General features: G+C 39.8%; 14 protein-coding genes and 3 long non-coding RNA genes across 32 annotated transcripts in view; 11 read left to right on the top strand and 6 right to left on the bottom strand.

Annotated features, from left to right (window-relative positions):
* The first annotated feature begins 71,017 nt into the window (after positions 1 to 71,017).
* Positions 71,018 to 79,533, top strand: PLAU (plasminogen activator, urokinase). The gene is made up of 11 exons (XM_063405879.1): positions 71,018 to 71,137; positions 72,644 to 72,763; positions 73,353 to 73,404; positions 73,581 to 73,685; positions 74,224 to 74,389; positions 74,651 to 74,736; positions 74,852 to 75,041; positions 75,673 to 75,827; positions 76,755 to 76,895; positions 77,444 to 77,592; positions 78,416 to 79,533. The coding sequence occupies exons 2-11, from the start codon at positions 72,704 to 72,706 to the stop codon at positions 78,608 to 78,610; spliced, it is 1,299 nt and encodes a 432-aa protein (XP_063261949.1). The 5' UTR covers positions 71,018 to 71,137; positions 72,644 to 72,703; the 3' UTR covers positions 78,611 to 79,533.
* Positions 79,534 to 125,817: 46,284 nt separating this feature from the next.
* On the top strand, positions 125,818 to 182,189 carry VCL (vinculin). Of its 2 annotated transcripts, XM_063405881.1 has the most exons (22): positions 125,818 to 126,265; positions 146,438 to 146,508; positions 152,532 to 152,682; positions 153,717 to 153,825; positions 156,191 to 156,313; positions 156,571 to 156,731; positions 162,533 to 162,623; positions 163,376 to 163,523; positions 164,385 to 164,538; positions 165,555 to 165,730; positions 166,689 to 166,879; positions 168,192 to 168,391; positions 168,850 to 168,978; positions 170,015 to 170,164; positions 170,753 to 170,861; positions 171,811 to 172,113; positions 172,693 to 172,817; positions 173,135 to 173,320; positions 176,178 to 176,387; positions 178,470 to 178,673; positions 179,273 to 179,377; positions 180,058 to 182,189. In XM_063405881.1, the coding sequence occupies exons 1-22, from the start codon at positions 126,098 to 126,100 to the stop codon at positions 180,202 to 180,204; spliced, it is 3,411 nt and encodes a 1,136-aa protein (XP_063261951.1). In that variant the 5' UTR covers positions 125,818 to 126,097; the 3' UTR covers positions 180,205 to 182,189. The 2 variants fall into 2 exon arrangements, with proteins under 2 accessions (XP_063261951.1, XP_063261952.1); XM_063405882.1 differs by lacking the exon at positions 176,178 to 176,387 and having other exon boundaries at positions 125,819 to 126,265.
* Positions 182,190 to 184,619: 2,430 nt separating this feature from the next.
* Positions 184,620 to 203,805, bottom strand: AP3M1 (adaptor related protein complex 3 subunit mu 1). 2 transcript variants are annotated; one of them, XM_063405884.1, is made up of 9 exons: positions 203,675 to 203,805; positions 194,799 to 195,074; positions 193,999 to 194,170; positions 191,756 to 191,893; positions 189,742 to 189,827; positions 189,247 to 189,380; positions 188,392 to 188,599; positions 186,920 to 187,064; positions 184,620 to 185,655 (listed from the first exon to the last, which is right to left on the bottom strand). In XM_063405884.1, exons 2-9 carry the CDS (start codon positions 195,069 to 195,071, stop codon positions 185,555 to 185,557), a joined length of 1,257 nt encoding a protein of 418 aa, XP_063261954.1. In that variant the 5' UTR covers positions 195,072 to 195,074; positions 203,675 to 203,805; the 3' UTR covers positions 184,620 to 185,554. The 2 variants fall into 2 exon arrangements, with proteins under 2 accessions (XP_063261954.1, XP_063261953.1); XM_063405883.1 differs by lacking the exon at positions 203,675 to 203,805 and adding an exon at positions 203,417 to 203,659.
* Position 203,806: 1 nt separating this feature from the next.
* On the top strand, positions 203,807 to 469,642 carry ADK (adenosine kinase). 2 transcript variants are annotated; one of them, XM_063405885.1, is made up of 11 exons: positions 203,807 to 203,940; positions 218,845 to 218,919; positions 237,793 to 237,846; positions 273,302 to 273,380; positions 324,391 to 324,563; positions 329,628 to 329,736; positions 393,951 to 394,121; positions 423,769 to 423,804; positions 429,589 to 429,703; positions 451,225 to 451,311; positions 468,469 to 469,642. In XM_063405885.1, the coding sequence occupies exons 1-11, from the start codon at positions 203,885 to 203,887 to the stop codon at positions 468,591 to 468,593; spliced, it is 1,080 nt and encodes a 359-aa protein (XP_063261955.1). In that variant the 5' UTR covers positions 203,807 to 203,884; the 3' UTR covers positions 468,594 to 469,642. The 2 variants fall into 2 exon arrangements, with proteins under 2 accessions (XP_063261955.1, XP_063261956.1); XM_063405886.1 differs by lacking the exon at positions 203,807 to 203,940 and adding an exon at positions 212,259 to 212,385.
* A 24,266-nt stretch (positions 469,643 to 493,908) lies between these two features.
* KAT6B (lysine acetyltransferase 6B) lies at positions 493,909 to 603,390 on the top strand. 7 transcript variants are annotated; one of them, XM_063405887.1, is made up of 17 exons: positions 493,909 to 495,773; positions 502,615 to 503,510; positions 545,868 to 545,976; positions 551,588 to 551,703; positions 551,854 to 551,935; positions 552,931 to 553,063; positions 557,017 to 557,948; positions 558,903 to 559,024; positions 560,405 to 560,520; positions 562,537 to 562,678; positions 565,748 to 565,909; positions 570,731 to 570,824; positions 593,142 to 593,373; positions 595,138 to 595,297; positions 595,896 to 596,162; positions 597,322 to 597,622; positions 599,314 to 603,390. In XM_063405887.1, exons 2-17 carry the CDS (start codon positions 502,890 to 502,892, stop codon positions 601,797 to 601,799), a joined length of 6,075 nt encoding a protein of 2,024 aa, XP_063261957.1. In that variant the 5' UTR covers positions 493,909 to 495,773; positions 502,615 to 502,889; the 3' UTR covers positions 601,800 to 603,390. The 7 variants fall into 7 exon arrangements, with proteins under 7 accessions (XP_063261957.1, XP_063261958.1, XP_063261963.1 ...); XM_063405888.1 differs by having other exon boundaries at positions 493,909 to 495,382; XM_063405893.1 differs by having other exon boundaries at positions 493,915 to 495,773; positions 557,017 to 557,399; positions 599,314 to 603,388.
* A 1,164-nt stretch (positions 603,391 to 604,554) lies between these two features.
* Positions 604,555 to 671,224, bottom strand: DUSP29 (dual specificity phosphatase 29). Of its 5 annotated transcripts, none has more exons than XM_063405896.1 (6): positions 670,725 to 671,224; positions 656,759 to 656,950; positions 655,872 to 656,092; positions 623,096 to 623,309; positions 613,131 to 613,366; positions 604,564 to 608,191 (listed from the first exon to the last, which is right to left on the bottom strand). In XM_063405896.1, the coding sequence occupies exons 2-6, from the start codon at positions 656,947 to 656,949 to the stop codon at positions 607,944 to 607,946; spliced, it is 1,110 nt and encodes a 369-aa protein (XP_063261966.1). In that variant the 5' UTR covers position 656,950; positions 670,725 to 671,224; the 3' UTR covers positions 604,564 to 607,943. The 5 variants fall into 5 exon arrangements, with proteins under 5 accessions (XP_063261969.1, XP_063261968.1, XP_063261966.1 ...); XM_063405897.1 differs by lacking the exon at positions 670,725 to 671,224 and adding an exon at positions 670,554 to 670,716 and having other exon boundaries at positions 613,131 to 613,351; XM_063405895.1 differs by lacking the exon at positions 670,725 to 671,224 and adding an exon at positions 670,554 to 670,716.
* A 1,567-nt stretch (positions 671,225 to 672,791) lies between these two features.
* On the bottom strand, positions 672,792 to 693,782 carry DUSP13B (dual specificity phosphatase 13B). Of its 2 annotated transcripts, XM_063405901.1 has the most exons (5): positions 693,261 to 693,782; positions 687,560 to 687,588; positions 675,960 to 676,144; positions 674,619 to 674,839; positions 672,796 to 673,511 (listed from the first exon to the last, which is right to left on the bottom strand). In XM_063405901.1, the coding sequence occupies exons 3-5, from the start codon at positions 676,106 to 676,108 to the stop codon at positions 673,285 to 673,287; spliced, it is 597 nt and encodes a 198-aa protein (XP_063261971.1). In that variant the 5' UTR covers positions 676,109 to 676,144; positions 687,560 to 687,588; positions 693,261 to 693,782; the 3' UTR covers positions 672,796 to 673,284. The 2 variants fall into 2 exon arrangements, with proteins under 2 accessions (XP_063261972.1, XP_063261971.1); XM_063405902.1 differs by lacking the exon at positions 687,560 to 687,588 and having other exon boundaries at positions 672,792 to 673,511.
* LOC134554859 (uncharacterized) lies at positions 673,400 to 704,660 on the top strand. Its single transcript, XR_010081331.1, has 3 exons — positions 673,400 to 673,537; positions 690,340 to 690,468; positions 704,055 to 704,660. It is a non-coding gene; the product is annotated as an uncharacterized LOC134554859 (long non-coding RNA).
* On the bottom strand, positions 695,642 to 698,907 carry DUSP13A (dual specificity phosphatase 13A). Its single transcript, XM_063406479.1, has 3 exons — positions 698,465 to 698,907; positions 697,961 to 698,178; positions 695,642 to 696,947 (listed from the first exon to the last, which is right to left on the bottom strand). The coding sequence occupies exons 1-3, from the start codon at positions 698,608 to 698,610 to the stop codon at positions 696,748 to 696,750; spliced, it is 564 nt and encodes a 187-aa protein (XP_063262549.1). The 5' UTR covers positions 698,611 to 698,907; the 3' UTR covers positions 695,642 to 696,747.
* A 425-nt stretch (positions 704,661 to 705,085) lies between the features above and the next one.
* SAMD8 (sterile alpha motif domain containing 8) lies at positions 705,086 to 723,299 on the top strand. Of its 2 annotated transcripts, none has more exons than XM_063405903.1 (7): positions 705,086 to 705,244; positions 706,372 to 706,525; positions 712,741 to 713,341; positions 715,074 to 715,169; positions 715,860 to 715,977; positions 716,777 to 716,927; positions 717,833 to 723,299. In XM_063405903.1, exons 3-7 carry the CDS (start codon positions 712,767 to 712,769, stop codon positions 718,135 to 718,137), a joined length of 1,245 nt encoding a protein of 414 aa, XP_063261973.1. In that variant the 5' UTR covers positions 705,086 to 705,244; positions 706,372 to 706,525; positions 712,741 to 712,766; the 3' UTR covers positions 718,138 to 723,299. The 2 variants fall into 2 exon arrangements, with proteins under 2 accessions (XP_063261973.1, XP_063261974.1); XM_063405904.1 differs by having other exon boundaries at positions 712,744 to 713,341.
* Positions 723,300 to 739,890: 16,591 nt separating this feature from the next.
* VDAC2 (voltage dependent anion channel 2) lies at positions 739,891 to 751,890 on the top strand. The gene is made up of 9 exons (XM_063405905.1): positions 739,891 to 740,048; positions 743,682 to 743,753; positions 744,739 to 744,788; positions 746,975 to 747,127; positions 747,217 to 747,269; positions 747,706 to 747,933; positions 749,086 to 749,236; positions 750,107 to 750,164; positions 750,979 to 751,890. Exons 2-9 carry the CDS (start codon positions 743,687 to 743,689, stop codon positions 751,068 to 751,070), a joined length of 852 nt encoding a protein of 283 aa, XP_063261975.1. The 5' UTR covers positions 739,891 to 740,048; positions 743,682 to 743,686; the 3' UTR covers positions 751,071 to 751,890.
* A 12,936-nt stretch (positions 751,891 to 764,826) lies between these two features.
* COMTD1 (catechol-O-methyltransferase domain containing 1) lies at positions 764,827 to 771,503 on the bottom strand. Its single transcript, XM_063405906.1, has 7 exons — positions 771,167 to 771,503; positions 769,735 to 769,859; positions 768,648 to 768,753; positions 767,755 to 767,873; positions 767,435 to 767,489; positions 765,900 to 766,033; positions 764,827 to 765,231 (listed from the first exon to the last, which is right to left on the bottom strand). The coding sequence occupies exons 1-7, from the start codon at positions 771,486 to 771,488 to the stop codon at positions 765,079 to 765,081; spliced, it is 1,014 nt and encodes a 337-aa protein (XP_063261976.1). The 5' UTR covers positions 771,489 to 771,503; the 3' UTR covers positions 764,827 to 765,078.
* Positions 771,504 to 892,160: 120,657 nt separating this feature from the next.
* Positions 892,161 to 1,001,832, top strand: LOC134554868 (uncharacterized). Its single transcript, XR_010081333.1, has 7 exons — positions 892,161 to 892,446; positions 894,820 to 895,002; positions 909,164 to 909,426; positions 909,931 to 910,025; positions 946,833 to 947,012; positions 990,819 to 990,869; positions 1,000,433 to 1,001,832. It is a non-coding gene; the product is annotated as an uncharacterized LOC134554868 (long non-coding RNA).
* Positions 1,001,833 to 1,020,838: 19,006 nt separating this feature from the next.
* ZNF503 (zinc finger protein 503) lies at positions 1,020,839 to 1,024,367 on the bottom strand. The gene is made up of 2 exons (XM_063405907.1): positions 1,023,957 to 1,024,367; positions 1,020,839 to 1,022,851 (listed from the first exon to the last, which is right to left on the bottom strand). Exons 1-2 carry the CDS (start codon positions 1,024,263 to 1,024,265, stop codon positions 1,021,331 to 1,021,333), a joined length of 1,830 nt encoding a protein of 609 aa, XP_063261977.1. The 5' UTR covers positions 1,024,266 to 1,024,367; the 3' UTR covers positions 1,020,839 to 1,021,330.
* Positions 1,024,368 to 1,024,821: 454 nt separating this feature from the next.
* Positions 1,024,822 to 1,038,147, top strand: LOC134554865 (uncharacterized). Its single transcript, XM_063405908.1, has 2 exons — positions 1,024,822 to 1,026,516; positions 1,037,667 to 1,038,147. The coding sequence occupies exon 1, from the start codon at positions 1,024,881 to 1,024,883 to the stop codon at positions 1,025,520 to 1,025,522; it is 642 nt and encodes a 213-aa protein (XP_063261978.1). The 5' UTR covers positions 1,024,822 to 1,024,880; the 3' UTR covers positions 1,025,523 to 1,026,516; positions 1,037,667 to 1,038,147.
* Positions 1,038,148 to 1,047,351: 9,204 nt separating this feature from the next.
* Positions 1,047,352 to 1,153,433, top strand: part of LRMDA (leucine rich melanocyte differentiation associated) — a 610,097-nt gene continuing 504,015 nt past the window's right edge. The window contains exons 1-2 of the mRNA XM_063405909.1: positions 1,047,352 to 1,048,106; positions 1,051,662 to 1,051,762. Of these exons, the coding sequence (XP_063261979.1) occupies positions 1,047,816 to 1,048,106; positions 1,051,662 to 1,051,762 (392 nt within the window). The 5' untranslated portion in view covers positions 1,047,352 to 1,047,815. The remainder of the gene's footprint in view (positions 1,048,107 to 1,051,661; positions 1,051,763 to 1,153,433) is intronic.
* LOC134554867 (uncharacterized) lies at positions 1,064,349 to 1,071,195 on the top strand. Its single transcript, XR_010081332.1, has 3 exons — positions 1,064,349 to 1,069,175; positions 1,069,911 to 1,070,046; positions 1,071,041 to 1,071,195. It is a non-coding gene; the product is annotated as an uncharacterized LOC134554867 (long non-coding RNA).

The following is a 1,153,433-nucleotide window of genomic DNA, read 5'->3' on the forward strand; positions in this document are numbered from 1 at the left end:
AAGTTTGTTTTCTCCCTTTACTTAAGTGAGTCTGTCTCTGTCTGAACAATTGCCAAATGTGCTTCATATGCAGATTTATATAGGGCAGTCACTGATCCAGCCAGAGAGGGAAGGGCTGCTCTGGCCTCTCCTGCGTGACTGGGAGTGCAAGCTGTGTTAAGAACATTCAGGGAGACAGATGAGTGTACCATAAGCCAGGAGTAGCATTAAACTGATCTGAAAATTAAGAGTACTGTATAAGTACCATATATTTCTGCACCGTGTCTGGACTATGAAATCATCACGTTATTCACTCATATGAAAAGCAGTGACAGCAGCCACCTGCATCTCCCCCCCTGCTCCCTGTCTCTAGGTTAAATGCAGCTAGCCCAGTGCTGCAAAGACTACACCAAAGTGATGCAGTGGGCAAAAATTCCCTCCTCCTATGCAGAAAGTAGATGGCAAAAGTAGGACAACATAACAGTAGCATTACAACAAAGCAATACCTCTAGAAGGTGATTATGAAACAACAGCATTCTGCGTCTTACACCATGCCAGCATTTAAACCTGGAAACCTGCTGACACAGCTGTATAATTCAGAGAACCAACAAATGATCTATCCAACAGGTATCAGTTGATCTGGCTGCTGCCAAGATAAAACTGTTCCAACAGCCTCATTTGGTGGTCCACCAGTTTCTTGAACAGAAATGTTGCAGCTAAGGAGGAAAGCAGTTTGACAACCCGTGGTCCTTACCAGGGGAATTGGCTGCTCACATGAAATTCAAGTGGGAGATTATATATACAGAGGCGGACAGTGTTGCTGATACACAACCTGAGCTGCATTTCCACCACCCAAAATGACGTTAGATGTCCTTTGTGCAGGAAAAGTGAGCTGTTAAGTTTGTGCTGTGGTTGCGCTAGGCGATGTCACCAGGAAATATGCATCCCATTCCACAATGTTAAAATGTACAGAGCAACTGGAACAGGGCTCTGTTCCAACAACACAAAACTGAGTGGAGGATTAGAACAAAATTTTAGCGTGCTATAGTGAATAAGCAGCCAGAGGGAGTGAATCTTACTTTTATGCAGAGGAAAGCAGGTGAGCCAAGACCAAAAAGTACAGCAACAGGAGAGGTTTACCTAAAGCTATGAGCTAGCTGTTAAACTGAGAGCTATTCTGCAGCTGAAAACTTTTAACTGGACTCAAGGAGTGTTCTGTGCTCTACACAAAGTACTCCATGATATTAAAAAAGCTCTGATAGCAGTGGTCTGATAAAAATACCTGAATGTAAAAAGGGAGACAGAAGAGGACATTTCTCATCTTCAAGAGCTACAAGGAAAAGTGAGGTCTGGAAATCAGAAAGGGAACAGAGGAGTAAGTGTGTAAAGAAAAGCTAACCATGTGTTCTGCATAGCAAGTGCTACAGAAACAGATTGCTAACTGAGAAACTTGTGTTAAGTGAGAAGTGGGATATAAATTGAGTGACAGACTTGATTAAACCAAGTACTGAGTGGGAGACTAAATTATGGGAGTAGAGTTTTTAAAAGGAATGTAGACAAAATGAAGCAGGAGGAGGGGTGGCAATATGGATAAGAGAGTATTGTGTCAACAGAAAGAAATATTGATGTTCTGGCTGACATTCCAGTCTACTTGTACTGAGAGCAAAACTGCAAACAGAGGTGAATCTGGATGGTGCCTGGTCAGAATAATGTTGCAGGGACCAGAAAATATCTGAACAGTAATAAATAGTTCTGAGAGCCTGTGCACTAGTAATGGGAGATGCAGCTAATGAACAGGGAGATCCTGACCTGAGTTATATGCAGGATTGAAATCTGGAAGTAATGCTTTGGTTTTAGTACCAGCCAGATGCAGATTTCACATTAGCAGAGTGGCACTTTTGGTCTCTGTCTTTGAAGCAGCACAGTTTGGCTTATAGAGTACTCTGAACTGTATAGGGATCTGTGAGGTAATAATCTGATTTTCATAACTGGAGCTGTGTAAGAGGCACTAAAGAAAGTAAGTAAAATGCAAAGGATTTAATGCAAAGCCCATGGGCGTAAGTGGACATTTCCTCTGATGTTAATGGACTTCGGATCAGGCCCCATCTGTCCATGGAGCCTAAGGTCAGCTCTGCTATGTTGAAGAATGTCTGTGGGAAGGCAATAACACAAAAGCATTGGTCTTTAGGAAAGCAGAGTGAAGGACTAAAAAAATATTTCACAGAAACTAACTGGAATCCAAACCACTGTTTTGGATGGGTAAAATGGGAATGATGCTAGAGAAGATGCATGATAGCATCTTTCCAGCAAGGCTGAACAAGCCTAAGAGCAGCATGTATCAATGTGCTGAGTGGAGCAGTGCAGGCCTGTACCAGATAGGAAGAAAGGGTGCTAGCAAAAGTAAAGGGTAGGGTAAGAATGGGTGGAGTTAGAAATTAGTCTGGGAGGTTGAAAGCAAGTAGCAAAAAAGAAACATGCAGTAAAGAAAATGAGTAGGCATATTTTTTAAATAGACATTTCTGGGTTTCTGCTATTAACTTGGGGTCCCACAAAGAATCAGCCATTTTTTCTCTTTGTGCCTCTACTCTCCAGCCTGCTTCTTTAAAGTAAGTAGTTCCAGGTATGTCTTATCTCTCCCAGAGATATTACAGAGCATAAAATTCAACCTGCTCTGCTATTGTGTGGGGCTTCCTGACACTACTTCACTATAGTAACAAATGAAAATGCAAACCAAAACATCCAAACATCTAAAATTGTATGAAATATTCCATCATCTTAAAATGAGAGATTTTTTTGGCAGGTAAGGAAAAGTTTTGAAATTCTTAACTATTACCTTGCTTCTGAATCTACAAAGAAATATGCAAAGAGTTACCTAAATGAAGCATCATTTTATCATTACTGTTCATGGACTCACATTCATGTTCACAGAAGAAAGCCCACATATTTTCATAGGTGATTGGTCATGTTGGCTATACAAAATCTTTTTTTATTTATTTATACCATTCATCTACCAAGAAAATCAATTTTCTTTAATGTGGCTGGTTGTTCTCTTCCTTCTCCCAAACTGACATTCATCTATTACCTCTGAGGATTTATAAGTGAGGCTGATAAAAATAAAAAGTAGCATGCATAGAAAGAAGATTGGAAAGAGAGGAACTTTTTAGTGAATGAATATAAAATTTATATTTGAAATAAACGATAGAGTTCTGCAGAGAAGCAAATATTAAATTACCCTATTAGTAGGGACTATTCAGCCATCCATCTAGTTTAGTGTCTTGTCTTCAGTAGTGACCTATTCCAGATGATAAATGTAAGGGAGGGGGAAGAGAAGGGTATGAAAGGAAGACAGAGAAGAAAAAGGGAAAGGAATCAAAACAGGCCAATAAAGAAATCCGTGTAACTATGACCCATGTGCATGTTGCATGCTTCTTGATTAGAGAGTGGCTTTCCTCCTGACCCCAAGCTGATGATCAAAATATGCCCTGAAGCACCAGGATTGGTAGCCCCAGTAATTTTGATCCTAGCTTGTGTCAGTGCACATGCTATTCTGTTTCATGTCAACGCCTAATCCTTTTTGATAGTTACTAAGCTATTTAAGTCAATAATATCCCATGGCTCTGAGTGTCGCATGTTAATTATATGGCTCATAAAACATATAACCTGATCTCATTGCAAATTTGTTCTATTTTAATGTCTCTGAGTGCTTTCTGCTGTTAGGAGACGGGGTCAGTGGGTGGTGTGACCGAGGGGCCGGCCCTGCTCTGTACATCTCTGTCTTTAGTGCTGTGGGTCACTGCCCAGGAGTGACACCAGGGAGGGGCTGTGCCTGGCAGGGTCTCAGTGCCTGGGTACCTCTGGGCAGGCTCTGTGTGCCTGCTGGCAGCCTGCCTGCTTCCCCAGCCTAGTGAGCCATGGGGCAGTGCCTGTCACTGGGGTTTTTCCAAGTCACCTGGACACAATGTGTTTTCCTCTCAGCTTGAAGAGCTTGCAACTTTGGATTTCAGAAGCACGGGCTAGGTTCCCAACTAGGAAGTGGAAGCATTTGGTCCACATTCAGCATATTTAACTGGCAAAAGCTCACTCTACACTGTCTTTTCTCTAGAGCCTTATCTTACCTTAAAAAGGGATCAATATCAGGTATATTGACTGATTTCACAAGCTGTTCTGGATTCCTGCACAACTACATATGATATAGGCAAAGCCTAGTGGAAGATGGCACATGGATAGTGTGGAAGAGCTGAGTGCTTCACCCACAGAGCCATATAGAAGGGGCTGCCTGATTTTATGTTTCTCATCTCAGCAGCCTGATTTTATGTTTCTCATCTCATGAAAATCCAAGTCCCTTCAATACTACCATAAGCTCTAGGTTAGAAACTGAGTGAGCTCCAGAAGACTCACCTTTCCAGATTTCTCTTGGAAACTTTCTTTGCTAGAGAGACATCACTAAACAATTTTTGAATCCTGAGCTGCAATGTCTACTGGCTGCTCTCTTAAATGATCAGTTTTACAATATATTACACTTTTATCACATCTAAATTGTCCTTTGAAATTTAGCCATAGGACCCTATATAAAACAGAAAGGATTATGAAAGCCGGACAAATAATGTGAGCAATAAGAACTTCCTCTAGTTCTGTATCTATAAGAATATTAATAATAATGCATTTTTTAAAAAGCCAAGTTTTCACTTCTATCTTCTTGAAACTGGCCAATATCAATTGTTAATCCAGTGAAGAGCAAGGTTTCCCACCTGTGGGAACAAGGTCATGTTCCCCAAGCTCCTTTAATAACTATCTGGTAACAGTAACTGGTATGCTAAATTCACTCTCAGATGAGGTTAGCCTCAAAACATTTAATTTCTGTTGCCTCCCTTGGTGGATGGATGACAGAGAAACAGATTTTCCCTCTTCACCAGAGGAAGTGAACAGATGCATATGACCAGTGCCCAGTTTAGCTTACTAGTGACTCCAGGCAGCTCTGCTGTCACTGAAGGGTTACTCTGTGGGTATACGATAGTGGGGAAACATCTTGAACATTCATTTGAATATGGCCATCGCAGTGGAATGTTCAGGGGCTATTTTAAGATTCACACTGTTTGTTTAAACAAGATGGCATGACTCAATGACTGTTACGTAAAGGATGAACACTGATTTCTCCCTATATCCCAAATATCTCCACCAACTTAAAATATTGCATGGAATTATACATACACCGTGCTGAAAGGTATTGATTACTGAATGAATACTGAAAACTAATGCCACATCCTGGAATGGGGCCTCCCTCTTTTTAAAATAAGGTCCCTGTCAAAGGAAAGGCTAATATTGCAAAAGAGATGATGGATGGACAGGCCACAAGAGCTGAATGCTGCCTTTCAGAGTGTTGAGAAGAATATGAACAAGTAACTCCCTCATTGCTGGGGTTCACCCATAACCAAAAGGAATGAGAAATGAGCAGTTTGGTTTCCACTGATCAGTCAGCACGATCTATTGCTACTGCTGAAAGAAAAGACTTCCATTTAGTGCCAGCTGCAAGAAATTTTGTTTCTTTGCTTTTTAAAATGGAGTGCAGATCACTGAGAAAACCTCCAGTTTAACTCTCACAACCAAACTCATCAAAACATTTGGCTATTACTAGCTCTATTTGAATTCAATTCAAATTAAGATAAACTAATGTATCTCACACTATCTATTTTGCCATCTTGTCACCTCAGTTGAATTTATGGCACAGTCCTTGGGGACTAAACTTCTTACATTGAGTTTTCTGTTAGGTCTTGATTTTAATGGCTGTGGATTATTGTCCCAGAATAAAAGTGCTGAACACCAAAGATACCCTGAAGTGTGTACAGACTCTTGAGATTACAGAGAGACCAAATAATTCCCTTGGGAAATTTGCTGTCATATAGTATATTGATGAATCAATCTCAAACTGCAGTCTGTTCAGAACAAGGCATCTGTCTGGTCTTGTTTGGTAAAATACTGTGCATGTCTGGTAGCATGTCACTGGCTGATCAGGTTTAAACTCTCAAATCATAGCACTCTACCAATTAAACATCAAACCATGACTGGAGTTATTTAGTGTTAACACAAAAGAATAGAAAGCTATTTTAAAAAATACAGAAGTTTATTACTAATTTTGTTAAACTTGCAGTTTGAAAGTTTTTGGTTTAGACAAGGAACACCCTGTGCTCCTGGCCCTCATGGGAGTGCTGAATTATAATATGTAATGTGAGAGAATCATCCAACTTGGGGATTCTCAAACCTTTTTATCCCGAAGATTACTCTGAATCTGGGAGACATTGCAAGCAACATTTAATCATCAAAGCTCCTGGTCCATTATAAGCCATGAAGTAGTGTACTTCCACAGCACAAACGTCACTGCCAAAATTGGCATGAACTGGCTGCTCCTGGCAATCTCAGGAAGTCAACATTTACAGAGCCTGTGCTTTCCTGTCATCACCAGGCAGAAGTCCTTTCAAATTTAGGACTAAGGCAGGAAGGGTGTATTTTCACTAACAATGTCCTCAGTGCAAGTACAAAGGAGTAAATGCAGAAGCAATGTCTCCAGAGTATTTCGCCATCACTTTCACCAGCACAAAACTCTCAAATAACACCTGTTAGCAGAAAATACTGGTTTTCCTTTTTTTACTTCTTTGAATCCTCTTGGTCCACTGTTTCACCTCAGTTTAAACAGTAACTGTTTAAAGCTGACCGTGACATTTTTCAAAGAGCCTGTAAAACCTCTCCACTATAAAACAGCCAGTTTAACATTTATGCATCATCAAAAAAAAAAAACAAAACATTTTAACCAAAATTGCCTGAATGTTTACACAATGGGAGAGATGGCTCACAGGACTCTTCAAAGAACATTGGCAGTAATTTTCTACCCTGAGTAAAATAAATTAATTAACACACACATCCTGTTTCACATCAAAAGAAAATCTGGCTCCAAGAAACAATCCAAAGGAGAAGGCCTGTGAATGTTTACAAATACAGCCTGAGCCAGCAAGAGCAGCAAGAGGGTGTTTGGGAACCACAGCAAAACCTCCACCCAGAAGCTGGACTCTCTGGTTTCTCCAGGTTTCAGTTCTGCCTGTGTGTAACAAACAGGGAACACACGGTGAGAAAGACAGGCCTGATTTCCCAGCCAGAGAAATAGTGAAATAAAGATTTACACTCCCTATTACAGCCACAAACCCCGTGGGAATAAGTGAAGTAAATAATGTTTTACAATAAGAGAAATGAGCCAGAGAGTGGGACAGTGACTCTCTCATGACCTCACAGGAGTGCATCTGACATGGGAAGGCAGAATTCAGGTTGCTCCTCCCATACGAACAGATGCTTTTCTGTGGATCTTGATTTTGGGTGAAGGTAATGCAGTGGTGCCACTCTGAACTGAACACGCAGCTCTCATCAAATTTCTCCCCAAAATTATGCCTCAGCATGGAGTGCCATTCACAATTAAAACCTCACTAAACCTTTCATATGTTCTGGCTTCTCTTTTCTATGGAGTGGCTGTGACTGCTACTGCTTTCTACACCTCCTTCTGAGTGCATTTTGTTCCTGGTATCTTGTTAATAATAGTAAAATGCAAAAGAAAAAAAGATGGTTCTTGACAGGTTAAAAAAATTACACCCAACATCTGTCAGTTTGAGTTGGGATCCCCATTAAGAATCCAGCACTGTGAGTCTGCAGTGACACAGACTTCCTGCCTTTGAAGGGCAGTAGGCAAACACACCTGACTGTGTGGAAACACAAATATTTGCACATTCAGAAGCCTTCAAGTATCTAATTTCTATACTGCAGAGGAGGGTGTTATTTCCATGTTTAACGACCTTATGTTACATTTGAGAAGTACCAGTATAAAAAATACATCCCAGCAAGAGAACAAGATGCTAGCTCGTGGCTGTTTGTTTCTGGAATACTTGCAAATGACAGGAGCGTGTGCACGCACATGGAGCAGAACCGTGCTCCTGGTCACAAAGATGTGGCTAAGGCGACTCATGCTGAGGTGTGTACTTGTGACTGGATGGGGCACAGGCCATGGATGCAGGCACTGCAGTCCCACAAACGGGAGCAAAGGCAGAGATACCATAAACTGCGAGGGGGAAGGAAAGGTGTTTTTACATATATAGTCCAAGACACACAAGATGTGTAAAGGCCAAGGATCCAGAAACAATAGGGAGGAACTGACAGAGTGAGCTCCATGCAGCAAACAGGGATAGGCTAGGGTGTGTCAGAGAGAGAGTGACAAAGCATTTTATGTTTACATGAGAAAATAAATGCTGTCAATACAACTAAGAGCCAAACTCCATTTAGCTTTTGCTTCTGAGTGAGTTTGGAAGAGGATGTGCACTCTCTGATCCCACGCAGCTGTAACATTTGGCTGTCATTCTTATGGAAGAGCAAGCTCCCCATGGAAATCACACCTGCTGGTGTGATTCACACCTAAGATTCACACAACTAACATCTGTCTCAGCTTTGGCATCTGTCTCGGTTCCTAGACATACACAGGGGTAGGTGAAAGCACAGTCTGGACTGTCCCTGACTCCACTGGATGGTCCTCAAGTCGAGGAGCTGGGGTAATTAAATGAATTGATGCCAGTTGAGGAATCGGAAGTCCCATTCCTAGCCCACACTTCCCTCTGGCAAGAGAAAATGGGGGAGTTAAAAACTTAGTTGTATTGCATGTCACTAGAAGTACCACTTCAGAGTGAAACTCAGGAGTTTTACAGGAACACACAAAATGTATGAAACTCTCATGTGATTCCATTTCTCTTGCTTTAGAAGAGCTTCATATCATATTCATATTTTTCTGTCAACAACTTAGATGCTTTCTAAACCTAAATATTGCCTATTTATTTAAATCTGTACCTTTATCCTTTTATCTCAAGGGTCTAATTCTCTTGTTTTCTTGGGAAGGCATGCATTTCTTGGTAACTGAAACTTTATCATTTTCTAAAGCATATTTACCAAGACTGATATCACAAAGGTGACTGCCTAGACCAGCAGCACTTTTCTGTATTTAAAACATTGTGATGGATGCAGTTTTGAGCTATGATTACCACTGATTTAGAGATGAGGCCTTCTTATGGACATCATGCACACTTTGAGCATTAAATTTATTATTTATTTGTGTCTGTCTACCTGCTAACAGGCCAAACCTTACAGAAATCATTTCAATGCTGGAAATTAGAATCTAGCCTCCTGTATTTCCAAGGCCTTTCTCGAGCTAGAACTTGGTTAGTTACAAAGTGTATAGCCAGAACAATAGCAAATGTTGTATTAAGTGAAAAGGATATTATGAGTGGTTTTTGGTTGCCTCAAGTCTACCTTCACAACACCTTAGCATAAAGCTTTGCTCAAACACACCAACACGTGGCCTTAGGCTAGTACAAGGACAAGGCCCAGCAACAGCGACATTCCCAATTCAAGTTTGCAGCGTAACTTCTCCAATTGCCAGCACTGACTCAGTCAGTACCGTGCTGGGCTTGTGTGCCACCCTGTCCATGTGCGTTGCTCCTGGGACTATTTTTGATTCTGAAACTGTTTTAGAAACAGCAGCACAGGACAAGTGACATTCAGGACTCACCTGCAGCTTTCAGCTCCACCTTGGAAGCAGGCATGCCCTTTGGGAATGATGCTTGTGGGGACCCATCCCCATGTAAGCCCACCAGCACGACCGAGAGGGAAGCACTGCTGAGTTCTTGCTCCATATATATTGTATAGGGACATGTCCTAGCAGTAAATATTTAAGATGCAGCAGGAGAAAAGATGCAAGCTGCATACAGCTGAAACAGATGTGGGACATCTGAGTGAAGGGTGAGGAAGAGAAAAAGTATCCGTGACTGTTGGAACAGTCCTGCTACTACTGAGTCATAAGCAAAAAGAGGCCACTGTGGGAAAACCTGCAATCCATTGCCAATGCAATTTAGCATTTATAGAACATGCATAAGCATGGCAAGATCTCAAGACCTACAGGCAGTGAAAGTCATCAGGAGATCACAGTACATAATGCCATGAAAGACAGTCCAAACCAAACAGCTTCAAATTTCTTTCTTAACAGTCAAAAAAGTTAGCAGAAAAGGAGGAGAGCGTCGGCTGAGCTGCGTGCTGCGCTGGAGGAGTTCTGATCACTGTGCAGAACTGGAGATGCTCGGCCGCGCTCGGGAAAGCGCCGTGGGGAGCCCCTGGCGGCAGCGCCCGCTCCCTGCAGAGGGCCCGGCCCGGCCCGCGGTGCGGCAGCGGCGGCGAAGCGCCGGGGCAGCGCACACACACCGCGCCTGGGGTGAGACCCCCTGTCACATCCCAAACCGCCCGAGCACTGAAACCACACCCACAACAGCCATTTGAACCCTCGGGTTAATTAGCTAAGGAAACACTTCCAGTTTAAGGAGTTAGGAATTACCCACATGGCAAAACTACATTCCTTTCAGTCAGCTTCGGCTGTGTGTATGTCCAGCCTGCGACACCACAGCTTCTGCTTTTGCTGTCCTCTGCTCCTGTAAAACTCTCTGTGCTCATCTGCCAGTGCTCCCTTGTTAAAATCAAACTTTACCATACGATTGAAGCAGGTGATCCTGCCTTCTTATCATAACAATTTCCTCTACTGAACAGTTTTTATGCCTTCTTGGTGGCAGACAGAGCTCTTTGGAGATGGGCTTCTTATTTGCACAGGTCAGCAAGTATTTACATAGTAAACAATACAATGTTTACATTGTACAACAATACAATGAGATAATAAGAGAGTTGCATTAATAAGTCACAACTGGACATCATTACAGAGGCAGAACTTCTAACCAAGGCAAAAAAGTGTTTAGAGAAGGGACTCCAAAGAAATTTATCTTTCCCTGTTCTGTGTCATTTACCTCAATGGTAAAATCAGGAAATATTATTTACATTCCGTTTACCAGGTTAAAGAGATTTTTGGCACTTAGGAAATTATCACTTGGTATTTTTTAACTATTTAGAGGAGAAATTACAGATATCCACTAAAATGTATTTGAGGAGAATACCTGATTTATACAAGATAGCCAAGTATGTATATATAAATTTGATTTCTAAGAACCTATTTAAAACAGCCTTTTAATATTACAAATAAAAAGGGGTGGGAAAAGCACAAGAACAAATGCAGAAGTATACCCCATGATGCCATCATAATTCATTTAAGTAATTTTCCCTGAAAATTACTGCAAATTTAACATTAGGCTGGGCTAGCTATGAGGTACTCCTTTTGTTTTCATCTCAGACAGCACCTACTGCAAGACATGTCTAAGCCTTGTCCTACAACAATAAACCTATGTCAATTATTAATTTCTTGTGCTTTTCAGAAATTAATGATGCTATATACTGCATGTGTACTCTAACAGGAGACATCAAACACCTCAAAGTTTACCTTTCAGCACCCAGTTTAATGTGGATTAAGGTTTTCCAGGCTGAAGAGGTCACTTGGTTCTGTCACAGAATAGGCAGGAGAACCTCTGATCATTGGATTTAGCAGCTCGCTGAGACAATCTTTAGAGAAAATCTGGCCTCCACAAAGGATATCCCTGTAGAACCCCTTAAATAGCTCTCTCCTAGGAGTAGGTAATCAGAGAAAAATTGACATGCCTAGCTACTGAGAAAAAAATTACTCCAAAGATAGTTGAAGTAAAAAGAGACAAGACTTTGGGAAGTGGAGGTTGCAGGAAGGGGGAGGATTTACTTAATTACTCAAGTAATGGCCCCACCTTGAGTGAGTACAGGAGATGTAAAGAGCCAGACTAGACTGCATGGGGAGGCAGTTCCAGCATAAGAGGAATTCTTGAAACTGGCACTGTGTGTTTGCATTTGAGAAATGAAGTTGATCACAGTTACTGTAATTACACAAGCACACACTGCCCCCAGAAGGCAGCATCCCACACTTTTCCACTCATGTTGCTTTTTTTCTGCTCCTTCTCACTTGCCTGCACTTGTTACTGCAGTTAAATGTCAAGTGATACTCGAGGAGAAAGAATCCCAGCTTCATGTATGAAATTATGAACTCTGAGCTGATCATTGCTATTCATGAGTAAGAAGGGCACCAAGGATAGTTAAATATATGGAATACCACTCTTAAAGAGAACATTAACTAAACTTGGACTCTTCAAATTTCAAATTAAAGTGATGTGAAACTTGCATATAAAATAACATGGGGGTTCAGAGAAAGAAAGAAAGAAGAGAAAGGAACTGATAAGTGCCATAAACATAAGTATGGCATTAAGTAGCTAGTCCTGGTACTGTCCCCTGGAATTCATCAAGCCAGGTAGCCCTAGCCTTGCTAGGTGAGTATCAGCCCAGCAGGCCTCAGAACAACAGGGTGACACGGTCCTCCAGAGCTCCTCACATGGCTGCTGCCACTCTGGGCTCCCCAAAAGTACATCAGGGCCAATTAGAAATGTCCCGCAGCCTGAGCCTTGTCATGGACTGGACAGAACTGTGCTGGTACTTTCTGAAGGAATTGGGTAAGATCTCTCAATGCCAAGCAAGGTTCTGAATGCTCCCTCCAGCTGTCATCTGAGCCTGCACAAATAGGTCACAACCCTGAGCAGAGATATGCAGCCCTTGTGAGAGCCAGGGACATCTAAGTAGCTGCCACCTTAAGAGCAATTTTTTGCACAGTCTTCTAACTTTGTTTATATTTATTGAGATACTCTTTTCCTGCAATGCCTGGAAGAACTTTAAAGCCTTTTCCAAACTTCCCCTTTGCGGAACACACGCAAGCACGCACAACTACAGTAATGTAATTCCCTTTGTCATTTCCTAACAGGGTTAAAATATTAAATTCTGGTCCCACAAGACACTTTGCTGTAAACAAAGTGAAATTTATGCTTTCATAAATCAACTGTTCAGTGACAGCAAAAGCAGCACTCCTGGAACTGCGGAGGGGAGGGATCCAGAGGGATGCCTGGCACGGGCGAGCCGGGCTAGATGAAGACTAGAGCAATCTGAGGGTATTGCAGCTTGCGACAGCCAGAGCATTGCACATACCTGGGAAGGGGCATGGAAACGCTCACCTGCGAGTGCGGGACCGCGGCAGCGGAGGGGACACCGCGGCCGGGCGGCGGCGGGCGCCAGGGGGCGCTCCCGGACAGCGCCGCGGCCCCTCTGGCCCGGGCTATCCCGGGCCGTCCCAAAGTATCCCGGGCTATCCCAGAGTGTCTCGGGCTGTCCCGGGCTATCCCAGAGTATCCCGGGCTACTCCGGGCTGTCCCAGAGTATCCCGGGCTATCCCAGAGCATCCCGGGCTATCCCGGGCTATCCCAGAGCATCCCGGGTTATCCCGGGCTATCCCAGAGCATCCCGGGTTATCCCGGGCTATCCCAGAGCATCCCGGGCTATCCCGGTCCGGAGGAACACGGCCGGGCAGCCGCTACCGGGGCCGTGCGGCCGGGTGCCTGCAGTGGTCTGCGGGCTGCCCACAGCACCGGCTAGTTCTATCTGTAAGGTGTTCAGAATGTGGCACGGATGAGGTGGGATTTTTGTTCGTTTGTTTGTTTTGTTTTTGTTTTCTTTTGAGTTGTACTTTGTGTCCTTAGTAGTCTCTGAAATTTGACTTAAAGATTTTAAAGACATAAACTGTTCAAACTGCTTCAAAACTTTACACTGATAGAAAAATTTCAAATAAATCACTGGGTTTATGCAGGCTCTAGGAATTGCCTTTTTTTGGATTTTCGGCTATCTGAAGAGCAACTCAAGATTCCTGTAAATGTACAGTGCGAGCTCTGCCGCAGCTCAGCCCCAAGCACAGGCCGTGGTGCAGGTGATGAAATTCAGCACTTACCCCCACCGTAAGGGCTGCTTTGGCTCTGAGATGTGTGAGGAAGGGCAGGGTGTGGTGCTCGCCCTCCCGAACAAATCACCCTCCTGCAGTCTAATTCCTGCAATGCCCCGACAAGTAATCAGCAATCCAATCAAAATGGGGAATCTCCTGCAAGACACTTAATGGTAAACCCAACAAGAAGAAGGAATTGATTGAGGAGCGAAAGGATAATACATCATGAAACATAACACATTTCTGTGGCAACATCTAGCTGAAAATTAACACAGGCTCTGAGAGCTCATTATTCTTGAAAAATTATTTTCAAATACAGGTTCTGTTTGTGGCCTAAGGCACCTCACAGGAATTGTGACCAGTAAGAAAAGGTCAATGACATCAGACAATTTACATTTGCAAATATAGACCTGGAGCTGTCATATTTTAAGTCGCTGGCTCCACAGTAGCCTCAGACAAGCACTATGCTTTTTCCTTTTATCTCTTTATTTGCAATATGTGGTAGCAGTTATCTCTCCTATAAATCACAAACAGGACTCTGACTGACAACTAGTATATAAAGAATGAAGGCTTGTTAACAGTCACTGAAGTTATGCCAACTAACAACCCCGCAAACTCATGCTGTTTGGCTGTGGGTGTATTCATTTAGCTAATGAATATCAGTGTGTGGGATTAACCAGATAAACCTGTACCTAGTGAGAAAGGAATACTATGTAGGGTGTGCATCCCTCTCAGCAATCCATGATTAATACATGTTTCTACTACAGTCTGTGCTTTTCATAAACTCCAGAATAATGAGCCCCAGTTTGCTCAGGGAACTTAATTTTTCTAAATGTAATATTCTGGAGGTTATGGCTCCCCAGATGGCTTACAAAGGACAAACAAAAACCTGGGAGAAAAACAATTTTTGCAGAGTTGAACCTAAATGTGCATTCCCACTGCAAACAGGAGGAGGGGCTGTTGTTTGCAGTTTAGAGTTCCCAGGGCTGTTTGACATGGCCAAGGGAAATGTTTACTACAGCTGTAATCTGTTATGTGCTGTTGATTTTAATTGCTTTTCAAAATGTGAAGGCAACTGTGATATTTGGAAGAGACTGGCAAGCTGCACTAATAAGCTCTGTTGTGTAGCTGATCTAGTTCACAATGTGCTCTGCAGACTTCTCTGCAAAATTTTGTCAGTATCCTGGGGAGCGAGGAAGGAAAGCAAGGACCTTAGACATGTCCTACCCAGCCAAAGAAGTGGGTTGGTTCACTGCCCACCTTGGATCTGTATCCACAGAAGCCTAAGCCCTTCCTTAGGAGACCCTACTGAAAGCAGCCAGCTATAGCTACAGAGCTATGGCGATACTAATTAATTAATTCTTATTGTAAAAGCAACACTAAACATCAGATTTGACACAAGTTATTTGGTGCAACGAGAACTGTCTTGGAAATTAGTAACATAATACCTGGGTTAGAAATGGGTAGCCAGTAAAGCACCTTCATTGAGGGCCCAGAGGGGTTCCTCAAATATTTGGGAACACTTCAGTTCCAGGCTAATGTCCACTTGGAGGCTGTTCCCAAAAGGTTTCAGCCTCTGGTCTCAGCTAATGATGTATGAAGGAAATTCTTTGCTCCACTGTGCTAGGCAATTGGTATTCTGTGACACTGACTCACCTAGAAGTAGGTTGGAGGAGCAGTGTGGATGCTGGTGACAGCTGGGTGCTCTTGTGTGATGGGAAACGATGCAGTCTGCTTCATCCAGCCCCTTGGAATCCAAGAGTGTGGGCTTCTTCCTGGGGCTCGTGTAGAGTCTCAGCCCCAAAAGCAGAGTGCGCTTTTCACTAGCCAGAGATGAGCCAAATGAGAAGGACATGTCAGAGGGTTAAGAAGATTTCCCTCAGCAAAGCTGCATTGTATACACTCCACAGACAGCTTTTCTTTTGCAGCTGAGACCTGGAAAAAACAGAAAATGAGGAAAAAAATGTCAGCAAGGGAACTAGTATAAACTGGCAGATTCAAACACAATAATGGAGCAAAGCTGCTGCTCTCATCCTGTCACATCCAGATATCCAGAAACTTTACAATAAACCTGGTTGTAAACAAGATTTTCAGTCATGGATACCAGTTTCTAATCCTCCAGAAGGGCTAGGTGTCAATTCTCTGTATGCAAGTCACTTGGCTCAAACTGCAGCACCAGAAGTCACCATGTCTATTTAGAAGTGGGTGAAAAATATGAACTGATTTTCAGAAATGCTTGGTAATTTCAAAGCAAGCTGTGGGTGTACAGTATCTCTGGGGAAAAATAAAATTAAGAGACTCTCGGTTGTTTTCATGTCCCAAATATTAGTTCTTGGAAGACTGACCTCACACATGCTGGCTCACTTCTTGTTTGACCTCACTGAGACCTGTTTTCCTCCTCTGGATTACATACATAATAATGATATCTCTCCCTATAATTTGTCTGAACAATGTTATGCAAATAGTAGATATGATTAACTGCTGTCCACCTCACACATCGGGAACAGGCAAATGGATAATTTAACCTTTTCTAAAGATTTTGGCTTTTGAACTGTTAATTTGACAAGCAAGTGAAAACCCCAAACACTTGCACTTACATACTTTGTTAAAATCAAAGCCAAAGCTATACCTCACTGATATGAACAATGTCTGCTAACAAAGAGGCCCTTCAGATTTTCTTGCATAAACACCTGGAAACAAGTCTGCACAAACAGAGGCAAGTCCATACCTTCACCACCCAGTCCCTGGAGCCAGGGCAACACGGGACCGTGCAAGTTCTACCTGCCAGAGCCCTGCCTGCACCTCCCCTGCCCCAGGGTTCCTGTGCCTGTGCTCCAGGTCTGTCCTGACTGTGTTCGACTGTAATCTGGGTTTGGATTAGGAAACTGGGACCTGCCCTTTTATTCCAGGCAGCAGCTGAGGAGTGGTGCTGAAGCGAAGACCCTCAGCCTCGACCCTTGCCCAGGCTGTGTCGAGGGTGTGGACATGCCTGGGCTCTACCTCCCTGCCCCGCTGCCCTCCTGGCGTGACCTGGGCCGTGCCCCTCCGTGCTCAGCTGCCAGCTCTGCTGGCTGGGGCTGGCTGCCGGCACCGCGCTCATCGAGAACCCGCCCCTGCTGCTCCCTGGCACCCCTCTCCCCTTCTCACAAAGGGATCAAAGGTGCAAAAAAAGGTCTCCTTGTTATATGTCTTTATACTGGACAAAAAATATAATTTATTTGAGTGCTTTGGGTAAGCAGGAGCCTATTCATACTTCTGTGCCTATGGTGACCCAACTTTCGTCTTCACTGTGAATTAATCTGTTTGGATGGAACACTTTCCTGGAAACTCTGCTCTTACAGGACAAGTGCCTAGCTGGGACTCACAAGTGAACCAACTATATCTGGAAAATGCACCCCAAAACTTTCTATCATCTAAATTATAGGAAACTGCTGAGTGCTTTCAGCACATGCACACAGCACCAGCTCCTGGCCACACACAGGTGGCTGCCATTCTGCAGAGGTCTATGGAGGTGCACAGCCCTGACTCACCCAGGGAGCCCAGCTCGGTGTGAAACAAGCCTGCCTTGCCTGTGGCACTGGCAGGGCTCGGGGCGATGAGCACACACCCTGGCATCTGGGCCACATTGGCCTGCCTTTGCTGAGGGGCATGGAGCAATGGTAGCAAACACCAACCACGTTCACCTTGTGTCATACAACCCCAGGAATCACGCCTGGGGGAGAAAGCAAAAGTGTAGCTCGTTGTTGTGGCCAATACATTATATACTATCTAAAGAAAAAAAGGCAGAAAAGCCTCTTCACTGGCTCTCTAAAGAGATACCATCCTGCACAGAGGTAAGATTCAGAACAGATGCGCTACCCGCTGACCAGTTAGACACAGGCACTTAGAATGTTACTCCACTTAGCCTCTACTTTGTAAGGCAAAGCATTGAGTCCTCTTCTTGCATCTGTACAGTTCCTTAGCATAATGGGGCTTTGATCTGTAACTGATATTCCTACAGCTATTCAACAGCTGAGGCATTTAAGAGATATCAGAAAACTGCCCAGTACAAATGGCAGATAGCCTAACAGGTTGTCACAGGACAAACTGAGGATAGGACAAAGAAAGCAACTTTGAAAGAAAAGGAGAAGCAAAATGGTAGGATAGTTTTGTGCTGTGGCTACTACATAACACTATATAATCTGAATGAAAAAAGAGAGGTTTTGAATAGTTGCTCTGTTTTAAAAAGCAGATATTAATTACCACCTTAACCTAAAGGGAGAATGACGGAATCTGGAATTACTTTTTCCAAGTCGTTTAACTTCAAAAAAAGCTAGTCTTTCTTTTGGGTAACTATAGCAGTGAAGAATCAAAGCTTTATCATATTAATGCTGTAACTCAAAGCAAAAAGCCCCATGTTATTTCAAGCCCATTTGTACCTCTAATACACTTGAAATTATTCCAGCCATTGCATGATGATTGTTTGCTGAGATCTTCCATATGACTAATTTCGCTTTGATTTATCAATTTTCAATATTTATTTTTTTGTAAGACATTTTAGGTTTTCTGAGGCCAAACATTTTATTTCCAGTGTCTTCTCTAACTAGCAATGGTTGACTGATATGACCAATTAAAAGTAGATTACACTGCATGGTGTATTTCCATTATGTCTTCACCCTGTGCCTAATAGCACTGTTATTCTTTCTAAAAAATATTTTGGTTTCCTTGAAGAAGTCCAGTGACAGAAATAAAAACAAAGATTAAATTATCCAAACACAGATGCTTAAAAGCAAACATACAAGAACCCCAGTATGAGGATCCTTAGAAAAGTAATGCCTTAATTTGCTAGGGAACAAATATTAAGAATATCAGATTAGGGGACATGCTGAGTCTTGGATTTGGAAGGAAGCCACTTCAGAGCATCCTGTTTCTTAAAATGACTGATCTTATCTGTGAAACAGTAACATGTTTTTGCCTCATTTCATCATTTGGGAAGGTGCCCCAGACCAATAGCTGTGATGTTCAGATAATTTCAATTTCCAGCCTAAACATACTTACAACCACACCATCTAAACAGTCTGTTCCAGGGATTCCCCTAAGTGACACTTCTTTTATTAATAGCTTCTGTCACTTATTAAATGCCAATGGAGACATACATTGTTTTCATCCAGTCATCTCTGTGCCCTCAATAATTCTCCAAATCTCTTCAAACAGTATTACACCCTCCACTCCTTGGGTGCCCAAATTCCTACAGGCTCACCTATATGTACCTATTGCTTTTTGTTTCCTTGGGTCCCCTGGTCTCATGTGTGTATTTTTTAGCTTTTGGTCTGTGTAACATACAGTGTTAGCAGATTCATCAGCCATGTGCAAGGGAAGGAAAGAAGCCTCCCTCCAGCCTTCAGTGATGTGCTAGGCTTTCATCCTCATCTCCTAGAGGTGAAGCTGCAGATGACATGGCACATGAGCAGAGTTCAGCCAGGGAGCAGATCTTCAACTCAACAGACTGACACTTCCTGACACTGACAGACAGCTAACTTTTCTGACTATCAACAGAATTTTCAGACATTTGCAGTTAAAGAATATGTTTTAAGATATTGGTTCAGGGAATTAATATGAATGTATTTGAACAGGTTTGATTTGAACTGAAAATAAATAATAACTCCACAAAAGATCCCAAGAATCCTAAAAAAAGACAAGCTTTAAATGAGTGGGCTAGACACTTTAAATAATCCAACAGCAGTGACGGTTCTTACAGCCAATGTGTGAGTCAGTGACAGAGCTGGTACTAAAACTTAGCTTGGCACCTCCTGAATCCAGGGTCCCTCCAAGGCACAAAACCAGCTACTACAGTAAAGCAGCTTAGGGGTATCTTCAGGGTGAGAGAAGAGACTGGAAACTGTGCTGCTCACCTAACTCTCAGTTAACAGCCAGGTCAAAATGCAGGAAGCCAAACTGGATAGATCAAATACCTATCTATGATGACATTGCTAAAAGCATGTGAAATATATAACTGTATTAACAGATTCTCTAGTAGACTAGACCTCTTGTTATCCAGGCAACTCGAGTAGGTGATAATTTATAATTACGTATAGGTGAATTACCCAGTTGATCAAAAGCAATATTTTTATGAGCTCCTCAGCATTCCCTCAGGCTTGTCTTAGCTTGAAGAAAAGGAAAACCCCTCACTGATGCATGAGACAGCATGAAAGCAGACACAACAAAAAGCACAGCATTGCTTAATGAATTGGGAAAGGAATGAGAATACTTGTCTTGTTGCTTTTTGCATACAAGGTCCTTCCCCCAGCATCACTTAGGGAGTGTGTACTTGCCTTGCTTTTCCAATTATCATGTACCAAGCAAGGAACAGATTCAAGCAGGAAGCTGGAATTTTTAATGTCCATTCTGAGGTTACCAATAGGATCTGTGTCCCTGTGTTTTGTCTAACTATAGGCTAAACTTCTACTCGTAGGTATAAGCTAATTTTGTATAAATCAGATTTAAAGTGGCTTAATCCATTTACACTTGCAGCTGCAGCAGCTTTATTCTGTGGGTTCATCATTAGGGTAAGCTAATTGTACCTTTCTGGTTACCGACCTTCTCCAATAGATACCCTGCAATAAAGCACCATAAATTTAAAGTGATTGAATGCAGTGAACATATTCTTCACATGCCCATGTTGTAAGGCATTTCTGCCTTAGGAAAAGAAAATAGAACTGGAAAATTCCTTACAATCCATAACACATTAAAGAATTTCAATTATTCACTTGTTCTAAGAATATGATCCACGTGTGGTTGGTCAATTAAGTAAGTATTCCTTCTCAAGGGCTGATATGGTATGAAAAATTACTTGATCACACTAAAGTGGCTTCTAAATGCAACTTTTTTACAGCAGCCCATAACCCTTCATTAGTTCTACAGCAATGCACTAACCCTCACCACAAACACAAGGCCTGAAAATGAGTGTAAGGATAAATTAATTAAGTAAATAAAGCTTGAAGTAGCTGATCCATTGAGCACGGGGGATTGTGGTTTCTCTAGAATCACTTACCCAAGCCATTATCAGTAACAAAACTGTAATGCAGTATCACATAGCTTGTGAATCAGCACCTTCAAATGTGTTCACCTTTGCAGTGACAGCGGTGTACAAAGGTTCTAGCAGAGCTGGCCTGGCCTGCAGCCAGAGCTGCTTAGTCTCTGCTGAAGAAAAGGAATCACTCATTGCTTTTCTCATTAGAGATATCTGTCCCTTATAACATTCAGGGTCAAATTTCAATTTCAGACCTGCTAAAGCACAGAGTGGTGATGTGTCTGAATTTCTCCATCAACAGTTTGCAGGAATAGCATCAATTATATGCCCCACCAACATTCTTTCCAGCAGGTGGGAGTCAAACTGCTCTTCTGGTTGGTTTCCACCCACAGAATAGAATGAGAACTCCAAGGTATTCAGCATGTACCTGGCTGAATACACTGCTACTCTATATTCATGATGTCCTGAAAAGGAGTGTACGTCCCAATTTGCAAGAAACTAGCTCCTTGAAGGTTAAACCTTATTCAAGGGAGGAAGGAGATAAGCCATCCTCTAAAGGATGTTGGTAATTAATAATAAATACAATGAAGGAAAGTAAGATCATCCTGCTGGAAAGCAGTGTGAAAGGAAACAAGGAACCATTTCCTCCTAAAACCACACACTCACCATGCTGTTCATTGCCAGCTGCCCAGAGTGTCATTATCAGACACATTATAAGGTGAGACCAACTCTTACTATTCCCTTGGGAACTCATGCAAAAACTTGATAGAAAACAAACTCAAGGCAAAGGTATTTGAAAACTTAGAAGAGTTTCCAAAGATACATGAGCATTTTGGTACTTCTTTTCTTAGCAGTACTCATGCCATAGACAACAGAAACCTATGCAAGCGAGGTAAGGTCACTTTACCAATTATTTCTGTAAGCAGTGACAGAGAATTGAGCAGGAAATGCACTGAGAACTGGCAGGCAGAAAAAACATCTTTCCGTGCAATGAGAGTGCTCCCTGTCACAAATACTTCAAGAACTTCATGGCTGCAGAGATTAAAATGCCCCAGGGAGAGAAGGACACTGAATAATGTAGGGTTTGGCAAATTCACCTCCTGAACATTGTCGGTTGCCAAGAAAATTCATTCTGACTCACAAGACGCCATATGTATTGTTCCACAAAAGGATATGAACAAGTGTAGTATTGATGGCCCATAAAAGCAGTTAAAAAATCCAGCAGCTCTAATAGATTTTTATCTGGTCTGAAGAGTAATTCTGGTCTGCACAGGAGACCTCCTTAGGCTCACTGAATGGCACTTGGCCAAAAAGACCTGGCAGATGGCCTGCCTGGGAAAAAGAGAGCAAAAGGACGGAAGCGGAGGTGACCTGGTAATGTGTCAGCAAGGAGTGGCAGCCCTGAAAAAGGAGCCAAAATGTGATAGAGGCATATATTTAGAGCTTGTTTTCCTACAACAGTTCTGCCCTGCAGAGGTTTTAGCTCCTGTGCCACAGGAACCCTGAGGAAACACCACCTGACCTCCCCAGGACTGATGCTTAGTAATTGATAGTGCTGTAGTGCTGTTTACACAAGTGTCAGGACATTTCATTACAAAATTTGGGTCCTTAATTGCTGGATTTAGTTCTGATTTATTTGAGAGAATGGCTGACTGAAGATCTGCATATTTGTCGAAAAGATTTACAAAGGGAACAAAACCAAGCCATAGTACCGTGGATGTTCAGACTCTCATTTGTTAAAAACACTTTGGCTCTGCAAATCTGTAAGATCTTCTATCTTGGACAGCAGCATGCTTCTCACATAGTCATTAGTCAAACTGCACAGCATGTCTAGGCAGTAACTGAGGTTTGTAGTCCACTAAATGGGTATGTCAGTAAGAACCTGAAAAATTCTGACTCACCTAAAGCAACAAAAGACGATGATAGCAAATAATTCAGATCTACATAATAACATTTTTCTACTTTCCTTGATGTTACTCTTTGAGGTTAACTAGTAGAACTCTTCACCTCTGTTTCCAATAATAACTCTCTTCATTCCATACCTGTCAGATCTTCCCATTCTACACTGACCAGGCTATAAATAACAGGCTTCCTGGTATTAAAAAACCTAGGTTTCAAAATATTGTTTGCATGTCACAAGTTTGCATGTCTCCTCTAGCTTCAAGCTTTTAACGAAATTGTAAAATCATATCTAATGAGGATATATACCTTGCATCTGGTAACTTATCACTCCTTTAGGGTCCAAATTCTAGCTGTTGATGTTTGTCTAAAAGGACTCAAGTGTGCTAACAGTATTTGAAAGGGAGAAGACACAAATTGACAAGACACACCAGAAACAGCCAAGATACGAACAGACAAAAGATCTTAAGAGCCCTTTTCTTCTTACTGACATAGGCACCAAGGCAGGATTGCCCAGATTTGGAGCCCAGAAACACTGCTGTTCTCTGTAAGTAAAGGAGCTCAGTCTAATTTTTTTTTTTTGCTGAGAATTTACTATTTGTTTTAATATCCCCACAAACTATTTGGCAGCAGCACAAAGGTTTCTTCAGGCAGCTGTGGGATATTACTGAGCATTTCATGCTCCTAGCAATGCAGTAATTCCTTAACCACTGTATAATTAAGGACTTTGTTGAGGTCTGGTGACATATTTGTGTTCTTGCAGTGCTGCACCTTGTTTCATAGGTCAGACTGACATGCACCAAGAAAAACACCAGATTTCTAGCCAATGTATTTTTCTGTAAAGATGGATTCTTTAATAGTCTTTCACAGCTGGTAGAATTGCAGTCCATCCCCAGCCTACTCTGCTTGTCCTCCCCTTGGAACTCAACCATTCTCTGCATTTGCTTTTAGTCACCATTACAGCCCCAGTGCTCAGAGAACTGATTTGGCTTTCTTGGGGTCAGAGCAGCTAAACATTGAGCCTTTTGTTCTCATCACCCAATGAAAGGAGAACAAAATTCCTGAGTGGATGATTCTATCTTATTTGATCATGGTTTATAATTTCTTCCTTTGTTTCCTGTCATGCACTTCCCTGGGAAAGAAAAGAAGCAGCTTTCCCTGCCTGGTGTGAGATTTCCTTGCCCTTCTGCTGACAAGCCAGATGGTTGGTGCTGACTGGTGATAATATTACAGTCTATGCAAGAGGCAAAGGGGAAATGACCTGTCAGCATTCAAATAATAAAACTTGCAACTGCCATATTTCACTGCTGATGACTTACTTATATTTGTGTTTTTAGAGCCTTTTCCATCCTGAAAAATCCTAAGAAATATGAAAATACTTTGAGGAATTAAAGACTGATTCTCACAACCCTTTTTCGTGCAGGTGCTTCATGAAAATCTGCTGTGAAATCATGTGGATGATTCATACGAACGTGTGCAGAAGCAAGCACCACTCTTCTATGCTAAGTACATTTACTGAGAACAACATATCACTGACTGCAAGATGAGCAGTTACATCTCTTAAACAGGCATACAGAGAGCTGATAAAAGCTTTAAACAACTTCAGTCGTAAACATAGATCACCTGCAATTGCCTAACTTTTCATTTTAAGTGCCACTTCGTGTTTCATGTCCCAGCAACATAAAGATATGAGAACTAATTGAGATGCTATCAGATTTCTGCATTTTTCCAGTTCAACAGTAACTGTTCCTTTCATGTACAGATATTTCAGATTTAAGGAATTCTGGCTCAAACTTTGATATATGTAGAGACAAAGAAAAAAGGTTGTCTCAAAGGATTTTATATGAGTTTCCAAAATCTCACATACAGCAAAAAAAAAAATTGTAATTAGAGATTAGTATGTTAAATAAAATTCAGAAGGTGGTATAACTGACAAGTGATATTCTGGGCAAGTATGGGCATTCCAACCTGCTGGTATAGTAGAAACTACAGATTGACTTTTCTACAGTGACTAAAAGCCCTTGAGGCTTAATGTAATTTAACCTGCTTTTCTTAAGGAAGTATGTTCAATGTAGGTTTTGGCAACATTTTATTTTTCACACATGATGAAATAACCAGCAAAACATCCTGCCCTTTCTCACACAGATGAAATAAACTGTACAATTTTCCATGAGAAAACTTAAAAAAACCAAAAACTGAAACACACACACAAAAAAAACCCAACCAAAAACCCCCACTGAACTAGACCCAATCTGATATCTGTTGAAAACATGATGTTTGGTAGAATAATCATTTCTATAGGAACTGAGTGGGGTTTTGCATATCCATTTTATCTGCAATTTTGGATGTTTTTCATAACCATGAGTGCCCCCACTGAATAGGGTGACCTAAATACTTCAGTCACACACTATTTTGTGTCTTTCTGTCCTGTAAGAGAGGTTGGTGAGAAAGACACAGGGCTGAAACTCAGGGCATTCTCAGAAAACACTCCTGATTCTCTCATAGTAAGACACCCAGAAAATCAGTGTCAACCTACTGCAAAATGTGAGTCTGGATTTGGTTTATGCATCACCTTTCTATCTTTAGAAAAGGGACTTTTTAGAATAGAAAGTCTTCAGGGCAGGGAGGGTGACTTAGCAAGTACTTGTGAATTTTCTGGCAGGTTGGAAGTCTGATTTCAGCATTGGCCTCCAGGCAAAACCTTAAAGGTAATGCAAGAGATAATAAACTTTGCTGCAACTTCCCTGTGAAGCACCTGGATGCTATCAATGATCATTATCTGGCTGCCGTGTTTATTTGATGGCTGCTGCATTGCTTGCAGAGGGTTGAGAGTTACATTTACTGGTGTTCAACATCTGTATCTGGAAAAAAGGTAAGAAATGTCACATCACTGGTAGTGAAACAGGTGTCAAAGGCCTCACATATTTTCAGTGGAACACTGCTACAGAATATGCAATTGTGAACAGAATTTTTGAGGATCTGTCCAGAGTAGGCAAGAAAGGTAAGAGCTGAAATTTTGCTTCCTTGTGAGTAGTGACACTTGTGTGTCTGCTTCAGTGCAAAGGAAGGTACAAAGCACTTCTTATTAGAATAATTTGCATGCTGGCCTTTTATTGTTGTGTCTTTCCTCTGTGACTCCTGTCATCTATATGTATAAGTAATAAATCATTTTTTCTGGGTCTTTGTACTAACAAAAAATTACAGCTCTCTTCTAAACAAGTTGTTTGGAAGTGGTCAGGCACAAGGAAGCTGGAAAAACAGCTGTACCTGCAACTATAGGGTGAAAACACCCTTGAAACATGTTTGTAGCCAGAACAGAAAGACTTGGGACTGTTATTCACGTAATAAGATTTGGCGAGAAAGAAAAGTCCATAGATATTACTAGTCCTGAATAAGTCGTTATAAAATATTTATATCTGTCATAGAAATATTGAAAAAATTATAGAAGAGTTTAATTTTATCTTCTATGTCTGTAATATTCTTTTAAATTCTGAAGGGCTAGGGAGAGTGATTCTGGCATAAGATGGTATACATGAAATCTACTGGTGTTCTAGTTTAAAATAAATGTGCAATACTGTTTTAAATTACCTGTATATAAAGTCAATCTGCACATTCTCTGCCATCCACCTTCAAAACAGATACAGCATTTCTCCTGAAGTACAAGGAATCAAGAACTGTTGAGTAGATAATGATCTAAACATGAATGTGCTTGTAGCAGCAGAACCAGTTTCTACAGGGAGATGGACATTCTGTGGGTGCTGCCAGTGAAGATGGTAATTTTCATGGGATTGCTAACTTGGGAGTTTCCCCACCCTCTGGCTGCTTGCTGAAAATATATGTCACAGACACCTAGTTGATTTTCTAACTTCTTGAGACACCTTGTTGATTTTCTAACTTCTTTTCAAGATATGTCCCCTAGTTCAAGTCTGGACCAAAAGATAATAAACCCCAATGTTTTTCAGATTTTGGAAATTAGTATGCTTTGACTTCCACTATGGTAGCTGCTTTCTGTGTGGCTTTTTCATACAGCTCAGTGATCAGGTGCTGACCACACAGAAATACGAGGCACAATTTAATTCTTATTCTCTTTTGGTGACAGTCTCATCTGCAAGCTGTGATGGTCGTGCCTTTCCTGGAGCCATTGAAAGAGGAAACCTTGTTGTGTGACCGTTCACTGATGATGGGCTTGTACGGCTTGTACCCACACACATGCTCCTGTTTCTGTGTCTTCCCTTAAGCTTCAGAAGTACTAATGAGAAGCTGAAGTGCTATGCCCTAAGAATATAAACCACAAATATTTCAGTTTCTAAGTAAGAAAGAAAAAGTAAAGAAAGCAGTGAGTAAAAGGAAGCACTGGTATCTTGATTTGATAGCTGAGAATCAGTTTGAGAAGACATTAAGTTTCAAGAGGTACACACACATGGCAAGACCTTCAGAGGTAGATAGTCTAGTTAAATTCTTGAACTGTTCAGTGAGAGAGAGCTACCTGTGGGTAGACTCAGGTTCCAAAACACAGTCCTTCTACATCCATAACTGGAAGCCAGATCTGAGGCAGGTTAAAATCAGAACACATCTCTTATAGCTGTGACAAAGAGAATGTTAATACAGTACCTGGCACTGGGGACTGCTGTTTGGTGCTGAGATTGGCTTATTCTCTACAGCAAATACTCTGGCTGGTTAACTCTGTCCAGCTGCATTGAGCAGGACACACCATTCTCTTCCTGAAGAAGACCTAACATCTTTCTTCCTTAAGCATTAGAAAGCAACAGTTTCATTCTCAGAAAACATCTGGGCCTATGTGTATTACAGTATAGTTGCTATAGGGTAGAAAGTTGAATCAGTATGCAGCCAAAAGAAAAGCAGCAGATGTCCATTTTTGGCTATTTTGATCTATGTTTAGTTTAGGTGAGAATCTTTCCAGGTTCAAAGATGCAAAATCCTAGAATCTGGAATCCCTTGAAACTCTCCATTTTTAACTATCTGTACTCCTTATCCTATTAACTACTGTATCTTTTTATATTTTCTTCTTTCCTTCCTAATGTCCTACAGGTACTGGGTATTATTAGTTCCAGCCACAGCTCACAACTGTGAGTGAGTCTGATTGCTGTGACACCTTGCAAGAGGTCAGTGGGGCAGTCTGTCTCTGCTGTCTCTGTGCCACACACCCATCGGTTCTGTTTCCCAGGGTGGCACCAACAGACTTGCCTTATATTTAGCTACTACCAGTCTCATGATGTTTCAGAATGTCCTCAGGTAAACTTACTAACTCCTCTGTCAAACCCATGAGTCAAGCCACACAGCCTCTACTGTCTCACACGTTTAACAAGAAGGCCAGTCCTCAACAGTTTTTCTTTGTGGTTAGAAAAGCCTGGGCATTAAATGAAAGTGCGACATCCACCTTAATACATCTGCTCCTTTGAGCTTTTCTCAACCAAACAGCCAATAGACCTCCAATAACCAAGGGAAAGAAATAAATGTTCTCCAAGGAGCTGCAATCCTCTACACTGCAAAGAGAAAGCTTATAAGGTTTCTCCTTTAGCAAGATTTCAGGACACAAGGGCAGACAGCCAAAAAAAGTCAGAACTACCTTCTCTTTGCTGAGGTGCCTTCCACAGACAGCCAGAGCTGGAAGAAGAGCTACAATCCCAACAGGTTGTCAAGATGTTTCCAGAAAAAAAGGTGGAAATCTGTAGACTTTCCATTATGTTGCCATTTTCTTCTCTCTCACAACCCCATAATCTCAGTTCTCATCACAGAGATACAGCTAAAGATAGTGTGTAACTTATATTGAAAGTGCTGCCCTGGATGTTGCCACTATCAAATATCACCTTGGTCAAACAGACTGAGCAACGTGGCCATCGGAGATAGATCTGCTAAAAGGCAGCTGCAGCTGGAAAGAGCTAACATTCAGTAGGAAACAAAACCATTGAAGAGCAGGTGTAAAAGAGTAAGATATGACATAGAAATAGAGGAAGGTGAACTTCCTCTCTCTTGGCTGTGAATCCCAGCTCATTTGGGGGGTTTTTGGTGTTTTTTTTTTCTTTCAGCCTTACCTTGTCTGTTTGCATGATCCTTTCATACAACTGAGAGGGACATAGGAGCTCCTGAAAGGCAGAGTACATGAGGTACAATAAACTGGGGAAATGTACTGAAGTGTCTGTAGAGCAAGACAGGATAAGACCATTTCTCTTTTTGATAGGTAATCCTACTAGCTGTGGGACAGGGAGACCCTTGTCTCTCCACATTCTCCTTAGGGGGCTGGCTGGTGTGTTTATTTCCAAAATTGGTCCAGTAGCTTTCTGCAAACCCCTGTCCTACTTCATGTATGCAACACCAGACTCTGCGTCCACCACAGCCCATTCACTTTCCAAAGAGCTCCCAGTCCCTCCAGCCTCAGTTGAAGACACAATCTACACTTTCCTCTGTTCATGCTCTCAGGATCTCTCAAGATGCCCGAACCTCTTCAGCCCCACACAAAGCCTTTGCGTAGTCCTTCCTGGAAGCTCATCCTGGCTTTTTGTTAACTCCTCTCACCAGGGTGCAGGGCATGTATTAGGATGTATTAGGATGTACTCATCCTATTGTTTGCTTTCCCGTTTTGCTCATAATTTTCAAAATGCTTTCTGAAAGACCTGGCATCTCTATTCCTTGTCCACCTTACTGTGGACTTTGACTTACGATGCTCAGAGCCCCTCGTAAGAGCCAGGCGTGCTTTTCCATTTCCACTATGCCCACAGGGAGGGGGTGTCAGGAGACATCTCCACTACGGTGCACACAAGGACTCTGTAGGAGGGAACGACTCCCCGGCTTTCCTTAATGTGTTAATAGGGCTACTAGAACTGTAAAAGGGAAAAAGCTCAACAGGAAAGGCAGACGTGACCAGTTCCTTCCTTAGAAGTCTCACTGACTTCAGCTCTGCCACTCTGAGCCACAAAAGACAATGGGGAAGGGAACTCAGGGGAAGTAAAGTGGGGCAATGAACTGCACAACACAAGCACAGCTTACACGTTGCAGAACAAGACACAGGCCCAGTCAAGTCAGAGCATCACTCAGGCCTATGAACAACAACTGGGTGTTGCCACAGTCCAAAAGCAGCTGCAGGCAAGTCTGTAGTGGTCACAGAATGGCAATGCAAATTTCTTAATGGCAAAGGGGTTGGGATTGAGTTAATGAGTCTGTGAAAAATTGTGAGAAAAAAATCAAGTAGGCAGGACACTTTCAGAAAAAGAGTACACTTTTGGTACCTCATTGAAGAAGTCTCTATAGTAGAGTGGTAGTCATTAAAAAATTAATACAGCATCTTGGGTTAAATGAAAATATAGATTTTAGCCAAGAAAGAAAAACATATTTTAACCATTTGCCAAATACTTGTGGACTGTACTTTAAGACTTACTTAGGTGAAGACACCACTGGATACCTTTGGACAAAATTGATCTCTCAGGTAGTGCTAATAACATAATAAGGTATTTCAGGAGAATGTCTACATCATTTCTACTAATGTTGACATTCCCTTGCAAACTCCTAAAAGGCATACAGAGAGAATGACTTTATTTTTCCCAAGAAAAGTGTTTGGCTTTTTTTAATTCTGGCTGTACAGGAGCTAGCTCACTACCAAGCACTTGCATACACAGAGTCCTCTTTCTCTGAATTGATTGTCTGTTAAAGGATTTGTAAATCATAAATTATATCTTTTATTATTACAAGGCTCCTTGTTTAGAAGGGCACAAAAATATGAACAGGACTTCAGCGGTATCAAAAGTGTTTCTTAACCCCCTGGTGATGACCACCAGCAGTCCTGCTAACTCAGAACCTGAGTTCTCCTTTGTTTCAAAGGACCTGAGCTTCACTGAATCAAGACATAGTCCCAAAGACTGTGACTTTGATCTTGCTTTGACATACTCACATGCAGTGCACCTGTAAAGGAGATAAATTTCCTTCAGAATTACAAACCCAGGACTAAGCACTCTGCATAGTTATTTGCTTAACTAATCCAGCCAAAGGAAAAATTTGCCTGAAGGAACATGTCAGCAGTTTGCTGAACAAAGGCTGCTTGTGCTCCACATGAGCTTCCAGGCTTTTTCTGATTAAATCCCTGATAAATATTCCATAGACTAACTTCAGTTTGTGAAAGTTCTAACTACTGGTTCATCAGTAATCTAATTGTTAGATTCCCAGTTCTATGTAAGAGCTGAGAACATTCTGTACACAATTGGACCTTTCTTTTCCATAAGTTTCATATTTATTTGACCACAAAACGTTTGTTAAAGGTCACTTTCATAAGCATCATGAAAAAATCCTTTAATCTCATACAACTCAGGCCAAAGTTATAACGGTGATTTGCTATTTTTGTTGCCACATGACAAATGCCAATCTAGCTGCTCTGTTCTCCCTCCCCTCCTCCATTGCCACCCAGAGATGAGACACAGAGAGGAGCTGAATATTGTAGGAAAAAGTCTGCTGTGAGCCAGATACTTTGGTCCCCCAGGTCTGCACTCACTGTGTGAGTGCAAAGTATCCAGATACGGCCTTTGTGTGAGCAGCACAAAGTTGCAGAAGCAGCTCTGACCTCTCCTGCACAACTCCTTTCTGTATATAAAAAGAAACAGTGGGTGAGTCAGAAATAGGGAGAGAGAATATGGGAAAAGGGCAGTCATGTTTCAGACCAGGAAGAGAATGGGGATGGAAGGCAGCTCTGTAGACTGGAGCAGTTTGTCCAGCTGTCCGTGCCACACGGCTACACCCGCAGCACACACTGAAATGGCTTCCTGCAGCACACAGCTAAAAGCCAGAAAGGCACCCTGGAAGCATCAGGGTGAGCAGTAGAATTACACCCTGAAGTTGCTGTGAAAAGGAACGAATTCTTAATCTCAGCTTGTGAGTTACCCCAACCTAGCTCACCCTTCTTTATTTAGTATTGCATCAGGATTCTGGTAAAAAGGAAAAAAAAATATCACATTTTCCTGTACTAACTACAAGTATTCCAGCATATCAAAATCTCAGGTACAACTTTTTGCACTTGATTCTGTATATAATAAAATGCATTTATAAATGAACAAATCTGTTTTTACTCACTCTGTATGAACTTGGAAAATAAATCTTTAAGTGTTTGTTTTTTTGGTTTTTGGGGTTTTTTTCTGTCATACATTCACACTGGCATATTATTGCAGAAGAGTAGGCAAGTGCTGAGATGAGAACATTGGTTTGCCATTATCTGAATGGTCACAAAGTGCTGAGTTTTGCACGAAATAACTTTTTACTTCAAAGTTTCCCAGAAGATCTGAGTTGTTTGCACAGGTTTGCTATTCTAGGGTTGCTCACAAGTGCTGAACTGTAGAAATGTTTGTTATTGCATTAAAGACACTAAGTGCTAGATGGTTGTTTGCATTTTATTGGTTGGTTTCGGCTGGTTTGTTCTTGGGGTTTTTTTATAATCCCATGTATAAATTGTACCGAAAAAATCCAAACAATTAACCAAACCCCTAAGCTCCCATTAAAGCTAATGCCTTAATTATTTATCTGTTTCATTTCCTTACTTCCTGCTGGCAAACAAAGAGATGTAAAACCAAGTTCTGAGATTTCCATTTAAAGTGCTAGGCAGGATGAAAGAGTGTAATTGCAACAATTATATGTGAATTCTTTAATGAATAATTTCTTAAACTATCTACAATTAATAACATAAAAATCTTAGAAGTGATAGCGTTCTTAAATATATATATATATAAAGTCTTACAAGTGATAGTATTATTTTGCTGATGAAAAACATAAATCTCAGTCATGTCTCACCTGCAGGTAAATTTTGCTCGCATTTGCACCATGTAAACAAAGTAGCTCTGCTTAATTAAACTCCTGTGGTATCCTGAGGACCATACTTTGCTAGTTGATTAAAAGACCTGAACACTACAGATCAGATGCAAATGAATGCCATATTACTTTACAGAAAGGCTTTCATCCTGAAAAAGGGAAGACCCAGCACTCTTCATGCACTGTTATGCATATCAACAAGCACAATCTTTGCCTCCCTCATTTTTAACATCCTTCAAATAAAATGAAAAACAGAAGGGGAATATGCAGACAAGAAGCCTCACTTTGAATCTTTGCAGTTACTAATGTAATGTTTGGAACATTGGAGTTACTAATAGAGGCAACAGTTTTTACAGGAACTGTGTGCTCTGGCCCTCAAGCATTTTAATGCAATTTGGGCATTTAAATCCTCAGCCAAAAATACACACTAAAATATCATGTTTAAATAAGAAAACAGCAGCTTAAGAATGATTTACCTTAAGTATAATTACATTATGCAATAAAGTTAGAACTGACACAAAAGAAGCAAAGTACTCCTATGTTTTTGGCAATCCTTTATAAAATTTCAAAGTATTTTGTGAAATCTGATTTGAAATTATTGCTTCTTAATAGACAGATACCTGTGAAGAAGCCCTGCCTTACACACAGACACCAGCTTTCAAAGTGGTATTTTAGAATTACGGCTGCTGTGCAAGTCCCTTCTCAGAGACACAACACTACTGGCAAAGCCTATCTTAGAATCCTAAATTTTATTTTCTTTTTGCATTATTCAAAACTATAAAACCTGAGGCTTTTCCAACTAAAGATGATTTTTTATTAATGTTGACAACGAGGAATTGCTGTCTCTATGTTGTTTTCAATTACTGGACAGTTGGAATTAATTATTATGGCATCTGGTTGGCCCAATCTGTGAGATTCACTGAGTTCACTGTCTAGCAATTCGGTGGTCAAGCTGAGGGCAGCTGCTCTGTGAATGGGCACCACACCATAACATTCACCCTTTGACTGGTTTTGCAACTAAGCCCTTTCTTTTCCACTGTCTCTTCTTTTCTGTAAGCCTCTTGCTACTGGCCAGCCTCATCTCTTTTCATGTCCTCTCCCACACCAGAGTGCTGTGCAGCTTCTGGTATATCGCCTGTGCAGGGCATACATTCTCACTGTAAGTTTCTACATTGCTCTTTTCATCAAACATTTTCATGGAAAGATGCCTGAAATGCTGTGATCTTTGCACAGTGTTTGTGAAATACATTTCCCCCAGTTCCCAGTGGGAAATGAGCTTGGATATGAGTAAACAGAATGTAATCAACCCATCATGACAACCTTCTGGTTTACATCAAACTTCTACCAACACCAAACACATGTCTGCAACTGACAAAATGTTTGTCCATCATTTCAGGAGTGTTTACAAGGCCTAGTGATAGCTAAGGGAGAAAGTGGCCTGTACATAAGGGCAAGCCTGCCAGTCTGATAGCTGACCTGGGGTGCTCTCTCCCTTACTGTATGGCAACACTAAGAAAAGCTCAGTAGATGGACAGCTGGCTGAACCACAACTGTACAGCCTGCCTGACCGCCCCCTCTGGCTGTGCTCATAACTGTCCTTAACTTGGAAAAGATCAGGATAACACTGTGGGTGGTGACAGAGCACTGCTCAGTGTGCTCAGGACTGTGGAGATTCTGTTGCTGCTGGTGGCAATTTCTAATTTAAAGTTCATATGGCATCTAATTTAACATCAACCTGTGGAGAAACTTCTGAGGACACGCTCTGTGATCCTCCTAGTACCCATCATCCAGGGCCACATCCTCACTTCAGCACAGTGCAGATGCCAGTCTGAGTGTACCCTCTCCGTGTGGCAGAGGGAAATCTGACCCCATTTCACAATCCCACACACTGGAACTAGGTCAGTGACTCAGACTGGTGACTCACTATGGTGCCTGCTGATTATAAACATTTCACTGGATGCCTGTGCTTTAAAAACTTAGCTGCAGAGGCCAGGACTTTGCATAACATGCAGCTGGTGGTTTTGAACTTGAAATGGAATATACAAAAATTAACCAAAATCCACAGAAATGCAGATTTATCCCCATCAACTCGTTCTTTGGCTCAACTGATCAGTGGCCAGGAGAGGAAGACAAGTCACCAGCTCAAGCTTGCAATCTTCAGTTGGCAGAAGTTTGCATCATTACTTTATCACAACATGGCATTACCCAGCTGTACTACAGTGTATCATATCCTGCATCAATCCAGAGCCTGATAATGACTGCAAGAAGAAAAAGTATCACCTCAAATGCTTTAAAGAAAGATTTTGCTTCAATTAATGATATTTTCAAAATACAGTATTTTGTGAGTCCTATGATTTCCTATATGAAATCCATGCTCCTGTGCTTCAATTCATTTTTCCAATATTCAGGAAGGTAGAAAAAGGTAACTGACATTCTCCACTGCTTTGACACACCAAGCAACCTTGAAGTATTAAAGCAACTGCAGAGTGTCTTGCCATGAAATTGTGAAATTTGGCAATGCTGACAAACGAGGGTGGCTTGCAGCTCCCTTATAATTAGCTCATAGGAGTACCCAGCCAGGCAAGGAAACCGAGTTATTACACAGACTCCTTTGGGTCCACTTTGTGACATGGTCTCTATGTAACACCTCAAATGTTTCCATGACTTTATTAAACATGACCAGCATGATCTCAAAATTCTTGATTTTTTTCCTTTCTTTATTGAAACTTTCGTAAATTCTGAAATGAACATGGGTTTTTTCTCCTTGCAGTGTTCCCTAATCTGTGCTGCTAGGGTGGAGATGCAGGTGCAACATTGTTGGGCAACTAACTTTAAGAATTCTTCAAATTCCTTATATTTAGCCTCAGGAGAAAGGAGTGGCTTGCATGACTTGATTGGGGCTGATTTACTTTGTTTACTGCCTTACCCAGTGCCTTGTAAGCAGGTTTGGGTTCTGCGCCTCTGACTTTCTTATGCAAGTAAGAATTAAGATATGTTTAGAAGGTAAAGAGTAAAAACAAAACAAACCAACCAACCAAACAAACAAAAAAAACCCAACCCAACAATAAAATAAAAGGCATTCTCAGCACTGTGGTGAATTAGAAATCAAATTTTACAGAATGGTTCTGAACTGACAGCTGCAGTCCTGACAGCTGGCTTCAACCCTGCTAGTCAAATCCTTGGACTTTCATACTTGTGACAGACACATCACTTCCCCTGCAGACCACTTCCACTTATTAACTTATCAGGAAGCGGTGTCTGAGAGAGACACGTGCTTTGCTTGGAGTGCCCACTTGGGCAGACTGTGGGATGGAACACTTCCTCTTGACATCAGAACTCTTCAATATCCTGCTCTGCCATGCTGGCTCTTCTCTGTTTTGACCACTGTAGCTTCTTCCCAGGAAAATTACCTGCACTAAGATGGGTCTATCACTGTCACATTCAATTCTGGAAAGACAAAACCAAAGCCTCATAAACCATTAAAGTGCAACATCCTTTGGAGCTACCCTGAGCTTGCCTGCCTTAGTTGGCCAGAGGCTGTTCACTGGCCTGTGCTCCAGCACAGGGTTACCGAGGGTCAGGGCAGCATTAACACATCTCCGCACCGGGTCTGGCGCGACGCGTGCAGGACGCGGATTCCTCAGAAACAGCGATGTCAGAACTACCATGACCAACAGTGCCTGCATCGTGCTTTGGATGACAAAACTCAGGGCAAGCAGACTTGGCGCACCCTCTGGGTAAATGTAACAGACTTGTACATGAGAGGATGCGTGGTCTCCTAAGGGTCATGTTCTCTCAGCCTTATCCCTAAGCTCTTCGCTAACAATGAAGTAACAAAACAATTACTTAGAAGCACCACCTACAATACCACTCACAGCCTAATGTCACATCTGACAGCTGCACTGCTATTACAAGGCCTTGTTTTTAATGACTGGGTTTGCTTGGCCAAGGTCTGATTCAACCCATAGGGAAAGGAAAAATTCTACGAACTCTGAAAGGCTGCCAGCTCTTTCTGTAAAAATATGTCCTTGGGGGATGGGGAGGGGGTTCAAATGCGTTGTGATTTGATGTCTTCTTCCCCGTTTCTGTGAAAAGAAGTGACAGCCTGTGACTAAGGAGAACAAGAAATAGACAATGTCCACTGTGAAAAGGTGGTGGGGCAATATTTGGAAATAAGTCATTGATGATACAATGTCTGTTCTCAAAAGAAAGGGTAGCAGGAAAGCGAAAAGTGGTTTTTCAAAATGTGACCTGTGAAGAAAAAAACCCAAACATGAACATAAACCAGAAAAATCTTATCCATCCTTCATTAAGCTGTTTTATTGTCTCACCTCCTGTTTTTGATTAGCTGTCATGACTGTGAGAGGGAAATATGGAAGAAGGCAACACAAATTTCCCCAAATGCAAACCCTCTGTTCACTACATCGTAACCACTCTACAATAAATTACTTTCACCCCTAATGTTAGGCTGCCCTCATGTCAGTAGTAGTTCTGGCACTTTCCCATCTGTTGCAGAATCAACTCCAGGGTATTTATGTTTAGAAGTTTTGACAACTTTATTCTCTAGATTTGCATGATTGTGTAGACAAGCTGCTAAAAATAAACAAATTATTTCCAGTCTACCACAGTCAGTATGTGATAAACAACAATTTGTGGAGAAGTTCTGAAAACTGCCAGGGTTACACAGTATCATGATGAAGTACAAAAAGCATGGGGTTTTTTTCTTCCATTTAAAATACTTCAAATGCATAAACTCTGGTTAAAAAATGCATTTAAGCAGATTTTTCATTTCCAACACATGTGACTTACAGACAGGTCTGAAAAGAAATGCTTTATTGAATCAAGACAATTTGCATTTTAATTACACAGTGCTCTCCTACCATACTGACACGATTATCAAGTAAGTTATATCAAGATGACTACAAAAAAGGTAAATCTCTACTTGTTCTAAATTTACAGTTTCATTGTGGATTAGACAGTCAAGGTGAAAATCAGTACTTCTGAATGCTGGTGAAGAACAATATGTATTGCTTTGAAGACAAGCAAAATAAAGATGAAGGCAAACTGGACAAAGACCAGAGAAGGGCAACATGAATACTGACTCAACTGAAAACATGGACTAAAAGAAAAGGTTGAAGAAATTGAGGTGACAGCATCTGGAAAAGATACAACTATGAAGGACCATGAGGAAAAAGCAAGGTCTAAGGTTTTTAAGATAAGAAAAGATGTTATTAAAAGAATATTAATACACTTTTCTCCATCTTTAATGGTAGAGAAAACAATAAGTAAGTATAATATGTAGAAGCTGAGGGTTAGTACAAACACTGCAGGGAAAAGCTCTTGAAGAAGTTAGCTGTGGAGGTTCTTAGGTCCCATTCACCACAGGTTTGAACTTCAATATGTCTCAGGAACGTATAACTAATGATACCTCAGCAGGGAGGCTACATGACCTCTCAAACCTCCCTTTCATTTTCACATTTCTGTATCATTTTAATCATATAGGAAAAAACAAAACAGAAGTATTAACTTCCCTAAACTGAGGGAGTGTAGAAAGAGCCAAGAGAGAACACAGAATATTTGATTTCAATTTCTGTCTATAAGGGAAGTCTCTGCTATGCCCACAGCACTGAGCAAATTTGTATGCATTCCCAAAACTGTCAGGAAAACTCCCAGCTTCTTCCTCCTTTTTATCCCTCATATATTAAGTGTGAAGACTGGTAACTTAATGGTACTGAACAATCAGACCAACTATAGTAACAATGCTAAGTAGTCTCACTCTTTTAGCAGGGATTATGGATAGACAATGTGAGACCACCATTGTCTCATTCCATTGTGGTGCCTGTAGACTTGTGAAAGAATATGTGACTCCTCTGTGTCAACCTCTGTAACTCAGTCTGCCCCCATGAAGAGAAGGGCCATCACAGTGGCCAACCAGAGCCATACCTCCATTTCCTTTTGTGCTGGGAGGCTGCTCTTCACATTCCTTTCCTCGCCACAGACAGCACAGCCTCTGCAGGCTGGCCTGCATGAACAATAAGTACCAGATTTCTTATCCTAGCACACCAAATGTTCTTCAGAGCAAACCAGAGAAACCTGCTGTCCTTGTTTTTAATTGCCATAGAGTTGATATGGGCTGGGGTAGAGTGTTAAAAACTTGTTTGCCTTTGACCCAGGACTGTTCAGTATTTTCTAAACAGTAAGAATGGTAAAATAGAGATTATCATTATTCAACATACAGGGCTCAAATACTGGTGAAGATCAGGTTATAATTTGGAAATTTTGGCAAACTAGAAAAGCAATGTTTAAAAATAGCTAATCTCTTTTGGCAAATACAAGAAAATGAGCTTCAACAAGAAGATGGCACTGGCTGGGATCCTACCGTCCCAGCAGCAGGTCTGTGGGAAGAGATCTCAGGGTTATAATCATTCACAGATGAGTCAATAACATGATGGTGTTGTGAAACCTTCACCAGCCACTTGGGCACTTGTAAAGCCTCAGCTGAAGCACTGAGGGTGGCTCTAGGTGCCCAGAAGGACACGCAGCAGGAGCCAGAAGGAAGCCAACAAATGCATTCAGGGGTTCAGGAAATGCTGCTCTGGGCAGAGATCAGACACACTGCACCAGCCACAGGCACAGGCAGGAGGAGGGATGCCACACAAGTCATACAGTACATGAGGAGTCTAGAAAGGAAATGTTTAAATGCCCATGGTAGACAGGACAACAACTAATGGATCTCACCGGGAGTGTCTGTTTTCTCCAGAATAAATTGATGAGGAACATATACTGCCTCTATTACCACAGGTTTTTTAAAGCAGGTGAAACAACGTCACAGATAGAATGACCCTGCTTTTGGACAGAGGGATGAACCCAAGGTTACTTTGAATATGATTTTATTATTTAATGTAATTAATTTTTATCATTTAATAATTTATTGCAGATGGATCATTCCTGAACTTACAACTATAAAAGAAAACAAATCTAAAAATTTATGTACAACTCTCTGCCTCTCAGATGACATCCTTCTCACAAGACCATGTGGTTGTGAATGTTACCAATTCCTGTTATGATATGTAGAAAAAAAATACTAACATGGGAAAAAAAGAACCTCAAGGAAATCATTCTCTTCCTCTTTAACACAGGTTCCTTCTCTGTCCAACACTAAAAAAAATATTCTCTGGTTAATGCCTATTATGGAAATGGTTAAATCTTTGACACACTAACCTCAAATCTTTCTAACATTGTTCCTTCCATAAATGAATTCCTTGCCTAACATTATAATCCATTACACAGCCCAAAGCCTCAGTGAGACACACTGCCTTCAGAAACCTAGGAATTAGTTAAACTATTTAATTTGCCATGACTGCAGGTTTATTTAATTTCCCTAAGCCTCAGTCCTTATTTCCTGTGAATACTGAAGCTTAAAACCACGACTGTCAAAGAAAAGTCACTAAACAGATACATCACAATATACTCAAAACATTATTTTCCTTGTCAATATTGAAAAAAAGAGGGACTTGGTTAAGTAGTATGTTGTCTAGAAAGCATATAAGCTGATCCTGTTACACACAGCTTTGAAAATTAACAATATTTTATCAGTATTTAATTTTGGTATTATTTGGAAGATGCCTCCAGTAGCCATAAAATCTCAAAAAGATCCGAAAACCAGGAAAAACACAATCCTCACTTTCTCTCATTTTTAAAAATGGCTTCTGTAATTTCTAAAAAATCTTCAATGATTTGCATAAGGTAAGAGAGATTTAGATTCAATAAATACATTTTCTTCATGAGAACATCTGAAATTAAAGATTAATTTTCACAGGTGGCAGTACTACTATAATGAAAATCCTTATGAGAGCATTTTTATGCTGACTGAGGATTCAAAACAAGAGAGAAATAAAGTATACATAAATCTCATCCGTACTCAGGGTTCAGGATACTGGGATCAAGGGATTGAATGTCATTTCCTGACTGCAATCCTGCAAAGAGCAGGCTGCAGAAGAGAAAAAAATAGACATTCCCACCATCTGCTAAGGAAAGAGATTTACACAGTGCAAGCACTACAAGCAATAGGAGAACTTGGATTCTACATAATCCTGCTGTCAGGGAGATCTTGGGTTCTTGGCTGGATAACTGAGACAACTAGCACAGAGCTTTTACTGCCTGTAAAAGTCTGTCTGAAAAGACAGTTATCCTTCATTCAATTTGATGAAGACACTCGTAAAACCCAATACACTGGTGTGATAACATGATGGCTTTTGCTCACCTTTCTGCATCTGAAATAACCACTCAGAATGAACTTTCCTATCTGCCTCTTCTGATCTGATAGAAGTTGTTAACATTCAAGAAATTTCAGAGATATGCTATGTTCTTAAAGACGAACATATTAATAGACAAATTGTCAAACAGGAATGGTTTTCTAAACAAGGCCTCCAAAGTAATAAAACCCACAAAACCAGAGGTCACAGCGGATGGACCCAGCAACCTCAGCTCTGAAAAAAGGGCCAAGAGCAATACCAGGGACACTGACTCATGGAGAGCTCTTTAAAATCCTGAGTAAACTCCTGCACATCTGCATTACATCCTGGAGAAAAGATAGGCTTGGAGATTTTACTGTCTCTTTTTATAAAACCCCTTCGAATGATTCTCGGGCAATCTCAGACAATAAGTAACTGAGTTTAGGAAATACAGAACTCCACTGGTTAAGATGGCTGAACTATGATGAAGACAGGTAACTGATAAGCATGTCATTTGACAAAGGCAAGGAAAAGTTGCTTCACTTGCACAGAAATTCAACCAGTAAAATTCAAATTCATCTCAGAATTTTAGGAGCGTACCTTAGCTTTCAACAGAGCGTTTCTGAATGCCCCTTTCAAAGGAAAAGGTCTGAAGCTTCTATTTTTGCAGTATATCACTGGTATCTGGGAACAAGGGATGCTACAGGGTGGTTTATCACTGTAGCTGTATCAATAGCTACCCCAAAAATCCCATGCTTTTCCATACAACAAAGATCTGTTATAGCCCCGTAAAGGAGAGACTGCACTGTAAATGGGTTTGGTTTTAACATTCACACTGAAGGCATTTTTGGTTTGCAAATATTTCATGAGTCACTTCTGATTTCTTCATATCTAGTCAGTGGGTCATGTGAACATATCATAACATTTTCACAAATACCTGAAAACTATTTGAATGAAATCTCACAAACTACTGAGCTTCTATGTTACAGTATTTGCAGTGTTGATTCACCAAACTCCATTTGTCCTTTTCAACACATTTTTCCAATCGCATATTGTTATAATAACACATTTACATTGCATAGTGCCAGAACTACACTCAAGGTACTTCAAACTATCACACTGTATCCAATATAAAGAACAGAAACTCCTGTCTGATCAATACTATTGAGCTTTTAAAACTAGTCAAAAAAACAATGTGACAGCTTTCTCCATATACTCATAATTTATGGGAGGATTATTTTATTTCCTAGGTTGGGCTAAGTCTCTGAACATGTCCCTGAATTATGCAGCTTTGCCATGAATTCCATAAGCAGTTAACAGAACACCCAACAGCTGAAACCAGATCTGAAAGACTATTTCCATTACAGAACAAACCAGTATAATCATGGTTTAGTTCCACATCAATGCCATCAGAGGAGCCATACTAATATGTAGGAAAAACAACAGAAAGTCCAAAAAGTTACTTATTTTATTCCATTCCAATTTTTTTTTTGGTTCTTACCACAAGGTTATTCTGTTTCTTCAGCATATTAAAATTAAAATTCTAAAACATAAAATGATATAATCTCATTCATATTCATTCCTCACTCTACTGCCATTGTCAAATAAGAGACGCAAGATTTACCCATGCAAAAACTTTTCTTTCATACTTTGAGAACATCATCTTCCAGTGTTCTCTCTATTAGAGCTACAGTTTCAAAAAATTCTTGGGAATAAAGGTAAGGTTTTGTGGTATAAAATTCTGAGTGAACCTTGGAATATTTTTCACCACAAGAGCACTACTTACTAATTCTGATCCCCAGCAGCAGCAATTTTAATTGAGGAGCAGCATCGTTTTTAACATTCCTGTACTTCACATTAAAGTTAATTCTTTGAGATGCTGCTTACCTCCTAACAGTGCTGATTCTTTCTGAACTACTGGTTTGATCAGGCACTCCTCTTTTTGATATCTCTTTTTTTAATGTACATTACAAGGAGAAAGCATGTCTAAGACAGGTGCATCTCCACAATAAATAGAGAAGATAGATACAGAAAGTTGGTTTGCAATCAAGCAATTGTCTACATTTCCTCATGTTTCCTAACATCTTGTGATCCTCTAGGCTAACCAAATGAATCACTGGCTTCTCTTTCCCAATAAACCTGAGCTGGCACATGATTCTTTTGTTTGATTTTACAGCATTAATCCCTTTTCTGGATTATTTGTAATATTTTACCTCTAAATCCCTTAAAATTTCTATTTCAGTTTACTGATTTCACCCATCAAAGACTTGTGTGTGGCTTTAGTGGGTTTTCAAACCTCACCATGTAGCCAAAACAATTCTTTGAAACTGAACAGAGCAAATGCTTTTTCAAACTTCTGTATTTTGCTCCAGTTCCTTTTAAAGGAATTTAAATTAACTGAAACTGGGCACATACAGGATCAAACACGATCCATCATACCAATGCAAATGATTCTTTTAAAAAGCACAAGTGTCAAATAATCAGGCTTCAATGCCATAGAAGTGGGGCACCAAAAAAGGCAGGCCAGAGGGGAAAAAACCTGAAACAAAATCACAAAGTAAGTGAAGGAATGTGGAGAGATTAGTCAAGACCTGAGATGTAAATTCAAAGGAAAGAAAAAATGCAATTTGACTGCTGGTTAATAGTCATTACCAAACTGCACACAACAGACCAAAAGAGGCCTCAATGTACGGAATGCAGTATCTGTGCAGAGGAAATGAATAAAGATGACCCTACAAGGCTGACGGTCTTCTCAGTCTAAAAGGCTTCTTAAGTCACATCCTACTTTGTTGGGAAAGGCAGCCCGCAGTTATGTAAAGCAAGAGAGACTTAGCGTCAAGTCACGATTGCATAAACTTATTTATAACAATGTAAATAAAGGAAGCAGCTGAAAAATATGTTGAAAACCTGACTGATGTTAGGCAGTCCTCTTTCTCATGCTATTGCAATCCTTTTGCTCCTGTGGGGATCAGCAAAGTCACCAAGGGGTAGATATATCTATGAATTGTTCTTTGCCATCAGAAACACTGAACATGCAAAGAAAGCTTAGTTTTATGTTGGATGTGAGGAATGAGTCGTGGGTTGCCAGCATGTGGCCTATACTCCTGTGTGGCCTCAAGTTCAGATAAGGTGACACCTGAGGAGAAACCATATGGTATGGCTTCTAAGGAGGAACTCCAACATGCTTCAGGAGAGTCGTGCTGTTTCCTATATATTTGAAATGTTGAGAAATACTTCAAGAGGAGCCTTCTTTTTCAGACCCTGTGTTTGATACAACTAAATCAATATTTCATTCCTGTAAGACTCAGATTTTGAATTCTTTGATAACTGGATGGAAAACTCAGTCAGTGCTTGCTCTGGCACCAGTACTGTCAAAAGAGGTACATCTCTATACATTGATTTTTATCTTGACTTTTATCATGGGCCATTCGGCACACAAACATAGGGAAGGCTGCCTACAAAGCTGTACTTGCATGGTGTTATATCAAATTTTCTTATGCAGATCAGGCATATCATGAAGTCTATTACTAATATAAGCACTTCAAGTCTCTTGTCATCAACAGAAGCACTGGTAATGAAAGATGATGCATTGCAGACCCTCACTATACATTTAGATATCTACAAAATATCAAAAGAAATTTATGCAAGAAGTTCATCTAAATACTTTTTTTCTTTCCGCAGTTTATATGACTGAATCTCAGAACTTAATTCTGCATATTGTATACACATTAAGCTCAAATGTCGATTTTAATGTACGTATTTAAGAACAAAAATCTACTTGAAAGATTTTGGGTGGGTAAACCTCCCACAGCCGTGTGGCTGCAAGTGTCAGATTCTGTTTGTGCATATCAGCAACAAGAAAATAATCCTATAGATTAGCTCCTGACAAGGACAGTAAAACACACAGGCTTTTAGTATTGTTAAAGAGAAGAGACAGGTCTGTTGCGTGAGCAGGACACAGAGCTCCAAGCAGTACAGGAATTCATTATGCTCAAGTCTGTCAGTAAGAACTTTCTGGGGCATCAGATAAATGGTTCAAGTTTAATTAGCATTGATTGTTCTCAGAAACCAAGAAGTTTTAACACACATAAATCCTGTGTTCTTGGTGAAGAAAAGATATAAAATATACAAGTTAAGAGCACCTGTCATTACTCTTCCCTGAGAGTTGCAAGAGGACCAGTACATTATTATGTATTATTAGTACAGACTATGTACAACCTAGGAATACATCTGTAAGACTTAAAGATTTTAACTTTTCAAAATTTCAGATTAAAAGGAATTTTCAGGTTCCATTAGAAAGATTTACCAATGACAATCAAGTAGAACTTTTAATAATATTTGTATATTTGTATAAATCTTTGTGCTGGTATTACTATGCTAGAATGAAAGAGGTCTAAGGATAGAATAATGGACAGCACAACACTGAGAGAAAAAGAAAAGGGGCCTTACACAAGAGGCAGTGGGAGACCTGGCAATGAGCACTTGCAGCCCAGAAAAACAACCACATCCCGGCTGCATCCAAAGCAGCGTGGGCAGGAAGTCAGGGGAGGTGATTCCCGCTCTGCTCCGCTCTGGTGAGAGCCCACCCAGAGTGCTGCACCCAGCTCTGGGGTCTCCAGCTCAGGAAAGACGTGGACCTGTTGGAACAAGGAGGCCACCAAGATGGCCAGAGGAGTGGAGCAGCTCTGCTGCAAGCAAAGGCTGACAGACCCGGGACTGTTCAGTCTGGAAGAGAGAAAACTTCTGGGTTACCCAATTATGGCCTTCCAGTACTTGAATGGAGTCCACAAGAAAGAGGGACAGAGACATTTTACAAGGGCACATAGTGACAGAAAAAGGGGAAGGGCTTCAGACTGAAAGGGAGCAGATTTAGATGAGATATTAGAAAGAAAATATTTACTGTGAGGATGGTGAGGCATTAGAAAAAATTGGCCAGAGATGATGTATGTGCCTCATCCATGGAAGTGTTTGATGGGTTGGATGGGGCTCTGAGCAACCTGGTCTTGTGGAAGGTTTCCTGGCCCATGGCAAATGGGATTGGAACAAGATAATCTTTAAGGTTCCTTCCAACCTATGATTCTAAGATTCTGTGATTTAATGAGTGGTACCAGAGCAAGCAGTTCATTGTGGAAGAAGAGCAAACACCCTCTTAACCAGTGAGGAAAGCAGTATAATTTCAATTTAACTTAATCCTGGCAAAATCATAAACATTCTGAAAGTCAGTACTTAACCTCCATGGTCCAAAAGGTCTGAATATTCATCCAGACTTCAGAATGATGCTGTTTTTATTAAAATTAAACTGCTTCCTCCCAGCAGGCCCCAAACATACTTCCCTACTCTTTCTAGCAGGCACTAACATCTCTGTTGTACCTCCACTTGTCCCAGCAGGATGGTATTTGCCTTTTCCAACATGCCCATCTCAATCCCCACAGACTCTGAGAAGTCTTTGTGTATGTAGAACAGAGGAAAACTGCTCACTTTATATCTCCTAATTATCCTTGTATTACCCTTGCTAAATGCCCGGGGAAGTGTGTTTTCTTCTTAAAGAAAAGTATGTTGAAGTTCATTTAGTATTTTATATTAGTATCAAATTAGTTAAAGGGCAATCTTCAGTCATTAACACTTTGAGGGCAAGAGGAAGACAAGCAGATCCTTAGCCTTTTCTCCTTAACCTTCCCAGACATATCAAAATGAAAATAAGGTACTGATGGCAGAAGAATTGTTGGAATTTACCTATGCCTTTGGACATTTGGCACACGAAAAATCTTTGCTGAATTAACTTTGTATAGGTTTAAGGGTGTAATGATAGAAATTTATATGCAGGAAGAAGTCCTTTAACCATCTTTCCAGTTTAGGGGCAGGAATTCTACAGAAGTCAGGGGGTTTTTGCTAATGACTCACAACATCTATCATCATAAACCAGCACATGAAGACACTTGTAATTTTCTTAAAAAAACTGGGCCTTGGTTACTCTAAAATCTGTATTCTGTGGCAGTCCTCATTCCACATAGTTAAAATTTCAAATTTGTTCCTCGTTTCACAGTGATCAGATTAAGGCACTGTTACCATTACCAGCTGCTGGACTCTGTGTTCCACATGGGAAACCTTTTCCTAACAGGGCTCTTTTCTTTGGACACTGCAATCTAATTTGAACAACATTTTGCCTGAAAAATGCAGGATCTGTAAAATATCAAACTTAGAAAAGTGTACTTATCTTATCAGTACTGACTGATGGTAGTTCAAAGAACAAGAACCCAGATTTTCTTCTGGTGGAGAAACTAATTCCAGGAATTGACAGATAATGGCTGATAATAGTGCTAAAGCTGGGAAGAAGCAGAAGGGACTGCTGCTGTTAAGTATGCATATATTTTTTTAGAAGTCTGAAGTTTCACTTCTCAGATATTTTGTTCTGTAAAAAACTAGCATATAAACACATTTTTTGGCAGCCACTAAACATTCCAGCTAGAATGCCAATACCCCATATCAGTGGAAAGTAAACAACTCTTGATTTACTATGTCTCAAATGGAGGAACTCAGTCAAGCACAAACCTCTAATATCCATAAAAATTACCTCCATATTATACCATAGCAAAGACTGCTTGTGCTAGACATGCCATCTTTGAGACTGAAGATTGCCATTTATCAGTATTTGTGATCTCTATTAGGTGGGCAGATGTCTATGAGTTAAGAGGACAGAGATACACAGGAATTGACTTTGCAGCTGATGGAAATTATTTGGGAAATCTTTATTTTAGTGTCACTGATTACTTTTTCTGTATTTCAATTTTATTACTTTGCTCTGCCAGTTGAACCTCCCATTACTTAGTTTCTCATTTTCTTTCCTACCAAATAATGGTATATTAGTTGAGTTGTGAATTCTTTAGGGCATGACTTTCTACACATCTATAAAATGCTTAAAACCACAAAATTTTATTCTATTGTAGGCTTTTGAAGAACTAATAAAGAAAATATCTATAGATTGCAAGAGTTTTCAAAAAATACCCAAAAACAAAGTTTTGGGGTGATCAGCTTAAGATACTTAAGTGAACATCAAATTTAAGTGCCAACTCCAAGAAATCATTAAAGAGGTGAATTTTAAAGAAGGAGTCACGTTTTAAAAAAACCCTCAGCACTTCAATGTACTCAAGGTAATTCCACACACCTTATGGATGTGAATCCCCTGTTAGCACGGCACGTGACTTTCGCTAGGTTCTTAATTCTAAATATAGAACACACATATCGAGGTCCTTTATGTAATCTCAACAATTACTCCACACCCAAAGTAAATTAATGTACCATGAATGACCCAGAGCTCCTTTGACTCCATCAGAGTCAGCAGGCGTGCGAGCACATGCAATGTCCCAAGTGCTGGGGGAAGAACTGTATACTTTGGCTGACAGGCCACTTTATTTCAAACTCGATGAATAAACAAAGCTGTTTTAGTAAGTACTAAGGATTCCTGTAATAACTTGTATTTATAAACTGGAACACATTAAATGCTAAGAAAGAATGTGGGCTATGCATCAACATAAAAATACAAATATTTATCATTAGTTTTAAATTATAAGGTTGACATTTTCAAGGAAAGTCTGATACAGGAGTCAGAGAAATATGGGCATCAGAAAAGGGTCTTAATTTCAAAGGGTTTTGTTGTTATTAATGATATTTTTCATAACTACCTTGTGTTTTCTAGAACAGGAGGCTACTTTTCTTAATATTTTCTGACAGAAATAATATTTGAGAAATTAATCACTGTGGAGCCATTAAAAATGGAAATAACAAAACCAAAAATATCATGCACAGTTATACAACCCTCAGGGCACTTCAATGCTCACATGATTTCACTGGAGATATCTAAATAGAACCCTGGAATGCAACTCAAGACTTAAATTTGCACCTTGTTTTTCCACTGACCTATAAACCATGTAATTTAAACTTCTGGTGCCTCCTGCTGCAGCTAAACCATTTATTTATGCATTCCTGTATGCAGAACATCTGATGCAGTTTGCAGCTGGTCCTCCCCACAAAGGTAGTATGTTTATCAGGGTTTTTAGTCTAGATTACGTGTTACAGAAATTTAACACGGAGACTATTAGGGGAACTTTATAACTTTGCAAGGACACTTTGTCTTACATTTCTGAGTGGGATTGGTTTCGGTGCAGGTAAGTGCCAGCAGTTGCATAGAGCAGGTGATTTCCAGGGCACAACTGGAAATGAGTAATGACTAGAGCTGCAAGCAATCAAATGTGCTCCTGTGATTGTCCTTACAGGAAGGATCAGGGTGTGCGAGATGCCAGCCCCAGCTGGCAATCAGTGGAATATGTACCCTTAGCTACAGCTGTCTGCCACAGCTTTCCTTCCACCTCTCACCTACACTGGAGAGCAGGAAAAACAAGTTGGTCTCTCTTCTCTTTTTAAACTGTATTTGCCAGTTTTACACACATGGGTTTAATTTTGTCTTTTGTTCTTAAAAAGGGCTGACCTGCTAGCTAGGAAGCATTTAAATACTTTAAATTTTGTTTGATGAGAAAGGCAAATAAAATTCTACTTGCACTTCTATTTTTAGTAAGAATTTTATACGGAACTGAGGGAAAGCTGGCTTGAAAATTGGATGCCCTTCTTCCCAGTTCATCTCAAGTGACTAAAAATAGTTGGCCCACTTCCTTATCAAAAAAAAAGGTAAAGAAAATAAAAATGGAGCGCCTGTTGACCAAAAGCAACACAAGGAAGTATTTGCTTGCTGTGACTATTAGTGCTACTTCCTCCTACTAACTGTACCAGAGCTCTTGCTATTATAACTAATGATTCTGTAAAAGTAGCAATACAATACCACCATCATTACATTTCCTAACTGCATCACTGAGAACAGTGAATACAACTGTTCGAAGGTCACAACCTGTGACGTCAGTGGCATTGTAAGGGTGTGGCTTGGGACACATTTTGACTCACTATTTGTAAATGATCCCTCTAATGACCAGTCCGAAACTGAGCTACTTCATCACAGTATAGGATGTTTACCACTTTTCAGAAATTTTTCTAATTATTGAAGTACTATTCATACATTAGTTACAAAAATCCAAGGCTGCTTTCTTCCTATATGCACTGAATAGTTTACTTTTAAAACACAGTGTGACAAGCACAATACCTGGTAGTGCCACAGTACCTTTCCAAAATTGCTGTCAAGACTGCACAGCCCTAGGCTATATCTTTGCCCATGGGAATCAATAAGCAGCAACTTGCAGATACAACAGCCTGAGTTCTTTCTGAAACACCAGAAAGTTAAAATGGCAAGTTGTTCATGTACTTTTAATCACAAGTTTTGGTCGAGTCTATGAAAGAATTTGAGACTGAGGACATTGTGACAGTTTCTTTAGTCCATCTGTGAATACTGATTTTTCACTGAAATCCTGTCTGGGGACTCAGTACTTTGGTGTTCCTGAGTTTTCAACCCAGCTGGTAATGTGAGCCATTTCTGAGTTCCACCTCTAACTCAGAAGTTCAAAACCAGCAGCAATAGTTCTTATGATAGATATTTGAGAGAACTACACTGGTTCTTGACTTTGGAGTGATCATCAGATAGAAATGTTCAGACACAGATGGAAACCAAGATGAATAGGAAGCCTTAACTTCCAAATTGTTTTGTAATTTTGCAGAAAATAGTAATCTGACTTAAAAAAATAGGCTGAAAAGTGTCTACTAGTTTTGCAATTTGTGATCCCCTCACTCTTGCAGTATCTCTGTGAATAAATTGGTGGGTCAAATAGTCAATCCAGCAGCATTTAACATACAGCTAGAAAATAAGTAAAGGATACCCTTCTTTTTTGGCCCCATCTTTGTGGAGTGCCAAAACTTTCCAGTCACAACTCCACACAGCACTCAGACCAGAAAAACACTGTATTTCAATAATCACACGACTGCCTCAAACAGCAAACAATCTGATGAGAGGAGGCAAGCAAAGACTGTAAGGAGGGGTGGGGAGCTGATGGAAGGGGAGTTGGGTTAATGGCTTCCCCTGGACATGCCTCTGATGCTACCAGGGTAGGATCCTGGGATCCTACCCTGTGGGAGGATATTCTGGCCTGCTCAGGAAAAGATCACCCATCATGAGATAGCTGAGGAAAATAGTTGAACGTGGTTAGATAGTGCACAGCACAGAGGTAGGAGGAAAATGGACAAGTCATTGATACCTTTCACACAAATTTCTCAGAGTATCCTCATCTTAGGAACACATCCTACTGTAAATATGATATTCTACAGTAAATATGACTAATTCACAGCCCTCCATCAGTCAGCTACTTTGCTCATACTACCTTGCTTCTCCTCTTCTAAGTTAGTGATTCAATGAAGAGCTTCCTGCACTCTAAAGTCAACAAGCAATTTCATGACAAAACTCTTCAGTACAGTATGTTCCACGCATCTCAGCAAACTGAATGGCAGAAGCACATACAGCTTAACTAATTTCAGAACTGAGATACAAAAATTACACAGGACAAGGAAACACATACTTTAGGTGAGAATATAATTTATCCCACTGCCTTTATGCCTGGAGGCTGGATTATCACTGAGTTGGCACTTGAGCAGACAGCAGGATAGTGCTGCTCAGAGGATCTGTCTGTGAGCCTTGGCAAAAGAGTGTTCCAAGAGGACAGGAGATCAATGAGATTTGCTCCGTGGGTATGAGACAGTGGTGGGGCCCACAGAAAAGCAGTTTGAAATGGCTGTAAATTGGCTGTGCAGAAGAGATTTGAGCGGGCTTCACACTTTGATGTGTCTACTACAAGTTGCATTGCCACTGGGCAACCCAGTGGCAATCCAACTTGTGTAAACATATCCCAAAAGCTTTAAGCACAAATTCTTCACTGGTGCCAGCACAGCTGGGACACCCTGATCTCTGCATGGCCAGAAGGGACTGCAGGCCTCACACTGGAACCTCCATGCCCCTGCAGCTCTACTGGATGGAGCTCAGCTAGCAAGTGTGAAGCTCCCTCAGGCATACCTATACCCACTGTGCTTCACATCTGGATTGCAGGAAGTTCCACATACAGTTTGCAGGGACTTAACTAGTTCTTTTTAGGTTGTGTCCCAAAATACCTTAACGTTCCTTAACATTAATAGCATTAATGCATTAATAGCATAAATGTTCCTGAATGTGTGTCAAATCTAGCAAGAACTGGACATGCTGTGTGACAGCTGCAAATCTTTCTTCCAAAGCCTGCTTGTTTTATTACTTTTCACAATAATACAGAATTTACCTGCTTCAATCTTCCTATATTTAAATGGTCACTTTGGTTATTCAAGTAATTAAATAATTTTAAGAACTCTTTTGTTCACCATTATTTTATTTCAAAAATATATATTTTAAAAAGAAGCCAGTCCAAACCATGTTCTTTCTTTTTTACCCAAGAAGATATCTTAATCAATTTCAGCTGTGTTTACATACTTTTGGGCAGGATTAATTCTACATTACAAGATAAACCAACAATGACTTTGAACTCCACAAGGCATTTATTTCAACACACTGGACTATTCTTATCGTAATTTAAAAATCTTGAAAAACTAAACAAAACTGTACATCCCCCTCTTGTTTATCCCAAACCAGTTCAAATACAACGTGACCAAATGTCCGTGCAATGTCATGCAGCAGGATGCACTGGTGAGTTCTGAGATGATGTAGATTAGCAGTGAGAACACACAAAGCATTGCACTGAGAAACCCATACTGCGAGCATTCCCTGAAACACATGGATTTGCAAATTTTGGCTCATTTGGAAAGGTGAAAATAAACAGTTTCCATAATAGGACAGAAAATAATGTGTAGTACACCTTGCTTTTTAATACAACGTCAGGTAATTAAGCCCCTTGCTTTAGAGTTTGAGCATTTCTTTAATTCTGTTATATCACAGACTACTTCTAAACATATTACAGAGCCTTCTTTCTGCATATCTTTGAAGTAACACAATAATTTTGTACTTGTGAGGTCATTATGTCATTTCAACCCATCACTCTTATCATGTCAGATAAATTCTAGAATTAACATGGGAAAAATAAACTTCTTTCATTTATTGCTGCTTGAGTGGCAATACCCAGCTACACCTTACTTTCAGGTGAAAACTGGTTCATTGATCTGTCTGGAACTCCAAGATGCTTCCTCCCAAAAATATCCTACTGGCAACAGGTTTAGTTCCTAACCTACCAGACCAGTGCAGTGGAAAAATGATCTCTAGCCTCCCTCCATGAAACTCTTTCTCCTTACCTCTTTTCCAGATGTGGCAGTTACTTTTTATCTTCATGAATATCGATCTTGAATCTTGATGAATATTGATCTTCATGAATAATACTTTGCAGAACATCCTGCTACTTTTTGAGGCAAGCAGCTGCATTAAAAATATTTCTTTTTCTTAGAAGGCCTTCATGAAATTATTTCCATGAAAAGATTATTGGTGTTTTAATTAAAGAAATCAAATTTATTAATTGTACAGTCAAAATAATTAATTTTACTATTTGAGAGAATTGAAGCTGACTAATTTTACCATGTGAAACTCATTCCTGTCTCATTACCTCAAGAACGGAATCAGTTTCAGGATGTCTGATATATCCCAGTTCTTATCAGGTCAAAACTATCAACTTTTTGTTCTCATGTTTTGAAGTTGATGGTTCATAAGCATTTAAAAACACAACTTGGAAACAGAACTCAATTGCGTTAAGTCAGAGAAAAAGAGTTAAACCTGGACTTTCATTTCTACCATTTTATTTTGAAACAAGAACAATGAGGAGGAACTCAATTTGTATCAAGTTCCATCAGAGACAATGAACTTAACTTTTAATATCATCCATTCTAAGGTATTTGACTTTTTATCCATGAAACACACAAAAAACTCTTCAGAAATATCTTGATCAAGTGAATCACACCTCAACAGGAAGCTTGCCCTACATTACTTTCTTTCATAGCTGCAAATAGATGCCCACTTCTCATTTACATTCACAACCTCCCTAGAAAGCCATGGAAACTCAAAAAAGTAGTAGAGAAGTGCAGTCATTGGTATGAATAAACAGCTGTAATACTAAAGATATGGCTGTTTCCAGCACCAGTCTTTGCTGTCCTGAAAATGGCTGATGGGTACATTGACCCAATGGGCCTGAAAATTACTTTACTTCTCCCTGGAAGGCTGGAGGGGAGATGGTTGAGCTTATCTTTTTCTTTGACTGCTCTGTATGTTTTTACACCGCTGGGTGTCCTAAAGTTTTAGGGTTTGGGGGTTTTTTTAGATCACTGGAAATAGCAGGATGATGACTCGTACTAAAAAAAAACCCAGGTTTCTTCAGGCAGCAGTTTCAGGAAACCTCAGGCTTAAAATTCAAGCACTAGAACAATGGGCAGATCTCTGCCCTACTCCTCAATCTGAATGCTTATGACCTGAAAATTTTGCTTTACTTTCCCCCTGCATTTATAGGTAAGAAGTTAAAGCAAATGAATATGTGAGGCAGAGACAGGCAAGATGCTCCTATATGAGCATCTTCAGCTGACAAGTAATATGCAGGTGTACTGAGGCCTGCATCTGACAAAAATCTTCATCTGGAGGCTATTCCTACTGCCACACACTTCAGAAAGAAATCTCATGGCTAGAAAGAGACCCGTGAACATTTAATATCTTCCTACACCTGGAAACAACTCCATTAGCTGCTTTCAGGGAATGAGCTGACAATAATTTGTCAGCAGCCTGAACCACTGGGGAAGAATCTGCTAGCAGAGCTTTTTTTGCTACAGGAAAACAGAATTAAGAAAAGTACTTTCCCAGGAAGTGAAGAAACAGAAATTTCCTGCTGCCACTAAAAATGGTGCTCTTGTTTATGTGTCTGAAGGAAATGGGGAAGTTGCTGTGATATGCCTAAAAAATCTGTGGGTAAAAGACATGTTTCTCTTCAATATTTGACTTTCAGTCTCCTAATCTTCATTCTGGAGAGCTGTGTGTACCCTGGCTAATAAGGTTACAGTTAGGGAAGACAGAACCTAATTTTTCTTGATGATTAGGCTGGATAAAGCGAAGAGGTCCACTGTAAGCAAGTGAGTTATATAAGCACAATATAAACAGCCATCAAGGAGTGGTGCCAGCTGTTCATCTTACATACTCTGACCATTTTATCCTCAACCTGCATTTCTAAGGAGAGGGTGAAATAATTTCGCCCTTTCAATTCCTAAGCAGATAACATTTGCCTATTCACAATACCATGAGGCTCAGAAATAGCAGAGTGCAGGAAGGGGCAAAAAATTCTATTCATGAACCTGGCCTTGTACAGGAAAGGACAACACAATTTGTTCCCTCAATGACTTTTCCCTGATACACTGTAAAAAATCTTCCTAAAGCAATTGAGCTGCCTTAGCTACTTGGGAATGCAAGATCTTTCCAATAAGTCTTCCACTACTAACTTTTCCTTGCAACTTGAACTAACTACTTCAGCAGGTATTGATATCTTCACAGTTCCCCAAAGGCTAGGAATCATGGAATGGTTTGGGTTGGAAAGGACCTTAAAGATCATCTTGTTCCAGCCCCATCTGTCATGGCCTGGGACACACATCACAGAGCCTCATCCAACCTGGTCTTGAACGCTGTCAGAGATGGGACCTCCACAACTCCTCTGGGTAACCTCTTCCAGTGCCTCATCACCCTCCCAGCAAAGAATTTCTTCCTACTGTCTAATCTAAACCTACTCTTTCAGCTTGAAGCCATTCCTCCTTGTTCTGTCACTGTGTGCTCTTGAAAAAGTCTCTTTGCATATTTCTTATGGATCCCCTTCAGGTACTGGAAGGCCATAACTGGGTCATCTCAAAGTGTTCTCTTTTTGAGGCTAAACAATCCCAAATCTCTCTTGCCTTTCCTCATAGACACTTCATCCCTCTAATGACCTTGATATCCCTCCTCTGGACTTGCTCCAACAGGTCCATGTCCTTCCTTTGCTGGGGACCCCAGAGCTGGACACAGCCCTCCAGAGTAGACTAGAGGGGGACAATCATATCCCTTGACTTCCTGCCCATACTGCTTTTGATGCAGCCCAGGATGTGAAAGAATATCCGAAAGGAAGCTCAGGATAGGAAAGAGGTAGTCAAGTCATAAAATCTACCACTGTTACTATTTTTTCTATTCTTTTCTGCCAGCCCTTAAGAGCAGAATTTTTCAGGAAGCCTGCGTGCTTGCAAAGGGGCTCCACTGTCTGTGATCACACAGCTCTCGCCAACTGACCCAACTCATCACCTGCACTCTGTGAGCTTCCATTCTACGGCAATACAGGTGCAGGATACCAGCATGTCTCACTGAATAACTTAAAAGTTTTTCATTTTCTACACTATGCAAGCATTATAAAATGGGAGCAATACACTTACAAAACCCCAGCATGCTCACAAGCAGCTTGTCTGGCTCCTGTAGATGCTCACAGAACTACAGGAAAAATGCTAGTTGAAGAAATACCTTAAAAACAACACTTAAGCCAAGCAAGATTTGAAAAAGAGAGAAAAAACCTTAGGATGGGCTAACACAAAATACATTAGTTAGCACACTATAAATACCAACAATTACTTGGTTTTCTAATTAAACAGATACTAATAAACACATACAAAATAACTGCATACAACACGATCTTTTTCTTGTGGTGTTGTGGGTTTTTTAAGTGTTAGAATGCAGACAGCCTAAATCATCATATCTGAGAGAGAGAAGCCACAAAGAAAGGTGCTGCAACAGGCAGGGTATGATGAAGGCATCAGCAAGGATTCCAATCAAAATGGAGTTATGGTCAACCAGACTCTCATGTGGGTGGACTGCAGGGCAAAGTGGTACCAGGGATTCCATAAAAATAGGCATTTTTGGTACAATACATAGTGAGAATTGACACTCTAAATTCACATTGCTGGCTGTTGGTCTCACACAGGGCCCCAGGCCTTCAAATCTCCATTTACTAATTGCACATGATTAAACTCTTTTATATGTATTATTCCTATTCCTCACTTCTAAAGAAATGTTTCCACATATTTCTCATCCAAAGTCCTGTATTTAGAACCTCGTTTTTCAATGACCATTTCCTTCTCCTCCCCTTTGCCTGACTAAGTCACCCAGCCCTTCCTCCAGCTTTCTCTCCTAGGGTGGCATCCAGGCTCCCTCACTTCCTTCATGACCAAGCGGAAACTTTTGTATTGAAGGGTGGAGGAAAGATAAAGGAAGGAGAGAGGAAAGACCAGGATTGTTCGGTGTGCTGTGCATAATCTTTGTGTTCTTCATATGACACCATGAGAACTTGTTATGCTTCAGTGTGAAATCTTGTCACTGTTTCTCACATTGAATAATCCTCTATTCCTCACTCCAATGGAATGAAGAACAAAGAGGCTTGGACCTGCAAGCACGGATCCAGCAGGTGCGCAGAGGTAGTACTGTCGTGTCCAGGGAAGTGAATTTTGCATCCCTATGTGCCTTGGTCTGCTGTGGAAGCTACTGCATCACCTGCTGATGAGCCCCTTCTAGCCAAGATGAAATGTGTAACATTTCAACACATTCCCAACATTAATGGAGAAATTCACATGTTGATGAAATTATCCCCCTGCTAAATGAGCTACTTAATATTTAATATGTTCCATAACCCTCGAAATCACTTAGCCATTACACATAGATTATAGTCTAACTAAATGGTTCAAACCACACTGACCTGCTACAAAATTTGATCCATTTATACGTAGCTAGCAATTACTCTAATCAAAATGTTAGCAGGTCCAAAATCAGCATTACCAAAAGGCTTACTATTTTTTCTCTAAATTTAAGTCAAATGCAGGTAGATATTATTTCATAATTACAAAAAATTAAAATCAGTAAAAGGATAAATATATTTCTGTGAACAATTGATATGAAAAATGTTTACAATTCTAAGCACTACATCATCAACTACACACAGGGTCAGAGCACTTAGACTGCCTGTTGGACAACTCCAGATTTGTAGTTGTGATTTTTTACAGCAACTTCTGGCATTATTTTGGAAATCCAGATGCCAAAATTTACTAACACAAACCTTCACATAAATTAGTATATGAATGAATGACATTAAAAATTTTGTTTTGAAGACTTATTTTTGTTAAATTTTAAAGTATATATAACAACTGGATTAAAAAAAAAGGAAATCACCAGACAACTTAATGAGTGGAGAACAATTCTGTACTGGACATGTCAAAGCCAGAAGGAAAGATCGCATACGCGGAGCATCTTCAGTTAAAACTTAGCTGAGGTTTGTTCGATTCCTACCCATGAATTAAGACTTGGTTTAGAAAAGGCTCTTCTGACTCACATCTAGGGGGCCATGAGCCTGGAGAGGAAACATACTGCAAGTGCCTCAGCACATCCCTTCAGCTGAACTATCAGCAAAACTGAACTATCTGGAAAAGCTCAGGTAGGCTGCAATGATGGTGTCCATTGGCATCTTTAAGTGGGATAAGTTATGGAATTGCAAAACTGCAGGTGCCACACCTGTCACTTCCAGCATAGCCCACAGAAAGACAGACTGCGCATCTGAGTTGTGGCACTCAGCCTTCCAACATGCCTAGAGGAGGGTGATCTGTTAAGCGCAGGAAAAAAGTACAAGGCTTAGAGAAAATTAGAAGAATTATTCTCCCAGTGAAGTAAGCAGGGGAAAGTTGTAATTATCCCTGTCTGGAATCTGGGATGTTGCGGTTAATGTCCCTGTTCTCGTCAATAGTTCAGTGAATTTTCCCAGTGGCTGCAGCAGTCATGACTTCAGTTTTATATTCCACACTCTAGAAACGCATTTGGACCTTGGCTCAACACTGACTCAGTGGGCAAGGTGCCGCTGACTGAATCACAAATACCACTTCCTGCGGGACTCTTGCTGCCTGTAGTATTTCCAAGGACTGCTTGGCTGGTTAGCTGAAAATCAGCCTCACAACATAAGACGATAACATCTCAGAACACACACAGCTTGAGTAACATTTGTTCAAAATGGACTATTCCATCCCTTAGACTTTGAATGAGGTTATTCAAAGGCATAACATTTTTTTCTTAGGAAGATAAAAAAAGGGGTTGATTTCAAAAGAAAACTGATAAAACATGTTTATGTTTCTCTTGCTTTATGGCCTTCTTCAATGGCATGGCAAAGCATTTTGTTATGGATAGAATGAATAATAATTCATAAAATGGATATGTTATTGATTAGGGTAATTTTTCCTTATCAGTAAGTCATGATAGCTCAATCTTTCTGAGAGTCAGTCAGAGTTCCATGTCTTTGGCTGAACAACACTTTTAGAAAGAGACAAAACCAAAACAAGCAACTCTTAGGTCACTATAATATTACAAATCTCCAAAACAAATAAATTACTAGTGGGGAAATTTTACATGGTACTACTATCAGAAATGACAGAAATCAGCTCATAAATTCATTGCGACGTCTCTGGTCAACAGTGCTGATAAATGTACTTGGCCTTATGAGATGCAGAAGGAAGACAGCAGCCTCTTCCTCTTGGTGGTGGACTCCGGTTGCAAGTAGCCAAATGATTAATTCCTAGTGAGGATCAGTGAGTTTATCATGAGGTCATGCCTGCATGCCAGTCCAAACCACCTCAGCTGCACATGGGACTGCAGGGCTGCTTCTGCAACCCTGCCCAGCCTAGGCCCTCTCCTACAGTTTTGTGACTCTCCTGCTATGATTTCCATTAGCAAAGGTTCTGGCAAGTTGTGCTTAGATGTTTGTAAAATCCTAGGAATATGCATGAAATCAGGCTGATTAGGTAAGCACTAGATACTTCTGTTTAGATTTCTCATTATTAGCCCAGTTCTAAGTTCTCCTTTCAGAGCTTATTTAAAATATATCTGACTACTTGCATGTCTTCCAAAGTACCCAATATTTCACATCTTCATTAATTGGCACTAAATCATTTTTCCTTCTGAAAGATATTACTAATCTTGAGCCTCAATTAACTACTAGATTTCTGAAGAAGCTTGCCCAAAAGGAGAGTCGTGGAATGAGAAGACAACTGTGTAAGCATAACCATGAATTGCTAAAACATTCAAATTTTTCTGAGATTTAGTGCTCAAGGAATTAGGACACTATTTTATTTTTGCCAGTAGAGTAACAGCACTGACACCCTATTCCATACCTGAATGATGAAATTAAGAACCACTGGCAAACTCAGAAGTTCAAATCAGAAATTCTCAGATGACCTAAGGTGGGCTGCATATGTGCCAGGCACTAAGAGTTGAACCAAATCTTTTGCATTTAATATAATTTTCTCTTATACAGGCAGCCCAAATAGATCACAGCATTCCCAATATTCCTATACCTCTAAAACTGCAGGTTTTAAGTATTTACTGTGGAGTTTCCCATAGCCACTATCTAACATTGCACTGCAAATAATTGCCCTGCTGTGAAACACAGGTTTCAGTAGAGATGAGATGCTAATTATACTTACAGAAACTCAGGAGTTCACTGTTTTCTTTAATGGTTCATAAGATCTACCATTCCAGGCCTTTGAAATAGAGTAACAGATAACAACACACCCCTATTGTCAACCAGCTGTTTAAAAGCAGTGCTTATAAATACTTTTTTTTATCAAGAGCTAAAAAGAAAACATGATGTTGACTTCCAGCTGCTCAGCTTTTTACCTCCTTCTTTTCCTAGAAGGACTTTCTTAAAAGAAGTGTTACCATTGTTTCAGAAAATGATTTTCATGCCAGGACTCAGAGAACTACCTGTCAAATCACAGGTTTCTCAGCACTCCTGATGAGTCACAGCTCCTGGACTCTGCTGGCTCTACCAGCATTGGTCCAGTTAACATCTGAAGAAATCGTCTCATAAATGAGTCGCACCAGATGTTTAGGTATCAACTCTTATTTTCACTTCATGAAATTGCTGTAAAATGTCCATGTCATTTGTTAACAACCAAAATAGCTTATACTATTTCTTTTGCCTTTTGACTTGTCAATACTACATACATATGTAGTACAGCTTATACATATAATCTAATAGTTTAATAGGGGTTTTTTGAAGATGCTAAAGGTAAAGTTAGCCATTGTCTAGTCTAAAGTTACTTACACTAATTGTTTCAGTTTTTAGTACTTGACATATGCTTGCACAGACTTGAATGTCACATGCTCAGACTGTGGTTTTCTTACGTTCCTTAAATGATTGTGTCTTTCCTCTTCTGTATTTTCTTTTTTTTTTCTTAGGAATCAGTCTCCGCAGCTAGAGAGACAATGTCATACATGCCTATAGATGTCAATGCATGGAAACAGAGCTCCAAGTGTGCCAAATTATCTTGCTCCAGAACTGAGAGCTGTGAAACTGTAACTGGGCAGCATTGTGAGTTTAATGAACCTCACTTTGAGGAATGATCTCATGTTAATGTGGTGACATGCTTTGGGAATCAAAGGAAACACCTCTGCCTGGCACCGAATACTACTGTGGAATCACCTACTAATATATCACCATACTGTGCAAGACAAGATAAATCCCTTTTTCATTATGAATCACACAGGGGGAAGAATGAAAGGCAGAGGAATAGCAATTAATCACCTAAAACTATCTGAAGCAAGTGACCTAGTAGCCTACATTGCCTTTATTGCAATTTAGCTCGAAAATCATTACTCTTACCAGCCTAATTTCCATATGTTTCAAACTTAGGGATGGAAACATTAAAAAAAAAAGTTGCTTGACCTGGTTCAGAATGCCTAAAGTAGGTATTTGATGGCCTTATGTCCTATGAGAGCACTCCCTGAAAACCTTAAACAGGTCCTTTGGTATATTTGTAAAATCACTGCAACTCAGTGCCTGCTCTACAAACACCCTTCCTTCTCAAGGCATATGAAGTTACCTTCTAAGGGCAGGAGCTTGACAAAAGAACCAGCAGTAGCAGCACTCACTTTTTGCAGTTACCCTGCAAGGAAAGATTTGGATTCCAGGCTCGTGTCAGTCTAAGGCATGAATTTCTAGCTTTTGTGAAAAAGGTGGTCTAGGGCAGGAGCCAATCTCCACCTTTTTTTGATGAGACCTTGCAGAGAGAGAAACAGATCCGAGGCCCAAGAGACAACTGAATAACCAGACAGCTTTCAGGAAAAGCTGTTCCATTGGAATATATGTTCTACAGTGGGCTTTTTCTATAATTTGGTGGATACAAGAAAATAGTAGTGAGTTCTCATGGGCCAAATGCTGACCCCTGTTAGAGTAGTATAAAGATGCTATGGAGCAACTGAGCTTATAAACATGTGTTTCAGAAGACAGTTCCTGTCTCTGGTTTAGTAGGTATTTTGGACATATTCCATTGAAATAAACAGAAAATTAGCATCTACCTAAGCTATTTTTCTTTTAAATAATATTCAGTGCAGCGCAAGGTGATTTTTAAGTACTATTCAGTACAGCATAATATAGTAGCCTAGAATCCTGACATTCCTTACACCCCCTGAGTAAATGCTTATTCATAGGAGTAGTTCCATATAATGAATTGTATTACAAGACTACGTTAGAAATTTCCATTTATCTCAGGGGAATTCACATGGGCCACAAATGCTTTTCCATTGGATGGCAACATGAATGTTCATCACCAGGTGCCATGAGGGAAAACCCAGTTCTTTCCTACACTAAGTCTTACCTTAACAATATCCCACTGTATACTTGCAACTCCTTCACACGGTGATCTCCTTAAAGCTTACCAAATACAAACCTAACAGTGGAGTTTCTCCTCCAACTCCAGTTTAAACTAACAGTTAAGGCTTCCTCCAATCTTCTGTCCTTTGTATGGAATTCAAACTATTCTCACAGAACTGGTAAGAGGCAGAGTTCTATCCTTGTTTTTCTAGGCTTTGGAAGCTTCCTTCACACATCACAGGCCACATTGCACAATTTTCTTCACTGAACCTCTTCACACTCTCCTAACACAACATTTTTTACTTTGAAATGGCTCTTCTGGTTTCCTTTTTTCACTGGGAAACACAAACTAATTTGCCATCTCTGTGTGGGTGATGTTACATCTCTGCTGTAAACTTTCTGTAAACTCTATCAAAGAGTAAATTCAAACATCTCTCTGGTATTACCTTTTCATAAGACCCTTCGTAAGATCTAACTCAGTTATAACAGAGCTCCATCTTTCTTAGTCCTTTTTGGTCCAAAACAACCATCCTCCACTTTCTTTGGTGTCATTGAAAGCAAGGCAACTTTTCTGCCTGACAGAAGCCTTCAAAATTGCAATTATGCTTCTTTTGTCTGCTCTCAGACAAGCTCCTGCAACGGCATCTCTTGTGGAATTCTCTTCGATCAAGTCATCCTGTCTCTTATGTCTGTTCTTCACTGAGTCAACTACACTTAATTTGTTTTCACTCTCAGAGCACCTCCTGACCTGTGCCCTCTAGGCCTATCCTCTCACACTCATCCTTTGGATGCTGAGTCCTCCTGAATAACTTGTGTGGCCAACCTACATTGTCCAGATAGTAGTTTGTCTGGTATTATGTCCACAGATAACTATTTTTCAGCTTGTTGCAGCAGCGCGTTCTTCCATTTTTGACAATAGAACGTTCTTTTACCCTTCTCCCTGCAAGCGACATTTAACACTGCCTCTTGGCCCATCTCCCCACTTCCCTCCCTACCTTTCTGATCATGTCTAGAACAGCACCAGCTTGCAGCCCACGATTCTGAGCCTCACAGATTCATAACCACAGAGTCTGCTCTCCACCTTGCCTTCATCTCCCCTGTAAATGACTGTGGGAAATATTAAAGGTAAGAAGGCTTTCAGAAAGCTGTAGAAGTGGGCCCCAGAAACAAAAAGAGCTGAAGAATTTAGAATTAGATGCAACTGCAAAGCTTGAAAGTGGAAAAAATTACAATAGTACAGCAAGCAAGGCCATGAAACAATAGTTTGAGTTTTAGGATAGACCTTAAGGCTGCAGAAAAATATGCCCAGCAAGATAGTAGAAGGTTTTAATCTTAATAAGAGTATTGTTAATTGTTAACAGAAAGCATACAAGAAAGCACTGTTTTGAAGCAGGTGTACCTGTGCTTTCAGTGATAGGCCAAAACAATTGTCTGTATGCTTTAGCAATATGCTGTTGGCTAGAAAGTTTTTAAAGTGCCCTGTAACAAAGAAATCTTCAGCTGCTGCTGGCAAGACATGAGCTGTTGCCATCTTTCAGTTATCTAAAACCCTGTTATGAGACTGATGGTACAATAAAAGTTTGAGGAACATCTAGCAATGGCTCCATCCTGTTCATGCACAAAGCTCCACCACACATGACGGTCTCCCTCAATGCGTGGTCCATTGAAAGAAGTGAGCATACTCCTGGCACCTCTTGGGGAACAATGGCAAGACACACTCCAAAAACTCCACATGATGGAGACTTTGTTGTATCTCAATTTGAGATATTTTGGTCAAAAACACACTTATGTTTCAGAAGACAAAAACACTGTAATTTCCAGCCGTTCTAACCAAAATCACAGAATGGCATAAGTAGTGAGTAGGGCCAAGAAAAAGCCATGGAGACAGAGGGGAGAGACAGCAAGTAAGTATTTCTGTTTTCTGGCAGGAATACTCCTGCTGGTACTGATGATAGGTCACTCTGTGCCAGAACCTCCCTCTGGAAGAATTTGCACAAAGAAGAAAAAAGGCCTATTTTGCAAACAAAACATATTTTTGTAGGTTCTGTTTTTCTGTTGGGCTTATGATACATGAAACGGCTCTGCAATCTCCCTTTTTCTTTGTTTTTGGTTTGGATTTTTTTTTGTCCACCTCATTTGTCCATAAAATCTGCAACTGCTATAGACAGATAAGGAGAGCAAGCACAGCTTTCTTCAGAGATGTATTTACTTATAACCTATAAACTTGAAACAACTATCAGCAAACAGAGATTAGGGAAAACAGCACAGTGTCCATACTAGAAATAAGTTACAGGAAGCAAACTAAAAAAAGAGGAAGAACACAGTCAAAACATCCAAAGGAGTGGAGGTGGGGGGAAGATAAGTACTATTATTAGAGCACTCGATATAACACACCATTATTACCCAAGAGTACCCAAGTTAATTCTATTTCTTCTTTCTTCTCAGCACAGTTTCTTTATGAGCTTATGCAAGAAGAATGCAGTTATTCAACAGCACCCAGGAAGCAACTTATTTTTTCTCCTTAAAATGCTTTATCCTCTGAATTGTTCAACAGCTGTTCACTTGCAAGTGTATTGAGACTCCCTGACACACTGAAATCTTTACCATTATGGGTTCTTTGCCATTTTTCTGCATTTAGCAACATTTTCCTTCAACTATAAACTCACAGAGCTGCCTTTTTCTATTCAGAGCTTCTTCAGAACAGTCCATTAATAATGTCAGTAATGTCAAGATTTAAGAGGTTTTTTCCCTGTATCTTGTATTTATTTAGATAATTAATGCCTTAGAGGGAGTGGAATCCTAAATGATCTTCCCAGGCAGCTTTCACAGAGATGAACAGCGCCAGTTTTCTCACCTCGGCTGTACTGCACAGGGGGTTTAGGGTATGCTGCTTTCTTGGATACGCCATCACTGGGACACAGCTTGCAAAGGTCAATCCCCAGAACCTGCTTTCTTCCAAGATTTTACAAATCTTTTTTCTCCAGAAAAATGCTAACTGGCATGCTTTCAGTCTGTTGGGCTCCCTGTGGAATGTGTGTCTGATTGACTGACGCACTGCAGAAGTAATAGTCCAAAAGTAGCTGTTTCTGTAAATTTCCAATGCTGGATTTCAATGCGCTATTCCAGACCAGTAAATGGTAGGGTAGAAAAAGGATTCCTTTGAAAAATATTCTACTTCAGGATTTAAGACCACCAAATGAAGCTCAACTGAATCCCTAAAAACCCTCGTTGTTTGTTTTCTGCCTTCTACTTTCAGACTCAGAAATTTTTTTGTATTTCCCTCAGTGCTACCAGCACTTTGATTTCAACTAAAGACAGGCCTAAACCTAAACACAAACAGAATTTTCAAGTATTTATGATGTGGATGCAAGACCTGTAGCTCAACTAATCTTTAAATTCTAGGTATTAGCTGTCTCAAATAAGCAATTTGATCAAATGTCAAAGAGATTGCTGATTTTCATAACCAATGAATTTTCATAAATGCTAAATGAGATACAAAGCACAGTTTAAAAGCAGGTGCACACCAGGCTGATGAAGAAACCCTCAGATGTGATCATCGTTGTTCTGAAAAATATCCGTATCCGGACAGCTCACTGAGACAACAGATCCCTGTATCCAAACCCAGGAGCACTCGTGTGGCAGCTGCTCTCTCTCCACGCATGACTGGCAGGGGCTCGGTGCCCGGGGATTTCACAGGCGCTCAAGGTGACACTGCCTGAGCTCAGAGATAAAGCCTGGCCACTCCCGCTGCCTGCAGAGACACAGGCACTGCCCACAGGCACCCGAGGGAGTCCAGCGGCCCTCAGATGGGAATGCTCTGCCACTTCTGTGCACACAGATAACATAGATAACAGGAAAAGCAGTAGGCAGCAAGGAAAAGGGAAAAAAAAATTAAATAAAGAAACCTGAGTAGCTGAATTGTACCTAAAGGAAATGAGATCATCATTTGCTTCAGATTCCAACCACAAACAACTGACAAGTAATCAAGAGTCATTAAAGAAGAAGAATTTTTATGAATCACATTCAACTTAAAATCAGCTACTCTGGAAATTCCTGGGACTCATACAAACAGTAATTTGAGAAAATAAGATTAAAGAGCGAATTTTATATTTTTAACTTTATGAATAGTGATAACGTAACATTTGAAATCTATTTGTTTACATTTCAAAATCTAATGGTTTATTCAGTAATTCCATTTATTATCTCAAGAGCTAGAAGTAAACTGATTAAAAAATTTAACTTGGATAACATCAGAGAGAGAATACAAAACGTTTTACTGTAAAAGTACCCATGTTTTTCAAGACGAAGACAAAATAATCTGAATCAACTTTATACTGGAAAATTTCCCTTAAACTTCTAACACATTTTCTGACTGACTTAAAATCCTTTCTACCCTAATGCCGAATTAACTGTAACCAAATATAGTTTGAGTTTGAAGCTACATTCCAATACGCAAAGCAATGGTAAATATAGCTATGTTCTTTAAATTCTATGCCCACAGCTGGGGCTACTTAACGACAAACTAATTTTTTTAACAAAACTGACAACAACAAGCTATTATCATTATAGAGATGACAAGTCATGTCAATCTTTTGGCATGACTTCCAGGTGTTTTCTTAGCTTTTGTATTCTTAATCACTGAGCAAATACTCAATGTATGGTTAACCCTGCTCTTTCATTTGAGATGACAGAGGTTTAAGCACACATAACTGCTCATATGCAAATTCAAATTCTCCATTCATAATGTACCATGAGTAGAGAGGACTTGAAATGTACGTTTGCAAACGACACATTTTACTAGTCAAAGGACTAATTCTGATGTTCCTTATACTGGATATAAAACAGAACATGCACCACATGACCACCAGACTTCAGGCAATATAAAGCCTCAGGCTTAAATTTTCCTTGTAGAACAGCCCTTCTGTAGCAGTTCTTGCTACTAATATTCATAGTTATTTACCTCCCTGGGAGTTCTAGCTTTTTAGGGTTTACTGATGGACCACCAGAGTCAATGTATGGTAGACGGTATTTCTCTTGAGTTTTAACATTTTACCATCAGCTGTGAAAATGAACACTGTAACCAATAATACCTGCACCCCAGCAACTTCTGCAGAACAATGCAAACCTCATAATCTCTTTCAATGCACTACCATGAGATAAAACCCTTGTATTTCTCTGAGGGTCAGTGTTCTCATCTAGCTGGAATGGAATGTTATCTTCCCAATTTGCTAAGTCAGGCTGGCCGATTAGTCTGAAACATTCAAGTTACTTCAACAATAAATTAAAAGAATCAGCAAGATTTTTATTTGGAACTGAAAACTAACACAAAATCACAGTAATCCAAGAACTGCCTGGCTGTGGGTCTGATACTACTTGCTCTTCAGGGTTAGATCCACTGCATCTGACTTCCATTTTAGAGAGGTGCTGTATGACTGCAGACTCAAATCACATTAGGAGTTCATAGTAGGTGTATAAATTTTCTTTACACTGGGATATAATCCAGGTGCAAACATGAGAAATATATAAAGCCCTATTATTAACAGCCCTGACTACAAAAATGAGCGAGATTTTGTGAATAGTATTTTCTCATGTAGATGCTGTACTCCTACGAAGCAGGTAAAGTGCCTTCCACAGGGTCACTCTAGCACTCACTTTACCACTCCTTTTTCTTCAGAAGTCTTTCCTCCTTCCATCCTGCCTACAGCTCTGCCAAATTTTGTTAAGACACCAAAGTGATGAAACCACAGATATGTAAAAGGAAAGGAAATAAACTGTGGAAAGTACAAAATACAAAACTTGTTCATGAGTTTGTACAAGTGTCTCTTGCAAGCCTCATGACTTCTCATAATCAGTATCTACTGGGCAATTAAGTTCCACTTCCACTGAGAGTCTTGCAGTAGGCATTTAACTTTATTCACTCTTCTTCGCAAATAACTTTGCTTTTGAGTTATAAAGCCCTGGTTTTCCTCTGTCCTATCTCAATCTTCTCCTGGAGAGAAGACATGGCCTGTGACCAGGCCCTTCTAAACTCCTGAGACATGCAATAGAGAGCAAATGCTGACCCTGAAGCTACCAAAAATCCCTTGGCAGCAGAACCGGTCCTGTTTCATCCCTGCCACTCCCTGAGCATGTGCATTTCCCATCCCTGCTGGCAGGTCCAGCATTGAGGTCAGATGGAAGATATGGTAGAAGTGCCATGCTAGAGATTTTCTAAGGTCTTCCTTAAGGCAGGGCATATAACAAGGTTTGAAGGTTGATTTTACCTGAAACTTCACTTCAGCTCTTGTGCCAGTCATCAGCCAGATCAGTGAATCTAGATACTGGAAATTATCCCATGCATTTCTGCTTTCCTAAGAGTCATTTAATGATCATAAAGATAATGCAGCTGAGAGGCTACTTGGAACACCAAAACAAACTTATTTGGAGCTGGCTTGGATATCTTTCTATTAAACCCCATTTTCAGTCCAGTCCAGTGTCAACTCATTTACCTATCTGGGCAGTACAAATATTTAGACCAAAGGAATTTGATAGCTTTAAAGCAGCACAGCAAACATGTCAGAAATTCTGATCCATAGCTGTCACCAGTCTGATTGAAACAGTGTGACACCACAGCCCAAGTCACTGCTCCTGGGGGCCTTCTAGATGTACTTAAGAAGTGTAGTATTTCAGTAAAATCTGAATATATGACAAATGGCAGGAAAAGGGAAATTTGAATCTTGCTGTATTTTCTGTCAGTGAACACAACAAAGGTTTTTGGTTCTTGGATCTGGAAAACAAGTATGAACCTGCAGGTTTTAAGGAGAAAATGAGGAACGGGGGCCATCTGCACAACTTGGTCAAAGGTTCAGGGAGAGGAAAACTGATCACACTTCTCAGGAAACAAAAATATAAAAGAGGAAACACAGTTGCTCTAGGAATTTTTTCCAGAAGGAAATATTGAGGAAGGCCTAGAGACCCCTCCTTGGGAGCATGGAGGAGGAAGCAGAGGTGCTGTCCAGGCCTGCGGAGCCCTACTCTTCCTGCATCCAGGCTCTTCCCTGCTCTCCCTGCTGAATCAAACCATGATCTATTTCTTCCTTTATTATGTGTAAGGTTGGTGTATTAAAATTAATTGAGTAAATGTTCCAGAGTGCTTTTAAAATTTGGGTTATTTCCCCCTCTGCAGAATTGACTCTTTAGGATAAGTTTAGTTGATAGCCACTCCTCTGAAATGGAGAGAGTGCCGTGGAGATTCTACCCTGATACTTTCTGCCGTTTCTTAGAGGGTCTAAGAAATTGAGGGTTTACTTGTGATGTTGATATATTAAGTCGCCACAGAATGTGAGACAAATTTCTCTCCTGAAATCCAGAAAGGCTTACTCTTTACCTATGTTCACTCATGGACTTGAACAAGAACTGTTTCTCTTGACTCAGTTCCTGCCATTGTGAACTCAGTGTGCTTTCTGCAAATGTGAGATCTGTTCTGATGTGAGCCTGAAGATCTGAACAGAAAGGAATAGAGGATGTAAGCAGACAGTACGTAAATAAAGGTATGGTTATACCACAGACTTGACACAGATAGAAAATGGGGAGGGAAGAAGAAAGCTGAGCCATACTCTCACCAGTTGTTACATGGCAAACATAAAAAGGTAGTCTCCTTAAGCTCTGAATTGTCAAGCTATGAAAACATTTCTCTTGAGGGAATTTCAGGTCAACTCCTCTTACCTGACCTCTAAAGAAACTGCTCCTCATGAGGTACACAGCCTGTGGAGACCTACCTCACCTTAGTCACCTGCACTACCTGAAGCTAAACCCTATGAATACACCCACAAATATTATGTATTGTTTTGCTGTTATTCCCTGCATTGCTGTAACATCACAGCATAATGTGAACAAAATCACACTTAACTGGGCCAGGAAAGCCTATCTATTGTGCTGGGTCTGCATTCTTAGACATCTGTCACTTCAAATCCTCATCTCATGAAATGAGCTGCTTTGAATACTTCTTTGGGAGACAGAAATTAGAAGAAAACCATGACCAGTTTCTCACAAGCAGAAGATTGCTCAGGGCCAAGGGAGCGTAAGTAATTTGGAGGAGATGAGTTTAGCACCCGCTGTAAGCCCCGTGTCCTAACAGATTCCAGCTGGCATGAGAACCTCGCCCCAGTGTCCTGTGTTTCAGCTGAAGACAGCTCTCTGAAAACACACCCAGGACTTCAAGCGGACATTCTGACCCAATACTCCCTCCCAGCGGGCTGTGTTTAACCCACACCTGAAAGAATTTAATCCTCTGTAATTCAAAGATCACTCGTGCTTCTCTCATTATGCCTAGCACCATATGAATAAAATACACCACATTTGCCTGTATCTCCAGGCATGCTTCACAGTCCTTCTGTGGTAATTGCTAATGCATATACACATACATGTTATCATTGCTATCACTCTGTCATGTCTCCAGGCGTGTTTCTAGACATTCTTTTCATAGCTCTCACTCATATTTCTCTTTTTCATTTATAAATATCCCTAAGGAATTGCTGACTGCCGCGGGGAAGCCAAGGAGCCCCTTCCAGAAATCTTCCCCCGTACAAAGCCGTTTGCTCGGCCTGACCGTACCCCCCTTCCCCGAAACTGTAAAGCAGCAAATAGAATTTCCTCCTTGAGTCACCCGGGCGCTGTGTGTGCAGCGCGGCGGTGCCCAGGGGCGGTGCGGGGCCGCCCCAGGGCGGCAGCGGCGGCGGCCCCGCCCCGGCCCGGCCTTTATAGGGCGCGGGCCGCGCTGCGCCCCGGCAGCGCCGCAGCTCCGCCGCCCGGCACCGCCGCCCCGCCGCCGGTAAGTGCCATGCCTTGGAAACCCGGCCACTGCCGCGTCCCAATCGATCGGGAGGGAGCGACTGCTCTTAGAATTACACTGAAATTTAGAAAAAGAAAAGCGCTGCTGTGGTGCAGTATCGCAGCAGCGGGGAAGGTCATTTCTAGTTGCCACAGTGTGTCAGAATTTTTAAAGGAGTCAGCAGTACTGCTGGTTGTGGTGCAGAGGCTGGGCCCGTGAAACTAATTATGGTAACCAAGAATAAATTGTTTACATTGCTGCCAAAAATGCTAAAAATACTTGTCATAATGTTTAAGGGACGTATAGCTGCTGAAATCTCATCTGAATCTGAATAGCATGCACAGCCACGTACCTGGGGCACGATTTGCTTTCTTGCATTATGGCACCTGCTTACAAGCAAAGGTTGCATCTGCATTAGCATTTTCATTTGCATAATGTCTATTTTCCAAATGAATTTAGTGATCTTCTCTATAGCCCATGTTTTGGGTCACACCACTGAGTGTGTGAATGTAATGCGTGTTAGGAGTGTTCAGGAATGAGCTATAGGGTATTTGCACTCCATTTCTTCCAAATGAAGTCAAACTGGAGGGTGCAATCCATGTATCAGCAGCCATTCAGTCTGCAGGACCAAACTGGAATTAGTCCAGTGTAGAAACCTGAAGCAGGTACAGTGTGGAGCAGCACCAGCTCAGTTCTGTACATCCTGTTCTATTGCGTTGCCTTTTTTTTTTTTTTTTCTAATTTAAATATATCAGAGATTTCCATCAAGTTTTACAGTTTTCTAGAAGTGAGAATGCTTTAAAAAATACTCCCATGACTTACATTCCAATTTTTTAAAAAGGCATATAGGACTTTATTGTAGCCTCCCATTGTAGTTACAAGATAACTATTTACCATTGGTAAGACTGCTTTGCATGCTTAGCTACAAGATCCAGCTGCATGCAAGTAATATTGTAAATACTCTAATACTGTGAATAAGTGAGGCAGTATCACCAGCAGACTTTGAAGAATTGGCAGTGGTCAGAGGCAGGTGGCCAGGCTTACCTAAACGCTGAGCTGCAACAAGATGCAGCTGATAGCTAGAGAGGTACTGAAAAAAGGAACTTTCATATCCTGAAGCTGCATGCTCAGTGCTTTTGTTGATGGTAGCAATGGCCAGTTAAATAGGTACAAACAGTTGGACATCAGCTGAATTCCTCTGCCAATTTCCAGCTTTGAATCCATACTGCAAAAATGGAGTATGGATTTTCCCAAGTTCTCTTTCCCTTCTTCATTTACACACTTAAAAAAAGATATGGTTGTATTGCTGCCTGTACAAAAAGACCTTCAAAGTATAACCTGTAATTTAATATATGGCAATAATAAGCAGATATTCCACTGCAAGTAAATGCTTAACTCTTCATCAGTCGTGTTGTAATTTATTCTGAAACCAATTGAAGATAACAGAAACAAGAAAGCTGACCCTACAAGCTACAGCATGACACTAAATTCCTCTTTTATTTTCAGAATCAAATAACAGAAGAAGAATCAAAGATAAAAGAACAAAGGGAGAAGTTAACTAACAACATGAAGTTACTCATCTTCCTCACAGTAACCTTGGGCACACTTGTCACGGGACTAGAGTCTGTAAGTTTTAAGTATATAAAAGCCTAATCTTATTTCATAGAGAAAGGCATACCTAGCCTGCAAAGCAGAGGGAATACCGTGAAGGACAGAACAAGAATCCATTGCTGAATAAATTTTCTGGCTTTTATTCTATGGCACAAATGTGAAGCACCAAGGTCACCAAAATGACTGGGGCAATTGATGCATGTTGCATCTTTGCTGCACTGCTTGGTGGATAGGGTGAGGTTTCCTTCCCTGCTTTAGGGACAGTGACCACTAAGAGCTGCTTAGGTTCTTAGAGCATAAATAATTACAATGTTGATCTGAGGCAGAGGCACAGCTCAGTGGGACTTTTCTGAACTTGGTTTTTTTGGGGTTTTTTTTTGGTGGTTTTTGTTTGTATGAGATGGGATTGGTTTTCCTTCCCCATTCTGCTTTGCTTAGTTAGAGCTCCACTTCCCTTTTATATCCAGATTCCACACAGCAGGTAGCTACATGCAAAAACTTAAACTGTTGATGGTATGCAGTAGAGAACAGAGTAGGGAAAAGATTACCAAACCACATAAAAGGAACTGCCTCCTTAAAAATCCTTTTTTTTCTTTTCCTGTAGGTTTATAGCTGGAAGTACTACAAGCTATATAAACGCAGATCAGAGTACAAGGGTAAGCATCTGCCTGTTCTATTTGAACCTAGAAAGAACTTATTATCCTGTACTTATGCCTTCATACAAGAAGAGAGACTTTGAATAATATGAAATGCCTAAAACTTAGTTTTCAATTACATTTCACCTCTGCATTCAAATGTTTTGCCTATAATTAGTGATGTCTTTTACTTACAGAATGCCCTTGTTTGAATGGAGGAACATGCATTACCTATTATTTCTTTAGTGGAATTGGCCGTTGCATATGTCCAGACGGATACACTGGGATTCACTGTGAGCTAGGTAGAGTATCTCCTTCCTTAATGCTAACTAAATTGATTGGAAAGGTCTAAAAGATAGTCAAAGAATTAATATGAAATGCCAAGTGGAAGTAGTCCCCAGAAATATGACTGGATAGCTTTTAGCAGTTTATGTTAACAGACCAAATGAGGAGAAGGAAGTAAAAGTTGGTGCAAAATCACAATCACTAATTTTTCTTGTCCCTGTCTCCTCACTAAGGCTGCTTACCTCAACCTTACTTTTAGTGTGGGGCAGAAAAAATGAACTAGTTTGTGAGTGTTCAGAAACAGAAGAACTTATCAGATTGTGAAGTTCACTTAAACTGTTAAAGAATTAATATGCATGCTTTAAAGTGTAAGATACCTGATGCTCAAAATTCATACAGAGCAAATTTAATAACAATATCTAGTTAGTCTAGATTTTGCATCTGTTTTTGAGTGTAATACAAGAACCTTTTTCCTTATTGGAAAGATTTGTCCATGTCTGTCACAGAACAATTATAAACATGAACATGCTGCTAATAAAATATTTATTTTCTCAGACACTGACAGCACATGCTATACTGAAAATGGAGAGGACTACAGAGGGATGGCAACAGAAGACAAATGTCTGCCATGGAACTCGCCCTCACTAATCAGGAGGGGTCGTTACCATGCTTACTCAGAGAACGCTTTGCAGCTTGGGCTGGGCAAACACAGCTACTGCAGGTAAGAAAAGCATCACTCTTCCTGTGATAACTTTTATTATCACAGCCCCAGGGGTGCTTCAGTGAGATACATGTTTTTAAAAAATAACATTACAGGGCTGAATTATTGACTAAAAATATTTGAAATGTGACTTTCCAAAGCATTTTTCTCCCTGGCGTGTCTTGCAACAAAACATTTTGGGTTTTCTCAGAACACCTGGAATTTTAAGATACTATGACTTTTTAAAACTGTCTTTATGAAAAGAGCACTCTTATGTTTTAGAAACCCAAATGGAAGGAACAGGCCCTGGTGTTACACCAAAAGGGGATCTACCATTCAAGAAACACCTTGCAACATAGAGAAGTGTGGTAAGTAATACTAGTTTCAACACAATTGGTGCTTTGTTTGTTTAATTTTATTCCTAATAGCACAAGGTTGGAGATTATTTGTAAGAACATCTGAACAAAATTCTTCTTTTCCCAGGGCCTACGTGTGGTCAAAGGAGTATCAGCAGGACCTTCAAGATTGTTGGTGGAAGGCAGGCAGAGGTGGAGTCCCAGCCGTGGATCGCTGGCATCTTCCAAACCGTGAGGGGCATGGACCACTTCCTGTGCGGCGGCAGCCTCATTGACCCGTGCTGGGTGCTCACAGCAGCGCACTGCTTCCACACTCCGTAAGTTTCCAGCTCCATGGGTTTCTCATTTGCAACTTTCTTTAAGAGATTTCTTGGTGCGATGCTCACTGAGCAACCTTTGGAATGCACCACAGTAAAAATGTTCCTTTGATTGAACAAAACAAGAGCAGCAAAAGAAACATTAAGCCTCTAGGAGCCCACATCTAGCAGAATGAACTAGCAAGATGTGGACAATTGGGTGGGATGCAGTTTTAAATATTTAGTGTATATTGCTGCCAGGATTTAATTTTTACCTTAGTCATTCCCCAAACTTTGTAATTGTACTGATGGTGATGAGCTGTCTAATGCATCTATGGGTGTTTTTTGTTGACTTTTCTGTGGAAAGCTGATCCTTTTGGCAGCCTGCAGAGGATTCTTAGTGTCAACACCTTGCATTAGTAGCAACCAGTTAAGCGTGTTTCAAAGTGTCTGAACATCTATCTTAATCCCTTCAAATGGAAAATTAGGATGCATTCCTTCAGAATATTGGATCAACTTTCAAAGCTGACTAAATTTTACTTTTTCTTATCAGCATCAAAATAAATATGAAACAGAGCTGAGACTGGATCTCAGCTGTTGACCTTACTCTCAGAAATCACTAGTCTTCATCAATCTCTCTATTCTCACTCAGGTCAAGAAGACCAATAAACAAATCTGTCTACAAAGTCTTCCTTGGAAAGTCCATACTGAATGTTACTGATGATAAGGAACAAGTATTCATGGTTGACGAGATCATCTCTCACCCTGACTTTACAGATGACACAGGTGGCAATGAGAATGATATTGGTAAGTGTCATCTTAATATGGGCCTTTAAAACACTGGGATAGGTGAAGGCTACATAATTGTGGCATATATCTTCTAAAAGAAGTAGAACCAGAGCTGGGAAGAAGGGGAACAGGGACAGCCTGAAAATCAGGCCTGTGCTGATGGGTTTTGCACTTGTGTAAGTTTGGGTTGTGGTACGTATCAGATGCATTGCCTGGTGGGCAGTCTGTGCACCTGTGAAGACATGGCTTTTCCATAAGCACTGCTGGCAGCATTCCATTTCTGCTGTTTTATTATGTGCCTAGAGATCACACTATAGTAAATGATGAAAAAATGCAGGCACAGTAGGTTTTGCCATATAGCATGGGAATGCCATATCAGGCACCTCATTAGCTGAAGGTTATCCTGAATTAATTCAGATTTTTATGGAAGTCTGGGTTTCACAAGCCTATTCCTAAAGCAACCACTTCAGAGAGGGTTTTTTGCAACTTGCACGGAACAGACTTGCCACTCTTGCACTCGACATTTAGAACTCCATCACCCCTTCCACCTTCCTCCAGCTGCTGCTAAAATAAAGAAAATCCAAGAATATCTTTGTAAGCCATTCAGGGTAGTGTGTGCCACCCTCTACAGCCAGTTAGAAAGTTGGTATTTTAAAACATCTAAAGATGAGCTTGCAGAAGACTCTTCTGCCTGAGCTATCAGCCCCTCTCCTTTGAGGAAGCAAGCTCAAGTTGGAACATTTGTCAATTTTAGTGTTGGGAAACAAATGTTGTTGTTATTAAGTAATGACTCATTCCAAAAGCAATGAGAGGAGCCATGTGCAACCAGAACAAAATATAATTGCAACTATTCCCATTAACTGTACCCAATACTTCTATTGTCACTCTTGAGGGGGAAAACTTGCTTTACAAATCTAACTGTATCTTTTCTGACTTGGTTCATAGCTTTGATAAGGATAAGGACGACTTCTGGACAGTGTGCAGTAGAATCCAAGTATGTCAGAACAGTCTGCTTGCCGGAGAGGAACCTTTACTTGAAAGAGAACACTCACTGTGAAATAGCTGGCTATGGAAAACAGGATTTTTGTAAGTGAATGACTTCTCTTCCCTAAGTTGGTGTTCCACAATGGTGGGAATATGATGATTTTTACCCTGTGATCTGTGAAGTATTAAAAGAAGATTGCTTTCTATTGTATGCATTCCATGTGCATCTCTTGAAGATGATCTTTGCTATCATCTTCTCTAGTTGCCTACAGCATCTCCTATCTGATGCTTCTCTCATTTGTCAACCATACTAAGTAAGCCAAGGTGTAAAACACGATTTTTATCATGCTTGATGTGATGAGGAGCAGAAAAAATTTAAAGCTGTGTAGGAAGATTAGCAAAGGATTCCATTTGTGCAGAAATTACATAAAAAATTATTAAACTATTTGTCCCTAAAAACTAATCTTTATAGTTTGTATTTGGAACATTTGTTTTTCTCTTTGAAACTTATTTATTAACAGTAAGGTGGAGTTAAGAACCTCAGTGGGAATTGGAATGGTTATGCTAATTCAAGTGCAGAAATTCTGGGGGGGTTCTTGCTTTTGTGTCTTGGAGGGTGAAAAAATGAATTTTTTTTTTTTTTTTTGCAGATGACATCTTCTATGCTCAAAGACTGATGTCAGCCACTGTGAACTTAATATCGCAGACAAAATGCAAATATGAATACTATGACAGTATTAGAGTTACTGACAACATGGTCTGTGCTGGGGATCCCACATGGCAGATTGATGCCTGCAAGGTAAAATTTGTTTCATTTCTAAATAATATCAAATACACATATACTACTATATAGCAGCATCTTGTAATTCTACTAGTCACAAGAGTCTCTAATGTAACTGGAAATTACTGTGTCAAGTGGAGTTGACCTGTAGTGTGGCCAAACATCTGGAATAAAGTTGGAACCCAGAGTTAGGTTTTACCCCCTCTAGGCCTTCCTTTGGAGGTGCAAGAAGTGCAGTATCTTAGCAACTGTTTTTCCTCAAGGCCTTATTTTCAATCTACTCAAGCAATAACTAATAGACATCCATCAGAGCTATATAGCAACTGTTCTAATCTCAGCTTGCCTATTAACTGTAGCTTTGCAAGGGTGGATTACAGGGGACACTGAGCTCCTCCAGGTTCCTCAAAACTAGATTTATTTCCCTGCACCTTACTGGGCAGAGTAGCCATAGGAGCCACTGAAAAGAACAAGCGTCCTCAAGTGTAAAAGTACCTTATGCACAGGGAGACAGCTGATTCTGTGATGAAGAATTGGGTGTGTTGGCCTTGACCTTGTAGCACTAGTCTGATATCTGTGCTTATAAACCTAGGACGGGATGGGGGGTTGTTTTCCAAGGTAACTATTCTCCTGGTAGCCGGATCGAGGGAACTAGAGAACTTCTGAGCTTTAAAGACTGTTGAAGTCACAGCAGATGCCAAACCTTCTGTTCTATCTAAGCAATGTTCTCAAAGATCAAAGCTTTAGCTCATAGGTACTTACTAGCTTGTTTAACTCTAGAAAAACAATAATCACAGGCTCCATCTGCAGAAAATGACCTAATATGTTCTCTTTCTGTTGTCAGGGAGATTCCGGTGGCCCCATGGTCTGTGAGCACAATGGCAGGATGATGGTTTATGGCATTGTCAGCTGGGGAGATGGCTGTGCAAAGGAAAACAAGCCTGGTGTTTACACCAGAGTTACTCAATACCTTAACTGGATCGACTCCAGCATGAATGGGTTACTTGCCAAGAGTCGTTTTCTTCCTGAACCAAAGTGACCTTTTTTCTACAGCTGGACTGAAATGAACAAAATTCAGCCTATACTGACAACAGCAGGACAGTGAGGACCTGAATGTCATAAGAGGCTTTCATTTTGAATGCTTGTGTGGTCAGTCACTCACATCAGTGTTCCTGAGGCATGAGGCAGAGAGATGGTTGATATATTATCTTACTACTTTGAATTACCTGGAAATCACTCAGTGGGAAGCTAAAATATTTAACATTTAAATGAGTATTCCCATGCACGATACTATGCATAGCAAGTTAGCTGTCTACTTCATTTATCAACCAGCATTTGTTCTGGAAATGTTGATACAGTTTGAACTTACTAAACTCAAGTATTCATTTTATACATGACCTGAGTCTAAAATCTCCCCTCATCTTGTACTGAATAATACTAAGTCTCAAGTCCCACAAACCTAACCTGTTAAGACCAGTACTGAGAGAGTGATCAGACTTGGCATCAAAAAGTGGGGGAAAAAAAAAAAAAGCAGTAGCTGAGTCAGCATTACAAACTCTTAATGTATTTCACTTAAGAACTGTGCTGCAAGAAGGCAGACTGGAAACTCAGTGGACTTCCAGGTCACCTGTGAAGGTGTCTGAGTCCCCTGGAAAGTCTGATTATGCAACCACTCTACATGTACCTATGCACCCTGGAGAAGATTTAAGGACTTGGCATTTGTTGAATGCTGCAGGCACCAAAAGTCAGAAGTTTATTTCCATTCATTTAACTGATACTATATGGACATGATTTTTTTTGTCTCAAGACTTATTCTGGCTTTATTTTTAAACTTGTCTTTGTTTTGTAGATTTTAATTATTTGTATGAGGGCTGGAACCTCAAGCTTTATTTATTTTTACTCTGTTTAACTTATTGTTTGTATTATGGATGTTAAATATCATTAAAAAAACCTTTCTTCTTATGTGTTTGTTTCTCCACTTGGGAAAATAGAAGGGTATGACTCAAAAGAGAATTGTAATTATGAAGTTCTAATCTGACTGTAATCTTCCTTACTAAAACATGAACTCTGTGATTAGTGAAGTATTTGATATGCATAAGCTAAATTCTCTTTTTCCAAAAAGCACATGGGCTGTTTGTGAAAATACTACAGCTTTAGCTTAGTGTAGTCTGGGTATATGAACCTTGCACACTGGTGATGGAATGAGAGGAAGAACCTTGATGAAGTCTGGTGCTTAAGACTCAAGACTGAACTAGGTAACATCTCCAGTCTTTGCAGTGTTGTTATTAAGTCGTGTCCTTATCCTTCAGCCCTCTTTCTATAAGATAGGTGGGACAGTACTTCCCTTTTCCCACAGATCTCTGCCTGCCTCTGCATTGTCAGGAGCTAGAGTTGACAAGTGTGTGACTGGACTGTGACTAATGCCCTGACAGCCCCGTGGGGGACAGGGACACCAGGCACTACTGAAACATGAAATGATTGCTGACAGTGCTGGGTGTCAAACTGCTAGGCAAGAGAATTTGGGGTTGGGATCTGCAAAGAAATTTATTAGCAGCGTTAACCACTGTGTGTGGTAGAGCTATTTGGGGCAAGTTTGTGGACTCCTGATTTAAGTTTGTGCAGGGAGTTGGTTGCAATTACATCGTTTCTGGAGAATGAGTTAGAGATCAGGAGAGACTGGAGACTGTGAAAAGAAAAGCACCTCCTCACTGCTTCTTTTGACAGCACCTACCAGGACCACTTGACCAGTGCTGGCAGAAAATATTTCAGGCCCAAGTATGCAATGGTAATACAGTTCTAGACAAAAATATACTAGATTTTAAGCATGTCTCTTGGCATGCTATAAATTTCTTACTTCAGTATTCCACTTTAATACTTATCAAAATACTTAAATCAATGAATCTCCTGTAGGTGGAGAATATAAATACCTTCATGGCCATTGCATATAAATTTCATTACAATGAACAGCACATTTGTCATCAACTTCTCCAGGCTTTTTCTATGAAGAGATAAAATTTAAATTTCAACTTATTTCCAACATTAAAAGCAAGAATGAAAAAGGAGTGATAAGTAAAACTTGTGTTTAGGTTTCCTTGAGTTTGAGGTCTAAGACACTCTAAGCAAAGTATACATAAAGACAGGATCTTGAAAGCAGAGAGCATTTAGATGCTGTTTGGGTGTGCAATCTTATTTGCTCTTTAGTTTATATTGGATAAGTTATTCCAACAAAGATTAAATCTTTAGAGAAACATACATACACCTCTGCTCTGGCTGCTCTACCATTTTATATAGCCTCTTTCCAAGTTCTCTGCACGAGTTTGGCCTCACAGATACAGTATCAGCTGCCTCGCTAGTTATCAGAGCCTGGGAAAATGAAGGGCAAGGATGAGAGCACAGTTTTGCAAAATTTCCTCTTCATGCAACAGAATCCACAGGAAATATTCTCTTTCTGTGTTACAGAGAGTGAGCTGGTGTTGAGATGCTGGTGAAGATGGAGAGAAACAGCCTAGAGAACTTTGCATGGGGGCTGGCAAACACCCCTGCAGAATGACAAGAGCATGACCAGAGAGAGAATGGTTTTGGAAGATATTAGATATCTGCTGGGTACAATCATACATGCAAGACAAAATTCAACATGATAAAGCTACTCTTAGTTAATATGGTTCATTGACTTCAGGTATTTGCTGGCAATAGAGAGGAGCAGAATAGGAGTCCACCAAGTATTTAGAAACAGCTCAGAGGTGGGCATCAGCCCAAGTGAAGAGATCATACTCTTGGAAGCCTTAGAAGCATGACTAACATGATCTCAAGTTCCTACTTATCTTCAATCCTTCCACAGAAGAAACATCAAATGAAGAGGACAAAGCAGTATCCAATGTGTCCAGAGCACAGGAAGCGTGTTTAACCTGTCAGCTCTTGGAAGGAAGTGATGCATCCTAAATGAACAGACCACTTGACCTTATATAGCTGAAGCTTCCTTCATGGAAGTGAAACTAAAATGTGACTCAAAGTACTTAAAAATAAAATCCCTTCTAAATAAACTAAGGGATGAGGAAACGCAATACATCATCACCTGTTTGTTACACCACTTCCACATGGAACTGTATGCATGAGAGGATTTTGTTTGTGCATATTGAAACTTGAACTAAACAACATGACTGTGTGGTCACTAAGCCTTTGGCTCACTTCTAACACCTAACCACAGCCCTTGCTTTAGGCCTAATGATTACAGAATTTATCCATAAAAAGGAGAATCAAATCTTCCTGCAGCCATCAGTCTTGTAATTTCAAGTTTCAGATATCTCTATCTAAAGCTGAAGTAAAAAAGTGATATATTTGAACAACATATTAATTGAAGAAAACATCTGGATTCAAACTTTGTCTGGCATAGCCCTTCCAAATCCATCATATCTCATGCAGTATACAAGTGGACAATCTGAACAGAATCTGGGTTGTGCTGTTTAACCTTTTGGCAAGTGGATGAAATGGAGCTATGAGAAGTGGAAATCCATGAATTTGAAGGAACAAGGACTATGTGCCTACTGAACAGATGCAAAATGAGATGCAGACCCAAAAGTCAAGCATGAAACACATGCAGACCCACATGAGCAGTACGCTCAGTTCCTGTGTATAGTTCTATAGCTACAGCCAACAAGTTGATTCCTTTGGATTTAGGCAGCACCTGCTTGATAGGATATACTAATGATCTTTGAAGCTGGAAAGGGCTGTGAAAATACCAGTATTCAAATGAAATCCAGAGAGAATGCAGCAATCCAGAGTCATTGAAAATGAACAAGATAATAAAGACAAACAGGAATAACCAAATGCACAGAAGTAGATCAGTGATAACTGGTATTAAAACAGATCCATAAGGCATTGCAGATCACAGGCTGGATTTAAGTCAACAGTACTGAGTAAAAAACTGTAAACATACTGACACATACCTCAGAGCACAGTTTGTAAACCTCAAGCCAAGGCAAAGACTCAGCTGTGTTTTGTTTTGAGTGTCATGCTTCTTGATGAGAAGACAGCAGTACTCAGTGGCCCAGAACATGACAAGGAGAAAAGACTGAAAATATTTACTTTATTTTATCTAGAAAAGCAAAATCTACAAGGGACAACTTCCTCAAAAGGGAAAAGGCTGAAACAGAGAAGGGAATAAACTGTTCTCTGCCTTTTCCGGAGATGGGGTGAAAAGCAACTATCTTGGTTGCAGGAAGGGAAATTGAACTGAACTATTATGAAATTACTCTACTAGTAAGAGTAGTAAAGCATGGAATAAATGGAATTGAGTGGTATTGAGCCTCATCCATTGGAATTTTTCCAGAAAATTTAAAGAGAAATAAAATAATTGGTCTGGGCTCTTGCAATGCAACTGAAAGGTATTTTGAGAAATCATCTAACCTCAGGTTCCCTGATTTATTATGAAATCAATGAACATGCTCAGTGACTGAGATGACTACATGAAAATACAGATGTTGCAGGGAAATTTAGAAATAATATTACACAATTTACCCATCTTTTTAAAAAGTGACTGTAAGAAATGGGTCCTATGAGAGAAAATAGTCTGGATTTCTGAATTAACAATTAAAGGCAAACCTCTTAATAATAGATGAATAACTACAAAGATTTTTGAGCAAACCTTTCAGTGACTCTGAAATGATAATATTCTAGAAAGGACTAGAATCAAATTAATTGTTTCCATATCCCACTGGACAAAATAATGTCAATGAATAACGTGAAACTGGCAAGAGAGTAAAATTATTATCCCCCATTGGATAGTGGAAATGTTATTTTTTCTACTGAGTAACTGAAAAGTGGTTTGTATGTAATGCTATGACTTGGCATCGTACACATGAATTACCTCAGCATGCTTTGAGCTGGAAACCTCTGGGTGTGTGATAAAATCTCCCAAAGCTCAGTATTATTATAAGAGGCAATCATGGAAGAAGATGAAAATTACAGGCAACCACGAGTCTTTGACAATCACAGACTGCATTTTGGGATTTGGTGCCTGTTTGGTGACAGTACAATTCCAGAAAACCAGATGGACACATTTACACATCCACAGGCAGTTTCACATTTATCAGAAATGAACCAAAGTATCTCTGCTAGTCACAGCTGGGATGTTCCAAGTGCAGTAAATTCATAACATCAACAGTAGTAGTTAACAATTCCTTACCACTAATTCTTCCCTAAATTTTCTTGCCTCGTGGCACAAAACTTTACCCTAAGTTGAAACAAAGCATCCCCAATGACATAAACCAGAACATCACTCCAGCTGTTGAAACTGCAGCTGTTCCATGAAGATCACAGCATGTACTTGGCATTACTACAGCATGTTAGCACCCATGATAAAAAATCTTCACATGTCCCAACTCCTTCATCTTCAAATGCACCTGCAAAGTCTGACACATTGCAAGTTTGTGTGGTTGGATAATATTTTTATTTTTAAAGATGCTTACTTGCTTATGTGCTATGTTAACAGCAGCCCCAGCCACATGAAGAACTGCCTTGAACAGTTGCCTGTGACCATCTCAAATTTTGCTCTAAAACTTACTAGACCGAACCTAAGCCAACATTGCAGGACAGCAAGGGAGTTTAAGTTTAAATTTAACCTTAATTAAATTAAGGTTTATTTTCAAATTACACATACACAGATAAATTCAAAATATTTTTCCAGATCAACCCAGTTCCATCTAAAATAACTACAATTAGTTTTATCTTACATTTTAAATCTTTTGCCCTCTAAGAATGCTCTGTCTTACATTAACTGTATCCTCTGTTTACAATGGGCTTGTTTTAATACACACTGCATCAAGATATCTTTTGTTTATTACCCAGAAAGACAAATCAAAGAATTTTTTTACATTCTGTAGCTGAAACCAGGCTACAGAAATGTTTTCTGATGGTCAACTCGACTCAGCCTCAAAACTATATTAAAGGGATTTTAAAACAGTCAGAGGGGAAATTATATCAGCCACTAGCTTCACTCTTAAAAATTTGGAACAGTTTTTATTTTTACAGTCCTATTCTAGATATAAAATACACATATGTCCTCCTCAGGCATGAAAACAATGATGTGGCCAGGAAAAATACTGACTGTTCAGAGGCAACAGAGCTGTCAAACATATAAGACGATAAGTGGTGGAAGAAGATAAAGAAACAGTGAATTTCAGCCTCCCAAGTTTATGAGTGCTTTTAACTGCAAAGCTTAAAAACAAAGTTTATCATCTGACTGTGATCTATGTCAGCAGGCTTTTATATCAACAAACCTGCAATAATAATAAAAAGATGTGTTAGTAATACATTGAAAATGCCAGGAAGCAGCAACATTTAAAGAACTCTCTGGAACCAGATACAGAATCTCAATGAAAATATGCCAGACTGCAGGGCCAGGCTATACATACCTGTGCTGGCACGTACACGGACAGATTTTGTGTCAGTATAACTAAAGAGACAAGCATACAGGTTTAATGTAATATTATAGTTTTCACTACATTAGTTTAATACGTTAATTATCTTTGCCTGATGGGTCAACTTCACAGCTACAAAGATTGTGGTAACAAGGTTCAAATTTCATAATTACCAGAGACTTTGTTCTATGTTTTTTCCTACTTTCATTCATGTAAAGGGCTGAAGTTTTTATATATATGTAATGTATTTTACTGACTTAATCCCAAAGAATCCCACAAATATCCAGCATCTGAGCTCCTGCATTCAACTTGAATGAGAAAATAGCTATATCTGCTGGTATCTTCTAGTTTCTGTAGGGACAATCAAGATTAGATGCTATTTAATTATTGGGTTTTCTTTGTCTAGTATCTGTCAAACTGGCCTGGACACTACAATTGACATCACAGTCTCCAGACTGTTCCAGTGGCAAAGAACATTTCTGTATGAGCTTTCTCTCATAGAAGGTTACCAGTAACCCAACCATGTTGTTGGTATCACTGCACAGGAGCCAATGGCTAATCTTTATTAATAACAAATCCACCGCCAAACAGAAGTTTTAATCTTGCATTTTTAGTAACAGAATCTATGGAAACAAAGATGCATCAAGACAGGGTTTATACATTCAGCTTTACAGAAAAGAAATGTAAAAGTCTTCAGCTCAAAGATACAGGTATTCAGATCTATTTGGAGACTTGTGAGCTGTTAGAGAAATAATGTTTTAAAGGGAGAATGTAAATTTAGCAATGACAAGCACACCTTTAATACTGAATGATCTACAAGAGTGATTGAATTCTTATCTCCGGGTTTAGTACTGTAGTTGGGCCAGCCTCATCTCTCCTTTTACATGAAATAATATCACACTTACAAAGCTCCCAGCAGACAAGGCAGTTTCCTTGATTTAAATCCCATTCTTCTCTATTAAAACTTTTATGAACGTCTGCAGAAAAACTAAGTATGTCTTTTATTGATTGGTCTAGACAGACTCCAGGTTTGATGGGCCGCACTCGCTGTTGTTTAAATCCATGAGTGAGTTTTGTGCCTCAGCGCGCAGTGAGGCGGGAGCATCTCCATCCCTGTCCCGGCAGGCAGGGTACAGACCCGCCGCTAGATGGGGCAGCAGCCTCGGAAAAGGAGGCGCTGTCGCCCGCAGCCAATGCACAGACAATTCACTGAGCACGCAAATCACAGTGAAGAGGTTTTATTTATAGCACAACTTTTGCCCCTCTTCCACCCCGGTACTTATAAAAAGGTGAGCATGGGACAAACAGTAGTTACTCAGCCATTTACGTACGTAACCCGGCACTTCTAATTATGATCCTGCCAGACAAGCCTGTGATTCCTCACTGACATTTCTAATCCTGCATTTTCCTCATCTGTCTAGACTTCAGGTAATGCTAGCACCCCTTACAGCAGCAGTATGGCCAGAACGCTGTCCTTATGAGAACCCCTTGCCACAACAAAGAGAGTTACTCGTGGATAAATAAACAAACGAAAAACAAAACAAAACAAAAATCCCCAACGACCAAAGCCAAACAAAAGCAAGTTATTTCATGTCACGTTCACAGGAAGTCGTGGAAGGCATGGAAACAGCGGGAAAAGTGTTTAAGAAGAATCTGCAAAACCGTACTGCACCACATAACCATTTTCCTCCAACAAAGCACGAATTCCACTGAAATAGCACAGGCAAAGATAAGCTGGCACACATAGCACAAGCAAACGCGGCAGCACTAAGCCTTACCTAAGAAGAGCAACAGTTTTAATTGTGTTAAGTGGGAGCGCTGACAGTGATCCTCCCTGAGCCGCTCTAAAGCGCCGGATCATTAAAACGCGCCCGCCAACTGCTGCCGCTGGAGAGCATCGGCCGGGAGGGAGCATCTCCCGCCGCGCCCGCGCCGCCGGCCCCGCTGGGGGCGCCCGCGCCCCGCGGCGGGACGGGAACGGCGGGACGGGAACGGCGGGATGGGAACGGCGGGACGGGAGCGGCGGGATGGAAACGGCGGGACGGGAGCGGCGGGACGGGAACGGCGGGATGGAAACGGCGGGACGGGAGCGGCGGGACGGGAACGGCGGGATGGAAACGGCGGGACGGGAGCGGCGGGACGGGAGCGGCGGGATGGAAACGGCGGGACGGGAGCGGCGGGATGGGAACGTGTGACGGGAACGGCGGGACGGGAGCGGCGGGACGGGAGCGGCGGGATGGGAACGGCGGGATGGAAACGGCGGGACGGGAGCGGCGGGACGGGAACGGCGGGACGGGAGCGGCGGCAGCAGGAAGCCCCCGGCCATCGGGGCGTGCGAGGACAGAGCCGGGCGACCCAGCAGCTGTGCGTGTTGTCATACAAACGCCGTGGAGAGGGGATGGTGCCTTCCCCAAGGGACATCCCGAGCATCCGCAATGGTGGGAGGCTGTAAACCCCGCTTTTGAAAGTAGCAATTCCCTTGTTGTTACAAGAACATTAACTTCAGGCTGTGTGGCCGCGTCTAAATAGGAACCAACTGACTGCTATCCCCTGAGAGATGCTGGCGCTTCTCACACTCAGGCAATAGGCAAAAGCTTGTTTACAATTTACTTTTCATGGGTCTTCACATCTGACACGTTCAGGCAGGGAAGTGAAGTACAGTCAAGCAATTTCTGAAAACATGCTGCCACCAGAAGCCCCATCAACATTTTCAGAACCCAACTGATCTTACACTAATTATTGTGATATATTCAGGCATCATTGCACAGCTAAAATGACAAATCTCATCAATTTGTTCAAGAAGTTGTCCCATTCTGAAAGTAAAAATGGCATTACAACATCAAAATAGGTGTAACACAATGATTAGCAGAGCATCCAGCCAGAGAACACTTGAATGTGTTTAATAAATAAGTCTGCACACCCCTTTGCTACAGTTGTCTGATTTGTGATATCACTTGTCACCAAATTTTAGGAAGCCCATGACCCAAATATTATAATTCTGAACCTTGGAAACAAGAAAATGTTAAAGCATCTGTGACTTGAAAATTGTAAGATTACGAAATTTTCCAGCCTCTGAATTGTCAATTTAACATGTTTTAAAGAAATATAAGATACATGCCAAAGATAAAGAATCCTAATTCATTATTCCATTCAAGATTACTTTAAAGATTATTTTCTTCTTGACACAATAACAGAACTCAATATTGCTTAAAGAAGCAAATCAACAAAACCAAACACTTATTTCATCTCATTCTGCAGACAGCAAACATGACATCAGTCAGAATGCTGAGATATTCTGCATTTCTCACAAACTACTCACCCTCATTAGAAACAGGTTTTGTAACATTTAAATAGATTTGTTACTTAGTCTGTTAGACTATTACAAGAGCCCAGCAGATAAAAATTACCCAGTTTTTAGGTTACTATTGATCTTCCTCATACATCACCTAGGTTCAAAAATTATGCCAAATCCTCCAGTCCTTTTAGAGTTATTTCTGCTACAGATATATGATGTACTGCATTTTGACAGCAGATGAGATCAAGCTGTGGCAACAAGTATTGATTCAGAAGTTAAAGGAAGACCCAAATAATTGTCATAAACTTCAGTGATTTCAAAAATTTATTTCTGGAATTGATATCTTTTGCAAAACTTGGTGATTTAAATGCCAAGAATACATAAATAGCTTTCTTTTTTTCTTAAAGGATAAATTCTACCTGAGAATGTGAAGATAATTTAGCACATAAGTCTTTCTAGAGCATTCAGTTATGAATTAAATGAAAGCTAACAGTCAAGTAATGAATTTCCTCAGAAGACTTATGTGACCTATTAACATATGCTACATAAACTCCAGATTGCATTAGACAGGACAGATCTCTGTCACGCAAAGGATGGGAATTGAGCTGCCATCATTCCCAGGCCCTGCTGAAGAAGGGGTCTAATGCAGAAGCTCCTGTGTTACTGCCCGGGCTGCACTGTGTGGCAGCCTTCCAGCACCTGCAGGAAGGTTATTAAAGGCACAGCCATGGGAGATACCTAACGTGTCACTGGGATGAACACGGTCCAGAGAACTGCTATCTTCTAGCATATGTGTGAAAACAGAATTCTGTACCTTAGTGCAAACACCCTTAGGGGCTTACATATGTTAATTCTTCTGCCAGTGTCTTCCATCATGGGCAGCTCCTGATTTTTTAACTCTCGGACACCAAAGCTTATTGGGCTTTTCAAAGCACAAACATAGCTGATAACTTCTTCAGATCTTTGGAACACAGTGCAGATACATCACTCTTCAGCTATCAAACATTTCATTCTCAAATCTCAGCATCAGATGTTCAGTCTAAGAGTAGTTAGAGACACTACAGGAGCCAGGGGTGTATTTCCTGCAATCTTTGGAGTACTCCTGGTCTCTTCAAAATGTACACTGATAAAATTCATCATTCTTGCTGGAAAAGAAACAACTCAGTTCAGGGAGGTTTGTTTGTATAAATGAAGACTCAAAACATTAACAAATCTAACATTAATAAAAGTAAAACCAGCCTTAAAACCATTATTCGGTTTATCCCAGGTCTTAAATTTGAATTTCCAGCTCCTTATTGTCTCTTTAAAATTATCACTGTGGTCAATAAGGAATTTGTGAGCTCTTGTAATCACACATAAAGGATGTTACTGCAACCAGTTAGAAAACACATAAGTAAGGTTAAACTGCAGGTAAGCAAACAGCCCTCGAGGAGGAAGACAAGTGTCGATTGCTTATTTAGCAACCAGTTCAAATGTGTCCATGTGCCAGTGTTTGGTCTGGTGCACAGTTCAAGAAGTAAAGACATTAAATGGGAACAGAGTCACCTCCCAGACCTGAGGTACTGAAGTCCCTTGTAAAATAACCGGACAGACAATGTAAGAAAAAGGAGGGGGGACTCAAAGGCAGCAATTAGGATAGAGCTACACTTTGCCATAAACCTTTCAAGAATGGGTGGAAATTTTGCTCTGCCAAGGAGTTGTAAAACAGTGGCATGCTCTAAATATCTTGTTTTGTGAGATGTGATGGGCAAACCTGGAATTCTGACCAAAACATTCAGAGAGACTCTTTAATTTATGGCTATTGTAGATAATTCTTAAATATAGGAAGGAATCCATAACCTCTCTGCAGAAGTAGAGTACAGGGCAAGGATGGCTGTCCAAAAGTTTTTTTAGGACACCTAAATGCTTGGGTAGCTGAAGAATGTTGGGACTATACTTCTAAAAGATGTATAGATCAGCACAAACTTGTGTTTCAGCATTTACTAGTCAGACTGCCTTGGTTAGCTAAGGAAGAAAATTATTTTAGGGACAGAAATTAATATCCTGAGCGATGAAGCTCACCATTACAGGTCACAGCGGAATATTCACAATGCATGGGCCCAGTTCACTAAAGATCCACATCTATTTGTTGAAAGAAAAGCTTTTCCATTTGCAACAAAAAAAGGAAAATCAATGCATTCACAGCTTAATAAAATGAAACATGATAATTCTTTGGTTGTATTTTACTTTTTGATACAAATTATTCCCACTGTTCCAACAAAGTGTAGATGTGTGTCTAAACAAAGTATTTCCTACTTACAGGACATTTTCTGATTAGGTCCATAAATATTATAACTATATCAGTTGAAAAAGTATTTTAATTTTGTCAGGAAACATGTCACAGCTTTATTTTAGCTGTTGTAAAGGGGTTAAACTCTGCTAAAGAGGAAAGTAGTGCTTCAGCAAATGAATCCAATTTTCTTCCCTAACTATACAAACTGTTGCATATATTTTCCCCTCTAGCAATCTCATTTTCCTTGTTCCACACTACCACCCTGAATAGTAATTTGGCTTTGAATAATTCCTCTCATCATAATGCAGATGTCAACACCACACAATTGAGGCACATGCCACAGTGTATGCAGCAGCTCTGGATTAAAATGCAGAGTCTTGTATGCAGAGCCAGTGGAGCATGTGGTTTTTATTTTTCAGCTGTTTCCATCAGACTGAAAATTCCACAGACTACAGAGTTGTGAATAATTTAGAATGATGCTTGGAATACTTTTCAGCTGGAAAAATATATAAAGAGAGGGGGGAAATTACTTAATTTTAGTTTGCTGGATAGATTCAATTCCAAAATAATAGTATCTTCCTAGGGAGGAGAGGCTAAGTACATAAAAAATGCCAGTTCAGGAGAACATATTGATTCACTGTATTAATGAGACTCCAGAGCAATTTCATCTTTGAACAAGCCCAGCAGCAGGGCTATTTCTCTGCCTGTGTGACAGGAAAGGAATAAAAACTAAGCTGTCGACTTGCTTGACTACTCAGAACTGACAAGACTCAGGTAGGTGTAGAATAAATTAGCCTGCAATTGCTTTAACAGCAATGTTGGGGAACCAAACACCATGGCAGCTGTTAGTTGCAAAGAAATGGCTAAGCATATTTATTCAAATGCATTGGTGGTTTAAGTTAAGTGTTTAAAAAATGTGAGTTAAATGATTTAAAAATTCTATTATTTATGGATATCTCTTGAAGAAAAGAGCATGAACCCAGCAAGGGAGTAGGTTAAGGTCAGATTTCTTATTATGCATATTTTTCCATCTCCTCTGCATGTGTCTTCCTCAGCTGGAGTCAAATTCAGAAATGGTATTTAGGTTGCACATCATTTTTCAAACAACTATTTTACCAAATATGAAATACATCCTAAAGAATCTCGCAAAAAATAAAAAATAAAATTATCAGGAAATCCTGTTTGTCTAGATTATGCCCCAACGAATAAAACTGAAGGACTTCAAATTGTTTTTCAGGATGAAGCCCAAATATTCAGCCCTCACCTTAACACCAACAACAGAATCTAACAGGCACCATGCACTCATTCCAGAGGCAGAATCTGGCAATTTGCTGTTACCCTAAAGTCCAGTTTGCTGTGAAATAGAAATATACTGCAGCAAAATCTAACTCCTGCAAAGACGATGCTCAGACAAGAGATTCAGAACTACAAAATGCCTAACTCCGAATTTCTTACGCAGTTTATATTTTGCAAACATTTGCATGTCATAGTTTCAAGGCCAGGGTGCAGCTCTAGCAAGAGGCTGACAAGAAACTGAACTGTGGCAGCAATAATGCTCTTTCTCTGAAGAGCCCTTCCGGGCCTTTCCTCACTTAGACTTGTCGAGTCTCATTGTTCTGAGTCGATGGCTCACTCAGTGAGACCTCAGCTTATGCACTTTCACACTTCTGCCTCCGTCTGCCTTCCATGTATTTGCAGTGCTGGGATTCTCCTCTGGATCTTTGCTGTGCCTCGTTCGTGGTGGATCAGAAGGAGCAGACGTGGCAGCAGTGCACATTTTCCAGGCAGCTGCCTGCAGCTCTGTGCTTTCCCACAAGCACATGAACCCAGGACACGACCTCGGGCACACCAGACGCACAACCCTCTCCCTCAGCAGCTGGAGTCCCGTGAGTCAGCGCCAGGATCTGCTAAAAGAGTCCCGCTCCGAGCATTGACCGAGCGAGCAAAGGGAATACAATTCAACAAATATCTTCATGTCTAATAGACAGTGCTTGCACTCAGGTGGAGCCCACCAAAAGCAAACAGCCAACATTGCCAGATTCATGGGGATTGGTAACGAGTCACCAACTTGACTCCAACTCTCCTCTGCTCCAAGAACAAATGGAGCTCAATCCCTGACTGAGGCAGGAAGGCCTGTGGTTCCAGCTTTGCTTCTGACACTGACTGAGACTGGAAGCCCTGCACATCATGAAAAGCCAGATAACTCATCTCCTCTGTTTCTCAAAACCATGACTGAATCAAAGAGCTACAACTTGTGTAGGTTCTCATCTGTATTCCCATTTGGACTTCCATTTCAAGGCACAGTGGAAGATTATTCAGTAAGAACTAATTACACTTATAAATCACTTCACTGACTGTAATTACACAGCTTAAGCATTAACTTTCTGCACTGGACTTCCATGCTGTACGTTACTTCATTTTGTGACACACTCCTAGGACAAATGGAAATACAAAATAAAATAAGCTGAAAACCATAAACTCAGAGAAGCCACATTAATTTATGCATCCATCTGGTAAGTCCTGCTATTTGTTTCTCACATAGTACTTAGCAGATGATAGCTATTTTCTATGGTTCGAACCACTTCGTTATTTCATTAGCACTTACACAGATTAATTAAAATGTCATGTTGAAAAGCACAAAAGCATAAATTCTGTTAAATATGGAATTTATCATCATCGTCACAGCCTAAAATTGATGCCTTGATTGAATTTTCTGCAAAAGCTGCACTACCAGTCGAAGTGAACAATATTACAATGTCATGTATTCTCCACCTAGCTGCTTGCTTGTATGTTCAGAAGGAAACTAAGCTTAGTGGTGTATGAAGACAGAAAACTCACTAAAATAGGAGTTTTAAGACTAAAACTAAAACAACACAAAGGAAATGCACAGGGAGAGGAGTCCTCATTTGGAATCTGTAAGGGCAGTTAATGCTTTAAAAATGGCATATTGGTTGTGAAGATAGATGTTCATATAAAGACATTCTGACACTCACAGTTAGCCCTTAGTAACATTTTTTAAAATTACAATAACAGCTAAAGCCCATATAAAGCAAAAGGAACAAAGTGTTTAGATTTCATGAGTGGTAATTCTTGTGTACAGGCTACAAGACTATACCACCAATGACAGCAAGCTCTGAGTGTGAAAGCTGTCTTTACATTCCTTCAGCAGACATTGACCTCAGTGGACTTAGGATAACGAAGCTTTGGGAAATCCTATGATGCAAATCTGCATGATGACAGGAAGGCAAATGTTGATGCCAGAAGTTGACATGCAGCAAACACAGGTTGGGTTTTTTTCTATTCTCTGTGTACAAATAGATGAAAGGGTGCTTCTGTATCCCTGAAACTTCAGAGTCCTTCCTAATGTAACTTTGTAAGGGTGTCACCAAGGTGCTAAATGCTTATTATCATACTGGAGAAGAGCATGGCACAGCAATTAAATCAACTGAATTGTGTTTCTCACCTGGTGCTTGTATGTCAAATACAGAAAATAAAATTAGGTCCCCATTTTGAACCTGCAATGTTCTTGTCTTCCTTCACCTCAGCATCTCTTTCATGGCCAGAGACAAGACTAGTCTTAAACCAAGCAGACAAGTCAACAAAAATCCTGTACTGCTGAACAAGCTAAATAGGCTTTTTGTGAATTACCTAGGGTATTTAACAGTGTCTGTAATTAGAAATAATACCATTCATCCAAAGTGGAATAAGAAAAGCTATGAGAACTTGTAATGATAACTGTTTAGCTCAGCGCCCAGAGTCAAAGGATTTAAGCTTTTACTCATGAGAAAAATCTTATTCCTCATGGTTGGAGAGAAAAAGTAAAATCATGACTCAGGTGTTTCCTTAAACAACACAAAGAAATAAGTGAAAAAACCCCATGGATCACACAATAAAAAGCCCATGATTTTGCAGGATGGTGAGGAAGGGGAGAGGAGGGACTTGCACACAATATTACCATACTTGAATCTTGTATAGCTGTATTTGTGATGCAATGTATTCTAAAGATCATCCACAGAGAAGCCTAAGTGAACAGAAAACAAATCTGTGGCTCTAAGGTTGCTAACATTTGCATTTCACTTTCACTTCCTGACCAAAATGAAAAAACCACAAAACTAGACCAGCATATTTAATTATGCCTTGCAGAATCTTTCAAGCTCCCAAAATAATTGTTACTTTCCCTCTGCAATGAAAGCAGGAAAGTAATTTCCATACTTCCGTAACAACACAAGGGTTCAGGACAATCTAAATTCCTGCTCTAATATTTGAATATAGATTATGAATATTTACTGTGAATTTTCATCCTACACAATTCTAAATAAAGTAGAGCATGGTTTAAATGGGCCTTTTCACACACCAGTCTGTAGCCCTACTTTTCAAGCTGTAGTCAACCAGCAGGCTATAATTTAGTCTTTAAATATCTCCTGACTATTTCTAAGAATTTTCACCTTAACCAATAATTTTACTGAAGAATTAATTTCCACAAACTAGGTCTACATATTACCCAGCAATATTACCACTGTCTCTTAAGAATCTTTTTTTCTTCGTGTGGAAGCAAGTTTTAAATCTTAGAAGAAAAGCTTATAGTCTAGGCTTGTATGTAACAATGAGGATGTAGCAGACTTCCACATCAGTGACTTCTTCTTCATTGAAAAGCCAGCTTGGAAGGACCCAATACCTAATCACCAGAATCTACCAGGATAACACATGAAAATATGAAAGAGTAATGTATTTTGTTCCCTCTTGTTGGCTAGGCTGCATTTCACTTGACTGACACTGTTCAGAATGACCAGACCGAACAGAAAGCTGACAGTTTTAGCCAGGGTGAAGACACACACACACACTCATATAACTGAACTGCTTCCAGCAGCCAAGCTGAATTTCCCAGGTTTTGCAGGGCACCTCCATGCAGCAAGGCACAGGATTTGGTGTACAATGAGTAAGAACCAGTTTAGAGGGAAAAAAACACTTAGAAAAATCTTCCTCTTACAACAACCTCCCTTGCCCATGAGAGTGGCTGGAATAGCCTTTGCAGTTAGATGGGACAGATGAACGTCTCTGGTGGTTTGGGGCACACAGTCAAAGTACTCTGAAAATGCAGCAAACATGAAAGGTTACCTTGAAAGCAAACAGCACCAGCCAATCCACTACCAAACCACAAAAGTACATCCATTAAGGATCTTGTAATGTCTTATTTGGGAAAGCTGCTAAGTGCCAAATCAATGAAGATATAATTTTAGATCACTGAGTAAGAATGCAGCAAAAATTCTAATCATTTTGGAAAAAAACCACCAGGCCAATTCTTAGAACTAAGAAAAAAATACTGTCTGCTGTTTTATACCAAGATGCCACTTTTTGAGTAATTTATATATAGCATCAGGACACAGAGGATTTCACAGTTCTACAATGAAGATGTAATAGAAGCTGAAAAGAGAAATTAAATGCAACTGCATCTCACAGCATGAAAGTAATGTACATGAAGGGTCTCTCCTCTTCCATGGCCCTGCAGGAGAAAGCAAGAACACTCAGCATCAATACCCTCCAAAAACTGCTTCCAGAGATGAGAACCTAAATGAATTTCACAGAAGCATCACTTGTCTGTGCTCTGTTCTTCCAGCCATAAAGCTGTTCCTTGCCAAGATAAAACAGATCCTGTGGCACAACTGCAACAACTGAGGAATAGATTCTTGGTGATTTCCTGATTCCTGATCCTCAGTCCTGATTTTCCCCTCATCAGATGGCATGGTTTTAGGGTTACCCTGACTGGCATTATGTGAGAAAGCCCCAGATGGTTTTTACAGCCTTCAGAAAAGCACTTTGCCTTATCCTGGCACAGCCATTGTGCCAGTATCTGAGAAAGCTGTGATGTAAAGCTGACTGTTGTTTCTGCAGCAATAACATTTGCCAGTATTTACTCAAGGAAGAGGAGTGGCAGATGGTTACAAATGAGTCACTGGTAAATAATGCTAGAACATTTTTTAGCTCACCCTGAAGTAATCCCTTGGGATTGATGAAGATCCCTAGGAGAGAGTCAACACTAGTTCCATGGACATAGATTTAAGGAGAGTCTTAACAAATTCAGAGGTAGAATCTTTATTTGGAGTAAATTTTATAATGCTTCTTTGTCTCATCACCATCTTTTTTCCAAATAGTTTTTATTAACTACATTTGCAAATGCTTGTAGTCCTTGAAGTCAGTGTTCCTGAACGCTCAAATCAGGCTCCATATAATCATTACCTCATAAATAAATTTCTATACATAAGTGAGTGTAATGCTTTTTTTCCCCCTAAATTAGACACTGCAATGCATGTACACCCAAAATCAGACATAATAGTAGCTGAACCACTGAGATGAGCAAGTAATTTTGTCAATGTGGTGTGAGCCAAACCTTAAATAAGAAATTTCTTATAGAGCCAGTATTCTTTTCTATTGAAGTGTATTCATTTTGTCTCCTCCACCACCACGGTGCAGCTATTGCTTATGGATTCAAACTTAGGGCAGCATAAGCAAAAAGTCACAAAATCTAAAATAAATCTACATGAGTCAACAGTTAAGGAGTGGATTTTACTGGGAGCCTCCATTCATTGTGACAGAAAGATTTCAAAATGAAGGCAAGTGAAGGCAAGGCTAGACAAATGAAATGTCAATTATGATTCCTTTTTAGAAACACAGTATATCTCATGAGCATGCCTTCACTCTACTTCCCTCAGCAGATTGACACATACTGCCCTTGACTTTAAGGCCCAGCCACAACGAGCTCAGCTGTGTGCTGCACTTCTGTAAATTCTATACGCCCATTTCATCTCTGACCACAGCAATCTACCAGCCACCACATGGCTTAGTCGTTTCCTTACAAGCTTGTGCCTCACCAACAGGAGAGATCCACGTATCAGAAGCATTTGCAGCAATTTTCAGAACCAAGGGGAAAACAAGTTTATCTGATTGGTCATTGAAGGGGGCAGTAAAGTTTCTCAAAAACTGAAACATTCTCTCTTTCAGACTTCTACTCCTCACTTGTGCTTAGTCAGAAAAGCTTTACATCTGAAATTTGGTGCTGCTGCTGCCTAGCAGCATGTACACAAGACAGCAACAAAAAAGAGTTCTGCTTGTGCCTAGAAAGCCCCAGCTCAGCATAAAGTCATTGTAAACTTAGCAAGATGAGCTAGCATCGCTCATCAGTCATCCAGAATTAGCATTGCACTGCTGAGTGTCTGAAAAACACAATGGCCCATTACCAGACAAAATATAAAATCAGAGCTGACTAATAGAGCTCTGAATTTTTCCTACAACCAGAATTGAAATATTATATTCTACGGGTCATAAAGTGCATCAGTACTATAAGAGCACCCAACAACTAATGAGCTATAACAACTCTATTCTTTTTGGCCAGGACTAACACCTCACACAGCAAGAAAATTTTTAGCCATTGGGGAGCAATAAAAATCATGAAGAAAAACAACAAACTACAGCTGTGTTTCACTGCTAGTTGTTTTTTTCTTAGTTACCTTTACTGATCTTATCCATCTACTTGAATCTGACATCTGTGTACAGACACATCTCTCATGTGCAAGTGCCACACACGCTTATTTGCTGTCTGATGTTTGCCTTCTTGTATGAAATGGAAATAGAGCTCCTTCTACAAGCCTCTAATCAGACAATAACCACATCACAACTTGATTCTGAGGATCTGGAAGATAATATCACTTCTTACAGTTATTGTGCTATCTCATCAATGTGAAAAACAGTATCTCCTAGTAAAAAAAATGTATTTCCCAAACTATAAACATTATTTTGAAATTTTTCAGCTTACACTGTTCAAGCACACTCAGATTTCTCCCCTCAGAACCATTCTCCCTACTGATAATTGTATCTTTCTCCAGATAATTAGGAAATTACAGCTTACTAGGTGCTAAGCAAATTACTGTACAGATGAGGTTGGAGAGACAGAAATAGTGATGTATTCACCTTAGAGTTGCCTAGCACTTGCCATCGACTACCATGACATGCTGATTAGTGTACAACACAATTTATCAGCCAGATGTTTCAGGCTGGAATTCTGTGCCTTGTAATCTGTGCTCTAAATATGCTGCACTTAACTGCTGTTGTTACCTGCTAGACAATAATTTGAAATTTTCAAGTGCAGAAAATACCTAAATCATCAAGAGCAAGCAAAGACATTATCATTAATTAAAAACCATGCCTATTTAAACATATATTCCTACAGAGCAAAATGTAGTCAGGTAGGTTGCTAAAAACTGCTAGAAACTAATGATCACAAAGCCACATGTGTTACATCCTGTGGAGACTCCAGCAGATGCTCTTTGCAAAGTGCCCCTGACAGCCCAGCAGCATTACCAGTACAATTTGCAAAGGTGTGTTAGAAAAAGCTACAATTTATGGCAACCAAGGGCAACAGAATGATGCCAATTCCCCATCACCACAGTAAACTCACCTAATTTCAGCAGTGCTTGTCACAGTAAGGATCCCAAATATGAGTTTAAATAGAAACCTAAGAAATTTAGGCTAGTCTGTATCCTGCCTATTGTCATTTTCCTTCTCTTCAGTTGGTTGTGAGATGGAAACAAGAAGCAGTGCTGTGGCCTGCATCAGTAACTAACACAAGTGTTGCACTTAAGGAAATAAGAAATCAGAACTAGTCATAATTAAATGGCTGACAGTTTGATAGATCTGCAGTTTGATACATTACAGATACACTTCAATAGTGTAGCTAAAATATGGAAGAGTTTTAGTTCTAAGATTTTAACAGTGGGAAAATGCAAGACTCACATTCCTGGGTGGGCCAAATGACTGCTGAAAATTAACATACATGGTAATTCAATTGAAACATTACTACTGGGGTGGGGGAAAAAAAGTTCTGGAAAAGCCTTTTCTTCACTAGAAAAGACAGAAAAAACCATCTGAGTGTAGCATTGACCCAAAGGAACCACTCCTTCCCTGCCATCCTTCCCCTAGCTGCATTCTGTTTTCTAAGAATTATGAAGATTTAAGAAAAGAAAGAGGAACCTGAACAACTGAAACCAAGTTTGTGGTTGGTTACTACTTAAAATGCCAGTATGTCTAGATCCATTCATTCAGAATGGCCTCAAACTGAATGTAGTGGTTCTGGTTTCTGTAATTCATGTTTACAAAACATGACAATTTCCCAGTTGTACTACAACTTTTTCTAGGCAGGGTTACACCAAAAGTCCTTTGATTCTTGACTCTGAAAATGCATCATAATAAAGCATCTCATTGGTTGTCCACAAAACTGTGTTTTCAGAGTTTTGCACTAACTAGATTTTAGAATAAAGTAAATAAGATATGAAAAATATTCTGTGCATTTATGGGCTTGGATCAGGAGAGCAAACAACTGAACTTGTATATCTTTGCAAAGAGAGCTGGAGACTGCTGTACTGGACACCAGGAGTGAGGTTGCACCCTCTAAAGCTGACCTAAAGGGTTTGCTTGCTGCCCCCGTGTAGGCATTCAGAGCATTTTAGTGATTCCCCAGAGTTCAGTCTTCTTACCTGAGACACTGAAAACATTACCCCTCCTTTCCTTGGAGTGAGTGACCTACACAGTGTACCTCAACATTTTTCCCCTTCTCTCCATGTCTTGTACTAAGAAATATCCCATTCTTCTACACAGGATAAGCATTGTGCCTGCTCTGCCATAATGCCCGTCTGAAGGCAAGAGGAAGCAGTGGCATCAGCAAGGCATCCCTAATCAGCCCAAACCTTCTGCCCCTTGCTTCCAAGCCACCAGCCCTTCTATTTCTGTGCCTGTGTCATGACCTCATGGCATAACGTAGCTGTGCTGTCTTGCTTGGGTCTCCAGATGCTTCATATTTGTGGTCTGTCTGTTACACTGGCTAACAGCCCATTTCCTCATGTAGCTTAGGGTGACCTGATGAAAATGCACATATTTGGGGATATATGCAGCTGCAGTATATACCCACATTAGGATTTGTACTCCTGTGATATCTCAAATTTTTAAAAAAATGCATTTTGCTTAAATACTGTATTTCACAAGCTTGCCAGTATAAACAGTGATGTTTGATAGGTACTACTCATTTACAAAATGAAATATGTAGTACTGCATTTAGAATGAAATACATAATAATAACTAAAAGCAATGAAAAGCTCAAACTCTGTCATGAGTATTATTGACACTCAGCAACAGTATGGAATTTTTAAAAAGCAATATTATTCTTATAAAATCATTTCAGAGGCATTAAACACACTGGAATTGGAGGAAGAGCTGAGTACTATATTCTCCCACAGTCCATCACAAAAAGTGGAGAAAAACACTTACAAACATCCTTTTTTAGAACTTAAAACATCCTTCAAGTACTACCACAGAAGTTTCTACTGGCCCATGTGTGCTACAGAAGGTTATTCTTCAGCACCAAATACTGGGCTTATTTTCCTCTGCTGTTACAGTGGGCATCCAGACCCACCTGCCTCCAGAGCACCTCGCATACAATGTTCTCTCTTTTACAGAAAATGGATTTTTCTGTCTGCTTTAGTTGTGACACATAGAAAAGGACAAATAAATTTCTGCTTGGGACCTCCTGATAAAAACTGTCTGCATTCATATGACACTGTACTTGCACAGCAGTCACCTGCTTTTAGGACATGCCAGAATTACTGTGCATGCATAGCTGTTTCACTCAACATTTTCCAGAATGCCTGTGACAGCATGTCCAGGGTTTCTGGAAGTGCAAACCTGAATCAGAGCTGTTGAGCACTTACAGCATTGTTCACCACAGGAACTTCAAATATATTTGCATTTTGCTTACTTGGGAAAAGCAAAATAGGACAGAGTTGTTATATATTTAATTGTGTGTTAGTTTCAGTCAAAAATAGAATTACCATTTTAATCTATATATTTCATCCACACACTGAGAAGCTCAGGGTTTTACACACAGTCAGACCCATTGCACACAGATGACACTATTCTCAGGGCTGAAATATTTATTTACATGGGGACCTGCTTGCTTACATTCGTTTAAAATCAGCTGGGAAAAGTGCAAATTAACAGAATATAGAGAAAAGTGTAACTAAAAGAAAACAAAGAGAGACATTCAAGAAACTTCTCCAGGGCACATAGCAAGACAGTGTCAATGCTGGAGTCCTAAGACTCAGCATTTCCTTTATTTGGAGCTCCCAGCTCAGGGAGAGTATGCTTTTATCTCTCAGCTCAAAAAATCGTAGACTAAATTCAAAATAATTCATACTATCCTCTACCTATTATCAGGTTTTCCACTGTACGGTTGTTCAAAGCTTTGAATAACCTAGCTGTCTTAGCAGTGATTCATAAAAGCAACAAGAAAAATCATAAATAGTAACAATTACGGTTGATATCATTTGGCACTGATGCCAGGAGGAGGCTGCCTGCCAAAGGGAACATTCCTTGCAAGTTAGTCCTACAATGTGCTGGCAGCCAGGAGTGCCTGGAACGAATCTGATGTTCTGCTTAGTCGGGCTGCTCCCAGGGCGCCAGCGAGACAGGGGGGTTCAGGGAGCCCCTCAGGGTGGAAACGAGGGCATTCCCTCCTCATCTGGACAAGGGAGGCTTTGTGACAAGTGGAAGCATTTTCTCAAAGTTTGTGGAGGAAGACATAGGAAGAAAAAAATCACACTAGAGAGGTCAGGCGCTGCTTCTCAGGAATTTGTTTGCATCCGTTAGCAAACCTATTCTTTAACTCAAAATACTGTATTTCACAGAGAGGAAAGTGCCAAGTTTTTTGGCATCCATCTCCATGGTAGAACTGACAGTAAGCACAGAGGATTGTTTCATGATGTAAAGGATATGGTAGCTTTTGGATCTGTAAGCATCATTGTGTACTGCAGGAGGAGGGGCAGTTGTCAGACAAGGGATTTAAAACCAAAGCAAGTTCAATGCAGTTCTGTCTGGATTCCCAAAGGTTAAGGGCAATTTCTTTGAAACCTTGTCTTCCACCACAGAGAAATGCAGACCTAATCTGTTGAAGGCTGAACTGCCTCTCTATTTTTGCTATTTCCTAATACATTTTTAATATCTGGTAAGGCATAGGAATGTGTTTACCTAATAATTTAGGAGCAGATTAAGATGCTACCACCATTCCACCTTACCAGAGTACAGCACCTATACGAGTGCTGTACAACACCTCATGAAATTTAGAAAAAAATGAAGTATCTTGCATCTCCTTCTGCTCATGGTAGCTGTACTTTTTTCACACTAAGCAAGCACAGAGTCCCTTATGCTGACAAGTTCAGGCAATTTCAGATTCTCTCAGATACCATTTCCAGAATAAGTGATTATGTTTGGCTCTCCATGACCTTAAAGGACTGTTCTAAGAACAATTTCCACAAGTAGATGAAAGTTGTAATTTGTTCAGTAAAAGACAACAACTTCTGCTTCAGAACTTAATGAAAACATATATTACGTTCTGTGATGCTCTTGATTTTAACTAAAACCAAGAAAAATATAGGAAGAAAATAATCCCTTTCATGTCACTATCTATCTTTCTTAAAATTCAGCTGAGTTAATGATCACCATCTTGATTCAACAAGTTTTAAGATAAAGATGTGGATACTTGTAAAAACATATTAAGTATCACTGAAACTCTGTAGAACTTCCCAGATTCAATAACTATACTTACACTTTCTTTATTTATAAGGTCTTTTTTTTGGCTGTTGAAATCATCAAAGGTCTTGGTTTCAAGCTGAAACAAAATAAGAACTGAAAACAGAAAAAAAGCTAATCATAAACAGAGAAGTAATTTTTGAGAAGTTTAGACACATAGAGCTTGAAGCAGCTTGGATCAGGGAACTCTCACTTCTCTGCAGTGTGACAGTACAGAAATGGTGACCCCTTTGACTGCCCAGGTCTGGAAGGAAGAGAGAATGCCAAAGTCTTCTGAAAATCTGAGAGCCCACAGCACAAAACTTTCTTCTATCCATCTCAAAGCCTGTTTACATGAAGCACAGACTATTCTGAACTCAGGCACATTATTCCATTTTATTGCTATTGCCCTGTGTTTCAGTCTCTAGTTATGTGAGCTTGAAAATCATTGAATCATTTCTCCTTTTTTGAAAGGACATTCTACAAGTCCATGTTTAGTCCGTGTTTTATTGGTGGAGAATTTTTTCAGCAAGACATCAGATAACCTCACTACATGCTTCATGTCCTTTCCTAGAAAAGATGATTTTAATACATGCAAGCAATATTCTTTAGGTACTAAGCACATTTACACCTGAATAAAAAATACTATTGTATGCTGGCTGATATTGCAAAAATCTTTGCTTTAAAAAACTTCTTTGCAGTTATCAGTATCATCTTAAATACAGGAAGAGCCTTGAAATGCTTTTTTAAGTCCTGAAAACAGAATATTGAAAGTGTCTGGATAGAGAGGTAACCCTTTTAAGCCAAAAAGACAAGGATTTAAAAAGACTGAATAGCTCAAAGGGTTAGCAATGAAAGACAGACAAATTCACATATAAACTTGTCTGGGTTCATCCAAATACAACAGTAACTGAGGTCATCAAATTAAAAGAAGGTTTGGTTGTTCACTGGAAGCAAATCTGTGGCTCTCAGCCCAGTTTCTAAAGAACAGATACTCATCAAAAACATGCCTCTATTTGGCATTCTGGCAAACTAGGTGTTTCAGAGAAGATCAAGAAATGAAAATACACAAAGCAGTTCTCTTACAATAAGAGATACTAGTGGCCTAGCTAGAAGCATACAGAATACAACCTCCCTTTTTTCAATTGTGGGTATGCAATGCAATCCATAATCCAATAAAAGCAGAATTTTTAGTATTCCTAGCACAGAATCTTCTAAGAACTTGTAATGTATTCAGAAAGTGGGAAGGAGAGTTCATGTGATTCACCACTGAATTCTTCATTTCTAAACCTAAACTCTGTTTACACCACAATGGGACTTCCATCTTACACTGCTGCCGTGGGCTTTCTTTTCTACAGTCCTTCCCCACAGAGCTGGCCCTGAGCAAAGCTGGACTCCTTTCTCTCAGGAGCACACTGGGAATGCATTATGCTTTTGTAAGGCACTGCTATCCCACACTCACAGGGGACATTGGGGGGCCTCAAGTACTTCAGCAGACAGTGCAGTCAAAGGCACTGAAGTCACTGTGCTGAGCCCTGACCAGAGCTGCCAAGCCAGGGGGAGAATGAGAGTCACTGCCCATCCACATGGGCTGAGGCAGGGGGAATTCCACAAGTGACCAAGTCTCCTCTTCCTCAGCTATGCAGCCACCAGACAAGACTTTTGCACTCTGTTACCAGCTCAAATTTCTTCATAAAGTTCCTCAGTTTTGTGGGCACATGTTTCTTCAAGTATTAAAAACCAAAGCTAGACACTGGGAAAAAAAGCAAAATTTTCTGGGAAGCTACAAATTAAAAATCTTTCCTCAAGCAAAAAGTGAATGAAGGGAGAAAAATATCTTTTTTCTTTGATTCCTTCTTATATATAAGCATATGAAACTCTAGACATGTTTACATGGCTGTAAACTTACTGTGATCAGTAACCTCACAAAGATTTTCATTTTCATGAAAAATATTTTTGTACAGTTTTTGATCTAAGCAGCTATGGACTTGGTACTAGGCACTCTCTATTCATAACCCACTTCTCTGCCTAAGTGATCAAATTAATTCTGTGCCTAGAAATCAAATTGTCCTCATGTAGGTGTTACGAATGCACAAATGCATGCACATTATCAGACTGTTTGCCTCTTCTGCTTTACAAACAGGGAGGGACATGGCACTCCAGAGCATTCCAGCTATAAATGCAATATATCATTGCATGGTACACTCACCAAACTGAGGCTGGGGGTAAAAATAACCCTCTCTTGAAGAGCAGACATTAGGTTATCTACTAGGGCTTCCACCTGTTAACATTTTTCAGAGAGGGGCCCTGTCTGGAAATAACTTTGTATTTCATGATGAACTCTATGTGCTTTACTGAACAGAACCAAGATGTGACTCATTGCCCTGAGCTGTGTAAATGCTAAACCTGTTTCAGCCATGAAGGCTCAGATTTGTCTGAAAATAGACAGACATCAGAGGTGGAGCTGAAAGAGACAACAAAAATCTGGACTCTGGTTCTGTATTTTACCTGAAAGTAATGTTGGTCCTCTTTGGGTAATCTCAAGAAATATGTCACTATGAGGAAGACATCACAAGAGTAGGAGCAGCAGAAAGCTCTGCTTTCTAGACATAAGAAAATGTCTGCATAGATCTTTGTTTAAGCCATGCTTCTCCCTCCTGCTGGTCACAACATCATATCAGTGAGCACTGGGACAGTCACATTTGCTGATGACTCTTTTAAAGTGAAATGAAATAATACCTTTTCAATTTGCATGAGGCGTGTGCATATCTATATCTATATATATATATAAAATAGTCTCAGATTTCTTCAGTGTTATGTGATGAGTCAAATGTATCTGAATTTAAACATGATTTGTCTACTGGGGTCATAAAATTATGGCATTTATATATCTGAAAAAACACTAACAACAGTAATTCTATTTAATGCAGAGATCGCCATTACCACTGAGAGATAAGACAAAGTAATTGCAATATTTTGGATAACTATGCACACTAGTATAAAAAAAAGGTGCAGTACAGATAAAGATCACATGATGAGGTATTGCTTCTGCCCTGATAATGCTGCAGGTTAAGTCAAATGTATGTATACAGAAAAAGAGCCACAGCAGTATATAATGATCCATTTATGAGATCTGTTATGAAAATGTTTTGGGTTTGTCATAAAAGATTCCCTATTAAGGAAGATACAGTAGAGCTGGAGAGTGGGAGGAAGGATTTATTCGCCTCAGGAATGTGGCAGCTCAAGAAAATATCCTAGCACTGTACAACTGCAAGAATCAAGAAAAGCACAAGAGAGAGCATAGTTCAGCTGTATCTGATTCAGGAAGACAGAAAACTGGTGGGGGGCAGCTTTGGCTGTTAACAATTCAGAAGCTGCACCATGACAAAGGGGAGACTGCACCAACACACAGGCCTAACCCTACTCCTCATATCCACACTTCCCCACAGTTACTGGCAGTATGAACCCCCCAAGCTTCCTCAGCCTGATGCCCAGCAGGGCTGTAGCAGATCCCTCACTCACACACAGCCACGAGCTCTCAGCACTGTCCCAGACCTGTGGCCTACTGAGGAGTTGTGTGGTGCTGAGCCTTGTGAATTAGAGTCAGTTCCTGGGCGGTCTTCAAGGGCCCTGATCTCTGTACCAACCAAGAAATACTTTTCTAGGGATTTTAACAGATGCCCCATTTTCCCACCTTCCATTTTCTCCCCCAAAGTAAGAAATTACCTGTAACCACTGCGACACACAGCAGCTGTAACTGATAGGCAAAAATTCACTTTCCCATATGAGAGACACCAGTGCTCCAGCCTAAAACATTCTGGCAAAGGTCCTGGCAGCAAGACAGCACTGCTTTCCAAAAGGGACTACAGGCTTCTCTTCTATCTGATGGGCATTCCTGACCCTGAACTAGTCTTTAACGTTGCAGGAAAAAATATAGCAACTAAAACTTCAAAAATAACTCAGTTCTGATATATGTACTTTTTCACAGGGGCAGAGCATGTCAGCATAACAACAAACCCTGTGAAATCTTCAAAATAGATTAGTCTGAAAGAGATACAAGCATCATATTTCTGTCAAAAGGAAAGGAAAACAGGAAAAAACCCAAATTTTAATATCTCTAGCAGCTATTGCCTCAAGGCTTTTCTCAGTGGCAGGATAGACCATTTGTGCATTGGCCAGTTACACAGCCAGTAACAACCAAGTGAAACAGGGCAAGGACAAGGAATTCTTCTCCATGTAGCTGTCACACTGAACAGTTTTCTTCCTGTATGACTTACATTGACAGAAAAACTGAAACCAAGGTCTTTCCAAATAAACAATGCAAAAAGCCTGACTCAAGGAACTCTGATTCTGCATTTGGTTTCCCACAGAAAAACAGTGTCTTTACACTTCCGGTCTGCAGGTCTTATTTTAGATCACAGAAAGTATTTTCACAGATCACTTAGTGGAATGAAAAGCTAGGATTTGATGCTGCAAGATCCCAAATCTCTTTCTTCCACTAAAACAAAAAACATCTGATGTTAAAAGCTTTGTGGGTTTAGTTGCTGTTAAACTGGATTTGATTTGTTTTTTTAGCAATCTTCAACTTTATTATTTTTGAATCCTTCTCCTATTTTGCGTATGACAGCAAGTGTAGATGTACAGATTTCAGAAATACAGAACATTTCTGATAACTATGTTGTTATCACGGCTGGTGTTGATGAGGAGAAAGCTTGCAATATGCATGCACTACCCTTGCAAGAATTCTGGAGGAAATATTTGCTGAGTTGTCTACACATGTTGCTAGAATCAATGGTTGTTCAAAAGACTGTAGTAATCTAGGGATTCTGTATAATTACTCAGTGTCCCACAAAATTTGAAATCCAACAGCTTCCTAATTGCTGATGTTTACTTCAGATAACTTCAAGCCAAAGCCTGGGCTGAATTTGTATTTGAATCCACTAGAGGCACTGTCCCAAGCAAAAGACACCTGGTTCTTTCTGTACTAGGAGTTTCACTACTTCTGTAAGGGCCAGCTAAAACCCAAGCACATGTGTGCATGTGTGTGTGTGTGTGTGTGTGTGTGTGTGTGTGTGTGTGTGAGTGTGTGTGTGTGTGTTTTGGGTGGGGCTGGGGGGTGTTGGTTGGTTGGTTTGTTTTTTAAGGACTATTCCTAACCAGACCTGTGAACACTGGTGAGAAAAGTTGGAATCTTCTGCTTTTATCTCTATAGTACCTGCATATTATATGCCACTCTGAGAATGTGCTCTTTATTCTGGCTCCTGATTGAATGCCAAGGCTGCAAACAGACAGTCTTTATTACAAGGTTCTCACATTGCATCTTTCCTAATATGAGTTCCTAACTTGAGTTCTTTACTGCAAGGAATTAATGAAAAGGAAGAAAACATTTCTTGGCTTTCACTCCCCAATCAAAATATGTAGGAGTAGCTGTCAAAAATAGCATTTTATTTATAAGCAGATAAGATTTGAGATATGTACCAATGCACAAATACAGAGCATTCCAAAGCCACGTCAGAATTCCTTTGGAGACTTGAACTATAGAACAGTCCTTTAAAAAGTATGAACTCTCTTCAACCATCAAATGGCCTGACCCTTCAAAGAAATATTTCCAAAAACCATCATAAAGATGATTGATATATTCTACACTAGTTTAGCCATTTAGCCATCACACAGCTTTCAGCTGAAGATGGAGAAGGTAATACAGCTTCCCTGACAGTCTTTGTTAAGGGAAGCACTGTAGGACCTTGAGGACCCCAATGAAAACCAGGAACTTCTGCAGAATTATGAACTCCAGCATTCTGTACTGAAAAGCTCATTTCCCAAGCAGTAATAAGATATGTTTTAGGAGCCACCATCTGTGAGATTATTAAGTCTCAGAAGGCACCAGGATATCAGCAACTTTCTTTGCACTAGATTTGTCGATATTATCCACAGTACAAAAATGTTTGACATCAAATAGAAGAAAATTCTGAATCCCTTTCTAGGCTGGTGCTGGCCACTAATAACAATAAGCCCAATGCAAAATAAATACATTAATGAACTACAACATTTAATGAGGACAGCAGAAAGTAAGTCAGATCCTGAAAAGTAATGTAGTATTGTAATTAAGAGTAGTGTTTTAATTAAGGGTTGCGACTTGAACTAATGTCTGGGATTTTAGAATTAGAGTTCCCCATTTCTGAGCTTTTCTCCCCAAATGAGATACAGGAATTAGGCATATTTAAGAGTTTTTATGACATTAAATAATTAGAAAACCTGAGAACTAGTGTTCAATTAGTAGTAGTAATACAAATGCTAAGATAAGAACTGAAATTGTAGTCAGAAAAAATGAATGTTAAATTAGCTGAGATTAGAAAACTACCTAAACTGATGTAATGAAAGCAGATTTTTTATCAGATAATAAGCAGACAAAATTGTACCTCTCAAAAGGAAAGCCTGACAACAACACTCCAGCCATCAAACAAGAACCACTACTGATGTCTGAAGACAATGCAGTCACAGGGGAATTCCTTTTAAGCTTATCTGGCTGAGCCTGAAGTTTGTGGGTGTGGAGAGTTGTCTGCATTAGTGTTCAGCTTTTATGCTGTTTTTGCACCACCACTGTCAGGTCCAGGAGAAAGCTATGGCCTATGCAATACAGATGTGGGTGATGAATTTGTTTCAGACTGTGAGCTATTGGCAGGTAGATTAGTCAATGGGCTGGATGGGAGGGATGATACACAGGGAGTGAAGGGAGCCTGTCACTGAGTCTCCAGAAAAAGTTATGAACTGTATTTCTGAACACATTAAAGGTGATCTGTTTTTAAAGGGGATTTTAAACCAGCTTTTATTCACATGAACTATTTTTACTTCTTTTTAAAAAGTCTTTACTTCATATAAGTAATTTGAACTGAGAACTCTTGTCTCATTCATAATGAATTGCACACCCTGAGGTGTTGCTCTTCTTGACCCTGTCACAGCGCACATTGTTGCAACACTGCAGCTCATTTGAAATCTAGGGCATTGTTTGGTCTGTAAACCACAGCTACAGTTTCTGGTGTTCCTGCACAAGGTAAACTCCCAAGAAACAAGAACAAAAAATAGTGTGAGCAGAGATGTCTCCAGGATCAAGAAAAGCACTCTGTTATAGAACTGGAAGCTGTATTGTTTCCTCTGCCTCAGTGTCTGCAGGCCTAATTCCAAACAAAGGCAAGGCCTTTGTGTCTTTACAGATGACAACACATAAATAATATATTAGTTTACACCACCTTACTGACTTTTTTCATAGTAACTCTATACAATTTCCACTGCAAGAGTATCTGTGTTTCTGCTGGCCTTCTGTGTGATACTTGGTATGTCCAGTTCTTCAGCAAATGGAAAATTAATATTGTCCCATGTGAAGTGGGCAGACTATTCCTAGAATTGCTGGGGAGATGGCATAAATGATCTGCTAGGAAAAGTTTACAGCCCTACTCTGCATGCTGTGACAACTGTTAGCGCATAGGCTGCACTGCCCTCTACTCCTGCTGAGGTGCTTCCTCTCAGGGATTGAAACACAACTAAGGGGATATGTTCACCTCTCGGGAGGATGCTAATAACAATTCTGTCACAGTAATAGACAACTGTTACCAAGAAGCAAGTTGGAATGTCACAGACTAGATAAATTCTGTCAGAGAGTCCTACGTGAGCTGCTTGTCATCTCCCAGGGTGTCAGAAAGCTTTGCAGACCCGAGTTGATATTTTGGAAGATATTAAAACTCACCAGTGACCTCATGACTGAATGGATATTCCCCAACTTCCATCCACAGTTGTAAAGCCTCCTACACATTACTTATTCCTTTATGGCTTTTCACAAAGGAACCGGAGGCACACCAAGCTCTGTGCAGTTTTCTAGCCAGCACAAACTGTGCACTGTGTTCACCATAGCACTATTTATTGTGCTCACACACTGCTGACCTTATCTATTGCTGAGCTACTACCTGCAACTTCTACAGAAGAAATTTCTTTGGTTCAAGAAGTTGGATTTAGTTTTAACCAGACTAAGTAATGTTCAAAGTGTTTATGTACACAGTCCAAGGGCAGCTCCTGCTCTACTTCACAGCTCCCTTTGTAATATCCAGGAGCGCCTCTGGATGTCAAAAGTGTTTAAGTCTAGACTGAATGTGTTCGGGAATAATGTGCACATACCTAAAAATATATTTCTGTTGTATTAGTTCTGGTAATGCTAAAACAGGGAAAGAGTCTCCGGATTTTTTTTTTCCTGGTCACAGAAGTTCTTTTCTGTGTTCAGGGGTAAATTCCTTGGTCTGTTACAGTATGTGTGCATTCTATCAATTCAGTGACATGAGGATTTCAGTATAGATATTTCCTTGGGTGCTTAGGACTTGGATAAAATTTTGCAAAGTTGGGCTAAGTACTTAGGAAATCTGGGTCAAATAATGGCTTATGCAGAAATTATGGAAGACTGAGGTAAAAGCTCCACTTTTTTTGGTCTCATTTGTATATAAAACTAGTAGCATATATTAAATACTCTTCATATGTTCAAATGTTCAGGTAAACATTTGAGAGCTATGCAGAAGTCTTACAACAGTACAATTTACACAGAGTAAACAAATCACCCTCATGTAAGAAAGCTTTAACTATGCCAAACATTTCAAGAATGGGAACTCAGAGAAAAAGACACTGCCAAGACATAAGTAGTCTCACATCATCTAACACCTATAGTTAAGAATTTAAGAGAATGGATTCTCAGCCATGTATATTACTGGAGCTAGAGAGGTCAAAAGAATTAGATTAGAATACCCAGAACTGGCAGAATAGAACGAACAGTGTGGAACACCTTGGGTTGTTGGGACTCAGGTGCTTATTCACAGATGTATCCAAAACCATTGGCTAAAATCCCATAATAGGATTGGTCTGTAAAACTAATTCAGAGACCACTTCTTGACACCTCTGAGTCTGACGTAATTATTCTGTTCATGTCAAATTACATAAAATGAAAGCATCTAGAGACAGTGCTGTCAAATATTTCAAAAAGAGGCAGGACAGACTAAGCCTAAAAATATGATGCAGCAATTTCAGGCACTACTAAAGAAGGAAAAATTGTTCATTTTTAGAAAGTCTCAGTTCCTTCTTTTCTAAAATAAGACCTATCCCATGCCAGCCTCAGAAGAGAGTACTACACATTAGCTAATATCTAAACCACCCTTTGAAAAATACAATGAAAGAACTTTAAAAGTATACCAATAGATATAAGCAATACCATTACTTGCTGAAAAAAACAGATAATCCACAAACATGGAGATCAATCTACCAGCAGATAAATTGATATTATTATTGTTACTGCTAAACAATACTTCCAGTTTCTTCATAACTGTAAATTTTGGCAGCAACAAGACAGTAGTATTTACTGTTCATAATCTCAAGTCATTATGTTGTATTTGTATTTCTTACAGATTCTAATGGGAGTTTTGTGAGCTCATCAGTTTTGTAAATACAAATACTTATGATGTCATTTTGCCAGTATGTGAATCATGTAGCATGTGGTAGATATCTCACCTGAACAGGATTTTCCTGTGTAGGGGAATGAATGCATCTAAATTCTGACAGCACTATTTCATGTGCAAAAGAAGTTCGCTTTATCTTCAGGTTACAACAAAAAATAACAGGAAGAATTCACTGTCACATTATTGGGGTGAAAAGAACACTCACAGTCTCCTACCATGGGTGGGAATTCCTAAGTGGGGTTTCTTAAACCTTCCTCTGAAAGTGTCAGGACTGGCCACAGTCTGATTGGACTTGGAGGGGTTAGTGGTCTGAGCTATATGACAACTGCTACCTTCCTGTGGAAAGCCTGTGTAAGTATTTGTGCTCCTAGGAAAATGTACAGAGGAAGTACTTTCTATTTCTTATCTCAAATGAAGGTGTCTTTCTCTGTTTTTGGAATACTAAGAAGTCTGAACTCAGTGTGGCTGCAGGATGGTAGCTGGGACAGATAAAAGAGAAAGCCTATAGACTTTCATGAAGCTCTGGAGCATTCCACGCATATGGAAAAATGCGCAGTAGCACTTGCAGTAGTGCCAAATTACCCCTTCTCACCATAAAAGCCTTCTTCAGGTCATGGCACCTGCAGGACAATACATTTCTAAGGGGTCAGCTGCCACCTGTTTGATTTTGCAGGCAGAGGGGGCAGTGACAACTTATTTCCCGTGTACTGACCTGCTTGAAATTCAGTCTACAGAGAGCAGAAGGTGAAAGTAGAAAAAAGCAGTAAAGTAGAAAGAAACTCCGTTGATTTTGGATGATGAAGGAAAGCCACACACTGGATATGGAGCAAAGAAGCTCACTTCTCCATGCTGTAGTTTTTATCAGCTCCATGGCTGATTCCCTGCAGTGTCTGTACATTCAAATGTACTCAAAGTAAACTTAAGAGTATTTAATAGTTTATAGCAGGCTCAAAGTTCATTGGAGGCAATTATCACCATTTTGAATATAACTCAGTTTTGGTTTGCATACACTTTTGTTTTGTTATCAGTAAAAAAACCCCAAATTATTTTATCATAATGGCTACTCTTCTCCTCAGGTTTCCTTTTTGGTCCGAGCTTGTGCCAGAGTTGAATCTTTCCTAAATGACTCTTTCCAAATAAATGTCATTATCATTGTTGTTTTCTTTTCTTTTCTTTTCTTTTCTTTTCTTTTCTTTTCTTTTCTTTTCTTTTCTTTTCTTTTCTTTTCTTTTCTTTTCTTTTCTTTTCTTTTCTTTTCTTTTCTTTTCTTTTCTTTTCTTTTCTTTTCTTTTCTTTTCTTTTCTTTTCTTTTCTTTTCTTTTCTTTCCTTTTCCTTTTCCTTTTCTTTTCTTGTTTCTTTTCTTTTTTCACCTTTTATTTGCTTCTATGTTTTGCCTTTTCTTGCTTTGTCTTTTTTTTTTTTCCCTATATTTATGAGCAGCTTTAGATGTTATCACAGAACAACCAAGCTTGGGACACTAAGGACAGGTGCTGGGCAAGATTCTTTACATAGCTCTTCTGGGACACGGCATCTCAACCCTTAGCCTCTGGCAGCTGTTGTTCTTCTTGTCCAGCATTTACTAAGGATTTCTCTCTCTGCTCTCTGCAGGTCCACACTTCCTCTTGTTCTGCTCCTGCACCTCCCAAGTTCTTGCCTTGATGCACTTCCTGCAGTTCCAGTCCTGGACTGGGGAGACCCTGAGCAGAATCTAAGCTATGCAGATTCAGCCTATTGGGCTGTTTGTGGGTCAGCTGGACTTTGCTTTTTTCGTTTGTTTGTGTGTTGGGTTTGGTGAGGGGGTTTCAGTTGAGTTTGGGGTTTTTTGGGGGATGTATGTATTTTATTTTTTTTTTAGATTTGCTCTTTTCTTAATGTTTTCTAAATGTTATCTTAGAAACACAGGTCTGAGTTGGAACTCTACTCCTTCCTATTTTGTGGGCAGAGAGAGCAGAATGGCAGCAGCCAGGATGCAGTGTTAACATTTCCTCCTCCAGTGCAGCCTGCTGCACGATGCCACATGATCTGCTGGATTTCAGTGCAAAGGCCATGGTCCCCCACGCCTCACACAGCATCTCTGTGTTCATGTGCTTGCACCCACTTAGAGGCTTGGTGGAAAATGAGTATGTCTCTCACGACTAAAAAATCAGCATATGTGCTTTGGATTTCTGCATCTGTAATCTTATTGTTCTCAAAAATATATTCATGTTCTTTTTGCACTCACTTTTTTTTGTTGTTATTTTTAAGAGGACTAATGACATTTGTTTGCTGGTATGGAATAGGACTTAAATTTTCTTACAGCCTGCCACAAATGCACAAATTCAATGACCTTGTTATCAGTCTGATAACCCTGATCAATGTCACGGACATAATGATCTCTTTCCTATTCCATGCAAGACAGGCCTCATGCAATGACATCTGCTCTTTTATTGGCAGGTTAATTTCCCATCATAACATGTGGCAAATGATATCTTGTATCTCATCTTGGCATTGTACATTTAACCTGCAATCAAAGGGGTCCTCAGAGTATTGGAGCCCTTTCTTCCATAGCCATTTGAAGGACATTTGCTCTTAGGGTTTGAGCCTCACAATTCCACAAACCATGATTGTCTTTGTACTTCAGCTATTTAACTAACACTCCTGTATTCTGCAATGAGACAGTTAAAAGGAGAACCAGACTTCAGTGTTCAGTGGTGAAGGTTGCTATGTTCGCCCCAGGGTTGGCTCAGCTGCAAGGTTTGGAAAGCAGCTGTGCCACGGTGATACACTTCATAACCATCGAGGACCACAATTAGTGCTCAGAAACTCCCTGCCTCTACAGAGCCTTCCTGACAACAGCTAGTGCAGCAAATGGCCTTCCCTGCTCAAACTCACATTTGGAAATACACTTAGTGGTATTATTTTAAACTCTTCCTGAAAGTTATAGAAGTACTGGTTTCCTACAGCAGCAGGAGGAAGTTGACATCCCAAGGGGTTTCTGTTGTGGACATGTGAACTGTATGTACTCAGATGTGTGTATGTGTGTGTGTAATTTCTTGAAGTGTGCCTCAGTTTTAACCCATGTTTTTTTTTCCTCTCCTTTATCATTAAATTGAAATTAAAATATAGAAAGCTTGTTTCCTATGTTCACTGTCATTTCATGGACAAAATAAAATCTCCTTTTCTGAAATCTCTCAGCTACTCAAAGCAGTCCTGTCAGTAGAATGCCTAAATTATGTTCCCAAAATAAATTTCCTCCTTGTCTCAGTCCTGTGTTCAGAATCTGTTTTCTTTACCTCATTTTCAGATCTAATTTTCCCAGGGTTTCTATTGCATTATATCCTCTCTGCCTTTGCTCCCAGTCTCCAAGAGATATGCAAACTTAATTAAAGACACATAGCATTTTTAGGCTGTATTAGTCAGAGACATTTTGATTGAAAATTGGCTTGCATGAAGCCAAGGGAAGTTGTTTCCAGGCTTCTTTTTTTGAGAGAGATGCCATAAGCTTATACTCCCAACTTACATAAAGGAGATGCATGAAAAATATTTCACAGAGAGTGCCATAACTACTGCCACCAGTACAGGCTGGGGGCTGATTTGCTGGAAAATAACTCTGCAGGGAAGGATCTCAGGGGTCATGGTGGACAACAAGATGTTCATGAGCAGCAGTGTGCAGTTATGGACAAGAAAGCCTAGAGTATTATGAGGTGCCTTGCGAAGAGCACTGCAGCAGGTTGAGGGAGGTGATCCCATCCCTCTCCTCAGTCCTAAGGAGGGGCATCTGAAGCTTTGTGTCCTGTTCTGGGCTCCTGAGGACCCAAGAGACATGGAGCTCCTGGTACAGGTCCAGCAGAGGGTGACAAAGATGATCAAGGGACTGCATCATCTCTCTTATGTGGAAAGGCTGAGGGAACTGGGCCTGATCAGCCTTGAGAAGGAAACACTCAGAGAGGAAAACTCATCCATGTCTGGAAGTATCTGAAGAGAGGGTGTTGAAAGGATGGATCCAGGCTCTGCTAGGTGGTGCTGAGCAACAGGACAAGAAGCAACAGGCAGAAATTGATACACAGGAAGTTCCACCAGAACATGAGGAAGAACTTCTTTACTGTGAAGGTGACCAAGCACTGGAACAGATTGCCCAGAGAGGCCGTGGAGTCTCCTTCATTGGAAATATTCAAGAACTATTTGGATGCAATCCTGTGCAATGCACTCTATGAAGACCCTGCTTGAGAGGGCGAATGAGATGACCTCACCTGTGATCCCTTCCCAGCCTTACCCATTTTGTGATAAGCATGTCAGTCATGTGTATGGGAATATATGCATTAATATAGATATTTATGTACATATATTTAATATATAATGTGCATATATTTAACATACATACAATTCTTTTCTTACAGCTCATGTTTCGCATGATAAAAGCATGCATGACATGTAAATGTTTGTTGAGCAAGCAGTCCTTGCCCCACGACTAGATGCAAGCCCACTCCATAACCTGATCCACAGCTGTGCTTCTCGGATCACTGTGTCCATGTTGTCTGTAGTGCCAGGATATGATGACATAGCACACATTGTTTTCCCTCACATTATCACTAATTATCAAATGGGAACTGTACTGTGTTTATACAATATATATCTTTGTTGCAACAGAGACCAGTGAATTCTAGGAGAGGAAAAGCTCAGTCACAGAAAAGAGGATGTAACAGGAACAGCAGATAACAAGTTACTTCCATATTTTCACCCTGAAGTTATTGCCCTGACACAAATTTTGGTCCTTCTCTCATGAACAGAGGTGCTAGAGCAGAACCATTTCACAAGAACAACGTGACGATGCCCAGTCAGGCCATGGGTGTCATCTAGCACAGTATCCTGACCCTGATGGTGGTCAACAGTAAATGTCTATGAAAGAGTACAAAACAGGGGGAGGAATAAAATAACAATTCCCAAAGTATGTGAATTCAGCTGAAAAATCTAAAGATAGGGATTTGAACTAGAAATTGTGTGTCTATGTATTTAATAGACCCTGATGGGTTTATTTGTGAATTTGTACACATGGCTTTTGAATTTTTTTCCATATAAGCTTTTGGAATAAATAACTTTTTTGATGATGATATAGTGAAAATATCTCTACTGAAGTTTGGTGTTTTTTTTTTTTTTCTTCAAATGAAGTCTGAACATTTTTAGCATGTACTGGGAGGAGGAATCTTTTACATTGCAAATTAACTTTTGGACTCCATGATCATGTACAGGAATGGACACTAAAAAGTCGAATCAAATCAGGCATTAGGGTTTAAGCCTTTTGAGGCATAAAATACATCTGCCAAACAGCATCCACATCTTCTTACAGAATAATGTCCAAAATCTCTTCAGTTAGGCAGAAACAACTTTATCCAAGTTGCTACATTTCCTATTTTGAATAGCTCTGAGAGGTAAGGGTGTCATTTAGTAGCACTGCTGCCATATCTTGCACTGATGGCACAGTAGCAGAATCACTATGATCACTCAACTTTAACATACAATCCTAATTTGAGAGACTTGTGACTTGAAATTTAGGAGTCCTTTCCACTACAGCTTGCACTTTTGATCAACCTGAAAAGTGTTGATGCTTTACTTAATGACATATAAATCATATACTCTTATATGGACCGCCATATGACCTTAAAGAAACTCAAATTCAATTGTTGTTTAGACAGAGTCCGTTCAAAAAGTTTGAAACACATTGCAATCAATTCTCATATGCTGACAGAACACAGGATATTTCCTTTAAGGAGTTTAAAAAGAAAAAGAGAACCTATTGCTCCGACCTTCACTTTGACAGTGTCCCAGAACAAGCACCCTGTCTCTTTCACAGCCATTCTTGCCTGAGTTATTCTAAAAAACACATAGTTCTTTCACAGTCACTATGAAAAATAGCCTACAAATTATTTTCCTTCATAAGAAGCCAATATCCATAAGAGGAAGGCTTTTCTAATGGTATTTCAATTTGTAAGACTTCGGCTTAATTTTCCTTGTTTGTTTCTAAAAGACAGATTTATCTTCATGCAAACAAAAGGTCCTAAGCCTTGTCTGTAACGCAGTGAACAAGGGAACGACTTATAGAGAACTCTGTAAACAGCAGCCCACTGGAAATGTGAGCCACATTGCACTCCCCTGCTCTCTCAGTTCCCTTGCTGCTTTGGCTCTGTAGCCTTTTGGCCTATAGGTCACTGCTTCTCTATGTGCCTGGCTGACACACAGCTAGTGCTGCTCACAGAAATCAGAAGCCTCAAAAATCTGCAACAGCTAAATACAAATGAATCTACCAGCAAATAGAATCTGTTGAGCCTTTACGTGTTTGGGGCCATATGTATATTAAAAGCTCTTCTCAAGCCTTTGAATCAGAATTTGCAGAAAGCGGGGTCTAAATATTGGTGAATTTATTTCTATTGAGAGAAAATGTTCTGGCAGAATTTCAACCAGACCTGGCACTGAGCCCCACTAATTTCCTCACAAATGCTTTTCTTATGGGTTTTCCTGATTAAACTGCGATCACAACAGATTGATACTGGCAGAATTTAGAAACACGTTTGGATCTGGAATAAGTGCACTATTGCACACTTAAAAATAAAATTGAAAAAAATAGCTGCACTTCTGTTGTTCAGGCCCAGACAGCTAACATAAACCGTGCTCCTTTCTGCAATCACAGTATTTGTATTTCATTCCATCCCTCTGACTGAAACATGACAGCAGTTACCTTTCTGAACAAGGTCCAAAAAGCTCATATACTTCCAACGACTTTGTCCCTTGCTGTGCTGAGGATGTCTTCCCAGGCTACTACGGCTGCTTCTCTTCTCCCATATTTGGAAGTTGGCCTTCAGCATGGAGATCCCTTGTGGGTTTCTGTTTAAATTCCAGAGTCACTGTTGCACATTACCATTTCCTTCAGCTGATGTAAATCAAATACAGTATGAGTGAAAAATGTGACTCTAGGCTTGGCTAACTGCTTTGCAAGGGGAACTGTGATGAAGGCACAAAGTTTGTCTCAGGAGGCAACGTTTCACAAGCACAGTGTGCTTTGCTCAGTGGGACATTGCTGAGGCTATGGCCCCTCTTTCAGCACCAGTTTGCACACATTTTACCATTGAGTTGGCAGTGCTGACACAGTATGCAACAGTGGAGAACTCACATGGAAAACATTGTTGCCTGGCATCAGAGACATTTTTCTATACACAGAGCCCAAAACCAAAACAGGAATTTCATTTCACCCCTGGCATTTCAGGGCATTTGCAGCAAACTTAATAGCCCATAATTTTTGCTTCTCATCCTCCAGCAGCTTCAAGACAGCAGAACCCAAACAGCTCCTAATTTCAAAAAATGTTAAATTTTTTATTAATCAACTGTTGCCCTTTGTAAGTGCACTGAACACATGATATTGTATGGCATATAATGCCTTAAATGGTAATTAATTTGAAACATTTTAACAGAACTAATAGTTTATAGTCAAGCTCCTTTAGGACAGGATTTATGAACCTCTCACTCCTGTCTCTGAATACTGACACAGCAATGTCACCTGTGGAAGGGAGCAAAATGCCACTAAAACTTGATATCTCCAGGAAAGCAAGGCAAAACACAGTCATCTTCCTATGGATAAGAGATTCACAGTTTGATTTTTAATAGCTAGGAATCTAGCTGTAGAGGAGACTAAGAGAAAGATGATCATGTTTTTGGTATATTGAAGAGATTCTAAAACAAAACTTATGGACGTAATATGCCATGAGAACAGATTTTTCAGGCTCATTAATGTAGCATGAATCAGTGTCATTCTGAATTCTTCCCTTTGCAGCAGGATAAAATTCTCCTAAACTCTCCTAAAAAAACCCTACACGATCTTTAAAATCATGAATGCCAGTGTTGAATACACACTGTCCTTTCTGTAATGCCACTGCATTTGTTACGGAACGGAGAACAAAAAGGTTCACAAAGCAATCTTACAATGAGTCCTACTGAATTTTCCCCAAGCACAAGGTCCACTTATATGAAAATAACTGCAAAATCAGGATCTGGGGGCAGGAAGAAGGGAGTATTTTTGCATTAGGTTAATTGTCTTTCTCTATTGTAATTACTTGAAGCTCCTCTGAGACACTTGAAGAGTTTTAGTTGAGACGTGTTACTGAATACAACACAGATAAGAAACTCAAAAGTATGTCAGAAAAGTCTATTTATTCTGTGGATTTATATCTCCACTGTAGATGGAGGGAGTTTATAAATTGATACAGAAATTAAGTGCTATCTAGCATTTTCTCTTTAAAGTCTAATTTGGCCATTTAGTATTTGCTGATATTATTAACTTAAACACATTTGACATCTTCTATTTATTTGCCTCAATTTCCTTGTGTCAGTGTGTAGAAATGACCATAAATATTAACCAAAATCCCTATGTGCAGAATGAACATTTAGACCATTAAAATGGTCACCTACTGTAGACAGGGCACTTGGATTGTTTACCAGGTAGTCAATTATATTGACAAGTTCTGAGCCAGCACGTGAGTCAAGAACCTGAAAACCACCTGTTGCTCTATGAAACACCAAAATCTTCTGTAGGTTAATAGTAATGTTAGCACAAGAGCAGAAAGACTTTTTGTTTGCATTTACTGTGAGTAGACTGTATAATTTTAACTGCACACACACTATCATATGTGCTTTTCATGTACATATTTTCACCTGCAATTTTTTAGAAGAAAAGTTGAAAAATGTTTTTGAACCTCATCCCTAGTTGGCAGTTTCTAGAATAAAGACATGTTTCATGTCTAGAAATTAATGTTTTTCTTTTCTACATATTTCACGTTCTTAAAAACATTCCTTGAATTTTGTTGTTACAATTGGTGTAATACTTACTCCACAATAAACCACTTCGGAATGCAGTGTAGTTAAAAAAAAGTTTTGGGTTCAGTACAGTAACCGAGATGAAAAAAATGAACTACATTTGCACTCTTGCTTGCCCAGCAGACCTTCTAGCAAGAAACCCCTTGCAGGAGACAGAAGGCTGGTAGCAGCCTTCTCTGCTGACTTAGGGCCCACTGTGACTGCACAGCAACAGAACACAGCTACAGAAGGGCAGCTGGGAACCCAGTGGTGTTGTGTGATGAAACAAAGTTTGGAGTCAGGAGCTGGGTGACAACTGTGATGCAAATTTTCCAGCTGTAATAGGCTGCTCCCATCTAGCTCAGATGGTGACTGATGATGAGTCAGGGTACAAAAATTCTGAAGTGTTGGTGTCATTGCAGTTCCTAGAACACAGCCAGCCAAGATGCAAAACTAAACAGAACCTAACCTGGTTTCATGGCAAAAGTCAGCTAAATAATGGCAAGGCACATTTACAGGCCATTGTGGTGAAGTTACTCTGTCAAATACCTTAGCAATCTGTTCATTCCTTCTCCAAGGTTGTAATTTATTAGGCATGAAACTTATTCCTCCTATGCCAGCCACCTACACACTAGAGCTATCAGTATAGTAATGCTGATATATTCTACAACAAACTCATGACAAACTTAAAATTTATGTTTAAGGTGGGTGTTACCACAGAAAGTAAAAAAAAAACCCAAACCCTTTTTACTTAAAATTTAGTCATCCATTGCTTACTCCTTAGATTACCCAAAGTTAATGCTTGGTAAGAGGGAAATGCAGAACGTTTTCTGATCAACAGTAGCCTCCAATTCTCCAGAAATTGATAAAGGAGACTCTAAAACTTAAATTTTAACATATGCTTAAATCTTCATAGGATCAAGACATTTATACAACCCAGTTTATGCAATATATGAATATAGCATTTCTGTATATTTCCTCAGGTAGCTAATTAGTTTTTACCCAGAAAAAATAGAGGTCGGTGCAGCAAAGGAACAAGATCAGATGATTAAATAACTGCTGTAAAATGGAGGTTAGTGCTTTGAGCTTATCAGACACATTCACTTCAATAAAGTATCATACCAGCAAAATACCTTATAATTGCAGACAACTGCAGGCTCATGAAGCTCCTGACAAACGGCTCAGTTCCACAGCTCCTGCCACCTGCAGCTCCAGTGCTGTGTACCCAGAGCACGGGATACACAACTCTCCAAAAGACAGTGGCAGGGCTGCATTGCAATTGTGCTTTTTGTAAGCACAGCGTCCTCTCTTTTTCTACCTAAGCCTATTGCTTCTGTATTCATGCATCTCACTTACCTCAGTGGAAGTAAAGAGAGAACTTCTTTCCTTCATTAAAAGACTCGTGAAAAAAAGAATTTATTTAATCATTTGGGTCAGAGAGACATTATGGCCCTAAAGACAATGGAGACTTCTGTGAGCAGGAGAGTCGGCTGACATCAGGTTCTCTGCAGAAATGGCTTTAACTGGACTCACCTGAGTTTGTATGAAACAGTAAAAGATGTGGAAAGAACGCCTTAAAAGCTAATTCTTTCATTCTAAGCACATTAACTTATTTAAGATGCTGGTCACCACTGTCATACTAATAATAGATACTACTTCTTAATAATGCTAACAATTTGAGCGTATGGAAAGGAAAGGAGATTTTGCATCCCTTTGTTTTGTTTGATATGTAATACCATATTGGAAGAGGAGAAAAGAAATCACACGTTTCCATCCTGAGCTTTACAAACAGAAAATATAAAACCTAGCATTACTCTCTAACCATCTACTAGGACCCAATGAATTAATGATTATTGAAGAACCCGGGGAAGCAACATCACAGTAAGAAACGGAACTTTTTGAAAAAAGTACCTGCCTCAAAGCTGTTACTCATACGATGAGTGCCATCAATGTGGCAGCTGTGAATACTGCAAAGAAAGAGAAAACTCCGTAAATTTAGTACTTCAAAAGAAAAAAACCCCAAACCAACAACCAGAAAAGCAGTATTACACAGATTGCTGCTAATTGCATGGAATTTTGCTGGATTTGGCTTCAAAAATTAGGCAGCCACACCAACAGGATGGAGGAAATTTCAGTGATGGGCATGCAGTACAGTCACATAATGCAAAGAATAAAACTTAAATTTTGTATGGGCAAAAATTACACAAATATAAGTGAAACTGTGAAACAAACTCTTAATACCAACACATCCCAAATACAAGTACAGATTTTGGTCCTGTAGGCAGTAAAAGTTTCAGGAGGCCACCAAAAATTTCCATACATATTTGAGCCACCAGATCAGCCTTTTATAATGATCAGATAACACCTTCCCCTGAAAGTCATATGCATAAACATACATATTCTGCCATAAGTCAGTACACACAGTCCTAAATCTAAAGCAACAATTTTTAATCAAACAGCTTTGCTTATGTGCAAGTCCCACAAGTGACTAAATATGTGGGGTTTATTAAGTTTGCATACTTTCATGAAACAGAATTTAGCAGATTATTAGACACGGACTGATTGCTTTTTATAATTCCCAGCTCCTGCACACTGCTGTCCAGAAGGATTTTTATCTATTCTCCACAGTATGTGGAAGAGGTACTGCTAGGCATGTGTATGCTAAAAATGGTACCTGCTATACAGCAAATACAAACAACATAAACTCCTCTTACAGTGCACACCGTTCAAGTAACCCAAAACACTCATTACTGCTGAAAGACTGATACTGTAATTATGTTTTGCAAGCCAATAGCATGATTTGATTATCTGTTATCGAGCCTACAAGTATACCTCTTTCCAAAACAAGTGGGATTGTACAACATCGAAATTAGTACTGTGACTCCTACCACTGGAGATTCAATAAATGCACACAGAGAAATACAATTTCCATCATACTAAAAGAGAACAGTAAACAAACCAAGCCAAAATAACTTCTGAGCTAAAGGTGTTGCTAAGATTTCTTAACTCGGCACAAAATCTGTTTTTCATAGCTTTTTAGGCCTACAACTTGTAACTGTCCCTGTAGTTCCAACCATGACAACACTGGTGTAAGTTACAAAGAGATCCTTGACTCACTCCAGCCTTATTGATTTAATTGCTCTTTCTGTATATCCCCGAGTCTGCTGGTGGGAGTGGCTGTGTTCAAACACTGCACAGAAAACACACTGTTTGCTCTGGAACACTTCAGACTGCAACCTAGTCTGACAGGGACATTGATTTATAGCCTAAAATAGCAGCACAAGGATAAAAACACATACAAGCCAGCAATAACTTTCCGAATCTGAACTTGTGCTTGTTTATCAAAGAAAGTAAGAAGTGCAAAGCGTAACTCCTTACTCACGTTTTATTTTATTACCACGAGTGCTGCCAGTGCCACAAGAGACCGTGGCCGGGGCACGCCGGAGGGCGGGCTGTGCTGGGACTGGCAGCCACGCTCCCACAGCGGCGCTACGGGAACCCGCAGATTTATGTTCCTGGCTACGGGTTGTACTCCTTCTCCCGACCACGCCACTCGCCTAAGTGTATTTTAACAAGCTCCCGCTGTTACCACCAGTCATAGCGGTAAAACCCAAGCCGAGGTTCACTCTCCCCGTACGTGCCGCCCCGCAGGGCCGCCGCCGCCTCAGCGTTGTCCCGCCATGTCCCCTCAGCCCCTGAGGGGCGGCACGCGGGGAGCCACGGCAGGGGCAGCCCTCACTCCCCGAGGCGGAGCGCGGGCGGGAAGCGGTGCCCGTAGCCTCTCGCCACTTTCCCTCAGCGGGGGCGGAAGCGTTCAGGGCTGCGCCCAGGGCGGGTCGCGCAGGGCCGGCTGCGGGGAGAACGCACGCCCTGCACGAAGCGGCGCGCCCCAAGCAGCGCCTGGGGACAACGGCTCCGGCCAGCAGCGCCAGCTTCCCTCGGCCACCCCCGTCTCGGCGATGCCCAGCCCCACACGCCCGGCCAGGCGGTCACGCTCCGCCTCAGCCCAACGACGCGAACTTGCGCCGGCGGCGGGCGTGGCGCAGGAATCCCACCGCCCTCACCCCCCGCTATCCCGGCACCCCGGCATTAATCGTCTCCTTATATGGACACCAGAATGTCTGACGTCATCTCGACTCTGGGAAACCAGCGCCCGCGCAACCAAGCTTGGTTGGAAAGGCGGGTGGTGCGGGAAAGGCGGGGGGCGGAGGGGGAAGGAGGCTCTGGAATGTTGATGGACGCGGCGTTGCGCCACTGGGAGCGGCGGCCCCGGCTCGGCCATTGGGCGAAGCGGCCGGGGGTGGGAGCCGCGGGAGGGGCGGGCCGTGGCGGTTGAAAAGCCGCCGCCTGGCTGAGGAGCGGCGCCAGTGCGGGGTGGGCGCTGCCAGCGGGTGGCAGGAGGGCAGCGAGTTCGAGTCCCGCCTCCGCGAGCTGAGCCGGGAGCCGCGTCTCCGTGTGCCGCACTCCGCTCCGGGGCGAGGGGAGCTTGGAGTGGTCGTTTGGTATCCTGTTCTTCCTCCGTTTCCTCTTTGCGCGGAGGCCGCGGCTTTCTCTGTGGGGCGCCAGCCCGCAGGGACAGAGTTTGCCAGGAGTTTGTGCTGAGTTCGGGCCCCGGCCCCCCACCCCGCCGCCGCCATGCCCGTCTTCCACACGCGCACCATCGAGAGCATCCTGGAGCCGGTGGCCCAGCAGATCTCCCACCTGGTCATCATGCATGAGGAGGGGGAGGTGGACGGAAAGGCCATCCCGGACCTCACCGCCCCCGTGTCGGCCGTGCAGGCCGCTGTCAGCAACCTGGTGCGGGTGAGTAGCGGCGGCCGGCCCGCCTCCTCCGCGCCTTCTCCTGGGAGCGACTTTGGCCGCCGCGACCAACTTGGGAGTCCGGCGGCGCCCGCCCCCCGGGCTGTGGCGGACAGGTGTCCCGGTCCCGCCCCGCCAGGACCGGCCGGGCGCCGTGGCGGGGCCCGGGAAAGGGTTAAGTTGGAAGGCTCTCTAGACCTCTGTCCAGGCTCCCGCCTGGAAGCCACTTTGGTCTGTTCCCGCTCCGGCCGGCGAAGGAGCCGGGAGAGCCGTGCTGCGGAGCAGTGAGTTGTCCCAACAGAGAGTTGCTCGCCGTCTCGGAGCGAAGCCTTTGCCCACCTGAGGAGCGGCATCACATTAAAGTGCAGCGAAGCGCGGTAGTTGTGCTGTTCATACCCACCCCGAAACGCTTCATGGATGGCTCTGATACGCTGTGTGGTTCTTTGCTGCCTAGGAAACTCCTATTTTAAGTGTATGCGCTATAAAAGGCAAAATACTTACTTGGCGTGAGCCTATCTAGAAAATCCCAACCCATAACGAAGCCCAAACCTCCAGGCATTTGGGTTTCATTTTTAAATTGGTGAAGGCTGGCCGTTCCTTATCAGTGCCGGAGTTGAGGCGGGACAGACCTGTGGCTTCCAGGCAAAGTCTGGAGCTGTAAATTGTTCTTGTTACATAGCCTCGAGTATGAGTTACTGTTTGCTTGTGGGAAGCTAAAGGTGACGGAAATCTGGCCTGACTCTCTCGGCTTATTGAAAGCAGTTATGCACAGCTTGTCTCTTTAAGATCGGAGTACTTGCAGTATGGACACTGCAGTATGAGGAGTGCAAGTGACTAATACATTTGAAATGTTTTAGTTCCTGTTAGCACTCTTACAATCAACAAAAGAATAACAAACTGTTGCAAGGCAGAAATTTTTTCTTTGATATAGAAAGCACTGTGACATTGCTTACTCTTCTACTGCATTAAAAATTACCTGATTATACTTACCTTGCACGTTTATTAAGCTTGTTTACAGGTACTAGCTTAATTTTTGAACATCACATGTTGCTTGCTCATTTTGAATCCTGTAAAATTCTGAAGTAACTCCTGGCAAGTAATAGCCCTTGCCAATAAACTTTGCCTTAAAATGAATAGCTATGCAAGTTAAAATACTGTGTCACTGTTAACCAATGTTTTAGCACTGAAATCATGAGGCTTGTGGGCATAAGAAGCTGTCAAGATGACTAATGTATGTGATGTGTTTTGTCACGTTTTGGCCTGCAGTACTTGCTCCTGCTAGAATAACTTGCCACTTTGAGAATTTGCAGTTTACTACAGTGGAACTATGTCTCCTGGTCGCCATGACTATAAATATTACAGACTGTCTAGAATACTTGTGCTTCTTGCTGACTATAGCAGACACTCATGTTTTTATGAAGAACATTTGTTCTGCAGCTATCACTGATGTAGTAGGTGTTTTGGCTGTGAGGGGGTGAAGGCTGTGAAATACTTTTCCTTGAAAGGAAGACATTGGAATAATGCTGTGCTTCTCTGAGCAAACCCTGTAACACTGGGTTGTGTATGTTTCCCCACCTCACCTTTCTCTCAAAAGAAACTTGATCTGATAAAGTCTCATTTATTAGAGAAATGCAGAAATAGAATTAGTTTCCTTCTGCAGCTTGATAATGGTAGCTCTTCTTTAATTTTGGACTCTTTTGGAAGCCTCTGTTTTTGTCTTCCTACCTGCTAGTTAGATAAAAGGAAAAATTGTTGAATTATTTTTTTCTGTGTTTATTCACAATGAGCAAATAGAAGTGGTGTAAACTGAGGTGGTAGTTACCAGGAATATGCCCTGGTCTATTAAAATACAGCTCTGTCTACGTTTGGAAAAATGCAGAATTCAAGTTCTGTTTCCTATCTGGAGCTCTGTTTTTAATGCATCACTCTGGAGTGTAAGGTGATTGATGAAACAGCAGTTTCACAGGAGCAGGAGAATTTGTGCAGACCGGCTCTCGAATTACGAGCCTTGTGGTGGCATCCCAGGTGACAGCAAAGATGGAGTTATCAGGGCAAGCAGGAGAATCATGTAGCTGCTGGCTCGTTGTCTTGCGTGCTCTCTGCTCAGGGTTCTTAGTGTGAGTATCACAAAGTACATAAAGAAAAGTACTGAGGAGCAGGGAGATTTTAGTGATAAATTTTTGTATACAGCAGCTCTACTGTCCAGCTGTCCAGCCTATAGTAAGGATTGTGTAGTTTGGAAAATGCAGTATTTAATTGATTTAGCTATTGTATGTAATTGGTGGTAGGGGTTTTGAAGTTTTAAGACCCATTCTTGTGGAAGGCCTAGAAGATGTACTGTGAGGGGAAATGGGCTAGGAAATTACTATATGGCTATAAGGAAGTACCTCTGTGCAATAACTTGAACATTCCTGAGGTGGAGTTAGCACAATACACTATTCAGGATGGAGCAGAGGTTGATAGATATGAGGGTCTTACATTAGGACTAGTAGATGAGCCAAAAGGGGGTCTTCCTCTTAAATACCCTGACTGTATAAGAGAGTGGAGACTCTGTAAGAGACCTCTACACAAGAGCTTTTCCTTTGGCATGTATTTCTGTATTTTCTGTCATTAATGGTTATGCTGTATTTTAAGGTTTGCCTGAAGCCATCTTAAGTTACATGACTTTTTTAATGTCAAGTTTGTACACTCCAGTAGACCTATCATAGAGATACTTCCTTGTCAGGACCTAAATGTAAACTAATTCTGGAGAAGAGATAGTCCAAGTCATTGTTGAACTTAATGGAGAAACGAAATCTTTACAAATTAGTCATTCCTGTAGTAAAATACCAAAGAAAGCCTTGGTATTCTGTTTGCAATATGTGACAGTTTGCTTCCACTGCATCTTGAATATTCTATTGGGGATTAGCTTTTGCACAATAATTCTCAAATACTTTTGAAGTATTTTGATGAAATTTCTTAACTGTGGGGTAAAGTCCTTGTTGCCTGTGCAAAAACATAGTGCGGAGGTAAGCATCAGAAGCTTTTTTGCACAGAAATCAACTTTGACTGGAGCCAGGAATTTGGGGGAGAGGCTTCAGATACCACAAGACTATGAATGTACTAAATTATTCCTTCTTTTAACTAGAAGTCTTAATGTTTGTTTATTGGCTTCTATTTGTAGTGGATGTGTGCCTCTTATGGGATTGTTGGCACTTGGTATTTCTTTTAGCTAAAAGATGTGACACTGGAAGTCAACAGAAGTGGTGGTGGTAGTGGATAATAGTCAAGGTTACCTAATAGGCAGGGAATAATTTTGAGCTTGCTAAATAGCCTATTAGTTCAGAGGAGAGTGAAATGAAATTTTGACTTCTAACTAGTCAAACTTCCCAGGGAGGAAATGAACCATGTGTTGTATTTCTAGTTGTTCAGGCTTTTTTTTTCTTTTTTTTTTTTCCCCTAATTGTTTGGTTTTCTGGGTTTGGTTTGGTTGGGGTTTTTTTTAGTCCTCAGACTTTTAGGCTATTTTAAAAGCAAGGATTTTTATCAAGGATGGCTGATGATGATGCAGAAATGGTAAACCAATCACACACATGATATATATGGTTTTATTTGATGGAGGAGAAAAAAAATTGCTACTTTGCAGTACTGAATTTACGAGCATTTATGTTCAGACCAATGTTATATTACTGCCAAAGAGAGAAAGCAAATTCTACTCTGATGTTGTAAGCTCCATGCTGCCGTGTATGGATTCTGGCATTCTGTCAGTACAGGCAGAGCCCACTCTGGTCACTTCTCTCTGCTGTTGCAGACAGAGCTGCCTCAGAGCAGGGCTGCTGTTGCTCTGCCAAATACCAACAATGCCATGGGTGAAGCTGCTGAGTTCGACAGATTTGGTTGTAATTGTCTGCATGAAAATTAAGGTAGTAGGAGGGACTTGGGAAGCACACAATTTGAAATATTGGGGCAGGTTCATTAGCTCAAGGAGGTGTTGGTTTTTCAGAATCTGAGCTGTTGAACCAGGTCAATGGTCTGAAAGATCTGACCTGCTTTACCTCAGACCAGTAGCTTGAGACTCACCCTTTTATGTCCTTTTATGTCGTTTTAATGTCCTTCATTTTCGTAGAGCTTTGGGCATCTGAGCAAAGTGATACTGCTATGAAATAATCATAGTGGAAGATTTAAGACACTAATGGTAACAAATGAAGTGGCTAAAGTCTTTCAGGACAGAGATCAGCTCTGACAAAACACTGCTTATCTATTTGATGATGCACCTTCTGCCATTCCATCCTCTGTGCTCTCCTTTTATATGTGAGTCTGTTTCACAAGTGTCTATATGAATCCAGTTTCTATTATTATTTTTAATGGGAAAAACTTGCTTTACTCCTTATTAAATTGCTGATGAGCACATTTCTCAAGAAAGTGTTATTGTTGGGTGCTGTGATATGGCTGTATTTACCTACTGAGGTTTGGAGGCTGACAAAGCACTACTGACACCTTTCTGTACCTCAGCTACTAACTGTGACTAGCTAGGTCAGGCCTGACTAGGTCAGGCTAATCATCAAGAAGGGTCTTTCAGATTATAAGTCTCCTGTCTCATAGTCAGGGTTTATCAGATGTTTCTTTTAACTAAGTGTGGGCCAAGTACTATATTAAAATGTAAATAAATGCAGTCTAGAGTAAGATTAGGCTTGACTGGAAATTGTATTTGATGGGAACAAGACCCTGTAGTACTGGGTCAAAGTCACACGTGTCAAAGGTTTTTGTGACTTCCTGAATTGTGAGGTCAGTGTCTTTACCACCAGCTGAAGCCCACCCCATCTAGGCACAACTAAAACTACCCAGATAGCTCTTAAAGCAGATGGGATTTGATACCAGTACTTTGGCAGAGACACAAAGTTTAAACCAAACAAAAAATTAGCTGTGGGAGTGTTGCATTTAGTGTAGCTATAGCAGCTGCCCTATCTCACCTTAGCAGAGGAAGAAGCAGTGATTACCTGAAGCCACTGGCGTGTTCTGGCTGTGTATCCATGGGCCTCTGACAGGTGAGAAGGGATTGCAGGGCCATTTGGAAAGGGCTGTCCATTTTTCTGGACAGGCTGTAAATTGCCTACTGATACCTGCAAACCACCAGCTTGGAAATCACCTGTTAAAATAAATTTGTGAAGAATGCAGTCTGCCTTGAAATCCTTGTCATTATTCCAGCAGCAAAAGTCAAATACACAGATAAACACTTGGAATGAGGAGAAATGGTCTGACTGTTGAGGAGGGTGGATGGTGAAACAGCTTTATCATCCTAAATTTTCTTTTGGCATAGCTGACTTGCCTGTAACTCAGGTTACAAAGAGAGGAGTGAGCTGTTGTGAGCAGCTTAGTGTTGCTCTTTTTTTGGGGAAAATTTAACTTGCAATATGTTTATATATCTTGGAAAAGGATGGAAAAGAAAGGAAAAAGATGAGCTTTTTTTCCTTGTAGAATTTTCTGCGCAGCACAGAAGATGACTCTCAAGGGGGTTGTGTATTTTGCATTTTTTCTTGATGTTTGTAACTTGTCATGAGATGTGTATAGATCTGTGGCTCCCCGTTTCCAGTTTTTTTATTGTTACATTTTGAAGCTGAAAGAAACGGTCAAAAGAGCAGATCATTTGAACTCTGCAGAACTCAAACGTAGTGGCAAGTGAATGAGCACTAGAATAGGCTTGAAGATCTCATAAGAGAATATCTTTTCACTGCTGCTTTCTAGGCCTTATCTATGAGTAGTAGAAAACTGATTAGTGTTTTACAAATAATAAAAATTCCCCCTTTTTTAAAATTAGAACATGCTTCTTCAATGTACAGCAATTTCTTCAGGGATCATTTGCCATATTGTGGGAACTGTGGCCATATGCTCTGAGAAAGTGGATAAACCCCATTAGAGTGTATGTATGGGAGGGGCTGGGAGAAGAGTGATTACTCAGACAGAAAGCAACTTTGTAATAACAAAAGCTCATCATAAACTTATTTCTTGCTTTTATCTGCTAGGAGTCATCTTTACATAAGTGATTAATTAGTTACTGATTTGAATGGAATAATCTCTTTGTTCTGTTATTGTGTTTGGATACTTAATTTATTCCAGTCTCCTCCATCAGCTTTAAAAGGAATCTTTTGTTCTCTCTTTTAAATGTACATAGAGATGGTGAATGTCTCCTCATATGCAGCTTGCTTTTTTTGGACATAAAAACTGAGACTATTGTTGTGGAATGGATAGTCCTTAAGTGGCAGTTGGACTAAAAAGTTCCATATGCCAAAAATCTGGTGACTATCATTCCTGCTTTGGAAAACTTATTAATGCTGTTTTCTGCATAAGCCAATTACACCAATGTGGGAGGAGTTTAACCTGTGTTAAGGACCAGTGTTTTTAGCAATTTATTCTTCCTAATGTCTTGTAACTTTAGAGAGTGATGTAGTTTTGCTTTGTACTTTGAAATAAGATGGTTTTCTCCACATAGTGATATTGGACTGTAGATGTGGAATTCCTTTTAGAGATTAATAAAAAATTAACCAAACAAAACATGATTTAGAAATGTGTACCTTCAGAACAGAGAGTAATTTGCAAGTGTTTTCCCATTCCCAATATAGTTGAAGTATGGATGAAACCAATCTTTGAGAGGACTGGGTGAGGGGGTGAATTCAAACAGTGGTTTTAAAGATATGTTAGCAAATGTGGTCTTAATGCAAGTTACTGGAAATGATGCTAACTGATTTGTCAAAGGAATAGGCCAATCCTAGTCAGTTTTTGCCTTGAGTACTGCTTAATTTTGATAGTGACTCTGCATACAAGGAAGACTAGCTTTTTATCCCTGCTTCTCTGTTGCAGACTTGTGTGTGTTACTCCTAAGCTCCTGTTTCTGACTGCATTGTCTTACTAAGTCTTACTGGCTTGATACTACTCACACTGAAAAGCAACTCAGACTGGCAAACTAGAACTAAGAAACATTGCAATGTAGTATTTTTTTTCTTTAGTGGCACAAGTGATATTCTATCACTTGCTCAGTCAAATGCTGAGAAGCAGACCTTGATACAGAACTTCTCTGCAGCCACAGTTCTTAATTTCTGTGAACTGATAGCCTTCCTGGCATTTATCTTTAAACACAGCCATAGGAGTATTGTTGTTACTGAATTTGAACAGTAAAGTGTCTTTTATTTTGTAACTGTATAGCTGTTAAAAGTTTATCCACTACATTAATCGTAATGTTTAGTTGTATAATTGCTTACTTAATTTTTATGACAAGAGGTAAGAGAGAATTAACTCTAAATATTGTCCTGTAATTGGAATTTAGAGTAACAACTTGTGTTGAGCCATCTAAATATACCAGATGAGTGAATATTGCAGCTACCTTCATTTTAGAAGATACTTTGTGGATACAGGATGACTTCTGCATGGGGAGATGAAATGATCAAATGAAGGCTGGATCTTCTTTTCAGTTACAGACATTTCTCCATGAAGTGTCTCTTCCAAACACAAGCCTAGCATCCCAGCAGCTCAAAGCTGAACTGGGAGGGGGGGAGTGGAGGCATGACTCTATGTGCATAATACTTGGAAGTAGGTCTAGTTTGTCCCTGGAGTAAATCCGGCCTTAGTGCATCTGTGAGGATATGAAAGACTGACTAGAGAATCAGTAGAGGGGGAAAACCTTTCCTTTGCTCACTTAGCCTAATAATTGAAGTGTACTGAGGTTTGACTTGTACTTGCCCATATCCTGAGACTAGAAACAAAGATTTGTGTCAAAATATATTGAACAACTCACTTTGTAACATATCTCTTATTCAGAAGTCAATATTGTCCTGATGCTTCAGGAGAGCTATGTACAACAGGAATAATGAACAATGGATAACAATAACAGCTAATGAAGGGGACAAAAGCAAAAAAACCCCAAAAACCTATTCATTATCAAAGCCTTTCCAGAGTTTCTGAAAATGTCAGCTCATTGACTCTTAGTTGATGATGATATCTAACCCTTTCTCTCACTGAGAAAACATGTGTTGGAACAGTTTCCCAGTGTTCTGACTTCATGGGAAGGGTAGGAAACTGATGATTCATGTTGGGTTTCTCCAGTGAAGAATGGAGAAAAGAAACAAGTTGTTTTTGTTGGTGTTGGCCTAGGATACTTATGAAGAGACCTACTGTAATAATGTTGCATTGCCTTTACATCAATGGTTACACCCACAGAGTAACAAATGTAACTTGAGCTTCTTTCAGCAAATATTTAATTTCCTTGTACCAAGCTCTCAGGGTATCTTGGGGACCTGGGACTGCAAAAACAGATATTCTCAGAAAAGACAGAGGTAAATAAATTTGAGTACTTAATTCTTTGTCTTGTGGTCAGACACCCACACCTATCCCATAGTGGGCCCACATTTTACCTAGTCTTTATTTTGCTGCTGCTGTATTTACACTAGCATTTTTTGTTGAGCTTCATTTTAGTAGCTGAACCTTAGCATGAACTAGACACAAGCCTGGCCCTCCTTAAATGCTGAAAAGCAGGCAAGAAGACAGCTGTGGTCATTAATTTCATAAATGATTGTAGTCACAGAAGTGCCATAGTAGCAGTATGAGTGGTGAGTTCTGCACCCCTGAGCTGATGAGAGGCACTCTGGTCACCTTAGTGAAGTCATTATGTGGTGGCACATGAATGTTCTCAGCCTTTCTTTTCGAGTGGGCGCATCAAAATCAGAAGCTTGGCTGAGCCAGGAAAGTCCATATCAACTTCCTTGGCCACTGTCATCTTTCAGCCATTTGCTGGGTATCAGCTCTTCAGTTTCTGAAGTCTGACTCTTCCTGTCAAGCAGGGGAGCTGTGAAAAGCTGTCATCTGGAACTTACTTCAGCTGAGGTGCTGCTTCTCCTGTCTCCCAAACTTCGTCTGAATTTGGAAGAGGCTGCATGTTGCAACTGTTTTAGATGAGGGAAACATTAATAAAATTCTCTTATGCAGGTTTTGTTTTGTTCACCTGCACAAATACTTGCCAGAAGGAGCAGAAACTGACTTCATCTAGATTGATAGTTGTCTCATATTATGAGACAGAGATATGTTGTGAGCTGTGAGCATTTTGGGGTGGATTTGGTTCCTGGTGACCACATACTTATGGTTGGAAAAAATGGACTTCTTATAAATGAGTAAGATACCCATCTGTTCATAGGCAATGAATGGTTAAGCTCTTCAGTGCAAAATGGGATATAATATATAACCGAGTGAAAAAAATACTGTGTTCATTGTGTGCAAGCTGCCATGTTCAACCCTCCTATTTAAATTCTGGCAACCTTGCTAACAGACATTCATGTACTTGCTTAGGGAAGGTTTTTAATACGAAGTGTGTGATGCACTGAATATTTATTTAAAGAATTATCACTAGAAAAATATTGCTGCATCAAGCACCCAGATGGAAGTCACTGGAAGCTCAACTTGTATTGGTGTGCCTGTTTATTTTTAAAATCATAGGGGGTTTTGGTCAAGATAAATCACAAAAGATGCTTTCCATTTCAACCTCTGAATGTGTATACAGGTGTCTATTTGCCCTTCAGCTAAGTCTTCAAAAGCTTCTGTTTTTACACTTGATAAGTTTTTTTCCAAGTGTTGAGTGGGCTCTGTTACTGCTTTTTCAAATTACTACATAACCCTTACAGGTTTTTAGGTGTGCTAACAAATTAAACTGACTAGTGTTTGGACTACAGGAAATATCACTTTCATGAGCCTAGCAGTCTTTGCAGCTTTTGCAGCACAATAGTTGTGCTGAGTAACAGAGATGAATAAATGGGTTTCTCTCGAACTACAGAGTAGTAGCAAAAAGGTCACTTTTTATTTAGCTTGTCCTGATACAATGACAAAAAATGGATTGTGAAGGGCTAGTAATTGCCAAACCACTGGCTTAACTGTAGCAAGTGAAGTGCTCTTTGTGTTTTTGCCACACCTATAAAATGCTCCCCTTTTCTCAAAAAAATCAAAGCATGGTGAGGGGGAACCTCAAGAAATTTTAGGTAGGTTTCACTTAGACTTCAGTTTTTCTCTGGGGAAAAAAAAAATACCATGGCATTTCTTTAATTTCTCTTCAGTTAATGCTGGCAAAACCCGCATTCCTTAACTCTCAGACTAGATTTCCTCTGGCACTTGAGCTTTCAAGACCAGCTGAGCCCAGCCCACTGCCCATGCAGCAGGAAGACGGGAATGTAGCTTTTTGTTGACCTGATTTTTAATTTTTTTTTCCCTCCTCTTCCCAGCTTGACATCCGAGATGATTGTAGTTCAAAGCCATGGAATAGAAAGTGTTTTATCTGTCAAGTGCAAGTAAATTTCTTGCATAACAACTTTGCCCTGGCAATTTAGAGGGGGGCTGGGGGATATAGTTGGAAAATCTGGCCTGTTCTCCAGTTACACAGAGTAGTCAAATCCTAAAGATTCTTCGTGACCCTGAAGTGGTCACTAACACTACAAAGCAATGTTGCAGCAGATTTTTAAATAGTTGTCTTGCACTTCTTGTGTCACAAATGGCAAACTTCTCTGTATATGCCTTTTAATTGCAAGCATCACCAAAATATTTAAAACTGGCTTGGTTACTGTATGACAATGGAGGTAATAAACTAAAGGCGTTTGTAAATGTGATGGATCTGGAATTTGCTCTCACAACTGAATGCGATTCCTTTCTCCAGATAGACTCTCCTGTTAGCTTGCTAGATGGCCCAAACCCTTGTATTTCTGTTAAATGTAGCATAATGATTGTTCAGAAAAGTTGTTCTTTCATTCTGTTGCGATTAAATTTCAAGCACCTTCCTGAAATATGACAACATGTTGGGAACAAGTGTAGTTTCCTGTTATAGGAGTTGCTTTTAGTTGGATTTGCAGCAGTAACTGATGTACTGTTAAGCTTGTAAGAGGATTTTAACAGTTAGAAATGGGTGATCCTTCAATATATTTTTCCTATTGCGGAGTTGCTTTGTCAACCTTCTTGTAATGTGACAGTGGTGGTTTACTGTTGTATGTAAAATGGATGATATTGTATGTTTGTGGAGTGCCTGGCACGATGGAGTTCTAAAATGCTAACAAATTGTATTGAAGAAGAAAAAAAAAAAAGCTGTTGTTTTAAAGATGTTGAACTTTCTCATCTCTTTTTCTGATTAAATGTCAAATTTAAATATTTGTTTGTATGACCAGTTTATAGAGGCTTTGCTTCTCTACAGCTTCTGAACTACCAGATTTATTCATTTTGCATGCAAGAGGTGAACCCAGGCTTTGACCAGCTTTGCCAATCATGGGAATTTAACTAAAAAAGCAGTTTGAGCCTATGTGTTTATGTGGCATTGGACTGTAACCTTCACATTGCTTGCTTTATTACCGAATTTTCCCTCATGGCTCCAAAAGAGAATTGAGTATAGCTCTAACGTGAAGCTACTACTGATAAAGTCTGTCTGTCCTGTCAAGCATGTGCAGAACACTGCCTACAATCACAGGGCTAAACAAATCCATTGGTATAAAGAATTGCCACAGATTTCAGTATTATGTGAGCTTGGCTTTCCAGTAGGGACTGCAAGGGTGGGAGTAATGCTTTCATAATGTTTTAATTGGATGAACATAGAGGAATAGAATGTAATGTATATTAATGTTAGTCCAAAACACTGATTTAGAAGTAAGGTGGCTTCAGCCACACTATTTTACCAGCTGAGTTCTGACTGTAAAAGTGGCTAAGAGTAAATTCTACTCTAGATATATGGAAAATAATATTTGTTTTGAGAGAGAAATTAGATCTGTAGAATGAATTAAATGATAAAAATTCTCAACAGATTTAGTGACCACTAGGAATTGGATTACACTGCTCTTATTGGTTATGTCATCCCTTAGTATGACTTTGACTACACTGATAAGGTTTGTTTCTATGCCATAATTTATAACCTCTTAGTACAAAAACCCCAAACCCTTAGCCCCTTCAAAGTATATTGTTTTTCAGTATGGGTCAATAAAGAAAAAGCAAATGCTGTTGAAAGTAGTTGGTTTTAAAGCTTTTTAAAATGTGATAGTGGTTTGTTATATGAACATGTAGTAAGCTTAAGATTTAAAAATTAATTTTAATAGCTTGGAAGTAATGCTGCATCAGACACTGCTTTATTTGATTTTTAATATTCTCTATCAACTCTTTCTGCTGAGTGGCTACTTTTTAATACTTTGCTAATTCTTTGTGGTGACTCAGCATATAAGCTGGTCATCTTGTATGTGCTGGCTTCCTTGCAGAGCTGGTCTAAGTGGTCATGAGCACTGAAAGCAAAATCAAGCTGAAAAATAACCACATGATACCAAGTTTCTGACACATGTTTTCAATGGTGCTGTAAACGAAAATTGTCCCTTGGAAAGCAGCCTACCATATCTAGTTAAATTCTCTTTAATGGAACTAGATACTGTTGCAGCTAATTAGAAGATTACATTTAACATGTGAGCAATGATTTACACCATGAACTTAGTGCACACTAGAATTAGCTGTTAGTCAAGTAAGTGAGACTTATGAAAGACAAATTGTCCAGTGTCCTGCAGAAGGTGGATAACTGCTATAAAACAGTGTGTAGTGTGTGTCTTGCTGGTCAAGATACATTTGCTGTGGCATAGGTTATGCCAAAAGATTTAATGATGTGAATTTCTGTTGCTTCAGTTATATATTAATGAGTGTATAAAAATATTTTCAATATATTGAAAACCCAGAGAAAAATATTCACTTTATCAATAAAGGAATGCTAGATGAGTGGGGTTTTTTTCTTTCTCATGCTTATATATTCTGTTTTCCTGCAGGAAACCATTCCTGCTATGAACTTAGAGGGGAAAAAAAATCTGCTCTCTGGTCTGGAACTGATGCTATAGGAGGGAGCTGATAAGGGAAGTGGTGCTGCTCTTTCTGAGGAAGAGGGAAAAACAGTGTTGAACACTCAGGTATTCAGAAGTCAGTACAAACATATAACAACTGGAAGATCCTAAAATCCAGGGCCTGGTAGCCATCCTGCATTTTCAGTAGTGGCATATTAAAGTGTCTCACTCACTCACTGATAATACCCTGTCAAATCAGCAGTATTTTCAAGAAGTAAAATGGGTTATAAAAGGAAACAACATACTTTGTAGTTAACTAAATGGTAAAGGGAAATTAAGGCAGTTGCATTGGACATTTACCTCGTAGCTGATACAGTCAGTTACTACATCAGTAAATTTCAGATGCAGAACAGTAGAGAAAGAAACCGCACTACCGTTCTACATTTGACAGCTACTCAAGAAGTAATAGACACATTTTGTCTTTTTCAGCTTCTTGAATATCTGTGCCAACATGGGATAAATGGAATACTAACTTAGGTTGTGATCTGTGTAAGAATAATAAATTAGTTTATCCTTCTGATGAAGGGAAAAACCAGACTAGGTAGACTCAGTTATTATCTATGTGTAGCTGTAACTTGGGTTGCTTTAGAGAAGCTGCAGTACAATATTTATCTGTATCAGAATCACAGATTCTTGTAGGCAGCCCTTCTGTATCTGGAACCAAATCTGCCTTCCGTTTGATATCATCTGCTCACTTCCTATGGTGACACTTCTTAGTATTACTCTTGTGCTAGCAGGGCCAAAAAACCTCAAGATGAGTAAACTCTCTGCATGCTTCTACTTGACTTGACACTTGGAATGCTGAGAGGACAGGATACATCTCAATTACTGGGGCAGGACCTCATTCACCATAGTCATCTGCAACATGCAGATATTAGCATATTGTCAAAGATGGTGTAAATCTACCAGCAGAATCATGGTGTTTGGTTTCTTGTTCTTCAGACAAGTTTTCAAAATAATGAGAGAACTTAGCTCTAAAATCATGTTATCTTTTAGTACAGAACTAATATGTGTATACACCTGCACAGCAGGATTTATGTTAAGAGGTGCTCTGAAACTCTTGACCACAGATCTGAGTACATGGAAATTAGCTGGAATAGCTTTTGGAGTCTGCATGCTGTTTGGTATGTGGTGGTGTCTTTAGATTTTCTTGTAAAGGCAGCTGTTTGCAGCTCTCAATCTCATTTGTACACTACAGTTGCTGTGTCTTACTTTTCCTAGTGAGTTTTGTAAATGTCCAAGGGTCAGAGATGACTTACATGAATTGTTATTTGACTGAAGTACAGTTATAATGTCCTAAAGTAATTTTAAATACTGGTTTGGAAAGAGACACTCCTCTTTTGATAAAAGAACTAATTTCCAAATTATAGTAGTTCTGTCAAAAATATCATATAATCAGTATGTGTTTACTCAACTTCTGTTAAGTTAATCCTGTGATTAGCCAAACCATCCAGGCCTCAGCTTGTGCTGGTAACAGAGTAAGCAGGTACTAGCAGCATGAAGCAGTCTTTTGGAATCCAAATGATGTTGCTTTCTGTTTTCCATATGGTTCTTGTTTCATAGTTCTGTATTTTTTATGGACGGCAGGATTTCCTTAGCCTTAAGCCAGTAAAATTTTTCTTAATCATCAGTGCAGACAGGTAGGTCAGTTTGCTGCTGTTGGGGACCAGATGGCTGGTGTGTTGTAATTTGCTTGCCAGATGACTTTGGAACTGTACCGTGCTATGGCTGGAATGCAGTCTCCAGGGCAATAGTGAGACAGCCAGGAGTCAGAACACAGCCCCTGTGCTGGCTGAGGGGACAAGGGGATGGGCTCTGATTCAGCAGGCTCTTGAGCGTTGTGCCTGGTTCACTGCGGGGATATGTGCATTGTTCGTTTGTGTAAACTAAAAGCTGAGGAGAATTTAGCTGCACATTTCTTTGAACACTTTTTCATCTCTAATTGCATTGGCCTATTTCTCTACAGAGAATTAGAAAACTCTAGAGCTTCTTAAACCAGTGGTAAACTCACGAATTGCAAGTGACATATCAATCCTATTTATAATTCGAAGAAATATGATTAGAATGATGAAGAAATTGGAAATTTGCTTCATTAAAGGCTTCTGAGAGCCTTTGAGGGAAAAACAAAAGTTTGTGTTTTAAAAAAAAAACTTGTAGCTTAAGACTTGCTTATTCAGTTGTATTAAATGAGAAGGATGAGATTGTGAGGACTGACTGTAAACCTGTTCACTTTGGTTTTTCTAAAAACACTTCAACATTGCTTGACTTTTCTGTTCAGGGTTTGCAAAAATCCTGTCTTTACTGATTAGAAGCTGGTTGTGTATGATAATTTTGAGTGACTTACAAATTCAGATGAGGCAAAGTAGTTTTGTGATGTACCCCAAAGCTGTTTGACTTGCATCTGACAAAGTTTGATACCAGGCTGCTATGCTGGGGTGTACACAATCCTGTTTTGACAAATTTACTACATGGGTTAAGGCAGCTAAGGGTTAGGGCATGATAAACATTCACTTCAACACCTGTATTTCTAAAAGAGCTGAGTGAAATAGATGGGAATACCAACAACTGGATGATCTTGACTGTGTAAGTAAGGACAGTGTAGGTTGCAATCTAATTACTGTGACTGACAAGAACAAAGATAAACAACCAAGTCCTGTTTTGCTTCTCTTTCCTGCCAGAGCTTCTTCCAAAAACCTTTCCTTGTAATTGGTCTCTGATACTGGTTTCACAAAAGGGAAACTGAAAAATTGTGAAATACTTAGTGAGCTCTTGCCCCTTCCTAAGCCAGTGGTCTCTGAATCAATTTGGGATAAAGGGCCTCCTTTCTAGGCCCTTTGTGGACAAACCTCGTCCGAGGAGTGAACTCTGAAAGGTATAGGATATCATAAATTTCAGTCATTATATTCTTTATGTTGTCATGTGCTAATAAGATCCCCTCAGCATGGAACTTGAATTAAAAATTTGTTCATAAAAACTTTGTTCTCTCTGCCCACATTGTATTTTTTCAGTCCAGACTGAAATATGTCATCTATGCCAGCCAGGAGTTAGCGTAAGTTTGGTGTAACTTTGGCTTGCTTCTAGCTCAGCTTGATTCTTTGTTCCTAGTCACATGATCTAGGTCAGTTTTACTTTGTTAAACTGTAGGATGTGTGGGAAGTACTGGTAATTCCATTTTGAGATGGATTCTAGATGTGGCTGTGCAATGTAGAGACTGTTGTCCCTGTAGAATTAAAGCGAATACTTGATTTCATTTTTGCACAAAAACAACTAAAGAAATTGGCAAAGAAGTTGCACGGAACTTGATAGGGCTGAAATGGTGAATAATAAATTTTTAATTTGAGTTTTATTGCTCCTACTATTGTCGCATCCTTCCTGAAAACTTGCAAGATATGGAAGAATGCATTAACCAGGGAGTGGATTTTTATTGAGTTGTCCTCTGGTAAAGTTGCTTTTACAGCATATGGACCTAGATCGCTTTGTGTGCCACTAGGGTTTGTCAAGCAGAACTCATACTGTAGCTTATTTCTTAGGGGAGACGTGGGGGTAACAGCCATGGTTGTTATGTGTTCACTGGATGATGATGAGGGAATATTTTTAGACTCCTTGCTAAAATGACAGATGTTTTAAATTAAGCTTCTGGAACATTGCAAGAATTAATTCTTCTAAGGTCATCTTCCCTTTTAGCAGGGGAAATCATATAAGCTGTGAGGAAAATGTCATTTCCAGCATTTGGCAAATTGTCAAACCGGTATTGTCAGCAGAGGCATTCAGAAGAATCTTTGTTTAAAAAAATAAACAAAATAAAATGACCCTTCAACAAAAAACTTTGGACTCCCATTGTAATTATTTGTGTCTTTTATTTGATATGATAGATGCAGTTTTTACTTTCAAACTGCGGAAGTAAAAAGAGTTAGATATTACTGGGTGCTTGTCTGTTTAAACAAACTCTTACAGAATTATAGAAGATGAAATTTTTTTCCTTCTCACTGAACAGTTTATCTCATCTAGCAGGCTAAGAAGGTGGGCAAGGGACCTTGTCTTATTTTTCCTGCAACAGAAGCAGACGTGACAAAAAAAATGCAAACTTGCTTGTAAGGAAGAAACTTGGCCTGATGAAAACCTTTTCTTTCTTCTCCATGAAGAGATTCTCCACATCAGAAAGCTTAAAGCATACTGGTTTTCTACTAGTCAGTGGCAAACAGGACTTGCAGGAGACTTACAAACAAGGCTAAAAGCTAAAAGCAGCAGGAAATCTCAATCTCTTCCTCCTGCTTATAGTTACATTCCTAGAAAGTTTTTCAGTGGCTATGTATGCCCTCTGACTTTTGTGTATCCCATTTCCTTTAAATTTCTTGACTTGTCTGCCTCTGGTTCACTGCTTTTTTGAGCACAGAGCAAGAAGGAAAGTAGCTCACTCTTTATTCAACTGATCTGTCTGTAATCTCCAAAGAGTTTGGAAATTAATATGGATGTGTAGAAGTTGTAACTAGGGAACTGTCTTGGTAAGGTTTGCCTGAGAGCTTGCCTTACTCTGTAATGTGCAGTGTTGAAATTACGGTTTGGCGTGTTAGTCAGGGCAGTTTCTTTGGAACAGTGAGTAAGTGTCACTCCAACTTTGTGTAATAGCAGAAGCTTCTGTATCACTGTCATTTCCCAGTATGTTAAGGAAGGATCATCTTAATAGGTGAGAATATCTACAACCCATGTAGGAATTCTGTTGTTTCTTCTACATATGTTCCTGTGTGGCTAGAAATAAGATGTGTTTCTCAGATGATTGTTTTATGTTAACATGAAGCTGGACAAGCTACCTGTCTGAAATAAGGAAAGTGTAGATACTACATCTTCAAGGAAAAAAAAAATCCTCGTTTCTTGGTATTGGATTGTGGAGAGGGTAGTTGTTACCTTGTGTTACACTGCAGTGGGTCCAAAATTTGCTTAGGCTGTGTAAAGTTCAATCTGAAGAAACAGGATCTTATGAAAACTAAGTAGGAAACAACGCAACAAAACCCTCTAACCGCAAAAGCTAGAAGGGAAAATCAACTAAACTTCTTTATATATATTTTATATTTTTACTCATGAATGTGTCTTCATTTTTTGGGACTTTTCCTGTTACCTGTTATGAGGAGTAAGTTTGTTTTTCACATGCCATTTCTATACCTTGGCTACAATTGCAAAAAGCAACAACTGGAAAGGTTAAATAACAACTATGCAAAGAAGGTTTTGTATTTAAACAGATTCAGGAGTACATTCTGTGTTGGTGCTTAAAAAGAGGTTGAAAGTCATTTTTACTAGAAAGGTAGTGGACCTTTTTGAGACATCATCAAAGCTGCTTGAAGTCCTGTGTCCCTTCTATGTGCTATACAGTGCTGAGGATATGGATGGACTTGGAAAAGAAATGTCATTGGAGTTGAGGACAGTTTTTTGAGGTTAAAAATCTCCACAGAAAACCCCCAGACAACAGAAGAGGAGTTGACTCATCCTATATGTTACTTCCATTTGAAGACTGAAGATAGCTATACAGCTACTTTGTTTAGCTATAGCAAAAAATGTCCATATATATATACAATATATATATGTGTGTGTGCATGTATAGGCATATAAAGTAGATATAAATCTGCCTACAAGTAGTTAATAATGCTGCTTTGACTACTGAACCTAGATCTATCCTTTTATAGAAGAGACTTATCCTTTCTAGATTGAGTGATGAAATGCTTTTTGTATGGTCTAATATACTTGGCCAATATAAAATAGCAATTGCTAAAGTGACCTTCAGCTTGACATGCCCCCCACATTGTAAGCTTTGGTTTTTTGCATTCTTTAAAGTTATACTTTTTTCAATATACTGAACTATATGCAGGTTGGTAAAGCTGCAGAAAAATAAATCTTGAAGGCATGGTTCTTGTAAATGAAGTGTTGGTCTTCATTTTTACCTGGTGAGAACCTTTTGTCTAACTGTGTAATCCAGAGTTACTGAGAATTACTCAATTTTTTGTGTTATCTTGATCATGCACATATCCATGCGAACTTGTGAGAAATACAAAGAATGTCTTTCCTGAGAGCAATGGAAATAATTAGAACAAAGCAGGCACACTCTCGGGCAGCTCATGAGATGCATTTAGAATCATGCTCCTGAGGCATTGCCATGGAGTTCAGGGGTCAAAGCAACACTGCAGTGCTGTGCACTAGGACAGTGCGTGACTGTTGGTGAACCTACTTGTGTTCAAGGGACAGAAACCTACCATAAAATTCAACATCTTTAACTGTTCTTGCTTTTAAATTACTTTTTAGTATCTGTGTGGCTAGTTGTGAGTGTAGTAGTAATAGACTTAAAAAAAATGAAGTAGGCTAGGCTGAATCTGTTTGAAGTAAATAAAATACTCAGGCCAATGTACTTCTGTGAAGTTCCTCTGAAAAGGGGCAGACCAGGGAAACAGTTTTTGGCAAGCAGCAAAAATTTGCGAGGAAACAGTGGTTCTGGAGGGCTGTACTGCATTAGAATTGGCAAGGACTCTGCATACTGACACACTGCATCTTCTGTCCAAACCCAGTGAATCTTTAAGTACCAGCTGATCAGGGATTTTCAGGGCTATCTTGTCTAGCTTGAGCAGGTCTGGCAGCTCTTAACACAAAGTGGTGTCTGGTATAAAGACCTTCTGCTTTGTGATGCCTTTCTGAATAGCTTATTCAGCTGGAAAATACAGCGAACAAAAGAGCTGGAAATATTTTGTCAAGTTGGTGATCTCACAGTTCAGAGAGTCAGCTACCAATTATAAAGACTTCTATTGTGTAACACAAGAGCTAGTGTATAGAAAACTCCAGATCTTACCCTCTTTCTTTACTGGCTTCTGCATAATTATTTTTTGCCTAAAGGATGGTGTGGATGTGGGATGTATTCTCAGTAATTAACTACATTTTTCTAATAGACTAAGTTGCTAGCAAAAGGGGGGGTAATTCTTTCTAGCTTTGAATTTGATTTCTGACTTGTGGAGATTAGGACAGAGGGAAACCTTCAGAGATTAAGTTTTTACAACTAAGTGCAGGAAAAAATAGTATTGTTTCTATGGAGAGTAGGAAGAAGGAAAAGTGCGTGTTTGTGTGTCCCCCTTTAATTTAGTAGAGATGTTGATAGGAAACAACTTATGATTTCTAAAGCTTTAGGTTAACCACAGTATATAGTGGTCTCAAAAGTAGACACAGCAACAAGAACCTAGTGAAAGGAGCTGTCATTAGTGCAAAGCATTTGTGTTATTTCAGTATTTGCTTTTATCTGGCCTTGACATTGAAATTTGGATTCTAAAATATGTCTTTTTTTCTCCTGCAGGTTGGAAAAGAGACTGTGCAGACAACAGAAGACCAAATCTTGAAAAGGGATATGCCACCAGCATTTATCAAGTAAACAAATTTTTTTGTAAATCTTTGTATTATGTGTATGAGAAACCTGTTCCAATGTCAGGAACAACTTCTTTGGCAGCAGAGATTTGTCTTGTTACATTCTGTATATATGAGTACATATATATGGTATTTTTTTCCTTTGAAAATAATAACAAAAAATAAGAGTATTAATGGTACTTAGCTGTGTTCCATCTTTAGGTTTGCCTAAACTGTTGGAGACAATGTGGTGTCTTAGTCTTTTTCTATTTATTTGGCTGATGGGAAAATGTGAATTTGTCAGTATAGGCATACCTGCCTGGAAATCTAAGACATTTGAAGAGCAGTGACTTACTGCAGACAGTGGAGTAGACAGTTCCCTTACAGCAGATATTCTTAATTCTGTCTTGGTGTAAAGGACAGCTGACTTTCTCCTTCTGCTGCCTTAAGCCTTAAGAATTATACATCACACCTTGTTGTGGAATTCCTAAGCTGCTTATTGCCACCTGACAGACTTCTGTTGAAGTAACTTGCCTCTGCAATCTACTACTTATAGAAACCTCTTTGTTGGCATTGTCCAGTTTATAGAGAATTACTGAGTATTTTACTGTTATTTCCATACACCAAACAGGCAGGTAGTCAAAACAGGAAAGCATTGAGGCAACAGGGAAAAACAATAAAAGGGAGAAGGGTGTGATGTCTAAAGAGAAAATTTATGGTAGGCAGTGAATAAGGATTTAGTTTATTGCATTGTAGGTTGACAAAATGAATAGTTAAAATAATGCTTAGGATCAGGGGGTGTTAGCATATGAGTTGAAGAAATAGCTGAATTATTAGCAAAATAATCTGTCACTTGAGACTACTAGTATGTCAATCAAAGTGATGCTACAGCCTGAGAAACTTTCTAGGGAAGGCTGGGGAACAGGAGATATGTAGGTGTGATGTACTTTTGGAATAAATTATTAGAAATAGTGTATTAGAGAACAGAGAGACCTCACCTATATATAGTGTGCTTTGGGTGAATCAGCAGTGTTTCTGCGGAGGGAAATTCTGCCTTATAAATCTATTGGTATTCTTAGAAATACCACAAACAGGAAAAAGGGTAGTCCAGGTAATACAGTAGACACTGATTTCTAAACTTGGCAGGGTCTAGAGGCTTTTAAGAAGGTGAAGTAGCTGCAGGGTAATTAGAAAAATTTTTGTATGAAAGAGAGGAAATTGAGAGTGGAAGAAAAGATTATATGGTTATCCCTGACAATGGACAGAGGAAATCAGTAGGACTGTGGAGCTCTTGGTTTGGATTGTGCTTTTCACCATGTTAATAAATGGAGATCAGACTGACTTGTGAGGCAAAAGTACTTAGTGACGACCCCAAGTCTTACACGGGGCAGAGAGGTTAATGGATGACTCTGGGAAATTACAGTGCCTTATTAATTGAAGTGACTTGATGGTAACTGTGGATTGAATGACTTCTAAATATCTGAAATTATGCATTCTTGGGAGAGCACAGGTCTGATGGCAGAAAGGATGGTTGAACTGTGGGCAAAGTCTTGGAGCTGTTGCTGAGAGCATCCTTACCTGTTCATAATGGTCAAAAAGTAAATAAAACATTAGGTTTAACATCAAAGAATGAGAGATCAAAATGTCACAGTATATTTTTGTTCCACAGTTTGAATATTACACATACTGGTAGTCATACAATTTTCAAAAGATTGTAGTAGAACTGGAAAAAGCTCATAGGAGGGCTTGGAGAACAAAGGCATAGAATTATTTCTAAGGCAAAGCTGAGTGAACTGGAACTCTTCAGCCTGAGAAAAGTGACAGAGGGGACTGAGGCCCAGACAATGTCTGAGAAAGTATGAGTTGCGTGGAGAAGGTGAAAACTTGTGTTTGTCCTGTGCAGACCTTGATGGAGGAATTGCTTTAAGCTAGCAGTTTGTAAGCCAGCAGTAGGGAGAGGTCCTTTGTATAGCTATTAGTGTACTGTTAAAACTCTTTATGTGGGTTTGGAGGTTAATAGCTGAGTACTTAGAGGGGATCCATTGTGGGTCATCAAATAGACAAACTGCAGGAAGTCTCAAGAACTGAAAATAGTTGAAGGATGGGAGAGTGCCTAGAGGAAGTATGATAAATGCTTATCCTGTTCTTAACCTTCCTTAGGCTTTTACTTGCAGCTACTCTTGGAGACAGGATACTGAGCTAAATGGGCCTTTGATACAATCCACTACAGTTTTATCCTGCCGGGTTCCTGGTGTCTGATCTTTGTGGCTGTAGGGGGGTTCCATTTTTTGAGGGGAGTGTTTATTTCATGAAATGAGATCAAAGCTTTTTTCTTGCTTCTTGATGAATTGTATGCAAACGTGTAATTTTGGTTGTGCTCATTTTCTAGGATATAGGGAGTTTTTAGTTAATTTCCACCTTCGAGTAAGGGATTAAGGAAAGGAGATTTTTTAAATTGCTATACTGTATTCAGCCTTTGATCTAAATGTAGCAACTTCTGCAAGTCTACAATAATTAAATTAGTGTAGAAATGTGACACAAGCACTGCTGAATAGTACCACTTTATGCTGTGTGCAAGGACTTTTTCTGCAGCAGTTCATGACTCCGTGATCTGTGATATAATGGAACCAAAGCTGTCAGAGTAATGACACTTCATGGAGTACTTACCATCCTAGATGCAGTAACATGAGTTAAGAATGTGAATGGTTTTTATGAATGATAACATGTTTCATTTGTGGGTTTTTGTTTATCTGGAGTTTATATCAAAATGAATTATCCCCAGTGACTATCAAAATGATAGTCACAGGTGAGCTACAAAGGGAGCCTTATCCTTTACTGCTGTAAAGGACAGAATTTCGATGAAAGAATTAAAATAGATGAGGATTTTTTTTCCCCTGAGAAGGAGTTTTTGTTTCTCAAGCATTAGTTCAGGAGTTGGCATTCCTTTCCAAGGGAGTGCTCCAGCAGAGTTTGTACTGGTGCATGGATGATGGGTAAGAAGCAGTACACAAATGCTAGCACTGCACATTACTAACACACAATACTAACACCTTGTTGGTGTTTCCTCCAGTCAAAAGGATCACCAGTCTTGGAGGATGGAGAGTTCTGTTTATTGCCTCGAAAGACTTGATACAGGCATTGGGGGTTCATAATAAGTATATGTTATGGTAATCTGTGAAGCTTTTCAGTAGGAGTGTGATTGTGCAGCAAAATAACTTGCTGGCTGCTGAAAAGCTATCATGCATCCCTTCACTTGCTACTGACATAAACCACATTGGAACTGTTGACTTTGAGTTAAAAATTGCTGAGGTCTTTATCTTAATTGTCTTAATCACCAGGGAGTATAAGTAATGCATGTAATTTACATCAGATGTTTTGCCTTGTGTTCCTATTACTTGTTAAGCTTCTCTTATAAAGAAGTGAAGAACTGCAGTCTCTAGGCAAAGAATAGGGTTACACTATTTGTTTACACTGAGAATAAAAATTTGTTTAACTTGCATGTACAAGCTCATTTAACAAATCAAGCAATAGTGCTATTCTATGTTAACATTTTGGTAGCCAAGCTGTAGCTGCATTGCTGGTACATGTATTAACAAATTATTGTTAATGTAAAATATTTGCTTTTTACTTTGTTTCTAGAACTGCAAGTAATCTAAACTGTAGTAGTTAAACTGGAAAATGAACTCAAGGAAAAGCAGAGGTCAATCCTAAAACCTACTAACTAAAATGATAGTTTAGCATATAAGCTACTTTTTTTTCCCCTCATGTTTTGTAAGGAATATATTTAACAGTACTGAAGTTGATTGATTACCCTAAGTAGTATGGTTAGAAATATAATTAGACCAGTGTCTTCTCCACAAAGAGTTTGACTGGTGTTAAGATAGCTTTATTGTAATCATGCCTCAAAAATAAATACACTTTTTTATTAAGATATGTTGTTGGTTTTTTGTGTTGCAATATAGTACAGAGATTAGAAACTTCACCACAGCAATGAACTTCCATTCGAAACTTCGGAACGTTTGGTTCTTGTGATAGAACAAGTGGTTCATTGCATTTTTAGGGGTCATTTGCATTATTGTTTGGTTGGTTGGGGTTTTTTAATGGAAGTAAGTGAATACCTTTTCTTCCTAATCTCTCGCTTCCTAGCATGTGTGCTTTGCAGGGCATGAAATGTGTCTGATTTTCAAACATCACTATACTTTTCCTGTACACAACTTACACTCCTGAAGTATTTTAAGTGCATTGGGAAGTTTATACAAAATAGGCATCATACTATTGAAATTCATGTTTACCTTTAAGAGGTTCAACCCTAAAAACTGTAAAAGAAAACTTGGAATCTTTAGAAACACTATTTTCATTAATTCTAATGACATCTGGTGTAATACACATTTATGTTAATTCTTTTCTCAACAAATGAAAAAGCCAGCCTTGAGATAATTATTAGTATTAAACAGATAACCATGAAATTAAACTGTAGGAAATTAAATATTTCTGAGCCTATAGCTCTGAGCTGCTGAATAGGTGATTTGTTTAATCCCTTTCTTGGCAGAGTTGAAAAGAATAAATGTGAGAAGCAAGCACAGAAATCTAATTTAGTGAAGTCAGTTGACTTTGATAACACAACTAAGTGCGTTGCATAGTAATGAGCAGACCATTTCCACTTCCTGCCTCAAAGTCCTTCTGCATTTTCTTGCTCAGTGAGGAGTCCCTGCCATCTGATACCCTGAGCAGATGTCTCCCAAACAGAGCAGGTTATGATAATGCAGCTGGTCCAGTATGATCTACCCTAGGGAGCTGTTAGCTGAAAACTTTACCTTCTGGACAAAAGTGTTCTTTTCTGTAGTGGGTGTCTTATTTCTACTAGTTAAATTTAGATGTAACCACTAAGTTCTAATGCTTGTGTTAGCAAAGAACATGGAGGGGAAAATGGGTTAACTGTAACTTTCTAAAAGTACTTTAATAAAAGTATGATAAAAGAGTGTGCCCAAGTGGCCAGTAGAAAATGGGCTAAGTGACAAGCATGCAGAAGTGGTCATAAGAGGTAGCATTGCTGTAATAAAAGTGTTTTATGTTTGTTGGAACCTCCTGTTATTGAATGAGCACATGGCGTTCGCATGCACAGAGCATGATGTATTACACTGCACTTAAATGAAATGGGAGACAGTGGAGGAAAGTACAGTCAGTAAGTGCAGTCATGAGTAGCATAGCTAACATGAAGGGGAAGTCTGAATTTTTAGTTTTCCAAAGGAGTCACAAAGTAATTACAAGAGAACAAAATCAAAATATTTTCAGTCTTCCAGTTGTTGATATTTTAAAACTGTTATGTGAAATGGTTTGATGGAACCTAATTTCAGAGCTCATCTTCTTATTGTAAGTACCTTTTGTGTTACTGTAGTTACATACTGTAATATCTTGCAAAATCTTCTTTCTGTTTTTATGTCTGGAATTGCAAGCTGCATTTGAACATTGTACTTTACCCCTCTACATTTTGTGGTTATTTAAAATTCTCTATGAGTGTTAACATTCTGAAGACCTGAACTACAGCTTCAATGAGCAGAGCACAGTGTCTTTGTTAAAATGATGTTATTTTGTCCTAATGTGTAGCTGTCATTTAATATTTATTAATAGCAATTGCTATTTGAATAACAATGTATATACAAGGCTGATAAAAGTTAAGTTTGGTTGTGAAGTCCTAAAAAAAGAATTGTTTTCTTCCCTGCCCTTGTCATGAGGAATGTAAGGTATTTGCTGGGTTGGGAGCTCTTCTTAATGACACTGCACTGTGTGCTCTGTAAGGGGTACTTCAGACATTCCATACATGGGAAGATTGTGTGACTTCTGAAAAACTGGGTTGTATGCTTGCTGGTGACCTTTTGTTAAAAAAATACAATAAATGCTCCTGCCTTTTAAACTGCAAAGGTGTAGAATGATCAGTTTGCTTGCAGTGCTTCAAATGGTAAAGTTAAAAACAAACCCAACATTTTCTCAAGCCTGTTGCCATACAGACAGAAGTTAATCAGCAGGTGTTGTCTGCTGGCTTTCCACAGAGTGGAGAACGCCTGCACCAAACTTGTTCGGGCAGCGCAGATGCTGCAAGCAGATCCTTACTCAGTACCAGCCCGTGACTATCTCATTGATGGATCGAGAGGAATCCTTTCGGGAACGTCTGACTTGCTCCTGACGTTCGATGAAGCAGAGGTAGGAATCCCAGCATGACTGACACAAGGGCCTGCACAACAGTATTATTAATTAAAATGTCCCCCTAACTACATTAGCTAAACCAAACTATTAAATAGATTAATGAGGTTTTGACTGGTTTAGGTTGGCTGGAAGCATATTTTGCATTCCTTTCTGTCAGAAGGAGCTTAAGACTTGTTGCTCTGTTTTCTTAGGAGAATTTTTGCATGACATAATGTTTAGGTGTTGCCTGTGATTATTGCTCAAATAGGCCAGATCTCATCAACTGTCTGACGTCTTCCTGATGCTTTTCTGTATTCCCTTCACCCTTCCCATTAGTGATCCTTATGTTTTCTGTATTCCTTCATTGAAAAGCCCTCAGCCACTTTCTAACACTTTCTTTTGTTTGTCTGGCTCATTAGCTCTGGCAATTTAATTTGCCTTGGGGCATGGGAGGTAAAACAAATGTGGACTGGCTAGTCAGGCAGAAGATGTATTCTGATAAATGTAACAGTTGGTACGTTTTGACTGCTGCACAAGCCAAAAACTAACTCAGAAGTGCTGTTTGTCCATCCTCATGTGTAAAAAAAGCCATAATTGCAAGGAAATATTAAATCTCTCGTGTTTGAAATTTGTTTTGTTTTGTTTCTTTTTTTTTGTTACAAATCATAGTTTTGATGCTCTTTCTGGGGATGTGAAGTCTTGCTCATTTCTGAGTAAAAAAGCTCATGCTGTTAGAAATGCAGATGTCAGTCCTAATTCTACAACAGTTTGTTTACCTGTGGAACTGTGTTGCACTTCTTGCTGTTCTGAGTAGTCTAACATGGCATCCTTGTCTCATTTAACCAGCTCGTGGGACTGTTAGCCTGTTGCTCTGGAATGGTTTTTAATGGAAGTATTACGGGACTTTCAAGGAAGTTAATAGCTTTTAATCTCTCTTTCTAGTGTTTAGGAAATGAATTGACTTTTGTGAAGTTAATGCTTTGTGGGATTCACCTGACAGCTCCTTTTTAACTTAGCTTTACCTAAGAACTAATGGAATATTCCTCTCTTAGGTCCGTAAAATCATCCGTGTCTGCAAAGGAATATTGGAATATCTGACTGTGGCGGAAGTTGTAGAGACAATGGAGGATCTGGTGACGTACACAAAGAATTTAGGGCCAGGTTTGATTTGCTCCGGTCTTTCATAAATATACTAAGTATAGTCTTTTCCACTACTTAGTTTTTCCTCCAGCACCTTCCTTACCCCACTTTAGAACACTGGACAATGGTAAAGCAGTTGCTTGGGAGGTTTCTATTGGAAAGAATAACTCTTTCTGTTTCACAGTCTCTTTTATGAATGCAGAAGATGTTGGTAAATGATATGTGCTGTACTTTTCCTATACTGTGAAGGAAGTAAGCATGCATTAGGAAGGCTAAAACAAAAAGAAAAATGAAAAAGCTGTGTAACTAAGCACTCACAGATATAAAACCCATTAAGCTGATAAAATGTCTGCACTGGCTGAGATAGTTAGGCCCAGTAGTAATTTCTTGGAATAGTATAGGCTACATGTCATGTATTAACATCTAAATGAGGTTGCAGAAATAGCTGTCTTGAAGCATAATACAAAAGCCAGCTGTTATTGAAATTCTATGTTTGCTCTTTGATGCTCCTTCACTACTTGTTACTTCACTGTGTTAGCTCACACTTTCAGTGGTGAAAGTGATTGGTAAGTGAGGAGCTGCTGTCTCTATCTCTTTATTGCTCAGAGGAAACCTACCATTAATCTATCTGCTATTTCTAACCTCAGCATGAAGTTGCTAAGGGATTCAACAAAAGCATTCTGTAAAATCGAGATGTGGTGGTGGTAGTGTAGGAAGATGTTGGAATTAAAATTACACTGAAATAAAGAATGCTTATATAAAACCAGCAGGAATCTAGTTAGTACTTTATAAATACATGTGTAATGTGGCTAGGTGATAAATGAAATGATTAAGAGCTGTCATGGCACAGAGCATGTTTGTAGATTATCCTGTTTTTATTTAACATGTGTATACTTGACCTTGTTTCTAGATGTGGAAAAACTTCGAAGTTCCATATGGAGTTACAGTGTTCTCTAAACTTTTATTTCCCATCAGAAATTACCTTCAATGAAATAGTTTTTGCCTCATTTTGAAGAGGAAAAGATAAAACAAAAGGGCAATCTTCTCTTTCCCTGAAACTTTTTCTTCAACTTGGTATATACCCTTTTAGTTTCTCTGTGGTTATTGTCTTTCATATCTTAAAAATGGAAGTTTTCCCTGATTTCAGTTGGCTCTGTTGGGCTCAGTTACAAGCAGCTGGGTCTTTTCACTGAACCTCACAGACTTAATTTGCTGTTACATATGTATGACAGAGGTCTTGGGTAAGTGTCTTAGTTTCTTAGAGTGACATGTAGACTTGTTATCTTTATTGTAGATTATCTTCTCTAAACTCATGGTATTCTGAATAAATAGTGACCCTTGTGCTTCTGGATTGCTGTAGCAGCTCTGTCTTTGCCTGAGCTGGCTGCTGCTCAACATCTGCAGCCCGTGCCCACAGAACTGAACGCCCGCAGTCCTTGTTCCTTGTGGTTACATTAATGGGCACATGAACTTAACATTCCTGTGAGTGCTCTATAATTAATGGGAGTACGAGCAGGTACACTGAAAGTCAAGGAAGTGCTTACAGGTTTTATGCTGGAAGTAGAGAGGGGAACGTGATTACCTGTTAAGGCTTTTGTCATTAAAAGGAAATGTGCTTCTGCACAGCTTGCCTCTCTGTGCTGTCATTGTGAGGACCCTACTACAGTGATATCATCAAAGCAATGTTATGGTGCCTTAGATGCTAGCCAGCAGAAAGGTAATTCAGCCAAAGAATACACAGCTTCCTTCCAGTTTTATACCCTGGAGGAGAAAGAGTAGGACCACAACTGCACTCATTTAAATCACCTTCAGTTTTTATCAAGCTGTGTCAGAAGTTTCCATGTGCTCTGTGTGGTAAACTTCACACACATCTTAGCTATTGAAAATAGATCTGCTCTAGAATAAATTTAATTTTTTCCAGGTTTCTAGGGTACTAGAAATATTTCTAGCAAATATGAAGTGTAAATAAATACAGTTCTTGACCTCTGGTAGAACCTCCAAGCAAACAAATAAAATCCTGATGTTTCCTTTTTCTGTCCTTTACTTAAGGCATGGATCAAATCTTAACAGAAAAGACGACACCCTTCCCCCCTCCTTAAATCAGCTTCCAGTGTTCATTAAGTGGCTTCATGTCTTAAAACAGTAATTTCAAATATTTTCCTATTTTATTGATAGGACTTAAAATCAAGAATTCTGAGTAGTCCTTTCTATTTCACATAATGGCTAGGTTTTGAATAGGGGACTTCTCTGAAGCCTCTGGAATCTGTTTAAAGCAACAGCTGCTAATACAAAAGTTTTAACTTCAATATAGTTTTCGTCAATCATTATGCCTTACTCTTGTTTTGAAATCTCAAGTGTTTCAATGTTCAATTACTTTAATCTTTAGGAATGACAAAGATGGCCAAAATGATTGACGAGAGACAACAGGAATTAACTCATCAGGAACATAGGGTTATGCTGGTAAACTCCATGAATACAGTGAAGGAGCTATTGCCAGTACTTATATCAGGTATTTTTTGCTTTGTTTTTTAATGCCATTCTGAATTATTGTTTTGAACTGGAGTTCCAATGTCTTATGTTTATTAAACATAACTTCAACATCTGTAACCAGTCGCAAGTAACTCTGCTTCCTGTATTAAAACAACCATCTCTTTGAGATAAAATGCTCCATGCAAAAGAAAATGTTCCATATAAATACAGTAGAAGGTCAGCTTGATCACTGATTGGTCTGATATACCTTTTTCTCATCTCTGGTATTTTTCACAGCTATGAAGATTTTTGTAACCACAAAAAATTCTAAAAGCCAGGGAATAGAAGAGGCTTTGAAAAATCGCAATTTCACAGTAGAGAAAATGAGTGCTGAGATAAATGAAATAATTCGTGTATTGCAACTCACTTCCTGGGATGAAGATGCCTGGGCGAGCAAGGTATTTCCATATCTACATTTGTATGTAGAAGTCTAGTTTTTGTTCACTGTCTTTTACCCTTGGAAACTTGTGCTTTTGAGACCACTGAAGTATGTATTTATGCAGCAGTTTTGTAACATGATATAATAGCATCATATAATCTCTTCAAGGTCAAATATCTTCAGAGATAAATATATTCATGTATCTTTCAAAATGAGCTTTCTCTCGCTAAGCAAAGTTAAACTAGTGTGGCATTTAAAGGTGGTTCAGTGGTTTACTGCAACTCAGTGGTCAAACAAAAGACAGATTTATTCATGCTTTAGTTTCAGCATCATTAGGAAGTCCTGGAATATAGTGTATTCCACACAGAGAAGGATATTTTCCCTGTGTATTACTAGCCTAGATAATAATTTAATAGGAAACTTAAGTATAAAAGTTATTATTCTCTGCAATTCAACTGGTCTCATAGCTAGGCATTCATAAGTGAGATTGTGATTTTCCTTCTAGATTCCTGCTAGAAAAGATAAGCTACTGTCATATTCCTTGTGCAAAAGGCTTAGAATTGAAAAATTTTAATTAATTTTGAGGTATTCTTCTCTGAACACCTGCCCCTTTTCTCCCTGCCCCATTTTTATTCTGGACACAAGAGTAAATTTCAGGTTTTTGTCCTGTCTCAAAGAAATCTGTTAGATTGAAGAGGGTTTCTAGGTAAGTCTGGTGCCTGTGAAAGCTGACTTATGGACAGGATTGGTTCCTTACAACTCAGTGTTCAGCGTGTGAGTGACTGCAGCCACTTATCTGGAGCTAAGTGCTGCTCTGAAGTGATACTGATGCTACTGAAGTGTCTGGAAGGCTGTAAAGCAGGTCTGGCAGTCAGAATCATAAGTGGTGTGGGCTTACAAATAAATGCAGCTGCATAACTGAAATTCCTGCCAAGTTCTTTTTGAGTACTTGGAAGTAAATTGCTGAAGGTATTTTTTTAAGGGTTAATGCTATGAGCAACAAATAAGCATAAATATAATTAAAAAACTTACTGAGACCTGAAGCCAGACTGATTAGTAAACAAAGTCTAGCAGGAAATCTAACACTGATGTAACCAAGATATAAAATCACTTTGGCCTATGTTGTTTGGCACTTGACCCTTAGTTTGCCTCGAGTTATTTTGTCACTATCACTTCCTTATTATGACTACTGTATGCATCTCTGTTTTTGTTGTCCTGTTTCTTACCCTTTCTCACCTTTAGAAGGTAAGCTTTCTTCTACACACTCCACCTCTACCTGGTACTAAACCCAAAAAAGCATGTCTGTGGGATTTTGTGCTGTGTGCAGACTGTGTGCTGTGCAACTTCTCTGTGTGCCAGCTGTGACACTGGCATTTATACTTACGGATGTATACACAGTTAAAAAAGATGATAATAGCTCTATCTAGCTGTGTGTAGCATTGGCTGTCACTGAGAATGGGAATTGCAAGCTGATCTGCATTAAGACTCTTTATGAATCTGATTAAATTTAGGGCAAGATTTTACAGCACATTCTTTTTGAATGCTTTTATGTTCATTTATGAGTCTCTGTAGTGACAAATAAAGGGTCCAGCCATGCAGGAATGAGCTTTCTGCATGGCCAGAAAGCTTTATTCAGTCAGGAAATTTGTCTGTTCCATAGTGTTTTACCCATGGCCTTCCTTCAGTTCAGATGGTTCATGTCCTTTAGGTCTAGGCTTAAAACTGCAGTTTTGTGTGGGTACTTCTTCAGGTCAGTTTTATTTTTGGATTTAAGCTTTCCTGTATGTTATGAAATATGAGCACAGTTTTATTTTACGCAACAGATTTGGAATTTTTGTGGTAAAGAAAAATGTCTGTTGCAAAGAGTTGGCAACTTAGGCTTAGGAAATTCTATTCATATTGCTGGTGAGGCAGATGAAGAAAGTATTTAATTAAGAAAACAGTTGGTATATTAGCAGTATTTCCTAATGGAAAATATTGGTCATTATGCTTAATGTATAAATATGTTTTGTGGACTAGTACAATCAAAGTATCGTTCTGTTCTGAACTGAGAACTTTTTAATTGTATTTTGCTTTTGATGATTTGGAACTGTAGCACTGAGCATTAATCCAACAGTGATGATAAAGCATTTGAATTGAAAAACACAGTGGGATGAAGAAGCAGAAACCCGTTTGCTAATAATCACAACTGACTTAGCATTTTGCTGGGAGGGAGATGAAGGAGCTGTTTAGTTGTAGCTGAGGTCACTGTTGCATGCATTTTGAGCCTGGTGGTCAAAGGAAAGATTTTCCCCCTGCTTTTCTGGAATATCAAGTCAGGTGTTTGGGGATGCCCAGCCTTGAATTTTTGTCTGTGTAGTACATGCTATCGCTGATGTTGGACTTGGTTTTATGTTTATTATTCTATCTTGAGTTATTTATACCTTGAGTTATCACAATCTGTCTAGAGAGAGTGGAGAATGAACAAGGTATGGAGCCAAAGCTGTAGGTGTTGTAGGTTTTGTAGGAGTTGTAGCTGTAAAATATTTTGTTGGTCTTTGTGGACTCTGCACATTACTGTTACTGGATTGCAGTAATCTCTGCTTACACTGGATTTTAAAAATAGAGTGGTGATTCAGAATTGAAATACTATTTTTGGGGGAAAGTTGTATTTATGTTTTCATTCATAGCTTTGAACTTTTTCCCTTGAATTCTTAGTTTTACAGAGGAATTTGATTCTCTTGTATATTATTAGTGTTTATCTAAAAATGAATTTGAAGTAATACTCAATTCAAACATCTTTCATTTCCATGGAATTGGAGGGAGTAAGAAGCTGAGAAATATCTGATATCTTACAGGATTGAACTCTGAATGGTGACTAAGCTATCTGTCTTGCCAGAACACTCGCTTTGCCTATTTCCTCCAACATTGCCTTCTTTGGTCATGAAAATCAGATATCCTTAGACTAGACCACTCTATTGAGTCAGAGGTTGTTTTACATCCAGCAAGGAATTGTGTAGGATTTATTTTGTTCGTTTGCACAGCAGAGCCAATACTACCTGTGCCCTGAATAAGCTCAAATGCTTGGTAGTGGCAGAACTGATGCATAGCAGTGTCTTAAATAGTATTTGCTTTAGGAATTGGTTTGGAAAAAATCCAGCTTGCTCTCTTCCCTTCAGACAGTGTTGCCCTAGTTGTTTAACTTGATTAACTGAAATAGTTTATCTCTTCTGAAAATGTAAGTGCTGATTTTGTTAATGGAATTCCTTTTGGCAACAGGGGAACTGTTGGTAGGGAGAGGAGGGAAAGAATCAACTTTTTGCTGATAAAACTGCAGAAATTTTTTTTGCAAAAGAGCAGTAGGATTTTAAAAAAATCATGCTTGCAACTAATATTCTGTTGGCAAATCCCAAAGAGTTAAAATTTAAACATATTTAGCTGTTTACGGGAGGAATAAGGTATTTAAACAGCTACAGAAATCAGGACTATCAAGACACTTTCAGGCAGTGAGACCTTGAGCAAGTTGCTGTGTTTTTTTAGATTGAATGTTGCTGCTTTTGTCTTCCTTCTACTTTCTTAATAGCCTGAATTGGTTGGTAAGTCCAGCCCTTTCAGTGTGGCTACACCTTTGTTGCTTGCCAGGTATCTGACAGCAGACACAGCTCTGGCAGACACAGAAGTGCTGTGCCAACAAACCCAGTCAAGGATGCATTCTAGTTTTCTATCGCATTACTCAGCTCGCTGCAATGAACTCCTTATCAGGCTATAGCTGGAGGGGATTCCTTGGCCTGTGTAGGTGGGAAATTGGTACTTTAAGAGCAGTTGTCTTGAAACACTTCAACTGCTGTGCTAGTATTTCCACAGATTTTTTTTAATGGGAAAAGGGGACAGTATTTTGCCAGCACGAGTGCAGAGGAGCACAGGATAGCAAGAGTGCCCCTGCAGAGCGGTCCAGATATGTAACTTCATGTGACAGGGCAGATGGATCCTGGTGCTGCTGAGGCAGTGCTGGCAGTGACAAAATCATGAGTGCAAAAGCTGGAACACCCATGATTTTGTCCTCAGATATTAGATTTTAGATTCAGAGGCTTTGACGTAATTCTGCTGAAACTGCAACTCCGCAGGCAGCTGAGACAACACAAAAGCCCGTGAGAGTAAAAAGGGAGGGGCCAAAACAGGTCCCAACCCTCCTTTTCTCTGCCCACTCCTATCATCTCATTGACACAATAAGAAACATCTGTTGCCTTTAAAAAAAATCAGTTCCTTGTTTCAAATTATTTCTGGGTAGACAGGCCTGACGTAGACCATTCATTTCAAACCAAAGTGCCTTCAGCCTGATATAAACAACAGAAAACAGTAACGCCCACTGTCATAGCTAGGAAGATTTATATATACACTGATGCCTCTGTATTTGAATATTCAATGAATATTTGCTTGTCTCTTATCATACACTGAATGCACAATTCTTGAGCTATAGAGAAGATGACTTTTAAAATAGTGTGCCCATCTCTCACGCCTAGCTGCAAATCCCTACCTTTTGGAAGTTTGTTCAAATATATCCCAGCTAAGCTTGGAGACCCAGTTTCTAGATTTGAGACCCAGTCATCTGGGTGAAAAAATCCTGCTTTTGGTGCTCTCTCTCAGGCTGTGTTTTGAGAGCCTGCAAAAATACTCAGCTGCACCACATGACATTTTAGGAAGTTGATTGCTGAATTATATTCTAGCACCTTACAAACAGCTGACACACCAACGTGCCTGAATAAAAATGCCAGAATATTCAGTACTGTATTTTTAAAACTAAGTATGCAGAATGAACAACTCCATAGAAATGTGGCATTTCTTTAGTTGTCAGGATAGCACATACTGTAGCAAGATACTGGTCACTGATGGTAGTAGGCTGCTCTTCAAAAGCACGGCACATGGGCAGTCTGATTGAGATGCTGTGTGAGAGCCAGGCTTCTTTTTGTCATCTCCATGCCAATCATGGGATCTGAGATGCATTTCAAATGATTTCCATGGTATATGTGGTAAAAAGCTATTTTGGCTTTTCCACAACTTCTTACTTAGGTGCTTATTACTATTTTCACTGTCCTTCCATTTATGTGAGATGGAAAACTTGTGGCCTCTAGTGGAGGGATGGCACATGAGCAGTGTTCAGACTGCAGAGAAATCAGAACTGGGAGATTGTTTCCCCTGCAGCCAGAGGGGTTGGGTAGTATTGGCATAATAGTGCAAGGAGCAGCTTCTTTGGTGCCTCTTGTGGGGGAATTCAGAGTTTTAAACAGTCACATGTAAATACGTGTGTTTATCTCCAAAGACATTAAAATCCATATATGAGACTTCCAGAAATTAGCTGGTGGTCTTATTTTCCTGTGAACAGTAACTGTTTGACTTTAGGCAGCAGAGCAGGTGGGAAATGCAGATGTGCAGCCTCTTACACTGAAGTAAGCAGTAAAATTCACTAGCTGATATCCAGATATGGATATTCCAGTTACATCACAACTCTTCTACGTGCCCTGATGTAAAATGGAACTAACTCCAAGATGTGTGCTTATTAGAGCTCCAACTTTAGAAATTAAAGCACTAGAATATAAATAGAAAAAACCACTAAAATTGCATGCATAATTTTTGCATTTTGAGTGAAATGAAAATGTCTGTTCTAACTGGAAATAAGCAATTATGACCTGCTAGTTTGAAAATGGGTTTTGAGCTGCTTATACGAATGTGTTTTTATAAGCAGACTCTGCTTTTTAGAACCTTTGTCAGCTTTGGTTGCGTTGATACTTGTGCTTTGATTTGTTTTGTTTTGCGAATAATTTTGCTGGTTTCTCTTTTGTAAAGGACACTGAAGCCATGAAGAGAGCTTTAGCCTTAATAGATTCCAAGATGAATCAGGCAAAAGGTTGGCTGAGAGATCCAAATGCACCTCCAGGTAATATTTAAACACAAACAGAAGCATAAAGTATTTTGATTTTTGAAGGTATTATTTCTGTTGTTTGAGACAAAGTGATCTTTAAGCATTAATAATGCTTACATAGTGGATCATTCTTAAGGAGCCTGTATTTATTAATTTCTTTAGAAACTGGGAATTGAACAAGTTGTGTCTAATGACTGAGAAAGTTTTGCTGCTTCTCAGTGGTATAAAAGATATGTATTCTATGGAACATACATGTTCTTAATTTGCATTCCAGCAGTAAACCTAAAAACTTTTGAATTAAACAGTAATTAATTAATTGCAGCCGTGGCTAATACTTAAAATCCCTTCTTTTGCATTTTCAAATTTTTATAACTTGAGATTTCCCTAACAGAATCTCTTTAACTGTTTTTCTTTCAGTCTTGACAAAAAATTTTTAGTATGAAAATCTGCCATAAACACGCTTAATTGCAATGACTTTTACGTATGTAAGGGGTTTATTTACCTTTGTATGTATCTTAGAAGTAAATAAAACTCGATAGAGGCCTGGTCCATTTGGATGTCCACCTTATCAGATGGACTTGCTCTGAAATCAAAGCCAAACGAATGCAGTTGTAAAAGCTGGCTGTGAACTTTTGGGTGTGTATCTCCATTTTTGATAACTGTACTTCCACGACTGAACGTGACGCAGTTCACGTGGCGCGGTATCGGGAGTTCTGTGATGTGCCCGGGAATGTGTGTGAGTGGCACTGACTGGCGCTGTGTCTCAGGGGACGCTGGCGAGCAGGCCATCCGCCACATCCTGGATGAGGCTGGCAAAGCAGGAGAGCTGTGTGCGGGCAAGGAGCGCAGGGACATCCTGGGCACCTGCAAGACCCTGGGCCAGATGACGGATCAGCTGGCTGACCTCCGGGCTAGGTAAGGCTCTCACCTGGGATGGACACTTCCCAAGGGCTAGGAAAATGCTTTATGTGCACTCCTCACTTCCTAACCCATAGAAAAGCAGGCCAGAACTGTATTTTACCTCTTTTCCTTCAATCTCTTTTTTCTGATAAGAATAATATGTTTTAATAAGAGAAATTTTAATTGTATAATATGATAATCAGAATTGCTCAAGTAGATAATTCTGAGTTTGCTTGCTGTCTAACACAACCTTCCTCCAAATTTAGGCAGAAAGGAAATTTTAAACTCTCCTGTGAAGTCTGTTCTCCAAGTAGGTTATACCCCAGTTACTGTAAGATACATGGATATTCTACTCTTCAGGTGTTTTTTGGGATGTTAGATCACATGTGGTGGTTGTTGTTTATCTTTCATTGGCAAATTCTGGTGAACTTTCTGTGTCACGTGTTTGAGGCAGCTAAGACATTTTATTTTCATATTTATTTTTTATTGACTTGCTGTCCTCACTTAGATGTGGCGAGACTTTAACTCCTGCAGATTCTGACTCTCTGCCACAGTCTGTAAATGAGGAGAGAAGAGGCCTTGTCCTGGGTACTTTAATAGCTTTACTTTTTGACACTTAAAAAATGTTTATTCTTCTGAGAATGCCAAATATTGCATTCTGGAATAGGGAAAATATGCTCTTAGTTTTTATCTCTTCTTCTGTTCCTCAGTTGCTTTTTGTTTCCGTAAGGAGGAGGAAACAAAATTTGATTAAACACTATATCTCTTGCAATAATTGCTGAGAATCCTCATAACCAGCTTTTGTTGCCTCTTCACTGGAAGACAGCAGTTGTCAGTGCTGAACTGAGTGTGTGGTGCTGTTTTTGTCTGGGGCAGAGGACAGGGTGCCACCCCCGTGGCCATGCAGAAGGCCCAGCAGGTGTCCCAGGGGCTGGACCTGCTCACGGCCAAAGTGGAGAACGCAGCCCGCAAGCTGGAGGCCATGACCAACTCCAAGCAGGCAATTGCCAAGAAGATTGATGCTGCCCAGGTACCACCAGTGATTAATCAATACCTCAGAATGTGATTACATTGCTGCTCTTACAGCTCTTACACTGAACTACTGCACTTGTTTCCAAAACACGATTACTTGATAGGAAGAACATAGAAAGGATACTTGTTTTAACAAGGAAAAATCTTAAATTCAGTAATTTATGTAATAATTAATAGTAATTAAGCATATGATGAGTTTTGTTTCAGTTGATGATCTTTTTTGCTAACTTACTTGGCATTATTAAAAATTTCAAGGCTATTAAATTAAAAGGATGGAACACCCTAAATTTGCATATAAACTAATCTTATTAAAGAAAAAAATAGAGTTCCAGATTGAACAGACTTAGTTGTGGATAAAACCAAGCCTTTTCTTTGGGCTCTGTTTTGGGAGCGGAATTCAGGATTTAGAACTTTATATTAATAATGACAGAAGAGAAATGATGTTAATGAAACTACATTTTCTTTCAATTGATCCTTTACTCTTAATATCCCTCAATGGTCAGTCTCTTACCCAGTGATGATTATGATGGTCATCAAATAATGGACCTTATCGAAATGTTTATCATTGTCTATTATCATTATATAAAGATATATTAATATTACATATGTATCAAATGAAATGGTGATGGGACTTTTTAGGAAGAGCTTTGTGAAAGTACCAACCTGAGCTCAAGAGCATCTGTTTTCATTTTTTTCTGAAAGTCACATCATCAGTCTCTAAAGGCAGTGATTCAGTTTTGCTTCTAAAATATTGTTACCAAATGTTGAGGGTGGAGAGAGAGAATGTAAAATCTTTGGGTAGATTTTATCTAGTTTGACTTTTTTTTTCAAAATAGAAAAACTATGAGGCAATAGAATAATTTCATGGTAGCTAAAAACCAGAAATCGATTTTGAGAAGTATTTTCTGTTAAATAAAATTTTGAAAGCTGTATAGGTATTTCTTTCTCTATAAAAGCATGTACAGAATAAACATTATTTTTATCTTCACTTGTACACAACTTCTTTCTATGAAGAACTGGCTTGCAGATCCCAATGGGGGCAGTGAAGGAGAGGAGCACATTCGGGGCATTATGGCTGAAGCAAGGAAAGTTGCAGAGCTGTGTGAGGAGCCTAAAGAAAGAGATGATATCCTCCGTTCCCTGGGGGAAATCTCTGCTTTGACAGCCAAGCTGTCAGATCTGCGACGACAGTAAGTATTTATTTCATCACCATTCATTTATCTGAATGACTTTCACATGCAGTTCACAATGCTGAGCAAGATCAGAATATTGGTGATTAAAATAAACCCTTTAGTTGTTCAGCCTAGTGATTTCTGTCTCAAAGCCTAGCTTGCACTTGCTTCCTTAAAAAACAAAGGTAACCAGAGATGTATTCTGTAGAAGTATTTTCTTTCTACTGCCTATGGAATATTTGAGAAGGAAACTGAAGCCAAAAGTGAGCTTGTTTGTACTGTCAAAACAACAAGGAAATATAAGTTTGTTTACGCAGATGGATGTCATCACTGGTTTTTGCTAAGCAGTTTACTAAATATCAAGGTGGAATATCTACCATTTCCATCACTGTCAGTGTTTTAAGCTGTAACTGCAAACTGTACAAAAAATAAGACTTTCAGCAGTTACATTTCAGTATCAGTTTTGCAAAGGGGCTGCTTGAGAGGAGAAAGAGTTATTGTACAAAGTGTAGTCTTCACCTAAGGCCGGTTGCAGTATAGCTATAATTATATTTCCCGCTTCATTAGTCAGATGCTTTAATCAAGTTTTTATTGAGCTTTAGCTGCTATAGGTCTTAATATGCTACCTTTTGTCAAGTTTATATATAGCCTTTATTCTGTGGCTGCTTACTCTTCTGCTTGTAATCTGTATGGCATAATTGCAGTTGCTTATAAGACTGCCATGGAAATGGGAAATCTATTCTTACACCAGCATTGGCAATGACAGTCCTATGCCTTCCCCCTCCTCAGTGCTGTGCTGAACAAATGTCATGGCCAGGTACCACAGCAGAGAATTGCTCCTCAGAGTCTCAACCCAAGTGTCAACTTTGACCTTATTTAAAAATGCCATGTACCTTTTATTGTCTTCCTGCTGAATTTGAGATAATCTGTAAATGATCTTTACATGACTACACTCTTTATTTTTTTAAATCCTTAGTGGGAAAGGCGACTCTCCCGAGGCCCGTGCTTTGGCTAAGCAAATAGCTACATCTCTTCAGAATTTACAGTCCAAAACAAACAGGGCTGTAGCAAACACGAGGCCGGTTAAAGCAGCTGTCCATCTGGAGGGCAAGATTGAGCAAGCTCAGAGGTGGATAGACAATCCTACGGTCGCTGACCGGGGAGTAGGTAAGTGTTTCTTGGTGATTTGCTCCCCAGTTTTAGAATCAAACCTGTTAGTAATGTTTGTGGTGGAAACTGCTGCTCCTGAGATGCTGAGGATGCAATTGAATCTTCACTGGTGCAGAGACTTGAAGATTTATAGCCAATCCTGGCTGCAATTACTAAGAATTGCAATTACTAAGAACTAAGCTGACCTATGATTCTCTTAGTGTTCTTTCCTAAAGAATGGAAGAACATGTGCTATAGAGAAGACAAACTTAAGATTGCTCTTTGCTTTTCTTATTATGCAAATATTGTATCTCGAATTTGAATTTATACCTACTCCAGCAAATTGAGTAAATAAGTCCTTCAGAGAAGAGAAAAACACTCATAAACCTGACCTAAAAGTATCACTTGTATGGTTTCTGGGTTAACTGAGGAGAATGCTAGTAATTAAAGAAAAAGGGGATCTGATAATCCCCTCAGTTTATCGAGTATGCTCTCGGTGAGCACATTACTGGTTCAGGAGTTGCTGGCATTTGGCAGGTTACTCAAAAGAAAAGTAAATTAAGAATATAAAAGATGGCAGCAGTGCTGAGTGATTCTTGGATAGTCTGGTGCTGTGACAACTTCCTAAGTAATTTTAAGCTTCATCACAAACTTGGATTGCTTGTGGGTTAGCATTAGCTTAAAATGATTCTTCAGTAGGTCTTTGATGGAGTTAACATGATGAGTTCTTTTAAAAGAATACTGCTTTTGTATTATTGAAAGAACAGAGAATTACATTCCTGTGAATGAGGAGGAAGCATCTGGAAGTGAATGAGGGAAATTACCCATGCTAAAAATAAGTATTTTTAACAGAAAAGCTTTTGCCACACTGTAGAGGCTTTGTAAGGTGTTCCCTATCCCCACTGACCCTTCCAATCCAGACTACTTGGCACTTCTTACTTTATGACTTGTGGAATTCTGGGAGAGGGCATTTGGCTTTTTAAGTTATGTTTTCTACTTGTCTTTTCTTCCCCTCTTGCTGCTCATCTTCTAATGATGTGAGGATGAATTGCAGTGTTTGGAATTTGCAAGTGCTTTTTTTTGGAGTCAACAGATCAGTTATTTAGGAATACCTGACATCTGCCATGGTTGGTTTTTGTCAGAGCACTCTAGTTAAGGAGGATGTATCTGTGGCCAGGGATGTGGTTTTGGGCTGTAACTATGCAGTGATAAACTGCACAGGATCTTTTCCATGAGGCAGAGAAGCGTTCTCCCAGCCCCAGGCGCTGGGACGCGCAGCGCTGGCGGTGCCTGTGCTTTGCCAGTGAGCCTCTGTGCCGTGTCCCCGCAGGCCAGGCCGCCATCCGCGGGCTGGTGGCCGAAGGCCGGCGCCTGGCCAACGTCATGATGGGCCCGTACCGGCAGGACCTGCTGGCCAAGTGTGACCGCGTGGACCAGCTGTCGGCACAGCTGGCCGAGCTGGCTGCCCGCGGGGAGGGCGAGTCCCCGCAGGCCCGGGCCATTGCTGCGCAGCTGCAGGACTCGCTCAAGGTAAGCACACCCTGCACTCAAGGACTTCACTCACTCCTCTGGGCAGGCCTGCTGTGTGCCAGGCACCCGAGAAAACAGAAGTGCAGCTACACACCTGGTGTTTAAAGGAAACTTTCTGGTAAGGCCGTGTTATCATGCCATAGGGGTTCATTTCAAATGAACAGTTCAGAAGGAAAATTTGTCTCTCCTAAAAGAAAATATGTGCTAGGCAAATTTGAGGGGCAAGGTCCCAAATCATGCTGTTCATAGCTTCTAATGCTGCTTCAAGCAGTGGTATGTAAGCTTTGTATATTTCAAATTATGTAAAAGGTGATTCATTGGTCATACTTTTAATGTAATTTTATCTTAATGTCTGCCATTGGAATGGACTTTTTTGCAAGAGAAAGTTTTATGGGAATTGAACCCATACAACTTTATATCCCTCTATCATATGCTAACCATTTTCCACTTTTTTTAAGGATCTTAAAACACGAATGCAAGAAGCAATGACTCAGGAAGTTTCTGATGTTTTTAGTGACACCACAACTCCTATTAAATTGTTAGCAGTAGCAGCCACTGCTCCTTCTGATGCTCCCAACAGAGATGAGGCAAGTATACCCAGGTGGTCTTTTCTTTCCATGTAAAGCTTCAGTTACTGTTTAATTTTACCTGAATTGGTATTTTGAAAAATAAATCGGTGTTCTGAAAAATGAATTGGTATTTTTTTCTCAAATTTGTAATACATCCTTATTAGTTCTGACAACATAATGATTACTATGCAAACCTCTCCAGAGTCCTGTGAATTGTATAACCCTGGTAACTGTGTTGTCCCTGACTTCAGTAAATGGCAAAAATGTCTCCCTGTGTTGTAGCTACCACATTGCCCTCAGCAGGCTACAAAATTCTTGTGCAAAAATCCCTAACACGTTAGTTGTTGCATTTTTATATCTACGCATTGCACAAGCTGATTACAATAGTCAAATTCATGCCAGAATTAATCAACAGATTAAACCTGTTCTCTTGCTGCATATTGTTTCCTGTACTTGAAAGCCACTGGCTGCACATGAAGTACCTAAAATGCAGTGTCTGGCAGTTCTGCTTGACTATTTTGGGCTTTGGCTACATGATCAAAATAATTTCTAAGGGCTTGGAGAATTCAGCTTTATGGCAGGATAGCTTTTTGTTCCAGGTATTCTGTTTCTTGAATATATAAGAACTGTAAAAGGAGGGAATTTTTCCCTTTTCCCAGTGTGAATTTTTAGTGTAAACCCCTTTATTTGTCTTTCAAATATAGTTACTTCTGTATTATGGGTTTAAAGAAGAATCTCTGAGCTAAAATAGTTTTAATAGAGTATTTCTTGCAGCAGTAGTCATCAGAAATTACTGAACTTCATACCTTGAAGCTATAAAGTATATATACGTCTCCTTAGTTGTCCCATTGAGTTAGTAAAGAAGCAAGTCTGGTAATGTAAAGATTGAAGAAAACCAAATGCCTTCAAAGCTTTTGTGTCCCTTTGCATCCTCTCAGGATGAGTTAAGTGGGGATGTTACAAAGGCATCTCTGACACTTTGAAGAAATTGTGTGTTCTGTTAAGGAGGTTAGGGCTTTTTTTAATGTTTTTTTTTTTCTCTTCTGACAACTAGGTGTTTGATGAAAGAGCAGCAAACTTTGAAAATCATGCTGCTAAGCTGGGAGCCACAGCAGAAAAGGCAGCTGCAGTTGGCACTGCCAATAAAACTACTGTGGAGGGCATTCAGGCCACGGTGAAATCAGCACGGGAACTCACCCCACAGGTGCCTGCTGGGTTGGAAGGGCTGTTCAGCGGGCTGGGGGTGACTTCTGGGGAACTTTCCTGATGCTCCTGTTCTCAAAGCAAGTTGTTAATACCCACAAGGAACATAGTGCTGACACTCTTGAAAGGGAAATGGCAAATATTTCTACACGTGATACTAAGTAGAACAAAATGGTCAAATGACATGTTTTATTCTTCAACTCTTGGATAGAAGTGTCTGTGACTTATACTTGAAACAAAATGAACTGAGGCTTCATAAAGTATGTAAATGGAAAAAATGCTGCTTTTTTTTTCCTAAATAAACTTCTACCTAAATGTTGGTAGTGTAATAAGTTTTGTAGTTTAGTGCTTTCAGGAGTTGTTTATAAGATAAATTAGTATGTAATTGAAGTTCCAGAAAATAAAGTGTTTGTGCCAGCTCATTTCAGAAGTATGGTAGATCTTGAAGGAGCTGGATGTTGCACTAGAACTAAGGAACTAGGTTTTCAAATGTGGAGCTACACATCCAGTCCTGAAAAAACAAATGCATTTTCAAGCATGTGCGTAATGTTGATATGTGCCGATAATTAAAAATGTCTTCTGTTGGCAGGTAGTATCAGCAGCTCGTATCCTCCTGAGAAATCCTGGGAATCAAGCTGCTTATGAACATTTTGAGACCATGAAAAACCAATGGATTGATAATGTAGAAAAAATGACAGGTAAAGTAGGAATTTTTTTGAAGAGCCTACCTGTGGCTAACTAGCTCGTGTAGATTTTTCTCCATTTTGTTTGGATTGATGAAACATGCAAAGAATAATGACTGATTAAAAATAAATTCAGAGAAGTGGGAATGTGTTCTGACTCCAGGAATATGTATATGTTACAGGATACACAAAATAGCTGGCTTCTTATCTGTAAATACTGAGCTATGGAGGAGCAAATCCTGTTCTTTTTTGGGAAAATTGGAATACTATCATTTTTTATTGCAGTTGCAATTCTAGCAGTATATCACTGTGACAGCTTGAGGTTTTCTTCTGTATAATCTTGGCATGCTGAAATAGGGCAGATAATTAACTGAAGGAAAGAAAACATATTCCAAATACTGTAACAGCTGGATGAACACAGAGATGAAGACAAAGCTACTGATCCTGCTGAGGCACTGAAATGTTTCAGTCCTTCCCAGGAGCAGGTCCTTTGTACTGACCTGAGCAGCTGGCTGTGTACTATCTGCTCCTTCATCCCAGTAATTAAATCCTGGGTATTTTAAATCTCACTGCCTTGTCACTATGAGTCATCCCTATGTAAAAAGCACACTCAAAGGGATATTTCCTTTGGAATGAATGGGAGAGTACAAAAAGTACTGAATATGCTTAAAGAAATTCGGTGTGAAGAAAGAATCCCTGCTGCATATACTGTGCTAGCCAGTTCTTGACTGAAACCACATTCCATGGTAGGGGAGCAAGAGCTTCACCATGGCACCTGTCACACAGGTACAGCAGAATCTGAAGTTAAACTGCAGTAGTACTTTGGTCTGATTTCCATGCCCTCTTCTGCTTTTACCCACACCCCACTTTTAAAATACTTCTGGTTTTGAATTATCTCTGGAATACCAAACATTTCTTTCTACAGACGAAACTAGACTATTAATGTATTTAACTTCTATTCTAGGGTTGGTGGATGAAGCCATTGATACTAAATCTCTGCTGGATGCATCAGAAGAGGCCATTAAGAAGGACCTGGATAAATGCAAAGTTGCAATGGCCAACATGCAGCCTCAGATGCTGGTAGCTGGTGCCACCAGCATTGCCAGACGAGCCAACCGCATCCTGCTGGTCGCAAAACGGGAGGTGGAAAATTCCGAAGACCCCAAATTTCGGGAGGCTGTTAAAGCAGCCTCTGATGAGCTGAGCAAAACTATATCACCCATGGTAATGGATGCTAAAGCTGTGGCAGGCAATATTTCTGATCCTGGTAAGGATTCAGCTAATTTAAAATGTGCCTTTTATTGACTGGAGATGGTGTGAAGTAGTGCTCATTTTTTCTTATACAGCTGTGTATCTCCTTTTATGTAAATATGGTGTGCACTTACATCTCAGAATGCTGAAATCAAGCTCACACCATTAACTGCTGCATCCTGCTGTTCCCAAATGCAATCAAAGGCCTTTAGTATATTCAAGGGAAAAGGATTCAGCATTCTAGTATGATATGTGACTTCGTGTTCTTAATTAGAAGCATTTGTTACTAGTTTTAAGTAATACTACTTTATATAAGAAAATATTATATAGTTTTTTGATTCTAAAAGCTGTTTAGGGGATTACTTTGGTTACTGATAGTGATTATTACTCAGCTGAGGCTTTCCTGTATGCATGTTGTATATGACACTAACATTTCAAGCATGCAAGTCTGCTGTAAACCATTTGGTAGTTCTTAAACACACATATAAGTGTACTTGGCACAGTACATTATAGAACTGATTTTTGGGGGTAGTGTTCTAAATATTACCAAGTTCTATTAAATTGGTATTAAACTGGTAATGAAATTTTTGTTCAGGTTTGCAGAAGAGTTTCTTGGATTCTGGATACAAAATTCTGGGAGCTGTGGCCAAAGTCAGAGAAGCCTTCCAGCCTCAGGAACCAGATTTTCCTCCTCCTCCTCCTGACCTTGAGCACCTTCATGTAAGTGTAGATAGTTTGTAATAAAATACACAGTTGTCATTGACGTGTGGATTACACTGAAATTACTTTAGTGTATTATTATTCCTTAGAAATAAAAGGTATTGTCTGGCCAGCCATGCATACAAGTAGCCTCAAGTCTAGAAAATACCAATCCAGCATTCAAAAGGCAAGATGAAAAGATGGTATTTTCTTTAACAGGAAGCACTTGACAAACTGGAAAAGACCTGAGGTCACACAGTCCTGTCTTGCCATGACAGTGTCCTTTACTCCATCCTTGCTGTTTTCACTGCACTCACTCAGATGTTTGCCTTCCTCAGCTGACTGACGAGCTGGCTCCTCCCAAGCCACCCCTGCCAGAGGGCGAGGTCCCCCCGCCCAGGCCGCCGCCGCCTGAGGAGAAGGATGAGGAGTTCCCGGAGCAAAAGGCGGGAGAAGCCATCAATCAGCCCATGATGATGGCTGCCAGACAGCTGCACGACGAGGCCCGGAAATGGTCTAGCAAGGTAAGCAATTGTTGTAAGTGTTTTGTGCTCAAAGGATTCTCTTTTAATTTTATTTTCAGGATCAGTGCGTTTCATCTTATGACAGTGTCTTTCACAGACTAAATTGAAAAAAATCTCCTGTAGGATAAATTAAAACCCTTTCAAGATCAGAGTGAACTAAGGTCAACAGTCCTGAGAATTGCTAGACTGCTTTGTTAACACACCCCTGGGGACACAGATACGCTCTGTCTGCTAAGCTGTTTGTGATCCCTGGTGCTGGTATTGCCTAGAGAGTCACTGATGCTCATGCTTGTGCAAGCTGACAAGCTGATTGCTGTGTTAAAGTGACTTTGAAAAGTCTGCATGGAAAAGTCCATACGGATGTTGCAGATGCCAGCTGCAGGATTCATGACCTGATTTGCTTAATTCTCAAGAAGCTGCAAGGTACTCTGCAGTTAATCTGATGCATTTATGATGGGAAAAATTACCAGATATAGGTGGCTTTGTCTCATTCCTTTTTGGAATGAGTCACTGAAATCCTGAATTTCCTTCCCATTTCAGTGCTGACGAAGAAGTGTGAATTTTTCAGTCCCATAAATTCTAATATCACTTCGTTTTGCTCCCTCCTTCCCCCAAGACCAACATTTTTCCTCTGGCAGAAGCTGAATGCTGAGTAAGAACTTCAGAGATTTAGGCTTCTGCAAGTGTAAATTTAAGGGTCAGAATTTGGTCTTTATAATCTCACCCTTTCTCTGCACTAAATTATGTGGTGAGTAAGGAGATGAACTTGAATAGCTTACAGAATCAACTTCAGTGCTTTGGGCTAAAGGAACATCTGTTTTGGAAGCACAGATGGAATAGAAAAGAAGTTTCTGCAAATCTGTTTGGGTGTCTGTTATCCAAAATCCAAAGCTCTGTTTTCCCTGTGCTTCTGGATATACCAAACACATTTTTTTGTTATTGAAGGGACAATACTGGAAGGTATTAGTGATCTCAGAAGGTAATTCTGAGGCTGAAAGTGTTAATTTTGGTTTCCTAAAGATGTTTTGATGTTGGAATCCCAGAACTGGTAACTTAACAATACAGAGTAATAAAATGTAATAAAATGCTTTTACCATATATATACTATATGCATTCTTAATTAAATAGTGCAAAGCCAGAGAGAAGACCTTAAACTCCTTGCTGATTATGAAACACCTCCAAGCTCAGTGACTTTAGATTGTAAAACACTGTATTCATTGCTGTTTCTTCAATTTGAGACAAACAATCCAGTAAGATAGCCTGGCAACTGTCCTAATTCTTTTTTAGCAGTGTCATTTTAGCAATAGGAGCTCAGTTATTCTCAGTCTGTTTTGGGAGAAGAAGTTTAAAAACACTTCTGTAGTCTCTGAACTCTCCTGATTGGTTGAAGAGGGATTGATGTACAGTGCTGCTGAGGAGTGTGGGCTAGACCTGGAAAAACAGAACCATGGGGTCTTGCTTATGTGAAGTCCCAATGGACTGTGTGTCAACTGTCTTCTGCCTTTTTGCTGATCACTTTATTCTACTGGTACTTTACCTGTAGTAAAGGGGGCAGGGGGAAAGTACTCTGTTGTTAAAAAATGTTGATAACATCATTCATTCTTCTAAGAATGAAAATCTGGTTTTTGTCTCTCTTTACAAAAGCTGCTCTTCACTGAGTGGCTTCTGGGCTTTCATGTACTCCATTTTTCTCATGGGACACCAGCTGAACAATGTTTATTACTTTAGTGTCCCTGGCTTTCCCCTCATTTGGATAAACTAGAAAATAAGGGATATATGGATACTTTTCATTAGATTCTTAAATAAAAGCTGCCTTTGAAGGTGAGTTCATTTGGCCTTACAAGTGTTAGAACTTCCAAAATTCCTGTATGTTGTTGTTGACAAAGATGGGGTTTTTCCTAGAAAAGGCTCTATGTTAAGCAAAACACAGTTGCAAATGCAGTTTTTGGTAAGGGTACCTTTACTTTTATTGCTCTTGGCTTTAGTTGAAGAAATACAGTTAGTAAACTTGTAGACTACTTTTGTATTGAAATGTTCCTGTCTTATTAATGCCTATATTGTTATACCTCTTACCTCTTCCTTGAGAACTTCTCAACATAATTTATTTGCTTGAACCCCTCTTTTTTTTTGAAGGTAATGGATACAACATATCGTGGTAAAACAGTATCATATGCTTCATAATCCTCTTTTTAAATCAATTTCGTTTCAGTCTTCTTTAAGAACTGCAATATTCACAGTATTCATGGCATTCAACATCACCTCTTCTTTTTCCAGCCCTGTGTTGCTCTTTTACATGTTCTGTGTGGTACCTCAGCACTCACTTCTCCAGTGTCTTCCATCCCATCTCTGCTTTTTCACTCTACAGCAAGCAGTGTCGGTGGCTTTTCTGTGCTCCTGCTGCTGTCTGCTCTTATCACACATATGAATGGGCTTCCATGCAAAGCTTTGTGTCTGCACAAGTGCCACAGTCATCAGCTGCTGTGCACTCAGAACAGCTTCCATTGGACAGAAATGCCATTCATTTCATTGTCGACCTGCCACTAAAATGTTGTTCTGTGGGTCACCCTCTGTCTGCACAAGCTGAGTGCTCCAATGGAAAATGTTGCTGCATATTTGAATTATAACTTCTTAATATTTTTGGTAACTGTGGTTCACAGGTGAACTGTTTGTTTCTTTCTGCTAATCTTATATTCCTTCCCCTGCTCCCCTTGACCTGATCTAGAGCTGCCTTGTCAGATCCTGAGAGGTCAAGAGGATGTTGTGGTCACTAAAACTGCTCAGTTTGTGCTCTTCTACCAAATTCTGCTTCTTGTACTAACTGTCCCCTGTTTCTCCACCCTTGCTGCCACCTGCAAAGCGCGATGTGACTGTGGTTAATGAAGCGGCTGAGGCTGGTGTAGATGTAGATGAGGAGGATGATGCAGATGTTGAATTCACTCTCCCCTATGACACTGAAGATGATTACGAGCCTGAGCTGCTGTTAATGCCAACCAATCAGCCCGTTAACCAGCCCATTCTGGCTGCTGCTCAGTCTCTACATCGGGAAGCCACCAAGTGGTCTAGTAAGGTACTCCCGAGTCCCCGGGGCCTGATCCGCGCGCATCGGCCACTTGGAACGCTGACACATTTGCATCACTCTTGATCCCCGCTGGGCCCATCCTGAATGAATAAGTGTGTCTGCACTTCATGTTAAGGACTGAGAGTGGCTTCACGAGTTTGCTAGATGTTTGTCAGTGCCGGATTGAAGCTTGATTGGGGTCACTTATTAATATTCAAAGACTTCCTCTCCCTTTGCATCTGCCTGGTCTTCTTTGTTATGGCAGTTTTCAAATTGTAATAGGGATTGTCTCCCTCCCCTTCGTTCCTTCTTCCATTCACGTGGGCTACCTGGAAGCCATGGTTAATGGTTTCCTAATGACTTCCGGATACAGCAGAGTAACAGAGTTCAAGAAGTCATTTAAGGTGTCTATTGTGCTTGGCCTCAGTTGATGCCGTCAATTAACATCCCTTCCAACCAGGAATGGCTTTGTGTGGCAGTGTTTATGGAAGAGACTGCCTGACTGCTGGCTTGCACTGGGCTGTGTTGCAAATGCTGGTCTTGAGAGAATTTTCTGAAGAAGCTGCACTGAATGCTGTTAGCTGCTGAATTGAGATCCTGTCTATATGAAACCAGTGGAAATCTAACGAGGTTCAGACATTCACACGTAGCCTGTCTTCTGTCTAAGCACAAATGTTTGCAAGACTGGGCACTTGTCATAGCATGCTGCAAAAAATAAGGTTGGTGTCCCATAACAAACAAAAGTTAGGGGAGTGTGCATATGTATGGTGTGTGTATTATTATGTAGATAGTTATACTAAACCATTTTAATAAAAAGGGCTTTAAAAATGTTCTTGTCCTTTTCAGATTCGGGTGCTTGGATAACTTGTTAGACACTGATCCTTCTACGTGCAAACATGGAAAAGCTTTGTGTTCTTTTATCTCCTAACTGGTTACAGTAGCAAAGTGTGTAGCTAATAGGTCACGGTAATGAGCAGTTGAGCTGCCTGGGTCGCTGTGTCTGTCAGAGGCCCGGGATATCATCCTGAGCTGGCTCCAGTGAGCCACAGCAGTGTGTGACAGGGCAGAGCATACCCCGGCTCAGCTGGTTCTCACTGTGTGCTCCTTGCTCTGAACCTCGTGGTCATTATCTGTGCGATTATTCCAGGGAAAGCATGTGCTAATACTTAAACTCACCCTGCTACTGTTTCATCCACACTATAGGAATGCTTCAAAGCACCAAATGGTTCTCTTTTTTACTAACAAAGTTCTAGGAAAGGGAGTAAGCTAAATATACTGAATATACTGACAGACTACTAACAATCAATCAGCTAGGTCTGCTTTCCCTTGTACTAGGTTTCTCTTTGGAACAGTGTATGAGAAATGGTTTTGCTTTGGTGTCACAATTAATTCACATATCAAACATTTCTCAGATGTATTTCTGTGACTATAAATTTTGATGCATAAGAAATCTTGATTTTAATATAAGAGACATCACTAGATTATCTTTGAATAACCCATGTTCTCTCCTGGAGACTTTACTTTAAAGGGAGAGATTGTTTCAAAAAAGATTTATTTTCAAGGAATAACTTTTTAAAAAGTAGAAGTTGCATCTCACCTCCACATTACCAGTGACAAAAGTTTAATGTATCAGATTCTCTTCCATTTATCCTTTAGTATTATTAGCAGCACAGCTCATGCTTTAACAACTTCAGTTTCAGATGCCACTGAAAATTTCATGCTCAATTGTTATAAATAGTTTAACAGGTTGTTTAGAATTTTTTTTTTAGTTTTAAAAGATGTTTTTTGGGGGAAAATCTGGAATTTCAAATGCTAATAACATGCTTTATCCTAAAAATTTAGTCATCAGTGCAGTAACTCATTCCATGGACAAACTAACACTTTACGACTTCTTTTTCAGTTTTGAAGTGAGCTTTTTTCCCTTGAGTGTCAAGAAAAAAAAAGTCAGGAATGCGTAGTTAGTGCAGCTCCTCCCTGTTCCTTGAAGAAACCTCTCCGTGTTCCCAAGCGGTTCCTCCGTCCTTACCCTGTGAGGGTTTGTCCCCGAGGCGCGGCGGTGCGGGCGGGGCAGTGACCGTGTTGTTCACGCAGGGCAACGACATCATCGCGGCGGCGAAGCGCATGGCGCTGCTCATGGCAGAGATGTCGCGCCTGGTCAGGGGCGGCAGCGGCAACAAGCGCGCCCTCATCCAGTGCGCCAAGGACATCGCCAAGGCGTCCGACGAGGTGACGCGGCTCGCCAAGGAGGTGGCCAAGCAGTGCACGGACAAGCGCATCCGCACAAACCTCCTGCAGGTAACGGGAGCGCCGCCAGCGCCGCGCCCCTCCCGGGGGACTGAGCACAGCACCTGTGCCAGTAAACCATGGCTGTCTTCCCTTGCGAGTTCATTGACTTATTTATTTATTTATTTATGTGAATATAAATTCTGTAAAGCTAGAACTTGATGTTGAAAAAACTTCTGAAAAAATGCTGTGCTACAAATACCGATCTGTCCTAAGTCTGCATTGCTTTGTATTTTATTCACTCATTCCTTTGCATCAAAGAATAGTACCAGAAATGCAACAATTCTAAGTTTTTTCAGTCTCAGACAAATATATATATATACATATATATATATATATATCATGGTATTCCTAACCAAGCAGACATTTGAGGAGTATTAGGAAGAATGGAAAAATGCCGGCTCCATCCCAAATATTCCGAAAGAAACTAAAATAAGATCCAAATATCCTACCAATATTTATTAGGTAGTCTTGATGGTTATAGAATCATCTCTGTGCTCATTCATTTTCTAATAGTAAAAGAAAATAGAAATGTTTATCTTAAAAAAACTAGATGCATAATATATTGGTTCAATTTACAACATGAAGTGTTTTTTCTCCCTGTTACTTAGGTCTGTGAGCGAATCCCAACCATCAGTACACAGCTGAAAATTCTCTCCACTGTCAAAGCTACCATGCTGGGCAGAACTAATATCAGTGATGAGGAGTCGGAACAGGTAAGAGGTGCAAAGGCTGATGATGGTAGCATGGAATTGCTGAGCACGTTTATGGGGACAAATACACAACCTGTGTTCTGGGAACTTGATGTTAAAGTTCCCCTCAGCTGTTTAGGGAAGGTAACTTTAGTACAGCACCTTGGTTTCTGGCTCAAACGCTACAGTTTAGTAGAGGAACACGCCAAAAAGCTGCTTGGGTCCCAATTTTGCAATGAGCAGCTCGGTGATCTCCTGCTTTGCGCAGTAAAAAGCCGAGGGAAGGGCTCGCCCCCGCAGACTGCGCCTGGGAGAGGGGCAGGGGCGCCCTCGGGTGGATTCCAGGGGAAACGTTCATTTTCCAACATCATCTCGAGTCCCCTGCAGCCCAGTTACATTCCCAATGCAGCTTTCCAGGAGAAATCCCGCAGCTTTGGCTTCCGAGAGAGGTTATTCTGCTTAGTGACATTAAGGCTGTATTCAAATTTTGCACAAATACACGGTGAGGAATGGGAAAGTTTTGTTTCGGGTCAGGATAACACTTGCTGGTTCCCAGGGAGAGCTACTTCACTTACATTTTCATAGTTTCAGGCAGCAGACTTAATGTATTTGTACTGGGAGTCTTTGTGCCCAAAGAGTTTACATGCTACTGTCCTAATCATGGTATTTACTGATATATTGGAAATTCTTCTTTTTCTTGACAGGCAACAGAGATGTTGGTTCATAATGCCCAGAATCTCATGCAGTCTGTGAAGGAAACTGTGAGAGAAGCTGAAGCAGCATCCATTAAGATAAGAACAGATGCTGGATTCACTCTTCGCTGGGTCAGAAAGACCCCATGGTATCAGTAAATACTTGCCACATTAGTATTGTTTTCTGTAACATAAAATGCCTTTTTTGGAAACAGAAGAGATATATTAACAGCAAAAGGTGCTGTATACATGAGCTGAAGATTAGCTTATGCTAATGCCCCATTCTAAGGGTATGAATTATAAGATAATGCATTTCAAATGTCTTTGGAACACATTTGATATCCAACACCTCTAATTTGCTGCCAACAGTAGACAGTTCTTTTTTTTTTTTTTCTTTTCAAGATTCTCTTAGTGAATTCTGTACTCCCAGAAGCACATTTCATTTATGCACTGTATATTCCAGTAGTTTCCATGTGATGATGTAAAACATGGACCTCACTTTACGCTTGTGTTGAGAGTTTAGGACACTTGGTTACTTGGCAGTTTTTTAGGGACAATCATTGATACAGAAACATTCAACTTCTCAACAGGAATTATTGGGCTATTCTAAGATCATGCAGAAATGATGGAAGGTGTGGGGGTTTTGATTAAAAGAAGGGAAGGTGGGGCACCAGAACAGTTGTAAACCAGGGATTAAAACTCCATGTCTGAAATGCCTTTTTTTTTGCTTTTGGTTCTTGCCTGGCAAAGTACTTTAACAGAACTGGAGCTGTCCCTGCCCCCTCCTGCCAGCCTGTAGGCAGGCATTCAGAACTCTCGTACTGTACTGAAAGGTTTTGCAGGTGATGTTAGAGGCACGCTGTTGACTTGAGCCTTATGGCTAGAGACTTTAAATCATGGAACTCTTTCCTTGCTCAATTCAGCAAGGTATTGAGCTGAAAAATCCTGGTTCTCTTAACTTAACTGCATGTCCAGGACCAGGAAATGCCACATGCTGGCTCCTCCTTTTTGAAAACCAAATGAGCACATACAATTATTCTTATTTCCCTCTTCCCTCCCTAATGTTATTCCAGCTGCTCAAGAAGAAAATTAAAAGATAAAGATACTCAATTTAAAAATACCTTTAGCCTCACTGCTCCTCTTTCCAACAATGCATAAGCTTTTTGAAACCTGAGCTCTGCAGGGATATGAAACCCTCCCTAGGTAAGGTGGTGGCTACCAGCAAATGGTGGTTCCTAATGCTGCACATACCTCATTATTTTTACTGCTTGTGGAGTTTGGAGTCTCAAAATCTTTTTTTCAAGTGAATTGAACAAACTGTTACTGTATCTTTAAAAAAAATCCCAACCAAAATGACAACAATAAAACTAAACTCCCTCCCCTTACTAAAATAGACTTGTGATGTTTTATCCTTCCATAACTGAATATGCCTTCACATATATATATTCATACACATTCATTTAATTGCCCCATAGAAAGGAAAACTTGTTTGAGAATGAGTTTCTACATTTGCAAGGAATACTTGCAGACTTTTGCCCAAATCATCACTGACCTCATAATATCCTCTTAATTTGCTGAGAATTGTTGCACGATCAAACCACCTTGAACAGAAGTGTCCTTGGGGAAAAACTTCTCAGTCTTAACAGCTCCAAGGAAGAGACACAGCACAGCCAGCTGTCCTCTACCTGCCTACAACAGTTACTCTGTGCTTGGACCTTCTCCCCTCCATCCCCCTCATTGCACTGTTATCTAAAAAGGGAAGTGAAGCTGTTGATAATACAACTGTCTCAAACTGACCTCAGCAAGAGAAGGCGTGTTCGTCTCGAATTTGCTCCTTGTGTCTGGGTGTTATGAAATATTTGGTACTTAGGATCTTTCCTTAGTACTCTCTCCTTGCAGTTACCTGCAACAGGAAGAGAAAGGAAGGGGTGCCAGAGCCTTAACCTGGATGCATTTGGTTGGTTTATATCAGATCTTTAACATAATTTTAATGTAGTAATTTCTATTTAATAGTACATAACACTGAATACGTAGGGATTATTTTAAAGGGATTTTCTAAATAGTCTTCCTGTATTGCTTTACAATGCTCCTCACATCCCTTCATCCTGCTCCTGCCATCCAGGCTTCTCTTTGAGATTTTTTTTTTTTAATTATTATTATTTTAGCATCACTGTTTAGTTGCTTGAATGATATTAATGCAATATTACTAATGCCTTTAATACATAATTGTTTATGCCAAAGATCACTTTTTGTTTATTGAGGAATGTTTTCAGGAGAGTTCTGAATCATGGTTGCCTTTGATATTCTTCCAGAATGTTTGCTCTAAGTTCTCGAACTGTTTATAGAAGCAGAGATACTTGTCCACCTTATGCAATTTACTGCAGTTTTGAACACTACTGGTCTTCAGACCTGAAGTGCAGCAAAAATTTGAACCAGACCATGAATGTCACTTAGAAATGTTTTACCACTATAAAACTTCGTTTATAAACCAAAATGTATTGTATAGTCTAATATTTTCAACCTTTCTTTGGTTCTGTTAAAACAATAAAAATGCATTTGTACAAATATCAGCTTCTGAGTGTTAATGGTAACAGCAGTGGATGATGCTGTAATAAGAAGAGCAGCAAAAAGCTAAAGCAAAAGAACAGTTCTTTCTACGTGTTCTGATCAGAAAGAAAGTGCAAAGTTCCTCAAACAGGAGAAGATGAAACAAAGGGTTTTGTGTTTTGTGCCTGTCAAACTAGTAATCAAAGAATTTACTGGGAGCTATGTTCAGTGGGAGAGAACAGGTGATTTTCCTGAGGCATAACAGATCTGCTCTATTGTGAAAACTTGCAATGGCCTTGGCCTGATCCTGGTGGTAAGGGAGGAACTGCTACTCTGACCAGCATCTTGTTAATGTGAATTTTACTTCTCAAACTGAATGCAAGGGTGATTATTGTGAAACCCCTGCTGTATTTCCTTCATCCCTGTACGAATGTCTTATAAACATTTTTTCTTGCTAAAAATTTCTACCAGCACACAATGTTCTGACTTGGTGGAACCAGTGTTTATGGGTACTGTAGTACCAAACATATCCCCATAGTGCCAGAGGGTATTTAGTAATAATTGATAGAATTCAGAGTTTTGTACTGTTCACACAGTTCTCTCCATATCTGAAAGATGAGACTCTGACAGACAACCACCTTTGTCAGATCTGGACATGAGGGGAAGGGGAGATCAAAACTTGGCGGTGTAATTCCTTGCTAATGCTATCCTCTGGTTCCCTAAACTCTACACTTCAGAGAGATGCTGGTGCTTTTTTTTTAAAAACAGAACAGGAACACAGGGCCCCTTCTGCAGCTGAGCTTCCAGTGTTTGCGGATACAGAAGGAAGCAGCACCTGTCCAATAAAAGGTCTTGGCCTGACACACCTGCAAGCATTTCCCTGACCCAACTCCTCCGTGTGGCCAGACCCGTTCCCACGGTGAGTGCAGTTCTGCAGGCAGAGCTGTGGTGCTGAGCGGGGCTCTCCCCGGCAGCAGCGCTTGTGGCCCCTCCCGGTGCCCGCGGGCCGTGTCCAGCCCGTGCCACACGGAGGCAGCACCGGGGTCACGGCTGGAGCTCTGACACCTCCTGACGGTGTCAGCTCTGAAAGGCCGAGGGGGCAGCGTTTGCAGGCTGCTAATGCAGAGCAGCTCCAGCTGCTCAGATGCCAGCTTGGGGTGCTACCAGTTACCTCTGAGGACAAGATTTCTTCTACACTTACTGTAACTGAAGGATGCCATTTGCTGAAATGGAGCGGAACTGTAGGGTGAGTGTTGAATTGATGGATGCATTGAAAAAGGCAGACTAGAAAGCTGGTAGCTTTTAATAACCAGGGTTGTGGCTACACAAATGGAAGATCTTACCAGATGCTGGTTCTTCCTAGTGCTGTTCTATTTTCTGGAATTTTAGAAATTCAAAATGTTCAAATGTTGTTTATGTGGCCAAGTTTACCCTAATGATATTACCAAAGTTAAAAATAGAGACTTTATGCTCATATCTTTCCGTGCTGCCTTGCTGCCAGGGTTCAGATGGATCTCCCCTCCTCTTTCCAGGCTGGATCATTTTTTGTCCCAGTATTTGAAATTTTGACTACTGCGTGACTTTGGTTCCTACTCTTCATCTGAAGCAAAGCTCGTACCTACTCATTGATTTGTAAGCCAGACAGGTTAGAGAAACAGAGGGTCTCCAGTATCCCACCCTTAATTAATATTGACCAACTGCATGGTTTGGAACTTGATAGCTGCTCTGGAGTATGTATTGGTTTAGAGAGATGTTTTTGTTGGTGTATAACTAGAAGTTCAGTCAGCTTTGCTCTGACTGTTCAGTCTTTGAAATATCATAAACAGTTGTTCTCCATTTAAAAATAAGAACTACGAAAGGGACTTTACCTGTCATGCTCCTAATAGCCTTTTAAAACTCTAAGCACAGTGATCAAGTTCAGTAAAGATGTAGCTAACAGCCATTGTTTAATGGTGTATTAGACGCTCCTGCTTAAGAGCATCCTGAATAGTTTACAAGAGCATGAACATTTCATAAGGTGAGACATATTTGCAGTAGAGTTCCCTTTATTTCAGAACATTAAAGCACACAACCATTAAATACACTTAACACTTCTATTGTGCTATCTAAAAAGCTACGCTCGAAGGTACACACTGCACACATCTGGTGGCATCCACTTCACACAAGTGGAACATCTAAATCAAAGCAAAGGCTTCACATAAAAAATAGATCTTACTCTCTGCAACTGTATTCTTAAAAAAATGATGGGGATCATGAGATTGAATGGAAAGAAAGTAGATTACAGAAGCAACAATCACCTCCCAGATTTAATGCAGGATGTTATTTTTATCAGCTCATCTGCAGATGGCAGAAATGAAAGCTGATTAAGGCAAATGCTTCTTAAGAAAGGCGATTTCTTGTAAACAACACACAAATTATTTTTTACTTCATCAGAAGCTTTTTCAGGAGTGACACTTGCAATGTCCCAGGCCCCGGGGGGACCCCTGCCCCTCTCACTGCTGCTCTCAGTTTCTGAAGGGATTTATGTGCTGCTTTGTGGAGTGCCAGCTTGCAGCTGGCTGTGGGTGGAACTGGGCTCTCTTTGCAGGCAGCTGCAGCAGCAACACATGATGCCACCAGAAGACTTTTCCAGTGGCCTGTCTGGCCTTCAGAATGTGCTTGACCTCAGGGCTTTGGTATCTGACTGGCAGTGTAGTGTTTGCAACATTCTGTGGGTTGCCCATATCAAACTATTCACCAGCACAACAATTCAGTAAAAAAAGAGTGGAAGTGTAATAGAAAAAAAGTACCTTATTTTAAAGCCATATTAAGAAAAACTAAGCTATGCTTTCATTTTAAGAGCTGCTGTGCACAAATGCTTTGATCCCAAACTAATCAGTGTCTATTAATTAATTGGCACCTAACCAACATAAGTCACTAAGCAGTCAAGTTTTTTTAAGGGGAATTTCCTCTTAGCATCTTCTCATGTCCTGACTTGGAATTTTCCTGCTTTTGTAATATATTTAACACCTTTAAAAGGTTTGTATTTTTCTCCATACATGTCTAGGCGATTCACTTTCAGTCCTGAAAAAAGACAGAGACAAGTACAAAGTTAAAAGCAGCATTCTAGGAATCACAGCAGTCTGATTAGAAATCCGGCTGTCTTGAAGCACATTAGCATTGGTTAGGAATCTCATTTTCCTTTCACAAGTTCATGTGGTTTGAAGCAGCAGATGAGAACATTCTTGTCACCTAATCATGGCTGTCTTGGCAGGGCACTACCTTGTTTCTCTTCTACTCCATAAGCCAACATCTCCTTCCAGGAGATGAACTGTGGAACAACCGAGCCTATCTTGCACAGCTCCTGTACACTGCACTCCTTTCCCATCACGGAGATGAAGCAAAGGACAAGTGTCAGCATTCTTTTCACTCCAAGGTGGAATTGCAAGAATCAGCAATCCCTCTGCTGTTCTTGAGGAAGGCCAGTAGCTATTCATTACCTACAGCTTCAGGTTGTTCCGTGCTTTCTCACAGGTCTGTTATCTTTGGTGTCCAGCCTCTGGACCAGCTCTATCTTGCTAGATTTAAGCTGGTTTAAGAGGAAACTGCAGGATTCTGCTCTGACACAGGACCTGTTGTTTACTCAGTCTAGGGGCCACAAAGACCATAGCCTGGTGCCTGTCCAGAAAGGTACCACAGGTACTGCCACCAACTCTCATCAGCTGCCTTCAGTCATCCTCCTCCTCCTCCTCTCTGAACGTGAGTTCCTGCACTGTCAGAGCCTCAGCCCTGCAAGGCTTGCTTGGAGAAGCATTTTATACAGGGACAACCCACATGATGTGTTTGCAGACTGAGGCCTCGTCTGCTTTAAATTTACTTTTGCAATTACCCTATAGACTTCATTCTGCTTTGACTTGCAGACTGTTTCAAAGATGAAAACTAACCAGCTCCAGAAGGAAAGAATAAGAGGGGCATTCTTCAAATTTAATGCATCTTTATGACCACTAGAAAGAGCTTTAGTGTGGTACAAGGCAAGTCAGGAGCAGCACACTAAATCATCATCCATCCATCTTCACTAAAGGATACGTTTGCATGTTTAATGCACCAGTCAACAAAGAAAAATCCATTGTTCTGTATACTTCTTGCAGTTTTTTCTTGAGCAAAACAGTTGGGAATTCACAATTTCCAGCAAGGTAAACTGTCAGGTTTGGTTAAATCAGACTTTATCATTTCGGACCAAGCTGACTTCAGATCTGCATCTCCAGTTAAATGATTAACAGTTTCCCACTTCACTTCCTACACCAACTCATTCTGCCAGCACCAATTTCATGTCATACCCCCCACTCACCTGAAATTGCAAGCTGTTGTATCTTAAACTGGATGTTCAAACTTGGGTTCTCCTCTGGCTTGGGGGCTCCAGACTGCAGGTTCACGATGCCCTTCAGGTTTGGTAGCTTTTGAGGGGTAATTTTGCCCACATCCCATGTTAGCACCTTGTCAGGAAGGAGAGAATAGCAGTAGCACCATTCTAGGAAACAGCCTATGAGGTCAAGCTCGCGTCCAGCTTTTATTTTGCAGGCTGGGTACAGAGAGGTGCCTGGGAGCCCTGAGAATCACCTCAGTGCCTGGGAGAGGGCTCCTGCAGGCCTGGGGCCTTTTTTCACCCTGTCAGTGTGGCCTGCACACTGAGAACACCTTGTTCCCTTTGCTGAGGATAACTGACCCTGGTGTGTGTGATGGATCTGTGAAGCCAAGACAGTGACCAGCACAAAGACCACAGAAACTTAAACACAGCAATGAGGAGGGCAGGAGCGAGGCACTGGACCAAAGGAGATGTCTAAGCCAGACTAACTTCCTCAAAGCTCCCTTGTTTGCCAGTGATTCTTACACTCACTGGAGAAATGTGGAACCAAGCACGCCCTTTCCTCAGCCACATGAGGTGGTTTGTTTGTTCTTATCACAAACTCATGAATGCAGGAAAAACCTCAATTCTCTATGCTTTTAAAAATTTTTGCACGTTCAATCCACCTAGTTATTCCAGCTGTTGATAAAAACACAGTAAAACTTATTTCTGCAGAGAGGAAAGCACACCTAAAGTATTTTTTTGTTTGTGCTTTTCTTTTAAAAACAAGGTCTATAGTTTTTGAAACAAAATGCTGCTTGGAGAGCTTTCCCTAACAACTGTAATGAATTGCTGACTGAGATATTCCAAGGGCAGCAGAAAGCTCAGAGCAGGGTATTAGAGCCAGCAGAAGGGTTTGGCTCAAACTGCTTTTCAGCAAAATGGCTCCTGGGTACTAAAGGGCTTCAGGAGCTTTATGAAATTTAGGTCTCAAACCCCAACACAGAGGCAAGGAATCAGGAATCCAAGACATGTTTTTTCAGACACTTTATTTTCCTGTGTGTCTTTAGGCAGAACTTTTGGAAGAAATTTTTTCTCATCTCCTACTCTCAATTTTTCTGTCTACCCTTTCTCAAGGCAAGTGCATTTTCTTCAGAAAAATACACATTTATAACATGTATTGCAAAATATATCATGGCTGACACTATCAGCAAAATACTGTTGCATCCACTAAGGAAAGATGATAGTGGGTGAAAAGAGAGGAAGGGAAGGAAAAGGATACTGACCAAGTCAAAAATCAGAGCTGGTGTGTATCTAAGTTTGAAAAAGCAGATTTAAAAGGTAAATTTTTAATTCATAAACATATGCTGAACAGAGTTTTCTGCCAAGTGTGGAACACTGTTCCAGTATTCTGCAAAATGGGTGACTTGTAGTAATGCTATCTGCAATATTTAAATAAATAAAAATGTAAGACTTACTTTAGTAACTGGGTCAAATGTGTAGCTGCCTTGTGTAGCAGTGAGGTTCATGTTGAGAACGGCCTTTGGCATGTGAACTGTCATGACAACTCCTTCTACTGTTTTCCCCATGTTCTGTTTTGGTCCAATGGTAACATCAAATCTTCCTGAAGAAGTATTTTCCTTAAAACTGATCATGTGCTTCACATATACAGGAATTGCCACTAAGCTGAAAAGAGAAGACAGTAGCTGAATGCATCCTGGCTACTTCTCTGCTTGAAAAATTAAAGCACTTTCTCATAAATGGTTCTTGTGTTTCTAGTAGGTGTTCAAAAGTTAGAACTGGTTTGTTTCAGAAGTGATAAGTGAAGTGATACTCTGCTCTTCAGCATCATTGCTGAAATTATTTTATTAGCAGAGAATCACAGGAAAAAAAATTTCTTTATTTTCTTTCAAACACCTTGTCCTATTCTCTCTTCTGATGGTTTTTTTAAACAGTAATCTCATTGATCCAAGTCTGAGAAGAGCCACCAGTCAGATCAGGCTTTAGTTTGAAAATATCTGCAGTTTGGACTTTTTTTGCTTTACTCGTGTCCTGAAGCTCAGAGTCCTCCCTGTGCACAGAGACTTACCCAAAAAGCATCTGGCACCAACAGCAGTCCCTAGGACTGAACAGCCCTGTATCGCTGTCCCGTGGGATTTACTGCTCTGAAAAATGATTGCTGAGTATCTGCAGTCACTGAAAAATGCTTTTCTGCTTTTAGTGGGGATGGGGCAACAGCTGAGCCAGGAGCTGAGCGCCCCCATTTCAGAGGCAGGCTGATCCCCCTGAGGAGGAGGTGGGCAGCAGGGAGAGCAGGCGGGAAGGGAACGTACTTCTGGGAGCTGACGCGGTAGGAGATGAGCCTGAAGTTGCCGTCCGGAGGGATGAACGACAGCACCCGCTCCGACTCCCAGCGCTTGAAGCGGATGCACGGGTGGAAGCTGACGTCGTCCAGCAGCCGTGGGTTCTGCAAGGAGTGCCAAGGGGTGAGGGAGATCTCCTCAGGTAGCAGCAGTCTGCGCTGGCTGCTGAACACTACCACTGCCTGTTTGTTACACTCTGAGGACCCATCATCAGAGCCATGGTACTGAGCTAGGAGCATTGCTGATCTGAGCTGGCACAGCAGCTCCTGTCAGGGAATGTTTATGAACAGCAAAAGCCATCCCAGCTACTGAACAATGCAGCTTCTACAGGATAATGCAAAACTTGTTACTTTCCATATGTGTAACACATGAAATAGTGATAGTGATTTTAAAGTTGTTTAACTCTGATCAGTAAGAAAAATAAATCCTGAGCAATTAAGATTCCCAAATATAGGCTGAATTTACCATGAAAGACAGAGAAAGATCTGGCATTCCTGAGAGCTTAATACACGAATCAATAACACCTTGGATTTCTGCAAAGACTGTGGAACCTGCAGGCAAAAACAAGACACTTGACTTAACATTATTATGAAAGGCCTAACAGATGTGGTGAAGTGCAGCTAGAGGGCACAGATGACATTTGCACAACGCTCAACAACATGCCAAGCCCAGCTAGGAAAGGTCACTCCAGTTACCTGTGTCCTGGGCAGCTTGCTAAAATACATGAGCAGAGCAAACAGCCTGTCCCAAACTGGTTCATTATACTTGTGCCAGCTGTTACACAGGACTTGTACTGGATGTGCTTGAACTGGTTGCCAGCAATAAGCAAATAAGAATTTCATAACACATCAGACCTGAATCTTTTCTTTCATCCCTGTCCCCTGTTCTCCAGAAAATGAGCAAGTTGTGTAGAGGTGCAGGGAATTGTAAGCACACCAAAACAGTCTATGTCAAAATGCAGTTAAGTGCTATAAAGCTCTGATTAACTTCGGCTTTCACAAGTAATGGTTGTTTAACACTGTTGTTGTTTAACAATGAAATTAAATATTCATCTTGATTTTAAATAAATCTATAACAAAAAACTCCAAACCCCAAAGCAAGAGTATTTCACCCAGGAAATGCTCAGTTCCTGAAATACCCCCTACATACAGAAAGGCATAGGCAGGACTCTGGACTAATTAATTAACTCCACATGCAAAGGTAATTTTAGAAGATAGGTAGACACTGGCTCATCTAGGCAAGGGGAAGGAGAAATGGTGGCTTTATATGTTGTTTGAGAAGAAGGGATCTTGTTTCAGGTTAAAGCAGTCGACCATATCCCTATGAAACAAGATAACTTCCCTATTCAAGGGGAGCAACCTTATCCAGCCCAGTCCTAGTGAAGGTATAAAGAAGGGTTCTTCCCCAGGATCAGAGCACAAAAGGGTAGCTATGACTACTGCAGATCCTCAGTAGGAAATTAAACACTCGCTGCACACAGTTTTCCCCTGAAATACACACAGAAATTCACCATGGGCTTGATTGTACCCTCTCAGAATAGGCACTCACACTGCTCCTGGGACTCCTAGGCAGCTGGGACAGTAACACAGTCATCAGCACGTTCCACAAGGGCCCTGTAAGGGCCCCCTTCTTTTAGATTCAAGATTGGGAGAGCTGCACTATAGCTTTGAGGCTATCCAACGGTGGCCAAAGCATTTGCTGAGGTGATACAGAACCAAACCAACACTGACAGTGCTACCACAGCAGCACTGAATGAATACTCAGATGTTAGCTCCACCACAAAAGGGCGTCCTGCAGTCTTCACCCTTGCTAACTGCTGGCCCCAATATTGAACAAAACAGCAGGTTCCAGCCCACAGCTTTGCAACTTTCTTTCTGCATATTTTTTTTTCCTTTTTCTTGGTATATAAGTTATCAGGTTCCTCCTCAAAGTTAAATCTCAGAATAAAGACTTTTATATTTGAAAATGATACGTTTCATTCACAGAAAAGAAAGGAGTACTATTATGCTTCATAATATCTGGCTCCAGTTTAAATATAAGGAAAACAATACTGCACCAAGTTTATCTTGCTATCAGAAGAAAGCTAATGAAGGATTTTGTCTTGCTTAGTTGAGGGCCTTCAAGGACTACAGTACATTGTTGGCAGGAACAATGGGAGATAATTTTCTCATCACATTTCAACTACTTTTTTTTCCATTTACACCTATTATGAGATAATCGATATACAAACAGAAAACATACTTCTTGTGGATGTTCTCAAAACAGCCCAGAGCACTTTGCTGTTGCTGTTTTAAGATGAACTGAAGAAATACATTTAAGCTCATGATCTTAAGTGGAATATTTCTACCTAAGATATAAATGCATGTATATAAAACATATGCAAAAAAAATAAGAAGGTTGGACTGTATTCTCTCTAAAACATCATTAGCTACATGTAAACACACTTTAGAAACAAATATTAGTTTGCAAGGCATCTTACCTGATTTGTCTATAATCGCATCAATCTCTTCAACGACATCAAAATAGGCTTCGTTGTTCGTGTATTTTACCCCCGCTCTGCGCCAAGGAATGTTGGATAACTGTCCAGTGGGAAGTGTATCTCCCACATTGCTACTGCCTTAAAAATGAAAAGGAACTCAAAATCAGCTATTAATTACAAAAGGAGTGTTTCAACTGTCAGAATTAAAATCAAGGTCAGGCTTGTCCCCAAGAACTGCAGGCTAGAGCCTGGGCCCCTGCAGTGTTATTTGTGAAGGCACTGGAGCTGGATGACTTCAGGGGTGATTAACAGGTAAGAGTCATTAGCAAGAGAGATGTGCAAGAAGCCTTAGGGAGGGCTCCTACAATCTTTGCTTGGAGCTGTGTTAGGCTGAGGGTCTCACCCTTGGTACCCATCTGAGCTGCCCTGCATCAACATGACAGTCATGTCTACAGCTGACCATGTGTCAAATCCATCCAGAGCCCGGCCCAGACTGCACTTTCTGGCCTGTCCTGTCCCATCCTGGTGGCTGTTACTGGCAATCACTGAGCTGGAGATGACCTGTTATCACCTGATCCTGTCCCTGACCTGTTGCCTCAGCTTCTGGGCTCCTGACCAACGATGCCACTGTCCCTGCCTGCCTTGCTCTCACCCTTGGCTCCTGATTCTCAATTCTATCCAGCATGAGAAGAAGGCTTCCTGAGCTACCTAGTTATAAAGTAAATTGATGATACTTTAAAAAGGAAAAAAACCCAAAATCTTATCACTTCTGAGGCTTAGGTGACTGATGCTAGAATGCCAGCACAGTGGAAACAACTGCCTCTGCTATTGAAGTAGGTCTTGGGCTATTGCCACAGCTCATGCTGCCTTGTGCCCTTTCGCACAATGAACACGGCAGCGTGTCCTGCCACATGAAACAGCTTCACTGAGATGCTGGTGGCCAGCAGGTACCTTTCTACAAAATCTCATGGGCAGGCCCTAGCCTGGCAAGCAGAAAACAGAAATTTTCATTCTTTTGAGCTAGCAGAAGTAGTTACTCAAACAAATCCATCCTAAAGTCCACTCCCCCTGTATGTGCTATAACTCAGGGGAGGAGATGCAGTCCCCACTGCATCTCTGAAGAGGAGCAGTTACTGTCTGTCCCTCAGCAGCCTTGCAGGGTGCAGCAGTGCTGCCAGGCCAGGTGGATAGGAGACCTCTCAGGCTGCTGTTTCCACCTGCTCAGCGCTGAGCTGTTGACAGTGACAAGATGCAGGCTGCCTTGGGCAGGTGTTTTAGGCTCCTAGGGAATTTTAATAAGGCTTTAGATAAAACAAGAGGATTTGATGCTGCAACCCTTAGTTTCAGGAGTCTTAATTCTTCTTACAGAGGTACATCTCGTCCATTAATGTCATTTTTTCATATGTGTAAATACAAGCATCCCGATCCACATTTGAAAAACCTAACTAAATTCCAAATAACAGAAATTAAGACTAATGGGATTTATACTCCAAGACTAAACCATATCTACTGCCTTAAAGACCAGCTCCTCTGAGTACTGCGTGTGTGGCCCTGCAGCCCAACTGCTCCCCTTCTCTAACACAATGTACAGGCGACCGTGTGGCATCTCTGCCCCCATGTGACACCTCATGGCTCACCTCCCTTCACCCTGCCAGACAAACAGATTCCTCCAGCTCAGCTGACAGACATTTGGCTTCATCACTGCGAGACAGACCCATTTACAAGAGCCTGAAATCAGTTGCGAAATCAAATCCATATGAATCCACGTGCTGCACAGTGGTGGGGGCAGGGTGGACCATGAGGACAGGTTTCCCTTCATGCTGTCTGCTCCCACCCGTCAGGGATTTATTAGGTAGCTATTATAATATCCTTCCTATGAGGATTTCTCACAAAATGCTTAACCTTCTCCAGTGCCCCCCAGTTATCCAAGGCTTGGGGTGAGCTCTGTACCAATCCCAGAGCACCTGTCTCCCGTATGTCCTGACTGTGTTAGGAGCTGCTCTTCCTGAGGGACTTCAGCAGCTGTGGTTGAACCAGGCAGTGCCCCTGAGGACAGCAAAGGGGGCACGTGTAAACTGCAAATAAGGAGGGAGTTGTTTTTATTCAACTCCTGTGGATGAGAAGTGGCAGGACAGTGCTCTCACCTTACAGATTCACACCAATATATTAATTTTTAGCTACAAGGAACGATAGGGCTTCTTTTTTTAAGCAGCTGTCATTACTGAAATTACGTATTTTCATACCTGTGATGGAGTTGACAACAGAGCGCAAAATTGTGGGAGGCTTAATCAGCTCCTTCAGTATGTTAGATTCTGTTGCCAGTGGAAAGCCATTGTCCAGCATTTCTTCTAGAAGTTCATACACAATTACTACATTGTCCTTAATTGCTGTCTCAGAACATTCGCCGAAGTAATCCTAAACAAATTCAGAGATTACAAAAGAGAGGATTTTTATTCCTGGAAGAAAGCTTTGCAAAAAGAAGTTTGTTGGTTTTTTTCTTAAAGAAACTCTCCAATATATGAAGGCGTTTTAGTGCCTAAGCTGACTATTTCTATAGTCTGATGGCATCATATCGTTAATATTATATTTATCGCCTAACTGAAAATAAGTACAAGTATGAACAGTGAAATAATATAATGTGATGTACTACTATTTAAGTTACAAAGGTTTATACAAAAAAATCCCTTGAAGTTATTTTAAAATCATAGAAACGCAGAGTGTTAAGGGGTGGTGCCAACCCCCACTGCCATGGGCATGGACACCTCCCACCAGATGAGGCTGCTCAAAGCCCCATCCAACCTGGCCCTGACCACTGCTACAGTTGGGGCATCCACAACCTCTCTGGGCAACCTGTTTATCCACTATTTTACCACCCTCACAGTGTAGAACTTTTTCCTAATATCTAGCTTAAATTTCCCCTCTTTCAGTTTGCACTCATTTCTCCTTGTCCTATCACTATAGTTCCTGACGAAGAGTCCCTCTTTGGCTTCCCTGTGGGCCCCCCTCAGACACTGAATTTTAAAATCACTGAATGGTGGCACACCTGGAAAGTATCTGCTACTCGGTGCAGAAATTCAATTACGAAGAGCGGTGGCACTTCTGTCTGTATGACAGACACAAAGAAGATTTTATCCCGATAGATGCTGATGAGGTAGTGATGTGGAGTCGAGATGACAGGAGGCACATTCTCAACATCGATTGCTTTCTCCTGAGCTTCAAAGAAATAATCGCACACAGATTGGCTCACAACGCTCTTCCAGTGCTTCTCCAAGAATATATCACCAGAACAGTTTATAAGAAACAGGCTGTGGATCATTTTCTGTTGGAAACACATTAAAAGAAGTTAAAATAAACAAAGGCATGTGTGGATTGACATTTCTTATCCCAGATTCCCTTTCTTACGATGGTTATTCTTTATTAACACGCACCGTGAATTTAGGAGAAAGATCTGCTTTGTTGCTTTTCTTTGAATTCCATTTTCTTTATTCAGAAGAACATTCCACCAAAAAGTATTTGCCACTGGATTAAGTTGCTAATGTATATCATAATACAAGCATGAAGAAAGCCCCCTCGTTTTCCACTTTCATCCCTATCTGGTGTTTGCAATTTATTCCTTAAAGAGGAGCTGGCTCCCAGGAGCTGGCGCTCGCTCAGACGTGTTTGCCGACGTGAAAGAGTTACTCGTACAGAAGGTTTCCTATGGCACTGCAGTTGGCCTGGCAGTTGCCCACATAACTTGGAATTGCTCTGTCTTAAAGATACAGCTCTTTAGCTTGTCAGCTTTCAGCTGTCGAAACAGAAAAGTGCTTTTTACTTGCTGGCAGATTAGTCTTATGATCCATGCCAAGCTGCACTTGGGTAAAGGGTTGGAATTCATTAGAAGTACACAAAACTAGCCATTTAAATCTGATTTAATGAATAAAATTGCCTCAAATGTGCTTGGCATGCATGAAGTATGTTTATATAAAATGTTTTTCACTTAAAAACTCACTTATGTAAAAGGGGAGTATAAGCTGCAGGTAAGGAATGTAATTTTTTTCTTATCTCTATAAACATTTACAAATAACATGCTTCAGCTGCTGATCCTTCATTTTATTCATGGAGCAAGAAGCTTATGTGCCTATTATAAAAACGAATTCCAAGTCTATTTCTCAACTTTCAATGCAATAGTAAGTGAATTAACTAGTTGATAAACTGAATAGACTATTATCTCTGCATCTACAGAGGAGGCAAATGCTAGCAGACTCCAGTGTATCTCCTCAGCATTTACATGAGACAGATACAATGCTTTGGCTGACCTGCAGCATAATGATCCTCTTACAGAAATAAGTACCTGTGAAAACTGGGGCTTGGAAAAGAAACCCAACTGTAACCCTGACAGCGGCTTCTCAGGATGAAGTTAACCCGGTACTCAATGTCAAGCATAAATTCATCTTAGCTGAGGAAGCTGCCCCTGGCACTGGCTGTTCTTCCCTTCTGCCTCTCATGTATTGATTTGAATGGGTCTGCGGCTCTGCAATTATCTACATCAGGAAAATGATGCAGCCAGAAACTGACCCAGCGAAAGGAGCTGCTGGTCACATCAGCTTCCTAATGCAAGTTATTACACTGCCAGAGAGTGCCACAGCAGGCACAGGGCATGTGGTGGGAATGGGCGGGTGATAGCAATGGAGATCCAGAACTGAAAGTTAGTCTTTGAAGGAATTCAAACGTGACTGGAAAGAGACCAGGCAATTACTGGGTGTCCACACCTTGAAACAGGAAGACCATCATCAACTCTGCATGTCCAAGAGAAGCCAAACACACTACCAAAAACTTACCATAGTTTTCATTAATTTTATCATGTTTGGCCAGCATCTTGTCCTAAAATGCACATAAAATTCGCTCCTTCTCTGTTAACTCTGGCACACTAACGTAAAGATAGCATGGAAGCATCTAATGCACATGGCCCAGTCCCACAGAGATTTGAACGAGTCCAAACACTGTATGACTAAATCTCATTCCAAAATACTGGAATAAGCACCAGAGTGAGCTTGTGTTGCTGTGTCTCAATCTAAACTACCCAGAGTGCTAACTCATCTACCAATACACTCGTAACAATGAAAAATGGTCTGGCCCTCCAGATTCTGACAAAAGTATGTCTTCCAAAGCTCACCAAAGACGGTGAAAGAGGACAGCTCAGGAAGGTTGTCAGCATACTATGTCCCTCCACCTAAGTCAGCAGATGTGGGAAGAGAGCCAAGATCCAGCTTTTCAAATTCTAAACTCCAGCTGCTCCTTCACATGCATGACAGCAGTGTGCTCATCCTCACTGGGGCCATGCCAGGTCTCAGATACCTCCTGCCAAGAGCACGCTGTCTTTGGGAGCCGACAAAAAAAGACCAATAGTCAAAAGGTGGACAAAAATATTCATCTAAGCCAAGACGGAATGTAAAGGGAAGTTCTTTTAGAAACTGTGACTGCAAATTTGCTTAGAAGTGGTAAAGGAAGCAAAGCTACAAACTGTTACTGCATGCTTCTGCTATCTCTCTTGGACCAAATTAATCTAGTTTAATTAACTAATTTAGTTTGTTAAAAAAACCCAGACAATTTTAATACTGTGAGCACAGCATTTTTATAAAGGAGCCTTGACACAATTGCTTTAATCCAGTTCAAGTAAACATGTTCTGAATTTCACCAGTGCTGAACATTAAAGCCTTCCAAAATCTCCTGGACAGTCACACACTGGTGGCAAGTATAATCAACCACTGAATGTCAGTATTGTTCAACACCATGGCTGCCCACACATACGAAGCTGCTCAGCTATAAAGCTTAGAATAGATCTCTATACATTTTCAAATTGACACAATAGCATATCTGTTAATAAATATCAGACCCATTTCCTATTAAATGCACAAAAAGCTGCATCCCAGAGTCCAGTACAAGCAGCACTGGTAAGAGTTCACTTTCAGAGGAGCTGATCCACAGCCTGTTCTGGAGGAGCTTCCAATGCTACTCTGACAAATAGTACCAGACAGTGTTTGTAAGCCCCAGCAGTTGTGCTTCTGTTAATGTTCATCCAGACTCTATTCATCTACAGACCAGAAATGGCTGCATTTGTCACAACATACTTCTAACAAGGGCAGCTGTGCAGCAAACCACACAATCACAGCAAGCTCCTGCTGCACCAAATGACTGTAACAGCAGGGCCCCTTCTTTTGCCCTAAGTTCCCCTTAGGATATTAGACCATGACTCAACATGCAGCCAAGGGAGGGCGTGGGTAGCCAGAAGGGGAGGCAGTACTTGACCACTGCCCTTCTTCACTCATTTGCCCCAACCAGCCGTGTTCATGGCAGTGTTTCTGTGGCCTCACGGCGAACCAGAGCAGCAAACTGATCCAGGGCACCACGCTTGGCAGATGACAGCTTTGTAGTACCTATGGAAACTGAGCAGTAAAATCCCACCTGCTTGCCTACCCTATCTTCTAAGTAGGAAGATAGGGATTACACGATTTCCCATGATACATATTCTGCTTCTAGCGTAAACTTCCCTTCACATCCTCTCACACACTCCTTTCTTCCCTCACAAGTTTTAGCAGTATGCTAATTTGCTGCTAATCTGAAGTGCTCTGTACAACTGAAGCTCTCTCCTTGCAGCCCAAGTGCAGAGCAGGCAGCCCCAGGGCACAAGCCCTGCCCTGTCAGTCAAGGGCAGCTCAGTCGGTGCACTCCCCAGAATAAAGGCGCTCTTATGGCAGTGTGGACATCAGTCTATTGTACACATGACTAAGTAATTTGATTTATCCCATACACTGTCAAGCAATTGGCACCAGCTGATTAAAAATGGATTTCATGTTGAATATCTCAGAACTAGTAACCCTACAAAATATCAACACAATATATATAACGTATTATTTAACAAAAAATTACTTACATTGCTCCAAATACTGAAGATTTCTCTGTTACTCTATTTTTGAGTGCCAGAGTTCATTTCAGATATGTAGAGATCCCTGAATTAATTTCTCAGTACCTGACTTTCTTGTCTCATCAGAACATAAGACTTGAAAAGCAAAAAAGATTGACAAATGCTGAACATAAAAAATCGAGCCAGTAACGTCAAGATTCCTCACATGTGCAGACAACAGCAAGTGTGTTAAGGCTGCAGCACTTTGAGGGTAAAGGTCTTGAAACAAAGATCCTAAGTTTCAAGAAACAGTAGCAAAAGTACATCACCAGAATTGAGGAATCATGAGATTCTTCTCCCTCTAGCAGTGTACACAGACACCACTTTGAGATGTCAGCATACAACTACTCCATGTGAGGTACTGAAGGTGTTTCCAGGACTATTTGAAAGGACATGCCTCCCACTGCTCTGCTTTTAGGCTACCTAAGAGCAGACTGAAGGTGTACATGGATCATTGTTTGCATCTAGGCCAAAGGAAACTGCTCAAGCTCATTTTCAGTAGACTGACACCCTTTTGTGTTACTGCCTGACTGTGAGGCACCTTACAGGATCTGCAGCAACGAGCAGCCCTGCAGTCTCACAGCCTCTTCCCATCCTTCCTCTGACATCCAAAACTCCACGTGATTCTTCTGTCATTTCCATCCCACCTGAATCTGAAGTCCACACAGAAGACAAACATATTTTAACTAAGACGGCTTCAATGAGCTGTTTCCATGTCTCTTCTTTTGACTAAATCTGGATTTGCAATGTTACTGATTTTCAAATTCTTGGCACGGACACATCTGGACTAAAGTCACAGCAGGCTCACAAGACAAAAGTGGAGCTCACTGGCAAGAGAGAGATGCTGGGAGCATGGGAAAAAAAGACTGATTGCACATGCTTGTCCTTAGCTACAATTAAGTACTCTAAAATGTAATTAACGCGGAAATACTGTCAACAGCTGCTTTTCCGTAACACTGAGCTGAGTTACATTCAAAGCTTGGAAATCACGAAGTGAGGAATTTATCACTGACCTCTGCAATGCCCTTTAGAGCTAGTACTAATTACTGAAAACAGCTCCAAACAGGACCATCACTAGGAAACTATTCCACAGCTTCAGTGTTCCCTGAACTTGGCATAGCTGCTCTGAAGGGTGGAAGGATCAGTGGGGGTAGACTGAGTGTGGAAATGAACTTCTAGTGACAAGTGAATGGAAAGTAATCAAATGCTTCAAGTAATCTGGACAAATAAGCTAAAATAGCCAATTCTATTTCTATTGTAAAGCTCGTATTTTTGTCACAATCAGCTAGTCAGTACTTTAGCTTTTTCCTATAAATTCAAAATGTGACACAAACGTGTCCCTGACCTCCCCAAACCCATTCACTGGCTTGCAAACCAGCAAACCTAATAAAGAGAAGTCCCATTAGTCCCCTCAACAATACTTCCAAGACAACCAACATAGCAGCTCTGATATATTGTGTAATTGGCAGGACAAACCTGACACATCATTAGCAGCTGTGATTCAAGTTGATAAATCTGGAAGTCTCAGGTTTACTAAACATTAATGATCTGTAATTTCTGGGGGTTTTATGCTCCTGTTATTGTTTTTGTGTCTTAATGATGCTGCTCAAGTGTCCTGAATCTTTTTACATATAAGATGCTTACAGCTTAGGTATCTGCATATCAAAGTAAAAACATTTTTGCAACCTTTTTTAAGAACTGCTTGTTGTCCCCTCTCTGTTAGTGAAGAAAAACTTTGTATTTACTCAACACCATGAAGTGCTTGTGTCTGTACAACTACTCAGACATATTTTATCAGCAAGATCATCCCTATTAAAGACTGAATGCTTTGCTTCCCAGATGTTCAGCATATATTTGTTTATCTTTGCTCTCATTTAAACACTGTAACTTTCTGAAATTGTTTTTAAAAGGAAGTAGTCCTTTGAGAATACTCTGAAGTTGTCTTAAATCAGTGTTTGGTATCCATAACAAAATTTGCAACTTCCTCTGTTCTTTTACCAATAGCAATTACAGCCTGCATGAGAATTTGTGCATTTCATGTGCTGTCTGATGAGCTTTCCAATAATACGCTTGCATGGCGCCTCTGTTCAATTTAGTTCTAGTATAAATCTTCTAACTGCTGGCAAGAGAGTTCCATCTCTTGTCAACAGAACAATATTAAATTCTGAATAATCAAACAATATTAGATCCTGAATAACTGCAGTTCCCCTTGGGACCTGCAAAAATAGAAAGCTTTGCTGTAAAAGCTGGAAAATCAAGAGTTTCTTAGGAAAAAAAACCACACCAAAACAATTAAAAATTCATTGCTAAAACTACATTTTTACATGGAGGTAGAATATCTCAAAGACAACTTACATCTGAACCAGCAGCTTTAGGACTACTAAGGGACGGCTTAAAAAATTCACTCTGAATGCAGTACTGAATAGACAGATAGGGCCAAATGGACACAGACAATGTATCACGCCACACATTTACTGTCCATAGTATTTTCAGGAAAATATTGATAATTTGGCTCATATTCCAGGCAAACCATGAAGAACTCTGAATGGACAAGGCAGCAGGATTCAATCCTAGGATATCAAAGCCCCAAGTCAGTAGCTCTTTGTGAAGACGTTTTCCACCATGCTCTCCCAATTCACTCCTCCAGTAAGTCTGACAGGCCACAGCAATAGTGCTACCAGCTTTACTCTCCTTCACAGGCTGTCTTTGAAGAGGCACTCCAGGTTCCAGAAAGGATGAGCACAGTGCCACAGAGCCATGCACCACTGGAACACTCCACCAGAGCCAGCCAGCACCACTGAACTCTGCTGTGCATCACCGCCCTTCCTAACCTGGGTGCACTCTGCCCCAACCAGGCCAAACAGGGCAGAAAGGAGGCACTCAACTGCTTGTACCTTTCTCCTCCTCCAGGAGGACACAGCAAAGCAGCACTCGAATTCTTTCATCCTGTATGAATGAGTCTCATGAACACCCTTTTTCTAAGAAGCTCTTGTTAAAAGGCTGCCTTTTATATATTATGTTAAATAAGCATAAAAAGGATTTAACTTGCCTTCTCTCTATTAATTTTTTTAAAGTTATATGTGAAGCTGTAAATTGGGGAAAAATTAAAGTGATGTAAGGGAAAGGAACTTTATATTTTAAACAAATTTTAATTCGGTTTCTTGCCATTATTACAGCCATGAACTACAGCTACCACTCATCTCCTACTGTTCAGACTTCACCTCAAGAACTTCAACTTCTCTTTTCTGAATCCTCATGACAAGATTTTGATTAAAGATTCTTCATGTAAGGAGATCTTTATATGAGAGAATACCTGGGACTTAGCTGGTGCATAGCTGTCTTGCACAATAGAAAATTTAATTTCTGAATAAAACCAGCAAAATCAAACAGTAGAGGGCATGGAGTATTCTTCAGGTTTCATTTGCCATTTGCAAGAAATTTTTAGATATGCGCACACAGGCAGTAAAGAATCTGTTTGTTCCTTTTATTTCTCCCCCAAAAGAACCAAGTTTGCTTGTGTTTTTGAGTTAGCACACAACACGGCACATATGAAACCTGAGCCATTTTTTACAGAGAAACGTCATTCAGATATTTCCTCTTCTTCTCTTTAATAAATAAATGAGAAGCTATGTATGATTCAAACCTGCTGGGAACTCCCACAACAGAATCATTCTCTGGTTGGCGTAGTCAGCTCTTTTGTAAAACATCGTTTCCATCATTTTACCTCTTGCATGAGAAACTGAATTGGTTTTGCTTTTCAAGCAAAATACCTTTTCCTCTCCCATACTGCAGTCTGCCTGCTATGAACACAAATTTTCATCATTCAAGTCTGATTTCTTGCCTGGTTGGCTATAGAAAAGCTACATTGACTGGTGACGCTATTCCTCCAGTTTGATTAACACTTAATGGGTACGAACCATTCATCACTCTAAAGATGGTAAGTGTATTACTAATTCAAAGCAGATTTGAATTGAAACAAAAGAAAAGAAGCGACAATCTCCACTCAGTCACCGCTGGGTACCGAACAGGGCAGGAGCGATGTGCAGTGCATAGAGGTGGATGATAAAGGGTTTATTGCCAGCGCATATTATGCAGATCCGCACTGACAGGGCCCCTTGCTAATCAGGCGAGAACAGCCCGAATACAGACACCATGGCTGCAGCAGTGCTGCCGAAGATCGAGCCAGGTGAGCGGCGCCGCTCCCCGCCCGCGCTGCCCCTCCGGGCCCGGCCCTGCTGCGGGCTGTGCCGCGAACGGCGGCTCCCGCACGGCCCTCCCGCCGGTCCTGTCTGCCCTGACAGCCACGGGGAATGACCGGCGGGCACAATGCCCTCACCCCTGCGCCTCATCCCGGAGCGTCAGGCTGCAGATCCGCCGCTACCGAGCTCTCACCCGGCCCTGCTCACTCCTGCCGGGCGGTTCCGCACCTCCGCCCAGCCCGGAACAACGGAACAGGGGGGAGTTTATTCAAACACAGCAGCGATTTTGTATTTAAATGGGCACCGACCAACGGAAACGGGTAAACCGGAAAGTCTCGGATTTGCGGGGCAGCCTACCGCTACCGCCGCTGACGGGGATGTCGCCCCTGCCCCACTCCGGCCAACCAGCGCGGCCGGGACCGGGTGCGGGCGGCTCCCGCCTGGCCGGGATCCCGTTCCCCCGAGCGAGGGCAGCGCCGCCCCACTCCCTCACGGCCCGGGCCCCCGCGCCCCACGTACCTCCCCCGGCCCGGCACGGCCCGTCCCGCTCCCGGGGCAGCGGCCAAGATGGCGGCGAGGCCCGGCGGCGGCGCGGGGCCGCCCCCCGGGGGAGGCGCGGGCGGCCGGGGCGCTGCCTGCGCCGAGCGCCCGAGCACGGCCCCCTCCCACCGCGGGCCCGCCGGCCCCGCTGCCACCGCCGCCCCTCACCGCCGCTCGGCACCGCTCGGCCTCGGCGGCCGGCGGGAGCCGGGAGCGGCCCCCGGGCGCTAAACCCACCCGGGCCGGCGCCGCGGCAGCGCGCGGCTGGGCAGGGACGGCGGGCGGCGCGGGATCCGCTCCCCGCCCCGTCAGGCGCCCGGCGCGGCCGTGCGTTCGTCCCGGCGCCCCCGCCCCCCGGTGGCGGTGCCGGCGCGATCGGCGGGGCGGGCCGGGGCCGGCGGGCGGGCCGAGAGGAGCGGAGCGCGCCGCACGCCGCCCAGCGCGAAGATGGCAGCGGGAGAGCCGCAAGCTAAGAAGCTCAAGCTGGAGCAGAAACAGCTGAGGTAACGGGCGCTGGGACGGGCTCCGCTTCGCGGGCAGCCCCTGCGGGTGCCGGAGGGTCGCTGGTGCCGCCCCCGGCGGAGGGCGAGACGCGTGCCGCCTCCGCGGTGCGGTCGGACTCCGCCGGCAGGGTCCCGCCGCGCCGGGCTGCGCTCGGCCGGGCTGCGCTCGGGGGTGCGGGCGGCCCCGCCGCGGCACCGGGCGCACGTGCAGGCGGCGGCGGGGCCGTCCCCCCGCCCCGGCTCCTGCTCGGCACCGCTGCCCGGGCCCGGCGGTGCCCGCGGGCGCCGCCGCGCTGGGCTCCCCGCAGCCGGGCAGGGGCGGGGGGCGGCGCGGGGCCGCGCTGTGCCCCGGGGTCGGCTCGGGCAGTGCGAATGAGCTGCTGAGCATCTGGAGGGAGTGCGGTGAAACGGAACGCTGCCCGCGGCGGTGGCCCCCGTACTGGAGCACAGCTGGGGTTGTCATTCCGTCTGCCTCCCCTTTGAAAATAGCCACTGAAGAATGCTCCTAGTAATACCCGTGCGAGGGTCTCTGTCCCCATTGGGCAGGACACTGAAAATCCGCGTTAACAGTTATGTTTTCTTCAAGACACGTGCTATATTTCAAAATATTTTCGTATTGAAATAAACTATGCGATTTACTATACTTCCTCATTTCTGTGATCACAGTACAATAGCACTGAATCCCATCTGAATGATGGCCTGCACAGACATAAGTCATTTATTTTTAAATGTCTTAACAGAAAAATGTAAGGTTTCTTAATGAAGGATGCACAGTCAAAATGGGAACTCTGAGTACTGAGAGCTGTAGAGCAGCTTTTTTTTTTGGTGCCGTTTCAGATTTGTTTTCTCAGGATTATTCAGATATGAATTTAATTTTAAGACAGCTGACTTCCTTTCAAGTGTTCAGTGCATGGAGAGAATTACTGACATGAGGCTTGAAAGGTCCAAAATTATCTTGGTGATAACTGATAACTAATAACTCACTCAAATATAGCATAAAAGGGATGTACTTCAGTACTAAGATGAGAACAGTCTTTTTTGGTACTGATGTCCTTATTGAAAGAGATAATCCTATTAAATTTGTCAAAGTCATGGTACTTGCTTCTTTGGCTGCCAGGTGACTTTTCAGGTTTAATAACGGTTGACGAGCTCAGTTGCAGGTAGTAGAAGAGGGAAGATGCAATTGAGCTCTTAAAGCAAATAAATGGCATGCAAGATAAGGTTGTAGTCAGAAAACAACAGTTATCTCCATGGCCTCTAAAGCAAGATGAGGCAAGAAACTGGCAGCTGCAATGTTTCTGTTTATAAAGTTTATTACAGGAAGCAGCATTTTAAGATGAAACATGAAAAAAAAATTAAATTTGAGAATATTATTGCCATATTGAGTTAAAAATTTAAAGGTTGTTTGCAGTGGAATGAAAGGCAGTGGTGACATGGTCGGGTAACAACTGACTAAACTGCAGATACTACTTCTGTAAGGTATGATAGATAAAACATGAGGAACGTTGTTAGAACTTGCATATGCTAATTCTGTTGCAAGTTATTTCAAGACAAAGTGTAAATAGGCCCCAGCTCTGTTTCGTAAGAGGAGAAATGCCATAATTAACTGGTGATCAAATGAAGTTGATGTGTGCTGTGTGCCACAGGCTGAACTCATGAAGCAGTTGGTGGTTGGACTAGGTTTGGCAGACCTCAGCACTCATTTGAACCTAGTGGCAAGAACGTGTTTGGCTGAGTGCTGTTGTGGCACTCAAAGGCCGCTAGGGAAGGTACCAGACGGGTCGAGGTTCTATGGCTGTGTTTGTAAAAAGGTTCACTTGTTAATGCAAAGCACTGCGAGATATGCTTGGAAACAGTTATCTAGAGATTAGAAAAGAAGTAAAAAAATCACTTGAAAATGTTGGGGCTGAATAGCATTGTACTTGTTATACCAAGAATTTGAGGAGACTGTAGAGAACAATTCCTTGTTCTCAACATGTAGATCTGAGTCTCTCCCACCTCTTCAGAAGACCATGTCTAATGGATTCAACAAGGATGGTTGTACCATATTTATCCTCCCATATGATGTCGACCCCAACCTTTCCTGTGACTATCATGAAAACCATTTCAGTATAGAAAATGACGTTAAAAAATGTAATTCTGCAATGCAATACAAGCCATACCTCATCAACAATAGCAAATGTTTCCTTTCCCTGGGTTTTCTTTTTTTTGTCGTTATCATTTTCTCTCTCGAAGTGGCTTCATAGAGGTTTCATGGATACATTTTTAGACCGTTTCAGACAAAGGAAAGCAAATATCACTCCCTCATGAGGTAGGCAAAGCTGACTGGGTTCAGGAAGCTACACTTGTTTGAAAGCAGCATAGGATGGCTGGCTTTTGCCACCCAGTGAGCAGCACACAAAGCCTGAGACCCACACTGGCATTCCCAGCCCAACAATGTGTTGTGCTGACATTCATCTGCTGGGCGGCAGGTTTTGCATTGTCTTCATTGACGGGCGCAAATCCCCCCTACAAACCAATGGGCTTTAGGCAAGGCCATTAATGTGCGCTGCCTTGTTTCGGGCTTCTGACTGCAGCTCTGCTGTGTGAAGTAGAACATCATTGTATGTGTATGAACTGCACTGTTTGAGCAGAAAATGGGCTTGCAAAACTGCAAATGGCTTGTCACTGCATGGCAGCATCAACTTGCTAGAAACATCATGAGGTGTTACTTTAGAGGAGAATTACTAAGAACTTGTGTCCTTTTATATTTGGTTTTGTTAGGGAAGTCTGTGAAACCACAAGCAGATTCTGTTAACAACCTGGTACAGTTATGAAAGAATTTGGACATTTTCTGTAGAAATGTTTGAGCTTACATGTACGTGTCTGTATAGGAATATGCATGTTCATTTTTTCCTTCTGCACACAAACTTGTCAAGTCCCCTGTGCTGCATTATGACCTTCTGGCTGTCCTGCAGCTGCTGTATTGATTGAATAGTCATGACGTGGCTAGTTGTTTGAACAAATCAGTTTATCTACATGAGGACAGTGTAAGCATTGAGTTTGGCAAATAGTTCATACTAAAAGTACAAAGTATGCCTCCTCTTCTGTTACCGTTAGACATCTCTTCCTTATAAGAATAAATTATCAAATACTCTGTGCATTATTGTTATCAAAAGCAGTCCTTTGTCATTCCCATTCCACTAGATTTTAGAAAGCTCGATACTAGCGGCTTAAAAAAATATTGCTAATTTCACACATTTTTATTTTTCTTAATAAGCTGACTATTTAGCTTATTCCTACATCAACTCTTTATAAATGAAAGAAGATTCTGAATATTGTAAGTTAGCTGTGACAAAGCTTTCAGTTAGAATTTAGTAAATAATTTTCCCTTCTCTTTTATATCTTGGTTTGTTGTTTGTTTTTAATTTCACCTTGCTCCCCATTTGTATTCATTTCAGTTTTTGTCTTCATGGCTTATAGTTTTCTTACTTTCCTATTTCTTGTATCTGCAAAGACAGGTAATGTTTCCCATGTTGGTACTTGTAGTGTCCTCAGGTCAAAGAAAGATCTGAACTCAAGCACTTTGCTGCATTTGTTTCCAGAATTAAAGCAATAGACTTTTTCTTCAGATGAATAATTAGTCCCCTTTAGAACTCAGACAAACAAATACGCTTGAAGACACTACAACAGAGCTTGCTAATATTGTTTTATTTAGGACATAACAGCAGTTACCTTCCCTTCCTAGCTATGTTGACAGAAATATATCGAAAACCGGAATGACTTGCAGCATGGAAACTACTGTGCTCTTACAGCACAGGCACTGGTTTCCACTGTTCAGATGTGTAACTCTCAAATTACCATTGACAAGTGTCTTCACCTGGCCTTTGATGTAATCCTCTGGGATTTTGCACAGCGTGTGTCATGTTTCCACAGTTTTGTGTTCTTGTTTTGGAGAAGCTTGCCATGGTGTTTCATCCTTTTAATTGAAGTAATTCCTTGCTCTATAGTAGGGAGTGTGTAACCTGAGGAAAGGAGGCTGTGGGAAAGCTCTTTGTTCTCTGGACCACAAGCTCTCTTTCTCTCTTCGCTAATGTTACCTGCAGCCCAGCTGGCCAGCAGAGTCACACCACAAGAGTAGTTTGTGTTACAGCCTTGGCCAGTACCCTGCAGAAAGGTGCAGCTGTGCCCTGTGGATGCCTCCCTTGAGTCCCTGAGGCTGGTTCTGTCCCTGAGGCTGCTTGCAGGCTGGATTACCTCGAGAGAGCAGCCAGTGTAAACAGTCCTATTTCATCTTGAACCTTGAAACCCTGAGATTTGAGTTCCTACTTTTTCAACCAAAGGAACAGTTTGTGTAGGATGACACACCTCATTGGATCTACCAATATTGCTGATAAACAGACAAGGAAGATGTCCAGGAAAGAGACTTGAATGAATGTATAATTAGCTGACTATGGTGTTAGTGCAGCAATGTGAAATTCTGTAAAAGGAGAGCTTGCCTTACTCTGCTGTTGCTAAGGTATATTTCATGTGGAAATCTTGGAAGCAAAATTCTGGCTTGTGATTCAAGGTTGTGATATCGAATTTTGGTAGTTACTTACACAGGCATGGTACACAAATATTTCACAAAACCAGTTTCAGAAGCAAGGAAGGGGTTGCTATCTAAAGGTCATTAATTACTATTTGCTGACAGTGTATTGGAAAACCTTATCTTCTTGAAAAAAGTAAATTGAATTTGCAGATACCATGTGAACACAATGTTTTTTTCAAGGCTGTTCATTTTTTATTTACATACATTGATTCTTAAAAATTTATTATTCATATAATGTATAATAGTAGTACAAATATTATTTATATAATATCAAACGCATTTTGTGTGAAGGAGAGAGGTCTTTGGGTATTACTCAGATTTCAGGGAAGGGAAAGGGATTTTTTCCATTTTGAGCTGTAATAATTTCCATAATGATTGTTTGACCACAGTCGAAGCTGTTCTGCACTTGAAGGATGGTAAGATAAAGCTGCTTTCTGGCTTTATGCTACCTTGGGATTTCATTTACAGTGAAAGATTGTTGTGGGGTTTTTTTGTTGTACATTCAGCGGTACAAAGCAGTTGTAACTGTCTCAAGGGCTATGCTATTTGATTAGAATAAAATAGAAGAAAGTATAGATGTCTGCAATATGCTGAAGAGTTATCAGATTTATAGACTTTGCTTTTATAGCTGAATACTCTGTGAAGCTACATGAAAAGAAATGGGATGATGTTGTGGAATTTTTAAAATAATAGAAGATTTTTCATACTTTTCAAGTAGAACTTGTACAAGCTAAAAATGCATCTGGTTTTATGTTGCAAGATATTCAGTTCTCTCTGCAGAGAAGTTTCTGCAAAATGCTGTTATTGAAAGAGAATTTGTGGACTTGCTCACTAGTCCTATTTTATAATGTTTGCTGGGGCTATTACATAAAATATCACCCTTCTGTCTTGCAAACAGATGGGCAGCTTATCTAAGATCAACCTTACTTTTGTACTTTGAAGAAATTGAGTGAAGATAGGAGGGTTAATAGAGAACTTTTTGTTTATATATTGTAAACTCTAAGATTTATACCAAATGTTTGTGGTGTAAAACATAACACATTAGTCCAAGGCTGAGGCCTAGATTGCCTATCTCTTGGATATACAAGTTACAAATATATAATGTGTAGGGTTTCATGGATTACTTCAATGAAGTATGATATTCTCATATGCCTGCCAGTTATTTTATCAGGTAGGAGTGGAGTTCATTTTGGATTCATAGTGTACTTGAAAGGAAACATCTTAGTGAAATCATTCAAGGAAGTTGTTTATCATATCTACAGAAACTTACATGGTCATGAAGATTTCTGTGCTCTACAGTAACAAAAGCAGTCAAGAAATTGTGGCTAGACCCTGTGAGTTATTATATATTTTTAGATGCAAAAGCTGTGAATTCCATGTTTCTCGGGGGGATTTCTGAGGCCAAATCACATGGGAAGGCAAGGTCAGCTGCCCCATGCAAGCAGAGCGAGTTTGGAAGGTCAGGAGTCAGGAAGGCTGAGCAAACTCAGGCTGGCTGCCCAGCACATACATGGTGGGGCTGTGAGTTGAACTTGGGGCACATCATCTTTCAATGACCATAAATTATATCCATTTTTCCAGGGATACCCTGGTTGCTGTTTCTCAGCTTAGGTTCAGGTTAGGTCTGGATGTTTAGCAGTTCCCTGGCAGATGACTAAAAGCCCAGAGATGAGTGGCGGTAGGGATAGGTGGTGTCTCGAAGATGTCAGCAGCACTAGAACCTGTATGGTAGCACAAGCACGATGGTTGAGCACAGGGAATAGCTGGACACTTATAAAGTGCTATTGACCAATGTTGAGGTGTCATACATGCTATTCCATGAAAAGATGTTGATATTTTTTAGAGAAAATATGCTTAAGTATTTAGAGAAAATATGCTTATACCATTTGATGGTACTTCATTTGGCATCTTACTCTGTAGCTTACTATTCATAATATGCAGCTGTATGTTGCAAGTTACTGTAAATATAGTTCATGTTGAAGTATTATGTCTATTTTTCTTTATATATCTTCATGTGCTTGTTAGAATCAGGCAATTATTCATGAGGGAATCTACAACTAGATTAAAAAAATGTTTTTATTCTTTTGAATGCAGTGACAGAACCAAGAAGACAGTTGCATTCTACAGTTACATACAATAACAAGTTATGTAGCTATTATTATATTTGCTGATGATGGGATCCTCTTCCCCCACCTTCTAGGTTACAAAACAGAGGTTTGGCTGTTAAGCACTGAAACTGCTAAACTAGACATAATAAATGGTTCAACATGAATCAGAGGATACAGCCATTATGTATCTATGTATTTGCATTTCAATAGAGTTCAAAATCCTCCCTCAGAATTTGAGGACCTCTTGTACCTTGTGTTGCTCTAACAGTAAGAGGATGGATGTGTTTCCCACTGCTATTTGACTTTTCAGGACCCCTGACACATTTCAATAATGAGAATTTTGTGCCGAGTTCAATAAGTGGTGATTATATTTTGAGTGTCTGATTTAGAGAACCTAGATTTGTCCTATATCAGATGCTGAGCATAAATTTTCCTGTTATTCTCGAATGACAATGCAGGTCCTTGACCTTCATCAGTGTGTCATATTTTGGCATCATCTCCTCTGAGAGACCCCAAAATCAGAAATAGATGGAAAGTTTGGCATTAATTTTTCTGAGTACAGTATTCCCATTTTGTAGATGGAAAGGAAGGGAAACTTCAGACTAATAACCACAGGATTACGAAGTTTTGAAGTTTAAATATTTAGTTAGAGGTGACACAGCAATACTTAACTATGTGGGATTCACTTTTGGCAAAAACAACCTATTGACTTCAGTTTCATGAATCAGTGTTTCTGGTGTTAGTAAGTTAACAAAGTGCCAAATCTGCACAGCGTGACAGTAACTTTGACAGCCAAATGAGGCTGTCAAAGTGGCGATAGAAACCTGGCTTTAGCGAGGTTTTCCCTTTCTCATGCGGCACTCCTGCCAATGTCAGGCGAATCAGAAAAGGGGGTAAGCAATGACGGGCTGCCCTTTCCTCCCCGTGTCTCCAGTCGTGCCCTCTGGCCGGCTGGGCACCCGAAGCTGCGTTCCACAGGTGGCTGCCAGGGCTCCGGCAGCCGGCAGTGAGGCGATGCGCCCCGGGGCTCGGCAGCCCGGCCCGGCGGCCGCCGCCTGCGGCCAAGGCTGGCTCCGCGCGAGGTCACTCAGGGCGGCTTCGCGTCTGTCCCAAGGCGCAGTGAAACGAAAAGAACAAAAGCGCGTTCGTGTCGAGATCGTGTGTCAGGGCGGGCGTCAGCCCGCGGCCGGGACAGCGCCGGGGCGGGGGCTGCTCTGGGTTCCCACGGCCCCGTGACACCCGGGGGGCAGCGCTGCCAGCGGCTCCGCTGGCCATCTTTACTGTGGGCGGTGCGGCTGGAGCCTCGCACCTCTGCGCTCCGCCACGAAACTTTTCTGGTTTTCGGTCAGTTGTCACTGTCTCCCGCACTCGCCGCCGAGGCTGGCGGAGGGGACAGCAGCAGCAGGGGCTATGTGGGAGAGCGCGCTCTCCGCCCGTACCAAAGATGGCGGCGGAGCGGCCCCGGGGTGCCGGGCGGGCGGCGCCGCTCGGTACCGGGCGCAGCCGAACCGGGGCGCGGGGCCCGCGGCCGGCGCCCCGCGGCTCCTCGCGCCGCGCGGCCGCCGCAGGGCCCGGGCCCGCCCCCGCCGGCCGCCGGCCAATGGCGGGGCGCGCGAGCGGGCGGGGCGGGGCGCGCGGTGGGCCGGCCGAGCGCTGCCCGGCGCTCAGTCGCGGCTGAGGCGCGGGCGCCGGGCGGAGAGGCGACGGTGCCGGTGCTGCTGCCGGGGGCTCCGCCGCGGGCGGGCGTGGAGCCATGGCCACTCTCAGGTAACGCCGAGCCCCGCGCAGCGTCCGCGGCACAGCCCCGCGTCCCGGGGAAAGGTGCGACGGGTGCTGATGCACTCCCGCTGGCGGGGCGGGGGCGCCCGGCGCGATGCTCCGCCGCAGCCGGGCTCTTCTCCCCGCTGTGTAATCAGCTGCGGGGCAGCGCAGCTTCGTCCCATCCCTCTCCCAATGCCGCGAGTTGGTTTGGCGGCTGCCCGCCCGCTCCCCTGGGGCGAGGAAGGCGGGAGAGCCGTGCCGGTGCGCTGCCGGCCCCTCAGCCCGGTGGGGACAGCGCTCCCGGGGCGCCGCGTTTGCTTCTGGCGGGCAGGTGGGCGCGCCCGGCCGGCGCTCCCGGCGGCGCTGGGCGATGCCGGTGCCCAGCGGCATCGGGGGCGAGAGCCCCGAGCAGCGCTGGCCGGGCCGGCCCTCAGGTGATCCGCGGGGCGGCGGCCGGGGGCTGCGTGCGGCGTCTCTCGGCGGCGGTGCCGCTGTCACAGGTAGCGCCTGGGTGTGGGCGGCCGCCGCCCGCCGCGGGGCGCCGCCCGTGGGCGTGGGAGGACGCGTATGGAGGGGCTCCGGCAGCCGCGGTGCAACCCTAAACCCTCGCTGTAGCTTGCCGTGACTGCAACCAGGTTTTAAAAGAATCCCCAATAATGAGAAGCAGGGTCTTAACAGCAGGCTAGGCTCTTGGCAGGCTGTTGGAGCTGTGGTGCTATCAGCCTCGCAGCAAAACCTGGAGCGTGACAAGCCCGTAACATAACATTCAGTGAAAAGAGGGAATAGTTTTTCTCCCCCAACATTTCATCTCAAGATGGGGTTATGTTGTGAAGTCAATCGGGAACCTTTGATCAGGTCTTCGGCTGCTAAAGAAATGCCTAACATTGCAGACTCCAAGTTCAATTTGATAATTCAAGGCAATTCTCCCATCTCCTCTCTCCACTCTCCAAACTGTGTATCAGGTTTCATTTTTCTGCTTCTGACCGAGACGGTAACTTTGAAATTGCAGTAGTATTTCACTGTTGGAGCTTGTGGAGTTAGCGCAGCTGTGTGAGGAGCTGGGTAGTGGTGGAACAGTTTTTTCTGCGGCAGCCTTGCTTACATAAGGCCAAAGCTTTTAGGCTTGTTTTCAAAGTTGAAACCTGTGAGTTTGTCACTTTAGAAGACTACGAAAGTTTCATAATAAATGAAATCTTCACTGAAGATGTTTCTCTAAGTCAGTATGTAATTGTGTAACTGCTTAGCCAAATACTGTCTTTGCTTAACACCTATGTCAGGAAAACACGTGAGCAGTCTTGCAGGCTGCCTTGTATATTTAAGGTCTATATGCTAAAGTGATTTGCTGACCAATGATGCAAGAAGATTGTCTGAACTCTGGAAAGATGGAATAATAGTTCTGAGGTACTTTTGTGTTAGATGAGTTACGGTTAACAGTAAGTGTCATCCTACTTGTAATGATGTTACATGGGTGTGTGGGATGAGGGAAGGATGCTCTTAGTTGAGAGCTTATAACTAGTTGAGTGCTATAAATCTGACACTATTGCTGTTGTGCTTTAGCTACACATATAAATTATTGGTAAGTTCAAATCTTGTGTTGTATGGGGCTTTAAACTGAAATGGATATGCTGAGAACAGGCTTTAAACATGCCGTGTTTTGCCTTACATTAAAGGGCATAGTGAAACTCTTTAGAAATACTAATATTTTAGATCTTACAAGATGATATTTTAAATTTGTAAAAGGAAGACTAGGTACACAGTGTGCTGCCATGCAATTGCACACTCAGATGTCTCAGTCATGTTTAAGGCTTTCTGACTTGCCAGTATCCAAAGGCCCAAAATATTCCCCTGTCTCTGTGCCAGTAACTAATAATAAGCTTTCACTGATATTCTGATGTTGCTCTCCACGGAAGTGCGCAGCAGCATGGGATGATAACAATATTGTGTGATAGTTGGATATAGTACTGCTAATGTTCAGCAGCCAGCTTGAATCAGGACCATATTTTAAAAAATGCCTGCAGCAATAGAGCATGAGATTGGACACAGCTTTCCAGATCATTCAGTTGCAGTTAATTTTGTTGACTTCTTGAAAAAGGTTCAAGAGTAGCTCAGTACTGATTTTGTGGGTTCTTTTTTATTTGTTAGAGTTTGTTGTTTTGTTTTTATTCAGTTTGGTTTCATTTTATTACTTCTGCCACTTGTGATGAGAGTAAGGTGTGAGACACTGGCCATTTGTGTAAAATCAGTCATTTTGGTAATGTCTGAACAAAATGCCTAATAGGTGAAGATTTACTCATACTTAATGAGTTACATTGCTTGAACTTGTAATTGCAACTCACAGTTCATGTGGTCCTAAGTTAAAAGCCAAACTCAAAATACATTGCTCCTTGTCAATAGTTATGAGTGCAAATGTGATGTACATCAACGCTTCCTGTAGTTACTGTTCTGTAGTTTTGCCTGCTAGATGGATGGTGTATTTTTGTGTCCAAACAACTTTTAGATTTGTATGAACATCTTATTTGTAGTTTAGAGTTAAAAGGTATGTATCCTGTTCACATATATGTTCTCTTGGTGTGTCTGTGTGCATATACACACACAGATGCTGACTGTGTGGTCAATGATATATGCACTTAATTTGTGCAGGTGAAGGAGCTGTCACCTGCTTCTTGAAGAGGTGATCCAGATATTCTTTTGCAGTAGGTTAGTTGGGTTAAACAAGAACATCCTTTTTGAATGATACCAGTACTCCAGTGAAAGAGAAGGGACTGGGGAGACTCAAGGAGGCTGGGGACTACAGAAGTGTCTTCTGTGTCTGTGGCAGAGATGTGTTCCCAAATAACCTATATATAAATCTCAAATTTCAGGAAATTATTACTGCTTCCTCACTGTGTTTTATCCCTAGTTGGTTGGAAATAATCACTGAAATCTAATCACTGCAGATGACCAGTGTGACTGAACAGCAAACATGAGGTCTATAAAGTTCAAATCTACTGTTCAAAGTCTTCAACTTGCTGAGAATATAACAGTTTAATAACTCAGTTTTTTGCTCTGAAGTCTCGTAAATTTAGCGTTCTCCAGAATCATAAATACTTGCTTTATTTTATGCTTTTACAGAGGCTTACGTGGCTTTACAGAGTATATAAGATTAAAAACCCCTTTTTTTTTATTTTTACTGAGAAACAAACTGAAGCCAGGTAGTTGCTGTACCTCATGTAGTGCCACAAGAAGTGCAATGGTATAACAGTGCAGAGACTTTGCAGCTCCTCAAGAGGGTAATGGTGATTTGCATCGCACTAAATGTAGCCAGTGCTGGGTTAGTCAGGTTGAACGTGCAAACGATTTATACAGTCAAGTCTTCCTCTCTAACAGTAGGACTTTCCAGACTGGTTCACAAAGCTGGTATTAGAAAATGCTGATCACACTGGGGATGATAGAATCGGTTGTGTGTGAAAAGACCTCTGAGATGGAGTCCAACCTCTTAAATATCTGCTTGGTGACTTTTGAAAATTTGTAACTTAGGAACTGTTTAGACTTTTCCCATTTTGCCTATAAAAGTATTTTTGTCAAATATAGTGACAGTTAAGGAAAGACACAACTCCAGTCCCCAGTACAAGTGGAGTGTATGGGTTTTTCTTCTTTGTTTTTCCAATGGAATATTAATATGTATTTTTAAGCATAGAAGTTCTTGGGACTTCTATGTGTTCTTAGTGTCTTGGGACTTAGGTAATTCTAACACCCAGGTGAAAGAACCAAAAATGTAGTAATGCATATTAATTGAAGATACACAGCTAGAGCTTAGTGTGTGCTATTTTATGTGTTTAATTACTTGCAAAAATAGGTAAACAGTTTATAGCACTTAACTTGATTTCTTCACAGAAATCAGTGTTAATCTACTCAAAGTTTTATGTGTTTAAAATGCTGTCAGGTTTTGCTGTCCTACATTTAGTTGTGAGAAACAACTATACTGAATTTGGAGGAGAGTTTGCCCAGAAGTTTAAGTGGAATGTTTCTGAACTTCCTAGTCTAAAGATAGCTACCTTGGCTTTTAAAACTTAATTCCAAATGGCGCCCTGCATACAGCCTCTGGAACAGTTGAATGGAGATGATTATAAAATATTGTGGGAGAAGAAAGGCTTGGGAATGAGCAGGACTTAGATGTGATGTAAAGTGTGGAATAAATGGCACTGAAAGTTCTAGTTCCTGCTGCTGCTGACATGTGAGGAGTTTGTGTGCATGTTACTGGCTTCATAGAGCTCCTGCACAAAGTTGCTCTTGTGCTGCTTTGAACACATTGACCTGCAGGTTCTGTAGCCCACAGCTCATGGAATGTTTGGTAGCTTCTATTTTGCTTTTCTATTGAACGTGGTAACTTCTTCATAGGTGGTGACCTCAGCATGTCAGCTGTATTTTAGACTTTTTTTTTAAAGACAGCTGCTGTTTTCTGGCACACTGACCATTAAAGTGCTGGCTCTTGTTTTATGCAGAAGTTATCCATTATATGTTGGTTTTTTTTTTCTTAAGTGTAGTTAGAAATCTGTTGATGTGTAGAATTTTGCAGCATGTGAGAATCAGGTAAACACTAAGTACATGAACATACAGCTTGGGACAAATCTGCATTCAACACTTGAAAAGTTCTGACTTCATTCATTGTCCTATAGTACTACTTATGCAATACTTAGCTTTTACAATGGAGAGAACGTTCTGTCTTGTGACTTCAGCTGCAATCCCCTTTATCCTTATGTCTTCTGAACTGTCATCTGTCTCTCACTCTTCTTGTCTTCTAGCCAGGTGTAACTTGTGGTTGTGCTGTGCTATTTGTCACGCTGACTGAAATATTTAGTCAGTCTTACAGGTTTTTACTAAGCAGATGTTAACTATCCCATTTAGGAGCGAGCTGGATTTCTGGCTCCATCTTCATGAAGCAGCTTCTTCCACATTTTATTTACAGTGAGATGGGCTCTAAAGGACCATCCTGAAAGCTACAAAAGCTAGGATACTTAAAGCATGGTTTGCTGTGTCTCAGTATCAAGGTTATTAATCATGTTTTCCACAGTGCAGCATGTTCCACTGAGTGCAGTCCTTCAAGGGCAGGCTGCTCCCATCCTGCATGGGCCCTTCACAGGGTCACAAGTCCTACCTGGGAACCTGCTCCAGCACGGGCTCTTCTCTCCATGGGTCTGCAGGTCCCTGCCAGGGGGCTCCAGCACGGGCCTCCTGTGGGGTCCCAGCCTTCTCCCAGGCATCCACCTTTTCCAGTGTGGGTCTCTTCCATGGGCTGCAGGGGGATCTCATCCTGCTTCACCACGGGCTGCAGGGGAACCTCAGCTCAGGTGCCTGCAGCACCTCCTGCCCCTCCTTCTGCACTGACCATGGTGTCTGCAGAGCTGTTCCTCTCAAATGTCCTCACCCTGCTCTTCTCTGGCCTCATTACATCTGCCCAATAACTTTTTTCCCCCTTCTTAATTCTGTTATCACCAAGGTTTAACAATCATTTCTAATTGGGCCAGCCTTGGCCAGCAGCATGCCCATCTTGGAGCTCTGCTGGACATGGTGGAAGCTTCTGGCAGCCTCTCACAGAAGCCACCCCTGTAGCCCCCTGGCTACCAAACCCTGGCCACACAAACCCTGTCGGGGTGGTCACACTGAAGCAACCTTTGGTAGCCGGAGCACAGGTGTGCCTTGCTGGCTGGAGACAGTAGGTGTTAGTTTGGCAAGGAATGTGATGGGTTTGGATGTAGTTTTAGAGAGCAGCTGCATTCACTCCTACTTGACACTAAGCCACATATCTAATCCTTTGGTATTTACTGCATTATCACCCAAGTATATGCTATTCAGGAAAATGTAACACATGGTTTTTGAATTAATCTAAAAAAAAAGTTAAGGCTATCCTTCTCAAAAATACTGTTGACAGAATTTTTGGTATCTTTTTTCTATGTGGAAGAAGTCATGATAATGAATGTCAAGTTGCTTGAGAAGTACATCCAACCTACCAATAGACAGCTGCACTGTTTAAAATGGCTGACAATGCAGAATCCATAGTCTCTTTGTTTCAGTTTATTAGAACAGACTTAAATTGTTAATTATTTGTTTGTACCCAACAACTGAGTTCAGTGAAATTCTTATGACCCTGGTGTGATTGCTCCCCCTGTCTAAAATTTGGTATTACAACTTGAATGTCATCCTTTAAAACTCCAAAACATGGCATGCAGCTTAAATTCTTTATCTGAGTAAGTGACAGTTTAACAGAATAATATGTTCATTATTGCAGGCTGTGTATTAATCAGCGATCACTGTAGGATGGTACTTCACTCAGATTTGACTCTGTGTATATGCCAGGTCACTGTGTGTTTACTGTGCTGGGCAAAATGTGTATTTTTTGTTTTTCTCTCTAATTAAAAAAAGTCTTTACATATATTAGGAACAATAAACCAGTGCAAAGCTAACTTAAAATAATTGATTCTCTTACAGTGAAAATGTCCTGTTTGGAATGGGAAACCCTCTGCTCGATATCTGTGCAGTTGTGGACAAGGACTTCCTTGACAAGTAAGCCTTGATATATATGTATTTTTTTTAGATGTCAGTTTTGTTTCCAGGATGATGCCTATAAATAAATGGAGGGCTACCTGGCTGTGTAATGCTGTGTTTATGCTCCTCTCTGGGATTCTGGCCTTGTGCTGGAAGTAGCCAGCATGGTATCTGTCATTTGATTGTTCTTGCTCTTGCACATGAAACTGTGATGGTGGTATCTGTGAAAGCCTTCAGTGTTTTCATATGGTTTTTAATTATTTTATTCTAGTCTCCTCATGCTGTCTTTGTTAGTCTTTAATTGGAAGGAGTCATCAATTTCAGTAAGATTTAGGTAGCTCTTGTACAAATCTTCATGTGCTACTTTTGATTTACTATTACTTTACTCTACTTTTCCTCAGTGAGCTTTATGGGGTAAATAGGCCATTTCTGTACCACACCAAGAAAAGTTGTGCAAATACACCTTTAAAAAAAATATTCCAGTTTATCAGTCAGGAACAGGACTGCCTCTTATCAGGTTGTCTGTTATCTTAAGCCTTCTTGTTATGCTACCATCCATATAACCATATTGCTGGATTGCTTAATTGGCATAAAGCTTACTCGTTCTTGAGCCAGCTTAGAGATCTGTCTTTTCCAGAGGTGTAAAATACTGTTGCTCTTTTAAATCTTTCTGCTTGGGCTCCATTACTTATTGTTGTTGCCACTTTTTCTCTGGTCTGTAAGTTGATTCAATCTTTTGGAGTGCTTGCAATTTTTTCTTTAAGTTTTACAGTGTTATTAGGTTTTTTTCTTTAATTGTTCTTTGTTTGATTAGTAATGGGAGCATTACATCAAAACTAAACAACATCACCAAATAAAGAACAGATGCAGAGTTTTTATTTTTGAATGTGTACTGTCAGCCACAAATATTTTGTTCTGCAGCTTCTAATAGCAATAATTTGTCATCAGTATTTCATCACTCGAGTTTCATCTTAAGGTTTGTTGGAGTGAAAGCCTCTGTGTTGTAAGCTGGAAACAAAATACAGGAATGTAATGGATTGTGTCAAATTCAAACACCTGGAACTTTAGAAATCAGGTCTATGGTTTGAATATTCAAAAAAGTAAATTAATTTTGTGTAATTCTCTGCCTCATGTTTCCACTGAAATAACTTGAAAGCCAGTCTCTAAAAATAAATAATGCCCTTCTCCCAACCCAACAATTCTCCCCAACTAATCCTTGTAAATTGCTGACATAAATAAGATGATGGGATCTCTAGTGCAGCACTGAAATCCTTCAGGAGTGCACTGTGCTTTTCACTGTATGTGATGCCCTGTGCAGAATTAAATTTAATTTAAACATTAGAAGTCTTATGTACTCCAGTTTGAGTACTGTTGGACAAATTAAGTTATCTTCTGGAGCAGCATGTGCTCTGTGAGCAATTCCTTACTGCCAGAATGCGTTTGTGGGGTATTGCATTATTGAAGGCCATAAGCAGTTTCACAAGGAGCCTGCTGATAGCGTGAGAGCTCTGGTAATAACCTCAAAATGAGGAGCGTGTTTACCTTCTCCCTCACCTGATTTGAGATCCCTCTCCCTGTTTGTCAGTGCATGCAGTGGAGTCCATTTAACAAACCAGCAAGAGTTTCTACTGGTTTCTGCTCCAGGTCCAACTACCTTTTGCAGCTCTTCCTGAAATGGGAATCAGATCCTACGCTTCCTTCGCTTGTCAAGGGAGATAAAATAAAAAATGTAGCTGTGGAACAACTGCTACAATAAAGTTGTCTATTCAAATGTTGCAGGGAGGTGCAAGAACACAGACATTTCAGGACTGTGAAGCATTTGAAAGAGAAATTGTTGGTCATTGTAGTCTCTTTTTTCTTGTCAAGCAAGACATGCACCCATCTCTAGCCATGTAGTGTCAGTTTTGGTATCTTGACAACCTTGAGTCTGTTTCTCACCTCTTCTACTGGGTGGGAATGGGAATGTTCAATGGGGCCAGCAAGGCTCTGACTTGAGAAGGTAGCTTAGGGAAATAAGTTTAGGTAAACACACATAAGAATTTTATACACTTAACTTTTACAGTGTTTCTGTTACTTTATCCACCTCTTGTACAGTCAGTTTTAAGAATAAATACCTTTGTTCAGAATCAAGGACTTGATGTTGCAAGTTTAATCAATATATATTTTCAATGAAACGACAGTATTAAAATAAGTCCTGTAAACAGCTTATTTTTGTAACTTCTGTTAAGAAAGTGCAAATTGAAACAGCATAAGGAAATATCGAAAGTGGTCTTTTAAACAATATTTAATTGGCCTACAATCCATGTTGTAAATAAACCTGAAAATAAACATATAATGCAGTCCTACCCCTGCAGATTTTAAACAGTTTGCTGCCATGTAATGCTGGTTTGAGGAAATGAGCAGTGTTGGAGGGATGGGTGGGTACTTTTGGTTTGAGTGGTTAGCACAACCCTGACACTTTGGGTTTAATCTCCAAAGTGTTTTGCTCTCTTGACAAGTTTTGGAGGGCTTTAAGTCCTTCCTAGACTTTAAGCCTTTCCTAGGAGAGGCAGTTTTAATTTATATCACAGCTGAACTTCACCATGCCCATCTGAGCTTTTTGGACCATGTCAGCAGCCTGGCATTACCTGAGCCACAAAAGCTTTAGCCTCGATGGAGTTGTGATTTCTGGTCCCATTTCTTGCCACTCCTAGGGATACAATCTGGAAAAGTGTTAGCAATGTTGATGGCACTGTTGAGAACTGGTGATACCACAAACCACTTTAGTTTCTGTTTACAGAGCTAGAAGGAAGTCTTGAAATAAATATAGTCCACCATATGTCCTTGGGTTTTTTAGTATCTACATGAAAGAAATATCAGAAATGTGGTTTTGTTTTGGTTTTTTGGTCTCGTTTTAGTTTGCATCAGCTCCATTACCTAAGAGTATTTTTGTTTAATTTATCAAGATATGGATACCTGCTCAAAGAGCAGCTAGCTTCTTGGTGTGAGGGGGAAAGTAATAGAAGAATTATGAATACATTGTGGGTGAATTGCTAACTATAGCTATGCTAATCTGTGAAAATAACTTTGCTAACAGGTATTCATTAAAGCTTTTGGTGTACTCACACATTTAACAGGAATGATTCTTTTACCTTCTAACTGCGACAGGCGTTTAAAAATAACTTAATTCACACTACATATATTAAACTCTGCTAAAATGGGCAAAGAAATTCTGATTAACATGCCAATGACATTTTAAGACACTAAACTCAGTACTGCTGATTCCTGTAAATACTCCAGTGTCCTGCTGTTGAAAGCTGGGAGATGGCAAGTGTTTCACTGCTCTCCCTAGAGCACTCTGTTTTGCAAATATTCAGTTTTTGACACTGAATATAGTTAATTTTTAGGCTGTAGAGATCTGGGCATTACTTGTCACCTCAGGTGCGCTTCAGTGGTTGAGAAATGTGTGTTCATGGTATGGATAAACCTTCTCTTGCTGGGCCTGTGGCTCCATGAGCTGAGGAGGAGAAGAGAATCAATGTTGGCAAATTGACACTGACAGAACTCTTGTGCCAGTCCTGAAAAGTCTCAATATGTGAAACCTTGTATCTTCCCTATCTCCTCAGAGGGAAGGCAAGGAAAATATCTGTAATTGCCAGCACCTGTACAAGCATGTAAATATCCTCCAGCCCAGGCTCTTAAAAAGGAGTGGAGATACAGGAGAAAATTAGGATATATGTTCTATTTATCACAGCAGGTTTTAAGAATCATATTGCTGTATTTCACTCTAATTTCTGGGCTCTTGACCAGAGCCATGATCTCATAACTTGAGGTATGTTTACTACTCAGGCTGCCAAATTCCATTATAGTTATAACCTGCAGACTGACTATTTTATCACCGTCATGGTCCAGGATTACAAGTTTCTGTGAGATTACTTTTTAGTTCTATTGCGGACAAGTATTTTTCTCTTTAGGTCTTTTTTCCCCCTTAAAATTAGGGTCTGTGGCAATCTTTGCACAAGTTCATTGAGGATGCTTTGTAAAGATTGGAATTTTTATAACTTTCATGCCCTCTACCATCTGCTCCTTAGTTCTCTTCTCTGCCTTCTCTGGTATAAATACAAACTATCTTTAAATCAAGAAATGGGTTTATATTCTTTTTCCTCTTCACTAGAAAAAACAGGTTTGAAGAAACAGGAAAGGAAGAATGATTGGAGTCTTTGGAGTGGTGGTAATGATTGCTATGTGAAAAGAGAATCTCCCAGTGAAGGAAGAAGTGCTATCACTGTGATCTATAATTTCACAAGTATGGATGTTGATCTCCTGCAGTGTGCTGCCTGTAGCACTGAAAGTGGTTGGGTCACTCTTGGCGATCCCAGGATGTGTGAACATCCTTTACCTTTCCTCACTGCAAACTACTGGCAGAAGGTGATGGGTTAGTTGATTATTATTTCATAATAGATCAACAGTGTTAACATCTAGTAAATTAAACATTCTTGTGTGAAGCTTTTTTAGTGTTTGCCATGATAAAAGAGAAGATGTACATTACAATTGAGAAAACGTTTGCGAAGCAGCTTCAGTTGACAATGACGAAAAACTTCTCCTTACTTGTGTTAAATTTAGGTTGGTCTGTATAAACTGTGCCTTGTGTTATTCTCAACATTTTCAGTTTGTTACCTTTGCTCCTGTCTAACAGAAGCCTTTGTAACATCCCATAGCAAAAAAAAAAAAATCAAAAGGCTGTTCATGCCGTTAACTCTTACAAAGTGGCTAAAGGTGTAAATAGCTTTTAGACCATCAGAGGTGATTCTTTATTCACCAAACTTGGCTTCAATGCAAAACAAACCCTTCCCCAAAAACGCATGCTGGAGTGAGCTTGAAAAATGAGAAGGACAAATGGTGATTCTGTATTAGGAGGCTGCAGTATCCAAGAATGCACAAGCTGCAAACATGGGTTTTGCTGCTAGGTTTAAGTGGGGGCCCCCTTCCCTCTTCAGACGTGCAGCTCTTTCAGTTTCATCAATGTGTTACCTTAGATTCTGTTCATCAGCCCTTGGGGAGAGCTTAATGGGATTTTGTATTGCTTTGAGCTGGGAATTGTTACCTGTTGTCCGGGTTTTGGCTGAGACAGGGTTATTCTCTGTCTAGTAGTTGTCGCAGTGCTGTGTGTTTTGGATTAGTGTGTACTGTTCTGTGCAGTGATGAAGGTATGGAAAGTACATAGTAAAAACTTTAAAACTGCTCCCTGAAAATTTGCCCCTGTGTTTTTCCTCCCCCTGCAGCAGATAATTTGGTGCATGGTGTTCCACTGTTGCAGTAATTCTTGTGAAAGATTAATCCTGAAAGTATCTGTTGCATTGGGTCATCTGGCAGAGAAGATAAATAGCTGAAGGCTGTATTACCTTGTGTTTTCAGTTGTATCTGTAGAAGTCCATTTAATTGATCTCAAGGTTTGAACACAGCATAGTTGAAGCTGCTGAGCCCAATTGCATCCTCTGACTGTTACAAAAGTCCAATGTTTACTTGCAAAAACTTAGGGTAACAATAGCTGTCTTAAGAAGGTCCTCTTCCTACTAATATGTCTATAAATTTGGTAGTATTCCTGACAACATAGTTAAAGCTTTCTACAGCCCTAATGCTTTCTCCTAGTGCATTTAGTTAAATATACATTTCAAATGAGTGAAAGATTTTAGTTACACTTCATTCAGAAAAGGCTGTTTGAAAAATCTACTTGTGGAGTGACAGTATTGCACGGAGAGCTGTGATGTTTTCAGGTATACAGGGTTTGAGCAGTGTTTATAGGGGAGCTTGTAACTACATATTTACGTGTAAAATAGAATGTAAGATGTCCATGAATGGGAAATATTCCACTCTTCTCTTTATTGTACATTCTCACTTTCTTAGATATTTGTTCAGTAATAAATCATGAATTATTCTTTTATTTTTCCCATTCTTCAGAAGACTTGTAGATTTAATGAATGTCAGTAGAACATGTCTAGTTAACGGACTAATTGTATTCTTTAGAATAACCTTAAGCACATGACAGATACACACACAAACAGAGCTTATCTGTATTTTCCCTTTGCTTACAAGTGAAAATTTGTTTAACAAAACTTGGTGACTTGCATTACAAGGCAAATGATGAAATAATGGGTTCTATTTGCCTCTTCAATGCAAACAAGGAGCTTTAGGTGAAGGAGGTCGATGAATTAAGTATCTCTGGTTTTAACTGGGCAGTAAAATTAAATGAAAATACTCTTCCTTGAAGATACCTTTCATGGAAAAAGCTGGGTCTTGTCAATAGAGAACTGGAATCCAGCTTAAAAGCAGTGGTAGAACTTTCTCTTTGAATGTGTTTCTTGCTGTTTGTACTGAGAAACTTTGCATATTAGACTTTCCAGATTGCACGATTACGAGACGGTTTTTTATTTAGGATACAGTAAACAAAAATTGTGATTCATGTTCTGTGTATGGTTTCAGGCATTCTTTTTAATTACAGATTAGTAGGATGTGATTTTCATATTGTTTTCCATTCCCATTCTACTTGTCCAACCCAAAATTTTCAACAGCATAGTACAGATTAAAGGGCATTTTCCTGCTACAGTAATAACATGAAACTAGTTGGTCCCTTGTTGACTTGAAGAATAGAAATGCCCAGTGAAAAATTAGCAACTATTTGATGAAGTCTCAGGATTTTTACTCTAGATGAAATTGATCTGTCATCTTTTAGAAAAGATGGCTTTTTACTGATAACATTTTTGAGGTACTTGGAATACCTTCATCTTTCTAAAAATTTCAGTTTCTAAAAAGCCTAGATATTTAAGTGAATTATAATGATCATTATTACTTGATAGTTTTGCTTCATTCAGGTCAGGCAATATGCAATCTCAACAGGTTTTCTTCCCAAGTTACATTAATCAAGAAGAGAGAGACTTTGTCCTTCCTTTTGAAATGAAATACTAATTGTTAACATTTCTTTTTAGTAACTTGCTCTTCCATCAGGCTATTCCTGAACAAGTGCAGATTCCACATCAGTTTTACAGGTGACTGTAACCTAAGCTGTGAGGTGCTTTTGCCACGGAAGATCCCTGATCCTGTGCCTCTGGTCTTCAGCACAGAGCCCTGCCAGGCCTGCTCTGTGCTTTGCTGTTCCTTTTTGGAGTGTTGGCCTTGTGGTCTCTGCTGTAGCCACAGGGAAAGGGTGGAGCAGCCAGTCTCCCTCTTAATTACTGGTGTTCTTGTTTTCCCTTAGCCAAGAGCTGGAGGAGGATAAACTAGTTGTTTGAGTGTTGTTTTACGTTATTTTTGTCAGGGCAGAATCATCAATATTCCAAGTTACAGGAGATCTGGTGGTGGTGTAGACCAGCATATTATGAAGCCTGCAGTTCCCTTATGAATTCAGATTAAATGCTGAGCTGGGGACAGATTATTTTCATTTTACAAACCCTTGATTCCTCTCTTCAATGTGTTAGCATACAAATTATTTTCATTTTTTAATTCTATTTGAAACTTGTGGGTTTATGGCACATGAATATGGGGCAGCAGTGGCTAAACAATTTTTGGTGATTATTTTAGCAGATTGTTCCATGATTTTTTTTCCTTGTGTTTCTTCCCTTGTTTTGTTACAGCAAGAGTGATTCAGTTTCAGTGTAGGAATGTGAGGTGCATGGGACAGAGTGGGAAGGGGAGCATGACTGTCTAACATGATAAGCTGTAACAAGGGAACAGTAGCATGAAGACACAGAAATACAAACCATACCACAAACATTTCTTCAGTTCTTGTATTATTGAAGCTATTTATTTCTTCAGTCTTGAGGCTGGGTTTTATTCTTTTTAAGTACCAGAAACTTCCCACTGGTTGGAAGGTAGGTAATATAGATTAGTGTAACGTTAGGCTGTCACTGTAGTCTGGAGTGTACAGTGAATTTCCTTCATTAGGAATGAAGCTATACCCAAATTCACTTCCAGACTGGTAAAGGCTGCATGCAGTCTCACCTGTGAATATTAAATTAGGCCAGGTGTCCTGTGTGGTTTCAGGCTAGCATGCCTTATCTGTTCTGCATCAAGACAAGAACTAAAGTTACACATTTAACTTCTGATTTCTGCCATTAATTCTTCCCTGATTTCCCATTGTTACAGAATCTCACATGTCTCCTGACGATTTATTTTGTAGAGTTACTGTATAGAAAAGAGATCAAAGACCTTTCCCCAAATCTGATTGCAATAACTCCCACTTTTGGAGTGTGTGTTCCAGTGTGTTTCATTGAGGCTGTTTTGAAATGTGCTTGTGATGTTATATGGGGCAGTGTTAAACAACAGCCAAAGTTCTAAACAGAACTGTCAGGACATGTTTAGTTCTGTATGTAATTCTACAACCAGTGCTGAGACAAAACGCTCATCTGGGCCTAAAGTGACAGGAATTGTCCAAATACCTCAGTCAGTGTCTTTGTCCTCTGCCAGACCCTTGCGTGTCTGGACTTGACGTTGCAGGTTCCACTGTGGGTGAAGAGTTAATGTCCTAAGCAGTGGCGATGTCTTGAGGCAAAAGGGAGGAACAGTTCTTCCCAGAAGCAGTAATTGCAGTTCTCGGTATGCCCCAGTGGCAGCAGAGCAAGGACTTAATCTCTCGAGAACACTTCTCTAAATCTCCATCTTGGTATTGCTCATTCATTTTTCAGGATAAAATCAAAATTTTCAGTGCAGTAAAATAAAAGCGTTCTCTGCCATTTTCCATATGCTACTTTTTCTTAGAAAGCTGATGACTTTAATGGCTTGGATATGTTCTTTCAGCATGGCTGAAATTTTGCAGTAGCTGTAACATTCGTCAGTAGCTTTCTGTTTGCCCTAAACATTGTTAAAAATAATCTGTAGAGAAGGCAAATTAAGGTACATGAACTCCCTGGCAATTATCTGTTCAAGTTAAGGTAAGCTGGACTGTCCTGTAGTAAGCCCTTGGGTGCAGAGACAGGTGGTGAGAGAGATGCAGCTTTTAGACAGCACTGAGATTCATTTAGGTTGCAGTAATATGAAATTAGTACTTCAGCCCAGCCTGTCACAAGCAGAAACACATCGATAAAGTTGTCTAACAGGAAAATAAAATACATTTTAAACTATATTTTTTAAAGAAATGAGAGGTTTTAACTGATACGTAAGGCTTGCTGTTAGTTTCCTTGTAATTTCTAAATGGGAGCAATGTGGATTTTATTAAATGGGATACGCCAGTCTTTTTCTGTGTCTCCCTATGAAAGATGACAAGGTCAATTCTTAGCATTTGGAAGACAGTTAAATATTTAATATCAATCAAGATTCAATACAGCCTCAGAACTTTCAGTTCCTTCCTTTTGGAGGATTCTGTTTCTTGAAGGTAATATTCTGGGTAATACTGTGATTTGTGAGGTCTTCACTGACAAATAAATGTCTTTTGCTCTGTGTTAATTGATTTTTATTGATGTGGCATTTATTTCTTTGTATTAGAGATGCTAAAATAATTGTATTTTAGAGATTCTGTTTTCATTGTTCTTTTTGGAGATGGAAATAGAACAGATCTGGTATGGGGACAGAGTTGTAATTCAGTTATGAAATGTACTTTGTGTTAATGGAGCCCAGCATGGTCTTATGTTTGCAGCAGTGTAATGTTACTACCTTTGTTAGTGTGTCCAGAGTATTAACCTGTATTTTATTGTAGATGTAGAGCCAGTTGAAGTTCATCCTGATGCCTTTCTGTAAGTCTGCCTTCTCTGAGAAGGTGACAAAGAGTTTGTTTTCAAGTGTAAATTGAGTAGCTGGCAGTGCTATTCATATATGGCAAACAGTTAGTCTTTATTTAGAAGGAATCATCAATATTTAAAAGAAATATATCAATCTGGGGGTCACATGAACAACCACACTACTGTGCCTTCTCTGAATTAGGTATATGTGTGTGCATATATATGTAAAATTCTCAAAGCAGAGCTCCTCATGGGGCAGGGGAAGCATTTGGGGATTTTCAGTACTAGTGATAGGATCTGTTGTAGAACTGGTAGGAGTTGGTCTGAACAATAAATTTGAAAGTGATAATAACAAATAATTGTGGGTAAATAGGAAAAGGAGCCGTTCAGTTAAATTATGTACATGATACTTTAGTTGGTGTTTTTCAGTAAGTTTTATGCAAATAAAACTTTGCCACATGATTGTGGAAACTGGTTTGTATTTATAATCAAAATCAATTAAACTGCAAATGAGTATTTGTTTCTGGTTGAAGAAAATAGGTATGTAAATGTTAGATGATAATTTCAGAGCAGGAACAGTGCAAAAAGAACAGGGGAAACTAATGAAGTGGCTTAAACATTCAAGGCTCAAAGGAATAATAGTAGTGGAATATGTTAAGTGTTCAGTCTGTAAGGAGAATATCTGTAGTTTTGCAGAAATTTAATTAATATTTTATTCCTTGATAAAGTTCCTGAAGGTCAACAAAATGTATTTCTACTGGTGCAATGAGTCTAGAATTCTAAGTACCAAATTTTAAAAAAATGTAGAATGCGTACAGCTTTTAAAAAGGTACTTGTGGTCAGATATTTAAAAAATTATGACTGAAAAAACATTTTCCTATGTCTGTATACAGCGAGTGTTTAGCTGTCTTAAATTTTTAGCTCCCTGGTTTGTAGTTAAGGAAACTGTTTTGACAAGGCCACTTCTATATGCTTAAGTCCAGAGTGATAGGGCTGACCCTATTTAATGATCATAGTTTTTCACAGTCTGGTGATTAACAGGCTTTGAACTTTCCTGGCTTTCTTAATCCCTTTTAATCATTTAAACCTATTATTGTTTTGACTTCAATTTCAAAAGCCCTTTAAATCTGTCTTACAATATTAATAGCTGATTAAAGTCCTGATTTCCAACCATATTATCAGTGGGGCGTCTTACCTTATTACACTGAATAATTCAGAAAGAACTAGGAAAATATTGACCAAGGGTGAGAGAAAAGAACATGAGAAAAAAAATACCTACTAATTTTTATATTTAAAGTAGTGATCACATCCATGCATTAAATGAGGGAAACAAATGCTTTAATTTATGACATGAATAACTGTATTTCTTTTAGGTTTCGGAAGTGTCATTTTAAGCTAATTCTGTGTTGACATTTAAATCCATCCTTAATACTAAGTAATGTGTTAAAAAAAGTTCTGCTAGTATTTTTTGAATCCCTTTCACTCAGAAATTCCAGGGTTTTTTTCTGCAAAAGAGAGGTTTGTATGGGGAGTGATGCAGCGAAAGAAGACTCCAGTCATAATAGTGGACAGGAACTGAGTAAAAAGGAAAACACAGGAAATTTGTTCCGTGTGTTCTCCAAGATGGTCCTTCAGTCTCTCAGCCCTGACATGTCTATTCCCATAGCATGGTGTAATGTCTGGATTTTTTTTAAATGAAGTGCCCAGTACCTGTGGATTGAGTTGCAGTTAATTTTTTCCCTAAGTATACTTTTATTTAGTTAAGCAGTGTAATTCTCTGCCCGTCAATGTACATGCCTTTTCCCAAACCAAACTTGATTTTTTGTCATTGATAACTATGAAGCAATCTATTTCCTATTAAATAGGAAGTAATTTATTTTCTCTGAAGTAATTTATTTTCTACATTCTATAGAAAGTTAAGATAGAAATATCTTAACTTTTTGTTGCTATTTTTTAAGTCTCCTTACCACTACCACTACATTTCTTCTTCTGAAGCCGAACACTTTAGCTACAAGTTTTTCTGTTTGACAGTGGAAGAAAATGAAATGATGAGTGAGGCTGACAGCTCACTCTGGGGTCTTTTTGCTAATTTTTGTTTTGTTTGTTTGCTTGTTCCTCTTTCTGTAGTAGCTCATTGTTCTCTTAAATGCTTGGTGTGAGTTGGAAGCCCAGGTTGAATTAGTTGTTCATAACACCTCATTTTTCCTCTCTCCAAGGTACTACTCTGTGGGATGCCTTTGCCCCACCCAAATTTTTATGCTTTAAATTTACGTATTTGGCTTCACATGTGTTAGTGTTTTGAAGTCTTACAGTCTGCTAGAATGCTCTGTTGTTGTGACATACCCGTGCCAGTCTGCTGCCATCCGTGGATTTCATCAGTAGCTTCTGTCCTTAACACTAGATCACTCCTACATGTGTGGCATAGTGTTGGGTCTGGCACTGATCCGTGCTGAACTCAATCTGATTTATGCATTCTCTCACAGTTCTATTTTCCAAATGTCTAAAAGGTGTTTTAAGCAATTCCCTCTTTTGTTGGTATAAGTGGACTCTGACAAAACTTAGGATTTGTTTCTGGAAGCAGGCTTTCTTTGGGGTTTTATTGCTGTCATACAGTCCATCTTTAATCTTTCAGTTTTTCAGGGATGGCAATCTGGACTTTTATATTTGTCAACAAAGCAGTCTCTATTCAGTAAGGATTTTTTCTACAATGGTCTAACCTGTTACAAGACCATCCCTAAGTAACAGTAAATAAGGAGCTGTCACTGAACCCAGGAATTAGTGTAGGAAAGGTCTCTGTTTTGCTGTCAACTTAAGGCCAAGAACGAATGTGAAAAGATAGGGAGGACCTGCTGCCCTGTTACAGACTGAGACAGAGGCTAAAGAGGGGGAGAAAGTTTGATGAAATGGAGAGTGTGGTGCATTTCAGATGGTGAAGCTGGGAGACTAAGCAACAATGGAATCTACAGGGAAAAAACCAAAGTAAACGTATTAAACTGGTGGACTAAAAACAGCACAAGTCAGGCAAGACAGTGGGACTTCCAGAACATAAATCAAAGGCCTTTACTGTTGGGGTTTGTCTTTTTTTTAATGGTGGAAACAAACATGCCTTAAATATTTGGACGAAGGTCCTTGTATCTGCCAGTCACAGAAAATTTCAGTTTTGTTTAGCTAGTTTCATCTGGTCCATGATGAATTGGGCTGCTGAATTTACATATCAGATATGGTCTGGATTCTGAATTATTTTGTTTCCGTCTGGATTTGGAAAATTCACAGGCCTAGAATCTGGTTTAGCAAGCTCAAAGTAATGATCCAAACATATACAAGTCATGGTTCTCACACTGTATTTGTGTGCATGGAAAAGATTATTTGGCTAATGGGAAGGTAAGGCTACATTAGATTTAACTCAAATTTCTAAGCAGCTGCATCCTTGTCAAAAACGCAGAAATACTTCAAGTTCTATTTTACTACTGTAGGAAATGTAGTTTCCTTACTACTTTTTGATCTCTGTATCAAGTCAGAAGAAATGGAGTTAGCACTTAGGGCAGCATTACTTGTTCTGCCTGATAAATTGCAGATGGAGCTTGAGAAGGAGGCAGAGCTGCTGTACCCATCCCCCATAAATGCAACGCGTTAGAAATGTCTTGTGAGCTGGGCTTGCTGTGGGCATTGGCCTGTAAATGCTCCTGAGGATGCACCGCTGTGGCAGGTTCACACTGAGCTGTGTTTGACCTGAATGATCTCGTGGGGTGTGAGAACTGCAGAGAAATCAGTCAATATACAGTGAAAAAGGACCTGCAGACACAATGTCCCAAAGATGCCTTGTTCTGGTTTTGACAAGATTAATAATTAAAAAAAAAAATTAAAAAGGACTGTGTTTCCTTTTTTTTTTAGACTAGTGAAGGTAGTCTTAACATCACTTGGAAGTTGAAGTAACACAATTGCTGAATCATTCTTATGCAACCTTCTTTAGATTATCTGAAATACAATAAGACTATAGGGAAATCCTTAAGGTTCTTCAATGACTACTTTGAAAATTTATGAAGAAAGGCTTCTGCAGAGCTCTGTCTTCAAAGGTTTCCTCTTTTATTGATGAAGCATAGCCTGGTATAAATAAAATCTACTTGTCTTGTCCAGTTAATGCAACCAATGTGTGGTAGGTGTCTGATGGAGAAATCACACTCTGTTCCTTTTTTGATGACTTTTCTGCAAAGTTCAAAGAACACGTTGGAAATCTGCCTTTTCATGTATTTAATTTTTTATCAATCTGGGGAATACTTAAAGCAGTAAGTGCAGCAAAGCATGTCAAATACAATAAGCTTATGGAATAGCAAAGCCCAAGTGCATTTAAAGGTGAACAAGGTTAGTCAGAGGTGTGTACTGAGGCAAGAAGTTTGTATTTATTTGTACATCAGCCAAAGCAGAGGGATGTCTGTGCAGAGACATATTTAGGTCTTCCTGGAATGCTTTACTGTCCCAGCTTTGTATCATGGAAATAGTATAAATATAGGGGTTTTTTGCTGACTACTCATATTGATGGTCAATGCAGAAAAATACTTTTATCTCTAGTGTCTTGTTTTTCCCTTGAAAATAGGGATCAGAATATTACTGTCATACATATGCAGTTTTTCATACATGCTTGTGGGTGGTCTACATTTCATCTTGGCTCTTCTGGCCCAAGCAGCACGTATGTGCTGATTTTAATTTTGATACCTGTGCAATTATTACTTACTGTTTCTATAGAAGGTTTTGCTTAGATTGGTGGATTCAAGTCAGGAATTTTGAAAGGTGACTTGGTTTTCAAGCTATGAAGCTCTATTGCCATTTTTTAAACCTGTTTGCTCATCACCATTTTCATTTTGGGCTTATAAACAGGTGAACTTTGCCATCTTTTTAGGAAATTTTTGGTAGAGTAGATCTTTACTTGGTATATGTTTGGAGTTTTATCAGCAGTGCATATTTTGTGCAGGCTGTGTTTTCTTTTTAATTTGGTTAAGGCTTTGTGAAATTGGATGCAGCCTGAGGGGAACTGTGTCTTATGGCTGTTTGTTACATAAAAATATTACAGTAGAAATGCTCACTACTGTCCCAGTACATGAATTTTCATTCTGTCTTGTATTAGGAACTGGGAAATAAAAAATCCTGGAGTTGCAGGATTACTATTTCAGAAGGATCTTTGAAATGTATTGCAGAAGTTGAACTTGAAAGTTCTGGTATGCTTAAAAAAATGCAATACAGACATATAATAAAAATGATACATTTCTGCAGAAATTGAAATTGGGATGATAAACTCACAGGTGAATGCTAGGCAAGTCATGTATTTGAAGAAGTGAAGAATATAGCACCTTTTCTTAATACTGTAACCAAATAGAATGTACTGGTCAGAGTTGTACTTCTAGCTGTTGGAATAGATCTCTTCCAAGTGGCCTTGGCATTTTTTTCAGAGAGTATATTTAGACATACTTAGAGCAAATTTCCTCAACACCATCTAACTCCCCAATACCATGTCCTCAGAATGCCTGCAATAATGTTTTAGTCTGGATCTGTTACTTTATTTCCAGGCTTGTGGAGAGGAAAAACATTTGAGATTTCTGTAGTTGTGAATTTATAATTAGTTGTGCCTTTGTTTTGTGATGAAATACAGACACGTGAGATTGCTCATTTGTCCTGTTAAATTCAATGTGTAAACATGTCTTTTTGTAAGGTCAGAAAGAATACTGTCTGAAAGAATTATCTTGACACTGGAAAAGGTAATGTATAGCACTGTGAAACTTAAAATTTAAGCTGTCATTAGCGATGCATGATAGAATTATAATTTCTGTTGGCAACTGTCTGTAGCTAGGACACTTGAACATCGGTTAGAATACGGTATATTGGAGTGGCCATGGTACGATGACAGCTAGAGGTTAAACGAAGCTGCTGTGGCTCTGGAAGCTTTCTAAGGAGCCGGCTTTGGGGAGGCAGCTGCTGTCGGAGCAGGAGGCTTTGCCCGGGCTGCAGGGAGCTGTGGCTGTCAGAGGCACAGCTGTGCTGCTCCGGGGCCGGGTGTGTGCCGCTGCTGTGCGCTGTGCTCAGTGCTGCACTCCCACCCTCTGCTGCCCGGCTTCGGGGACAGCTGCCGTTCTCAGGGAGCTGTCTGAACACGCACTGCTCTTCCAATAGACAAAATCTTGGTGAAGGACAAATCAAAGCACCTAAATGTATCATTTTTGAAAGGTAGTGCAGCGTATTTTGACACTTACCTACAGTCTGGCTGTAGACCCTTTTGCATGTTTTTACCCTTAAGTTGCCTTTTTTAGAATAGGACCTCGAGCAGTGCTGAAGAGACTATCAACATTTTGAAACTATCACAGTTTGGTACTACATAGTTGAAAAGAATAATAATTATTTTGTGTTCTAGGATGTGTTGAACTTCGAATTTCAGGGTAGATAAAAATGAAGTTGTGATCATTCCTTTGCTTACTTCCATGCATATATGCTTCTCTTCTACTCACTAATTTAATATCAGGCAATTAAATCTATAATATATACCCAATTTGTTGTTCTGGTTGCTTAGAGTGTTTAGATGTCCTTATTTTAAATTTTTGACTGCTTATCTTTAGTGTCAATTTTGCACTTATTGTTAGCTCCTAAATGTTTTTTAGAGAAATTCTGACAAATCTAATCTTCATCAGTTAGGAAGACCCAACTGGTGCTTACCAATCTTGCCTGTAAAGCACAATGGGAAAATGTTATGTAAGCTGCTCACTGTGCTAGTTGCACATTTAAATTTGTTAAATAGTTCAGCAGCTGTGTATGAAATATAATATACATCTTAATGCATCAAGTACTCATAACAGTTTGCACTCTACAAGCATGTCCCTTCGTGGGAAGTTTTCTTTGACAGCTTGCTATCAAAGCAATGTCTTTAGGGATCAAGGATGAATATTTTAAAAAACCTGTTGTCGTGGTTAAAGAAGGTGGTGATGAAAAAGATTGTGTAAGCTGAAGTTCACTAAAAGAACCATTCTACAAACCTTAGGAGTAGCAACTGTGTCCCTCCCAGCCGCTGTGGTATGTCAGTAACATAGCCCAGAATCACATATCTCTTGAACAGCATTCCCCATATGTTACATGATTTCTGCAGTAGCTGACTTACTAGGCTGAATAAGTAGAGACAGGTTTTATTTATTTGGGTTTTTTCCCCTCTAAATAACTTTGAGGGTAAAATTATGGTTTAAAAAAAAGTGTAGTAACAAGGATTCTGGAAGCTTGGAAAAGCTCAAAGATAGATTTTATTTCTCAGCAGAGAAAATTTTATTCAGTTGAAGCTGAAGTAGTCTGACTGCTGGTAGAGGAAAATCACACAGCTAATTTTTAGTGAAGAATGTATGTGACTTTGTGTGGATATATTTGTTAATGGGCAAAATGATCTCCATTTGCAAAATGGATTGCATATTAGTATATCTGTCTATAACAGATAAATGCTTTGGACAAAGACCTGATTTAATTTTAAATCAGATTGCAAGTTTCATAAGAAGAGATAGTGTCCTTTCATTTCTGAAAGATGTTCCTTTTAGAATTTCCTGGTAACTCCTTGCATTTCCTCTGATACATGAGTATTTGCTATCAGTGAAATGCTTATTGAGACATGACAAATGGAGATATTGCAGAGGTGAAGCACTATTATGAAGAGACTGGTATTAGGCTAGACACTTTTTCATGTAAGAAAAAGAGCCTGATACTGTTGATTACAGAAAACATTAACTTGGAAGTAAATGTAAGATCATAACAGTAAGAATTGGTGTCTTAAAGATGGACAGGATGGTAAAGTATGAAGGAAATTGGGCAATTAAAACAAGTGACCTGCATCTGTACAGAAAGCACTGCTTACCCTGAGTTAAACGTGAGCCCTGCATTTGGAGGAGAACATGGGTGAGCTGCACTGTATCCTGATCAGGAGTGTCTGCACCAAGGATTTAGCAGCAAAGTGGATAAATGGATTCAAGTCAGCTTGATACTGTGGCAAATAACCTGGGGCGGACTCTGCATTTGTCAACAATAAAAACCAGTCAGTGTCTTGTATGTCTGAATGCAGTGAGCACTAGTGAGCTTGAGAATGTGTCCAGCATCAGTGCTTGCATTTTAAATGGATGCTGAAAATACGAGTTTCAGAGAGTATCATCAGAAAATGCTGTAAGGAATAGAGAAAGGATATTTTGCCTATTTGTTATAGACAAAAATCATTTTGCAAGATAGCTTGAGTGTAGATGTTGGTGACCAGAATCTTTCCTCAGGAGGAATAACCCATAGTTCTACAGTTGTCTAGAGCAAGGAACAAAAACAGAGGACGAGGGGACAGTGGGAACCTTCTGCAGTGTGAGCACACAGCTGTTTGCAGAGTTGTCCAATGGATGCTTGGCTTCTAGCTGCTTACATTATGAATTGGTCTTACAAACCAATCAACCAAAAACCCCACCAAATCCAAGAGAAAAAGCCCAAACCCCACAGAATACTACAGCAATTTATTTTGAGATGTCAGGTGATTTTCCTGTGAGGCAGAACAAAAGTGAGGTTGCTCCTTAAGGGTTTTGCACAGTGAGTGACAGTGCAGGCTGCAGCATGGCTGGCTGTCCTGGCAGAGACTGCATTCTTTTTTCCCTCTCATCAGGCAGTGTTGGCAACCTGTTCTGCTAAATCAACTATTAGGTTAAGCTAGCAATGAAAGTTTCTTTCTCTCAAGCACTCACTTTTATCAGAAATTGCTTGTATGGACTGCGGAAGTTTTCCTAAATAGCCTGTTGTTAAAGTATGTTTTTTCTACAGGATTATTTTAGTATTTATTTTAATAGTTTTATTTGGTACAGGGAGAAACACTACAGCCACATTTAGTGTTTCTACTGTCTGTAATTCCTCCTTTCATGTTTTGTCAGATTCAAATTATGAAATCGATGTATGGTTCATGGTCTGAAGTGCAGTGATTTTTAGTCAAAATATCTAGTAGACTTTGAAGCTATGATATAAAGCAAAATTTTGTGTGATGTTAAGTTTACTTTGCCAAACACATAACAAGTTTTTAGAAAGTTTTGTGGCTGTCTTTGCAATACTTGAGGTGTCTGAATTGACAAACACATAGTTTAATAATTTGAAACTATAAGCCTACGTTTTATGGCCATATTATCATGTGAGTAACTGCTTTGTCTTTTTTCTTTCTTTTTTTTTCCCCAAGGTATGGGCTGAAGCCAAATGACCAAATCTTGGCAGAGGACAAGCACAAAGAACTGTAAGCTTTTATGTGGTGATATACATGCATGTTACATATATACTGTTTAATGTATATACATGTCTCATTGTTAAATACCTGAAGCAAAAATGTTAGCTTTTGCTCTTTAGTACTGCCTTCTGTAAATTGCAAAGTTTGTCTGAAGACTAACTATTGCAAAAAGAGATTTAAAAATCTTTTAAAATTAATTTCTCTTAAAAATTCTTCTTATTTTATTCTTATTAACTGCAGTTGGTACTAATGCAATTTAAATGCCCCATTTAAATGTTCGTCCTAAATATCTGTGTTCATTTCCAAATTAGATACAGATCCGTAGGATTACTTTGACTTTTCTTGTTTTCAGGGTAGAGATAGTGGGCAATTTGGTCCCTTTTGTGTTCTTCTGCATGCTTAGATATAAAAAAGAACACCCCTTTTTTTCCCTTACTATTTTAAACTTTAGGCTCTTGCACGTAACTACCTGTTTCCATTATTACATCAGTTTTATTTTGCATTATTTCATGATATACCCAAAAGACTTTTGCTGTTTATGCTTGTGTAAGATCATGTACCTGTTTCAGATGAATTCACATCTACAGCTGTCAAATTTTCCTGTGTTAAATGTTTGGATGTTTTTAGTAAATTCACAGATCTCAAGCTGTAAAAATATATTCTGGTAATGAGGATTTAATTCCTCTGGAAAAAGATTTTTTTCCCAAAAGCCTTAGGGGTTGAATTACTAACCAAATGTCCCATGCTCTTACTGAGGATGGAAAAGGACATTAAGTTAGTCCATCATGGTAATGTACTTGTGACATTAAAACCGCTTGAGCTCCAGGTGAAAGGCAGGCAACAGCAGTTGCCTTTGAGTAGATGAAGACTGGTTTTAGGCAGAGGACACTCTCTAATGATACCCTTCTGGACAGCATAGGTATGATTAACCCATTAACCCATTTTGGATGCTGTGAGCTAGAATTGTTAAAAGTACTAGCATGCAGAGGGGTTAAACACAAGGTAAATCATACACAGGTCTGTATTTTGGACAGTACAAGTTGTACTGTGTACACGAGCTTTATTTGTTCAATAGATACTGATTAAATGGAACCTTTTGATGTGAGATATTTCATTTGAAGTAGTTAAGTCATCTTTCAGCTTTTTATTTTAGGTATATTGCATATTAGTTAATTACATGTTTGTTAGTGATATGTTTACAGCATAGTCACTTCAAAACGGAGGGTTGAACTGATTTTATTAAAGTAATTCTTTATTAAATTTTGACTAATACAGAAAAATCAGTAAAGCACGAGATTTAGATGGATCAGCTGCAACAGAAACTCTTCTGTGGTATTTTGTTGTACACACTGCATTAGGTCCTGAGATGATTTATATGTTATTGGGTATAATGAAAGAGGTTGAACATGCTCTTGCCACTGATCTTGTCATCTCGAATGTCACCGGATACTTGACCAGGGAAGAACGCCTGTAGGTCAGTGTCACGTTGTTTTCAGGAGAGACCTTTGGAACTTTTCTGTTGCTGTGTGCTCTTCTCCTTGGACCACGTGGGCACAACAGATTGCACATCGTTGAACTTCCAGTCCTTCAAGCTAAATTCTCTGATTTAACTTAGAGATGAGTTGTTAGACACTTCATTAACTTCTTTTGATGTTTAAGTAGACTTTCATATTTAAAAAAAAAAAGCCAGCTCTAGGAAACATGCAAGACAGCTTACCACTAGGGTAATTGGTACTGATGTGGTTATAAACTTATTCTCAGGTACAATGCCCTTATAATTAGGGTATTCTCCTGACCCTGTTGTAATGTTTTTAAGTCAAAGTTAGTCTCTACATGTTACTGTTCAGTGCCAAAATCCTCCTACCTAAAATAATTTATCTTTCAGTCTTTGAAATGTCAGCAGCTTTTATATTGTCTTCCCTAGTAGTAAAGGAGACTTCTTTTGGCATTCTTCATCTAAAATCCATCATGGTGATTTCTCTGACTGTCAGATGCCCTTCAGTTTCTCAGAGATACTTCTGTATAGCTGTTGTTCATAAAAATGTAAATTTGTTCAGTAATGAATTCCTTATCTCCAAAGGTAACTGAGCCTGCTATCCTGACTTGGCTTGATCCTTTAGTCCTTGAGTTTGTTATCTAGAGAGATAAGTACAGCCACTAAGACTGGCGTTGGTTTACAGGCATGGCATCATGCTTAACTTCTATTTTAAGCATTTAGGTATGAAAGATCACCTTTTCTTTGCCTACTTTCAATTCACTTCAATTGTAGCAGCCTTCTAAATTTGTCTTTTTATTTTGTGTACACTTTTTTTTATCTAACAGGAATTTATTAGCACTAAAGCTATTAAGTTGGTGCATATATGCATTCTTTCCAGAATTTAGCTGGCAATACCTACTCCTTCCCCACCTCAATCAACCTCTGAATGTACCTCATGGAGGGTGGAGGGTGCTGTCCCTGATGCTTGGGGGAAAGTAGAGGAATCTACAGTAGGGATTTGGAAGTAGTCTGGGTATGTTAGAGAGCTGGAGGATGTTTAAGGGATTAGAACCAGGTCACAGGAACCTGGGCAGTTTCCTTGTATTTGGGGCGAGGGGGGGCTACCCTGTGTCTATCGCTGTCTGTCACAGTATTTCAGTACAGCCGCTAAGGGACTCGACCCCAAGCACAATCAGAGCGCAGCCGTGTGTCACTGATAGTTCAGCCTGCAGGGAGGGACAATGAACCCGAGGTCACCGAGGGGATGGCACTGCCCGGCGAAGGCTCTCGGAAACAGCCGAGCGTTCTGTGCCGCTAGAGGGGGCAGGTTATCCTCGGCAACACCCGCAGAAATCCTTCCCTTGCGCTGCGTTTAGCGTTTGTCCTCTGGGGCTTGAATCTCTCTAAAATACCTTCGGCTTTTAATCGTCTTCTTTCCCCCTAAAGCTGAACAAGAGGGTAAAAAATTGTTTGTGGAAGCAGGGGGAAGACAGATTAAAATATCAGAAATATGAAGCTTTAAGTCTTTTGTTGGCCTTCTCAACATATGCTGACAATACAAGTGATTTGTATGGATGAGGTGATATATGAACCTGTCACAGCTGTTGAGTTACTTGATATGATCTACCTCACTTGTAATTACATTTGAGTGGATTAAAATATATCATGAAATATGATTTGGCAATGAATTAATGTGGAGAACTGTTATAGCAGTTATAATAAAGTGCCCAGATTCATGAAAAAATTTGCCAGCTCGCACCTTTACACGGCTTTATTTTAGATTTCTTCCTCACTTTTGTTTAGACCCAGTATCATATTGACCTGTTTCCTGGTGTAGAGTTTTGTCTGAAAATGTCGATAAAAATCTCTGCTGTGTAACTGATACTCATGTTTACAAAATCAAATATTTTTAGAATTTTTACAGAAGAAACTCCTAAACTTCTCTTTCTAATGAATAAATAGTAATTTAGAATGAGTAGTCTCTTAAATTGCCACTTTCTCCCAAAGCACACAAAATTCTGTTTATATTGACTCTATTTATATGACATGTAATTAAACACTTCTTTAATTAAATTTCCATTAAGTACTTGGGAATTCTGTAGAGTAACAATCTGGATGATGTGCTGTGGATATTTGAGGAATTTGTAAATGTAAGGAATGAGCTTGATGGTTGGGAAGAACTCTGTGCTGATCTGGAATGTTTTCTTAATCAGTTCCTTGAGTTGTTGGCTCCCTCTGTAGAAACTACTTTAAATTGCAGTTTGATTTCTCTGGAATTGTTTTATCACCTCTGTGTGATATATACACTCCACATAAAAGCTTCAGTCAGCTGTACAAAAAGAATGATTTATGGTTAGCTACAGAATTTCTATTAAAGATTCCTCCCTCTATATTTTTTCCTTAATTTTTCTGCTTGTTCACCCTTTATGCAATTATTTTGAATTACAGCACCAGTGTAAGTTAACAATATAGAAATCTGCTCATGAAATTCTTGATAACAGCCAGTCCTGCATAAAATTTCTAGAAGTTCAGCTTCTAAGTTATAACAGAAATATTTTTAACTTCTTTCATGGAGCAGTCTTTACATATGTTTAAATTTAAAATCAAAAATTTCAAGTTAGTTTTAGTCTATAATTTCATTTTGCATCCTGCTGTTGGGAGATGTTAAATAAGTAATCTGCACAATACTAGTACCACGAGGGTGGTAAGCAGATTGCATCAGTATTTTAAAACTGTGCTTATGTATCAGTACAGTGTTTTATTTGAGCCTCCTGCCTCTATTCATGTTCCTTTGTGTGTATAGTAGATTAAACTCCAACTTTGCTATGTGGCTTTAAAAGCTCTCTGTTGTTAAACAGCTCCTGGAAATCAGTGTCAATTCATTCTTGAATGGCTCAGTGCTTATTTGATGTAAAGTAGAAGAAAACTTCTGGTAATAGCTGTGGCTGGCAGTTAAGAACAAGAGTTCTTCTTCCTCTGGGGAGCTTGGTTTTGTAGCCTGAGATGCTTGTCTGAGGCTGTTTTGTGGTGCAGCACTTCCGTGGCAGTGGGAAGGAGGAGTGCGGTAGGGGAAAGAGAAGGATGGATATGAAAGCCAATGGAGAGTCCAAAATATTTTATGTATGTGACATACGAGGTGTAAAAACAGCTGCTAAGGGATTGAAAGTTTATTTGCTTAAAAGTTCCTAGTGTCGGATTCACTGTTCTGTAGTCTTAATCTCATATATTCGTTTTTCTTCTCTTACCTTCAATAGAGGTTTTCGTGTGTCATCTGCTTTGATTACCACAGCCATATAATAGGTAGTGCAGAAGAGATATCAAAAGATCCTTCAAGGGAAAGATGTTTTGTAATATTCCAAATGCTAATTCCAGCTCAAATTTCATCAATAACAGGAACTCTGACAGTACTGGTTATTGAGTTAAATTGATCTCTCATCATGATTTCTTACTTTGACAATTTGTGCAGGAATGGGTGGACTGACATGGACCACCTATTTGTGTAGTGAGCTCATGAAGCCAAGTTACTCTGTTTTCTTCCTGACATATTCCTGACAGTGATTACTGTCTGTCAGTGTGTACTACACACACATGCATTAAAGCAAGGAATGCTTTAATGCTTTTGCTTGCCTCTTCTTGAGCTCATCCTCCTGCACAGACTGAGCAGAGAACCCACAGCCCTGAGCTGAACTCAGACTTGGAAGGCCCCGGTGATCTGAGCTCCTGTAGAGCACTTTGAGCTTGCCTCTCCCCCAGTGCTCGTAGTCACAGACAGCACAGGGTGGATGGCTGCACCCTCCCTTCCTCCTGGGGCTCCTTCCCAGGAAATGCAGTTTGGGCAGTCACTAAGACATGATTGTCCAGAAGAAGGAGACTTCCCTTATGACTTTTCTTGGCACTTATTTTATTTTTACAACACACTAAAAAATGGTGTTAATGTTTTGACTGCACTGACTCTTGGTATTGATGAAGTGTGGTGCTAATGCAGTAATGACAGGACAGACATGTTGGAAGACTGAGTTTTGAATATGCAGAAGGATTTTTCCCCCATACTGCTGCATTATTTCTATCACTGTAGTGGTTTCTTTCCAATAGAAAATGGGGTGCACTCTTAGAATAAGATGTAGTCTTGTGCTACAGAACATGCAAAATCTCCTGGGACTGCTGCTTTTTAGCTAAGGTAGCTAAGGTTTTTGCATGTTTATTGCACAATTTAGAATTGGACAAGATGTCTTGAGAGTATTAATTTCTGTGTTATGCAGTGTAGCACTAAACTTGAGATTTTCCTAAAATGTAGAAATTGCTAATGTGACCTTTTAATAGCCTAGAAGGTACACTGTTAGTGTCTCTTCAAAAGAGAATGTATTAAAGATGGGTGTGGGATGGTTTTGAGCTTTCAGAATAGTTATTTAACTTCAAGCTACAAGGTATACTGCAAGAACTGCATATTCTGAAACAAAGTGTGAGAATTTAACATGTTTTTTATTTTATTCTCTTACTGTATTTCTTACAGTAAGAGAATAGAATAAAAAACAATGTTTTTTCTTTCTCTCTTTTGCTCACAGTCCTCTAGACATAGCATCAGAATAAAAGCTACTACCCACCCAGCCGTTTTATGGAATTACATTAATTTTATTGCCTTAAGTATACTCTGTGTGAAGGAGAACCTTTGATAATCGTCTGTTGGGAGATCAGTTTTAATTCCAATTTTGTTCTGATTTTAATGACATAACATCAAAGCTGTGGAGACAGAGGTTTGAAAGCCCCGGCAGAGGGTGCGTCAGTGCCGGGTGTGCCACCAGCTGAGGGGGAGCAGCAGCCACCTTGGTGGCAGCTCTTTGAAACCTGGTGTAAAAGGTGGAAAATATCTAAAGCTTTCAGCTACTTGAAAGGACTTGACAGTGCACTGTTATCTTTTTGCTTAAACACTTCTAAGCTTGAGGTGAGGGGGCTTACTGCTTTCACTGGGGCTCTTGAAAACCAGTGAAGGGAAGAAATGTGTACTTCATGTGCAAGCAGTTTGAGCTAGAGATGGGATACGCCTGAACAAGGTGGGGGGTTATGTTTGGTTTTGGTTTTTTTTTTTTTGTAATGCAGACCACAAACATTTTTCATGTTCAGATGGCCATGTTAACTGGTTAGGTGAAATTGCAAAACCCAGAATAAGAATGCAATTGTCTCTTCTCTAAACTCAGTTTTGGTTTTGCTCTGTTTTTTAACATGTTGCTGATATGATTATCTAAAAGCTGGCCAATGCCAAAGAGATTAAAAATGTTCTTTTTTAATTCTTACTATTTCTTTTATGATCCTTAGAGTAAATGGAGAATTTAAATTTCTAATATTTTTGCATTTTAGTGAAAAAAAATACTGTAACAGAAGATACGCTATAACTGAATTTTCAAATGTAGACACCTTTCATTTGATTTTTGAAAAGCTTCAGGCTTTTGTGAACTATTAAGATTTTAAGAATAGGACTTATTTCTTAGTGGCACTTGTGTTTGCCTGCTCTGTTTAAATCAGTAAAGTATGTGTACTTATTGCATTTTTTTTTCATAATTCCATGAGAGACTTAGAGTATAATGCTAGCATTTTTCCTAAATAATCAGGTAATGAGCTTTATTGTAGCATAGTCCTGTTTTCTGTCTGACATTTGGGTCCGATGAATAACATGGTATAAATTTTTCCTGTGCTGGGACTTCAATTTTCTCATTTAAAGCCTTTTTTTTTAGTGAAACTCCTTAGAAGTGACTTTCTGGAGAATTTTCACTGATGTCCTGCTTGTTACCCTATTATCAAAACGGCAGAATCACATCAGATATTCTGTTTCCAAAGCAGTTAGTGCAGTATCACTCTCTTTGCTAATTTGGCTCTAAAAGTATCCTCATTTAGAGATGTAAGCACCACAAATAAAACATAAAATAAGCTGTATGGTTTGTTAGCAGCTGAGAGAATAGATAAGTCTCTATTGCCCATTCAGTCTTTTCTGTGTTAAGCTTAGCCCCAAGAGTACCAATTAGTGCTCAGAATAGTGAATTCTGCTATTTTAAAGGTGGTCATCTATCAGAGCAGATTAAATGGCTTGTGTGAAAATAATTTAGTAGCTGCCCATTAATTGCTTTTTCTTTCACAGAACTGTAGAAAGAGACCTCAAGAGATCATTTTGTTTCAATCCTCCAATCTAGCTAGAGATGCATCTTTGTCATTCCTGGCAGATATTTGTCTAGCCTCCTCTAAGGGTCTTTGGAAATAGTAAGATGTCATGTGGAGACAGTGCAGTCTTACTACATCATCTGTGATGGTGTGCTGCTTCCTTCCCACTGAGAAGTTTGCTTGCAGGATGGAACAGGGAACTGTTGCCCATAGCAGTGGAGAGGGAGTTGGGTGGATTACAGAGTGCTTAGGAACTGCCATGGGGTAAAAAGTGGTTCTGAGCAGAGGAGCCAGGATGTTGTAGGACAAGGCTGTGTGCAAAAGAATGTGTGCATTTATTTTTGCAGGGGTAAGGTTCTGTGCACCCATGCACCCCTGCAGGCAAAAACACAAGCACACAGAGTAGGCTGTAGTGTGAGGAAAATATTGAGATTTAAGCCATTTTAGTAGTGTGATGGAAGAGGTCACCTAAAGTTGACCACTGGATTTAATCAGGGCATGTGGAAGCCTCTGCTTAGCAGTCTAAAGTATATGTGTCCAGTATGGATGTGCAGTTCTGCATTTGCAGGGAGATAAGTTTGTTTTGCTTTCCTGCTGCTCATGAATAACATTGACAACTTGCCAGGAAATATCATCTAATCTACATACTTACATAGCTCAATAATTATTGTATTGTGTAATCATCTCTCAGACATCTAAATTGATTTATTCTTGAAGCTTTGTACCAGATAAGATTGTAATTTTATGGATTTGTGGCCAAAGCAGACGGAATGTAGCTGGCTCTAAATTGCATGGGAAACTTGCACATTCAGAAGCCGTGTGCCTGAATGATGGGGCCATCTGCCTATTCTGAAGGGGGTCTCCTGCCCGGGTGCTGTTGTGGCTGTATGATCAGATGACCTTGTTTACAAGAAGTGGAAACAGCCACTGACACACACTGCAGCTTCTGTCGCCAGCCAGTGCTCACAGATGGAGTGCAGCTGCTGCAAGGGAGTCGCTGGTACCTTGTGGCCACGTGAGTCAGCTGCTGCAGCTGCAGATGCCAGTGTCTCTGCAGAGCAGCTGAAACACACAGCCATTGTACAGGCGAGTGCAGCGTGTGCGAGGTGATGGACATGCACTCCCTGTGCCAGTTCAACATCTGAACCACCCTGCACCCCGTGTGTCAGTCCTGGCCTCATCTTGTCTCTTGAGCTGATGTCACTGGTTCTGGTTGTGAGGGGAAGAACAAGAGAGCTACAGACAGTGGCAATATAATGGCACCACTTAATTTCAATTACTTATTTCTAATATCTGTGTAAAAAACCGTGAATGTACAGATGTTCTGCTATCTTGCTTGTCCTCAATTTAGTTCAGCAGGATGTGTGCAGGTCCAGCATTGGACTGTCAAAGATAGGAAGGCAGAATCACAGTCTTCCACTATATGGGAAAAAAGATTTGGGGAAATTCAGTATTAGTGAAAAAAATCTGTTAGATTCTTTAAGTTGTAATTGAGTATTTAAACAGGCTCTGCAACTCCAGCAGTTAACACTGATTTTTTGCTGTAGTGACAAGTTATCTTACAGATTTGGTGAAAACTTCTGAACTAACTTAACTTTTCTAAAATTAGCTAATCTCTTGAGCTAACCTTTCTAGCAATCAGCAACAGTGACATATCAGTCTGTATGCATCAGTGAATAAACCTAACAGTTCCCATCTGTGGACACAGCCCTGCACAGATTTCTTGAATTCTAAGAAAAAAATTTGGGGTTAGAATTCCAGCAGCAGCTATGAGAATGTTTAGAAACAAGCAGCAGCTTTGTTAAAACTTTGCAATGTGAATATCCCATTTCACAATGAAGAGAAAATCATCCCATCACAGTTGTCCACGTACATGTGTTAGTGGTTGATTAATTTTAGGGGAATCCTTCCTAAGCTGAAAGGATGTGCCCGTGTCAAGGGTTGGACACTGAGCTGTTAAGCTTTGTGACTGTTTATTTACTGTCTACTCTGAGCGAAACACCCTGCAAATGTCTTTAAAACCAGTACTTTATTTCTGTTGTTCTGGTTATTGCAGTTGGCAATTACTGTACAACAGCCTTTTCCCCCTTTATTGTTTTATGGGATTTCTTTTGTCTCTGCCACAGGTGCTTACCATGAGTAAAGGTTACCACTCTGGTACTGAGAATATAAAATACTTGTTTTTCTGAGGAAATAGGACATCAAAGGGAAAATCTTAAATTAATATGAATGAAAAAACTAGAGGGAGGAACTAGCAGGTGTAAAATATACAGGGTACAGTTGTTGAAATACATTTTTTAGTAGAAATGGCCAGGGTTGTCTTTTTGTTTGGGTCTTTAAAGTATATACTGAGAAGATGCTGAATAATTTTCTGCCTAAAAAACAAGAAGCAGCCCAGTTCAGGTAAAAGTATTTTCAACTTTCAGTGACTAGGTCAGAAGATTTCAGTATCGCAATAAACTTGAATTACAGATATTGCAATATTTACAAGTTGCACTGTCTTCTTTTTGTTACTTTGTTCAGTATTTTTCTCCCAGTTATTTATATATGCAATTGCTCTTTTCAAACTCGTTGCTAGTACTGCATTTCCTACCAAGATCCCTTTATTCTTGGGATGCTGGCTACTCAAAAAACTGTGATTAGAAGTGGATATACCTTACTTATCTGTTTTGCAATTGCTTCTGTGGCTTCACACCAAGTATTATGAGTGATGAATATCTCAAAGGGAAGATACTGCCACTGGATGGTGCTATTGTTATGTTATTTAACTTACTTTCTGTGATAATGTGGATGGCATGAAATCTCCACCCCTGTCCCCCAAAAGATTTTGTGAAGATCTGCTGCAGGAAAGTCCTATGTACAGAGGTCACAGTGCCACAGTAAAATAATCATGCACAAGCTGTACCTTCATGAAGGCTGGGCAAAGGTAGTTCTGTCTGGTGTGGTCTGTATTGGAGCTTTGCAGATGAATGTTCAATACAGATTTAGATGACAGCCTGCCTTTGGTAATACAGTTGTTTGTAGGGAAAACGATGTTCTTGAGGAATGGGATACATTTGAGCCAATCAGGTGTGTGAAATCTGCATATTCATAACACATCTAATTATCCAGAAAGAGATGCTGAGTTACTGAAATTGTCACTTTGAACGGTTTCCTAACGAGGGGACTGTCTTTTAAAACGGCAGGGGTTACATAGTTAGCTACCTATTACATTACAAAAAAAAAGTTTTGACTGTTTTATGCAAATATACTGCATTACGTGGTATAAATGAGAAGGTAAATCAGCTTTTGAAAGCCCTTCATGTTTTTTTGAGGGTGGAGAAAATGAATTCTTCTTACAAATTTGCATTTCAAGAAGTAAATAACTACTTGAAAAGGTGCGCTTTCTTTTAAAGATTGCAGTTTGATAAGCTAGAGATTTGAGTGTTAAAATGACTTTAGAAATTTTTGAAATTCATCTTTGAATATGCTTTGAACAATTGAAAACATATTCCAATTTTCTTATAAGTTGGCTTAAAAATGGTAGTTTTTTGTGCCTGCTCTCTCTTTCCCTTCCATTTTCATTCACATTTTTCAATCTGTCTGGAGCAATTGGAGTAAATTTTTTTAAGAGGCCTAGGAGAGGAGAGGAAGGGGAAGAAAGTCCCGAGAACCTAAGAAAACTATTGCTATTGTCAGTGCTGACTTCAGAAGAAATTATGAGATTTGGCACGACACCTTGTGTATTTATAGCCTGCCTTTTACCAGTTGAGCTATTCTGTGTCTGTGTCTAATAGCTCTTGAGCTCAGTGGGCAATACCAGAACCATGTTTGACAGGGAAGATAAAATGTGTAGGATAAGAAGTTACTGAAGGTCTCAGGCAGGTTAGGGGCTTGATAAAGAAGGGAGTTGCATGTAGGGAAAGGAGGGTGGAACACAGACATTTTTCTCGCAGCAGGATCATGCCTGATGGACTGGAACAGCCTGTGGGCACTACCCAGTCAACCACAATGCAGGGAATCACAAATCAGGAGGTCCTCCCTTTGCACCAGCCAAGCAGCTGGGCTGGAGGAAGTGGGGAGGAGAACGAGGGTGAGAAGGTACTGTGAAAGAACTTCACGAACCTGGCAAAGAAGTAAGGCTGTTGGTATAGCAGATACAGATTATGCATTGTTAAGAAACCAGGTGTTTATTAGAAGGAGTTTTACTTTCAGCAGGTGTATCAATAGGCTGCTTCCTGAATATGTTCATTACTTGCTGAAATCAGAAGCTGTATGCTTGCTCCATCTGTACCTGAAAGACCTTATTTTGTTTATGCTACATCTGTCCTGGAGTTCTAATTTTCATTTTATTACTTGAATTCTTTAATATGAGAGTAGTGAGCTTTTTTTTTTTTTTTCTTTTGTAAAATTTATTTTTGTTGTTAGCTAACTCATCCCAAAGTCTCTGTTTTAACAGGCGTAGATTTCAGTCTTCTTTCTGGTGCAATTATTTCATATGATTTATGTTAATTTTGCTTCTTTCTGTCTCAACCCATCAACTCTTACTGCGTTTGCTTGCTGTTGTAGATGTTAGCCCTGTCTATCTGTCGTTGACAGACATAGTCAATGGCAATTTAAACTTTTGAGGGAATAGTAAGTGTATAGTCATATGAGGTAAAGCTGTGTATCCTAAATTCTCAAAGAGAAGGCAGTTAGTTCTCCTCCTAGAGCTCTGATCAAGAACAGGGTTGGGATAAGGCAGGATGGAATTAGACTGTGAGGAGCTGGCTTGAAGTGTTCACAGACTGTTTCTGGGAGAAGTCTGGGAAAAAATTCAGAGGCTTAGGGACATGCTGCAGTACTGTTGGGTCCAAATGGAGATTCCTGGGCCAGGAGGGGTGCAAGAGAAGATGCAGGGAATCCCTGCTGGAAGCTGAAGTGCAGGAGTTTGCAGGGAGCTGACCGACATACTTGGGAGCTTCATGTGAAAGTTTCTTATGACAGTGGTAAGTGGTATTCATCTTACACTTGGAGTGCCTGTTGGGCTGAAGGTTTTACTTACTTGGAGCAGGCAGATATTGTTGGTGATAGAAGTTGAAAAGAGATGCCAAGTATTAGACTAAGTATGTCTAGGACATTATCTAAAAGGATTATGAATAACGGACCCATTCCGCTTGCTCTGAGGGTTGAGAAGAGACATAATTCTAGTTGAAAATCCCCTTCGTTGTGTTTAAATAGTCTGATAGAATATGTAGCTCTTCCCGCTTGATACAAGCAAGTGGGCAGCTAGATCCTGTATTGGGTTTTTTTTGGAATTTCCATTTGGCTGAAGTTTTAAAAAATGGCTTAGCTTTAAAAAGTACCTACAATGCTTAAAATGTAAGTGAAGATCTTGGTCAATGATAGTCTTATTCCATATACACAACCCTGTAGGATGGATGACTCCTTTTAGTGTCATATTTTTGTTTCTTCATCCTTGAATACCTGAAGATGATGTGTTTCTGAAAGAAAAAATGGGAAAATCACCTTTGCATTCTTCTTTGTGTCCTTCTCCTTGGGACAAACTGAGACCATCTCCAAGATCAAATACCTGCAAGAATCTGTTTTCTTGTAATTGAAAATCGGAAGTCTTCTGTGGATATTTATTGGGTAATGTCATGTCTCTGCAAGGTATTAAAGGAATTTGATTAATGTATTTTATGATTTCATTGATAATACTTTATATCACATTTTTTGTAGATAGCTATAAAATAATGTTACTTAACAGTGGGGAAAAACCTGACAATATTCACTCCTCTGGGTTTTTTCAAATTCTTCTTGGTTTACTATAGGCTCAGAAGTGACCAGGCCATGCAAAAAAGTGTCAGTAAACTGGAATGGAATTTCTGAATCACTGTAACTAGATATGTGATTCCAGATACACCTCAGGTTTTCAGGGGTTTTTTTAAATTATTATTTGGACTGCATGTGGAGGAGTCATTATGTTCTATTCTGTGACTGCTGCTATGCTGTTCAGCTTCTGTATGAAATAGTGAAGCAGAATGACCCCTTGTTTGAAGAAACATGAAATCCTAGATACATTTCCACGTGGGGTTCTCATGTTCAGTGTGTCATAGGTCTGCCTCACTTGAATTCTTATTACTAGAGATTCATTTTCTGAGTGTAATGAAGTAACACATCACAAACTCATGTTTTAGTCAGTGTGACTGTGAATATAGATAGGCTGTTCAACATCAAGATGTAGTAGTAATATGTCTTTTTTTAAATTTATAATATACAGTAGTCATGATAGATTTTGTAAAACAAATATTGTTTGAGAGCATCCAGTTTCATTTGATAAATAAAGACAATTCCTTAAAGATACCGGCTGTCCAGGCCTCCTGTTTTTGTTTCCAGTATCTTTGTAGTGTAAATTCATGAATCTTCACTGATTATTAGAAGTCCCTTCTCCAACTTTTTTCCAGTTATCTGTTTATTTCAACTTTTCTTTCCCAACTATCATTTCTTTTTTTCTTTTTTTTCCAATCTCTTAGGTAAAAGCAGTTAAAACTCAGGGTTACATCTTAGTGCCCTGTCACCTCTTGCATCTTGAGATACTATTCAAATGCTCTGTCTTGCAAGAGTAAGAATCCTTAATAGATGTATTTTAAGGAGAGTGAAAACTGGCCTTTTATACTGCTCCTCTGATTTTTTTTTTTTTTTTTTGGTAGTATATCCTGGTATCTTCTTCATCTGTTCTCTGTATACCAGTTGTGTTAAATCTGCAGGCTGGCTTTAGTTTGTTACCTTGTTGTTCCACTCTTTCTGAAGATGGAATGCCAGAGTTGTCCTGTCCCAGCTGTGCTGTGACTGGTCCTGTCTGGGGGAGCTCTGTCCTTCACTGTTAGAGACATGCACAATTAAAGGAGGAGTGTGGAAATCTTGGCGTTCTCCCAGGAGCAGCTTGCCTCTTCTGCCTTAAAAACTTCAGCCTTAGGGATGTTGTCCCAGACTTGACAACAGCCTTGATAGGGACAAAATGCACACTGTTGGAGAGTGGTTTTTAATAGAACAGAGAAGCTAACCAAGATCAAACCAGTCTGGAGTTTAAGGCACGCAAACCGATCTAAGATGAAGCATGCTGAAGTTCGTAAGCTGGTTGAATGAAGGAATGAAATTCCTGCAAGCATTATCTTGACAATTAATGAAATTAATTCTTTTTCCTTATTAAGTCCTTAATAAACTGAGGCAGGAGAGGGCATATGCAGATGTTAAATTTTGCATTAAACACCAAAAGATGCAACAAGAAGGAACAGAGTAGGGAAATTTCATGTATTGCATCATGACTTGTCTCTGAGTACTTGGCGTTATTTAAAACAACTTTGTTGAATTGGATGAACTTTGATCCTAATGAAGAACATTTGATTGAATTAAGTGCAGACTTCAACTGGTGTTTATCTTCAAGAATTGTTTGCAAGTGTTATATGTGTATCTAAACAATCTAAAATTAGTGTATTTAGCGTATTATTCTTGATTATGCAAATTTCTGTTAGCCAAGATGTTTATTGCTTTCCAAATTGTGCTTGATGTTTCAATTTCTCTTAGCAGAAAGAATTCATTTGGACTTGCTTTTTCTTCCTGCCCTTTCATCATGTAAAATATGGGTTTGGTATGAGGCACTATAGGCTTGGTTTTCAGGGATGCAAAGCAGTGTTAGCCTAATCCTTTCTGGTGCTGATAGAGTGGAAGTAGTTTGCTCCACGTACCCTACCTTGGGGGCAGACACTCTGCTATAACCTTATCTAACCTGACCTCCTCTGTGTACTTCGCAGTGGAAAGGTGAGGTTATGGCTGGTTTTGGGAGATGAAGGGAAGTATAGTCATTGTCCAATGTATAGTGCTACCTGTAGGTTTCTGCAGCTCTGGAAATCAGACTTGGAATGCCACTTTTGTTTGTTTGTTTGTTTAACGAGACTGTAAGTTAGATCTAAGTCAGTGTTAATACATAAATGAAGGATGTTTAATTAAGCTGACTCACTAGAATTACATACAGGAATAACAATTGGGAAGATGGATGTTATATGTACTCCCAAAAACACAGCAGGGAATTAGCCTTTGAGGAGAAGACCTTTAGCTAATCTGAGTGCTGTCTGAACAGACTGAACTAATGTTCTGTAGGTGCCTTGATATTAGTGTCTAGTGTGGATTTCCTCTTTCTCTGAATTGAATTTTTCATCTGTTCCCGCCTATTTCGCTTGACTTGCCATTGTAAAGTGATCTGTGAACACATGAACTGGATCCTTTTTGGACTAAAGAAACAAGATAGAATGTTCCAGGAGCATGCCTCATCTGCCTCAGCTGCTGTGAACTCCGGCTCTGGGAGCAGGGAAGAGCTGTTCTGACAGCTGCCCTGAAATACTTGTGCCATGCATGGCTACTCCTGAAGCCATCTAATTGTCTGGCTCCATCATGGCTCCACCGATGGGGGCTTGAAATGAGTTTTAGATCTGGGGCTTCTTGGGGCAATGCACAATGTACTGTCCACAAGCTCTCTGCATGCTTATGTTGGCACTGTTAAATCTTTCAAATGTGGGGCTGCTGCTGCTGAGCTCATAGCTGGTAATGCATTTGAAACTTTTATCTTATTTGAAGAATAAATAAGTGAAGACATGGTGAGGAGTTCACACTCTTCTTGGAAAAGAATAACCACCAGTGTTGCATTTAAAGACAGAAATCTGGACTGGAATGCATGTACTGGCTGTTAATAATGCTTGTTTGTTTAGGGATACTTTCATACAGTTAAGATTCTATTAAAAGTTTGCTCTTCAGGAACTCGATTTGCAGTGGTATTGGTTGTTCCTCTTTTTGCAGTTCAAGCTAAGTTTGACATTTAGGCTTAGCACAAACTGTTTTAATAGAGACTTTAACAGCACTGCAGGATTTTTTAGTATAATTTCTATTTTTAATTACATTTGCAATACTAAGATGTCAGAGTAATTGTTGCTTGAAAAATCAGGTAAGTAAAACAAAGTTCACAGATATTAAATAGCAGTAGAACACGGAAAAATTTGTTGGGAGTAGCAAAAGAAAGACATGGAATAGTTGTGCTTTTGTACCACCCAGGTAGTGAGTGAAATAAGCAGCACTATTTGGGACTTGCCACCCTCTGACTCTTGACATAAATGAGAGGAAGGGGTTTGACTTTTGACAGAAAGGAGGAGGAAATTGATAGAGGATGCATCTATGGTCCTCTCTGAGGTTTACTTTTTATTTTCATTTTCTTGTTATTTGCTTTGAAGCCTGTTAAATCATCTTCAGTTTTCTTGAACTGACTACTAAATTGTTTCTTTGGGATTGGTTTTGTGACTTTGCTTTTGAGGTTAGACTTGGGCATCTAGACTGAGGCCCGATTCTCTAATGTATAGGATTTGGATTTTTTTGATAACTGTTCCTCAGCCTGTAATAGTTTTGGGTTTTTTCTATGTTTACCAGATCTTGAGTTATCAGTGAACTGGAGTTTCTGGTGAGTATTGTTATTGTATCACTGGTGAGTGAGAGAGGGAGAGAGAGAAATCAGTCCTATTCTTAAACTTCTGGAAAAAGAACCAGTGTTTCTCAAATTGTCAGTAGATCAGGCATGAAAAAAACGACCTACTTCTGTGGATGAGAGAAGCTGGATAGTACAGACAGTACGTTGGATCGCTGTGGTGAGGAGCAGCACTTTGACCTTTTACGTGCTGCCCGTGTGCTAAGTTTTCAAAGGTTTGGAGGTAGAGGCTTGTGTCTTCTTGTTGGTTTGTTTGGGTTTTTTTCCTTTGACTTTATAGCTGAGCATTCTTAACTTGTTTGAATTCCTATCATAGTCATGGTGTGGTCGTTGTAAAATTCATTTGTTAGCCTTTCAGAGGAAGGATGTGCATGCTTATTGTAAATTACATGCATCAAATTGATTTGAAATTGGACCATTAGTTACATTGATTTAAAGTGCCAGAAAATTGATCTAAATTTCATAATTTAAGAATGGCACTAGTTTCTCTTACTTACATGAGGGTGATTTATTTAGAGACCAACTGGAGCATGAGTACTTGTATAATAAAGTAGATAATGGAGTGACAGTACTGCTGGGAAAGAAATAGAAGGGCTATCACAGTTTGTTCAGGGAATAATTTCATTGTAACCTATTAACAATCAAACATACCTGAATATTTCTGGAGTTCTTGTTAAAATGTGTTTCCACATTCCGTCACATTTTTTAAAATTGCATTTCTTTCCTGTTTTAGTATGCTTTGAAGATTCGGTTGGCAAGCATTATGTTTAATAAAACCTTCAAAATAAAGACTTTTCCTGTGTAATAAGTGAGGATGATATGGTAGCATATTAGATCCGGAAGATGCTGATTAGGAAAATTAGGAAGTTAGGTATACTGGAAGCTTTGAAAAGGTGTCAGATACTGAAATTACCCCGAGAAGTTGGGGAAGGTGTGCAACAGTAAAATTTGAACTCTCTTTTTGTTTCCAAACCATTACAACTGGTGGTAGTATTCTGGGTAAACTGTTAATCCTGTGGCTAGTTTGTGGAGCCAGCAAATACAGTCAGGCCATGTGGAAATGCACTGTGTTTTGAATCAAACAAAGTGAAATTGCACAAACTTGGAGTACAACAGTCTTCAAGCAACTTAAATAGCAGATAACCAAGTGTAGATGACATTGGCAAGAATCTTATGTTACAGAAAAGTTTTAACTGCTTGAGGCAGTTAATTCTGTTACCTTGGATTACTTTAATTAATGGCAAGAAATGCATTCATTCATTCATTCATTCATTCATTCCTGTAAGTTGTAACCTGTGATCCATAGGGCGCTCTTAAATTTTAAATGGTATTTTTTGTACAATTGAATTTGCATGTCTTCGCAGTGAGCTTTTTCTTATTTGTCCTAGATTCTCAGTGCTGCCAAGCACAGACCCAGGTTTGTGGAGGTGCCCTTTGTTACAGGGGGCTCGTACCATAGTGCTGTGCCTTACTGAAGCCAGAGGTTTCCAGGGGCTGAGCTACCTGGCACCCTCGGTTAATGGGCATGGAAATGGGCAAGGGAGCCTGAGAACCAACAATTTCTGTTAAGTATTTGCTTGGTGCTGAAGGGTACTGGTGATGCACGTGCTTTGAATTAACTTCATATCAGTTTCATCATTTTGGTGTTTGATTCTGTCGAAGTCATGTTTTTGATATGGACTAATTCATTATTATCTTCAACAGGAAACTGGTTTTGTGTTTGTTTACTGTGAATGGATTTTCCTAAGTGTGCAAAACCTAAATCAGAACATTATGATCAGTTGTGGTTATTCCTGTTGTGTTTTGCTATATTATTAATCACTTGTATACGCAGAGAGCAGCACTGGTGCTAAGCTGGGTGAGTAGATAATGTGTGTAATTAGATTACCTGTTAGCCTATAAAAATATTTCAGAGAGTCCAGTAGAGAATGTGAGAGCAGGGGTGGGAAAAAAATGAAGACATTTTGTACCTTACTATGTTCAGGTTATTGAAGCTAAGTACATTGACTCAGAGCATTCAGTTATGTGCGTGGGTTGTCAGACAAGTTATGGCAGTTCTAAACCTGAAACAGTTTTTGAAAAAGATCAAGATGCACTAATTTTAACTTTTCCAAGCAAAATTCAGCAGATACAATAAAAGAAATTATAAATGGGAGGCAAAATAGTGGATATAAAGATTGAATTTAGTTTCAATAATGAACAAATGCTGTAATTATTGATTATAGTAGGCAAGTAGGTCAGTTATGTTGAAGTGTGTGCTTAAATTTGATGTTTGTTTAGATTCTTTGTGAAAGGTGGCAACTATTTAAATAAAAATACTTTATATAAAAATAGTAAGATGTTTTAATTTTTGTAGTGAATGAAGCAAGCATTGGGAGAGGGGATGGAGAGAACCAATGATTGTTCTTAAAGCTTTTTGACTCTTCGTGTTAACTTACAATAAAAAGTGTTAAGGTCTTACTTCTTAAAGTATTTTTTTAACTTTTATCTGTGAACTTGCCCACTTGCTATTTCACTTTTCTTGCTTGATATTCATTTAAAACCACCCATATTTCTACTGGTTGCCAAATTTGTTAATGGCCAAGAAGGTAAAAATGACTTCAAGATTTTGTTTATATAGTAAACACATCTTAAAAAAAAAATTGCATTGTAACTTACATTGTGAGTAGTGCCATTAGTAATGAACATCATAGAGGGACCTGACAATGTATGAATTATTCACTGATAGATTATTATATCTTTGTTGTTAGCATGCAAGATAATGAACATAATTACTGTGGCAGTGTACTCAGGGGAATGTGCAGTTCTTCCCTCTGTCTAGACTGGAGTTACCATCCAAAGGCGTTTGAAGCAAATATGGATGAGGTCTGGTAGCTGAGATGCTGCTGCTTATTTCCTCTTGTTGCTTTAATAAATGTGTATGCTTTGTACACTTTAACCTTAAAGGTGTTCTGGGTTTCTTTGGGGTGGATTTTGGTTTGTTTTTAATTTTTGAGAGTAATAATCATCCTTCTGTTCTCAGTCTGGCAATATTGTGTACTGACTGAAAGGATTTGATGTTTAATTGTAGCAGCTTTGTAGATGTACCCTCTTCTGTTAGAAAGGTCTATTATAGTAAATTAGGATGAACAGTCTAATTGCTTAGGAAATCCAGGGTAAAAGGTTAATCAGCAATTTAACTTTCTTTAAAAGACTTAGCTTGTTATGATTTACGTGTCTTGAAGAACTCTGCAGGCATTAGTTTGTGTGCTCTCTAATCTGTCAGGACGTCCACCTGATCTTGAGTTAAGCTTTCTTGATAAACCAAGTACTTCTATTTTCTGTTTTATATTATGATAACATAAATTATCTGTAATAAGCCATCCTAATTAATGTTGGTAAATCTAGAGCTCTGCTCCAATTACACACTAATCAATTATACACTAATTGAATTCTACTTAGCTTGATACAGTGCGTCATTAATCAGGTTCAGATTTAATACAACAGATTTACTGTATTAACCAAAAAATTGGTGCATTGAAGTGGGGGGAAATAAAGAAAGTCACTAGGCCAAACAGTGTACATAAATACTTTCTTATCAATAATGTGTTACAGAAGATTTAATTTTTCCTGAGGGAGGTATAAATGAAACTAGTTCTTTATGAACAGATTATTGTTACGAGCTGAAACAACTGATAATATAATAGATTTAAGCAGATCATGGTGCTTGTTCTGAATGTTATACCTAATTATCTAATACAGGCAGTCGCCTCACTTCTAATGTTATTTAAATGATCAGTTATAAATTAAATGTGTAAATTCTGGTCAGACTTTTAAAGGCTTTATCCATATATGACTCTTCATGGGAGTTTAACCTATCTGCTCCCCTTACCAGTGAGACAGGCACATGTGCAAGGAGCTGTCTGCACGCTCTCTTTTCCCTCTCCTTGTGCAGGGCCTAGGAACGACTGAAATCTGCCACCTGGAGACTCCCTAGAGGTTCGAGTTGCAGGCTGCAGTTACCTTGGACAGTAAAAGGCCACACAGAGCTACTACGGTTTCCAAAAGGGCTCCCACATAAAGATATTAACCAGACAAATAGAAAATTCTTCCAAATAGAAGTGACAGCCCAGCTAACAAAACGAGGTCTGCAGAGGAGATCGCTTAAAAACTTCTGTGCCTCTCAGAAATAGTTGAAGGGGAGTAAGGGAGTTGAACAGGTATTTCATAAAATACTGGGTGGGAATTGGATTGAATAATAAATGAAGTTAAATTTTCTTGCTCAGACGACAGTATGAGTTCTCATGTATGTTTGCTGGAGAAAAAAGCAGGAAGACAATTAGGTTGGTAAAAATATTTTGGAAATCATTACTTGAAAACAGGAATAAGAGAACACATCGATAATGGTTGCTATTCTCAGGCCTAAGAGAACACATCGATAATGGTTGCTATTCTCAGGCCTGCTGTAATGGCTAACATGCATGTTTGCAAAGAAGGGGATTTGAAAAAAGAATTTTTGGTGATTCTGCCTGTTCAGGAACAAAAAAACCCATCATGATCAGGACTTATTTTCTTTTGCTATATAAGCTCTTGGTTTGTTCTCACTTTCAAGATTTCTGCTGATAACATGCGTGCATTAAATTCTTAAATCTGGATGGTTTGCAATAAGGGCTTGGGAAAATATGGTTATCTGTCTTCTAAAATCTTAATCTGAGGTTTGTATGTGATGCCTTGGTTGCCATTTCTGCTGCATTTTCCTATCCTAAAAGTTAAAAGCATATTAAAATAATCATGTGTTCAGATGAACAGCAGCTTCAGTTCATTTTCAGATTTTCAGGTCAGCCTTTTAGAGCTCTTCAGTTTGCACAGACTTGATTTAGCTTAATAATTTTGCCAGCAAGTCTGATATCTCTGTTGTGGGATCTAAAACTGAAAAAGGGAGTAAGAAAAGGTCTTTGAAACTCCTCTGAATATTAAATACTTCATGTCTTCAGGATGTATCTTTGTCTGGCGATATCTTATATTTGCATTTTGTGGATGTACTGTTCTTTCTACAAGTTAAATTAACAAATACATAGTTAATATCAGTTCCAGTAACAACGTGATGATTGTATATGACATACAGGGGTTTATTTTGGGGAGTGTTTTCAGGGTGGATGTCTCCTCATTACCTCTGAAAGTGACTGGAAGTAATTTGCCTTGTTTTACACTAAAACTGACCATCCACATTTATACAGGCAGTTATTGCCTTCTCCACTAAGGTGACAGTAGCTGTCAGCAGTATGATTGTCTCAAATTCTTTAGTCTTGATAACAAGTGGGTGTTTCCATGCCAGTGGTCTTTGACAGTGTGATCATACACTATTTTTAATGTAGAACCGTTCAGAGCACAAGATGAAATGGAAGGTGATTCTGAAAAGACAAGATGTCCTTGTGCATAGAGCATCAGACACTGTGGGAGATGGGATATGTGCATATGAATGAAAAGAGAGAGAGTGAAAACTGTACAGGTTCCTGTACAGCAGAATTGAAGAATCTCCTGGAAGATTGATTTCTGTGTAACTTTGCTAATTTTCACACATGATTCTTTTTTCTTTTCCAAGTGTTTGACTTGTGATCTAAATATATGCACACATACATACAATGTGTTTCATATATATGCACATGCACGTACTTCTTTCTGATAATTGGGGTTTTTCATTTGTAATACTACTTTTGCTTTTATTATTATTCTTGTATGAGTTAAAAGTCAGTAAAGTGATTTTTGAAGACTGTATTGGTTACTTCTGCATCAACTACTTAGATATTACTGAAGGATAGCATCTTTCACAATTGTTTACTTCACAGAATGCAGGCTTTAACTACAACTTGCATTTGGCTCTGTTTTGACAATAGTAGTTAATAATGTATGGTTTTTGTTAAAGCACTGTTGAAAAAAAATCTTATTGAGCTATTTGTGGTGTTTTTTTAAAAGATGTTTAAGATTTCACATTCAGTTTAACTGATCACAGATGAAACTGTAAATTAATACCTCATGAGTTTTACTGACTGCAGGGCATTATTTGTGATTCAAAGCCGCTTTGTTCCTACTCACTAGGAAAAGCAAACAAATTAGAGTTCACCATGATATCAAACTACTTATTAAAACTGAAGACTCTGATTTTGAATTTATTATTTGACTGTGACTTTTATTATAACCTGTTAAGAACATATTTTTAAAAGCCTAGATTTTTAGGGATTTAAATAAAATATATAAAATTGGTTTAATTATTGGTCTTAATTCACCTTGTTTGAAATGTCATACTTGAAGGATTACAAGGCATACAAAGTGAGAAAATGTAAGTTAAATTGGTTTAACTTGTTTTTTGATATGTTTCCATTGCTACTGACTTGTATATGGTCTTGATACAAATAATGGCTCTGTTGCAGAAAACCTTCAGTCATTCTTACCTAGAGAGAGGATAAATATCTGGTTTTTTCAACATCCTTTTCTCATATTCTCTAATGGCAGAAAGCATTTGTAGAGAGTCTTTTATACTTTTACTGTTTTTGCGAAATCAATGAGTAGAAGTTGGAGAGGGAAATAGTTTTGCACAATTTTAGACATTCTTCCTATGCCACAAGTAAAGAGTTTCTGCTAGAAAAAGATGAACTTGGCCTGTGACCAGGGTGGCATATTCAAAGTTTTAGGGAGTCACCCACTCTCTGTAGGCAGTGACACTATCTTTAAGCTCTCTACTCAATAATGCTCACTGTGGATCACAAGGCCACCAAAAACTCAATTTGAAATGTGTTTGAATTAGGTACTTTTGCTGTAGTGTGGCAAACACAGCCTTGGGCACAAGAGCAAATGTGGTGTTGAAAGCAGTTCAGTCACACTAACATTAGTGTAATACACCCAAGTATTCTCAGTAATAAAGCAGTGTGCAATGGTGACCAAGGCTGCTCAAAACACATGAAGTGGCTCATGTTCCTCTGCTTGATTTTATGTAATACTATAGTTATGGTCACAACCAGTCAGTTCAAAGGTTTGATTACTAGTGTTTGAGACTAGTGGGAAAGGACTGAGAAATACAGCAAGCTTTCCCAAATATTTGTGTTGAAGGGTCATTGTTCAGCTCTCCATATTGTTTCTAGACGTTTCTTTTCTCCATTAAACTCCATTTTTTTCAATCTTTTCTTAAGAACTAGTTTGTGAAGAAAATGCTATTATTAAATTAGTGGTAACTGTGAGACAGTTAATTAAATTACCAGGTAGTTATGCACAGGTGTTTGGTTTCAGTGGCTTTCCAGACACAGAAGTTGACGTTCACTGGTGTTCCCGTGTGGAATTTTCTGTGTCAAGAAGTGGGCCCCTGTGAGCCTGATGAGGTTCAACAGGGCCCAGTGCAAGCAGGGTCCTGTGCCTGGGACAGGGCAGCCCTTGCTGTCAGTACAGGCTGGGTGTGAAGGGGCTGTGGCAGCCCTGCCAGGGAGGATCTGATGTCATGAGCAGAGGGAAAGCTGAGCATGAGGCAGCCATGGTGGGCACACAGCAGCAGCATCCTGGGCTGCATCAAAAGCTGTGTGGCCAGCAGGTCGAGGGAGGGGGTTGTGCCCTGGTTCTCTGCCCTTGTGAGACCTCACCTGGAGTGCTGCATCCAGTTCTGGGGTCCTCAGCACAGAAAAGACACACACCTCTGAGAAGGGGTCAGGACAAAGGCCACGTCCTTCAACACATTCAAGGTGAGGTTGGACGGGCCTCTGAGCAACCTGATTTAGGTAAAGATGTCCCTTACTGCAGGAGGCTTGAACTAGTTAACCCCTAAAGGTTTTCTCTAACCTACGCTAGTCTATGATTCCACGGTCCATAATGTATTTCTGTACTTCATAAAGAGATTAATTTTTTTGCAGGCCTAAGGGTAAGAGGGTAAGTTTCTTCCTCCTTCATTGCAGCCTTCTTGGGAGTGGAGGAAAATTGTTTAATGCACATCTCCTATGACAAAATGCTGTCTTTTTAGAAATACTGTTCAGCAGAAGAGCTGGTGGGATTCTGTGCAGCATAACAGCTGACCATTAGCTTCTTAATAAGAGCATGAAGAGTAACACAGGGTGTACCAAACCTGTCTTGTTAGTGTTGTATGGCAGGGTGCCTGCAGACAGGGGAAGTCAAAATTACTTTTTTCAGAGGAGAGCTCAGGGTTGTCTTATTTGTGTCAAATATTTGTATTTTTCCTTTCAGGAATTGCTGTTCCGCTGTGAAATTAGCCTTTTAAGTGCTGTTTGGAACATTGATTTTTGAAATTACTTATGCCATACTATCCCCTTGTAGCTGTGCTGTATCTTGTGATTTTCTTTCTTTGTCCTGTTAGGTTGGTGCCCCCGTGCCCTGCCCTGCCCTCCCAGTTCATTGCATATGCTAATTTCACCCCCCGAAAGGTGACCCTCAGATTGTGCCTATGAAGAGATGGACTGAATTGTCACAGGCTGTGGGATGAGTTATTTTTAGCTGTTGGCATTTCAGGCTGGAACACTTCATTCTGTCGTGCTTGTTAATGAGTCATCTGGAGAAAATGGGCTTGCTTTCAGAGAGGGTCTGTAGCAAATAATAATAGGCTAATCTCTGCAGGAGATACTCTGTCAAGTAACTAAAACTTCAGCTAGAAAATGTGCTGAAATGGAGACTAATCTTCCTGTAAGAATAAGCATGCACTCACTATTATTATTATTGTATTATCATGTATATGAAAATCTCAAAAACTGGAAGACTTACGAAGAGCCTGGTAATGGTATAATAGTGAAACATTATTGAGGAAGAAGGTTAATTGAAAACAGTCACCTTTTAGAGATAGAGAGGAAAATATAGTTGCTTCCTAATTCAGAACATCATACACTTTCTAAAATTTTAATGTGTTACCTAGTTCTAGAAGAATCTTCTGAAAAGATTCATAAGTAGAGGAGCACTATAAAAAGCTTGTGTCTTTGAGAGAACTCCAAATTCATTAACATTATGTATTATTTTTAAGGATTAACCAGCATCTTTGCATTTCTCCCTACTGAAGACTGTATTTTTTTTTTTAACATTTCTGTGTGCAATTTGTCATCTCTCCAACTTCTTCCCTCAAGGTTTGAAGGTTTTGTGTTGATACAGCATGGGAGGCTTTGTTTTGGAGATGAAAATATCAACGCTCAAGTAAAAAACGTAATATAAGAGTAACTAATCAAAGCTGTTGATCTGGTTGCTTTGTTTTTGTGTTACTGAAATTCCTGGCTTCGGTAGTGCAGATGATTCATTTGTTAAAAAAAAGGCAAATATTTAGGGCAACCTGTTGAAGGACAAGATAAAAAACACTCTCAGACCCTATTCTGTAAGGGAATGTTTTAAAGAATAGCTTGAGTATCAAGTCTCTTGTCACCTATGGTACTTCTAATGCCACTTAACATCTGTACAGTTGTCTTATTTTGTTTACACATCTTCCTCTTGTAAAGCAGATTACACATCTGAAGACTTTTGGTGGGAAAAGGTTGTTTCCTTTAGACCTAGTAACTTTTACTCAACAATGATTATTTATCTGTTTGGGTTTCCTCTTGACTTATAAATGGAGTACGGAGATAAAAAAGAATACTTTCTCTTACCTTATTGAAATAAATATTTTTGCATTATTAGCAGGTGTTGACCCTTTTATCTATATTGTTTTAACTCATCTTCTCATATTGCTGTGGTCACTCTACAAAATGCTTTAAACCATCTAGAGTAGTGATTCTGATATTACCTGTGTATGCTGCTCCTAGTTAACCCACGAGGTTTGGACTGGGTTAGTCAGGATAAATTATTTGACATTTTAGAAATTTGGGAATTATCTACACTGTGGACAGGTGTGTTGGGGTCAAAACAGTTGAGAAACCTATAAATAAGCTTGTGTAAGTATCAGAGCCAGTTTAACTGCAGAAGCATGGAAGTTTTTTCCAACTATTAGTAGCTCACTGTCTTAATGGATATTGAAGACAGAGCTGTACTGAGGAACAGGGAGGATAAAGAGAACTAAACAGGAAATATCTCTTGGTATTTATTGATTGTGGAGCTCAAAGTGGAGTTTTCTGTACTCATGGTTTGTTCATGAGGAAAATTATTACAGTTCACTGCATGTTAATGGGAGCTTAGAGTGGATGCATACTGTCTTCTCAGTCTACTTATATTTCCTGATCTATTTTTAATGTTTTCCTGGTTTAAGTGTACCAACTGGCTATTAATTGAAAGAATTTAAAATAGCACAAGGGTTGAAGAAAAATAGATGGTTTAGCAGTGTAGTTGCATTGACATGAACCATTTATATTATTATAACGCAAAAAAAGTAGTTTAGATTGTGGTTAACAACTGTCACCATTATCTTGGACTTCGTTTTAATAGAGAATATTACTTAGATTAAATGCTTCTTGATCTGAGTGATGCATGGAAACAATTAGATTATAATTTGGTTTTGAAACAGCTCTGCAAAGCTTTCTAATTTCTTACTGGCTCTGAGTCAGAACCCAAACTTTCCACCTAGCGCATTTTTTTACAATTTTTATGTATTTACAGAGAAAAGTACAAACTGTAAAATTTTTGTCGTAAAACGTTTCTGTCTACCATGTGTGAGTGTGCCTATGGATTTTTTGTATGGGTTTTTTTTTCTGTTCTTTAGAGTTTGATATGATATGTGCTACAGCTTTAGATAATCCAAATTGTAGCAAAGATACAGTCTAAATCTCTTGATGGCTAAATACTCTTAATATTAAAATATTCTTGGCAAATACTTCATTAAGTTAAACAAATTTCCACTTTGATGTGAGCTGGAGTAAGTTGATGCTTGTGAAACAGCAGTTTCAATTAGCATTCACTACAGGTTTATTGACAGTTAACACCTGGTCTCTACTGTGCCAAGTGGGAAGCATCTATTGCAGTCTCCTATATTTGCTGCATAATTAGGATTATGATCTCTAATTTGCTTTTAATTTTGTAAATCTAGTCTTACTATCAAAACCAGTTAGTGTTACTTTTGTTCCTGCATTTTTGTTGTAGATCAAAGACACTGATGGTAAAAGGACTAAGTTCACTGCTTTGTAATATGATAAACAACTTGCCCTTTCACTGTTTAGTTAGCAAGTAAATTTGGACATGAAAAACTTACTGGTATGTCTCATAAAGCACATATTCTTCCCATGCTACTTCTGAGAAGCAAACAGAAAATGACAGAAAATAGTCCTTTAAGAGCTAGTGTTCTTGTGCACACGCTGCCAGATGTGTACTGGGAGCATCAGGAGCAAGTGTGAATGTAATGCTTCTGAGAAATAACCAGGGAAATGACCTTGTTCCTTAGTGCTCCAGAACAGACCTGGGTGCATCCAAGGATGGAGAAGGTAAATCCTACATTCTTTGCCCTGCCTGCAATGTCTTCTGGTTCCTATTGGCTATCAAAAAGGGCAGAGAGCTGTTCCTGCCTGTGGTGTTTTGCAACAAATACTGTGGTGAAAATCCCTACACGTGTCCACAAAATGTTTGAGTCTTGGATATTGTTTTGGAAGATCTTCCTTCAAAGAGACAGTGGGAGGAAAGTAATTCATGTAGTGAATTACTGAACTGACAGGATTTCTTTATTAATAGTGTTCTTGATTACTGCCCTTATATGAAACTTATTAAAATATTTTCAATAGAAATATAACAGAGAGAGGGATGTTATAGTAATTATATATTCTACACAAATTTTAAGGTTTGAAAAGGTGCTCTGTGTATCTATAGTATACGTATTTTGTGTGTTGAGAGTGTTTAGAGACAGAATCAGAAGTGTGATCTCTTAATAATCCAGTAGTATAGGGTGGGGGGGTTGTGGAGTTTGTTTTCATTTTCCTACACCACTGTAGAATGTCAACAGAAAAACTTGTGTTGTGGCTGATACTTCTGAGTGTAATCATATATATTTTTGAGATAATGTGGAGGGAAGATATCCAGATAATCTGGAATAAAGGGGAGAGGCTTTTCAAGAACGCTTGTGTAAATTTACCTCTGCTGAAAAAAAAACCTTTGAGAATTTTTTTAAAATTATGATCTTAAGAGCTGATGTTTTAACCTTATATTTGAATGACTGTTACTTCTTCCATCTTGTTTCAATATGCCTAAATGCAAACACATGTGGAAAATGTTCTTTTGGCTTTTATCAAACTGACATTTAAGTGCATTTTTTTCAACCTCACTAACATTTGTGGTAAAATATTTCAAAGCTATGAATCTTGCAATTTGCCTATGCATTTTTTTCTTCTTTCATATATTAACATTTGGTACTCATAATCCTAACCTGGTTGGAATTACTGGCTTTTTTCATTTGGTGTTTGTTTGGATGAGGTGATTAGGAAAATACTTCATGTGAAATTCTAGTTTGCAGCAGTAAATGCTTCCATGAAGAGTCACCGTTCTGTGAACTTTAGTAAATAAAGGACAAAAATATGATGATCTGCTGTATTCAATTGTGGCAGTCCTATTCCTAACAAATTTGGCTTTCTGTTGTGTTCTGTGTCTGTGGTGCTAACTTGTCTGCAATACTTCCTTCTTAGCATGCTTCGTTCTTCCCCTTTACTCCCTCACCCACTCCCAAGCTCTTTAATTCTGTGCCAAGCTAATAAGAACTAGCTCTGCATAAAGTCAGTCATTGCCAAGCAGCTGTTATGAAGTTTTCTCATGTACCTCTGTGATTGTACCTCATTTCAAACGGGGATTTTTGTTCTTTCAGGTTCAATTTTAAGTAAGAGCAACCAATTATATCTGTATCTCAATCTTATTTCGTTATAGCTCAAAGAGTAGGGATGAAATTGTTCATATATGTAACTATCCTTTCTAGGGTTTGAACTTTGAACACGAGTCATACAATTCAGGTAGAGAAATTAGGTACACGATTTAGAGTTTAAAAAAATGAATGGCTTTTCTTTCTATCCACAGAATTAGTTCTAAAATATTCTCCCTTCTACTTCTGTTTAAAAATAATACTCTGTGATTTAATTACCACGTTTGAATCTCAAGACTAGCCGTTTTCTTTAAATGTAAATTAGATTTTTCTAGGATGAAATGGTGAGGGTTTCAGCTTGCCTGCTAGCACTGACCAGGGAAGGTTGTCTTTCAACAACGTGTGCCCCATCTGCCCGGCGCTGCGGCTGCCTGCATTGTTCTGGCACCGGCCCAGGCTGTGATGAAACTGAGAATGTGACAGATGACAGCCTTGTCCAGATGTATGCATAACTACTGCTGCCATGCCCTGCAAAACAATCAGGATGCAGGTTTGGCCTGATTTCGTTGTTTGTGTGGGTTGATTCCTTGAGGGTTTCCTTAAAAATTGAAATAATATTTGGTGTTGTTCTTATAGTTTTATTGAGCTTTTTAGTATGATTAAAACAGGTTGTAAAATATGATTCTCGCTCTCTTACATACTCTCTTTTTTAATTTATGGAGTGATTTCCTAGGCAATTGGATGCAGGTTACTTAATTTGAAGATTGAAGTAGATTTTTTAAAAAATGCAATTAAAAGGATCAAACATCTGACTGTCAGCATATTAGTCTGGTTCTTCTCACAGCTGAACATTTAAAGCTATTGCCATATCTTAATATGACTTCTTCTTGCCAGTAAAAATAAATATCTGGCAAAGGTGTCAGAATCACCATTAATTATGATTTTTAATTAAAATCTAATTAAAATTCATCCAATACCATAAAAAAACCAAATCCATGTCTACCTCCCTCTCTTAGTGGTATCAGCAATGGCCGCATCCCCAGCCCCAACATACCTTTAAAGGAAAAGAGTTATAGACTTATAGACTTAAGTGCAGCTTGCAGTCTTTTATTGATTATTTAAGAGGTTTCCATCTTAGTGGTTTTGAAGATTTTTATAACACCAAACAAAATGTACAATCCACTGAAAATACTTTAATATTGTTCTATGAAATAACCTGATTTTTGTCTTACATTCAGGCTGTCATTATCTGTTTATCTGGCATTCAAAAGGGCAAAAATTACTTTTCTCTCCTCTCCAGCTGCTTTTGGCAGGTGATTTTTTTATGTGTAGCTCCTGCTGATGTGTGCTATTGAGTACATCTTAGGTAATAAGCAGATATATCAAAAGATATCCAGGGCAACATACCCTGCTGAAAAACAAGAGATTACTGTTCTCAGTTTCTTGCAGGTAAGTAGTTTCTGACATATGCATCAGGAATGTTTTTTACTGGTGCATTCTCAGAGTAAGACTGGTATTGTGTGGCCATTTTACTCTTCAAAAAGGAGGTTTTTTAGTTTAATATAAATTATGTCATAAAACTTAACAGCATTACTTGAATTGCTTTAATTTTCTGTAGTGTAGCTCCACTGCCTTATGTTGCCTGCTTTTGGTTTTAGGGAATGCTTTCTGTGCTTATTTTTCGCGTCAGTTTGATTTTTGGAACCATGGTGAGCCATACATGAGTGTATCTGTTGCTGTGTAACAAGAAGACAGTCCCAGCTCCAACACCCTCAGATTTTGTGTATAAAGCAAGTTACGAGCGACGGGTATTGATCCACGAGAGGATTGCCAGTTATTAGGCTGGAGTGTAGCCTCGGGAAATCACACAGCCTTGCTGATGACTTTTTTATGACATTATGGTGAAAGATAGTTTGAAGGAAGATTTAAAGTAGTTTTGCTAATAGTCATAGAAAATTCTAGTAACTGGACATTGGATGATATCATGGGTTAGTGAGAGAAAAGCTATTTTTGTTGACAGCTTTGTGCCCAGAGGCTGTTGTAAATCTGAATGTACCGAATGAAGGATGGTACGTTCAGTGCATAACACTGTGCAGGGCCTTGAAAATGTGGAGAAGGGAATTCTGCTTGCACTGACTGAGAAGGGCGAGAGGCAGGAGCTGGTCAGAGGGGGAGCTGACACAGATGATCTCTGCAGGTGTCTGAAGGGATTGGATATTACAGCAAGTGCGTTCTTCTCTACAGTACAGTAAATCATGCTTTTTAAGAGGTGTCAGGAGAAGGAAGAGTGTAAGGTTTACACACAGCTTGGTAAGAGAAAGTGACTGAATGGTCTGAGAGTAAAACAGGGTGGTGACATTGTCAGCAGTGATATTTACTGGGGAGAAATTCGAACAGCTGTCTCCAGATTGAGGTAATGGTATGGCATAGGTGCCTTCTAAAAATCAGCCTCCACCTCCTGTAAAGGAAGGAGGTGTATTTTGTTAAAAAAAAAACGAAAAACAAGCAGATTATGTTCTCATTCATGTTTGTGTTCTTTTGTGTAATAGCCTCTTCCACTACCAGCTTACAATTTTTTTTGAACAGCCATTAATTCTGTCAAAAGTGAGGTTGGTGAACTGCATCACCTTTCAGTATCAAGTTCAATTAGGAGTACATTCTCTTTTGAAGAAGGGAAAAAAGTAACTGACAGAAGTGTTATTGCCTTTACTGTAACTGAATAAAACATTAACATATCCCCTTTGGTCACTGCTAGAGGTGATCGGCAGTATCACAGCTGAAAACATATGCTGCTGCAAATGCAAACTTATTTTTGTTAAAATATGCTTTAATGTGGTGGACAAATTCATGGTACTAAAAATAGGGGCCCCTTTATGTGGTGCTGAGAATGGGATTTATTATTCTGTTATTTAACGTAATGGTATGTTGCTAGGTCAGGAAAAGGGTCATGGTTCTCAGACACTCAGAAAAACCAGCGACTACAGAACATGAAGCAAAAATAATACTCTGCTGTGCTCGTAGCATTCTGATTTTCTGGAATTATCCTAAGTGTGATAACAGCTTAGTTCTGAGGCACACACAGCAGCTCTGTTCAGCCCTCCTGAGCGTTGGAGCAGTTTCTGCAGTTGAACTTCTTCCTTCAAGGGGAGGGTTTTCCAAAGCAAGCCCCGTGTTTCTGAGGCATGCTGGAGTGAGTCTGCTCTTTGCAGGTCAGGCAGGCAGCACACAGTGACAAAGTCTGTTCCCACGCTGCCTGTGCCATCTGCCAACATTCGGAAAAATGTCCATCTGACTGTTCATCTTGAGATAAAAAACTATGAGCAGTCTGAATTTTGAGGTCATTCTTGATGCAATTCAGGGTCTTGTGGATTCAACCAATAGAATTTATGTTGTCCTTCTGATGTGTCATGGAAAATGACCATCAAAATTTACTTTTCTTTCACTTTTCTTGCAGCTGTATGAACTGCTTATGTTTTATGTAACATAAAGATATTTAGATATTTAGAGATGTTAAATTCGCCATCTTAATTCAAAGAAAATGAGTTATATGTTTTTATGTTCAATTTGAAATAGTATAACCATAATTACTTAATTTACAATTAAGTAATTGTAAAGTAATTTGTTCAGATTATTTATTAGATTACATAGCTGTCACCTTGAAATTTTTATAATGTAGATGGTATTTTATGGCAATTTCCAATTTTTTTTCCTCCAAATTCAGATGGTGCCTATTTTATTCTTCATTTGTACTGCAAGATAATTATTTAAACACATACTTACCTAGACACAGAGCTGCTTACATAGGTGCTTGACTGCAATATACCATGTTTACAAGGTTTAATATGCCATTAAATAACGTGGATGTGGAAACTTTTTGAAGTTCTTTTATGTAAAAGAATTAAAATATCAACTTATGTGCTTATAGATATACAAGAATAAAAAAACAACCATGTGACTGTACAGTGCATACTCAAATTGAGTGAAAAGGCAAAATGTCAATTAAATTAAAGAAACAATATTACCAAAATACATAATTGGTTCATGATGGTTTGTCTTTGCTTGTAAAGCCATTGTTAAGAGACCTGTTGGGTTTTGTTATTTTTTTCCCACTTGCAGCCACTTGCTATCATTTAAGGTTTCAATTGCCTGACTTAGAACTGGTGGATAATTAGCAGTGTGGATAACTGTGAAAAGCATATGTAGTAATTTAGTTCTTGATTCTTTCTAATTGTCTGCCCATTGGTAGTTCGCTAGGGGTAAGTAGCTCATTATTCAAACACTTTAAATGGAAAGTACTGTAGAAAGAAAAATGCTCTTATTAATAAGATGGTTTTGAAAATAAAAACCTTTTAAACAAACAAGTCATTATTTGACAAATCTATCCCTAAAGCTGTTGTTCACATGATGTAAGAAGACTGGGGGTGTGAAGAGCAGAGAAGGGGTAGGGTTGGTAGATAGCATTCAACTTGCACTGTGATGGAAATAAAGATGTGCACTCCTTAAAAAGATGCTAAAAGTAAACACAATCGAGTATATTGGAATACATCTAACTGGGCAAGCTTCGTTTGTTGAAGGTAAAGTTAATAGGTATTAAAGGCAAATGCATGCTATTAATTAGAGTAACGGAGGTAGTTTTGAACCTCAAATCTGCAAACAAAGCTTACAGTAAACATTTTGACTTGCCTGAAGGAGTACTTCTGCGTACTACATCTCCTGAAGTTGCTAATCCTGCTGTTTAATCCACTCATTTTCAGGTGTGCTTGGAATTTAAAGGCATGATGCAGTGTTTGTGCATAGCCTCCCTGCAGTGTCCATAGCTCCCTCATCCCAGTTCCCTGTTCTAGAGCCGTGAGCAGAGAGCTCGCTGTTCTTGCGTGGCTGTATGCTCTGATCAGAGCTGTGACACATGTCCTGGACAACAAACTGCACCTCACAGTCACTGAGTCTTGACCAGAAAGTGTGACCTCAAATAGGAGGGTAGATACTTCTGCTAAAAGTTCAAATATTTGGTTTAGTCCTCAATATACTACTGAATGTCAACAGAGAATTCTATATTTCTATAGTAGTATGGCGTGAAGGGTTTGAAAATTCACCTGGAGACACCTTTTCTGTTACCAAGTTTTCTCACATACAGCTTGATTTGTTCACCAAAGTTCTTCACCTGTCAAAATATACTGTCTCATATGAAATCTTAAAATACAGCACTATTGTTTTGGTTTAAGTTAATTTTGAACTAGGCATCTGATCTCTTCAATTTTCTCTCTTAAGTTAGAAGGAGAATGTAAAATTTAATGAGGTGGAATAAGTATCTGAATATCTTCATTTATGTAATTTTTCTTCAAGCATATATTTTGTCAGTCTAACAGTTCATTGCAGTCAAGCTTGTGCTCCAGACAATTTTTCCCCCCGATTGTTTACTCCACTCGCAACTTTTAGGTGAAGAGTTCAGTTTGATGTCATACTTTGTGTTGTGATTTGGACAAGCTCTAAATGAATGTTTCCAGCTTGCATTACGTGTAACAGTCGGTGTATGTGAATTTCTTGTTTTCAAGTAATGTGATGTCATCTGCTTCTAATCTTCATGATTTGTTCTGGAAAAAAAAAGTTGCAAAGTTTAACTTTTTTCTCTACTTTTTCTTAACAGATTCGAAGAACTTGTGAAAAAGTTCAAAGTAGAATATCATGCTGGTGGTTCCACTCAAAATTCCGTTAAAGTTGCCCAGGTTTGTTCTTCCTTAGCAAAGAATTCCTGATAATTTCAAGTGTTGTGTTTGACTCTGCTCTCTGTCTCGTCATGAGCACTGTGGAGTGGCTGCTTGCGATTCTGTTGCTCAGCCTGTGCTGGCGGTGCTGTGTGTGACTTGTTTTGTAGTTGTGCTCTTTAGTCTTTTCACCGGTGCTCTGCTAAGGTTATAGCCACAGCTCCAGTGCACCAGGAGGGAAAAGCTTTTGTCAAAGATGCGTGCAGGAAGGAGAAGAGGCAAGGACAAGGTCGCTAGCTGCAGTTTGGAGTCTTACACTGAGAAGTGACAATGACAGTGGTTAAATAGTGAAGTTGTTGAGTCTCTGTGCTTGGAGATTTTCATAACGTACCAGGATGAGTCCTTTGGTCAGGCAGATCTAAATTTGAGGTTGTCTCTGCTTTAGCTGTGTTCTGTGATTCTAACCACATTTATCCTGTAAGAACTTCAAAGTTTGTCCATAAAAGACTGAAACATAAAACTTCCTTGTATACAACAGGAATGTTTCTGGCTGTGGGTATGATGGACAACAGTAATGATGAATTTGGTTTCAGGTGTATTAGGTTTTCTATAACTAAAGTATGCTTTTCATCACAACACTTTCAAGCATATACTCGTGTGAATATTTTCATATTATAAGAGATGTAAAAATTCTATTAAAAATACAGAAATGGTACTTAGGACCTTCTTGTTAATGATCCTGGCATATTAACTTTGAGGCTCTCTGCATAATTAAAACTGACTGCCAGATAGCATAAAATGCACATTTGGAAGAAATAAAATTATAATATAATAAAGGTTGCCTCTCCTCCATAAAAAGGAAAAAAAATTATTGTCGTACCTACTGCTCCTATCTACAAAATAGTTGTTGCTTCTTTACTAAAGTTTTCATTTTCTGAAAACTCAAATATCTTGCAAATATTTTGGATTTAAAAAAAAAGTAGCATATGTTTTAATGTATATGGTGTTGTCATTCTGAAATGCTTATGTTTTTAAAATATAATCAGCTTTCTGAGCTTTTTTTTAACCATGGGATCAAGCCAATTTTTGGCTTCTGATACTTTTGAAAAATCTCTTCATCAATGGAGCTCAAGTTATTGGAATAATTTTCTGTCAGTTATCACTGTTGCTTGACCCATGGCAATGGTGTAAAGGTGGTGCCTTTTCATGACAGTTGATTCGAGTTGTTTAGAACTCCCTCCCCTTTTGGAGGGAGTTCTGGAACTCTTCATTAGTTGAGAGAGGTGAAATTCTGCTTCTGTTGCTGCATGCAGATTGTGGAGGTTTAGAAGCAAATGTACATGGTAGACTCAGAGTTGCTAAACTTTGAAGTGCTCAAAGAGCCCAGGATTTTAATTCTGTCTCTCCTTGAAGTGACCTCTGTGGCATTAGCTAATTTATTAGTAAACTATGTTTTATTCTTTAATTGTCATTAATCTATCAGTCCAAGTATTGTTTAATAATTATATTATGAAATACACAGAACCCATACAGAGTCAAGGAAGTAGATGAAATTTAAATCAGTGAAATGTGGGTATTTCTGTGTCAATGCGCCTTTCTTACACTGATCAGGTTTTGTCAGTGAACTTTTCCTTTATCTTGGCTCAAAGCTGGGAGCTCCAGTTGCCATCTGGAATTGTATTTGTCTCCAGAAGGTTTGTCATCTCCTAGTTTCTGTTTCAAATACGATTGAAATTTAAACAGTTGTGCATGAATAACAACATCACTAAAAGACTTGAAAAAGAGAGATGGGAGAGTGAGAGAGAGAAAAAACAGTGAATTCTGGAAATCTTGAAAGAAGCTGTTGTTCTGTAAGCTTTAGCAGAAGAAAAAAAATGCAAGGATAGAAAAAAAGTAGTTGACATGTAAACCAAAATTTAAACTAGAAATTCTGGAAGAGTTTTTGCAGCAATATTCATTGGCTTATTGGAGAGAATGAGTGTGTAAGTAACCCTAGAGAGAGCCAACTTAAATATATATTAATTTGTTGAAAGTGATAAGACAAATAAACACTATTTCAGGAAGCTTATCTGGTGACTGAGAAGTAAGGGACCAATAAGTAAGTTCAGAGTGCCAAAGTAGCCACACTAAGAGTGAATGTGGATTCTCTGTGGGAGGATGTGGGGAAGAAATCCTAAGAATGCAGCTTTTATTAATTTCTCAACATTATGGGAAAAGCTTGAAAAAGTGTGCTGTAAAATGAGAGATAAAGCCTAGAAGAGTTTGCTCCATTTAAAAGTCGGTGAGAAATAATTACAAGTTAAAGAAAGGAAGCCTGACTACAATGAAATGCATCTGAGTGGAATGGTTGGAAATGAACAAATGGGCCTGAAGTCTAGCAAATTGCTTTGTTAAAAGTTGAGTTCTGAGTGGGAAGAGTATATTTCTAAGGAGTGTAATAGGAAAAGTGCAACTAAAAAAAATGAGCGGATTAAAAAAAGGAAGAACTTAAAAGGCAGCTCAAGGTTATGGAATTGCTTGTTTCAGATAGACCCTCTCTAAGGGTCAGAAAAGCAACACTGTTGAAACAAAACAAAGGCAATAGGTGGAGAAACTTTAGAGTATTTAATGTGTTTCAAAAGGGAAAATGAACATGTCAGATGCTTGCTTACGTGGTGTATGGTGATCATCTGGTGATCGTCTGCTCATGGTGTATGAGCACATCACCATCTGTTACGTGTGCCCATCTATTTTGGATATTTCTTTTGCACCTGCAAAGGTAGCATCATCTACTCAAGAAATGCTCTCTGTTTCTGAGCAGGGTAAGCCAATTTCTTCAAGAAAAAAAGAAAAAAGGCTTAGAAATACTGTATTTGTCGTGTGTGAAAAATCTGGGATGGTAATCACAGAAAGAGGCAATAGGAAGAAGTTCTGAATTATGAAGAAAACTGGGAAGAAAATGAAGCTTAAATCATGGGATTTGGAGCTAAAATTTAAAGCAGCATCAACTATAAAGGAAGCGAAGATTTTAGAAGTTTACAAAGAATTAACCAGAATTGCAGTTAAGCTGTGAAGAGCAGAGTTAGATTTTATTTTTTTTTCCTAGCATGTTAACAGAAAGGAAAGATGTGAAGTGCAGCCGAGAAGGAGGAATTTGGCTGGGAAGGTACGAAAGGGAATCTCGGTATTTTCTCAGTCTTGTCTTGCAGCAGAGCAGGAGGAGAGAGGGTGGCACTCTGCAGGACTGAACAATAGTTGGAGAGCATCGTGAAAATCAGAAAGCTGAAGGTTGGCTGCCCAAAGCAGACATTATGTGGACAGGGAATCTCAGCAGGGTCAGAAAAAGAGAAAGGTCTGGACATATGAGGGACAATAGAAAAGTTGTGGGTTTTTTGTAGAAATGCTTCTAATGTACAAGGGAGAAGGCATATTTCCACAAAATGAAATGTGGAAGCAGAGTCACATCATACATTAGAGGGAAGGCTCTGTAAAAGGAAATACAGAAGACTGTTGGAATAAACATTGAGAAGATGGGAGGTAAATGACAAAGGGGCAGAAACTCAGAAATACCACACTCTTTTAAAGTGTGTTATATATTTTTTGTAAGTACCGTAATATTTCTTAAAAATACCTGCAAATGGTGAAAGGGAATCCCAAGAACAATGTAAAAGTATTGAAGGGCAGTACTACAGCTCTTTATGGTCAGGTTTTCTGGAATACTAAAGCTGTTTGAACTGATCCTGGAAAGAGTTAGGGAATCATTGTTATCATGGCATGACTCATGATATGAAAGGGGGCAGGGGGAGAAGTGATTGATATATTCCAGAAATGACAGTAGCAGGCATAAAAATGGAAAAAGATAAAATAAATGAGACAACAGTTTAGTCATTCCTTAATGAGATTAAATTAACAGCAAATTAAGCTTTGGAAATACTAATTTGTATTAGTAGAGTAATGGTGACAGAAAGAAGTCAAGAAAGTGGAGACAGAATGTGAGAGAAGTGACAAAACTGAGACAAAAGTTAAGTAATATGGAAAGAGAAAACCAGTATAAAAATCCCAATGTTGCTCTGATTCTGTGTTCCCTCACTGTCTGTTCTTGTTTGTCCCTTACCAATCTGCTTTCCTTGCCAGCTCTAATCATTCTTGCAGGTAAATTTGTTCACCTGCAAAATAAAGATGGCTAACTACAACAGCTGGAGTACTTGTAAGGCCTTAAAGAAAAGTCCTGTAGAAATATCTTTTTGTTTGAGACTTTAGCACGCGGTGGAAGAGTAGAGACAGAATGTAAAGAATGGGAAGAGGGTAAAAGGAATAACAAAGCGCTTTCCTGACTGCAGTACAATACAGAAAACAGATGGGATCCAGATAATCAGTAAAAATGCAGGTAATTTACTCCTAAAGGTGCTGTGTTACTGTTAGGCACAGTTGTTGGGTTGATTTTTTTTTCCTTGACCCACCAATAAGTCATGTTGATAACCTTGCTGGATCAAGTTTTAATTGATCAGGCATCAGTCACTAAAAATTGCTTGATAGTACTTTGGGAAATGAGGACTAAAGAGGATGACTGAATTGCAATCCTTTAGTTCCTGGAATAGAAACCAAAGTTTAACTTTCCTGTTTGCTTGGCATTAGAATTATCCTTTTATACTAACTTTGGTTTTGCTGTATCTTTGAAGTTGTGATGCATGCTTAAGAACAAGAAGTCTAGGGGTATCAAATGGAAACTGCAGTGTGCTTCTCTGACCTTTACTTGTCTCATTAAATTTTGGCTTTATATCTAATATGATATGTGACATCTTGCTTTAATCTGAGCTCTTGCAATCTCTGCAAATGATTGGATCCATTATATTAAATCTTTAAAATATGCATCTATGTAACTGCATGCAGTTCATAAATAATGTATTGTTTTTGGGTTCTGCCAACAAACTAAATTCAGACTCCTAGAGACAGTGTTTTACTACTACTCAGCTTCCTTCCATAGTTTTAGTTAAGCCTGTGTCCATCTAACAATAGACATTGATTTGGGAAGGAAAAAGAAAATTCTGAGTCTTTTAATAGGGCTCATGACTCTAAAGTATGTAAAGCAAATAGCTTACACGTCCAGAGAGGGCAAGATTTGCTGACCAGGCTGTATTCACATGATTTTTATCAGCATTTCTTTTGCTTTTGGAGTGCTGAGGTTAGAACTGCAAGAAATAGTCTTTGAAGTTTTATCTAACACAAGTGCTGGATTTCAAGTTTAACTTGATAGAATTTTATAACTTGGATTTTAAACTACTCGACCTTGGCAACAAACAGCACATTTTCATTCTTGTTTTTCTGGAAATACTTAAAACCAGTGCCACAATCTTCCTCCTCAGAATGGGTGCTCTTGTTTTTTGTCCTATTTCTTAATAGCTTGTTTTTATTTTAGCAATTCTAGTATTGCTGTGGATCTAACTTAGCAGCTAGGGAGTCCTGTATTCTATTGTTTATTCATACTTGGTAGAATTGTGAAATTCTCATTACACAAATTTTATTACTGCTGATGTAATGTGAGCTTTGAAGAATGTAGCTTGACACCTTTCAACTTGAATTGCTAGGACTGGCAGGTAAAGGGAAAATGTGAAATAAAATTTTTGGGAAGCTTTCATATAAATACTCTTGGGAATTTACAGTAATGTTTGTATAGTTACACCTGAGAAAATCATAACTCCCTTTTTCTTTCTGCATTACTTCTTGCCATCTAATTGTAACCTTTCAATTTTGGGGCTGCACAGCATTTTTGGGAAAAGCCTACATCCTGTCATTAGATACTTTAAAGAAGTCTGGCTTTAAAATGCAATATGTCTTTATTTACTCTTAATAAAGTGTTGACTGGAATGACTCTAAAATGAGGGATAACTTTAAGAGAGAAAATAATACTCTAAATTATGTTGAACTTTTGAATTCACGTCCATGAAGTATGGCACTTTTTTGAATATCAGTCTCTATTTCAAGGGCTTGTAAATTAATCCAAATTTTCGTTCTTCCATTATGATTATTCTGTTACTCTAAAGGGATTGTGTGTTTTAGCATTCTAATGAACTCATAGGTTTGAAAATCTAGCTTTGAAAAATGAACATATTCATGCTTGTTTATAAAAAGCAGTATGCTCTAAAGGCTTCGAAGTGTTTTAAATTTTTACTACTTGTTTTGTGAGCAATTAGCCAAACTTTGGATTTATATTAAACAGGTCTGTCTACTGGGTCACCTCATGCTTAATCCAAAAATATGTAAAATTAAAAATTTATCCATGAAGAATACTTGCAGGCACAGAACTGTATTTTATAAACAATATAAGCTTTAATCTTGTAAACATCTAAGTAGCTTCATTGCAACTGATTCCTTGCTTTTAAAATGAAGTTTATACCTATTTGCCAAGAAGTACCCTTGGCTATACAGTACTTACTGAATATAATCTACAAGATCCATAACAGGATTCATCAGTCCTCTAGTGATTTCCTCCTCACTTTCCCTCATTCTGTATGAGTGAGCATATAACCAATGAATATAATTTTTCTCTCAGTTGTGAGAATTTCTGGATTACTTCTCTTCAGTAGATTAGACTGAGGCATCGCAGGAAGCAAGACTTGGCTCAGGAGCAGGCCTCAGAATCTATTGAACATTCATAAGTGGCACAGAGATAATGGAAAGGCTGTCAGAGAGGCCACCCCAAGCACACTCTCAATTTTTTCATGTTGATGCAACTTTGTCATTTTTAATGAAATCAATCATACCATTGACTAGAAATGTTCTGCTTAATTGTGTGCTTAAAATTACTTATGCAACGAATAACTTTCTGCAAAAGCTTTCTGGACTATCACTCCAAGAATGTGCAAGCAAGTCCCCTAAACAACCTTTTCTTCCTACTTAGTGAAGCAAAAACATTTAGCTCTGTATCTTTCTGTTGACCAAAAGGAAACAGGTCATTTTTTTTGCTCAGAGAGGTAGGTTTTGTGCTTTCTGAAACACTTGGACCAAAATGTTAAATTCCTCAGAGTTAGTTTTGGCCATACACTTGATATTCCTTAAGCAGCTTCATTTTCATTCCCTAAGCAGCTCTGCTCATATGGGCCTGCTGGCTCCATCAGACATGTGTTTCCAATATCTTCAGTGGTTTAATCCAGCTTTTAAGAAAATGTACAAAAAAGGTCTCTAAACCATTTTTTGTTTGGTATGGTTTAATAAGCTTAGGGATAATAGCCTTACCCTGTTCAGAGAAAAGTCCTGAGGTGTGTACTTCCTTCCATGCCAGGTCTCACATGTTTCTGCCGTGCTGGGGTCGCATTCTCAGTGTGCTCTGCTGTCAGCACCATGTGCTCTCCTGCAAGTGCACATACCTGCTTCTCAAACCTGTTCCATGTAAAAGAAGATAAACCAGGCAAAGAACTGGGACTTACAGCTGTTTTTTTCTTATTTATACCTTACTAAAATTTAAATGCTAGTAGCCAGTTAAATGGATTTCTCAAACACCTGTCCTCAGTGCTCTGTGTGACCAGTCCTAATCAGTGAGATGTGTACTTGCTGAAGGAGCAGCAAAACATGCCTCAGAGGTGACAAAAACAGTCATTTAGGTTTGTCCCTCTGGAAATCCAGCAGTGGCTATTCCCACTGTGGAGAGATGACATCCTGCTGATAGTGCCACAGCAGACAGTACCACATGCCAGTGACTCCAGTTTCCTGAGCTGCTCCTTCTCTCAAGCGCGTCCTGTCGTTCGTGTGTGTTTCCGAATCTGCGTCGAACACCACAGCGATGTGTCCCTGCTTCTTACAGAGCAGACAGCCTCTCCTCATCAGAATTAAAACATGCAGCTTGGGAAACTGGTGTAATGCCTAAACTGATCAGTACAGATGTCAGAGAAATTTTGTAACATTTGAGAGCTGCCTAGATTTTTTGGAACTTCTTAGAGAAAATTGCCAGGCTTTTTATTCAGCTTTAGCTAAGATGATTTTCAAAGCCTTATTCAGAGCTACGTGGACAGTTCAAAAAAGCAACTAAACCTTTTTATCCTAATGACAAACTCTGCAAAAATGTAAGCAAATTTCCCCCGGATTACAAAGCTGGGAATTTGTCAAACTTCTTTGTGCTTGTGAAAGAAGCCCGACCATTGTTTATGTGGTTATGGTTCAGATGATGAAAGATGCAGCAGTGCACTGGAGGACAGGGCTTTTTGAGGTTGCTGATAGTGAGGCTTTTTTCTGTACACTGGGTGTAGCTGTGTGCAACTCTGTGTATATTTACAGACCTGGGAATGTAATTTCAACACATCAGGATGGTCAGAAAACGAAGGTTCAAAAACTGCCTGTGGCAGTTTTTCAGATTCTGCAGTGCCAGGTCCCTAAATCTGTCCTTTTGAAAATGAGATGGTTCCAGTTACACCATTGTCAGTTTGACAACAGTCACTGTTATAAGACAGATGGTAACTGTTAAGCATTACAGGATAAATGTCCTTTTGTGCATCACTTTGGCGTGGAATTGAGTGGTTCACTGCTGGTCCCATGGACTTGTCTGTCTGATGCACCAGAGCCATACTCACTTGTTTTTTCAGGGCTTGTTCCTGGTCAGCAACATCAGTAGCATTGTAGGAAGACTGTCTTTAAAGTGATTTTGGATGTGACATATTCTAGAGAAACAGAAAAGGAGTTGTGGGATCACATTCCTGGTAAATTCCTTGAAACTCTCTCCTTCCCTGTGTTTGAGTGAGCTTCAGTGTACATATGCAGCCTCTGTTCATCCATCCAAAATTGTAATTTATTTAAATGATTAGGAACTGCTTCCATATTCTGGAATAATCAAACATCAGTCACCCACATGGAATCAGAAGGCACTGTATAAATGGTGGCAGTTGGTTCTTTCTGGGTGTGCAATTCAGCTGCCTGCTGCTGGACTCAACTTAAATGTCTCTCTAGCTATGTTAACATCATGGTTTGAAGTTGGAAAAACTTGTATCAGATTTTTCAAAAGCAGCAAAGGAGTTTAGACTCTGTCTCTAAGCTAATGTCTACCTGAATGAGGGAACTCAAACTTCATTGTTTTTTTTGTTCTATTTTTCCCTGAGCCAACGCCACCTTTAACTTGTAAGACATACTATATATGAGTGATATTAATTAGCACATTCCCTAATTTATGCTTATGCTGAAAATTAGGCTGTTTCTAGGTAATGCAGTAATTAGTGCAGTCTGGGATTTCTCCCAGAGAAGCAAAAATTTGGACATATCAGCAAGCCACAATAAGGGGTCATCGTTCCAAATGTGCCAGGACGTGAACCCTCCAACGTTTTTGTGTTCAGAATGACAGTGGGACTCTCTCAGAACCTTTTGCCCCATAAAACTTTCCATGCAGCAGTGGGCTGATGGCTTGACTGACATTTGAGTTTCTCCCATTAGTTGACACTGCAAGGAGAATGAGTGCTTGATTTGGCAACCTGAGAAGAGAGGGTAAATCCCTGTGCTTCACTGATATTAATTTGGCGTGCCACTCAAGGCTTGGGAGCTCGGGAGCTGTTTTATCCTTAGCAGCTCAAGAAGTTACATAACTACATCTTTAGCAATTAATTAATGTTAAGTGATGTGATACAGTGGGGAGTTAATTGCCCTGGAAATCTGAAATGCCAAGTTACAGAGGTTTCTTGCACATCTCTGGAATGCTTCCTGTTGGAAGTATACTTTTTTTCCTCCCTTAACACTAACAGTGACAATCTTGCTGTTAGCTAGGAACTCCATGCAGGTTTTATAATACAGATTTTATAATATACTATTCCTGGAGATCTCGTGCTCCCCTCAGAAAGTTTAAATATATTGATATGATTTCCTTACACATTTTTAGATGTACCCACAGATTTGTTGCCTACAACTATTCTTTTCTCTCCTTCCATGATTGGCGCTCAGTCCAAGAGGATGTATGTCTGATTTTCTACTTTTGATTACTGCAAACTTACATTGTAGGCCTGTAATAAATTAGTATACCTTTCTCTTTCTTATGGATGTAATGGAGGTAATAGTGGTTTGTCAGAAGAGAAATTTAATACCGTTTTTAACAGTGCACAGAGTTAAGGACTGCTCTGTCGGGAGGTACAGTAGTGCTTTTTTAGGAGCCTGAGCATGATTTCAAAGGGATAAATTGTCAATCACATCCTCAGACTGTGATTCAGTGGCTTTTGTAGTGACTAGCGTTATGTGCTGCTTTGTTCAAAGAAAGGATATGGGGTAATGCAATGGATTCCCAGGAGGGAAGTCTAATCCTAGGACTACTGCATTAGCAGTTTTCTTACACCCTGACCCATAAGAGGAGGCCTGTAGGTTATCTTGTTACTGGTATATATGTCTAGTCGTTGGGGGAAATAACAAACCAACAAAACCAAACAAACAAACTCCCACAACTTTTGTAAAATTTGATCTCATTGATATGCATTGAGTTTTTCACAGTTTTATTTTTCTTGCTGCAAAATGGTATTTGGATGGATTATGCCTGTTACCATCTCAACTGTAGTAGAAAATGTACCAGAATATTTGCTGGGGTTCCATTCAACATGTTGGGAATGGTCACAAGACTTGAAGGGGAGAAATATGGCTCTTGTATAATTTGAATTTGTTAAAGCGCAGAAACATATGCAGCAGCTCCCGTTAGTTTCTTGTTATATTGTACCCATAAAGTACTGCAAGCTGGCAGTTACTCACTTTGAGTGCCATGCTTGTGTTCTGCTTTTAGCTGAGAGGTTTTTTCACTTGTGAGTGGAGTCCTTTATGTGTGATAGCTGCATTCTGCATCCTTCTCCTTGCTATGTGAGATCCTGGTCCTAAGGATCTCTTTCACTCTTCCTCCATCCTCACAGGACTAACTGAACAATATCTACACTGATTTATTTTTGCCATTTTTCTTGTGAGAAGACTACTCTCATTTGCAAAGGCGTCTTTAGGAATTAGACACAAACTTTGTGGAACTGAATGGTATTTAGCTATAGAAGATGTACTTTATGTTACATACTCGTCTGTATAAGCAGAGTGAAGTTTAGAGACTACTGAAGTGAAATGACTGCACCCAATTATACTGAGTTTCTTCATGACATTACAGTCTGACAAATAAACTAATTCAAGAAAATTATTTACTCTTGTTCTGCCAATGGTAGTATTAATGTGTTGACACTTATTTGTAAACCCTAAGAATACATCTTTATTTTATTGTCATTGTAGTGGTATAAGTGAGCTGTAGGATCAGTTAAGTTGGTTAGCTTGTCTTTTAAAAATACAGCCTGAAATCAGGGATCTCATAGTCTTAGTTTGTAAATAATGGGTTTTGGTTTTTAAAGACAGCTTTTGAGACCTCGCTGGAACTCCTAAGATTAGCTAGGATTTTCTGCCTTTTTCATGCATTTTATGTGGAATAAATTCTGCATGACTGTAGATTAATCCCATAGTTTACAGTAGATGATTATTAATGAAAAGGAAAACTTGTTGACATTAATGTTTAACATTGTTAGTATTCATTTTTGATGTTTTTAAAATACATTGTGTATAAATAGAAACTACAGTGGGTGTGACAGATGAAAAGAGATAACTTTTGTGTGGCCTCAGCAGTTCTCATTTGTGATCTCAAAATGGGTCAGCTTATTCTGTAGCAGCTGCTGAATTGCTGCATCCTGCAGGCTGGAATAGCGAGAGAGCAGAGGTGCTGGTTTATTTTAATTTACCAGGCTGTCACCTGTGGCAGCTCAGCAGATACGTCCTGAGCCACTGAATTGTTCCTGCAGGGAGGGCAAGGCTTCCTGGGAAAGAGATGGGTAGGCTGCTGGTTAAACACCACCAAGCTCTCCTGTGGAAACCTGTCCCTTCTCAAAAGTCAGAGCTGGTGGGGAACCCAGGAAATCAGCTCCTCCTCCCCAGGGGTGCAGAAATCCATCTGGATCATTCTCTGGTGTCCAGCTGTGTCCGTATGGGCCCCGTATGCTGCGAGAGGGAATTGGATCTCAGATTACTGCATCCTCATCTTAGGAATATACCTGAAGATAATTGTGAGCTAGTCCAAGATTCAGCATTAGTCTAATTACAGTAACTGATCCCTAAATTAATTTTGGTAGTGGTTATCATGTGTGAAATGCAGATACCTTGATAACATGCTGACATGCGTTACCTTTTAAAATGGCTGTGAAAAGTTGCTAGCTACTGCTGCTTATAACAATCTGCCCTAGTCCCATCTTATAAATGACAAAGTGGTAACACATGATTATGTCTTTAGGGACTGCCTATTTAAGTCACTGTGAAGTTTTTTCAACTATTACTTTCAAAACTTTATTGAATGGAAATACAGAAAATGCAAAGAAATTAACACTGCGGAAATACAACTACGCTACCATTATATCTAACACTTAATTATTGTATTGTTAATTGCATTTTTAAACAATTATATGCTTTACAATACATAAAAAGTCTTGGTTTTCTACCAAAGAAATTATTCTCAAATAATTAGTTCAAATAATCATTTGTCTGCCTATTTACTTAAGTTCATAACCTTTTTTATTTTTTTGTTACAAGCTGGTCCATGGCCCTCTAAACTAGCAACTTACCAGATTTTACCATCACTATTGATGAAGATATATCTACTTTTTCAATTCTTTGCAGTAATTCTGTAAGAACCTGCATGCCTTGTTTTCCACTAAGCATGTTCTAAGATCCAGAGGTCTAGAATGAGCTGAAACTGGTGGAACACAAATAAGAGCAAGTTGGCAGGAATCACAGGAAAAATTTCTCTTTCTGCTACCCTGTTTCTGGTATGGTTGGATAATGGCTTTAGGTATGACACATATAATTTTTTCAGACAAAACTAACATGGTTTAAAAAACTGTAGCAATGACAGTTTTTAAATTTACATACATAATGTAAATTTGAGCTTTATGCTGGGAATGCTGCTGTGAAGTAGACTAAGTGTGATTTTCTGTGACAATCTAACTGTGTTAGAATTTTAGACTAGATGACTCAAAGCTGCCCTGCTAAAAATAATGCAGGTTTCTGTTTTAAAATCTGAGCTGTACACACAAATTCAGAATATATATGCAAATAGAAAAAAAAAAAAGAAACAACCAGGCTTCTGTGTCTGTGAGGGTTTTTAAATGATATTTTATTTAACTCTTGTACACAGTTCAAAGATTTGAAGATATTGAGAATTAAGATACTTACAAGAATAGGTAAATGTGACCTGGTCATCAGAACCTACATTTCCAAGAGACCTCTGTATCAATAGCCTAATATTTTCTTGCAAATAAAAGAAGCTCTGTGGAGAAATTAGTAACACAGCACAAGCTTGATATCCAGGTTTGCTTTTGTTACATATTGTGGCCAAGTTAAATTTTAGAATCAATTTAAAGATGAATAATTGAATTCCAAAGCAGCTTCCCTTATAAAATGGAGAATGGCATGGCATGCTTTATTACCCATGTTTAGGTGGAGCAGTTGAGTATGTTCCAAGCCAGGCAGTAACTGTGTGAGATAATTGTTTTTTTATTGCAACATGATGGAGTCAATTGGCATTCTGGGTTCTCTGCTTTTCTTTTACTCTTGTAATTTCTTTAATCTTGTAATTTTCCCTATCCATTCTTTGAGATATATTTATAAACTATTTTTTTGACATATCAAGATGAGTTTTAATTATTCTTCCTTTTTTAGAAGATTTAGAAAGAAGGGAAGAATTTGACCGTCATCTGACCTGGATTGTCGTCAGATTTTTCTTATTTAATTTGCACTGTGGAAAGTGTCTAGCTTTTAGGATGCTTTTAGACAGCTGAAAGCAGGCTTTTGCCTATTATAATATAAATCTGTTCCATCAAAGACACAAAAAAGACTTTTTTTTTTTTTTTTTTCTAACTCATGCTCTGAACTACTCTCTGACCACTGACATTGAGGTTCTCTTTTATAATGTGACTGGCTTAATAAGAAGTGACCTGTTCCACTTTCCATGATCTCTTTCCATGCCTTTGTTTGTTGGGAGCATGCAAACAACACCACATATTCCCAGTTCTGAAGCTATAATTATAATTATATGGGTGAGGCAGCTAAAATAAAAAAAGTTTTAAATCCCACCCTGTTCTGTTCTTTTACAGGGCTTTTTTGATGGTTTTGCTTTGTAGTACAGGGGCTTGAAATGGCTTCTGACACCAGACAAATTCTATGCAATTTTGTCTTCACCCTGAGATCTCTGCAAGTGTTTTCTTTGGATTTGTTCTCTAATACAAGCTCACTGTACCTCTTAGGAGTCTGTAATCTTCCCTTGTTCATCTGAAGAAGGGACCTTCCCTTTTTCCAAGGGAGCCACTCCGGGTTATTGCCAGGAAAGTAGAAATACCTCTCCTCTTACAGCAGTGGGGCCCAGACTGCAGTGGCAAGATGTCATTACTAGAAAGTTTTCTTTTGTTTTGATGCTGCTTAGGGAAGAGCTGATGGCTCTTTGAATAGTACTTGGTATTTCATTTGTGTAGAGTTTGTCAGGTGCTGCTTATTCTGTCAACAAGCAGCAGTCTCCACTGTCGTTATGGAAAGAGTACCCGATAAACAGTTCCAAACTGTTTAATTTTCCTTTGGATTTGGAGTATGCTTCAGACTGCTGTGGCCAGATATAGGGTCCAGGCTGTACTACAGAGTTATGTTTGAAGTGTGGGTATTTGCATCTCTTTCAAGGAGAGTGCTTTTTTTTTTTTTTTTTTTTTTTGTAATACAGGTAACATACAAGTATGAAATATAATTTAGATATAAGGGAAGATTAACAAGAAATACACTTGATGCTTCTGTATCTTTCTCATTGAATGATAGCTTTTCACTTCTGAGAAATTTGTTTTAGAAGCAGATTGAAGGACGATTCCAAAAAATGCCCATCTTGTGCCATTCCCGCGGAGCTGTTCCACTTGGCCCTTTCATTAGTTTGGCCTTGGATGTGAGTAAGCATTCATTTTACCAGAGCTGATATTAGGGTTGTAATCAGAGGAGAAATAAGAGATGGAAACAGCTTTTCCACAGTTATGTTCATTATTTGTTTGTCTCACAGCTCAGGGATCCAAATGCTGTAGCTCCTGTCAGTAGCAGTAAGTTTGGAAATTCCATACTATGGGAAGTGACATCTTTGTTGCATGAGCTGTCCTGTACAGAGTCTTTCAGACTTGTGTTTTCTTCTCCATGGTAGTTTGAACTCACATGAAACCCCAGGTGGTTATTGAATATTGCCAGTATGCAGACTTGAAACAATTGTATATTTCCTTTAAGTCAGTGCAGGAAGCATCAAAGGCTTCTGAAGAATATGAACATAAATGAAAATCAATATATTTGTACTGATCCTAGTGTAGAACTGATACCAATGGAAAGATGAAACCTTTGCTAGGAGTTAGTGCTTCAAATGTTGCACTTCTTTAAAAATTATGTGCCACTTAAGATCTTCAGTCTAGGATAGAGCTTTTAAAATTTACTTTTTATTGTCTACACGTCTGTGCTGTTACTGTGACATAGAGATGTTATATTTGAGACCTGCATGCTTGTTACTCTAACAATCATATACCTGGAAAAAACCTAAGGCTTAAAAAATGCTTTCTGGTCCAGAACATGGCAACTTAAGGTTCAGCTGAAAGTTTAGTTCTAAGCTGCAGTTTTGCACACTGTTACACACTGAAACTGGCTACAGAGCATGGTGCAAATATCAAAGCTTACTGCTCTACCTCTCCCGTGATGGCTGTCCTCCACAGAAACGGGGGAGCTGTTAAAAATCACAACTGGAAAGAAATCTGGAAATAACTAATCAAATTTAGAGACAGAAGGAAGCCATTTAGAGGTATGAACTCTAATGTATGCATCCTAACAGAGGCCAAACAAGGAAAGTTAGTGTAAAGCAATATATTTTATGAGAATTTTTTATCGGTTTGAAACATGGCTTAGACTTTTTTCTGATGATCAGACCCCAGAAATTTTCTTGCAAGGGAAATTTGTGACCTCAGATCTTCTGAACCACCTGGAAACTTTCAGTGGTAACTGAAATCCAGGTAACTATTCACTATTTCCAGGTAACTTTTCACTATTAACTATTTATGATAACCATTTTTATGTAATGCTTTCTAACAGAGTGAAATAACTACAGATGCAAGAAAAAAGCAAGATGAGCATAGTAAAGTGTCTAGCTGAGGGGAAAGTAAAGACTTTGGGGTTTGGTTTATTTGGGTTTTTTTGTGTTTTGGTTTTTGTTATTCTGCCTTTAGAAATACTTAGCTCTGTGGTTGGGCTAGAAGGTAAAAGTATTTGTTCCTGGGGAAGTGGAGCATCGCTTGGTAGAATGCTGCCAGGCAGTTTTATTTCACCTACTCTCTCTTTGACCTTGTAGACTCTCATTCTATACCTGTCTCTCAGTATATTAAGTTGCATGTGCACCCATCAATTTCTCATAAAGTTGATTGCAGGAGGGGAATTACTAGATGAGAAAAGTCAGCTTGTCTGTAGAAATAACCTCTCTTTCAAACACTTCGAATAACAACTTAGAAATAAAAAGATTTACAATTGGGATTGATCCACAATACTATAAAATTTCTCAAGTGTGTGCCTGGGCTCAGCTTTCTCTTAGTGATGTTATCTGTGGTGCTAGAGCAGAATTATTTAATCATAGTAGCAGCTTAACTTACATATACTCATGTTTAGGTTTTTTGGATAATGAAACAAAAAATGGATGTTTTTGTTCAAATAACAAGACTGTTGATGTTTCTTTAATAGGAAATAAAATATCCTGCAAGCACAAGTAGCAGCTTTTCAGTGTGTGCGGACTTGCTGTCCTCAGTGCAGTGTGTGTGTCTAGGTGTTGTAACAATTTCATATCTCTGATTGATCTTGGTGGTGGCAGGTAGAGCATTACCTAGGCACCGTGCAGTCAAGGTGAGGAATCCTGCTAGGATACCTTTGCTTCTCTTGGTAAACAGGCTTCCAGGGCCTGTTCCAACTTGTTTGGGTGTTGGGCTTTTTATGGTATAATATTTCCTTTGTGTAAGTTGAAAACCCCATTTTCTATATGACAAAATAATTCAGGGGTCTATTAAACCTCTAATTTGAAAACAGTGATATATTGGTGATTATATGGGTAAACTGGTTTTGAAGCAGTGCTTTTGAATTACAGCAAGGCAGAATCTGTAGACACCCTTAAATTTCTACTGAGACAAATAAAAAAGAAAATTTTTTTTCAGGATACAAAAAAATGTATTATATCGATAATTTAAGTACTTGTGTTTATCTGAATAAATAGAAAATGATTGATTTACAAATTTGTTTTGTAAGAATAAATGAGTTGCTATGTACCTGCTATCAAGTCTTCCATTGTTCCTGTAAATTTCAGGAAGTATCACCTCGTTCTTCAGAGGACTGTTGTTTTGGGATTGTACTTCAGATAAAAATGAGTAAACTGTAAAAATCCCATGCCAAAATATGAGCCACCTGGATAAAATATGGATTTAATTGCTTTACTTGAGTCTTTCATGAGGGAGGTAATCCTAGTATGCAGATACTATACTCTGCTAGTGCACTATAACTTAATATAATTAATGTCAGGGTAAGTTTTCAGTTCTGAAGCTTTGGGGTTTTTTTTTCTTAAAGAAGTGTTGAGCAGCATGGTGATAAAACTGAAATGAAGGAGAGATGAGTGTTTAAATATCTCATCTGGAAAATGAACTGGAACATAAAATTTAAAATACCATCCAGCAAATAATAGCAATTAATTTTGAAGTTAGTTTTACTTCAAAAGTCCTTTTTTTGACATTTTAGGTAGGTTTTTCTGTATTTTAGTCTTTTTAATTTAGGCATTACAAGAATGGATCTTCAAAGTTGGGAACTTAGAAATTGACACGTACAAGGTTTAATTCTACAGAGAACTGTAATCCCATTACTACTCCCTCTGCATTTCTCAGGCTTTCCTAGCAGTGTAAAATGTAGTATTTCCCAGCCGGATGTAGGAATCATGAACGTGTTCACACTTGGAAATACCTGGTGATGGTATTTACTGGAGGAAGACCGGTATCTCTGTGAGTTTAAGAAACAAAACATAGAGAAGCTTTTTCTTTCCCTCTTTCCCTCTGTCAGAAAACAAAGTTTCACTGGTTTCACTCTCAGCTATACCTTTGTCAGTGAATATTCTTTCCTCCCTATGAAACACCAAAAGATTTTCAGGAGGCAGCTTTTTAAGAGCCTTTACTAATTGAGCCAAGTCTGATAGGGTAAGAAACACACTGATAGAAGTATAAAGAAATATTGGACATGAGCTGACAATGTGCACTTGCAGCATGGAAAGCCAAGGGCACCCTGAGCACCACCAAAAGCCGTCAGGTTGAGAGAGGTGAGTCTGCCCCTCTGCTCTTGGCCCCACCTGGGTGCTGCATCCAGAGCAGGGCCATGAAGGTGATCACAGGGAGGAAGACCTCTCCATAGAGAGTTGGATTTGTTCAGTTTGGAGAAGAGAAGGCACCATGGAGACCTTATTGTGGCCTTTCAGTACTTAAAGGAGGCTTACAAGAAAGAGGGGGACAAACTTTTTAGTAGGCCTTGTAGTGATAGGACAAGGAATAATGTGTTTAAACTAAAAGGTGCCAGATTTAGACTAGATATAAGGAAGAAGATTGTTAGAATGATGGAATGAAACTCTGGGTGGTGGGTGCTCCATTCCTGGAAACATTTAAGGTCAAGCTGGATGGGGCTGTGGGCTACCTGATCTACTTCTAGATGTGTCTGGTCACTGGAGGGGGGTTGGACTAGATGACCTTTAAGGGTCCCTTCCAACCTAAACCATTCTATGGCAAACAGTAATCAGGCCAAGGAATACTGAAGTAGTCCCTGCAGTCACTGGAATACAGGAAACCCTCATTCAGAATGTCCTTTGCCATTGCTCAGTACCCTAATTAGATGATCTGCAGCAAAACTGTGATGTGCTCAGGTCTTTATCTCGATGAGAGATGCATTTTCATCATGAGCAGTCTTGACAAAAGTCTTGTCAAACAGAGATACCCTTCTGCACAATTAAATGAAATTCCCATGGGTTCATGATCCACTTTCTTCTCTAATATAAAACCAGGAGAGGACGTTTAACGACAGGGAACAATACACAGTGGCTGTTGGCATTCCATGGAGCTTGAGTTAACCTCTAACAGTAACTGAGTGCCAAAAACTGTCTCGACTCAGAGACTGGGGGTAGATGGTGAAGTGTAATTTAATATGAATCTAGCAGAGAGGCTGGAAGCTAGGGGATATAAAAATTTCACTTTCATTAGGTTGGGGTTACTCTATGAGAGGTAGAAAGTGAGACACTTTGCAATGTTTTCTTCTTTTTAGCACTTAAAAAACATCTTTAGTGAAATGAATAAAGGTCTAAAGTCTCTTGTTATCTTTAAATGTTAAAGTTACGTTTAGATTGAGTCAAATTAATTATACTTAGTTCAGATAAGTTCAAATTCACTTTGCAAGTCTGAGCTGCATTACAGTAGACTTGCTAGAATTAGAAAAAGTTGTTACAATTGTTTTGCATTCTTTATTTCAAAAGAAATTGCAGAAGCATCTGAATATATGCTGTTAACTGCTTTTGAAGCAATATGCACAGTTCAGAATATTTAAATAACTAATGAATCCATTTATAATAAAACTTTCATACTTTGAAAGAGTATTCAAGATGAAGCCTGATAAAAGGGAAAGGCTTTTGTGTTGTAATATCATATTTCATCATACTTTTTGGAACTTGCATACTACAAAAAGGGATGTTTTAAATGAAAAGTAGTGTTTATGGTTATGCCTGAAATTTCTTAGAATAAAAAAACTACTTGGATGTTAACAAAAAGGGGATCCTGTTGGCATTTTCTATTTCATGCATGCTAAGTCAGAAGTCTAGTATCTAAATATGCTACAGGGAATTATTAAAATTACATGCTTATTTCCTAGCCAAAACTTGAAATTATCTGCTAACTTTCTTGCTGTAATGTAGTGCTTAAAAATATGTACAATTTAACAGGAGTTAAAATTGTAGATGGTTTCCAACCATTAAAATAATTCCCATTTGGTTGCAAATTCCATTGCAATTAGAAAAGGCCATAACAGTTTTTAGTTTTATTTAAGACATAGAAGAATAGATTTAATTTTCAGAAGTGCTGTGTATCAGCAACTCTGAAGTATTTTAAATTCTAGCCAGAAGCATAACATAATTGATATTTATATTATTGGGTATGGCAGCGTTCTCAGGGCTGTCATTTTGCTTGTAATTTTCTCCTTGCTTGTAAAATTGTCTTCTTTATTATTTGCACTTTATTCTTAATCAGTTTTGCTAATGTAATAAAAACATTGAAATGTTATTATATGATTAGCAATTTTCCACTATATTAATCCAGCCTTACATTATACTGTGTGGTGACAATAATGATTTCTAATGTGGTAATGAGAGAGAGTTATTAACATGTCCCAGTATTTAATAGTTTCTTAATTGCAAGATGGAAAATATTTTAAGTTACCATAATCAGCTGTATTAGTGGTGAGAATTGCGAAATGCTGGGGTCTGGAACAGAAAAATTAAAAGATGTATGTTGAATGGAACACTTTCTCCATCACTATAAAGCTATTTTGCTTTTTGCTCGTTTTCAGGAGTCGTAGTTACTAATAGGATTTTTTCCCATATATTAAACTCAATATTTATACTGACAAATAGAGGAAGAGTTGCAGATTTAATACATGTTTACTAGTGTGTATTAAATGGGTGTGCAATACACTTTTTTTAATGAGGAATTCAAAAAGTCTGTGGTATCCAGCTGGGATGATGATTTAAAGTGATAAAGCCTCTCCTAGCTGAGACACAGTGCCCTAAAATACCACAGTACAAAGAAAGAGCTGCACCTTAGCAGGAGTAGAGATTCAGAAGCAGCACTAAAGAAGCACATAAATGTTATAAACTATTTCTTTAACTCACTACATTGAGTGGGCTCTTACTGTCAGTAAACAATTCTAAAAGTATTGGAGGTACTTCAAAATTGAGAAGTCCAGATGGAACTTCTGGCCTTCTTTGTGTGTCCGTGTATGCATGGAGCAGGCAGGTTTTCCTGTGTTTGTGTCTGGGTGTTTGTAGAGAAATGTTGCAAATATCTTACTTTAAAGAGTTTTTAAATTAGGCCATGCGAGAGAATTTATTCTGTTTTTATTTAAAACATTAAAATTTTTCACAAAAATGTATTTCCCACTTAATTGTAAGAGTTTTATAAACAACTTGAAAAACTGTTGTGAAATAGTAAAAAAGAGGAAAATAATTATACTTAGTGGGGGAAATAAGTGTATTTTCAAACCTGTAGGTATAAGGTAGTGATACAATGTGAACTGGCAAGTATGCTTACAGAAAATCTTATTACAACAGCATCATGTTAAGCTTTAGGTGGAAAACACACAGTAGAAGTGGAAAATATGTAGCCCTGTGGAGTATTATCAGCAATAATACAGCTACTACAGGGAAATTCTGCACTTGTCCAATGCTGGGTGTTACCTTACTTCTAGAAATTAAATTTCCAGAGAAGTCCCTTCAATACAGTGAGTGTGGCATTAGAACAGGAGCAAAGTCACCTTCTAAAAAGTAAAAATAGTAAAAATACTATACTACAGCATTCTTAGGTGTAAATTGTCCAGCAGGAAATGTGAGCTGTTTACCTCATACCCTTTTCAAGTCAACAATTTAGTTTATGAGGTAGTGTTAATGACATATTAAAAAATTTCTTCTAATGGTTCCACTGGAGTGACTTGCATTTTATTACCCAATAAAACCAGTGAGGCTTCTATCAGGATTCTCATAACTGAGAATTTTGCATAATACAGCTGTCACTTAAATCCAGTATTTATGGACATGAGTGCAGTCCTGTAATAACCAAAGGATAAGCTTTCACTAATTTTGCATCTGCTACAATTAAGAGATAGATTTAGATTCACTTTATGTAGCATGCTGTAAAACAGATTCTATGAATGAAGCTGAAATGTTTAGCCTGCTTTTATTACATGTTTAAATAGCATAAGGAATTGACATTTCAATACCCATCCCTCTAAATATGTATATTGTTCTCAGTGGTTAATTTAAATGCGCTTCTTTGTCTCAGTGATTTGCGTCTAGCAGAAGTATTGTGTTCTCTTCAATTTTTCTGTGTAAAACTCATTGAAAACTTGCTCATATCTGAAATTTTCTTTTCAAAAGGAGACAAATATAAACAAAAACATTGCAAATGCCAGCATTGCTTTCATCACTCTTGTGTATTAACTGGTTTTTAATCCACAAATTTCTACCAGCTTGTCAGGCATTTTATCAAAAGAAGAAGTTGGTCATACCTGCTTCAATTTTTTTTTAAGTGGTACACTGAAGTTCTACATTGAAGGAAATATTTCAGGTTATGGTTTAAATGCTATGGTGAGATCAGACAATCTAGAATCACAGGCCAAATGCAGTTTTCCTCTTTCAAATACATGAATAATAATATTGGTATAGTGGCACCTCTAAGCCCCTACTTCTTAAACATCTACTTTCTATTATGTATAATATGGTTTACTGAAAATCCTGTTAAAATAGCACTCCATCTTTTCCTCAAGTTTTATATTATTGCAGGACCTATGTTAGATGAAAAGACTTAACAGCAGAAGTGAGATTTGATGTTTAGGTGCTGCACTGACTGTTACGGTGTTACAAAGTTGGGAGCATTACTTTTGCTGCCTGTAGTGTCATGTTTCAGTAATGCACACTTGCTTCTGCTTTACAGCTTTCTTTTGCCCATCTGTGGAGTTAAATCTGACTCTCATGGTGTTTAATTCCTAGTTCCTAAACCAGAAGTTCTAACAGATGAGCTATCCCTAACAGAGTAAGTGCTTGTGAAGGTGCGCTGCAATAGCGTCAGCTGCCTGATCCTATCGGGTTTTGTTTGTTCCTTGCCGCCCCTTTCAGATGTTCCTTTGTTGGGCCAGATTAAATAGGGAATGCTATTTGTAGCTGAATTTATCTTTAAGATAACTATTGATAAATTTTTATTTTCTTCATACATATCTATTTTCCATTTCTAGATGAAAAAAATTGCAATACTTTTGGATATTAGTGAGAAAAGTTAATGTGTGAAAATGTACACACAATTGAAGAAAGGTATATTAACAAAGTTTAATAATGGTATACTTAACTTTCACCTTAATTTTTGCCTTCTGCGTCATAAGTGACAAGTCTGCAGATTTTTTGGATGATCCTGCAGCAGTGTTCTTTTTCCTTTTTGGTGGTTGGATTGTTCTTCTGTGCTGTGATATTGTTACATGTGGGTGGACACCTTTTCTCAGATCTCATGGATAAGAAATGAGGACGTTTAAAAATAGGTTTTCTCCTTGTGTCAAAGAACGATACTTGAAACTCAACATCTTAATAAATGGTTAAGAATACTTTATAATTTGTCTGAAAAATTTTCAGATACTCATACATCTCCTTTTGTCTCTGTAGGTACCTAAACATTAGCTTGCAAATTAAGTTGATTTTACTGGAAAACAACTGTTTTCTGTTACTGTATCATTATTTCTCTTGCCACTTATTTCAAGCTTTCTCCCTGTTTGTCAAAAAAACCCAAACAAAGCAATGAACCTGAAACAACCCCCAAAGCAGCTTTTATTCAGTTACTTCCCAAACAACTTGACTACTTCAGTGCTCAGGCCTGTTGTTGGTTTGATGGTTCTACATTTATGTATGCTCTACCTTTCTCCTCTCCTCTCTTGGGGTATTTGGGTCTTTTTCTTCAGTGGTGGTCATGTGTATTAACAAGCAGGCCATCCGCTCCCTCAAAGTTTTCTTCCCAATCTTGTATCTAACTCGTGAAGAAAACTTTGAATTTATCCCTTTTTATGTAATTTATTAGAAAGTCTCTGATCGTCTTCTCAGTTCTTTGTGTGCTGGTGCATTCAGCATGGATTCTGGAATAGGGAGTAGCTTTCTGTTATTAAAAATATAGCAAGTATCTGCTTGATTTTTCTCAACTGCAGTATTTGCATTAAAATATTCTTAGCTTGCCGTTTAGAGTGCCTATGACCTCACCTGGCACCTGATTTTTTTTATTTTACATTGTTGCAAGTGACAGAGGGCTATCCCCAGCTGTCCTACTTACTTCTAAAGGTTCACATTTAGTTTCGTTCTGTGAGTTAATCTGTGAACTGCCTCAGGACCCTTGAAAGAACTGTACTAAAATTATCTTTTGACAGAGACAGTTTCCTATTTCATGTCATTTATTTCTGATTGTTCTCTTCTGGGTTTTGTGTATTGCATTTGTGATGTGATGCTCTACACAGCTGGTGGTCATTTATCTTCTCATCTGTATTGATCTCCTTGGCTGTGTCAAGCAGTTTTCAGTGTGTTCCACCACAACCAGAGGGTGAACAAAATGCGTGCTATAACTGTGTTCATTTGTTCCGGGATGGAAAATAATGCCATACTTGAGGCAGTGAACTGCATCGATTATAGAATTCTTATTTTTTCTGTTAGTGTTCTGTATTAATAAAAGAAATATCAAACCTGATCATTCTAATAGTCAGTTGCTACCCTTTAAATTACAGGTATGTAATCTTTCCTTTGGACAAATCCATACAGCCATCAGAACAATAGCAGTGTGCAAATTACAGCTTTTGCAGGAAATCAGGCGGGGAGTATGCAAGTCTCTGTTGTTTCTTTCTATATCCATCTTTGCAATAACAATGTCTCTGCTCATTTTCACAATCCTTAATTGTCATTCAGAGTATCCCATTTAAGTTCAATTATATGCTCTTAAGGGGAAGGAACCCTGTTAGTGTTTATCTGTAAAGCCCTGTGTTCATTTATAGCAGTCTGTGCGTAGTGATCAATTTTCTTTTTTGCTATGCATTCTGGTTTGTACTAAATCCATTTTAGCAGGCAGTAATTTTTCAACACCAATCTTTCTCAGTGTGTGTTATTGGTAGCTCAATGAAAAACTACAACAGTGGCATGCAGTTTTTACTTTCTTTTTATCAATTTTGTTTCTTAACTAACATTTTCAAAAGTAGTAAAATTACATATTATTTAAGAACATTGCATACAGGTTAGGGTAAATCTTATTTCTTCTATTTTTCCAAGACCCATGTTTTTCATGTGCCAGTTAAAAAAAAAAAAAAAACCAGTAGGGATATCTGTTTATTCATGCAGGAAAGCTGTCTTATTTTCTTCTAAGAGGGCCATATTCCAGATCAAAGTGATTAAATACATTATATTTAATGTCTTCATTTTTAGAGTACTTTTGTCTTAAACATTAGAAATGCAGAGAATGACTGATAAAAAAGTCTCTTATTAATATAGTTACAGTAGAGAAGGAACTGAAGTGAGCATAAGATCATGTGTCTCTCTTACCTTTGCACTGAATTTTAACGTGAAGGATAGAAAGCCCACAGTGCTACTAAAAGAGAAACTGTGGTTTTACCACTGTGCATTTGACCAGAACAAGAGCTAGCTCTGAAGATTATTAAAACAGAAAATATTTTTACAGTGTTAGTTCTGCTTATGATTACCTGATGTCACAGAACATTATTCAAGTACAGTTTTATTGGACTTGCTGATTGCAGTTCTTGAACTAAGTAAAAAAGGAATTTAGATTCACCGTAGATCTAAGCCAAACTGACTTGGCCACTTTTTTGAGTGGTTTTGACTTTTACAAAGAATACCGACCACTTGTTTTGGAGTTTTGAATAATAGTTTTTGATTATGTTTGTAACTTAAAAGACTATGTGGCATACCCCGGAAGTCTTCATACTGTACATATTTGCTAGGTTGTACTTAAGATGTTTGTATGGAAAAGACCTGAGGAGTCATGGAGATCCACATTTCCAGGGAGCTGAGCAACAGGCAGAGCCTGATGGTCCCTTCCTGGCTTTCCTTGGCTTTTTCTTGTGTCTTTGCAGACTCTTCCTGAGGTACCGTTCATACATATCTGGGGCTTTTTGTTTTAGCCTCCACACAAATGTACAAGGACATTTCTGCCGTCCAGCTCCTCTTCCCGCCTTCAGTTTTGACTACCGACTGCTGAACCATTTAGGTGTCTGCAGAACTGAGTAAATGTCTGCAGTTTTATTTGGAATTGTAGATGTATTTTGAGTATGAAATGGTTCTTGCATGCCCCTATGCCCCCGCTCTCTAACAGTAAAGCTGGAGGAACCATAACTATTTAAATGAGTTCTTTAAATCCTCTATCCTGCTGGCTAATGGGAGGCTCATACAGCCAATCTCAGTTGTGTCAGAGAATATACTTTTTTATACTATACATGAGAACAGGAGCTTCCCATTAAAGATTTCATGTTCTCTTCTGGTTAAATGGTCACACAGAAACACTTGGAGCCACTGAGTGAGCACCTTGCTTTCAGTGTTGACATTCAGTATTTTATCACCAATCAATGTCAATAGATGTGGGAGTTATCTAATACTGTTGAACATGGTAGCCACTATATTCAATACCCAACTTCACTTATTTAGGCATGTAGACTTCAAAATTTTTATGTGTGGATTCACACTGAAGAAATCTTGACAGATGCTATTTCTAGTAAAATGAAACATTTTTAAAAGTTAAGTTGCTTCCTTCTTTTAGGATTGAAAATGTGGCTACAGAGAATTGTTACAGAGATGAAAGATTGCTAGACAGAGTAACTGACAGTTTCTAAATGTTTGCTGTCAAAAAAAGACATTTCTGGTATTATCAGTTCAAGTGAAATATAGTTGTCCCATGGCTTCTTAACAGTTAAATATAACTCTCTTTCCTCAAGGCAGGTTTTTTTTTCTTGACTTGCAGGGTGTTTTTGCTTATAGCTATTATGTATTTGCTTTTCTGATGTATTTCCGTGTAGGATGTTACCAAATGAAGTATTAGGCAGAATTATTCCTCTGATTTAGCAAAAATGAATAACATCATCTGTAACTAGAGTATCCATATATTCTCCTTGGAAAAATATGTTATGGTAGATACCTCAGAGTTTTTTGAAGTGTTTTATCAAAGTTTTAAATTCAGAAACAGTATGTCATTGTCGCAACAGCCATTTCAGAAATTGCCTCGTTGCTTGTGTTTTATGGAAGTGTAATGAGAAGGGAAGGGGAATTTTTTTGTGTTGTTTTCATTTTGTAAGATCAGGGGCTACTACAAGCTTACAAGAAGGGTATTGTGATAAAGTCGTACCTTCAAATTTTTAGTTAACTATTCAGTAGTCCATTTGCACTGTTTGAAGTAGGTTGACTTTTAAAAGCTGATAAAGAGCATATGTTGAATGCCAGCATAGGTCAAATGTGGAAGAAAATCCTGCCATTTCAAAATAATTACAATGCAATTTTGTGTATTGTGTGGACAGCTGCTGTTTGCAAGACAGGAAATTTAGTGATAACAGTTAAAAATTGCCAAATGAGAAGGCAGGATAACTCCACAAACTGCTGTATTTGAATGCACTTCAGTAGAAGACAGTTTTAAAATTAGGTCTGCAGATATTTGTTTTCTTGTGTATGCAAAACATTTGATAATGACTAGCAGTTATTATTCCATACCATAAACTGTTTGATACTTCCTTATTTTAGTCATACACTAAATGGGTAATTTGCTAATGTGTTCAAAAAAAAGAAAAAACCAAAACAAAACCCCCTCAACTTATGTAGGTTTTGAATGTTTATTCGGAAGTTTGTTTAACTGCTTGCTGCCATGAAATCAGCTGCTCAGAAGTTATGATAGGCCGTAGTTGTTGGGGCACTGAAGATGCTTTGGAGTGAAACAGATTCAAGAAAAGAGAGGCTTCTTCCATACAGTGATCTTGAGACCCAGAAGTCAAGGTGAGGTGATGTAACCTGTTCTAAATGTTCCAGGTTTTTTAGGTTTACGTTTGAAAATTAGCATCTCTTAGCTGGTGCTTGTTTGCTCAGGGGTTTAATTGCAGAACTCATTCTCATTGCAGGCATTTTAAAAATCCTATTCAAAATTTTTGGACTTGGATGTTTGGGGAAAGTTGATCGTTTTTGGGGGGGAATTGTGAGTTGTAAGTTGGTTGGTTTTGGTTTCTGCCATTATCATTTTCACTCCTTCTCAAGATGTGTTGATTAAAATGTTTTGAAGGTAAAAATGTAAAACCTTAGGTACTTTCAGTGTAGTTTCAGGCCAGAAGCTCAGATGGTTTTCAGTTCACTTCACTGCCGTACTTCATCATTTGAGGATGTTATGAGAGAAGCTGTCAAAAAGCTTGCTGAAGTCAAGATAAACAACACCCTTTGTGTTCCCTTCATTCACTGACCTAGTAATATCACTGTAGAAAGATGTATCATCCAAAGTATAAAATCCTTGTCATCTTTATTTTATACACAAAGCTAAAGTGTTTTAGGATCCATTTATACCTTCTTTGTTCTTACCATCTTGCTGTTCTATTCAATTTTATTTTTCTGTCTGAAAATAGTGACCAGTCTGATTCTGGTTGTGGTCATGACAGGGATGCTTAAAATAAACTTAATGCTTCACTCTCTATATTGGAAATGCCCCCTGGTTCCTTTGCTTACTGAAATTTAGTTAGTTCCTTTGCTTACTGAAATTTCAGAAATAATGTCTTCTAAGGCATCGCAGGTTGTCTAAGATTGTGGTCAATTATTATGTCCAGATCTTTCTCCAGAAAATAAACCTATACACTTACTGGGCATTTAGCATGTGAGCTTGCATTCCATGTGAAAACGTTTCATACCACTTTTATTTTCACAGTTTAATAGGTCTCAAAGTTATTTTGTTTTTCTGTAAGGTTTTCTGATTTTCTTCTTAATTGAGATTTTTTGTAAGCAAATCTCATTTGCACTGTTCTAAGGTGTCTTTCATTAGTGTTTTGTAATATGGGGGCTGGTCCTGGACGAGCTGCAGCATTAACTTGCTTGAAGCCTCATGATCCTTATTTCAGCAGAACCCTTTGCCAGGCACCACTGTTACTTCCTGAGATTTGTGCACTACCAATTTCCATTTCTGCAGCTCAAATAATACTTCTCTCTACAGCATTAAATCAAAATTTTCGGTCAAGCCCAGATATATTAAATATCACAGACAAATGTCCTATTTGTGATCTACCCTTAGGAAGTCCATGCAACTTTTCTCACTTTTGCTTCTGTATGTTTCACTCAGCTGTCCAAGAAGAGCGCCTGTAGTTCTTGCATGATGTTGAAGTCACACTGCACTTCTTCATTTATCCAAGCCATGTTTTGCCTTTTCTTCAGTGTGTGAGCTGTTTCTTGCTCTTGGTGTTGGCAGTACATGATGCTTCAGTAGTTATTCTGTTGTATCAGTCTACTGTATCAGTAGTCAATCTATTGTATCCTATAATATTTTTACATGCCAATTAATACCTTAGGCAAAAAGCTCTAAGTATGTGAAACAGACGTTTTCTGTGAGGAATGATACTTGAGATACTTGATTGTGTTTCCAGAAGCTGTGTTGAAAATTCATTGTGCATATTTTTCATATTCTTACTTTATCAACCATGTAAATTTGTAGTTGTTTTAATTAAATGGCAGATTGATAATTTTCCTTTCTAGAACTCTGCTAGTTTTCAAGTTTTTGATCTGAAACAGAGTTTTTATCATGCAATGGGTGTTATTTATCTCTTTTGGAATAAACATTTCCAAAGCTTTCCTAAGTGCACAGATAAAAACTTGGTAGTGTGTAGTGTAAAATCTTTACTGGTTTACTTAAGACAGTTTTCTATTTTTTAATTTTTGTTAAAAGTTAAATTAATTATCTCTGGAAATACTCCTGATTTTTCAGGATTTGAGATGATCAGGAAGTTAGTGGGGGCACGTGAATGTGGCTTATATTTTAGAATTCTGATTTTAAAGCTGCCCCCTGAAATTTTGTGCCTCCCAGCCCGAAATGCTCAAAATGTTGTGCTGTGGTGTTAGAACACAGACAGAAAACATGGTATGTGAAGTGTGGGTGACAACTAGCAGGAAAGCAAAATGTAGGCCGCTGTTGGGCACAGTATAATGAACAACTATAATGTAAATACATTGCCATGGGGTGGCTGCTGCTTTTCTGGGAGAAGCCCTTGCTGGAGCTGGCAGGAGAACAGCGCGCTGGAGCGGGCAGCAGAGCTGGGAGCAGGACAGGGTGAGTGGTGGAGCTGCTGCCAGTCCCTCCCTGCAGCACACGCGCCTGAGCAGCTGATTCTGTTGAGCCAGCTTCTGCCATGAACACGAGTGTCAGCCTCAGTGTGCCTTGCAAAGACTTCCAGAGACATCAGACCCGTCCTTTGGAACCTCACCATGGTTTTGCCTTATTCCAGAGGCAGTCAGCCCTTTCTTCTCAATGGAAAGAGCGATTCTCTCATTTCCTTAGGTGTGTTCAACAAGGGGTAAAGCTGTCTCCCATTTCCTGTGGTGCCTTCTGTTTGAATATGAATTATCATTTTATCCATTTTTACATTAGTAATCACACATGGTATAAATGCTTTAGTAGAATAAATACATGTAGCTCATTTTTACTCTCCCATCTCATCCCAATCAAGAGCTAATTAAGCACATGGGGAGGATAGTGCTTTTGCGGATGAGAGATATCCCTAGACTTTTGCTTACTAACAGGAGGGTATTGAAAAATAAGTATGTGAAACAATTTTTCCCCCTGGGAATTGTTTTATTCATTTGCTTAAATATTTATGATATTGTGATTCTATTTATATCTTAAGTCAGACAAAGACAATGAAGACCATATTTCTGAATGCTCATTCACAGTATAAATTCCACAAAGAAGCATTTCAGGAAGCATCATTTTGTGAACTTTGTGACTGTATGTTTAACTAGTGTTTTCAGATTTTAAAAGTAATAATTTTTAAATTCAAAACTTTCATTTTTAAATTACTTTTATGTAAACAATAGTGTTCACATTCATCTGCTAAAAATAAACTCCTTATATTACTTGAGCCTGTACATTTTATATAAATTGTACTTATATTGGCCTAATCTGTTAAAATGCTTATGGCTGATTAATTAGCTTTTTTGGTAACTCCAATGGATTTAAGGTCAATATTTATCTCATTTCTTCTGTTTTATGATGACTTCCTGTCATCATCATCATCATAATTCTATAATCTATAGGTTTCCAACAATACATTCTGAAATCAGTATTTTTTTTAAAATATCATGTTATTATTTACAATCAATACTTCAAATCTGTTAAATATTGAATAGAACATAGAAAATTATATGATCCAGATTAGCATATTGGGTGAAATTAACATATGTTATGAATATTGATCATCACAGATGGAGTTCATATTACACCTGACCAATAATAAAATTAAGGTGTAAAATCCAACTTGCTTTTTTTGTGCTACTTGGGATCATTTTGAAAGCTGCCAGTAGCTTTTATATATTAATTTTCACATTTTTTCAGTTGATAGTCCACTGAAATTTTAATTTTTCATATCATTACTAAAGTAGAATGGATTATTTAAAATTCGACTCTCGTGGTATCATAATATCAAAAAAAAGTTATTCTTCAGTTTCATGCTCAACACCAAGTTGGCCATTAATATATATTTAAACTGAATGCTTTCAATGAGATCAAAATCAGGTGATAGTAAAATGTGTATCAATGTCAAAATAATACTGATTATATATCTTAGCATACTGCTGATCTGGATGTGTTAATTTTATAATTCTCTCCAGTACTGCAGTTACAGTAGTAGTGTATTTTATTTTGATCTTTCTAATGAATCATACAACACCTTTTGGAAAAGTGAGTGCTGGAATACTTCCATCTAGAAGTCTTTGCCAAATGTAGTATTATTATTATAAAGTAGGTGTAACTTCCTTTGCCAATCATATGAGCTATGATAGCAGAATGGAATGCCAAGTGCTGGCAGCTGTTTGTTCTTTTATTCACTCCCTTTGATATTCCTTGCTTAGTCATTAGTACTTCCACAAACATTTAGCAGGTTAATGTGTCAGCTACATATCAGCTATGAAAGTATTTCTGGCAGTCTTTCAAAGAAACTTTTCTTTTGTGGCTGAAACAATCCAGTCTTCTATTCAGTGTGTTAAAAATAACTTGAGCTTAGATTATACAAACTGTAGCTGTAAAATTGAACATGGGTCTCACAGTTTTTATGAAGTATTTAAAAACCTATTAGGTACAATTTATTCTGAAAACTTAAATTTAAGAAATCTAAACACACAGTTTTTCACCTGATATATAACTTTGCTTTATTCTCATCAGTATTTCAGATTAAAGAAATAATAAATGGATACAATGACAGCACAAATTACAGTTACAAAAAAGGTATAGTTGCAGGTAAGTTTCCATTAGCCAAATTAAATGCACTGTCAAACTCTTAAATCTAATTAATTTTGTGTCTAGAACATTATGACATCTACATCTACTCAGACTTCTCTTCATATGGGAAACCACTACAGCTTCACTGCTTCCTCAGGATCTTATTCTGTTTGTGTGTTGCACTTGAGGTTTGTTTCTCAGAGCTGCAAATCCGCCCACATGAATGCATTGTCTTTTTCGTCCCACCATATGATTTTTTCGTCATCTTCAAAGTTACAAGTTGTGTTTTCTTAATATGTTCAAAGTTCATAGACTCACAGAATATCCTAAATTGAAAGGAACTCACAAGGATCATCAAAGTCCAACTCTGACCCTGCACAGGACACCCCAAACACTGCTTGAGCTCTGTCAGGCTGGTGCTGTCACCACTGCCCTGGGGAGCTGTTCCAGTGCCCAAACACCCTCTGGTGAAGAAGTTTTTTCTAATAATCCAACCTAAACCTCCCTGACAACTCCAGGGCATTCCCTTGGGTCCTGTCACTGTCACCACAGAGCAGAGATCAGTGCCTGCTCCTCCTCCTCCCCTCATGAGGAAGCTGTACCTGCAGTGAGGTCTCTTCTTGTCCAGGCTGAACAGCCCCAGTGGCCTCAGCTGCTCCTCACATGGCTTCACCTCAAGGCCCTTCACTGGCTTTGTAGCCCTTCACTGGACACTCTCTAATGCCTTAAACCTAAGCTATTATATCTAAAAAGCTTAAAGACAAAATTCTTGCTCTTCAGCATTTCTCTGTGTGGCTCTCAAATGGAAGAGTTAGGTTGTTCAGAATAAGGAAGCAGAAGTAGTTCCCAGCAGTTACAATGACTGTCCCCACTTAGAGCTGTTCTCTGCTGTGAATCAATAGCTGAAGCATGGGGTTTTTCTGTCTTAGAATTGGGAAATACAGTTCATTATCAAAGCATCTTCCTGCTTGCCTGCAGACTCTATAATGTGTATTGGAAAGAGTTCGTTGTCACTGTTAGGAACATGCATAACTTCCATTAACATTAATGGGAGCTGTGCCATAATGTCAAGAGAAGAATAACTTCCCAGTGCAGTAAAGGAATTAATTAAGCTGTGTTTGGTTCCTTGCTTACAGAAATGGGATCATTAGACTCAAAGGGAAAAAAAACCCCACAAACTATTAGGGTGATACAGTAGTTTAGTCTGTACTATGCTAAAACTTCTTGATTTGCCAAGGCAGAACTAGTAGAAGGTCAGTTAAATTTGGATATTTGCTGTACAAGTATGGTGAATGTATAGTATGACAAAAGTACTGGCTACTGGTTCTATGAGATGTAAAAGGAGCATATTTTATTAGTGCAATTAAATAAGCTGAAATAAGACTTGTTCTGAAGGTTCCTTATAAAGAAAAATCTGACTTGTTTCTGCTAGCCATTTTGACAACTAACATGCTTATAGTAACCTCATGAAGAATTACTCTGAGAAATAGTATAGGAACTTTAATTAAGAGAACCACTGAGGTATGTATTCAAACCCCTTCTGCTGCTCCATTTGGTGTTAATAGTGTTGTGCTTAGTTTTTTCCTATTCTCTATATGTTCACTCAGATAGTTATGGGTAGTTGGAGTTCTTGGTTTTTTGTTTGTGTCTATATTAAGCCCCACTACTGAACACTAATCCAGTTATTTGGGCTGTTCTGGAAATTCTGTAACCCATTTGCTCTGCCATGCATCTGTTACTTTAAATAATATCTGAAAATAATTATGAAAGCCTTTTTGAGTGCAGCACGATCTGAAGCAAGAAATGAATTTGTAGATAGATGGCTGGAAATTTTTTTCTTTTCTCCATAGGTAGTAACACCCTGCAGTTTGTAGATTGATTGTAAGAGAACTGTAGCTTCTGTTAGTGTAGAAGGGTTCACTGAGTGACCCAGATCTCAGACTGCATATTTAGAATCATAGAATCATTAAGGTTGAAAAAGACCTCCAGACTGAGTCCAGTCCTCCACCAAACAGCACCACAACAACCAAACCATAGCTCTAATTGCCGTGTTGTTTCCTGAATACGTCCAGGAATGCTGACTCCACTGCCTCCCTGGGCAGCACATTCCAATGCTTAATAATCCTTCCAGTGAAAAAATTCTTCGGGGTGTTCAACTTGAAGTCATTTTGTTTTCCAAATACTAGGTGCAGTTCCATCTTTACTGTGCCTTGTGGTAGGACATAATAAATAGCTCAATAAATATAGTACTATTTGTATGTAGGGTATTTATTGCTTGGTTTAGGTGAATATTTTAGTCAGTTTCAAATACGCAGAATCTCTTTTCTTTTTGGTACGAAACAGCATAATGAATGTTTAAGTACTTTATTATCTAACATCTTTTCTGAACCAAATTTTAGGGTTTCACTGGAATTTGGTACAAAACATACGAATGGAAAATTGCTTTATAATGGCTTCCCAGTGCTCATCTTTCATTTAAATTTCTAGGGGAATGCTGAAGATTTTATGTGTCTTGATGAAAGCAGAACAGTTTTATATGCATACCTGGGAACAATTTATTGTGATTGACTGAACAAATTTTATCCATGTAATAGTAACAAGAGCTTGGTTCTCTTCCAGGTACATTTATTTCATTTGTACAGTTCAAGGAGACCTTGTCTTGTAATAATAGGTTGTTGAAGGTAGAAAAATTTGCAGTTGTTTTGCAAGTAGCTATTGTGGGAGGTTTTGGGGTGCTGTACTCTCCTAGGCAGAAAAGTAGAGTTTTTACAGGGGCAGTCAGTTAAGTCAACGTGGTCTCCAGTGACACATTTGTAAGAAGTAATCCCCTGCTATAATGAGGTGATTGTACAATAGCTGTGCACTATACAATAAGGAAGGTACATCTTGAGATGTATTTATGCTGTTAAAGTGACAAAATATTGAATGACTGTAAAAATGCTCAGCCATATGCTGTAGTTAAAACTGTTTCTTTATTTTAAGGTAGTTTCCATCCTAGTGAAACTCAGGATTTTTCTCTTAGAAATTTCACGTGCAATGTTAGAGTGTGAATTCCATAAATCAGCTGATTTCCACATACTGGGTAGAAGTTACTGATGCTCTCTAAGCGGGATCTATCACTACACACTGCCAGTTGTCATAATTCATTGATGTGCTGTAGAATTCTGCCTGAAATGTCTTTTCTCAGTTTTCAGTTCTTCCTCAGTGTACAGGATTGCAATCTGCTAATCCTAAATGTGCTATGTGCAGACTGACTTGATGTGGACAGACAGATTAGTAACAATTTAAGAGATTTCTGTGTTTGTTTTGGGTTTTAAGGAGTCCAGAGCACCAGTGCTGTAAGCTTAGACTTCTCTATCAGTGTTATGGTTGGTTTGGTTGGATGTTGGATGTTTGCTTTGGTTTTGTTATTCTGAGGAGGGGAAGTGGAGGGTCAGTTTATTGTAATACCAAGAGTTGTCTAGATGTGTTCTGGTAAGGTCAGGGTAAAAAGGAGTTTTACAGCTCCTTACATTGGTATCTTCTGAATGTGAAGCCTACAGTACTATTAGAGTCATTTTTTTAAAAAAACCTCATTCTGAAACAGTCCAAGATTTCTTATATCTCTGGCTGTCATTTTTTTAACATTGCTGTCTTTTGTTCTGGCTTGAGCAATTGTTAAAATGGATAATGGATTAGCAAGGAAATTGGATGCAATTTCTTGACTTAAGAATTCTACTTTTGGCTTTTAGCAGAGGAAAGAAAAAAAGAAAAAGCTGACATGATTAATGCTATAAGTCATTTAATTGCAGGAATGATTGCAACAGCGTTGTTTTCCTACATTTGTCATCCTAACCTTTCCAAAATGTTAAAATACTGGATTAGACTGAGATTTTAACAGATAAAATTTGGAAAAATCAAGTGTTTATTTTGGCTCACATAGAAAGTCTAGAAGACAGTATGCTGGGGCTGGAGTTGTTGAGAGACAAATCGTCAGAAATACTGCTCTAAAGGATGAGCTTTTAGTACCTCTAAATCAAGAGGGAATCCTCACTTTGGCAATTATTTCTGCTGTTTGAGGAAGCAACGTAAGAGTTAATAAATCTGGATTTAGACATATCAGGCATGACACCATCTTTCGACAAAGATTAGCTGTAATCTAATTGTTTCCTTTGTAACTTTGGTTTGGGAGTGGTGGTGGAATAGGAGCAGCAATTGAAGATATCAGCTGGAAGGAGCTGCATTTGGGTTCATTTCTAATTGCCCTTTGCAGGAGGATATTGTTGTGTATTTGCCTTGTGTTTGTGCATGGTAGGATCAAGTGATCCTTTTACATCAAGTGATTCTTTTGGATCAAATGATCTAAAAGGAATCATGGCCTTGTTAAGTAGTCTGTAGAAAAAAAATAGGAAGTTCTTGTATGCTTTTTGGAATTTATTTGTATAGCAAAAATCCAGTGGGTAGCACTTCCAGGATACAACTGGAAAGGTCTGAAAATGGAGACTTTTCGTTACAATGTTGCATTTCATCGCTAGAAATAGTCGACTTAGTAGGCTACATTTAAATGTAAATAGTTGTCAGGCCCTCTGAGAAGCTGGTAATGGTGATCACGCTCCTCTGAAATTTCATTTAATGTGAAAAGCAGTACATAACATTTTGGTCTCATAAAAATCAGCCTGTCCCTCTGTGACAGCTGCATTTGTTTTTGCGGAAAATAACAGTAAAATTAAAAATGGCAAAAGAACGGGTAAATAATCCTTGTAGAAGCAGAAGCAGTGTGGTGACAGTAACTAGTCCCTGGTCAGATGGTGTGACAGTGACAGTGACAGTCCATACCCTCTCCCTGCAGAGTGAGGCTCTAGGGAGGGAACCCATCCTGGTCCCCTCATGCCATCCATCCACAGGGCACTGCCTTACACTGATCCGTGTTCAGATAAGCTGTGGGCATAGCAATGCTCTGTAAACCTGGATACCTGCTGTCACTGGCCACTGCTGCTGCTGCCCACTCATGGGTGCCTTGGAGCTTTTGGCAGCATTTTTTCCAGTCCTAGACTGCCTCAAAACAAGAGTAGTCACATTGTTGTATTATCCCCAATTGTTTTTATTAATATGGCATTTTTCAGAGTGTGGTTTATTTCATATCACTGAAGGGATGAATGCTTTCAATGTGGTTAAAATAATGAAGCTGCAGAAATAGTTTTTGTTAATATCTGGATGGTCTAACTTTATTTCAGCTTGTTCTTTTTTATATTAAATTGCTTTGATTTAATGAAAGTAGGTTTTGTACCTCAACTGGTAAAAAGAAATGTGTTTGTATTTTGTTAGAAATAAAAAGTGATGATGCTGCCTTTGAAATCATATGTATAGGCAGAACTTTCATACCAGCATCTGGCATTGATCTGGGCTGTTCAGTTTCAAATTGCTTTATGGTTACTAATTAATGTTCTCACATCCAACTAATACAGCAATGTATTTCCATCCTGAGGAGTTGATTTTGAATAGTAGTACACTATGTAGAACAACTAACAGTTTACCAATAGAATTAAGATCATAGGACCAAATTCTCTTTTAATCCATACTGGTATAATCCCACTGATACCAATCGCATTCCATCAAAATAAGTATGAGCAGAAAATAGGCTTTTAGGTTAAAAGTATCTGAAATGGATAGGGATTTGTTCTGGAAAATTAAAAATAGGGATTAATGACTTAACCTTTTAATAATAACTTGTTAACTTTTGCATAAAGGAAACTGTTTTATGTTCATGATAGCTGGTATATTTCAATATTGATACTTGTCCTTATCTTTCAGTTGATTTATTGACAGATTCTCCATTTAATGAAGTTTAGAAAGATTTTTTTTGTTGCTGATGAGTCATATCTTCTAAGGTATTAGCATTTTTTTTGTACATAGGCTGCCTGAAGCATGCATTCCCTGCTTGCAGCTAGTTTGGTGCTTCTGTTTTAAGAAGCATTTCCAAACCTCGCATGCTGCATTTAAAAAATGCAAATTTGCATTTTATGTCAGGTTATTTTGACAGCCTTGTAATCTACTATGTTTCTTAGAAGAGAAGAAATATATGGAATTACAAGTTGTTATCCAAAGGAAATAATTTAATGATGTAATTAATATTAGTATAGGAGCCAACAATAGTGATAAGATCAAAAGAACCCCAGAAGGAATCCTTAAATGATGTTGTAGTTTTTGTCTTTCTGAGAAGTATCTCAAGATACTTAGAGCCCAAAATCCCTTGATTTTAGTGTTCCATGGATAGGAAATTAAATACAATTATACTTATGAACTTTCATTACAATAGATTTTGTGCTGTACAGAAAATGATGCAAAATGCCAGAGTAATAAGAGCTAATTATAGATCCGAATGAGTGAGCACATGTACAGTTAGGGTTTCACATGAAGCACATGCTGTCTGCTATTGGATGTTGAGGGTTACAATCAGCATATCCTACAGTCAGTGCAAGTGAGATATGGGGCTATGGGGCTGTTGGCTTATCTGGTGCTGCTGAAATGCCCCTGAACAGGAAACAATGGTTTGCTGAATGACTTATTGATTAGACTGGTCTTTATCTTCTTCTATAAAGCATACATAAAAATATTGCTTTAGAAAGTAAACAGACTATTATATGTGCTCAGGTGGAGATATTTTATGACAGATTTATTATGAAATCAGATTTACCAAATTTCTTGTGTTGCCAATGCACCAGCTGAGGATTTCTGTCTCATTCAATAGCATTGACTCCTCTATGGCATGCACAGGCCCAGAGTATATCACACCAATTTTTGACCAAAAGATTTTTCAATTTTTTTTCTATAACGGTTATTGCCTGTGAAACTAATAGAAGCTACTCTAGTCTTAGAGTACGTTTGGGAAAAAAAGTAACTTCTGAAATATTTCTGATTCTGTTTTTTGGCGGGAAGTGGTTTTTTTGGGTTTTGGTTTGGATTTGTTTTTTCTTGTATGGCAGCCCTTTCCAACTCTTGCCTTTTGAAATTGTGAGTCCACATTTCACCCATATAGTACAATCTTCATCAATAGCATGCATTCCAAAAACAGATCACCCCAAAAATTTCAAATTTGTGAATTTGGGGGATAGAAATAAACACATTTTCAGAAACATCCTGTTCTTGCCTATAGCTAAAGGACCAGTTGCCAGTAGTATCATAAGGCATCAGTGTAAAACTGGACTAATTGAGATCCTAAGTGGGCCAGAGCTTTCCAGATTCTGAGAAGAAATTGGAAAAGGTGGTTGTTAACTTCAAAATATAACCTGACTCAAAGAATATTAACTGGATCAGGAATGTACAGTTGCTAGCAAAGCATATTCTCAGTGTTTGGTGTATGTGTTTCTTTTTTCTTGTAGATTTTGAGTTTAGATGTGAATAAAAAAGTTCCTGTTGTACAAAAGATAAGGTGAAGTTCATCAGGTATGATCCTGTAGGTGTTTTTTTTAAGCCAATGGCCAAAAAGTTGACACTTTTTTTAATGAAAACCGGCATTCTAGTAAATGTAAGCTTTCCTTTGCCTTCCACTCCTGCCAGATTAGGTTTTGCAGTTCAGTGCTGAGGCGGAGTTGATCGTGGGAGTCAAGTGTCAAGTGCCTTAGCAGTGATTGAATTCAGGAAAAAAACAAATTTAAGAGCAATTTGCAGTTCTTTTTCAGAAGTACACAGGAGTTGGCAACTAAATTATCTGTTCTGTGAAAATTATTTCAACTTACTGGAGTGTTTGAGCTATGTGCCAAGAAATCCAGGTAGTGTCAAGCGCTGCTTTCAGCTGCAAATAATTATATGTGACTTTTGTAATACATGTAGTTAAAATAATTTTTTAAAAAATAAATTTGTTACAATTAAATATAAAAACTACCACGAGGGAAGAAATACATCCATTTCAAAGAAATCAAAAGCTTTACTAAGTAATTCTATTCTGCTATTTTTTAATATATCTTGGGAATCAGAATGGGTTGTCTTTTAGTTTGTGGCCAATAGAAACCCTCTTAAATTAATTTGGTAAAGGTATTGTACAACTGCAGCAAATCTAAAGATGTAATGGACAGAACTTGCAAAAAGAGATTCTTGGGATTGGGACAGATAAAATACTGTATTTATATGCTTAAGAAATAGTAAAAATAAGTTTTTTGCCATTTAGTTATTGGTGACTAGAATAAAGCCCCATCTATTTATGTGTGTGACCAACATCAGCTGCAGTGGAGGAGCCACATCCCATCTCTCCCCTAAGTGATTGGCAGAAGCATCTGACAGAAGAGCTTGAAGAAGTTCTCTGCATTAGGCTACAAAATTTCTGTGCTGTTTCTCTGGAGCCATTTGTGCAGACTTCCTGATATTAGTGTAGCAAGAAGCAATAAGAAAGGAGTTGTGCAGCTTAGATCCTGTCTTGATTTTGTATGTAGCTTATATGGGAATAAAAAGCTTAAGGTAATTTAGAAATGTGCAAGTGTACTCTTTATCCAAAGTTTCTTGTTCTTTTCTGAACTGTTAAAGACATCTATGTTTGTACACATAGCAGTAATGATTTGCTCCAGTAACAAAACGTTCTAATTTTGAGGGCATACTTCCTTTTGGGAATACTGTGGCAGTTTTATTGTTTTGTGAGAGCACAAATGAGTTCTCCTCCAAAGCATTGTCCACATACATGCTGTGGACACAGTATTCCCCTGGAATCTCAGTCTGGTGTGTTCCAGTCACAGATTTGGTGGACACAGAGCATTTCCAGTTAAATGGAAATTGGAAGCTTGCAAGTCACACATGAGGAATCCAGAGGCTTTTCTGGGGTTTGCCTATCCTAAGGCAGTAATTTTTCAGTTGATTCACATTTTTCTTTCTTAGAAAAGGGATCATTCCTTAAGAATATTGAACCTTGGAGGGGGAGAATTTCCATGTGGAACTGTGTATAAAGTATATGGTACAACAATTAGGAGATGCCAATCCTGAAATTCCTAATTCCTTAAAGGATCGACCTAAAACCTAATAGTACCTTTCCAATGTTTTGACATGGTTATTCAGAAGGCTCCTAGTCCAATAAGGGAAAGTCTTGTAGAGGGAAGAAAACACATTTAAATCTTTTTTTAAAACTTACTTTCTCCTAATCTGTTTTGGAGAAGCTTGTTTAGTAACTGTGGAAGAAATAAACTCCATATCAGCTTAGATGGAATGCTCCACCACAATGCTATAAGCCTTGCTGGGTATGTACAATAAAGTTGAGGCTGAATTTGTGCTCTTTGCTACTGGGTGGGATGGTTTTCTCTTTCTTTGAAAAAATATTGCAATCCAGTAGTGCTAATCCCATGGGCTCTGAATTTGTTTGGAGCTCCTGAAACCTTTCCTGCTTTGAACTTCTGTTAAAAAACCCAGTTAGAATCTGACTAATTGCTTAATTTCTGCACCAATGCTCGTAGTGCCAAGTGACGTAATTAGTTGCTTTCCTGTCTGTCTTTGTGACATGGCGTGACAGTCTCGTACACAGGTTAATGTTTGCAGCCTGAGAAGATCTGTTACCTATAAGCTATATCTTGACATTTACATGAAACCCATCAGTTTCTAGTAGACTATCCTGATTTTTTTGTTGTTGTTGCTGTGTTAGATTTAGGTTACATATCCCATTCCTCCAGAATAGGTCTCCTGAAGAGATGCCATCGTGCCAAAAGTCAACAGAGTCCTGAGGCATCTTCAGTGACATTTCTGAGGGATGTCTCTGTTCAAGCATTTCATACGTTTTTCACTCATGGGGATTATCTATCTTCTCCCTTCCCAGCCCACACCTCCACTGTGCCTTGGTGTAACGTCCAGGCACGAGGCATCATTACAGTAAAGAGATTTAGAATCAGTGTCTTCCTGCAACTGCTGGGTAAACCTCTAAGGTTCAAATGCTGCTTGGAGTCAGTCACTGTTGGAAAAAGGTGTGGAAATCCAACATTAACCGAATAAAAATGAAGGTTGTTCAGTAGTAGCTGAAAATTCTTTGAAATATACTTCGTGTAGGCAGGCTTGCAACTAGCCCTCCTTCATTTTTTGACCAAAAAGATTGGGATTTAGAAATGGAAGGGTGAAGTACATTTTACATTATCCAGTACTTGTTGCTGTGGCAACATAGATGCATAATTTTAAAGGCAAGCATTTTTTAGCATTTGGGGTAGATAGCATTTTGTGTCTTTTTTCTGTTTCAGATTGAGAAACAGGATTTATGTTTCATCAGATTTTTATAATTAGCATTCATTCCCTTGAAATAAGACGTATGTTATGTTTGTAAAATGTAGAATAGTTTTTAAATTAGTAAAAAGGGTGATTTCAAATTGCTCTGGGATGCCTTAAAAATGAAAGGTTTGCTATTACAATAAAAATTATAATCTGTGTTACGAGAGCTTTGGTAAATAGTTTAATGCACTGGGAATTCTTGACAACAGATAGATGAGGACCTGCCACTTTAAAAACTCCCTTGCCTTAACTGCTTTCTAACGCCAGTAGTCAAAAGCTGTTAAGCTTTAAGTGCTCTGTCATATTTGTGGGCTTTTACAGCAAAGAGTAGAGCAGACAGCAGTGATGATGGAAAGCAATGGTAGGTAGACTTAAAATACTATAAAGCATAGAGACAATTGTATGTAATGCCTGGAATTGAAACCTTTTTGAATGAAATGATCAGCCATATGTGCCACCCTTATGGACCCTGTAAGAAGAAGAAAAGAAATGTACCCTGTTGCTAACTGTGCATGAAATTGCAGTGTTAGAAGATATTGACCAGATGTTTCAATCTCAACAAATAGCTTGTTATGTGACTGAGTGAAAATCTCTCTGCTGCTTTGATCACATACACCTTAAAGGAAGAAGTAATTTAATAGAGGTTGTCCAAGTTCATCATTGTCAATAAACTTTGACTTGACCTTTGCCATCTGTTTTTGATACTGTTGCTGATAGAAGCTGATAGGCAGCTGTTTACAGTTTGTGCTATGTGAATTCTGTGCTGCCAGACAATGAAAGAAGTCTTTCCACTTGTGGATTTTTTGCTGTCCTTTTCTGAGTGTGGGTGTATTCACTGAGACTGCACGTAATTTAGCAGGGGAGTGTGGCTAACATATGCATGGGTTTTGAAAATAAGGTTTTGTTTTACTGTTACAGATATGCAAAATCATACACAAAATATCCTGAAATTGTCACTTTGCAGCAGCATCAGCTTCACTTAAAGAGTAGTACCTAAATACATATACAGTGTTTTACAGTGGAGAATTTTAAGGTATTTTTAAATTGCTTATCAGATTTTTTTATATCTATTTGAAGTGCTAATTCATTACGAGTAGGCTGAGGTAGAGTAGCCTGAGGCCGTGTTAACAGTACCTTACATTGCCCAGTGTGTCTGTCTTACTATACCTGAGTATGACGTTCCATTTTCATGTTTTTATATCCTTCTAGTCACATCTGAACACCACTGCTTCTGACCAGAGAGGAGCAAGACTTTATCTTGTACTTTATTTGCCACTTTTCATTATTTCACACCCAGTCTTCAAGACAGATGTTGATATCTTTTGATTTCTTTTACTGATAAAGATACTTTTACTCCTTACTTGATGCACAGCTTTGCAATATTGGTGAATTTTTTAATAAATAGTTGTATACACTGAAACAACTGCAGAAGACTGAAGTGAATGTGGAATTCTTTCTGTTTTGATACCCTACAAGTAACTGTAATCTGTGGCAGTGATGAAGAACTGGTGTGACCAGCCCTGTTCTGTAGGTCTGTCATCTTTTACCTGGTTTTGGGAAGGGAGTGCACAAAGTTTAAGGAGAGAATGACACATCAGATCACACAGTGGGGAAGTGGTTGATGTCTCAGGTTCTGCCCTTCAAATGGGAAAAGGACACAAGGCCAGCTGTGTCTCAATTGTGTGCCTTGTAAGGCCTTGCAGGAGACATTCTGCCTTTGGCCTTGGATAACATAAATTGACCTTCAGAGGAGAGGCTGCAGCACTTTAGGTATTTGAGGCAGAACTCTAACATTGTAAATACAGCATAAGAATGCGACAGAGTAAGGTATATTGGAATTAAGTGTTACTTAAAGGCTGCAGTAAAAAAGAGCACTTACTTTTGGTCACATTGAAACTTTGGAATATGGCTACTACATGTTTAATTACAGAAAATGTTCTTGTATTTCCTTGTACAGCAAGAAGCTTGAAAACTAGACTAAAAATAAAACAGTGAACAAGCAGATGAAGAGCAATGATAAGTCAGAAATGGAATACAGAAGAATTGAAAATAGTTATTTGGATTATAGAATTTTTTTAAGAACCAGTTTGTTAAATTTGTTTTTAAATGTAGAAGTGAATGAAGTACTGCTCCTGGATAATTAATATTTTAATAAGCATCTTAATTTGAAAAGCTGTAGCAAAAGGCACTTGCACCATGTTAAAACTAATAGATGTTCCTGTGCAGGGATTTGTATCTCACATGTTGAGCCAAATGCTGAAAAGATTTAGATATTGGTCTCAGTGCAAAGCTTTAAATAGTTTTTTCCTTTAAAAATATTATCACTTTTATCTCATTTGACTGGAAGTTGCTTGAGGGTGTTGTCATGCATTTTAACAATATCACTTCCTCATGCAAGCTTTGGCAGCTTCAGCTAATGGTGGAAGAATTACTGTACAGGACATGGAGCTCCTTTGCACAGGCACGCTTTTATAAAGATAAGCTCATTTTTTCCTTTTTTTTCTTATATGACCATTATGTGATAATAGCTATCACAGTGTTTAAAAATCCGTCAATGAAAACAAGAGAAAGGGAAAAAACTGCAAAGGTATTGGAACAAAAGGTAGTAACTCATCTGTTTTCCAGGGTCTTGCTGCTGTGGTGTCATAACAGTGATTCTGGAGTCAGGTGTCCTGGGTCTGCTTGGGATGAAGTCAGGTGTTCATAGCAGCCCATGTGGTTCTGAGTTTTAGGTTTGTCACCAAAGCAGAGTTATTTAACACAGCAATGTTTTGGCTATTGCTGAACGGTGCTTGCACAGCATCAAGGCCTTCTCTGGTTTTTTCACTCTGCTGCCCCTAGCAAGTAGACTGTGTTGAGGGAAAGAGGTTTGGAAGGGACACAGTCAGGACAGCTGACCAAGGAGATAATCCAGGCCACACAGAATGTGGCCAGCAATAAAAATGGAAGGGAGGGGTTTTTTTTCCAAGTAGCCATGGGCTCAGAGGGTGCCTAGGCATCAATCTGCTGATGGAAGGTAGTGAATGAATGGCTTTACATCATTTCCTCTTGAGCCTTAGGATTTTTTTCTCACTATTGCTCTTCTCGTTCTCTCCTTTATCCCTCAAAGAGGGAGGACTGAGAGAGTTGCTGCATGGAGGCTTAACTGCTGGCTGGGGCAACCCCACTGCAGTAGGGATTTTAAATGACATAGTATGTGTAATGATAACAGACTATTGCATTCCTTCTGAGCCCTAGGTGTATCATGTCATACACAAGAAAAAAGTGAGCTCACTTGGAACAGTGACACTGTCTTTTTTAGGGTTGTTTTGCTTATTATCAAGCTTTTGAGTTTTTAAGAGATATGGTTTGATTTTTTGATCCCATGTTTTCTCAATTTATATGGCCATGTAAGATGAGTTGTGATTTAATTTCCCTTAACATCTAAAATATTGCTAAAAGTATTTCAAAGGGGTTTTAATTGACTGGGATTTAATGGTCTGTACGTATATTGGTGGTTGGACATAACAGGGACGCAATTGGTGAGGGGCACAACAGATGGGTAAAACCTTTTGAAAAATATATGGGCTCATTCTAAAATTTAGAATATAAAAATAAGGGATACTCCATTCCTGTTTTGATTTACTTAAAAGAACAATTCACGAGTAGTTGCTCACACTGTTTAGTTTAGATTTCAGCAGGCGTGTTAAATCTTAGCTAATTTTAGGTCCTTGGAGTCCTCTCCTTGGTGAACTGCAATTTAAACTAAGATCAGATTTGACAGGTCATGCAGAGAAGAGTCCAGCTTCAAATAACATACTTCAGATACACTTCAGATGCCTGTATTCGGTGTTAATGAGTTTTGAAGATCCTTCACTGTGAAGGGGCATAATGCTTCCTGTTGTGTTGTCAGTTCCTGGGCATTTAGGATTCAAGTCCACAGCTGAGAACTCCTGTGTGCAGAAGGTATGTCAGTCTAAGCAAAGCTTTGGATGCTTCGGCGTTGTTAGTTAAAGATGACTGACAGATGTGGAAATGCACTACTAGCTGCCACTTAAAAAATTAATTTAGGAGCTCAGGCAGAGAACAATGGTTGTGAGTGTCTTCATCAGCCTCCTTGTTCCAGTTCTGAGTGGTGTCCAGTTAATGATGGCACTTAGCGCAAAGCAGAGAGTTGGAGTAAAATGAAATAATTTCTGATGGATCTTTGTCATAGACAGGAGGCTATCAAGCTGCTGTAAGAGTCATCTGCATGCTTCTTTTTCAAGTCTTATGGTAATATGTACTAAGACCCAGCAGAATAAAGCTTTCCTTTTGTAGGGGAAGTGTCTTTGCAACTGAAGACAGTGAGGTAAATTAGTAGGGTCCTCCTCTACAGTGAACTTTGCAGGAACAGCACGGAAAAGCTTCAAATGCAGATCAAGTGTTGTGATAGGGGATACTGGACTCTGCTCCTGTGACAGAGGCACGGCATTCTCAAGATAAATAGAGTAAGCCTGGGAAACTCAAAGTTAAGAACTTTCCCTTTCTCTGATCATATGACGTCACTGATTTTCTTTCACATAATATGAAAGGGCTTTTTCTTTTTTTGGGGGGATGGGGGTGCTATTGGTTCTCAAAAGACAGCAGTGAGTATCCAATCAAAGTCAAGTCACTTCCAGTGTTAGAAGTGCTTCTAGGAGTGCTTCTGTAACTCAGAACAAAGGAGAAAGGTTGTTTCCAAAAGCCATTTTCTAATCAAACAAAAGTGGGCAATAGGTGTACCACATCTTCGAGTCTGAGGATGTGCAAGAGTGGGACACAATTCACTCCAAGCAGTCTCACAAATCACAACTCTTCAGAAGCTTTTCTTGGCATCTCAACGTCTTGCAAGAAAGGATGGTGCTGTTCTCTGCAATTACCACCCACCCTGGAACACAAGGGTTCTTACACTTCTCTGATAGCTGAGGCTTGCCAGAGATTTCATCCTCTTCAACTCTGATCATCAAAAACCACATGAACAGACAGTCCTGCTACTGTGAACCCAAGTGAGCCTCATGAAAATAAGGAGAGAAGTATTTTGTCACCCTCTAGTGTGTCTTGGAGCAGCCAGGGTGCTGGCTTCTTTTGCAAGCGCCGGCCCCAATATCTGATTGTAAGAAAGAATGTGTCTGTGGAGATATGGTAACTTAATATTAGTTTATGCTTATTTTGGAATCAGCTGAATTTTAAGACAGATTTATGCTGAAGATGAAGCATAAATATAAAAAAATAGTTAAAGTTTTCTTTGCGTTTATCAGAGTGCATACAACAAAAATGTGAGGAAAATGCAATCTGTTTAACTCAAGAGAATGTCTGAAAGGTGTTCTATTCTTTGAGCTCCTTTCTCTGTCACAGATGTTTATGCTAACTGAAAAGGTCAGGGCCTGTCCTTGTGTGTACCTGATGTCCAAGCTGTGTTGACAGAAGAAAACTTGAGAGTGGAGAAACACGTTAGATTTCTAAACCACTCCTTGAGTTTCCTTTGTGGTATCAAACTCCTGAGGCTGTCTTGTTCTTTCACGATAAGTATCTACTTTTGACACTTCTGTCTTTGGTCCATTAGCAGCCTCAAATTCCCTTGGGTGCTGGTGAGGATTCATGGTGTGGCCAGGTGCCAACCTCTCCTGACCAGACTGTCAATACAGTTTGTTAGTAGCTGCCTCTCTGCCTAGCCAAACCCTGGATAATTAACTCATTATGCAGATTCCTGCTGAGCTGGGTCATTTTCTGTTTCTGTCTAGAGTCTTTTTCATTCAATTAAATCTTGTATTTCACATAAATCTATAAAACTACTTTTCAGTTTCTATAACCATATCCCTGGCATTAATGTGTGCAGTTTGTTATTGGCCTGCATATGATATTGTCCGTGATGCTGCCTGGCCGCATCACAATAATAAACATCTTGGGTTGACTGCCTCCCATTCCCATTTAGAGTGTTTTAGCCAGAGTCACTAATAACAACAGTGTGTGAAGTAGCCCAGAGAAGCCTGTTTTTTCATATCAGGTTATTCAAACTTAAAATCCAGTTCTGGGTCAAATTAAAAAAGACATCCTCAAGTGTCTACCTTGAAGAGCCTCTCTTGTTGTTTCACATGTATTCAAAAGATGCCTGCTGTGGCTCATTGCATGAGGGGCAGCTTCAGTGGTGTCCCATAGAGAGACTTCTGTCACTCAGTTTCATCAAGTTGGTAATGTTATATTTACCTTTATTCTTACTAATATGTAGCCTTTTAGCTGAGGAGAGGAAATCAGCTTGGAGGAGTTCTGGAACTGACAACACCTCACCACATTATTGTGGGAATAAGAGCAGATCATTCGAGGGAGTGTTGGTAACTGGAGATCTGTGACGAGAGAATCTTTGCAAAAACACTGCTGAACTGCTTTCCTGTCTTCCTCAGTGTTCCTTAACTCATATACTCACATGAAAATAGTATCTATACAGTGGGAATATCCTCTCTCTATATAGTACCTGTAATTTAAATAATCATGAATATGAGTAGAACTGCTGATGGAGGAAGTAGTCTGCACCACATACAGGGATTCATCGCAGGAAAGTCTGGATGGTGACTTTTGATTCTCAAGTATAACTTGACTTAAATTTAAAATCTAGATTGTGACAGCTTATCTATGGCATGTATCACATCGGAATTCAAACTGAGCTGGTGCCAATAGCCAAATCTTGTGATACTTGAATTGGAATTCTTTTTTCAGATATCTATGTGAAATATTAGTTACTACTGCTGTAGTAGCAGACTTATTTATAAAGTAACCTCATTTGATAAAGTGTTGTAAGCCTAAGGTGCAGTTTAAGGTCTTGCATTTCCTGAAGATTTTTTGGGGTTTGATTGTTTGATAAATGTTGTTGATAGTGATCTCTGTTAATGCTTGTTCTTGGTGGCAGTAAAGCATGCCTGCACAGGATACAAGGCTTCCGGGACTTCTGTTCTTACCTGTGTGGAAATACATTCCATATTTGCTTACAGTTGGTCACAGCAGTTTTCATCTTTTAAAATAATCTGTTCCACCTAATCATACCTCCAAATATAAAGGGTTATTGTTCCTGAGACATCCTGAATGAACACTGTGCAAATGCATATTATGTATGTGCAAAGGTGTGTCAAATTCAAGGATATAATAGATATCCTTGTATGAAATGTATTAATTCTCTTATTAGGGGTTTTCTTCATTTGTATGGGCGTGGTATGGAATGGATAAGCAGAGCGTATGCATTCATGAATGAGAGATTTAACGCTGCCACCATCTGATGACAAAATCTTTTTTCTCCTTAAACTTTATTCAAAACTGCTGCTAGAAAGAAACCTTGCAACTTTCATCCACTGTTGTCTTATTAATAAAGACTTTTCATGACTCAAGGTTTGGGGTTTTTTTCTCTCTTGCTCTTCCCTCAGGAGCTGGTAGTAATAAAGATGTGACTAAGTATGTATTTGCAACTTTGTTATTTGACCTTTCCACAACCCACAGCTACCACTAATGCTGCTTTGTAATGGAGACATTATCATTTATTTAAATCTTGATTAGGAAACAATTATAAGTAGGGTTTTAGTATAGCAGAAAATTGCTGTAGCCTTTAATTCATACTACAGATTGAGTGGATAAGCTTTCTGACTGTAATTAGAGTGAATTATAATGACTTCAGTTGGCTGACTCACCACCAGCAGAGTAGGGCTTATGATTGTTTCTTCACATTTATTTTTTGATTCACTCTTGATTTCACATTGCTGATAAATGCTATTTTTTGACTTAGCACAAAATGGAGTTACATTTACAGCTGAATGATAGATTTTTTATTAATAAGAGGGGAGCTTGATAGAATAACCAGGCACCTTAGCAACATTGTGCTTCTCCTCTCTTTATAATTCAAGTGGCAGAACTGCTCTTAGTAAAGTTGGAGATAAGATACTTTCATATGTGCTTTAACAATGTAAAGAGGGAGTATTTCCTTTTTGCATGCAATTAAATCCTATACACAAATGGTTATTTTCAGTACCACTTAGTTTTTATATATATTATGAATGTTGCATAATGTTGCTTGTGTTTCTCAAATGTCTTGTTTGTCTTATGTGCTGTCTCTTTTTATTTCTTTATTATGTTTGTTTGTGAGCTATTTTTCCTTTTTCCTTTTGTGTTTTCTACAGTTTTTCTCTGAAGATACTATATGTTGCTTGATTAATCTAAGTATAGAGGCAAGTCCTTTGAGCAAGGGACCTCTTTTTGTGTATACCTTGTAAAAACATACTAACCTACTTTATTTATAATGAGTCACATGTATTTAGGTTTTACATTAGGTGATACAGGCTCTGTGGGATCATTAAGGGTAAATTTTGTTTTCTTTGCTGCCCTTCCCTCCTTTGTTGAACAAGATGTTTTTTACTTCAGGCATACAAGTGTTCTTTAAGTCAAAATAGGCACTGAGTTAAGTATGGTGAGTGGAGAGAAAAAATGGCAAAAATAGTATACCAGATATATTAACTTTGTATTTGTTTTGTGTTTCTTTTTTTCCTCCTGCCAATCTGCAGTGGATGATTCAGAAACCTCACAAAGCTGCAACTTTCTTCGGGTGCATTGGCAAAGATAAATTTGGAGAGATCTTGAAGAAGAAGGCTGAGGAAGCTCATGTGGATGCCCATTATTATGAGCAGAGTGAAGAGCCAACAGGAACCTGTGCTGCCTGCATCACTAGTGATAACAGGTCAGGGCCCTTTGATATTTTTTGAAAATACGAATGCAGTTGGCATAGTGAGTGTAGCCTAATTGTTTGGAGTATCCAGCCTTGAAAAATTGTGATTTAAATGATAAAGTGTTAGTAATGGTTTCAGACAACACAGGACATAGTTAGGGGCTGGGCAGTATTAATATGCTTTTAGAGAATAGCAGTTGAGTTATGGCCAGAAAGTGTGAGATGATAATATACTGCTTCTTTCTGAACTTGCTAGCTTCCACATGCTCTGCAGACAGAAAATATGTGGGAGACAACAGCTGGTTAGCAAGTGTGCTTATGCAGCCTGTTGAGTGCAAGCTGATTGGTACGTAAGGTTTGTACTTGATGGGCAAGTAAGGAATATACCTTAGATGATTCTGAGTTTAGCAAGAAGAGCTGTCAGCATATGGCCAGATTGAAAGGGTTAATTTCATTTTATACAAGAAAAAAGCTTTTTTTTCCTATTGCACTTGTTGAGAAATTCTTCTAGTACCTGTAATTCTGTGTGTTTACATTTTAATAATTTCTTCTCAGTTTGTCTTTTATGTTTCCATTTGCTACTTTTTTCTATTCATTTTTCTTGACCATGGCCTTTTGCTTTCTTCCTTCACCCTCTACCCAGAACTCTTGAACTTGTGTTCTACTTCTTTGCTGATTACTTTCTGACAATTTTTAAAAGGTTTCAAAGCCAGCCAACCAGGTTAGCCTTAATTTTGAGAAATTGCCAGCACACATCAGGCCTCCCTGATTTCTGACAGCATTTAATTTTTCTGATACTGCATACTGAATCAATAATGAAAATGGTTTCAGTTACCCTGAAAAATATTTTCTTTTTGCCTCAGAATAAGATAAAAGTATCTATGATTATCCTTTCTTGTTTCCCTCCATGGCTTTCAATGCCATTGGTCCTGAGGACCTAGTCTTTTCCTTTGAAAGCAGTATCAGGAGTTAGTAGAATTTTTTAAAGTGAGATAGTCCAATAATTAAAGGCTATGCCATACTTCTAGAGAAGTTGGTGAATGTTTTGGGTAGAATTAGAAAAGGTGGTAGACAGCAACATGAATTGAAATGAGAGTCAGAGGAAGAAGTGTTTTAGAACTCTAGAACAATTTTAATTAGAGCAGATATCTGAGACAAACCCCTGCAGAAGGCAGGACCAACTTCAGAGGTACATCAGCTTTTTCACAGCATGTCCCTCTGGGTTTAGGATATCATAAAGAATAGAGATTGCACAAGTCTTTGGGCAAACTGTTCAAACTTTTGATCTCTCTTCATGGGACAAATTATTTTAATGGTACCCAGTTGCAGTATTCCTTCTTCAAGCTTGTGTCTGTTCTTTCTTGTCTTCATGAATACCCTGGCTCCATCTTCTCTGTAAACTTCCATTAGCTATTTGAAGAAAGCAGGAATCTTTCCTCTTAGGTACCTATTGTTACAGTTCACCCAAGCCTTTCTGCATTTGTTAAGTGTTTCAGCATCCTAACAGTCTTGGTGGCCCACTGCTGGACTCGCTGCTCTGTCAGTGTGTTGTGATGGAAGACTCAAAGCTGGACACACAACTCTAGATATGGTCTGGAGACAGAGCCTGTAACCTCCTTTGTTCTCCTGACTGTGTGTTTGCTGTATACCTGAATGTGATTAACCTGCACTGTGTAGTGCACTGCTGCCTCATGTTCCAAGCCTGGTTACCAGCATCTCCAGGTCCTTCTCTGGAAAACTGTGTGGTATCCTCTCAGTGTGCAGCCTATATTGGTGTGTATAACTGCATGACTTTGCATTTACCTTCAAGTTTTCTGCCGGCTGTTGAAGATCCACTGAATGATAGACAGCCCCATCCTCCAGCTTATCAACCTGTCCCTCCCAATTTAGTGTTGTACATAATGTCTTACTCTGAGGAATGAATGCACATACTCCGTGGAGGAAGGAAGCTCATTCATCTTCATCTGGAGTTTTGACACTAATTATGTCTACAGACTTCCCCCTTCGTCTCCAAGATCCACATTCAGTTTTTCAGAGAAGAAAAGCAATAGAAATGTTTTTGCTCAGTGATTCTCTCTCTCTTCAGTCACATGGTAGTGCCTGTGTATCTCTCCTGTAGCAATCACCATTTTTTAGATAACAGGATGGGAAACTGAAATCAAGACTGTCGATAGGCACACAGTATGAATCCTAGAAAAACATTTGCATCTCAATGGAATTTAAAAGTTTAGGTAAATTTGCTCATAAGAATGTCTGCAAATGCTTCTTTGACTTAATAAGCAGTATTTTTGGTTTGCTAACATAAAGCACTCTTTTTTCTTAGTATCAAATATTTGCTCAAGTACTAGACAGTGGCTTCATCTCAGTCAATGCTTGAGAGTGGCAGGGAGTTCATGCTCCTTGGGAGAAGAAAAAATAGCTGATGGTTGCTGCTAAAGGCTTTCGTGTGCAATTGTCCATCCTGTGAGAGCAAGTTTATTCTCAATCCTTAATTACCCTCTGATTGTTTTTTGGTTTTTAGCACCTTCTATATTGGGAAGAATCACTTCAACTTTGCCCCAGTTGATGACACTATTTATTGATGAATCCCTTGCCCCAGCTCAGAGATGTGCTAACTTCCTTCCTCAGCTCTCTTGTCTTTTTTGGAGCAGCTGACTAGTAGCACTCCTGGTTTTCCTAGGAAGTGGCTGTGTTTATTTATCTTCCAGATGCCCTGATAGGAATGTTTCTTGCTTCTGCTAACTCTGTTTAGCCTTTTGCAGGGAAGGGTTCTGAGCTGATGCATGATTACCACCCTGAGTTCTCTCGTTTTGCAATACTAATACACTTTGTTTTCTCAGAGCTTCTCAAGAAAATCCTAACACATGATTAAACTCTAAAGTAATACCTACGCTCTGTCATAGTTGTGACTTTGATTTGTGCATTCTGCTTAGAAATAACCACATGCACAGTGTCTCCATTAAGCTGTTTCAATTGAAGCACTCTGGCTGTCTGCAATTTTCAATTTCATTGAAAAAATATCTATCTAGTCTGCACCCCACATGTTGAACTTGGTGCTGTCAGACTTACAGTTTTAATATGGAAAAGTTCAGTGCTTTGTCGTCAGTGTAGCAATCTTTTATTACCCATATGTGCAGAGCATCTCTACAGTTGCATGTAGCCACACAGAGCTGGGTTTACAGTTTCAGGGCCATGTGGTAAGTGAAAGGAAACATACAGAAAGTCTTTGCTCAGTTTTCTGGAACATAATTGCTTTTCACTTAGCAACATACGTAGACAGACAAGATTTCTTTTTTTTTTCAAGCTATGTCCTTGATGGATATTTAGGTTTGCCAAAACTGGAAGATTTAATTTGCTTTTAACATTTGATTTACAGAAAATTACCACATGCACATGTGCACGTGTCTTTCTTGGATTCACTTGTTTCTCCAGTGGATTTCTTGTCATTGAAATGATAATACTCATGAAGAATGAAACTTGTTGCCTTGTTACTTGTAATGCTATGGAAGCTCGGTGTATTTGTTCATAATTTTTTCTCTTTTTTTCTTTTTCTTTATTCCAAATGTACATTTGTTTTCATTGCATTTAGATTTTAGAATTAAAGAGATAAGCCCCAAGCTTGCTCATGGGATGAAATGAGCAATCTCAGAGCTGTAAATTTGATATATTTAGATATAGTTAGTCTAACTTCATTTTCATTTTATGTATGTGATCTGTGTGACTGACAAGGATTGTCAGTGGTGAGTACTTCGGGAAGTTTACTAGGAGAGTTGGTTGTTCATGAAAGTTTTCTTCTGATCTTCTGTTTGTTTTTTATTGAATAAAGAATGTCTCACTTGCTTACCTCCTAACACCTGACCATGGCAATGAGCCTGGAGGCAGAAGCACACCTTGGTGAAGGCAGATGAGCACTTTCCTCCCACCTTTGTCTCTGGATTGTGGTAGCACATGTATGGGAGAGGATGAGGCAGACAACATCAATTGCATGCACCTTGAGAAGGCCAAAGTTTTCAATAGCCAAATGTTGTATCTGTAATTACACATTAATTATCTGGCTAATGCACTTAAGTATCACAAAATAGTGATATGTTAATGTTAAAAGGGCATCCATTGACTACTAAATTTTGAAAATTGTATTTAAAGCTCTGTATGCTAGCATGGATATAATCTGTTTCCCAGTGCCCCTTCTCTAAATATTGCATATTATTAAACATTCTCATAATACAATTGCATCAAAGAATTTGGTCATGGTAGGCAGAGTGGAGAGGTAGAGGTCTTTTTATGATCTCGTAAGAGGTAATAAAGTAAGTTTTGTTTCACAAGGCTGAATGGAGTGGGTGAAGAAGATGATTTAAAATAGAATGAACCTTGCATTTACCAGAAGCAATGTGATACAAGTATTTTTGTTCTTGGTAATGGAAGTTGTGTCCCACAGCTTGTGTTATAACTTGTTAGGAAAGAAGGAAGTACAAATGAGTTTTTGGTAGTGTTCCAGTAATCCATAGCTAAGCCAAAGTTTTTTTTAACAGTTCATCATCTAAAAGTAGCAGCCTGACCCTTTTTTATTTGCTAAAGGAAAATATGAACCTAATGGGGGAAAAAAGCCCCAAACAAGCCCCTTTTAAAATAATATAACTATTCATTAGAAAATTATAATGGCAAGACTTACATGTCCATCAGCCTTTTACTTCTAGTGAGGGAAAATAGTTTTCAGAAGACAAACCAGAGTAACTACTTTTCTTTAGGTGTTAGATTCTAGAGGAGTTTCAGTGAAAATCTGCAGATGCTGAACCATACAGGAGGAGTTGATCACAGAATGAAACAAAGGTTGATTCAAAGCAAACGAAGGCACCTAAACAATTTAATAGTGATAGGTCACCTAAACTATTTAATCTATTATTTAAATATATTATTTACTTTTAATGAAATGGTCAAATAAAATATTTGTGGCTTGTGGTGCTCTTTGTTAATTGCTTTTATGTTCTTTAGGATCTTTGGGAAATTAGGTTCATTGTGAGAAATTTGCAGTACTGTTGTTTACAGGGGGTCTAATCCTTGTTCTTTCATCACTTTCAGGTCTCTTGTAGCTAACCTTGCAGCTGCTAATTGCTATAAGAAGGAAAAGCATCTTGATTTGGAGAAGAACTGGAAGCTGGTGGAAAAGGCCAAAGTTTATTACATAGCAGTAAGTTCAGCCTCTTTCAAATTGCTAAAGTTTGTGTTACAGTATCCTGAAGTTCAAGCAATGAGTATGTCTCTTAAATGTGGTTTTGAATGATTTTATAGGGAGACAGGGAAAGAAAATTACTGCTTGGATTTCAGCATACCCTGATTTCTGCCAAATTAGAAGTACAAATGCAGAAGTATGTTTTAGTTGTATGTTCACTTAAATTGATGGGAAAAAACATAAGAACTAAACATATTTTCAGGGCTTTTGTAGTAATGCATCAAATTTACATTTCACATTTTCTAGTAAATTGTTGTGAAGGATGCACAAATTATGTAGAAAAACACTATTAGCATAATTATTCACTGCAAACAGTGAGCTTATTTGTGTGAACAATCTTAATTGCTATTTATTCCATAGTAATTACTGTGGCACCTTATAACTCAATATTTCAGAAACAGTGATTTTGACAAATCTCTTAAATGTGAGTGGTGGGGCAAACTGATTTTAATGATTACATCTTGCTTCTGGAATAAAGGGGGTTTGAGGATGGGATATTAGTAGATTCACAATTAGTATTCTTTTTTTACCATCCAGAGTGAATCAAGACAGATAAATGTGTTTGTGTAGATCATGTCTTGCCTAAATAGTAGTGGTGAATTTGTTTTCATCTTGCTCTCAAGTTGATACGACTGATCAAAATTAACAAACATGGAACATCTATGAGAGATTAAAACCTCATAACATGCACGTAATATATGGATTTTGTATGACAGCTGTTTCTGTTCTGCTACCTGAGCTATGTGGGAACAGCTGGCAAGAAGTGTAAAAAATTGATTATCCAGGAGGAACAAGTTCATTGAAAATACAGTTACTTCTTTTAGGTAGTGTTAATGTCTCCTACAGCCAGTTAGTGTGCACTGCTGTAGGCTTTACATGGTTGTTATTGATTCTTGTGTATGGCCAAGACTGGCCCTTTATAACTGTCAAAAAATACTTACAACCTTCTCAGTGTACAAAGAAAGTGCGTCCTGCTGGTATGACCATGTGTTTGTGCTGTGCTTAAAGTATATGTGGGTGTATTGTCTACTAATTTTTTATTGCTGTTTTTTTATGTGTTCCAAGCTCTTTCTTTTCCAAATGCCATGCTTGGGAATTACTACTGTTGGCTGAAAATTTTTGAGAGGCTAAGAGTATAATTTAAATCAAGAAGAATGATAAATATTCCCAAAAGTTTTACTGCACTAAGCTTGGGGTTGTTTCTTTTTTGATTTTCCCATGCCTGTGTATAATTCCCAATGAAGCTTCCAGTGTACTATTTGGAAAAATTAAACTTAGTAGACATGCTTCAGGAAAACTGTGGAATATTACATGAGGTGCTAAACAGGTTTGTGTTTGGTAAGATAAAGCCTTCCTCTTATTTTAGTTCTGAAGTCACTCTTCTGTGTTCAGTCAGTTTGGTCACTTAAATTTTGATTCACTACACTGATTTTTATATATATTAAAAGCTGGTTTTCTCAGATACCAGTTTTAAAACATCCAAACTTTGACTAGGAGGCAGAGAATTATTGTACTAAACTGAAAATAAACCACAACATGCGCATGTGATAATGGATAAATAAATAACATTGAAGTGCTAGTAAACGGTATTACATATTTACAATATGCAATTCAGATTAGGGACATATATGATTGCAGGAGATGTTTTGAGTGAAGAACTTTGTTCATATGGATAGCAAAAGCACTCAAGGATGGACTCAACTCAGATTTCTAGGACAGTATTATCACTTCAGCTTACAGATTGCATGTGTAACTTTACTGAAGGAGAGGAGACAGTGTGGAGCCAACTGTCCATGGTTCCTCATGCTGCAGTGTGCTGAGGCCCCTTCTTTCATTTAGCTTCTTTACTTGTGGGTTTGTAGTGATTTACCAGATTAAATGAAACCATGTAGTGAGCAATTACCACTCCTGAGGTAGAGGGTAGCTCTGAGTCATTAGTTTGTCTGCTGTTGTCTGTCTTCACTTTAGGCTTGTTACCTTCCTTGACTTTGCACAGTGCATGTGTTGCTTTTCATTTCCTTCTTGCTGTCCAACTGTCACCCATTTCTTGGATGGCATTAGAGTGTATGTCAGTGACAGATACTTATTCTGGAAATCCATGTCCTGAGACTATCAAACAATCTATTTTCTTGGCAGAACTGGGCAGTTGTTGCTTTAGGACAGGTCTCTGATATCCTGTGGTCATCTGTATGTGCTTCCTGGAATAGATAATGTGCTTTTCAATGCAGCATTCAACAGAACGCCCTCACGTGAAACTTAGCTCTGAAATGTAATCAATTCACAGGGGGAGGAGTAGGTACAAAGGAAAAGATAGTGAAGCCATGACAGAGCCCTTAAAGACAACTTCTGTTACCATGAATGAACACAATACATTTATTTTAGCTATCTGGTAATCAGATCCAGCAGACAAATTAGAGAAAGACTAGCAGAGAATAGGACCCACTAAATCACAGATAGAAGGAAAATACAGAGGCTGCCTCAGCTTTCGCAAAGATGGTAAACTTTAAAGGTGTATTTTAATCCTTTAAAATTACTCTATTTTGTATCATTTAAGACAGGCTACATGTACTGTCAAACTGCATGCAATTTCTTTCCCTTCTGCAGATATAATTCCTATACTTGCAGTAATTTATACCATTGACATAATATCTTCCAGTCTGTCATATTCATTTCGCTGTGGATCAGCTAGCTCTGCTGCTGGTGTCTGATTAGAATTCACTGAGGGATTTTATTTGGTTCCTACTGAGGCTAGAAGATGTCTCTTCCTCAGATATTTCCCTTATTTCAGAATAAGTTGAGAGTCATGATAGCACTAAACACTGTCATTCACTTTCTGGAACAGTGAATGGGACACAACATGATACTAATCATAAATTCGGGGCAGGAACAGGAAAATTATTTTTTTTTTCCTCCATTCTGTGAGTTTGTGCTTGCTGTCAGGACCTGAATTTTAGAAATTGTAAGTGTCAGAGTTGCATCTTACAAACTTGGGTGATAAAACTCCATATTTGTGCACCTTGTCTTATTTTAAGAGGCATCTGTGGTGTTCAGTTTCTTTAACATTGCAGCCAAACATTTTGACATTATTAATGCAACTTGCAGTGTATAGCTGTTAATTTCCATATTTTACAAAGCCCTGAAATGCAAAGATATTTTTATTGTCAGTGGTTTTGGTAAAAAAAAAAAAATCTGTTGATAAGAGTTACTTAAAAGAGCAGAAGAAAATTGAAGAGAATTTTACTCACTTGACTCCAATGGGTAACTCTGTGTTGCTGTATATAAGTAAGAAATTTTGCATTTGTTCTTCCATGATGGGAAGAAAATGGAAAAGGAGAAAATACTTTCGTTCATTAAAAGCTGCACTTAACCTTGTGAGATATCAGCTGTATCAATTGATACATATGGCTTGCTCACACAGCTGAACTTTAACTTTCTCCCTGTACATGAACACGATTGTTCACGAGTGTGGTGTTTTCTCCTGTTCCACTCAGCCATCCTGCTTCAGCCAGCTATTTAGCTTTGCTCAATTTGTCCTTCAGTCCAACACCTGCATTTGTTCAATGTTTGCAGTTGGTGATTATGAGGTGGGTGGAACACTGGCATTTGATGCTCGTATTTTCTTGGTGCTGAAGTAATGTATTTCTTCTTGAAAATTCCGTCTGTGCTTCAGTTGGGGTTTTTTGGTTTCTTTTTTTTCCCAAGCACTTTAGTAAGCATCTGAAATGGCAGTATTGGCTGCAGTTGTGTTCCCAATCTGTTGTAATCGAGTCTTAGCTTAGAATGGATCAGTAAAGTAGCTTCCAAAACCCAAACAAATCTTCTTTGTTATTTGACTGTTGTTATTTCATAATCTGTAAAAGTTTAAACTGTTTTCTTCTGCCGCTTCTGCATAGCAAATACTTGAAATTTCTTAATGATGATGCCCTTCAGTGGTACCACATTGAATATAAAATTTACTACTGCTGCTTAGATTTGGTAGCCCACAGTTGAATTACATTCACCACCTCCAGCATCTTCTGTGCTTTCAAAGTTAATATCAAATGTAGTGTATTTTGATAATGACAGTTCTCATGAAGACCAGGAATTCTGGGCTCAGAATGACATTTCCTTCTGTGTTTCCAGGAGGAAATGTCATTTATTACAGCAAATCATAATGGACCCAGTGCAACACACCTATCTGCTGGAGGAATTTTTAAAACTCCAACCACCCTGGTCTGTTTCAACAAACACTGTGGTATTTTTATATTTATTTTCTTTTAATGCCTAAGTGCTTGTCTGAGCAGGGAGATACTCTGGTAGTGTAGTGGGCTTGATGGAGGAATTATCTGGTTTCAACGTGAGTCTGTCAAAACATAACCTTGATGTCAGCAATGAGTACCAAAGCTTAAATAACATTCTACAGTATTTTACATGGGGTTTGGCTATTTAACTTGAGAAATAATGCTGATTATTATAACAATGTAAGTATAAATGAAATTTCTTTTGTGCTGTCTCTTCCTTTCAGAGGCGTATTCAGTGAGTGCATTTTTATTGTAATTTAGTGCTATGATAAGTATGATAACTTACAATGGATTGTGATAGGCTTTTTCCTTTGAGATGTGCTAGGTGTGTGTGCATCACAGGAAACAAGACCCTGACAGGAAGCAAAATATCCCTTTAAAAGGACATTTGTTTGGGTAATTTCACAATAGTTTTTTTTCCCATTGATAACTTCTCCCGTCGTGCTCTGGCACCAGTATGTTATGCCATTTGACACTCAAAACTATTTCTCACAATGATGAATGGGTTTTATGGCCAGGAAAACACCATACTGGGTATCTTAACCACAGAGAAGAGGGTGCAGCTAGAACAGTTAGTTGTGGCCTTTTTTCCTGGCCTGGGATCACATCCCCTTTCTGAAAGCCCCCATCTTTGGCATTGTGTTTTCTGGAAGTCATAGCTGAAGTGGGATGCATTTGTTGTGTGGAGATGATAGACTCTGTGTCTAACCAGGAAGCAAATCTGCCATTTACTGGCTTCCAAAACAAATTTAGGGAAAAAACCTTTCTCTCTCATAAATACAGAAATCCACAGCTTTATTTCTTTGACTACAATGCAAAAAAAGCTTTGTCTAAACTGGAACCAGCCACATGTTGTGTCATCCTGTGATATATTTAGGAAGTGGAATGCATTATGCTACCATTTCAGGTATAACTTCTCATACATAAACTATTTTGTTAGTATTTTCTCAAGTAACTTATGTAAAAAAGTGAATTAGAAACATTTTTCTTCATTTTGTTGTGAAATTTGATCTTCAAGATGCCGTTCTTCCAAGTGAATTCTTTGTACTTTATGCAGAAAAATACGTCATCAGCTTTTAGTGAAGGTTGTACCTCCTGTTTCTATAGGATAAAATAACAGAGAATCTGACTAACATTGTAAAAATGTTTGTTTCTAAATGTTCACCTCTATGTTATTAGTTGTATTTTTTAAGATGAAGAACATGCATATTTCCTTTTCAGTCCTTCTCCTCCTACCCTAGTAGCCTTTAAATTGGAGATATGTTTCTTCAGCACAGTAATTAGTGAAGTTCAGCCATCGCTCCTTTTATCATGTGATTTCTGTGTGGTTTTTTAAAAAGGATGCCTTATTAGAACACTTACACAGCCAGTCTAGCTGCAACAGCCAGGCGGCAATAGCAGTGCCATTTTTCACAAAGAAAATGTTGAAAAGGAGCCAAATGTTTGGTGGCAGAGTCTGTTGCTAGGAAATCAAGTTCCTGAGGCGATTAATGACAAAGCAAGCAATAAAAAGAAGGCAGAATTACAGATTTAAAAGAGAGGGAGAAAAAAAGTGGTTGGTGTTATAATTACCCAAAGAAATCCGTACTCATTAAATTGGCTGTTTTTATGATTGACTTTAATTGGAGGTTAGCTCAGATATTTAGCTCCTTTCCCACCCCTTTAAACACACACATGCACATAATCTGTAGAACTGCAGACTTGTTTTTCTAAGCATTGAGAGGAGCTTGCCCTGTAATTTGATCCCCACTGACAGATGCATTTTCTATGCTGCCATTTTGAATTAACCTATTGTGCAACAATTTTCCTCAGCTCTGTTGAATAAAACATCAAGTCTTATTACCTCAGATGGATTTGATAGAGTAAAAGAATGTACTTCTAGCTGAAGTAGACTATTTGCAATGAGTTCAGTGATTTGAACTCTGCCAACAAGCCCCAATAATTTGTGATGTATACTTAAAGAATGAAAGAGAGAGGAGCCACGTGGGGGGTCTTTTTGGCTGTATGAAGTTCAAACACAGACCTCAGAGTAATATTGTAGTATGTGCTAAGGTTATGTCCCAAGATCAAACATTTTAGATAAAGCATGTTAACTGAGATTTTTTACTATTAAGCAGGTTAGGCTTGAACTAGAGATTCTCTTACCCCAGTAGTTATCCAAACCGTCAGGCTACTGTGGGATTAGAAAAATAAAAATCAATCCCCCGCTCCCCAGATGGCCCAGTAGTTGGATTTTACCTCTGAGACTTCTTTGTGAAGAGAAATTTTCCCTTATAAAGTTAGGCTAGAATAAATGATGTTTTACAATTATATTGAATTCCAAATAATTCTGTGATAAGGGGAGAACAGGCTTTCACCTTATTCACTTTTCTGCCCAATTAGAAAAACTTACACAGTTGGTTCAACAAAATTTTGGCACAGAAATGGGAAGGCAACTGACCCTGACATTTAAATCCTGTCATGTTTCATTGCTCGTTTCAAGACAATATTCCCTACTTGGAGCAAGTGATAAGTGAGAACATAACCTTTTACAATACCTGCAAGTGAATACACAGAAGCTAGCTATAAAAACCAAATGATGCCATAGCTGTGTGAATTCCGAACCAAAGCGTGAAACAATAGAACTGCGCGTATTCTGTCCAACAAAACCCACATTACTAATCAGATGCCAATGCCAAGCTGTCTGCTTTGTTAAATACCCAGGTTCCCTGAGGCAAGAAGACAGCTGCTGTAACTACTATGAAATTTGGTAGCTCAATCTATTTTTGCTACCCTTGGGCTATCAAGCTACTGTTAATTCAGACCACCCCAATTGGTACACTTTAGGGATTTTTTTTCAAAGTGTTTGTAATTAAAATGATAAAACATCATTATTACTCCAAAGATGTTGTGCATGCTTTGTATTTGACAGATACCTACAGAGATAAACCCAGCATGTAATTTTCATTGACATAATGGTTGTGATTGCATTACCCTTTTAAAAGTATATTGCTTTTTAAAGGGGGGGTGGGGAGAAGAAGGGAGAGGGCATGCTTTTATTTCATTAATAGAATATGTAAATCTGTTGAAATACTAAATCAGTCTCTTGGTTGTAAGCTACTTGTGTGCAAAGGCTGAGTCAGGCTTTGCAGCAGGCTGGGGAGAGCTGAGAATGGGTGTTCACAAGGGACAGGGACCTGCTGTGCCACCCTCAGCTCACTGCAGAGACCTCTGCTCCCAGGTGCCTCTGCCTTTAGGGACACTGAGTCTCAAGTCATATGTAAAGTCTGGACAGACTTAACACACTTATTTAAATGTAAATTGAAAAGGGAAGACTTTATACTCTAAGTGGTGTGGTGAATCAGTTGGAAGGGAAATTTTTCCTGTAGCCTCTCTTGCATATCAGGCTTTATTCGATGCTCTCCTTGTGAGAGCGTAAGAATTTTGTCTGTTACCATGTCAACTTTCTTAAAGCAAAATCTCAGACCTAAAGCACCCATCAAATCCAGGCATTAGAAGCTCCAAAACAATAGTGGTTCTTGTAATAATTTTTGTTTCAGTACTTCTCTGGTAACATTTTAAAAGAATCATTAATTAATCATTAAGTCTGTTCTAAAGACCTAAACTTGAAATTTGTGACTAGTTTGAGTTAAACTTGTTTTGGTTGCTGCCTACCAAAATCTATCATAAATTCATAGTCACCACTCTGTGCACAGTTGGTTGAAAGGTGAGATTCCTCCTTTCTTCCAAAGGACTTGATCTCATCAACATGAGGAACTGTCATAGTCTTCATAACCCTGAAATTTGTATTGTGTCTATGGCATCAACTTTTACATTAAAAAAATACAGATCCTGCAGCAACTGCGCTGTGTTTTACATGAAGAAAATTGGGTTTTTAACAGCAAAGACTGTGCATAACTTTAGAGATAAGCTATTTATGATAGCCCACTACTTGGTCTGAAGTAAAAATTACAGTTTCATTTATTATTTACTTCTGCAATAAAGACAGTGCTGTTGTTTAAATACTTTTTTTATGGTTATGATGAATGATTTGCTTTGAAATGAGCATTTCAAATGGAAGTGATAACATTTGGACATGCTATTTCTAGCAAGCCAGTGACTTGTAGTAGAATTATAGAATGTTAAAATATGCATGCACATAATGCAAGGGGATTCAAATACACTGCTTCTTATCCCAAAACTTAAATTGTACTGAGAGACATCGATCTTTACTGTAGACTACAAATGCTTTGAAATAACACAACAGGAACTGGCAGGCTACTTTTTGATTCTGCAAGAAACAATTACCATTTTAGAAAGTAAAAATGTTTTTACAGCATAGCTAATCAATATCCTAAAAGTCTGCATCAAGAAATTTTTGTCCTACATTGTGCTTAGTAATTCTGTACTTGGATTAAAAAAACTATTTTGCAAACATGCTTCTGCATGGATTTTTAGTGATAATATATTAAACACATAAATAGTATGCCTAGCAGATTGGGCTTTTTACAACTTTGTGATAAATTCTTTTGCCCTTTGGGAGGCAGAAGGGCTGAGTCCTGCCAGCTTTGTTTGTTATCAGGTTTATTTGAAACAGGAGTTGACTGATCCCAAAAGCAGGCTCTGGAAGTTCATTTGAAAGGAGCTGCTGAGAAGTTTTTGTGGTGTGGCTTTAATCCTTCTGGGCGTCAGGCTACTGTTCAATCAGCAGTGCACAGGGTCACCTTGGTAAATGTGCTTCAGACTGTCTGGTTTGGTCAAAAGAAGGAAGATCCTCCTTTTTTCTTTTCTTTTTCCTTTAATTAAGGGTAAAGTGCTCAAGAAAATACTACATTCTCTGAATAAGTAATATGTGCTGGGTTTGAAGATTATTTTTAATTTGGAGCAGTGGATGTGAGACACTGTTTCTTTCTAAGGAGTATCCAGACTATCATGGCAGCAGGTAGTGCTTGATAGATAAAACATCATTTTAGCAATATGAACAAGATAAATTGCCAGCACTAATCCCTGCAAAGGTTTGACTTAAACAAAAGATAATGACCCTTAGATTTTTTCCATAATAGAAGGATTTTGCTGATGCAGGTGCTGTGGAAAGCCATCCTGGGGGTTTACACTTCTTTCTGGCATAAGCACCCTGTTGTGGAGGCGCTTGGTGACCGCTGCTGCAGCAGCAGAATGCTCTCGCCTTCCCAGTCATACCTGCACCGTGTTTGTGTTGGCAGCACTGTGCTGGTTAAGGATAATATATGCCTTTTTCATGTTTCTAAATAACATAGCTGCTGGGACAAAATAATTTAATAAACACCTGGCCATAGTACTCACCATAAATACTCAGACCTCATGGTCCATAAATACTGTAAAGCTCTTCCTAAGTCACAAGATTTCCTATGGTTAGTACATGGCTAACGATTCATACCCTTGGAGAGATGTGTAGATGTGTCTTGTTACAACTTTTTATACTGAAGTTATGGAAGTTGTTTTGCAGAATGCCACTGCTCCTAATAGTTTTTGCCAACTAGGACACTGCCAGATGCAATATAACAATACTTTCCTGCAAATTTGAAAATGGTGGGAAACAGCAGTTAACAGTATTTATCATGAAATATGCCTCAACATATGCCTCTGAACATGTCTTTTTAAGACCATATGGAGTATAATTGGTGCTGAACAACATTGAGGTGTTTTGTGAAAAGTAAAGGCTAAGCATTATAAAGAGTCATAAAATCTGAAAGAGTGAGGCAAATATAAGAAATGGGAGAAGAGGGCGGTACTGAATACTCTGTCTTGCTCTCTGCGTAACCTGACGTGAGAGACCACGGTGTTTCTCATAGATTTCTCTTCAGAGAAGGGTTAAAATAAAGAAATTCAGCAAAACTGTGGCAGGTAGTGGATATGGAAGACTGTGTGAGTAATTGGGATGAAGCAGAGACAACCTTGTCATCTACTGAGAGCACCCAGGACAATACTGGCATTTATAGCTGTGCCTGCTGTCTCTGAGCACAGCAAAGTCAGGTAAGAATGAAATTTGTTCCTTACATATGAATTTCCCCTCTCCTTTGAGGACTGGAGTAAAAAAAAATACTTTTTATTTCTTTAGTTATTAAGATAGCTTATTTCCAAGAGGAAAAAATTCCAATTTAGAATTAATATATCAGTGTGCTAAAATTTCAGTTCCTCATTATTGTATTTATTTTAATCATGAACTACAACTGAATGTAGAAAAAAAAATTACAAACTATAAGTGATTGAAAATTTTCAACAATAAGAAGGATCCAATTTTCGCTGAAGAAAGCAAAATTTTCAAGGAGCGTGTATATAAAGGATAGTAAGTATTCATTCCCCAGAACCAGTGCTGTCCCTAAGTGCTTCTTTATACTTCTGAGAACGGGCTGAAGAGAGTTTCTGCTGAGGACTGTAGATTCTTATCTGCCTAATTGAGCCATCATTTGTTGACATGAGGGAAATCATGTGACCTGCCTTTACTGCATTTCACAGTAACAGCAGAAGTAGAAAATGTAGTTCATGGAAGAGGATCAGATGATGTTAAAATTTTTTAGACTGGAATATTGTGAAATTTGTATTGCAGCAGAGTCAAATGTTTGAACATTAGAATGGTAAATATATTGAATAAAATGATCAGATTCTAATTATCTTGAAAACATTGAATTTCTTTCTATTACTAAGCCTACAGACATTCAAAATATGAATTTAATAAGTACTTAGTTTTATCAGTATGACGATAAAATTATGTCAGTAAAATTGAAAGCATGTGCCATCTTTCTTTTCTTTTGAGTAAAAATGTCATTATAGTAATCTGCCCAATTGCAGAGTTGGTACCAAGTGTTGTACAGTGGTAAAAGTAACAACAGAAAACATCCGGAGTTGTGATTTAGTAGATAGATATCAGACAAGGGTAAAACCCCCTGTAATTGGAGGCATATTCTCTGCTTTATTCAGTCATCTACTGTATCAATTTTACATTAAACTTCAGTCATGCTCCCCAATCAAATATCCTGTTTTATAGAATGTAGAATTACAGGCTTAACAGTTGTCTTGTTGGGAGTTTTTACAGCACTAGGTTGAATTGATCTCATCTGTAAGAAAGTTAATTTCAATTTTGTTTTAAAAACATGGGATTATTCACTGCTCTGTTGATCAAGTAACATCATAGGTTGGAGGAGAGGGGTACATCAGCAAAACCACTTTAGAATCATATCTAAAAAGTAACCAAATAACCTGAGATTGATAGCGCTGTGGAGACTTTTTTACTTATTAATAGATAATCTGATTTTGTCTGCTGATCTTCTTATCACCAGTCATGTCACCATTGACCTGACAGGAAAGAGTATGAGAAGAGTACTCCAGCTCTTCTGCAACTGCAGATCTGTGTGGGAAATCTTCTCTGCTGAACATAGTTGGCACCTGGAAGAGTATTGTATGTGCTGCTCTTGTTCTAGTCTTGTCCAGACATCCACGTGTGCCTGCTGTTGGGATGCCTTACTGAACTAGGAAGGACTTTGAACTGATAATTTACTATTGCAGCTTTTAAGTTCAAAAGATTCATGGCTTACACCTCTCATTCTTGCTTTTTGACCTAGTGAAAGAACTGAAATGGAAACAATAATGAAAAGTAAGACAAAAGTGTCAGAGGTTAAAAAGAAAAGTATAACTCCTTAGATGTTGGGGAAGAAATTCTCCTGGGCATGTTATAATATAGTGTCTTTCTCTTTTGTGTAAAAAGAATATATCTGCTTTAATGTTTTATTTTCAGAAAATTCTGATAATGTTAATACAGTAGAATACAGCTTACACATTGGTGAACCATGGTGGAGCATTTGATGTGTTTTCCACACTGTTTGAGCTATTGGTTTTAGATTTGGAAATAGATTTTGTTAAGCTATAATTGTTCTAAACTTGTGTTACCAATTAGAAGCAACTCAACAATTAAGATCTGAAGGTCCTGAAGGAAAATGTTTTAATTCTGATGGTACAATGTAATAACATCTAAGTAGAAAATTCCAGGATGAATTTAGACTTTTTTATGTAGAAGACAACATCCAGCATATTACCTAGGATGTGAATGCCATTTTCTTAGCTGTAGGCTATAAATGGTCATAATTCCTAAAAAGTTAAATTGAATCACAGTCAGTATAGGTTTGAGCTGCTGTCAGTAATCCTTGCCTCCTTGCTTACTTGTACAGAGGAATAGTTCAGACCTTTGGACTGAAGGCAGGGTATTTTGGTGCTGAGTGACATTTGCCAGGAAGGAAGGGTATTTCCACATTTCTTCCATTCTCTTCCTTTCAGCCCAATTAGCTTAGAGTGGAGCAAACCTTAGGCATTGTTCTTGCTTGCTCTTTTTTTTAACTCATAAATATATTTGTGCATATGCAACTGATGATCGGTTGGAATTTGGAAGGTAATTTTTTCCTCCTCCTAACAATAATTAGGCAGTATTGTTATAGTAAGAGGGTTTTTTTCCCAAAAATCTAGGTTCAGTCATCATCTTGTCTTTTCAATCTTATTAGTACTGTATATATTATAGTGCTATTTAGACACTATTTAATACTGCATCTGTTTTCCAACACTTTCTTGTCCTCTTGTTACAATTCAGATAAGTTTTCAATTTAACAATAGGTTAGGTTTAAAATTAATAGAAAATACATATCATTACATGGAGTTCCTGGAAGCTGTTTCCACTGGTAGCTGGAAGACTCTTAAAACAAGAAAAACAAATCCAAAAAACCTTAATATTATTGTGTGGTTGTGGTTTTGGTTTTGCCAATTCAAAATGTCTAGTGGAAATCAATTTCTGGTTTTAGTACAGCAAGAGAACGGGGATCAAGATAATGAGAACTTTGGTTTGTTGATATGGCCACTGGCAAAAAAATGAGTGTTGCAGAGTGACTCATCTGTACCAGAGGGGAAGCAGTAGCCCACAGCTATATAAAAAGAAGTATCAGTTACTTTGTGTGTACTCCTATGTTTTGCTTATGTGCATTAATTTTTTTAGATGACATAAGATTAAATACTTACTATGACCTCAATGAACTGAAAAATTGCATTATGAATTAGGAAAAATCTTACACAACAATCCTGGACAGATTTGAGTCAAATCTAGGATGTGTTTACAGTCCTTTCAAGTTGAAAAGATGTAGCTAAATATGGAATTTTGATGAAATGCATAAAAATGTTAGCTGAAAATTCTACATGAGTATTATTTGCTTGGAGTTCTGTTTGCCTTCACTGATAAGTTTGCCTAGCAATACTCAGAAATGATGACTGCCCTGGAACGGATGATGGTTCAAAAATAAGCCTTGTGCAAATTAGGGGGTGTTAATATTTGCCTGATACGACAAATGTGTAAGAGCTTATAGAGCAGGCGTAAAAGAGGCTCCCAAATTAAAATCTCTTGTTTAAAAACAATGAAAAGCTTTTAGAAATCCTGTGAAACATTGGGAGTTCATCTTCTGTGTAATGTTTATTGCCACAAATGTTTGAGAATATATTATAATAAACTACCCAGTTCTTCCCAGATGTTAAGGATTATTATTAATGACTCATTTGGCTTTGTAATTGCCATAAAATTTTTTCATTACCAAAACCTCTGATGAGAAAACAGCTTTCCCAAAATTTCTCAGTACACTGGTTTTTATATTGAACTTTATAGTTTGTTTGTTTTTCAAAAGCTCTTAGCTTGTAATGTCTGATATAAAGGGGTTTTTGTCTGAAATTCATTGTAAAAGGGGGCACATATGGTTGATCTGCCTTTGTCTTATTTTGTATAGCCTTGTTTGGCAAAATGTTTCAAATAATGGAATACCACAGATCCTTCAACCCCCTAATAGTCTCTGCTGTTTTGCTAATAATGGGCCAGAAAAATTGGATTTCATTCTTTTGTCATCTTTACTCCCTCTAACTTGCCACATTAAAAATTTTGCTGTCATTTTGCAACAAAATCCTGGATTTTAAGTGTATGGAAGCAGAGGGTTTATACTGCAAGGATGGATGGTTTAGTCTCCAGAGATTCTTTTTTTAAATCTCCTTCAAGATAATGTTCTTTATACATTGTAATTTGTTTTATAGTTTAATTTGCTTGTGTCACATGGAAGATTTCTGTTGCTTGCTGTAATTTGATGTAAAATCTAAAAATTCATCTTGTCATTCTTGGAATCCCTGCTGCTGCTGAGCTGCAGGATTCAGTAGCCCACAGTCATGTGGGCCTTTAAAACAGAGTGATGGACCTCATAAATCATCTAAAGAGCTGTAATGGTGCAGTTGCTGCAGTGGTCACACATAGGTGTGACTTCTTTCACAGTGTAGAAGGAAATCAAATGAGAAGGGGCAAAGAGCGTGTTCTAGGAGAGTTTCGAGTGCCATAGGTAATGCTGCTCATGTTTTTATTCAGCATATTGAAGATACTTTGTTAGGATGGGGGATACCTCATTCGGTTTACAGTGTGGTTTTCCTGAGAGGGTAACATTGGTTAAGGACAAAAAAGCAAACAAATCATTTTCTCCAGACGTGTGGTTGAAGTTCAGTGATTGTTGGCTTTAGGAGCCCCAGACCAGCAGTGGTTGAAGTGCCTTGTGCTAATGTGAGTGCCTGTGGTTGGTGGTTCAAATGTACCCGTAAATCCAAGTGGCATTTTTCTCCAGTTTTGCTCAGACTTTTGTTATATACATCTCATATCTCTTTTACAAGAGATTATGTCCTGGTAAGATCACACAAATATTTGATGCATTATGTTGACTATCCTGTAGAATTGCTAATTAAAATTTTATTAAAATTTTATTCAACACTGTCGTATTTTCATAATGGATATTTGAATTTTTAATATAAATGTTAGTGAATTTAATAAAAATATAACTTGCTGTCAGACTCCAGCAAGCTAATCCTAAAAAAGAAAGGAAAAATAATTTCATTTCAGAAAATAAATTTTCAGATACTAACAAGTCAGATGCAAAATTAAGCACACTTTCAAGTTACTGCTTTGTCAAAACAGATTTAGTTAGGGAAATTCCTGTGGATTTAAGTGAGTTCTCCCAAGAAGTGGCGTACGTGACAGAAATAATGAAAACTATTTAACTTGCTATGAAATGCACAACATTTATTATCACTTTCAAAGCTGATATTTCATGCAGTTGTAGCTGTTTATGACTGTCTTGAAAGCAGTTGGATAAGGCTCCTTTCAGAGGTGGCCGTGCTGCTCCAGCTGGGATGTAGCAGGATTATTGACAGTTGGATTTAGCTAAATGGGAGTTATGCTACTTTGAGCTGTGCTTTATTCAGGAGTACTTTGTGCTCTGATTGATCTTGATAGTTTAAGGTGCTCTCCAAACATATAGGGACATAGTTTAATACAAATGTTCAGGCATGGTTTGAGTGAAGTTACTGTCATTGATTTTCCTTTTAAGTTCAAAAACAAGAATTAGCCTCAGCCCTTCTAGTTGCTTTAAATCAATGCTATTTATTACATAAACTCTTTCCCTTCCTTTTATGTCACTCTCATTAGATAATCAAATGTATATAAAACTTGGGTTTAGATACTGTTTATTTTTAAATTATTTTCTTCAACAGAAAATTGGAAATCTAAATGAGAAGTAAAACCATGGAACAAAGCAAAACATTTATAACTCTTGAGCGAGCTGATGGAGTGCAGGAAGTGCTAAGGGAAGAGCAGATATCACAGCCATGCTGTAGGGGAACATGCACAGAATACCCTCTCGGCATTCCGTGATCTGCAGCTCAGGGCCTTCCTAAAGGCAGGGCAGGTTGCTCAGGAGTTCTTGTACACCACACCGAGGGAGCAGCAAGAGGTACTTCCATTCTAGAGACATGGAGAAGCTCCACAGTCTTGCTGTGAGTTACCACAGGGTTACCACAAACTGTATTGGAGATTAGGCTTGATGATCTTGGAGGTCTTTTTCAGCCTTAATGACTATGACACTTATTACAGTCTAGTTTACTATAGATATGTGTTCCAATGTGGACAAGCCCTAATACAGCAAGTATACGTAGATCTGTATTTCTTTTTTTGTATTAATTATCCTTCCATTTTTAAAATATCATATAAAACATAGTATCTCTTAATTATATGATGCCACATGATTGTGGCATCCTGGTTCTAAATTTCTTAGTTATGGTTATCTTACTCTGTTTTCATACACCAGGCCTGCCTGCAATCACAGAGTCCTGCTTCTGTCTCCCAAGAGCTGAACACTGCATTTCAGCTGAGGATGTATGACTAATTTATTCAGAATTATTTCCTAAATTTTGCTTTTTTGCAGTTGCTGAGCAGTGAGTTTTTCTCAAAAAGGTAAACTTAGAAAGTGTATCTGATTAGGGTTTTTTTCCTTTCCTAAATACTCTAGTGATGAAGAATTGGAGACCAAAAAGATAAAAGAAAAAAAATCATTCTTCTAGCTATTGGGAGGGTAAAGACAAAATGGATGAATCAATTACCAGCATATGGGAATAGTTCTTGCCTTAAGGCCTGAGTCAGTATGTCTGATTTGGTGCTGCTGGTGAAGAAGAGGGCAAACCGAAGACTCTCTGCTCAGCAGTCAGATTGCTTCTTTATAAGTGGTTTCAGGAAGTTTAGTTATAGTTATAGTTGACAATCCCATATGTAAAAAAAGAATATCGATCTTGTTCACATTGCTTTGAATTGGTATGCAAAGGGGGGTTTTAAAGTTGTTTTGTGGTTTTGTTTTACGTTGTTTAGACAGCTCACAAAATGTTGCATGTGTGGGTATCTCCCAAAAGTGTAGGCTTCTACTGCTTTGCAGCCTAAGACTGTTGTATATCCAGTAGCAGCAAGGTAAAACAAACAAACAACAACAAATGAAACACCAAACAATTGCCCCAAAGCAACAAAAAACTTGGTAATTATAAAATGTGGGCTTCTACACATGGCTTAATGCCAGAACAGTCAGTCATTTCCAAAGAATAAGCTGTAGCCTGAAAAGAATTTTATCACACTGCCACCCTCCTACACCTAACCCTAGCAATTGCCTGTGGCTTTGCTCAAAATGAAGCTAAAAACCAAATTATGTTTTCATAGCACCAAATATTCATACAGGCTGTTTGTACAGACCACTTAACGATTTGTAAGGTTGGATTTATAGATAAACATAACGAAGTAATCAACAAGTGCTTTCAAAAGAAAATAGTGGGAAGATGAGGAGGATGTGGTAGCCATTCAGTGATGCTTTGTGACAAGCTTTTTTTTGCTGGGTTGCTCGTTTCTTAAATAGTCTGAGCATGGCTTCTGTGAAGTGCAAACAGGCTGTATTTCTGCCCATTTAATTTAATTTCTGTTTCTTTGGATATGGTCTTAGTGGGACTTCAGTAAAACCATGCCAGTGTTTTGCCCTGTCTGCAGTGAGAGCCTATATTAATTTTTTTTTCTGTACAAATCTGCTAATCTGTTTTGCCCTCAAAAGCTCATTCACATGTTTTTTATGTCTGTTCTTGAATTACAAATATGCATTTGTCAGTGCATTTGCACACACGGCCTGGTGTAAAATAAATATCCCTGTCCAGTGTTTGCTCTCAGGCTGAGGCTCCCTAGAAGGGCCCTGTTAGTGGCCAAGGACACCGTGTACATTGACACTGCTGGGTCAGGTTTGCTCAGCTCTCTGTGCTTTCCTTACCTGAGTGAGGGTGGGACAGTGTGGAGCTGCTGTGCCCTGGCATTACTCTGTGTGTGTGGGGCAGAGCTGCCTGGGACTCAGGGTTAGCTGAAACACAATCCTACAGGTCTCCTGAGCAGTCATGTTAAAGCTGCTCAGCACTTTGGGGCACATAATTATATGTGGCAAAGAATTAGAAGTCTCGTCATGGAGCTTGTCAGCATCCACATTCAGAGCAGTTACATTAGCAGGAGGTGAGTTGTTCTAGGTTGAATATTGTTGTATATTGTATTATAAACATTTCTGCTGCAGCAAAATGCATCCAGCTGACAGTCCTCTTCCCTTACCACCTGCAGCACAGCACTCCAAAAGATAATGTTCACACTTAGAATTGAACTCTGAAATATTTTTAAAAATCCATCCATAAAAAGGGCTAATGGTTAGCAGTAATGTTGTTGCCACCTCAAGAATCGTGGTTTTTTTCCTGTGAATCACTGTTTGTAGTACAAGCTCGCTCATAAATACCAAGTATATGTTCTCAGGGAGAAATCTGGAGAATATTTTCTTAAATATACCAAACAAATTGAGTATTCCCGTTCTTTTTCTTTAAAAACAAATATTTTCTGGAAGACTAGACTCTCACAAAAGTGGATATTGTTGTGGTACCCATGTGGGACAGAAAAGGATTGTTTGAGCTCACTCAAGTGAAGTCTTCCACCCCTTTTGTAACAAATACAGGCACCAGTAGATGAATGAGTGTTACAGCTGGTGCCTGTCGTGATCACATGTTCTGCTCATGGATCTTGTCTCACTCTAGACTTGATGTATTACAATAATTGAAGTAATAAACTTCACAGTGAAAGATTCAAGGAGTAAAAGATACAGCTTCTACTCAGGCTTGAAAAGCCTCCTTTTTATTAAATTGAGGGTTTGAGGTTTAGGACAGCAGTATTTCTATGTCTTTTTTTATGAAAAGACTAAAATGTTTGCTCTATTTCAAGTGAGTGTAGGTGTAAGAAGGCAGCATTTTGTTAAACACATGCAAATATAACAACATTCTGACAGGAGTAATGCTAATTTATAAAAATTTCCTTCACATGTGAATAATAGATAAGGCTGATGTCTTACACTGAGATTTCTAAATGACATATTCATTTCACAAAGTAGCTTAATCCTTTCATAATGATGCTTTTAACTCCAGAAAAACAAATGAATAGGTTACTGAAATGGTTGTCCTTAATTTGTATTTTTCCATATAGTAGTTCCAAATGGTTTTTCTTTCAAGTGACCTGTGTATAGCCTCAGTATTTTCATGTGTGGTCTGCAGCCCATCAGAGTAAGCGCAATGTCAGTGCTGTGGAAAGAAAGAGAAGAGTAACAGATGTCTGTGAATGCAGGGAAGTGTTGTGGAAGCAGAGATGGGGTGCAGTGCTATCTATAGCATATCTATAGCTTTGTAGAGATTTTTGGAGAAACTTGACACTTCTGCAGTGCTGGTGTCCCATACCAGCGTCACAGAGCTCAGTACCTGCCTGTTGTTGGAACCCTGCTTATCAGCAATCCTGACATCAAACTCACATATTTGGGGAAAATGCAAGGTCTCAGACTCAGCAAGTCTTCCATAAAATAAAACAAATCCATCTGTAAATGAAAGCCAAACCCAACCCATGAAGAAAAAAAAAAAAAAAGTGAAGAAAATTAGTTTACCAATTAGTTTATATTCCTTATTATTGCTCTCCTTTTTTGTATGTTTCTGGTGTCACTGTAATATCCTACCTTTTCTTTTAATAGTGACTTTTTAATATATTTGCCACTTCATAGGTGAAACCACTGTTAATTTAACTTAATTTAACATTCTTGTGAAGTCACTGCTCTTATTATTCTTTAATAATGCATCAGCATAAACTATTTCTATAGAAATTAGTGGAAAAGATCATATTGTGCTCCATAAGACTACCTGGAATAAACATGCTGGTGTGATCTTACATTTTCCCTTTGAATCCTGTGGTTTCCAGATGTCTTAGGAGTAAAACATTGACAGGAAAAACACATCCAAGACTAAGATCTAGTTCTGTCTCCCTATCAATCTTCAGTCAGTACAGCTTTCAAAGGAGTTAAATGTCAGTGGTGTGTTGTTTAGCCAGTTTGCTTTATCCTAGAAGCAGGTAGTCCTATTGTTGTAATAAGTGGGGCAATGTACCTGCAATTTCTTACAGGATAGTTTCAGTACTATTTAGATGTGGTTTATAAAAGTACTATTTTACTTGAGTAAGGCTAGTCTGGAATCCTGCATTTCCCTGGTGCTAAGCTTGTTTGTCCCTGAATTGCAGCCTGTGTCTGCAATAGCAGAAGGTATTCAGGAGGAGTACTTGATCTTGGGGACTTAAAAGCAAAAAGAACTCTTGTAGCAACATTGAAATCCTTCCAAAAAAAAAAAATCTCTGAGAATTGTCTATTATGAATGCATTCTCTTTATGGGAGTAATAATGGGTATTTAGGGTGCAATTCATAGTGAGGGGGTCTTAAAATAGATTTTTGAGGGTTTTTTTCTTCCTGTTTCCTGGACTTTTGAGCATACTGTAAGGTCAAAGATGGAATTGTTGTCTGTACGTTAGGTCCTGCTGCAGTGCTGGGTTTTTTCAGCATCCAGTCTTGTATTACAAAAAATACTAGCAGAATAATGTATCCAATTCTAATTTGTGAAAAGCTCAGTTATAATCTACAAAGAAAAGCATCTGGTTTGGTACAGTCTTTCTGAACATTTGAACAGCTGTGTGTGTGTTTCAGCTTCAAGCTGATCTCTCAGAAATGTGTAAATGCATGCTTTACACAATTCTGTCATAAAATTCAGTTGGTTGCATTACTTATGTACCCTTTTCACAGCATTCTCTCACCTCCCACTCATCTTTAGCAAACCTCTGTAGTTTTCCTACTGATTAAATTGGTGCTTAGAGATGAGTAGAGAGTAGTGAGCTGCAGGTTATGCATCTTGTGGATCTGATACGACCTTTGAAGGCTGGTGCTGGTTTGTGGGTGGGCTCTTTATTTACCTGTTTGAACCTGGAGGTAAGGTTGGAATTCAGAAACAGTGTGCAGTTCTCAACATGTGGCATGGAAGCTTGAACACGAATAATTACAAGAAGGTAGCCGACTCTCCCTTTTGTACTGGTTTTAGATTTGAGCTGGTCCATAAACTTCCTTTCCTGTTGACTTTTTCAAACGAATAATTTTGCTTCCTGATCAAGTGAAGGGTGTCTTAGCACAGGCATAAACATTTAAACCCATGCAGCATAGACCAGTAATGTTACAGAGGTGAAGAGTGAACAGGGAGCCAAGACAGTAAGTGGAGTTTTTTTTCCAGCTTCTGGAGTGTACTGAGTGCAACAAACATCAAAGGCAAAAAGGATTACGTGATCTATAAAAATGTTGGCCCAAGTAGGCACAACTGTTGATCCAGAGTGGATGGAAATCACATATATTATCTTCCTCAGATTTTCTGACTTAAGGTTCTGGGTATGTAAATGTTACTGTTTTTCAGTACTTAACTGTGAAATTCACTAAGATATTTGATCCTTGGTTTTTGATGATGTGATATTACACGAATTTAAATGTATACCACATCAAATGTATACCACACTCCTTAGTGTATATTGTCTGATGGAAAAGGGAGCGAAAGAAAACCTTCCTTGTCCTGATAAAGTTAACACAGAATTCCCTAAAGTCTGCCTTTATAGTAATATTTTGTATCAGACTTTGGGTTCTGTTCCTATAAATGTTAAATTCATCTTAGGAGTGCCTTACATCTTTTATTGTAAGGCTATTTATGTATAAAGATGTTACTGTATTTGCTGCTTGTTGTCCATTTTCACCATTGAAATCCAATTTGAAGGCTTGGGGTCAGCATTTTGCAGTTTGCAAAACTGTAATCCTTGAAAAATATTGTACATAAAATAGCAAGCTGTTTTGTATTTGTGGGAAGCTGAGAAAGTTATTACTCCAGCTTTTGCCAAGTAAGATGACAAAAAAAAGAAAAGTTTATTGTAGAGGATTATGGAAGGAACAGATTTATGGCAAATGTCTGATATCTACCCAGTATCCTCATGTTCAGCTAAACCAGACTTGCCCTGGGCCTTCTGGGGCACAATGCCCTTAGCAAGTAGCTTTTGACAGCTTTTTCAGGAAGCAATATTTTTCTTCAGAAAGAGGGTCACTTCACTATTTTTCTTTTTCCTTCTCTCCTGTCTTATCTTTTGAGTTCAGGAAGTATTTTAAATTTACAGCCAGCTTTGAAGGCATGAAGCAAGTTCAGCCCCAGAAGTATTTCCTGTTATGGCATTAATCTAATTCCATGAAAGTAGAACTGATTTTTCATCTGTAAAGTAAAGTGCCTGGAGCAGCAGACCATTACTCTAGGTTATCATGATAAAGAGGCTTAGTTTTGACACCAAAGTGTTTATCAGCATAACCAGGGGAAGATTTCATCCTTTTTGTTGAAAGAGATATTAATGGATTATAATATTTCTTCGCTTCATGGAGACAATGAGTTCATATTGAAAATGTTGACCTGAAATAACAATGTTCCCATAACATATTATAAGTTAATTTATCTGGAAAGCTACCAGTACCTGGGGGAACTGGTTGTAAAATAATAATGTAGTGAGCAAGTGTGTCCTAAGTACATGATAGTGATAATTTCAGAATTATAAAATAGTTTCAGAGCTCTGGCTGGAGCTGCTCTTTGCTTTATGGTTTCAGTGATGCCTATGAGTGCAATTAATCTGATGTGGCTCGTTTTAGAAATGTTGCAAAATATACTGCATAATAGCACTCATATACTGTAGATGAGAACAACTTCCACATCTTTTTTAGTAGCTAAAATGATGGTGCCTTTATGTTTCTAACAGTGCTCAAAGCATTCAGCACTTAATTAGAAACCTGCAACAACTTATGCTGTATTCCTTATGTGTAAAACTACCTTTTCCAATGTTTAAGATTTTTTTAGTATGTATGTTTTAAAGAAGTAGTTTGATGTTAATACTTCAACTTGTCCATGAAAACCGAGTGCCAGCTTGAAACCTTGACTGTATCCTGCATGTGCAACTGTGCAAACTACATGTGCAAATCTGTTTCAGACTGTGGGAGCTGTAAGAAATCTTGGAGTGCAATTCTGGCCTACTCCAGTTCCAGTGTCTGTTTAGGTGTCATCTTCCCAAATCAGCATTCATCTCCATATTTGTTTGCTGTCACTTTAGAGCTATGGATGAAGTGCATTCACTGGTTTTGTGAATGTTAATATAATAGTAATTTTTACTTTATGTGTAATGATTAGGTTCTGGTATGGGAGTGCCTGAGGACTAGGAGGTGATGCATTTTTCCCTCACTGACCACTTGGGAAGTGTTGCCTTTGGTTTGCATGGGAAGGCAGGAGCCTGAATTTGTGCAGCGACCAGGGAGGAGCACACCCCAGGCAGGGCTGGCAGCTGAAACAGGGTTCTGCAAGCACAGAAAAAACCAGAGATGCACGGGCCAATTAAGCTGTAAATACTCAAGGTTACAGGAATCCCCAAGAGGCACTTCGGACTTGAAGGAAGCAGTGTTAAGAAGCAGAAGGAAATGTGATTCTGAGTAATTTTCAGGGATGGCAGAACATGAGCCTGTGGCTAGTGTGAAGGAGCAGAGCAGAGGGAGGGCAGCAGGGCTGTCCTGAGCATCAGCAAGCCTTGAAAGCCTCCTAGCTGAGGGGGATAGCAGTGCAGTCTGCTCTTGCTTCCCTGCTGTGTCTACCACCAAATGCCAGCCATACAGGTGGTTTGTTCCAGAAAAACGTCTGTGCCCACCAGCACTAATTGTCTTACAGCTCCAGTCCTTAAGCTGTGAATTCTCTATCGATTCATTTGGTCATTTGAAAAAAAAAAAAAATTGCTTTGTGACACAGTATGGTGTGCAAATTCTTGATTTTTAAAAGTGCTTACTACATTTCCATGGCAGACAATATAGTCTTAGTCTTTAAAAGCAACAAGAAAGCAGTGTTTTCTCATATCTATAGCTGAAAAAATTAGGAAATTTCTGTACCTTGCTCGTGGAGAGTATAGTGTATCCCAAGCATGTTCTCCCTGTCCTTAATGTGTGTTTTCACTTGTGTACTAATATAATCTGTTGGGCTGCACAGGGCACTGAGCTGAGTGAAAGAAACAGAAAATAAATGTTGGGGTTTTAGCCAATCACTGAGCACCCCCACAAACATTTCTCCCATAAAACTGGCCATGGTTTAGGGATATTGAAGAGCAGTTAGGGAAGGTAGAGGTTGGGAGTTACTTGCCCTAGCACTGCTGATAGTAAAAGAGTGCAAGTAATTGTGGTGTAACTGTCTACATCACATTTACATAGTTAACAATGAAAAACATGTATGTGTAAAGTACATTTGTTGACCCCCATTTCTAATAACATTATGCTTGTAATTTATTACTTTGCACTTCTAAGACATTAATGTACTACTTATGCTTAAAAATATCTTTTTATGTAGATGTGAGTAGATGGTGTTGTAGGAACTGAATAAAAACTGTTACATACACAGAAAGTTAAATTTGAAAGATTTCAAAGAAATGTGCCTATTATAAGTTTTGTATTTGGCATAATTACTTAAAAATTAATATTACTTGGGTTTGCATGTTTTGTTGTTTTTTAAAAAAAAATTTATATAAAATTGGAATTGCCTTTGTTTGTGCACTGTTTGTTAGGGCAGGTCTGTAGCGGTGCATTCATTCTGCAGTAGATCTCCAGCTTCAAAGGCAATGTAACAAGCCCCCTGAGCCACTTTTCCCCAGGGCTTTCCCAAACTGCAGCCTGGAAGTCTGCTGGGGGAGGGGATGGGAGCATCTGGGCCTGAAAGGATGGAGCACTTTCAACTCTGTGTTCTGAGCTGTAGAACAGCTGTTGAAAGAAGGCAGCCACCATGCGTTAGAGCAGCAATTAGCACTGCTCTGGCATATGTTGAAATGCTCTCGTCCACCCCCTGGGAAAGTCAAAAATGGTGTGAGATGCAAAGGTAGATGTCCTTTCTCCATTGTGTCTCCTGTATGATGCCTTCCTGGGATGGCATTATGTATTTAGTGCATTCATCAAATTCCTGTCTTTTCAAATTTTGAGGAACAGAGAGGGGAGGGGTAAGGAAGTGATGATTCCCCGGTTCATCAGTAGACTTCCTGCATATGATCAATATTTAAAAGCTTTTTACTGAAAAGTGTTGTCTCTGAATTTCCCATGGTTCCACTGGAGGAAGAAAGGAAGGGGGAGTTGTGCATTATTACAGGAAAATTATGTCTTGCTCTAAAACAGCACCTATGGTTTCAATTAGTCAAGTCTCAATTATAATAACGTAATGAGGAGGTGGGGGTAACCTGGGTAATTGCAAATGTGACTAACACAAAACACATGTAAAATTAGATTGCAAGAGCCTCCATTGAGAGCTTAATGGAAACAAAAGTCCTGTGGCAGCCTTTGGTATGCACAGAAGATCCATTCCAGTCGGAGCAGGTAGATGCTTGAGACAAGGAACTGGTCCCGCTGGGTCACTCCTGTGCAGAACCAGCTCCCCAGCCAGGCCAGGCTGCATCACCGTGAGCGACCATGAGCAGCAGGAAACTGCCAGCAACAACATCGTACAAGCTAAAAATGCCTTTGGGAGGAAGGGAGTATTTTTTGGAGAAGACCTTCAGTAACTACTAGTTGATTTGTCGGAACTGTTCTTAAATAAGCCTTTAGGTGTTTTTTTCTGGTAACTGATAAATGTTATCATACTCAGATATATTTGTTTCTGACATTCCCAGTATCTTTCTGATTAATACATACAGAGGACTTTAAGCTTCAGCTCTGTGGCAATCAGACGTGATACAATTGTATTTCATCCCTCTACCAGAAAATGCAAGCTTCATAGGTAGTGTGGTGGCTGAAATGTTGAGGCAAATTGCTCCCTTCCTGTATGTTTAGAGGAAGCATGTATGACTCTGTTCACATCTGTAGCAAATATTTTTATCAGTCGTATCCCTACTTTAAAAACTATTTTAAAAAATGCAAGGCAGAAAGTTGAAACTTAAAATACACTTAGGGTATAAAAATATTTTCTGTTGGTTCGGTTGACAACTGTATCTATTACCACCTTATCTAAGGTCAAGATAAAAACATATCTATTATTTCCTTTCCTTGAAAAAAAGGAGTATGTTTGTCTTTTAGAACACATTGTCTGAGGATTCTAATCATGCACAAAGGAATCTCTGTATTAATATTTTCCCTAGCAAGTACTTAAACATTTTAGTTTAGATTATTAGAGATAATCCTGTTGTTCAAGCAATCCCTGAAGTTTCTAGGGATTTACAGGCACGTAAGATGGAGATTTTACCAGAAAAATTTAGTAGAGACTATAATAAAACAGCATTAATGAATGCCTGACTAAACAGAGTTCACTTGGGAGAAGTCAGTCTGGCTTCTGCAAAGGGAAATCCGATTTGTGCTGTTAGAAGGGCTCAGCAAACCTGTGGGTGAGGGATATCCAACTAACGCAGCAATGTCTGCATTAGGAAGGAGTGCATAGTTCTCAGCTGGCTAACAGGACTACAAAACAAAAGCAAACTAAACAAAATCCAACCCAAAAATTGGGAATCATAAAGCAAGGACTAGAGAAAAAGGTACAGAAGACAAAAATATCGTTAAGTCATCAAAGAAAGCCGCACCTTGGATAATGCTGATAGTTCCGTTCTGTCAATTCTAAAAAGCTGTAACAGAAGTGGAAAGAGTTCAGAGAAAAGCAATAAACAAAGATAAAGAATGTATTTGGAGGAACACAGGACACTTCCTTGTAAAGTAACAGTTGAAAGGAGGAAACTACAGAAGCTAAAAAAATCAGTCATAGTGTAAGAGGACACATCAGAATCAACTGTTCACTCTCTTAGAAGGTGAGACTAAAGTGTTACTTAGCCAAGCTAGTAGAAACCAGATTCAAAATAAATACAGGTAGTGGACGTGTGGTACAGCTTTGGCAAAGGTGTTTGTAGATACAAAATGTTTGCTTACAAGCTGAGTTCTTGGAAGATGGATCCACAGTCTTGCCTTATACCAGAAAAGACAGCATGCTCAGGAAATTCTGAGCTGGAAACAGCTGGAGGCTGAAAGATGAAATGGAGAAAGCGAAAAATGCAGCATGCCTTGTTCTCTGTTTTCCCTCTGTGTGTCCACTCATGGCCATTAGGACACAGGACTGGCTGCATCTGTGTACATGTATAGCTGTGCTCGGTATTGAAAGTTGTGGCTTGTTTTCCAGAATGTTCTGAAACACTAAAAAAATGGTAAAATTGTTACTCTGCAGAGAGACTTTTCTTATGTATAGAGCTCATAGGAGCTACTGTGCTACTCCTTGTTTCCATGCTACTTCTGGTTTCAGTAGAAGTAGTAAGTTTGCTAATACGGGTAAGTTTGGGGTTTGGGCAGAATAATATGGATGTGAACATCTTATGCTCAGCTACATGGGAAAAAACAACAGTTTACATAAGGAAAAATGGAGAGCTGCAAACTGCCCTTTATGTAAGCCCTGTTATTTCACCCAGCAGAGCTTCCTTTGGAGTGAAATATCTATTTTTGCGGAGCAAATACAATGAATAACACTAATTCAAATAGTATATGTTGCCCATCAGCTCATGCCAAAAAATAGTGATTGGAAAAATCTTTAGCACAAAAAAGCTAAAATCCAAAATTAATTTCAGATGTTTCACTGCAATGGCAACAGATTGTTCCACTTGGAGTGAGATGTGCAAAAACTGCAATTATAGAATATCCTGAGTTGGAAGGGACACCCTCAAGGATTAGCACAGTCCAGCTCCTGGCCCTGCACAGGACACCCCAAGAATCACACCATGTGCCTGAGAGCATTGTCCAGATAATGAACTCTGAACTCTGGCAGCCTTGGTGCTGTCACCACATCCCTGGGGAGCTGTTCCAGTGCCTGAACACTCTCTGGGTGAAGAACCTTTTCCTGATAGCCAACCTAAGCCTCCCCTGACACAACTTCAGGCTGTTCCCTCAGGTCCTGTCACTGGTCACCAGAGAAAAGAGATTTGTTCCTGTCCCTACACCTCCACTAGTATTATTACTAGCATTCTTCTGTTGCATCTCAGTGATTACTGAAATAAAGATTATTTGGGGTGCGCTGAATTCCTTTAGAAAAGTTCCTAGGTGAGCATCTGCCTGTGGCTTGTCTTTAGGCATGTGGTTTTGGGAGATATCTGTAATAGTTTAAAGTGAAACAGCATCCCTGAAATTGTAAAGCATGTTTTAAAGCATGTTTCACTGGTAGCATTGTCTGTATATGTGAAGCTATCACTGCTCACTGGGCTTGCCCTTTTTATCAGTGTCTTTGCCCATCAACCATATAATTCTAACTGCATTTCATTTATTGTCCTGTCTCAGCTCAGGGATCTCAAATCATAAGGGCATGACAGAGAGCTTGATGAGTGCCTGTTACTCATCTGATGCTGACTTACATTGAGGTTGGCCAGGGACTCTGGACAGTGGGAGAGATCAATGTGCCAGTCCCACAGCATCTGTTTCTTCCTCAAAAAAAGAAAATTTATTGTGCTTCACACATTTACTGGTTTCTGTTAGAAACTTTTAATCTGTTTTGTTTACAGTGCCTTTATTACTGTCTGAGCGATTGTGTTGTGCTGCTCACAATGTATTTATGTCCCATTTTCTGTGTGGGAGATAAGTGTGTATGTATTTATTTCTGCAGGGTCTCAGGTCAAGAGAAACTTCTCTGGGCAATTTGAACATGATCATTTTAGTCATCTGTTAGCCTTTGCTGATCATGAGGTTGTTGATTTTTTGGGGGCTTTGTTTGTTTGTTTTTAAACAAAAAAAAACCCTTAAAACACCAAGAAACCAAACACCATAGAAATGAATGTTTGCTAGATATTCATGGTGTCTGTTTTCTCTCACAGTGAGAAAGCAGCTTAATTGTTTTCAAGTAAAATTTCAGGATGTTGGATTGAAATTGGAATCATTTCTTCAGAAGTAGAAATGGAGCATACTGTTTCTCTTAAGATAATGACATGCACGTGCTCTTGACTGATTCAGTGTTTTGATCTCAGATGCTCTGGACATCTATCATGTAGCTACTGTCATATAAATTACACATCAATGCCACCAAGATTTATTCCAGTGTTTGCAATAGTATAAATTCCCTTCATGATAAAATATTTAAAAATATTGGATATATATCCTGTTATTGGGAATGTAATTTAAAAAAACCAAAAAAAGCTACCTACCTAAACATACTAAGCAGCTGCATCTCATCCAGCTTTCTGCTAAAAACTTAGCACTGAGTTAATTGTAATATTTGAAAAGCTTACAGAATTATTCATCAGTAAATAAAAAATCTTAATCTTTTAGGATCCAGTCTTCTGCATTTGATAAAGGATATATGATCCATTAGTTATAAATATTATAATATCTGTCTGATAGTGTAAGATATTAGTGAAGATTTCATTAACCACTTAGATTAGCTCATGAGGACCTTTGTTACTTTCACTGCTATTACAGGAAGGCGCATTTAAACCAAGCCCTGTCACGTGTGCAGGTTTCAGAGCCAATGGAAATATTAATATATGTTTGGATACCTTTGTGCTCCCAATCCTTGAGCTTCATTTCCTGTTTCCAGACATGTGTACTGTGTTATAAATGCTGACAAATTACTGACTAACAAAGGCAGAAAGGGGGGACTTGCAGACAGGGATGGAGGAGCGAGTGACAGGGAAAGATGGACAAGCAAGGAATACAGAGGGTATGTCTCCATCTTAAAAAATGAAATTACACCCAAAATATTCATGGTGATGAAGCTGACACTTAGAAATTTTGTATACACTTATACTAAATGTATACAAAAGAGGTATAAACCCCTAAACAACACCCTGCTGAGGGCAAGGCAGAGGAACGTTCTTGGGGTAGGACTAAGTTCAGACGTCACCAGGAGCAACAGCTGGCCTAGCTCAGAGTTTGGGATCACCAATCGTGGCATACATGGCAATAGACATCACTCCTTGACCAGGAGGAGGTACAGGAGCTGCTAAATCTGTGGGAGATTTGTACAAGTATCCCTGGGAGGAATGCTGTACCAAGTAAATTGAGCAGTTCTGATTCAACGCAGTATGTTTCTTTTCTTGTAGCTAAAACATGAAATTGAGAAAAGACACATAATTGTTGTGTTATTTACAGTGACAGAAGAGGAAATGGAAAGGGAATAGGGAATTTATGGAGGTTATAAAAACAGTAGGTAACTAATAGGAAGTTTGTCTGTGCTCTTAATTACTTTGCTTGTTTGTACCTTGTATCTTGTTCACTTGCAGTTTTTCTAAGTTAGAATTTTAGGGTAGGAATTGAGTCAGCCTTTATGTATAGATCACCTGTCCTATAATGAAGTTGCAATCTAGATCAGAGACTTTGAACATTACCACAACATGAATAAATAATAAACATTATTAATAGAAAACAGCAGCCCATCTGCACAGGATGCACAACTATCCTAAATTCTAAGTATGACAAGCGTAGATGAGTTGCAAGCTTTGGGTTTCATGAGTTAGTGCACATTTCTGGTGTAGAGAAAATATCCTCAGTCCATAAAAGGCTTTGTGACTGAAAAAGAACTGCTTTTGTATGCAAATATCTATTAAAAGAAAAAGACATGCATGTTCTAACAAAAAATAGAAGTTATCTGGATCTAGCAGAACTTCCTGCTTTTGAGATTTTAAATGATTAGATTGTAAGCATTCCAAGACAGAAGCTGTTGGGTCAATTCTAATTGTAAAGCAGTAGCACAATGAAATCTGAAGTAATACTCATCTTACAAAATAATTTGTTCAGAGGTCTTACCTTCCTTTATGTTCCTTGATGTTTTGAAATGTGAAGGTATCAGGCAGCTGACAAAGAAAAATATCAGATGTCCATGGGTAGAAACACCCTAATAAGCACTTAGCAGGATACTTAATGATTAACTGTGTGCATTAATTAGTTACAAGTGTTATGTGTCATTAATAAATCTATTCTTAATTACAATATTATATACTGTATATTTGTTTTCTGATTAATGACATAACTAAAGCACACCTATACATGTTTGTAAATAAGTGATTATTGCAGAGTAATTATTGTTACATTTTTTAAAATAGATTGTTAGCTATGTCATAACTTGCTTCTTTCACTCAGTCTGAGACTGAATGAAACTTGTGGCTGGGGAAGGGGGAAGATTCCTCACCTTGCTTATGTATTTACATAAGAAAATTCTGGGCTGCAATTCTTCCTGTGTATTTTCAGGTTAAGAAACATAATGCAAAACAAATTCAAATTCAGCCCATTTTTAGCAAAGGCAGATAATACTGTTTGCTCCTAATTTTGTGGGTATAATGTTTTCACAATTTAGGATGTTGATAAATGAATAAGAAAATGCGATCCTCCTGTGTATTTGGCAAAACGTTGTTCATCCATGTACAGTTCTTAAAGAGAACAGATAAAAGCTGTGTGCATCTCATCTCTGTGTTAGAAGGGATCATACAAAATGTGTCTTATGGTCTGGTTTGTTCTCCTGGAAAGTTGGATTAAGTCTCATTTAACTTCAGCAAAATCAGGCTGTTACTGTTCTACACATAAGGAACTGGTTTTGTTGCTTAAACTACTGAAATGCATCTGAAAAAACTGTCATTTCTTAGAACTATAAATTAAATTCTTAATCCTTTAGAGGCAGATGACTTGAGTGCCCATAGTTCTTTTTAAAGAAAAAAAAAGGAGAGAAAAACCAGGTACGTTCTTTATTTTTTTTGCCTATTCAGTTTTCTAAGATTGGCAATCGGTTTCATTCTTATGCAACAGGTTTTCTGTAATACATGTTCTTCAGTCATTTTCATTTAATATCTCTGGGCTTACTTTGTGTAGTAAATAGCAGGAAATGGCATGTGACTGAAAAAGCAAGAGGAAGGTGTCTCACCCATGCTTGTTTGTGCTGTACCTCTTACCTCACCATAAAAAACTTGGCTTATTAGGATACACTTAGGGTTTTTTATGAAAACAAAGCTCATTAGGACATTTGAGAGCTCAAAGAAAAAAATTAAATGAGATGCTTGCTCTTCAGATGTCTATCACTTTATAATAGTAAATAATAAAGACTATGATTCATTTTTGCCAAAAAGTGAGTTATTTCACTGCATTTCTCAGTGCATATACAAAGTTCTCTCAAAGCAGCACTGGTGTGGTGCCGATCCTTTCATTGCAACTGAGTGTTCAGTGGTAGTTTGCGAGAGAGATGAGGAAAGTGACAAAGTTGGAAGCAAAGCATTAATGTGAGTCTTCTCTTAATTGCAAAATGTGGGTGTTCTCTCCAGAATTATTAGAAGGGAGAGGGGGAACGAGAGAAAGTTTGTCTTTGAGATGAATTACTGAGTCTGTAGCCATGAAAAACCATGCTACATGCTATTGCTTCCTGGTTGTACAATCAGAATTCTTCACAGAACCTTGGCTTGGAAACTTGCTATTGGTTTAATTCAGTAACACTTGTGAAACCTTCTCAGCTTCTGTTTTACGTGCAAAGTATTAGTATTATTTGCCTTGTTGTTGACAATTTGCCCCAGGGATAATTTCTTCAGCCAAAATTTCCATTTGTATTCACTAATAGTTATACATGTGATATAGCCATGGGTCCCATCTCTCCCTTTTTTCATTGTGATGTGCTCAGAAAGGAAACTATGAGTTACATTTCTGAAGAAATTAGGGGCATCTTCCAAGAAAATATTCTGTAAAAATCCAAGTATAAGTGACATTATTAAAAATCAAAATTCTGCTTTGCTGTCCCAAGACCAAGACAGTTCATTGGGCAGTACTTCAAAGAGGTGATGACTGTATGGGAGATGTCACCATCAGGAACTTTGGCCGTGGGAACAGGAGTACAGATCTATTCCATGCCCGTGCACAGGTACACACAGAGATGTCTGTCTTTCTGTTCTATCTGGAATCCTTCAGAGTCTCCAGCTTTGTTCTTCCTAAAGATACCAGGATGGTATCTACTTTATATATAGTTTGCAGTTTGTTTTGAAAGTAACTTCAAAATTTTCTTTATTATAATAGAAATCTGATTGTAATTTTTAAAAACTATTTTTCGGACATAAGGAATAACATTTAGGTTTTATCTCACAATTCATTTATGATACGTTAGTGAATGTTAGATTTGGTACTTTCAGCCTGTAAAGTACTCACAGAGAAAGTTAAGGCAGACTTTGTTTTCTGGTTACACATAAACTAGACTTAACTTATACTTTATCTAAAGCTAATAACAAACATTGTAATACATAATATATTATTAACAACAACAACAAAAAAATGCATCTTCTATCATTGCGGGGTTCTCAGCAGCCAGCAGAATTTGCAAGAAGCAATTGCTGCAGGACACTATTGATTTTCTTTTCTCTCATCAATTGCTAATTAATTTTGCCGCAGTTAATGAAACACTTATATTGTGCTAGCTCTTGATTTTTATAGTAAAAGAGAATCTCTAGTTCAGCTGAATTAAACTATTATAGCATCATGAGATGGAGCCAGAAATGAAATCTGGCTTGCATGCTCAAGTACTGCAAGTCATGCTTTTTGGAAAGCAGCCCATAATAACTTAAAGCTTACAGAATTTAACTCCTTGCTATTCTTTATAGATGCTCCAAGTGCACTGGATGTCATGGCCCAGATTCATTAACTGAGTTCTGCCAAAGACCTTCTGTCTAGTACTCCCAACTGGCTGCCTCTGTTTCACAAGGGCTTTATCCAGTACAACGCAGTGAATGACAGATTTTGCAGATTTTAAACAGGATGGGTCCAGCCTCACTATGCTGTCTCTGAGGAAATATTGAAAATAACTGAATGGATAAATATTTTACAAAACAAATAATTACTTTAAGTATTAATGCTTTTTAAGGCACATGTTTTCATTACTGAGATACAAGAATCGTCAGAAAGATGTGGCAGTTCCATGGTCTGTATCTGCAACATACTTCAGTTCTGGTATTTTCAGGGCAAACACGTCATCTTCTATAATTCTGAGTGTGCACCTGGGATTTTCACAGCAAACATTATTTCACTGTAGCTTTGAGTAAAATACAGGATGGCATTCACTCACTTATCATGTGCAAGGTTAATGAAAGACTTCAGACGAGAATTCAGCAGTCCTCGAGACTAATTCCTTGGATATCTAGTATAAAAGCCCTCCTTTTCAAAACTGAATGTTTGCTATGCATGAAAACAAATATATCCCTTCTATCAGAACATTTCAGTACACTTTTGAAATATTATTCATATCTAGAAGATAAAACTTACATGACCATAATGACTGGCCAGCTAGTCCATAGAAAACTTTAAATCCATTTCCCACTTTACTAGCCTAGTAGTATTTCCCTCAAATGAGCTTTAAACTTCTATTAAACCTTTCAATGCTTCACACTAACCAGAGGAAACTGTGACAACCATTGACCCGTAGACAGTCAGAGTAGGTCGGGTCTTTAAGAGTTCATGCTGCTGTTTCCTGTAATCTTGGAACTGTGGGTGGTACAAAAAATAACTGTGGAAGAATACTGAAGCATTACATACTCTTGAAGTCAAATAGACATTATCACTGGCCATCTAAAGGCATGAGTGGGAAAACAAATGTGAAGTTACCTAAATAAAAATTTCAGTAAACTGAAAGAGAAGTTTTAGGGTTCAGTAATCAAAGTTGCTGAGGTGGCTCGTAATACTGATGGTCATCAAGAGTAGTTTCAGAAGTAGTGAGTATCTTACATGCCAGTATCTTTTTAAAAAGCCCTTGAGAGTGTCCAGTGTTACAAGGATTAATAAATAAATTTTTCCTTCTCTTTAATTTCAACTCTTTTCCTGTCTTATTCTGCTCTGCAATTGGATGAGTCAGAAACCATGGCACGTTTACACATATCCCCTGAAATCCTTTCCTGTTGAAGTATTTGTTACATTGAAATGAGGCTAGTGGTTTTTGTGCTGTTGAGAAATGCAAGTTTGGGGAGCGCATTTTGGGATTTTTAAAGAAAAGCACAGTAAGGTGTGCTCCTCTTAGTGATAATCTTACAGTTGTGTACTTTATGGTTGAGGATTTCTACAACCACTAAAGGGCAGTGCATGCCACCTTATGATTTCTTCTCTGCAGCTGTTGAACTGTCTGTCCTTGCTGTTAAGCAGATGGAGATAGGGCCCATTGCTGGGCTCTCTTTCTTGAGAGATTTGTGAGCTTGGTGCAGTTTTCAGCACATGAGATTAAAGGTCTACTGTTGTGAGCAGGACATGAAGAGGAAAATTCAGCCCTTCCCTTGTTCCTATTCAGAGGCCAACTGCCTTGTGCCGCTAGTAAATAAAAGAGCTGATTGTTTTTGAAACAACATTTTTGTTGGCCAAAAAATTGACTTATGTTGTAAGAAGAATCCTAATTTCAGCACTGGTATTGAAACAGAAATACTGTGCAGATCTAAAGGTCTCATTATGCTAAACACAATGTGTGGTTTTTACTGTGCTGTTGAAACTCTTAGCTTCAGTGATGAGTAAACATGATCAGGTTTTGGAAGAAGCAAGTAAACAAACATAATAAATGAAGGTATTTGAAATCACGTTTCTTGTTTATGTATTCTGACAAGTATACTTTAATTATTGATCAAGATAGTAAATATGCAGTTGGTTACATTAAAAATTCAGCATTTTTCAACATTTAGCTGGCAGTATCTAGAAAATATTCTTAGTGGTATGATTCTTTTACCACTATATTTCTCATGTTGGACACTGTTGGTGTCTCTTTAAGAGTATCACCTTACAGTATACAATATGCATGAAAATATTGTCTTAGACAAGACTACTCTGAATCATTGTGGGACAAGTATTGACCAAGTATATGGTAAAGTGGAATATCTGGGCTCAGTGGTTTATTGGGTTAGTAGTTTGGCCATTTGGGTTGCTTTTCTTTTAGTTTTCATGGTATATCAAACTTGGGGCTCCATTAGTATGAACGAGGGAAGTTGTTACTCTAATGACAAATAAGAAATACATTTTCCCTCTATATGGAGTAAGGAAATAAAATTCTGTAACAATTTAAACAAGAACCTTTTCTTTGGGCAATTTTTCACAATCTGAGAGATAGCTTTTACTTAGGTATCATCATGTTTTCAAACAAATTCTAATGGCAGAAAGAATGAAGAAGACTCTTCTGAGTTGGGCTACGACAGGAGCACAAATGTGCAATAGGTGTTTAAGTATTTATCAGGGAGGATATTGTTAAGGAGCACATTCAGTGCAGTGGCTCAGGGTGCAGCTGCAGGTGGAGCTCTGGGTGGGAGCCCAGTGAAGAGGCCGTGAGCTGCCAGCACTTTGCACAGTGAAGGGCTCGTGGAGCTGTGTCCCAGCCAGGGCACCGGCCACTCAGGGACACGGCAGGAGCCGAGCACCCCAGACCTTCCCGGGCTTGAGCTGTGAGGGTACAAAAGCCCAACAGTTCCCTTGTCCATGGTCCCTTCTGGGAGGTACCAGCTCAGATTGTTACTGTGTTATTTAGTTATTACACCAAGATCAAACTGGTTTAAGGATTTGGTCATCTGAGCCTGTGCTGTGGGGAGCCTGGGAATGGAGCTGGTGAGGAAACCTCGTCTGCCTGTGTGTGGGATGAGCAGGGAGTCCCATGGGGAGCCTCCCCTGGGAAGTGCCAGCACGGGTGGTGCGGGTGTCACTGCCAGGGTGGCTCCTGGATGGCCAGACAGGGAAGGTTCCTATCAATCTGCAGTCCCATGGCTGCCAACGTCTCAGACTCATGTGTGATTGCTTAGAAGTTCTTTATACATCATTGCCATGTTATGGAGCCCTGTGGCATCCAGACCGGTGAAATATTGTACTTGGCTCATGATTTTACTTCAGTTTGTCTTTTAAAAGAAGAATAGTATTTTAACTAAATGGTGATTATGTGTTCCTTTTCCAGCAAATAGGTATTCCAGGAATCTTATTCTGTGTAGGGAAGAGTAAATGACCAAAGGAAGCAAAAGGTTTGTACATTCAGTACAGCTCTGCTCAAAAAGAACAGAGGCTTGTGAAAAAGTATCAACTCCAGTACCTGGTCTGCTTCTGTTAAAGCTAGTTATTTTTATTGAATTACTTGGAATAAACTAAACACATGGCACAGCAGTAAAGACAGGATATTTCATTTTGTATATTAATATGCTGAGAGTTTTTTTATTGGTGGATTGAGCAGCTGTGTTTTGTTTTCTCTTTATAAAAATTTTTTGAATTCTTGAGAACAGTATGAAAATCTATCATTAGTGCTTACGGTTGAAGCTTTAAAATGGTGATAAGTATTTAAAAAATAAAAATCTGGGATCATCATAGTAAGGAAACAAGGCTTTGAGGTTTAGTTTGGTATTCTGCTGGAAGGTGGCTGTTTGCTATACTCTCTATTCAGACAGTTTCCAGACCAGATTTTTTTTGAGAGAAATGTTTGCAACATAGAACATTAGAGATTACTTTGTCTTTGGAAAAATAAATTGCTGGATTTGATCAAATTCATATCTTTTATTCTTTACTATTTAAAAAAAAAAATTAACAGCACATTAAGATAAAGCATTGTCCTCACATTTGTCATGGAGAACTGAATTCAAGTCAGAGTTACTTCATGCCTTCCTTTTAAGTCCTCTGCTTACCATTTCCTGGAAAGATTATTATTTTAGCTTGAAGAAGACATCCAGCACTGACAAATTTTGACACAAATGGGAAGTTTTACACAGCCATACACAACTGAGAACAGTCTTACAACTGGAAGAACGAGACCACCTAAACAGTTGTATGACACTGAAGCGAAATCCTGAGATAGCAATTTAAGTTCCCAGTTAGGTGTCAGATGGGCTGTTTTTGTACACCTCACCTTTTGTCATTTGGGGATATTTTTGGAGGAATTGGTTTTGGGGCGGTTTTGCCACTAGTCCAGTAGGTGAAGATATTTAGTAAATGTCTACCATAAGCAACACTTCTTTGTCTGAGAGATTAGACCTGACACGTGCAGTTGCCACAAAGGCTGCATGTCCTATCCGTGATGATCTTCCTTGCTGATAGATACAGATTTGATGACTGAAGTGTCTAACTCCAGTTTGCAGAGCTGCAGCTGCTGCTTTGGCCCGTGTCTTTGTGGGGAGTCAGGTAACCCTGCAGAGCTGTGCATATCGAGAAGGTGCCACGTTCTGTTCTGGCCTTCCTTGGCACAAGTGTCCCTGGGCTGAGCTCTGGCAAAGCCGGGGCCGTGGCAGAAGGTGCTGCTGCCAACCTGGGCTCGGCTGCGCTCTTCTGGGCTCTTCTGGGCTCTTCTGGGCTCTTCTGGGCTCAGCTGCGCTCTTCTGGGCTCTTCTGGGCTCTTCTGGGCTCGGCTGGGCTCTTCTGGGCTCTTCTGGGCTCTTCTGGGCTCGGCTGGGCTCAGCTGCGCTCTTCTGGGCTCAGCTGCGCTCTTCTGGGCTCTTCTGGGCTCTTCTGGGCTCGGCTGGGCTCTTCTGGGCTCGGCTGGGCTCTTCTGGGCTCGGCTGGGCTCGGCTGGGCTCGGCTGGGCTCGGCTGGGCTCTTCTGGGCTCGGCTGGGCTCGGCTGGGCTCTGGCTGCTGGAGGAGAGGGGAGGCGCATTGGGATCTCACCGCTGGGCAAGGACACCATTTCACTGCTGAAGGAAAAGCAGGAGTGGCACCAGCTCCAGCAGATGGGTCTCTGGTGTCCCATCAGAGGTGTGAGCTTCCCGTCCTCGGTGGACTGGCATTAATCTGCAAGGACTTGCTGCCTAGGGTGAGGTGGAAGGGTTCTAATGAAGCAGCAGGCACTTCAGCTCCGTGCCGTGCGTCTTTCTCTCCTTTTACAGCTGGAGGTTTTACACTGGTGTAAGCACGGGAAGATGCATATTCTACACATCCGTTTGACAAAATAGCTGTAAAAGTCTAAGTGGAAAAACTTTCAGTATTCAGAAGAAGCTTTTAATGTGTATTTGTGTATGTTTATTTTTTAAATTTTTGAATTACAGGAATATGTTGCTACTGAATGGTGTATGGCCTTTTAAAGAAAGAAAAGAAAAAATCGCTTCCAACTGCTGAACAGCTAATTCACTCAATATAAAACAAAGATGCATTTCTGTAGGGCTAACGACATGCATCACATCTCCTTGACAACTGCTCTAATTACCTCAGCTTGGACGATCAATATTTGATCTTTTTCCCACCATACAAACATGTCACTTTAACTGCATAGCTTTCTCTTAGCTTTTTGATAATTTGCAGCCAAGTGAAAATGGTCCTTTCTATTTGTTCTCCCTGGCTTGAGGCCAAGGGTTCTCTCAATAGTATAATGCAGTTCATTGATATGAATTTGTTGATCTCCTGGGCAGTTTTTCACAAATTTAGGGCAATTAAAAATCTTTGGAAAGCATTTCAGTTGAAGTCAATAGTCATGCTTGTAGAAATTACATTGTTTTATGATCATTTTTCCTTCATCTTTTCATAAAACAACTTCAGAAAAAAAAAGACAAAGCACCATTTTATTGAGTAGCTTAATAGATACATAAAAACACAGCTTTCAAACCTAGCATTAAGCAGTAATTTGGAAATATTTTATTGAAATGTAATTTGTAAGAGTAAGAATAGTTTAATTCTATTTTGGACCCTGGAAAGTAGTTCTTTAAAGGAAGTCACAGCTGAAGTATGGCATTATCTCCCAAATAACTTGTTGAAGAGATGTGAACAGCAGACTTTGGAAGATGGGCTGATCATGCTTCCACTCAGTGACCACTAGTAAGTTTCTGAGGTTTGTCAAAGTGTTAGTACAGAGGAAATCAAACTCTGCAGCCCACAAAAAGCTTTGTGAATTGTTCATATTGGCCAGGCAGAAGTAGGGAGCACCCAAAGTTTAGGCCATTTAGTTTGTTGTAAAGTGAATTAAAATGAAAGTGATTTTATCAGGACAAATAATGTTTTGTCACGTGGTGTATTTATTAATTTTGTTTCCTTTTTTCCCATGCTCTCCTGAGAGGGACTCTTAAGTTGCTGCAAAATACTGTGTTTACCTCAGGTGGATAGTGTGAGATTTTTTGCTATCTGGAGTTTTATAGTCATATTGTTATTTATGCCATCTTTAGGAATTACCATTGAGCTCTCGGTGTTTTATGGAAGAGTTTAAATACTTTGTTTAGTGCATGCTGTGTTTATTAAATAGCTGTGCTGTGTTGAATTATAATCTGTTCATAGACTAAAAGGCTGCTATGCCCCAGGATACGTTAAATCTTTCCAGTTGTTCATATCTGCAAAACAAATTCCATCACAGTAGACCAGGGCAAAAATCCATCTAGCCAAATACCCTGTATCTGATGTGTGTATATATATATATATTTATATATATATATATGTGTGTGTGTGTGTGTGTGTGTGTGTGTCTATGTATATCTATCTATCTATCTATCTATCTGTATACCTGTATCTGATCTATATATCTGATAATTCCTTAAATGTTGAAGGAAATGGGGGGTAACTGTGTCTGTCCTCTGCTATTCTGTGTGGCTGTCAGCAGTTATGGACTTCACTGATCTGAAGTTGAACCTCCTCAGTTAAGGCTGCCAAGTTCCCATCACGGTAATGAACAATTAATTCATTTATTTAAAGAAATTTTTCATTTCACATAATAGAATTCTTTACTGGTTTTTAAAAATATATTCACACTCTCAAATTTTTGCTTCTGCAAAGTATGGCATTTTAGTAGAAATCCTGGGAATTTTGGTAGAGATTGCTAATATTCAAGAACTACTGAATCTGTAATTTGGAACAGAGTACAGGAATAAATCATTCAGGACCTATACCAGACAAGCTGAGTGTTAATAAGATGACACAATTTCACTGAGTGTAGAATCATCTCCTTGAAGGCAAAAAATAATTTCCCATGAAATACCTTCTTTACTTAGGCTAATTAGATTCACATTTGAAAAATCTTCACATTTAGCAATGGCCTAATTATTTAGCCAACTAAATATATTGCTTAACTAAAGAGACAGTCAAAAGAGGAATTACATCCTGTTATTTGTATGAAGTACATTTTTTAACTACTACAGGAATTTGTGCTCAGTTTATTACCACAGTTATTCCTGTGAGAAAGTCTGATTCCAGAAGATGTGTAATCCTCGGGGAGGAGGAGGATGTTGAGAGAGGGGATATTAGAATGAAAAAGTAGATAGAAAAATGTAAAGGCTAAAGCATTAAATTCAGTGTATCATTACAGTGTGTTGCTATATTGTCAGAGCGCCGTTTTCCATTACAGGATACATGACATTGAACTCTGGAGGCTGCTTTCCTTATTGCTTTTTAACTCACACCTCTGCTACTTCTGAACCAGATGGGTCACTTTGTCCTCTCTTTTTGTTGTAGTTACAGAAAACAAACGGCATTGTTGTGGTGTTTGTCAAGTATATTTAGATAAATGAATGGTAATTTTCTCAAATCTACTAAATAACCCAAACTCTTCAGAAAGTAAAATATCTTCAGGAGCCATTTCACTATAAGTGTTGTATGCAAAATGGTGGAATAATTTTCACGCACCTTATAAGAGTTTGTTAATTAAAAGTAAATAGGGCTCTTAAGTGGAAAATGAAATTATCCTATTGCTTGAAATACCTTGATGCAGTTTTTATTACAGGTTGCATATGGTATCTGTTAGGAATTTGAGCATGGTTGGTTGTTGAATTATTGTGTGGATTAGCTGTAGTATTTGAAGGTTCTCGACTTTAAAAGCATGTGTCTGTTTTAAATCCTACATAAATTCCTCACAGTTTTTTAGAGCAGTCTGTAACTCTAACCAGGACATTTTTAACACCACAGCTTCAAACAACAGTGGGAGCAAATCTAAAACATTGCTCTGAGTGGTTTCATAACATCATTAAAAGATTTCCATTTAATTAGATAAATTCCCCTTTTCTTTAACTTTTCAACCTTTCTCTCCTAAGTCCTACAAGGCAAAGGGTGAAAAGACTAAGTGAATTGAATTAAATATTAAAACATTAAAATTGGCAGTTTAGAGCTCATAAGGAGAAGACATGGGAAAAAAAAGAACTGACGAAAAACATATATTTCATGCATATTTTAGATTTTATTTTAAGACCTTTCCAAAACTGTTATGGATATTCTTAGTAAAGAAATATTATAGGCTGTGTTGTCTCCCAGGGCAGCTAAAGTTTCCAAAAGGAAGTTCAATCTGTAATACATCTTTCACATGTTATTTTAATAAAAATGCAAATATAATTTCTGTGTTTTCACTGCTAAGTGGAGACTCATTGTTTGGTCGTGTTTCCCTACATCAGCAAATACATTTAGAAAGAATAAAGTAAATTTTATTGTAAGTTATCCTGGTGTGAAGCATTATGTGTATGTTGCAGTGAAATTGATTTGAGGTTGAATGTGAAAATAGCTTAGCTGACGTCTCCCAAATTTGTCTCTATGTGTCCAGTGGTTTTCTTACTTTCATGAATTCAAGACATATATTTCCATTTTTCAACTTTTCATGGTATTAAGTTCTTTTGTTTCTCTTCACTTGAGTGGAGAAACTTTATTGGTATTCTAGTACTGTAATTTACAGAAGTGTAAACAAAAGAGAAATTACATTTACTTAGTGTGCTGTTACCATTTCTCCAGAGCAACTTGTAATTTGTATAATGGAAGAGAAGCTGCTCACTGCATATAAGCATTGATCTGCATTGTAAAACCAATAGGTCTTTCACTATTGTGGGTCATTATGCTGAAATGTGCCGAAGGAATCATAGCAAGTCTTTGTCTTTCTAATGTGTCTTACTAATTATTCTTACCAACATGTTGTCCCTGGTATTGGTAGGAAATGGATTTTCCACCAGTTTTTTTACCACATCCAAATCCTTTGATGCCTTGTGATATCATAGGGAGCATATGTTCTTTGTGTTTGTTTAGGTTTTGAGACACAGTGAGCACTGGCTTTTTTTAAGAACGTGAGTTTGGTTCAAACCATTTGAGTGATGAAATCTGTTTGTTAGAATGTCATAGAAAAGTGGTGTTATAACTAGGTTTCTTGAGAAAATGGCAGTGATGTATAGATAAACCTTATGTATGTATTGTAGGCTGAAACCAGAAGTTCTATGCTCCTGTATGTTGGTTACAAGGGGAAAAGGTAGCTACCAACTCTTTTTTAATATAAAATATTCATGCAGAATTCTTGCAGTGATGTCCAGTTGCCTGTCTTAACTAGTTCATTCCTTTTAATAAACAATCAACATCAGGTGGCTGCATTCTGCTGAAGTTGTAGCTGTGCCTTTTTTACTTCCCCACAAGAATCACGTGCCCATCAGCAGATTGTGTGCTTAGAAGTGATGTCCTCGAGACTGAGGACTTTACTGTAGAACCTCTGTGAGTCTTTAGGACAGGAAAGACTGAAGCAATGGTGTGACGTGGGTGTCACAGAATTCACTTGTCACTGGTACAGCCCGAAGAGGATTCTGTTCGCTGAAGTTGCATCACTGGTAGTTGAGCTATTGTGAGTTCATCTGGTTACAGAGGCTTGGGTAGTGAAGCTTCAGAGCAGAAATGGACATCACTTCCCAACATGCCTGGCCCACACTCCTGAAGCACATTCCAAGCTGTTACCTGGTCATGGCTAGAGCACTGCTTATTTTTCCTTTCTGCACATACAACCAAATAAGATTTTAAAGGATGGCTTGTGCCATTTTGCTTGTCAAAGATCTTGGTTTCTGAGTTCAGTTCAGAGAGGCCTCAGTTGTCCTGACTTACGGAGGAAATAGAAGAATAGTATGAGTAAGTGATACTGGATTATTTGATTGAATCCCAAATTAAAAACTGTAAATAGCAGCAACCTATTTGGCAAGCTGGACAGTCAAGGACTGCTATTTCTCCTTCATGCTATAGCATAAAAGTGAATGACTCCCTTTGGGGATTATATGTGGTGCAGTTTTATGTATTGATCAGTATTTTTAAATGCTTTTAGGCCAGGCTTTATCTGAGGATATCTCAGCTTCTCTGTTCCTTTGTGAGCTGGGAAGAGTGCTAGGGTATTCTGAGTGATTGCCAGGGCGTACTTGTTTTCTGTCATCTACTTCTTATATAATGCAAAAAAGTGAAAGAGAGGAAATACAGGAAAATGCATTTATCAGTTTTTTAATTTTATGTAATTACTTCAAAATTTCCTTGCTTTTTCCTCCCCCTAATGCTATCATAGAAACTGCAGCATCTTTATGATGAAATTAAGGTAACTTTTTTGAAAACTCTGTCTGGAATTCGTTTTAATTTGGCTTTTATTTTTTGGTCACTGCTTAATTTGCCATAATCTAACAATTCTTACTTTACTTACACTAACATTTAAAAGTTGGGGGTTCTGAAAGTTTGCACTACGTGTTGTTGTTTGTTAGGGGTACTAACCTGACATCTCTGGTGACTTCTCAGAGAGTCTCAAAGCACTTTCTAGATGATGTAATTGGTACATCATATAAAGAATCAAAAATGAAGCTGCTCAATAACTCACAATGGCACTGTGTGATAGTTTAGAACAGGAAGTGTAGAATAACTATGTGCAGCTGGATCTACAGGATGAAATTAAATAGACAGGAAATACTTAACCAAGCTGGAATTTACCACATCCAAAGTGGAATTTGATGTGGAAACTAGCACCTTTAATAGTATGATTTTTTTTCCAAAGGAATGCTTATGACTGTATGTGATCACAATCATAATTTTCTTCTGTTGACGCTGAAATTCATTGATTGAACTGAATTTTACTTCTCTTGTAATAACGTCAAGATCGTAACTGATATAACTCCCTCTGCTGTGCAGTATTTAATTATTGGATAGAAATGCTTTTATGGTCTTCCAGGATTAAATCAATAATGAGTGATTTTACTTCTGCTGTTTAACAAAAGAATTGCAGCTATTCCCCCTCCATTATTTCTGTTGTTTTACTATGATTGCAGCATATGGACTGACTGTGGTCAGTATTATGTGAGTTGCATAGAGTAAAACACACTCAAAACTGCTCTTTCCTCTCTGTCTCAGGAACTTTCTCTATAAACTTTCACACAAACTTACTCTTTTTTCATCCTATTGTTGTAGTGCCTTGGAGCCCAATGACAGATCCAAGCCCAGCTGGGATGCTACTCAAAGAAATATTTCCTGTTGCAGAGTGTGCAGTAGGGAAAGCACATAAAAATAAGAACATAGCAGTGATGTTGGTCTGAGTATTCCAGAATTCCCAGAATCTCCAGTGTTAGAAGTTTTATAGTGGACCTGGAAAAGGAGAGCCTATGGGAAGGCATCCACCTGCTTGTGGGACAGAATGGGATAAAAGCAGGTAGCTAATTGTTTCAGAAGTGAACTAGCAAGCACTGCATGCTCACAGATAATCTGATTTAAGATGGGTATCAAAGTCTTGAACTGAAGCCAAATCCCAAATACTTGATTCAGGAAGGTGAAGAAGAGAAAACAACTTGTATTCCTTTTTCAAACACATTTAGAATAAGGTGTTGTCTGCTCAATTGAAGCTGTGTGACCAATAAGTAAAGGAAATTTTATGGAGAAACTATTAGAAGAATTCAGGTGACAATATAAAAAAACACTTGACAGTGTGGTTTGAAAGCAGGGATCTCAGCTTGGACAGAATAAGGCAGGACTAAATCAGGAAAGGAGAGGAAACAAAGGTCCTTCCACTGTCAGCTGAAATGTGTTTGGTGATGGTTACCTCAAAACAGGCTGGAGGCAGAGGTAGTGTAAAGGTATGATAAACTTGCTTTTGGAACCATCTTCAGTACTGTAGAGGGGATCTTTCTAAAGAGAAGCTGAAGGAGTCATTAGGTAAGAGCATCTAAAAGGGAAAAGTTAGCAAAGTCAAGAGAAAAAGAACACTTCAGAAAGAAGAATTTACATCAAAACTTGCTATTGCATAAAAGGAGTGGAAAGTGAATTTGGGTTGGAAGTTGATGGCTGTATTATTGAAAAACATTGCAGTAGCCAAAAAGATGGGAGAAGGGAGCTTTGAAGCCAAGGGCTGTTATCGGAGGATGAGAGGGCAGGATGATGTAATTTTTATTCCCTAGCTCTAATCCTTGGGAATTATAGCATAAATTATGGAATATGCTATTTGAAAGTTAGATGTCTTTATTATAAATTCTTTTCTGTTGTCTTCCCCTCTATACCTGTCCCTTCCTTTCCCTTGTTAAAACAGTTGGCCAATCTTTAGCTTGCTAAGTTGCACATTATGTCACTGGTATATTGAGGCACATGTATCAACACAGTTCATAAATGGAAGCAGCTGCTTTCCCCTGCACTTGTGAGAATGCACAAACACACAACCAAGATCTTCAAATCCTCTGTATGCTTTGGATACAATTCCTATCCTGAAAAGCCATGCTGTGATTTCAATTAGTGCAGATGTGCACCAAGCCACCTTATTGGCTCAGGAAAGAATTCTTTTGTTTCAACACTTGAACTGCTAGATCTGGTTAATGTTACCAAATGAAAAAAAAATAACGTCACACCTATGGTATTAGTCTTATACTCCAGTATCTGAAAAAAACCCTGGCAGACAAAAAAAAAAATGTTGTCATCTCCCAGGGAAAAGCTGAATTCATACACAGGAACTGCAGGATTACTTCGACATTTTACTAGTCCCCTGTAACACCAGCAGGTCCCATAAATGCCTGATGGAAAAACAGCAGAAAATGAGATCTGCAGCAGCCTTTAGAGATCAAATTTATGTTGCTGAACACTTTTTTCAGGTCAGGTTTAAAGGTCAGAAGAAAGTGGATAGATTAAATTTACTGATTTTGCCAACTTTAAAGGCCCCTTTTAGAGGTTTTCTGTTTCTACAGGAAGCACCAATATACTTTTAGATAGTTGTCTGCAAGAAGTCTAATGTATAAAATCTTTATTGTATTTTTTTTTGTGAGAAAGGCACTCATGTAACAATACTTAGTTATCCCTAGTGTGCTCTTGAGCAGTATCTGATTTAGATCCAAGGTGTGTTATCATCTTGGAGTAATTAATACTTCCATTAATAAAGTTTTTAGTGTGTATTAATTTTATACACAGACTAAGACTCATCTATCACAAGGCCAGCTGTGACACCACAGTGACAAAAATGCTAACCCCAATTGATTTTCACACTTGCTTTAAAATTTATCTCCCTGTTTCCCACACAATATTAATCTCTTCTTTGTCCCAAACAGAAAAGTATCTTCCCGTGGGCATCACTAACTTTTACACTCTGTGCTTCTTTAAATGTGAATAGAACTTACTACCCTCAGTGGAGAAGAAAGAAAGTGGAATACAAAATCTTACCACAAGGGACTGGCTAGATCATCAGTCTCTGCAAACACTAGTTGCAAAATGAATGACTGGAAGTGGGAGGATGACTGTGGACAATATCTTCAGAATCCTAAGTAATGTGGGCATAATGCCAAAAATGTCATTTTTAGAAACAAAACACAAGCTTTTTTAAAGGGTAGTAATACTACAGAAAGACAAGTTGAATTAAAAGCTTAGTTTCTGTATATGAAGCAGTGCAGAACAAGCACTGTTTTGTATATCTGTATTTTGGGGGGGTGAAGGAAGGGGTGGAATTTATTTATGTGGAGTTATTTCATCAGTCTTTAAATGCATGGGTAATTCAGTGCGGGATTTTACAACATTAGCTCAATATCAAGTCTTAATATTTCCCAATTCAAAAAATTTTGACCTGGCCTCCTCAGTGTTCCTTCTTAGATCTTGAATATGTAGCAAATGCAGTTGTTCTGTGTATATGACTACTTGTAAATTATCGTGCTTAAATTACAGTAAATACTCACTCAAAAAGGCTTCCCAAAATTACTTTGAATTGCCACTTTATTTAACTTTCTAGTGGATACTTTTCTCATATGAGGTGATTTTTCAGACATGAAGTTTTCAATGTAGTTCACAATTTTATTAGTGTCAAATTGAGCAAAGACCACAGACAACTGTTTCGGCTTTCAACTGTGTGAATTTCCTGTGTACTCATTAACATTAGGGAAGTCTTTGGAACGGGGGAATTGAGTGATATCTGTAATTATAGGTTTACCAATATCTCCATAGTGAAGTACTTTATTAGCCCCTCATTAAAGAAAAGCTTTCAATATTAAGTTTTAATCACTAAAGACTGTTATTCTCCAGTTTAGTTCTTTAGCAAAGCTTCTGCCAGGATTTGAAGAGCTAGCTGTGATGAGATCTTTGTGGCTTGCATGTAGTCCCATGGGATATATTGTAGCTTGAACTCTGCTACTTATGAAGATTTTTGAATTTAGCCAAATTCTAGCTTCAGTGCTAACTGAAAAATTTACTGAGATGGGAGCTCAAATATCCAAACACTCTTAGAAAAATACAGGTGTTTTTCACACCCACAGACACAGAAGAGTGTCTGACCAGATATGGACCTTGCTGAACTAAATGGAATAAAGCTTAACAGTTGGGTTTCAGCTTAAAAACAATTTGTTACAAATGTGCACAAACTCAGGGTAAATTTGAAAATTCTCCTTTTGGAGTAGAGCTGATGGGACAAATTTTAATAAAATTGGATACATCTGCAGTGGTATCATATATCAACCAAGAGGCAGACAAAAGAAGTAGGAATTTATTGGAGGAATCCATCTGACTTTTCTTGTGGGCAGAGTTACATCTGGCAGTTGTGAGGGTGTGCCATTTCCCAGATCTTCACAGTATGTTGGCAGACTTTTAGCAGGCTTGGATGTTCATTGGGGAAAGCATGATCTCTGAATAGATGCATAATTCACTGTAGTAAAACCAAGGTACATGTCTCCTCACAACAGACTTTTGCCATAAGAAAAATATCTAAAGACAAATACACATTTGTAGCAGACAGTCAGAACAGCAGACAAAGTATTACTCTGTCAAAATGCCAGACATTCAGATGTTTTATGAAAGTTTCAAACATCTCCTGGTCATCTGTATCCTTAGGACAGAATCCTCATAGAATGATTATGGTGGGAATTGTGGAAAATTGGTAATCATCAGTGGTGTTAATATCTGAATTCTAAAAAGTGTCAGAGTCTTGAAACTGTTGAATATTTTCCAAGGACTTTTATTAGCAGTGAATATTCTAAAGTTCCTTTCTCCAAGACTAGAGTGGTCAGGGATACGGCAGGGTACGTGAGATGTAAGCAATTGTTGTGGAGAGCAAATTGCTAGAGAAGCAAGTTCACAGGAAGACTTCTGCAACTCGTCTGCATATGAATGCAGTTTGTCAGGAGCAAATAGGGTCAGAAGACACTTCAGGGACTGTTTATTACACACGCACAGAAGTACTGCTGTGCTGCAGACTGTTCTCTCAAGTCTGCTGTTTCAGCAGCCTGAAGTGTACTGTGGTATTATTACTCCAAGGTTATGGGTGTGCACGGGACTCAGACTGGAGTCCTGTTGGATTTTCAAAGTTAAGAATATAATCCTCACTGGCCTGAGGCTCTCATTCGAGGGGGGCTCATGTAATTTCTCTGCTTCTAGGCAAGGCCAGGCCTGCATTTTTTAACAATAATTACCTCTGGCCAAACCTAGCAGTTAGGTGATAGAAGCATATTCTATGATTTATGTATATCAGTTGTAAGCTGGTAAGGTGTGGATGAAGCCAACTCTTAACTGGTTCTAGTTCACACTGGATAAAATGAGTTGAGTGCTGGCAATACAATTCTGGGCGCTCTTAGTTGGGTGTTAAGTGTCTAAAGTACTCATTTGGTGAAGCTAGAGCCTCAAACCTTTGCTAAGTCATTATATCCAAAAGAAGCTCTTGCTGTTGGACCAGTTTGGTCTGTTGTGGTGCCTGGAAGGGAAACTTTCCTATCAGGAAAGGCAGTTTCTAAACTCAAGTTCAGCAAACATAAAATCCAGACCAGGGTCGCTGTTGGTGCAGTGGTGCTCATTTGTAAAAGCTAAAGTAAAGCCTAAGCCAGCATGAAATTTATTCTCCTCTTTGCATTTCAGTTTGTGCCTCTGGTGACTGGTATAGAAATTTACCTTTTTTTAAGTACCATCCATGAAGAATAGGTAAATGGATCAGCACAGTAAGGATCAAGTTCACCTGCACAGGAGCTACTCTCCTATGATGAGCAGTTTTTCAATAAGTGTCATTTGCAACTGTTCTGTAAATCTCTCAGTGCCTGTTTGTGGTACAGAGCAACTGTGCTGGCTGGGCTCAGGGGTGAGGGAGCTCTGCTGTGGGGCTGCAGGAGAGCTGAGTGTGCCTGTGTGCTTCTCCACCTGAGTGACAGGGCACAGGGAACAGCTCTCCAGCCTTCCTGGGGGCTCTCTGCATATGGAAACAAGAAACAAGAAATCCGACTGTTTGTGGATCTTCTTTAAATCACTGATGCTGACATGTAATATTTTATAAACCAGTTATTTCCAGTTAGAATTTTTTTTACTTCGAGTTTCATGGAATAAGATTTCCTTACTACAGAATTACGGAGCGTAAAAGGAAAAGGAGTGAAAGGCAGTTTGTGCTTCAGATTAGTACATATAAAGTGAACAAAGCCATCCATTGTGTTCCTTTTGTGTCGCTGTTGTTAGATATTAATTTGATAAGGACAGACTATGTTAAAATGGGGACTGAAAAAAAATGTTGAAACTTTTTTTTTCCCTTGACTGCTCCATCATACATTATAATGTTTATTGTTGAGATTAAGTACCCTCTATTCAAGCAGTAACAAGTTTCATAGTGGAACAAAAGTAAGCAGCACTCACGAAATTCATTTTAACAAAAAGTATGAACAGAAAGATATGAAAACTATTGATTATGTTGTCTGTGGTGACATACAAACAAAATGATAACTGTTCACATCTATACAAGTGGAAGAATGGCAATGTCAGGTTGTGCAGAGATTAACATAAGAATCTGACATCTTTGGTGAAAATTTATAATTACAATTGATGCTTTGGTAGAGATTGGAATGAGGGTGGAATCTTGTCAAATAATTTTTTCTGTTGTTCATGTCATTGCCAACTACTTAACCCTTTGATTATCAATGATTATTGCTATGGATAAACGTGACTGTTGTAATAAGTTTTTCTGAGATTTGTACCAGTTCTGAACATTTGTTTCAGAAGGAAACTTAAGCTTAATTTTGTTCTGCAGAACATGTTTTAAATAGTGTCATATAGATACTGCTTTCCTGGGCAAAGTTTTGTGAAAATGGCTGATTTGTGTATCAAGCACTTTTACTGAAGAAAATTAGAGCTCTAAACATCAGAAAATAGAAAAAATGTAAAGAATTTATCCATGACTGCTGGTTTCAAGGTACCATCATCCCTTCTGTTTCTTATGATTTACGGAAGTGTTTGATACCACTCTGCTAACTTTGGGTTCTCACTAGATCCATGACCGGGTTGGACCATAGATGTTGATGAGGAGGCATTGTAGGGACAGGAGTAAAAAGGAAATCCTTGATTTCCATAGTTAGCTGTTTTGAAGAGAGACAAGCTCCAATAAGTGCCCAGTCACCTGACTTTTCTGTAAATGAAGGCATATCATTGATACAGATGCATAAAAATAAATCAAAAACTTGAGACAGACATTTTCCATGTTTGAAGACTGCATGCTGCATTTTACTTTGACATGGACTAATAATTTTCATTCCCTAAAATGAGATTATTCTGTTACACAGTTTCAAAATGTACTTGTTTGGCTGTTTAAAAAGTAGAAATTCTGTTTATCTAGCATAAGGAGGAGATTTAAATTCTCTGAACTAAGTAGGTGATTTTGAGAAATCCCAACTTCATTTTATTGTAAAAGCACTGAAACATGAGCTCCAAAGCTGATTTTAAAAGGAGTACTTCTTCATTTGTCTTTTCTATGTGCCTCAAATATGTCAAAGTTATTCAGTGATAGTCTAATCCAGAAATCATGGTTATAGTGTATAAATTAGCACACAAGTTAACACTGTTAAATACATTATGATAGCTTTAGTATCTATTTTTCTTATTCTCTCTGTTTTCAGGGACACAAATTGCATGGGCAAAGATTCAAGTAAAGGGTAAAACTGAACAGGGAACATTTTTTCATTATTAATATTCTGATTAATATTCTGTAACAGAGCTCATTTCATTCAAAGGACTGTCTACATATAGGGTTGTAGGCATTATTAAGATCACATTGACTTCATAATTTGGAATTCAGAGATGCCCCATGTGAAGAGGAAGGGCTGCAGAAGGATCTCAGACTCTGAGGTGTTCTAATGCTTTTACGTGGTTTGTTTGCAAAGTGTATACATTTTGTGGTGTTTATTTCAGGGTAAAATAGCTGATTTCTGATTGTTAGAGTACCACCTGGGATGCTCTGCTTTGAAATACTGTTTTAGAAGGTGATGGAATATTGGAGACTGTTGTATGGACAAAGGTATGATTTGTCCACATATTTTTTGTCCATACTTTTCAAATACACACAGATCTTGCATATCATAGATTTTTACAATAATTCACATTGCAATGGACCCCTAAAGGTTTGCTAGAGCAAATTTGAAGTTTACAGTTGCTCTGTGTTCAGTCATTTTGAATACTTCCGTGGATGTACTAACGTTTGATCCCTGTCATGAAAATTCTTTTTCCATGTGAAATTTCTTTTAATATTGTAAATGAGTTTCAAAAGCAGTTTGATTTATATAATTTTAAATACCATTTTTAAGAACATGAACTTGTATAAATCTCTTCTTTTTCCCTATACACTTCAGCATTTCAAAAATAAGCCAATTCAATTAAACCACGCAAACTAATTTGGGCACTAACAAGTAGAAGAAACATTGGTTCAGGGGATTAGGTCTGACTTACAAAACTACAATTGCCATTGGAAGTATCTCCTTGAATGTCACCTTGTTTCAATAAAGTAAAAGTTTTGGAGACTTAAATGAGACCAAAGAAGTCTCTTAATTTCTAGTTAGCAGTGATTTTCTTAATTGCTAGTTGTATTCTGAACTTTTGTTTTTAATCTGTAGATTGATTTGGAACTATGGAACATGGCAGTTTATAAAATCCATTTTTCGTCATATGTTAAAAAACTGTGCCCATATGTTTCTACTGTTTCAGAAGGAATGTGTAATGTTGCCCAGTATTTTTAACATCAGTAGCACACACTCCTGCTGTGCAAAACTGCGTGGTGTTGCACGTGTGAGCAGCCTCAGTCAGTGTTTGGTGAGCCCACGCTGCCCCAGGAGCGCCTGTAGTGCAGAATGTGAGATGGGCAGTGCTGCACACCTGCGGTCAGGTGCGCGTTTGGTGCTGAGCACAGCATCCACAGAAGGCGCCTGTGTCCCGCTGAGCTCGGGCACCTGAGGGCTGAGAAGGTCCCTGGTTGTATGGTTGCCATGCTAGGTTGCCCTGCCCCGCACTTCCAGGGCAGCCGGACGGGTGTCACAGCCGGCGCTGCCACTCCGGGTGCGGTCTGGCCGGGCAGAGCGTGCCGAAAACAGAGCAGCGGGAACGATGGAGAGCCCCAAAAGAGAACCTCAGTGCTGGTGAAATAACAAACAGAGACCGCATGGTCCGAGGGGCAGTATCCCGAGATGTGGGGGTGTGGCTAACTCAGCAATATATGAGGTTATCTGGGGGCAGGGGTCCAGTCCCGAGCGAGGGACAGGGACGTGACCTTGTATGCCAAAGGTCCTGAACCAATGAGGAACCAGACCAGAGACATGGAGTGATGCCCTTAGCATCCTAATTTCCATACCCCGCCTCCCATGGTCTCAGGTTTATGGTTTCTGCCTGGGCTGAGGTCTTACCCATCTCAGCTAGCTGAGTTTCCACAAAGGGGTGTTGTCACACATTCTTAGGGAACACAGGTATTTGTTCACTAAGCTTCAGGAGCTTCCTGCTCTCAAAATCATTTGACTTTTAAACCCACTGATATTCTGCATCAAGAAAGGTTAATTGTTTATCATAGGTTGACCATGTAACCTGGTCTTTTATTGATCTAAAACTTTTTTTTTAAATATTACATTTTTAATTAAATTTTTAAAAAAGTGTTTATTCTGTCATATTTCATGTAACTTGATTTTTTCTGAAGGTGGGCAAATAATGTAATGGGAGCGGAGTCAGTTTCAGGTAGAGAAGCATGGAAAATATTCTGTAGAAAATTAAAACTTAGGGTATTCAAGCGTTTTGAATAGCAGTGCAAAGTGAAGCCCCTACTAAAGTCTCTTACTCTCCCAATAATATGACATCACAAAAAGTAATGTCTTTACAGAAAATAATGTCTTAGTGGTGAAGTTTCCCCTGAGACTATAAGATCTGGAAATAAAAGACTTACACTACTCTCCCTGGCTACAGTAGTGGTCCTGCTGTTAAAAGCAGGTTTCTCAGGTGTGAGCTCATAAGTTCACTAGGACAGAAACTTAATGTTACTATTATTTGGCTCTAAAAAGCTAATAATTGGGGTATTTCCCCCTTGCCCTTGGAATTTGAAGGAAGTACTTATTCAGACTATAATAATTAATGCAAAACACTTACATAGCTCCTTGTATTCAAAGTATTCTACAGGCAATCATTATTACGGAAATTAATTTAAGTGAAGATATCTCTGTTTAGAGCTTAGCAACTGTCCACATTTCAACTATATCAATAATTATTAGAATTAGCATAGATCCTGACCCTCATTTATTTGTGTTCAGAAACAAAGCCATGTAAGAAAAAATTAAAAGGCCAAGCAATAACATTAATGTTCTTTTAAATAATTAATTTTAATGTGTGGAAGTGTGAGCAATAAATGTTTTATTGTAAACCCTGATGTGGTAATTAATCCAAGCGATTAGGACCTAATTGCATGTTCATCGTAAATGTTATATTTGCTGTGAAAGACATTTGCTGGAATTGTGGTTCAGAGGACAGAGTTGTGAGAAGAGTGATAGTTGGAAGAAATATTTGACACACTTTCTTGTAACTTGATAAGCCAGAAATTGAAAGAAATACATCCTTTATTATCATGCCAATTATGTTTTTAGCTCTTCTGAGCTTTTTGTTGCACTATGCACTTAATTCTACACAATAGTGATGCTTAAATGTAAAAGTAAAGTAAGGATATGTAGACCCTTTAAAATCAGCTGGAAAGTACCTATGGACTAGGTGAGGTATTTGTTTTATTAGTCATTTACACCTTAATTTGCAAATAATGGAAGTCCTGCTATTTCATAGGGCTGGTCATGTCTTTAATGCAAAGAGTAAATCATCCTGTGAACAGTGTTGGTTTCAGGTGCCCTGGTTGTGTTTTGGAAAGCCCTGTCACGCACCAAATGAATTCACATCTGCACTGAAGCTTTGGAGCTGCTCCAGAATTTCACCAATGTATTGATGGAGTTTGGACCCCTCTTTTTAAATTTTATTTGTGTGAGTGGGTTTTTTCGTTCAGCAAAGATACATTTTTTTAAATATGCTGTGGGCTTCTGTGATTCTATATGGAGCTCAGTTTTGCCCATGGTGAGTCTGCCTTGTTTCAGCAGACTCAGTCAAAGGATGAGTTAGCATTTGAATAGTGCTGTAAGCTTCAGAAATCTTCTGACTTACCACTTGATCATTTCTTTTTTCCTCTTCATACCTACCATGCTACAGATTCCTGATGATACGATCTTTATTAGTGAAATAATATGCTCTTTCTTTGGGGCTCTTGAAATATGTTCTAACGATGATGGTAATGACTTTGATTAATATTTAATCCCCATGCTGCTATGTTCTTATAAATTACAAGATCTCAAAGGTAGCTGGGGGAGGGAAGAAAGGTTTCTGCTGAAGTGTTCCAGTATTAAAACGCTTAGGGAGAAAGATACCTGTATTTCATTATACCTTGTGTCTGCTTTCAAACCTGAGTTTAAGTGAAACATTTATACCATGACCACATTGTTGACAGGGAGATCTGTAAGATGGATTTATTGTCCAGGGCACTGGACTCACTCCTGTGTTTGTTTATATTATGTAGCTGTTGCATTCCCCTGCATCACCTGGGGATCATGACACTGAGGCCACAGGTATAGCAGTCTGTACTAGCACGGAGCAAGAGCTTGGGAGACTTTTATTTGTCCTTTTGACACCCAGTCAGTCACTGGTGATGATCTACTAATATCAGTCATTGTTTCACTCTGAGTGTTTAACCTGTGTTCATAAAACAGACCATTGTGCTGATATAAGCATATTTAATTAAGCAAATACTCCTGTTTGTTCTGTTCTTGTTCAAGGCTGCTTTAATAAGCAAGAAATCGGCTTGTTTAAAGTATTTACTTAGAGAGCTTTCAAACTGAGGATTAACTGTCTAGAGAATTAGAAATTCTCTATGCATTTGTAGTTACATAGATTCTCTCAATTTACTAATATACTGTAAATATTATGTACACACCAAACTTGAATGAGTTCAACATATGGTTGATGTTTACATAATTTATGAGATGCCACATTATATTAATGGAACTAACCATACACAAAAAAGCAAATGCTGCACTATCATCAAGGGCCTAAATTAGCCATACCTTATTCTGTGCTTCCTGAAGTGCTTATTTGCCAGGACAAGGATCCTGGGATTGTGCTCAAAATTGTGACAATTAAGATTGAAAACCAGTTATCTCATTGTTCCAAACATCATCAACAGTATTCCAAACAATAATATTGATGCCAATTTTTAGAGTACATCCGAGTCCACTTTTTGGTGTAAACACAACATTATCCTCATATTAATAGATGAGTTAGACAAACCTAATAAAGAGTCATTTTAAAAGGATGAAAGGTGAAAGAAATGGTTTCTCTCTTTAATCTGCAATTTAACAATTTTTTAAGATTCATGGCTTTCTCAGTAGGGTCAAATTGGTTTTCAATGAAAAAAAAGTGTGGTAAAGTGGTGCTGGGATGCTAGGAGAAATGAAATGGCTTGCTCTTCATCATAGCTTGCTTGATTTGCAGCTTATATTTTATTGATGGTAATACCCTATACTCTATAATACCTTTCAACACAAAATTTCAGTCGTTTCAGTGATGTTAAGTAATTAAACCTCCCACTGGTTCTGCCAGTGGAGGTGTATTTATCATTATAACTATTTTGCAAGTGGATAAACAGAGGCAAAAGAGGTTGAATTATTAATTGAAGTAATAAAATCTCTGGGCTCCTATCTCCCAGATGATGTTTAGTACTTCCTCCAAATTTTTGATAAAAATTCAGTGTAATTAAATGTATACATCTCAATCCCAGAGCTTAATACACTCATGTAAAACTATATACTGAATTTGAGAGAGCATATTTGAGAGGTGTGTTTGCTTTTTCACAGAGGGACTGACTTAAGGGAGCATTGTCAAATCAGACTTTTAAGCTTATTTTGGCAAGGTGAATTAAGATCTTAACTAACTTTGTACTTTTCAGGGAAATAGGAGAATTTCTTTATTTGGGATGACATTTGTCTACATCAAAAGCAGGTATATTACTGCTCTCTGGCACATGTGTTTCACTTATTGTTAAAGTTCTCATCTACACTGTGAGTACATGTCTCCTAAGTAAAGTCACACAATTATTTTGTCCTTAACATGGCTTAGAACAACTCCTGGAGAATGCCAGATTTAAACATTAACAATCAAAATTGAAAAATATTTCCAAATTAATATAAATTAAAAATAGATTGGTAATACATACATAAAATAGTTGTTTTCTTTAGGGTGCAATGCCAGATATTGAAGGTTTTCTGCTACTGATAGATACAAATATGGCAATAATGAGAGTTCACATCAGCAACAAAGAAGCTGTTCAAGTCTGAAAGCAATCCTCTCCTTCTGACATGCTGGCACCATCATAGAGGAAAATGTCATGGTCAATATAAGCACATTTACTGACAGTTAGGTTTTTTCCTATGTTCCTGAAAACTATTTGAAACTTGGCTTTTATGGAAAACAGAAACACTGGCCACTCAGAATGATAAAACAATAGTTTATGGCTTAGTCATTTTCCAGTTATAAAGCAATACTTTCATAAAAATAAACAAGGCATACAGGAACAAGCCAAAACAATTACTCAGAGAAATTGTTGCATTCTTGCTGTCCTTGCTTCCTGATTTAAAACAACTGTCTCCCGTAGGAGCTGGACAAAAAGCAGCGGGTTTTGTTTCATTGAGTAACTGCTTGCTGATCACTGAGATCAGATTTATCACTGAGATAAAATATTGTTCAGAAATGCAATTGATACTGTCTAAGTACTTTCTAAATTCCTAAATTACCTTTTACAGGAAGACCAGCTACATAGATTAAAATAATGTTCATGTATTTCACTAATTTACAGACCGAACATTTCCCAAGGGGATAGTTACAAAGAGCTTTTGTCCTTTCTAGAGAAAGTAAAATGCTACTTTAAAGCCACAAGCACCTTTATTAGTAAAGGTCATGTTGATTATTTAATTTGTAGGGGTTTTTAAATTATTTCTGGAGGGGTTTTTTTCCCCATACTGTGAGTATTTTATTATCATTGTCATCATGACTATTCAGTTGTAGCTCAGTAAGGAAAATAATATAACAATAATTTCAAGCAGGACAAGTTGCAAGTATAAATGCTCAAAACTGAGAGATTCGAGAAGTAAGGGGTCAATAAATCTGCTAACTTGACAGTCTTGCACATTCCAAGTAATGTGCTCAGAAGTTTCAATGTTAAAGGTAGTTTCTAAATTGCTCCCTGCTCTTTTAAACTCACATAAGTACAAAGACAGATGAAGAGCTTTTGCTCTGTCATTCCAAGAAGATTCCTTCTGGTTGCTGTTCTGAGGGAAGATGATTTCATTGCTGTGTCTCACAGTGGGTGGGACGTGGACTGCACCCCATCTGTGCTCAGGCAGTTCAGAGGCTGGAATGTGAAAGCCTTTCAGACTCCTGTGCTTGTAGGAACACCTGGGAGCCGTGTGTAAGTTCCTGCGTGTGGAGCAGTTACCTAGGGGTTCATCCTCCCGCTCAGAACTGCCATTGTTCAGCCTGCCTCTTTCCAGGCCCTGGGATTTTTGCTAGGCTGCAGCAGAGGAGCCCGATGGCAGAGCAGAGCTGAGGGTGCCTCTTCTGCCCAGGAGTGTGGTTCAAGCCCTCTTTGTGTGCAGAGCACAGCAAACTTAAGCAGGTCCAAAAGCTGTGACTTGGTTGTGTCTATCGTGTAATGGAGCAGGTTTTTTGGCACCTCAGCACTCTCACTCTTTCAGTGGAACTGCCAGCACACTGAAGTTAGATGATCTCAGTGGTGCTTTACTGAATCGTGGTATTTATCAGGACTGTCACTACCTAACTGTCAAGCTTCCCGAGTGCTTGAAAAATTCCACCCTTTTGATGGATGAGAGTGTGATGTCATCATAATTGTGTTTTTATGTAAATGCTTGCTATAAAATAATTTTGGATTAAATGATGTGTTCCATTCCTGTTGGCAGAATATAACTTGTCTTAGATGGCAGCAGACTGTTGTATCTGTTTTCCTGAAAGTTAAATATTTTGATTCACACTTACAATTTATTGATTTTACATTGTTACCAAATGGCATTACCATATCAGCTCAGAATCCCATGGTTCAAAATCCTGTCATGTGTATGATAAAGCTGATTTCATGTAATCCACTCTGCAAATGGGAGTGGCAAGGAAAGTGGAAAAGCTAGAAAGAAATGCATTTTAGCAGGTAGTAGGTGTGAAAGCAATCCTAATTTTTATTATCTCTTTATGTTTTTTAGCTAATATTTCTTCTTTACTATTAAACAGTAATAAATCCCAAACTGCAAGGCTGTTTGTTATCATCTTGCCCTGCATTTGTTTGGAAATACTCACTCAGAAAAAGAAATCTTGTTCCCAGTTGTACTAACATTCCATGTTTGTAGTCCAGAGTAATTTGTGAGCACAAATTCAGTATAAGGCAAGGCTTCTCAGCTTGGACAGAACACCTCATACAGAATTGCATTCACCAGAGCCACAGTTGTGCTAGTTTCGTGAGGTCACCTCTTCAACACTCGGTTTCTGTGCTGCTGACACTTTTGACACCCTTAATTTGCTGCCTTCACATCTGCTGTAGCTGCTGCTGTAAGAGCTTAGTGTAGGTCAGAAGAAACCTTTTGGGTCTGTATGTGTGATAAAAATGAGAGAGGTGGCTTACAAGACAAATTACTGGTGTGTAAACTCCCCGAATCTTTCCGGTAATGCTTGTGTCTACAAAAAAAAAGGCACCAATGTGAAAGACTATCCAATATTCACAGCACCCTGGCGTATCTTATAAGGTGCATCAAAGATTTCCTGAATGTTATAGAAGTGAGATTAATATGATATTCTCTGTTGACTTTGTCCTCTGCTGTTGTATGCATCTTATTGAATTTTAAAAGCTCTTAAGTTACAAAAAAGTGACTCTATCTCCCGTAGCCATGTGTCTGCAGTACATAAATGTATTTTTCTTATTTCTTCCTTTTTTTTACTTTTTATCTCACAAGGAAAATGGGGGGTTTTCCCCACCAAAGGACTGTATTTAAATAAAAGGACTGCTTACAGTGCCTAAGAATGGTATTGCTTTGTGCATACAGACATACATATACGTAATTCAGCCTACCATCCTGTTTTCCTGGTGTGTGTTTTGGTTCAGCCTTGCTCTCTGGCTTGTGGTACGATGGTACCTTCCCTCTGGCATAGAAAAGACACTCATTAAATTTTGAGCAGCAGAAAATAGTATCACATCATGAGGCAGTAGCATCTGGTATAGTCTGTGCCAAAGGAATGCTGTGTGTGCTAATATATCTGATAGCCTTTAATGTTTTATAGGTTTTCTTAGTGTATGGTATTCCTGCCTTTCACTTTCTGTGGCTGCAGTGCCCGATTGTCACATTCTTCTGTCACAGAATCACCAGGGTTGGAAGAGACCTGTGAGCTCATTGAGTCCAACCATCCACTCAGCACTGTAACCCCTAAACCCCTAAACCACATCACCCAGCACCGTGTCCTGGTGCTCCTCAGACACCTCCAGGAGTGGTGACTTCACCTCATCCCTGGGCAACCTATTCCAGTGCCTGACCATCCTAACAATGAAAAAACCCTGCTAATATCTAGTCTGAGTCTCCTCTGTCTCAGCTCTAGGCCATTTCCTCTTGTTCTCTGTAGGCAGAGACCAGTCCCCACTTCACTGCAATCTCAGTTCAAGCAGTTGTAAAGAGCAGTGAGGTTCCTCCTGGGCCTCCTCTTGAGACTAAACAAGTTTTCTAGATCTTTCTCAAGCCTTGTTGCCCTTCTCTGGACATGCTCCAGCACCTCAGTGCCGCTTCTGAAGGGAGGGGCCCAGAACTGAAAGCAGGGCTCAAGGTGTGGCCTCACCAGTGCCCGGGACAGAGGGACAATCACTGCCACCCTGTTCTTGCTACAGGTCAGGGTGCCACTGGCCTTCTTGGCCACCTGGGCACTGCTCATACTGAGCTGGTTGTGCACCAGCATCCCCCTCCTTCACAAAGATAGATACATACACAACAATTTCATTTTTCCATGCAATGTACATTTTCCAGGCTCTTGGAATTTCGGTTTGTTAATTGTCTCATCCTTTGATCAGAAATAGTTTCCTTATGGTTGTTTTGAGTACCTTTGGGTTTTGAGGGTAAATAGGACCCCAAAACTGTCTGTAGTAGTCTAAGGTGTGTAGGTGGATATAGAGTATCTTCAGAGGAGCCTGTTCACCTTCTTGTTAGTGGGAATAGAACTTCCTCCTGGTGGGATATAAAGCCTTCATAGCAGCGATACAGGGTACACTTACTCTCCTACTCAGAGCTAATGTTGGCTGACAGTGAATTGTTAGAGTGGGTAAGAGTAGCTGGCTTAGGCATTCCTTTGTGCACATCTGTCTGGACCAAAAGCAGTGGCAGCTGCAAGAGCCTGCAGACTGAGTCTCTAAGGAAGTCACAGAGCATTTGCTCTGAATCCCAGTGAGATAGAAGGAAAACTGGGGTTTTAGGGGAATTCATTCCTCTACACTATTGTGGCATGCTGCAGTAGGGTGGCCTGTGGCTTCTCTGGTTGTAATACAAACTTGGGAAGCTGGGTTCCTGTAACTACACTGGTCATAGCTGCATGGAATTCCACTAAAAGTAGAGACAAAGTCAATTCAAATACCTGAAGAAGGGGGTTGAATTAGGTTTCTTTAAATCCATATCTGTTCAGGTCAAATTTTATTTTGCTCCCTACTTTGGTAATTCCATTTTGTGGATTGTACTGCTATAGTTTTCTTTTGCAAAGAAATGTTATACTTGGAAAAGAGTTGTCATACACTGAGCTCTTAACTTCTAAGTTTTTTAATGTCAAACAGTTATTTAAATAAAAATATAAGTAAAACCGTGGGGGAATGCAATTAAATGGCAGAAGTGATTTTTAAGAAACCTAGAAGACAGAGCTATAGCCTTTGAGATTTCCTGGCCTTTACTTTGCAGGATCTAAAAAGCAAACTCTCCTATCTGTATCTCAGTACTTTTGTGTTGCCTTTCCAAGGAAAAGGGAGTTGGATGCAGGCCTGAATTAGATCTCATGGGGATAGTGTTCTGTACTGTAAATTACAATCAGATGTATTTTACTTCAGATGAAGTTTTCAGCCTAAAATTGGTAAGAAGCCTAAGTATTTGACCAGGTTACTGTTTACGTAGACCACTGTGGAGCAATCTGTCATTTATCCAGAGCTGACAACACGTCACCCTTGGAAGATTTTTATTTTGTGTTAGGAACAGTTTTTTAAAAAATCCATCTCTCTGTTCATTAAATAAAAAAACTAAAAGGTGGTAGAAATTGCTATGGAGATGAAAAGTTATATAAACTGTTCATTTTAATTCTTCAGAAGTAAAATTAGCAAAGAGGCTTGGATGTTTACAGGCTTCCAGTCCTTCAGGGTGCCGAGTAACTCCCCAACATGCACAGGATTCTGGTGCCCTTTGGACTTTGATCCTCAAGTAGCAAATCATGCCCACATTTTGAAATCAATCATGTATTTTTTAGACTGGAGAGTGTAGAGTGAGGAGAAATAAATATATATATATTCTCAAAGTAGTCTTTAATCTGTAGAGTTATATTATTTTTCCAGTGAGTAGAATGCCTAAAATGATCTGATAACTGAAGTATGCAGGATGAAAATATAGATACCCTGTGATTCAAAGGCATAATCATATGGATGAAAACTGGAAAATAAGACTGTGTTACTTTTACATCTTTTGGAGTGTCATGGTGGTGATGTTATAGATAGGACTGAGATGGTGTTTTATTTGTCAGATCCTCCTCAAAATTGTTTCTCACTGTGCCTTAGATGTTATCTCTGGCCTTAAATTCAGCATTTGCTGCTCATGCTTGAAATTGCTGTTATTCACTGAGTTTAGAGAACAGTTAGTACAATAAGTTTTAGAATTATAAAAACAAAACACGAGGAATTTGTTTAATTAATGTAAAGTCTGAGCTTTGTTTAATTAGTAGATTATTGAAACTGTAGGAGATCTTTACATGGCTCCTGGAACACATGTGGTTGGCGTAACCATCTGCAGTGCTAAATTCAAAGTTCTTGGTAGGGTTGAAATCACAATTTCAACTAAATTCACAATTTAGTATACAAGTAGTGGTTTGTGGAAGTTGGTACTTACTCAAATGTTGATGTTCTGAGTAAAGAAAAGTACTTTTGGGAGAATGGGGCAGATAAAATACCTATGTGAGAACATGAAAACCCCTAGGTTATTTTCTACAAAACAGTAACAAGTGCTACAAAGTCAGCATTTTGAGGCCTTTGTTGTAAACAAGGTACTAATGTTTAAGGTAAGGGATTTCATTAGTCTTCTCACTGTGTATAGAGCCATCAGACTGGACTTTGGAATTAAGCAGCACAGTCTGATTGACTCCAGTACTATAAAGGGGCATTTAGAATTGTAATACATCACATTTTAAGGCATGGACATTAGTCTTAGCTGCCATAGGAGGGTGTAGTCCGTGGAATGCAGAGGTAAGGAGTTACATTTTGGAAGGCTGTGATTCCAGGCATGTGCAGATTCTTTGTCACCTCTTTAATACCTTAATGGAAAGGCAGTATTTCCCAGAAGTTTGTATCTGTGCACGTGTATGACAAATGTGGGTTGGGAGAGACTTTACAGAAATAGCATGCTTCATGTGGTACCTAATGTAAAATTAGTAACATACATTGATTTGTTTTGATGCTTGCAGGGATTCTTCCTGACAGTGTCACCAGAAGCAGTATTAAAAGTGGCTGCTCAGGCTTCTGCCAACAACAAGATCTTCAGCTTGAATCTTTCTGCACCATTTATAAGCCAGTTCTACAAAGAGCCAATGATGAAAGTCATGCCTTACGTGGATGTTCTTTTTGGAAATGAAACGGTGAGTCCTAATAGAGTAACAGAAGGATTTGTATCTCTTGCACTGAGGTGTTTGTGTCTCAGAGCCTGCTTCTCTGGGACATAGCTTCAGTCTGGGCCAGTGGAGGTTCAGGCTGGATATCAGGAAGAATTTCTTCACTGAAAGGGTTGTCAAGCACTGGAACAATTTCACTGTCAGATTTCACAGATTAAGTACTACCAACTCTAGATAATTTTGGAGTAGAAGAGTTTCATAGAAACTTCTGCGATTAAAACTTGAAAGTCTTTTATATAAATATTGCTCCACTGACCTATTAGGATAATTCAGATCATCGTGGCTCATTAGGTGCTGTTTTTCATAGGTTGTTACTTTTTGTTTATTTGTGTATTTTATAAACAGTAGCTCATGATACAGGTGACAGTCCCATTTCAGACTAGGTTAATTCCCTCTGTCATTTCAGTTTGTTATGGCATTATTCACCTGCTGTCAAAAATATTGTGTAGTACTGTTGTGCTGGTTAAAGTTGAAAGACTCCCTGCATTTTCTGTATATCATTTCTGAAGCATTTTGGTGTCTTTCAGGAGAAAAGAGATTATTTAAACTGAAGTGATTGTCCTTAAACTTGCAGTGCAATATACATAAATACTTCAGAGTACCAGCCTCTTTGTTGCTTACACTAATCATGAAACCCTGATCATGTTTTAGTCTCAGCTTCCTGCTGGCTGTTGCTGCTTTGGAGTTGTTGAAATGCTGCTTGCAGTGGGTTTTGTCTTGCCTTTCTGTGTGACTTGAAACCATGCTCTTGGCATGATGTACTTCTTGAGTAGCTTCTGTGGGTTCTCACTGTCAGAATTTCTGCTCTCTGCATACAGTTTTTTGATAAGGAGTAGTTGCAAAACTCAAACCTCAGTCTGACATGTTCTGCCTTCTGAAAGCTTCTGCCCTTAGTTTTGGTACTTTTTCTTTCCTCCTATGTGAATTCCAGCTACAAGCACATTCAGGATTTTTTGTGTGTGTGTGTTTGTGTATAGCTTGATGGGCCATGAACCACTTCAGCTAGCCAACACTAAATTTTTGTCCATTTGGTGTAATTTCCTTTTGCTTTGTGCTACGTTTTCCATTAGTGTAAGTCCATAAGTTAACAAATAAGCAGGGCATACTAAGTTGTATGGTTGTTACTTCATTAGTACAAACAATACTCTTAGACACAATTTTATTCATCCCTATATTTATTTTCACATTATAGTCCAATAAAATTCTATTGTTAAGCACTGAGCTGTTTATTTTTTGAGTAATAGAAAAACATCCAAGTGCAGCAAAATTCCGAATTGCTGCCATTCCTAAACTAAAAACAATTGGCAAAGTGATTTTAAATTACATCTTCTACTTAAGAATTTACATCTGAATGGAGATTGGTTATTTCAAGTTTCAGCCAGATGGTAATTAAAATGGGCAAGTTATAAACCTCTCAGAATAAATATTCTAGTTTTGAATGTAAATGCCAGCATACCCTTAACTGTAGTTTAGACACTGAATGCTGTGGTAACAGCTCAGTATATCTATCAATTTTGGCATTAATTCAGTGACCACTGGTGTTTTGATAATTTATTTTAATCTCATTTATAACCTATCTAAATGTCTTGTCTTGAATTTTTTGTATTTATTAACAGTACTTCATATAACAACTTCAGTACAGAACATTCAGAAAAGGAATAATTATATGGTTATTGCAGCTAACCAAGTAGGGCCATTCTGCAGTCATTATCTAGCAATACATGACTGAAGAACTTGATTATTGTCATTGCTTTTAATTTTTATTAAATTAAGGTTTTTTTAATAGTGTCATTTTGCAAATGGTTCTTAGCAGTAATACCTTCCAAGCTACCATAATCACTGGATAATTAACCTGCCAGGATTAAGCACACTCTACTTTGCCTCAGGATGCTTAACTCTCAAATAAGGTCAATTATCTCCTGATGATAACTGCTTTGTCACAAGTTGCTGCTTAATTCATCTGTAAAAGCTCACCTTAGAATACATACTTTACAACTCAGAGCAACTTTCAGTAACAGAATGGTCAAAAGAGTGAAAGCTTTGAAAGTAACATCTTTGCAGAGTTGTAGAAAGTTTCCTACACAGCAATTATTCTAGGCAAGTAAAGGAGACTAAATCTGTATGTATCACATTCCATTTTGCTGGTTAGGGCTAAATGTTGATATACATTAAATACTTGACCCATCAAAGTCAATAGTTGACATGGGAATCCGAATTCAGTTTCCATCTCCCCAAAAGATGTGACTTCCAGTGGCATCTCCTCAGGGAAGGAACCACCTTCGGGGAACCATCTGTGTATTTTTGCATGTGCACGTGGACAGCAGTTTCTTCAGGATTTAAGGGACACTGCAAGGCTTTCACATAACTGATCTTCGCATCTGGCACCAGTTCATGACTCAGAGGAATATTTGTTGATATTGATGTGGTAAGGATCTGGATTCTCTTGCTATGTGTAGGCAGGACATCACTGAAAAATTTTAGAATTTAGAAACTTTGGAGTTACTGGCATGTTGAGCTTTTCATCTAGTGCTTTACAGCAAAAACAGTAAGCCAATGTTATAACTTGTGGTGTTCAGTGTACAGCGATCAGTAGAAGCTGAGGAAGTTATGTAGAAGAGAAATCATGAATTTTTTTGAAGTACAAAATAATAAAGAAAACTAAGGTGAGAATTATTCCTTAAAAATTGATCCTCTTCCTCTCTAGTGTAAAGAGCTGCTACTGCTAAACACGTAATCTCTGAACAAATTAATGACAGGATTATAAAGTGAAGTTTGCAAAGACAGAGCATCCATGAGCCTGTTGGGAAGTTGCTGCTGGTGTGACTGAAATGTGCTGAAAAGGAAGCAGGTTGTGTACAAGACTTGTACCTTTTAAGAAGCAATGACAATAGCTTTAGTGGTGGTTCTAGAGTTAGAAATCCTGAGCTTTAAAGAGATGAGTGCCTTTGGATGGAATAAGGGATCAAATGGGACTTGTCATCATTTCTCTTCACAATTATACTGGAATGTTGCATTGTCCCTCCTTTATTTAAAATATTTTCAAATGAGGTATCAAATACTAACAGAAAGATCCCTACAAGTGTAGGTGGTTTGGACAACAACCCTTAATACCCTTTGTAAGCCCTTATAAAGACAAGACTCTCTTCAATGACATAAAAAATTCTCTTCAGTGGCAATGAAAAACAGTAGACATAAAAATGAAGGTATGGTGGGATTTTGGTGACTTTAACACTTTCCTTATTTTGAACTTGCAGGCAGTCTGTAGCTTTGTGTTTATTTTAACTGAGGAAGGGAATGGAAATAGTGGTATGTTTTCTGGGATAAACTGTGTTCAGCACACTAGGATTTACACCTAAATGACAATTTCCAAACAAATTTGTCTGTTGCCTTGCTGTAAACTCTCACTCCACATAATTGGATATATTAACATTAAGATATGACGCTGAGAACAACCTTCAGTTCGACCTGCAAATTTCCTCTGCTGCATTATCACCTGGGATCAGATTGATACCTGCAGGCCTAGGAATCTGCCCACAGCCCAGAAGAATCTTGAATGAGACATAATCACTTTTGTAAGATAAATGAGCCTCGTGGTGATTCTCTTAGAAGCAGTGTGCATTCATAATGGCTTAACTGAATTGATTTGAGTTTACACAGTGCAATTCCTACTGTTTCTAGACCTGGCAGGTAGCTTTCCAGCCACCAGTGTCCTTTCACACTGCTGAGTTGTCTGATTTTGAGGAAACCATTAAGAAGTAGGAGTCAGGAGAAAATCAGGTGGCAGATGTAATTTGGTGTGTGTGAGAAGGGAAATACAGTTTGACTTTCAATAAATAATGAAAGGGAGACCAACATTTCAGACTGCTCTTCAGTATCAGATGGGACTGAGAAGTGAGGAACATAGCAAAGGATGGCTGATTGTGCCATAAATGTCACAAATTGATGTTTCTGTTTGAAATATTTTCAAGTAAGCATTTATAATTACTTTTGAATGTTGGGAATAGTTATTGAAAGGCAAATAATAGATGGTATTTGAAACTGAGTATCTTGAAGAGGCTTATTTAATACTGCTAACTTGCATGTATGTTATGTAAAGAGCCCTTAAGAAACATTTTCTTTTTATCTTACTGGACCTGGTCTATATTGAGAGGTTATTTTCAGTCACTGATTGTTGGCAAGCTATCATCCTTAGGAGTTCAGCCTTTACCTTTGACATCTCCGTTCACTTGGAATTAAATTGTCAGAAACATTAATCATCTTAAATTACATTAAGTTGGGTGTTGGTGTTTTGCAGTTCAGTTTAGTTCAGACTGGTATTTTCTTTTTCATTGCACTTTCAGTTCTCAGAAAGTTGCCCCACTGGTGAGGGTAATTATCTTCAGTTCCGAGGCTGGGTGAGACTGAGGTTTGCACATTTCCCTACAGGGAGTCTGTGGTGCAGTTAAAAATCGTAGTCAGATATTCTGACCCAGTTTATTAAATACACATGGGAAAGAATTTTGTAAGGAGACATCTCATCTTCCCTTCTGTTTTAACAGGTAGAGGTTTTTGAGGTCAGCTGCTGCTGGTGTTTGCTTTTCTAAACTGCAGTAAACACGTAGTATTTCTTTTTATAAATCCTACATTTAAGATTTCTGCAAAGTCTTTGGAGGGAGCCTGGGAATTAAAAATCATAATTCTGAATGGAGGAAAAATAAATACTATTTTTCTTTGATGTCTTTGTAGATTTTTGATGCCTGTTTCCTGTGGTGGGTGTTGTGCTTTCAATTATAGGACAGCTATAGTGTTGCAATATTGCTCCTTGATTCATAGAAATAACTTTTTTGGTAGTAATACTAGATATTCAGGAATATCTAATATATTGTGGCCATCTGAAAAATGAGAGGTCTCTAGCACAAGGGAGGTTGATAATGTCAGTGGCATGTTGTAAAGATGTGCTGTGGGAAGGATGCTGAAACAGCCCAAGGCTATTTCAGCTGCAGACACTGAATCTGCTGCTTCTTCTCTCCTCTCTTTTTTCCTTTTTTTCCCTCCCATGTGAACTGCTGTGGCTCTCTAAGATAAAATGCTTTTAAATCATTTCCCAACCTTGCAGCCATTTTTGATAAAAGCCCTGTTATCTGAAATGATATGAATCACTGTGGTGTTAACCATACCTTTTACAACAACATATTTTGTTGTGATTCATTCTGTCTCAATTAATCATCTTATTTATCTACATTGTCTCAGCTGCTGCACTGAAATTCATGAGTAATAAGCAAGTAATTATTTTAGTATAGTTTACCTAGTACATTATGAACGAATGGAAAATTGAGAGCCAAGTATTTAAATTTATATTTAGTGCTGCTTTCAGCTAATGTCTAGCTATTTAAGCAGTTTAGGAACCCTTTCTCGAAAAACGTCTTTCTTGTTTCCTGTTATGGGAAACAAGCAGGTATTCAGAAGCAAAGCTTATACTTTCCAACAGACTTCACTTCTTAAAACTGAAAATATTTTCTGGTAGTGTCTCAGAATGCTTAGGGATATTTATCCTTCCTTCTGCAGTGTTGAGATACTTTTAAGACTGTGACTACTGGAGAACGTGCAGCACAAAATGGAACATGTCCTTTGAGAGAGGCAGGCAGATCCCACTGTACTGTAGCAGCTTGTGTTTTAGTGACGGTGATTGATGACCCCTTTCACTTTGTAGCACTTCCCAGAGCATCTCGTAACACTTCATACACATTAAAGCTCAGAATAAACCAATAGGGTGGGTGTGTAGTCTTGGCTGTTTTACAGGTGGACAATTGAAAGGTTATTTGCCCAAGGTCATACAGAGCAAGAGCAGAGCCAGGAACAAGCAAAATTGAATTCTAACTTTTTTCTTCAGTTAAGTGTCCTGAAATGTGTTCAGCTGCTGAATACATTTTAGACACAACTCACCTGTCTGGAGGAAAAGACCTGCAGAAGCTGGCTTTCAGTTTTCAGTGTAATATTAACAAATGTCTCTGAAAGCTTTTTAAAGGTAAGCGACTTATGCCTTTTAATACTCAGGCCACTGGGGCAAAAATGTATATTATATAATATCTAATATATAATTTAAGAACTGCTAAACTAAGAGTATGAATAAAATTGAATTACGCAGTTGATACAAGCAAGAAGAATAGAGGCCGAAATGTTCACCAAAACTTCATTAAACCAGTGTAAATTCAGAACTTCAGTTTCACAGAGATATTTGCAGATAACAATGTCGGTGAAAAACATGTTACAATAAAGCTTTGTTTTCCATTACAGCTAAGGTTAATTCCAGTACCTCCACGTTTCTAGCCCTGTTTGAGGCAGATGTAGACAGTTTCTGATTCAGAATATTGTTGGGCTATGCTAAAGCCTCTTATGCCAGCATGTGCTGGATTCTCCCCATTACAGGTAGTCCTTGCAGTGGATTGTAAGGCTGCAGTGCCGTGTTACCCCCATGGACAGCATCTAAGTGTGAGCTGATGCAGACCTCTGTCACCTGCCCTTAGCACATGATGTCACCTGCCCCCTTCACCCAGATTTAGCAGTTTTATATCCAGAGCAAGTTCTGTGAGCCACACTGCTGTTAATCGCTGAGCTGGTGCATCTTTCTCAGATCACAATCACTAGATCTGATTAGATGAGGGGGTAATCCATGGTGATGCAAAGGACTTTGGAAGAGAAAGTCTGATAACCTCTCTGTTTCATCAGATACAAGCAGCCAGTGCTGTTAGGGTGTCACAGGGAATACAGCAAAGAAACGGTCATTGGCTGACTTAAATGTTACCATGCATGGATAAGTTGTATATTAGCTGTGAATGTTCTTGGACAGAGGTTTTTATATAAAAGAGACAGTTTTCACCTAAAGACTATGCATTGATGCTTTCCAAGTATGTATTGATGCTTCCTGTGCTTACAAATTTGAGTCTGAACAAAGGCTTCTTGAAAGGGGAGAAAAGGGAAGGATAGTTAAGGAGACAGTAGTAGGTCCATGCTGAGGCTCACAATCTTGAAAATGTGGTTTGGGGGGTTTGGAATAGAATTGGCAATATCTTTATTATGTTAATCTATTTTTCTGTACTATTGCGTAGCACTATTTTTTCAAAACTGCAGTTTCAGCCTTGTTCTTTCTCTCATGTTATCTTTCTCTGTCAACACCTTCCTTCACTCTGTTTATATAGCTCATATAATATTTTTATTCCCTCAGGAGAGTTTCACATCTCATTATAAATCTATTAGCTAGTTTCATTTTTCTGGCTTGCTTCAACAAAGAAGAGCAAAATTAGACATTTGAACCCTCTCTTATTTCCAATTAGCTGTATAATCTTCTGTTACCAGGATTCCTTCTCTGGATTTTATAAGAACAAGTTTAACCCACTGATGTTTCCTTAAGACTATTGAAAAGCTGCTGTGTATAAGTAAATAATGGAAAGAGATGTTTCCTTTATGAAAACACACATTGAGGGTATTTAGAGTGGACTTACGCTAAACTATTACTGATTAAAATCTCTATTATATTTTTTAATTACAATTTAGAGTTGAGGTAATGACATTAGATTGAAAGTTAATTGCACACTATATTATGAAGCATATGCAATGGGGCATAAATACGTGTGAAGGTTGCAAAAATATTTGGCTAATTTTAAATTTTTTTTTCAGAATTTTCCTAAAAGCAGGAAATAATCTTGTAAAAGAAGTAGAAAAAATATGATTGCAGCATACCTAAAATACTTGAAAATAGATAAAAGCACCCATGGTTTTCCCAAAGGCATTAATTGATCTCTAAAAGCTTGCCTTATTTATAAACTTAAGCCACCCCATTTATAACAGCCTTTGGGTGATAATTTTGCAGCCACATCAAAGTGTGTCCTTAGGCTATATTTTCAGGTTTAATGGTCATATTCTGACTTACAACACCATTTGTTTAAGTACTGACCTCCCAGGGAGCAATGTGGAGAAATCGCTTGGCTCTGTAAGTTTTTTGTTCTAAGTTAACAGAACTTACCCCTCCTAGTCATACCATTTGATTTTTTTTTAGTTCTCCAGAGAAATGATCCATTAAACCTTTACTTTGGTAAAACTACTGCTAATCCATATGTGAGAAGTAATGTTGTCAAAATGCTGCTCATTAAGTCCTCAGACCCTGCTTTTTTCCTCATACTCTGTGTCAGAACCATCAACGTGTGCAGTCCCATCAGGGGAGCAAACATCCACGAGTCAGTGTGTTTTCCATGCTGGAGTGGCTTCCATGTGCAGGAGCTGCCCTCCAAAGCACAAAATCATAGCAGTCTGATGGCTGGGACAGTAAAACTCTTGAAATGCACAATCCTGCCTGTTTGATGGTTCTAATGGCTGGGACAGTAAAACTCTTGAAATGCACAATCCTGCCTGTTTGATGGTTCTAATGGCTGGGACAGTAAAACTCTTGAAATGCACAATCCTGCCTGTTTGATGGTTCTAATGGCTGGGACAGTAGAACTCTTGAAATGCACAATCCTGCCTGTTTGATGGTTCCGTTTCTAGCTGTGTGGAGGGGAACTCCTGACCCTGAACCTGAAATTCTACCAACAGTTGTGTCCATCATCTGCAGTTTATGTTATTTGAAGGCTCTAATTTCACAAGTAGAAGGTTTCTTTCTTCACCTACAGCTCAGGAGAAGGACTTCCTCTCCACCCTTGCAGAGGAACTGGCCATCAGCATCTGCTTCTGGGCCCGCCAGTGGAGCTAGGCCCAGCTGGGCTGTGCCTTCAGGAATCAAAAACCTTCAGCACTGGAGAAACTCACTGAAGGCAGTGGCAGTCTGGTACACGTTCCAGGGGAACACCCTTAGGATCCCAAATTAACCTGTCCTTTGTGATACTTTTCAAGCTGTTTTGCTGTTGTCGAGGTATGGCCTTGCTAGTGGAATAAGCTGTTTGAAGATATCCCTAGTATTTCTGGAGACAGGAATTTTATTTTAAATTTTTCTGATGCTGAAAACTCATGGATATCAGTTCAAGAGAAACTCAATATTTTTATTGAGAACATGAGAAATTCTGCTTCTTCATCTTGATATTATTGTCCTGTGAGTCTGAGCCAGTCTGCAGGCACCAGTCAACAGCATGTTCATTTCTCTTTCTCTGTGGCTCCATTCTGAAGGATTCTATTTTTGAAAATATGAGAGGCCAAGCTAGTGTTTTTGATCCCTGGCAGGTAAGAGACCTCACAGAATTAGGTTCTCTTTAGGATCTCTTTTAATAAGGCATATTTCTGCTCCAGAATTCCTATGAGAGACCAGGGCATGTTTATCTTGTCTATCAGACAGACTGTTGACCTCTCCAGGTTGTGCAACACTCTTTTAAATAAAAAAAGAGCTGTAATTGTCATGAGAAATTAAGTGGTGGCCATAAAATGTGTTGTTGGGACAGTCTCAATTGCTCTGCAAGGAGAACCTCCCTGCAACTGGAAAAATATCTGAAATTTCATGGAATTACACGTATCCTTTACCATCAGTTTACCTGGTTCTTCTTAACTTCTTTTGAAACATAGATGGGCAGTCAGATGGTCTTAACACACAATATTTGCTGTATGAGTTATTTTGGAGCAGCTATGATTAACATGTCTTTTTCCTCTTGTTGGAATTTCTGCTAGGCAGGAGAGATACATCTGTGAGTGGTCTTGGACACATACCAGTTTCAGATAAATGGATCAGTCAATTTAAATTCTGCATATATAGTTGCCAAACACTATGCATTTGATTTGAACATCAAAGTAAATGCCAGATTTGGATGGAGCTGCATCTTGGTATATGTGAATTACAATAATGAGTCAAACTACTGAATCTCACTGCTCAAAAAAGAACACTCATCATCTGGAACCAAATTTTTTTCTTCTGGAATCTAAACTCATGAAAAGAACTGAAGAAGTACATAGCCTTATGCTGCAGGTTGTAACCCATCTCTGAGCCAGCATTCCCTCAGAGGTGGGTGGGCACACTTAGGAGCGTTCTAAAGAATGGTGGGAGGTTGGACCCGTTATTTAGACCCCATGGAAACCCTACATTTCAGGAGTTCCATATTAACTTTACTTGCAGATGAGTTTAATATTTGAAACAAGAATTCTGTGTCCTAGGATAAGTGGTGCATGCATATAATTTCAGGTAGAACACGCTAAAATCAAGATCAAAGTGTTAAGGGTGTTAACATCATCTTTTAGCGGTCAAGCGGTCTTGGAATAATTTTTAAGTCTGCAAGGAAGTGACAACATAACCTGTCCCAAAGTTATCTTTTCCTTTATGGTAAAGACATCAAGTATTTTAGGGGATGGTCTTCCTTGTAACAGACTTTATTCAGGCCACACAGATTCATGTGTACCTCTTCCATTGGAGTTGGTTTTTTTAGGATGTCAGCTACCACCTTTTAACCATGCTTCACCTCTGCTGTTCCTAAACAAGTTTCTCTTTATTGTTACTCTAATTTGAAAAATGCACTGTGCAAAATATTACAACATAAATTAGCAGAAGTTACCTAATTTGGAGGACATTTGCATAGATTAGTGGGAAGAGAGCGGGTAATAGATTATTGAACAATGTTATTAGACCAGGAAAATGCTTAATACAGGAGTAAGCAAGTAATTTTTCTATTTTAAAATCTTGTACATTCAATGATATTGTAATGATTTTGAGTGTTAGGTGGACGCAGAGAATTGGGTAATTTATATATGTAGAAATGTTTCAAATTATTTTTTTAATTAGATTTGAAAAATGTTTTCAGTACTACTGATTTTTTTCCTTTGTTAGTAAGATCTTCTGCAATAAATCCTTGTTCAGGATTACAAGTAAGAAAAGTTATTCTTCATGTAAATAAAATTCACAAAAGGAGATTTGAAATATATAAAATGCATCCTGAAAACTATTTGAAATGTAACTAATTTTGTCTATGCTAAGCTGCCCAAACCCTGTTACTAATTTTAAGTGACATCAGAGCAAGTTGCAATGCTTACCTTTTCATAACATTTCCTTAAAAGCTTCTTTTTTCTTGTATATTTCTTGCATTTCGTTTTTCTGGAATCAAGCACATCATACCCAGCCACAGCCTGGAGTGCAAATTTTGTATAACTCTGCAGCGCTTTCCTATTTCAATTCCACATTTTCAGACAGTTGTGTGGATCCTCTGTGGCCTGTCCCAGCTATGGGGAAAGCATCCCAAGGTCTTTGGTAGCCCTTGTTCCTGGGTGTGAGTTACTGCTCGGTAGTAAGTAGGAGCTCCCCACCTTGGCAGCACGGCACACACGGCTTACTGCTGCCCATGGAGGCCTCCAGGGTGTTCAGCCTCACACAGGAGCTTGCTGTTATCAGGAAACTATCATCAGATAACCTTAGAAGATTTCTGAAATGTTTTCCCCTTCCTGGCTATGCAGAGAAAGGCTCATAAGAAATTGTATCAATAGAATTTTTAAATTCTCTAAAATAGTTTTCATCATATACAGACTAGATGGTGGGTTGGCAGCTAAGAATGGGGGTTTCTGGATCCTTTTCTAAGGCATCTTGCATTACTGTCTTGCAAACTGACTATTTGAATTATCTGTCCATCCCAAGACAGCTTTTCCAAGAGACTGTCGTGGTTTTTTCTTACCTATGTCCTATGCTTATTATTACAGCAATTAACTTTGTAGCTGATGTTTGAAGTTCTATACACTGTGCAAAACAAAGAGGTATGTCTTGTCCTGAGGAACTTACATTTTAAACAGAGATAACAAAGAAAAGACTGGAGAAGTAATGATCAGAGAGAGGTGAAATGCCATAGCACTGATGATACACTTGTTCAGAGCCATTACAAAATGTAGCTTAAGGTTTTTGCTCCATAATCTCCTATGTCAATTTTTAAAATAAATACAGTGAATGAAAAGGAAAAAGTAATGGTGGTCTGTGCTAAGGCTGGATATACAAGTCCCTTCACTATGGTTTTTTTTTAGGAATTCATTTCCGTGTTTCTTTTTTGTTTGTTTGTTTGCTTTCAGTCTTAAATATCATGCAGAATTAAAGCAGTTCATGATCAGTTAAAATTTCAAATATTTAAGACAGCAGTATTTAAGATTAACTGTTTTCCATTTACTGACTGTTACTTGGAACCAAAAGAATCTTGTATTTTTGTAAGCATAGTAAGCTACACTGTTTTTCTTTAAACTTTAGGGTATGAATTATATTCCTATAATGACAGCTGCAGGGTGGAATGTTTTAACACACTGGAGTGAGATATATCTTGGACACATTCTTGGTACCTTAAGTTCAACATGCTCCATATGGTGCCACTGAGCCAGTGATTTTGAAGAAAACAGTTAAAGACTGCTGAAACAGCGTAAAATACAAATTAGTCTTTGCTATATAAGTAAAAAAAAATCACTGTCAATCTTTTCAGCTCTCTGCATGAATACTTCCAGCAACTTCTAGTAGTAGTCCCCGTGTTTTAAAACAACTGTTGAATTCTGGCAGAACAGAGTGAAAGCTCATGGGCTAAGGATATGTCAACTGAATTATGGCTAACTCTTATGCAGGGCAGCAAAGGGAAAGGAGATGGGGCTTCCCTGCATTTCCACATTCGTTTTTATGTGACGGCAGGGATTGTGTGATGCAAGTTCTGTGAGGAGTGGGTGGCTCTTTGTCACCTTGGCCCTCTGTCAGCACAAGAGCTCTGTGGAGGAGCCGTGTGTCGGGGAGTGTCACAGTCCTACTGTGGAGAATACTAATGATAGGCCATCCTGTAGTGAAGCTGCAGAATAACTATTGTTACTAGTAAATATTATAGTGTTTGGAGAAGTAAATCAGCTGGAAATTATTTTTTCAGAACATTGGACTTTTTTCATATATGTTTTCATTCATAGTATCAAGATGAGCAGGAGTTAATGTGTGAATAACTTGCTTGTCTGTCTTTTATCTTCAGGTAGTTGAATTTTTTTCAATATCAGCCTAACCTAGGTTTTCTGAGTTTATATTCAAACTGCAGATTCCAAAATTCTTACAGCATACTTGCAGTTCTTAATACTGAAGTTATCAGTATTATCAAGTTATCACCTGATTTTTACTGGATATTGACTTGATGGAAATTTTCATCCTGTATTATTATTATTATTGTCCTTATTAATTATTAATAGTGATGTTATAATTATTATCATTATGGCTTTTTAAAAGCATCATATATGTACTCAAAAGACCAAGGATTACACAGCAATGCAAAAATTCTATTCTTCTCAAGTAGTACCAATCTTAATTGTTTTTTATTGGTGTTGACTCATAAGAACAGATTTCCAAATGTAACAGAGCATAAGACAAACAGCCACAGTGCACAGCTTGTTAACCTGCACTTCTGTACCTTCTGTATCAGCAAAACAGCACAATGAAGTGAGAGCACTACTGGTGAATGAAGCCTGTGAGGGGGTGATTTGCAGATTTTATATTAGTGTTGCACATTACAGCCTGAGTTGATCTAGGACTTTACTGCTGGAGGAGATCTTGTTCCCTATTGTCCCTTTCTAGACCTGTAGCTTCTGTCTCAGGTTCCCTCTGTACAGTGTAGCTAAAGCAGCAGAGACGTGGGGGATATTTTAAAGAGGATGTGGCTGCATGATTTTTTTTGATTAGGGATGTAGTTAATTAGAGATAGTACATCTAAAAGTAAGAAACCAAAAAACAGTCCTTGAGCTTCTTCCCCAGAGATAAATTTTTAGAGTCTATAAAATCATGAGGCAAGGACTGACAGGTAACCACCATTTCAGTGATCCCATATTAGGTCTCCCTTCACTGCTCTAGATATAATGAGGTAATCTAGAATAGTTTGTGTACAAATTTCCATCTTTGAATATAGCCCAAAGGTCAAATTTCAAATGATAATTACTTACTTGGTAAACAGCTAGTGAGTATCTGTGGTAAAGGACCTAGTTATCAAAGGATTCATTTAAAAAGTTCTTGTACTCTCAGAAAATACATTCAAAGCATGTAAGGTTTTGATACAGTATATGTCATAGCAAACAGAGGTCAAATACCTACTTTAAGTGAAAAACAGGACTTAATACTGTCATTAGAGAAATGAGCAGAACATCAATGATACATTAAAGTGGATGCTTTCTCGTCATACGTAAAATTAGCACCTTTTCCCTTTTTCCCTTGCAGCAGCAGGATTCTCTGGTTTAGAAAGGTGTCAGTTGATGTTTGTCCAGTTGCAGGGCATGCACTGGTGTGTGTTCTGGAAAAGCCTCACTCCGCTGTACTTCCCTCATCCCTGGTAGCTGCCCAGGCCTCCATCTCCGTGGCCATCCTAATCCGATTGATGTGATGACAGAGTGCAGCTGTGGCAGAACACTGTTCCCTTTGTTTCTGAAGCGTAAAATTTCCAAGCCATACGTGTAATGTAAGCCAAGGAAATGATCCCAAGGGATCCACTTGACCTGTCAGTGCCTGCCTTCATTCTGGGCCATGGGTGGACCTGTCCCTGGCTCAGCAGAGCTCCTGCTCTAAATTGGAAGACAACTGTGCTTCCTTTCTCTGAGTCTCAGTTCATTGTCACCAAGTGTGAGAAGCTTGTGTTAAGCTACGTGTTAAGCTTGCACTTCACTGTTCCAAAACAAGTTTGTGTATGAAAGACATAACAGTGGTGGTACATTGCTGTGCTGGGACAAAAGGAGGACCTCCTTAGGTCAAACATTCTTTATGCTGAAGAGCAGAAGACAGAAAGGAGACCAAAACCTTTTTCTTCACATTACTGCTGTGTGCTAAAGGAGGAAGGGTCCAACTTGTCTTTTAATTCCACATCTCAGCCATTCGTGGAGTATTTGAGGAGTGGAGGAAATAAAGAATAAGGGGAAGACTTGAGAAGATCCAGTGGAGCTCTCTTCCTGGAAATGGCTCTGTATTTCCCAGGGATGGAGAAATTGCCGTAGCATTTTAAACCCACAACAGCTCAGTCTTGCCCGAGTACAAACCTGGAAGTGGTTTTCTTTATTCAGGCCAGAAGCCTGTTCATACTTTGCTACTTACAGGCCAGTAAATTACTTCTTCAGAAAGTTCCTATTTTGATAAATTGATGTGCTTGTGTGTTTGCACTATATTATGTACGAGGAGCCTTGTCATCTTATTGAAATAATAGGACATTGAGAGATACCAAGTATTTATGGCTAGATTTAACGATTTTAAAGGAAGGAAATTATTGCAGCCCCAGGGCAACAGTAACTTATATAGTGACAACTTATACATGTTTTATGTACCTACTTACTTCAATGTTCACTACAAAAGTATAGTTACCATAGCAATGACCATGTCACCAGACTCCTTTGCTAGTTCTGAAATACAAAATACCCAAATGCCACCTGAACTGTGATTATTTTCTGCACAAGTATTGAAAGTAGAAGTTGAGAGTGTCACACACTTTTCTAAACAAACAGCAACACACTGATTTACAGAACATTTTATGTTGCAAATGGATTTTGGGTTGTTAGCATCCCTAGTACCTTAAATCCTTTGCCACTAAGCTGCAAGAAAAGCTTTACTGGCTCCTATCAAAGGAGACTCCACTAGTATATACTTAACCTGTAGTCTTCTGTGGAATATTGGTACTTACCTCCAATATTTTAAGAAAATTATGTGTGGTATTCAGGAAGACACTTTCTCAGATTTTGAGTGTTAGTGTTAAGTCTAAGTAAAATGTTATCTATCTATCTATCTATCTAAGTAAAAAATATCCTTTGGCTATTTACAGGTTGTTAGTATTATATAAAGTAGCATCGCAGAAAGTGGTGTGATTTTTACCTGCTGCTTCTTTTACTTTAGAAATGGCAAATTTATGAAGAATTTAGGTGGTTACTTCTATACCTTGGTGTGCAGCTCGCTAACCAGTAGAATTGACAAGGCAGGTACCAAATTTCCCAAGTCAGCATTGACCACTGGGGCAGTGGTGGATTTCCTCAATATGACTGGTGGGCAAGTGAAAGGTAAAAGCTCTTACCGCAGGTGAGACCACCCTTTTTATAGCCAGATTATCCCATGTGTAGGCAGTGTGAGTTAACCTGAATATATATAACAATTACAAGTATGGAGACTTGAAGAAATGCAGTTTGCAGGACTGCAGACTTAATGCAGCATTTCAGTCATTCTCTTTTAATAAAGGTTTGTCTACACTGAAACATTAATCTGAACTGAGAGAGCACATTATTTTAAGCAGAACAGCTTTAACTCAGATTTGTATTGTGTCCACTAGTGGACAGTCTTATGCTAGAACAGGAGTGTTTTATTCTTGTTTAACTGAAGAGAAGCATGGCACATGAATTACTGAGCAAACATGTCAACACTTGGAGCCTTTAGCAATTCCGTGTGAAAATATGAACGTAAAATTGATCTACACTCATGTAATGGTTGATCTTGTCTTCCTTGCACTGTGTAGTGTCCGAATTCTCAGAGAGATAGAATCTCACTTTGCTGGGTAGGGATGTGCACATTTATTAGTAGGAGTTGTAGAGAAGAGTAATGAAATCACTTTAGCTAGGAAGTTTGATCCAGCTTCCCTAAGTCCTTGAACTGGACATATAGACCAGGTTTTTCAGATTCCAGTTTTATACAGCAGTGGTCTTGCTAAGACTCTTTAATTTGCTCAGAGTGTCCCAAAGGAAAATGAAGTCTTAAATTAGAAAGAAGGACGGAAACTTTTTTACACAGCTTCAGTGTTGACTGCGAATTGTGTAAAAGGATCAAAAAAAAAGGCCTCCTTCATTGTGTTGTAATTATTAATCATTTATAAGTAATTCCAGCTACTTCAGGTTTTATTTGGATTCTTTCTGTTGTCCTGTGTTTCTTTCTCAGAAAAAGCCCTCAGTGTTTTTATATTTATCTAGGCAGCAAGTGGAATTTACAACTGATCCTTGAAGTGCATAGGTGCGCTCTTCAACCAATGACATTTGAACTGACCCAGGCCAGGCAGCCTGCAAAGCTGGATGACTCAGTTTGCTGGTGCTTCAGGAGTACCTTCAGCTGTGTGACTCTGCATGAATTACCAGCTCAGCCTGGTGGCTCAGGTACTTCTGAGACCTCTGGGGTGCTCCACTGCCTGCTCTAAACATGCCCATTGTGCCTGATGCTTGCAGAGACATACAGCCACTAGTCTCTGATTTAGCAGCTAGCCTTCAGCAGTGACCTGTCCATGGGGAACGTAAGACCTGGCAGATCAATGAACTGTGACCACCCAGCCTCATGCTGATGGGCAGGTGTGGGGGAAACCTTGTCCAGAAAGCCCCTCATCCCTGCAGCTGATGGCTGTGATGGATTAGGTCACTCTGTCTGTGTCACCTCTTTCACCACGTACTGCTTTCATAGTCAGAGGTGTGTTTGTTCCAGTTCTGATGTTAAAAAGTATGACTCTGTTTACATCTACAGGGACAGTCTGGCCTGAGCATTATTTATCATTACTGGCAAATACACTCAGTACAGACTGAAGCTCATGCATCTTGTGTATGGTTGAAGGTATAACATACACTCATTGTTGACACTGGAACAGGTTTAGGAATAAATCTGCCTTTTTTTCTGGACGAAGGCTGTTTTTCTCCTGCTAAAATCTGACATTCAGTTCTTGTTCTGTAGCTAGTCAAGTATTGTATTTCTTCTCTGTTCTCTTGCTGGTGCAGCCACCTGGTGTGGGGTGGATTCCATGTGTGTGATGCTCACACACATGCTGCTCTGCTGCCAGGAGCAGAGGACCTAATCCTTTGTGACATGAAAAGAAACTTGCTGGTACAGTACATTACTAAATGCTGCAGACTGACTTCATGGAATGGGAACACCACAGGGGAATCTGGCAAGGAAGATGTGTTTATGTAACTGAATTGAGTGTTGCAACTGCCATCACTTAGTTCCCTTGGCTGCAGTGAGCGAGTTGTGAGAGAAAAACAATCCAAACAGAGATCTTCAGATGCTGAGGGCAGCTCTAATTACATACAAATAATTAATAAAAAATGAAACGCAATATTGTTAGAAAATACAAATACCATTAATCTTCTTCCATGATCACATGTACCAAGAGCATTGATAGAGACAGAAACACTCAGGCTTTTGCACTTTTATTTGAAGTACATATTGTTTGGGTGTCTTCAGCACATTCTGATATCCCAGGGAGATTCATGACACAAGAGTAATTGCACATAACATAAACAAGATCTGCATTAGTTGGCTCTTTAACTCAGAATCCTTTTCCAAGTCCAGATGTGTGATGTGTAAATGTTAGGAGAACAGAGTCCTTATGAAGTAGCTTTATCAAATGCAGCTAGTCTTCCAGCAAAATGGAGAAAATATAAATTAGCACTCAAGACCTTGGTCAAATCTGGTGCATAAAATTTTACGGTTATATTTATGTTCCATATGTGCTTTGGACAAGTGCCATGTTTGTAAAGATCTGCCTCAATATTATTTTTTAAAAGTGACACTTTTAGCACAGTATCCTCTGCAAACTGTTCACTGCTTGCCATGTAAGCCATCCAGGCTCCAAATAAACTGCTCCTTTTCATGGTCTGAACCTAAGATCAAAATGCCTTTTAGAGAATGGTGATTTTCAAAACATGGCATGGTAAATATCAGATGTGGCTTCCTTAAGCACTTTCAGAAGAGTTGATTACCCTGACTGAAGGAGGAGCATGCATGATATAAAAATCTGACAAGAGGTAAGGAATAGGAAAGTTGTGGTAGACATGTTTGCTAGTGCTGAATATCTGTTCTGACTTGTTTTTAACATAATTAGGTTTCAGTATATTATGTGAGCACTACATTGCTTGTAGCTCTTTAGAAAAAAAAAACTCAAACCAAGGAGATTCTACAAATTTGTGCCACTTTTCAGATGTCCCATCCTATTTTTTCTTCATTTCCCTAAATCCATAAATAACTGTCTTTAAAAAAAATAAAAAGAAAAACCTCCAATGCAGCATCTGGTGTGCTGTTTATTGCCACTACTTCTGCTCTGAGAGTACAGCACTACTGGTTTAGAATGTTCCCATTCACTTGTTAGCTGGTATTTGGCCAAAAAATTTATTACCAACGTAAGAGAAAGAAGTAAATTTCTAGAGCCAAAATCAGAATCCAGTCTGAACAAAAGAACAGCACTGAGCTGACCCTACAGCTCTTTTCAAATTTTGCATAAAATGGAAGAGGCACAGCATCTTGGAAGAAATGACAGGAATTCTTTGTGTTGGAAAGTGTGAGTCAAACTAAATAGATTGAAATAACTTCTGTTATATTTAAACACAAATGTAATGCTAGAGGCAGAGGAAAAAAATAGATTATTTATACTTCCAAACACTCAGAGGTGTGAGAAATCTGCAGTGAAGGGCTTGAGCAAGTACTTAGCTAAAAATAACCTGTCCAAAACTGAATTACTATTACTATTACTATGACTACTAATTTCAGCCTCAGAATAATTTGTAGTCTTCCACTTGTCACGTATAAAATAAGAAAGGTATCAGGTGCAATTTCAGGTTCATTTACTTACATATACTAAGTATATAGTAATGGTTCACAAATACATAAATGTATAAAATATATAAAATTTAATGTCAATCTGTTACCTCAGTAATTAAAAAATAGTTGTGAGACAAATCCTAAAATAAATGTAGCCTTTTAAAGTAATAGAATTAGAGGTTAAATGGTAACTGTTCTGAAGTATAGCTGAGGCTTAAAAAAAATTTTCCTTGAGGCTGGAATATGTGGAGAATGCACATATGGTGGAATCAGAAATGGTAATTTTTTGTATCATTCTGTACCAAGTTTATAAAACTTTATTGATTTAAAACTATGATAGATTTTAATGATCCTTTAGAATATACAAATGGTGCCACTAAGAGAGTGTCCTTGCTTAGCAGAGATTTAGACAGCTGCTCTTGTAAAAAGAGCACAGTGAAACTCAGAATTTTCTCTTATTCAAATGTTGACCAAATCTTTTATTTCTCTTCTATGTGAACTGGGTCCAAATTTTATTTTTCAGCTTGGCTTTAAAAGTTTTCTGTGAGCTTATGAACATAGCAAATTGTAAAACAACTTCAGTCATTATGCTGAAAGAAAAAAGTATTTATAATTTAATATTTTATAACTAGTGAATATGTAAAATGATATCCTGACCGAGGAACAGATAAGAAGTCATTGCAACTATATTAACAAGGTAAAACAACTTCATAGTAACAAAAAGATCTATCAGTACTATTTAACATGAGCTGGTGCTATAATCAGTACATCTCAAATTACAGCTGTAGGTCTTCATAACCTTCAAGTGCTCAGAAAACCTGAAGGTGCCAATAAATTGTTATATTTTACTGGCTGGGATTCCATTGCAGGCATCTTGTTTTTCCCTAGCTGAAGGTCTAGTGAATGAAATTGCTTGTGAAAACCACTGATTTAACAAGGAGAGCTTGGAAAATGAATGTGTATGGAAAACTGAAAGATAGGAAGTTTCAGAGAGGGAGATCACATTTGTTGTGTTATGTTCTATATATGCATTTGTGAAGGCCATGTATGTGTATGTATATATGTGTGTGTACATAAAGTTGGTTTAACAGGGAAGGCAAATACCTGATAGGCCAAAACACACTGAATTCAGCATATCAGTGTTACTGCTGCATGTCCAGTGCATCCTGGGGCAAATGACCACACTGAAAAGGGATCTGCATTATCCATGGAGTAATACATTGCTAAACTATGCACTTTTGACAAATAAGTTGTTGTCATAATTATGTTGTTATGTATTAGGTGAAAGATTACTGATCTTCAATGCAGGAATGTAATTTTCCATAATTACAATATTTCATTTCAATTTTTTTTTCCTATAGGAATTATTGCATATTTGTACACCTTTTTTTTTACCTTTTTATTGTTTTCTTCTTTTTTATTTTTTCATAAGTGTGGTGTCTTAAAAGTAAAATAGGATGCTCAGTATGCTTGTAGTTTCATTTATCATAGGAATTCTGAACCCTGCTTCTTCAAGAAAAGTCACATAATACCAAATTTCAAAGACCTTGACAGAGGGTAGATGATGTGCAGAGGCCCCTCCCAAACTCAACCACTGCATGGATTTTGTACCATACCATTTTAAAATATGTTGGAATCATATCCCTACAACTTCATTATTTGATTATTCTTTCCATCTCTGATCTGTTTGAGCCTGTCTCAAGTTCAGGGTGGCTTCTAATAGAAACATAAACTTTAGCAAACTCCTTCATCCATAAACTTAATGGTCAAAAGCAGTTAAATTCTAACATCTATGGATTTTTAAAAAATACATCCAAGAAATTAGCAACTTGTTCAAGATGATAAATAGTGCCTTGGTCACATCTGGATTTAGAGCTTATGTTCTTCACTCAGGACCACAGTGATCTAACTGTGGCCAGATTGAAATGTTGTTTTTCCATGCAGTGACCATGTTGTGAGAGAGCACTGCTGGTACAGACTGAGAACTTGGGTTTTCCTCCCATAAAAGAGCTACAGTTAGCTAAAACTGAAAATTTCAGAAAAAAAATCATCCTGAGTGTTCATATCTTGACCACAGATAAATGCGTCATTGAATTTGCATTAAAAAGCACAAGAAACTCCAGTAAGAATCCTAAGGTCAATTGAGTTTGAAATTCATTGAAAGGATAAAACATGTCATTTGAAGATCAATTAAAAAGTTGTTGTTGCTGAAGATTGCAGAGAGCAGCTTTATTTTTTTGCTGGAGTTAACAAGCAGAGCAACCCCAGCACACGAAGAGTGTGACACAACGATTGCTTTTTGCAGAGTTCCCAATGCCACAGCCTCAGTTATAATTCTAAATGGCTGTGCATGACATCACACTAAACACAGTATATAAAACAACTCCATTTCACTGCTAAAAATACATTAACCTTTTACCAGGACTAGAGACAATCCTGCTGGATCCTAGCACTTTCAGCAGAGTATCTGATTATTCTCTTCATCTGAAATTGCTAGATGAGAATGTCTTGTCTGATTTCAGGCTACTTTGAGTGGTTACAATCATAGAAGGCCTCATTGAAAATGATGCAATCTTTTATTTCTGTTTGTCACCCTCCAGCCAGAAAGTTAGAACTGGGAGCATTCAATGAACAATATTAAAGACTTCAAAAGACACATCTTCTATTTTTATATACAAATAAAACTCTTACCTTCTAGCTATTAATATTTTTGTTTTAATTTTTATTATGTTCTCTTGATTCAATGATATTTAAGGAAGATGTGTATTTTCTTCTATCTCACTTCTGATGATGCATTTATTTTTAAGGTAGCAACAGACATATTTATATAGAGAAATGGTTAAAGAAATATTGTTCTCTAATTAGATACTTGTAATATGTGAGGAGAGAGACACACACAGAGACATAAGTAGTTCAGTTCTTTAGGTGAGGGTGTAAGATAGAGATGTCAGTAATAGCACTTTATCCATCATAAAATTTCAAAATGGCTCAGAGGCGCATCCCTGCTGCAGCCGTAGTAATGGCATTAAGCTCTGACTCAGGGTGATTCTTTCCACAGAAGATTCTGGCAGGAGCTATAGTTCTGGTGGTAACCTGAATAGGAGAAAAAAAAAGCTTGAATATTAATGAATTGTACGTGATATAGACACTCCAGGGTGAACCCAAGCAGGACAGGAAATATGTTTCTTTCTCAATTCTTTTCACACTAGGCTTTTTCAGACAAAACCCTCTGGTACTCTGCCAGAACCCCCTCTGAACACCACAACTTTAACCCCATATGGTATTTATACTTAGTCTGATTATTCACTTCAACTGATTCTTATTATTTTATATTTTCAGCTACCGGGTGAAGGCAGTGTACATTTATTTACCAGTGTCTTCAGTATTTCTGGAGCAAGCTGAAATAACATTTCAGGATATTATATGAATTCTGGCTATCTGTCCTGTATAGAAAAAAAACAAAAAACAAAAAAACAATTTTGGGGTCTAGTACTGCTCATAAGAAAAGGAAAGTGCAGTAAAAAAACCTGCAGTGTTCCTTTATGGTAATCTGCCCATTCAATTGATGCCAGCTGTGTTTTTTTCAGTAATAACCAGCGAGGGGTGGATACTTGCTGGTTCTCAGTGTTGATTCTCAAGCTGTGTTTGGGGTCTGTCCATTCTCTGACCACTTTTACTGATCTTCTCTGAAACATGAACAGGTTCACACTACTGACTGAATCAAGGATTAGTCCTCTGTGTTGTCAAACAAAAATAATGTTGAAGCTTTACATCCCTGTAACACATCCCCAAGTGTAGCACAAACTTTGTCAGCTGTAGCAGAATTTCACCATTCATTTCAGAAAATATACTGGGTGATTCTTTTGTCTTCTGTTCTTGAAGTCTTGTATGACCCATATTAAAGCAACTATCTCTGAGGAAAAGGAAAAAAGAAAAAGCATGAAATTACATTTACTTTTGAGCCCTTAATGCCTTTATAAATGGCCATTTTTTAATAAAGGCGTACGAGCTTGTATTGCCTTTACAAAGTGAAATGTAGTAATAGTTGACCTTAAAGTAATGCCTGTCTAAATCAGACTGCAGTGACATGACAGGCTGGATGGGACTATCTGCAGTGTTGTGAGTAACCACTGATGGCTGTTTAGCACTGAATGAGGATGAACACGTGTATCTTACCACTAGCTACAGTAAATGCACTGTTGGCAGTAAAGGTTAGTGATCCAGCTGGAGTTGTGTCCTGTAGACTTTTCATCCTTTCATTTTTAAGCAGCAGAATAATAGGAGCCGTTTGTTGAAATCATGTTTTCAACTGATCAGCAGAGTCTTTAGCAGAGTCTACCTCTAATTCCTTAGGGAGGTCATGATTATCATTACCACAGCTTTGACATCACCCCTATTTGCATCCCATGAAAGTGCTCGTAGTTCTTGTGTGCTATTAATTCACCATGGTAAGAACTGGGGATTTGCTGTGATATCTCTGTGTGTGTGTATATATATGAATGTATTATTTTCCTTAAATGGGGACAGGGAATAAAATCAGATTTACCTTAGTTTGGCTTTGTGAATCATATACAGGAAAAAGTGGTATAAAGACAGATCATATTGCTGCACATTCATGGGCTGCATTAAATGCCTGGATTTGATAGAACACCCCACCAACTCTGCCGTGAAGTCAGTGGATGTATTTATGACATCTTTGTTATAATTCAAAGGCAACAATTGAAAATCCGCTGTCCTTTCTGTGCCTTAAGCCCCGTTTCCATATTTAAACTGGCCTGAAGCTGGAAGAGTAGAAAACATGGCATGGCACAGCTCACTAGGTCTCTTTCTTAAAAACTAGATTATCTCGTGCACTGTGGCAAGTTTTTTAGGAAGGAAACACCAAAAGGAGGGCACATGGTGATCTTGATAATTCATTCTTGTTTACTTATCTTCCAAGAAAATAAGAAGAGAGATTATAATGAAAGAGAGTATCCCTTTTTTGGCTCATACTCAGATTTACAGGGTGCAACAGATGACGCTGAAATCAGAGGTTCTCAGTACCTATGATATATATAAAACAAGGGTGTAGCTCTGAAAACACAGAATTGTATAAACGCTCCTTGTTAGGGACAGAGAAAGATGATAGAAGGGACAGACAGATAGAAGGACAAATGTGCCTACCTAAGGAAAGGTGAATGACAAGTCTTAGTAATTATATAACAACAAATGTCTCTATAGTGCAGAGAGACATATAATACATGATTCTTTTGGTTTTGTTTGGTTTTTGGGTTTTGTTTTACAAGTCTGCTGTCCATTAGGAAATCATGATTAAAAATGTTTTTTTCAGAAATATGAATCTTCAGCATCTATCTCTAAGAAAAGAGATTATCAATCCAACCCAACTTTGGTTATTCGAGTCTGTCTTCTGCAGAATGAAGTTGCAGATATCAGTGGGAAGCTCTTCTATAAAAATCTTCCTTATATCTTCAATTGTTTATTTCAGCTGTTGCCCATTCCTTTTAGATAACAGGTTTTTAATGTTAGGGATTTTTGAAAGCAACTTTGTTGCCACAAACAGTACAATCTGTAGAAAAGCAAGGGAGGATACAAAGAGCACAAATTTATACCAGGATTGGAGGTGAACTCAGGAGTGGGATGAATGGCAGTAAATGATTAGACTGAAGAAAAAGGGAATTACCTGAGCGAGATAATCATAGCATTCAGTGTGTTCAAGGAAACAGTGTAAATAGCAGAAAACTAACAATCCATACTTCTGAAATGTAGGAAAGGAAGGATATGTTTCAGAGTCATTTTTAGAAGATTTTAGCAGTCCAGAAAGACTCGTAAGGTCCAGTGTTGGAAGTACCATTCAAATTACAATCAAACATGGTTGTTTACCAGTAGAATTTTCTCATCAAATGCAGACACAAAGTATGTGGTCCTCATGGTCATTTATTATTTCTCACTGAGAGAGTCCACACAAGTTTGCTTTTGTATTTGTTTTTGTTGTTGTGCACTCTGCCCTGGGCTGCAGGGACCTTCGTGTGCAGTTACACAGGCTCGGGGTGTGCAGCCTTGAGACTGCACTGATTCCTGGGCCGGGCTGAACCTCTGCGTCACAGGCTTGCTGTGCAGAGAAAAGGGGATGGGGCTCCTGAAAATGTGAATATTTTGGACAAGTCAGGAAGTTTACAGTTAATGAAGTAGGAATTCTCTCAAAACCTGTCAGTAAAAACAGTAGATCAAATCCAGAGGGTAGTACTGTAACAATATGAGTTGAGGTTATTGTGTGAGATGTTTTCCCTACTAAGAAGGATGGCAGGGGAGGGATTATCTTCAGCGTCCCCTGCATTTGCTTTTTTGTGCAATTATGGGAAATGCATTCAGTGTGCAAGGGTATCATTGCTGTCCTGCTGTTTTATCATTTCTTTATGAGATAATGTTGATTTCGGCAATGAAATGCAAATTTAGTTTTCGGTGCTCCTTTTTTTTCCATACAAAGGTTAAAATGCGTATTGTAGATAATAATGTTGCTGGTGTTTTTGAAGCAGCCTTTGTCAGCCAATTTTGGCTATACATGGTTTCAAATGCTGTGCAGTGCAATTGCATGAGTTTTATGTTGGCCTACATTAATTAATTTTAACCCACTATGCATGTTGTTACCATTTTGGCTGTAATTTGATCAAGTAATCGTAAAACCTTGGTACCAACAAAATTTGGATGTGTCAAGAATATTCAATATATGGTGTGCCTCCTGTGTCTCATGGCAAATTGAACACGCAGTTGTTGAAGTTGAGCCATCTTAACTCTATAATCATAAAAGTATTCCAACACAGGGGGCTAACATAGGATTATATGTTACTCCTAGGATTGCAGAGGTTGATGGAGTCTGTGTTTGGAGGGTGTGTTTCTGTTTACTTATAAACAAATAGTTTGTACTGCTGCTGATGAAAGGGCTCAGGATTTTCACAAGTCCTGTTAAAATTAGCCTGTGTGTAGATTATAAACAGTTCCTTTTACTGAACGCTGGGGCTCAGACAGCAATAAAATACATGCAGGAATGGAAATAGTTTTCAGCTGGGACTCCAACAGCAGTAAAATACGTACAAGAATGGCAATAGTTTTCAGCTAGCAAGCAAATTCTAACATAACAGCAAGGGCAGCACTAAAGGAAGTTGTCTTTTTTATTGTTATCTCCTTAATTAATCTCTCTTTCCTGTGTAAACTGCTCACTATTGTGCAAAGAGAGGGTGTGTGTTAACTTTGGTGACATTGTGTTACTCCCATTAAGTAGCATTGCACACAGGTTTTGTCAGCATGAGTGTACTTAGGATTTTTTCCCCCCAAACAGCATGAGCCAAATGACATTTCACAACTAAAAACAAATCTCATTTCTACTTTAGGTGGTGCAACAATAAATTTGTTGTCATGGTTAGTAAAAAGATTATATAGAAAAAGGAGTGTGAGTTTTTAATGTATTTAATATGAAGCAGTGATAAGGTGGGGAGAGGATTTTATGAAATGTTCTGTTGGCAGTAACAGAAAACAGCTCTGAAAATGCTGAGTTGGAGTTATGAATGAATAATGTGTAAAGTTTATCAAAACTGAAAGAACTCCTGATGTGAAATGAAGCCTCCTAAGAAAATTCAGTTCTGTCGCTGTTTTGCTCTGCTGTTGTCGCATGTCACGCATGAATGAAAATGCTGCATTCTCTGGGGAGCGCTAAAGCTTCTGTGTAGGTTGTTTATTTCCTTAATCCCTCCCTCTTCGTGATTCCCAGTGTCAGATATAAAATGGAAAGCCTGTAAATATAGTGATTATCATACTGATTATCACCTGCATCAGGGAACGCCCCGGCTGGCCGCTGTAACCCAAGCAGTCTCCACATGTTCCATCCACTTAGACTTTAACCTGACTACTTTATTAGAGACGTGAAGCTCAGTATGAGGTGCCCTAGGGCTGCACAGATGGGTTCTGCTTGTTTCCTGTTCTCACTGTTATTGTGAATAGATACTAAAAGGTTCTCATCGCTTTTATCTGGTTAATTTACTTTGAACTGTCCCTGGCAATCAGAGCCTGCCTCACATTTCTCAGCGTTTCACAAACACCAAGCTCTACAGTCCAAATGTGTGTTTGGAGCTTTATTAATTTTTTTTTTTTACTGGAAAGGCCTTAATTCTTAAAGGGATCTCATTCTGAGAGAGGCTGGTTTTTAGGGGACTGTAGGCACAATCCTTTACCAAAATAAGCTGCTCAAGAGCCATTCTGAGGTTCAGTTGATAGAAGAGAAGAAAATTAAGATTGCTGTTGTTCTTTGGCATGTTCAGGCACCCTTAGATTAGAGGTCAACTGCAGGAAAATCTATGATTTTATGCTGGCTGCCATTATTCATGTAGCTGGGCAGCACACCAGGCTAAAAGGTGACGCTCTTACAGGAGAATCTGAAGACAGATACTTTTTAACAAATGTGCAATCATTTATCCTTCCTTGTGGCAGGGCCAGATCTTGCAAAACACATGTGCTATGCACGGGTGCCCCAGTACAGAAAATGAAGATGAATTCTCTCAAAGTCTCCCACACAAGAAAGCACCACTTCACTGGAACAGTTTTTATATCAAGTGCCGGTGTCCAGTTTCCTGGCCAGACAATAGTTTAACACAGATGTTAATGTCCTGCTGTATTGGGGTTTTAAAGAAATCCCTTAGGACGGATCAGTGTAACTTCCGATTTCAATTGCATGACCAAAAACCTGAGGTTAAAGAAGTTATTTAGCCACAAGACATAATTTTTAGTCAATTTTCTTATCCTCTTCCCCCTTGTCACTCCGTTATTTCTCTTATTTATTTTTTTTTCTCTGTCACGGTCCCATTTGAGGCTTTCTTGATTGTGTTGCAGTTCATTGTAAGTGCATCACTTCAGAGTGGAGGCTTGCAAGGCTCCTTTTTTCATACAGGCATAGGCTTTGTTAATCACATGCTGGTTTAGGAAAACACTGCATGATATCTTTGAACCCTACACTCCTTCTTGACAGCCAGGCTAGCAAATGTCATTGACTGTGTGATGTACAAGAAGGGATTCAATTGTAAGTAAATTGTCAAAGTGGCTAACCTTGCCCGCACCCAATTGTCAGGACCATGATTCAGTTTTTCTGTCAACATCAGCTAAGGGTAACCCGGTCAGCCTTATGTTTCTGCAGTGAAGCAGCCTGAGGAGTTGTGCTTTTCAGCTTATCACATTTTATTAACCTCAACTTACTGTTGTTATAATCAATTGTACCCACTTCAAATTCTTCTATTGCCCCCAAATTGACAGATCGTGTAGGTCCACAACTGTGTGTTTTCTGAAGCACTAAAACCTCTCGTAGGCACACTGGATTGATTTGGTACAGTAGTTATTTCTGTTTAGTTAGAGCAGCTCACCATTTTGGCTCAGGATTATCCTTCTATTAATATCACTTGGCAAAGATAATCTGGAAGAATGCAAGTTAAAACATAAAGACTTCAAGGGTTTTCTGCAATATTTCAAATGTTAATATAGAAAGTGAGTAAGGGAAAAACATTGCTATTGTTTTCCATTCCCTTACTTTATTTCAAAACAGATTTTTAATTGCACCAATTAATATAAATAAGACATGAGGACATTCTGATACCATGATGTTTCCTCTGTTCTTTCAGGAAAAGAACATAGTTAAATTGCTTAAAGCAGTGATTAAGACATCAGAATATTTTTAAACGTTCATCTGATTCTACCACAAAGGTCTGAACACATTTAGTGATCCTGGTTTTTTAATGCACTGTAGATGACAAATGAATTTTTTAAATGGCTTGATAACATGTATCCCATGTGGCATACATAAATGGAGATATGATACAATTTCAATTAAAAATCTGAGGGATGATTCCTAGTTCAAGTCCTATCTGCAGAAGTAACTTTCCTTGCTTGGAAAAAAACATACTGTACCTTCTTTATTTGAACTTGTGAAATGTGTTGACATTGTGCTGTTGTTGGGCTCGAGGGAAGAGGGGGAGGCTTTTGGTGCGACTATCAGAACTGAACAACTGTATATGGCTATATTGAGATAATCGTGTAGAAGGAGAACTGGCTGAATGAGTTTCAAAATGTGTTATTTCTTCATTATCTAGCACTTTATAATTAACTGTTCTTTTTTTATTATTTCAGGAAGCTGCCACTTTTGCTAGAGAGCAAGGCTTTGAGGTGAGTTAACCCGCAATTGCACACTAAACAGATCCTAAAGGTTTTTTTCTTGCTGATAATGAAGTTCTTTTGGACAATGATTGATGTGCTATTATACTCTCCAAGCCTCGCAGCGGTTGCCATGGAAACTTGGCAGTCGTCATGGTTTCTTTGTTCTGCCAGCTCAGTGTTATGACGCACTCTGCTAGGTCTGCACCCAACATCGCCTACAGATGTTATTTATTGAATTTTGAAAAGCCTCTTGGGAAGCCGAGAGGTTGGGCACGGTTTCAAGCTGCCTCTGCAGATATGGGACCTGTCAGTTTGCTCAGTTAAAAAGCTGCCTCATTAGCTGCATTACACTCCAGAAGGATTCGCTGCTAAAGCAGTGGTGAAGCAGGACTAAACAGTGAAATATAACACCGCTTAAATAACTTAAACCCTGCCATATGCGGATTATCATTATGCAAATGAATTTTAGCAAGGTTGTATATAAAATTGTTAGGTACTGATTAATGTAAACCATGCTTCTACAAACAGCTGCTTTTTAGAAAAGATAGGGTGGAAATTGTGTTTCAAAACATGTTCGAGTTGGTGTTTTCCATCTGAGCTCTAAAAATGTCTGATCCTCTACTTTCTTTGAGTAAATACTGTTGATTTTACAGTGATTTTCAGAGCTTTTGATTTCATCTTCTCGAGGTATTTATTTGACTGGTGCCTCCCATTGGCTACATTCAGATAGCTTAATCTGGAGAGCATCAGCTATTGGTCTCTAACCAATTCAAACAGGCAGGTTTTAAATACTATAATTAATGTGACAAGGCTTGTGCTAATTCTGCAGATAGTAAGTGATCTTACTGAAATCTAAATTGCAGAACCGAACACACATAAATCCTTTTACATGTTGTTTTTTCCACTGGAATAAGACCCACCTTAATTGATTTGTTTGCAGTGTAAAAGAACAGAGAGGAGTTTGACTGCTCAACGCCCATTTTGCATAAATAATAGAAGCCGCGCGATTCAAACCACACCGCTTACAGAATGTGCCGTGTCTGTGTGTGGTTGGTTGCATACAAAAAGAGAGGGAAAGACTGACAGCTTTTGTTCTGCAATTTAGATTTCTTTAGAACCATACACCAGCAGGTACATCAGTGCCATCACTGTTTTAGCTATTAAAACTGTGGGCTGTCCCATTTCGTTTTATGTTTCCCGAATTCGCGTGGCTGCTTTGTAGGAACCCAGACTTTTTATCACTGTCAATTTTCATTTCTATAATCTGTATTGTTAGGCATAAAAATACACTTTGACTTTATGCTAATGAATGAGTTTCACAGATGCCTCCAAAATATGAAGCATCAGAAATTATTGGTACCCTCTGGAAGCTAGACAATAAAAAGAAAGGAAGTGGTGTATTAAGTCTACCCATTCTATATTTTTATTGCCCCCTTGAGCTAAAGACTTTGAATGTGCCTGGTTTAAATTCAGCTCTAGTGACAAACTGCTTTTGCTGGTGTCTGCTAACTACCATCATATTAACCTTTCCATTAGTGCTTGCTTAGAGATTTTAGCACAGTTCCTCCTGAACATCCTAAATCTGCCACATTTGATTACAGCATATCAGTAAAGTGCACAATGATTATGATCTTATCTCTTATTACTCCCCTGCTTGGCAACGACTCACATGTCAAGTTTGCTGACAGAGATGAGTAAAACTTGATAAGTGTCCACAGTTTTGTTTTCCTATTGTGCTGTGGAGGCAAAAAAAGAAAAAATAAAATATCACACTGATAAGAAAACATCCTATGAAAAACTGAAAGAGCTTCAATTAGCCCTTCAATTAAAAGCAAGAAAAATTTCCAGCAACTCTCAAAAGCTTGATTTTTATATTGAGAATAGAAAACTGGTAAAGCATGGCAAAAATAAAGGAAAGGACTTGATTGACCAGGGCAAAAATCAAGAGGATGTTTTTCATGGAAGTGATTAAAAGTTGCTGGTGGCTGCATTTGAATTGCCACCTGGAAAGACTTTTATCTTTTAATCAGAAATCTTTTAGCATAGGGCATCAGCTGATGACTAGCTTCTTTTGTTTAGTTGTTTGTTTGTTTATGGGTTTTTTCGTTCTACCTCACAGTAATTCCAACAGTTTTGTATACAAAATTCATCTTTTACACATGGAATGAGTTCAGCGTATCTGAAAAAGTTTTTGGAAAAAAAAGAGAAGTTACAATTAGAAGAACTTCAGTAAAATACACTTGATTTCTAAATAATTGAAATTTTGTTATAGATAGGAGACAACACCTCCATCACACAAATCTGGTTTTTTCTTTGCAAGGGAAATTCCATTCAAAGGAATTTTAATTTTTATGCTGCACCATTCCCACTGTTAGTTTTCCATTGTACTTTGCTGAAATACAAAGTATTTTTCTAAAATCATGACACTTGAAGACCATTATTTCCTTCACTTTATCCCCTGACCAACACTTATCTGTAATAATCAAAAAAAGAACATTACTTCTGATCTTGTGTCTTTCTGAGCATCAGTGTGGGATTGAGGGTTTTTTGTGAATTACATGTTTTATGACATTTTAAATCTATGTATATACAGTGTATATATATGCATACTGTATATTTGAATGACACTTGTAATAATTTTCAAATAACAAAGGTTTATGAGATTTTGCTTTTACAAAAAGGTAACTTCCCGTTTCTTCAAAGTAGAAATTAGGAAAACAAAAGACTACTTTAAACATAAAATTTAGGGTTCACTTCTGTCTGTCAACCCAAGAAGTAAACTGAAATGAACGGGACAGTAAATATCTGTTATATTATTATATAACTAGGGGATTAGTAGCAGTTGCCATGCAAAATAACTTTTCTTGTTAGAGGTCTCCTCTACGTCCATATTCACTGAGGAACCACGTCAGAGAGTTTTGTTACCCTGCACCAGCTTTAGGTGTTCAAGTGAATGAGGTACCCTGCACAAGTGCACTGTTTTCTAGGGATTTATCCTTTAGGTCAGGGCTGTGGCAGTCCCAGCTATGGGGTGTAAGAAACACTCAGAAAATAAGCAGGTAAAAATCACTGCTAAACAAATATTATACATTTTGCCTATTTATTCTGAACAGAAATTGGAGATGGCAACATTTGGCGGAGCTGCCTGACAATGAAATAAAGGGGCATTAGTACCTCTGCAGTCTTCAGCTGTAAATATTCACATTTTGTAAAATGTCACAGTTGTACCTTCAAAAAAAGAGGAAAAAAACTGTGAAAAGATAAAGCCTCTTCAATACCCACGATGAAGCTCTATTTTATTCTCTTCCTTTGAAAAATACTGGTATTGGAAGTAATTTTGGCTAAAAATGGTAAAGTAATTTTCACAGAAGACACTATTCAGTCATTTCCAAAGTCTGCACAATCAGGTAGAAGTGTCCAAACCTCTCTGTCTTGAAATTTCTGCTTTTTTTAAAAAATTACCTTTTTGCCCTAAATACTTTCCTTCTACTGTTACCTGCTTATAATATATTTAATTCTTCCTGAAAACATGTGATTTTTGCTTTTTTCCCGTCTACATTGTTTCATCCTTACCATCAGTCTTAACTAATCTCTTTCCTCAGGGTTCTCTTTTCTTTATCTAAGTTAATCTTTGTTCTTCCTTAAGCTGAAGAAATCATCTCTTGATATGCCATTTTCTCCTATCATAACTTCTTCATTTTCCTTTTAAAATCCATCGTACCTGTAAATACATTGTACAAATATATTCAAACTCTTTGATTTTTGGGCGTGCTTTACTCCACTGAAAATGTGCCTAATAAAGTCACTAGCAGCCACTTCCTCCTTAGCAGAAACTAAACAACTCTCCTGTTTCCTTTGATCTTCACAGTGCTTTATTGCCATTTCTAGTGTGTGCATCTCTTAATTACCAAGGCCTGGGGTAATTCAGGATTGAGGTTAACCCTCGTGTGGCTAGGCTTTGGTAAACCCATGTGTCACCAAGCTGGAGGGCTGCATTCTCCATCCATCCTGGATCCAACAGCTTGTGCCACCAGCTGATACCTGCTCCTCATAACCCTCTTCAAAACACATTTCAAAACAGAGCAGCAACAATTTCAGGTTTTTCCTCTGGCGTCTTTGAGAGACTCCTTGCCCTCTGAGAATTAGAGTTAAGATGGCCTCTGTTACTGTCCTCAGTTCTTCTCTTCTCTGGTAGCAGACATTGCCTTCTGAAAGCTTTATTGCTGTCTAAGCAGGAGGGAGGAAGGAATAACACAAGTGAGAATATCATACATGGAAATGAGAAAAGTATGAGGGAATTTCAAAAAGAGGTGAAGAGACCAATAAATAAAGGGAAACCATTTCCATGTTTGCCAAATGTGTATAAATCAATGGGTTCACTGACTACCCAAGTTAGGGAGGAAATTAGAAGGAGGCTGAAAGTGTTGCAGAAGAGGTATTTTCACATAAAGGGGTGCTGGTAAATATATAACCCAGGCATATTCTCTGTGTGTAATAGTAATAGTGTTAAAAACCGAGTTTGGATTAGTAACAAACAGTACACAAAGCACTGCAGAAAGTATTACTATGTTTTCATATATTTAGGACTAGGCCCTTACTATGTTTCCCTACAGTTCCTTGTACAAAGAGGAAACTGGGAAAAAATACAGTGTTATTTAACAGAGATGTGAACAAAGTGTGACACAGTAAATAGCCCAGAGAATATTTACAGTCATACATACTCCTTTCCTAATTTTAGAAAAATAAAAGATACATATATATAAATAATATAAATTATGGCAAGAAATAGATTACATACACCAAAGTTAATTTGTAGAAGTTACTGAATTGAGATAAATCTGAGAACAAAAGTTTCCCATATAGCACTATAAAAGGGTATGATGCTATTACAAATAACAGAAATATCTATTATAGATTAGCTTGAAAACTTAAGTCAATTAGAAATTGAAACCCTTTTGTTTCAGATCATAGGGCAACTGTGAGAGTAGAAATTCTATTATTTTACTGACAAGTGGTTTTGTTGGAGTTGACTGCATTCATTTAAACATTCCCAACTTGTTGGTGTGTAAGGCACTGGATGAATGAGAGGTTTGGTTCAGTCTGCCAGGTTCTCTGTTCATAGCTACGTGCACAATGAAGTACAGCATCCTTTTAAAGCAAAGATTTCTGAAACCTTTACCGGGGAGCCTTCCTTCAGAAAACTGGTCATGTTCAGTGCCCCACTGAATGCACCTTTTGGCCTTTGCTTCCCTGCATCCCAATTATGCAACCAGCTATGGGAGCTGGGCTGCACACACCCTCTCAGGGGTACAGTGTTCCTTGGTGGGACCAGTTACTGTAGGGAAGTTAGAGAAAGTATTTGTAAGCGTGCTGAAGCCAGAGGTATTACAATAGTATCAAACCTGGCTAAATTGGATGCAAAACAGGCTCAGAGTTTATCCAAATTACTCTCTTACCAATGTAATTTTTAATTTTATGATAGGTATGGTTAGAATCCACTCAGCAGATAAGATTCCCACTAACTGCTCATTAAGAAATGCTCTGTAATTCCTTTGTTAGCTTTGCGGTTTTGCAGTGGTTGGAAGAGCTGAACTATCATTATCAAGATTAAAACCAGTGATCTCATAGCACTACATAAACCCTTTGGAGAATGAGGTATTTTAAAAATCTTCCTCTACTGACAGTAAAGTCTATTTTATACCTAGCTGTAAGAAAAGAAGTCTTTGATCTGCTGATGTGGTTCCCAGCACTCCAGTATGCCGTAACAAGAGTTTTCTTTCTCTCTCCTAACAGACTGAGGACATTAAAGAGATAGCCCGGAAGACACAAGCCCTGCCGAAGGTGAACACCAAAAGGCAGCGAATCGTTGTCTTCACCCAAGGCAAAGATGACACTATATTGGCTACAGGTATGGTTTTCAAATCTCTGTTGTTGCTCACAGTAAAGATTCCAGCTATTTAATTACAAGTTGTGGTTTTACAATTTTTAAATGATAGTCAGAGCATTTGCCTTTTGATGTTACTCCATGTTTCTCATCTTTTAGGCTTTTACTTGTTTCAAGAGTCTGAATTTAAGAAGCTATTATTTCACAAGAATGCCTGAGAATTTAGTTCTGAACATTTTTGTAACATAGATTTAAAATATTGATCCAGTTGGTTTTACTCAGATTTTTATGAGTTGAGATTTTATCTGTGTAGCCATCTTTGCTGCAAACAAGAATACACTGTGCCTGCTGAGAACAGCTGTGCAACAGTGTAGTATATTTAAACATTTGCAAAGAGGAGGAAGTGAAATCCAGTACTAAGTGAATTTCCAGGCTCTTTTTGCTTTGAGCAGAAAGTCTCACTTTAGCTTTTCTCAGCCGTCTGCTCTTCAATTCTCAAAGGAGTACGTGGGAAAAAGGTGTTCTAGCAGGGATACAAGTGGTTTTGCTGTCTAAATTGATGATGTACGATGCACAGATTTAAGCATTATAAACATGACTGCCTACCTTTTGACAGTCTCTTTAATTCTGTCCACCTATGCTTCTAGACTAAATAAAGCTATTAAAAACATGTGCTGTGGTGAGCCATTTTAGTGGTTCATTCCTTCACTAGGTGAGTTATTAGGCTGGGCTGAGTTCCTCCTTTGGAAATCAAGTGAGTAGAGGAAGCTTTGCACCTGAGGGACTGGTGCTTACTCATACGGTATTTTCCTCAAAATCAGAATTGGCCTCAGACTGTGGCTTCAGAGCTAGGCACTGAGCAGGTATGTCACTGCTGTAAAGATCATTCCCAGCAGCAGTTTGAATGATTTCTTCAATAGTTTTCTCCTTCCCCTGTTTTGTTAACTACAAACTGTTTTAAAGGAAATAGAAACCAGTCACTGAGAGCTGGGTGTGTGTATCTCACCGGATGATGATGGAAGTGTTCCTTCCAGAAAGTCACTGCATTGTGTGAATGGCCCATGTGGAGGCACTCCACTTGAGAATTGTACAGCTGACTGAAAAATAGCAGCAGAAAAATGTTTTTATACATGAGCTGGTAATAATGTAGTAAACCTAAATCTTACATGTAACCCTCCTGTGCTCTTATTTAATTTTCACTGAATATTTTTTTTATTCTTCAAACTGGAGTTGTTAACAAATCCATTAATCCCTTCTTTGATATTTTTACAACCGGGAGCTTATTTGAGGACTGACACTTGCTAATCTTAGCTGTTTGTTCGCTATGAAATGAACTTAAATTAGAGAATGCACTTTATATGCATGATAAATGTGAGATGGATAGAGACTGTATGCAATGGTGTCAGCTACAAAAGCAAACATGATAAATGTTAAGGCAGTTTTGAGCCGTGGGATAAGCTATTCAGTGCACAAGCATAGCTGAATCTCTTTGCTATGTTGTTATTCATGGCAGCCAAATAAATGTCAATAATAAAAGAGAATTAAAGATTTTCATTTCCCAGAGGCAGTCCTCTAATACAGCTTGATCTTTCATTTCATTTGTAATTCGTTCTTGTGTCAGGATGCAATCATTCGCCAGGCTCTGTGTGTCATGTTAAGTCATTTAATAATGATTAAGAACATAAAAATGTTTGGCCTGTGGGGCAATTCTCGAAAGACATACCAATTTGTTATTGTTTTCCCCCTTTTCCTTTGGTGTGGACCATCTTTTTCCCACCTCCTCACATTAAAATAATAACGAAAGAAGAAAAATGTGTCCCTTAATTTAGCATATGATGATACCACAGAATGGCATAGAGTGCTGCTAGCACACTTATTTCAGAACTAACTAGGTCTAGATTTCAAACCTGCAGTGAAAGTATAAAAGTTTCTAAATGATCTTGAAAAGAATTACTGCATTTAGGAGTTACCAGTGTAAAATTATTTTCTTTTTCCTAATGCACAGTTTTTGAAAAAGCGGGCGCTGTGTACTTGTTTATCTTGCCTTTCTAAGGGAATGGTAAAGTCTCAGAGAGCTTATGCCTAGATTAAAATAGTATTTGCAAAGTCAGCTATGGATTTGGGTGTGCTTGTTCATACCTTCTGCTTTATATTTTGTCCAGGTTAACAATAATCAGAGCAACACGTTTATTATGTTGAACAACATATTTGTGCAGAGACCTCGACAGATTGCAGGGAGACCTTGACCAATTAGAGAAATGGGCGATTACCAACTGTATGAAGTTTAACGAGGGCAAGTGCTGGATTCTGCTGCTGGGCTGGGGCAGCCCTGGCTGTGTGTGCAGACGGGGGAAGGAGAGGCTGCAGAGAAGCGCTGTGGGAAGGGACCTGAAGGTGCTGGCCAGTGGCACGGGGATGTGAGTCAGCACGGCCCTGGCAACCAGGAGGGCCTGGTGGCCAGGGGCACGGGGATGTGAGTCAGCAGGGCCCTGGCAACCAGGAGGGCCTGGTGGCCAGGGGCACGGGGATGTGAGTCAGCACGGCCCTGGCAACCAGGAGGGCCAAGCCCGTCTGGCTGGCATCGGGCTGCGCCCTGAGAAGGGTCACAGCCAGATGGCCACTGCCACCCTCCTTCCCTTCCCCCTGCCCCATGCGTGAACAGTGAGACAGGCAGCAATGAGGCCGTGAGGGGTTTGTAACAGAGCTCTCTTTGCTCTGTCAAACCTCTCTTAAGGGTGTTCCAAGCCAAGGCAGCCGTGGAGTTGGGTTGTGAGAGGAGGGTGCACCTCTTTGAAGAGTTTTGTGTAAGTCAGATGAGGATCAGGTTATGGAAATAATGAGGGGATATGCTTGGATACAGTTCTGGCTGTAAGGAGAGGAACTAAGATGGATAAAAGGAGTTGTTGCAGATTGCCAGGCACAGAATGATACATGCTGAATGATACATGGACTTTCTAGGGCAGGGTAGAGGTGTGTGTAATATGAAGAAGGCCAGATACAGCTGATCATTACATGTGGAGGGGACTGTGGCAACAGTCTTGATTCCTGGACATTCCAGAGAATGAAAGTATCAACAGGCATTTTAGGAGCAAAGCATAGGGCAGAAAGGCATAGCTTATTACCAAAAGAAAAGGTGGACCAAACAGATAGGAGAATATAGTTCTTGCATATGAGAGAGAGAGCTTAGACTGAGACAGCTGAAAAAACATCTTCCTCCAAACATCTGGCCTAAGCCATACTGCAAAGATTTTTAGTCATCTTATGAATTGCTGCAATTTATACAGCATTGTTTTATTGTCAACCAAAAATACTGGTGGCTCACCTCAAACAGGCCACAAGCTGTAGGCAGTCAGGTATGGATTGACAGACAGCTCAGAGGTCCATACAGCTGGAGCAGATCCTGGGAACAGTAAGAAGCAAAAACTGCATCAGCAGTCTCAATCTTAGCCATTCCCGTTTGTCAGTCCACTTTCTGTGGCTGTCAGAATTATTTGTGTTTTCAGAGGAAAATTTCCTCTGTCTTCATCACGGAGTGCATCGGGTCTTTCTGCTGTCTGTTCGTATCTGCTCTGTCACACTGCTCCAGCCCCAAGGCCCCTTTTCTCTCCCCTTCCTTCCTGTTCTCTGTCATTACGAGGAAGAGGCAAGCTCAAATTCAAGCTGAGTGAGATCAGTGTGTTTTAGAGGGAAGGGAAGGAGTGTTCAGGATTGGCGTACAGGAGCTGTGGCAGATGAAGTGTTGACTAAATTAACCGTCACCTTCTAATAAGACTCCACTGAACACAAGTGAATGATTGTGGTGTGATGTTTTCCTCTCCATGTCATAGAATTGTAGAATGGTTTGGGTTAGAAGGAACATTTAAAGGTCACCTACTCCTGCCCCCCGCCATGCAAAAGGACATCTCCAACTAGAACAAGTTGCTGAAAGCCCTGTCCAGCCTGACCTTGAACATTTCCAGGGCTGGGAACCTCTCTGGGCAGCCAGAGGTGCATTTTCTGGTGATGTTGAATTTTATCTTTTCACTGAAAAACTTGGAGGTGTTGGACCTTCTCGGTAACCTTAAGAATGAGCATGGACAAAAAGATTTTAATTTTCTCTCTCATTAATTCCCAATGTGACTGAATTTTGATAAAACTCTTGCAAAAACCAGCCTGTGAGAGACACTTGTGACAAAACCTTTCAGCACAGAGAACTATGCTTAGGGAAAGGGACTGGTAACTGAAAATGGGATCTGTGGACTTGCTCAAAAAAGTTTATTTGAGGAACAGTATTGGGTTAATTTCTCGTGCGGATGCTCCTCAGCCATCCTGGGAATTACTTGGCTATCAAGACTCTGATCCCATTACCGCAGCTTGGTTCCAGGATATCCCTCTTAGCAGGCCTGAGATTCTGGATTTGACGGAGTTCTGAGGTTTGACTAAGCCTTTAGGATACATTTCACATTTCAAGACTTTCTTCTGTAACCACAAGAAATACACAAGCAGAGAGAGCAGGGGAAGTTAATGAACATGTGCAGTCTCCTGATTTCAGCAGCTGGACCTTTTAAGAAATGCACCAAAAATCACAAGCAGGAACACAATTCTGGCAGGAGCACATATGTCCTATCTATATGTGTGCTCTAATGTTTGTCAGAATCAAATGCTGTGAAAGCTGTCTCTTTTACAGAGTTGCTCATAACAGTTTTAAACAAATTACTTTTAGTCAGATACATTTTATAACTGGTCTTGGCCCAAAGGGAAATCTTCGAAAAGTCTGAGAAAAATCACTTCAGCAGTGGAAAAGGCTTTTATATTGAAATATTTGCATAATTCAAGAACAGCTGAAGCTACAAACTTTAAAGTTGGCTTGTTTTATAGCTTTAAGAGAGGAAAGAAAAACAATCCAAATTTAAAGAAAATCACTTCAGCATTTTTCAAGTTATGAATAATGAAATCTGGCGTGTTCAGGGGTGAACATAGAATTTTCCATTCTTTTTTCCCCCTGATGTTTGCAGGACCACCTCTATTTAAGGGCATGTTTGTACTAACCTCATTTGCTAGACTGTGGCAGCAAAGAAGGATTTTTCTAAGGCTTCAAGTATTAAAGCCAGCTCAGGTCAAGCTTATTAACCACTTAAATCTTCATTTTTTGGAACACATTACTTGAGATATTTCAGAGAATCTATTAGCAGTTCTGGCAAATGTGGTAAAAAGAGAGAGGTTCCTCTTAAAACATCGTTAGTGCACTTACCACATAGTGCAGGCAGAAATACTTTTGTAGATTTCTATCAGTGCTATCACTGTTGTTTGATCTTGTCCATAAATTAATGTCAGTGCAGTGTAGCCAAGTTAATATGTCACAGCAAAATTGCAACGTCACCAAATTTTAGAGCCTGCCTACCAAGCTCTTGATATTGAAGCAATAGTAGGCATTTGCCTCTACATGTTATCAGAAACACAAGACTCAGCTCTATGGGTGTTGGTGTCACCCAGTACAACTGTTCTTATGGTAATATATGCAGATATGATCATAAATTAAAACTTTCTCTGTTTGAACAGAACTAAAACCTGATCTAAATTAAAATAATGATGGTTAGTACATTTTGTGAATTATATATTGCTTTTACTTTGTAAGTATACGTTAGATCTTAAGTATTTTAGGAGATTTTTTAAACCCCTTTCTTTAAGAAGGTTTATCACAGTTGTGGAAATGAGCGATTTTAAGAGCCATTCCTAGATCATCATAGGTATGTTTTTTGAGGGGAATAAAGAGGGCTGATGTTCGAGCATGTCTCACTCCAAACAGAGGTCAGTAGGTTTTCTTTGTCAGGTTGTGCTGCAATCACAGACCAACATGTTACCCTGTAAGCCCATCTATAAAACATAGAAGTGTTTAATTCTGTTGACACTGCTGACATTTTATGGTGGGTCTGTTTGCAGCTCCTCTTCTGTAAGTTACTGACTATAATGTGTTCTTCTCTAAGAAGCAAGAAAATACGATATCTTTTTCATTGCTCACAGCTTTCGTGCTTGGCCTTTCAGACCTTGACTAGCCCTTTTTTTTATCAACTAGGCTTCCTATACATTTATACAAACCAGAGTAGTGCCTTAGACCCAGGGAAACAGTAACTGAGTTTTATTACCATGTGCTCTCATTTTCACACAATTACACACCTTACCTTCGCCCTTCCCTATTCATTTATAGTCACAAATAGAAAGGGAAAAACCAAAAGTGGATGTAGAAAAGAAAAGGACATTTCCCCTAATGGCTTAACAAGTGAGCCAGAAAGCCCAAAATAATCAGTTTATTTGTGTCTTAGAAAACCACAAAATCTAAATTAATAATTAACATTTGCTGATAGGGATTAATGAATAGTGAAGCCGGTAATAGCTTTTTGTAACTGAGAGCATTCGTACTTTTATGCTGCATGGGAGTGGAAGACTGAGCATTTTGTTAGACAGGTGAAACACATTCTTAAAACCTAAATTCCTGGATACAGGTGTCTTGACTGGACTTAAAAGTGTACCAACTGATGCATCTCAAAGAATGTGCATACACATGTGTAAATAGGCACGTGTGTGTGTTTCAATAATTTCATATTGATTCAAGAAAAGAATGTGTTCTCTAGTCTACTGCGTCAATACACCAATTCAGCCCGGAAATTGAGAGTGAAGATGGGAAATCCCTTTTTCATGTCTAGTCACTTGTAGTAAGGAATATCAAACCTAGCTCCAATTTCAAGTGCTACAATGAGTTTACATTCTAGAATTCTGAGGAAAAATAACCCCGTTAAGCTGTGGAAAAATGCATGTTTGTTAAAGGACAATAAATATGGGCCCCTACTCCATTCCTTAGAACTAGGCTGTATTTATTCTTCCATGGAAGAATTTCTGTATTTGTTTCGCAGGTACAGATACATAGATTTAGGAATTCAGTTTTTATACTGTAATTCTAAAAAGGATTCTTGGAGACATCTCTATTAACAGACAAATTCACTGTTTAGGTAGTAGAAATCATATGATACTGGAGTGGCAATACAGAGTGAAAGAGTAGAAGCAGGACCGAGACAGACCAAAGGCCTGCCTCTAATATGATGTTTGCAAGTGTAGAGCCATGGGAACTTAGAAAAGAAGAGAAAACCAGAGCAAATCTGGAGTAATAGTTCCATGTTACACTCCAGCACAATGTTGCTTGGGGATTTGTGAACTAGAGATGTTGTCTTTGTGCCTAATAGGCCAGAATAGGATTTATTATATGTGTCTAGTGATAATGAGTGTCAGAGTGTCTGTGTTACATATAGAAATACATCCCCTTATTTGTTCAGATTCAGACACTTAGGACAGTTCCTGGCTGCCTCCAACTGCTTGTATTGCATGGCCAGTCCATAATCATTCCATGTACAATGTCTTTTTACCTTTGATTTTGAAGAACTCTTGCCTATTGCCCCTGCACTTGTCTTTTTTCCGGGCTCTTTTCGTATTCTGTTTACTTGTTCTGTGTTTGATCCATAATTCTGACACTCTGAGCCACCCTTCACTGCACCTTTTTGCAGGGCTGCTGAGTATTTGTGAATGGGGAACCAGAATGTTCAACTTGCAAGTTCCTGAGGAATTTACAAAGTGGCTTGATTTTGTTGTTTTCTTTGTTCTGTATTCCTCTCTTAATAGTTCCTAACAGTTTACTTGCTTTTCTGGCTGCCACCTATGATTGATCTGACATTTTCATAGAATTATCTGTTATAACTTTAAATTTCCTTTGTGGTGCAGTAATTTGTGGTTTAGACCCCATCATAGTGTATTTAAAGCTAAATTGTTTTTTAAATGGGCACCTTTTTTCCACTGATTGACAAAGAATTCTATAGCCCATTAATCTTGGACACTTTTGCCATTCGTCACACTCAGCTTCTGTTTTTACTATACCAAATGGATCTAAATGTCTAGGAAGAAGATGGTGCCTGCTGAACTGTAGAGCTCCCTCAGAAATGGTGTGTATATAGGCAGGGAATGCTACCCAGAGCAGGTACACACTGCTGGCACTGAAACTGGACTTAGGCAGGGGGTTTGCTAAGGCCACCTCTGAAATCACTTGAGGCCTTTCTTGCTTGACTCCAGAGACAAAAACTGAATGAATTTTCAGTAAGATACTGATTCAGGTGCCATTAAATCCCAAAGAAGCATTATTTTTCTGGAAAATACGTACCTCTAGACTGCTGGGTTTTTCTTTTTTTTTTTTTTTTTTTTAGGAAATGAGCCCTTCCCTCTGATATTATTTCTCAATTAGAGCACCCACACAGAATTAATTTATAATAAATTGCTGGTGTCTGCTGTAATGGCTGTAATACATAAAACCCAGTATCATTTTACTTGCAGCCCGAGTGAGTTGTAGGGTATTTGTTCAGAAAATGTTGTATCAGTACATTATTATTCTGTTGGCTCAAACCATGAAGCAATAGAAGTGCCTATCACCAATCTTGAGAAGGGACAATGGTAATAGTTGGGCCTTGTGGCTACCAAAGCAGCCCCTACTCTTCTGAGCAGTCAGGAAGAAATGAGGGTTCACCTTACATTTCATCGTGGTGCTTTGCTTTGAATTTCCATCTACCACAAAGGCTCTAGTTCCAAGGTTGGAATAGGAGTAGCTTCAACACTGGCTGGTAACGCTGCACAACGATGTCTGCAAAGCAAAGAGCAAAGGGTACAGGGACAGAGCCACAGAAGGGGAACAAACCCCATTGTCTCATATGCTGAAAACCAACAATTTTATTATAGAACTCAACTAACAGAATGGTGAAACAGCAGAATTAGTAATTGGGAAGCGCTGGAAGTGGAACAGCCTTCCAAATTTAAATTGTGCTTTTCACATACACATGTAATTGATGCAACTTTGTCAAGGCTATCCCTGCTTTCTGAAAATGACACCTGCCTGCCCATCTGCATGTATGTGGAATTCTGATGACTTTCAGTTTTTCAGCAACCGTTTCTACATCTACAATGTTATGTCAGTCTAAATATACCTTTCTGAGTTTTTGAAGAAAACTGAAGAAAATCCAAATCTATAGTATTCTGTTTCGTAGAAAATAATAATTAGACACTTCTAATTAAATTTATGCTTTAAGTTTAAAGTTCACCATTGTCCTTTTCTGTGCATTAATTTGATGTTCCTGCAATATTCAGTATTGGGCACTAGCCATTTCTCCTTAAAAACATGTGCTTTAATAAGTTGAAATCTGAAACCTGTGCTTTAAAGGTTTACAGTGCATACACTTCTCACCTCCCAACATTTGGGGTTGAATCATACTAACAGGATGTCTGGTTTATGAAATTAATCCAGTGGTATTTTTTTACTAATAATTTTAGAGAAATATATTTTCTCCATATCCTAATTTGGTGCGATTATTTTTTTCATTGTGAGAAATTAAATGTATGGCTTGTTCAGCAGGTTTCATAATAGATCAATAATTTGTTGGCTTAACTTTTTTTTTCCTGTGGAGATGTGGGAAGATCAATGTCTGTAGTGCCCTAGGTCAGGATCAATAGTTTTAATAAAACTTCCTTTTTTTGTTGTTTTGGGGTTGTTGGTTTTTTTGTTTTGCCTTTGTACCTTTGTATGGTTTTGCTTTTATTAATGAGCTTTTCCTTTAGTTTCAGACCACTAATGGTTTTCAGATAACATCACACTGCCCAAGGTCAAGGCCAGTTTGAACTAAACACTCTACTTACCAATGTTTAAATCTGTTGGATGGGCTTACATATGTTAGAAGACATAAGAGTTAGAATCACTGCTTTCCAGGGCCCAAAGTTAAAACAAAACAAAATCTCAACCTTTTGCGAGGATGCCACATTCAGACCTTTTTTATGTTTCCTTGAATAAATAACTTGTCTTATTTATGGATCTCAGACTGGCATTAACAACATGGGTAACTGTCTGCTCTTTGATTAGGGGCACTAAATGCTCCATATGGACCTTTATAATGGTATATTGCTCGTTCCACAAAACCGGTTTGAGATAAGATGGCATCTCCTGTTTATTCCTGAAATTCTGGACAGGAAGAGGCACATTATCAAAGTGTATGTTATCAGCTTGTGTGAGTGCTTGAGAGAATGCAATGTTGTTGTCTCTGAGGCTCAACCCTGTGTCTTTTGAAATCAATGGAAAGATCTCATTAACTTCATTGGCTATTGATTATGGTCATGGAGAACTCAGAACATTCATGAATATTAACAGGTTATACTGATCCATGTGTCTTTTTATGTGTTGTACCTTGTCTGGAATCCGCCATTCAATTTTTGTAGTCTACCCAGAGGTTACAGAAAAAGCAAACTTCGTGTAAGCTGAAAGATTTGAGAACGCATTCTACCTGGAGGTGTCTTCTTTGTTGTGTGGTAGAAGTGAGGGCACAAAGAGCTGCACCCTTTGACCACTGGCACCTAGGCAGATTATCTTCTGTGGGAGATGTTTTTTCCCTTTATTTTGGCAGTGTTAGCCTGTTTTTCACTTGGCAGCAGTTCACTTCATAACAAATCATCACAGAGGAGTTTGAACAGCAGAATCTGTACTCAGAAGATGCCCTACAGACTCTGGTAGCCCATCATCTTTAATTTAGAGATTTTATTTCCTATCTTGTGATTACAGTTGAATGAACATTGTAGAAAAGTTTAAATTGTAGCTATCCATGTCATGCTTTTGCCATAAATGATGGAACTTATGTTTTCAAGCCTCTAATCTTCACCTGCTCAAATAGTCTCTATAGAATAATTGCACAGAATGGAAGTAGAGTAAAATGTGCGTATGTATGGTGTCCCTGGATGAAAATTAACTGCAGGAACTGACCCTTGGATTAGAATTTTCTCTGCTGTAGCATCCAGTTTCAGACAATGAAAGTTGTGGGAAATAGGTGACTGAATGGAACTCAAATCCTTAGCTCCAGGAGGGACAGAGCAGAGATCCTGGCTAGTGGAAAAAGCAGACAAAGGGCAGATTTGAATGGGTCCTGCTTTGCCTGACTTCGGGGACTTGGAGTTTATTTTGTGTAAGATGACAGAATGTCTAGAATGAACATAGAGGGCATGTGGAAGGTTAATTGGAGTGCTTTGAAATGGTTAATTGTCTAATAGTGGAATTGTGAGATTTTATGATCAGTTTGGCTCAGTGATTTCCACAGTAGGTTTTAGAGATAATGCAAAGTGGAAATTATTTAAAGGCCGTATGTGAAAAGTAGGCTGTGCATATCAGTCTTACACCAATGACCTGGCCTTGACACACCTGAGCATATTGTAGACTTTGAAGTGGCAGTTAAGATATAAACCTCTGGGTGCCAGAAATAATGTTAATGCACTTACGTAGTTGATGCCATTTGAATGAAAGTAGGCTCTGTCTTATTTTCACCATAACTGTTTTCTTTGTTATGAGTAATTAAGACATTAAAGTAAGCAGACCTGGCACAGAGTATATACAGACAGCAGATTTAGTGAATAGGGTAAATATGGACTGGTTTTATATTGTTATGTTTTGGCTATAACCTACTGAATGATATAATAGTAATGTTTGTTCAAAAAGAATGCACAGAGTAGTCTGACACCAGATCTAAAGTTTTGGAGGCTGCATACACTGACTTTGTTTGCTGTAGCGTGCCCCCCACTGCCCTCCTAATCCGTCCTGATTCTTCTGCCTGCCCCAGTGATTAGCAGTCAAAGTCAAATCAGAGAGGAGTCTACAGAACCAAATATTTATGTCCCTTGTAATGTGGCACTGTGGTATTGTACTGTGAACCTGAAAAGATGCCAGGCCATGCGTTGTGTCTAACAGCAATTGCTCCAAAATGGAACTGCAGAACTCCAGTTGTTGGCTTGATAAATTTGATAATAAGTACATTTCTTGATAGGATGTAACAGTGCAGTAAACCGTGCGTGCCCTCTCTTCCCTGCGCACCTGTCCGATTGCAGAGCGCTGTTCGTACAGTGCATTGTCTCGCTGACAACTGAATAAGAATTTTTAGGAGCAGTTGGCTATCAAGTGATGGCAAATTTAAAGGTTATGCAAATTGTGCCAGTACAGCCCAGCTTGTTTCAGACCTCTTTTCTCTATTATCATATCAATTGAGTCAGCTCATAGTAGACAAAGCAAGGTTATGGGAACCACCTAGAGCATCATGCACCATTAAACATCAATGCAGCACACATGAACATCTGCAACAACGATCTTATTAACAGAGGGTATAACGGAAGGCAATAAACAGCTTTCTTCGTCACCTAATTGTAAAAAATTTAATAACGTGATACTTGCATTATTTATCAACAGCTATTTGGTCAAAAATTACACAATTGCAGTGGATTATTCGATTACAATACCTATTGTCTGATGTAAATTGCTACAAAAATATGAAAATCCTTTTGTGAGCAGTAAAACACTCTAATTAGTAGAATGCTAAAAATGCAATTTTCTTTTAATTTCTGACACATCATGAAATATAAGTATCTGCTTTTTGCACTGACATTTTTATACTTGGCTAAACCCAAATATTGCAAAAGAACCTAAGAATTGTTTTTGACTTCTTGGTTGTCTAGATAGCTTGAGCATTTCAAAAATCAGGGCACAATTGTTTTGTTGTGAAAAGTAACATACAGAAAACATAAAATGGTGTTGTGTGTGTGCAGTCAAAACAGATGTTTGGAGGAACAAATTGTGTTAGCATAAAAATCCAAATTGTGCTAGGATCACTGGCCACAATTCTCCTCCTGGTCAGCAGTAGACACCTCAGTTATTGCCTTAACCAGCAAGAATCAACAGGAAATGGCAGGGGATGTGGGGAAGGAGGAAGAGTGATTAGGCAAAGATGAGCAGAGGCTTGGTAAAAGGATGAATTTGGCAAGTTGAGAGTTACAGGCATTGATTTTGTTGCCACAGAAAAAGGAAAATTTTTCTTAAAAAATGTTAATGTCTTTCCTTTTTAAACCTAGTTTTATTTCCTCTAGGAAAAGATGGCAAAAAAAAGCAATGAAACTGTCTAAATACGCATTAAGTATATGTTTTCTACTGAAATGCTTCTAAAAGGAACAAATAACAAGCATTTTCCATTTTTTCCCACATTTTTGAGTTGCAGTTCAAATGATCTCACTCCGTAGGCTAACCAGAGTTTTTTCCTGCATATCTCTGCAGTTTTTAAAGCAGTCTCTGCTTCTTACTTTTCTTCATAACTTTTTATAACTTAACTGTATCAGCAGAGTGTCCATATTTTGCTTATACATGTCTTTACTTCCTTACCAACCTTGCTTTTCAGATTGGAAGCTCTTCAGAGGAGGATTTTTCTTTTTCTTCTGAAGCATATCTTGGTGGTTATCTTGACAATACAAGAATAATATGTATTACAGAGATCATGAGTTGAACTCACCTGTATGCACCAACTGAAGTTTGATTAATCTTAAAATGTTTTATTGCTTCTAAGTGTATCATTTTGGGTATTATTTTGGAATCGCCTAGATTTGAATTATTCAGCAAATTAATACTACAGAAATAATACTTTAAGGAAAGCAACCAGGAGTGACAGGAGGTGATTGGAGTCTGACAATGTTCTGCAGAGGGAGGCTGGAACTGCTTGATTTTTCTGCCAGGTTACTTATTTTGGTTTTGCCAAGCAGCCTGACTTCATAGCGTTGGGGTTACATTAAATGACAGTGCATGTCCTTAAAGCCTGTTGGGTCACCTCTGTGGGTGCACACATGGGAGTGCCGTGCTGTAAAGGCCTTCAGACACAAACTCATGATCCAAGAGCTCTTGGCAGAAGCTCTTTGTCAAAGCTGCTATTGCAGTAACTGTGTGGAAATTAATTTAATCCACTGTGTAGTCAATAACTACGAAAATTCAGGGGTGCATAATTTACCTCAAAATGTGTGTGACGTTATTTTTAAAGGCTGGTAGATTCACTGTCCTGCTTATGTCAATGGTTAGGTAATACTTTTAAACTGATAACATGATACTACAGATAGTTTGGGATATTTAATTATCTAAGAAATTATCTGCAAATGATGTAGGGGAAAAGTAAGCTCCTTCATTTGGGCCAGATTTTTATCTTAGACTGGTATAACCCTTAAAGAATTCCATTAAAAACAGCAGAGTTTCTCTGTTTCAACTGGCATTTTATGAGTAGGGTATTTTCTCATTGACATTAGAACAAATTTTGGCCTCCATGCAATGGCATCTTCTAAGTAGATTTAAAACCTGCTAAAGTCTGATAAAATTCATTTAGTAAGCATATTTTATTCTTCAAAAATAAATAAGTAGTCTTGGGAGATATTAATTAAAGAAAACATGGACCTTACCAATACAGAATGAGGAGAAAAAAAAATTGTAAAATTCTAGAGCTGAGCTCTGAGATAAAAGGATGAAAAATTGAAATTTCTACACGTAAATTTAATTTTTAAAGGCAGTGCTGTAGAATTTCTTTGGTATAACTACCTCATCAATGTTCAGCTAGTAACAAATTAATTTTCAAGGAGAAGCAGATATATACATTAACTTATTTTTAGTAATATATCTAGGGAAGGCTGTCTCTCTCGTTCCATTGGACTGATTTTATTTATGAAACTAAATATAAATTCTCCCAGAAGAAAAATCTCCTTCAGAGCTGCTGTGTAGTGACCTAATGCTCACTCCTTCTCTTTTCAGTCTTACTGATGCTCAAGTGAAATAGAAGTGCCTTGGGCCCATTTCTGCCTCCACTGACAACCCATGCTTCTCAGATTATCATGTAGCATAAAAAAAGCTGTCATGTAACATGGCATTTATTTAAATGATGTGATTTCTGTGTTCACCACTCTGAAACTGAGGTATAGCTAAGAAAGCTTGCAAGTTTTGACAGGTGTGTTTACCCCGCTAGGGCAATATGCTTAATGTATGAAAAATGTGAGGCAGAACACAGTTTTTGTCCTACTCAAAATCAAATTATAATGTGTTTTTGTCTCTCTTGTTTTGGTTTTATTTTGTTTTTAGCCAGTGCCCTGATAGCTTTTGAGTAGGAGTTGCATTGACATGATTTATGGGTTGGTACTTGTCAGAAGATTCTCACTGGACAGTGTTTGGGTGGTTGTACCGTGGTTTAAGATAGCTCTGTAGAGTTCCATGGAGTGCAGTACAGGCATGCACCTTTCCTGTTGGTGTGTTGGTCAGTGCAAACAGTAGGTGAAGGCACACACAGTCTGGTTTCTGAGCTGAGAGATGTTTCATTTTTGCCACACTTCAGAAGGCTGAGGAGCCACACACGTGTCTCTGTGACCCAGACACGCCTTTGAGATGTGTTCCTTACACTGGACAGTGACATTCCAGCTCTCATCATCTGTGTGTGTTTACAAGTCTTGGCTACCTGTTTACAAACAGATCTGTTTGTGTTTCTAATTCCCACACACAGCTCAAAAAATGATGGTGGAGGGGTGTGGCTTGTTTTTTTTCATGTGAGGATCAAATAAGATGTTCAGCGCCCAAAGCAGTACATGTAGGGTTTACAGTGCAGGGAGAGATACTTACATTTGTGAATATCCAAGGCCAGATGTGGTTTTGTGTCACCCTGTGCTCACTGGTGTGGCTCGGCCGGCTGTGGTAGAGCTTGCTCTTCATAGAGACCAGGATCAGGCAATTTGTGGGCTTTGTTTATTGTATTGTATTGAGAGGTGTAACCCATCTCTGCTGTCCTCAGGACTGGTTTTGATTCAAGCTCTTCACAGTATTTCCAGACAGTCATTGTGTTGTATCAGAAATACCTGCAGAGCCTTGTCTTGATGTTGGTGCCTGTGACTTCACACTCCTTGCCTTTCCTGAGCCCCAGCCACTGTGTGAGCTGGGCAGGAGGAGAGGAGAGCCCTGAGCCCTGAGCACTCCTGATGTCTGCAGCAGCCACGCCGGGCTCCAGCAGGGCCTTTCCTGGCACTGCAGTGGGCGCAGCTTCAGCTGCCTCGGAAATCGGTGCCTGGCGGGCAAATGGCAATACTCCTGTGTGCTTGTAAGGCTTTTTCAGCAGAGTTCATTGCCATTCTAAGCCTTAAACATTGTGACACATGCCAGAAAAATTCAGCAGCTTGTTCTTTAGGGCAGTTTTTCCATATATATATATGCACATATATATATATTTCAAAAATGTTTTATTAGCAACATACTGAAGCAGAACTAGTATTTTCTGTTGACCTCTTGCTTCTCCATCTTTTAAGCAAAGTGTTCTGTTTACTTGTGCTAAAAATTATTTAATATGAGAAATAAAGTAGATTCAGCTCTTGGCACTGGCAGTGATGATATAGAAAATAATGACATTTAAGTGTGCCCCACGCCTTCAATACAGTAAACAAAGCACATTTTGCCTATAGACAATGTTCACGAGCCATTAGTCAATGCTGTTACATTTCTTACAATTGTTGTAACTATATACAGAGTCCTGAGTACAATCTTGTGCTGGTATAAATCAAGAGTTATTTCAAAGGAGTGGTGTTGAATTAACAGGATTGCAGACAGAGTCGGGTGTGGGTTCAGAGGATACACGCTCTGTGCAAAACCAGTGTTTAATTTTCCATCACTGATAGCAGTTGATGTGTATGAGTGTACCAGTTGACTTGGATGAACCTTCTTTCCCCTATTAACTCTAAGCCTATGAATCACACTTGAGTGAGAGGCTGCAAATGTGACTTCTGAATCAAAATGCTCTTGACCAGGTAATGGTACAATTTGTATGTCTGAGGAGAGCTATAAGGGGAAGACAAGTCTCATTTTCCTCCCAGGACAGAGGAAAATGGTGTCTGCACACTGTCATTTCCCCTATGGGTATCTGTGGGACTGTGACTAGAGCCACAGGCGATTCAGTCTTTGGCATCATATTCTTCCTCTGTTTCTACTGAAAATGAACTGGCTGTCTCTGAGGGACAGCACTTTGCATCCTCATCAACACTTTTGCTTAGCAAGCTGCAAAGAGAATTTTAACTCCATTGCTAAAGAGACCCATTAATTGGGGTTTTTATTATGGAAATCAATTAATATTTGTATTAATTGTATCATACCACTGACATATTAAAGCATTATAAATGACAACTCTGTAACTTGTTTAGGGTCATTTGTTTATTATAGTAATAAAGGATAAACAGCTTCTACATTACTAGTTATAAAGATTTCTTGGGTACATACAGAATTCGTTAAAATACAGCATCATTTGTTGTGTGTTATTAAAATACTTGATAGGAAGATCCCAAAGCATGTGGCTGCCTTGAATCTTGCCTGTCATGCTGTAACTCCGTTGTGTGGTATCGTGGTATGGAGGAGAGCAGCAGCATTGTTTTACTGTCAAACTAAACAGGAGAAAGTATTGCTCTACTGGGGATTTGTAAAGATGTATTGATGTGCTGAGGAGGATACAGACACTTAGAGCCTGTAGCCATTTGGGGCTTATCTTCTGCAGACAGGTGAGAGCTAAAAATCAGCCTAAGCATCATGGCCTGGTTTCAAATACTTTTCTCATTACTTCTTACCTTACAGCTGCCCAGAGACATTTATAGGTTTTGAGTTCAGGTTTCTATGTTCTGTTAAGTTCTTCCTGTCTCTCTTTTTTTTTTCTTTTCTTTTTATCTTTTTTTTTTTGGCCCATGATCTAAAGAAAGTTAGAGAGGGTAGAGGTGGGGAGGAGACGGGACAGAATTCTGTTTCACAGTTGTTCCTTTATTTTACAAGTTAGAGCTCACAAAAGAAACATGAATGTGACTCCATCTTGTAAGCATCTGTACTACCACTAGCAACCCATGGATCAAAAGATTATTTGAGGAAAGAGTTAGATCTTTTTTGTGTATATTTTAGGTCTGCCTTCTTCCTTTTATTTTATTTTAAAACAAAATAAAGGACACTCCAACATGTTGCCCATAAGAGTTCTGTTACAGGTAATTAAATGTAAGTTTACACATTTAATCTACTTTTAAGAGCAAGAGAGACTGGTAAATGACCCAGTTAAGGGAAGTACTCAGCCTAATTGGATGTAATGATTGCTTGCTGGTGTTTATTACTGTACTAAGAGTAGACATGTAGTCTGTGATTCTAATTTGGTGTAGAGACAGACCTGTAGTATTTGCACCTATCATCGGAGTTCGATTGTTTCTGCTGACATTGTGGAAGAGGCTTGTATTCAGCTGGGAGCTCAAGAGCATTAGAATGGAAGGAGCACTGGGTTTTTTCAGCTACTATTGCTCTTCAATTATTATCTCTCCAGACTGTTTTATCTACAATAATATGTTAAGCTGGATATGCTAGCATATATTTTTGCCTAGGAAAATAGAGATTTCACCTCTTTATATACGTAATGTGAGAGATTAATGATAACTGAATTTACCAATGAGCTGTATCCTTCTGACTTACCTGTGAGCTCGCCTTGTCATCGGCCTATGAAGTCACATTAGTGTCTGGGTTTGATTGCTTCTATGTCATTTTGAAAGAGCTGACTTCCTGACAAATGTAAAGTCACTGAAAGTTCAATCAAAGCCTCAGAATTTTAGATTTCATTAATGCTTATTTTCTAAAATTTCCCTAATTGTAGTCACCTTGTAGCAATTTACACTCAATTCTGGGCTTCAGGAGATGATATCCAAGTGAAATATGTTCTATCATAGAAGATATTTGTTACATAAAAATAGAACACTGGATTTTATGCCCAGAGCAGCGGCACTTGGACTTCAAAACACTTATGTAATTATTCTTTATTTCATAAGCTCTCAGAATGATGAATGAAATCAGAACTGACTTTGAAAAGCAAGGCCACTGACGACCAGTGCACTTAGCCAAGGTGTCTCAATGTTTGCTATGATGGATTTGGGAGTTCTATAACATAAGGGATCAAAAATGAAGTTAAAGCAACATTACAGTCACAAAAACAAAGATACTCAGAATGGAGACTTCTGCTTCATCATGATTCATCTTGTTGTGCTGAGTTGCTACAAAACACAGATCAGTAAGAAAAATTAGCTCTTTTGGTGCTATTACACAGACATAGCAATTTAATAGTGATAGTAATTTAATGGCATCTTTAATTCTAACTTACTTCTTTTATTGTAAAGGGAAGGAAAAAAAACCCCAAACCTTGGTATTTGTTTGTTGATCTTCCAGTATATATTATTGTCAGCTGTAGTTGAGTTGACTCTACTATGATAGAAGTTCTCCTAAGCTTAAAGAAAGATAATTTGCCTATTTGATGTGTGCAGATGGTAATATTTTGTAATTTAGTATGTGCTCCAGGGCCATGCTGGCTCCTTCTTAAACTTCAGTCTTTAGCAATATGAGATTATTGCTCTGCTTAAAAATATATAGGAAGTTACAGATAGAAACTGTATTACCCAAGTAGACATGGAAAACTGTGACCAGAAAAAAAATTCAAAAAAATTGTATACCAGAAGACTTTCCTAGTGTATTTGGGATTTTAGACTAATTCAGTTACTTACAATTATATCTACAGAAAGAATAGAATAGGAGCTCCTGGTGCAATACTTAGCTGCACGTACTAGAGGGAGCTGAGGGAGGGAGTCAAGACAGAGGAAAAGAAAGGAAAAAGATGATGATGAGAACTTCCATTTGTGCTAGTTTGCTTGAACAGAATCTTATTTGATGCCACACCCCATTTACAGCTCTCAAAATACAGTGTGCATTATTCACTCTCGGTGCCCAAACACAGACATTTGTATGCGTCTGCAATTGTGTGCTGTGCATTTGACACAGAACATCTGTGTGCCCATGCACACTTGGGGAGGAGCAGGTTAGGTTATTACAGTGTGTCTTCAACAGACTTAGCACCTTGTTCATTGTTTTAGTATTATCTAGAGCAAATCAATATACCTTCTTGTGAAATGGATGAATACACTCTGCTTGTCTGGCAGAATTTAATGTAAGACCTCTCTCTCATGATTTCCAATTCAAATGAATCCTGTTAAAATTACTAAAAAACACTGCTCTTGAAGACTTATCTTAAGAGCACAACACAGCACTGAAGCACATTTCTAAATAGCTTTCTTAACAGGGTGGAGAGTAGGATGCACTGAGAACTGACTGAAACCTGTTCTTTAATTGGAATATTCATCTTATGTTTTTCATTACCCTTTTTCCTTTGCCTCTCATGGATAGTTGTTGCTAATGCTCCCCTCCCCTCCTGGTGGGCCAGCCAACAGTTCCCTCTGGAGGCAGCATCATTATATCTGCCTGGTTCACTTAGTAGCAGATGGTGAAGAGCAGTAGAGCTGATACACTGCATTTCACAGAAACCAGGATCCTTCTGGTACCTCTGCAGCATACACAGACTTGCCTGATTTGAGACTGTGAATTCTTTATGTGCCTTCCAAACTAGGTTTCCTTGTTTGCTACCGTCTATGTCAGTGTAGGAGTGATTTTTATGATCTGCTCTGTTGCTGGACAGTGAAGAAACAACTCAACTCCAGGTTTCAGCTACTGGAAGCTCTGTTTTCCATTTTATTTCTATTTTTACCAAAAATTAAAAGAAAACAGCTCTGATGGTTTTTCTTTTCACTGGTTGACAGGCTTTTCTTCCCCCTCCCCTTTTTGTAATTCCTGCTGTCTGCCAAAGGACAATCTGTTTGCTCTGAGACAGTTTAATGCATACTGACTACCAGAGGCAGAACTTCCATTGGCTCTGTTACAGGGGTAATTTACACTTTAACAAGGTATTGTGACAAGGTGGTAATTATATTTTTATCACGTCATTATGACATTACCACCTGGAAAGCCATAGCTGATTAATTAGTGGCATATATTAAATTTATAACCCTGGAACTCTAAAGTTATCATACCTAAGTGGTGTAATTATGCTGAACTGTGGTGTGGCAGTGAGTTGGAGGTGAAGATGCTGAGTATCCACCTATTGCAATACATTTAATGAGTGCCAGTAGAGGGCAGGGAGCTGAAGGAAATAGTTGGGATTTTTAAAATAAATACTAAAAAAGAGAGTGAAATCGTTGAAATCTCGAAACCAAATCTAGTCAGATGGCAAGTTGCAAGGCTTCTTACATATATGAATTTTTTTTAAGTATAATTTGAAAGCACTTTGATTTACACTTGTTTTTGCTTTTTACTTCACAGCTTTATTTCAGTTAATTCACATTTATTTTGGTTTTAACAATGCAGTGGTTTCTGTTGATCTTTTGGAGGCTTGTACTGGCCATTCTGGAGTCTCTCTCACATTCCTGCAACCAGCAGAAAACACTGGTTTTGGCAGGATGGATTTTTCTCAATCCTAACCATATGCCCAGGTGTTTTATGTTGTTCCTTCTGATTTACTTTTTTTCTTTTACTCTTTTCCTTAGTATTAGGAGGTAGAGAAAATAAATGAGGCTGGAAGTAAATAATGAAAATGCTCACAACTTATGGTTTGTTTGAATGTGTTCCCATATCCCTATGAAGTAATTACAGGCAGAATTATAAACCAAATCTATTTTTACCCAAATTATCATTCTAAAGGTCACAGTTTTGAATTGTTTTAATTTTCCCTGTTTGTTGTGTATTTCAAAGTCATATTCCCAAGTAACTCATGTTTTATCCTTCCCTTTCTCTACAGAAAATGAAGTGACTACTTTCCCTGTGTTGGTGAGTGATCAGAGTGAAATTGTGGATACCAATGGAGCTGGAGATGCATTTGTTGGAGGTATTTCTTACTTCTTTCTGTTGTTTGGAGATTATCCCATTATTCTCTCTGTATATAATATTTTGTTTTTCCTTCAGCTGTCCTTCAGAACGAGCTCCATTCTTTTACAGCTTTTCTCTGCATCCTGAAGTTATGTGATTTAATTAAAGTTCTAACTTCCAAAGGGAAAGTGTGTTCTATTACTTCAAAAATAATATGCCATTATGCTGTACTCTGGTCGTTTTCATGAGATTAATTGTATCTGTCAGACTGTTGCATAAACAAGCTGCATCAAGTACTATATAGTGTACAGAAATCCCTCCTGGCTTAAATGTTAACACATTGTTGTTCTTTAAAACAGGTTGTAGTGAATATTAAACAGTATGTTAATAAGTGAGCATAATGTCTCTGATCATGTAAATTTTGGTAGAACATCTGCTTCCAATACAATTATTTGGACATCAGAAAAGAGCGCAAAGGGTTAATTTGTTAAAACAAACCCCAAAAATATCTGGCATTGCTTAATATCCATTTGCAAACTTACTATTTTTTTTGGCGCAGGCTCTAAGGAAAAAAGAGGATGTTATGTCTATGCCTGTTTAAAAAAATTATACAATATAAGCCAAAATTCAATCTAATCCAAGATTTCTGTCATTCAGTGTAACCTTCATCCATGTAGTTCTGTGATGCACTATTGCATCCTGAAGGCTCTAATATCCAGTCTGTAGTAGCTGTAAGGAGCTCCATTAGTCACTAATTTACTGGAAATACTACAAAAGAGACTTTATAAATAGAATTGCAGGGCTCAGTCTTGTAGCTATGAAGGGGATAACAAGCAGAGTGTTACCAAATTAAAGCTTCAGAATTGTGTCCCACTTCAAGAAAATGTTCAACATAAGCTTAATCTTAAGCATGTGAGTAATTCCATTCTTACTTAATATAGCATGTAAACCAAAGAGAAATGTTCAGTATATACTTAAATCTGTCTGAGAATAGGAATGTTTTTACTCATTACTTCAGTGCTTACATGAATCAAAAAGGCCAGAAATAGAGGGGAACACAGGTCATATTATTCACACACCTTCTAGGGCATGCTTGTCACTCTCTATTGTTCCTAAATCACAAACAAGACTAAATTTGAACCAGTAGATAGCAGTGACTATAACATAAATAAGATCATCTTCAAGTGCTTGTCCTTGTATACATTTGCTCTGTGTATCAGCTGTGCCAGAAAGCTGCTGCTCCTGTGAGGGTGGGGAAGGGAATAGGTCTTCCTATTTTGTTTTCATGTGTCTGCTGTTTTTATCTCAGGTTGTACTTATTTTCTGTCCTTCGGGTTTAGGCCTCTTGAAATCAGGACTTTTATTTTAATAATCCTAATTTTGTTCTTTCCTGGGTTAGCTGCAGAAAGGATATTGCAACTAAATAGTCAGGGCTTTAAGAACTGTTTCATAATATAGATGAAATTAAAAAAATAGATCAAATTAAAAAATAGATCTCTCAAAAGCCTTCCTCTTTAAATTTCATCCTTTTCCCTGGTACTGCCATAGCTGCCAGTTTTCTGTAGAAGGGCTAAAACATTGACTTGAATCAGAATATCCTGAATGGAAAGGCTGATAGAAAGCAGATCAGTCTCTATTCCAAACTACTGCCTTCCACCAGCAGTGGAAGGAGTTGGGGCACGTCCTGTCAGCCTGGTCTTGGGTCAGCTGCGAGATTCCTTTCTCGAAGGGCAAAAATGATGTGTACAGTGTTCATCTGTGGAAGAGAGTGATGAAGAGACATAGTCTAAAATATTGACTCTCATTTATCCTTCTAAGTGTTCAGATACAGCAAGCTGCTGTACATTTGGGATGATCTTAACAGAAGTCCTGTATCACTGTTTATGGATGTATGTTATCTTCAGTTGTGCCACAAATAGCACTGAGGCATCGGGTGCTTTTTAACTGGGGCACCAGTGCAGTGCAGTCCAGTGCACTCTACAGTTCTCCCTCACTGTCAGGGGAAGCACCACAGCTGGATTTCCCTCTGTGCTGGAAGTCAGTTTGCCAGTGGCAGATGTGTGTGAGCCGTCCTTGCAGTGAGACTGTCACCTGAGCTCAGCCTCCTGTTGCACCGGGCTTCTCTCTCCTGTGACAAAGCAGCATGGGCTGGGAATATCCACAGTTCTTCCATTGGCTTCTGGGAGAGGTCAGGTCCCCTCTGGCACTCCATAAATAATAAACTGATCATTTATTCTCCTCAGAGAATAGATTTTCCTGAGTTTAGTCCAGATGGGAGAATTGGGACTCATAACAGTCTAGATACACAGCTGATTCTAGTCTTATGTGTACTGTGGTCTCCTTCTTCAAGGAGTCATTTAATTTTCCTTCCCATATGTAGGAAATAGGATACTGGACTGCATAGGCTTTGATTTGGTCTGTGTTTCATTTGGGGGAAATGTCTGTATTTTATCTGTGTCACACTTTTCACGTGTTTTCAAAGTGTGTATTTGGAACAGAAGTTCTTGAATGTGTCCTTAGCAGCAAGCCCTGGGCAGCAGTGAAGGTAATGCTGCTCAACATATGTGTCTTCTAGCATTGGGTCTAGCACTGATCCAGCTGCAGTGTTGCTGTCCTGACAGAATTTTTACAACAGGAAAGTTATATTCTCTTCAGAGCTTTTCTGCTTCTTTCTTTGGTTGAGGTTTTTATCAGTTGTTACTACCTAGGCAACAAGTAATGTTTTGATTTTAGTGTCCTTGTAGTAAAATGTTTCAAAATAATTCCCTTAACTAAAAAACTTACTCAGTGTTACAATATCCCCTCCTGGAAACCTAGTTCTTTTATTCAAACAGCAGAGAACAAGACTCCCATGGCAAAGTTCCCTGTACTTCTCTGGGCCAGTATATTAACATGACTGAACAGTGTTTTTTCTGGAGCAGGTGTCTTGGCTGAGAGGGGAGCATGGGATAGCATGAGAACTAAGCCCATCAAACAAGATTTATTTTGCATTAGGAGGTCAGGTTTGCTAGACTCTATCATATTTTGAAAGGTCTTTCACAGTGGTACTCTCTTGCAGAGGTATAACTCACAGATTGTAGGGAAATTCCTTCTCAATAATTGTGCCAACTTGGCAAATCACCCCTCATATGTTTCTCCATGTAAAAGTTGAAAAGAAGAAAACTGGGGTTTTTTTTACTAGAACCAGTTCAAGTGCTGCAGCTCTTGAGATCTTAGAGTGAAGAAAAAGTTTAAAGACCCCAAGTTTCTGGGCACTTGTAACTCTGAGTTGATTCATGAGTTCAGTGTTTCTGAACACGAAGCTGCCAGCCTCCAAGGAGAACTAGCTCACCCCAACAGCTAGCAGCAAGAAATAAACCACATTCTTCAGTTGAAATGTGGTTTTATTAAGTTGGCACCAGGAATATCTCTGAATTTCTTGCTTCTTACTGCAGGCATCAAGTCATCTGCCACTCAGGCTGGTGCAGTGCATGAATAAGAAACTGGGGTTTAAAATTGCTGCAGGTACCTTTATGCTAAAAACACTTCTCTAAACAACACGAACACAGTTCTGCTTTTATTGCTTACCAGCAACACTGCTACCTTTTACAGGTTTAAGCAATAATGGTTTACTTTGTAGCATCTCAGCACCTCTTGTGGTTTTCAGGAGTACCACAGATATCTAGTTATAAATCCCTGAAATACCCATAAATTAAAGCTGCAATTCCACCTCCAGATCCTTATGACATTGGCAAATCACTTGAGCTTTGCTGACATGGCTTATGTCACAAGAGTCCTCTTAATAGAATTACAGCCTTAGTTTGTGGAGTTTGGGGAGCATTCTGTTGCTCATTAAATTAACATTTATTTATTACTAGTCAGCCCCAGTTTGAACCATTGCAGTAACAATAATCAAAGCATATTTAGTGGCAATAAATAGACTGAAATATGGACAGTTTTCCCATCGTGTGCTTTCCTTTATGCCATCCTGCTCTCTTTAGCCAGAACAGGCCTGCCTTCTGTTTGAACTCCCCTTTGTCACTGCCACCGTAACTAATGAAAACAATACGCATCTGTTCTGATAGCTGCTGCCATTGTTCCCTGCAAAATCTCTCCCCTAGAATCTGTTTAGTCACTGGAACTGGCTACAGAGTTCATAACAAATGAATAGGAGAAGGTGTAAAATCGATGTTTCTTCAGGTTCCATCAATATAAATATATTGACTTAATAATCTGCTATGATTTAGTCATATACTACATGAGAAGTACTAGAGTATGAAATGGAACCACAAATCATTTTCAAGCAGCATGATAAGGCAGTGACAGAATGATCGCAGCAAGAGTGTGTTACTGATCACCATGCTATAAAGATGTTATACCATTCTCAAGGAAAAGAAATCCCAAGGTAGAAGGAGCTCTTCATTAAGCATTGTACGGTGCCAGATAGGAGCTGATAGCAATTTGCCTCTGTCAGTATCAAAGGGGAGGTCAATGGCTCAAACCACCTGTCAATTTAAAAATGACATTGGCAGCTTTCATGTGCTGAGGAATCTCATAAAGCTGCTAGCTAGAGTTTGAAAGCTACAGTCACAATGTTTGGTGCATGTTCTTACAGAATAAGCAGTTCTCTCTCTGTCGTTCTTGTGAAGCCCAGCATGAGCCTTGTGAGGTGGCCAGCTCCTGTCTCAGCTATCAGACGACTACTCTGATAGAGACAGGGAGAGCAGCAAAAGAGGAGTCATCCTCTTTAATGTGTCCTTGTGTGAGTGGGCCCCATGGCATCCTTATCTCCTCTTTAGGGACCCCTGAAGATACTTCAGTATCTATTCTGAAGAGACCTCTGAATCTTTCTGATTCTATTTGAGCCAAGCTGACTCAGTAAAGCCATTTCTTCATCTTTGATAGAGAGGCTAATTCCAAGCATTATTTTTCCATCTTAATCTAAATGTCTGTACAAATTAGATAAAGACCTTGGACTTGTAGGAGTTTGCCTAAAGGTTCTCACATTGTTCAAATTTTAGCCTCTGTTCATGAGATAAATGCAAATGATTTTCAATAGAGTGACATTCAGCTTTGATTTCAGAACTAAGTAATATTTGATATACTTCTACATTATTCAAATATTGAAATACTATATGTCGTGTGAAATATTCTTTGAATATATTATGCATGTACATGTGTATACATGTGTATGTATAAAACCACAGTACAAGAAATAAAAATATATGTTTACAAAGAATATATAGTGCACAAAATAATTGGTCATCATTACTCCTCTACTATTAAGTCTTTGATTCAGAAACCTCTGTGAAAAAAAGGTCTGGTTCTGTTTTCTGATCACACTAGAATAGCTTTAGAATACCTTGGCTGAAGCTGGTGGTTTTAAACAAGTATACTATTGATAAAAATGGAAACATAATTGAAACCAGGATAGTAATTCTTATGCTGTTGTTCTGTAGCATCCATCATTTATGGAAGGAATCCAGTGATTTTTAAAATTAGGAAATCATCTTGATGGGATTTGACATCATCTGAGTTGACCCTGCCTGAAGCCAGGGGCTGGAGCAAGTGGCCTAAAGAGGTCCCTTCCCACCCAAATTGTGTTATGGTCCTATGGATTTTAATCTCATAGGTATTAAGTTCCCAGGTGCCAGTTCCTGCTCATCTGGAAACCCAGACTCAGTCACCTTCAGAGGGCAATGTTGGTGGCTCCAGAGTAGGAGCTGACCAAATTAAAAACTGAAGCTCAAAGAGTGGGAATTCCATCTTTGTGCAATAAATCTGTTCTAGGGCAAAGAGGGGCTGTACTCTTGACTCTGTCTAAGTCGTCCCTTACGTGTTTCTTACACAAGCATTGTGGGAATAGAGGCATGTGCACACGTGAGAGATGAAATAAGCTCTTAGGAATAGTTCCTCTATGGCTATTCCAGGAGTGCTAAACATGCAAAAAGACCTGATAATGCCTTCAGCAGAGACAGGTCTGAATGGTTTTTCAGAACACTAAATTATGAGTAAGCTTGTGACTGTACTAAAAAGAAAGTTACTTAGTGGATTTCTAGGGCTCTTGAAGACTGGAGAAGAATTTGTTTACACTAGAAATTACTATTTCTCTTATTTGTTGTATTTTCTCCTCTGTATAAACCTGTGCTGTAAAGGCTGCTCTCCCTCCAGTATTCACCACCCATAGAATATTCTAGATTTGTTGAAATGGGAGTACAAGGAGCTAGGAGCAGTTCTTTACTGAGCAGCAGGAGTATGATATCAGAAGCTACTTCATCCACTTATAGCGGTCTTTAATTTTTATAAGATTTTTATACTTGTTTAAGATACCTTGGGAAGTTGTTATCATTTTTTAATCACATTTGATAGAGAGAAATACAGTGGATAAAATGTCCGTGCTGTGAAGTACTCCCTTCTGATAACACCAGAGCTCTGAGATGCAGAGCTACTTGCCAGCTGGGAGCAAGGGGTATTATTTTGGTGATATCAATTAAATATGTATGTGCATGTAACTTGTAATGGCTGATTTTTGCTACAAAATTTATCTTCACCAGCAAAGAGAGAGGGCATACCACTTTGAATTGTTCTGGCTTTTCTTTGAAGTAAAGATAAGTGTTGTAACAGAAAGCAGCACTCTCTTCACTTTCATTTGAACGACATTGGTGGCTAATTGCCTCTGAGCATTCCTGTTGTTCCTGAGACCATGGCAGATGAGAAAGGAGGCTTTGAAATAAAAATACTTACTCTGTGTCATCAGCACTTTGAGTGACAGCCCATTTTGCCTGTCTTTACTACTCCTGGTTCATAAACAGCATACAGCAGTATAATAGCTGAGCTGCAGAGAGGGCATCAATCTTTGCTTGCTGGGGGATAACCTGTCAACACGTCCATGACTTACCACCCCTGTGCTCTGATGGCACTGGGAGCCCTGTCAGATAAACATCCCACATAAACCCCGGCCATTAGATGACCACGTTATCTCTGTAACTGACCTTATACAAACTAGAAAATGACCACATTATATGTTCCTAGTTGATTTTTTCTCAGTCTCAGCTAGAGGCACATCATTTTTCTGATCAATAGTGTGGCCAGTTGCTGGTAATTTCAACATTAGTATTGGCTCATTTTCAAAATTTGCCACAGTTTGAATTGCAGCTACTTAAACAAAACCATAAAAATAAATATCACTCAGAAAAGAACATGGAATATTTCTGTTTTCTTTTTAATTCACTAGTTCTGTGTTTACCAGTTTCCATTCAAAATTATTTCTTTGGAAAGAATACCCTCTTCTGTGCTGACATCATATGTAAACCTGTTGGCATGTGTTGTACAAGTATAATTGTGATTATACTGTTTTCGTTGTTTTAATTGCTATCCTTCACTTGGTGTCTAACTGTTCCTCCTAATTTCATTTTGTATGTATTCTTATAATACAGTAATGTAAATAGAGTAATTCACATTTTCACCTGCTCCATTTAAAGGCAATCAGAAAAAGACATAGTAAAATAAAAGGCAAAACTTAGTATACTTGCTGTCATTTCTTAAATAACATGTAGAAGCAAAAGATCCACTTAAAAGGATCAGTGTATGGAATTAAAAAACCCTCAGAAGTTTCTAATTAGACTGAAGCAGGACCTGATTCCTTTAGCCTCTGTGTCTCTCTTCCTGTCAGTGACACCGTCAGTGTTAAGGGAGTCTCAGTACACAGCAAGAGGATTAATATTTTGCAAAATTGGCTTTTAAAAGGCCCAATTTACCTCACTATAAATTCAATGACATTCTGGACAGGTTTTGTGAAAAATAAACGTCAAATAGGTTGTGTACACTTTAAAAAAAAAGCCTACTCTGTTAAAAATAGATTTTCAAAACCAATTACAAAGTTCCAATTTTTGCTGTAATAGCTATGGGACAATTACAAATTGACTCAATGCCTCAAAGCAAATCATCACCGTTTAAAATACTTTGTCATGCCTACTATGCCTACCCTCATAACATTTCATTTTATGTTAATGTGTCATGTGTTAGAAAATCATGTAATGATAAAGAAAATGTTCATGTGGAAGGTTAGAAATTACTTTAATGAGTTACTATTACCTTGCTTGCAGACTGTTGGCAATATTTTTGTGTTATTTTAATGTATTCTGAGTAGAGACAGAGGCACTCGTCAGATTGGATCATCAGGAACATTCCCCTGGGAATCAGGGCAGGATATAGTCCCCTAAGAAATGATGTGTCAGATTAAGCTGATGCTGTATTCGCAGGAGATAAGACACCACACAGTGAAATACTAAAATACAATATATTGTCTGTTTGACATCTCTCATGCCTGGGTGGGTGCTAAGGACACGGACACAATGACCACGAGGACACCTGTCAGGCCGTGGTGTTCACAGGCTGGGTCCTCTCTCACTTGCAGCTCCTCTGTTCTATAACAGCATGGTAAAGTCTCCCAGAATTTGTTCTCTTCCCCCACACTGCAATGGGCTCAGGCTTGAAGTGGGAAGATGGCAAGATTGCAGTAAGAAGGAATTCAAAGAAAAAACGTAGTCCCAGTTAAAAGCAGTGGTAGTAGCAGTGCTGGTAGGTTGGTTTGACACTGATCTCTGACCCAGTGGAAAGGGATGTTATTGGTGATCAGTAAATGTTTGCTGTCAATCCAGAACTGTAACAGATACTTAAAGAGGCAAAAGATACTAAGTGTCACTGTATTAAAATAGGAGCATTAGGAATATTATGCTAGGGTAGGCTATTTCAGCCCACAAAAGTCAGGAAATTCCCAGGCTGCATAGCTCCCCTATTCCCACTGCAGGGGGTGTTGCTTTTTGATTCTCTTTACACACTGCTGGCTTGGCTGCGTGGAAGCACACCTGCAAATCAAACTCTCCTGAGAGATGGTTGTTCTGCAAATGCAACTTCAAATCCCCTTACTTTTGTGCATATGAATCTCAGCTGTGAAGTTACATTCATGCAACCTTTTTTGCACTTGAATGTATGTTAAAAAGTAGGTAGAGGATAGGACATATTCCATTTTATTATCCTTAGAACTTCATAGTATCTATAGTAATTTAGTGCAGTTCTCTTCCTCTTGTTCCAAGCAGTAGGTGTGGTAATCAGCATCATTTATTGTCAATACACCAGGTCTGGTTTGAGGCTCAGAAGCTTTCCACAGGTACTAATAAAGCTTATTTCACTCTTCTGTCTCAAAAATTACGAAGAAAAAATTTGGATTTTGAAGAACACTTCCAGGAAATGCTTTTAGGAAAAACAAAGAGAAATATCAGCCTGGAAAGTATTTTTTTCAACTAGAAAAGATACTTCCAATGAAAATACCTGTTTTTGGTTTGGCACATGAGTGCCTTGGATACTCTTTGTAAGCTTGGAGGGATTTTTTTTAATCCAGTGTTTCCCCTGGAGGCTGCTGGAGACAGGCCTAAGGCAACCAGTTTCTGATCCTAAAGAAAATTTCCCAAAGCTCATCATGTGGACTTAAAAATGAAAAATAGGACTAAGCCATGAGAAGTTACAACTTTGATATCATTTGCCTCTATCACATCTTTCTTGGAGCATATTATAGACTGAAATGGTTCTTTTCTTGGACAGTAACATGCACTAGGGAATTTAATAGAAATGATATGCAACAGGTTTTAGAGTCCACTGAGGATGATTAATGTGGAAGGATGTCAGAGTATAAAATACCTCTTATAACAAAATATAACAAAGCTACGGCTTTGAGCTGTTCCCTCCAAAGGTGGACAGTATGCAGTCAAGGCTCAGGGCAGAGATAGAAAAACTCCTGTCAGTGTAAGCAGGCTTCACCTCAGGGTCTGTTTCCTCAGTCCATGGCACAGCCCTCAGGAGCAAACACCACGGAGCTGCACACACCCTTCCTACTGGAATGAAAGCAGCAAAGAAACGAGAGTGCTGCTTTTCCTTAGAGGAGTCTCTGCTGGGCCTGAGCACACACAGGCCTGGGAGCTGGGATGGCTCCTTGTTCTCTGAGCTGCAGTGAGCTGGCCCAGCACAGCCAAACAGTGGCAATCATTGCAATGCAGTGAAATTATTCAGCCTTGAGTAACTGATTCCTAATGGAATAACAGAGATGTAATGAAGTTTTATTTCTTTTCTTTTTAGTGTCACATTTCTGCAGAAACCTTTCATTAACATTTTCCACATAAAATGCTTTAAAGCTTTAGAGACTGTGTTCTTTTTTTGTTTTGTGTATTCAACACCTCCTCTCCATTCCAGGAAAAGGCTGCTAAACCGAAAACACTCCTTTCACTTATTCATAGTTGTCTAGTAAATGCAAAGTTGTATTATTTGCACGTGTCCATAAACGCCTGTATAACCTCAGAGTGAGGAAGATGTACACCCATCTGAGTGATCCTTACAGAAATTCAGTGCATTGAAAAGGTATCCATAAATAAGAAGAAAACAAGAGGCATAGCCATAGCAATACCAATATCACTGCATTTCTTAAAACATACTTGGTTTAGTATTCACACTGCTGATTATAAAATAAGAAGTTTCTTGTACACAGGCAGTGAAATGCTTTTAGCATGTGACTATTTTATAAACAAAGTAAATATAGACTTCTGAAACATTTTAGTCGTGATCTCATGGTTTTGTCATTCTCTGGAAGTAAAAATATTGACATTTACCAAGCTGTTTGTTCCAGCTTTCTGGTCTCCTGCAGTTTATTTATATAACAACCTTATCGATGAGCCTCTTACTCAGCTCTCTAGGTTTAACTGAGTTGAGTCAATTTGCTACCACAGCTTCAGGTCGCTGTTACAGAACAAGCAAGACATCCTAATAAAGCTGTAAGCGTGTTTACTCAAACATGGTATTGATTTTACTTGGAGAGGGAGAAGCTAGTGCTTAGCATGGTGTCAGGGAGGATGAATTTAACTGCAGTTTTTCATTGTCATCTGTCATGGTTGTGAAACACTAAGTGAAGCCACAAGAGGATAATTAGAATTGCCAGAAATTTAGCCCCTAAAATCAGTTAACCACTTGAGATTTTTGTAGTTTAATTAGTTTTTATTAAAACTTTCCTCCAGTGGTATAGTCAGGAAGGATTTTCTAATGTTCTTTCCAGTGAGAGATTTCAAGGTTGCCACTTGTTAGATATACATCTTAAATGACCATTTTTACGGAAGAGCTGGTAACCTTTTTTCTCTCAACCGTAATTAGCCTGGCACTACAGTTCTGTATAAGCACAGAGCCATTTCATTTTAAAGGAGAGAAAAAGAGACATGTTTCTATGCATATACACTTGCAGTTAATAACGTATATATGCATGTATGGAATCATTTTTGCACTAAATTCTGAGAAAGTGCTAAAGTGCTTGAAGGTTGAAAGAAATTCGGAGTGTTTGAAGATGCTTACATTTAATTTGTCTTATATACTGTAAGTCTAATGTGTCAGACCACAGTGCCAAAAGACATGAAAACAGAAGCCAAATCCCACCCTTAATCAAAAACGTTTCCATTTAGAATAGCCAACATTTGGTTTGATAGCAATGGGCAGGGCCTCTGGCTTACCACAGTTCTTGGCTGTAATATCCACCATCTGCCACAGAATTAAAAAAGGAGAAACCTCAGCATGTTGACGTGCAGTGCAGTGACTGTATTGCAGAATCGACTGATGCCAACATCTTTTACAAAATCGAGGGTGGCTGCTTGGCTCTTGGCAGCAGCATTGCCAACCACCTGATTACTACTGACCAGGCTCGTGCTACAGCATCACCCTGCTCCAACATTGCTAAAAGGCCTCAAAAAAAGCCCCAGTCTTATCAGCTACAAGGCTTTACATTGACTGGGTGGTGTTTGCTGAAAACTGCATCTTCCCACACTCCTGGCCTGGAAATCTAGTGGGATCACCTAAAAATAGATGAGCACCCCAGCAGCTGTGGTAAATTCTGTATGTGAACAAGAGTGTGAAAGGGTGCTTGCAACTGTCCCCATGGTGGAATAACACCATTTTTAAAAGTGCAGTTGACAAATTAGGCTGTAGAAATTTAAAATACGAAAAAGAGGAGTCAGCTAAGCTGGTCATGATCTTTTTATGGCTGGGACAATTTTTATGGTGAATGGCCTGGCTAGCTTAGGTTATGTGCTTCAGGGTTCATCTGGAAGCAGAATTGTCTGGGAACATCACATAGCAAAAAGGTTTTGAGGGGCTCTGACTCAGGGTCAGATTGTAGTTGTTTATAATTGATGCATTTGATAATTGGATTTTTTCAGCTTTTCTCTCTTGTATTAAAAAAAATTAATTTTGCCATGGGCATTTTACAAAGGTTGGAAGTGTGAGAGAAACTGCAGAAAGACGAGTAGTGGAGGAGCTGGGTGTCGGGGGCTATAAATGGATTTTCAGCCAGCATTAGTAATTAACAGTCATTAAAATTAATTGTCAAGTGTACAATTTGAAATGAAACATTTGGCTTCAATATGAGCTGTTTTTAAGTGTTGTTAAACCATTACTGGAGCAGACCAGAACTGTTGTAAATCTCTACTATTGGACTCCCACATTCCTGCCCAACTGCACTAGTGCTAAGTGTTCATTCAGAATTACCACTAATAATCTGGAAATAAAGCTTCCAAAGATATCACTGATTTCAGTGAAACTGCCTCTGTTTTGCTAGAAGATCAGCTTGGTTCCCCTTTAGTGATTTTTAAGTGCTACTCAGCTCTAAGGAGTAACAAAGTGAAGATAGCACCTTTTTGTGTCAGTCAGTGGACTGTCTTGCTGTGTCTTTCCAAACTTCTACTGACATCCCCCAAGAGATTTGAGCTGGTCTCAGTGAGGGCCTTGGTTTGGGTCTGGCTGTGAGGCTCTAAAACCCCTTGGGCACTTGGCTTACAGGACTTTCCATTTGGTGGGGAGCACAAAAAGGAACAAAGAAACTTCACTTTTCCATCCCTCATTCTGTTTGAAGACCTAATAATTACAAACGTTGGCTTTGAGAATATGTAGTAAGGAAGCTGGAGATAATAAAGATTAACTCTCAATTGATTCAGGCACACTTTGCAGAGTAAAGTGATTCCAGAGTCACTTTTTTTTCTACTGAGCAGAAAAGAAATAATTAAGAGCCTAAAATAGCTATTGGTGTGTTATAATCACTTCTATCATCTGAGAATGCAAATACATTTTGTATCCCTCCCAGGTTTAAAGCAACTTCTGAAGCAAAGTTGTCTTTTTCCTGGGAAGATAAGTGGGATGAATTGGACCCAGTTCCAAAGAAGTTCTCACCATTAGTAGGTGCAAGGTGGTTGCTTGGCTATCCATGCCTGTGAAGGACAAAAGGCACCCCAGTCTCCTCTGAAAGCTTACCAAGATGGCCCATGACATGGAGGTGCCTTGCTAGACATCCTGCCGCTGCCTGTGCCCTGGCTCCATAAACAGTTAGCATGTTGGATGACACGGCAGCAGGCAGACAGGAAAGCCTCAAGTTTGGCTCTTGCCTTTGTGTTATAGTGTGATGAGAGAGGTGCACAGTGCTTGCAACACCATCCACAGCTTCAGCAGTGCAGAAATGCTGCTGCAGAACAGCTGCAGTTACAGCATGGCAAACAATACTGCCTGAAGTGGTTTTGGTAAAATATTTGAAGTGAAGCTGTCTAAAATTTACTGCTGCTTTCTGCAGTCCATTCCAGTGACAGCCATGGTCCAGTTCAGACCACACAGAAATGAAGTGGATGCTGAGCTGCTTTAGTGTGTGCTGGGATGATCTAGGTCTGTGATCCCAGGCCTGTGATACAGGATCAGAGTTCAGTCCTGCCCTTTTGGTCTCTGAACTTGTAGGAGGAGTATGAAGTAAGTCTGAAGCCATGTTCACTTATCTTCTTGCATTTCCAATCATGGCACCTTAGGAGATTACAGCCTTCAGCTGCTTCTCACCTTCCCTCCACTGGTCAGGCTGCTTGAGTGCTCACTAACTCACTTCATTTTCAATCAGCTGGGTTAGCAAAGATCCCTGCTCAACAGCTACTGTTTAAACTGAGCTGGCTCATTTTGGCAGGGTATCAGGTTATACCAGCAGCAAAGCAGCATGGTGAAAAACAGATGGGGGAGTAACTTCTTCAGCTGGAACTCAGATCTGAATCCATGCCTTGAGAGTATGACTCATGGGGTTTGCATCACTGTGCCTTATACACTGGGGGAGGCAAACTCTGAATTACATTCTGACCATGTTGCTTTTTACTGCATTAACTAAAAAGAACATTCTGCAGCTAAGGCAGCCAACCTGATAGAGCTCTTTGCTTCTCTGCTCAAACAACACTGCTTTCTGGTGTTCCCTCGGGGTCTGCTTTGCCAGCTGCCTAGTCTTACTATGTGATGTAGTTCTGTTTGTGATATGTGTGTTTGTATTGTCATTCGATGCGATATTGTGTCAGATACTGCTATTTCCATTTCATCTATGAAACACATACCTTTTAAAAGAAACTCAGCAGACAAGAGAATGGTTTGAGGGCAAACTCCCCACTGCAGTTTCTACATATCTCATATATGACAGCTGTACTTAATGTCATTTCTGCAACACTCCTAAATCACAGAGGTCTCTCATTTCTATCCCCAATTAGAACAAGATGTTTTTTCACCTGACTCTGCTTTCACTTAGATCAGAATAAATAAGAAGTAGCTTCACTGAAGACAAAAGACTCATACTAACTTGAAACTACAGTGAGCCTGGGAGGTGATGACAGTGTCAAGTCTAGTTGGTATTGAAAAGTAGTTCATGTTTTATGGTCCTTTGCTCTGTGGATTTTCTCATCTTCATGTATGTTTGATGCCTTGCTCATAAATGTAGAGGATAGTTGTTCTTTCTTGTATAAACCTCCCTCTGAATTCATGCTCTGCACAAACCCTAGCCCCATGTTTGCCTTTGGAGACCTGCCCAGTGCATCTTCATACTTACTGAGTCAGGAATGGACTGTCTTAACAGCCTCGTTTTACATATGGTTACAACTTGCTCTCAAGTTTGAACCACCCAGAAGCACACTGGCAAGCTCCTGCCTCCCAGGCAGTTTAAATTTAATGATTGACACCCTCCACATATCCAAGAAAGTTTCTCCTAAGAATGCATGTTAATTTAATGGAGAGCAGACCATTTTCATCTCGTTATTCAGAAACGATCCGATTTCTGCCAGGCATGCTGTTTGAATTTCTCAACTGTTACCCAACTATTGCAGCTGGACCATCGTGCCACAGCTGTGTTGTCTGTCATCCCTGACTGCCATCAGTGATAGCACTCACAGCACAATTTCTTCCTGTTTCAGATTTTTATCTTTGTATACTGATAGCTCCTGTCTCCTTCACTCGTGCTTATGGACTTACCTTTTGCTGGTGAAAGAGTAGTTTTTTCCCAGCTAGTGTCAGTCAACATCTATGAAATTCCAGCCAATATGTAGTTCTCTAGAAAAGTATTGATGTCAAAAATGTATGAATTTTCTTCTTTTTTAACTAATCTGCCTACTCTCTATTGCCTCTGTGTTCTAATGAAAAGTGTTTGATTTAATAGATTTTGTAGTTTCAAACTCTACTTCAATTTGGTGCAGTTTAGAGAAAACTGTATATCAATTAGGCTTCTTTTCACTATCAGTCATGACCAAGAAGCCAAGACAGATACTGGTAATTCAAGAAAACAGATCTTTTACTCACCAGTATTATCCTTCATTAATCTAACCTTATTTTACTTATTTTATATGATATTTAATCTCCAAAGAGCAGACATCATTGCATAGGATGAAATATTTTTATTATCTTCTAAAATTGCGCTGTAGTGTACCACAAAAGGAAATATTTAGAAACAGAGCACAGGTTAAATGACAGCAACACAATACAATGTGGAACCTTTTCCCAGTAGTAACCCAGATGAACAGAGAAAGTGAATATGGAAGCAAGCTAGCAAAACATAGCAGCTTTGAATCAAATTTTGTAATATGTCAGAAGTTGGTAGTTACGTGTTTTACACAGTACTTAGCAGAGACATGGCTTCAAGACTACATTTGTACTGTGAAGGCCCAAAGCCGAGCATGACAGAAACTTGAAATGGTGGATGAAATCTTTAAAAAGAACATCTTTCAGCTTGCTAGAATTCTGATTTTCTTGGGCAAGTCTCATTTTCCTCCTGTGATTGGACGAGGAAGAGAGATACATCTGAAACATATTAAAAACAGGATAAAAGTGAATAAAGTATTACTTCTAGAATGACAGAGTGGAGTTTTAAATTATAAGATACTAAGTTTACTTCTCACATCTTAAAAACCTCTTCCAAATTTGAAATACATATTTCACCTCTGCCATAAATTCTGTCATGCTTTTGATCACAATAGCTTCAGCCAAGACAAAATGCTTCAGGAATGAGGGACTCAATCCATAACATTTCTGGTGCTGCTCGTACTGCACTTCTCAAAGTACGTTTTTAGGACTGCCTGCCTCTGTTCCTTGAGGAGGTGCTCAGGTTTTCAGAGCACTCAGCTCGCGGTGATTCCTGGTTTCCAGGCTGTGCGTGCCAGGCTGCAGCAGCTGAGCCATGAACCGCGTGCCCTGGTCTGAGAAGCGCCTGCTTCTCACACGGTTCGCTCTTTAGGGGGAATCTGCACGTGCTCAGGGTACCCACTGTTGCTGAAGTTTTAGGTTAGATGTCCCATTATCAAACAGATGTCATCTAACTTTCCTCATCAGGTAAAAATTTTTCACCGTTTTTCGCACTGTGAGCACCTGTAACTCTGACTACAATGTTTCTCTACCACGTGCTTTTCTCTTTTTTGAAGAAAAGCTTGCACACTGTTGTGTTGGGGCTGTAGCTGTAGCCAGTGAGAACAGCAGGAACTCTCTTCAGCAGGGGAAACTGATTCTTTATTTTTGAAATGTACTTTGAAGAACCAGGGGTTATCTCTATAAAGAAGAGAGCAGGAATTCTGTTAAAATCATTTTGAGAGCACTAATAATGATCAGTCTTGATAATCTTTAATCTATTGGAAGCTACCGAATGGAGACTTCACAAAGGAATAGCAGCAGCACCACTCCAGCCCTGCAGGTCACTCAAGTGCGATTCTCAGTTTAAGCTGGCCAGGCTGCAGAGGTACATACAGGCAGGCCAGTGTTTCAGTGCTTTGCCCTGTAACAAGCTGATACACTCAACAAACTAATCTGACCGTTTTCTCCCTTGTCTTTCTCTCCCGCTGTGTCCCAGGCTTTCTGTCCCAGCTCGTCTATGACCGGCCGGTGACCGAGTGCATCCGGGCGGGACATTACGCAGCCAGCGTCATTATCAAGCGTTCAGGTTGCACCTTCCCAGAGAAGCCTGACTTCCACTGATAGTGGTGAATTGGAGGGATCAAGAGTAACTTCTGTGTTGCCATGGGATTGCTGCCTAAATTTTTCCTCCTTACCTTTCCTTACCTTTCCAGTACCTGCATCAACGCTTCTGTACTTCTGTTCATTGTATTCTAAACAAAATATATATTTCTATCGTGTTTTCCATTTCATACATCTACCACGTCTCAGTAGTCTTAACTTTTGGGAACAGTGCTAAGTGAAGCTTATTATCTCATCCATCAGGAAAAAGTGTTCTATTTACACAGTTTCCAAGGAAGTCCCGTTTAAATGACACTGCTGATTAACACCATTAAAATACTTCTGATGAGTTATCTAGGTTGTATCCAGCTGTGGCCAAATCCTATTCAACTTACATGAAATCAACAGACCCGACTATATTCATAACTTAACCTTATAAACAGGGAGTTGTTCTATCTATCTAGTAGAGTCAGACCTGTGTAAAGAGTGGTGTGAATGTCCCAGGAATTTCCATACATATTGGAATTTACAGGATCTGGCCATCAGATAGTCCAGCTTCCATGAAAGTACATCACTGTTTTGTCAGTAATTTAAGACCTGATCCACAGTTGTGATACCTTGTATTCAGCCATCTGCACGATGGCAGTAGCTTTGGGTCTGGCCACCCTTATCTGTCAGTACATCTCTAGGTCTATAGGTACAGTCACTTTTATCTGTCAGGTGAGCTCGCAGATAGGTACTTTCAGTGATTTCAGGGCAGATGCATGAGTTGGTGATAAAAATAAACATACAGATAGGTCCTATCTCCTCCATGTGTGCTTTCTAGAGGCTGCATTAAGGTACACATAATGAAAATGAGGTACAGAAATATTTATGCAGGATATATTGACAGGATATGCCAAATGGAATCTCTGAAACGCACATTTTTAAACTTTTAATTTACTTTAGATAATTAAGCAATATGGTGGATTTTGTTTGTATTTACAGTATTCAAAAAGGTGATCTGACACTGCATTCATTACTTTGCTATGTAATTTGATACTGATAAATAAAAAATTGTCATACAGTAACTCCTGGTTTTGTTTTGGTATATGTCTCTATTTCTTCTGTGTATCCTACTGAAATGGGAACACATGGGTGGTTAACTCACAGTACATGCTAAATCTCAGTGTTTTATACATGACTTTCAGTGTCCAGGGTGTTCAAGGGTGATCTCAGCAGTAAGGAAGAGAAGGAACATCCAGTTGGTGTTTGTACCACAGAAGAGATGAAAAATTAAAGGCCAGGATTCACCAAAGAGTGTTAAGTCAGTGCAGAGTTCACACTCTACTGCCCAGCATGGAACAAAGGACGCACAGAGACTGAATGCTGTCATTGCAGTTTGTGTGTTGGAAAGAGCATGGGGAGGAATCAAGGCTGAGATCCCAATTCCCTTGTTTGGTCCACTCTCCAGTCTGACACATTGGACAACAGACTCCGTCATCTTAGAGATCACCTGGTGTGGGATTCCTGCAAGTGCATCAACCAGCAGCTTGTGAAATGCTCACGGGCCCGTGGAGCTGCAGCGCCGCAGGCACAGGGCAGCGCACGGTGAGTCCCTCCCGTTCTGCAGGGCCTCTGCCTGGGACAGGCTCTTCCTACAGCCCTTGTCTCTGCCAGCCTGCTCATCAACAGCTTTGGTCTGGTGTCACCATAGCACTGGTTTCATCTCAGTGCTACTCTCAAAAGAGCTTTAGGCTGTACATGTCGCATGTTCTAGCATAGGTGAGAGGAAGAGAAATTCATATGTTGGAGTGAATGGCAGACAAAACTAAGAGTCTGCAATGTGCATGGTCATCAGGCTTTATGGGTTGACCAGAAGACTGTGACTTTTTACATCTTGTAGTTAATGTCTAATTTCTTAACTCGATGTATCCACGTGATATGTTTTAATCAAGAAAAAGTGGCAGGCTGAAGATGGATGTGTTGCAGTCCCTGCTTTTAATATATGGTCACATATGCCACACCACTCTTGCTGCATGAATTTGCCTGTCAGTAAAGAAAACGCCAATGGTTCGGTGGTTAAATTTGCTGTTCCTCTTGCTCTATACCCATGACACTTTCCATTCCTTTTGAAACAACTTTACCCATGTCCTGGTCTAATAATTATGGCTCATTTAAAGTGAATATAAACATTGTGTATCTTACCAATGAAACTACAAGATACTTGTATACTGTGAAGAAAAGGAGGATATGTAAAGGCAAGTAGTCATAACATTGTGGAGACTCCCTTCCTTCCTTCCTTCCTTCCTTCCTTCCTTCCTTCCTTCCTTCCTTCCTTCCTTCCTTCCTTCCTTCCTTCCTTCCTTCCTTCCTTCCTTCCTTCCTTCCTTCCTTCCTTCCTTCCTTCCTTCCTTCCTTCCTTCCTTCCTTCCTTCCTGCCTTCCTTCCTGCCTGCCTGCCTGCCTGCCTGCCTGCCTGCCTTCCTGCCTGCCTTCCTGCCTGCCTGTCTTCCTCTATTCCTTGTTTTCAGTTCAGGATGCAAGAGAGTCAAGTCAGGGGTTCTGTTCTGAGCTTTTCCACTGATGTGTTCAATGAGCTTGGGCTCCTGACATTTGGCTTTGAGTGTCAGCTACAAAGCATAACTTGAAGCCAGTGGGAGCAGCTGAGGAATAAACTACTACTCAATTCATAGAAGGGCATCAGAGTCTGACCTGCTCTATTTAGCCATTTATTATTTTTCAATATCTGTCAATGGATATTTTTGGATGCTATATAGATACTTAGAAGCATATTGCTAAATCATGCTAAATAATTTCAGGTTGTGCTGTCAGATTGCCTGACGATTTCATTCTGGATTTTTTGCAGGATCTGTATTCCTTTCCCTCTTCTTACTGCTGGAGGGGGGGTTTATCTATATAATGGATAATGTTGTCACCCTTTAATATTCTCTCTCACAAATAGTCTTCCTCTGTCTTCCAGCTTATCCCACACAGGTGTATTAGAAAACTGGGCTTTCTGAAAAACATCATTAAAGAGTTGTCCTCTAAGGATGTGTGCCACTGTCTCCAATCCCAGATGGGATGACAGAAGTGACTGTCAGTGAACTTGAGCCATTATTCAAACACAGCGTTTTTACCTGGGTTACTATCAGGAAAACAAATATTGGAAATCCATTTCCCACTATCGAACAGCCAAAGCATCCCTCACTTGTATAAAACTTTCCTTTTGCAGGAAATAAAGCTGCATCTCCTGAGCCCAGAATGGAGCATTTTAGGCTTGTTTTAATACCAAGTGGGTAGCAATGCTGCTCAGATTAACAGGCAAGGAAACAGGCCCAGTATTCCAAAAGCCACATGCTAGACAGCTGAACAGAATGATGAGCTGGGAATCAGGAAATCAAGGTTGTGCTTCTGTTTCTGCAGGTGAAATACTGTGTAACTTTCCTCTCTCAATCTCTTTCTGTCTGTAAAGATGATAAGCTCAATTAGATGGTAAACTTGAGAAGTGAAAGTGGTGAGAATAATTCAAGTAGGGCAGTATCAGCCACATCTCTGCCTTTGCTCATTGCTGGTTTTTTTAATATTTGAATGCTCTGTTTTGTGTGTGAACTAATGTAGAGCTATTTGTTTACCCTTGAAAAATAGTGCTAGCTGTTAGTACCTGTGTGAGGGTTAAGATAGGAGAGGCAAAGGAGGGGAAAGGGAAAGTAAAAAAATATGAAATAAAATATGCTACATGAAAATGACAATAGAAATGCACACTGTTTTAAGATGACAAGTCTGAGAACAATCTTTAATTTAAAGGGTCTTATCCACAGTTTTCATAAAGAAATGTTAATTGAAAGTGTGATGACATGTTTGGGATTTAAAGGAAATCATTCTGCAAAGGATTTATAGCAATCACAGCTCCAGAGCATTAGGATTACAGATCCTTGTGCTGTTCCTTTTCAGTGATCATGTGATTGGCCTGCTGTTAAATATAGCTCCCATTTAGCGAATTGAGACAGGCATGGGAAAGGTAGGGAGAGTTTCCCTTTAACCGGCGGGATTTCAGAGGTGTTGGAGATTATAAAATTCATTAGTTTTTACATAAGATCAAAGGGAAAGAGGAAGTCTTAATTTGGTCACCAACTGCTACTGTCTGAAAGTCTTGCCGATTTACTGAGACGAGAACATGTGCAGTGCTAACTGCTTGTGTTAGAGCATGAGACTATTGTTTTATATCTCACTAACTCATTGTTCTCTTCCCAGAGATAATTCTCACACTTAAGACCTTCAGAGATAGTTATGTCTATTGTGAATAGTTCAGCAACCAGCTGGCTCAGAGGTTATTGCTTAAGCATCTTTCCCTTGGTCTAATCCCCTGCAAGGTTTTTTTCTGGGCAGTGTTATTAATCTGAAATGACTGCTAACTGACTCCTGTGTCAAACATTATTCATTATGTGCTTTAAATGCTTCCTGCAGAGGCCAAAATAAATTTTGCTTTTTTAAAAGCAGACCACAAGGAGTGCCTATGTAGGATATTTCCTAAAAGATTAGACTCAAAATGGCTGTTTAGATGAGGAGGGGGTAAAAAACTGTCTTCAAAACAAAGCTTCATAATTTAACCAGGAACATATAAAATGGACAAACCTCAGTTAACACAACCCCCTTTTCATATAGAATTATCTATAAGTTGCTCCTGTGAAAGAAAACATGCAGCCTTGCAGGGCAGGAGAAATACTTTTATGAAGACATGGAATAAGTGTCTTATTAGAAAATGAAGACCTGATAAACAAAATTCTTAAAAACAGTAATTCTTTTGTGTCTGGTTTTTTTTTCAGGTGTCACTGGTGTTGGCATAAAGCATGAGGGGTTTTTTGTGTCAGTGACACTGACGAGCCTTGCATGTGTAATGGCAGTATGGGAAGAGAGACAGACAGATTTGAATAGCAATAAGGTGGGTTTTCTTCTGGTGTGAAAAGAGTGCAGGATTCGTGTGTGCTGGGATGAAGTACAGCCTTGCTGCACAGTGCAAATATTTAATGCTGCTCTAACTACCCCCTGGTTATTGGAGTGTGACAGTTAATAGCCGTCAGCTGCCAAACGCAAAAGTTAAAAAATGAAGCCAAGTCAAACTCAAAACCTGCAAATCATAAATGTGCTGCAGCTTAGCAGGCAGATCATCTCCAAAGTTTGTGTCATGTCTACCTGAGCTGCCTCTCAAGTGAGAGGAGGATCGAGTGCATCTGTCTCCAGGCCCTCACTTGGCCAGGTACTCGCAGGCAAGTTTTGCCTGGGCTTTCTGCTTCCCAAGGCCCTGGCACTCCCAAGTGACATTTGCGAAGGAGGTTGAGTAAGGGCTGGAATGAAGAAAAGCAAAGCATTATCGTTACTCTAAATCAAATAAGTCAGTGGTGCAGTGTAAATGCATAAAAAAATGGAAGAGCTCCTAAACTGAGTGTGAGAGAAATTGTGTGCTTAGAGAGCGTCCCTGTCTGTGGTGCCATGGAGATGGTAACACCGGTGTAAAATATTGCCCTAAAAGAAGCATTACTGTGGAATAATAACAGCATATGAGAGAATATTTCAAGAAAGGTTCAGCTTGAAAATCACCTCTCATTCTACCTATTATTTTTCTTATCCATGCTAGAAGTAACACTTCACTGTACTTAAAAATTGCTCTACTTGGAACATACCTATTTTTTGGGTTCCTGGGAATAGCTGCATTCCCTCATCCCCTCTGTATTTGCTGTTCCTCTGTGGTGGTAATTACCAAATGTAAGTGATTAGAAGGCCATGGTGCCCTGGCTACACAGTGTCCCTCCAGAGGACAAGGCAGAGCTCAAACACACCTCCTGCCCCAGTTAGCTTTATAAAAAGAGTAGGTCTGGGGTTTTTTAAGGGGTGAGGCAGTTACCAATCACAGTAGCTTTTTTTCAAAAAATCAGATTGTTGTCATATCTATGGATCAGTGAATTATAAATTAAATCATTGACCCAACTTTGGGATTCATTTCAGAGATATTACTTGTTTTGGGGTCTATTAATGTCACTCAAATAACTTGCAGAATTTCCAGGGTTCTTCTAGCAGCCTCTCACATGGACAGACCTATTTTAGTCTGGCCTGTCCTAAAGCATAGCCAGCTGCTGTGGCTGTCTTGCAGGGTGAGGACAAAGCTTCCCTATTTGTCTCCCAAGGTCAGTACAATAACAAACACATTTTATGTCTGATAGTAAAAAGCATTTGTCAGTGCAACTTTTGCATTTCATAAATGGTGACAGATTTCACAAGATGAACACTCTGGACTTGGGGAAGGCTGTGCTCCAGATACAGGGTGTTTTACATGTGACATGAATATGTACCTAATATATTTCATTGCCTGAAATAAGCAGTAAAACAGCCTTTTGAGACTTGATGTTTATTATGCACCACAACCTTTCAGGACAAAGCAAAAAACGAGATTTTAGCACATAACCCAACAAATTCAGCTTGGGAAAGGAAGAAATTAATTTGGAATGACTTGTCATAGTGTGTTTACTATAGAAATTTATGCGAGCTCAGAAGTTAGCCCTTCTACCCTGCAGCAGCAGCAGCAGCTTAAATTGGGCCATGGGAGTCTCACGGAATAGGAAGTTATTTGAGTTTCCCTGAGGCTCAGAGTTCTGCCCTGAAGAAAGCCTCACATATTGTTGTCTCAAAGAAAAAAGATAATTGTAGTGTGCTTGGGTATTAACTTGCACAGTATGAGCTACAGCTTTGCAGTTTTTGTTGACATGCAGAAGTACTGTGTCATCCTGAGCATGACAGATCTGCTCACCTCTGCCTGATACAGTGTTTGCTTGTCCCTCTTCATCCTACCTACAAAGTCACAAGGAGGATGTTTAATTTATCCTAGATGAGGAACTTTTTCCTAATGACCTCATTTTTCTAGAAGAGATAAAGATGGGGCAGTGGGGAGGACATCTCTGTATCACAGGAGAGAAAATCTGAGAAAATCAGCTTCCCTAAAGGCTTACTCACTCTTTGATGAACTGAGGAAGGAAGAACTATTCTGTGCTAAAAAGGCCAGTGAGATTTCTAACAATGCATTATTGCTTATGCCTCTTCCTATATTTCACACAATAGTGAGAAATCAACTCTGTTACACCAGCAGGGAGCCCTAGGACTGGCCACTTTGATTTAATTGGCTTTAATTCTTTTTCTTTAATTTTCCGTGGATATAACCTGCCCATCCCAATGGTGTGATATCAAGTGGGAGCAGAGCACAGGGCATTTGCCAGTGCAGCCCAACCACAGCAGAGATGTGCAGCTCTTGGGTAGCAGGGCAGAAAGGATCCCAAGGGGCTTGGTTTACTTCCCCTCCAAACATCACTGGCAAAAAGAAAACAGACACAAATGCCTGTTGCACAGACCTTTTGCCTCTCAATTCTGCTCATTTCACAGTTGTGTTTGGCTGCCCCTTTCCTTCCAAACCCTAGCTGTGAATACTCAACTTTAAAAGGAGAGCGCTGTGGAAGGGGCCTTCGTGCAGGACTCCCACCGGCTGCCACTCCTGCTGAAATAAAAAGATTGCAAGAAGCAAGAATTTGAATGAAGGACAAACGTCACATATGCTGTGTGCTTGGGAGGACAAATGCTGCATACAAAATATGTTTAATTGCTGAGTTAATTATCCCACTAAAGTCTAAATGTTGGTTTTTGGCACTCTCCCCCCTCCCCTTAGTTGTTTACTTTTATCAGTTAGAAAATAAAAAATCAATGTCATGAAAAACATAATTATATTCCTACTAATCTGGAGTGTTTTCTCATTTGAGTACTGCAGTCTGATGCATTTTATCACTTTCCATCAGATTATAGCAGTGGAAATTGCCAGCTGAAAGCTATGGCTTGAGAGCAAAAAGGTGGAATAAGCAAACCCGCCCCAAAGCCATGTGCCTTGCCAATCAAATCTTATTCCTAATGACAAAGCTTCTGCGATTTCCTTTTTGACAATACATGAATAGCTAGTGAATAATTGGTTCAACAGGAGCTTCATTACAGTCCAAAAGAGAAAGCAGGATATTTCATGTGAATAATTTGGAATGATTGGTAAAGATGAGGCATTATTATAGGATTGCCTTCTGCTCCACAGTCAGAAATATGCAGCCTCTTCCTTGTTGAAGTATGAAAACATTTTGTAAATAGTTCTGGGTACTCCCAAGTGGTGGATGATCTTGCTGCTCAATGAAATGACTTTTTGGTTGTTACTGTTTATGGATTAAACACACTCATTCTTTACACAAATGGAACATAACTGAGCTTTGTCTGGGGAGCGCAGCTGTGGACACATCCTCCCACTCCCAGAACAGGTTTTGGGTGTGAGCTTTGGGTGCTTCTCCTCTGCTGCAGCACACAGGGTGGTGATGCTGACCTGCAGGAACCCAGGCCCTGTGCCTGAGCCTTGGCTCCCCCCACCACACTGCGTCACTCTGTGCTGTCGGGTCTGGGCAGGAGAGGACAAACAAGTGAAGTGCCTCTGGCTGTCCTCAGGGCTCTGGCACTACAGCTCAGGCTGGTCAGCAGCAGAGAGCTGCCCAGCAGAGTGACCTGAGGGCGTTTAGCAGAGTGGATGAGCCTGTGTCAAACACCCACCTCACCAAAGGGCTCCCTGACCCCCACAAAGCAGGGCACTGCTGTCCAGCAAGGTTATTCCAAGTAAAGCACCCTGATAATCACATCACACTCCTGTCGAGCAGGGGAAAGGCAAAAGGAGCAGAGATGAGCTTTCAGGGAATTTCAGCCCTGGGACTGGGAGCTGACACCCTGTAAACACAGGCCTTTGTTTTGAATTGCACCTCTGGGCTCCCTCCCTTGTGATAAGAGCCCAATCCTGCTAGCCCCAATATTTCTGACTAGACCCAATTAACCTTACGGCCTTGCCTGGGGATTTCATATGCTCCTAGATTTGCCTTATGGCATCCTAAACTCTACATACACCTCAGATTTTAACAACCCCCCATTTTTTAAAAGGAAGGGCCATTTAATATCTTTACCCTGCAATAACAGATGCTTCACTTCAATGAAAAACCACTCAGTGATTCTGGCAGCCACTAAACTGAGTTGCCTGACTCCAGCCATCTCAGAATGTGAGCTCAACATGGGAAACTTAGCAGTGGAGGAGCCATCTCCTTGTCTGTACCCCTGAGGATAATGAAGCCTTCCCCAGTATGTCATCCCAGGACATCATCTGTGAAGCTTTTAAACAGTCAGTGAATGCATTAGAACATCACTTTAAAGATAACCTCCTAAGGTCATTCAGTCTTGAGGCAGTGCTTCGTTGGTGATGCGCAGTGTCAGGGTGTAGGAGTTCAGAGTTTCTTGCTGTCTGTTCAGTCCTTAGGTCGAGTCAAAGAGGGCCTGAGAGGTACCAGTGAGGTTCTCAGTACGCCCAAGGAAACAACCCCCCATCCCAGCTGCACCCTTTCCTAAGAGGTCCAGCAGCCTGTGCCACGGCAGGCCCGTGGTATGAGGGCAGGTCTCGAGGAGAGCATATTGGGTGAGCATCTGGTGAGAGCGTCCATATGTGTGCCAGTGGACACACATGCCCTCCTGCTCTGGCCTCTGCCTGTTTTGACAGGAGCCAAAAACCAGGGAATTGATTTTTCACCCAGTGTACCCACTATAGCGCAGCACAGTTATGCTGATGTACAGAGACATACGCTACCTGCCAGAATCTGGCTAATTCCTGCCAAATCCATGACTGTAATAAATAACAACAGCAATGTTGAACATGATCCTACTCCTCTAGGCAGTGAATAAAACAGCCTTCCCAAATCAGAGGCTGTGGCCCGATGTCAAGTGGCTGCAACTCAGCCAACTCAGAGCAGCTGAAGAGGCTCCGTATACCAGAGGAGATTCACTGCAGGGTGACTTACAGAGGGGGAGCAGGTTTCATTTGCTGGGAGTGCCCATTTCCATGGATAACAGTTAATCTGAGCTCTCCCTTTACCATGCTAAAGCTCCTCACCCCACGTGTGCTTCAGATGTGGAGCACCACATTATCCCTGCAGGACTGAGAATCTCCAGAGGGTCCAGAGTCTTGGCAGACCATTCTCTGCAGGTTTTGAGTTTACAGACAATGCCCGTGTTCATTTCCCTATCCTTGCAGCCTGCTTTTTCTCTTTCTCTTTTCACAGGTCTTCAGGTAGCTGTTCAGCCAAGTGTGTATTGCTGGCATTAAATAGCCCTGCCTGAGATGAGAACTCCTAGCATCAGGATTGATACGTGAAAAACATCAACAAATTCAGGACATGCAGCAACAGTGAGCAGGATTTCTGTGAACAGTTTGGCCATTCATTAACAAAAAGAAAATATTTGTCATCACTTTTCCCCAGAATGTTTTTACAATGGCAGCTGCTACCTGAGCTGGTATTTGTGTTGCTGAGCAAGTGAGCAGCATCCTAAGGAAATAAACACACAGGCAGGTGTGCAACCATGCTCATTTGCTGCTTTTTGAGGGCAGGAGAAGGGTGATGTAATTAGCAGACACATGTTTAAATTTTTAATTAAGAGTTTTAATGGATTATTCACTGCCTACCAGAACACACATGCTCTTACTTTCTCACTTTTTCAGTCTGGGTTCCTAAGGAAACCAGGCTTAGTCAGTCATGCTGCCTGCCTGCCAGCCAGCCTTCCTTCCTAATCAGTGTTGAACTCTTTCGGGTTCATGGCAGGCGAATACCACTTTTCTGGTAAAATCATGACTGCATCACAACACAGTGGTAGGAAAAGGTCTGAGCAGCTGCTGCAGAGTTTAGCAGTAGGTGCAAATAAATTTCTTCCAGGAACGGGGCTGAGTCTCCAGCAAAATCAGCAGGGGCAGAGGGAGGAAGGCATGAGAAGAAAGAAGGGGAAGAAGAAAAGAAGATCCTGATGGGTTGACCACAGCTTCCCCAGATCCCCTCTGTCTGTCTTACTGTTCAAATAGCAATTTTTGAACATTTTTTTTGTCTCATTCCACTTGCTGGTGTAGTGATGCTATTTATGGCACTTGTGTGATACAAGCTGCAATGTTGGGCTGAAGGGCACAAAACTGAAAGACCCACTGGACTCCAAGAGTTCTAAGTGCCACTGCTCACAAAAGTTATTTTCTTCTGCTTGTGAATTCATGGCATTATTTCCAGGACATCTCTATACTTTGTGTACAGAAAGGCTGGAGGTCTGAGAAAAAGAGTTCCCAAAGTGTCCAGACCAGCATTCTTATCCCTCCTTCCATGGTTCAGTATCATTAATGGTAGGCTTGATTCCTGGATGAATCCACCATTTCTGCTCTTCTGTGAAGGAAAATGGGTTAACATTTTTGCTGAGATCATCAGTCTTTAAAAGCTGTGGAGAAAGGAGCAGCCTGTCGGGAAGCAGCAAGAGCTGGCTCTCTGCAAGGGAAGGTGAGCTGGAAGCTGAGCACAGCCATCAGGGCAGGAGTGTCACCAGTGCCACAGCCCCCGGGTGAGCCAAGCAAGGCAGGCCAGAGCAGGGAACAGGGATCAGGCACAGCTCTGGGAACACCAGGCAGGCTCCTGGTGAAAAGGCAGCTCTGAGACCAGGCTGGAAGTCAGCTCCAGGTCAGGGTTTAGGTCCGGAGCAGTGGGTCCAAGGCAGGGACAGGCATGGCTGCAGCACAGCAGGAGCTTTAGCTCAGCTGGGGCCTGAGGGAAGGGGCTTGGCTTAAGAGCAGGTCCCACAGGGAGTGGGATCGGCCCTGGCTGTGTCCAAGGCCAGCAAAGGAGCAGGGCAGCTCTGAGCTCTGCAAGCTCCAAGCTGGCCCTGAGCCCAGCCAGCCAAACAGCCAGGAGGGGACATGCCCTCAGACAGGGCCCTCATGTTTGCCCTTGCTGAGGCTTGGAATAAGTCAGAAAGTTGCTATGTGGTGTGGAATAGTCCCTGATGGCTTTAAATCCCATAATTTTCCCTTTTGGATTTAAGCTTGCCAGATGTAATTGCTGCTTGTTGCCTGGTGGTCCAGCAAATGATTTTTCCAAACCTATGGGGTCTGACAAAATCATGAGGCTACTGAGCACCTGCTGGTGAACCTTCTGGTGGGTATGTGTTGGAGAGGACCCTGTGTTTGTGCACAGTGTGAGATGGATGGCCACCTGGGGAGTCCAACTGCAGTCATTGTTATTAAAGCACAGAAGCTGATCAGCCAGAAATGGAGCACATTGTGACAGCCAAACTAAAATAAAAACTGAAAATAGGAAAACAAAGAAAAAAGAAAACAAACCCAAACTAAACACCAAGCTCTTTCTCTACATGTAGTTTAAGTGGGGAAAGTGATTCCACTTCACCCGTGCAGTCCCTGTGCCCTCAAGGCTACACAAACACACCTGGCAGCTGGACTGGGTCTTCCTTGGGATCTGATCTCTCAGACAGTCCTAGCACAGTATAAAAAACCTGAATGTTGCAAAGCAAACTGGCAGGGAACTCCTAGCACCACAATGCAAGAAGATTCTTGTCCCATAATTGGGATCTGCATATTTGTCTTGATTGTTGTGCTGCAAAATACCTCAGTGAAACTACAAAGGATATATTTGACACCTATAGCTGACAGGCTTTTTCTACACCATTTACCAAAGCAATGTTTTGTGTGCCTTCTGTTCTATTTGCTACGAGGTTTATCCATGCATTAACAGAGTTTACAATCACTTTCATTTTTGTTATGTTGCGCTCAGCTCGTGGGCGAGGTTGTTTATGAATTCCCTCCCGAGGAGCCTGGAGCAAACACTTTGTTCTGCCCTGGCGCGGTCCCGCCGTGCGCCGAGCACACGAGGGTCCCTCCTGTGAGCCCCAGGATGGCCGAGGGAGGGATGGGTGCTTGCACCGGGCTGCTGGTTTGGAGCAGAGCTGAAATCCCGGGTACATCAGAGGCCTAAAGGGCTCTCCCACGCTGGCGTCTGTCAGAGCTGCCGCTGGAAGGGACACAGGAGCCTCTGGCTCACACTCGTGAGAGGTGAGCTTACACTGCAGCCAAATGAGACCCAGCCTGCCTCTGGCTGCAGAAACAACCTCGGAGCCTCGGGACCCCTCCCCGTACCCCAAATCGCTTCTGTTGATAAAGCGTTGAACACAAATGTTGTAGGAGCGGAGAGAAATTACTCAAGTTATGACTCTTCTCAACTTACTTAGAGACTACGACTGTGATTTAAACTTGTTACTGCACGTTTTGCTGGTAATCTGCTTTGTTTAGATTGTTTACATTGTTTTAATAGCCTCCATATAAACCATATATCATTGCACCAAAAATATATGTGTGTATGCATGTATGAGCATGCTCCTACAATTTTACAGAGATGGGAAGTTATTTCATTTTTAATATAAAAGTTGTCTTCTTAGATTTTTACATGTAGTGCCAGCTTTTCAAGGTCCTGGCTAAAAATAATTGTATCAATTTAGGAATAAGATTGCATTAGATTTATGGGAGAATTTTAAGACAAAAATGCAAAATACAACATAGAATTGAAAATATAAGATACATTTTGCCTTCTATCCATTTCAAAACCTGTAAAATAGGGAAAAAAATTTGAAACCTAAAAAAGGGGGGGAGGGGGCAAAAATCCCCAAAAAACAACAACAACAGAAAACACAACCAAATGAACAAACACCAAACTTGGAAATCAGCAGCTGGTAGGGAAAAAAGACAAATCTTCTTCCAGGCTTCCTTTCTACAGGAAAGTATATATCAAGGGTTGAAGTGAAAGAGAATAGGAATATTTGGCTGGAGTTCAGGCTGGTTCTAATAATGATTCTTTCAAAAGACTATTTGAATTCTTATAGCCAAAAATATTTGGCAGTCTTTTTCCATGTAAAATGTTATAAATCAAAAGCAATGGATATTGTAAAAAGTCCTGAAAGTATATAGACGAGTTTTCCACTGAGCATCCCAAATCCTGGAAATGTCACATACCCTTTAATTCACCCTTGCTAGCACCTTCCATGGAGTATTGCCTTCATGGGAACTGCTCACATACAGAGATATTTGCAGTGACATTTTTGTGCGTGGCAAACTCTTGCAAAATGTAAGGTTTTCTTTTCCCTGGCAGTGCAATATGCAAATACACTCCACTGATGCAAAACTGAGCCCACTTAGTGCAGCTTATCATACTGAAATAGCCTCATCAGTGCAAACACCCAGCATCCTCTTACCCAGGCTGTAATAAGATCTCAGTGACATATACATGGGTTTGTAGGATCAGATTATTATTTGTGTAACATTAAAGTCCTGCTCTGTCTGGCAGGCCAATATATGGCACTCCTCACGAGGTTTAGTTACCGAGAAAGTTGAAGGCACGGTGCGTGTCTCTGGGGGAGCCCTGAGAGCCCTGAGCAGCCTCAGCTGGGCCCCCAGCCCAGCCCTGCCCAGAGCCCCGTCCCAGCTGGGCCCTGGGCTCTGGAGCGGGAGCTCCGCTGCAGCCAGCCCGTGCTGGCCATGGGATGTTTGCAGGCCTCAGCCCCACCAGCGCTGCAGCCAGCCCGTGCTGGCCATGGGATGTGTGTTGTGTTTGCAGGCCTCAGCCCCACCAGCGCTGCAGCCAGCCCGTGCTGGCCATGGGATGTGTGTTTGCAGGCCTCAGCCCCACCAGCGCTGCAGCCAGCCCGTGCTGGCCATGGGATGTGTGTTGTGTTTCCAGGCCTCAGCCCCACCAGTGCTGCAGCCTGGCCTCGACTTTGGCCCTGCCTCATCACCAGGGCCCTGCCGAGGATCCTGCCAGGCCTGACCTCGCACTGCCTCATCACCACAGACGTGCCTGGTGAGTTGGACTTTTGGTTAAAATACTGGGGCCTGCCCTTCCCTGCTCCCTTGGTGGCAGTCCTGGGATAGCCTTTGGCTCTCGGGATGCAGGGAGCAACTGACCCTTGCTGCCCCCTGATGTGGTACCAGCCTCTCATTGTGTGTGCCCAGCAACAAGAGAATGAAGCTGAGGGATGAGTTACAAGCTCAGAAAAGCTTGTTAATGAGGGAATCTGCGTCTCAACACCCTTGACACCGTTAGGATGGGCCACATGAAGGATTTTCTCCAGTGTGCCTCAGATTCTGCTCAGCAGTGTGAAATATAGATCATTAATTAATTAGAAAGAATTTAGTTGCATGATTATAAGATTGTTTTTCTTTCCATGAATGGATATAACTCGTCTGTCTCTGTCACAAGTGCTCATATTTGTCTCTGGGGAGGGTTAACTCTGTCTAGCCATAGGAAATGATAATCCTGCCTTCTCAAATACAGCCATAGGGCTGCCCATGTCACAGAGGAGCCCTGTACCCAGAGCAGTGCCAGGCTGCTGCTGCCCAGCAGTGCACCAGGGCCCAGGGCGGGCAGAAGCACAGGCTGGAGAGCTGAGGAACCTGCCAGCTCCAGCTCTGAGTCCTTCCAGTGTCCCTCAGCTGAGCTGCCTCCCTTTTTGCTGAACTCTGCTCCTCTGTAATTCTTCATAAGAGAAGACAGACTTTTGTTGCTGGCAGACACCTGTCTTGAAGTATGTGCATAGTATGGAGTGCAAATTTTCTGGACTTGTGCTGAGGAAACCTTTATCAGGGGATCCTGGTAGGTAGTGCTGCTTCTTGGTGTGTGTGTGAGGAATGGTTCTATTTCTTCACTGCATATTTTGTGAACTGTCACATCTCTTGATCTTAAAAAAAAATGCTCTACTAAGCCTCATCAGTTCATAAAGCAGTGTTGAAAAATATAAGATGCTCCTGAAATCAACAGTTGCTTAAATCCACATGTATTTTGCAATGTCTAAAAGCTTCTTTCCCCACAACCTGGAAGAGATGAATTTAAAAACCTAACAAACACATACCCCTGCAGCTCCCCCAAGATCAACATGTAGTCATTCAACTCAAGCAGTCAGTCCTGTTTTTACAGAACACACTTTAATATTGCTAGGCTCATAATGGAGATCACAGTGGTGTCAGCTCTCAAATCAAAGAGAAATAAAGGTTCGTGTTTCTGTCCCAAGAGAAGGCAACTGGATTTGCAGGGTTGTCAGTCTAGAAGTTTCAAACACAAACACGTACATGTGCCTGCAAAGTCAGTCTTCTGGGTGTATGAATAACCTATCTCTAGACAGGATAGTGTGGCATAAAACCCTCTGAATGGCAGTCTTTGCCACTACTGAATGTAGTGTAGTTTGTTCAAATCTTTCAGTTAAAAACTATTTCAAAACAGAAAGGAAAGTAGCTACAGGTTGTTTGATTGGTTACTAGTGAGGAATATGGCAATTGCTTACCCAAGATAACCATTTGCAGTAAACACTAAGAAGAACTATAGGACTGTTTGGGACTATAATTAAAGTTGCAATGGCTTGAAACACATTAGAGAAAGATTTAGACTGAGCATCAAGAAAAAATACCAGAAAGCTGCAAGGTGTGTATTCTATAAATTCTGGGAATATTTTGAGGGAACCTCCACCCAGGTCACTTAAAGGTAGTTCGCTGTGAAAAGGACACAACTGAGTTACATGTTTGTTCTGGACTTCCATTTGCACATCATCTTTAAATTTAAGCTCTGAAGAACACATTTTAAGGAGAAGTCCTGATGAAAGAAATTAAATTTACCAAGCTTTCCTCATTTGGATCTATGTTCTGTGCTTCTTTTCTATGACCCTATACTTGGAGCACTTACAGAACTAAATCATCAACCCAAAACAAGTCGCTTCTTTCTTCCTACCTTCTCTCAAAAAGAAAGGAAAAAAAATCAGAGAAATTATGAAGAGATTTTTAACTAGATAAAATCAAGGAAATTTCAAACTGAAGTAGGTCCTTCTGTTTAAACAGGAGTTGATGCTGTTACTGATTAGAATCACAGTAGTGTCTAGATGTCTTAGCTGAGATGGGGGGAGATAATGGAACTTTCTTTATAGTCTAGATCAAAAAGACAGCCAAAGCAGGTATTACTGTCTCTGTATGATAGAAGATGAAACTCAGGGAGGTTAAGTGAGTGCCTTACTGATAGGCAGCCTGTAACAAAGACAGAAAATGAAGCCAAAGCTTCTGGGTTTCATTTTGGTGCTTAATTCCAAACTCTTTCCCTCTGCCAGGGAGCTCTGTTAGGGTAGGACTACAAAAAGGTTTGCTGTTATTTCACTGGTACGTTTGTGCCTGTGTGAAGCAGGAGCTACAGTGCTGTGGCATGAATTGGAGCCAGTTAACATAGCTGGCTGTGGGTTAATTCTTTATGAAATGAGATTGTTGTTCATGTGTGTCATGCAACTGCACTCGGGAGACCTGATTTTGATTGCTTGCATTACCAGCTGGGAAGTCAGAAGTTTGTAATTTTAGACGCAAAAGGAGAAATGTAATTTCCTGGACTTACAGATGATTTTTTTTTAGAGCAATTATCCACTGTCTATAGAGTCAACATGTAAACTCAGTGTTAATTCTTTTCTAAGAGGTTAATTGTTGTAAGAAGAAAGAAGCTCATATGCAGCAATTGAAATTGAGTGGGTTCATCACTATATTCAGAACCCCACTCCCAAGCTGAACATCTCTCTAATAATCCTCAGCTTTTTTACAGACAGGAGCATTTCTGAGCTTTGCCAAGAGGTAGGCTAATATCTTTCCTATTTTAGAAACAAGGAAACAGTCGCAAGGAGCTTTCACCACGTATAGATACCATGCCATGCCTTTAAAACTCAAAAGATCCTGCTGCCCACTATTGTATTTCATCTCTTCACCCATTGTATTTCCCATTAGACTGTTTGTCTCTGATAGTTTGAGATAGCTGTAGATTTGCAGCCAAGGAAAGATTGAAAAGAATCAGACAAGTGAAACTCTGAAAGAAATAAAGCATTAGTAGGCTTATCTGAAATATAGACATTCATTTTTCTTGAACCTAGTAAAGATGAAATTATTTTTCTTATATTCTTCAATATTCTCAATTTACAGATAAATCTTCAACTCTACTTACGTTTTAATTTTAACCAAATTACAGCATTGAATTAAAAAGTCAACTTTTGCTAATAAAAGCATCAACTTTATGGTGAGTGCACGTTCTTTAATATGCTGCCTGAATTAATAAAGAGAATTTCTAGTTTACCATGTAAATGGTATTTCAAATTCTACCACACCCAATTCTCAGTATAAGGAGACCTCTAGTATAATAGATAATTTGATAATATCTTTAAAAAAATCCAAACAGGCCAGCAGGCCCCAAAATAGAAAATGCATATGTCCAATGCAAATAATTTCCCACTTGCTTATTCACTTCTGCTACTAATTGAAAGGTCTCCTATGTGCCTTGGCATTTGCAATGATAGCATTTGCAAGAAAGTTAGTTTTATGATGTAATGTGGGAATTTATTACATATATTTGTAGATTCCTTTTCTGTTAGGTAACTCAGTATTTGCTTTCTTTTTGATTCTTTTATGTATCCCTTGCTTCCCAGAAAGAGCACTGGGGCCACAGATGAGTTCTTTATTTAACTTCAAACTATTTTAATTTAGTCCAGAGTTTCCAAAGATTAATTATTTGGTGTGCTCTACTTCAGATTGCTTCATTTGCAGGAAATTAATGTTCAGCATTACTTGGAAGTGAAGGAAAACGAACAGATCATTTATAACAGCCTGTCATTAACACCATACATATATTTTTCTATTCCTAATGACTGGGATTTTAAATCAGCCACACAAAATTAAGCCCGAACATACAAACACTTAAGGTATGTTAGTCAGCTCCTCATTTTTTATAAGCTTTGGGATTATTCCCAAAGCAGGTGTATATATTCATAAATGCACACCAGTATCTAAATATTCCCACTAAAAACTTGAAGATTATTCAGTTGCAGTCACACATCTTGTTGAGACCACAGCAAAGCTGAGAGTTGATTGAGGTTCCTGGTACCCAACTTCTCTCCCCAGACTGTCTGTTCAGGCATAATTACTTCTGTAATCACTCCCTAACCCACTAGTTTAGCTTATGCACTTTTAATGGCAGGTCATTTCTAGCATGTCTGAAATGTTCTTTGCACCTTCTGTGGGGCTGTTTGAGTGTGTGTGACAATCCAGGGGATGACTCACTGCGTGCAAGTTAAGCATCCAGCTCCTGTCGAAAAACAATAAGAGTTGATTAACTCCCAGCTGAGCTTTTGAAAATATCCAACTTTGCTCTTAGGCCACCCTTCAGCTGAAGATAATGCATAGAGAATGCTACTAGTTGCAGTGGAGCAGAATATTCATCTTAGTTATTAGCTCAGGCAGCATGATATCTCACTTAGCAGCAATAAGCTGTGTTAAAAAAAAAAAGAAAAAAAATCTGGCAGCCCAGAATTAACAGAGTGGGTGAAATACTGTGAGGAGTGAGAGAGGCAGTGGTGGATGTTATGGAAAGACACAGGGTCTGATTATCCAGGCGTTGAGAGGGATGAGGAAAAAAAAAGAGGGGATGTTCTGCAGCTTAATTAATGGAAAGAGGCTTGTGCATCTGACAGCAGCCCCTCTGCAAGGTGAATTCTTTCATAAAGAGCCTCATTCATGAGTTGCCAAGACATCCACAACCTATTCTTGAATTCACACAAAAATTAAAAGAAAAACAACTGACTGGCTAATTTAGCGACTTGCAGGATGCAGCTGGTGCTACTGTTTTCACAAAAAAAGGCCTTTTCCCTTCCACCTCCTAACCATTCCAGTCCTCCTCCCCACCCCCAGCTATTTTGTATCCTGCTGCACCAGTGAGGAGTGTGACAACTCCTGACTTAGCTGGCACTGTGGGATATCGAATAACAAAGGGGAATAATATCAGGATAACAGAGGGGGTCTGGCCAGCGCTAAGGAAACAAGCTCACCGCTTGCCCAGGTCCTTCCATCAGCTGAGAAGTAGAACTTCGCTTTTTTTTATTTTAATTTTTTTTATTAAATAAACAAAGGGCTTCATTATGCTGGGTAATGCAACTGGCACCTTGATAAATCATCAGCTACCTCTCCTGAGGAGACAGTTTGTGTTGTATTCATATGAAGAAGACTCTTCACATTTCCAACACCGGTATATTACCTTAGTTCTTCCTAGCTTCTAATTCACATTTTCATATTACCTTACACAGAAAAACAAGTCTCTCCTGCCCTCCAAATCCCTTCTTCCTCAGATTTTCTTTCCTAAATTATATTTAATACAAAATCCTTCTGTGCATGACGATAATTTAACACCCAGAGTTAGGTTGGCACCCCCAATACAAGCAAGCCAATGGTGATTTTGAGGGGCATTGAGCAGATCTAAAGGTTCCTGAAAGGGTATTTGAAATGATGTGGTGTGTTGCCACCTGACTCTGACAGGCCTTCTAGTCTAGCTAACGGAGCTTGAGCTGCTGCAGTACCGGCAGCTATAGGAAGTGACTGAAATAAATTGTTTGTGCAGTCAGAGCTCTATTTAGCAAAGGAACCTCACAACTAATGCTGCCAACAAAGAAAATAAACAAAACATCATACAGACACCACTAAAAATCCAGCTGGAGATAGCAGTGTGGTCCTTGACACCAGTCAAACTCTGCTTGGTTCAAGCTGGAAAAAGAAAAGACTAGAGTGGAGGTTGCTCAATTTCTAAACACTGCAGAACAGACCTAAGGTTTTTCTAAGCCTGGGCTCAGCAATTTCAGAGCTGTTTTGCCACACTGATTATTTCCCAAACTCCCACCCTTAGAGAGAATGTTGGTGTGCCAGGAGATGCTGAGCAGAAGTTCAAAGGGGAAGGACTCCAACCTGCTTTGCAGTAGGTGAGAGTTTTCTCCGTCCACTGAGTTTGAAAAGTGGTCATTGTGCCCATCAGTCACATTTTCAGAACTCTGGTGCTGTTGTACACCAGGAGTTAGGTATCATCAGAAGTCTCCAAGTTATGTAGCTGGTAGCAGCCTCTCTGGTCATTACTATTTCTTCAGCTTATTATGGGATTTTTAAAAATATAGAGTGGAAACTGGATGAGAATAGGATTGACAAGAATATGGTCAAGTTTTCTCCTACCTTCTTCTCTCCATGTTTCTTGGCAATCTTTGGTCAATAAAAAATCGCAACAACTACAGATCTTGAAATTTTCCCCTGGCTAAAACTGAACTATAATATAGTACACCCATATCACAGCTGGACGTTGTGAGGATCCTTTCAGTTACATTAAGGATTGTCAGAATCCTTTCACAGCTCAAAGTAACTTTATTTAGCAAAACTGCCTTTGCAGTCTCTTTTATTGACTTCTAAGTACCGAAGATGGCCCTCTTTTCATCTGAAGGGCTTAGCAAGTGTGCTACTTGCCTTTTGGAGAAGCTTCCCCCCTTCTCCCTCCTCCCTGCTTGTCCAGTTGGATCTGGAAAAAGATATATAAGTCATGTTCATTAAAACAGAGACCAAGAGAATATTCCAGCAGTATGGAGAACACAATGAGCTGTTGGGAAGCTGTGAAAGGGATTTGGTGTGAACCTTAAAATGAATCCCCCCTCTCATAAAGTGACAACCCAATATCCCCAAAGGGAACAGCAGGAGGGAAACCTAAACCTGTCGACAAAGTCAACCGGTAATGATTGGAGAGTTAATTACTTTAAAGCTCACAAAGACAAGCTGAGGTGTTAAAATGGCCCCTGCAAACATCAGCATCCTCCCCTTTCACCAGACTAACTAAACACAGCAGGACAGGAGCAAGAAGGACCTGAGCAGCCCCTGATTATGGCAGTTTTCACTACCTCTGAGCAAACTGCTCCTTATTCATTTTCAATTTCACCCTTTATCTCGTCAGCTGCCCTCACAAAATTATACCATAGATGTGTATAAAAACACAAGGCTGCATCAAGTTCAGTGATGCTGGCTGGTACAGAGTTCCAGCAATATCCCAGCCCTCCTCTTGGGATTAGCCTCGAAAACACCACTCTTGCACTCAGCAGCAAAATGCTTCCTGTCGTATCAGTGCCTTTTACATGGCAAAAGGAGAAACTTAAATCCAGTACAGCTATAACTAACAATTTACTGTGGAGCCTAGGTGCTAATCCTTTTTTCTCCAGCAAATTTGTTTTGAGTCACACTTTATATTAAGATTCCATTTGCCAGGTTTAACACAAGATTAGCAGGTGTTTCAATGTAAAGCATATAGAGGTTAACTACATTGGTAGAGTGTTTCAGAGATGATGAGCTATTGTTGTAAAAAACCCTATTGACCCATTGGACCCATAACAATTGATTGCCATTTATTAAAATATCTATTAATCACTTACTAATCCTTTACCATGCATAAATAGAACCTTCACATCCACTGTGAGATACTGTCTATATGAAAGACACCATCTTATAGACATTGTCATGTGTAAGAGCCACCTGGTTTTCTCCTTCTTTGCTTTTAGAACTTTGCACTCCCAGGTTCTATTCATCCCATTGCTTCTTTAACAGGTAGCATAGTTAATTATAGATAAATAGATTATAGTAAATAGATACAAAAAGACACGTTCCTACTAAGGTCTCAAATGTGCATTACCAGGCCAGCAGTTTCTTCTCCATGACTAGCACAGGACCTCTGAAACTGCATCTCTTGTGGGCAGAATAGAGCCCTTAATACTCAGGTGCCCAGATTTTTCCTGAGGCCAGCATCGTCTTCTAACCACTTTGCTTTATGCTTTGCATATCTCTGGTTGGAGAACAAGAAAAATAATATTCAGTCACCTAACAAAGCTCTTACAGGAACTAATTCATTAAGGATTGTAAAGTAGTTTGATATAGCAGTGTGGTATATTCGCCAGAGTAGAAAGGAACGTGGGATTTATTATAAACAGTCACTGTCTCCCTCCCTGTGGGATGACAGCTGATCTACCACAAACATTTATTTCCAAATTACAGTATTATGCCAATTACAAATCCTGAGTTGAAACTGCTATAGCATTTACCTTATAATCTGCTAGTTTCAGGAATTAAAAAGCACCTGAATCAGAAAAATGGCAGCAGGAGACTATTTTACACTATTATTCAACTTTATTAAATGTAATAGATGAGAGAGCAAATAATCAGAAAATATGTCCACAGGTTACTCACTTTGTGTGTATATAAATATATGAGTGTATATTAATGTAATCTATAGTGCCTGAGTTGGGCAGTGATGCTCTGTTGTGTGCAGCAATGCATATTCTCGTCCATAAGAAGCATTCTGCTTGTGTTCAGAGGAGTAGACAGTTTCGTGGATTAATCTTTCAGATTAAATTAAAATATAAAAGACTGGGGGGAAAATATCACAAATTAAAGAATAAAAAGAAAAGGGTGTTTAGTCCAGAAGGAATATGAGGTTGAAGGTTAGGACTTCAGGGAACCTGCTGGCAGGTGAGCTGAGCAGAGGAGGTGGAGCAGGTAGAAGAATTTATGCATTCAGCTCAGAGGCAGGGACATGCTCGGGATGACTGCAGAGACTGGGACAAAACTCGCTGCTCTCTTAGGATGACTTTTCTCCCCAGGGTCACTTCTTTCATCGGTATATGCCAGGGGATGCAGTTTCCAGGTGGCTGTAGTCAAATATGTGGTTATGTGTGGTAATAATAGAAGGAACATCCTGGCTTGCTTGAAGTCAGAGGACATTTTGCCAGAGCTTGATAGGGGCCAGGATTTTACCCTCCAGCAGTTCCAGAGATAAATAGGGATCTGTCACCATACCAACATGGACAACTACATAATTGTTTCTAAATATGTAACAGCCCCACTAGTTCTAATGGAACTGCATCAGTGATTAAAGCCCTCACAGGGAAATTCTTAATATGGCACTAATTTCATGCACAAGAATTTTCTTACCGATTTCAAGCAAGTGTTCAAACTCTAATTCTGTGTTCTTTGTTGTACACTGATGAATTTGTTCTGCACATGTCTGGGCTTCATTCAAGCAGTAGTCTCCAGCATGTCTTACACCACAGACATATATACAGCAATTTTCAGATTTTGATTTTTGAGAACTGAATTTAACTCGGACTATGCAGAGCCCTTAACTTTTTGCTTTTCTCTCACTTGTGATCCAAAAATAGCAGTGTTAGTGGATTTTTAGAATAATTGTAAAGGCGTTTGAGGAGAAGCATATGCTTACTACATACTATCCAATGTAGATGTGCAATCACATATATTTTTCCATGGGGGAATATTTTCCATATTTTCCTGTGGGGCGAAAATCCTATAAATAAGATTATTTAAAATATAATAAATGCAAAGAGATTCATAGAACAAAGTGAAATGGGCCAAAGTGGTTCTTTCTACAAGAATACATAGGAAAATTATTTTGATTTTAGATATTCTTTTTAATATTAAGGGTATGTTTTTTAGCAGGTGAAATGGGTATATTCAATGTACAAGTGTTTAGACACCTGTTAGTCCTTGGGGGAATTAGTTGTACTTCACCAGTTTGTAGGAGTTATGGGAGAGAAATCCCACAAAGTCTGCCCATAAAAGATATACTAAAGTGTAAATTTTATTGCTTGCACTAACTTCCTTGATGGGCTTATTACTTTTCCATAGATATTTTTAATACAGGCTTGAGGGCATTTTTGTACAATAAACCAAAAATATTTCTTATCTAGATGACAAACCAAACTGCACACAACATATTAGACAGTCTCAGTTAGATCCAAAGCATTCCAGGTACTTAGGTTTCTCTGTGTAACAGGCACTATCTCAAACTGAACTGCACTAAATTGCCATGATATAGCTCTCTTGAAGTTATAATTCTGGAAAATAGTATAATTTACAGTGACAATGGATCTGAGTTTGCTGGACGATGATTGATGTATAAAGAGGTTCATGTGCTTAATTTCACTGTTTACATAATATCAGGTACATCTGTAAATGTCAAGACCCATAAAAGTCTCTCTGCAAACAAAAGGTTCTTGAATATTTTTAAAACTGGAACACAACACCCAATGCCATATCATCCTATAAAATATATTTTTTAGGAAAAGAGTTAAATTGAGAAGAACTAATGGAGTTATTTAAACCAGAGACTTTTATGATTTTTCTCTGTGCTATTACTTATGTTTTCTCATCACACTCATAATTTCAAAATGGCCAAACAGATTATTGAGTTTTCTCCAGTGTTTTGTTTCCTGAACTGGGACGTGGCCATGCCAAATTGCAGTTTCAAGAAATTATTTTTATGTTTTTACTACTAACCAAGTTGTAAATTTCTTGGGGAAAAAAAAGTTTTTGATGGAAATGTTGACACAACATTCAGAATAGTGTTGCAAATGTGACACTGTGCTACAAATTGTGCTGAAATGATTTATAACATTTCCAATAATTTACAAACTATTTTAAATCACAGCTAGGTCCTGCATAATACATGAACCTTGACGGATTCTCCAACAAGTATTAGGTCACTACACATTTCAATTTCCCTCTTTATGTTTAAAAGGCTGCATCTGGCAGTTAAAAAACTAAAACCTCAGTCAATGGTTATGGTGTGATAGATACATGCTGGAATATTATTTTCACCCGGTAATTTTCTGTAAGTAGGTCATACAATTTTACAGTGCTCTGAAACATCACCAAAGAGCTTTCTTACACAGTATCTCCAGCAACTGACTGACTGAAGTTGCACTAAACATTAATGCGCTTTTTTTTTTTTTTTTTAATGGAAACTTTGTTTCCTTACTGGTCTGCTTGCAGTACATCATCTAGGAAGACCTTCATAATTAATTGTAGAAGGTCATTTTCCACCCACTCTTAAGGAGATTTTTTAGAATTTTGCTTTTATAATTTCTTCTTCAGGACCAGATATTTTTAGAAAACTTTGCAGACAGGCACCTAACACAACAGGTCATCCTCAAGATGTGGCAAAGAGGATGTTGAGGAGACCTCTGGAGCAGTCATGTTTCAAGTTTGGGAAGATGGGGAATGTCTAGCTGTGCTGCTTGAGTAGATGCTCAGGTAGGTAGGCTGCCTTTCCCTCCCTTGTGTGGTACCCTGTGGGATGTGCCCCATGTATCTTGTCGTGCCATGCTTGGGTGAAAAGTGCTGTTTGCTGGCCATAGGTGAGCAAACCATCACAAAACCTCAGGAGCAGGACTGGAGGTTCTGATGAGTCCCTTCCAACTCAGCATATTTTGTGATTACTGAAAACTTTGACATGGTGAGAGGCCTTTGGCAGCACCGGTCAAGGCAGCGTGGAGCAAACCGAGCTTTAGGTCCGTACGTGTTATCGCCTTGTTCTTTAAAATATATTCCTCGTAACATCTTGTTACATGTACAAACTCAACGGGAGGACAACATCTGTGATTTGTTCACGCTGCTTGCACGCCTCAGACTAATTGTGGCAGGCTGCAGCCCAGCCCTGTGGGGCGCTCCCATCGCGGCAGCTCCACCGCCCCGTGTGGCACCGAGAGCCCGGCGCGACCCCCGGGGGCGGCGTGGGCCCCCGGGAGGCGCCGCTGGCCACTTCCCACAGCCGCTTCCCGCCCAGGGGACGCGCCGCCCCCCAAACTTTATCGCCTTGCCCCTTTTCTCTCTCTTTTTTTTTTTTTTTTTTTTTTTTTTTTTTTTTTTTTTTTTTTTGAGGGAGAAAAGGTGGGGGGAGCCCAATTTCCCACTTGCCAACAGCAGATAAAAAAGTGGGGAGGGACCTCTTCTGTCACAGCCTATGTAGATTAACCTTTCAATTAGCTGTTATCAGGTCCTGTGTCTTAGCACCAGTCCTCTCAATCTGCGTCCGCCCGCACCGGGGAGGCTGGAGGTCTGGGGTGGGTTTCTGTTTTAATTTCTAAATTAATGATAATTGCTCGCGTGGCTCCCCTCCCCCGCCGAGAGCCGAACGCGTGTCTCTGATCTGCCCGTCCACCTTTTAGTATTTTGGAGTGAGAAGAGGAGCCCCGCGGAGGAGGAGGAGGGGAGACAAGGTATTCTCTCTGTATTCATCTTCTTTTTTCCCCTCTCGCGGAGGGGCTTAGGGAAGGTAACTGGTGCAATCAATCCGCTGGCTGGGGATTCCCTCCACCCCCTCCCCGGCTCGTCTGGCTCTCCTGGCTGGGTCTCTTCAGTGTGTATGTGTTTGGGGAAGGGGGTGGGGGGAGGCTGTGTTGTTGTTGTGTTCCTGGCTCTGCTTGCAGCCAGGAGAGAGAGCGAGCGGGCGAGCGAGAGACAGAGCGGAGAGAGCGAGCGAGCGAGAGAGAGAGAGGAGCCGCGATCGCGTTTCAGGGGCAGCACATTCCGCAGGAACCGCTGCTGCAGAAACACACACGGGCAGAGAAAGGAGGTCATTGCAAGCAAAGGGGGGAACCTGCATCCGAGGTTAGATTCCCAGGAGTTTATGCGGGGGATAATAGGGAGCATGCGATGGGGTTTGTTTTGCGTTGGGTGACAGGCTGCAATTTGCCATAATAACCCCCTTTCCCTCCCCTCTCCCAGCGCAGGGGGCTTGTCACTAGGCTGGGTACTTTTTTTCCTTTAGCATCGGAGGCTGATGCACGTGTTTGCAGACACTTGCGCTGGGTAAATGCATTGCAACGCTCTGCGTTTTGCAGGGGAGGGGGAGCAGCAGCAGGAGGTGATGGCTGGGTTGGATGGGGTGGGGAGAGGGGGAATGGAGCGGCGGAGGGAAGCAGGGGATGGCTGAGGTTTTTGTGTTGCATGTTCCCACCCTGTCTTTCTGAGGCGGCGATTGTTCTTTCGCAGACGGGGTGACAGAGAAGTCCCTGTGCTTCGCATGGCGAAACTTGCAGGGACCTGCATGTGGCTGCAGAGCTGGGAGTCATTGTCGTCGTCCCCGTTCCCACCCCCTCCTCCCTCCCCCGGCGGTGCGGGGTGTGTGTGTGCGCGATAAGCGGCTGCCAGTGCCAGGCACCTTGGGAGGGTTATGCTGGGAGCATGCTGTTCCATCTCGCCCGCCCGGGCTGGTGCCAGGCTCTGAGGCACGCGCGTGACGCTCAATATTTAACGCTGCTCATTAGTGTGTGTCGCGCGCCCGCCCGCCCTGCCGAGCTGGTTCAGGCGGCCGCCGCCGGTGTCTCGGCAGCGCTCGCGCTCCCGAACAAACTTCGGGAGGGAGCGGGTGGGGCGGCGGCGGGGGGGTGGGGAGGCCGGGGGCTGGGGGGTGCCGGACGGGCGGCAGAGGCAGCCAACGGGAGGGCGGGATTGCGAGAAGTCCCGCCCCCGCTCTCGGCGGGTGGCCAATCGCGAGCGCCCGAGGCCCAGCGGCGAGCCGGGCGGGTGGGCGGGGCGAGCGAGTGTGTGGCGGCGGCGGCGGCCAGTGTCAGCCGCCGGCCCCGCCCCCTCCCGCGGGTGGGCGGGACCGAGCGCGCGGGGAAGGGGCGCGCCTCGTGATTGACAGGCGCCGCCCGCCAATGGGAGCGCCGGGCCGGTTGCCGGGCGGGCCGGGGCCGGTGTGGGCGGGTGACGGACAGCGCCCCCCGGCCCGTGAGCGCGCAGCGGCGTGCGCGGCGCGGGCCAATGGCGGGGGGCGGTGGGCGGGGCGCGGGGTAGGTAAGGTTTTAATGAGCCTCCATTGGGCTGTAATCAGTGTCATGTCGGATTCACGTTAAGTACAACAGGGCGAGACAAAATGGCGGCGTAGGTGCGCCGAGCCGCGCGCGGCGGCAGCGGGGCGGTCGCGGCGGCCGCGGGCAGCGCGGAGCGGGGCAGGCGGCCCGGCGCGGCCCGGCGGCGGAAGAGCCGGCAGCAGGGGGAGCCGCTGCGGCGCCCGGAGGAGGCTCCTCCCCCCGCGGAGGTGAGTGGTACCGGGGGGGTCTCACCTGCCTCCCGCGGGGGACGCGCGGCCCCCGGCCCCGCCCGGCGCCCCGCGGTGCGGGGGCGCGCACGGCCCGGCCCCCCGCGCTGCCCTGCCCGCGGGTGGCCGTGCCCCGGGGCGCGGAGCCCGCGGGCTGCGGCTGCTGCCTCGGGAGCGGCAAACCCCGGAGCAGGGCGGGCAGGGCGCCGAGCCGGCCCCGGCTCGGCCCCTGTCAAATGCAACAATGCCTTGGCCCGAGGCTGTAGGCGTTGCACATCTCCGTGGCTGGGCTGATACTGCAAAAACCTGAAGTAAGTTGGGGAGGGGAATAGTCCAGCCTGGCAGTGCCACGTTTTGGAAGTGATGTTCGCATTGTGCGTTCTTTGCCCGGACCTCACCTCTCGTACTCTGTCACTGATCATTGAAAATGACCCTCTGTGGCAAGAGCAGACGGATATCCACCCCTGCTGTTGAAAACCACTATCCCAAGAAGAAATGTTTCAGTGGAACCCTTTTTCCAGGTGAACTCTTGGCAGTGAATATTAGCTTCCCATATTTTCTGCTGCTCTCTAGCACTGTATTTTTAAGTGCTCGTAACTTCCACAGGAGAAGGTGGGAAAGGTGAATTTGGGTGATTTTGCTGTTGTCATGTTGTGCTGATGCTGTTTCCTCTGGTGGTGCTTGCTGCTGTCATGTTGTGAAATGATTTTGAGCATGTGCTCTCAAAGAGGCTTGTGGGGTATCTCAGAGCACAAGCACCTCCATCAGTTCAGTTCACATGTGCCACTCTTCCCTCCACAGCCCCGAGTCCTTGGTGTGGTTTTGAAGTTACTGTAGTGTCTGCACATCTGCCTTTTTCAAGCATATAGATGTGTCATTGCCCTTTCTTGTTGTTATTATTGGAAACTGTATGTTGTGTAAAGAATAATACAATAGCTAGCTTCATGACCTGAGTGATTTTAAGAGGGATATGCATAATGGGAGAGTTCTTACCAGGATCTGCTTTCTCCCTGTCTCTTTGTAGGGCCATGTATTTTGCAATAGCAAAACAACTATCTTGTCTGTTTTGCATCATTAATTGAGATGGGGGTGGAATACAGAGTTGATTAGCCAGTGAATTCTAAGTAATGGCTTGGAGCAAAGAAAAATGGCAAAAATGGAATGCAATGGCAGTCCTCTCTTCTTCCTCCTCCTCTGCTGCAATCCTTACTTGACCCTGATGCTGCAGCAGAGAGCTGGCCTGCTGCTGCTTCTCCCGAGTGTGTGCAGAGCAGGCAGGAGGGAGCAGGATGAGATTGTGCTTCACAGGTCACCGCCGGGCTGCACAAGTTGCTGTCATCTCCCCCAGCTGAGTCCTCTTCTCCCCACTTTCTTGTCGTTTTTGTTTTTTATAGCTGTGTTAACCTCAGTTTTTAAAAGTGCATTTAAAACTGCATTTACATTTATGAAAGCAAAGGCAGACTTTTTATTAATTTTTAAAAAACCACCTTTAGATTGTATGTTGTGGTATTTGTGTAGTAACTTTTAGTGGTTCTGGAGAGAAGTGTAGCTTTTTTTGTTGCTGTTTTTGTGACTACACAGCTTGTTTTCACAATGTGGATCACCTGGAAGCAGTTCCAGGTACTAGTTCAGTCTAAACACCACCTTATTAGAGGATTATAGGATTACTGATGACACCTGAGATTGAAGTGTTCAGTCACTGCCTTCTTTAATTATAATCAGCTGTGCAATAGGTGTGTGCCTTATAAAGGGCATATTTGCATTCATTTTAAATCCCAAGCTGAAATTTTGCAACTTCTTTGTGTTTATCTGATAATTTATGATCCAGGTAAAGGGACAAGCCTTGACTAGAGATGGTTTTTCATGTTTTAGAGGTAATGGATTATGCTTCCCCCTCTAATGCTTCTGTTCTGAGCTCTTCAGTGGCAGACTTGATAACAGATTTGGTCAGTAATACAGTACAGTCAAACTTTCTCAAATACATTTATTTTCAAAATAAGATACCATAGAGCACAGAAGCTGAAATATGACAGATTACATAGAAAGAACTTAGTGACTCTTTCCATAAAACTCGGAAGTAGTCCTGTGCATTTAACAGTATGGAAAATCTATTTTTTGATTGAATGAGTGCTGCTGAGGGCTTGATTAAAAGTTAGTTAATTACAAGGAGAGGAAAATTAATAAATAGACATGAGTGCCTAAATAGATTGATTTATAATCACTTCTTTAAAATGGTATTTCCTCAAAATCTGTTTGGGTAATCATCACACTTTTTATATTAAATGATATATGACGATCTATTTGTACTTTTGGTAGAATTGCATTCTAAACTTAGAAACCTGAATGTAACTTTGTATTTCTGTGTGTCCTTTTATGTTGAATCTTGAAAGATTGTTTCTAAAACATTTTGTTTTGTCTTTGTCTAGTCACTTTGCATGTAAATGTGTGTATTTTTGTATTGCCAATCTTGGATCAATCTGCCTTGATTTCTGAAAGATCTCCTTAATTTATAGCTCCAGGATCACTCACCCAAGTTGTTCTGCTGGGAAAGATGTTTGTTAGTGTTAAGTTATTCTGACTAGTGTGTGGTAGACCCTGACATAGCAATTATGGAGGTCAGGGCTGCACTTCAAGTTCATGTGCATTTTAAGTCCAGAGTAAGAAAGGCTCTAAGTTGTGGCAAAAGAATTAAAAACTTGGGTTGGATGCACTTTGCATGGTTCCCTAAGGCAGACTGAACTTGGATAGTGTTGGAAGGTGTGTATTTGAGATGTCTTGATTTTTCCTCTTGGGATATCCTGTCCAGTGCATTGGAAACTCTGTTCCTGCTGATTCTCTTCACTGGTGTTGATTTAGTAGGTGCTAGCATGCAGGAGGTTGTATTACACGTAGGGAGTTTTAAGTAAATAAGTAAAAATGTGGTTCTGAATGTATATGGCTGTGAAATTCCTGTACCAAGCAGTAGACTTTATATGAAGATATGGGTTTATGCTAACCTTTTGCCACAGTCACTGGCCAATAAAAATTCCTGTAACCCACATGTTATAGCATTTATACTGAAATGTTCACCAGTGTCCAGGAGCTGGGAACAGACCCTGTACTGTGTGTTCTGGAATTTAATGGAAGTGATGTGGTTGCTTGTATGAAATTTAATACAACAGGACTGCAGTAGATGTAAAACTGAGACAAGTATGTCTGACTCAGCAAATGCAGTGTTCAGCATTTAATTAAGTCGTGACTATCTTAATGAAGACTTACAGTGGAACAGCCTAACTAAATAACTTCAAAAGTAGCTTTCTAGGAATCTAGGGCTTTATATGTAGCTGCAGAGAACTTCCAAATCTATAGCAAGAGTATATGAAATAGTCTAAATGTGAGTGAACCTCCACTATATATAGGGTTCTGCTTTGCTGTGTTACTGTATTTTCAGTGTCAGATTTGTGACAGAATTTGTAGGATTTATAATACCATGGAAACTCTTTCCTTCCTTATATTTGTCTGCATTTCGTAGCTACAGTGTTATTTTGGAATTATCTGAAAACAGTGAGTATAAACAATTCTGTTAGGGGAAGAATGGCTTTTGCTAGCTGGAATAAATAAAAAAGATCTGTTTACAGAACAAGTTATTTTTTCTTACAGATACTTGAAATACGCAGAATTGTTACCAAATAGAGCTTCCATGAGCATGGTCTGGAAGCAAGAAACAGGATCCAACCCGTGTAGATCAATAGGGTTCAGTATGTGAGCCAGTTAAGCATCCAGGCCATGCATTTGCATCAGGAATGTGTATTTTTCAGTCACTTGAAATTTCATATTTATGAATCTGAAGTTGTTTAAGCTTTGATCAGGTTTGAGAAGGGCAGATTCCTAAAATGAATTGATTCATATTGACTATTTGGGTATAGAAAGATTTTGTACTCATCAGTAACCAGCTGCTCTTTTGTTACTAATCCTGTTGTGAAAGGTATAATAATGTGTGAAACATGAGCTGGAATTTATATTTGAAGACATTTTTGAGGGGTAGAAGAAGAAAAAGGTATAGGACAAAAAATATGTGTTATGCTCTTTGTCTTTATAGTTGCAGAGGAATCTTTTTAACAAGTTGAAAATAATTTAGATTATTGTATCAGTTCATGGTTTTTTCCTAGTTATAATTTACTCAAGTTTTTTGAACATGATTTAAATGCAGGATGGCTAGAATAAATGAATAAAAAATGAGGTCCAGGAGTTGTGTAATCATAGATGATTTTGTTATTGTAGGCTGCCTGCCATAGCTTTATAAATGTGCTTGCATGTTAACTAATTTGAAATATTTGCTGTGAAACCGGTGAATCTTCCACTTTACAAGATAACCCATATATTGAGAATGAAATTTTTCTCTTCTGTTTTTTGTTTTCCTTTGATTTGAAGTAATTATGCAATTCTTTTAATGCCTTCAAAAGTTCTCACACTTCGTGGCAGAAAAAACTAATACTTCAAATATATTTGTTTATTCATTATGCAACTCCTGTGAAAGTTTAATTTATGAGCCTTTTAAATTGTTTTAGTTTTTTTCATATATGTTCCCAGAATTAACTCCTCATCAAGATGTTCTTTCAGGTTTCTTAAATGCGTTTTTGTAGCCACTGAATTTTCTATTGGAGTATGTATTCCATAACAAGTAAAAAAAAAAAAGTTAAACTGTGAGTCAATAAAACATTTTTCAATGTGATCTCTTTATACATCTTTGTGCCGACAACCTATTTATGTGGAAATGCCTCCTGTTACTTTGTTTTCATTTCTGTTCCTAAGGATTTGTATCAAAAATGCCTCTGTGCTGCACACCTTAAAGTGAGAAGTGCTTTTTGGATGCCTTTTGGTTTTGTAGGGTACCTACATATTAATGAGGGCTGTAATACTTGTAACTTGGTTCTGATATATTTGAGTTCAGTTTTTGAGTTGTGTAATCAACATGGCAGGACACTTAGAGACAGGATACTGTAAGAATTGGCAGAAGTTAATAATTTATCTTCTGTTGGTTGGGATTTGGTTTTTGGTTTGTTTGGGTTTTCTAGTGCATGTATATAATCCATGCAGAAATGATTTATTGGCAGCTTGTTTTAGAGAGCATTTTCAGATCCCTGACTGAATGGAAATAGTCCAACAGGTCAGCAATAGGTTAAGTGTTGGGGTGATGGAATTTAGGAAAACTAAATCTGTTATGAGACTGTTATGAGAAGCAGAAGGATTTTATGATGACTTGTTTGGTGTGGGGTGGGAAATTACAACTGTGTCATATAATATTGCAAAGATTTTTCTATACTGCAGCATCTATAATATGAATGCATGTCTGAATGCGTTTTTAATTTTTAATACTTCAGCATTAACTGTATTCTCTCCCCGCCTCTGTTTTTTTTCTTTTTAAAGGTTGCAACAAAGTTTCTTTTAAGGACGTACCAGCGTCATCACAGATGAACCCCTCCTACCTTTCGGTAACAGTAACATAACTGGAAAGTTTCAGTCAGCCGGTATTTCTCTGCTTTTCCGACTCCTCAGGGTGGATATTTTTGACATGTGTCCAAGCAGCGTGTGGAATCCTTTCATTTGTGTTTGAGGTGTGAACAACCTCTGAAAGATCTGCTAAAAGGATAAGGAGGAACCTCTATGGGTAACTCTTGGCTGGAAACAATTACTGGTCAACCATGGTAAAACTTGCCAACCCTCTTTATACGGAGTGGATTCTGGAAGCTATACAAAAAGTTAAAAAGCAAAAGCAAAGGCCTTCTGAAGAGAGAATATGTCATGCTGTTTGTGCTTCCCATGGATTAGATAAGAAGACTGTTTCAGAGCAGTTGGAACTTAGTGTTCAAGATGGTTCTATTCTTAAAGTCACTAACAAAGGTCTTGCATCCTACAAGGACCCAGATAATCCTGGACGGTTTTCATGTGTTAAACCTGGCACTATTCCTAAATCTGTTAAGGGATCTAGAGGAGCTTGTAACGAGCTTCGTAATGTGGATTGGAATAAACTCTTGAGAAGAGCAATTGAAGGGCTTCAAGAACCTAATGGCTCCTCCCTGAAAAACATCGAGAAGTATTTGAGAAGTCAAAATGACCTAGCAAGTATTTTCAACAATCCTGCCTTTCAGCAGAGGTTGCGGCTGGGGGCCAAACGTGCTGTGAACAATGGGAGGTTACTGAAGGATGGTCCTCAGTATAGAGTGAATTATGGCAGCTTGGAAAGCAAAGGAGCTCCAAAATACTCCAGCACCTTCCCAGCTTCCCTTCCACCTGTCAGCCTGTTACCCCATGAAAAAGACCAGGTAAGTCTGAAAAATGAGAGCTTATGTACTGATGAAGAACTGCTCCTGTTATCCTCTGGGTATTTACCTAATACAAAAGTAATGATTCTTCTCGTGCTTTATTTACCCATTTAAATGTATATGAGTGGGGATGCATGTCCAAGAATTGTGCAGAATCAGTTCTGGTAAATGAATTTTACTTGTCTCCCTATGTCCTGTCGTTCTGCATTGGATAGTTGGCTTTGTGAATTTTCAGTAAATGAACAGAGCAGCAGGGAAGAGTACAGCTGTATGCTCTCTTGTAGGTGTGAGATTGTTCTGTCTTGCCTGACAGACTGGTGTAGCTGAAATCTGCAGTGTGATTTGATTGTGGCCTTTAACCTTCATTTTCTGCCAAGATATACAGATTTTCTTTTGATTTGATGGCCTGAGATGCCACTGGTAGGACTCGTGATGTTTAAGACAGAATTATTTTTAATTGTATTTGTATGTAGATAGTGAGCTTTAAAATGTCAGTTAATAGAAACTGGAACTAATGTAAATATTCTAGGAACAGAAGTGAAGGTGTTGGAGTGACAATTTAAGCTGAACTGTGGTATCCTCCTTCTGTTTTACTTTTGTTGTGCTCCCTACATGGGTTTATTTTTGCTATTACTTGAGTTTTGTTTTGAAGTTAATTGTTCACAGGGTTTCAGCCTTGAGGGAGAAAGGTCTATCAATTAGTTTTTTGGTTATGAAAGGATAGTGTCAAAGACATGTCTGCAGGCATTCTTTGATCTTTTCCCATTTAGTATGGTGAAGTGTGTTTGGAATTTTCAGTGTACTTGGGGGAAAGAAAGTTACCTGTTGTAGTCTAATTGGCTTACTTAAAATATTTGTAAGTTGGTGGTTTGAGGTTCTTTGTTTCCTCTTTTTTTGTTTTCGTTTTCCTCTGCCTCGTCAAATTTGATGGCAGTTGTTTGAGACATGGAATAGTCCAGAGGGCTTTGCTGTTGTGGGGGTGCCACCAGTGTCTCCTAGAAGCTGTATGATGGTTTTCAGTGGTCTTTTTCCTTTGATGGTGACATGCTGGAGGGTGCAGAGTAGAAAACGCTCTTATTGAAATTATTTAATGAGGTCTTCAGGAACAGTTGTTTGGGGAACTGTCAGAGGTGAGTAGTTGTAGCTTTATTTTTGTGAGCTCCTCCAAATGTATGTTAAATATGATTGCATTTATATGTGGGTATCTATTTCTGTCAAATTGGACTTCTCGGGTATTTGAGGGATGCTTGGAGCTTCACGCTCTATAATCAGAATGGAAATTCAAAAGTGCTCCATACTGTGCAATTACTGCTGTAGCTGTACACTATAAACATTTAATTACTTGTAGTGATAAAACTGTCTAAGTACTTCGAGTTTCTACTGTAATTCTAATGCTGTAATGACTTGAAAAATTTGAGGGCTAGAGTACCGAGCAACCCAAGTAACATGAATTTTGTAAAAACAAAAGTCTCCCATGTTAGGCTACCTACTGGGACTGGCAGCCTTTGCAAGGAATGTTAGTTGGGTCATGGTGCTGAAAAAGCCATTACTGCCATACTAAAATACTGGTATAAGGATAAATCTGTCTTCTAGAAGTTAGCCAAACAAATCTGTTCTCTAGCAAGTGCTTTGGCAAGAAATAAGCTTTCATTTGGGTGCCTCAAAATTAGCAGTGTGACTTGCGTGTTTAAAAACTGGCATACGGTTTTTCCTGACAAAAATAGTTTTGAAGTGAGGTTGGTGAATCAGTAGTTCCATGTTAGTGTAATTTACCACTTCGTTGTGCTAAGTTACTGAGGTTACTGAGCAAATATATAGAGACTTGTTTTAAATAGGGAATTTTTTACTGTTCTTCACTGTGTGTGGCTTTAAATACTTCAGGGACAGTTCTGAAAGCAAGTCTACATAAGTTGTCCCTGTTATTGGGATATGACTACATCTTCATTGGAAGTTGATGTTAATTAGTGTTAATTAGTGTATAAGCAGGATGACATTGCAGGAAAACTGTTGGGCTATTTTTATTGGAAGCATTTTAGTGACAGTATTGGACATATCAGGATTATTTATTGAAATTAATACAATGAATGTATCCAACTGGCATCTCTTTGGAATGGCTAATGTTTGATGAGGTTGGTGTATATTAAAGTTTCTTTGTCTCTTTCTGTAGCTAGCACAAGTAAGAGATGATTTTTGTTGGGGTGGCTAATTTTGTATATTTGTTTTGGTTTTTTATTTTCAAGTATTAGAGGTGATGTTCTAGTTGTCTTTGGTTGACTTTTCTGGTGGAAAAGAACAAATGTAGGGATGCACAGAAATCTGTTTTGATGACCATGGAAGTTTGAGTAATTTTGATTATTTTTTTTTCTCTAATGCATAATTAACATTCATCAGGATGAGACAGAAGGTTTGGTCCATTGGAAGTGCATTGGAGCTCTCTCTTTTGTCAATCTGAACATTCACACTCACAGTACCAAACACAGACTCTGAACCTTTCTTCCTGAGTGAGTGAAAGGTGATCAGAAGAGAAACCGTACAGCCTGCGTGGGGCAGGGTGGTTGAGTTCTGTGTGGGTTGTTGTTGGCTTGTTTGTTTGGTTTGGGGATTTCTGTTTTTGTTTGCTTACTTCAATCACCCACCCAAAGCATCTGAGTATGTAGTGCACTGAGAAGATAAATACTGTTGAAATGCAGTGTCACTGAATTTAGTTTTGCAGACTTGGAGCCCTGACTATGTGACAGGAGTGTTGAGTGGTTTGCATTGTATGAAATACTTGGAACAGGGAGCTGCAAGTGCTAAGTATTTGTCGTAGTGGTGATGATATGGGACTGCTTTTCTTGTTCCTATTAACTGGGTGGTCCAATTCAACTAGATACAGTTCTCTTGTTTCATTAGATTTAGAAATAGCTACAGTTAGTTATAGCAATACAGCAGCTGTGTTTCCTCCTCTTATCCGTAGTCCTGGAAGAAAGGATTTGTATAAAAATGGTGTTGTCCTGTTCTCCTGGATTTGGGCAAAGTTGTATCTTCTCTCGAGTTGCAGGAAGAGAAATGCAGTGCAGCTGTTTAAATCTTCCCTTCCTTAGTGTGTGTGGAGGGTTGCTTTTCCATCTGTGAATGCACAGATACAAGGACAAGGTTCATGGAAAGCCAGATCTTCTTGGAAGGTCAGTAGCTTTTGGCAGCTGTCTGATGTCTAGGTGGTATAATGTAAGTGTCATGAGTAAGTATATATTATATAAAGGACTTTTCAGTTATCTGAAGTATTCTGGTGGTTACAGTGAGGTAAATGCTCTCTTGATGTGTCAGGACAGGTAACTTGAATCGATGCACTTCAAAAGATGCCTGATGTAGTGTTACCTGGGTGTGTGAAGGACAGCGTCCAGACAGAGGTGGAGCTGCCTGAAGAGTGAAGGAGGACTGAAAACAGTGGTATCCTTCAGGCTGAAGATGTGCAGTGTCTTTTTTATGCCTTGGGGGAAAAAGAGGAAAAAAACCAGAAAAAAATGTCCTCAAATAAAGAAACAAAAAAACCCACAAAAAATGCACACACGAGAAAGCAGAAAAATAATTCATTTTGTTGTGCAGCAGTTTGATCTTGTGCACTTCACTATGTTGCAGTGCATATTTAAACAATTTAACTGCTCTTATGTGCTCTTCCTTATGCTCAAGAGTATCTTGCATAGATACCCTCGCTTTTGCTTCACACCTTTTCTCACCAAGCATTTTCTGAAAAGGGCTGTGTGAATATGTTAACCAGAAAATGCAGTGTAAAAACTGGTTACATAGTAGGGAAGGGTGTGAAGAGAGAGGAGAATTGAGTGATACTTAGCTTTTCAATAAGCCTTTGAAGCTTTAAAGTGTGCTTCTGGAAATGCCGGAAAGTGGTATTTAAAACTTATGGTTAGTTTTAAGAAGGTTGTTTAATTTATTTTTAATGGTGTCAGTTGTAGAATGGCAATATTGCTGATGTTTTCTGTGTTCATTGTCACTTGGACAAGCACTAGGAAGGTTCTGCAGTTTGGGAGCTGCATGAAAGCTAATAAGTCTTGGGAGTTAGCCATCTCCTGAGCACAAGTGCTGTGTGACTATAAACTCAAAGAAACAGATATTTGTAGGCAGCTCTTTATTTGGGTTTTTTTAGACATAATTTAAAAGGATAAATCCAGCTTTTAAGGGTGAAGAGGGAGTGGCCATTGTAACATCATCAGAGGACTATGGGAATGCAGTGTATCTCAGCCGTTTCATCTTTGCTAAATTCAGAATAATTAGTACTTAGATTTCAAAGATGTTCAAATGGAGATGGCTTGATATCGGTTCTCCTCAATGCTCTCTTGAACAGCTCAGAAACTGTGATTTTCATATGATTCTTGGCATGAAAAAAATCTACTAATCCCTCTTTCACTTTCAGTTTGTCTTTCTAAGCTGACTTTCATGCAAAACTGAACTTGTTTTGTTAACTTTTCTTACCCTGAACTCCTATCTAATTTTGTTTTCACTGGCCTACGTACATTTAGCTTTTGAAAGTGTAACTTGGCATGGATTGAATTTCAGTTTTCTGGTATGTAGCTTGTGCCAGTGCAGACACTGGGTGTTCCTCCTTCTGTCTTTCAGGCAAAGGGCCAATCTATATAAATTGCTTTTTTGGCATTCAGGCTCCTCCTTGCTCAGTTTTTAAGCTTCCTGCCTTCCTGTGGGTAGGCAGCAAGACAGCATTGGTTGAGATTTCTTGTTGCCTCTGTCCTCTAGACTTTCTACTGTGCAGAAGCAGAAAAGGGAGGCAGAAAGGAGGGCAAGTCTGAGCACCAAAATACAGTGATGAGCAAGTTTCTAGAGTGTCTGCAGTGAAGAGACTGTACACAGGGAAATGAGAGAGAAATCTAGATTTGAATCTTGTCAGTCCATAAAATACTGTTGTCTTCAGATGCAACCTTTGTATCTCTCCTCATAACATCTTCATAGTGACAAAATACTGAGGAATGCTGGCATTACTTGGCCAACACTAACTCTCATATTTGTGCTTCTCATTATTTCAATTCACAAGTTACCTTTATTTCTTGCAAGAGTGGCCTGCACCTTAACTGTGTGTAGATCTGGTCCTGGAAGTTCTGGGATGATTGCGAGGTTCTGTTACTCTTGTGTTTTGGGTTTTGATTTTCTTTTTTTTTTTTTCTTTGCTGCGTTTTGTTGTTGTTGTTTGTTTTATTTTGGTGGGTTTTGTTGTGTGTGTGTGTGGTGGTTTTGGGTTTTTTCTGTCCCTGTAGCTTCTCAAATGCTAGAGTTACTAACTCTGTGCATAAGCCAAGGGAACACTTAGAAATGGATCCTATTAACACCTGAGATACTGGAGCTTACCAGAAACTGAAGTGGAAAATTCTCATCATCCCATATTATGGAGAAACACCTCATACCACTGCATAGACAGATATATCTGGCTTTAGGGGCTTATTTTTTTGTTTTACAATTCAGCAAATTTGGACCAACCCAAGAAGCATATTTGTAAAAGTTTTCTTGAAATGTATGGTAGCAAGTAAGTTAAATACTGCTATTTCCTGAATTAATTAGATTGCTCTGTTCCTTCCTAAGGCAGAGTAGAGGTTAGTTTTCAATTTCTGATGTGAATTAGTTTCGGCAAGTAGGGTCATATTTGCAGTAGTCTGTAGATCTACAGAGGGAAAATCCTACTCATCCTTTCCCCCCCCCAAACTATATATTCTGATCCTAGTTCTGCACGATGTGCACATGGTTCTTGTTTATTGCAAGCAGTGATTCCAAACCTTATACTGCAAGCTGTTTAGTCCTAAGGCTTGCTAAAATTTGATTCTTTTGGTTGTTTCCCTTCAAAATTAATTGGTGTGGTGTTCTGCAATGAGTCTTGTATTGAAATTGACAGCAGTGAGTTAAAGAAATCCTGTGCAGTTCCAGCAGCTCTATTGGTGTTTATTCATCTGTGCTATTTTCTGCAAACTCCTGTCTTAACTGGGAGTGACATTCCTAAACCATGGTTAGAGGTTTTACTCATTTTTCCCCCCATGACTAACTTTTCTTCCACAAGTTCATGTGCAGGTATCTCCTTCATCAAGATTCCTTCTAAAAGAGAAATACCACAAGGCTGCCTTAGATATAAGGAGAGCTACCTTGTGTATTTTCTCAGTGCTGTTGTTTTGTGTGTTCAAAGTGTCTTTGCCCTTCAGTGTTCAATAATAGTGATGGTCTTCACTCTCAGGTATTTTTTCTGTGTGACTTGAAATGTGACAGCATTCCATATTGTTTCTTATTGTTGCAGGAACTTTATTGTAAAATGTGGTGAAAAATCTTGATAACTTGCAGTTGAAGTTGTCTGCTATTTTTGAAATGTTATTTTTTTGTTAAGAAAGATATCAGGTATAGATTAAGTGCTAATTAACTGCAGTTTTCCAGTTTGGTAGCTGGAAATGGCAAAAAGCTCTCAGTTTCTCAGTTGAGAAAAGACTCAACTGGTAAAAACTCAAAAGTTTTCTTTACAACTTTGAATCCATTTATGGTCCTGTTAGCAGCTTTGTTCTCTGCTCAGGACTACATTTGCCTGGGTATAAAGACAGACCGTGACTTGAGGGCCTGTTTCAAGCCAGGACAGTAGGACTTGGTGGAACCAGGTGGATGGAGTGCTGCTGTGTGCTGGAACAGCAGGGTTAGGGCTCACACGGTGGCTGCAGAATTTAGAACATGATGGCAGTCAGATGAGGCATCACAGAGCTGGCAGATCCACTGCTGTCCTTTGTGGTTACTTGGTAAGTGACATCCTTTAAACTAGTGTCATTTCCTTCAGTGGCAAAATTACTTGTGTTTAGTATTGTTTTTCCTAATCTGCTTGTATCCATCATTGAGGAAAATTATTGCTGGTGTCACATGGATTTTTCTGTGGGTTTTTTTTTTTCTCTTCAGGTAATTTGTGAAGAGCTTAATTTTTTGAATTTGCAGGCACAGCAAATTCAGCAAGCCTTCTTGAAATGAATGGGTGTGACCTGTTACAGGGATGTCTGTGCAGGCAGCTCCAGGGCTGCTGCACTTAGTTCCAGGTTTGTGTGGATTATTGTGACTTCAGGTTGTGCTGTAGATAAGATGTTACATAAAGAAAACCCTGTGTGGAGAGGGAAACTGCGGACTTGTAAATTGTCTACTCTTAGGCCTTGTCACTGCAGTACTAGCTGCATATGTGCACAAATTTCTGCTCTGTCAAGTTTTTTGGATCTAGAGTCCCATTTTTCTCCCCTTGTGGTTGTGGTGGTACAGTCCAGCAGTTACCAATTAATGCAGTTCTAAGTGGTGTAGGCTTGAGACTTCTGGTTTTAATTACAAACAGGACTCTGGCACAGGAAAAAAGCCGTGTATGATCTCAGCAGAGGTGTCTGGTAGGCATGGTTGATGTTTCCTCATCTCGGACTAGAAGTGGAGCTAGCTCAAGCTGTGGTGAATTTGCCACACGTTTTCCACATGCTCTCCAGGAGTTAATTTCATCACTGGTCGTATTTTGAAGTTGGCTTCAATTTCAAATCTGTTTTTTCCAAAATGGTGCAGATGAATGACTGTAGCTTTAAGAACTAATTTTTATGTAATGTCCATGTATCCGTGGCAACACTGAGTTTGCATTTGGCTCAATAAAAGACAGATGTCAGTGGCACCTGAGTTTCAGCCTTAGAATACAGGCAGTTGTTAACTAATGAATAAGTAGAATCATAGAATTATTTAGGGTGGAAAAGACCTCAAAGGTCACTGTTAACCTATCACTGCCGTGTTCACCATTACACCGTGTTCCTAAGGGCTACATCTGCATGTTTTGTGAATGCTTCCGGGGATAGTGATTCCAACACTTCCCTAGGCAGCAGGAAGTATTTACACATAACAGTTGAAAGGAATGCAGGTCAAATGGCATAGATGTGTGGGACTGTTGTGTTAAAGCACCTCTTTCAGAACTACGTGTTGGGTGATTATAGTGGAGACTGCTATTTTTCAGATGGCAAAAAAATGAGAGGTGACTGGGGTAAGTTGCACCAAGGGAAATTGCAGATAGTTGAAGGAGAAAATCCTTTAAAATGAGGATGGAGAGACATGGAGCAGAGAGTCAGGGTGTCTACAGAATCTCCATCTTCAGAGGTGATCAGAGCTGGACTAGACAATGTCCTGAGCAACCTGTTTGGTAAAAAATGTGAGTAATACATAACTTGTGAGAAGTGTGGAATTCTATAAATGCTTAGCATCAGTGGATAATGAGCAGCAGTTGGAAAAGGCATTATACAAAAATTTAGTAGGTGATGAAAAAGTCCGTGTTTGAGCCTGAGAGGATTCTTGAGACCAAAATAAGCTCTGTTATGATCACAGAACTTAATAGTAGCTAGTTAACAAGTCTATACTTATGAAGGCTGCTGGATTACTCCCTTCTATTCCAAATGTAAAGATACTCAGCTTTCATTTCAGACTTTGATTTTTCTCTCTTGACCTCTGAATGCTGGGATGCCTGCTGTAAGAGTCGGTGTAACAAGAATCTGTTAATGGTAGAGGAGGAGGACAGTGCTTGAACTCCTGCAAATAATTATTTGGTTATCAGTCACTTTATAAATACAATCATGGAGGTTAATGTAATGAACAGTGCGGTTATACATAAGCATGGTGTTTTCTGATTTGAATGTTTTTGCTCTGCCTTGAACTGTCTAGCTCTCTTCCCTTTCCTCTTTATCCACGTGTAGAAACTGAACGTCATAAAAAACTCATTAATGCTGTTTTGCAAATATTAATCTGCCTTAATATTGAAAAATTGTATAGTAAACCCAGTGTATTTATTTTTATATGTTTGGCATGCATTCTGCTCATCTAGCAAAGCAGGCTTTTGGATGTTAGATGTTTTCTGACAGTCTGAAATTTATCTATAAATCTGTCAAGAAATGACTCAAACCACATGCAGGGGGGTTTCTCAAGGTAGCAGCACGTGCTGAGTGCCTGTAGGATGCTCTGTTCCTGTGCTTGTGCGTGGATGTTCTGCATTCAAAGGTGCTGGAGCTCCTGCTCTCTTGGAAGCCTGTGGCTTGCAGTGTGGCTTGTTCAAGAACTGCTCGTGTTGGGTCACTGGACGTGCTTGTCTGCCGTACGCTTAAGGGAGGAAGCTTTGGTACTTGTGTTCATTGAGGTCTGTGCTTTGCCTTTTGGAGCTTTTGTGACAATGGGAAGTTGGTTTTGCTCTATGAATTTGTGCACTGTGTTTAAAAACCAGTGACTAGCTGCTCTTCTTGCAGGCATGTTTTCATTCTTTCAGTGGAGAGTTGCAGGAGTCTTTTCTGATCTGAACATGAGATGGATGGTAGGAGTCTTTTATTTGGATTAATAAATCACCGCAGGAATCTTCTGCTGTGTTCCCAACTTCCTATACTGCTCTAAATTCAGGATGATACCTCAATTTTGACTGTGAATTCAAGTAAATAAATGTGGCTTTATTCAGCCTAGGATTGACAGATCTTGGTTTGTTTGTTTTTTTCTTCTGGAAAGTACTAGTGATGGAGGAAAGCAAAACTGCTCATTATCTGCTAACATGAACCAGAATCTGAATGATTTATATTGTTCTCAATATTGTCTTTGGATGTATTTTGAAGAGACCTCTGCATGACTTGTTTTCTAGAGAAGAGTTTGTAATATAGCTGAGAAAAAGCTTTTTCCATTTCCTGATCTCCGTCTGCTGCTAAAATTTTAATTTGCTTGATGTTTTGCTAATGCAAATGAGTTGTGCTAGAACAAGTGTATTTCTAATTTTATCAGAGGTTTTGTATGGAATTTACTTGTAAAGATTGATGCCTTAAAATTCTGTATTTGCTCCCATGTAGCAGGGAAGAGAATCATAAAATAGTTTTAGTAGCTAAGTGGTGTTAGCATTGAATCTCTTATTTTGCTTTTCCTGTCAAAAATATTTATCTTTGTTTTAGTGGACTTGTGCCTTAGCTTTCAGATTCTGACAGCAACCTTAATAGCAAATTCCTTCCTTTCCCCACAACACATGCATGTTTACTTCACTGTTACTGATACTGCGAGACCAACAGCTTCAAATAAGGTTAGCTTTTGTCTTTTATGTGCACAGCTAGAGTGACTCCCATTGTTACTGCTTTCTTAGGGCATAACTACTTGACTTTTTCTTAGTTACGATATGTATTTAATAAATTTTACCAATTAGAGTAAGACATCTGTTTGGAGATGAGCAGCAATCAAAATCACTTATGAAGAAATTGTTGGCTCGTGATGCATCTAAAATATTTCTGGCAGTTCGGCTTCTTTTAGCTGTTGCTAAGAGATAAGTTTTCATTGACATGAGTGATGTGAGGACATGTCAGCATGCTACCAGTTGTTTTATAGGCAGGCAGCTCTGCCGCCTTGCAGATGGTTGGAAAACTCTTGGTGGAGGGTAAATGTGTGCTGATTATCTCATTGAATTAAGGTAACCTTTTGTCGTTCATTGAATTCTGCAGAGCAGGCACTGAGCAGCTGCTCTGCTGTTGAATTCTGGATTTACTGAATACAAAGGTTATGCTAAAGGGTGGTTAGTCCTTTTCCAGGTACTGAGCACTGGACTCCTGTAAGAATGTCATACTACTTTTAAAGTGTTGGTGGCTTACTGGATTAGTAACTGTGTTTAACATTTTAAATAAACTGAGTTTTTCAACTTTGTTTTCACCACGTGCGTATTGATCTTTTCAAACTTTGAAAGCTCTGCCTTTCTTCAAGTGGTGCCAAGGGGAGAAACTCTTGTTTCTGCCTGATTAGACTTGCCTCAAATACAGCTTAAGCAATTTGATGATGATCAAGTTCGTAAATGCATTTACTTTGGATTGCATTTATGAGTGTACTCGTACTCCCCTAATCTATGGAAGTATATTTAAAGATCATAGTTCACTGTCATCTTAAAGCTTCCACGTAGACTTGTTTTCCCCATCCTTTAGAAAACAAATTAGTACACAGAATTTTATTAAGAACTGTTTTCAAGATTTGAAGTATTTCGTTTCTAGAATGATTTTGGAAAGGGATTGGGGAAGGAAGTGTAGCATTCCCCAGACCAAGCTTAAAGTACTTAGATTGCAGAAAACATTTCTGGATTGTTAGTGTTTACACACTTTCTCATAAAACAGTTAAGGTCTTCAGATCAGTATAGCTTTGTCCAAGAAAATTCTCTTTTTGTAAGGATCCAAAAGTGAGTGGTTCTGAGAAATTTCAATTGCTTCAGAAATTCAGTGGGTAGAGTATAAATTGAATACTGTATTGTTCTGTCAGCTATATATATAAAGGGGTGTGCTTGTGCACCTTACTATATAGAAGGCAGTAACAGACACTTCTTCATACAGACCCTGTATTTAAGGGTTGGTGTTACAGGAAAATGTTTTTCAGATCCAGTATAGGTTCATCTTCCCTGCCCTGTTTAAGTGTAATTTTGACTTCACTCCTGAAAGCTTTGAGGGTTCATTTATTTTATCAAGAATTTAATGTTTTACAGGGTTGTTAGGTTTCCTTTGAGCCCACATCATACACTGATTAGAACTTCTACCAAGAAACAGTTGACCATCTTCCATACAGTTTCAGAAACTGTTGCTGGGCTGTTTCTGTAGAAACTATATTGTTCAAAAACTAGAAATTCTGTTTTAGTGCTAGGATTATAATGAAAAGGTGATGAAAAATTAGTATTTGTGGTGTAGAATTTAGAAATGAATCTATGTTAAATGAATTTTGTTACATAAAGCTGTAACACAATGGACTATGATATTCTCAAACCCAGGAACTGAGGTCTTTTTTCTGCTGTAGAAATAACACAGTCAAATGATACATCTTTGAAATTACATAAAAAGGCAGCAACTTCATATTTGTTTCATTGCCTCCAATATATTTTTGCCCTAATAAGCAAATGGTTTTCCATTTCTGAAGACAGTGCTAAAACACTTAGTGAAATACATTCCGTCATAAATGTTCAAAATAACTTCTCAGATGGAAGAAATTGCTTTTCTCTTTTACCTAGTGGATTTTTTATGGATTTTTTTCCTTTGCCTTTTAGTTTACTGAAATGCTGACATCTAACTCCAGTACATTTCCAATAATTCCTCTCTATCTCTGCTTCATATCAAACAGGTTTCTTTTGTGACCTGGTTTGTGTTTTGAAAGTTAATTATATAAAAATCTGAGATATTGTCATAGCTTTAAAGAATGGTCTGCTTAGCATCTCTAAGATTGCCTCAGTGTTAAAACTATTGTATTTCATATAAATATTATATATGAAAATAAAGTCTTTAATCTCTCAGCAACCTTCCCTAGAATATATTGCATGACTAAAGGTAAACTGATGTTAATTCTTGCTTCAGGCAAAGCAGACCAAACTGTAATAGCTCCTGCGGTGGTGTCTTTCACTTGTGAGGGACTGTGACCTCATTGGAGATAAGGACAGAGATAAGGCAGGTTGCATGATAACTTCACAAGTGCAGCTCCCAGTGTCAGGCTGGAAATGGCAGCCTCTGGCACAGCCTGCGTTACAGCGCTGCTGTTGCTGTCTGGCCACAGTGGCACAGATGAGCCTTGTGCATACTCGGTACAGCTTGGAAAGTTACTCAGGTATGTGACCTAGCAGCCCCCTTCACCTCTGAGCTTTTTAAGACCTGTAATGAAGGGTGCTTGCTTTTGGATAGCTTTTCAGTAAAGTATTGCAAAATGCTGCAGTTGGAGAAAAGCTCTTGAGTTTGTCATTTTAAGCAGTTTTCTTGGAAGGATTTCACTGGGAGGAGGTAGCACAGGGAATATTGCGTATTACCATATATCACTCTTCATTGAAAACGAGCTGCTAGACTATAAAGCCGGTGAGGGAGTAATTAAATTCTTAATTGGGGCTGATATTAGCAGAGGTACAATGACAAGTATTTTGATACAAACAAAACAGCAACAGGGAAGCATGGCTTAGAGCTGCCTTTCAAACTAAGCAGCTCTTGCTTGTTACGAGCTCTGTGGAGTTGTATTTGTTCTCCTATACTCTGTTGATATGCTTTTATGTAGAAGTAAAAATACCATTTTTCCTGAGAGTTTTTAATGTAGTGCTACGAAAAAGTAATGTTTATATTTTATTTGCAGTTTTGATGCATTTGTATTCATAAACCAGTAAATAATTAGTCTACATTTCTTTTTCTTAGTAGATCTATTAAATTCCATCCCAGCTGTATTTGGTACAGCTTATGCCATCAGCACTTATTCCTGCTGTGGTTAGTACCACAGAAGAGGGCTTTGGTATTTATGCTCTGTGCTTGGTTTTTTTTGTTTCTTAGATGTGCTTTTGCAGGCTTGTCCAAGGGTAACATAATCTAGAACAGATAACCCACTTAGTGAAAACAGTAGCAAAACACATGGGTTTTGTTTTGATTTTTAAAAAGTATTTTTTAAAAACACAATTTATGCCAATTTAACAGAAGTATATTGAAGATATTTTTTGTGAATGGTGTTGGTTGTTTAGCTTCATCAGTGTACAGCTGGAGTGACAAGCTGTAGTCAGTACTGCCTTAGCAGCTTCCATGGAGGATACTGAGAAGTGTCCTGTCATGAAAATAAGGGGCAGTAATGTATAATCTATATAAACTCTATTCACATGACATAGAGTTTAGGTGCATTCTCTGGGTTAGTTTGCCCAAATTACCAGTTTGTATTCAGACTCTGTACTTCCTAGGCGATACCAACAGCAGTAAAAACAGTATACTATGGGGGTTTTTGTTACTTTTGTTTTGCTTTGCATTCTTCTCAAGAGTGTTAATTAGGAAATTGTTAATACAAATATCTCAAGAGATGGAAGAGGCCCAAAAATCTGTGTCAAAAAGGACAGATTTCATTCTTCTGAACTTGACTTCTTCAGAGACTTGATCTGAGCAGTGATTCTTGGTACAGCTGTTTCTGAACTTCTCCCATGAGGGAAACTTCGCTGATAAGATCTTAACATAGGTTTTGTGGTTTGGCTCTCATAATTAGGGGAAGGAAAAAGCCAACTATGATTTGAGTTTGCCATTGTGGTATAGGACACAATATAGTTCATGCTGTTTCCTGTCATGTAGTAATCTCTATTAGGCTCTTTTGCAGAGTTCAATATTTTTATATTTAGCCTACAATAATTTGGGAAAATGAGACACATATATGGGAAGTGTTGGACTGTTCATCTGCTGAAGGAGTGAAAAAATGCTTTCTTTTTCATCTGTTTCACTGGCCCTACCTTTTCCCACCCACCCACCCGCCTTCCACCATCAGTTCACACAGCTTAAAAAAATAGCTGGTTTGAGGCCCTGGCTACGTGTGTGTATTTTCTGACTGATGTAAAATTGAGTAGAAAATGCAGGCTTAACTTGCTGTTTATATTTCCAAAGTCTAAAGTCTCATCACTCTAGAGACTCATCAGTCTCTTCCCATGGTTTTTTGTGCTTCAGGATCTGCAGTGCTGGTATAGTAGCACAGGTGAAACTTGAGAATGGGTCTAGTGTGTTAGCTCAAGAGCTCAAGCTTTTACAGCTGGATTAAAATAATCTTTCTTTGGTCGTGACTTGTAACACTGGATTAAATTCTGACTAAGTTAAATAGATAATCCATTAGAGTAGAATTAAAAGACCAAGTGAATGCAGTGAAGACAGTTTTTAAGAGCTTAATTTAATGCTTAATTATTCTGACTTGAGAAAAGATTTTGTCTGGAGAGGTATGATGCAGATGCTCTGTTTGAAGATGGAAAGGTTCTTATCTAGATTACAGGCAAAAGATGTTCTGCAAACAAATAAAGAATGATGGAATTTTGTTACTAATATTATTTGGAACTGAGCAACCTCATTTCTGCTGCAGAAGCACTTCTGTAGTACTGTAGGTTTCTTCTGTTTAATGTCTGAAATGTACCTGATTTAAGAAGATCCTGAGTCTCCATAATACAAGTTGAAAAGTAACCTTTTTGTAGAGAGAACCATACTGTTATCCTCAGCTTTATCAGCATGTGAACTTAGCAAATGTGTGTTCATAACTAACTTTGTGGACACTGATTACAGGACCCCAAAGACTAGCCTCACTAGCTGCCTGATCCATGTTGAAAGAATACATTTCTCTTGAGGTTGGTTAGTTTGAATTTTTGTCTTGAACACAAATATTCAAATATTTTTAATGGAGTGCTACAAACTTCTTATGTTTTTGCCCAACATTCCACCACAAAGGTCACTTTCTTCCTCGTCAGTTAGAGCATATTGAAATTATAATTCCATATTATTTAAGTATTTTTCTTTCGCTGTTAGGCTTTGTATCTGTAGCAGATTAATGCAGATATGTCATCATTGGTACATTGATAAATTATAAAATAGTTTAAGTGATAAAATATTGGGCTTGAAGGAAAAGATAATGTGCTGTGCAGATCAGTTGTGCTGCTATGCTGTTGTATCTTGCAACCATCCTATAGAAAGGGGGAGGTGTTTGCCTTGATTTTGTTTTCCTGAATTTGGTCAGTACAGATTTTCATGTGCAAGATCCATAGTAATCTAAATTTTTTGTGTTCTTTAGTGGGTTGAAAACCTGAAGTATCTTTAATGGTGTAAAACAGGAATGCCAAACCAAAACTTGTTAGAGGTTTTGAGGTGGACTCTTCCCTGTTTCTCTCTTCTCCCTTTCCCTATGAATCATATGGCTTCATTGGAAAAAATGCTTCAGACAGTGCAACTGTGGCAGCAGATGCCGAAGCTTTCCAAATGCCATCAGTAGTGGTGGGCATCTACCTGTGAAAGCTTCTGGAGACATTTGGCAAGTGTGATATCCTTGATAAAACACAGTGGTTCTGGAGGAGAGTGGCCTAGTGCTAACAGATTTTTCTGTCCTCGCTGTCAGGGTTTACAAGTGACACATTAAGAGTGCCACAACTAAAAGTCAGATTTTTTTTGCCTCTTAGCAGGAGGCTGCTTTGTTGCTTTTTCTTGTGTTTTGGGGTTGGTTTTTTTTGTTGTACCTAGTAATACAAAGAAAAATCCTTCAAATTGTCTGAAATTGCAAGCCATCTTGGATATGCCTGATGTGTAAATGGTATTAACAAAACCATAAATCCACAATGAAAAGCTATAAAATGCAGTTAACAGCTATTGTCCAGTAAATTCCAAGGAAGGTGTGGAAAAAAAACCCGCAAAAGGAGTTTTATTTATTGTCATGATATAGAATAAAGGATAGAAGCGGGGGGTGGGGGGGGGGGGGAAATACTGCTATCCTATAAAAGTTGTTTTCCATGTGTATGTACAGCAGTACAACATGTTAAGTTGCCAAAATTGTGCTTTCTCCCTTTGATTTGTAGGGCTACGCACTCCTGTGCAGTACAATTGCAGGTTGTTGAGTCCTGTCTTTTCTGCTACTGTGTTGTTCTTTGATTAATGAATCATTAGATTATTCATTAATGGTCATTCAGACCATTCTTGATGTATTTGAGGGCCAGTAAGAAAGGCCTTCTTGGCTTTCAGACTTGGAGATGTTTTTATGCTAAATAAGCTATTTTCTCAGATCTTCTTGGATATAGTGATTTTGCAGAAATAGAAACATCTCATGGTTTCTGCTGGCGATGTGAAATCAGGTACTTTACTGAGTTGTCCATTATCTTACGTGTCTGCACTGCAGGGGGTTGCCATTTCAAGCTCTTTGGGTAGAAGAAATTCTAAGAGCATGCATTCCAGGTTTTGCCAGAAGGATTTGGAAGGATCTAGCACGTTGGTCACTAGGTGGGATTTGAGTCAGCTAGGACACTTCCTGCCCTCCATTGGTCTGGGGGCTGTCTGGAATGCCTGAATCTGCAGAACTGCTATCTGTATATCTCATTCACAGCTGTAATCAAAAGTAAGTGTATTAATTTCTAGTACCAGAGGTAAATTATCTTCAACTGCTTTTCAGACTCTTAAGTAATGAGTCTAATCTATTGCAATAAAAGCTCTACCAGTCAATGAATGTGGTACTTTAAGTAATTCTGTGGTTTAAATTTAATTACTGTACAGTGCTTTTTAAATCAAACTTTTGCTGGCTGCAGGGCAAAGCATCTTAAGCTTTGTCAAATTTAAACTGTATGTTATGTGGAATTTTTTTAAGAGTGATAACTATGATCCTGTCATCTACAATATGTTCTGTATTTACAAGAGAAGAATTGCAGCTGTTGAAGTTGGTCAATTATATAGGAAATAATGGGATCAACTGTACTGGGATGCCAGAAAATAATTGAGTGTGTAAATGAGAGCCAGACTCAGTAGTCTGTGACATCATACAGTGAATGCAAGGTTTTAATGATAAACTAGGTACTAATTATAGAGCTTTTCTGTGCTACAAAGGAGCTAATTTATAGACTGCCAGCACCTGAAGAAGGAAGTCTCTTAGGGCCAGAGGCTCGTGTATTATAACATATTTATTGGTTTGATAAAAGCTGTATTGCATTATCTGTCCAATTTAACCAGGAAGTATTTTTCTTATCATTTAACTGTAAATCTCAAGAGGAGAAAACAGCAGAGTGTGATTTTATAGTCTAATGCCACTTAGCAGTAGCAATTCAGAATTGATGCAAATAACAGTTTTAAACAGCTTCCAGGGAAGAGAATTTTCTTTTCTCGTCAGCAGTGATTTTTATATGCCTTGAAGGTACTCTACTTTTAAACATATTCATTCACAAATATGTATATACAATATGTTTTATTTGCGCCACCCTCATTTATACAATGATTTACCAACATCATTGTTTTGTGAGGACTGTCAGATTTTGATTTTTAAAATAGAATAATGAGGTGCAAGGTTGGTTGAGGATAGAAGAGAAAACCAGAAGACTACAGGGAATGAAAGGAAAGTGGAAGAAGAAAATAGTGTACTGTAAACTTTGTAATGGTAGTGTTTGTTACTGAGAGCAGCTTCCTTTTGCAAGTACTGTCAGTCACTTAGCAGTGTTGAGGTTTTGATTTGTCTTTTCAAGTTAATCGAGTAACTTGGTAATAGCTGCAGCCACCTTCAGATACTTAGGCCAAAAGGTGTGGGGTGGCAGTAATGAATATCATGGCACCATGTCCAACTTCACTAAACCAGACCTTTGTTACTGGTGAGTTTGATGCCTCATGAAAGCACTAGCAAAATGTAGTGTCAGTGTGTTCCTCACCCATGAGGTAATTTTATGACCAATTTATGAGGAGTGGGAGAAACTTGGTAGTAGATCCATTCTGGTACTTGTGGGTTCTTCTTTTAGTTGTAGGAACTTAAGGCATGATCTTTGCACTACTGTGCTTGTTTATGGAATAAATGGTAGTCACCAGAACATCACTTGAAATCACAAACCTTGTGATATGTATTTTTGGAGGTGGGCAATGATTTCTAAGTACTTAAATCCCAATTCAGATCCTGGAACTACAAAAGTATATCAGACTAAGCCTTATGGCAAGTTAAAGGTTATGAGGAGTACAAACTATTTATGTCCTCTCTTTCATTTGAGCTACTACTGTAGTAATAATTGGGATTGATTGGAAAGTAGTGTAACTAAATAGCCTTGCTAGGTGGTGCTTTTTTGTTTTGAAGAATGGGAAAAGTGTTTTGAAGAATGGGAAAAGTAAGGGCCCAGGTTGAGTGGGGGGGGTTTTGTGCCTTTATTTTTTTTTTAATTGTTAAGAATACTTTCTTATTTCATGCTAGGTTATCTCCCTCTTCATTCCCTCCCCAGTTTAACATGTGACTGCTACTTACAACTCAGTTGTATCACAGGTATTGTACTGTGTGGCATGGTAAGGCTGAAATTACACAGGTACATGTTTCTGTTTCTGAAGGAGTGGACACAGAGGCATGAGCTACATGTGGTGAAAGCAGGGGGATGGGACAGGGCCCAGCGATGTCTTGGGAAGGTCAAAACTTAATTTGACAAGTTCTTCACCTCTTGAAATCACAAAAATATTCTATTTTTTCTGGAATATGTGTATGTACTTTGAGAAAATAAAAATCTCTGGAGAAATCAGTTTATTCATACCATCTAGGATTTTGTTTATGTGCCTACCTGAGAGTAAGGAGTCCCTTGGCATAGAACGTGCTGAATGCTGTGTCACTCGAACAGAATAGAAAGGTAAATGTGTGGAAGTGATTAACACCATGCTCTTGAGTTACTGCACACGTCTTACGGCACATTTTCAATGTAACTGTGTGTTTTGCCAGATGTTCCTATAGTGTGTTATGCTGACACTGGGGCTCCTGTGGTAATATGCAGTGACACCCTGTCCTGAAAGAGGCTGGGGTGAAAAGTTAAACTGGAGACATGCTCAGGCTGCTGAAGTGCTCAGTGTGTCCTGGCAGCTACATGTGTGATTGCTGCCACCTTTTACGGAGTTGCTGCTGGTTTTGAGTTCATGTAGAGTGTTGGTGTAATTCTCTTAGCAGGATCTGTCACTTTCCAGGTGACTGTTGCTTTCCAGGCTCTGTTACACTTGCCAGGTAACTCGGCACAGGTTTCCCCAGCACATGGATGTGGTGTCTCCCAAGGTGTCTTTGCACCAGCCACCTGTTGCTGCTGCTGATTTCCAAGCTAACCACAATGCTAAACTACATCTGTGTTGAAAATATTAAAAATAACTCCTGAAACAGGAAGCTGTGAGGTTGTCATAATAGCCTGAGCTTCTAGATGTGTTATTTTGGTGGTCTTTCAGCTATTTGTCCATGTGAGGTTCTGTGGGCAGTAACAAAGGAGTGTCTGTGCCTCAAGAAAATGTATTGAAAGCAAACAGATCATTAATGTTGGCTTTTGCTCAGATCAAATGTAAATGCCTTTATTATATTATGTGTTAGTGATCTTGATTTGTTTGGGATGCTTTATAATGCAGAATTGTTTTAAAGGAAACAAATCTTTTTTGACTGTTCAAATACACCAAGCTTAATGAAAAGCATTTTGAACTAGATTGGTTTAATGAAGCCTGCTTCTATCAAATTTACTGCTTTAAACCCAACTACAAATAAAGTGAATTAAAGACCAAATTCTTTCAATACAGATGTGCATTGAACCAGAGGGTTATTAATTTCCTCAAGTGTTTAAGTCCCAGTAGATTTTTGTGTCAACAGCCAAAAAAGCATTTATTGACTTTACATTAAGTGTAGTTTGGTCTAGTTGATGATATTGTTCAAGTGTAAATTAGTGGGTGGTACAAGACTGTGTTGTATTGGAATTTTATTTTGTCTTAAGCAAATTATCTCATGCCTTATTAGCAATGCTTAAAATATATAGTTCTGACTCTTCAAAGAGATGCTGGGGCTTTAAGAGGTGTTAGGATTTCTGCTGTTCATTATGTAAGAACTTAGGTATTCAAGCATGTGTATTTCCTCCTGCCCTGCCCTAAGAGCGTGCTGTTAAAGCTGTGTAGTAGATTTGAATGTTTTGTGGCAAATTTGCCCTTTTCTTTTTTTTTTTTTAATTTTATTTTACAAGTGATGTTTAGGTTCAGTTTCAGCATATACAAATACAGAGACCATTTTTTATCTGGGATGAGCATGGTCTAGATGCAAAACACTTCCCATAGCTTCCCTTCCGAGTCCTGTCTTGTACATCTGTTGCTCTAAATAGATGACTTTCATTTGTCTCTGCTTTTTATGGATTGCAGTCAGGAAACACGATTTGACTAATGTCTCCTGTCTCACACAAAGATAATGCTAGAGGAGTATCTATTTTTTTGGTTATGTTTTAAAGGGCTGCAAATGCCATGTGGAGTAGTTAATACTGTGTATTTATCATTGTCAAAGAAATTGTATCCTCAAATGCGTTCTCTTCTCCTGTACCCAAACATACCATCAAAGTATCATTGGAAGTGATACATGTTGAAATAGATGATCCTGATAGACCTTTTATATTTCAATTAAAAATTGTGCTGTCAATCTTTTTTTAAAAAGCAGATTTCTAGTTGGGCATGACAGCCCTCCAGTTTTAAAAATAATTACTGTTGGATCAAACTTTGTTTGGTGTCTGTTATCAAGTTATCTATAAAAGAAAATAAGGTGAACGTTTTAAAGGTTCAGATCAAAGGCAACTGATTTAGCTGCACTGGAGGTTCCCATTTTTTAATTTAAAATGTATCTATGACTAACTGATTACCTCTCACATTTATAAAAAAATATTGACATCCTGCTAAAGTATGCAGTGACCTCACTTCTAGCTGAGTTGTGTAGGTTTCACTGCAGGCACGCTGAAAGCATTGATATTCCTGTAACCTTTTGAGGCAAGATATGTGTTTAGTGTATTAATGAGCTGGTTGAAGTGATGTACAGTAATTTCATCCTTGGGTAAAAACAGATGTGAAAGATTCTGTTTTAATATTTAATCAAGCTCAAAGCCTCTGTTGGCTTGTTTAAGTTGACCTGACAGCATTATACCTGGAAACACTTTGAATTAAACCCGGAGTTCTTGACCTTGTTCAAACAGTTGTAATTTAATAAGGCTGCTGTCTTTGTGGAGATAGTGTGGCTAATGGGCAAATCTTTTCTTGGCCAGGATTGCTTTTTATTGCAGTGGAAAAACTTGGTATCTGCTCTTAAAAAGATGTTAATCAGCTGAAGTAATAAAAATGAAATAAAGAGCAAAAGAAGCAAAAGTACGAGAGCTGCTAGTCCTAGATTAGAGTTAAAAAAGGAATTCTAGAAGATACCTGCTTTATTTGAATATCTTCAGCATTCTTTTGTTACAGGTTTCTGGCAATTGCTGTACTGTAGTTCATCTCTTGCCAGAACTTTTCTTAGGGTTAGGAAGCCCTATTTCTAGAGTGATGTATATTGGTTTGGACTCAGTAAAATCAGAATTTGCATCAGTTTAAGGCAAATGGAATGCTTTTTAAAGTTTTTGTTTGGTTGTTGTTGGTGTTTGTGTGAGGCTTTTTGTTTCGCCTCTTCCCTTGTTTGTACCTGCAAGAGTATTTCTTTGGCATGTTTTTAAAAAGAATGAGCCAAGGAGAGGTGGGGAGGGAAAACAAAGTCTTCGGTGTTTGTGAACAAGTGTCTCTGTATCAGTTGAAATTTTGTGAAAAGAGGTGGCAGTGGAGTAGAAGAAAGATGATAAGCTGTGAGCATCAAAGTAGGTTTCAGCATGGTATCTGGAGTCTAAATGAAGCAGGCTGTGTAGTACTGAGGCAGAGGAGTAGTTCTTATTCATTAAATGTAATCACAAAGCTGGCAATGAAATGAGAGGAAAACATCAGGGTCCATATCTCCCTAATTCCATGTGTATATTCAAAGACTTAATAAAATTGGTAGATTTCCTAAAGATGGACTGGGCAGAACTGCATTGCTGTTAAAATTTGCCATCAGATTTGACAGTTTGGCTGTCTGGTTTACCAGGGTTAAGGCTGTGCTTTAGTAATTCCAGAAATTACATATTTTAAATAACAATACTAAAATCAGAATTAGTTTGAAACAATTTTTACTCTGAAATGTAGCAACACTTACAGCTATAGTGTTGTAAAATATTGTCTGTTTGTTGCTAAAGACTATTAGTATAGCTTGAAAGTACATCTTAAACAAGGACTGCATCTGCTTACAAGAAGGCTTCCACATGCTGTAACAAATGTGCCTCACTATGCCAAACAAAACAATAATTCATTAAAGTCCTCTTTTCTCACTCTATCAAAATACAGCTTTTATTCTCAAATTCAGTAAGGTAATTACAGTTTTAATCTAATAGAATTTCTGTTGGTGTAGGTTATTATATTACAGCTTTCTTCATATTCCTAGGATGCAGTTGATAAACATGATACGTATGGATGCATGCATTCAACACTTCTGTTCTAGAATCCAGCAATGGATCAGGGTAAGCTTGAAAGAATTGTAAAGAATTACAGTAGTACTGACTGATGCCTCAGAGTGGATCCAACACACAGTCATTTCTTCAGTCAGCATTGTTTTTACAAAGGCATTTAAAGGAAATAACCGTTCAGAGTCCTGCTAAACCTTGCTGAAGGTAGTTGTTGCTGGTCTTTGACTTACGTGGGTGAAGAAAGGAAAACAAATTCTAAAATCAGTGTTCTTTCACCTAGTAGTTACTCTTTTTATTGACACCTTGTCTTTAGGGGTTTTAATTGTTTCTGTAGTTTGAGAGCTTGATCATGGTTTGTCAAGCTCAAGAAATGTTGAGTTTGCTTCTCTGATCTGTCATCACAGTTCTGTGCAGTAGCCTGTTTCTTCTGAAGCTTGTGTTTCTATAAAACTGTAGCTCAAGTACAGACATCAGTGACAGAAAGCGGCTGTCAGCAGTGCATTAATATTAGGAACCTCTGGCAAGACTTCAGCTTCATTCTGTGCTTTTGTGGATCTTCTTCAGATCCTGCTTTGGCTGTTGAAATGTTAGCTAGCAGCATTTTGGCACTTTATTGTTGCATGGTTTTACTCTAGAAGGCCGATGGCGTGGTGCTTTTCACCTCCAGAGGACTACTGGAAGTATGGTTCAGGCTCTTTGCTGTGGGAGTTTATCTTGGCTGCTTGCAGGCTTATATAAATGACGGAGTCTCAGTCCAGTTCTTTAAGAGCAGGTGTCCATTTTAGGCTTGATCAGGGTAATTTCATGCTCTTGCAAGTTTCAACAGCCTGGCCTATTGATTCCCTATGGCAAAGGACATGTGTGAAGGTAATGCCCTTTAACATAGTCATTCCTGGTTTGATTTCTGGAATGTATCCAAAGCCACCTGATAAACACACTTGAGGAAACTCCACGTGCTGTACTTGCTGTATGTGCTGAAAATACATTTCCCAGTCCTATTGCAGTGATACCGTAGCAAGCTGGCAGGTTTCTTCTGTTGTCTCATTTTCCTGGTAGGACCTGAGACCTTGCAGGTAACTGTGTGTGAATTGTTGCTTGAGTCATGGGGACAGACGTGGCTGCTGCTTAGACCCAGAGGTCTAAGAGGTAGCAACTAGTTTTGCTAATAGGATGGAGACTTCAGCTCAGGCTTAGTGGATTGAACCACCAGCACAGTTTTCCCATAAGCAGGAGGAAAAAAAAGTAATTCCAGTGTTGTGGCAGACTGACAGGTTTTGTATGGATGGGAAGTATCTAGTTTCTCTGCTTTTTCAGCAGCGCTAGTTTTTTCTGAAATACATCCATCTTGAATACACACTGCTGGAATGGGTAGAGGTGTGTAAGCTGAATCTGCTCCAATATACAGAAATAGTAGTGGTATTGGAGGAACAATTCCACTGAGGGGGAAGATATACATTTGGTACATTTGTTAAGGATATTTGCTTGCTGATTTACTTTTTGCTTTCCTACATAAAAAAAAAGTAAAAGGCAGTTGCAGTTACTTTGCAGGTGCAGTCAGCATCAGTCAGATCTACTTTGCCCATCTTCCCTCAGTAAAGTTGAACTTAATGGCCAGATCACACAGTTAACTTCTACTTTAAGAAGTAAGTTTTATGGAAATTGAGAGTAGCAAGCAAATCTCTTTGGAAGCATTACTGCTGAAAGAGGAGGGAGGACAGCTCTATCTTCATCTTTGTGTTTGATACTTCACATAATGGTAGAAGTCAGATAGAGAATTAATATATGATACTGGATTATATGTGGCACATGCTCCTTCTGGGTAGGATGGAGATCCAGGGTAAATAGCAAGGAGGAAGGATATTTGGGTTCTAAGTGTGAGCATGACAGATATATTTTGAGAATTTGTAGCTGAGGAGATGGTGAAGATAGATAATTCAGTCAGAAGCCGATTTCACTAGATGTGTTGTACTGAGGAATGAACTATTTATAAAGGTCCAAGATTCTAGGTTAAGCTAATGTTTCTTAGTGTGAACTAAGTACTTTCAAAATCTCATGGGTTTAAGAGATGCTTCATAGCTAAAATAAAGAGAGAAATCTTGAGTGTTGTTTTTCTACTTTTATAGCAACGGACAGATTTCACCATCTTGTTTAAAGACAGGATCTACATGTTCTGTGCCATTAGCTTGCCAGCATAGCTGGACATCATGGGGAACAATGCTTTCATTTCATTGGTGTGATGTTTCTGGCCTTTCTGACCTCTTCTCTCGCATCTTGTTCCCAGTACACAAAAGTGGTTTCAAACCCCATATTTTTTCTGTTTATGTACCTTAATGAAAGATGCAATACAGCTAGGAATTACTTAATTTTATTTAGTAAGATGATCATGGAGTGAAATCTAAGCCCTTTTACCCTTGGTTTGTTGTTGTTGTTGCTACAGACAGACTGAGTACAAAATAGACATCAGTGAGTGGGGTTTGCTTTGGTTGCACTGTTTGGCATGTATTTGTAAGAGATTAAGCTGGAATGTCTTGTATATACAACTGCCCCTATCCTCTTAGATCTTGTGCAATATAAGTACAAAACATTATTCTTGCCTGAGAAGTGTACAGTGATATTTTCGATTTGCAGGCTCTCCAAAAGTTGTAGACTTGTAGTAAGAGTGGTATGCTTCCCAAGGGTTGGGATGAAAAATTTTAAAATTTCTGTATGTATTACTGATTAGAGAAATACCTTTGAATTTTTTTGTTGCAAGCTTCTCCATTTAATTTGCCTTCCTAAAAAATCAATGCATACATAGGTAATTAAACCAGAAATCAGACTAGGTTAGTTTCCTCAATAGGAAATGCAAATAATTTTACAACCTATTTGTCATGACTACAACTTTATTTTCTGAAGGTGCCAGCAATTAGCTGTGTTGATTTAGCTGTATACTTGGTATCAGCACCTCGCTTTGTGCCTACAGAGTGATGAGTGTCACACTGAGTGCTGCGTGCTAGGATGTCTCTAACATAGTTCTGTAACACCAGGCCCAGGGGGGACTAGCAGCACGAGCAGCAGCTTGCTTTTGACAGCACAATGTCCTTGTTGCTATTGATTAGATTGTTCAGTGAAGTGAAAAAACATTGATCCAGCTTTAAACTGGTAGTTATATGATAATCCTGGAGATGAATGAGTATCAAGTGGAGTATTGCTGGGAGGAGGTGGCATGGGGGGAATCCAATACTGATTTTCTTGTGTAACTAATAATAGGCTAATGATACTCAAAAAAAAAAAAAAGATATTTTATTCTTTAGATCTACAGTAAATTAAATGTAGCTAATAAATATGGACCAGATCTTTCTGCACAACAGATGTAAACAGCTGTAAAATTCTGTCCTCTCTCTAATTTCCCAAATCCCTGTTCACTACTGCTCTCTAGTCTGGGCACTGGAAGGAGTTCTGATATTTTCCCTAGTGGAGGGTTGGGGCACTGCTCTTGCAAATTTTTGGTGTCTGATTGGTGGTTATGTTTGGCACTGAAATGCTCTGAAATAACATATTTATGTTTTGGAGCCAGAATCAGTCCATGTTTAAGTCCATCTCATCCTCCTGTTACATCCAAAGCTTATCTCTATTGTGCTGCTTTTTCTTTGGGAACGTAACTTATTTCTTCCTTTTTGCTTTTCCTTCCTGAAATGATGACTCTTGGGTGATTGTGGGGTGGAATTTTAGCTTTGAGCTGGATCTCCTAATGCTTGGTCTCCTAATTCTCAGATATTATCAGGCTAACACGGGTGAATGAAATGGCACTGCTGTTGTTAATGTTTTCTGGGATTTGAGTCTGCTTTGGCTTTTGCACTCAAATATTTGACTTTCATATGGGTTCTTTTTATGCAGCTCCTTTAAAGGAATGAGGAAGGCATCTTGAATGTAGGGTGGAAGAGTCGTCTTCCCCAGTCATTATTGTAAATGCCACTGTGTGTTGCTTAGCCACTTTTGTCTCCAGTGGACTTGGGAGTTTGGGGTGGGGAGAAGGTTCCATGTCTCTGTAAACTTAGTCTTTAACCTGAAAAGTTCTTGATGTAACCACTTCCGAGAATGAATTAGTATTAGTTTATTATGTTACATTCTTGGAGCTGATACCTTTCGGTGACAAGTGTGCTGTAGGCTTCTCTCTTTGTTTTCCTCGTGTCGTTTGGGGGATACGTGTCTGTGCTGACCATGATATGGCAACTGTGCAGAGCTGAAGGCCGGCTGCATATTCAGCCTCAGTTCCAAGGGATAGGGCCAGAGCTCCCAAGTGCTGGGTTTTCTTCAGTGGTATTTAAGAGTTGTGGGAAGAGCAAAGAACAGTCCTTATGTTTTGAGGTTTTTTTAAACAGTGAGGCTTTAATCAGCTATCCAAAGACGGTGTGAAAGGAGGAAAATTACAGAACCAAACCAGAAACTGAAGCTCTTCACTGAATTATTTTTCTGGCAGCTGTTTGCAGCTTTATGTAGATGCTTTCAATTAAATGTGACTTAGGAAAGCTGTAAAAACGCCCCAGTACATTGTTCAGAATTGTAATAGAAATAAATTTCAAGTGGGGGAATGTGGAATTACCTAATGCAGTAAGAGATTTATGCCCCTGTATAAACAAAAGTTGCAACGTGGCTCTGACATCTTGTACAACTCTGTCAGGTGGTATCATTGTGATTTGTCTGCTGGTAGGTTGTGACTTTTACTTCTGTTTGGCTTCAGAGATTTTAAGCTTTTAGAGCATGTGCTTGTGGATGGTTGATACAAGGATTTATTCTTGAGAAAATCAAGAGGCTGCCCAGAGATTATTGAACCTCCATTCTCGTCAGTGTTCAGGACTCTGATATTGATTTGCTGTGCCCTGTTGTCTGACTTGACATCAATTTATGTTTTTACGCTGAATTTATCTCCTTTTATGGTGCATCCAGAGAAGATTCACCAGAGGAGTTCTGGGATAAAGTCATTCATTTTAAGAGATACTGGTTTCCAGGAATGTGTATAGGTTTGTATGGGGAATACCTTTTCTCTCAGCTGATGACTTCAGTATTCCATTATACTTTGATTCCACCTTTCCCCTCCAAGCAGTGCAGATCCTCTAGAGGATGCTGGTCAGCAGACCATGAAGATGCTCAGCAGGCTGGAGCATCTCTCCTGTGGTGACAGGATGAGAGAGTTGGTATTGTTGCACCTGCAGAAGAGAAGGCTCCAGGGAGAATGTATAGCACCTTCTGGTATCTGAAAGGGCCTGCGGGAAGGACTTGTTACAAATACGTGTAGTGATAGGGCAAGGGTTAGGAGCAGGTTCAACTGAAATGGTCAGAGCAAGGTTTACATTAGATACTAGGAAGAAATTCCTTCCTGTGAGGGTGGTAAAGAATTGGAATGAGTTGCCCAGAGAAGCTGGGCATGTCCCATCCCTGTGAGTTTTCAAGACCAGGCTCGATGGGGCTTTGAGCAAGGTGGTCTAGCAAACACAAACACACACACACGTGCACATAGGCACACAGCTCGGTGGCACGAAGTTGGAACTAGATGATCTTTAAGGTCCCTTCCAACCATTCTATGATTCACCAAATTCACATGCAGATGTCTTAGTGCAAGTGTTGATTTTTCCTAGAAAGCAGTGGTGGAGTAGTGGCTGTACCGCGTGATTAACTATGATTGTGTACAGGGGAACATCCTTTCTCCAGGAAACAGAAGTCTCAAACTGTAGAAAAATACTCTTGTCATGTCCTTCCTCCTGAAGAAGATAAGATGGAAAAAAAAGTAAAAAATAATTCATTCTGTACCTGTGGGTATTATCTGTAGTTACTAAGAAGGAGAATGGTGTCAGTGCATGAAAGACCTCATAATTAAAGTTGATGTTTTGGGGGATGTTACAGTGTTCTTTCTCCTGAGTTTCTGGGAGAGAGATGATGTTAGGAAGCACTCACAGAATCACAGTATTAACAGCAGCTTTTGCTTACAGCTGCTGTTTTCTCTCCTGGTGGCTTATGATACAGAGATGTTCTTCACTTTGTTTGTAGTGTGACAAGGGGCACGATATGTAACCAAGTTATGAGTTCTCATCAGTCTTTTCCAGCACTCCTTGAACAATGAATTTTACTTCAGTAAATAACTGTCAAACTTATAATTGTTCTATTATGAATACTAAATCACTGAATTGCAATGATGCAATTAAAAGGAATATAAATCTGCAGATTGTGTGTCTGTCATTGATATGGGATTTGGAGGGACCTTGTGAGAGCCTTTTTCCTAACAGTAGAAATCGCTGACTTCCTACATCAACACTTCTGTCTGCCTGCATCGTCTTACTGTATCAGTTAGAGTGCCTTGGCATTGCCATTTGGGCTTTGAATTTGTTACCAGAGGGGCCTACGAGGGGGATTAAAAGTACATTATTAAGAAAAACTGATTTTTGCCTTTCTTTATATCTGACTTTCTTTAATATATAGTTTTAATTAATCAAGTATTAACTTATTGCCAGGTTGAAAATGTAGGTCTGAGACTGGTTTGAAATATAAAAGTGATCTATGCTTGGTCTGAGTGCTACTAGATGTGTTCCAAATAAGAAATAAACCCACAGCTATTACAAGGAGATTCCTTATCCCAGATAGGTGCCACAGAAAAAGTTGTGTGATTTAGATTTGTTTCTCAAGTTCTGTCAAACATAATTTCCAGAAATAGTCTGTAACTTCAGAGAAGTAAGAAAGATTAGAGTGAGAAGTTAGTTTCATTTGCTTGATTTGTGTGTTTTGGCTTTTAAGCTTTGCTATGTTTTGAGTAATAAAGTTATACAGGGGGGTTGTGCGAAATTAATACTTTCCCCTTCCTTTCCCCCCTCTTTTTCCTACTATCGTCATGTTTTGTCACTGTCATCTCTCTTCAAGTGTAGATTTATTTCTCATTCAAACTGTTGTTTTTGTTGGCGGGAGCTACAAGCAAGTCTGTGAAATTATGTAATGTCTGAAAAGTTATGTTCATGATTAATTAGCCTATCATGAAACTATTTTAGTGTGTGTGGAATAACTAGATCATATTTTTTATTTATTTGGCAGTGTTAGAAGGCACTCTGGTCCGATCAAGGAACTTCAGAGTGCTTTGTATTAACTATTCTATACATTACCTGTTTACATTTGGAACATGAAATGTATGTCTTTTTATTGGTCACTTAAAGTGAACCTCGATTTTTTTTTTTTTTTTTTTTTTTTTTTTTTTAAGGAAACGAGCTTGGGCTGCAGGTATTCCTTTTTCCCCAAACTGTAAAATTTATAGTTGTTTGCTTAAAGCTGAGCACCTTTTAAATGTTGTACTCCAAGAAAAATTTACCAGAAGTTAAAAAATAGGGTGGTGATCTGTTACTTGTGAACTGTATGGACATGAATGGCACAGCTCTCATGGACTGGAGTCAAGATCTCAAGCAGAATTCGAAGTCTGGAGGGAACTTTGTCTATTATTTATGCTGTGGGGCTTTGTCTTTGCTTCCCCTGCACCAAATAAAAAAAAGCTATCCCAGTGGAGTTAGGTTATAATCTGAAAATTCAAAGGTATAGATATTGAGCCTTTCAGATGTTGATTTATTTATTAAGACTTCTTGCTAGTAATGAAGGTCTCTAGGTTTTACTGTAAGCATCAATGTAGAGAGAGAAAGAGTGTCTTCTGTGGATTGGGCTATAGAGAGGTCTTAATAGCTTGTTATTGAAGTATTGAAAATATTGATCATATTTTAGACAAGTAGTTTTCACAACTTTTTCCTCTTTAAAACTTCTGATTTGCATCACTGAAGTGCTATTTCAGAAATCCATGCCTTTTGCAAATTTGAAGGAGATGCTGTGCCCATCTAAACGTAATTACTCATTTAAACCAGCTTTGCAGTTGAAAAACACCATATATATTTTTTTGTTTTCACTAAGTTGACTACATTCTTTCTTATGGTGTAAGTGTAAATGCTTAGTTGCAAGTATTTTAAATACTGGAAAGTTAAGACACGAACAGGGAAGAGCTGCAAATAAAAATTTTAGACTACTAAGAAACAGTGATTAAGAAATCTTCTGGTTATGTCTCAGGATCTGCTATCTACTTGGTACTTCAGAGTGGTTAAGGGAGATACTTTTCTCAAAGTAGCCTATATGGGAGCCTGAAATAGATATTCTGTAGGGATCAGAGTTGCAGGCTTCATTGCAATGATCAGATTTGTGTTGTGTTTATCTGTTGGTGCTAAAACGGCTGAATAGTGTGTGCACAAACTGAAGAAGTGAAATATAGAAGTGAGTCATTTACTTGTCTCTTGGTCTTACAGGCTAATCTCATCCTACAGTGAGTTAAACAGGGTAGCTCTTGTCATGCTGCTTGTCCATTTCCATTGAGATACTATATTTTCTCCTATGTGTGAAGGAGAGGCAAGGGAAGTGGCTTTGCACAGAAAATTTTGTCATGAAATGGATTTCTGCAGTGTATTTTATTGAGTATATCATTGTGTCTTGTCCCAGCCATGCTCTGCATTCATTTGGAATAAAATCAAAAAGTGTTCTTGCAGTTCCACTGCGCAAGAAAATTTGCAGTGGAAGTAGTTTGAGTATTACTAGTGAGAGTTTTACTTTAATGGCTGGGGCCCTAAACCATGGATAATGCTGTAGGTACAGGTTGTTTCATTGGTTAGTTCTTTTACTGCTTCCTGTCAGAGTTGAAAGGTGGTTGATTGTAGAAGATTTCAATTTCAGACTTGGATATGGTCCAAGAGTGCTGTTAGGTGGATTTGCTAAGTGAAGATTTCTTAATTAATTCACTTCTTAATTCATAGATCCTTTGTTTTTGCCTTTTTGTTGAAGTTGCTTATCACCCTCAGAAGGCTTCTCAAGGCTATCAGCAGTCCAGTTGCTGTTTTTGCAGCAGACCATAATTACCTTTGAAGCACTGTTTAAAAACCCCTCACAAAATTTCAGTCAACAAGCTGCTGACTTAATGAACTTGGTTTTGACCTTTCCCTTTTTTGTGTTCTTTTGCACAAAGGCTGATGCTAGAATTCATGTGTTTCCCTTGAGTAGCATGGCAATTTAATATTATTGGTAGGACAGAGAACAGTGTCATGGGCTTCACAGACCAGTACCTGGAAATAGTGTAGAAGATAAACCGAAACCAATGTGAAACCAATGCTTGAGAGCCTCACTGAATTTGTTTCTAAAAGCCACACAATACAAGTTGCTGCAATAATTTCTTTTTATTCCCCTCCTCCCACCCAGTCCCACAGCTTAAATGTAATACTTAAGGCAAATTTTAAGCCTTTTTCCTTCAAGAGACGTTCTTTTAATTTTATATAATAGGCCTACTTGAAAGCCTTTCTAAGAAAAACTGGTCTTCTGTGAAATGTTTACTGGCTTTGTTCTGAGCTGTTCGAGCTCTGGTTTCCATCACATGGCTAGTTAGCAGTGCTTTATTATATTCTAAGGGAGATTATTTTACTCTGTTTGTAAAATGACCTACAGTGATTTGGGGTTTTAATTATGAAATGGCTTTTTGATTTGGGGGGTTGTGATTTCTTGATAGTATGTCACTATTGAACAGGATCTATACATATAAAGAGGCAGACACTGACAAAACAATTTGTGTCATTTGTTGGAAGTGGCAGCCTCTTGGGTAACTCCTTGGAGTACAGGGCTGCCATGCTTATTTGCCTTTATTGTCCTCTGACATGGATTTCAGCACATGATCAAGCAAAAAACTGCTGCTCTCCCAAGTCTGGTATAAACTGTACTGTATGTACTTTACAGAGATGGCAGATTTTCAATGGTTTTGTGTCTTGGGCAATGGCTTGTAAAGGTAAATGCCTGCAAGTGATTTCAGTGTTGAATAAACTGCTTTTCTTCTCTCAAGAATAAAGTTCAGTTCCTGTCAGGGGAAAAAAAAATAATGAAGCTGTTAGCATTTAATCAGCTGTTTGTCCACATCCTCTTGCTTCAGAAAGGAGACCAGGTATTACTTCATTTTTAAAATAATAAATAGATAAATAAGTAGATTTTCATTACTTGTATTACTTTGTAGCTCCCCAGGAAGAGAAGCATCTTAGTGCCAGTGTTTTTTACTAGGTAGAAACCAGTGACTAAAAAACAAATGGTAAATGGCCAAGCTGCTGCCACTTGTTGCCGGTAAGAATATGGGCTTAGCCATGTAATTTTTCTGCTTTTTGGGCCTTGGTAAGAGAAGTGGATGTGTTATTTACAGTGGTGTAATTTATACTGCATTTGCTTTTGAAATAATTGAGCAGAAAGGATGTCAAATTATGTGCATCAGTTAAAACTAGAACTACTTTTTTGTTTAAAAACCCAGAATGTATAAAACAAAACAAAAATGTATGTGCTCTCTATTTAAAGCTTCTATTTCCTAATCATATCAGAGGAAGAAGTCTAAAGAAATAGTTCTCTTGTAATCTTGTGTCAGGTTCTGGAATTTCTAGCCATAATAATTTTGCTTCAGTCCTAATATTTTTCTCTTCCCTAATATTTTACCTTATATGAGGCAACTAGGCAGGATATGTCTTGATTTTGTGCAGAAATTCACCTACTTCATCTTGGAATAGAACAGGGCTCTGCTTGTTTTATTTAGGATTGCATTTCAGACACTAGCCCAATTTCAAAAAGCTCTGCTTCTGTATTTAGTATACTGCTATTCAAATCTAGATTGTGCTGACAGTAAATTTGCCCCAAAGAGTAAACTAGATAAAATATGCATATGATCAATTTAATATGCAATTAAACATTTTCCCTGAGCAATTAGCATCAAGACAACTAATAATTATCCTGTGCCATGCTGCAAACATTATACGCATTTATGTAGGATGACTTTGGTAATAAGTTAGGGATAAAAATATGCATATATACAAACATCTGAGTAAACATAATATCATAGCAACGAAGCATGTGCTTCTCATACTGGAGTTTATTTAATCTGTGTAAAACAATACGTTTCCCCAAAGAATGTGAAGGTTGACATGGCCATGGTGTCGTGGTGTGTGAATTGCCCACAGCTTACCTTGTGGTTAAGTGCATCACCTGCTTCATTCTGGTTGCAGTGGTAAATTTCAGAGTTGGGAAATGCAATCCCAACTGTATGAGCAACTGTATATACATGTGACAAAAACTAGTGCAAACCATGTTTGGAAGTCTCCTAAGCATGTGAAGAAATTGAGATAAAGAGGAAATTGTGGAAATTAGCACCTGATGAGCATGATTGTCAAAAGCTAGATACATAATGCACTTTACCTCTGAATGAATACCTAGAAGTGAATGAATACCTAGAAATTTTTCTTTAAGTACGACATTTAAAAGGTGCTCAGCTTTAAGCAAACAACTATAAATTTTACAGTTTGGGGAAAAAATCACCTTGAAGATGAGACTTGAAGGACGCAATTTTTATTATAAAGACTGCATGGCAAATACCAAATGTTGTGATGCTCTTAAGACGTCTAGATGGATTTAAAGACTTGAGTTTTGAGGGAGTTGGGAAGAGTAAATGACTTACTCATTACTTTGGAGAAAAAAAAGCTGAGGTACGTGAAATGAAAAGGTGTCACTTGGAAGATGTGGCATGCTTTGACTAGTGGTAGGTGTGTAAGGAGTAACACAGTTTACGGATAATCTGCCTTGTTGGATCTGCAGTAGTGATCTCATATTTGGTTGTGAAAGTTAATAGACTAATTGGAGAGGGAATGAAAAAAAGCAAGCATGTTATTTGTATACTTGAGGTTGCTTTGTGTTTGAAGAGTGTAATTTAACAAACACAGGCATACAAACAAAAAAGTCTTTTAGTCAGAAATTGGATATTAAGATTTAGATTTTGAACCAGTTGCTGGTCACACAGTAGGCAAGTAGGGGAGCAGAAGGGATGAAGTTTGGAATTAAAAAATGTTGGAGCCCCTTAAATTTTAAGCGTTATTGAAATATCTTTTCAGAGGAGTCTGAAGACTGAAGTTATCTATGTCTTAGGTGTCAAGAAAATGGAACTGAGTTATCTTGATATAAAGTCTAACTTAGAAATGCATTTTGAATCGATTTCCCGAGAGTACCTTGCAGAAGGTGGAAGAAGAGGTCAAACCCAATTGTCGTTGAGTGTGGAATTGCCTACATGCAGTACTGATGTTGCATGGTCTGCTCAATTTCATCTGTTTGATAGAGACAACTTAGGTGTGTATTCCTGAAGGAACGATATTGCCACAGGTACTAATAACATAGCTGAAAAGTGTTAAAATAACTTTTTTCCCTTGGTCTTTTCACTTCAAAACCATCCAAGATAGACTTTCAGGAAGGCTGAAGACTGCTTGGCCCAAGGTTATGTTTACACAATGGAGGTCATGGTCATCAGAATTGCAGGAAGATGCAGACAGAAAACTGCAGTGTATATAGGATGTATTTACATCCTTGAGCTGTTGATAACCTGGTAAGCAAAAGTACCTTGTAGTGGCAGGTTCTGTAGCTGGGCTCTGATCTCAGATTGGAGAATGCATAAGAGGGAGTTTGAGGATTACCTTCTTCATAGCCCAGTTATATTAATAGCCTTGACTACAGAACTTCTTATTATTTAAAAACACCCTTATTATTACAGTGGAAAGGTGAATACATTTTTCATTTCTTTAGCCCAGTTGCAGGACCAAAGCAGGAAACCTACAAATTAAAGAACTAATTCATTCCCATTCAGGAGGAAAAAGCTTGCTTTCTTCTGTAGAGCTACTACAGTGTGCTGATATTAAGTGGGGGAGATTAGAGGATGATATCTTGTGTTTGTGCTAGAAATGGTGTTGACAATGCAGAGATAGTTCTGGTTATTGCTGAGCGGTGCTTTCACTGAGTCAGGGAGTCCTGCTTCTCATACATCCCTGCCAGTGAGGAGGCTGGAGGTGCTCAAGAATCCTGGAGGTTATCTAGGCAGGGGAGCTGATCCCATCTGACCAAAGGGATGTTCCATCCCATTAAATGTTGTGCTCAGTGTATGAAGTGGGAGCAAGAAGGCGGCAGTGTGGTACACCAACACAGGGTGATGGTGTTTGTCTTCCCAAGTCACTGTGACGTGTGAAGGGGCCCCGCTCTCCTGGCCATGGCCTTGGTGGGCTTGGCTTGTGTATGTGGCTTTTGCTTTGGCTACTGAACTGTCTCTACCTCAACTCATGGGTTCTCCACTTTTCTGGTTCTCTTCCCCATCCCCATGTGGGGTTAATGAGTGAGCAGCTGTGTGCATCTTAGTTGCCAGCTGGAGTTAAACCCTGGCACACAGAAATTAATGCAAGATCACAGAAGGGATACAGTTTAAATAAGTAAAGTATCAGAGATTGTTGACAGAAACAGTAGCAGGGCCTACACATATCCAAGGGTTGTTTTTAGATTGACTTCACTAATTCTGTGTGTCTGTTGAATTTGGACTATAGTTGGAAAGCCTCCCTTCTGTAAGTGTAGAGGCTTTATTTTCATTCTGTTGAAAGTGCAAGCTGAGCCTCCAGTGGACCAGGAGACTTAGCTGTATTTTTGAGCTACTGCTTTGCACCTTTCTCTAGATGTCTTCTGTGCTTGTTTTGGGTGGTGGTTTTTCAACAGAAAGTGGAATTTTAATATTTTCAGTGGATATAAACTACAAATGAAACATGAATTCAGGTTGGCTTATGTGCAGCTAATTAAGTCTAAGCTAATCTAGTTTTACTCTTGCAGTTAGAAGGCTTTGGGGCATGTGAATCCAGGAGGATGTGGAGGGATTTAAATTTGTTCTTGTTCTTTTTTGCATAATTCTAGGTATCTCTGATGGTTACCTTGTATATCACAATGCCCTTAGGGAGATATCCTTTCAAAGTACAGGAGGGAGAGAAAGCCACAAAGCCACTGTGTAGTAAGGAAGTGAGTTTTATACAAAAAAAAAAAAAAAAAAAAAAAGGCACACAAACCTGCATTCTAGCAGTGATGACAATCTTTGGGGGGAAGAGGAGAAGTTTCAGACTGTAGCTTTTCCTCAATACGCGCCATTTATGAAGTTAGTTGATTTAAAAGTGTAATAAAGAAAGTTCACAGCCTGGTCAGTCCTCTCTTTTTGGATCTGCCCTTGTACTGGCCTTTGCTTTGTGCTCTTTGAATGCATAGCTGCTATGTTAAGGTTTGTAGCAGGTGTAATGTTTCCACACTTCTGCCTGTCAGGATGTGTTTGCCATCATTTGAGTAATGTGTGCTGTTTACCATGCTTTGCAGGCCTGTACAGCTAACATGGAAGCTACTACTTAATTAGCAAGTTGTTTTAAAAATTTGAATTTAGTTTAACTTACAGTTCCTGAAGCATGATGATTTTTTTTTTCCAGATGTGGAAAGTAAACTGGTTTTTACACACACAGAATGAATGCAGGAAAGGGATTACAGCTGAAAGTACTCACAGAGCCTTGTCTTGCCTGGGACCAAGGGCGGCTGCTTCAGTAGCTGACACAGAAATAAGTACCTGTCCCTGATAAAGCTTTTGGTTTTCAATACTAATTTTTTAAAAAACAGTATTTAGAGGTGTTTCTTGCAGTATTTCTTGTTCAAAGACTTACTTTTTTCAACCATGGTAAAAACAAAATAAAAAAAGGAATGCAGGTAGCCCTTGAATGTACTTTGTGAAAATGTAGGTATTCTGGGAAATACAGCTTGCTGCCTCTGTCCTTCCTAAGGCTGTAAATAGGCTGGGACCAGGACAGTGGATGTGTATTGAAGGTCATGGCAGCCTCACTTTTCAGTAGAATTTGCCCCTCTATCCTGGTATCCCTGTAATTATTTACATGCTGTTTCTGTTCATAGGATAACAGAGATCTAATGTCTGCGTGTCATGCATAAGGATTTGTTTTCCAGCAGGTAGTCAGATGATGTTGAGGTGCTTCAGGAAAGGCATGGAGAGGCATTGCAAATGTGAACAGTTGAGGGTTTTGGTTTACTAGTCAAATTTCTTGGGAGTGTGTGTCAAGTTTTCATTTCTGTTAATGTGTGTATAACACTTAATGAGGAAGCACTTAAGACTGTCTGTAATTGTGTGTACACAGCTAATGCCTAACAGTTTTCAGAGAGTCTGTTTAAAACCTCAGAGTGCTATAGCAAGGCAAATAGGAATCTTCTTGCTTTGAGTGGGATTTCTAGTTTTGGGTAACTGCATACTCACAAATAAAGTAAAATAAAACTTCAGGACTTAATGTGACTTCATTGGGGGTGGGCTGTTAGAACATGCTAAATGCTTTAAGAATTTCATGGGAACTATCAATATAATCAAATAAGCATATAAATTCCACAAGCACAGAGACTACATAGGAAAAACAATGTTATTTTGGACCATAGTTCTGAGACAAGTTCTGGCATAAGGTAACAGAAGTCCAGCTGAATTTTTACCAAGGATTGATTTTGTGCAGGGGAAAAGCCTGTTATTTTCTCAGAATAGATAGCTGTGAGTCATTAAAATAGCCAAATTAATTTACTGATTGCATAAGTGACTTCTAAGTCTTGGCTTAAGCATGGACACTGCACTAGTTTCACTAAAGCTAGCACTATGTTGTTATTTCTGAATTAGTGATGTTATGAAAGGTGTCCTTGCCTGTAGCAGGGCAATTGGAATTAGGTTTTTGTCCTTTCTAATCTAAACCATTCTCTGATTCTTTATTTTTTGTGGACCAGTCAGAATGCAGAATATGTAAAGACTGTGAGCAGTTAGGATAGTGGGTCCTTAAGGTTTCACAATGTGTAAACTATGTCAAATAGTTAAAATGCTTTGGGTTTTTTTGGTGGCTTTGGAGTGGGGTTTTTTCAGTTGGATCAATTACAAAACACTTATTGAAGGCACTAAACCAATACTTTTTATTTTTAGTCTTTATCTGTAGCACAAACTTATATTAAACATGGTTTTTATTCCTGTGTTCTTTAGTGACTGAGATAATGAAGCTATAAACAAAATTTGGTGCACATTCATATTTTTATTGAAAACTGTTTCAAGTTTTACAATGCTCACAATCAATTATTGTTTAGAATAATTTTGAAATTATAAATGTTGTGAAATTGGATTTGGTGGTGTTTTTTGGTGATACAATATTGTCATACAGTACATGATCTTAACACTGTTTAGGGGATTGATGGACAGCAGTTGTATGTATGATGTTTTAAGGGATTGACTGACTGGCAGTTGAATGTGTGGTGCTTAAGTAAATGTGGTTCAATTACTACTTGGAAAGTAAAATAAAAACCCAACCTATTTACAGGTGCTGAGATGATGGTCTGTTATTGCCCCATGGTGTGTATATCTTAATTTTTTTTAAAATCCAGTTTCCTGACTGCTCTTTGTGAAACTTCAATTTCTGAATGCATGTTGGCATAAGGGATGAATTTTCTGTAAATTTGCTCTTACTGCAGTTGGGAATACAGTTATTAGAACAAGGCAGTCTTTTAAATGTGAATGTTCCATTTCTAGTAACCTAGCAAACGAAGTTGTTTTGCAAGTTGTCATTTTCCTTGTTCACAAAATTAAAGGAATGAAAAATTCTTCTCAGCTTATTAGTTCTGTTGAAACAGCAGTATGTTACTGGGTGAGAGTTATTCATACCTCCCTTGTGTGACAGAGCAGACAGCAGACTCCTAAAGCTTTTGTAACGCAAATATTAAATATTAACACAAAAAGTGTTACTGATTCATCTGGTACAAAATACTGCAATACTGACTTGAATAGAACTCCTTCCTGTAAGAGATGAAATGGAATTAACCTTCCCAAAGACTAATCATTGTTTTTCAAAAGATAAGTGATGGCTCTATTTTAGAAGATAAACTACTGATTAGAAAAGCAGATTAATTTCTCTTAGTGTTCCCTTTGATTAAGGTAGGAGGTGCATTGCTGTTTGGACTACATTCTGCTGCCATTAATTAACAGCTAAAAATATGCACCAGCCCCCCCAAATTAACCCCAAACCACCTTAGTTTATGCTAATTGAGATAGTTGTGAGCCAGAACTAATACTACGAGTATGAATTCAGGTTTGCTGTGACTGTGCAAGCTAAAGCAAATTGAAATGATGTCTTGTTTACTGTGCTGCCAGGAGGGTGTGTGTGTTCCTAACTTCCAGTAGTTGTGAGAACAGAGCCTGTAATGCAGTTATGAATGTAAATGGCTTCAAAGATATACTGGAGCCTGTAAGTTTCTTGGAAACTTGTATATGAAGTAATAGGATTTGCAAGCTCTTTGTGATTAGTTTTGGTATGGGAACATCAGTCTTTGTAGCCCTGAACTGCCAACAACCTTTGTCCTTTATTTTACCTTCAGAAAAAAAAAAGGGGGGGGAGGGAGGAGGTGGGGGCATGTTTGAAATAGGGAAGTAAATGAATGTTGGCTAATGGCCATGTCTTTTCCTAGAGCAAAAAAAAAAAATTATCTTGGAAAGATAGATGAGATTGTGGACCTGGATTTGAATGATATGTGAAGCTTTATAAATTATTTATCAGCGCAAGCCTTTTTGAGATGGCTAAAGCACTGTTACATTGAAGGGAAAGAGAATGGTATGGTTGCCAAGAGGAGATTTTTACTGGATTCCACTAAAAGTATAATCTGTCTTTTAAAATTATCTGTATTAAATTTTAAGTAGTAGTTAAGAAATGTCTACACAATGCTGCAAAATCTGTTTGAATAGCTCTGGACCCTTTTTCTGCTGCCTTTTTTTTGGCATAGTTTATGTATTCTGTTTTAATATCATTTTGCTGACATATCTGATAAAAGCAAAATGATGGGAAAGATCTGTTGAATTATATCTGACTGGTAAGAATAGTAACTAAACAATTCTATTTTATCTTATTTATATATATGTTGTTTTTAACAAATGAAAGTCCTACAAGTAATTGGTGTAACCCTTCCCACCTATAGAACTAATGATCTCATGCAGTGTCATCCTTCTAAAACTGACAACACCAATAATGCTTTTTTTTTTGAACTATGGCTATTTCTAGAAGATGTCTGTTTTATAACTTAAAGTATTGTATTTATCCAAGTAGCAATTTCATATTTCAGCTAACCCTACAATCCATAATGGAGACCTTAGTAAGATAAGACTGCAGATGACATTTGTTCCTATTGATTATAGGAAGGTTACAGCAGTTCCCTTTGGTAGATGATGAAAGAGAGCACATCTCCTTACTTAAAAGTTCAGCTCTGTGTATCTTTTGTGTATATTCATTGGGGTATGCAAGTATGTCAGTATTTCAGTGATTGGATTGTGAAGAGTTGAGCAGTGAGAAGACCTTCTGAGGACTAGGTGTTCAGAAAAAGTACGGGGCCTTGGGGTGTGTTTATATGGAAGTGTGTTTGTGTGCTCCTCCTCTGTGGCTAGGACAAACCTTCCTGGTGTCAGTTTTCTACTTGACTTAAAATTATTATAAAGCTTAATAACATAGAAGTAGTTTCAATATTTGTGTTACATTGTGTTGAGACATAAGGGCACATCACCATGGAACTATTTCCTTCATAAGAATACCCTTAAAAACAAGCATTCCCCACTTCCCAGATCTGTAATGGAATACAGATTAATAGGTCAAGTGAAGATAGCCTGCCAGCTTGCAAAGTATTGTAGCATAAAGAGGAAATGGAATATGAAGGTAAAGGCAATAAATGATTGCTTTGATATGTTAAACTAGCAGCAATGGCTACCTGAATCTGGAAACTAAGAATTTGTGAAATAAACCATTTTAATCTGAGTTTTGTGAAAGTCTCTGCTAGAGCATACTCTGTTATATTGCTATCCTATTTGGGAGAAATAGTTGCGTATAATTTTATTTGTTACAGACCTGTTTACAGATACTTTCATGTAATCATTAATATATTAATATTTTGGATATTGAAGGTGGCTTTTTCATTAAAGCTCTAAAATGTAATGCAGAAAGTATATAATAGATATTTATTCTCTGATAGTCTGTCATGTAATTGATAAGGAAGATGGGAAGTAAATTTGTATCAATTCTGAAGTAATTCTCTGAAGAGGTCTGTTTATTGCTTCCAGACATTGAAAGATTTCCATGGTTTTTATTATGAGTGTATATCAAAGCTGATGGGACGCATCAGACTGGCATGGATGACTCTTGATCTGTTAAATCCAGTGCTTTTATTCTAAAGTGGTAGTTTCAGAGGGAGGTATGAGTTGTATTGGATTTCCAAGTAATAAAATAAGTCCTGACTTTGTGAATTTTTAGGGAGTTTGTTTTCTTGTGTAAAGGAACTATATGTGTCTGTAATGCAGACTAGTATACATCTTGATCTTGGAGCGCTGTTACATTTGAAGAACAAGTGATTGTGTTCTGAATTGCAATTGTGTGTGCAAGAATAGTATCTCAAGTTCTGATTTTTTCCTTGTTTTTGTTATCACTACTCTTGTATTGGAGATGTTTACATGGATTAATACACAGGGTGGCTTATTGTGGGAAAACCTAAAGTTTATGAAATATATTAAGATAAAATCTTTGTGACAAAGCTACTAAAGGGGACGTTTGCTGTGGCAATTAATATGTGGTAAAACAAAATACCAAGTAAAAGCCATGGAGGCTGGTGGGTTCTGGTTTGGGGTTTTTTTGTTAGCTAACTGTCTCTATTTTTAAATCTAGCCACGAGCCGATCCCATCCCAATATGCAGCTTTTGCTTGGGAACAAAAGAATCGAATCGTGAAAAAAAACCAGAAGAGCTCTTGTCTTGTGCAGATTGTGGCAGCAGTGGTAAGTTGGCTGAAAAAAGTTCATGTTTTAATATGTCTTCTAAAGATGTTTTAAACTTGTGAGCCTTATCCTCTCTTTGAACAAATGCAAATTGAGAACTGATCCCAGGAGGGTGGAAGAGTTTGTTTTTGTTTTTCTTGGTTTTGTTTGTTGGTTTGATTTTTGTTGGTTTTTTCTTTTTTAAACTAGAATTTTATTATCTGTGTAATTACAAGTGAGAGGTATGGATTCATCTTTATATCAAAGTATAGATCTGCTGAGTAAATTAAGAGGGGGAAACCACACTTTTACAGCACAAGAATTCAGTTATTGTTTGGGATCTGTGTTGGCTCTGAAAACTCAGTTTTGCATTGTGACACCAAATGATGATCAAGAATTTTGTTTGTACAGATTTGCTGCGTTTCAGAAGCTGAAGAATAATCACAGTAACAAAGATTGTATAGCAGTCTTTGCTGCTGCATATCTTGAGTATCCAGTTCATTTTAAAATAAAAATATTATGTTACTCAAGAGGGAATTTGAATAATATTTCAGGTAACATCCCACATCAGGTGGGCAGCCTGTTACTGTCAGGCACAAGGTAATGACTCCACTGATTGCATGTGCCTCACTGGTGTGTGTTGCAGCAGCTCTTGCAGACTCTGTGGCCGTTCCTAGTGCAGGTGCTTCTCTTCTCTGTGGTGACCAGTGCTGTGGCCCGAGGGAAGAGAACTTGTGTCAGGGGAGGTTCAGAAAAACTTCTTCGCCCAGCGGGTGGTTGTGCACTGGAACAGGCTCCCCAGGGCACTGGTCACTGCACCAGGGCTGGCAGTGCTCTCAAGGCACATGGTGTGACTCTTGGGGATGCCCTGGGAGGGGCCAGGAGTTGGACACCATGATCTGTGTGGGTCCCTTCCAGCTCTGATATTCTGTCAGTCTGGAGTCCATGGGTACTATAATTTTGTGGGTATGCTGGTGGTAGCTATGGCAGTACCCAGGACAGACTACATCAGTACTGGAGTAAAAACAAAACAGTTCAAATAGAAACATGTTTTCAGTTAATCGGGGTATGTTATTGATTGTCTGCTTCCCAATCTGTCATCCTAATAGTTGCTTTGTATTTTAGCCAATGTATTTTAAATCATTACACTCTGAAATAAGAAAATTACTTTCTTAACCCAGTCTGCAACAGCAATTGTCTTCATTTAGTGGTTTGCAGGTCTCCTCTATTTTCACATCTGTTTTCTGATATTTGCAAAACTAGTACTTGGTTAGAGTCTGGGGCACAGAGTTTACATTAATCAGGTGAGCTTGGATATCAGCTACTCTTCTGTTGTGTAATAATTCCCTGGTGAGTCTTAAGGCACTTTAGAACTGGAAGTCTTGACTTTCATGGATCAGCTTCTATTTGAATTAACACCGATACATTCTCTCTGCCTCATTAAGATTAAATTATCTTTAATTAGTTCCTCAGATGTATTAGATATAAGGAATGAAATGTTGAGACTGCCAATCAGTTTGCTGGATGGTTAAACTTTAGCTACTGATGCCTAACTAAAATAAAAACCAATTTCAGTGCAATTTATAAATAACAAAACTTCACTCAAGTGGAGTTTTATTGTAATTGGATTTGTAATTTTGCACATTGCAGTGTATTTCAAAGCTGGTCTTGCTGTCTAACAAATAGAAAAGAAATTGCATGTTGTGCATAGCAAGCAAATTGTTCAGTTGATCAGAGATTAAATTGCAGTGCCCACTACTGGCATGATTGTTTTCCCTTTTTGTTTTTGTGTCAAGTTGCTTTTGTCTTTTCAGGTAGTGCTTCTGCATTCTGAAAGCAGAAACTAGCTGGATAACTGCACGTTTTTGTGGTATTTGGAAAGAAAAAGTATTGGGGTAGTAGAAATGAAATGCACTGCTATGTCGGTGGGCACAGAGGATTCTCTCAAGAAGATGAGGGATGTCAGGTGTGAGAAAACAAATTCCATTACAAAAGCAGACATAGTTCTTCTTGGTTTCAGTTGGGTTTTGTGTTTTGGTTTTTTTTCCTCTCCTGCTTTTCCCCTATTTCTTGATTTTGAAAAATCAATACACTTGAGAACTGGAATCGAACTCTGCTTCTGTTTTCATGAACAAGATGTGCAGAAGCTATTAAAGAGCTGCTGCTGACAGATTTTTATAAGGGTTTGAAGTTGTAGAATGAGGAGAGAAATAGTTGTGTGACTGGAGAATTATAATAAATACTTTTTTAAAGGGGGAAAAATAGTGAAAAGTAGAATACCCATAGGTACTCTCCTCTCAAATTGTATGTTATCCTGAGGAGGCAAGAGGATTACTGATCAAGGATGGTGGGCAGAGGAGGCTGAAGAACAGAGCAATAGAGAGACTGGACTCAGGTCAAGAGGAAGAGGGACAGAAAATGTTTGGAAAGAACTGGGCAGAGATCGCTTTCTAAATGAGATTTAGGGTATGCTTTAGTAATGATGGAATATAGAAATTGCCTTAATTATTGCTGTCTGTGTAAGGATATTGGGCTAGTTGGATAAAATGAACTGCTAAGAAACCTTCAGGTAGAAAAAACTGGTACATCCCCGAGACAGGTGCACTGACCATCTCTGCCCATAGCTGAAGTCTTCCTAAATAATAATGCTTTCTACATAAAACATTATCAGACACAAGTCAAGGGGGGTTTTGGTGAGTTATCTTACACAGTAGTTCCTAGCATTTGTGTTACAGTTAAAAATAACTGGAGACATTAGTATAACTAATTTAGCACTGTGTTTAGTTGTAGTCACTGATCTAATGCTTGCTCTTTTAAAAGACTAGCTTTTTCATCAAATCCCTTAATGAATAAAAAAAGCTCAGCTTTGTGAGGAAGACACAAAAGTGGGCAGGTTACAGAAATTGTCTTCAGTCACAAAGGAATGAGATCCTCACTTTAAACTTCCTGATCTCGCCTATTTCTGCCATGTCAGTGAATCACAAATCTTAACTGTTTCTAACATGGGTGAATGAATTTTGAAATGCTTCATTTTAAAGCAGGCCTTTATGTATTCCTGGTGGAGTGTTCCAGCTTGCAAAGGTCTAAATTTCAAGTAATCTGGTAAACTTGTTTAAAATATTAAAATATTGATGCTGCAGAGTTTTAAAAGAAAGTTGTGTGGTGGAACCAGGAGAAATTACCAGTTTAAACATTTCAAACTACTGTTGGAAATCTCTTGGGATTTTATCAGCGTCTGGATATGGAGAAGATAGTGTGTTTTTCAATTCAGTTAGAGCTGAAATACTGCAAATTTGGAAGCCCAAAACATGCTTTCCTTCAACTCTCAAATTAAAAAAAAAAAAGTGAATGGCACAGTATCTTCAGCTGACTATAGAAATCTGTTAAACTACAAAAAAGACTGTAGTTAAACAAAGTTCCTTTAAAAATTGAAACTTGTTAGTTACCGCTTAATGACTGGTAGGTATTACACTATACATTTTATTGTTATATTTGCACTATATCAATTTCTGTCTAAAATGAATAGTTTGTCATCTATTAAAGAATTAATACCATATGGTATTTTGAAATGTAAAAGTTTCTGGCCTGTCTCTGTTAAGGCATACCTAGAAAAGACAGTGAAAAAACAATGCAAATACATAGTGATGGTTCTCATTTGCACCCTTCCAGTTCTAGTTACTTGTGGCTCAAGGATTTGGAATTTTAGGCAGAATCTTCATGTTTAATACCAGTGGAATATTTTTCTTGAATTTTTGTTTCATAATAAAATCTAGTGCTTAAAGAAATGTCTTAAGCTGTGCAATTGCTTGAATGAGAAGTGTTCCATTGGTAGATAAAAGATATAAAGTAACAGTGAGAATGGATGTTTCATATGTTTATACATTGCAGTTATTTACATAAAATTAAAATCAACAATTTTAACTGCAACTTCCTTGCCCCTTGAAATAAATCACTTCTGTGCAGAGTAGATAACTGGAATTAAATACATGGAAGTGATTGATTTATGACTATGCTTTAATGTGTTAATAGAATTATTAAGTCATAGTTGATAAAATAAGTCTTTATGTGATACTGATTACTAGTATCAGCCCCTCTAGGGGGTTTCATTGAAAGGAAGAGTATCTCATTGAACTAATCTCTGCAGTTATAGTGTATTTGTCACATTCTTGAAAGTGTATACTCAATTTTAACCACAAAAAAAAAAGTTGGTGTATCTTAAACTGTATGCTAAGAATCAAATGGTTATGCTTTTTCAGTATCTTTCTGAAACTACTCTTTGAATTTTTTATTGATTGGTCCTTACTAATAGATTATATCCCTGCATTTTACTTTGAGAAAATGCACAATTCAAGTTGTCTTTCGAAGTTCAACAATAAAGTGGTTTAAGCCTTGCATAAATAAAATAAAAGGAAGTAAATTCTGAAATTGTCCCTTATTCAGGTGACTTTTCCATTCCATCAATCTTTGCCATTCATGCCTCAGTCCATTAGAAGGCAAAAATAGCAAATGCTCATAGATTAGATTGTATTTTTATTTGTGGTGTTTTAGCTCAGTCGTGGATTGAGAAACAGTTGATGGAGAAAGTCTGAATCACTGGGAATTCACCATTACCTAGAAGAAAGCACTCATCCCAGCTCTGACAGGGAGAAGAAAGCACCTTTGATGTGTGCCACCTCACTGCAGCCATCTGTAACTGCAGCATGGCAGCAGGGACTCTGATCTCTGACAACTCCTGTGTTTATGTTCTTGATGGTTAATCTCTGAATATAAGACTGTCATAAAGTGTTTCCTTAGGAAGGCTTATCCCTTGCTATGGCAGTGCTTTTGTCTTTTCTGGATTAAAGGTATGCTTTGAGGTTGTTGAAGACATGAAAAAATCACTGCCAGTGCTGCCGAAGGTGTTGGATGTGTTCAGTTGCCTGGTATCTCCTGTTAGGTGGAAAAGTCATGCAGCCTTCAAGGCTGCCGTGAAAACAGGATGGTCCTGCCAAGGAACCTTTGTGTTCTGTGGGAGGTGGAAGTTCAACTATTCTGCACCCACCCCTCAATATTAAACTTTCTATTGCAATGTGCTTTCCTTACACCACTTGCCAGATTCATTTTTCCCTTTTTTTTACTCTGAAATTGTTCTTTGTGTATACTTATGTAGTAAGTTGAAATAAAAAATGCATATAGTTCAACTATTTAGTTTCTCTGGTGGATGCTTAGTATAGTTAGAAAAATAACTAATGTAGTTTTATCTAAAGATTTCCTCTGTTTATGTTGCACTGCTAAGAAAGGGGATTGTGGCCAAGTTTATAAATATACTTTTTTCAGAAGCTACAACAGTTTAATATGCTATGGAAATAACTTAGTGACAAAAAAAAAGTTAAGTTTTATGTGCTTATGTAGACTACTCACTGGTGTCAGGTATAGTAGGAGTCAGTTTTCTACCTGTCATCATGAATGGGTTTCATGACAATTATTCTGTATATTTGTATGAAGTAGATGAGTTAAATAATGTGTTGCAAAATTCTGAAAGCAGCTGGTACTTCAAAGGTTCTGGTGGTGCTGGCTACATCCTGCTGAACTTCAAAATCAGTCTAACCTATCTTAAATCTCAAGCTGTCTAAAACATTTTGGTGTTTTTTAGGACATCCCTCATGTCTGAAGTTCTGTCCCGAGTTAACAACAAATGTGAAGGCCTTGAGGTGGCAGTGTATTGAATGCAAGACATGCAGTGCGTGTAGGATCCAAGGCAAAAATGCAGTAAGTTACATTTGTTCAGTGTTACTTGACTTCTCTTTGTTTATAGTAGCTTTATAATTAGCACGTGACCAAATGCAAATAATTGATGTACAACTTGAAGCAATGCTGTATTAAGTGTCTTTTCCCTTTTCTCCACCCCTCATCCCCCAGGATAACATGCTTTTTTGCGACTCCTGTGATAGAGGGTTCCACATGGAGTGCTGTGACCCGCCACTATCCCGAATGCCAAAAGGTGACCTTAAAAATCCTTTCCATGAAAATACTTTCATTTGCAGTCTTGTATTAAGTGACCAAAACCTCTCAAGCACGCTATTTTCATTTTTATTTTCAATGATAGCTAATATGATTACATTCATATCAAAGGCAGTTCTATTTGTTGTTGTGTGAGGGGTTTTTCCCTCAGGAAAACAATAAAGGTCTGCATATAGTTGACCAGATGAATTCATTGTGTAATTGTTGCCTAGTTTATTGAGGGTGAAATTTTAGAAAGGCTGTTTAAATGCAGGGAGTATATACACTGGCAAAGAAGTCTTTGGAACATGTAGAAGAGAGTCTTCTTCATGCCTTTTGTGAGATTAATTAGAAAAACAGAGAAAACCAAATGCATGTGTCTTCAGATTCTGTAATCTCTAGTTTTCTGACCTATGCCACATCTCACTTTTGCTCTTACATCTTTATGGATTTCCCTATTTAATCCTAAAGTTACATTAAAGGCTTTCTTCAGTTCTTCCCCTCCCAATCTCCAGTCTTATCTATAATATATGTTTAGACATGGCTATCTAATGTTAAAAGGATGCTATATTCAAATTGTGTATTAAAAAAGGTATACCTAGGTGTGATGTAGTATAGTCTTTAGCATGCACTACTCTAGTGGCTTTGCAATACACATGTAACTTTTTTACCCTGTCTTAATTGTGTCTGGAGGAAGATCTAGGTAGTATAAGGAGGGACAAGCTAGAACAGAAATTGCTCTAGGAACCTGATTGCTCATCATTTTTTCTGTGATCCTCGTTGCTTCTTGTTTCCCCCTTTCCATGAGCACTTTGCATTTAAAAATTTGAGAGCATGGATAGAGGTGGATCACTTTCTTTGTCCACTTTCCTTTCCCTGTGTCCTGTTCAAGGGATAATTTGCTGACCTCATATACATACTTGGGATGTATCTTGATACACGCCTGCAGCACAGATGAGATAAACTGTACCACTAAACTCTTTTCCCTTTGTGTAGGGATGTGGATTTGCCAGGTCTGTAGACCAAAGAAGAAAGGGAGAAAGCTGCTTCATGAGAAAGCTGCGCAAATAAGGAGACGATATGCAAAACCTATTGGACGACCGAAAAACAAATTAAAGCAACGAATGTTGTAAGTTTCTCTTGGTTTTTAGTTCTTCAGATGTTTCTAATGTGAATGTAGTCAGCTAAGAGTCTGGTGCAGGTTTGAGCACAGTTTTTAACTCTATTTTAAGTTGGGGAAAAGTAGATAATGTGTGATTTAGTTATGTGCCTTTCAGTCCAATGCTCAGTAACTTCTAAATTATAGTAGATACTTTTGGTGTCATGTCAGAAGATGATAAAAAAATTACTGTAACTTAATTTTTCAGATCCTGTAAGTTTTTATCAAAAATTGTGCCCATAGCAGATGCAAATAAACTTCTGTGTAATAACATATGCCACAGCTGTCTTTTAAGTGTAGCTTCAAATTATTGAAGTACCTACGGAATACAAGGTGGATAACATCAAGCTGCTTATAATACAACTTCAGGAGACCATTCTGCTCAAAGAGCTGTTTGATAACTGTATAAAAACTACTTTATTAGTTAATATCAGCTCACAAAACCCATTCCAAAAAGCAAGCTATATAAGTGATAGGCAAGTTCTGGTTTCACTGGTACTTTGGGAAAGATTATTACTTGAATTCTGCTGTTAAGCTGCCACCGGTTACTAGGAGAAGAGATTGCAATTCCTCTTGCTTCTCAGGAATGTTTATCTAAAACAAGAGTGTGCTGTAATTTTTTTTAGCATTTGTCTTCCCAGAAAAGACTGTAGTTGGACATGTTAAGTCTTGGTTGGAGGATTGTTTAAGTAGCATTCAAATACTGAGTTGACATTACACTGAGTGTTAAACAGGAACAGATTCTGTGTCAGCTACAGTAGCATGTTGCCCTCCATCACATGTTCCTATCCACGTACACCTTTTTTCCCCCCATATTTAAATATTATTTAACTCTTCGGCTGTGTCAGCTGAGCAGCTGAAAAGCTTTCTGACTCTATCAGCTACTCATTCTGTACATTGTAACATTCTTCTCTACAGTCTAAAAACCTGTCTGGTATTATTCAGAATTGCATGAGAGCTGCTGTAAAACTTGGCGTTTTGGAAAACAAACGTTTTTGAAGCCAGTGGAGCCCACATGTGAAACTAGAAGGAAAAGTACTTAGAGTATACTGCACTATTCCAGCTGATGTACTTGATGAGATGTGCATCTTGCTGTATTCTCCTTTGCCTTTCTCCCTGCCAGGATCTTTCATCTTGCATTTTTGGTTCTTGTCCTAAAGTTGAATGTGTGTTGCTCTGGAAGAGTAGTTCAGGGCAGGAATAAAGTGTGACACTACATGAAACTAAAAAGATGTGGTTGTACTGGCTGATGAGACCGTGCTGTTAGCCTGGGCAAAACGTTGTACAGTGCTCCTCCTGAATAAATAGCTTAGGAATTTGAAGGTCGTTGAGATGTCTATATATCATGATGTGTGCATAATAAAAATATGCCTTATATCTCTAGCTATGCCTTGGGCTTTAGTTGTACCTTTGTCTTTAGCCTTGGAAAACACGTACACCTTCAGCTGGAGGTTAGGGCTCTCATGGGGCTCAGGAGTGCTACTCCCCAGCTTAGGGCTACTGCTGGGACTCTCCAAACCACGGCTGCTCGAGTGCTTCCCCCTCCCCTTGCCAGTGTCTGGAGAGGAGAATTGAAGGCACAAAAAGTAAAGATCGAGGTTGAGATAAGAGCAATTTGCTGGACACAGCAGTGAGATAAGAAAGCAAACAGTAACAGCTACAGTACCCATAACAAAGTGTACAGGCAAAACAATTCACGTGTGATTATTTGGAATGGCTGCTCCCTGCTTACCCAACTGGAAAGAACCCCTTCTCCCTGGAAGAGTGCCTTTCCCTGCCCCGGAGATGGTACAAAGTAACCTCTGGGTCCTGGACATGTTCTCCTTGGCTACTGCAGAAATTAACCCTGCCCTGACCAGAACCAGGACTGGTTCTTATGCAGTCCTGCCATCTTACTTCTCTACAGACATGTCTCTGGTTTGGGTTCCCAGTGGGTGGATTTAGCAGCAATGTTCGCCTTCCAACACTAGTTCTGTTTCTCCTCCTTTCTCAAACATGTTATTACATTTTCTATTGAAAGATTGGAAATTTTATGAGGGTTTTCCTGTGATGTTTTGCTATTGAGATTCTGAGCTGCAACTTTTAACCTCACACTAAAGGATGCAGAAGTTCTTCTGGTATTATATGAAGATTATTAATATTTTCATAAAGGTTTTCTTTGTAGCACGTGAGCTGCATGAGCATTTACAGGAGTGCTTGGGAAGCTCTTCGTAAAATAAATATTTGCAATACTGCCAGTACATTTCTATTACTTCAAAGTCTCATATATGAAAACAAAGTAATCTTGTTTTGGAAAAATAGTGGTTGGAGATAAAATAAGGGAAGAGACTCTTCCGCATGCAATCCTATTTAAAAGTGATTGTGGAGTATGGAAGGCAATAGTGCCAAACATAAACAGTGTGTGGTCACATGAAATACAGGAAGGTTTGCCAATGCCATTTAGTCCTTGTATAGTACAAAGAAAATCTGTCCAGTGGTGCTGGAATAACTTTTTGCCTGTTGCCCATCTGTAGGAAGCCCTTCACAGGCAATTACTGTGTAAGATTAACTCAAACCAGGTGTGTGCTGGCCTCTGGCACTGCTGGTGGTTACCACATCTGGTACTGAGAATAGGTCTTGTGATAGGCTTATGGGTATGACACCAAAGGATTCTAAAGACTTAGAAGTTTTTGGGTTTGTTGCCTCGTAGGAACTAACCAAATTTAAGGATGTGTGGGTGGAAAAGGGGCTAGTTCTTAAGCTGGTGGGCCCTTGGAGGTCAGTAAACCAGATGGCTGCCCTAGGCTGTTGAATCCCTAATTAGAAGTAACCTGTTGGAATTAATTACTTTAGTATCTCAATTAAGAAGACAAAAATCTGTGGAAGTAAACTTTCTGCTGCAAAGTAAATAAGCTAACTTCAAAGAGCAGGATGGAAAAGGGAATGAAAGAAAGCATATGATACAACTGTGTAGCTTTGTTTGGCTTTGTAATTTGATTGTGTGTCCTGATAACTATTTCTTTTATTGCAGATATTTTTCAAAAGTTCTCTTTCTGTATGTTAGAATATACAGTACTGCAGTGTACTTCCTCTTTTCAGTTATTAGCAACTAGTTAAGCCTGTAATTCTGCTCTCACAAATGCTGGTTTTCGGTATTCTTCCTAACATTTAAATAAGATTCACCACTCTGTTTTTTTCCTAACACTTTCCATGTTAGGCCTGATTAGTTCATGGCTTTTTTGCAAATGCACCTTCGTTGTAGTCTTGCTCTTTCCTCTCCTTTGCTATTTTTGTTTCTTGCTGTTTTTAGAATTTCTAAGGAGTCTGTTTCTTTGGTTTTGTTGTAATGCTCTCAATAACTACCTCATTTGGCTTTTAGATCATTGGTGGTAACTTTTACTGACATGTTTTACATAATCCAACAAGAGTGTGGGGAAAAAAATTGTAGTTTCTTGAAGATTTGCTGTATTGCTTTAAAGGATTAATAGACTTTCTCTACAGTTTAAGCAAATGTAGTCTGAAGTTAACTGTTTTGATATCATATTAACACTGAAAACATTCATCTCCTCTGTGTGTACAATAAACTCTATGATGATGGAGCAGTTTTTGTACAAAGACTGTGTAATGATATTTTTTCCAAAGAAGCTCACTTTGACTATGCCTAAAAGTATGTGGGAAGGCTGTATGCTTGGGAGATCTTGCTATGCCAGCACTTACATGTACTGTGGACTGTCTTTTAAAGATAAGAGGGGAGGGGGAACAAAAAGAAGTGGAATAAAAAAGGATGGATGTTGTGTCATAGTGTGAAATGTATTTCCAAAGTGTATAAGTCTTTAAATTTCTTCAAAGGGTTTTAAGTGGCCTAGGTAACTTGTATAAACTGTAGGGCTATTTGACAGTAAAGATTTTGAATGCTGATTTTTATTTTTCAAATTTTTGCATAGGTCTGTAACCAGTGATGAAGGATCCGTGAATGCATTCACAGGAAGGGGGTCACCTGGTAGGGGTCAAAAGACTAAAGTCTGTACCACACCTTCATCTGGTCATGCTGCATCTGTGAAGGATTCAAGCAGCAGATTGCCTGTTACAGACCCCACTCGGCCTGGTGCCACCACCAAAATCACCACCACCTCCACCTACATATCTGCCTCTACACTTAAAGTTAACAAGAAAACCAAAGGTCTCATTGATGGCCTTACTAAGTTCTTTACACCATCACCTGATGGTCGCAGATCACGAGGTGAAATAATAGACTTTTCAAAGCACTATCGTCCAAGGAAAAAGGTCTCTCAGAAACAGTCATGCACTTCTCTTGTGTTGGCTACAGGTACCACACAAAAGCTAAAACCTCCACCTTCCTCACTTCTACCCCCAATCCCCATCTCTGGTCAGAGCCCCAGTTCTCAAAAATCCAGCACTTTGACTTCTTCTAACTCTCCCCAAAGCTCTTCCAGTCAGTCAAGCATACCCTCCTTTAGTAGCCTTCCTAGTAGCAGTCAGCTCAAGGGACTCTTTGATGGGCTCTCTCATATCTACAGCACTCAGGAACAGTCTCGAAAAAAGGGTCACCCAAGCTATGGACCCCGCAAGCATTTCTGTAGTAAACCAGAATTATTTTCCACATCAACATCTAATAGTCATTTCTATGGAAAGAAAGAGGTTAGGAGTAGGTTTATGTCTCATGCCTGTGCCTCTGGATGGGGTGTGTCTAGAGGACATGCTTTGAAAGCAATTGCTCACCTCAAGAGAACAGCTTTCTTTAAAAAGCACAGGATTCTAGGCAGATTAAAGTATAAAATGACCCCTCAGATGGGGACCCCCTCACCAGGGAAGGGGAGCTTGACAGACGGAAGGATTAAACCTGATCAGGATGATGGTAAGCAAAGGTCGAAGCGCCAACCAAACCTGCATCCCGTCCAAAACCAAAATTCTTATCACATAGGTCTTAGCTATTTCTCTTGTTCTTACTTCACTTTCATACAAAAACAACAAAACTTTGACCTTTTATCTAATGCTGACTAAATCTCCAAAACATTTTTTGGTTTTTTTTTTTCCTGACTAATACCACACCACTTTGGGTTTTTTTTTGTTTTTTTGTTTTTTTGTTTTTGCATCTGTAGTGACACTAGGAGCCCCAAACGCCTTCATAATGTTGCTTATGGCTGTGTAGTACCGCATGAGTAGCCACTTGTCATGCTACTTCCTTGTCCTTCCCCTGCCCTTGCTGTGGCAGTAGTGCTGTCATCATGGGTGTGTGCTGTCAGTGCTTATAACAGGGGCATTTCAATTCATCTCCCTCTGCTCCATTGCTTTTTCATGAACGGTTCCATCGTACTGCAGTCTCCACAACACTCGATCTGTACTGTTGTGAACTACCTTTTTAGTGCTTTTATTGAAGAAAAAAAATACGTTTAATTTACAATGTTTGAATATGGACTTAGCTTAGCATTAATCTTCAAGTTTGAAGGGCTACTTTTTTTTCTCGTGTTTATTTTTACCTTCCAGAGTATACTGAAATTTATCAGGTGGTATAGTTCTAGTAATAAAATACGCTCCATTTCATGAGGCTCAAAACTAATTTAGTAGAACTGGACAATTAAAGGCTTATACAGACAGACAAGCAAGTACCAAAAATAGCTCATGCAGCAGCAAGCTACAAAACAAGAAGGGGGGTGAAGGGTTCACTTCTGTTGCTTAGCAATCCCAAATTTGGTTAAAATGGGGAGTTCATAACAGCCATAGTTACAATCCTGTTTGGTAGTATCACTTTGCTAATGCACATATAACCTTCATGTCTGTGAATAAACTTTTTGCTGGTTTTAAATAACAGATACTGAAATCAAACTAAGCATCAAACAAGAAAATACGGATGTATTTCTGTTGGGAAGCAAGGACACTGTTACACAGGAGGATTTGGAAGTGTTTAAGCAGGCCCGAGAACTTTCCCTGGAGGTAAGAATCATGTTGCACAAAATATAGTTATTTCTGTAAATAAAAACTGAGTGAATTTTCAGTCTCTTCATCTTAATTTCTAATATATTACTTTTAATCTAACGCATCATGCTTGCTGTGAATTTTATTTGGGAGACACTGTATATACAGATAGGAAACAAGGCATCATGCTGGAATGGATCAGATGATCAGTGACACTTAAGATAGATTTTGAAAGATATACTTGAGCATTTTGGACACGGGACTACAGGATCAAACAGGGAGTTTAAAAGTAGCTGACATCCTGGTCAGGCCTGAGAGCATATTGGTCGGTAAGGATGTGCCTAATGACTTTGCTCTGCAAATAAAGCAGGTATTCTGAAAAGCTAAGTCAGTCCCAGCAAACCCTGCTTGGGTAGAAAACCAGATTTAGTGAGTCTGTAAATTCATTTTACCTGATTAATTACCACAATTTGAGTTTAAATACTGTAGACTTTATCTAGGAGTGATAACATTTGAGCTGAATCAGACTAGTGAACCAGACTTTTACTTTTCTGTGTCTGTGAAATGAGCAACCAGTGTTTTTGAGAACCTGGGTTAGAAGGTGGGTGAATCTAATGTTTCAATTGCTGCTTTCTTAAAATGGCTCCATAAATGGCTGTGTATTGTACTTTTTTCAGTAATGGAAGTCACTTAGGTTTTTTTCAGGTTTACAAGAACTGATATTACACAGTGACTTTTTTACAGTCTTCATTCAGAGTGTGTTAACCAACAAACTCAAATTGAGTTTAAGGATTCAGTTTCATTATTAGCTTGCACTTCTGATTCCTCATGGAAACAGTTCCCATTACTTGCTTTCTCTGTCTTTCATATGTAGTCCCTAAAAATGTTAGGTGGTAAGGTTTGTAAAAGTTGTCATTGAAATTGCTTCTTTTTACCCACCTTTCTTACTCTTTTATATTTTGCCAGCCCTTTAGAGCCTAGCAGTCATTTTCTGATCAGCTTAAATGCAGTATTATAGCTGAAATCAATGTGTTAGCATATTCTTGACTCTTTGAGGTAAATTCCAGTTACTCTTGAAGGGTTGTGCTGATACCTTTTCTCTCATTGTTTTGACAAAAGGATAGCTTTGAGTTTGCACCAGAGTTACAGAGATGTCATCACACTAGGTGCTGTGGGAGAATAGAACTTGAGACTGTTGTGCCCCATCTTTGGCTGGGCTTTTGCTGTTTGTGTTTTGTGTTTGCAAACTCCATCCTCTGTCAGGGCTTAAAGAGCTTCAGCAACTGATTTGGATACTTCAGGTTTCTCATGCTTTCAGTGGGTGAAATTGGTTATATAAAGCTCAAGTTTCTTCTGCTTTTCTGTAACTAAAATGTTTTTTTTAATTACACCTGACAGAAAATTGGATGTAAAAACACTGGTGAAACAAGTGGGCGATACCCTTCAGTGATTGAGTTTGGAAAATATGAGATCCAGACCTGGTACTCTTCACCTTACCCACAGGAATATGCAAGGTAGCAAGTTGTCAAGATTGCCATACGTGGTTGGCTTTTTTTCTGATGTGAACATTACAACTTATTTTTTACTGTTTTGTAACTGTTTATAACTTTAAGCCTTTAAAAGTAAATATGCTTTTGTAATTATAACTGAGAACAAGGATTTGTCATTCTTTTTAGCTAGTTCTAAATCAAAGATGCAATAAAAAGTCTTTTTCCTAGTCCTGCATAAATGTCACCATGCAGTATGGCTTAGTGTGGTTTTGTTTGAGGTTTGTTTTTGTGGTTTGGTTTTGTTGGTTTTGTTTTCATTTATTTGTTTGGTTTTGTCTGGATTGGTTTTTTGTTTTTCTTGTTTGTTGGTTTTTGTTTGTTTTTTTTTTTTTACACCATTGCAATGAAGTATATCCATCTTCTGGCCCTTTAGACAAATTACTTTTGGTTTTGGTCCAGCATTTGTTAACCTCCTTTTTTCTAAGGACCAGGGGAGATGTCATGCTAAATAAAAAAAGTCAAAGTGAGCAAGTTGTGGCAGCAGCATCTCATTTCTGGCCATCTTTGCAAAGGTGCACCTTGGAGTCAGGCAGAGAGCATGGATTGGTACACGTGCTCAGCAGATCTCTGCTGAGTTTTGTGTGTGCTGAAAATAAATGTTTCATTAATCCATTGTCTCTATGGCACACTGGAAAATATTCAGAACTGTATGTTTGTCAAACTGTACTATTAACAGCATGCAACGTGATTTGCTCCAAAATGCTGTGACATGGTGTTACTCTACACTGCCTTTTGTTTGTGTGGTGGGAATGAGGGACATTCATGTATCCAGCATATATAAATCAAGGGCTGAAAAAGTGTGGAGAGCGTTTCCATATCCTATTATTACTACTGCTTTTGTAGTGTCAGTTTATTTCAGTTTTGCTTTTTGTTCCCTCAATTTATATCATATTGTGAAAGGGTGAGTTACCTATTCCATCAGGTAAATTAATCCCACATAGAAACATAATGATGGCTAATTATTAGTGTGAGCCTAGAGTGGATTGACCCTGTAGGAGGCACTGTGGCTCTCAGCTGAGTGCAGTGGGATTACATCATTGAACAGATAGCTCAAATTATTTATGATGTTGATGAACTTCCTTAGGGTACTGGAATAGTGCAAACGATGTCTATAATCCTAGGATGTGCTAGTAACTTCAGAGCAGATAAAGATCGTCCTCTGCTCTAAAACTTTGCAGAGTAATTAATATCTAGAGCACTCTTCCACTGCTTCAGTAATTTAAAACTGAAGGTAAGTAGCCATAAAAATAATCAAAGGGAGTGGTTTATGATGGTATGTAGGTCACAGGGCACGTGGGTTACTTGTATGTAGTCTGAACTGGCTCCTCCCTGTGCTGTGGAGATGTGTGGAAAGGGGATGTTTTGTCTCTATGTGAACTCTCTGGGTTGGCTTCTGTAGCAGAGTGATAGTTTAGGTGGAGATGAGGGGTACAATCCTACCAGTTTGCTGTCTTGCCCAAATATTTGCAAGACAGCGGGAAGCAAAGTTGTCTCTGAGCCTTCCCCAGATGCAAAATAAGGAAAATTAAAGGGACGGAGGTCCCTTGTATCCTGCTTTGTGCTTCCTTTATATTTGTTAGGAATAAGAAAGACGAAATTTGAAGTGTTTTTGCAGTGTGCTTACTTTGATGGAGCCCACAGCAAAAGCTAAGGTGGAGTGTGGGAAGGGGGAAGTAACTGAGATCTGCCAGAGGCTGGACCACAAACTGACCACAATTCTGTTGGATTAGGTTCACTGTGCTTGATTGATAGAAAATGATTTTTTTCTTATTGTCCTATTCTGATGACAGTGTGGGAATGCGTAATCATTCTGTAATTATACACAATACTCTAATTTTGGATTTACTTATTTAGTTATGCTTTAGCAGCATTTATGTATGGTACCTTATATTTGAATGGAAAGGGTTTTTCATTTGTGGTAACTTTATTTACAGAATGTAACCAACTTTTTTGTAAAAAATCTTCTTAATTTTCCTGCAGATTACCAAAGCTTTACCTGTGTGAATTCTGTCTTAAATACATGAAAAGTAAAAACATTTTGTTAAGGCACTCAGAGAAATGTGGCTGGTTTCATCCTCCAGCCAATGAAATCTACAGAAGAAATGACCTTTCAGTATTTGAGGTAGGTGTATCAAAAGTATAAATTTTTGGAAGATGACCAATTTGTAGATGTTACAGACCAGCTGTAGAACTAGTGAAAACTTAAACATGCTTAAATACTTCTTTGGAGATTCTTCTTATACTGCAAAAACGAGTTGAGATTCTGTTTATACTGCAAACACAAATCCATTTTCCCAATTCTGTTCTACCCTGCCATGTTCTTTTGTGATTTGTACTTTACTTGTACTTCATGCCCTGGCCAAGCTCTTTAAGATACTTGATTAGGATGAATCTTGGGGCTTCCTTTGCAGTTCTCATCTTGGATTGGTTTGCCTTTCCCTTCCCAGCAAAAGTACCCCTTGACACCCATTCATTTCTGGCTGCTTGAGTGTCTGGGGTGTAGGGAGAGGACTAATCCTAATGTAGGTGCTCCCAAAGTATAAAAGCAAGTAAAGCAACTTCTTGTGTGTTCTAAAATCACAAATGTAGCTCCTGAGTGCTTTTGCCTTCTTGCACGTTTGAGAAACTTGCCCTGAAATATAAAAATTCCCACAACCTCAATTTTGGATTCCATTAATCTATGTTATTCTTTTGGGAGATGACTTCTTTTAAGTGTGAGATTTTATGGATATCCTGGGCAAAAGAATTCTGTGTTTCTAATAGCACACCTGCAGTTATTAAAACTATGCCTTAACTTTCACATTCCAGTTCCTCAAGAATTCTTACAGGTAGTAATAATAGAAAAGACTGGGGGGGTTACTAGGACTTATTTTCTCAACAGTATTATTGAGATGCATGTGTTCATAATTTCTCTTTAATTGCAGATGTCATATTCTTCAAACTTGTATTTTCAAATTGTATAAATGCCTTCTGTGCTTGATCATTGCTATTATCTGTTCAAACAATGGTAGATGCAGTCTCAAAGTCCTTTTTTAAGTTAGAACAAGATCTTTGTATTTGGTTTATTTGGTTGTGTTTGTGCTCTTAAAAAGTAACTATTTGCATCAAGATTGCTTCCTTGCTGACTCAAGCAGTTCTATATAAATATTGAAGATCTATCAGCAAAAACTTATGTTGTAAACAGACTTACCTCTTTTCCTACCAAGGATGAAATTGCCCTAGTCAGTTTAAAATAACTTGATTTTCTCTCTTAGCAGGTGTTAAGAACTGTGGAGCAGGCAAATTGTGCTTTCTCACTTATTTTTATTACTACTGCTAACATGTAAATGAAAAATTCTTAAGAAAATAAAGTAAAATACAGAGAAATACTGAGAAAAGGGATGGGAAGGTGGGAGATTGTTTTCCATGTGTTATTTGCAGCAGAGTATTGTTATTTGCAGCAGAGTATTGTTATTTGCAGCAGAGTATTGTGAAAGCAATGTCTCAACTCTTTCTCCACTGCTTTTATTCCCTTTGTCTATTTTGGATAAGGACTATATTTGTCTATTTTCAGTAAGGACTTAAGCCTTCTGAAATAAATGTAGTTGGTTTGGGTCTTTTTATTTCAAAGGTTAATGTCAGTTGTCACTGATTGGTGTAGAAACTTAGTCATTAGTTGATGTCCTTCTTCACAGATCTTTTCCAGAATTCTGTGCAGCCATTTTCTTTTAAGCAGAATGAAGAGTGTGTGGTTTCCATCATGCTTTGTGTTTTTGAGAGAAATGGAAATAAGTTTGGCATTTTGTGATTTATGTACCTCTGCCCAGAGCATGACTTTGACAGATTTGAGAGCAGACTTTGACATAGCTTACTACTATGCTGTAGCCAAGCAACTTCTGACAGATGCTTCCTTTTGAGCTTGCTGTCCCTCTTTTTCCCCTGCTCTCACGTTTAAAACTGATGAACAAGCTGTGTTTGCCTGAAATTTAAGAAGTTTTTTACATTTCTGTACAAATGTTCTTACTGAAAAAGACAGCTCACATAATTTGCATTTTCAGGCTTATGGCTTACCCAGTGGTCATTTCTGCTTACTTAAAGTTCACATTTAATTTGCACACTTGCTAATAAGTGTGAAACGTAAGAAAAAGCATCTGGACAATGGAGTGCTGAAAGAGAGCTTGGTGTATTTGTTAGACTCTTAGTAGCTGTATGCAAGTTTATCCTGAAGCCTTTAGGAGGAGTAGCTCCATCCATTGGATGTTTTTTCTTCAATCCACTTAATGCAGCTCTACTACTGATGTTCCCTTAAAATCCCTGAATATATCCAAAAGGATGGGTTTTGCTTAGATTTGTAACTAGGATTCTTACTCAAAACAAATTAGAACAGAAGATGGCTTATTTTTCTGCACACTTCATGTGTCTCTCTCTGAATGAAATACAGCTACGGTCATTATCAAAAAAATCAGTACAAGCAAACCTTTCTATCAAGTTTATTTCAAAAATGTGTTGCCTTTGACTGAGCCTTTCAGGAAGTACCTAATTGATCTAGGAAATCTGCATTTGTGTCTGGCTTTTCTGTAGCTGTCTGAATCACAGCTTGACTCTTTACACTCATAATATACCTAGACTAATTGTTGTATTTAGCCAGGAAATTCACCTCTCTCACTCAATAGCGTTTTAGCCTGGCATGGAAATTTTGTCTTGTCTAATTTATCCAAAACATTGATGTGATTGATACGTATTTTGCTACTCATTTATTGGCCTTACACCTTAAGGATTCAACATAATACACTTCTTTGTTTGGGGTTTTTTCAAAAGTTGTTGTACTCCATTGCCTTCTAGCAAACCACAATTTAATGCAGTTTTAACTAGGGCATTTTTGTTATCTGCCAGTCATATTCATTTTCATTCCAGGAATAAAGTGAAAAACGTAAGTCTGTCTTGAACAATTAAAAGGTGAAGTTACTTTGTTTAATAAATCCAGACACTTAGAGGTTATTTAAAAATGCAAAGTAATTAGCACTAGCTGGAGATTTCTTATTTAAGAAGAAATTGGGGCATTTCTCTTCTGAACCTTGATGTATTTTGTTTGTTTGTTTCTTGTAACACCATACGGTTCATGTTTCCTTCTAGGATATGATTGATTCAGTAAGTTGTTTTGTCCTAACTTGTTGGTGTCATGGAAATAACTGCATCTGTCTTGCTTTTCTAGGTTGATGGAAATGTGAGCAAAATTTATTGTCAGAATCTTTGTTTGTTAGCTAAGCTCTTCCTGGACCACAAAACCTTGTATTATGATGTTGAACCATTCCTCTTCTATGTCCTTACAAAAAATGATGAGAAAGGCTGCCATTTAGTTGGATATTTCTCTAAGGTAAAAAATTTAAAAGTAGGTTTATTTAATATTTGTAGTGTTCTCTTCTCTTTAATACTTCTGCTAACAGCAAAGAAAAATCAAAAGTTGGAAAAAACCCTCAAAAGCTTGAAAGCCTCCATGTAAATCTTGAATGTTATGTGCATTATCTCAAATACGTTGTACTTTCTTGCCTTTGACTGATGCAAATTCACAATTCGTTCAGCCATGTCCACGGGGGTGGGCTTTCTCTTGTTTGGGGATTTTGTTTCTTCATTTGTTTTGTTTCCAGAATTTGTTGTGGCTTCAGTTGAATATTTAAATCTTTTTCCCTCCCCAGCATTTTTGCATTAGTATGCCAGGTCTAACTTGTAAAAGTTGCAGGTACTTGGAATGTTGATGTGTTTTCATGGCTTGACTGCTGGCAGTTCCAGCTGGCTATTTAGATGTAAATGGCAGCGATGTTGCTCTCTTGTGTGCAGTCTGATCTAATGCAGTTATTTGCTGCTCCCATGTAAGAAGGCATTGCCCAGCATCATGGGGCCTGCCTTGTTTAGAGTGGATGTGTTAGTTGTGGCTGATTTTCAAGTAATAGATGGCTGCTATTGACAAAAATAATACTTGAGTGGACTATCTTGTCAGAGATGACCAAGAAAAATGAACTGTAGTTAGATGTGCCTACAACGGGAAAAGCTTCCATTATTGTCCATAATTTGCCCCTAAGGGATGTGTTGAATAGGTGCAGTTTCTCAGAGCTTCACTACTTCCTGATCCTAGTATTGCTACCTCCTAATGACTATATATTTTCTTTCTTGAATAAGTGTTTTGTGGGAACTAGTAGTTAGGAGAAGCCCAAAAGCCTTGTCAGAGTACCTGGTTATTATACAGTGATCTCTTGGATGTCTGCCCACATCCTTCTGAGAGGTGGGCCTTGATGGAATTAAAGTGAGACATGTAGGCACAATTTACTCTGTTTTTAATGTCAGTCAGAACTTCTTGTGACAAACACGTCAGCTCTTATTTAGACAAGTATTTTCTCCATTTATTTAAGGTGTTGCAGCTTAAGGTGAGTCTCTTGATTTTTGTCCCTTATCATAGAATGTTTAATGTTGGAAAATACCTTTGGGATCATCGAGTCCAGCATTGCCATGGTTGCTGCTAAATAGTGTTCCCAGGTGCCACACATACAGGTATTCTAAACATTTCCAGAGATGGTGATTCCACCACTTCCATGAGCAGCCTGTTCCAATGCTTCAAAGCCCTCTCAGTGAAGAAAGCTTTCCTTACATCCAATCTGACCCTCCCTTGGTGCAACTCGAGGCCATTTCCTCTCCATCTGTCACTACTTACTGGAGACAGGAGAAATAGAACATACCCTCAACCCAAGTAGAACTTATCTCAGCCTTTCCTTCCTCCTCCAAGTGGGTCACCCAGTCATAGAAGGGAGATCAGGTTAATCCAGTAGCATCTGCCTTTCATAAAACCAAGCTGGCTGGACCTGTTTCCCTGGTTGTCCTGCATGTGCTATGTGAAGGCAGTCAAAATGATCTGCTCTGTGACCTTCCCCTGGCACAAGAGGTCAGGTTCACAGACCTGTAGTTGAATCTCTTTCTGCCACCTTTTATTTGTTCTACAGTTGCTGACCTCCAGTCAACTGGGGCCTTTATGGTTAACCAGGACTGCTGGTAAATGGTGGAGCGTGGCTCGGTGAGCTCTTCCAACAGTTTCCTTGGGCTCCGTGGACTTGCAGGTGTTGTCAGTGGCAGGACAGGTCAATTAGCATTTTCTTGTGGGCCACAGGGGCTTCATCCTGATCCCTGTTTCTGTCTTCCAGCTCAGGGGGCTGGGTACCCTGAGTACACATGGTCTTGCTGTTAGACTGAGGCAAAGAAGGAGTCAAACACCTCAGCCTTTTCCTTATTGTTGTGGTTTAAGCCCAGCTGGAAGTTAAGCCCCATGCTCCCTACTCCCTCTGGTGATAGAGAGAGGCAAAATGCAGAGGTTATGGGTTGGGATAGCAATTTACTGGAAATAACAATGAGATAAGGAAATTAACAGTAACAGCAACAATACTAATAACATCAGTGTATAAAAGAGGGTGATTACATGCAAGATGCTCACTGCATCAGAGGTGACCTACTGCTTCCCCTACATCATTTTTCCCCAAGCCTGAGTCAGTGAAATAAAAAAGTGGACAACCCTCCAGTCAGGATCAGCAGCATTGCACTGCTTGCCACCCACTCCTCTGGAAAAGTACAAAAATGTCTGTGGACTGTCTGCACACTCTCTTTTACCTCCACACAAAGCCATGCCCCCTTCTTGGAAGTAAGAATTCCTTGCTTCCACCCCCAGTGGTTATGTAGGTGGTATAGAATAACAACAGTTTTTTCTTGTCTTGTATGCCAGTGGCCAGTTTGCATTCTAGGTGTGCTCTGGCCCTTCTAATACTCTCCCTGCAAAAGTTTACAAAACCCTTGAAGTCGTCCTGTTGTGCCTGCCTCATCTTCCGAAGGTGATAGACTCATTTTCCCTGATCTTGAGACAAAGCTCTGTGTTCAACCAGTCAGGTTGTCTCTGCGTGCTCATCTGGAAGCACATGGGGATGGTTTGCTCTTGTCTCTTTTAAAATTGTCTTCTCTAAGCACATCTAGCCTTTGTGGACCCACTTGCCTTGCAGAACTGCATCCTAAGGGACTTTCTCAACCAACACCCTAAACAGGCCAAAGTCTGCCCTGTGGGAGTCCATGGTAGCAGTTCTGTTGACCGCCCTCATTATTTCTTCAAGAAAGAGAGGCTGTGTTTTCATGATCACTGTGCCCAAGACGACCTCCAGTCATCACATCACCCCAGTCCTCTGTTCACAAGCAGCAGGTTCAGCTGTGTACCTTCCCTTCTTGGCTCACCCACCAGCTCTATCAGGAAGTTTTATTCCACACGCTCCAGGAACCTCCTAGTCTGCATCCTCTCTGCTGTGTTATATTTCTAGCAGACATCTGGTAAATTGAAGTCCCCCTCAAGAACAAGGGCTAGTGATCATGAGACTAATCCCAGCTGCTTACAGAATAATTCATCTGCCTCTTCATCGTGGTTGAGTGGTCTGTAACAGACTCCCACCAGGATATCTGCCTGTCGCCCTTCCTTCTGATTCTTTCTCAGAAACACTCCACTCTGCCATTGCTGTGATTAAGCTTAAGACACTCCTTAACATGCAAGGCTACCCCACTGCCTCCTCTGCCTCACCTGTCCCTTCTGAAGGGTTTATAGCCATCCATTCCAGCACTCCAGTTGTGTGAGTGATCCCCCCATGGCTCTGTGATGGTAACAGTGTCACAGTTTTCCTGCTGTACCGTGGCTTCATTGACTCTTGTTTGTTGATCATGCCGTGTGCACTGGAGTTGGGAGATTGTCCTGCTGCCTTTTGGGGGGAGCAGCTCTAATTCCTGTGTGACTCTTCTCAGGCACTTCCATGCATTCTAACACATCAATAACCCTTGTATCCTTGCTGCCACATGGATCTCTGTGTCCTGCCTTTACTTCGGTGTCAGAGTGAAGGATGTCATTAGCACACCGTCCCTCAAACAATGGATACATTTTCTTCTTCCATTCCACCCCTGATGCTTTTGGCCAGTCTGTGTTGATTACCATGTGATCTGATGATCACAAATATTATCAACACCTAAACTTACAGAAAAATCTTCATCTCAAATCAGTGCATGTCATCTATGTCTCCCCACCCTCCTTTTTTTTTGAAAGACTCTGTGTGTGTGTGCTCTTGCTGGTAGAAATGCTCTGGTGTTTCTTACCTGGTTATAAACATTTCACAGCATGTGGGCTTCTTACTAGCAGTAAGACGTGTACTAGCAGTCTTAAGAGTTTAGGAAGCCTGTACAGAGAAAATACTTAACTGTATTGTAGAAACTAAGAAACCTTGTGAAGTATGGCTTGGGTATCTGATGGAGTGTTTGGGAATGAATGTACTGGTATGTGATCTTGTCATGTCATCACCAGTCTAGTGCCATTTTGTGTGGAGGCTGAAATGATAGCTGGTGTCTTAAACTGTATATATGATTATCACAGCTCCTTGTCATTTATACTGACCTGGATATTTCTGGTTGCTTTGGTCTCCCTCAAAACTGCCTGTTGCTGATTTTTGAGGTGTAATCTTTTAAATTTCTGTAGTTAGAACAGTTTCCTAATCTTAGCTTCTGTTGTCTTAAACAATCAGTTTAGTATTTGTCCCCGTTGCCTGTATATGACTTCATTCTATGTGAAAGCTTTTGTTTCTGAGCATTTTGCCTTGATTATCTCTGGTGATCAGCATCTAGCTTTGAAAAACTTAATATACTTCAAGTATAACTTCTTAGTTCTGCCCGTATGGGGTTCCTCCCCTGCACCCTGACCACATAGTCAGAGAGAAGACAAAAAATAGGTGAAAACCTGCAGGCACTTAGTGTGGCAATTACAGAAAAATACAATTTCACCACGTGTTTGGATTTTGTATTCCACTTTCATATCCTTGAGAGAATGGTCAGTGAAGCATGAAAATATTTTCCTCTTCTTACTGTCTTTCTCCTTTACTGCATTTAAACTTTATTATGCTCTTCAGCCAATGTATTTCATTTTTAAGATGTCAAGTGGTTAACTAATTAAAAAATATTCTGAAGGTTATGTTTGATACTTCTTTCTTAAAATTAGACATTAATGTGGAATTATTTGACTTTGGTACTGAACCCGTGCATCTGTTCACCTTATTGGGATATTTTACAAGGACAGTAGCAGGTGCAGGCAATTGCCCACTTCAGCAGTGCTTTGACATCCTTGATCTGTTTCTCCTTCCCACAGGAAAAGCTTTGCCAGCAGAAGTACAATGTCTCCTGCATAATGATTATGCCCCAATACCAAAGGCAAGGATTCGGAAGGTTTCTCATTGATTTCAGTAAGTGAAGTGTTTTATTTACACTTGTGATCCAAGGAGCTGATGGCTGTTACATGAAAGTATAACATGTGAAACTTTATTTAACTCACTTCTTTGTTTTTATCAATAGATAATGGGATTTCTGTTTATATTTACATAGGATAGAAAAGCTCCCTGAAGTGAAAAACTTGGTGCTGCTCTGTTATTGTACTCAAGGAAATTGAGAATGGATCTCTCGGCAGTAATATTAGCTCACAAAGCTATTACCCTGAATGAATTGTCTAAATTACTTTCCATTTTGCTTTGCTCATTAGTATAAGAAGAGGCAATTATTTGTGATTATAGCTAAGAAGGTGTTAGTCTGAGGCATTCTCTCCGTTCTAATCTTTCTAGCTTGTATATTCTTTTAGCAAAAAAAGCTTTAATTGAAGAATTGCCCCATGGAAGAAAAGTGTTTTGATTTTTGTGTTCATCACTTTCCTAGTGAAAATTGTTACCAGAAAGGGTGTAGGTGTTAGTGACTGTACATGTACTTGCTGCTTTATTTTGTTGAGCTGTCTGACCTGTTAGAAAGCTTCAGGCACACTTGTTTAAATATAGATTTGTTATTCCCCAAATCTTTAATGTACAATGGAACTCCAAACAAAATTATCTAGGGAAACTTCTTAGTTGAGTGTCCTCATTACTACTGAATCCATCTTTGTACTGTAATTTAGAGGGAGGATGATAAGGAGTTAGTGTGTAGTGTATGTGGTTGCTTTTCACTATTATGTTTTATAAAGCGCTGTAGAATTACATGACGGTAGAGATAGTTCAGATAATAGGATTCCTGCCCTGAAGGTGTATGCAAGAACATTAAAATGCAAATAATAATACATTGCAGTATAACAGCAGGACAGGGACAATCATTTGTAACTGTAGAGTTTTCAAGTTCTGTGTCTTGCAGTGTTGTACCCAGCATGACTGTGCTCGAGTGTACCAAGATAGTTTATATGTCCCATCCTTGCATGGCTTTATAAACAGCCTTCACTGTACCCCTGTGAATTAGGTAAAAACGGTTCTGGGCCACTTAATCCACCACTGAAATGTGGCTGTCACTGGAGTGGAACACAGCAGCTGTTCCACTGTGCGCTTTTTTTACCAAAGGCTGTCAGAAGTACCACATATTCCTGGGTCTGTGGAGAGAACTTCGAGCTTACTTAGGTAGAATTTGGGAAATTGGCCCTGTTTTAGGATTAGAATCCCTTCTTTTTTTTTTTTTTTTTTTTTTTTTTTTTTGCGAAAGGATATGAGGAACTCTTAAGTGGGCACTGGTAAGTGCTTCCAGGCTTTTCCTTTGTTTGTTACTCTGTGTGTGTCCCTTTGAAAAAAAAAAAAAAAAGGCACTCTCAACAAATGTTATTCTGGTTGAGTTTGCACTGGTTATAAACACAAAACTGATGGCACAGCCACGAAAGCCGTGGATTCCACAGAAGGTCTGGGTGTGAGTGTCTCTCTGGATGAGTGCTCCACCGCTGTGCCTGGTGCTGCTCAGTCTGGGAAATTCAGTAGGGTGTTCTGGCTGCCTTGTTCTTCTGGGAAAATCTGGAAGCACATGGGATTATTTCAGTCCTTAGGTTTTATGTGATAACTTGCTTGGAGCCCATCTGGTGCTGTTCTTAGGCCTTCCTTCTTTGCAGACCCGTTCAGATCCCAGGTATGGCTGCAGCTGTACGAACCAGGCACAGGCAGAGACACCTTTGGCTTCTGCTGTGGCTACCAGCCTGGCTACTTCACAAGCACACAGGCAGTCCTTCTGTACTTTCCCTTTTTTATCTGGACAGAGGTTCCCTTAAGGAACTGAGACTCCGACTGTTTCATTCAGAACGAAGAACCAAGAGATGACTGAGAGAGTCTGTCTCTGTACTGAGTAAGGTGCAAACTACTGAAAGGTAGTGAGGGAACTGCTTGTGGCTGTTGTTCCCGAGATGTAGAAAGGAAGGGAAAACTTTCAAGGTTAGTTTTCCTTCATTGTATTTGTGTCTTTTTTCAGGAGGGAGGCTGAATGCCATGAAATGAGGCATAGCTTCATCTGAATTAGTGACCCCAAAATCTGTCTCTCTACAGGAGAACCCTTCAAAATTAATTATTTACTCTTTTTCTTGGAATTTGTTGTTTCTGCCTTGTGACTAATTCCGATCTTGTTTGTGCTTTACTCTTTCTGTTCACTTGTGGTCTCCCGAGTATAAATTGCTCTAACTCTTCTGAAAAGATACAATATAAAACCCCCCAGTTATTATTCTAAACTTGAACAGACCAAGTTTATCACAGTTTTAAGCATTCTTTGCCAGTGACATTATCTAGACTGTCATGTTCTCATAAAGTCATAGCAAGATAAATTTTATGCTCTGAATGTTAAGTCTTCATTTGTTATGTGGGTAATGCTTGTAAACTGCTCTATTTTGAAGTCTGTGGAGCAGTCACTGGTACTTGTCTTTTTTTATAACAGTAAACCAGAACAGTGTTTAGACTATAATAATAAAAATGTAACTGAGCAAGTAATTTTCAGAAAATGATAGTTACAAACCACAGAAGGGAAGATTTTAAGAACTCTGTGCAGGCAGTTGACTGCTCACATTATTTTGTGTATATCTAGACACTTGATAGGCTGGAAAGAACGCAGCCTTTAAGCCACTACACAACTTCTGCTTTGTCAGCAGTCTGCTGAAAATGTAGTTTGTGGTAAAAATGTGTTTCTTTTTTTTGGTAAGTGAAATGCATTTGTTTGTTCAGATTGTGATGCATTCTTTTGTCTTGAACTAATTTAATCTTCACAGATGAGTCTCATATGGTCATGCTGTAACTAGCAAGGGAAAATAAATTCTTTCATTTTGCTAAAGGAAAAATAGGTATTTGTCTTCTGACCACTGATTTTTGGTTTTTTTAATTAAACATTTTCCTATTTACGTTTAAACTTGCCTGTATTTCATATCCAAACTGGAAAGAGCAGTATTTGTTACCCTGTAGACACCAATATCTGTTGGTGTGTCTCTTCAGGTGTCTGTAATCTCACCTGTGGGAAGAGTTTTTAAAGAGGAATTCAGCTCTTGTGAGAAGCAGGCATGCTGTAAAATGCCTGAATTTTGCTACTCTGCCTTCAGCAATAATTTAATTTCTAATTTTCTGTATGTCATTCATTATTTAAATAGAAATGTTGTTGTTAAGATCAAAAAATATACTCTGTATGTGTTTTTAAAGCCTTGTAAGAAATTTTTTTCATTAATTGTGGGGAAGTTAGAGATTTTGACTGTGACAGAAACTTGTTGGGCTGTTTAGAAATTAAAAAAAAAAGTTATAAATATTTTATTAAGTGGTTAAACTATTGATTTGTAAAATTGAAGACTTGATACTCCTTTGTTTTGCTTAATTCACTCCAAGACCATCAGTTTAACCTGTTTTATTTTCTTGAAGCATGCCATACTGAAGACAGAATGAAGGTTTTCATGAAGTCTCCACTTTGTTTACACTAAATATGCTTTATTAAGTGTCATTTTGTAACAGTTGGTTGATTTTTCACATAGGGCTAGGAAACCTTATTTTCACTTGGAGCGTCGCTAACGTAAAAAGCATTTCCTGAAAATGAATAAGGGTCTTAATTTGCTTGTTATGTTTATACCTTCCTGCCTTTTACAGGACTGAAAACTCCTGCCAAACTTTTTGGGTTTGGGCTGTTCGTTGTGTTGTTATTTCCTTGTTGTTCTTCTATTCTGTGGGATTTACTGGATTGTGACTACAGGGTTTTGTCTGAGGGAGAATAATTGACTTCTGCAGCCATCTTTTGTATTTGCTGTAAATCAAGTTTTTGTGCAAGTAGATTGCAGCTGAAGTTGATCCAGAAATCAACCAGAGAGCTTTATTGTGTTAGGGCCCTCTGTGGGTCTGTTTCAAGTCCTTTTTGGTGATGCACAGCTCTCATTCCTGTCGCAAGGATTACACATTTGGGTGAGCCTTTGCCAGTCTGTCACTTCAGCCTGCATTGCTGCTGTGTATGCACAGTGCAAGCACTGCAGCTGCAGTGTTGGAGCTTCTCTCTGTGCACATCCATTTCTTTTATAAACTTGAGCAGCTTCTCTGTACAAGACATTTTTCTTTGCTTTCCTGATTCGAGCTCTTGCAAAGCTTGGAATCTTCTTATGCTTTCTATTTCTATTCATTAGGCTGCAGTGCCAGAACATATTAGTATTTCTTTATTTGGCATCTCTAACACAGTTCATTATTATAGAATGAAATACAGCAGTATTTCATATTTGTTTTCTGTAAGTTTAAAGTTGTCTTTTGATTCATACTTCTTCACAAAGCTCATCTTGTCACAGTCTCACATTTCTGTGTCCTGGATTGCAAATTCCATGCTGGAGGCCTAGCCAGCAGCTGGAAGAGCAGAAATGCATGTGACACTGAGGATAAACCTTTCCAACTGCGCTGGCGAGGATGTTGACAGTTCATTTGCATTACAGTAACAACTGGGCTTAATGCTGAGGAGCAAAGTCCTTGGTAGCCTTTTGTTATTTATCTTGAGGCTGTTTCTGGTCCAACTGATTGTAGCAGTTTCTTCTTCCCCTTCAGAATTCCTTGGTTTTATTTGGTTTATCTGTTCCTTGTGAAATTATTCTTCTTGCTCAAGAGATGAAACATGTTTTAAGGATCCTGGGATTCTGTTTGGGCTAAATACATTCTTTGTTTTGTGGGGGTTTGGGGTTTTTTGGTTCATTTGTCTGTGTAGGAAAGTTAGTTCTAACTTTTTAAACTTTCCTATCACTTCTTTCGTGCAACTTGAAAAGGCTGGATTTTTTTTTTTTCTGCTTAGCTTGACTTAACCCCTGATTCTCCTTTAGTATTTAGGATGTGTAGCTCAGATTTTTTTGTGAGAAAACCATAATAGGGAAAGGCATTTCAGGTCTGACAGTGAATAGAATATTATTCTAAACAACAAATAGAATTTATATTGCCTGAGGACTTTTATTCTGGTGTAGGAAAATTGCCTCTGTTAAAGGTTCTTGTTTGCTCATTTCCCCAAATCTGTTTCTTGGTCAAGTGCTGGGTTTTGTTCCTTGTTTCATTCAAACAGGTGAGTAAATCTTGAAGTCGTGATTTGCAGAAGCAGCAGGACAACAGCAGTAACAGCACAACAGCTAAGGTATAGCACCAGGGAAGACAAGTTTCCAAAGGATGAGAGGAACAAAAAAAATTGGCTCTACAACGAAGGGGAAAGTGTTAATGAAAAGTTATTTCTTTCCTCCTAAATGCTTTTTGTGAGTAATCAGAGCCATTGATACAGGAGGGTCAGTACATTACTGACCCTCCTGTATTTTGATATTTTGAATTTGGTAACCAAGAGAGGTCCACTCTTGCTCAGTTAGTGGCAACATTTGTTAGCCTACATTGCTACTTCATAATGTTTATTTGCTGTATACAGCTTTGAAGAACTTGATTGAAGATCCGGAACTAAAGCTTGTTTCTTTGTTCTCAACTCTAATCCTGTCCTCTTGACTGCACATACCTACAATCAAACGTTCATCTATAACCATTTGGGGGCTTTTGAGCACAAAAGCTGAATCAGTGAAATGTTCTGGGCTGAAGGTGTGTGGGGAGTAAGTACAGATGTCCTCAAAAGCGTTTTTTATACATGATCCTGAATGCACTTTCCTTGAGAAGTGAGGGATGGTGATGGGGCACTGACTAGGCAGAAGAAAGATGCATAGCTCTGTAAAGTGCATTCTTGAATTCCTTCCAGTTTGCCCTTGTTTCAGATCTGCATCGATGGAAATGTGGAAGATGTTCCCTGCTTAATGCCCACTCATGCAGAAGTGGTAATCATGATGTATTGAGCCCAGAGAACTGCTGTAGGCAGAGAAGTTTCTATCCCACAAGTGTCTGTGGGGCAGCATAAACCTGTACTGATGACAATGGGGACAGTGTGTTTGTTTCTTATGGTCAGCAGTTTCGAGATACTTTTGAAAGAAGCTGAAAAAACTGCATTCCATGAAACCTAGGTTAGTCTTCAGGCATAGTTTAAAGAGACTAAAAAGGATGAGATTTTTTTCTGGTGGTTAGTGCAATTTTTTTTTTCCATCAAGTTTGGTAAAGAACTGGTCTAACCTGTAAAATCAGTGTTTCTGTCAAAGGAAAGAATTTGGGTTTCTGCTAAGCTTGAAGATGATCATGCAGCACAAAAATAAAACCTTTATTTTTTAATATTCTCAATTCAAACAGCATTTACTCTTCTAGGATCAGCTAGTTATTTCTAAGTTCCTTGTGGCTCCTGTACTTGAAAAGCTCTGTCTTCTGATACAGACCAAAGGTTATTTTTGATCGAAAGTAACAATTCCTTTCAGGCAATTTTGGGCTTAGTTTTCTCACTCATATGCGTTACTATCTCTTGGGTTTTTGCCACATCTTCAGAAGGAATCAGGGTTGAGCTTTCCATGGCTAGCTGAAGTTTGGACAATGATTTCTTCTTCTAGTTTCATCTTCCAAAGTGGCTTTGTGGTGCTTTAATGTATCAAGAAGGTTTGAAAATGTTGCTGTGCCAGAAGATCTGTTTTGTAACTCACTTATCTGTGGTTCTCTCTGCAGTGTTTCCAGGCTTTCTGCTCTCGCAGCAAATTAGGCTACTCTTTTGTGGAAACCTGAAAAGCAGTGATGCTTTTTTTGTGAAGCACCCTGTTTGTGCAGGCATCCAAAAAAATCTAATTGAGCAAAACTTAAAACTAGTCATGGACTAACATGTGGCCTCTCATTCAGGGCAACATATTGCTGGTGAGATACTAGCATTTGGGAAAATGTCAACCCTGTTTGGAAGATGAATAACTTTTTAAATACAATCAGAGTGTTGATAATAAGTGGTGGAATAGAGTAAAAATGCTGCCTCAGGTTTTTACAGGGCCTCTGAAAAAGTAGTATCTCAATAAAGGAAGATCCTCAGAAAAGGTGAAAGGCTTTCTTGATTGAAGTGCTTTGATTTTTTTGGTAGGAAGCTGGAATGAGGTAAATGAGCAAAAGCCATTAGAGTACAGAAATGGTGTTATTTCTTCTTTAAAGCATACTTGAAAGTGGAAACAATGACAAATTATTAACACAAAAGTGCTTTGAGGATGAAAACGTGTTTTTCTTCTTCATTCTCATGAATTCACACAGATTATTTGTTTTGTGTAGCCTTACTTGGTGGTACCTGTGCAGACTTCTCATAAAATAACACGTTAAAGAGTGGGTAACTTATTTTAAACTATTCAGATGGAAACAAGACACAGATCCTGAACTGAGAAAATTTAAGTTCTTTTAATAATTCATTAATTGACTTCTGGAAAACAAAAACAAACAAACAAGAAAAAAAGCAAAGGTGGATGATGTAATGAAACAAATGTGTTAGGAGAGATCAGGGGAGGTGTGTTCACATGTGGCATTTAGGTCCTGGTACTCTTATGGAGGTGCTGGCAAGCACTGTCTGATACCTGCCTGCAGTTCAGAGCTAGCCTGAGCTGCAGGAGGCTGTAAGGGGTTGGACCTACTTGTGTGGTGTCTCTTTATATAACAGTGATAGTCTCAATCTCTTTATGAGAAATAATTTGTTGGCCAGAAAGTAATATTTTGGAAAACCTGCTTTAAGAAAATCATATGGGTTTTTTTTAATGTTTAGGTATTTTAATCAAAAATTAATATTAAGTACAAGTAGCATTTAAAACATTAGGTTTTCTGTGGAATTATGAATTGTTTACATTCAGTAAACACCTCTTGCACTGTTCTTTTCCAAAATCTGGTGTTAAGATGTCTTACAGTTTACTCTAACAAGTATTGAAGGAATAAATCTAGGAATAAACACACTTTTTTTTGAATTGTTCACAGTCCTGCTTTGCTGTGGTCTGTAAATGGAACTGAGGTGGGGATGAAGTTGGGACCGTGGGGTTTGGTTTTTTTTAAGATAAAATTTACTTTAACTTAGAGCATTTCAGCACTTCCTTTCTCACATTACAATCCTGAAATTATTGTTTTGTTACTGCTGGGACTGTGGCAAACAGTGGAAGGTGAAAATGCAAGACCAAAGGTGGAGAGGAGTTTGGTTTTTTTAATGGGCTTTATAGGAAAGGTGTATTCTTGAACTACACCTATGAAGATTTAGGATCTGTGTAAAACAGGCCTGTTTGGTTTGTTAAATGTTGTGGCCTGTGTTGAATTATTGTGTTGTGGGGTTTTCTACTCTTGACTGACTGACTTGTGTACCCCAGTACAGAACACTGCCAGTCTCCTCGGTGTTTTGTAGTGGTGTTTACAGATGCACTGTGAACAAATGAAAGGTTGAATTTCCTTGTTCCCTGTTCCCTTTTCCGTGGTAGCTGTAAATTTGTGAGGGAGCCTGACTGCTGCTGCTTATTTTCTCTTCTTTTCTTGATGATTGATTATGTTGCTGACCCCAAGGCTTGAGTTTGGCCTCTCCTAAATAACTAATAAGGAGCATTCTGTCAAGCTGAGATTTAGATGAGGGGAGAATGAAGATGGATTTTGAATCAAGCTTACTTGACTTAAGATTATTCCAAGAAATCAGCCTCTTGGGATTTCTTGGCATCACTTTTATATAGCTTTAAGACACTGTACATTTATCAGAATTGCAAAAGAAAGCAGACATGTCACTTCAGATACAGAAGCTAAGGCTGTTTTAACTGAAGAGCATCTTTATTCCAGATAGCATTGAAATCAGTGAAAAGGCAAGGCTAAACATGGTAAGAATGATAGTATTTGTTGGACAAAACTGTATTTATAGGGCATTAGTGAACATGCAAAGCCATCTGCTGAAGACTGGTGATTAAAAACAGATTTTAATTAAGTATTGCATCTTTAATGATTAAAATTTTTACAGAGGTAAGGTAGCCTGGGAGGAAAACAGATATTGTCTGAGTTGGTAGGGCTCAAGTTAGGAGAGCCAAAACCCTTGATAAAGTTAAATCTGCCTGGGGACATTGAGGGCAACCAGAAAATCTATAAATACATTGGTGATAGGGGGGAAAATAGGGAAAATGTGAGCCCTGTGTGGAAGGGAATGGGGACCTGGTTACCCAGTAAGTGAAGAAGGCTGAGGTACTCTGTGGCTTTCTTGCTTTGGTCTCTAGCAGTGAGAGCTCCAAGCACGTGGCCCAGGCAGTGGAAGGCCAAGGCCTGTCACGCTGTTGTTAGGGCACAGAGAGAACCTTGTGGCTTCCTGAACGGACGGCTTGTTTCCAGTGCCAGCACTTTTATCAGTCAGTTCTACCTTCCTTTAAAGAAATTTCATTTTTCTCTTGTTTACTGCAGTTTTGAGTCACAGTAGATATTTAGCAGATTAGTGTATCTTGGGCTTAGCTTTTTAAGTGTGCTGTGATAGGTACATTTGTGTTTGATGCTTGGTAGATAATGTGAGCTTTCTGTATGTGTTGACTAACCAGGTATTACCATCAAATTTAATAATAACCTTCTTTGCCTGTTGGGGTGGTTTTTTCTTCTAAATCTTACTTGGTTAATTCCCTGTTATACATACAGCACGCTTTAGCAGAGCAAATGAACAGCAGTGACATTTGCTGCTCCTGTCAGATAAATGCAGCTTGCATCTTTTGTATCTTATGGAGTATGTGTGTCATGACCACTGACCTGAGCAAACTCAGTACTTGCAGTGATTTCTTAGATGTGCCTTTTGCCTTCTCAGTATTCAACTCCCCGTTTTCACTTTGTCCATGTTTAGTACTACTAGACTGTCCTTTGTAGGTATAAATAAAATAATGATAGCAAAAGCTCTTGGGCTCTTGAACTTTATCTGCTCTAGAACTGTTAAAACCATCCCTGATACAGTTTTGTCCCAGGGCATCTGTCCCTTTCCAAGTGTGATAACAATCTTCCTGATCCACAGTCTGGGAGGATTATGTTAACAGCCAGGTTAACACTCCAGCTGAGAGTTAGAGCTTAATGGTAAGGATGCCATCTGTCTGTGCTGGTTGGCCTCAGTGCCATGTAAGGATTCTGAGGATATTCAGTGTACTCTTACATTAGGCAAAGTCTCCCAGGTCCATCTTCCTGTCTTGTCAGTTGGGTCTTGTAGAGATGCATAGAGCCTGTAAGAAGGCTAGCAGGTAATGTCTAATGAGCACAGGAGATACATTTACAACTCAGCATTTGTGTGCTGTCAGCATTGAACACCAGAAGGTAAAGGCAGTTCCTGAAGGGAGTTCATTCAACAGTTGCAGTTTAGTATAAACAATTTACTTCTTGGTGTCATTTTCTGAATAGTTTTTAAGATGTAAATTTAAATAACTTCAAGATACTGCTTATAAAACCAAGAACAATACAAAGCTGTTAATGATCTTCTAAGCCACTTAACCTGCTGACAAATTTATTCATCCAATTGGTATTCAAGACTGATGTCCTCTGCACATACAAGTCTTGCTTTTAAGGGTACTTGAGTTCTCTTTCTCTTGCTTATGCTTTCACTCTGCTTATAAGTAGTCCACTTCATACACAGAACCTCCACTCAAGGGGTTTACTGGCACAGGTAAAGTAAGTGTTAGCAAATTAATTCACTCAAAAGGTGCCTTTTGTAGGTCTGACTGTAATGCAGTCATCTTTACCTTTCCTTTTATTCATGAGGGGCATTTGTTTAGCCCTAACCTCTTCTCTGAAGCTTTCTATAAAGGAGCTAAAGGTTTGGGCCTCCTGTGTTGGGTTTACTTGAGGATGTGGAGAGGAATGAGAGCTGGCATTATTTCTTGTAACAATAATGAGAGAATCTTTGGCTTACTCTGTTCATCATGAAAGAACCTTTTCTTTATTCTGACAAAGGAAAGAGAATGTAGCAGGTTGTTCACTGATCTGAGCATCTCAAGTTACAGCTAGTCTTTTTTTTTTAATAGTGTTTGTGTGGATCTTGGGATTGGGGTCCTTTGAAGCTGTTTCAAAAGTGCTTTCAAAGAGGGTACTAACACCTATTTAAGGTCCTCTATCTTTGACCTTCTTCCCACTGACACAGATAAGAACAGTTCAGAGGCACACAGAACAGTTGTGGAAAAAATGGTAACATGAATTACAGTTTTAGGAATTGTAAGTCCTAATAAGCTCACACTTTCACCTTACCTATTTCTGCCTTCCACTCATGGTCATACCTCTGAACTTGCAGTGCTGAGCTGACCTACCTGTATTGAGCTGTCCTGTCCAATACTCAGCTGGTTTGATATTTCTATCAAAATATCTACCTTTTTGAACCTGTCTCTTCTCAACTTGTTCATGTAATATCAAAACAAAAGATGTGATGTTTTGTACAACAAAAACCATTAGCTCTTAGGGTAGCTTGAAATGTTGGTTTGAGTAATTATTCACTTTAGATTACTGGCGTGTTATTAAAACAGTTGCTGGTACTTGCTGTTCTTTCAGATCTTTGGTTTGATACAGAACGTTGCATGAAAACTCACAAGTTCTTCCCTTCCATATTAAAGGATTTATTTTACTTGGTTTTCTTTCAAACAAAACAAACTTTAATGGAAAAGTGCATGATTCCATCTGCCTGAGTCTGGTAATTAATTTGTGGGGGATAGCCTTTAAAGAGACGGAGAAGAACTCCAAACATACAACCATAATAGCTCACTGGTTGCTTCTTTTGTTCTGGATAGATTCTCCTGAGTGTTGTTTTCTTCTGACACAAATATTAACAAAATATAAATAAGAGTTGAATAGTGCTGATTATGTAAGGGTTATATTCTGAGCACAAGCTATTGCATAGGACCTTCTGTAAAGCTCTGATGTGAGAGTAGGGGTCTCTGAGAAGCAGATTTCTAAGCTGTTTCCAGCTCCCAGCAGTGGTTGAATTTTGCTCTGACACTCCTGTCTGCTCATGGTTTTCAGCTGTGTGTTGGCATCTTTGGAGTGTGTATCTGGAATCTTTTCATAAGTACCTTGAAGATGTTTTCTTAGAAGAGTTACTTCAACAAAGTTGAGTTCCCTTTGCTCTGTGAGGAATTGTATGTAAATATTGATATGTGTGAAATAAGAACCTGAGATTGACGGGTTTGTTATGCAGTGCATGGCGAAAAGTTGTTACCCTTATAAGTCAGACAGAAGTCCAAAATGTTAATGTTACTTGGCTACATGGTGTTACTTTATTTTGCAGATTTAGTGTGGATGTAGTTCTTTAAAGACTTCTGATGTGAAGGCTACATTCAGTCTAAAATTCAGAAAGATCAGTAGGCTAAAATCTGTTCTTGTGATCCAACAAACCCGCTCCTATTTGACTCCATTTGAACATGGTAGTACACAGTTCCTACCACTTTGTTGCCCTCCAGCAGCTCTTGCCAAGTGGTGATGTTCTTGGTCAACTCCACTGGCAGATCAACCACATCAGTGGAACTTGACTGCTGACTGCTTAACAACATGATGACTGTAATAATATTAATAAATGATCCAAATTCTTAATTACAGGTATTGTTGCTCTAATTTGTTTATATGGCATATTCATGCTAGATATAATACTATTTCATAGAGAAATAGTGTTTAAAATGGGCAGAAATGCATCTAGAAGATTGATATAAAAGCACAGATATCTTGAACCCTTCCCAACCTTTGTCTGGGTACAAGTTCATGGGAAATGCTCTCCAAGATTAATTCTTCCTAATAGGAGTATATGCTGACTTCTTGGTGAAGTGCATTATGATTGTCTGTCTTAACACTTCATAGAGAGATCCATACTTGTTTTAAGTGCTTTTTTCATTGTTTTGTAATAGACAAAGATGCAAATGTGATAACCCTTGGTGTAAACTCAGTACACTGTAAAATACAATAAAATATTGGTATTAGTTTCCTGTACCAAGCAATATTTAGATTAAATAGCAGAAAATGGAACACGATGCTGCATTGTAGAGCTGTGTGATAGTGGTTAAGGAGAAATACAACAAATTTGTTACCTAAAACATTTTGAGCATTTTGGAGCATAGCATAGAGGGAGGGGACATATTGATGGATCTCGAGTTCAGAAGGTGATTGAACTTTGTAACCTACAGGTGGATGGCACCAGTGACAAACACACGCAAATCTTATACTTAATGGAACAGTTGGCCCAGAATCACTTGTTCTGAAGGTCAGAGAGCCTTTAGGAGTTGACACAAGTGAGGGTGATGTGTCACAGGCATCAGTTGGAATGACCACACTGGCACATCAGAAATCAATTTGGACAGTTCTTCCAGGGGAATAAATAGCCATCCTGGTCTGGGGCTTATTGGAGAATGGGATTTTCAGTAGAGAATGTGATTGAGTGGGCAGGGGAAGGGGGCCCTCTTGCATTGCATTTGCATTGCATTTGAGATCCCATTATTCCAGTTTCTTATGTAGACAAACAGGTGGAATTAGAAGACTGTACTTTGTCCTTGAGCTGTAACCTCGCCGGGGTTACAGATATGCAGTGGGACTGCTGCAATAGATGTGTCACAGCCTCTTCAGGGACGGGCAGGGAAGCCAAGGACAGGAGGTTGTGCTCTACACAAAGGAATGACTTGGAAGCATGAAACTCTGCCGTGGAATGGGTCATAGGCCTGTCAAGCCTGTATGCTTCAGGATCAGAGGGCAGGGCAGCAGCTGTGCTGGGCATTTGTTACACACAGCCTGATCCAAAAGGCAAGAGGATGAACCTTCCAAGCAGCTGGGTGATGCCTGCTAGTGAAAGGCCTTTTTTCCCAAGGACTATTTGAAACTGTTCTGCAAGGATGGCAGGATACTTGGGACACTGTTTAGACACAGATTTGGGAAGGAACTGCTAGGGCAGATGCTTTGCATTTGGCAGCCCAGGCTGTAGTGGCTGGGAGTTAGCAGGGTTTCAGATCCTGAGAGAAATTAGGAGGGTAACTATCAGACTGAGGTCCAGAATTTTATCTTGTTTAAAAAACTGCTAAGTGGTGTCCTCCAGGAGGTTTGCTGTGAAGGGCAGAGGAGCACAGGCCATCTCTGGAGACAGTTTCCTTAGGCTGCAAAAATGACTTATTTCTAATGTTCGTGACAATAGCAGGCATAACAGTGAGCTTGCTAAGCCTGCAGCCTGTTAGGCTGCCTGACTTTAACAAAACCAAAGTCTACAAGACACAACTGGTATTGCTTACATGTGCAGCAATATTAAGCCAAAGCTTGGTTGGAGTTGAAACTGAGGGAGGTGGAAAGTAACAAAATGTGGAGAGCCTTAGAAGTGTGCAGACAGCCAAAGGGAGAGCAAGCAGAACATGATCCTGCTGATCAATAAGCATGGTGTGACAACAAAGGGGCTTGGTGTGGATCTCTGAAGGGATCTGAGGTACTTTCTTGGCAGGACCTGTTCTTAGGTGTGACTGAATTTCAGCAGCAGAGTGAGATGCCATCTTTGCTAGATAGTTACAGAGTACCTAAGTAAAATGGTGAGATTCACCCTGGGGAACTGGCTGATGTGACTCCAACACCTCTCCCCAGTGTCTTTGTGAAGTCAGGACAATTGGGAGCATCCTCAGTAACTGAAGGAAGACCAATGTTACCTGCATCTTCAAGAAACTCAAGGAAGATGAATGAGTGAAATAAATGGTTGTGTATCACAAATGTTATGGAGCATGTGACTTAGTGTAAGTCACATAACATAGGTCTGTATAAATTCTGTCTATCTATCTGCTATCTTCTGAAACTTGGTTGTTAGCATTACGTTGCCTCATGATAGGAGAACTTTGGAAGCAAGCTTCAGGAAGCTTGGAAGTAAAGTGCAGCCAGCAGGCTGTCAGTTAGGCACTGTCTTGCATAGGTGCATTTTGAAGTGGACTTGATAACATGGTACATAACAGTGGCAACTTTTCTCAAGCCTGTTTATAGGATCCGTGGTGTTTTCCTATTGCCAGTATAGCAGAAAGATGAAGTGCAGTTCTGTATTGACCGCAGTTCTGTGCAGCTGTTCAAATGAATTTGATTGCAGCGCCCTTAGTGCACGGTTGGAGAGCAGGGCTGTCCCTCAGAATGGCACAGTGTCTCTCTGCTGTCTGTAGTGTCTGTATTGCCATTTACAGCTCCCTGCTGTATCCCAGTGCAGACCTAGAGATGACGTCTCCAGGCCAGGGGAAGCTGCTGATGCTTCACCTCATCATGGCTCGCTGTAGGTTGTAGCTGTTTCATGACTGACAACCCGGCTTATTCTAAGCTATGTCATTCCGGTTTGTGAGTTGAAACCTGATTTTAAAATGGTCTTTCTATGCAGGCTAGGCTTGAGCAAGTTTGGAACCTTTTAAATTCACTTTTTTGTTTTGCTGTGAGACAAATTACAGTGGCAAAAGAGACTCCATGTTGCAAGCCAGATGAACAGATTTGAATTTGCTTCTTCATATGGTCTATTCCTCACACTAATTCTCTGTCATTATATACAAGCATGCAGTCTGATTTTCTGGGCTTAAAAATGATCGGAAGATTATTCAAATATGATAATACAATCTTTGCTTTGTGTGTATTTTAATATATAAGCAATAAATTAAGGGGTTTGCAATAATACTTCTCTAAAATTTTGATCCTTTGTACTTTAAGAGGTGGAAACTCAATTTCTTTCATATAAATGAAGTAGATTCCCAATACAGAAGAACAGAATTTTTTCTCTTTGAAGGTGCCTCGAGGATGCACATGTAGTTTTACTAGGACACATGGAAGACGATAGCAAAAAGGAAATCTTTATTATGTTCAGCAGGGTTTCATCAAGACAGCAGCTTCTTGTGCTTTTAAGACCAAGTCCTCTCTTGCTCAAAGGCTAGTAGTAGGTTAATAGCCACTGGTAGGGTTACTCCTGTAAGACTCAGGAGTTACTCTGGTTTAGGGACCTTTGCTAAATTGCATTTTCTGCATGGTTCTTCTCCTGTAAGAGTTGCTCCTATTGAAGAGCTATGTGTGTGAAGTTTATTGATAATTCTGTGAATGTTGAGGTATGAAACAAGATGTAAACATTTCTCTGTAATGAGTTTTTGCAGTGAAGCAAAGCTCTCCTTTTCCTGCATTAAACTACCATTAGTGTAGTTCTGTTTTTGAAAGAAAGACTGTTTGCTTGCAGCTTTTCTTTAAGGCAAAAGCCAATCTAATCTGTAGATATTTTAAGAAAAGTGAAGATACGAATTTGAATTGCAAAATTTGAGTGGAAAATTCTGTTCTTCAGAACAACTAGGCTAATCCAAGATAAAGGCTGGAATACTTTGATAGGTCTCATTATAGTTTAAAGATATCTGCCTTTTTGCTGTTTCTTTTGTGAAGTGAGCTCTGTCTCAATTACAAGAATATAACAGATATTCTTTACTATTATTTGTAACTTTCTTGTTCAGAGAGATTGATATGATTGATTTCCTAGAAAGTGATATTGAAGATGACTTCTTAAATGAGATCAGAACTGTGTTTGTCTCCAGTGCACAATGTGATTGATACAAAAGACACATAAAACTGTTTCCTTGATCACAGGCTCTCAGATAAAATACTTTTCAAATTTTCAGTATAAACTGTTATTTCCAGAGTTTTTGCAGCAGACAAGATCTGTTCTAACTAAAAAGTGGAACTTATTAATCTTTACCCTCGGGGTCCACTTTGAAGACTGTTTGTTTTGGTTTTTAGCTTCCATAAGTGAAAAGCAAATACATAGATGTGTTGCTAGTAGCATAGCAGAGAGGAACTGCAATTTTGAAGTAGTTGTCCAGGCACAGAATGCGATTCAGTGCTCTGTTTTCCATTTTTTCAGCTACATTTTTGCTGATTCTGTTTCTGCTGCAGACAGTGCCCTGCATTGCAATGCAGTGCACTGATGTTTCAAAACAATAGTTGAACATCTTACACAATGCCCTCAGAAGAGTGAAGTGCCTCTCTTTGGGCACTGTTCTCAAAGAACCTGCCTGTCTGCGTGCAGTGGTGTTCAGAGAATGGAGGAATTGTGTTAGATCAGCACAGTGTCCGTGGCATATGTCACTGCTGGTGGTGGTGGTGAGGTTGCCGTGTCAGGTACTCCCTTAAGGGAGTTAATAGAACAGGAAACCATTAATAGAACACAGGAGATTGTACTGAAGTTTCAGCTGGTGGCATCTTCTGGAGAATATTGCATTGAAGCTGCCTGAGGATGCTTTGGATGGATTATGCTCTGGCTATGTGGAATTTTCAGTAAAATGTCCAACTCTATTGCCCACTGGAGAAGGCAAGAAATACTGTGATCCTTTCATAAAAGGACGAGTGATACACTTACAAGCCAACTATAATCTTCCATTTCACCTTCTTAGAAGCTACGCAGCAACAATTACTTATTTTCCAAAGTGTGGGTGCTAAATGACTGACTATTGTTTGCTCTTAAGCTAAACAAAATATTCTTTGTATTTAATAATAAAATGCAGCAATTCTAGGACTGTTCTAGGTGGTTTTAATGAAGAAATAGTAATTATAATTGCATCACAAATGCTTGTTCAAGCTTTTATATTAGCTGAGTTCCCTAGCTTCTGAGGTGAATAGGAAACCACAAAGTCTTCATTCAATCCTGTGCAGTACGCATACCGTGGTTTGGCTGTTGCTGTGTGTAACAGCCACAGTGTGACCTTGCAGTCCTGTGTGAACACAAACAAGTGTAATTCAAACACTTATCTCCAATTCACAAGTTGGCTTTTTTGGTTTGCTTGCATCAAGATTAATTCCTTAGCTTACTGAAAGCCTAATGGCTTTATAATGATTGTGGTCAGTGTTAATTGCACTCAAGGAAACTGAACATTTCTGTCAGGTGTCTGTTCTTTGACTGTACATCAGAAGTTATGGATGTGAAGGGGGCTGAGCACTGGAGCAGGTTGTCTGAAGAGGTTGTGGAGTCGGCTGTCCTGGAGGTGTTCAGCTGTCAGGACACAATCCTGAGCAATGTACTCATGGGGGACCCTGGAGCAGGGAGCATGGCCAGGATGACCTCCAGTGGTCCCTTCCAACCTTAACTATGCTCTGAAATGAAATGGTAAACTGATTTGTTCATTGCTGTAGAACATAAAGCATGTATCAAGAGCTTTATTTAGATTGCAGGAGTGTCTCTAAAAAATCTTCAAACTTCATTTGACTTCCTTATGTTAGTTTTAATTGTTCATTTGGTCTTTCCCAGTGTACCAGTTGTTTAATGTCTTTGCTGCTGCTTTGTATTTCACTAGCCTCTGTGCAGTCTGCATCTCTACCGTCTTACACCTTTCAAGGCTAGCCTGCATTTGCCTCCAGTTAAAAGCAAAAGAACAGATGTGTACCTTCAATTCAGCTGTCTCAAGCTAAATTTAAAACTGTGTTACGATTTTTTGCTTAATATTATAAAACTGAGGTAGTGATGATTAGAAATGTGTGTGGTAGGGAAAGAAGGATGTGTCGTGGGCATTTGGAGATATGAGACTTCATGAAATAGCTGCTCTTGGCAGTTTGTGACTTGAATTGTGCATAAAACTGCTCTGATGCCACAGGAGTGAAAGGGGGCTGATCTGATCCTGATTTTTAGAAGATTCTCAGGAGAGAGTTGGGGAGATGTCTCTTCACCTCACAGCAGACATGACAATACATTTCTCCTAGTGAACACACAAGTAAATGCAGTGAATGGAGGAAAAGATGGACCCTGCACTGTTTGCAAAAGGAAGTGATATTTAACAAATTTACCAAGCTCTTAAAAAATGCCAAAAAGTGTAGACATTAAACTGGTTGGTTCCAGTTGTTTGGATGAAGCCAGACTAATTCTGTTTGCATGTGTTTTAGGTGGTGGTTACCAGTTTCAGTTTGTCCCTTGGTTTTCTCTGTTGACCACTGTCCTGCTATCAAGCCTGGACCTCTAAACTCATGCTATTTAACTTGTTTGAAGATAGAGAACCAAGCATCAAAAAAATCAGTAGTTAACTAACTGAAAGTTTCTGGAGACTGGCACAGATGTATTAAAGTTACAATTTTCACATAAGTGTATTGTGGATTCTGTAGCTGTTTCAGGGGTGTTACTAGTAATGCTGTAGATTGAAATTACTAGATAATTACTAGTCAGTTTGTTCAAATATATGTTTTAATACCTAATTATCTCCTTAATTTGTGTTGAAGGCATAAATTTATGTATGTTACATGAACTTTCCCTTTCTCAGATTGCATTTCTTCTAATTGTTTCAAATCTTGGATAAGACAAAACCTTAGCGATTCTGGGGAGGTTTGTGTGACAGAAATCAAAGGCTGTAAATCTCACTTGGCATGTTGCTTTTCTGTGGAGGATAGAGATAAGGTGAGAAATGAAAATCATTAATGATATTTTGGCTGTTGAATTTTGTGATACCATCACTCATATGCCCAGAAGATAAGATAGACAACTCTTTGCTCTTGATTAGGTCTTATATTTTGTGTGGTTTTAGTTTGTCGTGTAGCGTAGAGTCTGGCTGGTTAACTCTTGGGGATGGGTGATGAAGAGCTCTGTTTTGTCCTGTGAGTGTTCCTGTTGTTCATGATGTGATATCCAGGATTATACCTTAAGAAGGTTCTTTCAGGTTGCCACTTGGAGGCTATCCATTGTGAAGATAGACACGGTGAGGCTGCAGGTATCTGTTTAACAGGGCCGTGTTGTGCTCATTTCAGATGCTTCAGGATAGATACATGAGCTACCAAGATCAGTGTTTTTACTTACCTGCAACTTAGATCAATTTCTTGGCATCTCTTTGGTAAGTTTAATTTAATAGGTGTTATTCAAATCAGAGTCTGTTGAGATACACTTTCCATTCAGTGCTTGCTAGATGTAACCAAGACCGTTACCTCTGATTTATATTTTTGATCGCTAGAATGTGAGTATCTTGGAAAAGCGTAGGTTGTATTCTAGAAGGGTAGGGGAAGAATACTGACAGATGTTATTGCCATGCAGGTAACATTTCACTGCTTTAATGTAGAGTGAAAATGACCACTAAGAACTAGTCTCTAAATCTGCAGACACAGGAAAGGTACAGTGAGCCAGTTTAGTAAAACTCTAGAGGTACTTGGGATTGCCTAAGTAATGATTCCAAGCTCTTGTGTGGATAGTGGTGTTTTATTCAGCTTCATAATATGTTTGCCAAGAAATTATAGGTGCAGCCCCCTTATCTATGAGGAAAATGAAAGTAAAGGAAGAGTTTTTGTCAAAACTTTAAAGTATAGTAAAATGCAAGAATGAAACCTGAGTCTTACAAATACCCTACAGACACTTTCTGTTAGTGCTCAAGACTTCTGAAGGGGACGTTGGTGGGGTAAACTGTAAAGTTACTTGAAGGAACTCAAAGTTCTCCTCATGGATTTATTTTCAAGGTTATTCTCCCTCTCCTTCCATGTTGAGGCTTCTGTCACTACTTCTGCTACCTACTTCAGTTTTGCATGGTTTTTTACTATGACATCTTAGTATGAAACTTAGGTTTGTATGTTGTACACAAGGTGATCCAGAATTCTTTCTTGGTACAAGTGAAGCTTTGCTTAAAATTAGGCAGCATAGGCTATACACTATAGATCTGCTTTTGTGCAGTTGGAATTAAAGCAACAATTCTTTACCTTCAAACTATTCAGGATGCACCGGGGTGTTGAATGTGGCATTTGATGTTTCCTGTCAACAGTGGTTGCATATAGGACCAAGATGTACTAAAATGTATCATCTAGTTATAAAAAAAGTTTATATGCTGCAACTTTAAATGCTAAAATACCTTCATTTCCCTAATTTTTATGGTAGTATTTCTTCTGTAAAACAAAATAAATTTGCTTGCTGAGTTCCCAGTGGTACCATGCAGGTATAGGCAGGCTTCATGTAGCTCTCTCTGGAGGAGTAGGCAGATGTGGATGTGTTCCTGAAGCTCTGGCATTTTATCACAAATCATGCTCATAGATAGAAAGGCACACTACTTATGTCAGTATGTGTGTTGTGATCACGTGAAATAGTAGGATGTCTGCTTTTCTATGTAAACTTCTTCAGGCAAACTGGAGATTAGACTATGATGCATACCTATGCATGTTTTTTTCTAAATTCTGTTGTGTACCTTTGGTATTGTGTCCAAAAAATGGAAGACCAATGTTTCAGGCAGAGTAAATAAACACATGTGTATTTTGTGCTTTTATCTAAGAAAAACAGCTCTGTGTGGGGTTTTTGTATGGTAAACAATAGAGCAAAATCAGGAAACAGCCACTCCTTTTCTTCAACCTGGACGTTAATCATATGCTTTTAATTTATACCTAATTGGATTAGGAGAAACTTGGTGAAGAGGTTAGTAGTACATGACTGTACTAGATGTGTTTTACATCAGTCTTTGAAAAATAGAAGGGAAAAATTTGAGGGCAAAAGAAGTATTTTAAGAATATTGGAAGGCACAAGAACTGTATATTTTGGTGGACTTCAAATCCCTTTGAGTAATATGATTTCATAAATGTAATGTCTTATGACGGAGGAAGCGTTTTGTCAGCCCGGTTGTTAAAGGCCTGCGTGTTGGCAGTTTTTGGAAAGGCACAATGCAGAATATGCATCATGAAGGGATGAAATACTGTGAGAGGATACCTGTTACTAACTGTGTTGGTTTTTCTCTATACTGAATTAGTTTTACAGGTGGTATCTTCTGGTATCTCCAAGCAGGTGTGTTCTATTCTAAATTGTAAAGTCCTCTTAAAGCTGAAAAGTTAAAAGGAGCTTACAACGTACATAGACTGTAAAAGGAAGTTATTTTGTGTAATAGTGTATCAGTTACTGTCTTGAAGACTGCAAGGAGGAATTATGTGAATGTTCTTAAATGTGAATTAAGGGAGATTATTTTTTAATTATTTCTCTTAACTAATTCTCTGAGTAATTCATCTTATGAATTACGTTACAAAATACAACTTCTAGCTGTTTAATCAAAAACTTATGTCACTTGGGGCTTCTTGAAAATGACTTAACTGATATTACCCATAGTACTTCCTCTTGAGATTCTTCAGAAAGTTCTTGGCTTCAGCAATGTAACTCAGGTGTAAAAGTTTCTCAGAAGACCAGAGTTGAAGTCTTAAAGGAAAATGTGTATGATGGGACCTGTTCCGAAATATGTTGGCTTTTTCTTCTCATCCTTGCCTTACAATTAGAAAAGAGTTTTTGGTTGATGTATGATTCTCATAACATAAGACCTGAATCACTCTCAAGAGTTTGATCTTTCCTATGTGACTGTAATGATGAAAACTCATTTCTTTTATAGAGAAGATTTCTTTAATTCCAGTAAGACGTTCCGGTAGTTCAATCAGTCATGCTGATGATCTTTTGTATTAATTCCAACTTTCTTGTGGGCTAGTTAAAATTCCTTGATTTATTATCTCCATAAGGTATCCTGTTTATTTTTATTCTAGGTTATTTACTTTCTAGAAGAGAGGGTCAAGCAGGATCCCCTGAAAAGCCATTGTCTGATCTGGGTCGTCTCTCCTACTTGGCTTATTGGAAAAGTGTCATATTGGAATACCTGAACTGCCACCATGAGAAACAAATCAGCATCAAAGGAATGAGCCGAGCTACGGGAATGTGTCCACATGATATTGCCACAACCCTGCAGCAACACAGCATGATAGATAAAAGAGAAGATAGGTCAGTGAATCTTGTAAAAAAAAAAAAATTTAAATACTGAGACAAACATTCTCTACTTACAGAACAGTTCATGTGAAAAATGTCTGTGTAAAAGTTTGACTTTAAAATAAGTGATAACCATCTTACTGTAGAAGTCAGTACGGATGGGTCTTGCATAAAGAGTTTTTCTTCCTGGGGATTTTTTGGATGCTCTTTCATGTTAATGGTTATTAGAAGTATGTGGTCAGCTCAAAACATTTTCAGTTAAGAGTTTTGTTTCATTCAGTAAGATCTTCCCTAAGTGTTACCAGCTCTTGCTGTGCAAATATTTTGCTTTGAATACCAGTGAGAGAAAAAGTAGTGTTTGTGGGTGGCAGTCTCTCTTTCCACACCTCCTCTTTCAATCATTGCTAAATTCATGTAAACCATGGGATCAGATCAGCTCTACATGAAGTGCTCCTGCTCAAGGTACTGGGAATACAAGTTTCTGTTTAATGGTACGATCAATGCTGAAGGTCAGTGCACTGAGAGGGTGAGTTCCTGTTTTGTGAATATCTTCTTTCTTCATGCTCTTGATGGGTGTTTTAGAACTTCACTGGGTTGTTCTTGTTGGGTCTATTTCTTTCCGTAAAATGTCTTAAATGACTTCCAATGGTATTTGTGTTTCTGAAGATGATCTTAATTCTTTCTGGATATTCCAGTCATAGAAACTTTATAATTAAGCGAAGCTGCCTTACAAACACTGGCTTGCCAAAAAAAGAAAATTAGAATCAGAAAAAAGTTCAGCCTTAGTAACTTTTATGTGTCCCAGCATTAGTATTCAAAACTAGTAATTTTTGAACCAGTAAGAGTGCAAGTCTTCAAAAAGGAGATTGATTTACAAGGTGGTGTATGAGAGTAGTAAGAGGAGTGCTGGCATTGCTTTAAACCCTTTCTGGAGTACTTTTTTATGGACAACCTGAGGACAAATATATTTTAAGGGAAATTTTTGTTACATGTACTGAAGTAGAAGTTTGTCACAATTTTGGGAAAAAGGTTCTGGATCTGGTTTCTTTTTATAAACTTTGTTTTTCACTGAGAGAATGTCATTACTTCACCAACCTGGTTTTTACAGCACTTGAAATTCTTGCTAATCCGTGTTGGTTAGAATGGTGTAGTTCTTTGTTATAGGGAAATTTGATGGGATATGTGCTAATATATTTTCATACTGTGGTCTTTTATTAGTCTTTACCTGCTTTTGATATGCCACTTCATAGTAATTGGAAAGTCATTTTGTACTTCATTAGCACAGCACTAAAGTACGTTTGTGTGCTTTGTTAGAAACACTGTGCTTCTGATTTGCTTTCTTGTCCCGTTAACTTACATCTTCAGCTGTAACATTCCAACTTTCTCACTCTTGACTTGACGGTCCACAGTGTTTTCTATCTATGTTTGCATGTAATATTATAATTAGAACTTGTTCTGGCAGTGATTTAAGTGCCAACACTATAGCTCTTGAATTAGGTTTAGAGTAGTCAACTAAAACCTTTACTTTCCCCTCTGTTTCAGTAGTGGTGGTTAATATTGAGCTTTCCCTTCATAAACTGTTGTTTCCTCACTTCCTCTCAGTAAACAGTCAGTAGTGTAAGGATGTTATCACCGTGTGTCAGCTGGTATTTTTAGTTTGATGGATCCTTTCATTTACCCGTCTTTTTTCACAGGTTGTTTTGCAAAAGGATGTCAATTACAGAAAGGCTCTTCTGGGTGATCGCTTTCTAAATTAAATTACTGTTTATTTGATTGTAGATTTGTAATTATTAGAAGGGAAAAGCTGATTTCAAGTCATATGGAGAAACTGAAAGCAAATCCTCGTATCAATGAAGTTGATCCCGAAAGCTTGAGATGGACTCCTTTGTTGGTTTCTAATGCTGCAGTTTCTGAAGAAGAGAGGGAAGCAGAAAAGGAGGTAATATCAAAGATCTTCTGGATTTCTCTTCCTTTGGCTTTCATAACTATGAATCTTCAACATAGGCTGTCTTAAATAGAGCAGATTTAGCTTTGACCACTACATACTGCTATTGTAATGCAGAATCTTTGGAAGCTGTGCAGCAACACATGGTAACTTTGGGGGGATGCATATGAAAACTTAAAATGTGCATCACTTGTCGTGGAGCTGTATTTATCACTCTTGAGGTAGTCAAAGAGCATGTAATCAGATCAAATTTGGTGCAGAGCTCAGGGGCTGCACTGTCAATCGATTCTTTGTGTTCTCAACTTGCTCAAAGTGATCCAGTCAGTGGGCATGTAATGTAGTGCTAAAGGACTTAAATCAATTCGCTGCATCATTAATAGTGCTAAATATCCCATGAAATGCAATCTTCTTTGGTTTGTTATCTGTTAACTCTTGTAAAGGAGCAACTAGATGATTCAGTTGAAATGTTGTTGCTGGGTTAGCCAGCAATGCTAATCAGGGTTGACTTATTTTAACCATTTAGCTGAATGTAAAGGATATGGCTAAGTAAATGCTGTTTCAGTGACCTGTTATTTTAACCTCAACCCTCCAGGCTGAGCGTCTCATGGAACAAGCTAGCTGCTGGGAAAAAGAAGAGCAAGAAATATTCTCCACAAGAACTAATAGTAGGCAATCACCTGCAAAAGTACAATCTAAAAATAAATATTTGCGGTCTCCAGAAAGCGTGGCAGTGGTGGGGGAGCGAGGGCAATCCACAGAGCAATCTAAAGAAAGCAGTGAGGAGGATGGCGGGGATGAGAACCAGCAGAGTTCGCCTCCCCGGCTGACGAAGCCCCAGTCCCTGGCCATAAAAAGAAAGGTGTGTTGCTTCAACGTCATTTGTCTCTGATTTCAATCAAATCGTTATCATCAAATAACATCCTGTGTTTTTGCCAACCTTTATTAGACTGTCAGAATCCTTTGTGTTATTTGGACACTTAACTACTCCTCTCTTCTCTTTTCTGCACTCCATCCAATTTTTTGTCTTTTGGATTTTTCACAGAACTATAAAATACTAATGACAAAAAAATCATAATTTTCTGTTAATTTTTAAATTAGAGATTGCCCTCTGCTGTTTGGCATTGGTATTGTTTCAATATCCTAATGGTTCTTTCTTTTTTTGTATTAAGATGGAGTCCAGCTTATGGGGTTTGTCTTTTTATGTTGCGTTTTTTCTCAATACAGGAACTCCTACGAGGGTAATGCAGTTAAAACAAAAGGGGTTTTTTACACATATTCTTCTAATTTGAATGTTGAATTCTAGTTACTGCCATGTTTGCAACATTCTTAATTTATTTGAAAAATCAGCTCTTTGAGTTGCTTAAATTAGTAAACTTAAGAATCCCCAAATTTTAAAGCACTCGCCTTAGCCTATGTATTTAGGTCTGTGTATTGAGAATTGGGAAATGGGATTGTCCATTTGATCATACTTTAAGTGAGCTTACTTTAAAGTAACCATAAATCTCTGAGAATATATAATAATAGGAAGACAAAACCTTGGACAATTTTTTTATAGCGGCCAACTGTAGGATTCTTGAGGTGCACTTCTTTGATGTTAGCTATTTTTCTGTGTACATACTTATTTCTAAAAATAGCAGAAACTCGAAATGTAGAAGAATAAGCTTTGATACTTGTGAAGGTTGTTGGGGAGTTAAAAATCTACAGTGGAAAAATGTGTGAGTACAATTTATGTAATAGTGCTCTGAATATAATTTGACAAAAGAAGGTAAAAGACACTACAATATTACAAATTCTAGTCTTCATTTACAGAAAGGTTTGTATAAATGTGTACATACCTATTTAAACTGTTTAGACATTTTACTTTTAAATTCTGTCTACATTTGAATTTGATGTCACATAAGGTGCTTCTCTGAATGAATAAATGGGTTATTGTAAACTCACTCTACAGAAATTTATGTCTAGAATCAGTTAAGGAACAGGAATGTAGGAAGAGTTTGATTTTTGGTATTATTTTTCAGAGGCCTTTCATACTGAAAAAGAAAAGGGGCCGCAAACGCAGAAGGATAAATAGCAGTGTTACAACAGAGACAATTTCTGAAACAACAGAGGTGTTGAATGAGCCATTTGATAACTCAGATGAGGAGCGTCCCATGCCACAGCTGGAACCCACCTGCGAGATGGAGGGAGAAGATGATGACTTGAAGCCTGTGATTCGAAAAGCTTTTGAGTATCAAGCTGGGCAACAGAAACAGGAGGAGGAAGAGCAGAACAAGGAGGAGAAAGATATGCATTGTTACAGGAGTGATGAAAATTGTACAGGTAAACTTAAAATGTTCTTATATCTTCACAAAAATAGTTTTGTTGGGTTACCTTCAAAAGAAGTGTTTATTTCTGTCATAAATGTGGACATTTTTAATGAGATGTATTTAGCCATTATTATCATAATTATTTGCTTTTTATTGTTCAGAAAACATTTGTATTTATTTGTTCAGAAAACAAATCTTTTCTAGTCTGAGGCATTGAAGTTCTTGTCATATTGTCAAAAATGTCTTCTATGTCCCTACAGCAGGGCATTTCATACTCAGCAGTGCAAAGGGTATCACTGGAATATTGTCCAATATAGGTTTTGTATCAGTGGTAAAGGACACAAGCAAAACGTAAGATTTGATTTACACAAATATCATTCTATTCAGCATTGTTGGTAAGTCAGTGAAATGTTTGGTGCTTCTGTGGCATAATTTATCCTCAGCACCTGCATCCAGGGTTTTTTCCCTCACGAGGACACAGTTTTGTCTCCTCTCAAAGCTGCTTTTCTCGTTTGATTTCAAGGATATTTCCTGTCAGAAAAGTTAATGGATAGATAGTGAAGCTACTAATGAGCTATTCTGAATGTACACTCTTCCCTTGACCTCCTGGCCCTCAAATTATGCTTATGAGTTTTAATTCCAGAATGAAGGACAAGACTCGCAGGTCTGTGTATTTTCTCTGAGAAGCCAGTAGGTACTCCTTCAGTATTTTTGTGATTGCATGGGAAGTTTCATCCTTGTGATCCTCAACTGAGGGATCATGGGCTGATTTCTATTTCAAACAGCTCTTGTGTGATGTGGTACATTAGAATATTATTGCTTTTCCCAGTTTCTCAAGAGAAATTATTTTAACTAATAGCAGCAAGTTCCAACTGTGTCCCAGTGGTCAGGTTTGCACTGTTTTAACTAGACTGATGTTTTGTACTTGCCCATGGACTATGTCATCACAATACAGAAGTATCACTGAAGCCATTACACTCCCAAGTGCAGCATGTTATATCTTGAGAAGTCTCCTTTTTTTCTGGAGTATATGTAAGTGATATCTGGGGAGAAACTAAAGAGGTGAATGTGTTTTGGTCCTTTTTTTATACTCAGTGGATTAGTTTAGTGTTCTGATGCACTCTGTGTGTAATTTTAATTATCTTTTGCCTTCCATTATCTCTTGTGAGCCATGTCATGATATGCTGCCCATGAGAAAGTACTAGAATGAACCACCTTTTTTCAGTATTGGTATGAAAGTATGATTATATATTTGTTGTGGCTTGTCCTCCAGAATGGTTGACAAGGGAAACTCCAGACTTTCACGTCAATACTGTCAAAAAAGGTGAATGTGTGTTAGATCAGTGTCTATATAAAGTGAAGGCATACTTCTGTTCTAAAACCAAAGGTGGAAAATCAAATATTTGGACAGTATTCGCTCTAGTTTCCATGTCTCGTCATTTAAATCTCTGGGATTCTTCTAATGTATAAATGGTGGTTCCTGTAGTGTCTGTTAAAAGGCCACCAAACCATAACATATCTGTGTAGTGTTTTTGAGCTGTAGATACTACATTGTTCTACTGTGTTTTGAGACCTGTTTATAACTCCTGTTTCATCCTTCCTTAGTACATTTTGAGTTTAGAAATTTTCAGGTTTATGTTGGAAAATATTGATTAGTCTGCAAGCTAAGACTTTTTTTTTTTTTGTCTCTATTACCTCCCAAAGATAATACAGAGGATGTAGCTGTGTTGGAAGAAAGCACTAAAGACAATCTTGAACCTTTAAAGAGTAAGCAGGGTTGGCCCAAAGGAGTTAAACGTGGCCCATCTAAATGGAGGCAAAGCAAAGAAAGAAAACCTGGCTTTAAGCTTAATTTATACACTCCACCTGAGACTCCCATGGAGCCTGACTATCAGGTGCTGGTGGAAGAACAAAAGGAAGTAGCTGAAGACAAGCCCTGTTCAGTCCCTGCTGTTACAGAGGAAGCTGTTAAAGAACCTGTTGAAGCATTGCCACCACCAGATGAGGAGGGGAAAGGAGCAGAACCTGAACCTCTGCACCCACCCAGCGAACCCTTGGAAAAACAAGAAAATGATACTGTGAAAGCTGGGGAAGAAGAAAGGTGTGTAGAAGAAGATGGAATCAATTCAAAAGATCAAGAAAAAGATAAAGCAGAAGAAGTTTTTGTGCAGAAAGAGGAGTCTGTGCATTTGGATGATCAGGAGGAAGAGGAGGAGGAGGATGAAGAACCTTCTCACAATGAGGATCACGATGCAGATGATGAAGATGATAGTCACATGGGTTCAACAGAAGTGGAGAAAGAGGAATTGCCTGGAGAAGCTTTCAAAGAAATGCTGGAAACTCAGCAATCTTTTTTAGACGTAAATGTTCAGACTGGTAATTCAAATCAGGAGGAGTTGATGGATTGTGGTGTTGACCTTGCAGCTGACGAGTGTGAAAGCGACCAGAAAGAACTGGCCACAGATTCGGAGCCGGTGCCTGAATCTGATGATGATCATGCGGACAACAACCAGGACCAAAAAGCCGGTGAAGAGTTACATTCCGATTTCAAGGGAGAGAGCACTGAGACCATGGAGATTGACTCAGAGACAGTGCAGGCAGTACAGTCCCTAACCCAGGAAACAAGTGAGCACGAAGATACATTTCAGGACTGTGCAGAGACTCAAGAGGCCTGTAGAAGTTTGCAGAACTATGCCCACAATGACCAAAGTCCCCAAATGACCACAATGGACGACTGTCAGCAGTCTGACCACAGCAGCCCAGTTTCATCTGTGCACTCTCATCCCAGCCAGTCAGTTCGCTCTGTTAATAGTCCAAATGTTGCTCCTTTAGAGAACAGCTATGCTCAGATCAGCCCAGATCAAAGTGCCATTTCTGTGCCGTCTCTACAGAACATGGAGACCAGCCCAATGATGGATGTTCCCTCAGTTTCTGATCATTCGCAGCAAGTTGTGGATAGTGGGTTTAGTGACTTAGGAAGTATTGAGAGCACAACAGAAAACTATGAGAACCCGAGCAGTTACGATTCTACAATGGGTAGCAGTATCTGTGGAAACAACTCTTCTCAAAACAGTTGCTCGTACAGCAGCCTTACGTCTAGTAACCTGACACAGAGTAGCTGTGCAGTGACCCAGCAGATGTCTAACATCAATGGAAGCTGCAGTATGATGCAACAAGCAAACATCAATTCTCCTCCCACTTGCAATGTAAAATCTCCCCAAGGCTGTGTTGTTGAAAGGCCTCCAAGCAGCAACCAACAGTTATCCCAGTGCAGCATGGCTGCCAATTTCACACCACCTATGCAGTTGACTGAAATCCCCGAGACTAGCAATGCCAACATTGGGTTGTATGAAAGGATGGGGCAGAGTGAATTCGGAGCAGGGCATTACTCACAGCCATCTGCCACCTTCAGCCTTGCTAAACTGCAGCAGTTAACGAATACGCTTATGGATCATTCTTTGCCTTACAGCCATTCCGCTGCTGTAACTTCCTATGCAAACAGTGCCTCTTTGTCTGCCCCCTTAAGTAACACGGGGCTTGTTCAGCTTTCTCAGTCTCCACATGCTGTTCCTGGAGGACCCCAAGCACAGGCTACCATGACCCCTCCCCCCAACCTCACTCCTCCTCCCATGAACTTGCCACCTCCCCTTTTGCAGCGTAACATGACTTCATCGAATATTGGAATATCCCACACCCAAAGACTGCAGACTCAGATGGCCAGCAAAGGTCATGTCTCTGTAAGAACCAAATCCACGCCTCTGCCACCTGCCGCTGCAGCCCATCAGCCACAAATTTACGGGCGAGCTTCGCAGACCGTGGCCATGCAAGGGCCTGCACGGACCTTAACAATGCAGCGTGGCATGAACATGAGCGTCAATTTGATGCCAGCCCCCGCTTACAATGTCAATTCAGTGAACATGAATATGAACACCCTTAATGCTATGAATGGGTACAGTATGTCGCAGCCAATGATGAACAGTGGCTATCACAGTAATCATGGGTATATGAATCAAACCCCCCAGTACCCTATGCAGATGCAGATGGGAATGATGGGAACTCAGCCATATGCACAGCAGCCAATGCAGACAGCGCCCCACAGTAACATGATGTACACCCCTGCGGGCCACCACGGCTACATGAACACGGGCATGTCCAAACAGTCTCTCAATGGATCCTACATGCGAAGGTAGGCCCCGGGAGAGACACGCTGCCACACCGCGTATGGCGTCGATCTGCACAAATACCTTTGGAGAGTACGATTTCAAAACCAGCAATTGGTGTGAATGCAAAAACATTTGTTGGCACCATTTAAAAGCTGTATGCAGCAGAAAGCCTTATACAAGTTTTTCTTTATTTCTTGCTTTGTTGTTTTTTTCTTTTCTCTTTTTTTTTTTCTTTTTTTTTTTTTTTTGGTTTTGTTCTGTTCTGGGGTTTTTTGTTTATTTTTTTAACATTGTGAGATTTATCTTCGGGGGGAATTAGGTGGTTTTCCATTTTTTGTTTATTTCATTGAGCTTGAAGTTCTCTGGAAAGGAAGAACTCTTTCTATGAACTGCAATTACACAGCAGCTGATGGTTCAGAGCCATTTTATGTGCCTGCTCCCATTAAAAATGTGGATAAATAGACTCCAAAACTATCAGACAGTACTGGATCATGAGCTTTTTCTCTCTCCTTTCCCCACATGTAAATGCCTTTTAGCAGTTCTTTTATTGTATTATTTTGTTTCTGAAGGTGACACTTCTGCATGCCGCTAATGTCTTTGTTAGTGACAGTGCATTTTGTAGTACTGTACAAGTGTTGTGCTTAACAGTAAGCCATTTCTTAATTTTTTTGCCTTGATTAGGTTACCCTAGTTTGAGGGGTAAAAAAACCAGAACTATATTTTTGTTAATTATAAAACTTGTAAAAATAATAAAAAAAGCTGCAAAAGCTATTCACATTTTGGTTAGTTCAAAGGGTTTTATTGCTGTATGTTTAGTGTAAAGTTGAGACTCTTTTCCATTTTTGTGACCAGTTTCTTTGGGGCTGGGTAGGAAAAAAGGCAGCTTTCTGTTTTATAAAAACTTACTTTTTTTGTTGATTAAAACATCTCAGTGTTTATTTGTCAAGTTTTGAAACATTTTCGTATATGTCCGAATACTTGGCAGGATTTAAAAAAAAAGTAGTGAATTTGGTGTAAAGTTGCTATTTTATGGAAATGCCTCTAACTTTACATTTTCATTCCATCTGTAGATTTTTCTATCTTTATAAAATATTGGAGTTATTTTTTAAGGGAAAAAATAGAGCAGTAGCGTGTGAATAGCTCAAACTAAGCTTACAGATCGCATGTAAAAAGGCAAAAGTTATTTGTGTCTGTTTATATTGCTTCCTTTTTTGTAGCCTTTGTACCTGTACAGAGTGACTGTAAGGGCCGAACAGAAGAGGCTTGATACATGTAAAAATAGGACCCAGTGACACTCTTGTATTTATCTGTTATCTTTTTAGTCAGTCACTTAAAAAAATACCCACAAAAGACCCACCTAAGCAACAAAAATAAAACCTGCAAAAAACTACACCCCCCCCCCAAGCTGTACATTTTAACATAAAATAAATTATGATGAGCCATTTTTAGCCTCTTGTGTCTTGTCATAGTTTGATGTTGCATGGGAATTACCTCCTGAAACAGTGTTTGGTGCTCTCACATGCTTGATCTAAAGCCCATTCAAGTTGGTGGGGTTTGGATTAGGCTGTTTAGAGCTTAAGTGTAGCTTACTCATCATAATTGCATACACCTTGTGAAAATAAAGAGTACCTAAGATTATTTTTTTTAATAATCTTAATAAAATATTGAATAAATATGTATTTAATACCTTACAAGGCTGTCAATATTTAATGTATGAAACTTCTTTCCTACAGAAAGTGTGAATATATATAAAAGGATATATGATAGTAACAGATATGCTGTTTGAACTGTATTTTAACGGTAGAATTGTAATCTCTGTCTTTGTTCTGGGTGACACGATGATACAAATTCTGCGTTGACTCTCTGGGTTCTGTGTATATGCACATACGTGGGCACACACAAACATACACAGAGATGAGCACTTCTCATCTAGCAGTTGAAGGTCTCTTAAAGACAAGAAGGCTGTCTAAATGTGGATCTCGAGAGTGGACAAATTCAGATGTGGGATGTGTGAACCTACACCAGAGAAAGCGCTTGTAATAACTTCTCAGAATGCTCTAATGTGCATGTTGCCACTGTCACTGCAGTAGGGTTCCTAGCTAAGGTGAAGGGAGTGGCCATCTTGACTGAAAACTCTGTCTCTGTTCTGGTATATAAAACAGCTTTAAAGATAATATTCATATATATATATATATATGGAAGTCCAAGAAATGTGTATTTCTTGAAATAAAACCATTACTGTGTGGTGATGCCAAATCAAGAAACTGATCCAACAGATTGATGTGCACGACCTGTTCAGTTTCAATACAATGGAGCAGCCGTCTAAAATAGTGGATCTGAATGAGAGCTAAAACTGCTGATCACATGGTAATCTGGAGTAACTTGTGTTTTAGGAGTTCAGAACACCTGATAAGGAGAGCATAAGAATACAACAAAGATCTTGGTTCATGCACTTATATTGTCAAATTCGTTGATTGAAGGCAGAGAGTATTTGTAGTACTTAAACTTTGTTCTCATCTTCACAAAGTAACTCATCTTTTTTATGCTTAGGAAAAAGAGTGGAACTCAGCACAATTATGTGCAGCCTTCAGGTGTGTTTAGCTAGCACCATATCTGTGTTAAATAACTGCATCTCAAAGCAGCATGATGTTTTGTGATTTTTCATTTGTGTGTTTTTACAGTGAGTGAAAAAGGCACCTGGGTCTTTATCTGCTGCTGTTTATTTTAAAGTTTTGAAGCCTGTAACATACAGGCAAATCAAACCGTCTTACTATTGCAAATATTTGCTAACCTGAAACAGAGCACCCTGATTCCAGCATATTGCTAAAATTCTGTATTTATAATATATGGGTTAAGAGTTGGTTGGGAAATGATGCATAATGCGCACACAACAGGCACGTTTCCAATATAATTTTGTTAATTCAGAATTTAATTCCTTTCAGGAGGACAAGGGACTATCTTACATGTTTTCCCATAACAACTGTTTAGCTGTGAGCTGCACTAAAATTTCTGATAAATAGGAAGGTTGTCTTTTCCTTGCCAGATGTACCTGTTCTGTGCTTGTGCATGCCTTGCAGTGTCAGCTTTGACTGTGTGCTCTAGCACCATCCCAGAGGGGAATGAGATCTTGCTTTTACTGTCTTCAAAAAAGCTCTTCACAGAATTGCAGATGATTCTTGTCAAAGGTGGGAGGCTTCCTTGGCCATGCACTCTTACAGAATGCTGTGTGCCCCTGGTGGTGGGCCAGAAGGAAATCAGCCTGCCTTGTTCAGCGCGTGCTTCCTGCAGGCCTGGCTTGTGGCTGGAGTCGGTGCTGCTGACGCTTGTGACTGCTGATGAGCAGCTTGCAAGAGCTGCCTCACTTTGTGGAAGTCACTTGTTGCAGAGCTTCTGCTTTTCTGATTAAGTCTCATTAATTCTGGGAGAACAGTAGGCAGAAAAAGCTGGGCAGTAAATGAAAAGTATGTTACTTCAGAACTGCTAAATCGGCCCAGCTGTGCCAGCAGAGTCCTTCAGGCAAGACTTGATTCTAGAAAGATCCTTGTCTTTGGAGCAGGACATGCTTCATCTGGAAGCTGCCAAACACCAATAGTCCAGGAAGCTGCACTCAGCCCTTTATCAGAGACAGGAGTGGTAAGTGTTGTTGCACTCAGGCTTGCCTTATCCCCTAGCAGTGGGCAAAATGCAACCAATTTTTTACTAACATTGTAAAAATCTCTGATATAAGCAGAAACAAAACTGCTAAAGGTACTAATCTCCTATGTTAGATCACTGTCGATGTCTCTCAGTTTTATAAGCTGTTTAATTTGTCCACGTGGCAGAGTGGTTGATGGAAACAAACTCCATTTACATCAGCATGGTAAATAGAAAGAATGGCAATTTTCTGTAGTGCTGTAGGGTGATCAATTATGCATGTAAATCAATGACAAATCCTCTTTCAGCTACAGCAGTCATCAAGCTCATGCAGGATAAAGAAAGAAGACAACCTGTAGCTTGACAAAGAGGAATCCTCACAGATATTGGTTATCTTTTAGTTTATCATTTGGTACAGAATTACTGTCTGTAAAGCAAATGGTAAGAAACATTCATCTTTCCCTGCCAACGTAAAGGAAAGCAGGGCCATGCAAGGCAGGTGGAGCTGTTCTGTGTCTGTGTGAATCAAACTGCAGCACACAATCAGGTGGTGTGAAAAGGTGCATTCGAAGGTCTGTGGAAGTAGGTGGAAAAGTTGAGGGACCCCATCCAAAGATATTTTTACTCTAAACCCACATTGTGAGTGCTTATTTATTTTTGAAATGTCAAATTACTTTGAGTTCCCTGTTGTTTCTGGGTTTCTTTTCCAGTGGGTTTTTCCCCTCCTAATACAGGTATGGGGATATTTGATTTGCACAAAGTCCCAGAGTTTGTGTAGCGCTATCATGAATCTTGTTCACATTGTGATATCTAAATTGTTTTTTAGCAGTAGTTTACTTATGTTAAATGTGATCTGCTTTTCTGAGAGTTTAAAGATAAGTTGTTTATTATGCAGATAATTCCAAACGATAAATCAAAAGTGTTGCATGATGGTTGTCTGCAGCCTTGGCTACAGTTACTGTTTGGAGATCAATGATTTCCTGGGTTTTGGGCCCCAAAAGGAAGTGAAGGAACAGGGAAGCCTTCACACTAGAGGTGTCAAGCCTGTGAAGCACTGTTAACATTTACAAGAAGTATATAAAGTTGTGCTCAACTCTGGTTAGTAGCATATCCTTGCGGTTCTCAACGGCACATTTCTGCCCTGTATTTTATTTTCCAAGTATCCAGACTTACACTGTTTGTACTGTACCAAAGTTGCCAAGTCTTTTGTCAGCTGGTAAAGACCAAGAGAACTCTGTGTGCTTGATGGCCAGGTCATTCCTCTCAGCACTGAGCAAATACCTCCTACCTGACACATTCAATTAGGTAAAATTCTGATAGGGAGGATGAGGACCTCACCTTTTGCAGATGCAGCAAAGGTAAGCATGGCTTAATTGTGATCCTCCTCTGAAGTACATTTTAAGAATATCATATGCTGGCAAAACTCGCATTGTTTCAAAACACAGTGATAATTTATATCAAATGGGGTAAGTGGAATAAGTTAAGGCAGAAAATCGGTCTGGTGTCCCCATTAGTGTATCAGCAGCACTACTGTCAACAGAAGCAATTATTAACAAATGTAACCATGTGGGAGCACAATGACCTGCTAAGATGGCTAAAGCTGGGATGGGAGGAAACATTTGGTAGTGATAAATCTGAACGGTGCCTGGAAGCACTGCAGCAACTTTCTTCTGCTGTTAGGTCACTGAGAGGCATTTTTTTCAAAGCTTCATTGGTGTTTGTTGCCTTTTCTAAAATCTCATTAGAACTGGTTATAATCCATCATTAGTTATGGGGCTGTTGGAGCTCTACAAGTTCAGCATTGAACTTCATCATAACAATGTGAAGGACATGATGCATGCAGTTGAAGGATTTAGGACAAATTAAGCAATTTAAAACTGGAAGTCCTAAAATGTCACGTTTATATATCTCTTTGAATTGTTGTCCATGGTAGCTGGACATGGTAGCTCATGCATCTGACCTTCTCAAGGGTGTTGCTTTGTTCCTAGTTCTCATGGTGTAGTTGAGCCTCACGTAGAGGCTCTCTAGCTGCTGTGCTGCCCTGGATTATCACTGTGAAAAAAAAAAGAAATAGAATTGCCAGGAAACAGCACAAAAAGGCAAAGTCCTGTGAAACCTTTCAGGACTCTGGACTAAACAAATTCAGTGCTTTTCCTGCAAGATTTCTTCAGGAGTGCCTATCTGCACTCCCTTAAAGGCTGTGGGCTTGAGTTAGGATCAGGATTTTGGGGGTACTCAGCTAGAAGAGAGTTTGAAGTTGTGCTTGCTTTTGTGTTGTAAATATTTGGCCTTGTTTTGCAGACAGAATAACTTATTTGTTGATGTAACAAAGAATTCTGCTAAGGTTGGAACTTCCTAAGATGATGACTTTTAAATTTGGTTTCCCTTCTTTCTCATCTTGACATTGTATTTGAAAGGACTTTGGGTTTTTTTTCCCAGCACATAACCAATGATCCTTGTGACCGTGTAATTAACTGCACCTTCCCTCCCTCCTTTCACGGAGTTTCTTTGCAGTAGCACAGCGGTGCCGGGGCAGTGCTAGATGGCGGCGCTGTTCTGCTGCTCCGCCGGCGCTAGGCTGTTCTTGCTGTTCCTCCTCTGCAGCGCCAGCGCTATGTCCAGTTCTCTCAGCTGCTTCAAGAAGCCCCGGTTTGGCAGGATGCAGCGGTGCCTCGACACTTGCTCGATGGCATCCACCACTGTCATGTTCTTGTAAATCATCAGGTAAGCCAAGACCAGCGTGGCCGAGCGGCTGCGGCCCATGGCACAGTGAACCAGCACCTTGCCTGTGGGAACAAGGGACACCATCAGAGGTGACACTGGGCAATCCTTTCCTCTTGACTGTGAGGTTTCTGTAATGCCTCTGCTCTGTTTGATGTTTGACTGCCCTTACCAGCACTCAATAAGCCTCTCTTTTCACGTGAGGGAAAACTGAGGCTGTAAATCTTACACTTGAACACCATCTACAGTACAGGATGATCCATTGATTCCTACACCAAATACCTTTTTATTTGTGAACAAAGTTTGCAGAGAAGGCCAGGGCGCTGCATTAAGTATCATAGCAAGGCCTGCTGCAGCCTTGTCTTACATGCTTCATAAGCAATGTGTATGTATTTCTCTGTTTGGAAATAATGACCAAAGCACAAGGGTGTGGGAGGGTTTGGTGTGTGCTCAGACTGTCCTTCCATGAGCATAAATGGAGTGCATGGGGGTGCCTTTCTCCGTTTTACTAAAAAGTAACCAAATTTGATTGTGGTTTTTTGACTTTTTTTGTCATTATTCTGACAATAATGTCCTTTGAGATCTAGATTGTATCACTTTATGCCCATTTTTGAGGGGAGAGGATAAGAAAGGCCATAGGCATGTCACCATGGGATAGAAAGAAACCATCTCTTACATTATAGAAAAGCTTCTGTAGAAATTTCTGGCTAGCGCCCTGTTGGTGTTGAATGCAAGTAATGTTTTACCACCACCATCATCTGAGTGTTCTAATATGATCATCTCCTTGCAGTAGGAGCCCGTCTCGTGTCCTCTGAGTGCAGAGTCTTTGCCAACAGTTTTCACCTCTGAATAAACATGCCACAGTTCAACTCTGTGACACTGACTGGCTTAACTTGGGGCTTCCAGAGGCAGAAAGCCTTGGCTTTGGATAGTAACAAGGTTGTAAGTCAAAGTGGAGCCTTCCGTGTTAGCAGTATCTGGGGGAGGTGGAGGAAGAGAACAGTAAGTGGGTTCAGGTCTGATTGACAGGTTTTGAAACACTTCAAAAGATTTCCAAAAATGATTCAAAGCCCTCGAGGGGGTCTCGCAAAAGGTTGAACTGCTGAAGGAAGTAGATTTGGAGCACACTCTCTAACACCCTGCTAAGCAAAATTGCCACAGGAGAAAAAAATAAAAGCCGTGCTATCAGGGCCAATAATAGTTTATCTCTGTCAGCTATGCCTAGTGAGAAGTGCTGGGTGCAAAGCCATGACTCCTGCCGATTAACTCCTTTGCTTCCAGGCACAAGAGGATGCCTTGGCACAAGTAGCACTGCTGTATAATGGAAGCATCAGGAGCTGCCAACACTAAAGGATTAATGGTTACAGTCTGCATCCTAATCCCAGCAGATAGTCTTTGAGGCATCTTGGCAAAATTCCAGTGCTTCTGATAACTAAAAGTGCCTCTTCCTCTCCTGGAAAATGATAATCCATTCTATTATTACTGCAAATATTTGAAGTGGATGAAAACACTCATTTGTTTAGCCCTTCAGTGCTTCTCTTTAGAGCTTCCACCTTGTAAATCTGTTGCTGTTGAGGTGATAAAATACATGATGGGACAAGGAATGCTTTTCTTTGTGTGGGTGGCAAATGCAGGAGATCTAGAAGAAAATAAGTTTGGTATTGTGTTAACAAAGGCAAAAAATGGTGGTACAATCTTCTGAAATGTCCACTGGTTTGCAGAAAAGGAAGTCTGTGCTTTGCTGTGTGTGAATAGTCGAGAGCCAGCTGCAGAACACTGACGCTGTTCTGCAGAGCCGTGTCCCTTCTGTACTATTTTGTGATCTCTTCCATTCCAATATAAGGACCACTCTGAACCTTCATTCCACAAAAGGGAATCTTCTCTTGCTGTCTTGGATTCTGACCACTTACATCTTCAAAGTGTGCTGGAAAATGCGATGGCAGTGCACAGAGACAGAGGTCTGCTGAGTGGTGACAGATCTCTGAAATACTTCGTTCACTTGACTTGGGTTTGTGCTTCTTTTAAATTTGTCTAGGTGCAGCACTCCTTTTCCAGAGTCAGTTGGACCCATCAGTGTTGAGGTATCCTTGGTCAAAAGCCTCAAATCTTTCTATCTGTCTCGTATGTTTCTTCCCACTTTGTTTTCTTTTAAAATCTGTCTTTAGAGTATTTTCCTCTGACATTCCAATGTGAAGTGTAAATGCCATTCCCCTCTATTCTACATTCTGAGGAACTAAAATTCCAAGGGATGAGTATTAAATCTGTAGCTTAGTAGGAAACCTAAAAACTTCTTAAAATAATGTCTCCCTTTCATGTTATACAGGCCTCAGTGATAAAAATTTTAAGCTGTTCAATGGTCTGAATTGCATGTTTGGGGAAAGCTTTATGCACAGCTGAATGACAGCATGCATAATTGTGACCCATTAGAGTTTGCCTCTATATCTTACTCTTATAACTGCTCTTATGTCTATCAGCCCATGCCTAAACCCTGCAAATACTGTTCTGATCAGGGAGTTTCTTCACCATCATGATGATTTTGAATTTTAAATCAGAATTAGGACTGTTTTGACAGTTTCCAAATTGCCAAGCTTTCTGGTCTGTTTCAGAGAAGGCCTTCTTCATTGGAATCACAACTTGTTTCATGATGTTTTTGAGCATCTTCCCAGCAAAAATCATTATTTGAAGACGTCTCTTCAATTAATTTGATCATTTGGCTGAAGATTGTACCCCAGATACAGCCAGAGCAAATTCATTAACACAGATTTTGGTCCCACAAGCTGAAGCTTTTTCTTTTCCCCACCTTTCCCTCTCTGCATTTGCTCAGCTCTAGTACAAAGCAGCAAAGCATTTCAAAGGTGTTACTGATCAGAAGTATTTTTCACCACACACTGAAGTCCCGTGTCATTACCACTGGAGATAAGTGCTTGGCTGCTTCATACAAAATCCTGTTTAGGCATTTCGATGTTCTTTGGCAGTCAGGAAGGTGCATGCAAAATAGCCTCTGTGTTTGGCACTTGAAATGCAGAACACCTTTCTGCACGAGATGTGCATTCATAAATAATACATTTATGTTGTTGGAGGAGAGCACTAGGTACCTCTGGTCTTTTCTTCCATAGGAGGCATCAGTCCACACTTTAGTCTGGCTTCTGGAGCCATTCTATTCTGTAAATGTGTATTGGAAGGTTATTGCCATGCTCTAAACCTCAGTGTCTTCCTGGGCCTTGCATAGTGTCTTGATGCATATCTGTGGCTGGGATAAAAGGTGCACATATATACATTTTACTTTGCCCTCATGAGAAAGTTAAGAGCTTGTTCTTTTTCTTCATGAGTATTACAGCAGTTCTTTATTTTATTTGTCTTCATCTGAAAAGATCCTAGCTAACTTGTTTAAAAGCCATGAGAATGTGGCAGAAATTACTACAGCTACAGAAATCACTGCAGTTTGTAGCATCTACTTGAGTGCAGATTTTTGTTTGTTTTGTTTGTTCACCCAGTCGCTCCTCAGTTTGGTTTTGTGTTGGAGTGCTGGGCTGGTGCTTGCTACTGTCTCAAGACTTCCTGGACTTTGATGTGGTTTTGAAACAAAAAGGTTAATATCCCCCCATCTCACCCCTTCCTCCTACAATATTTATTGGGAAGCAAGGCTTTTTTCTTGCCCCTGCTGCTTCCCTTGTGCTTGTTTCTTTACCTCAGCACAGCAGACTGAAGTCTTAGGGGAGCAGGAGGGTGGTGGGAATGAGGGAGTCTGCATTTCTTATTCCAGCTACTCCAGTCTGACACTGACCTCTGGCCCCCAGCCATGGCTAGACACGGTGTGTGTTAGTTATCCTCTCCTTTCCAAAGGCACTGCTTCAGACACACTTGTTTGAAATGCTGGGTATCTTTCTTCATAAGCAAGTAAGCTCCTGAAGCAGTTTCTCCTGCTATTAGGACTTTGATTTCTAAAACTGATCTGCTTTCAAGGTTTTCTTCTGAGCAAGGGAAGGGACTGTTGTGTGGACTGTACTTGCTGAAAGGGTAAAGCTGTAGAGACCTGGCTGGCTATTGGAAGCAAGTCAGGTAGTAACTGCCTGCAGCTGAGCTAGACAGCCGAGAACAGAAGCTGACACAAGGCTAGAAATTTGATATCTGACCCTCTGATATTAAGGTTTGTATAGGTCAGCAGGAAAGTTGTAAGTTTCTCAACTGGTTTCTGGTAAAATATCCTGCTGAGATTTTTTTTAAAAGTATGTGGGGGGAAGGAGTAGGAGTAATATTAAAAGTCAGTGTGAGGCCTAGGCTGTAGCACTCACATCAGTGTAAAGCTTTCTGATAGAATACTGCTGGAGATCAGCAAATAATGAATTGTAGTAATCAAGCTGAGAAATTACAAACACTTTAATGAAATGTTTCTAGATTACTGCTGTCAGAGCTGTATCAGTTCCCTGCTGCTTGGAAGATGGCAGAGAGATAAATGTTATAGGTTGGGGTAGATCTGATGGTCAGGTAGGAAGGGTGGTTTCTGTATTTATAGAGAGACTCTAATGCTGCAGAGCATGAAGCTGTGGAATGACAGCATGGGATGTCTGAGACCACTCGTGTTCTACTCCCACCACTATGCAACTAATATTCATTAAACCTGTCTTGATTGGGACTAATTAGGAAAAGGAGGAAAAGGCAGCATACTCACGGCACCTATGCAGTTTCCAGTTGTCTCTGATGTGGTTTTTGAAGGAGTCAAAACAACAACAAAAACTTTCTGTCAGACAGGACCCCTTGTATAAGCTGTGATGAGAACTTCAACAAAAGTGCTTGATAAGGGGCTCTTGGTGGGTATCAGTGAGAAGGGTCCTAATTACATCACTGCCTTCTCTTAAACTGGTTTCCTACTACTAGTTTTATAGTCTCTCTTAAACTGTATTGGCCTTGTTTCATTCCCCCAAGGTTAAACGCCATGGAACTATGCTTTTAATAAGATGTGATAAATATTACACTGGTTTGAACCATTTTCAGCACCCTCCTTACTTCTTTCATCCTGAAGTGCGTTATCAATGAATTTGGAAGCCGAATAAAAGAACTGGCTGAGGTTGAAGGTGGGGAGGTCGTCTGCCTCCACCCCGTGGTACTGCACGCTCATGCTGCTGTAGTACTCGGGTCCTGTGTCCACGTTGCGCTGCCCGTGCGCCGCGTTGAGGATGTGGGTGAACCCCGCCTTCTCCAGGCTGTAGCGGTCCAGCGCAGTTTTTCTGGTAAAACAAGAGCTGTCAGGTGAGTCAAGAAGCTTCTTCCAGACTAGAAAAAAACTTAAGAAAACCTCTGATTTGGTATGTTCTAAATGTTAGTGAAACTGATAATGCTTTAACAATGCGTCATTTACCAATTTAAGGATCTTAAGATAGTGTTATTCAGTTGGAAGTTGTCATTCTTTTTGTAGTTCCTGATTATCTCCCCCAGGTCCTTAGAGCATGTTTAATATGAATTTATTTTCCTGTTACCTTTGCACATAGGCAATACTGGCTTCAATCTGTCTTGTACAAGAACAAACTTGAGATACAGAAAGAAATAAAAGGAATTATCTAAACTCAGAAAAGGAAATCAGTGGTAGAGCTTGAAATAGGACCCATGAATGCTCTTTTCCCTTTCTGTCCCATCAAATGATACTGCAGATGTAATACAAGAGTCAGTAATATGTGAATAGTAAAATCATCTGGGATTCAAAAAGAAGCTCTTCTTCCCCAAAAGAAGTTACCGAGTTTTTCTCTATTTCTATAAAAAATAAATAAAAATTTAAAATCCCACCTTTGTGTGAATGTAACTACCTATCACAACTCTTATTTTACTTTCTTGTTTGGTCAAACTAGAGGTCTAAAGCAAACAGAACTAGATAAGGAAACTGGATATTAGCCTTCAGAGGAAGCTGGAAGCCAAATGTTCCATTTGTTCTTGTCCTCTCTTCCCTTGGACAAGGGAAGTCAGAGAGGGGAGGAAAGATTTGTAGATTTAGATTTGTATGTTCAATACCCTCTGTAGGTGCTTGCTTTAGGATGAAATTCCTAAAAAATGTAGAGTTTGTGGCCAGGCATGTGAAAACTTTTTTTCTTCCATTACAGAAAGCTTGTAGTTTGGCAAAGTTTTGTTCTGAAAAAGCTGTCAAGTTTCATTAGTGCCTCGGAAAACTACAAAGCCTTTTAACAAAAAGAAGAAATGTCATAGCGTTTATTCTGTTAATGTATTTTCACATAACTGCTGCATGATATAAGAAAGCTTTTTCCAAACAAAGGTACCTCTCTCCATGAATGTTTCCTGAACACTCCTGTGTAAATGTAGCTGCTATCACACAGGACATTATGGGGGCTACCAGCTGTGTTTCATAATTCTAGTGGTGACAGCCCACAGTAGCTTGAAGTTGACTTCCTTTCCAAACTCTAAGTCAAAATCCCCCCTCTGAGCAGTCAGGAACCTAATGATTAGAGCATTTAACTGGGATATGGATACTGAAGGTTTTACCTATGCTTGCTCTTAGTTAAATTAAGCCCATGATCACTGGCTGTTCTGAGTAGATACTGCCCTGCAGAAGTCCCTTTCTGGACAGGAATGATAATGTCTTGACAGTTCTGGTATTTTTGCCATGAAGTACTGTCGCACATCCCCTATATGATCATGTAAAAAGTAAATAAAACTTCTCTTAGTGTGGTGATGCCTACCTAGTAAGTTCAGTAGACTGGAGGACAGAGAAGCAGCAGCATCCTGCTGCTAATGCTCTAAGTTGCTGCCTTCACCTGATGCATTAAATAATGCTCACTCCTTCCCTTTGTATTCCGATAGCAGCGATTGACCAACAAAGACTTTTCTTCTTCTCCCTCCTTATAGGAGGTTTGTGCCTTAGGATTCCCTTCGGGTGTGTATGGTCTGTATGTACACCCTGCCAGCAAAGGCACTTCGTTCTACACTGAAAGAATGGAGAGTACTTAAAACAGGTTAAATGTCCTGATGGAAGAGTAAGGGTGCAGTGAATAACTACTGCTCTCCATGTTGATGTCCTTGAGGTGAGCTACAGCTTCTGCTTTCAAATTAAGTCTTTGTTTTGCCTCCCTGATGCTGGAATAGAGAAAATGTGGTTTTCATTCATCAGACTTGGCCCAAAGGATGTATCCTACAAACCACATGAGACTGAGAACTTCAGGTTGGAGACCTGTGCACAAGGAGAACCCTTCCAAGTGGAGACCTACGTTCTGAGTAGGAAGTAGGACTGCAGAGTAGTGAGGGTCAATAAAAAACCAAAGTTTTGGATGGACTGTAGGTACTATCACACTTTAGCTTCTGCAAGCACTGTCAGGCTAATAAATAGCACTAGAATTAAATTATGAAGTTGTTCTGAGCAAGGGCAATGTCAAACAATAGGTTACAGTCATTAACATTTGACACTTGTTTTTATATTAAATCAAATTTTCCTGTCCATTGATTGGAGATTGCCTTTTGACACAGTGGGTGCAAATAATGCATTTTTCTGCACAGTCACACAGTCTTGTTCTGTCTCCTAGGATGTGATTTTGCAACGTTGGGTGTCCTCAGTTTTCCAATGGGTATTCAGAAGGAAGGGATTCTGTCTTTCAGTAACTTGCATAAGCAGTCAGCTCAGCCTCCAAGCTCCTGTGAACTTCCCCTTCTATCTCCCAGTCTTGCCTGTAGCTGCATTCTGTGAATTTGAGGGCCAGGATGGAATTAATCCTCCTCCTTTTTATTTAATCAGTTTAATTATTTTGCATTGCAGGTGCATTAGCTGTTGTTTTTCCATTCACCTGTTGGAGGTTGGGAATGTGCACATTGTTACTCTGTTTGCTCCATTTGTTTCCCAACTTGGGCTGCCAATGGACTCAGAGACATCGAGTCCATATCGACCTTGAATGGTCTTGCAAAAATTCATTATAAACACTCAGATGTAACTAAATCATCTTCTGTGAAATAACTTTTATTTTTTTAACACCAAATTACAAGTGTACCAAGGAATTTATGCTTTGTTTTCCTCAATGCTTGGGCTAGGCTGACTTTAAAATGTTATCTACTTTCTAATTGTGCTTGACATGCAAACTGATTTGGCAATAACCTTTGGACTGAACGGAACCTTACCCAGTGGAATTGTTTCTTTATAATACGGATGCATATTTTTTCTACTGACATTGCTAATCTGAAAAACTTCCAGAGAATGAATGCTCAGTGCTGAGCACTCAAATCTGTTCACTTTTCACTGGAATAGCTGTCACTCAAACTGTGTGTAGGTGTTGTAGAACATGCTAGTGGAAGCAAGACCCAAAATACTTGCCCGAAGTGGAGCAGGGTCAGTACAGGTCCTGTGGCTACATGGCTTTTGCATCTGCAGGCCAAGCTGGTGCCCACAGTCTGTAAAGAGGATGTCAGACACCTTTCTTACAGCAGATACCCTGGAGAATTTTATCTATGGAAAGCTTTTCCTAAGGTTTCTAATATATAATGTTGTGTGGAGATATGAAGAAACAGTTGTTGTGTAATAGAAAATAGGGTTCACTGGACTGCAAGAAGTGCTTGCCTTGGGCTTTGGAATCTGCATCTTTTGAAGAAAGCAGAAGTGACACTTAGTCTTTTTCAAGAGTTAGAGTGCTTGGTTTCAAACCTAACATGGAGATTAGAAAGTACTTTAGTTCTTTCATCTTTTGATCCCCCCAGTCTTACACTTGATAATTATATTTTCATAACAGATTTCGCTACTGTTCTTTGAAAACTTTTCCTCTTTTTTTTTTTTTTTTGTAAAATCTTTCCCCAAAGTCTAGGCCAAGAGCCCAGCTGGACCACCATTTGTCTTACTGGCTCAGGTTTGTTTGCTTTTTACCTCCTGTCAGCCAGTACTATGTAGTTTGATCATAAACATTACCAGGCAGAGATGGCCTGTGCTGACTGGCACTGCCATAGTGTAGGCAGTTCAACTCGGGGTCACTGTGTGAGCAGCAGCTTGGTTGCCAGTTAACAGAGCAAGAAACAGCCTGGTAAGGCCTCACGGGGGGACCTGTGTGCCTGCAAATGGAAATGTGCCCCTCAACACGTTTGCTTGGACTGCCCGTAGCCAGCAGTGAGCTCTGGCTTTGTGAGAAGCACTGGTTTGCCTTCCACCCTCAGCTCATCTGCAGAGTCGATGCTCTTGTGAAAGCATCCCTCTGTACACTGTAACCAGAGCCTGTGGGGCTTGCTGTGTTTCATCATGCATGGTAATTCTGAATACACCCCAAGGAGAAGGGAATGCTCTTGGCCTTCCTTGCAGTTTTTACCATGCCTGAGGTACCAGTATTGTAGAGGAAAGAGAGAAATAAATCAGGCGTAGATATCTGCGAATATCTGATTGTTTGAGGATACTAATAGCATGGGATTGTTCAGGGGTATGTGAATCATTACCTTATTGGAGGATTTATAACTCTATTCCTAATTCACTTTTGACTAGAAAAGGCATTGTTTTTTTCCCCTTGCAGTTGGCTCACTATCAGAGTGTAACAGTCAAGCTAACAACATTCTTCTTTTCCCCTCTTTGGGTGCTGCTGTTTCCTATTAAATTGCTATTAATACTTCAACTTTTGTGATTATGGTTGAATTTTAAGTAGCCATTGTGAAGAGGAGTTTGCTACAAATGCCAGTGTAGGTGAAGCTGTAAGCACTTGGCTACTCTTGCAATTGTTTTCATTTTGTGGACCTCCACCCATCTGTGGCATTATTAGCTCTTGATTTCTTTTTTACGTGGTGCAGCTGTGGTCTCCAGTGTCTGCCTTGAATGTGTTCCTGTGCAAGGAAGGTCAAGTGTGGCACTGGGAGATAACAGTGAAAATTTCAGTGTGATTCAGTTTAGTAAGAGATGACCTGGGCTGATTAGTCCCATGTAGAAGCTCATCAGCTCTTCAGTTCAGAGCACATAAACTTATGCTAAAAGTTAAGTATACCCAGAAGTCCTTTTCTCTATGTTAAGCAAAAGCTCAGTGCTTTGCTGCATCTGACCCTGCATTTATTGTAGGGCAGATGGACTCATAAACGTGTTTTTAAAGTTCTGAGGCAAGGGGGAGTACTTTGATGTGGGAATCTCACCTCAATGGTGAAAATTGAAGCTAAAATCACTTTCATATATGGATATATTGATACTAACAGACTCACCAAAAGGGGAAACTGACCCAGACAAAACTGTCATCCATTTTCAGATGGCTCCCAAAAGACTATTTACCTCTCTTGGGTTGTGCAAGGGCAAGTAGAAGGCTTGCCTGAGACTTTAACTGTGCCTGCTGTCTGTTTCATGGCTAAGTTTCATAGGATTAATAGCAAGTGCTGCAAAAAACTCTGCGTTCTTCTGGAAGAAACAATGTAAGTAGTTGTAACATCAAAAATAATGCTTTCTTTCAGGTTGCTGTCTTGAGTGTATCAAATCCCCTCTCTCTTTTCAAAAATACTGTCATAATGAGCTTTAGTCCCAGCTGCTGTTGTTAGAAAGTTGCCCAAATCAATGAAATTGGAAGAGATGGGAAAAGAACTTGCAGGCACTGCAGCCTGCACCTTCACATGCAGTATTAAGTATATTGAAAGCAGCTAAGAAAGAAGATATGGCAGCTTGTGAGTAAAACATAAGTACACCTAAAGGAAGGGAAATAATCCTCCAAAATACCTCAGGAGGGCGTGGGCAGAGCAACTCCCTTTCCAGGTAAGTCAGCACCTTACAGCTGGTACTGCTCAACCAGATGACTGGTGTGCTTATCAACTTTAAGTACAGCCAAGTCTCTTCAACTTCATGCAAAGGTTGTGCAATGCAAACATGTTTCAGTATAGACTGTTAAAGCCACAGATTGATGTGACCCAGATTGACAAAACACCAGGAAATCTGAGGCAACATGTTACTAGGAGAGGAGTAGTCTCTCTCGAACTTTTCCATTTACTTAAGCGCTAAAAGAAAGCTCAGTGCAGGATGATAATTTACCAGATGGTCAGTGTCAGAAAGAAGCTTGCTGAATATAGGCAATATTGACACTTTCTTAAGAAAATCTGGCAGTTCTCCCTCCTGAGGAGAAATGTTGAGAATTTCCAATAATACTGACCCAATTTTCCCTGGTAACTCCAGCACTGAGGGAGTCTAGAGAGAGTGTAGCATTGTATCCCCTTTTCCATCTGAGGTGTTGCTCCATTTCTCTGGGTACCTCCTGCTCAGTGTGAATTAAAAGAATTTTTAGGTACCACTGAAAATACTGAACGGGATCATCAAGATATGGGATAGAAAGATTTAGTAGTTTGTTTTCCTCTAGCCTGAAATGGTGGATGTAGTTTTTGTAAGTGATACAACCTAGATAGAGGAAACAGTTCTCTACTTTGCCTTTCTATACAGCAAAGGCACCAAGTACATGTGCTGTGGTCAGTCAGTTCCTGGTCTTGACTTCAGTCACTCATCAAATGCTAGAAATCACTGTTAGACAGAGATGTGATATGGAGAAGTGTCACTTGTCTTGGAAACCACTGGAGCATTCAGGTGTACTGTTCAGTGTTAAAGATCTGATTTTCTGGATTGTTAAACTGCTGTTACAATTGGCAGGTTCTCATTCTACCCAAGGTAAAACTACGTCCTCAAGAATGTTGTTATAATCTAAATCTGCATTTGCTTCTATTTTTATATGATTAATACTGGTGTAGATGCTAGGAGTTCATAATGCTAAACGGTAGGAGGTAGCTGTTTTCCAGCCTAAGTGAGTCCCATCTGTTTTCTTCTAGCTTAGTGTAAATTGTCTTTTTACTTAGTTACTTGGAAAAAGCCCTACTGTATTGCTTCTCTGCAGAAAGGTAAGGGGAGGGAATGAGTTTTAGTTATGCGTATATTTAGTGTTTAGTTATTTATCTTACTTATTATGCACTCCAAATTGTGGGTTTGAGTTACTAATTTTCCTTACTTGCATTAGTTCTGAAGCCCATGGCACAGCATAGGTTCAGACCATAGCTTTTGTGAATTGTGAGCTCAGTTCAGCTGCATACCCAGAAAATTATTTTTCATATTAACTTGTAAACATTTACATTTCACGAGACTTCTTTTTTCTGGGAATAGTTTGAAACATGGCAAGACCTGAAATTGTGATCAGACCTTAAATCCTAATGAGATCTAGTGAATGTTTAAGAGGAAAACAAATTGGCAGGCCTTTCTTCAGCTGAAATATTCTTTGAACTTCAGAAATGTGAAAGACTAAACATCACCTCAGGTAATAAGGCCATCACTGAAGAGCTGCAGGAAGAAAATACAAGATGAGTAACTGGCAGAGATTTTCCAGGTGATCCCAGTGAACCAAGCAGGTTTGGGATTTGCCAGTAAAACTGTTTGTGCAAGCAACCAGGTGGTCACTGAAACAAAGAAAGACAAGGCTACTTTCTATCCCTTTAGAAGACTTCTAAATATGAGGAGGATACATGAAACACTAATCCTGGTAGCAACTGAATCAAAATCTTGGCTAAGAGTGATTTATTCCTATCACTGGGCTGTGTCATACAAATTCCAGTATCTGGTCTTTAAAAGCCCTTGGAACTTGCTGGGGGAAAATTTCAATTGGAGCTGAACACAGCATGTTATATTTTGAGGCTTTGATTATTCTGGGTCTGACAGGCTCATAGAGATTTCATTGCCTCTGGGCAACATCTGCAGTGAAGCCTCATAACAAAAGGATGGAGTGGCCTCACAGGGCTCCTTGATAGCCTGTATTGCATTAGGAGGAAGATGTGGTTACGTAGTCAGGGTAATTAATTAGCATTTCCATAAGCAGTCACAAGTCCTGTTAACCTTGTAAATGCGGGAGGCAGGAATGAAGCACAGATGTGGAGGCTCTGAAGATAAACTCTGCATGTGAGTGTTCATTTGATTTTGTTGATGAGTTCCACCAAATTCTTTCAAGATCAACCTTAATTTAGCATGGCTAAAGATGCAAACGCACCCAACATGTGTTCATGGCTTGTGGCATCTCTTTGGCCACCAGTTCTAAGGCAAGATCTTAAAACAATACAAAACCCTGCCACACTGAGGGTGTAAGCTGTTGGTCAGGAGTAAAATATGGAGCTGGCTCTAGGAAAGACATAAAGGTCTGTGAACTTTGCCTATTTCTAAGCAAATTTTAGTTTGGGTAGTGAAAGTGTGCATCTTGCCTGCAGACCAGTTCTCTCAGATTTTCTGCCATGTCAAGTTTGCTCTTGCCTACCTGACAATAGTTGTTCTCTTTTGGGGAGTCACATATTCTGGTGAAGTTTTATTTCTGTTCCCTGCCCACCCCAACCTGCTCCTGACTTGTTTCTCCTTCTCCATTGGTTTTTTCATTCTTTTGTCTTGTCCTGGTGGGGGACTTGTTTTCCCTTGAAGCACCACTGGTTTTTCTCCTGACTTAAAACCAGTCTCCAGCAGAAACACACTGCCCATCATGACAGGGTGCAGCTCCATGTATCTCTCAAGAAGCTTGTATTTCTGTTCTTCTGGTTAGTTTGTATGAAGTGCCAAGTGTGTGGTGTGTTCAGAGTCACACCTTGCTTTTATTAAATTACAAGGTGTAAGAAGCCACTGCTACAGGAAGATTACAGGAAAGAGTCAGTGACTGCTGTCCTGGGATGAGAGACTGACTTCTTGTCTGGTTACATCCCTTTGCTCAGTGAGCAGAGCTATAGCTTCATCACCGAGATTAGAGGAAAATTATTCTAACAGCTTCATTCAGAATAATTCTGCTGATGAATAATTCTAAACAAGGAAGTAGGAAATAAATGCCAGAAGAGGCTGTTCTTTATGGTGAATCTTGAGTTAGAAATATCTAACAGGAGGGGCAGGGCAGGATGTGGAGAGAAGAACTCAACTCCTTTATTTTTGTTCCTGAATCATTTGGACGGGCTGTTCCCACGGCTTAATTTTTTATCCCACACCACACATGCACAGACTCTCTCCCACCCCTGTCTCTAAAAGTGGGAGCCCTGGCTTGGTTCAAGACCAGAACTCTTGTGTCTTTCTGTTGCCTCTGGCGCCACAGAAGTAATTGGTGGATGATATTAGGAGTCTTGTAACTCTCAAAGCTGTATATCTTTCCTCTTTTATAAGCTGGCAACAGATGAATTTTAGAACCTTTTAAAAAATTATGGAGAACTTTGGAGCCACTGGGGCTCCTACTTGTGTCTTTCAGTGATGATGTAAAAATAAATGTCATATTAGTGCAGGGTGTAGAGGAAAATGGGAACTGGATCAATAATGCCAAAAGGGTAAGAAAAGCTCTCTTGCTCTGCTCAGAGCTTGGGCTGGGGGTTTTTCTGATGACATGTCTCCTGCTGCAGCAGTCTTCTCTGCTGTTTCTAGTTTAGTCCTGTGCTCAGCAGAACTCAGTCTGTTTTGTGGGTTTGGTTTTTTTCCAAATCACACTTGGTCTGATCAGTGAGACACATCTCTGCAGCTTTGCCTTCCTCAGGGTTCTGTTTGCTTTAATCTCTTGAGCAATTTGGAAATGCAGGGTGTTCTATGTACATAAGCACAGGCTTGGAAATGCAGAAATATCACTGCAGGGTGAGCTGTCTCTTCAGTCACTTTTCAAGAATTATATTTTAGGCCTTAATCAACCTAAGGTGTGGCCAACACATCCAGGCCGTGCTCTGTAACTGTGGAACGACTTTCACTCAGAGATAAATAAGAAATTGCTCCGTTCAAAAATAGCTCATGACGAGCTTCAACCTCTGCAGCCTACACTGGTGTCACAACCAATGCTGTCACTCTGTCTTTAACAGCAGAGCTGGCTGCACTTACTCTGCTCTTTCCTGAAGCAGCAGTACCAGTCAGGGCCACGCCAGGCTCTGACTGCCCTGTGGAACTCTGACATCTGTCAGTGGTTTCAAACACTTTTCCGAACACAGCGCACCGACAGAGCAGAGCTTAGTCATCCCCTGTGTAGAGGAGAGGTGCCAGGTACATTTATCTGCTATGCAGGGGTTCTGGGTACACTTACTCATCTCCTATGTAGAGGTTGGGCCAGACTTCATTGACGTGAGTGTACTGTGGGCATCCCTTCCACAAGAGCCTCTCCAGTTCAAATGCCCCTGGGGTACAATAGTCCTCATCAGGATCTACTTTGACTGCTGTATATGCATTTTTCTTCCCAGCATTCCAGCTTCCTGATGTCATCTTGTCCATAGAGTAGTGCTCCCAGGATGTGCAAGAAACTGGAATACAACCAAAACAGAACATTAACCCAAAGAAGCACAAAGCAAGTGACTCCTGCTCAGCTGTGGGATCCTGGGGGCAGCACTGACCAGGTGTGATTGAGCATTGCTTGAACAGATGAACCTGTTCTGTGGCAAACACAGACTCACACCCGGGTTTCTGCCTTCTTAGAATGAGGTGAGGAATATGATGTTGGATGAGCTCACCAGCAATTGAAACAAAACTCAAAGTTTTGCTGTTATTGAACTTCAGTCTCTGCTGGGAATTTGTTTCCTGAAAAATCCACTGGTAAGAATTTGGTAGGTCTAACAGCCTTCGGATTTAAAGCACCTAGGGGAACTGAAGGCAAATTCAAGTTGTTGGGGTCTTTTATCATTAACTAAGACCCTCCTAAAGGCTTGTCCTTTGTGGTTTTCATTAACGTGGGGAGATGAAATGTGTCTGTTCAGGTGACTGTTGCATGTATCATTGTACTCTTTTCTACTCTTCTTTTTCCAGTGTTGCCAGCTGTAGATTCCCTGTCTGCTCCATCTCCCAGTGGGCTCTGTTTTTATTTCTCCTACTGGACTCTCTGGTGTCTCAAGTAGTAGTTGCTCATGTCTCTTATTCCCTTGAAGGGAGAAATTGAACCTTGTGGTTCTGTAAGAGACTTGTAACAAGATGTAGAATTGGGCTTGATCTTATGAAGTGTGCCAGTAGAGCCTGCCAAAAATCCACCTTTCTTGCAGGCAATGAATCCTGTAGTTGCTCCCAATTTTTTTTTCTGTTGGCTGCTGAACATGTGTGTCCTTTTAATTCTAAAAATTTGGCTAATGCCTTCATGTGGCTATTGTAGAGCTCTCCTGAAAGCAAGATGTCCATTTTTCACTGACACCCCCTTTACCCATGGGGTTTGTTTGCTCAGTTTGGGCTCTTTTGTGCCTGTCATGTTCTCCTTCTCTACAAAGCTTGAAAAAACCAAATGATTCCTGTTTTCCTACTCCAAAGCTGTGTAAGATTGTGGAGTCAGTTTTTGTTTGGCAAGTGTACACCTTTGTTCAAAAATTGGCTTGCTTTCACTGGCAAGGGGATCTATCTTTCAGCCAAGCTTCTTAAAACATGATGATGATGTTTAGCTAAGTGGTCCTCTCCTGAGATTTTTAAAGAGCTCTGAGAATTCCAGCTTGTAACAAATTTACCTTGGGCTTGTCTTGCGTGCCTAGGTGTAGTCCCAAATCCCATCTCTCTGCCCCAGTAGTCATGCCCTAGGAGAGCCTTTTTCCTTCCCATGCCAGAATAATGCTAGTTTTACATGCAGACTCAGCAATGTAGATAATATTTGTCTGTCAGAGATACAAATCTAAGACAGTCTGACTTTGGGAGTGATTAGGCTGTTATCTAGAAATTGATAAGAACTGCTATTTGTCTAGTAAGGAATTATCTTAACTGAGAGCCTGTTGCCTTGATGCTGAAGGACTGACTACTTTTATTCATGGCTCCATAACATGGGATGGAGGAAAGAAAGGGAAGAAGAGAAAGCAATGCAATCAGTAATCACAGTTGGTGGCCACAGTGCATTGATTTGTTACACCTCAGAACAGGGAAATTACATCTGCAAATGATCATTTGTAGTACTGGAACACCGGCACAGTTTGAAGCTTAGTTAACACTCTGCAAGCTCGACCACTGCTGAGAAATCCTTGTTTCTGTCTGTCCTGAGAAGCCACATGCTCCCTGAACTTTCAAGTACACTATGTTCTTTTATGCCTTGCCAATGTTATCTGCTGTGTGGATTTTTAAATTGAATTAGATCACAGGAAAGCATCAGTTGAAATTCCTCCAGTAAAACATGTATTTCATATTTCACTCTAGACTATATAAGATGTAACAGAGATTAACTAGAAGGAGGCAAAAGGGGGGAAAAGGGCTGGTTTGCTACTTCAGCTCTGGAAATAATTGCCATGAAGTATTTGGTTGGGGGCAGAAGGGCTTGCATCTTCCCAGGAATTAAGGATGTCTTATCTCATCTTGCATTAGTTGTTCTACATACACCAAACAGAGCTCCAGGAGACTATTCCCTAGGCCAGCCTTCTTGAAATAAAAAGTGAAAAGTAGATGGGATTTTTTTGGAGTGGCTGTTCTTAACGCTGTTACAGGTATAAGGGATGAATGTTTAGCACAAGCCCAGGCAGGGAAAGCTCAGACTTGTTTGGCAGACTTGTGTGGAGAGGAGACCACCTCTCGCAGAGCGTTCACCCAGTGCAGTCAGATGGCAGCCAGGTTGCAGGCTTACCTCTGCACAGGCTTGTTGGAGCAGGCTCCTGCCCCTTGTGGTGCTTCCTGTGGGCTGTGGATGAGTTAGTGCAGGCTGAATGATGTACCAGTGCTGTGCCAACTTGGCAGTCACTTCATGGCACTGCACTGTGTTGGGGACACACCACCTTAGATCACAGAACAGCCTGAGTTGGAAGGGACCCACAAGAATCATCCTAAGTGAATGGCCCACGTGGAGATTGTGAGCCTGGCATTATTAGCACCTTCCTCTGACCAACTGAGCTAATCCCAGGGTCGTGTGGAAGCTCTCTGGAACAGGGACTGTCCTTATGTCCTTTGCATAAAGAGCTCTGCACCCTGCCTGCTCCTAGAAATACTGCTTCAGGACAGCCTTTTTATTTCATGGGGGAGGGATGAAAAGTCAGCTGGCTGTAGAGCTGCCCTTGTCCCAGAGGGTTCTCCCCAGCAGGAAGGTCTGAGCCCAAGTTCAGGGCATGCTGAGGAACAGAGCCCTGTATCTGGGGCCCAGAGTTCCTCCCAGTGAGGCAGGGCAGTCTGCAGCTCATCCCACCCTTTCCCTGTGCCCAGAGCACAGCTTCCCTGTCGCTCTGCTGGCCCGTGCCAAGGCCAGGCTGTGTGAGCTGCTGAGACCTTCCTGTCCCCTCTCTGTGCCACCTGTGGTGGCTGCTCAGACCCGGGTTGGGGGCACACCTCGGCGGGACCTCCAGGTGCTCGAGCCTGCCAGATTCCACCTGCTGAGGCCGGCATCCCGCGGGTTCTGCTGCTCAATCCAGCGTGTGAGCACCACACCGAACTGCCAGGGCCCCCCAGTTCTGCCGTCATGGACTTAGGGGTATGATCAGAACAAGGACCATCAAAATCCAGTCATCTTCATTTTTATACCCTCATCTTTCTCTTCATAAGTAAGACCAAAGTGCATGTTATCTAATAAATTTTATTTGTTAATCGCTTGGATGGCTGGGATATTTGTCCCCCTTGGGTTGTATGTGCATAAATGAAAATATTGTTAGTGATTTCACAAAATGGTAATTCAGAATAATGGAGAGTTAATCCTCTTTTCATTAGTGAGCCACTTCAGGACATACACTGTGGCAAATTACACTGCATTTTAAGTCATTCTCAAGTGCTGTGCACTAGAAAAAAAAACATTAAACTAGTTTTGCATTGATGGAAGTAATTGTGTGGCTAATTTGGATAAGCAGCATGCATTAGGCACAGCAAAGGAATCTCTTCTTTATGTTCACTATCTACTCTACAGCTGCCAGATGGAATTTCTTATACAGCTCTTTAGCTTTTTTTTTTATTTTATTTTTAACAAAGCAGGGAGGGGGGGAAAGAAAGTGCAATGGAAAAAAAAGAAAAATCTGCCAGTCTATCTGCTGTTTAATTCAGAGCATGAACACAGTGTAGCTGGAGCACTAATATGGCAGTGAAAGATTTGCCTTCTGCACCATGTTTGGAGTCCCTTGAACTACTCAACACAAAATTTCCAATAATGCCCCATGAAGTCATAGAATGTAGTAGCCCATTTTCAAATCTGTTCAACTGAAGGGATGTCCAATCCCACCACAAAACCTGTAGGGGTGGGTTAATTCTTTTAGAAATGTCAGTCATGAGCTGTACAGTTTGGTAATCCCACCAATGGCAGAGGAAAACAGAGCTTTTTATCTAGAGGTGAACATCAGAGCCTCAGTGGTGCTGTGTACATTTCTAATGCTGGTTTTCCACATGTAATGAAAGTTTCTGAGTACTTTGAGACTGAAAGCTATAAGTAATTAGCTACATAACAAAATACTATGTTTCTTAATATTTTTGGCTCAATGTGCTGTGCAAGCCCTAGTGGTGTGTATAAAGATGCCAAACAATTTGGCAAGATTTATGCCTGGGAGTTAAGATCCAAGTCAGCTGTAGACACTTAAAAAGAAAAAATCAGACATGCCCAGACAGACAAGGACTGCATTTGCCTTTGTCCTGTGCAAAGGTCTATATATCCTTTCCTTTTCTGCACCCCTCCCTGGCACAGAGGGTTCCTCCATCACTGCTGTTGTCTCCATCATATGTACTTTGGCTGCCAACTTATAGCTGTATTTGTGTGCCTGAAACTTCAGTTCTTCAACAAAGTCAGAGCCCAGTGGCATTGATAGAAATATACAATGAGAGAGGCTAAACAAATAAGAAGTGGGAAGAAAAATGGAGAGAAGACAGTTTTCCTCACTCTTTCCTTTAGAAGTATTAGCTGTTCTGTCTGGGCACAGGCCTTCCTTGCCTTAATGCCCACTTCAGTCCATATTTATACAGAAGAATGGTTTAAATTCTTTGCCACCCATGTGTCCTGCTCTTGGAAGTTCTCCCAGCTCCTATGACATTGATCACTTGGTACTTTTGGTGCTGGCTTTATTACATTTATTTTGGTGTGCACATGTGTACAAGCTTTGGTTTTGTACTCAGAGCTGTCTAAAAGCTACTTCTCCCTGAAAATACCAGGCAATCACAAATTTACCTGATTTAGTTGGGAAGTGAAAGTTTTTAGCATTTAGCAAACACCTAAATATACAGCCTGTAAATGTGGAGGCAGATTTTCATCTTATTCCTGTTCTGATGCTTTCAGATTTTGCTTCCTACCTGTTGTCAGCTCTGAAAAAAGGAGTGGAACTGTGATATCATCAGAAGTTTTTTCCAAGATGCCAAATTACCTATCAGCACTGAGCCTTTCATGAGGAGTCTACAAAAGTAATGACATATGTACTAGGCCTTATACCCACTTTAGTGCAGTAAGAGATAAACACAGTGTCCTTGAAATTAATTAGTGGTTTGACCCTCAAAACTGGAGCCTAAAGTAGTTAATGTACTGCCATGAACATTAAATCCAGCAGAAGAACAAAAAAGAGAAAAAAAACACCCCCGCATTTTGATTACCAAATCATTTTTGTGCATGAAGTGCCTGTCTCTAAGAAAGTACTCCCATTTTCTTTTCTCATCTTGGATAGAATTTGACTGTTTTTATTTATCAGGCAGAATTCAATACCATTGAAGTTGTTGGACTGCTGTCTTTCAGGGAGTAACAACTGAGACCTTCTTGTCTTACAAAGGATTGCAAAACTAATGCTTTTATTTTTATTTACTGCCTTCTTTCAGTTTAATAACCACCTTAGATAAGAACTTGGTGGAGAAACAATGTTTGTAGCAAGTGTGTACAAGAGGGAAGGACCCAAGACGAGGTAAGGATGGAGAATACCACTTCTACACTTCCAAAAAATGTGCAGAGGACTTGAATCTCATTTAGTAACCGGTCTTCAAGTAAGCACTTGCTCAGTGCTGAAGGCAGAAAAAAAATCAGATCTAATGACTGAGAGTCTTCAGAAACAGTGAGGGAGGATCTACTCAGCAAGTTCTTGAATTTTTAAGAAATGTTCTGTTCTTCCATTTCCAGCCCACATGCCAGACACATACCTCCCTTCAGGGTGAAAAAGTGCTTGCCCTTTTTGAGTATGACTAAGCAGAGGGCTGTTTTATAAACTGGAAACTTCTTGCAGAAGCCAATGCAAATGTCTGGAGCACAGTGTTTGCACTTGGGAGGAGGGTAAACAGTGCTTTGGTTTCTAAGCTTTTTGTAACTCAAAGTACATCAGTTGAGCTGAGAGCTGGTCAGCTGCAGTGACAAAATCTTGCTCTGTCAGATGATTTAATGATATTAATTGAAAATGGTGCTCCCTGATATGCCACCTCCATGCTGTTTTGCTCAGACTCAGAAGGCTGGCAGCAGCCTGAAGAGCTGTGTACTTCCCCTGTAACCTCACACTTGTTGCACCCCAGGGTACTGCAATGAGCCGTGGTGCTGCAAAGGCTCCTTGGGCTCCTTGGCCTTGCTTTGTTGTTGGTTTTTTTTCTTTTTTCCCCTCCCACTAGCCCAAAAAGATTATTTTTTACAAATACTTCTTGTGATGGAGAAGTCTTTCAAAAGATATTTCTCTAAAAGACCCCTAAAAGAATTTACCAAATTCCAAAACTGGATTTGCATGATACTTAAGCAAAAAGTACAATCCTCTGTTCCCAATTCCTGTACAAGTCTTCACCAAAATTCACTTACTTCAGTTCCTTTATTTTAGCCGTGCATTCTTATGCTTAAAGCTTTCATGGTCTATAAAATAGTTAATCTATTTCAGTCATCTTTAAACAGCTTAAAACCAGAATAGTTGTAGCCTCTGTGCAAGTATTTCCCAGACCCTCCTGCTGTGAATTTTCAAAACTAACCACTTATTTCAACGAATTTCTAAGCCACATATGACTTTTTAAAAATTTCTTTTTGCCCTCAGTCTTTATTGTTGACTGGACTGGTTAATGGAAAACAGATTAAGCTGAGATTTTATTAAATATTATTAGAGTGTCCAAACAAACTTAAAACACAGCATCATCTGAGAGAATTTTAATTCAATTGGAAAAGCTAGATTTGACTGGAGGGTGGAGCAATTATTGAAGAATAGGCAAAATATTCTGGGACAGATGTTACAAATCTTTAAAAATTGCATTTTCATTCCCTAACTTTTATATTGAAATTATCTCCAAGAAAATTACACTTTTGGCACCTAATTTCCTAATTTATTTAGTTATTTCTGTAACACAAAAAATTTGGTTTTCTAAAGTTATACATTACACTTTCAAAACCTTTTTGAGTCTGTAATAATTATTTTTTTTCTCTGCAACAAGCTAATGAAATTAATAGTTACCCCAGCAAGTTTTCCAGTTCTCAGTCCTCTCCCTGCTTTACTAAACCAGGTTACAAAAGGAAGGAAAAAGGAGCAGAAGTACAGCAGAAAATGTATATTGCTTAGCCTTACCTGTAAGCTTAGGTGGGTGCTGTAGGTAACTGGGTCCTGTGAAGTGCTGCAGAACGACAAAAGAAACCTTACGAACTTTGCAACTAGAGTCTATTTTTAGAGGAGGATTTGCTGACTCTGACCTTGAGTGCTACCCACTCCAAATGACGATCTTTACATCTGCTGCTAAAACTATTCCCTGATGTGACCTGAAACATTAAACCTGGCAGTTTAGTTACCTAGTCTTGGTATGACTAAGATAACAAGATCCCTGCATGTTAGCTATAATGTAACAAACATCATCTTTGATGTTGTCCCCTTGTCAAGGCCGATGCTATGTTTACTGCCACATGTGAGTGAGGAGCATTGCACTGCTGTTTCCTGTCATGCTGTGCACAAGTGATTTAGCACTGGCACAACAATGGGTAATGGGAGAGGTGGCATCCTGACAAGGTCCTTTTCTCTGGCATGTGCACCGCCAGAAAACCATCTTCCCTCACTTTTTGGTTTTCTCCAGTGCCAACACTTTCAGTACCCGTCTAACTTATGAAATGCCTTTCTTTGCTGAGAGAGCGACGTAGTGCTCAGCATGGCTCGGTTCTGGTGACATGAGCACAGCTCACCAAAAAGAGGCAGAGGTGCACCCTCCAACCTTCTCTACTTCCCTAAAGAGCTCCATGACTTCCTGCTGGAGAAAGTCTAAAACTTTCTCTGGTAAGTCACAGCCAGGTTCATCAGAGATCAAAGCTGGGTTCCCTGGTGTCAGAGCCACACCACTTCCACTCCAGTACTTTGTCTGCTGTGAGTGGTGCCCTCCATGGCCACAGGGCAGAAGGGCTCAGGGATCACACAGGAGCAGCTGGTACACAACATCCTCTGCCTGAGCATTGTTCTGCAGCAAACCCTGCCTCAGAGCTGTGACTCACACCACAGCATTAGGAGACTTTGGTGCTGTTGGACATAGGCTTGCGATGACCTAAGATCCAGCTGTTACGTGAGTATTTGTATTTCTTAAAGGAAATTCTTCAGATCTTTTGCCTTCTGTCTGAGAGTGGGAAAAAGAGGCAAAGATATCAGTCAGGGCAAGTGTAGGATACTGGAAGTAACCCTTTGGTCTCTGGGCCCTTTTTCTTCTGTGCAGTTGACCATTATGGGAGTGATCTTTCTGAGCAGACCTGCGTGCACTGCTTGTCTATCTTTCTGCCTCACAGTGCTCTCTACTGTCACACCAGTGCCCGCAAAAAGTAGCCAGCTATTCATGGAAAACTCTTGTGGAACTTTTTTTCATTTCTTGCAGGAATAGAAATGGTCTTCTGTGACTGCAAATGCCTGTGCCCTACCAAACATTCAGGTTGCCTGACCATTTTTTTCCAAGGAACCCAAGTCCTACAGTAGCTGCCATTAACTTTCAGTGGGATACAAATTCCCGACTCTGTCAGTTATTTTTAATTTTGCATTAAATTCCTTTTGTCATCCCCTGTCTGTTTAAAAGATAAAAGTTCATCCCAGAAGGACCAGGGCCAGACTTGGTCATGGCCTGTGGCTAATGCTGTAGTACAAACGTGAAGTAATAACAAACAGTTTCAGTTCAAGTTCTGGGCATTGGATCTGCTGCTGCTTCATGCTTAACAGCATCACTCTAGCCAAGTTTCTGCATTACAGAGCAGCCAAGCTCCTCCCTGCCAATTATTCAGATAGTCACTCTTAAAATGAGAAAGAGCTTGGATGCTAGAAACCTGCTGTGCCTTCTAAGATATCTTGTAAGGTTGTTGTGCAAATTAATTCCATACTGATCATGGAGAAAGTTTGTGGAGGAGGAGATACAGACCCCATATAACAGAAACTAGCAGCAGTTGCTTTGTCTTTATCCCTGCAGGTGGCCCTCTATGGGTAACATGGGTAAGATGATCTAGCAGACTGGCAGTGCTGGTGAGAGAGGCTGCTCTGTGAGGTCTGTGTGCCCCAAGGATGGGCAGTGGTCTGTTGCTTGTCTCTGACCAAGGTTATCTTTCTCATGAGATCAATAGCCTTACAATGTTTTGTGGTATTGTAATTTTTAAGGCAGGCATCTGAAAAAGAAGTCTCTTTCTGTCTGAATGGCTGTCAAAACAATATGAGCCCTTGTTCCCTTCTCTCTGTAGGGTCCTGAGAACATGTGCAGAAGGTCACTCACCTCCTGGAAAAGTCACAGAATGGGTAAGATTAATGGATAATCTGATCTAACCTCCCTGCTCAGGCAGGGTCATCCTAGAGCACATTGCACAGGATTGTATTCAATTTTTGGGACGAGTTGTTTGTGTTTCCATTAGTTTTGTTTTTGTTAACTAAAAAATCCTAGCTGCTGAGATGTTTTGAGAGTGGCCAATGACTTGGAGCACTTTGAGCCTCAACACATAGGAAACACAGCAGGAGGGCTCTTATTTTGGAAAAGGTTAAGCACCTGCCTTCTGGAAAGTTGAATTGTCACCTCTGACTCCTAAAAACTGATGTGTGCCATGTTATTGGTAATTTCTGAAAACCTTGGCCAACAGATGGTGGTGTTTTGAACACACTGATCACCCCCCATTCCTGGAGCCTTGCCTGCATCCAGCCTGCTTGTGTTCTGTGTGCAGATCCCTGCTGTCGGGGATCAGCTCCCCAGGGCAGTCACCCACTGGCACCAGGTGCCACTGACACTTTCTGTTGAACAAGAGTATGGAACTGTGGGAAGGATGAGGACTAAAGTCCCATCTACAGGGAGGGTGGGAAAAGGTAAAAAAAAAAAGCTGTTTTTTATTTTCCCTTGAAAGAAGGAATGAGCTTCTTCCACAAAGGAAAGAAAAAGGGAAAGAAATGGCAGATTTCTGGCCGGAGCACACTAGAGGTACAGTTGGAAAAATCTGACACACCGAGACTTGAAAATTTTATGTTAATTTAAAGAAAAAGCTTTGAGTAAAGTTCTGCTTTAGAAGACATCCCTCCCCCATTCCAACCTGGAAGATTTCCTCTTTGCTACAAAATATGCTCTTATTTGGAAAAGCTGGGTTTTTAACAATTTCATGGGAAGAATAAGTATATAATTATAAAAGATTGTCCTAATGGACATTTGCAGCTGTACTGAGATCCTAACAGCATGCAGAAACCATTATGTTTCCAGTTGTTTGGCAAAAGTTAAGAAACCTTATATATATTTTTTAAAGTTAACTGTAAAGTAAATCCAGATGGTTCTGTCTCACACAGACAAGCAGTCTTCAAACTAGACATATAGTTGTAGCCTGGCTATAACTTGTTTTGATTACTACAGATAGAGAGAAATGCTTTAAATGACTGCACCCTCCTCACGAAATGCTGTATGCCCTTGATTCTTGCTGAAGTCAACTGGAGTTTATATAGCACTACATAAAACTTGTCTGACAATACCTTGCATGCAGGAGTATCTCGCTGGGCGTTACTTGTTTAATTTCTCTTTATATTGAAGTATTGCTTAATGGCCCCCATCAGGGTTGGGGCTCTGCTGAGACAGGCATTGCAGACCTATAAAACAAAAATGACAATTGCTGCCCTAAGTAACCTACTTTTTGAACCTGGGTTTGTGCACCTCTCTTCATCTCTCAGCTACAGACTGCCAGAAAATATTGGTTGTATGCTTATTTTTGATGGATGTATTCAGAGGTTTATTTGATTCTTTAATAAGCGCGCTGTCTGTTGTGTTCATTATTTCATTTCAGCCAGACGTCGGTTGTGTTGCTGCTATCAGCAGGGCAATCAGAATTATGGTGACTTGTGAGGCCATTTTGCAAATCAAATCAAAGGGGCAGCTTTGCTTCACAGAGAAAGGGTTTCAGTGGCTGAAGATGCATTAAGGAGCATTTCTAAAAGTTGGAAAATAGGAGGAACTGAAAGGCCCATCAGCAATTATAGACTTCTGATATGTTACTTTTTTATGGTTTGTGGCTTTATTTTTCTTACCCAATACGCACATGTTCTTGTAGATAAAGGTTGATGTTGTTTGTCCAAGTCATATAACAAGTAGACACACTGTTTTATGAGCTTCTTAGGCAGTACTGTCAAGAGGGTAATTTGGATTTGACTTGATAGGAGTCAAATTTACTGGCCAGTGCATCTCTTGCTATGTCTGTGACAGGGCTAATAGCCCAGTCTAGTGGCTATGTTTGCAAGAGAGCATGTGAGACAGGGACAAAGCAAGTTCCCTGGGGGTTAGGAAGGAAGGACCCCAGTCCTGAACAAGGCTCCCTGGGTTTGTGGGGTGAGGCTGGGGCCAGGGCTCTGAAAGGCATTTTGTTCACTGTTCTGTTTTTTCTCTCACTGTCAGCAGAAAAATGTTCTGGGAGATTTGTGTTGGAGTATAGATCCCAAGGCATAGTAATGTGGAAAATATGGATGAAGTCTTTGTTGTAACCTCCCCTTACTGAAGAATGCTGGGAACAGGGAGAGCCTGGGGCCCCAGACTGCTGACTCTCCTGTTGCTCAGTCAGTGCTAAGAGGAAGACCTGCAAGGAGAGCACCGACCAGAGGAATCCTATGGAGAGAGAGTGCCCAGTGAGTATCTCTTTCTGTGCTGTGAAGGGCTCCCTGATGTGCTCCTTGGGCCCCAAAATGGGGCATCTTCAATTGGTCAGTGTTTCAACTGACCTCTAAAGAAAATGGCATTGCCAAAAATCAAGGGGGTGTTGTCCCTAATTTACCACAGTAACACTCACAGAATTGCACCTAATTCTCTTGACAAGAGAATTGGGAAACTGCCGGTCTGTTTCTACTCTTGCTATTCCTGGGGATAAGAAGCTCTTTTTCTTCTATTTCTCTGTATCATTAATAACATATTGTCACAGATGTTCCAGAATTGTGTGGCCCAACCTATTTCCTAAGCATAGAACACTTAAAAAAGAAACAAAAATAGCAGATACTTGGTATGTAACTCTGATCAGAAAAATTGTCCAGACATGCTGAGAGCAGGTTTCAGGTCAGAGTAATCTCATGGTATATGGAGTGCCAAATCTAGACTTAAATAGAGCTGGGAGATAGAAACTGGATTGGTCTTTGCAGTCTACTTGGTACAGGCTTCTGGCTTGCTGGCAGGGCGAATGGGGAAACACCAGAGTTGCTGTGCTGATGCCAGTGGTCTGGTGTCTGTTCCACTGAGTACGGTCAGGAACAAACCCATTAAAGGAAACTACATGAAATCTGTGCTCTCCACTTACGGGATGAATTTTCTGCCCTGGAGAAAATCTGTTTACTCTTCCCACTCCACCTCCTTAGATAAAGCTTGGCTGAAAGCCTGAAGTTTTACATCTTTTCCAAAACTATTTATTTTCTTCCAATGTAAATTGTCTCTGATGGTGGTTTTTCTTATTTATGTGACTACATTATATTCTCTTTAACTCTTCTGTGGTCTTTGCCTCCTAGTGTTCTAGTAATGAATTGGACAGACTAAATAATGATGACAACTATAACACTAACTGGTTTGAAGTATGTCCCCCTTCATTCTTCCGTAGCAAGCTTGGGGGAAGTTTACCCAGCCACTGCTCAGGTACAGCTGGTCTGCTGTACTTGGAACATCTGGTCCTGTGGTACCATATGGCTGTGACCTACTGTCCTTCTAGAAGTAATCAGCTGCACTTCATGGCATAAAACCCCACAACAGCAAAACAAGGCCTCACAATCCACCTGGAATGCTCCAAACTACCTCAGGGCAAGTGACTTTTAATGACTTTTTGCTCTGAGTTTGATCAGGTTCCAGACTATTTTAAGCTGAGAACACCATAAACACTGGAAATTAGGTACTCTATTTCAGGAAAAATGCAAAATCCAGACTGAGTAGATCTGCAAAGCAGAAATAAGGTTGTTACATTATGAGACAGATAGCAAGGCTGCCTTAATAGATGGCATACAAGTGTACAGCTGCTTATGGTTCTTAACTGGTGTTGGCCCCTGAAATGCATACTCAGAAAGGAAATTGGGGAGAGCAAACACATGCCTGGGGGCTTTGAAGTTGTTATCATCATCCACATGCATAAGAACGCAAGATCCTCTCTAGTCCAGCAAGTACTGAGAAATGAATGAGTTTGGCGCATACATCAAAGGTCTTCACTTGTAATTTGCTTAAGAGATTAAAAATGAAATATGAGGGAATTACTGAGGAAGAGCAAGCTGCTGTTTTTTCTCCCTTGCAGCAGGAAAGAACAATTGAGCATCTATTCTGACTGAAAGTGATTACTGAAAAGCTTTCTGACAACCTGGAGCAAAACAGCAGTTGCATCTTAGTTTCGCTGACATCAAATAAGCTTTTGATTTACTGAGACCCAACTGGACCTGTCCAGTGCCAAGGATTGTCTTTGAGAAGCAAACAAACTTCATAAAGCTCTTTTTTTTACAGAGCCACAATCTCTAAAGCAATACATTGCCAGACCATAAAATGTGCTCTGCATTTCAGCTACCAGAAATATTCAAAACTTAGTGACAAACACCTGAAGCCTGCTACTTTTCCCATGTCAAATGCCTGTCAAGTGTGATTTTTGCTAGGGTTCTTGAGCCTGAGTAACCACCAGGAAGGAGACAGCATTGGGAAGTTGTTAAGTCATGGCCAGATTAGGAGAAAGGGAAGCTTGATAACAACTGTGGTCTTCTGGGAAAAAATGATAAAAGTTTTGGAGGTGGAAGGAGAAGACAAGTGGCTTCCTGGAACAGCTTCTAGTAGGATTGCAGAGCGTGAGAAACCCTTATTTTTGGGATTTGAGGAAAGACTGTGATGAATTTTTGAAAAGAATCCAGAGATGCTGACAGAGGTCTAGATCATGTAAGTCTTCCCACTGCACATCCTTTTCTGTGGCCAAGTCAGAGATGTTGTGGAAGGACCTGTTGCCTCTGAATCAAGATCACATACCTTTAAACAGAGCCTGGCTTTCCTTGGAACTGATGCAGGAAGTGATGGGTATTAGTCTACAACATGACCCAAAATGCAAGATGCTGACTACACATCATTTCCATGATTACTTTGATAATTTCCTTGACAGCATAAAATTTGCATGGTTTGTTGACTCTTTTTCTATCAGGTTTTAACACCTTTTCTCCCCTTCACCACACCAGTTCTTATTGAGTGTTCGTGGTCCACATCATCTTCTTTAGGTTACAATTTTACCTCTTCTTCTATGTTCTGAAGTGGGTGGTCCTTAAAAAAAATCTTGTCTGTTACTTTGTTGTGCCTTGAGCAGCGTATCACCAGTCCAGCTCATTTATTGTTTTTATATTATGGAGGTACAAGGCAGTAGTAATAAAAATGAGAGTAGGTTTCCCAGTCAGAATTAATCAACTACATTTATAAGCATTGCTGCTCTTAATTTTTCTGCCATGTTAAAATAGATTCTTGTTAAAACAGCCAGTCTCTCTCACATTTTCAACCCATAAACACACGCTGAAAATTTTGAGGCAAGCTATTAGCTTGACCTACTGCTTTTCCAGTAAGACACCAAAGCACCTGCATTTGTGCAAGTATCCATTCAACACACCTTATTCCATCTGTTACAAATGCGTATTTCACTGTAAATTATGGATTCAGTCCCCTGCATTTTCCTTTCTTACAGACAGTGAAGTGACAACCAATTATTTTAAAAAACATTAATGTAGAGGATTTTCACATGCATGAAAATGACCTCCAAGCCATCACAGACCTGAGAACACAACCCAGTGGTAGAAAGGAGCATGGAAAGAGGCATCAGGAGATGCTTTGCTGCCAGAAAGAGAGTGCCAGGGGTCACCAGAAACACTTACTTAAGAAGTAAAACTGTGGGAAAACTGGCTGGATGGTCAGTGAGACGATTTTAAAAAATCTTTGCAGGAAAAGAGGATTTGGGGCTGAGACGCAGACCCTAAGTTTTTGAAAAATTTGAGCTGTCAACAGGGGTTGCTGCCTAATGCAATTAGAGCTCATTTGCTATCAGAAAAGTAATATGTATAAACAGTGCATAAAATTATTGCTAAGCGTATTTTTGAAATGTCTTGAAATGTTTAGTGCTATGAATAAGCCTGGTTTTAGAGAAAGATAACTACATGGCATGCCAGAGATAAATACAGGTTTTACCTATTGACTTGTCTCTTAAAAGTGAGAGGAAGACAGCAGGTGGAGGGGGAGAAAACCTAAAGGAAGAAAAACTTGAAAGTAGAGTACATCAAATATTGTATCCTTGGAAACAAAAAGGAAGATTACATCACAGGGTTCAAGCCTATAAATAGAAACCTAGCAGTGCAGATACAGAAGGAACTCTTGTTCTTAGAGAGAAAATGTAAAAATGAAGATGACCTCCCTTTAGACACTGCTGGTCACAATGCAGTCAGCACAACCCAGTCATGAGGACCAGCAGTAAATTTAGCTGATGGTACATGACAGTCTTCTCTCAATTAGCTGTAGCAGTCAGCTCAGGGAACTGGTTCAGCTGGTGAGAAGAGGTACAATTTTCAGGCTGCTATAAATACCATCAGTGTCTCCAGAGCCCTGCTATGCTGCTGTGGCAGAAATTACTGAAAGTTTTCAGCCTGAACTCTAAATCCTTTGGGCAGCCATGACAGCACAGTGAAAACATCAAGTCTCTATTAATGTTTGTAAAAAACAATCTGGGCAAAGTATCTCCCACCAGTGCTCTGGTGGGAATTCAGCCTCCTTTGGAGAAGATGAGCTGTGACTCACGGGAGTGACTCAGGGGTCCTGTGGTCCCCACTATGCCCTGCCCCCTTCTCCTGCCTCTCTCTTGCTCCTGCTTCATTTGTGTGACTGTTGTTTCTGTGCTGAGGGCTGTTGGGGTGAGCAGGAGCACCTGAGGAGGCTCTCGAGGCAGACACGGAGGGATGGCTCAGCACACACTGGGTCCTGCCCCTGCTCTGAGCTCATGGTCTCCGTGGTGTTGGGGGCCAAGCTCTTGCATCTTGCTAGTGTGAACTGTGATTGCAAGTGTTTTCTGAGTTATGTTTTCTGATGCTATGGAATATTTATACCATTAATTACTAAACCAAATAACGATGTTTTCATTGTTACAGATGAGTTCCTTTGGACTATGCAGTGGTTCATCTTACAACCTTTACCTTTTAGTGACATGAAACTTTCTGCTTTTGCAGCCGCACACTCATGAGAGTGTGTATAAACAACACTGCTAAAAGGATAGCTCCAAAATTGGGCAATTCATCCATCTTATGGGCTAATGTAGCTAAATCTGCCTTCGGAAGACTAAAGCCTTGAATAAATCGTATTATTGTACAGTCTTTCCACATGTTTAAAAAAAAATAATTGATCGGCTATGGCTCTGTTAGGAAACAATCCCCTTCAAACTGAAACACAGATTTGTTCCATCAGTTTGGATGTGATAACACAGGGCCTGGTCAAATTTCCATTTTCTGGTGGGAATCATCTTGGTTTGAGTAGGGAACTTAGTGTGACCGACGGCTCACAGAGGATTGCTCCTTCCCAGAGCTGACAGAGTAGAGACTGGAGGCGCTGGTAAACAAAAAGATTTCTCAAATGTCTCAATGTCATGGATGTTGATGATGCTGTAATATATATGTATGTATACATCCTTCCCTGGCACTGCTCATTATGAGGCATAGCCAAGTCAATGAAACAGCATGTGCTCCCAGCTGCTTTAGCCCTAGGACATGGTGTGCCAGGTGGCAGGACTCGACTCTTGTAGCCTTTTTTTCTGTGACTTGTAACATGGTACATACTCCTAAATCTACCAGAGAATCTCAGCTTTCCTTGACAGGGAAGAGGAGGAGGAATCTAAGTTTATTGCCCTTGTCAAGAAAATAATGAAAACAATGAACTTTAAGACAAATAATAAAATCCTCTGCTTTATAAAAACATTCTCACAATGGGAAAGAGTATATATGTGTGTGATACAAGAGTTCTAAACATCTGGAGCTGGCAGAAATTCAGTTCTGCTTAGGTAGATACAGGGATCATTTGCATGTGTCTGAGTCTAGCTGAGACTCTGGATCCAAGGCTGCTATTACCATAATAAATTTTTAAGAAGCCAGAGCTGTAAATGGCTAGTGCTAAGGGAAATCTGGAAAGGATTTGAACCTTGTAGTTTGTGTCAATCTTCAGTTTAATCTTGTTGTTTTAATTTGAAAGAATTAAAAGGATTTGGCATACTTCTTTTCACAGAAAGAGTGATTTGAGTGGGAAGGGGATGCTGATATGATGGTGCTTTCTTTGACTTGCTTGGGTTTGCTGCTGTAATCTCTTATCTCTGAATCATTCTGCCTGCACAGTTTGCCTTTTTCTTTTCAAAATACAAGTTCTACATTGTAAGTTGATATTCTGTGGTGCAATTTTCTGCCAGTATAATCACAGAGTTCCAGAAGTGCTCTGCCAATATATTGCATGGGAAAATTACTGGAATATGTAGATTTTTTGGGATTTTTTTTCCAAGTACCCCAAAATTTCTTTCTTTCTTTCTTTTTAGCAGACCAGTACCTTTATTGGCAGGCAAGCATTTCTGAGCATTAGGATGGCTGGATGATGAACCTGAGAAACATGTATTAGTATCTGTCTGTTAAAATGCTTTTGGATGGCTAGACCAGTCATTTTGCTATGGCATTGGTACTTGACATCTGACCAAAAGGAAGTGGGATAGCAGAGATGCTGTGAAGTTGACATACGCCTGCTGGTAAAGCAGGCTGGATTAGAAACTTGGAGGGCTTGCTGGAGGTTGATAGTGATTATAAAACCAGCATGTAACCACATGCAGGTAGAACTGAGTATAAACTATTTTTCTTCTTCCAAAAAATTGACAGTAGGAAAAGACATCAGGTGAACTGAAGAATGTGTGAATTGACAGAAAACAATTTTGGTTTTAAATCTAAATGCTCTTTTGTGTTGCTGACTTCTCCCAAGCGCTCCCTACCGCCCTGAAGAGCCACATCCTGCTATTCGGCCTGATCACGTGAGCTGTTTAAATTAAAAGCACTCTGGGAGTAACATGTCAGAACTGTTTTCCTTGGTACAATTTTCATTTCTTGTTATATTATGTCTCATTTGATTAATTCAAATATGTAGGAAATTAAAAAGACGGTCACTGATTTTTAATCAGTTGTATATTCTAGTCAGGTATCAGCTAATTACACGCAGTCACTTAGCAGTTGCATGTGAAAAATCTGCTCTCAGCCTTCACCTGAGCAGGGTGTGCAAGGCTGGGACTTCCCTAGGACAACTGAGGAGGGAGGGGAGCAGTCTCCCCTGGCCTGTGATGGTGTTTGGTCCTGGGATCCAGGAGCTGGGCTGTAGCCTCCCCCTGCAGCCAAGTCCTGCCTGCCTGAAGAGGCTGGGTCTTCATCAGTGCAGATTTTCCTTCTGCAAAACCCTTGGCCAGGGAACATCATCTGGTTATTATTTCTTTAAATCATCTTGTTGGCCATGATAGATTGAACCCTTTAGAAATGTTCTCTGCATGGGTGACCTAGCCAAGTCACATGTACTGCTACCTCCAAGCATGGCCATAGCCACAAAAATTGTGCAACTTTTTGATAGTTGCACATACACACACAGAGGACTGGAAATGCAAGGCAATGAATAGAACAAAAAGTAAATTTAATCCTCCAAATATTCTTAGTTTGAATAGTCTCTGATAAAATGTTTTTCCCTTTAGTGAGAATAGCAAAGAAAATTGTCTGAGTCCAGCCCTGGGATCCTGCTGTGTCTCTCTTGTGAATGAGCAATGAAAAGTGGCCATTCATTGCTGAATGATTATTTTTCCCCTTCAATGGAGTGTGGGGGGAGAAACCCTCCAAAATCCAAGTTTTCTATGAGTCCAGCAGACTAAAAGCATCAGGAAACCTCTGGAGGGAAGTAAAAAGTTATGAATGGAGAAAAAAATACTGATGCAGAGCAAAAGGGCTGTTGTGTATAAAGAGCAGATGGGAAAATGTTGAGTTTCAAGTTTAAAAGACAAGGATCTGAATCTCATTCAGCTGAGCAGGGGAAGTGGTTTGGGTTTCCTTTCCTTGGAGGTTGGCTCCATTTGATGAATTGTCGAGATGTGCTATAAATGTTTAAGATTTATAGGAGAGGTTCCAAGAAATACTAATGAATAGCTAAAAATAGATATGATAGAAAAATATAAACTGACAAACAGATCATCCAGCACAACAATAACTTCATAATCATGCAACTGTTGCCAACTGGAGATGGGAGATGTGGCTTGAAAATGAGCTTTTGTTTTTCACATCTGAAAGTTAAAGGAGTCGGAGTGGAAACAGATGTTCTTGAAAACAATGTGTCAGAATAACTCTAGTAACAGCCAATTGTCACCAGAGCTGAGCAAATAATTCCTTGCTTACTCTTCACTGGCTGAGGGTTTTCCAATGCTGGGTGGGGATTTTGCAAAGAACTGATTTATTTATTTATTCATTGTAAGCAACCTAAATGATGTTGATGCAAAAATTTTCAGTGTCTCACTTCTTACAGTTCTGTGCTTCTTGGGAATTTTTGTTGAAGAGCTGTTGATCTTCCAAAAGCAATCTTAAGGGCTTTTATGGATCATTTTGATTGTAAATGGTTGTGAATATTTCATTTTTTAATATTTAATATTAGATGAATTGATGAATTATAGTTGTTATTGAATTAGGAGGAATTAGACGCTTTGTTTTCCTAAAGAAGGGGTTTGTAGAACAGCAGCTGTCAGAAGTTTTTTACACTGGGAATAACCACACTAGATCTTATCTACTACAACAGCAGAATTATTGAGCTTTCATTTTTACTGTCTGTCTGCTGAACACCTACAGAAGGGAAACATTCAACTCAGTGGCTGATGTGTGGACAGACAGAAGCATCAAATATCCTTCGTGCTGCTATGAACTTGGTCTGTGCTGGATATCTGCTTCATGTGTCAGAAGATCTTAGTGGTCATGAAGATGACTGGCAACAAGCAGGACCAGTCTGCAGCAATCAGAGGACCCCATTCCTTGACAAGTAACATTTTGTGTGAGGGCAGGCTCTGCCCGCATCTTGAGCAACTCACAGATCAGAAGTGTGAGCAGAATCCCAGTCTTGCTTTTGAATTTGATGTTTAAGAATGGATGTTTTTATCAGCTGGCTGGACTTGCTTATGCAGATTTTCTATTTGTACTATTGTGAAAATATTTTTATTTGCAATGGTATTTCCATTGGGAGATGCCTTTGCCTTCAGAGTAACTTCCCTGAGAGTGGTCTCCTGCAGTGGAGAATACCGCATCTTGTTTTGCAGTATTCAGATGCCCCCTTTACAGAGTAAACTAAAAGATGTTATTCTTTTTCAGGTACTGTTATCTTCCTTACTTGCTGCCACCTTACTGTCTGAAACATGGGCAGAACTCAAAGATTTGGGGAAGCTGTCATGGACTTCACTTTAATTTAGTAATCAAATGAGAAAACTCTAGATAAGACATGATATGGCAACATTACAGAAACTGCTCTATGGCAGGGTGGAGAATAGCTACTGGCAGAGGAGGAAGAAAAAGGATAATTTTTTAGAGAATGAGGCAGGGAAAAGTTTGCTTGAACAGCTGGGGTTGTTGAGCATCAAGATGATGGAAAGATGTTATGGAGGCAGAAGCAAGCGGAGGAGAGACAGAGCCAGATCCTCAGCTAACATTGCTGGGTATTTTTAGGAGTGCTTCCTGAGAGTGCTTTCTGTATATAAACAGTCGAGGTTCCAGGAGGCAGTGGTGAGGGGGAGCAGTGTAACTCAATGATACTTGCACTGCAAATAGTACATTGCAAAGAGCAAACTGTTTGACTTTATTAAACTGCAGCCTCCTGCAACAGATCAAGGGTCTCATTTCTAAGCAAAATAATTGTAGCCTAAAGAAAACTTAAATGTTGAAAATCCCATAGGCACTAGATTCCTGTTTGACTTGGCTTCAGGAGCTGCACATACTGTTTGAACCTTAGACTACGAAGTAAATTTGCAAAGCACAAGCTGTTTTGAAGCCCCTTTTCACAGCAACACACAGCCTTGTTATCAGAAAAATACAGGACAAAAGACAATGGGAGGAGGATCAAGTCTGGCAACTAGGCTTGACAGTACTCTGCAATTCTGGTGGGGCTGTCAGGAGCTGGGCAGATCTGGTCTAGGCATCAGGGCTATGCAGGAGAATGGTGCCTGGGCTTGGTGGGCAGTGCCCAGGTTAAAACGGAATCAGAGCCATGGGCTAACTTTGAACAGGGCAGTGTAATGCAGAACCAGGGTATGCCCGAGACTGCTTCCCTCCACCCTTGTTTACAGGCATGTGGGGTTATTTAGGATGCTGTACCCAAAGAGTGGCCTGGTGTGTGCTAGAAGCAAAAGCTATGGATGAAGATGTTCCCACAGGAGAGCCATCCTTGCTGCAGCAACTCCAAAGCTACCGGTGCAAGCAGGAATGAATCAGCGCACCTGCGAGAGAAAGGCTGACACTCTCAGCTGTTGCCACTACACATGGTGAGTATCTGAACAATATCCTGGCTGGCATTTCTTTCCATAGGAAACCTGTCCTTGGCATCATCTCTTTGCATGAAACTTGTTGAAAATCTCTGTCCTCTTTTCCCTTGGCTCCTTGCACAGCAGATTTATGGTCTCATTTTCCTTTTACAAATAAAACACTAAGCGCAAATCCAAAGGATAAATAACACTGTGCAGACATGCCCATGGCAATACTCTCTGTATCACTGCTGAAAGTTGGAGAGGAAAATTTAGTGAAGGCAAGATAACGTGAGAAAACTCCTCTCATGTTTTTGTGCCAGTTTTGGAGGTTGGAGAGCAATCCTCTTGTGCTTTTCCCCAAACATCCTGCGGCAGCTCAGGCAAATTTCAGGTGTCTTGTCTGCAAAAAGGGGCTAAGGCACTCATCCTTCCTGGCAGGGTTTTTGTCAGGGAGATATACCAGCTCCACCACGGTGCTCAAGAGTCCTCCTTCAACAGGACAGAATGGACAGGTATTCATAAATAAACTAAGCATTTGCTCTGCACCAGGTAAGGGTGTTCATGGAAATGGTAGTGGTGTCACTGCCACTCTGCCCATTAACATCTCTGCTGTTCCAACTGCTTCCACCCTGCCTGTGGCCTCACTGATGTGGCTTGGACAGGAAATGTTTAACCAGGGCACTGCCTATGTGCCACAGAGGCGCCAAACCTGCAGGGCTGAGTGGGGCTCCTTTCAGCTGACTCGGCAGCACTGAAATGGATAGCTGCAGCCAGGACTAAACACCTCATGTTAGCAAGGGTGGCTGCGGGGGAAAGAAGTTATTCCTCATTTCTCAGGCTGAGCTGGTGGTATATAACTCTGGATCTTGAAATTATACCACAAGATTTATCTGGAACCACCCTCAATATTGTTTTCATTCTGCCTTGATTTCAGCTGCAATTATAAGAGGTTTTTGTTTTACTAAGCACAGGAGCAATAAGCCTCAGTGGGCAGGATATGTAGCTCAGAGGTTAGGACTTAATTAATTGTCATCAATATGGAGCCTGCCCCTGCCAGGCCACCTCTAAGCTGCTGCAGCCCTTGCAGAGAGGGGAACTAATGGTGGGCTCAGGAACATTGTCTCCTGAAGGGTGGAAAACCTGGAAGGAGATGGGGGACCTGCCTCTCACTGTCTGTACTTCACAGCAATGCAAAGCACTCAGAATAGCTCAGGCACTTCTAGAAAAGGATTTTTTTTTGTCCTGAGTTGGATTATTCTCTTTGGGTCTTTTTGAGCTCTTGTTTTTATTGTTTAGTCGGGCTTTTTCCCATGTCAAAGAGGAAGCTTCTACTGTACACCTGTAATGGTGACAAGAGCCAGAAGACCTGCTCTGCCAGTGCCCTAGCTTACCTGGCATGCTGCAGCTCCAGACACATGTATTGATCCCAGCTGCAAGTCATGGAAGGCAGGGAAATCCATGGACTGCCCTGGCTGGCTAAAATAGTCACACAAGGGCCAACAGGCCTCAGCTGGGGTAACTTTAGGTTCAGTCAATCTCACAAGTTGTTCACTTTAAGTTCTGCCCTGCAACCACGTATGTTTCCAGATGTGCAGCTCACTGGAAATTATGACCTGTCCTGATGGGCTCAATGCATGGAGATTTTGGACTGTTGTGTTTCATACACCCCTTGTGCTTTAATGTAGGGCTTGGCATGGGTCAAATTACAGAGGCTTGAAGGGAGTGGTTAGGAAGGCAACTGAAAATACCACTCACAAAACAGCTTCAGCATGGTCTGCAATAAAAAAGAATCCCCAGACAGACCAAGGTGGGAGGAGAGAGAGAGACCCAAGTGCCAGGAGTGGTTCAGTCACCATGCTTACTGAAATCTAATCTCCTTGCTGTGGCAAGCAATAAGGGGCCTGTGAAAACTATAACCTCACTGATTTTTTCCATCATTAGCTATGACCTCGCTTCTTACTGCTTACTCCAGTCTCAAAGGATGGGACCCTTTCTGGAGGGAAGACCTGTGCCTCTGTTCCCTGACAGGAAATTAGTCTGCAGCATTGCTATGCTTTACTTAATATGTTTATGAAAGTGGAAACACCACCTGAATTCTTCTATAGACTCTGCAGGGAAATCATGTTTCCATATTGCATTATGAGAAATGCAGCAAAGGTGTGCTATGCTCAGTTAATATTTTTAATGTATGGAGGTAAAAGAAACTTCAGTTCAGAAGTATATGCTTCCCTCTTTCTATTCAACATCCATGGTGCTATAAATACAAACTGCAGGGTACTTTCAGAACTGAGAGCCTTTAAAACTTCTCGAGGGAAAACATCACACCAAATTAATCTGCCGTCAAGTGGAAATTCTATATTGTTTGCATTTGCCAATGTTCTGTATGTGGCAGTAATTGCACTGAAGCAAATATCTGCTTTGAGTTCTTCACAAGATTAAATGTGGCCAATTGGGCGTAAAAGAGTAATTGAAATGCAGAGCTGCTGCTTTGGATTTGTTAGAGGCATTGCTCATTTTTGTTCTGACATGACGACACTAGGTTCTGACTTTCCATTAAAACGAGGAAATTTGGTGAATGTGATTTTGAGTGTTGAGTTGCAAGCTAAGAGGAGGACATTTCTGTCTGGCACTGCCTTGCCCTGCAGTGTGCCAGTGGGCAGTGTGCCCTGGGCATGCTCCTTGCTCCATGTGTGCAAGGGGACACCTTCCTCTCTCCGACCAGCAGAGAGGCTGTCAACAGCTGGGCCCCAAGGTGCAGCATCCGCTTCAGAGCTCCAGAGCTGGCTCCTGAGGATTTCATGGTCCTTAAGTTCTGAGTATTTGCCATAGATTTGAAGCAAAAAGAATTTATGAAGATCCAGCAAGAGCCTCCATGGCTTGTAATAGAGGGAGCCCATGGTCTGAATTGGATCCTGACTAGTGACACCACGTCAGACCAAAGGACCATGTCAGCTTGCAAAACCTGCAGTCTCACCCTAAGCCAGCTGGATGTGAAATGTTAAAGATTTGCTTAAAAGCTTGATGCCTTCTTTTTATTTTACTAGTTTAGTCATTTTCCCTCTTGCCAAATAAATGCAATTATAAGCAAGTAAAAAGCATTTTTTCAAGTTGACTGTGCTGCCTTTTAATTCTACATGAAAGCCCAACTGCTCCCTATGCCCTGCCCAACAGGTAGTTAAATAAACAGGCCCACGTGAGCAAAATTGCCAGTTTGAATCCTTCTTTATTTCATTTTCTTACCAATTAGTGTGCTTATGCAAAAAATACCATGCCTAACAGTTTGCTTATGCTCAGCCTTTCCCCAGAGTTTCTCAGTGCAGCTCCAGAGCAGTCCTGGCAGCATCCCTGCACTCTTCAGTGAGGGTGGCATCTCTTGGGCTGGTGCCAGGAGACAAAGCTTCTTGGCACTAGCAGGCCTCTGCTCCTCTGCCTGTGCCCCTTCCTAACTGGAGGTCCAACTCCCGAAGCTGCTGGAGGAAGCCGGAGTTGGGGCAGATGCCTCTGTGGGAGCGCACAGTCTGAATGGCGGCGGTGAGGGACATACCTTCACAGATCATTAAGAAAGCCAGGACAAGAGTTGCAGACCGACTGATTCCCATTGCACAGTGAACCAGTACTTTGCCTGGAAAAAGGAGAGAGATTTGCAATTATGCTAGCAGGCCTCATGGTGGGGGTTATTGTGCTGGAACAGAGATGGAAGCTGGTTCTGGAGATGGGCAAGCAGGTGCGTGCAGCCCTGCAAAGCAGCCCTGGTGTGGTTCCACTGGTTGGGGAACATGGGGTTTTTACTGGCTGGGGACAGAAAATTCATAATTGTGTTCCAGGATCCATGGTCACTTGTTTGAGCGTAGCTGTCAGTCTGACAGCACACCTTTATCCCTCCTATCCAGCCGGCCATCCATTGTGTTCCTGCTTGCTCATGTGTGGTTTTGGGAGTGATGTACTTGTTGGCAAAGTTTCAAGAGTTCATGCTTGAAGGCCATGCTGTGGGAAATGCCTTGGCAGGTTACTTACTACCAGAGGGCTTGGAAACCTGGGATTTCAGGAGTGCGATGCTCAGGATGGCTCACAGCAACACTCCTAGTTTTCCACAAACTCTAATTTCTTCTTTGCTTAGGGCAGTAGTGCTTTCTGAGGGTGCTGACTGCTGTCCAGGCTTCTTTGGAAGCGTGTGAAGAAAATGGGCATTATCGTTAAGAACAGATGTTCGTATATGGCATTTGCACCCGCTCTCTTAGGCATGTTTCTTTCTATAGCCTACCCCATACTAATCACTGTCCTTCCCTAATGCCTCTATTTTCCCCTGTTTATTAAGTGACCAGTAGGAAGACAATTTATGAAATCTTTTTAGTTTTCCAGTGATTTCAGTGCAAGGTGTGCATCTTCGTTAGGAGTTCATTAAGAGTAACATCATGAGTCCTTCCCCTGTTGCCACAAGTGAGCCTTCCAGGGATCCAGCAGTGCAACTCCCTCCTTCCCTCTGCTCTGCTTTTGGTGTTCCTGCTGTGATCACGAATGAAAGCAGCCTAAGAAGCTCAATTCTGTATTGTAACTGCCTCCTAGGTTTCTAATGTGTGACTTTCACCCATTGGAAGGAGATGTATTTTTTAATGATCTTATTTAAAATTAAAGTTAGTTTTTTAATTAAAGGAAAATTTTGCTCTCAGATGGAAGAATTCAGGTTTGTGATCCTTTCCCTCTAGATGTAAACAAAGAGCTCATTCTGGAATCTGAAAATTTGCATCTTGTATAGATTGTAAAACACTTCGACTTTCACAAAAATGCTAAGATCAATGAGAAATTTTTAATTGAGGGTGAAACTCAATTGCTGTATAACTGTTCTACTCAATTATAACCATGCCTGAACATTTGCAAGCTCTCTTGTCCTTTGCTACAGTCAGATCTATTTTTCTCACAGAGACTGTGGCCCAGCAACTCAGCATTATTAGAGTAACAAGTGATTAGAAGCAGATATGAACTTCTGGCCACCTAATGGGCAGCCTCCCATTAAGGCAGTTGAAGAAAATGTCTTTTTAGCATGGAAATTTCCAAACAGTTCTTCACAAGTTTGAAACAAAGTATTTTCTACCTTTTAAAAATTTTTTTTAGACTGTCACATATGTGGTCTCTTGTTCCTTCATTGTATAATTGTACAAAGTGCAATTTAGTGGCAGTACAATTTATATCCTGAAAAGATGAAAAATCAGCGATGACAATCCCATATTACATGTTTCCTTTGGAGATGGAATAGACTATCTCAGATGCTGCTTCTCTGCAAAATGTAAGGAGGGGTAGAAAGAACAGACAGGTTTTCAGGGCGAGTTCCTTGTTTTGTTTGTGCTTACAGCATTTTAATCTCTCTATTACTAGGGAGCAAGACAAGAATATCCTTGTTGGATGATTAGCCTAGATCCAGACAAAAAACCTCAGACTGATTGCCCCCATCCCCCCAGGTGTTAATTCTGGGTCCTTTGTGCACAGTTTTTGATCTTAAATCCCATTTTGTTTATGACACAGAATTTATTTAGCAACCATTCTAGTTCTGACTAATGATGATGGCATAGCCACATGCTTGGAGAGGGTGAGCATGTGTTGTGAAAACCTGCTCTGGCCAGCAGCTTGAGAGAAGTGTTGATTTCCTCAATGTATGTGACACAGCCACCTCTCATTATCCTGGCATGAGAAATCCGAGCACAGCCCTAAAGATAGACATGTCCTCAGTAGAAATAAAGGGACAAATATAGTCTCCAAGGAAGTGACAAAAACAGCTCTGGTGACAGCAGACTTGGACCAGGCATCAAAACCTTTCAGGGGAAGGAAGAGGTTTTCCAATGTAAGGCCAGATTTGCAGAATTTCTGTTTCTGTTTTCTCATTCAGATACAGTTTTGTGGAATTTACTGAGATACTGATGCCCTTATTCAAGTTAAATTGCATCTATCTGTCAATTCCATTAACTTCATTAAATTTTTGGAAGTGAAGTCTTGCTTTTAATGGGCAGATGGAGAAATGTTTTGTACCCCTGCTAAAAGATAATGCTAATTTGAATTTCCATCAGACTTTTTCAATGTGCTGCACTTCCATTAGCCTTCCCACCAACCTTGTAGGGTATGTATGCTGTATTATCTTCCCCAGATTTGGGATACAAATATTGGTGTGAGATCTTCAGAGGAGCATAAAGGAATGAGAAGCACAATTTCACCTTGAAAAATACTGCAAATAGGGCTAGGTCAAAAGATTTTTGAAAAATCTTTGCTTCAGTAGTTTGCAGGAGGCCTAACTGCAATGGGGTGGCAGGAATTGGAAATCCAGAAAGTCACCCAAATGTGCGCCCCAAATAACAGAAGCCAAGGAACAAACTGTTCTGAAATTTTTTCTTGGAATCAGAACCACTCTTTTTGGGTTTTTGTTTGGTGGGGGTTGGTTGGTTTTGGGTTTTTTTGTCTGAAAACTTCTGAGCCACCAGCACTCTACAACTAAAAGAAAAAAAATTTATGGTCTGGACTGCATCATAAGGGAGAAAAACAAATAAGAAAAAAACAGAAGGAAATGGCCTTGATGTTAGATTTTATTTTGCATTGCTATACGTTTTGAAATTAAGTCTAAATTTCTGCATAAACTGTATGGGGGACAGGAGACGATGTTTTGAATCTAATTTTGTAAACTTGTTTGAGTCCTTTCAATGTATGAGGACTGCTACTTTTGAAAATGCTCTGCCCCACCAACAGTCTTGAACTGAAGACTGAGCTGAGCACAGGTATAAATGCTGCTGTTAAATATTGCCTGTTGTGTTTTTGTTGGAGGCATGGAAAGCAGAGCAATTGCCAGGCTCCTGCTAGTACAGGCTGGCTCTCTACTTTTTTGCATCTGTCTCTGAGAGAAGACTGTGTCCAGAAAGAATACATTGAATTTTCTTCCTTGTTTCTCTGGCTTATCTGCACTTCAGAAGAGTTCTCCTGTATCAGCAAAGTGCTTTAGAAGGTGTCTCAGCAAAAACCTGGACAAGCCCCAAGTACTGACCTTGGTCCTAATCTGCATGGTTCTCTAATCACTTGCTCCCATGAGGATGCAGGTATATTATCTCTTTCAAAAGTGCAATATGTATTCCAACATTGTTAGCCTCTGTGCATAGTGAAACAAAGGCTATGATAAATGCTGGTACATTTAACAATGACAATAAAATGACTTGTTTGTTGCAGATAAATCAGTCATGTGAAATGATTTAATTAATGTAAAATCGCTCTAATGAAAGCAGATTTTAATTTACTGTGTGATTATTTTTAGCAAACAAATGGAATGCTAAACTTGAGTAAAGAAACAAAAGCTGTGTTGCTATTTGGTTGTGTTTACAGGGTCAGACCCTGGTCTCTTAGCAGTGGCTGCAAATGGGTGCAGTGACACTGTGAACCGCAGGTGACATCCTGCATGTGACCAGTGCCTGAAGCAGTCTGCTCCAGTCTGACTGCGGTGGGCGATTCCAGGCATTCCGTCAGCCCTCGCGGGGCGCAGCTGAGGTGTCCCAGCACTCGGGCTCGGATTCCTCTGTGGCTGCTGGAGCACAGCCACAGAAAGCAGCGTTCACAGAGGCACTTGTGTGTTCTCCTGTTGTGTGGCAGGCAAGAGGTTATAACCACATCTCCTGTACCACAGATGAGCTGCCATCTCCAACACTGCCTTCCTCACCCCCATTTGGTTTAACATACAGTGCAAAGAGCAGCTGGACTGGTCTCACGTTAGAGGACCGTGATGCAACCTTCTCTCTGAGCATGAAACAGGATCCCTTAGGAATAACAGGATTAACTGAGGAGAAGTAGGGGCACTTAGCTTCTGGCATTATTAAATCTTGCAATCCTTATTTGAAATTTTGCACCACACATCTCGAGCTACTTTTTGCAGAGGCAGACAATAACTGTCATCTGTCTGGGATTTGTGCAGAACAATAACACTTGGTTTTTAACAGCGGATTACGGATATTCTATCCAGCTCATGCCTGCTGTAACTCTACTAACATCAAAGGGTTTGCACCAGGGATAAAGTTTGCACATTCAACTTTGTTGGCCAAATTCAAGTTGGGAAATTCAATGTTGTTGAACAAGATCAGTCATTAAAACACATAATAACTTATTGTCCTTTTTCTAATCGTCATTAAATGAGCTGAATGTCCTAAACTAGCCCTTGATTTCTTGCAGGATGGATTCCATTTGGCTTAACATGAGGCTCCAGATCTGTCACCCATAGTCAATGTGCCAGCTGCCCTCACTCACTCACTCCATTGGATCCAGCAGAATTATTCTGCTCAGCAGGAGAGCTCAGCTGGGCTAATGGGCCCTAGGGGCTCCTTCCACGATTTTCTCATCTCCTGTTAGGTTTTAGCCAGGTGCACAATCCACTGCCTAGTTCTTGATGAATCCAGTATCTGTTTCATCACAGCTGAGAATAGCAAGAAGCCTACAGAGAGCTTTAAATAGTGGCAAGTCAGAGCAGGTAAGAGCTGTCATCTGCTGCAGAGTGGGAGGTCAGACTGATGTATGTGATGCACCTACGGTAGAATCAAGCAAGAGGATCTTCTTCTCCAAAGTTAAGCAGCTTTCATAACTCCCACCAATAAGAAGGTGACAAGAGAGGGAGCCTAGCTTTTCATTTACTCCACTGAAGTGGAGGAAGGGAAATGATTTTTTGCCATTTCAAGATTCTAATGGGTGATTTTAACCTGCCTGTTTTAAACATGTTCAGAGGTCAATAAAAGGCAAAGCTCTCTACTTGGGAATCTTTCTCTCAGCACAGCGTTAGTTTAATAGTTTTCATGACATGTTTTCATCAAGTTCTCTTTCCTTCCTCTTTCTGTTAGACTTTACAAAACCCTGCTGATTTACTTTAGGTTTAGCTGCACTCCAGAGAAATGCAAATTGCACAGGTGGCCATGCAAAGTGTCAAGATTGATATTCAAGGTGTTGTCCTTTGAGCTGGAGCATAAGGAACAAGGCAAGTACTTTCCCAACTCCATGTTTTTCCTTGTAGGGAAGGGGACAGATTGTGCATCTGCTCACTCTTGTCTGAGCCTTCCCAAACAGCTCTGTTATATGGGCAAATAAACAGGCTGTGCTGACGGAAAGGCAGACAAGGAAGTAGGGACCATAAAATAATGCTTATGTGGCATGGCTGCAACAGTAGTGCAATATGTATTTTCTAACTTTTGCAACAAAGACAATGAAGGAAGTCAGGCTGTGGCCATTGACAACTGTGACAGGGACAGCTCCCAAGTAGAAACAAGTAAGTGCACACCCTTTTGCTTCCTTTTGCTTACACTTTGGCACCTGAGTTTTAAGTAACTGCCTTAAAAACAAACTCCTTACATCACCAAAGAAAATATTCTATTCAGCTGACTGACTGACTATTCTGACTTTGCTGTTTTCCGGACTTGTGTAAAGCATCCGATTTTTTTTTTCAAGCAGGATGGAAATACGAGTTCTTACCCAATTCTAATGAGTACTTGATTCTTAGTTTTAAATATGTTCATGCCTCATACAGTCTTGACTTTGACTTGTCCTCTTAGGTAAAAAGGATAATATATTTCCATTAAAGAAAAAAAAAATGTTGAATTTGCTTGTAATAGTTAAGCAGCAGTCTTAAATGACTTAATCAAACAGCAGTACCTTGTTACATCCTGTATTTAATATGGACAGCCCTCTTGTCACCTGGTATGTTTTTGCTGTTGTTCAATTTCACTGCTTATAATAAACACTACTTTTTTTCTTCTTCTAAATGATGTCAGTAACAATTCCTGTCTCATCCCTGCACAGGTCATGGGTATTTAGCTGCTAAATTTCTCTATCTCAGGGAATTATGCTTCCAGAACATCTTGTTTATATATTTTCTAAACTGTTGCGCTTTCCTCAAAATGATGAATGTCAGCAACAGCTGGACAGTGTATGATTAAATTTCACCTTGTCTCCATTCCCAGAACTCTGCTTCCATATGGAGTTCAGTAAAGCAATATTAAAAGCCTGGGAGTAGGGATAAATATGCCTTGAGCTGTAACTTATTCTGCATTCATAACTTGGTATTTCAGCATGCATTTTGCAAAGCACTACTTTTGTTTGCTATTGTGGCTTCTACAATTCATCTGCTGTTTTCTGTCTTTTGTCAATTGATTTGGAACTTTGCTTTTACACACATATGAATAGATTTTGGATCTTACCTTTCTCTGGAGCACTGCCAATAATTACTTCAATTGTAAATAGCATATGCTGTAATAAAAATGGGTGAAAATCCAAATTCCCTAAATGCAGCCCTAAGTTGCACAAAGGCAAATATTTTCTAACAGAACAAGCCCTCCAAAGAGCAAGAAACACACAGGTACCTAGCATGAAGGTACATTATTTGCAGTTACTGTGCTTCCCCTTCCTGGCTAGTATGGTGTGGATCAGATCTACTAATGCATACATTTAAGCTGGATAGTTAGTACTTTAGGACCCTGATTGCAATTAAAGCTCACCAGGATGCAAGCAAAACAGTTTACTGAGTTACAACTGTTCTCTTATTAAATCACTTACGTTTAAGTAGTATCTGTACAGTTTTGTGGCACAATGATTACTTGCTTTTGTGAAGGCTTGTCCTTAGTAATAATGATCTCCCATTGGCCCCAAGCCTCTGGTGGTGTATCTGGCATGTATTTAGTGATTCTGAGGATTTTGTGGGTTGTCTTCCTATTTCAAAGTTATACTTTTTCTAGCAACAGCATGACATTATTCCTAGCCAGTGGTGTTGCTTGATCTCCCTTCTATAGAATTGCTTTCTAGCAAGTTCTTCCCCTGTGTGTTTGTAGGACTTGCGCAGATAGTAGCATTACAGTTGAATCAGCACACCCTTCCCTGTTTTAGGAAAACAGGAGAACTACCACTAGGAGTTCAGGAGGCAGCTCAGATGCTACTTTGGGCATTTCCATTCTTACACACATGCAGGTGGGTTGGTTTATGTCAAATAATATTTGATAACTTGCCCTGCTTGTCTACTATGCAGAAGATATGCAACATGCACAGATGGTCTAGTTACCTCTTGGGGAATTCAGTGCTGCTCTGATGTAATGAGCAACTGGATAGAAGTGAACGCTAAGATCGAAGTTCGGGTTGTCCTCTGCCTCTACTCCATAGTAATCCACAGGCAAGTCACTGTAGAACTTGGGCCCAGTGTTGATGCGAAATCTCCCGGCAGCGGCGTTCACAACGTGGGAGATGCCCATGCGGCTCAGCTGTGCCTTGTCACGAGCGACGTACCTGGAAGAAAGATGGGGAATTATATTTGCCTGCTGCACTGCTACGCAGGGAAGAACATGCTGCTGATGGTGAGTTTGTTACAACAGCAGGAAGTGGTACTGGCTATTTATTTGACAAGTTCATCAGGTTCAAAGTGTCTATTAAATGCTTTGAGACAGAAGTGACTTGTTAAGGAACAAACTCTTAGATTTCCCTCATTTTTTTCCCAAACATATGTTTAGATGGTTCTCAAGTGATGAAAGGCGGTGGTGGAGATATTTCTGCACAAGCTAAGGGTTTTCTGATTTCAAGGACTTTCTCACCAAGTCATCTCTGCTGAGTATTCATCAGTTCAGACAACTGATGCCATCTGGCAAAGTGAGGAGAAAATGACCTTGATCCTTTTTATGCAGCTTTGGCATGACTGCCTGAAGTACCAATGCCACAGCTCCAGTGGGCTGTGGCAGTGTGTGACTCCTGCACTAATGCAGGACGAGAAACCAGGAGATGGGGGATATTCTTTGAGGTCAGTTAGGATGCATTTTCTCTATGCAGAGTTCAGTCTTGTTCAACACTTACACCTTTGTGAGAGGTCCCCAAATTAGTGCCTAGCTCTCTGCTTTTAAACAAAGAGTGGAAGATTTGGGGGAAGAGTTGCAATAACCTTCAGCCCTTCCTGACTCTTACAGGTCTCCCACATAAAGGTTTGGCCAGACTTCATCCACGTGCTCTGTGGGGTGTGTGCGTGTGCAGAGCAGGCGCCGCAGCTCCTCCAGGGATGGTGTCCCAGCGCTGCTCCCACTGCCGGGCAGCCGGCTTGAGGCACTTCTTATCCTCGGCCGCCGTAAGTCCTGGCTGCACAAGGAGTCCCAGGCCATCCTGGAAGGGGAGAGCAGACATTCACCACCAGCCAGAACTATTTCTGACAGGCCCCTTTCTTCCTCTCACCTTGTGGAAGAGGCAATGCTGTGGAAAATATCTTGTGTAAGTGTATCTACCCAAAGAGCATAGAAACAAGGTATATTACCATGGTATGCTGAGGTTTTCCTTTAACCAGGTAATTAGGGCTTCCTTATATATACTTAATATGATTTGTCTTCTAATTTGCTCAACAAACTGATCTGGAGTGAACAGAATCATATTCACTGAATGCAAAATCTTATTCACTAGTTAGCTATTAGCTGTCAACTTCAATGGAGAAAACTCTGTAAGGAGTAGTTTGGTTCTTTCCAATGGTATTTACTGGACATACTAGTTGTCCTCATGACAAATATTCATGTTAGAAAAATCTGGATGAGTTACAGTGATTCCAGCTGTCATTTATATGAGCACTGACTAATTTTTTTAATTAGTTGTTTTAATTTGCATTCCTCTCCTCTCTGCTCCCTCCAAGAACTATCCCATTTCTAATCTTGAAGCAAGTTCAGTTACAAGGAGAAAAACTTTTTTTAGGCATCACTTTATCTCTGGAATTACTCTGTTTCCATATGGTACATTTCTTTTGAAATAGTGGTTCCTTTACAGTGTTAGCTGTAGATTTGAACTGTTGGGAGGATTTTTTAGAGGGGAATAGAAATTACATTTTTATCAGAGCTCTGTTCTAAGAAAATATTAAACTTTTTTTTTTTTTTTGTATGTTCTAAAAATGAGGCAAACATCTGCATTACAGATATAGTAGGAAGTCTGTCAACTTATGAGCCTTAAAACAGAAGCACCTGGCTAGGATATGGGTGCAGTTGTAGTCAGTGAGTCAAAGTCTTGCTCTGGCACTGCCTGAAGCATGTCTCCTACATAAGTGATTTGAGGGGTGGTTTGGGGTACAACAGTCCAGGACAGCAAACCTGAAATCTTGCATCTTTCTGCTGAACATACCTATTGTTAACAAACAGGTTGTATTGAAGTTCAAGCACCTTCATTGACTGCTTCTTTTCAAACACCAACTGTGGTGAAATGTTCTCCTAGTTTCCCACCCAGGTATTTTCTCTAGCCCTAAGTTCACGGTTTGGTGTAATTTTATTTTGCATGCACAAAGACCAAGCAAGAGGATCTGAAGGCTAGCTTGCTGTGGGAGGTCACTGCACCCTCATATTAATACAGAGCTTTTCTGAAGGGCAAATGGAGGAATTAATTCCCGAAATATCCATATAAAAGAAGGAGGGAAGTGTTACGGCACAGAATGTTCCCTACAAGTCACCCTTCTGCCAGGCACGTGGAGTGATCTGCCTTGCCACCCAGCTGCCAAGAGAAGCCCTCTGTCACTTCAGTACACTTTCTCCTGCCACCTTCCTGGCAGCTCTGGCCTCTTGGATAGAGTAAGTTTTCACCAAGTGATGTTCCCAGAATGATCTTGTATTGTTACAAGAGCATTACAAAGAGCTCCACTGTGGTATGTGCTCCCCTCCCAAATGTATGTATCTCCTCCAGTGTCAGCTTTTACTGTGAAAACAAAAGCAGATGTTCTTGCCCATTTTGGATAGCTTTGTGCAATAGGAGGCATGGAGGAATTCCCTACAGGAACAGGCATTTCCCATTGATTTTGACTGCTGTTTTGACACTGGCCACCCCAAGTGCTGTGCCAGCTCTGCCTGGCTCCTGCTGGTATCTTGGACACTTCTCTGGTCCCACACAGGAGATTAGCAGCAGAAATGGGACTTGGATTTCCTGTGCCATGACCACCAGGCCATCTCCCAGTTCATTAAGTACGTTCAAGAATAACAGCCTCCCCTGATCCTTCCCAATTCATAGTATCTGCAGCAAATGTTCCCCTTTTTTGATGTACCTAATTCCTTGCAGTGTGGCTAATGGGGCTAATGGCCACTCTAGGGCACTTCTCACTCCCTGTAAAGTTGCTTTAAACTGTTCTGTTTCTTTCTTATTCAGTACTGCCTGTTATCCCTTTCTCTTGCCCCCTCCACTGTATAAACACTTTGATTTTCCTACTACCTCAGAGGACTGAAGGCTGTGGTCAGCTTTGCTTTCCTAAGCCCCACAGGAGCTGGGCAGGTAACTGTAACATTTAGTGCACTTACGGAAAAATGCTCCTTCAAAGACTGTTTTGCTTTGTTGTGTTAGAATTGTTTCTAGAAGGGAACATAACTGCATATGCTGGCCAAAAGGAGGTATTGTGTGCTACATGGATATTTAAAGCTGTAGAATAAAAGTCTTTATAAGATGGGACTGCTTCTTCAGAATTATCAGAAAAGATGGCTTTCAGCTTGTGCTCACATGGATATTGTGTTCTAGATAAGGACTTTTCTCCTGTTGAAACACAGATGTGAATTGCTGATGGTATGTATAAAACTTTACCTTCATTATGGTCACATTTTTTTTAACTGGAGAATAGCATCAGTTTGTGTAAACTCTACATCCAATAAAAAGGAAGCACTAGAGTTCATATTTCAAATGTGAAATAACTGCAACTAACAGGCTGCAAATTATTCAAAAGCAGAGAGGCCTCAGTAGGACTATTCAACTAATATGTTGAATAACGAGTGCACTGAAAAAAAGAATAGCTTTCCATAGAAAATTTACAGACAGAAAAACAAGATAATTTTTTTTTCTGAATAATGACAACTCAGTTCTGGCATCAGTCTAACATCTTAACTCACTAGATTTATACATGCAAGTGTTGTTACAGAAATGCATATGTTTAAGGAAAATAATGCTATGGTTAAAATTTTATGTAATGTTTTATAAGGAACATGGACAGATTAAAAAATTAGTGTGAAAGGAAAATTATTATAGGTAATAATGTGATCACTGTTGATTTAAAAAATGTTTTTAATGATTCTCAGCTCAACTCTTCTATACTGATTTTTTGTAGTGCATCTGTTTCTGAGATGTGTGTTGTAGGAATGATACAATTTTAAAATGCTAGTTTCTGAATGATAATGACATGAAACATTCTTAATCTTTGCTCTACTGGAGTTGTATTATGATAATTATTCAATCACATATGAGAAATTTTGCCATTATATTTATATTAATTTTGAATTGGCTGGTACTGCAACTGTAATTGTACCTGTTCTATGCAACAGAATTTCCGTAATTACAACTAGCAGGAGGATAGCAATCAGAGGTCTATTCCAAGCAGGTCATTCTGATGATGCAGAGTGACCCAGAGTATGACACAGGCTGTTTGTGCCACCATCTCTGCTTGCACCTGTAGCCACCTCCCTGGACTGATGAGTTAGTGGCTTTGCTGCAGTTGGGTGACAAGAGCAGCCAGGTCAATGGTTCCTCATGTATCAGCTACTCCAGGAAGAAAGGAAAGTAGTCCTGTGAGAGGTCCCAGACAGTATCTCCTTCATGACTGCTTAGGATTCCCCTCTGCCCAGCAGGGAATGCCCCTACAGACTGCATATACTGTGGATGCTTTGGTTGGGTTTCAGTTAATTCAGTGACTACAGTATCTGTAACGTAATTGGTGCTATTCAGTGCCATGCTGGGGAGAGGGCCCTTAGACACTTTAGTTTTTTTACAGGTATCTCAGTCCTTGGAAACAATTCCACGATATTTAATTAAACAACAAAATGAAAAGTCAGTGTAATTTGAAAACTTGACATTACCTTGATATGAGATCAAGTTAGGAGGATGGTATGAAGGCTGAGAGGAAGCAGCAGAAAATGCTGCAGTATGATGCTGTGGTAAGTCAGGAGGAAAAAACAACTCTTGTGTCTAGAATATTTAGAAGAAAGCCTTTACAACTTCTGCTTTAACTTGCGTTTTCCAATGCCAAGATAAAGGAGGGATCTGCATATACTATAAAGATGTCAATGTGCTCATTTCAATCAAATGTCAAATATTTTAACCACCCCAGAGCCTATGTGGCTTTTCTGTATGGGTAGAACTTAGCTATTTTCTTATGACGTTAGTAAAGATATTTCTGAGTCTTTAAATCCTGAGAAGAAAGTAGCCTCCATCCTGTGCTTTCTCAAGCTCCTATGTGCTATAACCTTGCCATCCCTTGCCATCCTGGCTATACTTCAAATGGACTGATTTGTGGTGGTAAAAGACGAGGCTGAAGCTCAGGGCTTGGCCAAGTAGGTCGTGTCAAGTTCATGCCTATCACGTATTCAGAAGCCATAAACATTTCTCAGAAAGCCTATCCCCAGGAAAGGTTCCTCCAAGATAACATACGTTTGAGAGAGGGTTTTGTGTTGCTACCTCGCCACACAAATGACAAGTATTACTGTCATCATTCTTTCTTCCTTAGCATTTAACCCAATAGTCTCACTGGAGTCATAATTTATCAGTTGCTAGGAGCACTACGAGATATAGATGGTATGAATCAAACACAGCAGTGACCGAGTTAGGGCTGGCTGGCCTTGAAAGCTGAGACAGAGGCAGTGTCTATGCACAAGGTATTTGAGTAGCCAACTGTTTGTAAGAAAATCTCCAGCTACAGGATGTGATCTGAACAGCATTTCCAAATTTAGTAGAGGCTTCCAGACCCACAAGTGTAACCCAGCTCTGCACTTAGGGCAAGGCACCCACCTGGTGGGACTTGGCAAAATCCATTAGGTGGACTTGCTCTCCACAGATCACACAAGGCCTATGTTGAGAAGCAGACTAAGTCTCTGTATTGGACAGCTTTGAGCAGCACAAAGCAAAAACATTTGATTTTTTTTCCTCTCTGTATTGCACTGGTGAACATTTTTTGTCCTAACTTTAGGATGCTTCCCCACTGTCCAAAATTTTCTCTGTGTGCCATCAAGGGAAATCAGCTGCTACATTTTTGATACAAAGCACTACTCAAATGTAAGGAAGAAATAATTCAACCCATCCTGGTTCTCAAACATGCTGAATTTACCACAGTTTCCACTGATGTTATGGATTGCCAGGCCTCAGAAGCCTCAAAAATGTCTAATTTTTTCATAGCAAGTCAGTGGGCCAGGCTGCAGTTCTCAAACCTAATGGCCTTGACTGTTTCAGGATGTACATTAGCATTCAGGCCCCAAGGCAGGGTGGCCTCTGAGGTTTTTTTCTGTGACTGTAATATAAAATATTCTCTTGTCATCAGCTGGTTAGTACATTTCTGTTTACCAACCATGTGTGCAGCTCCTGCAGTGGCTAGACACACTCAGCCATCCTCTGATGTGCAGCAATGTAGTACCAAGTGTGCAAAACCTGGCCATCTGCTGATTTTGCTAACCCTTATGGGTCTTGAATGTATGTTTATTTTATTCTTTAGCCATGGGAAACCAACCTTTTTGAGTTACTGCCCACACAGCAGCTTTGAGTGGATATGAGAAGTGAAAAATAGGAGCAGCAAAATTAATTTTCCCTGACCCATTCTTTCCTCACAAAATACAAAACCATGGGTTGCTTTACCTAGCCACATATTTGTAATATAAGTGGGATCCTAACCATGTTTATGAGTCATGGGCAGAATCTGTGCCAGGCAGAGGAATGTACTTGGAGTATGCTTCACAGAAACCATGGCTGATGGGTAGCACCACCACAAGGATTGCAGAGATAGGTAGTTTATCCACCCTGAGCTCTTCTGTGGCTTCTTTACTACTGAAGCTTGGGTATATTTTGTTTCTGAATTGGACTTTTTATTTACTAGTTACAAATTTTACACACCCTTTTAACAGTGTGCATTGTAACTATTTAAAGCTGAGCACTAAACAGGCCCAGACACTGTTAACAATCTGCATGTTACAATTTTTTTTTGTGTGTGTGTGACTGCTTGTTATAGAATCAGCTAGTAAGAATTTATTACTGGTGCATTTTAGGTAGTGCTTTACAGTCATTTAATTACAGCCGTCCAACAATCATTACATAAATATGTATCTAGAGCAAGGACCCGAATGTAAGGTGATCCAAATGGCTTTTACCTGCCAAGACCAGCGTTTGGGCCCTCAGGTGGCAATGATGTCATTGCATATGCAGGGAAATCGAGAGTTTAAGGCTGTACAGGGAGCTGTGTTCCTCCCAGCACTAGGTGTTCATGAAGTCACCAGCTGGAGCAAGAGCACTGTAGAGCTCTAAGGACCTGAACTCGGCTCTTGGCAAGCAAATCAAGTTCCCTTCCAGCCCTAGGCCCAGCAAAGATGTGGCTTTTGGCTGTGAGCACAGTTCAGCTGCAAAACTAGGCCCTCTGGAGCCCACGGCACCTCTTCTCTCAGCTGCCAAGTGCATCCTTACACCCTTAAGCCAGCCGCATCTGGTAGGCTAGCAGACACACTTCATATGACCCAAAGACAGTAGATGGTCCAAAATGCATCTCCATGCTATTTATGACTGCAGCACCATGCCCACATTTGACAGTCTCTCCAGCTCCTGGCCAGACTACTGCTCCTACGTCAAATATTATTGCTGGTGTCCTCTCCTGCAATGGACTTTAGCCATCAGACTTCACTGTCAGTTCTGACAGTCTCTAACTTCTTCCCCCATTCAGTACTGACACTACTTCTTGAGAAAACAAAAATCCCAATCTATAGCATTATAGCACTAAACATTTCTTAGACATGCTATGAGACACTCCTGATATCACTGTGCTAGCACTTGAAGACAAGCTTACCTAAAATTCAGTTCTGTGTTAAGGCTGGCTCTTCTTCTGGGCTCAAGAATTGTTACATCACTGTATCTCTCTTGCCTCCAGCAATAACATGTTGGGGGTGAAAACTGGTATTATCTGAATTGGTTAACTCAGTTTTTCTTCCTAGAAGTGCCCTCAGAAGCTTTCTGAAAAGTTGAAGGATGAAACATTTCTGAAAGACAGGCTGGCAAGTTGATGCAGGTTGCTCTAAATCAGGAGCAACATGTGCCACTTTGATTTTCTCTTGGAGCTGCCAGTCGGAACCAGCTGGGTTGTCTGGCTGACACTGGTTTTTTGGTACAACTACTCCAAAGCCCTCACCCTGCCTGAACAACATAAATCCTAGCTGCTTTTTCATGGCTTTTAGCAATGCTTTACCAGTATTTGTAGTCTGCAGTTGCAGGGAGGGTGTTTTGCTCCCGTTACTGGATGATGCTAGTACAGCATGACCCTGGGGAGAGGTACAAGCTTGGATTTATTCACAGATGGCCTGAAATGTGCTGAGTCTGTTCTCTGATGCAGACCTGGTGGCCTGGAGGCTCACCTTTGGGATGCACGTCACCTCACACTGTCACTGTGTGGGAGACAGAGCCTGCTCATGCTGTAGCACAAGCACATTCTCTGCTCCATCTCCATGGCTGTTTGGGCTGAAAGTGTGGCTACCACACAGCCCAAGTCCTGCACTCTTCCATATACAGTCTGCTACGGAAGCAGTGTTGGACAGCACATGTCCAACTGAGCACAACATGAGAAAGCCAGGTGGGTTGCTGGGCGTGCTGCATCGAGCTTGCTCAAAGGAGAAAGTGTCACTTGGGTGTTGTTTCCAGTCTCTCAGCCGTGGTTTTATTCTTCAGATTTACTCCATGTTGCATAGTCTTAATCTAGCCTCATCTAATTTTCCCAGGTCACTTTCTAAATGACCTGAAGTCATGTTTATTTCTTGCTTTGGCAAGGTTTAGAGGCCAAGCTGCGCCTTGCACAAAAACCCGTTGGAATGCAGTCCCTTAGGTCAGCATCCTGTGGCCCAAGAGAGTTTAGCAGCCCACATCTGAAGGTGAATGAGGCTGCTGTTAACAATAACTAATACAGCACTGTCCTCCAGCCCAGAACTGAAAACATCAGGCTTCAGAATTCAAAGAATCCCGTTACAAATGAATGGTTTCTGCCCCAAGGATCTAACCAAAAGGATGGCACAATGCAAAGCCCTTCTCCCCTGTGACTAGCTCTGGTATGTTCTTCTATCTTAAAAACAATATATTGCTTCTTTTTTCTTTTTGTTTTCCAGTGTCTCTTCTGTTTGAGGGCAATAGAAGTTTCACTGCTCTTTGTTCTTGTCCTGTGGTCTCTACCAGCACCACAAAGACAGCTCTATGCTACCCAGCTTAGAGGAGACAGCAGACACTTATCCCCTACACTGGCATAGCAGAGGGTTGAGTAACCTGCTAGGAAGTAAGATGGGAAACAGCAGGAGGCAGGCAGCCAAGATTCCATGGTGTTTCTTGGGCACTGGAATGCCGTTCATACATGTTATTAGACTGATCCTGTGAGGAACAGTGCTGTTCCCACCGCACAGGCGGAGATGGTAAAGGGAAGCTTTATGATTTTCCTACATCTCTCCACAAGTCTGAGCTGGGAGGCAGCCAAGGGGCAGAGTGCTGCCAAGCACTGGTAGGGATAGCTGGACCTGAGTAGAGAGTTGCCCTTGGTTTTAATGTGGATCAGAAGCTTTTACTCACCACTAGTGAGCAAAAGGCAGCTTACAGTAGGAGGTGAGTAACCATTAGGGTTGGACTTCCATGCTGTTGGGGACAAGGATTTTAGGAATGCCTTGGCAGATGTTGGCCTCAGTGCTTAAAAGAAAATTCAGAACACATCAAACCAAGGACAAGAAACCCTTTTATCACTGTGCTTCTGATATCCTTCTTTCTGTGCTTGCAAAGTCCTTTTTTTACAGTTATTAAAAAAAAAAAAAAGATAGTATGATCTCTTACTAAATGCAGTGACATTATGGCTTTAAAACAACTGTTCTAATTGTTTCTTTATCTTTCTCACACCCCAGACTCTCTGATCTGAGACTTGCTAGCAATTTGATAGCCATGGCAGGACATGGAGAGGTCTGGAAGGTTAGTTCCAGTAGCCTGTATTTCACACCAGTGTCTTCTGGCAGAAGGATAAACCACAGACAGAGCTGATTTCAAGTTCCTGTGGCCCAGGTTTCTGGCTACAAAACTGGGAAGGATAAACACCTTCTTAAGCACTGCAAGATAGAAACAGAACAACAGAAAGGAATGGAAATCCTCTCCTAATGCAATGGCTAGAAGCAATCCAGCTGGTTTGTTTTATTCCCACCATGAGAACTATGGTCAGTCCCAGTGCAAGCTTGGCCACCTGTCAGATCAAGTTTGTGAACTCAGGCTTACAGGAATTTGACACGCTCTTGTCTTGGAGCATGCCGGGATGATCAATGCAGATTCCTCCTACAGCAGTGACACAATGTGTATGCTACCCATGCAGTCCCACATGCCCCTCATAAATCATTAAAATACTGCCTAGTCCTAATCAGATCCTTTGAGTTATAACGTAATATACTATTTGGGAACTAAAACCAGTAAATCAAGTTAGTACAGAGGTCAGAGTGAGACTGAGCACAGCTGAGGCTTGCTTGCTGATATGTCTATAGTCTAAGAGATGCAAGGGAAGGAGATGAAATCCTAAGTCAGCTAAGCAAATTGCTTTCTTCTCATTGTAAAATATTTCTACTATGTCTGTGGAGGGGAAAAAAGTAGCAATTCATCATATTCTGTAGCAGAGCTGATTTGAGGTCCAAAATTTCCCAGCAATTGTGTTAGCTCTTGGGATTATAGGTATTTCTGATCATTTGTCCTCCAGGTTGCTTACCATTTTTCTAAAACAAACGAGCAGTTAAAAATATGTACCCGCAAATGTCATAGATCACCCAATACAAAAACAGAACATTTTTTTTCTATACCATAGAAAACAGGTAACTTCTAATAAAAAAACCCCTTAAATCCCATTAGAAGGCAGCTGTTGTGGTTGCACTCGTCAGTGCAACCTGGGACAAAACAGGAAACTTTTTGAAGGGGAGGCTGCAGTGCCCAAGTGCTGGGAACCCCTAAGTTTGTGTGCTGGGGTGCTACTGCATAAACCCAAAAAATTGATGCTTTCTTTTCTATATGGAAAACGTTGAGGGCCATCTAAATTTTTTGAGTGCTATGTGGCTCTGAGGACAACATGGTATGGGATATAGCCAAGCTCCACGGCCAACAAATAGTTTGGCCACCATAAATGGTATCTATCAAAGAATAATACTGAAAGCCAACTTCCCCATTTATACTGTATTTGCACGTACATTTTGTTTCTTATGTTATACTGAAAAGAGACAGTAACTGTTTCTTCCCTCATGGCACAGTCTCGAGCAGAGGATCCTGCTCTGTTCAGACTGTGTCATTCTCAGTACTGCTGAGTATTTCCTCATGTTTACTTTGTACTTTTCCCTTAAACCTCTCTGTCCTAAACTGGACAGAGTGTTTTTAAAGCCCATACAGCAGAGTAACTTGGCACCTGAGTTATCCCTGTGGATCCATAATATCTCTAATGGTCTACAGGGAAGGCTCTCAGAGGCCCCAGTTGTGGTAGCCTCAGTCACAAATATCATCAGAACAGGACCTCGCTTTAATCCTGTGAAAGCTTGTTATTCTGGGCACAGGCTTAGCTTTTGGGAGGTGCAAGTCATATGAACTCTTGGGGTTCATGCTGGCAACTCCTGAGCTGAGACATCTGGTGATGCAAAGCAATAATGGTGATGTAAACCAGTGATCCAGAAAGTTACCATGAACCAGTGAACAAAGTCTCCATGAGTCACTCGCACTAAATAAAAGAAGTAGCAAAAACTGAGGCAGTAAATAACAGGTGAGGAACAGAGTGAAACTTGGCCTGTTTGAAAGATGCACCAACAGCTCCAAACTGGGTGCATGTATGGAGCAGGATGGATTAATATTGTTTTATTTCTAATTAAACTGGAAGCAAGTCTGAATTTCTCTCAAAGGTGGTGGTGAAATAGTTGAAATGTAGAAGGAGAAACAATCAGTTTCATTAGAGGCGCGGCACAGCTTGGTGTGGGAACTTAATGAAGATTTGTTGGTCAACAACAATCTCCCAACTCACTTAACATGCCTCTCCATTTAATTTGCTCTGCTATTGCAAATGTGAAGCCCCAAAGTCAGACTCAGCTCTCACGGTTCTTGTAGTCTCTGCAGTGTCAGCAGGAAGTACAAACCAAAGACTTAGAGCCTGGACTCGAGTAATATATATTTCTCTTAGCAAAACCCAAACCCAGGTGACATTTTTGGGAGAGAGGAAACAGGAAATTGAGTCCCTTTGGGGGGCAGGGGCTTTTCACAACACTCAGAAACTTGGCCCACATTTCTGGTCTCCTCCCTTTCTTCTCCACAAAGGGCTTGTAGCATTTTTAGACAAACTTGGATCCACTGTATGTTGTTGAGAGAACCTGCTGGGAAATTAGGTGACTCGTGCACTCCAGGGCAGAGGAAATGTGTGTTTCTGCTTTGTGTTTTTAGGAAAGTAGGAAGATGAAATTCAAAATAAAACACAACAGATGGGAATCTCACAGAGACAGACACTGGGAAATGTATAGACAAGCTTTGTTCCCAGCTCTTGAGCTCAGAATTTAGCCACTAAGCTGCAGAAAGACTTCAGAAAGACAATGAAATGCATTTTGGCTTCAAACACAGTTCCTCCAGATTCCAGTGAGAGTTGTGCACGTGAATCTGAAGGCAGAGTATAGCCAGCAGTATGGGGAATAGATGTAATATGAGAAACTCTCGTGCTATATTATTATAGTCTGAATTGTTTCCATCATTTTGGTTTAAGTAATTCCCCACTATCCATCTCTGAAGTGCAAACAGTACAGCCTTGATGTGCCCCAGGGAAAGGAAGCAAACCAGCCTTTGAATCTTTACCCAACCTTACTGCTCATATTTTGCTTTCAGTGAGTAAGTGTTCAAATCCTTTAATACTTCATTCCCATAAAAATATATTTACCAGGGGGTTTTGTGGCAGCAGTGAGGCTGTGTTTATTATTTTCGGAACACCACACGACTGGCTTTAGAGAAAAGACAAGGCAGGAGCATGGAGTGCTGCAAATCTATCAGAGAACAGCATGTTTTCCACCTGTTGAGGCAGCAACCACAATAACAGATGCACATAATAATTACCTGTACCTCAAAGGCAGCACCAAGTCCTGCACCTTCTGCTCCCTACCTAGCAGACAGCTTGGTAACAGAATTACAAAAGAGGAGCACTGAGACAGAGTAGGTAGTGCTTTGTGAAGAATGAAAAAGCAGCTCTTATTAAAAAGAAACTGGAAGGTGGAAGATGAGAAGGAAAGATCTGAGGCACCATGATGCTAAAAGAAGAGTGGAGCTAAGGAACTCCAGGAGTGTATCCCTTTTTTTGGAGTGTCAGTCAGGTTTTTGCTAATACCCTTTCCAAAGCTGCCTTCATTTGTACTCTCAGCATTAGAGATAAATTCTACTGATAAAAAGGTGCCCCACACACCTGCTGGAGCCCATTCCTTCCCAGAGATGGATGGTTCTGCAGTGGCAAGAGGGGCACGCAGGGTAAGGGCCGCATCTCAAGTGACACCTTGAATGACCATGGCTGTGTGCCAGTAGTCATATTCCTCTCTTTGCTGCCTGGCATTGGGACTGTGCTGGAGCTACCCTTACCCTTTTGTTTGCAGGTGCCCCAAGCACCTGGTGTGAGAAGGGCAGAGAACAGTATGGGGAGCAAGGATGCATGGCAGGTGAAACGTTTTTGGTCTTTCCTGCTCAAGTGCTGAGGCTTGTAAGGGCCTCTTTCTCCTCTTCATCTGACTACCAAAAGGAAAGTGGTGACATTTGTCTGGGTGAGGAGGAACTTGGCCTCTGGAGTGATTTGTACCATGGTAGTTCCTTGTTGCACAAAGGAACATATCCTTACTAAAAAGGATTTGTGGGGAAATTATCTCAGGCCGCATTTAATCTTGACAGAAGAAGATGATGAGAAGACTGTGTGCTGAGTTGGAGTTTTCCTTTGAATTCCTATGGTGTTGAAGGCAGCACTATAAATAGACACACTATCCTTTTTACCCTGGTACAATTCTGTCTCCAGCTCCCCATACAGACAGCCAGTCTGCTGGTAGGTATTTAGCAGGAATTAATTTAACCCGGTCTTCTCCTTCTGTACTCTTTTACTCCAATCATCACAATGGCTTCCACAGCCATGCAAGCATATTTCCTCAATAAAAATTTTCTGAGGAAGACTGCTGATATTAAAAATCCCATTTCTGTCTGAAAATTTGATCCTAGTTATAAATAATCCATAAATGCCCTCAACTATAAAGAGTTAGTGTTTAAAAGAAAAAAAAAGAAAAAAAAACACCCCCACCTCCTCTCAAACTTCTTACTCTTTCATTTTGTTTCTCCCAGGTTTTGTTTTTGAACTGCACAGCATTTTATTCATAGTCTGTTTCACATTTTCTCCAGTGTAACTGACTGGACAGTCTCTCCCTCCCCAGGAGCGACTGTGAACATCAGCTGAGAGGAAGGAAACCCACATCGTGTATTTCCTGGCTGTTATCTTTAAGATAGATAGGTAAGAAATTCAAATACAAGCCAGATTGGTATTTAAATAAAATGGGTTCGTTTCGTTAAGCTTTTTTTTTTTTTTTTCAGGGAGAGATCCTCAGCCTGTAAGTGCAGCAGCAAAGCGAACTCGAATTTCACACACCTTGGGGCTCCTGAGCACCAGGGCCCGGCCGCTGCCCCGGCCTGGCGCTGCCGCGGGGCTGGCACTGCCCGGGGCAGGCTCTGACCTCACTGGGGCTGGTTCGTAAACAAGCTGAAAGGTACTTGCCTGGTAGTCGAAGCTCCCGCGCTGCGGTGTCTTGGATTACCTTTGTTTGAATAATACCCCTCACTTTCCTCCTAACGTGCCAGCTGCACAACAAATTTCTGTCCTCTCCGGGTGTTCAGTTTATTCAAAGCCTATTTTTAAGTCTGTTAATTATAACCCGTACTTCCTTACCCTCTTTGGACCTGCAGCAGCCGGGCTGAGGCAGCTGCGGGGGCTGAGCTGCGGACGAGGCCGGTGCCCAGGCGGTGCCAGCGGCTGTGGCCGCCCGGGGGCGCGGGCGGTGCCGCCACCCGGAGCCTGAGGGCTGCCCCGCCAGCGGGGGGTGCCACGGCCGCTCCTGGCGGGGCAGCCGCGGCTCAGGCCAGCTGCGAGCCGTGAGGGGACGGCTGGGCTTAGCCCGTGTGGGGGGCGGCCGGGTCCGTCCCTGCTGTGCCCCAGCCTGCCAGGCGGCGCGGGCCGCCCGCGGCGGGACAGGACGGGCGCGTTGCCCAGCACAGCCCTCGCATCCTCTGCCCCGGTTCCCCCGGGGTTTGACCCGAATTCGGAACAAAGCGGCCAAGGCGGGGCTCGGGGCCGGGGGGCAGCGCCCGCCGCTCTGCGCGGCCCCGCCGGGACCCTGTGGGACCCTCCCGAGCGGCCGGGGCGCCGCCCGCGCCGGGCCCACCGCGCCACCTGGCGGCGGCAGCCGGGGCCGCGGGCGGAGGGCAGCGCCCGGCGTGGGACGGGATGGGATGCGGAGGATGGGATGGGATGTAGAGTGCACCTTTGGGAGAAAAACCGCACGCGAGACATTGCAACCTGACAAGTTGCATTCTGTGTGCTACTTTGCTGTGTTTGCAGTATTTTTACCATCAGAGTAAGCTGCAAATTTCCATTTGTACCAATCAGTGTTTTAAAAGCACAGTACGTTTGTATCCTGTGATTTTGATGTGCGCGTGTTCGAGTGCCCCCACCGAATCCTCAGCTCTGCCCTTTGCTCCAGCCCGAAAATGGCTCGCTGGCCTCGTTCCTGCTTCCTAGAGAGGGAAGGATAAGAAAATGTGGATCTGCTTGAGGCTGGGGGCATCTCTATAGACAGATCCACTGTGGAGTTTTCCCTGACTTGTTCTGTAAGTTTGTTAGATTTAATTGGTGATGGAAACATACATTAAGTTTTCGAGTCTGAAGCATACTTTTAATTTGGCTATTCCTACTTGCAGAGGTTTTGTTGCCTTTGCAGAGCAGCCCTAGAGCCCATGGAGAGGTTTCCTTACGCAGGGAACTAAAGCAAAGAAGTGTTCCTGTACTGCTTTACTGCTGCTCAGGGATGTCCATCTACAAGGGTCAATCCAAATAAAACCCCTGGAGACATCCTTGGTATGATGGTCAGGTCTTCAGTGCCAAATACTCTGCTTTGTGCTCTGAGGTGATATCTACATCTGCTCTGTGGGCCAGACTAAAGGTCTAAAGGTGCTGAGTTGTCTGTCCTGGAGGCAGAAATTAACCTTGTAGACAATAGTGGAAATGGCAAGGAATGTTTTCCCTTGTTGCTGTGCTGTCTTTGAGTAGCCAGTTCACATAGTGGGGAGTATTCATGCCTCTGCATTCCCGAGTTTAGTACTAGGAATACAAAGTGCCATCCCCAGCTGGCCTTGGAGCTGGCTTTGTGCTGCAAATGCTTGTCCGCTGGGAACCAGAAGCCAGATGTGCTTCACATAGTTTCCAGGCAGCACTGATCCATCAGATGACAGTAGCTATTGAGTGCTCTTATGGTGGCCCAGAGACACAAAGATGAAAGCTTGATGCCTGTCAGCACCTCCCTTGCCATTCCTGTGTGTCTTCAGTTTTCACTTCAGTCCACCTCACAAAAGCAAATGCCACAGAATATGATGTTGCAATGTTAATAACTTTTTTTTTGAGGAGGAGGAAAATCCCAAGTTTTGTAATTTTGAACTGCCAGACAAATTCGGGATTCATTGAACTTTTTCAAATATTTTCCTGCACCAGTCTTAGCTGGGAACCCACCTTCCTCTTTAGAAGCATTTTCTGCAGCATTTCCTGGATGATTTTTAGTATGGAAGATGAACAATATTTGAATGCCCTCTCAAGAAAATGTATTTTCATGGAGGATAAAAGCTCTGATGAACAGCCAAAAGGAAAAGCCTAAAGAGATACGTGGAATAATTTCTTAGAGTGGTTTATGTGGTTTCCCAGCTGCTCTGCCTTTAAACAGCCTCTTTACCCCAACTCAGGAGCTCCACCAATTGTAAAAGCAAAAACTAACCAGTGCCAGATTCAAGTCTCAAAATACAAACCCTCTGAGATACAGGGAGTGAAGAGGTGGGGGGTGGGTTCATAAGAAAACTTCTAAGCATTACTGTAGCATAAATAATATGGCATCTTTCACCTCAAATAGCCTAACACTTCATAAAGTGATATGAGCTTCACTAGTTGCTGAAACACAGCTATTTCTGAAGTGGAACCTGATCTCTTTCTCTCTCTCTCTCTCTTTTTTTTTTTTTCTTTTAAACTAGCAGACAGCAGTGTTTTAAGGTGGAGAGTGAAGGATACAGTATACAACCAATCACAAATATAAATCTAGGAAGGCTTTGCAAAATGGAAAGATCAAGCAAAATCTGTTTTTATTAATAACATGCGTCCTGGTGTCTCATAAGCTCGTGTCTTTAATTTATAAGAGTTCATCTATATGAGCAACTCAAGGTTTTGTCGTCTTTCTTTCTGCAATTGTGTCTTACGGGCCTGTGGTAGCAGATGCTCTGGCTCTTCTCCTCTCTTCATTCAGTTTAATGTCCAAGTCCCGGAGCTGGTTGAGGAACCCAAAATTCGGGCAGATGTTTCTTTGAGCACCCACTGTCTTCAGAGCATCCACAAGTGTCATGTTTTCATGGATCATTAAAAAGGCAAGCACTAAAGTTGCAGAGCGGCTCACTCCCATGGCACAATGAACGAGCACCTTACCTGCACAAACAAAAAGGCACAGCAAGGTGAGTGTGCTTTTGCATTTCTAAAGTGGAAAAGACAAAAGGAGGAGAAAAAAAATTAGTAGAAACAAGTTAAGAAAGCAATGGTGATAATTAGTGGATCTTCGTGCTTTCAGAGAGATCACCTCTCAGGCAAGGTAGTATTTTATACTGACCTCCTGCATCTAATTTAGGCCTAAGATTGAAATAGCTGAAATTTTCTGTGGAAGGAGAAGCTTTCTGTGACTAAACTTGTTAGTATAGTTTTCTGTGGAAAATAACAAGTTTTGGCAGAGAAATTTGGCCCAGCCCTGACTGTGATCACTGGCAAGTCCCACAAACTCTGTGGGATAGTCTGCCTGTAAAAATGGAGTTGTAATTTACTGTATCTCAGCAGCCCAGTGTGAGCTATAACTGAGGATTTAATAAAGCACTCCAGTGAAAGCAGCAGATCCTGCAGCCAGCCAGAGTCAAAGCAAACTCTGGAACAAATGGAAATTATGATAACTAGGCCATAATCCAAATTCTGCTGACAAAAATTCAGCAGCCTGCAGGTCAGGCTCGTAGTTTTTGACTTAGTTCATTAACTTCTGCTGCTTCTCTAGCTTAATAGACAGGCTGAATAAAGCTCCAATTCTGTGAAGTACTTGAGTGTGTGAAGCATTTGAGGCAGCACTGAAGCTCCTCTGCTCCCAGAGGGGGCAGGAGCAGCATGCAGGGCAGGATCCCCAGCTGGAGCCCTGTCAGTGCGTGAGGGGTGGGAGGGACGTGTGGAAGCACACAGATCCCACTGATTCCTACAGGATGGGCCCACGGGGCAGCATCTGCCCTTCCCTCTACACTCTGGTCCTAGAGCTTGCCCTTCCTTCCACCATGCTGAGCTGGGGGAAGCCAGTCTTCTGCAGCTCCTGGGGACCTGGCACAGCCACCTTCCCTGCAGCACATGGCATAGGCACCCTTCTCCATCCTCTGCTCAGTGGTTCTGCATGTACTGCCTTGAACCATATGCTGATTCTGAGCTCTGTTGGTGCCTGTTACTGCAATGAAAAGTCATTTGGCTTGTGTTGAAATTTCCTCCCAAAGCTTATCTTTGCTTCTCTCTTACCTCCTGAAGAGTTTAAGGCCTTGCGTATGAAATTGGCAGCATCATAGAAGAAGATACTTAAATTGAAGGAAGGATCATCAAATGCTTCCACTCCATAGTACTCTATTTGCAGATCTGCATAATATGTGGCTCCTGTGTTGCCGTTATATAGTCCATCTGCTGCATTAAGGATATGAGTAATGTTGAGGCCTTGAAGTATAGTTTTGCTCCTAGCAGCCCACCTGTTAAAAGACATGAAGGGCACATTGGCAACGTTCCTAACCTTCTGCAAAAATAGCATGGTTTAAAGTTAGTGCCTGCTCCCACTACAGAAGATGCAGGAACTGCATCCTGCTTAGAGAGGAGCAAATTTCAAGAAGAACATAGTGCTCTGTGTGTGAAAAATGTGATATAGAGATGTGGAAAGCAGCAGGAGCACAGACTTGCCAGTGGGATACTGTCAGTTAAGCAAATGCCTCCCAGCAGTTAATCCCTGGGAACATGGCTTACTGTATGAAGTGGTCAAGATTTCCTTAAATATTTGTTTAGGAACTTTTAGAGCTAATCTCTCATTGATAGGGTGCCTGGTCTCAAGAGTGAGAACTCGCACAAATGCAGCAACACCTTGTTCCTGGTTTGGACATGAAGTGGATGAACTGTGTTCACCAGCTAGGTGAACCCCACTTCCCACCATAAACTAGGACTAAAGGCATTCTACAAAATTCTGAACATTAACTGATACATTCAGGAGGAGGAGGAGCTGGGGAAAATGAGCTAATGATCTAGGTAATCTGCAGTAATCCAATTGAAAGGAAATAGCAATAAATATTATTGGTCACAAGAATAAGGTATTTAGATGAAAATTCCTGTTTGATATTTTCTGTTTTATCATCTTTGAAAGAGAGCTTGGATTTGCAATGTCAAGATGTGACTATTGTACAATTCATCTGGGTCTTCATCCTTCTGGGTCTTCATCCTGCTACCCCTATTTGAGGATTAGGGCTACTAGCCTCCTGTCTGCTGCCTTAGAGCAGAGTTTCCAGGCCACATAATGCATCTCAGAATTGACATCAATCTGGCATAGGTTCTTTGAGTGCTTTAGTCTAGAATACAAATAATTTTTACCTTGCCAAATCTAAGGTGGCTCAAAGAATATAAAAAAACAAGCCAGACATGCTATGAGTAAATCACCATTTTGCATGTCATGTTTTTCTTGACATCCAAGGTCTTTACATCATCAGTTTTGGAAGCTTGTATCACAAAAACTTTCCTGAAGACCCAAAAGCTGCTTCCCAGTGTACCACATCCTTTCCTCTTCCCAGGGAGTGATTACAGCCTAACAATAGGACCATGTGCTCTTACGCATCTCCCAGGTAGATATTTGGCCAGACTTGGTCCACATGATTTTCAGAACCTCCTCTGAGCCACAGGAGCTGCTGGAGATCTGCTAGTGCTGGAGTTTCATAGGAGGTGCTGCTAGTGTGAGATGAACGGTCTCTGGTGTGAAGCATCTTGCATGCACTCAGGCTCTTTCAGAGACAGCTTTTCTGAAATGAATTGAAAGGAAATTTTCATGCAGAAATACTATTCCCTAGAAAGTAGACCTGTTCATTACCCTCCAAATAGGATTACATTATTAGAACTAGTGTGTGCAGCAGGGCCTGCAGGTGTTTCTAAAAGCATCTAGAGAGCAGGACTGACTCAGGGGTAGGACTCCACAGGCATGTAATTTCTCCCCTGAGAAAGCAGCATAAGATAATGTGATTTAATTTCTTGTCAAGTAACACTGTTGGTAAAGAGCATCTGCACCACCTGAATGCAGACTGGATGAACCTTGTAGGCACAGGTATCATTTCTCTTTTTGTGGAAGAGCTACCAGAGTATTTGTGTACAGTCGATTCTGATTAGTTAAAACTGGAAGTTTTTGAATGCATCGTTAAACTGACTTACACTTACAAAGCTTCTAGGGCCAAGGTGAAAATCTTAGGATGTGTATGTGAGAGCCATCTCTATGGTGTATGTGTACACACAGACACTGTGTACATACAATTTTATTTCATTTATAGTGATGTATTTAAACACACGTACATACATGTATATATAGGAAAGGATTTTTACATGCATATATAAACATATATATATATGTCTGTATGCATAGAAAGAGAAATTGAGAGGATTTGAACTACTTTGTTCTCTTTCAGTTGAAGATCCCTGGACACTTAGCTATACTGGTATTCTTACGCCTGTGTGTGTCAATCTCTCCTCTGGGAGCTGTTCCACTTTGTATAAATAATGTGATAGCTACTTCCCTCCAAAGAGGGACCATTTCTCTTGTCTGAGGGGCAGGGTACTTACCCAGGATGTGAGAAAAAAGAGCATTTTTGAAATTATAGAGCTAAGAGTTCTGGCATTGTTGTCCTGTTGAGAATCCCATCTAGGGCTCCCTCACGGGTCTGTGAGATCACAGACCTGTGCACCCTCACAGATCATGCTGTGGAACATGGGCAACCCTTTTGCAATGCTGTTTGCTAGTTCAGAACCAGCAAGCCCAGGCCAGATGGTTCAGCTGGAAGCAAAGCTCAGGCAAGAGCAAGATATCCAAGCAGCCCCTTCTCTGAGACTTTAGGATCATTTCTCCTGCCTGGATCTCATTATCCTTAATTGCTGTTCTTGCCCCCTGAAAATATTCATGAGCTTTATTTGGTTGCTTGTTCTTACTGGAGTCATAATCAATGTGGAATGCACAGTAGAACTCTTACCAAAGTAGAGTAAAGGATGTTTATTCTAATATGGCATCAGCTTACACTCTAACACCTGTATGCCTAAATCTAAAGTTTGGGTTTATTTTCTCAGGAATTTTAGAAAACAAGTGCAGATGGGACCTTCAGAAGTCACCTGGTCTGTCCCCTGCCCCACAGCAGCAGCAGCTATATGGATGTTGCTCCTAAAACAACAAATTTGTCTATGTATGTTATTTCTAACTGTGTAAGCTGATTTGAGGAATAAGCAGGAAGCAAGGGAGAATATATATTTTACTTACAGAAAAAGAAGTGGAGTTGATGTGAGGTATATTACTGAACATACACATATATTTCTGTGACCTCAGTCTAAATTTGCTTCCTTTGCCCCTTCCTCCCTCCTCCTCCCCACAAATGTTAAGTGCAGTTATAGCTTTTTGTATGTTCCAATAAGAAAGAGGTCTCCCTAGGGTAACTACTTAATAAGCAAGATATGAAAAGCACAATAAAAATGATGGGAGACATAGGAAAAAAAATGACTGGTTTTACTTCTAATGATGGAGGAAAAGAACTGCAGGGAAGTAGAGAGAAATATAGAGATAAAAGCCTACGAATTTTTTAGGGCAGATCAAGAGCTTTGGTAAAGGAGTACATTGTGCAATCCTAGCCCAGATTAGCATGAAGAATAGCACAGAAACAGAAAATGTGCATTGCCCTACAAGTTTTACTGGCTTGTGAAAGTCATGCACTGTGCTCAAGAGCTACGCCAGCATCTTCATGATGACCTGTTTGTACTTTCACCGACACAGAACGTTAAGCTGAAGCACTAAAAGAAAATCAAGAATAAGAGAATACAGCTTCTACATCAGGAGATTCATAAGACCACAGGCTCATTTTCGAGGAGTTTGGCTGACTCTGTGTTGCTGCAAATGCTTAAGGGCTGAAGTTGTGGAGCAGATGGGTACCTAACTACCACTTCTCCTAGACCCTGCTGCTTTAAACTTCTATTGTAGCCTCTCAGTTAGTTACAGTAGTGGAGATGAAGAGCAAAGAGAATTAGATTGTGTGGCCTCTTGTTCAAGACCTGACTTTGAGGAAGTTCTCCCAGAACTGAATCATTTTGATGCTAGTGACACTTCACAGGTGACTCTGGCCTTTGCAGCCAGGGAAGGGCTTAGTAACAGAGCTCCCTTTCATAGAGAAATCCTCTTTCCAAAAAGTGTGCCAACATTGTTTTATCCACATGCCTAATGTGTGTGCTTCTTGTGTCAACACAAGCACGACTCCTCCCAAGGACACTGCTCCTGCCTGCACTGGCTTTGAAATTGGATTGCTCTGCAGGGCCTTCAGGGCAAGCTTGGAAATAGCTATAGCAGATGATTGGACTAATGAGAAGAGCAATATGAATTTTTAAATTGAAGGCCAGGGATTTTGATGAAGGTTTCCCCCACCTTCTACTTTAAGACATTGCAGAGGTAGCAAAAGTGCTGCCACTGATGACGTTTCTCTAAGCTTCTCCCTCTGGGTGGCTCCCAGAAGCTGCTCTAGTTGGAATAGTCACTGACAGCAGGAGGGCAGGAATCCCTGTACCTGAGGGAAAAATTTCTGTCTTACAATGTCACTAACATTTTCTGTGGAGATTAGACCACGCAAGTTGGATAGGATTACTTTTCTTTTAAACTATAGCCATCTCATAAGCTTCTTTCTTTCTTTCTACCTTTCTCTCCTATTTTTTTCTGCTTAAAACAACAGAAACAAGAAAGTTCAACCTATGGGAGACTTTTGAGGCTGGACAGAGATTTTAATAGCAATCCGCAAAATACAAGGTAGCACACAATCTTTAAAACTGTCTTGTCATTCTGCATAATTTCCCAAACACTTGGGGCACTGGGGTACACCCCAAATGGCCAGGCCCAGCTTGGATCCCTGTCTGGGCTGTGGAGCCTGAGTTTCCCCAGTGGTTGCCCTGGAGGTCTGGGCTGGAAGTGGCTGTGGGTGGCATGGCCTGGCTGCAGGGAGCACCCAGGAAAAGCTGTGGGTGTCTCCCTGCTGTTTGCACGCAGCTGGGTGCAGCTCCTGGGGGACCCAGTCATGCCAGAACCTTGTCCACAAAAACCTAGTGGAGCTTTGTATCTCCCCAACATTGTCCAGCCACTTGAATGCTACAGTCTGCAAAGTATTTTGGTTTGGTTTTTGGTTTGTTGGTTTGGAGGGCTTTTTTCCTTTCTTTCTCTATGGTGGAAACAATTGCCATTTTCTATTGAACATCTCTGGGAAAAAAAAAATCACCAAACCAGAAAAAGAAACCCCACACAAAACCCCAGAGACCTGAGTTGGCTAAAGCATTTAACAGATTTGTGTTGCATTTGCAGATTCCAGTGCAAAAAACTCAGCAAAGTTTTGGGGGTAAAAATGCAAACACTCCAATGTTGTAGATATGAAATAGTTAATTTTGTTATTTCAGAAGAAAGATATACCATTTCCATTTTTCTATTCAGTTACTTTGTTTTGGAATTTGTTCTCCTGCATTGCATAAAGTATTTACAAACATTAAAGTGTTCATTAAAGAACTGAGCTGTAGAGAGATTAAATGAATGTCTGGAGTCCCAAGAGGAGTCGGACAGGGCATTAGTTGGACTCCAGTCATCTTTCCTCTTTCCCTTTTGCTAGCACCTTCCTGGCTGGCACAGCTCTGTCTGTGGTTATGCTGATAGCCCAAATGGGGACAGGTGTCTTTCAGTAAGAAGTCCTTACATGAGATTATTGAGAGCCTCAGGCACAGCAGGGCCTGTGGTTACTACAATAGCACAAACACTTCCTAACAATAGCACGATACAGAAAGGTCCTGCAGCAAAATATCCTAAATTCCCTGTATCAGAAACCTGGCCAACTAAATGGTTCAAAATTCCAAAGTATGGGGTCAGAACATAATTCTTGTTAAAGGGAAAAAAATAAGAAGCAGCCTATTGATGCATTTGAAAATGCTGTCTACTCTGTTTTTTTCCTTCTCTTTTCTCTTAGCAAGAATCTCTGCACTCATGTTTTACACTCCTTGCTCTTTTCTCTCAGGTAGTGTGTAACACTATGGCTCTTTGTCCTCCTGATGGAAAATTCCAGATGGAAAGAAGTGTGTTTCACAAGGAAGTGATCATGTTAGTGGAATTAATCTTTTAGATACTGTAATGTGAAATATGATCTTTGTTTTTGTTAAGAAGACCCAGTCTGTGTCTCTGCACTTTGGTCAGAATGTGATGCTAAGAGAACCCAGGAGTCTCTTGAGGTAGAGCTGAAAGCTTCGTGTGCAGAAACAGGCACATTTAAAAGCAATAGCAAAGTTAAAACAGCCAGATGGGAACCTAGCAGGCAACCAAGAGGGGAACTCTCTGTTTTCCTTGCAAGCCTACGGGGGCTTGTTTGCAGGAATTAGAATCTCTCACCAGCAGTTCACTGCAGCTCTAATACCAAGCGGTATTGAAAATGAGAAGCAGGTTATGGCTGATGGTTTAAATGAGGTACCTATGGGAATTTAGAAATGAGATCCTGGACTTGTCTTGGTGTAGACTGTGCACATGGCAGAGCAATATTGCTTTCTTGGCTGACTGCATCATATATTATGGCCTTTTATTTTGCCCACAGTCAAACAGCAGGGAATAGTAGAAGTTCATTGCTCCAGCTCACTGTTCAAACTCTGATCTGCCTCACAAGAGGCAGTGCCCCTGAATAATGGAAAGCAGAATCTGTCCCTACGCCTCAGTGCGAGTACATGTTCAATGCAGCAGTGTATAAATGCTATTGCCATTATTTTGGAGTGAAGAGAAAAGCAGAATGTACAATTAAAGCTCTGTTTGCTTCAGTTTTTAAGAGAATTTACTACCTGGGAAAGATGCCAGATCGAAGGCTCTGGAAAACACAGCCCGCCTTTTAACCGCAGTGTCAGGAAAGAGCAGGAGCAGCCCTCCAAGCCTCCTCCACGGCTTCCCCCCTTCAGCCCAGCCCAGCCCAGCTCAGATTGCAGATGCCCCTCACCCTACACTGGCAGCCGTGTTTTACAGGGTGGGAGAAAATCTGAGTCTTCACACCTCTTCACCGCTTGGTCTCCCTCCTGACATCTCCATTCACATCCGGCCCTGTACATTTATGATGGGGCCCTCTCACTTCTCCAGACGGAGCTGGAAGGTACCAACTTCTGCTTGCAAGGAGCCTGAGCTGGGCTGGAAAGCTCAAGGCTCCTTCCTCTGTGAGCCCTCCGGTTCCTGCGCAGGGCTGCCCATGGTGCTGGAGGGGCTGCTGCCCCACAGGAGCTGCATCCACCTGGGGATGGCAGAAATGCACAGGGCCATTCCAGGATAGGGAGTGATCGAAGGGCAGTAATCTGCCTCAGGCAGGGTTTGGATAGCCAGGAGAGCTCCTGGTGGTGAGGCAGGTCCCAGGTGAAATGGGAAGACAAGGGGGTGCATGGCCAGGTGCAGGTGGAGCCCAAGCATCTCAGCTCCGAGGGACCCCTGAGTGAGGCGGGAGCCCCAGCGAGGCCTCCGAGCAGCCCCATTCCAGCCACTGTTGTCCTTGGACAAGGCAGGCCCCTCGGAGGGCACAGCTTGCTGAGCTCAGTGGGGTGAGCTTCACCTGGGCCTTGCTAGTTTTTGGGGAGAGGGTGCCCCCTTAGAGAAGTGTGATCCTGGAGAGTGTTTCGTCTTCTCTGCAATGTAATAGATCTGCACATATTTTCCCAAAACTCATGTCATTCCAAGGGGGGAAAACTTTAGTGTTGCCCCCCTCCCACCTCCCCCAACCCTCCTCTTTGAGTCATGCAGCCTAGGAAGAAGAACTTGCCCACACACATGACTAAGGCTGCAGGAAAGGATGGTGTAGAAATGGAGGCACAAAAATGGGGAGTCCTGCTGGCAGTGCCAGGTCATGGCTGTGGCATGACGCCAGCTTTTACATCTGCAGCTTTCAGATTCAAAGGAGATAAAAAAAGAAGTATTACCTTAGCAGCTGGCATCTCTGAGCTGTGGAATGAACCATCCCCAGCAAGACAGCGCTGCCCTCCACAGGCTCCTAGCACAATTTCTGACTGTCTCTGGATATCTGTCGAGCCTAGCATGATGCTTTCCCCTTTATTTCTCCTCTAAGGCATTCCCATCCAGGGTATCAGAGCTAGGAATTCAAGCCCCCCAAAACTACTGATTTTTTTAATGCATCTTAACTGCACTCATGCTTCCCCCTGAATTAGAATTGTCCAAAGTCCTGCTGCCAGCAGCCATAACTGTGCTATATACTGTAATCAGGGGAGCACACAATCACCATGCAGCTAACTGCTTCTAATAGTAGAAACTTCACTCTAATCTTATATAACGCCAGTAATGGAGCAGAGAGGCTGTGGCTTCTGAGGAGCTTAGACAGAAAGCTTTCTTGGGCAGCTCATGCCCTGAGGGCAGAGAAGCTGCAGCTGCAGTGAGAGCAAGAAAAACAAAATGACCTTGATATTGATAACAGTTCAGTGAGTGCTGTCACAGCCAGTGCTGTGCCAAGACTTCATTGGTGTCACAGGCTGTGGATAGGTGTAAGTTGTGGGCAGTTCTGATAAAAATGGTGTCAAAGAGGCCAGACTGAGAGAGGAATGCAGGGAAATAATGTCTTGCAAGCTTCAGGAAAGACAAACAAGCATGTTAATATATTGCTGTTAAAAGGGGCTCCAAAGCACTTGCATTTCTGCAGGCAGTATGGATTTGTGTGACTGTCGATTAAAGGGGTTTTTTCTTCTCCTTGATTTACTGCTCAAATGATTTTTATCTGACTGCTGCTTTCAATACAAAATTGACAATGCTGTCAAGTTTGCAAGATTTCAGAATATTTGAAGGCATGAGAAAGGGGTTTTGATATTCCTCAGTCGTTTGGCAGGAGTTGCTTTGAGCTGTCTCTCCCTGTCCTTTTAACATAAGCACTGAAGTGCTCTTCTTGCTTTGCCTTTCTTGAAGAGTACATACAAAAAAGGCACCTTTTTCTAAGGTTGACAAAGCTGTACAAATTCTTTGCTACGGAATCAAGAGAAAACTTCAAAACTCTGCAGAGGAAGATCTATTTTGGCACTTGAGTTTTTCAGGCATATCATAGAGCTTTCCGGCAACATTCTCAGCACTCTTGGGGCAGAACGGAATGTTTTTTCTTTAGATTTTCTTTTCAACTGCTGACTTTAAATCATTATTTGATTTTGATTAAGTCATCTTTTACGAAAAGTGATTGTAGGTCACAAAGGAATTGATCACTGATGAACACATGAGAATAACCAAAAGGAGATATTAAGACACAGAACTGGGATTTCCTGTCTCTTGAAAATTTTGATTATGTGGCTGATGAGTATTTGCTCCTAATTTCTTACCTTAAATTTGAAGAAATAAAACTGTGAGTGGTTCTCCTGTTGCACCTCCCTGGTATCAGGGTGCCAGGTAAATCAGAGTAAATTAGGAACTGCCTCCTCAGGGGCTGTGGACAAAGAAGGGTATGCAGCTGCCTCTCCAGGCTGTGAAGGATGAGGGCAGTGGGGACATGCTGCTGCTGCATGGAATGCCCAGTCCCAAGGTCACTGGGAAGGAGTTTACCTGCCTGGCCCTGCTGCAATGTCTCTGTGAGAAGCAGCCAGCACGGTGCTGTCCCACTCCTGAGACTGAGGCTATGCAAGCCTTGCAGTTGGCCAGGCAGGGCAGAAGCAAGGGTTGTTTTGCGCCAGCAAGTTTTTGGAGATTATTTTCACTTTATCTGGCCAGGTTTTGTGCTGTTGTTTTTCTGATTGTGTTTTGTGCTGTGGCTTGATGTGGACTGTGTGTGGATGGCAAGGCTGGTAGGTGGGCTGATGGAGGGGGGCAGAGCATCCAGCAGAGCAGCAGCCTCAGGACTCCCAAGAGGGAGACTTGGGCACAAGTAGAAGGAAGGAGCCTGTCCTTGCTGGAGGTTGTGCCTGCTGCAGGTGTTTTACAGCTCAGAGTTTGGAAACAGATTGCAAACACAACAGTTCATTTTCCAAAAGCAACTGAGACATTCTCAGGTACAATGGCAATGGGAGCCACCGGTGAGCTATAAATAGCACTGACATCCTTTCTTTCCAGTGCCTGGCATCCCAAGCAGTCATTTTTGTGGGTCCTACTGAAAATGAGCAAAGCTTTGAAGAGCTTTTCATTTATACTCTCTTTTCAGACTGGAAATTTTCTTAGTAAGTAGTGACTAGTTTTTGTTACTGGCTCTGAATTTTGCATTTATTTTAAGGGAAAATACTGGGATTTTTTTCTTTTCGATTTTTTTAAAAATTATCATATATAATTTTAATATTTTTACCTCAACTGTGTGGGAAGAGCTATTGTGGCAGGAGAGTTGAGATCAAAAGTATTCATTTTCAAAAATCCTCTGTGCAATTGTAGGAAAAGTGGAAAAAACCCCAGGAACCTACATTCAGTCTTATATAAATATTATATGCATTTTTAACATTATGCATTTTAAATAATGAAAATGGTTTGGTTTAAAGAATTAAGCAAATAATGCAGGATGTTTGGGCAGGTTTTGTGGTGTTTGGATTGAGAGACCAGACATCAATAGTGGTTGCAGTGAAAGGAAAAGCTTTATGTGCCTGTCAGACAAGATCTTCCTATGGGTTGATAGGAAACAAAGATGGCTTTGTTAAGGAGCTATGAAGACCTGACAGCAACACTGGCAAAAAGGAGCCTTTTCAAAATATTTAGTGTTCGTTTGCTGAAGTCTTGTCGTAACATGATAAAGTCTCACCTGTTATGCAACTCTCCTTTGCTCTCTACAGACAGCAGAAAACACAAGGTCTACAAAACAAACACTTTGCTCTGGGATAACCAGAGAACCCCCACTACAAGATCAACTAGTGGAGCTGGAAGAATTAGCCAAGCTCTTAAATATGCAAGAGGGGCTGTATTTTTTGCAACGATGCCAACTAACCTAATTATGGATTAGACTGTTTTACTGACAACCCTGGTCTTAGGCCAGCGGGCAGCGCTGCTGCTATTGAAACGCTGTGATTTTTCCTGCTGCCACAAGATGGCAGGAAAAAACAATGTTGCGGGATTTAAAAATACACAGCGACGGGCATCGCAGGACGGAATACACTCCAGGTCGTCATTTAAAGGGAGAACTTACAAGAAACTGTACACCTTGGATGGAAGAAAAATGTGAAATGGACTGAATTCGTTGGATTGGTATTGGCCTGGGTGTATACATCAAAAGAGCTACACCATATCCTTTCTAATGCAGGTTTCCTTTGTGAGAAAAGCCTGTGACAGTGCTCATTTCTTTCCTGTACACCGGGCAGTTAGGTCTGTTTTTTTCTGCTGGCAAAATCTGTTGTACAAACCAGTCCAAGACATAATGCACTCCCCTAAAGTAAAAAGCAGGGGGATTGTTTTAGTCTTTTATACTGCCTTTATCCAAATATGGTTCTCTTCCCATTCTCTGTTCCTCCAGCCATAGTAGGAAAAGAGCCAATCTAGGGGACACTGCTCTGGCTTTGGGGAACAGCGGGAGACCCGAGGGCAGCAGCGGGCAGGAGGGCACCCCTGGGTGCTCACAGGCTGCTGCACTGGGGTGCTGGGCTGGGCAGGGGGGTCTAATCTGTGCCACTCCTACCTGTTCTCCTGGAAAACTCACCCTGCAGTGCAATGGGTGTCACAGGAGCTGCTCTTTGGAAGAGGGCCGGGATGGGGGACTCTGTGCTGTTCATGCTCTCTCCCCAACTGCTTCCACTTCAAATACTTTTTTTAAAGGAAAAAAACCCTCTATAAGAACAGAAATTGGTTTGGAAAGTATAAGCAAACTGGCTGAGGGCTTTGAGTTATCCAAAGGCATTCCTCCTCAGCAGCCAGTGTGGTGGTTCCCCTGCATTCTTCTAACAGATAAAAGAAAGCTGTGGAAAACTCACAAAGATTATTGTGTGTCAATGGCAATTACCAGGAGCTCATCACGTGGTAGAAGTAAATTCTGAATGGCATCACTGTGCTGGTCCTGGTGGGTCCCAGCCCTGCTCCCGGCCCTGCCACACCACTGCTCCCCGGCCTGGCCTGGCCGGGCCTGGCCTAGCCTGGCCTGAGCCAGCCTGGCCTAGCCTGGCCTGGCCGGGCCTAGCCTGGCTTAGCCTAGCCTGACCTGACTGCCTGGCCTTCCCTCACTGAGACACCAAGGACGTCCATCAGCAGCCTTTGCAGTTTATCCGGAGAGAGGACAAAGCTCATGGTCATGGCAGCTGTGCTGCCCCGTGGCAGTGGCTTCCCCAGAGCCTCCTACTGCACCAGCCTGCTCCTCACCCACCCAGCCTTCCTCCTTACCCATCCAGCCTGTTCCTCACCCACCCAGCCTTCCTCCTTACCCATCCAGCCTGTTCCTCACCCACCCAGCCTTCCTCCTTACCCATCCAGCCTGTTCCTCACCCACCCAGCCTTCCTCCTTAACCATCCAGCCTTCCTCGCCACCCACCCAGCCTGCTCCTCATCCACCCAGCCTGCTCCTCACCCATCCAGCCTGCTCCTCACCCACCCAGCCTGCTCCTCACCCACCCAGCCTGCTCCTCACCCATCCAGCCTGCTCCTCACCCACCCAGCCTGCTCCTCACCCACCCAGCCTGCTCCTCACCCATCCAGCCTGTTCCTCACCCATCCAGCCTGTTCCTCACCCACCCAGCCTTCCTCCTCACCCATCCAGCCTTCCTCGCCACCCATCCAGCCCGCTCCTCACCCATCCAGCCTGCTCCTCAGCTATCCATTGATCTTTCTTTCTCACCCTCAACCCTTTTGGTACAGCAATGAGCCTGCTGTCCCCAGAGAACATAAAGACAAAATCCTGGCCAAAGAGGGAACCATGAGAACAGAGCTAAGGTTATGACTTTGTAAATGTTTATCTTCAGTCTGTATTTGATGTCTGGATAATAAGGTGACCAGGGTCTTACAGAAATGTTAGGCAGGTTAAAAAACAGAGGGGCACAGAGTAGTTTTCTTAAGCTGCAACACAGAGCATGTACAGGGCCTTACTATTCCCCACTTGCCACCTTTGTGGCTGAGGGATGCTTTCATGCAGTGTCTCTTCCTCAGCCCTTCAGATCTGAGCTGTAGGTATGGTTGATACAGGTGTGCTTCTTTTTCTTTTTTTTTTTTTTGCTAAAAAGAATGGCTTTCCCTTTGTACTGTTTGCATTTTGTCATTGCTGCTTTGGCTCACTTACCCTTTTCCTCAGTTTGGTAAAAAAGCTGTCTGTGAAAACAAGAATGAAAAAAAAATTATCAAAGACAGGGTTTTTTTATATATAGACGGGGAAGAAATGTTTCAAAGTGTATCTATCAGGTTATGCACCTAAGTATTATTTCCTTGGAAATCTTTCACTTACAGTGCTTAATTAGTCTGTGCAAATCCATTGCCAAAGAGGTAATTGCCCATTTTTATAGAAGGATCAGAAACAAAAACACTTCAGGCTATTGTTCTAAAAAATCTAAAAAAATAAAATATAAAGGAGTTATGGAAAGAATACGTTTCAGGGCATCATCCAGCCTTGCTTGAAACTATGCAAATTCACTTGGTGAAAACAACAGCAGACACAATGAAATGAGTTGTATATGAAGAACTGAGATCTCAAATGTGATATTATGCAGAAGGTAAAGAGTCTGTACTAAATAAGTAACAGCTCAACGTGTTACCAAGGGTGCACTTTGATTTTGATGGATGTTAAAAGAACCTTTAGCCTTGAAAATAAAGAGGATAATTTCTCTCTAGGCAATGGCTGCTCGTGAAAGCCATAAAATAAGAGCACTGGAGCCCTAATTTTATAGTGCTTTTTAAATGATTTTCAAATGGTCCAGCTGCTTTGTGCCACAATAGCACAAGACAGAGATATTTACGTCGGCAATAACAAGCATGCATCAGCCTGCCTGAGCTGCTGTCCGCAGGCAGCCTGCGGGAGGCGAAACACACGTGGAAAGACGGTACTTGCCAGTGTGGATTGGTCACAATCACACCAGGGTCAGAGCCATCCTGGGAAGCCGCTTTTTCCACCCGACAACTTGATTGTTTTCCTTGTCTGTGTGTTGCCTGCAAAGCATAGGATCTATGTGGCTGCAGGGCCGGTTCTATTTTGACACTTGAGAACCTGCCAGCAATGTGTGCCTCTTAGGCCACACCGTCCTTGGCAGACGTCTCTTTTTGGAAATAGGAGGGCAAATTCAACCCTGGGTTACACTGCTGGTTTGGGGTGGGAGTTTCCACAAGGACTAGTGTGGCTCAGCTTTGATGTTCTGACACAGCACTGCATTATCTTCTCCAGAAATGCATGCATGTGGCAAGTGAACTCTGGGCAAATGCTATGGAATTCTGCTGAGATGCTGAACTGCTACCAGCAACCTTCCCCCAGGTGTTTTACCTCTGCATGTTTGGGACTTCAGTCTAAAACTACAATTTATTTCCCAAACAAATGCTCTAAGATTAGAACTACCCTGGGGTGATCTAGCTTAGCTTGCCAATTTGGGTAGTCATTTCAGCAGTTCAAAAAAAGTTTCACATTTTTTTCTTTACAGTCCCCTCTCCTTGGCGAGACATTGACAAAAGACAGAGTACTGGGAGAAACCTGCTTTTTGAGCAGAATAGGCTTTAAAGAGCAGCTCCTTAATGAAATATTCCATTAAAATTAAACAACTTGTCTCTTCCCATGTTCACTAGTGCTAGAGGCACAGCAATGTTCAAGTAATAAGAATTTTGGTGGGAACAGGAAATTTTGAGCATGAGAGAAATGTCTAATTTTTGGTTGAAAATTTATTACATTTGCAGTAATTCTCACGCCCATAAAGCTGAGACACAGCTAGGCTGAGGACATGGCAGGAAGAAGTTACCTCTGGAAAGTCCTCAGTCATTGAGCATCTACTGTCACCAGTGTGAGAAAACTGTCTCCCATTTGGGTGACTTCTTGTACAGGTTGGGCAATATTTTCCCCTTTTCATTTGCTGATCCCAATCAGCAAAACAGGTTAGCATCTTTTTTGTGTCCAGGGAGATACTTCAGAGCTTTAATTTTAAACAGAGGCCTATTTTCTCTTGGAGTTTAGTTTTCAGAGTTTTGATGAGCAGAATGGTCAGCAAATTAGGAATGTATCCCAGAGGAATACCTACCATACTTGCTGCTTTCATTTAACCAACTCGATTGAGGAATGACAGGAGCGTGCAAAATTTAGTAACATTCTATACTCTAAACAGAGAGGAAAAAATAGATTTGATGCCAAAGCTTTAGGTCATGTACATCTTTATCTCATCTTCAGATTGTTTGTCTGACATTTCTCCCTGTGGCTTTGTGTTCTTTTCATTTCATAAGAGTTTAGAGTTTACATAGGTGTATACTGTATCTTAGTTCAGTATGTAAATCCTGCAGCTTGATGAAATTGGTCATGACTGGGTAACTCTTTGGATAGCATTGCCTAGAGGAAAGGGGCAGAATGTCATAAGGTAAGCCAGAATAAAGGAAGCAGATCTGCTTTTTCTAAGAATACAGCAAATAAAGATATTTCCTTTCAAAACAGAAAGGAATACACGCAATGTTGTTCCAGGCTGTGCCATGGTCACAGATTACGTAAGTTTGTACTTCTGCCTCATTCGCATCTCATCTCATCTCATCTCTGAGAGATCCAATTTACAGCAGCTGAGATAAAGTAGCCTCCAGGGTATTACATACAGCCCTTTCATAAATCAAGAACTGCTTTTTGTTACTAGAGATCTGAGTCCAAAACCAGAGGAAAACACATGGTGTTAGGCTTTGTAAATGGCCAAATGGCATGTCTCTGCAATAGCTCTTTGCAGCTTTTGGCTGTTTCTCAAACTAGAAAGTAACTATTTTTAGTTATTTTTGTTGTGTGTGCTGACAAATCAAGAGAGAAAAATTTAAAAAAAAAAATTGGTGATTTCTGACTGAGAGCTTGAAACTATCTTCCCTTTTATAATTGTTTTCCTTTTTTCTCTCCTGCTGCAGAAGACACACTCTGATGATTACCAGTACACCATGCGTGATCCTTGCCACTGATGTGGATGTGGTTTTACTGGTCACTCCTAATCTCTCAGGATCCTGCTGTTTTCCCACGTGCCAGTGAAGACAATGTCTGTAAGTGCATAATTAGGCTTACCCAAGTGGTTGAGTGACATTTAGTTAATGCTGCTAAAGTAATTTGTGATTGCTTAATGTGAGTGCTGTGTAAGAGGAGCAGTTTACCATTGGGACAGGGACTCGCCATTTGCCCTTGTTCACGCACACAGAATGTATAGAAATGTGCAACAAGGTCAAAGTCGATTGTGTTTTCTATGAAAGCTCATGATTACAAGTAGCTCAAGTTATCTTGTTGCCTTGTAAGGTATTCCTGTCTGTAGAGCCCAGTGCCCATCACACTCTGAGACATTTTTTCCCCTTTGAGAGGTGTAAGAAAACATAAGGTAGTAGAAGAATGGTAAAAGGTTGTGATTTCTGAATACACTCATAACATATCTGGAAATGCAGAATTCCCAGTTATTTCACTTCTGAAAAGAAATACATTTAACAAGTTTTACTGACTTCAGTTTACTACAGTCACATTGAGGACTGCTGGCTGAAACAACCTACAAAAATTCACTCAGGAGGTAGCTCAGCTCCTTTTATAACTGGATTTGAAATATGTATGTTGAACACACTGAGGTTTTAGCATAGTTTGTAACCATTTTGCCTCAGCCTGTAACTGTACAATGTTTCTTTGCTGAAGTGATATTAGCCTTGCTAATCTGGTTAAACTCCAATAAATAAACCTGCCTGCTTAAGATCAGCATGAAGTTTGACTTCTGCAGGATATTTTACATATTGTTCCCTCAGCTGCTTATTATGTAGCACTTCAGAAAGCACTGTACCTTTAAACCCAAAGGGTCTTGGCCTTGGCCTTGTATATCAGCAAGGGCTGATAGCCAGACAAATATTTAATAATCAGTTTGTTGACAACTTCAAAGTCCTCCAGGATGAAAGTCATCATGTTAAGTCAGCCATCCCTACTTTATTTTATGATATATTTAACTTGTTTAAAGATGCTGAACATCAGATTTCTGATAAAGGCATAAGGAGAAATATTTCTTATAAGATACAGCATTAATTCTAGATTGATCTTTGATTTCTAAGTAGCTGCTCAGAAACTGCACATGACTGGTTCCACGGAAACAAGCAGTGACAATATATGGTACTGTTCTGGGTTATTTTAGCTCTGGCACAAGTCCTGATGCTGGCATGGGTTTGCTCAGTAACAGAAACATCCACTGTTTATTAACTTCACTGAATACTGGGTTGGGCCCTAAATGCACATACTCTGTCTATTCCCCATTTCTTATCTCCTGAAGAGTCCATCAGACCTTGTTCTCAGGTGTTGTTCCTCTTTGTGTTATTGATGTTGGCACAATAAAGAAAATTCCAGCTGTAGTACTTGATCAACTTCCAGTTTCACTGTTTGCAGTCAGTAACTCATATTTAAGCTGCTATTAGTGATCAGCTGCTGCATTAACCAAGAAACCTGTTTACATTTTTATGTCTGTTAGCTGAATGTTCTCAAAGTTCATCTTTTCCTTACTACACATCCACACTGTTGTTATCTATTTTTTTTTCATTTTATTCCCTACCATTTTCCCCCTACAAGACAGAATGTGATTGAAAGAAACATCCAAGAGTAGTTTGGGACATGTATACTCACAAGCATTAAAAGGAGGTCTTAAAACTGCACTTAAAAGGCTGTCTAAAATCAAATGTTGCTGTTACAAGAACACAATTTCCGTGACTTTTTGTCTTGAATCTTTGCCTGTACTACCTGTCAGGCTCAGTTCTACAAATCCTTACTTCTGCACATGGTTCTAATGAGTAAAGGAGTCAATCTCCGAGTGTAGTTACAAGGTTTAACCTGAAAGGCAAGGGTCGGTTTCAGACTCTCCTGGCCAAGGCAGGAGTCCAGCAAAGCACCGCACGTTGTTGTGGCTTCTGCCTTGGCACAGCCAGGCTGTGACAGGGCCCCATGGTGCTGGGTGTGCCCAGGGCCTCCTGCTGCCTGCCACCTCCTGCCTGCAGGTGCAGGGACATCAGGAAGCAGGCAGCAACTTGGAAAACCCAGTTTTGTAAATGCAGATTATTTCCCCAATGTCACCTAGCTCGTTTTTTGGCTTTGATGTTTCATAGCTAAAAGAACGGCCACTTTAGCTGTAATCAGCAGGCAATCAGCAGGGTTATCAGTTCCCCTTGCTTCTCTCCTGTAGGAATTATTGTAATTTCTAGATATTTCAACAAGTTTGCAACCTGATGATGGTGAAAAAACCCCTTGTTTTGGCATAACATTGGGCACTAGGCATGTTGAGTGCAGATGATTGCATGCTTTCTCTATGCTTCAGAGTGAAATACCCATCTGCAGAGTTTTCAGAAATAGTGAAGTCTGCTGTCATTCAGAATATCCATAGATTTATCAGAAATTTCTACTGCAAAACAAGTTGTCATATAAACAGCCAAAATCAGAATACTTTTTAATGTGAAAATTTCCATTCCAGTTAAAATTACACCAAAAAAAGTAAAAAACCCCAGTTATTCAATTTTAAGGCTGCTCAGGATCATGAGTCTGTTTTGTGCTTTGTATGGTAAATGCTGCAGCATTTATAAAATCTGTATGTTGCACAATTATAAAATAATACAAAGCAATAAAGAGAGTCTAATTCTCTTTTTAATCGTTTTTCTGTGCAGTAGGTTCTTTCCTTAATGGATAGTCCTTTTACTTTCTTCTGTGCTAATCTTAAGTCTATTTTAAGGCAATGGAGTTTACCAATGCTAACTAAATCAAGTTGGACAGCACATATTAATGAGTACTGTATTCCCCAGCCCTTCAGAACAGCTCAGCCTCAAATAACACTTACATATTGCCTATGTAGAGATTAGGCCACTCTTCAGCCACGTGATTTAATTCCACCTTGCAGCTGTCCCAAATATCTGGCAGCTCCTGGGCAGAGGGACTGCCAGGCTCAGAGCATTCCTGGGCTGACAGGGTCTGTCTTCAGGTGCTGACCCCCTTGGAGGCCTCACGCAGAGTCAGGCAGAGGAGGGAGGCCTGCTGGAAGCCGCTGCTGTGGAATGCACAGGGGAGGTTTTTGCTGAAGCAGGCTCTTTCTGCCGCTTGATGTTCCCAAGCAGGTGGCTGACTCTAAATACAGCTCGCGCCTTGACGCCTCCCTGGATTAGCTCAGCACTATGTCCCCGATGCAATGGGGAACAGCCAGAAAAATGAGCGTTCTGCTGTAAGCGAATCTTATGCAAAAAAATGCAACTCCCGTCCTCACATAAGCTGTGGTGCTGTTCCTGCCAGCACAGAGCTTTCCCTGTGAAAGAAATGTCAGTGCAACCCAGACGCAGTCCCAAGTGCCTCATGTGATCCAGTTCTAATAATAAGCTACCAGGAAAGAGGGGACAGCACAGCTTGAGGGTGAGTTCAAAATAAACACCATGAGAACGCCTGTCCTGGGCCTCACCCAAGGTTCACCAAGCCCGCTGTCCTGTGCCTGACTATGGCTGAAAGTGATGCCTATAGAATATATGAACAGACAAGCATGAACTATACTTGTGTATATAATAATAATAACACTCTCCCAGCTTCCAGCTAGTTGCAGTTTATGAGCTCGCTGATCTGGATGGAGTTTCTAAGTATTTGGTAACCCTGAATGCATTTCTGTCCCTCAAACTTTTCCAGTTGCCCCTTGAATGTCTGTAGGCCTTTACTCTGCAGCATCCTGTGGTACGCTGTTACACAGCTCACGTAAACCCCTCCTCTTGTTTCAGACCTGATTTCTACTGGCTGCATCTGATGCCCTCAGTTCTTGTACTGGAAAATAAAATTAAGAGAAATTTTCACTGGAACTCTACATGGGTCCTTTCACGTGACACTGGTTTTGTGATTGCTTTAAGCAGATTTAAGTCTGGCAGAGCTGTAGCTGGGACAGTTTTCTTGCACCTTCTTCCAGGTTGTGTAGACCCTCTTGACAAATGTGCGTTTTCTGAATGAAGTGCCACTGGGGGGGGCAGTATTTTCCCTTCATTTTGGTTCCTTTGTCTAACTTGCCAAACCAACATTCAAAATACAAGTTTACAAGTTTTTATGCTGACAGTGGAAATGTCATGTCACACCATGAATTATGGATTGTGTAAGTGACAGGTGAGGAGGTCCCTTTTCCTCTTAGTACATTGCAGAAGACAATGCTTTCTGTTTTAAGGAGTAACAGGACTATTCTTCTGCTTTTGTTTATGTTGACTGGAATCTTTTTCCCTGCACAAATGTGCCCTCAAAGTAAATCTGTATATAAAAAAGCAATACAGACAGGCAGGAAATATAAGCAACACTGACTCCACAGATTAAAACCACTTCTGCGATTTGACAATGCCCTTGAAAAAAGTTTCTACCTAATTCATTCCCTTCACTGAGCTAAGTTGTGCTTACAAGATCACTACCATGCCACTGGTGGCATGGATGCCCTACTGAGTCAGCTTCACTCTGTGCTCTTCCCTTCTCTGCCCCGGTGAAACAATGCTCTCCCAGGATGAGCAGTATGTTCAAGAGCAGCTACTAATTTACAACAGGAACAGCTTTCACAGCTGTGGCTTTGTAGGACAGATGCTCAGAGACATGCAAAACATTATCCTGATGGGGGGATTCCATTAATCTTGCTCACATGTGTCTAATTTTGCCCAGCCTAAAGCCATTAAGATGCATTATTTCACTCACATGAATTTCAGATTTTTCAATGCCATGTCTTCAAAAGATTTCCAGACTAAAACCTGCTGTAATGTGAACAAAGTATAAATTATAACGAAATACTAACTCATATAAATCCCTCTTAATTTTAATGGAGAACTTCAAAGCAAACAAAGCTCCTCCTCCACCGCTCTGCTTCTTTGTGAGGTATAAAGATTGTCCTAGTACTGTTGGGTTTTAAATGTGATTTCCTATTTGATCCTTTCATTCGTCTCACCTTTCTCTCATCAGCGCACTTCTTTCGCAAGAGAAAATCTCAGCAGTCAAACTGATGTCTGAAAGGATCTTAAATATGCTTATTTTGCAAAACACTTGTGTACAGTGAAATAGGGAGGGATTTCTCTCCAAGATGACAACCTCTCCAAGGATGAAGAAGGAAATACGGTCTAGAAGGAAAGAGGTTCTACTCACAAGTCACCATTTTGTTAGTCTTCTAATAACCTTGCAAGTCTTTTCCAGCAGAGAATAAAATGATCAGAAGTGATGCTTGAAATGCAAACAAGCAAGCAGAAATGTATTTATTTAATCTGGCAGGGAATCTTTATAAGGTCAACTAATCAATAAATCCCACCAGCAGCAAAGGGCAAAACCAAATTTGATTATCACTTCATGGTTCACCAGAAGGTAACAAGCTAATTTTCAGGCAGAGTGGTAGCATGAATTTCAAGAGCTATTGCTGTATTAAAAGTCACATTGGTTTAACTACTGATTAACTCCTGACAGGAAAAGTGACATCCTCTAAACAGCTTAAAACTAATTTGTATCAATTAGGCCAAGCCACTGATGTAAACTAAGTTTCTACCTGATATTAAACCACGGGTTATCCAAAGCCACTGACACAGAACTGATTTGGGATAATTTGGAGTGCAAGCAAACTGATGAGTCCAACTTACAAAATGCTTTGAAGACCTGACATTTTCTTTTTAATGTCCTTAATATACTACATGACATACATTATCTTTTTGAAAACATATTTAAGAAGAAAAGACTCATGGGGTTTGCTGACCCAGGCTGCAGCAGCACTACAAACATTTATTCTGATGGTGTGGGTCTTGTGGCTGTCACAGCTTTCTATAACACCATAATATTTAGCAGATGAGGAAAAGAGGAAGGTTTCTGTAGGAGTGCCTGGGCTTCCAAGAAGCTTCCCTTGTCACATCATCAGGCCTGAAACACAAAATCTTCCCTAGGAGAACATGCATGTGAAAACTGTAACCAGACTGAGAAAGACGATTATGTTACACTCCCAGGTAAAGGGGACTCAAACATCCTTTACAGCTAGATGCAAATATTGAACTTGCCTCTGGCATGAGCAGAAACCAGGGACAAACTTGGTCTGTCTTAACCACTTCAGTGGATTCAGCCAGTAGCACCACTGAGGCACAGCAGTTCCACCCCATGCAGCAGTTACAGTGCTGCTGTTGGCTGTGCTGTTTTGGAGGGACTGCGCTATCAGAATTAATCCATTTACCATTCTGTTGGCCTTTTATTTTGATGCATCATTTTAATTTTGTAATGTGCACTGATGGTGGGAAGTCCTATATGCACAATGGCTCTGAAGGGTGAAGCTCAGTAAAGTGAATGCAGATGGGGTTGCCTGTTCAGCAGTCCTTCCTTTGCCGTAGCTGAACATCCAGGTTTCGCAGGTGCTTCAGGAAACCACGATTGGGTGAGATCCATCGATGCTCCTTCACTGTCTTGATGGCTTCAACTAATGGGAGGTGGTGATTTATCATGAGATATGCTAGGACTAGAGAAGCTGATCTGCTTACTCCAACTGCACAATGTACCAATATTTTGGCTGGTAATAAAAAAAAAATTACAACCATTAAGAGAAGCAGTACCATGGATGAAGTTCAATTTAAATATTTTTCTTACTCTTCTGATAGATCACATGAACTGCTAACAATTAAGTCTAATTTGCCATTGTTACACTTACTTGTATGAAAAATGCCATGAGACCCCAACTTGATCTCAGAAACACTGGTAAATCAAAGAAAACCCTCTTAGAATAATGAAGCGGTTCTGTTTTGACCATGAGGAAAAGAGGACCTATTACTTTCAGTAGGCTTGCTTATGCAAGGAAGAATGCTAAGATCCGGCCTGAATGGATGGCACAGACACATTAGCCACCAAGAAAAATGACTGGCCTAGTACTATTGCATAATAAGGCAATTTGATGCAACTGTAATTCTATTTTGAAGTCAGAACTTGTGATACAGAGACAGCTCCATTAATGCCAGTTTACTCATGCTAAGAAATGGTCTTTTATGTAAAAGAGGTTAATTTGTATTTTGTTGCACCACTGCCAAGAAGCTCAGTTTTGTGTGGAAATCACTGTAAATCTCCTTGGCTAAAAGTAAATCTTCTTGGAGGCACAGCCTTGCAGGGCCTGTTCACACAAGAAACTCATCTGCAATGTATGAACCTCTTCATACAGTTGGTGATGGCAGAAATCAGGACATTTGTCTTTTCATTTGCTTCTTCTTGCAAATACAGTTGGTATAAAATGGTCTCAAAAGAGAGTGTCCACTTTAAATACATGTTTTTGCTTCTCCCTTTTTGAGTGAGCCTTACCTTCCAAACAATCCCTCCCCTCTGTCTCTCATGTGTTTTGTCACATCAGCTTTTTGGGACGTAGTCAAGAGCTACATTCACATCCACAGCCCTCCCTTCTCCTGTCACCCACCGTGCAGGTGAGCAGCACCTGGCAGGACACCATGTAGTGATCTGTCCACCACTGAGCTTGTGGAGCTGACCTGTTATGTGCGGCTGCTGACTCACATCAAAATGTAACCAACAATATTTTCATACCTCCTGGCGTGTTCAAGGCACTGTGGATAAATTGTGCAGCAGAGAAGAAGAACTGGCTGATATCAAAGCTTGGCATGTCATGGGCTGGTACACCATAATAATCAATGGTTGCTCCATAAAAGTCCTGGCCTCCGTGGCTGTATGCTGTGCCATGGGCAGCATTTAAAACATGGGTCACGCCCATCTTCCATAAAACAAATCTATTGTGTGCTGTTACCCTAAGGAGAAGACAAAGACAAATCAAGATGGGTGCAGTGATATTCGCAGAGCAGAAGCACTGAGATTGCATCTCCCAAACCACTCTTGGAGCATCAGCCCATGCACTGCTTCTAAGGGCTAATCGAGAAGGGAATACCAGCTTAGTCACAATTGTATCTCGGAAATCGTGCTGTCTGCAGTGTGTAAATGCCAGCAATTAGCAAAACTATGAGCTGTCTAAAGCCGCACCCATGAGGCACACTAACAGAAGGCATGGCAGAGGCGTGTCCACGAAGCTGTACTTACAGGTCCCCTAAGAAGAGATTAGGCCACACTTCATCAACGTGATTGCAAGAGGGCCGCCCGCTGTTCAGGAGCTGCTCGATTTCCTTGAGGGAGGGGACATCCTCCGGGCACGTCCCAGCGCCTTCAGGGTCCTCTGCCCCAGACATGCCGAGTCCCGGGGAGACGCGGCTCCCGCGGGCCGGAGGAGCGGCCCTGGGGCGCTGCCAGCCCCGCTCGGTGCCGGGCAGCCAGGCTGCTCCCCGGGCTGGCCGCTGGCCTCTGCCCTGCCCGGCCGGCGCAGCCGCGCGAAACAGGTGCAGGTCCCAAAGCGGGCATTGCTGGACCCGCACTGGCTCCAGGCTGCTTCTCTGGGCTCGTCTCCAGAGCCGCACTGTTCTGGCACACGGCAGCCTGGGTGCCGGGGACGTCAGGCACAGCCCCCTGCCCGCAGGACACGCACTAGCACTGGCTGTGACTGTCCCCAGCCGTGTCTGCGACACAGCTGTGGCAGTCAGCGAGATCTGGGCATTCATCACTACCAATTAAAGCCTGATAAAGGAAAAGCAGCAACCTGTCCCAGTAACAATTGTCCATCATTTAGTCTGAGGTGCTTAAACATAGCAGTGGAAGGGTCAGAAATGCACCAGCAGGTCCTACCAACACAGTCACCAGGAGGTTTAACACCAAGTAGTGATGATGCCTTACTGTCACTGATAATCAAGGGAAATTTATTTCTTGAAGCTACTTGTTTTTTCACCAAGTGAAATTATCTGACATAGCTGTACTTTATATTTTTAATATTTTCTATTGCAGTCTTTCACTGGGTTAATGCAGTACACCTGCCACATATTGCATGACACCTCCCTCTGTTGAAAAGGTAACAGAAGCCAGGAGCATAGTGGTTGTCAGGTGAAACTTGTAAGCCATTGAGTTAGTTTATACAGGAAGGTCTGGCAAACCATAAATTGGAGACCCACGATATCAAAGTGTAGTATTAGTGGGTCTTCTCAAGTACAGCAGTGCCTGTGCTTCTGCATGATTCCTAGCAGGGGCCTGCAAAAGTGTCAGTGGTGGAGCTACAAGGCAGAACAAATGAAATGGTGATGCTTTTCCTCTGTAAGCCTGGCAGTCTAGGAGAGAACGTGAGCCAAAAGGAGAAGCTTGCTGCTGAGAGTTTCCCCTGTAGAAATAAAGGTCATGAATAGAAGGAATGCTTGGTCAGGTCTGAGCCACCTTTATTCCATGTGCATTGATAAACTACGATAAATTTGCTTTATTTTATCAAGAGACATATCATGGACATTCCAAGCTGGGTATTAAAGTCTGGACTAATTAACTGGGCATAGGAGTACTCAGTGAGAGAGCATCATAATACAATGCAATAATTTCCAGCATCAGAGGATGAAAGTCATATGCAACAAGAGAAAAGTGACTTTGTATAGAATATTTCATGAAGTAGAAATTACTTATATTCTGTGGTATTTAGGGAAGAAACTGTTTAAAATCTTTCAGTATACAAAGAGACTTGTTACTTCCCACTGCCATACATGTTCTGACCTAAAAGGTACAATGAGGGAAACTGCAAGTAAAAGTGCTGCAGTGCTTATTTAGAGAGGTAGTGGGACAGGCAGCCAGGCTCTAATATGGGTGAGGCAACCAGCTGGCCAGACCCAGCAGAGGAGAGTACTGGGAAAATGGCTGAAGTGATAGTTCGAGCTCTATGTATATGCCCTTAATACATGACCTTGTTTTTCTGTTTTGTTCTTGGGTTTATTGTTGTTGTTTTGGTAAACTAGTGCACTTTAAGCTGATTGATGTGTACCCATGAATCAGGAAAATTAACTGACTGAGCAGGTTAAGTTGTTCAATTTAGTTTACTTTTCTCAGGTTCCTGGGTGGAGACTCAAGGTGAGGCTTTACTATCAGTTTTTTTATAAATGTAACCCCACCCCATTTGTTGCTAATCAAGTTCTTTGGAAAAGGTGAAACTCATGTTTAAGTCTAGCCCTTTTCAGCTGTAAAACTTTTATTGGCCTCTCCACCAATTGCAATGACTAAGAATTCATCTTGGTATGAAAAGTGACAAACAGAAAAAAACGAACCGCAGAAAAATAATCCCCAAGTCCTGTGTGCCTTGAACATTTGTATGCATACATCCATCAACTTCAAAACTGCCAGTCCACACCTAGCATCTTATAAACATATACTGGTCTGCAAATGTGGCTTCGGTAAAGCTGTGCCACTGACCTTGCTTAGCCAGGAGCTGCTTTGAAACAGACAGGAAGGAAATCTGGCTTTCAGGATTTCCCTCTCTATTTCTGTGCTTCTTTTCTGGCCCATTTAATATCTACTAAGAAATGGTGTAGATAGCAACAGGCTGATATATGGCCACACTGAATAAAGGCAAGTTTAGCACTTTTTGAGATTCCAAGCATTTGGAGGTTCTCCTGGTTGTTTGAATTGAGGGCAGCTCTAAACCAAACATTTGTGTGCAATTATATATGAACATTAAATAGCTGCTGTTTAGCTGAAATGAAAGCATATTTAATCTTGGAACATGCAACAGAAGGCATTCTAACCAGACTATGCCTTTGTGATTGCTTAGAAGGTAGTACTTGGTGCAATAATCTAAATCAAACAATCTCTGGCTAATAATGTATTAGGTAGCAACAGTGTAAATAAATTGCCATGGAGTGCTCTAATAGCACATGGCATGGCATTGCCAGGAAAATGTGCAGCAGTTGAAAAGAAAATACTCATACCAGTTCTAACTGATGCCATGCCATCTTTCTACTGAAAAAAAGAGTCAAAATCAGGTTCCTTTCACACATCCTGAAAGAAGGCAGCTTTTAGAGTGAAAATGTTACAGTGTGACAGTTCAATTAGATAGAATTTTATAGATACAGCATCTCCAGCTGAAAAAGGGTTCTTCTCATTTCACTCATTCGCCTGTTTTCAGGATTTGAGTTGTGGGATGGTAACTACTGAGGAAGAATAGAAGTATTTGAACTCTGGTACATTTTGGGCAATGCTAAGTGAGTAAGTGACATAAGGGTTTCTGGTGCTCTACAACAATGTATTTTTAACACGTGGAACATTTTTGTCTGGTGGACACATGGAGTTTATTCTTTTTCTTTTTTCCTTTTTGTCCTCTTCTAATAAGCTTGTTTTCTGTCTTAAAAAATTATTATGGTTCAATAATTTGATTAGTCCTTAGGCATTCAATCTCTTATTCTTCCATTACAGAATTAAGACATTTGAAGATGAAACAGATGCTTGAAAGTTCACACATGACTGACCTAAGTATGCTTCAAATGAAGTACAGAGATTGTGGAGAAATTATAAGGCAGGACTTGATCTATAGAAAAATGAGATTACCAAAAACCCCACCCCGAACCCAGAAAAAGAAAAAAAACATGATTTAAATCAATTAGCACTTCTAGTGAAAGATACCCCCTTTCCCATGTTGTATTCTTTGCTGAATAAGAATTTTCATAAGCATATAATTCTCTGTTCAGCTGAGGCCCTTTTTTTTTCTGTGTAGGGCCTTAACATTTGAGATAGATTATTTCAAATTATTAAAATGCTAACAGTATTACTCAATGACAATGTTTTTTAAAAAAGCCCATTACATTAACCACATCTCATTTTCCTTTGCTCTGTAATATATTGTAACTTGAGCAAGTTGGGAATTTTCAATAAAAATTTCCTTTCTTTTATTGCATTAAGTATCAGCCTGAACATTAAATCAATATAACTATGTGAACTGAATAAATTGTTTTCAATCTACAGATGCATCAGTGTTATTACACATTTTAAATACTTTTTTTCCTTGGCAATCCACAGTTGTTTTAAAAATATCTGTAGCATATAATTTGTCATAAATTCTCAAACTTGACATGTCAGCACTGGCACTGCCTGTCAAACTTACATCAATGCCTTCATGTCACATGGCATGAAGTGACATAACTCAAAGTGACGGAATGAGGTTTATTGGAAATTTCTGTTAAATAAAGCACCAACTATTTCGATAACTCACCCTTTTAAATAATATCAAATGGTAGCAAGGAGAAGCTTTCAGTTTTGAAATGCAATAACTAAGCAGCTATTACATATCTAAGTGTTACAAGTTTTAAATTATGCTCTATTACTGTTCTGTGCAAGCTTTTTTAGTAATTTTCAAAATATTTGCTTGATGAAATTAGAGCAGAAAAATGCCATTAGCAGTGAGAAAGAAACTTGAGAAAGAAACTGACCATCAAGCCTTTTACCAGTGCTGAACTTCACAGAATCAGAGATGCCTTAGGGTTGGAAGGGATGTCTGCAGATCATCCAGTCCAACCTCCCTGCCAAGGCAGGGGTACCCAGAGCAGGTGACACAGGAACCATTCAGGTGTGTTTGGAATGTCTCCAGAGGAGACTCCATGCTCTCCCTGAGCCTATTCCAGTGCTCTTCAACCCCAACTTCTTTAGAAGCTCTCCCTCACTTTGAGGTGGAAGTCTTGTGTCTCTGCTTGTGGCCATTACTCCTTGTCCTGCCACTGGGCAAATCACTTCTGCAAACCAGCCCCGCAGCTGCCACAGCCAGCCCCAGGGTGCTCTCCACTGTATTTGTCTCTGTCTGTCTTCTTTACCTCTGCTCTGGATGCAGCTCTTGGCCAGGGGTTCCCTGCATGGAAAACTGTTGCTGGAACAACACACCCTAGGACCTGTAAACTTCAGATAGTCCTGGATTAACATACATGTCTAAATACAGCTCACTTCCCAACCCAGACTTTTAAAGTCTGGAGACTGAATTTGAAATGTAATTTTTTAGGTGGATTGCTGGTTTTGCTACAGTGTAGGGAAACAGAGTTAGGAAACTTCTGCTTACATTTTTGTTTCTCTCTTGGAATCTGGTGAGCTGGTAGACCCTAGTGCATGTTTATATGTAAAATAAAACAACAAAGCCATAGCACTCTGAACAAAGCAGCAGTTTCCTGGTACCTCCCATGGAAAGAATGAGGCCCCAAAACGTGAGTTAGCTTGAGGACACGTGCTTAAGACTGTCACAGTGACCTATTCCATGATGAGACAGCTCTGTAGCCTGCTACAGTTGTTTTTGCAGCAATTTTTAATTTTATTTTGTGCTTATTTTTACATTTTTAGTTTAAACCAGTTGTTGAGATACAAGTAAATGCAGCCATGTATTGTAAATTGTACCGACTTGGAAGTGTGCAAAAAGTTGTGATTGACTGGCAGTTGGTGAAGAATTCATGTCAAAAACAGTAGAGAATGCACATAATAGAGAAGCACAAAATCTTGTTTAACTTAGTTGCCTTGCTCTCCTGTAATTTTGTTTTCCTTGTCCGATAAATGCCAGGGTTTTTTGAATATAAATATGTGGACCTGGAGTAAGCAAAATCACCTCAACTTTCAACCAGCTTTATTAAATGATCCATTATAAACAGGAAGACAAGGTCCATTTGATTTTTTCAGATGTGTATGGACGCGTTCTATGGTTTATCACTGATGAATTCAGATTGGGCAGTGTTTTATCTAGTGCCTTAAAGGCAAAGAAGGGGAACAATGTGAGGACTGAAATGGCACCTAATTCCTACATTGTTTGCAGATGCTGCTAAACCGGCAAAGAAAGTGAAACACGCCCTCCAACTTCAGCAACTCATTTTGGGAAACTACAGATCATTTCGTGTAAAAAACAAAAGCAGGACAGAACAGACTGCATAGAGAGAGAGAAGCATCTTTGAACCAGTATCAAGGCTTGTGGAAAGGAGCAGATGTTCTCAAGGCTTCTGAGAGATGTTCTTCACGGTTTCTCTTTTGAATAGATACAGTCCATTACAACCGAGATAGTACAAGAGTGCATGTTTGCATAGGATTGCTTGATGACTCGACAATTCGACTTAGATTTGAACAGTTTTGAAATGCAAAATTTCCATGTTTCACAACAGCAGCATATAAGATCTGCAATTTAAACTTTTTTTATTTATTTATTGCAAATATCTCAAGCCCACTTTCTCTGAAAAGGCAGTGTCATTAACTTCATGGAACTGCACCGGCACCCCCTTTTATTTCAACGGAAGCTACAAGTTAGGCTTCTCTCGGATCTCATAGTAATTGCATCATCAACAAAACAAACTCTGACTTCTCAGTTCCTCAAACTGTTGCAAAGGGCTGGGCTGATACCCCAGACAGTTGGTATCCAAAATAAATTTATTTCTGGAGCAATTTGGTTCTAATTTGTCTGTCTCCTCCTATCCCCTCCATCTGTATTATCTGTAGGTTATGGAGTTCCCGGAGTTCCCGAAGTTAGCCGAAGCTTTCCTAAGTCCTGTGCTGTTCACACCGTGCCTTGGATCCCCGTGCGTAAATGACTGCTGCCGTGAGCCAAGTGCTGACAGCCAGTTTTATTCTCTTTATACAGACATCAGTAAGGAATGGTGGTGCAACCGAAATGTTTTGTAGTGGCTGCCTGCTGTGAGGCCTGACAGTGCGCGGTCCTGTGGGTTCCCTCTGTTACTTTGACTGGTATACGCTTTGAGCGGGAGGGCGGGTTACCTGCCCACCCACGGCCCCCAAGCCCCGGCACAGCTGAGCCGCTCCTGGCAGCGGCCCCGTCCTCCGGCCCCGTCCCGCCCCTTCCGCCGCCGCTGCCGCCGCCGCTTCCGGACGGGGGATGGGGGGTGGCGGTGGCCGCCGCCGCCGCCGAGGAGAGGCACGGGCAGAGGCGGAGGGAGCGCGGGCAGCAGCCGCTGCCGCAGCGCCCGGAGCCGGCGCGGCGGCACGGCCGCTCGGCGGCAGGTGAGGCGGGGCGAGCCGTGGGGCCCTTGCCGGGAGGCCCTGCCCGGGGACCCTTGCCGGGGACCCTTCCTTCCCGCGGGGCCGCCCGCAGGTGGGAGCCCGCCGGGTCCCCGTGGCTGCCCCCGCGGCGGGGTGAGCCCCGGGGTGCGGGCGGGTCTGGGGGAAGGGGCTGCTTCGCCGCAGAGGCGGTGCGGGAGGAGAGCAGCTTCGCCTGCCGGGGGAGACGAGCCTGCTGTGCTGCGTGTCCGCGCTAAATCCGCTCCGCCGCGATCAGCGCGCCCGCCCGGGCCGGCACATCCCCGCCGAGCGTGTCCGGGCTGGAAGGGCCAGCCCCTGCGCCCGGCTGTGCCGCCTTCGGGCTGAACTTTGGCAGCCTCGTTAGCAGAGGCGGGTCACGGTGTGGGACCGGCACCGAGCGGGGACGGGCCGGCCCCGGGGGTCGGGGCCTGCGGGCACTGTGCGGTTTGTTGTGGGGCCTGGGGCAGACGGGACCCGGCTCTGGTTCCTGCGTCAGCCTCCACAGCAAACACATCGTTCCTGAAAAGATGCTTTGTGTTAGTCTTACAGTCAGACAACCAAACAGTTGTACTGGATCCAAAGAGATATCCTTATTACTTTTTTCAGTAAATCGATATGTTTTCTGAGGACAAATGTTCAGTTTTGAATAAAAATGCTGTTGAGTGTGTAGGATTTGATTATTAACACGGAACAGTGCTGCTCCTGGTTTGCATGTGTGCTCTTTGAGTTTCAGGGTTAAGTGGTGGGGTCTGCCTGTGGGGGAGAGGGTTTGTGCAGGTTTAGGGCCTGAGCGTAAGGAAGTTCAAACTAGTGGAACTGTTACCCACTCAGTCTCTTTAGTCTGTATTACTGATGCATTATGTGGCCTTGGACCATTCACTTAATCATTGCTGATTGCTATTTAATAAACCCCCAACACTTAAAAGGTAGGTTTTCCCAGCTCTCTAAGTTAATGGAAGAGGGAAATGAGAGGTAGTGTTAAGTTAATGTTTGTAATAAGTAGAAGTGGTCTCATGGTTTTGTATTTGAGGCTTCGCAGCACTCATTCTGTGCTGTGAGATGACTTGGTGGAAGATTCCGCTTGGCTAAGGTCTGCTCTGTCCCCACAGAGCTCCCTCGTGCAGCTGGACACGGTGTCTGTGCCACCTCCACAGAGCAGCTGATCATGCTGTGCTCTGGAGTGGCAAGAGCTCAGAAGACATTTCCTGGCATTTGAGTGCCCCTCCTGTGTGGTAAGGGGGTGCCTCTTGCTGGATATCAGAGGTAAGCAAACGCCTGTGTCTTTTTCTCTTTTTGCGTTCTGTGATGTAGAAGAAAGGTAGAACTAACCCACAGGATTCGTGTGATTTTTATACCAAGTGAAGGGATTTGGGGAAGTTTTCTAAGTTTCTGTTGTGTAAATACTGCTTAGATGTGAAGGAAATGTTCTGTAGATTTGTAAAGTATAAGAATTTTAAATTGTCTTGTTTGCTCTTCTATGTGATATTCTTCTCACTGGCTGCTTGGGGGTTTATCTTAGTAGGGTACTATTACGATACAGGTTGGCCTAGGAATTGTGATCTTTTGGGTTGTTTAGTATTGCTTTTCTTTGTACAGAGCTTGCTTTTGCACCCCCCTTAGCTGTTTGAGATCCACTAACCATATTACAGTGTGTGTTTGATAATCACATACCTTTTAGAAGTTCTTTATTTCTTATTTACTTTAATACATCTAAAATGAGAAAGGCTATTAGATTTTCACTAGACCAGAAAGATCAGATTGTAAATGGTTGTGGAGAATAAAATTAAACACAGTTTCACTTCAGATACTGTTCTTCACTTCAGATATTGTTCTGGTATTCATTTGGATGGAGAATTTGTTCCTGTCTTCCCCTTATTTCCATTGTAAGATAAGGGTGTGGGAAAAAAAAAGGGGAGAAAGAAACTGGAGTTGTTGCTCCTAAATTGTATAGGGATAAAAAACAGCCAACATTCTGTTACAGGAGGGATACACTACTTGAAACTTGATGAAAAATACTCAACACCTGATATTTAGCATGTGAAATGTTCAAGAACTTAGTCAAATAGTAATGAAATACTGTGTGACATCCTAAGATAAGTGGTGGAGTACTTAATCCGTTGTTTAAAAATCACTTGTGTGTGCCTTGAATTATGGCAGTAGGATAAAAATTTGTTTTGTTAGCTGTTAGTAGATTAGGAGTTGAGCTGCTCTTAGAGTTTACTTGAGTATAATACAACCTGTTTGGCTTAATGAGGTGTAAGAGTCAGGGAGCAGTGTGTATTCTGTTTATTTTGATGCAATATGTAACTGTACTTGGTGGTTCTCAAGACAAACACGTTTAACTTTCAGGATTTTCTGTAGTAGCTGCTCTCAGTCTTGCATGGAGGTGTCTCAACAGAAAGACTCTGCTAAGAATTTAGAGCTAATATTTGATCCACAAGCTTCACTTCAATAAATAATTCTCAAAAAGCTCACCTTCCTTGATGGCTTAAAGCCTAAGACTAAAGTAGTGTTACTTTGAGATTTCTTATCTTACTTTCATGCATAGCACTAAGACCTTTGAGTACAATTAAGCTACTGCTGATTATCTCACAATACCAAAGTCACTAATTAAAACTGCATGTGAGTTTTACAGCAATATTTATTCATTTGAAATGATTGTGTTCTTGCTTCAGGAAAATACCATTTTTGTCTCATGGTGGGCATTGTGCTGTGTTTGATCAGATTTATATGTAGTATGGTAGCCATTGTATTTAAAAACTCTTGAAAAATCATGTATTGTTTTTGCATGGGCTCTTTTTGTCCCGCTTACAAGATACCTACTGTATTATATATATATATCTGGTGGCATTTAGAAGGTAAGGACTAAGTCACTGTATGCTATATGGCAGTGAAATCTTTGGTGCTATTTGCTTTAAATAAGCACTGAAGAATTTAGAGTTTCCAGGAAGAACAGGTGACAAGCTTCTCATGTAAGTCAGAGTCAGCAGAGTAGCTGCGCCTTGTGCTGCATAACAAGGCAGTGCTGTGTGTTCTTTTTCCAGCACAGCATTGCTAAGTTGGAGTGTGACAGTAGCTTTATTATTGCAGGCTGGCTCAGCACATGTTTTTGTGTAGCTTTTTTGTGCTGGGGAGCCAAGGCCACTAACATGGGCCTTGCCCACATGGGCGAAGGAGCAGCCTTTGCAGGAACAGCCTCTCCCCTGAGGTGTGGGATGTGCTCAAAAGCCAGCAGACCCAGTGAGGGAGGGGTGGGGTTGGAATGGCCTGTATTCAAACTGCAGCTTGAAACCCTCTCGCAGAAATGTAGGTTAAATCACTTGAGATCTGGTAGTTCTCCTGCATCCTTCCTAAAATGCCTCTCAAGGATGGTGGGAATTGAATGTAGGGGGAAAAAATCTAGGGGCAAGGCTCTCTCAAGTACTTGAGGGCAGGTGGTAAAGGAATAATGGTGCTAGTAGAGATTTTGCATGTGTTTCTGGAATAAACAAAACCAGTCAGCACTCTGCTAACTGCTGCAGACCTAACTAGGTTTAACTCTTCAGCTATGACTGGCTTTTCTTTGGCTAGAGTAGTGACAAGCAGATTCAGCTTCCCATATATTTACCTCAGTATGCTGTCTCAAAGTCTGTAAGCTGGGAAAGTTAGAGAATTAATGATTGACTGGCAGTGATTCAGTAGACAGAACATGATAGAATCATGGACAATCATGTTGAGAGAGGTTAATTTTCTCTATATATACATCTAGGAAATTTTGCTATCAGCTAGGATATACTCAGCCTCTCAGAGGCATCTGATTTCTTAAAATGCCACAGCCAAATTGTAGGAATGTTTATGGCTCACAAAGTAATGTTTTTCTTTTTAAAATGTAAATACTATATGCAGTTCATATGCGTTGTGTTCAGCTGATTGAAAGAAAAAGGTGGTGCAAGAAAAAGGGACACACAATACATAGTGTTGACAAGCTTGCCAAGTCACAGTACCAGGAAAATAATCAACTAACCGGCTACAGACATTGCTGATGTCAGGTAAAAAGTATATTTTGCCCTCTGACGCTTAAGTAAGTGTTGCTTTGTGTTACTCATGTGTGTTATTCATCATTAAATAATGTTACCCATTATTTGGTTTCAGTGATAAAACTAGTAACATGGAAGGCAAACTAGTTACCAGAGCTGTTTCCTGTCAGAAGACAGGAGCAGTTATCTAGGGGACTTGGGCTCTGCTGCATTATTCTTACGTAGCAGTCTGGTGGGGTAAAAGTTATGCAGCATTCTTCAGCTTCAAAAATGAGCAGGGGCAGTTGCACACAGGGATCTGTACTGTATTCCAGGTGTTACAATTATTAGGGAAAGTGTCTTTTACCCTTTAAGCCACAAAAGTGTCACCAGTTGAGTAGTCTGAAAGGGAAGGCAGTTTCAGGGTTTAAGAACTTGCTTTGACATTAAAAAATGAGTTTAACTGTTGCTGTTGAGATGAAATTAGCTACCTGCTCTGTGTAATGTTTAAAATTTGTATTTTGTGGTAATTTCTTTGTCTTTTCCAGTTGGTTAGGTGTCTTGTTGACAGTATTTAAAAACAGAGCAGGTCCTATCAGTTGCATCTTGAGGTTAATGTAGACTTTCTCCCAGGTCCAGCCCATAGTGACCTTTGATGGGTGTGCTCATTCAGTGTTGTAAGGTTACTTTTATTGCACATTTGGTAAGGGTTGATTTTTATTCTGGCAATGCCAGATGAAGAAAGACTAGGCTGCTGTTAGGCTACTTGACTTGTGACAAAGGAATAGAATTCTCTTAGGTTAGGGACAGTTTCCTGCCTTTTTCCTCAGAAGTTGCTTTGGCTAGAAGACAATATCAGTAAGTTGATTTATTTGTGGTGGTGAGTTTACATTCACTGCTTTTAGAAAACTTATGATGATTACTGTGTTATAAAACTCACTATGATTAACTTTTTTTTCAGTATTTCATTTGTATTTCTGAGTAAAGAAAGCTGGAAGTTTAGATAAGCAACTCCAGTTTGTTTATTTTTACTGGGTATTTTGGATTTAGTATAAGAGCAGTGTTGATAATACAGACATGTTTTAGTTGTTGTTTAGTGGTGCTGACCCTAAGTCAAGAAGTTTTTGGTTTCCCCTGCTCTGCCAGCGAGGAGGGGCAGAAGAAGCTGGTAATGACACAGCCAGGACAGCTGATCTGATCCTGGCCAAAGGAATATTCCATGCCATGGAATGCCCTGCTTGATGTGTAAATGGAGGGGGGAGGTTGGCCAGGAGGGGCAACCACTGCTGGGGAACTGTCTGGGCAAAGGTGAGCAGTGCTGAGCAGTTGTACTGTGCATCACTTGTCTTTCTTGGCTGTTGTTCTTCTCTCTATTTGTTATTTCCTCTGTTATTATCACTGTATTTTACTTTATTACCATTATTAAACTGTTCCTATCTCAACCCCTTAGGTTTACCTTTTTACAGTTCTCCCCTCCATCCCACTGCAGGGGGCTGGGGGCAGTGACTGGGAGTGGGTGACTAAATGACTCTTACTGCCACCAGGGATTAAACAGCAACCCTGGAGTAAAGTAAAAATATGTAGTGCAAAAAAGGTCAATTAACTGATGATTAGTTGAAAATAAAATGTCATCATTTATTTTATTAGCTGTGACCAAAATAATTATTACAGTTATTTTTGAGCTACGCTTCAAAAATAGTAAGATAGCATAAAAATGAGAAAATACCCTTTTATATGGAGAAGAAAGCCTATAGTATAAATAGTATTCTATTAGGGTTTTTTTTATTTATTTATCTATCAAAGTATTAAAGCTTGTATACTTATTGACTGTATATGAGGTATTGAGAAATTTTAGCAATGATTTAAATACATGTGGTTAATACACAATCAATTCCTGAGAGAATGTCTTCAGAAGTATCATGCCCTTAATTATTTTAGAAGGATAAGTGTGATTTGTGTGCTCACTTTTCTTCTAAAATATTACTTTTGCACTGCTGGGAAATCTCATTTGACAGATTGAAACTTCTCTGATACAGTGTAAAATAGTTTGTGGTTCTGTTAGATGAAAGCCAGAAGAAAAAGTTGCATCCAATAATTATATTAAGAGGTGCTGTACCTCTTGAAAAAAAGAAGCAAGAATGAAAGAAGTTCTGTTTTTGGAAGAGCTGTGCCCCTGAAAAAGATGCGGAACTGTGCTGAATATTCATGATGGGTTTGAGTACCAGTTTACTATAGACAGAAGTTAAATAATAGATTAAATGCTCTGTTTCCTTGCTTTCATTCTGAAAGCCTTGAATGATGTATGTGGCAGTAGTGTATTGTACTGCCTTGTATTTTCTGAGATTTGGTTGGCATGATTGAAGCATTTTAGTTAATTAGACTGTTTTTTTCAAGTACAAAAGAGCTGTGAAATTGTAGCTGTTTCTTAGATGGTAGCTGTACATGAGCCACCAAGTATAAATTATGCACAAATCCAATCCCTACTGCTGTAGGTCTTCAATATTGCATAAATGTTTTAGTACTTTTACTTCACTGGTAGCCTTTCAGAGTTTCATCATGCGTTCCACATAATGTCCTGTGGTTAACTTTTTTCCTGGTTGTTGTTCTGGTGACTTGTCACCACCATGTGACTAAAATGTTGCTGAGCTGTCTCTCCTTCTTTCAGGCAATATTCTAGAGTCAGAAACACAATTATTGAGAAATCTGTATGAAGAGAATACATCTCTTCTGGTTTTAGTGTGTTACTATGTTATCTACTAGCACATCAATTTTAAAAATGCTTTGAAGCTTAAGCCAATGCTTCATTTCTAGTCATGTTATTTTTGAAAGCTGAGTATTTTAAAGGATTCACAATTCAGTAAGTATCTATCCTAATTACTGAGTTCAAACAAAGATAGGATGGTTGTGCTGTCAACACACACATAAGACACTTCACGTCATACTGTTGCAGATATCTAGGCTTAGGTTTACTTAGAAGGAGTGGGGGAATGTCATGTCATCAAAGCTTCAGTATGTATTTTAAAGCAGTGGGATATATTGGACTTTATTGAAATGTGTTATTTCAGCTTTAATTCAGTTTTGTGTTTGCTGCCTGTAGTTCCTTGTGTAGTTGATGAACTGCAAACTGTAGAAAAGTCTAATGATTAAGCAGGTGTTTAAAGAGTAGTATTTGATTTTCATTGCCTAACGTAATTAACAGAGTGGGATTTATTTATTTATTAATACCAAAATTCGAACAGTATACTGGATAGATCTAGGAAATATTCTGCTTCTTGGAAACTTTAGATTTCTATTTAGGAGCAAATGAGATAATCCTAATTTAATTTTTCTTGAGGTTTTTTTTTTTTACCATAGAAATTAGGTCTGTTTTTTAGCTGTCTGTTATGTAAAATGTCTTGGGCTAATGAAGCATCTGAAATTGCAGAGCAGAGCCTGGCATGTCGTAGTCTGTTACACTGTGTGTTGTCTCTCTGGGCTGTGCAGCAGGTCGGCGTGGATAGCGGGGCAGGATGGCGGGCAGCAGCCAGCTCTGCATTCGGCGTTGGACCACCAAGAACGTGGCCAAGTGGCTGAAGGAGGAGGGCTTCTGTGAATATGTGGATCTGCTGTGCAACAGGCACAGGCTGGATGGAATTACCCTGCTGACACTTACCGAGTATGACTTGCGATCCCCTCCTCTGGAAATCAAGATCTTGGGAGATATCAAGAGGCTGATGTTGTCCATTCGCAAGCTGCAGAAGCAGCACATCGACGTCCTGGAGGAGCTGGGCTACACCAGTGAGGGCCACGCTGGCACGGTGTGCCTGGCTGGCTCGCTGCAGGGGGCAGACTGGTTTTGTAATGGTGAGGTGCCTCGGGACTGTGATGGACCAATTAGTGACTTGAATGGTGATCAGTATCAATATGCAAATGGAAAAAACAAACACGCCACACGAAGACTGGACCCAGAGTACTGGAAGACAGTTTTAAGTTGTGTGTATGTCTTCATAGTGTTTGGCTTTACATCCTTTGTTATGGTGATAGTGCACGAGCGAGTACCTGACATGCAAACATACCCACCCCTGCCAGACATATTTCTAGATAGGTAAGAAATTTTCTTTCTAAACAAAAGAGTAATGTGGTGGTTAAAATATAGGCTGTCTTTTCTCTGTTTTCAAAGTTTCATGTGCTCTAGAAGGTTTCATATGTTCTAGAAGATGCCTCTGCAAAATAGTAATAGGAGTCTAGTAAATCCTTCTGCTAAGATGGGAATGCAGATCAGTTAGATGCAGAGATTTAGTTTTAGGGGAAAATAAATTAAGCTATTCTTCCTACTTTATATTTAGTTTTACATCTTAAACTCAATGTGTAATTACAACACAGTAATTACTTTGTCCATTCTCGCATTTAGTAGACAGCATGATGGTCAGCTGGCATAGATATGCAGCCACATGCATTTGCTGAAATCCAGTTCTTGCTACAAAGCTTAACATATCTTGATATTAAAAAAACCCCAGCTCTGGATGAGGAATATTTTGGTCTGTGAGTGAGCAAGGAAATTGAAAGGGAACAGCATTGGTACTGTATTTTTTTGTCTTCCTGCTGTCAGCTTGCTGAAGATGGTCCAGGGAAACTCTGAAGTGGAATGAAAAGACCAGCATCTCTTTTAAAAGGGTATTAAACCACTGTTGTGACTTATGCAGTAGGTGTTCATTTTTTTAAAGAAAATGTTTCACTTCAGGCAAAGAAGAGACACAATGGCAAAGGTCAAATTCTAGTCATTGACAACAAGTTTAATAAAGGATAAGTGTTCCCTTTGAGCAAGTGCACTTGCACCATGGAGAACTTAACTGCCTAGAGAGTTTTAAAAGATGAGCTAAACTGTTAAAAAGTTCAGCCTTTGTGATCTTGTTCCTGCCAGTAATTTCCATTTTCATTAAGGGCTTTCAAGAAGTCAGTAAGACGCTAATCTTTTGAGCAAGTGTGTAGAATCCCCCATAAATTTGTAGATAACTCATCAAGGACAGATGACATCCAGCAGAGTGGAAGAGGGGAGAGAGAACAGGAGCTGTGGCATTACTGGATTTGTTCCCAGGGTGCTACCGGGGTATTCAATGTGCAGGAGGATGGGGGAGCCCAGAAAGCAGCAGCTCATGAAACAGTGAGAGGGGATTGCTACCAAGCTCGTGTTTGAGCTGTGTTTGTATCAGGGGAAGCACAAAACTATGAGGAGCAGCCTCTAGAAATTTGTTGTGTTTTGGTGACTGAAGAGTGGAAATTGTTACTGGTGCCTTATGTGTGCAAAAAAGTCTTAGATCTTTTGACAGGGAAGGCTGAAAGGTTTTCATGCAGTGATTATTGCTGAAGTTTTGAAAACAATTTTTATTTTCCCTGATACTTTTCTGTGCAGTTCTGCTTCATTACAAATATTTATGGATTTTTGCCTTGCAGCATTTAATTCATTGCATTGACATGGCGTTCTTGCAAGCATAAGCAGCATAATTGACACGATGCAAGTTTTTGTCAGAATGAAAAAAGGTTGTTGTGAAACAGTACTGGAGGAACACATCCTTTAGTCACATGTAAATCAGAGCATATTAGAGATTTTCCCAGTTCTGTGTAAACTGGAAGCACATTATGAGGAAAGAGATAATGTAATTGAATATGTTTCAAATTCTGTTTCATTTAGTCTAACAAAAGAATTTTTGTCTGTAGTTTATACTATTGCCAGATGAATGCAAATTAGTTTTGCAGTTAGAACTTCACATGCCCTTATTTTCAATATTGAGGCTAGGAAACTTTGTATTAATTTTCTTGCTTTGTCCCTTTTTTCTTAGTGTCCCTAGGATACCATGGGCTTTTGCTATGACTGAAGTATGTGGCGTTATTCTTTGCTACATTTGGCTCTTGGTTCTTCTGCTTCACAAACACAGGTAGATTTTATAAAATCCAAATTAGCTGCTACTTCAATGCAGAGAAAAGACCATAACAAGAATTTATGATGATTATTTAAGAATTTCCATTCCGTAAGAATCTTGTCAACTTTTAGTATGTGTCTGTTAAAGTGGATTAGGGAGGATTTAATCAAGAATTATGGCTTGTGAATCTTTCAAAGGAGTAATCTGAATTTACTTTTCTACCATATTTATAAATAATTTCCTTCAGAGCATAGGTATTTCAGAGAGTTGTCAGTATATACACTCATGCTATAACAGTTTTGTGTATAAGAAAGTGCTACAAGAATGAGTTTGCACAGGATGTCTGAGCCAGCCTGGCCGTTTGCTTTCACAAAGGGACAGAAAATGCTTTTGTGTGTGTGCTTATTTAAAGTTAAATTTTCACTGGTTCATTGATTTTTATCAGTTTGCCAGCAGAAGGTATGAGTGCCAAAGCTAGCACAAGAGTAGCTGCAGAGGTGGAGCTGTGCCTTTTGGTGACAATAAGCTGGCTACAGGTGTCTCACCCTGTCATGTGGAACTACATTTTTGCAGTACTACTTAATAAAAAAAAATTGTTGTGAAACTCGCAGTAATGATGACAGGAGTTAATGGGATTAAGTTTGGGTGAGGTGAAGTGTTTCTGTCATACCTTCCCTGATGTCAGTTCCTGTGTACTTTTCCCAGATCCATACTTCTGCGCAGGCTGTGCAGCCTCATGGGGACAGTGTTTCTATTACGTTGCATTACCATGTTTGTTACCTCACTCTCGGTGCCAGGCCAGCACTTGCAGTGTACTGGAAAGGTAAAAATGCTTTCGATGATTTTTCCCGTTTCCTTTTGTAAAAAAATCCTTGATTAAGATTGTTGCGACCACAGTGTCAGATGTGTGGTTTTTAAGAACATGATGTTTCTCTCCTGTTTCCTTACCCTTGCATTAATTACCATGGGAAGGCAAACATCCCTAGGGGTCTTAGAGGCACTTGCCACTCTGGAGAGTGTATGGTTATTTGGGGAAGGCTGTTCAGAATGTTTCACACTGTAAAGCAGAGACAGCATGTCAAAGAGGTGCATGCACTTAAGCTACTAACTTCATGAGGAGAGACTGAAAGGGAAGTAATTGCTTCTTTGTCTTGTTGGTTGCAAGGTTTTGAAAAAAAAAAAAATCCCAACAAACTATTATTATTTCACCCCTTTTCATAAGGGATATTCCTTAGAGCATGGGATTTTATGGTTTCATCCTAACTTTTAGTTAAGAGAGGTTTGAGCTGAACAAATGGAAAGTTTGATAATGACACAATTGGGGAGGCTGAATACATTCAAAAAAAGGTGGAGGCTCTGTGGTAAATTGCTTGGAACAAAATACTTTAATGCTCTAAATTCTAGTATTCATAAGAGGTATGATGAATACAATTAGTAATTGTAGTTAGTTAGTGACTCATTGCCACAGTGAAATCCAAAGATGGACTAACCTGCATTTTAATAAAAGGCACAACATGATAAATGGTATTAAACAAACATAGTGCAATACAGCTAAGTTTAGGGACATACTGTTTGGGCAGTGGGTTTGGAACTTAGTAAAGGTTAATATCCCTGTTTTTCAGTTGTATGGCAACGTTTGGGCAAAACTCCAGAGGGCATTTGCAATATGGAGTGGCTTTGGAATGACTCTGACTGGAGTACATACATGTGGAGATTATATGTTCAGTGGTCACACTGTCGTCCTGACCATGCTCAACTTCTTTGTCACAGAATGTAAGTACAGAGTGTCAATACTCCAATGTCCTTCAGAGTATGTACAGAGGTGTGAGAGTGTAAACATTTGAATGTCCTGAAGTGTTAAGAGTATCTGCTCCTTGACCTCCTCGAGAAGTTCAAAGTGTAACACTTAGGCAAACAAATACAGATTTAGACTGCTGTGCTCTTTCTCAGGTTTGTGACAGTCAAGTCAAGCCAAGAAAGCAACACCACCTCCTTGAAGGGCAGGGTGAATAAGGCACTTTTCAATGAACATGTGAGCCAAGAAATTGGAAAGCCTTTCTGGCTTGCTACTGGGAGAATACTTGGGAAGATATTTAGGATTGCCTGTTACTGTTCCCTTCCCTAGCTATCTGCCATGACTCCTGTCAGCCAAAACACCTGGCGGGGTTTCTGCACATTTAGCACCATCCATAAAGCCAAACACCAAACCCCGTAACAAGTGAGAATTTATGAAACAGTAGTAGCCTTCTGTAAATACCAACAGTGATTTGATACATGTTATAGCAAGCAAAGATAACTAGTTTGAGTTCAACTATGATGTATTGACTGCAGTAACAGTAATGTAGCTTTTATCACGTCTTCCTCCCTATAACATAGAAAAGACATGATTTTCATTCAAAAGAAATTGGTTGAACAAAGAATTGTGCTTTGCAGGGTGCTAAATTATTTAAGGATGCTCTTGTTAATCCAGAAATGCATATGTAAATGAAGTCATGAACTGATAGACATATATAACTTGTGTGGTTGCTTTTGTTGGATTTATTGGACCTGTATACAATATTTCTGAATGAAGAGGGTAACTTCATCTCATTTTTGGATGAAAAATCTGTATAAAAATTGCCATGTCTGGGCCTGCAATTTGAGACAGTCAAAGTTAATTGCTTTCTGTTTTCTTCTAGATACGCCAAGGAGCTGGAACTTCTTGCACACCTTGTCCTGGGTCCTGAATCTCTTTGGAATCTTCTTCATTTTGGCTGCACATGAACATTATTCTATAGATGTCTTCATTGCCTTTTACATCACTACAAGACTCTTTTTGTATTACCATACATTGGCTAATACTAGAGCATATCAACAGAGTAGGAGGGCAAGGATATGGTTTCCAATGTTTTCCTTTTTTGAATGCAATGTCAATGGTACTGTTCCCAATGAGTATTGCTGGCCCTTTTCAAAACCTACTATACTAAAAAGATTAATTGGTTGAAGACTGTGTGGGTCAGTTCAGATTTTTATGAAGCATTATGACTAAGATCCTACAAGGCTGGCTACAAGGGGGAAGTCAAGTAACATTTTTCACTCTGTGATCTCCTCCTTGCCTTGTTTCTTGGATTCTTAGCCATAAAATGGGGTTCCCATACTTTACAGGGATGTGTTTTGTTTTCTCCTTGTGAAAATAGAAAACAATGCAGGGATGGGTAAAGGCTATCAGGGAAGCACGAGTATAAACCAGAATACTGTTACCCTTGGTAAGGTTCTGTGTGGATGTTTATGGAATAATAACCTCAAATGCATACTGAATATAACACACCCTTTACAGGTCCAGATAATCTTTGTTACCCAAGTACCAGCCTTTACATATACTGATGAAAAAATTAGAACTTCATGAAGTCTTTCTTTGAAAGCAGTCACAAATGTAATTTTTAAAACAAACTGTGTATATTTAAAGATTGAGGAGGTCTGTGTCATAATGAAGAAAGCAGTGTAGTTCTTTATAAGAGAGGAGGCAGGGTCTCTTAACTGTTAAATTACGAGCCTTGACAGTATAAATGGTCTGCATACAGGTTGCCAAAAATGAAAGTCTGCCTTGTGGCTGTACAGTGATGATATTTTTTTTAAATGAGAACTTATTTAGTCTAGTTTATCAGTTGTCTGTATGGTTGTTCTAGCACTTGAAAGTTTTCCCTTTTGTGTTTAAATGAGTTAAATTAAGTGGAACATCCACTGAAAGTAAACTTAGCTTTAGTGAGTTTAAAGCCACAAAGTAACTTGTGTGATCTTAATTGCTTTATACCCAAACCCATGCATGCTTTTCAGGAGCAGTTCTTTAAATTGGAAAAACAGAACAGTTTGTCTTCGCGTATCTTACTGTCCTGTAAATGGATGGGAAAAATGCATGCAGTAACTCTTTCAGGAATAGTAATAATAGTGATATTGGAAGTAGTGCTCATGTTGATGTATGTTTTAGCACTCTGGTGTCAACAATATGGTGACTATCTCTGGATATATATATATGCACAGTATTTTTGGTTATATGTATAAACACACAGTATATGTTTTTCTAACAACTATGAAAAGAGGCTAGTTCTTAATTTAAGTTGCTCATTTACTCTGCTGAAAGATACCATAAACAGTTGAGTTTTGTTTGTTGAAAAAACCAAACCACAACCTACAACAAAACATCCCCCAAAACCTCAAACCAGCACTCCGAGTCCATAATGCATGGGCAGGGTCACACAAGGGTCAGTGACCTCAGTGGATTGTGGGGGACAATACTAAAGCTGCCTGTGGAGCCTTGATTTAGATTTGCTCTAAATGAAAACTGATAGGTACAAGGTACAAAATCATAGCAATGGCATGGGCCTTTTAATTCGGTTACTGCAACTTCAGATATGCAAATGTAGTGTAAGTCAGCTTTAGAAAGTTACCCGAAGCATTTCCAGCTTGGTACTAGCTGACTCAATGGGCACTGTGTACTTGTGTGTGCATGGAAGTGAATCCATTTCGAATTTGCAAGGTTTTGTGTTTGGAGGCTTGTGATCTCCTTTGGGCTACTCCTTGCTGTATTGTGTTTTATAAACCTTGACTGTACTAACTTGACTACCTTACACTCTTCATAGTATATTACTATTGTAACTTAATTTAGCTCCTGTTCCACAGAAGAATTATGCATCTTGGAGTATCTCTGCCAACTGTAATGAGCACATGTACACTGTACTATTCCAGAGATTTTTATATTTGTAACATTCCAGTTTTTTAGCAAAATTGCAGGTTTAATACTATATTGTTCAATCTGCCATAGCCTGATGGTTTTTGCCATCCAAATCGGGGGAGCACGCGTACACTTAAAAAGGGGGAGAAAATATTCTGAAAGATTTAAAGACTTGCCATTTGCTGCTCCTAACTTTCTGATTTCAGAAAGGCAATTTGAACATTCCTCTTGAGACTTTATAATGAAAGAGTTCTATTTGTTAATTTATATTTGCCTTTGCAATGCACACAGTTATGAATGCTGTTTTTCTAAACTGTAGGAAACACCTGTTCTCAGGATGTGCAGGATTGTAATCTGAGGTATGGAGAGATATGCAATTAAACTTGCAAAGCTGTTTTGATTCTGAGAATAACCATTTGAGTGGTAACTGGCATAACTGCATCTAAACTGAAATACTATTTTACAACTTAGACATGCAGGAGAATTTTCAAGTATAGCCCGGTGTAAGAATGTTTACATAAAGTAAAGCTATCATTTCAATATTTTTTATTTTTTGTAGTGAAGTTCATATACATTGAAACATAAGGATTCTTTGTTCTAATTTAATTTTCAAATTCTGTTAAGTAAATTGTGTTTTAAATCAGCCTTGTCTATCATTGTTTTTTAAAAGAAGCTTGTTCTTTTGTGCTGTTTCCCTTGATGCTAGATATCTAAATTCCAGGATAAGTAATATATAATGGTTGGTTTTGTTAGCAGTGGAGTGGATTAAAACTTTGTCGGGGTAATTGTCTTCTGCAATTTTGAAAGTTCATTTTGTCTGTCTGTAAACATGCAAGAGGAAAGCTTGAAGTTAATAGAAGACAGAAAAATATGATCTTGCTTGCAAGAGAGCACAGGTCAGTCTGTAAAGTTGGGAATGTATGCTTTATTGTTAATTAGATGGAAACAAGTTGCAGGTAACTGACAGACTTAACACCTTGTACCTCCTTTTGAGTTAGTGTTTTAAAAGCATTTTGCTGCTTGTGTTGCTGACAAGCACTTTTAAGTAAAGGCAGCAGAACACCTTGGGCCTTGGATTTAATGCTTAGTATGTGCAGGAATGTCTTTATGTTCACATGCCATCACTGCTCTCCTTTAACATGTTGCACCTCTTTGGTGCTAAGGTGTCTTCTGTGGTCTGTGAGTGCCCACATACTCTGAATTCAGAATAATGAATGAATTGCTGTGTCATGCCAGCAAGTGCAAGTGTCTCAACAGCATTAGTACTACAAAGTGCACAAACAAATCGAGTAGTGAAGTCTGAAATAAGTAACCACATATACAGAAGAAGGGGAGGGTCACATTTTTTGCTAGCTTAGCAAGTTTAGTAATATATGCACAAGCCTTGGCAATAGGGTTGAGCTCTTCCTTATTAGTTTGGGGATATGTATGTACATACCTGCAAGAGACAGACACACAGACTCTTCCCCCATCCTTTTTCTTTGGTTCTTTGTACCTTATGACACAGTTTCTAAACTTTTTGCCTTTAGTTTTTCATTTCTGAAAGATTCCTTAAGCATGTTATGACCTTACAGCTGCACAGAATTAGACCTTCGTAGATGTTGGTTTTAAAAAATTCTGATTACACTGACAAAAACTTATGGAAGGATCTTTAAGCAAGGTTCTCCAAGTGATACTGAACAATACTTTAGAAAGCTTCCATATATACAAATTACCTTCATGTCCTGTGGCAAACACAACACTTACACAAAGTGTTGGTACAAAAATGTAGATAGGCCTGAAGGATTTAAATGTCCAAGACTAACAAGAATTGGCTCCCATAAGTGCACTTGTATGTTTAACTTCAAGCAAATGACTAAATACTCTTGACTTTAGTGAGTGTTACCATTTTAGTTTAAACATGGTTTTGGATAAAGCCCAGTGCAAACTGTGTGTGGTATACTGCTACAGTAATGGGAAAAGGTAATGTCACTTTCTTTCTGGTTTTCTCTGATGTCTTTCCCCTTATCTGCTGTAGAAGAAAACAATCCAGTAGAATTTCAAAGAAATTGCTACCTAACTAGGTTCTGAAAGAAAGAATCTGTAAAAATCCAAAAGACTGCATAAAACCTTTGTAATTACCTGCTTTAAGAAGCAAGGGTCAGTTAAATGATTTGGGGGAAAAAAGTTATTTTTTGATGCAAGCATGTTAAATAAGGTAATTTAAAACTACTGAAACCCTCCAAGAAGGATAAAAGCACACGTTCCTATAATCTTCTTTTGTGTACAGCTGTATCTCATGTAATGGCAAAAAGAGAGTTAAAGAGGAAAGAGTTGAGCTCAGACACCAGTACAAGTCTTCTGCAGCAATTAATACCTTCTTGTTTTTTAACCATTGCCTGCATGCTTAGTGCTACCCTTGTCCATTACTATTAGCTAGTTTTCTGATGTACAAAGCCCACTTGGCTCTCAAACATCAGTCATGGAAAAAAAAACAAAAACAAAAACCAAACAGTAGGTTTTATGGACCTGGAGTGTAACAAAAATAACTTAAAACAACTGTGATAGTTTTTCATCTTGTCCATGTAGTCCCTGCTCAAGAGTTAGGGAGAATTTGCAGTAATCCACAGATAATACTGATTTTTTTTTTAAAATAACCATGGGTACCTTTTTAGAAATCTGACCTGTATCTTCAAAAACCACCATAGTCTTGTCAAGATGGAAGTATATTTGACAGAAGTCCTAGCAGTGAGACAGCTTACCCTCTGAATTATTTTGTGCACGTAGATTTCAACAATAAGGATTAACTAATAGACCACTGGTTTATAAAATTCTAAAACACAAAATATTTCTGATATGTCTTTGACCTAGTCACTATTCCAATTGAAACAGTATTCCTGGGGGAAAAAAAAAGTTACTTGGAGTGAGCCTGCTGATGTCTTGTTCATTATATGAAGAAAATGACAAAAAACCCTCACAACACTACGGTATTGTGAAGACTGAACCTTCCATATAGCAGTATCCCACAGCCTTACCACTTGTATCCTGACAGATTTGCAGTGAGTATTTGTACATATTCAGTGACATACACATGTTAAAAGGCAGTTTGTGATAAGTGTGTAAGAACTGAAGGTGATAAATACGGAGCACAATAACCTGACGTGTTAGCCTTGACTGTGTAGTTAGAAAGACTAACAGCAACTTCGTTTTGCTCTTTCAATTCAGTTTTGTCAAAAAAGGAGAAATTTTGTGAAATTCGAGAAACCATGAACTGCATTGTACATGATAAGGATGTAGAAACAAGGCTTTTCATACTGCAGTCACTTCAGTTTTGTCCTGAGAAAATAGTGTTATCTAATGGCTAGAAGGTATGCCAGTGAAGTGTAGAGTACTGTAAATAAGTAAATATTGTTTTGATTCTAAACTCAGATTGAATTAATATATTGTTTTATATCTTGGTTGTGTTAAACATATTTAAAAATACTAAAATAAAATATTTGCAAGATGAGAAATGCTTGATTTCTTTTACATGAAAAATGATGGCTCATTGTGTCTGTTCGCACTGTGACTGAAGGAATTCCTGAGTGTAGGGGTGATGGTGTTATGAGGTCTTGCTTCACTATGGAAGTAAGTGATGCTGACAAAATAAAATGGGTACATCCTGTGGGAATCTGTTACAAGTATGTGCATATACTTCAAATCATTTCTGGAGAAATAACTGTTGTGGGTGATGCAGGAATTACAGGTGCACAGCTGTGGTCTTAAGTTTGCAGCTACCTGTAAGGGGTTTGCTTTTTCTTTTGGCACTGTGACAGATTCTGGTAAAATTACTGGTTTTCCCTGGAACAGGGAAACAGCTGCCAAATACTAAATTCGTGCTGCTGTCAAAATTGTACTGAAGTTTAATACTAGGATAGGATAGGTAATCACTGGACTGTTCATAGAAATCATTTGACTTGTGCAAAATACTGACAGCCAATTTGGTAACAGTTCTGGTTTTTTCTAATAGTGTTATTAGTTTATCAGAAGGTTCTTTGCAAGTTCTAATGCCACAGAATGCAAGATCAATTTGAAAGAGGCAATGCTTTTCAGACAAGGATTCATTATTCAATTTAAATATAAAATAACAATTCACTTTTTATTCCTTCACTCTACTACATGAAGCCATCAAAACCGAATCTGTGTCTCTTGATCACTGATAGATCCTCAAGTACTCTAATTGGAGGTTAATAGTCCTAAAAAGAAAGGGGCAGAGAGGAAGAGGAGACAACAGCAGGCAGCAAGTCTGCTTTTCTTACAGTGACACTGAAGAAGGGTCTTCAGGCAATGTAGGGAATAGAAATTCATAAATACTGTGAAGGAGAGTGGTGAATGAAGCTTGTGTGGAGTACAAAAAAAAATCAAGAGGTGATTGTCCGCTAAGGAATCTCTCTGGTGTGTGAATGGAAGCACTGGAAAGGAGCTGATAACACTAACCTGCAATTTTGCTGGATTTTGCAACTTGATTAAAAGTCTCATCACAGAGGCCCCTTTCAGAGTTTTTTGATTCAAATAATTTCATGATGTTATGGGTTTGTGGGGTGTTTTTGGCAAAGCTAAACAGGTAAGACTTCTGTATGCTAATGGCACTTTTGAAAAGATTCCCTGGTGAGATTTTCTTAATATTGCAGGGAGGTTTGTAATACTGAATCTGTTCAGAACAATAACCAGATGTGACTGTTGTTTACATAGGCCTGAGACCTGTGACACATTATAAGAACTCTTTTGTGCATGATTCTCCCAGAAATACGATGAGTGATGCTGTGCCCATCCTCCCGTGCTCCAAGGTCGGAACCAAGCTGCGTTTCACGTTAGGGCAGACAGCAAAGGAGCGTGTCCTGCTGGAGGAGCAGGGGTGTGGCAGCGCTGTGACCTTTCCCAGCTCCAAGGGGCCTTTCAGAGGCACACTTGAAGTGTTTGCTCCAAGCGGCAATTTGACCTACAAATGAGCCCAAGTTATGGAGAGAGAAGGCACGAATAAAAACAGAAAGCACAAGCTGCATCTTCTGTAAAACCACCAGTGTTCTCTTGCACTGCATCCCAAACTGAACTGTAGTCAGTGCCCAGATGAGGCCTGGGTCCTTGCAGTCCTTATTTTGCTTCCCAGTGGTCCTAGTGTATGTTAGCAAGCTCTGCCTTCTCTGGTGAGGCTCTGACTGGGCTATGGAGGGCACTGCCTTAGTTCAGTTTCCCGAGGAATGATCTGAGGGTGAGCTCTCCTGCTCCCACAGCAGCACACAGCTCTGAGGGCGCCGTGGGGCACTGCTCGGCACCAGTGTTCCTCACGAGGACAGCAAGGTTTGTTAGCAACTGCTTTAATGAGGGTGCCAAAAATTGGTTCAGTCTGTGAGTAACAGGGTTGCAGGGTACTTGGCCGAAGGCTCTGCCTCTTGTTTCTGTCTTGCCAATTAAAAATAGCCCCCCTGGCTAATGCCAAGGGATGAAACAGCCCTACATGGGACAGGTGCAAGCCATCAGTCAGGAGGCTGGGAATACCTAGAAAAGCATCTGCTCTCCTGCAGGCTCTATGAGAGGATCAGGAGGAGAGAGCAGAGGAGAAAGGAGAGCGGTTTGGAGCAGGCTCTACTAAAGGCAGCCCTTGCTGAACACCCCTGGCTGCTCTGGAGAAGACCCCTTCCCAAAGGTGCTCTGTTTGGTTGTTCTGGTTTTCTCTTCATCCTGCTGTTTCCCCAAGCTGTGGGTTGCCACAACTGAAAACCAGAGTTTTAGTAAAAGGTTGGTGTCTGTTTCTGTCAAGCTGGAACTTGGAATACCACTCAAGTGCCACCTTTTCCAGCACTGCAGAAACGCTGGGTTGATGATTTGGACTGGGGTTTGGGCAGCAGGGACAGGCTGGTGTGAAGGCATGACCGAGTCAGCGCTGTACTGATGTGTGCACACTGACCAGGGATGGGGTTTATATGCTAGAATTCATTTATTACCTTCCAGGAAGTTTCCTACAGTACAGTTACACCAGTAGCTAAATCCACGGACAGGCTCCCTCTCGGGCATTATCTCTACCACATTCAAGTGCACTGGAGTTAATCTCAAACCAGCCCTAGCTGGTGTGGTTCACCGACAGTTCACAGCCTGTGTCATTTTCACTTTGGCTTTCCAGGGGATGTGGACGTTATCATCTGATGGCTGTTGATTTGCTCTTGCTTTTCCACACACTATTTATAAGTACAAATCCCTGCTCTGCTTTTCCTATGGCATGGGAGAGCTGGCAGTGACTGACAGAACAGCCCAGACCACTGCAGCACCAGGGGAAGGCACAGGATCTCCCCTGCCAGCGCAGGGTGTGGTGAGCACGTCATCCACAGGAAGACCATAGCCTGAGCTTACCTTCCTCCACATTTTGCCCAGGTGTTCAAAGTTCAGTTCCAGCTAATCCAGTGCTACCTTGTCAGATGTAGGAAGAATTTACACCTAGAGCTGCACGAAGATTAAGGACCTGTCTCTGCTCTCTGAGTTAATCTTATGAAATCCCCCACGTAAGGCTAAACGCACATATCACTGTCATTGTCATTCTTCTTTCAGCTCTTAAGAGGCACTGGCCACCAGTCCCGGCTATGCAAGATGTGGGAACTTAAACCCATTTGGATCCTGGGGCAGCAGGTTGGGATGCAGGTCCCTGGCATTTCAAATGCCAGCCTGACCACTGAAGAACTGTGAAAATTCATTCTCAGACAGGTAAGAAAGTTGCTGGCTTAGAAAGGAGGGTTACTTACTTCCCCTTGTAAGAAATGAGGGAGCTTAACTGAGGGTGGAGCGACAGATACATAAGTTCATCAGTGTTTCTGAAGACATTTATCAGGAATAAAATAAAGGTATTTTGGGTTCTTTAATCAAGACTGCTAACTTTTCTGAAGATTTTATCTTAATAGTTAGTAATATGTTGTGTACTTTAATTTTTTTTTCTGTTTTAGATCTCTAAGAGGAGTTTCATTTTCTCGAATGATTTTCATACATTAATGTTCCCAAGCGCAGAAAAGGCTGAAATTGACTTGGATTCAGATCCATATTTTCTCAATTCCCTTTCTTCCTTTTCTTCCCTCAGTCACAGAAATCTTAGGAAAAAGCTTATACAACGTTTCCCATCTTCTAATCATCATCCCTGGGATACTGTCCTGCCAGATCTGTGCTGGGCATGAACAAACTTGTCAGCTTGTTCTACAAATACAGGCAGGGTAACTGAGGACTACCACTCTATTTAGATAAAGAAATCTAAGATGGGGTGTGGCTGACAAGATTGCTGAGTCTTCCAGGACAGGCCTGTGGGGAATCTCATGGCAAAAACCTCCAAATCGTGCTCTCAGGCTGAGGATCCCGTCTGGCACAAACCTTGTGTGCTGCTACATCCTTTTTGCTGCCTGAGAATAGGCCAAAGGTGAAAGATCTTTGGAAGGCCTTTTCTTCTGCCAGAAGTGATTAATGGAAAGCAGACGGTCAGCAGATCAGAATAACAGCTTGAGTGCCAGGATCCTGCCAAAAAAAGTATCCTTGTGCATTAGGATTACTGAGCACTGGCTTGTGTCACTTGAACATCTGTATCCTGCTCTGAGGATTTCAAAGCACATCTGAGATTCATCCTCTTGGAAAATGAAAGCACAGTAGTCCCAGGCATGCCAAAGATTGTAGTGGGCTTAATCAGACAAGCCTATTATACTGCCTTGGCTTCTCAGAGAGCTTATTTAAAACAGTGAGAATATTTTCAAATCAGTCTCCTATATATAAATTCCCTGAGCTGGAAGAAATCAGGACTACAACAAAAGAAAATAAACACATTACTAATAAAGCTGTCCATTTGTGTCTGCAATGAAGAGCTGAGTATAACTAAAAATAAACACAAACAAAAACCCCAAAACAAAACCCAACCTCCTCCCCCATCCCCCCCCAAAAACCAAGAGAGAGACAAGAACAATGCGTATGCAATTGTTCTTGCTCCCATGCATTGTGCAGTCTAAGCCAGCTCACAGAAGCCTGGTGAGCTGTGAGCTGCTGGCAGTGCCAGCTGCAGAGGCATGGAGACAAGGCTGTGGATGGATTGGCAGGTTGGATCCTGCAGAGAAAGGCAAGGGAGGCAGATGTATCAGAAAGCATCCACAGCAACACTTCACACTGCTTTGTCACAAGAAGGCTGCCAAGTATATCGAAAATGGTGCTGGAGGCATGAAAGCCTGGAACAGAATGTCCCCCTCCTGGGAACGACCACAGCTCGGCTGAGATAGCCCAGGATGAAGTCCTACACAACGTGACTCATGTTATATTTGGCACTCAGTGCACTAATCTTATGCTGTAGTACTGAACAAATGTTAACAGCCATATAATGGCACAAAGTTCACAAGTTCACTGTATCTCTGAATCAGTCATCCTGGACTGGGCTGTGGATATACAGCCTGGAAATGCATTTGATTAATGCAAAAGCCATCTTTATTTTAGGATTTTTGGGTTTGTTACTTCTTTTTCATAACCTGAGACACTGTCAAAAATATTGGATATCACAGGGTTTGATTTTCAAAGGGTAGATTCTTTGGCTTAAAAGTGCTTGAAAAAAACTACTTCCTTCACACTTGCAAAGTGTAGATATTTCCATTTACTGCTGCTGGGTGAATTTTTAGTGATGGCAGGACCCTGGCTGATGATGCCATCAAGCTGAGGCACGTTAGGCTGCTGCTTGATGGAGCTGTTTCCTGTGTCTAAAGAGAATGGAGATCTCTGTGTAAAGCATCTAGCAAGCTTTATCTTTGTCATTCTCTAGCTTCTATTTTAGTGTTCTGTACAATAAATCTTATATTATTATCTTCTGATCTCATTACAGGCTTCTCCTATGAATATCTAATCTTGGTGGATGAATCTAGCACACTGAAGGGTGGCTTTTGGGTAGCTGATTTAATTATACTGGAAATGCAGGATTGCTAACCCCAACCATGAGACTCCTTGCACAGCTGAATAGCTACTGCTTCTAGTACTTGCAACCTTGGTACAGCATAATCTTTTTTTTTTCTTTTTCTTTTTTTTTCCCTCTGAAAGAATTAATATATCTAGGTTATTCTAATTAGTAGCTTTCTATTACAGTCATAAAAAGCTATAAATTTTGTCCCTCTTACCAGGAGAAATAGGGAGAAGCTGTACTGAAAAAGAAAGCACAACAGTTGAAGCCTGGCTCAGAACTATAATTACTGTGGCTTGGTTGAATCTCCAGGCCTGTCTGCAAGAAGAACAGAAGTACTGAAGTAAATTAAGACTTTTTTTTTTAATCCTTTCCACAGAGATACCTGAGGTGGGATAACTTAAAGCAGTTTGGCACGTGGGGCTGAAGACCTGAGAAGTCAGATTTAGTGCAAATAAGACAACAGAAAGGCAAGTTTTTGAGTTTCTCAACTCCTGAATTGCACAAAGTCAAACATCCATTAACTGAGGCATACCAAAGCCATTTCTATTTCTCAGTTTCATGGGCCCTGTCAGACAAAAATGCGTGGATCACACAAGGAGACCCTTGGACGTGCTGGGTGACTGTAATACTCCAATCTCAGTGTCACTTAGGAAGTATTACTAAGCTTTGATGTTCATCTGAACAATACATTTGTAGACAACCACTACAGAACAGCGGGATTTTATAATGTTCAATAATTTTCTAAAATGTGGGAAGCTATTTCAGAAAAAAATTTCAACTTGTTTCAAAATACACATTTTTACTACATTCATGAACTTATGCAGTGTGTACCCAAGTTTTAAGAAAAATGCAGTGGAAAATTGAAATTAAAGTGAAGTTAAAATGTATATAATAATTTATTGAATTGAATTGTAGTTCTTTGTTATATTCTATTTCTTAAGGTTATATTTTCTGTTTGAATCATATGAGTTGCCTGGAAATTTTTATTCTGGATCTGAAAACATCCTACCAGGAAACTTTATCTCTACATGACAAAAATGGAGCAAAGTCTCACTTCTTTCTCTGAAAGGACTCCTTCCTTGTGATCACTCCTTATGATCAATGAACCACGTGCTATTTCTCTATATATGTCCTGGCTAGCCTCTTAATGTTTATTACTTCCTTAATCTGTTGCTTGGTTAATTGAATCATTGGCCCATGTCCTGCTGTGAATGCCCACGGAGAGACAGAGGTCTGTTTGGCTGACAGCCCTCAGAGACATTTTTTAGAGATATGTATTTTGTGGATCATTACTTGCAGATCTTTGTCCTAAAGATCTGTCTCGGGTTCTGGCTGTAAGTGACACAGATGAAGTGAGTGACACTGAAATTTTCCACAACCTGCACCTGTGAGCCCATCTGCAGCCACACACTATCCATTTTCCACAGGCCTTTCAAGTCTCTGCAGCATACTGTATCTGAAAGCCAGCAATTTTTAGCAATACCTACTTCTACTAGCAGGCACTAGTGCCAGACAAATGTCTCTCCAAACCACAGCATAGGAGAATTTTTTTAAATGGCTGAATTCTACAAATGTGGTGAATGTGTTCTCAGGGTATGAAATAGGTATGCCTGGACATGTCTTCCTTCCAAACAGAAAAGGGACAGCTAGGAAGTGGTTTAGTTTTATTTTAGAATGGTGTGTGATTTCTCCTGGTGGTTTGGTTGTATATAGATAATACGGCCTCTTTAGACTGTGATATGTCATATTGTTGTACCTGTCTTGAATGTGGAGGATTTTAGTGTGTGTAGATTTTTAAGCAGTATCTTGTCTGTCTTTCTATTATGTGCTGTGTTAGTTTTACACCTGGGTATGCAAGTTTTTCAATGTGACACTAAAAAATAAAAGTTGTAGTTATGTAAGGGTTGGAAAGCAGGACAATTTTTTCAATGTTCACTTTGTGCTGGGCTGTACAAAAGAGGTCAATGTCATTAGTCCCTTTTTGCAGAAGGACAAAGAGTCTTAAAGAGAAGTTAAATTAATTGCTAGAGGTAAACCTGCGGTAAAGCCCTGATTTCTTCATTCTTGTCAGCAGACACCTCTGCCCTTGTTCCTGTCACAGTTCATTATCCCCTCGCATTTGAACTTACTCGTGCTTCTGTCTGTCTGCCTTTGGGTTTTACACCCTTTTCTCTTTGCTCCTGAACACAGAAGGCATTTAGGGTTCTTACGCTCCTGAATGGTGACATGCAGGGACTTTCCCTTATGCTCAGAACCACAGCCAAATTTACAACACAAGGTTAAATTGTAGAAATCTCATTTCACTCGTTCGGCTGTGGGATGCACGGGTGCTCCGGGGAGATGGCTTAGACCAATTACATTAAGTGCAGAGATTAAGCCTCCATCAGCACACCCTTAACAGAAATCAAGTGGCAGACTGTACCAGGGGAGATCCTTCTGAAGTTTACAGGTTGATGGGTGAGTTTTACTAGACAGCAAAAGGGCAATTCTTCCATGTGATATCTGAAATACCCACCTCGACATGAAATGTACAGTGTCACCTCAAATCATTGTAAGAACTATTTCAATTGGGCAAACAGCATTTTTGCCTTACAAAGCACTGAACATTTTAATGAGAACTTCTGAAAAAAATGTTCTGACTTACACAAATTTCTGGACTAGAGCCCCCAATGCGAGTAAATAAAAAGGAATTAATGAGATAAGGTATTACTAAAAGAAGACATTTTACTGGTGGTTATTAGGCAGATCTAATTAAGAATCCCTATCATCAGTTCTGCTGTGCTGAGACTGGCACTGAGCACCTGGACAGTAACCAGAACACGGCTGTACATACACACAATGAAATTTCTGTGAAAGAGCAAAAATCCGCCACAGGTCCTTTATTGTGTGTGTGTGAGGGTGTGTGTTCTATTATCCTATATTCAAATGAAAATACAACGCTTAGAGGACTGGATGAGTCACAAGTGTTGGCAAAGTTTGCTTATTTTCCACATGCTGTGGAAGGGTGTGGACTACACAGTTTTTCAGGGAAATCATGCAGGCAGAAAAAGTAATTAACTCACTAGTTTTATATTTGTTAGCATGATAGCTGCCAGAGCTGTAGGTAAATGACTTCTTGTAGGTTTGTCCTATCAAGACAAGCCTCTCCCCCCAGGTAACCAGCTGTGTCGGCTCGCTCCGGTTAAACTCCAGCTGATCACACACAATCGGGTTTCGGTCAGCTCCATCTGTGCTGTCCGCTCCCCCACGGGCTGTGCTGCCGGGTGTGCAGGAGCGCTCGGTGTACTCCGGCACGTCCGTGTTTTTAGGAAGAGGGTGCCACGGGCCTAAGCTCCCTCGCTGTCTCCTTTTCTCAGCAGCCCCAGCTCCGTGTCGGCGGTGGGAGGGAAAGCCTGTCCTCCGGGAAAGCCTGTCCTCCGGGAAAGCCTGTCCTCCGGGAAAGCCTGTCCTCCGGGACAGCCTGCCCTCCGCCGCCGGCGCTCCCGCAGGCAGCGCGCAGGGAGCGACAGGGAGCGAGCGCCCAGGGAAGCGCCGGCCGTGCCGGGGCAGAGGCACGGGCACTTCACCCTTCATTCCCGAGTGCCCGGAGGATGAAGCTGCGGCCACCCCACACTCTTTAAGGGTGTGCCACGGCTGGTCCCCCTCGCTCAGGGTCCAGCAGTCGCACCCGGAGCCAAACGCCGGCCAGCTCAGCCTCGTCCTGTCAGCAGCACCGCCATCCTTCCCACAGATGGTCCGCTGCCAAGAATCTCCTGCTTTCCCCTTGTTTAATGGCCCATCCATCTTCCTTCCCTCCCAGAGGGGACGGTGCCTTTCGGCCTCCGGAGCCAAGGCACGTTGTGTGTCAGAGCTCAGCCGGCCTGGCCCGGCTGAGGATTCCTCCAAGCCCGGGCATTCGGGGCAGGAGCTCCCGGGCAGGAGCTCCGGTTGCAGCTGAACCCCCCAACCGGGCTGCTGCAAATGGCTGCCACCACCCGCTACGCCTGCAACACCGGCTGCAAACAGGCACCTTGGAAAGAGAACGGACCGCAAGAAAGACCCCCTTTCCGGCAAAAATTGCTTGAAGTGTGGATTGGTACGACAGCAAATATTATTAGGATTTTAGCATCGTTAATTTTTTGAGAAGGAAACTTAGTTCTTCAAAAGCAAATGGCCAACAACATGTGCTGTTGCAGTAGAGATGCTCTCAGGTTGAGAACCGTGCATCAGAGCAGTTTACAGTGAAGACCATCATCAGAATACTTTGAGCACAATAAATAATGTGAGAGGTTGTGAAGCCAGGGTAGCACTTTTTTCTCAGAGAGGGATTTACCTGCTTTCTATTCCCCCTCTCCAAGCCCCCTTCTGAACACAGCACAAAAGTCTTGGGCACAGTCCTGTGCATGTTCTTCCTCCCTGGCTGAGCTTTGCTTTCTTTCCACCAAGGTGTTATTTACAACATTTAGGTTTAACCGTGGAGTGGCTTCAGTGAGAGACAAGGCCATAAAGATGTTGATCAACATCTTGTGCACCTGTGTCCCTCACTGGTCTAACTATACAAGGAGAAAAGCAGTGTTGTGGAGGCAACCAAATTCTTTTCAGCAAGGCAAGTACCGTCTAGGAGGCCTGCTCTGCAGTGTAATTCCTTTGGTGTAAAGTGCCCTGGGTTTTCTGAGACCTGTAATCCTCATTCAACTTCTTACAAAAAACTTGAGATAACTGAAAAATCTGTAACCTCTAAACCTAAGTGCCGTGCATCCATTTGACACAGAAACAGCTACAGCCTTCACCGTGAGCAGAAATGACAACAATACAGCATAAATGAGTAGCTGTTCTCATATTTATTTATTTCAGGTGAGAACTATTGCACCAATCTCTCAAACCTATTGTTCTGCATAAGTGCTTTGGAACACTGGGTGTATCTCTTTGAGCTTCTCAGTGAGATTTGCATTAATTGTTATGTTTTGCTTACAGGTCAGCATTTGATTGTGTGATTGCCTCTCCCTTTCTTGGATTTATCCCCTGCAAGGAATGAAGCCTATTAATTAGCTTATTTCAAGGTGTCAAGACACCTGATGGTTTGTAAATCTATCCATGAAGATAAAAAAATGTTTTATTCTTTGCAGATAAAAAACCCCAACAACAACAAACCCTAAGGCAATGAAAACTGCAAGAAAAATTTAAGGAAAAAATTATTACCAACCAAATTAAAATTCAAAAGAATGAGTAAGTACAGGCTCTTCTGCATGGGGTTTTTTAAAATTTCAGTTTCTTTTTGCTCTTTAACAGAACCTTTTCCATATGCCTCTTATTACTTATTTGGGAACAAGGTGTTTTAGCATTGAACATGTTCTAGAAGAGTGTGCAGTGTCTCCGCAGGCCATAACAGGAAGGACTGGATTTTTAGTTTGCTTGCAGAGCTATGGGCAACCACCTTTCATTAGTTATGTAGTTGTGCTTTGTGTCTCCATTAGTCTTAGCAGGGACTGCAAACAAGTTGGTTCCCTTATTGACTTCCTCAAATTTGGTTTCTGTTTACTTCCTCAGCCCTAAAATCACTGGTTAATGTTAGCTGGTACTCTTCTGAGCTAAGGTATTATATCTATCAGATTATTTAAATGTGTTAGCTCTGTGTGGACCAGCTTTAAGTGTGTCTTAGAATCTGGTTTAAGTTCAACTTCTTCCTAGTAGTTTAAGCTAAAATGAAGGAAGGTTATTTAAAACTGCTTAGGAAAAAAATGGAAAGGTATTAAGTCTGTCAGTCTAAAAGATCCTGGCGGAATGGGTCTCTGCTGATTGCCCTCTTAGGGCTTTCCAGAGGCATAGTTTGCATAAGGACAGTTGTAGGATATCAAACAAAAGGTGTAGACAATCTAATATCCCTGCCTCTGCAATGATGAGGTCAGCAATGATTTAGGCAGCTGTAGTGGGTCTAATGCTGGCCAAATGCCCATGCACCCACTAGGAATTATTTACTCATTTCCTGCTGTGAGATATGGATTAGGAGGAGGAGGGCAAAACAGGTGCAAAACTTCAAAGGGTATAAAAAAACTTCATTAACAGAATTATAAGAAAAAAATGATAAGAAAATCAGAATAAATCTTCAGAACACATCTCCTGCCCCCCACACCCTCTTTTCTTTCCTACTTTCCTCTTTCCGACAAAGTAAAGAGAGAGAACCTGAAACTTTCAGTCAGTTTACCACCTCTAAAATAATCTTCCTTCAGTCCACTTAGGCAGAAGAGTCTCACTTGCCATGCCACAGAGACTTCTCCACAAGAAACAGTTCTCTCATGGCTTCGTTGTCACAGTGAATCAGCCACCTAGAAATGGAAAATCTGTTCACAGTGTGAAAGTCCCTCCCAGGCCTTGCAGCTTTCCCAAAGCTGCTTTCATGGGCCATGTCAACTTATGGGGTGCTATTTTAAGGATGAGCTGTTCTAGCATGAAAACAAAAGTTCTCTTTTTTTATCTCTAGGAGCTGAGGTTTCTTCTTCTGCTATCCCTGGGACAAAGTTTCTCATCTCTCACTGTTGAAGCTCCTCGTTGGATTACAGCTTTTCAGCATCCACATGCTCCAGAACGAGTGCCCTTTTCTCATGGGCTGGGGGTGAATGTTGCCTCCCCTCCTGAACTTCATGAATTCATGAGAGACTGATATATGAAAAATAGATCTTCACCACAACCTCACAAAAGAATTTCAGCCCAAGACTAAGACATCTCCTCAATCCCTTCCTATCTAGGATTTGACTTCTTCTTTACTGATTTTAGTGTCTCATGTTGCTTTCTCTGCATGTCTTCACCCTTTCCTTTTCCTGATTTGGGAGAGAATTGGCATTTGTAGGTTCATTTGTTCTCAAGCTTTATCAATTGAAACCGTGTTTATAGAGCTCAGCGGTGCTGAAAGATTGATCTCATCCAGGCTCTGCATTGGAAAAATCTCTCGCCGTGCCTCTGCTGCTGGGCAGTGCTGGTAAACCACCGTGCGAGCCGTGCCAGCTGCCGGCTGCACTCTGGGCCTTTCCTTCACGTGGAGAGCCAGAAACAAGAAAAGCTGCTGCTGCCATTTTTGTCCCTTGGCCCACCGCACGGCTGCTAAAAGCGGCTGCACAAACAGAGCTAATTGCAAGCCATGCTGAGGCAGCAAAGCCGTGCACCATTGTCCTGGTCACATCGATTCCGGCTGCGCAGTCCCGGCCACGTGGCTGCTCCCAGACCAGGCCGGTTGTGACCACTCCTGGCCCTGACCACTCCTGGCCTCGGGGCTGTCCCCAGTGTTTTACTGCCGGTGCTGGTCCTGGAGTAAAACAAAGTCAATTTGCAAGCCATGCCAAGACAGCTGTGGCTGCAGGGTGCTGCCACAGCTGCACTGTCCTGGTGGTGTGGGAACCCTAAAATCCCCTCACGGAAACTTCCAGGCTTTGCCCTGGAAAGATCAACCATAGAGTCTTCCCTGCCTAGACTGAAAGAGAGGACTTCCCTCAAGGTGCCTTGCCAATCTACCTTGGATTGCTTCCTCCATTGGCTACTTAACACTGCCCACCCCAGTTGTTCATCCCTCACAGCTCTCTACATGTTGCTGCCCTTTGTGCTGCCCCTGTGCCCTCAGACCATTGGTTCCTGACCCCTGCTTAACCACTGAGCACCACATGGTCTGGGTCTCTGTCCCTGATCCCTTCAGCACGTTGGAATAAACTTCTGCTGGAACATATTACACAGAAGGCCCCTCCTGTCTTTCCTCTGCTGAGTTATCTGTGGTGTGTGTGCATGGACCCAGAATGGCTGTTCCTGTGGCCTGCTCTGAGTGGCTTCCAAAGGACACGCTTTGAGAAGGCAATAGCATTTCACCACCCTGCCATGTTGCTACAGCGTGGTTGCTCACGGCATTGGGCATGTCTTGGTGGCATGGCCCAGTAGTGACAGCAATCTCAGCCGAGCTGCACGCTGGCCAGGTCGTGTGAGCCCAGCCCCGCCGGGCCTGGCCCAAGACGGCTGCAGGGGCTCAGCTCAGCCAGTGACCTCTTCAAAAGCCGGCAGCCAAGAGAGCTTTCCCGCCCTTTGAGCCTTTTTAAATGTGCTCTGCCATGGAGGCGTGTTCAACTCCTCTAAGTGGTTTAACTGGGTGTCAATCTGCAAACCTAGGCAGCTGATCGGCTCTGGCAGGTCCCCCCGGGGAGCCACCCCGTCCAACTGCAGCCCAGCCGTCACTGAACCACCACAGCAGCATGTACCTGTAAGAAACCAGGTAAGAAACTGTGTAAGAACTGGATAAACTTAAATGATGCCTCCATTTGCCACTCAGGGATTTTCTGACTCCAAACAGGCTGTACAGCCAGATGTAATTCTCAAATGGATTAGTAATTAGTAATCCTTGCTGGATTTGTCTTCCACAAGCCTGTCTAGTTTCCCCTGGAGCCCATATAAACATTTAGCGTCCTGTGTCAGGTAATTCCACTAGATTGCACTCCTTCGTAGAAAAAGCCCTTGGCTTGCTTTGTTCTGAATATTTTTCTTGGTAGCTTCAACTATTTTCCACCCTGCTGGTGAAACCCTGCTGGTTGCACTTTCATAATCTCTGCTATATCCCCTAAGTCAGCTTGTTTCAGAATGAGGAGTCATAAATCACTTAGCTGTTCATTGCTAGACCTTTTGTAAGGCTTCTCCACTGAATCTTCAACTGAAGGTCTGCATCCAGAGGGGACATCAAAAAATGACTTCAGGCTCATGTCAGCAGTGAATGTAAGTTATCCACACAGTTTGGTGAACACTGGTACGTACTGTAGCCACTTGCTCTCTTTTTGTTGCTCACATACACTACTTCAGTAATTGTGATTATAAATTGTGGAGAGGGAAACAGACTTTGTGTTCAAATGGCAGTAAACTTATAGTGACCTGTGGGTTGTTTTTCTCCAAGTGGTAGCAGTAAAACATGTGACTCTGATGTTAGTTATATATAAATATGTCTGTATTCATACAAAATGGTAACACTTCAACTGCAACTGGCCCCAAAACCTGTGAGCTGCTGAATTTTAATAGAAGACCAGCCCATTCAGAGGGAGTGCACCTACACAGGAGGTGTGCACCGAATGGTATGAGGAAATTACTAAGAAGAAAGGTACAGAGTGATTCAGAAGGTTTGGTATTGCAGGCCTGGAGCTGTGCCTTTTTGGTGCTCTGAGCTTTAGCAGATGTGCTGAGAGAAATAAGGCATGGTTGTACAAGGCAGGGGCGGGGGAAGAGTCAGTAAAAAACACTGGCAAGCAGAGGCTGTTGCTACGGAAGCCTGGAACAATAATGCAGAGGAGTTTGTGTGGTGTTGTCTGTCTCACATTATTGCTTCTACCGTGTCTTACAAATCAAGTGATTCATTGCTTCTTTTTTTTGCTCAGGGCAGGGCAGTAATTGCTTTCATAGACTGCTAAAAATAAAGCCAAACCATAACTAAAATATTAATCTTTAAAGGAAAAAAAGGCAGAATGCTGATGTCTACTATAAGCAACTGAACTTTTATTCAGAATGGATTTATAGGACTGGTATGACTAACAAATGCACGTCTTTAAATAATGAGCAGCCTATTCCACAATCTATTTTTACTTAATCAGATCTCTATTTATTCCTAATGTGTGTTTCCATGTACAGTAAGACACACTGGGCTTCTTTTCCTACTGTTATTTATTTTCTCAGTATGTGGCTTTCCTTCTTGATTCATCAACACATCTATCTTGTGCAATGCCAAACTGTATTATCTAAAACTGTAAAAATGAAACGTCTCATGGGTCTTTTGATATGAAAGCATTGGACTTGCACACACACACAAAAGATCTGTTGCTTATCTTTTGATATAACAAGCAGGTGCTGACTGGCATTATGTTGGGCCTTGCTGCTAATCTGCTCTCTTCTTAATATCCTGGAAAATTACTGTTGTACCATGTGTTCTGGAAAATGAATTGTGCTATTATGTATTTTCATATCACACAAATATATTTATATTTGTAATTGAGTTTCTTCCTTGAGGAATTTGAGATCATGTCATAATCCAAGCAAGGAGAGAAGAATATGAATTTCAGAAATGGCCATCGTGCAGTTCCTTGGCCTTGCAATGGTCTGCATTGGTGACTCGGCGATTCCTCCTGCAGAGCCATGCAGTGCCTGCTGCGCAACAGCCGCGTGCCTGTCCTCCAGCTATGATTTATGGTCAGACAGCACTATCTAGGAAAGGTTTCTGACGGCTATTGCTTCTCTTGGCCGGGGACACGCTGTGCCCTTATGGGGGGCGGGGTGTCTGTGGCTGGTGACTGGAAGAGGTAAGAACGGAGCTTAGGCAATTGGAAAGTCTGTGGCAACTTGTCTGCAGCAGGCACCAGATCTTGTTGGACGGAGCAACGGGAGAGCCATCCTGCGGCGTGTCCCCGTGTGTCTGTGGCCGGCGGGCAGCAGCAGCAGGGCCCGTCAGGTGTGATGTGTTGAGCGGCAGTGGGGCAGCAAAGCGAGCACCCTGCGGAGCGATGCTGGCACTGCCTCATCGCCCGCTGCTCCGCGGGCGCCTTTCCCTGGAGAGGGGAAGAGGCTCCTGGGGGCTGTAAGGAACAGCGGCCGCGCCCCGCAAGCGCCATCTGCACAAAGGCGGCCGGCTCTCTGCGGCAGCCCCAGCCGAAGCGCTTCACAGCCCGTGTGCCAGGGCGGGAGGCCCGCGGGCCCCGGGCGGGTGACGGGCAGTTTCCCAGGAAGGGCAGCGGCGCCTGGATCCTGCTCTATGTACAGCCGAGAGCCGCCCATCCCCAAGGAAAGAACATTGCCCTGCAGGCCCCAGGGCGGAAGGTTCCCGGGTGTGGCCGCTACGGCCTCGGTGGCGCCCCGCCTGCCCCGCGGGCTGCCCCAGCCCCTCCGCCGGCCCTGCGCTCGGCGGCCCCGCCCGGCCTCGCCCCCTCGCACGCCCCGCCCTCCCGCAGGCCCCCGCCGCCGCCGGGGCTGCCCGCTCGAGCGCCTGCCGGGCCGCGGCGCCGCCGTGCGGCTCCTGGCTCGGGGCCGCGGCGCCGCCCGCCGTTGCCGAGCTCTGGGCCGCGGGCGTGGGCGCCTCCCGCGGGGCGGGTGGTGGTGTAGCGCGGCAGGCGGGGCAGGCGCCGGGCGGGGCGGCCCAGGCGCGCCGGGGTCCTGAGCGGCGGCGGGCGGGCGGATCGGTGTCTCCTTCACTTCGCCCTCCAGTGCCCGCGATTGCAGCAGCGCGGCCTCAGCACGGCTCCTTCCGCCCGCGACCGGTCTCTGCCCCGCTCCGCCGTCTGCCCGCGACTAGCAGGTGCCTGCCCCGGCCGCGACCGGCCCCGCGGGGCAAGGGGAGGCGGGCGGGGCTCGCCCGGCGGCGAGCGGTTCTGGGGCCGCGTGGGCCGGGGGTGGCGGGGCCGCGGGCGCTCGCAGCGCTCCCGGGCTCGGCGGGGCGGCGGGGGGCTCTCCGTGCGCGCTGCCCCCGCGGCCCCGCGGCCGGGCTGGGCTGCGCGGGGCGCGGCGGGGCGGGAGGGTCAGGCCGGGATGCCCAAGATGGCCGCGCCGAGCGGGCCGGTTCACCTTGCGGCGGGGCGGGCGGCGCGCCTGGCGCCGGGCCTGGGGCCGCCGCTCGGGCCGGCCCTGCCCGGGCTGCGGCCGCATCCCCGCGCTCCCCGCGCTGCCCTTCCCCTCTGGAGGCGCTGCCTTACTGCGTCCGCTTCCTGAGCCGTGCTCCATTTCCAGACCTTGTCCTTAAAGTTTCTGTACTGGCCTGGCCAGTGTTAGGCTTGTGTGGCCACCTCTGCTGTGTAAGTAGGGAGAGGGTTAATGCAAGGGTAAGGAGGTGGCTTTTCTTTTTTTTTTAAGCTCGTTGTAGTATCCGTGTAAGCCTGAAGGTCACCGTCTGTCCGATGTATTTTAACAAATTAATTTTGTTAAATAATTTAATAATAATAATAATTTTTATATTTTTAAATAATTTCAGTTTTTCTGTTGCTATTTATTGGGATACTAGGGTAATTTCGGTGTCGTTGTTGCTTTTTCAAACTGCGTGAGTACCGCATTTTTTAATCTGTTGTAGGCTGATATGGTTTGATCTCGAATATCTTGAGATCTTAAAATTGTTCGAAATCCTAATAGAGGTCTGTGGCATTCCTCAATTGTAGGGCGTGAGAGTTCTGAAATATTACCTCCAAGGAGAAATGCGATGTACTAATCCTAATAACATTAATACATTTTTCTGTTCTTGGGGTGATTCTTTTTTTCTTTTTATCACAGAAGAAAGCATGATTGTGGCTCTCAAATAGCAGATTAATTAAACTTTTTTCATCACGGTGGCGTGAAACAAAGATTAGGGTGGAGCTCTCACTTGGCTCAAGTATATTCTTTACTTCAAGTCGATTATTTTACAGTTTTTACAACAAACCTCTAGTAGCTAAATGGTGCTTATTGTTTAGTCACTTCTAATTAGTAGTTTTAAAGTGAAAGATGCTTCAAAATAGGGTTGAAAAAATTACTTGTGATTATAAGAATTTGCAAACCTAGCTGACATTAGAGGACACAGGATTGATTTTTTATGGCTCTGTTTTCATTTAATGAGTATTCTGCTCATGAATGGTGACACTGGTTTATCAGGCATTTAGTATATCTGAAATTAACTCTTGGTTTCCCGTTTTGTCCTTGTCAGTATTACAGTATTACAACAGCAGTGTGACAGCTGTACTTTTTTTCAACATTTTATTACAAAACTTGCATCTGTAGGCTGGAATGTCTAACAAATACTGGCTGGTTTTCCTGAAGTGCTAAGGATGCTTAACTAGGCCAGATAAAAAGGCAGCATCCTTTTTACTGTAATAATCCTCTGAATTTTGACACAGATACAAGTTTGTTAACTTCTCAGGATATTTCTGCTTAGCATAAATCTCTTGTCTGTAGTGGTTGTCTAGTCAGATTGGGAACATTGAAAACAAAAGGGGAGAAGCTCATTTATTTATACTGTAAAACACATCTGTGCTAAAGGCTAATATAAAATTTCAGAACTACAAATAATTGTTCTGGCGATGCTAGTTAGAGGTGAGATCTGTTCATCAAGGGAGATGTGTAGCTAAACCTTCTCTGTAATTAAACTAAATAAAACCAACTTATTGAAAAATGTGCAGCAGAACTCTACAGGCGAGAGTTCTCACATTCCCTTGTAATTTGGTCTATCAGCTGCTTCTTTTTGTGGAATAAATAATAGGAACCATTCGATGGCTTGGCACTGGGATTACGGTCTGTTCTTCTATAGACTTGAACTTGGGCTAAGCCTCTTTAAACTTCAGATGCTCTAAGCCATTGTCATGTCTCTTTTAAAAAAATTAATGTTTAGTTTGGTCCCTGGAAAACCAGACTTGCTCTTGAGCAAGTGATAGGTGCCTTGATATAGTGACATGGTTGTAGAATTCAGACATTTTTGCTAAGGAAGTTTTTCTAGGTTCCTGTGTATGTGTCTGAATGTAAATATTCTTCCTCAGAGGAATTTGAAATTATCGCCTTAGGGCAATAGGTAACTGAAGTAGGGTGCTCGGGAAGACTGTATTATGAATTGTAGAAAAATAAGAAATAGTTCTCTGCCTTCCCACTGATTGCTAAAGTAGTTTGTGGTGGGTGTTTTTTTTGGGGTTTTTTTTTAATAGTAGCAGTTCATACAATTTGGCTGTATATGGCAGGTGTAATTAGGGTTTGGAAGTTAACATGTAAGAACACTGCCCTTGTTATTTTTCAAGTTCTAAAGATACTTTTTCATTTACTTAAAAAGAAAAAAAAATCAATCCACCACACAAACAGAAGATAAAAAGTCAATTACGTTAATCTGACTCTCTCAGCTAAACAAATGTGACTTATCAGTTTGAGAAGGTAAGATTTTTGTTTGCATGTGTTTAGCCTTTTCATGGCCTTGTCCAGTTAGTTTCATTTTCCCCCATCTCTTCTCCCTCCTTCCACTGCATGGGGGGAGTTATTAATGTGCTCTGTTTTCTGTATTTCACAACTTTAAAATACAGGGCCTCTATAGCAGCAACCTCTTGCTATTGAAACCATGGGAAAACATTCTTTCAAGGAGTTTCAGATAAGAACATGTGTTCCCAGGGAGGAGAGTGATACCTTAGGGCCTGGGTGAGACCTTAGCCTGGTGTCTGTCCATGAGGCCAAGGAGCTGGGCCATGGCTCATCTGCACTGACAGGGTCTTTGAGGCTCCCTGTCTGAGAGAGGCACCTGTAAAGAGATCTCTTCTCACAGACCCCACACTCCTACTCGGCTGTTTTAAACTAACAGCACAACTTCCCAGACTTAAACTCTTGTATGTGGTCAGATTGATTGCTGGTTAATGGCATTAGTTCTTTTTTTTTAAATTGTATGTCTGCCACATAAAATATGGGGCAAAATGATATTGGAGAGCAGATATGCTCTCTTTTTACATTTTCGAAAACCTTGTGGGTACTTTCAGGTAGTTTTCATAAGCATGTGTCAACTTTGATTTTGTAGAACTTCAGGGAGTAACTGTCTGCATTACAGGTTTTTAGATTTCTAGTGTCCAGGTTTTTTGGCAGTAACTATGCCAACTCTGGAAATGTGAGTTATTAGTTAATTTCTGGTAATAAAGGACGTATGGAGAAATCCACCTGAAAAATTAAGAACTAGGTTGTCTTGCAATGCCTTTTCTCTGCAATGCCTCTTTTCTGCATAAGCTGAGAAAACATCCCATGTTCTCAGTGACCTTCACTGAAAATCTGAGTGTTTCACGGAATACTGTAGTATCATATCTATTAATTTAAAATATATAATTGTATCTATTAATTGCCTTTATGTAGATGAATCTGCCATGAAGACTATCGTGAAAGAATTGTGGTAGCATTTTTTCATGTGTGCAGTGGCAAAAGGTTCATTATTAATTAGCCCTTTACCTTTCAGCTCCAATGGCGATTCCTCCATCATATGTAGACCTTGGCAAACCTGCCAGAGACATCTTCAATAAAGGATATGGTAAGAATACTACCTTTTGTAAGTGGGGTTTGAAGTGCAACAATGAATTGCCTTTTTAAGTCCGTATGGAAAATTGAATGATCAAATTCCAGTGTTTTTGGGGAGGAGGAGGATGTGCTGTGTTTGTATCTTTACCACCAACTAACAGATCGTTGAAGGCTTTTTGTGGGCTGTTTTGATGTGAAGGCTGTTAAATATTACTGCCACATAAATGTCAGAGGTGTACAAGTATGCAAGAATGTAAGCAGCAAGTGTAGTTTAACTTAGAGCACAGTTTGTTTACTGGTCTGTCTGTGCCACCATATTTGTTGATAAATAAAGGGTTTTATACCAATGTAATGTTGTAGCCTTTTTTGGTCTAAAAAGAAGAATGGCTGTTGGGTTAAAGAATCCTTCCACGTCTTAAAATGCTTTAATACCAGCCAGCTGCACAGTTAAGTTGTTCTTTGTCACAGTGCTGTTTCTTTCTGGTCTTTGGAAATGTAGGGTTTTTTGCACTAAGACTGTTTCTCACCTCTGTGGATAGCAATGTGAATTGACACTCCTACAAGACCTACTTACATTACAGTTCCAGTGCTTGTGTATTTCCCAGTGACTTTGCTTCTGCAGTTTTTCACTTTGAGATATTTTGTCTTGATGCAGAAAGAGGCATTTTATGTGTTGGAATAGCTCTTTAAAAGGCATTGACTATAAAAGCTGTTCCATTCCAGGAACAGAAAATGATGTGTTTCCTTTTGGAAGCATCGTTTGGTAGTTAAATGTACTTGTGTAGCACTGAGTGGCACTCCCCTGCCTTGTTTAGAGAGGCCTCCTTTATGTGCTGTGGCATCTAAAAGTTGAACATTGCTGAAGTCAGTCTGTAGCTGTTTGTATATATGTATATATGTGGTACACTGCTGAGAGTGTCTGAAAGACCAGCTTATTGAAAAATGTGCAGGTTCTTAGTTAAGGCCTAATCCTATAATTTTGACTTGTGTTTTTTAAGGTTTTGGGTTGGTGAAACTGGATGTGAAAACAAAATCTGCAAGCGGAGTGGTGAGTTTAAGTAACTTTTATTCATATTTTTTTAGCTATGGTCTGATTCTTAGTTAAAAGGGACACATTTCAGATGCTGGTAAGTATTTTATAGATTATATGAATAACTATCTGGGTATTTTATCACCAGATATTATTATCTGGTGATAATTTCAGAAGCCCCTGAAGATCTAAATGTATCAGGAACATTGCCTTGTTCAGTAATCTTTTTATAATAAAAGAGTTTATTACATGTGCCTGGTCTTACATGTGAAGGTGAACAAATAAAGTATTTTAATACACCAATTATAGTATACAGATTTTGTTTCTGAAATACCTTGTGGTACTGTTTGGTAGCAATTTCTGGCATCTTGATCCTTGTGTGAAGTAGTTGACACTGAATAAGCATGTTGAATCTTTGGCTCCTCTGGGTATTAAAGCGTCACAGTAGTGTTCCATGCAAGATGTCTTGGGTCAAGCAAGCAGTGCCCCCTGTAACTTTTATCTATTTCTAGCACAGACTTTGCAAGTGTAAAGGTAGATTTGTTATTTTTTCTCCCCATAACTGGAGCCTGAGCAGTGTAACCTGCTGTTAGAGACAAGGTTTGTGGGTTGTATGCTCTGTTGTTTCTGTATGCCAGCTGAAACACAGTTTGCAAGAGTGCTTTTACAGAGGTAGTTGTTCTTACTGGAGCTTGTTTCTTTGGAGGACTACCAGTTATGCTGGTAAAACTCTCTGCAAAAATCCAAGCCCTAATGTGAATCCTGTACCAGTTACAAGCCATCCTTCCTGGAAGGAGAAACTGCTGGCAGGTGTTTTAAAGCCGAGATAAGAGCTAATATAATAATTTGCTTCTGTTGAAGCTATTGCCCCAGTGGTTACAGTCACACAGACCCTGTGCAGTAGGAATAGCACAAAGCAAGAAGTTAAAGCTGAAGGTATTTGTGCAGTTTCCATCCCTTCCCAAGAAACAGACTACTAGAATTAGGCAACTGTGCATGGTGTGGTGGGTCACTAACAGAATACAGGTAAGTGTCTTGGACGTGTCAAACCTCATCAGCCACCATTAAAGAAAAGTCTCAACCACATTTGTTTTGTGCTCTTGGGGCTTTTGCTGTAAGAGTGCTTAAGGGCTTGCGGTTTCAAATCTGTGTTTCCTTCTGGGGAAGGTGTGAGAAGTCTGTTTGAAAATAATGCTGTGTATGGAGGAAGACAGAGATCAAAATATTTATTTGTTTTAAAAAGTTAAAATAATGGATTTCTTAAATCATAAGGGCAGTAATACTTCACTGGAAAGAGCACTTTAACACATATTTGCAAACCTGGCTTCTGCTTCTAATTACCTTCAGTTTTTGAATAGTGGTATACAGAAACTATTCATTCTGTTCTTTGTGAGAATCCAAATAGTGCAAGACATCAGGGACTACTTCCTTTAGTAGAAATATGAGTGATACTGTTGACTCCTAAGTTACTTTCAAGAATTCCAAGTCAGATCATGCCATACTATAAACCCAGCCTGTTTGCTTAGGTCCCACTTCAAATGTGGGTGTTGTTTCTGTGTCATTGAACCAAAGTGCCAGGGCAGTAGGAATCTTACAGATGCCAGTAAAAGGGATGTCTGTGGCTGGTGTGAAAGGCTAGTGCATTGGGCAGACTCAGAACTCTTTTAAAAATAGTTAAAACTCCAACTCAAACAAAAAAAGAAACCACCCACCCCAGGCCCAAATTGAAAAATGATGCCATTCTATGACGTTTTACAGTTGTACACTATCTTCAAGGATGGTTGACAAGAGTAATGAAAATACATATATGATTCTTCAAGAATTTTACTGGAGTTGTAATATGTGCCTAATAGCGTTGGCTCTCAGTTTGATTTTTAAGTTGCTCATTGGGAGTATCAAACTGAGCCTTACATTGCAAGAACTTGTTGCTGCTTTAGAGGAGAATCCTTATGGTGGCTACTGGCTTGCTTTTGAATTAATTGGCCACCCTGTACATTTTGTAATGGTGGCAGGAACACTGCAGTTGAGATGGGGATTGTGGGGAGGCCTCCACATGGGCATGAGTCATTAGTTCTTGGCTGTGCTATTCTCCCTTCTCCACTGCAGTTTTAATTTTTTTCCATATAATAACAAGATCTTAGTGCTTGCAGAAGGAAACACTGTGGAATGCTTTCAGGATCACATGTATCTTCTCTGCTTTTTAGGAATTCACAACATCTGGTTCATCGAACACAGACACTGGAAAAGTGAATGGGAGCTTGGAGACCAAATACAAGTGGAGTGAATATGGTCTGACTTTCACAGAAAAATGGAACACAGATAACACTCTGGGAACAGAAATTGCAATTGAAGATCAGGTAATAGATTATGAGAATATTTATTTGTTTTACCTCTGTGTAAGAACCGAATTTATAGTTTTGTCTTATCTTCTCCCCCCTTCAATCAGATTGCCAAAGGCTTGAAGTTGACATTTGATACAACATTCTCACCAAATACAGGGTAAGAATTGTTAATGTTTTTACCTTACTTAGGGAGTAAGGGCACCCATGGTCTATTGCTCTGGTCTGTGGTATTGACAGAGCTGTTGGTGTGGTTTGCTGTTGATCCAGCTTAGCAAATATTAGTGCTAAATGTCATCTGCTCTTTAGCATGACATCACTATGGGGTTAATATTGCACATTTCACAACTTTGCTTATTTTCTGGCATAGAAATACCTGGAAGATTGCAGGAAACATGCAATTGCTGCTATATTCATGAGAAAATACCTGTTTGCCATAGGCCTGGGTGCTGTGGATGGGCTGGCTGTACTTTTATGTGGTCCAGGGGATGCATGTGCAAGGCATTTAGATACATTGTGTAGAATCATTGAGTTTGGCAGGTCATTGAGGAAGATCCTGTATGCTTGTCTTAAGATAACTCTTTTCTCTGTTTCAGAAAGAAAAGTGGTAAAATTAAGTCAACTTATAAACGTGAATGCGTAAACCTGGGTTGTGATGTTGACTTTGACTTTGCTGGGCCTGCAATCCATGGTTCAGCTGTCTTTGGTTATGAAGGCTGGCTTGCTGGTTATCAGATGACTTTTGATAGTGCCAAATCAAAATTGACAAGAAATAATTTCTCTGTGGGTTACAAGACTGGAGACTTCCAGCTGCACACTAATGTGTAAGTACTGAAAAAATCTTCCAGAAGTAGGCTTTCTTTACCTTTGCTTCTAGTCAAAATACAAATTCTTGAAATATCAAGAGGTGCTTACAAGGACATTAAGGGAGTGCATTTTTCAATAGGAAACTCTAAATAAGTGTAAATGATACTTTGTAACTCTTTTTCAAAACAGTAAACACCTGTGGCTGGTTAGCACTTGCAGCCTATGTGATACAGCCTGCTAAATACTGAAGTAGGTGCAAACTGGAAGTGCACTGCTTCGGTTGTGCAGAACTGGTCATAATGCTTTCTCTAGCTATCTCATTATATTGAATTGTACCAGATTACAATTTAAGGATAGTAGATTTGTTAGAGGTAGTAATTATTGTTGCACTAATGCTGTAATAGTTTCTAGAGTAAGACTAGGGCTTTGCTTCTGGACTTTTTGTGGAGGTTCATCTTCTTCCCTGTCAGGGATTAGGAGAGTACGAAATAGTGTAAACAAGTGTAAGACATCTTTCTTCAGACTTCCTGCCTTTAGATCTTACTTCAGAGCAATCTGATCAAAACCTACTGAAAACCATGGTGTTTTCAATCCAGATTAATAAAATTGGTGGAGTTCTAGTGTCTTTAGATAGTTGAAAGTTTTTGCTTTTGAAGGGAAAGTGTGGGGATTTTATCTGTCTGAATGCATGGGAATTAAGGCATATAGGAGAAAACTATAAAATAGTTAGAGTCCGGGCTGTAAGAATTCCATTTCAATTTAGTAATATAAAACATTGTCACAGATTTTTGAAAGGTCGTCCAGTTCTTCAGGAGTTTTGCATATTCAATAATCATATAATTTACGAAGTCCATTTTCTAACCATTAACATGTATCAGTTTTTTAAGGATGTGGAGTAGCATTTTGTTCAAGGACTTTGTTTGACAATTAACGTGAAAATTAGCTGTAGCACTCTGAAATATCTTTTTATTTCCATGAATTACTGCTGTTTAATGTTGCCCTGAAGCCTTTGTTCATCTCCCCTTCTCTTGTCAAAAAATGTGAAACAACTCAAACTTCTGAAATTTCTATTTGAATAAAAATCTGAAGTAGTTAAAAAAGGGGGGGCAGGGCAGGGAAAGGAGTGGATTATGTGAATGGGAAGCTAACTTTTCTCTTAATTTGTGCAGCAATGATGGTTCTGAATTTGGTGGGTCAATTTACCAAAAAGTGAGTGACAATCTTGAAACTGCTGTAAACCTGGCTTGGACAGCAGGTAGCAACAGCACTCGCTTTGGCATTGCAACTAAATACAAGTTGGATTCCACTGCTTCTGTTTCAGTAAGTATGGCTGTAACCTGAAGGGTTGTGCAAAGGACGGTGTATTTTCAGTTGCTGTGAATCCGTGTGTTATTAGTACCAAACAGGCTGGGAGGCCTTGTAGGAATTACAGTTCAGGCAATTGTAATTAAACCAGCAGTATTTAAATTCTGTAATGTTGCTTACAGCAGAGTCTCGTAGAATCTGACTGTCAAATGTCCTTATGTTAGGGATTGTAATGTATTTATTGAAAGAAAAACACAATTTAAAAAAAGTATTTGTTTCTGATTCTGTAAGTTTACAGAATCTTTTTTAAACCAACTTTTGGGGAGCTCTCACATTCTTATGGTAAGAACTCTGGCAATACTGGTTAAGAGTTGATAAGCAGCAAAGTTTCCTGTATGTTACAAAGTCAGAATCATTCTGTTGAGGAAGTGATGCAAAATGATGCAATAGTTTTGTACAGATTGTTTATGATGATCTTACAAAATGTTTGCTGTGTGAATGATTGGACTTGCAAAATCCTAATTCCTGTGTAATAATATGAACAGGAGTCTTCTATGTGGCATTGGAGACTGGTGGTAAATGGCTCTGGCCTTCTGAAAAAGGGGAGGTGGTGAAGTTCACCTGTGAAACCACATTCCACTAACAGTTCTCCCCGTCCTTACATTCTCTGTGCTCTTAAATATGTTATTGCTTCAAAATGTTACTGCTTCAGCTGTAAGTTGAACCATGAGGGCATAGCTGGAAGGACAGAATTCAGGAAACACAAGTGTACTGAAAGAGCAGATAAATGGCCATAGTTATTCTAGATTCTGAATGGAAACAAGTAACTAATCAGTTACAACATTTCAGTTGCTTTTTTTTTTTCTTTTCCTCTTTTTTTTTTAGGCAAAAGTGAACAATTCTAGTCTAATTGGAGTGGGTTACACCCAGACCCTGAGGCCAGGTAAGAGCTATCATGGGAATTATGTCACATATATATCTTACATGCATCTTAAAGAGAATAATTGAGATCTCTGCATTTATATGAATTTTTTTTTCCTTCAGAGTATTTTTTTCTTTGAAGGCCAAGTAGATATTTTACAGTAACTTCAGTCATACATCAAACCTTTATCTAAACAAGACAAACTCTATTTTATCTAATGTATTAATGTATTATGTTCTTCACTGATCTGTGCAGGAGTGGACTGTATTATGTTTGACAGCTTAGCTTTAGGCTAGGCAAAGCATGTCTTCTTTTTTGGCACTGCTTTGTCCAATCATATCATGTTGAATGATAGCAGGTCTTCAAATTATGATTAATTGTAAAACCCCCACACTTCCTGCTCTTCTTATTTAGTAAAAAAAACCTCCAGAACGTAACTTGTTCTGCTTAAGTATGAAAGCACCTGTTAAGATTGTATTACCATTGGTTCCTTATTTGAAAAATCTAGTTTCATTCCATCCTTTGTAGGTAGGAGTGTCTGTCTATGCAGTTTTCCTCCTCCTTTGCACATCTTCATGCAGGAAAGGAGAACTCTTGTGTATTTAGCAATTAGAGACTTTGTGTATTGACTTTATATCTGTTCACAAAAACCATAGAGCTTTCTTCATGTGACTGACTTTCAGTAGATTTCATGGGTAAATATATTCTTTTGTAACAATCTTAGAGGAAAGTAATTGTATAAAAAGAGAGCTACAACTGTGCTTGTAATGACAGAGGTTAAATTGAATGAAAGCTACTGTGGGTGTTGTAAACATGCTGCTTAAAAATCTTACAGGTGTGAAGCTTACACTGTCTGCCCTGATAGATGGAAAGAGCATCAATGCTGGTGGCCATAAACTTGGTCTTGGCCTGGAATTGGAGGCTTAAAAAGGTGAAGAAACTGCTGCAGAAAAGGGATATCAGAAGAATTTGGCCTTAAAATGTATTTCCAATGTGACCAGCAGGCTTTTTTTCCAGGAAGGATGACCTAGAACAAGAGCTGTATTTGAAGTATTTAGACAGTTACTTGTTAGCTGGTTTCTAGTTAAATTGGTTACCCATCTAGTTAAAATTCTGCATTAGTGCAGTCACTTAAACATTATTTAAATGTATTTAACTGTTTAATGCGCTACCCACAAATAATGAAATAGACATTTATGAAAACTGTACAATTGTGTGCATGTTTGTTTTTATGTTCCTTTTAACATTCGATATTGCCATTGAATGAAAAATGGATCACTGGATGTTTTGAAATGAGGTCAACAATTTTGTTGAATGACCTGATCTAGAAATACATTTGGTATCCCAAGACAAATTATGAATAAAACAAGTACACACACATACTTGTGCCTGACTATAGGTGAACAGTTGGATTCCTCAAGCAAATTGAATGTGCTTTTCTGCCAGGTAAGGTTTGTCAAAACACAATGGTTTAATTCCCCCTGTGATCCATGGGCAAGATGTACTGTGTTCCTAGTTGGCCTCCTGATGCAAAAAGTGCAGATCGATGTACTTGGCACACTGAGACATTTAAGAACTGTTCCTTGAAAAACCTCACCACAAACACACCTTTTGCTTATATTTGTATGAAGTGAGATGTATCTCTGCAATTGAATGTAACAGTGTAATGGTATAACAGCCTGCTTATCCCAACTGCTGTGAGAGGTTTCTGCTTAAAATGACTGAAATAAAGACAATTTTAAATGGAGATGGAGGAAAATGCATCTGATCTTGCTTTCCCTTTAACTAATAAATCTTGGACCCATGTTAAGTCCAGAAACTTGCAGAATAATGGGAAAACGATGTTTTTCCATAATAGGGAGAATAGAAGTATGAGGGATATTTAGTCTGTGAACCTAACATCCCTGAAGGGTTAGCTCTAGCTGTGAATGCTTTTAATGTGGAATATGTTAAATGCATGTAGTTGCACTGCTTTCATTTAAGAGCTGGAATTACTGAGCTTGGGGGAATGCCTGGAGCCTACTTCTTTAAACACTCATAGCTGAGAAGAGTGTCTTGATACTTAGTCCTGCAGTCAGTGGTTCACAGCAGCTCCATAGTGCAGGTGGCTGGCTCATGATAGGAAGCTCTCTCTGGTTTGAAAGTATTATCAGTTGATATTGGATTAAAATTAATGCCCATACAAGTATCAGTGATATGCTTGAGGTCTTGTTCCATCCTGCATTGTTCCTCTCAGACTGAAATTCTCACATGAAGCACTCTGTTACAAACTGCCTGTGTTTAGGCTTTAGCTGTTAAGTAGCTGAGCCACCTTTGCAGAAGACAGCAGAGCTTAAGCCTCCAGCTCAGGCTTCTGAGCAGGCTTGTTAGTGTGTTTGACTAGTTTTCTTACACGGTTGTGAAGCATTTGTGCTGTGGAGTACCTTTACTGCTGTTGTCACTAAATGCCCTTGTCTGAGTTGCATTTCTACCATTTAGGGTAGAAGGAGCATGTAAGGTGCAGTTCATTGCTCTCATTGTGTGTCAAGGTCTATAGTCAGTATTTTTAGTTTAGAGGTGGTTGTATGTGCTAGACAACTTAAAAGCTAGAGACCATGCAGCCAGACACTGAATTTTTGTATTTTCTTTTCAGTATAACCATCTTTAGTGCCTCACAAAGACTGGGCTTGTGATACAAAAACTGCAAAAAGAAAAAAACTAAAAGCTTAAGAAACCAAACTGAAAAAAAAAATCCACAAAACAAACCAAACCAACCTACCAAAAAACCTCCCTGAAATGTTGTATACCTGTATACGTTGTCCAGCTGCAGCACCCAGGCAAATAATGGATTATGTCTTTTGGTTATGAATGATGCCTTGTTTCTGTCTTTAAACCAGTGATACTTCTACTTTAAACCAGTGATGTTTCTCAGCTTTTGATAGGGCTGTAGTTTACTTTTTGTGGTGGTGGTTTGTGTGTTTTATTTTTAATTTGGAAGCAAACACTATAACCTTTTTCTTCACTACCTGCTCTTCTAGATACTTTTTCTCTGAGGTCACAAAATGGGTAAGTGAAATAAAAGCACATATTGCTGAATTTCTCTTCAACTCTTAAAAATTGGTAATGGAAGACTTTAACCTATTCATTTTACTCTGTAAATGTGCACGACTTTACGAGTCCTCAGCCTTTTAAACCTGAAGTAATTGCATTTGTTAAATGCTGATAGGCAACTGGAGAAATAAAAGGGCTCTGCAGTAGTTATGAGAGCTGTGAAAATTGAGTTTTTCTAAAATACTCTGTCATAAATCACTACTTTGAACATGAAAAGGAAGTTCAGTGTCTTTTTCTTAGTATCTCTCAAGTAAGGCTTATTAGAAATGGCTTTCAAACTTACTTTGCAACTGTTACAGAGACTTGAGGTGTAATTGGAGTTTTGTGGTAAGGAATGTTGGTAGTTTACATAGTTCCATTTTATTAAAATATGTAAAAAGCCTTAATGATAACTTTCAGTGCTAGACAGCCTTTCCTCAGGTGTCCTGAATAAAAACACCACTTGAGATAACCAATGACCAGAGCATCGTTCTGCATCTTGTTTGTGTGAACTGTAGTGTTGCATTCCTGCCTGGTACAGCTGGAGTAGGGGGTGTCTGTGTATATTGGAAGGAGATTTAATCACACTTTCATAAATAAAAATCACATGAGATCATGACACCCTGGATTTCACGAGTTACTGTCTGAGTGTCCTGAATGTTTATCCTCTTCCGTGCTGTAGAAATTCTCCAGGTTGGTTCATTTAACCTTGCACTCTTCACGTGGTTTAGCTGGGTGTGGTATATTCCTAAATCTGCCTCTTGCACACTGCGGTTGTTCAAAAGCAGGAAACTGGAACTTTTCTGGAATGGGCAGGGAAACCTTCCGCCCCCAAGCGTTGGGAGAGGGGTTTTTCCCTTTCCGCTGGCGCTGGATAAAGCGAGGCAGCAGTGAGGGTGCTTGCTGCCCTCTAATGTCCTGCTGTGGTGTTCGGCTCAGTGCTGCAGCAGGCCGTGCACAAATACGCGTTTAATTCATGGTGACTGCTCTCCTAGGGGAAGTAGGACCAGCAAACAAGAGACAGCTCATGCACGGATGATTCAACCCTACTTCTACCAAAGGTCCTTGTTTCCTTATCAGACCAGTGAGCAAAGACAGAAGCAACTCTATGCAAGGTGAGTTAGTAATGATAAAACTGGCTGACACCTGTAGCAGTAGTGTCTTAACGGCAGGTGGAAATGCTTCCTAGGAACCAACTGGCAGGAAGGAAAACCCGAAGGAAAAGCTGGTGGGGTTGTTATGTGGCATGAAAAGGCTGCGTTGATTGTAAGCGGTTTTACTGTGTGTGTCAGTTTCCCTTTGCAGTGAAATAGTAATAGATAAGCATAAAAGCATAGATAAAAGCATAGATGATACCCAGTAGTGTAGTGTGCATTCATTGTATTTAGGGGTATTTCCTTTCTCATGATTGTTCCTGGGCCTGCCTTTTAGTTGTGCTTTGGATCCTTCTTTCCACATGCTGGTAGGTCAAATTGGAAGCAATAAACAGCTGGATTTTTCTGAGCATAATGTGCAGCATCTTTTACTTTAGCTGCAAGTTTAACACAAATGCTCACGTAAAAAGAGGAAAACCTTTTTTTTTGCAAAGTAATTTCTGAGAATATGCAATTAAAACTTATGAAAATGCTATTGGACAAAATGTGAAGTGTTACATACTGAGATTTGTTTCATATCTACCCTCATTTATCTGCTGGTGTTGGGAAAAGTGCTGACAGACCTTTAAAGATGGCAAGCATGCCCTTTACTTCAGTATCTTTTTAAATGAGAATTTTCTGCTGAGCCCAATACCACAGCAGGACTTGCAGTACACTTGCTGGTTAACAGTAGTGCACATATCAGAAATACTTTGAAGGTTTGTGGATCTTTTTCATAGGATATGCTTTGTCCTGGATCCAGGGGAGATCCTAAGGCTGAAGCAATGACACTGTTTAAGTGTTTGGTATTCTTAGCACTTATTAACTTTTTTTTTCTTACTTTGCCTGTGTTCCTGTGAGCATTAAACCACTAAATGGCTATTCCAGAAATGTCCCGTATCTGTGCTTCATCACTTCAGCCTGAGCTACCTGAGCTCCGCCCGAGAGCCGGCACGGAGGGGAGAGCTGAGGTGAGTGCTCGCAAGGAACCAGGGAGCTTTGCCCTCGCATTCTTAGCGGTCTACGGTGGCACTATTGCACTTTAAATGACTTTTTAGTACGCACACGTGGCGCCTTTGTTTAAGAAATGCTAAGTCTACGGTTAAATGCTGTGCTGTGGTTGGGGTTTGGCTGCGGCGCGGGGAGGGCTGTATGTGAGTATTTTCTCCTGCTCAGTCCAGGATGTTTTCCCGGCAGCTTCCGAGCGAGCTTTGTTGGCAGCTCCCTGTTCCTCGTCATCCGCTGCGGTCAGTGCCACGGCTCTGGCGAAGAGGGGGCGATCGGCCCCGGCCGGCCGGGTGCGGGGCCGCTCGGAGGCAGTGGCGATGAGGGGCGATGGGTCCCAGCCGGCCGGGCCGCTCGGAGGCAGTGGCGATGAGGGGCGATGGGTCCCAGCCGGCCGGGCCGCTCGGAGGCAGCGGCGATGAGGGGCGATCGGCCCCGAGTCGGCCGCGGGCCGCGGGCGCCACCTGGTGGCCGCCGGTGCTCCCCTCAAGCCACCGTTGCGCCCTCAGGAGGAGCCGCTCCTGCGGGCACCGTCCCCAGTCCACCGACTGAGGGAGGCTGTGGGAAATGGTGGGGCAGCGAGCCCCAGCTGATTCTGAGACAAAATAGAATTAGAGGAGGAAACGCCGGCACTCGGGGTTCTTTGTCACTGAGACCCGGGCAGCGCCCGTCGGCTCTGAGGGAGCAGCCAGCGCTGTTCTCACGGCCTCTGGCAGCTGGCTCCTGGGAACATCCACTCCCCCGTCTAAACGGAATTAATTAATGCAACAAGTTGCCTTCCCGACTACTGCTTTGCTCCTGACGTGATAATACTTTTCTAGAAGAAATCCTCAAATGGCTTGCAATACCTTGATTTCCACAGAGATGTTCTGGCCACCCTCAGCTATAAGAAACACCTGCTGGCAGGAGGACAGGGCACACCAGCTGCCAAAACCCAGCAGGCAAGGGCGAAGGATTCAAAACGCTGCTGACTGGTGATGTTTCCATGTCTGGTGGTATCAGGCAGGGCGGTGGGGCTGGACCAACGCTGTGGTGGCCACAGGACATGTTAGAAATGTGGGCTCGTGGCTGCAGCCCAGGGACCTCACACTGCTACAGTGGGGTAGCTCACAAACTCTTCCCCCATCTTTGCAATGAACTGTAATTGAAGTGTCAGTCAACCCCCTGGAGCATGGGAATGGGGAAGAGGGCCCAGCAAGTCTGCTAAGGGCCTGTCCCATGTGGATGTGGCCAGGAGTGTGCCCAGGTGGCTTGTACGAAAAATTATGTGATCAGCAGAACTGGATAAGTGATTGTCCCTTTGGGCACTGGTGAGGCCACACCTTGAGTACTGTGTCCAGTTCTGGGCCCCTCAGTTCAGGAAGAGCATTGAGGTGCTGGAGCATGTCCAGAGAAGGGCTGGTACAAGACTGGTAGGCTTTCAGTTGAGCTTTAATGTTTTGTTGCACAGGTCCTCTCTCCATTTAGAATATGTGAGCTTGTGTTGAAATTGTTAGCAGTTAACTTAAATAGCCTGAAGCTCCCTTGGTTTAGCTTTATCATGCCCATGATAAGGTGACTTTGTGAGTGAGCACAGATGTAGCAGTTTTGATAGCCTCTCTGCCGAGACAGCACAACCTAACTGAAACACCTTGTATTTTTCAAAACAATCTGGCTTGGAGTTCCATTATCTAGTATTTCCTTTTCTGTGTGGGCTGCTGTAGCAGAGATGTACATGGAGTCCCAGCACAGTCTTTAGGAGCAGCTTCTCCTGGGCACAGCTCCTCCTAACTCATGGCACGCCCCAATGCCAGAGGAGTCATGCAAAGTGGTTGTCCTTGGCTCCTCTCTGGGTTTGGCAAAGCATTAGTCACCAGTGAGCAGAGAGAGCAGATCTTGTAGAAAGCATGTACCTACTGCCTCACAGACCTGTTGTGTTTAGCTGATTATGTTTCTTGTTCATGAAGTGAGATTGCACTCACGTTTCTGTCTGGGATTTCCTGAATTAAAAACATGGTGTGTCACATGTTCCTGGGCTGGTGGGGCTGGGGCAGCCGGTGGCCACACCGCAGAGTGTGTCTGTGCTGTCCTTGGGTGGGAGTGGGGACAGGCCTGCCTTGGCCCGTGAGCTGAGCTGCCTGCACAGCAGCTGGGGGGACCTGAGGGCAGGGTTACAGGCACATAGACCTCGGCCTGCACAGCAGCAAGGGAAAGGACAGCTGAGGAGCAGACAAGCATTCAAAATGTGAACTTTCCAGAAGAAGAAAGGCTCTAATTTAAACTTTGCTTTACAGGATAACTGTGGAAAACTTGTTGTTACCTCTCCTCTGCTTTTCTTCCCTTTGACTTACAGCCTTTAACCCCTTGGAGAAGAAGTACAGGGAATTAGCTGAAATGACTTGGTGTTGCTGTAGCTGTCACAGTCCAGTCTTCTTTCATGAAGTAAGATAAACCCAAAGCAGAAAGTTAAGATAATTAAACACAGAAAAGGCAGCTGGAACTTCTGCTGGTGATTCCCTGATTTTGCCTACTTCTTTTGCTAGAGAATTGTGACCACGGCACAAAGCTGCTTGGGCCCTCTGAGATCTAGGAATCTTCCACTAGCACAGACTGCTGAAAGCCAGCTATTTTCCTGTTTATAGGTTCTCAGTTTATTAGCTTGAAGGCCAAAAACGTAATGTGAAACCCAGTAAGATCAGGAAGGACCACATCACAGGTTGAATGCACAAATGTGCGATCATAAAATCTATATTATAATGCTTATATATAGGGGCTGTCAAAAGCGATTGCTTGTGCAAGTTTGATTAGTCTTTTGCAACCCTGTCAGTGCTTAGCTTTGCAGTCTTAATCACGTAGCTCTAGTGCAGTTTGTAGAGATGACCATAAACCTTTGGTTCCTAAGGTCAGCAGGCAGACACACCCTATCTGCACGTCTAAAGAGTACATGAAGAGTTTACCATAGTCTGTGTCTGGAAGTTTAAATATACACTTGAACTTAAGCTTGAGCTAAAGGGTGACTCAATATATGGTGAGTGACAACACTGGAAATAAAGAAAGGAAAACTTGGTAGAAGCCATCAAAGAAACCAAAGGTGAATGAGAGAAGGGTGTGAGATGGGCTTGGATGGTACCTGAGACACCTTCTGTAATGACAGAAGGAATTTAGGTGCTGGGTCTCTGGGTGGTGATTGAATGTGTCTGTGCTTTTCCCTCCTTCGGGTTAGTCTTCAGTGGTATCTTGGATCAGTCTCATAAAGGTGAGGATAAGTCTGATCCCACACAGCAATCCTTGACAGGGGCCAGGGGAGCTCAGCTTTGGTACTGTGGCACGGATGCTCTGCAGGACACTTCATTGGGTCTTGATGGTCCTCCTGGCCTGAGGAGAGGGACTCCTGCCTGTTAGTGGGAATAGCTCCCAAGAAATGACTGTGCCTAAAATTGATAACAGCTGTGGGAAGACCCAGAGGTGGCAAGATAGAAGCTGGCTCCAAATATCTGTGGAGAAACTCCAGATTTTGTACAGGAATCATTTTGTCAGGAGTTTGACCTATTGTGTGTTGTTTCATAATTGTTCTTTGATCGTGAATTAATACTCCTCCTCACTGGGGATGTCTTTGAGGCTCAGTGGAACATAATCTAGCTCTGCTGCTTAAAGGAAACCAAGGAGAGCTCTGCTCTTTCTTTCAGGTTGTGTTAATCTCTTTGTTATAATATGTGATGGCACAGTAGTTGCACATTCAACAGTGGCTTTCTGCTTTGCAATGACCCTACTAATTACACTATATAGAAAAGATGGATTAAGTGTCTTGGGAGAGCATTTCATGCAGGTTTAGATGTTTAGATGGCTGGAGGATGTTGAAGGTGACGCTGGAAATGGCATGCCAAAACTCTGCTGATGTGCCCAGGAAGCTGAGGAGACACTGGTAACTGGGTGGAAGCTGGTGAAGGCACCTGAGGGATCCTTTCTGGCCTCTGTTTGTGGAACCGAACATTGCCAGAGGTGGAGACAGATGTGTGTCCCTCCACACGGAGCAGCAGAGAGATCTCATTGCCCACTCCCTCCCTGACCCCGTGTAGTCTTTACAGCTCTTCTTGATTCCAAAGGTGTCCATTGTTGGCTGACCAAACTTTCCAGTACTGCTCATTGCAGATGCTCCTGCTCCTCGGCTTTCCACGTTTTGATTTGTAGCAGATATCAGCAGCATTAACTTCTGGTAGGTAGATGAAAAAACACATACTTTATGAAGTAAACACTGAATTGTGAGCCACAGCCTGTATGAACTTCGTTGTTTCAAGCAAAAGAGTCAGACATGCAATGCAGGGTAAAAAATAATGCTCAAAATCAGCATTTTTGAGCTAAGTACCGTAGATGTTTTGGGTCTTTTCTGGTTGGTTGCTTGCTTTGCTTGTTTTTGGGTTTTTTGCTAGTCCAAGGAGTTACATGCTTTGCTTACATTTAAGATACAAAAGATATAAGGTGACACGATGGAGACAAGCATTAGGTTCCTTACAAATAAGCCTAAAATCTACCTGCAGCTGTTACTCCTATTTGAATTTGCAGGCATACATATCCCGTCTTGTGAAGGTTTCTTTGCACCTGTTTTAAAATGTATTTGTCTCTTTTAGATTTGGTTATTTTTTAATTGTTGTGGCTTGTTTGTTTTTCTTTTCATGCTGGAAGAATCCCTCATTTCTGTTGTTGGGTGTTGTGTTACAGGACAGTGACATCTGGGCCATAACCCTATGGACTTCTCCGGCCATGTCACATGATATGACAGCCTGGGTGTCCTGTCAACCAGTCCTCTCTGAGAGTGGATTTCTTCTGTTCATGTTCTGTATTTGTGGATTTGGTTAAAATTCTTGGTGGTGAAAACGTACAGTAAGGCTTTATCTTGGGCAATGAATGCCGTGGTGTTGTGTGGGTGTGCAGTATTTAGGTATTGCATTTACTTGTGACAGCAGCAATAACACTTTCTCATTAACTATCTTCTGAAATCTAATTTCAGGATGTCAAAAGTTACTACTTTCATCTCACCAACATAACCCAAGTCCCTACCCCAGCATAACTCAAACAGTTGCTGGAAAAATGCACAGTCTCTTGGTTTTTTAGTAGGTGAATAGGAATGAAATTATGAGCCTTTAAACTAAATAATAATTTTTTCCTTGTAGCCTGAGATCTGTTCAATCAATAATCTTTCTGCTAACTCTGGGGAGAATTTTAGTTGCCTCCATAAAATGTTTTAATTATTTAAAATCATAAAATATAAGTAGGCACAATTTGCTTGGAACTCATTAGGGAAATATATGAATAAGAAGAAAAGATAATGTTTGCTTCTGCATTAATTTAAAGCAGTCTCTAAAATATGAAATCTAATCCTGGAAAGCAGTGACTTATCAGCAATGTTTATTTTTCTTATAATAGGAGTAAATATTAAAGCAGCTAGTTATGTGCTTATCCCTACAGCATTGCACTGAGCCAAAAAGGAAGATAAATAACTTGTCTGAAATCCCACATTAATTTCCCTCTTTTGCAGATTTTATGTTTGTTCATTTCCTTTCTTAAAACATTGCTTTAAAAATTATTATAAAACAGGTGACTTAGAAACCACAAGTAGCTGCAAATGCATGAGACCAATTTTGTGTGATTAGAATTATGCAGAGGTAATGCTTTATACTTGTGCAGAGCCTTTTCATCTAGTGCAAATCACTGGCACAATACGCAGCAGCAGAGAAATGCCACAGCCCTGGGAAAAGGCTTGGCAGACCAGAAACCAGAGCAACTGATGAGTTAGGAAACAGAAGAATTTCTTCAAGCTTCCCTAGAAACCTCAGTGCTCACTGTGGCAGGAAATGCTCATTTGCAGCTCTTAGGTGTGCACAGAGAGAAAAATCAGCTTTGTCATTCTCTCGCTCAGAACTTGCTTGGGATGTCATCACCAACCCCTTCCTGAAAGACCCTTCTTGTCGTATTTGTGATTTCCACATTTTCATTCTGGGAAGGCCATGATAGTGCTGCTTTCCCCATTAACGTGGAATGAGCAGTGAAATCAAATGTGCTGCAAACCACCCAGAGATGGGCCCAGATCCTTTGCATGTGGGATGCTTTAGGTTCTTTGACAGTGTTGGTTTGGCTTTTCTTTGGAAGAAGGGATGGAGGGATGGAGCCACTCAGCACAGTCACCCTCCTCAAGCTAGTGCACAGGTGGTGCTACGATGGAGGAGACCTGTGCACTTTCAGGAGACGGGATGGATAAAACCAAGCTGTATTAATCTCAGCTACTTGGGTGTTGTGCTTTAGCCCCAGCTAGCAACCAAGCCCCACACAGCTGCTCCCTCACTACCTCTGGTGCAATGGGGGAGAGAATTGGAAGGGCAAAGGTGAGAAAACTTGTAAGCTGAGATAGACAGTTTAATAAACAAAGCAGAAGCTGTAGAAGCAAGGAATTCATTTACCAGTTCCCATCTGCAGGCAGGAAAGCCATCCCCAGGAAAGCAGGGCTCCATCACACATAACTTGGGAAGACAAACACCATCACTCTGAATGCTTCCCTTTCCTCCTTGCCCCCATTTAATATACTGAGCATGATGCCACATGATAATCCTTAGGTCAGTCTGGGTCAGCTGGCCTAGCTCTCCTTCCTCCCAATTTTTCATGCATCCCCAGCCTGTTCCTTGGTGCACTAGAGTGAAGGGAACATCAACACTGTTTCCAGTACAAACCCAAAACACAGCCCTGTACTAGCTGCTAGGAAAAAAATTAACTCTCCTCTAGCCCAATCCAAACAAGGAGAAAAATCTTTTAAAACAGTACTGATCTCTTAGCTTTTTTACACTGTGACCATTTAGGATCAATTTCTTCAAGTGATAAACAGAACATAACCAGGGATGCAGCCAACTGTGTGCTACTACATCATCAAAAATGAGCCAGTTATGGCACTTTCTGCTGTTGCCACTCCAGTATCAAGATTGCAGTGCTTGAGATATGGCAAATCCCTCAGATCTGAGCTGAAAAGGTTTCTGGGAACTGCTCATGCCTCAAAGGAAGGAGTTGGGATGAAGTTTATATTCATGTTCCTTTCTCTGTATCCTAAGGGCTTTGTCACAAGTTTGCTAATTATTTTCCATGAGCACCAATTCACAAAAAGTGCTGTCTCTGTGTAATGTGACTGAATTCAAATAGATTAAAAAACTCTTGAGTTTGTTAAAAGGAGTGACAGCAGTGTCAGAGGTCCAACAAATGCCTGTAAGTTATGTTACACTCAGTAGCCGAGTTTTTCTTTAGGCCATTACTTTTTTTTTAAACATGAGAGACTGAAGATACTCCCTGCTTCATCCCCCAGTGTCTCAGCAAGATTAAAAGCTGCAGCATTGAAAATGCAGAACTGAGCCTTGAGCCCTGTGTCTACCCTTGGACAATGAGCTAGTTTTTTGGGGGCAGGCTTCTCTCTAGATTTCTGAGCATCCAGTCTCAGTCCTGCTCATTTAATTAGCTAGTAGAGATGCAAAGCCTCCTCTTAAAAAGTCTTCTGTTCCCTTCCCTGTCACCCATGTAAATATCATACCATACCATTTTGAATGTGACATCTTTGCAGCAGGGACTCAGATATCCAACCAGCAGTTAGGATTACATGCTTTAGTTCTCATGGTGGCTTCTGGGAGTTACCACATTAGGGGGAATTCTTTTTTCATTGTTGTTGTCATTGTTTTTTGTTTAATGACCCATCCTTCAGCCCCATTTGCTTCTGAGCAAGTCCCAGCTGTACATTTGTCACCTGTGCTGGTCCCTCTGGGGTGCTCCCTTGCAAGCAAAGAGATGTCGGTGTTGCAGGAACAGCTGCTTGGGAAGGTTGGGGTAACAGCTGTGCCCCTGGGCCCGCTCCTCCCCAGGGGCAGCAAATCCTGGGCCTCCACAGAGCGAGCAGTAGCTGAGGCAGGTGCATCACCTGAGAGGGGTGAGCAGACCCACACGCTTCCATACATGGTGTCTCCATTAGAGAGAGACAAAGACTTGCACTGCGTTATTGGGTGGGCCATTCTCATCAGCTAATGGAAGCATATATTCTCATTGCCCCCACAAATTCCCCATAGCTGATTCACCACTTGAATTAAGCCATAATTATAAATTATCAGCAGTCACTTCATAGTAAGGTTGAAGAATTAAATGCAGTTAGCAGTGATGAATTCCAGATGTGCAGGACAGAAGCCTGAAGAGAAGGCCAGTTTCTGAATAACTACAAGACAGAGTAATGTATTCTAAATATTTGATTCAATTAAGCTTCCTTCTGCTCTTTGTTTCCACTTACAGATGGCTCATCAATCTATAGTTTAGGGACACATTGCTATTCTTTCTGATGGTAATTAGGTGATCAGGATGGAGACAGGTTTGATGAAATACTCACATTATGATCTGCATATTTAAAATGGAACAGAGTCCAAAGCAGAGGGAAAATGCTAGCTGGCTGCTGCACATGGCTTCAGCCTCAGGCACTTGATAGGTCTTCCTCTAGCATAGGTAATGGGGACTTTGCCAGTTCCCACCACAGAAAGAATAGTTGTTTTTGAATTCATCAACTACGAGTGCTTGTATCTGGTTTTGAATGTTGCTAAAGTCTTACTTGACAGTTTTCTTGCAAAAATACTCACGATGCTTGCCCATTTTTGGCTCAGCTTCACTGAGAGGGTTCTTGCAGCTTGGAAAATAGTAGTAAAACAGTTGGAGAGTCTATGATTGATCTTCCAATGAGCTCTCAGTGTTTGGGAAAGGCCATCGTGGTACTTTTAGTGCAGGATATGTATTCTTAACAGCAAGCTTCTGGCTTGCTCATCAGCCTCTAGCCTCTGAAAGCAGGAATATTTGAGAAGATGCAATAATGATTTGAATAGCCAGTTAACAGCTGTATTGCATCTTCATACAACCATAATCCTTCCGTAGGCTTCCCACCAATACTCTGTGCTTGCAACTTTCTAGGAAACAAGCAATTAGCAAGTTGCTTCTTTGAGGGCACAAGGGGGAGTGCCACAGGAAAGAGGGAGAATTGTTTTGGTGTACTTGTTGCCCAGTTGCTTTTCCTCATTCTGACTTAAAGAAAATTTACCTGCGCTGCTACCTAGATTAAAGAAATCCAGTCCTTGTGCACAAAGGTTTTAGAGAATACAGTTACTGTATTGTGAATACTGTTTGTCCTCTGGCAAGCTTTTAAAAAGAACTTTTTTTTTCAGATGGTGTCTTTTTGAGCCTTGTTCTGCAGTACCCTTCAAAGATAAGGAATGACTTACAATATATTTAGTCTGAGAAGGCTAGCAATCTCCTTGATGTTAATTCATTAAAAATCCATTTTTCTGTTATAGCTATAAACATTAGTAAACTGCACTTCTTTTCCTTCTGATGGTACTGACTGATTACTCTGCTGCTCAAGAGGCTCTTCTAGGACAGCAAATTACTTTGTCGTATTGAGTCACTTGGACAATCTATAGGGTGGGACTTGTTCAACCACTGTCTTACAAGGACAATTTCATGTAAGTTTATTTCTTTTATTACAATTAAAATAAGAAATCATAGTAGATCTCATAATAAATCTTTCTTTTCTACTTAGCTGCCCTTAGGATCCTGCTGCTCCTAAAGTCTACTTTCCCAGAAAATGCTATCCAGTGGAGATATTGGTTAAATTAGATTTTTGATACTGTTCCATCTGCATTTTTCCTGATGATTTGATGCTGCTTGCTATTTCCCATCTGCTGGGCTTCCTCGAGTTACAACTTGAATGCTAATGTGACTCCATCCCCCATTGGGAGCATGCTGATGTTGACACGTGGGTCTCTGAGAAGCTTCTCATTGAGGCGGTGGATACTCTGCGCTGCCAAATCACCCTTCCTTGGTTTAAGCACCTTTCCTTTCCATAAGACCTATTAAAAAAAGAAATATGATGCACCTCCTTTCTTCCAACATAGTCCTTAGAATGCAAAGGAAGCTTTGGAAAAGTTCCAGTATATTTTTTAGAAATTGATATTATTTGTTGTATTTCAGATGTCTAATGGTCTCTGACATGGAACTCTCGTAAGTAAGTGGGATTGAGAGTCCATAGAACTTGTTAATTGTACTACTACTGTAGATTTGAAGGAAAAAAAAAAGTCTTTAAAAACAGTCTTTTTAAGGGCTCCTATTTGGCTCCACAATAACACCAGAGGTGCCCGGAGTTCAACATCCTTTGTTTCTTGTAAAAGTAATAAATTGATAACTTATTCATGGTTACTCATTACGAGTGATAGTTTTGATCTTGTGTAAGTACTGTACATAGTATAAATGCACTACAAGACAAGCCAGAATAATACAGAGCATCCTCTGTAATGAATAACAAAACAATTTCTGTTTTCTATTACTGTTTTATACAGCTTACTTAAAGAGTTTATGTTGAATTTTCTTTCTGTTGTGTTACGTGGAACAAACGTCACAATTAGCAACCCAACTGCAGGTTCAGAAATCACATTACTAGAATTTCACTGACTTTTTTTTCTTTTCCCACAGCCAGAAGCAGTAACTGCCTGTGCATTACCATCAGAACCGCAGCACTTACATTATCAATAGCTATTATTCCCCCTTTCTTTATGAGACGCAAGCATTTTTCATAGTACTCATTGTAGCTTTCTTTATCGGCATCAATGAAAGCAAAGTCAAAGGTTTCCGCTTCTCCACTGGCCAGCAGTTCATCTAGATGAGCAACAAAGTGAGTTGTTACACCCTGGTTAGTGCTGTGTAGGAGGAAGTAATCCATTTGTGTCAAAGTTCTCATTAAATGTTTTCTGCCGCCTTCTTCTGCCTGACCAGGCAGGTTATTCCTCCACAAGTAATTACCAGAAAAGCTTATCCCACAGAAACCAATCTAGACATTATGTATGCCATAAAACACACAGTTACTGAGTTCTGCGTGCTTAGGAGTTTGTGGAGTAGCTCCAAACCTGAAGGATACAGCTGGGACTGCTGAAAGGTACAGTAAAAGCAAGTCAAGCACTTTGAAACTGGACATAATCTCCACCTTCACCTTTTTTTGAGCTGAGAACTGTTTTCTTGAGTGGATTAGAATTTTTCTTGCTTTATGAACAGGTTCTAAATGCTAATCCCTCCTTGCAGATCAAGTGCCATGACATGAGGCATGAACAAACGCTGTCAAGAGATATTTACAGCAAAAAATTGCTATAAGTAGTTCCTCTCCGGGCCAAGGCAAATAGAATTCAATTTCAAGTTCTCCTAAAGAGACTTCTTGACTGAGAATTCCGAATTGCTAGAGGAGGTGATTGCTGTATCCTAAAGCCTCTGCCACCTCTCTAACCTGCCCTTAGCCTCTGTCAGTAGATCTTTTTGTCTGAAGCAATGCCTGGACAGAACAGTTTGACAGACTCCAAGGAGTGTGCATACCAGCAAACTGCTTACATATGCCTCTTTAGAAAGGATGGATTTCAAAGGAATACAAGGTTATCAGTGGATCCATCAAACACTTTTGCTGGAAACTTTCTGTGTCCAATAGTCCTAGAAAATTTTTTGCATTTTCAAAACATGTATTAGTATTTCACCTACCCCACATTGTCTCTTTCCTTGAATGAGAAAAATCATTGCCTCACTAATGACCTTGAACACTTTTGGTACATCCTAAATTTGAACTTCTCTGAACACAATTCAGCCTAAGTTATATATTGGCTTCTGATTTTTTTTCTGCACCTCAGCCCTTTCAGGGAACTCTTCCTCTCTTAACAAAAGAATTCTTGCTTAGAACAGACACTGGATAAGAGAAAATTTGCTTTGTCTAATTAATCTGTTTTAATCAGCTTTCCCAGAAGCAGCTCCCAATAGTACTTGATAGGTTAAACCAAGTGATGGACAGGACAGGTGAGTGACCAGTACAGCCCACTACACAGGACAAGCATTTTCCTCCTCTCTGCTAGTAAGCAGGAAAATTGTGAACTCCTAAAGATTTTTACTTTTTAATACAAGAGCAGCTGCCTCCCTGTTAGCAAAAGGGATCACATTCACAACTGTATTTGGTCTTAAGGGTCTGCTATATCCCTTTTCTATCTCTAGGGAAGGGGAAACAATCAGTTATTTCAGGTTACTTACCAAGTGTTTGAATTGCTGGCTTAATCCGCAGGTCAATTTTATGCTCTACTCCTGCCTAAGACGAAAAAGAACAGTGTGTTGATAAAAAGTGGTCAAGAAATAACCCATTAGTAGGCTGTATTCAGGGAGTGACTGGGGTTCAGATAGTTTTTCTATTATTTCTAGGTTCCAAACACCACTTATTTTTCTTCCCAAACTGAACTCTATCAGCCCCCTTTAATGTTAAGAATACTTCTGTGTGAATGTTCAAGTCTAAAATACCAAAATCTCCTCACATGCAAAGGCAGCTGTCCCCATTGTGTACAGGAGATGCTGCTTACCTCCTTCCACAGTGGCCTTCCAATTTTGGCATAGTCCTCATTTATATCACAGGCAATAACTCGGCCATTATCTGGCAGGACAAGTGCCATATTCAAGGCATTATAACCTGTGAAAACACCTAGGAAAATCATAGGAGACATCAACACTTATTGTATAGTGAAAAAAGGACTACAGGGCTCTCTTCAGGAATAAAATCCCCAAAGGTATTAAGGATGGCAATTCGTTAATAGACAGAAAAGATTTTACATTTTTCTTTCCATTTTAATGTAATGGTAGGTTGAGAGGAATTTTTACTACTTTTTAAATTTTTTTTAATCAATCTTTTAGCAAACTTCAATGTTAGCTTTTTCCAAAAGTCTCATGGATAGACAAGGCAGGGTCTGGTCTTGCAGGTATAATCCAGAGAGACTGGATGAGCAGCAAAACACCAGGGAATTGTAACAGCCAGGCCAAGAATGAAGATGGTGGGAACCCATACCTGGCTGCTCAGCATCAGTCTGTTTTTTAGGACATCCCAGTAATATAGTTGCATTAAGAAATGTGGATTTGATACAGGGCTTGTGCAGCAAAATGTCTTCTTCTAACAAGAAACTGATACAGAATACACCATCCTGCAACTGCTGAAGACTCAGGAGATCTATTTAGCTCAGTTTTTCAGGTTGCCTCAGAATTGATGAGCCATCTATGCTGATGCCAAAACCACTGAATGCACAGTTAGACAAAGTGGCAACCAAGGGCAAATCAGACACTTCTTTTCATGCTATAGTCTGCCCACCTGTTTGCTGACAGCTATGCAGTGCCTTCTTGTATTTGGATATGTTATGTTAAACATGGCTATATTTGGAGAATGATAGTCAAGAGGGGTTTTTTTACTACAAAGGGACACTCTTACCTATTTCAATAACTTTCTTGGCTTTAATGAGTTTGACCAAATTTGCCATAAGCTGAGCCTGCTCACAGGACACCATCATTCTGCCCCAGGGATGATCAGCAGTGAGCTAGAAAAGGAAAAAAAAACCCAACACATTGCACCAAACAAAACCCAAATCTATCTAACTAATATCCTAAAGAAAAAAGTCCTAGTCAAACTCCAGGAAACACAGATACCTCTGTCTTCTCATTTTAGATGGCTTTGTGCTCCATCTATGAGCCAGAAATTGGTTTGAATTTAAGTGTAAGTAAGGAGGATGTGTGTCTTAAGCAGTGGATATTCAAAGCAGTAATATGCTCCAAAACTACCATGGCTGTGGCAAACTCAGCAATATTTGTAACTAATGAAGAATCAGAGAGGAACTTTGACTGTGAAAGTCCTTTACTTATGTGAATTTACACAAACAGATGCACTTCCTTCAAGATGTGCAGAATGCTTTAATGAACTGCTAGGTCCATGTCTGCCAAAGGTCAGACCATATAGTCCTGGCTACACAGTGCAAATCTGGAGAAGCTGTGCCCATCCCAGGGTGGAAGAGCTCTTGGCCCTGAGGAATGGGCAATGGAGAAGCAGGGCTGTGCCATGACAGTTGAAGGGAAAGTATGTCTTCTTATTTCCTTTCTTCTGCTAGGGATCATTCCAACCAACCTCTTCCAGCAATTAGCATTTAATTTCTTGTATACCAGAACAGTTTGTCTCACCTGAAATTATTCAAACCTGAGTCAAGATGTCTGGTCTCATCTCTGACACTGGAGCCTGATGGAGAACATTACCTCTCTGAGCTACAGGTTCCTCACATGCCAAAGAAAATGAACAGAAGTCATCTGTTTAAGTTCAAATCAAGTGCAGCCCCAACACATGGTCTTGAGAGCCAAGGCTAGAAAGACACATCTAAAATGTATGGCAACACTATCACATAGTCAAGTAGGTAGCCCTAAACGTTGAAGAGTCTGGGTAGTACCAGTTAAAAACCCCCTCTAAGTAAGACAGAGGAAGGAAACGTGACCAGGATCCTAGTGGTTCAGGATGAGGTGTGTGTGATACTGACCAGACGCAGCTTCTTCAGAATTGGATGTTCCCGCAAAGAGTGGTCCAGTATGTACTGCCGGATAGGACTGTTCTTCCCCATCATACCACTCGGTGTCCCAAAAACTAAAGAAGGGTATCTTTTACCTACAAAAAAATAAGTAGTAATAAGAACTTTTATACTTTTCAGTTACTGCCATTTTAAATAAAGTGAGTATTGGAGTATTACTAGAGGTTAAAAAGTTCTCCACTCTAAAATAGCCGTGAAAATGGAAAACGCAACATAGCTGGACAACCAAGTGGACTATAATTTTTTTCCCCTTCTCCTTTTTAGCCTCAAAGATGTCCAGACCAGGCCTCCAAAGACTGAAAGGGAAAGGCTTCAGTACTGTGCTGTTCAGTGGCCAATATGATGGTTACAGACTGCCATAATCTTACAGGAGAAGTAAACCCATTAAAACTCAAAGGGTAAGTTTAAAGAGAGAAATATGAACAAGGCACACAATTTTCTTAGTCTAGGGCCCTTTTTCTGCAGATGAATAGAGGCTGCCGGGTTTTAGACCCATCAGTTGATGTGTCTTCTCAAAGCCTGGGCTCTCCTCGTGACACTGCCCTGCCCTCCAGCCAGGGGAAATGTGGTATTATTACTCAATGGCTTGTTTAGCATGAAACCATTATGCAGACAAAGTTGGTGCTTAAAACTGAAGTTTACGGATTAGTAAATTAAATAAGTCTACTCAAATAGAGAGCTGACTGCAGCTCTCATGCCCAATGTTTCTTTTACCAAATGGATCAACTATTTTGAAGAAATAACAACAAATTCATTTCCACATCTCCTGGTAGTTGTTTGCTACTACAGAACACTTTTATTTCAAGGGATTTCTTTTCTCTTAATGGTTCAGTTTTACAGACGACCACGCACAGATGTAGATTACTTCAACAACTCGCCTTAAGTCAAAGTGTAAGTAGCCAGGTGCCCGCGTTACAAACCCAACACCAATCTCCTTCCCCTACTGGATCGTGGGCTCGTTCTTCTGCTGCCCCCGGGGAATGAAAGCGAAACTGCTACCAGAAAACAATGCTGTGCACAAGGCACGCACCCCGGCCTTTCCGGGCTGGCCAAACAAATGCAGGCAGGGGACGCGGCGGGGAGCGTGTCCTCCTTCTCTGGGACCTTGGCCCGGCCCCACACTGGTAGCTGGACTACCGGGAGCGGCTTGGGCTCTAAGAACATCAGTGTATTTACTGCCGCAGCTCAGCAAAAGAAATCCCTGCCCGCAGGGGTCTGCTCTCGGGACGGCCGCCGGGCTGCACCCGCGGCGGGGACTCCTGCCCGCCCTGCGAGGGACCTGCCTGGGCGCTGCGGTTCCCGTCCCGTACCCGGCGGGGACACGAGCAAGGCGCAGCCTTCACGGCTCCGTGTATGCAGCAGGGCGTGGGGGGGCGCTGCTTACCTGCAAGCACACCCGTGGCAAAGGCGACCCCCAGCATCGCCGTGCCGACGGCCACTTCCTTGGGCACGCTGAGAAGCGGCATTTTGGAGAGGGGCACGGCAGGAGGAGCGGCTTGGCCCGGCCCGGTTACACGGCGCGGAGTGCTGCGCTCCGCCCGCCCCGGGAGGCGGGGCCGCGCTGCCCGTGCCGGAGGCCCGGCGGCGCTTGGGTTCTTGGTGGCTCCCACGGTCCCCGCGCCCCGGCGTGCGCGATGCCGGGCCCGGCTGCGGTGGCGAGAGGATGGGTCACCTGCGGGAGGCGTGCGCCTTCCTCTCGGTGACATACTCGGTTGTGGTATGTAAAGTGACAAAGACAGCACCTGGGATTTGTCCTATCACCCCCGTCAGAGGCTGGTTCTGGTACAGCTTCACCACAATCTTCGTTTTGAAACACACCCACGTGTCGTGTCAGATCGTAATGGGTTCTAATGGAGGAACTTTTCACAGAAACATGCTTCTAATAGGCTTGGTACTCCAACTAGCCCAGGAAGTGAGTTCTCCCCCTAGAACACGTTTCTTTGCAGCTGAGGTGTGAGCAATTACTTGTCAAAAAGCATGTAAAATTTTTGGAATTTCTGTCCTGTGACCTGTGAATTTCCAGGTGAAAGGGGTCAAGGAAGATTCTCCAAGAGAGGGGGAATGGGGCCTGGGTTCCTCCAACGTTGTTTCAGCCCCCATCTGCAGTACCTTCCAGGTGAGGTGGAGCAGTGCCCTTGCCACTGCTTGACAGCCTTCTTGAGGAATCTCCTCCCTGACCAGATCTGTTGCTGAGGGAGTCGGTTTAGAGGTCAACAGTGATTGTGCAAGCTTTTTTAAGTCAGCCTAACAGTGACTTTTTTTGTGTGCTTCTGTGTCTTTTGGAGATGGGCTGGGGGTTTTGTTTTCATTTTGTGACATATTGGTAGTATCTGGGTTTTGGAAAACACAAGTGAAATATGGAGATTTATAATTTTGACATTCTATGGGAGGTGAAAGTAGTGCCATTGCACACAGACCAGGAATACATAGGAATGGATTGGGTTGCAACCTGGCCTCCACAGATGTAGGATGAAAGTCAGTAAAAATTCCCTTTTGGCACATAATCTGTCTCCAGAAAACCAGATGAGTTGTGTGTTGGTAGGTTTGGATGAAAACATTTCAACTACTTCCCTATGCTAGCAACACAAATGTCAGTGCAGTTAGAAGAAAAAAAATCTTTTTTTAAGTACATCTTGAATGTGGGATTAAGTATATCACCAGGGTATTTATGGAAAATGTGTTTGTCTATCACTGCATTTTTAGTGTTAGAGCTTATTTACAAAGACTTGCCCCCAGAGCTCTTGTATTTCTTTTGCAGAGACTGATCATGTCACTCACTAGGGAGTCTGCTGTGATTTCTGATTTGCAGAACAAAGTAAGACATACGATCTGTCTTGGCAGATAAAATAACTTCCAGTTCACTTCTAAAATTTATTTGATTTTGAAAGCTGTGAATGTTGTTGGTTTCTCGGTGGCTTTTTTTCATTCAGTATCTTGTCACTTTCTCTGTGTACATTTTGCGTTTGTAAATGAGAGCATTTCATCCCGTCTTTCCGAAGATGAGTTATCAGCGTGTGCTGCAACATGTCAGTTTTAGGCCAAACAACTGTAGGAGGCAACAACTCTTGCAGCGGCCATAAATCAGATTTGTGACGGTGCGGCTCCATCTAGTGATTCTTCTCTACAACTGCAGCACAAGGGAGAGAGGAGCTGTGGGTTGTTCTGTTCAATGAAACGCACTGAGTGTGCTTCCAGTGTTGTGTTGACCTCTCGACTCGACGAGATGCCCCATGTGGACATCTCTGGGAACGTCAAGCTTCTGACAGCTCCAAGAGAATTGGTGAACTGAATTGCTAACATACTTAAATGTGTTTCTGAAATTCCTCCCACCCCCAAGCTGTTAATCAGTAATAGCTTACCTTTGCTGGCAGTGTCAAGTGTTTTACTATATCGCTGTACTGGACAACATATTGTTTTCTTTAGGTAAGGAAGTTGATTTTCAGATATCTAAGATATGATGAAACACTCCCATGGGGGGGGGGGGGGGGGGGGGGGTCAAAAGAGTTAAAATCTCCCAGCTAGATAGAATGGAGCCATCAGCTTTTCTTTGAGGCATTTCATTTTCAGTTTACTTACTTTGATATATACTGAACAGAAAACTTTGATTAACAGATTTATTACACATGTGCTTACAGTGTGCTGTGGCTGCCTGAGCCTTTAAATATTTGTGCCTATACTTGTGCTAAGTAAGGTGAAGGCTACCTAGAGATTAAAAACTGAGTGTAATATGGGCTTGGATACAAATCCCACTGGAGCTGTTTAAAAGTTTACCTCAAGTATGAGTGCAGAATGAGTAAAAGCCCAAACACAAAGAAAGAAACCAAAGAAGAATGCACTCATGCATTCCTATGGTCAGATTATGTTTGATACAGTTTGGGATTTTAATCTGGTCCAAAAAGATAGGAGAGAAGAGACATATTTACAAGTTGTCTGCACTGACATTGTGGATGAATGTGTGCACAGACGGGGCCAGATACTCAGAAAATACCATGAAGGCCATGAATTCCTTATCTTTTAAGATATTCACAAATAAGCAAACCCCTAAGCATTCAATTGTATTTATTTATTCTATTTTAATAGGTTTTTATAATAGCTTTGTTTAAAATTGAAACAGAAATTATTTATCATATTTATGTGTTCATTCATCTGTCTTGGGTGTTGCAGATGAAAAATGTGTATATTTCATAATTTTGCACTCCACAGTGTATATCCCCTTGCAAGACCTAGATAAAGCACTTGATGGTATATGTTAGAGATTGTATATAAAATTATTATTCATGATTGAGATTTCTTACTACTTCTGATTGGTTTTGCTATGTATTTGTCTGTTCCATCCCTGTTATCTTTCTAGTATTAGGTTTAACATTTCATTTCGCATTTCTGTAAAGCAGGATATGCCGTTTACCAGCATAACCTGCTTGACCTTAAGAGAGACTCATTCGACACATATCTGTTTTAGTAATTTTTTCCCATAAATGTTCATTCATCTTCTCAGCTAAAAATCTTGGAATTTTAAGAATGGTACTTTTTTTTTTTTTTAAATTTGCCATAAATGGAATTGCTATCCAAATTTTTTTTAGTTGAATTCAGTAATTTGAAATAAGACTAATAGTTTCTCAAATACTCATCATTGCTTCTGAAGTCACCTGGATTTTTTATCAGATGAACTGTAAGTAGCAAAGCTTCCTTTAATATGATTTATTGTCCAGCTGGAGGGTAATCACTGAAATGGAACACAGACAATGAACAATGACTTTAACTAAGTTGGTTTGGTTACTTTCATCCTGCTCAGCTACTTCTGTTGCATTCAGTCTTTTGTGGGAGCTTTTAAAGTATGTCTTTCGATAACAGCTTGTAAAGGCTGTGGTACCTTCACATCTATTTCAAGGCTAAGATATCAACATTTCAAATGCTGCTGCTAAGAAAGCTGGTGATTCATGAGCCCATAAGCCTTAAGCCATTAAACTTGCAAACAGTGAATGGTTTAGAAACGGCTTTCAGCTAGAAGCATTTTGACATATTGGTAAATATTTTCAGGCCTTACTGGCTTACAGGCCAACATTTTGAATATATATGACTACTTTTTGCAATCTCATTACAAGACTAGGTTGAGCTTTGGACATGCAGGTATCGTGAGGAGAGATAGTCCCTGCCAAGCAGCATAATTCCCAGTGCAAAGTACAGTAATGGCTTCTATGACAATATCACACAAGTATCAAGGACTGTAAAACTCAAATTGAGCCTGACTGGGGGAGACCCAGTGAAATGGCTTGTTCCGTGGCTCAGCTTGACAGATCCAATGATAGAAGCAGTTCTCCTGACAAAGAGAGTTTGCAGTCAAAGTACATGGATCAGAGGCACATTGAATTCCTCAAAACAGGGGTCAGACTTTTCCGAATGATCTCCTTCCAGGTCACAGTCCAGTCTCACACTTGGAACAAGCGCATGGACAGTGATACAAGGGGTGTTTATTACTGAGGAATAAAGCTTAGCATTAATTTGCTCCTACAAATGGTCCTCATGTGATTGAAATAGACACAAGATGAGTGAAGCATTCTGCTTCACTCGCAAAGCCTGCTGTAAGTCTGAAGATGCTGCTCCACTTAAGCCTTAAACTGCGTAGTGCATAAACAAAATGTGAGAAATGTTGCTCCTTATCACTCTGATACACATAATAAAATTAAAGAAGCAGTGAACAAATCAACCACAGCTGTGACACTTCATTAACCAGGCTCTCCCATGCCTATATATTTTGCCTCTCTTTTTTGACATCTGAAAAAAATCTATGTCAAAGCCCAGCAGGCTGGATTTGTTTCATACCAGCCTTGTGAATGGATACCAAAAATAAAGAGTACTTTTGGAAGTGAGTGCCTTTTCCCTTCTCTTAAGGGCATTTGTCTGAGAGTGCACAAAAGCAACAGCAGAAGCATGATGGCAGTGAAAGTGCAGGACTGGGCTGTTATTAGATAGCCTACCCCAAGCACATTAAAGAATGATGAATGGTCATCTCACTAGGCCTGATTTCTAGAGAGCTCTAGGTCAGATTTCATTTCACAAGTAAGAATTTGTCACAAGCATGTAAAAACTGTGCTTTGCTGTTATCTTTGGGGCTTCAAATCAATAATTCTTAGTAGACTGTCAGTTGGAAAAAACAGAGAAGGGGCCATCTGTGTTAATCAGCTGTGGTTTGCTAATATGGTGCAGCTGGGAAGAAGGCAGTACTGACTTCAGCAGGTAGAAAACCTGTGCTGAAGAGAGAGCCCAATTAGTGTCATCACCTGAAAATCCCCCAGGGGTGCATTACCCCCTGCAGGCTGAAGAGCCATGGTGGGGAGAAGGGCTCAGATATCCCCAGGAAACTGAGATGTGCAGAGAATGGTGTGTGAGCTTGGAAAGGGCAAGCTGCTTGTAGGATAAAACAGGGGGAAGGTAGGAAGGAATTTTTTACTTGTGTGCAATGCTCCCTTTATTTTCATGCTTTTTTTTTAATTGAAAGTGCAGTCTTTACAATTGCTGTGAGCTGAACTCACTTTTTTCTCTCAACATATAAGATATTTGTTGTAGTATTATGAGGTTTTGTTCTTTAGTATTAATAGTTTTTACTTCTTTACTGTTGTATTCATTCACTGTTGTATTTCTTTGAGTTTGAATGTTAACAAAGGACTATGTGGACTTTTATCTTCTTATCCTGTTATGGCTTCATTTTTTATATATGCATGTGTAAATAACTCCAGTTTCTTTTACTATGAACAATGGGAACATTTTTGGTAAATTTTGCAAGAAATTTTTTGAAGATTGCCTAACAGGTGAACTTTAAGTCTTCAGTGCCACTCATCCCTTTGATAAGAATAAGCCTTTCTTAGTATAGTATTTTAAAGTTATGCTTTTACTGCCTCCTTATAGTGTTTTGAAGATCAGAGGATCCTTCTGCTTTAGTATAGTTGAATCATATTTTCACCTTTTAATCAAACTTTCTATCCATTTTGTTTTTAAGAAGTCTTTTTCTTTCCATTCCTTTATAGCCTGAGCTTGACTTCATAAGAATCTCTAACTGAACCATAAACTACCTTTATAAATATCATTTTTCCTTGAAAGCTATATCTTACTGGAATGACCAAAGTTTTGTCATGTGTTAGATTAAGATGTCTGCCGAAAATCAATAATGCTGAGGTAACAACATTGGTTTCTGCTAGGCTCTCAATTACTTTCTCAGTTGTTTGTCATAGGAAGAATATATGATCAGTTGTTTCCCCTGCAGGCTATAAACCCAGCCTGTTCTCTTTTGATCACTTCTGCATACTTCACTTTTACTCTCCTAAGTGTAACACAGATTTTTAGAGCTTTGGACCTGTGAAGTAGCAAAATGATTCTTCTGTAGTCCATTCCAAAGGATAATAGCCTCCCTGTATAAAGCATCATAAATATCCCTGGACAACAGTTAGCTCTTTTGGGTTGCACTGCACAATTGCTGTGGAATCTGTTCCTGAATTTGCCATGCTCTTTGAAGAAATATCTGGGAGACACTTACTTCACAGTCTTTCCTTTGCACCTCATGTTCCCTATTGTCCTTTTCACCTTGCATTCCTTTTTTGGGGTACTCCCTTATTCCAAATACAGCTGTAGAACCGCTAGTCTTTTAGTACTTTTTTTTTCCCCTCCCTCTCCCCCCTATACGTTTCTGTATTTTTAAAAGATGGTTTCTGGTGCCACTTTGTTCTGGAAGTTGCTACATTTTGCCACAGAAGGGAAAGACAGTCTTGCTGTGCTCTTTTCTGACTTTGTTTCTCTTTTCATCTTTATCTGAAATAAATTACACTCTACCTGCTTGATATCAGTAAAGACTCTGCTAGGTAGAGGAATACTTCAGATAATATAGTCTCTTGTGAAAATGGGAGCAGCTGTAATTGGGCAATTAGATTAAATTAAAGCTGTAACAAGGGCAGTAGCTCCTTATTATTGTAAGTTCTCTTTCCTTAAAAAGAGGCAAGTGATTTCTGAATGAGGCTTCAGAGGTAACAGGTAACTTGGAGAAGTTCTAGTCATACCATATCACTGAAGAAAAGCTGCTTTTATTTGCCTTGGGAATTTCAGGTGTCCTGTTTTATAAGGACAGAGGCTAACAATGCAGAACAGTCAACACTATTTTTATTCGAAATAATTAAAAAACCTCAAAAAAACCCCCAAATCTCCTCCAAACCCACAAACCATATAGAAATTTAGAAATTAATCTAGCCACCTGTAGTTTCTTATCCAGGAACTGTGTGTGAGAGGTTAGTCAGATTTGGTGGCATGAGCATTTGGATTTCAAGGATGTGCAGAATACTTCATGTGGCTGTACCCTGGCAAAGCTCTGCTGACATATTTCACAGAACAGAGCAGTTTGGAGCTGTTATGTTTCCTAACAGGGCATTTGTAGCATGTTGTACACAGTTACTGTTGTAACTGAATCCTAGCCTGTGGTCCTTAAAACATGAAGTGCTACCCAACTGCCAGAAACCTTAATGCAGTTTGCCTTTGTCTTCAGTCACATTAATGTAGGCAACAAGGGGAAATGCCAGATTACTTGGGAGCTAGGCCAAGAGGAGAATAGGTATACAGCTGGTCATCTGTCTCGACACTTTGGAGAACATGGGTAATTACTGTGTGCCATACACCTTCCTGATGAAACACCTTTTGGAAAATCAAAGTTGTCTCATTCCAAGGCAGAGACAATTTCTGTGACCAAATGGGATTTAGTAACTCCTCCAGCTTTGTTGCAGTCTCTTTCATGGACTGTTTAGCTTTTTGATGATTATGCACCCGCAGAGTTTTTGTATACATAAAATAAGGCATGAAATCTGGACTTGGTGTTTATTGTGCAATCAGCTCAGCCTTAAAAAGGGCAAATGGTGTAATGGACCAAGTGTTGTACATCCCATAACAATTCTAGTAAATGAGGCTGACTGCTCTTCCCCAGTTCTCTACCATTTCTATGGTATTTTGTATTGGTACATCCCTGGAGGAAGCAGTGGGTCTTCTGGTGCTGAAATAAACTTGAAAATCCAAATATTCACCATGCTTTAAAACCTTTTCCTGTCTGAAAGCACAAAAGTGAACGGGTGTGTTCTTAATAAACTCATGAAGTAAAGACAGTGAAAAAAAGAGGAGCAATCTAGGTGCTTTGAAAGAAGTTAGACCTTCTGAGACCATGCTTGTAAAGTTATCATAGAATGGTTTGAGCTGGAACGGACCTTAAAGATCACCTAATTCCAAACCCTAGCGATGGACAGGGAATCTTCCACCAGTGGCAGGGAATCTTTCACTAGGAGCTGGTTTCTCCTTCACTGATTTGAAGCTATAAGATGTGCAGGGATTGAAGGACTGTTCTTGTCACCACACAAGCTCTGATGAAGTGTGAGTATGCAGGAATACCTGCGGATTCCCTGGAGCCTTGGAAGCTTTGGCCTCACATGGACAGTGCCAAGAGCTTTTGTTAGGCATTAATACATGTAGAGTATACACATATTGGGTCCTCCTGAGTCTCTGGCATAGAATACTGCTTGCTGGTGTTGCAGGCTGATGCCATATATTTTTCTGGTTTTTTTCACTAACCTACATCAAACTCTGGCTAAACTGCTCTTTTCCAGTGTTGTTGTACTGTAGTACTACAGCAAGTTATCCTTCACTTCTGTTTTTCTTGGTGTAATGCATTGTTAGAGCCTTGAATACAGGAAGTAGCAAAATGATCCTCCCAGAATCCATTTCTAAGGGACAGTAGTCTCTGAGTGAAGTATTGTAAAGTATCTCCCTGTAAAACCAAAACCTGAGCAGTACACAAAGACAGAAGTGAAAAAATCCTGCTTCCTCTCACTACTTTCTGCCGTTATGTCTGTTAGGTCAGTGCACAGCATTAGCATTGTTCAGTTCCTCCTAGATGTTTATAAAACCAAAATGTGAGCTTTCACCATTAGTTGGTTATGATTGTGCTCAACAGAACTCGTAGTGGTTGGGATTGCTTTGCCCTCTGTCATCTCCACATCACCTCCCTTCCTTTTGAGACTGAAAGCCATTTAGACCATGGAGCTTATTTCCCTTTTGTCTTTTCCATGTAACACAGTGGCTGGTGGGTAAAAAAAATCTTGGACCCGATGTAGGATGATCAGGAATGAATTGTTCTCAAGATATAGTGAGAATTTTGTTAATTCATTTCAGGAGTACTCAGCAAACCTCACAGGTATTTATGTCTAATTGAGAGAACACAGTAACAGTGTAGTATTGAGAAACTTAGTTTTTCATTGAGACAGTTGGTTCCTAGTCTTTGCCTTTGTCCCCTGGCATTTCCAGCTGGAGGTGTTGGTGGTGCTTTTGTAGTTGGAAATGTGTTCTACCTACAGAGGTGTTTCCATCTGATCTTTATTCCTGTATTGCAGACTTGCTAAGGTGAAATTCCATAATTTCCTGGCACTATCAGGATAACAGAACTTTTTTTTTTCATTAAATTAGTTGTGACTAAGTGAAGCATGTTGTTGAAGTTCTTATATTCTGATTGGATAGAACAAGTTAAAACATTGGTCATTCAAATTAACCTCTTTGAATTTGCCACTTATAGCCTGAATTTAAAAATAGGAGTCTGATCCTGGAAAGCCCCCTTGAACAGGGAAGGAGAGGTTCTCTGAGAAGGTTATGGATTACTGTATTAAGTAAGAAATGTGCTTGTTTTAACTGTTTTAATAAGCTTATTAATAGCACATACAATTTACCTATATTTTATTAACTAAATATGCTGCTAAGAATGGCTCTGTAAATAAACCCTACTTTTAATAACTTCAGTGTCCCAGTGGCTTTAAATGCAGTTTCTGATTTGAAAATACAAGGACTAATTAAATGAGTAACTTTTAAAAAGATTATCACCCATGGATTTATCCAATCAGCTTGCTTAGAATATATGTAATACAGGAGTTCTTCCTAACAGGCAGATGTAAAAATCTTAGCCTTTTTAAGGCTCAAACTGAGTATTTTTGGCTTGTCAGTTTTTTGGTGGAGTTCCTGGTGGGTGGTAAGCATACCAAGGAGCAAGCATCCATTCCCCTTCAGAATGGTAACTCTGTGAAGCCTCTCCTCTGTACATCTGCTCACATCTCTGTTTTGCACGGAATCTGTCCAGCTGGTGCAGTTAACTCCCTCTTTTGACTGTTTTATAGTGTAGTAGGATTGGACAAATATTTATTGTTGTGTTAAGCAGCATGACTGCTTTTTTTGTCATATCTTTATTTAGAGCAACATCATCTAAGGGTAGAATTGTTACATGCAGATTTCTAGCTGGCCTGTTCACACCTGATTTCTTCCCAGCATTGATTCAACTGGACTCACAAAGTGCAACTCCTTTCCTCCTGCCTTCTCCTTCTGTATCTATGGTCATAGTAGTTTTCGTCCATGCTGTACAGCAAGGTGAAGCAACTTCTCTTCCCAGTACTTACACAATAATTGAATTAAAAAAAAATGCCTCCAGATATGGGATACCCTGTTATGTGTTCTAGTGCTTCAAAAGGAGTAAGCAGGGCATTTTAAAGAGAAAACAGAGAGATTTCCTATGGGCTTATCTTTCTGTGGTGTCTCAGTCCTATGTGTTCAGTACTCGCCCATGCTGGTCAGCATTCCTCTTAATCCTGTCAGCACAAGCCCTTCTTGCTGCAATCGACAACTCTCTCCTTTTTTTGTTTAATCTGAATGTCCTCAGCTCCCTGGATTTTCTTATACAAGAGATAAATATTAAGGGGATTATTTTTTCTCAACAAATTTCAGGTGGGGAAAAAACCCATGATGTGGGAATAGTGCCAAAACACAGAACTTGGAGTCAATCAGTTAGTTTTGCTGATCTTTTTTTTTCTGGAGCTGCTTTTGCTGTCCTTGAGGAGGTCAGAGAAGGGAAAGGCTGCCCATTTCACATCTGCTACACTGACAAGCAACCAAATGTACCTTTTGGCTAGTGGCCGGCATTTTGGCAGTGCAGAGCTTCCAACTCCCACCCTTTTACAATCAGATGGGATGAATAGCAGAGCTGTGCTATATCGGCAGTTGGCATACAGGCTAAGTACATGGGCTGCATATGAGTCTATTCATCTGAAGTTATCCTTTCAGATCACTGCTTAGTTTTCTAGCATAATCTTCTTGGAAAAGAGCTTGGCACATGAGTCCCCTTTTCTCTTGGCACATGGCGGTTTTGTTTTTTCTTTCTTTTTTTTCCCCCTAGTAATTTCCTGGTGTGCAGTAGTTATCCTAAGCAGAAGTACTGGTATCTGAAAATGAATGGACATATTGCAATCAGGAGAAATGTCATGTCCTTCTGCTGTGGATTCTGAGTGATACAAGCTGTGGAGGGGTGTGTGTAGTGGGCATGCTATAAATTAAACATTCTCTTTGCTTCAGGCAGGGATAAAAGAAGGGTACTCCCACATTTTCTCATTCTTTCTCATCCTTTGTAGGCATCTGAGAATGGAATAAGCCAGTCATAAAAAGCAGGGCCAGGTCAGGGTAGATAAGTATCTTCCCCTGTTGTAAAATTCAGAGCAGCATTTAAATCCCTGCCTCCCCTAACACACCTCTAGAGAATCACCCAATCTCTGGTAATTACTTGCTTAAAAGAGCATGGGAATATCTGAATTTCCCTGCATGAAGGTAGCTCTTTGTTATATTTCTGCCCTTTTCTGGACCAAAAAAAAGCCTCAAGGTGCAATTCATGGTTTTAGTCTTTATGATGTGTTGGTTGTGGGCAGCTAAGCTCTCTAAAAAACAGGATGGGAAGTAGAGACAGTCAGTTAAAAGTCCTGTTCATATAATAGCTTTTCTCTGTATTTGGTTCATCCCCCTCATTTCACCTTGTTTTAAATTATGAGTGGTTTTGGGGGCAGGAGCTGTTTCTTTACTGTAGGTAGACATCATGGAGTCCTCCTCTGGTGGCAGCCATTACTTGCCACAGTAGTACAAACACAGATATGCTTGATGGACAGGGGAAATGCATCCTGCAAGGCAGAGAGGACTGCGACTTTATGTAATTTCAGCGGTATCTAGGAATATAGGAGCACATCTTGGGTGCTGATGGAGTAGACAAAAGGCTTACAGCTTCCCTTAGTTCTTTCTTTGTCTCCCCCTTGGATCATCCATGAGTGGAAATTATGTTCCAACAGGAGGAAACAAACAAAACCAAACAAAAAACCATCCCACCAAAACACTGCCTACAGCCTGGGGCTTGAGATTTTGTGTAGAGCTTTCTGCTGAAGGCTTAGTAAAAGTGAACTCAGGAGAAGGAAAATTGCTGCTGGATTGTCTGGTCTGAGTCAGTGCTGTGGGTCTGGTGTTCGGTCTTTGCCTCTACTGCACCATTCCACATAAATAATGAACATTTCAGGGCCTGGGAGCACCTTAGCAGAATTAGCATGAGAATTTGATTTTGACAGTTTTGAGACTTGCCCACTGAATTTCATTCTTAAAGGCTCCTTTTGGGCTGTTGGAGTTCTTGCACATGAATGGCCCCTTATTCCCTAGTCTGGTGCTGATCAGTGTCACAGGAGACACAAATCCCAGTTTTCCATCTGTGACCTTAATCATGTAGTCACTATAGTAATGTGTTGTAGAAACAGAAATACTAGTTCTCTTGCACATCTCCTGTATTGGGACTTTACCCTGATCCAGGGTCTTAATGTGTATAGGTTTTATATCTGAAATGGCGTTGATCAAGGTCTGTAATAAAAATAACAGCAGAGAGTGCAGAGACTCAGTGGGCTTCTCTCTCCCTCACTTCTGTTTCTACCAATGGCTAAATCGACTGTGGCAGCTGTTGCTTTGGCTGCAGGCTTTTCCATTTCTTACTGAAGACTGACACATGTGGTGAGGTTGCTTATCTGTTGAGGGGTGGGTGGGCAATAGGAGAGGGCGATTTCTCAGTAAATGGTGATGTGTGTGTAGGACTGACAGCTTTGATATGTTTCCCTGTGGGGTAGAGTGCTGCCATGGAGGATGAAAGCCTGATATCTTTGGCATTTGGCTAAAAGCAAAGCAGCTCAAGGGTGTGCAAAAGAACAAGAGGAAAGAGCAGAGGGGCATTCTCTGTGGACAATTGTCTTATTCCTAAAGTGGCTGGAATGTACGTGGAGGCAGTATGTAAATGTAATATCCTGCATATTTCATATTTGGCTGTAAAAATGTGCCCTTGTGTTGTGGTTTAAGCCCAGCCAGCAACCAAGTACCATGCAGCTGCTCACTCACTTCCACACCTGTGGGATTAGGGAGTGGAAGTGGGGACATGTTTGGAGTGATGGTGTTTGTCTTCTCAAGTTAGTGTTACGTGTGATGGGGCCCTGCCCTCCTGGAGATGGCTGAATACCTGCCTGCCCATGGGAAGCAGTGAATTCATTCCTTGCTTTCCTCGCATGTGTGGCTTTTGCTTTCCCAATTAAACTGTTTTTATATCAATTTACAACTTTTTTAGCTTTTACCCTTTTGATTCTTTCCTTAGTCCTTCTGGTGGGAGAGTGAATGAATGGCTGTGTGGGGCTTGGTTGCTGCCTGGGTTTAAACCACGTCACCTTGGTCCAGAGCAGGGCCCAGTCTGACAGAGTATCACAGTACCTACTGACAGCATGGAACAGTCATAGCAGTCTGGAGCCTCCCTGTACCTCCCCTCTGAAAGCTGCACTCAGGTGGTGATTGGCAAGATCTTGAGGGTGCTCAGGTGAGCACTTAAATGCAGAAACCTTGGATGCTGCAGAAGATGGGGTGACTGGGGTGACTTATTCATTAGGTGACTTTTTCCCTTTATTTTAACCGGTGGAGTTCCTTCCAGGTGGGTTTCTAAGGCAAAGACTTAAGTGGCCATTAACAAGTGGTATTACTTCCTGTCACTCTGTGCAATCAGGATTATCTCCAGTATTTGGCTCAATTCCAGCTCTAGACTGTTTCCTTAGTTCATCTACCTTTGTGGTTTCCTTTGTACTATCTACAGTGCAGAGTTACATTTTTGCTGTTAAATCTCCTCAGTGTTTTGCTCTGGAGGAGACTGGATGCCAGAAGGAAAAGAAGTTATTCTTGTGCTTGATTTACCTGTCAGTTGAAAGCTGTGAAGGGCTTTGTTTGTCTGTAGTATTTCATGACACTCCATGATAGGCATGCTGTCCTCTTTGACAGAGGTGCTAAGTTTGCAGTATGAATTATTTTTATTGCCTGTCCATACAGCTGAGCTGGGCAGGTAGTGTATGATGGCACTGTTTTTGTGGGTGTGGGGTGTTTTTTTTGTTTGGTTGTTTTTTTTAAATGCTTCCTCTATCTGAAGCATGAGTTATGGTCTCTGATTGTGTTTGCACCCCTGGATCAACTTGCTGCCCCTCCATGTTTACTCTGGGACTATATACCAAGCTGTGATACCTGTGACTGAAACACTGCTGCCTCCTTGATACTGTTTTTCTATATCCCTTCCAAGTAGAATAAAACTTTTTTTTTTTCTATCATATCCCAGTTCTTTGCTTTTCATCCACTTATGATGATACCCTGCAAAAAATCATGTGGTGCTTCAGCAGCAAACCGTTTCCTAGCTCTTTGGTAAGAGGAAATGTTAATGGAATTAAGAGTCAGGATTGTTTTTGGAGATGAAAACAGTTTATGCAAAGTTGTGCTGCTTCAGCCTGGTCTCTGGTGTGCATTTTTGTTTCTTTTTTACAATTCCATGATTTTACTTCCTTGAGTGTCAGGCAAGGTGCAAGCTAAAATGTGTAGAAAAATGGGATTCCACTTTGCATTGAATATCAGGAGAAGGTAATAAAGTGAGAGTTCTGGGTGCCCATTTTTCTTCTGCAGAAAAGATTAAAAATTAAGCTGACAGATAGTTTTACGTAATATGGATGTGCCTGTTCTCAGGAGAGCTGAGGTTTGTGGGTTTGAGCAGGTGAAAGCTGTTAACTGCAACACAACAGCTTATTCTGAACCATCCAGTCCTTCCTTTAAGGTGGTCCTACTTCCTCAACTTCCAGGAACGTTTTTGTCCATGGCCAGTATAATCAGTGCTTATGGGAGAATCCATATGCTGGGTGTCAGCAAGAGTTATAGGGGGACTCTGGTCAGTGCTGAGGGCTCTGGTAATCTCAGCCAGGTACGTGCACTCTCAAATGACTGGGGGAGCAGAGCTAGAATTAGTCACTGCCGACTAAACTGCCATGTGTTTAATATTGATCTACCTGCACCCGCAGAACCAATAGCTCAAGCCTCTGCTGACAAAGCATTTCAGTGCAGGGAGTGGGAAGATGGATGCAATACAGAGGCTGTGGCTGATTTATAAGTTCTGATTTATTGAGCTACATGCATAGTAGGAATTCATAAGGTGCAAAACACAATGTGTACATTACTGGATGAGGAGCTAGCCTGAAGATGGGGGGAAATGTCTCCAGTATGTAGCATTTTAAACACTTGTATGTGTAAATCTGTATGTTACCTGTCAGCCAAATGTATGTTACTGATCTCAGTATCAGGAGTGAGACTACGGGTCATTTGGCTTTAAACTCGAAAACCAGGCATCTGAGTTATTTTGAATCATTACTTGTCAAGTGGTGACAAATTGCAAAGACTGACCAAGTGAAGCAAATACTAACAAACAGAAATATGTAGAAGCTTAAATGAATTAGTGGCATACTGTCATCCTGTGGACCCTGCAAGAGATGTAGAGAGGTGTGGATGCAGATAAAGATCTACAATATTAAACCACACAAAGTAATAAGTGTCATTAAAGAGGTTGTGGGGAATTTATGCCAAATATAGGAACATCTAGTTGGTCTTTCTTGTTCCTTGGTTTACATTACAAAATACTCCACCCTGTCAAAAAGAAAAGGTTTGTACTGGTATGAGTTCTCTTCGGGTTTTGATTCTGTATCAGCCATTCTTACAAGCTATAAAAAAAATCTCACTTTCAGTGCTGTGGAAACATAAGGCATTACTGGTCTTTTGATTCCAGGATCTCTAGACTTTCTAGAGCTTGGATAGCTAATTTTATCTATTAAATTACATACTAAATATAAAATCAAGAAAGGGAAAAAGAATTATCAAAGTGGAACAAGCTACTACAGTACCTCTTTCTCCCTTCAAAGCACTGGAATGGTGGTACGCCTTTTCTGTTGTCATCTTGGATATTCAAAGAAATTAAACTTAGTAAAATATGCTGTGCAAGGCAATTCTTGTTGGGGAGCTCTTTTTATTCTAACGTGGAGTAAAGATGTCCAGGGTACGGAAATGACTTAGCAACAGACCAGGTGATCTCCTGAAGCTTCCTTGTTCTTTGTTCAAAATGCAGTTATAACCCTTCTCTTTCAGGAAGCCAACAGAGAAATGCTTATTGCAGTGTGTGACAGGATTTATAAACTGTAACACAGAATCAATGTTCTAAAATCTCAGTCTTCATATCTGCTTAAAGTTTTCCACAGATTTATGTCTCATACATAACTTGAGGCAGGCCTTTTTATTTCCTGCAGACCTTGGGTAAAAGGTGAATGATCTAGTAAGAAGAAAGTGATTGTTCTTTAAGTAAAAAAAGCAACAGCGAGGCAAAACTGAGCTGTAGAAAGCACACATAACCCTTGCCAGAAATATTGCAGTCTCTAATTGAGAAGCAGCTAGTCTGCAGCCAATCTGGCTCTGGAGGAAAGATGAGAGTGTTTGATCTCAGCTGTGTTACCACCTGTATCATGCCAGGGAAGTTAAATGCACTGAAAGAGCTCCACTTACCATTGATTTTATTTCTCCAAATGAAGAATGTCTTGATAAATGGCTGATGAAATGAGATAGCAGTGGGTAAATGGGCACCCTACCACAAACCCTGTTTTTTCTGTTGGAGCAATAACCCTGGCACCATTAAGAAATGCTTCTTTGCAGTAATGGCAATGCTATGAAAGTGAGTGGTAGGCCAGTTCCTGCCATTTGAGATAATGTGATGAAAATCTGAGATACAATAAAATTATTTAGAACCAGGAGAAAATTACATTGCTTTAAGAGCTCCACTACTTGCTATTATGTTCCTTCTCTCCCTCGTGCCAGTGTTCATATCTGAGAGCCCTCCTTAGATAAAAGGAATTAGAATAGGAAATATGGTCGTGCTGCACTGGCACAGTAAAGCAGGAAGAAGCTCTGTGCATACAGGCCACTGTGAGAAGAGGATGTGTAGTGCTTCCAGCCTTCCTAGAGCAGCTTGAAAAAGGACCAAAATGCCAAGAGAGGTACAAGAGCAGGCTGCTCTAAGAGTGTAGGGAATAAGTCATATGAGGAGGGAGGCTGAGGGAGCTGGGGTTGTTCAGTCTGGAGAAGGCTCAGTGGTGATCTTGTCTCTCTCCACAACTACCTGAAAGGGGAGGGTTCAGCAAGATGGGCCTCTTCTCCCAGGCAGCCAATGACAGGACATGAGAACATAGCCTTAAGCTGTGCCAGGAGAGGTTCTGATTGGATATCAGGAAGATTTTTTTTTTCACTGAAAGGGTGGCTAAGAATTGGAATTAACTTCCCAGGGTGGTGGTGGAGTCACCGTCCCTGGAAGTGTTCAACAAATGACTGTATGAAACAGTGCTGTGGTTTAGTTGGCATGGGAGTATTTGGTCAAAGGTTGAACTTTATCTTGGAGGTCTTTTTCAGCCTTGATGGTTGTATGATTTTTATCTGCTGTCACTGAACATGGAGACAGTATCCTAGCATGTTCTGGCTATCTATCCTGCCAGTTATCCGTTGCTTAGGGTCTTGGGAATTCCCCACACTGGAGGAGTTCTTATTAAAGCAGCAGGACCGTCATTCAAAGAGGGACTATTTGAAGCGGTCTTTAATGGAAGGACAGCTTTATTGACGCTGCTCTTGAATTGATTCCCTGAGGTCTTTGACTGCAAATACTGTATAGAGTAACCTGATCTGTGACACAGGGATGAAAAGAAAACTGAGGAGACAGAAATCCAGCTGACCTAGCCTGTGGAAGTTAAGAGCTCAAAGTAATGAATGAGTGGCATTGAATTAAATTGAGTTAATCACATTGAGTTGTTCAATGGGATATTAAAATCTATAAGAATCAATAACCTTACAACTGTTGTATATTAGCTTAGATGATGTATGATGACTGACAAATTTGTTTAATCTGTTATTGTCTAAGGTGTTTGGTATCAAAATAAAAGGAAATAAACAGAATGCTAAATGAGAGGAATCAATATCCCAGTCCTTGACTCTAGAGTGAGACAAGGCTGATAAAAACTCAATTGTGTCCTAGCTATGTGAGGTGGCCCAACAAGATCTCCATGGAAGATAGCATGTACAGATGTTTAAAGTGTCTTCTCTGGGTGATTTGGGAGGACTGGGAAAACTCTGGGAACAGGTTGGTTAAAAACATCACGTCAAACTGGTCCTATGCTAAAAAATGGCTTTCTCTGTTAAGTGTAGTTCTGCATTAAAAATGCTGTTGTGAAGCACTATAGAATTCAGTGTAAAGACCACGATGGGAGGAGGGGAGAATGAGGCTGAGACAAGTCTAAAATTACTCGAAAAACAGGAAGAGTGTAATACTGACCAAGGCACCAAGGTTTTCCCTATAGCTTTTATCTTACATTACTATCAATTCCCCTAGCATCTGGATTCAATGGGGACAACTTTGTCATTGCAGGCATCTTAGATGGTTATTTTTGAAGTGACCAGCAAGTGTTAAGGAACCAGCACTTGTGAATTTAATTCTTTTACACCTTTTTGAAATGCCAGACTAGGTCTTTAGGTGGCTTGTGCTCTTTCCTCACAGGCATTTTTAAGATATTCGAATTATTTTTGTGATATAGACCCAGAGAGATTATATACAAAAGGTAGTAATTGCTATTATTTTTCATGAATAATTCTGAAGTGGCTGTGTTTAATTTTTAGCATTTTTTTAGTTCAGACTGAATTGGTGTGAGTCATGTGGTGAATGATGCCTTGGCTAGCACAGGCAACTTGCTGTGCACAATAGTGCTTTGTTTTATACATCTATCAAAAGAATAACTGGGGTGTTGGAAATGACACATGGATTTCTTTCTGGCAATAAAGTACCTGACTGGCTGTGTTATATTACAGTGATGGTTGCAGTATAACAACCTTGATAGATAAAACAGTAGCTAACCTTTGGGCTGGGACATCTAGGTCAGCAGTTTAAAATTGAAGGCCATCCATATCAGCTTACATTTCCATTCTTGTCATCTAACGCTTGGCTGTTGTTGTTCTGTGTGCCTGAATGTCTACATGCCAAGAAGTTCCTAGCTGCGTATTTAATGTACAAATGACACGATATTTTTTCTGATTTGCCACAATTACTTTGTACTTTTACTTACACTCGTCTTCTCCTCTGTGAGTCCATATTTAACATTAACTGCAGTGCAGATCAAATGCATCTTTGTGAAGATGAGCATTTGAACTTGATGGTGAGTGAATGATTGACAAGGTGCAAGTATTTTTGTGTCAAGGCTGTGACATGTCATTTGTTGAAAAAGCTATTCAGCCGAATGCTGTACTCATCTGAAAGCTGGGAGTGAAGAATGTGCCAGATCCTCAAAAGGATGCTGCTTGATGTCTAGTGGCACTATTAGTGACATTTTGATGTTAATGAATAAGGGAGCACTTTCTGCTCTGGAAATTATGCTTTTTAAAGTTAGAAGAGGATGTGTTATGAACTCTGTGCTACACTGTTGCAATCCATGTAGCCGTCCAGTTTTGCAGTAGATAATGAAGTTACAGTTTGTGGATTGATGTGGTCTGTAGTGTTTGCTGATCACATGGTTAAAACTGTATGAAAGACAGCTGAAAGAGTTAAAATATATCTCTGCTAGTTCTTTGCTGCATAAGCACTTGCTGAGGGTGCCACAGGGATGTTAGCAACTTGTTAATGGGAAAAGGGAAAGTGTTGGGGAGGTTGTGCCTCTATTAAATAGTGTTCCGCAACTTGAAGGAAATCTGAAGAATTGCAGAGATGGCTTGACCCGAGTTAATGCTGTATTCCCTAGTGTAGAAACATAAAATGTTGCCAATATTGGGTGTAGCTACTCAGCTCACAGAAGCACTGCTGTTAATTAGCATCTGTTTCCCTGTTTTGTGAGAATATAGGCAGCAACTGAGCAAGTTTCAAGAGCTATGTCAGATGAATTTACTAATTTAAAACTATAACCTTCCTGATGCATGGAGCATCTTTTGGATTTTACTTCTGAATGAATCAGCTAGATAATTCACTTTTCACTAGTGTTGCTTTAGTGGGAGATGAAAAATATTTCATACTATAGGATTTGTAGGCTTTTTCCCTCCAAGTCTAATATGATCTTAAGTATTTTAAAATGTGTCCTTTGCCTAGGTGTGCTGCATCTCCTCTTCAGACTTGTGTTTCCAAATACTGGATAGGAATGACCACAGAAGTCATAAACAAAATTGGTTTAAGAACATATAAAACTGTGATGTCTTTTAAGTTACTCTGCAAGGAATAGTATTATTTCTTCACATGACAATAAAAAGATTTTTTTTTCCCTAATGCCTAACAGACTTTCTGAAAAATGCATGAATTTTGTTTGGGTGGAGGAGAGGAGGAAAGGTCCTCTAGAGACCAATCTTTGCCAGGAGTTGAAGTCTGCTACCTTGTAGCTCTGGATGTGGATTTAATCTCACCCATTTCTTACAGATACTGATGAATTGCTGCATCTCTCCCTCTTTGATATTCTAGAGCCATGAGTGGTCTGACTAACAATAACACCGCTGCCTGAAAGATCAGAGCATGGAGTAGGTACAGTCGTGGCTATTGTTGTTCCATTTGATGAATGCATCGTATGCTGGTTGCTTTGCTTTGAGATTTTTTGGGAACAAAATTAATTTAACTTTCTTCACTGCTCTTTTTCTGAGACAAGGCTGGGGAGGGAGGTAGAGGAACATCCTGCCACTCTACTGTGTCTGTTAAATTGCTGCTGCAGATGCTGTCTTGGCTGCCGGTAACAGTGTCAGAAATGGCAGCCTTCTGCAAAAGTGGTTTAAAAATAGACCTATTTGGGTATGCTTGTTCCCTTAAAGGGACATTGTCAGTTTGATTTAGTCCCAACATTTTAGCTTGGTTGCTGTTCGCTGTGCCATTTCTTCTGAGTTGCCAGCCAATTTGGCCAGGTCTGCAATTGGTTTGGTATTGTTTTACATAGAGGGAAATATGCTTTGAACATAGCATAATAAAGTTTTACTAAACCTAGTAAATTGATGATACTTTTTTTTGCTTGTGTCTGTTGCCATGAAAGCAAGGCACAGCTAGCATTCTCTTGCCAGTGTTGTCACCCTTGCAGTTGAAGGCCTTGTGCAGTCGGGTCACAGTTATCCATGTCATTTCAAAATATATCCCTCTTGTGTTTTTTGCCATAGTGCATCACTGCCATTAGCACCCTGCTTTTTTTTCTGAGATAGAAATGGTATTCCTTCCTTTTGCCTCTTTCGCCACAATTAATTTGGGCAATGCAGTGGGATAAGATTGGAAATGCACTACTCCCATCTTTAATCTATCTTAAAAGGCCAAGGTTGCTTTTAAGGGTGAGAGTGGTTCTTTGAAATGAAGTTTCTTCAGTTGGTGACTTCCCCTCTTCAGAGTAATGCAACAACATGCTGCTTGTGTCAGAAGGCAAACAAGAAGCTTGACCTACTGCACATCCAATAAGACTTTTGTTTTCTTCTGTTTCCATCAGAGGCAAATGTTCTGGCTCTGCCCAGTGTAAACACAGGGTATGTTACAGCCCTGGAGAGCAGAGCAGCTACAGTCCTGTGGCTGCAGTGACTGGTAAGGAGATCTAGGTTTCCATCCTGAAAGCTCTGTTTCATTTTCTTGCTGCCTGTAATATTTGTTCCCCTCTGTGCAGTGGGATGGCACTTGACAGCATTGAGCAAAGGCTGTGAAAGCTGACTGAAGCAGGCTGAGAGGGGACTGTTGAAACATGCTTTCACGCAATTACATCTGGCTTTGCAGTGGTACCATTGATTTAATATCTTTCTCCTCCACCATCCTTTCCATGTTAACTGCTTCTTTCTCCTCTTTCTCCTCTGGCTGCCTTATTGTCCTTCTGCAATGTTTCTTACTCTTTGACATGTCCCCGTCTCTTACATCAACTATCACTTCCATCTAGGCCCTCGAGCCCCTTCATAGCCTGGTTTCCACTTGTCTAATCTTTTTTTCATTAAGAGTTAGATTTTGCTGACATCTTTAAGCTTCTATATCTCCTGACTTTGAGAGTTCAGCATTGATTTCAATTAGAGCCCATGCCTAGAAGGCTTCAGCAAACAGCATCTCCTCTCATAGTAATGAGTTGTTGTTACCACTCTCCCAAATGTGCTCACTTGTGCACAGTTGAACACTTGCTCTGATTGGTGGTCTCTGATCAAACCATACAAAGCAGGGCAGCGTTTCAGGGGTCCTCTCCCCAATTCTGTTGGATGGACAGGTCAGGAGGCAGCTGCAGAGGGCTTTCATCTTAAAGGGGACTTGAAATACTATTGTGGTAATTTGAGGCCTTCAAAGTGTGCTGGATTGAGGCATCTGCCAATCTAGCATTTTAACTTGCCCTTTCTTGGTGTTTGCTCCTGGCTTAGTTGTGCTTCAATGAGATACATGATGCACATCCTGTGACAGGTATGTAGGTACTGGAGCCAATTTACCCTGTGCAACCATAAGCGGTTTTTAAAATTATGGCGTATCTGTCTCTGTGATACTGATGATGTTTGGTCTTGGATTTAGGGTGAGGTTCCAGAAGCCTGGAAGAAACCTAATGTTGTGCTAATGCATAAAAAGGGAAAACAAGACAAACCCGGTAATTGTAGCCCTGTCAACTTGATGTTTATCCCGGGCAAAATAATGAAATGGCTGATTAAAGGATTTGAGTAGCAAAGAGTTAAAAAGAGTAATATAATTAATGTCAGTCAAGTTGGGTTTATGGAAAAGCGATCCTGTCAAACTAACTTGATATCTCTTTTGATAAATTTAGTTGATTAAAGGAAATTCTCTAGACATCTCTAAAGCAGTTGATGTGCTACCACAGGACATTTTGGAAAGAAGTGAAAGAGAACTAGCATGGCACACACTAATGATATTACCAACTGACCAGCTGTGACAGGTCTCTAAACACGATGGTTAACAAGAAATCATTGCTGAGCATGTGTTTCTAGTAAGATTCTGCAGCATTTGGTTCCCAGATCTGTTTAATGCTTTTTAATTACATGAATGTGGAATAAAACACCATATCATTAGTGATTAAAGTCTGCAAGTATGCTCCCCCAAGTCTTGTGCCAACAAGGAAGATGGTATTCTGTAATACCAAGTTTCCAAGCCAGGATTACCATATAGGAAAATGTAAGCAAACAAATGTGGAGCTTCCTAGTAGGGCTAAAAGTTAAATTTGGCACCTGGAAACTAAAGAGGTCGTGGTTTCAGAGTGGGAGACCCTTTTGGGGAGGGGTAGACTCTGAGAGAGACTTAAGGCATCTGCTGAATAACCAGTTTCCAAGTTACCACAAGGATTAATGAGGTCTTTGGGTGTGAAAACGAGGGATTTTTAAATGAGAGGCTATGGGTAATTCCTTTATCACTGGTGCAATTGCTTTTGTAATAGTGTGCCTGGCTCTCATTTCAGCAGTGGTAGAAGGATACTGATAAATTGGAGGAAGAACAGAGGCAATGTCAGAATGATTAAAAGGTCTGAAAAAATGTTCTTTAGTGACATGCTCTGAGAGCACAATCTGCTTTAGCTTATTTCACAGAGGTTTAAAGGTGGCTTGACCAGTCTATAAGTACCTGTATAAGGACCAGAAATGTTCTGTCTAGCTGACAAGTGTGCTGTGATTGCTGCTGGCTGGAAGTTGCAGCTGGACAAGTTTAGACAAGAAGAAAGAGCTGTGTTTGAAAAGAATGGGGCTAATTAACCACTGGAGTGTTTTACTAAGGGTTGTCATGGATTTTTCTCTGTTGGCAATTTCAGTCTTCCTTCACAGCATGCTCTAGTCAAACCAGGGACTTCATTTAGGGACTGGTATGATCAGTGTTTTACTGATGGTCAGAAAGGGTGGTTGGTTTGGTGTCTTCTAGCTGTAGGATCTGAGAATCCATTATAGTAGCTCTTGGCAGTGCTGGGTAGTTTGCTCCAGCGAACAGGAGAAAGAAGAGCTCTCTTGTTTTAACTTGTATAAAATGGATGCAATTTAAGAAAATTAGACATTAGTTCACATAATGAATAACCTTGATTTTATCACTTTGAAGTTCTATTTTTCTGCAATTTGACAAGTTTAAATGGCATTCAGGTAGCTTTTCATGTAAGGTGTCACTCTGTTTCCTTACTAATGCCTGAGCAAGTACCTTACCTATTGTCAGATTGTTAATTCTCTGTTATTAAGTACTCAGGTGCTTCTTCATTGAAAGGACTGTCAGTTGTCAATGTGGATCATTTATATTAAGAACCCAGCCCTGTCAGATGCTCCTCTGCTTTTAAAGACTAGCATCCAACAGCATGAGAGTTGTCTTTCTGGAATTTAGACTTTCTTAATATTCCCCCCATCAAGAAAAAAACCTACAAGTAATCTCTAGAAAGGAATCCACCACATTCTATTTGTGTGCAACACCAACAGATACATGTGTGCATAGAATTCCTTCCTATTTCATTTAGTAGTAATGCAGAGGGAGGAAACTGCTTGTTTCTGAGTTTAGATTTGGTTTTGTTCTGATTATGATATTGGCTGTCTAGTCTGGAGTTTAACAGGCTTTAGGTGGTTGTCTGACATCTCTTGGAAGAGTAGCACTGTTCTAGGACTTGGGAGACTTGACATCATCTATTGAGCCTGACAAAGGACTCTGGCGTGACCAAAACTTTTCTTTTGTGCCTGTTAACAGGAGTACGAATAGCAACTTCTATATGACTTGCCCTGATGTATTTAAGGACTTCATAGCAGGAGAAGTCTTCCTGACTTTTCCTGAGGGTCTCTATATATAGCATAGAAGAAGGACTTGAGAAACTTGTACTCTTTGCTTCCCAGTTTACAGAGAATCCTGTAACTGCTTAATGAACACATTTAGGGTCTGAGTACCTTGAGAGCTGGCTGGAGGCCAGGCTGAGTGGGAGTGTTTGTTTAACATAGGTACTGTACATGGGTACCTCAGGAGAGCTCTCTGGAGCCTGGGCCCCTTGTGAAATCCCTTGCCCCTGCAGCAGCACAGGTTTGACTTTGCCTGTGCTGTGCCCAGGTACCCGGATGGCTGGTGTTAGATCAGTGGGTACTGTGTATGCACAGTAAAATGCAGTTGTGTTCCATCCCTGTCTAGCTGCCTCCATCTTCCCTGTGATGTTTTGATCAGAAGCTGGTAGGATCTGTTTTTCTAGAATAACTGAATGATAATCTAGTCAAAGGAAAGTATGTGTAGGGGAGGAGACTCCTAAGAGTAGTCACAGAGTAGTTGAATAGCACTGGCAGAATCCAACTGGAGCTTGTACCATGGAACTGTATCACTGCTTGGTTTTTGTGAAGCCTTATCTGACACAGCCAGATGCTAAGCTGAGCCATACCTACCTCACTAAAGTCAGTGTGGTCTTGAGGTTAACTGATTCTAGCACCTTTAGTTTCTAACTCAAGCGGCTTTCACCAAGAGAAATGTCTCCAATCTCCAGTCTGGAGTCCCATATATCTCTTAGCAGCTGCAAGAAATTGAGGCCTTTTAATTTTTTTTCTTGTTGGTTTCCCCACTGTCATCTGGGAGCACATTCCTTATGCTTTATTTGATTTTTGTCTTTTGCCATTATCAAGACTGTCTCTGTAAAGTGAGGGCCCCCTGCCTGAACATGAAACAGAGGTAGGTGAGAATCTACAGTTAATTGTGCACTGCAGTGTCACTCATCTACTTGCATAATATTTAGCTAAAGTGGCTATACTCTGTTTTATCTCCGACTTTTTATTGGAGACTGTGTCTGGCTTCATGGTTTCCCCTGTTAGTAGATCCTCAAAGCAGTTGCGACAGTAAGTCAATACTGTCTTCTGTGGCTCACATAGAAGGCTGCCAGACTTCTCTCTCCTTAGTAGTCATACAACTTGACTAACTCCTGGATTTAGCCTCAATGTCTATGGTTCAATACCGAGGCCTATATAGTATAACCTCTCTGTATTTTTATTCAAATAAGTCTCATGTGGGGTGATTGTAATATTGAAGTCTGTTCCTCCTCTCCTGCTAGGAGAGCAATTAATGAAAACTATCCTTACTACATCAACTTAGTTTTTTGAGATAGAATACGTATAAGCAAAAGCTCCAACCTTTAGTCTTTGAAAAGAACTTGGCTAATATTGAATACCAAAGATAAATTTGCCCTTGGAAGATAGAAACTGATGGATCAATCTGATATGCTGAAGAAAGAGAGACAAGGAAGAATGGTTTGGATAGTTACATAATGCAGGGAGTCTTCTGAGGTTACAGAGAAGTTGGCAGGAAAATAAAAGTGGAGCAAATAAGTAATGATTTATTTTCTTTCTTCTGAAGTACAAGTGAACTGATTACAAAGCCTGGGTGAAATTGTTCTCTACTTTAGAAGTCTGGTTCTGAATGTAATGCTTATGTCTTAATCCTATCTATGATAAGCTTGTTTTCAGACCAGTGACTTGACAAAAGTCCTGGTCCGTGTTCTGTCTGACAGGAAATGTGAATGTTATCATTAAGCAGCAGATAGCCTGGGTGGCAATTTGAATTTTGTAATGTGGCTTATTTCTTTTAAGCACCTTTCTGTTAGAGACTGTTGTTTGGAGTACAGTCTGATCACCAGTTAAAGAAGACTGTGTTGACATGGAACATATTATAGAACAGTTCTCGTTGCTTTTCAAGAAAAACCCCTTTTGGGTAGAAAGCAGAGATTTGGAGAAAAATAAATACAGAGAGAACCTATCCAGTTTCTTACTCTGGCAGAATGAAATGCTTTTTTGAGTTTGATTGAGGTAAGGGTGGTTGTCTAATGATGTAGTATTTCTGGATTTGATCTGTGCAATGTTAGGAAACTGCTTTCTCAGGTTTGGGGTTCTGCTGAAAAGAATTTTTAGATTTTAAGCATGAAAAATGTTTTTGGAGTATTGATTCTTGATTTACTTAGCTCACTTAAAAATAAGCAAATTAAAAACCAAACATTTGTTCCTTCTAGGAATTCTGTCAAATATCGCCACTGGTTACCAGCAAATAGTTGATTAAAATAAAAAGGCAAAGAAACACTTAAGCATTAGACAGAAAAGAACATGGTATATACACTGAAGCTGGTATCAGTTCAAAATGCTACAAGGAGAATTGACCATTTATGGTTGCACAAATCTCAGATATGTTGTTCTCTTCCAAAAAGGACTGTGCTTTCTTTTGAAATGAATGAATGTGTCATCTAGGTTTCAAACTTGCAAACCCTTGTGATTTCTGTGAAGGTGTGGAACTATGAGTATCATCTGTTGCTGTTTAAGTCTTTGCTTTGTACTAAGGTGCATAAGTAGCTGAATTTGGGTGCTAAGGCTGAATAGCAATGTGAAAAGGAACCTACTAATTTTGGATTTAAGTTTGTAGAATGTTTTGGAATTTTTTTGATTAATCACTCAGTGTAGAGACTGATTTCCTTTTCTTTTTACTTTGTAAAAATGTCACTTCATTAAAAGAAGGAAAAGACACAAGATGAAAACTAATATTTTGTTTTTCTTCACTGTCTTGACTTTGACTTTTGTTTTCTGTAACTTATGAATTTATTTCCTAATTGGTGCCAGAGCATAATTATGAACACTCTTATTTTGTTCCTCCAGCATTGCCTAAAAGACCTGTGCAGAAAGCACGGTTTTACTGGAAAACCTACAAAACCCGGATAACCTTATTTTATTCCTTATGTTTTGATTAGCCTAATTATTGCCATATTGACATTCAGCACTGCAGCAGTGGAATGAAAGGAGGGACCAGCTGTCTGAATATATGTAATGCACAGGACAGGTCAGGTTGGAACTCCGAAAAGCCATGATTGACTTCTTAAAGCTGATGCAGTGACAGTTATGCAAAGTTGTATCCTAGCAGAAGACGGTTTCTTTTCAGAGGTCCTACTAGGCTGATTCCATCACTGGTGAAGTTGTTCTGCTGGGAAGGTCGCTTGGATTCTGGGTGGGAAGGTGTCCTGTGGTTGAGTGATTAGAGATTGTCTGCATTCTGTCCTGGTCCTGTCTCTGGTTTCCTGGGTAGCCTCAGGTAAACCATTCCCATTTCTTGTATCCAGTTCTGTATCGGGTGAGTAGGGTTGAGGATTCTGGTTTCCTTTAAGATGCAAAGTGAAATATACAATTTTTTTTTCAGTGAGCATTACCAGTGCAGGAGGAGACTTGTCCTGGTACTCTTGATCTTCTGGTCAAAAGTGCTACTGAAAATCTTAGGTGCTGTTTATTCTACCTCTTTGTGTTGCAGACCTTTTAAGTAAGCTTCAACTTAGATTAGAACTTTAGTTTCAAACTTCTAATACCATGAAGCAGGAAGAAAGACTTTTCTGTCAATGAGATAAAAATTGGTGGGAAGAAAAACCCCAATTAGGGCATCTTTATATTTTTTCTGAAATCAGGTTTTGAGTTTGAAATATTTTAAATTAATCTTGAAGTAGTGGCTTTGTAATGCTCCATTCCATTCTTTGTTGTTCACATTACTTAAGAAAAGCTAAGATTTAGAAAATTGTTTACCATGTGTGCTTCAGCAACGATTACCTGAAGCTGCCTAGTTTCTATTTTGTGCATATTTATAAACTTTAATCTAATATGTAAAATGCCAGTAGGTGGCAATCAAGAATATACTGGCTGATGCCTCTGTGTTTCATAGGACCAAAAGGCTTCTTGTGTATGACAAAGTATCAGGTTTTAACAAGCAGGCAAAACTGGAGTGGCTGGAATGAGTGGGAACTTGTGCAAGGATGGCTTTGGTCTCTCAGTCTGTAGGTAATCATATCTGTTTTCCCCAAGGAACAGATAGGGGTTAGATGTTCTTTAAGAAATTGTAGCTTTGATTTGGAATGTTTTACCTTCCAGCTTGCTCCAACTAAACTTTTACCTTTTGGGCTGTTGAGAGCAGCCCAAGTGTATGTTGGGAGTCAGAGTTTGTCCTTGCATTGCAGGGGGCTGTGTCCTCAGGCCAGCTATGTCTGATGCAGAACAAATGTCTCTGCAGGGTGACATGAGGAACCTGCATCAGTGCAGCCAGAAGAAAAGCTGTGTGTGTGTGACTCAGCAGTGTAACCCCATTGAGAGCTCATTTTGCCATCGCAGGTTTCCATGATTTTGTGTTACTTTCAAAGTCGATCCCCTATAGTGACTTGGGAACTCACTCTGGGCACACGAAGAGTCATGAATGGAAAACAATTTTGATGTAACTGAACACAAGTCAGTCAGGGATAGGATTTTTTCTATCTTCCTTTCCCCCTGTGGGATAGGCAAAAATTACTGTTCACTAATGAAGTTAACAGTTGATAATTTGCTGGTAATTGGATGGACAGGTTTATTTTTGGTGCAGCAGGGAAGTCTTATTGCTATACATAAAATTTCCAATGAAACAGTTTGTAAGATTAAATTGCACCTGACAGTGCAGCATTTGCCTCTACCATTTACCAGCATAGTAAATGACTTTTTCCCACATCTGCCTCAGCTTGATCTTCCCTTATGATAGGAGACTGCCATGAAAGAGAGAAAGGTGCAAGGATTTTACTTGGTGGAGGCCTTTTTTGCAAAAGAAATGGCTGTGGCATGAGGTAATTTGAGACATTGACTGCTTTGTATTGGTATTGTTAAAACATTGTGACCTGCATTGCTTGGGCAATGTGGCCTGCTCCAATTAATGGATCTGTCAGCACAGATTAATTGTAAAACTGACAACCACTTCTAGATGTAGTGGGTGCTGGTGACCTCTCATCATGAGAGGAAGATGTTGGCTTCTGCTTTGTGTGATAATGTAATTTATATGGCTATGCTCTGTGGGAACTGTCCATTTTAAATGCCAAATCCCATGTACCACATTTGAATTATTTTTACCAGATTTTAGTTTCTTAATACACTAGTAGTCTCTAATGCCAAATTGACTCACATGTTGGATATTTCTTCCAGTCTTGCATTTTGCTTTACTCCAAAAGAATCAGTGTAATCATCATTGCATTCTGTCATTAGGTTCAGTAGTGAACCTCTTCTGATCTTGGGCGACTGCTTTTCAATCGTTGCATGAAAAGCCACTGGAAGTAAAGGGTATTGCTTGAGCCCCCTTTATGTGGCCTTGTGTAGAGACAGAGAGCACAAACTACTTTATAACAGCCAGAATGTTTCTAGCTGCTGTGCAGCCTCTTCTTGATTCCACTCATCTTCCTAGATCTGCGTTCAATTATCTTGTTTCTTCCCTGTGTTTCCAGAGGGAAGATTGAGCTAGGTATTTCAGATGACAGCTTGATTTAGAAGTTGCCTATCTGTGTGTGGACAGTTTCTAAGCTTTGCTAAACAGAGCCAAGAAAGAGAGAAGCTGTCTGCTTTAGTAACTCTTCTCATTGGGAAGAGAGCAGGCAACTTTACTGTGATTTTCAGGTTGACTCCTCTGCCTTTATTCCTTTGGAAGGCCTTCCTTTATATTAGCAACTCAACAGTGTACAGGAGGAGTAAAGATTGTTTTGCCAGTGTACATTAGTTTGAACTCATGCAAGTTGAATACCAACTGCCAGTGTCTTGCTTGGTTCCTCAAAATGTCCCAGTATAACTGTAGTGTCTCAGATTTCATAGCTCACATCAACCGAAACAATTTATTTTTGCTAGAAAACTTGTCCTACTCCACTTCTCTTGTGTTAGATGAAGGTTCAGGAAGCAACAGACCCTCAAAACCAGGCCATGACTTCTCTAAAGGCCCAGGCAGCAGGCAGTCATCAGAAGGTAATAGGGCAAGAATGTGACATTAATGTCATGTCACTTAACTGTGGGATGTTTCTGTATAGGAGAGGAATGTTCATAGTGACATGTTCCCTTTTGATGGCTGATCTTTAATATTTCATGAAACCAAACTAGTTCAGAAACATAAAGTAGCCTTTTACTAAAGTGATTTTCTAGAGCAGACTTGGCATAATACACATAGGCTAAGTCTAGCCAGAAAACTGTCAAGCTTCTTCCTCCATTTTCCCTTCTCTAATAAGCTGAGACACATTGCTTTTATGCTTCAAGGCATCCCAGAAAGCTGGAGATCCCATGCTTCTCAACTGGTACAGCTACAGACATTTTCTCTAGGATTCATCTACGAGTCTTTCAACTGGTCTAGAAAAAAATTTCCTACGCTTCAGTGCACAGTAGAGAAATTGCCCAATGCTGTTCAGAAATATCCATGCACTACAATATTTTATTTAAATATTTGGACAGGATTGAAATTGTACAATGATCTAGTATGAAGCATGAACATATTGTAGGCAACTTTTATTCCCCACAGTGGGTAACATAGACCATTTTCTGTGAAATGTCTTATCTTCCTTTTAAGAAAATTTTCCTAATTCATGTAGCTCCTGGGTGCAAACTTTTTATTTCTCAGTAAAGAGGGAGCAAGTTTTTAGATATATGATAAGTTGTTGTCTTGTGAGTACTTTCTCTTTGACACCTTCATTGCCTTTTCAACTTCCTTGTAATACAGATGTGTTTCCTCATGCTTGAACTTATGGACTCCTGAGACTTCACCATATGAAAACTTTTGTTTCGTGCGTTATCCACCATAAGTGAAGTTATACACATCAACACCATAAAAATGGCGATGAAAATATGATCCTCTTGTCTATGGACTCAATTTGGCAGTGCTCAAAAACACATAAAGCTTCATGGCTCCAGATGAAGCAGAAATCCTGATCCATTTTTACCTTACCCTATTGCCTCAGAGTCCAGATATCTCATTTTTGATACCCTCCCCCAAGACTTGTATTGCATGTCAGCGTGCATTACAATTTTTTACACTGTACTAAGTACAACAATCCCCTCCAGCAAAACACTCTGATTGCAGCTTTCTACAGTGGCTAGGATTAATCATAAATGATAATTGCAGTGCTATTAAAACAAGCTGAAAAGATTTGTGGAACCAAAGTGGTGATGGAGGCAAAGACCAAAACTAGAACAAGGGCATGGGAATAACACATTCTTAAATTTACTGCTGTCCTTCCTTATCCCCCTCCTTTATGAGTATGGACCATGGAGCTGAAGGTCAAGTTACTGTGCATGATGGCAATGGTAATGTGGAGAAAGGTGTTGACATTGCAAGGGCCAGTTCAGTCTGTTTCTTCTGCTCTGTCAGGATTTTTTATTGATTGCCTATAGAACTGAGCACGGTTTGTTGTGGCTTCCTGTAAAGAAAGGCTGGATGTCTTGCCTTTTTGACTGCCCAACACAAACCTGTTGAAACTGAAACTGGTCTTAGTGGTTCAGATGTGTATATGTTTCTTTCTTTTGGGTGAAAACCTTTCCTTTTCCAGTTCCATATCTGTCCTTAAAGCTGTTTAAGCTGCAGTTTTCACTCTGTTTTTATGATGTACAGCTTGGACACGCAGTGTCTCTGGCAGGGAGATGCTGCCTCCTGCAGGCCCACATAGATTTGATCCCTCTTACAGTTCTGGAAGGAATTCTATGATCCAGCCTTTCGAAAGACAGCAGCAGTAATTTGCTGAAAATGTGGATTTATTTGTTCCATGTAAATACTCTAAGCAGACAGAAGTAGATTGAAAATTATAAAATACCCCCAAAACTCAGGTGGCTCTGAACTAACCTCATATTTGGATTTCCCTGTTAGCTAAACAAGTTCTTAACTGTTTACACAGACTGAGCCCTGGCAATTTTTATCAGTCCAGCACTTTCCCCTTCTAGTTATTCCTCCATAGCATGTTGGCTGTGTTGGTAATCCTTTCCAGATATTCAGAATGTTCCTTTGATTCAAAGTCCTGCATTGAGACTCATGGTTTGTGTGTCTCCAGATGTACCTGCAGGAGCCTTCTAACGGAACTCAGGCTTTGTTCCTTCAAGGACCAAGCTGTTGAAGAGAAGATGCTGCCCACATTCCTCAAACTTTGAGGTGCTCTAACTGGTTTCAACCTTAGGGTTTCCTGGAATCAGGAACTAGATAATCCTGAAATCCCCAAATATATGCATCCTGTTGATAAGTTACATTTTTTACCCATCTCCCAAAATAATTACTTCTTTCTCAGTGTATAAAACTGCCCCTGATCCTCCAGTCTCTTTGCAGCAGTTACACAGTTGAAATGATTACTGTCATCTGACACTAGCTCTGCAATTTTTATTAAACACACATAGGGATCCTCCCATTGCCCTTAAACTGGCAATGAGCCAGAGTATATTTTCTAGAGATGAACATGTATACCCTTTCTAGATATGAACATGTATACCCTTTCTGAGGTGTTTAGCTTCATGTGTTACACAGGAACCTCTGCAAAGTGGCCTCAGCAGTACCTGCTGTGTTTTGGAGCCATCCTTTACTAGCTGACTCTGTAACTGGGGCGGGTCCACCAAGCTTTTGCTGCCAGTGCACGTAGTGAGGAAAGCTGCAGTGGAAGAGTGAGGGATGTTCTGTTCCTCTGCCTCCTGCAGGACTAAAGGCTGTACAGGAAGATAGCTTCAGAAATATCAGGAAAGGAAAGCTCTTGTGGTGAGAGAGGAGGTCTCCTGCTACCCCCTCCCTGGGGACTTGCAGGACAGAACCTGGATTGCAAGGAGTACTGGAGCCTTAGAAATGGGACTGTTCTGTATTAGGACATGCTGCAGATTGCTTATGCCTGATGCAATGTGTTGTATAAAAGGATCTGGAGTGTTTTTTTAAGACAGGATGTTTCAGATAAAACTGCTTGAGTGGAGGGTCAGAGCAGACTGTATTCTGCTTTGCAACTTAGGGCAGGATGTATTTGATAATGTTTTACTATTTCTGAACAAATGGAAGCCAACAAATCCAAGTTTAACTTCAACCAATTTCTGCCCTTAGCTCCTGTTCGAATACATAAATAATGGTCACACAGGGTATTATTGCTGAGTTTAACATAAAGGGCTCCAAATCTCTCAGTCAAGAAGTGATGGAGTCACAGCATTTTCTTTTACTATTCAGGAAAATTCACTGGAAATGGAGGATGAATCTGGATAAGTTTTCAAAAGGCATCTAGAAATATCCAACTCTTTATGATATGACTGAAATTTCAGAACCCTTTGTCCATGCCATATCAAAAAAATAGATACTAAAGGGAAGTAGAAGAATTGTATTAAGTAGCTTCAGCAACAAGACCATCTTTGTCTTCACAAAATTGTTCTGTCATCTCATTGGACTAGAGCAAAATCTGCCATAAGTGATGGATGGAAGGGCACCTTCTGCTCTTTTTTTTTGTCTTTGCAAGGGTTTCCTGCCTCTTAAAATGCCCAATTCTGTTGACTTCTCCTGTGATTTCAGATAACTTTGGTCTTAGTGACAAGTAGCAAATCCTAGTCATGTGTCCTTATACCAGTGTTTCATCTATAACTCACTATATTTAAACAAAATACTCTTAGAGTGATCTTTAAAGCAGACAATGTGAAAAGATAGGTCCCTTTGTCAGATCTGAAAGTAAGGGAGCAAATAATTCCTCCAAGCAGAGAATGCCTGAGTATTCTTTTCCACTGCTCTAGGTACAAGTCCTATAATTCTGACTGCCTACATGATGTTCTGCACCTGTTATATGTGCCGTCCTCCTCTGCAGGAAGCATTACATCTCAGTCTGCAGCCCTGCCGGTTTGTCACGAGAGGGGAAGTCCTGATAGAGATCTTTCTTGACAGAAAGGAGCAATAATAGAGTGTGAGGAGAATGAGGAGACTACAGGGACACAGGAGACACAGGACTCTGAGCAACCTCATTTAGGGTTCTGCTGGCAGACACTGGACAGAGCTGGATTTCCTGAAAAGGAGAACATTAAGGAATTGTTTAGTACCCTTAGCTGTGGACTATTGCAGTAAAAACTCACTTCATTACATCTGAATCAAACAGAAAGCTATGTTGTCTGACCATAATGTATATCCTTTTTATTAAAAAAAACCCCAAAACTCGAAACAGAACTAAACACCCAACCCTCTCCTCCAAAAAACAGGTAACACCCCAAAAGACCCCATTTCCCTCAACCCCACCCCCCAGAAGCTAAAAATTAATTAAGGATCCTTGTCTTCATGAACACTTATGTAAATATTCTCATCATAAGCTTTGTATCTAGCCATTTAGTTAGCAGAATACATGAATGATTCATGGTAGCCCTATACATAATGCATAATTAAATCACAGACTGATGGAGTGGAATTTATTAATTGTGAAGACACATGTGTTACCATGATACTAATTTATTTCTTTCAATTTTATTGGCATATTGCTCGCTCATCTGTGATTGCCTGCTTTGTTGCATTACCCGAGAACAGTAACATGTTGTTAAAACAAATTATCTGGATGTTTGGATAGGCTGTTTGTTCACTGATGGGAACAATATGTATTTAGCAAAAAGATTTAATGTAAATTATTATACATGGGGTATTATCTTAGCACGGAACCGTCACACCAAAGCTGCTCTGATGAGCCATATTAATTTCTGATATGAGTAAAAAAATGTTAGAAAAATAACTCCAGGGACTCTGGCATGAAGAAAAAGTGGAAGTTCATAGAAAACGATCTTGGCAAAATTACATGGTAACTTTTATATATTTTTATGAATCCTTGCAATATTAAATTGCAAAATTTAACAGGTATTTAAGCTCATTCTTAGAATTTGTGTGCCTGCCTCAGGCTTTTGTCTGTGATTCCTTGATGGGATCATGTCTTGATGGGGTCTTTGGAAAGAGATTTTTGTTTGTGCTAGATAAGAATTTCATGTCTTACCAATGGAATGTGATTTCTAGCATGGATGTATTGTATTTTTTTGAATGCTAATATTTGAATGAAAATGGGGGAAATTATTTTAAGGAGACTTTACCTTTTCTGTGTCTCTGTCATTTGCCAGAACAATTGGAAATTGAAATTATGGCATTGAAAACTCAAGTAACTGTTTTGCTATTAATTTGATGAAAGGAATCAAGTATCTCACTTGGAAAGCGGCCATATTTTTATATACTTCATGTTTTTAGCCTTTTTGTTAGTCAGATGATTATAATCCCAGTGCTGAAAAGCAAAGGCTGCTTCTCTTGAAAAACTCTGAGGGTCCAAGGTACAGTAACAAGTGGAAAGGAAAAATGTAGACTCTCGTAGGAAGATTTGAATAGAGCAGATGTGTAGTTGTCTTCAGAAAATATTGGTCAAATATTTAGTGGAATATCTCAGGTATATCTGAGCCCTTAAACCAAGCCACTGTCAGGAGCAATCTGCAACGAGCCCAGCTGATTGTAATTCCACTGTTGTGTGGCGGAGAGCAACAGTACCTGTAGAAAATTCTGTGTATTTGTAACCAGAAGCTGATATTAGGCTAAATATCATTAACAATCTTGTTTCTTTGGCCACCTAAGATGGGAAATAAAACCAGAAGGAACATTTAACACATCTTATTTTACCTCTTGTGCACCCTAGGCTGTTATTTTGTAGTTCTGCCATAGTGGCCAGTAGCAAGGGTAGGGTATGAATCAATGGAGGATCTTCTAACTCTGGCGTACCTTGATCGCTTTCTGTGTTGTCATATCTGCTGTAGTCAGCTTAGAAAATACATCCTGCTTTTGTGCAGGAGACTCAGGTTGGGTCATCTTTTAAAATCCCTCAAAATCATTGGTCCTGAACTGGCTTCAGTGCAAAAGCTATTTCTGTGCTTGATTCTTCGGAACATGGATACACACAACAACCAGGTTTGTACTGCAAGTAGAGGTGAAGTAGAGCTTGGTGGTTGATGCATGAAGCCCTTCCTCTGTTTTGCTGGAAAATTAGCTGCCTTCTTTCACATAAAATGATGCTGGAAGATACTGGAGGGAAAAAATTGTGATACGTAATCAAGCAACATTTTGGAGTTTCTTGTAATAGTGGAGGGAAAGGAAGTTAGGGTGTTTTGTTTGGTTTAGCTGACTGTTGGGATCTCAGCTTGCTAGGTACTGTATTGACACATATTAAGAATCTGTCCTTGCTCAAGAAGTTTGCTGTCTGGTGAGACAAGCAAAAGCAAGATGTGATAAGAACTATCACTGCTCTTCAGAGAGAGCAATTGTGTTGACAGGTACCGAAGTAATTGAGAGCCTGGCTTACAAAAGGTTAAATGAGTGACAGAGGCCCTTCAGGAATTAAACTGCAGAGCTGAGCAATGAATCCAGGTTCTAGTGCAGGCTCTTGGCCACAAAACTGAAGGAAAAATGTATAAGCTGAAGAAGAGACAAGAACTGCAGAAACCCACTTCTCAATACTTTCTTCTTTGATTTTAAATATACATGTAGCTTAAGAAAATTATATAATGCACCTATTGTTTCTTGACATATCACAGGTGTTCTGATTCTGACTCTGATTTGTGTGACTTGAAACCACCTTTTGTCAGGAAGAATACTGGTAAAATTTTAGCTTATTACAAATCGTTTACAACTAAGATTTCCGTGCACAATTTTTAAAGATCTGCCTTTTTATGAATAAGCTGATTTCTGGTTTGCCTGAGCTTCAGAACAAGACCATCTCAAAGTTTATCAGCATGCACCTCTTCACTAATACTGCAAGGAGTAGCTTTCACTGTACTGAATCCATCAGATAAAATATAGTATCTGTAGTATATTAGTCATCCAGAACAACAGAGGAAAAGTTACTACTGCGGAACTATCAGAAGATAAATATTTTCTGCTTTGAAATTAATCAAGTAGTTTTCTCTCAAGCTTTATCTTTTGCCTTTTGCTCTTCTTGCACGAGTATCATTGCTCTCTCTGTATCTTATTAATGACAAACTACACTTGAATTAACTTAAAGAATTGAATTTCCCCCCATCCTCTGCCCAGGGCTAAGGACCAGATCCTTGACTCCTGCAAGCAGGTCTTGTTCTCACTGAGTGTCTGTCTGCTCTATTAAATGCTCACGTCAGCATTTTCACAAAACTACTTATTTTAGGAATGTTGAACTGAAATTTGGAGCTGTTAAACTTGAGGCTTTTTCCAGCATCATGTTTCCAGGTTTCCTGGTCAGGTATATCAAAATGTTGGTGTTCTTAGCTGAGATGCTGAGGGAACTTCTCAGCTAAAGACAGCTGGATGCTGAAATAGAATACTCAGAAAGGTTGTAGAAACTCTACCAATGGAAGTTTTCTGGGTTGGGTTTTTTTCTTTAAATTATTTTTGTTCTTTTACAATTCTTTACACAAAAGGCCCTGTAACAAGAGGGCATGTAGGTGTAAATGCTCTGCTCTAAGAACACCCTGAGGTCACTTGCAGTGTTTTTACCTGATACCATGCAGACTGTTCACATAGTAATTTTTCTCATCAAACCAACGAAATTTTGGGCTGTTTGGCTTCTGCCCTTGCTTGCTTTATAAAGTTGATGGGTTTTGGAGAAGGTTCTAAAAGCAATTTAGGACTCTATTGTCCAAACACATAGCCCTAGAGAGTAGCATGGTAAGAAAGGAAAATCTCCACCTGTTCCTAAAGACTTGGCCTGAGAAGCACCAGAGCAGAAATGGGGCCGTTAGGAATAAATTCTGAGGAAAGAGTTAAATATACTTCTATGTTCCTGTCATAGCAATGTGAATATTAGAGTACTGTTTCTCTGTGAGCTACAAACCACTGGATTTGAAAGGGACCAAGTAGGGAAAAATCAGCTATGTCTTCAGTGAATGCCAGCTTCCAGCACCATATCCAGAAAGAAAGATGTGGGACCTTCTTGGGTTCAGACCTGGGCCTCGTCTGACTTTTAGTCTGTGTGTAGCTTCCTTGAAATGCAGAGGGTGATGCTATGGTGAAGATGTATGATTATTAGTGTTCTCTTCTGAATGTGACTTGGAGATGCAGATCTTTGCCTACAGATCTGATGTGTTATCTCTATTTTGTAACAGGCTGAGGAATATTGATGTGCTGAATAGTAGTACTTGGGTCATTGTAAGGTAGCACAATGTTTTCTCACGCTGGATCTAATGATATTATAGTTCTGGAAAGCACTTTGCCACATCCACAGTTACCTTTAAATCCAAGTGGCTAAATTAAAAACACTGGTCTAAAGGGTAAGCTTTGATTATGACCTTACTCTGTTCTGATTATCCTGTGGTTGGACTGGAATCTCTGTTCCAAAGATCTGTGAACTTGGGCCTGTTTGTATTATCTGTGCTTTTTGCGGCCCCGGCTTCTAGATGATATTTCTAAATAATTCCAGATGTTCATATAAATTAATTTAAAAACTTAAATTTATATTTCTTTCTAACTTTTTTTTTGAGATGAGAGCACAGAAGTGTGATGTGAACCTCATCCAAAATGGTTGACCGTAGTTTATCTTTTATGCAGTTAGCCACAGCAGCTGCTGGAGGTATGTGAATGCAAGACATCTTTAATAAATGAGATGGTACTTGCTTTGACTACTACTACAGGGGATGGTTTAGCCTGAGGCAAACCTACAGGCTATAGATATTTCAGCTGGCCATATACAGTTCAAACTTGAAGCCATGCAAATAATAGATCATAGTCTTTAAATAGATATTTGGGGACAAGGCTGACAAGGGAAGAATTTAGATTATGTGTTATATTCATAATAGTTGATTAAATCACTGAGAGAATGAAGAGGGGGTTGTCCACCATATCTTTGGCATTATAAAGAAGCCAGTTGAATAACATAGTTTTCTGGGGCAAGATGTCATACCAGGCTACTTAACTGCAAAGTTATTGAAGATACATAAAACCCAGCCTCAGATTCCACAGCAATGGAAGTACTACTACAGGATGTAGAGTAATAGAAGGGAGACTGATGAAAATATGAGGTAATTAAAGCAGATGATACAGATTTGATGTATGAACCCTGTTGAAGCTCGATGTTACAGTTACTGAGAAGGACTAATATCAGCAGTTTTTAGGCTCACCCAAAGTGAACTCTCGGCAGGATTCCCAGCAGATTTCTCCCCTGGGACTAAATAGAAATTGTTGAATAACAGATGGAGAAGAGGGACCAACTATACTTTAAAAGCAGATAGGAGGAAAACAAAAAGGAAAAAGGCAGCAAATTAGAACACACTTAGTTTTCTTTCTCCCTCTGCAATGCAGACAGGATTGGATTTTGGTTTTGTTTTCTTCTTTTCCCATCTCTATAGTGTAACTTAAAAGATGAAGATTGTATTACATGATGTCTTTTAATATGGAACTTTAATGAAACTGCTGGGTAACCCTAACTTTCTAAGGAGAAAAGATCTAATTAGAAAAAGCCTTAATATGTTCTACCTTTCATATAAAGCCAAGTAATGGAATGCTTTTATAAAAACAGACAATGTATATAGCTGCAGTCAACATTTCAACAAATGTAGAGAATTAGACTTTAGAATTAGAATTATTGTGCAGGCTTTTGAGCAAGTGTACATAGTTTTCTGTGTTCAGAGAGTTGTGTTTTTTCATGTTAATGAGTGCAAAGTTTGAAACTTCTTGTTTGTAGACTAGGTGAGATTTTTTCTGGGGTGTACAGTTTGTGATATGCTGCTGTGACAGTGTGTTGATTAATTAATTTAGGTTTCTTGGCCAATTTGGATTGTGTATTGTCCCCTCATTTGTTTGTTATCCCCCGAGTCTCCTCCTCCCCCAGTTGGTACCCTCCAACCCTAAACCCTGCCCAGTCCCATGCCAATCCTACCCATATCCAGGCCCCTGGCTCCAGATCCTTCCCTGGGCTATACCCACCTGGCTGTCTATTTTCCCAGAACCCTTCCCCTCCTTTGAGAAAGTTCTACTGCACTGGGTCAGCCACGGGCTGCCTGGACATGTCCTCCTCCCGTGTTCCCTGATTGAGTTGTTTATCCCTCAGTCCCTGGCTGGGCCCTCCTCTGCTTCCCCTGATTGGTAGATGTCCGGTGTCCACCCTTTGTACCTCCCCCAGTTATAAGCCCGTGTTCCTGCTTTTTGAGACTCTTGTTCCTGCCTCCCCATCCAGGAGTGAGTTTCTCCTTGGATACAGCATACAAGAGTCTCTCCTTCCTTTTTCCCCCTTGCTCCTGGGCACATTGTAACAGCTGGTGACAGCTGGCCCCTCTCCAGAGAGCAGTGGCAGCCCCCTGCTCTGCGCTGCTACCCGAGCCACAAAGGGCCTGGGGGCAGCCCCTCACCTTGGCACGGTTGGTGCAGCAGCCTGGGCTGGCACAAAGGCCTCTCCGACGAGCCCTGCCAGGCTGCACACATTTCTATCTCACTGTCCCTGTACTTTAGGATTGCCGAAATCGGGTCATTTATCATCCTGACACCCAGCGTCTGTTCTGCCATATAACCTGTAAAAGAAGACATTGCTAATGCATTTGCAGGCAGTATTACAGCTCATTATTACAGGGGTGGAGCACATAGAAGTGAGAGGCTGAGTGCTGGTGCCCATCTCTGGATGGGTTAGCAGGGTCTCAGCTACACATAGTGCTTCCCACAGGGAGAGGGGTTTGGCAGTCAGCATGAAACTGGGTAGCAAAGCAAGCAAATAGGGTGTGGACAGCACTAACCATTTCCAGACTAGTGCAAAAATTTAAATTAAGCCCAGATCTAGCAGTTACTGAAACTTAACAGCTCTTGATGACTGTTTCATTCAGTGTTGAGAGCTTGGTATCTCTGGTGCAGATATTCATAGCTTTGAATCTACTGCTACCTTTTGGCATTTGGGATGAGTGGGAGAGATGTAACATGATCTTTTTTCCACCATGATCTTCCAGCCCAAGGTGAGTGTGGGGTTGCGTGGAGATGCAGATAGCCTAGGGAATGCTCAGGAGAAAAGCTTTTTACATGAGTAAAAAGCACCAGCATACGTAGAGTGACTCTTATCAAACTGTGTTACAAGAAAATATATATGGGCAGACACAATCACTCATAAAGTATCTCATAAAAGTCCTCTTTGTATGTCTGTGTTATACAAAGTTTAGTGGTAGCGCTGGATTATTGGATTTTCAGGCCCATTTTCAGTCACTATGCTGCACTCATGACTCAGTGCTGCCTTAGCTGTAGTTTCGTGTTCAGCTGTAGGGCCACTTGAGCTGGATTAATAGACCCAGCTGAGAAACACCAACTCTGAACCCAGGGTGGGGCTGACAGCTGAGCTGGATCAGCTTTCTTTCCAGGCGGCTGAATGGATGGTGGTTAAAATCCGCTGGCTTAGAAAAATATGTTTTATCCAGGCAAATAACTTTGCTTGAAGTTGTTTAAAGAAATGATTTCACAAGCAATTACATCAGTGGATGTGAGAGAACATATCTGTGAGGGCAGGTATGGGTTGGTGACAAATAGCTGGGATGACCTGGAAGCAGCAAACCCCTGAACAGGACATCTGACTGCTCTATTGCAGGGAAACAAAACAGCTTACAGGAGAGAAAATCCAAAGGTGCTTTATGAAAATGAAAACTTTGTGTTTGTAGGGAAGTTTCGTGGAATGTGAGATGCTGTCATCTATTTGAAATTCAGGATCAAATCTGTTGCATCTCTGAGCAGTATTGATTTACCAAGTGTAGTGCGTCTCCCTTTGGGATTTCTTCCCCAGTTTAGGCTTCAATTGGTGTAATCTCAAAAGAAAAGCCTTGCTTCCCCTTATAAACTGTTCTCACCAGATGTCTTGTAAATTTTTCCCTTTATTCCTTTGAAATGACTGGGCTTTGACCTTAGCTTTCCTGATGTTATTTAGCCCACATGGAATATCTATAAAAATAAGAGCTGCAAACTCTATTAAGAAAAGCACATATGACCTCCCCTTGTAATAACAGAATGCAGTTAATGTCAGGCTTGTTTTGATGATAAATTGGGGAGTAACAAATGGATTTTGCTTTTTCAAACACACTAGTATGAAGGGAAAAGAGAAAATGAGCTTTCAACTACTTACTGAAATTCTAAAAGATGTCTTCTTCCCCACCCCAGACCTGAATCAATCAATACAACTGAATATTTAGCAGATTTGCACATTCTAAACAAAAAACCCCAAAAAATAAACAAGAAAAAACTTTCTATAGGCAATTTTAAATGAAGGGCTGTAATTGTGAATGGGAGATGTTATTGTGTTACAAACGAGGAACAAGTTCCACTTGTGAAGCTGCTTAGCCAGCAGTTGCATGGGGATGTGATGAAGATCCTGTTAGTTCAGATGTCTTCAGAGGCACATTGAAAACATTTGCACCCATCGTGTAGCATTTCAATTTCTCCTCTATGTTTATCTACAAAAGTACTGTCAGCCACTAGGTCAGAAAGCCTCGCTCTTCAGTTTAAGATGCAGGTGCTTACATTTTCAAAAGGAAATAGCTCTGTTTGACTTCAAGGTCCTTATTTGTTAATAAGGGGTTTCAGAGGATCACAATGACCTAGGTGAGTTTAAAACACAAACAGCAAGTTTGGCAAAGAGAAGTGGAAGATGCTCAAGGGAAAATGAAGTGCCAGGGCCACAACTGTAGAAGAATTCAATTGCTTGGGCTGACAGGATATAAGTGCCTTTCCTTCAGCTATCCCCTCCTTCCTCTCATGCTTCAAGTCTGTGTAGGAATGGCTTCCTTATGAAATTTGATTAAGTTACTTAAGATTGGAGAGCAGTTTTGGGGGGTTTTTATCTCTAATAGGCAAATATGAATAATTCCCTGCTCTAATAAGTACTTAGCCTTTCCTTCTCCTGTCTCATGCCTGGGAGACATGAAGACTAAGTCTCTGGTGTAGGTCACCAGAGCTTCTTGTAAGGGCTGTGTATTCTCTCATCCAAGGGGCAGATGGCACTGGAATGCATTTGGAGCAGATGGTTGCTTAGAGCAGAAAAATACTCCCTGACTGTGGTGCAGAAGCAGCTGATCTGAGAACACCATTCATTTCCTAGTTTGCTTAGGGCAGCAAATTCCTAGAACTAGTTCACCTAGAGTTAAAAGAAGCAGGGAGAACATGTAGCTTCTGTATGCAGTTCTCAGCATAGCAACTTAATTTCAAAAAATTTTGGTAAAGCAAAGAGGAAGCCACAAAGAGAAAGGCAGATTACTTGTGCATCAACTGCATAGATGGAGTAATTTGTCTTCTCCTTCAAACCCCCCCAACCACCCAAAACAGCCTGTGCTGGAGCAGGCTCCTGTGGACCCATGGGGAGGAGCCCATGCTGGAACAGCGTTGCTGGCAGGACTTGGACATAGGGAGCCCCTCTGTTCCTGAAGGACTGCACCCTCTGGAAGGGACCCACGCTGGAGCAGGTTGTGACCTGCAGCCTGTGGGAATGATTCCCCTTGGAGGAGTTTCTAGAGGACTCTCAAGTGAGGGAACCCCACCCTGGAGCAGGGGAAGAGTGTGAGGAGTCCTCCCCGTGGGGAGGAAGCAGCAGCAGAGGCGATGTGTGATGTGCTGACTACAACCCCCATTCCTGTTCCCTTGTGCTGCTGTGAGGAAGGGTGTGGAGGGGGGTGTATATGTAGGGAAAGTAGGAGTAAAATTAAACCAGAGAAGAAGGGGAGGTGGGTGGAAAAGGTGTTTTAAAGATTGCTTTACTTTTCATTATCCCACTCTAATTTGATTTGCAATAAGTTAAATTACTTATTTGGCAAACTGAATCTGTTTTTCCTGTGTAATGGCTGAGTGATCTCTCCCTGTCTTTATTATGATCCTTTTTTAATATTTTCTTCCTTGTGTCCAGCTGAAGAGGGGTAGTGATACAGCAACTTTGGCTGGATGCCAGGTGACTACCAAGGTGAACCCACCACAGAAAGTGACATTTTTTCCATATCATTCTTGTAAATGTTTGGTGGAGGAATGGAGTGGATATGCTGGATGAAACTAATTTCCCTCTCAGACTACTGTTTCGCTTATTGTTTTGTATTTATACCAACCTCACTGAAGAAAGAAACTGCTTTGACTTTTTTCTTGACTTGGAAGTTGTTTTCAATCCCGTAACGAAGTTAAAAATCATGTGGAAAAAGAGCAGAGCAACAAGAACTCAGTGTTTAGAAGAAATGAAGGTATGGGAGGCTATCAAGGAAAGGAAGATGTCTCTTGCTATATCTTGAGTATGGAGCAGGTGTGACTATGTTTTGGAACATGGAACTTCATTGTATTTTAGACCACTGCTGCCACCATGTGGAATAGTTTCCTCTAACTCTCCACGAGGTCCTAACCTTGCCTTCAATCACCTGCTGGTTCATGGAAGGGAAATGGGCTGGATTTTTAAATTGTCCTAATAATAAAAAAAGCTGTTAAGGTAATGTTATTGATGCCTAATGTGCTGCTTGTCTAAGCATCTAAGCAGTCACATGGTTCAAAGTGGGTTGGGAAAAAAATGCCTACTTTGTGCATGACAGAATTTGGAACAATCAATCAGCAATGACAAATGAGCCTGAAGAAGATGATCAGCAATTTGCTTAATTTAACATGAAGAATTTACACATATGAAATAATGTACTTGGGTTAATGTAGCCATTTTAGTTGCTTGTAGTTTTTCAGTTGCTTCTCTTTGACTAGTTACTGTAGATGACTTTTACCCTTTCCATCTTCCTTTAGGTTTGTAAAGAGCCCTGTGTCAAAAAGGTGGCCACTTTATCAGGTCAACAACTGCTAAAAGCTTCCTTGCTTAAGGTGTGTAATAATGGAGGGCAGCCTCTGTTCAAAGAAGTGTGGTGTGGCACTTTGGAGGAAGAATTTGTTTATGCTTAAGACTGCTTGATTGGTTAGCTGACATTAATAAATGTGAGGGGGTTCCTTCAGTAGACAGTGACACTCTTGCTGTCTCACACGACCTGTGGCACTGTGTTCCCAGGAAGGTGATTCACAGACCTGTGGATTAAAAGGGGTATCATCAATGCTGTCAATGTACTGTAGCTTGCAGCATTGAAATTGAATTTCTATTTTCATAAAACACATTTTAGCTGGCAACCGGTCAATGTTTTTTCTTTTTCGTGAAAGTAGTCTGCAACAATGTCTGAATGCACACTTCCAGGCAGAAGCTTCTCAATAACAGTTTTGGAAAAAGTTGATTTGACTTTGAAGTTGAACATGCCAGTGATACTGAGCAATCTGAAACGGTAATTTATCAGTGTGCTCATGAGGGTGTGTTACTTGAGTGTTTCCTTTATGAAGAGTCTTGGCTTCATAAGGGTATCAAATAATAGTGAGGTGGAGAAGTTCTAGGTCTTTTTGTGTGGCTTTTTTTCCCCCTCTGGTGCTCCCTAGTTTCAGTTGCTTGAGAAATGATAGTCACCACTTGTACAATTGCACCTCATTCAAGTGTATTCCTGAAATGCATTTCTGCAGTTGTGTTAGCCACTGAACTCACTGGGTGCTGGTTTCAACCAAAGCATAGAGAAGGCCTTCAGTTTTCTCAGCTGACAAAATTGCAATGTGCTGCTTTGAAACTGCTGGCTTGCGACGTGTTCTACCTGTAAGTCCCTTTGTTCCCTTATGCTCTTCGTACAAATTTTGTTCTGGAGAAAGGTGCTCTCTAGGCACAGAACAGATCCGAATGATCCAAATACTTGATAACACTTCAGACCATCCCTGGAAAGAAATAGAAGTTTAATGTCATTACATTTCCAGTTCTGATTCTGGATTTTATCATTAAGGCATGCAGATAGTGTTGTGTTTTGTCTGTGGATGCCCATGCATCAGCATCTAGCAAGTTAATACCGTGAAACCATTCTTTGTGAATGTATCTAGCTGACAAATAAGTTTTCTGTCCATGACAGTAGCTATAATGTTTTGAAAAAAACCCATTTTTTTCTTCCCTCATTGCATGTAAGATTCAACATGGCATGAAAAGTCAGGAACACTTCATTTTAGAGATGTCAGAATGGTTTTATCTTGGAACGCTTTAGCATCACATAAGATTATATATGTTGATATTTTAATAAAATGTAATACAAAATTTAAAGTCAGAATGAAATACGGCCTAACAGACAAACCTAAGAAGTTAAATTAATATTCCATCTTTAGAAATCAATATATGGGAAGGTTTTGTTGTTGACAAAATTGTATTTGTCATCTGAAGAGTCATTTTGCTGTCTAGTTGAAATCTTTTAACAGGGCCTGGTTGAGAATTGCTAAATTTTGTGTTCAGGAATATGGATGCATTTCAAGGAAAGCATTGAAAAGCTTAGATGATGATGAATCTTCATCAGTAATGTAGTGAATATGATTTGATAGACTGATGTAGGAAAGAATAGCTTTGTGTCCAGCATCAAATTTCAATCTTAAATATTCTTTGAGTCATGTTGTATTTTATCATCAGGACAGATAAGTATCATCTTCAGGCTAGAATTTGCGTACAGTTGTTTCACATTTGATAGATTTGCTTAGGCTGTGGTCAAACCACAACAGTGGAAGAAGCAGAGGTTTCCCTGCTTGCAAGACAAAAAACAAGAAGTCACAGAATTACAGCACTAGACTTAAGCCTGTCAGTTACTGTCTTCAGGCAAGCTTGTGTCTGGATTGAAGTCGCTTTTCTACTTTGTTCCTTGTGCACAACTTTAAGGGTTTCTTTATGCTCCTTGCTCTTATAAAAGGCTCTATTAATGGGAATTTAAGATTCTTTTCTTGATTTAAAACCTATAATGCATCAATTTTTTAATGTCGTGAATTAACTATGTTGTTCTGAAATATCATAAGCAACTTAAATTTCAGATATGTCAGAGTTCAAATTACTTTGTACGCCATAAACAGAATAGAATTTAATAAAGGACAGTTAGTAATTGATGCAATGGCAAGTTTTAGATAGTGAACAGTTTTTCTGCTCCTACAATTAATATTGCAAATTCCTCCCGTTTGTTTGAGAGTGGGTCCTACTTTATTCAGCTTTCAAATAATCAGTTAAATGTCTTTGGGAATTTAGAAGACCAGATGTGGAAAACAGGCGAGGAATCTTTTGCATTACCTATTCCCCACTCCACACTTTTTTCATGTTTGGGAATTTCTTGCCAGTTTTTAAGGGTCCCAGAGGAACCCTGTCAATGTTTAAAACTCCAAGTACATGTAAAAGGTGTGTGAATAAGGATATAATAAAAAAATACCAAACCTATAGCAAACAGGTTCTGCTAGTGGTTTCTCATAATGTTTTCTGATGAATTAGTCAGGAATTTGGCACCTTGGAAAACAGAAAAGTTGTCAAATCCAAGTTACTTTTCTATCTAGTGTGGGTTGTGAGTTCTTGAGTCCGTACAGGGGACTTGCATATCCAACTTCCAATTCCTGCTATTATTTTGGAAATCCTCTGCCAATGTTCTTTGAAATTTTCATTTGTTTTCTCTGCTCATTCTCTTCATGGTAGCATGGTGTGGTTTCTTCCTTCAGTCTTTGCTCAGGCCTGATTTCCACTTAAGTCAAATAGACCATTGAGTAGATGACTGGTTTGGTTCTGGATGTGAGGTGTTTTTTTTTCTTTTGTGGTGTGTTTTTTTTTTTTTTTTAATAACTGTTGCAAATATAATGCTAGTGACACTTGGCAAAACTTTTTGCTTACCTGCACGTGGGCTGATGGATGTTACTCTACATCACAGAAACCAATGTCAATGATCCAGTCATTATGGTGTAGCTGATTATTTTGAAACTTTTCAGTTCACTGGATAGTGTAGGACATCTTTCTTTCAACTAGTTTTTGGTTGATTTGGTTGGAACTCCCAATGATGACATGGCTTTTAACCAAAAGTAATGTTTTCTCTGAGTCTCAGCTCTGAAACATATCCATTTAGATGACTGGTTTCATTAGAATCTTCCAATGCAAACAGTAGATTTGGGTTTCATTCAAGAAGTCATGTCCTGAAGTTGAATTTATTATAGGACCAGCTTTCTGTACAAAGTCAACCCCAAGAATGAAAATATTTATGCTTGGCAAGAATACCAAAGTTTATTTGTGTTACCTTGTCCTGTGGAGTTAGGTCAGGAGCCATCTATTTTACAGCTTTGCACCAGCGTGTATTGTTTAATGAAAGGAAACATCAGCCTTCCAGGAACATTGAGAAATACTGGCTTCCTGCCTTGATAAAATGAATGATGACCCACTAGTAATGAATATCTTACTGAGCTATCTTGTGTAATAACACACGATTGTCAGCACATCTTAAATACTGCTTTAGATAGAGACCTACATGAGCATCTGTGAAAGAACGGCGGCTTGTATTGTTGAATTCTGTAGCAGTCCCTGTTGCAGTGAAATTCATAGTTTGGTTGGATGTCAGGTTGTCTGGCATAATTAGGGCTTAGCACTTGATTGCTGTATCGCATTTCCAGGTATTTTGGATAAGAAACAACATTTGGCTGCTGAGAAATATTTTCACTCATAAACTAGAAAGCCACCTCTTCCTTTCTTGTTTGAAGTTTCTCATTGAAGTTTCTGGCTCTGATTCTGTGTCATTCCCATTGCCACAAATTACACAGTATGCTCCATTGCTCAGTTGTTCATGTTTATATCATGCAAGTAAAAACCTGTTTGACTGAAGGTCTTTTTGATATTTGAGAGTATTTCATTCCCTCATCAATGTTAGCTGTAATATCACACTACTGAGAAGCTGTAAGATGGATCTAATCAGACAGAACTATAAGACAAGGCCCTCTGTCTATTCTTATAAATAAATTGCCAGACTGAAGAGGATTATGAAGTCATGGGGTGAGCAGGAAAGTTTTTAACTAACTTTTGATTCATGTTTTTTTTTTTTCTCACTACTGATAAAGCCCATGTTATGGAAGCAATCTACTTTCATACTATTTTTCCATGCTTTCATCTTTTTGTTCTCATTTATCATATTGACAGTACTTCCCAGGAGTAATGAGTTATTTTTTGAGATGCTAAACCTGAATGGCTAAATAGGTTAAAATTGTTCAAATGCTATTTGAACCAATAGCATTGTCTCTGACACTATTTCTAATCCTTTAAGAGCTTTCCTCTACAGGAACACAGGGAATTCTACATGTTTTAAGATAGAGTAGAACTGTGTCAAACTAAGCAATCACTTTCAGATTTTTATACCTTGCAGCTCGTCATCAGATTTATAATGTTTTATCTTGTAACAGAAGTTATAAGTCAAGTTATATTCATAATGTACTGCCCGCAACAGCATTATCACTGGACAAGCTTTTATTTAAAATCAAAGGAGGATTTTTTTCCCCCCCTTAAGATCTCCTTCAAGGAGAAGTTCATTGTTGGTTATAAATTGTACTGCTTGGGAAAATTTTGTCTCAGGACAGTTCATGTACCACAGAAATAAATAAAGATGGGTACAGAAATATTGCTTCATCTTGGTTCATGTAGGAATATACAATTGCTAGCAGCAAAAAATATCCTTCTCTCTCATCTAAAAACTCAGAAAAACATTCTTCTTTACTCGATTTCAGTGTCATCCAAATACATTAAAAGCTCTTGGAAAAGTTAGTCTGATATTCTTCTCCAACTGGCAGGTAAAGCAATTGTTTCTCAGTGGCATTCATTGAAGTATTTTTGAATACAAGCTGAAGGCAGGTGGAGGGGAGCTGGTAGCTTGACTGGGTTCATCACGTGCCTCTGCTGAGCAGTGCAGGATGTTCCTGTTGTGGATCTCTTTCACCTGTGCAAGCCCAGAGGGGACAATGGCAATGTACTAGAGCTTTACCTGGGAGACCTGCCTTGTGCCGTGGAACCTTGTTTTGTGATTATTAGTGATTAGGAGGGGTTAGGGGCTTGGAAGAGCAAACTCAGGTTGGGATGACTTTTCAGAGTTGGTGGCTGGAAAAAAAAATATTTTCCTCCCTTTATAAATGCATTATATTTGATCTGAAGTTACTGAAAGACATGAACTATGGAACCTCACATCAGTGTTTTTACAGTAACTCTGCAGAGGAGACTAGTGTGGCAGATCATGAAAGAAAGCAATGTTGCTCATATCCTGCACAGGGCTTTAAAAATACATCCATGGTTCTAAGGGCTGCTCCGTGGTTTCCTGAAGATAAATATTTTTCAGTTCAAGTAGATTTGTGCCTGAACAGCCAATATACTGAAGGGTGGATTCTAATCTAAGCTTCACCTACTGCAAATCCAGAATTACCCAGGAGCCACTGGATTTCTCCCTGTCTATGAGATGGCTGTTATATCTTTATCTCACTATTAAATCATATGTTTATGTTTTTGTGGCCCTTTTGAAGGGGAATGTAATGACTGCTTTCTTTTACACTCCTTTAGTTTTGGGTATTAAGTTGATTAGGATAATCATAACTTGCAGTCTTGAATTGCCTGACAGTTTGGGTGGGGATTTAGGTGTGTTTTAAAAAGAACTTTAGTTGCTGTACAGGTTAAAGTTACTATTCTCTAGTCTCATGTGAAGCATTCTATCCCTTTGATTTTCTTCTTCCACCTCTATCACTTAGAACACTTCTCCTGCATGTGTATGTTTTATGGTTTATCTTTTTGCTGGCTACTTGTGATGAATTCATATTAAATCTGGGTATTTTTGACTATTCAAGTAGGATGTCTCTTATTTAGTGTTATTTTTATTTTTTTCTGTAATGTTTAAGAAAAATTATTTTTGGCAGTTCAGTGGAATTAATTTACTTTGCTCCGTGCTTTGGTTTGTCTATATTCAGTCTGTAATGGTTTCACTCTTTTTCATTTTAAAACATGAAACGGACAGGTTTATATCAGTTACTTTCCTTTTATGCTTTTTGTTTCTCTGGGTAGTGTAGAATGTGTGAAGAGCTGGACAAATGGAAAAGTAAAAAAATATAACTGTGGTCACAGAATAGATGGTCTCTTCATAAGTGAAACTCAATTAAATTGGGTTCTTTTGGTGCTGGAAGTAAGGACCCCCCCCCCGTTTTGAACCACTGATGATAGAGCTCGGTGTCATCTTCTGGAGAAATTTTGTTTTTGTAATGGGCAGCAGGAGACTATAAATATGAGTGACTAGCTGCTGTCATTGGCAGCTATTTTTATATATGTATATTATATTTATAGTTCAACAGTCAGTTACCTTGACTCTCTTTTCTAAATCCATATAACGTATCAAAATTGCTCTGTTAAATGGTCTAATGACCAGATATTAATTCAGTCACAACTTTCTTCTGCACGCTGAACCATCTCATCACTGTCTCTTGTCTGAATCCTTTGGGCACCTCCCAGGAAGCTGCTGTCATATTTCAGACATGATGAGAGTCACTGTGAAGGAATTCCCAATTCTGAGTTCTTTGAATTGATGAATGCACTCTATCATCATGTTTGGCTCTGATGTCAGGAAATTTGGCTTGGTGTGGTGTGTATATTTAGCTGTTTTGCTTTTCATCCTGTTCTATCTTGGGGAAAAGAGAAAGTCAAATGACTTTCTTGAGATCATTCATTTAGAGTCCTATCAGTTTGAAAGCATGTTACTACACACTTCTCTTTGCTATGATAATTTCCAGGAGTGGTGTTTCTAACAGGTTACAGGTAAGGATAACAGCAGTGCTAAATTTGGCGTAATTTGAATATTCAGAACTTCAGAATAAATTTTTATATGATTCTTATTTAAACAGTGACAGAGCAGTTCTGATGTAGCTCATATGGAACATTTGGAGAACTGTCCAAAACCTGACAGCCCACCTTGTGAGTTATTGGGATTCCTCACAAGGCTCAGGTTTTCAGTGAAGACTGGATGGCAGTTCAGTTTATGACCCCTAAAACTTAATGTTTGTGCCTTGAATGTTCTTCACCTCCCTGGTACTAATCCCACACAACTGGAAGTTCCTGAGCAGTTTCTTTAGTGAACTCAGAAATCAATTGAATGCTCATGTAAAAAACAAGCAAACCCCCACCCCCAGAACCAAAGAAGAAAAAACAAATAAAAAATGGTGATCCTCAAACTCATCATCACTGCAAAGTGGAATGTGGTACTGCACAGATTTTGCAGCAAGTCTGCTGCATGCTTCTCTGGTTGCACTGAATCATCTGTCTTTGGAGTCCATATCAGCATGCTGTGAGTCCTGTCATGGAGGATTAGGAAAAAGCCCTTCCAGGAGGGATTACATGCATTCCTTAGTCACTGCACAGAGAAGTTAATTAGAATTGGGGGGAGGAAGGCAGGAATGAGACGAAGACTGTATTAGCCATCTAATTTGGAAGAAAACTGTTGTATCAAATCCTGATTATTGCAATCATTGCACCCTTGATGAACCTTCAGTAAGAGATGAGTATTCAACAGACTGCATAAATTAGAGAGAAGAAAAAAATTTGCATCAGGTCATCTAATCTGTCCCCTGAGGCCAGTCCCCTGGAGTACAGCTTCTAATGCTTGTCCAATCTGTTTCTAAACACCTCACATGATGAGGCTTACTTCTCCATGGGTAGCTCACAGGGGAATAATGTAGAAGTGACTGGGCAAAAAATAAAGCACTGTAGCATTCTTATAGCAGTGGCTTCGAGTATCTGTTTTGAGTGTTTGAGCTTGCCTAGTGTAGACCAGGAGGGACTGAAGAAGGTGCTGTGTATCGTGCTATGGAGTCTTCTCTGAGCACAGCCTCCTCCTTGCTGTGTGAGTTAAAGAGTTACACCTATCATGGCCTTCCAGCAGCCAGTCAGTTCTCACTCTGCCCTCATCCTTTCTACCTCTATGTTCTAAATAATTTGAATTCATTCTTTTGAATGCTGTGCTGCCGTTTAGGAAATGTGTTGTGGTTGGAGTGCTGCGTCAGTATGTTGTCATGTGAAAACAATGAGATTTTTTCTGTGGTTCTAGAAGGGATAGCACAAGGTAATGCTGCACAGAAATGGTGGGCTGCTGGTCTACAGCAGCTGCATTGAAACATCTTCCTCTATTACTACTGGAGCCAAAAGAGAGAGGCTATGAAATGTGCAAGACATTTAGATTGTTTTATGTAAGGGCATAAATGTCGCAATAATGATGTATCCAGGGGACTTGTTCTGTTTCTAGCAAACATTTTAATTTAAAGCACTTTCACCTTTTAATTCACATTCTTTTGTAAGCTCTTCCAGCCAGACCACAGATGTATCTGAGGAGAAGACTAGAAATCAGAGCTGTCAGTTTGCCCACATGATTGTCAGTTCTTTGCAATAGGGAATATTTTATCAACAGAAGCTCTGGGCAAAATAGCTCAGTGCTATTGATGAGACTGGTGCAATTCTTGCCACCTTTCTGGAGGCTGTTGCACACCAAGATTGAGAAGCGGTGGGTGTGGAGAATGGTAGTCAAAGGTGTCTTGAGAATGTAAAGAAGTAGTGATAGCCTAGCAAAGGCTTGAAGGACAATGGATTAGTCACAGGTTATCTATTAAATCATCAAGTTTCCTGGCTCATGCAGCCAAAACATTTTTTTTCATAAATGATGTACTTATACTATTCCGTCTCTTGACGCCATGAGCTAGTCAGAGTAAGGTCCCATGATTCATTTTTGGCTTCTTTTGCCTGTGCCATCTGTTATTTTGGTGTATTGTTGAAAGGTTGGTGTTGCTTTTGCACATGTGAGAGTAAAACACAGAGACAGGGCATGCTGTGTCAATATGAAATGCCAAAACATGGGCTGCATTTTAAATTAATTTTCAGTAGGTTGAAGCTAATGTTTTCTACAAGGTTTCTGGATTTGAACAGAGTGTCAAAATGACTGACACTTAATGATTGACTTTTTGGGCAGAGATGACTTCCGAGAACCATTCAGCTATTGAAACAGTTGTGAAAGTCAAGAAACAAAATCCACTGCTCTTCCTGCATCTAATGAGCTGGTCATCTTGTAGAAGGATTTCAGGTTGGTTAAACATTATTTCATTATCTTGTTCTTTTATCAACTTGTTATAATATTCTACTTTCTATATCTTATTTGATATCTTACTATGAACATATACATTACTTTGAAGACTCTTATATAAAAAATACTCTTGATAGTACCAGGAATGTGGTTTACAACTGAAAGACTGCCTAGAGCTCTGAACTCAGAGGTTTTGGTTTTTTTGATGTTAACAGATGTCAGGTTATCATCTGTATATAAATAAAGTAAGTAAAGTAAGTTCTATGGATATAACAAGGCTTAAGCTCTTACTGTTTAGCTGAACAGAATGAAAGACAACTGGAAAGTATTTTCTCTCTTTTTGGCAATTTTTAGGATGTGGTGTTTTGTTTGTTTGGTTTTTTTTTTGTTTTGTTTTGTTTTTTTTTTTTTTTTTGTTAAAATGAAGGGGTCGTGAGAAACAATGCTGTATCTTTAATATCCATTTGGAGTTGTAGATACTGGCTGTTCATGTCTCTGTTATTGCTAATCAGAGCTGCATGGTTAATTTCGCCATAAGTCACAATGAATATTTACACTGGAATGTGTCATTGTCCTAAATGAATTTAAGGCTGCTGTCTCTTGCCAACAGGACATGTTTCAAGAGACATCTGTTTATCCTCAGAGTCTGGATGGTAGGAAAAATGAGCCAAGGGAACCATTCTACAGTTTTTTGTGTGTGCTGTATGTAAGTTAGAGTTGGGTTTTGTTTGGTTTTTTTTTTTTTAATGTTCTCCCTGTCACTATCACTGGTGCAGCTTCAGTGGTAGCAGAGGTGTGAGGATACTGGCATAGGTTTACAGCCACTCTCCCAAGCTTTATTTATTTCAGGGCTGGGTAGCTGCTATTTAAATCTACTGGCCTGGCTTTCAGTGCTGCTAATATTTCAGTGCTGCTAATATTTGACTCTGAATAATGTTGTACAGCTGTGAAACAGTGTTCAAAACTGTCAGTGTGTCGTATAGACAAAGTCATGCTGTGTCAAGCAGAGCTGGACAATTGTGCAATAGGTCGACATTTTAAGTTCTTTTTCAAATTTTTAAATAAAATAGTTGGTTGTATTGAGGCCCTCTCTTGGATAGTTCTGTACATGCTTTGTTTTTCTTGAAACTGCAGCAATGGTGTATTGGAAGCTTTTTAAATTTGACAACATGTCTTTTTTTATGTCTTTCCAATTGCTTATGCTTGTCTTGTTAGGATTGAAAAGTAAACTGAATGAGCAGGGAGACCCAGCTTATTCTGAATATTCAACATTTGTGGTGGGCAACTTGCAGTGATGATACTGCAAATAACTTTGAGCCATTAACATTTATGGAAGTCATACTCTGTTCAATGGGCTCATTACACTTTATGAACAGGGAAATGTTTTAATGTATTAATTTTAAGCCAGTTTTTCTAGCTCTGGTTTTATCTCTTAGCTGGTGAGGCCACATTTAGGATGTGAGTACGAGAGGTAATTCTCCCTGTTCATTACACGATGTCTCCCGTGAAGCAGTGTGAGTGTAGTGCAGATGAGAACCACAGAACTGCACAGTATCACTGCTACAGCTCAGGAAATATGTCTGCCTGAATTTCCCCTGAAATTTTGGTCACATACAGTGAAGGGTCTTGTCTTCCACATCCAAGTTGTTGTGGACTAAGATGATGCTACATGGAATGGGGGCTGTGTTCAAACATTGTCGAGGGTGTGTTCTCATTACATATGGCTTTTGTAGTCAGAAAAGTGATTTGATGAGAGGAACTTGATAATGTAAGATTATGATGAGAAAATGTAGTTATCTTGCATTGAAATGGCAAAAGCATGTTTTTAAACGCCGAGGAATAGTAGAGAGCTAGGACAGATCAATTCATTATGGAGATCTAGGGGGAGATTCTTGCCACAGTTATAATTATAGTTGATAACCTCAGTGGAGGTATGCTTTTACCCTCTGTTGTCAGTGAGTGTGGATGTGCTCATGTGCATGAATATGATGGAATACACTTGGACAAAAAGTGTATTAGATAAACTAACCACAGAAGGTAGAGCCCTGCTGTCACCGTGATTTAAAAGAAAAGTGATGTCTATGATTAATGCCTGTTACAGGAAGCTTTTTGTACCCTTTCCTATGCTTGGAATATGTTTCCTAAATGAAACTAGTATTTCTTTTGACCTGAAAATCCTATCTCAAAGTATTAGGCCTTGCTTTCTTATTCTCTCACTTTTTTTTTCTTGCCCTCTTCCTTTCTTTCATCTACATCCACAGGAACATATTATTTATCCTTTTGAAAGATTCCTGAAAAGAATGCATCCATGCCCATTTGTTCTGCCTTGAAGGAAAAAAGCAATGAATGCATAAATGATGTTACTTTACATTGAGGAACTGTGAAGAATTGAAAAACATCTTATTGAGTGAGTGCACGGGAATTTGATTGGAAAAAAAAAACCCCCTGTGAACTAAAAATGGATTTAGCCAAAGGTGTAAAGTCTTAATTCAGCCTGAGCTTACACATTTAATGTTCACCTGGGGAGGCTGCTTTTCTTGGGTTGTGTGCTGACAGGGCTGAAACCTCAAATGGAGCAAAATGCGTGTGCCCCCGTGCACCCAGGACAGAGGACGGCAGTGATTTTAGTCACCTACAGGAAAGTTTTGAACCAGTAGGCTTTGATAATCATATTGCTGTTTTCAGTATGGCAGCGTTACAGTGATTCTATATAAAAACTCTTCTAAGAAAACATGAAAAGTGATATCTGAACAATGTATACAGAGGGTTTTCTGTGCCTTTTTTTCCAATGAATCATGTGTGAGAAAGTGTAGAAGTAGGCTTTGGGGGGTTTTTACATAATTTTAAAAAGAAAGATCTTTGGGCAGGTGGAGGAAGGAGGACCTGACTCTTGGGTTTTGTAAAAAAATCAGGAAGTCTTTTTTTCCAAAATGTAATTTGAGTACAATTAGGGGGTGAAGCCTAGCCAGAAACAGGAAAAGATGTTTATGTAAAAAAAAAAGTGTAAAATAATCTTTTTGTGTTCCTCTAACTCTGAGATGGAAGACATGCTTTAGAATACTGGTATCCAGTAAGCATTCATCCACCTAGAGAGTTTAAGTAGTGTGTGAGACTCTGTAGTGTGTTTTTTTGGCTCTTTAAAAGGGCCACTAGGAAGACTGGTGAGGTGTTCACCAGGAGAATAGATCTGAGGGATGTCATGGGAAATGTTAATGGGAAAAATTCCCATGTTAATGGGAAAATTCTTGGGAAAACTCTTGGGAGTATAGGACTAAATTAGGATGCAAAACATGGCAGCATGAAGACAGTTTCTTAGCAAGTCACTTTTGGGGGGGAAAAGAAAGGGAGAATTCAACGAAGACAAGGAATGGGAAGCCAGTTTCAAAGCCTGGTGATATATCCTGAAGAGCAGACTGTCATTTTAAGCAGTCTTGAGCCAAGCTTATTTTGGGGACCTGCTATTTTGTCTTAATTCCGGCATTTTAATTCTTTTTTCATGGGTAGTATCTAGGGTATGAACTTTGAACATTTTTTGCCTGATTACTGTAGGACAGGTGTAGAGATAGGGTTGAATAAATGCCGTGAAAATGTTGTAGTCACAAAATGGCTATAGATGTCCTAATTCCAGACACTCAGCATTATATATTAGACAGCAGCTCTGCTCAAACAGTAAAAGAACACGTCACTATATATCCCTGTCAGATTAAAAAACTAATTTGAAAAGATTAATGTATTCCATTCCTGTTAGCCTGAATCAGATACCGCTGTGCCTACAGCAGCACTGCCTCCTGATTATTGAATTTTTATGGCCTTGTAATTAATTGCAGATTCCCTGTTTTGTTCTATTTCTTTTTCTCTGACATTTTAATTTCAACAAAAAGCAGCGGTCTCCATGCAGCCTCTCTCAGGAGATCCTAATGGCCTATAAAACAAAATGACTTATAGATATGGCACCCACTTCAGTTGGCTAGCGATTGTTCGAAACCTTGCTGATCACGCGGAATTTAATTTTTTCCCTTCCTCTACTGTACTTATTTCTTGTCTATTAAATTGCAGCTCCAGTGTCCTGACTAACAAATGGATGGTAACAAAGTGCCACCCTTCTGTAATATATTACTGTTGCCACATGCAAATTTTTTTCTTAAAAAATTGCAGTTCATTTTATCTAATTATAAATGAATAAGTGACTCTTGCACATGAATAGAATACTCAGTTCTTGACTCTGCATGTGAGAATTTTATGTTCTGGTAAATCATTTAGATTTATTACAGATTTAAAGAATCAAATGTGTTTTAGATTAATTTTGCATTTTCTCTGTTTCCTCCTTCTCTCCAAAATACTGGAATGTGTAAAAATGATTTATTTCTGTGCTGTAGAAAGGCATGTTAGCATGACTTGCCATCTCCCAGTGAAACTCCTGGAGTTACTGAAGGCTAGTAGGAGTGAATTATTGTTATTTATGTTACAGTAGTGCCTTGGGATCAGAACTCCATTTTTCTGGGCACTGTACCAACACATAATAAAAGATCATCTTTGCCCAAAAGAGTTTATAATCAAATGAAAGCCTCGTCAAAGGGAGGGATTCAGGTGGATTTGTATCTTGTAAGGGAGGAAAGAGTGGTAGGGATTGGCAGTGCCAGTGCATTGAGGGATGTCAGGTAAGGCTGTTGTGGTGCTGGGGATGCTCTAACCCAGAAAGGGCTGACTGTGTGGGGAGCAGGCATGACGAGGTGACAGAAACCTGGGATTGCCATAATGCATCCTGCAGGTGGACTGGTGTCATAGGCTGGTGTGTCATTTCTGCTCTCTGCTCAGTCTGCACCTTCCCTGGGTGAAGCTGGCTCAGTGGATCTTCATGTTACACCTGTTGGGCTGAGCTGTTGTTTCATTAGCACATTCCTTCACTGTCCCAGGAGTTCCTGGGCATTGTCTCCTCTCAGTGGTGAAGTGCTTGTCAAAGTGCTGGGGTGTGAGGTGGCTGCTGGTGTAGCAGGGCTGTCTGAGAGCTGCTGATGAAGAGCTTGCATGAACTGATTTCAAAGCAGCCAGCTGAAATGTTTGTAATGTGACCGCAGCAGCGCTGAACTTGGCATTGGATGTGAAACCTGCTTGTGAAACAGTGATTTGGCTTCCACACTGCTAAAACAAGTCTCTTCTTAGATTAGCTTAAGTCTGGTTTTCCACAGGTATTCCTGTCTCATAACAATGTCTGAGGATTGTAATAGCGTGGTGACCACAGCAGATGCTCAGCTGTGCATACCCTGTCCCAGAGAAAGGGCTCCTGCCTCCATGCTAAGCTGTGGCCTTCTTCCCAGGCTTGGAAATGAAACGTAAAGGCATGTGTGGAGTGACAAGAAGTTACTGGTCCAATTCAGCAAGTATTATCTTTTAAATAAACTTACCTAAATGGTAGCACTTAGGGGGATAGTCAATACTGACTGTAAATTCCTACTGTTCCCACACTAGAAATCGCTACAATAATAAAAAAGATGGTTTTGCTGGATTGGAGTCTTGCTTGCTGCTGCTTTCAGCTCCCTAACTGAAATGCAGGGAGTAGTCTTTTCATAGTTATTGCAAAATTCTGGAGAGAATTCCTGACAGGGATGAAAATTGTGTTTCTAAGAGGAGCTATATCTATTTTCCATCATCTCTATCATGTATATGTGTAATTCAAACAGACAAAAAACCCCAACAAAACCCTACCAACACACTCTTCTCAAATTTAAGAAAGAATAGTTTAGACAAAACAGCCCTTTAAATGTTAGTATGACCTTTGCTCCTCTGCTGGTGCAGCCTCTTCATGAGATATCAGTGCTAAAGCCATTCTGTGTGTTCATCATACTGAAAAAGAGCCGCCCCTTCCTTCCATATCTGTTCCTAACCAAACCTATCTGGACTGGCATCCTTTACCTGGAGTGTCCCATCCAGTTTGTTTGGCAACTGAATGGTGGCAGGAGCCTTGGCTGTCCCATTCTGCAAATTCCTGATTGAGGTGTCAAAAAATGTGCAATGGTCTTGACATGTATTAGAAATCTGTGCTCAAAAGGTTGCCTGATATCTGTGAGGACCCAGAGAAGCAGTTACATTTTAAATTTTATGATTTAACTTAGGTTAGTATCTAGTATAAAGAAGTGCTGTCTTGTTTGGGGGGGAGAAACCTATGTTCATGGTCCGTGGCTTGAATAGACTCTAGCTCAGAAACTCTGGATAATACATTTGTACCAGTGAAAATCTCCTGTCTGCTGTTGCGTACTTTTCCTCTTTCAGCCTGGAAAGAACAGCGTTCATGAATGGGCTTTTTTGTTTTTAAGCTGTTATATTTAAGAATTAAAATCTGCTCTGATGATATCCAATTCAGATGCATTTTAATTTTTTTTCTTAACTTTGTAGTGCAAACAAAACATCTGCAATACTATTTGTGAACATGATAAATATTCTTTTGCTGTACTGAATAAAGTCACCATCAGAAGTCAGCTTACCCAGACCTGGATATCAAGCTCAGTTCAGTAGTTTAAATGAGGTACTGCTGTATTTATGTACTGCCTTCCAAAGTATAGAAATAGTGTGATTACATTTGCTTCTGGCTGTTTATATTTTAAGAAATGCTTTATCTTCTGTTGTCATTTTATCAAGCTTTCTGCTGTTTGGTTCTAGGAATGTGTGTAGAGAAAAAAAGATAGAGGAATAGACTGGTGGATTGGGAACTCCCTGACTGTGGCCACATGTGATGTTGTCATAAGGATTTAAGCAGGTATATTTAAGCTGCAAAACTGAGCACATGAAAAATATTTCTGGATCTATAAAGCTTTCATCCCATAGTGCACTTAAACATCACTTATTTATTTGTGCAGTTTGCAGCAGAAATTTTAGCACCCTGTCCTGGTTTTAACCAGACCATATCAGAACTGGTATCTAAAGAATTGCATCACATGGAAGAAAGTATAACCAGCAGTTACATTTGTGACTGGAGAAGCAGGAAACCTAGATTCTAGCTTTGATTCCTTTAAAACTGTCTCTGTTGGAAAAAGGGTTTTCCAGACTATCTAAGGAAATTTTGAGTTGTTTTGATTTATCTTTCTCTGGTTCTTTGCATTGTGAAGAGATTTGGTATTTCTTTATGGTGGAATAAACAAGAAGAATCCTCATTAGGAAGGACTGCAGTGTTCTCTGATTTGGTTCTTCTTTCACCAGCGTGATTTCTCCTTTTCTGACTTGTAAGGAGAAAAGTGCTCTAAACTCTATCATTTTCATATGGGATTTGGTTTATTTTTCAGTTTCAAATAGTTTAGCTCATCTCTTGTGAAAGTAAGAAATCCCAGTGCTCTTTCTGCCTTAAAGGTGCTGTTAAGTTCAGGTGTGAGAAAGTGAAGGTTAAAAAATACAAGGGAAGAGAGCAGTTAGGGGAGAATGAGCACAACTATTGACTTATTTGTTGATATCTAAGCCAAAATGTCTCCTTTAACCTCAGTGGCTTTGGGTTAGCTTTTGTGAAAACATCTGTGTTCTGGTGGTTTTGTCACAGACTCTTAGCTCTCCTACGAGAAAACAGTAACCCCACCTGAGTCATTAAAACTGTGGGTTTTCCCAGGACATGCAACAGAAACCTTAGTGGGTTATGCATTAAAAGACTAGGTTGTATAAAAAGTAAATGTGATTCTGAGAAGAATAGAGGAATCTGACCTTCTAACATTGGACGTACTATTGTAAAAAATTTGGAAGTTTATATTACAAAGACTGGGAAAATGTTTTCAAAATATGTTCTTCCAAATGCTGTAACTGAAGGGTGTTAATTCTAATCGGTTGGCATAAGAGTAAATTTTTAATTGCTGGTAATAAATAAGTAGGTTCTTTTTGTGCAGGAGTTAATTATGCATAGTGGAGATGAGCTGTGGTGTTAGAAATAGTATTTCAGTTTACACCTAATAGAGTCTAGACATAAAGCTTGAGCGAGTGTTTTTTTCCTTAGAGCAGATTATGCTGTAACTTCAATCTGTGCAAGACTAGAAGAATAATTTTCATCCCCTGGCTTGGTGTAAGTGAAAGAAATATTTGGCCTCACTTGCAAGACTTGTTCTTTGTTCATCTCACTTGACCTGTCTTTGCATCATGTTTTCTGCACATGTAGAGCTAAACTGGATTTAGTTTATAGTGGGGATTAATGAATTCGAAAAAGGCTGAATTTACCTAATTTTAACATGTTACTATAACACTTTATATAAAGCCTTTCATCTGACTGATTTTATTTCTCTGTAAATTGTGGATGGTATTATTTTTCCTGGTGTAAAGGGTATGCAAGTAAATTTAAAAAGATAAATGAGCCTTTGCTCTCCAATATAATTTCTCTACAATCTTAGCTCTTATTTATACATTCAGAAAATAGACAAAACGGTGATGTTTTGTCTTGCAGAGCCTTCAGAGTGTATAAATAACATGTATTATTGCGTATAAATTATATTGGAGTGCAGATGCTCATTCATCTTTTGAAATTTATCTACATAGTTTAGCATTCCCATCCACAAATGCTTGAAACCAGTGTGGCACCCACAGGAAGTGAAACACTTCTCTGCCCGAAGAATGGCACTAAGGGAAACGTCACTCAACTTGACTGTAACACATACTCTGGTTACTGCCATACCCACAAACACAAATTTCTCTAACTGAAGGGACTGAAGTTTTTGTCCCCTAATTATTGTGATACAGCTGTATTCCAGGTTGTCAGGTCCAAAGCTGTTGACTTCTGTGAACATCTTTATAGCTGAAGCCACATAAATTACAACCTGTACAGCCAGTTAGAAACCAGTTGCTTTTTTGATACCATTTGCCTCTCCTTTTGCTAGTTCTCGGTAAATAATTTTTTTTTTTTATCAGTTCCTGCAGACTAACTGGGGTCCTTAGGCAAGGTTTACTCCAGAAGCTGCATGAGGTTAAAAATCACTTGTGCATCTGAAACAAAACATGTCGGTGTTCCTATTTTAGAAGTGTAGCCAAGAAGATCAAAGCACTGCAAGGTAAGTAGAGAGAGTGAATTAGGATAGAGGTGTTGGAAAGTGTCTTTTGCAAGGGATTACAGAAGTGGGAGACCTGAATCTGGAGATAAGTTTTTGTAGAGTATGAAGCTGAGGCTTGCAGGTGGAGCCAGGCATAGCTGCAGGGGCATTTCAGCAGTCTGCTTTGTTACTTGGGTAGAGGCAGGCTGATAGACCTTTTCCTTTACTCTCTGCCCTACCTACCCATCTTTCACCCATCAAAATGCCTTGAGGAAGAATATGCAAAAATCTTTCATGCTCCCTAGTGGCTGCTGGTGTGCAAATTTGTGAAGAGTCCTTTGGTGGGTTCTGCCACTTGGCTGTTGCTTGTTGTAGGTTTGTTGAGGTGCTCTCCCAATAGGAATTGGAAACGTGCAGAATGTGTGAAATGCATCCTGCTGACTAGTGGCTGCTTTACCAAGGCATAGAAAGATTGGACGTAAATGGTGCATGTAGGACTGTGTGGCCCTTTGGTAGGAAACACGATGATGCACAGGAGGGGCAGGCAGGGGTCTCTGAAATGGTGGTGATGAGGAGTTCCTGGTACCCACAAGCCTCAGAAAAAAACAAATCTGGGTTTATCAGAATAGATGGAACACAGATATAAAAATCCCTGCAGGTGAACAAAGGGAAGTTTGGTGTGGAAATAGGGAAAATTCAGAGCTAGGCATAGTAGTGTGTTTGTGCACTGTTCTCTCCAGTTAAACGCTCACATATCTGTGCGACTTCTGCAGACTACCTAGGAATTAGGTTCTGCACCCACTCAGGTCTTATGTTAGAACTGCTTGCAATGTTATTGCCTCTCAGAGCTTGTCAAGCTAATTGTGGCTTCAGTTTGTGGTGTAGCTACTTTTATTTTGTGAGCCAGGAGAAATTTAAAGTGATTGAGATTGAGACTCCTATGGGAATCTCATGATGTACCATCTTTAGGCAGTCAAATGCTCCTAAAAATTGCCCCATAGCATAAAAATGGTGTGGGACAGAACTTCCAGTTTTAGCATTTTTCAGCTGTAGATTATATCACTTCTAAATTTTTTATTTTCACCATCATGTTCCAATGATACCCTTTCTCCACACCCATGACCTGCTTCCTGCTCAAGGCAGAATGAAGAAAATGCTCAGGAAACACATTTCTCTAAGTAAACCCTGTGGGTCATATATGTACTACCTTATTTTTAAATACTATAAATGCAGATGTAAGAGTGTTTTATCGATTCTTAATCCCTCCCCAGCACATTGCTCTGTTAATAACAAATGCAACAATATGTTATAAATACTCAGAACACCAATGTGTTAGCATAAAGCCAGCAATAAATTCCCATTCTTCGCATAAAGTGAAAATCCCTAATAGTGTGCTCTGCAATTTACTCATACTAAGAGCAATCAAGAACTATACATAATGTAAAGGTGCTGCTGTGAGTAGCCAAAACATACAACCTAATTTCATTTTGTGTTCAGGAAAGCTGATCTTTGAAAAAGTCCCTAAAGAAATTCTGCTTGGCTGGGAGTAACCTAAAAGAATCTAAACCTACAGTTTAGTACTGCACCTTGGATGTAATGATGTGTTTCAGAGTAGGAACCAATAGTTATGGCTATGTTAATAGGTTTATACTTTTTCCGTCTTTTGCTACGATATGGAATTCATCCTCTAGCCACATAAAGAAATTTCTGTTAAATGAAAGCAGACAGATGGAGTTGCACCAAACATTAAAAGTTCTCATTTTAAATAAAGATGACATGGTTACATTTAAGAACATAATTTCTGTAAGTGGCTGATCTTGGACAGTTGAAAGTGGGAACAATGAAATTCAGTGTAATATAACGAAGCAATGGCAAACAGGTTTTTCCATCCCTTTGTCTGTTTATCCAGTGCATAATGCCATTTGTTTCCCTGTCAAAAATGCTCGGCTATTTACGCCTCCCTGCTTTTGGCTGAGACTTCTGTGTGCTTGGCTGTTACAGTGCTCTCACTTACAACTGCTCTACAGCAGTTCAGTTTCTGTGTGTACAATGAATTAATCCAGAGTGGGAGCAGTGTAAGAACCAAGTCAGTCAAATGAACTCCTACACTTTCCAGTGTCTTGGACATCTCACTGTTTTTTCAGTATCTGATTCTATGGGATGCTCATTGGTGCTCTGGTTGATGTGCTGTGACTGTAGCCTCTTACTGTGGCCCTCCCACGTTTCTGAGGTACCATGCTTTCCAGAGATGTGTGTTAACTTTAATGTGGCCACTGCATCATGCAAGGGGTTAGATTGGAAGGAGACGTAGTAGGTGAATCTGGTCTTACCTTCTTGTTAAAGCAGGGTCATTCTAGAGCCCATGGCACAGGAATGTATCCAGACATTCCTTGAATATCTCCAGTGAGGGAGACTCCACACCTGCTCTGGGCAATCAGTTCCAGTGTGCAGTCACATGCACACATAGTAAAGCAATTCTTCCTCAACTTCAGGTGGAACTCTTGTGCATCAGTTTCTGCCTGTTGCTTCTTGTCCTATCGCTTGGCACCACTGAGAAGAGGGCTCTGTCCTCTTGACACTCTTCCTTTAGTTATTTATATACATTTGTGAGATCACCTCTCAGCTGGTCAACTGGTTGGTGGCACTACACTCTTTCCAGGTTTGTATGTAACAGGATCCGGCAGTATGCTCAAGAGATGGGCATTACAGAGTGAAGAGTATTGTTACATGTAAATTCCTTAAATTTGGATGTATTGTTTAATTTCTCTGGAATATGGGGATGATGACAGTGTTGGAATTTGATGGCCTAATATCTGGTGTGTTTAGTTGTTGTTACTCTGAATTTGTTCCTCTCTGTGGCACATGTGTGCATTCTCTGTCCAGATGCGATGTCATCATGACGAAACTTTGGAGCCTTTACTGTTCTTCAGAAATAGATTAAACCCCTTTTTCATTCTTTAGGTTAATTTCCTTTTTACAGGAAGCACAAAGCTGTTGTTTATTAGAGGTTGTGTAAATAGATGGTAACATTTCACCTTCAAACCCAGGCCTACTGTTGTTGTGTTGCCATGGTACCTAAAAACACTCAAGAGATGCCCAGCCTAATTCTGCTGTTCCTGGTCATGGCACTGGCACTGATGGAGCAGTTTTAATATGAAACTGGAAACAGACCCTTTTCTGTGGTCCTCTGAGCAGTATTCAGATAGAAGGAGAAGGGAAGCAATTTGCTGCATTTTGTGTTTACTAAACAAGTGGAACAGATAGACCTGAGAGCTGTGGTTGAACCAAATGAGTCAAGTAAGGGCATTATTACTACTTTGCAGGCAATAGCACTCTATGTCCTTAAAGTTACATGAGTGGAAAACTCATTCCCATGGGCTAGAAATGTTCTCTAAACGATAGTGTGTACCTGAATTGCTGTTGTATAAAAATGCTGCAATAGGGTTACAGGAGCTAAAGATCCCCTGTGTCAGGAATGAAGCCCAAGAGGAAATATATAAATACAAATAATTCCAGTTGTAAGCATACTATTTAAATGGAAATCCAGGTTTAGTTTTATTTTGTGTCTGACCACCATTATTACTATGGCAGTTTCTGCAGCTCGAACAGTGTACTTTTAATACAACATGCATTAGTTGTTAGTGGGAGACTCTTAAAGCACTATACAATTTTCTTGTCCTTTTGAATAAGTGTTTTAATGTAGAAGCAGATTGATTCATAGTACTGTTAAGCCAATTTCTTTAGGACAAGTGTTAAGTGAAAGTAGCCCTTGACTCAAACAGTTTCTGATATGTGAATGAGAAGGTCATCTTCTCAAACAGAAACTACTGCATGATAACCTTTGCAAGATACTGTAGCAAAGGCACAGATATAATCAGACAGCATTGGAGAAGCATTTCTGAACACACTTGATGTTTGGTACAGCAATGTTTGGTACTGTACCAGGTGGAGATATTTGTGAATATCTTTGTTTTGAGAGCTAATGCCTCTCTTCTCATAGGCCAGCACCCCTAGCTAATCTAACTTTCAAAGGAGACTCATAAATCTGAGTCCTTAGAAGCCAGCTGGCAATACCATAAAGCATAATCTTTTCTTGCAAGCAGGATAAGACTGTTGAAGTTAGTCTGTTTCATTGTTCACTTTCTAGAAATTGCTTGCCTTTAGACCAATAAAATGTGTAAAAATGGATCTCTAGTCAAAAGGAACCTGTTAGAAAAGATGAATCTGAAATTTTGCAAAACTGACCAGTAACACATTTTTTTTAAATGTGTTATCTGCCATTTAATATAGATTATAGCCAAGGTCTCATATTCCTACTTCTAAATATTGGTAACTCGTAGATTTGACAGTGGTTAGAAGAAGGGAATCTAGGTGTGAAATGACTAAAGGCAGTGATTCACATTTCTGAAATATTGGCTACCTGGAAGTAATTTCAGAATATGTGAATGCAGCTGCAAGTTTTGCAGTGGAGGTAAAAATGTTTTAGGTAGTAGTTGTAAATGCAGTTTATCTTCCCTTTGCCTTCCCAGAGCTTCCTGGATTTTAGTGGTGTTTGTTTGTTTGGGTTTTTGTCTGGGTGGGGTTTTTTGGTGGTTTTTAGATTGGGGTTTTTTTGGGGGAGGTGGTGGTGGTAGTGGTGAGTTTGTTGTTAGTTCTGCTTTTTTGTGGATTTTTAGGGTTTTCGTTAGTTTTGTTTGTGGATAGTGTGGTTGTTTTGACTTAAAATTGTGTAATTATCTGACTTGTTACATTATGTTGACAGTGTATTGCTCTCCTGAGAAGGCTGGGATGCAAATTTTCTGTGGACTTGCTTCAATGCAGTTGAGAATAGCAGTCTTGTGTACAAAGGTCCATCACATACACAACCCCAGCAGGAGAAAAGAGCATCATATGCCAACATGGTGTGATCATCTTTATGCTCCAGATGGTCCAATTGGCATTGGCAGTTCCATCCTCTAATTGAATGGGGATGGAACTTGCTCCATGTCTCTCTTTATTCTTCCCTCTGGCTGGTATGAATAAGATAGGCTGTCTTTTCAGTACTGAAAAATCTTGTTTAGCAAGATTTTGTTGAAAGGTCGTTGTGTAATTATTACAGAAATGTGAGAGAATGTTGGATCACTTGGGTATTGTCAGTGGCGGGAGACGTCTTCATCTCCACATCCCACTCATAGGACTGTATCTCACTGCCAACATTAGTAAGTTTGTCTCCTCCTTTTGCTCTTTATTTCCTGGGTCAGGCGTAAGTTTCTGTCATCTGTCTCTGGTAACTTGTCTTTTGTACTTCATGATAGAGGAAATATTTCTTTTACCTCTTGATACCTCAAACAAAGGAGGAGAAAGCTACTCTCTGTCACACTGACTACAGTCTGTCACCTCTCAGTTTATCATGTACCTTTTTTCAGTTCAGTAGTCTCTGATTCTGTATCTGGGCAGATGCAGCATTCATTTTAAGCTTCCAAATGAGGCGAGATAGTCTTTGCAGTTTAGTCAAGAGATGTATAGCAAGTGGCCTGGATTATCAGTTTTTAATGTGTTCTTCTCAACCTGTTAGTGTGTGTTGGTGATAGTCACTGATGGCTTGACAAGCTGGCATCCATTGCTATTCAGCCTGATTTTGGCATCCTGGAAAAGCAATACAAGATGTGTATTTACCTTGCTCTCTCTATTTCAAGTATCATTGCAAAGTGTGCACTGCTATAACCTTTAGACTATGAGATAAACTACTTGTTGCAATTTTTAAGCCCTTTGCGTGTGTAAAAGAAATTGAAGCTCAGCAATAATATATGACAATAGCTACGATGACTTCACAATATAAATATTTTCTTCTTTTAAGGACCCATAAATTGCATCAAGATGATAACTGTATAGTCTCCTGTCTTTTGCACAGTTCAGATTGAACGCCAAGGAAAAAAGAGCACCACAGGGTTAAAGCTGAAATACTCTTTTTAAAAAATTATCCTTCCCAAATTTGCCTGAGTCTATATTCTATTAATTTAACTATCCTAAAATGTTTTGTGATATGCGCCATGCTTCTAAACTGTGTAAAGGGAGATGCTCCCCCAGGCTTTCATGGAAATCATGTTTATAGTACATGCTCCTGTTTTCTTCTCATTCCCTTAAGCAGAAAGGCCCTCACTGGTACATTTTCATTGGCAAAAATGTATACATCATTTAAGTCATTACAGGTCGACTGCTCATTTGTTACAATAAACTATATCATCCTCGCTAGGAGGCCAAAGAGAGCCTGTAGCCATGAATATACATCTTCCTGGGTAACTCAATTCAAAGCAGCAGCATGCCACAGTAAAGTATTACTTAATTTATACTGCTAATGTTTAACATTGATTCTGTGTGGGAAAATAAAGCCCAACACATTCTGAGAACCTACATCATTAAGGTTTAATAATTTAGACCTAGTTAATGTGATAATGAATTTACTGACAACTAAAGTGCAGTTTCACTACTTACATTTCTAGAAATACTGACTCTGAAACTAGGTTTTCTAGGCAGAAAATGTATATTATAGGATTGTTTCTGTAATTTAGCTGTCCTCACTCTCTTAAACCAAAGCAAAAAATTTATCTTCAGATATGTTACTAACTAGTGGAAGGCAATGCTTCTTTCATTCTGTACATTTAGTAAACTATACACCACTAATAGGGCTTTATAGGGTATTTGTGTGCTTAAAAAACTTCTGAATTGATGGAAGCTAATTAATGTTTTTAAAATGTAGCAAAAAGAAAGCCGTTATTGTGGTCCCAGGTACAACACTGCTGCTGTGAGCTCCAGACCTGCATACAAGGAAAAACAAACTCTGTGTTGTGCATTTGCATCTCCCCACTGCCCAGTCCCAATCAGGGCTGCCGCCACTACTATTAGGTTGGCCTGTATCACCACTGAAACTGTTTGACAGAATGATATGTAGGTCATTTCCAAAGCTCTGGTAGGGGACGGGGTATTTATTTTTTAAATCTGACTTAGTGCAGTCCCCCTACCTCTCCCTCTGACCTTCCTATGTCACTGAGCAGGCTGCAGGCATCTTCTACTGCCCCTGTGGGTGTCTTATATCAATCAGACTACCTTTCAAATGGCTAAAATAATGGGTGTCCTCCATGCGTCCGAATGTGTCAAGGCTTCCGCGATATAACTCCAAGCAGGAGTCAGGGGCACTCGGCACCTTGTGGGAGGTACTTACTCAGCAGCTTGCTGGATTTGGCCTCGTTGCAGGTTGTTTCTGAATATCCTTTGCCTAGTCACCTTGGTTTTCTTAACAACAGTGCTGTAGGGAAGACAAAGGGAAGCTGGTTGTTCTGTCGCAGGGTTTTCCCAAACCTCTTTTCTCTACATTTTGTGAGAAGTGACAGCAGTGAGTGTGGTTGGTTGGTCGGTGTTCATATTGGGGGAGCCTGTGTGTTATTGCTCTTTAAAGCTTCAGTAAGTCTTGGATCTGTGGTAGTTCATCGCTTACGTAAAGTTTATAGCTCAAAAGCCATTATTGTGTGTTACCATGATTGGATAGCCATTGCCTGATGGATCAGATTAGCAAGAGCATGAATCCTCATGTTGAGGTTCACAGAGACACCTGTAGTTTTGGGTGCTGGTCAGAGAATACAGTGTCCATCCTCAAAGAATTTCCAGGGGCTCAAAGTGTTGTTATGTTTTCTGGTGTGTTGTAGATATGAAATCAGGTTAATGAGATATTTGATTGTTCCAGTTTTGTCCAGGAGAGGGCGGTTCACATTTGTCCTCGACAGATAATTATTTTGCTCCTTAAGAGTGTTGTTATTATTATTTAGCAGTATGATTGATCTGGATTAGAAAAAAATGCACATAATTTCCTTGCACAGTTTTGTATTTTTTTCAGACATATTCCTGATTTCAGGTTAGGAACAGAAGGTATCAGAGACATGTACATTTTTTTTCCTGGTGGTTCTTTCAATTTGCACCCTGGACAAGTGATTTTCTCTCTTGACATGCATTTCATCACCATTTTCTTTCCACTCTTTGTGTAATTGCTATATTAAGGTTTTTATCTCTTGACTAGAAGTCTGTCCCCTAGTGTGTTCAGTATGATAGTCTGTTTCTTGGTTCTTACAGCAATATAAATAATAAGAATAAAATTTGAAAGGAGAACCTTAGTCTTGCAAAACAGCCTTTTCATGGGAATCTTTTAAGTTGTGGAGTGAGAGGCCAAATGGACGTACAGAGCATTTAGACAGGTGTGATCACAGAAGGTTGGAAAAGATCTTTAAGTTCAACCATTACCCTAACACTGTGCATCCATCCATCACTAAACAGTGTTCCTGAAGTGCCACGTTTACATTTTTAAATACCTCCAGGGTGGTTATCCAACCACTTCCATGGGCAACCTGTTCAAATGCTTAAGTGCCCTCTTAGTGAAGAAATTTTTCCTAATACCCATTCTAAACTGCCCCTGGTACAACTTGAGGCTGTGTCTGCTTGACCTATCACTTGCTACCTGGGAGAACAGACACTCATTACAACCTCCTTTCAGGCAGTTTTAAAGAGCAATAAAGTCTCCCCTGGACCTCCTTCTCTCCAGGCTAAACACCTCCAGTTCCCTTGCTTCTCATAAGTCTTGTGCTCCAGACCTTTCCCCAACTTTGTTGCTCTTCTCTGGACACTCTCCAGCACCTCAATGATTTATAATGAGGGGCCCAGAACTGGACACAGGATTTAAGATGTGGCTTCACCAGTGCCAAGTACAGGAGGATGATCACTGCCCTGGTCCTGCTGGCCACAGGATTTTTGATACAGGCCAGGATGCTGTTGGCCTTCTTGGCCACCTGGGCACACACTGCCTTGTGGTCAGCTGCTCTTGTAGTTGCCTGGATTCTCCTTCCATTCTTTATAGATGGACAGTACATTTGCTAAATTCCAGTCAGGTGCAGCATTCCCAGGGCTGCTGAAAAATGATTGAAAGTGCCTGAAACATTCCTTTGTGTGGCTCACCTGTTTGTTTTTTTTTCCCCAAAATATTACCTTTAACTGTATTTGAGGGACACTATCTGTCCTTTGCCTTTTAGAATGAAATGCCATTATGTGAAGCAGATTTTCAGTGCTGCTAGATGCCCATCAATGAATGTAGTATATCTGAAATTATTTTCTCAACTTTCACACATCATCAGATACAGTAATTTCCTTTTAAGTGCTGTGGATCAGTGCTGTCTTAGTACACTGTACAAAGGCTGAATCTGATGTGCTTTTCTTTGCTGTCCAGGCTGTACAAAGTGTCATTGTGTAGTGTTGTCCTGATCATGCAGGTTTCCTCTCCAATGTTACACTCTCTGCAACCTCTTTCCACTCTGTAAAAGCTCCTTCCTTCTCCCATGCCATTAGGAGTTTTTATTTCTGGTTGAAGCTAAAGTTTTGCAGAGCTTTTATTTCTTCCTTTTGTCTCTCCCAGTTTCTCTTCCTTTTGTAATGCTGTTCCTTAAGTTTAATATGTGCCTAATACCAACATAATGTGAGAGGCCCTTGTGAGTTGTACTGCTTGTCGTGTGCCAAGGCACTCATTCACCTGCTAGGAGCTAGTGATGCAAGTAAGCTTTTTTTTTCATGCCAGCTTGCATAATAGTCATATGCTCTCTAATTTCCATTCCCAAGTTTGAGACCAATTAAGTATTTATTTTATCTCTCTTTCATTTCCAAACACAAACTTGGCAAATTTAGAGTGTCAGTTGCCCATTAGAAGCCTTTTTCTTTTCACACATCCAAAAGTCAAAATGACTTTGGAACTGTCTGGAAGCTGTGGTGAATAAGTATTGCTGAATTTCCTTGGAGTGGTTAAATTGATTACTTCTCTACCCCAAGACTGTAAGGCCTTATTATGCAATGGAGATTGCCATGTGTCAAGCCCTCAGCTGCAGTCACTCATGATCTGGTTGTTACTGTATAACACTGGGTGATGAATATTGTTGGAAAAGGATAACATAATGTTTGCTTTTCCTGTTTGGATGCTCACTCTCTGTAGGATGGTGCCACTTATTTGATATTATTACTGAGTTATGTAGCTTGCTTTTGAAGTTGAAGACCAAATTTACGTCTCTTCTTTTATCACTGTATATTGGAATCTACACCTTTGAAGTAAGGCAATTCACCTTTGGAAGTAGACTAGTGTGGAAGAATGGGGCTGTCAGATTCCTTGGTGGCTCTCCGAGATTACTCCAGATGTTGCTGATGTGTGGCTAAATGAATTTTACCTTTTTTCCTGAATTTGCTTCCTGATGCTGCTGACAGCTGTTTTGTGGCTAGTTAAAAAGTGAGCCTGAGACATCTTGCTAGAACAGATCAAGTATCATTACCATGTGCAGTATTTCAAAAGGAGAAAAATTATACATTTATTTCAGCTAATTTTATATATGAGATGAATGTGCTTTTCATAATGTTACACAATGTAACCATAATAACACAGCCAAGATGGTAAATTCATTTTAATTCCACAGAATTCATAATTGGTGACATCACCGGTGGGAGCAATTGATCTCTGCTTTCCATTTGTTCTTGACTGTTTCCACTTCAGTGAATTAAAAGAATGGGGCTGTTGGGACCCCACCCTCTGCATGTTCATACAGCATAATATGCAAGAGCAATAGCCTTCAGAAAATTGCTCGTAATAGACAATGCATGCATTAAATAAAAAAGGCAATAATCCCCAGCCTGACTCAATATTTTAATCCTTTTCAGGTTTTTATTATACTTGATGTCTTTTTGTTCTGTGGTAGAGCTAAGGAACAGGTGTAATTCACTGTAGTTAAATTGCATTATTTGAAATTAATGAGTTCTGTGTTTATTCTTGTAAATTAATACAGTTTCTAATAAATCAGAAGAGAATATGCACTTCTCTGTGTTGGCCTGCATATTACCTCAGTGGGAATAATTAACATCCTGTGACAGAGAAGTCATATGTCAAATCTGAGAACTTATTACCAGCCTAGTAAAAATGATGTTGCTAGTGACCTATATTGTGACCTTATTGATGCAGTTCACTCATTCAAGATGTTCAAATCAAGTCTTGTCACTTCACAGTCCTCCCTCATAGTTCTTCAGGAAAGGAATAGTGATGTATCTAACATAAAAATTAAAAATCAGGGGTAGCTAAGGGGGTAGACATCAACATGTGATAGCTCTTGAAGCGTGTATGGTTATTACTCTTCCACTTTCCCCCGTGTTTTTTTAAAAAAGAGTAACCAAACAAATTGTGTTCTTTTGATTTTTCTGCTATAATTTAGGTGAGATTAAACCATTTTTATCTGAGAGAAAAAAAAAAGGTTAAGGCATGGTTACCAGTAATTCCCAGTAGGTAGAACAAGCTGCTTGTTCCCAAATTCTTCCTCTTCAAGGAGTGTCACCAAGTTGTTTTCAAGTCTCAAGCATTCAGCTGATTATCTTAGCAATAAAAATCACAGAAATTAAATGTGTGTTTTGGGTCAAAGAAAAATGAGAAGAAAGTACTTTTTTGTGTCTTCATTTTTCCCCGAGTTTCGTTTGGATTAGAAATACTACTGAATTAAGTGAGCATTTAACATTTTTTATAGAAGTAAAAGCTGTAGACGTCTATAAATTCATTAAAGTAACTTTGGTCATCCTGGTTGAGTATTGCCCTTTGCTAATGCTTATGTTAGTCCTAGTTCTGAATGTTGCGGGGCACTGGTGATAGGAGATGGACTCTTTCTCTTTAGAAGTGAGATTAATGAGCAAATACTCTTAAGAGTTTCCTGATACACGAGGAGGCTGTGCACAAGTGCAAGTGACTAAGTTTCTGGTTAGATACTGCATGTTGTGTTGAAGTGATCCAAACCTGAAAGAAATGGGAAGTTTTAGGCTCTTGTGAAATAAGACAAAGGTCTTAATGGGAAAAAAAAAAGCTCAAAAATGTCTTCAGTGGTAATCAGCAGAGTAGTTAGTCGTGCTGAATAAATTCTCATGTGCATAATTTCACATATCTAGATGGAGACGCAAGTGCCTCTGCTTGAAGTTGCCCATGTACTGAGAGTCTCTTGTTGCATAAAGCCATTTTTGAAAAGTCTCGATGCCACTAGATTCAAATGCATAATATTGTCTGTTTTCAAGTTGCATATATTTTGCCCTGCTTTTTTAGCTACTGCTGCCTTTAAAAAAATATTTAAATGTACTGTAAGCCTAAGGAGTGATCTGGTTGTGCTTGGTGTGTCATGTCTGCCAGAGTTTGCATGTGGTCTCATACATGCTATGAGGTGAGGATGGTGTTAGTTTAATATATTTGTGTACCAACTGAAATAATAGATTCTTTTAGTAACAACTTTGTAACATAATTAAATAGCTATCACAGTACATAGGAATGGAAAAGCACTGTTAATCATTTGAACTGCACTGTTACTTTAAGTGTTGGTTCCCCCAAGACTGGAAAGGTGCAGTCACTTGTCTTCACCCAACTGCCTTGACCAACTGTGTCTACTCTAGTTGATGGAAAACTGAGCAAGAAGAGGCCGCAGTCAAAGAGCCTGAGCACTAAACAGAAGATATTTTCATAAGAGCTTTATGAGTTACACTCTTGTGATCTCTGCTAATTTTATAGTTGGAGATAAAGTACTAATTACCGTTTCCTTTTTTCATCCTCACTTTGATGCCTTGACTTTTCTTAAAGTTGGGCTCACGTTACTGTGCTTGCTAAACTTTCTAAAATTTTCCTTCTGAAAAATACTTCACTTTGCTGTGATGTAGTGGAAAAAACCATTTTATTTGCACTGAATTTCTGCTTGCAAAAAAGTCTTCAAATATTGCTTTTGTGTAATTTAATGGCAGCAGGCCATATTCCAATCTCAGTTATACAAGCTGAAATTTAGAGTAGTACTACTGAAACCTGTAAATCTTAATTTCCAGTCATACAAGCTGATAGCTGGGTACTTTAGGTATAATATATTGGTATTGTTATTTGTATTATCTTAATTTCTTAAGCATCTGCAATCTGTCACTCCTGTTTTTGTGGATGGAAGCAAGTGTGTTATCATTTTTTCTGACTTCTCTTTCAAAAGTCTTTTTTAAAGTGCCATTGGTACACTCATTACCATGGACATCCATTGACTTCTCTGTCTTTGAAGACTTAATTAATTTCTTCATCTAAAATAAATACAGTCTGTTGGGTATCATCAGCTGGGCCCTACAAGCACCAGGCTGCAATTAGATCATGATCAAATATCCTAAAGCAGGTGGATTGTGGCCTGGATTCTTAGAAGTGGAAGTCTGCCAGCTTTCATCCTTCAGGTCTCTTCCCAGCTATTTTTGAGATGCAGAAATAATTGGAAAGACTCTTTAGAGAACCTTTTACTTTTCAGAGAACCATCTCTTAAAGTTACCACTACAAATGTATTTTAAAGAATCTCAGTCTCACAGTTGTTCTTTGACTGGTGTCCGGACATACAGACTGTGCACCCTTTGTTGTTCTCCAGCTCCTGCTCCAGGAGAAGGTGACATTCTTAGTTGGCCAATTGTATAAAACTGTGGGCTAAATTTCTTTGGAAATATTTGGAAAAGTAAGTGTTCCTACTGTTGGACTTAATTAGGTTTTATCTGACAATAGTGATTTTTTGATTTTTTTCTTAAAACATCTACGTACTGTTTTCAAACCTTCAGATTTATGAGGGTTCTTGCTTTGCTTAACTTTGCTTCAGCCCTAGAACAATTCAATGTGGAAGTCCCACTGATATTAAGGATGTCCTTCAGTGGCCCCATATTCTCTTCAACCAGGCCCCAAGTGTTTTATTCAAAGTCACCAACTGAGCATAAAACAGAACTCAGAACCCGTGACTCCTAATTGTCCTCTACTCTTTTAACTGGAACACCACTGTTAGGCATAATTCCTCTTCACTTTATAACAACTCATCACCACTAGATTTCTCGTTTAAGTCCCTGGAAAATAATGTGGAAGGAGAAATCCCTGCCTTTCCCCTCCCATTCTTACCAACTTCACAGTATTAAATCTGCTTTTCAATAAGTGAAAATGAAGTGACTGACAATTTCATGTAAGTTTTTGTTCAATTATTGCTTTTTATTGGTCCTGCAGCTAGTGTGTTTTGTGCAAATCCTACATACCTTGTAGGCTGAGGAAAAAAAAACCCTTTTAGTCACTTTAAGAGTGAAGAACTATCATTTCCTGGCTGCAAAAGACAAGCTCTGCAGTTTCAATTAAAGGAATTACTGGGATTAGGAAGACAAAGGCCCACTTCTGAAATCAGCTTTAGCGGCATTTATGAGGATCAAGTGATCACTTCAAGTTTCTCATTCTTTTCTAACTGGCTGCTTCTCGTGCTCTGAGAACATTGTGCTGTGTTTGTACTGAGAATGGAAAAATATGTTCAGGCTATAGATGGTTGATGAAATGAACCTGATTGACCATATAGCTGGGGAAATATATGTGTCTTTTATCCTTTGCAGCTGCATACAATGGTGTTCTGTGAATTTGTATAGTTTTAAATTAACTTCTGTTATTTTTAAAGGTAATTCGATACAGGGAATAACTTTGATTTCAGAGCCAAGGCAACTCTTCCAGTACCTGCATCTCTTGCTATAACAGCTAGCTTTACTCAGATTAGCAGAGTCAGCATCATTTCAGTAGATACTAAGTTAAAGTAGCAAGTCTGTCTGGTTAGCACAGGAGACAGGGAAAATTGATTTCTTGGGCTACGAACTGATTCCTGTAAGACCGGCTTACATCTTTACTGTGTTAGGAAGCTCTAATGCTGACCTGCATCTTGCATGTGCCTACCTCTTCAGCACTGTGCAATCTAATCCTCCTAGAAACAGGTTGGATATATGGGATTTAAAAATCATGGCAGATAGGTCTGTTAAGACTTGCAGCTGCGGCGAGACTGAACATGCATAAGAAATAATAATAAAACCCCCCAAAACAAAACAAAAAAATCCCACAGCAACAAAACCCCAACACCTCATTTTGTTACACGGGCTGGTAGTCACCACCTGGAGATTTTATCAAGCAAGGATTCTAGCAGACCAGTTTGTAGCTCATCATTTTGCTGCAGTTCAAAGTGTTTCCATGTCTATCTGTACACTCCATTTCCTTTGTTAAAGGTTCCTGCTTCTACCACAGTTTTGGCAGGCTGTCGCGTGTACCTGCATGTTATCTGTTCCATTAGACAATTGATACAACTAAATTCAAGATAGCAAAAAGGAGTTGTCTGAGATATGGGCATCTGCTCCCCATTGCTGGCAGTTCTCCAGGGCTGGTGATGGGCCGTGTGGGCAGCAGCCTGTGACCCTCGAGGAACCAATGCCAGGCTGAGGGCAGCTGGGGCCAGGCATGAGCACAGCTTGACATGGCATTGGGTGTGTAAGATCACAAGGCAGCAGCCAGGGACCCCCAGACCTGCTCAGAGGAGAAGGTGAGTAACCTCAGGTATCTGCTGTCTAGCCATTAGTGTCACACTCACTGCTGTTGTTCCCTGATGTATTCCTAATTCACACCTCTCACTGGCTTAACATTGACCAGGATACCACATTTTCTGTCTCTGCCTTCCTTTCAAGAAAGATTGTGCATACTGTTTGTAAATTTATAGTAGGAAGGGAAATACATGTTTTCTTATAGATACCAGAAAAGTTAGTGGTGCTTTAAGGTGTTAAGAGAGCATTTTAAGAGGGGAAGGCAGATTTGTAAGCTAGGAAATGTTGAAGGTTTCCAAAAAGGGGTCACATGCACGCTCCCCATGCACATATTTATGTGTTTGTCAAACTGGAGTTGTCCTCATTCTTGTATTAATACTCCTTTGTGTTGTTACAAGAGTAAAAGTACAAGAGTAAAACCACCTTTTTTTAAAATAGTGATTTGCAACCCCAAGACCTCTTAAACTGCAGGTTGATGGATCTTAATTTAGTGACACTAACATGGCACTCCCAGAGAAACGTGTTGTGTAATGCTTTAATCATTACTTAGCATCATTCATCATGCAGCCTTCCTTTTAACGTCCATTAGCATCATATGCCACTCATGAATGCTTGTAAGTGTATAAATATGCTGGTAATCCAGCTGAGTAGGTTTACATTAACTGTAAATTATCTTTTTGACCAGTTGGTTGGCCTTCCTGGCTGATGGAGTCATCTTATTTGTGGCATTAACAAGGAGTCTGGGAAATGAGATACACAGAAAATATGTGCAGGTTTGTCTTAAATGCTTGGACCAGCTGCTGCTTGGTTGTGAAGTGTTAGCTTGGTTGTGCCAGCATGCGTCAACATCTTTTGAGACAAAATCCTACCGTCTGTGATCCACATGGCAACAATCTTGTAGAGAGGGCTTAACACCAGTTTGACTTAGTTTAAGCCAGTCCATTTAACACTGCAAAACTGTTTTTTAAAAAACCAAAACAAATATAAGTGTACATAAACTGTTTGGAAAACACCCCAAACCAAACAAAAGAAAACCACAAAGAAGCAAATCAAAATAGGTGAATGCAAAGAAGCACGAGGGGCCCTTTCCCACAGCAGCTTGTGAAAGTCAAAGCTCTCTGTGCCATGCCCATTCTTTTGTCATTTTCCTTGTATAAGCATTGTATGGGCATACTCTGTCTCCAGGAGCATAATGTGGCTTTAGGAAAAACATTATGTTTTATATTGCTGCATTAATGATTCATGTGAAACATGCAAATCAAAATATAGCACTTCACTACATGTCATTAGGGAGCAGTTGAGAGAACCATGACAAACAAGTACAGAAGTATCAATTTTTGTTGTGTATATGAAACATTTAGTGTGAAAGGTTGATTACTTCCTACTGACAATCAACTCCTCTTGAATTAGCACCGATGTGATTTTTGTCACACAGTACAAAACTGGACAGCCTTAAGAAGCAACTTTCCACTATGTACAGTAGTGCTTTCACGTAGTCATGGAAGAGACATTTGCTGGTTGGAACTGAATTTGACAGCTCACCAGGCAGTAGGAGGTTTTCAACACAGTTCTCACCCTACTATCTTTGTTGGTTAGATGGATGTTTGCTTGGTTAGATAGATGTTTGCTTGCTCCAGGATCGGCTGTGGGATGCACAGGCTAGATCCTGATTTCTCATATGAATGCACAAGGCTTTTTATAAGTGAACTTACAGTGCAATTTAAATTATTTTATCGACAATGAATATACCAGGAAAATAGTTTGATTCTTTATTTCCTTTAGAACTACTCAGTTTTGGTGATTGCCTGCTGGCATGCCACTAGATTTTCACCCATCTCCAGTGCAGCAGCAATTTTCAGTTGACAGAATCTCTAGAAGACAAACTGACATGTTGTCACCAACAGTCACAAATATTTGAGCACCTTGGTGTTTTGCTTACATGCTGAGCATCAGGTTTTAGATAGAACTCCACCGACTAGGGGTCTGTGTCTCTCAGCTAATGTCAAATCCTGGCCATGCTGAAGCTGATCACAGGACTTAGAGGGAAGAATGGTGTGAGAATATCAGCTTTATTGAATAAGATTTGCGAGTTGATCAGAAATTCAAAAGTTGCATTAGCTAGGTTCTCATTTCTAAGCAAAGCTCTTTGGGTTTGTAGGGTCATTCATATTTGACTCCTAAGGCACCTGTATCACGGCCTGCTTGAAAGGAATTTTTTTCACAGATCAACTCATCAGAGATCTTGGTACAACTCCACCACTATTTCTGTGCTCTCTGGTTTTTTTTCTGTGATCTGATAGTGTGGCTGAGTGCTGGGAAAGATAGATAACTACTCTTTCTCCGGGTGCAAAGAGGAGGTTGTGCAAACTTTTTCTACTGGAGCAGAAAACTTGTAACTCCTCTTTCATTGTTTTGGCAACTGTTACTATCATTAGATTTACTGACAGGATGGGAACACACACAGGTTGGTTTTTTTCTTAACTGCAAAACAGCGCCTGGTGTCTTCACAGAAGGCTGCAGTTTGTTGGAGGTAGAAATGCCAATTTGTTGTTTTCAGCATAAGTGTGGCACAGGAAAAGACATGCTCTTCCTGAGCAGCTTTGTTTGTTCTGGGATTTCTGCCGTGCTATGTCCCCAGTGTTGCACATCCCCTGTCTGTCAGACCCTCACTGTATTCAGGATGTGTAATGTAGACCAGCAGCAGGGCTCTAGCAAAACTGTGCTATGGCCATGGAAAAACTAATTTTTTTCTTAGAAGGGTCCTGTGCAGTCTGTTGAATTGGTGACTTCCTTCTCACCACTGCTGATGGTGTAAACCCACTCCCTTCCTTGTATGTGGTAGTTATGCTACACTGGTAAGGGAATTATTTTCCCTGCTATGGACTATGGAGACTTCCAGTTCAACCAAATGCACAGTGCCAAGGAGTCTGACCACAGTCCCAGGAGCTGTGTTAATTACTCATTTAATTCAGGGGTAGAAAAGTCCAACAATGAATTATGATGGTATCCAAATTCTAGTTTTCCAGTTGAAAATGTAAGTGGGACCATGGGACTGTGTCAACAATTACCTTAAGAAAGGCAAAAAACCTGGAGTGTTCAACAGATGTCCTTCTGGGAGAGTGCAATCCTTCCGCTTCTCTTTAGCAGGCTCTGACTATTTGTTCATGCTTCTCTGGGGGCTTATTTAGTGGTTCTGGAAATATTTTAAAAGACATTTAAAAGGAGTTGACAAATGTTTGACCTGTTTCAGTGTCCATGAGCTGAGTTAAATTATGATGGTATCCTTTACGTGCAACCCAGAGGCCTGGAGTTGAAAGCTGGGGAAGACGAGGAATGTTAAACCCATTTCAGTGACAGTATCCAACATATGGTTTATCTGGTTGAACCATAGGGGTGAGGAAGTGGTGCAGTTATGTGAAGGCTTTGGGTATGACCAAACCTTTCCAATAAATATGCTGTAGCTGCCACTGGGTTCCTGCTGTTTCAAATGTCATCTTCACAGCCACCTGAATCTCTCTGCTTGCACTTTCCAGAAAGGGAGGCACCATCTCTACATATAGTAGAAAAATATGATGCCTACTGCATCAGATACTCTTTTTTCTATAATACTACCCTGCTTGTTAAAAGTATATATATTAAAAGAACCTCAACCAAAACTGGTTACTGATTAGACTGAAGTGCTTGATGTGCTTTGTCCTTGGCATTATTGGTTAAAAATATCTTCTTTTTTTTATGGCACCATATGTAGGTAGTGCCTCTTCTCTTGTAACAACTCTTCTCTTGCCTGGCAGATTTTTTTATCTACCTCTTGACCTGTTAATCTCACTGCTCCTAGACCATCTTTGGGTCTGTGTTATGCTGGCTCTTTAAATCACTTTGTCTTTCCCTCCTCAGCTGTTCTGGCAGGCACCATTATCTACATGTATGTACCTTTGTGTCTGAAACCTCTGTCTTTTCTTCAGCGTATTGCCTGCTATGTTTTGACTTCATCTCTTGATTTCTTTAGCCAAGAATGTTCCTGTGCCTGTGTCTCCTGTTTTCTTTCTACTTTCACACATAACTTCTCTTCAGTTGTAGCTACCACTCACTGATGAACTTGGGGGCATCATGAATAGCAGAGAAGCTGGTCTTACTCGATTGATGGATTTTCACAGGAGAATGCCAGCAGTTTCCACACTGGGTCACCATTCCTTTCCAGCTGGGGTTTCTTAACATGTTTAACTGTAACTTATTGGAGGAAAACCCCCCTAGTATATAGTTAAGCCAAGCCTATCTTTGCCTGCTTTATTTGCCTTAGTTTATAAATTTCTTCTGTGTAAGTAGAAGAATGAACATTGTTAGTCAAAAACTGAGACAGGCTGCAGTTGCTCCTTATAGGAACCCAAGTTAAACTTGTTCAAATATGACTATCTAGAGTTAATTTCATAAAGTTATACTTAAACGTCTACATCTCCTGGTTCTTTGGAAGATTTGAGCAGTTGCAACTCCAGGTGCAGGAGATGTGTTATGAAATCATCTCAGGAAATCAAGGGAACTTTTATTTAAGCCTCTAAATAAGAACTGGGGTTTTTATATTTCACATTTTCAGGTTTTGTGAATGTTTCCTGCTGTGTGTAGGTTTCAATCTGTGTTAATACCAGGGAAAAAAGGCACCTCTTACCACCATCCTCTGCCCTCCTCAGAACAAAACCACAGAATAATGTTTGCCGTGCCTGAATTGTCTCAGTGTATTGTTTCACTACTTGGTTTCTTCCCAACAGAGAGAACTGTGACTGAAAAATGTGAAATGCTGCAAGATCAACTTCAGCACTAGGCTGCCAATTAATCAGTGTCTAAGTTTCACATTGTTTAGGAGAGGATCAGAAGATTATTATCTGTGACTGACCTAAACTGTGAACTTGTCAGATATGCCCTCAGAATTGAAAATTCCCTTTCCCTCTTGGAAGCATTGAGAAGTAGCTTTTCTGAGGTGTGTACTTTTCCTCCCTACTACTTGAAGTACAGATTGCTAATGTGAAAAATATTTTTGTCTTTTTTCCCCCCCACTGCTTCAGCTGTAACAACACTGGATGTTTGCTTGGCTTGGGTGGGAAGGTGGAAAATTCTTCCTAGAATTTAGAAACAGAGAGCTTTCTGATGTGTGCAGTGATCTTAAGGCAGTAAATTCTTTTTATTTGATTTTAAATGCATAATTTAGTATACAATATAAAAATGTATCCAAGGGGGAAATGAATTTTTTTTAATAACATGCTTCCCAAGGCGAGTGGCAAAACGTGTGTTGGTGGGAAAGGGAGGGGATAAATTTATATCCTAAAGGCATGACTTGTGGTTTCGAATAAAACTGAGATTGGTGCTGCTGTTGGCTTAGTTTCTCCTAGGCAGAGATGGGTTATGCTGTTCACTGTGAATTCAAACATAGGCAAATTGGGTTCACTTACAAGACTTAGATGCAGGGTTTTACTCTACAGTTTACACTACCGAGGTTATTGACTTCTCTGCAGCCCAAGGAAATTTGTAGACTGGAGATAATTTTTCTCTTGTCAAGAAAATCTGGTGGTCTTGTTTTGCCACCCTTGAGCACGAGAGGCACCCCTCTAGCCCCAGTGAGGTTCATGGCACAATTAGGGGTCATATGAGGGTGACAGTTGTTTTCAGTCTGGTGCTACACAAACAGTGTTTCTTAGACCCTGTTTCATATGACAGTGACAATCACTTTTCTTCAATGTTAAACAGACTTATTAAGAAAAAAGTAAGTATTAGTTTAAAACTGTGCATGTACATCTTTCTTTGGGGAATGAATTGTTTGTAGTCTATCTGGCTAACTGCAAGAGTTTTAAAGAGCATTTTGATTTTCTCACACTTTGGGTCAATTAAAACATATGATTACAAGTGTTTGCTTTGATTTTTATAGATACATTTTTTAACTCATGATGCAGACTGAGATAGTCATATTGATTTCAATTTAAGATTTATTTATGCTCATTTAATCTGAATCAGCAAATGGAGTCTTAATTTGAAAGCAAGTTCATAATACATTTGACCTGCATGTCTTCCATTTATAATGGATTCAAAAGAAGTCCACAAAGTAGCATTGATTGCCTGAACTTAAAAGAAAAATCTGAAATCTAGACCTGTCTAGAAAGTCCATGTGCTTCCTTCTGGTGTCATTCCTCTTTTTTTGCTTTTCTGATTGTTTCATGCAATGTAGTTAATTCATCTTTTAATGAAATAAATATAATTTTAAACCTTACTGTTTGTATATAAGAAACAAAAAAGAACTTCAGTTACTTTACCTCTCTGGCGCATGTAAAAGAGATAAAAATGACTGAAATTGGATTCCACAGTGCAGTGCACCTTAAATCCAGAGCAGCTTGCACTTCTGGAGAGGTTGGCGATCTTTGGGTGCTGTCTCCAGCCTCTGTGGATTTGCTCAGAACAAAATTGTATAATGGGATGGCACTTTCTAAAATGAGTTAAATACAGCTGCTTCTGGCATTATTGGTCCTGTTTCAGAATGTAAAATGTAAAATATAATGAACGAATGAAGATAAGGCCTGCCTCCAGGGAAGTGGTGCTGGAGAGCTAGTGGAACCCTGCCTGGTGTAAAGGTGATTTCCCCAGTGATTAAAGCCCACCCAGAGGCACAGGAGGAATGAGCTGTGAGTCATATTGCCTTCTAGCTACTCTAGCCTGCTAAATGGTCTCATAGGAGGGGTCACTGCAGCTAGCTCAAGATGTGGCATTGCCTGGGGGACTCCAGCTTGCTTTAGGGACAGCTTCAGGCAGGTGAGGTGCTAGGCAGGTGGAGCCACCTCCTCCCCTCCAGCTGCCTTTGGCTGGTGCCAGACCCAGCCCACCAACATGGGATTTGCAGCCAGCCTGCTCTTCCTTAGCTTCTGCACTCTACGGTGTGAGTGCATGCTCCTCTTTATGTGAAGTGAATTAATCCATGGACCGATGTTCCATAATGTTAGAGCTGACTACTGCTCCACCTGTGAAACATGGGTAGGTTTTAATTCTTCCCCTTTTGCATTATTGGACTTTCTTACGGGTTTTGCAATATTGCTGCAGTGGTATTACAGACCAAATGCCAGGTGTGTAACTTCAAGCTGTGGTGCATGGGTAGCCTGATATTGCAAATACCAATTTATATGAATTACATGAAATGAGGATTAAGTCATCTGCTGTTTTCATTGGTTTGTGAAGTGGCTCGTGTCCAAGCAGTTCTTCTCTTTAAAATAACATATAAAATGTGGTTTGGGCCTAATCCTGTCTTGTAGGGCTCTGTGAGCTTTCAAAGTCAGGCATAGCAGGTGAGGGGCAAGCAGAGCCTAGTGAAACCAGGTGTCTGAATGATTTTATTTATGACACATTGCATGTTCCTTTGCTGTTTTGTTCTGTGACGTCTCTTGATTGGTTTATGCTGAGCTATAATGAAATCTTACAGCCTAAATGCTCTAAACTGTGCATCAGATGGTGTGCTCCAGTCCAATAAGGCACCACCCGTGCTGTTCTGCCCCTGGTGCTCTGTGGGGGTGTGGTCACTGCTCCTCAACGGTGCCCAGCAGAGGGTGATGTTGGACAGTAGGTTGTAAATCTGTGTTGTAGCACCTCACACAATTATCTGCAGCCATTCCTCAGGTTTTCATCATTTTAATCCACCCTTTACAGCGATTACTTAAATGATATAGACATGGGTGATATAATTAGAATGTGCTGTATCTGCCATTAATTTATAACATATGATAGGCTTATAGATGTCATAAAAGTGTATCTTGAGAATGCTGTGAACTCTGTTTAACCCTGATGTTTCAGAAAAGTTTGATTTTTATGGCTGAAGTGTTTCATCACTGCAACAAGGTCTTTCTTTCCCCTAGAAAATATGCTTAAAATGAAAATTAAATTTTCTCTCCAGGCTTGATAATCTGGAGTTGTTTTATGGAAAGAAATACCATGTTGTTACTTCAAGTATCAATGCAGCTGTCCTGATCTGTATTTGAGTTCCGCTAGAACCAAGGATCCTTTAAGTTTAGGGACAGGAAATTAATTGATAAGATGAAATTTGAAGTTGTTCCTCTTGACCACATTTGTGTTTTCCATAACATTGTGACTGAAAGCTGTATGTTATGTGAAATATTGTCCTTTTTTGTATTTGTCTCCCTCTTGTGGCTAAACAATTTTTTAGGCCTTGTATTTTGAAATGGTGGGTTTTTTCTTTTAGCTGAGATTACTGAAGTGATTTTTCTATACCTACTTGTTTCTCATGGATATTTTTCTCATATGCTTTCAACTGATGTGTGCACCAAACTGTCACAATGGTGGTCATCTTATTTACTTGCCTGGGATTTTGACTTTCTCTAGAACATAAAATATTAAGTCAAGAGTTGCTGGTTTTCCAACGAGAACTGTATTTACTTTTAGAATATTCCATGGACCCACTTTCGTCTGGTGACCCAAAATGCCAGCTAATAAGCAGAAAGAATAAACTAGGTATTCTGTATGTGCTTTGTGAGGAAGGAAGTGCTGAGTTTTGGAAGTGTCAGGGGTTTGGTAGATTGCACTGGTGGGCAAGAATGCCTGCATTAGTATGGCTCTTAGAAAGAGTGAGTTGGGAGTACAACAAATGGGAGTTTGCCATCTCTGCTCCTGCAGACTGTGTATGGACTTCATTTTGAGCTTTCCAGAAAAAAGCTTTGGGATACATTTCTAACTTAAAAGACCAATAAAGCTCTCAGGTCCTTGGGAATGGAGTCACCTACCCTGAGTGAAGAAGGATTTTTAAAATATCTTTTCCTGTAGGTTTTCAGTGAAATCAGGCAGAGAGGATGTGATTGCATATCAGACAAAATAATTTTATCTTAAAAAGGCTATGATGTCTTGCAGAACAATCCCTAGCTGAAAGACATCTAGAGTTTTCATATGTTGTACCTTAATTTACTCATTCACTAGAAATTAATTTTCCCTGAGGTGCTGTAACTTCACCTTACAGTTGCTCTTCAGCAATTCTGTGATACAAGTGTCCTGCTTGGTGCCTCACTTTCCACCACAATTGCTGGTGGCTATTCTTTCCTTGAACTTCTAGCACAGACCATGTTATTTGTATTTGAAAGGTTAGAGATGAATTGGAAAAGTTTTGTCCCTTTCCGGCCATTTGCAGCAAATGGTTTTGAGAGTCTAAAGCCACAACTCTAGATTTTCTGCAGTCAAAGATGGAAACAATTCAAAACCTTTTGGATGCTACCTGTGATGACTGGGAGAGCTAGGTGAAAGGACTTTTTTCTTTTTTTTTTTTCCAAAACTGAAAGGACTTTTCTACACTGTAAAAGCAGTTCCTAGCTTCTGCACCTTGAAATTAATATGTTTTTCTGGAAAAAAGAAAAGGTGTCTCAGTGTGCCTAAGGAGGTTGTCAGCTCAGTGTTAAACCACAGCCATCAGAGGCGTGGGCACATCTTTCTGAGTCTCCTCTCCAAGTGTGATATTACGTACCTAAGCTCTCCCCAGTGGGCTGTGATGCCTGTGTTTTCACTAGTTGTGCAGTCAGGTACTTGACTGCATTGAGATTATACTTTGGTCCTAGGCTTTGGAGAGAAAATCTGATCCAGTTCCAGCTGCAGCTGGCTCTTGTGTAAATAAAGAACTGTACCGAACCTCAGACAACTGAACACCTCCCTGCTTTGCATCGGTAAATTCCTGGCAATGAAGTTTCCATTTCATTTAGTGAAACAACTCATATCTCTGCAGTTATCATGCTCTGCTGCTAGACTGCTCTGGTTTTCCACTCCACAGTTCCTTTTAAACTGCAGTATTACTCAAGCTCTACAACAGGAGACAAGACATTTAACAAAAAAATATGGTTTTATTTGTCTTCCTATCAAATACCCCTAAATCAGACTGTGACCAGACACCGAGTGGAAGTACCCCAACCTTTTATAGTACTTGCTCTGTGAGATAGGGAGGAGGCAAACTCTAGCTCTAAATCTTCCTGGTGCCACCCTTGATGACAGGGGGAACAGGGTGCCAAAGTCTATTATGTGCTGAAAGGCCCCTAAAGTGTTATTGTAAAGGGCTTCTGCAAACCCACCATATATTTTCATCTGAAGATTTTTTGGCTTGCACTGCATGGGAAAAAAACTGGTAGAGTATTTGTAGTGTGTATCTGCCATATTTTATAGTAAAGAGTTCTTTCTGAGCAGCTCTCCTTTTTAATTATATCTTAAAATGGTATTAAATGTTGGCTCCCTTCATGCCAATTGCTGTTTGGTTGTAGTCACTGCAAGAGCTCTTGCTTGTTGGTACATCAATTTTCTTTTCATCGATGCCTTGCTTTTATGTTTGGACGGGAATTTGAAAGCATATAGGCTGAAGCAGAAAATATTGCTGAGGCACACAGAATGATAAATTTCCCTTCTGATACAGGAGAGGCTAAGGAGGAATATATGTTTTGTTCCTTTTAAAAAGTTTTCCTTGCTAGATGATGTTTTGAAGCAGGAAGGGAGGAACAAATTTTTACTTTTATGTGGTGAGGAGAGGAGGGTGTATGTATGGGTTTGTTTTTTCTGCCTCTTAAAGTCTACCTTAAAGTGGATATTTTATTACCTGCTTCTCCTGACTTACGTATATTGGTAATTGAAGGAGAGTGCTGAACTGCTGGCCTAGTGCATTATTTGTGTTTTCTGAGTCTCTGGGATCTTGAAGGAGGTGATTATCCCAACAGCTGCCTCTTGGGAAATGCAAGGGGAGAGGGGAAATTGCCTAGTTGGGTAGATGGGCTCACCTCTGAAAGGTTATGAGGAGAACAAAATGCTGATGTATTGATACCTTGTGGACCCTTTCTTCCTAGCTTGACACGAAAGGGAGCTTTAAATCGAAAGAAGACTGTGCCACTGCAGAAAACAGTTCATGTGTATTTCTGATCATCTCACCAGCCAGCCAACATTCGCTTCTATAAATCACTTCTTTTTTCTTTTTTTCTGATGTGACTCCTTTCCATTCTTTCTACAGATGTGCAAGAGGGAATATAATTTACTGTAATCAGCTTATCTTGCTTAGCCTTTAAGGATGTTAATTTTGCAATATTAAATCTGAAATTCTTACTAGGATCATTGTTACTGGTGACCTTTTGCCTGCTTTACTAATGTAGATATCACAAAAACTGTGGCAGTGCAGCCCTGTAACACAGGGATGATAGCTTCTGATGGAGATTATACATAAACAAATACATTTCTTGGTGTATTTGGTGTTTCTGAGAGTGTCCTGCACAACATATTCAGTGATTTGCAGTCCAGTATCATCTGTTTGTTTTTCAGCTTGAATGATGAACTCATAATATGCCTTCATTCACAGAAACATCTTGGTTTGTGTTTTTTTCCAAAGGTGTATAATTTAGCAGGTTTGTACTGACTTTAAGCAGACTTGATATGTGCTCTGTAATGAAGTCTGCATCAGGATTTAGATCTTTTACTTGCAGGAGTCACATCTTTGTTATTTTGGTCAACTGTTTGAATTTACACTCATGTTTTACCCTCTCCTGTCCTACTCAGGTGTGTGCCATGGAAAGAAGCCTATAACTTCATTTTGTTCAAATGCTTTGTTCTCTTTCCACCTTCTGTGTGTTTGCACACTGCTACAATTTCAGGAGGGAGTATGACCCTGCTTAAGATGCTTCAACAGCCTGGTAGGCAGAACAGTCTCCTCAGACTAAGGTGTGGGTTTGGACTCTGGGCTCTGACTTGTCTGGTGAGTGCTTTAGCTACAGGGCTATTGTGTAAGTAGCTCTTTCAGGTGTTTGTGCTCAGGGTGGAAGGAAAGTGATGCCCAAGAGCTTTAGAGGTGAGATGATTTCTCCCTGAACCCCTGATTCACTTAAAACACACATCTGGGCTTCCTACTATAGTGCAGTTGCAGGCTGTTATCAGACTTGGGATGTGCATGAGTGTTTCACATTCTGCTTTTGTCCTTATCCTTGAGACTTTGCTCCTCAAAGTCAAATGACAGTCCCCTCAAAACAGAGGGCTCAAATATCTGAGTAAAAAAGTACAAGGGGAGGAAGAGACGTGTCTTTTAAAAGGACATGATATTCCTGTTTATTCAGAGAAAGGCATGCATATAGTCAAGATGTAGAGAAAACAATTTCCATTATCACAAGGGCAGCCTCAAAACACAGCATTCAGGAATAATTACCAAGTTCAATGTCAGCTGTAGGGAAATCTTATTTTGACAAGTCATGCATTTAAACCAATATAGATTAAACTTTTTTCTTCTTCATGTGTATTCTATAACTGAAGACGTTTTAGAAAGGGGGGAGCAGGGATGTGTGAAGTATGGTGGACCATAATGCATCTTGGGATTTCAGTAATTTATGATGAAAACAAATGTGATTGATGGAGTTACATGTCAGCTGTAAGAAAGACCCTAAAGTACCTACTGTAATTTGCTTGGGACAGCCAGCTACAATGCTCCTTGATCACATCTTGATAGCAGGTGGCCAGGAGTGAAGAAAACAGAAAGCTTTTTCTTCTTCTTTTGAACAGCCCCCATCTATTCACAAATTTGTGCCTGGAACAGCTTTCATGTAAATAATTTCAGTATTTATTTCAGTTCAGTTTGCTTAACAAGTTTACTGATTTAAAGGGCACACTTGACATTTAGCTGAAAAAATACGAGAAATGTGGTAAGTGCTGGTTGCTGGTTTCCACTAGCCCTCAGGAACACTGTAAGGATCATGATGCTTTTCAATCAAATCAGTGCTTAGTGGGGACTACTTCCAGTAGAGAATGTTTTCTGGACTCTCAACTGAGCAACTACATAAGATAAGTTGTTCTGTACATCTAGTTCTAATAGAATCAGTGGAGCTGTCTATTTTACAGTAGTGTAGGATTTGTCCAATTTGCTATCTATAGTCAGTTCTGCCCATCTTACATAAAAGCAGATTAAATATTTCCCAGAGTCCAGTAGATTGCTGTGAAACAGTACAGTGGGAAAGATGCTTTGAGGGAAAAGCAATCTTATTTTCTCCTTTAAACGCCTCCAAATTAAAAGAGTTAATTTATCTATCATGAATGAAACCCCAAATCCTCTTGACTGCTATCTTATCTGTGGCAGGTTTTGAATTAGTTCAAAACTAATGAAATAAAACTTAAAGCTTTCACGATTTCATCTCTGGTTTCTTGATACAGTTTGCTTAATATCACCAAGAATTAGTGCTGCTTACACAGTGCAATTTGCATTGTAACATTTTTGCAAATGAATTTAATTGTGAAAAGTGGAAAGGTTTAAGAGAATTTGTGGGCTTATGGTTAGAACAAAGATGTCCAAAAAGCATTTAATTAGGATTTACAAGGGTTTCAGTGTGAAATATCTTTTTTGTATTGATATTTTCTGGATTTTAAATACTTCTCTAAAATACATACATTGCAGCTGATGTGTATAATATTGGACCTGGTGCAAACTTGCATTGACAGAAAAGTTTTTTGTTTTATTTCTTGGCACTTTTTAATGTTCACACTAATGTGTGAATTTTTGTGGCCAACAGCTGAGAATTTTTGGGAAGAAAAACACTTGGTCAGGTAATGAATTATTCTACATTACTGAAATAAAAACAGTATTTGAAAACTGTCATCCCTCTCCTCTCAGCTGTGAACCTCCACACAATACTGGGGTATAGTTAAAGCAGCATCAGTGCTTGGGCCTGCTGCAGCCAGGTGCCACTGACACCACACAGCAGCAGGAGCAGCAGCAGTGCCTGCAGACTGCATTGGTCTCTGCACTCAGTGTGTAACTTCTCTCACAGGATCAGGATGCTGTCCCAGCTTCTGCAGTCTGTCCTACATGAACCACAAAGTAGATGAGCTGTGTGAGGAAAAGGGGCTCCTTTATCTTAATAGTTTCCTTTGTGTGTTGTTATTATGGCATTACAATCTGTTTACAATTATAAAGTGTCATTTTTCCTCTATAAGACCCCATTTTATATAGCGTGTAGGGGTGAACGTGCAATACGGTATAATTCAATTTGTAGAAGTAGCTGTAAAACTGGTGTATCCTGTCTCCAAGTGCTGATATAGAAACCTAAATAATGGTCTCCTGTGCCTTGCTCTGGGTTTTGGATTTTTTTTCATGTTGTGTAAAGGTGTTAGCTATAAATCAGTACGAACTATGGAAGCCAAAAGTGCTCTACTGATTTACAGATAACTGCTTCCCAGGGCAAACTGGAAAGTAAATAGGCCTCCCAGCCTAAATCGTCACCTCCCAGCAAAATTTGACAAGTGTGATAAGCAGTTTCCACATGCTGCAACTCTGTTACTAACTCTACTACCAAAACTGTTTTTCTTATATACAATTAGCATATACACATATGCAACTAATATACAGTTTGTGTACGAAAATCAATGTATACATGGGAAAAATTATTCATGTCACTATAAAATAATTTGCTTAATAGTTGAGTGTCTATATTGACATACAGTTCATACAGGGATTGGTTGTATTTCAGGGTGAAGATGCAGGGATTCTGAAAGCTTTCTAACTGTTCTCTCTTTGTTACTTCTAAAATTCTGATTGATTTGTGATTTAAATCTTTCTGAATTTCTCGTGAACTTACTCTAATTTTCCAATGTGAAATATTAGGATTTCAGAGTTTGGTTTAAAAGATTTGAGGGTAAAGAGTGATGGAGAAGCACCCTGCCATAGATTTGATGTTTGACCTTTGACTGTTCTGCACTCAAGTTTTGTAAAATGTGACATGGAACACTGTCCATAGGTGTCCAGTGGCTGTGACTTAAAATGTGACAAAGTTGAAGTATCCTTATCTGCATACTAGTTTTTTAAATACTTATACATTTGTTTATTTGCTGAATTGTCTTCTTTCTGAAGTCATATATACACTTGGGTTTGATTGTCTTTTTTTGTGGTTTCAGATGACTTTGTTTTTATTTGTTACTTTGTATTAGCTTTTACTCATTATAAATAAGAGCATGCCATTCATTCCATCCCAAAATGTCTCAGCTCTAGAAAGTGTTTTACTATAAAGATACTATGCAAACTAGGAAAGATTATTTTTAATGATGGTGGAGTGTAATTGCTGGAACTCAAACTGGTATTTTAGGCACACCAACATATCAACAGATGTGGGTCTAAATGAGTGACTGAGAGCATCAGTTTCAGACCATTCCTGCTGGGTCACACCTTTCTTAAGGAGAAATTTAAATGAGTATGCATCCTTTGCTATTAATCTTTCCAAGGATCTGCCTGGATTGTGGCTTTGCTCAAGTGCAGAGTTTCAAGCACTACTTTTGGGGTAAGATAAGCAGGGAGAGGCAGGATGTAGACTTGGTGTGAGGTGTGGGTTTGTGTGGCCAGATGAGCCTGGCTCCCAAGTTTGCAGCTTATCCATACAAAAAGTGCCTGAAAGGTGCTGGAAACGTATGTCAGGATTATTTAACACAGAGAACAACCATAATGAACACTCAAAAAGCAAGAAGGGATCAAGCCAAATGTAGTGATATTGGAAAGTGTACAAAATTGTTGAAAATTGTGTAAAGTATCAAATTTCCCATCCTAGTTCTGGGACGATAGGGCTATGTTGCAGTCTGTTCCATCCATCAATCTTTTTATCTTTCCTGGAAAGGAAATTTGCACTTAAACCACCTAGACTAGAGGTAAATTTACAATTCAGCCCATTGCCCTGTTTATGTGGCTATGTCTCTGTGCATTCATTCACTGACCACGGCTGGCCAATCTTGTCCTGCTGGGGTGCTGCAGTCCCTCTAGCTGACTGTGATTTAAGTTTCCTAAATATGAAAGTAAAAATACTGAAGTAATATCCTCAGAGTATAAAATATATTACTTTCACGATAGAAGATCTAGCCCTTCTTAGTGTATATCTCACATCTGTGCCTGTGTTTAGTCACAACAATTGTTATGTTTTATAGAGTGAATTATTTATCCACAGATTGTGTTTTCAATATAAATATTTCTGTTTCCTATTCAGCTCCACTGTTGTTTGTGGTCTACTGTTCTTTGTGATGCCACTCGGCCGAAGATGTTTTGTTCACTATATAACTTCATGTGGAACAGATGAATGGACCACATCTATGACAAGTCAGTTGGTGTTTTTGTGGGAGCACTAATGTAAAGAGATGCTTTGTACAGTAATTGGAAGTAGGAGTAACAGACGTGAGGCCGTGTCTCCAGCATGGATGGTATTTAGCTTCCTGCTAAGTTAATAGTTTGTCTGTGTAAGGAACCTGAGCCGTTCCTTTTTGTCCCATTGTTTTTCTCTTCTCTGTCATTTCTCTTCCTCTCATTTAGTCACTGAGTTAAATTAAGGATTAGCTATCAAAGTCATTTGTGTTTCCCTTCCAGAGTCCCTTCCATTAGCATCTCCCATGCCCTGCAAATGTAATCTGATGTTGCTTCTTGGTGTGTACTTCCATGCACTCTCTCCCTCTGCAACTTGTCTTTTTATCCTTTCTATGCTTAATGCATCTCCAGCATTTGCTTTACCAGGGAAATCCATCTTCCACACTGACTTGTACCCTCAGAGGGAAAGGGGTAGTGGTTGTGTGTCCTTGCAACATTGACTGCACCTTTTATTAAATTCTTCCAGGTGCTGAAGATACATTTTATATTGGCAGCATTTAGCTTTCCTACCGTAGTCTTTCTCAGGAATTCCTTTTTTAAAGTTTAATTATGTTCACATGCAATTGCTCTAGGTAGGTATGGCATGCCTGTAGTTTGGGTTCTCCTGCTCTCTTCTTTGCTGTGTCTTGGTTTCATTCTACAACTCCCACCTGGCTCTTACTTCCACCTCTCTCCTAGGTCATATTTCCTTGTCTTTCCCTCTGGATTTAATTTGTATTCCAGGGTTACTAAAGACAGGAGAAGTAACTGCTTGGTGAGGTTAATAATGCCATAAAAAGGACAAATACCCTGATGTGCAGGAGGGAGGTTATTTGAAGCTGCGCTCCTATAGAGAAGGCAGCTGGTATAAGAAGACACATGTTGTATGTCCATTCAATCCTGTGTCATGCTGTAGACTTTAGCTTGTACTTAAGCCCATCTCTGCTCCTTTTCTTTATAAGTGTTTTATTGTCATTGCCAGAACAAATTTCGTAGACCAAACAGCCAGTTATCAGCTCTGCAATCCTAAACCCCTGCTTAGCTTTTCATAGACAGCATCTCCATAAGATTTCTGCAGTTCTGGCACTGAATCAATACTTTTTATAAGTGCTCCCATTCCAGATGGATCCAATGAAGGAAAATGATTCTTAAGATTTAAGATTATTACTCTTGAATATCAGGTCCTACTTGTACCTGAACAGAAAGGATTGCTCTTTGTTTTCTCATTTGCATATAGTTCATTCTGGGGTAGGTTAGTTTGTCTCACTTTAAAACTATTCAATAGAATCAGTGCTCAGATTCCAAACATCTGTGTCCCTGACAACAGCACACTGGTGTATCTTTCCTTGGATTGATGGTGTCCTGAGGGCAGGAGAAAATGATGTTTATGATATAAACTAAACAACAGCCTTTGAAGTGATTGTTCAGAAAGTACTGCAGGAAAAAGAAGAGGGAAGAAGCCCCAAGTGTAGTATACTAAAATAATCCGGGGTTTTCAGAAAGCACAGTTACTACTCTGTCTCATCAATAATTACAGTATTTTCTTCTCTGTGAGATTAAGTTCCTCCCAGTAAAAGAACAGAGTAAGATCACAAATGTAAGCCCACCCTTGTCCTTGTTTTCTGGCTGCCTGCTATGTCTGTGAAGGGAGGGCAACTCTGTATTAAGAAACACATCAGTAATCCTGAGATCAGGGCCCCATTTTGCATAGCAAGCTTTAGCAGGTACTAATCTAGAATATACAATATATCAACCTTTGAAATGTCTTGTAAGTCATTACACAAATATACAACATTCTTGCATTCTTGTGATGGAATATGGTGTATTTTGCCTCATGCTGACTTGCAAGTGACTGTTAGGTATGTTATAACCAACTCCTTTTTTTTTTTTTTTTTTCCCAAAATATATGTATTTGTATGGTGAAATTTGATACACAGCAGATCTGGGCTAAATGCACTTGAGCTATGCCTTACGTGTACTGATATGTGAGTGTGGCACATGGGCCTTGAGATTTCAGAATAAAGCATCTCCCTTCTCTGATTTTAAATGACTTTTATTTTGAAGAAAGGAGATGAATTTTGCATCAATATTTGATTTTTCACAGTGATGTGTCACTATAATTTTCCTTAACAACAACGTAAGGATGCAGATTTCTGTCTTGGTGGGTTGCTCTATGTGCAGAGTTGCTTCCTAATGTTATCCTGTCTTTAATCTGCCAACCCTGACAGAGAAACATCATGTTCCTTTTATCTGTCAGAATGAAATCCTCTTCTCTGAAGAGCTCCTGGATTTCAATTTTAGAAGAAAAGATAAAAGCAAAAACAAAGTGGGGGTAGTACTCCTAACCTTTTCTGGCTAGGATTATCGATTACCCAGTCAAATATTAGATAAGGTAGTTTGACTTTTGTCATTGAGATGGCATTGCCAAAGCCCTTGGTATCAAAATAATTTCTTTTAAGTGCCAGAACTGTAGTGGATGAAAGAATTCCCCCCAATGATATTCTGCCTCTGGTTATTCTGGACTCTAATTTTCATTTCAGATGTATCACTATGCTAGCACAGCCATGTGACAGCATACTTGCATTCCTCAGGAATGGTGTGCATCACTTGTTTTGAAAGGGAAAAGCATTTCAGTGCTTTCAAGTGTATTGTAAACATCAGAAAACTGGAACCATTTAATTTCATTCCTCCAGTACTTCTGGAAAGGTAAATTGTAAAAAAATTATAGCGTTCTGTGTTATTTTATGCCAAATTACTATAATTCTGTAATAAATTAGGTCTGTGGATACAAACTCCAAGCGTGTGCAATTTGAACATTCTTCCTAAATGCCCTTGCAAAGATCCTCCTTCTTCCCTTTGGAAATATAGTGTCAGCATCTGAAAAGGCTCTCTATAGGTAATTGGGTTCTGAAATCACTTCAGCTGGTTATTGCACTTGCTGTATTTGAGGTGGTGTACCTCCTTCGGCTAGCAAAATCTCTCTCCCACCCCTCCCTGTTCAATACTGTTGTTGGTCTTTGTTTTGCAGGAATGTGGAGGCATATACTCAGTGAGTTTGTCATGCTTTGTATTTTTATCATCTGCTCAGCCTACCATACAAAATTAAAGATTTTACTCACACCATCAGCATGTGCTCTCATGAATAAACCTTAGGGTGAAGTGATGCTCTAGAGATGGTGGGGTTTGGATGTTTGTAATTGGAAGCAGAATCAGCTCCTTGACTTTCTATAACTTGCAGTGACTCCATGTCAGAAACAGTTAGTACGGACTTTGTGTAGAGATCCAGCGTCTGTGCAGGCCCTCTAATGAAAAATTCTTCATAGACTCATACAAGTAGAAGCCACATTTGACTGTGACTTGTGCAGTCATGTAAATAAAAACCAAAGATGTGGCTGACATTCTGGAGGGCAACATCGCATGCTGTATTTTGAAGCTGTGAAATCCAGCCTCACATCTGACATTTGTTACTGCTGGGATGAGAACACTCTGTTCAGGACACATGTACAGCCACAGCTCAGGAATACCACACGCATGGTAGGGGTTAGATCCCATGGGGTTTTAAACTCCTCCTACTGAAGAGTGTGTCCTTCACTCCTTCTAGTATTTGCAGAGGCTAAGTCCACTCAGCATCTCACTGCTTCAGGCCTTGCATTCCCTCTGGTGTTGGAAAATGGGAGAGGGGTGGAGATATCAGGTAGTAAATGTCTCGTTTGCAACCTCCACTTTTATATCCCACTCTTATTTCTATTTTACATTGATTCTGCATTAAAAAACCCACAAAACTTACAGACCCCAAAAATAGAAGCAGCAGCCTTTTTCTACCTGTATCCCTCCATTCCTGGCACAGAGTTGAACAGTAGAACTGCACTCACAAATACTGTAAAACTAAATACCTTTTAGGCTGAAGTAGAATTGGGAGGATTTTGATGCCTGTTTTTCCTAAATATGACTATCTTGGATTGAATTTTATAAGCTTTCTTCTTTGGGGTTTCATCCCACACCCAACCATTAAACCATATTGGGTCCAAATAAAATTTTAAAACAGTTAGTGTGAAAATATCCGTACTGGACAACGGAAATCTGACATTTATATTACTATGATTAGATGGTATTTTTTAGTTTGCTTATCTTCTGCCAGCTTGGATATAGAAGTACTAGAAGAAACGAGTGAGTGTATGTTCTATTGTTGTTCTATTGTTTTATGTTGGTGTTATGCTCTTTTTGGTATTATATGTTTATACTGTTATACTTTTTCTGTTATTATGATCATTTATATTCTATTATTGTTGCACTTAAAGATATCATACGTTGATGATTTTCCTTATGTTGCTGATTTGTAGTTCCTGGAATTAGTGTACCCCTAGCAACTCAGGTGTCATTTACACCTGTTGGGAGGTCTGCCTTTTGCAAAGGGGATCATCTTGAACATCTCTAGGAATTCATACCAGAGACATGCTAGCTGTGCTCCCTTTGCCCCTTAGTAATCTTTAATTTTAAAACATTCTGAAGTCCTTGCACTCACTAATAAGCCTCATGGAACATTATATAAATTGAGAATTATAAAGTCAATCTGCTGAACTGTCCCTCTTACAATATTGGTGTGTTTTTTCTTATAGAAATCCCACTTCGATCTTTGTAATGGAATAATTCACTCCAAATTACACTTCATTCTTGTAAGGTTTAGTCAGATCCTTTAACATCACTTACATCACTGGATAAATTGTAGGAATCACACAGTGTTATTAGGATGAGAGAACTGAAAGATAACCAGGTGCTAGCAGGGTACTAAATAGCACTGGTAATGGCATACAGGGCAGTAGCATTATAGATATTTTTATTTGTAGTTCTGGGCATGTTCTGGAGCCTCGAGATCTTTTCACAGATTTTTTTTTTTTAGGGTATTCCCTTCACAGTAAAAGTTTCTTGCATTGTCACACTTAACTTAAAAGCTTTTGTCTGAAAATTTAGTGATGTCTAATAACCATACAATTAAACTCCTTTTGTACATTAAGGTGATGTCTCTCTTATATAGAGTGTGCTGGAAGGTATGGTGATCATTCTTCTCTTACTCAATTACCTTTGTCTTCAAAATCTTCAGTTTGCTTTTTCAGAGCTTTAAAAGTGGTAGTATAAAATCCATATCCTAGTAAGACTGGATAATTAGGCTTGCAGAGACCTATTCAAGGTTAGCTGTCTGTACATGACTGAGTCTGCACTGAAGCAGGGATGAATCTACACATAATGGTTCACCTAGACAAAAGCACAGTATTTGGGGGAATGTTTAATTCAAATGTAGCAATCCATAGCACATCAAAGCTTGATTTAGAGTAAGAGTTATGGTTGAGACCTTTTGAAGGCAGCTGATACCAAAGAACTTAGAATTTGAAAAGTTTCCAAATTAATTCCAGCATCTGTCTTGAGAGGAAAGGACAGCAGGAGTCATCCAGGGATAGTGGTAGCCAGGTTTATCATATGCTTTGAGGGCTCGGATAGGTGAACTTGAGGGGAAAATGTGCTGCTTGCACTGTCTCTGAAGTGTGCCAGAGCGCACCAAGTGTACCGCAGCGAAGGAGACGTATTCATATTTCAGCTGTGCAGTTCCTGTGGCATAGAAGCCTGAGGCAGGGTCTGGTCAGGGTTTAGTAGAGATAAGGGAAGGTAAAAATTGTATACTTAGGCTGCACACCATGAGAAGCCATAAGTAAACTACAGCTATATGTCTTTTAAGCACTTTGGTGGAAGATTTTAGGCTTCCCAGATATTTAACCTCTGCCAAGGTAGGTCAAAGGAGGTTCACAAGGCAGAAAACCTATCCCATTATGTACAGCAGAGTAGGAAGACAGATATGTGAAAGACTTTCTGGCCACTGTGGGGATTAAAAAGACAACTTTTGTGTTGATTGCAAAGAAAATACCCTGGGGTCCACCAATAGCTGAGGGTACATGTGACCTTGTCCAAACTTCATTATAAACTTTCCTGCCATAAATAATTTTTGGGTAATTTATACATACAAGTAACTCCACAGCGTGTCCCAACTCCCTAGGCTGTAGGTGAACAACTGAGTGCAGAGATGATGCTTTGTACCATGTCCAGTGCTAACTGGGGAATGCTGTACTCCATTTATTCCAGAGGCAAGCCAGCTCTACTCAGGGAGCTCTATGGTTGATAATTAGCAATGGCAGTGGGTTTGGATTCCCTGTAATATCATCAGGTGTTTTCAGGTTTGGTTTGGGTGGTTTGTTGTTTGGTTGGTTTTTGGATTTTGATTTGTTTTTGTGGGTTTTTGTTTGTTTGTGGTGTTTTGTTTGGTTGGTTTTTTCAACTCCATTTTCCTCAGCTCTTGTAGTCTGGCTTTTCCAGCTCCTCCCATTCCTTTGGAAAAACTAAGATTGTCTAAACTGCTGCTGACTAGGGGGAAAAAGTTATCTTTCACTTTAGGAACTCTTCATGCATCAGAATTGGTCAGCACCATTCAGGTTGTTTCTGCTGTTCATTTGTGCTGGGTGCCAGAGAACAAAGGGATGTCCAGAAAGTGTGTCCTGTCTTGGACAATTAGTCAGGTGTTCCCAAATAAAGTCTTCATGTCTGCACTTAGCTGCTTCTTCTGAAAGTGTCTGAGAGTGGTTTGTTTGTTGGTTTTGTTTGTTGTTGTTTTGTTGGTTTGTTTTGGGGTGTTTGTTTTATCATTCAAAGCACAAATTCAAAGTGGCTGAATTTTTGCCTTTGCTGTTTTGGTGTGTTATACCAGGGCAAAACGTCATTTTTGCCAAGGCAGAATTAGAAAGCCCATCTCAGTCACAATATCTAACAGGTTATGTTTGTATGGTTCTCTTTTCTTATGCAGTCTATCCCTTTCTAAACCTGCATTATCAAAACAGAAGCAAGGGTGCAAATAAATTTAGTCTTCTCAGCTTTGACAGACGTTTCGCAAGCAGTAGATGGAGACTCTGGGCTCCAGTGTTTGCTGCTGCTTAGGACCTTCTTGAGCACCTTTGAATTTGCTGTCCCTACCTGTGCATGCCCATTCGTCCCAGTCAATATTCATCCATCATTTCCTGTCACGTGTTCTCTTGGGCTTCTCTAATCAGTGTGTCAGGACTTTCATCTTTCTTTTAAAATGTGTTCTGGTACTGGCTTAACACAACAATGAAGAGATTTTAAGGGTAGCATGATTTGCAACTGCACTTCTGTAAAGTCTCTAGGGTGGCTTCTACAAACCAGTCAAAAAGCATGTCCATTTTCTCACTTCAGTAGTCACTTTAAATAGGATCAACTTCCACAGAACTAGTTCAGTGGCAAGTTGGCCCCGCACTAACTTGTGTGGGTGCCTTATCTATTTAGGGAAATGAGTGTTTTCCCTCCACAGGATCCTATGAGACCAGTATCCAGCAGTCAAGTATGGGTAGAACTTGAAAGGAACAATTTGTCTTTGGTTGACCTGCCATGCAAGAGGTTGTCAGGGAGAAAAACTTGTATAGCACAAATTGCGCCCTTTTCAGCATCAAAAATTGTTCTGACCAACGGAAAGATAAAAATGGGAGAATAATTCCCTGTAAAAAAAAAATTAGCCTAGATGTTTAATTCAAAGTAGGTTATAATTTCTGCAATATTTTATTATTTTAAAATATTGTCTGAATATCTTGAAGAGCTGTTTATTCACTGAAATCCATGTTGTCTTTCATGGAGATTCCCCTCCTATATTTGTGAGAAAAATAAATGGAAACCAAGCAAAAAGTAAAAACTAATGGCTAGTAAAGGTACTTACTTTTTTTTTGCCTATAGGCTTCACTGTTCACTTGAAGAGCACCCATTTTTGCACAGTCTTGTTGATGTCATATTTGCAAGTCCATGGGTGCTGGAAAATACCTCATCTGTACAAATACAGCACCCTGTCTTGCAGTTCTGACAAAAACACCCAGTGAAAAGACCAGTTGCTAGCTGTGGATCAGACTTCAGTCAACATCTAGCCCTAGGATAATACAACATTATCTGAGAGTTTTCCATATTGGTGCTATTTTATTACAGGAATTTCCCTCCCAGCTTGGCCAGCTGAAGATGGTTAGTAATATCTGTGCTGTTCTATTCCAATGCAGACTTCTTTAGATAGAGATTTAATGCACTGATTTCATCAAACGTGATTATTTACTTCTTTGTTTATATGTTTTAATAACAACATCTTTTCATTGCTGTAATTCTTGTGATAGAAATACTTTATGGAAAGCCTTAGGTGGTTGTTTTGTGCCTTTTCACTCCAGGTGCAAGGCTGTATGTTTTAATAGGAAGAATCAAGACCATTTTTCTGGTCTATGTTTTTCTGTGTTTCCAGCACTTCATCTGTGCTGCATGCACTGCTGACCCACTTGAAGGTTTCAATAGTGATCTCTCATCAATCACTAAAAGAAACAAGATTACCAGGTCTAAAATTCAGAGTAAATCTTGTCAAAAACATTTAATCTGATCTGGCAATCTCTGCATTTTGGAGTGTTGCTTTGAAACAATGTGTTGGAAAGAATGCAAGGCAATTTCTGAAAAGTAGCTACTATAAAATATATTGGAATCATATATTAATTCAGGGTACTGAATGAGTAGTGGAGGTGAAACAGGAAAGGAATGTCAGTATTTTAAGTGTGTGGCTGTTAAGAAGGTGCAGGTGTATGTGCCTGTGTTCAAGGCTGTATCTTGGTGTGTATCGTCTTTGGGGGGCTTTGTCACCCACAAATAACGTCAGTGATTGATGCACTGCTGTGGTCACAGCTGCCTCATCTCCTCACTCCTCCTTTCCCTCATCTCTCTCCAGACCTATCTACATCTAGAATAGGTGTTAGAATAGATCTGCATCTATCCCTCACAAATACTTCAAAGGTGACTAAAATAGTTCACCAGTCTGATTTCTTAGAGAAACTTTCTATATCTGAATAAATTGCTGCATAATAGTAATTTCAGCCAATAACAACTGCAGTCCAGGGATCAAAATTTGTGTTGTGAATGCCAGCATAATTTCCCAATGCCTTCAGACTAAGCAAATACTGCTGTAATTGCTTTACAGAATAAGCTGAAATAGAGGTAATTGAAGCAGTTTGCTTGGGGTTATCATGAAAGGAACTTGTGGGCATGGGCAGAAATTTACTGTATCTCCCTTTTTTAGGCACATATTGTGACTGCAAAGTTGCAAATTAAGGAAATTCCCACCTGGCCTGATACACATGTGACTGAGACTTAAACCTAATTCTCTCATTTTCTTGAACAAGCAGATGTTATGGAAGATGAAATGTGGATGGAAAGTCTTGATGCTGATTATTGAAATTATTTGATGAAACTTAATCTGTTTTGGTGGCAGGATGTAAGTGGGCTCTTCACACTCAAAATGACCCGAGTCAGCCTGGAAAGCATTCTCCTGTCACAAGGATGTTACCTTCTGGTTGGAGCTGTGCCTCTGGGCCTGTTTCTGTCAGGTGCCAACCTTTGCTAGCTGTGAACTCATTGTGCTTTCGCCTCCCCTGCATCTCAGCTGTGTCTGTCCCTCGCATCTTCCCCTTCTATCCAGTTGGTTCTTTCACTCTCTTTCTGCCTTTCTGTTTGTTTCCTCCCCGTGAGTGTTCCCTCCTCCTAACTGCCCATTCACACAGGAAAAGAAAACCATAAATCTGTTGTGATATTTGAGGTCAGTATGTACTTTATGTTGGAGAAACTTCCAAAAGTGCCTCTTCCTGTCTCCTTTTTCATCTTTGTAATAAGTAGTCGGTAGAATCTGATGCAATGGTCATAATAGATAATATCTTCTATTATCCTTTGTTTCAAAGCAAAAGATTGGGTTGTTAACCTATGAAAAGTAACATTACAGTTGTCTCAATGTTTTCTAGATTTATTACTAAAGTGGGTCCTAATGAATTGATGTATTTCAAATAATTTCAAGTAGCTGGAAAAACTACATTTATTTGAAAGTGCTGAAGGTTTTTATTTTTTTTCTTGTGCATTCCCTGAAAGTTCCAGTTTTTAAACACCAACTTCAATTACTTTGTAATGCATGTAGCCTTGAATATAAGTTGAGATCAGTGATGCTAAAATTCAAATGTGAGACGTGCTTAATCAGCACCTAAAAATGCATGGTACTTTGTGTGAAGACCCAACTCAGTCCCTGAAGAGAAACCTCTCCACTTTTTTTGTAAGTGAACTCCAATTTCATTCTTTCACTGGGGGAGTGAAATATATGATTGCTTTAGCTCCAGTTATTTGTAAACAGAGACTCAGGATGCAAAACTAGATTGAAAGAATCCTACATTTAATTATTTGAAGCCATTTGATCTATATCTTTTGGGTCGGTGCCAAATTAATTTTTTCTTCTCCTATTCTGTGTATGTAATACATAGCATTACAACCTAAAGTTGAGCTGCTTTTTTCCTTTTTACTTCATAACCTTTTATAGGGATTTGCAAATTAAATTTGGTGATTAAAACAGACAAGTTTCTTTAGCGCAAATTATAGCCTATCTTAGAATGCATGATCTGTTTCATAGCCATTACTGTGACTAAGTGGGTTGTGTGGCAGGAGACTCAAGACTCTAGCTTAATAAATCATTGCCCGCTTGGTCAGTTTTAGGCATGAAAGAACAAAAGCATAATATAATTTCTGGTTCAACTAAAGGATTATCAAGAAAGATTTGTGAGTTGTGTGCAACCTCCTAACCTTCTGACAAAGAAGGTATTCTAAAACTCTCTTATCTTCCCATGAATAAATAAAACAGCCTTGCCAATTAAAAATCCGTTATTGATAACCTGCAGATTTATTCTGTGCTACAGCTTGAACGTGGGTGCCACAAGACAAAGCTGAATACCATTGTGTAGATCTCCCAGAGAGAGGCAGGCACTGTGTCCAAGAGCCTGTGCTTGCTTTGCCAATGGGAGGTTTTGGAAGCTGTACACAACTTCCCCATCTGGATGGCCCTGCAATGTGAAACCATCTTAGAAAGAAAGCAAATGAACAACTTACAGAAGCTCTGAGACATTCAGCTGAGTGATCTAGAGTTTCAAAAATGCAAAATTCGTATCCACAATTCAGTGGGAATTTCTTTAGAAGTTAAATTAGGATCTTGAATGCATGCAGGGGAATGAGGATGATTTAATCATAGATAAATGAAGTTTAACTTATTTAAATGTCACTCCAAGTCTCTACTTCTAATTGTGCCATATGGTATCACCTAATAAGAGCCAAGTGCAGATGCCAGTTACATCACAGTATGATATATTATAAAGCAATCAAATTTGAAGTGAAGATTTATGATGGAGCTCTTCTTTGTTAAAATCAAACAAACAAAAAAGCCATCTGATCTATGACAGACACTGAATAGGCTTCTGTCTTAAAGCTCCTGTTCCAAAGATGTTCCTTGGTGTGCATCCTCCATCCCTGGGAAGCCTCAGATGGGGTTAAAAGCTGAGGGAAGGGTTCCAGAGGTTAGACCCACCTTTGTGCTGTGGCCAAAATTCTTTGCTCAGGAAGACCAAAGTGGCAATGTCCTGGATGAGCTGAGGGGCTGTACCCTGCTGGTGTGCAGCTGAAGGACCTGGAGTGCCTGATATCCCAAAGCTTCTGGTAAGTGCATTTAGGAGCCCCATTTTGAGATTATCATCCATTTTCTCTCCTCTACCCGGGCATCTATCGCTACATGTTAAGGAAGTGGAAAAGACCATTCCCTAATTTAATTTTAAACCCTGCATAACCCTAGGCAGAGAGTCCTGTTTCGACTACTAGGTTTGAACCTGTGACTGTGAATATTTTTGAGGAGATACTTAATCACAAAAACCCAAAAAGTGATGGAGAATCCTTTGCATACTTTCATGTCTGGATAGTACTATGTGGTTCTAGAAAACTTAGACAAACTTGAAAATTAAATTGGGTGCCAGTAAGCTTCCTTAGCCTGCCTGTGTATACGTCATCATTAAAAATTAATAACTCGATCAGTAAGGTAATGTTTTTTTCCTACATTGTCTTCTCATTATTTACATGCAGAATTCACAGCTGTATTTCTGTCAGTCACAACAACTCCTCAGAAACTGCAAAACTGTCATTTCTTTCCCTGCTTTGTTACAGGACAGGTGGAGAAATTCACATTGTTTTTATTTTAATTTTTTTTAGATGAAGAAAAATCAGCATAGCTCTCTGCTTATTTCCCTTTTTAATATCTCCAAATGATTACCGAAACCTTTAGAAATATCACAAATAATGATAAAGTATTGGTGCTTGTTCCTGTGTTCAGAGAGAAGACATTATAGTTGATGTTAATTTGCTTGAGATGGTGTAAACCTCAAAATAATGTGGTAACACTCTTGGTTTAAGAAATAGCTACTTGGAAAAAATTTCCAATAAGTTTGAATTTGAGTGATCTATTCAGCCAATTGAAGAATTACTCTTTAGAAAAGCTAATCTGGTATTATTTGAAACAATTTATCATTCAATATCAGAGCAATATCCTGCTGGAACACCAGGACATCAGCATTCATCTGCAAACAGGATTCAAACAGCAATTTCTGCTGTTGTCAGTCAGGGAAGCTTTAGCAGTCACCAGGAATAATCTGCAGGTGAAGAAATTGCAACACATGTGCTTTCTGACTGTAATTTGACCTGTGTGCAAGCATGTAAATCTGCTGTTATTCCCAAACTGAATAATCCTTGGATAAAACCAAAGCCATCAGGCGGAAATAATAGTCAGAAGTATGTAGCACTGACAGTACACAGAGCTCGCTCTTCTTCTCTGGCTTTTGTTGCGTGGCTTGCTGAGCGAGGGGTGAAATAAAACAGTTCCACGAGAGTGTGTGAATCTTCAAGTACAACAGAATGATCTGTCCGGACTAGAAATACAGGGAAAGATGAAACAGGAAGAAGATTAGGGTGGATGTTCAGGGTCTGAGACAACACAGCAACAGTGCTTTTCTCCTGCTGAAGAGAAGTGTATGGGTTTGATCAGATGGGTTAAGCTCTGAACTGAAGGATTCCTAGTTCCTCCTCACGTCTGCCTTTGGAGACCAGGATATTCACAAAGTATTTTGTTACAAAAGTAAAGCAGTGCCCTGGCAAACTCATGCCATACGTGACATGAAACAGATCCTCCCAAGTGGAACACAGCATACATTTTTGTTTCAGATTTACCCCCAAAGAATTTTCATTGTTCCTAATAATTTAATCCAGGTTCTCTCCTCTCTGCATATTATTTACAGAAGTAGTTCAATGTACAAACTCATTTGTCTACTTTCTTTTGCTGTTAAAAAATTTCAGGGAAATGATTGGAGAAAGCTAAACATGATTATTGTTCAGATTTCGGTCTGCCTCCTGGGACTACCCTCCCTGGGAAGATTCTCATGATGATTTTTCTGATACCTCTCCCTGTGAAGAGAGTCTGCTGTTGTGCTTTTGTTGCCTGGACTGTCCAGGCTCCTTGTAGGCAGTGGAGAGACCAAAATTTTTCCAGAGAGGAAAATGAAAGCAACTTTATGACACACCTCGTGTAAATTGCCGTCTCCAGAGACTGGTCTCTTCCATTTATTACAGGTGGCATATAATACTTGTGAAGCAGCAGTGCTGTATCCCAGGGAAATTTTTTACGTAGCCAATGCACTTTTAGGCTTACACTCTTATGAATTGATTTAGCTGCATCTTGCCAGCTCTAGCTGGCATTTCTGGGTATGAGTGTAAGTAGTCCAAAGAACCACACAGAGTTCTGTCAGGTAGGGTTGCCTGTTGGAAATCTCTTATTAGGCTGTAAGGTGATGAATGTTTGAAAAAGTCCCTGTGGCCTGTTGCAGTGAGGAACCCCTGGAATGACTGTGTCTCATGAGAAGTTGTTGATCCACAGTTTAGAAGGCTTAGGTCTATATTTCTGTGGGGATGTTGCATGCTTGTGGATGAAAAGAGGCCTGCCTGCCTGAAGAAGGTCCTGGTTAAAGGACATGTGCTTGACAGCTGAGCTGTACCTCATAATCCTGCTGAAGGCACTACCTCACCAAGAGGAAAAGGTCTTAGGATGTGGCACAAGGTAAGAAGAGGGCATTATTAGTGTTGGTATTTTTATTGAGAAGGAAGCTGCCTGTTTCATGATAGCAGATTCTGATTAAATTACTCCTATCTGACTTTTGAGGCAACTGGAGGACATGTCTGCAATCATGCTATCTCCCAAGCTATAATGAGTCCACAGTGGGCAGAACCGTGGTTTGTGGTTACCTCAGCAGACTCCTGGCCTTGCAGTTTAAATGGATTGGGGTAACTTGTGACTGTGTGGGCCCCTGCCTTCCCATGCAGCCTCCTGTGGAAGCTGCATTTTTAAGATGCCTGGATGCTGTGCCTGCTGTATCCAGCTAGAAAAACAGAGTCCTTGTGCCTATGACACCTGTATAATGAGCATTGTTCTGACTGACTGGCTTCTCCCTTCCAGTTCATTTCAAGCATCTCTGGTAATTTTCCTCTCATCACCCTGGTACTGTCACACCCACACCCTAATTGGAACACCTTCCCATCAACTACCATGTCACCCTTATTACCACAGCAATCCTCCATCTAGGCTCTTCCACCCAGCCCATTCCCCATGCACTGCTCTGTCCTCTCTCTCCCTCTAAATCTCCTGTCTGTATGCATAACTTAAACATTCCTGCTCTTCTGCCACCAAAATAGAAGCAACCTTATGTAGCATTTTAAGATACAGGCAACAAATTCTTCAAGAGAAGGAGATATTTATATACTTTGAGAAAATCCATGAGTTTTGCGTTAGTCTGGGAAGTTTTACTAACAAGAATAAATGTGTCAGTGAATCTCATTGAGTATCTCCTCTCAAAATTTACATTTTCTGCTATGTGTATACTTGCTAAGTTTCTGCTGTTTGCCACCACCACATATTTAAATCAATAATGTTTGGTTTTCTAAAGGACTATTTGTTTCCAGATTTAAAGCAGCATTTTAAAATCCATTGATAAAAATTTTGTTCTTGGGAAAAGAGAACATGACAGTGATGCTTATAATACCCTTCTTTGTGATAGATCAACAGTGGATTTTTTTTCTCTTGGCAGATACTACTCGGAATTATTCCTATTTCCTATTTCATGTATTTCTCTTCCAGATGATTTTAGTTTTGAAATTACACATCAGTTCTTTCTCTACACATGACACAACTAGAACATTTAAATTAACTATGGCATGCTTGTCATTAGAGCTGAAAGTGTGCTGAGTTCTGTGTCTCTGCATTACGATAAATTGTTTGAGACCTCTTTGCAAGACTTGTTAAAATTGTTTTGAGGGATGTTTCCCACTGTTTGGTCTGGTTTTGGTCAGTATTTCAGTCATGGATAAGTACATTTCATTTTCTCTGCACAGATGTTTTATCTGTCACATATAATGCCAATCAGATTAGGTAATTCCAGGTGATCTTGTCAGTTTGTTCTATATAAGTCTTTGCAGGACAGGCAACCAGTGTGGATGTAGTGCAGGAAATTCATTTGTCTTCTGTTCATTGTCATACTTGGCTGTCACAGAAAATCATTTCTCACAATACCATATGTGCTAGACCCATTATCCTGCTCTATGCTGTATCACATGTATTTTATGTTGACTGATGCTTGGTTTTCACATTTTAGATTAAGAGAAGTGCCTTCATAACATATTCTGAAGGTGTTTATCAAATTCACGGCTCCTGTCACACTATGTCCTGAAGAAATTAAAATACACACTGTTGGTGTGCATTCTGAGACTGGGAATTACTACTTAAAACAGTCATCCAAACAACAGTTTGTTCATTTTGGGAGGAAAAGGAAGTCTGTAAAGTATGAAACAAGTTCTTCCTCTATTATAGTGTTATGTGGGCTGGGCCTAATTCTTTGGAAAGTATGTTAGGAAGAGAGAGAGCACCTGCAGTTTGTTTGACTTGAACTGCACATAGGCTAGATACTTAAGGGCAGGACTTGACACACTACCTGTAGAAATGACAGTAAGATTATCTTAGTGTTTGCTTTCACAGTCCATTGCAATTTTTTAAGTGACATTCAGCCAGCTCAGGTTTCTGCACAGGCATTAATCTCACTGGGTGACTCTTCTGTGAACAGAGATTCTGACTGATCGTGTGATTCAATGAGAGTCTTAGAACCAGCCCCTAAGAGAGAAATGTTTTCAGTTTCCAATGGCTATTCTTATACCATGTGTCTCTTCATTGTTGGGGTGTTTTTTGACCTTCAAAACTTGTGTTTAAAAACCCGCTTGGTTGCTGACTACTGCTTAGGGCACAGCTATCCAGAGTTCCTACTTGAACTTTGCTATTGCAATGGCAGTTAAGGATAATTAATATGGTGGGAGAAATCTTAGCCTCAGTATGGTTTCTATTCATGATTTCTAACATATGCACTGGATGAACTACATGTCTTTGAAAGATGAGCTTGTTTTGCTTTACCATAGTCCTATGATGTCACCTGAGCGGGAGGGCAGAGTTCAAGTGTCCTGTCAGCCTGCAGGTTTGCAGAGGTGATCTGGGTATCCTTGAGTATCTTAGGAAACTATATTTTTCTGTTCTTTCCCCAGACTTGAAGAATTTCTGTTTAGGGTGATCACTCCATTTTGTGCCAGAACGTAGAATTCTGACTGCTGAGGTTTATGTCAATCAGGACTGATTGCTTAAAGCCAGGAATAAATCCAAGAATTTATCCATATGCAAGGAGCCTCTTTGCATGTCAATGCTAGTAAATTGATTAACTTTTCAAACCTCACTTTGCAAGAAAGAAGATGAGGTTTTTCTCCTTCCCTCCTTCTTCAAAAATAATGTTCTTTACAGCACGAAAAGCTTTCATGTATAATGGAGACCCTAGGTGCATGCCATCAGCTGGGTGAACTTATGGCAGGGAGAAGAAAATATATTAAGAGCTGTTGTAGACAGAATAGACTCACTTATCTATTTGTTTGTTTGTTTAATTTTTATAGAGGAAGCATTCTAACAATTTATTTTACCCAGTGTGGGAACATAGGTATCATTTTAACAAACTGACCAGGGCACATCTGTAGTAAATAGCAAATGGTATGGATTACAGGAGACCTTGTGACTGGAGATTGCCTAGCAACTACACGTGTTTAGATCACAGGCCTGGTGAGGTAATTCATGCTGGGGATGAATAGGTAGCATCTGACCACGTAACATACACCATGTTCAAAACAACTAACCCTTTCACTGCCTTCTGGCAGCACCCTTATCTTTCTCTGTTCCTATCTTTAGCTAAAATTACACAGGACATGTCACAGTCAAGAGTCAATGTTGCTGTAAGGAATTTTGAATTTTTCCTTTAATATAGCACCCAGTATAATTGAGTTCCTTTACAAACTAGTAATCAGGCCTACCTGTTTGTTACCCATGTGTCACAAAGATGGAACCCTTGGAATAGGAGGACATATTTGTGATAGGTGTTTTCTCATGATGCATTTTTTCTGTGGTTTGAAAATTTTATGAGTGTGTCACTACATTCTTATCTCAAGATGAAAAACTATGTTACTTTATGTGGAAGTCCCAAAGGACTTTGACAAAGACTTTGTTCAGTGGTTTGTTGAAGACTACTGTAAGGAGATAACCACATCCCCAGAACTGAGCATTATGTATGTTTGCAGTGACTTCTAGAAGAAGATATTGCCCAAACACTGTGTGAATCTGCTTTTGTCCCAGGATGGAGAGGTGTGAGGTTTGTTCTTAAAAAAAACCAAACAAACAAATAATGTGAAATATACCTGATACCCTCACCAGTTTGTGTTCTTTTCAAAGCTTCTTGTATTTTCCTTGCTCTTGGCAGAGAAGTAAAAATACATTTTTAGAAATGAAATTACAACTAAGAAAACTCCTTAACTAAGAAAAATGTGATGTTACATAGTCTATCATCTTTATTAATATATTTAATCTATGTATTTAGGAAGCGTGATGGGCATCCTTGGTGTCCTCTGTTTTGGAGCATTCTGAGTGCCTCAAGGCTGAGGTACTTAAGTGTGAAGGTTATGATTTTCTCCAGTGCTGATTTCACTTGCAAATCAGGAACAGTCCTAATTAATAAATAAGTCTTTCAGAACGGACAAACAAATTGTATGTTGTGGTCTGGCAGGGATTTTGAATTGTAATACCCTTCTCTTCCAGTCTACTCTTTTAGTAGCAGATTGTTGAAAAGTGGTTTTAATTGCCTAAGATTTTATTATTAAGCCCAGTTTTTACAGCTGGTACCTGCCCTCAGGTACAAAACTACACAAACGTGGTTCTGAGATGGTAAGTGATCATTTCTTTATCTCTCACAAATAAAAAAAAAACCAGCATTAAGAGAGATGCTGCTCAGGCCATGCTTTGTAAGGGGATTCTTATTTAAATTGTAAGAAGAAAATTGTAAGCCAAATATAATCATGAAAAGTGGTAAAAATATCATTTTATACCTGAAATTTGTAGCTTTGTTTGGAATTTGGAGCTATCAGCTAAAATATAAAAGTGTATGAAGTATTAACTGAACTAATAGCTTACACTGACATATATGTGACCAAACTGCTGAAATGAGAACTCAGAGACCTGCTCACTGTGTTCAGAGTCAGGGCCAGACTCTGCATGTTTTAACTCGGAAAAAAGTGTCACTGTCTTCAGTACACTTGATTAACTTTCTGATCTATGATGATCATGTTTAAAATCGTGTTGATGAAATGAAGCAGTGTGTGTGTGTGTGTGAGAAGCATCTGGAGTTGGGCTCATCTGCAGCTGTTGAAAGAGCAGTATCTTGCCCTTCAAATACTGTCCATCATTTCAGATCTTACTGTCTTCCCAAGCCAACCTGTGACACCATTGAGGAAATAAAGATAGAAGGGAGATAATTTTTTTGGTGTCCTATGGGAAATATGCTGGAATTGGAGCTCTTATCCCCTGAGTCTTGATTCTTTTTCTTCATCAAAAGATTGTTCTACCTCTCCATGGGCATCCAATGTGCATTTCAGCTGACCTCTGTTCTGTGGGGCACCCTTTGTTTCAGATCTAAATTTAACTCTGCTTCATACACAGCTTGGCCTTTCATGCTGCTGTTATAATAAATTATAAATCTGAAAGGCTGATTCACCCAGCAGTAAAAACTGTTGTTGTTACAGCCTGGTAATGTGATACTGTTTTAAAAATGGAGATTTTTTTTTTTTTTTAAATTCAGGAGAGCCTTAAACCTTTTCCTCTGTGATAAATCCCAGCACTTGAACATGTTTGTGTAATTTCTGAAACAAATGAATACTACCAAGCTGGTTTGGTGTCTAGAGGTTGTGGAGTCGGGGTTATCTGAAATGTAAAATGCAGATGGACCCCAAGGTTTTTTCCTTACTAGTGTGATTTTAAAATGTTTTTTAAATTGATATTTAATTGATATTTTATTGATGAAGAAGAAAAGCTCACCCAAATCAATCTATGTAGGACCCTGTTGATTGTCTAGGTTCAACGTGAACCAGTAAAGAGCTGAACTATTCCCTACTTGGCTGTAAAAACATCTCTGCATCCCCTGAAGGGTTTGTACCTGTGTTTTGTAGAACAAAACACAACCCAAGTCCCTTTCCCCCTTTAAGTTAGCCAGAACTCATGGATAGGATCCATTGGAGCAGAGCCTCCATTTACAGCCCTCACAGTTCACACCCTCCATGTGGATACAGGGCGTGTATGTGGAATCTCAGCTGTGCTGCCTGATTCAGCCCCTAGCCTCCACTGGCATGTAAACTGCACCTAAATCTGAAATGTGGATTGTTCAAGGGCTGTTAGTTTGTTGACCTTCAGTTCTCATCTGTTAGTGCTTGTCCCTAGGAGGAGTAAATAACATCTGTTCTCCTTTCCATCAAGGGCAGTCTCATAGCCTTTTGCAAGGAACTTTCAGCAGTCCTTCAGAGTTCAACAGCCTTGTCCTTGTCAGTAGACATTTTGGGGAGGAGCTAGAAGGTTAAAGATTTTCCCATAATATGGACTTGTTTGTCTTGCTAATGGAAGAATATTGCTGCAGTTTATTCAGGAGATCTGCATGAAAAGATGGGAACAAGAGTCCTGAATGCTTGGGATGAAATTAGCGTGAAGCAATGACTTCAGGACTGTTAGCTGCTTTACTGTTGCATCAAGTTGTTTGATGTTTATCTCTGTTTCCTAGTTTGTTTTTATTCCTTTATTGACTCTTCTTTACAATCTTTTGTCACAGGAAACTGTGCATGTGCGTTCAAATAATAGTGTAACATCAAATGTGTCTCTAAGAAATACATATTTTTATATGCTGCATATAAATGATACATTAAAGATGCAGGCATTGTCTCAGCCTAGGTCTTTCCAAATAATCCAGTGTTTCAATTGGTGCGGGGTAGCTGGAAGGGTTGTGTGTTTTTAAATAGAACAAACCATTAAATTGTGAGTCTGACAGAAAGCATTGTGCTGGAGACTGGTACTAGTCATATCAGCCTCTTGGTTGATGGATATGTTCCTCATTTGGAGGCCTTCTCTCTAGATGTCTTTCATAATATGATAGTAGCAGCACACTTTAACTTGAATTATTTAAAAACTAATTAAAAAGATTAATTTAAATTAATCTTTTCCGGAACACCTTCCTGAAAAATCAGTTGATCTGTGGAAAGGGAGACAGCCAGAGACAGCGCAGAAACTATGCTTTTGATCTGAATACCCACCTAATGCAAAGGTCAGACACAGACTGCATCTGGCTGCCATCTTTTGAATGAACAATTTCAATCCTGTTCCATGTCCCTGTACACTCTTGCAGGGAAAACACAGAGTTAGGTTTAAGTCTGAAATTGTTCTTCAAATATGAATCCTAGGTAACACATTCTGCTAACTGCACCTAATATGTAACAACGATGTCAGAAAATGGAAGGAGGGGAGGGAACAGTTCATTCACTGTGGGGTTTTGTTTGTTTGATAAATGGCAGCTTGTCCAGATGCTGTGTTAGCAATAATTTTCAATTTGATTTATTAATTGGGAAAGGAATACATTGCCCCGTTCACTCAAAGCAGTAAGGGGAGGATAGCTGCTTCTCCACAAAACATGCAGGTGTTGCTCATGTTCTGACTGCTATAAACAAGTGAGAATGGGGTTTCAGGAATTGAGTGGTGTGATGGAGCAGGCAAAACAATAAGAATAATTCTGTGGGAGGATACTTCCTTTTGTTTTGACTGGGGAATACATGAAGTATCTACCTACTATGATGTCAATTGAGATCAAAGCTTCCAAACGGCATCTCCAGTGGTAGACTGATTTAAAGAAAAGTGTACAAGGAAATAGCAGAGGCATAGAAAGGACGATAGCTTCCAAGACTCCTTGGAGAAGATGAAATGACAGGAGGACAAGGCCATTCCACCAAGTGGTCTAAGTGACAAACTGTTTAAATTGTCAGAAACCCATTTGGCTGTCACTGCTCTGAAGAGACAATGAAATCCCTTGATGTCAAATTGTCATATGCCATGATGCCATATTGTCAAGTGACCAAAAATGCTGCTTGATGTTGAGATTACTGACCCATTCTGGGCCTTGCTTTAATCTAAGCCCACACAGACTCACAGATTAAATGCTCAAGTGCACATTCACTGGGCTATCATCAACAGATTCTCTCAGAAGACCAGTTCCATGTGTAGGACCTAAAACCCAGGCTGATGGATTAGAACAGAGCACATACTCTTCTAGGATGTGTTAGAAAAGACCACAACTCTTTGCCCTTCCTCATTTCTGAAAAGTGAGATTGTAATTCCAAGCCTCGTATGTTCAAGGATGCAAGTTTTAAATGCAAGTTACCAAGGTCAGGGTCTGGGAAGATATATTCTAAATTGCAAAGAGGAATGGGAAATCAGAAGACAGAGGCTTCTCTGAACTCCTTGTTGGCTCCTTATTTGCTCCTTGTTGAGGGTGCTGGCTTTAGGCACCCATTTTTGGTTGCCTTACTCTATCCATATTCCGTGAGCAGGTGTTATAACAAACACTAGAATGCAAGCATCCTTCATAGGCAAATCTGGCTTGTTGAGTACTTCAGAACTCATTTTCCCTTCCAGCATAAACAGGGGGAGCTTTACTCCTTTCAGCTGTGATTTTTACCTCATAACATCCTTAGTGCAGTAGAAAACAGGTGACCTGGTTGTAAATTAAGGTCAGAATTGCTGCATGTGTACACGTGGTTTCTGCCATCAGATAAGTACGTAGATAAACATGTGGTAGCTATTTTAATCAATCATACCCTGGGAGCTTTGCCCACTGTGTTCCCAAGAACAGGGCGCGAGATGCAGCACTCTAAAGAAATTCCACACATTGCAGCAAGTGACCCCTTACCAAAACCAGGGCTGAGAAAAACTGTCATTTCCTTATTAGAATCACATGTCATCACCTTGCCAGCTACATTCTTGAATGCTCCTCAGCTCTTTTTTTGTACTGGCTTCCCACAAACACTGCACATAAAACCAGGATGACTCACAGCATCCTTCTATGTCAAACAATTCTCCGAAAAGGCTGTGCTGGAGTCATTTGATGCTGTGTTTGCTAGTGCCCTGGAGGCCTCCAGGCAATCCCCAAGTCAGCTGAGTTCATGTTACCAGAGATAAGTAGTTGGCACTCAGACTGCATGCCTGCACAATTTGGACTTCTTTTCAGTCATAAAGTCATTTCCCAATTTATGTGGAAATCACATATTGCTCACCAAATAAAAGGAAATGGATCACATACTTCAGTCAATATTCTCCAGGTGCCCTATGGCCAGGTCTGATTGGTGACTGATTCAGAAGCTCCTTTTTGCTTTGATTCTTCCTAGCTGAGCTATTTGCAGCAAGCAGTGTTTGTCTTTGGCAGGTAACCATATTACAAGTGTGAGTAAACACTAATTATTTACAGGATAGGTAATTTCCCAGGGGAACAATGATCACCAGGTTTCCTCATTTTCCCATTTTCTTCTTCTGTCTCCTCAAAATTTGGATTTTTGCCTTGTGGAGGAAAGTCTCTCAGAGTTAAAAAGTGGAAAGTGCTAAGAGGCTCAGGGAAGAAAGGGTTTCTGGACAGCACCTTCAGGAAAGTCTGTTTTCAAAACTTTGAGGACTGTATTAAAGCTGGAACTGTGCAGAGTAAGGATTTTACTTTTTTACCTTGGATCCAAGTTTACACAGCTCCCTTTATGTTTTTAGGAAGTATTGCTTCAAAGGAGCTCTGAAACTCCCTTTTAGATGATGTATTGGGGTTCTCCAAAGCAAAGATCCTCCAGCAAGACTGCTGAAAAGGCAGTGAACTATCTGAATAAAAACCCTTTATTTACTGAGGTCCTGTTAATCTCAGCCCACTCTCAAATGATTAGCAGAGTGTCTGCTGGAGGAAGCTGTGGTGCTCCATGTGTAGTTGGCCTTGCCTGCATTTTCAAGGCATGATCAAGCAGCTTTTTCCGTGGGCCCCGGAGGACTGCGTGCTATGCCTCAGCATGAGGGAGCAGAACAAGATCCTCCAAGGGAATGTGCTTGTCAGTTCTCTCCAGGATGGGAGATGAAGTTATGCTATCCAGATGAACTCTCTCGCTGTTGACAACTGAGTGAGCATTTACTAATGTTTAAATGAAACTGAAGCTGCTAAGTTAACATCTAAATTCATTCTGTGTAAAAGTTGCAGTGAAACCATCAGTCTTTCATCTCTGAATTTTTTTACTGATAATACTTTATAATCTTAGAATTCACATTTTGTGCAGCAACATACTAAAATTTCACTGGAGGGTTAGGTTGGTCATACGGAGAGACAGTTTTTAGGAGTGTATCTGAAAACTGAAGGTGGGACTTAGAAGATGATTTTTAGACCTAGAAATTGGAGCTCAGCAGGTGGAAGGCTGTGATTCCAGAAAAGTAAAAATCCTCTTTGCAAAGAAAGAAAGGTTTTAACCTTTGCCTGTTTCTGTTTGGATTCAAGGAAGAGTACAGACGGATCCTTAAAGCCTATATATCATATATATTCCAAGCCAAATATGTCTAGTTGCATGACTGGTCTTTATTGTCTGGTGGCTGTGTCAGCCTGTACAGGGGTCACCAGTGTATTTTTGTGCCATCTCATTTGTGCACTCCAGCCCTCTTGTATGGACATGAGGCTGCAATATCAGCTTTTTAGGCTTTCAGAAAATAAAGAAAAATGTCCTAGGGATGGAATAGGAACTCACAGTAGGAACACAGCTTCAAGCTTGGAATCCACTAAGTACTGGAGCTGCTTAGGACATAGGAACACTGGAAAAGGGGAAAACTTTTATAGGCAGATTGTTCTGCTGGAATAACTACTGCCTGCATGAAGGCTCAGCCATTGTTTTGGAGCCTCTTAGGATCACTCCCTGTAATGTCAGTAAAGACAGCACAACAGCTGGTGAAATCCTCCATCATGTTAGCTTTCCATGTTTCTCATGGTGATACCAAGTGAGAATTCAAAGAGAAAGTCAACTGACTCGTTATTATACTGATACAGGATGAGTGTGATCTTTCTAGTGCACCCCAAATAATCCCTTATCTTTGAAAATTAGTTACTGTGTATGTCCATGCTCAAGGGGAGCCCTGAGAGTGCATGAGACAGAATGAAAAAGCCATCATGCATCTACCCTTCCTGTAAGGAGGTTGAGTTCTGTTCTGAGCCAGAACAGCTTGCATAAGAACATAAATAAAAATTATGCAAGTTATTTTGATAATGGTGTCATGTCTCGGTGAGCTTTGAGAATGACCGTGTCAGATACCTTTTGGATCTATTAAAACCAGTAAATTTGAGTCTACTGCCCTTGTGCTCATTAAAATGAGGCCAGCACAACAAGCTAGCAGTATTTCACAATAAACAAAATTGTTTTATAAGCATGAACACAATTCCTCTGTGGTGGCGTCCTTTTGTCTATAAATAGCTATATTTTGCATCCTGCCTTTCACCATTTAAAAAAACCAAACAGACAAACCACAAACAACAAACCTCCCTCCCTGCCCTCCCCAACCAGCCAAGCCCCAAAGTATCAATGGATCACAAAGGAGCTCGTCTGTGCCAGCTAACCAGCTAGTTTGGTGTAGTGTAAGGTGCAGGAAAGGAATGAATGTGACTTGTTGTGACTGATTAAGAGGGGCAAGGCAGGAGCATGGGGAACAATGAGTGCATGCTGTGTGGAGTGTGCATAGTCCTGGAAAGTAAGAGAGTGAAATGCTGCTGAAATATTGATAGGGTGGATAGACTCTGGAATGATTGACGGCATGTGTGTGTGTCTTGGCAAGTTTAATTGGATTTGTTGGGGTAGAGGGTGGAAGAATGTGGTGCATTTCCTTTTATGGATCTCTTTCTTTCAGTCTCTCCTTTTCTTTCCTATAGAATTGACATTCAATGCATATACTTTTCATTGTCTGCATAGAAAACCTGGTCTATATTCCCCTAAATTTTAAGGTTGAGGGAGCTGTGTAGAGGGGATGAAAAGAGATATAAAACAGCTTTCATTGCTTTGTATTTACTACTTGTTTTCACTCTTCAGTAAGCAGTCATGCCTAGTGAGAGTGATGACTTGGAGGGGAAAGGAAAAAAAAAGTATGTAGTTGAATGGTGGCTAGATGAATTTCAGTATTATGATGCCCATCCTAACAGGAATTCATCCACGAGGACTTGTGTATATGCTCTGCTGAGTATTACTGGGTTTTAATTTTTGGCTTATCATCAGTAACCAAATTCCTATCATCCTGCCACAAGACAGGAAATTGAGGTCCTATGCACAAAGGTCTTAGTCAGTGATGAAGTCCAGGTCCTTCAAAATGCTGATCACCCCGGTGCCCATTCAGCCTCCTAACTTCTGCTGGAACAAGTGTCAGGTGTGTGTGGAGTGCTGCCTTAGTCGCTTTGATGGTCAAAGCCTGGATTTCCAAAAAGTGTAGGTGGTTTTCTCTGCAAGGCAGTGTTTTAGCCTTCTTTTCTCCCTCATGCTTTTCTGCAGCACAAGTATACTGTGCTTTTAAGCAGAACTGTTGAACCATCTGTTCTCTCCCCAAGTGTGACTTCCCATTCTGGTATAAATCAGTAGTTCCTCTGATGTCAAAGCTAGAAAGCAGAAAACCACTCTTGATTGCTGATTTCTGTAAACTTGGGGTTTTATGGGTTTCAGTTTGTTTTCTGTTGTTTACAGGGCTTTTTTTGTTTTGGTTTGGGTTTTTTTTGATCATGGATTTTGGTGTTGTAGGTCAGAGAGCTGATGCTGAGGATGACAGCTTCTAAGGTGTTTCAAAGTGAGAACCCCAGTTGCTGCTCCTGCTGCACCAGGGAGAGAAGCCTGGTGTGAGTATGAGTGAAGGAGCAGTGAATCCAGGAGACTTCGCTTGTGTGGTGAAGATGGACAGCTACTGCATCACAGGTAAAAATTTTCACTTGCTCCTGTTCTGAGTTCAGTGTGACTCACTAGCCAAAGACTTGGCAATCCCTTCTCAAACTTGTGATCTTTCCAAGCCCTTGGGCATATACTTCAGAGCTTTTGTTTCTTTCCTCCTTTCTGCTTCACTCTGCCCCATGAGCAAGCTTAGCAGTCTGAAAACCAATGGAGCTGTAAGGAGGGGGGACGTAATGACATGTTCAGTCATCTCCGAAGAGATGAAGCCAAACATGTGTCTTGGTAGCAGAATATTTTTGGAGCTGTTTGTCTATTTTCAAATAACAAGTTTAATGTAATAATGTCATTACACAGCTCTAAATTTAAGGACGTGTTTTCACTGGAACACAATAGAAGCTAAGCTATCAGTCAGATAGCTCATTTTCATTGCAGTAACAGCCAGTTTCACTGACAGAAGTATTTCTGAATTTTGTGCTTTTACTTACTTCAGGCTGCTTTTGATGAGAGAAATGTGTCTTCCTGAGAACAATTAAAGACTTCTGGGGAAAAAAGAGGCAAAGTATAGGAGAACAGTCTGCTTGTTTGTTTGATCTGATTTGTTTTTATTAGTGTGTAAGCTAAATTAAATTTCTGAGTAAAATTGTTGATGCAAGAAACGACACATCATTTTTCTACTCCAGATGTGGTACCTTCTTTCTTATGAAAAACCTGCATTTCTAGGAAAAACCCAAACAGCAGATATATTCATGAAGAGTCAACCAATATCTTTATTGCTTCACTAATAGCAAACATCATCTCTGCATGCTGCAAATTTGCTCCCATTGCACCAAATGTTAACTCTTTAATCTTAGCACCCTCTGCTGTGGACACTTATAACAACATCATATTGAATTATTCTTGGTTTATAACTTCTGTATTTCTTTTGTAATAAAGGTTCTACAAATACAATAAAACTTATATCAATGGAGCTGCATGAATATGATATGAAAAATGTCTTGTTTTTCTTGTGTTTATCTGGAAGGTAACTTCCTTTTCAAATGTTAACGAAGAAACAATGTGTAGAATACCAACAAAAGGTTCTAAATTGCTGTAGATTACAGAGGATATCAAACCATAATCTTAATCTTTGCAGAGGAGAAGTGTAGGAAGGCAACCTTGCTTCACTCTGGAGATCAGCTCCAGGTTGCTGAGTCTGTAAGAAAAAGCCTATATTTGCCATATGCACTGATCATATCACATCTACCTTTGGTGATAGAGGTGATAGACTTCTAAAATATCAAAATAGACAAGAAGTGAAGAGTGAGTGTAACATATGGTCTAACATGGGTGTGTGGGCCCATTTTCACCAGATGGACAAGAGGTGACTGTTCTGCTCTGCTCTGCATTGATGCAGACTCACCTTGAGTCCTGGGGGCATCACAATATAAAAAAAACATTATTAAGCTGTTAGAGAGCATCCAAAGGAAGCCACAAGGATGCTGAAGCGTCTGGAGGGGAAGCTGAATGAGGAGTGGCTGATGTCACTGGGTCTGTTCAGCCTGGAGAAGAGAAGATTGAGAAGAGGACCTCACTGCAGTTACAGCCTCCTTGTGGGGGGAAGAGGAGGGGCAGGCACTGATCTCTTCACTCTGGTGAACAGTGGATTTGAGGAAATGGCCTGAAGCTGAGGCAGGGGAGGCTTAGGTTGCATATTAGTAAAAGGTTCTTCACCAGAGATTGTTTGGGCACTGGAACAGCTCCCCAGGGCAGTGGGCACAGCAGCAGCCTGACAGAGCTCCAGCAGTGTTTAGACAATGCTCGGGTTCCTGGTGTGACTCTTGGTGTGTCCTGTGCAAGGCCAGGAGTTGGACTCAATGATCCTGATGGGTCCCTTGCAGCTCAGCATATTCTCAGCATTACTATGATATCAGCCTAATTTATAATAAAAATATCGCAGGGATTATAATTTAAAATTAAATTTTGTTATTGTATCTTTCCAGTAACCAGTTCATTTTTTTCATTTCTGAGTGACGGGGAGGATTACATTTGATTTTAGCAGAGGTACAGTCTGAAAACTGAAGGAAGAAACTATTTCTAGAAGATGAGTTAAGAATGATGAATTCTTTCATGTTTGATTACAGACAGAACATATCTTTTTCCTCCTTAATGAAGGTTTTTGCCCTAGATCCTCAGTTGGAAACACTTTCTAGTGAGCCTCTCTTCTCCTTCATCTCACATTTCAAAACTTTCTCCAGCTCTTGTCAGGCTTGGAGGCCAACCTGATGGCTTTCCCAGAAGGGTGCTTTTGAAAAATGCAGTAATTTTAGAATACACATAAGCAGTTCTCTGTACTTTCGGTGTCTTCCTTTAAATGATTAAGTATTTGATATCAACCCTCCCTTCATATTTTCTGTTTTCTAGAAAGCAGCATGTGTAACAGCAATGAGAGTCAGAATCAGTCTTGCCCTTCTCACTCCTCCAACTCCCTCTGCAGATCACTCATATGAGAGCTGTAATATCAGAGCTGCTTCTGAGCATTGCTGAAGATATGGAACACTGAAATCTTTTTTTTTGTCAAGCCTCCAAGAGCAAATAGCAGCAGAGGTGAGCTTTTGAATATGTCGGTAATAATGCTCTATTGATCTCAAAACACTTTACAAACATTAACTAATTAAGCTTTAAAATAACAAAGTAAGTTTGCATTCATGACACCCATTTAGCAAATGAAGAAGTGAGGTAAACAAAGGGTAAGTGAAATGACCAGAGTCAAGTGATGAGAGGTCAGAGGAAAGTCTCCTGTTTTCCATTTATTCTGCTTTTATGTGATCTCATTGAAAAAATTATTGCAGTGGAGCTTGCAGCCATTTTAGTTTGAAACTTTTAGATATTTTATCACAAACTTGAGCTTTTCTTACAAGAATCAAGGTAATATAAAAGCTCATAAAAGCAATAAACATTTTTAGGCCTCAGGTCCAGCTTTGATTTTCAAGAGGCAATTTCTTATAGCAGAATGGGGCCAGCAGTGGTTGTGGGGTCTTCTGTGTTGTGAGCCTTTTTTCCTCATTTGTGTTTTTTTAGTGTGCTAGACTGACAGAAAAGTGCCTTAACCTTCAAAATGGGAGTGCCTTCATGTGGGCTTGACCCTGATGTCATCCATCTGTCCCACCCTTCCTATGGGACAACTGAGGCCTTCTCAAGGGATTGCTCTGCTCTGGTGATCCCAGCCAGTCTGTGAGCCTCAGGGGCTGTTACCAGAGTGGAATGGCTTAGAGTCAGTGGAGCAACCCTGGATTAAAATCAGTGTTACAAAGTGGAGGATCCAGCACACAGTAAGTGAATCATGCAGAGCAGTGCTGACCCAAACAGAGGATGATGGCTTAGAACAGGTTCCTTAGAGACATTAGGTTATCCTTGGAAAGGGAGGTCTCAAATCCAAGCCTTATACTTTCTTAATGGGTTTCATTAGGAAGAAATAAAAGGAACTGGAAAAAAGACATGCAGCTTGAAAGGGAACAGCTTCGGCACAGTCTAAAATTTGTTCCATTTTTCAATAAAATAAGCCAATGCTGCCTTGAAATTCATGTCCCTTCAAAGTTCAAGGAGGCCTGTATTGTTGGCCTGCTCAGTTAAAACGCTCCAGCCACTTATTGTATGTGGAATGCACTCCAGGGACTGACTGAAAAAATATGATTTAGTGAAAGCTTGTACCCAAAACACATCATTGGCCTCTGATCTCTGAACATTTAAATATTTCAAGCTTACAAGCGGACGCTGTCACGAGGACAGACCCTGATCCCTAGCTGATTCTAGAACATCTGTTGAGGCATTTACCAAGTTAATAGATTAGCTATGAGAATCAGGCAGGTGTTTTTCACCAAAGCCAGAAAACATCAAAATCAGATTGCCCTCCAAGTCTTTCAGCACAGGCAATCGAGTTAGAATGACTCATAGAGTCTAACAGATAATAAAACACACATAACATTTGCTTTAAGGTACAGGTGGGGATATTTTGTACTGCACTTAGGAGAAAGAAAAACTAACTCTATTTGGGAATAGAGTAATTGAATACAGATGGGAGGAGGCAAATGAAAGAATTTAGCAAATATCTCAGTGGAATAGCTAATGGGAACGAGACAGAATAGGAAATTAAAAATTATTCGAAGCAGATGGACCATTCTTTGAGTTTTTTAAAATTTATTAGGGCTGCGAAAAAAATGTGTCTGTTTATTTTCCACGGCCATGAAATTAATGACTTGGTGAGTTGTGCTTGTGCAATTTTATGACTGCCATGTCATTTGTCATAATTTGGGTTCTGTTTGATATGGATTTATGAATATTTCCTCCCCCCGGCATGATTTATGGGTGTTGGTCATATGTGAATTAGACTGTCACCTTTAGTATGAAAAAGTACAAATGACAGATTATAAAAAAAAAAGTGCTGAAGTCCTTAGTGCTGGAAAGCAGAGTTCACAATTCCCTGCTCTGCTTCTTCATTGGAAGTTTTTGTTTGGAGCTGATGATTAAATGTTTGGACTTGAGTCAAGCATATGGAAACATTGAGAGGACTTGAATAGATCTGAACTCATCTGAACTTCACCTGTGAAACTCAGCTTGAGTCATCCTTTCCTTGTATTATGCATTGAAAGAAAAAATCTGTATGCTACTTGCTGTAGGAACAACTGATTTACTGTACCAGAGCAGCCTGTTGGCCTTGAAAATTTGCTGTCCTGCTTCCAGTAGTGGCTAGTTCTGGGTGAAGCTTCCATGAAAAGTGGAAATAATCTCACACAGTATGTTCGGTTACGCAGCACTGCGTAATTGAAGGAGTAAGGTTAAAGGACATATGAAACAGGCTGGATTCCTGTAATAATAATAGTATTGTAGGTTTAGATCCAAAGCACTAACTTTTATACTAGCTGTTATCACTTCTATGAAAACTACTATTCTTTGCTATTTGTTTTGTAATGTGTAGCAACAGCATGCACCAATTTAGGACAGAAGGAGAAGCACAGTTGCTCCTGGTTTTGAGCCACCTGACTTCAAGCGTAAAACTGTGGCACCTAAGTTAGTACCTAATCACCCAAGGCTCCCCCAATGATGCTGGAAAGTGATATGCACCTCTAGAGGCTAATTCAGCCCACGTGTCTTCATCCATTGACTATGCAGGCAGAGAAAAACAGTACCCCTTCCTCATTTAGCTCCCCAGTTTGCCCTAGAAGTTCATGTGGGAGGAATTAGAGCTCAGCATGGGATATAGCTTTAAAAAGAAGAAACAATACACCTTGCGTGTCAACAACGCATTGCCAAGCATTGTGCATTCTGAGCTAGCAAATGTTCCTTTATGGGGAATACAACTGGTTCCTTCTGCAGTTCTTACACAACTGTATGCTGAAGCCCACTTACTGAGGCCCAGACAGTGTTGCTTTTCAGTGAGAGGCTGATAATTCTTACTGGATATCTCTGCACTTGTGGAGAAAGGATGGTTACCTTAGAGGAAGCCACCAGGGCAGTCTTTGTGTGTCTTGCTAGCACCTATTACCTCTAAGGCTAATTGAGCTCCTCTTCTTTTTTCTTGGTTTTTTTGACAGTTAGTCAAGCAAGAACCTGCATTAGCAGGTCACGTCTGTTGTGATGGTGGTTGAGATGCTTTACAGTGGTGGTATGCAGCTGCACAGAACTGGACTACCTTGCAAAAAAATCCCCTGGATTGCATTTGAATTAAAGGGTAGAGTCCAGTATTCTTAGAATCATAGAATCATTTAGGTTGGAAAATACCTTTAATATCATAGAGTCCACCATTGTTACTTTGCTGACTCAGGAAACCTGTGCAACTTTTGGAGAAAGCTTGGCACATCGGTTGTGATAGGTTGATATGTATCAGAAATATTCAATTTGCATCGGCTAATGAAACTTGTATTCATCTAGGACTTCTAATCAACCTATTCCTAGGCTCCAAAGTTACTTTCACAGGGTAAAAGTAGCTGATCTTTTTCTGGCAGTTCCAAAGCAAAAATTTTTCAGAAGACAGAAAAATGAAAAAAATTTTGGTTTCAGTCAAGTAAAATATTTTGCTTAAATGAAAATAAAATTATCTTCTTAAGATTTATCTATGTTTAATAAGTTTTTTCCTTACTTGAAAAATGCTTCTGAACAAGCTCCTTTTGAATCTCTTTTCAGAAATAGTTTTTTAAAATTACCAGGAGTCAATAATCTCAGTCCTTTTCCAGTATTTCAGGTGGGGTTTTTCCCTATATTGAAATAAGAAAAATGAAGCAAATTTGCAGAACCTTTTGTTTCAACAAGCCTTCATTTATGCCCTCTAATTATTTTTGGTCAAAGCATTGAGTCTAGGTTAATTCTGTTAGTTACTTTTCTGTTTTCTCACTTAGTAGATGGATTGTCTTGTAAATTTTGCACTATGTTTCACCATATTTTGAAGTCAGTGAACTAAACACAAAATCCTTTTCTGTAAAAACAGTTACTCTAGGTTTGGGATGGAGAGAGGAGAATATGAGCTGTTGGATAACAGTAGTGTTCTCACTGAGCTTAGATTGAAGCTGTTTTGACTGTATCTGGCACTTAAAAGGCCAACCTGCTCCCACCCTGTTACCATAAAGAAATTTGCCAGGAAGGCAGGTGTCTAACTATACAGACAATCAGATTACAGAGCAAAGTAATCATGATTTCCGATTTTCAGCATAGGTTGCCACATTAGCACATGTACTTTGGAAGAGAGGGAGAAGTAATCAGAGCAAGATAAGGACAAGGGTGGAGATCATTTGAACCAGTACAGTTACAATAGGGTAGTAAATTTTATGTAGCTTTTATTAAACCATTTTAGGTTTTTTAATACTAAAAACAGGGTAAAGCTATCTGAAAATGAGAAAATTCCTGAGTTTGCTTTCATTTGTTTTTAAGTTAGTGAAATGCAGCAGTGTTTTTCTTGGGAGGCACCATTTGCACACACATGTCTGCAACTCTGAGCGAGTCACAGCTGCAGAGTTTCTTTAAAGCATGCATGCTTGGCTTTGACATGCTGAGATTTATGGTGAGATTTAAGTTCTTGTACCAATGGTGACGTTTCCTGAATAGTTTTCATCCAGATGGTCTCCGAGAGGATAAGGTTTAACAAGATTTATTCACTGAGAGGGGGCAATGTGAATTAAAATTACAAGGGGTACTGTATATACGCTAATTCTTTGCCATTCACTGCCTCGTGAAATGTAGAAAATCCTTGCTCTTCATTTGCCCCAAACGAAGTTAAATGGAGTTGCTTCTTTCAACATACTGTTCCACTCTGAGCAGATTAGGGCTCTGGCAAACAAGTGCTATTAATTTTGTTGAGGTGGAGGAAGGGGTTTCTGCCCTTAATGCCTACTCTGCCACTTTGCCACAGACTTCCACCTTACTGGTGGAGACAGCAGATGTGAGCAAGTGCCAGTTTATCAATTGTTACAGTTTGCAGACCATTGGCAGTTAAAATTAATGTGCTGGCTCAGAGCTCTGTGAATGAGGGCTGGACCATGTCGCTTTCTGATGGCTCTGTTTCAGCTTCTGTGGGGGACTGCTGCAGACAGCTGGGAGAGGTGACCTCTTAAGCCATTATCACTAAATCCAGCACAGCCTCTCTGAGTGAGCTCCAAGTCTTCAGCCTTTGAGAGCCATTAGGGCTACCCCACTGGTTGGGGTCCTGAGGCTGTATCTTCAAGGAGTTACTTAAAATCAGTGGAGCACCAACAGTTTGGGCAGGCTGGGTATCTAGGCATGCTAGTTCAGATTGTGATTGCTGAACCTAGATTTTTCTGGAAAATTATACGTATTAAAACCAAAAAGAATTGACGTCATTTCATACTAAAACCTTGTAGGTTTTTATAAGGCTGTTGGCTCACAGTGAAACAGTTAAGTATATGCTTAACTGCTGCAAGGTAAGTATCTTCATCAAAGAAAAGGAACAGATATTGATGCCATGCTTAAATCTAAACAGTTTGTAAGCATTTTTTTAGACAGAGTTTTATTGTTTCTCAGGTTTTTCTATTTAAAATACTGTGAAGTGACTATGGGGGCTCTAGAATTAGAGGCTTATTCAAGTTTACTTAAAAAAGAAAAGTTGAGTTGAGGTATTAGAGGTCATTGTCTTTTATCCATTTGCCGTTGTCCTCACTTGCAGGTTGAGTTTTGTCCCATATCTAGAAGTATTGGAAGTATCTGAATTGTTAACAATTTATCTTCTTTAGCAGGATCAAGACATTTCAGTTTGAATATCATAATATCAAACCAACACTTGAGTGACAGAAGGCAAAACGTTCATCCTAGAGGAGCATTTATAGGAATATAAAATGTCCTGCTTGATAACAAGAAAAAAAAGACAGCATATTGCCTTTACCAGTTTGAGCATGTTCAAGGTTTTATTGTTTTGCTTTTCTATCTCGTATGATTGGCGGAAATACATTTCAGTCATTGCCTGTTGCCAGGTGAGCTCTAACGTAAGATCTTCCCAATCAGTGATTGGTCTTGAGTCCTTCAGTGTCTGAGTTGTCAATTTGTGATTCTTTTATTTTTGAAAGGTAGCTACTCAGAGTTTCATACAATTGTCTGCACTTCATATTTTTTCAATTTCAGCAGTTGCAAGTACAGGTACTGAAAAATCACTAATTGCTTTTATAATAACGGGCTGGTGAACAACACATTTTTAAAACAATGGGAAAATAAGAAGGGAGAAGACTTTGTGATTGTTCTTTATGTCTAAGAATGGACAGTCTGAGTAAAATGTAAAGGAGATAGTAATTGTAATGAAATAGGCCTCATTGTATTGTACCAAGTTAAAAATGTGCCTCTCGCTGCAGAGCTTGCATTAATATTGTTTGAGAGAAGTAGCATCAATGCACTGTAATAGACTTTTATTAATAGGCCAGAACAGTCATCAGTCTCTGGGTTGGTGTGATAGCTGAATACAATGAACATGAGCATCTTGACAAGCAAGTAGCAAGATCTATCAATCACTTTCAGCATGAAGATACTGTGATAATTAGGTTTACACTGGTAACAAAATATGGATAAATAAAATGTTCAAAGCCATGGAAAATGTAGGGTTCATAGTGAATATCCTATTAAATATAAAAGAGGGCATCACCATAAATTCATCTGGCGGTGTAGACTGAGATCATTACTCTCTTGACCCATCTTGCTATTTTTAGAATTAAATTCATGCATTTTTCAATCAGCACTGTTCAATGGTAAAACCACTCCAAGGCTTAAAGCCTAGGTTGGATTCTTTTCTTGCTGTGCTCGTGTGTGAGGATCTTCAGTGTCCTTCCTGTTGATGATGCTGATGCCCTCAGCACAGAAGTGTGGTGGCATTTTTTAGCTTGTGCTACTCCCTTTGTCTTTCCAGTATTGGCCAGATAAAGATTGGGGTGTGCTCTGCTTCCTTTTATGCTGCTCTGTGTGAGTGGTTGGCCCCATTTATTTCAGTGGAATTACTCTAGGTTTATTGTTTAAGGAAAAACAGACTTCCTGGTCTAGTGGCTTCTGGTGCTAAGGAGTCAAAGTCTCCTAGACTAAGAAATGTTCTTTCATGTGACTTCTGGAGAAAAAATGGTCCTGATTTTTTTTTTTCTGTTCTACGGTATTGTCACAGGCAAGACAAGCCTTGTGTAGTGGGAATCCATTGCATTTGCATCAAGTTTCAATCTCTATAATTGCAGGTTAATCTATACTTTAGCATAAGGAACAGCAAGGCCTAGTCTGAGCCACTAACCTGCCCCACACTAGATGGCACCTGATTATTTTTTATTATTTTAAGAAAATTAGTAAATTCAGTTCCTGAAAAGTGATAGTTTGTCATCTCACTAAACGGATGTCTTTGTGCTCGACTGTGGCACAGCCCCGCTCAGGCGGCAGCAGAGAAGGTTTCTCCTGCCAATGTGCCTCCACCCTGGCCTGTAGTGGGGGAGAGGTAACTTTGCTTCCTATGCTTCATTTAATTCTTGGCGCTGTCTGCTGAGAATGGCAACGGAGTTGCCAGTTGTGGCACGCAGGTTTATTGCTGGGAATTGAGCCAGAACCACCAATCCATTTTGCACAGACAGTGAACAGCAATGGTAAATACTTCTTGTTCATTACTAACCTAAGCTGGATTTGAGCTGAAGACTTGGAGGTGAAAGACTGTCTCCCATTCCTTAATCCCCTCAACATTTCAGTCTGCCTCATAAAATTTTCTAAAAGCAAATGTAAACCCTGTATATAAAATGAAATCCAGAGTGAAGACTGAGCCTGTTTTCTTCTTCAGCAAGCTTCTTTGCTCGTAATGACCCTGGAAAATTGTTCTCTGATTATTCTCTTGAGAGATTACTCTAATTTCTTGCTGCTGTAGATGGCCATATGATCAATTGTCATCAGTTACTGCCTGATGATGGGTCATTACTTACCGGTGCATACTTGAGGGAAAAACACATGCGACTTCCATTAGGAGGCAGAGTGCACCTACATCAAATATGAAGTATACACTAAGTTTTTATTAATAACATTTCAAGACTGTCCTCCTAAAATTCCTAGCACAGAACCTGCCCTCATAGTGGAAGAACTGAAACTATGATTATTTGCAGCTTACAACCAGGCAAATGGGTATTCCCCTAAGTAAAAGGTCTGATTTTCAGCTGAGCATTTCAATAACAGATCAGTTTTATTGAGAAAGAAAAGTGAAGCTCATAGTCATCTGCTCTTTGCTTCAGGACTTCCTACCTTAATTAATTCATTTAATTAAATTAAGGTACAACCAGTATAAATATTTCCTTCTTGTTCCATTTCAAAGTTAAGAATGCATGTATGGCCCTATGGAAAATGCTGCATCTCCTGGGTATTGTATTGGCCAGGAAGTTTGATTATCTTCAAGAATATGGAGATTATTTCAGTGAAATTTTAAAATGTATTTCTTTCATATTTTCTAAACTTCCTAGCAGAAATTCAAATCAAACAGACCTTCAGCTGAGTAAACTGAGTAAACTTCAGCTGAGAACTGAACAATGTAAAGCAAGCACAGTCCTACTGTGCTGAGTGGCCTTTTGAATGGATTCTGCAAGGGAAACCTCTTTTCTATAAAGGTGAGAAGACAGTTTCTGCCTAAATTCCAGGGATTTTCATTTAGGCTTTGAAAGTGAAATATAGTAGATCAAGAGGAAGAAAGTTAGAAAAAGGTGAACTTGGAAGAAGCAGTTGAATTTTTGGTCACAGTAGACAGAGAGCATTGAAATATGGAGAGAAAGGTTTGGCTGAGATTTGCCTGATTGCTGTGTGTACCCATCTGGCACTGGATGACACTGGGTCTGGTGCATGCTGTTGTAAATTAACAGATAGTCAAGTAAGTGTTTTGTGAGTAGGATCAGTTTTCATGTTTCCCCCCCCCTTCCTCAAAGTCCCACATCTGTGTGGAAGACATCTTAAGAAGAAGCCTTAAGAGAAGCAAAGAAAAAAAGAAGACTCATCCTCTGCCTAGTGCTTATTGGTATCTTTTGTGCAAACTGCCAATAAAGGCACTGGTGAGTAATCACAAGCACATATTTAATTCATGAAGAAACCAAAGACTATGTAAAAATGTGCAGGTTACTGGCATAGCTTTATAATAAAATTATTTGATATTACTAGCAGACTACATAGTTTTAACTGCCTCAAAGTCAGTTTTGAAATTCTGTAGGCATGGAAGGGAGCGGTCAGCTCAGCCCTCGCATCCATATAGATGCAGGTGATACTGTGCTTCAGTGTGGAAAGAAGGCTGCAGTCCAGAAGCTTTAAATTGGCTAGCTAGTTGCTGAGCTTTGACACTCTGAGTCCTTACCCAAGACCCTGCTGGGGCCTGCACCGCTCTCAGGATTTGAGCTAGCTGATTTAAGCAACTTGGATTATGTCCCCACCTCTGGATTACAAGGGAGTTATTGCAATGAATCAAAACTGCAAACATTTGGCTTGAAACATTTATCAGCTCTGGTCTGCTTTCCCATCATGAGTTGGCCCTGGATGTTACTTGTAATATGCTGTTTAACACTGGAATGTACATTTTGGGAAAAGATCTCTTTGGGAAATATGGTCTCTGCACCTTCCAGCTTCCATGCCCTGTGCTCACTCATCTGTATTTATGATGTTGCTTGGGTTTAGATGGGGCATTCTACAAAAGGAGTTTGAGACACAATGCCATTGAAATATAGGGCGAGCTCAGTACCCCCTTCACTTATGTTATAGAGCTGTAGGAAAAAGCTTGCAGACAGTTCAATTTGAAGTTGTTTAGGGCTATGTAAATGCTGGGTGGAATCACCAAGGGTTCCCAAGGTGGTCAAAGGCCTGATGCCCACTGAAAGCAAGTAGAATTTATGATCTCCTCTGTATCCTCCAGTCACTATGTTATTTCTTCAGGCACTGAAGCATGCTTTTAAATTTTAAATACCCACCCCATTGCCCAGTGGTAACTGAAGCAGGACTGCAGTTGCCATTACACATTCCTCTCTGGCACCATCTAGTGATTCCAGAACTGTGCTTCCAACCACTGCTCTTTCCCACTGCTGAACAAGATGTGCTCTCTTTTGGCAATAACTTAAAATTCAGATCAGTGCAGATGTCTCTCTCATGAAGAGAACTCACCTTAGATCAATGGCTGCAAAGCCTTTTGGGAGAAAGCTTTGTAGTATGGCTCTTGTACTAACAGTTTAGATTCGTAATTCAAGGTGCAAAACTGCCAAAGCACATAAAAAATAAAGTGAAGATCTTGTTATAGATATTTTGTTACAGTAAGAATCAGGAATGGGTACGTGTGTATCTGTTTTAAGACTGTCATAGTCTTTGAGCATCTTTTCTAGTCCTAATAAAATGGCTGAGAATGAAATGAGCATACTTAAATTATAGAATGATTCAGGGCATCATGTTGTTAATAATGTAGAGAAATGAGATATAAAAGCTTTTACTCAAGCATACCCTAAAGCAAATTTAAGTAGAGCACACAGCTATGATGCTGATTGTTTTCACAGGTGTTGGCACCATATGAATTAAATGAAGAAAAAAATGGTGAAACATTTATGACTCATTAGAATTATGTGGTTTTTTATCCTGTCCTAACAACTGAAAAAAGGTGTAATTTACATTTGCAGCCAAATGGCGTGAAGTAACATTATACTTTACCGACATGAAAAGAGGAGACTTCCAGATGACTACTATTCTGAACTTCTCTAGTTCTCAAATCCTGGATTTTCAGTTTCTCATGTGGATTTTTGAGAGCTAACATTATTGCCCCTTGAAAACAAAACAAAAAGTCAGAAAGGAATATGGTAACTTAAAATCTATAGAACATGTGGTTCCAAGGAACTAAAGGCCATTCACTGGATGCAACACCTTTACAATCAGAATATTTTTCCTTTTCATCAAGAATACACTTGATAGATCCAAAGACACCCATATCCATGCTTGGTTTGTTTTTTCTTTTTAAATAAACTCTGTATCCTCCTTTTCCTCAATTTTTTTTTTAAATCAGAATTGTTTTGCTGTAGATCTTTTGTAGTTTGTTGTACATTTTAAATATTTACATGAAGAAGGTATCCTGACAGGCTGATCTATAGCAGGAAAGCAACAAATAAACAAATCCATGTCTACAGTATTTTAGATCCTGGTTTCCTGAGCTCCTAAGTGTTTATTTTTCCTATTGTAAAAACCTGCATTGAAATACATTCAAAATGGAGTTCATATGGCAGCTTTCAGGCAACATCTAATGTTTTAACAAAGCCATAATAGTAACCTCAGCTTCCCATACACTGTGTAGTTGGCTGAAAAAGAAAGCAGCTGATTTATCAGAACCTCCATGCTGTAGATGAGTCTTCAGAAAGAGAACATGTCGTACTTTGCAACTGAGACATTTTACAAACACCTAATAAACCAGAAAAAGAAAGTTTTATTGGGCTTTATGAGCACATTTTTCTCCTCTCACCAGCACCAACCAGTTTGTAATCCTACTTTCATTTATTTCTTTCTCCTCTGAAATTTCTCATAGCATATACTCGCACAATTTTGGCTGCCTAATTTGCATCTCGTGGCCTGCAGTATCTCTTTAGGAGGTGAACTATTAAAAATACATTAGCCTGGTGTAGATGGGAATGGGCCAAATGCTGCTGGTTTTGAAGGCAATCTGGGAAGCCTCATGCTCTGTCTCATTCTTGATAGCTGTGCTAGCAAGTTGTTTGCTTTTTCTGTCCTTGGACTTTGAAAGTTCTAGCAGCAGATGTAGGTGAGATTATTGTTCTTCTGAAAGTCTGCATTGAGAAAAGTGCTTTTCTTCCCTTCCAAGCTTTCTCTAATCTTTAATGTTGCCCTTATTTCTGTTCTGCCAGAACTGTGTCCTATTAGCATCCAAAAATGTTACACATAACTTTGGCTTGCTTACAGAAGATGATCCAACCACTAACATTTGCCTTCTGTAGCTGAATGCTGAAAGAAAAAATAATCCACATTTGAAATGTGAGACTTTGCTGCTGTCAGTTTCTGGAGTTGATTATTAGGACTGTGATTTTTATCTACTCACTTGTACAATAATTAAAAGCAATTCCCTCATCAGTTATCATCCTGCGAAGCCAGCTTTTAAGCAGTGCTTGATGTACAGTTTATTAACCTAAGCCCATGTTGAGGGAAAGGTGACATAGTTTAAAAAGTAAATATGAACACATCTGCTCTGAAACAAAGAGCTGAATGTAAAATAGATGCTTACTGTTAAACCAGCAAAAATGGCAATGTGATTTTAATTGGCAAAGTAGGAGTAATTACCTGGCTTGGACCAGGTGTACGCCTCCATTCCGTCCACTCCCATCTGTGCCCTTTTTATGTGGATTATTTTCTGCAGGGATATATCCTGTCATGATGGGGTAGGTGATTAAAGAATTAAGAAGGAAATCAGGGAGTCAATAACTTGCATGCTGAAGTGGAAGAGCTATCCAGCTGCCTGACAACCTTTGCCACACCTTCTAGCAGGTATTGATGAGCACATATGATTATCAGTGTCAGCTCCAATTCAAAAGTATCTGATATTAACTTGATCCCATGCCTCCAGTTGCCAGTGTTGTAACTTAGGGCCTCTTTATTCCAGGAAAGAAATGGAGAAGAATAGGCAAAAAAGTGCATGATATTTATTTGTAATAACTTCTCTCAATGGGTGCTGGAGACAAAACATGAGGGTGAATGAAGGCAGACTGAGGGTGAGCTCAACTATGATTCTATCCCATTGGACTTTTCTTGACTGCTGAAAATGATCGATATGGAATCTTGCATGAGTACTCAAGTATTAGAAAGAAAAGGCATTGAGAGAAGAAAATTGAAAGTGCAAATCCCTAAACCATTTTATGCACCTGAAGCATCAGTGTGAAGGTGTCTGAGAAAGGGGAGCAGAAACAGCTCTGGGTGTAAAAATGCTTACTGCAGTGTTTACTGGTGGAGTTCTGGGATATCCAGAAAGGGGAAACAATGAGGTAAAAATCTACTACAGACTCTGCTCCTTCAAATACTTTTGTTCAAGGCAGTCTTACAAAACAGCATGGTGTGTGACAGGCAGGAAAACGATGTGCAATCCATGGTCAGCCAAGAGAAAGCAGTAAGTGCCACAGACTGTTGTGCCCACCCCCAGGAAGTGAATGAAGAACTGCATGGATTTTGTTTTAAATGGAGCTGAACAGTAATCCCAGGGGATTTAAGAGCTGACATCATGCAGTGGATACATATTTCACACCTGGGGATAGAGACATGCCTGAGATGAGCCAGGAAATGTATCTACAGGCCAGGCATGAATACCCAGTTGAAAGCATACATAAAAGCATACAGTGCAAGCTGTACAAAGAATACAGTGATTGACAAGAAAGGCCTCATGGAATTCCAGCCCAGCCCTAGGAAAAGGTCAGAATAAACTTGTTAATTTCTAATGAAAGAAATTTTATGCCATGGTAGATTAATAACCCAGTTTTTGAAAGATGCACAGACAAGAACAACAATCAGAAAACTGAAGGTATAGATTTTTAAAAGGCGCAATAACTCACTGGCTGGGACTGAGTGAGAGGCTCCTGATGCTCTTCATGTAAGCATCTGAAAAATGTGGAACCTTTAAATACTTCTTCATAAGATTTATGTTCCTGAAAATATGCAACAGGATAGGACTATGGCATCAGCCTTGGCAGCAGCCAGGAAACTGGCAGTGTTAGATAGATAATAAGGGTGTGTGGCCTGGTTATTTTGGACCTCTTAAATGCTAAATGTTCCCATGATTTAAATAGAGACATGTACTCAGACTCTGGCCTTGCAGTCTAGGTAAGTTTGTCTACTAAACCCTGAGGCAAAACCAATCAATATTTTTTCTTTACAGTTCTTAGGAAACTAAGCAAGCGCAAAGCACCAAAACCACGGAGGTATGCAGAAAGGTGTGTACAAAATTAGCCATTGGGTTATTATGAAAAGTAACAAAAAATGCTAGTGGGTGCAGGATGTGAAATGAGTAGAACAGGCAGGAAAAATGGAACTCCAGAGACTGTGCTGTGACTTGAACTGAAGATAGCATGGGTGATCATAGTCTGTTATGCTCATGCAAGCAAGACCAAAAGTGTGTGAATTGTGCGATCAACACAGAGGATCAATATGGCCAGTCCTTTTGGGTGCTGTCAGTAGTAAACAGGGAAGAAATAGAAAATAGCAAACTGGAAAGTGGGACAGTACAGAGAGAAGTTGATGGCTTCATTGTTGGCGCTTTGTGTTGTTTTAGTTATTGCAGATACCTGCCTGGCATCCATTTGCCACCATGGTGAAGTGTCAGTCTGCTTTAGGTCCTGCGTCATCTCTGCTATTCCTGTGCAGCTATCCTGGGTGATTTACAGCCTTCTCAAATGGCACTGGGCACCTGTGCATGGGACAGGAATCCTGGCCTTTGCTTTGTGAATCAGCACACTCCTGGAGGGCCACAACAGTGTGGTCATGGCCACAGCCAAGCATGGCAGCAGTGAGCAAGTTGCACAAATCTTTGAAAAGGTATGTCTGTGCAAAAATTATCTTCAGCTTGGGTCTCTTAAGGCTGGCAGTGGGCTGAGCCCTACAGCTTCCTGCCTTGGCTGAGAATGAATCACCTGTGGGGTGCTGTATTTCCCAGAGCAGATGGGAGCTGTCGGGTTCAGAGTCAGAAATTATGGAAAGGGATACAATGTGTAACAGCTCCCTTTGGGCAGGAGAGATCTGAGAGGGGGATAGGTAGGTCTCTTCAGCCAAGGAGAGGATATCACAGATAAGGATGCTTAAGGAAGATGCTTTAACAGGCAGTCAGGTGTCTATGTAAAATACCTAGAGGAGAAAGCAATTAAAAGAGCTCTAGTTGATTAAAAAAAAAGTTGAAGAAAATGCAGTCAGAGAATAAACTTAATCACCAAGGTGCCCTTGAAGTTTATCAGACCACCTAGAGGTGCCATATCCTAGACAGGCAATGAGTTCTCAGAAATATCCTTCATCTAATCTTTTTTTTATTATTTTTCCCTACCCTAGGATGATTGAAGTGTTTTGGTTTGGTTTGGTTGGAAGACTGTACTAGCTTGCCAGGGGGAATTCAGAGGAAACCAGACTATTTTCCCAAAGAGAAGGTAAGGCCCAGCCACACCTTGCAACATCAAATCTTTAATCATGTACCTGCCTGTATAACAGCAGCAATATTCAGTGTTTCTGTAACATCATTCATGCAAGAATTTCAAAGCACTAATTAATCAAACCTCACAAACCCTCAGCAAGCAGCAACTTTGCCCACCAATGAAGCATAATCAGCTCTAAAATGGAACATGATGGCAGTTTGATATCTCATAACGTGATGCAACAGGTCAAGGCAAGTAGAACAGGAGCAATTGAGGGCACTTGGGAGGCACTGATCCTTAAATATCTCTGCAGATACAGTGCTTCACTGGATATGCTGTGTGGAAATATTTGGTAACATAGTTTTGGGAAAAAGCAGTTTATGTATTGCATATGAAAGAACAGTTTGAAATGTATTTTTTAATTGCTCATAGGTTTCCTAATGCTAAAGGCAAATATCTACATTTTGTAGGGGGAATGCATCAGAATGCTTTCTACTCATTTTGGGACCTTTGTTTCCATCCCTCTAACCAGTGGCACCTGCTGTCCTGGAGATCATGTAATGAGCCTCTCTGACGTAGTTCTTGACCCCCAGGCACTGCCTCCTGAGGCTCCCCAGGGGAAGAAGGAAGCTGTGTCCAAGACTGCAGGCTGTACATTCAGTTCTTCTATGTTTTGAGGGACCACGCAGCACATTTATGGTTTTACCCCCAAGATGGGTCTCTCAAAGCTGTGATCCCCAGTACAAAACCTGCTCCAGTGCAGAGGCCACAGGGCCTAAATTAACACCTTCTCTTGGCCCAGCCAAAGCTGTCAGTGTTCCAGTTCACTACAATGAGAGTGAGACTGGGTTGGCTCAGTTTCTTTATATTTCTGCCAATCCGATCTTGAGGGGCGGACAAATTCAGAATATATTAGTATATCAGTTACTAATACTCTGAGTATGTATCTTCCCAATTAAGCATATGTTGAACAACCTTCAGCTTTTCCTGTCTGTGGGCAAAACATCACTGTGTTTTAGGTCTCCTGTCCTATCGCTTCTCATCTCTTTTGGAAGCAAATGGGATATGGGTTTGGTTTTTTGGTTGGTTTCTTATTTACATCATGCAATAAAATTATATTGTACGTGTATTAAATAATATGCAAACCATTAAGTAAGATAATGAAATGCTGGAAGTTAAATTTAAACCTTGCTACATTTTAAATGTGCAATATGTTTGCAAGAGTGAAATTGGTCTTTGGGGCTGAATTAATAGTACGGATATCCAGCCCATTTTGGAAAGAACAGTAATACCTAGGGAATTAATTTAAACCAGTCTTGCAATTAGCTGGTCATTTCACATTTTGAGAGTTCTGGTCTTGTTGTTTGACTTTATAAATTACTCGTATAGTCATCTTCTAATTATACATGACATGCTAAAAAAACAATAAAACCCACCAAACTGTTTGGATGAGAATCTTTCCTTTGGCAGAAGAGTGAAATGTAAGTAGTTTAGATGGATTGTGTAGTATACTCCCCATTAATATGCCTTTGCACACTTATTTAAAAACCCAGGGTCTGGAAGCTCCTTTAACCATACATTCAGGTTGTCATCATTTTCCCTGACTTCACTTCCTGATCATGAAGCAACTCAGTATTTTCCGTCAAAACTCATCTCACTGTACATCAAATTGATAAATAAGGGATATTACTGTAAATGGAAAAAGTTGGCTTTATTTGTGAATATGGTATAAACTGTCGAATCAGAAGCTCTGTTACAGAAACTCAGTAAAACCTTTGCAGGACTAAATTGAGATCCCAGGAGAACTACATTTCCTTGGGACTTGCCTTCTATCTATAGCACACAGTATGAAAAACTTTCTGCCTATCACTTGGGGTCAATGGCATACTGTGCTGATACTGAGATGGAAATCAGAGCTGTCTTAAGGCTCTTCTCAGTCACCTTCTTAATGCCCTTAAGCAATCATTTTGGGTCCCTGGAACTGGGGAGAGAGAGCCTTTCCTAGTCACGGTTCCCTTATAGCTTCACGTGTGGCAGGTTAGCAAGTGATAAGCTGCAGAGGAAGGCATTGTAAAGCTACCATGTGGGGGCTTTTATTTTTGTCTTCCTAATCAAGCATTCTGCCAACAGAGCACGGGTTCAGGTACTTCATTAAACTGACTTTTTGTACATTCCAGTCTTGCTGATGGATAGCAGCTACTGCAGGAGGTCATAATCTGGCCCCAAATCTGACTTTTAGGCAATAAAGTAAGGATCTTTTAGTAGGCCAAATTATATAATTATTATCAGCACGTCTGCAAATGCAGCACTTCAGTGAAATAATTTGTAGGGAGATTCTAGATTGTGAATCACGATGCTGCGTAGTGAAATTTTGGCTGAAGTAGCTGTCATTTAAAAGATATTATGAACGCATAGATTTCAGTCCTCTAACTAACCCCTTTTTACCAGCCTAAAAATTAAGGGATTATTCTTTCATGTATTTACCTTTCTTTAATCTCTTGACTTTACAACTTGGTTGAAATGTACACTGTTTATGGATTTGATACAATAAAAAAGACATTGTGTCTATCCACATACATATACTAGAAATTAAAAGTTGAGGGGTGAGAAATGAAAAATTCATAGCCTTGGATGTTGAGAAAGTCAGACCTGCTGTCTCTCCTTGAAGTCACCTAGGTGAGGCATTTTGACATAATGGAAGCATCAATGAACTGCTCTTGATTAAAAGTTTGACAGGTTGACACTATCCCCCTGAACAGGAAGACCAGGGTTGAAAGAAAATTTTAATACAAACAGAATTTCATTAATACCACAGTTTGCTATAATGGGGGTCTTTTTTCCCCCCACTGTTATTTTTGCTTAGATGGTGTCATTACCTTTTTAAGGGAAAAGACACTGTGGTTAAGCTTTGTCTCAGAAACTGTGTCATACTAATGGAACAGGAGCTTTCAAGTAAAATATGAAACTAACTGTCTGGAATTGTTCTGATTCTCAGGCACAAACAAAACCAGTTTTAATAAGGTGGTTCCTTTAAGTGCAGGCTGTAGTCATTGAGCCAATCTTTATTTGGTAGAGAGTACAGAAATTCATTAAACAATATAAAAGAATCAATATAACAGAGTATCAGAATGGCCTTACATCTCTCAAGATCCAAAAATATAGCCTCACTTCACTTTATTTACCTTTTGAGAGCTTTTTTTCTCTAATGTGGTAACTGTTAGACTCTATCTGCTCTGCTCAGTGTTAGGGCTGTCATGATGAAAGTGCATAAACAATATAAATAATAGTTTTTGGCACATGAAAGGAACTCTGAGTGGATTGTTCTTTTGGAATTCAACCATCACTATTTTTGTTTGACTTTCAGGGATTTTTTTATTATTATTTTTTATGTTTAACCCAAAAATTCTTATTATCTTAAATTGATTATTTGAAAAAGCATCATTCCTTTAACATATACATTACAATTTAATATTTATAGCTTGATGCCAGGCAATTCTTATAAAATTTAGTAAATATTTATTAAATCAGACTTGTTTTTAAAGACTTATAGTTTTGTAACCACTCTCTAGCACTGATACTCTTTGAAGTGGAATGTCAGGCTGCACAAGTCAGCTTCTATATTGTATTTCCAGTCCTTGTCTGCAGTGATCCTTCTTGACTTCTTTTCACTGCTGAATAGTTAAATAGTTTAAGCTCTTTCAGATCCTTGATATTATCAGGTTATATAACCTCCCACTCCATTCCCATTCATCGTCTCTGCAATGTAATATTTGCACATAGATTTTTTGCATCTTATTTGAGATTTGCAGAGACCCTTAAAGCAATTGATTAAACACACAATATCTCTCTTTGTGATGCATTTTTAATTTCTCATTTAGAGGCAACTTGAATTTCTGTAAGCTTACAGTCAGTGTTTTCCTGATATCATTTAATTGTAAGTGTTGAGTTTTTAGATGCAGAGCTTGAGGCATATTTACCACTTTAATTGCAGACTCATTCTAACCCTTTTTTTGAAGATGATGAGTGTTGAAGTACTGACTCACAGTGGAAAGCAGGCAGTGTGCATCTTCTCCATTTGGAAACCTAAAATGAAGCCATCTAAATCAATGAACTTGATACAATGATATAAACAGCTTATCCAGTCACCAACAGAACCAGTAATAGAACCTGGGCATCTGCTTCACATTTTCTTGTTCTCCAACCATGCCATTTCTGTCTCCTTAAAGCATCAGTGACAAATTAAGTAAAAATAGACATGTGAGGAGTATGGGGAAGAGAATGTTGAAAACAAAGCAATTCAGAGCATTTTATCCTTTCCATCCAAGTCAATGGCAGGTGTTCTATATCCTATTACAGCCTTGATAGCATGTTATGTTGCATCATTTCAGCATACTTGCTCTCAGACTGGATGACTAAATGCCAGTTCAGATAGCAGTTATCCAATCCAAATGATCCACAGTTGGATGGCAGCAGGTGAACAGGAGAGTGTCCATTTCAGAAGCCTTCTCTGCCAGTCCATACATGGAAGGCTGCAGATACTCCAGATTTTGTTAGTAGAAAGGAGCAGATGTAAACTAGGAAATATTTTTATGTGATTTTACAATTCTGTCATGATTGATTATGGGTCTACACATGACGGAGAAGAGAGCTTTCAGAATAAATGTGAACAGTTCTGATTATCCATCTTTCCATTTATTGACACAAAATGCACAGTAGACAATGTGTTATAAGCAAAAAAAAAAAAAAAAATCACTGTATTAAGAACCATTTCTTTGGTTCTTAAATGGCTAAAACACCCATTATATCAGCCTCTTGACATATTCCCCAGCAAGTTAAACTGATTGTGATTGGCTCTGAGTGAAATGGAAATGAGAAAATTCCAATAAACATGTGAACATACAAACTGATTTTCAACCCTTTCTAAACACAGGTTGGCTGAAGATATTATTTGTATGGGCCAGTAAGTGAGAAGCTGAAGTGCATCTGAATGTAAAAGCCAAAATCAATTTGATTTTAAATGATTTTCAGCTGATTTTAAAAAGCAATGGTGCGGAACTTATGTGTAAGGTTAAACGACGTCAATTTTGTTCCTTACAGACTAAAGCAAGCTTATTTTTTTCTGCTTTATTCAATTTGTTATTTCTTTTTATCCCACTACTGTTTTCAAGGTCTTGTATGTAATTTTACTGGTTTTAGTTGGAATTACCAAACCAACAATGCAAAGCACTTATACACAAAACTGAACAGCAGATGGGACTCCGTGAATATTATATTATTCATGGACAATGAATCAGAGGTGCCTTAAAAAAGAAGAAATCTAGTCTGCTGTGGCACGTCCTCAGCTTCATTCTAGCTGCAGGCTTCTTTAGCCCGTATACGTTGAGTAACCCAATGGACTCAAAAATACAAATCCCCTTTGGACACAGCAAGAGCTCTACATGTTGAATTCAGTAGGCTGCTGGTCAGGCAGTGATTGCCATTCATTTACTGAGAAAAATCGTGTGATACAGGATCCATGATGAGTCTGAAGAAATCTGGAATCAATTTTTGTCCTTGTTTTGCCTACTCTTGACAGTCTTGGGCAAAACATTTGTTCTCTCTCAGCCTTTGTTTCCTAAATTATAATGTGAGAAAAAGAAGTCCTTTATTTTTTATCTTTTGCTATCTAGCAATCTAGACTTTACTGTTTTTGTCCAGGATTTTTTTTTTTTTTTGCGTGTGGAACAGCAGCAACCCCTGCTCATCCCATTGGAAAGCCATGATTTAGTCTCTTACAGTACTTGGAACATTGCGGTGCTAATTAACTTGGAATTTCAGAAATACTTTGGTCAGTAACAGGAAAATGTAGGATACTACAGCTCCTCATATTGGATGGACAGACAGTGGCCAGGAAATTCAAATTGTTTGAAATTATTGCTGTTTGTTCTTTGGAAAAATGCTCTTCAATACAATGTGGTAAGGACCTAGAACAGGGGTCAAACACAAGTTTAAGTTATGCAGAGAGTTAGTCCACAATGGAGCTTGGAAGAATTTAAAGGAATTTAAACTGGAACAAAATAGAGCTTGTTGAAATCTTCACACAAATATCCATGATTAAGAATGGTGACAAATGTGTCTGCACTATTAATTATAAAATCCTATATCAGGAGGGATTGAAAAAAAAAGCTATAATCCATTTTTCTAGGAGTATTTTAAATGAGGAGTAAACAAGCTGTTTTCTGAGCCCTCTTTACAGCACCATAAATTGAAATAGAATTTTCCTCAGAAATTAGACTGCATAAGTGTCACAAAGTCATTTGCCTCCTCTCTTTTAGTCTCTCTCTGCATTCCAATCTTTATGGCTTCCTACACTATGATTTAGTTTTCTCTTTGGGTTCATAAGGGGATTTTATCCCTAATGTTTTTGCACAACGTAATTAAAAACCAGCTTGCTTACTGGATGCAAGGGCTCTGAAGTCAGTTCCCCATGTTTGATAGGCTCCTTGTAAAGCAATATGGTAAGTCCCACATATGAAAAGAGATTATGAATAAGGCCTTCAGAAAGCATATATTTAAAGTTAGGCTCTTGTTTACATTCTTTTTTTCAGTGGAATTGCTTAAGTTGTCAGCACTTGGAATCAGCTTATGTATCTGAGGGTCTGAAATCTCAGTCAAAGTTCTTATCCCTTCACTTCCATTTAATGATTCTTTGTAGTACAAAATGTCAGTTTTCCAATCTAGATACTTACTGATTGTGTAATTTTTACTACCATTTTAAGTTATTCCTTGTTTTTAAAGCTTCTGTCTCTGCAATATTAAAAATTTAGTGATATAAAAGGACTACTAAAATGGCCATTTAGCTAATCCAGCGTCATTACACTAATACAACTGTATCAGTTCCTGCATAATTTCCTTTCTGAAAACACTCAAACTATTTTGAAAAAATATTTTTCAAGATGAATTTTCTTAAGAATTTGGTGGAAAACCTTTTGCTGGCTTAAATATTCTAAAGATTCAGTGCACTTGCATGTTTGTGTCCCAAAATGTTGCTATTATGTTGGTGAGGAGTTATAGGTGTACCTACACAGACTGACAATCACAACAATTTCTGGGACAGTACTGAGTGTGAAGTGGATGATATGAATCTATAACAGGTTAACATCCTGCAAATTACACCTGGCCCTTGACTCCAAAGGACCCTACAATACAGTATTTAGAAGGGCAAAAGCAGTAAGCCAGTTTCTGGAAAGATCTCCAGATGAGAAGAGGCCAAGTAAAATGAGCTTAGAAATAGAAGTGTGAAGGCTGGATAATTCCTCATGATACAATCTTAAATTTTAGGAAAAAGCAATAGGGAATGCTTCATCTCTATTTCTTAAAATTGTCAATAGTGCTTAAACCAATGGAAGTGTTTTTACACATAAAAATATTAACTGTGGGACTCTAAAGTATGCTATAAAAGCCAAAGTATAATTAGATTAGGAAAGCAGTTATCTAGACTTGTGAAAGGTTCTCTTATCCTCACAATTAAAATACAAAATCCTTGCCATTGAAAATAATGTCTTGATACAGTCTCAGCTCAGGAAGTCTGGAAGAGCTAAATTACAGGATAAACACCATAGAAAGGAGCTCTCTGTGTTATACAATGCAGAAGAATTGCTTTTCCAGAAGTTTTGGGGTTGTGTTTTTTATTCCACCGTGAACTTTGTTGGAAGATAGGGAAATCCTACAGCGGTATTATGCCCTTACAATTGTTTCACTAATTTCAACCTGTCACACAGCCGCTCTGTATCAACATCAAATACAGTTTCTTTCATTTCCAAGTATGCTGATAATGCACTCTCTCACTCAGGTACTCAGCAACTTTGTTCCTGTCCACATTTACTACCCCAGATAATGGCTAACATAAATGTGGAGCACATAGCAAGTACTAAAAGAAATGGATCCACTCACACGGGCAAAATTTTGAGCTTGTCTCCCGGTAGCATATGCATGCACCTACATGCAACTGTGAGATAGAGCAAGAATGCCTAACCTGAGGCCTACACTCACTCTAAAAATACCAGAGTTTAGCCCTGAACTGTTTTCATCTTAATCAGGGATTGAAATCCACAGTAAGACCTAACATCCCAGAATCTGAATCATCCATCTTCTGTTGGGAAGCGTGTTGCGACCAGTGATGATTTTTTTTTCCCCCAAGAGCTAATCTGGCACATAAAGGATGAGAACATTAGACATTTGCTTCTTTTTACTGCAAAGTAGTAGCTGTTTCTTGACAGGACAAAAGTTGAGTCACTCTCAGGAGGATTGCACTACCAGTGTCCTTTGCTTATTGTTATCTGGGATTGTCTCAACAATGCCAAGCCTGCTGTTATCCATTACTTTCTCTTCTCATAGAGCTGCTCTGGATTAGGCAGGCAAATCTCTGCCTGCTTAGCGTTTTGCACGCTACCAACAGAAAGAGTCAGTCCCTACAAGCCACTCACCTTGACAGAGACAGCTGCACAGTTTTTCCAAATAGTGCTTGTATTAGAGTTTGACTGTCACTGGAAGTGCTGAGTGAGCCCATGGCTAGAGCTCCCCATGGATTCACAGTGTGCTGCACATTTCAAGAAAGGAGGAGAACTTGGGGTTTTTATTATCATTTGTGCATGAACCAGGACTGTCAGAGTCTAGACATGCATGATGAACTACCAGACTTCCATTGTGCCAGGAAGCTGTGAATGGAGTTGCTGCATGGCAGAGAATGGTGAATGAAGCCATTAAACACTTTTTATTTTTCTCTCTCTCTTGTTGGGTCTTCTAAATGTAAAAAACTCAACCTTTTCAGGCTGACTCCCTCTTCCCCAGTCCACACACAACCATTCCATTTAGCCCAGCCACTCTACAGGAATATTTCTTTCTATCTACAGCAGCAAGAATACGTGAAAAGTCGAGCTTGTGTCATCAGGAAGAGGAGGGCAGAGTTCACCCACTAAAAGGTGATCAGCAACCACCATGTATGCTTCACCTTTAAGTGCCCTTTTACTGTATGCAAGCACCTGTAGAGGCTAAAATCACCTGAAAGTGATTGCCTCCTGAGTTTGGGCCTTTGAAATGTGGGTGAGGGGAAAAGTTTGGGTGCATAAATAAGCTGAAAAAATCCTCACTGTCAAATGAAATGTTCCTCTGCTTTATCACCATTATTTTTAGTGAGATTTTGCATTATGGTACCTTGAGTTTTAAATTAAATGTCAAATATAATTTGGCACTACAAAGAATGAATTATGTGACTGCCCTTAGAGAAAATCAGAAGGCTTAGCTCTGTGAGTTAAATTGGTATCTGCCTTATGCTGAGCTGATGTGGGCTAATTGATTAGGATCTGACAGGATACCATATTGCAAATTCAGCACAATCTCTTCCATTAAAAAAAAAATAGACCTAAGGTACCTTTAGGGAAAAGCAAAAGATCTTCTGTAAAACAGAATGAGGAGGGGAAAAGAGTATCTTCAAGGACTCTCTTTTGCACTGATGCATTAGATTCCCCAGAAGCCCACACTTCTTAAGGGTACAGTATGGATGTTAATATGCCCCAGGTCACTTTGGAAGCAGGTTTGCAATCAAATTTCAGGTTCTTCTGGCCTAATTTTAAAGAGCAGCAAAATATTTTCTCAGTTAGCTGACTAAATCTATCTCCATAAGAACTAAGATGACAAAGTGCCACTTTAGATCATTAAAGGAGGGCAATACATTTTAATCAGCTATTACATGAGGAAGGACAAACCAAGTGCTATAGCAGTGGGTCATTTTATAAATTCAGTGCTTGTAGCCCTCTCCCTTTCAAAATGCATGATGTTATTTCCTGGAAACATCAGTCTTAAAAAACCATTGTCAAGTAAACAAGCCTTGTGTTTCTCACAGCCTTCATGTCTGTGTAGTCTGGGTTTAATTTTCTGTTAAGTATGGGTAGTGTGGGGGGGAGGACTAAGTCTGAAGTTCTAATGTAGTCAGGCTGGAATCTGTCACTCAGCTTATTGCATGTTGATGACTCAGTGCAGTTTCAGCTGTAAGCAGACCATGATTTATGGACACCAAGTGAACTCCTGCGGCAAAAACCAGCCATGAGATCAGAGCAGCAATAGGGCCCTTTTTTGGCAGGAGACAGCGCCTGCATTTTTCTCATTCATGCCAAACTGCTTTGCACGGCAATTAGCTCTGTCCTCATTTAGTCTCCAGTCCCAAAGGGTAATGAAAGTCATATATCATCTTCAAGGCTGCTAATTATCCAGCTCAGTTACAGGTAGGCTTTGTAACTGTGAGAAGGGTCTGTCTGCTTGATATTTATTGCTCTTCTAATAAGCAAGCAAAGGAGAAGGGGGGGAAACTTTCTTGAAAGCTTGCCCATACCCCTTGCCTCAGATCCTTGACATACCTTCAGCAAATGTGCAAGTCAAAGGGGAAATGTCTTCATTCCACATATCCATTTTTCATGCTGTAACTAAACATTCAGCAAGAACAGTGCAAGTGCTTGAAATATGAGAGAACATACATTTGGAGTGAGCTTGTCTCTCGTTGTTTGCTTGTGGAAAGACAATCCTCTGAATAAACAGACATAAAAACAGGAAGGGCAATAGGAGGAATGAGGAACTTCTTTCTCCCCTTCCACTCCTTTCTCCTCACAGCTCTTCAGCCCACACCACAGTAGCATCTTGGGAAAATGATGGGGTTAGAGAACTGTGTTTGTTTTACTGAAGGTATACCAGAGGAACTTGATATTCCAACCCTCTCACCACCAGCCCTGAAATACAGTAAAATTCAAATCTCTGTTCAGAATTCAGGCCCTGCTTTTCTGTAAGAGGCTGAACCAGGTGCTTGACAATTTCAGTTGTTTTGGGAATTGGTATTAAAAGAGCCAGGTCTTGCAACTAGGAGCCATCTTTTGCTGTAGTCAAAGTATAGGCTAAATCAACAGTCCAACAGCTGAGTCCTTACTGTGCTAAGAAATGAACTTGGGCTTGTATGAAATCCTTTTAACTTTTGAAAAGTTTTGATTTGCTTTTGACTTATTTGTTTCATTTGTATTTTACATCTTTATTTCATACTTATTTTCATCAGTAAGCCTGAAAACTTACTGATGAAAAGTTCCAAGACTAAGCAGTCTGTTGCTGCGTGAATTTGGAGGCATCTCCAAATCCTGTTGGCCAGTGAAGGAGTTGGCAGATGTCCTCTTTAAATGCCCAGTGAAGTCTTATGCTTCACATGAAAAGCTTACAGAAAAGCTTCCTCCAGTATTTCACATCAGCTGGGTGCCTTTTTGGCACTGGTGGCAGTGACTGCTAAGGAAGGCAACTTTGCAAGCTCCAGCCCAGGGCACAGCCATACGTGCTTTGTGCAGTTGACCTGTGTGTGTGCAGCATGCATGGAGTAACACTGAGTCTCAAGGCAGGAAATCTGATCTCTCTGCTATTACCAAGATTCCCATTTACCACAGGCTCCGTTGTCTCAAAAATCCTTGTGATAACCTTGTTGTGTTGAAAGGCAACTGCCAAGGCAAGCACCTCAAAAGGGAGCTGGGGCAGAAGCAGTGGGCAGAGCTCAGCAAATAAAGAGCTTTGGCTGGCACTGACCTGCAGCTGGAGAAAAAATGAGCAGGAGGAGCAGGGATGCTGCTCAGCATTTGTGCACCACATGAGCAGCATGTGACTGTACTGATAGAAGGCAAAGACAAGGACCTACTGTCACAGAGGAGACAGTGCTGCAGAGAGAGTACACTGCTGCAAGGTATGCAGCTCTTGGAGTGGGAGCTGAACTGCAGCACGGTGGGAGATCTGCAGCCTTTCAAGGCTTTGAACTGCGGTGTGGCATTGTGAGGGGCCCAGCACTGCTCCGGTGCCTCTGGGTATCTCTGCTGGATTCATCCAGGCTTGACTTTCATTTCTATCAGCAGCAGGAAAGTACTTACAGGGTGGAGATTTGAAAGAAGGAGAGGAAGTTCCTTATTCCTTTTTACATCTCCTCTGTATCTTTGCTGATGTTAAAAATGGAGGATCAGCTTTCATCATCAAATGTGATTTCATTTTCCACAGTGTTGAGAATGGCAGAACGTTTTGCGTGGTTCTCTCTTGGCCTGGAGGAAACATTAGAAAACTGGATGAAATCCAAGCAGTTCAGATACCACAACTCAGAGGAGCATTTGCAAAGGAGTGGGTGCTCATCTGTCGTGCATTGGCAGGTTCCCTTGAACTCGGTAGTACTCACCTGATTTATACCAGTCACAGAGGTGCCCTGCAAACCTTGAGTTATTTGTCTATGCTGTCTTTGCCAAGTTTCCAAACCTGTTGACTTGAACTTTCAGTAGTTGCATTCCAAGTGCTCTCACCCCACCCTTCCTGGCAATAGGTATCCACGTAGCTCCGTGTGATGGCCGTGGGAACTGCTGTTGTATATCCTACCGCAGAACAGAGCGCTGGTGTCTGGATCCTGCTCTCTGCAGAGTCAAGGCTTGAGGCACTGTGCCACTGGTGCTGAGGTGAAGGGCAGTGAGTTGGATAGAAGTCATTCAGGATCAGAGTGGTGGTCTATCTAATCTGGGATCTTGGCACTGAAAATGGGTAGTGCTAACTGCTGTAGAGGAAACCGCCTCATTTTCTCCTATTTAATTTTCTGATATGAAGCGACCCTTTTTTCCTAACAGTAGGAATATCTGTATCTAAAAAAAGAATTTGACTTTGCTCTACCCATTCTGTAGTCCCCAAACTTGTCTTTTTCCAGGTCTTGAAGTTTTTCAGCTATCTTTTTGTGTATTTAGCAGACAGTGGGAGAATGGATAAAAAATGTTAAAGGCCTCCTCCAAATTCTGCTGAAGCTGCTAGTGTATCACCTTTTCCATTCCACCATTTGGTTTAGATCTGCCTCCTAAGCCACCTTTTTGTGTAATGCTAATTAGCATGACACCAATAATCAGTATAGTTTTAGAAGTAGTATCTTCTGAGATGAAGATGAAAGTAATGAAAAATGAATGTTCAAGCCTCACAGTAGCCTGTCCATAACATTTCTCTTACAATTTTATTTCATTTGGTTTAATTTACGTTTCTTATCCGACCTCTTGAAACAAACATTTGTCTGATGTATCTCTTTCCATTTGTATTACCAATGACCATGGTATCATAAAGGCAAGTATGCCAAATGCTTACTATGCGTCAATAATTTGATTTGCTCTTGTGCAGCAAAAAACGCGGGAATCTTCTGTTTCCTTCCTTCACCAAAAGGGGGTGATACTTGGGTGTAGTTTTATATCAGCCGTGGCTAATCTATTTCTAAACTCCAAGAAGGTGGTGAAAGGTTGTGTGTCCCCGATCCTTGTGTTGTGTCAGCAGCAGCATTCATCCAGCTGTACAGCTGCACTGGGCACCGGATCTGGCTGACTGCTGAGGATGCATCTCCGTGTGCTGACACAAAGCGTGGAGGACAGACAGGTGAGATGAGGGAAGGGAAGATTTGTCCCTTGCAGTACTATTTCAGAGTTCAACTAGGTGAAGCTTACTATGTAATCACACCCTTACTGTAGCTGCATCTCTACTCTTTCCATTTAGACCCCAGTTTGTTAGATGATTCCTTCAGCAAGTGAAAGAAAAAAAGAAACATGTAGACATGCTTAACATGAAACGTGCGGGATAAAAAGACCAAATCCATTGAAACAATTAAAGTCTTTCCTGTAAATACTTGTGTATAAAGTACACTCCTGATAAACCAGAATAACACTGCTGTAAATGGAAACTAAAAGACTATTCTTGGCATTGTGTGCTTTGGATCTGTCACATACAGGGATTTTCTGAAAAGCTAAGCTGAAGGAGTATTTCTAAGGAAGAGTTTAATTTGAAAATAGGCTGTCAGAGAAGCCTGAGAAAGATATAACAATCAAAAGTCTTTGATCACATTATATCTAAAAACTCTCATCCTTGCTGCATGGACCTTACACAAGATTCAGCTGTTCTCCAAGCACCTAACTACAGCCTAAAAAGAAATCTGCTGTAAGATAATTTTACTATTTCCTTTCAGATGAAGCAGAAAAAAAGAGAAAAGATTGGAGAAAACTATTTGTGGCAATTAAACTGTGGGTTTTCAAAATTGTTCTTGAGTGTGAGTTAACTGCCATGGGAACCTTGCCCTGCATGTTCCTTGTGGCAAACTGTTGTGATAAGCCTCCATGTTGAACAGCTTGGGCTGCAAGAGAACCACAGACAGCTCCTGGGGACTTTGTTTTGGGAGGGTGACCCTGGCTGACTCCCCTCCCAGCTGCTCTTGCAGGAGGGTGTTTTTCCCCCTTCTTAACTGTGCTGTCCCAGAGGCCACTGGCATTGCTGCTAATGGGCAGCACTGGGTCTGTGCTGGAGCCAGCTGGCATTGGCTCTGTCAGACACAGGGGAAGCTTCTGGCAGCTTCTCACAGGAGCCACCCCTGTAGCCTCCCCTGCTGTCAAAACCTTGCCATGCAACCCAAATACATCCTTAACCAGCACTGCATAAAAAAATCACTTGGAGGATTCAGGTATTCAGTTTGGGTTTTTTGGGGTTTTTTTGGTTTTTTTTTTTTTTTTTTTAATCTCTGTATAAAATTGGCAGGAGGGAATAGGCATGGTATGTCTATTTTGTCATCCTTAAAATTTTATTTTCATGGATAAATGACTAAAGAATGGGGTGTAAAAATCCCCAGTCAATATGTGTGGTAAGGGAAACATGCAAAAGAGCTTTGAAATGTGAGGTATGAGATATGAGAGTATTACTTCTTATGGTGGAGGTTTTATTTTCTAACACACATTTCTATGCTCAACAGTTAATGCACTACTTCTCTTCCTTTTGTAACAGGCAATCATTAAAAATCTGAACAGCTGCAAATGGGAAGACATCAACCAGATCTCATTTGGTAGCTGTTAAGCTCATTGTCAGGGCTACCAAACCTTTGGCATCTGTATGTGCAGAAGGGTTTGGAAAGAATGTTTTATCCAATGTCTTCTTACTTTTGCTGCTCTGTACATGCTCTTATATTGTGGTCATCTCACTAATATCATGTACATGTCATTCCATTTTGTGAAAAAGGGAGCAAGAGTGCACTGTGGGCATAGAGCAAAAGAGGCAAAAGTTTTCAGTGTTACTTAGCTCTTCTGAAAATTTGTTCTTTTCTCCATAAAAAAGTCTTGACGAGCTTACAAAAGAACCCATCTCTTGTCCTGATGAACTCTGGTCTTTCTATAGAGTATTCTTTGAGGACAGAGGGCTCTAATTGATTGTGATCTGCAGCTTGAATATGTACATAAGTATTCTGGAAAAGTAAAAAAAAAAATTGATATTGGTTTGAAATTTTATGGAAAGTCTTCTTAGGTATCACAAAACCAAAGTAGCTTGGTGGCAGTACTACTGCAGAAACATACAGATGCACCCTTCTGTGGGAAGAAACCAAGGTCTTTGTGAGCTCTCATGAGAATTCAATAAGCAATACACAGTAGCTGGCTAGAATCAGGTAATTAATGAGTTTATACTGTGCTTAGTTTTTACTACTGAGTTGTTAAGGGAATAATGGAAGGCTCTTTCTCAAATTAAATATTCTGTGTCTCATTCACATAAGTTACCTGTTATTCATGGTTTTCTTCCTTAATCTGAGGATTGTGATGCCTGGGCTTCTCTACTGCAGCTCAGAGTCTTGGGGCCCCTATGCCTTTCCTGCTTTGGGGACACTGGCAAAATAAAGGTGGTGAGTAAAGAACATATGTGTTCTTGCTGTTGAAGAAAGCTTCCTAAATATGCAAGATTTTCTTTCTAGTAAGTAGGGTGTTGTTTTATAATTGCTGTTCTGTTTTGCCCTAACTGTTTGAGGTTATTCCTATCAAGAGTCATAGTGATTCTGTACCTGTGTAACACCACAAGAGTAAGTGTAGCCACCCATTATTCTTACCTAATTGTGTTTCTAGGCTATATCTCATTATGATTAATTAACATGCTTTTTGGGCAAGAAGGAAAATGTTTTATTTAATAGTACAGTAAGCAAACTACCAACATACCAATGTTTAGTGAACCGTCAGTGGAAGTGGTTGTTTTCAGATTCAAAAATTACCACACTAGGTAATTATTTTCAGAATCAATCCTTTTATTCCTATCTTGCTTCATATAGCTAGTCTCATTTTTATATGGTTTTCAGTCTTCAAGCCAAGGCAACAATCCAGTTGCTCTCATTCAAACTGAAAGAGATTTTCTTTTAAGTCCATTGCAGTACTTGCTCATTCTGGGCTATTTAAATATCATTGCTGAACAGGCAAGAGAACACCTCTTCCTCTAGTTGGTTCTGCAAACAGTACCATACTGTTTTATCCCAGTTTTGGCCTGGCTGCAAGGAGCAGTTTGGTGTATCCAGGAGTCCCAAGGTCTCTGCAGTACAGTGACTAGCACCTCATTTGGGGCAGGGCTCAGTTACAGCTTGTGGAAGATCCCTGTCTAAGGAGAGAGCAAGAATTGTATGAGCTCTTTCTCTTCATGGCTTCCTGAGTGCACTCCTACCTCTCTGATTTCTGCTTCCCCAGCTCCTGACCCCTCATATATATCTGTGTCCCAGCTGAGACTCATTGGCAGAGGAAAGCAATCAGAGCTTGCCTTTCAGCTTTCCACATAGTTCCCAGAGGTCTATATGCCTTGAAGGCAAAAAACCTTTTGTGCTTATTGCCAATACGGATATTTTCATCCTGTTTATGGATATATCAACACTGAAAGTGCTGAGACACACAAGCTGGTGCAGCATGAGAAAGTCTGGGACAAAGAATGGTGGGAAGGACAGCGGGTGTATCCATGCTTGTTTTCTAGAACACTGCTTAGTCAAAGGAACAGCATGTGTGCAAACACAGTCAAATGGCCTCTAGGTCTGAGCTCTTATCGCTGCACATCATCTCATAGACTAACCATTCCATCTGCATCCTGGAGTCAGACTCTCAAGTCCTCACTGAGAGAAAATTCTCGTTGGAGTCTGGCAGAAGGAACATATCATTTTGTTAAAAAACACTGAATATGCAGTAGCAGCTGTGAGTTGTCAAATCCAGCATAGGATTATACCCCACATCATATGCTTCAGCACTTTATACAGACTATGTTTAAATTAATTTTTAATTAGCTCATTATACAGATAGAAGATCTGCTCATCTCAAGTTTTATAACCACAACTTTGCCTGCAGGTCTCTCTATCAGACAGTTGGATGATGGCAGCACCCAACTTCAGCTGGAAGTGCTCAAACCCCGCAGCAATGAGACTAATATTAAAAGCCCTGATAGTATCAGGCACCACACTCCATTATATCACGACTGCATTTCCATTTTCATGCCCAGTCCTCTTAAAAAGAGCTTGTGGAGAGCACGGGCTCATGACAGCTGGAAAACCTGCATGCCACAGAGAGCCAAAGATCTGACTGTGCATAATGGTGCTACCCATAACCTTGGCATAGGTTTTGATGATGAAGTGCAAGGTAAGCCCACCCAAAGTGATTCATATGAATTGTTGGTCTGGAGATCTCAAACCACAGATCTCCCTTTTCCGGCTGGAGAAGATTTTCTAGACATATATGCCTGATGAAATGTGATGGTGCCAGTTGCCCGTAATGGTATTACCCTCTTTGGAAATACCTTGTCTCCTCTGTTCCAGATCTGTTCCCTATCGTGAGATACACTGCAGATGTATGTAGCTTGAAACATCAATAAAAGTGGCTGACAAAGTACTAACTTTACAGACCTGGAATTAGGGTACCTCTAAAGCCATTTGTTTAGGTTTGTACAGGAAATGTGTTGTGCAGTGAGGGACAGGCCCCAGATCACTTAACATCCAAGTATTGTGCTTAAGCAGAGATCATCCTTATCTCCCTGGTATCTGTGTGGTAACAGATTCTTCATTAAAAGTTTTTGGTTGCATTAACATATTCTGCTTGGAGCTTTCAAACTATCCCAGTGTAAAAAGTGGACCACATTTATAATGAGATTATTCAGAGAATTTGTGGGGGTTTTTTGGTGTTGGGTTTTGTTTGGATTTGTTTGTTTTTTTGTTTGTTTGCTTGGGTTTTTTCCTTCCATTTGCTATCATAAATGCTCTCAGAGAAGTAATTTCCATGAGATCAGGAGCTGGACATTTTATATGCTTCAGTATGACTTTTTAAGGATAGCCACACTGCAAGAGACTGGCTTCACACTCATCAGACAGAAGCAAAGGCTGTCAGCTTAACACAAACTGTAAACTTGACTCAAAAATTCTTGTGAAGGTGTGTGCTTTGTTCTCTATGCTACAGCAAATCTTTATAGAAGGATATTCAATCTCAATTTAGTTTCTATGAAGTCCTGTTCTTGAGCCATGTGTAACCATACTACACTTCAGTGAGGAGAGCTGATCCAGCTGCAGACTCCTCAAGCTATTGTCCAGCCGTTCACACCTCTGGAATTTCATAATAAATTGAATCCACTGAATGCGTGGGGGGTTAGACAATGAACAGATCTGAATGAGTGGTGAAACCAGTGACTCATCTTAGTTTCTAATTTCATTCCTGTACAGATTGTTTATCTAGGAAGAACAGGGCAGGGAATGTGTGAGGATATATGTGCTGTTTATTTAGAGCTGTAGTAGAAAGTTAATTCCTAAGTAGAAGCTCCCCTCTGAAGCAGATATAGAGAGAAACTGATTTGCTATAGGGCTATAATGAATGTATTTATTTTAATAACATTTCTTGTCTTTTATATATAACAAAATAAGATAGTGACTTTCTTCAAAGCCCATCTGTTTGAGATCCTTCATTGTTATTGATTTCCATTCAACTTCTTCCAGTTTCTCTATGAGTTAATGGCATTCAAGGGCCAAAGCCTAGTGATGTATTTGCTGTGGTTTTATCAGTGCTGTACAAAGCCTCATCTCTTCTCTAGTTCCTGATTGTGGTGAGCCCAAGGATGGAAAACTAAGCAGCACTGAAGAATTTCAATATCCCATTTCACTGCACATTCACATTAAATTTGCTATTCTCTTTGAAGTCAGCAGAAAAGCCCTGACTGACATCGGCTGAGTATCGGTTCTGTGTTTCTGACAACATTACTGCTTGTCTGGTGTAGCAGTCCCTGTGGCCGCTGAGGGTGAAAAGCAGCTGAGGTGGTTTCTCTGAGGTTGGGAATACTAAGAGCCTGGATAATTCACCCTCTAACCAGCCTGGCATCCCGCTCCTGTTCTTTTTAACTTGTGCTGTTAGTGCCATTGCCACTGTGTCATGGGTCTGTGCACAGTTGTTAGTAAGAATACAAACAAGGGCATGGAGGTAACTGTTGGGCATGAAAAGGGGAGTAAGCAAGTATTTTGCTTGCACAAGAGTGGGAATGTTCTCAATGAACCTGGCTATTTCTCTGAATATAGACGTTGCAGAGGATTTTCTGTAACAGACAGGCATCCTGCCTCCAAAAGTGTCTGTGCCTGATCTTTTAAAACCCTTCGTAATGTACCTTGCTGGTTGTATGTTGCTGAGCAGGAAGGTTGAGAGGATTATTTCAGCTGTGGCAATCAGTTTACACCTTGAACCACAAGATCGGATTACTTTTGGTATTTAATTTTGAAATATTTCCCCCAGATGTACGGTACCTATGCCTGTTTCCCGGATGAAATTAATTTTGTTATTTCCTGCTCTTATTTTTAAGCTTTTTCAGGTCTTCTGTGTTATTTCTCTGTCTTTGCTTATGTTTGCAACACTTCCTAATTTAGCATCTTCTGCAAATTTATTTACTATATCAACATTTTATGTCACCTGATTAGTGGTTTTAAAATGTTACTGAATATCACTTGAGTTTAACACAATCTCTGCAAATTTCCCAAGGGGCAGTTCTCTCAAATCATTTGTTCTTGGGGGTCTGTGCATGGTTAGTGTATAAGACACTGTGAATGTACATAAGACTACTCAACAGAAATTGCTGACGTCAATTAATGCTTTCTTTGCTCTGTCACATTCAGACATCTCAAAGGTGTGAAACAGCATAATTAGGGTATAGAGACATGGTTGTGCAATAGCACATGTGAGTTTTCTACAGGAAACATCTAGCAAAAGTGAATTTAAAGCTGTCACAAACATGCTTCATGTCATAGGTGAAAAAATAAAGGCTATGATAGGGAAAGAAGACTCAGAAAGAAACTCAGTCCAAGCAAGCCTGATAGTTCTTTTAAGAATCAGGACTAGTGAAAGCAGTGGTAAAGAAAGAGGTCCAAGGGCAGTGCTTTGTAGTGCTCTAAAATGGTGTGTTGAATTTGATTTATAAGTGGAAACCAGGGAGCTGAGAAAGAAAAGCATGAAAAGAGAAAAAATACTTGAGATGGCCATTTCAAACAAATGGAGTAAGAAAGTCATAAGAGCTGATGCAGTAGATGACTAATGTATGGACTCTGAGCAGTAGAATAACAAAAAGGCTGACTTTTTAGTTTTTAGACCCAGTTTTATGCTACCATCTAAACAAATGTAGTTGAATATTTCAGGTGACTTTCCATTAAATGATTTACTTATGTCTAATAATGTATCATACATAGTTTAATTTTTTTTTTTAATTCAGCTGTAGGCAGTTTAGTAAGAGTGTAACAAGTTCCTTATGTAGCCTCTTAGTGCTTCATGCAACCTCCTGGTTCTTGAGAGATTATTTTTTCTGTGCCTGTTTGACTTTGGTGGAGATTCCTTACTGGGCTGGCACATCTCTTTGAAATGCTTGTTCTTCTTTACCTTTTGTGATTGCCAATATTCTTAGTACAGAAAAAAGAACATAATGAGATACTTTGTCTACTGTCTTTCTTTTTATACAAGTCTCTTACATTTGAAGAAGAAGGGTTCTTTAAGTGATTTTATAGTGTTATTTAATTGCTGTATCTCCACTGTAGTGAATCATATTTTTCAATTACTGCCACTTTCTCTTTTAGATGCTTTATTTGGCCTAATTGTGAACCAGCTGCTGGGTGCTGAGCAAAAGCAAAGAAAGCATGGGCTTTTTCCCAGTGAATTTGCAGCTTATTGGTGGTAGCTTTGCTGTTCTGGTGTTTGGAACTGATAACATTGTATTTTAAGCATTGTTCATGTTCTAAAGCAGTCTTCACCACACTGGAGATTTTAATGAATGCTTTGGCAGAATGAAACTGGAGAGGTTAGGTTGGGTTTCCTTATTATGTTTTTTTAACCAAAACTTAGTTTACAAGACCACAGAAAAGTGATAGTGAGATAGTATTTATCAACCAGAAATGGTGCTATTTTACAAGAGCTTGTCATCATGCCCAAAGCTTTTTGTGGGGTATATGCAGGATTGACATAATCAAACTTCAGCAATCTAACATGCATGCGTGAGCGAGGTGCAGGCTCCTCACGTACTGAATTGAGACAGGTAGGTACCCACTTCTTCATGGTCCTCTGGAAGTTCCCCTTTCACATAAAACCTGCTGGCCGAGGGACCTCTAGGAAGAAGCTGTCACTCTCCCATCGTGGCTGTGTGAGACAGCCACACTGCTGTCTTCAAGCAGGGATCTGCACAGGCAGAGTCTCAGTACTGGACAGTTTTGTGGGTTATTTAAGAGTTGTATTGCTAAATCTAGGAGAATTGTCCACATCTGAAATCACAGCCATGCTTAGGGATCAGTGTCATTGTGAGGGGGCTGTGAGCAAAGGTGATCAGCTGGTCTTTTACACAGAAGAGAGCCTGGATTGAAGGGGTCAGATCAGGAGCTCGTCTGTAAATGAAAGCCCTGCCCTCACTAGACTACACTCCAGTGGGAAAAACAGGGCTTGGTGCACTTCTCTGGTAACCTCACTTATTAGGCAATTTTAACATAGCTCTAATAAGCTCCCTTCGAGCCAGACCTTAGATAAGGCCTTAGAAATGCTGGGCTGCCATGTGGCTTGTAACAAGTATCACAAAGTATTGATTTATTCCATAACCACTCCCTGCCATGTGTTATGTAAATAACGACGTTCAATAGAGTGTGTGGTTCTCCATGCTGTAATGCAGAGGTCTTGGGAAGGTCTTGAGTCAAAAGATGAAAGGCCAACTGTCTCCACTTGTCCTCAGGATGTGTGCATGACGCTGCAGCTGCGTACACATGCACCAAGCCCCCTTCCTTTTTCACTGTATTTAATGATCATGATTTTACTAATATATCTGCTTCTGCTCTGGCTGGGTATAATCTTCTAATTACATAGCTTTTAATTTTCTCAAATTGTCTCTATCTTTAACACTGTTAGTAATTCTCTACTGGTAAAACTAAATTCACAGTGCTTTCTTTGCATATGCTTGTATCTCTACAGATTTAAGTTAGAAAAAACCCATGCAGTCTGAAAACACCACTAATTGTACTTCAGCTTCTATGTTGCAGAGCAGCCTCGTTCTGTTTTCCCACAGCCAAGAGAAGGCCTCAAGGCCAAAATGTCACCTCAGATTTCTTTTGATCTCAACTTATATTTTATTAACCCTTTTAACTTCACTGAGGGTGTGCAAGGAAACATGTATATTCCCTTTCATATAAACCCAGCATTGTCCTTACATCTTGCGTGCAAATGTATGGACAGTTTTTCATACAAAGGATTATTTAGATGTAATCTAGATGCCTTGTGAGATACAGATAAGAAGGGGTGGGCAGCATTTATTCTGCAATGTTTATGATTTATTTGCCTTTTATTTTCTCTCTTTAACTCCATCCAAAATATTTCTGAGAGTCTTAGTGAAATATAATACCAGAAGCCTTTAATGGCACCTTTTCATCTCACAATTGCAGAGTGCTTTTCAGGGCTTAATTAAATTTTACAGCGTGCCTTTCAGGTGAATGTAATTTGAATGCATCCATTCCTGTTTGTGAGGAAACTGAGGCAGGGAGTGGTGATTAGCTCAAAGCTGTGAGTCAAACAAAATGTTAGGGTAAGAATTATGGCCCAAGAGATTAGGATAATTTCAGCAAAATTAGGTTCTTAAAAGTTTCATCAGACAGACGACAGAGATGATGGCTGCCTGAATGGCAGAGGAGCCAAATAGCTTCCCCAGACTCTTCCTTTCCTTAGCCTCTGTGATGACTAGTGCTTTATGCCTTCGTCCAGTTTTGGCTTCACCAGTCTTTGGGTACGCCAGATGCTCGCTCAGTCCTCCAAAATGTTCAGGAGAAAAGGACTGAGTGCCTAGACTCTGCCTCTGCCATCTTCTCAGCAAATAGTTTAGGTCTTTCACCTCTTTCCACTGAGAGGCCTCTTAGGGAGGGATCTGAATGCATCCACCCACTCCTACAGCCACGATCTTCTACAAGATAAACTCTGCAATGTTAGTTGCAAAAGGCCTGAAGTTCCTTGCTTGGTGGTCAAGGGCAAACTTTTCATCCGTCTCCTCACTGGAAAGTATGGAAAGCAGCCTGTCCTCTTTTGTGGGTAAGCAGGTAGAAGGGTAGAAAGCTGCTGGGACAGGAGTGTTCATTTATTCTGCATATGTATCTTACAAAGATCCTCTATAGATTCTGTCATCGGCAGTTACTACCCAAACATGGTTACTGATGGTGCTGTAGGATAGGCCGTAAAGCATCAGATGGGAATGAGTTAGGTACTGGGAAGGTATTATTTCTGAGCCCTCAGTGCTCATAGGTCAGAAATCATACTTGCTTTGGCCAGAGTCTGACTGCAAGGGGAGTGGAGCTCCATGAGTGTCACTCCCCCACTGTTACCATCTGCAGAGGGCATGGCATTATCCAGCTTGTCTGGCAGGCCTAGCACTCATATATGCTGCAATTTAAAAAGTAGGGTGTGGCCATTTCTTTGAAGGTGTGTGAAAGAAGACTAAAATCAAGCACGTGAGAGATCCCACATACACAGTACACAGGCTGAGAGCACCCCTTCCTTTGTACCAGCTATAGTGAGAAAAGGTCATCTGGCTGTGAGACAGGCTCAAAACAAACAGATTGGTGTTTTTAGTGAGCTAAAGAATCAGTCTTTGGGAAATTCATTTACTCAGTAGAGAAGCCAAAAATTGAATGGTGGCCCTCTGTCACCAGACATCAGTCTCAGATCCAGAGGAAAGAGAGGACACTTGTAGTGCTTCACTGCCTGGCTCTGCTAGAGCCTCAGCCCGCAGCGGTCACACACTACCCACACCTGGGTTTTCCAAAGCCTGAGCAGGGCAGAGCAACCACAATGCCTGACTCCAGATCCTTCATGTGTGGTATGCAATGTGTTATACGGTGTGTTTCCAGTGTGTTGTGACAGTCGGTCAGTAGCCACTAAGCAGATATAATGGAGGCAAAGAGAAGCCTTCTTTTTCCATTGTTGTCAGCCCACTGTCTTGAAATTACTTACTGGGAGGGAAATGGCTCCACTTAGTTCTGCAGAGGCCAATCTTCCATTGCTGTGTTATGAAAAAGGCACTGCATGGTTTGTGTTTTTATCAGAATGGTATGATCAGGGTACAAATGAGGTCAGGCAACTGCTGAACAGGTTTTGCCACGTACTGTTGATCATCTTTCTAATAACTTTCTTTTCTCCTTCATGTTGATCTCTTCTAATAGTGAAGTCAACAGCTGTGGCCACGTGCACAGGACATACTTTGACAGCAGCAGGACTCAGCTGACAGACTCTGGAATGTATCATTTCAGTAGAATCATCTGGGTCTGTAGCTGGCTCTTCTATAACTGTATTGAAGGTTGAAGGCCTTGTGTGTTGTTCTTCTTCTCATCTTCTTTCCACTACATGAGCATTGCACAGGGATCTTAAAGTGTGTAGGAAAATGGACCTTGGGGACAGACTTCACTTTAGGGTTAGAAACACAGCTTTTTTTAATTTACAAGTGCTTGGTTGTGTGTAAATCTGTTTCACTACCCAAACTTCACATCAAAGTATTTGGGCTGTGCTGTACTTGATGAGAGGAAGACTGCAGGTTTATCATTGCATAAGTGAAACAGAAATTCCTATGGGAACAGGGGGACAGAGACCTGAACACAACACACCATAGAGGATTTCCTGCTAATTCAGTGAGAGAAAGTTTTGGGGTTTTTACATTATTGACATTCCTCGAGATGAAATCCTCTGCAACAAATGCCATTTTGAACCTATTTATGATTGAGGCTTTTTCACAGGGGTGCTTAGGCTCCTTTGAAACCTCTCTGTGGGGTTGAGTTAGTGACTTAGGAGACTCTAGACCACCAGGATGGAGTGCAGAAAGTGCCCAGAAGCCTAATTTGCCTCTCACAGAGCACAAACACTCCCATTGACCCCACTGCTTGAATGCCTCTGCTGTCAGAAGAGAGCCATGGCAAGAAGTCAGTCATGTATATCAGGAGAAATTTCTGCTGATCCCACACTGGGGAGAGCAAGAGAAATTCTCTGTGAGTGGAGAGAGTGCCCTCAAGATCAGGATGCATTCCTGCCCTTCAGTGAGAATGATTCCAGTGGGTTGTTAAAAGTGTTTAGTTTTCAGGAAGATCAGCTGCACCTTTCATTTGTCCTTTGAAGATTATATTTGCTCTGTAAAGAATTTTAAAAAATGGCAAACCAGACACATACAAAAAAAGAAAACACAAGGTTATGGGAAGAAGCTGAGATTCTATCTCTTTTATTGAATGATCCTGGAATACAGTAACAAGGGGACAGTCGTGTGCTTAATCATCTCACTCTTACAAGTGGAAACGATGCTTGACAACAGAATGTACTGATATGAATGTAAGAGTAGGGGAAAGGAAAAAAAACCTAAGGAACAAAATAAGCATAATATGTAAACAATATTCTGCTAGGAGTATTTGTAGTGACAGATGCTTTGGTAGATAGGGCAAAAAATATATTCCTTTCTCCTAAAGGGAAATAGGTGGAAGTCCATCAAATAAACTTTGTCCTGGCATATTTTATTTTTGCATGGAGGAAAAGGAAAAGATCGTTTTTGATGTCAGATTTTTTTTTCTGCTGTTTTTTCCCGTCTGCCATACCAGAAAAAAAGATCAGGGAAGATAAGCCAGGCAAAAGAAAAAAAAAAAAAGGAGGTGGGGAGGGGGAAAAAAAAAAGGTTACTCTGAGTATCAGAGAGGGGGCTAATTGTCAAGGTTATATCTCCACAGATGATTGATGTGAGGCTGGGTTTTTCTGTCAGCCTGTCACAAAGCAGGAATGTTTAATGTTCTCATTATTGGTTACGCTGTTGTGTATATTTCTCTGTCAGCACTGCGGACCCATCTGAACTGCCAAGGCACTTCAAAGCCCTGCAGGTCATTTATCATCCTCCTGACGCTGCGAATGTTCAGCCTCAGCTGAGTGCCAGGGATTTGTTATGACTTGAGAGCCAGCTGACAGACAGGTCTGCTGCAAAAAGGATTCCTTTTTGTCACACTGCGAAAACATCAATGTTCCTATAATGGCCTACAACTGTCAAAGGGGACTGCCACCTGACAGTTGTGTGGTCTCACTAATTTGCAGCCCGGTGACTTGTTTCCTTGAGTTTAGATTCAGTTACGGTGTCACATGCAAACAGGTCACCATCTGTCGTCCTGTGCCAGGGGGCACATGGTAGGGGGTGGGGAGGGAGAGAGAGCGAGAGAGAGACACAGAAAGAGAAGGAGGTAACCATGAAGTGGCAAACTGGGGGTGGGGGAGAGGCAAGGGGAAAATAAAAACGGCCATGCAAATCAAAGCCGCATCTTTATTTTAGATTCCTGTTTTCTGAGTGTTCCTAGCCCACCACAATGTGAATCTCTGAAAGTTGTGTTGAAAATTGAGGCAGGGAAAGAAAGGACCTTGCAAAGAGCCAGAGCTGGGAGGGGCGGGGGCTGAGGGAGAGGGAAAGAGAGGGGGGCGGGAGAGAGAGAGAGAAATATCAGGGCTTTGTTTCCTTTCCCAGGCCATGACATGATTAATCGTTTTCTTCTGATCTAATTTTGGAACATGAAAAACAGCACATTTGTCTTGAAGAAAAATGATGTGCCGTACTGCGCAGATGGAAATTTCGAGCAATGAAAAAGATTAAAGTGAAATTCCACTCCTTAGACCTAATCATGAGTTGTAGATTATTCTGTCGTTCTAACCAGATGGTAGGCTTGATTCCACAACCCCCTTCTTATATTAATGAATACTAGACTGTTATATTTGACTTAGGTAAGTGAAATGTCTATCAAGCCTAATGGACTGCCAGCCAGCATAACACATGTTGTACCACTGAGGGTCCTTGCTGCATTTTTCATGTTTTATACTAATGTAGAACATTTTGTTTCCTACTGTTTTCCATCATTGTCACTGTTTGCTAAATATTTTCACATGTAGGGGGAAAAAAACGTAAAAAACTTGTGTCCAGAGCTAATTTCCTCACGTTGGTCACAGCTATAATTCTACAAGTAAAACAGTCACCCGAAGCAATGCATACAAGAACTCAATAGTAACTTGATTAAGTTCCCAGTCAACAAGACTGTGCTAGGCTGTATGTTAACAAACCTAATTATAGGCAGCATGGTGATAAATTGTGCAGGGTGCATGTAGCACATCTCTGAGGTCATGTCTAGAAAAGAAGTTTTCCCCCAGGGGACAGGGATGGGGTGTCATTTCTAAATAAAGTAAATGCAGGTTCACTGATGTTTCCCATTGGGTTGCCTTCCGTTTTCTGACAAATGTTTTTCTAGCAAGGGTGTCCCAAGAGATCCTTGCGAGAACGGAAGAGTGGAGGAGGAGAGGAATGAGTGGCTGGGGGATTCTCTTTGACCTTTCCAAGTGTGCAGTCCAGTGAATGCCACATATCTTCTACCATGCTTGGACTTGTCAGAGCCATGGGTACTGCTGATCATATTTTGGGATGGGTACCACCACTTGTGTTATAAGCTGCATTACTGTTTTCAGCATATAGCTGAACAAAATGGTACTTGTCATGTATGCTGGATATGAGAGTGGGATGGAATCTCTTCTGTGTTTCTGAAGTTAAAGGTAAAAATCTCTGGTTTCTCCTGTCAAAAAAACTCAACAGTTAGGTCTTTGTGCCTGAGTGGTGCCCCTGGTTCTGTCGGGGAGCATGCTCCCAGGTAGAGGAAGCGTGCATGCACAGTGCTAATTTTAGACATTGAAAGAATCAACAGGATGCATGGATCAAATTACTCTCTGCCTAGGAGAGAACAAGTCCAGAAACTTGAGTAAGCAGTCAAGAGTTGTCCAAATCGGGACTTAGTGAAGTATGATAGATACAGTAAAGTTTTAGTAGTTCATTTAGGCTGAACAAAGAAAAGCAAAGCACCAAAGTACACCTCCTAACTGAGAAACTAGGAAATCTACATGTGAAGTTTTTTCGATAATGGCATGAATTTAAATCTTACATCATTGCTTTAGGGATTTTATTCTCCCTATTTTCAAACAGTTTCTTCAGAGTCCTGAACTCTGACAGACATGCCTTTCTCATTGAAGTTACCATTGATTTTAACTGCTGAATAAGGACTCTTAGACTGAGCCATAGAATAAGCTCCAAATGGCCCTCCAGTGTGAGTACCCTGCACTTGGGACCCTCATTGTTGATGATTTTCCCTTTTTCTCACACACATAACATTTTTTGAAAGAATGAAATGAGGAAGGCCTAAGCAGAATGCTTATTGTATCTTGCCCACAGTAAAAGCAAACAAACTGGAAGTCTGAAAATGGTGTGTCTTAAAACGCTTTTCTTTGTAATTAATTTTATTTAGCGCCTTTTTTTTTTTTTTTTAAATTTTTACAGATTGGCTCTATCTGAACATAAGCTAAAATACCAATATGCTTTTACCACATTTCTTTTATGAGTAGGTTTAGATTCTGTCTTAACCCTCCCTAAAGCTTGCTCTCAGGGGATAAAAAATTTTCATTAATGAGAATTCCTATGCAAAATATTTCATGGCAGATTTTTTTCAATTAATTTAGAATGAAATTCCCACTTAGTCCTTTATGCTGCTCTCTAAATGCAGGGTAAGTTACCCCTCTAAAATGATCTGTACAGATTACCAGCCTGTGTGGTTCCTAACCTCTGGGGAAAACAGGCTTTTTGCAGTGCTGCTTCTCTTCTGTGCAGGGCATGTGGAGCTGACTTGGCAGTGAAGGGAAAGTAATTTGTTCCTGACAAGGGCCAGTTGCAGACTATTTCTTCACTGGAAGAAAGTGACAATCAAGCAGGAAATTGTGACTGCAGCTCCTTATTTGAACTGATTCTTCTTAGGAGCTGGTAGACATATCTTAACTTAGCCTTTAGCTTGTTTTCCTCAGTATCACAGCTTTGCTTTCCGTGAAATGTCAAGGACCTCGAATTCCTGCAGTGTTTACAGTTTGGCCTGTGGAATTTGCAGCCTGCTCAGAGTGTTGCAGATTTACAATTATATTGTGAAGGTAACACAGGCGAGGCAGGCATTCCTCTGCCCAGTAGCATTTCCCAGAAATGGCTGCAGTTTTAGGAGAGGACTTTGACCTACTGAGAAAGAGAGAAGCACATCTGGAAGGGAGAGGCAACTGTTGCTGCTGAATCCTTACTAAGCCAACTTGTTTCTAAGTGCAGGCACAGATGGATGGATGGAAGGCTATGTTATAGCTATAGGGAAGCCTCAGAAAGTATTTGTTTTCCTGGAAGAGTGTATTACAGCCTTTCTGGTCTGCAGTGGGTTATCACCCTGCTGTAGCTTTGATCGATGGCAAGTGATGGCAGCAGGAAATAAAGGCTGCACTCCTTGTGCTCAGGAACATTGCCTAGGAGGGCAGGACTCTGACCAGTTGGAACATCTCTGTGGGTTTGGAAGCAGGTAGGTAATACAGCAGGATCAGCAAGATGCTTGTCAGTGTGCATCCAAACTCTGCATAAGTGCTCAGAGCTGGGGTGCCTGTACCCATGGATCAATCAATTTGCCCACAGAGGGCTGACATCTCTGAAACAAGCTGATGTCAGCTTTCTGCAAACATGAATCCATGGGTGTTAGCATTTTGTGTGGGATATCTTTTCCTTGTGTGGTGGATATCTTTCTAATATGCTAGGCCAACCAAAGACAGATTTGCATGCTACCCGCACACACCCTACCCTTTGTGTCCTGTTGCTTTCAGAGAATATTATTCATCTTTCTGACATGAGGTTCAGATCATCAGATGCCACAGCCATTCCCCCTCTGGGTGAAGTGTCTCCCTCTGGTGGGCCTGGGGGTGAGGGAGGAAGGAACAAATTCTTTCTCATCTGAACTGCAAAGCCATCACTTAGAAGAGTTGTCATGTGAGACGTGACAACTCCTTTTTTTCCTCTACTATTTATTTCCATTTTACGCGTATTCCCAACTTCCTGTTCTGCGTGCATTCTTCTTTCTTTTGTATCCTGTAACTTTCGTCAGTTTCTTTTTTTTCAGATGTGCTCAAGACACAGCACTAGTTGATACAATCTAATACAAACTTCCCTGTTTGCTCTATCATAAAATGTAGTGCCTTGTGTGTTCATTTCCCTCCTGTCATCAAGTGCCAGCTTCAGCAGGACTTAGTACTCCAGGTTCTTCCTGCTGTCATTTTCACTGCTCCCCAAGGACTAAACATTTAAAACCCGAGAAATGCTAACTGAGATCCTAAGTAACACTTGAACCACGCTGATCTTGGGTAAACAATTCCCAGAGTGTTACCATTCCTGATGTTGAAAGAGCAGATCAGTGAAAGAAAAGAATGTGCATACAAATTCTTGTTAATCGGGCAACCAGCTAATTTCTAAATACTGAAAGATTCCCTTAGAAGACATTAATTTTGTTTATGTTTAAAATGACACACAGGCTGAGGAGACTCATTTAAGACTTTTACTCATTTAAGATTGTTAATAGGAGTTAATAGTTTAAGGCTCAATACAGAAAGTGGTATATTGGGTACTTTTTTTTTGTCTATTTCTTATGTAAATATTTATACATTTAAAATTTGTGTCATTAAACTGATTTTTGCAGTCTACACAGTAGACAAATAAGAGGAAAGATTGCCCATTACCCTTTGAGCAGAACTTCTTTTGTCCCAACACATGGGACACCTATATGGGAGGTGTATCAGGTGCTGAAGAAAAACCTAATCTTTTGTTGGCCTAATGCCAGACTTACAGCATAAGAGCAGGTATATATTCTTATTAAACTACACAGCAGGTATATATTCTTATTAAACCACACAGCAACAATATTTCTTGCTTAAACAAGGCTTTGGACTCCCATCTCTTCCCAAAGTATAGGTTGTATGAGGCCCTGACTGGCTTTATGAGCTTGGTGAGGCTCACCTGAGGCCCTGTCCCACAACCCTTGCCTGCAGGTCCAGGCCTGCTCAGCTTTGGGCTGTCTGCTGAACCACATTGTAGGTGCTCCAGTGTCATCCATTCATTGCTCTGGTTTGCTGAGTGGCTTTCTGGGGTGGACTCCAAGCCTTACCCACAAGGTAACTTTGTCTCCTCTCAGAGCTGTGTTACAAACCCATTTTCAGCCTCCTCCCTCAACTGTGCTTCCTGGAAGGATGCTGCCATTGACTCTATCTCGCCTAGTCTGAGACTGTCAGTGGACTGTATGACAACCACCAGCCCAGTCCTGTTCAGGCAATATGGGGCTTCATTCAGGTTGCCTTCATTTCCCGGCTTCTCTCCTTGCAGGGCCCTGCTCTTTCTGCTCCCTGACAAGTGGCCCATTTAGGATTCATGTGTGCACTGCAGCATGAGAGCCCCCAGGCAGCCTGCCTTGAGTCAAGGTCTGGCCTTTCCATGTTCCTTGCTCAAGAATAGCAGTGTCTGCTTGAACGTCTCACTGCTCCACATGGTACCATGAGCAGTGGGTTTTCAAGGGACTGGAGAGGAGGTCTGTTCCTGATTCTGCTTGGTTTTGAATGCAGCTCCTGCTTCAATGTGGAATCTTTTTGTTTTCAGAAGTCACAGAATGCTTTAACTTGCTGTGTGACTTTGTGCAGATTCAAAATGGCTTCCTGTCCCCATTAGTTAGTGGAAGGGATAGAGTTTCCCTGGTACGGTGCCAAATTCGTATAGAATTTCAAATGTTCTTCTGGATGAGAGGCTGTGTTCTGTAATGCTCAAGGAAAGCATAATATCTTTGAGTATATATATAAATACACTGGTATATGAAGACAAAACCCCACAGGATTTTTAAATGAAACAGTTGAACATCTAGCCTGCATCTCAGTTTGTGTTGTTGTTTTCTAAAAGAATATACTCACAGTAAATTCATACCAAATTTCTCAGTAAATGTGATAGAAGAGTACTTGAATGGCTTCAGCATTATTGCTGACTAGCTAACATAAACTGACAATAGTAGATGACTGTGGTGAAATACTTATGTTTCCTTAGTCCTGCTTCTTCCTCTTTCTGGAATGTTGGTTCTGAGAGCACCTATAAGCCAATGGTTTTACCACATTGCTAAAATTAATCTTCAGATTGGTGTAAAATTAATGGCAGAATTCTATTTTTATTCAGAAGAGTTGACACTGGAAATAAGTAAATCTTCCCTACCTCTATCCTATGACATGAATGTTTATAAACTCTAACCTGGGCTGGTGTCAGGGCAAGGAAATATGGGTCAAAACAGTGATTTATATGATCAACAATAGAATTTAAATACTAAGTTCTTTATAATCTAAATGTGAATTAGTTAGCTAAATCCCTGTATCCTTTCAAAAATATGCCAGTGATCTATTACTGATTTTGTCACATTTGTACATAGATTTGTAAAACCACTTCCATAAAAGAACAAAACCCCAAATGTATATCACTAAAAACTTAGAAGGCAAACTGATTTGATTTCCTGTGGTGGAATTACATTATCAAATAAAACATGGGTTTTGAAATGCAACACCCCAAAAGAAATACAGTTGGCCGAAAATTCCCATAATGAGAAATCCATGAGGCTAAATGTTTGGTGTTCCTGATTTGCTCACTTCCTCAGGTTAATGTTTCTTCAACATGTTTCCAGTTCTTTTTTTTTCAGCTGAATTGGTGGTTGTACTTTCAAAGGTGATGATTTGCAAATGATGATTTCCAGTCTACTGTATTCTGTGTATGGCAGAATGTCCATCAAGTTGCCTCTAGGTGACATTAGTAGTGCAATCATTCAAAATGCAGCCTGACAGCATATCAATCAATTCACTTTTCAACACTAGACATCAAATATACATTGCAAACCCAGCACCTGCTCTTCTTGTAGTGTGACATCAAATAGTTAGCCTCGGGTCCTAAGACAGAGCTGTCTCTTGAACTGCTACATTAAGGAGTGACTTTGGCAATGATACTCTTGGAGATTAACACTCCACCAAAACTGGCTCTTGACCTACAATACCATTTAATCCCTTTACTCCTTGTGTTTCCCTCTCAACACAGCCCACAGGAGCTCTGTGTGTCTGTTAGATGAGTCAGCCACAGAGCCCAGCTCTTAACCTCATCCTCTAGAGCTTCACATTAACAGCAAATGTGTGAGCAGAATGGCAGCCACACATTTATAAAAGCTTGTCCCAGGTCTGAGCTCCTTGAGGTTAGCTTCCTCCTTTTTGCAACAACTGCACTGCAGTACCCCTTGGTACTGCAAGAGGCGGCAAATTTTGCAAGTCTTCATGAGGTGTTGGTGGTTGTATCAAGACCTGCTCTTTTAAAAGAGCAAGGGAAGCACTTAGGATAATATCCAGCTCTTGAGATGAAGAGGCCTGGCTACTGCCATCCCAGGACTTTGTCTTTTGCTTGTAATCAAAACCATGTCAGTTAGTGGTGTCCTTGAAAGTTCTCAGTATACTTCTGTACTTCAGGTTGAGGTACGGTGTATTCCTTGACCTCCAACAACCTATACTGTGTGTACTGAATCTTCTGAGTCAGATCCATAATTCCCTTTAAATGAGAGGACAACTAGCTATTGTCAAACACCATGGAGGTGCCTAACAAAGCAGGCAGGTGGTGAGTATGCCCAGGATTTCAAGTTCAGGGAAATAAAAAAGGCATACTCATAAACCTTGAAAGAGCAGTATGAATCCCCTTCCTTTTGTTCTGTTTGCAAATCAGGCTTTGGTGCTGATGGCATGAATCAGATAAAGCAGTACTGTAAAGGCATTGCCAGCTGATCATAATAGTGGTGTGGGCAAGGGCATGCAGGCCACTGTGTGACTCGGGCACAGTTTGGGCTTTCTGAGGTGACCTAGGAGACAGGAATGGGGATCCAGATGTGACAGGTTTAGAAAGAGAGAGCTTTAATGCATTTACCACATGCCTCACCATCATCCCTGCTAGGGCTGTAGTAGATGGGATCTTTTGTGCCTAGAGTGACAACACCCGGTCCAGTCCTGATTGAGTTCCGGGTACTAGCCAGGGTGGTGCTGATCACATAATCACCTCAATCCTAGAGCAAGGGATTGCAGGTTTCCCATGCAGGACAGCATCTCCCTCTGTGTGCACAGTGAAAAGGTGAGCAGCTGGCCTCGTCATTAGCTCTGAGCTCACAGCAGGCAAGAGATTTGTGTCCCCTCACCCTGCAGGAACTACCTGCAACCACATTCCTGGAACTCCACAGAGGACCCTGCCCTGCTCATTGTTGCCACTCTTGCTGAGATGCTCCACATCAGGAATGTGAGTGCAGCAGGAGATACACATCCCAAGTGGCACAAAAGAGGTTAATGTAGTACTCAATAACCTTCGCAGTTGAAGCAAACAGCCGAGTTGAAAAAGGTGTCATAAACATTTGCATCCTTAGCAAAGTTAATGGAGGAAAAGGAATGCTGTCTTCGAAGATGAAGCAGTATATGGACAGACTTCAGAAAGGTAGGAAATTGTATAGGGGTGGGAGAGATTATTCAGAGCTACTAACTCAGCATGCAGGGATGATTTTCTTGTTGAGGAGTGATGGAATCCCTTCCCAGTGGAAATGTTTGGCTCTGGAGATAGACAGACTGGGTGCTGGTAAAACCCAGGTTATGGCAAGGTCCTCCCTGCAGGCCTGCTCCTTCTGCTGTTTGGGACATTGAGCTGGCTGGTGCAGTTCCATCCTGCAGGCTCACAGATGGTAAAAGGACTCCAGCCAGACTGAATGCTTGCTGGGGACACAGATGTGCTCTGAAGATTGCTTTGGTATTTGTGTGAAACAACTGCTTTTTATTAAGTGTTGAAACTAATAATAAATAATTACAAATTATATTAGGGTATTAAATTGTTGACATAACACCAACACAAATATTTCTTAGGAAAGTGAATAAACATATAAAGCTACATTTCTTTATAAATGAATTCATTAGTATTTATTACAATTACAATAAATTATTAAGCATTATGATGACTTGCTTTGAGACTGGATGTAATTTTTTTGCTGTTATCAATAAATTTAATTATCAACTTTAAGTACTGGTTATTTCCCACACATATCCCAGGGCACTAATTTTTATACAGCATCTAAAATGCACAGTGTTTTTTGTTTGGGTAGCTTTGTAGTACACCACAAATTGCTGAAAATAATTTCCTGGTTGTTTAGTGGAAATAGAAGCTCTGGGTGTGCCTCAATAGGTTATGACCTAGCTTGGGAGAGCTGCTTTATACTGCGCAATAAGAAATTTATTTCTCCAAAGTTTTATGCATCATATTCAAAATGCCAAGAGGCCAGGTTTGCCTATGTAACTGTTTTTTATGTCCTTCATGCCATCAAACAAGAGATTGTATGCTCAAAATCTGGCTGCCCTTACACACAATTTGTCTAACAACACATAGTATCTAGAACAGGTTGCCCAGAGAAGTTGTGGATGCTCCATCCCTGGGAGTGTTCAAAGCCAGGTTGGATGGGGCTCTGAGCAGCCTGGTCTAGTGGAAGCTGTCCTTGTCCACAGCAGAGGATTTAGAACTGGAAGACCTAAAAGGTCACTTTCAACCCAAACCATTGTATGATTATTGCCTCTAGAGTGTCTGTAGATTGTGATGGTCTCACTCGTGGACCTATAATTATTTCTGATGGTAACTTGGTTAGCCCTACTACACTCTTACAGATGTCCAGTAATTAGACTTATTAGAAAGTATTTAGACAGTCTATTTTCAGGTATCTTAATTTGTTAAACAGATGTAAATACAAGCACATAACCTGAATGTATTTTTTTGACTTGTCATCACAGGTCTTCATATCCTCAAATCTGTTCTCTAGTTCTTTTCCCTTGAGCCTCCTCTAGCACTTCCATGTTCTGATCTCTCAGCTTGTTGCTTCCAATCCCTTAGCTACCTGGCTGATGTGTTGTGCGTAGGACATAAACTCTAACACAGATATAAGCATTTTCACTTCTCAATAGCCACATTTAACTTCATGTGCAGTATCTCTGTTGAAGTGGGGATGCCTGGGCAGCTGTACCCCTGGCCCCAGCCTACCCTACCCTCTTCTAAGGTACTGCCCCCTCCCCTGGACTCCAGTTGTCCCTACAGCCTTCCACAGGTCCTCTGCTGATAGGAGTAACAGCACCTGGGTGTTGTGCCATCCCTTCAGTACTCAGGCAATCACAGCCCTGTAGCCCTGTAGCCACAGCAAATAAAGACATTAACAAGGACACCAGAATTGATTTGGTGCTGATACTCAGCTGTTGAACCAATCATCAGACTATAAAAGCAGTGAGGTGGATTAACAAAGTAATTTGTGTCTTACTGGGGAGCAAAGGTGTTGTCTGTGCATGGTAGGGTTGCTTTATGGCACCTTGTAAAATGCTTTATGCTAGAGCAAAGCATGGTTATTGTAGCTTTACTAGAAGTAGTTAAATTTTTACACTTTCTTAATAATTTCAGTGCTACTAAATGAATAGATTGTGGATGTTCTAAATAGGTTTGCCTATCTGGAGGGAGTGAGGGGAGGGAAGTTATAACTGAGCTGTTTTTAGGTTGCTCATTTTTTTCCTTGTATTTTCAACACAGAGAAATGAATTCCTCATGGAAGGTGCCCTGTGGACAACTCCTTTTTATCTTTACAAGTCCTGGAGAAACAGCAGTGGATTCCCTTGCCTTACTTCCCCCCCTAGGCTACTCCCCTGCACGTGTCTCTCACATAAGGAGCTCTGTTTGCTCTCCTTCTTTTCTGTGGAGGAGATATCCAAGGTGAGTGTTTGCTTCACAGGGGTGTTTCCCCTGGCCCCCCCTTAGTTTTTCTGTTCAGAGTGGTTAGTCATTGAGTAGGTGTGACCTGGTCAGCAAATACAGATCTACAAATGTTGATCTGGTAGGATATTACCAATAAGCGTGCAATTTTTCTAATGGTACCTGAATATCATTATAAGTTGAAGTGTTTTCTAACCAGCAATATAACGAGTTGCCTGGAATTTGCTATATAAGGTTATATATGATAAATATGCCTTCATTCAGCAGAAATATAATTTCATAAAATCCATTTTTGTCATGCTTTTAGTCCTGATGAATTTACAGTAGTGTTTTCCCTCTAGCAGGACTTGACTGAGATCTTTTGCCTTCCATTATAACAATTAAATTTCTTTTACACATTTTAACCAGCAATCTGTTGCAAAGCATGTTGATATGCTCTGCTCAGATGGAAGACATTATAGAGGGATTTTATTGCTGTCAAAATGGAGTGAATTCTTGAAAACATAAATAATAATTTGAATTTAGAAATAGCTTGGCTTTAGCTGTGTTTACACTGTTGTTGCTCAATGCAGGACTGTTTAAAAGATTTGGTCACAATCTGGAACCCTGCTGTGCTAGAAGCTGTATTGACACTGGACAAAAAGGTAGCACTGCTATGAAGTGCTTTCAGTTTTCCCACAAACACTTATGCAATTAAGTTGGAGGCTCCATTTGTTTGCTTGTTTTAGTGCTTGCTCTGGCTTTTTTGTTTTCTTCTTTTATGAATGATAATGAAAATTTGTATTGGATGCACATGTTTTAACTGCCTAGAATACACCAAGGCAACAAGTGAAGGCTTTTTCCACTGAAGCTAAGGAAAAGTCTTCTCTTTACTTCTCTTTTCTGCAGTAATTTCTTTGACTTTTTTACTTTATGTTCTTTACATATGTCCAAAAATGTGTAAAGCTGAATAAGGGTGAGTGCCACTGATGAGTGACTAGAAGTATATTGCAAAAGAGACATGGTCACCCTCAACCTCTTCTAAGCAGCCCTTACCTGACCTTCAAAATCAGAACTACAGAATGTGGCATTTTCAGATAAGGAAAAAAGCTGTGGCTGTTTCACTGCTAGTACTTGTGTTGTGTGGATAATTGTTCAGTAACACTGGAGACAAAATTAGAAAACCAAAGTCACTGGTGATAAGAAAGCAACAGAAGCCACAAACCTGCCACTGAGGAAATTTATGGCAGGGAACTGACACAGAAGAGTGAAGCATTTTCATGCTGCTAGGGTCAATCTCATTCACTTTGTCTTGGCCCAAGCTATGTTTCCACCTGTTGCTTTCTATGCCTGTGAGTTCCCCAAAAGTGCCCTAAGTATGAAACAAATCTGTTTTGGTCTGCAGGCAGTGTTTCAGTCTCTTAGGCTTGGGGATACTTGTTCTGCTTATTAATTTTGTGCTTTAGGTGAATTCATACAGATGGTGAGATAGGGCAAGAAGATTTATGTTAAGATTTATTGAGGGAGCCTATTTTTCCCCTCCTGGCTGACATCAATAGGGTTGTGTGGTCTATTCACTTTGTTACGAAGTGCACCCTGAGAAAGTACGGAGAGGGCCCTGATTGCAGTCCTGCCTTTGAACAGGTCACAACTCCATTGTTCTGGAACAATCGAGGTTTTATAAACAAAGTCTGACTAGAAAGGTTGTGAGTTATGACACTACAAAGAGCCTTGCTGAAAGCAGAACAAGGCAAAAAAGAAACAGGGTGAGGCATAGAAAAATGCTTATAAACAATAAGTTAAATCCCAGGTCTTGAGCAATATATTGATTCTGGAGGAACTCTGCTACCTTACAGAATGCTGAGGTTGGTCTGTTAGTGTTTACACCACACAGTGTAGATGCTGCATAATTACAGTGAAAATAAATGCACAGACACACAAGTACTTAAATATCTGGTTACTACTGGCTTCAAAGGGATTGCTTGCATGCTTCAAGTTAGGCATAAACTTAGGCTTCCTGTTGGTGACCTGTAAGAGGCTGTGGATGACGCCATCTCCCTGCATTGTCTGTTGCAGTCACCTCATGGTCCCTTGAATTGCTATTTCCAGTGGCCACCTGTTGCCTTTCATCATAAATTTAGCACTAGCCCTGCAAACTCTCCCCTTGGCAAGGTCTGCTGCCTACTCATGTGGAAGTATTTTTGCAGTACTGGAACTTACTCTTTTGAAGCATGACTGTCCTTTCACTTCATACCATGCAGTACCTGGTGTAACAGGTGCCCTGTGGGCGTAGAGCAATGCAGGTGACTGATGGGTGGAACAAGTGAAGGATGCTCTGAGAAATCCAGAGCATGAAAGGAAGCCTCTTGAATTCAAGCAGCTTATGTGATGAGGGTGTTCAGACTTGTATATATATGAAATTAAAATTAATTCAACTATGATAATTTGGTTAATTTATCTTTGTGCACTGATATTTGCATGGTCTTTTTCTCTAGGTATTATTCAGTAGAGAGGAAATTATTAGCAATTTAATCCATCCCACCCAAACCAAGAAACTTTCCCTCTTTGGTACTAGCCTAGAAACATTATTTTTCCCCCCTTCCCTTTTGGAACTGTAGGTATCTGGAAAAAAGAAGCTCATATTAGTTTGTTGTATGAGCTGCTAAAGTTTCTAATTTTGGTTGCTAGTGCCCAGAGGACGAGTAATCAGGCTATTAAGCTAATCAGCCTTATGTTGTAGCGCATCAATTTGATGAGGTTAGTGTTAAAAATCTGGCATAAGTATTTGCAACCTTCCTGTGTTACTGGAATGTAATGCTTTTCCATGTGAAGATCAATTTAACAAGCAGAATTAATCCAAGACTGAGAGGGGTCATGGCAGAAGGGATTGAAACTCCCTGTGTACTAGACTTCTACCTCTCTAGCTATGGCAAGCGATTATTACCAAGTAAAGGGTTCAGCATGTATTACAGCAAAGCAGGTGGTCAGAATGTAAGGCAATAACAATTTAGGAACTGCCACTTTTCTGCTCTCTTTTTAAATGCATCTCTAAAGAACATCCAAGAAGGCCATGTGTAACTTTTTAGAAGCATTCTAATGAACTTGCTCTTATTTGTTAATAAGGGAATAATGGACTAAATGGATTAAAAGTATCGTCCTGCTATTTCGTTTTGCTTTTTAACTAAATTTTAAATGTTGTTAAATAAGATTTGTTAGTTTATGATGTCTGCTTTCTCAAAGTGTGAAGCAAGTATTTCGATAAAAAGCAGGTAACTGGGACAGGACTGAAAATTAATTATACAGAACACTGCAGTTCAGGTTTCTAGTAGTGAAGCCCAGAGTCTCTTGGAATTACATTAGTTCCAATGAGCGTGTTTTTACCACAAAACTAGATGCCAGAGTTTCTGTACCAGGTTTGTTTGAGGTGGGGAATGGAGGCTGTCCAGGTTTATCAAGCTGAAGTTTGCATTCTGCAGCCCTAATCAGTCTGAAGCTAATTAGCAGCCTCTACACAAGAAGGCCACAAGTCATTAATCATAGGAGATGAGAGCAGTCAGCCCCCCATCCTTGACATTTCAAGAAAAGTTTTCTTTCCAACTCCTTTTTTTGTGATAGGTCTTCAAAAGTCGCAAGATTGCTTTTCATGGTCAATAGTGTGTGAAGTAGAAGCCATGTCTTGATGTGACAGACAAGGGACCACTGTTCAAAGACCTATTGGACTCTTTTTTTATTTCTTTCCACCCCCCTCCCTGTAAATGCTGTCCTCTAATAGAATAGTCAACTGATGACTTTATTTGCTTTGAGTTGAAGTATAGTTCAGCTGGGAATAAAAAAAAAAGACGTTTTAACAAGTATGATTTTTGTTAGAGCAAAATTCAAGTTTTTTACAAAGCTGCTTAGCTCTTTTTAAAAGTTACAATCCTTTCTTATGCGCAGCTAATGAGGAATGAAAGTCCTTTCACATGCCTAATACAGTTTAGTACAGTGTGTCTTGAAATCCAATGCTAACAGCTGCAGGCTAAGCACTAGGAAACCCTTGCATGGAAAAAATATTACATTTCTTAAGGCTGTTGATCAAACTTCTTACAAACAACTTGGAGAAGTATATTTGAATAATAGGTTTGTTGTCTTTAAGGATGCTGAGAATTAGACTATGTGTTATATTTTATTCTCTGGGCAGAAGATGTGCAATTCTATCTGTATTATTCCCACAATCAGGGGTGTATGGTGTCTGTATGCCTGATGCCTGTCTAGCAGGTTTTACTGCCTAGTTGTCCATAGCATGTCCTTGCACCTGTTGATAGCATCAGTGTTTCAGGCTCAGATGTTTACTACCATATTATGGCCATTTCAGAGCTTCTGGCTGGGACAGCTGGGGAGAGGAGGTGTTTTTACAAGTAACAAATACATTTATACAGCGTTCTTTTGTTGAATTTTCACTATGAGCAAAACTGTTTTGTTGAAGGACAGGTTTAAGAAATATTTCTTGTAGACCTGAATCTTTCCATCACAACCTTTTTTAAATCCTATTGAGCTGTTTGGACTTTGTTGATTGACAAGCAATTAGGGTAACAGTCAGAGCAGGTAATGAGCTTTTGTCTATACAACTCTTCAGCAGTTCCTTGCTCTACCAGGCACTGTACCAAACTCAACATCCATCCCTGTACCTGGAATTGTCCACTGCAGCCTGGGAGTGGCTTTTTAGAAGGTGTTGGCTCAATCAGCAAAGCTGTATTGTGACAAAGCACTGCACAGCACTGCCAGCAGCCTGGGCACACCAAGATCTAGTGCTCCTCTGTGAGCAGTGCTTTGATTTGCTTATGTCTCCATTTGGAGAGTTAAAACGATGTTGAAAGGCTGTTTGGTTTGGAATTCTGTTGCTGTTTTGTTAGTTTCTTTTCCTGTTACCAGTCCTTAAGATAAAAACTGAAAATGAGGAAAGAAAAGTTGTATTAGGAGGCTCAAACAGATTAAACCAGCACTCTGACTCTAGAAGCTCAGCAAGCAGTTGTTTAGCTGTGTGTTACTGCATTTACTTCTCTGAGTCACGAGTAGATTTGGTCCTTGCTGTTCTATTTCAGTAAGAACAATGTCTTCAAGGTGCTTCTTGTGCATAACCTCTGTATCTGGAGAGGTCACGAGACGATCACTTTAGGTGACAGCAAGGAGATGAATCCAATCATGAGACTATAGGGTCAAAAAATTAGCTCTAGATAAGACTTCAGTGTGAGAGGGCCTGTGTTTTGATGCCTGAGTGGTGTACCTTTATGTGTTGTTTCTTCAGGGGCCACGGTTGTGAAGCCCTGTTAAGTACCACCTTTTCATTGTATGTTTATTTTCTATCCCCTCCTTTAAACGTGCATATTCCCATGCTCACTCCTTGCTTTCCAGTTCTCTGTTTCTGAAATGTGAAGCTAGTGACATTCCAGTTTGTACCAGGCTTTCTGTGCTGGCCTAAGTGGCCTTGGCAGTTAGGCATCCCTAACAGAAAAAGGCACCATGCAGAAACTTGAGCAAAAAAATGGTACAAGCACTGAAAGAGCCAATAAATTCCTCCTGTCATATCAATGAAACTGTACATACTTTGAAAAATTCCCTTAATATATCTTTAAATTATAGACCATAGCACTGGTTATGGTCTTGAGTATCAACTCTAACATTTCTATAAGTGGGCATTTTCCTTCCTTCTGTCTCTGATACTGGGGGGTGGGGGCGGGAATATGACATGCATCTACATAGAAAATAAATTTGTTGTGAAATCACATGCAGGATTTGGCTAAGCCCACACAAACAGAGAGTTAAGACTGATATTCTGTCATTACCTCAGCTCATTACATCTTGAGGTTTTGTTACTCATGTAGTCTGTAAGATCACCCGCTGTCTGGAGAATCCTGTACTACCTGCAAACAAAGGAAAGTGTTATGTTGTAGCTTTACCTCTGAAATTTCCTTGCTTTGCCAACTTTCCTCGGTGTTCCCATAAAACAGTTCTTGGTGACTTATATGTATTAATGGCATTAATTAAACTATCAGCACAGCTGAATGGGAGAAAATGCGTCTTCTGAACTTGTTTCTTGAATAGGAGTAAATGCCTCATTAATCTTAAGCATCAACCCAAGAACACTCTGTTTGTTAGATAGAATAATAAATGACTTTACAGGAAATACACAATAGCAGATGCTGGAATGCATCCATTCATTAGTCACTGTGCATAAATATCCCCTTATTTCCATGAAGAGACATTTAATGGAGGGCCAGTCTGACAAACATGTGCAAGCTTTCACTCACTCACCAAGAAAGCAGAAGGGAGAAAATGTCATACAAATTTGCCTGCTGAACACAAAGTATCACATACCTTATGTGTGCTTTTTCTGCTCCTTGCCCATCTTTCATCAGATTGAAGTATGCTTTAACCAAGGCAAAACTGTTGGACAGGTTTTGGAAGCCCATAAGGCATTACAGTTATTTCTACTTCTTGGTTGCAAAATCTGGGTCACTGCTGTGTCACTTGGAGGCGGTCACCAACTTTACTCAAAGCCCAGTTGAGTGTCTGGTGAAGTCAAAGGAAGGCTCTTTGCTTCAGAACCTTACAAGAAAATATTGTTTGGTTTGTTTTTAATCATTCCTCCCAAGATACTAAGAAACAAGTAAACAAGCCTATTTCAATGAATGAGTGAATGTAGGAAAAAAAAATTTGTTCCCCTCCCACAACCCCTGCCGTCTGTTAGCTTTTGTAAGCTCACATGTATTTCTTAGCCTTCTAAAGTAACCAAGCCAATGAAGCATCTCTGTGAACAGGTACATCTGCAATTATTCAAAAGAAAGTGAAGTCTCTATATTAATTGTTTCGCTTTCTTCTCCACATAATTGGTCAGAGCTACTGTTTTTCTCAGATTGTTGATTAAATGTACAAGCATATTACATGTGTTACATGGAATAGGCATTTAGGCATGTTAGGAATGCCTAAATAATTTGCTTGGTATGTTCCTCAATGCATGCCACAATGGAATTTAACTGAAGGGTCACAGTACAGCATAATTGTTCTTAGAACACATTAACAGTGTTTGGGTGTCATTATGTGTTTAAAGTCTGTCAGGTTTCTAAGCCTAAACTGACCAGAACTAGGAAATGTGGATTTATGAAAAATTCTTAAAGTGGTGATTGCACTGTGTACCAAAGGTATCAGTGTCCTATACCAGCAGCCATCCCCATCAAGAAATCTTCCATCTGAGCATGCAGGTGCCTTGTGCCAATGGATTCTTCACAGGTGTCACAGTGTTTCTCACTGGAATACTAATCAGGGTGCTTGGCTTTGGGCCTGCACAGACTTAGCCTCATAACATAAGCGAGGACAAAGTTTAGTTTCTTATCCTGGAAGTTTCTGAATAAGTATGGATTTGAAAAACTTTGATGCATGATTTGGTGAATCTTCTCTGCTGAACTGAGAGCTTGGCAATGCTTTATGGTATTGTTAAGGCAAATGCTTTGGACCAAATTTTCAAGTTGCGTATTGTGGTAACTTGGACGGTTATTTTTCTACTGGCCTCAGTTTGCAGTCTTTGCTCATAAGTCCTACTTACATGAACAAACATCAGTTTGCTTACAAAACTAAAGCCATAGATCAGCAATGAGTTATTAACAGAGTTGAGGGAGGGAGAGTTTTGTTTCAAAGTAACAAGTAATGATAATAGCAGCCTAAATTTTCAGAAGTGGCCAGTGAGTTTTGAAATAGAAAGTATACCAGCAAGCTTGTTGTTTCTGCACATCTGTCATCTGACAACTAGCCCGGCTTCAGCTTGTCACAAAAATTACTACTAGGCTAGTAGCTCACTAATAATGACAGAAAATACTTGTACTTTATGAAGTGCGAACCAAATATAAGTTTCTAAGCAATTTTTCACCATTAAAGATCCCAGAAGGGCTAAAGAATTTTCCCTTCTGTGATTGTAAGTTTTCCTTCTGATGTACCTTACATTTTTCCTGCATTTTACTCCTGGTATGGTTTCATGTGGGTCGGTACACCAGTACCAGCATTTACGTGTTCACTTCCTTCAAAAATCTGTTCCCTTGGTGTACTACAATTATATTTCTATCCTAGGAGCAGCTACATTCCTGTGACCAGCAGAAACCCTTTCAATATATACAACATTCAACTGACTTACACTGAATATAACCACCTTAACATTGATTAGACAGGTATGCAGGTGATAAAATGTGGCATTACCATTGTCTCCCAGAAGGTCATCCTGCACAGTAGTAGTGGGTCATTTTCACCGTTTTTTCTAACACGTCAACTGTACCTGGAGCCAGAGAACTCCTGTTGAAAGAGAAAGGCAGAGCCATTCTTTACAACTGGAAAGCAGGGTGGGAATCCTCTGGACTCCATCTGGAACAGCTTTGACAAACAAAGGCCCCAAATCTGCTTGCAGTGCAGTTGGTGGGAATACTGCCACAGCATTCCTTGGGAGCAACATTAGGCTTCGATTATGGTCACAGCAAGAGAGTAGTATATGTACAGCTGCCAAAAAATATTAACAAATAATGCTAAAAAAGCTTGTGTCTCCTTTCATTTCTTTTTGCTTTTCTTTAAGGCAACTAGCAGAAAATATTTTCATCTGTCAGGATTGAGAATTAAGATAAAGGTTTAAGCTCCATCTGCTTCCCAAGACAGGTCAGAAAATTCATGACTTTCAAAGTGCTCTGAGCTGCTGTCCCCTCTTGCAAACCTTGATTGTGCAAGGGCCTTGGCAGCTGCTGGTGCTGTCCCCCCAGCCCTCTGGGTGAAGCCCAGCTTTGCTGATTGCAGCCTGCCTTGCCCTTTTCCCCTCTTCTCCACTGGGTCTGCCGGGGCTGCTTGAGCTTTTCTTTTACAGCCAGGTATGCTGTTGGACTGAACTCAGCAAAATAAGTACAAGGTGTGGAGAGCAGGGGCCAGACTGTGGCCCAGAGTCTCTAAAGGGCCAAAGAGCACTGGCACCTTTTGGAGAGCCTTTTCCCATTGGTGACATCCTCCTTACGAATTTGATACATCTGCTCTGTATCCTGTGTGTTTGCTCTGCCTTAACCTTCTTTTTATTTGTGTTTAACAGCATGTGTACTCAGAACAGCGTTCTGCTGTTGTAATCTTCGATAAACTAGTTTTGCAAATCAGAATAACCTTAAATTGCGAGGAGAAGATAAGGCAGAATCATTTGTGCTCAATTCTTTCTTGCCTGAAATAAATATTTAGGCAGACTTTAGAACATTTTGATTATTGAGAGGACTAGAAATTAAACAAAATATTGTGGTGGGAAGAATAAGCTGCAGAAGTTTCCTTAAAGCACAATGGGGACAGAATAATTCCATTAGATTAAAGGGAAAATGGCATCAGTTATGTTGTATAGCTTCCTACAGTTATGGTTTTTTTACAGACATTGAAGTCATGTTCCTGAGGTCAACAGGTTTTTATATAATTGATTTCAATTAAAGTACAGTAATATTTTAAAATACTTTTCTAGAAGCTTCCATAAATATTCCTTTCCTGTGAGGCCTTTTAGAAAAACTGTAGCAGATTTTCCTTCTCTGTAAGAATTAATTCAAGGCCTTCAGAGATGTCTCTTTCTTTGTTAATGTTCTGGCTGTATAATCCAGTCTTCAATGGTGACCACAGTGTGAATGCTGAAGCCTTGAGTCTGGAGTGGTTTGTATTTTGGCCCATGATGTTTCTTCCGTAGGCTCCAAAGGAGAAACCTTTCTCAAAGTGAAAAATGTGAAGGTATGCTGCTGCTAGTCTAAAGGCAGGTCAGGATAACCAGTGAGGGATGAGAAATAGGAGGCTGAAAGCCAAAATGAATTCTGCCTGTTCTTATGATTGAAAATGTTTTGTGTAGATAATGGTGAGAACATAAGCATATGAATAGCTGCTGACAACAAAGAACTCATTGTAACTAGATGAAATGTCTTAGGTTTCTAATTCTATAAAGACTAGTTAGAAGCATATAAAAATTAGTGAGTAATTCTAGACTGATCAGTATCTTTGCATCATATCAGCCCAGGGAAGCAAATGTAAAACCAAATCGTTCTGACTTGCAGGGTTTTAGATCCACTTTGTTTGCAGTTGCAAAGTGTGGCACAAACTTCAGAGCAATTTAGAACAAAGCTGCAGCATCCTTACATCTTAGATGATTCATTCCAGCTACTCTAGAGTCATCAAGAGATTGTGTTGGATGTAGAAATCAGTGAATTTCATTTCATGTCTTTTGGAAATACCGTTCCAACCCCACAAAGTGGAGAAGGGTACATGTTCATTCATTCCCTCCTTCTCTGTGCTTACAGAGGCAAGTATTTGTGGTCTCTTAACTGATCTGTCAGTTGTCTTTAGGGCAAACCTCAGGGTGTTTGAAACATGGAAATGAAAAAACGTGCTTGGGGTAATGCAGGGAGAGAGAAGAGCCTCATCTGAGCTGTTTGGCCTAGGCTGGTCTGCTAGGATGCTGGAGGATGTAAGGGCCATCTGTAGTGTCTGAAGACCTCAAAGAGAAGGCGTACAATCCCTACATGCTCAACGTCAGATCAAATAGGTGAGAGAGACTGTGCCAGGGGTGTATCTAAAAGTGCTTGAAGGAGGACTCCTACCCTCTACTCGTGGCTCTTCAGTGACTCATTACATGGCTCAAAAAACCCCAGTATGACACCGTGCTTTTGATCTTTATGTATAAGCAAATATGCATTCACTTTGCATATTTGTTTTGCATAGGCAATTGGCTTGCAGGATGAGCTGTGGTGTGCTCTTGCAAAGAAACACACAAAGAATTGCAGCTGTGCATGGCAAGGTATCAGTGGCAGGCACTGTGTCATTTGCATGGAGAGTGCTGACACTGTGATCTGTGTGTTGTGCTTTACATCTTGATCCCACCTCTGCTTTTAAGTGCATATCTATCAGTCTAGTTGTGCTGGCCGTCAAGCAGTGGGTGAGCCATGCTCTTGCTGTCTGTCCACCTTCTAGAGCTAAACCCTGCCACTTCTGCCCTAGGACTGACACAATTCACGCCTCTGATACAAAGGATGAAAGACGAAGCACTCTTCTTCCATCTCTCCCCACTCCGCCCCTCATGTGGCACAGAAGCACAAATTAAGCCCGTGACTGAGTCACATTTTGACTTGAATTCAGCAAAGCACTCGCTTGGGCTGGCTCTCAAGCATGTGGGTAATCTACTGCTATTGAGCAACTTGAACACACCATCTTTAGGGGGCACTAAGCATGTGTTTGGGTACTGAAATGAGGTCTTGGGGGTTTTTTAAATAAATTCATGCCTAGCTGTAAGTACAAACAAATGTTAGTGTACGTGGTTAACGATGCTCTAGCTGGAATTGCTCATCCTTGCATCTGTACATCAGAGCGTAATTTTAATTAGAGTTTAATTATCTTTTCATTTATTTTCTTCAGCAAGTAAATTTATACCTTGCTGTAAATTTTCTTGGGAGTATAAATTAAAATAACATTAATAACATTAAATCTTTTCTAATTTGTGTATCTACATTTATTTATCTGTGTTTTTTTATTAGTCATAATGAAGCATGTTTGGAGAAATTGTGCAACTAATCTATGTACAGTAGATAATGCTGAACAATATCATTATAATAATGAGAGACTGTTTCTGATTTGTGGAATAGAAATAATAATATAAATTTGTGATTAGGGTTTTTAATATATTTTAAAAAATATTTTCAGGGACAGTTGCCTGCATAATAAGCATTTAAGTAAAAAAGAATTCTGAATCTGACCCTGGAAATGAAGTTGTTCAAAAATGACATTGAGAATTTTTTGTTCCAAACTCACATATTAATGCAATCTAATGTCAACTTCATTTATAACTATTTAATAATTCAATATGGAAATTAATCTCTTCTGGAAGATATTTGTGGGAAGAAGTTTGATGTGAGCATTTTTACAAACTTAGAGACGTTGATTGTCTAAGTTTTTCTATTGGAGTAAGTTATTTCTTAGACATAATGCCATATCCTAAATAACTTAAAAATTTGTATTTCTGCTGAAGCACCTTGAGTCTGAATAAATGCTTTAAAATCATTCATCAAGATATGATGATGAGACAAGTGGGAAACCAGTAGGAGCCTCACTGTGTAAATCAGAAGTGCCCCCAGCACAGGGAAATAAGGGACAAAGAATTTAGGCAGAGTGACCAACATTTTGAATGACCAAATTTTTGTATGCTTTACTTAAAATGTCTTAAGAAGTCGTTGTATCTGTACCGGACATGGATAAGCTTTTTTTGCATCTTTTAAAATTTTTCACTACTGTGGAAATTATTTCAAAGCTTTACTTAGTCAGCATCTAGATCACAATGGGCAGTTCTTCTGTGTTACTTCACTCTGCATACTTCACTTCTCTGAAGCATCTAAAAGCTCACAAGATATTTTCTCCTTTTTTTCTTCAATTTTCATAGATTTTTGAATGGCTGCTAGTGTTCTTGTACAGAGAGTTTTCTGCGATGCACATCACTCCAAGAATGATAAACTATCTACTCCACCCTCCTCGAGTTTCCATATTATGAAAATATTCTCTTAGGGTTTGTTTTTTTCCCTCTTTCTCCTTTAAGTCTTTCTTGCATCTCCAAAGTGTCAAGCCTTGCTGCAGAGTTAGTAAGTAATTTTCTGCTTTACTTCCCACATGGCAAAGTGCCGATCACGGAGACACAATAGGTAGTCACAGATTGTCTCTGCAGACATCGCAGGATTCCTGTTGTGTCTAATGCTGGACCAGGTGCTGAGGGATTAGAGGTGCTATGAGGTGCCAGGGGCTGAAGCTGGTTGTTACGATTGCTTTTCTGCAGACGTTCCTAGATGAGCAGATGTCATTGGGTTGAGTAATGTGGCTTGGAACAGTGAAAACCTTGTTAGGAAGGTTAGAACCAACCCAGCAAGGTACAAAGTGGGTATTTACCAGGATAGTGTTTTCTGTTCTGTGTGACCAGAAAGTTATGGTAGCATGGGTGATGAACTCTGCCTTGTAATTTTAGAACTCTGTTAGAGTTCTTCTTTGACTAAATTCCATGTTTTATTCCACCAGGCAGTCACAATGTTGACTATGAAGTAAGTGTGTTGCAATGATAACCTTATACTTAACAAGAGCCTGTGTCTCCTATAAGTGGCAAAGTATTCTTTCCATTTCCCAACTTGAAGGAGACATTAAGCTTTGAGTCTCTTCAGAACAGTGTAACACAGAGTAGAAACTGGCTAAACCAGGTTTATAGAACTTTTCCAAATGTTTTCAACATTTTCCCTTTCCAAGCCACACAAGTCTTGCCTGAGGCACCATTCCTAAAATAAAATTAGGCTTCTGAAAGATTTATTGGCTGCTTTTGGAATTCAGCATTCAGTTGTCTTTTGCTTGCTCACATAATGAGGCAGTTGTGAAACTCTGACTCAGGGGTGAACTAAGCCCTCTTCAAAATGGGGACAAATGAAAATGTGTGGTCACACATATAACTTCATCATAGAACTGAGTCTCTGTATGCAGTACAGAGTGGGCTAGACAAGGGTTTTGTACAGCATCCCCAGCTGTCTGCTCTGTCCACTCCTCCTGTATTTGCTGGGAGGCCTGCTATAGTCTCCAGGTACTCGTGAAACAACTGATGCTATATGTGGAGTCACAAAAACAAGTGGAAGCAGGCCTGTGTGGTCCCTAATGATGAGTGCCCTGTCCCCTGACACAGCTTGTTCTTCCCCATAGTGACATTCTGATCTTTCTTATTTAATTGCCCGTGTGTTGGCTGTGGTTCCTCGTAGGGGGCGATTAGAGAACCATGTTTCCCTGCTGTGTTAAACAGTCTTGTCTTAAGTGAAGTGTACCCAGTGCATTGCATTTGGCGTTGTATGTGGCACATAGGAAAGGACTACAGCAGCATCTGAAGCCGTTTCAGTTGATTGGAGCTAAAAGACCAGAACTTCCTGCTGCTACTGCCACTCCCAACTCCATGCAATTTCAATGGGCTGTTTTGATGAAATCAGCCCCCCTCTGGGCTGTTTACTCATCAAAACTGGTTTTGCGATATAGAGGCCATCACATGCATTTCAAAACGTGGAATAGGCTTCAAACTACATCCAGGAAAGGGTGTGTATTTGTGCATGCAGCCTAAAATGATTTTTTAGTGAAGTCTTTCCATAAGCATTCTGAAAAGTGTTGTTTTTTTCTTGAGCAGTGCTTGCCATAAGATTGATTACATTCAGGTGGCTTAAAGGAAGTAAAACTGTTTCTATGCTGCACCTAATTCTTTTGCTTTGTCTTCCTGTGCAAACACAAATAACTAATGCAGGCAAACAGTAAATTGCAGTGAGCAGTGGAAGTGCTAAATGGTAGCAACACTTAAAACATTGCTGAAATTCAAAAGAGCAGCTGTTAGACATTTAAACCTATCATTCTCTTCTGAACATAGATCAAATTTACTTCATAGCACTGTCATAAAAATGTATGAGAATGTAAATGCTTGAGTGACCCATTAATCTTTTGAGTAGTAAACACAAAATCTTCTTAACCCCAGTGATGATATAACCATACTTTATTTTGAATGAAGGCTTTATCATAGAAGTGAAGATGTTCTGTGTCTTTTTGTGATGTATAAATAAGAGCAAATTAATATTAAAGTCTGATGTCTATGAAAAGTGTGCCATTATATTGATTGCAATATGAAGATATATGTAGTGAACAAAGCTACACTCAATTTCTGATGAGCACAGAAAATCTAATAATACAGACTCAAAGAGTGTAAGCTTATTACTCATTGATGACAGTCACCAGTCTGATGCTGTTATTATTATTTACTAACTAACTCAATAATGAGTGTTTGTTCTTACAGAATTGTCCATAAACCCTTCCTTTTTATGTGTGTCAAATGATAAACCTGCCTTCTAAGCTGTCTTTGTGGTGAAAAGACACCCTTAAATATTGAAAGTGTTGCTTGTTTGTTTCCATGCATATGCCAGTCAGTTTGTCTCAACTAAGTAAACTTGCCACTTACATCATGGTGGATTCTGCTTGAATATGGAGTACAAAAAAAACCTGGCTCAACTTGGGAGCATTACTGTTTGATCTATTCCAATCCTTCTATATTCCTGCTACTGTCTCTTGAAGCCATATTTGAAAAAACATTCTGACTAGCTTTTAAAGGGAAAAGGTACTGCTCATGAACAAAAACCTGCTTTTTTTGAAGAGCTAGATTTAGCCTTGATAGAAGTAGGAGAAATCTTATGTAGCTTCTGAAGTTGTCCATTTCAAAGCATTGTGCCCACAGGGTAAAAAACTGGGAGAGTTGGAAAACTTCTACTAAATAATCAGTTTCATCTTCCCATCCAGCTAGGATTGTTTCCAGCAGTACACTGAGATTTCTTAAGCAATGGGACGTCGTGTGTGGGGAACTTAATTTATTCATAAGTCATTTGAAACATGTCCAAGTAAGCCTGGGAAAACTCATGTCCATCAATTCCTAATGATATTTGGAGATGGAGGTGATTCCAACAGAGAACAAAAGGAAGAGGGAAGGATAAAAATGATAAACCAGTAGTTTAACAGTCAGATGAGCTGTATTGGTTTAACTAGAGATGCAAACTAGCTACCAAGCTACATACTCCATGTTGGGCTTAATAAATGATTAAAAAAATAAATAACACTTTCTAATAAAAATAAATTCTTACTTTTGAAGGACACCATATCATGTTAATTTTCAATCTGAGACAAAATGTCTCTTGGTGAACAACAAATGACAAGGTGTAGGGGCCTTGATGATAAGTCAAAAAAAATTATATGAATTTGAAAAGCTTACCTTAAAGTGAAAGATAGGTTGCAAAACTTAAGTCATGGGACAGGAACAATACACCAGAAAGTAGTCAGCCCAGAATTTCATGTATTTTGGGACCTTCCTTCCAAAAATGTCTTTAAAGTTAAATAGAAATATCATTGGCACAATTAATGTATGTAGTAGTCTGTCTCATCATCTTTGATATTTGTATTTAAAATAACTCTTTACTGCTGCATATGTTAGGAGGAAAGGACTGGATGAAGGAAAATTGTTGAGGAGGGATGGTGTAGCGGAGAGTGGGTTGGGTAGCAGAGCAAATACTCTTCACCAGCTCAACCAGAGGTGTCAGAGGCCAGGCTACAGTATATGCACTTGCACTGTAGCACAGAGTCCTACAAAATCAGGTCCCAGCAAATTGGAATGACCTGGGGTGGGTAAAAGGCTGTTCAGTGAAGTGGTGAAAAGGTAAGTGAGAAAACATGTTTTTCTGCTAGATTCCTCAAATCTTCCCGCACCCTAGACTTCCAGTTCTATTTCACAGTCTGAGAGAAAAGAGGAAAGCTTCTTCCCATGCAATGCACTCTTCCTTTGCCACGGCTTGGAATATTGTTGCTTCCACCAACAAATTCAAAACAAATAATACTGTTCTTTATTTGAGGGCAGCAGAATCAGTTTTGTCTACAGAACTGTAACAAAACAAAATTTCATTCTTCACTATTACACTCATTACTTTGGTAAACTCAGAATTAGGGTAGTTCTGAGTTGACTCACGCTTTTTCAAATGACTCATCTTACTCTATTTTGGCACTGTATGGTTAATTTGGGTGAGAAATTAGGAAAACATAGTTATGTGTTGTGCTGGGTATACATAGAAAGTCTGTGGAGTGTTCAACAATTGGCATTGTTGCAAGACAAGTTTTATAGAAGAATAGCTACTCATTTTGACTTTGTCATCCCAGAACTGTTCAAGTGTATTTAATTGTATCGCAGTACTCATGGTGGATGTAACTACATTCCTGGGGAACTTCCCACAGACCTTTCACTTTTTGAATAAGCTTGTATGACTCACAGCACCTGTGGGATATGGCTAGAGATGTCAGAACACCTGCCAGTGAGGTTAGGGACAACTTGAACATACTTGATGAGGTACTGTGAGGTCTAAGACAGAACTACAAATAAGATGTCTCTGAGGTTAAGACTGCAGTACATGAAGGAAATGCAAAAGACAGGGTCTTGAGAAAGGACAGGTTCTAGTGGTAGCAATGCTGATACAGGCATTGAAGAGGAGCATTCTGCCTTCTATTTATCAATGTTTTACTTCCCATGAAAAAGGTTCCTTGCTGGTTGATGGTGCTATTGCAGTCCTTGAAAGCTCAATTAAAAATATCGTTCTTACTGGAAAGAGACTGGTGAGTTCAACAGCATATTCATTGACCAAAAGCAAAGAACTGCAGATAACAAAAAAGATCTGACCCAACAAGCCCTTGCTAAGATCATACTAATAAATGACAAAGCTGCCTGAATTTTGATATCAATCTTTCACACACACTGTAATTGAGACTGAGGTTTGATAGCCAGTGTATTTATGAGCCTCCACTTGGGCATGTCAGAGCTTGCATGATCTGTGTGGGCTTTTGTGATATGTGTTTATTGAAGGCATACATATTCTGTTGCTTATCAAAAGGGGAACTCTAATTTGGAATGAGCAATAGTACTTAAAAATGTGCAACTCTTAAAATAAATGCTTTCAGTAGACTGCTGTGGCATACTGGGAAGAATTCCCTCTTAGTGGCAGTGCTAGGAAGTGTAGAGAGATGCCTGATGCTTCCTGCTGCAGCCAGGCTCATGTCACTGCACATTGCTTCTTCAAGCAGTGTCTGAGCTCTGCTCTGAAAGAGCTCTGTGGCTCTTTCCCTCAGCCCACTTCAAAATGGAAGAACTCTCTTCAAGAGCTAAAAGTTGCCTCCTCTTTGCTTTGTGAAATCAGACAGTTCTCCCACGCTAATGCATACGTGAATGCAGGATCAGTTTAACACACACACTTCTGTCAAAACGTCACTGCCACTGTGTACAGAGGTATCCTCCTCTTGCAGCTGTCCCCGAAGTGCCACAGGCTGAGGACTCGTGGTATCTTGTCCCTTGCTGAAGCCACAGAGTCAGCATTGCTGAGAGGTGTCTAGGGCAGTGCACAGAGCTGGGGTGGTCACTCTGAGCATCCTGCCTCAACTCCGTGAGTGAATAAGGGAAGAGCTTTGATTTCTTTTAATTAAAATGGAGTTTGTACGAGCTCAGAAAAGACTGAACATCATTAACATAAAGATACTATCTATGATAGCCCCTTGGACATTCAAAGCTCCATAAAAATGCAGATCTTTCTCTCAGCTATGCATTTTCAGTATAGTTCCGATTTTCTGTTTATTTTTTGGTTACCCCAAGCAAGCCACACCAATGAAGACAAAATCCTAGATGATCCATAATATTATAGAAAAGAACAAAAAAGGAAACCTTTTCCTCACTCTTGCATATGTGTTTTTCATTCCCATATTTCAGGAAGGACCCGTCTTTTCTTGCACATCTCTTTTACTAGTTAATATAGAAAGCTATTGAATGTCTTGATTATCTTGAAGCTCTTGATAAATACTATTCCACAGCATACTTAAAAACTACTATGATTCCCTGTTGAGTATCAATTCCTTTTTCTTTCTTTCAGACATTTTCATTTTGCTTATGGGTTTTTTGCTTCTTTTCTAGTCACCTTCTACCATTACTCCAGACAATGAGCTAGTAGAATATTTTAATTAGATAGAGGGAATGTTTCTTGAAAGCAAAGAAGCCTGTAAATGTGAAAATTTTGGTCAGAAAACTGAACCTTAAGCGTTACACCTGTCTAGGCAGGAAGTAAGACTTACTTAAAGTTTGAATTCAAAATTGCTCTCAGCTCAGTTCCTCTCTTTTATATCATATCTTTTACTATGGAATACTTTGAAACAAACTGTTTAAGAACAATAACTCTGCAGAAAGTACATAGCTGGAAAATGTGAATTACGAGTAAATTAGAGAAAATCACTATCGGCTGGTGTGCAATTTGTTAGAATACAAAAAAAAGAGATGAAATGTATTGAATATGTTACTTGTTATGAAATATTTGTCCATTACAAATTGATGCTCTGCTCTTCTCATGGATCTGAGCCATATAGCATTTATCACTTTCTTTTTCTGTGCAGTTTATGAATATTAATTTTTTTCAGTTTCTCCTTACTTGCAAATCCTTCTTTTTTAAATTATACAACATCTGCAGCTAGGTAGAAATATTTATCACTTGAGAACATAACATGAAGGTATGTGAAGAGTGAGATTGGAGAACAATTGTTAATTGTGTCACTGATGCTGCAAAATTTAAGATTGCTAAATCTGAAATATAAATTTACAAGAAAATGTACTGTAAGGCATAAAATAGCTTACCAAAATAATAAAGCTTCTCATTCCTACTAATCACATGAGGAAATAAGTTCCTGTTTATAATTAGGAACATTAATTAGGAAAATTAATCTAATTTTTAGATTAGCCTTCACTCTTGTTTGTAAACAATGTACAGGGCTACTGTGCCACGTGAAAATAACCATATCCATCTATACAATTCATATTTTCTCTGTAGGGAATAAATATTTTTGCATAGTCTGGAAAGATTAGAATATGCTTAGAAATCAATTCTGAAGGTTTCTTCTCATAAAAAACCCAAACCCAAAACTAAAAAGGAGTGACTCTTGCCCAAATGTATCTTTCAGGTTTTAAAGGTTAAGGTTGAGCCTTTCAAAATCCCATTCTAAAATTCTAGAGGATATCATAGCTAATTTGACCATTGAAAAGTATGCTCATGGGTTGAAGCCAAAAAGTGGGTTTTTTTTAATTGGAAACCAAGAATGACACCAAGCATATATTTGAAAAAAAAAAAAGAGATTAGCACTATCTGGGTTTTTCTGATCATATGGCCTTCCCTTGCAGAGCCATTGCATGAGAATTCCAGTTGGGTAGGTTGTTTCCACATTCTTGTGATCAGATTTGACTGATCAACCTCTTCCAAGGGAATTGGATCCTCTGTAGTGAGAACTTGAAATGCTCTGCCCACATTAAGGCTAGTTGGCTTAGTGAATTTAGCCACCTTTTATAAAATGGATTTGATTCCTGTCCAGAAGATCCATACAAAGTGTATATCCTGCTGATCCTGAACTCCTAAGTGAATCTAATTCCATATATGAAAGTGAGTTTTGCCAGGAAGTCAGGATCAGGTTTAAAAGTGCAGGTAGAGACAGAGCTCTTGGGACCATGGTATGAGAAGGATCAGGGATGCAAACAATTCAGATGGAGCAATGGGTAAAGTTTGCAGGTCTTGAAAGCTTCTAGATATGTAGTCACCACTTTCCATGGCAGTTGCGTGGTAAATTAAACTGGTGTTATGTTAGTAAAAAATCCTTGGTCATTTTCACTTCCTCTAGTTTGCTATGTGTGGCTATTAATGGAAAGCAGGTGTTGGAATCAGCCTGCAAAAATGAGATGTTTGCAAATGTTGCGCTGACAAGAGTTCCAAACCATGCCAACACTCATTGCTATTGCTCTCTGAGTGCTTAGTCACTCTGTTCCTGTACAGTCACTGAACAGCCTCACTGTGTACTAAATGCCTATTTAATTTGTTGTGTGCCGGGCACACTCAGAAATTCTGGAAAATCATTTGCAAGGTAGGATCTGAGCCATCAGCTGACTCTGCTGGGACACGACTCCTTAACTTTTTGATGTATGTACAGATGAAAGTCCTTCCATGAGCAATTGTTTCCAAGCATAAGGGTGTATGAGTGAATCATTCCTCACAGTAATGACAAAACACAGTCCCTTGTGAGCTAGCTAACCCTTATATGTTCACTATATAAAATGCAATTTTTTTGAGCTAAAACTTAATGGGGAATCTGGGGTACATGCATTGTAATACCTCAGACTGGAATTTGCTCAGAACTTTTTCCAAGAGCACAGTGGAATTGGCAGTCATGACATTTGTCAGGATGTCAGCTGTGCAAGACTGCATCCCTTTAACAGGTACTAGTTTAATAGTAGGTACATTTATTAGGGTTTATTAGCAATTCAGAAGGGGGAAATTCTTTTAAATTAATACCTCTAATCACTTCTTGCTACAGCCTGCCATTTCCTTAGAATGTTCCCAACAAACACATTGAACCAATTCTCTCCAGGTGTAACTTCTCCAAACATGGCAATGGCTCAGAGAGAGCCCTCAGTTGTCATTTGACCTGTATTTGTCAGTGCAGTGTCTCAGTGCACTGGGACTAGAAAGGAAAGGAATGAATACTAATATTCTGGTGTCATGGAGAAGCCTGCCTGTCCTGCTGCTTCTTTCAAGATACATGTATTATGAAGTGATGTGTTAATAGGCAGCAGAATCTCTCTCTTACCTGCAGCTGAGCCACAGTTACAGTTTTCCAGTTCTTGTGTTGATGACTTGTAAATCTATTAGCTGGAAGCATGCACCTCTTCTGAAAGGAATGATAACAAAAATGAGGGGATTTTTATTTGACTTCTATAGAGAAATATACACCAAAATGTATACTTTGTTAGACCACACAAAATTTTAAGGCACTTAAATACTTTGAAGTAGTGTTGAATCTCTAACAGAAGTAAAATTGGACTACTTTGTTCTTGGAAGATTTTATCAACATCTGCTCAACAGTCAGCCCCTAAACAGACATCTAGTCTTTATGACTCTGAAAAAGCCCATGACTGGACTATTTGTGTTGAGCTCATAATAAAAATTATGTAATAGAGGAACTCTTATATTTTAAAGCAAACTTTGAGGATTTTAGTTTTGATATCATCTGCTGTTTTTATGGTCACTGTATTCAGCTACTCTAGGACTGTGTCTAAGGACATCTTAAAAATTATGGCTTTGGCCAGGGAATAGTTCTTCAGTTAGTTCTCTTCTGCCTCAAGCCAACCATTAGAACAGCAAAATTTGGATTAACATCAATTTCAACAAAATGGATGCCAATGGATGATTATGGAATAGTTTAGAAGTCCAGTCTGCAATCTCATATACATACCATCTCAGGCAGAAAATTTCTCCTTCAAATTATAATGTGACTCTGGAAAAGAACTTTTTTCTACCCTCTTCACCCAGCTGTATGGCAGAGAACTAAATGAGGGTTTTAGAGACTAAAATATTTGGGACTGAAAATCTGGAATAAGTTGGAAAATGTTGCACAATTATCAAATTAACTAGGTTTGTACCTTGTGATCCAAGGAATCTGATACTCTCAGGCAAACCAGTGAATGAGTACAGGATTGCAATATCTCACTTAGCATTTGTAACCAAAAATTGACTTACCTCTCTCAAAATTGTTCCTCTTTTGCTCATCCTCACTGTACTGGATGACTGATGATTTGTTGTAATCATAGACCTGTATCATAAATCAGAAAAATGGATGTTGTCAATAACAGCTGGAAAAATGTATCTGTGTTATCCTACAGTCCTGTATTCTTTGTCTTTTTATTTCTCTGTTGTAGACCTAAGCCTCATCATTTGTTTGCTGCTTAAAGATACAAGAGTAGCTCTTCTCTGGGTGGTGCAGAGAAATTAATTGGCTTGAAAAATAGATCTTCACTTTATTACTTGCAGTCACAGAAGTTACAGGTGTGTCACCACCATCCACATCACTCGGTTCTACCAGATAAATGGTAATTTGTAACTGTGTTTTCTATTTTAGCCTTCTCCAGAAGAGGTGAATATGATGATAAAAGAAAATTTTGAATAAAATATCCCAAACCTGTGAGAACAAAAAAATCTGTGTGCCTGGTTTGCCAAGTGAAAAGCAAAGAGATCTCTTCGGGCAAAATAAAAGCATTAAAATGTCTGGAATCAATTGAACTTCTCTATATTATATAGGCAATGAAGCAGCATACAGGAAATGTGCTGAATCACTTGCTGTCCCTTAATATACCACTATATAAAAGGTCTTAGCCCAGACTCAGTGGTGTCTTCATTTTAGAGGCAAGCAATTAGCTTAAAGGAAAACTGTAAAACATGTCTTTCCTATTCCACATTTGTACATTACTATATATTCAGGCTGATAGAAAAAAAATGGCTCAGTTCATTTCATTTAAGGGCTATATAGCATATTAATGCTGAGAACAATTGAGAAAATCAGTGCAAGGAGAAATGATAAACAGATTTCTTTTCTTACATGATGATTTGCTAAAAAGTTCCATTATGTGGCTTTTAAGGTCAAAATGCCAATAAACCCTGCCATGTTACACCTCTACGCTGTATACACAAATTAAGTTTTTCTTCAATAAACCCATAAAAATAACAATCACACCTGATTTACTATTAGCAGTAGTATTCTTTTTCAATACTTCACCTTTCTGCCTGCATGTTACCTCCTCACCGTCTGTGCTTTGCTCAGAGGAGTGCAAGAGAAGTGTTAGTAGAGGAGGAGAAAGGACACCTTTGATTATTATTCCCTCCAGCCTCAGCAAGATTGTTATTCCCTCTTACACTGTAGTAATGCAGTGTAAATGCTATATATCTAATTGCAAATTGTTTGTGGTGATACATGAAGCAAGCAGCAATATAACTAACCGAGGGTCCACATTTCCAGATGGGTTTTTGGGAGGTGGGGAGAAAAGTACCAGGGAGTCTTGTTCTAAACCACAAAAGTAAGATGATCGTTACTATTTATGTTTTTGAGAATAGGTTAGAAATAACACCAAGTAGGTTTGTAATTGTAAGGGATTATTAACAATGTATTAATGTTTCTGGGTAGCTGGAGATACCTTAAAGCAGAAGCTGCTGAGCTCTTTGTTCAGAAAGGAACACCCAAATTCACAGCTGGTTTTTCAAAGCTCAGCCTAGATCTTAGGTCTGTAACAGTCTGAGATTAGCCTATATGCACACATTTGTGTGATTTTGAGGTGATTGTGTTGTAGACGGCTCATAACTATCCTGCCTTTTTCTTCCCTGAAATCCACACAACCCATAAAAGAAAACAATTGAAATTCAAACTGAAATTGTTTGTGCTCATGATGTAGAGAAATTAATTAACCTCTATAGCTTTCAGTTCCAAGATGGAATAAACCTTGTGTGATCTTGAGAAATGCATAAAAGTGCATAAACTTCTGTGTATTTTTCTTTTAGGCTCTTGAATATCTGTTTCAGAATTAAGCACTAATTTTAACAAGTTTGCCTCAATCATTCATCAGGAAATAGAAAATGAAAGAGCTCTCATTCCCGGACTGAAGGGACAGAGAAGGAGCACACACATAAGTGAACTTCATTTTAGTTTTTACACCCAGAAAACTGCAAGTTTAATATGTCACTTAGCAGAGGTTAATGCTAACTGCCATTGGAACGAGCTGATGAATCAATTATTAATATAGTCAGTGTTTGCAAATTAAATTCCACAGTAAAATGCAAATAAACTGAAGGACTTCATAAGTTGGTCAAATTTGATTTTCTCATCAGGAAAAACCCCAACAGAATAAGCTGGAAGTGAGCTTCTAACTATTTTTCAGCATTGTCCAGCTTTTCTCCCTTTTTTGTTACAAGGTAAAAAAATAAGTGCAATATAATTTATCTCAATCAACTTCATATTTTTAAAGCAAAACAGTATGTTCAAAAGAGTAAATAAAACCAAATTTTCTTTCACTGATATACCAATGAGATTCTACCTGTTAGTTAATTTATAAGGTAGACAGGTTTATAAGTGCTAAGTTAGCATCATGTTTTACAACAATTATTTCAAAAAATCTTACAGAAGTCTGCAGTAAATTTAAGTGCTTTCTAAAGCTGTCTTCAAAGGTTCTCACTCCTTATCAGATATTCAATAAATCCTGTGTTGCAACAGTGAGTGCTTACATCATGCCAAAGACTATTTTAATTGTTCAATTTAGATAGTAAATGCCAGGTGAACATTGATTTTTATTTTTTATGGTTTTATTCATTAAACCTTTTAGCCTTTTTTTTTTAACTGAAGTTATTTCATTTACTAGACAAACCTAGATTAGCAACACTGGCAGTACATCTAAGCCTGATGGTTCTGGTCCTGTTCTTGAGAAAAATATAGTAAAATTTGTTGATCAGTTGCATAAACTACAACATCTATATCACTATTTTCAAACTTAGAATATTAGGTAGTTAATCTCCATAATTTTATTATTCTTATGAGTAAAATATAGGGAGGAATTAGTCCTTCCAAGTCATGGAGGACACTACAGATAAAAACATCCTGTAGCCCCTGATGCTTGATGAGAGTTCCTGTGAGACCAGCCTGCAAGAGTGTCTCTGAATCCTAAAAGTACAGCAAGCAGAGACTTCAGTCAGGTATTCTAGGAGATCTCATAGCCTGAGTTTTCTGCCTAGACATAATCTAGGTGGGCTTTCACATTTACTAAAAATGTAAATAAACATCAAGCTAATACTGAGCTGTTTCAGAGGTTGTTGTCACAACTGTCAACTGGTGGGTCTGGTATATCATATGTCTGTGAGGAGAAATCTTCATTCCTTCTTGCACTTTCCAAAGTTAATAACTGCATGTCTTCTACTGGAGACATGTTTGTCACAGGTACATGAGAGAGATGTAGCACAGTGTGTGCCTTTTCTTCCTCATTTTGGCCTCCTTCTCTACTGCAGAATAATGGGTCTAACTTGTACGCTAATATAATCATCTCAGTAACACCACAGGCTGTGTGTGTGCGAACAGCAGGTTTTTCTTTTGTTGCTTTATTGAAATTAGATGCAACAGTTTGCTTTGTTCAGAGTATTTTCTGTATGGTTTTGCTTATTCTTTGTTTTCATCACTCCCTGCTAGAAGTTCTAGGCCATGAAACCCAAATAAGGGCAGTGAGATTCTGGCAACCACAGCACAGCAATTAATTGTGCCTTCTCAGTCAATACCAGTGTTTACTCAAGGATCCATTTAAACTGATGTTCTCTTCCTTTCCCTTTGAAAGGAAAAAAAGGTTTCCCCTCACCTGGAAGTCCACAGTTGCCATAGGAATAGTGCTGGCATGCCCCAGAGATTGGGAGCCCTGGGACATAAAGGGGCTCCTTTCATGTACAGTGTGAGGCTCCCAGGCACAGCTGTGGGGAGCTCTGGAGATGGCAGGCATGAACTTCTCCCTTTGAGTTATCCTCTTATAAACTTTCACTCAAGGAGAGAAAACACAAGTAGGGATATATTAAATATTATATGTCTATAAAAGGCCTGATCTAAGGACCAGTGGAATCAGTGGGAATCTTTCCAATAATTCTTGTATGTTTTGAATCATACTGTAAATGCTTTCAGCCAGGAATGTGACTCTGAAGCAGATCCTACAGATGATCCAGGGTCATCAAGACAACTTGCTTCAGTGAAAAATTATATGAGGGCCTAGAACCCTTTGATGTCCTTGTCATTAACTTTTACTCCAAACAGACAAACTTTTTGCCTTATGAATGACATAAGAAAATTATTACCCTGGACAATAAGAATTGAGCGGATAGAATTTAAACAGATTTGTTTTCCTGTTGTGAATTACTGCATTGTTCTGGCTGTGCATGATCCAGACTTTGGTGTGCAGCTGTCACTGAGAACCTTTCCCTGTCCATTCTCCTTAGTTAGAGATGAAGCTTTTTACAGTCTTAGAACTTACTTATCAGTCCTGAGTGTGTACTTGGGCTACACTCTGTAACACAATTTACTCTTTCAGTTACTATATTTCTGTATGAGGAACAGCAGTGAATGAACATGAAACTGTCTATTAGATGGGATCAAAAGCACTGTGCATCATCAGGAAATAAGGTAAGAATGAAATGAAAACATTTCTTAGGGGCAGATAAAATGGCTTACAGAGGTTTCACACACTAATCCACTCAACCACCGCTGTGCCTACTGTAACCTCTGCAGTGTAGTTTGATAGGTTAAGGTAACAAGAACACTGATATATATTTCTATCATTATTTAGGTTACTTAAATTGTTTTACCTCAGGAAGAATTCTTAATCCCTCAGATTCTGAATACAATATAATAAAGCATAACTTAAGTTCTGCTGGGAAGGTGCCTGCCCTGATACCTATAAAATCTCATACATTAATGTTCCCATATATTTCTAAGGCAAATATAAGCAAAATAATCCATTAGTATTCAAAGAGGGAAATGTAATTAGAAATAAAAATGTAAGATAACCATATCCACCTTCCCAGAAAGAGATTTACATTAAAGAACAAGATGAAAATGTTTGTTCTTAAAGATTTTTACTAGGTAATTTCTAACAGGGCAGACGTCTCCTCCTCTTGTCTCACACAGCTGTTCCAAACCAAGTAAGGGCTATATTTATCTTCAGTTCTGAATTTGTGTTGTCATTCAGAGTTCTTCTAAGATAAAATACATCATCATTTACTCTATTAGAAAATAAATGTATGGATGTATTATGGAATTTGCATTCCATTACCTTGGTTTGCATGCCATAAAACATTTATTACACCCTTGGGCTACAGTCTTAATAATGACTGGGTGAAATGCACTAATGTGGTCTTGGCCTTGCTATAGAACAGAAGATTAATGCTCTTTGATGTCACCCAGCTAATAGTTGTGCTCGCCAATTTGTCCCTTCAAAAGACATTACAGTCCCACAGACAATCCCTGTAAGAATAAAGCTAGCAAAAATGTTCAAACTAAACCACAAGCTGAAGTGCAGTTAACCAAATAAGCATTACATTAGATTTTCATCTCTAAAAATAAATGTATGCAAGCATCTTTCATTAAAGAAGAAAGATCTTCCATGTTTTATTTCATCCTCTCCTTTTCTGATTATACCCTGCTGACGTCAAGTTTAAAAAAAGCCATCAATATTTTCTTATGTTTTATGGCAGTTACAAAATAACATTTTAGTTAAGCTCCTGAAAGGCATATATCAATACTTTCTACAGTCCCAAGCCTCTCTGGCTCTTCTCATGTAATAAATTTCACTGCCTATGATAAAACTATTGAATTTTTGCTCCTCTTTAGAGAGAGGAAGAAGAAGCTGGCCCTTTAACCTTAAGAGATAACTCTGAGATTTTTATTTTTTACACAGTGCATTGCTAATGTTTGTGTAGCTTATAAAGAACCCCAAAACACTTAATGCAACTAAACCAGCCTATCATACCAGCAAAATTTGCAATCTTGTCAATCTTCGCACCTAATGTAAATCACCATTAGTATTTTGAAAGCAGTGCACTGACAATGACTTACACCAGCTAAGTATTTTGACAAGACTGTTTTATTTGTCACACTGTCTGTGTTCCAGCCTGAAGATCTAACACTATGCCCATCTGAATTTTCCAAGCAGTTTAAACACAGGATTTATCTCCTGCTGCAATTTCATATTTTGACTAAAATGGATTTGGAATGTCCTTTCCAACTGAAAACTCTCTGCTGGTGTTTCTAAGTGGAGATCATTGTGCTTCTGGGGTGAAGGAAGCCGGTATCTGTTTGAAGCAAAGCTGTTTGTAATCATGGAATGTAAAGCACTAGATATATAATCAGCATGTGCTATATTAAAATCCTTTCAAAGCTCTGGATATTGACTGACAGGCTATCCAACAGCATATTTATATAGCATAAAAAATTTAAAAAGCAAAAACACTAAACCAGCGGTCATAAAGCAATCCTTTGCAAGCAGTTGTGATTAACATAGCAGATGAGCCAAACTGAACATCTTTTTCTTTTTTCTGTCATATGGCAAGAGAAAGCACAGTCTGTTTTAAAAATCCCAGTGCATGGGTTATAGAGCAACACAGAGAGGAAATGAAGACTCTACAGTACATTTTGATAAATAGACTATGAAAAGAGTGAGAAATTGATGTTTGTTGAATAACAGATGGAAGTTGTCTCCTTATAAGTACAGCCCTGCCAACCTAACACTGGTCCTGAGAATGAGATGACAAGGAAATAATACATTGTAATTTTTTCCAATACCTATTCTGAAGCTAAAAGTTTTAACACTCCTCTAACTACATGGCAGGTCTTATGTTTCCGTTTGTGTATATCATACATATGGATATATGGATATGGAATATAATTGGATATATGATTATGGAAAAATCAAGTGTTAGTAGTAGGAATAGATGTCAGTGCATTCATTTAGATTATTAGTTTTAAAGGAATGCCTTTACAAATCTCCAAAGACCTGTGCAGAACTTCTAATCATTATGTGTGAATAAGCATTTCTGTTCTAAATGTGTAAGTTTTTAATTACAAAGGTACTATCTTCACTTCAAACCCCAAAGACTGAGGTAAAATATTACAGGATGAGCCATATAGATTTGGAGACCTAATATGGGGATTCATACAATGTTTAGAAGGGCAGTTTAATATCTAAATGCCAAGGTTTTTTACTTATCTGCACAGAAGTTCCCTCTCTCCTTTTCAAAGTGCCAAATCACCTGTTATGATCACAAGACACTTGGAGTGCAGCCTTAGGAAAGCCTCCACCAGCTCTGGTGCACAGGTCTGTGCAGTACTACAGCACATTTATTTCAAAGCCAATTTCAAGTAAATTGCAAGTGCCACTTCTGCCTGGTTGGATTTGTGATTTAAGTCTCTCATTTATGTCCTAGCTAAACCTGCATCTCCTTCACTTGAGCTCTGGTGAGCTCAGGCTCTGTGTCTCTGTTTTTGGAAGTTGCTGAGCTGTCTCTGCCTGCCTGCCAGGTAACTGTTGGAGGGATAAGATATTCCACTTCCAGGTACAAAGTAGGTTGATCTCTTCCTGTTTTCATCCCATACAAGCAGCATATCTCTCTTGGCAACTGTATTTATGCTGGCTTCTGGCTGTGTTTCTATTTTCCCTTTGGCTGACAGGCAGGCCAGAAGTTCTGCTGGTGTGCACTTGGCCTAGCACTGCCAAACACAGAAGCCAGGCCTGTTCTGCTCCTCTCTGCAAACCTTTCCTGGCTTGGCAGCCAGATGTGCCTGCTGTTTGTGTGAGCTTGCCATATCACACTGTGATGCTGTGGCTCACCAAACATCTGCCCCATGAGAAGCTGATAATTGCTTTCATCCCAGAGCTTAGTGGGTAACATTATCACTGTCAACCTTGACTCCTCTCTCACCTTGCACAGATACCTTTCACAAATAGTGAAATATCTCTGCAAGACCAAGATTAACCATTAGAACACTACCAGTAACCCAGCTTAAGATCTTGAATCAATTAGAGCCAGAACAGAGAACAAAATGTTGCTTGGTAGCTCCTACCTCCTTAGGACTTCTGTATACTTCTCTAGAGCAGTTTTCACTGGACTTGTTTCTCTAAATCAGAAAACAGAGCATCTAAAATGTTCTTACCTTCTCCCCCAACACCCAAAATTGTGTGTTATGGTTAGTGCTTACAGTTATTTCCATTAGACTCCTGCTACTCAGTGAGAAAGATACTCGTTTATCTCTTATAATTTGCGTTCACTGTATGGCCACAGAGTCTACTTCAAAACTATCACTGAATTTTCTTTTTCACCTTTCTATTTTTTTCACTTATACACAGAATTCCAGCAGAGTAAAAAGAAAAAAGGTAGAATTTTCCAAGATGTCCATCCTGAGATATCTATGGCCTTGATTTCCCTCCATCTCTGGCTTTTTACAAAAAGGATCTAAAGTAAGACTCCAGTTAATACCAAGTACATTTTGAATTGGCCAGTGTTTCATGTCAATCACTTGTAGCTCAAGGAATAACACAGCTGGTGACTCCCTCTAAAGTCTTAAAGTGACTTGTTCAGCATCATAAAAAACTTCATTGGCAGAAGAAAGATAAGCTTCAGTTCTTAACAGTGGTGTTCAGTGGTGTTAGTCATAACTGCTTTTTTCACATTTTGACTAGAGTGAGAGATGAAGTAAGAATCTTACCCCACACCAGGTTCATTGACTGCACTGACCTGGGCATGGCATCCAGTCTGTGCTCTGAGTAGTTCAGTAGTTTTATGGCATAAATAAGAACTTCGTGGTGTACATGACAAAGGAACCAAAATAAGGCTTTGTGGCGAGTTTGGTTCTTGTTACCTAAATCTTGACTGACACACAGAACTATTGAAATATGACTTCATTGTTCCACACTTAAAGCAAGCAATACTTAAAGCATAACTTCTAGCTTATTTTCAAAGGATTTTAGATTATTAGATTTATGCACAGACATCTAGCATTTAAATTGTCAAGTGGTTGCCAAAGAAGGGCCATTGACCTCTCTCTGTATTAGTTGTTAGAAAGGAATTAGACACAAACTTCATTTAAGAGTTTCACAGACAGCTGCTGACAGGAGAAGAGGTTGAGATCCCATATTAGGCTTAGGTTCCAGGATGTGAACTGCAGGAATAAGTTCCTCTGCCCCTGTAAAATTAGCATCTTGGTCATGCCTTTATACCCCTGCTCCTTCCACAATTCAGTCTCCTCTGTCTTCCACCTGCCATTCTGAGCCCACAGCAGCTGTAGACAAATCATTGCTTATTATTTGTGCTCAGGTCAGAAGCAGGTCTCAGTGCTGATAGCCTGGGTGGCTCTTCTGGCACAGAAGGCATGAAGGGAGTGTGAGATAGAGGTTATACTTTGCTCAGTGAGCAGAAACCAAACCAAGTGGCTGCTCTGGAAACATGCACTTCATAGTCCTGTTTTGCTTATATCCCAGAGGTGAAAAACAGCATGTCCACTGTAACTGTAGGGTCTAATATAATGTACAAGGATGGCACAGTACAGCTTTCAAAATTAAATTCCTACATCTCATCTTTAGAGTCTGCTGCTATTTCTTAGTCAACTTTGGAGTACCTGTTCTTAAAAACTTCTTGCTTCCGCTTTCCCACTATGGTGCCACTGTAGGATTTAAAATCTCTTCCTTTAGCTTGACCAACTGCAATGATTTTGGTAAATAATAGTTTAAAAAATTTTATGTTTTGTGAATAATATGTTAATTTCACTTATACACTACCAATTTTAACATCTAAATGTTGTGCTTTTGAGGAGTTAGTTCCTTTCTGTCATATATTGTAATACCTTCAAAGTTACCAATGTAAATCAGTTAATCCAATTTTTTAAAGTTGCATTTATATTACAGGATTTATTGTATCCTAGAATAAGGGCAAGCATTGCATGAGAAAACATCTGTCCAACATTCATTTGTAGCTTGAAAACAGGAAAATTCTAACAGAAGTATGGCTTACTCAACATTTTCTGCTTTGGCTGTCTCAAGGAAAGTACTACAGCTCTTATGGCATCCCTCAATACAGAAATAGTAGCCTGTTACCTATTGATAGCCAGTAATGATCCTCTGTGATCACTAACCTTGCTTTTCAGGGCAAGTGCTGACTTGGCCACAGCCCAGTATGTTAATAGCAGCACCACTGTTTAAACTGGGGGTGGGGGAGGAAATCTGTTTGTCGAGTGCCTGTGTTTGACAGCCTTTAGTTTAGTAGCCATTGAGTTCAAGGAGCCTCCTGCACGTTGAAAAAGTCAAGAATGGGTAAATAAAGTCATTTGCTATATGGCTGTCTTCTGCTGATGAATTCCTGGGTACTGGAATCACTGCTGGCAGGTCAGTGTGCATCTTGCTTGCAGACGTGCATTTGGCCCACTTTTCCATGTGGTGACTTCCTAGGTACTTTGCAGGTCATAATGTAAAAATTTAATGGGCAGATTCTGAGAAAGTGTGAGTGTTTTTGGGAGAGATATGTATCAAAGTTCTTGGGTGTTTTTTAATTATTCCAAACAGAACTTGGAGATACCTGCGTTACCTTTTTTCTAAAGATAGATAGCAATTACCCAGTGTGTTTGTAAAAAAAGACAATGGCTCGTTAACCAAGTTTTCTTTTCTGTAGAATTATAAGACATGGGTTACCTCTAGCAGGTGTTCAGGATATACATGTAAAAATCCATCTTCTGCAATGGGTAACAGCTGGTACAGCTGCCTTATATCACTCTTGTGGTAAGCCTGAAAGAAGTCAAACTCAGGAATTCAGGAAGAAGAGGTATTTTGCTACAAGGCACAAGTGCATGCAGTTCATTTAATTATTTCAGGAAGCCATGTATACTTTGCTTATTTCAGACCAAAAAACATAATGGTTATATCTTTCAAATGTTTTTTTTACAATTAATTAAAGATGTTCTTGGCTTTCCCAGGAATGTGGTAGGAATGGTATGGTTGATCTTTGCTGAGGCAATTCTTTTCCTTCCAATAAATCTTAAAGAATGTTATGGGATTATTTTTTAGTAGGCCCTTTGTTATAGGAAATGCTACAGGATGGTGTTCTGTGCAGATCTTTTATTTGTTATGTATGCAAGAACATTTGAGACTATAAGTGGACTTCCTAATGTGCAGGTGGCACCCAGCTGTCTTTTTCTCCTATCACACCAGAAGGTTTAAGCTCTTTATTCTTGTAGAACCAGATTGCTTGGGAGGCTAAAAGGCAAGTTGGACCAACCTCAGTTGAGATAAAGTGGAATTTGTGTGGATGGGGGGATGTTCCTGATAATGATTGCTGACAGGGAAAATGTTATCTCTGTTCTAAGGAAGTATGACCACATTTTTATTTTCATCTGGCAAAGCCAGTATGTTATTCTGAATTTCTGTACCTCTTTCAGTATTATCAACTTCCTTGCCCATTGAAAGAAAATTAGAATGCTGACACCTCAAACCACCATCTGTGATAGGCTGCAATCTCATGTCAGGCTTTTCATTCCATTCTAAAGTCTTGCAGAAGAGGGTATCCAGTGAAACCTAAAAGTTTTGATAGTGGCTATCGTTTTCTAAATCATCTAGATGAAAAGGGAAACCTAAATGAAAAGTAAGCCCGGCACCTAAATGAAAAACAAAATATTTTGAATGTATAGGACCTTAGTAAACTCTGTCCATATTTCAGTGAGGAAGGCTGAAAACTGCTGGAAGCATGAAAAATCATTGTTAAATATAACTCAGTTCTCAAACTGACTCTTATTTGGGATATGTAGTCAATTTTGAGGAAGTAAAACTCAGACTTAACCTCTGCTGTAGTCTGTGAAGAGCTAGTGATTCAGAAAAGCTAGCATGCCCATATCCTTTTATTGGTGCAAGTATATATAGAGCCATAAGCAATGTGTTAATATATATTAAAAATCAAGAAAGGCATTGCTAGAGTTCAAGGAAAAGCATGACAGAACAAGAAGTCCTTTGCCTGCCTGGCACGTTCCTCCTTTGCAAATAATCGGCTGATGATATGTGCAACAAAGAAAGAATCACTGCATGAAAAACTGCAGCCTCCCTGTTATTGCTTTCCTCACACTTCCTGCCAGAACAAGGGAATAGAAAGCTTTCAATTTGATGTTGATGTTATTTCCTTGAATGGTTTTGTTAAAGTGCTGAACATACAGTTTGTTTGCTAGCAACCTTTGGATTTACGAGTTGCCAGTCCTGGAGACGTTACTGTTTGTCATGCATTTTCCTCCTGATTTCCCTTCTTTATCCTCCTGCCTTCAAACCTTTTTAAAGTCTTTGCACTGCTGATACTGGCTCTGATGCTAACTGGTAGTAATAGAGTGCTGTGCAGCTGTGGCACTGGAGCTTCCCTGGATAATGCTGACCGCAGACCTAGCAGCGTGTGCCAGCTCAGCACATCTTGATAACTCATAATCCCTACCATAGGTTTTAATAGTTTGTCTGGTCTACTGTAAATCTCTAACTCACTGTCATCAACAGAGCTCTTGACCTGATTCATAGGCACCAGGAATTAAGCTCCTGTCACACTCTGTTAGAAGATGGCACTATTTATGCTGTGATAGTATGCAAACAAAAATAGATGCTATTGAATATATTGAATCATAGAACAGCGCCAAAGGTCGTGTTGTTATTTTGAATCTTGTTAATTAAGCAAAGTAACTAAAAAGAAGGAGGAAAAAACCCAGAATCTGAAAAAAGAACAAAAACCAAACCCATGTACTAGCCAGCACATAGAAGTACAGACAGGTTATCTGATCCTTTCTACTAACAGATCTGAAATTTGGGATAATATTGTGTGCAATAAGAAAAATACGTACATTACTAAAAAGAAATAGTTCTGTGGAGTTTTTTCCCACCTCTGTCTCAGTGTGAATATATAAGATAGTCTTCAGTCCTATTGCAGGTCACACTGGTTCTCAGCTATGGAAAAATTCTGTCCCTCTAATGAAAAACCTCAAAAGCGTTAAAAGAAAGAAACTCAATCAAATCGCTTTTGACATTCTGATGCAGCAGAAATTATATGGGTTGTGCTGTAAAAAGGAGCCCAGTCCAATTCTGTCTAGTTCCTCATTAAAGATCAATTTGTCTAGTAATGAAGACAGGGTACCAAAATACCGGAATTTTATTCTAGATCAGATCCTGGCTTTTCATGGGGCTTTTGTACTGAGGCTTCAGTTCCTTGTACTTTTGAGTGCATCATTTCTAAGTTTGGCCCATTTTTGGTGTAAGGTCCCAGCAGACTGCTCAGTGCAGCTGGCTGGTGGAATCTCTGATTGCAAGTGGAGAAACAGGGTACTGTAAGAAAGTGAACTTGATCTTTGGTGACTCTAAATAAGACAGAATGATGAAATTGATTTGAAAGAAATATTTTAAGATGCATCACTTAACTTTTATTTGGTCATTGCAAACATTTTGTTATTGTTACCTGAACAAATGTAGATGTTTTTAATATAGAAAGTAAAGTGGTTTAGATTGTTATATATGATCTAATAAGAAATTGATCTGCATGGAAATTGTTTTGTATTTTTACTTGTTAGAATTGCCAGCATGGAATAACTTGATAATTAGTAGATTTCTTTATTTCATAAGGCTAATTAATTATTCCTTGATATACAAACATGATTCAATGAAGGAAGCCTTGTTTGAGTGAGTACAAGTTTCTTTTTGACAATTATACCAGTTCCTATTTTGCATTTTTTGGTAAATGGTGATGAAACTGTTCCTTCAGCTGCATTTTCCTGAGAAAATATGTCTGACTGACCCACTTAACACAAGAACATGTAAATGCTCAGAAGTTTATTATTATTATTCCAGGCAATTCCCAGTCCTCCTAACTCGATCAGCTTCATGATCAGATTTCCAAATTGTGAAAATCTGATGAAAAACGATGTGTGAAATTGCCAAGTAATCACAGAGGTACAGAATAATATTGTATTTGTAAGAACGGAGACTACACAAAGATCAAGTTACACCACCTCTGCTGCAGGTAACTCTTGACTCTGTCAGTAGTTGTCATCTGAAAGCTGATTTGTGAAGCAAGTTAGTTATTCTGGTTCACATGCAGAGGAGCTGGCAGAGAAGGCAGCAAATACCTCACGGTACATCCATCCTCCTTCAGGCAAGTTTGGTGCCAATAGTAAGGACTGAAGGGGACCACACCTGCTCCTTGGAGGACTTCCTCCCTTTTGTTGGTGATAGAAGGGCACTGGAACTGTCTTCTCCTGTCTATTGTGTTGTCAGTCTGGGATTTCGGTTCCTACAGAAGATGATTCAGCTTCTTTCAGTCATTTTTAGTTCACTTGAGAAGGTTTGTTTTGCCCCTTGAATTGTAGAAGTACATATCGTCATTAAAATTTCTTTATTGAAAATTTGGCCCCATTTGACCTCATAGCCATATTTTTCCTCTAGTGGTGTCAAGAAATGTAGTGTTTTAATTTGTCATAGATATGGCCTGATAATATCTACAAATCGAAACACTTAAGAGCATAATTCAGTATTCTAATTCAGTGACTTCTCTGTGGTCCAGTGCATATGATGTATAGCACTTCTGTCTATATCTTTAAGGCACATTGGTGCCAATTTGTGGTGTGCTAAGAACAGAAGGAAAGACAGCCACTCCTCTGGTATGCATTTCATCTAGCCTTAGGACCCGGCAAACCCCTGTGTGAACTCTCCAGAGCTCTGACTGCACTGATCAGAAAAGGGAACATCCAGCAGTTCCCCCAAGCCATGCTGAATTTGCTACAGTTTGCCTCTTCCAGGGCAGTCAGGGATAGGGTAACTGCTGCAAGGCAACCCTTGACTGGATCCTGGAATAGCCATAAGTGTTGTTTCATGTCTTGGTAGCAGAATCCCTCAGATGGGGTGACTCCAGCACTGATAAATGCAGAATTTCTAACACAGCTTCACAGGAGGGTAAATCTCAGTTTCTCTTGAAATCTACTGATAAGGACTCTGTCTCAACTTGAGTCTTTTGAGGCCCTTGCAGGAATAACCAACCCATCTGGACAGAAGGGGACAAACATCTAGAGAGTTTGTAGCCTGTTGTACCCACAATCCTAAACCATTTTAGCTGTAGCACATGCGACTGTTAGATTGATAGATATTGATTTCTTCAAGAGAAAAATTCTGTGGACTGCTTGTTAGCTCGATGCATGCCAGCTGGGTAAGAGCTAAAGCTCTGTCACTACTTTAGCAAGAGCATTGCATGTCTTATCTTTATTGTAGAAACAAATTAATGAAAATTATATAGATTAAGGCAGGATAATAAGATCTTGTTCTCTTCTGTACTAGAGAAGGTATCCAACAATGATATTTTCCAAATTCCAGTGTGTTTTCTTGTGCTTCATAATGTGATATTTCACTGCACTGTCACTTGATATTAATTACAATTAATTAAAAGTGATCCAGTTGGGACAATTGGACAATAGTGCCCTGGAGATCGCTTCATTCCCAGAGGTTTTAGTGACTTGCTGCTGCACTGGTTCAAGTCTTCAGAAGGGTGCTATACATCATAATGTCATTTTACATTGTTATTTCTCTGAAAGCAGCAATTTAAAAGAGTCTCCAGTGAACCTTGAGCAACTTTGTACTAAAAAGAAAAATGTTACTGTTCAAGATCTGTAAAATATAAAATATAGATTCAAAGAAATCACTTGACATGAATAGTAGTATTAAATTTGTGCCATTATTTGCATGTAATATATAATGTAGTAAAAGGCTAACAAAGCATTTAGGCTGCTCCAGGGCTCATTGATTTTTCTGCACCTTTGTTCAAACTAGGTCAAAACCGATATTGGTCTTATTTTATCACGTGTATTTTTCTCATGTTCAAGACTTCTGTCCTAAAGTGATTTTAACACAGTTTAAGCCCACAATATATTGTTGCCTACAATGTCTATTTAGAGAAGAGCAATACTCTTGTTTTGGTTTAGGTTACCCTAGCCAAGCAGCAGCTGGCTAATGTGACCTAAACTTTGGAATATACAGAGGCCCCATTTTTTAGTAACCTGGGTGAACTGAGGGCTTAATGGAATAACGCTTGCTTTCATGTTAGGGTGAAGGCCAGTCATTTAAAGAATTATGAAAATGAACCTTGTAACCAGTGCAAACGTGTTAACACAGTTAAGCAGCTCATTTGATATTCTGCCTCACCATTATAAACAGGAACATGGAGCCTACTAAAATTAGATTTTGTCCCAAGTCCCAAATCAACAAATCTTCCTGCCTGTGCAACCCATACTTAGCAAACTTTACTCTATGAAGAAATAGAGATGCAGAATTGGGATCAGAATACTTCTCAAAGAGGAAAAACATAAGCTAGAGGCTATTTTTAGACAGTGATGAGGCTTTCAAACAAACTGTGTATTGTCCTGACATTTCACGTAATTTCTCCACTGTGAAACGTGTTCTATCATAGAAACCAACCCATTTGTTATAGTGTGTGATCCTTCCACTACAGCATATCTGGAACATCATCTCCTCTCAACATATTTTGTTTTTCTTAATTTATCTGGTTTCTGAACAGGATCATCAGTCAGTCTTTGAATAGGTTTGATTCAACACTGTGTTATTTCATTTCTACACAGTCATAATAGCACAAAAATCAATGAGTTGTACTGACATACAAATGGAGTTATGTATTGGCAGATCAGACCTATTGAATCTATTTTGCTCACAAGACCATTAAAATTGGTTTAAAAAAAACCAAAAACTTTAGCAGTGAGATAAGCAGTAGTTTTGTTTTTTGAATAAAATCCATCCTGTGTTCTAATATTTGTGGTCATACTAATGGGAAAATGAGTGGATTCTTCACTTTCTTATCAACAAACTTTTGAGGAAAGTTATGTTTAAAAATATGTGTATTTCCTTATACAACAGTAATCTCTGTCTCTGCTACAGACTGGGAACTGATGACCTATACTAAGGGATAAACTACAGAACAGAAAAAACAGCAACAAAATGCTGGTTCCACTACATTCAGCTGGAGTTTTATGTCCAACTTTGCTGGAATTAGAAATTTATCCTAGGGATCTCCTTTCTTCATTTATCTCAACTCAGCCACACTAACCAGCATATGAGAGTACATGCTTGCTTTTAAGCATGGCATTATTATCTCCTTCATTATGTTAACACAAACCTCTCAGCATTTTTTTGGTACTATCCCAATATCCTCTTCCTAAATGCAAAGTAAGATTAAGCAGGCTTGCAGTGTGTTCTGTGCATGCTGAAACTCAGGTTTTGGCAGGCATTAAGAGAGAGGGTTCCAGAGAGAGTCAGTAGGAATGTTTTGTCCATCAAGATGTTTGAATTGGACAATAAAAGCACTCCAGGCAGTTGTAAGTTATAACCACTAGAAGATACAAAAAACCCCCGCAGTTTCAGAGATAACTGAATCCGAGACAATGCACTTCAGCTGGAAGATAACTCATGTCACTGCTGCTGCAGCTGGTTTTTAAAAAGTAATTTTTCTCTATTCAGGGCAGGGAAGAAAATCACTAAAATACAAGAATGGCTGGGTGAAATTTAAAGAAGGCTCACATGCATTAGCCTTTATTTTGTTGGTAGACAGATAAGTTTTTCTCAGAGTGCTGGTAACCGATCACAGAGTTAAAGGGGGAATGAGTACTCTCTCTGCTTCTCTCTCCCTCTGTCCTCCTTGTCCACTACTTCCCCTCCCCCTTTCTTTCTTCCCCCCACCCCTCTCTGTCTCTGTAAGTTTGGAACCTGATTCAGGCTGTGGTCTGACGTTCACTGCAGAAATTGTTTTACTAGCTTAAGACAAAACTCCTGCTGGCTTAACATCTTCCTTTGCCAAAGGTTATTGGCCCAGAGCACTGCCAAGTTAAGTGGATTACTTCAAGCAATCTTATATGGTAGGCTGAACTGACTTGGCTGATTTTGCAGTGAAGTGGGTGAGGATCCCTCATCTGCCCCACTCTGCTTGCTTTGCAGGATGCTGTGGAGAGCAGCACAAAAGTGGCAGCCCAGCCACAGCTGCTGTGAATCCTTGAATGCATCTTCAGTATGATGCTAAGGAAAACATAACAATTTCTACGTGTAGTTTGTGCTAGATCCTCCTTACTAAGGTCTCTCTGTACACTGTTCTTCCATACCGTCCTGAAAGAACAGATCAGGATCTCCTTGGTTTTAACCCACTCTGTCTGGCTGTTCCTGATGGAAGAGCCAGTGGGGTGAAAAACCCCGACAGATTAAATCTCTCAGACCCATCTCCCATTTACTGAACTTAAGGGATGTTTAGTTGACTAAAGATAGTATGGCTTGATCTATATTAAAGAACTGTCTTGGGGTATTTTAGAACCACGAAGGTACTCACTAAAATAATTTTACAAAATTATGTACACTATATATTCCAATGTAGAAACAGACACACAGGGAGACTGGATAGTTAGCACATATGAGGCATTTCTGTAGCTTTAATTAATGAAAGTAATAGCAAAATGGCATCACAAAGTCCTGTTCTTTCAACTTCTCAGTGTAAACTTTCCGGGTTTGTATTCTGGCAAACCAGTAAACAGAAATCTGGTTTTTGCAAACATTTTAAGGGCTCTATTCCATGGTCTACAACACCTGGTGTATCTCAGCTCTTGGCGTAATTTAAACAAACAGGCCATGTAACACATCTCTCTCTCAGTCAAATAAAGCAGACTTGGTGTGCTGCCAATTCTGCTCTCATTTATTTGCTAACCCTGGGTTTTATTTATTCCCTGAGTCATCAAACACATTGCAGAGAGTGACAGGAGCAGACAATATTACATCTAATAGCTATAAATTAATGTAAATAAAATCTGGTAAATCAGGTACATTATTTGCCTGGTTTTAACTGCCCCACTTAATTTTATGCACTTGAACAAAAAGCATAGTAAATGAAAAAGTTTTTTGCACTGAGAAAAGCTAGAAAGAATATACCCATTGTATACTGATACCTGGTTATTTAGATTAAGTGAAAAATACCTTTAATCAAAAAATACACCTGGATGTAATACAAAATTTCCTGCAAAATTTGCTCATTATTGTCTATGGCAAAATCTCTTCTGACTTCAGTGACTTGGGGATCAGCCCAGTACTGCCTAGCTGTGGGATACTGTCCTGTAAATGGTAACGGATGTGAGGATCTGTGAAATGCTGGAATGCTTTCCAGTGTTGAGAAAGAGTTACTGAGCTGATTTCTGCAATCAGAGGGAGAGAAAAATCAAGGGGGAAAGAAGGGATGAAAACAATGTTCTGAAGTTAAGAAGTATGAGGGAGATCACTCTCAGTTCCCACAGGGGTGAAGAGTTCGTGGTCAACAGACCATTGTGTGGATTAGATCTGAAGAATAGGCATGTAGGTGACAAAACCTTGTGGTTTTTTGAGCTTCTGTTTTAATGAGATTTGTCTAGCTCAGCTTTACATCAGATTGATTTCCTCTGTAGAGCTGATTTAAACCACAACCAGGTGAAGGATGGGAGCTGACAGGTCAGTTATATGTCACTTCTAAAGATAATTATTGAAAAGAGGAGTTATAATTTTTGCATCAGTTGTATATTGCTGAAATACATTTCTGAAAACTGATTCCAAGCAACATCTTCAAGAGCAGCGTGCATATAATGAATGGAAATTGATGACCTGAAGACTTTTGTGTATAGTTTCTGACTGTAAAATTCACCAAACACTCACTTTCTTCTCTTTATTAGTTGGCCATTCCTGCTAGGTTAACATGAAAAGAGAAGACTGCAGTACTTTGGGTTGTGCCTTGACCACGTAATTGGAAAAGTAAATGGTTTCCCTGTGATCAGAGTTGGAATCTGTGCCAAAATCACTGAGCTCCATTCAAAAACCCCTTTTCATGAGTCATTTTGTGGCAATACTTGTTAAGAGATGGCAAAATACCAGGAGTAAAATGATCAGCACACCTCAGGCTGCTAATAATAACAAAATAAGCTTTCCCTACTGTGAAACTGGCTCCTCTCTAGTCTTCACACTTATATGAGATTCCTATGCAAGAATAAGTCAGAATCAGGCCATGATTTTTTTTTCTTTAAAAAATGAATTTTAAGATACAGTGTATCTGCTGCCCTAAAACATAAAGAAGTGCTTAACTTTCCAGTTTGTTAACAAGTCCCAGTGTCCTTTAACATGTGTCCCTTAGAGAAGGAATGTCTGCAATATTTTGCATTTGAAAAAGAATGAATGGCAAGGCATGGTTACAGAGGCTGGAATTCAAGAATCATTGGCCTCACTACTAAAAGCCATTGATCACTGGCTTGACTGTTCCAGGTCCAGCTCTGGACACCCCTCTGTCTCCTAAATGCATCACAATATATTCATTTGTACTGCAGCTACTCATTGTGCAATACATTCTTTATTACTCTGTTCTACTCATGCATTGTGCTCAAAAGACAGAGATCTTTTCCTGCTTTCCAAAAAAGCACCAGAGGTCTGTGAGTCCTGTCAGATTTGAATCTAGTGCATGCTAGAGAAAACAACTCTCTCTCATCTTCAGCATAACAGTTAGTTCTTCAGCGTTTCAATAGTCATATTGGGAAGGGGAGTATACCCCTTTATTTCTGAGGATTTCATTCATTCCTCTATTATGTGAGCTGGGCACAGAACATGGCCCTAAGTATTCTTCGTGTGATTTATTCTACATTGACAACCACTTAAGTGGAGGCAAAGTTAGACCCAAAAGGCACAAAGTGATGAAAGCTGGAACTGAAAAATAGCATGACAGTCAAAATTGCTGAGTTTCACACAGCCCCTGCTCTAACAGTGTTAGAAAACTCTTGGTCGAAAAGAATCCCAAAAAGCCCTCTGGAAACCCAGTCCCATGACTCGTATGATCTCCTTGAAGGCTTTTTTCTTTCCCTCTACAAAATGACATTGAATAAAGCCTGGTGACTATGCTACTTGCTGCAATTTGACAGCTTTTAGTCAAAATGTTTTCCATTTACAAGAACTTCTTTAACCAGAGTTGAGCACAGTGGCATCTGCAAGTCAGATTGAGCCGGTTTTGGTTGGGTTGTAGGCTAGATCTTTCCACAGAAGCGGAATGCTTCCATGGCAGGGGATAGGAAGAGATATGGAGGGAGATGCCCTACCTCAGGAACTTTGTGATGAATTAATGCTGGTGACTCAGGCAGTGTTTCCCAAAGACTCTCAAGAGCTGAGACGGCACTTCATGAATCAAGACTTTTGTGTTTGCCTGGTTCATTATGTTGTTTGAAAGTCTGACAAGCCAAAGCCACCGCATTATCTGCTGCAGGTGAAGTCAGGAGGAAGTAATTCCGGTCACTACGTGTGTTGTGACTGCTCAAAAGTGAACGGGAACAGAGGACTGTCCTTTCCTTCCCAGCAGCCACTCTGTGTTGATTCACAAAGGCCAGATGCTACCTGATCTTCCCACTGGGATTCAGTTAAGAATGCAGACCTTGAATACTCAAGTTCCCTCTGAATATTACCTAAAACTGAAAATTAACTGAGCTGCTAAAAGGAACATGTATCACACATAAATAATTTTTTTTTACTATAAAGGTGTTGTTTTGATGATTGCTTTTTGGAATGTCTATATAAGTTCAAAAGTGTTTTTAAGATAGCTATGGCTAATCCATTGAAACCAATCAGTCTTTTCAAGTTTGTGTGTTCAAGACCCTTTTAAAATCCAAACAGTACAAAAAAGTGTTTCCAGAGTCTTCCAACTCCACTGTCATCAGCTAAGAAATGGACCAACATATTTTTGTAATCTTCTGTGTGTATGAAGATGCAATAATAAACTGTTTTTTCCTCTGGCATAGGAAATGGCATTCAGAAGGAAGTTAAAAAAGGAGGAGAACAAAGGAGCACAGGTAGGCCTTTTCCAAGTGATTTTTCTAAAACAAAAAAATCAAAATCAACTAATCTTATGGCAAAAGTTGTCCAAGAGTCCAAAAATCTGAGGTTTGTTCTATCTTCTTGTCTTTAGTGAACCTTAAATTAACTGTAAGTATCCCTATGCTTGCATGATTTATCTCAGACAATGTTGTAGGAGACAGAAAATTTTGAAAGGAGACTTTAAAGTCGAGTGCAATAACAATTTTTTTGTAATTTTATGTCTTTTTATAATACAGCTTTAATAAAGATGTATTTTTTTTAGTCTTCAGTTTGTATTTCTCTCTTCCAACATAAGAAAATTAAAGCTGATAGATTGCATGCTGAAGTCCATGCTTCTGTCACTGTTCAGTTTGCAGATGAGAAATGAAAGGGGCTAACTTTTCTTGCTGATGAGCTACATGTATTTTGTATGGTTATATACAGTGTGAACTGTATATAACCATATATACTGTTCATTTCATTAGATTTAAGTTTGCAGATCTGGTACTGCTCCCCTTCCTACCATTCATAATAACCTTTCTAATAACCTCTCTAAATTAGAAGCTCTACAGTCAGCTGGGATGAACATGAAGGTGTCACCTACAAAGTTAGGGTTTTCATCTATCTGACCCAAACAGTGGGAATGTGGATTACTCATCAGGAAAAGCTGGTTGGGAGAAAATATGTGGATCATAAAGCAGGCACCAATTTGTCATTGCTTAGAGGCAAAAACATGCTATAAAATATACATGCTAAATGCTAAAAGGAAAAGCAGCTGCCAGGAGTTCTTTGCTATCTTCATAAGGCCTCTCTTGCCTGGGCACCTTCCATGAACTAATGCTGCCATGCCACTAAATACGTATTTGAGGCATATTCCACTGAGGCGGGTGGAGGCTGTCACCGTATTAATGATGTTCCAAACTGAGCTCTGTATATCTAGCTTATGCTAATTCCCATGGCTTCTTAGTGTGGTTTTTTTTTGTTGTTTTAAAACAATATAAATCTTTCATATATTCTACTAATCCTTCAACCTTTACATTGACTTTTTAAAATATTCTGCATTTCAACTTATTTTGTGCTAGTTAATGAGCAAGCAATGATTTTTGGTTTACTATTTACTACAAACCTGAGGCAAATCCAAATACTGGAGAGAAATTTGGGACCTAAATGTCCAGCACTGCATATTCCACCAGCATTTTCACCAGTGCATCATGGCAGTAAAGTGCTGACTTCATTGTATGTTACATTGAATGTCCTTCAGAATACATTTACATGCAGGAGAATGCAGCCTTCTTTGTCAGTCAGTGTTGGGTAGCCCACATCTTCTAGTTGGTTTTATTATTCTCAAGTATTTAACAGTCATCTCCTTGGTATTCAATTGTGTGTTTCTTCGGGTAATAGTATTGGCTTGTAATTGGCAATGTTACTAGCATTAAAACTTTGTTCTGCAGTTTGTTGCTTAATAGATTGACTGAAGTTGCACTGAACTTAAACCAGGAAAAAACACATATACATAAAATTTAGGATGTTTTCTGTTCCTAATTTTTTTCCATGAGTTTTCAGAGCAGGTTTTTAGCTTGTCTGCTTTCAATTAAATGCCTAAAAAGTAAAGTTTGTTTTGGATGATTGATTATAGGAATCATGTGCATGCAACTGAAATACAATATTTTATGTCATGACTTCTTTCAAGTGACAAAAATGGTCTTTATATCTTGACATGGTTTACCATTTTGAAACTAAACTGGTTATTGGTATAAGATCAATGTGTATCTCTTTAAACTGATAGAATATAATCAGGACTTATTAAAAAACAAGTACATCTTCCTATTACAGCTGTGTTTCAGAAATGGAACAAATGGATTAACAAGTTCTTTGTAATCATATCATTAGTTAATAGTATTTCTGATACAGACTGATAAAAAATACTTAAGGTGATGTGGTATTTTAAACTCACTATGTGAGTCTTACTGCTAAATACCTTCTACAAAATTATCAAGGAAGGTTTTTTCATATAGTTACTAAACTGAGAGGACCTAAATTATAATAATACACTTTTTTACTCTTAATTATCTGCTAGTCCCATTGGACTATCTTTATCCTTTTAATGGTGATCCTAATCCATTCTCCTAAAATGCACATAAGTGAGCTGCTAGAGGCACCCTGGCTGTCTTTTGCCCACTGTATGGCTTTTTTCTTTCATTTCTTGCAGATTAAAGTGAGACAGTCCATCCTTTTTCTTTTCAGAACATAATTGGTTTTGTTTGTGACTTTTCTTCCTAGGACTTGATCTACACAGGAAAATTTTGGTCTCACAGCTCTTTTGGGACTATTTTTTATTCTACATTCATTGCACCATAGCTGTGCTGGCAAAATTTCTACTTTACGTGCACTTATACCACCAGGAAATTCTGTTGCCAGTTTTTCTTGTACTGATTGAGAAACGGTTTGTTTCTTTTGCTTACCTAAACCATATCCCTTAAAATGCAGATTGCTTTCATCTTGGCTTTACTATTAAACCTTTGAAGAGCAGACATGTCTGGGAAGTACCACGACACAGATTTGGTGGAGTGCTAGCTCAGTGACACCGTGCTCTCACTATGTTATGCAATAGCACAAAAATCCTATAAGAAAGGTGGGGAGTTTTGTTCCTACTTATCAGTGATTCTTTTAGTCTTCTAACCACGATCACTGATAAGTACCACAGATATCTGCAGCTTGTCAAACATTAAGTAATTAGGCAGAGCTTCAAGTATGGGAGCAGTGAGAGTAAAAAGGACAGTGGCAGAAAAGGGAAGGTCTTCACAATCTCAACATTAAAACACACCATAGATGGAAAAATCTGTTTCATAAAGATTCTTGGTAAGTAATGTGACAATCTAAGTCATAAAATCTTTAAAAGCTATTTAAAGGTCAGTGGATTCCAGTAAATTTGACATTAGTGCTCTGAGGTTTTGAAATTAATGTACTTATTGAAATATTTTATTACCCCCCCTTTTTTTGAGTCAATAGATAAGGTAGAATTTTGTGGTCTGCTTCTTCAAGCTGCCATTATGTCAATCAAAAATACGTCTAGCGAATAAATTATTTTGGCAAGTAAATGAAATGCTTTTAAGGTTAGTTTAGTGTTTTCCTAAAGCCCCAGTACAGTCCAGGAAGCATTCTGCCTTTTTCTCTTAACCAGACTTGCTGATTGCTACATGTCAGCCACAGGCAGTCTCTAATATTGTTTTTGCCCTGCCCTAATAATCTTACTAAGATGCATCTTAAGCCACATTGGCCTAAAAACAAATGCAGGGGGCAGTGGTTGCTTTTAAAATTATTACTGCAACCATTTCCCTGGTGAAATACAAACACATATTAAATAACGTGACATTAATAATTGCATTAAAGGGATGTTAAAAAAATAGTTTCAGGAAAGAGAATAGATTGTTAATGAATTACTACATTAGTGAAGTAGTTTGGGCAATAGTTGAGATGTTTGTACTAAGTTGATAAATGCTGTGCAAGAAAATCACTTGCATATATCTTCTTTTCTAGCCGTAGTTCAGAGTCCTCTAGATCTCCAAAGGTTGTAGATAATTTTTGCACCCACTCAGTCAATGACTGGCAATGCGGCATGGAGCCGCAGTCATTCATTCTGTCAGTCAGCAGCCCTTGATAATGTGCCTGTCAATATAATTCAGTGCCTGTTCAAGGAAAGTGACACTTTGAATAGTGGACACTTTTCAAAAGCATTCATACAGGGTCAGTTCCATGATAAATAAATATATTTTGTGTTTGGAACGAATAGGCAGTATGCAGGAGCTGGAGTCAGAGCAGAAATACACCACCACTCTGCAGGATACAATAAACTGCAATGAGGATTGAATATCAGAAATGCATCTTTGGGTTTTGGATGCTGTATTAATGATGGGATAATAGATAATAAAGTCTTCAGGATCCTACTTGGCTTGATTGAGCCTACTTGGCTGATCCATGACCAGGGGCCCTATGCTCTGGTACACTACAAATGAGATGTTGGAATAATAGTATCAATAATTCTTTAAACCCTATTAAAAAGGGTGAATATTTTCATTGCTGAATAAAAAACACAGGCAGAATTCTTTAATTACCGCTAACAGTGTGTTAAAGAAAGTATTTATATGGCATATAGTGTTTAGTTTCTAGTTTCTATTAATACAGGCTGAGAAGTGAGGAAGAAATATGTGATAGTGACAGGATTTTTAATGGTACCTCACCTTAAATGCATTTTAAAATATGTAAATCAATAAAAAAATTATTTGTAATAGCAGACTAAGAGTGCTGGTTAGCCTTACTGCTGAATGAAATGTATGCTACAAGCCCTATTACCATACATCGTGGGAGCTGTAGTTAGGATTAATCTGTCAAAAGGGATGGTTTAGTGTTGATGAATATGACATGTGACCATTAATGATGTTGATTTTATCTCCTGAGATTAGCATGATTTACTTCGGATGGATAATAATGTCATTTGCTTGATGCAGTAGATCTGTTTACGAGCTGATTAAATTGTAAGGCCTTGCTTCATTTCATGCTATTTGGTTTACAGCTTCATTACTGCAATCACAAAAGCTGTGGAAATGTCCCACATCCCATGTCACAATAAATCATTGTTTAAGATTGCAGCTATGTATTTTAGCATTTCAGTTTTGCATGGACCATGCATTCCTTAACAAATATGTGATTGGGAATACATTAACAAGATATTCTGGAGCGTACTGCTGCAGAAATGTAGAAAATAAGCCTGAATCTTTTAATTGAGATTAAGGAAGCACTTGAGTAATTAGCTGTAACAAATTACCTTATTATTTAGACAGTGAAGTAAACGTTTTTGTTGCAAGGATGATTATCATAAATCTGCAGAAAAGTGACAGTCAAACAACCATAAAGGAAACTTGTAAGCAAACTACATTTTCTGCCTATTACCTTTTATATTTAAATAAAATTTATCAGAGACATACTCCAAAAAGAATATATTTGTTGTTCAGGGATAGTATATGTTACAAGCTATACCATCTGTAATTGCTGCACTGGGAAGAATATATGCATGTAAATCACAAAGGAAAAAAAAAAGAATCTGTTAATTATAATGGCAAATGCTAATGTTGCCATAGTTAAGGCTGTGTCAACGTTTTCATTATAAACCCAGTAATAAAGGAAAGAAGGAGAGAGGGAGTGTGGTAATCAGCCATCAGAGATTGCTGTGTGCTATAATTTTGTGTACAGAAAGGCACACTCACACCATGGTAAATCAGATGTATTGGGGAGACCATGCTCACAGCCTCAGTGAGTGGAGGAGCAGGGCCAGACTCTCAGCTTGGGGGCGAGGGTCACTGTGTTGCAATAATTTTTTCACATTTCACATTAAATGATATTGCTATTTTTATTGTGCATATTAAAAAAATGTTGCATTTATCAGCCAGATGGGACCTTTCAGAGCTTGTGGCTTACCACTAGCTGAATTTGATAACTTTAGTTGATTAAGTCTTGGTTCTTATGTGCAATTGTAATTAAAGCTTTTATATTTCTTTTGAAGAGCATGCTTAAATAATTAGCTTAACTTAGGTATTTTATTGTAATGGAATGGAATTTCTTTTAGTTCTTTTTATTCCCTGTTTTTTAAAAAAATCTCCCCAGGTTGGTTCTCAGTGGATTTCATGCAAGTATTTCAAGTTTGCTTACATGTGAATTCTGCTGGGTTTTAATATGGTCAAATGTGACTGTGAACTTTATTGCAGATCTGTGAACCCTTTTCCCTCAGCAAAACTCCCCTCTCACCTCACAGTATTTTAGTTTTGAGGCAGATGAAGAAGTGGGAACCCCAAGAGGAACTGTACTCACATATATGTGTACATATATACAGGCCTGAGGATTTCCAAATGTGTTTCAGCAATGACCAAAGGCAACATTTTTTACAAATGATTCATACTTGGATTTTCTGGATGCCAATGTCATGGCCAGTGTTTTGAAAAGCCAGGCCTTTTTTCTCATTTGTTTGTTTGTTTTCAATTGTTGATGCATGAAGAATTTTGGAAAGGGGGCTCTTTCAGGAGAGCTCATGCTTTGGATTTGGAAAGAAGGAACAACTCTAGTGCTTGCAGCTCAGCTCTATCTGGTTCTGTTTGGGGACAGATTTACTGAGCTGATTTAGTTTTCCAATACATTGTGGCTGCTGGGCATAGATCTTCCACCTCTGACTTTTTGCAGAACCAGTCCCTGTTGACATTTGTAAAATTAGTGAAAATGTTTCACATGTTGAAGTGTTGATTTTTCCAGCAGCATTTAACTAATCAAATGAATACAGTGATAAAAATTTTCTCCTGTTTTTTAATAGCTCTAGACCTGAGTTAATGAAAATATATCCTTAAAAATAGAAGGATGCATAAGTTTTTGGGTGTCTTTCACAAAAGAATAATTTAATTGCTGTGACAAAAAGAAAAGACAAAAAGAGGAAATCATGCTTTGAATCTTCATTGCTTCAGGAAAAAATTGGTAATATATTGCATCCCTGCTTAAGTTGGCTGAAATGTTTTTACTGCAGTTTAATAGTTTTATATTTTATAACTTTGAAATTAAACAAAACAAAGGCTGCCTCTCTTGATGAGCTGCACCTTTTGAAAGCAATTTGGTTTCTAGCCAAAATGGAAATGCAAGGGCAGAAGTTTTCAAGGGGGACATTCTTTCACTGCTATTCCTGTTGAAACAAAAAGAAAAATGCCCTTGAAAATCCCAACTGCTGGCTTCACTAAAAATACATAATTTCATCACAGACCTGCCAGGGATGGTTAATTTAGTGTAATTTATACACAGAAGAAAATCCCTTGCTAGTGCTATGAGGTGGAGAGGCTATCAGCCAGGTTGTGATAGTAGTTTTGGGGAAAAAGACACCTTTAACCTGCATAGCTGAGCTCATCTCCTTGAACTTTAGCAACCACTGTTTATATTACCTTGGGAAAATGTGCTAAGGACATGTAATTTCTTAATTCCTGCTGTCCTCAGTCTGTCCTTTACCATTCCTTAGACTCTGTGATGTTTGGGGAATCTATTTAAATAAAAATAATGAATCCTAGTTGATGCTTTGAGGTTATTTTTCTGAAAATGGTGGTAACTGTGGAAGGCATCAGTGTCTACCTTACTGATAAAGCTGCTACCGTGGTAAGAGTGAAGAGACTATTTGATCTCTGTGACTGAATCCTGAATAAACAATTTATACATTCAGAAAGCTGATGGCTGCTGGAAGATGATTCATCAATCTTCTCTGCAGGTGCCTTCAAGTATAACAATTATTGAACTTGGACAGGAAAAAAAGTAAAAGATGGGTTTGAAATTATTCAGATGGATGCAATTAAGGAACAGAAGCTGATTCTCTGAGTGGAGAGAGGAAACCCTGTGCAATATTTTGCCACTGGAGAATTGGTTTTGCCGCAGGTTTGTTCACTGTTAAAGGAAGCAACCTAATCTGAAAATAATAATTTAAAAAATAAAATTTGGTCTACAGCAGAAGAATCCTGGGTAGCTTTAGGGCAAAGGATTCTCCAGAATGGTGTTGAAACTCATGTAGGAGAATGTATTATTCCTCTGGCTTTGGATCTTATCTACACAGAATATTCTTAAAGCTCAGGCAAGGTCTGCAGATGCACTCACTGCATTTGAATATCAAAATTGTATATTGAAGGTCATCTACATAGCTGGAGCCAAGGGTACCAAGCAAACTGCTTTTGGAAGCCAGCACTGCTGCTGAGGGCTTCACTGGACTGCAGAATTTCAGTTGAAAACTGAGTCCAGTGATGTGCTAGCACTTTTCCGTTTGAACACTAATCCTAAAAGGGATAATTTCCCAAATTTAGGCCAAATTAGGGCCACTAAGAGAAAGCATTGAATTATCCTTCAGCAAACAATTTACTTTCTTGAAAAAGCTTGCTGATGTCAGCACAGTTGTGCAGGCATGTACTGGGTCCATATTTTCTTGGAGAGCTTCCTAGGGATTGGCACTTCCTAAATCTGTGGCTGTCCTAGAAGACATCCAAATGACTGCTGAGAAGGGTCAAAGTCACAAGCAAGGAAAACCTACAAGGCAGTGTGTACGCACGTATTTGCATTATGACCATGGTGAGCCTCACTGTAACGTTTAGTGTCTGCTCAATGACACTTAGAGTGGTGAGTTCTGAGTAACTTTAGGAATCAGAAACATAGGTTTTCTAAAGAAATATAGATTCCCAGAAGATTTCTTGTTAGATTTCAGGATGAGCAAAATCTCTGTGATGATGCAGACTCATTTTCTTTATTACTGGAGCCAGAATTTCATTGAGGAGTGCCTGCACTCCTCAATGAATAAGTGTAGTTGTGTTTGATTGAGCTAGCTAAAGAATATGAAGACAAATTGGGGCAGATAATTTGTTATTTTCTCCCTTCATAGAGTTCAAAAATAGGTTTTTCAAAAAAGCAATTGTGCCTCCTTCAATTATTGAGACTGCTGTAGTCAAGCCTTTTAATGAACAAATTTTGTAGAATTTAGGGTCTCTGAAGTGCAAAGCCACAACAGAGTGTGGCTCTTAATGTGCCATATGAGCATTATGTTGCTGGCTTTCTCTGTCGAAGCTGGCATGTATCAGAATGCAATAAAAGAAAAACTATTTCATTCAAAATTAAATGGCCACATCCAATTAAAGAAAAGACTGAAGTCTGAAACCGTAAAATCCATTGAAAGTTCCTTTCTGTTTTAGAGGAAATGTACCAATTGCTAATGGAAGTGTTACTCTAAACGATTGGCTACTAGTTAACTATTATGTGTTCTAGCAGGATTTGTGGATGGATTTTTTTTTGTCGTTCCTCCTCTTCAGAAGATTTGGGGAAAAGAACAGAAAACTATTGAAAAGATTTCCTTAGTCTTTTTTCTTTTGAATCAGTGTCATACTAACAAAAAGATGTTTTGAAGTCTTTAACCATTAATTGACTAACTGGTTTTCTTTAGACATAAAACTTGTCAAGGCCTTGATTGTTGTGAATCCATGGTGATAGATTCTGGCTGACTGCCTAAGTGCAAGGTCTCTGAACACTAGGATAACACTTTCTGAAACAGTTGGGGCTTATCCTCCATAACGCCATTTAAACAAACTTAATTGACTAAAACTTTCACTTTTGTGCATTCTGTATGAGGTACTATTTGTGAGAAGAGGCCTTTTAGGAGTAGACCCTAAGTGACAAAATCTGACCTCTACCTACCCTTAGATTTCTCAAATCTTGTTTATTTACCCAAAATAAGCCAATATGAACTGCCTTAAAAATTCCCAATAAGCAGAAAATCTCTTATATACCATAATTTTTCTCTAGTGAATAACCTTAGAATGAGCCCAAATTGAGACTCTATGAACAGCATAAAATTCACACACTTCTGCAGTACAACTAATCCTTATCTTCAGATAAGTGCCTGTATATGTCAGTCAGTAGGCTTGTTCTATATGAAATGAATAAAATTTTTTGACAAAGCTATGACCTGCCCTTTTTTTTTTTTTTTTTTTTTTTTTTTTTTTTTTTTCAGTTGTCGTTGTTGCAGTGAAACTTCAGTATAGAGACACCCCAGGATGATTTTCTTAAATTTTGAGTTCTGGGCATATGCTGAATTATACATCTACCTCTACAGGTTTGTGATTTTCATTTTCCATTCTTCTTTCACTAGCAAAGTAACTTGGGTTTGAATGGAGGCAGTATGTCAGATTTAAATAATATACAGGAAGGATGAAATTCTAGCAGTTTTTTCAGGGAACATGACAACTCTGGGATAACTGTTTTATCTCTAGGAAGTCTTCAAACATCACAAGGTAAAATTCTTGGCATCTCTAAGGAGTTTTGAATGGCCCACATGACATGAGTTGCTGTCGGTTCTCTAGTTGTCAGAGCCCTCACAGCTCAAAAACTTCACCTGTGGTCTTCCCCCACCGCTGTCCACAGGCTCTGGAGCTTCCTCAGTCCCTGCCTGAGCAAGACTGTGGTCATGGGCCCCACTGAGCCTGAGCCTGACCCGTGGGCTGATGGCCTTGACCCCTCACTTGTTTACCGCAAACCTGTTCAAAGATCGTGATCCCAGCTGCACTCACTGGGTGTGATCCTGGCCTGCAGATAGACTTCCAGCTCCACCTTGGATTTACCTCATCGCCACACACTTGTCCAGTTGTCTGAACTCTTGGTTGGATATCAGCTGCTGTCTATAGTCCTGCCCTGCTGGCAGTCCTGTCCTCACTGGGACAGCCAGGACTCTGCCCTGGTGACACTGCCCTTGGCTCCCTGTTCTCTGGGAGAGCAGCTGCCCTTGCTGCTTCCTGACACTAATGCAGAAGCTCTTATCTTATCAAAACACTATTGCAGACCAAAACCAGATGCCAGTCTTTACCCCGCAGTAGCCATAAGGTGATTTCCAGTGTTGGTGAGTTTCTGGGGGAACAGGGGAGTATTGCTAAGCCCATCCAATGAAGTGAGCTCCTGTTAACAGTGCACTTGTTTTGTGAGCAGAGGATTTCTCTCAATTATTATCCTAGAATAGCCACAGAGCTTTAACATAAAAATCCCATTTTCTTTTAATGCATCTTTGAAAAATACTCCAAGAAATGAGGATTTTAGCCTGAGCAGTTCTGTTATGAGCTAAAAATCACATGGCTGAGTTGGGACTTGGCCTTTAGGCCCATTTCACTACAAAGTCTAGCTGCAACCTAGAATAGACTGGAAGAGTCTTTTTTTCTCTTGAACTCATAGAAGTACTGCAAACCCAAGACAAGCAGACTATACAATCTACACAATCTACAGACTATACAATCAATACATCAGTTGTTCCTCATAAGAGAATGCAACTATTAGAGTTTAGAGTTAGTATGAACATCTTTCTGATTGAAAGGATTTTTAATATATTTATTTCTTAACTGACCTTGGTTTTGCTAACCAAAACAAAAAAACCCCACCGACCCTCAAGTCTCAATTTGTTTTAAAGACAATTTTTAATAGAAAAATGTTGTTCCAGTTTTCAGTTCATGGAACATGTGTTCCAAAGGAAATTTTATCTTTAAAAGTGTTGTGTGTATTTGTATTGATACATAAAATCAAATTTTTGCTATGCAGAATTTGGTTTTCTTGACTTCTGCATTTAACTAAGCCCTTTGCTGTTAGAAGACAAACACTGGTGATATGGCAGTGGTCTGGAAGCAGCTATAAATGTGATATATCCACAACAGATAATGCTTTTAAGATATCTGAAATAATAACTCTGAGACTGTGCCAGCTTTGTTAAGTCCATTATCTCAATCAATAGCACTTGTATATGTGATATCTAAAAGGTATTATTTAATTATTATGCAGGTCTTATTTGACTACAAAGGCACTGAGAACGTTTCAACATGAAGATGCAGCATCCTTAGGCCAATTCTTTAATTTATCAGGACAAGATGAGACTCTGAATAATAGTGTGTCTTACCACTGTTTTACAGAATGAAGTCTACCGAGAGCATACAGCACAAAGATTAACAACACAGTTTCAGAACAGTAAAAGAAAATGTTTTTGAAGGAAAAGTGTTGCTGCCAATAATGCTAGGATGCTGAAAAGTACAGTGATTTGTATTTTGATGTGCTGCATCCATGCAGCTGCAAATTGGAAATTGGGTGCAGTTAAAACCACTGCTAAGAAAATGTTCAGTACTGGCAAGAAGAAATGATCTGCAACCACTGAAAAAAGGATGTGTAATCTTTGTAGGGCTGTGTGCCCTATCTCCCCAATGAGTGGTAACCTGTATGAAGGAATAAAAAGGGAATGTGTTGTGCTCTTGTAGCACACTGTTTATTTACTGTTTTATTTTTCCTAACATTATAAAATAGTTTGGACATTATGTAAGTTTTCTATTATGACTTCATGACCCTTCCTTTTTCCCCATGAACTTGCACCTTAAAATATTTTAGAATTAAACCAATTTATTAATAATAAAGACATGTTGAAATACCAAATACTGTAATGTAAAACATTACAAGTATCCCTTCTGCCAGTAGGAAACAACAAAGTTGAAAAGGTATGTATTAAAGTAACATTAATAACCAGCAGCACAGTATCACTAGTAGAGGTAGTGGAAAGTTGAGTGGTTGCTCAGGAGTTAGTGGGAAGCAGGAATAGCTGTTTGCTGCACAAGTTCCTGGACTTGTTCCTCATCTGTCAGTCACTGCACGGCTGTGAGTGTGAAGCACCACCCACAGGTACCCGGGGACGTTAGAGCAGGGTTCAGCACTTGAGTTAGTGGGGCAGTAAGGAAATCCTCCTGCTGCCATCAGTTCTGCTCAGCCATCTCTGGCTCAGCGTCAGAGAACAAAAGGGCTGCAATTCCATCCCTGTTTCCTCACTTCTGTCTTTCTCTTTCACAGTTCTCAGTATTTTGCTGATTGAGAAGTGCTGGTTCAGTCTGCATTACAAGTCTTTAGGCATTTCTTGCCATAGGTCATCCAAGGAAAATGTCCCTGTTGTTTCTCCATCTGCTCTACAGTAATCTGGGTGTTTGTCTCAGACCTACCTAAGGTACAAAGCCCCAACAAAGCAAGCAAAGAACAAGGGGATTTTATCCTTGGAATGACAGGAAAAGTCCTTCTACTAATAAGCAGCTTGCAAGGCCAAAAGTTGGCAATTTTACATAATTAATATTTCTTTACCTCATCTCTGAACATTCACTTGTCCAAAAGCTGTTTCAGGCCAGTTTACTCACTCACAGATGGACTAGAAATTATTGTAGGTTTAAGACACCTAAACCCAAAATACTGTCAGATGTGACTACTGCACAAGAGGATCAGACTAAAAGCCTGACACATTACTACTCTTTCAGATTAGCAAAGCCTTGGGTGCAGGCTTCCCTCCATCATTCCTAAAATAATGCTAATCCCTATACCTAAGATTTTGCAATTCTATAGCTGGACAGCACCTACACTAAAAGGATTTTCCATTGCTGATGTCTTCTTAGCAGATTAATTATAGGAGGGGACTCCACAGAACAAGCCATGCTTGACCTGCACAGAATCTTCAGATGCCTTGACTTTTTCCTCTTTAAAAAAACCTCAAGCATTAACAATTAGTAGTGGAGAAATATTTAAATTGTGTTTATATTTTACAAATGACATTATCTCCATTTTTCCCTTGTCAAAGGGGAAAGACCAGTGGTGCAAGACACTAAGGAACTTCCTAATTTAAGATTTAATTTAACCCACTTTCACACAACATAGATTATGCCATAAAGGTACCACTACTGAAACTACACTTTGCAGTGCAGCAGTAAGACAAAGTTTTACAGTGGAAGTGTATGAAGTATATACACATTTACACATATACACATTGTGCTATAGTTCCAGCTTTGAATTCTTAAAAAAAAAAAAAAAAAAAAAAAAAAAAAAAAAAAAAAAAAAGGCAAGTAATCAATTCAAGTATAGCTAGAAATAATATTCAGATTTTAAAACATTGATTTGCAGCCATCTGGGCCCACTTTAACTTAGTTGGCTAGGAGTTATAAGAAGTGTGGTGCCAAAAAAGTAGAGTGTCTTCTTTCCTTTTGCAGTTAAAGTATTTCATATTGTGATACACCATAAACAGTGATTCTGTGAGTCACCCTCCAGAAAACCCTCTAATGTATAGATCAATTGGCTGGTTTCCCTAGTTCTGCCTTGGACCATTCCTTTTATATCCTAAAGCTCACAGTGCTGTTAAAGACTTTTCACTGCAACTTTCATGCTTATTGAGAGGTGAGGAAGATCACGGGCTATAGCACTGCTTTGGTCTCTTTATTATGCAGGATTCAATACAGAAATTTTCATTCTTTCAAGCTAAAGACTAGTAATTTATTTTATCACATCTTTTTCAGTTTCCTGTACAGACTTTTGCAGACCACAGTTGTGGATGTCCCTCCTGAAATGGCACTTTCAGCTCTATTCACTCCAGAAGGCGATTGGAACTCACATAGGAGTCTCCATGCTCCTAGCACTTCATAGAGACACCTGACCAGAGACTGCTGATGCACAGGCAGCTGGAATATGGGCTGTCTTATACAGAGAAGGAGTGTGGGAATGAGTAAACAGAAGGGCCAGAAATCCTCCTCTAGGGAACTGTGGAACTGATACTGGAAGACTGTCAAGTTAGAATATCCCTAGAATAATAGTAATGAGTTCAAGCCACACATAAATCCAGATTTCAGAGGCTTGAGCTCAGGTAAGACTCTGGATTACATGAAATTTGTAAGAAAAGTACAGGAAATCTGCAGTAATTTCATGTATTTAAAACCTGTTCTCAATCAAACTAAGACAAATTAGTTTCAACAGGAAAAAATCCTGGAAGGGATTCCCAGAATTTTGAATGAAGAAATTTTCAAAAATTCAAATTTAAGATATTCCTTTACTTGAAAACTATTTCAGGCTGAGGCAGGATCTAAATCTAATTGTCACAGCCTTACAAAATTATTCTGCATATAGAAGCTTATGACATACATAATTACCTTATTCCAGTTTGTATTCTAGAACAAACATGTCTGCACGAGGCAGTGATTCAGTAAGGATACTGCTTTTATTCTTGAATAATTCCATGTGCAGTCAAGCTCTCAGTCAAATCACCACAACTCTGTATGTAGATGAATTGTCAGTCTCTCTCTGCTTGCATTTACAGGAAATCTGTATCTCTGTTACTAAATGCAGCTGACAGAACTGAAAATGTCGCATTTGTTTGCAGAGTAGGCAGAGATCTTACAAGCTCTCACCCCTATTAGCCTACTATTTCTGTGTCCTTTGCAGGTGCTATGAACTGCATATCCTTTGTATTTTCTGTTAAATGTCATTAGCAAACTAATAAATGCTATGGATGGAAGGAAAAATTTTTTCTTCCCTTGTTTGCCAAAAAGAAAGAGGGGTTTTTTGCCAAAAGGAAGAGTTTTTGAGTGTGACATCAGCTTTATATATAAGTCCAGAAGAAGAAAACTGAGTTGCTTTTCTTTGGGAAGGGGGAGGAAATAAATCTTTGTTCTTGTTCAGTAAAAAGCCCTTACATATTAGACCTTTTCACCATAAAGACTTTCTTTTCTTCGTGCTATTTGTGTTTGTCACCTGTGTTTGCCTAATTCTGTCACGAGCACTGTCTCAAAGCCTTAATAAAACATTAATGTCCAAGCCCCAGAACTTCCACTGTTACATTGCTATCGTTTATCTCTGTTACTGATTTTAACTATGGTTGCTTTTTAAAAAGTAAAACAGCAAGCTATACATTTCAAGGAAGGGACAAGATTAATGAATGTATACAACTGGGACCTGCTGCTCATGATGTAAAATATCAGTTGTAACACTTAATATGTACTTAAAATAGTTCATTTTCTACTTTGTGTAGTTCTTGTAGCTCCATTTTAATATTCTTCTCTAATATAGGTGTCAACAATTCAAGTATAGACTGAATGGCTTTATTAGCATATTTTAAAGGAGTAAATAAGGGCAGCTTTTAATTCGGTTGCACCTAAAAGTTGCCACTATATGGCTACTTTCTAGCCCATAAGAAATTACCTGGTGCTGGCTGTTGGGGCATGTTTAATGTGAACTCATCCCAGCTGCATTCTCAGCTGAGAGCAATTCTTGAGAAGCCCATGAAGATGGATCTGCTCTCTTTTTCTCCTGGTATTTCCCCCAGCAGACTGGAAGGAAGAGATCTGTTCTGTTATCACTTTTACAGTTTATGTGCTGTGGGCAGGAGTCTGCATCCTTGTTAATGTCACAGCAGACTGTAGATATCAGACATTACACACACATTCAGTGATCACATTTTTCAGAATCACAAGCCCAAGACCAGTTGGTTTTCTTGTTGAGGAGATCATTCTAGATTTCCAAAATAGGACCAGTGAACAGGGGACCTCATTTTTCAGACGTTTTTGTTCTTTAAATAAGTGTCACGAGCCCCGAGTTACTCCAGGAGTTCTAGAAGGCTCCCTCACGCCTCCCCTCAGCAGTGGGGGCACAAAGGCACATGAGGCATTAGCCGGATTTCTGGAGACGGGGAGGATGTGCGTGTCCCACTGCCCGGTCCCTGGTGGGAAACCCAGCCTGGGGCGTACACACAGCGCCTGGGTGCAGCCTCTGCCGGCATGGCCTGGATCGTACTGACAGGACACCCGACAGGAACCTGCCCCGCCGCCAGCTGCATCCCAGAACGGCCCACACAGCAACTAACCGGGCAAATGGAGCGAACCTGGGCGCTCGAGTTGCTCACCTGGGGGCTCACAGCGGCTCCGTGCCCCGAGGGCAGGCAGGGATGGCTGCAGGGCTCTGCGGGCCACCAAGTCGGTGTTCGGCTGCCTGGGAAGGTGGAAGCGTTGTCCCCGGAGAAAGAAGGGCCGTGAGGGGCAGGGGCTGCCCGGGCTCGGCTCCGTGACGGCCCGCGGGGAGCGGCAGCAGCGCCCGCCGGGGCTGCGAGCGTGTCAGTGCCAGAGGAATCCCGCGCCTTTGCTCTCTGAGGGGCGCTTGGCATCACTTTAACTTCTTTTGGAGACTTTCAAAGTATGTATCAAGAAAACGCTCTTTACAGATCGTCATCTACTTAAGTCTTCTTTGGTTCAAATGTTATTACTTTTTTATTCAAAGCAAACCTTTTTCATAAAGATCTGTTTTCCTTTGAAACAAAGGATTTGAATTTTTATATCAGAATAGCCTTTAGGTTGTTTGTTGTTTGTGTATCTTGTAGTATGGTATTTCGTTTTAAGGAAGAATTCTTTTGGGGAGGTTTACTTTGTTCAAAAATTTAAAATTTGATGTGTTTGACTTCAGATTCTATGGGTTTTGTTGATAACTTCTTTTCTACAGGAAAAGTACATTTTGTCATAATGACTTTTCCCTTCAGGAGGGAATTCTGCAACTCTTTTGTGTAATGTAGTTGTCTATACATCGTTGTTTTGCAGCTTTCTTTTGTTGTTAAATAACAAACTGGGGCTTCTTAAGTGTGAGAAAGGAAGATAGCCTTTACGCTATTGTTTACCTTGTCATTGGTATCATATAATTCTTCATGTCATAAAAATGTTATTTAATCATGGCAGATTTAATCCTATCTACCAACTCCTCCATTGTGCAAGGCTTTGGAACAGGACAGCACTCGCTGGGTTCCTGAGTCCTCCCCTCCCTGTTGCAGCCGTCACGTTGGATAATTTGGTTTTGAAGTGTGTTGTAGTCTGTCTTAACAACCCTTGTGTGGTTTATTCCCACTATTCCCAGAGGATGGCTGTTACAGAATGTGATTACTTTACAACATTGCTGGTGAGCCATTTGCCATTGGAACTGACTTGGGATAAAGTCAAAAACAATGAACTACCACCATACACTTAAAAAAAATTCATGGCCAGCTAAAGTCCATTTGGACTCATGCCAAAATATTCTTTTAAATTCTTTTTCTCTCAGCATTTTAACTAGAAGTTAGACAGCAACCCTGTCCTCTCTCATCTTTTCTTATAGTAGACTAAATAAATCAGTCTTGTTTAATCTCATTTTATAAAATAAGCTTTCCACTGCCCTTCTCCACCTAGCATTCCTCCCATACCTGCTCTAAATCCAGTTAATCTCTCGAATGCAGGTGACTAGATTGAATGCAGTATTTCAGGTGAGCTCTTCACGGACCTTTACACAGCACTATTGCTTTTCCTTGGCTGGAAGTTGCACCAGCTGCAATACAGTGGTGATCTACAATCACTGTATTTTAGCAGTCATCCTGTTAATATTGAGAAATTATACCATTATGCTTTTTTAGCACAAAATGGATTTGAGGAAATTTAATGTGTTGTCATCTACTTTCAATAATCCTAGGCTATATCTCTTAAATATTTTTATTTATTATCTGTGCATTATTGCTTTGAACTTGCTACTGTAAAGTTCTGACTATTACTGGAAGCAGAATGAAGAAATATCAATGTCAGATATCATATTTAAATTCTTATAATAGTCTTTATTTGGCTTGTATCAGTTTTGTTTTAAGTTTGGTAGAGATTCCTTGTTGCTATTGGGGTCTCAAATTCTAGAGTTGTGAGTTGTATTAGAGATTAACTAGACTCTTATAGTCTGAGACCACACCAGATTTGATTTCTTTTTCACTTCATCTGATTTTTATTCTCTAGTGTCATTCCTGTCAGTTGTTTCCCTTTCAACCCCATGCTCAGTATTGTCCTTCTCATTTAAATGAATACAACATATCAATTCAAGGTTGCAACTTGCCTGGCTGTATTATCCTTAAACTTTACTGCATTAGTTTCTTTCATTTATGTGACTGAAATAATATCTTCATCTATTTTAATATCTGTCTGTTTCTCTTTTCACATCTAACACTTTTCAGGGTGGTAGTGCCTCCAGTTAGGCCTGGAGTACATTCTTCTGGGTTTCTTTTTTTCCTTTTTACTGTGTTTGGAATGTAGATTCTTGACTATTTAAACTTTTTTTATGTGAAGTATTAGTAAGATTTTGCTCCTCATTCAACCTATTCATTCCACAATCCAGATGATATGACTACACCAGAGTTTGCCTTTCTGTAATTTAAAGGTTTAGAGATCCACTTATTTAGTTTATTCTCCTGTTTAACTTACACCAGTTTTGTCTGACTTGGTCCAGAGCTGTTTTCTACAACTGGCTACTTTCTAATATTCACTACTTATCAGTAATACAGATATAATACATCTTGTCACCTCTTACTGTTCTGATGAGGATTTGATTAAGTGTATTGTACATTGCATCCACAAATTAATAATAATAAGTATTATGGATAATACTTACAGTCCATTTTGTCCCTAATTTTGTGGTTATAAGCAAACATCCTTAGCCACCACTCCAGGAAAAGAATAACTGTGTCACACTGCACGTAATGGACCCAGACTTAGGGAATTCCAGACTCCAAGGTAATGTTTCCCATGCTTTCCTCTGCTGCAGTGAACCCTACTTAACAGTACCACCAGAGTTAGGCTGACTTTTTTTTTTAACAGACTTGAGCACCTGTAGTTCAGCCTCTCTGAAAATCAATTTCTGAGCCTATAAAATGGATTAGTCTCTAGCCAATCTTTAACCTGCTTTTGAGTAGGTATGCATGTGTAACCCACTGCTCACTGTGCTATGCATCCCTCTCTGTGGCTGCATCTGGCCAGCAGCGGATATGAGTATGCTACAGCTGCTTGCTGCGATATTTAACTCGAGGTGTAAAGGTTTGTGAGCCAGCCCTGGAGGTCCCAGGTAATGAGCAAGATGGTGATTATTACACTTCCAGGATTGTATGTACTTGCATTCCTAAGGACAGCTTGTGATGTGGGTGTGGAGAGGATAGTTTAATTCTGGGGGTAAAAAAAAACTGTTGTGAGCTTTAGAACAGATAAAAGGAAACTATTACAAAATACATCAAAAGAGACTTCACAGAAATATGCCTGTCCTCATTTTAATGTCTGCAATACAAAAAAACTGGGAAAATGTTGCACAAATGAGTTTACCATTTAATAGCTGGTGAAATTACATGCAATAATTGTTTTTGAGATGGGGATGCACAACTCACTACATTATTCTTCTAGTACTCAGATTACTGTGTAAACTAGTCTGCGTATCTGTGCATACAAAAGCTAAACTAAATTACTTATGCAATAATTAATTTTTATCGGCTTGCTTCATCCAGGATTATTAGCTATCAGGATAGATGTAGATATTTTGAGAGGTGCTTGGCATAAACAACCAAACTTGTAGAACCTTTCACAGTCCTCTATTTACTTACAAATTCAAAGGAATTTAGGGTTGATTGGTTTTGGGTTTTTTTAGTTAAGTTAAAAGTATTATTCTATTATTTTCTTGGGGAATGACCTGGGCAAGACTTTTTTGTGTAAATTACAAGAAATAAAAATGCACACATCTCACCCATCACTGAAATGAAACAATTTCTTGAGTTAAAACATGAGAGATGACTTGTCAGACAGATGTGCTGATTAAACTCCCCATGCTCTTATTATCTTGACAGGCATCAGTTCCAAGTTGACTGAGTCTGTGATTCAGTGGCTAAAACCTGCTTTCCTCAGTATATGTGTTCAGTGTTTTCTTTCTTACCTATTTACATGGATGTACCTTGCATGGCTTCCTCCCATTTTGTCTTCTAAATGGTCTCTTCAGAGAGGGAAAACCAAAATTACCATTGTTTGCTCCAGGGTGTTCCCAAGCCCTTTCCCAAACTGTCATGAATTGTGTGACTGTTACATATTCTTATGTTTGAAATTAGAATTTGTAAGCTTTAGGGCTTCTTTTGTCCCAGGAGAAATCCTGCCTTTCTCAGAATTGCTAGAAAACTTCTGCTGATTTCAGGCTGACTAGAATTTCACATTACATTGTGGACATAGGGTGTGTGCAAGTTTTAATAGCTTAAATGTATAAATGTAAATTGACACAATCCCATTAACCAGCAAACACAATTAACCATGTGGAACACTGTTTATACAAGTTGAAGTGTTTTAGTTAGAATAAATATTTTCTCCCTTACAGAGTTAGCTTTTTTCATAACCTGTGACCTGGTTTATACACAGCTATGATGATTCACAAGTGCCTTCTCTAATAGGGATTAAACTATACTGGTATAACTATCAGTAGGGGTAGAGTTAAGCAGTATTTTTGCTTGCTTTAATGGTATCTGCATGCAGGAAATTGTACTGGTTACTTTAGAAATAGGTACATTAAAATAGTGTTAAAAGTGTTAGCTGTTCATTGAGGAGGCAAGACCTGCTATAACACTTCACCAGTTTATTTAACTCTAAAACAAGCTTGTGGCACTATGAGCAGCCAGTTTTCTTAAAGAATTTGGAAGTACCTGTTTTGTAGATACATCAACAACCATTTGTTTCTCAACTAAATTACACTGTTAAACTAGAAAAATTAGTTGCTGCATCTGGTCTAAATTCCTTTCTCAATCTTTTTATAAACCTATTGATGTATGTAAGATATCTGCTTTTGATCAAGCATAACATTTTACCCTAACTCCATAAAGCCAGCCTGAAGACCATAATTATAAATGTGATCAGGTCTCTTCATAAAATATTTGACACCTCTACTGAAATGTATTTCACAGCTGATCTTTCCTAAATAAGTAAATAAAACCAAAACAAAACAAAACAAAAAACCACCCTACACTTATTTCTACTGATCTGTTTTATCTGGAACACATTGGTTGGGCCTGCTGGTGTAATATATATTTAAGGAAATTGTAATCTTGCAAAAGAAAGGGAATTGAAAGGGGAAGTAGGAAAAAAAATCATATGAATGTTCTCAGACTCCTGAGCTCAAGTATTTCATGATGGAAACTCACTAAAAAGCAAATATTTTATTCTTTAGAAGTCACAAAATTAACTTAATCTTCTTGTAAAAAGTATGTTGGAACAACTAAGGTTTTGCATGGGTTTGTTTTGGTCTCCATCTCTGAATTTCTGTAGTAGCCTGATGTGGGCAGGGGTGAGCAGGTTCATCAGTGGTGAGTGGGGATGGTCTTCAGTGGCTCCATACGGGGTGGGACAAAGTAACAAAAGTACAGGCCCAAGAGGAGAAATATTTGTACTTGCATAGCTGGCAACTCTGCTACAAGAACCAGTTTTTCTTTGCTCTATGATCAGTGCATGCAGTGGGAAACCTTACATTTTACCAAACCCTTGTCGGGCAAAGCTTGCTGTCACCTAAAATGCCATGGTGGTTTCTACTTTCTTTGCAATAATGTTGACTTAAAAGTGCCTGCTCCAGTAGCTGCTTATCTAATAACTTGGTGGCTACAGATTTGGATTTTTTCCTATTCCCTCTGAGCAGAGTAGGAGACTCATCTCTTCTAATTGCCATTTAGGGTGAAAAGAGCACTTTGCAAATGTTACCTCTTCTGTATGGAATACTTAAAGCTTTTTCTTGGGCAAAGAGAGTGGGTAGGAGCAAGATTAGATCTGAGCACTGGGACACCCGAGCGCTGGGCTTTCGTAAGCACCTTAACGATAGCCTTGTTAATTCTTTCTCTTTCCCTCTGGCTCAGTGCGCTCTTATGCAAAGTGAAATGCTTTCAAAGGAGAGAATGGAGATTTTTCCCACGTCGGAATATGCAGGTGACTGAGGAACCCTAATAAGTGAGGATTGTGGGTTTGAAATCTTTCAGATCGGGGAATTGATGCATATTCCTCTGCCTCAAGGCAAGTACTTCAAGCACGGAGAAAGAATGAAACAGATGATGGTAGTAGTTGATCTTTCCTGGTGGGAGAAAATACATCTCCACAAAGAGAAGATTAAGGGCTGTGAATTGTACAAGAGGGGAGACATTTCCCCGCAACTCTAAGATAGATTACTATGCTAGAGAACCTGGGCTGATGCGTACTAACTTCGGTGAAATAAACCATTCATTACACCGCAGCTGCAGTTTTAGATCCTGTGATGGCGGAAAGGGTGCTCGTAGTGGGATCACTTCCCTTGTGCAGAGTGTGATGTCTCCTCATCACACCTGAGCTGTCTGTGCCGGTCCCAGCTGCACCGGCCCCTCTAAAGCTGTGGCAGTGGATGAACTGCAGAGCTGGCCTTTTCCAAAGGACGCTTTGCCGTGACAAAGCCGGAGCTTCTGCTGGCCGTGCCGGCAGGCTGCCGAGGTGACCGCTGCTCGAGCTGCAGCGCTGCCCCATCGCGGCCCGAGCAGAAGGAAGGCAGGGAGGCGCTCCGGCCCTTCTCTCCTATCTCGTCTCGAACGGGGGGCCCGGAGTCGCCGCAGCAGGTCCCGGGGGTGGCCCGGGGCGGGGGCCCTGAGCCCTGCCCTCGTCGCCAGCCGCCCGCGGGGCCAGGCGCAGGCAGGGGCCGCTCCCTGGCTTGCTCTCCCTGTCCTTGCCCTCCTCCTCCCCGTGTAAGTAATGGCCGCATCACTGACAACGGATGCGTTCACCTTTGCAAAGCGTCTTCGTGGGTGTAGCAGTGATGTGACTAAAGAGGCTGAGGAGTCAAGGGTAGGGTACAAACGCCGAACCTGTAACGCGAGGAGTACTTTCGTAATAACCGCATTATGCTGTCCTACCTAAACCAGGCAGTTCTACCCGTCCTCTGTGATCTGTAGTAATTATCTGCGTTTTACGAGACTCTTGCGTCACTGAAGTAGTCGGGGTGGCTCGGTAGCACCCGCCGATGGCAGGGACACCCTCGCTCGCTCTGATGGAAGCGATGTGCGAAGGGGCTCGGCCGGGGACAGGGGGGCTCGCTGCCCTGGGTGCCTGGGCTCGGCGTGGGACGGAGCCAGAGCGCTCTGAACACCAGCGCTACTTTTAACGCTTTTAAATAAAGATCACGGGGCTAGCGTGACAGGTAAAGGAGCTGGAAATCAGCTGATATTAAGTGAGAAATCATTTATCGGTTTAAGGCTGGTTCGGGCCAATTTTCTTAAGGTGATTGAAGAAAAGGGGAGAAGGGTTGGAGAAACATGGAGCCTGTGTACTCATTTCTAAATTGCATTGGACTTGTAGCCACACGTCGAAAATCCTTTTCTAAAAACAACTGCTGTCCACCCAGTAATGTGAAAGACTCTCAGTGCGGTTCTTAGTGTGTTACATCTCCATCGCCCAGTAGCACATCATGCTTCCCCCCTTTTAAAAACAATGGGGAAAGGTGGTGTTTGGATTTAGACTGATTTTTCAACAGCGATAAAGGGGCTGTTTTCTATAACAGCGTAGATTATTAGAAACTTGTAATTTGCAGTTCTCATTTGCCATCAAGGTCCCAGCAGGAGAGGTAAAAAAGGGGACTAGATCCTTTAGTAGCCTCAGTAATTCCCGTTCACGGGTTTGGTGCGTGAATGGAAAAACCCAACTCTTTCAGAGAGAAGTTGCTTGAGTTTAATAAACAGTAACTTCAGAAAGTGCAATAAAATCAATTAATGTTGCAAAAGCATTGGTCAAAAACAAAGTGGCGAAAGGATTTATGGAAATGTAATGGATTTACAAGCATTTATCCTGCGACTTGATAAACAGCAATGGGAAGCCGAGATGGTGAAAATAATTAGTCCCGCAGCCTCAGTGAATATGGACAATTTATTATTATAATTTTATCCTTTCAGTGGTTATTCAAATTTATTTTTTAATTTTGTGAGCTGAAGCGCGGGGGGATTAATCTAAAGTTTGGTTCCCCCTTCCTCGGGGGCTCGGTTTCTTCTCGCATTTTCTGTCTTCACAAAGCAAAGCGTGATCTGTCATTTGCCAGGGCTTCTTCACACAGAGAGCTCGTTCTGAGATTTTCTGCATGTATTTTAAGGACTATTATCATTGGCCTTAGTAAATAATGTTACCCAGCGGGGGAAGGATCAGCTGTTTGTCTCCCTGTACGCCAGGGGTTTCTCTCCCTTTTGATTTTCAGATGCGTTTTCACGTGAACTTTGAAAGAACTGCAGCTGGGAAAAGGCTGCAGGAACATGCCCTGGCTCTTGAGCAATGCTAGCAGCGAAAACTTTTCTGCTTGCTCTCAAGAGTTCCTAGCCTTATTATTACAGTAGGAAAGAGACATCCAGCACGGAGTAGAAATTACAATTTCCAGAAGTCAGAATTTATTACAGTTAAACTGTGATAAGATTCCCATCTGTTATGAACACATGTAGCACCAATTGTTTTTCATACAACTGCAATTTATTTACCCTTCAGAGCGAAGGAGATTACAAGCGTGATTAAAAAAAAAAAAAGAAAAAAAAAAAAAAGAAAAGAAAAAACCAAACCCAAACCCAGCCACCACGGGGTCTTTAGGTTGGTGGTTGCGGGTGGGGTTTTTTTTCACTTTTTTTTTTTTCTTTCTTTTCTTTTTAAGTCCAGCCTATCTGTTTTTATCTGGCAGACTGTTTGTAGTGCCCCGCTGCCCTCCGGCACTGCGGGGCGATTCCGCTGCCGGTGCCCGAACGGGTCCGGCCGGGCCCGGCCCCGCCGCTGCCCTCCGCTCCGCCGAGGCCCGCAGCGCCGCCTGGCGGCCGGGAGCGCCACCGGCCCGCGGCCCGCGCACACAAAGGGCAGCCGCTCCTCGCTCTTCCTCCCGGGCAGCCGCTCCTCGCTCTTCCTCCCGGGCAGCCGCTCCTCGCTCTTCCTCCCGGGGAGCAGCCCCTCTCCCGCTGGACAGCTGCGCTAACGCGCCCGTCCGGGCCTCCGCGTAAAGCGTGCCCGCTCTGGCCTGCGCCTCAGGAGAGCAGTAACGTTTGTTATTAACTGGAACGTGAAGCTGAAACGATGGAGGGGGAAGGGAGATATTTTTGTGCTTCCATTGATCGTGGTAGTTTGGGAACGAGGAATGTGCCTGCTCGTCTTCTTGTCCCATCCCACAGAAGTGGTTTGGATCGAGTAGCACGCACTTCACAGAATAAGGCAGGAAAGATGAACCACTTACACACACACTCAAACGCAAAATCCCACACGTTTTTACCGCGATAGCCTAGGAGCGGTAATCTAATTTTGCTCTCCTTCAAACTGTTTCAAGGCATATATGTGTGTGTGTATATATGTGTATATATATCCTCCAGGTTTCAGTGGGCGTCCTTCTGCTGCTATGTTATCATTATTTCTTGCCTTGATGTGACGTTGAAGACAGATGACAGCATTGTCAGGTTGTCTTTAATTCATTTGAAGATTAAAAAAAATACACACACAAGGCTTCTTACACAATATTCAAAGCCTGAACGGATTCACTTTTTTTTTTTTCACGTAGGGGACGTGGGGCTGGGAACGGGGGTGGGTAGTTGATGAATTTCAGACATGAAGAGAGAACAAAGTCTGTGCATCGCTGAGCGTGCACACATGCACAGAGCGAGCAGCCGGAGGTGGGATTTTTGCAACAGCAGCACCTGGTTGATGTTGATGGAGAAATATCCAGCATTAAGACAGTCTTTTCGCATTTATGCACAAGCTCAAATGTATAATCTGCTCAAATTTCAACCACGTCTCTGCTGCCAAAGCATTCCACCTCCGAAGAGTAAGAGCATACAGACTCGGGGTCCGTCTTTTTTCTTCTGACACCTCTGTGCTTCATCGCAACAAAATTTCACCTTAGAAAAAGAAAAGGTAGTCTGCCTCGAATTTTCCAGGAGTGAGCTGAGAAAGAGATTTAGCAGGGATTAGACACCTCTGATCAGAACTGGTTGCTTGCCTGCTTCGGGTCTGTTCATGAAGCAGTGCGGGCCGTGCTTCATGGTGCAGAAAGAATCGGGAGAGGTGGGGTATCTCAACATGGTGTTAGAAATGTCCGAAATTATACCCACAAATCTGTATGGAAAGGAAAATTGGTGCTGGTAGCTCCAGCAATTTTCCACTTCGTTCCTTAAAAGAAAAAAAATTAAAAAACAACCAAAAACAAAACACCCAAACAAAACCCGACTAAACCAAAAAAAAAAAAAAAAAAAAAACACCCCAAAAAACAGCAAAAGAAAACACACAAATTTTTTTAAAAAATCAAAACAAAAAAACCACCAAGGACTACAAAAAAAACCTAAACTGTGGTCCACTGAAAGCCTGTAATGAGAGCCAACAGTCCTAAAGCAAGGCAGCATTGCTTTCCATCTTTTCTAAGTATGAAACAATGAAGTTTGATCAATATTTTTACAGAATAGGAATGCACATTTACTTTTGTTAGGGGCAAGTTTGGATCTTTCAGGATTCCCTTTGCCTGAGTGCTTTCGACTGTAGGTGTGGTAGATGATTACAAACCTCGGGTTAGAGAGAGGAGGGTCAGCCCCAGCCACAGCGCTGCGTGTGCCTTGCTGGCCGCGCTGGGGGTGGCTCAAAAGGTGCTGAATGGGCACAGGGTGACTTTCCGGTCTTAGCAAATGGAGCCTTTTATCACTGAGGAAAATCTTCCCGTAATAAAGGCATCCTTGTATTTTAGTTACAGCGTACATTTTGCATTCTCAAACCAGGCAAGCATATGTATGTGCGTGTGTTTGGTGTGGACTCGTGCACATAAGCCAAGATACGTATGCCCATCTATGCGCAGATATATTACAGAGACTCCTTTGCTGTCTGTGGAGTCTGGTGTTTTATTGTTTCATAAAACTACCTTAATTACATTTCACCATAGATAAGATAAACAGGACCCTTCATTTCTAACGTTGCTTATCAGAAGTATTTTGTCGAAGTGGCAGCCAGAGTAAGCTTTTTGAGAGTGGATGGAAACACATTAATTTTTATTTTGGTTCTTCAGTTGCACTTAGCATCTGACAAGAGTTGATTTAAATATTACATGATTCTATCTTTAATGTTCAAAAAAGATTTGCGAGAAAGACAAAACTGTTTAATTTAAACTAATGTATGCCTGACTCTGGTCAGATTGATCACAGTTTCGGGTTTTGATGGGTTTTGCCCTTCTGTTGCTTGTCCTCTCAAGCTGGTTTTTCACTGTGAAATTATTTTAGTTCGGTGGCATGGACCAGCGGCTGCTGTCAAATCCACAACCCATCCAGTTAGTAGGAACGGGGGTGGGGGGGGGTGGTGGGGTGGTGAGGAATAACAAATGTAGTCCTTTTACCTAAAAACATTAATGTCCATAAGTCAATCTGTATTAGAAAAAAAGGCAAATTTCAGAGATTAATATCAAAATCCTAGGTGGCACTTGCCAGGTCATATACTTAACAAGGCTGGAAGAGAGACCTACTTATCACCACTCTACATATAAAATGAGGTGTTTTAATTTTTCTTTAACCTCGGGGACAGTATCTGAGCAAAACAGCAATAATAGCATTAAGTGTTCATTTCACCACTTGCATCAGCAATCTTTGCGTGTAACTTTTTAGAGCTGAAATCCCCAAAACTGCAGTTAGGGTTCCAGGACACAAATGCCTCCCTCGCTCATTTTAAATCGCCCCTGCAACACCTGATGGACGATGGGATTTGGCTAGCGAAGTCTGAGCTGCAGCTGTTAAAGATCCGTAATTGTAAAACGCACGAACAGGAGAGGAACGTGGCAATGGTGGTGCGTTTTAATCGCGGCAAAACTGTAATTGTTACTTCCACACCCAGATGGAGCCTGAAATGTAATTTTCCTCAAATTAAGAGTAGTTAAAATAGCGAAGCGGGGAAGGCGGTCTGGCCGGGCTGCAGGAGAGGGTGGGGGGCGTGCGGCATAGACAGAGGACTGCCAGCTTGTTCTGCCTTTCTCGGGCTCGCTGGATGAATTCTCCGCCACCAGCACCCACCCCCGACCCGAGAAACCCGTCTTTCGATTACTTTCTCCGTTTGTATCCGCTTCTTATTTTATAACTAAAGTTTACTTGGTGCAGTTAACAGCACTGCCCTCTCCTCCCTTTCTCTAACTCATCGGTTCCTAACGAGAGCTCGTTTTACATTTCCTAAAGCAGAGATACGCAAAGGTCCCTTTCCCATTTAAGGCGGGTGGCGGGGGGAACACGTTTGGCTAAAGCGCAAAGCATTTCCCGTGCCGCTTTCGGACAGCGTCCCGAAACAGCCGCAGCGCGGCCCAGCGCCGGCGTCCCCGCCAGTGTCCCGGGCCGGCCCGGGCCCGGAGCGAGCCGTGCCGGGACCGCCGGGCGGCCGCCGGAGCTGCAGCAGCTCGCTGCTTTTCTCGCCTTTGCACATTAACGCTAAGTTCCACTAATTATCTGGAGTAAATGTATTAGACTAATTAGCATCTGGGCACCACGGGAAACTCTGAACAGTAATTATATTGTGGGGGGATCCAGAACGAGGGAGAAACCCCAGTGGTTTGTCAAGCGAAGTCGCCGCTTGCAACTTAGCCCCCCGCCGGTGCGCTGGGGCCGGGGCGGAGGAGCGGGGCCGAACGGGGGGCAGCAGGTACCCGGCTCCGCCTGAGCCGCCGCCTGCGAGCGCCCGGCACAGCGCGGGGCAAAGCCTCCGCCGGCATTGCTTTTACGGAACTGGGCATCGCTTGTCCGACTATCTCGGCGGCAAGGGTTTGTCCCGCAGTTTCGGTAGCTGCTCTGGCTTCTCCGTCGCAGCCCCCGCTCCTACCTGAACGCAGGACGACGAGCCGGAGCTGGGCGGAGGCCCTTGGGCGCCAGGAAAGCCGGGCTGGGCAGGCACAGACGGCGCAGGCAGGGGCAGCCCCTCTCGCTGTCACGTCAAATTTGGCACTGCACTTCAGTTAAGAGCAAACTCGGCCCCAATAACGGATGGCTTCTTATTTTTTTTTCCTCCTGTCCCTTCCTTTTTAAAAGAAAATGAGTTTTCAGAGCTGTCCGATTTTTTTTTTTTTTTTTACGTGATGATCTTTTGTGCTGCGGTGCGAACTGAAGAGAGAAATTGAAAATAACTGGATGAGCTCAAACAGCGCTTCCCTAATTACTTCTGAACTTCTCATTTAGAAAGAGGTGAATAGTTATGCATTACATTGTTGAAAAAAAATAGCTTTTGGATAATAATCTTACACTTTTACAAAACAGTCTTGCCTTCCCCGTTTCTTTCTAAAGAAAGAAGCCTTCTAGTTGAAAACTAGTTTTAAAAAACAGATATTTCACAGTAAAAACATTATAAAAATTAGTTTTCCTTCTTTAAAGAAAGGGAAAGAGGTTTAAGCAATTCTCACTTTTCCTATTTTGTGCCAACAAATTCTACTGAAGAGGAAAAAAAAACCCAACTGTGTCTGATTATTTTTTAAGAGAGCCCTGGGGTTACAATAAAAAAAAAACTTTGGTTGTTTTTTTTTTTAATTTTTAATTAAAATTGAATAAACGCTTAAGGAGAAATTAGCAGTCACCTCCATCCAAGACCTACTCGGGTTTTATAACAGAATCAAAGCGTATTAAAAAAAAAAAAAGTAAAACCTTTTAATACATCAAATATACGGAATTTTAATCTTTAAAGCGATACATTGTCTATTTTAGTACATGACGTAAACCTTACTTAACCCTTTTTACAGGGTGGACTTAAAAATTAAAAATAGTTAAGTGTTCCTTTTAAAGAACAAAATAAGGCAAATGAGGTTTTTGGAATAGAATTGTTTTTGTTTTTTCTTCCAGAATACATACAAAAAAATACCAATTCTCTTTCAAGGGTATACACCTTAAAAATAATTGCAATTTGAAATTATAACTGACAAATTGCGAGTTGTTTTTTAGTAACAAACATGCATGTAAATTTTTTTGTTTCAATGAGACATTAAATAAGAACGTACAATACAATCATAGCAATTTTAAAGTAACATTAAAGAGAAGACCTCTATCTTTTTATTTATATTCTACAATGGGTGTTCCACTTTTACCTATTGAGCTCAGTTTAGTAATGCACTTTATGATTCGTTGTCCCGCTTGAAGCTAACATAAATAAATACAGTGCTCATGGATCCAGTCCTCAAATGAACACTATTTTATAAAAAGTCAGATTTTTTTTTCTTGCCAACTTTTATAAAGTTTTGCAGGGCTTCCTTCCCTTACCGCTAGACTTTGTGTAGTGTGTCAAAGCCCCGCTGCCTGCACTCACTGGTACCCCAGGGCCGAGGCTGTGGTGAGTCTCTGCCCATAGAGTGCGTAAGGGGAGTAGTAGGGTCCGGTGGCAGCGGGCACGGGCACGGGCGCCCCGGGGGTGGGCAGGGGGCTCTTGGAGTAGGGGTGGTAGCGGCTGCCGAGTCCCAGAGCGTGGTGCGGGCTGCGCAAGGCCAGCGTGCCTGGGCTGCCCGGGGCGCCCGTCGTGGGGATGTGCATGTGGCACGCCATGGCTGCGGCCGCCGCGCTGGCCAGCGACGAGGAGCTGGGGTAGCTGGAGAGGAGTTTATCGGTGCCCGGGAAGGCAGTATGGGTCCGCAAGTGGCTAAGCAGCTCCTCCGAGGTGGCAAAGCGCTTGTCGCAGGGTCCGTTGGCCGACACCCAGTTGCAGATGTGTGGCTGGGGGTCATTGGGGAGCATGAAGCCGTAGGGGTACAAAGGGTGGCCGGCTAGCGAAGGCGGCGTGGCGCCGGTCAGCGAGGAGTGGACGCTGTGCAAAGGGTGGGTGGGGTAGACGAGGGGGTATCCGGACTTGAGGGCTTGGTCGTGGGCGCAGGAGGCTCCGGCGGCGCCGGCCAGGTGGCTGGCGCAGTGGTAGCTCAGGCAGTACGGGTCTCGGCACAGGCTCGCCGTCATCACCGACGGCGGCGACGCGCCCGCCAGCGGGCTCGACCCCGCCGGCTTGCTGCAGCCCAGGCTGCTGGCGGCGGCCAGCTGGGCCCCCACCAGGCTGGAGGATTTGGTGGGGTCCAGAGCTACTCCGTGCGGCAGGAACTGCGGCGGGTAGCCGGCGTAGGCTCCAGCCAGCGTCCCCGGGTAGCTCATGCCCGCCGGGGGCAAAGGGAAAACGGTCTGGCCCGGCTTGTAAGGGGAGACGGGGGCCACGAGGCCGGAGCCCAGAACGGAGGTGGAGGAGGTGGCGGTGGTGCTGCTGCAGGAGGAGGCGGAGTCCGATGAGATGGGCTTGGAGCCCGGCGTGCTCTCCTGGTGCTGGTTGACCTCCACGTTAATCCCGGCACAGCTCACGCTAATCCGGCTGTGGCTGATGCTGGTGGTACCCGGGCCTCCCTCCGAGCCGGAGCTGCCGCTCTTTCCGCAGCCCTCCGAGTCCTTTTTGTCCTCCCCGCCTTTTCCCTCGGCCGGCAGCAGCCCGGGCGAGCAGGCGGAGGCGCTGGAGTTGGGGCTGCCTGTCCTTGGGGTGAACGGCTGGCAGGTGGCGCTCGGCACCCGGAATCCCGACTTCTCCCCGGCCGCGACCCCCGCGGCGGGGGCGCCCGCGCAGCCCGCCGCCCCCGGCTCCTTCTTCTCCGCGCCCGGCTTGGAGTACGGCTTGAAGCTCGATTTGTCCTCCACGCCGATGTCGCTGAGCTTCAAGGGGCCCGACTTGGAGTCCTTGTCGCCTCCGGAGCCATTGGAGGTGACCGAGGAGAGTTTGGAGGAAGGGGACGGGTCCGGCTTCCCTATCTGCGAGCAAGTTTGTGCCAAAAGGGCCAGGGGGCTCTTCTTTGCATCCAGCTGCGGAAATCAGAAGGACACACAAAGAAAGAGATTTAATCGGGGTCTGAGAAAACCCCCTTTGCACCCATAGGACTCTTGTCCCGTAGCTTTCTGCAGAATACAGCCTGGAAGTAGCGAACAGTTTGTGCGCATTCATCAACTTGACAGCCCCCTCCCCTGAATGCACCATTTTCCATAAAGCCTTTAAAAAGGGCTGGGGATTTTCGTATCTCTGCGAGCCCGCCGCGGCCGCCTTCAACGTCCCCAGGCTCCCCGGCGGCGGCCCGGGCAGCGCGGAGCTCGGCGTCTCGGCAGCGCTCGGGCCGTGCCGGCCCGTACACCCGGCCGTGAAGTACAGCGACTGCAGCATTTCTGCACCCTGACTGGTGGCACTATTTATAAACAGAGCCCGAGTTAGCCGGCGAGCAGGGCTCCCCGGGAGAAGGGTGTCCTCACTCCGCAGAGACCTTAATGAAATCATTCATTCCCACGGACACACCCTTCCCACCACCAGCACTGTTTCGAGTTTCGGTCCCGCAAATAGCGAGCTACGCAGAGGGGGACCGGCAACCTCGACAGAGCAGAAAAGGGACCAACAAGCCCCCCGAAGTAGAGCTCCGTGTCGGTACTTGAAAGGAATCGGTCGGCGAGCCGAAATAGTTATCCTGCCGCACCCACGCTTGAGCCTGTCGCTCTTCGCGTCGTGTCGTCCCGTCCCGTGTGTGTCCCCCCCACCCCAAAACACCCCCTGCAAAAACAAGGTTGTTCGGCGCTCGGAGCACTGCTTATTTGCGTGGCCGAATCGTGACCCCAGTGTGGATCTGTTCCTTCCACTCATACCTCCTCTCAAAAAAAAAAAAAAAAAAAAAAAAAAAAAAAAAAAAGCTCAAAATAGCAAAAAGAAAATATTAATTTACACAGGAACTAGAAATTATCCCAGTAAACACGGAAACAATACCCAGGAGCAGTTCCTCGCACTGACTCGAGATCAAAAAAAGCCCCTCTGTCCCGGTATAAACGCATTTCAAAGCGCAGGAAAGTGCCGAGGGCGGCTGGCGGAGCCGCCATGCACAGCCAGCGCCCGGGCAGGGACGAGAGAAAGCGACGGGGGCCGGGTCCTTACCTCGATGGGGCTGACGGGCGTGGAGGGTAAAGGCTGCAGGTATTCAGGGTGTAAAATGTGTCCAGTCCGCGCCGTGAGCATTTTCAGGACTTTGATGGGAAGGCGGTTGGCTTGGCGTAGCGGGTCCGAGGGGGGGACGGCGTGGAAGCAGGGCTTGGCGGCGGCGCTGCTGCCGTTATTCCCAGCGTGCCCGTTCGGCCCGGCGAGGTCGGCGGCGCTGCGGCTGCGGCGGGGGCTGCCTCCGGGCTCGCTGAGGCTGCTGCTGCGCTTACTACTTCTTATAGCAGAAAGCGAGGGCGATGTGATCATGACCCAAAACCTCGCATGAAAACTGGGGCAAGTGGCGCCGCTCGCACTCGGAAACGCTCGCTCGCTTTCTGCGGGCGAGAAAGGAAAAAAGCCACACGCCCCCCGAGCAGAAAAACAAACATACAATGTCCCGTGGCTCTCTCTGGCGGGGAGGGCGTGGGTGGGGAGGGGGAGGGAAAGGGGGAGCCGGCCGGAGAGAAAGAGGAGGAAAAAAAGCCGAGTAATCCTTGGGCTGTGCTGGGGGCGGGGGTGGGGGCTGCGAGCGTGTGCCGCGGTCCCCCTCGGCCGCTCTCAGCTCCCCCGGCTGGCGCGGCGCGGAGCGCTCGCCTCCGCCGCTCAGCTGTGATGCGAGCCGCTGCCCATCCAGCCCGGGATCTGGCAAAGAAACTCACTTCAAAAGCAGCTGAATTAGTCTGAGATTAAAGCCTTTGCCGCCTTCCAATCAAATGGGACCCCGAGGTGATTGGAGGGTCAAGGGGATGTGACGTTCCCTTTTCTGGGCTTTTTTTTTCCCTCCGTTTTTAATGGTCTCTCGCTCTTTTTTTTTTTTTTTCCCTTTCTCGTCCGCCTTCCCTCTCCCCTCCCCTCCTTCCTTGTTTTCGCTCCTAGGATGGGATGGGCGTTAATTCTGTGTTTCACATCACGCGCTGCGAACGTTTTTCTTCCTCCGCAGCCAGCGCGGATGGCGCGGCGGCGGCGGGGCGGCCGCGGGGCTGGGGGCGCCGCGCCTGCCGGGGGGCGGCCGCGGCCTCCGCCGCCCTCCCCCGCCCGCCCCCGCCGCTCGCACAGCGCCCCGAGCACGACCTGCCGCCCGCCACGCACGGCGCTTACGGGCCCGGCCCGCGCCCCCCTCCCCGGGGCCGTCCCGCCGGGATGGCCGCGGGGCCGCCGCCGCGCCGTGTGCCCTCCGGGACCCGCGGAAGGGCGCGGGGCGCTTTTCCCGCCCCTCCCGCCTGGCAGCGCGGGGGAGGCCCGGACGAGAACCTGCAGAGCGCCGGCCTGCACGTCGCCGGCGGCAGCGGGCGGGAGCCGGGGCGCTGCGGCGCGGCTTGCGGCGGCGCGGGGAGCGCGGCGGGATTGGGGGAGGTCGTCACACGCGGGGCTGTCACGCACAGCCCGCCGCCGCCTTTCGGGACTCTCCGCCCCGCCGTCAATTGTCAGTGCTCCCCAACCGCAATCAATCAGTTATTTGTCAGCCCCTGTCAATCCGCCCTTGATTTATGTCAGCTTTTGTTGCTGATTACAAGCCTGGTGTGACTTGAAGGGGGAAGGAGAGAGAGGGAAGAAGGAAAGAAAACAGAGGGAGAGACAGGCTCCTCGGGAGAAAAAGCCTTTTAATTTACGGAATAAATCCTTGGAGTAAACTGGATTTGTTTGCCAGCGGCCGGTAGCCCTCCTCGGCCCCTCACCGCCCTGTCGGGGAGGGTTGCTGGACTCCTCTTCCCCTTCCCTCTTCGTCCTCTTCGAAAGTGTCCTTCGTCCCTGCACCCGCTGGGCTGAACCGGTCTCCGGCAGCGGGGGCCTGGGGAGGCGGCCCCTCGCCTTAACGAGAGTGTTGGTTCGCCATTTATGTGTTTGATTTTCAGCTAGACTGTGTTGAGAGCCTTCTGAGTACGCACACGGTGTCCACCCGGGCGCTACACACGTCCTGCTTTGTGCCTGTGCGCTCCCGAAGGGTACCGAGTGCTCTGCCCTCAACCCCATTTTTACTGGTGCCGGCGGATGCCCCGAGCGGAATCCGCAGCCCCTCAAGTCGCTGGGTAGCCTTTTTCTTTTCTCTTTGTACTTTGCTTCCCACTATCCCCCCACCTCCTCATCCCGTAACATTTTTTCACAGGCAAAATGTGTTAATCAATCTTTTACTTTTGTTTCCGGATCTGACATGGTGGCCCACACAATCTACAACATTAACAAAAAGGTCACTTAGAGATAAAATACGTTTGACAAGTGAAGAACAAGGCAAGTGCTTTAGGGGTCGCGTCCAATTCCTGACCTGGACTCCAACCAGAACAGGCGCTGATCCTGGAAGGGTTGGACGAGAGGAAGGACTTTCACTTTCTCACGTTTAGATCTGCTGAACCAAGTCCTTTTTCTTCCCTTGAAACACCGATCTGCCCCGGTCCCTAAACAGATGTGTCAGATAGTCTTTAATGACCTGCTCTTCTTACGAGGTATATGTAAAGCAGGTTTTCCTCGGTATCCCCCCTTCCCCCGCTCCCGCCAAGCGGTACCCTTTAAATCTTGCAGCGCAGTAAGTATATTTGCTGTATTTTATTTAAACCACTTTACTCTTTTACTATAGTGTATAAAGTAGGATAAATACACGGAACCCCTCTAGCTTTAGTAAAGATGCGATTAATGTTAACAAACTTTTAAATTTCTATCTTTTCTGTGAAAGGTAACGTTTATTGGCACAACTTCTCAGTGGAGAGTCATAAACGCATTTTCATTTTGCAATCACCGCGGTCATCTTGCAAGACCATCAAAATTAAAAGGCAGGGGGGAGGAGGTAGAGAAAGAAATCTTGCATAAAACCCACGATATTGCAATAGGACTGACAAGACCCACAACTTGCCCTCAAGGAACTCCCCCCCTTCCTTTATCTAGAGTGGAAGTGACTTGAATCTGCCCCAGGTTTTCCCCCAGTTCTTTCTTTTGTTGTCAAGTCCAATTGATAAATGGAGTGCAGTAAAACTCTGGAAGAAAAAAAAAAAAAAAAAAAAAAAAAAAGCTGAAACCTTCATTTGTGTTCATTTGCATTAAAGTGCTTGGAACAGCTGTTTTCCTTACAGGACCGGGGAGACTCCTATCTGTTTTCTCGTTGTATTTATCCTGCCTCCCAGGGTGAAAGACTAAAGATTAATTGTCTTAAGGTAGAGTCAGCTGTGGGAAGGCTCTCCCTCCCCATTTTTCCTTCCCTCTCTCTGTTCTTGTGGAGGTGAGGGTGATTTCGGGGAAGGGTTGTTTTACTTGTAAGCCAAGGAAGCAAAGGCGATAGCCGGTACTTGTATAAAACAGGCAGCGCACCGACGGGAAAAGCGGGGGACGGAGCGGGGAGAACAGCACGAACCCCGATCTTTCTGGCTGAAGTAGAAGCATGAGAGGGTAATTTAATTAGCAACTTCAGAGGACAGCTTTTTCATTTGCTTTTCTTTTTCTTTCTTTTTTCCCCCCCTCCACTCAGCCTTTGAAACGAGATTTAAATCGCACTCAATACTGTAAACTTTTTTATGTAGAACCTTGTAAAAAAATCAGCCCCAAGACATCTCCTCCCCTTTGCGCCCTCCAAAGCATTTTTGAGCTATGAGAGCTTATTCACTGCGCTCAACACACGCAGAAAACGATTCCCCGCGAGGGGCTCGGAGTTAGGATGCACACGCGGAGCATCGGGCGGGCGGCGGGGCTGCAGCTTGCAAGCGGTGCGGAGTTTGTGATTTGCCTGCTGCGGGCTCCTTTCCTCTCTTTAGCCGAGGAAGAGGGATTCTGTCCTGCACGTTACCTTCGCGAGGGATTCTTGTTTAATGAGTCCGTGCAGACGGTTTGCTCTTTTGCATTTACTTGTGTAGTCTTGTTGAAGTTTTGGTGGGTGTTGCTTTTATTCCTTTGAAAAAAAAATCCAAGGGTTGGAACCCGTCTTCCTCCTTTTACAAAGGAAAATTGTAACTTAAAAAAAAAAAGGAAAGCAAAGGAGGAATTAATTAACAAGTGCCAGTCCACACTTTCCTTTACCTACCAGCTATTGGCAAGCATGTCAAGTCGATTTTATTTGCACACAATGGAAATGATTTATTTTCTCTTAAAAAGGAGTGGGCTGGCAGATATTTGAGGAGGAGAGGAGAGCGAGAGCGAGAGAGGAAAAAAAGTTTGAAAATGCCTTGAACTATTCACTGTCGAGATGGCTAATCAGTATTGAGGCTCGAGGGCACTCGGGCAGCTTTTCAATGCGGTTTTCCTTTCATCTCAAGCTGGATGGAGGCGCTCAATTAAAAGCCTATCAGTTTGTAAGTAAATCAACGCCTATCAAAGTTGTCACATCAAACAAAACGATTATTATTGCAGCCCGCCTCCCCTATTAATCTCCCTCTAAAATAATCCGCTTGACAGGTCAGGCTGGCGAGCTGCAAACCCTGGTCAGGATCACCCAAAAAACCCGGACTGACTATTTTTCCCTCGGGAGAGGGAACTGCAGAAACGTCGACACCAGCGTGCCTGCTCTGCGAGCTTGCTCTCTTGCCATTTAAGTGTCAGCTTCTGTAGATCATGTTGGGAAAGGGCGTTTAGTCTTTTAAAAGGAACAGCAACAACCCTACAGGCCCTTTAGTTTAGCTTTTTTGTTTGTTTGTTTTTTCTTTCTCCCCCCCTTTCTTTTCAGTCGTTTCGAAGATACAAGATTAAGATTTTAATTAGCAGGAGCAGAGTTGCTGAGTTGTGTCTGGGTTGTGTTCCTATGCGCAACACAATTCAGTTCCATGTCTGTCCATCCGGTGCGTCAAATTTATTTCCTTTGATAGTACTCCCATTTCACTATCTACCCCAAGGTTTTTATTAAGATATACATTGCAATGCATTTTGTAGATGGTGCATCTTCTTCCTTTTTTATTTTTTTTTCTCACAAGAATGATAGTACTTCGTGTAAGAGGATAAGAAATGTGATGGGTTATCAGAAATACACTACCACAACTTTGTACATTTGGAGAGAGGCTCTTTTCCTTTTTTTTTTTTTTTTTTTTTTTTTTTTTTTTTTTTTTAATGCAAGACTGCATGTGCTCAGCTAATAACTGATGCATCTGCCCAGGTATCCAGCAGAGGTGTGGGGTATTTATTCCAGAATGTTATTAAAGCAAATAGTTGGAAAGCTTGCCAACATAAAGTCAGATTTCCAAACCTCTCCTCTGTTCGCATAGTACCTGAAAATATTTACCCTTATGATTGTAATTACTTTCCTAACACATAGAAGCAATATATATTTTACTCTGCATGAGATGTAGGTAATCGTTTTATAAGCGGTGATAATTTCAGAGCCATCTTCAAAATAATAGTCACGTTTAAGCGAACGTGAATTTTAGTAGTCAGTGGCATTTTTACTAAACGAGCAGAAAATCACTTTTGTTAGCTTGTTTGGCTGGTTGCTTACTGCTTTGGGAAACATACCTTCACCTAGAATGTTTTCAAATGCATTTGTCTAATTTTGTTCCTTTTGTTACACCAAGATAAGGAAGAGATTAATGCACCTAATAATAAAAAACCCCACCCCAACCTTTCTCTTTTTAGCCCTTTGACAGATTTCCCTCTTGACATTGTTTCATGTGTGAGTGTGAAAATTTTTACTCCCGTGTCGAAACCCGTTTGCCAACAGCTATTTTCCAAATCTACCCTCTTTTATGTTTAAGGTGTTTCTTATGCAAACAGCTGTTATTTAAAATATGCCTTAAGGTAACTTTCGAGAGGGAGAGGGAGAGAGCAAGTCAAATAATTGCAATGACACGAGCAAGGCTGGGTATGTTTCCTGTTAAGTGCATGGAGATTTTTAGTGTCATTTCATGTTTTTAAACGTACTACGATTAAAATGATCGAGCCCAAAGCGAGGGAACGCATTTCCTAATTCGTACATAAGTAACTTGAATTGGGATTAGGCGTCTAGATTCTAAGAGTTGAAAAAAAAAAGAAGAAAAAAAAAAAAAGAGCCTTGTAGCTTTTGTAACACCTTGGTCTGATCACTCCATCTCAGCAATCATAAAGGCATCTTTGTGTTTATCTTCTGCGAAAGCCTGGAGGCTACGGGAGAGAATTGTACCAACTAAGCACATATTTGGTTACAGTAATCCCTCAGAAATTAACCATGGCACACAATGGAGGCGATCTCCAGCTTCGTCACTCGGATCCCAAGTGTGGAGAGTGTTTATTGACAACTTTGTCATGGAAACTCTGCTGATCAACCAGATGCATCTTCAACAGGGAGGTACAGAGTAGGAACAGCGTCCTTTGAGATAGGAGCAAGAGTTTTGAGGATATGGCGCGAAAAGGCAGTGGCACCCCAATAATTAACCTTATCTAAACACCCTAATGACAAATGAACAATGATCCTCGACTCAATTACAGGACAGCTACGTTTGGCAGGGGCAGGGAGAAGCATGCAATATATCTTAGCTATCTTCTTGAAACAGTCTAGGTCCACGATCCCAAAAGGTTAGAATAATCTTAATTTTTAATAACTATTAGCTTGTTTTCAGTTATCCCTAATGATGCATTTAGGTCTCCTCTAATCCTCACTGCTTTCACTTTTAGCTTTTTACACCCTAAAATTAATTCCACCTAAAGTACATTTTTCATTTTGTACTGTACTAGCGACGTGCAAATAATTTACATCAGCGTTCATCAGGACTGTCCTGAAGTGATGGATCATTTTGTTGAGTTGCAGTAAAAGTGCAGAATGATCTATAATGATGTAATATATACATTAAAAGGGTGTCTGGATGATCAGAGTTTTGCTAAAAATGTAAAAGGGCTTTTTGATTGATAACAGGGTTGCTGTTTTTCTGCAAAGGCTGTCACAGGCTGACACAATGCTTGAGTTATTAGGGCAGAGAAGGGCAACCATAAATTTCCAACGTCAGGCAAAAACTCTCTTTATTGTCTATATGATGGATGGGCCTCCGTACTAGACACCAAATACTTCGTATCACCCTTAAATGGGAACACATTTTTCGTGGCCATAATTCATGTTTTTTAAATAGAAAGTTTGAAATGCCTGCCTATATTTCACAATCCTGACATATTTATGAATCACTCCCTGCATGCAAATATAATTATTTAAAGCACTGAGGTGACATATGGGTTAGAAATGTACCAAATGCTGTTAGCGGAGTGATTTTTTTTAATTCCCTAAATTGAACACCATAGAAAACTCTGCCTGTCTGTTCAGATCAATAAAGTCGAAGGTGAAGTTTTACTGATTTTGTCAGTGCCACATACAGATATTCGGTTTTGATTAGGTGAAGCTGACAAAAAGGGAGTCTTTTTGCAATTACCATTAAGTTAATGAAAGAAACACTCATCTTTCTCCTGGCACCCCCACGCAGGCATACGCATTTTCCCCCCTTTCTTTTCGGGCGATGATCTAGCCAGAGGTACATTTGACAGGAGCGCTTTTTTTTTTTTTTTTTTTTTTTTTTTTTTTTTTTTTTTTCTGAATTTATTTTCCGTCCAGCTGCGCTCGTCTCGGCGGGAGTGCCGGTGTGCCGGCGGGAGAGGGGGCTGATGAGAGCGGGCTCAGCCGGCGCTCTCCGGCCCCTCTCGGACCCGCGGCAGCGCGGGGCAGGCGGCGGGGCTGCCCCTGCCGGGCTCCGCGGCGTTACCTGCCCGCTCCGGCGGCAGCGCGGGGCAGGCGGCCGCTCCGCTGCCGGCTCGCTTGAGCTGATGACGAGCAAAGTCCTTCCACCCCCTCGGCGGGGAGGCCCGAGCGGCACCGCCCGCGGGAGGGCACGGCGGGGCCGCCGCCCAGAGCCGCGGGGCAGCCCCGCGTTCGCCGGCACTTCCGCCGGGGCGGGCGGAGCCGCCCGTGCCCGCCCCGCCCGCCGGCTGCGCCGCCCCCGCCGGGCAGCGCGGGCTCGGGGCCGGGGGCCGCGCCCGGCGCTCCGCGGCAGCGCGGGAGGGAAGCGGCGCCGGGCGGGGCTCTCGCCTCTCCGCGGCGCCCCGCCGCAGCCCTTGGCCAGCCCCTCCTTGCTCGGGCCGTTGTGCCCGCAGACCGGGAGCTGCTCGCTCAGCCCGAGGGTCTGACCCGGAACCTACACCTTTGTGTTTAGTTAATTGAAACTCACCGTATTTTCAGTAGAGCTCGAGGGATGCGAGAATCAAAACCACGGAGTATCTTGAATATTTTTTTCTCGCGGACTTGTGTGTAAATGTGTACAATATTTGCACTAGTCCAAACTTACTATAGCAGGCTGACTCTTTGCCCATAAAATGTTAAATCAACCATGACCAGACTCATTTTCCCATGTCAGCCAAGAGGACTCTGTAAATCAACACATTAGGGCTTCGCTGGGTAGGAGCTGCGTGTGCTTCATGCAAAATGGCCCTGACAGTCGCTCTCCTGGTGCCGTGGTTGTCAGCCTGTGGCTGACTGCAGCATTGTCAGGTGGCAGCAGGAATCCTGGCAGGTAGAGTGCAAAATCACTGGCGACGCAACATGCAAGAGACTGACAACTGGCACAACAGAAAGAAATTATACGGGTTTACCTTTACCTTTTGATGTGATTATGTTTTTAAAACTCATCGATGTTTTGGGAAGCCTGTTGCACCAGCGTGGACCGCTTAGAGGGGCCTGTGTCTCCCCTGAAGGCCTGCTTGGTTGTCTGCGAACAGAGAGGTTCTGCAGGCACTTCCCTACCATCCCAAGATGGGACCTGCTTAGAAGCCATTACAGAAAAGCTCATCTCAAGGTTGTGAAGGAGTGTGTGACAGCTATACCTGGAAGCAAATGAACACAGTGGATAAATACAGCTTAAAAAAATAGCACTAGCCATATGTAGCTGTGCCTAAACAACCAAGACAAACTCCATTCTTTGTTCAAGAAAAAGAATTAATCCCCCCAACTCTAAACAATCTGTGTTCTGTAAAAAGCCTCAGCTAGCCAGTCCTTATCTAAACCACTATCTCTGGGTAAGGGTTCAGATACTGGAAATCTTATTTCTGAGTGCTAGTAGGTTGAAAGGAACAGGAGACATAATACAGCATATAACAAAATAATATAAGTTCTTATTACCACACAACAAATATCAGTAATTACACACATTGAATCAGATTAGATTCAGATATCAAGGTAAAGCTTTGTGCTATATTTCTTGAAAGGGGCCTCAGCTTGGAGAAGTCATTATCCAGTGCTCCTTGCTGGATTGCCTCCCACTCAGAGGAGTGACCCAGCTATGACCCAGACTCCGAACACTTGTGTGTAAATTTAATTTTCAGCATTACATCATTTCAACTGGAGTCTTACCTCTTTGCTCATTGTTGTGCTATGTGGCTTACCTGGAGGTAAAGAAAGAAAAGATAGCAAGAAAATGTGCCAAATACTAGAAAATGTAAGTTCAGCTTAAAAGTGTGCACAGAGCCACTTCTATCCTGTGGTCAAGTGAGCTGAAATGTCTGAGCCAACAGCAAGGTGGGAGAGAAAAAACTTAAATGATTAGTTTAAAATCTTACAAGATAACTAAAGGAACATTTGAGGTTTACTTATGAAGGCATAATATAAACTCTGCTTGCAAAATTTCCCATATTTAAAAGAAAAGGCATTAGCCAAAGAAGTGCCTGTAGCAACATTTCTTCTTGATCACTACTCTCAACACCTGAACAATGAAAACTTGTTCGTCTAAATTCAATATACTTTCTAAGGGGAGTTTTGCATGTTTGCTGAGAATGATTAAGCACACATGCTATTTCATCTAATTGTAATTTTTTTTATTTTTCATTAACTGAGCAAAGTGTTCTGCTTTATGTAATTTCCTTCCTATAACCCCCCCATCCCAAACAGATTCCTTTCTTCTTTTTCTACATCATTCATAGAAAGTTCATACCCTTAATGGATGACAAAGTAGGCAATAGCATGAAAGTGTGAAGAGGTTTTTTTTCCTTGACCAGTTTCATTCAGGTACTCCCAGCTCTGATAAATGTATTACATTTAGTGTTATAAGTAGAGATTAAAGACCCAAGTTCTTACAGTAAATTCTCTTCAAGTAAACGTCTTAAATTGTGGCCATTTAAGAAGAAGAGAGACTAGACAGAGTTAGTGACACTTGAGTTTCATTTCCAGGTCTACCATTAACAGTGCTCAACCATATTTTGCGTCTCTGTATCTGTGAAACAGAGTCCTGGTATTTAGTTTTCCATTACAAAGAGTTGTAATCAGGATAAGACAGTAAATGCTTTAGTGCATTACCATGGCAGAAAAATACAAGAACATAATCTCACACTGCCTGTAGAAAAGCTCCAACATTATGCGGTGTGACTTGCTGTATAATAGCATAGTCAAATCAAGAGGATCATCTCATTCCTGTTTGAATGCCATGATTTCCTGTCAGAATTAAATATGCTGGTGCTGCTGCAGGTTCTATGTTTTGCATTACTCAGCCATTGGAAATAAACATGCATCATCAAGGTTTCTTATTCCTCCATTAATTTTCAAATTCATGAAATGATGTAATACAACTTACGCATGTAATGATGACATTTGGGTCTTTGGATTAGTAGTTTGCCACATTTTTCTATAATATCTGAAGTTAGTGTTCTTATTGTTTACTTTATATTTATACAATATGATGTTTTTACCTGCGACCTTGAAATCATGAATAATTATGCTAGTAGGACAAAGGTACAAATGCTGTTATTATATTGCACTGGTAGTCTTGTTTGAATGTCATTAATATACAAGGGGAAAATCAATTAGCAAAACACCATTTTTGAAATGTAGTTTGTTAACACTGTGTAAGAGTATTCTTTGGTTGAATAGCTCTAGGACAGAGATAATGGCATTGTGGTTACTTACGTTAGGGCTTGCACCTTCTCTCTGTGGACTGAAAGATGAAATTTTCTCATATTCTTGTATATGAAAACAATTGCACAGTAGTAAGCATCTCTTTTGGTTCAGTAATCACCCATTGTCTTATGATCTGAATGGGGACCTCCCAAATTTAAGGGCGATGCAGTCATATTTACTATGGATATATAATATCAAAGTATGTTAATAAGAAAGAAAAATGGTATAAGGGAAATGATAATATTTAAGCAAAACAGTAAACATTATAACCAGTTTAAAAGAGGTGCTTCACTTTCTCTGGACTGTTGGTATCCATTTGTATCTGTTGATGTTAATAAAGTAATATTCATAAACCAAAGGAGAAAAAATAAGAAGCTGGATGCCATTTTTTGTGACTCATCATGAGAATTATGTAAAGTAGACAGTATTTTTTGAAAGGGTATATTTCTAATTACGGCACTCATATAAACAACTGTGAAATTGTAATGGGCTCTTTATCATGAAGATAAAAGGTGTTCTTGGCCAGAACTGTCTCCTTCTTTCAATATGGCTCTTAAAATCATTTGTGCAATAAAGACAGTTTGGAGCTCAGTTGTGGATATGGAGATAAGTTGATCTTGATTTTTTTGGCCAGCATTTGAAATTTCTGTGACTAGGATGGCATGAAAATCTCTGTTATGTGCAGTAGCAAATGACAAGATTAGTTCAGCTGAGTTCTGGGTGAGCAACCTGGTGTAACAGAGAGAAAAGCTGAAAGGAAATATGGTTCTTTCCTGTGGCAGTCTGTAGTTCTATTTATATATTTATTATGGAGTAATGAAAGCAGTAACATTTTTACAGTGAACAGTAAATAATCATGGGATGCCAAAATACCCAATCCAGGGTAGGGTATATTTATGTTTGTAGTATATACACACACAAAAAAAGTGCTACCTCTTGGAGGAGTGTTGGGCTAAAGATGGTTTGGTATTTTTTACACAGTCTTGGCTGCACGTCTCTAGATAGATCAAATGTTTATCAGTAGGTCCCTTATATCTTCCCAGAAGGCCTGTGTATGCTTGCTTGTGGAATATTATGAAGGACTCCAGGAATAAAAAAAAAAGATCTTTAACAGCTACAGATTTCTCCAGTTACCTGACCTCAATGTGGGCACTAGAATATCAAAAGATCTGTTGCACTGGGGACTTCCTAAGACTTTGAAAAGCAGGGTGAATTTCATCCTTAGAAGGTTAAGAACAGAAACAGACTCCTGAAGTACAGAAAAATTAATTTAGCAGTTATAAAGACATCACATTCATGACACCAGAGAATGAAGTGCAGAATGTCCTCCCCTGCCTTGCCAGAATAATTAGAGAACAGTTCATTCATATCCTCTCTCTTGTTTCTGCAAAAAATACCAGTCCTGTGACGGGACTTCTGCGATGGAGATGCCTACGAATTCAGCTCACAGATTATTTAACAGCTGGAGAGTGGCCACATCTTTGATACACACTTTTAGACAGTAGTCAGTGGTTATTGGCTCCATGTTTTAGCTTCCAAATGTAAAGGGTTTTGAATTTTTTAATTCTGCTCATATATGATGGATAACTTTGATTCTTTGCCCTTTTCCTGCTAAGGATTTTTGCTTCACCTTTAAGTGACAAGTTCAGATATGAAGTTCTCAATTTTTGTCAGTTTAGGTCAATTGTGAGCAGAGTTTTTGGATTAAAAATACCTAGTCTTCCACCTTTCTATTCCATATAAAATAAAATTGCCTGAAGATATCCGCTGTAATCTAATCTATGATATTCAGATATGTACGCTATCAACGTTATAATTTTTAAATCTTAAGTGAATGTATGATATCACTGTTTAATACAAATAGATCTGAATTATCATAAATATATTTAATACATAATGCATGTCACTCAGGTATTATTGTCAGTAAGGGATGAGGAACAACACTAGGGTAATTTATAAAAGTAGAGAAAATAATTTATCAGTAGTCAGTGTTTTTCAGGGTGTTGCTTTCTAATAACAACATTTTGGTCATAATACATTTCTAGCATAACTTAAATGACTTGTGCAAATTACTGAACTAACCTGAGTGCTTTTATTATACCCGAAACACTGCAAGTGTCTTGCATTATAAAAATGTGTATAAAACCAGTTCAGCTCTTTTTCTTGCTTACAAAGTCAAACAGTAAAACAAATTTTTCTTGCTTACAAAGTGAAAAAGCTCTCCCCTCACCCCTGTGTGTGAATTGTGAGGTGTCAATGAGTTGGAGAGGAACCTTAATGATAACTCTGTTTTCACTAATAGTGGGGAATCCTTAAATGATAGAGATTTATGGAGAGAACAAGCATCTGAAGTGAAGGAGGAAACATAGCTCAGGCACACTGTGGGCTGCAGTGGTGCTGAACCCAGCGTGACTGCTCCGGGGGAGGGTGAACTGTCACTGCTAGGAGCTGTAAAAAGCTTTTCTTTAGCTTTCCCATGACTTTGAGGTGTGCCAAGCCTATGAGAGGCTGTACCTACCCTGTCACTTTAAGATGCTCTCAGGCTTTGCTTGTATACATTGCTCACTTTTAGGCTTCCCCCTGGAACAAATAATTTCCTTCCTGCTAACAGTAAGTTTGAGGCTGATTTAACAGGCATTTCACTTCATTTGGTATTGTACTGGGATCATTTGGACTCATGCTGGGCTTCATTTTCTCTATTCATGTGAGGTACACTAGTATCCAGAAGGCCTTGGATATTCGTGTGTCCCTTTAGTGCCATCAGACATGTGCCACTGTCTTGTGTTGAGAAATGTAACCAGAATGTGTATTCTGTTTTCATCCCTTGAAGCTGGTTAGGAGATATTGTTCTTTATCTCTTGTAACTCTAGGGCGGGAGAGGGCGGATGCCTTCTGTTAATGGGACACCTGATAACACCAGATAAGACCTCCTTATCTCTTCCTCCACCCATCCTCCTCTGAGGCACATCACCTGTGAATGGGCCATTTAAGGCCTCTCACATGACTGATAACATCACCTCATTCCACTGTGAGATGCTCCACCCAGTGGGAGGAGCCAAAGCCTTTCCACCGGGATAAAACCTGCAATCCCAAACACCAAGGGAGCCTGTTTCCACTGGATTCCCAGAGCATGACTGGACCCTTTCTGGAGGATCATCTCTCCTTCAATGGAGCCACATCTGTCTCTCCAGGAGGACTCACTTTGGGCTGCTTCCAACACCCTGACCAAGAGGGTGTCAGGTTTGCATTCTGACTCTGTCAGGGGTCCTTTGTACTATTGCATTTATCTTATTTTGTTTTATGTTCACCCTTTTTTGTTGTTTGTTTCTTCCCTCCCTATTAAATTGTATTTCTGGCTTGGAGTCTCACTGGTTTTGTTTTCAAACTAGTATAGCCACACATTTTATATCTCATACCAAATCTGTCTGAAAGTAATGTGGCCTTTAATTTTTTAGCCTTCTGACTTTTAACCAATGACTAAACAAAACTATGATGTAAGGACACACAGGTATGAAATGGGACCTGAGAAAATCTGGCTTGCTGGAAGTTGCCCAGGCCAGTGCTGAGGAAATATTTCTCAGTAGCACACAAGAAGAGGTGACTTGGTGGCATGTTGGCACGGCTGCCTCTGACCATGGAGATGAGTATCTTGAAGGAAAAACCCAAAAAGCTACCCACTAAAAAGATAAGGATGTCAGTAGTGCCCTCATATCCTCCCAGAAGGCCTGTGTGTGCTTGCCTGTGGAATATTATGAAATACTTCAGGAGAAAAAAAGAAAAAGACCTTTAACAGCTACAGATTTCTCTAGTTACCTGTCCTCAGTGTGCGCACTAAAATATCAAAAGGTCTGTTGCACTGGATGGATGAGAGGCTACATGGCCTCAGGAACCTCTAGCTGATCCAGACTGTGCAGGGTAGAAAACTGGTGTTCTAGACTTTCCTTTATGCCACGCTGATTTTCGCTCTTGAACAAGCTGGGGCTGCCAGACACCACAGCATTGTGGCTGTCCTCTAGGAGTCCCCTAGCAGGTTTTTGGCACACTGGGAGCTGTCACAAACTGATACTTTGGGTCAGATTGCTTTTACAGAGCACGCCTGAGAGGTTGTGTTAGACATGAAGCATTGATTAAGTGTTCACAAGATATGCATAGTACTGGAATGGCCGATGGCTGGAGGTGGTAAGGAACTGTTGTGGAGCCAGTTCGGAAATCAGCCCATTCCACAGAAACAGGACTTGGAGCTGAGGATTTCTTCTCTTACTGGGAAGAAATACAAGGGCATTATAGACGTAGTCTTCAGTATCTGGCTCAGAATGTCAATCTTAGTGACTCTCAAATAAAAGCATATTAAGCATGCAAGGTTGGGCATAGAAAAAAAATGAAGTGCCATAATAGAGGTTGCTTCTGCACTCTTGGTGCTGTTGTTTAGTTCAGGGACATGATGACAATCTTGAGGATAGAACATGAAGATTAAATTATATCACTCCTGTATCATCCCTGCCTCATTTAGTCCAAAACCTGCAAGATAGAATGCCAAGAGATCAGGATTTGTCACTGACCCTTTCAAAGGTATGGTAGCAGCACCATATAGCAAGGTAGGTTTTTTTTTTTTTACCCCATGCAGAACAAGATTGTTTAAAAAATGAGAACCCTGTAGCTGTTTCCATACCAAGTTAGAGGACTGAAAGCAATAAAGGATTATAAATTAGGGTATTAATAAAAAAGCACTTTTAAGTCAGTAAATGATGAGTACTAGGTATTAGTACTAAAAGCATACAGGAAACATAGGCAGTTATGCTTACTAAATAAGGGATACATTTAGGATGTGCACCTGCAAAAACATTGGTTTGCCATTTTGTAATCAGTGATAAACCGAATATTCAAATTATTGAATTTGAAGGATTTCTCAGTACATTTTCTTATGCAAGGAGAGTAGAAGAAAGAAATAAAACATTAAAGTTACCATTCAGAAAGAGTGAAATTAAACTAAACCACGTGGCTTGCTTTCCCATGCACTCTTTCACATTTCCAAGACATGTAAAACCTGTTTCTTGTAGTTTTCATGTTTATGTATATCTCTCTATATTAACAGAAAATATATTGCTTGTGGAGGCTTCTGGAACTTTCAGGTTTCAGCTCTTCCCTCTTGCATCGTGTGTGTGCATGTTCTTTTCCTAGTGATGTCTCCAGATGCAGAATTAATGCTGGCTCTGCTATATTTATCTCTCCTCACCCAGAAGGATGGGTGGATGAAAGTAATGAGTGAGTAATGGGAAAAGTTGCAGTTTAACAATCTGCACAGGATGGTGGCTTTTGTTTGGGCTGTGTTCTTTCTTAACCATCTAAATTGTTAGCAACTTCCATACATTTCTGTGGGAATCTTTGGTACTTAAAAGGTGTAATGAAAAAGTGCTTTGGAACTGAACAATAGGGAACAACAACATTTGCTATTTAAAAGACGGAAGTTATTCCATATTCAGGTGTAGGAGGTTGACTACTAATCGAACTCTGTTCCTGCTTACTACTCTTCTCAGCAGAGTATCATGTATCTGTTATCTCTGTGGAAGGCTGTGGTTCTCCTCTTTGGTGGTATAACCTGCTCAAAGATGTGAGATTAAAGAATGAGGCCGTGAGAAGCAGGGAAGGAACCTGTTTGTTAATGTCAGGTGTTCCCTCACCTTGGCCTGAACTCCTTCCTGATCATACAATTTTCTGTTGGGGTGAAGACACATCTTTAAGGGCACAGGCTCTTAGGGGCACAGGGCCCGGTCCAGTGTGTATTTTCAATAGTATATTCTTATTTATAGATAGGTCTCTTATTATGCAGTGTTGTTCACAAGGCGAGACGTAGAATGTGTATTCTTGGATTAACCAGGTGAATATAGTTCTTTCTGAGAAAATTAAATCATAACTAAACAAATCCCCAACAAAACAAATAAACAAAAATCTCCCCCTTTCCCCTACCCCACCCGCCCCCCCCCCCAAAAAAAAAGGGCCCATAAACCCCACTCAAAAACCCAAAACCCCAAAACACCTCTAGCTCATCTGATAATTTAGTTCTACAGTGAGCTGCCAAGACAGCTGGAACAAGAGAGAGCAGCTCAACAAAAGCTGCTCTGGCCTCTGCACCCACTTCCTTTGTTTTTGACCTTTGTATTCAAGCACTTCCTGCAATAATTTTGTTTTGTCTTTGAAACCAACACAGTGTGACAGTTGCTGTCCCAGACATTGTGATAGAGATCTGTAACAAGAAAATACCTCAGTGAACCTCAAATCTGTTATTTAGAATAGAACTGCAATGTTGTATGGCCTCAAATTGGACTTTATCCTAGCTTTAGTACCCTTTTTACCCCAAGTTCTGATTGTTGCATTCTTATGAGCAAGCATCAATGCCCAGGGATGCACAGTTGCTTCAGTATTGCAATTTACTTTCCCACGCCAGTGCAGCCAGCCAACCTGAAATTCACCTATACATAATGGATTGTAGGGAAGGATAGCACTTCAAATCTGTTGGGAGGGAGTTGTCTTAGGCTTAGAAAAAATGATCTCTCTGTATTTGTGCAACATATAAGAGAAGTGGTAGCAAAACCTTCCATACCAAGCTTACTAAATTCTTTAAAATGTTTAAAAAAAATCTTATCTTATTATTGTTCTGTGCTTCCATGACTAGCAACAGGACTTTGAAACTTGGCAGAAGGAAAAGCCTGGCTTTATGAAAAAGTAGTATATATAGTGTATAAATTATAAGGGACTAAAAAAATACAATTTCTCATCTTTGGTTTGTGCTATGTGTTGAGTTTTGACAACATGTCCAAATCTTGCACCAATCTACAAAGCTTGTGGGTGCCCCATGCCAGCATCTTTCTGTGTGCTGTACTCTAGATGGGACAAACAGAGAATCATAATCACCCTCTAGCTTGGAATAACTCTTTTGCTGCAAGTATTGTCTACTTGGAGTAAAGAATTTGTATTTCTTGTCCATCTTTTTTACTGGAAATAATAATTTTTGTTATGTAATACCTACACGCAACAAGACAAAGCAAGACAGAGTGTTGTGTACAGTTAGGGTATCAGACCTAGGGCTTGGGAAGTGCAGCTTCAGTTCCCCAGATGACTACAGGTAATAAATACAAGGTTTTATACACATAAAATATCTGATCTATGCCCCAGCTCCTTTTTTTGTAGGATAAGAGGAAGAGGATTTTTCTATTTTCCTGGCATAGAATGTGAATAAGTGCATTAAAAATGCTAGAAGTTCTGGTAATACAGGGCATCCAGGAATTTCGTGATATTGAGGAATTAGTGATATTTTACTTGGCTGAGGTAATTTACTTGTCTCTGTTGAATCTAAAGTCTAAAGGAAACAGAATTCTGTATATTATGAAATCCAACCAACCAAACACCAAAATCCACCAGAAGAGAAATCTGTACCACAACTATGAGAAGGCAGAAATAAATTGCACAATTAATTGTTGCTATGTCTTAGTTGTTGAGCATGTAACTTATTAAATATCATTCTGGACTAATACCTATAGTGTACTATATAATTTAACATTAGGGATTTTTAATTGTGTTTGGGTCGCACCATGATCAACAAAACTGTCATTACCTTTATTGGAAGTGAGATGAGATTGCTGAGGACAAATTTTATGAAAGGGTTTCTTTTTTCCTGTCATCAAAGCTTTTCTGTTGTTCTGTTTTTTTGAAAGCTCAGCTTATAGAATAATGCATTTCAAAGTATATACATGAACTTACCTTAAAAGAATGCTAACAACTTTACAAAATGAAGCTTTTCAAAGACATCAGGAGATGCTGGAACTTCAGGGTGCCTTTGCAATAAAACAGTGAGTGAGCTTATGGGCTGCATTAATTCACAATGACCATGTAGCCTCACTCTGCTCATAACACACTTCTGCCATATGATAGGAAAAAAAATCAACAGATATATCCCAGAGATGGTTTTAGACATAATTCTGTTTTTCTTGGGGACACTGGAGGAATGAAAGAGGCAAAACACAAGAAGTAGGAAATATATCAGATTGGACACTCTGCTTTTGTATTATGGGGAAGGGCAAAACTCAAAAACTCCAGATGAATGTACAAATATCCACCTCCTATCTTTCTCATATGAGTCTCCATAACAATGGAAAAATGTAAATCAAGGCCATTAGTTAACAGAAGGAAAGCAAACTCAGAGTTATTACGTGAGCCTGCAGTAGTATGAGAACCTATTTTCACTGACTGCTTTTCTGGACAAATTTATCCTGCAGAGTTCCAAACACTCCAGCATGGGCATACTTCTGGAAAAAAACCTAACACTGTAATGTCACTCAGATGTTCTTATCCTTAAGTTTTACAGCACTGTATCACACTGTCATACTAATACTGTTCAAGAAAAGGTGTACCACTGTATTGAATGCAAAAGCATAACTTGCTTTTCAGATCCTTTTAACCTGTTCATCATTGGCTGTTAAATATCCTTATAAGTGGCAGTAGGAGAAATAGTTTGGAGATAGGAAAGAAGAAACCTAATTTGCAGCAGTTCAGCGTAGGAATGGCAAATGACATCATCATTACTGTATTTCTTTTTGTAGCCCTAAAATACACACTTTATTGTACTTTATCTTCTTTCTGTCAGGGTTTTTTTTCCCTGCATGTTTCACAGCAGGGAGTGCGAGTGATGCTGTTTCCTGGGAGACATCTGAAGTTATTAGTTTGGACATTAAACACCCTATTTAACTCTTTGTGATTAAAAACAGGTGTAAGGGAAATTACATATGAATAAAATGTTCCTCTGGCAATACAGAGAAAAATCTCTCTGCTACAGTCAGTCTTATTTAGCTAAATTGGTTCAGTTTGTATTTACATCATAATGCTGTGGATACTTATGAACGAATATTTTGAGACAATATTTTCATTTTTAGCATCAAGACAATGAATTTTGTGGGTAAACTGTGAGCCAAATTTTCTGAAGGAAAGTTGGAAAAATTCTGTTACTTGGCTGAGATTTTTTTTGTCTGAAATAATTTGCTTCAGGAAACTCTGTTTAAACACACTATTTGGTCAGGAGAAGTTATATATAATAGATATGTAGATTTTTTAAAAAATAGACAATAGTTTATTTTACTTACTCTGAAATATAGGATAATTTTATTTGTGTACATGGAGGCATACATGCATAGTGTGCTGCAAGGTGGAAAACAGACCATTTTGATTAACTCAAATATTTTTATAACTTTCAGTTAAGGAAACAGTCAGGATTGCTGTTATTTCCTCTTATAAATGTTCAGTGTTCATTTAAGATGGGGAAATGCTTGTATATAAAGGCTTTATATGAAATGACATAATTCATTTGGTGCTTGGTGCTATGCCATATTTACTGGTTTATATTAGCTAATTATTTAATCAGTTGGTCAATGAGATTTCCTAATTGTAACTGAGTACACATTTTAAGCAACTGACTCCTAAAATGACATAGAGCTCTGTTATTATGTGAAGAACTTATAAGTTCTAAGTTGAAAGTTATAAGTGGCAGATCTGATGGGTACCTACCATGGTTCCAGCACCTTGCTTCCCTGGAGCTGGTTTCCAGGTATTATTTTGAACATGTAATGCTCTTTAAATAAAGAGCAGGTCAGGATATATATGTATGTGTGTGTATAAAAGATGTACTGAGCATACTGAGTGTAAATCAAACCCTCATTTTTTGAAAGTCCACATTGGTTTTGTCTGTATGTATCTCACATGTCAAGCAGTTTTGGCAATACTCTGTTAAAATAGGAAATCTTATTGAATGGCCCATACAGAAGTGCCACCTTCTGCATCTAACTGCAGTTAAACTGATTATTTAAACAAAAAAGTGATTTTTTTTAATATAAATACACTGTAAAAGAGACATTTCAAAGGTCAGCTATGGCCAACTGTTGTGTAACTTAATGTCTACAAAGAATCCTCATGAAACTTTCAGCTTCTGAGAAACCACTGAAAAAATATGTTCTGTAAGTACAAACATAGTCCTTTGAAGCTTTAGGCATATAGGCAGCTCTGTCAAAGCTAAATAAAACCTTCAGATGATGCAGGTTGCGTGGGGCTGGGAGTCAAGAAGGGTAATGCCTTGAGATGCTCGGAAGTACAAATAGATATGTAAGGTGAAAAACAGCCTAAACCCAGAGGCTGCCTCTGTTCTTCTAGAATCTGTGCTGAAAGGTGACCCTGGTGATCAGCTGGCTCAAAAGCTGGAGAGGCCCTCCGGTGTTCACATGGCGCTGTGGTGGATTTTGGCTTCTAACAACATGGGGCACAAACCAAGAGCGCATTGACTCATAAGCCTGAAATCTGAGACTGTTATAACTTTGTTACAATTGCAGTTTAGATGTTACAAAATCGTCCTTCAGTGGCAGACAGCTGTGAGTTCTCATTGCTTTTGAAAATTATGTGCAAGTGATGGGTACTTCAGAAACTAGGAAATGTAGCAGACTGTAAAAAACCCAAAGTTTGAGAAGTTCACCAATCCTCCTGTAGGAAACTGGCAGCAGAACTAGGATTTTTGAGTGTAAGTTTTCAAAGTCTAGGGAAGCACCACAATAAGAGTCATCTCTCTTCTCCTTTCCTCTGTTCCGGGGAGTTTTGTTTTTCCCTTCCTGTACAGTATAATAGTCCCATTTTGTCACTCTGGTCAGTAGCACTCCCTTTTTGTTACACACTACGGGACCTGGATCTATTATTTATCCATGGCAGATAACAATCTAGGCCATGTCTGTACAAGAAAACATTGAACTGGTTTCAAAAGAATGACTGTAAGCCTGATGCACTTAAAACCGTTTGCCACCTCTTTAAGTTGTTTTTGTAATTTAGAAAATTCAGCTCAACTGATTGAAGAGATGATAAAGTCAATTTAAGTCACCCAGTTTAGGGAGCTGCACCTGCGACTTTTCCCTCTAGACAAGGTCTTGCCTAGTAAGTGGGAGGATCATTGGCAGGTTAATGCGACTGGCAATGTAAGAAGCTGGAGAAAAATCCCAAACTTGCTATTATTTGTGTCGGCTATTTTGTAAACTATTCAGGCAGGGATTTTTTTTTTCTTCGTAGATATCTCTAAAGTGACAGATAACACTCTACTAAAATTAATCCTAATAATGTAGATAATGATGTGCTAAATTGTTTTCAATATAGTTTTTCCAATTTTACATGAGTGTAATATTGAACTGAATTTACTCCATTAAGACAAATACAGCTAACTATAGCACTGGGCCACTTGAGCCTTGAGCTGTATGTGTTGATTCTGGTGGGAACCACATGCTTGTAGCTAAGAGATAAAAAGAAGCAGATACAGAAAGAGGAGAATGTATTGTTTTGTTTAAATTTACAGTTCACATAGTACTTGTTTTTCTTGGCATATGTTATTTAATATATAATCTAATAGATAAATAAAGGCCCTGATGGTTTGAAGCATGCTGAGTGATGATCTGAACCAGCAAGTATGCCTGGATGGAAAACTCTTACTTAGAGAAACAGAACTTTTATTCATCAGTGTAGGATCAGCTTATTTGCTGTGGCTGAAGGGTTTTATTCTTCTTACATGATAGAGGAAAATTAGATCACACAAAGCACTGGAGTGATTTATTCATTGGCTGTATTTTGATTTTTATGCATGTTGGCCCATTGACATTTCTAACACAATACATTAAAACAGAGAGGAAAAACATTTTTTCCTCAACTATTTGCCCTGTGTTTCCTGTTCAGCAGCCACTGAAGAGGGATGGCTGTAGAGAAGGTGTAGTGCCACGGCTGTACCAAGAATTTATTCTGTTGATACTAAGAGGTAGAGGAGCAAGTACAGTATTGGTTTCCGCTGTGTTGCTGAATAAACTCAAGAAAGTGGTTTGCAGTGAGGAATACATATCCTCCTGAAACTTATTTCCCCTCACAGCATGTGCCTCCGCTTTCAGCAAGGGTGAGTTATGCTATATTAGCAATAAAGGGGAAAAACGAGCCAGATTTTTAAAGGTGCTTAGGCAGCTGAAGAGGTAGGTAGATGACTAATAGGATTTAGGATCCAAGTTTGGAAAACTTTAAGAGTCTCATATGAAATTCTTACAGAAAACCTGCAGCTCCTTTAGTCTGCATAAACAGTGATAACCTACCATCATGCCATTATTTTAGTTAGTAAATTCTTGCGTCCTGTAAAGACTCGTTTGACAGGGTTTTCTGGTAATTCCAAAGGTATTTCTGGTTTCCCCACAAATTGGAATGTCTCTATGATCTAGAGACAAAAAAAAAAAAAAAAAAAAAATTGCTATGAGGATGTGGACCTCTTCTGGAGATGGCATGCTTTTGGTTTTTCTTCAAAGGCAAGTTATGCTTTATGCCACAAATTAATGACCTGCAGTACAGATGATGTGCCACATCATCTAGTGTCTTATGGGAACTGAAATCCAAGGCCCGACCCCTCTGTCAGCGTCACGGATTGTCTATTTCCATCACTTCTTCCCATGGCGATTCCAGCACCGTTCCAGCCCGGCACACGGTGCTGTCCCGGTGCTGTCCCGGTGCTGGGAAGGACAGAGAAGCTGGGGAGGGCTCTGGAGCACGAGTTCTATGAGGAACAGCCGAGGGAGCGGGGATCGTTTAGCCCGGAGAAGAGGGACCTTGGAGTAAGGGTGGGAGTAGCTCAAAGGAGGGGTTAGAAAGGTGGAGGTCGGTCTCTTCCCTCAGGTACCTCGCAACAGGACGTACCTCAAGCTGGGCCGGGGAGATTTAGGTTGGACATTAGGAGGAATTTCTTCAAAGAAAGGGATTAAACATAAGAATGGGCTGCCCAGGGAGGTGGTAGAGTCACCGTCCCGAGAAGGTGTTAGGGAAACACTGAACGTGGCACTTCGTGCCATGGTCTAGTTGGTGCGGTGGTGTTCGGTCCTAGGTTGGAGTGGGTGGTCTGATAAGAGGTCTTTTCCAACCGCGCTGATTCTGTGAGGCGCGGCAGTGGCTGCGAGCCGCTTTGGACTCGCGTTCCAGGCAGGATGTCGCAGTGGCGGCCGCCGGCCAAGGCTGCCCGCGGCCAGGGCACGCCGGGCTCGGCGCGGGCGAGGCCAGGCAGCCTCACGCAGTCCCCGCTCGCGGTGCCGCCCCGGCTGCGCTGCCGACCCGGCCGCAGGAGGCGGCGGGAGCTCCGCGCTGCCGCCGCCCCCGGCCCGGCCGCGCTTCCGCCCGCGTCAGCTGACTGCCAGGCAGCGCCCGGCCCGGCCCCAGCCCCGCAGCCTCCGGCGCGGCCACCCCGCGGCATGGCGGGGGTCGTGGTGAGCGGAGCGCAGGTGAGTGTCCGCGGCCCCCAGGCCGGCCCCACCTGCCGCGGGCCGCAGCCCCGGCCGGCGCGCCCCCGGCACCGGGAGCGGAGCCCCAGCCCCGCGCCGGCTGCGGCCGCTCTCTCTGCCCGTGCCGCTCCCGGCCGGCGGGCGCGCACGGGGCCGGCTTTAGCTTCCAGGCGCACCGCGGGTCGCCGCGCAGGTATCGCCTCTGTCGCCGCTGCGCTGTCCGAGGCTGCCCGAAGGGAAGGGGCTGAGGAGCCGCCCCCGGCAGTGCCGGGCGGCCCCGGGGCTGCGCTCCGGTCGCTGGCGGATAACGGAGCGGCGGGGCAGCGCTGCCGTGTGCCGCTCACGTGCGGCGGGCGCGCCCCCGAGGCCGTGCCCTGGCGGCGGCGCCGCGCCCGCGCAGCGCGCTCCCGGCAGGATGTGCTCCGGCGGAACCGCGCTGCCTCTGTCAGCCGCGGGGAGAAGCGGTGAAATCTACCAAGTGTTGCTCCTCCTGAAATCTCCTGTGTGCGTTTCGGTTTGGTTAAGGAGAAGTTAGGAAATACAACACGTGCTGCTGACTTTTACCCAAGCGCCTTGTTTGGCTACTGAAAAAATATTCTGGCTAAAAGTTGATGATATTAGTGATCAATTTATGGCCAAAATTAGAACTCTTTTTTTCACCCCTGAGAAGGAAGCTTGTCTTATGTTTGAAAATAGTTTGCCCTTAAGCCAGGGTGCTGCTTATCTAAGAGCTTCTTTAATCTGGTCACTCTTTCTGTGTGGAATTCATGTAAATATGTATGTTATAGGAACGCAGTTAATTGGCTAATTTTGCAGCTGCTGCAGGAAGCAGTTCATGTGGTCTCTGTGGTGCACTGTAGCACTGACACGCTGCCTTCTTCCCTTGAGCATGCCTTGAACCCCTTAATTTGGCCACGTGCCTACCATACACTCTTCTAACAGCATAGAGTTAAATGTAACGCTCAGCTCAATGGAAATCTCCAGATATAATTCTCTTCAGTGGGAGAGAATATGCAGTATTGAGAGTTCATACGTGACCTTTTTGATGACATTACTTTATAAAGATGTTACTCTATGGGTTATTAAGATTACAGCATCCTTGCAGAATGATCACAGAGATGAAATGGTGATAAACTCTGAAACTAAAGCAGAACTGAGGTGCAACTGCTACTGATAGCTAACTTATATTTAAGGTATTTTGTAACAAGATTTTTTTTTTCTGAACTGCATATAGTGTGTTGAAGAGTCTGCAAGAATATCTCAGGCCTCCATAGCCTATCTGATGCTGGCCTTTGTGGGAAACTCTGAACATTTTGGTGGGATATTAAATAGGGCAGCAGTAATGACTGGCTGTGACCAACCTGTATTGTATCTGAGTTGGAGAATTAGGCCACAGAGACCTCTACATCCAGTTTTTAATCCTGTGTGATGTTCTGTGACTGGTACAGAAAAATCTAACAAATCTGCTGTTACTGATGTGCCTTGCAGTCAAAGAGCTGGAGCCTTGGGAAGAGTATGCTTGCTCTCATCTCTCAGTGGTGACGTCTCTGGAAATGTACTTGGAAGCTCATAGTCATTTTGAGGGTGTTTGAAATGGAAGTGAAAGGAAGAATACTGAATTTTGTACGTTTTATTGTTTCCTGAGTAAATGATTTTGAACTGAAACAATGAAAATGAAGAAATATTCTTGTTTCTTCTGTCTACTGACATCTTATATTAGCATTGTACCGTGAGTGTGCTGAAGTGGACTCTGTGGAAGTAAAATGCCTTAACAAGGCCTCACCACTGGAAGGTCACAATAACAATGTCATCTGCAAATATGCCTGTGAATAATCTGTTTGTACCAGCTGTGTAAATATATTTGCATATTGTAACTGTTCAAAGGCTGAAGCTTTGCAATGTTATGTGTATTTTGTCTCCTGTGTGCTCTAAACCACATTTGTATGAATCTTTTTCTTCTATTCTTGTGGATAGGGCTTTCATGGCCAGGTAAGTTTCTGAAGCAGTGTGTACGTAGCAGGCCAAAGTCCCCTGCTCCTTCTCAGCTGCTCCTCATTGGGTGAGAGGCCAAGTGAGGGTCTGCTCTTGCTGTGTTTGTAGCTCCTCAAGGCAGTCCTGTCCTCCCAGTGTTAACAAGCATCTTATTTTAGTCATTTCTGTTTCAACATGTTACAATGAACCAAATGCTTAATCCTAAGTGTTATTAAGCTGTTAGTGTGACATCTTTCAAAGGGTTTGCAAGCATTGATTGGAAGAAATCTACCATTCAGTGAAGAATGACACAGTTCTCTTATGTATACCTTTGTGTATGTTGTCAAATGCTTTGTGATTATCTTAGATATAAACTAGAGGAAAACCCCAACATTTTTAATTCAATAAATTATGCAAAACATTTTCTGTTATATCCAAACCATTAGGATGCCAGCTACCCAAAACAGTTCCTTTCCATTTTCTTTGTATATTTCCTCAAGTTGTATGTATGTCTGGTAGCAGAATATATTGCAAGAGCAGGTCTGATTTAACAAGGGGAAGAAGTTGTTAAACCGAGCTTCAAGCTACCTGTTTTCTGCTCATAAAAATTATTTCACTGTTGTCAGCTTTATCTGTTGAAGTTATTGAACAAAATGAATTAAATGGAATGCCATATAGTATTATCAGATGCAATCATTTTTAGAGCGTAGGAGATCAGGATGACTTGCAGAAGTACATACTGTCAGTCTGCTCTGCAGAGGAGTCTCTGTTTTACCAGAAGGTGAAATACTATCAAAACAAAATTTGATGGTTTTTGATGGTTTTTTTTTTTGCATATTTTTCATCCAATATATTTTTTGACTAGTGGAATATGTTATTGAAATTGGCTTTGTAATTAAACATGTGGATAATAACAGTGTTATATAATAGTGGTCTAACATGGTGGCCGTTAAAGGAAATTAAGATTTCTGCAGCACAAGATTTCTTCTGATGAAGCCAGAAATCTTTAAGACTTTCATGACTGTCTGAAAAGAAGCTGCATGCTTAGTTTGTCAGGTTGTGGGCAGCCCTCTTGCTCTGTCCCTAGTGTGTTACTGGGAGTAATAATCCTCTCAAGGAATGGTTAGGAGAATGGATTGAACGTACACTGCTTAGGTATTTCTGCACCAAGATTGGGAAAACTACCTTTGTTTGTTGCATATGAAGGGCCAAACTGGAAGATCCTTTGCATGGCTTCTGATCCTTCAAAGAGATTTCTTCTGGAGCATGTCAGAATGGTAATGTGAAGTAACATTAGATCAAAGTATTAACAGTGAAATAGAAGAAATGTGGTATATTTAATCTAAGTATTTTTACCTGGAAAGAGACAAAACATACATAAAGACTATAGATGTAATAAATGTTAGGTTGATGATACGAATAGGAAAATGAGTTTGTGTGATAGATTTTATGGCTGTAAAACTTATGTGGTTTAAAGTTGCAATGCCTATTCACGGTATTGCATGTTATCACTTTATCAATGAGACGGAATCTGGACCTAAATCTACTCATGAAGTGTTCATTCATGTTGCTTCTATTTCTCAGGTGTCCTACATTAGTCAGGACTGTGAAGAAATCCCAGAATTCCTAGGAAGAAAATATGGACATATGGCAAAAAGGCTAGATCTTAGCTTCAACTTGTTGAGGTATGTGGCAGTATATAGAATTTCAAGTGCAATGTGGAATTCCAACTCCTAAAATAGACTGTTGTGTTTTCTTTTTTTTTCAAAGAAGAAACATGTATGTCGGGTACATTTAATTGTTACCAAGTGGATGACATGTTTTATAGGTAATATTTGTCTCCTTTTCTCCCACACTTGGAGCACAAATAACCAGGTGAGTCTGGGAAGTTATTATATATTAACATAAATGATGCCCATTGAGAAGCTTATGCTTTGTTCTCTACTTAAACTGGAAAATTAACGTTGTTATCTGAAGAAGCGAAGAATGGGATCAAAAGTGAATTTTCCTTAACCAAAACATGAGTAAGTGTGTGCTTCTCTCCCTTTTTTAAAATTTTATTTATGGATTTCTGGTTATTACTATAAATGCTTTATAATGCTCTTTTCACAGATGATGTGTTTTGTTCTATGATTTTATTTTTGCATTTGTGTAGTTAAGTGCTAAAGCTAAGAGCAGTTAGAATTTGTAGTTCCTTCTAAGTATTTTAATAGTTGGATTGGTTTAGGATTCTGTAGTACTCCTGTTAGCTACAGCATCCCATTTCATTTCGTCCTTATAAGAGAGCATACTGAGGTTTAGCAGAGTATATTTCAGCTTGAAAAATGTAGGTAAGTACAGAGAAAGAATTTGAGAACAATTGTCTGTTTAATAAAAAAATAGGTTTGTGGAGGTAGGGTTGGACTCACTCATTTTCCTTTCATTTTTTGTGGGGGTAAACTCACAGTCTGCTTGTGAAGAGTAATACAAAAAGTAGTGTGCTGGTGCCTTGTTTTCCTAGAAGAAACAACCATTTATTTTAACTTACTTAACACTCACAAATGTTCTTCTGAGCCCTGTCAACTCTGAGGGACTGAATCCTACATGGAAGAGGTAGCAGAGCAAAGGAGACACTAAATCTGTGGATTATTGTTACCTTATACTATGACTCTGTACCCTTGGATATTGTAATCAGAAAAGAGAATTTTGCTGGGGGAGGGGAACAAATGGTAATTTTTTTTTAGTTTGTCATGAAGAGAATTCAAGGTCTGTATGTGTTTTTAGATTTAACATGTTGACAAGACTGCTCTTTCTTTACATTTCTAGGAAAAAAAGTGTTTGTCTCTTTCAGTTAATACATGATTTGAAGAACAGTTCTTTGAATTTGTTTCATTTCGTAAAGTAAAATAATAACATTAAATTTGGATGTAAAGTAACACTTTAAAACTGATCATATTTTCATAGAGAGCACAATTGGTGATGTTTTTCTGAAATCTGTGTTTTCTTTCCTTTTTTTCTTCTCTACCCAAAACACTTCGCCTGTTTTTCAGAAGGGATATAATTTGGTTTTATTGAGGTTTGGGGAAGAACAATCAGCTTGTGATGTAGAAGCGGTAGTTGTAAATCTGTAAAAGTATTTTAAGACCAGAAATCAGATTTGGGAAAAGGGGGAAGTGGGATTTTTTTTTCTTCTGGAAGCTAATACTAAGTGGGATGAGAGCAGTAAGAGTTTCTCATTTGAGTAGTGCTTAGATTCGCTGAGCATGTAGAAAGTAAGAGTGAAGTATTTATGGTACAGTAGCTGTTCACACTGGTCTGCACTCATATAAACCCTATACCTGCATATTATTGCAAAAGTTAGATAAGATACAGAATTAATGTCATAACCTGGAATGAATGTGGATATAAAAGAATGTCTTGGGCAGCTGTTGAAGCAAGTGTAAGCAGTGTCATCTTCTTTAAACAGGAATTATTGCTTATAAATCTAACCATGTTGTAGTACAGCAATGAGTTATATGATTTTTATCAGGAAATGCTTAATTTGAAAGTTTAGTGTGTTGTTTTCAGTGGGGAAACAATGTCTGCAATTAATGTTGATTTAGAAAAGAGTTTGATTTTCAGATGTAACTTGCTATCTCTTGGTAAAGGTGTGAGTTGAATGATGAAGATCAAGGGTGATCAAAATATAGGAAAAGACAAAGAGAATACTGTGTTTTTCTAGCACAGTAGTTTTTTGCAGTAAAGATGTTAGCTTTCATTATAATTTGATTTGTTATTGGATGAGAGTTTGTATGTTTTTTGAAAGGAAAAAAGAAAACCAAATGTGTGTGTGGTGGTTTTGTTACTCAGATTTCCCTGGTTATTTTCTTTTTGCTTGTAATGTGTCCATATAACAGAGGAGGGGAGGGCTGTTATTAGTTCTTCTGAACTGACAGTTTAATACAGAGGAAACATTTTTAACCTTTTTTTTTTTCTGACTTCAGAATTCTTCCCAGGCTAGAGCCCCTTCTTCTTTCTTAAATAAAATTTAGGGGCCATGTAGATGCTTAATCACCTTTGCATCAGATGTGGTATTTCTAATATCAGCACTTGGTACATAATCACAAACAGTTGCTTTTGTGTCTTTCTTGTTTGCCTTTCTCCAAGAGCTAGTGTTCCTCCTTGGTTATCCTGAGCAGTACATGGATCCAGCTCTTTCTCCTGGTGGCCGCAGTGGTTACACATCTCCCCTTTCCCCTGTGAGGAAAAGGAAGGAAAGAGGTGAAAGGTACAAGGGAACTTACATGGGAACTCTGGGAAAGAGGAGGAGTAGCAGTAATTTGTTGTGTGTGAGGCAAAGGGAAAAATGTGCGTGTCCCTAAAAGATGCTGGCTGCACCCAGCAGGATGTGGTGCCACTGGATTGCCTCCTGCTTATGCCTCTGGCTGATGGAAATCCTTCAGTCCCAGACAACTGTAGTCCACTTGTGACTGACTTCTTCTCGTGCTGTTTTCATTACATTGTTTTTGTTTGAACACTTTCTAATATCTCTTGTTTCCTTTTGAGGCCAAGGGGGGGTTGTGAAGAAGATGGAGCCAAACTCTTGTCAGATGTACAGCAAAAGAACAAGAGGCAGTTGTCACAGCTGCAGCAAGGGAATTTCCAGCCACCTCAGGGAAGGTTTGAGTGGAAGAGGTGCCTAGAGAGGCTGTGGAATCTCCATCCTTTAAATATCTTCATCTCTGATATTTAAAATGCGACTGGACAAAACCCCAAGCAACTTGATCTAACTTTTGAAATCCCCCTTTTCTGAGGAGTGGAACTAGAGGGGATTCCCCTTTTCTGAGGGGAATTGGACTAGATGATCTCTAGATGTTCTTTCCAACCTAGATTATGCTGTGATTCTGCAGCTTTGTTGGTGTAGTATGGCCTGATTTGTAGTAGCTCTTCTGATTTCATAGTGATTTTCAGCTATTTTAGAAATGAACTGTTCACACTGTGTATTTTCAATAAGGCATGTTTCAGGAGCAGAGATGTTTTGCTTTGGAAATCTGCTCCTAGGCCCCTCATGGCAACTGTATTTGATAGCCTTCTCTAGTAAGACAGTCCTTTCATAATGTGGAAAACATTCCCCAGTTCTCGTTTTGCAAAGGAATAGAGTATGGGTAAAAGAGACACTGATGTGTCAGTGTTAGTGTTACTGGAGACTTTGTAAAGGATGAATTCCATCAAGATGGAATAAAAAACTGTTGTTGATCATGGAAAGTTAAAGATTTCACTAAAGAAAGAACAAGGTAAGTAGTAATCACTGGTAAAAGAAAGAAAGCAGTAAGTAGGAAAGATGTAATAGATGTAGGGGGTAGAGATTTGGATGAAATACAAAGATTTTAGTTTAGATGCATTTTGCTATCTTGTGGGAAGGAAAAAACCAAACAACCCACAACTTGTTCAAAGCTTTTTTCACTTGCCCTAGATGACTTTGTTCAAAATTTTTCCTTTCACATTAAAGACTAAATGCACTCCAGTGCTTGAGTAACAGATGTCAGTGATTTTGTACAAACAGGTGCCATGCTTTTATAAATAACATCTACAGTTCAGTTCATGGAGGAGTCCATCATGTAATTTTGTCCTCAGTAGTTTTAAACATGTGAGTTGTTTTCCTTTTTCTTACAGAGATTTCTTCTCAAAGATACGAGGTGAAAGGGAGAGTGAATCTTTAATCTTGGCCAACGAGGAAGGATTAATCCAATAATTGTGCTCATGGAGATACAAATCTCTCTCCCTCTCTCTAGGGTGCAGCTGATTTCTGCTAGGAGCCTGAATAATTTGCACAGTAGGTGCTTGTGCCTAATTTCCACTGTCTGGTGAAGGTGCATGTATGAAAATATTCCCTTGAACTTCAGTCCTAGTTTGGAATGTTCCTCCACGACTTTGTTGAGGCTGAGACTTTGTAATATCATCTCTGTGGACTGGATATTGTTCTTTCTCTCTTCTGCCTCCTGTTTTTTTGCCTGGGGAAATATGCAAGTGGCAGCTTGAAAATGGGCTTCACTTTTTACAGGGCATGTTCCTCTTTGTAAGTTGAGTATGTGAAAGAAAGGCTTTTATTATTATTTTTTTTTATAACCACCTTCCCGGTCTGTGCAGCAATAAGACATGCAGAACAGGAAGATGAACAACAAAAGAGTGATGGAAATAAAAGCCAGAATTCAAAACAAAACATGACATATTTTTAAAGTCTTTAGACTCATCTTTATAGCACTTTAAAATGTCGAAGAAAATGCTGTATTGTTAAAACTTTTTGATGGTTTTTATTTATAAGGTAGAAAAATATTTTCACCATAATTGGGTAACTCTTAATCGTAGCAATTGCATATTTATCAGTATGAGGGGCTGTTATTAATGTAGCTGTCATGCACAAACACATTTCTGCATTAAATCCATTTAGTATGTGCATTATTCGGTCTAGAATGTCACCAGGACATCAAAGCCCCCTTAGGCATAAGAGCACAGTGCCCTGCTGTGGCTGCAGAAAGGGCTTGATCAATAAATGTAACATGTTAATGCAGAGCAAATAGAATAAAAGATTTCTTTGACAAGACATGAAAAATCACCTTGTGGCAGCTGGCATGGTGATGCCATTTCAGCGGAGACACTAGCAAAGTTGATCTGACAAGTAAAGAGGAGAGATGATGGTTATAAGGTGCTTTTGTTTCAAACTTCTTTCTTGACCTGTCAGGTTTTGAAGGAGCCTGAATGGCCCTTTTTTGTCATGTGAAAATTGTAGTCTTAGGCAGTTATGAAGCAGTTATCTCTTCTCAAATTGTGAATGCTGCTGTTTAATTGATTCACTTAGCATTTGAAACTGTCACGCATTAATAATTGCTAAATCCTGTAGATACTGCTCCAGTGTGTCATGCTTAAATGTGTAGTTATCAGAAAATTAATATCCTTAATGAACTGATGCTTTCAAACTAGCATTGCATGAAATCTCTTTTGCCCTTTCATTTGCTGAAGGTATATCAGCCGGTTTTCAGAGAAACCCCTCCCGACAGTTGTGTGGTTTTATTTATTTATTTTTTTGATGCCCAACAAATGCCAGCTTTGCTTTGGGTACATAGTGTGCTCAATGACAATAAATATAGTAATTATGCTGGAGTTGGTAATTAACATAATTATAGTCAATTACGACAAATACAGTGCAGAGCTAAATGAATGAGGGTGAGAAATTAGCAAGCTAATTGATTTACCGTACGTGCTGCTTTTTCCTGCAACTAACAGTTGCAGATTTTCTGCAGGAAAGAGTGTTTACAAATAGCTGATTGTGTTTTGAAATGATTCTGTCTTGTGGCTCTCACTCCTGTTTCCCTTACACTGAGGTGAATAGGATTGAAATATGGGTTAGTGGTTACAAGGAGAAAGGAGTTGCTCTGTCCCCACTGAACGCTTTGAAGGAAGATGTATGTACTTGCTTTAATTTTAGATGTTTCTTCCAGTATTGAAGGGAAAAAACCTATGTGATCCTTTACAAAAGATATTGCCAGAGAAATTTTGGACCTAAATTTTAATCCCCTTAGAGGTGGCCTGAATTATCTAAGAAACATTTATCTGTCTGTTTATTGACATCAGAGTTCTGCAGAACACTGGATAGCTGAAGGAAGAATTAGAATTGTTCAAGGAATCTAAGTGTGTTGAAACAATATGCCCTTGTTCAACCATCAGTTTCAATAATTTAAACCACTGGACCAGTAGAGATGCATAATATCATAACATTTGTGCACATTATAATTGCCTGTTTTGTTTCAAGATGATTTATAGTATCTTGTCTGAAATAAGTGTATTGGAGCTATGCAGTTAATCTGTTTTACTGTCTTTGTTTTTTATTTTCTTTCAAGCATGACGACAGTTTACTATGTGAAATGAGACTGTATATGTTTAAGTATTGAAGATTTTGTATTGCTCTTTTAAGAAAAATGTTGAGTAGTAGTTGAGATTTCTTTCTTTTAGAAAGCAATAATTTACAAATGTTTGTAAATTTTATACTGGATATTGTTTACTGTTTGAAGGTAAATGGAACGGTATAGAGAGACTTCAGCAAAGAGAGAATGTTTTCCATAGCTAAGCAATCTGAAATTTATAAATTCTTGGTAATTTTTTCTTCTACTATTGCAGTGAGTGTATCAAGTTCAAATGAGTAGGTGTGCAGTTTGAGGTGGGTACTCAAAATTTACCCATAAAGGGGTGTCCTACAATAAGCACAAGATCCTGTTTTTTAAATAATGTTGAAATGTTGTGGATGTCTAAAAATACTTTTACAGTAACACTGCTAAGAGTGGTCAGTCTTTAGTAGCAATTCAGTCCTAGAATAATTTTGCTGAATTAAATATTTATACACAAGGAATCATTGAAATTATTTACAGATATAATAATCTTTCTGTTGAAGTCTTACTTGTTTATTAATCACTGTGGACTACCTCATGTGTAATTATCTTTCTACTCAAAAAGCTTCTTGTTGTACTAGATGGATTGAAGACAAGTACGTTGATGGGTTCTTTCTACATGAGTAATACCTAGGGAGTCGTATAAGATAAAGTTTTGTAGGTGTATAACTATTGGAAAACTAGAAGGAGAGTATTACCAGTAACAGAAACAGTTACAGACTTAGGCTATTAACTCTACTTTTGGTAGTTGATAGCCATCAAAGCTAAATCTACTCCTTGCTCTCTTCTTCCCTTCCTTTTCCCTCGCACTGTGCCACCCACTTTTAAAAAGTGGCATTTCATCAGGAACCAGGTCTGATCTGACTAATGTATAAGAAAAGCTTTTTCGCCCCACCTTAAAACTTTAGAAATATTAAAAATATTAGGATACACCTTGCCTTGCATGCAATAGCTATGTCTGTATTCTGTTGTTTTGTCAACTTTAAATGTAATTATAAAATATTTGTCACTACAGAGTATTATCTGTGTGTGTTTTTGTGACTTGTGTATTTTCCTGCTGTGTCTTAATTGTGGTTGTTGGTTTATTGTTGATACGAAGGAGACCAGTCAATGACTGTTGTTAAAAATATCAAACTAATGGGTTATGGTATGCATTTAAATATCTCACTGATTTCAGCATACCATGCCATACTTTTTAATGGAAAAGTTATTTTTCCAAACTCAGTAATATGTAAGTAATAAATAATATAAATTGTTGTATTTCAGTATGGGTGGCTGTTATCTTCTTTACTCCCAGCAGCCTCTCTTTTTGTCCATTGATCCTTGCTTGACTTTTTATGGCCACATAGTCACTAACAGACTGTGAAAACACTGTAGTATATATACCTCTGACCCCCCGTGCTGGCCATTAGCCATTGATTTACAGTACCTGACAGAACAGAACACAGGGTTGTTTTCTGTTCTGCTTTCCTCAGGAAGGCTTAACATTGTGGAAGGAGTTGTCTTGAGGGTGGATCATGTGGTAGAATTGGGCAAAAACTTTTTACCTGAACCTTTGGCTTGGAGGACAGTGCAGGTTCATATTGTGTAGTGGAGAATTCTTATGAGGATTGTTAGAGCTTGAAATCTGGTAAAAAAATTAAACAAACAGCACAATTTGACATTAAGTTAAAATAAGGTTGTGAGCTTTGATTGTTACATCCTTAATTATAGCTGGTGAATATTGCTATGCTGGGTGGTGGAGGTTGGTTTTTTGGCCTAATGGTCTGTTGCAATTATGAGTGAAGATGAAATCTGTTCTACTGAACAAAGATGAGTGACAAACTGGGACTTGAACAGAGACAGGATATCATTAAACATCTGTTGACTCAAGGCTGTTGGTAAAACCTTTTGACAGAGGCAGAGCATTTCCCATTGAACTGGTGTTTACATCACATAATTTTTTTGTATTTGAATGTGTAGGGAGTGAACTGCTTTTCCTTGATCTGATTTTTCCATGAGACTGAAGTTGAAGTTTGAAGTGATATTGGGGGCTAAACCTACACAATCTGCAGTTGTTCTTTGGGTACCCAGAGCACTCAATTCACTGACACAGTCAATCCAACTCCTCTTGTGAAAACTAACCAGTCTTAAACTAAAACCAGTTTTTGTGTTGAATTCTGTCCTGAACAATAGGAATCTATGTTAGATTGAGAGAATATCAGTTAATAAACTGAAGACTATCACAGGCTATGGAAAGTATTGGCATTTGGAAGAGAAACAGTTTGATGTACATATTTTAGTTTCCAAAGGATGTCAGTAGATCAAGAATATCTTGCTGACTACTCCTGCGTAGTCCATGATTATCTGGATTTTAAGATGGAAAAGTACTTTTTTTCAAGAGCATTGGCGATTACAGAAAAGGACATGATAAAGAGCATGTGTTAAGTTCAGTAATCAGATGGATTACTATTACTTTCTGACTTCCTTAATCTCTCTCACTCTAAAACAGTATTTCCTCATCATTGGTGTTGTGAAACAAGAGTGGAGGACTGCAGAAATAGCTGTTGTCTGAGGACAAGGAGCTTGGCTGAAGGGAAGAACCTGCAATAACCCTGGAGTTATTGACTCTGTGTTTTCCTCTCTGTTGTGTTAAAAGGTATCTTCTTCTCACCTTAATGCAATATAAAAGATCTTCAGCATATAGTTGAAGATGTCAAGAGCTTGACTGGTTTTACTGATTGTGATCACTAAGGAGGGCCTTGGTCCTCCAGTTTTCAATGAACCTGCTGGTGGTGGTCATGGTACAAAAAACTCCTTGGCATTTGGCAGGAAAATCCTTATGGAGCTGCTTTTTATGCATCACTTGTTTGTTTTATGTGGTCTTGCATGGTTTCTGCTGTTTTTGAGATCTTGCATTTTACATACATCATCTCTACATAAATTATGTTGGAGATGATTTTTCAGGTTAAAGAGACCATCCCCAAACCCTTAGCTCATGCAAGCGTGAAGAGTGAGGAGCATGGAAGTGCAAAAGGGCCATGTATTTTTCTCAGGCTCTGGATTCAGCATGTCAAACCAGACATGCTATACAATAATTATACTGTCTTCAGGGTCATGGTTAATGCAGTGTTATATCTCAGTTGCAGGCTTTACCCATGAACTGATGCTTGCAATTATGTGACATTTTATAATTTTTATTTATATTTTTGTTTTGTTTCTTCTGGTGTTTCCTTTTGATGATACTTGCCTGAGTGAGTTGCTCACTGGTAGAGCTTGAAGATTATTTCCTTTCTTAATACTTTCTTTTGCCTTTGTAATTTAATTTGGCTGCTGAGTCTATAAATGGAAGTGGTGAATGTTCTTTGCATAGTACAACTATTCTCATTGCTCATGTTTGTAGAGAACCTTGCTATGGTGAGAGACTACAGGGGTAGGAATAAGTTTTAAAAGGACACAAGTAAGAGATGCAAAATATCTAATATCTAATATCTAATTATCTAATATCTAATCTACTAGAGGGTAGTTAATCAGTCCAGAAGTTAGGGATGTTGATAGGCTGTTGCAGATTGGGCCAATACTTCTCTTCAGGTGCTTAAGTCTGCTGTTCTTCCTGTGCAGTTGGCATATGAGTATTGGCAGATAGTAATACTTGGATGTATGCACAAGGCCAGCTAATTTTTTCATAGAGAGCATAGCATGTGTTGGCTGCTGCTGACACCTTTCTGGCATTTAATGCACACAGACACACACACACAAAATAACATCTTATAAATAAAGATCTTTAGGATGTATGCATATTTCCTTTATATGTAAGTATGTATAAGAATTATATTTTTAATCTGTGTAAACTTGGGGGAGATACTCTAGTATTTTTCTACTTTGATTCAGCACTTGCGGTAGGACTTTGTCAATGTTAACCTTTTCACTTATAACCTTGAAGGAAGGAACATACTGCTTAGAGGTTGCTTGCAAAAAACATTCAGTCTCTTGAGCGTAAAATCCCTTAAAGTGCAAGGTAATGCAGCAGAACTGTCCTTGAACCATGTGTAAGGTCCAAGACTTGCTGAAGTGCCGTGACTCTTTGAGGCCGTGTGGCCACAAAAGCACTGGATGAGGATGCTGTATTTTAGATTCCCAGGACTTTCAAGACATTTTAGTTGAAGTGATAAGAAAAACTTATCATAGTTGACCTAGTTACTTAAGTGATAGTGTAGTGATTATTCTAAAGCACTTAAAGGCCGAAGGAAAAATGTTCTAGACAGGCCAACAGTATATATACACAGATGAATATTTGTAAAACTCTGCTTCCAACATAGTTATGTTAAGATAATTTGACAGTCCAGTGTGTGAATGTTCAAATCACAGCTGCTCAAGGATCTGAACGCTTTCTATGTATTATCGTGCATTTAATACACTGTATCTTGGACAGTGAAGTGCTTTGCAATAGTTCAGAAACAGTCATATCTGGACGTGATTATACTGGAATTCATGTGGGTAAAATTGTCAAGTACTATGTTTTCTAGGAATGGAAACTAAGCCAACTAAGCAAGAGGCTGTGTAAGTGTCCAGTTTACTTTCTTCCCTCAGTCTGTGCCACCTTTTCTCCCCACTGCCTTCAGCTCCTTAAATCAGCAGAAGGCTTCTGAAGGTGCTGCTGAGGGATTTGGGTGCAGGTGTAACATGAGGTTCCTGCTTTCTTGCCAGTGGTCTCTCTTTTGTTCCTGTGTTGCTCGTAATGGGAGCCAGCTGTTAGCTGTGTTTGTGTGCAGTATTGGTTCTAGTTCTATGAGGAGCACAACTAGTAAATTGTCTGCCAGTGTAAGTGGAGAATGTCAGGGGGCAGTTCAGTTTCCTTCACTGTCAATTCTTTGGCTTCCTTTAAATAAGTTGTATCAAACAGTCTCTTACCACTAATAAAAGGGCTTTTGAAATTTGGACGTACCTCTAATGAGAATCTATCTCAACCCATTTAATGTGGGTCACTACTTTGCGGCTGAATTATAGACTCTGTAACCAGAGGTGGTCTGAAACAAGAGGTTCACCTGCGTTTAAATGATTGAGTGGAAGAAAAGAAGTTTCCAAAATTAAAGAGACTAATGCATTACTGTAGATTTTGTCTCACTTTCTAGTAATTGGTCAATGGAGGAAAAGAGAACAAATGTCTGTATTAAGCTAAAAATGAATGGCCAAGTGTTTCTTTGTGTGTTTTAGTATAGCATATGAAAGGTTTGGTTGCTGTAGTCCTAGTATTTTAAAACTTAGTGAAATGGTGAAGCCAGCTTTAAGGTAATCTTGCAATTCTTTTTCCTGTTTTCTTTCTGTGTGGGGACTTAAGTGCACTGGAAGCATTTAAGACTAGTGTGGGTAGAAAAAGTAGCACTAGGAACTCATCAAGATAGCTATTGGTTGTAAAGTTGTTATTTGTGTTTACAGCATAGCCTATTATTATCCTATAACATGGAATGAATAAATAATTCCTATATTGTAGCAGATCCAGTTTAGTAGGCAGAATAGCATCAGAAATGGTCAGTAAGCTTCATTCTATACACAGAAGCATCAAATGTTTCAGGTTCTCTACCTTAGCAACATGCTGTGATGTCATAATCTATCTGTCAAAACCAGATTTTATGAATGATTTCCTGACTGCAAATTTCCATACAATTAGGGGAAAAACAAAACTAGGGATAAAGACTTCTGCACCCAAGTGAGTGGAGTGAAACCCTATTCACACCTCTCTTGTCCCTAGTAAAAAGCATAAGAAAGTCTGCAAAAAAGATATGTAGGTACAAACTTAGGATCAAAGGTTTCTCAGTAAATTCCTAAAATCAAGTATCTGAACTTCTGTGTCAAGAAATTTGCTCAGTTAAATGATATACTTCTGCTTTACAAGCCACTTGCAGAAAATAATAGATACTTATTTTCACCAGAGTTTGCATGCTGAACACAAATGAGATTCCTGATGTTCGAATCTATCTCATTGACTAGAAATAACCTTATTCATATTACAGAGTGCATTCACATCTATGCATATTATGTAGAAAGCTAAGCGTTACTTATGTGCATCCTGTGCAGGTCTCTTTCTCTGCAAAAATTTAAAATCTGCCCTTGTCTTTTGCTGCAGACCACTTTATGTATCTATATAGGTATTTATTTAATTAATTACTTCTGTTAAGGGCCTCATCTCTCTTTAAGTGAGCATTGGAACAGAAAGCAAACTGCTGTTGAAATTCTCTGTCTGGTGATTTCAGCTAATTCAACCACAACTAGTGAATTAAAAAGAGTAAACAAATCTCCCCCTCTTTTCCTGTTGGTGTCTAAGTAGTAGAGAGCTTTGACCCCCTGTAAAGCTTTATCAGGTAAAGCTTTACATGATGGACTCTTTCCAGATTCTTGTGTGAGTAATGCTCAAGGCTCCATGTGCAAACTTGACAGTGTCTCTTTGTGCTTGACATTGTAACTTTAAGATTTTATGTTATTTAAATATACTAAAATATATCTTGTATCAAACTGCAGGTGCTGCTACACTTCTATTACAGCACAGCAACACTTGCCTTGTAAAAACTCTGAGGCTTGTGAAAGAGTTAAGCAAAGCAACCAGAAACGGTTTTCAGCTTTTACTTTTCAGATACAACCTTTTAAGCATACCTACATTTACCTGCAATGGCAATCGTTTTGCATTTTAATGACAAATCAAGTATGCTAACTTGCATTTGAAACGAAAGTGCCTTAAATGTCTCTGGCTGTCAGAATGAGATGTTAGGAGCTTGATGAAAAGAGAACAAAGAAGACAAAGTATGAAGCCTAGATACAGAGCAAAATGAAATAAAACCTTGTATGGCCTGTCAGGGGTGTCAGTTGATATTCCTATCTAAAGCACATTATAGTATTACTTTGCAGCTCATAGCTTACTCATCTGTCTTTTTTAATTCATCACATTCTAGCCCACATCTTTTAAGTCCCATGTGTCAACAATGGAAGAAATCTGTTAATTGACAAATGAGTGTCACAAATGTGAATTGGTGCCTTTACATCAGAGGCAGGTAGTCTCTGTTGTTTTTTTGTCGGCTCTATTATTGGCATAAGCCAGTGTAAGACATCTGTCTTTGCCAGAATGAGAGATGACAGCCAGAGAAGGGCTGTCATTGTTTTAGTGCATGTTCATTCTGCTGAGATACTGTATAAAGATAAAATGTCAGTTAAAAGAATATGAAAAACTATTGGGAGGAAGTCCTTAAATTACTTGGGAAGGGGATCTGGGAATTGGTGCCAGAATTGAAATCCGAACGTTCCAGTTTGCATCTATCACATCAATTTAAAAATAATACTTTCTGAGTAACTGGGTCAGTTTATAAGGCATTTAGGAAAACGTTATGTTGTGTTGGCATAATTAGCTCATGAGATGGAAAGAAAAACATATCTTCACAGGATATGAGTTTATTACAAGTTCATTTTTCAAACACGTATAGAATTGTCTCAATAAAAATATGCTGTGTAGCATCTCTAGTGTTGATTTGCATCTGTTTTGAAATATTGAAATTGCTCCATTCCAATTTCTTTTTCTGTTATAGTTCTATTTTAGATTGATGAATAACATAATGAAATAAAAAGCATGGCCAGCTGTGAGTTGATGAGACAATTAATAGGAAGAAAATTATTAACATAGTTTCAGGGTGTCTAGGGGGTGTACAGTATATAAAAGTTAGTCCCAAATCACTAAATCCCTTTATTGCAATAAATGACTTTTTAATCTTGGATAGCACAAAAGAGAGGAGGAAAGTGTTTTAATGGAGGTGGTAGAAAGGGGGAATAGAATTGAAATGTCATAAAAGGCTGCCATTTTACTTCTTACTTTATATCAAAAGTCATAAGAAAGGCAGATTGGCACTTTTATCTTCAGCAGCTCTTACAGTCAACCCTGTGCTGTGCAGGACACTCGCTGTGTAACCCTCTCCTTCCCAAATGACCTGTCTGTCACTTGGGTTCTGTATGACCTTGTCTGAACTTGAGGCATTTTGAGGGCTATCTTGACACAATCTGGTAAAGGACTGACTCTAGATCTGTGGGCTGGCTGTGTTGAAGTTTCAAGGTTGATGTCTCTGAACAACAATTTATTAAAAGTCTTAATTTTAAGGTTACTTGTGTTTTGCATTTGAAGTAGAGCTGTCAATATTAAATCTGAGACATTCTGAATTATGATACTACTTAATATAGGTAGAATTGTCATTCATAACTTTATAGGATTTGTGTTCTCTTTTTTCATTTTCTAAACTTGCTTCTAGCAACTGAGTAGCAGAAAAAATATCAAACTGATATTCTTTATCCTCTTCCCACCATCTAATGGGGGGGCTCTCAAATTTTTTTTTGTCTTTGACTACTCTTTATCTCCAAATATCTCCTGGCTCTTTCACTTCAGCCCATGGTTACTATTGATTGTAAATTTAGTTTTAATTATTGAGACCAGTAGCAGAATTTAATACTTCTAATAGGTGCTAATAATTTTATCAGTTTTCTGTATCTTAGGGTCTAAAAATCTAAGAATGAGTAGCTTGCAGCTTCCTTGTGTTTTAAGTATTTGGATACTTGAGAAATGCTGCTGCTCTGTAAATTGGTTTCCTACAGAAAGAATACTAAGAGAGAAGGTGGTTTTTCTCTTGAATGCCTAATAGTTTTATTTTCATTAAAAAAGCTAGTCTTTTCAAACTGCTTTGGAATTAATTTTGCTAGACAATATTTTAAAACTTGGCAATCCAAGAAAACTAAGAAGTGTTTGCTGCTTGTATACAAAGGTTTGTGAAACTTGGATGCCTGTAAGTCTTCAGTGAAAGCTTTGTTCTTTTATTTCCATTCTTCCTTGGTTCTAAGTAGATGTTTAAATTTCCAGTCAAAAGCCATGCTCTTGGTGTCTGAATTGCCAGGTGTGTCTTCTCAGGCAGTTTTTCATCATGTGCTTTGAAGTTCAGTTTCCTTTGAGCAGTGGAAAGACAACACTGCCTCCATTTTACAGATGGCAGAACTGAGTTGTGAGGAGGCCTTGTTGATTAACCATACATGCCAAATATAATTATCAGCTCTTCATACCAACTTGCATAAACCACTTCTGCCTGGGGGGACAAGTACAGGCTGACACCTGTCCACTTACAAATCTGAAGTGATCCTAGAGAGAGTTTATTCTCATGTGGTGCTTGGCTGCACATTTTATTATCAGACAGAGGATGTATCGCAAGGTGGTGTTACAGCAGGACTAAAAAGAAAGATGTGTTATAGACTTAGAAGAAATTTTGTTCCCTTTTGGTTAAACAGTATGTAATTATAGATATAACAAAGGCAATAGCAAAAAAGATGTGGACTAAGACTGTATCTTATATTGTTGATGGACTTTCTTCCTTCTCTAATTAAAAATTAAGAGATAATCAGAAGGATAAGTAGGAATACCAGATCTTGTCTCTCTAACAGAACTGAATTAATTTCCTCATGAAAATTCATGTGCAGGACATACAGTTGGAGTTAGTTAAGTTACTGTCCTGTTTCATACCCAGTGCTTACAGAAAGATGCTGTGAAGAGACTGGAGAAAACATTCAGCTTGTGGAATTCTGCTTTGGGAGCATGTGTTTGTATGACAATATTGTCACTGCTGAATTAGCCCTGGAAAGGGCAGATACTACAGAAATGTTCTATCTGTGTGTGCTCATACCCTCTGGGTGATTCCCCTCCCGACTGCCAGCTGTCACACAGAATCTGGAACAGACAAAAATTTATTGGGTAGTATTTAGAAACATGTCAGTGGTAATGACTGGATCTCTGATTTCAATTATCACCTACTAAATTTAGGCTAATGTAGTGCATTTGTAGACCTGTTGAATGCACTTGACATCATGTTTAAAATATTTGAAACTGCACTGGTTTTTAATATCATGTGTTGACCACTTTCTTTTTCCTACTCACATCTGGTGCATGGCAGCAGGCATCCCATGTGACCTATAAAAACTTCAGTTGTGCTAGTTTGAGTTTCTTTTTCTTCTTCAGATTATATTTCAGCAGAGAAGACAGTAGTCTGAAACTACAATTACTTTAATGAAACACTGCTCTGAGATCTGTAATTTAAATTTTCCCCCTTCCTGTATAACCAGTGTGTAAACAGCATTATAAGCTTCATTCCTATTGTTTGGCTTTAATTTTTTATTGAAAATCCTTGGTTACTTGGTGCTCTTAAAGCTATTTTAATAACAAATTACCTATAGTCACTATTTTTCTGTATATGGGTGAGATTCCAGGTGGAATCTGATTATACAACATTTCTTTTGTTATATTATCAGAGATTAATGTTTAAATCCAAAGTACTGAGTTCTGCTTTTCTTACTTTGCAAACATTTTATGTGCTATTGTTTTAGGACTGTTGAGGGGGATTATTTAAAAACAAAAGTTTCTTTTTCCAAATACTGCAAGACTTCATTGGAGTGCTGCAACAGTTTTCTGTCCTCTGATCTTGTAATCTTTCCATATCCATCTTTTTCATACATATTTATTAAATTTATATGCTGATGTTTGCAACTCTGGACTTGCCTTCTAACTATTGAAATAGTAACTGTTGAAGTGATTTGTTTGATAGTACTCAGGAGTACTAATCATCACAGATTTTAGCTTGTGTGTCTCTGTTTTTGTGAAAATATTATGCTTTAAAGTTATATTCACATCTGCATGCAACTAATATAAAAAATAAAGTAGTCAATAAAGTAGTCTCCAAATATGTGTAGGCTACTTTGAGTAAGATTGTTGTCCACATCTTGATAGCTGCATAAACAAACCTGGGGAATTTTGTAAGAATAAATCTCCTTTAAAGCAAGATCCCCCTGCTTACACTAATTTTGCATTGTTGTGATTTCTTATTTCTGGGAGTGTATTTTTCAGTAGTATTCTCAGTGGTGGTTAGCAGGTTCTTTTCCTGCCTAATGCTTCCAGATATCATTTAGATGACTTCTTGTTAAGAATCTCAAAGTTGTTTTAAACTGAAATTAATATTAAAAAACTCTGAGCATGTTATCTCTGAAATACAATAGCAGAAGCTTTCAAATTGGATGTTGCAAACGTTCCTGCTGGGAGAGGAAACAGATCTTGAAGATGGAATTTAAGTTGAATGTTGGCCTTCTGGTGAAATGTGTAAGGATGTACAGTCTTACTGATGATTTGTTATGTGCAGAATTTCTAGAAGTGTTTTGGATGGTAAGTTTCAGGAATAGTTTCCTCTTATGCTTATTTTCAGTGGATTTTGTTTTGGTTTTGGTGTGGAAATTGTCTGTGATTCCTTAGAAATTCTCTGAGCCCAGCTTGGATGCCGATGCATGGATGCATCCAGTGGTTATAAGGGACCTACCTAGTGGCTTCATGGTGTTATCAAAGTTACCATTTAAAAGGAGCAATGTTTATTATTCTGAGTTAAGCTTGTCCAGTTTAAGCCTAAAACTCATAACTGATGACATGTCACAAAAAAATGCCTATGTATTGTTATTACACCCAGCCTATATATAATCTATACTTATATTCCTTTCATAGACATGTTTTTCCTAGTGGAGGATCCATTTAATGTGAGCCTAATGTTGTTTTTATTTTTCCTTGGATGTTTGAAAAATGAAACCTAAGGCCTGAGAAATTTCAACATATCAATTTCAATCACAAACTAACAACAGTTTTAAGTTTTGAGTAGCTTGCAGAACTGTTTTTGCTCTGTTACATATTTCTTTAGTAGTTTGAGATCTTCTGATGTATAGGTTCTGTCCTGTGCCATCATTTTTAACAGGCTTTGTTGCTCCTTCCAGAATGCTGGGATACTGGAAGTGTGTGGGGTGGGTATTTCACTTGTTTGGTTTGATATGTTTTCATGATAATATATTGGTTTGCAAATACAGGAATGTCTGTGCTGCTCTACTTTGCTAACCTTTCTGATTGCTCTGTACTCAGTTCTTCTCAAATCACTCCTGTGCTGCTTGGCTGCTACCTTGGATGACCCAGAGATGGACAGTTGTGTTGGCTCCCACTTTATTTCCACAAATTCTTCTGTTCTGTGTGACTGCGAAAATGTTTCCTCTGCTCCCAGGTATCTTACCTCGTGATAATGTAGTGTCTACCAACCATATATTTCTACAGCACTTAACTGTACTTTTGCCTTTTCTTTAATTCAATGGGACAGTTACTGCTTTCAGTACATCAGGGTGGAACTTCTTCACAAAGATGTGTTATTCTTTACTGTGTGTCTGTTGGTGCATGTGCTGTCTGCTTGCTGTGTCAGAAGAGTCATTCTTGAAAACTTGGGAGGGAAAATTAGCATGTTGCTATTCTCTCCTTGTTAAAGCTGATAGTTGTAATATAATAAAAGTACATGTTGTGGTCATGAACTGTAATTCATAAGCCTCATCAGAAATAAAGGTCTTAAAGTGTATTAAACTTAATCCTTATGTCAAGGACTTGTTTCTATTTTATTGTTGCTTCTTGTGGGTGCTTCATCAACCATCATAGTCCTGTAAAGCTATTTCTGTGTAACAGAGATCATTGTGGAGAATTGTAATCTGAATAAAACCAAATTTTTATTTAGTGGACAAATAATAATTAGTTGACTAAGAAGACACAAAAAGCAGTACACAATCTCATAAAAGCCAAAAAGAAGGGTCAGAAATAGAGGAGGTTGAGTGCTTGTCTTTGTTCATGACTTAGTTTCAGAAAGTTCATGACTTCTGTCCCACAGTGCTGTCCTTCTATTGAATGGTCTCAGTGTCTTGGTATGGATGACATTAATTCTTGTTTTAAATGTGAACAAGTATTAATTTACTTCACTGAAGAGGAAATAAGATTAGAACAAAGGAAGTTCATGTTTGAAAACAGTAGAAAGTTGTTATTGATACTGGCTTTGCATTTTGATAACCCTTTGTGATGCTTTCTCATTGCATGACTCCTACAGGAGTATGCTGGTGGGTTACGTGAAAACAAAATGTCTTAGGAACAAAAAGACCCTTTTCTGTCAAAGCTGGAAGGTGGTTTGGCTCTTCTTTTTATGATTATTATTTTTAAATTATTTTCTTCCTGCCCTCTTTCAGAGAAGTCCAAGAAAACTACTGGTACTGATGGAAGATGAAAATATGATTCATGCTGACATCATGTATTACCAAGCAAATCTGTTTTGTGAAAGATGTTTATTTTATGGTGTTGAAATAAAAAATCAGTGAATCGTTCTTGAAGGAGTATTGGTTCAGACTTTTCTTGATGCTGTCACCACTGCCCCACTCCTGCTTTTCCTTTTCTAATTTCTGTCTTTGGGGATCTTAATGTTGATGCTACATCTGGTTGTTAAACGAGTTTTCTTCAGTCCTTAAGCACAGATGCTTCATGTGGGTTGATGTAATGCAAAAATAATCCCTACTGTGAGCCTTGAGGCCATACCCAGCTATAGCAGTGTTGGTACTGATTTCTGGTTCCGGCAACATGTAATTGCAAATTCTGTTTAGAGGCAATAAGTTTCCTTTGCTGAGAAACTGTAGCAGCAGCATCTACTGAGTTGGGTGGGGTCTACTTAAAAGTTGGGCTGTTTTCAAACAGTACTCCATTTGTGGACATGAGACTTAGTTAAACTGAACTTTGACTATCAGATGCTGTGGATATGGCCAGTCACAGTATTTGTTGAGATGACTTGATCCGCAGCAGCAGAGGAGAAAGCAGGTGAATAAAATACAGACAATATCCCAATATTGAATCGGTTAAAAAGAAACCTAACTGGATAAGGAAGGTAGATCTTACTAGTTTTACAGATAATTCTAGGCAGTAAGGCTGAAAAGGAGGTGAAGTTAGTTACGTGAGTGGCTGGAAAGATGTGATGACTTTGTGTAAGTCTTAGACTGTTACTTCAGCAAAATTCCCAGTCCAAAAAACTTGGTATCTCAGCCAGTATCTTGGCTGAGACACTGGGGGAGCTGGGACACCGAGCATCTGTTGGCTGCCAGGGATACAAATGATTCCACAGAGAGGGTTGTAAACCTTGTAAAACCTTTTCCTTTGAAGTTAGATAAAATATTAACTTCTACCACTGTTTAATTAAGTTCTCTGAAATTTTTGTAATGCGTAACTCCAAGGAAATATAAAAAAACCAGAACCAATTGTGGTGATGTCTAAATTGGCCCTTAATAAATGCTGCTTGATCCTTCCTTTGTGGATAATAGCCAATTGCATTCTGCCTAGTGTCTGAGGACCCAGCACATCCTTTTTTACTAAAAGAAAAGTAGGAAAAACTAGCTTTTTATCCAACACATCTGTGCTAAAAATCCCTCAAACCAATGGTACAACCATTGTGCCAATGATACAAAGCTGGCTGTGATGACGGTTCCAAATGAACAATCCTTTTGGTTGTTTTTCATTTTTGTTTGTGTAGATTGGACCTTTGATATAGAGTAAGTATTTAAACATTTTTTCTCTTATATACCCTTCTGAATGTACCATGTGTGCATTTTCCCTTCCAGCTAATGCTGTTGTGTGGAGGAGGAGCAAGGTTTGCAGCGGCACAGAGCCTTTTCAGAAAATAGTTTGAAACTTAGGAGTTCTGTGTTGTGTCAAGCATGATGCTTTTCCTGGGCCTGTATGAAGTGTTTTGCCACTGCTAAAACATAAGAGGGAAGGTGCAGGTGTCCCCACAAAAGCAAAATCTGGAGCCTCACTGGTATGTAGAAGTGTTACCCCAGAGTAAGGCAGGGCTTCTGGCTCATGGTGAGTTCCGAGCTTGTTCAGTGCAATGCACTGAATCTCTTGCCCTACCTTTGCCATGAGTCAGTGCTTTGCAGGGAGTTAAGAGTTAATGTATCTTATTTCTGTACAAAGCAAGTGCTGCCATGTGATTTGGAGTCGTATCCCTCATTTCCCCTCACTTTGTGCAGTGGTATGGCTATATCTTACTTTGTAATTCTTGAAACGTCGTTGTGATTGATTTTTATTTAATATGTGTTAGGCCTCAACCTTTCCCCAGTTTCCTTTTAACCTTGTCAGATTTCTCTCTGGTATTCCTCCTTCTTCTATTTTGAAACCATTAAACTCTTGTAATATAAATTGATTTACACCTCAGCTTTGGTAAGTATTTTTGAGAAACATGGTGAAACCTATGCATGCAGAAAATGTTGGGTTTTTTGGGGTGGGGGAGGGAGACCCTGAATGTTCTGGGCAGAGCTGTGAAGGTGGAGTACTTGCAAACTTTCAGTCATCTTATAAGTTATTCAACATGATCCATATAAAGACTACAGCAACGTTGTAGAAAACATATACTAGCATAGCAGTTATCTATATAGTATATATCTATGTATACTGCGATGTAGACTGTCATGGCCCCTGAAAAGATGGCTGTTCTTTTTCTCCAGTTAAGTGACAGTCATACAGGGTGCACTTAACCATGTTCTTAATTGTTTTGTAATACAGGAGTGGAATTAATGGCCTCATGTGCTTTGCTGAGTCAAGATCTTGGTGGATTCCTGTACTCATGTTTTATGCTGTTAACTCTCTACCGATGTTCTTTCTGTTAATAGTGATCAAGTCACAAAGCAATTATACTCCCACAAGCTGTCCTTTAATAACCTTTGTCATTTGTCAAAGTGCATTAAGGCCTTGCATATTTTTACAGAGAAGCTATTGGTCTTCATGAAGTAATAGAGTGTTCTGATGTGCCAGCTCATCTTCCTTGCCAAATTGCTGTTGGTTCAGAGGGGAGCTCACTTCAGTTTAAAGAAATACCTTCTGTCTCTTTCTCTTAGACCAAAAGATTTTCAAACAAGATTAAATTCTGAGTTAGCAACAATCAACAAACAATGCTCAAACGATTTGAACCAACTCATCCTTCCAGTCCAGCAAAGCTTAGATTTTAATCTTTTCAATTATCTTTGGATGTGAATGTAACTTGTATTAAACTAGAAAAGGCATAATGATCTTCAAACTGTGACAGTCTTTTCATAAGCATATATTTATGATGCTACACCTCTGAGTATTTTGGGACTTACAATACTGCTGTTTAAATGACTAAGGTGTAACTCAGTGTGATCTTGTCTTCTCCACTTACTGTGTTTCTTAAGTGTGTTATAACTGCAAGCAGTCAAGGTGTATTCCTCCTTGTAATTTGCCAGCATGAAGTAAATATTTGGGGTTGGCATGTGCTTGAGTTACCTGCTGTAGGGGAAACTACATGAGAGGGAAAGAGAACAGCTCCCTGAAAAACTATTTGATGTTTTGTGAGCAGTCTAGTGCGTAGGATTAAAAGGTGTGATAATTCTGTTGCAGTTGTGGTAATTTAAGCATATAAATTTCCCTTCAGTCCTGACAACCTCTTCATCAGATAGAGAGCTCTGATGCTTAGAGTACATATTGCACCTCTACTTCAGGGATTGTGTTCTCTTAGGTAAAAAATGTTGAAGCCTGTGGATAACTGTTACTTTGTAGATGTGTATACATGCCAGTATTCAGTTCTTGGGTACACGTGGAGACAGATAAAGTATGTAGAAGCCAGTCAAACATGCTTTGCTGACCTCTGACTGGAGCTGGGATTTATCAATATGTACAGTTTGTAATAAAAGTAGGCTGTGACCTTTTGAAATATGCAAATATATTTTACCATTGCTCCTGTTTAGAGAGTAAAGCTTTAACTCTGTATTCCACGTTTCCAGCTGTTCTGACAGAGTTAAACTAGAGACTCTGTATCTTTAATGAACACTATAATTCTCAAGAAAAACATTTAAATTAGCATGTAAGGAGCCATTACAAAAAATTAACTGTGATGAAAATCTTTTGCATTGTAGTCTCTGATATCTTCTTTGAAGCAAACATTATTTCTTTAAAAATATTTTTAAAAATTATTTTTAGTTGCTTATCCCACCTGCGCTACTTTATTATTGTAACAAACTGGGTAAACTCTCCATTGGAGAGGTTTCGTTGTAATGCTGATGCTGTTTCTGTTACATGTGCTCTCCCTCTGTTGCTTGTGTGAATATGCACATGCACATAGAGTATTCTGATTCATATAGGTGTTCTGATGGAATTCTGGCTCATTGTTGAGCTGTTAGTCTCAATGTTGTGTGTGGCTTTTATTTTTATTTTACAAATACCCGTCTGGCTACCGAAGACAAGTATTTTGTTGATGGATTAGAAAGATTCAAGGTTCTTGAAGTTTGCACGTCCTGTGAAAAAGACAGGTCAATTTTTTCTCTCTGGGCATCTGTCTCTCATAAGCTCATAAATTGCTCTTGAAGCTAGATAGCAAAAATACTGAAGGCAACATCATATTTAAGAGTTTAAATGTGCTGATTGGAGTGTCTCAGAGTCTAACCTCAGGCAAAAGGTCTTGTGTTCAGTCTTTTTGACTGATGTAGAGTGGTCCACTGTTAATAATTTAGTGTTTAGACCTACTAAATGAAAAATAGGAGACTCATAACATCAGTATCAATGTTGATTTTTCCTAGAAAATATGAAATCGTTGTATTTTGATGTATGTTTCCATTCTTTACACACTTAACTGTTCTCTAATGTAGCCACTGCATCAGATTTTTTTTCTTAATGAGCAATTTTTTAAAAAAATATCTACAGAACACAGAGTTTGCCCTGCAGGACCTTATGTTCATTTTTAGTCTGTTCTATTTGTGTAGTAAATAAAAAATGAGTAACATTGCTATTAGCCATTTTACATGCATTACTCCTGACCATGCTTGTGAGTAATCTGCTAAAGAATGTGCACGTTCTCACTTCGTAGCAAAATGGGGCCTGCAATAATTTCATTTTTAAAATTGACCTAAAATGCATGTCAACAGAAGGAACCTTTGTTTAAGCAAGGATTTTGATGGCTGTAAATCAGCATGCTGTAGGTTTAGGTCCAATCTTTGTCAGATGCAAGCGTGTTGTACTTCACTCTCCTATTTTAGTAGGTATAAGAGGTGAAATACGGGATGGGTCATCTCTGGATTGTCTCCTGGAGTTCTAAAGCTTGTTTGCTTTAAAAATGGATATGTATTTTGCATTTTAGAACTTGAGAGTTGAATTTTGGCAAAGATGTGTGTGGCAAGTATTTCTCGTGTAACTTGGATTGTTCAGTGACAATTGTTTTTTTAGCCAAACATGACATCAAATGTGCACACAGAAAAGTTTTGAAAACTTATTTGTATTCTTTGGAAATAGGTGTATTTTCTGAAATAGAGTATAGTTCTTAGGAGTTTTACAGATGAATAGATTCTTCTGAAGGTAAATAATTATGTATATAGTCAGTTGCTTGCTGAAGAGTTTATTTTTTGTAAGAGAATGTGAATATCAGAGAGTTGAACAGGTGATATAGGATGTATAGCTCATTCAAAGTCCTAAGAGTGCAGAAGTGGTAGTGAGGAAACAATCCTTTCTTTTATTGAGTGCTATGGTACTTTCTAGAACTTGTCTGGATTGATTTTCTGTATTGTTTTTCTTCGTTATGTTTCCTAGTAAGTGCAGATACACCCTTGATGGAATCATGATATTTTATAAACTATTTAAGTAAGATAGACTCTTTAGAAACGAATGTAATTATTCAACTGTACAACTTAATATCCAGTCTATATATAGAATATGTAATTAGAATAACATTGAAGGTCAGATTTGAAGTGCTTGTGTTCCAGGTCCATGAAAAAAGAAATGAATGTGAGAATCAAGACAGGTGGTAAACTCTTCAGCATTTACGGTATCTTTGGAAATAGAATGAATTTTGATAGCAGCTATTGTCTTGCTTACATTTCACGTTCACTAAAATAAAGATTTATAAAAGAGAGCATTTAAAACTCTTCTTAAGCTTTCTCAGATCATGTTAACCTAGTTTTCCTGTACTAGTCTGAAACTGATACTCAAACAGAGAAGGGACAGATAATTGGGCAGTCACTGTGGCTTTGGAAAACACTGGTTTTGTCCCTGTTGAATAGGGGTATGTTGCTGTCTGTCCCTGTTTTAGTCTGATCATCTGAGCTCTATTCAGTTTTTTTGCTGCTGTCCACTCCTGTTGACTTTTTTCCATCTGCAGCTTATATACTTTCTACGTCTCATTAAAATATACTAAAAAATCTGAATTATTCTAAATGAGATACCTGTAAATCAGTAAACACCAATTTCCACATGTCAGTGTACCAGCTTTTTTCTTTAAACAGGAAGATTGTGTTTGTGGTTGGGTAGGGGAAATAGAGAAGGAGATTATATTTCCTTACAGTTGAAGATAATTAGCTTGTTTTAGTTAAGTTAGGTTATCACATTAGCTATTAAAAAGCACATCAGTAAAGTGCACATTGCACTTTCCCTGTCTCTTCATTTCCTTAGGTGATAACAGGGAAAAAATGTGTGGAACAGGACTCTCATTTGATTTTGAACTTAATACTCTGAAATTGAGCATAGTTACCAGGAGTTCCAGTATGGGAGGTAAGGAGGTAATGAAATTAATTTCTTGTCCTGAATTTGGAGATTGTTTTTGAATGCATGAATTGAGTTTCCTTAAGGTATTCAGGAATGTTCCAGCTTTGCTATTGTGGTGTGTCAAGCACACTGTAAAATCAGAGAAATTGGCCCTGTTTCTTTGCAAACTGAGATGCCTTTGGTGTGTTGGTGCTGCTTGTATGACATGTGAAGCAGTCTGAGGTAGCTTCTTTAACATCTCGGCTGAAGAGAGCAAAGAGGACACCAGGTTCCAGTCTTGGCTTCCTATGGAGTCTTCTGGGAGAAGGGTTCACAGTGTCTACATAAGGAACTCATCACAAGCAGCTTGAATACTTCCTGTTGATTAAAGTAACTGGTGTCACAAACAAATCTGTTGGAACAAAGAAGTCAAATGTCTAAGAAATCATGGAGTATCAAGATACTGATTTTTATTCCAATGATGTTTTCTGTCTGTTACTTCCATGTGTTGCTCTTTGTACCGTGCTTACAAACTGAAAAGAAAAAACTTTATAATGTACAAATATTTGTAACCTAAGTAGGACTTACAAGTCCCATTCTCTCAAACTGAAGCATAAAAGTTAATTCCTGTTCAAGAGTATGACAAACTCTACATCTCCATTCTCCATTTTTAACTTTTTTCATTCCAGTCAGTGAAAAGAATATTGGTTGCTGGAAAAGGCTTTATCTGGCTATACTTTAAAGATAGATCATAAAATCTGTTATTATTTCAGCTGTGTTTTTCTCCTTCTTTTCTGTCTCACTCTTTCCCCAAAAGATTGGCCCAATGTTTCTGAATGTTAGAGGTGACTCTCTATCCCTTTTTAAAGCAAGGCACTTTGAAAAGCAGGGGTATAACTATTACTTGGCATTCAGGCTGAGCATGTGCCTCCTTGGTTTCATGGAAGTGCTTTATTTTCATGGAGCCTAAAAGGAACTTTGTGAAGGCTAATTGTACTTCATTGATGGACCCTTTACTTTGCTACCAGCTCTCATTACCATACTTCCTATTTATTTAATTTTATTTTTTATGGTTTGACTCTTGCAAAAAAAAAAAAAAAAAAAAAAAAAAAAAAAAAAAAAAATCTGATAGTTGAGTGAGCACAACCAAACTGGTGAAACCTTCTTATACCCACCCCCAATAGCTATAAAACTAATTAGCCAAAGTGATGAATAAGAAAGTGTGGATGTTGAGTACATCACTTACCCCCTCTTTGCCTTGTACTTGTCTTTGTAAAATAGAGGCTGAAATGCTGAACCACACCAAATACTGAACCTTAATATGTATGTTGGTAAATCACTTAAAATCGCCAAATACACTACAGAAATGCCTTGTTAATGTTACCTGAATTATGTCACTGGTCAAAAAATAGAATCAAATTTGTTTTTGCTTGTACTGCACAATTTATGGTTTAGCATATTGATTTCCAGCTTGATGATCTTACAACATGCTGAAGTTGGTAGGGATCTGTGATAGCATTGGTGTGGTGTTTTATTATTAATCAAAGACAAAAACATTTCTGGTCCAAGAATTCCAAAGCATGTTATGTACTTTGCTATATAGAGTTAAATCTCTTTTCCCATGCCCCAAGTAAATTGCAAATTAACGCTAATAAATCACATTGCAGCAGTTGGTAAGAAGTGAAAGTATATTAATAATTAAATAGTTCTATTCAGCCACCCCTCCCCCCTTCCTTTTTTATGTGGTGATTTTCTAGACTCAAAATCAGCATGTCTCATGCAGGCTATCTATAATATATAGTTGTTTCAAATCAGCTTTACTTACTGAGCTTTTTCTAGTAATGGAGCTCTGTCAGCAAAAAGCATATGCACCAGCAAATGATGAACGATGGACTTGTGTCAAATGGAAGCTTGAAAGGTGCTTCTGTAGTTAAATGGATTAGTCTGCACCAGAAGTTCAAAACTCCTCAAGTGTAATTGTTTCAGAGAAAAGGTATCCCTGGATTGATAGGGGAGGCTAAGCAATGAGAGCTAGAGGAAGAATGACTTTATCAGATGTAAGTGAGGGTTTACTAATCCACAAGAAGGATAGGCTTTGCTGTTACAAGATTGCTGGCTTGATGCTTCTGTGAGTTTTCTTCTTTCTTTTTTTAATGTGAAATTTGTAAAGATTTTTATTTATGTCAGTGAAAGACACAGATATTCTAGGATATTTTTTCTTACAAAATTTAGCAAGCTTAATTCCATTTATGTGGCCATGTGCAACAGTAATTTCAAAATAATCTGTAACATTTTTCGTACACTTCCTAAAAATGTTGATTCTTGTTTCAGTAGTAGTGTTAGCTATGAAACTGACTTAGTCTGTTATAGTTGTTTTGCAGTTACACACTGAAAAAGGTAATTAGGGATTGCTATATAAATGCAAAAAGCCCTGCATGCAAATTGTAAATTTATATAAATAGTGTTCTATTATTGTCGCTCATTAAATATTTCATGATTTGTGTTGTTGATGTGTAAATCTCACTCAGAAGAAAATATTTACCGAGGAAGAAATTTACATTAAGAATTAAATTTTAGAAATAGTTTTCCTGGTTTATTTATTATATATCATTTTGGCTGTACTTAAAATGGGTGTGCCATAAGAGTGTTCAACAAAAGAATAACTATAAGCAGAGAGGCTTTCACTCTCCTCAGTCTTTGCGTTGTGCCAGTTTTTCCTTCTCTTTGGCTTCTTTGCAATTGTTAGCCTTCATGTGAACTGAAAGGTACTTCAAAACACTGGAAGAAAATAGTCTGAAAGCTTCATGTGCATTTGCTTCATAGTAAAGAGAAGTGAAGAAGTTGAAGACTTTTCCCACTGACAGGTGTTTGTGTGTCAGAGCAATGAATGCTTTTGATGGCAAACCCACTTGCTTTTCTTCATTGTACTCTTCTTTCTAAATATTAAAAAAAAAGGGACAAATTCTGACAACAGAAATTCTCCAAACTGTATAATAGAAAGCTTGCTTTATTTATTTATATTTTATAAAAGAAGATATTTAAATTACTTCAATGGCTATTCGCTTTCTTTTTGTGTGGGTGAAAAAAACAGAAATTGAGCAGTGCCTGGAATGGTGAAGGCACTTTTTAGTTGTGTCCTCATTATGATACAAAAATACTGTCATCTGATGATTAGTTGGTACAAAATTTCATTATCTTACAGATTGCACACCAGTCTTTAAAATAATATGAAAGAGTCCCATCTTACAGAGCTTCAAACTGTTTTAAATAACCACTTGTTAAAAATTGTTTTCACGTTTTTCAGTTCTCTTGTGCTAGTTTATTAGCATGGCATGTGCCTGTCATTTACTTCGTTTATTATCTGGCTAAAGATGGTAATTGAAGATTGCTTTGCAGGTGCTAAATGTTCTGATCTTTGGTTGTTTTCATATGTTAAGCCAGCAATTGCATCATATGGAATTACATTTGCATCAACAACCCAGTCAAATGGACCATTTGGAAGAGATTAAAAACAGGAGTTGAGAAAATTATGACTAAGTAAGCCTGTTCTGTCAAACGTGAGAAAATCTCTTCCTGTTTAATATGAAAAAAAAAGTTAACTACATAAATTAATAACCTGTTTGGTTGTAACTAAATTCATTTTTTCTTCTCATTAATGGTGGAAGCAGTTTGAATGATGGCTAAAAATGGTACAAAATTAAAGTCTGAACTTACAGCGACAAACATTTGTCAGAAGTGCTGGGCTATTCCTCCTTGCAGGAAATGGAAATAGATGCTATGTCAATTGTGCTACAGACTGAAACTGACCCAGTAGTATAAAGAAGCCTTTTTGAGGGATATTTTTGATCAAACCACAATGGGCAGAGAAAGCAAGTGTATAACTATAGAAAATTGAGTTACTTGGAGTGCAAAGTGATCAGGAAACACATTTAATCCAAACTGGTTGTTCTCTTTTACCTCCAAGCAATTTTAATATGTATGATCCAGTTTTCAGTATCTAGCTTTCATGGATAACTGTGGAAAAGATTCACATTATGGGTAAATGAAGTATTATATCAGAATTTTTGGAACTCTTCACTTTTCTATACAATATATCTAGAGGGCTGTTATACAATATGCTTCCTTCCAAGCCTGAAAAGTTTTCTGAAGGTCAGGATTTTGTTATTTTCTTTTTATTTGTGTCACTTAATGCTAAAGTATTCACTAATAGGACATTTAAAATGGATTGCCAAGTAATGTGTCTGCCTTATTACCACCGACTCCTAAAATAACAAGACTTCAGAAAGTCTCAGCATAAAATGTTGCACCCATTAGGTCCTGCAGGTGCAGGAGAGTGAGGAGTGCAGTGCTGGGTTCTTTGAGTCACGAACTGGGGAAGGGAGCAGACGTTTCCCAGCATGGTCCTGAGGACGGAGCTGCAGCAGCAGGCACATCCCTCCCTCCCTGTGCTGGGCTCAGCCTGCAGCCTCCACAGGGGCCTGCAACAGCCTGGGGGCCAAGGTGTGTGCTCAGACACCGTGTGTGGGCTGCAGCTGGGGACTGAGGGAAAGGTCAGGTTCACTTAATGCTCAATCCCCAGCGGTTTTGAAGAAGAGCCTGGGAAGACAAGTTAGGTGACAGGGCACCAAAGTGAGGGGCAGTGGATGTGGTGAGAGTGCACAGACTGACTCCACAGAACCTCTTGTCATAACAAAGGTGAGTCTTGCATCACAACCAGCTGCTGTATTGTTACTGGCCTTTGTACCTTTCCGTTTTCTTCGTCCCAAAAAGCTTGAACCAAATCTCGTGTAGAAATAACACAACCACAGGAAGGTGCAAACAGGATTGTTCTCTCTGTTAACGTTGCATAATAACTATAGAAGTATAAAATTTAAAAAGAAAGTATAAGATATTGAGGTGATGTGCAAATGTAAACTTGGACCAGGCTTCAGCATCGGCACAGTTGCTGTGTATTTTTAACTACTACCTTTATACAGCAGCAATATATGTGGGATCAGGAGTGCTGCTTGAAAGCTAAGGTAGCCCAGCAAAAGGAGTTGGAGTGGAAAAGAGGAAGATCTGAGTAGCTGAAGTGCTACAGAAGTAGTAAGAGATGGTGAGAACCCTTGCCAGTGAGATGGGAGATTTTAACCTGCTCTGTCCTCCTTAGTGCTCTCTTAAAACAAAACAAACAAACAAAAAGTAAAAAAGTGTGACCTGAAGTTGTGAAGTCAATGCTTTTGTCTCGTGTGAAACTGTACTTTGCACTATTTCCAATCCTTTCAGAAGTGGACTGTTTTCTGCCTGCCCCTGTAGTTTCCTCTCCATGTTGAAGCTATAAACCAGGGACATGCCTGAGCAGAGCCAGTCACAGATGCTCTGCCAGCATGTGACTGGTGTGTTTGAGCTTTATCATTCCTGCTAACTGACCCTTTCACTAAAAGTTTAATAGGGGATAAATTCACATGTGAATTCATAATCCCCTCAGTTGTGCCAGAAGGATTCCTTAACAAGCAGGCAACAAAGAGAATCTTATACAGCTGGATTTTTTATTCCTCTTCTTTCTCTTTCCAAATTTATTGGGTAGACTACTTCAAGGATGTGTCTTTAACTGTCATCCCAATATTTATTTGTGCATAACCTAAACAAACAAAGGCAATATATTCAATGTGGCTTTCAGAGCAGCTCTATGCATGGAATTGAAAACATTTTTGAGCTTTTAAGTACAATAGGTGGAAATACTGTATTCTTCCAAATATTTATTATTTAGTATTTATTCTTACTCACTGTAATGTAAAAATTGTGCTTTCCTAGCATGCATCTCTTGGAACGTAAATGAAATGTTTATTGTGCCACATTAGTTCATGGGGCTTTTTTGTTATTTCAGAGTTCTGTATATTGTTTGCTACTCTTACCTAAAGAAGCCTTTAAATGCAGATACTGTGAATATTTTTAGTATAAACCACTTTTAATCAGCTTGGTTACTGTTATTTTGATTTTGAGAAAAGAAATTGTTTCTCCTAATGTTCTGTTAAAGTGCCTTTAAAATGATGATATCATCATTACTACATTTAAAAGCTTCAGAGTTGCAACATTTATTGAGCATTGCTCATGGAAAGAATATAAAGGATGTCTGGAGACTTTCTACTTTGATTAAGAGGACACTGCTTTTTGTGGCCTGTGTGAAATAATGTGTAATTTTAAAAATTTGATATTATATTTCTGGCATGGAAAACAAGGAAATATGCATCATCTCTTTTCAGTACTTGTTTTTTTTTAACCGAAACCTACTGGTGTGTGCTAGCTTGAATGAAATGTCTTTCAAAGCTCTTATTCCAGAGCCCCAGCTTTTCATAACTTCATTGTATGTGCAACCAAGGTTGCACAGAGATGTTTCTTCTGGTTAAACTGTTCCTCCCCTATCAGCAGGGAACTACTTTTAGGGAATACTTTTTTGCTGTGAGGCCTGTCACATTCTAGAGGTCTCTGTAACTTTAGAACTTGGCATTTCCTCAGTGGAACCAGTAAAAGGTGGCTTTTTTTTGCTACACTTTAACAGAAGAAGGATGCAGATGTCTTTGGCAGGAAGAAATCCAGAGTGAGTATACAATCCTAAGGGAAAGGGGAATGTTTATGTGGTGTGTGTGTGGGTGTGACACAGGTTATGGGATCAAGAAAGTCAGCTGTGTGGAGTCTTGGTATTTAATAGTGAGCTGTTGCTCACAGGGTCTCATTCTGACTAGCTGGGGTTTTCTTTTTTGTTTGATTTTTTTAAAGTAAATTGAGAAATTGTGCACGGAAATATTTTAACTTCTAAAATAGAATGGATGTGTTATCTTTCAAAAGTTCAGCAACAAATTTCCCTTTACTCTCTGCTTGTTCTTCCCCCCTCACCTTAAGTGGAAATGTTTTAAGGGCTGAGGATAAGCAAAATAGTTTTTCCCTTTCGTAATCTGGAGTTGCAACATCCTTAATTTGGAAGGAGCTTTTTTGTATTGAGTGATGATTGTTCTGAGGTCTGAAAACAAATTAATCAAATCTTTGTAGCTGATAATGGAATATTTTGACACCTGCCATTAATTTCTTTGAACACCTGTATGGTTACAGGGTATGTTATCCAACCTCTGAAAGCTTTAGATTCAGACAGGTCATAGTAGCATTCAGATTCTGGTTGAAGATGGTAAAAAGAAGACTGAGTTGAAAACATTTTTGGTTGAGTTTTTTTTTTAAAAATCTTTAATTTAGGTATTATTTCTTTATAATTTTTTTTTTTAAGCTCTGTGACGAAGTGTTCATAATCATTCAGTATTTGGGACCAAATAAGGGGTTCTTCTCAGTGAAGCTTTAGAAAATAGAGACAGTACTGGCAAACTTTTGGCTTCAATTCCAAACTGCTCTATTCTCTTTATTTTTTAGGAAAAATTAACACCAGATAAGAGAGCTGTGTGCCCTAAAAGAATGCATTTTAGTTTATTGAAGAACATTTTCTTCAGAAAAGCACCTTTGGCAAGCTTGGAATTTGGATCTCTGCAGATCAGAATTAGGCAGCAAACACACCTGCAGTATCCTGGCAGTCACTGAAAAAATGTGTAAGGGCTTTGTTGCTGAAATGTTAGATCCTATGCACTTATTTATTTCAAAATACTTACTTAATTTTATGGTTGGTATAGAGGTATTAAATGTTGCTGGTTTGGCAGCATTTTTCTTTATCTAGTACAGTGAGTAGAAAGACATGCAGGTATACCTTGTTGTAAAGGTATGATTTTCATTCTGAGATTTTAAATTATATATGGGCTTTCAGTATAAACAATAACAGCACTTTGGGTGATCCTTTATGAAAGTGATTGTTGCAACAGTAGTTAATAGAGTTTTCTTAAATGATAAGAATTTCCGATTCTGGGTACAGCTTCAGTACAAACTGTACAGCAGTATCTTAAACTGCTTGGAGGAGATGATTAAAATCTTCTCCCAGAAGTAATTACAACTGGATTTTTCATAGCATTTCTGAAGTTCTCAGTGGTTTGCAGTGATGGGTAGGAGAGTTATCAGTGCTGCAAATACCATTGAAATTGTAGACTTACAAGAAATTTAATCATTAATTCTTATTTCCTAAATTAAGGAAGAATATTTTTCCAGGAGTAGGTGGTAAAAAATCATCTTTCTTTTCATACTCTGAATTAGGATGTGATTACTGGTTTTTAGCCCACCTGCCCCACCATGGTTAGTGGACACAACCCAGTATCTTGTGGCTTCCTAAACACTTTGTACCCTGAAGGTTGGGTCAATAAACAGTTGGATGAGAAGAATGGAGTATGTGCAAGGGTATCCCCTGGAAGAGAATGCTTGGGATTCTCCAGGACTGGGAGCTGTGGGATCTGGTTTGACTGGTAAACACTGCTTGTAGGGTGTGGTGGTGAACTTCACCATATGTTATTTCAGCAGGATATCCAATGCCTTCCTGTGTTCTGCTGGAACTGCTGCTGTTCATTTTCGCTTGGGTAGATCACACATAACTGAGACTGCATCCATGTTAGTGGTTTTATTTGGCAGCAACGACATTAAAAAGCACATCCCCCTGAAGTCCCTGCTTGCTGATCACGATTGTTCCACAAACTGGTTTAAGCACATGCAGACTAGACTTTTTGGAGACAACTAAACTAAACTGAAAGCTGTATTCTAGGTTTGCACAAAGCAAGTGTTAACCTCCAGTGAAATCATAATGATTGAGACCTTTGAATATCTTCAAACCACGTGGGTAATGGCCTTGATATTCTTACCACGCTTTCTGGAGAGAGGATTTAGTAGGAGATGAATAAAGGAGTAAATATCTTGACAGATTATTGGACATATAAGACAATGACAGCTTTCTGTTTCTGACACCTAAGTTGTATTTAGGCCAGAATTGCTTTGTTACTGTGCACGTTGCAGCTTATTGTTCAATAACTGTTACAAGTATACATATATAAGTATATGTATTCTCAGCCCTGGTGAGGCCACACCTGGAGTTCTAGGTCCAGTTCTGGGCTTGTCAGTACAAAAAAGACAAGGAGCTTCTGGACAGGTCTGGGGGAGGTCACAAAGAGGGACTGGAGCACCTCTCTGAAGAGGAGAGACTGCAGGAGCTGGGCCTGTTTAGTCTGGAGAAGAGAAGAGAGAGGGGATCTCACCAACCCATGCAAGCATCTCAAAGGTGGGGTTGGGGAGATGCTGCCAGACTCTACCCATGGTGCCCAGAATCAGGACAAGGAGCAATGGCTGTAAACTAAAACACAGGAAGTTCCACTTCAACATCGGGAAGAACTTCTTTACATTGAGGGTGGCAGAGCAGTGGAATGGGCTGTCCAGGGAGACAGTGGTCTCTGCTATGCCAAGATCTTGAGACATTTTTTAGCCAGCAGTCACTTCATCTGTTATCAATTCATGCACCTCTAAAATGCAGCAAACCAATTAAAAATTCTAAACCAGCTAGAAAAGAAAGCAAATTAATTTAACTTCATCTTCTCAAGCTTTCTCCTTCAGTGATGAAATTGATTACAGTTTTTACAAAACTACAGGAGCATTCTTTCAAAATGTAAATATCTTTGTCATTGCCATCTGTGTGTTTTAGGGTGTGTTAAAACTCTTCTTTTGCACCGAGTCACAGGATTTTTATAGGGCCTGTGTTTCTCTGGGTGTGTGGCACATTGCCAAAGGCTAACTACTAACTATATTGCCAGTAAAATAGTGCTTTACAGAACTTCTGTGGAAATCACACTTCCACTCTTTCATTCCAACTAGATTTTTTTATTTGGCCTCCCTTTTTTTTTTTTTTTTTTTTTTTTTTTTTTTTTTTTTTTTTTTGTGCTTTCAGTGGATGCGATTCCTACAATCTGTCCAACAAAACAATAAAAATACAGTCTAATTCTGATAAATGGGCATTAGCTCTCCTCGTATGTTTTTCATTTATTAAGACACAAAGCTTTCTGAAGAATTCTATTTTGTGTTATTAATACTAAATTTAATTTGCTATATAGTGATTTTTTAACATGAATTAAGTAGCTAATATACTAGATTTTGCCCTTTTTTTCCTTACTTCTATATATGCCTTTTTCAACAGCAGTATATTAGAGGTAGCTTTGTAATTTAAAGGATCTTCTTTGCCACCTTGTCAATACTGCTCATTGCCCAAACCATGCTGCAGTATTCTTCAGTAATGTCATTTGTTTTGATACTTAAACCAAGATTATATTTTTTTTAAACTATTCTGGTCCTAGGTCTGTAAATTAATTTGCAAGGGGCATGAAGGGATAATTAAGTGATTGTGGTGCATTTTTAAACCATGCTAAGTTTGATGTATATTTTAGGACAGCTGCTGGTGTGCTAGTCTTCAGGAAAATGGTAAGCAAATGGAAGTTATGAAGGTAGTTTTATTGGCTGAGCTGCATAGAAAGAGAGTAAAAGTCTTCTTGCTACTCTTGGAGATGCTGCTTGTTTATTTTGACTGTTAATATCACCAGCTATTTTTCTGAATTTCTGTCCTTTATTGAATTTTTCTGTGTCTGTGATGGTGAAACAGCTAGGAAGAGTTTGTGCTGAGAAGACACATTCAGTGTGCTGTGGCTAACTTATTTTTGTCCGGTGTTATATTGCAAGTTTTCTAATACCACTGCGGTCATCTGTAATTGTTTGGGTATCTGGTGTGCATTATTTCTAGCCATTTTAATGAAATATTACAGTTATTAACTATGGCTACTGGTTTATAGTGGCTGTAATCCTTGAATGTTGTCTGTTATTGTAGTTTAGGACCACTCTGTTAGAGCATTAGCCACCCTCTGGTTTGCATCAAGGTGCCTGTCTAATGGGTCATTAACTGCCGTGAGGCCGGGGCCTCGGGGACCTGCTGGGCACAGCACTTGTGGTATGAGAAGTAAAGCTCACAGAGAAGAAATCTGAATTCAGTGCACCCTGATGCAGTGTGAAATGGAATTTCTCTGTCCTCGCAGTATCTTGGGGTTTGCTGTAACACTTTGTTGCTGCAAGTGCAGTGTGTTTTACATGATGGGAGTGGGCAGGTGGTGATGAAGAGGACGCTCCTGAGGCAAACGCCGCTGTTCTCTCCTTTGTTCAAGGTGCTGATCTCGATACTGCTTTTTTGATAGGTATTCATTGCCTTCTGGAGAAAATTTTTCTCATCACTGCTTTTAAGACTACACAGTAACAGTTATGGGTGCATTATGTGAGTTTTCTCCCCTCACATTTTTCTGCTGTGGATGCTTCCCCCCAGCTCTCCTTCAAGTAAATGCAGGGAACCAGCAATCTGTGAAGAACGCCTGATGAAAGGGGAGTTCATATCTGTGTGTATTTTTTGGTAATCTGCACTTTTCTGAGGCCTCCTTCTTCTATTCCTGGCCTTCCAATAGTACATTTAGCCTCTCAACTTCCCTTTGTTGGAGATGGTTCCATGGTTAGATCAGTCCCAAGCCTTGCTTCTCAGCCTCAGTGTGATAGCTGGAGGCAACAAAGGGACTCCTCTTAAGGTTTCTAAATATGCTCCTGTTCCATTAGGATTTCCACTTGAGTTATTCAGAGGTTGGTGAGAGGTGATGCCAAATTCCTGAGAAATGTTCAAGTCTTAGGAGATTGCTAAATATTTGGTCTTCTTCCTCTTCAGTCTTTTTTATGGAATTGTATGTGTTTTCTATGTTTCTGCCAGATAACAGTTCTAGATGTCTTTACCTGTATTTTAAAATTCAGCTCAGAGAGACTTCTACTGTGGCTCTGACCTTACTGAAATTCTTGTCTGAGCCAATACATAGTAAATGTCACAGTTAAGGATAAGAGTGATTTTTACTACAAATTGCTGCCATGGTTTATCAAGTATGAAGTCAGCACTTTTTTTAAAGTTAGAATTTCACTTAGCTGTCTTAATTAAGAAAGAACAGCATGTACTGCAAAAGACTGCTTCAGTCGCTCAAAATATGAGTGTGGACTGTAAAAAAGTAATTACAGAGTTGAGTCCTACTTGCTAGGGGATCTAAATATTAAAGCTTCTGTGCTCAAGCAACAAAGATTTATCAGTATTTGGCAAATAGTAAATGTCCCAACACCTTTTTCAGAGGTAGAAGTACTCCTTTAATTTAAGAATGTGCATGATGAGACATAAATCAGCATAGAAGGCTGGAGTTACTGTTGGATTAATCTGTTTAAAACTGAGATGGGTATGTGCATGTTGGTCTTGACTGGCGTAAGAAAGCATATAAACAGTGTGTTTTCAGCAAATACTGTGACCCAATTATTTAACTGCTTCTATTGGTTGGACATGCCATTAGCTTATTTGTAATTTGAAACTGACATTTATTCTAAGTAAAATAGGAGGACAATGCAAATGCCAATACATTTTGTGGAAAAATAAAAAAAAAAGGAGGAGGAAATAGGAACTAAAATAATCCTTAGAAATGTCAGATTTTTTTGGAGGTGAGAGACTGGACAAAAGGGGAGTTGCACTTAATCATCTGTAACTGCCTGCTTGCATGTTCCTGAGCACATGGAGGTATGGTTCTGAACAAATGACACAGTTCTCAATTGCACCCTGTTGATACACAATTTTAATTGTGTCAGGATCTAGATACCAGACTAACACACAGAACTGTGCTCTAAAAGCTCAGGATTTGTATCTTTTTAGTTACCTGTTACGACTGAATTCTGAATATATTTTGTCACTGTTAGATTTTCCTAATCTGTAAAATTGCTTTTCTGTAAAAATGTTATTTTTAATGTGTGTGTTTGATAATTACAAATTTGATAAATAGTCACGTTGCTCCTTGACTTCAAAGAGTTCATTTGACCCTTTTGACTCAAGCCCTTGGCTCTAAGAAGCATCAAATTAAGCTGCTGTTGTTTTGCTTCCCCCCTCCCTCCATTAGCAATCATTCTGCTGCACACAGTACGTGATAAATCAACGGCAGGAGCTTTAGAGTTGCCATAACATGACATTACCTATCAGCTCGTCAAGTCTGTGTTGACTCTGCGCCTTTTAGGCTGTATATTTCTTCAAAGTCTAGTGCCAGTTACTTAGTCAGCTCTAACTAATTTCAGAGTGGAAGGGAAACTTTACTGGAGTGCTGTTTGGGATCTGCTTTTTAATCCTGGTCTGTTTAATGTTTGCCTCCTGACATTCTAGGCCAGACATCATTTTAATGGTATGTGTGGTGATAAAGCCAATAAACTGTCAAGATGATTGATAATCTAAGCATTATAGCAATATGACTTTCCTGTTCTCCTCTGTGCTTTAGATGATGGTTTCCAAATTGAATTCTTACAGTGTGCTGTATGCTTGTTGGAGAGTCTGAACAAACAGTTGGAAGGAGCTAGCAGTCACTAATGCAGGCTTTTAGATTTAAATTTCTGTTTTTATTGGAAGGACTTTTAATTTGGGAAATGTTAAGTGGGAATTCTAACATTGTAATAGGCTTGGTCTCTAAATTTTTGGAATTCTGTTATTTTTATGGCCACCTGGGATGAGTCTTAAAATTTCATGTGGCAGATTTCTTTATCTGTACTGTCTTTCAACTAGAGATAACAAAGAGCAGTGCAGTGTGTGAGGAGCTTCTGTGTTCCCTTAAGCAAATTCAGCAGCCGTTTTTCATCATCTTAATGGAAAGTCATTGATCAGACTTGCTCACTTTTTATTTTGGGGAGCTTGGAGGCAATTGATTTGGATTATTTTTGCATGATGCCTAAAATTAATGGTTTTCATCTTGTACTTTTATGCTGGCCCCTGGACAGTGACAGGACCAGGACAAAAGAATGATAGATATTTGTGTTTTGGAGCTGCTCTGCGTGAGCTTTTTTTTGTTAAAGTTTGCCAGTACATCAGTTTCCTGTTTGTATCCATTTCTTTTTCTTTAAGCAGAAGTTATCACTCCTGCACTGGCTGAAGAAATTTTACACAGATAATCCTCATTAACATGCATCAGTTGATGGATTTTGCATACTTTTGTGATCCATTCTGGAGTGAGGTCAAAGCCAATTGATATTTTTACTTAAGCTGTGTTAATTTTCTTTTATCCCAATTCACTGTCTGGCCATCATAGCCATACCCCAGATTGTGGGGGTTTGAGTACAAATATTTCTTGAATGATATTTAAACTTTGGGCAGTAAGTGCTGTTTTTTGCCCATTTTTGCTATAGACATTTCTCCACTGAAATTTAATGTGTTATGTAGGTGAATGTAAAGTGGTGCTGTATTAGCAAAACAAACCTTTTTTCAGTAGGTTTTTCACTGTACTGTCAACATGAATGATTTGGGCTTTGGATTAACCTGTTTTTGTTGGGAACAATCTGGGAACAAACTGAAGAATCATGTGTGAACTGACGTGCCCACACCAGTGCTGCCCTCACTGCTCTCTGCATGTGCTGGAAGATGTCTCCCTCAGTTCCTGGCTGCTGGGGATAGAGTCCTGTGACACTGCCTTTCCCATGGGACTGGTGGTGAACTCTTTCTTGGAGCACTGAGTGTGGAAAGGCACTAGGAGATCACAGTAAAAGCTGTTGACCCATGTGGAAAGTCAGTGGGTTAACCACACTGGTGGAAGGCTTTTTGTCTCAAGAGAACTAGATTAGAGATTGTAGCTTGAGAACTTTGTTAATTCTGCAGTTGATGCATATTTTAGAGCTGTCAGAGCTGAGAAAATGATCTGTCCCTGTTTATGCCTCTAGGGTAACTCTCCAAAAGGAGTCTTTTGCTTTCAGCTTTGTCTTTGTTCTTTCACCTTCTCTTCCTACAGCCTTCCCATCTTTTTTCCACTGACAGTTCGCCAGTTTAAGTTGTGCTTCTTTTATGTTGCCAGGATGATCTAGTGTGTTGCTGTGTTCACGAAATTGCACGAAAGCACTCTGTTGAATAACGGGGATAGACCAGGAATGACTTTGAGAGATATTCCAGAAAATGGATTGGTAAGGAACTTGGGGGTTTATTGCATCCTTTTGAGAGTTAGAGCGAGAAAACTTCCGGATTTAATCCAAACCTAGAAACAGACCTCATGTACAGTGAATCTTTTAGCTGGGCTTTGCCCAATCTTCAGGAGAAATTTGTCTGTCTTTTAAGGGTCTTTCTAAGGTGTCTTGCTCTGCCCCTCTTCTTTTTGGAGTGCTTGCTTTTTATTCCAGGAAGAACTGGAATAAAGTAGTGTTTGGTGGTACTGAAGCCCTTCTTTTTTGGGGGAATGGCCAGGCTTAAGCCAGAATAAATAGAAGCTTCTATTAAGATTCAGGCAGGTGGGGAATGGTGTTGACAGCTATGATGACGAGATTTGATTGATTGTGTACTCCTTGGAATTATGTTTCTTAGAAATTTTGAGTCAAATTCTAGTTGTGTCACTCTCCTGAAAAAAATGAAGCTAAACTGGCCATTTTTTCTTTGCAACCAAAAGACTTCCCAGTGCAACACTAAACTTGTTCTCATGCACAAGCATAAGAAGCTGAAGCCTAATTTACTCCTGTAAAATTAACGCTTGTGTTTTGCAAAAACAACTGGGGAACAGTGAACTAACTATAAACACACTACTGCACTGTGCTATTACAATTCTATTTCATCAGCTTTTTAAAGACCCTTACAGTCATTTTAATCAGTACTTGCTGAAACCAAGAAAAAGGTTTCACAGTCATCTTCTTTACTCCTATTTGTATGATTAACTTTTTTCTTCTTGTTTTTTCTTCTAAATTTTTTTATAACAGTGAATTATTAAAAAAACAGAAGTTTAATAATGGCTTGTCTACTGAAGCAAGTGAAAACTGTTCCAGAACGTATTTGGTTGTGTTTGAACAGATTTCTCTTCTTTCTGATGTTCCTAGGGTAGATTGACCTTTTCTTTTTTTTCATTTTATTCCCTCCCAAGGGAAGAGTGGTAGAGGCCAACTGTACAGTGCAGTGATAGACGCAAACCATGAATTTATAATGTGAGCAAAGAATCGTAGACATGTAGGGAAAGGATGCATCTATTTAATTGATTCTCTCCACCTTCTCTGTCCCAGTACCATCTGAGATGGTGTACACAGCGTGGTGGTGTTGCTAAAAATTTTGTCTTCTTTTAAAACTGACTTTTAACTTTCCTAGCATGTGATGTGTTAAGAAAAAGAAAAATGTCTGTAGTAACATTATTTGCTATTGTTCACGTGTTGTTTCTGTCATGTATGTTATAGTGATTAGGAGGCATTACCTTTTTATTATTTAATAGCTTTAAAATCTGTAGTTCTTTGGCCTGTAGTCTGCTATAATGAAATGATTACTAGGCTCACTTAAAGGGATGCATTTGTACTGTACCTGATTTTGTTATATGATTTGAAAAAAACCCAAGAGATCTTCAGCTGAGTTTTTTGTGTAACTGGACATTATTTTATGTGAAAGGGAAAAAAATGCAACGTATTTCTTTCTTCCTAGCCATACATCATATTCTTACTTTTCTTGACTGTCTATAAAACAATGTAGGCAGCCACTTTGTAACTGTTCTAGAAGCAGCACATTAAGTGTTCAGCTGTGTAGGTAATGATGATTGTGCAGAATTGAGCACTGCTTGTGTATTCATTGCTAATAGCTCCCCATCGTTGGGTCGATTTGTACCGGGGTGTTTTTCCCTTCGGATGAAAGATGGTTTTGTGTAGATATTATTTCATCCATTTCACCCCAGGAAAGACATTAGTAATTTATAAATAAAATGCATATAAAAATAAGAGAAGTCAAATGGTAGATTTTTTACCACAAAGACACTGCTAATTTCAGTACTGTGAGTTGGACTTGAAATAGCTCTACTTACTGACTTATCAACTGTTGAACTTTAGGACTTAGGAAAGTTAATTAGTTCATGTAACTTGTGTAGAGGAGGAGACCTGGCTTAAGTTTCTGATCTGTTAGAAAAGGGGGCAATAAGTGTCTTGTTTTTTGAGCTTTGGATTATATCTTCAAGTGATAGTACTCAGCCAGCAAATTTAGCACATGCTATGTGACAGGGAGCTCAGCTGGGGCTCCATATAGCTGCATGGAAGTGAGAACTTGCAGAAAATGGGTTGTGGTCTTCTTAGAATTTATTTTATTTCTTTCCTTATTATTTATTTATTTATTTATTTATTATTTATTATTTTATTTCTTTATTAACAGGTGGGATTTGGCAAGAATTTTCTTTATTTTCCTCCCCTCTCTGGGGTGAGCATGAAGCTGGGTGAGCTCACTAGGGTCTTACTATCTATCCCAAATAGTGCATATGAACATGAGAATTTTTTACAAGATCTTTCTAATTCTATATCTGATTGTCCATTAGATTTTAAGCCTGTAATTTAGTCTGTTATCTTCTGATGGTTTAAAGTTATAGATCCCTACTTAAATGTAGCATTTTCTTTTTAATTTTTTTCTGTTTGTCCTTTAGGTATTGTTTTGTTGTTAGGCAGTCTCCTATTTTCCTTAGGATTTAATTGCTTTGTTTGTGGACTCTCTGTTGTCTACATTCAGAGAAGCTGACTACATTCTGTTTCTGCAATGTTTTCTGAAAAGCTACTTGTTTTCAGAATGTTTTCATATTTAAATAGTGAAGGATCTGGAGATAAACTAAAAATAGGGGTGGAGTGGGATGGCAAATGTTAAACCATATCCCCAACTGAAAGTCACTGTAGGGATTAGCTGACTAAAAACTCTAGCAAGAAGAGGAAAAAGATGTTTACTTCATCTTATATTTTAAAATAAGACTTACAAATGAATGACCACTGATCAGAATAGTTTTCTACAAGGAGCTGTAGAAAGGGGAGATAGTGTGGTAAGTCCTTGCTGCAGCCTGTCCAGTGAGAAGCCAACATTGTGCAGTAGCGGTTTGCTGGGGTCGAGCTGTGGGCTCAGGGCGGCGCCGCTGGGATTTGCGTGACCTGTCCATGGTAGCTCTGCTGTGCTGTGCCATTGTCCCACACCCTGACTGTCCCAGTCTCGTGTCTTCCAGGCCTAAAGACATGGCTTGGTTTCATGTGGGGTGCACGGTTTCCTTTGGGAAGGTGATAAGGCGAAAGAACATATTTATTCTAGAGGAAACTCTGAAGGAAAGAACTTGGAAAGGTCTCCACACTCTCCAAGACAACTAGTTCATTTCTGGCTGTGGCCACTAATAGGGCTGTGAGCTTGGTACTTGGAAAACGAATGACTGCTTTGTGGCTGTATATTTCTGCTGCAATTTTCCTCCATGCTCTTTAACAACAACTATTTGAGTATTGATCTGCTAGTGCCTAATAGCTTAGAAACACTGTGAATGTGATATGAGGATTAGAAAACCATGCCCCTAAACCCAAAAGCATTGAATACATATATATTCTTCTCCTTGTGATTTAGTTCTGATTGAAATTTATGGTCCTAGTCATGTGAGTAAGATTATAGAATGGTGACTCTGAGTGCTTTTTATGTCTGGAAAAGCATGTGGGATACAGGAACGTGATTAAGTGAACTATAATAAATCGCTTACTTTGCAAAATTGGTCACCAATTATTAAGTAAGACTATCTAGATTGTTTAAACATAGAAGGAAAACTGGATAGGGTTCAAAGTACACAAAAATGCTTTGTTTTGCTTAGCTGATCAATGGAAAAGAACAACTCTGTGTGGTTTTACTTTACATTAAAAAAAAATCAACCCTTACCATAAATTGTTAGGCATAGGGATTTTTTTTGTGTCAGTCAAAATAATTTTTCAATAGAGCATGAAAATGGAAGACTGAGAATCTGAATGGTTCTGCTTTAGAATCACACTGAAAGTTTTTTATTTTATGTAAATAGAGATTGATGGAACATTTTACACAGAGTGCAGGTTTTTGACAAAAAGTATTGATGGTTGCTTTCAGTAAGTGTTACTGGAGATGACAGAACATTGCATTTTAAGATGAATTACAGTAGAAACTCCCTCTTTGGGAATGCCATACATTTTATTTCATCTGTTGTTTTGAGAAAGAATGACTAAAGTCATAAATACCACAGACTGATCTCTCTTTCCTTAACATCTTATAGATCTTGCATTATTTTGCAGTGCTTGGTAGAAGTATATTAAAAATAATTAGGAAGCTGTATGGTTTTTGCTAAGATCTACTTACTGTACTTTGTGGGTTTGTGTCAACTTGTTTTAATGCTAATCCTAAAGGAATGGCCCTTTGATTTTTGTATTGGTTTCTATTTAAACCTTCAAAAAACCAAAATGCTTTGTATGATGCATTTGGAGGCAAATTAAATTCAGAGGTCTGGTTTGAGTGATATGGGACTTCTTTTTTTCAAAGGCAAGCTGATCAACTTTACAGCACCCAATGCTAAATTTTCAATAAACACTTCCAAAAGCATTACAATGTCTATAAACAGAAGAGAGGTTTTCAAAATGTTTTGTCCTGCTACTGTGCATAGCTTTGCTGAAATCTCTTGAAGAGATAACAGACACCTGGGATGGCTGCATTCCTAGAACTGAAAATGCAAGTGGGATTTGGATAGTGAAATGAGATGATTTAGGTCAGTGCGAATTGTAAGCAGTGCTTACTAGAAGATCAATTCTGTTATAAATGTATGTTTGCATTTTGTATTTTAAATGTTTTTAAATTGTCCTGTGGTTAATTTAGTTTTAGCCTAAACAACAGATGTAGTCTCTGCATTGTTTATGATTGTTGCTTTCAAATTCTGTGGAATTCACCCTCCCACACTCCTGCAATTCCTTAAAAAGAGAGAAAGGAAGTTTAAGAAAACATTGTGCAGTTGAGAGTGCCAGTATTACGAAAATTTCAAGGGAGGACACCATGTGAATTTGGACTACTTTGCAGGTTTCATAGCTAATAATGACAGCTTGGAAAGAAAGACTAGATGTCTTCTTGGAAGAGTGATAGGTTTAGCATAGATCAGCTTCTGGGTGTATTTTTCAAGCCTTTTAAAGAATGTTCTCTTTTCTGAATAATAAAAGAGCGATAGTGACATTTCAATGATGAATTTATGTGTAAAAGGGAATATAGCCAAAAGGGTATTGTCACCCTAAAGAAAAAAACCCTTGTGTAAAGAAGGCTTGTGCTTTAGAAAGGAACATGGGGAAAGTGACAAATCAAGTATCAACAGTAAAACTGAGCTTCTCTGAGATTGCCTCATTTCTGTGTTAGCATTCTAATACCACTTCTCACTGCTTACTGAAAATCAGCTATTTCTTGCCTGCAACTGGGTTATCTTCTGAGAAGAGGGTTGGATTTTTCTTTATTACTTTTATGCTCTTGAAAATTATTCCTTGGAAAAGAAAGTTATTTTGGTTTATCATTTTTCCCACCATGAATATTTCTTATTGCTGCTTTTATGGAAAAACATTACTATTTTTTTTCTTTAAATGTAATAATTTTCCCTGTTCTTATAATATAATATTGCCCCAAATTATTTTGAAACCTAGATAGATATGGATCTATTTCATATGTTGGTTCTTTTCTTTCACCACTTAATGGCTTCTTTGAACAATATTATGGTGTCCTGGCTTGGATCCGTGCCTAAGCTGAACTGAGGAGCATGCCATTGAACCGTGGCTATTCAGTTGTTTAACAGAATAAGCCCATCCCTTCTCCCAAATCCCCTGTGGCTTTCCATACTTGAATGGTGAACACCAGCCAGGTAATTATTAGATAACAAGGCATAGGCATCTTTTTACCTATTGAGGAACTGGTTAAATATGCATAAGGTTTATTGTGGAATTTGTCTTTTACAGTGGACTGGAGCTTGTCACTCAGTGTCTTGCAGTATTCAATAGCTTATCCTCTTGTTTAGTTTATGGATTCTCAATTGACTTCTTGATGGCCTCATTTTGTTGCTGACCTGAGATAGAATATATGGAAACTCCTCCCTGGCTGCTTTGCATGAGGACTGTCTTTGTTTCTGCTGCATCAGTGTCCAGAAGCTGGGCCTGAAGCAACTCTCTTTTCCACAGGTAGAGCACTGGTTTCCCAGCTCCTCCAACGAACTCTGCCTTTCTCCATAAGAAAATATCCTGGCAGATTGTAGCAAGCTGTTGTTCTGTAGCAGGCTGCTGCATAGCAGGCAATGTTGTGAAATGAATCATGCCTTTTTAAAAATGTCAAGTTATTAATGTCTGGATAATCAACCTTAGTTGGAAGAAAGAAATTAATAATCAGCTTCTGTACTGAGCATGGTCCTCTACTGGTGCCAGGCTTGAGGAAAATGTAAAATTTAGTGGAAAAAAAATGGCATTTCTCTATTCTGTAAATGTCCTAAAAATTCCAAATGCATTAGAGTCAACTCTAGGACAAGATTTAAACAGACATTTCAAGGGGACCTTAACCCATGAAATCATCCTATCCTGCAGCCAAAACCCCACCTTCTAACTCCTGAATAAATAGATTCTCATGACAGAATAATTCATCTCCAGTCATGAAAGCATCAGCTTTAAACGACAGCTTGTAGAGACCCTGTGCTTGTTAGGGCCAGATCAGCAGCCCAGATGCCTTGAATGTAAACTCATGAAGGGAAGATTAATTTATCTGTCATCCTATGCTTTGACAGTTGCTGTAAATCTGATTTAGCTCTGAGCAGACATAGGGGGACCTTTGAATTTATAAGGGTGATACTAAGAAAACTTAACCTAGGCTCTGTGAGCCTTGAAGAAACAAAATGTACTTAGACTCAATGAGATCTTAAGTAATCCTTAGGCATAAAAAAACCAAAAAAAAAAAGTGGACAAGGTTCACTTTCCACTGGCAGTGTGCACTGGAGCTCTCTCTGATGAATAGAAGCAGAAGCAAGACTGGGTTTATTGATCAGTGGTAGGAGACAACTCCATAAGCCAAGTGTGTGTGCTTTTACTGAAAATATGTTGGCACTGTTTTTAGAAGTTTTCCTTTTCTGACGTTTTAAACTTCACAGAAGATATTTTTTACCTATTTGGAAATTAATAAGGCTGTCAGGCTGATTTATTACAGAATTATGCTGTGTGCAGATTTTATACATTTATGATAGTACATTTGTAAAATCTGAATGAAAATTTTGATTGTCATGAGTTCAGTGGAGGTGGGCTCTTGTCTTGTAGTAGGAGCGTTTGTCTGTGGAATCAGAACAGGTCATTAAAGCCAGGAAAAGTTTTTATGATTATTGCTGCTCTGCTACTATTTTGTGCACTGTGGAAACTGAACAATAGAGAGTGTCTTCTTCCTCATTACACATGCTGCAAATTAAACATAATATAATAGCTGTTGAAATTTGATTCTCATTTTCATATCAAAAAATTGAAAAGAAATATGTAATACCTTTAAAATCTGAGCTCCCTTGGATAGGATGGTGCTGATTTGGGAGGTTAGTATAAGGGCACCTGCAGGTGCTATGGTATCTGCTGTGACTGTTCAGTGAGAAAAAGGCTTTAATCTTTATGGAATTGAGTTGATTTATGCTGAATTCAGATATATAAAACTTACGAAAACCTGCTTGTGGCATGTTACCTTAGATATAGCTGAGATCTCTAAATGCATATCATTACTCTGCAGAACTAGATTGCAGTGACGCACACGATCTCTATCTGCCAGTAAGCTGGAAACTGTGCCACTTCTTGGTGATGGTGATGAGGAGGTGACCTGGGTGTGAACTGCTTCTCTCTTGGCCTAGATGTGAGCCATGCTGAAAATCAACTCTTCCTCGATAGGATAGAATACTAATGAGCTCCTTTCCCACTTCCTTACTTCCTGCTGCATCACCTCCTAGTTTGGGATCCCACTGCTGGTTTTGTAAAGCTGGCAGCGAGTCAGGGACATCACCCTGTGCAAGCTTTCTGCAAAGTTGGTCTGTTTTGCTCCCTGCATATTGCAGGGGTTGTTAGCTCAGCCCAGGGTTACCATAAGGAAGCTGGTTGGCTGTGTCACTGTGGTCTTCTCCTTCTGGATGAGTTGCAGAATCCACTTCTGTGGAGGGTCAACCAATCTGCTGTTGCTTGCTTTACAAGTAGTTCAAGAGGGATCTACTCTGACTTTTAATGAAATAAAAAGGTGTGTATCCTCACACTGTTGACTAAGTTGCTGAATGAGTGAGTGTGTTAGCACAAAAGTAGTATAAAAATAAATTATGTCCCTATGTTTTAAAACTCCTACCAAAAAAGTGAGGTAATATTGTCCTGTTGTCTTCTCTACCATTGGAAATGACTATTAAGGTGGTAATGATTTAAAACCCCAAAACCCAGTTTTTCAGGCGTGAAAGTTAAAGTAGTTGTTGAAATATTAAAGTTTAGGTAGATTTATGACAAATTAGTTACTTGTACTCTATGGATTCTCAATGGCTTAATGTTACACCCAAAGTTAGGTTTTGGAATTTCTTTTAAGGAAGTTTTGATGGTTTTGTTTCCTCCAATAATAATGACGTAGAGTAGCTTAGACTTCTATAATTGAGTTATGCTCATGCTGAGCAAGCATGAGTTTTTCGAAGTTTTATTACAACTACAGAAATAAAGATGAAGGCAAGTGAAGAAGGCATTATGTAACTGAAGTTAGAGTCTGAGACCAAAATCATGAGGTAATTTATTCTTTTGAATACTTCAGCTTGATTCACAACAGATCTGATTTTAATTTCAGGTGTAGTCTGAGTTAGATTTGTAGAAATAAAAATGGCAGCATTTCAAAGTACCCTGAAATAATGTCTGCACTTTCTCTATATAAAATAGAGTATATAAAATTGTTACTGTTGCAGCAGGACATTGTTTTGACAGTGCTTTGTACAACTCAGAACAAAAAAAAAATCTTTGCTGCAAGGATTTTACAGTCTAAGCAATAAGGCTGTAAATGCTTGCCAGTTTCCTAATCACATGAAGCTTTAACATCTTTCATTGATACTATGTCATGGTCAGAGATGTTCATAGCAACATAGAAAAATAACAGACTGTTCATAACTGTAACTGAATATTTTTTTTGTCTCTTGAGTAGAAGCAGAAAACTATATTGTGTCTAATTGTTATAGTGACTCATCAGAAAATAATAAAGACAGCTGTCCTGAGCTGAATCCTCTTACTTACTACTAGTTTTTCTCTGACTTTATTTTTGGTGTTAATCTTGATATAGAAATACCTGAGTGTTAGCATTAGAGTCAGTTGTGCCAACTGCAGTCTGAGTATATGGTTGATTTAGAAAAGCAGTGGTAATGAACTGAGTGGCCTGTAGTAACAGACTTTTTCTTACTGTGTGTACTCATCTTCTCTGAACATTCTCAGGGGTCGATAGTGGTGCAAGCAATGGAATTTGCTAAATTTTGCATAAGTAGCTCATGAAATGTCTGAGATGGAAGTTTATTATTTGTACACATGCAGTAATTGCACAAATGAAAGATTAGTATTAGAAAACTTGCCCCAGGGTGTTCTTGTTGCTTAAAGTAGGAGGCCAGGTTTTGTCCCTTTGCTCGGGCAGGGCACAGCATGGGGTTGTGGTGTAGTGAGGTGTGAGTATTTGAGGAAAGAGCACCAGTTGTGAGGTGATCATGAACACTGATGGTGTTTTCCAGCCAGCAAAAAGGAGGCATTTGGGTATTTCATATTCTCCTCTTGTTGTAACTGATATCAACTACACAGCTGAGATGGAGAGGCTGAGGGGGTTGTGCACTCAGGCTTTAGTTCTGGACAGCGGGCGACAGTGCACCGAACATATCTTTGGAATTACCCTAAGTTTTACTGCTAAAGTGAACAAATTTTTGTGACTTGTGGGATCTCATTAAATTCTTCCCTAATTCTAATGTTTAAAGAACTGAAGTTATGTATAGGCAATCCAGTGGTTTCTCTCTTGTGGACTATTTTTTGCCTGCAAAGCAGTGTCTGAAGTGTATCTCAGATATCTCATTTTAATGGCAATGAACAGGCCAAAGTTATTTTGTAAATAGCTGAGGTGGATGGTCTGAGGACACAAAACAAATCAGTAGCAGGTGTTACAACTGTGGAGTGCCACTACTGAAACCTGTTATATTTCTGAAGCTGAAGGCATTGCATGAATTGACCGAGTTAAGGATGGAACTACTGTAAGAATTGAGTCCTAGGAAATATTTAGTTTTAGTTTTTGTAACACTAGAGCAGTCCTTGTTACTTTACAAACTGACTACAACATGTAAATATTTCTCCAATTTTCATGAAATTTCACACTTTGGAGGTTTTTTTTCACATCCTTTGGGCAAAGTAGTTCTCTGTTCTGTGATGCTACAGGCAAACATTATTTCAATGAAATATGCCTTGTAAAGTGTAACAGGATGGGAGGTTTTCAAAAGTAAATGAATTTTTCTAGAACTCAATATACACTAGACATCCCTCTAGGGAAAATATATTTGCATAAAAGATTTTTTTCTACCATATAATTTAAGCTATTTGATCAGGACAAAATTTATCAAAACAAAACGAAAATTCAACTTTGCAAGATGTTTCTAAACCTACCTCGCCTCCCACCCCCATTCACTTTTAAAGGCACAGTAGGGAGCCATGGGAAATGTATTTTCATCTGGGGTTGTAGGAGGAATACATATTGTTTCTTTAAGGCATCAGGTATTGAGAAATGGCAGGGTGAAAAGTTTGACCTGAACTGCCAGATCTGATCTGCAAGGGGGTAATTGAGTTGCCATGTTTTTTTTCTCCTCAGTTTAAATCAAGTTTTGCTATAGCCCATTTAAGTGTCAGACTGGTAGCAAAACTTGACAACTTCAGGGTGCAAGCTTGCTTTTGATCGGGATTTACATGCAAATCATTTTTGCCTTCAGCTGTCAACTCCTGTCTTGACACTCTGAGGGGACATGCCCACATTTCTTGGAGTTTTTGCTTCTCCAACCATGGGCATGTTGATCAATACTCTTAGTTGGTGTGTGGAAGAACATTATTCTTGTAGTATGGTGGTTATACTTTTTATATATATCTATGTATTTTTTTCTACTCCCTTTCCTGTCAGTCAACTGTTGCAGCTGGGCTTCTAATCTCCTTTTTTGCCTGGAAGAAAATCTAACAATAATCCTGAGTTTGATGTCAGAGAGAAACTAGAGAACTGGGGTAGAGGGTCACCAGTGTACTGGGGAATGGGTTTAAGCTGCAAAACAACACAAAGGATGCTGACAGTCCACATTTTCCTGGGCTTTAAACAAAGTCTTTGGTAAGTTTAAAGAATCTTCTCCTTGCATGACTAAACCTATTGAGGGTTTAGAGAAAAAGCTGCCTTAGAAGGCTTAAGACTGAACCTTCTTTCCAATTCTACTGAAAACTTTAAGATGTTAAATTTTTTACATTGTATAATTGGAGAAAAATTGCAGAGGGGCCCTTGAACTATGAATAAACTATGTGAATAAATGATATGTCTTCTTTTTGTAGCCATATCTAGTAAAAGTCATGTGTAATATACCTTTTAGATGAGTTTAATTTCCATTTACACTTTGCATGTGGAGCTAATCTTTTTACAAAATCCCACACAGGAAAGTAAACCAGTGAAAGAACCCTATAATTTAATACTTAAGGGTTTCTAAAAATAAAATCAACATCAGAAATAGACTGGTGATAATTTCTAAAAACGCAACAAACCAAAAAATAGCGAACCAAATTGCTATTATACCAAATTAAACAAATGATGCAAGTTTTAACATCTTGCAAGTGATGCTGCTGTTTGGTTTTCTAGTTAAACAATTTTTTCTTTGTACTATTAGTAGAGTAGGGACATCAAACGCACTGTTTCACTGAGGTGGCAGGCAGTGTCATGTTTGATAATCTACATATGAAAGCATAACTTTTAAAGTCAAGATGTAGAGACAGAATCTGCTTTATCTGTCTTGGACCTTATTTTAGCAGACAAAAACCTGAATATGCTGACATGTGCTGTGAAATTTTAATTGAATTGTTAATGACACTTTGGAGTGACACAACATGTGAGAAACTTCCAAGAACTGATCATGGGAAGCCCTTTTTCTTACTGTTACAAAACAGAAGACACTGGGAACTTGACAAGTCCAAGTGTCTGAGGCCAGGGGAATAATTGATAGCAGGCTGCCTGTATCCAAGGTCCTTTAGCAGTAATTGCAAGCAGGATCTGACTCTCTGATCTCACCAGTGGTATTCGCCATGCCAAAACGGCCAGGCTTTGACAGATTGCTTTCCTACAGTAATAACTTAGGCATGTTCCCCTTCTCACATGAGGCCACACATCCCTCCCACTGGAGAAAATGAGTTGAAAATGAGTTGCTTCTTTTTTTAACAGGGCACTGTTAAAATAACTCCCTTCTATTACATAAGCCCAGTAGTGCCAGGGGACTAAATTTATATGGTTATAAACAAGAGCTATTACTTTAGAATACCACAATGTAATGTTTCACAATTTCTATAGGATTTCAGATATTTTGGAAATAATGGGGTGGGAGGGGGGGAGCTCCTTCTCGCTCTTAAAAGAAACCCAAAATGCCACATTTTATGTTTAATTGCTTTCATCTCTCCCTGATTTTTATAAAGTGAGTGCTGACTTATATTCAGATTTATATCTTGGATGAATCCAAGTCCCCAAAGGGGAACTTAAAATTATTATTTATTCTGCATAGGCTGAAATAGGATCAATTTCATTTGAGTTTTTAAAACCACCCCATGTTTGATCCATGTTATATTTTGATACTTTCACGTGTTGTGTTTGTTCCTCCCATTTTAAACTTTTTGTTTTTTCTGGAATGTAATGTTTTCCTGTAAGCTATGATTGGGAGCTGTAGTGTCGTGGATGATATATATCAGTCCTGGACTTACAGTCCTTTTGGTGACAGGATTTTACTAATTCTGATATAAGGACTCCTGTGTGCTACTCTGTGGTGGTCTGTGTTCTCTGGCACAGTTAAAAGCCTGGCAGCTCCACCCTGTAGCTGTCTCAACAAGGTTTCTCACCAGGCACTAACATCAAAAGAGCTACGGTAAGCTAAGACTATGGGAAATTGCAACCGCAATATCAAGTTCATAAAAACTGAATTTCTACAACGACTTCCACTTCCACTAATGTGTGCTAATGTTTAAGAAAGCTAAGGTATTTTTGTGAAAAAAGCAGGATGATTTTATAACTCTGAAGTGCAAATAAAAAGTGGTAAGAATGCAAGGTTCTTAGCTGTGAACATAGATGGTGTGCAGATGGTAGAATGCTCACGGTGACTTTATGGCATCTGGTTAGTTACTCTGTGGTACCTTGGAATAAAGAGCTCCAAGGGTGGACTCAGACTCTTTAGCAAAGCTGAGAAGACTGGAAGGTGAAGTCGTGTGGTTATTGCTCATTAACCCCCAAATATTTGAGAGAGTGCAGAAAAATTCAGGTGATCTACCCATAAAATGCCATTGGTACCAGTAAAGAGGTTCTTGTGCAGAGTCATCCTGTGCTCTTGGCACAGCCTGGCAAGGCCTAACATTTTTTTATCTAGGAAATGTTGGGCCATATAAATATTCTTCTTTTTATTTTTTTTTAAATTCCTTTTTCTCATTTGAGTTGAGTTACCTTCACGTTTTTTGAATCTGTAAAGAACAGCTTGAAAATGATTAATGGAAAACTTCAATCTGTGAACATACTGCTGTAGTTCTCAAGAAATAACTTCAAGTATGTAGCTTTAAAATGAGATGAATCATTCACCATATACCTGATGGGTCATGTAGCTTACTCATAAGCTTCTATAAACTTTAGGGATCATGTGAACACTTTTAGAGGATATTGCTGGAGCTTTGACTTGCTTTGGTTGTTGGAAATAAATCTTTCTTTGTAATAAGGTGGAAAAATACAGGACAAAAATGAAGCTAGGATATTTAAAGTTACTGATTTTCGGGGTGAAGCCCAATTTATTAAAATGAAAAAAGCAGGAGGGAGAGTGAAGCTTGGCAGTGGTTTTGCAATAATGATTTATCTGCACCTTGAGCCCATCCTTTGGACAGACCTTTGTTTGAACTGCAGCTGGCTTGGTTTATGTATGACCTGCTGGGAACTGAGGTTGTAATGAAAAACAGTTATTCTTTCAAATTACTCACAAGAAGTGGTGCCTATTTTATCAAGTGCTCTTCTTAATTTGGCACATGGCAAGACTTTTAATATTTATTTTTTCTTCATTAATCACACTGTATCTCATAAGAAGTCTAAACACAGTGATGAAATACTGTATGCTTTCCTTAAAGCATTCTGACGACAAATGCTTCTCTAGAGAACAGCTGTCTGAGCTCTTACCTTTAATTAATGAAATTATTTGTTGAGGTTTTGTGTGTGTGTGTGTTGCCATATTATGAACTTTCCAAAATTCTTCTCAGATCAGGATTGAGTTTCACAATTTTGCAGACTCGCTAGTGATTACAGGTTTACAGCACAATAAAGAATGAGGAAAGAGTAACTGTTTTAACAAAAGTAGAAATGCACAACTTATAGCCCTTCCATTGTTTAAAACAATGGTGACAATTTATTTATGAAACTGAGATTAACTTGGAGTCTTTTTTTTTTTTGATACAACCCTTTTTAGATGTAAACAATAACTGAACTGTGCAAAATAAACATAGCTCTCCTGTTAATCTGAACATCTAAGGTTAAATAAGAGTAGTTTGGTGAAGACCTGAAGATGATGATAACTTACACTGTGTCTTTGTGTTACCAAATAACAGAGCTCAAATGCTTGAGGCAAGTGGGACTGCTAAATTAAGATGAATTCATGTATATACATTTTTTTAAAATTTCTGAGTTCTGTGGGGGCAAAGAAGTTGTTTTACATATAGACACTTTCAGAGACTAGCATGAGATATTACCTGTAAGACAAAAAAATGGATGTGTAGTAAGTAGTTCTACCTCCTAATGTTGTTAAAGGTGCTGATAATACTCTCTTTCCACACTTTTTCTAGTTTTTGTTGCCATATAAATGTAGCACCAGTCTGTTTGCTAAATTGTTATGCATCTTCTCTCATTGTTTTAATCCATCATTAAATAGCCTGTTTATAGTAACCTCATGCCATAAAGGGAAGAAATTGCATCTGCTGCTGAAGAAGACATTAGATTAAGAGGTATTATTGTTCCCTTTAGTTTTATGTAAGCTGGAGATTTTGGGTAAGTAGGATATGATGCTAAATAGTATTTTTTTTTACATGTTGGCTCTTAGAATTTGGCACTAATTCTCAGAGTTTATATTCCCCTCAGTAGTACACACAGAACATCAGTGTTTTTAATATGGGTCACTTTGATAGGAGTTATAGTTGAGATCAGTCTATTGATCAGAATTATCCATATATTGAATTATTAATCAATAAATTTTTAGTGAGAATCCTAATAACATTAGTTGCCTTATGTTTATGGAATTATTTATTTCCCTTGATGATTTTGAGCAGTGTTGGCTCTAACATGCCAGTTATAAGTATAGTTGACAGTTTCCTTTTTCTTGTATTAGGGAAGCTTGTGCAATTTTTGGCATAAATATTTTTTTAGTTTCATTCTTATATAATGTCCATCACACAACAACTAATAAAAATGAAGTGCTTTGAGCAAAATCTGTGTGAGGTTCCTGAGACTCCTTGTCTCCTGAATCATGACTGTTATTTAACTGAGCCCACAGCTACTTCATCTTACACTGTATTTCAGCATCAAGTGACTAAGTAAAATTAACAATGAGCTCTGAAGACCTGTTCAGCTCCATTGTTTGAGTTGAATTTTCTTGTTTGAATGGTTTCCCATTGCAAGAATTCTGTATTTGGACTTTTTACAACAGCTTTTGTCTCCTAGAAGTGCTGAAAAGATGGAAGTATTTGCTTAAAGAATTTTTTTCCTTTTCTTTCTGAGAAGTGAAAGCAGAGCAGTATATTCTTTCAGTCAGGCACAAAGTGGCTGTTATAGTATATTTTGCATTAATTCATGGAGGGACACTTGCCTAAATCACTTTCTGTCTCTTGTGGAAGTCTTTGATCCCACTGACAGTTTGACTGCATTAGTGAGAGTGTATTGGTTAATCCTTTGCTTAACTTGTTCTTTTTGGCACAGCCAGGGGCCTTTCCAAAGATAATCTGTCAGCATAGGCTAAATCCTAATCAAACAGGGCAAAAGAGGAGCTGGGAGATGGGTTGTAGGCTGAGGAAGTCCTTTTGGGTCTATTTTTATTTTTTTTTATATGATACTTTTTTGTGTACTCTGAAAATGTAAGTTTTTATATAAACTTTAGCTAGTCATGAGGGCTTGCATTCTCTTTGAAGACTCTGGTTAAAGAATGTATTTCAGAGGCTGTAAAAGCAGTACATCTGATTTGCTATCAGCAGCTGGTTATGATAGGTGTCTGGATCTGTTTGATCCCCTTAGTCATTTAATACTGAACAATTCATCTGAATTTCTACTTTCGTAAGGTAAAAAACTGATGAAGATAGAAATCTTCCACACTGAAAAATGTGGTGTCTGAAAAACCTGATCACGTGGGGATGGTTAAGATTCTAAGCCAAAGCCCTTCTTTTTCACTGGGCAAGTGAATGAAAAAGCAAACTACCATCCAAACTGGGAGAGTTCTAGGTTGCCTTTAACCTGACTAATGAATTACCACTGATAAAGCCTACATGAGACATAAAAGTTACAATCAGTATCCTTGGCTGCCCAGCATAAAATCAACTGGTGTACATTGATCTACCTCTGCGAAATAAATTGGAATTACAAAAGATCAGGAGAGGTCTTTTCTTCCTCCAAAATAAAATATATCTTGATATTATTCATTATTAGTAGAGGTAATGTTGAAGCTGTTCTTTCAGATTTGAAGTATTTCAGTTTCTTTGCAGAATGGTGCTTAAAAAGTGCTTATTAATGTACAAGTGGAGGGAAACCTGAGATACATTTTTTCCCTTGTCAGTTCAGCAATCAACTGTAATAAGAGCTGATGTAAAATTTTCATACACTTTAAGGCATTCTTTAATGTCTTTATGCTACTTGAAACACTTTCCATTTTCATTTCACTTAACAGGCATATTGGGATATTCTTTATGCAGATAAAACAAGCTTAAATAAAGTTGTTAAAAATGCCTGCAAGTAAATTGCTTGTATATTCCTTTTACTCTACTTTTTCCTTCCCTTACACTTAACATGATTAAACTGAATGTTATAATATAGTTCCTGCTAAATGATCCTGTGATTCATATCAACCTTATTACTGTCAGCTCAGCCAAAACAATTTCACTTTCACTTGTGCCACTCAATTATGTAGTGGTGTTATGGCAAACATGGGATGTGTGGATTGAGATGCAACTGTATTTCGTTTTTCTCAATAACATTTTTTCCTCTTTTTCCACATAGCCTGTTTTTCAGTTGGTTTTTCATTTAGATTTGGTGGAGGCCTTAGAACTGTGACAAAATATTCCACTGATGTTCGATAGAGAAAGTGCATAAGCTTGCACGTTATTTAGTCCTAAATAATGGACTAAAAGTGATTTTGGTAGGAAAAAATACACCCAAACCCCCAAACCTTGCTATATGCTTTGCTTTTTTTGCTGTATAAACAGATTATACTGATTGTCTAGTTGAAATTGTCTAAACTAATAGAGGGAGGAAACTGATGAAAGCCATCTCTGGCTGAGATTATGATACTGGAGGGCTTTGCTGGTGGCAGGTGATCCACAGAGGATTTATTTCTGCCTTTACTGCCATTTTCTTTGTATGCTGATGTGATTGGGAATAAGTTATGAAGGTTTACAAGCTATTTAAGACACACATGTTCCTGAGAGCCTTTCCCATGAATCATATTGTAGAGAAGGCTTTACAAGGGTATTGATATTTTTGGCTGGCTTCAGAGACAACAGCATGAGTGGCACCTGAATCTGCGTCATCCACATAGATGGTGTCTCACACCTCTACTGGAGCTGGGGTGGTTTCATGGTTCCCAGGGTGACAATATTAAAGGATGTTGATCTCTCAAACATAGAACTACCTTTTGGTAGTGTCTATTGCATAGTGCAAGGAAAAAATCAGATTACAGAAGTGGAATTATGTGGTCAGAAGACACAGAGGAGTTGGGCATAGCTGCTAGAGATACCTTCAAATCTCAGCCAGTTGGGAAATTGGATACCTCACTTTCTCTTGTTCAGACCCCATCTCAAGTCTGTTTTATGGCTTTTTGTTGCTATGTATTTATTTGAAGAGTAGTATATGGTTTTTGGAAAGAACAAAGAGTTCTGATCTGTTTTGAGTAGAACAAATCACTGGCTGATCTGTTTCCTTGAATCTTTGATCTGAGCTGCTTTTATGCCTTTTCTACCCCAAATTATTTTCCTTGTGTAGAGTGCAAATTTCAGTCTCAGAGCATTACCTTTTCTCTTTCTAAGACTTACAGAGTCTGGATGGAGCCACAAGGTCTTTGGGTGATTCTATTTGGATAGTTGCATGGATTTCAAAGAATTATTCTGTATAGTTCTATTGAAAAGCTGTTACTGGGTGGACACAGAAGGGGATATTTTGAGTTTTCTATTCCAATGGTTACATTATCCAGGCCTGCTCTATTAAAATGATGTTACATACCTAAATTTTAGGCTGTTTTTGAAAACTGTGGTATATAAGTATTCCTAGTAACACAGGGATATGTTTGACAGGTTGTTTTTCTATCCTTTGGCATGCTATCTTGATTTTTCCTCCCACCTACTTTGTCTGCATTTTTATTTTCATTGCCTTTTTTGTTGCTATTTACTGTTTATCTTTGTTTATCTTCCTTTTCATTAATTTGAAATAATGGCCGCATTATTATGAATTTCTTATAGCAACCTACTCCTAAGGTTGGATAAATAATTAGATTTTTTAAAATACACCAATCTGAGAGACGTTTTGAATGATCATTGATATCTGTCTCTGAAATTTTTGTCAGCACATAGTGAGAAAAGTGTTTTTGGGATATACAAACTCTTGAGTTAGGTTCACAGTGTGTATTGTCAAATAAATTATGCCTATTGTTTGAAGTAGTAGGAATAAATATGCACTCTTCAGTTAGGACAGTGAGTGGCAGTTTTCTGCCTGGGCATAGGAATCCTCTTGGGGTTTTTCATATGGTGGCAATTATTTCCCTGGCTGCCTTAGCATGACTGTAAAGTAAACCAAGTAATAAATTAGGAAGGTGGAGTAGAAGACGGAGAGCCTCAGCCTAGCTAAACTGTTTTGAACTGTGCAATCATACCTGTGATGCCATAGAGGAAGGTAAATAATTGTTCCATCACGGGGTGCTAGACAGTGTAGTGCATTGTGACACGTTGGTTGGCTGCTGTCCTTGCAGGTAAAACAATAAACATGTTGGGGGAGTGGGAGGCAGGATCCTGATTGACTGCAGCAGCAGGCGATTAATGGGCAACAACGCTCTGACAGGAGCTGCTGACAAGGCGATAATGAGATTAGCACCTTCTGATTCTTTTATTAACAAGTAGCCAAAGAATCATTTGGGCATGTCAGTAGATAATGATGGAAATTAAGGGACACTCTGGAACCTTTGGGTAGCAGATCATACACCCAGTGCTCTGAAGGGTGGCTTGCAGATTAACTGAATCATCTCCAATTGCAGATGTAGTCACTGAATATGATGGTATTAGTTAAATATAAAATGAGGGGATGTATTACTGCATTTATTTATGTATGTTAGTTTTTCAGGCATGTTGCAATGCAACAGTTTGTTTTATACATGGAGCATTTGATCACTTTGAAAAAGTATGGTCACCAGTAGTTGTACCGTATGAAAATTTTCTTTTTTTTATTGGAGCTTTCATGGAGATATGACAGAGAACTTGGAGTTACTGTTTCTGAGTTAGCAGTTTTTCTTACTGTGATGCTTGTCTTGGTGTTGATATGTAAAAACAATGGCTTTTGTGGTAAGAGAGGGGGAAATTATTATGACTGGAGGAAGACATTTGAGAATTATGGAGAGGAGTGGAAAAAAGAAAAATTGAGAAAGCTATAGATAATTTCAATATGTGAAAACTTGAGAGGACTAGAGAGTGACAAGAAGTACAAGACTGTAAGAGTAAGCAGATGTGAAAGAAGGAACACAATCATATTGAAGATTTTATTTTGGGTCTGGGAGGTAGTGCATTTGTTTCTGGGAAAAACCTGTATTTATACCTGTAAAACGAAATGGATCTGTGAGTGTGATTGTGGTGGAAGAGTATGAGAAAGATGACAAAGGCCTAAAGAGAGTAAAAATTTAAAAATAAGAAAGGAAAATAATAAGCATGAAAGTGCATGAAGGCTGTTTTTAGGTTTGGCATTTTTCTTATTTTGCTGTTCTTCCAGATAATATCACTGTGTAGAGGTTTAATTTTCTTGATGGGTGGGAGAAGGAAATTAATTGATATTTCAAATATTAATAGCTACAAAGGTATTTTATGAATGCATTTAATTGACTGTTTCATCAACATTAATTCCATTTGACACGGAAATCTGATAAGACTGTTGCCATGATTTTGCATTTGACCAAGTTAAAACAGCTGAATATTTATCATCCTGCTCTAAGTTGGCTTGGAGGCTCTTTCCTAGGGGCTTACGTTGGTGCAATTGCTCAGGTTGTGCGAATGTCAAAGGAAGCACAGATGTGCAGATTGGCTTGATTTAACCCTCCTTTAGATCAAATTAATTTAAAGGTATAACTGATACAAATGCTTACTTTTAATGTCTAATTACAGTCAGGATGACTGGTCTCCACAGTAAACAATTCATTAGTGTTTTAGTTCAGGTCACCTAAGTACTCTTGAAAAAACTACTCAAACTTCTGTGGAATCAAAGGAGGTTTTGTAAGTTTGGAACTTCCCACCCTGAGGACATCGTAAGTGCTTCATGTGTTGGATCCCAGAACTTGGCTGCCATCACTTTCTTCTTTTTTGAAGAAAACATGGGCTTTAATTGTGTTCATGTGCTTGTTAAAGATCAGCGATGCATGCCACTGTCATCCTCTTAAAATTCTCTTTTGTCTGTGGCTTTGAGAATCTCAGAGTAACCTCCTCAAACTTAAAATAGTCTTGAAATCTCCATTATTTGGATGTTCTGTTTTCTTGAGCAGCTGATAGCTCAGTGTTAGAAGGAAATCAGCAATGCCAACACAGCAGAGGGAAGGCTGTCTGCTTACCTTTGTATTAATATATCTCTAATCATTAAGAAAATGGAAAGAAGAAAAAGGGGAGCAATTCTGAAGTCAAGAATAATGGCTTGCTTTACAGCAGTGTTTTCTTGACATGGCAGAGCTTGCTCATTTGTGTCTCAGACTTTCCTGTTATTCAACCAAGTAAAAGGGTTGTCAATCTGTTTTAAGCGAAGAAAATTGAACTGGGTTTTTCAGGAGTATTGGTCGGCTTAGTTATGCCAAGCTGTTTCTTTGGACGGTAATAATAGATTTGTGCTTCAGCAGTATCTCTGGCACAGTTGACTAGTTTTTAAGTTGACTTTTTTTTTCCCCCTTCTCTGAAACGCAAGTTGCCACCTGTATCTGGAATGGAAAGATGCGATCCAGTTGTTCCTTTTTAAAAAACGTTTTTGTTTTAAAGAGAAGGTATCTGATTCGAATAAGTTGAATTATAGTTCACTCCTGTCTTTCTTTGCTAATTTCTCTCTTAGAGGCACATTCAAGTAGTTTGGAATATTTTATCAGTAACAATATATTAACAGGGAAAACGATAAACCTGAGGCACCGGTTCTCATAATTCCTTTTTAGTTCACTTATTTTTTTAACCAGTTTTTACAAACCAAATGTTAATGCATATGCTTGATTGCTAACCACCTCTGGGCATCAAACCTGTTTTTTCTTGAGTGCAATAAGTGATTATCCAACTCATGCTGCTCAGAAAAAGAGGTTTTGTTTTAATAAGCAGTTTGCAGTTTGGCACACAATGCTGAGGAAAGCAACATTATCTCCAGCAGTAAACTCTGCAGTCATTGCAAAGCTTGACAAGAAAATGATTGAGTCTGTTTGTTATACCTTTGTGGTGCTGCCACTGCTGCTGATGGAAATGTTGCTGTTTATTCAGCAATGCAATAACACTTTCTGTAATTTATGGATGCACATTCCCCAGATTACTAAAGGTAATATTGTTGACTAAAGGAAAGTATACGAATGGATAGTTTCGGTTGTTCCTGTCCTTATAAAAGTGATTGACTGTTCACTTTGCACCGGGAAGAATTTGCACAGGCTCTTTCCCTCTTAACAATTACAGATTTCCGTTCCACTGACAGTTACAAATAACACAGAGGGTTCTAAGTGGCAAAAATGTACTGACTTCCACAGGTTCAAGGGACAAAATCCTAGAAATTCTAGAACTTGCCCCTCACAGGTGGTATGCTATTTTGCAGTCGTTTTCTGTCAGTAACAAGCTCTGACCCTATATGCAAGAAAGGTACCACCTTTGTTGTATTTCAGCACATAGGAAGGATTGAGACGTCGAGGACAGTGTGTGTATATCTCTTTCTCCTCTCTAGCCCAACATATTTTTGGAGAAATAATATTTATTTACTTGAGGGCCCTATTGTGGCTGTGTATGTTAAGCAAACCTTCTATATGCTGTGGTATTGGCATAGGAAAAAAAAAATGAATGTGGTAGAAGCTGTGGTTACCAAATCTGGGGAAGAGGCAACTCCAGCAAGGCTAGAATTTCAGCCTTTGCTCTTCCAACATAAGAAAATTTCTTTCTGTCTTTAACAGACAAATTCTTTGTTTTGCCCCTCAGTGATGGCTCAGGTGTTGGTGAAGTGCTTCAGCCTTCCAGGGCTTGTAATTTTATGAGGAGTTTTTTCTAAACCCACTTACTACTTGTATTATGTCAAATTTGACTATAGAGGTGGTGTTCATCTGTGTTTGGAAATGTTAGGACTAATGGAAGTTTTGATGAAACAGATTAAAAAATATTCCCAAGACTGAAAAAGGAGAATGTACATCCTTTGTATCCCAGCCAAGGTGGTTGAACCAGAGCACTCACTCACTGCCCATAATATCCAGTTAACTGCTGGTTATCTTCAGGTCCTTAGGCCTTTTTCTCAAGGGTGATGGTGACTACAGGCACTGTGAAAGTAATTTGTCTTTTCCTCCTTCGTAAGGCTGGGATTTTAATGAGCCAGTCAGAGGAGCTTTGAGACACGTGCTCTATGCCAGAAGTATTTTACTTTGGGTGGTGTTTTCATGAAGCATTGTGGCTAGCCTTTGACACCTGTTTGATGGTATTTGTTTTGAAGATACCATGATCTCTGATAATTATTTTATGTAGGTGTAGGTTTCTATGCCTCAATGGAAAGTCATCAGCAGTCTGCTTAAACTTTCTTTCCTAAAATTTTGTGCCATTAGGGCAGTCTACAGAAACAGGAGTTGTAACTTCACTGGAAATAACTGTGAAGCTAGGTTATTAGTTCTCTTGAGAAGTTGCCTGTTAGGAAAAAAAAATTGAATATTATTTTGTAATTCAAACACTTTCTAAGTGCTAGAAATTGCTCACACATCCTGTGTATTTCTTTTACTGTAAAATAATATTTGCTTTTCTTTTTTTCCCCTTCTTCCTCTTAAGTAAATGTAAGGCAGCCCTTAAATGTCCACATGAATTGTAAGAGACTCTAGGGCTGTGCTACTGTTGTTGGACTTTTTTTTGTTGGAACATTTTGCATAAGATTATTCCTGTTTTCCTGCTTTCTGCACTAAATCACCACAGAAAGGAAATGAGGGACTTGTCAGTCAAGCTTGAATACTGAAAAACTTGAATTTTCAGTACTTTAGGGTATGTATCAAATATAGAGAGAACACTATAGCTACAAATGCGAAATAGCACTCAACTAGTAGCACTCAACCAGTGCTGTTATTTGCACTGGTCATCAGCTTGCTGCATATGCAAAGTGACTTGGACAGTTAAGTTTTCCAGTAATAACTGACTTAAAAGGAAAAAAGACTGTTTCTTTGAAGTCTTATTGGCTGAATTTAGAGTTTATACAAATTATACATGTATTACTAATTGCTCTTATTAACCAACAGCTTAGTAGGAAGCTCTTACTTTTGAATCTTTATAAAGTATCATTGCAAGCTGCTTTTATTTTTAACTAAAACAAATAAATTTTTCTGTCCCTAATTATGCATAATTTAATGAACTTTTTTTCCAGGCCTACAGACAGCTAATTTGATACCTCCTATAGCATATCCTGTTGTACTTACAAAGTGATCTTGTGGGGAGTTCCCAGAATGATTTATAATTGCATAATTTACTTTCATCATCTTTGCAGAGTCTTCTTGCCAACTTCCAAAATCTTTTGATATAAGCTCCTTTTAGAAAGATCTTTTTGAAATTACTGTGTTCCCTTCAGATCCCTTTGTAAGGGTTAGCATTAAGTGCTGTGCTTTTCACTTGCATAATGCTGCTTATGGAAACACTGAACACTTAGCTAATGTCTGTGTGGATTTCCTCTAGAGCTGGACAGCAAAATGTAGCTTGAAAAGCCTTGCTGGTTTCTAAAATTGCAATTTTGCTTTTTTAACAACTCAGAGAGGAAAAAAATGAAACAAAGCAAGCTCCCAAAGTAAAACAAAAAAACTCTTGAACTTCTATCAGCAAGAGTGGCATTGACTAACAGCTCCAATGTAATGGATGCATAACAGCATTGCAATCTGGGATATTGTTTAAATACCGTAAAAAGCCTTGTTCATTTACTCTGTCTGAGCACTGTAGAGAAAAATGGTGTGGTAATCCTACCATAGCAGGTGGTACTACTTTCATATCAGTATAAAATGAAATTCTGTGGATGGCTTTTTTTTCTTATTCACTCTTTTTAATCTTTAAATAAGACGATTGGTAGCCTGTTGGCAAGAAAATGGGCCCTGAATTTTTATTCAAAGTTATACAAGGATGATAGTTGGAATTTTTGGCAGGAGGCAAGCCATTGCTTTTCAGAAAATGCTGTCAGGGGAAGCTTTTTCTGAGTTACCTGCTGGGTCCAAGCTCTTTTATGTTGTTGTTGTGACAGGTAGATTTATAAGGCTTGAAATTTGTACAAATCAGTTGTCATTCAGTGCAAGCTGTCAATGTGTCAAGCTGTCATGCCTGCTGTGAGGGGATGCCTGAGGGGGTGTACAAGGGGGCAACCATGGAGAAAGGAAATGAGTTCAAACAGACCTGAAATGGAGCTCACTTCTTTGGGTTTTCTGCCCCTGTAGAGCTGGCATTGATTTTTCTTGATGTTGAGCAACAGCAAACCTTAAATGACATGTTGTTAGCAATCTAAAGTTGCTGTTTATTGTCTTTTAAATGGCAGCAAATCATGCAGAAGAGAATATAGTGTGCGTTTCTGCGTTGTGCATGTTTAGCAGCATCCTGTTCGTGTCACTTTCCTGGCCTGGCTGGTTTCAGCTGGGAGAACTGCTGCTGCTGAACTGATGAACACAGCTTTAAGAAGAGTTTTGCAGACACGGTCAGAAAAGAAGTGCTGCAGTCTTTTTTTTAAGCATTGAAGATCATTAGTGACCATGAAGTTTAAATGGGAGAATATCAGAGGTGTTTATGTGGCCGAAATGGACATTTGATGTACTTGCATTTATTAGAAGATACAATATGTTAGGCTGGTTTGTTGATCACATTCTCTGGTGCTCGGATTCAGTAAGAGGATGCCTCATAGGCAGGATCAGTTGTTGTACTAGAGCCACCCTACCCCACATGTGACTGCTGAGCAGTGCTAATTTCATCGTATCGTCATCTTCCAATCATTTATTGAGTGACCCAGAATAAAACCTGAGTTTCATAATATCTGTGCATAATATCCTACATCTGAAGTGTTTACATGTGGTGAAGACTGCACACTTGGCTTTGGCTGCAAGCTGTGATTGTAACATCTTACATAGCACAGCTCGTGTCACTTTGCTCTTCAGGGTGGCTGTATCAGTATCCTGGTAAATATCATTAGGAGCTGCATCTCTTGAATGATGGAGCATTTCCTGTGTGTGACCTGGCCCCTCTCCAGACTTTGTGTTCTCACCACATCTGGACAGGCTGTATTTGCTTTAATTAGTCATAAGATTTTTGGCCCATTCAGTTGATTCTTCATCCATCAAGCAGTTCTGGGAGGGTGAAAAAAATACTGGCTAGGGATGAAAACTGGGAAGGTGACATTTGAGCAACAGTCAGCGTCTAGAGGTAAAAAAATTAATCAAAGATTTCCATATAGCCGTTACCAGCTGGCATTCATGGCCTCTGAGCCGTTGAGCTAAAAAGTCTACAGAGAGGCACATGGCGCAGCTGAGTTTGTCTTGTAAAAGCGCAGCTGTCCAAAACATGACAGCTACAGCATTAGCAGGGCCATTAAGAGGTGTAGAACATTTCCAGGGAAATGATTTGAAAAATGACAATGCTGGCTCCTGTGTGATATTAATTATACCCTGTGCTCATGGCAAATAAGCTAAAATAGTTGGCAAGAAAGACAAAATGAGGTGTCTTGTTTCTGATAGTCATTTTGATCAGTCATAGTACAAACTGGTATAGCTTTTTAAAGAAACAATAGCGCTAATGGACAAGCAACATTTCTAGATGAGTTCTTTTTGAATTCTTCAAAATAAAAAGGCAAAGCTTCAGCCTGTAGGAAAAGGTAATGCATGAAGCCTGAAAGCCAAAACAATGACAACACTCTTAACATCCAAGTTCTGGACCATGTGTCAGAGAATACTTCCTGCACAGCTCCTAAAAAGCTTCTAAAGAATGGCATAAGGCCCATAGTGTGAAACAGTCACATACAAACGCAGGAAAATTTGGCACTGCATGAATCAAATGTCTTGGGTTGTTCTATAGTGGAGAATGAAAGACATTCTGATAGCATGTGAATAGTGTTGAAATAAGACAAAAAACTACATTGTGCGAATATAGACAGAACTAGCTATAAGCTACATGTTATTTTAATGGTTCTCTAGGACACAATGTTATATTTCTTCCTGATGTACATATATACATACCCTGCCCATGTATTCATGGATGCAAAAGCTTAGGCAGCATATGTTTATACTAATCAGTAGAGTCTTTGAAATACTCATGATTATTTTCAGTATTTAGTATTTTGCATCTTAATTCTTTTGAAGGTATGCATGTTTCTTGTAAAAGAAGAATTACAGCCATGCCTTGATTTCACCTGGAAATAATTTGCAAGGTTTTGTTTTTGTATTGGTCTGTCTGCTGATGTCTGTTCTTGCTATTAGGCTCACACAGATGTCTGAGCATGGTGCCAACTTCTTGACCATCAAACAGCTGATGAAGTTGTGTGGTTCCTCTAGCAGCCATTCTGCCTCTTTTCCTCAGAAAGAATTGGAGGACGATATTTGAGGGGAGCATACCTGCTTAGAAGGACCAAAGCACCATGGTCTGAAGTGCACACAGGCTGCATTGGTCTTGCTCTTCTTTTTGCTTTCTTGCAAAAGTTGGTGCTGTGGCATAAGTCAATCAAGGGGAATGCTCTAATTGAAAAATGATCGTGTTTGCTTCTTTATTTCTTGGAATTTTTGGTTTTCTGCTGGATCACTTTTCCTAAATAATTTTAGCATGCTATTGACTAAACAGGAACTTTGAAAAGTAAGTATTTCTGTAACTATCTACATAAAGCTTGATGCTTTGCTTGGGTGCACAGGGGGCAGCCAACTTTTCTTTGTCTGTGTCTTGCTATAAAGTCAAGTTTTTTGACTTTGTGCTTGAGGTAGTTAATGCTGTCTGTTGTTCATTCCAAGGAATGATGAACCCAATGTAACCGTGGTCCTGTCTTAGTATGAAATACAGTATTCATCTCGGCTATTCAGCTTTGGTTGATGAAAGAGCCAAGTTGCTTGGATTTGCCAGCTCTATCGAGCTGATTTGGTGGAAAAAAAATAAACCTCATATCTTTACATTGCTGCATTTACAGTGGGAAACCTATTGGTGTTACATAGACTTGAAAGGGGGAGACAGGTGGCTGAGAAGTACCTAATGTAATTGGTCTTAAATTTTAATGCTTTCGGACTTTTTTGAACTGATAATGCCAAGTTTAAATTCTAACTCTGTACTAGGGATTAGAATAGAACTTTTCTGGGAAACAGTTCACTGTGCTGCCACAGTGCACTTTTTCCTCTTCTGTGAGACTCACTGCTGCCAGTCAACATGCAGACTTTAGGTGGTCCACAGGTCTGATCCTGTTAAATTAATCTCATAAAGGGGTTCATAATAAATTACAGTTTGCAAATAGCCTGTCATAAATGAAAACACAAGTGTAATGATGATAAACTAAGCATAGTTGATGATTCTAAATACTTTGTGTTGCAAGAGGTTTCCCCCTGTGTAGCAAATTCTATTGAATAATGTTGAATTTATGTAAATAAGTACTGCCTTTCTCCCCCAAGATAATGGAACTTTAAAACTTCAGAATTGCAGCAGGGCAGGGCTTTAACACCCTGTGGAGACAGAGACCCAGGATCATTCCTGAATTCGTTTTTTCTATGCCCATACATGAAAAGAACTCCAATTTGCTGGCTTGCCCCAGGAAAACTATTCAATAGGCTTTTCTCTAACACTGGTGAGCAGAGCTTTTTTCTTGGTCTGTGGATCAAATACATCACAGTGCTCCCTGCACTGATCCTGTAGTTAAATTACCCTATATAAACAACTCTTTGTTATTCCTGCCTGTGAAAAATGTTGTGTTCTTTTGGTAAAGAAGAAAATAGACCTGGAAATAGAAGGTCACAAGCAGGTCAAAGTGTTTAGCTGAAAGGCTGGCAGAGTTTCAAGCAGTGAAGTTTTGAGATCTAAGATTGAGAATTAGTTGAGATGGAAGTTAAATTTTGTTGTTTCTTTCTTTCTTTTTTTTTTTTTTTTTTTTTTTTTTTAAAGTGTCTGGTCACAAGATTAAGAGGGGGAAATCTACTAAGGTCAGTGTAGACTATTTGAAGAGATGTTTAAATGTTTTGGCTCTGCTATCAGTTAATCCTTTACTAAATGTGTTGAACATGAGAAATAATACGTACTGTTAAACCACCAAGTGCAGAGAAAATGTCTTAAAATTACAGTGTGTAGCAAATTAGAGTCTACTTGCTATTTTCTTTTTCCAGAGCTGAGGCAGTCTGGTTTTCTTTTACCTTGTTTACCTTGAAAACATGCTTTAATGCCTGTGGTGTTTCTGTTAACCTCCTTGAACTCTTGTGATTTCATTCATGTGATTTGTTATTGAATGACCTTTCCAGGATTTTACAAAACACGACCTTTTCTTGTCAAACATTCAAAGGTTTGTAAAGAAAGGCTGTCATGGGGACAATACTTGTTTTGCTAATTATAACGAATGTTTCCAAACATCCTTGAAAATGTAGATTCATATTTCTGCAGCCATTGATAGTTCTTTGTTAACGTTATTTTTAAAGTATTTTTTGAGTAAACCACTAGTGTACAGTGTTTTAAGAATAAATGGTAATGAAGTGTTACATGTCCCAATGGGCTTTAATTACAAACCTTGTCAAATGGGAGTAAATGTAATGAAGATGCTACTACAGTTGTGAATCCTTACAGCTGTTTTCAGCTGGCTTGGAATTGTCTTACTTTCAGAAATTTTATAATACTGGGTAAGGTGTTCTGAAATGGGACTCTAGACAGAGGGTTGTTTTCTTCCCCCAATGCTCTTTAATTAAGGTGAGAAAAAGTCTTCTCCTTTTTTAAGAGCAATTAAGTGGCGTAAGAGGAACTCCTAAGGTATTTCCATTGTGAGTGCAACTAAAAGAAAAGTAATTGAGTAGTGATTACAAATTGTTTTATAAGACATGGAAGAAATCTGCATTAATACAGAACTGTGCAATACTAATGGATACAATACAAAATACGTTCTTAAAATAAAATCACTATTTCTCCATTTTTTTTTTTTAAATAAAGGAAATAAGTAGACGTGAGGTGACTATGAAAAGACTGTGAAAAAAGGAGTGCAAATATTTTGGTTTCAGAAGTTTATTTTGGAGTTTCTGGGGCTTTCATGATTGTTGAGTTTTTTTTGTATTTTTGCAAACATGTCTTTGGTCAAATATAAGTCCACTGAAGTATTGACTTGATATCAAAGTTTCTTAACCTATCAGTGTCCAAAAATAAGACTTTTATAAATTTATAGAAACAAGACTGCAATATCAGGTGGAGCACCTGGTGGGGAAAAAACTAGGTGGAATCTTTTTGCAGAATGTTCATCCTTTTACAAAAATGTGGATTTGCTTGTATTTTTGTATGTATATGCAGCACTTTGTTTTAGCACTGAAGAAAGTCATTGTAGGTGGTAGCTGGTGACATTTCTTTTGAGATTGTCTGCTAATTCAGAATCTAATTTTGTCTTTTCTTAGAACTTAACTAGAGGTAGCATAACAGCGGCTCCTTTTCTATGAAAATGTTGACTTTTCTCTTTCCAGCTCTTCCATCTTTCCCTTGCTGAGGAATTGCTTTGATTTTATTTTCTTCCCTGTTGACATTAGGCACAGAATTGCTCTGAATTAGCAGTTCACAAAGTGAGGTGTGGTTAAAATGACATGTAATTAAGTCTGTTGTATAGCCCTGACATTTACTGCTTGTGTTATGCTGGCTAGTTTGGTTTGTGAAGAGCAGGAAATGGTCAGCAAATAATAAAACAAACAGGAAAAGTGAAACATAAAGACCACTCGTAGAGGAGCTTAAGAATTGCTAACTTGCCTTCAGCAGAGAGATGTGGTAACACGTGCACCTCTACTGTTCAGTTTTATTGCAACTGCCATAAATAAGTCTCTCTGTTGGCATATGTCCTCCATCCTCCCAGTCCAAGATAATTCCTATCTAAGTATCTGAAAAGCTGAGGAAGAGGTAACCAAAAGCAATGCTTATGTTTGCAAGAAGTCAGACAATTAGCTAGCAAATACATTCACGGAAAATTGGAAATTCCATGATTAACAAGATTTATCTGTGTTTTCTGATGCCTGGAATTCAAAATCCATGTTTTAAATCTCTATCATTTGCAATCAGGTCATTCTGTGGTCTTAATTTAAAACATAAAGATTTCAAGAATAGCTGATGTATGAGCAAGTTCTTTGTGTGAAGAAGTTAACTCTCACTTGTTATTTATTCTAGCCCATGAAACTGTGATTAATCTTCTGAAATACTGTCACACTGCAGCCTCCACTCCCAGAAACTGCATCTTCTCAACTTGTTGCCCTTAAAGGGCTGCACTTCAGTTTGCAGATATTTTATGTTAAACACAGTTTCTACTTCCCTGAAGTGAATGCTGGACAATGTTTTTGTGTGTTCTGATGCAGCACAATGTGCTATTTAGTCTACCTCATTTGAGAGGAGGAAGACTTTTTGTGTCTTGGCTGTCTACATACTGATTTATCTGCCTGTATTTTTCCTGGGTCCTGTCTAAGTCAACCTATCCAAACCAGACCTGTGGCCCCTTTACCTCACACTCTGTTTTTCCAGAAACAGAGCTCTTTCCACGTAGTGCAGGACAGAAGCTCTGTGCTGTCTTCCCTCCCTGGCCTGCAGGCTGCTGCGATGAAGAGTGGCAGTGGTGGAGAAAGCTGCCACTGGCTTTTGAGATTAAGTATGGCCAGCCTTTGTTCTGGCTAGCTGCCTTTTCTTTTTGTAATTGAAATTCTGTTAGACTTAGGAGGGAATTGATAATGACAAAAGCAACTATATTTTAGTTCCTACAGTTCATTATATTTTAGCCTGTGTAACATCCAAGGTCTTAGTCTACCACAGAACCAACACCATCTGGAAAATATATTTACTGGAAAACAAAGTAAAACTCTGTTTATTCAAAGGCTTAAAATCAAAGGAAAGTCTCCATCAAATAATTATCTTCTGTTTGTTTCTGTGCTGTCTTTGACCATTTAGTATAAATAGGTATATGACAAAAATTCAGACTAATACTACTCATAAAATTTCAGAAGTATTAAAATTTATATTTTCAAAAGTGTTTCCAATTTCTTTTTTTAAGGATTTAGAAGACTTGGGATAGAAGTGCTTTTTCACTCTTTTTACAAGACTGTTCTTGAGAGTCAGTCAATTCGTTGTAAAAAGGAGAAGAGATACTGAAAATGAGAAAAGTTAATAATCCCGTACAGTATGTACTTCTTAATACTTATCCACTACAGTCTTTGATCTTTCATAAATCAGCAAAGGATGTCAGTGTGTGAACAGTGTTGTCCAAGCGGTTATTTCAAACATGTGAAGCTGTTAATGATGGGTAATTAGATTTCAACTATACTGTACTCTAGCTCTTCACAAAAGAGTGTGCCACTGTGTGTGCCATAGATCTTAATAACAAGTTGATGTAGTCAAAATTTATGCAATTAAAATTTGTATAAGCATTAAAGAATTACCAAATATGTATTTTGGTATGCATGGTTGCTAATTTTAAATGTGACTAAGATATTTTGAATACAGTGCTATAGTAACTGGTTGCATTTATGCAAGGTCTAAGGCCAGATGTTTGTATAAGAAATGCATTTGGACTTATATTTGTTCATTTCAGAATCAAAATATGAAGGGGCATGAAATTAAATGGCTAGTGGTTAAAACAATGATACTTAAAGTATCAAGAAAACACAAACTGTCAAGATCTCAAAATTTAAATGAAGACAGTCTCTTACCATTTTTGTGTTCTACTTTAAAATCTTGATCTCTGTGCTGCTGTGTGGTTCCATCTCTGTAGATGGTCTCCAGTATAGATTCTGTGCTTTGGGCAGTGGGTGTGCCCCAAATACCAGAGCCAAAATCAGGGTCTTTGTGGAGGCTGTGTAGACTTCTTTTCATGACTGTAATATTTTTTGGGTATATCTGTACTCATGTATGTTATGGTAAGTTGAGAATGAAGGGGAGAAGGAGTATTGCATGCTTTTGGTAAATACAAACAGTTAGGAGAAGTGTATTTTGTATTTATAGTTGAGCTGTGGGGAAACAACCACTGAATGAAAAATGTGAAGAACTTTGTGCACTTACTGGCTAATGGATGTCAGGCAGTGTGGTGATTTGCCTGCTTTATGGTTATTGAAAAATAATATACAGTGATTATGCAGATTTGACACCCAAACAGTCTATGGGGAATAAGCACAAATGTATGTGGGGGGAGAAAGCTATAATTCAGTTTCAGCATAATTCTGATTCAAAGTGGAGCTGAAGCAAGCTGTTCTCTAACAGTGGTGAAGAGACTACTTGCAGCCTTGGCATTGTGCTCTCTTCCACCTGACTTTACAGAGCAGGCTCATAGATAAGCTTACAGGACTTACAGCATCCATGATGGGTTATACAGCTGTTGCCATGAGTTTGATTGCTCTGAAAATGTGTATGTGGTATTGTAAGGAAAATTAAATTTAATCAACATCTAAAGCACAGGCACTTAAATGAGTGGCATCCATTTCTGGGAAACTCTCCCCCTTCCACCCTTGACTACAGGTGAAGAAATAGAGATGGGCTGTCAGTGATGTGGTATTAAGGAATTTATGCCTACTTTTGGACTTTCTAGTGGCTAGACACAACAGTAAAAATACAGTTCCTCCATCTGAAGAATGTTCAGTGTAGACACAGGTTGGTTTGTTTGTTTGTTTTTTGAGGGGATTAAAGAGCAAACTGTGGGGTGTTTTTAAAAAAAGGAGACCAAACATTTTATGCATGGACAGTTGCAGCTGATGATGATTACCCTGGCACCAATTTACACCTAATAGTCTGGCATACATTTTCTCTCAATACTTTCAGGAAAATTCCAGAGTATCAGCAGAGGATAGCCAAATGAAAATGATTGTTGGCTAAAAAAGTTGGAGTCCATTTTTTACCCCATGAAACTGACTTATGAAAAGGCTATGACAGAAAGTTATTTAATTCACAGATAAATTTGCTCCCTGGGTCAGTGTGTGTGACTGGTGGGAGCTGTGTGCTGGATGGGATAAGGGATGGGGTCAGTTAGGGAACTGCCCTGAGAGCAAAGTCATGTGGAGACACCTGTTGGGCTTTTTCAGATGGGCAGAAGATGGGTGAAGGTGACTGGTGAGTTTATGCTGAGGATGAAAGTCCTTGAGTTCAAAGCTGAGCTGAGGAGCTTGGCAGTGACTGTGAAAGACATGCCAGTCTGCACTCTGAGCCTCCAAAACTTTACATTGGTGTATATTATCCAGCATTTCTCTGCTAATGAGAACAGTGGAGCTGAACCCTGTTTTGGTGGCAGGGAAGAGCCTGTGCAAGACTATGTAGGATGGATTATTTTAATACTGAGATTTTTCAGGTCTATTTTTCTTTATTCCCTCTCCTACTAAAAAGGTTTACTAAAGTACTTTTTCTTTTTGTAAGTCTTCTATGGTGGAGAAGTGAGAGAAGAACAAAAATGCTCAATCTGCAGAAAGCTGTTTTTATATTATGGTTTCCATCAAGGATTTCAAAATGCAGAGTTTGCTGCTGAGGTGTTAAATTGAGAAAAAAATGCATATGCAGTAATTTGGGCTTTCTTTCCTTAGGAAATTTTTCAATGGTACGAAAGAAGGTGCTTGTTAATTCAGAAAATGTTTCTTACTAATTAGAGTCTGTCATTTTGGATGTTTTGCACACTGGTCATGACAAAGTGCCCTGTCACTTTGGACTCAGGCTTTGTAGCAGAGCCTGACCCAGGCTGGAGTGGCTCTCTTCAGCCCTGGAGTGGCTCTTTCCACTTGCCACAGGCCTCTTGCCGTGGCCCCTGCACCATGGCAGTCACTTACTTACGTGGAAAGCCTTATTCGAGCACTGCAGTCAAAGGTTAAAAACCCATGAAGAAAGCCAGTCTTTTAACTGCCCAGCTCCTTAACCACCTTGTGCTCCATGCCCCCAAGGACTCCAATCTTGTGTCTGCAGTTGGACATCTGCCAAGAGCTCTTCATTGACACCCTAGGTTTATAGTTATAATAAAAAGGACATGTGTGTACCAATAACATGTTATGTATCTGAGTTAAAGGTGGATGTTGAGGGCAGGATTTTCAGTAGTTTGCTCTCTGGAAGCTACTAGTGAAGTATCTAGGTGAATATAAGGCTTTTTAAAGCATGCAGTTGACCTTTTGAAAGAGTGGAGCTTTTGCTTCAGACTCACACAGTTGTTGGAGTTATGTAATAATGAAGTTGAAATTAAATGAATTGCTAATAAATGCTTTTGCATAGATTTAGGAAACAAACCCCACAGGACACAGTGTCTGGAGCCAAAACCTCACCGTGTGTGTTCATGCTAACCTTGCTATTCATACCAAATGATGCAGGGGGTGCATGAGTTGGTTTGCTGGTTGGTTTTTAAAAGGGGAGAAGATGGAGCCTGTATGTGTGAGGAGCTGTCTTGTCAGTCTTGATTAGTTCTGAGTCGTTTATATTTTTCATAGAGGATGAATAACAAAGATTTCATTTTTCCTTTGTGGTTATAAGCAGTTATCTTCCGCAGTTCTTAAATTTTGTTTGGGTGTCTTAAGTGCCTTGGATTGTGGGCATGAGACATGTAACAATCAATGTGTGAGATAGAAAAGGAATTGCAGTATGTTCTTTTAAATTAAAACCTTAGGAGAAAAAAAAGAGAAAAACAGATAAACAAAATAAATTTCAAGAGTTATGAGTTTTGAGTTGAAGCCAAAGTGTCAGTTTATTAATTTTTCTGAAATCTTTGATGGAATGTAAACACAGCTTTTTGCCTATATAAGCTGCCAATTTTTTACCTTCTTTTTTTCCAAGATTACCCAAAGTGATTTTGAGGATCCAATCCTATATAGCTAAAGCTTATACTGCTGAAACAATTATTCTTATTTTTGAAAAATGATTATTCATATTTTTGACGGGTTTTATTTTTTGTTTTGAACATAGACAATTAACATGGTGTAATAATTTGTGGATATGCAAGTTGTCACCAATGTTATTTGTTTTTAAGTTTTAAAACTTAAAATAAGAGCATCTTTTAGATTACAAAAAATAGTCATTAAATGGAAACTGTTTATTTGGCTACAAGCCCTGAGTGTGCAGGAGACATGTTAGTAAGTCACTGACATATGGATGTGATCGCTGTTTCTTTGACCAGATTTGGTTTCTGCAGAGTGCGTGAGAAGGGAAGATAAATTCTGCCCTAGTAATACTGTAGTGACTCATAAATAAATGGTTACCCTTTGGTGCTTACAGTTTTCATTAAAGCGGCCTGAGCTTTGTTATTGACACCATAGGTTGCCTATTCAGGGAAATGCAGTAAAATTTATCAGTGTGCTTTCTACACCTAATAAATCATCCAAACAGGGAACCATATGGCAGATAAGACCTTGAAAATGTGGCTTCAGCATGTGAAGAGTCAAGTTGCTGAAATCTTGAATGATTACAGCTCGTGCATTTTCCCCTGGAATATCTTATAGTTATTTTACATGCCATTTTCTTGTTCATCCTATTGCCTTTTTGTCTCCCTCTCTCTCTTCCCCCTCTTCTTTTTCAGCAGTACTGTGATTTCAGAAAAAAGTCGAAAGCAGATAAGACATTTTTATAATGCCTGGCTGGTAGGAGGAAGAGGGGCAGGGAGGAGCAGAGACTGATGGGAAAGGATGATATATGTGGCGGCTGTGTCCCAACTCTCCTCTAGCCCATTGTCATTAATCATGGCTATTAGTTTTTTCAGAGCTGCCTTGTCTGCACAGTGCCTCAGAAAAGCCATTGTTTTTTCATACCACAGTCCAGGGAAAGCAGCGGGGGGTGTGTGGGGGTATGGATGGGACCTTCTATAGTACTCCTTTCTCCTGTCTGCCTGAATCCTTTTTTTTTCCTCTCCTTCTTTCCTTATTTTTTCTTTTTTGTTTTTTAACTTTCTTTTTTTTCCCTGCCCCTTTATTGAAGGGAAAAAGCCCCTCAGCTGGCTGTTTGTACCTGTGTGTAGGCACTTATCTGGTGACATAAACATAGGTCAGACATTTGTAATACATATTCACTGACTAGCAGCTTTGGTATGCACTCTGCCATCCTAAAGTGATTTTTTTGAAAAAAGAGAAAGACTTGTACTTGAACACCTTCTAATCGGAGGACATTGGCAAGATGTGAGGACCTATCTATGATACATTTAAAAAGAGGCATTTTAAAATCTCAGTATTCTTTCTCCCTCAGTTAAAAAGACAGTTTTTTTCTGAAGTTGGTACAGTTCTGCAGCTGCTATGTCCTTGGCTGCTTCTTGGGAAGATAGAAATGAAAATCTTCCCTTAAAAGTACCCTTCTAATAAAAACAAAAGCAAGTGGAGAAAAAACTCCAAACTTTCATAGTGGCAAAAAGATTAAAATGTAGTCAGTCAAGCATCTGTCTAGAGTATGCTTTCAAAACATTATAATGGAGTTTGTTGTTCTAAAAACCTTCAGAAATATGTGCTGTGTAAAATACATAAACAGCACAACTGATGATAGCATTTATACATTCACAGATTGGCAGCCAAGGTTCAGCAAGGATTTGTATTTTGAAAACTCGGGCATGTTATTATAATGGCAAAGGAAAACGTGAAGGTACAAATTTCAGTTACATTTTATTACAGAGAAAAGTAGTATATTGGAAAATTGTTAAGTTTTGGCTTTTAAAACATTTACAATATGAACGTAGGTGCATGATCTAATTACACTTCTGCAGATTAAAAGGAATAAAATGTTAAAGCAAGTGGTCTTCCTGTTTACAGTTTCTACTCTATAATAAAGCAGTTATGGCTTGAAAGTTACAGATTTCACAAACAGTGGTGGCTGGAGAGAAAGGTACTAATTCTTTAAAATATTCACTATTATAAATATGTATCTCTGAATCAAATGACATATGTTGATCCTTACAATTATAAAAGTCCAAGTGCTTTGATGTCTCTGGAATTAAGACACATCTTCAGGAAATGGATAAGAAAAAGATTGTGATTTTATCCATCACTGTTTTAGAGAGCTTTAGTGTCTTTACTAGAGACTTTAAACCAAGCACTTCCAACCTTCAGGAGAAGATGAAGATCCTGCTACAGGATGGCAATAAAAACGTTCTTGCAATCGTAATGCATCTCTGATGAAAAACTTTTTTTTTAAGTTGTTTTTATTATCAACAAGATCCTTGGATTTTTAGGGCAATTCTGCTTCTGGTGGACCTGCTTTGTTTCAGACTTGGTACACTTGTTTGTGAACCTTCTATACATAAGTGATTTGATTGCTCTTTTTCTTTCTTTCCCTCCTCTTTTGCTAACATCACTGTAATATATTTCTGCAGGAAGCTCAAATAACTTAGTCTTCTCCATCTGCATGTGAATACAGAAGGGGAAGTTGGGGTCTTGAGCAGCTTTTCACGTAGTTTGAGCCTTGTGAAGCTGTTAATATTGTACACTAGGAATATAGTCTCTAGGGAGATGGGTTTTAAAACGTGGTTTCTGTGGTTGCTTAGTTATGCTAACATGGGATGATTAAAATTCCTCCTCAGGAAAAACCCAACTTTTTCCATTATGCTTTAAGAAATCCTATCGCTAATGGTGTGGGCTAGTGGTTACCAAGCCTTTGAATTAATAAGAGATTTATATAAATTATTTTAGAAGACGAATTAGAAGAATGTCTATTTTATTTTAGTTGTTATTAGTGGAAGTTCTGCTAAGTTGAAGTTTCCACTGAAAGTACCAGGCTGTGGGTAGGATCATTCTGTGTGCCTTCACTGGAGCCAAAAAATGGGCATACAAAGGCATTCTCCATGGTTCCATGTGCTCTGGTTTCTGATCTATTTTCTGTGTTTCATTTTATTTTTATTTGTCTAAACAAATGCAGGTTTTGGCTGAGATTGTAGTCAGCATCAACATGGGATTTTGAGAAAAGATTTGGAGCCCTACATTTAGTACTAAGGTGTGTGTGTCAGTAGTCTATCCATACCTGAAGGAGGGTTTGGTGAGTGAAGTGACATGAAGGACCAAAATTTGCACTTTTGACGTAAGAGTTTGTGTTTCCTTCCTGCAAATGTGCTGTAGAAGGAGCAGGCAGTTGCAACTTTGCAGTATGCTGAATATTTTTCTTCAGATCTGTACGAGTGATTTCCTCTCAGTTTTGTTGCGTGCTCAACTGTTACATCTCATCAAGATGAGACTTTAGTTTTTCTGTAGGTAACTGTGGGATGAAAATTGTTGTAATGTTCCTGGGAAAACCTTTACTTACATGCCTCTAAACCACAAATTCACTGACTGTATTGCAAGTATCTATAGCATAAATTGCTATATCCCCTGTATTTGCATAGTGTTTGCCACCAGTGTTTGTCTTTGTTCTTGAGTGCTGTGATGCACTTTTAAATCTTCATCTCCATCTTGTTCTGTTAGTTTTCCTCTCCGAGCCTTGCTTAGTTTTTCCCTCTTTTTTGTCCCTGCTGTTGTCCAGACTCTTGTGTCTACCTTCCTGTATCTTAAGGAGATTACCCCAGACACAACAGTATGTACTCTACGCTCTTAGTCTTTCCTGGAGTTAATCTTCTCGTTTTCAACATGAGGAAGGAAAAATCCCTGAAATATGACTATTACCAGATTTGCTTCCATCCTTGTGACTATCAGTGAACATCTGTCATCTGGCACGAAAGATATATTCTTTTAAATTCCCAGGCTGGTTTATCAGGGATTTTTAGAGAGAAAACTGTGTTTATATGTCCCTAATTCCTTATTTTGACATTGGCCCTCCACCTTCTTAACACGTGGGCACAGGTATGCTGTATGGCATGCTGAACAGGTGTGTTCAGGAAGACCAGTTCAAAATGTATTTTGGATTATCTTGAAATATCAATAAAGACAGGTGTGAGAAACAGAACCAAATATTTTTTCTCTTTAGAGAAAAATTATTTTATCTCTGTGTGATGAAAGAAGTGTATATGCATGGCAGTGCAAGATACAGTAATCAAAATAATGCAAAAAAAAGCTGAATCTGTAATTTGCTTTAATGCATTCTATTTAATATATCACGTATTTAATTCCATCATAATCACTGAGTAAGGAAGTATGTTCTGTGAGGAAAAAAACCCAGTAACAATGATTTCTGTGTAGTACTTTGAAAAAAACCCAAATCCAACCAGACATCCACCTTGCTTGTGGATTATCATTGTTGGCTTAATTAATACATTTTTTTCCAAAATCTTTAGTGATGAACACTGAAATAATAATAATAATAGTAATAATAATAAATCAGGGGGGAAAAAAGGGTAAAAAATATTTTCCCTTATATATCTGAAACACTGAAAACCTGAAACAGCATAAGTAATGTTATTCTGTGGTATGTATACACAGCATCGTGTGCAGCCTTTTCTACAATTTTTGTTTTCTGCAAAGTCATATGTTTTTAGCTGTGATTGTGGCCTGTGCCAAATGGTTCACCTTGTCTTGTGTAATGAGTATAAACAACTGGTCACTGCACTGACCAATGAAACTAATAAAGATGTATGGCACTGTGCTTGCTTAGGGAGTCACATACACACTCCTAAACTATATGTGACATTTATACCAAAGTAACATGGTTCCAAACTCTCTCACTCTTTGCTTACAAATTCTAAGAAGAACAAACTATTTGACTGATGGTTTACTAAATTTAATATGCTTAGCAAGTGAAATTATTGCCTACTCTAATGCTGTGTAATTATTAAGATACACTGCTTTTAAAAATACCAAGTGAATAATATTGATTTAGTGAACTGCTATTTAGAAAAATGCCAGCAAAGGAGGAATATTTTATTTTAGCTGCCTTAGAGCTGTAATGGGTCTGTACTGAGATATGCATGTGGAAATAAATTATGCACAAGGTAAACTATTTCGTTATACAGTACCCATAATATTAATTAAGCTGTAATTTTACCAACAAAGCTTTAATTTAACAAATAAACAGGAATCATCTGTACTGTTCTTTGAAATATACAACTTTGGGGCTGTAATAAAACATTCAGGAGCACCTGCAATTAATTTTAAAGCAAATAGTGGGACTAGCAACTTTAAAGGGTAATTGTAATTTATAATTTATTTATTTGACTTATACTGGATATAATTACAGTTATAATGCATTGTTATTTTCATTCAAATGTTAGATCTATCTAGTTTACATTTAAAGTGGGTAGATCGGGGTGGGTAATAACAGCATATATATTTTCTACTCTTCACAACAACATGCAAAGTAATAGATACAGATGGATCATTGTCATCCAGAGCAGTTCCAAAGACACTTTAGCTTACATTAAAATAGATGTGTGTATTATCTCTTGATCAAGACATTTATGCTATGTTCAGAAGTTCTGTGAATGCCACATTTGTACAGTAAATCTCCTAAAGTATTGGTATGACTGGATGGTATTTGTATTGGAGTATCACGTCTGATGATTTTGCTGGAAATGCTAGAAGTGGCTGATTGCGTCCTGTTTGCAGTTTTTTTTAAAAAGAAAATTTTCAAGACCATTACACTTTTCAAATTCTATTTATGATTTTTATTTGTATTTCTGTGTGGAGAAATAGAATGGAGAGAAATACTGGCGCAGAAAAAAGGAAGCAATTATATGGGCCTGTTGTGTTTGTGGCTAAGAGAATGCTGAAGTGGCAGATTTGCAAATTTGTAAGCGAGGAAAGCTTAGTGTTCATCTTTATCAGCCAAAGTGGTTTCTTGTTAGCTGAGCAGCAAGCTAGAAAGCGACCGATTTTGACAACATAATTTACATCTTTGTATAAAACTATTGCTGGCAGCCGAACTAATTTGCGCTGGATTAGGTTGTTTGTCTCTGCTGCTGACTAACCATGCAATCTATCAGGGACCGTTTTCAAATATCACTTTTCAACTGTGCCCTTGAGAGGGGGAATTGATCGGGAATATACAGAGTAAAATTACTCCAATAACTTTATAGAAAAAACAATTACTGAATCATACAGATGTGAATAATTCCGAAGAGCTGAAATAAATGTAATGAATTTAGCTCTGTTCCTATCTTAAACATACACACAGCCGATGTATTACCATAAACCAGTCTTTTGTTTGTTGTTTTCCTGTTACTTTGAACACTAAGAAAGGTCCATGGTGCACTATAGATACTGAACTATACTAACCTTCTGAAATACAGTCTGAGTTGTGTTTGTGAGATGATCTTTTCTTTCAACCACACTTTGCAGTTCCTTCCCACAGAACACACAGGAACATTCTCTGTTGTGTAAGTGCAGAATAACTTCGCCAACTTTTCCAACGGAGTTGTAAGTTTGAGTTTGATGGCATATAATTAAAAGAAGTGCCACCAACACAAATCCATGCATAATTTATCATGTATTCTACATACAAACATACCACTGGTTTTGTAACAGGAAAAAAATACTATGATTTTGGTTTTTTATTATGAACGTGGCAGTGTTCTCTTCCTCTCCTCTAAGATTATGCATGATAGAACAATGTAAAGGAGGAAAACCTGGTTTTGCAACTGATAACCAATCCTTAGTTGTTTATAAGATGCTCTAGATTAGCTAGAAAACAAAAAACCATTAAGCACCTATTATTTTAAAGCAGTGGGTACATTTTTCATCACATTTCTCTGATGAATTTTCACTTGTGCATCCTGCTGGAGGTAATTAATTGCTTTCAGTTCAGAGGAGTAATAATGCAATAAATTATGCTGGTATTTCTTGTCAGGGAAGAATCATATTGCTGCTTCCTTACTAAAGCAGGACTAATAATGTAGCTGGAGCCACAGACTCAGAAAGTACCTATACCATTAAAATTTATGTAAGGAATCAGAAGACTAACTACTCCCTAGAATTACATTAAAAATCTGATTCTTCTGTGTAAAAGTGGCCTCTTGTGATGACAGCACAAGAAACGGGAGACTGATGCGGGGTCTTCATATATATTAATTTTTTTTTTCTTTGACCTTGGGTTTGTTTCTTAACCTGCCTATGCTTCAGTTCCCTAGCTATGAAACAAGGATGATGGTACCGACATTCACATTGACCTTGGGGCTTTAGTAAATTAACATTAAAGTTGCTTGATAGTGTAAGGAACAGAAATCCAGGTCAAATTATTATTTCATGGTTATCGATGAGTACATATGCTGACATTATTTCTTTGGATTGCAATACTCTAAAGAGAATTATTTTAGGTAACATTGTCATATCAAAATAGTTACTCATAATGAAATAAGTTAAATAATGCTGTTGTTTTGAGTTATGTTTTAGTTGAGAAAGAATGGAGAAATGTGTTAATGCCTAGGGAAAGGATGTTCCAGGTGATAGCTAATGCAGAGCTGGTGTGCAGTGGCCAGTGCTTAGTGGTAATAATAGCTTATTATCATTAATGTAGCTTTTAGCCAGTGGTTTCCAGGTTGGCATCTGAAGGGACAGGTAATATGTAACATTGAGTGATGTTGCAGCATCTCCCTGATGTGCAGGCTCTCCAGAAAGCAGTGTGGACATGACAGATGATCATGCTTGGAAATAATCCCATTCTGAAATTGCAAACAACTATAAGGTCGGTAAGATAAGCAGTCACAAGAAATATCAGACTTGCATCTCTGTAAATGTAATGTATAGTAATTAAAAAACCCAACCCCCAATCCTTGAATATTTTTTTCTTGTTGGAAATCTTCTAATGTGGTTTGACCAAAACCATCATTCTGACTTTGCACCACTGTTACAAACACATATATGGGTAACTAAGTGCGCTCTCTCTCTCACTCAGAGTGTAAATAATAAAAATAGTGCATCACTGCATGCTTCTCTACCAGGGATGGAGACTGTAATGGACATGTCACCCAAAGAGCTGTAACATGGGCATGCATGGCCTGCCATCCTTCATGTTCAGTAGGTGCAGGAAAAAGATCACAAGGGGACCTGTAGTACCAGTAAATTCACAGGTATTTGTTAACAGCAGATAAAAACTTGAGAACCCTTCTGCCAGAATGTGGAATGCAGTTTAATGTAGTAGGCACAGTGAAGCAGAAAACTTTGATTTCCCCTTTTACACTTTACCTCTCTACCTCCCTTCATCTAACCTTTCTTCACCATTCCCTCTCCCTGGGTTCTTACTGAAGTCACTCTGGTTCCCACCTCCATGTCAGCTTAGTTTCTATTGCCTCCTGGCTTTCTCTTTGTTGGTTTACAAAGAAATAATTTCTTGGTTTCTTTTTTTGATTAATCTTGTTCTCATTACTGGTTCCTTACTCAAGCTTTCTGAAAGGTCACTGCTTTGTCTGAGCAGGGGAGGCAGAATTTTGTCATTAGGGAAGAATGAGCTTGGCAAGTTAATTGTGAATGTTTTTCAGATTTCAAGAGAGTGTGGATGAGTCTTCATTGATTTCTTCTGAAGTCTTTGATGTGATGAGACTTTAACAAGGATAGGAAGCATGCTAAGCAATTGATATTTAGTGAAGTTTTAGAAAACACCCATGAATACTGAAGAAATTCAATGTGTCTATTTAAAATGACTTGGACAAATTTTAGGAGTTCAAAAGTGGTGCCTTAAACTCTGACAGTTTTACTGGCTGGTGGGTGATCTCTCTTTCTGAGTTGTCCTTTCAGGCATTCTGCGCTCTGCTTTACAGAGTCATCATCACAGCATATGGTAGTTGAGCATTGGAACATTTTAAAGTGCATTGATTCAGTTTTAGATAATAAAACGAAGTTGGATCTCTTCTATGTCACTAAGTAGATTGCAAGTATCAATTTTTAAATTGGGAGACACTATATTAGTGAAGACTTACAAGGAACCTAGACCAGAGGTATTGAGAAGTTATTGCCATGTTTGGCCTCAGCTCTGCCAGTACTTCACTGTCAGCCAAAGTGTTCTTGATTTGTTCCAGTTTGGGGCCTTTTATTTGCCGAGAATTTCAGATAAGCTGAATTATTATTCAAAGAATGGTAGTCTTATAATGAAACCTGAATGATAGGAAGAGATCTGGCATTTCATTGTGTCTTTTGACCTAAGCAGGGTTTCGACTTGACCTTCTAGTCTACAGAAGCTTTTGTACTAAAACTCTTTCACTTGTCTTGGATATGCTGTTGTGTGCAGAAGTGAGAGCTGGTTGAATGGGATGCTTAGGAGTTGAACAGCACAGCTCTGTGGTCCTTTTCCTTTGAGGCTTTTTTGTTTGCCTTTTTTGGATTTGGTTTTGGTGAGGTTTTTTTTGTGGTTTGGGGTTTTTTTTTCTGTTTTTTCTAGGTTTTTTTTTTTTTTGTTTTGTTTTGTTTTTTTTTTTGTTGTTGTTGTTGTTTTGGTTTGGGGTTTTTTTTGTTTATTGTGTGGGGTTTTTTTCTGTTTGTTTTGGTTGTGTTTGTTTTTTTGTTTGTTTGTTTTAGGTTTTTTGGGTGGGGGCAGAGGTATGAACTGAGTGGGACATTATTAATAAATCCCCCCTAACCTGTAGTGTTTCTTTCTATGTATGATTGCTGCACTGTGTGTATGCTGCTGTTTTTTCAATGCAAAATTAAATACCTGCTTCTTCCACCAAGCTATTGCTTACTGGTTTTAGAGATGGGAACTTGCCAGGTTAACACCTTCAGAACTAAAAACGTAAGTTTTCATCTTGTGTGGAGAATACAACATTCCCTATGCCAGAATTCTGTGAGAAAGAAGTCTTGAATGAAGTGAGCCCAGAGAAAAACATTTCCCTCTTTTTCTACCATGAAGGTGGGAGAAGGAAACAATTGTAGGGAGATTCTTACAGTACGTGTTGGCAATCTACTGTGTTTTCCTTCACTTTTCTGTCTTTTGGACTGTTCAAGGAAATGAATTTTTCACTTTTAAATGAAACACAGTTTTGAGGAGATATTTCCCATACTTGCCAATATTTTTTCCCTCTAGGCTGGAGTCTAGAGTGCCACAACTTTACTCTTATTGCAGACCAGTCTTCAAATTCTATGTGTTGAGAATTTCTTTCCCCTGCCACTGCCCTTTTTCAACCTTATCTTTGTCTCCCTAGCAATGGTCGCAGTTCAGAACTCTTCTGCTGTGCCAGATCTCCCTACCTCAGGTACTGAAAAAAAGGCTTTTAGATCCTTGGGTCTCAACCTAACAATTGTAGTGCCTAGCATCAGCCTTTCTGGTGACAAACTGTTCCCTCCTCTTGAGCTGCTATGTGGCACTAGACAGCTGATGGCAATAAAATATTTTTCACAGAAGAGCTATCACCTGATTGTCTCTGTTTTAGGATTGATGGCATTTTTATAGGTAGATAAGATTTTGCCCAGCTGTTCCAGTTCTTTGTATGGTGCAAAGCTTTTCCCTTCTAATAATTTTTTTTACTTTTGAGATGCTAATAACTATACTTTCAGAGCTGTGACAAAATGTGAATTTTGAAAAAGTTGTTTGTTTCCATTCCATACCAGAGATAAAGCCAGCAAATCTTAAAACCCCTAGCTTTTCTGGGTGCTTTTTCAGACGTAGAAGTGCTTTTGGGAATGCCTTGTTAAGGTCTTATTGAAACCAGATAATTTTGAAAACCCCGATAATCAGCAGGTAAAATGCTCCAATTACATTGTATAAAAATGGCATTGCTGAGGGTGCTTTGTGGGCTCAAAGGAGTGCTGCCACATTATTTCCTCTTTTTCCTGTCTGTAGTGTACCCTTCCACCTGATCAAGGTTATCAGACAGTTTGATTGGTGTGTGATGGAATTCTGATTCAGTATTGTTGAACAGGAGAGGAGAAGAGGTTGGTGAGCAGTTTTTTAGGCTTGTGAATGCTCTCCAGACATGCACTTTGGATATTTAATGCCTAAAATGCATGTTTTGAGACAGAGTGCAAAAAGTGATTCATCACAGCAAGTCATATTCTGTTTTTGCAGTACAGACAGTGCAAAAAAAGCTTCTTTTCCAATTAGATTGGAAAGTTAGTCATCTGGCCAACTACAAAATTCTCTTCTATATCAGCCAGAGTTGACTGCTCTGTGAAGAGCTTTAACTCACCTGTCTTCAGTTCAGAGGTCTAAATTTTCTTCTGGCTACTAACAAGGCTTCTTAGTAATCGTAAAATGAGTCAGGAAAGCTTGCCGAGATGAAACTTCTGTTTTACCCTTATCTTTGACAGAATGTGGCTGCCCACACTTTATTGGTTGATGCCAGATCTACTAGCAAATCTACTATTTTCACTTACCTAGATATTGAGGTAGTTCATGTAGTGATAGGAATCTTGCAAGTCAGGTTTTTCTAGTAATTTTCATAGAATTTTAACTTTTTGCCTGTATATATTTTTTTTTCATTAGTGATTAATAGTTTTGAGCAACAAGACCTGAGTTACCCTGTAAATAGTTGGTTACCTTTCTGATCCAGCATCTTAGCACCCTAGGAATGTTACCTTATCCTCTAACTCCTACTTTGACCAAAAGATCCTTTTTGCCCAGCAAATGAATCTGTTCTGTGGCTGCTTGTTTTAAGACTTAGGCTGAGCTTTGTCCCTGAAGTATGGAGTGTACTGAATGGAAAAATCTTCCTGCACTGTCAAAGCTTTAATTTTGTGACCATGATAAATTTAGACACTGCTCTAAGTAAGAAGTCTGTCACTTCCCCTCCTGCAGTCATAGCAGGTTCTGTATTAAGCACCAAGCCCAATGAAGTGTGTAAAGCAGGCAGGGGTGCAGGCTCAACATCTGTGGGAATAATCTAGATAAACATCCCATAATTTTGAAAAACATGGTGGTTTGATGGGTATTCACAACGACTAGGCAAACCCCACATTTTGTTAGTCTCTTCTACAGTGCAGGCTGCACAGCTTGTGATACCCTGAGCTGCTGGGAGCCTGTTGAGGTGTCCTGTGGACAGAGGGAAGGACAGCCCTCGGCACTGGCGGAACGACAGCCGCACACAAAGCTCCTGTGCTTAGTGCACAAGCCCAAAGATCAAAGATGCACGAGATCAAAAGACTCCTGGGTCTTTGTCCTTTTTCCTTTATCAGCCACCTTTGGTTGGCCTCTTGATGAGTGTTTGTCGGAGATGCTGTTTGCATGGTGCTGGAGGGCGGCCTAGAACCTGATCCTAAGTGGCCGGTGTGGTTAGCCACGGGCTGGCTGTTGCTAGCCAGCTCGGCCTCAACTCTGACCTCACCGGAGCCTCTTTAATCTGTCAGGCTGTCATCTCCAATGGCATCAGCCAGAGCCCTTTGCCAGGCTGCTGATTCTCTCCTAGCAACTGCATCACATTTTATTCTGCCGAAGAGGGTTCTTTAATGATGTTGTTTGTGCAGACAAATAGTTAAAATTTCACATCTAAAAGATTAAATATTGTAATCGCATAATTAGAAAAAATGTTACATGATTTAACATAGCATTTTTCTATTTATGTAAGTGACAACTAATGGTTTCTTTTTTCTCCTAGCTTTAGGAAAGATTCTTCAACTTTGTAATTTTAAAACATTTTCTCCTACACATGTCATTGTTCTTTTTAATAGGATCTGCCAGAACAACTCTGAGCAAAAGCTCTGCATTTTCACATTATTATCTCATTGTCTATCCCTAGTGTTATAGCCTTACTGTGACTTCCTAACTAATCAGCTATTTCAACTTTCATTCCATAAGCTTTATGTCTGAGTGTAATTAAATGAGCATTAAGTCCTTTTTTTACTAGCAAAGCCTGAAAGTTCTGATATTACAGTAATAAGTGTGAAGTGAATTTTGAATGGCATTTATATCCTTTCATGGGCTCTAAATGTTTGATTTGCATAACTAGTTAAAATGATATCAGAGCAGCATATTGATTTAATTCCATCTCAGAAAACTGTTAATTAATAATGATAATAAATGTGTCAGTCCTTTATTATCTGCTTTGAATTGGTGATGATGTCTATATTAATACTACTTCAGTAATAGACCTCTGCTGGCTATTGTTGGCAAAGCTTTGACGGCTTGAATAACTAGCAATCAGAATTTATAAAATTTATTGCAGAGCAGATTTTAAAAAAATAGTCATTTTATCACATGTGTGATTTTAACACCTACTACTTAACATTTTTTTTAAATAAATCACTAAGAACAGAAACTGGCAAGGCTTTTGAACAAAGAGGAGGTTTGAATTTCTTAAATTTTTTTGTCCTTGCAAGTTAGAGTATAAAGAGTGAACATACTCCCTTCATGTAAAGGAGATAATGGGAAGTACTATGCACATTTCAGGTTCCTTAAAACTTTTACAGCAATATCTTTAAAAAATTCCTACATATGCTAGGCATATTGTGTGGTAAAGAGATGCTTGGTCAGTAGAGATTTTCTTTTTATTGCTGTTGTTTTGTTATATGTTTTTAATAATTTTGTAACACGTTACTTTGACTCCTTATTTCAGAATGAGATTATCACCTATTCCTGTTTTTGCTATCAGTGTTAAAACAGATCTAGTTTAAGTTCTTACTTTCCTTTTTCCCTTTTGGACACTGGCAAAAGAGTGTTTTATCTGTGCTATTTAAGACTGGATTTTGGTTCCTTTTTCAGCAAGGAACATTAACTGTCCTAATATTCAGCACCACACTACCTTACAAAGCTGCATTGCAAGTGTCTAAAAAGGAAAGTGCTCAGCTTTTGTCAGCAGATAATGTTCTGTACATTCCCTTTTAGATGAGGAAATATTTAGGAAACTGACTTTGGAGGCACTGGATTTAGTTTGCATGTAGTCTTGAATCAATTTTTTTTTTTCAAGAAGTATCTTCTCTCTCAACCTTGTTTACTTTTCCTGCAGCTGAATATGAGGCTCTTCACTTTTATATGAGTGTTGTTTGTGCTAAAAACTAGAGCAGCAATTCGGCTGCTGATAAAACTTAATGTTAGCACTACCCAACTGAAGACTTGCCTGCCAATTTAATGCTCTGATGGCAATTTTAATCAAAAAATTAAATTCTTAAGTGTCTGAAATGTTTGTTTTCTTACAATCCCTTGGAAAAATCAGGTCCTTAAAATTCATGGCCTTTTCTTGTAGAGAAATACTGCTGATGAGTATGAGTAGCTCTAAGGACAGACGAGAAGGGAGTGACAAAATGCTGGCATGCTTCTTGTTCTTTAAGCACAACTCTTCTCTAAGCTACTGAGTTTATGCAGTATAGTGTGGACAGCAGTGAAGTTGTCTGATCTGAACACCACAGAAAAATGGCTCCATAGCACCAAACCTGAGCTTAAACATTCTATTAGGAGGGAGTTAAAAGCACGGTAAAGAGAAACAAAAACCAATTTTACAAGGAACATCAAATTTCTGAGGACTTCTCTTTGCACAACTGTGGTGATAACTGTTACAGGTAACAGTATTTTTTTTGTTTTCTTACAATGATAGTTTATTGTTTCCAAAAATTCCATATTAACAAAGGAGGGGAATTTTTGTGTGTGTGTTTTTGTGCATTTCTTTTTTGTGTTTGGTTTGTTGGTTTATTTGTTTCTTGGTGTGGTTTTTTTCAGTAGCGTTTGAGTTTAATCAGTAAAGCTCTTTGTGTTTCTGGGAAAACGCTACTGAAAGTGCATTGCTTTCTGACAATTCTTGCTTGCCAATCCAGCTACATTTAGCAAAGTTTTGTTCTGACTTTACACAATGGTAGAATAAGGCTCTAGTTCACACTTGTGCTATGAACTTTAACCAGCCCTGGGGTGCATAGTGATGATGACTCAAAAATGCTGGCTCTATCTTCAAAAGGACGGGCAGGAAAGCACGATTTGAGTGGTGACTGTTCTGAGTACCTACTAATAAGTGCATGTTCTAGAAGAGATCCACCAGTCTCCTACACTGTTTCAAATATTGAGACCCAAATTTATCCCCATGTCTGTGTGGACAGGTAGAGAATACCTCTTGCTTGGATGTTGTATTCTTCCCCCAGGAAGGTGTGATCTGTCCTTTGGAGCTCCAGGAAGGCGATATTGTATGTCCAGCTTTGTCAGACCACAGTCACTCACCCACAATGTACCTGTGAGTCAAAGTTTCTCACTCCCCAAACAATGGGAATTTGGTCCACTTCCACAAAGTGCTTTGGCCACCTGGTTTGCATAGAGTTGGTAATTTTAATTTATTTCCTTTTCTGAAAGCCTCCTTCAAAAGTTTGTTAGCCTTTGAAGCTGGGAGAGAGGCAGTGTGGCAGTCTAAGAACAGAGACAAAATGTTGTATTATGTTTCCTTTGTCAGTGGGTTGCCCTTTTATGTATTTTCTGAAGTTCCTGACAAGATGATGCATGTTGGGATGAATAGCCATCAGTTACATTTAAAAATGCCTGTTCTCTTTCTGTAGTGATTTTCTAAATTACTGTGAGCTTAAGCTATAATGGGGTATCCATATAGAAATTCTAAGCAGTTTTCCAAAATTAATCTTTGCTGTATTTGTTTGAGACAGTGTTAAGCACAGATCATTGCAGCACAGCACATAAAACACATAAGACAACATAACTGGCCTTTGAAACTTCATAAAGGTAATAGAGGGATATTAACTGTCCCTGCTGGAGTTCATCCAGAACTTTGGAGTTAAAGTCCCTACTGGTGATTTGGTTTGGTTTAATCTTGGTTTTGTTTGCTTGTATTGTTTGGAATTTCTCTGTGGATTTCTTTGTTTTTGTTTTTTTGGGTTTTTTTTCCCTTTGTAAAATGCCAGTATTAGACAGTTTTTAGGTACAAGCATCAAGATTCTTGATTTATTGAATTGTTTGGGGTTTTTTGTTGTTTGTGCCTTTCTTTCCTCCGCTAAATGTAGTGACTCCACTCTCACAATGTTGGGTGAGGAGGCATAGTGAGACAATGCTGTTAAATTATTTTAATTTGCACTTTTAAAAAGGAAAAGCTGCATAAAGCACATTCACCCCTCACCCCTCTGCCCCATGTCTCCCTCCTACCCCCACGTTGTCTTCTGTCCCCCCTGCAATTTTATGTGAACAGTGAAATATATTTATGGTTTTCTCCACTGGCATAAATCAGATGTAGGTGACAATATATCCAAATAACCTCTTTGATGCATGGTTTTTGTTAATAATTATGTGCTGCTAATAATTAACAGGTGTGTGAAAAAATGAATTAGTAATGAGGAGAGAGTTTGTAAGCCGTCTGTTATCATCCCTTGACAAATGCAAGCAAGGGTATAAGCTGAATACAAAGGCCCCTGATTATAGTTTAATGGTGTTTGATAAGTTAACCCCTTTTGCCACATGGTGATGCTGAGCTTTTATTGTGGGAAGTTCGCTGTCTTAGAGTGGTAGCATCTTCTGCTTTAACCCAGCTTTTTTAACAAGAAAGTAGTCAATAAAAAAAATTCCAGGACTTAAGATTTTGAATTCCTTTTTTGAAGTAACTTGAGAAGTTTTTAAAATTTTATTCAGTATTTGCTCAGTAGTTATTGAAAAAGAAGCTTTCATGGGCTCTTCCTCAAATTAGGGGAGCAAGTGGATCTATAACTGTCCATATTCCTTGAATTTCAGTGCTTCAGACAAGGAACACTTTCAACCATCTGCAAGAGATACTATTGTGCCAGGGAAGCACGAGATTTCACAAGTAGCAGTTTTATTCTCTGAAGTATGAAAAATATGCTTAATGGTTTTCATGAAAGAAAGCGAGATTTTGATTCTGGTGCAGCCTCCTAAAAATGCTCAGAAAATTCTTGTTTTCAATAGCTGAGGTCCTGGTTTAACTGTATGCTTCTAACCAGTGGCTGTTTGCAGATAAAGGTAACAGACAAATGATTTAAAATTTGTCTCTAAAAAGAGAAAAGGCTGTTTGTTTTTGCCGAGCTAATTTTGTCAGACCTTTATATTATTATGGTTTATCTGGTATTTGGTATTTATTTTTATGATTGATTTATAAATGTTTAGTCTACTTTTTTCCCTGAGGTCCTTTTCTTTCTGTTATATTCATTTCATTTTTCAGAAGGCCTCTTTGTCTTTAAGTGTGTAGTGTATGTCTGTAAATAGCTGTTTAACTTGAGAACTTGAAATTAGGATACTAAATTTATGAGAGAAAAATATCTGAAAAGACATTATACTGTATTCATGACCATTAAATTACTTGAAAAATACAATATACTTTACCTAAAAAGAGATCTGGATCTGCAAAGCAGGATGGCTGCAGGCTTTTCTATTTAGTATTTAAAATGTGTTTACTTTTGTGTTGAGAGACAATCAAAAAAAGCTTCTGCCTTGTTGCTGCCATTCCTATATTGTCATCTTTGCTGGCAATAATAGATATATAAAACATTGAGGATGTGATTTGTTAAGAGATGAAGAAAAACTTAGAGGGTTTGGGACTTGCATATGCAGAGACAGTTAAAGTCTGCCAAAACTTAATTTGCTACTGTTGGTTTTGAGACATGGCTTTAGGAGAGATCAGTCAGTTTTCTGTGCAGTAGCTTTGTCTTGAGTCAATAGTATCTTTCAAGAGGACTGTGGAGAAAAAAGATCTCGTATTACTAAATTGTTCAGAAGAAAAGTGTCCCTGAAAACTCTAAATGCTGATTAATTTTTCGATGTTTCATTGGCAGATTTTCCTGTTTCCTTCAAAAACTCCAGCAGGTTTCCTGTGATTTGAGAGACAGACAGTGTTTTTGGGTCAGTGCTCAGTGGCATGGAAGTCCATGGAATATTACTATTTTATTCTAAAGTATTCTAACAACAAAGTATTATATATCTAAATATTATCTATCTAAAGTATTCTACAACAAAGATACTGCAGGATGTTAGACAAGATCAGCAGAGTACCTGAAATCAATGGCTGCAGTACTCGAAGGAAGGAGCTGATACTTCTGCATGAACTCTTGTGAACCTTGGAGAGCCTTGCTGGCTAATGAAGCTCACAGCTTTAGCACTGACCATCCTTAAACACAGTCTTTGGAATCTTTCTGTAACATAGAAGTCATGTTCTTTAATATATTACATTAGCATTCCACTTTTTTTAAGAGATAACTTTTTGGGAAAGTGTTCTTAAATACTCTCAGATTTGTGAGGATCTTCCCTTTGTTATTTGAAGGTGAGATGTGACTCTCTTGGAGTTTAATGTTCCTAGGTTCCTGTTAGTTAGCGGAAGGGAGTTCCCAGCTGCTTGGTTTGGAACCCGTGTGTGTTTGTCATCTTTGTTCCTTTTTTGGAGTACTGTTTTCAGTGATCCTTTTGGGGAAGTGCAATTGCCTAACTCATTTGCCTCCCAGAACTGAGAGATGCAATGTTGCCTATGACTGCACGAGGTGCTGTTGGTGTTGATTTCATTTGAATGACCTGATCTGCAGGCAGTGAGAGCAGCTCCTACTCTGACCTTGAGAAGGGCCTGCAGGCCCACCCTCTCCCTTGGGGAATTCAGTCCATCTCCACTGTGGCTTAATGCAGACTCGCCCCAGGGTTTTTTGCATCTATCAACAAGTTAGTTTGGTTTGGTTGCAGCCAGGTGACTGTTTTGGCTGGCAGGTCTATGAGCGAGTCATATTTTATAATGAATATTTTATAAAACAGAGAAGTTAGTTGGGAAAGTGTGTGTTGCTAATCAGTTTGGATGACTCTGAACGCCCTCTGAGAACTCCCGTATAGGGGAGCTCCCCAACCTGCTCAAACCTACGGGAGATGGGTATCAAAGCAAATGCTTCCTGTTTGTTTGCTGTGTTTGTATAACATACATGGAGAATGACTGGTCTTCAGCCTTCTATTGCCACTGCTCTTGCAGTGTGAACTAAAATATCCATCTCTTTATCTTCAATTCTTCATTTCCCTTTTTTACAAGCGACTTCCCGAAGGGGAGCCTTGCATTTGTTAACTAGTGTTCAGTGACTGGTGCGTCAGCTCAGCTGTGCAACATGCCAACACTAACTGCTCCTAAATAACATCTATTTGCATAGTGCATTGAGAGCTGTGAACTCTCCTCTCATTAAGTGTGTGAGAACTCTCGCTCAACCAGAAACACTAAAAATTGAGCTGCACTCCTGTGGGGTTTTTCTGCTGTGAGCCCTTCCAGTGCATTATAGCACTGTGACACTTTGTGGGGTGACGTTGCAATGAAGGAAGGGAATAACGCAGAGGGATCGTATGCCTTGCCTTCACATGTAAACTGTTTCCTGTGCTCTTCTCCCTCATTCTGCCCTCTTACACATTTCTAGATGTGGGAACTTAACGTTTTTGGTACTATTTCAACAATAGTCTTTTAGTGGTGGAATGAGGAGGAAATGAATAATCTATTGAAAACACCCCATTGCCAAATTCAGCACTTCTGAACTTCAGTTGTGCAGTTCTTTGTGTGAAATTATGTAGTGATGTCCAGCAATATTTTATTGCAAGTTATGTTTTGTAATACTTGAGCAATATATAACTGTGATCAATGTTGTGACCTCAGGGAAATTGCTTATATAATTACAGAAAGTTTACAGTAGTAAGACAAGGAATGGGGGAAAATATATCACTGTAAAATATAAATATGTTTAAATTACATTTAGGATTTGGAATAGTTCCTTGCTTGTGTTTTACAGAGTAATCTGTGATTTAAATCAGGTTTAGTTGTGGGGTTTTTTTCTAAATTGGGTATTATAAATCAAGAGTAGTTGCTGCATATAGCACACAAGAGGATTTCTTATACATTTTAATGTTGCATAAGTAAGAAATACCAGTAGTTCAGCAGTAAAATTGCAAATGTAAGCAAAAGCGAAGATTTTTCTAAATTTAACTAGGTTGCATTTGTTTAGTAAACTCTAGCAATAATTTACTGTTTTATTGCGTTTGCTGTTGAGAACTTGCTAGCTTTAAAAAGGGGAGGAGGGATAAAGGAAGGAGCTATGTTATAATTGCTGTGGAACTGGGGGGAGCAGATACAAGAGGGGAAAATACTAAACAGCCTGCATGCAATACCTTAAGGTAGAGAAAATAAATCTTGGCAAGATAATATGTGTCTGAAGAAGACTAAGGAACTTTTGGTAATGTGCATTCTGTATTTGTGGGATAGAACAATTCCTCATAAAAACACCAAGCTCAAGAAATTGTAGTTATGCATTAAGTCTTTGGAGACATGAAAGGCAGCTCTTCTTATTAGTAATTTCAGTATGTAAGAAGTAGAAATTCTGGTAGTTATGCTTTGAAACAAAATAAACACCTTTGTTTTGTAAATAAGGAGGTTTAAAACTTCATTTGAATTTGCTCTGCAGTTCTGCCTATGCATGCTTTATCTGCGGGTAGATTTCTGTATCTCTCGGTCTGTTAATATAAAACCTAGCTTAGTTTAACTGTGGTTTGAAAGAAGTGAACACTGGGATTGGTCTGGATGATGTTGATTAATAGGTGTGTGAGGGTGAAAGACTCCAGGGCCAAGCAGTAGGTCCATCTTGGTGGCATCTGATGTTGATTGGCTTTGTCCTGCGCGGCTGCGCTGGAAGAGCGGACATTAAGATTAAGTGATGCTGTCGTGTTGAGGAGCGCTGCACTGCATCATTCTGGGAAGAGACAGCTGTGGTGGTTAATCCTTCATCACCAAGGGAGTGCTGCCAGCAGAAAGATATACAGCCAAAGATAACCCTCCATAACTTGTGCTAAAGATCAGAAAACTTTGAATTCACATCCATCTGCTTAGTCTGGGGTGAAGATGAAAGATAGGCAGAGTAGGAAATAAAAAAACCTCCTGTGGGATTAATCTTACACAGAACATGCAGCACATGCTGAAAAGGCAGCAGCTAAATTTTTACATGTATCTTGAAAGAAATGGATCATTCCAAATCCAGAAATTTAATTTCATTTCAACTGCTTTAATGTTCCTGCTCATGATGCTCATTTAATATGTACACCACATCCTTCCTGGAAGCGGTTCAAAGATGCCACGGTTCATAGTGTAAGGTTTAAAAAAAGACAAGCGTCTCCGCATTTCTTACTAAGTGATGCACAGGAATGGATGACAATGGAGCTTTTAGCATAATTTGTGGCAGAGAACTTTGTTATTTACTTTTATATTTAGCAGGTCAATTCCAAATTGTTATACATTACATGAGAACATATTCTACCTTGAATGGTTGTGAACAGAGCTATATTGTTATGCATAATTTATTCATACAAAGTGAGAACCGTTACAAAGACTTGCTCAAGTTGTCATCTTTGGAAATTAATTGATGTGAAAGAATAAGATAGCAAAAGGAAAGAGATATGAATATATTGCTTTGGAGGGAGTCTTCTAAGCAATAACTAAATTAATAAAATAAAGTTCAAAGTAGTAGTTAGTGGTAATAAGTTGATACATTAATCCATTATTTTAATGTAGGCTGTTGTTTTAACATGCATTTTGAACCTTAAAATAATATCTTAAAAAGTTCTGTGCTGAATAGTGGAGAAAGGGTGGAAATGCGTATTTAGTTACTATCATGGTGGTAGTTATTGCTGTGAGAAAAATGGGATATTTCTTTTTGCAGGCTGGTGGTTGGGTGGGGGTGGAAGTATCCAGCCTTGGTGCCCAGAGGAGTGGAGTGTCAGTGATGGGCAGGAGCAGCGCTCACCCCTGCCCTCGGGTCTGCTCTGCTGGAGTTTAGCAGTCAGTGGTTTGGTGAACATCATGTTCTCTCTTCACCATCTGCATGCTACAGGGCGTCTGTAGAAACAACTGAAAGAGAAGGTAGTTATTTGGGTGATGTGAAGACTTAGTTCTTGCTTCAGATCAAGAAAATCCAGAGTGAGGAGTGTAAATCTGCTGATGTCTTCTCAAATGTGAAATGAGATGGTGTTTTACTTTCTGTTTTCTATTGATCTTATTCACTTTACTGTAATCATGAAAATCCAGGTAAAAGAGAAGAGAAAGTTTCACTTTTAGTTGTATCTCCAGTGTCCCTCGAAGCACTCTGAACTTCCTGTCTCCTGCACTTGTGTGCTCAAATGTAAAAAATCTTGTTCCTGTTTCTGTTTTTAATTTTTTCCCAGAAATGCTTGTGTTAATATTAACTATTGATGCTTCTAGATAAATTAATCCTACATTTAAATCTTAGGTCATGACATTTCTCATGTAAAGGCTTAATATCTATTAACATGTCATTTGAATTTAATTAGAAATAATGAAGCCAAAAGATACTAGTCGATATCATATGGGACAAGCATTTCTAAGCAGGCTAAGTGTGTTAGTGAGTTAATTTAACTTGGCAAAAATTCTAATTACTTGGGTATCTACATTACAGTATTATCTTAGAAATTAAAATTGCATTTTTGACTGCTAAAAGCAAATTGGAAAAAATTCAAATTAGGATACATGTTGGAAGGAAGAACATGTATAAGCCTGCAAATATGTGAAAAATGGCCACTGCATTTTCTTAGGAACCAACTGTTCTGCAGAGTCTTTAGGGGAAGAATCACAAGTAATGCTCACATGGTAGCAGAAGGAATATAGACTGATTATAAGAAGTTTTCTCACAAGAAGTGCTGGTAAACGTGAGAATGGGCAAATCAGTGCACCCTCTCATAAGTGTGTGGGTTTTTTTTTTAAGTTTTGACTAAAAACTGCATAAACTTCATTATGACAACATGTATGGGATGGGTGAAGTGATCTTCGAGTTCTGTTTTAGTCTAGCTTTCCTCTGATTTTAGATTTGGTGATGACTTAACATTGCATCCTAAAAGCACTGGCAGTTTGGAGGTTAACAAAAATGAGCAGTTCTTTGTGTAATCATATGTTTGTCCAAATCCAAATACTTAGTACAACACAGGTTGAAGCAAGCACACTTATGCATGATGAACACTAAAATGGCAATAGTTAGAAAGGAATGGGTTAATACATTGACTAATGTTGTAGGTTTATAAGAACTGGCCCTTCTCTTTGTTCTTTTTTATCATATACATTTATCATGTTCAACCTGGCAACTGAAGCAAATAGCTATTTAAGTTGTAAAAAATGAATCACTGTGCAATTTCTTGAACTGTATGATATAACCAAGCTTAATAATAATATACAACAGAAGTTGTAAGCCTAGGGATATTTTTCCCCGGTTTAATTTTTTTTTTCTAATGAGCCATGAGCATTTGCTTCTTTCTGTATGGAAAACCAAAGAGCATTGAGATGTGTTTAACAAAGCTGTAATTTCCTGACCACTGGTAAGGAGTAATGGTGAGTGTTTACCTTCTGCTGTTGCATAAATAAAGTGTATTTAGAAATGGTTGAACTGTTGGATTGTGTGAAGATTTGGGATGCAGGCTCTTTGACTTTAAACCTTCTTTAAAAGTGACAGAGAAAAATAAAAGTGTGAATTTACTCATTAAAAGGAAAAAGATGCTGTGGGAAGAATCTTCCACCCTCTCTGCAATGTAGACCGAAAGGTAAAAACTAATATGTGTTTGTTATGTCAGCATATTTTCACACTGCTGGATGTTGCATGTTTGCAGCTAGTTCTGATGCAGCTGTCAGGGTACAGTTGATGAGCATCATCATTTAAAGTGTAAAAGAAAGTATCTTGGCATAGAGGGACATGATAAAGTGCCATCTACCAGGCATTGTGGACATATCTAGTCACCGTTTCCTTTTTCTCCTCACTCTGCATTTCTTTGCTGCCCTTGCCAGAATGTGCAGAAGCCATTGGGAGCAGCTCAGCCCAGCCTCCAGCCTTCTAATATCACTTTGGTAGTTGTCAGATCATATGAAATGTCAAAATTCATGTGGCCTTCGTGAAGAGATATATTTAGTACAGCTGCTGCATACCTACGTAGTATCTCTGACATTGACATATTAGTTATGCTGTCTTTTGCAATCTGATATCTTTAAATTTGCCACCTTGTTAAGTTTTGATTAATGTGATTCCATTTCACTAAAGTAATTGGCTTGGCCTGTTGTAGAAAATAATCAGCCTTTCTACGGAACAAATGCTAGAACATGCTAATGAGGGAGTGAGTTCGTTAAATTGATGGCGTGGAGTGACAGTTATTAATGATTGTTATGATAAACAGACGAGTGCGAATTGGGATGAGTTGGGCAAAAGTGACAGTTTAAAAATAACGTATATTGGAAAGTACTAACGAAGTAATATACTGTTAGGAAAACAATCATGCAAGTTGTCAAGGGAAGAAGTGTAATTATACAGCTGCACGAGCTGCCTGGGAGGACAGGGACCTGGCTGATAATGGACACGTTTTTTGTTGGCAAGGGGAAAATATGTTATGGCAGAGAGGAGTACAGATTGATAAATTAATTGGCCTTTCTCATTGTTCCAAGAGCAAACTTGGCCAGCAATAGCCAAGCAGATTAGGTAAATAAATGAAGTGACCAGCTCTTCCTCTGCATCTGACCCATTCCCTGCCCTTTATTTTTAATCCACCTATGCATGAACTGCCAAGTCCAACTGCCTGTGGTAGCAGTGTTTGCATAAATATAGTTCTCCTGAAAATATTTATGGCTTTTAAATATGAGATGCTTTGTCTTACAAAGACTTCTGTCTTCAGATGAGGGTTAATTTTAATGCCATCAGCCTTGTGCAATGTGGTATGAAAGTATACTCATTTTTAAAGAGAAATTTAGAGCTGTCCATCTGAAAGCTTGCAAGATAAAATAAAGATTGCTAGTAGGAGTGTTTGGGAGGTAGAGGTATGGTGCTACTTCTGCTTATTGTTGCGTAAGCTTGGTGCTAAATGGCTTCAGGTTGTTGGCTGTAGGAGAAAGACATTTGTATCTCTGTGACTGACAGCAGTGCCATGCATAATTCAGCTGTCAGATTGCTCATGTAGTAGACTCAGTGGAAAAGTAGAGGATAAATGTGGAATACTTTCCTAATAAGTATAAGGAGATACAAAGTAAGTAGGCCATTATATATTTAAAAAAGGAGAAAAAAAGTAAAATAGCTGTTGGAAAAATTCAGTGTGGACAGTGCTACCTCAGCTGCAGTGGTTAATAAGAGAACTAGGTAGCACATTCTGGACCACTTCAGTCTCTGTTCTAATGCAGACGACTGGGGATATGTTTGGTATGTTTGGGCAGGTGTGGAACTGAGTGGTCACTGCTACTGCCATTCTTTTACTTGCTTATTTGCACTGCCTTGCATTTAAATATTTACTTTCCTCTGTGGAAACATGAGCAAATTACCATATTTTTCATAAAGATGGAGGAAGTGATTTTGAAAAAGTTGGCTAAGAGAAAGCACTGTTATCACTGTCAAATTCCATCTGCTCAGGACACACCAATGAATAGAAGATGGAGAAGAGTTTAGATTCCATATGACAGCCTACAGCCATATCAGCACTGAATGGAGCCTGTAAAATGCTTACTTAGCCATTTCGCTGGATGTTTTACTGGATTCAGCTTGGTCTTGGTCTTGCAAGGGCTCCAATAATCGTGTTACCAATTCCTCGTGACAGCCCTCAAGAACACAATCTGTT

Source organism: Prinia subflava, chromosome 9 (genome assembly GCF_021018805.1).
Source record: "Prinia subflava isolate CZ2003 ecotype Zambia chromosome 9, Cam_Psub_1.2, whole genome shotgun sequence".
Classification (NCBI taxonomy): domain Eukaryota; kingdom Metazoa; phylum Chordata; class Aves; order Passeriformes; family Cisticolidae; genus Prinia; species Prinia subflava.

Coding starts and splice junctions, on each gene's coding strand:
- PLAU (XM_063405879.1), top strand. CDS start 72,704: ATGAAGTTACTCATCTTCCTCACAGTAACCTTGGGCACACTTGTCACG. Junction 75,828..76,754: donor TGGCAATGAGAATGATATTG/GTAAGTGTCATC, acceptor CTTGGTTCATAG/CTTTGATAAGGATAAGGACG. Junction 77,593..78,415: donor GGCAGATTGATGCCTGCAAG/GTAAAATTTGTT, acceptor TTCTGTTGTCAG/GGAGATTCCGGTGGCCCCAT.
- VCL (XM_063405881.1), top strand. CDS start 126,098: ATGCCCGTCTTCCACACGCGCACCATCGAGAGCATCCTGGAGCCGGTG. Junction 162,624..163,375: donor AGATCCAAATGCACCTCCAG/GTAATATTTAAA, acceptor GCTGTGTCTCAG/GGGACGCTGGCGAGCAGGCC. Junction 178,674..179,272: donor TCCGCACAAACCTCCTGCAG/GTAACGGGAGCG, acceptor CCTGTTACTTAG/GTCTGTGAGCGAATCCCAAC.
- AP3M1 (XM_063405884.1), bottom strand. CDS start 195,071: ATGATCCACAGCCTGTTTCTTATAAACTGTTCTGGTGATATATTCTTG. Junction 191,894..193,998: donor TGTTGTCAACTCCATCACAG/GTATGAAAATAC, acceptor TTCATTTTTAAG/GCAGTAGCAATGTGGGAGAT. Junction 189,381..189,741: donor ATCTTTCTCTGTCTTTCATG/GTAAATTCAGCC, acceptor CACTCCTTGCAG/AACCCACGGCTGCTGGACGA.
- ADK (XM_063405885.1), top strand. CDS start 203,885: ATGGCAGCGGGAGAGCCGCAAGCTAAGAAGCTCAAGCTGGAGCAGAAA. Junction 324,564..329,627: donor TGCATCACTAGTGATAACAG/GTCAGGGCCCTT, acceptor CATCACTTTCAG/GTCTCTTGTAGCTAACCTTG. Junction 451,312..468,468: donor TGGAGATGCATTTGTTGGAG/GTATTTCTTACT, acceptor GCTGTGTCCCAG/GCTTTCTGTCCCAGCTCGTC.
- KAT6B (XM_063405887.1), top strand. CDS start 502,890: ATGGTAAAACTTGCCAACCCTCTTTATACGGAGTGGATTCTGGAAGCT. Junction 553,064..557,016: donor AAATTAAAGCAACGAATGTT/GTAAGTTTCTCT, acceptor ATTTTTGCATAG/GTCTGTAACCAGTGATGAAG. Junction 593,374..595,137: donor ATAGATAAAAGAGAAGATAG/GTCAGTGAATCT, acceptor ATTTGATTGTAG/ATTTGTAATTATTAGAAGGG.
- DUSP29 (XM_063405896.1), bottom strand. CDS start 656,949: ATGGCCTGGGACTCCTTGTGCAGCCAGGACTTACGGCGGCCGAGGATA. Junction 613,367..623,095: donor AACCTCTACATAGGAGATGA/GTAAGTGTACCC, acceptor CTCACCTGACAG/CTCTTGTTTTACCAGAAAAA. Junction 608,192..613,130: donor CGCACTTCAGGATGAAAGAA/GTAAGGAGGGTG, acceptor TTGTTCCCACAG/GCAAGGTGCTGGTTCACTGT.
- DUSP13B (XM_063405902.1), bottom strand. CDS start 676,108: ATGCTTCACACCAGAGACCGTTCATCTCACACTAGCAGCACCTCCTAT. Junction 674,840..675,959: donor AATATCTACCTGGGAGATGC/GTAAGAGCACAT, acceptor GTCTTTTAACAG/GTGGGCTGCTAGGAGCAAAA. Junction 673,512..674,618: donor GGCCTTAAACTCTTCAGGAG/GTAAGAGAGAAG, acceptor TTGTTTGTGCAG/GTAAGGTGCTCGTTCATTGT.
- DUSP13A (XM_063406479.1), bottom strand. CDS start 698,610: ATGTCTGGGGCAGAGGACCCTGAAGGCGCTGGGACGTGCCCGGAGGAT. Junction 698,179..698,464: donor AATCTCTTCTTAGGGGACCT/GTAAGTACAGCT, acceptor TCTTCTCCTTAG/GGTAACAGCACACAATAGAT. Junction 696,948..697,960: donor TGCCTTGAACACGCCAGGAG/GTATGAAAATAT, acceptor TTTTATTACCAG/CCAAAATATTGGTACATTGT.
- SAMD8 (XM_063405903.1), top strand. CDS start 712,767: ATGGCGGGCAGCAGCCAGCTCTGCATTCGGCGTTGGACCACCAAGAAC. Junction 715,978..716,776: donor ACTTGCAGTGTACTGGAAAG/GTAAAAATGCTT, acceptor CCTGTTTTTCAG/TTGTATGGCAACGTTTGGGC. Junction 716,928..717,832: donor CAACTTCTTTGTCACAGAAT/GTAAGTACAGAG, acceptor GTTTTCTTCTAG/ATACGCCAAGGAGCTGGAAC.
- VDAC2 (XM_063405905.1), top strand. CDS start 743,687: ATGGCGATTCCTCCATCATATGTAGACCTTGGCAAACCTGCCAGAGAC. Junction 749,237..750,106: donor ATTCCACTGCTTCTGTTTCA/GTAAGTATGGCT, acceptor TTTTTTTTTTAG/GCAAAAGTGAACAATTCTAG. Junction 750,165..750,978: donor CACCCAGACCCTGAGGCCAG/GTAAGAGCTATC, acceptor AAAATCTTACAG/GTGTGAAGCTTACACTGTCT.
- COMTD1 (XM_063405906.1), bottom strand. CDS start 771,488: ATGTCACCGAGAGGAAGGCGCACGCCTCCCGCAGGTGACCCATCCTCT. Junction 768,754..769,734: donor TTCTGAAGAAGCTGCGTCTG/GTCAGTATCACA, acceptor TTCCTTTTCTAG/CTCACTGCTGATCATCCCTG. Junction 767,874..768,647: donor CAAGAAAGTTATTGAAATAG/GTAAGAGTGTCC, acceptor TGATTTTCCTAG/GTGTTTTCACAGGTTATAAT.
- ZNF503 (XM_063405907.1), bottom strand. CDS start 1,024,265: ATGATCACATCGCCCTCGCTTTCTGCTATAAGAAGTAGTAAGCGCAGC. Junction 1,022,852..1,023,956: donor CGCCCGTCAGCCCCATCGAG/GTAAGGACCCGG, acceptor TGATTTCCGCAG/CTGGATGCAAAGAAGAGCCC.
- LOC134554865 (XM_063405908.1), top strand. CDS start 1,024,881: ATGGGCGTTAATTCTGTGTTTCACATCACGCGCTGCGAACGTTTTTCT.